Source organism: Barbus barbus, assembly GCF_936440315.1.
Source record: "Barbus barbus genome assembly, chromosome: 8".
NCBI lineage: Eukaryota > Metazoa > Chordata > Actinopteri > Cypriniformes > Cyprinidae > Barbus > Barbus barbus.
The window spans coordinates 7,496,771-8,510,000 of NC_136736.1; the positions used below are offsets into that span (position 1 = coordinate 7,496,771).

At 38.0% G+C, this 1,013,230-nt stretch overlaps 13 protein-coding genes and 1 pseudogene across 20 annotated transcripts; 10 read left to right on the forward strand and 4 right to left on the reverse strand.

The window, feature by feature from the left end:
• Positions 1 to 48,764: 48,764 nt before the first annotated feature.
• On the forward strand, positions 48,765 to 58,693 carry LOC306873579 (uncharacterized protein). Of its 2 annotated transcripts, XM_079422979.1 has the most exons (30): positions 48,765 to 50,891; positions 50,999 to 51,120; positions 51,213 to 51,274; positions 51,437 to 51,537; positions 51,614 to 51,656; positions 51,747 to 51,925; positions 52,138 to 52,259; positions 52,505 to 52,569; positions 52,702 to 52,802; positions 52,966 to 52,990; positions 53,082 to 53,260; positions 53,482 to 53,597; positions 53,686 to 53,741; positions 53,897 to 54,045; positions 54,204 to 54,228; positions 54,316 to 54,494; positions 54,713 to 54,828; positions 54,917 to 54,972; positions 55,128 to 55,276; positions 55,435 to 55,459; positions 55,547 to 55,725; positions 55,944 to 56,059; positions 56,148 to 56,203; positions 56,359 to 56,507; positions 56,666 to 56,705; positions 56,793 to 56,971; positions 57,184 to 57,299; positions 57,388 to 57,443; positions 57,599 to 57,830; positions 58,042 to 58,693. In XM_079422979.1, exons 1-30 carry the CDS (start codon positions 49,268 to 49,270, stop codon positions 58,135 to 58,137), a joined length of 4,713 nt encoding a protein of 1,570 aa, XP_079279105.1. In that variant the 5' UTR covers positions 48,765 to 49,267; the 3' UTR covers positions 58,138 to 58,693. The 2 variants fall into 2 exon arrangements, with proteins under 2 accessions (XP_079279105.1, XP_079279106.1); XM_079422980.1 differs by lacking the exons at positions 55,128 to 55,276; positions 55,435 to 55,459; positions 55,547 to 55,725; positions 55,944 to 56,059; positions 56,148 to 56,203 and having other exon boundaries at positions 58,042 to 58,691.
• Positions 58,694 to 82,459: 23,766 nt separating this feature from the next.
• On the forward strand, positions 82,460 to 87,943 carry LOC306873469 (uncharacterized protein). 3 transcript variants are annotated; one of them, XM_079422786.1, is made up of 8 exons: positions 82,460 to 82,839; positions 82,963 to 83,081; positions 84,197 to 84,299; positions 84,550 to 84,647; positions 84,734 to 84,836; positions 85,268 to 85,359; positions 86,008 to 86,065; positions 86,199 to 87,943. In XM_079422786.1, exons 1-8 carry the CDS (start codon positions 82,575 to 82,577, stop codon positions 86,987 to 86,989), a joined length of 1,629 nt encoding a protein of 542 aa, XP_079278912.1. In that variant the 5' UTR covers positions 82,460 to 82,574; the 3' UTR covers positions 86,990 to 87,943. The 3 variants fall into 3 exon arrangements, with proteins under 3 accessions (XP_079278912.1, XP_079278913.1, XP_079278914.1); XM_079422787.1 differs by having other exon boundaries at positions 82,467 to 82,839; positions 82,963 to 83,066; XM_079422788.1 differs by having other exon boundaries at positions 82,473 to 82,839; positions 82,963 to 83,028.
• On the reverse strand, positions 87,873 to 103,370 carry LOC306873468 (von Willebrand factor A domain-containing protein 7-like). Its single transcript, XM_079422785.1, has 16 exons — positions 103,243 to 103,370; positions 102,948 to 103,150; positions 102,231 to 102,503; positions 101,741 to 101,834; positions 101,219 to 101,338; positions 100,948 to 101,134; positions 99,781 to 99,941; positions 99,454 to 99,566; positions 98,653 to 98,769; positions 93,851 to 94,069; positions 93,531 to 93,663; positions 93,290 to 93,442; positions 91,118 to 91,204; positions 90,758 to 91,026; positions 90,371 to 90,661; positions 87,873 to 88,782 (listed from the first exon to the last, which is right to left on the reverse strand). Exons 2-16 carry the CDS (start codon positions 103,137 to 103,139, stop codon positions 88,258 to 88,260), a joined length of 2,934 nt encoding a protein of 977 aa, XP_079278911.1. The 5' UTR covers positions 103,140 to 103,150; positions 103,243 to 103,370; the 3' UTR covers positions 87,873 to 88,257.
• Positions 103,371 to 104,428: 1,058 nt separating this feature from the next.
• LOC306873832 (mannosyl-oligosaccharide glucosidase-like) lies at positions 104,429 to 109,183 on the forward strand. Its single transcript, XM_079423331.1, has 5 exons — positions 104,429 to 104,493; positions 104,881 to 105,282; positions 105,390 to 105,613; positions 106,412 to 106,605; positions 106,959 to 109,183. The coding sequence occupies exons 2-5, from the start codon at positions 104,934 to 104,936 to the stop codon at positions 108,721 to 108,723; spliced, it is 2,532 nt and encodes an 843-aa protein (XP_079279457.1). The 5' UTR covers positions 104,429 to 104,493; positions 104,881 to 104,933; the 3' UTR covers positions 108,724 to 109,183.
• Positions 109,184 to 116,591: 7,408 nt separating this feature from the next.
• Positions 116,592 to 118,238, forward strand: LOC306873552 (uncharacterized protein; the record flags this gene model as incomplete). The annotated part of the gene is made up of 2 exons (XM_079422937.1): positions 116,592 to 116,745; positions 116,968 to 118,238. The coding sequence occupies 2 exons, from the start codon at positions 116,592 to 116,594 to the stop codon at positions 118,236 to 118,238; spliced, it is 1,425 nt and encodes a 474-aa protein (XP_079279063.1).
• Positions 118,239 to 141,578: 23,340 nt separating this feature from the next.
• LOC306874246 (F-box only protein 41-like) lies at positions 141,579 to 177,078 on the forward strand (the record flags this gene model as incomplete). The annotated part of the gene is made up of 12 exons (XM_079424150.1): positions 141,579 to 142,297; positions 153,895 to 154,102; positions 158,084 to 158,157; positions 162,850 to 163,214; positions 165,383 to 165,618; positions 169,306 to 169,421; positions 170,642 to 170,794; positions 172,315 to 172,410; positions 172,769 to 172,887; positions 174,593 to 174,751; positions 175,126 to 175,241; positions 177,016 to 177,078. The coding sequence occupies 12 exons, from the start codon at positions 141,579 to 141,581 to the stop codon at positions 177,076 to 177,078; spliced, it is 2,424 nt and encodes an 807-aa protein (XP_079280276.1).
• A 7,167-nt stretch (positions 177,079 to 184,245) lies between these two features.
• Positions 184,246 to 223,028, reverse strand: LOC306873944 (RING finger protein 24). 2 transcript variants are annotated; one of them, XM_079423543.1, is made up of 7 exons: positions 222,714 to 222,725; positions 219,791 to 219,844; positions 204,396 to 204,545; positions 198,540 to 198,582; positions 198,313 to 198,354; positions 190,099 to 190,178; positions 184,246 to 188,496 (listed from the first exon to the last, which is right to left on the reverse strand). In XM_079423543.1, the coding sequence occupies exons 2-7, from the start codon at positions 219,805 to 219,807 to the stop codon at positions 188,355 to 188,357; spliced, it is 474 nt and encodes a 157-aa protein (XP_079279669.1). In that variant the 5' UTR covers positions 219,808 to 219,844; positions 222,714 to 222,725; the 3' UTR covers positions 184,246 to 188,354. The 2 variants fall into 2 exon arrangements, with proteins under 2 accessions (XP_079279669.1, XP_079279670.1); XM_079423544.1 differs by lacking the exon at positions 219,791 to 219,844 and having other exon boundaries at positions 222,714 to 223,028.
• A 24,369-nt stretch (positions 223,029 to 247,397) lies between these two features.
• Positions 247,398 to 265,328, forward strand: LOC306874085 (spermine oxidase-like). 2 transcript variants are annotated; one of them, XR_013784569.1, is made up of 8 exons: positions 247,404 to 247,537; positions 252,437 to 252,671; positions 252,780 to 253,006; positions 255,943 to 256,116; positions 257,247 to 257,946; positions 262,097 to 262,257; positions 262,366 to 262,664; positions 264,795 to 265,309. XR_013784569.1 is itself a non-coding variant. In XM_079423822.1 (7 exons), the coding sequence occupies exons 2-7, from the start codon at positions 252,464 to 252,466 to the stop codon at positions 264,945 to 264,947; spliced, it is 1,623 nt and encodes a 540-aa protein (XP_079279948.1). In that variant the 5' UTR covers positions 247,398 to 247,537; positions 252,437 to 252,463; the 3' UTR covers positions 264,948 to 265,328. The 2 variants fall into 2 exon arrangements, 1 of the variants encoding a protein (XP_079279948.1); XM_079423822.1 differs by lacking the exon at positions 262,366 to 262,664 and having other exon boundaries at positions 247,398 to 247,537; positions 264,795 to 265,328.
• Positions 265,329 to 270,612: 5,284 nt separating this feature from the next.
• Positions 270,613 to 284,710, forward strand: LOC306873774 (atrial natriuretic peptide receptor 1-like; annotated as a pseudogene). Its single transcript has 24 exons — positions 270,613 to 270,802; positions 270,896 to 271,017; positions 271,374 to 271,463; positions 271,571 to 271,717; positions 273,218 to 273,338; positions 273,434 to 273,595; positions 273,702 to 273,856; positions 274,065 to 274,200; positions 274,362 to 274,453; positions 274,567 to 274,696; positions 275,501 to 275,579; positions 275,957 to 276,056; positions 277,344 to 277,447; positions 278,022 to 278,093; positions 278,182 to 278,344; positions 278,507 to 278,650; positions 278,771 to 278,945; positions 280,376 to 280,519; positions 281,599 to 281,722; positions 282,347 to 282,415; positions 282,505 to 282,705; positions 283,978 to 284,076; positions 284,167 to 284,248; positions 284,663 to 284,710. The product of its transcript is annotated as an atrial natriuretic peptide receptor 1-like (transcript).
• Positions 284,711 to 295,358: 10,648 nt separating this feature from the next.
• On the forward strand, positions 295,359 to 296,423 carry LOC306873982 (5-hydroxytryptamine receptor 4-like; the record flags this gene model as incomplete). The annotated part of the gene is made up of 1 exon (XM_079423622.1): positions 295,359 to 296,423. One exon carries the CDS (start codon positions 295,359 to 295,361, stop codon positions 296,421 to 296,423), a length of 1,065 nt encoding a protein of 354 aa, XP_079279748.1.
• A 663-nt stretch (positions 296,424 to 297,086) lies between these two features.
• LOC306873983 (alpha-1A adrenergic receptor-like) lies at positions 297,087 to 307,857 on the reverse strand. The gene is made up of 2 exons (XM_079423623.1): positions 306,583 to 307,857; positions 297,087 to 300,628 (listed from the first exon to the last, which is right to left on the reverse strand). Exons 1-2 carry the CDS (start codon positions 307,502 to 307,504, stop codon positions 300,075 to 300,077), a joined length of 1,476 nt encoding a protein of 491 aa, XP_079279749.1. The 5' UTR covers positions 307,505 to 307,857; the 3' UTR covers positions 297,087 to 300,074.
• Positions 307,858 to 449,260: 141,403 nt separating this feature from the next.
• On the forward strand, positions 449,261 to 494,002 carry LOC306873775 (zona pellucida sperm-binding protein 3-like; the record flags this gene model as incomplete). The annotated part of the gene is made up of 10 exons (XM_079423256.1): positions 449,261 to 449,797; positions 450,011 to 450,129; positions 450,213 to 450,316; positions 450,388 to 450,565; positions 450,697 to 450,814; positions 450,899 to 450,981; positions 451,042 to 451,133; positions 451,199 to 451,233; positions 451,339 to 451,394; positions 493,924 to 494,002. The coding sequence occupies 10 exons, from the start codon at positions 449,261 to 449,263 to the stop codon at positions 494,000 to 494,002; spliced, it is 1,401 nt and encodes a 466-aa protein (XP_079279382.1).
• LOC306874086 (catenin alpha-2-like) lies at positions 468,297 to 956,722 on the forward strand. Of its 2 annotated transcripts, XM_079423823.1 has the most exons (18): positions 468,297 to 468,616; positions 504,721 to 504,827; positions 561,301 to 561,496; positions 568,195 to 568,361; positions 569,547 to 569,666; positions 572,274 to 572,540; positions 634,439 to 634,642; positions 839,113 to 839,193; positions 859,326 to 859,478; positions 931,354 to 931,446; positions 932,753 to 932,909; positions 935,192 to 935,392; positions 941,929 to 942,080; positions 943,740 to 943,853; positions 949,205 to 949,386; positions 949,702 to 949,807; positions 953,341 to 953,475; positions 955,804 to 956,722. In XM_079423823.1, exons 2-18 carry the CDS (start codon positions 504,726 to 504,728, stop codon positions 956,089 to 956,091), a joined length of 2,718 nt encoding a protein of 905 aa, XP_079279949.1. In that variant the 5' UTR covers positions 468,297 to 468,616; positions 504,721 to 504,725; the 3' UTR covers positions 956,092 to 956,722. The 2 variants fall into 2 exon arrangements, with proteins under 2 accessions (XP_079279949.1, XP_079279950.1); XM_079423824.1 differs by lacking the exons at positions 468,297 to 468,616; positions 504,721 to 504,827; positions 561,301 to 561,496; ... (1 more) ...; positions 569,547 to 569,666; positions 572,274 to 572,540 and adding an exon at positions 629,500 to 629,599.
• On the reverse strand, positions 802,227 to 803,801 carry LOC306873651 (leucine-rich repeat transmembrane neuronal protein 1-like; the record flags this gene model as incomplete). The annotated part of the gene is made up of 1 exon (XM_079423095.1): positions 802,227 to 803,801. One exon carries the CDS (start codon positions 803,799 to 803,801, stop codon positions 802,227 to 802,229), a length of 1,575 nt encoding a protein of 524 aa, XP_079279221.1.
• Positions 956,723 to 1,013,230: the final 56,508 nt, after the last annotated feature.

The following is a 1,013,230-nucleotide window of genomic DNA, read 5'->3' on the forward strand; positions in this document are numbered from 1 at the left end:
AAGATGCACTGTTCAAGCTTTGGAAGACTGTATTTTTGTTATGTATGTAATGTTTTAAATAAAGAATTTGATATTTTGTAATTATTGTGTCTGTTTTAATTGAATGCCTGTAAAACCTATGTAGAGTAAAAATAAAATGAATTCTATATAAAAATGATACAATCTAATGAAATCTATATTGAAATTAATGAATTAAAGTAATATACTGATGAATTGGATTTTTTTTTATTTACTGTAAAACAGTACAGTTTGCAACTGTAACTCAAAACACAGTTTGCTACTGTAAATCTTAATTACAGTAACTTACTGGCAACAACAGCAGATGTCTCAATAAGAGATTCTTCATTACACAGTAGAAAATAACTTTGAAAATGGAGGAAGCCAAGTTTATAGTGGCTAAAAATTGAGGCAATCAGCCGCCAATCAAATCCACCCTCGTGAACAACTCCACCTGTAAACAATTAGAGGCAAAGAAGAAAAAACTGAAAAACACACAAAAGAAAACTACACACACAGCATACACAGTTTCCAAACAACACTCAAATAACCACTCCAAGATTAGAATTTTGACATAACCTTGTGTTTATTTGATGTTTTAAATGGAATAAGCCACACAAAGTAGTACTGAGTTCTTACTGCACTTAAAAATTATTTAAGTTCAAAAACATTTGAAAGTTTAAACTGACAAGTCTTAAAAAGGCATGCAAAAAAAAAAAAAAAAACTTGACGATGCAGCAAGGCAATGTCACATAAACACGTTGGAGATGATAATGCAGAATTACAGAAATGAGCTCTGACAGAATCCAAACATATTTTAATGCTGATGCAGTCACACTCAGAAAACGGGTGGTTTTAAATTGTTCCTTCCACCATAATAACCAATTCTGAATACAGCGGTGTAGCTGTTTTCTCCTTTAGAGATTATTTGACTACAAACTATTAAAACCCCATTTCCAGAGAAGTTGGAATGTTTTACAACAAACTTACAACCCCATTTCCAGAGAAGTTTGAATGTTTAGTACAATGCAATAAAATCAATAATCTGTGATTTGTTAATTCCCTTTAACTTTTATTTCATTGACAAAAGTACAAAGAAAAGATTTCCAAAGTTTTCACTGACCAATGTAAATGTATTTTGTTAATATGAATTGTTTTTGATGGCTGGAACACATCCCAAAAAAGTTGACAAAGGCTAAATAAAAGTGAAAAGGTTATAGAATATCCATGTTACACTGTTTTGAAACAGTTCACAGTAAGCAGGTAAATTGGTAATAGGTCAAGGTATCATGTTTGGGTATAAAAGGCGCATATGAGTCTTTGCAAGCAAAGCTGGATACTGGCGCATTACTTCGTTCCAAATTTCACGAGAGAAGTGTCAAACAAATCAAAAATCACAGTTTGCAATGCAAAATTGCAAAGAATTTCAGTCTTTCACCAAGTACCTTATACAATACCAATACATAATACTGTGAAAAGATTCAGGCAATCCAGAGAAATCACAGTACATGTAGGATAAGGCAGAACACCTCAGTTGAATGTGCTTGACCTTTGAGCCCTCAGATAGCATTGCATAAAAAACCATTATGCTGTGGTGTTAAATATAGCCCCATGGGCTCAGGATTACATCATAAAACCACTGTCATTTACCACAGTCTGCTGCTGCATCAAGAAATGCAACTTCAGTTCAAAATATTTGTTACTCTAGGTCTAGGAGAAAGCTATACATCAATTCCATACAGTGATGCTGCTGAGTTCTCTGGGCCAGAGCTCATCTCAGATCGTCAAATAGACAGTGGAAATGTGTGCTGTTCTCAGATGAGTCCATATTTAAACTTTTTTCTGGGAAAAAAATGGATTTCGAGTTCTCAGTCTCAAAGACCAAAGAGACCATCCAGACTTTCAATAGCGACAGAAGCAAAAGCAAACTTCTGTCATGGTATGGTGTTGCATTGGTGCAAACGTCAGGGGTGACTGGCATATGTGCGAAGGTTCTGTTAGCATGGAGGCATATATTGGGATTGTACAGTGACATATACTGCCATTAAGATAATGTCTTTCATGGGAAATCCATGGTTATTAGATCAAGACCATGGTTATTAGATAATTCTGCATGTGCTACAACAGCATGGTTTCATCGAGACAGAGTGAATGTGTTAGACTGGCCTGCAGTCCAGATCTGACTCCTATTGAAAATGTATAACCAGTCATGAAAAGGGGAATCAGACAAAATGACAAACGACAATGACAGGCTGCTGATCTTCTGAAATATTGTTTCAAGAGAGACTGGACAAAAATTTTGCTTGCAAAACTTTAACAATTAGTATCCTAAATTCCCAAACAATGAAACATTGTAATTAAAAGGACTTTTGATGTGACGCACTATTAAACATGCCTCTGTCCCAACTTTTTTGGAGTGTGTTGCAGCCATCAAAAATCAAAATTGTTTCATATTTACAAAATACAATTACGTTGGTCAGTAACCTGGTTTCCATCCAAGGATTTGTTTGTGAAAAAATATTTAGCGCTTTAAAATATTTATGATATAGCTGATGGAAATGCCAATTATCGATTAAATTTCTCATGTGTCGACAAAATCTTTTTCCGTTTAACTTTAGCACATAAATTCCATATCGATACTTCAAATGATGCAAAAATTTGTTTGGAAACACTTTTTGTTGAGAAAAAAGTCGACATTTATTTGCTTTAACGCAAATAAATGTGGTGTCACATGACAGAATTAGCCTATAGGCAGCGTCCATGTTCATGGTGTTGCTCACGTTAAAGCACCGTTTCCCTGTAGTTCAAAAGTGCATTAAATCATATTCATATTATTAAATTGTATCTAAAATTATTTTACACATGGTAAGAAAAAGACGAGTTACCTCTCAAACACACTTATCTTAATTTGGTGTTAGTAGGCTTGGTGTTAGTAGGTTTACATGATTATTATTATTATTTTTTACATTGCACTGTTCAGTTTAAATAGCCTGTAGTCCGTGCCTTTCAGCTTGACCACCATAACCCTGTGATATTATGCCAAGCACATTTTGTTTTACATGAATGTGAAGTACAAAAGTTTAAATTAATTCGTTTTGGCTTGTTAGCTTCTTATATTTTTATTCTTGCTTTGTTCTGAGTTCTTTCTACTGTTAAATTTAAATGATTTGTTGTGGAGTGAGGGGAAATAAAATATTTTTTTCATGTTTCTTCAATATGTCTGGCTGACTGTATTTTATTATGACATGAACAGGCTGCATTGTGGAGTCGGTAGGCTATGCTTAACTGTGTGTGAGGCGCCGGCACGATCGCTTGTGTTTTTTTTTTTTTTTTCCTTGTAAAAGTGGAAACAACTTGCACTAACCTTCTCCTTCATTTGTGGTCATATAAGAGTAAGAAATTATTCAAAACTATTCAAAATATTTATTTTATTTGTGTACAAAATGCACTTTTGTGAAATAAAGGAAAACTGCCGCTTTCTCAAGAGTGCATCACAAAAATGAACCGAAATTCTGCATATAGGCTGCTAATTGTTGCAGGGTTTTTTTTCTTTCGTTTTGTTAATTCATTAATTATTTAGAAAAATATATTTTGCATATGGGCCTGTTTCTTTTATATATAAAATCTTATGTTTTTATCTGTTCGCACAAGCGCTGCAGGTGCATGAATCCTCACCTTCATGTTGTTTATGCTGCTTTTTGCGTGTATAAAATGAATACCTGGAAAACAAATTTAGGTATTTGTAATGGGTCAAGCCACCTATCAACTTAAATTAAATTTAATTGTAATTTAACATAATCTTGTCGGTTAACGGTTAATATGGAGAAATAAAATAACCGGAATGAACATTCCATTTCCTATAAACATTAATTAGAAAAATTATAATAACACAACTACAACTGTTTATGATCATTGCTTGATTATCAACAGTGGCCTATCTATCTAGTCTATAACAAAATAAAAAATAAAAAAATAAACAAACTCATTAAAAATAAAAAAACTCATGACACTTAATAAAAATTATTTTATGTAGGCCTATACAATTTAATAAAGGCTTTTTTTTTTCTTTCAAATGGATGAAGAAAAGCTAGCCTAGCCTATAATTTACGCAATAGGATAATTTATGTATGGAAACAGCTCAAGGGCAACATTTTTTTGCGATACACCAAATCGTATGCGACAATTCGTTTTTTTTAGGGATGACGTCATGACACACACCATTTTATTGGTAAAAGGCCAGTTGGATGGAAACGGGCTGTAGACAACAAATTTCGCAAAGTTTTTTTTAACGCATATCTCTTTGTCGATAACAAAACAGCGCAAAATCTGGATGGAAACTTGATTAGTGAAAACTTTCGAAATCTTTTCTTTGTACTTTTGTCAATTAAATAAAAGTTAAAAAGAATGAACAAATTACAGATTCTTGATTTTATTGCATTTTACAAAATGTCCCAACTTCTCTGGAATTGGGGTTGTAATATTCCTTAAAATGTCTTAGACACAAAGCAAGAAAAAAACATTCTGTGCGATGTGGATAAAATGATTTGGTCAGGCAGAAATGAGAGGTTTGATGAACTATGCTTACAATATAGTAGCTAAAATGGTCGTGATCTTTTTAAAGTTTTAGGGTAGTGAACAATAAAAAATTCCCCCAAAATTCCAAAACTTAAAATGTTCTGAAAACCATCCAGAACACCTTGTAAAGTACTTTACACCTCTGGTTAAATTGTATATCTTTATTTGGCATAATTCTGTTGTTTCTTATTCACCGACAGCAATGTTTTTTTTGTGTGTGTTGTTTTTTTGGTCTACTTCTACGTTTTTTTTTTTCATTGACCAAAAATTTGGCATATTGTCAATTTGCTAAGTAAAATGGGCTGATAAGCTAACTAAAATTGACTTAAACTGATTGAATTCAGGTAAAATTGGGACACTTAACCTGAATTCACCCTATAACTCATCTGTAAACAAAACAAACATCTTTATTTAGGAGTTTAATTAGACTTTATTGTGGGAGATCAACATTTATTTTAGACTGATGAAAGCAGCTGTACCTGGAATTGTAAAATACATTTTGTTGCATCACTGTCAAATTGCTTCTAGCTCTTTCATCATAACAGGAATCTTGGTCCACCTAATTTTTTAAACATTTCAGCTTATCCGAAATTATATCTTTGTGAAGCCAACACCTTTTTAGCCTTTCTTGGTCTCCTGCTCATTACACAAATGGTTCTGATTTACAACCCTAAATCCAGAAATGTTGGGACATATTTTAAATTTGAATAAAATGAAAACTAAAAGACTTTCAAATCACATGAGTCAATATTGTATTCACAATAGAACATAGAGAATATTACAAATGTTTAAACGGAGAAATTTTACACTTTTATCCACTAAATGTGCTCATTTCAAATTTGATGCCTGCTACAGGTCTCAAAAATGTTGCCACAGGGGCAACAAAGAGCTGAAAAAGCAAGAAATTTGGAAAATATTTAGTTGGGAGAACATCTAGCAACATCATCAAAAGATTCAGAGAACCTGGAAAAATCTCTGTGCCTAAGGGACAAGGCCGATGACCTTTGTTGGATGCCCGTGGTCTTCGGGCCCTCAGACGACACTGCATTACTCATCGGCATGATTATGTCATTGACATTACTAAATGGGCCCAGGAATACTTCCAGAAACCACTGTCAGTAAATACAATCTGCCGTGCCATCTGCAGATGCCAACTGAAGCTCTCTCATGCAAAAAGGAAGCCATATGTGAACATTGTTCAGAAGCCCCGTCGTGTCCTGTGGGCCAAGGCTCATTTAAAATGGACTGTTTCAAAGTGGAAAACTGTTATATGGTCAGACGAGTCCAAATTTGACATTCTTGTTGGAAATCACGGACAGCGTGTCCTCCAGGCTAGAGGAGGTAGACCTTCCAGAGTGTCATCAGCGTTCAGTTCAAAAGCCAGCATCTCTGATGGTGTGGGGGTGCATAAGTGCCTACAGTATGGGCAGCTTGCATGTTTTGGAAGGAACTATGAATGCTGAAAGGTAAATAAAGGTTTTAAAGCAACATATGCTCCCCTCCATACAACGTATATTTCAGCAGGACAATGCAAAACCACATACTGCAGCTATTACAACAGCATGGCTTCGTAGTAGAAGAGTCTGAGTGCTGAATTGGCCTGCCTGCAGTCCAGATCTTTCATCTATAGTGAACATTTGGTGCATCATTAAACGAAAAATACGTAAAAGACGACCACGAACTCTTCAGCAGCTGGAAACCTATATCTGGCAAGAATGGGACCAAATTCCAACACCAAAACTCCAGAAACTCATAACCTTGATCCCCAGACGTCTTCAAACTGTTTTAAAAAGAAGAAGAGATGCTACACCATGGTAAACATGCCCCTGTCCCAACTATTTTGAGACCTGTAGCATGCATCAAATTTGAAATGAGTTCATTATGTGCATAAAATTGTACAATTTCTCAATTTAAACATTTGTTATGTTATCTATGGTCTATTGTGAATAAAATATTGGCTCATGTGATTTGAAAGTCTTTTAGTTTTCGTTTTATTCAAATTTAAAAAACGTCCCAAAATTTCCAGAATTCGGGTTGTAAATAATGTATCAAATAATCTTCCATGTAACACATTTAAGTGAAGCAGGACCAATGTCATATATCAAAAGGTATTTAGCTAAACTGGAAAAAAAATGGGCATTATTCAGTGAACAAATTATAGGCCTACTATGCATGAGTTACTTGAAAAACAAAACAGTATGGTAATAATATAGCCTTTACTCTATGAAACTTTAACTATAATAAAAATATAATAGAAATCTATATTATAATACATATTCTGTTGTTAACCCACAATGACCACTTATCAATGTATTTAATTGCTTGTTACATACTTGTGAAAACTACTGTACATAATTTATACAGGTATGTATTATCTTTATCTCTAAAAGTAATTACTATTTTGAATTTGTTCAAAGGAATAGTTTACCCAAAAATTATAATTCTTTCACAATTTACCCACATTCTATAAATGACACAATTTTCATTTTTGGGTGAAATATTCCTTTAATGTATTATCTGTAAAAAAAAATTTTTTATAGAAAAATACTTATAATGTGATATTCTTGCCTATATTAGGAACAGCATTTAATTTAGTGAAACATTTTACATCCTTATGGAAATATGATTATATTTTGTAATTTTCATTTAAATCTGAATAATTTTCTAATTGTTAGTCATAAAGCAACATCTCAGGAAAATGTTATGGGTTTTCAAATTCAAATATGATTTCCTGTTATGAAACAGGACATCATTTCATACATGTCCACTGTGGACAAAAATATGAATAAAATATAATTTTTCAAAAATGTTATTTTTTTTTTTTTTTTTTGTAATGCTCTAAACAATGTAATGACATGGAAAAATACTAAATTCACAAAGCTTTTTTTGGGGGGGGGTCTTAGGCTCTTTACATCAGTTAATCTATATAACAATGTACAATTCCAGAAAAAGGCACAAAAAATAGAAACAAACAACTAATAAGAAAAGAAATACAGCATATGGTAAAAGTGCAGTACACTCATGCCATTATAAATAACCAAAGGTGACATATCAGGTTTGATTTCTCAGTCATTAAAAATTACAATGAATAAGGGTGAAGCTTTAGCAGACTTTCAACCAAAAAGCTTAAAGATCAGGTATCATCAAAACATTCAGGTTAATAGATGTGGTTTGTCAGGCCAATTATAAGCTGTTGTAATAGTTCATCCATTTGTCATGCTTTACAGTATTCCGTATTTGCGTATATGAGAGCCTGAGTCACTTTGCATCTTTTAGCCTTCTATGTCACACTAGAAGTTTCACGCCTAAACCTTTTTCAATACCTGACAGATCAAATCAGTATTTGCCATATACCCTCGTGCATTAAAGGTCCCATGACATGCTGTTTTTTGGATGCTTTTATATAGGCCTAAGTGGTCCCTAGTACTGTATCTGAAGTCTCGTTCTCGAAATTCAGCCTTGGTGCAGAATTTCAGCCACTACGAGCCAGTCCCAAAATGAGCTTTCCTTAGGACGAGCCATTTCTGTGTCTGTAGCTTTAAATGCTAATGATGAGGAGAGAGGCGGGGCAAAGTGGAGGGTGGGTGTGTGTCCTGCAGCTTGCGGCCACGGTACCATGCGCTAATGTTGACAGTGGATGTATCGCAATGGCTTGTAGACACGCAGTCGTTCAAGCTTTTCAGTTTGACCCAGAATCTGATCCGGATGGAGAAGCACCAGATGAAAAACCTGTGAAGAACTACTACTGTATGTCTGATATTTCATGTTTGCATCAGGGTGACAGGCTGAAAACTACTGTTCATTGTTTTTACAGAGCATTTATAGTTAATAATTAGATACCTTCAGTAATTTTGAATTTGAATTAGTTGAGAATTTTTTAAAGCATTTTTCTTGTATTATTTCTGAACGTATAATATGCATAAGAAAAGTTTGTACATGATGTAGTTGTAGTTCATGCATCTTTTCTGCAAAGATATTTAGTGATTTGTTTAACATTTACATCATGATGACAACTTAATGTGTGGTTCACTTAGAATATAATTTTCTTTAACTAGAGGTTTAATAAAAAAAGTTGCTTGAATCATGTTGTAGTTATATTTTCAAGTTGACTAGTTAAAATTGTTCAAAATCGAGAATTGGTCAAATATTCTATGAAAATCTTTTTTTTTTTTTTTTTTTTTTTTTTGCCACATCGTCCACCCTAGAAACAAATAATAAAAACCTTCCAATTTTTAATTTCTTTAATTTTTCAATCTTTAATGGTCTGTTCTCTAACTGAACTAAATGATTTTTATTTCTACTATTAAAAATGGCCTCAGCTTAACACCTGTAATTCTGTCTATATCCCCCTATCCCCGGGGGATATATATTGCACGTATATTATATGGCCTAAGGTAAACAGCAAACAAATGCATGCGCGGCCACACACAGACACACAGAGCTGAAGGTGTTTATATGCTACACAGCCTTACTTGGGAGGGTTACATATGGTTTCTTTAGGACAGGGGTCTCAAAACTTGGTCCTGGAGGGCTGGTGTCCTGCAGAATTCAGCTCCAACCCTTATCAAACACACCTGAAACGGCTAATCTAAGCATACTAGAAACTTTCAGGCAGGTGTTTTGAGGCAAGTTGGAGCTAAACTCTGCAGGACACTGGCCCTCCAGGACTGAGTTTGGACACCCTGCTTTAGAACAAGTAACAAGTTCAAGAATGGGAACATGTTGATTTATTTTTTAGACTTATGTTGCTTGTTCTTTGTAATATTTTCCATTGGCAGCCCAGAATGTGATTGTTACACTTTAATAAAAATGCTGAAAATGTGAAGTTGCACTTCAGCTTATGTAATTTTAGTGAAACTGCTAAACCTAAAGTAAATAAAATAGCCTAATTTGATCCTACAGTGTTGCTGCACATGCTTTTAGATCATTACAAATAATAATGCAAAATGATTATCTTAGAATAGAAGATATGCTGTCTCTAGTGGCACATAAATTATCAATAGTTAAGTATGTGGTTTTGAAGAAGATACTTTTATTTTCTTTCTCTGTTTTGACTGTCTCATTTGGACTTGGACTTGACTTGAACTCGAACCTCTTTGGACTCTGTCTTGACTCGGACTCGATAGTCCTGGTCTTGGACTTGTCTTGGACTCGACAAAGGTGGACGTGACTACAGCCCTACCTTAAAGCAGCAGACTCATCAATAAATCATTTACAAAACAACGTTTACAAGCACTTGTCGCTTACTGACTGTTTGGACTTTTAAATATGAACATAATTTGTCTGTTAGTATGCACAGTTTATTACTCAGATGCAAAACAGTGCTTCGCTCGTTTGCAAGCCATGAAAAAAACAATTGCACGGTCGCAGCTCATTTTCTCATAGGCGGGCAAAGCAGAGAAAGGGGAGGTAACCTTTCCCCGTATGACGACATAAGGGGAAGATTCCAGATCGGGCCATCTGAGCTTTCATTTTCTCAAAGGCGAAGCAGGATACCCAGGGCTCGGTTTACACCTATCGCCATTTCTAGCCACTGGGGGACCATAGTCAGGCTAAGGGACTCATATTAATGTTAAAAAAACCTCATAAAGTGAAATTTTCATGCCATGGGACCTTTAATAAATAATTTGCAACATCCTATACTAATGGTTCACTTTGAAATTTCTTGTAAATTTCAGCAGAAAAAGCAAGTAACACATTGAATTAAACATTAAAAACTGATCTAGTGAGACATATTATCTTGTTTTTCATTATCTCCTGTGTTTTAGTTTAGCTTGTATTTATGAACTAGATCACTTCTGTTTTTCTGTGTATTTTTAAGTTTCTGGGAAACCTAAAAATAAAAAATGTAACACGTCAGGTTGTATTGTTAGACACATATTACAAAAGGTGTGTTTGTGTGTACGTCTGTGTCCATCAATGTGTCAGAGATGTGAGATATTGATTGATGTGAAGAGTCTGTGCATGTTTGTGCTTGTTTGTAACATTCCACACCCAAGAGGAAATTAATAAAATACATCATGACTGTGAAAGAGGGAAAATTTGTTTGTTTTTAGATGGCTTGTTTGTGTGTGAGCATAACAGGTTCTGAATGTGCTCACACCCCCTGAAACAAACTTCCTGAAAGAATGACAGAGAATAAAGAAGGATGTTTTAAACCAAAATAACTCAAGAGAGATATTTAAAAAAAATAGTAATAATTAAATAACAATTATTGTTAGAGTACGCTGGTAGAAATTGTTTCATGATTGTCAAAAAAGAAAAAATCCTGTCTTTGGGACACCAGGAATTGAGTCAAGTGATGATTTGATATTATATTATTAAATATTATGTGTCATCTACTTTATACCTTAATGCTTTTTTCCTCATTAAACATATTTGGGCCAAGGTGTGCCATCTGTGACGTGTGTATTGAGAATGTGCAGAGAATGCTTTTGAGAATTATCTTCCTCTTTATTTATTTATTTCACATTCTTCCTCATTTTTTTATTTTACTTAAAATGATTCACAATATTATGCAAAAATGATTAGTAATTTTTTTTTCACAATTCAGTACTTTTTATTTTTTAACCAAATGCCTATTATATACATTTTAGAGACAGATAATCACATTTGTCCCACCTCATGGCATACAGTTGCAATCACTACAGTAGGCCTACTTTACAAATACAAGCTTTTCTGAAGATCCAGGACTTTATAAAAATTGCATCTAAAAGTTATGATTTGTCTTAAAACACAATTAAAACTTTAGAAAATTCATTAGAAAACAGAATTAGCTTGAGCTGTTACACATAATTAGTCCATGCATGTGCTGAAGTTGAGTAGCAAAAATGACAAGTCAACAGAGCTCTCACAAAAGCTATAGTGAAGAAATGAAAGTGAAAGTAACGTGATATACAATCGTTTTATTATAAATTGTCTAAGGCTACATGAAGAATTCCAAGTCATTAAAAATTCAAAGAGACACAGCTGGTAGCCTTATTCCTTAGCTTAAAATGTATTATACCAGAAAACCTTTGAGGGTGTTGAAGGAATAACACACTATCATAAAATGTTTGAATACAGAAACTGAGGAAAAACCTGTAATGTACTGCCAAAGACTTAAAATAATTTCAATGCAAAGTATAAGAAGAACACAAGGCAAGTACCGTATGGCCTTCATATTGGGGCATCTTGCTGAATGCAACTCAGTACATAAAAGGCCAAATTGAACATGCTTAAATTAATTTGGATAGACCTGTGGAGTTCTGGAAGATTTTTTTATGGAGTGACGTGACCCAACTACAACTTTTTAGACCCATGATATCAGCGGTATGTCTGGTCCAAAAAAGGCAAAGCTAATGAGCAGAAGAACACCATCTCCATTGTCAAACAGGGAGGAGAACCAGTCTTGTTATGGGGGTGTTTTACTGTTGCAGGAAGTGGAAATCATGACTGTATGAAGGACGTCATGGATTATTTGAAGTATCAGGCCATTTTGGCAAGAAATGTGATACCTTTGGAGCAAAGACTGGAGATGATGATCAATGGACTTTCGTGCAGGACAATCATCTCAAAGTATACATCCAAATCTGCTTATGCTTGGTTCAGGGATCGGTCGTAGAATGTTCTTGAGTGGACTATTAAGTCTTCAGAATTAATTTTCATTTAAAATATTTTGTTGAATTTGAAGAAAGCAGTGGCAATATCAAAGCCAAAGATTATCAGTGATCTGAAAGCTTTTTCAGGTGAGGAATGGGCCAAGATTGCAGTAGAGAGGTGACAGAAGCTTCTAAACAACCCCATGCAGTGTTTGGTGGTTTTAAACAATATGAATGTATTACTGCACCACTTTTGACTTTTCGGAGTTGAATAATTTTGAACATGAATGTTTACAGCCATTTAAAAAAAAAATCATTATAAATCAACTTTACCTTCTTAGAATTACTCAAATGTGTATTAATAAACTTTCTCTAATAGTGTACTAATGCCTTTGTTGAATTGCATTCATAAAATGTTGTTCTCTGCAGCAGAAGGGGGTAGAATAATTTTGATTGCAACTGTAACATTTAGAAAGTCCTTCACAAGTGTTATATTTCCATTTGCTTAAGCAAGTAATCTGCTGGCAGGTTTTCAGTCATTAGCTGCATTTACATACTCGCTGGATCAATTGGTAGGTATGAAACCCTCAGTGCCATAGCTGGGGTATGCGGGGCCCCGATGCAGGTTGTACCTGAGGGCCCTGGTGGAAATTGTGTTCCAATGTGGTTCCCTCTCAGTTGAAATCATGTTTTGAGAATGGGGGGAGGGGGTTGAAGGGGCCCTTAGAAGCATCATCACCTCTCTCCCAGATAGCGACAGCCCTGGAGGACACTGCCAAACCAAAATCAAATTTCTTTAAGTCTTTTAGTGGGGCTCGGATGCAGCCTGGGATGACTTGGCATTCTGTAAAACAGATGTGGGACCACACTTTTTCACTGCAGCCATGGATTTCATTCATTCATAGCCACCTATAGTACTTCCCATGACACAAGTGGCTACATAAATTGGATCAAATATTTTTTTTGAATGAATGAGGCATTTTAAATAATGCTTAAAATGATTATTTCTACAGAGGGGAACGCTAGAGCCCTGCATTTCGGCCCAGGCCCCGACTTTGTTACGCCGCTAGAGCCGGGCTTCGGGCCAATTTTCATGTCATAGTTCAGATGGGGCCGGGCCTCGGACCTGTTTTAGGCTTCTCCTTATTTTTATATTTTAGACATCCATCAATTAGTGATGAAAAAAATTGTCGTGCTGGTGGAAACAACACGAGACCATGCCGTGACTGTCAAGAGCGGCTCGACGGTGTTTAGAGTAGCCTACCGCAGCAGCAGTGAGCCGTCAGCGCAGATGAAGAGTTCTGCGTTCAAATACACACAATAGGCTGAAGCTTGCTGCAAAACCCCAGCAAGAGTAATTACCATGAATGTGTCCGGGGGAAATAGTAAAGAGATATTTGAATTATTTACTAATAAACTAGTATTTTCTGTGTCAGTGTCCCAAAGATGAAGATCCTGACGCCATCTCCTCATTAGACGCGCCTTTAGAGAGAAGTGCATCTTCACGGATTATAATTAAAGAGTTTTTGTTTTCAATTAGATTTATTTTGTTAAGTAGTAATTTAAAGCTTTCTATAGATATATTTATCATGTCTGTGAGGTATGTATTCGCTGACTTTCGGTTCATTTTTGTGAAGCACTCCTGTTCAAGACGAGACGGCGCATCATTGTTTTCTTTATTTTATAAAATTATTTTATATATTTTATAAAAAGTTTTGTTGATATTGTGAGTGCACACAAATAAAAGTAGACCCTTTACAGTTCCGAATGATGTATTACTCCATTGAAAAAAATTGCAATTGATTGCGCTGGTGCCTCCATGTCCTGCGCTTTAGCTTACACTCTCCGCACAAACTAGGATGCAGCGCACATTTATCTAGGTTTATCGTTTAAACATTGTTATATGCTTGAACTGTTTTAGTATATCTATAGATTTTAATTTAGGTTGTGATGATAGTTGTGATGATTTGAGAAGGCTAAATTGATCAAACATGGCTATGATCAGCCGGCCGGTCTGCCGCTGGCCGCTTGGACGTTACTTTAAGAAAGAAAAAAACTTATTTAACAACAAAGAAAATGCTCCAAACGTTTTTCTAAATTAACTTAATAAAAAAAAAAACGAAACGAAATATAATCACTTTGCCATTACATACTAAACTGAACTATTTTAATAGCTAAAACAGTATAATCTGATTTGGGAGTAGGGGAAAAAGACGGGCTCGGGACAGACTGGTAATTCTGGACATGGTCTGGGCTAGGGCCTGAGCGTCTCGAGCCAGGGCCTAAATTTGAGGCCCTAGCGCGCCCCCCCCCCCCCCCCCCCCCCAAAAGGAGGGCCCGAGTGAATATGCTGTCCAAGGGGCCCAGAATCTGTAGCGGCGCCCCTGTGAGGGGGTCTCATCTCGCCTCAACCACCATCAGTGTGCACTTGGGTGATGTGACGGTAGCCAGAGTACAACAGTACCAGTGCTCTCACCACACCAGTGTCACGATGCCCAGCTGGAGTGCCCACGAGCTTCTCTAGAGGGCCCTGAATCCAGAACCTGTACCATTGTCTCACAAACTCCATTTCCCATAACACCCCATGCCTAGGAACTGATTACATACACAGCTGGTTTCAATCAAGAGGACTATTTAAGACAAACACACCCACACACACCCATCCCCCCACCCCCCACCCACCCACACCCCACACATTGTGAGGTCTTGTTTCCCTGCTAGCGGACATTTCTGAGCATTTCCTGCCATTGCCATGCCTTGTTATTGACCTTGGACTGTTTCGATGTTTATTGTGTTTGTTTGCTTGCTGCTTGCTCTGACCTTCGCTTGTTTTGGATTTACTCTTCTGCTTTGCCCTGGATATTACTGGTGTTGGACCCTGCCTGTTTGGATTACACATTTTTTTAAATAAAGCTTGGACTTGGATCTCTGTTGTCACGCTCTCTTTCGTTACAGAAGACTTTGCCTACCACAGATCCAGCAGCTTTACCAAACACCAGATCAACCATATATCCATATAACCAGATCGTCTCATGCACCTCCGTCAAGGTGAGCTGTCCATAGAAGATTATGTGGCTAAGTTCTGTGAACTTTCCTACCAGGCAGACTTTAAGGAAAGTTTCTTGAAAGACATTTTTTGGTTTGGATTGTGTAAAGAAATATCACATTTAATCCCATGCAATACCCACCACTGGACACTTGCTCGTTATATTGACTTTGCTTTGCTTTTGAGTGGCTCTGCATTTACTGTGGGGATCGCTGATGAGGAACCCTGCTATCCTCCAGTATCCTCCACACCAGAGTATTTGCACATCATGTCTGGAATTATTCACGTCACATCAGAGTCTACACAGCCTGCTCACGTCATTCCTGCCAAGCCAAAGCCGAAACCAGCTCACGTCATGCCTGTCAAGCCAAAGTCTACTCACGTCATGCCTGCCAAGCCACAGCCTGCTCACGTCATGCCTGCCAAACTAAAACAAAAGCCTGCTCGCATAATTCCTGTTACTCCAGGGCCTGTTAACTTCAGCCAGGTCCTGCACATGTCACGTCTGCTAAGCCACAGCCTGCACATGTCACGTCTGCCAAGCCACAGCCTGGACACATCACATCTGCCAAGCCAGGACTTACTCACGTCACATCTGTCAAGCCAAATCTTGTTCACAACATGGCTACCAATCCAGAGACTGTTAATAAAATGGCTGTCAACCCAAAGACTGTTTACAAAATGACCACTCACGAGACGGTTCACAAAATGGCTACCAATCCAAAGACTGTTCCTAAAATGGCTGCCAACCCCAGAGACTGTGTACGAAATGGCTACCATTCAAGAGACTTTTCACAAAATGGCCACCATTCAAGAGACTGTTCACAAAATGGCTGCTACTCAAGAGCCTCGTCACGTCTCAGCCGATCTTCCTGAGTCTCATCCCGTCTCAGCCGATCTTCCAGAGTCTTGTCACATCTCAGTTGATCTTCCAGAGTCTTGTCACATCTCAGCTAATCTTCCAGAGTCTCAACACGTCTCAGCTGATCCCCACAATCCTTTGCACACATTTAAAATTATGAAAAATAATTAGCTGAAAGTTAATCAGCCCTGAGCTCATTCAATTTCATTGTCACGCAAGACAAAACAATTATTTTGGAGATGAAGGCATTATGCTTTCTTTTGTTTTGTTGTACATTAATCAGATAATGCTAAACTGTGCATAATGTAAACTATCACAGGGAGATCACAGGCTGTCATTACCTATACTGCAATAATAGAAAGTCAGTTTTTAATTTAAAGAATTCGTAAAATTATAATTTTAATATTATTTTTGTGGAAATGTGTCTGAGGTATCCATATGTGCTTACTAGACAATCTCATTCCAGTGTTTAATACTGAGCAGGACCCTAGCCATGAAGTCTCAGAAGGACTGGATGAGGAAGGATGCTATGATACATTCTTCCGTTTGAGAAGCACCCCTTGATTAGCTGCAGGCATGCTTGATTTTGGTTGCAGCTGAAATCTGGGCTGAGACCCCTGGACTGGAGGCTTTTCGAGCACTTTAAGAACCTGGAGGACAAAAGCTGAATGTTTAAATTTGTATTAGACACACCATGATCAACCATTTCAAATATGTCTCCAACAATTCCACCCCTGTCTAGTTTAAGTCTAAAGCCAAACTACTTGGGGTGTTCTTAAAGTATTACTGTTCGAATGGGTGGTAAGGTCATATGCCTTTGGTACAAATGGGTGGGATACTTTCTGGCCTATAATTGCATAGTTCTAATGGATCCCAAGCTTTTTAAATAGCTGTTATGGTGTGTTTGGGAAAATCCATGAACTGATAGACCTATTAAAGATATTTTAATATGGAATAAATAAACACTAAATCTTTTTTGGCAACTACTCTGTGGAGCTCTCCGCGAGTGTTTATATTTCCTTACATTGCAGATGTGCAATATGTGAGATTGGAAATATACAACTGATTGTAAATTATGAGGTAAATTAAATAGACTTAATTTCATTATATAAAATTGCTTTATACATCAGCAATAATATTTTATAATTCTAATAATCTGTATCTTCACCCCAACAAGATCCTCACCAGTTTGTAAAGATATCTGATAATGTTTGCCTAAAGCAAACTAATCTAGTTTATAACCTGCTATGGTTGTTAAAATACCGTTAGAATTAGGCAATGTTTTTAGAACAGAAGGTTAGCAGAATGGGTTACAAAGGCCTTTCTATACTATAGCCTTCTACACGGTACTTACTATACTATGACATGTGACAATGTTCTTCTTCTTCTTCTTCTTAAGACAATGTCTTAAAAGATTCTGTTAACCCTAGTTGTTCATTTGGTGTGTACGCTCCAGCTGTTGGGGTTTGGAGATGTACACTCCAGATGTTGGATTGTAACACAAAATATAATAATCAAGCAGCAAAATGAGTGGTTTTGTACAGCTGAAAATAGCTGGAAGTGAATATATACATATATAGATAGATAGATAGATAGATAGATAGATTATATATTGGGAAAAAAAGTTTATTTTATTTGATCCCCTGCTGATTTTGTACATTTGCCCACTGACAAAGTAATGATCAGTCTATAATTTTAATGGTAGGTTTATTTGAACAGTGAGAGACAGAATAACAACAACAACAAAAAAAATCCAGAAAATTTAAAATTTAAAAAAAGTTATAAATTGATTTGCATTTTAATGAGTCAAATAAGTATTTGATCCCCTAACAATCAGCAAGATTTCTGGCTCCCAGATATCTTTTATACAGGTAAGGAGCTGAGATTAGGAGCACTCTCTTAAAGGGAGTACTCCTAATCTCAGTTTGTCACCTGTATGAAAGACAACCTGTCCACAGAAGAAATCAATCAATCAGATTCCAAACTCTCCACCATGGCCAAGACCAAAGACGTCTTGTCCAAGGATGTCAGGGACAAGATTGTAGACCTACACAAGGCTGGAATGGGCTACAAGACCATCGCCAAGCAGCTTGGTGAGAAGGTGACAACAGTTGGTGCAATTATACGCAAATGGAAGAAACACAAAATAACTGTCAATCTCCTTCGGACTGGGGCTCCATGCAAGATCTCACCTCGTGGAGTTTCAATGATCATGGGAACGGTGAGGAATCAGCCCAGAACTACACGGGAGGATCTTGTCAATGATCTCAAGTCAGCTGGGACCATAGTCACCAAGAAAACAATTGGTAACACACTACGACATGAAGGACTGAAATCCTGCAGCGCCCGCAAGGTTAAGAAAGCACATGTACAGGCCCATCTGAAGCTTGTCAATGATTCAGAGGAGAACTGGGTACAAGTGTTGTGGTCAGATGAGACCAAAATCGAGCTCTTTAGCATCAACTCAACTCCCCGTGTTTTGAGGAGGAGTAATGCTGCCTATGACCCCAAGAACACCATCCCCATTGTCAAACATGAAGGTGGAAACATTATGCTTTTGGGGTGTTTTTCTGCTAAGGGGACAGGACAACTGCATCGCATCAAAGGGACGATGGATGGAGCCATGTACAGTCAGGGCCAGGGCACTGAAGCCAGGGCATTGAAATTGGGTCGTGGATGTGTATTCCAGCATGACAATGACTCAAAACACACGGCCAAGGCAACAAAGGAGTGGCTCAAGAAGAAGCACATTAAGGTCCTGGAGTGGCCTAGCCAGTCTCCAGGCCTTAATCCCATAGAAAATCTGTGGAGGTAGCTGAAGGTTTGAGTTGCCAAACATCAGCCTCGAAACCTTAATGACTAGGAGAGGATCTGCAAAGAGGAGTGGGACAAAATCCCTCCTGAGATGTGTGCAAGGCTGTTGGCCAACTACAAGAAAAGTCTGACCTCTGTGATTGCCAACAAGGGTTTTGCCACCAAGTACCAAATCATGTTTTGCGAAGGGGTCAAATACCTATTTGACTCTTTAAAATTCAAATCAATTTATAACGTTTTTGAAATGTGTTTTTCTGGATTTTTTTGTTTATATTCTGTTATTTATTCTCACTGTGAAAATAAGCCTACCATTAAATTAATAGACTGATAATTTATTTGTCAGTGGGCAAACTTACAAAATCAGCAGAGGATCAAATATATATATTTTTTTCCCACTGTACATATATACAGTATATGTACAACCCGAATTCCGGAAATGTTGGAATGTTTTTTAAATATCAATAAAATGAAAACTAAAAGAAACTGGAGAAATCTCTGTGCGTAAGGGACAAGGCCGAAGACCTTTGTTGGATGTCCGTGGTCTTTGGGCCCTCAGATGACACTGCATCACTCATCGGCATGATTCTATCATTGACATTACTAAATGGGCCCAGGAATACTTCCAGAAACCACTGTCGGTAAACACAATCCGCTGTGCCATCTGCAGATGCCAACTAAAGCTCTGTCATGCAAAAAGGAATCCATATGTGAACGTGGTCCAGAAAGTCTATTGTGTCCTGTGGGCCAAGGCTCATTTAAAATTGACTGTGAAAAGTGTTCTGTCGTCATACGAATCCAAATTTGACATTCTTGTTGGAAATCATGGACACCGTGTCCTCCGATCTAAAGAGGAGGGAGACCTTCCAGCAAGTCATCAACGTTCAGTTCAAAAGTCAGCATTTCTGATGGTATAGGGGTGCAAAAGTGCATACAGTATGGGCAGCTTGGATGTTTTGGAAGGCACTATGAATGCTGAAAGGTATATAAAAGTTTTAGAGCAACATATGCTCCCCTCCAGACGCATGTATTTCAGCAGGACAATGCAAAACCACATACTGCAGCTATTACAACAGCATGGCTTTGTAGTAGAAGAGGCCAGGTGCTGAATTGGCCTGCCTGCAGTCCAGATCTTTCACCAATAGAGAACATTTGGTGCATCATTAAATAAAAAACACGTCAAAGATGACCACAAACTCTTCAGCAGCTGGAAGCCTGTATCAGGCAACAATGGGACCAAATTCCAACACCAAAACTCCAGAAACTCATAATGAGATGCTCCACCATGGTAAACTTGCCCCCGTCCCAACTATTATGAGACCTGTAGCAGGCATTAAAGCATTAAATTTGAAATGAGCTCATTTTGTGCATAAAATTAAAAGAATTCTCAGTTTAAAGTGGACCTATTATGCAAAAATCACTTTTATAAGGTATTTGAACACAGTTGTGTGGCCACAGTGTGTGAAAACAACCAGCCTATAATGTTAAAAATCCACCAACTCATTTTTTTCACCAACTCACCAACTCAAGTGTGGGAATCAATGAGAGGCTCATGAAGATGCGCCTACCTCTCAACGACAAGCGGGAAGTGACAGTCATTAGTGCGTACGCCCCTACACTAACCAGCACAGAGGAGACAATTGAGCATTTTTATGCTGATCTCAGTTCCATTCTACGCTCGGTACCAGCCAGCGACAAGTTGATCCTGTTAGGAGACTTCAATGCTCGTGTCGGCCAAGATCATACCAGGTAGGAAGGAGTGCTTGGGAAGCATGGAATGGGAAAGATGAACAGAAATGGTCTACTTCTGCTCAGCAAATGTGCAGAGTTTGAGCTCCTCATCACAAACACTATATTCAGGATGGAGAACAAGTAGAAGAAAACTTGGATGCACCCCAGATCAAAGCAATGGCACATGATAGACTACATCATTGTGCGCCAGAGAGACATCCTAGACGTCCTTGTCACCATGGCCATGAGGGGAACAGAATGCTGGACAGACCATAGGCTAGTCAAAGCGACACTCCAGCTGCACATTGTCCCTCACCACCCAAGGCGTGCTAAGGTCATACGCTCAGCATTTAACATCGTCAGACTCCAAGATCCTTCCTACCTTCACAAGTTTCAGTCCATGCTGGATGAGAAGCTCTCTGCCAATGGACCACTAATTGGAAATCCAACTGAGAAATGGAACCAGTTCAGGGATGTAGTGACGGAGACAGCCAAGGAGGCGTTAGGCCCCAAGGAACGCACTGCACTCATCAGGACTGGTTCGATGAGAATGAAAGTGCCATTGGTGACCTGCTGGGCACGAAGAACAAAGCATTCCTGGAGTGGCAGAAAGAATCAGGGTCTGCATCCAAAAAGCAGAGGTTCAAGTTCCTCCAATCCCAGGTACAGCGAGAAATCAGGAAGATGAAAGATCAGTGGTGGGAGAAGAAGGCGGAAGAAATACAACATTACGCCGACATAAACAATGCTAGGCAGTTCTTTGGCTCTCTCAAGGCAATCTATGGTCCATCAAAATCTGGTTTTGCTCTCTTACTTTCTACAGACGGCGCCACGCTCATCAAAGACAAACAGGGCATCAACAACAGATGGAGAGAACACTTCAGCCAACTGCTCAACCTCCCATCTACAGTCAGCCAGTCAGCCAGCCCTCGACCAGATCCTCAAAATCCCTCTCTTGAACAGCTGGACAAACCCCCATCCCTAGCTGAGGTTCAGAAGGCCATCAAGCAAATGAGCTCTGGAAAGTTATAAGACCGTATAATTTCCGTGATGCAGAGGGAATCCCGGTGCAGTCGTGAACATGGGTTTTATTTGAGAAAAACCATTGTCAAATACATTAAACTCAAAGGTCTGCTACAACCCGTCAAAATAAAAGTTAAATTTAACTTGAAGTCCTGACAGAAATAAATTAGCATTGTACAATGTACTTAAAAGTTATGACAACAATAATAATATTCTTTATAACAATTAATTTATTTAAACATTATTTTTTAAGGAATATAATATTTGTCCATGTTTTAACTTACAATACCTCTGTTGTGCAGCACTTTGCCAAAAATAAAAGTAGTTAAATTTTCATTTGATAACATTTTAAAATATTAATTAAAATGTTAAAGTGGGATATAGATATACATAAGGCTTATGGCTTTATTTTGTAATTGTTTTTTTTTTTTTGGGGGGGGGGGGGGGGGGGGGGTTTCCTCAGAAGGGAGGCTTACTTTATTTAAAATTATTTCAAGTTTTTTGCAATAAAGGAGTTGTTCACTCAAATAACTTGTTCTTATTCTTTTAAGAGTCATTGTTACTGATAAGAATTATTGTTTAAAATATACCGTGAAAACGTGATATTTTCTGAGACGATTATCATACCGTTAAAATCTCATACCGTTACAACCCTATTACTGACATCAGTCTATGAACAGAACCTGCCTGAGTCACAGTGTGGCTTCCGCCCAGATCGCAGCACTATCGACATGATCTTCACTGTGAGACAGGTGCAGGAGAAGTGCCTAGAACAGAACATGAACCTCTATATAGTCTTCATCGATCTGACCAAAGCATTCAACACGGTCAATAGAGACGTCCTGTGCGTCATACTGAGAAAACTCGGCTGCCCAACAAAGTTCACCAAACTGATCCAGCCATTTCACATCAGCATGACAGGAGAAGTCTTGTCAGGTGGAGAGCCATCCGATCAATTTAGCATCTCCAATGGCGTGAAGCAAGGTTGTCTCGTTGCTCTTCAACCTGTTCTTCACCCAAGTGTTGTTATATGCTGTGAGGGACCTGAACCTGGGCGTGTACATCAGGCACCATCTCGACGGCTCACTGTTCGACCTTCGCTGCCTGGCCGACGAATCCCTGGACCAGGAGATCAATACTAGAGTCCAAAAAGCCAGTCAAGCTCTTGGGAGACTACGCTCCAAAGTTCTACAACACAGTGGCATTCGCCTCTCCACCAAACTCAAAGTATACAGAGCAATGGTCCTCACCTCACTTCTGTATGGCTGTGAGACATGGACACTCTACCAGAGACACATCAAACAGCTGGAGCATTTCCACCATCGCTCCCTTAGGTCAATCATGAAGATCCGCTGGCAGGACAAAGTCACCAACCAAGAAGTCCTGGACAAAGCTGGCTCAACAAGCATTGAATCCATGATTCTGAAAATGCAGCCCCGATGGTCTGTCCACGTCATCCGCATGGACCCGCAGAGGATGCCAAAGCAGGTGTTCTTTGGAGAGCTGGCCACAGGGTCCAGACACCAAGAGCGCCCAAAGAAAAGATTCAAAGATAACCTCAAGTCACATATAGAATGGGCTGACCTGAACCCAAAGCAGTTGGAGTTTGCCACCTCTGGCAGAGTCAATTGGCGCGCCCGAACTAATAAAGCAGCCACCGCATTTGAAGAGGACCGTCACCATCATCTTGCAGCTACAAGAGAACGCAGACACAGAACGCTGCCCCTGCTCCAACTAGTGGCGAACCTTGCCCCCTTTGCAACCACCTCTGTGCTTCTGCCTTTGGGCTTCGAAGCCATATGAGGACCCACAGATGACTGCGCAAAGCCTCGATCGTCATTCTCGACTCCCAAGAGACTACCTGAATGAATGGTTTAGAATGCATTTTGAAATTCTCACTGCATTTTGCTACAATTATCACGTAGTATCACGATGAAAATCCCAAGTGTCCTACCTCTAAGTCTAAATGCATTTAGGAAAAACAGCATTTAAACGATCATTTTGCTACAGTTTTTGCTTGGAAATGTTAAACATATCTATTGAATTTGGGTAATGCATTTTAATTTTGCAACTTGTAAAGCTTTAAGATATGTTTTTAAATAAAAATTAACATATTAGCATATTAAAACTAGTGTAGAAAATGGCAAATTTAAATTATATACTAACTGAATTTTCATTTTGCATGGTAAAGTGTAAATTTAAATACAGAAATACATTGCCAGTTTACATATTGCATGGCCGTTTTGCATATTACATTTCAAATTGAATTTTTGCTAACACATATGCTTCCATATGCAACAACCAATGGCGAGTTTTCCCAATTTATGCATGAATTTAACTAATTGTTATTTTAATTCTGTTATATATATATTATTTATTATTTATTATAGATTATTAACGTACAAATGAAGACAGAATTATATGCGAACCAATATATATTTGTGCTTTTGTGACTTTAGTTCAATAATGTTTTTCTTTAATATTTCTATTATTTACCTGATACTCAAAAGTTTTGATCAGTGTACTTTGGCAAATTCTCTCATTGGAAATAAAGTGCAGATGTACATGCGATGTAAATAAGAGATTAAATCATCATACACTGCAGACAACATGACTGATTATGGCTTTTTTAGTGTGCTTACACTCACGCTAGACTGAATTCAGTGATATTCTTTGATATGTTCTTTGCTCGCTGTATAATTTGTTTGTTGTTTGAATAATCATAGACATGCTGCGTTAATTAAACTTAAAATGTGTTTTTATTAAACATGATCAGGTAAAATACAAATTCTGTCTTATTAAAATATTTTATGTCATAATATGGTAACCTACTTGCCTAAAACGTTATGATGTAGATATACATTAGGCTTGTTTGAGCGCGTTTGACCAGACAGAGCGCAATTAAACAGCTGTGCTTATTGTGATTGTCGGTGGCCGTCTTGAGAAGCGAGAAAGCTTCGGAAGACGGCTCGTAAAAAGGACGAGGATGTGAATGGTTTTTACAAGTCGGAATGTAAAATTACTGTAATATCGCGTGAATATTTCGAATGAAATTCTGTCAGTGTGAGAGAGAGATGTAGGGACGCGCGCCGCGAGGCGCCCAAGAATAATACAACCGCACTAGGATATATATTTCTGGTCAGTTTAATAAATAATTAATCCCAAAACTATCACAAAAAATTAAGTATCTTGGGGACGATCGAGGGGCACAAGGAAAATCTCAGACCCGGCCCTGCGCGGGGGGTGCTGCAGCAGTCTGCAGACTTACTGTTCTCATATCATATATGACTGTGATGATGTTTTACAAAACAACAAGCTTTAAAATGCTTTTTTTCTTACTGCTGAAAATTAGATCATTTACTGTGAAATCCGTTTTCTCTCTGGCACAACACCAGTGTAAGCTTCATGGTGAAAACTTCTACATCACTCTTGTCAACGTAGTCCATAATTACAATTAAAATGTACAGCAACCTAGTTTTCCCAGGAGGTCTCCCATCCAGGTACTGACCAGGCTCAACCCTGCTTAGCTTCAGTGGGCAACCTGTCTTGGGCTGCAGGGTGATGTGGCTGTGGTATATTCCGTCTATTTCAAATATCATTTGGGGTCAAAAAGAACCCGAATAGCTTAGAAGGGTTAAACAAAAATCAACAAAAAAAGTATTTTTTTTATGTGGACACATAGCCTACCTTAATAAGTCTTACATAAAATGTAAAGTTACAAGCAAAACGATTACACCATTGCTCGGGCCAACAAGTAGGCCGCCTATTTTTTAATTATTGTAAATAGATTTATAACAGGTAGCCTAAACTTATTTAGTTATTTTTGAGGCTAGAACGCACTCTTTTTCTTTTCAATTAGAACTTTATAACAGCTTAATAGATTTGCCTTTTGTGACTGGCCTTTGTGTGTCACAGCTAACATTGTGCAACACGAAACATTCTGGTTTAATTTTCTAATTTCAGTTCCGTCTATTTCAAGTTTACTGTAATAACCCTGTGAGGTTATCACTTTCACAACATAAAGACATTTTTACGGAATTTGCTGGGTACACCCTTTAATTGCTGACAGAGTTAGAACGTACATCTGATGCTGTAGTGCACGCTACAGAGATTCGTCACCAAAATTATACCTGTTTGACTACCACACCTTGCCTTACAACGTCAACACACCTATATTAACTGGACCAATTTTTGTCTTGACAGTATGTAAACTTTGAACGAAAACGCATCACATCGGCTAAAGCATTGCAAGGACTGTCTTAAGGAATATTGTCCATTATTCATGGTTATGACTTTGACGAGCGGGAGAAGGTAGGTCACTGAATGAATGAAATATTAATTAATTAAAAAAGAGCTTATAATGAATATTCTATCAAGAGTTCGATAGGCATAAGCACATTTAAATGCTATACATTTTAATATACAAGTGTTATAGTATTTTCTTTATTTATTTTACAGATAAAGAAAAAAAAAGTCGCTATAAGCAAATATAACTGAAAAATGTTTCATCAGGTTTTTTTCGATATATATATATGCCTATCATATTTAGTTATAAACATTCGCTTTGCAATAATAATAATACAAATAAAAACATACATTTTATTTTGTCCCTTTTGTTTTTGAAACATGTCATATGACCTAAGCAGTTAAAAGTAAATACGTTATGAAAAACTGCGCGCTTTTAAGGATGCATTTAATCCATAGACTGAGTAAGAATCGCACACCGGAGGAGAAGTGCAGCGCGTTAAGAACAACTGTATTGCACGAAGTTCAGAGCAGTCCAAAACTAAAATAAAAGTTCACTTCAGGAACTAACAAAGTTGCGTAAATGAGTTTAAAAACGGTGTTTGACAAAACAGAGCAAACGGGAAAAAGCGTGATCTAGCTCTCTATATAAAGCATTGAGGATGAAGTCCTTTTTTTCTGTATTTAAATCGATACACAACAATCTGTTAATGCCATCATTTAGATGACAGGCATTACAATTTGGAGCACATATTGTAATAAGCATAACTGTTGTAGTTAAGTACAGTTTAGTAATAACTATTTCAAATTTACAAGAAAATGTGACCCCATTAGTATTAGCACATTTATTATCGTCATTTTAGATGCCCTTTCAGATGTATTTAATTATAAAAACCTTTATAATCTATAATAACAATAAACTTATTGTATGTTTACTCTAAATCATGTGCTTTCTTGAGTATTGAGACAGGCGCATTCAACAGAATGACTGGAGATAATTGTGCAATTCTGGCCAAATTAAAGATACATTGTGTAGGAATCTGCACGTTAATAATATAAGCATATTTGATGACCACTTGTGTTTAATAAAAAGGGAGAATGAGCACTTTTGCTCTTTATTAAAAAAAATTAATAAAATAGGAGCAGAGTCAAAAATTTAGGATCACTTACTGATCAATGACAAAAATTAACTTTCCCATTATGATGCGATATTTGACTCCTTAAAGTGATTTGCAGGGACATCTTTACAATGGCATTTTTTCTAACCTTATTAAATATCATAAACTTAATTCATAAACTTGTATTTGCAAATCTTTAAAAAAAAATGCAATGGAAAAAATAAATTAAGCCGGACATCAGGAAGAATAGGTTACCAACCAAAGGAAATCAGTATCAACAAAATTCATCTTTGCACTACAGAGGTGCACAGAAGGTATTTTGGTATATTCACTCTGTTTAATGTGGCTCAGAGGTGTCATGGATGCATTTAAATTCATAATGAGATTAATGTGTTAAATATAACATTCTGAATATAGAACATAATTAATTATTTAAAGAACTAAAATTATGCTTAAAAATTCAATTAAACCCAGTAGGTGAGGGTAAGTCACTTTTGTCAGTCTTTGTCACTGAATATTTCAGTCAATCGATTCGATCAAACAGCTGATTCAATCATGAACAAAGCCAGTGACTGTTTTATGGATGGGTGACTAAAACATTCACTCACTAATTCTTTCAAAATTGCACATTCATTTATGAACAAAACACCGCTGTGTTTGCTTGGATTTACAGCAGCTCAGCTGTGACTTTGTTTGGAACTATTTTTGTTGATAAAATAGAGAAAGGTCAGACAACAGTGTTCCTAAAATGTAAGCCACTTCATATCAACTTCTTGTTTATTGAACTGTTGCATAAAATCAGTATCACATTTGCAAACTTTCTTATAAACATTGAAAAGCTATCACTCGTCTCAGTTCATCTCACAAACTTCTGTTACAGCTCTCCACTGCACAATGATGTACATCTAAACATTTTTCATATAATGAGAGGATCAGCACTGAATGACCCTCTCAGCAACTCATGCGTCTCATTAATGACAATGCGAGGAATTTTTGGGCTAGACTACATTGTTTTTAGACAGAGTTTACATTAAAACCTGGAATATTTCAGGTACGCTAACACAGCTTTATCCATATAAAATTTTCTTTTATGGCATCTGTTAGAATTAGATGTTTTGTCAAAATCACGGTTCATCTAGATAATTCTACCTGAAGCAGTCGGTTTCACAATCTGTTCTGTAAGAAGTAGGACCCGCAGCTATCAGGAAGCATTTTCATTGGCTGGAGTCTTCAGGTATCATGGCCAATCACAAAAGTCAACATTGACCAGCCATAGACACAAATATATCCTGCTACATTATTATTATTTATTGTGCAACAATTTGAGCAGAACTCAGATCTCTGATCAGAAAGTTTACTCGTTTGTAGATATTCCTTAATGAAGGCTAAAATTAATCATTGTACAGCAATTGAAATAATAGCTAAATGTCTTGTTTTCTCTTTCATCAGGTTTTGTCTTTCTGAGCAGGATGGCACAAGGAATTTATTTTTTACCCTGTGTAAGTATTGTAAATGTAAAATGTGTGTAATGTATCATATTAATGGAATATGTATATGGAATATATGGAATAGTAGGCCCTATGTGTTCTACAGTTTGTTATGGAATTCTGTTTTGGCAAAATATAAACAAAAATGAATGAAAGATTTTACAGGAATGTGTTTCTATCTACAGTGTGTTTGTGGTGTGCTGTTTATTCTACAACTAGAGTTGGGTAAGTTATTGTTTGGATTTAAATTATGTGTCATTACTTTTTCATCTAATACAAACATGTTTCTGTAAAAGGTAATAATATTTTAAAAGGTATTATAATTTTCTTATAAAAAACACAGTGCTACAACAGCGGAAACAACAACTACAGCCTCATCAACCACATACACTACAACAAGTGATCCAACAACATCAACAGCTGTTACTTCAGAATCAACAACTCTTACTTCAACAGTGTTGCCTACAACTTCAGAAAGTACAACAGCAGAAACCACAACTACAGCCTCATCAACCATATATACTACACCAAGCGATCCAACAACATCAACAGCTGTAACTTCTGAATCCACAACTCTTACTTCAACAACAATGCCTACAACTTCAGAGAGTACAACAGCGGAAACAACAACTACAGCCTCATCAACCACATTTACCACAACAAGCGATCCAACAACATCAACAGCTGTAACTTCAGAATCCACAACTCTTACTTCAACAGTGGTGCCTACAACTTCAGAAAGTACAACAGCAGAAACCACAACTACAGCTTCATCAACCACATCTACAACAACAAGCGATCCAACACCATCAACAGCTGTAACTTCTGAATCCACAACTCTCACTTCAACAACAATGCCTACAACTTCAGAGAGTACAACAGCGGAAACAACAACTACAGCCTCATCAACCACATATACTACAACAAGTGATCCAACAACATCAACAGCTGTTACTTCAGAATTAACAACTCTTACTTCAACAGTGGTGCCTACAACTTCAGAAAGTACAACAGCAGAAACCACAACTACACCTTCATTAACCACATCTACAACAACAAACGATCCAACAACATCAATAGCTGTAACTTCAGAATCCACAACTCTTACTTCAACAACAATGCCTACAACTTCAGAAAGTACAACAGCGGAAACAACAACTACAGCCTCCTCAACCCCATCTACTACAACAAGCGATCCAACAACATCAACAGCTGTAACTTCAGAATCCACAACTCTTACTTCAACAACAATGCCTACAACTTCAGAGAGTACAACAGCGGAAACAACAACTACAGCCTCATCAACCACATACACTACAACAAGTGATCCAACAACATCAACAGCTGTTACTTCAGAATTAACAACTCTTACTTCAACAGTTGTGCCTACAACTTCAGAAAGTACAACAGCAGAAACCACAACTACAGCTTCATCAACCACAGCTACAACACCAAGCGATCCAACAACATCAACAGCTGTAACTTCTGAATCCACAACTTTTACTTCAACAACAATGCCTACAACTTCAGAGAGTACAACAGCGGAAACAACAACTACAGCCTCATCAACCACAGCTACAACACCAAGCGATCCAACAACATCAACAGCTGTTACTTCAGAATTAACAACTCTTACTTCAACAGTGGTGCCTACAACTTCAGAAAGTACAACAGCAGAAACCACAACTACACCTTCATTAACCACATCTACAACAACAAACGATCCAACAACATCAATAGCTGTAACTTCAGAATCCACAACTCTTACTTCAACAACAATGCCTACAACTTCAGAAAGTACAACAGCGGAAACAACAACTACAGCCTCCTCAACCCCATCTACTACAACAAGCGATCCAACAACATCAACAGCTGTAACTTCAGAATCCACAACTCTTACTTCAACAACAATGCCTACAACTTCAGAGAGTACAACAGCGGAAACAACAACTACAGCCTCATCAACCACATACACTACAACAAGTGATCCAACAACATCAACAGCTGTTACTTCAGAATTAACAACTCTTACTTCAACAGTTGTGCCTACAACTTCAGAAAGTACAACAGCAGAAACCACAACTACAGCTTCATCAACCACAGCTACAACACCAAGCGATCCAACAACATCAACAGCTGTAACTTCTGAATCCACAACTTTTACTTCAACAACAATGCCTACAACTTCAGAGAGTACAACAGCGGAAACAACAACTACAGCCTCATCAACCACAGCTACAACACCAAGCGATCCAACAACATCAACAGCTGTTACTTCAGAATCAACAACTCTTACTTCAACAGTGTTGCCTACAACTTCAGAAAGTACAACAGCAGAAACCACAACTACAGCCTCATCAACCATATATACTACAACAAGTTATCCAACAACATCAACAGCTGTAACTTCAGAATCCACAACTCTTACTTCAACAACAATGCCTACAACTTCAGAGAGTACAACAGCGGAAACAACAACTACAGCCTCATCAACCACATATACTACAACAAGTGATCCAACAACATCAACAGCTGTAACTTCAGAATCCACAACTCTTACTTCAACAGTTGTGCCTACAACTTCAGAAAGTACAACAGCAGAAACCACAACTACAGCTTCATCAACCACGGCTACAACACCAAGCGATCCAACAACATTAACAGCTGTAACTTCTGAAACCACAACTCTTACTTCAACAACAATGCCTACAACTTCAGAGAGTACAACAGCGGAAACAACAACTACAGCCTCATCAACCATATATACTACAACAAGTTATCCAACAACATCAACAGCTGTAACTTCAGAATCCACAACTCTTACGTCAACAGTGGTGCCTACAACTTCAGAAAGTACAACAGCAGAAACCACAACTACAGCTTCATTAACCACATCTACAACAACAAACGATCCAACAACATCAATAGCTGTAACTTCAGAATCCACAACTCTTACTTCAACAACAATGCCTACAACTTCAGAAAGTACAACAGCGGAAACAACAACTACAGCCTCCTCAACCCCATCTACTACAACAAGCGATCCAACAACATCAACAGCTGTAACTTCAGAATCCACAACTCTTACTTCAACAACAATGCCTACAACTTCAGAGAGTACAACAGCGGAAACAACAACTACAGCCTCATCAACCACATACACTACAACAAGTGATCCAACAACATCAACAGCTGTTACTTCAGAATTAACAACTCTTACTTCAACAGTTGTGCCTACAACTTCAGAAAGTACAACAGCAGAAACCACAACTACAGCTTCATCAACCACAGCTACAACACCAAGCGATCCAACAACATCAACAGCTGTAACTTCTGAATCCACAACTCTTACTTCAACAACAATGCCTACAACTTCAGAGAGTACAACAGCGGAAACAACAACTACAGCCTCATCAACCACATATACTACAACAAGTGATCCAACAACATCAACAACTGTTACTTCAGAATCAACAACTCTTACTTCAACAGTGGTGCCTACAACTTCAGAAAGTACAACAGCAGAAACCACAACTATAGCTTCATCAACCACAGCTACAACACCAAGCGATCCAACAACATCAACAGCTGTAACTTCTGAATCCACAACTTTTACTTCAACAACAATGCCTACAACTTCAGAGAGTACAACAGCGGAAACAACAACTACAGCCTCATCAACCACAGCTACAACACCAAGCGATCCAACAACATCAACAGCTGTTACTTCAGAATCAACAACTCTTACTTCATCAGTGGTGCCTACAACTTCAGAAAGTACAACAGCAGAAACCACAACTACAGCCTCATCAACCATATATACTACAACAAGTTATCCAACAACATCAACAGCTGTAACTTCAGAATCCACAACTCTTACTTCAACAACAATGCCTACAACTTCAGAGAGTACAACAGCGGAAACAACAACTACAGCCTCATCAACCACATATACTACAACAAGTGATCCAACAACATCAACAGCTGTTACTTCAGAATTAACAACTCTTACTTCAACAGTTGTGCCTACAACTTCAGAAAGTACAACAGCAGGAACCACAACTACAGCTTCATCAACCACAGCTACAACACCAAGCGATCCAACAACATCAACAGCTGTAACTTCTGAATCCACAACTCTTACTTCAACAACAATGCCTACAACTTCAGAGAGTACAACAGCGGAAACAACAACAACTACAGCCTCATCAACCACATATACTACAACAAGTGATCCAACAACATCAACAGCTGTTACTTCAGAATCAACAACTCTTACTTCAACAGTGGTGCCTACAACTTCAGAAAGTACAACAGCCGAAACAACAACTACAGCCTCATCAACCACATTTACCACAACAAGCGATCCAACAACATCAACAGCTGCAACTTCAGAATCCACAACTCTTACTTCAACAGTGGTGCCTACAACTTCAGAAAGTACAACAGCAGAAACCACAACTACAGCTTCATCAACCACATCTACAACAACAAGCGATCCAACAACATCAACAGCTGTAACTTCTGAATCCACAACTCTTACTTCAACAACAATGCCTACAACTTCAGAGAGTACAACAGCGGAAACAACAACAACTACAGCCTCATCAACCACATTTACCACAACAAGCGATCCAACAACATCAACAGCTGCAACTTCAGAATCCTCAACTCTTACTTCAACAGTGGTGCCTACAACTTCAGAAAGTACAACAGCAGAAACCACAACTATAGCTTCATCAACCACAGCTACAACACCAAGCGATCCAACAACATCAACAGCTGTAACTTCTGAATCCACAACTTTTACTTCAACAACAATGCCTACAACTTCAGAGAGTACAACAGCGGAAACAACAACTACAGCCTCATCAACCACAGCTACAACACCAAGCGATCCAACAACATCAACAGCTGTTACTTCAGAATCAACAACTCTTACTTCAACAGTGGTGCCTACAACTTCAGAAAGTACAACAGCAGAAACCACAACTACAGCCTCATCAACCATATATACTACAACAAGTTATCCAACAACATCAACAGCTGTAACTTCAGAATCCACAACTCTTACTTCAACAACAATGCCTACAACTTCAGAGAGTACAACAGCGGAAACAACAACTACAGCCTCATCAACCACATATACTACAACAAGTGATCCAACAACATCAACAGCTGTTACTTCAGAATTAACAACTCTTACTTCAACAGTTGTGCCTACAACTTCAGAAAGTACAACAGCAGGAACCACAACTACAGCTTCATCAACCACAGCTACAACACCAAGCGATCCAACAACATCAACAGCTGTAACTTCTGAATCCACAACTCTTACTTCAACAACAATGCCTACAACTTCAGAGAGTACAACAGCGGAAACAACAACAACTACAGCCTCATCAACCACATATACTACAACAAGTGATCCAACAACATCAACAGCTGTTACTTCAGAATCAACAACTCTTACTTCAACAGTGGTGCCTACAACTTCAGAAAGTACAACAGCCGAAACAACAACTACAGCCTCATCAACCACATTTACCACAACAAGCGATCCAACAACATCAACAGCTGCAACTTCAGAATCCACAACTCTTACTTCAACAGTGGTGCCTACAACTTCAGAAAGTACAACAGCAGAAACCACAACTACAGCTTCATCAACCACATCTACAACAACAAGCGATCCAACAACATCAACAGCTGTAACTTCTGAATCCACAACTCTTACTTCAACAACAATGCCTACAACTTCAGAGAGTACAACAGCGGAAACAACAACAACTACAGCCTCATCAACCACATATATTACAACAAGTGATCCAACAACATCAACAGCTGTTACTTCAGAATCAACAACTCTTACTTCAACAGTGGTGCCTACAACTTCAGAAAGTACAACAGCGGAAACAACAACTACAGCCTCATCAACCACATTTACCACAACAAGCGATCCAACAACATCAACAGCTGCAACTTCAGAATCCACAACTCTTACTTCAACAGTGGTGCCTACAACTTCAGAAAGTACAACAGCAGAAACCACAACTACAGCTTCATCAACCACATCTACAACAACAAGCGATCCAACAACATCAACAGCTGTAACTTCAGAATCCACAACTCTTACTTCAGCAGTGGTGCCTACAACTTCAGAAAGTACAACAGCAGAAACCACAACTACAGCTTCATCAACCACAGCTACAACACCAAGCGATCCAACAACATCAACAGCTGTAACTTCTGAAACCACAACTCTTACTTCAACAACAATGCCTACAACTTCAGAGAGTACAACAGCGGAAACAACAACTACAGCCTCATCAACCACATTTACCACAACATCAACAGCTGCAACTTCAGAATCCACAACTCTTACTTCAACAGTGGTGCCTAAAACTTCAGAAAGTACAACAGCAGAAACAACAACTACAGCTTCATCAACCACATCTACAACAACAAGCGATCCAACAACATCAACAGCTGTAACTTCTGAATCCACAACTCTCACTTCAACAACAATGCCTACAACAACTACAGCCTCATCAACCACATCTACTACAACAAGTTATCCAACAACATCAACAGCTGTAACTTCAGAATCCACAACTCTTACTTCAACAACAATGCCTACAACTTCAGAAAGTACAACAGCGGAAACAACAACTACAGCCTCGTCAACCACATATACTACAACAAGTGATCCAACAACATCAACAGCTGTTACTTCAGAATTAACAACTCTTACTTCAACAGTGGTGCCTACAACTTCAGAAAGTACAACAGCGGAAACAACAACTACAGCCTCATCAACCACATTTACCACAACAAGCGATCCAACAACATCAACAGCTGCAACTTCAGAATCCTCAACTCTTACTTCAACAGTGGTGCCTACAACTTCAGAAAGTACAACAGCAGAAACCACAACTACAGCCTCATCAACCACATATACTACAACAAGTGATCCAACAACATCAACAGCTGTTACTTCAGAATCAACAACTCTTACTTCAACAGTGGTGCCTACAACTTCAGAAAGTACAACAGCGGAAACAACAACTACAGCCTCATCAACCACATTTACCACAACAAGCGATCCAACAACATCAACAGCTGTAACTTCTGAATCCACAACTCTCACTTCAACAGTGGTGCCTACAACTTCAGAAAGTACAACAGCAGAAATCACAACTACAGCTTCATCAACCACAGCTACAACACCAAGCGATCCAACAACATCAACAGCTGTAACTTCTGAAACCACAACTCTTACTTCAACAACAATGCCTACAACTTCAGAGAGTACAACAGCGGAAACAACAACTACAGCCTCATCAACCACATTTACCACAACAAGCGATCCAACAACATCAACAGCTGCAACTTCAGAATCCACAACTCTTACTTCAACAGTGGTGCCTAAAACTTCAGAAAGTACAACAGCAGAAACAACAACTACAGCTTCATCAACCACATCTACAACAACAAGCGATCCAACAACATCAACAGCTGTAACTTCTGAATCCACAACTCTCACTTCAACAACAATGCCTACAACAACTACAGCCTCATCAACCACATCTACTACAACAAGCGATCCAACAACATCAACAGCTGTAACTTCAGAATCCACAACTCTTACTTCAACAGTGGTGCCTACAACTTCAGAAAGTACAACAGCAGAAACCACAACTACAGCTTCATCAACCACATCTACAACAACAAGCGATCCAACAACATCAACAGCTGTAACTTCAGAATCCACAACTCTTACTTCAACAACAATGCCTACAACTTCAGAGAGTACAACAGCGGAAACAACAACTACAGCCTCATCAACCACATATACTACAACAAGTGATCCAACAACATCCACAGCTGTTACTTCAGAATTAACAACTCTTACTTCAACAGTTGTGCCTACAACTTCAGAAAGTACAACAGCAGGAACCACAACTACAGCTTCATCAACCACAGCTACAACACCAAGCGATCCAACAACATCAACAGCTGTAACTTCTGAATCCACAACTCTTACTTCAACAACAATGCCTACAACTTCAGAGAGTACAACAGCGGAAACAACAACAACTACAGCCTCATCAACCACATATACTACAACAAGTGATCCAACAACATCAACAGCTGTTACTTCAGAATCAACAACTCTTACTTCAACAGTGGTGCCTACAACTTCAGAAAGTACAACAGCAGAAACAACAACTACAGCTTCATCAACCACATCTACAACAACAAGCGATCCAACAACATCAACAGCTGTAACTTCAGAATCCACAACTCTTACTTCAGCAGTGGTGCCTACAACTTCAGAAAGTACAACAGCAGAAACCACAACTACAGCTTCATCAACCACAGCTACAACACCAAGCGATCCAACAACATCAACAGCTGTAACTTCTGAAACCACAACTCTTACTTCAACAACAATGCCTACAACTTCAGAGAGTACAACAGCGGAAACAACAACTACAGCCTCATCAACCACATTTACCACAACATCAACAGCTACAACTTCAGAATCCACAACTCTTACTTCAACAGTGGTGCCTAAAACTTCAGAAAGTACAACAGCAGAAAAAACAACTACAGCTTCATCAACCACATCTACAACAACAAGCGATCCAACAACATCAACAGCTGTAACTTCTGAATCCACAACTCTCACTTCAACAACAATGCCTACAACAACTACAGCCTCATCAACCACATCTACTACAACAAGTTATCCAACAACATCAACAGCTGTAACTTCAGAATCCACAACTCTTACTTCAACAACAATGCCTACAACTTCAGAAAGTACAACAGCGGAAACAACAACTACAGCCTCGTCAACCACATATACTACAACAAGTGATCCAACAACATCAACAGCTGTTACTTCAGAATTAACAACTCTTACTTCAACAGTGGTGCCTACAACTTCAGAAAGTACAACAGCGGAAACAACAACTACAGCCTCATCAACCACATTTACCACAACAAGCGATCCAACAACATCAACAGCTGCAACTTCAGAATCCTCAACTCTTACTTCAACAGTGGTGCCTACAACTTCAGAAAGTACAACAGCAGAAACCACAACTACAGCTTCATCAACCACATCTACAACAACAAGCGATCCAACAACATCAACAGCTGTAACTTCAGAATCAACAACTCTTACTTCAGCAGTGGTGCCTACAACTTCAGAAAGTACAACAGCAGAAACCACAACTACAGCTTCATCAACCACAGCTACAACACCAAGCGATCCAACAACATCAACAGCTGTAACTTCTGAAACCACAACTCTTACTTCAACAACAATGCCTACATCTTCAGAGAGTACAACAGCGGAAACAACAACAACTACAGCCTCATCAACCACATATACTACAACAAGTGATCCAACAACATCAACAGCTGTTACTTCAGAATCAACAACTCTTACTTCAACAGTGGTGCCTACAACTTCAGAAAGTACAACAGCGGAAACAACAACTACAGCCTCATCAACCACATTTACCACAACAAGCGATCCAACAACATCAACAGCTGTAACTTCTGAATCCACAACTCTCACTTCAACAGTGGTGCCAACAACTTCAGAAAGTACAACAGCAGAAACCACAACTACAGCTTCATCAACCACAGCTACAACACCAAGCGATCCAACAACATCAACAGCTGTAACTTCTGAAACCACAACTCTTACTTCAACAACAATGCCTACAACTTCAGAGAGTACAACAGCGGAAACAACAACTACAGCCTCATCAACCACATTTACCACAACAAGCGATCCAACAACATCAACAGCTGCAACTTCAGAATCCACAACTCTTACTTCAACAGTGGTGCCTAAAACTTCAGAAAGTACAACAGCAGAAACAACAACTACAGCTTCATCAACCACATCTACAACAACAAGCGATCCAACAACATCAACAGCTGTAACTTCTGAATCCACAACTCTCACTTCAACAACAATGCCTACAACAACTACAGCCTCATCAACCACATCTACTACAACAAGCGATCCAACAACATCAACAGCTGTAACTTCAGAATCCACAACTCTTACTTCAACAGTGGTGCCTACAACTTCAGAAAGTACAACAGCAGAAACCACAACTACAGCTTCATCAACCACATCTACAACAACAAGTGATCCAACAACATCAACAGCTGTAACTTCCGAATCCACAACTCTTACTTCAGCAGTGGTGCCTACAACTTCAGAAAGTACAACAGCAGAAACCACAACTACAGCTTCATCAACCACAGCTACAACACCAAGCGATCCAACAACATCAACAGCTGTAACTTCTGAATCCACAACTTTTACTTCAACAACAATGCCTACAACTTCAGAGAGTACAACAGCGGAAACAACAACTACAGCCTCATCAACCACATATACTACAACAAGTGATCCAACAACATCAACAGCTGTTACTTCAGAATCAACAACTCTTACTTCAACAGTGGTGCCTACAACTTCAGAAAGTACAACAGCAGAAACCACAACTACAGCCTCATCAACCACATTTACCACAACAAGCGATCCAACAACATCAACAGCTGCAACTTCAGAATCCACAACTCTTACTTCAACAGTGGTGCCTACAACTTCAGAAAGTACAACAGCAGAAACCACAACTACAGCTTCATCAACCACATCTACAACAACAAGCGATCCAACAACATCAACAGCTGCAACTTCAGAATCCACAACTCTTACTTCAACAGTGGTGCCTACAACTTCAGAAAGTACAACAGCAGAAACCACAACTACAGCTTCATCAACCACATCTACTACAACAAGCGATCCAACAACATCAACAGCTGTAACTTCTGAATCCACAACTCTTAGTTCAACAGTGGTGCCTACAACTTCAGAAAGTACAACAGCAGAAACCACAACTACAGCTTCATTAACCCCATCTACAACAACAAAAGATCCAACAACATCAACAGCTGTAACTTCAGAATCCACAACTCTTACTTCAAAAGTTGTGCCTACAACTTCAGAAAGTACAACAGCAGAAACCACAACTACAGCTTCATCAACCACAGCTACAACAACAACAAGCGATCCAACAACATCAACAGCTGTAACTTCTGAATCCACAACTCTCACTTCAACAACAATGCCTACAACTTCAGAGAGTACAACAGCGGAAACAACAACTACAGCCTCATCAACCACACCTACTACAACAAGCGATCCAACAACATCAACAGCTGTAACTTCAGAATCCACAACTCTTACTTCTACAACAATCCCTACAACTTCAGAAAGTACAACAGCAGAAACCACAACTACAGCTTCATCAACCACAGCTACAACAACAAGCGAACCAACAACATCAACAGCTGTAACTTCTGAATCAACAACTCTTACTTCAACAACAATGCCTACAACTTCAGAGAGTACAACAGCAGAAACATCAACTACAGCCTCATCAACCACATCTACCACAACAAGCGATCCAACAACATCAACAGCTGTAACTTCAGAATCCACAACTCTTAGTTCAACAGTGGTGCCTACAACTTCAGAAAGTACAACAGCAGAAACTACAACTACAGCTTCATTAACCCCAACTACAACAACAAAAGATCCAACAACATCAACAGCTGTAACTTCAGAATCAACAACTCTTACTTCAACAACAATGCCTACAACTTCAGAGAGTACAACAGCGGAAACAACAACTACAGCCTCATCAACCACATTTACCACAACAAGCGATCCAACAACATCAACAGCTGTAACTTCAGAATCCACAACTCTTACTTCAACAGTGGTGCCTACAACTTCAGAAAGTACAACAGCAGAAACCACAACTACAGCTTCATCAACCACATCTACAACAACAAGCGATCCAACACCATCAACAGCTGTAACTTCTGAATCCACAACTCTCACTTCAACAACAATGCCTACAACTTCAGAGAGTACAACAGCGGAAACAACAACTACAGCCTCATCAACCACATCTACTACAACAAGCAATCCAACAACATCAACAGCTGTAACTTCAGAATCCATAACTCTTACTTCTACAACAATCCCTACAACTTCAGAAAGTACAACAGCAGAAACCACAACTACAGCTTCATCAACCACAGCTACAGCAACAAGCAAACCAACAACATCAACAGCTGTAACTTCTGAATCAACAACTCTTACTTCAACAACAATGCCTACAACTTCAGAGAGTACAACAGCGGAAACATCAACTACAGCCTCATCAACCACATCTACCACAACAAGCGATCCAACAACATCAACAGCTGTAACTTCAGAATCCACAACTCTTAGTTCAACAGTGGTGCCTACAACTTCAGAAAGTACAACAGCAGAAACTACAACTACAGCTTCATTAACCCCATCTACAACAACAAAAGATCCAACAACATCAACAGCTGTAACTTCAGAATCAACAACTCTTACTTCAACAACAATGCCTACAACTTCAGAGAGTACAAAAGCGGAAACAACAACTACAGCCTCATCAACCACATTTACCACAACAAGCGATCCAACAACATCAACAGCTGTAACTTCAGAATCCACAACTCTTACTTCAACAGTGGTGCCTACAACTTCAGAAAGTACAACAGCAGAAACCACAACTACAGCTTCATCAACCACATCTACAACAACAAGCGATCCAACACCATCAACAGCTGTAACTTCTGAATCCACAACTCTCACTTCAACAACAATGCCTACAACTTCAGAGAGTACAACAGCGGAAACAACAACTACAGCCTCATCAACCACATCTACTACAACAAGCAATCCAACAACATCAACAGCTGTAACTTCAGAATCCACAACTCTTACTTCTACAACAATCCCTACAACTTCAGAAAGTACAACAGCAGAAACCACAACTACAGCTTCATCAACCACAGCTACAACAACAAGCGAACCAACAACATCAACAGCTGTAACTTCTGAATCAACAACTCTTACTTCAACAACAATGCCTACAACTTCAGAGAGTACAACAGCGGAAACAACAACTACAGCCTCATCAACCACATCTACCACAACAAGCGATCCAACAACATCAACAGCTGTAACTTCAGAATCCACAACTCTTACTTCAACAGTGGTGCCTACAACTTCAGAAAGTATAACAGCAGAAACCACAACTACAGCTTCATTAACCACATCTACAACAACAAACGATCCAACAACATCAACAGCTGTAACTTCAGAATCCACAACTCTTACTTCAACAGTTGTGCCTACAACTTCAGAAAGTACAACAGCAGAAACCAAAACTACAGCCTCATCAACCACATATACTACAACAAATGATCCAACAACATCAACAGCTGTAACTTCAGAATCCACAACTCTCACTTCAAAAACAATGCCTACAACTTCAGAGAGTACAACAGCAGAAACCACAACTACAGCTTCATTAATTACATCTACAACAACAAACGATCCAACAACATCAACAGCTGTAACTTCTGAATCCTCAACTCTTACTTCAACAACAATGCCTACAACTTCAGAGAGTACAACAGCGGAAACAACACTTACAGCCTCATCAACCACATATACTACAACAAGTGATCCAACAACATCAACAGCTGTAACTTCAGAATCCACAACTCTTACTTCAACAGTGGTGCCTACAACTTCAGAAAGTACAACAGCAGAAACCACAACTACAGCTTCATCAACCACATCTACAACAAACAATCCAACAACATCAACAGTTGTAACTTCAGAATCAACAACTCTTACTTCAACAGTGGTGCCTACAACTTCAGAAAGTACAACAGCGGAAACAACACTTACAGCCTCATCAACCACATATACTACAACAAGTGATCCAACAACATCAACAGCTGTAACTTCAGAATCCACAACTCTTACTTCAACAGTGGTGCCTACAACTTCAGAAAGTACAACAGCAGAAACCACAACTACAGCTTCATCAACCACATCTACAACAAACAATCCAACAACATCAACAGTTCTAACTTCAGAATCAACAACTCTTACTTCAACAGTGGTGCCTACAACTTCAGAAAGTACAACAGCAGAAACCACAACTACAGTTTCATCAACCACATCTACAACAACAAGCCATCCAACAACATCAACAGCTGTAATTTCTGAATCCACAACTATTACTTCAACAACAATGCCTACATCTTCAGAGAGTACAACAGCGGAAACAACAACTACAGCCTCATCAACCACATCTACTACAACAAGCGATCCAACAACAACAACAGCTGTAACTTCAGAATCCACAACTCTTACTTCAACAGTGGTGCCTACAACTTCAGAAAGTACAACAGCAGAAACCACAACTACAGCTTCATCAACCACATCTACAACAACAAACGATCCAACAACATCAACAGCTGTAACTTCTGAATCCACAACTCTTACTTCTACAACAATCCCTACAACTTCAGAAAGTACAACAGCAGAAACCACAACTACAGCTTCATCAACCACAGCTACAACAACAAGCGAACCAACAACATCAACAGCTGTAACTTCTGAATCAACAACTCTTACTTCAACACCAATGCCTACAACTTCAGAAAGTACAACAGCAGAAACCTCAACTATAGCTTCATCAACCACATCTACAACAACAAGCGATCCAACAACATCAACAGCTGTAAGTTCAGAATCCAAAACTCTTACTTCAACAGTTGTGCCTACAACTTCAGAAAGTACAACAGCAGAGACCACAACTACAGCTTCATCAACCACAGCTACAACAACAAGCGAACCAACAACATCAACAGCTGTAACCACAACTACAGCTTCATCAACCACATCTACGACAACAAGCGATCCAACAACATCAACAGCTGTAACTTCTGAATCCACAACTCTTACTTCTACAACAATGCCTACAACTTCAGAAAGTACAACAGCAGAAACCACAACTACAGCTTCATCAACCACAGCTACAACAACAAGCGAACCAACAACATCAACAACTGTAACTTCTGTAACAACAACTCTTACTTCAACAGTGGTGCCTACAACTTCAGAAAGTACAACAGCAGAAACCAAAACTACAGTTTCATCAACCACATCTACAACAACAAACGATCCAACAACATCAACAGCTGTAACTTCTGAATCCACAACTCTTACTTCTACAACAATCCCTACAACTTCAGAAATTACAACAGCAGAAACCACAACTACAGCCTCATCAACCACATCTACCACATCAAGCGATCCAACAACATCAACAGCTGTAAGTTCAGAATCCAAAACTCTTACTTCAACAGTTGTGCCTACAACTTCAAAAAGTACAACAGCAGAGACCACAACTACAGCTTCATCAACCACAGCTACAACAACAAGCGAACCAACAACATCAACAGCTGTAACTTCTGAATCAACAACTCTTACTTCAACAACAATGCCTACAACTTCAGAGAGTACAACAGCGGAAACAACAACTACAGCCTCCTCAACCACATCTACCACAACAAGCGATCCAACAACATCAACAGCTGTAACTTCAGAATCCACAACTCTTACTTCAACAGTGGTGCCTACAACTTCAGAAAGTACAACAGCAGAAACCACAACTACAGCTTCATCAACCACATCTACAACAAACAATCCAACAACATCAACAGTTCTAACTTCAGAATCAACAACTCTTACTTCAACAGTGGTGCCTACAACTTCAGAAAGTACAACAGCAGAAACCACAACTACAGTTTCATCAACCACATCTACAACAACAAGCCATCCAACAACATCAACAGCTGTAATTTCTGAATCCACAACTATTACTTCAACAACAATGCCTACATCTTCAGAGAGTACAACAGCGGAAACAACAACTACAGCCTCATCAACCACATCTACTACAACAAGCGATCCAACAACAACAACAGCTGTAACTTCAGAATCCACAACTCTTACTTCAACAGTGGTGCCTACAACTTCAGAAAGTACAACAGCAGAAACCACAACTACAGCTTCATCAACCACATCTACAACAACAAACGATCCAACAACATCAACAGCTGTAACTTCTGAATCCACAACTCTTACTTCTACAACAATCCCTACAACTTCAGAAAGTACAACAGCAGAAACCACAACTACAGCTTCATCAACCACAGCTACAACAACAAGCGAACCAACAACATCAACAGCTGTAACTTCTGAATCAACAACTCTTACTTCAACACCAATGCCTACAACTTCAGAAAGTACAACAGCAGAAACCTCAACTATAGCTTCATCAACCACATCTACAACAACAAGCGATCCAACAACATCAACAGCTGTAAGTTCAGAATCCAAAACTCTTACTTCAACAGTTGTGCCTACAACTTCAGAAAGTACAACAGCAGAGACCACAACTACAGCTTCATCAACCACAGCTACAACAACAAGCGAACCAACAACATCAACAGCTGTAACCACAACTACAGCTTCATCAACCACATCTACGACAACAAGCGATCCAACAACATCAACAGCTGTAACTTCTGAATCCACAACTCTTACTTCTACAACAATGCCTACAACTTCAGAAAGTACAACAGCAGAAACCACAACTACAGCTTCATCAACCACAGCTACAACAACAAGCGAACCAACAACATCAACAACTGTAACTTCTGTAACAACAACTCTTACTTCAACAGTGGTGCCTACAACTTCAGAAAGTACAACAGCAGAAACCAAAACTACAGTTTCATCAACCACATCTACAACAACAAACGATCCAACAACATCAACAGCTGTAACTTCTGAATCCACAACTCTTACTTCTACAACAATCCCTACAACTTCAGAAATTACAACAGCAGAAACCACAACTACAGCCTCATCAACCACATCTACCACATCAAGCGATCCAACAACATCAACAGCTGTAAGTTCAGAATCCAAAACTCTTACTTCAACAGTTGTGCCTACAACTTCAAAAAGTACAACAGCAGAGACCACAACTACAGCTTCATCAACCACAGCTACAACAACAAGCGAACCAACAACATCAACAGCTGTAACTTCTGAATCAACAACTCTTACTTCAACAACAATGCCTACAACTTCAGAGAGTACAACAGCGGAAACAACAACTACAGCCTCCTCAACCACATCTACCACAACAAGCGATCCAACAACATCAACAGCTGTAACTTCAGAATCCACAACTCTGTCTTCAACAGTGGTGCCTAAAACTTCAGAAAGTACAACAGCAGAAACCACAACTACAGCTTCATCAACCACAGCTACAACAACAAGCGAACCAACAACATCAACAGCTGTAACTTCTGAATCAACAACTCTTACTTCAACAACAATGCCTACAACTTCAGAGAGTACAACAGCGGAAACAACAACTACAGCCTCATCAACCACATCTACCACAACAAGCGATCCAACAACATCAGCAGCTGTAAGTTCAGAATCCAAAACTCTTACTTCAACAACAAACCCTACAACTTCAGAGAGTACAACACCGGAAACAACAACTACAGCCTCATCAACCACATCTACTACAACAAATGATCCAACAACATCAACAGCTGTAACTTCAGAATCCACAACTCTTGCTTCAACAGTGGTGCCTACAACTTCAGAAAGTACAACAGCAGAAACCATAACTACAGCTTCATCAACCATATCTACAACAACAAGCGATCCAACAACATCAACAGCTGTAACTTCAGAATCCACAACTCTCACTTCAACAACAATGCCTACAACTTCAGAGAGTACAACAGCGGAAACAACAACTACAGCCTCATCAACCACATCTACTACAACAAATGATCCAACAACATCAACAGCTGTAACTTCAGAATCCACAACTCTTGCTTCAACAGTGGTGCCTACAACTTCAGAAAGTACGACAGCAGAAACCACAACTACAGCTTCATCAACCACATCAACAACAACAAGCGATCCAACAACATCCCCAGCTGTAAGTTCAGAATCCAAAACTCTTACTTCAACAAAAATGCCTACAACTTCAGAGAGTACAACAGTGGAAACAACAACTACAGCCTCATCAACCACATCTACTACAACAAATGATCCAACAACATCAACAGTTGTAACTTCAGAATCCACAACTCTTGCTTCAACAGTGGTGCCTACAACTTCAGAAAGTACAACAGCAGAAACCATAACTACAGCTTCATCAACCACATCTACAACAACAAGCGATCCAACAACATCAACAGCTGTAACTTCTGAATCCACAACTCTCACTTCAACAACAATGCCTACAACTTCAGAGAGTACAACAGCGGAAACAACAACTACAGCTTCATCAACCACAGCTACAACAACAAGCAAAACTACAACATCAACAGCTGTAACTTCTGAATCAACAACTCTTACTTCAACAACAATGCCTACAACTTCAGAGAGTACAACAGCGGAAACAACAACTACAGCCTCATCAACCACATCTACCACAACAAGCGATCCAACAACATCAGCAGCTGTAAGTTCAGAATTCAAAACTCTTACTTCAACAGTTGTGCCTACAACTTCGGAAAGTACAACAGCAGAGACCACAACTACAGCTTCATCAACCACTGCTACAACAACAAGCGATCCAACAACATCAACAGCTGTAACTTCTGAATCCACAACTCTTACTTCAACAACAATCCCTACAACTTCAGAAAGTACAACAGCAGAAACAACAACTACAGCCTCATCAACCACATCTACCACAACAAGCGATCCAACAACATCAACAGCTGTAACTTCAGAATCCACAACTCTTTCTTCAACAGTGGTGCCTACAACTTCAGAAAGTACAACAGCAGAAACCACAACTACAGCTTCATCAACCACAGCTACAACAACAAGCAAACCAACAACATCAACAGCTGTAACTTCTGAATCAACAACTCTTACTACAACAACAATGCCTACAACTTCAGAGAGTACAACAGCGGAAACAACAACTACAGCCTCATCAACCACATCTACTACAACAAATGATCCAACAACATCAACAGCTGTAACTTCAGAATCCACAACTCTTGCTTCAACAGTGGTGCCTACAACTTCAGAAAGTACAACAGCAGAAACCATAACTACAGCTTCATCAACCACATCTACCACAACAAGCGATCCAACAACATCAACAGCTGTTACTTCTGAATCCACAACTCTCACTTCAACAACAATGCCTACAACTTCAGACAGTACAACACTGGAAACAACAACTACAGCCTCATCAACCACATCTACTACAACAAATGATCCAACAACATCAACAGCTGTAACTTCAGAATCCACAACTCTTGCTTCAACAGTGGTGCCTACAACTTCAGAAAGTACGACAGCAGAAACCACAACTACAGCTTCATCAACCACATCTACAACAACAAGCGATCCAACAACATCAACAGCTGTAAGTTCAGAATCCAAAACTCTTACTTCAACAACAATGCCTACAACTTCAGAGAGTACAACAGCGGAAACAACAACTACAGCCTCATCAACCACATCTACTACAACAAATGATCCTACAACATCAACAGCTGTAACTTCAGAATCCACAACTCTTGCTTCAACAGTGGTGCCTACAACTTCAGAAAGTACAACAGCAGAAACCATAACTACAGCTTCATCAACCACATCTACAACAACAAGCGATCCAACAACATCAACAGCTGTAACTTCAGAATCCAAAACTCTTACTTCAACAACAATGCCTACAACTTCAGAGAGTACAACAGCGGAAACAACAACTACAGCCTCATCAACCACATCTACTACAACAAATGATCCAACAACATCAACAGCTGTAACTTCAGAATCCACAACTCTTGCTTCAACAGTGGTGCCTACAACTTCAGAAAGTACAACAGCAGAAACCATAACTACAGCTTCATCAACCACATCTACAACAACAAGCGATCCAACAACATCAACAGCTGTAACTTCTGAATCCACAACTCTCACTTCAACAACAATGCCTACAACTTCAGAGAGTACAACAGCGGAAACAACAACTACAGCCTCATCAACCACATCTACTACAACAAATGATCCAACAACATCAACAGCTGTAAGTTCAGAATCCAAAACTCTTACTTCAACAGTTGTGCCTACAACTTCAGAAAGTACAACAGCAGAGACCACAACTACAGCTTCATCAACCACAGCTACAACAACAAGCGATCCAACAACATCAACAGCTGTAACTTCTGAATCAACAACTCTTACTTCAACAACAATGCCTACAACTTCAGAGAGTACAACAGCGGAAACAACAACTACAGCCTCATCAACCACATCTACCACAACAAGCGATCCAACAACATCAACAGCTGTAAGTTCAGAATCCAAAACTCTTACTTCAACAGTTGTGCCTACAACTTCAGAAAGTACAACAGCAGAGACCACAACTACAGCTTCATCAACCACAGCTACAACAACAAGCGATCCAACAACATCAACAGCTGTAACTTCTGAATCCACAACTCTTACTTCAGCAACAATCCCTACAACTTCAGAGAGTACAACAGCAGAAACAACAACTACAGCCTCATCAACCACATCTACCACAACAAGCGATCCAACAACATCAACAGCTGTAACTTCAGAATCCACAACTCTTTCTTCAACAGTGGTGCCTACAACTTCAGAAAGTACAACAGCAGAAACCACAACTACAGCTTCATCAACCACAGCTACAACAACAAGCGAACCAACAACATCAACAGCTGTAACTTCTGAATCAACAACTCTTACTTCAACAACAATGCCTACAACTTCAGAGAGTACAACAGCGGAAACAACAACTACAGCATCATCAACCACATCTACTACAGCAAATGATCCAACAACATCAACAGCTGTAACTTCAGAATCCACAACTCTTGCTTCAACAGTGGTGCCTACAACTTCAGAAAGTACAACAGCAGAAACCATAACTACAGCTTCATCAACCACATCTACAACAACAAGCGATCCAACAACATCAACAGCTGTAACTTCAGAATACACAACTCTTGCTTCAACAGTGGTGCCTACAACTTCAGAAAGTACAACAGCAGAAACCACAACTACAGCTTCATCAACCACATCTACAACAAGCGATCCAACAACATCAACAGCTGTAAGTTCAGAATCCAAAACTCTTACTTCAACAGTTGTGCCTACAACTTCAGAAAGTACAACAGAAGAGACCACAACTACAGCTTCATCAACCACAGCTACAACAACAAGCGAACCAACAACATCAACAGCTGTAACCACAACTACAGCTTCATCAACCACAGCCAGAACAACAAGCAATCCAACATCATCAACAGCTGTAACTTCTGAATCCACAACTCTTACTTCAACATCAATACCAACATCTTCAGAAACAACTGCACCTGTCACAACATCAGTAACTACAGCATCCTCAATCATTGAAATTCCCAGAACTATTACTTCAACAGTGGTGCTTACAACTTCGGGAAGTACAACAGAAAAAAACACAACTACAGCCTCATCAACCATATCTAAAACAACAAGTGATTCAACAACATCAACAGCTGTAACTTCTGAATCCACAACTCCTACTTCAACAGTTGTGCCTACAACTATAGAAAGTACAACAGCAGAAACCACAACTACAGCTAAATCAACCACATCTACAACAACAAATGATGCAACAACATCAACAGCTGTAACTTCTGAATCCACAACTCTTACTTCAACGACAATGCCTACAACTTCAAAGAGTACAACGCCAGAAACAACAACTACAGCCTCGTCAACCACATATACAACAACAAGTGATCCAACAACATCAACAGCTGTAACTTCAGAATCCACAACTGTTACTTCAACAGTGGCGCCTACAACTTCAGAAAGTACAACAGCAGAAACTTCAGAATCCACAATTCTTCCTAGTGTAGCTTTTACCAGTACATCTTCTGTTCCAGCCACACTTGCACTTTCAACCAAAACAACTTCAAGCCCAAACATGGATTCAGAAACTACAACCTCATCAACAACTACCACCGGAATTTTTACACATCTCACTAATACAGCAGAATCTCCAGTATTCCCAGTAACATCAGGTCCAAACACAAATACATCAACATCACCAGCATCTACAATTCCAGGCCACACATCCATAAAAGCAACACCAGCTGAAACTCTTACTAGCAATACTACACCTCTGAACCATACAACAAAAGCACATCCATTTGTAACACTTCATTTGCCAACAAATGTGTCCGGTGCAGCAACAGTAACAACCAAGTTAATATTCTCATCCTTGTCAACCCTACCCACTGAAATTTTGGTCCTACGTGCTATTAGTACTCTTCTTAAATCTAGAGAGTCCCAACTCAATGAATCACTGAAGATTGTCAGTTTTAACTATCAGAGTAAGTTTCTTCATTATGAATGAAAAGTCATTTAAATTATGAAAATTTCAATCAGTGAAAAATGTCCAACTTTAACTGATCGAAACTGGATGTTTCTTTCCAAACAGAAATCTCTGAAACTTCCTATGCTGTCATCTTTAATATTATTTTGAATAATATTAGCATGCCTGAGGATCCTGAAATAAGAAACAGCAGTTATATGCAAGTGCAATATGTCGCCAATAATGCGGTAAGAAACCAGCATTAACCTATTAGCGAAGTTTGGGACCAGTGTAAATCTTCACCAGAGGTTGATGAATGGCTTTATTTTTTTCCCTGCAGCTAAACACTCTTCTAAATGAACATGGCCAGGAAGTTTTTGAACCCAAGTCCTCCAACTTCACGTAAGATGCAAACTCACTTGACAACAATCTTTATTTCATGTGTCCGCACATTTTAGCTTGGAAGCCATGGAAAATAAGAATTGACGGGGGGAAAAAAATCAAAACATTCTGAAGATGTGGAGTAAAAAAGTCCCTTACAGATATCTTCTGTTTTTCCTGCAGAAGCACTTCAAACCAGATTGATGGCAGGATGGATTACGCCTTCCAGGATGAAGATACCATAAAACCAGACAGCTTCCTAGAAGAGCTTCGTTCACAGACAGGTTTGTCAAAACTGACAATGGATTGCAAATGTTGTAACTGCAAGCTTCCTCCATTAATCATTACTTTCTTTTACAGTCTTAACAACAGCCAGTACTCTGACAACTACTCCACTGATAGTGTAAGAGCAGTGATTTCAGTCTATTTACTTTTTTCTTTAATTCTTATTTTCATTTCCTACCTTAATGTATATTATTTATCATCTTTGTAGGCGTGGCAGAGCACTTATATTCATTCGCCTCGTGTTTGTCACACTGGGCCCCCTGCCAGCTGAAGATAAGATTCTTGAGGTGGTCAACACTCTGCTGAAACCACGTCTCTCAACTAAACTAGACACCACAACACAAGACCTGAGTGATACTGTGAGCTTTGCCAGTGTCAATTATACGAGTGAGTTTTTCTCTCCTGACTTTGCTTCTTTTTTGTTCTGAATATGTTTTTAAAATTCTAATGTTGTAGCTCTGTAGCTTTTATAGCTTATTTTGAAGAAAAATGAAGTAAAATTAACAAATAAATAATGTTAAGGATAAGGAATGCATTAGTGAAATTTCACCACCCACATATAACCACACAACTAATTCATTTTATTATATATTTTTAAGAAATAAATGAGACAGCCTATGCTCTCAACTTTGGATTTGAAATCAGCAATATAACCATGACTGAGAAACTTGAACTCCGGAATGGCACCCACCTGGTGATCCAAGACTCTATAAACTCATTGGTAAGATGGAGACATTTCAATAGAGTAGTCTTTTACAAACACTTTTTTTCCCCTTCTTCTCTCTCTTTCTTTCTTTCTTTCTTTCTTTCTTTCTTTCTCTCTCTCTCTCTCTCTCTCTCTCTCTCTCTCTCTCTCTCTCTCTCTCTCTCTCTCTCTCTCTCTCTCTCTCTCTCTCTCTCTCTCTTTAATTTATCTATCTCATTAACCTCTACATATTTATAAACAAATTCATAAATTTTTTTCAGCTGGGCAAGATCCTCCTCGGTAACTCCTCAGCTCCTCTCATTAAGTTCCAAGCAGCTGATTTCACGTAAGTACTTTGATTTGAGCAAATATGTTATGATGACTCTTCGTTGGTGTTAGTTGGGAAGTTTTTGTGATTAAAAAATAATTTTTAGTCATTGACTTTAGTTTCTCATTGTACATTTTAATCTCCCCACAGCGGTGATTCTACTGTAATTCAGGCCAAAGTAGAGTATGTTTTCTCACCAAGTGACTTCCCAGAACCCAGCATCTTTGTTAAACTTCTCCAACTTAACGAAGGTATTACCATATCCACACCTGCTGCACTGTCAACCATCTGTGACCCCACAGTTTATATGGCCAAACTGACAATCAGATGTCAAACTTCCATTTTTTTAAGTTGTCATGCTTTATATGTCTGAAAGTCTGGTTCTCCTTCATTAATTATTATTTTATTTTACAGCGAGCACAACGTCAGCACCCATCTTGTAAGACCAATGAGTGATTTTTTTTTTAAAAAGCTAGTTGTTTTAATTTTCTGTTTATATTCCAATTATTTATCTTTTTTTTTTAATGCAGGATTAAGAAGGGAATTATTAGGATTCGTCTCGAGTTTATCACACTGGGCCCAAGACCAAGTGAGAATAGTGTTCTAGGGGTGGTTAAAGAGATACTGGCCACAAATCTCACAACTAGACTAACCACCAGAACAGTAAGCGTGAGTGAACCTGTGGCCTTGGCGAATGTCCAATATTTGGGTGAGTTTTGCTCTATTTTCATGCTCCGTTTTTGTTGTGAATATAACATTTGTATGCAAATGGTGTATCTGTTGTAATCATGTAGTCATTGTTTATGACTTCCTTTGAAGGGAAATAACAATAATTATAAAAAGTCAATAATTATCCATAAAGACAATTGATAATGAAATACCATGACCCATATATATTCATACAACTTATTTTTGTCATATATTTTAAAGGAATTAATGACACTGCCTACGCACTCATCTTTGAATTTGAAATCAGCAAAGTATCACTGACAGAGGTAAAAAGGAATGAAACCTATCAAACAATCCAAAAGAAGATAAATGACTTGGTGAGTTGGAGACGCTTGGATATTGTTGTCCTGGAATTGTCCTATTTTAATCATTAACCTATTGTTTTTTAATTGATGCACTCTACAGCTGATCCAGATCCTAAAAGACCCATCAGTTAATCTGCTCATTCGAGCCAATTTCACGTGAGTTCTGATCCCCTGCTTTTTACTTTGTCTTGAGAAGAAATGTCTAAATGAATTGAAGAAAACTGCTTTTATGATACATAGGTGAATGAGTGGTAAGATAATTTTTAGATATTTCCATTTGTTTCTCATTGTATGTTTTAATCTCTTCACAGTGAGAATAGCACCATGATCGATGCCAGTGTTACGTACGTTTTCTCACAACATGACAACAACATGGCTGCCGGTTTCCTGGTCGGTCAACTTTTCACAGTTTTTACCACACCAGCTCCAAACACCATGAACCCTACAATCTCAAACAACGGTACAAACGTAGTATGGATTGTAGCTATCAAACTGAAAATCAGATGTTAAATTTCCATTTTTTTAAGTTGTTATGCTTTATATGTCTTGCTTCAAAAACACCAAATGTTGTAATTGAAAGTCTGATTCTCCTTCATTAATTATTATTTTATTTTACAGCGATCACAACTTCAGCACCCATCTTGTAAGACCAATGAGTGATTTTTTTAAAAAGCTAGTTGTTTTAATTTTCTGTTTATATTCCAATTATTTATCTTTTTTTTTAATGCAGGATTAAGAAGGGAATTATTAGGATTCGTCTCGAGTTTATCACACTGGGCCCAAGACCAAGTGAGAATAGTGTTCTAGGGGTGGTTAAAGATATACTGGCCAAAAATCTCACAACTAGACTAACCACCAGAACAGTAAGCGTGAGTGAACCTGTGGCCTTGGCGAATGTCCAATATTTGGGTGAGTTTTGCTCTATTTTCATGCTCCGTTTTTGTTGTGAATATAACATTTGTATGCAAATGGTGTATCTGTTGTAATCATGTAGTCATTGTTTATGACTTCCTTTGAAGGAAAATAATAATAATAAAATGTCAATAATTATCCATAAAGACAATTGATAATGAAATATCATGACCCATATATAGTCATACAACTTATATTTGTCATATATTTTAAAGGAATTAATGACACTGCCTACGCACTCATCTTTGAATTTGAAATCAGCAAAGTATCACTGACAGAGGTAAAAAGGAATGAAACCTATCAAACAATCCAAAAGAAGATAAATGACTTGGTGAGTTGGAGACGCTTGGATATTGTTGTCCTGGAATTGTCCTATTTTAATCATTAACCTATTATTTTTTAATTGATGCACTCTACAGCTGATCCAGATCCTAAAAGACCCATCAGTTAATCTGCTCATTCCAGTCAATTTCACGTGAGTTCTGATCCCCTGCTTTTTACTTTGTCTTGAGAAGAAATGTCTAAATGAATTGAAAAAAACTGCTTTTATGATACATAGGTGAATAAATGGTAAGATAATTTTTAGATATTTAATTTTTTTTCTCATTGTACGTTTTAATCTCTTCACAGTGAGAATAGCACCATGATCGATGCCAGTGTTACGTACGTTTTCTCACAACATGACAAAAACATGGCTGCCGGTTTCCTGGTCGGTCAACTTTTCACAGTTTTTACCACACCAGCTCCAAACACCATGAACCCTACAATCTCAAACAACGGTACAAACGTAGCATGGATTGTAGCTATCAAACTGACAATCAGATGTTAAACTTCCATTTTTTTAAGTTGTCATGCTTTATATGTCTTGCTTCAAAAACACCAAATGTTGTAATTGAAAGTCTGATTCTCCTTCATTAATTATTATTTTATTTTACAGCGATCACAACTTCAGCACCCATCTTGTAAGACCAATGAGTGATTTTTTTAAAAAGCTAGTTGTTTTAATTTTCTGTTTATATTCCAATTATTTATCTTTTTTTTTAATGCAGGATTAAGAAGGGAATTATTAGGATTCGTCTCGAGTTTATCACACTGGGCCCAAGACCAAGTGAGAATAGTGTTCTAGGGGTGGTTAAAGATATACTGGCCAAAAATCTCACAACTAGACTAACCACCAGAACAGTAAGCGTGAGTGAACCTGTGGCCTTGGCGAATGTCCAATATTTGGGTGAGTTTTGCTCTATTTTCATGCTCCGTTTTTGTTGTGAATATAACATTTGTATGCAAATGGTGTATCTGTTGTAATCATGTAGTCATTGTTTATGACTTCCTTTGAAGGAAAATAATAATAATAAAATGTCAATAATTATCCATAAAGACAATTGATAATGAAATATCATGACCCATATATAGTCATACAACTTATATTTGTCATATATTTTAAAGGAATTAATGACACTGCCTACGCACTCATCTTTGAATTTGAAATCAGCAAAGTATCACTGACAGAGGTAAAAAGGAATGAAACCTATCAAACAATCCAAAAGAAGATAAATGACTTGGTGAGTTGGAGACGCTTGGATATTGTTGTCCTGGAATTGTCCTATTTTAATCATTAACCTATTATTTTTTAATTGATGCACTCTACAGCTGATCCAGATCCTAAAAGACCCATCAGTTAATCTGCTCATTCCAGTCAATTTCACGTGAGTTCTGATCCCCTGCTTTTTACTTTGTCTTGAGAAGAAATGTCTAAATGAATTGAAAAAAACTGCTTTTATGATACATAGGTGAATAAATGGTAAGATAATTTTTAGATATTTAATTTTTTTTCTCATTGTACGTTTTAATCTCTTCACAGTGAGAATAGCACCATGATCGATGCCAGTGTTACGTACGTTTTCTCACAACATGACAAAAACATGGCTGCCGGTTTCCTGGTCGGTCAACTTTTCACAGTTTTTACCACACCAGCTCCAAACACCATGAACCCTACAATCTCAAACAACGGTACAAACGTAGCATGGATTGTAGCTATCAAACTGACAATCAGATGTTAAACTTCCATTTTTTTAAGTTGTCATGCTTTATATGTCTTGCTTCAAAAACACCAAATGTTGTAATTGAAAGTCTGATTCTCCTTCATTAATTATTATTTTATTTTACAGCGAGCACTCTGACAACAAGCACAACTTCAGCACCCATCTTGTAAGACCAATGAGGGATTTGTTTTAAAAAGCTAGTTGTTTTAATTTTCTGTTTATATTCCAATTATTTATCTTTTTCTTTATGCAGGATTAGGAGGGCAATTATTAAGATTCGTCTCGAGTTTATCACACTGGGCCCAAGACCAAGTGAGACTAGTGTTCTAGGGGTGGTTAAAGATATACTGGCCAAAAATCTCACAACTAGACTAACCACCAGAACAGTAAGCGTGAGTGAACCTGTGGCCTTGGCGAATGTCCAATATTTGGGTGAGTTTTGCTCTATTTTCATGCTCCGTTTTTGTTGTGAATATAACATTTGTATGCAAATGGTGTATCTGTTGTAATCATGTAGTCATTGTTTATGACTTCCTTTGAAGGAAAATAATAAAAAGTCAATAATTATCCATAAAGACAATTGATAATGAAATACCATGACCCATATATAGTCATACAACTTATTTTTGTCATATATTTTAAAGGAATGAATGACACTGCCTACGCACTCATCTTTGAATTTGAAATCAGCAAAGTATCACTGACAGCGTTACAATGGAATGAAACCTATCAAACAATCCAAAAGAAGATAAATGACTTGGTGAGTTGGAGACGCTTGGATATTGTTGTCCTGAAATTGCCCTATTTTAATCATTAACCTATTGTTTTTTAATTGATGCACTCTACAGCTGATCCAGATCCTAAAAGACCCATCAGTTAATCTGCTCATTCCAGCCAAATTCAGGTGAGTTCTGATCCCCTGCTTTTTACTTTGTCTTGAGAAGAAATGTCTAAATGAATTGAAGAAAACTGCTTTTATGATACATAGGTGAATGAATGGTAATATAATTTTTGGATATTTCGTTTTGTTTCTCATTGTATGTTTTAATCTCTCCACAGCAATGACAGCACCGTGATTGAGGCCAGTGTTACATATGTTTTCTCACAACATGGCAACAACACGGCTGCCGGTTTCCTGGTCGGTCAACTTTTCACAGTTTTTACCACACCAGCTCCAACCACCATTAACACTACAATCTCAAACAACAGTACAAACGTAGCATGGATTGTAGCTATCATTGTCCCCTGTGCTATTGTCATCGGGCTCATACCTTGCTGGATTCTCCTTTGCGTAAGTATTATGATGACTGAATGTCAAATATGTGCGTTGGCAGTGAAGTGATTAATGACAACAGACATGTGTTATTCTTACGGTAAAAACAGACATAGATCCGCCTTTTTAAATTTGGTATATAATTGTGTATGTACAGCTGCTTAAAAGTGTTTTTAAAGTGTATAAAATTCCCTTCCATTATGCTAACTTTCACTTTGTCTGTTTTTAGTGTTTGCTGTGTGGTTGCTGTGCAGCAATCAGGAAACGTTGGCACAGAAGACAGTCGTACAATGTACAGTACACAACTCGAAACAGCCTCTTCTAGAGACTTCAGAGATATTTGACTAAAACCGGACTGAACACCAATGAAGACATAAAAACCATGGATTTTAGATACTCAGGATGTTATTCAGTACTGCCTCTTTTGTAATAATGAAAGTACTATGTTAATGCTTCTTTTAAAAATGATTTATTTTATTATGCCTGTATTGCTAGACAAACAGCTTCTCTATAAAATGTTCCTAAATGTGACATGAAAAGTTTTCCCATAGTGTATAATGAAATTTTGTTGTTATTTATTTGTATTTATTGTAAAATGCTGTTTATGTTTACAATTAATAAGATTTTGCAAATCATTAGTCTGCTTGACATTGCACAGTTTAATTTAAAGGGACGAAGGTAGAACATTGGAATTAAAACTATTATTTATTCATACTCCATGCACTTTATAAATGTAAAGGTAAAAATATAAAGTCAAAGCAAGCTCAAGATGTAAAGGAAATTTAAAGCAAATTCATTTAAGACTTTGGCATGAATATGTTAAACTGCATAAAACTGTAATAAAAAAATACTATAGATCAATAAAGAATACGGAACAATACAGAAGTTTGTTTTTCTCTTTGCAATGTAAATATGATGGCTACTCATTATTGGCCTTAGTCTTGAACAGCAAAGCTGTTTATATGGTAAACAATCTTACCCAAAATTCTGTGAAAAATTTTCCTTTTTCTTTTTTTATTAGATGGGAATAAATGTATACATTTACAACTTATTCAAGATGTATTAAACTAATGAAAGTTCCACAACTTGTAAATTATTTAAGAGTATTAATGAATATCTTATGGGCCACTGTTGATTTGGTGAGGTTATGCTTAACTTCATTGCTCAGGTCAAGTCAAGGTCAGGTGAAGGTTTAATGTCAGATGTGCAACAAAATTGCAGACAGTAGGCTTCTTTGGTTAGATTAAAATAAAGTGAAATAAAATCAAATAAATTTTATTTATCACCACCTGCAGGAGGGACCGTAAGGGGCCGGTGCTAAGAGGATCGGGCGGCAGTCGAAAGCGGGGGATGAAACGGGAAAGACAGAAAAAAAAAACAACCATAAATCCAATAAACTGCATTTAAAATCTATCTATCATTTTATAGTTGATTTCTGTAAGTTTCTTTTAAGGTAAGAAATCCCAGATGAATAGGATAAAAAAAAATGCATATACTCCCCCAGTTGATTGATTGTATTGGGAAATTGCATTATTTATTTTGCATTAGAAGTTTTATTAAATCTTAATATAAATAAATTTGAAAATTAGCATACTTGGATAAACCATTGGATAAAGCCAGTTAAAAATTGTTTCATTGTGTACATACTTGAATTAAAGGTTTTATTCATAAATCAGAAAATACTGTCAATAATAAATAACTTTTTATCTTTTCAGAAATAAAATGCTGTATGACAAAAAATCATTTAGAGAAGGAAAAAAGCCTTTCAAAGTATGTTTTATAATTGAAATCTACTTAGGCTATAAGTGCAATGAAATAAAAACTTACCTCCCAATATTGGCCAGTGCATAAATAATGTTTTGTCTGTATCATATATATAATATTTAGTTAGTTATAATATATATATATATATATATATATATATATATATATATACAGGTGCTGGTCATAAAATTAGAATATCATGAAAAAGTTGATTTTGTTACGTTCCCCTCTATAGTCTAGGGCTTTCAGAGCAGAAGTAACAAAGTCAAAAGATGTGATAAAATAAATAAGTGAACGTTGAGAAATCTCCTTTTCCTCTATCCCAGCTCTTACCACTTTCACCATTAGCACTTCCAATAAAGGTTCACACAAAACCCTATATTAAACATCATGATACAAAGAATATCAAATGTCGGAAATAGACTTAAATGTTTTATTAAGAGCTTAACATAAACCAAAAAAGAATACATTTTGAAAATATACAATATCAAAGTAGCTAATCAACTTAAATAACCAAGTCGTCAGGAGAGAGCAAATGCCAAAATAACAAACAAAACAGTCTTTCTAAAGGTTATCATTTAATTTACAGTCTTTCACTGTACTCAGATATTCTACAGTTGTGTAATCTCTATTTAGGGCCAAATAACATTCAAGTTTACTTTGTTTTTCTGTTGTTTCATTACAATAGGTTAGATCATTTTCTTTTAGTGTTTTTATAATTTGGGTGGGCCAAATTTTGTGGATGGATATTTCAGTGTCCTGATGCTGGATGTTGTTAGTCATGTTAGATTGTGTTTGCAGCTTCAGAACCATCTGAATCAGGGGACTTTTTTCAGGGTTCACTTCATGGCTTTTTAGGGCTTTAAAATGATAAGAGTTGGGGTCAGTAATTTTTATGTGTTTCCAAAATTTGATGGCTCGTTTCTCAATGTGCATTAGTAGAGGGTATTGGCCTAATTCTGCCCTGCATGCTTTGTTCGGTGTGTTCCTCTGTGCTCTGAGGATACTCTTACAGAACTCAGCATGCAGGGCTTCGATCGAATTTTTGTCCCATTTTTCAAATTCGTGATTTAGGAGAGAACCCCACACTTCACTGCCATATAATGCAATAGGTTCTATGACTGATTGGAATATTTTGAGCCAGATTCTAATTGGTATTTCAATTTGGATAGATTTTTTCATGGCGTAAAAGACCCTTCTTGCTTTCTCTTTCAGTTCATTCACAGCCAAATTAAGCTTACCAGTTGCACTTATTTTCAGCCCAAGGTATGTATAGTTTGTGGAATATTCAATTTTGGTCGTACCAAGGGTGAAATTGTGTCTCGTTCCCTGAAGTCTGGGTATTTTCTGGAATGTTCTTACTTTAGTTTTGTTAGGATTAATAGTCAGGGCCCAGGTCTGACAGAACTTGTGTAAGATGTCTAGGTTCTGCTGTAGACCCTCTTCTGTTGGACAGCAGAACCAGATTATCTGGAAACAGCAAGAACTTTATGTTGGAGTCATGTAGTGTGAGGCCAGGTGCTGTTGATTGTTCCAGGACTTCTGCCAATTCATTAATGTAAATATTGAAGAGGGTCGGTGATAGTGGGCAGCCCTGCCTCACACCCCACCCTTGAGTGAATAATTATGTTTGTTTATTTCCAATTTTAAATGCGCATTGATTGTTTGAATACATTGTTTTTATAATAATGTATGTTTTACCCCCAATACCTGATTCTAGAAGTTTTGACCGCAGACCTTCATGCCAAATTGAATCAAAGGCCTTTTGGAAATCTACAAAGCAAACGAATATTTTGGTTTTGTTTTGCTTAATATATTTGTCAATCAGGGTGTGTAGGGTGAAGATGTGGTCTGTTGTTCTATAATTTGGTAAGAATCCAATTTGACTTTTGCTGAGGACATTGTGCTCTGTAAGGAAGGGTACAAGTCTTGTGTTGATGATATTGCAGAACAGCTTCCCCAGATTACTGCTTACACAGATGCCTCTGTAATTGTTTGAGTCTGATTTGTCTCCACTCTTGAATATGGGCGTTATGAGTCCTCGGTTCCAGGTTTCAGGGAAATTACCAACACTCAGAATTAAGTTGAACAGTTTTAGTAGGGCCAATCTTAATTTGTGCTCTGTGTTCTTGAACATTTTTGTTGAGGATGCCATCTGGTCCACTTGCTTTTTTGTTTTTTAGGCCTGGATTTTATCAATCAGTTCATTTTCTGTAATGGGGCAGTCTAATGGGTTTTGATATTTACCAATTGTATGTTCCCTTTCGAAAGCTACAATCGATGCTGTGCTGCTCAGCGCATTGGGAACGTCTTTAGTCGTGACCAGCTGTGAATATTGTGTGTAACACGTCGATAGAATTGACCCGGAGGTAATATAGCCTCGGTCGATGACGTCATTGGCGCGCACCTGCAACGCGAGGCTATAAGAAACATTCTACAGTGTGCATCGAAGAAACATTCTACAGGTTTGCAAATCTTTTTCTCTCACGTTACAACAAAGAGAAATGAGCCAACAAATCAGTAAGCGTTGTGTCTGAGCTGGATACACACGATTACTGTTTTGTTTGTTTGGGGGAAGAGCACGCGGTTCTGGCTATAGAGAAAGACGGGTGCGAGCATTGTGACCAGCTCACAGTTAAGATGCTTCGCTCCCGTCTGAACTATTTCCAGGCTGCACCCGCATTACCATCGTGGGGCTCTCGTATGGATCTGCATGGCGAGCAAGAGACGGGTCCGTCCCTATCGCTTGCTGCGTCACCAGATCCTAACATCCCTTCTCGTGATCTCGAAGCGCGCTCCGGTGCTTCTTCGGTTCAGGAGGGGGATGATATATCTCTTGGTTCTTCAGATCACGAGCACCAAGCCTCTGAGCATTCCTCTCGCGAAAAGAAATCTGTTGAGGAATTGCTAGAGGTGGTTACTCGCGCGGTGGCCAGGTTACAGCTTGACTGGCCACGTGAACAAGAGACCCCCAAACGTAGTAAGCTAGAGGATAGGTTGCGTTCAAGATCTCTTCGCCCCTTCCCGCTACCCTCACAAAAGCACTCCATCCCCGCCACCTCTCGTGCTTCGGGGGGCAGCGGTTTCCAGCAAAATATTAGATGTTCCGTTCCGGCTGTCATTCCGGACGCGGAATATCTAACATCCCCCCAAAAGGAAGTATTAAAGTTAATACCACTCTCAGAGAGTCTGGCAGCGTGGAAACTTCTGCCAGGCATTTCTGCGTGGGTATTAAGCACAGTGCAGATAGGATACAGAATCCAATTTATTCGTCGTCCTCCACATTTCAACGGCGTGGTTTTCACTTCCGTGAAACCGGAGCTGATGCACGTACTGTCACAAGAGCTGCAAACTCTTCTGAGCAAAGAGGCCATAGAACATGTTCCTCTTCCAGAGAGAGAGTCGGGCTATTACAGCAGATACTTCCTGGTTCCCAAAAAGGATGGGGGGGTGCGTCCAATCTTGGATCTTCGAGGCTTAAACCGTGCAGTCAAAGCGCTCGAGTTCAAGATGTTAACCGTCAAGACGGTCGTGACGCAAATTCAACATCACGATTGGTTCGTCACGATCGATCTGAAGGACGCATATTTTCACATAGAAATATTGCCACAACACAGGAAATTCCTGAGGTTCGCTTTCGGGGGCGAAGCGTACCAATTTCGGGTTCTTCCATTCGGCCTAGCCTTGTCACCCCGCACATACACAAAATGCATGGATGCAGCACTGGCTCCATTACGACTCCAGGGCATTCGCATTTTGAATTACATCGACGATTGGTTAATATTAGCACAATCGTGAGAGATGGCGCTCCAACACAGAGACATCGTGTTAGCTCATCTAGTTTCTCTAGGGTTGAGACTCAACACCAAGAAAAGTGTTCTTTCTCCTGCCCAGAGAACGACTTATCTGGGGATCGTTTGGGATTCGATCACGATGCGGGCACGACTATCTCCCGCTCGTATCGAGACCATTCGGCAGACCATGAGCAAAGTCAGGCTAGGCCAAGATCGCACTGTTCGTCAGTACCAAAAGATGTTAGGTTACATGGCTTCAGCATCCACGGTGATTCCTCTGGGGCTGTTGCACATGAGACCGTTTCAGTTGTGGCTGAAAGCCAGAGGATTACATCCAAGAGCCAATCCTCAAAGGCTAATAAAAGTGACGTGCCGTGGGCTTCGTACACTATCTCTGTGGCTCAGACCCCGGTTCCTCGCTTGGGTCCCACTCTAGGGGCGCCGTGTCGTTGCAAATTGCTAACGACGGACGCCTCCCTGATGGGCTGGGGAGCGGTCTTAGATGGCCGTCCAGCTCAAGGGGAATGGGAGGGCCATCAGCTCGATTGGCACATCAATTGCCTCGAGCTGTTGGCCGTATTTCTGGCTCTGAAATATTTCTCCATCAATTGAGGGGCTGTCATGTCCTAGTGCGGGTGGACAACACAGCAGCAGTCTCTTATATAAATCACCAGGGAGGTCTGCGCTCACGCAATCTGAACAGAATAGCGAGGCAGATTTTTCTCTGGGCCCAGGACAAGTTCCTGTCACTCAGGGCAGTATACATTCCAGGGCATTTCAATATGGGAGCAGATTTACTGTCCAGGCAGACACTACCGACGGGGGAATGGAAACTCCACCCTCTACTTCTCTCTGAGTCACCCAGCTCCACTGGGTCTGGATGCGATGGTGCATACATGGCCCAAGATGTGCCTGTATGCGTTTCCTCCAGTTTCTCTGCTCCCGGGAGTTCTAGCCAGAGTTCGCCAACAAGGGTCTTGCCTCTTGCTGATAGTGCCACGTTGGTCGAACAGAGTGTGGTTCTCGGAGATAATATCTCTCCTCGACGGCTCGCCGTGGGCGATTCCGGAGAGGAGGGACCTTCTGTCTCAGGTGGAGGGCACGATATTCCATCCCAGGCCCGACCTGTGGAATCTTCATGTTTGGCCCCTGATGGGAACCAACTGAGGTACACTGGGCTTTCGCCTGCCGTTATTGAGACCATTCTGAGTGCTAGAGCTTCCTCCACTAGACAAAGTTATGCCAATAAATGGGGTGTTTTTGAAAGGAATTATCAACAGGCACATGCCCTGCTACTCTTAAGGTTTATGTGGCCGCTCTTTCGGCTTGCCACGCCTTGGTAGACGGGGCGCCACTCGGGAGACATCCTCTGCTCTCTTGCTTCCTTCAGGGGGCCAGGCGCTGAGGCCTCCAGTAAAAACCAAGATCCCTTCATGGGACTTAGCTACAGTTCTCGAAGGTCTGGTTGAAACCCCCTTTGAACCTATAGAATCAGCATCTGATAAACTCATTCTAGAGGCCTTCTGCCCTCCACCGTTTACAACGCCGGAGCAGGAGAAATCTCATAGACTGTGTCCAGTCCGTGCTCTTCAGGCTTACATCCACCGCACTAGCCAGTGGCGTAAGTCAGAGCAACTGTTCGTCTGTTATGATGGTAGTAGCAGAGGAGCAGCTGCTACCAAGCAGACCATGTCTCATTGGGTCAGGGATGCTATTGCTCTTGCTTATGAGGCGCGCGGTCAAGCTTCGCCTATAGGTCTTAGGGCTCACTCCACCAGGGGGGGTCGCCTCCTCTAGTGCTTTGGCAAGGAGTGCCCCCTTACAACAGGTTTGTGATGCGACAGGTTGGTCCTCTCCGCACACATTCATAAGATTTTATAGTTTGGATGTTCATGTCACTCCGGGCTCTCATGTCCTTGAGTCAACGTCACAAGCTAATGTCTGAGGCCTTCTTGCTTTCTTGTGGGCACACCTGCACAACCGTGGGGTCCAGACATTTCCAAGCACGGCGGCGTGGGTATTCTCGTTCCCAATGCGCTGAGCAGCGCAGCATCGATTGTAGCTTTCGAAAGGGAACGTTCCGGTTACTTGATTGTAACCTTGTTCCCTGAGAAAGAGGAACGAGATGCTGCGCTGCTTTGCCGTGCTGAAGATGTCCCAGGACTGCTCTTCAGACAAAATATCCTGATGATGCACCTGTGGCTCATCTATTTATAGCCTCGCGTTGCGGGTGCGCGCCAATGACGTCATCGACCGAGGCTATATTACCTCCGGGTCAATTCTATCGACGTGTTACACACAATATTCACAGCTGGTCACGACTAAAGACGTTCCCAATGCGCTGAGCAGCGCAGCATCTCGTTCCGCTTTCTCAGGGAACAAGGTTACAATCAAGTAACCGGAACGTTCCATATGAATAATTTTTTCATATTTTTGGGTTTGTTCTGGGTTCGTTTTAATTTCACTATAAAGTTGTTCAAAGTAAATTTTCCAGGTGTCTCCATTTTGTATGGCTGTTTGTTCATGATGTCTTTTATGCAGGTAATTCCAGTTGTCCCAGAAATTGTTAGAATTTATGGATTCTTCAATAGTTTTTAGTTGATTTTGGATATACTGTTCTCTCTTTTTTCTGAGTGTACTTTTATACCGTTTAAGTTCTTCACAATATTGATGGCGTAAATCTGCATTGTTTGGTTGTCTATGATTTTGGTTTTGATAATTGTCTTAATTTTTTCCATATGGTTTTACAGTCTTTTCATTTTCTTTTATGGTTTTATGGAATTTCTTAGAGGATGCGAGGTTAGATAAATTGGCCAAATATTCAAATATACAATTTATGTTCTCTACAGCTAGATTGACACCATCTCGATTGTGAGGATAAATTCTGCCTAGAAAGTTGTCTATAAGTAAGCATACTTTTGGAGGGTCATTTGCTGTCACATATTTTTCTGTGATGTTTTGTACCCATCTGTAATTATCTCTAATGTTGTACAGCTTACTGGGTTGTGAGTGTATGTTCGTATTTTTTGTCCTTTTTAGGTAAACAGTAATTTGACTGTGATCTGATAGGGGTGTTAGAAGTGTCACTGTGACTGCTCTGAAAGAGAATGGATCTAGATCTGTGATCATGTAATCAACTGTTGTGCAACCATGAAATGAACTATAGGTGTACCTTCCAAGAGAGTCCACTCTCACCCTGCCACTGACGAGGTACAGACCGAGGCTTCGATCTCGATCAGAAGCTTCCCGTTTTTATTCACTTGGTCATCAGTTATTTCTGGGAAGTTTATATTGTTTTGTGGGAAGCTCTGTCCAAAAATGTAGTTATTCCCATTATCTGTGCTGTAATCGGGAAGAGATCCTGTCCTGGCATTTAGATCTCCACAGATCAACACACTTCCCTGGGCCTGGAAGTGGTTCATTTCACTGTGGAGAGATGCAAAGATGTCCAATTATAGTATGGAGATTCAGAGGTAGGAATATAGAGAGCACATAATAAAACATCTTTAGTGGTTTGGGTAAGGTGCTTGTTGATTTTGAGCCAGATATGTGATTCTTCTTTTTTAATTGTATGGATGTATTTGTCAATTTCTTGTTTGTGCCAGATTATGATCCCCCCCTTAATCTCTTCCACGTGTGATGTTTTCATGTTTTCTAGAGGATAAAAATATTTCATAGAATCCAGGGGGACAAAGAGTGACTTCATCAGTTTTGCGCCATGTTTCCTGTAGTATCAATATGTCCATATCTGATATGTTTTTTTCTGAAATCTGAGGTTCGGGTTTTGTTACCAAAACTGGATGAGTTAATACCTTGTATGTTCCACATTGTAATAATTAATGATTTCATTTTGTCAACAAATGTAAAAATTCAACAGTCTTAATATTGCTCTAGAGTAGAGGTCGACCGATATGGGTTTTCCTCTGGCCGATGCCGATATTTAGAAATCAGGACAGCCGATGACCGATATATGATGCCGATTTTTCGGCCGATATGTTTGGCTGATTTTCTTTCCTTCTTTTTTCCCCTTCATCTCAGGGATGTTCATTTTTTTCAGTAATTTATCAAAATATTTAAAAAGGTTTGCTGCATGGTTAAAATATGCTGTGCGTATAAAAAATAGTATTTTTTAGAGAGAGAGAGAGAGAAAAGTCACGTATAAGTCGCATTTTATTATTTCATTCAGAAATAGGCCTAATGCCGCCGTGAAATGTTTACAAACTTTATAATAAACACTGTAAACATAGCTAGGCTATTTTAGTTATCCTCACTCCACAACAAATGCTTTCAATTAACAGTATTTAGAAAAGAACAACAATTAAAAATATAAGAAGCTAGCTATAAACGACAAGCCAAAACGAATTAATTTAGGCTAAAACGAAACTGAAACCAACGTTGGCTCTCTCATTCAACACAAAATCAAATGTTTCCGTATTCACAATGTATTTGAATGCCAAAATATTATTTATTATGTACAGGTGCATCTCAGTAAATTAGAAAGTCGTGAAAAAGTTAATTATTTTCTTGTTATATTATATATTATCTCATATTTTAGATTCATTGCCTGATCTGAACCCCATAGAGAATCTATGGGTTATTGCCAAGAGGAATATGAGCGACACCAGACTCAACAATGCAGATGACCTGGAGGCTGCTATCAAAGCATCCTGGGCTTCGATACCACCTCAGTAGTGCCACAAACTGATCACCATGCCACGCCGAATTGAGGCAGTAATTAAAGCAAAAGGAGCCTCTACCAAGTATTGAGTATATATACAGTAAATGAACATACATTCCAGAAGGCCAACAATTCACAAAAAAAATTTTTTTTTATTGGTCTTATGAAGTATTCTAAATTTGTTGAATTGGTAGGGTTTTGTTAAATGTGAGGGGCAGAGCGGAGCGAGTATGGGAAGCATTCAGAGACACAGGCTGTGTGTGCGGTCTTCTGAATTAGCGAACATGCAGTATATATATATATATATATATATATATGTTTTCTTTAGTTTTAATTTGCCTAACTTTCGATCTGACCCTTTTTAAACGGTGGGTGTTTACGCAGTTGGCTAGAGCAGTGCTGATCGGGGAGAACGTAGGTGCGCTCACTCTGTTGTTAGTAAGACTGTCACTCAAGGCTGGCAGTCGTGCATATGATCGGGATCAGAGTAATATCGCGTCCACATCGCAGGCTTTGCGATTAGCAAATCGCAACGTCTCAAATCGTGATTGCAATTTGATTAATCGGACAGCTCTACCAGGTAGTTCTCTCTTCAAAAACTTAGCAGGCAGAGGGGGACATCACAGGGTTATCTGTTGTGCCAGTGGAATGGCAATCTGCTTGCCGCACGAGGCAGAATCATGTGTTGCTTGCAGACGCGCCTGTATATTAATCGGCCAAATTTGCAGCACAATCGGCCCGATGCCGATTAATAAAAAATGCCAAAAATGCCGATCAATCGGTCGACCTCTACTCTAGAGCAATACAAACCCAAGTTCAACACAGTATCAAGGATCAAAGAGGGCATGTGTAAACATATCTACATGTTTTTTTGTTTTTTGTATATACATATATTGTGTGTATGTTTTTTACTCACTACTTATGTTCCAGCCGTGTGCATATAATTCTGAGCAGTTCCTTAATCTCTACTAGGTTGGTGTGGTTTGGCCCTTTTAGGGCTGCGGCATAACTCATCTGCTCCTGCTGCTCGGGCCGGTGGGGTTGTGGATGTGGACCAGGCTGCTGCTCTGCTGAGACGCTGTTGTTCCTCGCTGGAGCTGCTCTGGGTCTTTTGTGGTTGTGCTGATGTTAGTCCCAGGAGAGAGGGCCCTGTGGTGGAGGGCACTGCTGCTGCTGCTGGGGTCTCAGCTGCTGCGGTGTAGGTTGATGGTAGTAGAGAGCAGCCTGTGGAGGTTGAGATCGAAGTACAGGTCCAGGTCGAGGTAGAGGTACAGGGTGGTGGGGTGGGTGCATAGTGGCTTGGCCATAGGGTGCAGGCCTGTGGGTAGGGTTTGTAGGGTACTGCTCAGCCGAGCCTAGAGAGGTGATGTTTTGTGGTGCTGTTGGGGGAAAGCGTTTCACTGGTTGATGAGTAGTGGCTGCTCTAGCTTTCTTTGTGGGGCTGCTAGGGGTTCGGCCCAGGGCCACATCTTTAAGACTTTTGGCAAACACACGAACACTGTCTTTACATTGTTATGGTCGTAGAGATGGCAGAGGTCCAGTGCAGGATGATGTGCCATGTGAACATTTGGCATTCCAACACATCTACGTGAGATGTCTGCATTTACTCTTTGAATGGTGCGAGAATGGAAGTCTGATCTGGGCAGGGTGGTGGAGATAACTACTTTTGAAGCTGGGAAGTTTTGTGTTGCTTTTATAGCCACCCGTGTCACTGAATCTTTCACTCGCTTCTGCTGTGCCCACAGGTCATTCGTGCCCATATGGATGATGATGTGGTTGGGTTCACCCAGATTCTCCCTCTTCAGTTGTTGTAGGGCAATATCTGTTTTTGGGCACCAGAGTTTTAATGTTTTGTGGCCAGGAAAGAGCTGTTTTTCATTGATGAATTTGCCATTTGAATCTATTAAGATGATGACTTCTGCATTCTGTGGGTCACTCCCTTGCTCTTGGGGGCCCTCAGGGGCCTCTGCCTGTGGTGCCAGTGATGCTGCTGTGGTGGTGCTGGACTCAGGTGATGGACTGTCGGTTGCTGTTGTCTTGTTGGTGGGAGAGCTGGGCCGCTGCTTACAGGTGTGTGTGAGGCTCTGTATGTTCTCTCAAGTTTTGTATTTCTCCTTCTCGGAAAAGCAGCTCCTGCCTGACTGTTTTTAGTTCTTTATTCAGGGTCTCCCTATATTGCTGCAACTTGAATATCTCTCCTTTTAGCTCTTCGACACTAGCTTCAAAGTCTCGTGTGAGGTGAATGAGTTTATTTTCCAGGTGTTGTAGGAGTTCACCGGATATTGCATGGGAGAGTGTTAGTTCCCTGAGCTCCACCAGCTCTACCTCTTGTAGGGAGAGGCTTTTTCTGATCTGATTGACACTGTTCCAGCTGTGGGTCATGTTCAGTAGGGTTGAGCTCCATCTCCTCTAGCCTCTCCTCTTGAGCTCTGGGCGTCACAGCCTCCTGCAGCATCACTGTTTGCTCCTTGTGTTTGTTTCTCAGCCTCTGCCAGAGCTTTTAGGCTGGTGAAGTTTGCCTGGAAAGAGCTGAGACATGCTTCAGTCCCCTGGAACATTGCGGTTCCATTATGGTAGATATTTACAGTTAGGAATGCCTTGTTAGTGTCATTTTCTTCATAAATTTGGATTTGCCTGCCATTGCAGATGCCTAGTTTTCTATAACTTTTGTAGTATTTACAGATGACCGTGTGCCAAAGCTTGCAGTCTGTTGTGTAGAGGAGCAGATTACTGTAGTGTTTGGACCAATCAGACACACATTTATTCATTATATTTAATAATGAAACCCTTTTGTTTGTTGAATGAAACCCTCATTCAACAAACACTCTGTGAGGGTCTATGGACCCTTCCCCTGAGAGCACCGTAAAGTGCTCAGTTACCAGTTTTATTGCTCAAAAGTATGTGAGATGCAAAGTGCGGTAAGAACAGACCCTTCTGAAACCCATGCAATGCCTATAAAAACATCTTGTTTTTTTTAGTGCGCTCAACGGATGAACAAAGTGGGAAGGGAATTTAAAAGGGGTTACCTTGATGCAAAACAATATCACGGTCTCTTGGGAAAGTACAAAAGAGAGGTTACATTGACCTTCAAGATAAGGTTGGAAACTGTTGTCGTTTGATCATCTTCAGGTGCAGGATCCTGGCACCACATTGATTATGAAACGTCAGAGATATTGCCAAATAAGCATTAATCTTTTTCTGTAATTAAAACGAAGTGCACCCAATTGGGCGGACGAGCAAGCCTGGCCAGTTTGTTTTCTCTCTCACTTGGAGGGTTGTTCTTAAACCGCACCTAGTTTTAAAGTATAAAAAAAGGGGTTTCTTTCAGAAACAGTGGAAGCTCAGCCGTGGGATAAGCGCGCATCGCCCGGCATTTCTCGGACAGGTGTTGGTCTTCCACTATGACTGAAACAGGCTCCCCGGTCTTTTGAAGAGTGAAGATGATGGCACTGTTCTGAGGTTGTATATTTGTTATAATACTTTGCTTGGGGTTTAGTTTTAGTGTATGCTCGAATTTGTGTATTATTCATTCATAATTATTATCTTTTATCCATTTATTCATGATCATTCATATATTATGCACTGGCTTATGATTATCCTTCTTTAATGTGTTTATTTTTGATTATCACTATTCTTTTATGCATTTACCTATGATCATTATCATATATCAGCTGTGTATCAACAATAAACAGTTGTATTTGCTTGATTAGTATGGTGAACAGACCTTTTATTGGCACCTCCTCTTGCTGATTAGCACCACACTTGTCTCACTTCAGTTTTGAAAACAGAAACCATACTAAAACACTCATTGACAAACCTTTGTATAAATAATGCATCCCAGGACATTGTGTGTATGATTTTAACTGTCTTGTATAGTGTCCCTTGCATTGTATTTTGTTGCATGCATGCTTTATGAGTGAAGTACTAGTTAATGTAACCCCACCTATATCGTGTCTCCTACCAAACTAATGCTTATTTGATGATGCAGACTTTGGTGTACACCACCTCCTCATAGAATTCTATGTGTGTTTGTAATTTAATCAAATTATAGACTACCAGAGCCATTCAAACCATGCTCTCAGACAAAGGGTCATAAAACCCCCCAATATTTCCAGCCTCCCGCTTGGAAATTCAGCCTTTCTCATTGGTCAAGCCCATCCTGAGAGGTGGGACGCTTCCCTTACTTTAAAGGGCTCACGCACAGGTCCGTGCTCTTCTTCTGCAAAATCTTCCTATTGCTGCCTGTGTGGTTGGACTCACGGAGCGCCTATGTGCTTACTTAGGAGAAAGGACTCTCCCAACAGAGTCAAGAATGACCTCAGAGTGTCAAGAGATTGCAACTTCGGCCAGTGAATGGAACCATCCAGACCTTCTTCAGAAGATTCACAAGACTCTTGTTTCACAGCCAAGTCAAATGCAAGTATAGTTCCCTGCACCACACAGAGGTTTGTTGTAAGCTATCGTATACTGTGCTTTGAATTAGAGACTGATGGTTCTCTCAGATGGTCAACTCAGCCTTATTCCCCCTGTTTCTGTCCGGTTTCATTTATCCAGTCTCACTTAACCTTCCTGTGTACCTTGTATGTGTGATGTGTGTGTGTGTGTGTGTGTGTGTGTGTGTGTGTGTATATGTATGTGTTTGTTTAGTCTAGTTATGTGTTTGTGATTTAGTTAATAAAACTTTGTGCACAATACATATGAGTATTTGTTTCTGATTCCCTGCTTGCAACAGTCAGTTTAACGATCTTGATCTTATTACATGCTCTGTGTAGTACTGTACCTTAAAAAAGGGTATTTCTTTTATCCTAGAAATTAAGATTTCTTTGAATTCATAAATAATCAATACTGAGCGTTTACTAGACGACCTGATCAATTGATTGTACTGTAAACTCTGCTTTATCAAGCTAATTCTATTAACTTATCCAAATATTATAATTAATTATAAAGAGTTATGATTAATTATTCATATTCCCCTTTAGAAGCTAATTTGCTACATAGTGATGATGGCTCTGTCCCCTTTTTGCAAAACGTCTGCCATTAGGGTCTCTGGGTTGTTCTTCATTAGGCTGTATTTATAGGCTTTCTTGTCTTTTGCGCTCTTGGCAGTCTTGACAGTCTGGGTATGTGATGGAGTGGGGAGGGGCTCTCCTGCAATGGCTTCCATTGTTGTTGTTGTTGTTTTTTTATTTTTCTGTAACGGTCACTCTCAGATTGCTAGTTTTCTATACTTTACTATATTTACTTAACTAAAATAATTTTTTTATAATAGTCTTTCAAAATGCAGTGTCGATGGAGATTCAAATTCAGTCTTGCCTGTGATTTGGAAGTGAACTGATTCCAGTATCTTCTGCTTTATCCAGTTTTCCTCCTGATTGTTTTGTTTCAGTGTTCTTTAGTTGCCTTATTGAAGAAGCAGCAAAGAAGTTCACAGCTATCACAGTCACCTTAATATTCCTCTCACTTTTTTCTTCGGTTTGATATAGGTCTTTTATCAGATTTACCAAATGTTATAACATCTCTAGTACTTTCCTTTCAGGAAGCCAAAGCTAAGTTAAAGCTTCTGGTTGCAAAGCAGTTGGAGAGTTTTTTGTTTGTTTTGACTGCATCAATACTTTAGCACGAATTTGGCTATAGGCTATTCCCCAATATCAGCTCTCATTATCTTTTCACAGGCAAGTGATTTCGTCCAGGAATCGTAAAATAAAAAAATAAAAAAAATGAATAAATGAAGGGGGAATCCGTGTATCATTCGTCCTTTCCATTTTCAATTGATAAATGAAAATCAAAAAATGAAAATCTGATTGTTTTTTTTGTTATTTGATTTTAAATCAGAAACGAAAAATGAAACTTGTCTTGTATTTCATATTTTAAAATTTCGTTTTGGATCAAAAATACAAAATTGAAAAGGGTCCACACAACAGAATCTGTTTTTAATATTTAATTGCTGGGCCTGGGTTATGCGTCACCCGGAAATTTTTCTGGGAGCAAATAGGCGGGCTTGTGTACCCCCTGGCAGTTTTTCTGTTATTGTATTACGCTATAATTGTTAATAAAGCTTAAAAAAAAGAAAAAAAGTTAGCGACACTATGGCAGCGCTGGAGCCACACTCCACATTAATCATGGAGTTGTTCAAAACCGGTATGACACACGCTGAAATTTCCTGCACACTGAAGCAGATGAATATCGTAGACTGCTCGGAAAGAAGCGTCAGAAGATTTTGTGCTGGACACGACCTAAAGAGAAAGCCAAAGTATTCATAAACGCCTGCTCGGGCGTCTGATTGCACACTGACACGTCAAAAGCGTGCGCTTTTGGATTATGGCGAACGCGCGTCGGAAAGCGGTTTTGTGTATCAAAACGCGCGTCTTCGACGTGTGATTTCCTATGAAACGCGCGTTCTTGACTCGCGCTTTGGAGTCACCAAAAACGCGCGTTTTTGACGTGCCTTTATCATAACAGGAAATGGGCGTCGAATACCTGCGTTTGGAGTCGGACAAAACGCACGTTCTGAACGTGTTACAGGTAAACCAAACAGGCAGAGCAAACGTCTTTTGAAGTATCCACACAGGCGAAAACAACGTGCTCTTTCTGTAGTGTTCTCAAAATGGCATGCATCAAAAGTGTGTGCTGACTTCATTGCCCGATTCTGTCATGTGTCCGCTATATCCTCCTGAGACCCCCCCCAAAAAGCTTTTTTTCATGTTATTACATTATTTAGAGCATTAGAAAAAAATGGAAAATTAACATTTTTGAAAAAATATATTTTATTCATATTATTTTCCTAAAAATAAAATGGCATGAATAGACATCAAAAAGGTAAAAACAATGGGATTTGTTTTTTTTAAATCACCAATACATTTTTAGGTTTCAGGATTTTTTTCTTCTAAACTTTGTTTAAGGATGATTCTCAACTAAAAATTTCCATAAACTGGTTTTCCCATTAAACACAGTGTATCTATACTGTATCTAATTTGCATATTAATGTGTTGCTGTTGGGACAGCATGTTGAAAAAAGAATTGTCATAATGGGAGTAATAATTGGCCAGATGTTCATAACAATATATAATATTTCATAAGAAAATGTATATCACTGTTTCTTGAGATAAGGGACAAAAGTACTTTTGAAAAGTGACAAACAAAAAATCCATACTACATTCATTTGAATTGGATATCTTCATAAACACGGGTCTCATCTATCATACCATGAAAAGGAACAGGTTTTTTATTTAACCACTTTTTAAAAAAAATTACATTTACTCACTTAGTAACTTGACTTTTGTCAACTCCGTCTGACACATGAAAATGTTTTTTTTTGTGTGTTTGATCAATTCAACAACACTGTAAAGTCTTTAAGTGTGTAGAAATGGTGTGCCTTAGCAAGGTTAAGTGATAAATTGCATTGTATACACTTTTAATATTATTTAATATTGTTTTGGAATTAGCCATTTTAAATTACCGTCATTTAGTTTACAAATTTTTTCATTTTTAATATATACAATCAATGGTTTTGTGCACACAAGACACTGATAAATGTAGATAAGTTGGTGTTTAAATGCATGAACACACTCAATTGAACAAATGAAACATAAATTTTTTTATAAAAATGAAAAACCTCCATCTTACGGTGTTGACGCATAACTAACGGTGTTGACACACAATTGACGGTGTTGACAAACTAATCGAGAATTAAACTGAACAAAGATATTTACCTAGTTTTAACATGGAAAAGGGAGAGAGTATCAAGGGAAAGGGTATCAAACTTCAAACAAAGAGTACCTGGTGACAGGATCTTTAAGGCACACATGAAAATCACATTGGGCGGTCTATGTCCAGCATTGTAGCATTGGAACGTCATCTGTGGCTCACGCTGACAGAGATGAAGGAGGCGGATAAGGTCCCCTTCCTCGATGCTCCAGTTTCAGCCAACAGCCTGTTCGGGACGGATAGACTCGGTGCAGATGACAGCAACTGTCTCAGCGGAACGAGCCATGACTATTCAGCGCCATGCGGTCTCCTTCAAGGAAGGGACCGTCCACTCGCTCAAGGCTTTCCAGAGAATGCTGGGCCTTATGGCAGCGGCTTCGCCAGTGCTTCGTTTGGGTCTGCTTCACATGCGTCCCATACAATTCTGGCTGAAGCAGAGGGTTCCATTTTCAGCTTGGCGTCACGGTCGCCATCGCATAGCGGTGACTCGGGCCTGTGTATCAGCCCTGAGCTGTTGGAGGGACCCTTTCTGGCTGAAGCGAGGTGTGATCTTAGACACGGCGCACAGAAGGAAAGTTGTCACGACAGACGCTTCCAACAAGGGTTGGGGAGCGCTGTGCGAGGGCAAACCGACCTTCGGTCTTTGGTCTGAGGAGGAAGCGGGTCTGCACATCAACTACCTAGAAATGCTAGCAGTGTGCCGTGCCTGTCAATTCTTCCTGCGGGACATAAGGGGACACCACGTTCTAGTACGATCAGTTATCTCTTTGCCTCCGAAGACAACTCTCACTGCCCAATCTATTTTATGAGGAGCACGGATGCCCAGTCTTCCGCTCTACGCGTTCCCTCCAATCGCTCTGCTACCTCAGGTACTCAGACAAGTCAGGGAACAACGGCACAGGCTTCTCCTAATAGCCCCCTTCTGGAGGAACTAGCCGTGGGTGTCAGAACTTTTCCAGCTGCTGGAAGCAGCCCCGTGGCCCATTCCCTTGAGACGGGACCTCCTCTCTCAAGCGAACAGCATGCTGTGGCATCCATGGCCCGAGTTATGGGCCCTGCATGTGTGGCCGCTCAACGGGAGCCTTTTGTCCTCCCAGAGCGTGTCTTAAGCACTTTGGCAGAAGCTAGAGCCCCGTCTGCTAGACGCCTCTATGCTCTGAAATGGTCTGTTTTCTCGGCTTGGTGACAAGACCGTGATTTGGATCCAGTCACCTCTGAGGTTCCAGTGGTTCTCTCGTTTCTGCAGGGGCTGCTGGTGTGGTGGTCCAATTTATACGAGGCGCCAGGAGGTTGAACCCTCCTCGCCCTTGTACAGTTCCACTTTGGGACTTACCAACCGTGCTGAGGGCCTTGAGAGGCCCCCCGTTTGAACCACTGCAATCTGCGAGCCTGAGATCGCTCTCGTTTAAAACCGCCCTGCTGTTGGCACTGGCATCGGTTAAGCGGGTAGGAGACTTACAGGCCTTTTCTGTCAACCCTGCTTGCCTGGAATTCGGGCCTAACAACTCCAAGGTCGTCCTGAAACCAAGGCTGGGTTATGTACCAAAGGTGCTCTCCACTTCGTTCAGAGCCCAGGTCATAGCGCTTTCCGCGCTTCCCCCCCTCGATGGATGACCAGGAATTGTTCCTGCTCTGCCCCGTCAGGGCCCTAAGGGTATACATCGAGCGTTCTGCCTCGTTCAGGAGATCAGAACAGCTTTTTGTCAGCTTCGGTAACCGCGCTAAAGGTCACCCTGTTATGAAGCAAAGTATCTCCAGGTGGATAGTGGATGCTATCACCCTAGCATACTCCTCCATGGGCTTGCAGTGCCCCATTGGAGTCAGAGCCCATTCCACCAGAGGCATCGCCTCTTCCTGGGCATGGTCCAGCGGGGTGTCCATTTCAGAAATTTGTGAGGCGGCCGGCTGGTCCTCGCCGTCCACATTTATGAGGTTTTACAACCTGGACGTCCCCCGCCTTGCAGGCCAGGGTCCTTTCTGCTTAAAATTCGCCGTTCCGGCTAGATAAGCTATCTCTGGGATTCCTTGACCATTTCTGCTCAAGGCCCTCCTTCTCTTGGAAGATCCATATTATGGGCACTAAGTGTCTACTTCGGGACGACACCCAGGCCATGGTTGACCCGGTGGCTCAGCCTGTGCTTGGTGTAAGTTTAACTCCCCTGGGCCCTCCCATGGGAGTCATGTTTGAGTCGTTCCCCATCATAGCACGGCGGGATTGTATTGGTTCCCATACAGCGTCTTACGACGCAGTACGAGTGAAATATCGACAGGGAACATACTCGTTTACTAATGTAACCTCAGTTCCCTGAGATATGGGAACAAGTACTGCATTCCTGGCTGTGCTATGAGCTGCACGCCTCAGTCGCTTCTTTCGAAGAAATCTGAGTTGCGGCGGTGAAGCGGCCGCTTATATAGCCAGAAGCACCCCCATTTTGGCGGGCTGCATAGCCATAGGCTTGCTCATCGCCGCCACCGTGCCACTGGTTTGTTTTTATCGCACTGCACGAACCAATGGACGTGTAGTTTCACTGCGTGATTGAAAAGGCTTCAGTGAAGAGGAAAAAAGGAGTTTTTATGTGACTGGTCCAGAGGACTTTCTGGTGGGGTGTCTATTTAATTTAGCAGTCTACATTTACATTTACATTTATTCATTTAGCTGACGCTTTTATCCAAAGCGACTTACAATTGCTATATATGTCAGAGGTCGCACGCCTCTGGAGCAACTAGGGGTTAAGTGTCTTGCTCAGGGACACATTGTTGTCTCACAGTGGATTCGAACCCGGGTCTCTCACACCAAAGGCATGTGTCTTATCCACCGCGCCATCACCACCACCGTCTATTCTGCATAGCTCTGGACCTTTTCTTTGCTTTCCTCCAATACTTTCTGCGGTGCCTCTTTGCTCTTGGTCCTAATTCTCCTATTTGTTTTACTGTTTTGTTTTGGACCCTGTCCTTCCATCTCTGTCTCTCATTTTCTAACTGGTCTCTTCTGCTTTCTGGGTCACTGTTAATTCTTTCTCTCATTTTTCTCTGGTACTCTCTGTTTCTTTTTCTTTGCTCCTCCACTGACAGTTTTGGTCTAGCCATGTCTGCCTACAGTACAGATAAAATATATTAAGATATTTTAAATATCTTAATATATTTTAAATATATTAAGATATTTTAAGTCAATCAACATGTATACTTAGATCATATTATCATGTTATGTAGTTGTTGTACATTACTATGTGAGATTATATGAGTATTTTGGAGCACTTTTCCACTCCGTCAGCTTACAGGTCAACACCGTCAGACAAAATATCTCACGGAGTTGACGTCTGACGGAGTTGACAAAACAACATGTTTTTTCAACTTAATCATGTCTAATAGATGGTAGCCATTTTGATTTTCCTCAGTTGCCAGCTGCCACTAAACTAAACCAAAATACCAACTTTTATTTCAAAATTCTTGATTAAAACCATCCCTACTTTGAAGACAGTGTTGACACATAAAAGCTGTGACCACAGTGATTTCAACTTGTTTGCTGAATATTTAAAAAAATTTAAAACATACGAGACCATGTGTTGGACTGCTGCATCCATCAACAGAAAGAAGTCAAAGGGGGTCCTCAGGGTTAAAGCTGACCAAAATATGCCTGATTTATTTCAAATTTGAAAAATATCTGACGGAGTTGACATGAATTGATGACAGATTTTGAAAGGCTGTTGTTAATGTATAAAATAATTCAATGTTCACTTTAAGTATTTTGTGATATTTTATTAAGCCATCCAATTAACCTCATATTCATATTTGTGCATTTTGGGCATTTTAAAACCCTTTTTCTTTGCAGTTTGATACTGTGACCTCTACAGAGGACGAGTTCATTTGCATGGGCTTTCATAGTACAGTGCCGGTATTTTATCAAATTACTATTAAATAATATAAATATATACAAAACTAAGGGTCTAAACATACACAAGTCTTTCATATCCAACTTTTAAAGCCTTTTTAAATTAAACAATTTATTGTTTTTTAAGGCAAATTGTAACATTTTGATGGGGGACATGTTTTGTCCCTTATTTCAAGAATCAGTGATATATATATAATTTATTTTTCTATTCAATTGTTATGTCTCCCAAAATGCACAATATCCTCCTGAGACCCAGCTATGGAGTTTTTGCCTCTGTAGTGGACATTCCATTTCAGTGAATTTCTCTGAGACCTCACATGTCACAGTTGTAAGTCTGGATGTCCTGTACAGAGCACATTCAGGGCTTTATAGAGATACTAAATGATTGGTAGTTTCACCAGGACCACTCCCTCTCCTAGGTCTTTAAGTATGGCTCAATTTAATTTAGTGAAACATTTTACATCCTTATGGAAATATGATTATATTTTGTAATTGTCATTTAAATCTGAATAATTTTCTAATTGTTTGTCATAAAGCAACATCTCAGGAAAATGTTATGGGTTTTCAAATTCAAATATGACTTCCTGTTATGAAACAGGGCATCATTTCATACATGTCCACTGTGGAGGACACCAGGACTAAAAGTATGTTTATTGTGCATTTTGGGAGACATAACAATTGAATAGAAAAATAAATTATATATATACATTTTCTTATGAAATATTATATATTGTTATGAACATCTGGCCAATTATTACTCCCATTATGACAATTCTTTTTTCAACATGCTGTCCCAACAGCAACACATTAATATGCAAATTAGATACAGTATAGATACACTGTGTTTAATGGGAAAACCAGTTTATGGAATTTTTTACAGACATATTGCATAAAACAAAATGGTATATCAAATCATTCTGTTATATATTTTATAACATAGTTGAGAATAATCCTTAAACAAAGTTTAGAAGAAAAAAATACCTGAAACCTAAGAATGTATTGGTGATTTAAAAAATTTTTTTTTTTTTGCCTTTTTGATGTCTATTCATGCCATTTTATTTTTAGGAAAAAAATATGAATAAATTTTTTGCTGTCAAAGCGCACGCTTTTGACGTGTCAGTGTGCAATCAGACGCCCGAGCAGGCGTTTATGAATACTTTGGCTTTCTCTTTAGGTCGTGTCCAGCACAAAATCTTCTGACGCTTCTTTCCGAGCAGTCTACGATATTCATCTGCTTCAGTGTGCAGGAAATTTCAGCGTGTGTCATACCGGTTTTGAACAACTCCATGATTAATGTGGAGTGTGGCTCCAGCGCTGCCATAGTGTCGCTAACTTTTTTTCTTTTTTTTAAGCTTTATTAACAATTATAGCGTAATACAATAACAGAAAAACTGCCAGGGGGTACACAAGCCCGCCTATTTGCTCGCAGAAAAATTTCCGGGTGACGCACAACCCAGGACCAGCAATTAAATATTAAAAACAGATTCTGTTGTGTGGACCCTTTTCAATTTTGTATTTTTGATCCAAAACGAAATTTTAAAATATGAAATACAAGACAATTTTAATTTTTCGTTTCTGATTTAAAATCAAATAACAAAAAAAAACTATCAAATTTTAATTTTTTGATTTTCATTTATCAATTGAAAATGGAAAGGACGAATGATACACGGATTGAGGGGTTACCTACAGCATTCATCGGATCTTTCTCTTCCAACTTACACTCCATGTGCGCGCGCATCCATGTTGCTTAGTAACGAACGAACTTGAGTCAGAAACGCGTAATTTAAACGGAAACAACAGCATCCTAATTTCTGATTGCCTGGTATGTGGCATTTAACTCGGTATAACTCGAGACAGCTATGAACTCAGCAGAGAACTTACCTCCGTATTCCCTCATCTAATAATTGTACTTATAGCGAAACAAGTTATCCCTTCTCAGCATGAGAAAGGTGTGAACTGGTTGAAATGCGTGAGACTTGAGAGCCCTGTACAACAATGCAGAATATTAATAACTATGACTGGGACTGCCATAACAATTATAGTGAGAACACTGTTATAATAAAACTCTGTGAATAGTTAGTTGCCGTGTTTCTGCACGTTGTTGCATAAGAACGCATCCACAAGAGTTCATTCAGAGCCACGCAGACACGTTCAAGCGGCTTCGGGGCATTTCCTGAGAGTCTTTATATTTACGTTATGTTGTATAAATAACGAAACGTACTCTATATGAGATAAATGATGAGTTAAATCCCATTGATTACAAGCCTGCTATCAAAAGCTTCATTCTGCTGGTCATCTTCAGCGTGTGCAGTTCAAAACAGAAATGCAGAACATTAATAACAACTGTCATATACATAACGTTATAATGAGAGTACTATTGTAAAAAAATGTTGTGAATTCTTAGGGTTTTAGATTCATAGATATGTATATATAAATACATCACACACACACTGACACACACATATACATATACACACACAACTAGCTAAATATTATAAATATTAAAACCAACTAACTAACTGAATATATATATATATATATATATATATATATATATATATATATATATATATATATATATATATATATATATATATAATATATATATACTATATATTCTGAAGCGCGATGTTCACTCAGTTATACTGTGCTAAAGTAAATATATATATATATATATATATATATATATATATATATATATATATATATATATATATATATATATATATATATATATATATATATATATATATATGGCAAATGTGTTTTTTTTATTTTATTGCTTGGTAGCATGAGAGCTTTTATTTTAAAAAGCAAAGGCGGATGTTGTCGACTCATTGGTCAGCTTCGCGTTTGGACAGAGCTCTTGACCCGTGTTGGATGGACTGATTCACTATTATTAAAGGAGCTTAATTTAAATAGATTCCAACGCAATGGCAAATATTATAACGTTTCAGACGCAAATCGCTTCAGTTATGGAAGTACTTGCAAACGCCGCTGTGGCAGAAATCTGCAAACTTGTTGAGGACAGCTATACCGAATTACAGCTTGAAATATCTCAAACTGAAAAGGAGAATAACCTCCTTAAAAAGAAACTGAAAGTGCTAGAAATCCGGGATTCGTTTTATAGAAGAGCGCACAAACTGAGAAACGAATCGCCTGCCTGGACAAAAACAGGTGTTCACGAAAGACCATCAGGTAAAGGGGTGATTATGGTCATTGTTATTTTGACAATAGTGATGTCGGATTGATTCCATTATATTAAAAGTCACTATTATAACTTATTAATTTCTAATGGAGAACTTGTATGCTTGTTTCCAGGGCGAATTAGTGTGAAAATTGCTTCGCTGTGTAATGAGGGTAGGGATGAAGATGAAGCTCGCTCCGGTAAAGTCTCGCATCTTCAACCCGAAAGACTAGACAAGGTCTGCAAAAACAGTGTAGGGGGTATCTCTTTGCCTTAATCTTTAAAAGTTTGCACTCATCACTTTTGTCCTCGTGTTTTGTACCCTTCAAACGAGAAACTAATGAACAGTTAACAGTAAACTGAACCTTTTGCTTTGTTCAGTAACGTTAGCTTACAGCACTCAAAGCGGTCTTGCTACAGTGCTGATACTTCCCCATTTATCACAGAGTTCGTCTCTTTTTGCATTTCAATGATATTATTTAGTTATATATATATATATATATATATATGTATATATATATAATACATACATGCATATACACACTCACTGGCCACTTGCTACCGTGTTGGACCCCCTTTTCCCTTCAGAACTGCCTAAATTCTTCGTGGCATAGATTCAACAATATGTTGGAAACATTCCTCAGAGATGTTGGTCCATATTGAAATGATAGCATCACGCAGTTGCTGCAGATTTGATTAAGGGGATTTGGGCTTTGTTTTCCCTCCTATTTATATTTCTGTGAAACAGGAAGCCATGGCTGGATAATTTCATGTTCATAATCACCCCGGAGTGCTCAAAATTGTAGGGAATATACTTCAGAGATATTTTACTCATAAGAATTTCTAGGGCTGCCAATAATTGTGTCCAACGTGTATTTTGTCATCTTATTATCCAATGAAAGGTTAGAATTTTGTGATTTTTATTTATTTATTTATTTTTAAATAAAAGATCGAAAGAGTTAACAATGCAGATTAATTTTCACAGCTGCCTGTGATCATATTTACCAAGGTTGCCGATATTTTTAGTCATGACTATATCTAATATGCTGATTTGGTGCTCAAGAAACATTCAAAAGAACAGCATTTATTTCAAATAGAAATCTTTTGTAATACTGTAAATGTTCTTGTCATTTTTATCAATATAATGCATGCTTGTTCAATAAAAGTATTAATTTATTTGTTTTTTTGTTTTTTTTATCGTACTGACTGACCTAAAATTTTGAACGGTGGTGTACATATCTGGATATGCTGGCATAGGCCATTGAACAACCCATGTCAGTTGACCACTTATTGTAACTGTTCAGAAACAGATTTTGTCCCATAAACATTTACTCTCAGGAACCATAACAACGTTGTGCTTTTTATCAGTCTGTAGAGGATGACGAGCCAGACGTTCTCCTTATTAAAGAAGAGAGACCTGGCAACATGAGGTGTGAACAGTCAGAAAGAGAAACCGAGACTACTGAAAAACGTGAGTATGGTGTAAGTTATTTTAGTTAATATGTGCATAACCTAGTCGTCAGATCAGTTAATGTTAACAAAATGGCAAAATATGGCTTTTAAAGGAGAAATGATCCAATCAAATAATAATGTTATATTCACAAATAAACAAATGTATGTTAATTATGCAAAGAAAACTCTTTTAGTATTTTATTACACATATTACATATGGACATTTTGCATTTTATGTGTGTGTGTGTACTGGTACATCCATGTTGCAGGTAAAGATGATAGCCAGTACAGGAGTGCAGGAGTCTTTATAACAGTCCACAGCGAAAACTTAATCGACCAGAACTCAGTCCAGCACTGCCATCAAGAGGTAATAAACTGCATTTCTCAATCAGTGAGCTCAGCTGACCACTAATAATGTATCAGGAGTCATGGCAGCATTGTGCTTGTTATCAGTCTGTAGTGGAGGATGAGCCAGATGTTCTCATTATTAAAGAGGAGAGACCTGACAGCATGAGGTGTGAACAGTCAGAAAGGGAAACAGAGACTGCTGAAAACCGTAAGTACGGTGTACTGTATTTAATGTTTGTGTGTGTGTATATGCGTGTGTGTATTTTGTTATTTTTAACATTAGTTTGTTTTAGTTGTACCCCAGCAATATGTATGGCAAAATCAGTGTGAGGATTTTAAATTAATCCAGATAAGTAATTAGAAATCAAACATTATTTGATTTCTAATTGCTTATCTGGTAATATATTGTGGAATAGATTCATAAATTGTCAAACATTAAAATTATAGTATTAATGATAGTGTTATTTATTGTATCTATTTATTGCATATTTTATTTTACATTTCTTTTCCAGTGAAAATAATTAAAACTTTAGAATGGAACTTCTAAAGAATAGAAACTTTTGAATGGCTATTGAGATGAAAATTCAAATTCATCCTTGTTTACCATGTTTTATTTTTACAATTTGCTTTCCTGGTAAGACAACACACAGTACAGGAGTGCAGGAGTTTTTGAAATAGTCCGCAGGGATAACTTCATAGACCAGGACACGGTCCAGCACTGCCATCAAGAGGTTAGTATGAGAGATACATTTGAACACACCTGTGTTTCTTTACAAATCAGGCTCATGACAGACTCACCGTTTTTCTCCAGCAGCAACAGTTTGCATACTGCTTCCCTTTTTTGTTCACGTAGGATTAATATTGTTACCTATTCCTAGGAAGCTTGTTTGTTGTGGTCTAGTTATATTCAGATTTAACATGAACTGACAATGATCAATACTTCTAAAGCATTTATTAATATAATTTAGAAGTACATTATTAAAATCAAAAGTAAAACAAAAATAAAGATTATTGGAGGAGTTTGTTACAAGAAAATACCATTTCAGCTTTTGCTTCAAAATGTCATGTTTTTTTTTTTTCAATGTTACATTGTGTGTTTACGGTGTGTTTTTTTATTTTTTTTTTATTATTTGTGACATGTACTATCGATTTCAAACATGAACAGTTGTATATTTATTAACTAACATCTAACAGTTTTGCTTGATGCATTAATATTAACTTATGGGACCTTATTGTAAAGTATTACCAGCAAATCATATTCGGTTTTAATATTTCATGGTAATGAGATAGTATGTCTAGAATACAGACAATTTTCTGCTAAATTGCCTTCAACATTAAAAATCATAAAATTCACCATCAATAATCTGTTCCTCTGGCAGTCCAATGGAATGCAACCTGATCTCCTTGAGGACGAAAACCCAGAAATGAATGAAATGGGTGAAGATGCACATTTACTAAGTAGTAACTAGAAAATTCTTGTTATAACTGACATAATTACTAAATACAGTAATGGCTCTTTTTTTTTTATTGCTTACTAGTTTCCATTTAAGCATGTTGTATTTCCAAACAGGTGAAACTAGAATTGAGAGACATTGTGAGGGCGATGCAGGGACTAACCTGCAGCCTGTCCCTTCCTATCCCTCATGGGTTTCCAGGAGATTTAACAGAACCACAAATCATGCCTCCTTTGCTGAATCTGAATGCAATGGAGGACCTTCTGTGAATCAGTTTTTGATGTACAAAGGGAGCACAGATCCCACGTGTTCCTATGCAACCCCAATGGACTCTAATGGCTTGTCTATGCCTGATATGGAAGGCCATTTAACACCTGGCGATGAAGGTAATGTCATTTCTCAATCTGAGCGGTCCCCTTTCACGCCGTGCTTTTCTTTCAAACAGTCAGACTCGCCTCAGATGTTAAGGAAAGACAAGTTTGTGTGTAAACATTGTGGAAGAGCATTCTCTCAACCCAGCACTCTCCTCTTGCATCAAAAACTTCATAACAGGGAGAGGCTTCACCACTGTACACTCTGCGGTAAGCGATTTAGTCAGGCGTCTAGTCTCAAGAGACACCATAGCATCCACAGAGGAGAAAAACCATTCAGATGCGTGCACTGTGGCAAGCAGTTCGCAGATCAAAGTAACCTAAAAAAACATGTGACTGTTCACACCGGAGAAAAGCCTTATGGCTGTAACCTTTGTGGGAAAATGTTCAACCAGTCTTCAAACCTCAAAACACACATGAGGATCCACACACGTGAGAAGCCTTTTGGTTGCGATCGATGTGGACGAATGTTTGCTCACAAGTATATTTTGGTGAAACACCAACAGAGAATGTGTTTGTCTACTGGGGAATTCTAGACTTCACAAGGTAGAGAATAGTCACATTGGTAACTATCATTAATTTAAATATTAATTTACATAGATTTTAATACTGCTGTGTTCTTGTGGCTGATTGCATTGGAATGGAATATACATTGGTGCACATTATTCCAAAAAGACAAAGTCTTTTATCAAGTGTAATAATGTAAATGGTTTCTTTTTTTGGTGGTTAACATTAACTACTTCCTGCAAACCACCTGGTTCCTTTCTGAAACGCCCGCTTTTGATGATCCAAGCAATCCCTAATAGTTAAAAAAAAAAGTCCCTACACTTTGTCTCATTGTTTCACTGGGAAATACATCAGATTTCTGAAGAACACTGGTTGCAATTTAGGTTTCATGTTGTATTTTTATTCTTAGCTATATTGCAATGTAGCTTACAGTAGATGACACATGATGAAAAACAAGCTTTTATAACCCAATTTTTAAATATTATCTCTACATTAATTTGAAGAAGTGTGAAAGATTTTTGTACACATTTAACTTAAAAGACTGCTAAATGTTAATAAATTCATGCACCTTCAGCAAAGGATCTCAGATCATTGCATAGAAAATGACATGTGGTTCTCAAATATTATTCTAGTATAGGTTACTTTGTCTTCATTAAAACTACTGTGTAATTTCTGATTTACAGTTGTCCATTTATGGTGAATAATTGTTCTATTATTTTTAGAAGCTGTGATTGGTTAAGCCTGGTTATAGTTGAAGTTCTTGTTCAATGTTTGAAAAGACGTTCAACCCACATGTCAGCGTGAGAAATTTCATGATTATTCACATTTATGACTTTGTTCTTTAGCATTAGTAAAGTTATACCCAGCTGTTGTTTTTTTGTTCACTAAAACAATAATTCAAAACCCATTAAGCAGTATTGAATATAGTAAATTTAATATAATTGCCATACATTTTAAAGTTTATAAAAACAGCTTAATCTATAAATTGCAAAAAAAAAAAAACTGCCCCTTTTCATAAATACAAATTTAATACAAAGTAATAATTTAATACAAATGCCCCTTTTCATTTGTATTAAAATTGTCAGTAAGTTATAATACCATCACCATTTGTCTGTTCAAAAGCAATCTATTTAATCCATCAACCTAAATTCAGATCTGAAATTACGATTATCTTAGGTATACATATTAAATCAAGTGTTCATAAAAATTTAGTCAAACCACAGACTCTGTGTTGATAATTTCAAAAAATGTTTGGCAAGGGTGATAGAATGTTAGTGTTAAGGCAATAATAAAACCGTTACAACCATAATACTTGGAAAAGCAAAATGGCTCCCACACTAACCCAAAAACTGATAGGTGGATAAAAATGGTGTCCAGCACTGTCAGTTGTGGCATTAGTGGAGGGAGAGGAAGTTACTGTTGTCGTTGCTCTAGTTGTAGCTGATGTTGCTGTTGTCACTGTAGTCATGCTGTTTGTTGTAGAAGCAGTAGACATGGAGGTGTTGGGTGTGGTGGTGACAGCAGATGTTACTGACCTTGAGCATATACCAACATTTCCAGCTCCATCTACAGCAACCAGTTCCATTACTTCAGAACAACAAGAGGCACTGTAGAACACAGAAGTGACGTTTACGCCTCCATCTCCAATTGTGGTGCTTGTGTTGAGGGTTCCAAGGCCCTGACGCAGAGTCACAGACATGATACCCGTCCCATTTCCATCTGTAAGGTTGGCTGAGAGATTCCATGATGACAGGCTACAGTTGCCTGAGCAGTTAGCATTTACACTAATAATCTCACAGACTGGAGAGGTGAAGTCTGTAATCTTGTGAGGGAAAAAAATATTTTATTTATTATTGAATAATTTATTACTTGACTGTAATAAAAAACTAACCGATATATAGATTTGCATGTTAAAAATATATGTTTGCACACTACTGTTCAAACGTTTGGGGTTGGTAGGATTTTTATCATGATTTAAAAAAAAAAAATGATTGTGTGCTTACCAAGGCAGCATGTATTTGGTCAAAATACAGTACAACTGTAATATTGTCAAATGTTACAATTTAAAAGATCTCCTTTCTATTGTAATATATTTTAGAATGTGACTTATTCCTGTGATGGCAAAGCTGAGTTTTCAGCAGCCATTACTCCAGTCTTCAGTGTCACATGATCCTTCAGAAACCATTCTAGATTTCTAATATTGTGATTTGCTATTCAAGATACATTTCTTATTGTTAACAGTGCTGAAAGCAGCTGTTTAGTATTTGGGTGGAAATATGGATACATTTGTTTTCAGGATTCTTGGATGAACAGAAATAGAAATCTTTGTTTGATTATAAATGTCTTTGTGATTTCAACTTTGATCGATTTCATATGGATCAAGATTTTCCTTGCTTAATAAAAGTATTAATTTCTTATTAAAAATCTTACTGACCCCAGACTTTCATGGAAAAAATATTACATTTACATTTCAGATTTATGGTCCATTATTTTTGTTATATTATTTGTGTTCTCAAATATTTTTGCTTAAAGGGGTCATATGACGTTGCTAAAAAGAATATTATTTTGTGTATTTGGTGTAATTCAATGTGTTTATGCGGTTTAAGGTTCAAAAACACATTATTTTCCACATACTGTACATTATTGTTGCTCCTCTATGGTCCGCCTTTCTGAAACGTGTCGATTTTTACAAAGCTCATCGTTCTGCTAGGCGTGCTCTGATTGGCCAGCTATCCAGTGTGTTGTGATTGGCCGAATACCTCAAGCGTGAGACGGAAATGTTACGCCCCTCACCGTATTGTGATGCCATGTCCCGGCGCGACGACAGCTAGCAGGCTACTCACAGGTTCAGGAAATAGTCCTCCGTAAAATGCACACACTCTAATATTTGGGTTGAACTGTTCTGGAACAGTGTTGTAAATACAACTTAACTACTGATTTCTAGTTGTGTCCTCTTTTGGAAGCCCAAACAAAGTACTTTCTCTTTCACAATGAAACACAGCGTCTCCACGACATGGCGCCGGCATCAGCAGCAATACTACAGCGAGAATAATAGGTCCGCCTTCTTTCTTTGCGTATACATTTGGGCAGTGTTTTGCAAATCTTCCCACATCGTGACGTGGGGGGGTGTTTGAAAGAGACATTTTAGGGGGGCATGGTCGAGTCTGAACTTTTATAGAATATCTCTTTGGTTTTGAGACTTGAGTCTTTGCAACTTCAGGGATCTTATCTATGCTTGTAACACTACAAATATAGAATATCTCTTTGGTTTTGAGACTTGAGTCTTTGCAACTTCAGGGATCTTATCTATGCTTGTAACACTCCAAAGAGAAATTAAAACTTGAAATCACATCATATGGCCCCTTTAATATAACATTATTCAGAAATGCATATTTTAGATAGATGGTTACCGGAGAAACAACTGTAAGCTTAAGCACAGCATAGTTGAAATCACTTCTGCCTGATGTTTCTGCCTCAATAGTGAGAGTCACTTCAGTGCCTGAAGGGGTGTCTGAGGGTGCAGTTAGATTTACTGTGCTATTTGCACTCATCCCACTTTCAGCGGACATGGTGCTGGGAAATTCTATGGCAAACCCACGGTCATTCCTGGCATCAATATTCAGCTGATCAGAGCCATTGTATACTACCGTAAAAGGTATGCTCAATGTCTTGCCAGGCTCCCACACCTCATCTGTCCAAGCCTAAGTGTATAAATAGTGTGATGAATAGTTATAAGTATAGTTTGAGAAAAATACTATGTCAGAGTATTTTTTGACTGTTAGAAAGCCTGATCTTACCGTAATAACCAAACTGGAAGCTCTGTGTTGAGTGACGGACTGTCTCTGAAACCGATCATTTGATGAGCGTGAAGAAGTCCTCTCCCCCATCACACGGACAACAAATTCTCCTGCTGGGACACTGTTCATTGTGACTAAGAAATCCCCATCTGCAATTTTTTCTAGGGTTCCAATAATAATCTGGGATCCTGATGCTTCCACAAGAGCCACCTCTGTGGGGGTAACAGACTCCCCACCCATGACGGTAAGCAGTAGTGTGACGTTACTGTCTGTAACAGAGAAAGAGCAATAGAGAGAGTAAAAATATGAGTTGTTGCATAAGTTGCTTATTGTTATAGGCTATGCTTTATGTTCACTCACTTGGTCTGCCGCTTAATTCACTGTAGCCCGAATGAGCGCCATCACTTAGCTCCACAAAGTTGAACAGGAAGTCAATGTCACTTTGACCTGGTAATTCAGTAAGTAAATTAAAGAGATATACTTCTTGATCAAAAAAGGTTCCATCCGATTTAAATAAGCAAATACTTTAATAATTTCAGACTGGATCGTTTTTGCAGCTATTATTATGATTCTGGCATATTTTATGTTTGCCAAAAATTATTTTTATAACCCTAATTCAGTGTGTAGCTTTCTTATTTCTCTGTCAACCATTGTTACTGTTCGACTCACAACTGCAACAAAAGAAGGCTATCACAAATGAAATGTTTAAAAAAAATATATTATTATAAGTCTCTAGGGGAAAAACTAAAGAAAATAAAGAAAACAATCAAAAACGCAGAAGTTCTCCACAGAAGAAGTCAGTGAGGATCTGGTGGAGACGTTCCAAGCCAAGGACACCTGCCACCTGTGCCCAATCCTGCAAAAGCAAGGAAAAAACAACAGAACAACTCCACACACACCGCTAGTTAGTAAAACGGACATTTAAATATCTGCAGCCCAACTATACCAGGTGTTCCCAATCACAAGCGGAAAACTGCTAATGACAAACAGGAAACAAGACAAATATCAAAACACAGCAAGACCGTGACAACCATGTTGTCGTATCCATGACGTACCCATGTACATATTCCAGCATGACAATGACAAGAGTCATCAACCTCAATCTGTAAAAGATTGGTCAGCACAGTGTCCTGACCTTAACCCATTGAAAGTCTTTGGGATGTGCTGGAGTCAAATTTACCCTGCCTGTACAAAAAAAAAAAGTGGCACACTTGCAACAGTTACTTCCTTTAAGAGTTGCATAAATTTTTTGGCTGACATCTTATATTGGCAATTTGAATGTCAAACCACTTTGTAAAGTCGACTTTCAGTAGGGTTAAGGTCACGACTCTGTTACCAAATTCATGTATGAAAATGGTTCCTCATGCTCATTGAACCACTATTTCACAATTTGGGCACAAAATTAACCTTCCAACATAGCTGTTTGAGAAATAAAAAGCTACACACTGCATCAGTTAGGGTTTCAAAGAATTGTTGGCAAATATACAACACACCAGAAACATATTAGTCCCAATAATGATTCAATCCAAAAATCTGAAGTACTTGCTTATTATCCAGACAGTGTCTTCATTTGTTTACCGTCATGTAATTCCGAACCTGAAAGCTCAAGACTGGAAAAATGTGCCTTTACCTACAGTACTTTTTATTATTATTATTTTTTATTCAGCAGAACTCAAACCGGTTACATTGTAGGCCTATATACAACTGACTGTAGTTTCCAATTGAAATCAACACTAGCGGCAGTAAAGTACTAACTTCAATCTATTCATTTTCAAATAAATTATGATTACGGGGCTGATTATCGATTAATAAAGATTTTTTTTCCCCTTGCACTTGCATGTTCCCTGCACAATACTGCTATGACCTCAAAACCCTATAAGTTTTATAACCTCAATAAACTTTGTTGTACAGTTTAACATTTGCATCATATAAACCATCTCCATACTGTATTTATGGCTTTTTTGATGTAGTAAACTTGCTTACAGAATTGCTCTTTGATGCAAAGTGCTTGGGTACAAGTCACCTGAAAAACAAGTCATGATAAAAGAGCTAAAAGACTTGTAGAAGTAAGATAAAATGGAATGGTTGCTTCAGCAAATGCATCTTTATGTCACGATTGTCTTTGTTAAGGCCTACTTTTATTTTAAAACTCAATAGAGCATTAACCTGTTAGTGCTACTCACTGGACATTTCATTTCTGAACTTCATAGATATGTCCAACCAATGAAATAAAATGTTTCCTTTAGCACCACTTACTGGACATTTCACTTTCAAAGCATTACAAAACTTACAGGAAGCAACAGTGTCAGAAAGAGTAAATACATGATGACAGAAAATACTTTTTGGGTGAACTACACTGTAAATAAAAATCTAACTTACAGTAAAAATACTGTATTAATGATTTCAGTTCTGTTTACCTTGTAAATGCATTTACAGTATAACATTTTTACATATGTATTTATATATATATGTATACTGTACCACTTGTGCCTTGTTGACATTTGTAAATGTATGAGAGAGAAAAAAAGTTACCAAGGACTTTGATGGTGTAGGACTGTAATGAGCTAATGTTAATATTCCAAAGGCCTACTGGATCAAGGATAGTCAGACGCACTATGTAAAGGTTGCCCACATGCTCAACCAACCCCAGTTTTCCACTTAATTCTTCACTGGTCTGAGAATCCCCTGTGGAGGTAAATAATGCCATCAAAACAGATCATTGATAATAAATATAATTTATTTGCAATACCGTGCTCAATATTTGTTTACGCACCTAATGGGCTTGTGATGTTGAACGCTAAAGAATTTCCTGTAATATAGATTGTCATATTTTTCAGTGAGGAGTCCACAATGAAAGAGAAGGCTTCTGCTTTTCCTGGGTTCCTTACAGTTTGGAAAACAGTTACCTGAAGACACGGAGAAAATGTTGTATGCATACTGATTTTGTATACTTAAAATCTCAATGAAACACATTTTTAAAAACATATTCTTCACTATTGTGGATGGTGAGGATTCTTATTCAACTATGTGACTGTGAAAAACTAAATACGACTACTACACTGTATGAAAGTTTTGAGATATTGATTTCATTACTAGAGCAGATGTGGAGGCATCCGCTATAATGCTGGTGGCTTGAGGAAGCGTTGCTTTGGTGACCTCAATCGCCAGTCCTCCAGAGGCCAGAGCCAAATCCAAATAGACCTGATTTAAGGGATTGGAGATCCTGGTGGAGTAATACTGACTCTGGCCCTGATTCGGATCCTCGCTCCTTCTCCGGCGAGCAGCAAGACTGTTAGTCAACATGAAGTTAACCTATAAAAAAGTAGCATGTGCTTTATTGACTTATACAGTTTAGCAACTCGTCTATTTAGACCTACCAAATAATATCAAAAACAGAACTACCAAATCATAAAAAATAATATACAAATAAATGTGTAACCAATCAACCAATGAGTAACCAACACTCTTATGAGGACTTCTTTATTTTTTCATGTACTATTTTCAGATCAGAGAATAGTATGCAAATATTTAGAAAAGCATACATAACTCAATACCACATTTTTACAAAACGCTTGCATGTACAAGAGCTAAATGTATGTACATCTTCAGAGTGTAAAGTGTGTCAAAATAGAAAAGGTGGTTTTGTTTTTGAGAAAGTCATACAAAAAATAGGATTGTTCAGAAATGTTTTAGAATACATTGCTTCTTATTCCTACCCAATCTCATGAAAGTGCGTGTAAATAGTATGCCAAATAAAAAGCGAAAACTTGTGGAATTGATACGCAAAAATTAATTTTGGCATGGATATGCTACGCGATGGGTAGGATTAGGGTTGTGGGGTAGATGTGTATCATATGTATGCAAAAACGTCTCTGGTTACGCATGTAACCATGGTTCGAGATGCTACGCCCCTTAGGGAGCACTATGGGGAATGCAGCCTGCATGACCGGTGTCTGAAGCATGCGTGAAACAACACCAATCTATCGGCCCACATGGCCCATGCCGTCATAGGCGGGGTGCCCAGAAGTATAAAAGGGCACCTGCTGAATACATCATCCACTTTAGCTGTCAAGGCATGGCAAGCGGGCGCAGCGTCTCGTTCCCTCTCGGGGAACCATGGTTACATGCGTAACCAGAGATGTTTTCGCGTACATATGATATATGTTACATACGTAACCCGAGACATTCCCCTTCTAGGGAACTCTATACGAAATCCAACCATGCCATGCTGAGGCACATGCCTGTCCACCTGGTGGGAGAGCACCAAGTAAGCGACATGAATATACCTAAGCCTTCCCTTAGAAAGGGGCCATGCCACTGACGCCACAGGCCGCTCATGAAACTTGGCAGAAACGGGGGAACCCGAATAGATCAAGGGGAACATCCCACCCAAGTTAAGAGCACAGCTATCCTCAGATTGCTATGCTATGTGAGCAAAACTAGCCTGGATACACAAGACCACTGAAGAGGCTAACTAGAAAGCCTCTAGAGGAGCTCAAGAGATCGCTACTTAAATCCCAGGTAAAGAGAGTTGCTGCTGAGCTAGAACACAGCTATCCTCAGATTGGCTTGTGGACCAGAATAACATAGCCGAGATAGCCTTCCTACAGAGCTGCCCAGACCACAGAGAGTGGGTCATCTACTTACAACCCTAGCAGGAGAGATAGCACTGTCTAGGCAAGGGCTCGAAGAGACCGCTACTTAAAGACCCTAAGAAGGGGAGCTGTCACTGAGCTAGCATATAGATATCCTCAAATAGCTATGTACCTACGAAGGGCTACCTGAAGGGGGACCGACTGAAACTACCCAGACCACAAAGAGTGAGCTGTCTACTTATGACCCAAAGAGGGGAGACAGCACTGTCTAGGTAAGGGCTCAAGAGACTGCTTCTTAAAACCCTAAGCAGGGGAGAGATCACTGAGCTAGCACATAGCTATCCTCAGATAGCTTGGACAACTCCATAAGAGGGCTCACCGCAACTGCAGTAGAACACAGCTAGTCTCAAAAATAGCCGTATTCAGGTAAGCCTGTCCTGCCATAACAATGGCTGGAATAGAACCACCCTCAGATGGCTATACTAAGGAGGACCCCAATCCTTGTCAGTCCCAAAGTAAACAATACACTCATAGATAGCCTTCCTGCAAAGCTGCCCAGACCACAGAGAGTGGGCTATGTACTTACAACCCTAGCAGGGGAGACAGCACTGTCTAGGCAAGGGCTCAAGGAGACCACTACTTAAAGCCCCTAAGAAGGGGAGCAGTCACTGAGCTAGCACATAGCTATCCTCAGATAGCTAGGCTCTAGGAAAGGGGACCCCTCCATAAGAGGGCTCACCGCAACCGCAATAGAACACAGCTAGCCTCAGATAGCTGTATTCAGGTAAGCCCGTCCTGCTATAACAATGGCTGGAATATAACCACCCTCAGATGGTTATACTAAGGAGGTCCCCAATCCATGTCAGTCCCACAGTAGGCCAGTAAAACACCGTGTTATTGACCAGGAGCTCTCAAGATGAAGATCCAGACCCTCAGTAAATGATTCGCCAAAGAGCGAACACACAAACATCATAGTCAGCGATCAAATCCTGATGTAAGCTGAAGCCATAACACTAGAGGGCTGGACACAGCTATCCTCGAATAGCAGTTCACTCAGATAAGGCTGAAGATAGCCTAGACCACGGAAGTGGGCCATCTACTTAAAACCCTGAAGGGGAGACAGCACAGTCCATGCAAGGGGCTCACGGAGACCACTATTTAAAAACCCCTAAAAGGGAAGCAGTCCTTGAGCTGGAACACAGCTATCCTCGAATAGCAGATTCCTAGACAAAGACTTCAGCGTTTAATCAAGAGAAGTTGTGCCAAGGGGAACCCAACCAAGTTAAGGAGCCAGGCTAGAACATGGCTGCCCTCAGACCGCCATATTCCAGAACTAAGTAAGCTTGGGCTGGAGCATAACCATCCGCAGATGGCTACACTCCGGCTTAACACAGGAAGAGACATTCCCTATAACCACTCTAGTTGCTGAAAACCCTAGGAGAGAAAACTCGCAAGCCTCTCTCCACAGAGCATTAAAATATATTCACGCCCAGTGAGGCTCTCCACACACACTAACATGCATATTAGAGAGGCATGGCTGAGCTAGCTCCCCCACGATCTCGCAGGATCAGGGCTGAAACGACTTCGTGCTCACACTTCATCGTTATAACAACCCAATAGTATCTGTGACAGCCGATAACCTGTTTAGAGAGGGTGTACGGATTTTGCAGATCAAAGCAATGACCGCGAGGTGAGAAACTGTGCCGCCGCAACGGCAGAGCTGTGCCGCAAGACACAAACGCTTTGTTCCGCATCCCTCGGGAATAGGAACAAACGTGAGCTGGGCCTAGACACCGTGACTCATCATGATGCGTGCGTAACTGAACGTGCGTGCTCTTTGCTGAGACAAACGCGAAAGCAGAACATGCCCACCACTGTTAGGATTCCAAACACGGAGACATACATTCCCTTAAAGCCCAATTTATACTTCTTTATACGCCGTAGCCTACGCAGAGATGCACAGGCCTGCACCGTAACCTACGCCGTACCTGACGTGCACCTCTCCAAAAATCTAACAGCACGTCAATTCTACGCGGACCGCAAACGCTGTGATTGGTCTGCTAGAACCCCTCCCTCTGTATGTACTTGAGTTTTGTGTGCGTTTATGAGCACTGTAATATAGTTTAATGTTACACCTTATTTAAAATAAAACAAAGCAAACAACAAGTGTCTTATCATTTATTAGTACATAGCATTATACATCAGTAGTTGTCCGCGACAAACAATGTTGATCTGCTGTGGTACACGTCCTTGTGGAGATTGAAAGAATGCCATCTTCTCCTGTTCCCTTGTTGTCTCCTTTTCGTAGTTTTAAATAATGATATTTACATGCCACCGTCACGGCTTCTCCGACGAGCGCGCTTCTTCGACTCTAGCGCTATCCGCGGGATCCGAGTCTTTGCCGTGCTTTAGCAACAGCGGGACCCAAACCGCGAGACACAAACACTTGTCACTCATCTCTCAAGAAGAGGGACAAACGCGAATAGAGCTTCTCATTGGATAACACTCACAAGCCCTCGAGCACTGAACACACCAAGCTCCTGGCCAAGATAAATAATGCTTAGTGTGTCCTCACGTGACAGAAACGGAGGCATGCACTTACCACAGCGCTCACCTGCCTTGGTCTCTCACACACACTTCAATGTGTGTCAATCATATGCACACCAACAAATTCCGTATCATAAGCACGCAAAAACTGTATATTATATGCACGCCAAAATTTGGCGTACTATTTAGACGTATTTTCATTAGACTAGGCTGCTTATTCTTATTAGTTAGTAAAAAAATAAAATTAAAACAAACATTTATTTTTACTCAACATTCGTATTAGGTGAGAAATTATAACTTGATTCTCTTTGCAGGAGCAGGAATTCAGCTTGTTTCATTGGCAAAATATATGCCTTTGGCCATAATAGAAGTGAAGTGACATACTGCCAAGTATGGTGACCCATACTCAGAATTCGTGCTCTGCATTTAACCCATCCAACGTGCACACACACAGCAGTGAACACACACACACCGTGAACACACACCCAGAGCAGTGGGCAGCCATTTATTCTGCGGCGCCCAGGGAGCAGTTGTGCGTTCGGTGCCTTGCTCAAGGGCACCTCAGTCGTGGTATTGAGGGTGGAGAGAGCGCTGGACACTCACTCACTCCCCCCACCTACAATCCCTGCCGGCCCGAGACTCAAACCTGCAACCTTTGGATTACGAGTCTGACTCTCTAACCATTAGGCCACGAATAGACTTCTATCAGAATAGATTCTGTCCACAATATTAAAAGAAGTATTTAATACATACCACGGACTTTGTACTTTCAATCAGTGCCAACACAGCATTGTTTAACTCTTTGTCCTTTGCATCAGCATCTGTGAAAACAAATATCTTAGACTGGGGAGGTGAACCAGTCAGAGCCAGCTGGGAGAAAAAAACAAAACAAAGAAAATAAATAGTTTGAAGTCTGTTGATTAGGATACACAATGATTAACCAATATACACACACACTATATTGCCAAAAGTATTGGGTCGCCCCCTTCTTTAGAACAGAAGAAGGCACTTCCAAAACTGTGGCAACAAAGATGGAAGCATAATTCACGTATTTAAAAAACTTTCCATCTCTGTTGCAACAGTTTTGAAAGTTTTAAAGTGTACCCATATACAGGTCATTGGTGTTTGGTGATGAGTTTTCAGCTCAAGGTCTGCATTTAAAGTCACACCAGAGGTGTTCAGTTGAGATTAGGACTTTGCTTTATGCAGACCAGTCAAGTTCTTCCACACTGACTGAATCAATCATGTCTTTTTGAACCTTGCCTTATACACAGAGGCACTGTCATGTTAGAATAGAAAAGGGTTCTGTCCAAACTGTTGCTATAAAATTAGAAGCACACAATTCCCTAGAATATCATTATATGCTTAAACATTAAGATTTGTACTCATGGAAATGACTAAAGTAGTCAAACCTGTTCATTAGAAGGGGGTGACCCAATACTTTTGGCAATATAGTGTATAGTACATATAGTTTTCTGTACATGTGCCCCCCCATGTTCACAAACATTTAATAATACAAAATATAATTAAACTGTATATAATTCAAATGCATACCCTGAGTCCCGAGAGGCTGAGCTCTGGTGTGTCTCCTCCATCATGTGGTTGAAGGGCATTAATTTGTAATTTGAATTCATCCGGATCTGTTGTTCTTATCAGTGGTCCAAAGTCTTTGGGAGTGCAAAAGGGTCAGTGAATAATATATTATTATAGATTGTAAGATACTAAGGTAATGTAAATCAGGTAATGTTTTCCACACATAATTACCAGTTGTTTATATTCTTGAGTTTAGATTTTGCAGTAATTTAGAGCTGTCATTTCTTCAGAGGTACACACATTTTCTCCGTGAAATAAATTAAAACAAGTAATAAAAATGTCTCTAACCAGGGTCATTAAATGGCACCAGAATGTATTCTGATACAGTGTCTCTCATCTTGTCAGTGATGTCAGAAGTGACTCGTCGTACTTCATCAATGTCATCTCCCATGCTGCCTGTGGTATCAATTGCAAAGCACAGTACTGAATTCTGAGAAAATCCCATCAATCTAAGGGAGAAAGACCAAAACGAGGAAAGTAGTATTCATGATTGCTTGAAAAGGTTGCATTTACATGCAAAGCCCCAAACTAATGTAATTCAAAGGCCTATACCAAAGGAATCTATTTTACAACTAAGTCTGTATTAATTTTAATTGTTAATTTTTGCCCGATTTACAGTTGGCATTGAAATGCAACCTGTATCCAGATGCTGTCCACATATAAAAAGAAAAGTGTAAACATGTTTGTGATCAGAATGTATTCGGATCTGCTTGTCCTGATGCCAGAGTAGTCATTATTAGATACTGCAGCAGTAAATTGATTACTTTGAGGTAGACTTTTATTTGAGATACAGTGGGTAAATATGACTTATTTTTTCAGTGGTACAATTGCCCACCTTTATAACCTGTGAGTTATGCCCCCGGTCTCCCCTACACTGCCTTTATAACAATTGAGGCTGTCAATCGCTTTGGTTCAGTGTTGACTTAATGATTTTTGCAATCTCCCAAAAAATCCCATTAACAATCAGTGAAGCTGTCAACAATACACAGTGAATATTGTGAACACAGTGAACAATACACATACTGAATATAATTAGCATTGTGTTTGTGCACTCAAACAAACATGTCTGTGATTGATTACAATGCTCAGTACTGACAGATTAGGATGCATCATTTATATTATGTGGACAAATGCAAATGTGCTTTTTCTGACTGGGTAATGATCCAGTCTGGCATGTTAATGCCAACTGAAAAAAAGGCCTTTATAGTCAATTTTGAAACTTTGATACCTGTTCCATTCAGTTACACAATATAATGCTGAAAGCAAGAAAGTGTCGTGTGAACTGTGAACAGTACCCCACTCATATTGTAAGCCAGAACTTCTCTGATAGTTCTTCTTGTGGGAATTACTTAGGTCTGTCATTCGGGGGCACATTTAATTACTGATCATGTCATTTGATTAAAAAGCGGATGTAATTATTCATTCAAACACAGTATGGAAAAATAGTAAACCTACCTCAAAAAGTTAGAGTCTCCCAAAAAACCTCTAATGTCTTCCAGGAGTTCTTTGGTTGCAGCGATGGCCACTGTCGCAGCAGTATCATGAAGGTAACCATGCTCAGATGATCGTGAATCTTTATTGATTCCACCTTTAGGTGTAAACCAACTTGAAATGTCAAAGATAGTTCCGTGGCTACATTTTCCTGTAATATTCAATGTGTATTGATTAGTTTAATCTGTACTGATTGATTGATTGACTGATTGTTAGGATATCAAGATTTCAGTACCAAATGGTTTGGAGAATCCAAAGTATCCTGATGTCAGTTTTTTCTCTTGTATGATGTCTTCCAGTATATTGTTTCTACAGTTACCTCCATCACAGTTTCTACAAGTGGGTCTTGAATATTCTTTAAATATAGAAAAATATAGAAATCCAAAAAAAGTTCTGAACTGATATTTTGCACAGCATATGAATCAACGGTTTTTGCTTGTTTTGCCAGAGAATTTGCATAAATTCTGGATGTGGGGCATTTTGAATTAATTTGATGCAATTATTTGATTTAGTTTCGTGTTCCCTTAACTTGTGAACTTGTGAGTTCAGTTTAGTTAGGTGAATAATTTCAGTGAATCGTTTCAACTATTAATTAAAAGCCACTAAAAAGCACCTATTCAAAAAAAATTTCATGACTCATCACTGTATGTATGAATGTATTCATATGTATTGTATGAATAATCATTCATGTATTAATGATTTGCAACAAGTGCAACAACAGAAAAATATACAATGCCACTTTAATTGTTTGCCATACCTGCAATGTTGTTTATTTGGCTATCAGGTCTGATCAGGTTGGAGTATGGGAACTGGTTCCCCAGTTCTATCCAGTTGCTGTGACTGTAGAAATCCTTTAAAGACATACAAGGAGGCCAATGACACAAATGGTTTTGATCACACATTTATGTACACTCAATCACATAAAATATCACATTGGAAAAACCCAAAAATGTGATGTCTATCGTTATTTTGACCAGTTTCTTAGGACAGTTTCTTGCAGTTTGCCAAGTCTATATAGCTCTGAGAACAGAAAGAAAGTCATACAGCTTTCGAATGACATGAGAGGGATTAAATTATGGCATAATTTTCATTTTTGGTTGAACCATTGCTTTAATCAATCAATTTGCATAGTCTTTGGTTGTGTGGGGTCTGCTAAATCTTTTAACCCTTCTTTTATATATTTGTCTGTGTCTACAAAAGTCATGAAAAGCCTGGAACAAATGATTTAGTTCTTTCTATTGACTCACCTGTAGAGTATGTAGAGCCTCACCCAACCGGTTTCTTGCTGTTTCATAATTACCCTGTTGAGCAGCAGCTTTAACAGCTTTGACACCTTCTGTGATAAGGTCCCGACCCTTCAAAAAAGTCTCGCTATCAAAGTGGTGTCTTGCACTCGTCAAATATTTTCCATCAACCCAGGCATTTTCATTGCGAACTCTACTTATGGCTTGTTGGAAACCTTTGGCTGATGCCGGAGCTGAGCAAGCTTTTGTAAGAGACTCAACTGTCAATACGCTTGGCTGAAACAGAAAAGACATGCAAACACTGACATGAAGTACTTTCTTTTTGAATAGATTGTATGTCTCTCGCAGTCTTCATTCGTAAAAATGAATGGATAGACACATTTGTTGCATCGAGGTCCTTCTTTTTTAATATTCAATCATTTGCATATTCACTGTTGTGCATGCCACTAGAAAAATGGACCTGTGCATACACCTGTGAGTTTGGTCTTTAGTATGACATGAATTTGCAAGTTCAAAAAAAGTTGGTAAAAGAAAATTCAATTCAGTAATTTTTAGCCCAGCGACCTTTCCAGCTTACAATGTTTTAAATATGTTGTTATAATGTGTATTTCTAATGTAGTAATTTATTTATACCCTCAAAATGTAAAAAACAAGCAGTTTTTGAAGTTAATGAATCAACTTCATAATCACAACAAAATAATGACTCCTGTCTTCACCCACCAGCACAAAATCTTTTCCTTGTTGAAGTGCCTGAGCCTTACAGACTTCTGCTGTTGTTTGTAAAATTGCTTTTTGCGTTATTTCTTGGTGAGTAATGGAATTAGTTAGGAGAACCTTGAAAGCCAGAGACCTTTCTTCATTGTGCAGAATGACAAAGAGGATGATAATTTTATAGAGCGAACTTTGAGTCATTATGGCTTAATCTGAAAAATAAATTAACAAATAAAACAATAAGATATGCATAATCACAAACTTAAAGACAAATAAATTAAATATTATGAAATGGCTCTTATACCTCAATTCTTGATAGCAGCCTGAAGAGGATTCTCTGCTGGTTGTCCACGTCATGCACAATTATACTGTAAATCGTTCTACCCTACATTATATATCAGTCTTGAAGGTGGCCCTTAAATGAATGAATGTGCCTCAAACAGGTTTTACTGTATATATTTGTCTTTTTATCTGTCTGTACTATAAACAAATGTCCCATTTTTCTGGGCAGTCTAGTTAGGTTACTTTCAGTACAATGATTTGCACAAAAAATGTATAGATAAAAATCACTGTTTCACAACGATACTTTCACTTTTGCACAAAAAAAATTTTTTTTTGTCATTCTTAGATGACAGTTAAGCTGGTTGCAAAGCACTACCAGTTCCTGCCTGAACTGAAAATTACATCTGTTTTGGCATATGTTATGTTCTGAAACATTTTTATAATATTTCTTTATAAAACTTTTTGGAATTAAGTATATACATTTATTAGGATATTGATAACATTCAATGTTTAGACCAGATCAGTCATGTAAATCTACATATAGCCTAAGTTACATGTAGAACACAAAAGAAGATGTGAAAGTCTTTCACTGTATAGTCAAAAACACTTTATCAAAATATCTTATTTTGTATTTTACAAAAGAAAGAAAGCCATTTAGATTTTGAACGACACGATGATGATGATAAAGGGTGATGAGTAAATGCTGACAGCACTTCAGGGAAAAACAGGAGAAATGAAATAGCCATTTCAAGGATGAGATTTGGACACACAAGATTAAATAGTACACTTTATAAAATGGGTAAACATGATACGGGAAGATGTGAATTTTGTGGGCAAGAGGAATCAGTGGAACATTTTGTACTGTCAGAAATACGAAACTGAAAGAAGGATTCTAATGCAAAATTAAGAAAAAATAGAGAGAGATATTACAAAATAACTCGAGAAATGAATGCTATAGTTTTATTTTTCAGTACCTTAAAATAGCAAATCTGTGGGAGAGAATATAAAAAGAAAAGAAAAGGTAGTAAGTCATTTTGATCCACACTCCATACCAGTTGGTGGCGGAAATACACAATTTTGTTGTTTGTCAACCGCTAATAAATTTCAAGAAGAAGAAGAAGCAGTTTTTTTCAATGATCTGCAGTATGCGCTGGATGACTTTTATTTTGAATAACAGCGACAATGTATCTTCGATTGTCGTCAGCTTCGCAAAGGAATGCGGAAGTGCCTGTGCTGCTGATTAAGTTCAGTACAGTGCTGACACGTACATAAGGTAACATTAGGTCAAATATAAAGTATGCTTGCCTTGTTATAGTTAATTTGCCCATTGCATCGTTCACATTTATTACAGAAATAATGCTAACTGCAGACTTAGTAAATAGACACTGACGAGCTGAATCTCATTCATTCATCAGTTCCTTCTTTCGCTCTTTCTTTTGTTTAGCTTGCCAGTTGTTTATGCAATTTGCAGCATCTTGTACAAAGACAGTGTAAACGTATTGTCCTGTTTTAGGGGCACAATTCAAATTATAGTCCTTTTTTATTCCTGTAAATGCATTATTGTAGGACAGAAATGTATATACCAGTAGTCTTTGAGCATCTTATGCTGTAATTACTGTGTTAACTGTAGTCAAAACCTCTTGACTGTGGTGATTTGCAGGTACATTTGAATGACTGTTGTCCCCAGACCAGCTTGCTCAGGTCAAAAGAAGGATGGGTAGGCGGAGGAACAGGGTTGCAACAGGTGATGGTGTACCTAGTCCAAGAAATGAGGAAAAAACACCAGCTCCCCCACGCAAGGAGAAGAAGAAGAAAACTGACGTTGGGAAGGTGTTTATCAATATATCCATCGGTCTGTGTATCTTCAGTCTTATCTGGTTCTTCTATGCCCTTTATATGCGCTCATCCTTGGCCAGGAGGGTTGTGACCTTGCACCCCTCTCCACGGGTCTTGGATTCTAATAGCTCAAGTCCTGCTGTGTCTCCTGAAAGATATTGGGGTACCTATCGGCCCCAGGTGTACTTCGGGATGAAAACAAGAAGTCCCAGATCTGTTGTGACAGGTGGGCTGTTTCAGATTCACGCTTTATGCACCATTTCTGTATTTTACCTTGTCTTTGTGATGATTTGAGGTTATTACAAGCCTGCATTTTTCAATTGACTTAATTAGGCTTAATGTGGATGCGTCAGTTTGCTGAAATGGATGGAAATCTTAGGCACACTTGTGAGCAAGGGGACCATTTGCTGGGATACGGATGGCTAATGCACGACGGAGTCTCTTTTGGAGTCCAGGAGGTCCATGACCGTGAATTCACCCTGACCACAGAGTTTGTGAAGCGTATGGGTGGAGATCATGGTGGAGACTGGACTTGGAGGATTACTGCAAAACAACATGTAAGCAAAGAGTAATGCTCTAACAGTTTATGTGTTTAACAGCCAGCACTAACTGATTTAGTATTTTAATATTTTCAAATACAAGGATATTTAAATTCTAATATAATAGGAATAAAATAGTACAAAGATTTTAGGTGTTTTCAGTGCACATAGTCAGGGTTGTCGCAGTCCTGGAAAACCTGGGAATATCAGTGAATTAAAAAAATGAGGTATTCAAGAAAGTAACAAATAAAAAAAAAATAGTAATGGAGCTATATATATATATATATATATATATATATATATATATATATAGCTCCATTACTTTACTTTCTTGAATCGTGATTAATCGTATCCAAAATAAAGGTTTTTGTTTGCATAATGTGTGTGTACTGTGTATATTTATTATGTATATATTAAAGCACAAACATGCAGTATATTTTGAAAATAATTTACATGTATATATTTATATTCATTTAATTTATATTATAGATAAATATATATTATATACGTACTCAATATACCCAATAAACACACATATGTGAACAAAAACTTTTATTTTGGATGCGATTAATCGCGATTAATCGTTTGACAGCACTAATTTGCATGATTTTCTGAAGGTCAGATACTGTAAAGTATGGTAGAATACGTAGCTTATCAGATCCACATAACATCACAACTTTCTGGTAGTTCCATTAATATGATATAAAGTGGTTACTTCTCATAAACACAAAATCATACAAACATTTAGAATTATAGTTTGTCTCCGTATCGAAATTGCCTCATCACATCAAGTGTGTCTTTGTTTCTGATTGGCAGAGCACTGCTTCCTCGGCTCCTGTGATCTCGCTGATGTTCTATGCTGCTACAGATGTTCAAGGTTCCTTGCAGGCCCATGTAGAAGAGAATAATCGCTTGAGCTCTGTGACTGGAACATCTGAGGAGCTTGGCAACTTCAAGATTACGTTTGGCAAGCCCTCTGCAGGAGAAGGTGCTAGTGGCAAATATGCCAGGTATCTTACATTTCTTTTGCACTACAAGCTTTTGTAGTAAGTAGTATTGTTAACCATAGTAATAGAGAGGATTGTAGGTTTTTAGCAGTAGTTTACTGCAACAGAATAAATGATATACCAGTAATTACATACCTTTTTTATTTGATTTATTATTATTATTATTATTATTTTTACAAAAAGCAACAAAACAAGGTAAACAATTTTAGTTTTGGAAATTAGTGTATTCTAATATACAGGAACTCTTACTATTAGTATGATTATCATATGATGGAAAAACAATTATGATAAAATAAGGTTTTCTGACTTATTATTATTTTAACAAGTTACTGTATTTGTACTATTTTTCTTTTCAGATATAATTACTTGCAAACTAAGAGCCCTGGTCTTGATAAGCTAACAGATATGGTGAAGAACAGCCTAAATATCAAGTTTACTTTCAGTCCTTCCAAAGGTGAAAAAAGATCGTATTTTGGCGTGGATTCTTACAAAGTCACAAACCACCAGAACCAACAGAAAGATCCCAAGATGGAGAGTGATTTTGTGGTCCACCAGGTGACTGTTCAAACCCCTTTCCAGATTGAAGTTTTGTTCGAATCTGGAAGCTTCCGGGAACGGCCGAATCAACTTGTGGGCTCGGTTCTTACGGACGAGCTGGAGAAGCGTAAGGTGGCGTTTGATGAGAAGTTTGAGAGTTCATTTGGCCTCCAAGCTAAAGGGTTCACATCTTCACAGATCAAATTTGCTAAGGCAGCTTTAAGTAACATGCTTGGTGGCATGGGATATTTCTTTGGACAGTCTGTTGTCCAGTCGGCTTACAATGAGCACCCTGTGCTTTACCCCGAGGGTTCGCTGTTTACAGCAGTTCCATCTCGCTCTTTCTTTCCAAGGGGCTTTCTTTGGGACGAAGGATTTCATCAGCTTCTCATCAGCAAATGGGACACTCAGTTAACACAGGAGGTCATTGCTCACTGGCTCGATCTTATCAATGTAGAGGGCTGGATCCCACGTGAACAAATCTTGGATGATGAAGCTCGTAGCAAAGTACCATCTGAGTTTATTGTGCAGCACAACGAAAACGCTAACCCGCCCACACTCTTCCTGGCCCTACAAGAGTTACTGGAACAGCTGGATGCTCAACCAGAGTTGTCGTCCTCTCAAACCATGATTCCTTTCCTGAGAAGGTTGTACCCAAGACTGCAGATTTGGTTTGAGTGGTTTAACACCACACAAGCTGGACCAATTGCCAACTCCTACCGCTGGCGAGGCCGGGATAAAGACACCAACCTTTTCCTAAATCCCAAGACCCTGACCTCTGGCCTGGACGACTACCCACGTGCTTCCCACCCATCTGCTGATGAGAGGCATGTGGACTTGTATTGCTGGATGACCCTGGCCTCTGGCATCATGGCAAATGTGGCACGAATACTTGGGGAACCCCACCAGGTGTACAAAAACACCCATCTTGTTCTCAGCAATAATGAGCTGTTAAACAAACTGCATTGGTCCGAGAATCTGCACACCTTCAGTGATTACGGAAATCATACTCCGGCAGTCTCACTTCAGCAGGAGAAAGTGTTCGTGCCTCCTGGACAACCACGGCACCAGTTCCCAGTCGCACGGTTGGTTCGCTCTGTTCGTAAAGCCCCTAAGCTGCAGTATGTGAATGCATTAGGCTATGTTAGCCTTTTTCCATTCTTGCTACAAATTCTGACACCAGACTCACCAAAAATTGAGCATATTTTACGTGACATTCAAGATCCTGAACGCCTTTGGACACCCTATGGCCTGCGCTCGCTCTCGCGCTCAGATCCGCTCTTTATGAAGAGGAACACGGAACACGATGCCCCCTACTGGCGAGGAGCGATCTGGATCAACATCAACTACCTGGCAGTTAGAGCACTGCATTACTATGGCAGCATAGAAGGGCCATACAAAGAGAAGGCAGCTACCATATATCAAGAGCTCAGGACTAACCTCATCAATAATGTTTACAAGCAGTATATGGACACTGGATACGTCTGGGAACAGTACAATGATAGCACTGGAAGGGGGCAGGGTAGCCACCCCTTTACTGGCTGGTCGGCTCTGACTGTACTGATAATGGCTGAAGAGTATTGAAAATCAGTAGCAGGCCAGAGTCAGAATGCTAAATTAAGATGCTCAACTGGTGCCATATGTTTGTTAAAACAAAGTGTAATTCATTTTTACATAATTTAGATAAATGGTGGACTTTTTTATTTGTTCATTTAAATAATAATGAAGAGTCCTGATTAAATATTTCAGTTTTACGTCCAGTTTAATGTGATTGTATTCTCAGGTTTGAAAAGCCACAGGCTTTTTCTGGATCATACAAAACAATATCATCTGTTTGAACCAGGAGGAGACAGTGCACTTATTTTGGTCCATTGCTGTTTGGCATCATTTAACAGAATAAATGAAAAACTTCTTATAAAATCATTCTTCAGTTGAATACTTATACCTACTTTATGCTCAAATCATATCTATTTATGGATGATTTATTTTATTTTTTAAATGGCATGTAATTTACTCTGATTATAAACTATGGTTGGAGATTTGCTCTCTTTGTTCTATGTGTAATTCATGTGTTAGAAATTGAATTGAATTGGCCACGCTTCACAGGAAGATGAATTGCAATCTATGTATCATTCTTTCTGTTTGTAAGGTTTAAACTTTTTTTAAAAATCTCTGACCCTCACATAAACAGCAATGTAATTATCACGATAAAGGTCCAGAAACATAGTAAGGACATTGTTAAAATAATCCATGTGACATCAGGTGTTCAACCGTGGAGAGTATCCACAGTTAATTTTGGAGAGTATTCACTGAACATAAACAACGTATGCTGTTCTGTGTCAGCTGCGCCACACGGATACATTGTTTTTGTTCAGATCAAAGCGTAAACAACTTTTGTCAAGCCAACCTTCTAAGTTAGTCTTGACAGTCTTTGCTTTTGTGGTAAAAAAAATACACTTTCAGTTTAATTTACTTTTTTTTTTTTTTTTTTTTAATTACAATTTTAGTTAGATGTGAAACCCATTTGAAGAAATGTTCATACTGCAAAACAAATCTAGTTTAAATATGAAAGTTGCTTTGATATTGTTTTGCAGTATATTCTCTTTCTATAGGCTTACATGTAATTTGTATTCTTTTTCAGGCAGACAGTCTCAGTTTTCTTTGCGTCATAAATTTGTGTCCATAAGGTAAGTATTTGTGTAGAAACCCAGTCAACATTTCTTGCCACATTGTCAAATGAAGACAAGTGGCTCTTCTGCGCATAGTTTACATTGAGATTGAGGTTCTTGAGAAGTGCCATGTTTAACGGGGGTTCAACAAGATGGTCCACTGACTCTTTGCCAGTGTGAGAGTGTTTCTGGAGAACACTTGTTGAAAGAACACTCGCTCTTTCCAGCCAGTTCTGTGTTGCCACTGAAAACTTTACATTCATTAATCTTGTACATCCATTTTTTATGGCTTAAATTGTAAAAAAAATGTATGGTTTATATTGTCAGAAATGACCTGTGATAGCCATTGAAGCATTAGCAAGAATATGCCAAACTTCAAACCCCTCTGTAATTTTTTTAGCAGGTATGACTTTTTTATTTTATTTATTTTTTAAGAAAATAAACAATTAAAAACATAAATTTAACCTGCTATTTCTGGAAAATATAAAGATATATTTCAAAATATATCATTATTTTAAGATGTTAAAATGTTGGTAGGTCAAGTAAAAATCTTAACTTGCTGATTGAGTAAACGGAAAAATCCTTAATGGTTAGATCTGTTTAGTGCTTTAGGTCTAGCTTGAATGAGTGCAGATGTTCAAACATTCATTATGTCATGCCGACTTACAAACAGTTATTAATTAGAGGTAGTATTTGCACTATACAAACGGCTTTCTGCTTTCATTCAATTGAGTTTCAGAATCTTTATGTAACATTTTAACATGGTCTACATATATATTAACTAAAGTGTCTAATCCATATTGTATTCTTATGTTATTCACTAAGTAGGTTTACAGTTTGATGAAGCAACACTTTTGGGGCCTGTAAGAGAAAAGGTAAGCTTGTAATTGTAATCATTTAAGTGTGTTGTTGATGATGATTGGAGGGAAAGTTCAAAAGTGTTGACATCCCTCTGTTTACACACTCCTGGTTGCGTCAGCAGTGTTTTGGAGACTTAGGCCTGTTGATGAGTCATGCTGTATTTGAGATTTTTATTTATTTAATTTTTTACTTCAACATCTTTTTAGACAATGAAAGAACCATGTGGCAACGTGAGCAACATGACGAATGATGATGAGAGAGGAGATAAACACACATCTTCCACTATATTTTCATTCCCCTTGGGCATCATAGCATGTGTACCCTCATAGCTATTGCCATTTGAAATGCATCTCCCGGCCTTTGTAGTTTTTGGTTGTTCAGTGTGACTAAAACACTCAATGCGCAATCCCCCTCCCTCTCCTCAGACGCACGGTAGCTACAATGGGATAATAGCCAAAACAGCATTAGCGAGATCTAACGCACGGGCATAAATAGATGAGTCAGAGTTCCTCCATTTGCGCATTGATGAGATCCCGAGCCTCTGTTTGCATGCATTGGTAAGAGTAGTTGGGGCATATTTACGTGAGTCACACTTTCTTTTGCCCCGTAATGGGACAATTATTGCATTAAATTATCAACGCTTCCTGTTTTATGAAGTGTGAGAGTTTCATTTGCTGATTATATCAACTGATGGATAACAATGCAGCTGTTCATTCACACCTCGTTCAGTCAAGCAATAAAGAATCAATATCATAGCTTGGAGAGTGTAATGACTGTGTACGAAAGCTAGGGGGAGCCATTTAGTTATGCTCCTTGTGTCAAACAAATGTATTTTGTGACACCAGGTCTGACAGTGCTGTCTTTCAAACAAGCTACTGTATCGACTTGTCCAATTCCTTTTAATAAACCTGTTTACATCCACGCTCTCCCTCAATCCTTCCACATTCATTAGCCAAACAGACTGTGACGTTGTCGTCTCAGGCCCTCAGCTGTGTTGATTTTGTGTGGAATGTAGTGAGTGTGGGTCACAGTGCCGGTGGGTAAAGTTTTGTGTGTGTTATCCCTGACAGCGTTCTTTCCATCTGTCATAAGCACTTGTTACCTCAGTGAATCAAGTGGTGATGTAATCGCTGATTCAGTGACGTTCAATGGCGAATATCTCCCACCACCACAGGCTGATATGCGTCCCATGGGAGCTTGAGTTGCTGATCAACAAGCGTATGTATGCTGAGCTTTGCCAAGCGTTCACCCTTTAGCAGTGCAAGCATCAAATCCAACCCACCGTCGTCTTTTCCCCTCTCTGTTAAAACTCTTTCTTTGCCACTACTCCCCCTCCTGTAGCCTTTCATGCTTGCTCACAATCTTCAGTGTAACCTCCAGACACCACTCTCGCACACTCAATTCTAGGTCCGTTGCCCCAGTGCCACTCACCCCAAAACCCAACCTCCCTCGGCCAGTGCTGGTCTGTGTGAAGATTATGTAAGCCTGTCTCTATAAATAGTGGTGCCCGGGATCTTTTGTCTTTACCTGCTCGCTCTTAGCCCAACAGTTTTATTTCTGGAGAGCTTGTGGAAGCAGTGCCATGCAGAGCGCCTGTTACCATAGTTACTTATGTTAGCGAGGAAAGAGAGAGAGAGAGACCACATTCTTATTTGGTTTCCTCATAGCAGCAGTGCAATCAGTTTGAATAGACTCATTCCTTTTCAGTCTGTAGTTGTCCCTCAGAAAAGGTGATGAATTCTTTTATAGGCTTTTACTGAATCACCTTGATAGGGTCAGTCGTTATGAAGTCTGCCTCTTGAAAGAATATGAAGTGCTAGCTGCTCGAATTACACAGTGGGAAGAGGACTGCCATGCAAGTGCACAATGAGCTTGTTGATTTCTCCAAATGGCTCAGGTGGCAGCTGGGGAGTTGAGGGAAAAGTTATGGGCCTCGTCCCCGCAAGAGTGCTACAACATGGAGTGCCCTGCTGCGTAACAAGAACGAGCCCTGTCGCCGTGGTGCTAAGCTAATTTATCCTCATTTATCGTGATTAGATAACTCCAGGTAGCTGGAGGAGAGCCAGATTGGCCTGCTGGTATGCTCTGTAGCTGTGGCTCAGAGTAGAGAAGAGGTTGCTGGGAATGTGGGGGTGTCAGTCAGAGCGGGCGGGGAACTGCTGGAACCCTCCGCAGTCACGATCAGGAAGAAAGCTTAAGCTCCGGCCCCTCCCAGCCTGAAAGGCGAGGATGGATGTCCGGGGACAAGGGTGGGCGAGCACAAGGGTGTATTTCTGGAACTGCAAGGGAAACCTGCAGCTCGCTGAGTGGGGTTTCGGTTTTGCAATCGGGCTTCCCTAACCCCACTCCCACACTCCGTAGACGGAGGAGAGCGATAAATCGCCGGTTCAAAAGATCCATGCTTTCTGAAAGAGGTTCAAGCGCTGGAGCGTAGTCATGCATGGGATTGTGAGTGAAAGGGATAAGAAAGCAAAATAATTTGGCAGCGTGATGCAAGCTTGCATTGAGTCGTGTTTCCGGTCGCGGAATCTCTGATGTTAGCTCTCCCAATCCCTTTTTCTGGTTTCTCAGTGTTGCTATGGTTTGAGGAAGATGAGCCTTCATCCGGTGCTGTTGGGGGTTTGTAATATGGGACATAAAGCAGAAATGTGATGTGGAGGGCGTATGATTCCTCTGCCTCTTGAAAACCTACCAGACGTTCTTGAAAGTACTCCAAAGCCTCTCTTTTCAGAACGTCCTCATGCATTTCAAGCCCATTAGCTTGAACCTAAGCTTCTTGCAATAGTAAACAAGTAATTTTATCGTAATATTTTACATGAATCTTTGTTGCTCCTTTTTAGTGCTCTGTTTTTGTACTGTAAGATATTGCATTACTTTCCAACTTTCTCTTTGCAGTGCTGCTTCTTCCCTCAGCTCAATCATTGCCTTGGGAATTAGTCAAATTATGTTTGGATACGATTATGCCATTTGATAATGGTGTTGTTGAGCTTTCTACAAAATGCTGCTATGAACAGATGTATCACGAACATGAAAGAAAATGAGTGAAGACATAGTAGAGACACAATATTCATTTCATTTTCACATGCATTGAACTGGCAGGAGCTTATACTGACAAACCAATATTATCTATAGACATCTATTTTGTCATTTGATTCTATTCAAAGACCGAATGGGCTTGAGATATCTGTAGATATTGCAGTGCAAGCTCAGATCATCTGACGTTTCCTTTCAAACAAACTTTTACGAAAATACTGACAGATCGATGGTCTCATTACACTTTTACCTTCATTGCATTTCTTTGGTATAATAATCTTGGTAAGTGCAGGAATTACATAAATCCATTACTGAGCTCCGTGGCATTTTGCAGAGGCGAGAGGTGAGCGCTACTCGGCAGTTATCACAACAGCGTCTCAGTGTTATGAACTCTTTAAGAGGAGAGCTTTTTAATAGGTTTAGGTCAACTGGGAGAGACCACTGGAGAGGGGGATATTAGGGGCTCGAATAGGGGAAAGTAGCGTAATGCGAACAGTTACCTCCAGAAAATGTCAAACTCGTTGTTAAGTGCGATTTTGTATCATCATAATAAGAGGAATATTTCGTGCACCACCAAAGCCAGTTCCATATGGCCACTTCTTTGTCACTGTGCATATGTATTTATGGAAACTTCGCCTAAATCGGTTACATGGCCAGTCTTTTTACTCAAGGCTGTTCCAAAATAAAGGAAAAACACTGCAACTGCCAATATTTTTCAACTATTCTATGCACATGCTGTTCAATAAAAAAAAATAAGCCATACAATAAAATAAAAAAATACATAAATAGATTTGGTGAACAAAGGATACTTGAGTAGGCATGTGCTAAATGAGTGCCTCGCTTTTTTTCAGCCCACTGCTCAACATATTCTTCCTCGTCTCTTTTATGTCCTCCATTGGTGCTCCAGTGGCCTGTGCAAAGTAATATTGCACAAGAGTGGCAGTCACAGATATTACGGCTCAGTTGAATGGGGCAAACCACAGTTCTCAAGTGATGTTAAAGCCATCTGAACGTTTGCAAACCATGCCATAAAATACTGCTTAAGCTTGAGGCTGTGTTTTGGAACATCACAGCTCTGATCATTAGCTGGCAGACCAGCTTGAACCACAGTTCAAGATGTTTTTTGAGCGTGCTGGCTGGTCAGCATTTGGCTTAGAAGCTGCACAACATAACTTTAATTTTATTAATCTAAAATCTAGGCTACGTTTTTGTTCTTGTGAAATGCCTTCTTAGAAAAGCTGCTTTTAAATATTGTTCAATAACTTTCAATATTACTGTAATGTCTTGTCGAAGAAATTGGCCTAGAGTTGACAGCAGTACATGGGGCAATGACAAATAAAGGTATCCAAAATCAAAAGATAAATTTTAGCTTATAGAGCTGTGCCATAAAAAGTTCAAAATCTTTTTATTTTCTCTTGTAAAATGTAGTGACCTTTACACAGCCTTTTTAAATTGTGACTCTGCTTATTTTTAAAGAATAATTAGTTTAACTTTTGCAATGTAACCTACAAAAAATTTAAAATGACTTTTCATTCAGAAATTGAAAACATGATCATGAAGAGGTCTTTAAGTATTTGAATGAATTGCATTTAATGTATTTTTACAAAAAAAAAAAAAAAATGGCAAAGGAAGAAGGAGACTGTTTCCAGATCGACTGTTACGTTTGGCCAACATCAAGAATGTCACTGATATAGCAACATACACAGAGACTGCAGGCCGTGAACTATAATTGAAGAATGGAGTAGCCTGCTATTTCAAGTGGCGCTCTCCATGGTGCTGGACAACAGAGCACTTTTTCCGCCAGGATGGCAGAGCGTCTCAACAATCTACTTGTTTGAGGAAAATATTCACATTTCTATCTATTTTATTATGTTCTATGAAGTGTGTTTTTCTGTATCAAAGTATATCTAGTCTACAAGCAGTCGAGCTTATGTTCTGGAAAATGTGATTTTGTTGGACTGCAATGACTGGTCATTGTTAATGTCAAACCTTTAATGAGGTGAAAAAGTTAATAAGGTGATAACTTTAGCTCAAAAACGAGGGGGGTATTAATGAGAGCTGCTTTCCACGCTTTATGCTACATGTTGTGGTGTACTGCATTGCCTTTGTAACATGACTTATTTGCACGTCCAAACAAACTCACACAGCCAGTTAATTGTTACGCAAATATTTCTTATAATAATAATAAGTTTGTGATGTTTGCTTAATATCTAGTAGTAAATTAGTTCAGTTTTACTAGACGTTCATAAAACAAAATTAAAGCAGATTGGCTGCAATTCGATGTCGAATTTTACAGGTTGATTTGACGGCCACTGAAAATAAAAAGGAATTTTTTATTTAACACTTTCCGTTCATTTTCGTTAGAAGCGTGTTCAGATGTCTACGAAAATGCAGCCTAATGCATAGTGCTTTAGTTTTAATTAGCTAAGAAACATTCATAGCTTAAGCCTTGCTCTCCGTCGTTCCCGTACACTTAACGACAGTCTTGGTGAAGCGTCAGAACCGTAACTCTCCTTTTTTGGGGAAGCCCGTCATATCCTCTGTCCATATATGGTCACGAAGATGACACGCAGCGGGGAATCCTCTCACTGGAGACAATGAATGGGGAGGAGGGCTGATCGGTGAGACGGAGTGTATAAAAGCCGAGCGAAGGGAAGCCGTTGGTGTGAGAATCAACAGATCTACACATCTACAGATAGCTGGAGAGCTATATTACCTTGACGCAGATCTCAAAAAGGGGGAATTCCAAAGTATTTACATTTCTTTTTTGGACGAACGCCTTCACGGACTTAACTGTCGGATCGGTTTTTGCTCTTTCTTGTGTTTGCAATACCCCCTTATCAATAACCTGTTCGGACTGACAGCCATTGCAAAGCCATTCACGGAAAGATGCTTAACAACATGGATTTAAACTCTCAAGATTCTTTTTACTCCCAGTTTGAAAACTGTAACAGTTCTGCGATAGGGATGGAAACTCACGGCTCCAAAGACAGCCAGGATGTTTTCATGGATTCTGGAAGGACACCTGCCCAGTTTGCACACGGTGAGTTTCTGACAGATCTTTAAAAATTCTTAGCGCTTTTGTTATAGACCAGATTTCAGTACTGCTGCATGAAAGTAATAAAATAAGTATATATATATATATATATATATATATAGTGTAAGTTCATTTAAGCCACTCACGAAACTATGTAGTTATATAACTGATTGCACATTTCACTTAAGGCACTGACGCATGCCTGTTTTTTTTTTCTTTCCATTCCAGGGGCGCCTATTATTACCCCCAAAACGGAGCCCATGAGTACAGATCAGTATAACTCTTGTCAGGGTCCGAAAGAAAGCTACGCAACCTCCCTAGCTTACTCAGGCAGCTTCTATGTGGAAACATCTCAAGGGACACCTTGCAGCACAGAAACATTGCTCAACATGATCACCGAAATCGTTGGCATCTCAACTACCCCTGTGTCGGATGCGCATCAGTGTGCAGACGGAACGATGAACGCGAGCCATAGCAGCTTCGGCGACGAGGGGGTTCATACTCAGGCCACCACCTGCACCACCACCCCTCCGCTGTATTCCCCGGGACAGCCAGGACACAGCTACCCAGACTCCCAGACCGCCACGCAGGCCCAAGATTCGGCTGCGTCGCATTTAAACTTTGCCTCCTCAGCGCAAGACGCGGAGCCGCTGTCTGAGAGCGCGACGTTCCCGGTGGTCATCAAAAATGAATTCGAGAGCAGCTGCTACGAGTGGGGGACCTTCAATAAGTCGTACTTGGATGCAGGCTTCCAGTCAGAGCCGTTCTCCATGTCGAATAGTTTTCAAGCTGATCAACAACAGGTGGACGTGAAAGAACTTTTGGACTCTTATTCCCCCATTTGCACAATTCCAGAGACTGAATTCAAAGTGGAGAGTACCCTTAAACAGGAGCAGTGCTTTGGAGATACTTGCACACAGGGCTTCAGCGCTCCCATGTTTAACTACACCACTCCAGTTATGGATATCCCACCCACCAGTCTTTTAAAACCGACCATTTTTCCAAATATTGAACTCCAGTCGAGTTGCGACACAACCTACTCGACTTCCACAATAGACTCGGTACTGTATTCATCATTATTGCCGGAGTCTTTCAGTCAAACTTACATACGGGCTCAGAAGCCTAGTCGTGTAAGAAAGAGCCCCGCTTCCTCTACCGGACCGGCCAAGGAGAAACCCTTCACTTGTCCGATGGAGACCTGCGACCGGCGCTTCTCACGGTCGGATGAGCTCAACAGGCACATCCGCATCCACACGGGACACAAACCTTTCCAGTGCCGCATCTGCTTGCGGAGCTTCAGCAGAAGCGACCATCTGACCACGCACACCCGCACTCACACTGGCGAGAAACCCTTTTCTTGCGACGTGTGCGGCAAACGCTTTGCTAGGAGCGACGAAAGGAAACGGCACGGTCGGGTGCATCTCAAACAGAAAGAAAAGATGGAGTTGAAGCCACAAGTAGTCAACGCGTGGCCGTTCACTTTGCCCGAGGCCATTTAAGCGACAATTGTGGAAGGCGTAATGAGCGCTCGTTGTGGGTGATGTCAAATCTTACCGTCTTGGAAGATTCAGGCTTGCTAAAACAGTAGTTTAGGCTACAGATTACAACTCCAAAGCTCAAGTGAACGTCGTGGCAACTGATTCATTCAAGCGACCCGCATGAGCGTAAAGGTCCACTGAGGTGACGGATCCCTTTTTCGCGAAATAGGGATAGCCTAGAGTTTAAAAATGGACCTCCCACATTGAACCTTGCGTGCAGCTTGGGGAGTGTGCAGCAAGCGCATAAACCTAAATCGAGTGTTTTTTATTTATAAATTTTCCTCGACCATTATATTTCTTAATCGAGGAGCGTGTTTTGCAGAACACATGAACTGCAGTTCAGCACTTTCACTATGGAACAGCTCCAACCTCGACCTTGCATTGTAATGCTGCAGTAAAACGCACAGCTGGAATGTATTGCACTTATCTCCACTTTCGAACTTAAAAAAATGGTTTTAATTCGTGCTTTTTGGTCTTTTCTATTCTAACGCTGTCACCTGTTTAAGAATTCTTAAAAAAAAAATGCATGTAAATGTTTACGTGATATTAATAATCACTGATAGATGCTTCACAGCACAAGTCAGATTTACCTCGTTTTACAACATGGTGGCATTATTGATTCATTTGTGCCAAGGTTTTTACAACGTATTTTCCCCTTTATATCTGTTTCATTTTGTTGCTATGCTCTATCGATTAGTAATTGTGTTGTACAATTAAACAATCCAGTTCTACTGTTGTCAAATTTACACAGCGAGTGGGAAGAAATAAATACATTTATATGCCAATGATCATTTGTATTTTTCTAACAAGTGCTACTTTTTACATTTTATTTTGAACTAAAAGACTTTATATCTTTATTTTCAATGTGTCCCATGTGTTATGGAAAACACAGGGCATGCATAAGATGTTTTGAATTTCTTCAGTCCATAATTTTGAATGTATTAAGCCGTTTTTAATACCCATGTCTGCCCTAGGTATCTGCTATACAATAACAGGTACTCTCATTTTTTTACCAGACCACAATTGTGTGTTATTGTGTGACCATGTGACCCTAATTCATGAAATATGAATTATCCAGTTCACATGGCTCATATATTTTGTGATGTGTTGAGAAAAAAGTAGAATAGCACAGGGTTCCACACTGCTGTTGAGTGATTAGAAAGCATACGTTGCTGCAGTTTTCAATAGTTCTTTCACATGATGCTAGAACAGTTTCAACATGCCTTTCAGTCTAAAAGCTTTTGTATTGTACTAGCTGAATTATTCAATAGAGGTAATGGGGAAAATGTAGAAAATGTGAACTTGCCTTAAGTTATAATAATCATACTGCAGAAATAATTTTGTACATATCAAGACCGTTTATACGCAATACTTTGGATGAACATTGATGTTTGTTATTTTTATGACGAATATTTATGAATAAAACAATTTCTTGAGGTGTTTAAGGAGAAAGCTTTTCACTGAGAATCGTCATTCTAATGGTACAGCAAGCAACATTTGCTATAAATGTTATTTTGTATGTACTCCTCCCATCTGTCCTGCCCTTCTCATGCAGACATCTACACTGGCTCTGAGATCTTGCAATCTGTCGCCAAGTGCTAAGCAGCAGCGATAGGGACTCCTCAGCATGTAGGCTGCCCTGTACGCATGACGCGTCCCGCTGGCAGTACATCACTGGCTCCCACTCCAATGCATAAGAGCCTGTGCTGTCTTCCTGACATTCTAGCTACTGTCAGTGATCAACGTGTGATGGATCGCAAAGCATTACATTACGCCGTAATGTATTTGATCAAACTGTGGCATAGATCTCTTCTGATGCCATCACTGTCCTCTTCGGAACAGGGTGTGTCATGGATAAGTGTTTAAGTGCTGTTTTTGTACTGTAGTGGCTTTCTATGAATGATATTCACATTTTCAAAAGGGAGGAGAAGAGATGGAAGCATACACTCTTAAAAATAAAGGTTCTTCATTGGCATCAATGGTTCCATGAAGAACCTTTAAAATTCAGGGACCTTTTTTATTCCACAAAAGGTCCTTTAGACTAAACTCTTAAAAATAAATCTGGGTTTTTCACAGCAATGCCAAAAAAGAACCACTTCTGGTTCCCAATGAATCTTTGAGTGAAGAGTTCTTAAAACAAAAAAGCCCCTTTTTTCAGTGTGAAGAACATTTTAAGAATCTAAAGAACCTTTTTCACTTCAAAGAAGCTTTTGTGGAATGGAAAGGCTCCATAATGTTAAAGGTTTTTCATGGAACCACAGATCCTAAAAAAATAAATAAAAAAATAAATGTATTAAAATAATCTTCACACTAAGAAAAAAAATATATACTGTATATTTTATGGTATCGCTGTGTAAACCCCCTCATTTTTAATATTTAAACCAGAAACCACACATACCATATTTTTTAAATATAATCAAGGCTCACTAAGTGTCAGTTTTCCACAACTGAGAATGGGAGTTAGGCTAAAATCCAAATGAAACCCTATAGTCGCATTAGCTCAACTCATTCTACTCCCTTCAATAAACAAAAAAAAAACTATTAAAACTCAAACTTTGGTGAAAGATTTCCTTTGGGTTGATGGTGCTCCATGTTACTAAAAAAGCAACAGCCTACGTTAGGCAGCCATATGTCTCATACAGATATCAACAGCCACATAATTGGTGTGTCAGAATAATTCAGAATCTTCACTGTAATAGTGCTGCAGGTATGACGTATTTTTGTAGGTCAAAACAAGTTAGCATTTAAGAACTTCTGGTTCCATCGAAGTAAATGGGCTATTTGAATTGGTCTTTAATTGAATGCATAAAATATGATGAATATATTTGCACATTTAGTTCTACAACATAAAATACATAAATAATACCCCCTGGTTTTTTGTAAGCTTTCACTTGTCCTAAAAAAAGGTGATTGCTAAAAAGTGGCTAAATGGCACAGAGGTTGTCGGTGACGTTAAACATCACACCAAGCAGAAAAACATATCTACTCTCTAGTCCATTTTCACAGCTTCATTGTCTATACAGTTACACTCTTACGAACTATTCAAACTCAAACTTTTAGGAACATTTTTTTTTAAAATAAAGACTGAAACAGCTGTCGGAAGCTTAGTGATGATGACTCTGAAGTAGTGTAGTTCATTTATAGCCTACACTTAGCTTCCTACATCTACCAATTGTATTTAGGCCTTAAAATTAATAAAAGTTGAGTTCATTTGAGAAGATTTTCATAATGAACAAAACATGTAAGAATCACAAAGTAAAAAATCTTACTGGGTTTTTGTTGAAGGAACCAGAGTGATGCAGACTTTTGGGCTCTGTAGCACAGAGTGCATTGCAAAAGCTTGTACCGTTAACCTCCCAATAAATACCTATGTTGCCAGAAGGCAGTAAATTAGAAGTAATATTATATGGAAATATAAGCTGGGGCAGAATTACTTATTTAAATCAAGCTGCATTGCATGCATTTTTATCAAATCAGTGAACACACTCAACTATTTACAGTAAACGAAAAAAAAAAAGTTTAGTTTGTTGTTAAGTGGTCTACTGTAGTTAAATTTAACCCAAGAACTACTGCTCAAAGGGCCGTTCTAGCCTATATAGGCAGATTCATTATCTGTTTCAAGTCGCCAGTTCACAGTCATTGAAATTTCTCCATGTCCGTCAAATTAAGTGCTTGTTTTATGACGCGTAAAGGCCCGACTTTTAAAAGCCGGAGGTCTTGTTAAGTGTTACTAGCTATATAGGTCTCAAGTACACCTTATTAATCATAGTTGCACTTCAGACTAAGTTAAAAGACGATGCGGTCGCTAGATTGATCCGTCCCAGTGCAATCATTGCGTGATTTTATATCCACCTTGACGATGTGTAGCCGGCGTAGTGTGGTCCTCGGGTGGGCTTCGTAATCAGGGTGCATAATCATAAACTACTGATGGCAATCAGCCTTAGCGGATTAATTCGTCGGATGGCTTCCCGGCCCGACGGTCCTGTCTCTGATCCTGAAGAAGGGTGTGGGTGTTTTGGAGAGTGCAAATGATTAAGATGGAGAAGTGGTGAGGTAAAAGAGCTCGTTATGCAAACATTTAAGTGTTTGATTCTCACCATTGTTCCGAAAGCAAATTTCTTCATTAGTATTACTGGTCAGGGTAGACACTAGTGGATGGATTCGAGAACTTGCTGAGGTGTTTTTATTCCACACTAAATGGCAAGTTAATCCAAGGGGTCAAGGAGTCTTGTCCAGGCTACCGCTGTTATCCACGGTGAAACATCACTATGGCAACAAGGGTTAAGCGTCACGGTGCGCCAAAACGGAATGGAGAGGTGAATGTTTTGAGTGAGATGAATTGCCTGAAAGCAATTCAATCACATGGTGTAACAGTTCGGAACTGTCCTTGATGATGCGGTGGAGGCAAAGAGCCTTTAGACCCCAGAACAGTTCTTTTTTTAAACTGTTAGGATTTAATGCAATTCAGTCGGTATAATAATGAAGCAGGAGAATGGTGATTACAAACAAATAGGCCTTGTGCGTGTCTTTTTGTGGGTTTCTGGAAATTAAATATTGTTTTGAGTTAGTTTTGATAGGGTGTAGCGAACCAATGAATGAAATTTTATGTAAAATGTTGATGTCCTGTAAGGATTTTTCTTTGCATTTTAAATGTATAATATTATAAAGAATCCATCTTTTATTTAACTGGAATGTGTGTAACAGTACAAAAAAAGTATAAAAATTCCTAAAGCACATGTGCAGTGCAGTAGCCACATGTCGCCAGGTGGAATGAGCTGGTTGACAGACAAGACTGTACCTAAGAAAAATACATAGAAATAATTTTCTGGCATATTTTTAAATATGTCATTGAGGTAACACTAATTGCCTTTGGTTACTGCTCTCTGTAGCTTTCTCTGAGTTTTTAACTTTCATCTGAGCGTGACTACAGATGCTCTGCATGTGGGCAAAAGTTGTGCTCGTAATATGTGTAAGTTGCATGTAAGCTAATATTGCAGTCAGATTGCTAAAATTAGAGTAAATCTAAACTACTTTTGAAATCTGCAATCAGATTTAATTCATTTTGCTTGACAGAAGTGAGTGCATGTACTAAATTTAAGGTAGGACTTTTGATTTTTGTAGAAGACAGTGATGTAATACTTGAGTCTGTCTCAAGTCCAAGTCTAAGACCTTATTTTCAAGAGCATTTAGACTCGGCCAGGACTCTTGACCTGACTTGTGTATTACAACACTGTTAGAACTGTCCAATAGTTATTATTAAATTGAATAATGCAACATAGGATTTAAAGCCATTAAGCCTTAATTTTAGACCTACTGTCAGAGAGTCACCAGTCTCCACCAACGACACTCACCAGATCCCAATCCCCTGATTTCAGCAGCACTATATCCCTGCACTCCTCCAGTTCACTCACTGTCTGGTCTCAAACGTTCCATGTTGACTAACCTGACCCACTTACCTTTTGTCTACTTACCAGTTGCTCCAGTGTTCCTATCCCTATTCTCCACCGCTCCAGTTCTCCACCGTTACCTCCGGAAAAGGAAAAAGGACATTCACGATAAGCCCCTAGAGACATTCCCATTCCCCGCCTGATTACCTGGAGATTCTGCTCATCTCATTCCCCTCTGCTACTACTCAATAAACCTGTTGATTGTATCGCACTTACCTCTGTGTCCTGTGTCTATCTGCTGACACCTACCTGGGCAATGCATCTGATGTGGGGTTAAATTACAGGATACAGTGTTAAGAATAGACCGGTAATGATTGTGAATGCCATTGTTAGCATATTAATTTAAAATTTAATTGAAAAAAGATGTTCAGATTGAACATAAACGTGTGAGTGTGCAACTGATGCAACCAACTTTTTGATTGAACTTTTTAGTCGAAATCCAAATTTGATAAGATGCATCAATTTATTGACACTTGGATAACAGCTCCAGTTTGTTATCAATATATAGTACAAGTTGTATACTTTATTAAAGCCCAGTATAAAGATATTGGTCCCGGTTACTCAACACATTAAGCTGCAAAAATACCCATGCATCCATAGCACACATTCATAGTTAAAAGTAAAAAAAAAGGCTTGAGTAGAGGCCGTTACCCTGTCCTCAGCGGGACAGTGATTGTGGTGTGGCTGACATTTGTGCCGAGGTAATGAGGCTTGGCCAGCAACGGCTATGTCACTTTGGGCCACCCATGTCAGCGTGTGTCAGAAAGAGAGGAAGAGGTAAAGAAAGAGAAAGAGAGGATGAAATTGGCTAAGATAAAAAGAAAGAAACAGCATGACATGTATTCGGATATGGAGAGAAATTGAGGTTGTTAAGCGTGAGAGAGGAAACAATATGGTCAGTCACACCGCTGCCAATGGTTTCACATGCCGTGTCAGACGATTGAGTGCCACAGTGAGGCAACAGTTACCTCAAATGAAGTTTACCACATCTGAACACACTGGAATCCACTATCAGAAACAGGCTTCAATGCTGTGGCACTATAATCATTGCCAACAAATTTATTTTCTAACCTATTATTTTGGCCTCTGCGTTTTGGGTTAATAGATTTTTTGCTTAATATTGTTTGTAGATTATATTTCTATATGGCAATAGATTCCTGCATGTTTATCCGTTTTTTTTTATACCACCCCCCAACCCCCACCACCCCCACACTATCAGAATTTAATAGTTGAAATCCTGTTCCAAAAGGGCATTAGCAAATGAGTGGGTTGGCTGTGCTTAACTCACACTGTCAGGGCTCAGCAGGAGTAGTCTATACATACACTTGCTGTACTATTCCTCAACACTGCCTGTGAATCATGGTGCCGTTATATGTGCATGAGCTGTATGCACATATATCATTTGTGTCTGAACAGACATGTTGCATTTTATGCTGACATTTTCACACTGGTGTATGCTTGAGAATTGACAGTTTTGTTGTAGAAACACTGCAAAGTGACTTGCACATAAAATAGCATACAAACATAAAAGTATGTTTGACAGTGGCCCCCTGTGCACTCTTAAATAGTTCTTTAAGGATTGTGTTATGGTTAGGTAGAACTTTTACCAGTCAAAGAATAGGTTTATAAGAAGCTATGTATGTTAAGCATCGATGTGTTTGACTTTCATCTAAAACTTCCAAAGAATTAAAAACATGATAAAAGTGATACAAGCATATAATAACTATTAAATGCACTATCACTTAAATGTTAACATTATATGTGCACATATTGCAATGAAAACAGTTTCAATAAGATATTTATGTCCTCGAAACTTATATATGGCTTGAATTAAATGAATGAAAACATCCCTGGGTTGAACTATATGCATATAGTACATATAGATACATAACCATATAGCAACATGACAACTGGTAGACGTATGTTCATATTTTTAGCCTTTATTGCTCATATTTACCAAGGGCGTTAATTACTACAGCAACTGTGTGTGTGTATAGCCTACACACACACACACACACACACACACACACTCACACACTCACTCATATACAGTATATATATATATATATATATATATATATATATATATACTGTATATATATATATATATATACTGTATATATATATCATATTAATATTTTTTTTAAAGAGAAATAAAATAGATTCCCACCTTAAACTTACCTAAATCACCAAACCTGTCCCTAACCTTACCCCTTTCCCACCTCAATAGCAGTAAAAGTGTTTTGCAATACAGTTACATCAATATTTTGAGGTATGTACATGTTATTAAGGCCACCTAATATAAAGTCGGACCAAAAAAAGAATTAAGGAGAATCAATAAATTATTCATATTTTACTACCATTGTGTGAAAAATATGTAATCATGTAATCCATAAAAAGTATAACTGTGATCTGATTATGAACATTTTGAATTGTAATATAATCCAATTATGCTTACTCATTTTTTGGAATCTGATTAAGTAATCCAAATTGCATTACATTACATATGTGTTTGTGTGTGTGCGTCTTGGTAACATTACACTATTCATATTTTCCATATAATGAACTGAAATCTTCTACTTTAATTTGTTTTTCAGAAGTCACCAACTGTGTCTCATCTGTGTTACACATTATATGGGAAATGTAGGACCATTAGAACCTCATTAACCGTCCCTGCTGCACACTGATGACCAGAAATATTAAATTCTTTGTTTAATCTGGTTAATTTTGGACTTGTTTTCAAGCTGTGTTATTTGTTATTGGTCTTCGGAGGGTATATTGTGAAACAAACTAAGATTTCCTTCTTCTTTTTGAGCATTTGAGCTTGTAACTCCCCACCCCCTCTCCCTCCCACTGTGGCTTTTTACTGAAAATGGATTGTCACTGAGAGCGAAGGGGGGGCCATGAAATGTGGGAGGTGGTTTGTCTTTCTGGGGACCTCGCTGTGAAAACACAGTAGCTCTTTAAGGACTCTACTTGACCAGCAGGTAGGCAAGACCATGATGGAGGATGAAACTGACCTCCGCTAGTATCCTGCAGTGCTTGAGCACTTAGAAAAACCTGTCATTATTTTCTTAATTAGCAGGCCATTATAAATTGTATAATTATTCGACTTCATCTAAAGCATGTTGATTACTGAAATGACATAGGCTGGATGTTTGGTGGATGTGCAAATTAAATAGGACTTTACCTTTAAAAGCAGAGCAGGAAACAATAGTTGCTCTCTCTTTTTAGAAAACCTAGTTTTCTTATCCTCACGAGGCTGCGTAAGGTGAGATGTTTGTGAACCAGTGGGAAGACACATGAGGTCTCTTCTCTACAGTAATTATCAGCATTTACTGCTGAGAGGAAGTGTTTCCAATAGAGATTTTGCTTCTCCATTCTCTGTATGAAATTACATTAGTATATATATATATAGCCAGCTAAGACATTGTCACTCCCTGGACACAACACAATCTTCACCTAGGAAAATGTGATATTTTTTCACAGTAAGGACAATCGAGGTATTTTTCACAAGTTTGATTTTAATCTAGTTCATTTTGCTGACAAATCAAAGAGGCTTGGGCATTATTTCTGTTCTCAAGATATTCCACATGAAGGGGTGCCATACATCAACCAGCAGGAGCACCTTTGATCTGATGTTCACCACTTGTTCGATACCGTTTACATCCTCTTAGAGTCAGCTGGCCATTCAGATCTATTAGAAGTCAATGGGAGACCGAACTCAATCCTGTTTCTCTCGTCCTTTTCTCAGTGAGCACCGACAGCCGACTAGATTGATGGCTTAATGCATTCATGAAGTGTCAGCCTACTGCCATTGGTGATCAGTTGAGTGAGGGAAGCCCATTCCTTCACTGAGATGCTCTACCCTTTTTGCTTCTTTGTGCCTAACAGGCTGGTGGCAGGATGTGCAGGTTAAGTATTAACCAAATACAGTGTATCAGGATGCCAGTGGTAAAAATTATGGGTATCCTGTTGGCTCGGCCTAACAATTGACTACGTCAAAGGTCACTATAGGCATGACGTTCGTCGTCCATCTTTATTTCTACACTGATAGATATCTGCATTTAAGTCGCTAGCAGCCTGTGATGGATCTGGATACTCTTATATCATGCCGTTTGACTTACGATGTACAAGCTTTGATAGATATACTGTTTACAACTGAACACTGTAAGATATAGCCCATTAAATTTATAGCTGTGCTTGCCAGAAATTCAGCAGAAAAAAAGACAATTACAAGTTTTAAGTTATACAGGCAGAAATATTGATGACCAGATTTATAAAGCTTCTGTATATAACTGCTTGAATCAGGTTTTCATTGTAAATTACATGGCAATTTGTTGTTTTTCTTTCCAAAAACCATAATTTTGGAAACACTTGTAAAATGACATATAATGTGATATTAAACCACTTTTCCCACATTATGTAATTTACAGTTAACCAATTAACAATATATATATATTCATTTTGACCCCATTAGCATTCATTTTATGGACAAAAATGTGTTCTTCTTCAACATCATCTTCCGAGATCCCTTAGCATTTCTTTTATATATTGGAAATCATTCAATTAAGCAGATCCTTTTCTTCTAAAAACAATACAAAGTTCATAACTACATGTAGTTTATACAGATCTCCATTAAAATGGACCCAAATCTTTTGTCCAGGCCAACAGGGCTCAAAGTTTCTCCCGCAGCGGTCCAGCATAGGCCAGATGTACTTTTATGTGTTCAGAACAGCACACCTCATTATGTACCACAGTGCCCTCACATCAAACACCCTCATTATATTTGACAATGGGATGTGCGCCAGGCGATTCCCTGAGCTGAGCGGGGGCTATAAAGTCTAACAGGTTCAAACAATTCAGTCTTTATGGATATGCAACAAGGACCACAGGCCACCCGTCTTGTTTTATGTAGAGATTGTTGAATTAAGGGGTAAGAAGGGGAAATTCATGAACGTCGCCTTACAGCTCGCGGCAGATTGCATGAGCGTCAAAGCCATGGATTGGAACAGTTTCACCTGTCAATCATCCCTGCCTTGGAATGTCAGTTCCCTCAGGATGCGCAAAATTTGAATCTTTACGAAACTGGATGCATTTTTTTCTGAGGTGTAAAAAATTGCGAAAGTACTGGCTCGATGTACAGTTAATACCACTGGCAACCATATCCACCCCAATGCTGAATTGATTCGCTCCCATCTGAAGCGGCTTTATTTTTAGCTTACAAGTATCTTATATCATTTACATAAAAGCCCATATTGATCCTAATTCAAGCTATATGACTGCAATTGTTGCAACCCTTTGCTAGGGGTTAAACAAACACACCATAGCTGTTAAATCTATTAACATGCAAATCAGTGTAACAACTCAACAGCCTGTTGTCATACCTACACTGAAAGCCCAAATAAGTTCCAGAAACACACACACACACACAAGAGCCATACTTGATAAGATATACTCTGTTACTATGGCAACATCTGTGGCTCAAGCTAAGAATGCAGAGGTCTGTACTATTGTCATTGCTGAACGTGATTTCACACATTTATCTGCACAGTGTCATTAACAGAGAAAGATTACTAGATTTTTTTGTGCACAAGTTTCACTTGATGTGTTAGTTTTAAAAATCGTCTCCCTGTGCAATTACAAAGTCTTCAGTAAGCCAACATTCCTTTTTGTGGCATTTAGTGCCTAATCTAGGTTGATATGCATATTGTGCGCCCATTATAATCACCCCCTTCACTTAGGTCTTGTTTGTTCATTTTATCCTCTCAGTATGTTCAATGGCCACTTGAGTCGTATTATTAGCACATACTTGCTTTTTCATTGTTTGAACACAAAATTCCACAGAGAAAACAAACTTGTTTGCATTTTCAGTGCAGCCAATTCAGAATCTGAACTGAATTCTTGTTGATTTTTATATCTTATTTAGATATAAAAAATATCTCTTATTATATCTATATCTAATATATCTTATTTTTATATCTTATTTTAATGGCTTCTTAGGTGTCTCAGTATATATGTTGGCTGGCCTATGACAAATATTGATGTGAATATTGCAGGGTTTTTTTTCAGAAATATTTTACATTTATATTTTTACATTTTATTTATGAAGTATAAGGAACTGTTTTCCTGCAATAAATATAATATAATGCCAATGAGTAATACAATTGTGTTGATTAAATAAATTAGCACACAATATTGAAGTAGTTGTACTCTGTGCATATTCATATTTCAGTGATATGCAACAGTACTTTTTTGCTTGGAGTGCCTGCAGTTGTTTGCCCCTTTGAGAAGCTCTATCTTTTGCTGTCCCCTGTTGATAGTACTCTTGTAATACAGGATGTGAGTAATGCATATAGTTTGCAGGTGTATTGATTTCCATTTGGCTTTAATAGAAATGCACTTATTATTTTTATTATTGGGAACATACCATTGCACAGATACGCAATCAACTTCAGTGTAGCTGAGAGATTTCATTTCTTGCTTTGCTTCAAAACTGCACGTCTCCACTGTCTCAGTGTTTAAATTAAAAAACGACACATTTCAGGCACAAGCTATCGTTGCTAAGCAAACAGAAGCTAATAATATCCTCAGTAAGCATTTATTGCTAAAAAGCTATGGAAAAGCACAGCACATCATGAATGGTATCCATCAAAATACAAAGGTAGATGACAGGCTAGCAATTAGCCCATAGTGTGGTTGTCACTTTTTGAAATGTCTGAATTAAAAAGACTGTAGAGAGAATGTGTGTGTGCATGCATTTGTGTGTGTGTGTGTGTGTATGTGTGTGTGTGTGTGTGTGTGGAAGGCTTAGGGGAAAAAACTTCCTTTAATTGAGCTGTGCTGAAGATGACAGCGTTTCATCTGCAGCCGGTGTTTAGGAATTACTGGTCTCATTAAAGTCTATTCGAGGACACCAGAATGCACACGGCCATGTAATATTCCCTTGCAGATAACAAGATAGAACATTGTTATCTGTGAGGGAACAGATGAAGTTCTGATGAAACTCCTGGTGCTGTAAGTCATGTCTGTTATGACATGCTGTGTTCATTGTGGGACCAAACTGTAGTGGCTTTAGAGATAGATAGATAGATAGATAGATAGATAGATAGATAGATAGATAGATAGATAGATAGATAGATAGATAGATAGATAGATAGATAGATAGATAGATAGATAGATAGATAGATAGATAGATAGATAGATAGATAGATAGATAGATAGATAGATAGAGTCCAACAAGTCACCCATTTAACCGTGGTTTTACTACAAAAACAAAAAAACAAAAAACAAAGCATATAGTTAAACTATGGCAACCACAAATTAACCATGGCTTTGCTACACTAACCATAGTTTAACCATGGTATTTATGGTAAAGCTGTGGTTATACAAATGGTAATCTATATGGCAAAAAACAATGGTTACTACACTTTTCCCAAAATAAAACCACGGCTAATTTTCGTAAGGGCACCCACAGCTTGTACTAAACACTGCTGAACACATATTACACTGATATGCAACCCAGAGATACAATTTCACTGTAGCCTACAAAAATGATTTAACTCCTGTAATAATGGGTGTTGACATTATTTTGTCCAATCCCTGTAGCTAGATAGGTTTTCACTGTGGTTCCTCATGTGTATTTACAATACAACCACAAGATGGCGGTAATGTTTTACTGTAACGATGTCTTTAAGTCTCTGCACTTGTTTAAGGGTTTAGACTGAAAGGTTGCTTCTCAATCACTGACTGCACTGCGCTTGTTACACATTTGATCAGGTGTTTAACACTGCCAAACAACAAAACCTCTGGACAGCAGGCCAGTTCTAAAATTATTATTTATTTCCACCACAAATTAGACAGGTGCGATGCATGATTTTTCTATGCACAAACACAATTATTAAGCCAACAGGATCTGAGCATGTTAATGAGTAATTGCTTTATATTAGAGCCCCATTTTTCTTTAGACGTAGGTTGCACTAGATAGAAATGTCTCTGTTCGGTTCAGAAGGTTTTTATTATTATTATTATTATTTATTATTTTTTTAATCTGTCTGACCAGGTTGGGAAGTAAAGCTGGAAATTCATTGTCTTCTTAACTAGAGTAGAAAAAAACAACAACAAAAAAACTTAATACAAAGTAGGCTTCATATAAGAAAATATTTAAATAATATTTTTGAGATAATATTTTAATAATTAGATTTGTCTCTAGTGTAATATCAATAGAAAAGCCGATATTTAAATTCGTATTTTATAATAAAACTTTTGATATTTTCTTCGCACAGTGTAAAGGTCTTTATACAAAAGTGACCCTGGTCCACAAAACCAGTCATAAGTAGCACGGGTATAACTAACAATTGCCAACAATACATTGTATTAAAATTTACTACCTAATTTACTACCTAATTTACTACCTAATTTTTTTATTAGTGATACGCATTCCTAAGGACTTCATTTGGATAACTTTAAAGGCGATTTTCTCAATATTTCGATTTTTTTGCACCCCCAGATTTCAGATTTCCAAATAGTTGTATTTCAGCCAAATATTGTCCTATATCCTAACAACAAAAAAACAAAAACAACTTGAATTTATTCTGCTTTCAGATGAAGTATAAATCTCAATTAAAAAAAAAAGAAAAAAAGTTTGAAATCCTCTGATCTATATGACTGAATGTAACAAACATAAAATGTAGTGTACACTGCGTGGCGTACCTTCTTGATGTCAAAACCATCCGCAATAAATGTTTTTTTTATCCTCAGTACACTGCTAAAAAAGCGGAATCACAGTCACCTTACTTAAAACCCCGACTCCAAGCAGGACAAGTAGGGCATGCATTCTGCGCGCTGCGGTGAGCGTCACACACGCCCGTTTTTTTATTTCCCTGCGCCGCGCGACGCGTGCTGGTTCGCGCTCGTCTTCTGCTGCAGAGAGTGGCGCTCGTGACGTCATCCTGCTGGAGCGGCTGCTGGGCACGGGCGGAAAATGGGCACAGATCTGCGAGGTGAGAGGCACACTTTCTGACACATGTAACATGGTTTGGATGGTGACAATGGAACTGCGTGTTTCTAGTCATCGGGTTTGCTGATGTTAGCAAGCGGCGGCCATGTGAGGGACTCGAGGAGACGGATTTTTACCGCGACTCGCCTACGTTATTGGAGAAAAATGGTGAAAATCTGTTGAACCGTGGTTGCGCCGTCAGGCACGATTTTGCAGCGAGGTAACATACCTCCAAATATATGCCCGTGACCGATATGCTTGAATCGCGTTTGGCATTATTATTATGTATCTCATGAAATGTGACATCTCCATGGTTAGTATGAAACGCGGCAGAGCCGCATGCGGTATCATTTCTCACATCCACGGACCCAAGAGAGTGAGAGCATGAGCTCCATTTCTGATTATTTAGTGCCTCCACCCTTATCTTACATGACATGTTTGCCCACGACCGCATCAGCTGTCAATGACACGGAGAGCAATCCTGATTACTTAGGGAGAGATCCCCTGTCAAATGATAGGTCGTGTCTCAAAACCTAGTGAGCTCTGAGCTGCCTAACTAGACAGCATTTTAGCTGCCTACGTAAACATAGCCATGATGTCGCCGGCCTTTTTCTTGTCTGGATGTGTCCAGTTACAGGCTAATCAGTATAACAACACTTTGTTTTACACTTTTGTTTTGATAGCTGGCATAAAAGGCATTTCCCCAAATACAAATACACTGAGTAGGCTGCTGACAGGTTATTATGGATAGTTACATTTTATGGTTTAAGATTGTCTTAAGTACACTGGAAAAAAATAAATAAAATCAAAGTTGGTCTATAATTATGACTGAAGATTGATTGATACAGGCTAGTTGTTTTCACAAATGAGCAGAATTTTTTTTGTAAATGTCCAATAACAAATATCCAGATGTGATTTTATTTGTTATTTTATTACAATATCTACACTAATAATAAACTATTTGCTACACTAAAAACTTGCGTTTTGCATAATTTGAAATCTATAATAATAATAATATTGTTTGTTGATCTAGATGGTCACAAATTTATTTATCTCCTTGTTTTTAACTTATATGCTAAATGCATGCAGTTCTCACTTCTTCTTTTTTTTTGACTTGAAGAAATGGTAGTCTTGGTAGACCCAACATACAACCAATAACCAAGAAAATTGTGAATATTGTTAAAATATTGGTCAAAGCAATTCGATGCACTTATTTCAACCAATTTAAAAGAAAGCTGATGAAGAGCTATTGTAGATGTAATTTCCCTTATTATTGTACAGAAGCCCAGGCTTGTCAATGCTGCCTCTTTCTTCAGCACTGCATGATGATAATAAGAATTAATGACAATAGACAATGAGGCATAGTGTTATTTACTGCTTCAGACATTGGTGGTCCCCTGTGTCTGATCTGCTATTGATCTCGAGCATGCTTGGGACTGGTTTGTTTACCTCCTGTGTGGAGTCTGGTTTTCTCAGATTTCATGAGTTCTGTTTGGGAAATGTGTAACAAGTTGCTTTCTAAAATTAAGAAAGAATATTTGCATTATAAACCTTTACATCATATGCAAGACTCTTAAATTATGTAATGAGCAGTGTTTTGACAGGGGTTCTTTTGATAGTTATTGTTGACCTCAAAATGCATTAAAGGGTTAGTTCCCCCAAAAAAGAAAATTCTGTCATTAACTTACGTTCCAAACCCGTAAGACCTTCGTTCATCTTCGGAGGAAAAATTAAGATATTTTTGAGGAAATCCAAGAGCTCTCTGACCTTGCATAGACAGCAATGCAACTACCAAGTTCAAGGCCCAGAAAGGTAGTAAGGACATCATTAAAATAGTCCATTTGACATCAGTGGTTCAACCGTAATTTTATGAAGCTACTTTTTGTGTGCAAATAAAACAAAAATAACTATTTTATTCAACAATTTCTTCTCTTCCGTGTCAGCCTTTGACGCGGAGTCACACATTTATCAGTTGGCCCTATGCAAAGTTTGAAACCATTATTGTAGTGTGATGATTGTTTGACAGGTGAGTAGATGAAATGTTCAGGTTGTCTGGGATGCATGAACGTTTACACTACAAATGCTATGTGGTCGCAAGTTTTTCACTGATCAGATCACAGAACATTTTAGACCCCGATTTTGTGTATTTAGCATAGCCATCTGTGATCAGATCATTCGAAATGGAAATTAGCAAAAAGGGTTATAAAAGTACTGTATTTATGACACTTTAGACAGCTGATTAGGAAGCCTGGCAGACTCAATTAAATCAATTTGGTTGGTGAACAATTATGGAATAATTATTGTTTAGCAGAGCTGCACAAAGTGTAATTCCATGGAGTTCCTAGTTGTGTTTCACAAATCCATATAAGGCTTCAAATCTACCAGCAGTGTGAATGTGTTTAAAGTACACAGAGGAGTGACTACAGGCTACTGATGTTGATTAAACCCAAATATTAAAATGGAAAGCACACAGAGGCGAGATAATGCTGTAGTTATGTTTGTTAATTGCATCTGTTAACACAATAATAACGTTATTTAGTATGTCTCCTTTCTAGCAACTGAACCACAGCAAACTGTGCACTAAGTGGATGGGAATGTTTGCTAACCTGTGTGGAAAATAACACAATTGTGAAATCGATTGGCCTGCATCAGCTAGTGGTACAGAAAGGGAAGTGTGAGAGGGCCTTTAGTGTTTTATTGGGATGTCTTCCCAGACTAGTGGCATGTGATGAGCTGTGGGTAATGAGGGATAATTCGCTCAGTGAAATCCCATGGATCAATAGGAGCCAGACGAGTCTTTCACCAGTGGAGCTTCAACTTTTGGAATCAACCATCCTGAGCAGCCTTGGACTTCACTGTCTTCGGTTTTGCTGAGACAGCTACCAGGATTTTTTGCATGCTTCATACAAGCATTAGCATTGTCCTTGTGATTCTGCTACTACGCCAGCTGTCTCTTCTGGTTGTGCTCCTTTATGTTATGTTCATACAGTGACTTGCACCTGCTTGCCTGAAATGGCATTCACAACCCGTTTTACTTCTGGGTTAATATCTCAGTTGGTCAAGTGGAGGTCAAAAGTTTGTTTTTGTTCCAAGAAGCTCAAGACAAGAATATAAATGTCTATATAACAAAAAAATTGTTGTGGGCCTTGACACAAAGTTGGCAAACGTGGTTAAACCAAGTTTTAAAAAAGTGGTTTTGCAATACAAATACATAGAAATAATCACTTTGGAAAATTAAAATAAATAGTCGAGAAACTTCAGATGGACTGACCCTTTTGTAATGCATTTCTGGGTGTAACAAGAAATTTAATGAGACAAACCCATAAGGCAGAACTTGATTTTATCAATTGAAAATAGATTGGATTGATTAGAAAAATAAGACTGCTTGGCGCAATTGGAAATAATAGTTTTTTTACTTTAAAATAATATGCACCAATGATGAATTGTCCATGGTAAAACCATGAATATATAATATGAATGATGTATTATGCAAATTGGGATTTCAGGTACACATAATTTGTGCCCTAAATTTGCATACTGAGCTTACTTTAAAATTCCTTTCAAAACCCAATGAAAATGCTTGTTGTTTATTATTATTATTATTATTTAAACTGAAAGTTTAGATGAGGAAGTAATGCTATAGATTTTTTCCATGTGTTCAGTTTTACAAAAAACAAGTATGTTTTAAAAAAAAAAAAACGAAGGCATAACAGTATGTTTATTGCATGTTAATAGAACTTTACTAGAGACTGAGTTATTTGCTTGTTGTGACACTTTTGTGAAACAACACAATGGACTCTAAGAGCTGAGCTATTTTGGCTACTACTATTAAATCACAGGGGCATTGTGTGATCATGCTAGCACGTCCGGCTTTACTCACTGAGGAGAAACCACTACTTCCAAAGATGAGAATGAATGCAAATCTATTTTCAGAAAAGTCACTCACTGGCTCAAGACTTGTGAAATGTGGCTTAAAAAAGTGAAATGCATGGAACTGCATTATACATTTAGGTAACAAGGATCAGTCGAAATCTTATTCTTGGCCTAATCATAGAATAATTTGACTTCAGTTCATTTTAGACTTAAGTTGTATATAAATAAATGTTACTGTGTTGACTCAATGGGTAAAAAGCCTCTTTCTATTCCATGAATAGAATTCAAATGCCATCATGAAAATTATGTAATGCACTGATTTGGCAAGAAATACAGAGAACATGGCTCACCATGACCTGATATAATAATGCACAATGACGTAGACACATGTGATTTGCATATGTATGAATCTTTCAGTAAAATGTTAACACCATGTCCTAACCAGGAACAATGCCATAAGATTTTTTTTCCCATTAATGTTTAAAGCTAAAGTGATGCAATGACATCACAGCCAATCAGATCACTAAAAATAAGACATTATTATTTGTGTGATTTTTCACACAACACACAATTTCACAATGTCCCTGATCCTTTAGATGCCATCCTTTTTATGGTTTTCCTTGCTTTCACAAATCCTGTTAGATTTGTCATGTAATATCTCATGTTTCTCAAAAAATAACTTCATAAGCAGGAGCCCCAATGAGTTTTGGAATGGCCGTGGCTTTTCATTTTGTGTGTTGCATATGGTTAAGACAAAATGTAATGTCAAACTGGGACATGGAAAAAAAAACAATGCAATTTTTTTTTTCATTAATTATAAAAAAAAAAAGAACTGATAATAAAATCTAAACTTTTTAATCTATACTAATACTATATTTTGTCTATAATTTTGTTTTATATTTTTGTTTGAAAATCAATTGAAAAAAAAAAAATAAACAAAAAATTTAAATTCAGTCATTTTAAATACTACAAGTGAATTTAGGCATCAAAACATAAAATAAGATTTGTTAAAGATTATATTTAACAGTATTACAAAATTATTAGCATTTTTTTTAAAGAATACCTTTAAAGCGATCGTTCACCCAAAAATGAAAATCCTGTCATTTACTCACCCTCAAGTTGTTCCACACCTGTGGAAGTTTCTTTCTTCTGTTGAACACAAAAGAAGCTATTTTGAAGAATGATGGTAACTAAACAGTTGCTGGTAGCCATTGACTTCCATAGTATGGAAAAAATACCATGGAAGTCAATGGCTACCAGCAACTGCTTGTTTACCAATATTGTTAAAAACATATTATTTTGTGTTCAGCAGAAGAAAGAAACTCACACGGGTTTGGAGGAACTTGAAAGTGAATAAATGATGACAGAATTTTCATTTTTGGGTGAATTATTCCTTTAAGTGAGCATTAGATGACGGCGAAGGCAATCTAAATGTAAAAATATAGAATTAAATTGAATAAATAAAAAAATCAATCAGTTAACCAATATATATGTCATTTATTATTTTCTTTATCGTTTACAATTCTTTAATTGATTATAGCATCTTCACTTGGAGTTCCCTGCATCCGCCCATCTCTACGAAAAACAATCCACTGTCCTTCACTCTCTTCTCAGTCCATTCCAACATTCTTCCTGCGTTCTTTAACTTATTCTCCCCATCCTCCTCTCCTTGTTACCTCTCTCTGATGATTCATCATTACTGGCTGGCTTGTTTGTATCCATTTATTACTGTGCTTCACATTCTAAGCTTGTATCCGTGGCAACAATAAACCTCCATCTTGGAAGCAGCAGTTTGTCTGCAAGACTCAAACGGCTCTCTGTCATCAAAGTCAGAGCTGATTGCAGGAATGTTGATCGTAGCGCTCTTTAATAACCTCTGATAGCACCGGGCTGTTTCCTAGGCTTACATGGCCACTGTTAAAAGAACCCTTTAATGGTTTTAGTTATGTTTTTACTGCTAATGCTTGCTAAGAAGGCCTTAATCAAAAGTCTTTTGTTATCCCATTACAGATCTGAGATGAGAGAGTCTTCAAGCCCCATTAGTAATGAAAAGGTTTTCTCTGTCTCCTCAGCTAAGGAGGAAGGAGGTTATAGAGAGAGACAAAGCCAGACAGAGATCATTTGTGGCACAATAGGGACAGACCAAGAATGATACCAAGTGCCTATAATGATGTGCACTCCTGACAGAATGACATATGAAGACATCCACATAATGAAACTGATTGCACAGATTCTCATGCGATTCTGCTTTTTATATTGTGTGTCACAATAGATGATATAATGATGATGCTCTTAAATCAGCAAGCACCCTCAGGGAAAGAGTCCGTGTTTTGTACCCAGTGGGAGAAAAACACCACTACGGTCACCCATCGTGATTTGATGAGCCAAGGACAGCAGATGCGGTCTAGGTTTTGACATGATTGTTTAAGCATGTTGTCAGATTTGTTTTCCTTCTTTCACTTTTTCTGCAGTGAGAGATGGTCCAGCCAACCCAACTCAATGTCGCTCTCTCTGAAATCACACTCCGTTTATTACCTCAGACTAAGTGCTTCTTGCACTGGTCACATACAGTAAATAGTAACAACGTAAACCAGCCTAAGGTGGTCTTACCTGGTTTAAGCAGGTTTAGCATGTCTCCCAAACTGACTAGCTGACAAGTCTAAAACCATCAAATCAGACAATGATAGTCATGAAAAATGGCAACCAGATTTGTGATTTATCGAAACATTTCTTTTTATTATAAATATTGAAAATACCTGGGCGGCTTAATATTTTTGTAACAATGTAAAATGCTTTACCGTTACTTTTTATCAATTAAATGCATCCTTGCTGATTAAATGTATTAATTTATTTAGAGCTTACTGATTTCAAACTTTGGAATGTAGGGTGATGTATTTGCATGAATTTTGTTTTAATATTCATCTTTTAAAATTGCTATTTTTTGTTACAAAATTATTATTTATCGTTTTACGTTGTATCGTTGGTGATTTGTTTCCTTAAATTATGAATGACCGCTTATTTATTCCTTTATAAGTGCACAGTCTTTTTATTGTCAAATACTGGGAATCAAATATATTTTGTGATTCATCTGTAAATTGATTGGCTTAAATATAATTAATGAAGAAATTCTGTTCGGAAAACACGAACAGGAAATAAACTTCCGGAGCCAAGACTGCTGGACAATTTAGCGATTTCCGTTCTACTCTGTAATATTGCTGGTTAAATGCACTCTGCATGACCTACTATGGCAGATTATTTGATTCAGTATCTTGGATTAATTTTGGGGAATTGTGCTCGTCTAATCCCCAGTTGAATGAATATGACTGGCTCTTTCAATGTAGTCTCAGCCTGAAATTCATTCCAGGATCAAGTGTGCAGGATAAATACTCTAAATAATAAATACAGTTTCATGCCCATTCTTATCTGCAGTGTTCGCAATACTGTGGAAATAAAAAGGGTGGGAATTGGAACAGTATAAAAGACTGGAGAACACTAATGGGGATTAATTACACTTTAAGACTTGTTTTATGTTGATGAAGTACCTCTTTGGAAATAGTTAGATGAACTATCAAGCCACGTGACCTACTACCAATAATTTCACACAATAGGGACCTCCTTTGCAGTGTTTTTAAGCTTCTAAGAGACTGTTCCTTGAACTGTTGCCAAACATTACATTGAGTAATCACCTTGTAGTGTGGCATATTGAAAGATATACTTACTTGATAGAGGCCTGGACATAATATGTTCATTTCCATTAGTGCATTGAAATGCATTTTCAGCTAAAACAGCTCCATGCAAGTCCATTCTCAGTTCCTTAGAGGCTGAAGCCACTCAGAGAGATTAGTCGACTTAAAATCTTTGACTTCTCAACTCTTGCTTTTAAATTGTCCTGTGGTTGTTTTACACTTCCATGCGCTGGTCATTTTAGTATACACTCAGCCAAATGGAAATTATCCAAAAAAGTAGGGTAGGAATGATTTTCAGTGCAGATTTCAGGAACAGGAGTTTATATTTAATCCATGGTTTTATTCAGCTAATTGCAATACACAATTATAAATGTATGCCTCCAGTGAGCTGATATCAGCTTTTATGTTTGTCAGGTTGCAAGCAAAGCATGTCTACACATCCTGTGCTGAAACGTTTGTGTCTTTTCCCCATCAGTGATGAATGTAAAACATACAGTGTATCTATGTCACTGTGTTTTACACAGATATTTACAAATATTTACACAACTTTTATTCTTACAACTTTTAACTTTTATTCTTGCTGTAGTATTATTGCCACTACCGCAATGTCGTGGAGACGCTTTGTGTTTTCAAATATAGTAAGTGGCGAACCATTTCCATCACACGCTTGAGGTATTCAGACAATCACAATGCACTGGATAGCTGGCCAATTAGAGCACACCACGCTTTTTAGAACCATGAGCTTTGTAAAAATCGACACGTTTCAGAGAGGCAGGGCAGAGAGGAGCAACAATAATGTACAGTATCTGGAAAATAATGTTTTTTTAACCTTAAACCACGTAAACACATTGCATTACACCAAATACACAAAATAATGTTATTTTTAGCATATGACCCCTTGAAAATATTTCAAGATCTTGAAAATGGTATTAAAAAGTAATAAATCCTAAGTGCTGATAACTGCAGATACCCCGAGCTGCAAGCTTTAATATTTGTTCATTTTGTGTGTCTTTTCTCTCTTTTACTAGGACAAACGTTTTGGACTGTGAGGAAAACCGATTAAGTGCCAGAAATAGGCCTAACAGCAGTCAAGACCTTATTGAAGAACTAAATCAAGAACTTGTGACTCAGAGGGAGCATGTGTGATAATCTTCTGTTCCTTTCTCAGCCTGCAGCAAACCCAGCGTGTCTGAGATGAGCGGTCCTCTGTGGTGCCCGGCCGCTGTCCCTGCCTGCTCTTGGCAGCGCTTGGTGGCGTGAGCAGATTGCTCCATCCTGGCATCCACGGGAGCGTGGAATGGCCTCTTTGGACCTGCCGTACCGTTGTCCTCGCTGTGGGGAACACAAGCGCTTTCGGAGTCTGTCATCTCTACGCGCCCATTTGGAGTACAACCACACCTACGAAACCCTGTATGTGCTGTCCAAGTCCAACAGCGTATGCGATGCCGCTGCGCTGCTCCCCCTAGTGGCCGACGGAGCCCTTGCTGCCGAATCTCGTTTTCCTTACCGCGAACTACCCTGTTCTGGAGAAGAGCTCAGGTTTGCGCCTTCATCTACTGCTTGCTACCTGCCCAATGTGGAGTTTCCTCTGGGCGAGATCCTGGTGAAGACAGCCATGAGCTCCGGCGACGCCTTGTCCTCCACAGGGAACAACGCCGTGGCGGTGGCCGCTAACGTGGCCGCTAGTGCGGTGGAGGCGGCTTATGAGGAGGGCCTGGCTCGGTTGAAAGCTCGAGCGTTTGAGAGGCTTGAGCTAGACGAGAGGCTCGAGAAGTTGTCAGAGGAGGTGGAGCAGAAGATTGCGGCACGTGTCGGCCGTCTGCAGGCGGAGCTGGAGAGGAAAAGCTTGGAGCTGGAAAAGGCAAAGGTGGAGAGTGAGAGGCTCGGTCAGGAGAAGCAAGACCTGGAGGACAAGGCCACTGAGCTTTCACGGCAAGTGGATGTGTCTGTGGACATGCTGGCCAGCCTTAAGCAGGATCTGGTTAACAAGGAGCAGGAGCTCTCACACAAACAACAGTAAGTTACAAGTGTCCCACCTTGTTTCATGATCAATCCTTAACCCTCTGGGGTCTGAGGTCATTTTGGGGCCCTTGAGATGTGTTGACATGCCCTGATATTTGTGCTTATTTCAGCTTCTTAAATCATACTATTGACCAACATGTAATTTTTTTTGTATTCAGCACAAACTGTGCTACAATAATATGTGACCAAGATGGATGTACATGTCTGCATTTCTTAGAAAAAAAACATTATGCGTGGTTAGTAAGTTTTGGGGAAAATAATGTAGCTGAAATAAGGCCATAAAAGCCACACTAAATCGTCCTGAATAAGACTTTTGAGTAATCAGTCTTGTAGGCTAGAATATTTACTTCACAATTATGTGAAAATCATTCTGCTTACTCATTCACAGAAAACAATATATTGATTTAAATTTTTAAAGACATGTTTTGTGATCTAAAGCCAATATGCGAGGGAGTGGAAATGGTCTTGAATATTAAGTGGTTCTCACCTGAGAGACAAAGGGCCCTCCCCTAAAGCTGCTAATGGCCCATCAGTGTGACTGTGACTGAGGCAGGTAAGACAGAGAGTGTGAGGAGACTGAAAAAATTGGTTTTTTAAATGATTTGTATTTTATTTACAACACAGTATAATCAAAACATACATAATGAAGGTACATACATACTATCTGAGAAACTAATTATTATTGTTTAGTATGTTATTAAAATCTAATTTTGAACAGAGTAGGCAATTAAAATAAACATGTTCTAAACAGACTCGTAGTATTCATCATGTTACAATGTACTCTCATATTACTTTTATTGTTTTATATAGAGCATGAAAACAACAGTTTGGGGAAAAAACAACTATGATTGTGTAGTCATATAGCCTAGTATGCATGATTTTATAGCAGCTGTTATGATTCTGCAGCACTAGACTCAAGTATGCTGTGATGTGAACCACAAAAGGATGCACTCTGTACTATAAAAAATTATATTCTATATCGGAGAAACTATTATTGTTTAGCATGCTATTATAATCTATTTTGAACAGAGTAGGCTATTAATAATAAACATGTTGTAAACATACTTAGACTCGTAGCATTCATCATGTTACAATGTACTCTCATATTACTTTTATTGTTTTATATAGAGCATTAAAACATCATCCTGCCATAAGAAATTTAAATACAATAAATTGTCCATCATATTCAAACACTGTAGTGTGGAATTACAGTTTGGGAAAAAACAACTATGATTTTGTAGTCATATAGTCTAGTATGCATGATTTTATAGTAACGTTAGCTGTTATGATTCTGCAGCACTAGACTCAAGTATGCTGTGAACCACAAAAGCATGTACTTTGTACCATAAAAAAGGATATTTTATATCTGAGAAACTAATTGTTATTGTTTAGCACGCTATTAAATCTATTTGTGAACATTAAATATTCAAATATTCATTCTTAGATGCGTAGCATTCATCATGTTGTCGGTTGGGAAAAACCTAACTAAACGCGTTCAAGTTTGTCACAATAACACGCTAACTAATGCAAAAAAGAAGCATTTACTTACTCAGATCGATCTTCTGTATGAAGTCTTGCACTTCTTCTGAGGTAAATCCAGCCTTTACTCAGCGCGTCTCCTTCCAGAAACGAGCAGCAACAGAGTCTCGTGACTGTTTGTTGTTGGGCGTCTCCAAGCGCGCGCGCGCGTCACGTGGTTATTTGCATGTGAACACGAGGGGGCGGGATCTCAAGAAGACATACATTTAGGCAAATAAAGCAAAAATCAGCAAATGAGAGAAGAAGCCAGAGTCTGCAGAGGAGAAACAGAGATCAGCTGGGATATGAGACACTAGCGAGATCGAGGTGAGAGAGGGAGAAAAGAAATGAGGCCTCTTGCTTTCTACCTGCTAGCAGTGCGTGAGCAGTTTCTCAAGAAAGCTCTAATCCACAGGCAGCTACAAATCAATCACAGTGGGAGTATATTTCAGATGAAGTCCTGCTGAGAATATCCCACAGCATACGCGTCTCTACTCAGACCACTCCCAAAGCTCAATTGCACCTCTCTTTTGGATTTCTATATCCAGTATATGAAACAAAATCATTTTGGGAGAGGTGATATTTTATTTGAATGGCTTTAACCTGGGGCTTTATATACAGTAAAGTATCATTTTAGAGTATTTTTCCACTTTATTTTTCCCTATTCATTCTTGACAACTAAAATACCATTTACACTCGATTAATTTTATACTTTAATACTCTCTGATATCTGAAAACTGTCATTTTCTGGCTTTTTGTCAAAAAGGACATCAGATGTTATGAAATTGAAAATACTTTGAAAACCATAAATTGGAACTGAAAAGGCTTAGTGATATACAACCTTCTAAAATACATTATTATTTCATGCCTTCACACTGCTTAGCAATCAAAGTTAAGCTCATAATATCCACTGAAGGATCCTCTGGGGCCCGCCGTATCGCCGGCGATACGAACTCGGTTTTTTTACGATAAGTGCAAAAGACACTAAAAGTACTCTGTTGATTTTGGTCACACAAATAAGTGTTATACATCAATCGAAACTGTTAAGTGTCTACTTTTTTTTGAGTACACTCACGATTACAACAAAACTTTGTGGTTTTGGAAAAAAAAAGAAAACCAACAGGATGCGCTCTCTGTCTTCTCCGTCTCCGCGATATGTTTATAGTAACGGGTCACTAAAATGAAGTGTAACTCAGCGAATACTCAACACAGAAACATGAGAGTTATATCTATAGAAAGCCTGAAGTGTCTGCTTTCAAATGAAGTAAGTGTTATCGAAAACAAATGTTCTGTGATAAAGTAATCAGTATGAAACCGACACCATGTTCAGTCTGTCCAGTCTAACTCATTATTTCTAATGAGGAAAAAGTGGCTTTGATTGAAGAAATTATGGGAAATGTTCTTGACTGCTTGGACCTTGCTGCTTTTGCTCAAACGCTTGATTCACTCTAGGGCTCTAGAACAGAAGTTTCTTTGTTAGAGCAAGCAGGGCTTTTACAAAAGAAGAAATGCTAGATTTGTTTTCAACAGCTCCATGGGTTAGCCTCATTTAGACAAGGCAATTGAACAAGACAGTTAACAAACCAGCAACTGTAGCATCTCTGTAGTATGTTTCCAGTCACATTTTATCTGCTCTATGGCAGGCTTTTCATGTTCATGGTTGTTACAGTTTAGTGTGCTTTATTGGCGTGACAAGCATTTGTACGTTTGTATAGCTTATCTGGATGCAGAACAAAGCAGAACAATAATGCAGCATGCACTAGTGTTCAGAAGTTTGGGGTTGGCAAGATTTTTTAAATGCTTTTGAAAGATGTCATCTTGCATATGCTCAGCAAGGCTGCATTTATTTGATTAAAAATGCTGTAAAACATTACTGTGAACAGCACAATTTAAAATAACTGATTATTAATTTATATATATTTTAAAAAGTAATTTATTCCTATTATGGCAAAGCTGAATTTTCAGTATCATTACTTCAGTCTTTCAGAAATCATTCTTATATACTCAGTTAAGATTTCTTATACAGAAAAGTTGTGCCGTTTAAGTTTTTTTTTTTTTTTTTTTTTTAAGTATCTTTTTTTGTGTTCTGCAGAAGAAAGTTGTCCAGGTTTGCGATGACATGAGGGTGAGTAAATAGTAGCAGAATTTTCATTCTTTGATCCCTTATTCCTTTAAATGCTGTTTTCTGGAGACCTGTGCTCCTGTGATCTGCAGATGTTTTCAAGCTGATGAACTACCCTACACTCTATGGGCCATTGCCTCTAATTGCTTGTTCTTTTACCAGTCCGCTCTGCGCTCATAATGGCAATGGCACCAACTTCCTAGCTGTGTTTCTCTGTAGTCTCAAATACGTGTTCATGTTATCATGGCAAGATTTTTTTGTCATAGTAGGAACCCTAAAGGGAAAGTGAAAAATGGAGTCCATCATATCCTTTGTATTTCAGTGGATATTATGAGCTTAACTTTGATTGCTAAGCAGTGTGAAGGCATGAAATAATAATGTATTTTAGAAGGTTGTATATCACTAAGCCTTTTCAGTTCCAATTTATGGTTTTCAAAGTATTTTCAATTTCATAACATCTGATGTCCTTTTTGACAAAAAGCCAGAAAATGACAGTTTTCAGATATCAGAGAGTATTAAAGTATAAAATTAATCGAGTGTAAATGGTATTTTAGTTGTCAAGAATGAATAGGGAAAAATAAAGTGGAAAAATACTCTAAAATGATACTTTACTGTATATAAAGCCCCAGGTTAAAGCCATTCAAATAAAATATCACCTCTCCCAAAATGATTTTGTTTCATATACTGGATATAGAAATCCAAAAGAGAGGTGCAATTGAGCTTTGGGAGTGGTCTGAGTAGAGACGCGTATGCTGTGGGATATTCTCAGCAGGACTTCATCTGAAATATACTCCCACTGTGATTGATTTGTAGCTGCCTGTGGATTAGAGCTTTCTTGAGAAACTGCTCACGCACTGCTAGCAGGTAGAAAGCAAGAGGCCTCATTTCTTTTCTCCCTCTCTCACCTCGATCTCGCTAGTGTCTCATATCCCAGCTGATCTCTGTTTCTCCTCTGCAGACTCTGGCTTCTTCTCTCATTTGCTGATTTTTGCTTTATTTGCCTAAATGTATGTCTTCTGGAGCTTTCAAGCTAAGCAGATCTTCAGACTATTCTGACTATCATTTCTAACCGAACAAATTTACAGACTTTAAGGCTTTTAAAAACATTTTCAAGCCTGACTTGATTTATTAGCAACATAACTACCTTGTTGTGGCATAGCAATTTTTTAATGCTTCGAATTAAACAAAGATCATGCTTGAATTCATTGCTTGCTCATTTGTGTCACAATGTCCTATTCAGCTATTTGAAATGTGAATGGATAGATCCAATGTCCATGGCTTCCATTATTATGCAAACTTAGGTTTGTAGATCATGATTAATTAATCTGTCTTGCAATTAGAGTACCTCTGTGATGCCATAGTACCCATTTTGAAGAGGGCAGAAGTGTGAAGGACAGATTGATATGTGTGTGTGTTTAGTATTCTGTTTATAAGAGGTTGCACGATTATGACACAATTGTCGATTATTCCCTTGAGATTGTAATTGCGATTATTAATAACGATTACTTTGAACAGATTTATGCCATTGTTTGAAGCTGCATGCCATATTTTTTATATAAAATATATATTTAAAAAAAGGCTGAAAACCTTGGTACAACATTGGTTTTATAAACGCATAATAAATAATAAACGCATACGCTCTAAGCTCGCGCTGCGCTGTTTTCTTTTGAGGCGAAGCGGTCAGTGTGGCGCGCAGTTCAAACGAGTACCGCTATTTTGTTCCGCTTTTAACACGTTTGGTGTTTTATCATGCACAACAGTGACAACTACTATCAGTTAGACAAAATGTCTTTTATCCGGTGTGTTTGAGTTTGTTAAACCACGCACTGCAAACACCTCTTAAGCACACAGAATAAAGTGGGCATTTTTAATTGTTTATTTATTTTTGTAATCGCGGCTTTGAACGATTATGTAATCGTGGCATCCATAATCGTAATCGCGATTAGAAATTCGATTAATTGTGCAGCCCTAATAAGAGGGCTCATACCAACCTCTCAGCATTTGCATACAAATCTCTGCTAATGTTCTCTTTCAGCTGTCTCTGTCTTTGTCTGTGACCTATCCTACACTAATAATCTGTAATACTTCCAAGCATTCCAAGACCCCATTTTTGCCCTCCTCTAATTTCATCTCATTAACCACTCTTGTTTCTTCTGTTTCTTGCATCTAATTATCATTTATATTGTCTGGAGACTGTGTTGCTTACAGCGTTACATAATCATTTACTATTCTGAATACAGTTTGTTGCTGATTAGCCCTCTGCTGCTATTTTTATGTGCACTTGAAATAATTGTTACTGCATTAGTGAAGAGGAGTGTTAAATGTCAGATTCCTATTTCCAGGCGACGTCTTTGTTTCTCATCTGTCCATGTCTGCCCTGCATTGGATTCATCTGGATTTATCGGCTTATCGCAAAGTGTTTGCAAACAGCCTTTGCATAATCATGAAATGTAGACTTTTCTGAATTGCACTTCATAAATTGTAGACAATTTGCCTCAGCTGAGAAAATTAATTTTCATGCATTGAATTAGTGGTCTTAGTGGTGCTTAAAATGCAGATGTAGTTTTCCCTTGTGACAGTCATTCCGTGTAGTTAACCGATATATTGTATACTCTGTACTATATCATACAATTTTTAAAATCTAGTATGCAATATATATAGAAAAATATTGATTTATTTTTATGGGGGGTTTTTTTCATAGTGCTTCAAGATTTTTATTCGTCACATACACAATTATACAGAGTATAACCAGCAGTGAAATGTAAGTTCATATGCACATCTGTACTTAATTCATTTCATTCTGTATTGCGCAACTAATATTTCAGAACATCTTGTATTAGCCATCTAACCTTATGTGAATGGAATATCATTTTTTCAATCTGAATGAAATGGCTTATTAAATTTAAGTAAAAATGTTCTCGGTGCACTGTTAATAATAATGCAGTAAAAAGCATTATTGTTTAAAGACATATCTGACAGCCAACCAACAGTTGTTCCCATGGAAACCAGTCTGGAAAACAGTCTGTAGTCATTGAAAGACCAAGGTTTCTTTTAAAAATAATATTAATATATATATATATATTTATTATTATTATTTTTTTTAATTGTCTGAATACAAACTGAACTCAGTATGCCAGCTGCAACAGTGTCTTGCAAGGTTGAGTAGCACCATCATAGAATCCAGTCCGCCAGAAGCTAAAATGATTTTATTGTAGCAGTTGGGTTCTAAAAGTTTTTGTCTAATTTTCAATTTTCATTTTTTTATTATAATTTTTTTTTTTGCTTTTTGGACCCATTTGGATTTAGAAATAGTGATGCATGACGTCAGATGTAACCAGACATACTTATTTGGTGCTTGATTAAAAAAAAAAAAAAAAAAAAAAGACAAAAAATAAATAAAAATAAAAATCACATTAAGACTTACGCCAGATGCAAAAATGCTCAAAAATCTAGCACCTGATTATTCTGTTTTTCTGTCATATCTTTATGTAAACGTTATTAACATCTCCTGTTCTAAGATAACAACTGCTACAAATGCATAACTGGATTTTTTGATTAGCTACAACCAGCTATCCATGTAAATAGCATTTGTAGTTGATCAGGCATTACAAACGGCTACTGCTTGGTGTCCAAGCACAACTGGTTTCTGGGAAGAATGTATCTTTTTGAACACTGGCAGCATCATATCTGAGCAGTTGAAATCCGTTGCTTTTAGATAAGGGATGTGTGAAAGTAAGCAGACAAACAGGTTATCACACACTCAGTCTGTCTGTACACTGTGTTCTCTGCGCTACATTCAGACTTCATACATGATACATGGTTGAGATATTAAATTGTTATTTGTACTCGGTTATAAAGAGGTTGTCTGCTTGTGAAGGTGTATGTGTGTGCTCATTAGAGAAGGTTATGTTTATTAGGTTTAGTAGCTTGTTTTTATTCCCACAGTGTGAATCTGAAAGCCAGGGTGCTTTGCTTGTAGCATATTGGAATTTAGATATCAGCTTTTTGGGCTGGAGGTCTTATTTGTATTCATGTTCCCCTGTGAAGAAGCTTCAGTCAGCTCCAGGACTGTAAGCTACACTGGGAGAGTTTTGATTAGGGCAGACAGCGGGAGACACGCTGTAATATGTCATGCTGCTTCAGCCACTTAATTGTCTATGCTTTCTTCTGCTGCTTAATTGTGTTCACTTTAAACCTATACATATTGACCGGGCCAATCGATCGGCCAGCATTAGGAGTTTTTACATTTTTTGCTCTGCAACTGCGTCTGCTTGGACAAGTGTTAAGCTGCCTTTCCACTATCTCCAACAAATGGCAAACATGAATCATTAATTTCCAGTGGAGATTATTCATATGCATGTGCAGCAGTTCTGATCTGATTTGAGCTTTGGATGCCACCACCAGAGATTAGTGATATTTTTCCACTGAAATGTTTTTCTTTAAACACTAGTAAAATGAGCAGTTATGAATAATTATGTTATATATTAGTTATATGTTACATATTGGGTCATATTAGCTTCTTATCAATCCACTGGATCACATTTACAACTGCGTAAAGATATGGGTGAATTTTTGCATTGGTCTGAGCAAAAACAGCAGTTCATTAGCAGCTATAGGGAAATAACAAGAAGAATTGCAAAGTGCAGTAAATAGCAAAAATGTTTGCACTACAAACCAGTGTGTTCATAATTAAGATAATACATTAAAATAATATGGTAAGACACACCTGTTTGCAATATCAAGCATCAAAATGAGCTGTTTTATACAACTAAAAATAGATGGAAGCCAATGACACCAGAAGCCAGACCCATAAAATTTACAAATGGCCATGCCCGCAATTACGGGAAAAATAATGTGGATAGGCAAGATAAAATAAAAATACAGAAACTTTTCTGAAGGCAGTATAGGTTCCCTTCAGAAAAAAAACAAAGCAAAAACCATTGATATAATAACACCCGCAGCATGTTTTGACTTTGAAATGTGCAGCTTATATTTATTCAATAAAATCATAGTCTTTTGAAGTTTAATCGTCATATATCCATATCCATATTATGATTCTTGTCTTTCCATCCCCAAATTTAAGACCTCTTGACATTATAATGAAGACTTTTCTTGTACCCTTCAAGCCATTTAAGACATTTGATGACCTTAAATTTGAAACTTATTTGATTCAGCTCACAAAAGTGGCTATAGCGGGAGTGACTGTGTTACATGCCACTACTGAAATCCACCTGGATTTGGCAGGTTCTAATGTCAAGCCCTGATTATATATTTATAACTATATAGTTATTAGCAACAAAAATGCCTTTGTACTTGTTTAGAGTTGTAGGTACTTATTACATCAGCCCAGGCCATTATTGCTACCATGTGGACAAAATAATTAGCGCCAAGAAATTCAAAGTGCACAATTAGAAAAATACAAAACTGGCTGCAGACATACATACAGCAATGGAACGTACCACTGATGTCACATGGACTATTTTAAAGATGTCCTTACTACCTTTCTGGGCCTTGAACGTGGTAGTTCCATTGCTGTCTATGCAGGCTCAGAAAGCTGTTGGATTTCATCAAAAATATCTTAATTTGTGTTCCAAAGATGAAAAAAGGTCTTCCGGGTTTGGAACATGAGATTAACATGTTCATTTTTAGATTAACTATCCCTTTAAGAGGTCAAGGTTTTTCCTGTTTAGATGCTATAACTACATCCAATTCTAAAATAACCTTCATTAACGGCCAAAAGTAACCATTCATTCGGGCATATTGTTGGAAGTATTAAAACTGGAATTTGGGGCAGGATATATCAATATATATATTGTTGCTAAAAGTTGCTAGCATTTATTATCTAAAATTTGCATACACCCCTGCATACAACATGAGTCATCATTACTTTTTGTATTTTTTTTTTCAGAGATAAAGACTATTTTAGTAAAAATGCATACATTTGCATATGTAGGTGTATAGGCCTGCTCTTATAGAGACAGTCTCAATGCAAATAGACATGGACTTAAATCCACAAAACTTCAATTTTGATTTCCTGGGGTCTTTAATACAAACACACATTGATCCACAGTGCTACTCTTCCTTGAGAGACCCCACACATTGTGGGTAGATAAACAAATATATCAAGCTGACCAACGAAATTAGGTGCCAGCCCTTTAATTACTAAAAAGTCACTGCTGTGGTTCAAGATGCAATGAGGGGCTAAAGCAGACGTAATGTATGCGGATGTGCACGGGGTATAGCACACAGTGAACACATGCTGATCTGCCCTGCCTCCACATTACTGGGCCTGTAATTAGTCTCGTTTACACTGTTGATTGACTGTCATTCTCTCCGTTGTAAGTAAACAAAAACATTGTTGACCCAGTAAGAAAGAACACTGCAGTCGAGTGACTAGAGAGCAGTCATTCAAGAAGTAAATACACAAGAAACTGAATAAGCTGCAGTATGACTGTTTTGAATTGAACAGTCCACCCCAAAAAAAGAAAAAGAAAATGTTTTGTATGTCATTCCAAACCAGTGTGACTTCTTTGAAACACAAAAGGAGATTTTTTAAATAATGTACTGGTTGCTTTAATGTTCTTTTCTTTGCAGTAACAATGAATAGGGCATAATAGCACACAAGTAGACCATAAAAGTGGTCCGCAATAACTTTATTGCAATAACAAGCAGTGTTATTTCAGTATTATTAATATATTATTACCCGTGGGTCATGGCCCTATAGAGGACTGCTATTGTTATTATTATATTTTCAGGCTTTAATTTTAAGTTTAGTTTCAATTTGATGTGCTTTTTTAAAATAAATATTTATATATTTCTTTATTTTAGTTTTAGTACTTCAACTCATGCCTATTCCAGTTAGTTGCAGAGACAACATTTCTAATATTTGTTTACATTATTTAAACTCATCTAATATTTATATTTTGTTTTATTTCAGCTTTATTTCAGATGCCAACAATTATTTTAAAAATAGTTTTAGTTTTTAGCTTTGTAATAATTTAGTTTTATCAATAAAACCTTTTTTTTTGTTGTCCCCTGATTACTGATCAGTGACGTAAGTCTTGATTTGGTGATGATCAATTATTGCACAAGAAGAGAAACATACTGGAAATAATAATACCAACATGATATACACCAGATCCACAAATTATAAAAAGACAGCAGTGCAGACTACAGTCTGTCTTACATGATAATTTAATAGAGCCTGATGTTTATCATAGTTATTTACTTTGCGATTACACAATTACATAAATGCCATTGAGATCACATTTACGCACATTCATTTTCCTCGTTTCTAGAATGCGGCTTTTAATTCATGTGGATAATTAAAGCCTCTTCCTTGAGGACAGGAACTGTTGCATATTCACTATGGCTTATGACGTTATTTGCAACCTATGTTGATGAAATACTCAAGATGTCAGTATCTCAAAATATCATTTTGTTGGTGTATGAAAATACAACTGTGTTGAGAATCTACTATAAGTGTGAGAGAAGCTTAGAATAGCTGAGGTGATGGTGTCGACAGAGGTGCAAGCTAGTGTTTGTGTACAGAGACATTTCCTACATGGAAATAACAGTTGTCGTGCTTTCATTGGCTGCACGCATACTCCAGGGATTTGCAGAATGCTAGAGAAGATAAACAAGGATGAGAAAAGGGACAAATGGGAGGGAGAAAGTGGTATCAGATGCCCTTTTCCCATTTGTCGAGGTGTGGCAGGTTGACAGATGTTCATGTTTAATTTCTTTAAAAGAAAATGCTGTTGGTAGTGATGAATCAGGTCATCTATATGCCACCATATCTTTAGAGTTACATGCTTATTACTCTTTAACACACTTAATACTCATTACAAAATTGATCAAGAGCAACTGACAAGTCGCCACTGAGACGACTCGATCCTTTCACAGTAATCCTCATTTCTTTCTCCTTCTCGTTAATTTCCTCCTCACTCAGAGAGGTGGCCCAGATCGACCAGTTTCTGCAGGAAACAGCTGCGCGTGAAGCCAATGCTAAAGTGCGTCTTCAACAGTTCATCGAGGAGCTGTTGGACCGGGCCGACCGTGCTGAGAAACAGCTCCAGATCATCAGCAGCTGTGCCACCACCCCCAACGGCAGCCTGGGACACTGCAGTCTGCAGGGATCCAAACCTAATGGAAGACAGGTACAGTGACTGAGCGAAAGAGATGAAGGAGAAAAAAGACACTGGAGCGATGTACTAAGAGAAATTTGTAGTCATTTACTACATAATCGTTTACTGTTTCAGTATCTGCATGGGATAAAGCATTCAGGTTACTCTTGAAAAACTCCAATGGATTGATCACTTGCAAAGTGTGGATTTAATGGTCTTATTTGTTAGGGTGTTGCATATTTGAATAGATATAATGTTTGCTGTGTTCCTGAATCCCAAGCAATCATATAGTAGGTGCCAAAAAGGTATACAGCTGTCCTAATATAGCTGCGAGGTTTTCACATTCACATTTTACCTTAACAAATAGCATTTTTCAAAATGAACAGACTGTGAATTGTTTGATTCATGTATGAATACCAAGTTTAAATAAGTATGAATTTGAGTTAACATTTTGTCATTTGCATATTTTCACAGAGCACTCAGGTATACACTACCATTCAAAAGTTTGTAGTCAGTAAGTTTTTATTTAATTTAATTTTTTTAAATTATTGCTTTTATTCAGCAATAATAAAATGCATTTAATTGATTAAAAGTGACAGTAAAGAGTTTATATATTTTGTTTTTAATAAATACTGTTCTTTTGCATTTTTTATTCATCAAAGAATCCTGAAAAAATGCATCACAGATTCTGCAAATACATTTATCAGCAAAAACTGTGTAACAGACTCAGCCTTTTACATATGTGTAACAGTAGCTGCCTATTACATGTACATAATTACAAACTGTAAGTACAGGCTGTTCCATAACTTAGTTACATGGTAAGTACATTTTATTTCATGCAAGTACAACGGCTACTACTAAGTACTTAACTAGTTAATTACTCTGTATTATGGACACCTTAAAATAAAGTGTTACCAATGTTTCTTCAGCATCAAATAAGCATATTAGAATGATTTCTGAAGGATCATGTGACACTGAAGACTAAATTAATGGCTGCTTCAGTATTATTTATGTTAGTATTATTCACATTAACATTTCTCTTTTTTACTATGCTTCTGTTCAAATAAATGCAGCTTTGGTGAGCAAAATAGACTAACTTCAAAATATTAAAATATCTAGAAAATTACCTATCCCAAACGTTTGAATAGAATTGTACTGTATATGAGTAGCTAACCAAATAGTAATGCAACAAGCCAAATATCTTTGATTATTAGCATTATCCTGATAAGTGCATAGACTGTGTGGACATGTAAAAAGATGGCTTTATAATATGAGTTAATGTAGTGAAAGAAGTCTTTGTTCTATGAGCACATCAACATATATAACAGATTGAGGGCATGCGGTGGAAATTGTCTGAAAGTGCTTTGTTAAGGTTGCAGTTCTGTCTGCAATTTTCTGTGAGATAAATACATCTTAATGCAGAACTCAGGAAGTGTTTCGTACTGAATACTCATCAATGCTTACCTCATTTCTGTGAACCTCCAGAGAACTTTTAAAATGTTAAAAGATTGCACTGGTACACTAGTCTCATTTTCGTAGATCTAGAGGGTGTTAAACTGTGATTGGTTACTAATTGGTTTCATAACTGACTTCAGTAAATGCATTCGGATCACAAATAAATTATTGTTCTGTTATTGAGGAAAAAAAAAATTAAGTCATTTTTAATAATAGTGAAGAAAGTGTAGAAAATATAAAAGTTTTGTACACTTTATGTACGCTGTGTTTTGTACATTTATTTGTGTCTATATGTCACGGTTGGGCAAAATTCAGTGTGTCTATGTAAGTGTACACAGTTACTCACACTGCTGTTTTAGGTCTTGTTGACAGCGGATGGCACATTCAGGCAGCACCCTATCAACCCTCTGACATCATTGGGGACCCCCTTTGTCACCATGGAAACAGCAATCTACATTTGTCATTTACTCATATAGTGTGTTGCACACAGTGCTGTTGACTCAGTTTGAGTTCTCACACAGATTGTGTTCCCAAATGCCAGCCACAGCCTTCCAGTCTCCTACTATCTGGAGAGGAAGTACACTCAGTTATGTCAGAAGAAGAGTGTTTCAGGAGCATGCATGCTGTGATTCAGGACATTTGGCCTAAATTGCAGCACAGGCAGGAAAGTAAGCAAGAAAGAAAAATATAGAGGTGCAAAATTATTGTTGTCATCTCAAGCATTTTCCTCAATTCCAGCCAGTCTTTTATGCTGTGAACCGCTAGTGAGATCGATGGTGCTGCTGCTTCTATTTCTGCCCCATTTCTGCAGGCACTAAGCCCAGTGTGTGTTCCTCAATGTGTGTGTGCCTTGTCAGCACTATGGCACCTTTCTTGGCCCATATTTTCTTGGGTGTATCACCTTACCAACTAGAGCAGTCATTTAAAGGCACAGTTTTCCTATTTCCTGTATGAGTTTAAAGGTGCTGTATGTAAGTTTTTGACTCGTCTAAAGCCAAAAAATTTAGTTTGTAGATATTGAGGAAACATGTTATGTTTACATACCTGTTTCTCTGAAAAATAATGCTATTTAGCCAGTAATTCTACTCTGAAATGTACGTTCCGGGGCGGAATGCCTTTGTTTTTGCAGTACCCATTTCAACCGCTAGCTGTCAAACTTAAATACTGCACATTTAATACTTACATCTGACAAATAAAAGTCATTAGTTGACCGATATGGCCTAATGGTTAGAGAGTCGGACTCGTAATCCGAAGGTTGCGAGTTTGAGTCTCAGGTCCGGCAGGAATTGTAGGCGGAGGGAGTCAATGTCCAGCACTCTCTCCACCCTCAATACCACAACTGAGGTGCTCTTGAGCAAGGCACTGAACCCCCAACTGCTCCCCGGGCTGCCCACTGCTCTGGGCGTGTGTGCACTTTGGATGGGTTAAATGCAGAGCACAAATTCCAAGTATGGGTTACCATACTTGGCCGTATGTCACTTCACTTTCACTTTCATTTCTCTGGGATAAGGTTTTCTCTTATATAAAAAAATGAATCAATAAAAAATCATAAAAACAATAAAAAAAATCCATATTTCCCTCCCTATATTTTGCAAATAAGCTCTTAAATACAATTGTTATCAAAATACGCTTTACATAGATTAGAGTTATTATAGTTAACTTAAAATATTAAGTATTCTATATCAGCTAGAGCCAAAGTGACATTTCTCATTATCATTTATTGTAACTTTAAGTACTAAATTAATTAAAGCTAAATAAACTGAAACTAATACACGCATAAAAAAAAACAATAATAAAAATTGGCAAAACAACAAAATTACTGACACTTTAAAATTAAATTGAAAACACTCAAAATGAAAAATAAATAAAATATGAACAAAAACTGTAATAGTTTATCAAAACACTGATGCAAATTTGCTGAAATTAAACACAATTGTACAAATTATTTAAAAACTTACAAAACATAAAATATTCATTATTCTTTCGCAAGGCTTATTGTGTTAAAATGGCACAATCGATCAAGTGATCATGACTGTTGGGAAACAAATTTGGTTTGTTGCAATTTTGCCAATTATTTGACCTGATAGTGTCTTTCAGCAAAGCACTTTAACACAGGTTGCATTAGAGGGATTGTCCATGCAATAAGTGTATGGAAAGCCAATTTGTATAAAAGCAGCTAAATGACAAATTAGTTATTTGTAAGATGAGTAATCAGTGATGCAAAGCAATCTGCTGTCTCGTTGGCTGTGCTGTTACTTTTGACTGAAGGAGTTTTGAAACTGTTAGTGCTGACCTAGACATAACCTATTCCTCATGATGGATGAATGGTGACGCTAACGTTCTGATGAAAATGGGACTTGTTTTCCCATGTACAGTATCTCTCTAGTCTAGATCATGTCTGAACAATTGAGACAGGTCCTATAGTTTTCTGCCCTACCTGTCAATCTGCTTTGCTTCTGTTTGTATTTCCCTGATGATGTTGAGCTACAGTAACTCAGATGTGGTTAGTGAGTATCTTTTGCTCACATTTTCCCTTTGTTCTCTTTCTTTTTCTCACAGAGAAATTCCAGTATCTCTGGGGCATCGAGGGGAATGTACCAAGTGTCCGATCGACGTTCCTCCCCCAGCACTGCGTAAGTCTCAGAATAGCCGAATTCTGCCTGCATGACTGTTTTCACATCAGCCGAATTTTCTTATAAGTACAAAAAAATTGAATAATTATTTATTAAATAATAATCAATTCAAATGCAAGTCAACTGCTACAGGCACTTAGAACTAACAAAAGCATATACAGGTAAGACATAATGAATACCCCTGGCTCCCAACGATATATTAAGGTCTTATGAAGTGAAAAAATAGGTCTGTGCAAGAAACTGAAAACATTATTACTCATTTTCATTTTTGGGTGAAGTACACCTTTAAATAATTGTTTATGTTTTTATTTATTTAGATCAGATTTTTTATTTTCATTTAAATCAGGTTACATAGAGAGAACAATGAAATGCTTCATAGTAGTGTTACTGATGTTTTGTTGCTGAATGAATTAGTTTTTAACAGATCAGTTATATTAATCATTGAATGACAGTCATTTGTTTTGTTCCTGAATGATGCGTTTAAACCAATCGGTTGAATGGCTGATTCAGTGACTCGCTCATAAAGATATAAAGATACCAAATGTTTCTTTTATGCATGGTGAAAGTGTAGTTTTACTTCGAATTTCAAAGTATTAAATGTATCATTAAATTTGGCACCAGAAGTTTTGGCAGAGAAGCATGTTTATTTCTTTTATCTACTCTCACCGGTGGGTGTTTTGGAGTCAGCCTGGTGTGTATGTGTCTTGGGAAAATCGCTAGATTGTTGTATTTGCCTCAGGGTTAAACCAGTCTGTAATCTCTCAGCCATACAGAAGATATGCGGAAAGAGTCCTGTTGGGCGCGCACACACACACACACACATACTGCTGTGTGTGGCAAAACTAAAATGCCTAAAAGCACAAGGCCAAAAACAACCATACCCAAGCCTTTTGAAGGATAGTGGTGAACACTTTTTGTGTGTGTACTGACTGAGAGCATGTGTGTGTCAGGTCAGATTTTGCCTACATAGAGTGGAGACCAAATGTCCAAAGTTAGTAAAACCTACATTCTTGACCGAATTGATGACAGAATTTTCATTTTTGTTTAAACTACAGCATCACTGTAATACACAAATGAAATAAAGTCTTAATGGAAATCTAAAGATGTTTTTTTTTTTTAGGATTATAAAATACTGTTTTATAAATGCTGTGTTTAATGAAGCTGTAACAGACAAATTGAACATATTGTGAACATCACTATTTTTAAGATTTAATATTATTCTAGTGAAATTGTCTCAACCAGTCACCATCTGACACTGAGCATGACTAATTCGCATCACAAACAAACTACACTGGTTTTTATTTTTAGATTTTCATCTTAAGCGATTTCCCCATAACATGCCATAACCTTTGTATGGCTGCTCTTTTAACAAGGTTGTGATCTGTGAGTGAGACATCACTGTCCATCTGTTGTGTGTGTGCGTCTGCGCATGGGCCGTATCAAACCATTTGGTGCTCTGAGGGAAGGAAGGAGCAGCGTGGGTTTGCCTGGAGTCTGCTGTCCCTAAATTGACATCACAAACTCCACAGGTCTTCCTCGTGAATCAGACGAGAGAGGACTAAAATACCAGACTGCATATGATCACTGCTGTTCCTTCATTATGACACCAATACCATCATTCATCCGTGTCAATTATTAAGACGTTTATTAAACAAGTGGCATATTCATTTGAACTTTCTATTCATCAAGGAATTCTCCATTTCCACAAAAATTGTGGACAACTGTTTTCAACATTGATCATTAGAAAAAAAAAATGTTTCTTGAGCAGCAAATCAGCATATTAGAATGATTTCTGAAGGATCGTGTGATACTGAAGACTGAAGTAAATGATGCTGAAAATACAGCTTTGACATCACAGAAATAATTTACATTTTAAAATATTAAAATAGAACACAGGTATTTTAAATTGTAATAATATTTCACAATATTACTTCTTCATTGCATTTTTTTATTAAATAAATGCAGCCTTTGGAAGCATAAGAGACTTCTTGTAGAAACATTTAAATCTTACCTCAAAAGTTTTGAATGTTTGTGTACCGTATATACGCTTCATACAGTAAATGTTTTGAAAATCGTATTATTATTTTTTTATCAAATTAATTAAACTTAATTTAATTATATGCTGAGTAATTAATCAATATATGAATGTACAAAATTATTAATAAATTCTACTATAATTATATATAGGTTGTTGAGAAAACTATGTAATATGATAAAGAAACCACTCTCATCTTCTGACATTTCTTCCATGTCTTTATTTCTTTTTTACTTTACGTATACATTCTTTTTAGCCTTTGTGTGTTATCTTACAAATGACTTTTGATATCTCTGCCATAGCCAGCCATGCATTACACCTTCCTTCTGTGTAAGAGGTAATAATGTGTCCCAGCTTCATCTCTAGTGGGTCGTTTGCTTTTCAGCCCACAGTGGAATATAAAAGTCTGTGATTGTAGTCAGTTGCCTGCAGCAGAGCCTACAGTGACTAGTGACTGCAGTAGCAAAGTATCTCTTTAAGGCTCAGTGTTGACTTTTCAACTGTAACATCTGGAGAGTGACTAAATGTCTGGTTTGAATCCCCAGTGGAAATTCAGTCCCTGCTAAGCCATGGAGGAGAACATTCCTTACCCATAATCCTATGTGAATGCCCTAACTATTGCCTGAGTTTAGTGGTTTCTCTTGTAATGATTAAAGGCCTTGTGTAGTGGAAGTGTTCAGTAATATCATACCCATTTAAACTGATGCCCATGCGATTTTTGAGCAGTAGATTTAGAATGCAACTCTTTGAAAATTAAGTTGCATAATTATTGACGTTAAAAAGGAATCAGGAATAATGCATTTACATGTCTAAACTGAGTCTGTCCCAATTGAGTCACTGCTTCCTCCGATCATTTCTTTAAATTGATGTCAAAATGAAATGTCAGGGCTGCTTATTTCTGTATAATATAATAACATATATACCTGCATGTATGTTACATAAAGTTGCAAATGAATTGACAACCTCTGTAACCTAGATTTATTGATTAAATATATACAGCTATTCCCTCTCCTTTTGGTCACATCTGAGTCAGGACTGACACTAGTGCATAATAAAAAGTGCATGGCACCCTTAAAAGTGTTGGTTCTGAGTGCAGTGCTAAGAAGAATCTTCTGAGGAATGTTTTGATTGAAAACAACTGAGAGCCACTCTCGTATGTGCAATTAAGGAAATAACCAATTACTCATTCAGGCTTAAAAATAATATTTGCTAGATTAATCTTTGTAAATGATCAATCTTTCTTTCTACAAAGTGAGTTAGCAGAGTCTCTTGTTTCTAAATTAGTGGGTGTGTGTTTGTGTGTATTGTAGGAAGTCTGTCTAGACAGATCTGATCATATTTCCTGGTTAACTCACACTGTTCTTTTTACACACTTCTTTTAACACAAACCCTGTATCCTAAAGCAACTGGTGGTTCTTGAACCAGAAAATGTTTAGCAAGTCTGCTCAGATGGGCACATGGAATGCAAATTAGAGAATGCAACTACTCGTATAATTGTGCGTAGTAAGTATAGCAAAATAAATAGGCATAATTTGAAAATAGAGCAGAATGTATTTCCGATATCTTTTGTTGACACATATTTATAATTTACTAGAAGTTAGACACAGATACTAGAAGATCAGACAGATCTTCATGTGTAACACACAGTGTTATTTTATTAGTGTTTATATTGTAGTATTTAGGGCTTGGCTGTATGTAGATATGTATTGTGGCGATTATATAAAGTATCTATCATTAGAGATAATGCTATGTTGTTTATACCACAAAATGTAAAAATATTGGTATTGTGGTATTGGTATTTTTTAGTGCTGGGCAACAATTAATCGTGATTAATTGCATCAAAAATACGTTTTTGTTTATATAATATGTGTGTGCGTATTGTGTATATTTATTAGGATATATAAAGACACACATACAGTATATATTTTGAAAAAATTTACATGTATATGTATATATATATGTATATATATATATTTAATATATAAACAATTTTTTAATTTTCTTACATATATACATGCATGCATGTGTATTTGTATATACATAATAAATATACGCAGTATACGCAGTAAATATACGCACATACATTATGTACACAAATACTTTTATTTTGGATGCGATTAATTGCGATTAATCATTCCCCGGCACTAGATTTTTATTTTTTATATTTCTAGGCTTCAATTTAATTTTGCCTTAATTTTTTGGTAACTTTCTTATGTGCTTTTGTATTTTTTTAAACATGTTTTTTAATTATTTAATTTTAAGTTTTAGTAGCTTTACTTCATTTCAGTTATTTGATAAGGCAGCATTGATAATTGAAAGGTAAATTAACAAAAGCTGTAGGCTAGAAAGAACAGTGTTAGTTCTTTACAGTGTTTTAGTTTAATGATTATTTAATAATAATAATAATAATTAATTACATTAATAAATATAGCGCTTTTCTGCTTCTCTAAGCACTCAAAGCGCTCTACATTGTGAGGGGTGGTGTCTCCTCGTCCACCACCAGTGTGCAGCATCCACCTGGATGATATTTGATATTTGTACATTGAACAATACTGCCAGTAGATGTCCAGTAATTCTTTTTATAAATTACTGTGAATTAACCACAGTATTGTGCCTGTGTTTTTCTCCATGCTTCCCTTTGTGCTCTTCCTGAACAGCGCATCAGGACGAGGGAAGTCTGTGTCCCAGGGGTCAGGAGGTTACGACAGTGACAGTGTGGACCTCCATGCTCTGGAGGACTGCCCTGATGCTCAGTACTACCACGTCCAGTGCCAACTCGGGGAAGGAGGCGGAGGAGGACGAGGATACGAAAGGGCGGCTGCTTTCCGGAGCTGGGGTCTCCGCAAACAGGCCATCCAGAACTGGCAGCGCCGGCCATACCGGAACAGCACGGAGGGAGAGGAAGGCGACGTGTCTGACGTAGGATCCCGCACCACCGAGTCCGAGGCAGAGATGTGGGAGCAAGACAGGAGAGCAGAGAGCCAGCACGGGGGAAACCGAGGAGGATACAGACTAGCTACAGGTGCGTCATTGACCTGCGTGGGCAGGACGAGCGAAGAATTTGTCCTGGGGTTTATTTTGTTTTTCCAAATGTTGGTGGAAGAACATGGTTCATTTCCCAAGGAACACAATTCCAAAGGCATAAATGTAAATGTCATTTTTGGCTTGTCAGTCGTTTAAAATATAATCTGGGGCAGGCAGAAAAGGGCAGCTCTGTAGCACATGCTGTTATGGTTGCAAATGTCATTTCGCAGAATGTAAGTTTGTGAGTTAACAGTTTGTCGACCAGTTTGTCAGGCCCGAGGCCACAGTACCCACTCTCCAAATAATGATGGGACAGTCGGGTCAGAGGACCAGGACGCTGGCTGAGGAAAATTAGGTCACATGAATGCAGCTGCTGTCAGGATCACAGGCCAGAGGGCAGTAGAGAGAGTGTGTCATAAAGCCATGAGCAATGAGCACAATTTTCCACCTACTGACTCCAGGTCATTGTGGGAAGAGGGAAATGAGTAACCAATAGTGCACTATATGCTCTCATATAGAGTGTGACTTCATGATTTTTACTGTACGTAGTTCATTTACATGAATTAAGGCTCATTTGTGCTTTTCAGAATGTCACCTCTCCTTTGTTTGGCTGTCAGATTATGTGGCAGGAAAATGTAGGGGCAGCAGCAGGCCTGCTCACATCATAATGAAAAAATTAAAGGGATTTAACAAAATATATTCAAGATTTCTTCATATCATACAGAAGCCAACATGAAATCCTTAATATTTGAATGATGCATATGCCTTTCATATCAAACAATGTCAGTGTCAGCCTCAAAAAGTATTTAAAAGTAGCTATAAAATCTAATGGAGAGATCAAGTTGATGTATTCTGTGAATTTATTTAAATGTAGATTATGAATGCAATTAAAAAAATAAATATTTATTATTATTATTTTATGTAATTATCATTATTTTATTATTATTATTTTTGTAAATTTTTGTTCTTGGTATATCTTCACATATTTGGACTAACTCATTTCTAATACTAGCATAATTTTTATTTAACAAATGACTGGATTGATTGATTAATATTAAATCATTATTTTTGAGCATTAATTAAATGATTATCATTGACATATTTTAGTATTGTTTTATTTGTATTTTATTAATTAATTAAACATCTAAAATTGTGTAATAATTTCAGAAATCAATACATTTTTCTTTGCAGCAAACAATGTGGGATGAAGTTGCCTGCATCCACTTAAGTCCAGACTTGTTTAGTGTTTAAATGCAGAATGTAACTTTATTTTATATATTGTTTTATTATTTAATGGATTATTTTATAAAATATCTGTACACATATGAATAAACATTTTTTTAATGCTGAGCTGATATAATTTAATACTTTTTATTCCACAGTTAAACTGTGTATTTTTATTTAACAATAATATTGTTTTTTTATTTTATTTTATTGTATTAATTAATGTTAATTAAACATTTGCATATTTTTTTTTGTAAAAATTTCAGAAATCAAGACCATCCCTGCAGGGGGACAATGTGGGATGCATCCACTGATCCAGAGTGATATTTTCCTATCCCACTATTTGGTTAATGTTTGGCTAGTTTATCCAGCCAGCATTTGAATTTAACTAAATGCATAAACATTATTTCCTATCCAGGTAAAGGCCAATCTTTCCTTACCGTAGCCATATCTTAGCCATACACAGTCTATCCTGTCATCACCATTACATCTCACTTATTTGAGAGCCTGTTTGAGTCATAGCTTTTGGCAGATTTTGCTTTAAAAAAAATTGCCAACACCTGTTTCTTTAGTCTCAATCTCATTAGATCTTCAGCAAATCGTGCATGACTCAAGAGACCTAGAGTCTGTCAAACTGGAGCTGTGAGATAGAAATGGCCTGCTGATGGCATGATTTGGAGGATGTTCAGATCCTGTAGGAGGCAGTGAGAAGAGCAAACAGACCAATAGCTGCACTTTTTATTGGACTGAGGCGCCACCATATGGACATGTACGGTAATGGAGCCAGTAAAAGGATTAGTTCACGCACAAATGAACTCACCCATGTTCAGTCAGTGTGAGTTCAGTGTGTTGAAGGTCTTCTCTTTTACATGCAGAAAAACTATATTGTGACCACAGCTGTCAAGCAAGTCTTCATTTATCTCTTATTCTTCGTATCGACAGGTCGTTCTGAAGGGGGATACAAGCCTTGTCGTCATGAGAAAAGCCCCTCTAAAGTCAACGAGGTGATCAGTCCTGAGGTGCTGAAGATACGTGCCGCTCTCTTCTGTATCTTTACCTACCTGGATACGAAGACACTCCTGCGCGCGGCCGAGGTGTGCCGGGATTGGAAGTTTGTGGCGCGTCACCCAGCGGTGTGGACCAGAGTGCTGCTGGAGAATGCTCGCATCTCTTCAAAGGTTTTAACACCATTCACACAAACACTCTTACAGTAGTACTCCTATTTAATTTAGGACCTGACCACCTACTTTTTCTGCAGCCTGGGGTTCATTTATTTTCTCCATTGCCATTTCAGAAATTTCTTAATAAAGATATCTAAGCCTTGAGTCAAATCAACCAACTTCAATAACATTATAAATGACATTACAGCATTATACAGAACGCGTTCTTGAATGAACAAACTGGTAATGAATAAATGATGAAATCAGATTAGCCTGGATTTTCTTTTTTAATGTATTTTCTTATTAGAAAATGCTATTTTGGAATTGTATGCTTTAACACTACAACAAGACTTTAAATAAGTATTTATATCTTATATTACCCATAATTGTGGTCTTGAACATTTTAAAGGGGTCATCGGATTCAAAATTCACTTTACAAGTTGTTTGAACATAAATGTGTGTTGGAAGTGTGTGTACACATCCATCCTATAATGATAAAAATCCACCCAGTGTTTTTTTTTTTAAATCCCTATTTTAAAACCCCCTTTCTCAAATCAGGCTGTTCTGAGGTTCCTGTCAGAATGATGTAGTTCTGTACAATTGTACCGCTCCCACGATAGTTGATTGACAAGGCCGTCTTACCTTAAACCCTTCCCCTGTGCAGTGGAAGACAAGATGTCTCCGATTAAGCGAATGATGTGTTTAGTTGTTGGATGTAACAATGAACATGGCAGTCGTCAGTTACTCCCGACATCTGCGCCGCAGAGGATTAACATTACTTTAATTTTGAAGAGAATGCGCCGATCCCCGATCTACATAAATGCATCTATGTTCACCCGAATCATTTGTGATCCAGCTTTATCTACAGAAGAAGTGAGTATAAGGGTTTTTATGAATCTTTGCAAATCGCCTTTCCTAATAATGTGCTAGTTAGCCAGTTTCGCGGCTGAAGTTAATCCTCTGCGGCTCAGATGTCGGGAGTAAATGACGACTGCTATATTGATTATTACATCCAACAACAAACACTTCAGTCGCTTAATCGGAGAAATCTTGTCTTCCCCTGCACAGCTCTTAGCTCACTCAGGACGGGTCTAAGGTAAGACGGTCTTGTCAGTCAACTATCGTGGGAGGGGTCTGTACAGAACTACGTCATTCTGACAGGAACCTCAGAACAGCCTGATTTAAGATAGGGATTTAAAAAAAAAACACTGCGTGGATTTTTATCATTATAGGATGGATGTGTACACACACTTCCAACACACATTTATGTTCAAACAACTTGTAAAGTGAATTTTGCATCCGATGACCCCTTTAAGCCTTCAGTAGACTGTGAATAAATTAATGAATTAAAAGGGTCATTCCTGTTATGCAGTACCTTTTAATTCATAAATACTAAATAATAATATTAACTCTTTCCCCGCCATTGACGAGATATCTCATCAATTAAGAGACAACGCTTGAGTTTTTACGGCAATCCGTGTTCTAGGTGTATTAGAGTTAGGGTTGAGTACCGAAACCCAGTACCAATATGGCACCTGTACCTATGTAGCCGGTATATACTAGAACCGAATCAGAACGCAGATTTCGGTGCCTCATTTTGGTGCCATGCCTGAGCGATCGATTGAAATATTTGTCCTTTGTTTCTCCGAAATGGACGTAAGAAGCATCATCACCGGCAACGCACGTGAAAAATAATTTCCCGACTGAGAAAATGCACGTGAACTCAATTCGGAAAGCTCTAACAATACAAGTCCAACAAATCTTTGTAGTAACACGAGTGTGCTGTTTTCACATTCCAACTTAAAAGCACAACTCGGGAAATTAGAGCATCCGAGGAGCGTGTGAATGCAGAAATTACACTTGCTCTGACGGCAGCAGGTAGCCTTCCATTAACTAGCTAAGATACTACTACTCCATAAGCTACTAATACATCGATTAGCAATGGATTATAAATATAGTTAATTATTGTGAAAATACCAGAGATGGCTTGAATAACACAGATAAACTATACATTGTCGTAGTCGAGTGTTTATTGTATTTATTTTAACATTCAAAACATTTATATCTTCTGTTTACTCAGTGATAGTAATGCCTTTGTCCATATCCCTGGAGCTTCATGAGTTCTGCTACTTCTGTGACTGGATATGTGGATTTTATGTGAGAGGGCACCCTCTGGCATCCAGTATGAATGAAAAAGACAATGTATTTAGTGCTAATGGCCAATCCAATTATTAATTGGTCATTTTCATTTATTTATTGTTTTTATAAGTATCGGTTCAGGCACTGTTTAGGCACCGTTAACGTTTTAAAAATGTCGATTTAGCACCGGTTTCGAAAAAACCCAAACGGTACCCAATCCTAATTATGGTAAGGAAAGTCCTAGCGCATATCCTGAATGAGTTATGGGACTTCCCGGGTCTTGCGGGTGCGAATACAAGACGATCAGCATAAACGGAAGGATAAGAGAAAATGTAGATCAAACTGTATATGTAGATCATATATGTAGATCATGTTTCGACCATTTAGAATCTGATCGGGACGAAGTCGTCAGTGAGGGAGATGCCTTTATAGACACAGAAACATCTCTAGTCGTGTCATGGATAGACCGATAACCCCTCAATCTAAATATGTATATGTATGTATGTGTGTGTATATGTGTGTATACGTATATAGTCATGGCCAAAAATATCGGCACCCTTAAACAATGCAGATTAATTTTCACAGCCTTCTTTGATCATATTTACCAAGGGTGCCAATATTTATATATATATAAATATGTGTGTGTTTGTGTGTGTGTGTGTGTGTGTATATGTCTGTGTGTGTCTGTTTGTTCTGTTTATTGAATGCAATTTCAATTATTCATATAATTATTTACAGATGAAAGAGTATGACATCTGAAAATATATTGCTTGAAAATGCACTGCTTTGATAAAAATGCATTTTTCAAATTTTTTTTGTCCAAAGTGTTGTATTTCTGATGAAACCTATCTGCATTCAAGTTGTGATAAAACATGAACACATAAAATAGGTATATTTTAATAAAATATATATATATATATATATATATATATAGAAATTATATATTTTTTTAAAGCAGATGCTCGGTTCTTTATTTTGATATATAATATGTCCATATATAGCAGAAAATATTCTGAAGGCCATCAAATTTAGGTAAAAATCATCAAAAATGCTGGCGTTGGCTAGCAAGGTTTTTTAAAAAAAAAAAAAAAGAGTTAATAATATGCTTGTTCTGTATTTTGGTAAAAAAAATAATAATTGAGCTTCACAGGAAGAAAAGAACATATTTAGCTTAAAATATTTTGATGAAGTTGCTCTATATATTACTATATTTATATAAGTAATAAATTGTCATGTTAAGGCAAGTGGCACAAACATAAGTATAGTGAAATGATTGTGAAATAATAATAATATGATTTCCATCATTTTTATGTCAACTTTAAAAATTGTGATTGTAATATTTTATTAAAGATTATAATAAATATATATATTTATGATGTATATATGTATGATGGCGAGATAAAAATGTTCTGCATTGTAGGAGTGACCCAAAAGACATTTAACAGATCTGAATGAGATGTTAAAAAAGTATAGCATAAATTATCTGCAGCCCACGTATTTTGCAACTGCTAATAGTCCTGAAAAAGGCCAAGTTTTCTAACTCTGTCTTTCACTGCGTTTGTTTAGTTCCTGTGCACTCTGTCTCAGTGGTGCACACAGACGCATTCCCTCATCCTCCAGAACCTCAAACCCCGGCAGAGGGGCAAAAAAGAGACAAAGGAGGAGTATCTGAAGAGCACACGGTAACATGGTCTTCCACTGCGCCCGCTGTTTACTGTACCACACTGACCCTGCTGTTTGTGTGGCTACTGCCTTCCCACAGCTCCACGCACCTCCTCCTCTTCTCATCGCTCTTTTATTACCTTCTGCACTCTTCCCTGATCCTCTCATCACTCTTTCATACCAAACAGATACACACTCACTCGCTCACACAGTCTGACACCTGTGAAGCGCTTGTTCAGAGATCCAGCGTGAGAAGGGAACAGCCTGTTAATTGCTCTGCTAAATCACCTCAACCAGAGTGCCAGTCGAAAACCTCATCAAAGAGTTCGTCAGGGGGGTTCACATGACAAACATAGAATTTGCGTATTTGCGTATTTAAACCTGAAAGTGCCTCATTTTTTAATGTTAGAATATCCTGTCTGAGACAATTCATTTTAATGTTTATGTTATGGATATGTATGTAAATGACATATTTATTATACATACATACAGTATATGTATGGGTTAGATATAGGGCCAGATTTATTAACAGGGCAAATTAGCGCGAGAGCGCAATTCCAAAATAGCGCCAATGAGCGTGGAAATTTCTGCTGGTGATTTACTGACAATGTGCAAATTAAAGAACACAGATGCAGCATTTCATTTACATACAGTAAAAACTAACGCAATATACCAAGTGCAGCGCAAATTAGTGTAGTCGCAAATAAGCAGAGCTAATGCTCATCAGGTGCGGGTGATCTACTTACCACACAAGTGCAAAATAGGTCAAGACGTGCTTTTTTGGCGTTAAATAATGGTGCAAACACTAGTAATTTGACGAGCGCAAACATTTGTAAATCGTGTTGCGTGATTCATTTTAATACTCACCTACCATAAATTTTGCATCTGAAAGGGAAACTCCTACAAATGCATATTAAATAAGGCCAGGCCCTTCACTGCACGTTTTAGTAAATCCTGACAGTACTATTTTAACGCCAAAAAAGACGTTTGCGCTGGCGCATGCTGTTAGTGATCTGGCCCATAGATGTCAATATATAAAATATTTCCAATTTCTAATAGATTTCATGTACATTTTCATATTATATATTACGAAACAAAAACATATGTACGTACTGTGTATTACATTTGTGTGTGGGTCATAACTTTATTAAGACGTCTGGTCACTGTAGTGCCCATATATTTTGTATAATCTGACATGCTAATAGATGGTGTTAATAGCTTCTCTTTCTTTTGTGTTTAGTGGCTGTCTTGAGGAGGGTCTGGAGGCTTTGTTGAAAGCTACTGGCAGTAATCTGCTCATCCTGAAGGCGTCTCATTGTCCGAATCTGTTGACCGATCGCTCTCTGTGGTTGGCGAGCTGTTATTGCAGGGCTCTACAGGCTGTCACATACAGGTTGGTCCACAAGGGAGCACTATTTAGTCTTTTTTTTGTCAGTATATCCTTTTATTCCACAACTATGTGTTATACTTGACTCTGATTGGTCAATTGCAGCATTTTACAGGCAGATATTATTGTATAATGACTCTTAAACTGTATTAATGAGCACTGTCCCCAGGAAACCAATTTACTACAAGGCTTTAATGAAAGTCATATAAACTCTAATTAAATTTTCATATCTATTTAATTATTAATTCAGTAAGTAATCATGCAATGAATTGGATGATGTATGCTTTAAGGATGAAAACATCTTTAGTTTTAGTTTTTTTACAACGACTAACTAGCTGTTAGATATAATTTCACATTTAAAAAATGAGATGGGAGGAAAAAAATTATTTCAATGCTTCTGCATTCACTCATAAAACTTGAATACATAAGCATTTAAATATAATGAATCCTAAACTCTATTAATAGCCACTGTGCTAGAAAACCAATTTACACCAATGCATATTTAATTATTTGTTCAGTGAGCAGTAATAAATTATATCATCTATCCCTTAAGGATGCAGACATCCTTTTGGCCTTCTTACATCCTTATGTTACATGCAATAATACACATATAATAAAACTCATACATACAGTGGTGGTCAAAAATATAAAAAAATGCTAAAAAATGGTTTTGCTGTAATGTGTCTGTAAGAAATATCAGTTTACGTTTCCAACCAATCATTTTGGCATTAATTGTAATAATCCAGTGAGGTTTTTGTCAGACAACAGCCAGTGCTCCACACAGAGATCTGATCTGATCATCATCCAGTCTGTCTGGAATAACAACTGAACAAACTGAGACAGACTAAATCCAGAAGAATTGTGGCAACGTCTCCAAGATGCTTCAAGAAACATACCTGCAAAGCTCCCTGAAAAACTATGTGAAAGTGCACCGAGGGCAAAAGCTGCTTTAAACTCAAAGGATGGTCACAGCAAATGTTGATTTAATTTAGTTCATAGAAGTTAACTGATAAAGAAATCTATTTATGACATTGTTTTTGACAGCATCCTCATTTTACAGCATTTTACACAAGTGGCTAAAACTTTTAACAGTAGTGTAGCTTAGCAGGTAGGTCTCTCGAAGCATCTTGGAGACGTTGCCACAAATCTTCTGGATTTAGTCTGTCTCTGTTCTGTTTCTTCATGTCATTATTACAGTTAATGGCAAAATTAATGTTTGGAAATGTAAACTGATATTTCCTACTGACACACTACAGCAAAAGATAGAAATAACTGACTTAAAACTATTTTTAGTTGGTGAAAATACTAGTGTTGTAATAATTTTGGCCACCGCTGTATATTAGCAAAAAAGCTTTTTTCTTTTTTTTTTCTTTTTTTTATTATGTCCAAGGGCAGTACAGGTCAGAGTAAAAATAAAGATATTAATCAGTGTATTTGGTTGCTTAGTTCCCATTGCCAGGCCATAACAAGGTTTGCAAAGGCAGAGAGAGAAAGTTTCTCAGATGTTGATTTTGATGATGTTGTAGGAGTGCGACAGACCCTGTTGGACAGGAAGTTATCTGGGCATTGGGAGCTGGTTGTAGAGACATCATCTCACTACAGGTGGCACCTTTGCATCCATGGTAGGATTGAAATACACTTACTTGTTTCATAGGCAGTTGTAGATTTTTGTTTATACATGGCTTTATAGCTTAAACATTGTATAAATTTAAATGCAACATCATCTGTATGTCTGTCTAATAGTACACTGTGTGTACTGAGTATATGTATGTGTATATTACACATTGTCATCTGTATAAGTCTGTACATATGTATGGTAATGTCTATATGTAAATTGTTTCTGCACTGTCTGGAGCACGCTCTCAAGAATTTCACTCACGAAGGCAAATGTGCTGTGGTGATGTGACAATAAAAAGTGATTTGATCTTTCTTTCTGAGAATTTGTCTTTGATATTAGAAATGCAAATTGTCTTTCTGCAGCCAGCAGCCAGCACGCTTCAGTAACAGGTGCCTGCAGACCATTGGCAGATGCTGGCCACATCTGCGAGCGCTGGGTGTGGGTGGAGCTGGCTGTGGCATACAGGGATTGGCTTCTTTGGGTGAGTGAAAGTAAACTAGTGTTTGCGGTAACACTTTAGTATAGGGACCAAATTTCACCATTAAATAGTTGCTATTAAATTAGCATTCCTATTGATACTATATTGGCTGTTTATTAGTACTTATAAAGCTCATATTCTGCATCCCTAATCATACCCAATTCCTAAACTTAACTACTAACTTACTAACTATTAATAAGCAGCAAATTCAGTTTACTGAGGCAAAAGTCGCAGCTAATGGTGTGTTAATACTGAGAATGGGACCTTAAAATAAAGTGTGTTTGCCATTCAGTTTACAACTTGGAGGAAACAGACCTAACAATAACAGGATTTAATATTTCTTGATATGCATGTACAGTGCCCTCCAAAAGTATTGGAACACTAAAGCCAATTCCTTTATTTTTGCTGTAGACTGTAAACATTTGGGTTTGACAACAAATGGGTGGGTTCAAACAAAAGGTGCTATCTTCTAAGATGTCTATCAGATCCAGATGAAAATACCTGGAAATAAAAGCTGAAATGTTAATCTCTCATCTCATATTCATCTTTTGATATCAAACCCAAATGTTTTCAGTCTACAGCAAAAATAAAGGAATTGGCCTTACTGTTCCAATACTTTTGGAGGGCAAATTAGTAAGACCTAAAGTGGCAGTCAAGACTTTTACATTGTTACAAAAATGCCTATTTTAAATAGTCTATTCTTTTGAACATTCTTTTTTTATTCTATTCATCAAATCCTGAAACAAATGTATCCTATTTTCCACATTTCACTATTAAGCAGCACAGCTGTCTTCAACAATGATAATCAGAAATATTTCTTGAGCAGCAAATCAGCATATTAGAATGATTTCTAAAGGATCGTGTAACACTGAAGACTGGAGTAATGCTTGCTGAAAATTCAGCTTTGTCACGAATTATGTAAAAAAAAACATTTTTAAATAGGAAACTTTTTTATAGTGTATTTCTTTTTTTCTTTTTTTTATCCGTTTTTACTTCATTTTTCTCTCAAAAGCAATACATATGTTTTGGTTATTGACACCTCTTCTGCTCTCATTTATGACCAGCATCCCTTAAAAATACTTATGTATCTAATTATTACACTACCCTACAGTTGTTCTCAGATCAGCATTGCTAGAGAACATCACTCAAGTGTAACTTGTTATTCACATTAAAAACTGGGATAAAGAGACTTCGGAAATGACACTTTTAACATGCTGCTGTGAGTAAACCGGAGGCATGTTTATGCTATACAATTTTACTATAAATAGATTATAAATAGCAGAGGAGCCGTTTTGTACTCTGCTTGTTATTTATACTACTTTACTGTACCATCCTCATTTAGATTTAATGGTTTAACCTTTCTGAATCGCAAGACTGCAGTTAGCTATGTACAAATCATCTCAGCCGTACATAGACCACTTAAGAACTTGATCAGAAAGTTAAACAGATTTTTTTTCTCTCTCAAACCTTTCAACTATTTTGTTCCATTTCTTTTCCAATTACTGTCCTCAGTGTCTCTCTTTTCAGAAGCACTGCATCTGTTTTGTGAGTTGTTCTCTTCCTGTGCGCCCCTAAATATAGTGCACAATCAGTTTTTTTTGTGCTTTTTGTAGTTTTGGAGCCAAGTTTTTTGCTGTTGTTTTTTTCCATGACTAATGCAGTTGTATACCAGTGTGCCAATAGACTGTTTGTGTGTTTTTATCTTCAGCAAGGAACTGCATGAGGCTCCAGGTGCTAGAGTTGGACCACGTCAGTGAGATCAATCAGGAAGTGTCTGCTGAGATGTGCCGGGAGGGACTGAAGGGTCTGGAGATGCTGGTGCTCACCTCCACTCCTGTTACTCCTAAAGCTCTGCTTCACTTCAACAGTGAGTCCACACTCACTGATTCAGATCCTGATTCATTATTATTGTATTTCAATGAATAGGTATTCAGTTTGTACATCTAAACCAAGTATCAACCAGTGGAAGCCTGATTTCAAAGGCAGAGATTTTGAATCATGCTTTATTAATATAACATTTTTTAAATAATTTAATTCTTAATAATTTATTGCATTTTTAATTAGCATTTAATGGATTGCAAGATAACTAAGGAATATTCTTCTGCAGTGAATGAGTGTGATCATAAATTCAGATTAAACGTGGGATTTGGTGATATCTTTAGATTTGGAGCTATGAATTACATGAAATACGCCCGCTCTTCCTGTAAAAATGACTCCCTGCCCTCACTCTCTTACTCACAGGTGTGTGCCGTAACCTGAAGTCTATTGTAGTCCAGATCGGTATAGAAGATTACTTTGAAGACCCTAACAGTCCCGAAGCCAGAAAACTCTTTGATGAAATGGTGAACAAGCTGCAGGTATGGAATAATTGCCATAGATAGGTTTTTGAGACTGTCTGATCTGAGGCCATCAAAAAATGTGACCCATCCATATCTGGTTATCCACTGCCAGACTAAAATTACCTGCTAAAGCTGTTCGGTAGTAATTTAGTCTTAGGCCATGGGGTTTCCTGTCTGAGACAGCGATAAAGATGAGTAAGTGAAAGCAGAAGAACCTCTCACAGCTGTCGTGTTGGGGAGCCATGAGTCAAATGCAAGTGATTCATCTCATCCATTTGCTTTCTTTGAGGACGCAGGAAGCTGCCTCTTCTCTGTTCTGACTATAGATAATAAGCTGGGAGAGAAGGTGGAAGTGGGGTTACACCCACCCACGTGAAAACTCAAGCTAAAGTTACTTGCAGGATGTCTTACACAAGCTGTGCTGAAATGGGCTGCTGTAGATGACAGAGTGCATTGCTCATCATATATCATTTCCATAAGAGGCTCAAAAAATATTTTGTACAGTACTTGTTCAGAAACTGCCCACGGTTTATTTCCACCATCAGTGTGCAAGCAATTTATAGTGTCCTCAAATGTCCAGCTCTATATCCTCTCAGTGATTTGGCTCCTCCATGTGGCTCTGCCGATGAAAGTTTGTAAAAAGCAAAATACCCTTTAATCACTTCACAGGATCAGTTAAACCCATTGAGATACACGCGTAGATTATGATTACCAGGAGATATTTTAAAATCTCAGATTATGTAACTTTAATGCTGCATTGCCATGCATTTTTTCCATTTTGTATTCAGAGATACACTATATTGCCAAAAGTATTTCTAATGAACAGGTTTGACTTTCCATGAGTACAAATCTTAATGTTTTAGCATATAATGATATTCTAGGGAATGGTGTGCTTCTAATTTTATTGCAACAGTTTGGACAGAACCCTTTTCTATTCTAACATGACAGCGCCTCTGTGTATAAGGCAAGGTTCAAAAAGAAATGATTGATTCAGTCAGTGTGGAAGAACTTGACTGGTCTGCATAAAGCAAAGTCCTAATCTCAGCTGAACACCTCTGGTGTGACTTTAAATGCAGACCTTGAGCTGAAAACTCATCCTTTAAATTCCAGTTTCTGAATTGGATTTGAATTGATGTAGCAATAGAATGCAGAATTGTAATTCAAATTTTAAGATATACTATGGAATGTTGATCTCTGTATTGCCAACTATGGCTGAAACATAGAATTCAGTGTTATTGTAGTATTATTTATATTCTATTATAGTGTTTATTCATATTTTTAATCAGCCTTTTTATATTTTCCCATTTTTATGTTTATTTTACGCTTTTATGCTTTTTAAATCTTTTATTTTATTTTTATTTTTTAATTACATTTATATTTATCTTCATTTATATTCGTTTTAGTTTTAGTAATTTTAGTACTTAAACATAGAAAAAAAGTAAAAATTAGAAATGTTGCCTTGCTAATTAACCAGAATAAATAGTCTTAAGTTTAGCATTTAATACTTATTATTTCGGCAATATTTCAGTTACCAAAAACAATTTTGAAGTTTTAGTTCACAATACAACACTTATGCTGTTGTTTTTTCGCCAGAGCAGCGATCGATGTAATCCTGAAATGTCTCACCAAATCAGACCTGACTTGACTCTTGTATTTTCTCATTTTAATTTTTTTTACATTGTTTACTCTTTTCCTTAGTGCCCAACATGTACCCAACATAATACTGTACTTATACATATTTACAGAAATATAACCCCTGTTCCTTTATATCCTTTCTGTCTTCTCCTCTCAGGCACTCAGAAAAAGACCTGGTTTCTCCAAAATCCTCCATGTGAAGGCTGATGGCTTGTGCTAACTGCTGTGTTGAGGCCAGAGCCACAGAAAGGTTCACCGAATATTTCAACCTGATCGAGTCATTCTCTCCTCGAAGAAACGAGGAAGAATCAAACACTTCCGCTTCAGTTTGAACTCTAAACACCAATCTACCACTCCAAGACGGGCGCATCTGTTAGATTTGACATGACGCAACCAAGTAGAGTCTGTGAAGACAATACGAACAAACTCTACGAGAAGGCATAATTACTTGCCATGGATGCCGTTCCAGCAGTTACCCAATTATTTTCCAAACGCACTAAACTTTTAATAAGATCTCAGAGAACATGACGTCTCTCTTCAGAGCACAGAGCTGCAGGAGGGAGCAGTCTCATATTCGAGATTGACCTGAATCATAAAATCAACGTGAAATCCAAACAGCACAAATTGAAAATGCACATGGGTGAATTAGTAATCTGGGAGTGTGTGTTTGTGTGATCAGCTCGATTGCTTCCCCCGATGTTCAGCAAAGAGACGCATTCATTCAATAGTCGTCACTTAAGAGTGTCACTCTTCGAACTGGATGCTATATTACTAGGACAAATATCAACATAACATAATCACCAGCTTCAGACATGGCTTACCGAGACTATATGTAGGGGAAGCCATGTCTCCACAGAAATTACTATTAATTGCAGTTATCTTGTGTCCTTAAGCGCAAGTTGAAACCGAATGAAGAAGCCAAGCTTTTTGTGTTTGTGTCAGACCCTCCAGTCCTTTAGCCGTATTCCCATGACCAGGGTCACTCTGGCAAGGGAATGTTTCTCATCATTGGATCTGTTGTTCCAGACAGATTTGCAATGCCTTCTCCATAATGTGCCATCCATAGCTCCGACATTTAGTTTTTAAGGTTGAATTTTGGTCATACCCAATGTGCCATTAGTCTAAAAGGTGTTAAGTCATACCCTACAAGGTGTGCACTTACCTAAAGGAATTTAAGGGCGAATAGTGAGGGATAGAGACAAGCTCCAATGTAACCCTACTGTTTCACCGCAGATGTCAAGATCGCCATCTCTTCCATCACTTACTTCTCTGTGGAACTCGGGCTGGTGCAACTGAATGGATCACTTCTCCATCTGCTCTATTGATTTCAGATGCTACTTTCCATGTTCTAAAGGTAGACGGTGCTGAATGGAGAATTCTGAATGTACACACTGCACAATCGAATAGAAGGGTTAAAAACTAAATATATACAGCTTCTTTACAGAATCTACAAAACCTGTGTAGGTTAGGGTTTGGCTTTGTTTCTTTGTTGGAAATATGAAATTAGTTATCAATAGCCATATTAGGCCATGTCAGACTACAAAATGAAAAAAAATATTCAATATTTATAGCCTCGTTTTGTCAAGGCCAGTGTTGTGAGTTAACTTTTTTAATTTATGCCGGTATATTGTTGGTGCGTTTTTAAGTAGATGGTATGACATGTCAGGTTTTGCTTTCTGTTGGAGTATTACTCTACGTTTACTCTAGAAATGAGTGATAAAGCACTTAAATGCGTTTTAGCTGGAAGTCAGTCATACAAAGAAACTAGAAAATGCCATTCTCATCAAGTTTCTTTTTTAAAAAAACATGCTGATGCAATAAAACTGATACAAGTACTGGTCTCAGTGCTGTATCATTACCCATCAGGCATTGCTGCTCCCCTTGGCCAGTGTCTGAGCTGAAATCACACAGTCCAAATTCTCTACTCTTAAGTGCTTTAGTCAAGGCGAGCACTTCTATGGTGCAACGTTCTACTTCCTGTCTTAAAACACATTATGGGTATTCAAACGAACTGCCTGGGTTTACTTTAGGATGGCTGTTTAAAATGAGACAATGTGGACCAGAATGGAAACTGCAAAACCATCTTCAAGAAAGAAGTTGCAGATGTGGAAGAGGGCAACCTACTCCACACACAACCCCACACCATGAATTTTCGAGTGCGCTGGCACTCTTGTCTTCTGAAGACTTTAAAAAAAACTGTATGTATATGTTGTTTCTATAGGAAGGAATTACAAACGGTGTAAATATTTGAAAAGCAACCTAAGGAAAGAGATAACCTGAAGCATTTAACGGATATCCGCCCACAAGTGGTTTCCCCGTGTGGTGGCCGTACTGACCAGATGACTTTCAGAGTTCAAAGGTATTTGCAGTATGCTGTGTATGATAGATGCTTTATATTGAATGTGTATCAGAGTCCTATAGAGATGGAAATAATTTAAAAACAGAGTACAGTTTATTTCAACTATTTATTTCTATAAAAGAGATGTCTATGATGATGGCATGTTTGTGCTAAAGCATTATATATATATATATATATATATATATATATCATGTTGCCTTTTCAACTGTTCTGCTGTAGATGTTATTAGATTATTAGATCTGAGTGCTTTGGATTACTGCTTGCTGCCTTTCATTTTTAGACTGAGCAACCGTTGCACCATTATAATGATAAAAAGTAACTGCTAATGCTTAGTATTAAGCCGTTGATGTTCTATTTTGTTTAATGTCGAGCCTTCATAAAGAATCTGACATATGTAATGCACTTTTTTTTATCAGAGCACTTCCAGTGCTCTGTGATGGTTGGTTTCGTATAATTCATGTGTAATTCCTCTTTTCCTAATCTTTGCACTATCAGCTTTCCATGCCTCATGTGATCAGTCCGTTTAATAATTTTAGTGATTTTTTTTTTTTTTTTTTTTTTTTTTTATGAAGCCCTCACAGTGGTCTTATTTGATGCACAGCAATAACAGACAATATAAAAATAAATAGCTACATAAATATAATTGCTTGGTCATGTAAAAACTTTTAATCATGTTTTTATTTATTTTTTGACTTGATTTGCTTTAAAGTAAGTGGTGCCGGGTAATAGTGTGTGGACTGAGCACTTTGAATATTACATTTTATTTGACTAAAAATAGACTAAAAGAGTTTGTGAACTATGTGACCAACCCAAACCTGGAACTGAATTCATCTGAACAGATTGTAATAAACTGACAGATATTGAAATTGATTGTAACTTGGGAAGGAAGAAAAAGGGAACAATCACAGAATGCCACGTTAGCCGAAAACCTGAAGCACTCAGAAAGATAAATATAACTTTAACATAAGCATAACCATTGTTTTTGTACCACTAAGCAGAACTTCTTGAAACAATCAGTTATAGTGGTGTTAGCTATTGTTAGGTGCCAGATGTTGTGACAGTTCATGTGTAGCTGTAATTGTAACAATCAAAGCAATTACCTATTGTTAAAAGTATGTCAATCTACAAACAGATGATTTATTAATAGTGGAGTATTAGCTTTTTGTTCCATTAAGTTTTGTAGCCTCGACATAGAAACATAATTCACAATCTAAACAGCCATATTCAAACTCCACAGCCCTGGAATGATTATATAACAATGTATACATCTAAATGCCTTTAATTTATCTGTTTTATTTTATTTATTTCTGCTACTGTATCCGTGAATATGGCATTCAGTTCTTGATTTTTCAATATATATTGCTTTTCCAATGTTCAGCTTTGTGCCATGATGTTATTTAGCCATGATACTTCTTGGCTTGTCATTACATCTTGGGTCTCATTTGAATGATTGTATTTTATGCCCATCTGTCTGAACTGCTTTCATGCATTACCTCAAACATCTTCTGGCAACACAAGTTGAATGTGTTGCTTTTTTTTTTTTATACCAACAGATTGCATAGACGTTATTTAATGAATGCCCTGCACATTCTCTGCCGTTGCACAAAAAGGCAATTCATCACCTGAAGTTAGTTAATATTTATTGGAAAATGTTCATGATTAAACTCTTTTCTTGCTTGTGGGAACAGCTGCAGACCTTTTTTTTTTTCTCCTTTTTTTTTTTTTTTTGTCGTGGCCTGCTTATTAACATTCCTTATTGTCTGTTTGACCGGTTATCCCAGTTTGCGAAAAGTTGAGTATAAATGTGTGATGGAATCGATTACATTCCAAAATCTCATGCCATTTTGTTCCAGGCATATTCTATGAGTTATAATAAAAATCTGATACATATACTCATATTGTGTGAAGAGGTCTTTGTATTACATGCACTCTGTTACATTATATATGGGAATGACAAAAAAAAAAAAAAAGCTTTTAAGCACAATTTATTTATTTTTGCACCAATTTGTTACAAGTTTCAAACACTTTGTAAATAGTCACTCCGAAGACAGGAAAAACAACTTTATTAAAATTAGCTTAGCATTAAGTAATAGCAAATTTAGGACAAAAGTAGTTCGTTAGGTAGCTATTCCATAACTACTAAATAAAAATATCCTCATTTAGAACTACTTGCTAAACATGACAAATTAATAAGGAACAATCAATTATTTTTTCACAGCAGTAACATGTCTAAAAAGCATACTGTCTTTTTTATTCTGAACATAGTCTTCTTCAGAAGCTTGCATCTCAAATGGATTCTTTGTGGAAACTAATTTGTGATTATACCCCCCCCCCCCCCCCCCCCCCCCCCCCAAAAAAAAAAAGACAAGTGAACCCTTTAGTAAATACACAAGCATTACCTTGTCAGTCCACAGGAACTATAGTGATCTGGACCATTATTTTGAAGTGAAAACCATGTTAACCCCTCACTAACTATCACCTTGTCAGCCCACTTGAGTATTAGTGAGGGGTTAAGTTGTTTAACTTGCAAGTGAGGATGTTTTTATTTAGTAATTATTGAATACCTAATAAGGAACTACCTTTGTCATAAATTTGCAATTACTTACTGCTTAGTTAATCTTGCTTCCATATTAGTAGGCTACAGTGTTAACCTATTACGTCCTGCATAGTTACTTGCTGACAACGGACCATTATTCTAAAATGTTACCAAAAATGGTAAAATGGATTTTACACGCAGCTGCCTCTGTGAGAAGTATAATTGTAGGCCAAATAAAATGGAATGGGGGTGAAGTGTGTCCTCAGGCAGCATCATTTAGGGTGCTTTTATTATATTTGGACCAAATCATTGTCAACAAATGTTTCTTATTAAAAACACAAGTGTTTTTGCCTAGGGCTGCCCATTGTTTGCTGTGCATTGTTGTGTTTACACGTCTTTAGTCGTTAAAATGTAAGTAATTTTCACTTCACATCGATTTGATTGATTTCACGAACACTAAAAACAGCATGTCCGCCAGAGGTCAGTAGTGCACCGTGTAAGCAAGCGAAAAATAACGTGGCTTTCGAATGGATTTAGTAAATGATTCAAGGTTTTTAGTTACACATACACAAAGTATATAACTGTTTATGTGTAAACGTTGTTTTATCACTTAGTTTAGTGCCTGTGGAAGTTGTGTGTGTGTGTGTGTAAGGAGCAATTCAAGAAACGGATAGCTGTATTTCTCCTGTTTTGTTTATCACTAGAGAATTGTGTTGTGTTTCTTAGGCACGTGGTGGTAGCAGGCGAAACACGTCGAGATTTAGTTAGTGGGTCAGTAGGCTGGAGAACAGAGTAAATATGTAAAGAGTAAAGGGTTACTGGCCTTTCGGATAAAGAGTGAACTTTATTTGGTAACTAGATGTTTACATTTTCAGATTAAAATGTGACGGGGGCACAATGCAATGGGTGTTTTTGGGTAAGGAGTAGGCCTGTTTCGGGGTTGGGGAAAATCTTACCACCCTATTAAACGTAGAAGAGAATGAGCAGGTATAGGCTACTACATAAAGCTTACGTATGCAGAAAATTACCAGATGTTTGCAGAATCTATATCCTTGACCTTCTTTTGTGCAAAGGAAAACAGACGACGAGAAGTTGCTGAGCATTTTTCAAATAACACTGAAGATGCACACATTATTTATTTGGTGACAGATCTGAAAATTGAAATTCATCATTACGAAAGGATAGTCTTCAGAGAGTGTGTAGTGCTGAAAAAATATCCTACCAAAATACACCACTCAAGTAGGTTCTTGAGAGCAATGAGTCGCAATAGGCCTTTATCCACTGATATTAATCGGTGCCTTTATCACATAGTAGCATAAAAGAACTTCCACTGGAGCCTCTATCAACGGCTGTGCCCATAACACTCTTTATGTAGAATTCAGCACATATATGTCTTCTAAAGACACCAATCTCAGATTACAACAATTAAGTGAGTATTATGAAACGAAGGAATATGTTGTCACGATATCCCGATGCGTATTTCGTGACTTAAACAGGAGCGCGCGAGGCATACTTTGTGTATAGGCAATTCTTCACTGTCTGATCACCTTATTTCATTACAGAACAGCGAGAAAACTATACAAACAACATATCACATTAATAAGCATTAGAAATAGCCAAAGCTTAAAACATGAATTATGACTAAAGGCTGTATAGAAGGATTAAATGAAAGGTTTAGGGCAAATTTGGGCCCTGTTTCACAGACAGGACTTAGACCAAGCCAGGATTAGGCCTCAATTCGGACATTTAAGTAATTTTTATAAATGTGCTTAGGAAAAAACATTACTGGTTTGCATCTCGAGACTCAGATTGGCTAATGTTACACATTACAATGAAGGATGACATGATACATGGTATGGAATCGGTATAAATACACAGTTTTAACATTGACGTTTATTGCGTCAATGTTCAACTAAACTAAATTAGTTTAATTTTCTTCACAAAACTGGCGTCTGTCCATTGACAAAGCAGGCTACTAATCAGAGCCGGATGTGACGACACGCGGACTAGTGATAAAGGCCTATTCAAATGAGTCATAATTTTAATTAAAAGTCAAAAATTTTAATCAGTCCCAAATTAATGTATGCAAATTGTCCAAAGGGGGGAAAATGTAGAAGTGAAGCAAGATCTAATGCCTACTTAAAGAGCCCATAAAGTTTCCTGTGATTAAAATAAGTGCAAGAAAAGTGATAAACATGACACTTTTTTTTTTTTTTTGCATCAAAGTGAATTTTAAAATTAAAAATGATTTAATGCATATAAATGTTTCTAAATATATCAGACATTTTTCTCTATCACTAATCAATACAAGTGTGCAAATGTTTTTTTATCCAAATGCAGGAACTGCTATTAGTTTCAATATTTGATTTCATTTCTTGCTTAGAGGACAACTTAAGTAAAACTATCTACTAGCCTCTTACATATTTATTGTAATGCTGCTCTTCAATGTTTCTTTTTTTAGTTTTAAGAATGACAACAAATATTCTTTATTTCAAAAAACTTGGCAACTTTATTTACAATTCAAGTCAGTCACATGCAACATATTTTAATGAATATAACACAAAATTAGCAAAAGGAAAAAAAAAAGCATCTTTGCATTTTTTATATTTTTTCTTCAAAATGTTGATTAAATATACAAAAATATAGTTTACAAATACTGTACAGAAAATATTCTGCTGCAGAATTCTTACTTTTACAAACATGTTTGTGAGATTCACAAACATTAGCAGTGTTAAAACAAGACTGTGGTAAGAAGGGGTGGGGCTCATGTTTACATCTGTGAGGTCACAATGGTGAGGGGTGGAGCAAGCTTAGGTTATCTCAGAATGAGGTAAAAGAGTGGTGAGGAATTGAAACAATGTCCAATTGTCATGGTGGTTCACAATGACTTTGGGATAGTTGATACATTGGCAGTTTGGATAGAAATGATAAAAATGTTTGAATTGCGTCATGTGCCTTAGTGACTCTTGACCACATTCTATGAAACGACTACTTTACAACAGAACAATACTGCCAATATATTCCCAACAGCCTTTTTTCCAACAATAAAATCTGAATCTAGTCTAAAATGCCTGTTAGGAACATACAGAAGTTACAACTGAAATCGTAATTTTGCCTTTTCAAGATATAACTGGTCAACCAAATATGGCACTCGGAGTAATGATCAGTACAAAACATTAGTTTGAATATATTGAGCAAAAATGTAACCTATCACTCCAGTATAAACGCTAATTTGACCTCCAGTTTTCTAGATATGTTTTCAAACTGATTGTGGATTTTGAAATAGCTTTTAACAATCTCCACAAAGCCTTAATCTGCATTAGCACTAACATAGAGCTGTTAGTACTACTGAAAAGTTACGGGTTTTAAACATAAGCACACAATAAATAACTTTTTCTTTTTTTTTTGCCCCATTTCACTTCTGCCTCAGTGGAGAGGCACCAGAATGGAAGAATATGAAAAAGTGCAGTAATTCTTGATTTTAGACACAATCAACTACTTTCACATTATATTGACACAGTTACAATTGTGATCAGCGTGACTCTTTAAGACCTGCTGTGTTACAAACGCCACAGAGATGAAGGAGACATCCTAATTTAGGACTCAACAATATTTGTCCATGAGATGGAATTACAAGTCTAAAGGAAACCCTCAGTGTTTTACATTTTGTTAAGACAGTACCAGAGCAAACCAAACATAAAAAGCCAAAATAAATGCATTTTAATTGCTTCATACACTCAGCATATGCAAATGAAAAAATTCAAATAAATTAAAATTAAATAAGCTCAACTTAATTCACAATCTGTATCTAGCCTTTCAAAAACACGAAGATACATTGCAGAATGTGGTGGGCAATGAATGGGTAGTAAACCATTTAATCAGCACTTTAAACCAAACCAGTGCTGATTTAGTTTAGGTTTAGATAAAACATTACTTGCGTCAGATAATTCTGCTTGGCATCAAAATGAAGTTTTCACATCTGGCATCATTTGTGGTGTTGTGGCCAACCCATATACATAATATCATACATATTTCCCTTCTAGAGTGGCTTAACATGGAGGGCTCAGAGACCCAGTCGGACCCTATGGCAGGTTGCTGGGATGACCTGCAAAATAGCGGTATAATAGAGCAGGAAAGAGCCAGAGCTTCTATTATATTACAGAGAATAAAAAACGGCCTTTCCTGCTGACTGAATCTACCTGCTGGTCATTGATCTTAATGGCTGAGGATTCTATGTTGTGCTGGACTGATTCACTGAAAGATGCTGGAATGATACTAGACTAGATTGTGTATGCAACTTCAGGTCAAATCTCAGTTTGTTTCTGTCGCCTGTCTAGTTTGATTTGCCTCACTAGAGATGCATTTCATTTATTAATATTTCTTGGAGACAGATCTGGGGCTTTATGCCAAGTATATTTTCAGAAAGCTATGTAGCACAATATGAGAGCCATACGAACACACACAGACACACACACACACATTGGCTGTTTTGCATAGAGCCACAGCTTCATGTGAGATATGTAATAACTAGGGACATATGATAAGTCTCAACAGTACCTGGGGCATAAAGCCCCAGATTTGCGCAATAATTCATAAAAGACAAAAATACTTTGTTCAGTTTAAATTTGGTTAAAACCCCTCATTTAATTTGTAACTATTTCCATTAGTGCTATAACACATCTGCAAAACTCTGCAGATGAACAAACTGAAAGAAGACTGTGGATGGGAAAAATGAAGCCAGAAACTGACTAATACTTTAACTATGAAGACTTAGTGAAAACAGAAGGGGTTTAGAGCAGTAAGTGTGGGCCGGCATAATAAACATCTGCTAAAGTTTGAGTGACAATAATGTGTATCAGATAGGGCTAGGCGATATAAGCAAAAATTCATATCTCGTTATTTTTTGGCTGATTTGCGGTATACGGTATATATCTCGGTATTTTGAAGCAGAAGTTAAATTTACTAAACTAAAAATGAAAATAATAAAAAAAGCACAAACTAATTAAAAGTCTAAGTAAGGCAATTTTGTTTACCCCATTACAGTCACATTACAGTTAGTGCTATCATACAAATACACTTACTTGTAGGTTTAAAATTCTACATGCGTTACATTTATTGTCCAACTACAAATATTTCAGCAAAATATATATTTTAGTCAGAATTATTGCGCTCTGCTCGTTCTGAATGAAGTCTGAAGTTTCATGGAGAATCGCAAAGCAAAAGGCTCATGCACTTCTGATGGCAAAATGGAAATATTTCCATGGCTTTCTAACATTTACAGATGGAGGATATGCCTGTGAAATGTAAGTTATGCATTTAGGAAAACAGCACATCTCAAACACATTAAACAGCGAGTCTCTGTCAGTGGCACACGCAGCCTTTCTGTCCGAGCCGCTGAACTGAAACTTAACTAGGCTATAGGCTACTATATCTTACAAGTTTTTTTTAAAAGCCCTTCATCTAAAGCTTGTCACATGTTTAGACCAAACTGCACTACGCACTTTCTCCGTAGCAGTTCAGTCTGTGTCCTCCCTAGATATTTTTCCAACTATATCGATATAAACAGTATTACTTCATACCGTATCGCTTATAAAAAAAATATATCGATATATCGTACAAACTCGATATACCGCCCAGCCCTAGTATCAGACCACTGGTGTTTTTTTTGTTTTGTTTGTCGTTTCTTTTGCTTTAGCCTTTTTGGTTATGTTCAAATTCTCATCGAATACGGCCTTGAACTCAAATGTACTGACGTGTGTGTGTGTGTATTTGTGTGTATTTAACACAGCCCTCAGTTAAAAAGCATTTCAAATATAAAGACGCCCACAGATCAAATACTGCTGGGGTCACATCCTGACCTTAATAAGACAAACTCTGCATTCACATTTGTTTTGGCCACCAGCTAAAAGTCACTACAAACCATATCTATTGATACAGCCATACTGACTGTCAATATATAAACACTCACACAAACAAACATATACACACTGGAGAGCTGCTATCCCTTTAATATACATTATAAACATAACCCTCTCTAATGAAAATAAAACCAATGGTTTGCTCTGTGGCTCTAAAAAAGTTTGGAATCATAAAATATAAAACAAGATCTTGCTACTATCACAAGCAACTAGGTTTGAGTTTAGGTAAAGTGCTTGTTAAAAAAAAAAAAAAAAAAAACTGTAGTTAAAAAAAGAAATTTCTGTTTTCCTTAATGTATTTTTAATGTAATTTTTTTTAGTCCTTGTCTTTTATTTACCTCTCACTGGTGTCCTCAAAAAAGTGCTTTGGTGTGGAGCGGTTACTTTAATCATGGCTTGGCCAAGTAAACTTAATTCTTATTCACTATCCCACAGGAAAAAAAGCCAAACCCAAATAAGATAGATTGAGTAAATCATCTATTATTGTAATTTGAGGGGGGGGGGGGGGGGGGGGGGGGGGTCCTTTGTAAAGCCACCAAGGCAGGACATAAACATATGCAGGTCACAGGTCACCGTGGCTCCGGGCACAAATCCAGCGCTCTCTCCTTGGATATGAGCGTGTACCTGTACAGGAGGGAGTGTGAAGGTAGTCGTGGTCACATTTTTAGGAGAAACAGGAGGGGCTACACCAGGTTCTCCACTCCGGGCAGAGGCTGCTGCGTCGGGGGCACAGATTCGGACATGCTCTGCTGCTGCGCCAGCTGCAAGACCGGCATGTTGCACAGCGGGCATACCTTCCTCACCTCCAGCCATTTAATAAGGCACCTGAGAGAGATACAAAGACAATTTAGAAGATGAAAAGCCAACTAGATAATAATCTGCCCCAAATTTCCCAGATCACAGTAGAGTATTCCACTACAAAGACATTCCGCTAACCAAAACTACCAATAATGCTCCTGACAGCAAGTCTAAAGTGATCTTATGTGATGTCTCAGGACTGTGTGTCTTCTCCTCGCAGGAAGCCCATGTGGAATGTGAGACTGAATCTCGGGTTAGTCTGAGTGAGATGTTGCTATTTCTGCACTGATGAATAATTCACCGTCCTATTTTAGGCTGTGTTGGTCCCATTGGGTACACAAACAGATCTATGATACAGAAGTCCCCATTTAACCACTTGCACAGTTGGGATGTAGGAGCAGTTTGGGTTCTTTTAAGGAATTTTATCAATTTGATCATATTTATAGTTTTAATAATATTTTTATGTCACAATTTAATCATACTAATAAATAAAAAAACTCTTAAACTTCCCTGTATTTTAATAACAGCCCATTATAATCAATATGCATCCGAACAACAAAAACAACAGTATTAATAGCAATAATATTTGATCCATTTCATAATTATAATTATTTTATTTCAATCATTATTTATATTTACAGTTTTAATAATATGTTTATTTCACAATTGACTCATGCTAATTGACACCTCTCTGTATTTCAATAACAGTCCATTATAATCAATATGCATCCAAACAACAACAACAACAATAATAATAATCATATATCCAATTAATCATTTTTATGATTTTATCATTTTAATAATAATTTATATTTACAGTTTTAATATTTTTATTTCACTGACAGGTTTTCTGTCCTTTATTAATAGTTCAAATCTATTTCTTTAAGTATAATATAATTTTAGGAGGATTTTTCAAGGGAATGTCCTGCAGCTCATGACATGCAAATTATATGTATCAAGTGATTTCATGTCACATTATATTATATTTTCATGTAGTTTATTTAGGGCCTAATTTTATAGCATACATTATGGCCATACTGCATTGATTGTAAAAAATAAATAAAAATAATATATATATTATATTATTATTATTATTATATTATACAATTCATATATATATATATATGAATTGATATAGAAATAAAAATGTATTCATTAAATAATTAACTGCTGTCATTACCAGTTTACCATTTAATATTTGACTTCACTTCAGTGACCCATTTAAGCTATAAAGATTGGCTGGTTTCCCATCGAAGCAAACTACAAATGTTGAAATGTTTAAAAAGAACAGAGAGCTCCCCACCCCTCTGATAAATGTCCAAGCATTGCTCTGACATTTACTTTGGCATTTACTCTGACATACAGCAAAGTGGTGAAGGAGAAGATGGGTGAGTCAGACACTTTTCAGCTAGATCAATGGCAGAAGATCCCATGTAACACTGCAAATTTGCATTTAATTTAAGGTTTTAAGTGTGCACTTTATGTAATCTATGCCACTAGCAGAATTGGGATTTCTAAAACAATCCGTTTTTAAGCGTCCAACACTACCACTACAATTGTTTGGTGCTGGCTGCTAGCGGTGCAGAAATGTTCCTCTTTTTAGAAAACAACATATGCCAGGTTACTCACTTTCTGTGAAAGGCATGTTTACACGGGCAGATTCCCAGCTCATCTTTCTGCTTGAATTCCTCCAAACACACCGCACAAATCTAGGGAGAGAAAACAATACATTCCACTGAACACACAGATAAAATGTTTAAATATAAAAATGTTTGCCATCAAAGATGAAAATTGTTCCATTGAATACATTCAGCAAGTTATTACAAGAAATGGATGATATATCACCTTCAAAGATCAGTGAGACTGAAAGATATGTTGTAATGTAGTATTCATGAGAACTTTATGATAGACAAAATAAATGTTCTCAGGCATGTCGATCTTATAAGGCTTTTCTATCTTAAGCCATGAAATGGACAATACTCGAGAAGTTTCCTTTGCAATCTAGCAGTAAAGTGTAGTTGGGGGCGTAGATATAACATTTTGTCAAGCAAAAAAAAAAAAAAACATGGACATCAGTGGAAGTGCAGGATTTTCTGACTGCTGCCTAACATGTCTAGACCTGGTGCTGTAGGAGGCAAGTCAGACACTCTGATTAACGATCTGTCTCACATCAGAGAGTGGAATTCTGTTAACATTTGGACAATTACATGCTGATGTAATCTGGAGTCAGGCAAAAGTCTCAGGTACTGGCTATTCCAGAGAAGGCTGAGGGCTACCAGCTAGTTCCTTTGATAAAGTAGCCAATAAAATTCAGAAGAATGTATAAGAAAATTAAAAAAACGTTGTCTGAGGAAAAGCCAAAATAGCAAGACAGGATATACCAGTGTGAAGATATTAAACCAGATGCAAACAATGCTAAAAAATATATGAATGTTATGTATTTCCAGAAAGAATAATGGTTTGATATTTTTGCTGCAAAAACAAAAGACATTTGTGGGACATTGTAGATTTTCAAATTGCAGTTTGTGTCTTATTTGAATTATTTTTTTTAAGGCAAATATAAATACGATCAAACTACATTCAGGCCACAGTACTAACAACTTGTGAAACCCGGTGAAACACACCAATTTGAGAAACTTATGGAATGCATAGTCAATATAAAAAACTGGATGACAAGTCATTTCTTACTGCTAAATTCTGAAAAAACAGAGGTGTTAATTATCGGACCTAAAACCCCCAAAATTAATAACCTAGAACACTGTCTAACACTCGATGGCTGCTCTGTAAATTCTTCGTCATCAGCCAGGAACCTAGGTGCGCTATTTGACAACAATCTCTCGTTTGACAGCCACGTTTCTAGCATTTGTAAAACTGCTTTTTTATCTTAACAATATATCTAAACTGAGACCTATGCTCTCAATGTCAAATGCAGAAATGTTAATTCATGCATTTATGACCTCAAGGTTAGATTATTGTAATGCTTTATTGGGCGGTTGTTCTGCATGCTTAATAAACAAACTACAGATGGTTGAAAATGCAGCAGCTAGAGTTCTTACTAGAACCAAGAAGTATGACCACATTAGCCCGGTTCCGTCAACACTGCACTGGCTCCCTATTAAACATCGTATAGATTTTAAAATCTTGTTAATTACTTATAAAGCCCTGAATGGTTTAGCTCCTCAGTACTTGAGCGAGCTCTTATCGCATTATAGTCCTCTGCGTCCATTACGTTCTCAAAACTCTGGCCATTTGATAATACCTGGAATATCAAAATCAACTGCGGGGGGCAGATCCTTTTTCTATTTATCGCCCAAACTCTGGAACAATCTACCTAGCACTGTTCGGGAGGCAGACACACTCTGTCAGTTTTAATCTAGATTAAAGACCCATCTCTTTAACATGGCGTACACATAACACACTAATACGCTTCTAATATTCAAATCCGCTGCATTAACTAGGTCAACCGGAACCGGGAACACTTCCCATAACACACAATGTACTTGTTACATCGTAAGAAGATTGACATCTATGCTAATATTAGTCTGTTTCTCTCTTATTCCGAGGTCACTGTAGCCACCCGATCCGGTCCGGATCCAGCCCAGATGGTCACTGCAGTCACCAGATCCAGTTTGTATCCAGATCAGATGGTGGATCAGCACCCAGAGACAACCTCTACAGCCCTGAACGTCAGCGGAGACCAGGACACGATGAGCCCCAGAGACAGATCCCAGTGAGGACCCCGCCACTTAGACAGCCATTGGGAAAAGACCACTGGAGCCCCTTACAATCTGACTTTGCTGCAGTTGGAATTGAACTGCTGGTTCGTTTGGCCAGAGGAGAACTGGCCCCCCGACTGAGCCTGGTTTCTCCCAAGGTTTTTTTTCTCCATTCTGTCACCGATGGAGTTTTGGTTCCTTGCCGCTATCGCCTCTGGCTTGCTTAGTTGGGGACACTTCATTTCCAGCGATATCGTCGACCTGATTTCACAGATACTATTTAAACTGAACTGAGCTGGACGATGACATCTCTGAATTCAATGAAATACCTTTAACTGAAAATTGAGTGTTTAATCTTGTCATTTTACATTGACACACTATTTTCCTATTTTGATATTGTGCAGTGGCTTTGACACAATTTGCATTTTTAAAAGCGGTATATAAATAAAGGTGACTTGACAAAAATAAAAATATATGAATTAATTAATTCATATAAAGCGGTTGTCAATTTATTTTAGAAATTTGGTAAATTAATAATTTTATTTAATAGAATACATGTTTTTATTTTATTGTTTTTTGTTAAGTTAAATCTGTAAAACATTAAAAAATGTTGCTGAAATTCTGACAACCACAGCTGCTGTTTTTACAGTATATATATTCAGAATTTTCAGAATTACTTACACAGCCTTGACAAAATTATGCATAATATAAATACAATTATAATACCTATGTGTAATAATAAAGTAATAAAGTTAAAACTGATATGTTCCATAGCTCATGTTATCCAGGACATCTTCCCGAACTGTGTACAAAGTAAATATTTCATTAACCTTGCTGACAGCAAATAAGGGGGCAGGGAAATGCACAACTGTACCAATTGTAAGAGAACAACAGTGGTTTCGGACAAATGTGCCTGGGCACATGTGCGTCTGTCACAACAGTTATTTACTGTTCTGTGTGTGTATCATAAAACAAGATATAGTTCTGTATACAGTCCGAGTGCTTTAGGTGTCATTGACCCTCAGCAGGGGGTGGCTGGCGAATTATTGAGACACAATGCTTCTCTGTTTGAGACGAGTGAGACTGCAAGGACACGTCTCGCAAGAGACTGTCTGCTGAATATACACTGTTGGGTTTTGTGAGGAAAGAATGGCATTAACTGGCCAACAATGGACAGAATGTTTCTTTATAACACTAAACATGTAGCTAAATCCTGCACAAAACTAACAATGCCTTCACTATTGTGTTTTATACTCCAACCAAGGCCAGTCTGCTTATAATAAATCATCCAATCGTCATGGATATTAAAGCTAACTAAGAACTAAGACTAAAACTGATTTTTTTTTTTTTTACTTGAAATAAACTAATGATTAACTGAAATAAAATAAAATATATATATAAAATAAACTAATTTTATTTATTTTTAATTTTATTTCAGCTAGTTGACAAGGCAAAATTTCTAATTTCTGTTTATGTTAAGTTGAAGTAGCCTACTAAAATAAACAAAAGAAACAAAATAAAACTAAAAACTGAAACTTAAAAACACTATAGATATGGTCAGATATGGTTTTTGTCAACTATATATACACAGTATCTCACAGAAGTGAGTACACCCCTCACATTTTTGTTGATATTTTATTATATCTTTTCATGTGACAACACTGTAGAAATGACACTTTGCTACAATGTAAAGTAGTGAGTGTACAGCTTGTATAACAGTGTAAATTTGCTCAACACACAGCCATTAATGTCTAAACCGCTAGCCACAAAAGTGAGTACACCCCTAAGTGAAAATGTCCAAATTGGGCCCAAAGTGTCAATATTTTGTGTGGCCACCATTTTTTTTCCAGCACTGCCTTAACCCTCTTGGACATGGAGTTCACCAGAGCTTCACAGGTTGCCACTGGAGTCCTCGTCCACTCCTCCATGACGACATCACAGAGCTGGTGGATGTTAGAGACCTTGCGCTCCTCCACCTTCTGTTTGAGGATGCCCCACAGATGCTCAATAGGGTTTAGGTCTGGAGACATGCTTGGCCAGTCCATCACCTTTACCCTCAGCTTCTTTAGTAAGGCAGTGGTCGTCTTGGAGGTGTGTTTGGGGTCGTTATAATGTTCGAATACTGCCCTGCGGCCCAGTCTCTGTTGCAGTATGTCACAGTACATGTTGGCATTCATGGTTCCCTCAATGAACTGTAGCCTCAGACCATGACACTCCCACCAACATGCTTGACTGTAGGCAAGACACACTTGTCTTCGTACTCCTCACCTGGTTGCCGCCACACACGCTTGACACCATCTGAACAGAATAAGTTTATCTTGGTCTCATCAGACCACAGGACATGGTTCCTGTAATCCATGTCCTTAGTCTGCTTGTCTTCAGCAAACTGTTTGCGGGCTTTTTTGTGCAGCATCTTTAGAAGAGGTTTCCTTCTGGGACGACAGCCATGCAGAACAATTTTATGCAGTGTGCGGCGTATGGTCTGAGCACTGACAGGCTGACCCCCCACCCCTTCAACCTCTGCAGCAATGCTGGCAGCACTCAGACGTCTATTTCCCAAACATAACCTCTGGATATGACGCTGAGCACGTGCACTCAACTTCTTTGGTCAACCATGGCGAGGCCTGTTCTGAGTGGAACCCGTCCTGTTAAATATATGTTCAGTTTCAGGGTTTTGGCAATCTTCTTATAGCCTACGCCATCTTTATGTGGAGCAACAATTCTTTTTTTCAGATCCTCAGCGAGTTCTTTGCCATGAGGTGCCATGTTGAACTTCCAGTGACCAGTATGAGAGAGTGAGAGCGATAACACCAAATTTAACACACCTGCTCCCCATTCTCACCTGAGACCTTGTAACACTAACGAGTCACATGACCCCGGGGAGAGAAAATGGCTAATTGGGCCAGATTTGGACATTTTCACTTAGGGGTGTACTCCCTTTTGTGGCCAGCGGTTTAGACATTAATAGCTGTGTGTTGAGTTATTTTGAGGGGACAGCAAATTTACACTGTTATACAAGCTGTACACTCACTACTTTATATTGTAGCAAAATGTCATTTCTTCAGTGTTGTCACATGAAAACATATAATAAAATATCAACAAAAATATGAGGGGTGTACTCACTTCTGTGAGATATTGTATATATATGTAAAACTAAAATTAAAATGAATTTGAACCAAAATTAACAGCAGATAGAAAAAAATATATAATTCACAATATTAACAAAATCTAAAATAGTATATCAAAGATACTAAATAAAATGTAATAAAAATGTAATAAAGCTATATAGACATTAAATATACACACAAACAAACAAATAAATGAATGCACACAACTAAATTACCAACACTTTAACTGAAATTAAAATGAAAACAAAAAATATAAAAATTAAATAGGATTCTAAATATCTAACTGCCATATCAATGGTACTGAAATAACACTGATTCCCATCAATATAGAGAGGCCTAAACAGTCTAAACAGTGTATGTATGCCACCGTGGATCATCATGCATTTCTGTTTTATTACCATCCTGGGCCTCTTGTTTTCCTGTCTGCTGGGCTTCTGAACTGAAAGGACCACCTCTGCAGTTTAAAGGTGACTCCCCGGGGTCTTTCTTACCAAACGGAAATAAGTATCTCTCAGTCTGTTTCACACTGACGCTCTCATGTGTCTGATCTCTCACCTAGAGAGCTGCAGCTACGTGCAAGTGTAATAAAACACAAACCATGCAGTTTTATTTCCGACCGCTTTACTGCAGTGGAATTACACACAATAAATCTGACTCACTGATGCGGTGATATTAATGGCCATGCTGTTCTCACTGGTTCCCATCTGAGGATCCATATCTTGGCTACCGTCTGGCACATATGCTAGATTTCTGCACCAGTGTGTTTGCACATCAATCATCCGTGCACAAGCACTACCATTCAAAGTGTCTGTGTATATAATCACCTTATAGGAAGGATACTTAATGTTTCGAGAGCTGAGATTATATTCACTCGCCTGGCACTGTATCTTAAGCTTAAGGACGAGGTGATGAAAAACTGAAACTAAAAATTGCATGATCCTGATTATCAAATACATTTTATTTTAAATGTATAATAATTAATATTTTATATAATATGTTAGAAATCACATATATAGTTTTATTTAATTTTATGATTTTAATTAGCTTTATTTTATCAAGTTTAATAAAATTTTAATAAAATTTTTATATTTATATATGATGTAACAGAATAACCCTGACATGTTAAACTTGTTGAGTCATTATAAACAATGCTCCTATATGCTGTACTTTACTTTAGAAATAAAGAAAAAAAAATCTACATGTAATGACCACTTTTTTCTGCACAATTTATGCTGTAATTTTGCAGTAAAATCTTTAGAATTTTATATGGTGGAATGGATTTAAATATAGTTAAAAATAGCTGAGAGTACTAAAACATTATTGGTCATTTAAAGCATAATCAAATCAGCCTGGTTAACAGACAATGTTGCCAAACAAAAAGATGGGAACACCTGCAAATGGTGTTTAAACTGGTGGCAAATGGTGTATAAAACATCTTTTGACAAAAAAAAAAAAAACAGGTCTCAGGCTCATGGATGAAGGTGATTCCTCAAAGCTATATGTGAAAAAAAATCTATATCAAATATAAAACCTTGAGTCTGTCAAATGAGTGTCATGACTGCTGGTGCAGAAAGTCCAACAAAACATGAAGAAATACCATAAAAAGTTTACAATTTCTTTTTACAAGTGCGGCTGACATTTGCTTGGCACTTCTGGGCAGGCAGTGCTGACAGTTTTCAGGCTGTTTCAAAGATATGACTAATATAAAATCATGGATAGTGCTGTTAACATTGACGACACCTCCAGCACTTCTAGTACTAGACGAAAATACAGCGGCTGGGAGAACTTTGTGTTCCTTTACAAGATAAAATGTTACAAACTCTTTTGATTGTGTTGCAGTTGAACAAACTTGTATCATGCATAAAACCTGTTGTGCTGTCGCATCAAATACAAATAAAAAAAGCCAGATGTGACACATGATGCCAAGTTTTTTAACAAAATATAGCCTAACTCCGTTCAGCACAACACAATGCTGTCATTTTTTTGTTTAAAGATTGCATTGTATTCATGCACATCCACATATACAATATCTGCCTGTTCTTTGTAGAGGAATATCTAACTTTAGCCACAATACTGAAAATACAATAACCTTAAAATGATACTATTCCTCGATAATGAACTCTTATGAGATACAGGAGGGGAGTGAAGGGCTACAAGAAATTCCAGGAGAGTTTGAGGATTCAACAAGAGCTCTGGTGTCCTCACACCTTAATATTGTCATTAACATTTCATTAGCACTCACAGATGAAGTCAGGACACTGGCCTATTAACACGGTCATGTACAAACCAACTCGGTGAATGTTAAACACGTCATAGACTCATGCTATTATTAAACATGTACAACAAATCCTTTTACAGGTCCTTATTTTCAGGGCAAAGGGTAGTTCAGGTTTAACAGTCTGTATTCTGTAACCACTGAAAGGTACAATGTAACTGATATTTATGGACAAGTGTAAAGTCAGACAGTGATAAACAACAGTGCTCATCTAATAATTTAACTACAAAAATACACAAAATACCAGAATTTTAATAAATTAATCGCTTCTTTTTGAACTGGTTCATTTACTATCTTAAAAATACTTGTCTTTCCAACACTTTCCAACAAGTTTTGGCCATTTAATTAATACTCAAGATAGTGATTCATATATATATATATATATATATATATATATAGTTTCTCTGCTCATTTCCCAAGTATACTCCAAAAAATGTAAATCAGTTTAGACAGGATTTTTTTTTTTTTATATATAGAGTATATAACCTTGTTACTTTTTTACATTGCTTTGTTCATTTTTACTACTATATTACTTGTATATACTTTTTACTTTCATTGATTATTTTTTGCTGCAAGATGTCTTTTAAGTTTCATGTGCTACATCACAGCACATTTTTAATACTAAAGAAAAAAATATTTCTGGCCAATATACATCATGTAATCATCTCAATCAATCAATCAATCAATAAAAATCCTGCAGAGTTGGACGAAAGGGAAAACTCACCTCATGCAAGTTTAATTCTTTGACCTTTTCCTTTTGAATAACCTGTAAACAAAACATAATCAGTTATTAAATGCATTTACAGTAAGTCTCAATTGCAATTTGGAAACTCAGTCTATAACCTAAACATTTGAAATTGCATGAGAAACAAACAGAGACACTCCCATTCACACACAAGTTGAATCATACAGTAAATAATGTACATTTAAATAATACAGTCAGCAGCTCACCTGCTTGTATGCATAGAGCTCTTTGTGCGCCTGGTGCCGTAACCTAGACATAATAAATCTTTGTTTTAATTCAGACATAACATTTTCAAAAACCTGTGCTGGAGAGACACTGATAATACCAAATTATAAACAAAACCAAGATCATCAAGTTGAACCATGATACTAATACACAGGGTTTCATGGGTGTGAAAAATTCATTGTATTTGTGTCTGGACCTCAGCTTATATATTCCTGCTGTATTTGGTCAAACTTGCCTGGATCTTATATTTCAGTCATAATTTGACAAATTGTGGCCTTCACTACCCATAAGGCATTACTCCAATCATTCTAAACATACATACTATAGATTATATCCACCACATTTGAGCTTAATCACACAATTCAACTTTTAAACACATTGACATCCACTTGACATTGGCTGCGTCCAGTTCTAGCAGTGCTGTGAGCTGCCTTAGCATTTTAAAACTCCCTTCAGAGTCTTTCTTGAGTAGTTTGGGTCTTGTATTGTCTCATCAAGCTTGACCACACTTTAACAGCATGTCTGAACGAGACTGCCCAGGCACTACCTACTCACACCACTGCAATGCTTTACGAAGTGTGACTGTCAGACTGGAGCCAGACCTTTTAAAAGAACTATATGATACTCTTGGCATGAACTCAAGAAATGGAGGCAGCCAAGCAATGGACAGTCTACATTTAACACTATTTTGATCTTGAGCAAGTGTGTGTGTCACAGACAGAGAGAGGGAAAGTGAGAGAGGAACCCTGATGGAAAATAACTGGAATGCATCAGGCATGATGGAAGAGTCTCTAGTGTAAGAAAAAGACTATTTAAAGAAAACCAGCAAACGCCTTACACAATATGTTTAGCGACTAATTTGTGAGCACTGGACTGTTAATGTCTTCAGGGCTGTTAGAACATTAGTTTTAATCCAATAGCTTTATCTTGGCCTTTTTTGAATGTTTGTTTGCTGAATCCCTTTTCATTTAGATATTAAATAATACTTTCAACCAATATTACTTCCTGTACAAAGGAAATGAACACAACATACAATACTGTAGTATCTTACAATCACCTCCTAAGCAACGACAATACTGTATACATTCAGAAAAGACTTAGCAAGTGAAGAAAGAGCTGGATAGATATGAGAAAAATGGAGACATGTATTGTAAAATTTACCTCCATTACAAGTAAGCTTAACCTCTCGCAGCAGAGTGAGAGGGACCTGTAAAACAGGCAGCACAGTCTAGGAGAGAAACTGACATTCTGAAAGAAACCAGCAGGTAAAGGTGCAGATACTCCCTTTGGGCAAATGTAGGGGTGAGGATGAGGGATCTATGGGTATTTTAGAAACAATTTTATGTTTAGACTCATTGGCATGCAGAAACAATCAAACTCAGAAAAGCCCTGGCACTAAAGTTGATGTCTGAAGGGCCATACAAATGAATGTGTTTTTGAATTTAAAAATGCACAACGAATGGCAGTGGTATGAAAAAACTTGCATCTTTTAAAATGGGAACTTTTTTAGCTTAAAGGGATAGCGCTACCCAAAAATGAAAATTATATCATTACTCACTCACCCTCATGTCGTTCCAAACCCATAAGAACTGCGTTCATCTTCAAAACACAAATTAAGATGCTTTTGATGAAATCTGAGAGCTTCTGACCCTCCATAGACAGCAATGTAGTTGAAATGTTCCCAGACCCAGGAACATAGTAAGGACAGTTCATGTGACATCAGTAGTTCAACCGCAATTTTACAAAGCTATGAGAATACTTTTTGTACATAATGAAATCAAAAATACCAACTTTATTTAACAATTCTTCTTCTCCAAATCACGTCATCTGCCACATCAACGCATGCATGTGCGTTCCTCTGCACGTAAACAAGGCACAGCCCATGCATACTCTCGATAATGGTGGATGACGTGATTTGGAGGAGAAGAATTGTTGAATAAAGTCATTATTTTTGTCACATTAACTATTTTACCGATGTTCTTAGACGAGTCTGGGAATATTTCAGTTACATTGCTGTCTATGGAGTGTCAGAAAGCTCTTGGAGTTCATCAAAAATATCTTAATTTGTGTTTGGAACGACATGAGGGTGAGTAATTAATGACAGAATTTTCATTTTTGGGTGAACTATCCCTTTTTAGAATGCCATGTCATGCGCAAGACACTGTACAAAGACACGTGTGTAATGGACAAACACGTCTGCCTACAAAAGGTAAACTATAGAAGAAGCAAAGATTAGTTTTCTGTAAATAGCACTTGAAGTCTGTGGTGGCTGGGTGAAAGTAATCACGGAACATTTGTTCTTCAAAGCAAAAATACAATCATAATGTGAAGGGAATGCAAAATAAGATATTCATAATCATGGCCAAAATCGTACAATGTGTTTTGGTCTAGTTTCTGAGGTCAGCTAGATCAAGATAAACTGTCGTCTGGCAAGTTACAGGCAGTCATGATTGCTCATGCACCATTAGGTTAGTGTTACAGTTCATCATTGTTAAATAACCAGTAAAGCTATTAACATGTCGCAGTGAGTGCTCAATCTCATACGTGTGCGAATTTAGTTTTTCTTCCCATGAGGACGACTGCGCCAGACAAACACTCCTCCACCCGCCTGTTTTCTTCTCCAAGTGTTTATTCGCTATTCACGGGGGTATTTTGCATTTATGTGTCAGAGCTTGTACACGGCTGCTACGTGCGGCTGCATGTTTGCTCTGAATCACGACGTTCTTCACAGGTCCACTTGAGCTCACGACTCTCTCGTCTTTCATGTCGTGAATGTCCACAGAGTCGCACGACTACAATTTGATGGTCCTTTGTTCAGTCTTTGATTTTCCGGATAAAATAGCAGTTTAAGAGACCAGATCCAGATTTCAGTCCTTTCATGTTGACTTTAAAAGGAAAGCATCTTTTACGTTGAAATCCCTGCCGAAAAGACCAATTTCAAGCTTGTCTAGCTGGTCGACCAGTATATTCATAACTAGTTAGTTAAGTTATAGGATGATTAGTTCTAACAAAATAGAATTTTCAATCATCTTTTCTCACCCTCATGTTTTAAAACCCACATTATTATCTTTCTTATGTGGAACACAGGGGAAGATTTTAAATTTTTTTTATAATGTACTGTCGCCTTAAAAAACACTTATTTTTATATTTCTTCAAAAATATTTTTTTTGTGTTCTACGGAAGAAGGTCATACAGGTTTGGAATGACATGAGGGTGAATAATAGACAGAATTTGTATTTTTGCATTAACTAGTCCATGTGGGTAACACTAGCACACAGAAATCCCATGCTGGCCACCAGCATTTAAAACACAACATATACTGATCTTCTCATTAGGGACGTCTCCACCCTGTCAAAAGCAGCTGTTAAATGATGTAAAAACCTGTGGATAAGCACTCTGCGCTCTGCCCTATTGTTTCAGCGATGCTGAAGGTATATGTGGAGGGGAAAATTAGCACGCTAAAAATGTAGTGGAAAATGCAGCTGGGTAGAATAGGGGCCTACTATTTTGGTACTTGCTGAATTTGCGATTGTTGCCATTTCCAGTATCACCTGCTGGTGTAATGTACAGTATAAATATTTCAGAGCTGCTTTTCAGATGCACAGTGGCCCCACTAACATATTTTGTGAAATGTTGTACGTGAAAAGCATGCTTGTGTAGTGAACTAAAATAACAGCTATTTTGACATTTTCTCAATTAATGCAATGACGGTAATGCATTTTTAAGTGCGCTTGAAGTGTCCAAATACTTTTTCTGGGGCCACATATTGTTTGTGCATGGGGGCATGACAAATGTTTGGCGGTTAATTTAATGAGGAAGTCATGAATATTTGTGAACTAATTACATGCAAGGGAGCCTGCATCTTTAGAAACCTGGAATCTGGATTAAATACAAACTCTTTTTATAAATGACTTGGTAATCTGACAGTTTTTCATTCAAGAATCCAGTGTTTTTAATGATATGACTAATTTAAGACTATAAAAGGCTACCAAAACATGTAAACATTTGAGAATGCAGTAAGGGGGAGGCAAAGTCAAATAAAACAGAACTAGTATATAATAAATGGGAAAGAACTTACCATCTTCCCCACTGGTTAGGGTGAATTTGGATAAGAGCCGCTGGTTCTCTCTGTCTTATATAAGAAATGCTACACAATTGCACATTAAAGCTTCAGTGTCTCTGCTGCCAGGAATGACCACATGGCAACAGTGCTTAGGACAAATCTGACTACATGACAACTCATTAGCTCAGTATCTTAAGCTTCATGAAGGACCAAATATTCCCACTTCTATGTGCTTGCTGTAAAACATTAGTATTCAGTTTGGTTATTTGTTTGTTTTTCACTGCCAGTTTCATTCTCACTTGAAAAGTTAAAAAACAAAAAAAAAACAATGTCCTTCAAGTTATGAAGCAGCTGCTCATTAGTTCACTCAATCCATAAGGGAAGTTGGTGACACAATGTGGGTTTGACCTCAAGGTTGAAGATGCATTGATTTGTAATTGTGCAACTAAGCTGCTTTGGGTTCAGTTATTGTGAAAATAAGAAGCCATATATCCAACTACATTGAAACTACAAGCCAAATCCAAGCAGGTAGCTAGTTTGTAATAGTGATTTTTATTGTCAATTCAGATTATCAAGTCAGTAGTTTTCTTTGCTTCTCCAAACTGTGCTGTTTGACCTTCTCACTCTTCATACAAATCTTTGTTAGTGCATCGAGAATGCACAAAAATTATTAAAAGTAACATTTCCATTTCAGGGACAAGTAATCATGATTTTCTTTCAAAATGCCATACAGTTGCCTAATTGTCCTCCTGATCATCACTTATTTTTATTTTAGAAGGACTTTTATTTTAGGACTTAATTTACAAACGGAACATACCATGCCTAAGAAAATGCTGCATTGCAAAAGAGCTGTTCAGGCATGCCATCAAGACATGGTTTGTAGACCAGTTGGTTTTAATGTGTATTTTAAAAGTATAAATGAATAAATACAATTACGGTATGACTGTGTAATTTACAGTGAAGTCTATTTAATAAAATTAACAACCAACCTTAATTTACTCATAAATCCAAAATTTCAGAGGGAACCTATTCTGAAACTGAACAGCTCTATTAGAACCAAACAACCACAAACTGTGTTAATGTGTAGGATGAGCTTCTCTGTACTTAGCAAAAGTATAAATCAATAAAACTTGCTGATTTATCTCTACTTCTGTATTGGACAGGCACTAATACGTAAGGTATGGTTCTGAAATTCAGAGTTGGTTCAGTCTTCAAAGTAAGCATGATAAAAGCTGCCTCACATGGTATGAACTCGGTGTGAAGATGAAAGAACTTCTCTGTTCCATCACCATCTGTCAGCTCCCCTCTATCCTCTCACAGAAGTCTTTTAAACTCACTTCCATTTTCTATTTTACCTTTGAGCAGTTGTCTAGATGAACACCAATCACGCATTTGTGGCATAATCTAAGGCAGTTCGGTGTCAGCACATGAGGTTCATAGATAATTATGTTACTTTTATATTTTTGGTGTAATTGTGACTTGACGCACATTGGTCCTGTTGGCAACACACATTCCAACTACACCCATTTGTTCATACTGGGTGAATTTCCTTTTTCATCAACTTCCAAACAAATCATGAGGCAAATTACATTTAAATGTGTGTTAGCTGTTTAATTACAACAGTTCCATTTTGTAGCCTGTATGTTTAGGGATTAAATCAAGACTTTCAACTGTATAATTTACTGAAGAGAAGAAATAAGCAAATGTATGGCATTTTGAGGCTTGTTCAAACACATTCTGCTGCCGCACACATAGAAGAGCCAGGTGGTCTTACCGAATCAGGTAACAGCAGAAGAGCAGGCTGAGGATGAAGACGAAAATGGCCGTCCCAAATACCACAATGTAGATATTGAGGGGAAGGTTCTGGAACCCTATATTCGGCATCCTGAAACTGTAATGCTGTAAATCTGAGGTCATGGATAACCTAGAATGAGAGGGCAAAGAGAAAAAGAAACATCAGTGAGTGATTTATTGATCACAACACTGATGCAAATGCTAGAAGACCACATGCCCATTAGTGTAGTAATCCATTTATGCTGTGTCAGCTCAATCTCAAAGGAAAATAATCACCCTGTCTACCGAAGCTTGTATAAGCGAATGTTCTTGTCAGTATGACTGTGATTTGATATGTGGCTTGGCTTGATTTCTGAACGGTTTCCACAACAACTGCTTATGTACCCAACAGACCAACGAATAAACTCATTAATGCATTAAATTGTGCACTGGACAGTGCATGTAATATTCTAGTGGAGAGAATTTGAGAACATTGGTCCTGCAGGAGTCATTAAGCAATACCCACACTGTCTGTCTGTGGGAAATTAGTGTTAACTAATCTACTGAGAGTCAGCACAGCTTTGACTTGTCCCTTATGAGCATGTTTTTTTATATATTTAATATATTCACTTCTGATTGGAAAAAAATACTCAAAATTAAACCCTAAAACTGTTAACAGAAAGATGAATACGTTTTCTTGCCAAAACGTAAATTTAGTAATGGAGTAGTCACCCCAAAAAGTATATGGACACTTAGAAAAATAAAACGTAAAACGCTACCAGAGGCAAATGTTTCAAAAAGGATAAAACATGAATTCAACTGCATTAATGAAAACCGTTTAGTAAAAACACAAAATAATGAAAGCACTGGTCGATTTTGAGCAATTTTGCAATTTCAGACTAATTATTTCAAAATAAAACATCCAATGCACACATTTGAGTGTTTGTTATATTACAATTTATCTACTAAGATTTCAAATGCAACATATCTTTGAAGGCTGTTTTATCAAAATGAGTTGTTTGTCATGCACTAAGTCAGAAATTTCAACATCAATAGCACTAACACCAAATTCTCCAGTTCTACTGTATATTTTGAAGATTTTTACAGAGGAAATTTTATTAATTTTTATCATTTTATTCAGTATTTTCTGATTTATGGAGTGATAAAAAGAGATCCAAAATCCAAGATCTAAAATAAACGTTTAACTCAAATATTTCAATAAAACGACACTTTTGAACCTGTTTATACAATGTTAACATTTATGTTCTAGAAAAACGTGCAAATTAGCACATATTTAATTAGATGACTCATTTATACTTTTAACATTTCAGAAAACTTATACAAAAACTAATATCAAATAATTGTCTTAACGTACCATGATTAATCAACCTAAGAGAGTATGGTGATATCTGTGTTTAAGTCTAGAGTCTTGCCTTAAAATGTACAAATGGGTTTCTGTGAGGTTAAGGGTAAAGTTGGGAGATGCAGTAAAAAAATATATTTGGATCAGTATAAAAAAAAACAAAAGTAATAGATAAGTGCCTTCTATAATAATAAAAAAATAATAATAAAAAAGGTTTCTTTGGAAGTAGAAAGAACTCAAAATGTTGCTAAATAAGGTCTTAATCCATGATAAAATTTTAGGGTTAGTCTAAATAAAATCTTGAAGAACAGCAGGAGTCAGTGGAACATCCCAAACGTGTATGTGTGTTTGTGTGTAGGTCTTTGTTTATTTACATGTGTGAGAGTGAGAGATTTCACTGGACATTCTTTAGGATGTTACCACCCCCCCCCCCCCCTGGTATGGGCATGTCTGGACATGCCTTTAGTAGACAAGAGACACGTTGAGACGATGTGTGTAAACAACGGGTGAGGTAGAGAAAAAACTGTGTGATGTAACAGCATATGCAGCTGGGTGTTAGTGGGTTGGGGTTGTACTGTCCCTATAAACATCTGACATCCTTGACCTGTCTGAATGTGATGGCCTTTGATACATTCGGAAACGCTCTCACTTTCACCCAGATTCCTACTGACCACCAACAGATTATCTACTTCACCTCTCCGTCTCTGCCTGTCCTCGTTTGTCTGTGTCCATTACAGCTTTACCCATGCAAAGCGTTCTGACAGATGAGGGTAAATATCCAAAGAGAAAATCAATAACCAGCTGCCTTTACAGAAACACAGTTATATCAATAACAGCATCCCTCATTCTTACCGATACAGTATGTACTAGTAAACATTAGTATTGTTTGACTAAGTTAGAGGTCTGAATCCGTCAGGCACACAATGCCATTTTGCCGCTGTGGCAAAATACGGTTCACTGTTCTTCTCGTTTCTTGCTGTACAGCCATTAATCGTCTGAGCTCTTGTGGCCTGTTTTTTGTCACAAAGCCAAAACATACATACACACTGACATTTTAATGCCCTCAAACACAAAGATGCATGTACTTGGGAAAACTTCTCAAGTTCAGGACATGGAAAAGAATCCGGAAAGACCTACATATTAAAAGAATGAGGGGGTTGGGCATGGGTTCAAGTGCATTAATGAATGAGAATCTCCATTGGCTGCAGGCAAGTACTTATCCTCCTTTTCCCCTCAGTGTCAGTGATAACATTCATTTTAATGTCATGTCTGTTGAATGATTACTTGCTAGCAAAATTTGCCACTATTTAATATAATTTAAAATGCAAAATATTCCTGTGCAAAGCTTAAGTTTCAGCAGCCATTACTCCAGATTTCAGTGTCACATGATCCTTGAGAAATCATTCTGATATGCTGATTTAGTGCTCAAGAAACATGTCTCAGGTCAATGTCAGGTTACAGTGAGAGGCTCAGAGACAAGAAAACGAAGTATGAGAGTGCATTTGCATTTGTCCCAACATCACTTTCACCCCAGTTAACAGTCGCAGCATTCCAACTGAGATTTGTGTTAATCAACCATAATGAGGGCAAACTGAGTACACAAAAGCAGTTTTGATAGGTTAAAAAAATCCACCACAATCATAAAATATACACTGATAAGGAAATTCTAGGGCAATATCATTAACAATTAATCAACAGCTTGCCCTGCTAATATAATCACTGATACATTTACTTTACTTTATGAAATATTATAATAATAAACATAAGATGAAGCATCATACAGATAAGATGTGTCATGAATCGATGGACAGATCTCATCACTGACGCAGTAAAACTAAACAAACGAGTTGAAATATTGGGCTGTAATTCCATTTTTAGTATCATTATAATAAGTTTTATCTTGTAATTAACAAAACAATTTACTGAGTGAAGGGATATTGTTGTTCTGCAAACTCATTTCTGCCGACATTGTCAGTTCAGTGCAAAATTCTTAATCCAATTTTACTTATGAGTCTAGTCCAGAACCATTCAAACAAAACTGGCTCACATAGCTTTAAACAAGCTGAATCTTTTTCCAGGTAACAGCAGCTATCAATTTTGACTTTATAACCATTTAACAGATCGTAAATGTGAAGAACCGCAGCGCTGATTTTTAGCGAAACTGATTACAGTTTATGATCTTTTGGCACTGCTAGGAAAAAACCTTTAGTTTACTCATGTAATATCAAGAATCCACCTTGGGAGTGTTAGGGATTTTCCTCAAATCTGATCCTGTGATGATGTTTCTTAAATGAGCAATAGACATCTTTCCTTCCTGTCTCATTCTCGATGGACTGCAGTACGATAGTTATGCAACTTTCAAGAATCTTGCCTGTAAAGGGAATCTCAAATAGTGAGCAGGTCAGATGGTGTGAAAGCTTTAGAAACACATGTCAACTTCTCAAAAAGGAGAAGAGGGAAAGCATGCAGAGGTCGCAGCAGGGATACTACAAATGAAAAGTCCCTGTGTACCAGAGTGACAGTTTCACCTACCAGCTTCTGCTAAGCAAGTGAGTCGCAGACACCAAATGTATTCCGGAGCCACTGTCCTGCTGTGAAAGACAACCCAAAGCACAAAAGGTGTTTTTAAGTGTCTGTCAGGCCATTGCTGCCACCCAAAATGAAGGGAAGTGAAACTAAACAGGTTCTTTTTCTGATCTTCCGTACCACAGGATGCAATATCTAGTCTCTTCTAGCCCCTACTTCCCACTATGTCACCGAACTAACCAGACAAGGTCATTCTGCAATGCTCGGCTTGCTGTAACGACACTGCCAAATGGTATTTTCACCTCAACTGAGGAGGAAAAGCTTTTCAATAGTGCACTGAGTCACTCTCAGAACTGAGAAGAAGTGCAATTTTACAATCCTTAATGTGCTCAGATGGGTTATAAAAAGTGCTCTTGGGCTTAAAAGAGGGTTCTGACTAAACAATGATTAATGTACAGTGAGCCATGCACACTTAAGCAGTAGCACTTTTTGGTTTTATTAAAACAAAGCAAAGAAACCTACTCTATAGTGCCCTGTATTTCCTTTTTAATTTCAGTGTGAATAAAGGAGTGAGAAGTAGCAAAACGTCTCAATAGCCCAACTGGTGCACTTGAAATATAATAAAGCACTTAAAGGATTCATTTTAAGGAAACAAATCTATTCCTACAAGAAGACTTACAACACTAGTAAATATCTATGATTGGTGCTAATGAAATTGCACTGGAGTGAAAGCCAGGCTTAACAATAATCTTGAATCTTGAAAAACATTATCATCATTATCAATCATTATCATGAATATTATCATCATGAACTTAGCATTTGCATTACTATTGTCTATGAATAATTCATGATCATACATAGTTCATTAACTGACACAACTTGGAATGTTAAAAATGCATTAGTAAACATTAACATTGATCAAATAAATGTTGGTTTCAACACTTGAAACCCATTTGTAACTGAATAGGGCTTCAACTGTTATACTGTAGCAATTTTTGTTGTCTTTCTATGCACTTCCTCTCATATATCTATATTATTACATAAGATCATTGGGCACAGTGTCACATTACAATTTATGTGCATTAGCTAAACTCTAATCGCAATCCTAGACCTATTGAGCCCTGATGTGAACAATGCAAACACTGACAGTATGCCAGACAACAGAGGAAATGCCTGATTAACCACCAAATAATCTTCCCAAGGGAGAACAACCCACCAGCAGACTGGGGAAAATGAAGTGTGTATTGAACATCACATACACTGAATTCTCCTAGCTAAAGTTAATACAGACTTGTGTCAAATATCTATGTTGTCATAATTCACCTTAGCAAATCACAATGGTTATTTAGCCAATGCTAAATCTGCATAGCAAAGCTTTCAAGGCACCCTTGACATCCTTCTGGGGAAAACATATGTAAGGTTCACTTAAGGTGGCAGTGGTTTTAAATAAACTAGTGTTAAGCTACAGTTTAGTTCCAGACTTCTGTAAAAAGAGACAAGCTGAGGATGCCTCCAACTTGAAATGGGGCACAAGGTTTTGAATTTAAATACTACATTTTGAGCACAAAGTTTAGAAACATATTGCACTGAAACCCAAGAAACTTTAATTTGAAGGCCCGAATACAGTACAAAACTTCAGTACAGGGAGAATTAGGTCATTTCCAATGTATGTGCCTTTAAACAGACACTATTATTTAATTTGCTCGCTAACCTAAATAACAGCTTTCCAGCCAGCTAACAATTATTCAGGTAGGTAACTGACTTTAACTAACTTAATCTGCAAGACACCTTTCAAACTATTACTATGATGGTAGTTAAACTAAAAGAAAATTGACTGTAGAAGACTATCGTTTATACAATTTTGTCCACTATTGCACAGCCTGTGGTAAAGCGGAGTATGCAATGCACACTTGTGTTGTATTGTCCATTGCATTCCAAAAAGGTGTTAGAAAAACAATTCATATGTAAAAAAATAAAATAAAATTGAGCATTATTGTCATTTAGCAGATTATTTATCCAAACAAAACTACAATCCATATATTTCAGAGACATTTTCAGTTTTTAAACCTACAAACTTTTGGTTACAGTTAGGATCTGTAACCAGTAGGCCACACAAACAATTTTTTTTATTAATCGCCAAATTCTATAATAGAGATCATGTTTGACCACTCTCATGACTTCTGGAAAAGTCTTCATTATGCAAAAAGTCCTGACTATAAAAGATGGAAATGTCCATTTTTGTTATCAGTAAGAGCAAAAAAATCCTTCTGAGGTTAAAAAAGCACCCTGGTATTTCTGGAAAAGACAATAAGATACTTTCTTTTTCTCTGTCTTTAGGCCAGCAGGACAGTTCACCATATACTGTACAGTGTACAGTGCAGGATATGCAACTTACTTTCTAACATTCAACTTCATTTTCACATTTGCTCATGAGTAATGTCTCAATCTGGCACTCAGCACAGACGCAAAATGAAGCATTTATCACAGTGAAGAGAGCTATAATTACACGCTCTGTGCGCAACCCTGATTGCTAAAGTGTTTGCATAGAGATGTTGTGAAACTCAGTCAAGCAAACCATCAGCACACACCTTTATGATGTCCTCTCTTATGTCGTCTGGCAGCTAAAGACCCATTGGCACACGTTAATGCATAGATATTTCACACATCCACTGAGTGGCCCCGAACATATTAAATATAAATGTCATTAAAATGGACATGCAAACAATATTAAAGAGGCATCCTAACTTTCACGTCACAACATAAATGACTGATTTGAACCATCCAACACAGGACATCAGAGTCATAGCAAATTCATCACTCAAACAAATAGCACACTTCACATCACTCCACTCACAATGGATGGCAACGGAGTTCATGTTGCAAAAATACGGGTCAAATATTGAGTAAAATATTCCATTTTAATCCAACTTTTAACAGGTGTTGGACAAAATAATGTGATTACATAATTGCGATTGTCTTTTATATATCTTTTTGTTGTTTACATTCTTTTTTGTTCAGCAGCAGTTAGTTACAAGCATTCAGTGAAATCAGTGACTTGTCGGACTTCCAAAAAACGACAAATCATGTGAGCCCGTTTAGCAGAAGCGTCAGTAAACTTTTCAGCCAAATTGCCTTAACAACCACAGTCTTTACAATTATGAATGCATTCAGAAAGTATGGCAAGACTTCATCAGTGAAGAAGAATATTGGAAGAAAACCAGTGTCACAATGAAAGTGAATGAAAGAGATCATCAGAAAGTAGGTCCTAGCAAACGTTGTGTCTAAACAACACAGAACTACTGCAGCAAGGGTTTTGTCCCCTTCCTGTGTTTTTCTTTTTTTGCATGTTTGTCACACTTAAAAGATTCAAATCATCAAAAAAAAAAAAAATAAGATTACACAAAGATAACCCATGTAAATACAAAATGCAGTTTTGAAATAATGATTTCATTTATTAAGGGAAAAAAGCTGTCCAAACCTGCATGGCCCTACATGAAAAAGTAATTGGCAGCAACAACCCTTGGCAGCAACAACTGCAATCAAGTGTTTGCGATAACTAGCAATGAGTCTTTCACATCACTGTGGAGGAATTTTGGCCTACTCTTGTATGCAGATGTGTTTTAATTCAGCCACATTGAATGGTTTTCGAGCATGAATGGACAGTTTAAGGTCATGCCACAGCATCTCAATCGAATTTAAGTCTGGACTTTGATTTGGTCACTCTAAAACCTTAATTTTGTTTTTCTTGAGCCATTCTGAGGTGGACTAGCTAGTGAGTTTTGGATCATTGTCCTGCTGCATAACCCAAGTGCGCTTGAGCTTGAGGTCACAAACTGATGGCCGGACATTTCACCTACGACTACGTAAAGTGTTTATTCAGCTTTTCATTCCAAGACAGTAAAGTCCATTCAACTAAAAAATTTAAAAATAACTCTATTACTCATACTGACACCACCCTTTGACCTCTCTACAAAACTTGTGTAACTTCCATAAAAATCGACATGACATACTCATGATTGTCTGTAAGTCCAAGATACCTTGTCTGTTATCCATGGGAACACTATCAAGTAGAAAGAAGACTCCTTGGCGAGTGCTTCTGGTAATCTTTCATCATAGGGAGGGTAGTTGATACCCCCCACCATCAAGGGAGGAGCTCAATATCTCAAGGCTTAGAACTGTAAAACTGTGTTTTTACTGTAAACATGCCCCTACTGAGCAGCAAACGTTACTCCCCACCTAACATTGCTAGCTGATCATTCGCTTTTAACAGCCGGATAGACTCCAAACATGACCAATAGGGCTATATTAGGGAGATTAATTTGGGTAATTATTCTTCATGTCAGTAAACGGGGGCATTGGAAGGCAAAGGAATTTTATGCAATGCATAAGATTCTGCATTTCCCCCCCAAAAAAAGAAAAAAAAAGGATAATCTACTAACCGTTAAAGGCTGGAAAAAGTTTGAATTACTCAATATCCTTGTATTCACTGGAGCCCTTTAAAACAGGAACATGCTTTGCCAGAAGTTGATTATTTTTTTTATTATCATTATCGGTTTGTGTTTATTTTTCTTAATGTCGGGAAAGAGCTGTCTGTCTTTCGCAAAACAGAGTCCCAAGCCAATTTCCAGCAACTTGTGTCAAGCCCCTGCATCTGAACAAAGGCTGCTGTCTAAATCTGAAGTGGAAATTTCCACTGAGCCTTGAGCCCTGGCTATCCCAGTTGCACATTTGAAACTTAATATTACAACAAAACTAAAGGGCTAGAGGACTTTGTAAGGGGAGTGGTGTGGGTTCTGACAGTGTCGGTGCCAGGTTAGTGAGAAAATGTGGTCACAAGTTTATAATTTCCTCTTATATATAGTACCTAACAAGATTTGATGGTCTTGCAGAACCGTGTCAACAGTAGTAGTCACTTAGTTATGGAGAAGAAAAAAAAAAACCTTGAATGCCCTGAAAATGAACTGATATCAAAGCTTGCTTTCAAGGCTTCAACTCAGCTGAGAGAATAATAGATTGTATCAGACAATGACTCTGCCAACATCTGCATAAATAAACACTTTTCTTATCAATGTGATGAGTAAATCCGCTCTTTCACTACTTTTGCCCTAGTCAATCTTAAAGGATGGTGCTTCTTTGAAAAACTTCTAACTCCAAATAAACTCACAATTTCACAAACTCAAAATCTTTTTTTTTTTTTTTAAGATTAAAGGTGGTAAAGGAAATTTTTAAAAAACGCTTTAGAAATCTGAGTTGGGGCCGAGTACCAAAACAAATTTGTAGCAATCAAAATGGATAATAAGAAATGTTTCTTAAAGCAGTCGTGACCTAATGGATAGAGAGTTGGACTTGTAACCCGAAGTTCGTGGGTTCGAGTCTCAGATCCAGCAGGGATTGTAGGTGGGGGAGTGAATAACCAACACTCTCTACACCCTCAATACCATGACTGAGGTGAGACCCTTGAGCAAGGCACCGAAACCCCAACTGCTCCGGGTGTATGTTCACTACTGTGTGTACACTTGGATGGGTTAAATTCAGAGCACAAATTCCAAGTATGGGTCACCATACTTGGCCACACACCACTTCCCTTTTCCTTAAAGGGGATTTTTTTTTATATAAAACCAATAAATCATGAACAGTCTCTCCAAACGAGCTGTTTCAGATTCTCCCTCTGTGAACGTCACCAAGGGGAAAAAGTCCCACCCATTTGTGACGCACTCTGCCCTATTAGCATAAACACAGCCCTGAGTGAGAAGCTGCGATCCGCCATTACTGGGGATATATACAATGTCAGCACCAAAGAGGCTTTACAAGTGTTGTGTTTTGGGATGCACTAATGAACATAGGAGTCGCCATAATCTCCCCCCATCTGAGCCGAGGTCACTGGTTAAATTTCATTTTCGAAGGAAATATCCCGGAAAAAATCGGTAACGTCCCATAAATGTTTATGAATTAATACAACAGCTCCAGACAAAGTAAGTATCACGCATTTGTTTTCCAAATTGCCTTTCTGAAAGAGCTTCTTGGCACTCTGTACGCTTATTGCTAAATGATATTGCTATCATTGTCTCTGTGTGTTTTCACTGATGTGAAAGTGCTATCAGAATGATTGTGAATAGGAATGTGGTAGTTAAAGTTGCATATGAAAGCAATGTGAGTCGATTGGTTGAAGTTGTCGAGCTCATAATCAGAAGTGGGACTTATAAACTTTGTGACAGCATGAGACCAGCTATGTTGTTATTTTTATCCCGCCGTGCTCCCCGTCTGTGTAATTCATAAACGCGAATTTATTATGCACAGTAATCAGATGACTGAATTTGAAACGAGTAGTTTTTTGTAAAGATAACAGGCTTATATTAATAGTGGAATGTTTAATTGCAAAGGCTAGCACTGCTAATGTGGAGCTGGAGCTCTTGAATCTCCTCCCTCTTCTCCGAGAGCAACAGCTCACTCGCATTTAAAGCAACACATTCAAAACAGCGCGTTTTGGCTCACACCCTAAAAGTGGCAATTTAAACAAGATGTAAAATCTTGGGGTATATTCAGCTAAAACTTCACATATAGGCTCTTGGGACATCAGAGACTTATTTTACCTCTTGTAAAAAATTGGCATAACAGGTCCCCTTTAAGCACCAAATCAGCATTAGAATGATTTCTGAAGGAACATATGACACTAAAGACTGGAGTAATAATGCTGAAATTCAACTTTGCCATCACAGGAATAAATGATATTTTAACACAACCATTTATATTGTAAGAATATTTGACAATATTACTGTTTTTACTGTTGTTGCTCAACCTAGGTCATCAAAAGAGATTTCTTTCAAAAACATTTCAATAAAATGGGCTTGATGAACAAATATATGCATTTATAAATAAATGAGTTGTAAATGCATTTTGACAGATCAAAAGCCATATTTATTAAATATATAAACGTGGTCATCCTAATGGATTGTTGGTCTTTCCTGAGCAAATGCAAATCTTGTACATCTACTGCATCTCTGACCCATGTGTAGTGAAACTTTACCTCATTAATAACCACATAATTCAGTCTTTAAGTTTGTGCATGATAAGAAAGGAACCTTTTATCAATGCAATCATCTAAATCATCAAAGAATAGCATTAAAAAGTCTCAGCTCAGTGTGTGTGGGCAGTGAGATTAATACACTGTTTATTCCAGGGCAATGGTGTTACTTCTACAGCTAATTAATCCACTTTAAGAAGCAGAGCTGCAGGTGAGGGATCAGACAGGACAGAGAAGAGGAGCCAACCCCTTATGACTTTATATCTGAGGAATACAAAAGGAGAAATATTGCCTTTTTGTGTTACACAAAAGCAAGAATGTCATATGGGTTTGGAACAACACAAGGATGAACAGAATTTTCATTTCTGGGTGAACGGGAATACGCACTGCAGACTAAGCACTGGAAGAGAGAAGATCTGATTTATAGGTCCAGGCGGATGATGAACACTCCGCATGCTATCAAATAGCTTATCTTGCAATAATTCTCTCCAATGCTCTCCTGTGCTGAGAGTGCAAGCTGGCTTGATATACTGATCTGAGAACAGATCTGCCATCGCTTTTATGAGTGTACAGTCTTGTGAGCTTAAACAGTAACATGAGATGGTACAAACAAGCTGTAGAAGTGACACCAGCAGCTGTTGCCCCTAATTTACCCTCTCAGCCGACATTCCCCACAGGGCCCTCATAAACAACTCTGTATTTATTTTTGCCGGTCTTTCTTGTGGACTTATTTCTCATCTTCTTTTCATCATGTGGCCATATAGTACACAAAATATGCATGCAATAATCCTTTGTTTATATTAGTATTAGTCAAGTATCTTTCGTACAGAATCAGTGTTTCTAAATCAACACAGAATGATTTTCTTTCAATGAGTCTATAAAAACTCCAGATTCCGGAAATACCAGAGCAACTGTTCATTAAAGAGACTTACAAGCTGTTGATGCAAGGCATTATGAAGGTGAGGGAACTCAGCTGAATAATCAATCACACAAGGGACAGCTTTAATCTTACAGAATATATGGGGAATTTCTATAACTGCATTTTGGTGATAGATAAACTTTAAAGGGTTACTCCACCCCAAAATGAAAATTTTGTCAATGATCACTTGGCACAAGGCACATACTTCTCTGTGCCTTGACAGTGTTAATTGTTTGGCAGTCAATGGGACAGTCACAAGCCTTTCATCCAAAATATCTTAAATTGTGTTCCGAAGACGAATAAAGCTTTAAGGGTTTGGAACGACATGGAGCTAAGTGATTAATGACAACATATTAATTTTGGGGTGGAGTAACCCTTTAAAAGAACAGTTCACCCAAAAATGAAAATTCGCTGCAAACCAACTCACCTTAAGGCCATTCAAGATATAAATGAGGTTGTTTCCTCATCTGAACAGAATTGAAGAAATTTAGCATTGCATCTCTTACTCACCATCAATGGATTCTCTGCAGTGAATGGGTGCCATTAGAATGAGAGTTCAAACAACGGATAAAGACATCACAATAATCTACACAACTCCAGTTCATCAATTCATGTCAAGTGAAGCGAAAAGCTGCGTGTTTGTAATAAACAAACTCATAATCAAGACATTTTTAAACTTCAAACCATTGCTTCTGGCTAAAATACACGTCCTCTATCCATAGCAATAAAGTTGTCCTGTTAGAAACAGGAGAGAACACAAAGATCAAGCGCTGTTTACAGGCAAAAACATTTTTAAACAAATATGTCAGTGGATTTGGATGTGAGAGGACTTTCCATTGGAGAAAGTCTTATTATGGATTTATGAACTGGTATTTTGTCCAGAAGTGACGGTTAAAATTCATTGGATTGGAAAAACATTGGTTCCCCTTCAGGAACTCGAGCTGCATCGAAAACACTAGGGGAACTCCTCCAGCGTGACCGCGCTCTGAATCACATGTGTAATCTGTCAAATGGAAGAGCGAGACGTCACAGGCGGGTGACGTAATCGACAAGGAAGCATACAAGCACGTGCGGTGGAGCCGGCATCAGCTTTTTGTCATTCAGCAACCGCTACTTTGTGTGTGTGTCTGTCGATCTGTGTTGTGAGTCTTATTTAGTGTTGTTTGTCCCTAAGCACAATCAATTGAAATAAGCTCCACAATGTGTGCAAGCACTTGGGCGAGAGCAGATCGCATCTCACATCTCAGTTTCTTCCAACCAGAAACGTAGCGGAGCTGCTAGTTCAGCCGTCTCCTGCCGGTGCGCCGTTCCAGGACACCGAGCTAGCCGCTCTGGGTACACCAGAGGCCAGTCTCGAGAGACTGGTTCCCTAAGTAGACTATTTGGCTGCGTGGAAACTACTGCCAAATGTGTCTCCATGGGTCCTGCATACTGTAGAGAGAGGCTACACAAACCAGTTTGGTTTTCCTCTGCCTCAATTCAACGGGGTGAATCCCACTCTGGTGGGCCCAGAGCAGGCTCTGGTAATGGAACGAGAAGTAGAGTACTCTCTTGAGGAAGGAGGCAATCGAGGTGGTCCCTCCTCACGAAAGAGAGTCCAGGTTCTACAGCCGGTACCTCATAGTTCCCAAGAAGGATGGAGGGTTGCGTCCCATTTTAGATCTGCGTCAGCTGAACCGCTCAGTCATGTGACTGAAGTTCAAGATGCTCACAATCAAACTTGTCGTGTCTCAAATCAGGTCAGAGGACTGGTTTGTCACGATAGATCTAAAGGACGCGTACTTCCATGTCTCCAACCTTCCCAGTCACAGGAAGTTCCTGAGGTTTGCTTTCGGGGGCGAAGCTTACCAATATCGAGTTCTTCCCTTTGGCCTAGCACTCTTACCCCATACTTTCACGAAGTGTGTGGATGTGGCACTGGCCCCTCTGCGGCTTCAGGGCATCTGCATACTGAATTACATCAACGATTGGTTGATCCTATCTCAATCAGAGCAAACGGCGGCTCGACATCGAGTTGTCATTCTCTCCCAAATGAAAGACCTGGGGTTAAGACTAAATGCCAAGAAAAGTGTGCTTTCTCCATTACAGAAGACCACTTATATGGGCACGGTGTGGGATTCGACCACGATGCAGGCACGTCTTCGTCTGTACGCTTTTCTCCCTATCGCTCTGTTCCCGGGAGTTCTGGCGAGAGTGCGCCGGGACGAGGTCAGTCTACTACTGGTAGCGCCGTTCTGGCCGGGCCGAGTATGGTTCTCGGACCTGATTTCTCTCCTCGACAGCACTCCAAGGGAGATTCCCGTCAGGAGAGATCTCCTCTCACAGGCGTGGGGCACTGTCGTCCACCCTCGCCCGGAGTTGTGGAAGCCGTGGGTGTGGCCTCTGAGGAGGCACAGCTCCTAGCTTCCGGGCTCTCAACCGAGGTTGCTGAGACCATCCTCCAATCCAGAGCTCCCTCTATGAGGAAACTGTACGCCCTGAAGTGGAAGCTCTTCACTTCATGGTGCGGAGGTTGCCAGCTCGACCCAGCTAACTGCCCGATTGGTACAGTTCTGCAGTTCGTGCAGGCCTGTTCCTCCGCAGGGTTAACCCACTCCACCCTGAGGGTCTACGTGGCGGCTATATCGGCCTACCACGCCCTTCTCGGTGGCCTTTCAGTGGGTAGACACCCCCTAGTACATGTTTCTTCCAGAGGCTGAGGCCTCCGGCCAGAGAGCTTATGCTATGTGGTGGATCAGGATGCTATTCCATAGCCTCGAGTCCTCTGCTCTCCCCTATCCTGGGGATCAAGACTCACTTCTTAGAAGTTGGCCTTTGGGACGCAGGCCCCGCCGACTTTATCCACTCGTGGCCCTTTTTCTCTCGGACACAGGGCAGGGACTTGGAAGTCTGGCGGAGTGGGCATCTCGGTCTCCTAGCGTTTTCGACGCAGCTCTAGTTCCTGAAGGGGAACGTCTCAGGTTACGTATGTAACCATGGTTCCCAGAAGGGAACGAGATGCTGAGTCTCGAGGCCACACTTCATTCCTAGAAGCTGATGCCAGCTCCACCGCACATGCTTTTATGCTTCCTGGTCGATTACGTCACCCTCCCATGACGTGTCGCCCTTCCATTGGACAGATTACACATGTGATTCAGAGCGCAGTCACGCTGGAGGCATTCCCCTAGCGTTTTCGACGCAGCGTCTCGTTCCCTTCGGGGAACCATGGTTACACACATAACCTGACACGATTTGTTTCTTACAAATGCAGCTTTTCAAATCACAAGACGTCAAATGAAGTTGTGTGGATTGTTTTGATTTTTTTTATAATCTATTTGGACTCTCATTCTGATGGCACCCATTCACTGCAAAGGATCTAAGAAAGTGATGCTTAATTTCTCAAAATCTGTTATATTGTAAAAACAAACAAACAAACATAAACTCTACATCAAAATCTACATGTTAGATGGTCTGAGGGTAAGTAAATTGACAGCAAATTTTCATTTTTGAGCAAACCATTTTTTTAAAGGACCAGACAACTTCAACTCAACTATCAAATATGTTGTAAAGCATTATATTAAGACTTACACTGGCAGATATATCATCTTTGTGGATTTTAGGCAGGATTCAGAATTCAGGAGCCTGCAAAACATGATGACTAATTCACATCTGTGCCTTTGAAATTTACATAATCTTTTTTTTTTTTTTTTACAAAAGAGTATTGAGGGGAACAAACATGCAAATCCAGCTGATGACGAATCGCCTCACTATCTAGAATGCATTTCCACATATTCTACCTGAATAAAACCATTTCTGGTCTTATCAAAAGAAAAAATTATTAGGAATAATTGGAATTAACTACATTTACCACAAATGAGCCATGAGTCAGATCTGGCATGTGTAAAACTATCCATAAGCATCATGTCAAAGACAGGCTAGGTTCAACAGCTCATTTGCATGTTAAGTAACCTCAAAGTTATATTAGAAAAAACTGAATTTATGTAAATCATAAGCATACAGTATCATACAAGCAAATTGTACATTACATTACAAAGCAGGAACATCAGAAATTACCATTTTGGTTTTAAATGTCAGCATGTTGAAATAAACTATTGTGAAAACAAATGGATTTTAGGGTCAGTTGCCACTGAATAGACTGCTTTTAACAGTGAGCTGTAGGCAAATGTTTATAGTTTTTGAGCACTGCTCCACATAATGCCACACTACTGACCTCTACACCATAGGGGGCTGTTATTTTCATTGTCTAATACCAAGCAGCCAGGATGGCATAAGGCAAACTGACATCTCTGGACATTGTGCACAAAAACAAATTCCTGATTAGTTCGTATTACGAGCCGTACATGTCGTTCAGCCAGCTACACTGAAAAACAGCATGCACAAGCTTGGTGTATTACACCAGAGACCAGACCTGCCTGCTTGATGAAGTGAGGGATGCAATTCAAGTAAATGAAATTTCTTGCCATGACACATTAAGAAGAAAGCTTTGGTTTGGATTTCTTTATAATATAAAGTTTACATGTGCACTTTGCGTATTTTGTCAATTAGCATAAAATGTGCTTTATGCAACTATAGCCTAGTTAAATCAGTATTTATGTAATTTAACTGGTAGGCCAAGACCCAAAATTGTTTGTTGGTCTGTTCTAATGCATCTAAAGTAAAAAAAAAAAGAAAAAAAAAAAGTGAAATGCAAACGATACCGTTATAATTGTGCATAACTACGACAGCAGAGTGGTCAGTGTAACTCTACTATGTTTTGGCACAAATTCATCTTTTACTTTTACTAGGCAGTCACCAAATTAGGCAAACAACAAAATGTGCATGCCCTCATCCATGCAATCCATGACTAAAACTAAGTTTTAAAAAAGTAAGACCCAAAATAAAGGTTTAGCACTGGATAGACCTACTAGCGAAAGTATGCTTATGCATTTTGTCATGTAATATCTCAAATTAAGACAACTTTAAATCAAGTTTAATGTACAATAACTAAACATTCTCCAGCGCTGGAGTTCATAATGAAGTGCACAGATTACTATTGTGTTTACTTTGTGTAAAAAAGCACATGGTAAACAAACAGCTGGGGTCAGGCCAGCACGTGCCTCGAACATTCTGCTCTCGCGCCTCCTTTTATTATCATAATGACTTCGAGAAGTTTGACACCACACGTGAATGAACGAGCATTCAGAGACAAAACCCTGTCGTAGTGGTAGACACAGCAAATAAAGACGTCAATACTGCTCAAATTCAGAGGTAAACCCGTTTGAGTTCCATTCAATCAAACCACTGATGAATACATTACTCCAGTTATATTAGTATCGGGCTGATAGTAGGCAGTGTTTCTGGAGTCTATACGGAGTAATGCATGCTCTCTGCTTGTAAAAGCAGAAGCATGTATGTCTAATTGTAATTAACATGAATATTATACGCCTATTAGTGACATTAAATGTCTACACCGGACGCGACAATTGTCGTGTCGCGACCGTTGCAAATCATTTAAACTTTGTGTCAGATAGTCATAAACCAAACGAGGCTTCAGTTTAAAGTCTGGAATTTGTCGTGCCGTGCCGCTCGCGTCCGGTGTAGACACGGTAGCTCGCTAGCCGTTCTGCTATCTAAAACATCCGACTCATTTATGCGAATCGATTCGTTCGAACAGTTAGTTTCAAAGAATCATTTAAAAAGGATTCAACGTTCTTTTACGTCATGAGGTCTTTGCGTCATCCCAGGGTGAGGCCATGCTTCAATAAAGTTTATGTATTGCTGCTTATTACGTTTTTTTCCATTTTATTATTACTAATAATAGTATATTATTGTAATACGCTCCAGGGTTTCATAGTAACACACATTTTGTTAAGAATTTTAAATAATATGCATTTACATTAAACTAGCCTACTAATTCTCTTATCTGAAAAATGTATTCACGCCCAAATAAAATTATATTTATTAAAGCCAAGGCTTGTTGATATAGCAGTCAACAAATTGGTCAAATATTTCCAATAAATTTGACATGTAATATTTAAGTTATTTGGCTATTAGAGTAACTTTCATAGTTTTCGTCCTATAAGTGAAATCCTTGGTTCAATCCCAAATCCTCGGATTTATAAATACAAATCGGATTATGAATCGGACATTTTCGAAAAAAGCGGTTCTCGCTCAATGAGTCGGCGAGATGTCGAATCACGAACCATACGGATCGATTCATTCCGATTCCTTAAAGACCGGTGTTTTGTGAAACGGTTCAACCGAAACATTACAGAGATCCGACTCAAATAAACGATTCGCTTACGACTCGGACACATTAACCAGCGGGCTAACAGTTAACGGAGTCTACAACGTTAAAAGACGGTTAATGTCTTAGGTTTAAGGGTCGCGCTTTAATCGGTGCACCCGAGGAATAAACACTGCCAATGAAGAATGTCTGTTTATGATAGTGCAACAACCACATGATGTATGTATTTATTGTTCATGTGGAGGTGTAGTATTATGGACTTACCAGCCGTTTCTCCGCCACTCCTCCCTCCTGCTCGATCACAAACCCAAACAGATGAAAGAGCTCAAATTCTGCGCCTCCGCAATGTAACACACCTTCTACCTTCTTCTAACAACCGACCATAAATAAATCAAATCAAGCCTTTAAATGCGCACAAATCCGAATGCATTATTAACAAATCAATGATCGCAGGCTGTATGCTAGTTAACTGATGCTCGTAAAACAGAAAGTAAATTCGCTCTCCAGATGGCTTGAGACTGTAGTGAAATGTGCGCGCCCTTGATTTAGGTCTTCATGGGATGGTCGATTGAGATATTTGGTGGTAGATATGAACTCTGCACGTAGCTCAAGACAAAAGCAGGTCCCTCCTCCTTCATCAGAGAGGGGATGAGGGGGAGTTGAGTCTGGGCGTGTGGGGAGGGATGCGGTTGCTTTCACAAAGGGAGGGGCAGATTCATACGTATCTCCTTATAACCAAACGTTGCTCCTCATTATATTCTCCAGAAATCCAGCTTTTTTCTTTCTTTCTCAGTGTAATGTAGCCTACATATTATTTTTTTTTATATATAAAATATAATATAAAACACCTGAAACCATATAGGAGAAGTGGTTTGGAGAATAATATTATAATAGGCTATAATATAATGTAATATACATTTACATTACATTCCTAGTCATTTAGCAGACACTTTTATCCAAAGCGACTTACAAAAGAGGATAATAGAAGCAATCAAAATCAACAAAAGAGCAATCAAATGCAAGTGCTATGACATGTCTGGGTTAACTCAATGCAGTACATGTAGTTTTTAATTTTTTAATATACAAAAATATATACACAACACACATCCATACACACACACATACACACACACACACACACACACACACATACATATATATATATATATATATATATACAGTGCCCTCCATAAGTATTGGAACAGTAAAGACAAAATTGCTCTGTTGCCTGTGGAGTCAAGACATTTACAAATATGATTAAAAGATGAATATGAGACAAACCTACAGAATATCACATTTTATTATTAGCCGTTTCAGCACATACATGTTTTACCAAATAAAAAGAACAGCACTTTTATCCCACTCATTGATGTGAGCAAATGTATTGGAACAGTTGCCTCACAGGTCTTTCTAAGTGATCAGCTGTATGCTGTGGCATTAATTCTTCAGGTATTAAAAGCAGGGAATGTGTCGTATCAGTTATATATCCATTACTTCTGTATTCTGAATCTTGCATTCGATGATGACACACAAACCAGGATGAAGATGAGGGAGCTGACTTTGAGAGAAAAGCCAGCAATTTGGCTGCTAAAAGAAAAGAGGAAGTCAGTTAGAGCTATAGCAAAAACAAAGGGCATGGAGAAATCAAGAGTTTGGAAACCACCAGCGACACCAGCAACCAACAACGACCTGATCAGCTGAGAAAACAACAGTAGTTGATGACAGACAAATCATAAAAGCTGAGAAAATGAATCCTAAAAGACATGTCTGTAAAATCACCAACAACTTCCAGAAAGCTGGGGTGATGCTCTGACAATCTACTGTCCTCAGGAGACTTTGACACAGAATTACAGATGCTACACAGCAAGATGCAAACCTCTGACCAGCACCAAAAATAGAAAGGCAAGATTAGAGTTTGGAAAAAAGCACAAGGTGAGCCAGAAGAGTTTTGGAACTGTGTTTATGGACCGATGAGACAACGATGAATTTTTATCTAAGTGAGGGGAAAGCAAAAATGTGGAGAAAAAAAAGGGAACTGCAAATGATCCCAAGCATATAGCCTCCTCTGTAAAGCATGGTGGAGGTGGTGTCATGGCATGGGCATGCATGGCTGCTTCTGGAACAAGCCCTTTTAACTTTACTGATGACTTAATGTATGATGACAGTAGCAGAATGAATTTGGAAGGGTACAAAACCATCTTACCTACCAATATTCAAGAAAATGCCACCAGATTCATTGGGAAGTGCTTTATATTGCATCAGAACTATGACCCAAAACACCCTGCCAGTTCAGTCAAGGAATTTATAAGGGCAAAGAAATGGAAAGTCTTAGATTGCCCAAGTCAATCTCCAGATTTAAATCCGATTGAACATGAATTTCACCAGCTGGAGAGGAGAGTAAAGGCAGAAACTCCCCAAAACAAGCAACAATTGGAATTGGCTGCATTAAAGGCTGGGAAAAGCATTTCAAAGGATGCGACCAAGAGTCTGGTGATGTCTATGGGTCACAGACTCACTGCTGTGATTGTGTGCAAGGGATCTGCAACTAAACTATAGCTTTTAATCTTTTATATCTGCCTTATGTTCAACTGTTCCAATACTTATGCTCACATCAATGAGTGGGATGAACTCTAAAAGTGCTGTTCTTTTTATTTGGTAAAACATGTATGCGTTGAAACGGCTAATAATAAAATGTGACAGTCTGTAGTTTTGACTCATATTCATCTTTTAATCATATTTGCAAATGTCTTGACTCCACAGCCAACAGAGCAATTTTGTCTTTACTGTTCCAATACTTATGGAGGGCACTGTATACACACAGTACACACACACACACATACACACACACACACACACAAAGAAAACAAGATAGAAAAGAAAGCTAGTGTTAGAGTTTTTAAAGAAAAAACAAGCAGTTAGAAAACGAATAGAGAGTGCAAGTGATAGAGGGTCAAGATAGAGGTTAGAGGCTTTTTTTATATAAAAAGAGAAAACAAATAGATACAATATAATTAGAATAGAGAGTGCTAGAATTAGAGGCTTTCTTGAAGATAATATAATATAATACCCCCACAACCCTACATGGAATAAGCTCTTTGGATAATAATATAATATAATATAATAACCCCACAACCCTACATGGAATAAGCTCTTTGTATAATAATATAATATAATATAATATAATATAAAAACCCCACAACCCTACATGGGATAAGCGCTTTGGATAATAATATAATATAATATAATACATTTTAGGTTGTTTTTTCTTTATTTATAAATAATATAAAAAAGTACAGTATATAAGCTTTTATATTTGATGAATCTAGGGTAGTCTTAGAAAATTCGAATCAGTGCCCAGTGCAAACCATTTTGGATTCAACCATCTCTGTAAAGCTCAGTGAGTGGGCACACTTGGTTGAGACATAGTCTGTGCGCGTGTGCCAGTGCATGCCAATGAGGTGCCACTGACAGACACATATTGTACCAGAGCCAACTGGGTGGAATCATGGGAACCCATGAATAGCTGCCTGGGGGTGGGTCGGGAGACCAGGATGGTAGCGCTTACAAAGCCCTATTGAGGTCGGCACACCGTGCGCTAGACTGGCACTGAATCAAGTGACATGTGGGGGATAAAGAGTGCAAGGAGGCAGCAAGCATTATCCTTCGTACAAACCGATGAAGCAGAATTGAGTATTACTCTAAACACTGATCAATGTATGGACAATGTATCTCAACCTTTGTCAACTATCACACACATCGTTTTGCCCCCATATCAATGCTTACTCAGAACAACCATCATGTCATTAGAGTACACATTAGAGAATATTATGGAAGTCAATAGGGTCCAGAAACTGTTGCCCACGTTCTTCAAAATATCTTCGTTTTCTGTTCAACAGAACAAAGAAACTCAAAAAGTTTGGAACAACTTGAGGGTAAGTAAATGATGGCAGATTTTTTGGTAATCCAATCCTTTAACTGTCTTTTTAATCCTATTCATTCACCACAAAATTTGACTTTGATCTTGTTTGACACATGCTTTAACATGCCCTAGTATTGTACCGTATGCTGTCTTCATTTAACATGCAGTGCTCAAAATCACGTTATATGCTTGTCTTTTAATAAAAACTTTAAGGCATATGCAGGTATTAGGTTTGGTGAGTGTTAAATGAGCTCTATCTTTTGTTTTCTTCAGTGTTTATTCACTTTGAAGTTATTAAAATGTTTTGAATCTACCTAGAAGTTGTGTGCAGAGATTCAATTAGAAAAAAACAAACACTATGTCTTATGCTTTTATAAACACATAAGTGATGATTTCACAAAGCAATTCAAATTACAAAGTGTCCAAACACTTGGCCATGACTTTCTTTTTTTTTATTGTGATATCCAGTGCATCCCACAGAATAGCAGAGATGCCAGTCAATGAGACTTACAGAGAGAGGATCCATTGTCCCTGGTGAATTTTCTGAATTCTGTGAAAAACTGGTTTCTGCCATATACACTTGAAGCTGAATCTTGTAAAGAAAGCACTATAATGAAGGCTTCCTCTTGACTTTTTTATAAAACGGATGTGTAGGTAGTTCTATGAATAATTTTTGTGTGACTGAACAGAGAACAGGAAATTGTCAGACAACAGGGGTCTCCATGGTCACTACAGAAGCTGAAACCAAAAGTTCATATCTTAATGCAGGCCTATATCTCATTTGTATGTGAAGGCTTCTCTCGTCCTCTTGTGCTTGCAGATTGCTATTACATTTGGGATTTGTAACGACTCTTGGGCTGTAGACTGTAAAAAAAGAACAAACGCTGCTTTATCAGTCATATAACATGCAAGATTAAATGAAAATGGCATTGAACATTTTCTAAAGACAGTATTCATTTAGAAATACAGTTATATAAAAACAACCACACCTCATTTTGATTTTTAAACGTGCATTACGAGCTCATGTTTATTCAATGAAGCCTTTTGTAAAATCGGTCAGATTTGATGTCAACTGACCGATTTTAGATTTGTTTGTAAAATAATATTCATAATATAATATTAAAATATAAATAACTGAATTTTTAAATACATTGAATTATTGAACTCTTACACATTTTTGAATGATTACAATTTAAGTTTTTTTTAATAGTATTAGTAGATAGTTAGTATGCTACACTCCAAGAAAAGTCTGTAAAAATAGGGCACAATCTCCTACAGTATGTTAATATGAAAGAATTTTCCATATAGTTTTTTTTACCTACATTTTAAATTACACATTGTGTTGTCAGATTACAGGGTTACAATAATGTCCTGGACAATTACTAGTCTCTTTTCCATTTTTCTTACAGTGTACTAACTGATCAACAATCACAAGTACAAGCTACTAACATAAGTTTATCATAAATTAACATTTAATCAATTATTATTACTATTATTAAATTGAACAATTGCAAATGGCAGCTTACTCAATTCACATTATGTGTGTACTGCTATAGGCATCTTTGGTTTTCTTCTTTTTGTGTAATTTGGATGGAAAATGTGTGTCTTTTTATTGTCTGAGTCACTTATCAAAAGTTGCTAATAGTTGCCAAATAAATTTTAAAAATAGCAAAATTTGTTGCTAGGTGCTTTTGGAAGAAAAAGTTGCAAGGGTAGTCTGAAAAGTTGTTAAATTTAGCAACAAAATTGCTAAGTTGGCAACACTGCCAGGCACGTGCGCCCGCCCAATGAAACCGTCTTGTTTTTGAGATATTAGTGTTCAAAAGTATTATTTTCTGTAAGATTTGCTAAGGGGTCGGTAATATATATATATATATATATATATATATATATATATATATATATAAAAAATCAAATTCTGACAGAGACTGCATTTATTTAATTAAAAATACAGAAGAAAAAAAACTGTTGCAAATTAAAATTGTAATAACTGTAAAATTTTCAGCAGCATTACTCCTGTGGTCGTGAGATAGCGTTGGTTCTTCACAAATCATTCTAATATGCTGATTTGGTGCTCATGAAGCCATTATTATCAATGTCCTGCCTAATATTTTTGTGGACACGGTGATACATTTTCTTCAGAACTCTTTGATGAACAGGTTTGAAAAGCTAAAAAGAACATTTGTTTTCAATAGAAATGTTTTGTAACATTATAAATATCTTTATGGTCACTTTTCATCAATTTAATGCATCATTGCTGAATAAAAGTATTAATTTATCATAAAATCATCATATTTAAGTCATGTTTTAAGAAAAATACACTTACACCAAATGAAATGGCCAAAATGTAACTAAATACAAATGTAGTGTGCTACTGTATATATGTACACTTTCTTTATTTGCTACATATGATCCTCTAAAGATAAGTTGTCACAACAAACACACCCAATAGCGCAGTGTAGAGGTTTTTGTTGTTGTTTTGTAATGTGATTAGAGCATCAGCTGTTCTAACAGTTATTGGGAATGTTATTTAATACACACCTGAAGGCAACAACTGACCTTTAACCAAAATAGAGAGAGACTTGACAGAGGTCATAGCTGGGAGGACATAGAGCTCTGTCATGTCAAGATGAAGCTTGAGGGTGAACACATTCAGTTTGATTTATCAGAGAGACATACAGGTGCATCTCCAAAAAAATTGAATATTGTGAAAAAGTCTTGTAACTTTTTTCAAAAAGTGAAAATTTCATATATTCTAGATTTATTACATTTAAAGTAAAACATTTCAAAAGTTTTTTGTTCTAATTTTGATGATTAGAGCTTACAGCTCATGAAAGTCAAAAATCCAGTATCTCAAAATATTAGAATATTTACATTTGAGCTTCAATAAATGACCATCCCAGTATAAATTCGGGGTATCTCTTGTTCTTTGAAACCACAATAATGGGGAAGACAGCTGACTTGACAACGGTCCAAAAGACATTCATTGACACCCCCCACAAAAAGGGCAAGTCACAGAAGGTCTTTACTGAAAGGGGTGGCTGTTCACAGAGTGCTGTATCAAAGCATATTAAATGCAAAATTGACTGGAAGGAAGAATTTGGGTAGGAAAAGGTGCACAATCAACAGGGATGACTGCAAGCTTGAGAATACTGTCAAGCAAAGCTGATTCAAACACTTGTGAGAGCTTCATAAGGAGTGGACTGAAGCTGGAGTCAGTGCATCAAGAGTCACCACGCTCAGATGTCTTCAGGAAAAGGGATACCAAGCCACTTCTGAACCAGAGACAACGTCAGAAGCATCATACCTGGGCTAAGGAGAAAAAGAACTGGACTGTTGATCAGTGGTCCAAAGTCCTCTTTTCAGATAAAAGTAAATTTTGCATTTCATTTGGAAATCAAGGTCTGGAGTCTGGAGGAAGACTGGAGAGGCACAGAATCCGAGCTGCTTGAAGTCCAGTTTGAAGTTTCCACAGTCAGTGATGATTTGGGGTGCCGTGACGTCTGCTGGTGTTGGTCCATTGTGTTTTATCAAGTCCAGAGTCAATGCAGCCGTCCACCAGGAGATTTTGGAGCACTTTATGCTTCCATTTGCTGACAAGCTTTATGGAGATGCTGATTTCCTTTTCCAGCAGGATTTTAACACCTGCTCACAGTGCTAAAACCACTTCCAAGCGGTTTGCTGACCATGATATTACTGTGCTTGATTGGCCAGCCAACATGCCTGATCTGAACCCCATATGGAATCTATGGGATATTTTCAAGAGAAAGATGAGAAACAGTCAATCCAACAATCCAGACGAGCTGAAGGCTCGATAGTACCTCAGCAGAGCCACAGGCTGATCGCTTCCATGCCACACCACACTGATGCTGGAGTTTGTGCTAAAGGAGCCCCGACCAAGTACTGAGTGCATAAATTAACATACTTTTAAACATACCTTTACATAACTTGAACTTTTCTGTTTTGCAAATCCATTTTTTTTATTGGTCTTAGGAAATATTCTAATATTTTGAGATAGCCTACTGGATTTTTTTACTTTCATGAGTTGTGAGCTCTAATAAAAAAAAAAAAAAAATATATCAAAGTTTCTGTTTTTGAAATAAGTTACAAGAAAAAAAACTTTTTCACGATATTCAAATTTTTTGAGATGCACCTGTAGAAATCCTAATGCCAGGCATTGTTAGAATATTACTGGTAAGAAACTGTGTTATAATAAGTTAGATAATGAGAAAATTAGTTATCTGTTGCAGATGGAGAACAATACGGGTCCAAACACTGATAATTTTCAATCAATATTGCATGTTTATTTATTTGGTAAGTAGCAGTGTAGTTGATTAATGTGGCCCTTTAGGATGAGTGTGATTAAAGGCCTGTATAATACAGTAAATTATGCCTAAATTTGATATTTTTAGACTAAAGTCATCTGCTTCATAATAATTAGAATATATATCAATGAAAAGTGCAAACTCCATAACAGAAGTTTTCTCTTTTCTGATCTACATTATGTATCCTCTAGGTGGCAGCAAATTAACATTCATGGCCTGATTAAGGTTATTTAATTTCATGAAGATGGAAGCATAAGAAGCCTTATTTGATATACGCGGGTAGTGTTTCCCTGTACCTCTTTTAATGTCTTCACAGCGCTAGAAATTATACACTCTGCTTGTCCTTTTATCCTAATTTCGGAGCTGCACTAATGGTTAAGATGTGTGAATCACAGATCCCCCCCTTTCAGTAGCTAGAGATGATGTATGAAGTTTCCATGGTTTCTGTAGAACATAAAAAAACAGAGATTCATGCTCCTGCACAAGCAGTCACAGACAGCAGATGTCTTCGTGTTTGAATGATTAGAGGAGATTTACTCTCAACAGTGGCAAAGATATCATTCTACAATGCTCAACCATCTATTTCTTAGAGAATTCTTCTGAGCACTTTTTGTACAACACCATGGTAATATATGGACAAGAGACTTAAATTTTCAGAATGATGAAAACCAAAATTGTACTTATTTTTTCCTGAAACTTAATACATCATTTAATTTGTTTATTTCTATAGCATTTATGCATTTCTTTTCTAGATTTTGACTTTAAAATCTGTATGATTGATGTTTGTTTTTAAATCAACAATGTATTCCTACCTGAAAAATGCAATTCAAGATCAATTCAATGCAAGAACAGATATGAATGAGGAAGTAGTCATTGTGGTTAAACAGGTGCAACGAAAACTGTCGTTTTGATATCGACAGTTATTCACTTAGTAGAAAAAGATCATTCCAGGCAATGTTAGGTGGCAGACTGTGCAATGTCTGCAAAGGTGGTGTCTTTTTGAAGGCACTGTTAACAGACAATACCATTTTAATGCCCCTCAAATAATTGGTTATTTGCTAGCCGATAGAGGACACTTCACTCCAGACATTTCACAGTTGAGCCTGTGGCATTACTTACAGCTAGGGAACAGTTGCATAACACATGTTCATGGCCTCTTTTACTAATGAAGAGTTGTGAACACTGAACCCTTTGATTTTCTTTCAACAGTGTTAACTGCTGCTACCAGTCTCTCTCTACAATTCAAAGAATTTTGTTTTCACATGCACGTACATAGCATTACAGTCAGGTCAGTTAGTAGCTCTGGATGATCAAGAGCTGCTTAAGAACAATTTAAGGCTGACACTTCACATTGCAGCTTTCCAATTAGTCACATTTTTTACATATACTGTATACACTACAGGGTAAAAGTTTGGAATAATTAGGCTTAGTTAATGTTTTTGAAATAATTCTCTTAAGTTGTCCAAGGCTGCATTTATTCTGATTTATACAGTAGAAACAGTAAAACAGTTTTTTTTGTGAATATATATTTAAAATATAATTTATTCCTGTGGTGGCAAAGCTGAATTTTCAGCAGCCATTACTTCTGTCTTCAGTGTCACATGATCCTTCAGAAATCATTATAATATGCTGATTTGGTGTTCAGTTATTATTGGTATTTAATTATTAATAACTCCACCAAGACTCAAATAATGGATGCTGAAAATTTGGCTTTGCTATAACAGTAATAAATTACATTTTAAAATATATTCACATAGAAAACAATTATTTGAAATTTTAATAATATTTTACAATATTACTGTTACGGTCTGGTGGTTGTGGAGGAAAAACAGCGTCCAACAAAAGAGTAGTATTTAATAAACAGCTTCAACACACGCATGACACTAAGTAAACTCAAGATCCGACAAACATAAAGGCAGAACTGAGGACTTATAAAGGGAGAGGAACAAACGAGGAAACAAGATGATTAATCAAACACAGGTGATGGGGATCATTAATTAACAGAACTAGGACAGGAACTAATACAGGAAGAACCAAATAAGGTAGAAACAGAACAAAACCAAAACTGACATGTTACAATTACAGTATTAATTCTATTTTTGATTTTTTTTTAAATGCAGCCTTATTGGGCATAAGAGACTTGAAAAATCTGAATTATTCCAAACTTGTACTTTGTTTTTATCATTATGCAGCACACAGCTTTTTGAAAGACGTGATCGTCTCTGCAGTTTGGGTTGTTAGCTCATTCCACCAGAGAGAAACAGAAACAATGAAGATTTGGAGAGTGTCACTTTTCCTCGCTGTGAAGAGGCTCAGTTGTGCTTGTGGTAAGAAGGCCTGGCAATAGAGCATTGCAGTAGTCTAGTCTTCAAATTACAAGAACTGTGCTACAGATTAATTTACAAGTAGCGTGCACAGTTAATAAAGAACTTCTTCAACACTGCCAAAAGACAGGATGCATCTGGAGGTTTTAACTAGACCTTATCTGCTCTTTTTGTGGGTTATAAAACTTATTTTATATATTTTTTTTTACTATATGCAAGATACCACTCTAAATGGTTTGGACTTTGGAGTGTCATTTTTCCTTGCTGTGAAGAGGCTTAGTCACGCTGGTTAGAAAGAAAGTCTGGCAATAGAGCATTGTAGTAATCCAGTCTTGAAATTACAAGAATTTAGAGAAGTTATGCCACATATTCTGACAGGAAGGGTATTGTTTTCCTAACAGTACTCCCAGGTTCCTTGCTGTTCTGGTTGGTGTTAGTGTTGTGGAGCCCAGTCGCACAAGGATTTTGTTATCACCCGATGGGTTTGCATCAACAAGGAGCTCTGTCTTTGCAAGGACAGGTTGTAGGACAGCTGACACAGAGAACTTTGGAGACCTCATTATCTCTAAGAGGAGAGAGGGAAGAGAAGAGTAGAATGTGTGTGGGTGGAAGTTGGCTGTGGGTAAGTGGTGTAGAGAACTGGTTGCTGGTGGTTGCCACCTTATCAGTGTAATAGCTGGCAAAGACATCAGCAGTCAGAAAAGAAGTAGAAAGAGGTGTAGGGAGACAGTGAAGAGAAGCAAATGTTATGAATAGTTTCCAAGTATCTGAGGTGTTGCTGATTTTGTTTTGGCAGTGAAAACAATGGCAACAGAAACAATAAAAGGGAATGGTACTTGCTCTGGTTAGCAGGTGTTTTAAATTTTGCTTTAGTTCCTCTTAGTATATCCGTGCTTGGTTTGATGGAAATGGAGAACATCTGTGAGCCAGGGGCTGGGAGGTGTCACAAGTAATGACCTGGAGGTGAGTGGACAAATATGGTCAAGGCAGCGTAAGTGCTTTCAAGTAACTATATGTAGGAAAATATACTGGTTCAAGGTGAGCATGAATCTGCACAGCACAAAGATTAATCTCAGGCAAACCTTTAGTATTTATCTGCCATACAGAGTCGTTTACAAGTAGCAGGCACAGATAATAAATAACTTCTTCAATGCTGCCACAAGACAGGATGCATCTGGAGGTTTCAACTAAACTTCACCCGTTCTTTTGTGGGTTATAGAGCATATGTTTACTAATATTAGATTACTGTTTGTTTAAGGCATGAGATACCGCTTCAAATGATTCAGTGGGTGAAAAATAGACTAAATTATTATTCTTATTCAGACTAAATCACAAAACGATTCTGTTTTGCCAACCTTTGATTGAACAGAACCTGCTCAAGTCATGATTCATTCACAAATCCAGCACATCTATTTTTGATGACTGAAAATATAGACACACAATGTGATGCTCCTTAGATTAGTATACATTAATATTTCTAGGCAGACAACATTTTACTAGGTCTTTGTTCAGCACATGTAATGAAATTTGCTTGGTAAATGAATTTAGGCCACGACTGCTTGGCCTAATTGCTTGGCCTAATTGGACTGCTTGGGGCAGTCTTGGCCTAATGGACAGCGAGTCGTAACTTGTAAACCGAAGGTCATGGGTCCGAGTCTCATGTCTGGCAGGGATTGTAGGTGGGGGTGTGAATAACCAGCGCTCCCTTCACCTTCAATACCATGACTGAGACCCTTGAGCAAGGCGCCGAACCCCCAACTTCTCCCCAGGCACCACGGCAATATGGCTGCTCACTGCTCTGGGTGTGTGTTCATGGTGTGTGAGTGTTCACTACTGTGTGTGTGCACTTGGATGGGTTAAATGCAGAGCACAAATTCCGGGTATGGGTCACCATACTTGGCCACAGATCACTTCACTTTTCACGTTTTCACATTTTAAATTGGTGCCCACAAGAGCCACTAATGGGTTGCCCTACAATAGGTGATTTGGTCCCACTTTATATTAGGTGGCCTTAACTACTATGTACTTGCATCAAAAAATAAATACAATGTACTTATTGTGTTCATATTGTATTGCAAAACACTTTTGCTGCTATTGAGGTGGGATATGGGTAAGGTTGGGACAGGTTTGGTGGTATTGGTAGGTTTAAGGGTGGGTTAAGGTGCAAGCTATGAGTCAACAGTGTAATTATAAATGTAATTACAGATGTAATTACATGCAGGTATTTTTCATACATTTTTAATTCAAAATTCACTTGAACTTTGAGACTGAAAATATGATCTACTGAATCCTAACCTGTACATCTGCAGTGTGCTTTCTTCTGTCATCTGAGACTGTTTGGAAATCTTGGCGGGCTGGAGAATAACAGCACGCTATCTCTGAGACACACAGCTGCTGGCCCATCTGCTGTGTGACAGACAGGTCTGTTAGGAAAATATGAATGGCAATGTGAAGTCATTAGTTCTGGGTGAGTGTGGTTAATGCACTGATCTGAGACCACCCCCACCAAAACCAAACAACCTGGTATTCATGACTGTACAAAGAACCAGCAGGTTTTGTCTTAGATTAGTGCAACTGCAGGGGGTTCAACTGCCGATTCTGAAACAATATGGTAATGTTTTGTATTTAGGCTATTTTATGTGGATATATCACAGCTGGCTATTTTAAGGATAATGCCTTTGAAAAAAAAATATATATATATTTTTAGAGGGGAATTATGGGGAATGTCTCATTTTCATTTCTTCTTTAAAGCACTGAAAAAACCAAAAAAAAAACCAACAAGAGAAAACAAAACAAGGAAAGTCATTGTAAGCTTTTACATAGAATGTAAAATGAATGAGTGAAATCTCCCAAAGCAAATGTTCTTTAAACATAAATCCTGACTGTTGTCCAGGGTGTCTGTCCTGTGTTCTTTACGGCTTAAAGGGATAGTTCACACATTCGGTCATTATTTACTCACCCTCATGTCTTTTCAAATCTGAATGACTTGTAAATTTGTCCGCACTATGGAAATCAGCATGTGTATACGTTGTATTAACATTACACAAATGACCTTTAACTGATCACTAACTTCAGCCTTGTTACTGTGAGTTTGTGTATAACATGATCCTCGTCTCTCAGTCGGGTTCTGGCTGTCTGGCGGTGAAGGTATGCTGAGTAACCCAGCTGACAGACTGTTTAGAGTATCATTTTACAGCATGCTATAGAGGCAGAGGGCAAGAACAGTTTGAAACTGCAGCCTCTGATGCTAATAACCATCTACCATGCTTGCTTAACCCTTGCCTAGTTCTTTTTGTTTTTGATTAAAGATAATTTTTTAAGCACTAATGGTGATCTTTGTATCAACTGTTTATTTAGGGATACATCTTTGGTATTACTGGGTAATTCGGCTGTACTTGAGCTAGGTTGTGGGAGAGGGACCGTCGGTTTGTCGGTTTGAAGGTGATTTAACAAACTGTGACTTTAAGGAACCTGGAAGGGAACCATCTCTGCTAGTATTACAGCACTCTGCTGACTTGTAGTATAAACTGCCATGTTTCCATATTGGTGATAAATCATATTGCTAATAGATATCCTAAATACACAGACTGTAATGTACAGACTTTACTGTACTATGATTATGGCCAGTATGGCCATATTAAATTGAGCTAGGTGCACTGTAAAAAATGTCAGACCTCCCAACTCTAGTGACTATTACATCTGATTTTTTCCATTGGCTCAACATATTATTTCTCATTGAGCCAATGTTAACAGACTGTTGCCACAATTGATAGCAGAAATTGCAATTGGGTCAATGGAAAAATTGGGAGTTGGGAGGTCTGTAAATTTTTTCAGTGTGTCATGGGACCATTTAATATTCGGAAATGGTCTGCCATCTTCTTGATCAAAATAATAAGTCTAGTTTAGCCATTTGCCAAAGGTTGCTGAAAAAAACTGGACTGTATTTACTCCACGGTGAAATTTATATTGTGTTTAACAGCATTCTGTGATGATGAAATTGACAATTTAAAATTTTTGGGTATAATTTAATTGCTAGAATATAGTGTATCTTAAAAAGGCACAATAAGGCAAAATTAAGATTAATTAAGAATAATTAAGATTTTCTGGCATAATCATATTAGAATTGTTTCTGACGGAAACGTGTTAAATTGAAGACTGGAGTAATGGCTGTTAAAATTTCACAATATTACTGTCTTTACTCAATTTTTGATCAAACAAATGCAGCCTTGGTAAGCATAAGAGACTTATTTTAATAACAATTTAAGATTTAGGCATAGTCTGGGACAAATGTAAAACAATAAAAAATATACATAAAGGGTCTCTGAAAATTCTCAAAAAATAAATAAAGTCTGTGAAATGTAATAGGCTAATATGTATAAAACTACACAGTATTGCTGGGTGATTTATCGGTTCAAACGGTAAACCAGTTTGAATTATGCACACGGTATGAATGTAAAAAAAATTTTTTTTACGTAGACAGCATTGTGAATTAAGAGGAAATCCCTGTTAATGCATACACTTCTGACTAATGGTTAGAGAAGTATTAATAAAACACAACTAATTATTTAATTGGGCAAACAAATGAACTCTAAACGGTTGTTAGCAGAAGCCAGAGACGCCAAAGAGCAGCACAGAGTCATCTGACAGGCATTTTCTTTTCATCTTACCTTCATATACTGCATATGTATTTAAAAGCACAGCGCTGCTCTGTTTACAGTGATAACTAAGGAAACGATTTATTCCTGCTATTATATAAGCGCCACCTGCTGGCAGAGAATGAATTTGCGTTCTCATTCAGCCCATCTTTTGGTTTTGTGCAGATATGTTTTATGTAGCATAATTTCACAAAGCTATGGTCAGAACATTCTGTTTTTGCTTTCAATTCTGAAATTATACAACCTATTTTTCATCAAAAACTGCTCATACTACTCTACTGTTTCATTCATTCTAATTCATATAAAGGAACAGTCAGGGAAAATAAAAAGTTAAAATCTGTTTGTTTTGATAAAAATCAACCCCTGGGACATAAACTGTCCAATAAGTTAAAGAAACATTCATATCCATGTAATCCAATTGAAAATACAAATTTGCTGGAACCAAAAACTTCCCATACCAACAAAAAAATGTTTATGAAAAACCTACACCGGATTCCTGATGTGCAGAGGGTCTTTGAACTCATTTGAAACCCCAGGACACATTTGCAAAAGACCTGTGTCCTGTCCCCCACAGAGACCTAAGGCCCCTGAAGGTAATCAAGTCTATCCCGCCCTCTCTGGTTGTGTCTCATTCTGAGGAAATATCTAAGAGGAGGATGGAGATGAATTGTTTGAGTCCATCACCGTCACAGGCTTCCTTCCTATGATTCAGAGAGGAGGATATGGGCCATGTTATTACAAACACACCCAAAGCGAGACAGGACAGAAGGACTGCCGCCCAATGTCACCTCACAGCACCACAGCCTAAGAATAGCAGGGTGGAAGATACAGCACAAGGAAGATAACAGCTGTTGGAAGAGGATGCAGACTCCCAGCATTCATTGTGACCCTTTATCATTATAGTTTGGATGTAACTTGAGGTATATTTTTTTATAGTTGGGTAGATTCAGCTAAATTTGGTGCAGAAACAATTTTCACTCAAAAATTGCTACAGCAAATTTCACAAACAGTTACAAAGAAACTCCAAGTTTCAAGATTCCAGCTTTGAATTAACCCATCAATCAAACAATTTTCTAGTCTTGTTTCTATTTACTAACAGGAATTTCAGCATAGTTTACAAACCACAAATGCCGTTTAGGTGTGCACTGAGTACCAAAGAACGGGTGCAGCACAACAAAAAACTTGCTTTGAGCACAAAATGTGGTTTCATGATCCTAACCCTTTATCATTATAGTTTGGATGTAACTTGAGGTATATTTTTTTATAGTTGGGTAGATTCAGCTAAATTTGTTGCAGAAACAATTTTCACTCAAAAATTGCTACAGCAAATTTCACAAACAGTTACAAAGAAACTCCAAGTTTCAAGATTCCAGCTTTGAATTAACCCATCAATCAAACAATTTTCTAGTCTTGTTTCTATTAACTAACAGGAATTTCAGCATAGTTTACAAACCACAAATGCCATTTAGGTGTGCACTGAGTACCAAAGAACGGGTGCAGCACAACAAAAAACTTGCTTTGAGCACAAAATGTGGTTTCATGATCCTAAATAACATATTTATTTTATTGTTAAGTCTTAATGTAAGCACCTTAAAATAGAAGAGTGCGCTGCCCTGAAGAGCTATGGCACACCGGAAAACGAATAACAGAGCACTGTGTCCCCTAACCACAATGAAGAGAAAGCCAGCTCACTATAACAAAGAGTGTTGCGCAATCAGAGCTGTGAGGGAAAGCATGCAAAAGAGCTGGTGAGATAGTGAAAGAGTGCAGGCAGTGATGTGACTGTCTTGGCTTGCCTGGTCAGACTGGAACGCATATATTTTGGTTGCAAAGAACAGAGTCTTTATATGCAGTCAATTAAAATTCCTCTCACATTAGGTACATCATGTTATACCTTGCTGTATTTGCATCATTCTTTACATGTAATACTTTTATCACAAACAAAAAATAAATAAATATATAATAAAAATTAATTATATGGTTAATCCACACCAGTATGTTTAAGCTCTTTAGTCACAGTAGTGCTTCTGTTGCAAAAATATAAGTATTGTCAGAATTTAATGGATTCTAAGATAGATTGCACGGATTTGAATCAAAAGAAAGTCTTTGGGAACAACTAAAAACTAGAAGTCAATAGCAACAGCGACTGTGGGAAACTACGTCTTATTTATAATTATTAATATTATCTAGTTGTTTCAGTTTGTTATTTGCTTAATAAATAACAATGCCATTTTTAGTTTGAAAGATTCCTATTATAATATGTTTTGTATAAAAAGTAGAGTTGTGTTTATAGTAACTTTCTAAACATTTGAATATATATATACAGTATTGTTACGTGTGGACTGAACAGGACACAGAGGTAAGGATGAACAATGAATGGTTTATTGAATAGTGAGAGCAGAAATGAAGACGGGGAACTTGGGGTGAATAATCCAACACGGAGTAGTCCAGGGAGGTGAATACTGGGAGTAACAGGAATCTTTTGCCTTACAGGAACTTGTGGAGACGGGGACCAGGAGAACGGGGAGCCCACACCTCAGCGTAGGGGTTGAATCGGCAGATGGAATGCACAACTGGAGGAAGAGAATACAGGTAAGTCCCACAGGTAAGTTACTTTGATAGTATAAGGCGATAGTATAAATAGGTTGAGTCCACTTCGCATTAACGTTGCATCAACTACACATCAACGAGATCAGACAATGACTGCTGCTGAGGTGTGTGCTTTTGTGGCATGGCTGATGAGTGAAACTGATGACGTGCAGGTGTGCTCAATGATTGGCTAGGTGGGAACAGGTCCGTGAGTGCAACGTGACAGACAGATACGTGACAAGTATTCAATTAAAAAAAAAAAGTTACTACAAACAATACGCTACTTTTAACTAAAATGTTTTGTAAGTTTCCATGTAAAATATATGGTACCTTTAATAAGCTATTTTACTAGTGGGTAGTTTGTTAACACAAACGCACAAATTATGAGAACTTGGTCCTAGAGCTCAAATAATTTTTTAGTGGACATATTTTGTCAATACAATACAAAGTGTCTTCATAATTGCTGGAATTATGAATTGCTACGAGCTTGTTACATGGAGGAACTATTGATCTGATCAGACTATTTTAAATGATTTTTAGATTAATTTGTGTAACCCACATGTAGTCAGGTTGTGATGGTCTTGAATAAGCTTAAATAAATCACGTTCATTTTGATATTAAAATTTCTGTTTAATACAATCTCGTTATCACAGAAAAAAAAAAAGGTTGTGCTTTTATTATTTTTTTTGGAAACCAATAAATTTTCCAGGATTCTTTGATAAATCAAAAGGTCAAAAGAACATTTATTAAATTTATATATATTTTTTTTAACAATGTCTTCACTTTTGATCAATTTAATGCATCTTTGCTTATTAATTGTTGTAACTAGACCTATGTTCTTTAAAGGTGCCATATAATGGAAAACTGTATTTACCTTGGCATAGTTGAATAATAACAGTTCTGTACATGGAAATGACATACCATTAGCCTCAACATTCATTGTTTCCTCCTTCTTATGTAAATATGTCTGTATTCAGAAAGGCATGGAAAGCGTTCTTTTAAAATAACTCGAGCCACTAAAGGGACAGAGTAAGGAGAGATGACTGAGGATGATGGCGAATGATTTACAGATCCTGAGCACCACTGACAAGCATCTGATCTTGTAAAATGTGTGGTAAGTACTGCCATAAACAGAGTACATGCAATCCCGAATCTCGAAAGTGAAAGTGAAAATAAAAAGCAATCGTGCATTCAAAAGCAGTTTCAATGCCCCGCATATTAGGCTCCCTGATTCCGCATTTTATTTACAGAATAATTACCCAACGATATAACTGCGCGAGAAAGTATTGAAATACATATTTTCCCTGTGTTTCCTTCCTGCCATGTGAGCTACTGAAATGAGCTGCACTGTGAAATAGCCAATCAGAGCAGAGCTCAATATTAATATTCATGACCCTTCCAAATAAGGTAATAAAAGACAATTTCATTTTAGGGACAAATCCTAGGGTTGTAAATGGACATGTAAAACCATTTCTGGATATGTTTTGCCCTTACCTAAGCTACATACCTTATACGTAGATATCAGCGAACAATTTAAAATATTGTATCAATGCATTCTATGTCACCTTTAAAATTGCAGTGCCCTCCAACTTTTGAATAGTAGTGTAAGTATTCTTGCTCAAAGTTCTAAACAAAAGAAAAACTATTTTTTTTTAGGTTTCCAAGGCTGATCCTGGATCAAATGGCTCTGGTAAAACCTTTATACTGGAAATTGCATTTGAATTTGGCCTCAATCTTTAGAGAATAGCATTGAATTTAGCGTTGTTTGAAAAGTTACATTCTTAGAACGTAGCTCACAAGTTAAACGGGCCACTTTTATGCTACTTCTTTGTCCTTTTGGGGCTTGACACATATGAACTGTTCCTGCAAATTTCAGAAGAAACCATGATATAAATTCCTAAAAATATAAAAAGCCTCCCCATTCCAGATACAATGATATCATTAATCATAAGCAAAACACAAAATTCAGCCCACAATGTAGCCACTGCCAACATCCACAATGAAACTGCCTAATGAGAATGATTCCACCCAGTTCCTGTGCTCGCTTTCTCCTCCCATTCATGAAAAGATACTTTCTTCCTTCTCTTTTGTACTGTTGAGGCACATGGCCAATGCCAATTGGACTGGTAGTGAAAACGGAGGCTAGGCGGGCAGCATTCACAATGTGCAGGCTATGCACCCCACTGAAGTCACCAACAGAAGGGCCATTCTAGTAGAGCAGTCCACTGGTGATGGCTTGTTACCACATTCCACTTTGTTCTACTTATTCGTGTCCATTCACGTGCTAGCCATATAACAGCAGCCTTTCTGTGTGGCCAAGCTTGCTTTGAAATCATCCAGATAGCACATACAAAGTGGAGCACGTGTTACTGAAACCAGTGACAGTGCGGTTTGCATGCGACTATGTGGTTTCAAAGTGGTTAACCGCTGTTAGCAAGTAAAGTGGGTGATTTCTCAAAGATTAGAAAGACTCATTGTGTTTATGGGTAATTATGCTCGCACATATGCATGTTTATGTGAAATTAAATGGACTCGTCAACAGATCATTTCTATCAGCAGCAACAGCATTTTCCATCCAGTCAACACTAATTTGGAGAATTTACAAAACAGCACAACAAGCATATCTTAATCTGTGTATGCGTGTGAAATACTTCATATGCCAGTGGAAAATGACTTTTTAAAACCAAATAAAGGATGATGATGAGGTATATGCAGTGTTTTCAAAACAGTGGAATCTGACCGGCCTTTAAATTTGAAAGAAGATTATAATGTCAACAAGCAGCTCTGCTCCACCCGGCACTTCTCACTGTTTTTTTCTCCCACCCTTAGTAAACGAAAACAGAACCTTAATTAGATTAAAAAAATAATAATAATAATAACCTTTGTTAATTCGCTTAGATGTAATAACCAAGAATATATAGCTTTGAATGACACACATTATACTGCTATATAATAAACAGTCCAGAAAACAGGCTGGCATTGGACCTTTGTAACTATATCACAAGTATTTTTTTTTTCCAATTCCCAAATGGAACGCTTAATCCTCAGTGTTTTCATTTTAATGAGTTGTGCTTTGGCACCCATTCGTGAATGGGTTTTAACCAGTTTTACATCTCAGGAACGTACTGACCACTGCTAATCCTCTTGTGATTTTTTTTTTTTAATCTAAAGCCTGTAGAATGCAGGCCTTTAATCGCATGGCATTGGAATATACCAGGCCTTTATTAAATTATGTTTCCTAATATAAGTTTTCTTTAATAGCAAATAGTCATATTCTATGAATTGAGGGAAAGCATGATGTAGAGCAGACTACACAGTTTAAAAATGATTAGATAAATGCATAAACCAACGCACCCAGAACTAAATCACTATCACGTTTTATTTGCATTTCTAAGATAAATTATCTATATAGGATTAATCATATCAGAACATGAACAGTACAGACATGACAAAGTGAGTAACCAACAATGTGCCACAACAAGGACACTGTGTTCTATTGAACCTATACAAAGGGAAGTTGTGAATCTGCTGATCTGGGTTTATATTAGAACAACTAACAAGAGATGAGAACTAGAAAAAAAAAAAGAATGCAAGTCTGATGGGATTAATCCCTTTAAAGGTACACATACAAATCAGATTGCCACTTGATTAAATTAGTCTCAAAGGTTGCATTTAATCTTCATAAGTGAGTAAAAAGTACATGTTTTAACTCAGCTATCAAATTAACTCAGTTATCCGTGCCCACCTCTGTCTGTCAGTGGATCACCAGCTTCCTGACAGACAGGCAGCAGCTAGTGAGGCTGGGAAAATACACATCCAGCACCCGTACGATCAGCACTAGAGCTCCTCAGGGCTGTGTTCTCTCCCCCCTGCTCTTCTCCCTCTACACTAGTGGTGGAAATTTTCGTTCTTTCCAGAGACTCGTTCATTTTTCGTTCGTTCACCAAATTGATTCGTTCAGATTCGTTCACTAACTCGTTCAGTGACCATTTTTCCATATTACACAAATACGTCAGCATGTGCCGTTCAACTAACGTATTTACTTGTTACAAAATAAAAACCGATTTGGCTTCATTAAAAAGTGTGCCCTTCTCATTAAATGAATAAAATAAGTCTAAATAAGTGATCAAAGTCATTACTCTTTTTATCTTTTAAATTACACTCTTTTCGGATGACCAAAGCACAAGTGTTTTTTTATTTGTTTGCATACTAGGCTAGTTAACATTTAATTGTTTAGGCAGAGATTTACACGTTCAAATCTGAGATTATGTTAAACGAGGAGTTATTCTGTATGTAAAATATGAATATAAACAAGCGTGCACAGTACGGATACCTGTGCTTTGCATCCGCTTTCTGCTGATTGATGAACTAGATTGACAGAATGGCCGACCTACCCGGTCAACGAACTGGGTATAGCTACCAGTTCGTTCAATTCGTTCACGAACGGGAGATCTCTCTCTCGTTCAGACTCAAAACAGAGCCATCTCGGTCAATGATGCTATTATATTCGTTCGTTCGATCCAACCAATTACATGCCCCTTCTAAACCCGAGCTGAAATGCTATTTGCTGACGTGAGTCACGTGACGCAAATGAGATGGGATGACGTGACGCAAATAATCAATACTGCCATATTTTTTTATGTTTCACAGTTTTTAAACAAACAAAAGTGCATGACATGACTAACATAATGAAATATTTTTTTATTTAAAAGTATGTAACTGTTCAAACATAAAACAACACTAATATAAAAAAATAAAACAAAGAACCAGTTGTTCGAACGACGAACGTAATAATGAGACGAGATGTATGTATGTAACAGTTCATTTGACTCTTTCAAACTCAAAGCAACTCAATGAAGGGCGTATTCGTTCACTAGATTCAACAAATCACATGCTCCGTCCTCGTATCATACTCGAAGGCTATTGGCTCGAGGTTTAGTCATTCTTTGACAGAGGAAACGGTCCAGAGCTACGCATGCGCGCAATAGCGGCGCGCTGCGGTGGAGGGAGGAGTTTCAGTGAACGAGAAATATGAGTCTCAGTCAATGGATTACGTGAACGAGAATGATTCGTTCACCTAAAAGATTCGTTCAAAAAGAACGATTCGTTCACGAACGTAACATCACTACTCTACACCAATGACAAGCTCCTGAAGTTTGCAGACAACACCACACTCATCTGCCTCATTCAGGACGGCGATGAGTCTGCTTACAGATAGGAGGTCGATGAGCTGGCTGTCTGGTGCAGTCTTAACAACCTGGAGCTCAACACGCTCAAAACAGTGGAGATGATCGTGGATTTCAGGAGAAACCCCCCTGCCCTCCCCCACTCACCGTCATGGAAAGCACTGTGACTGCAGTGGAGTCATTCAGATTCCTGGGCAGCACCATCTCTCAGGACCTGAAGTGGGACAATCCCATTGAGTCCATTGTGAAAAAGGCCCAGCAGAGGTTGTACTTCCTTCGCCAGTTGAGGAAGTTCAACCTGCCACAGGAGCTGCTAAAACAATTCTACTCTGGCATCATTGAATCCTATCTCTGCACTTCGATAACTGTTTGGTTCAGCTCAGCTACTAAATCTGACCTCAGAAGACTACCAAGGGTAGTCCGGACTGCTGAGCGAAACATTGGTACAACCCTCCCCACTCTCCAAGAACTGTACTTATCCAGAGTGAGCAAAAGGGCTGGCAAAATCACTCTGGACCCCTCACATCCAGCACACTCCCTCTTTGAACTGTTACCGTCTGGTCGACAGAGCTCTGAGAACCAGAACGGCCAGACACAGGAACAGTTTCTTCGCTCAGACAATCCATCTCATGAACACTTGACAATAAATGTGGAACACACATCACTATTATAGATTATTTATTTAACACACATACTTATTTACATTTCAAATTTGCACATATCATACCTGTACATACATAATTGTTTATATTATATATTGTGTTTTTGCTGTTTTGTACATTGTCTATTTTGTATATTTGTATATTATTCTTTTATTATCTGTGTCCTGTCCTGTTGCTGTCTTTCTGTCGCACTGTGGAGCTACTGTTACTATAACAAATTCCTTGTGTGTAAACATACCTGGCAATAAAGCTCATTCTCATTCTCTCGTTCTCTCATCTTTTACCCAATAGCAATGCCGTATTATGGTGTTCTGTGAATTACATAACAGCGGTTGAATCAGAAATAATCTTTAGGCAAATTAAAGATAAAAAATCTCCCTACATGTAGGCTATTGAAACATGCAAGAAACCAAAATAACAGAACCTCACTTATAGTGAATTTCCTTTTGCTTTGTAGGCTATCAATCACTGAGTACTGTTATAAATGAGTTTATATAATTTTTGGAATAAATAAATGCACTCTTAAAAATGCTGGGTTAAATAAAAAATATGGACGGTTGGGTTACTGCCCAGAGGGTTGGGTTAAACATTTAACCCAACTGTTGGTTGAAAACAACCCAGCATGTGTTCTGTCCAATATTTACCCAGCACTGGGTTGTATTTAACCCAGTATTTTTTATTGTATAAATAGTGGTAGGCCTATAACCAAAGTAAAAATAAATAAATAAATCCTTGCACCTTGAAAACACGTTAAATTCAAGGTAAAAAAATATTATTTTACAAATATGATAAAGCTTAGAGTTATGAATATCAATATTTTTGTTATTTTATTATTTTCTGTTATTAGCTGCATAAAAAAAATAATTAACAAACCAAAAACGTTTTAGATATCTAGTCATTTCCATGAATTGCATTTGTTTAAATCCTGAATAAGCGTCTTGTCATTAATGAACTAATCTGTTAAGAAATATGCTATGTAGATTAATATGCAGCATAGCCTATTGTTATAACGACTTGACAGTAATTATAGAGCCTATAGTGTGTAAACAATTAATTTGAAATATTGATTGATACATTCATTCAACCATGCATTTATTTGTTTGATTAAGGATAGGCGTTCGCCGTAATCTAACAATACTGAACAAAACAAGCTATTCTCTCATTAGCCTACTACAAGAGGGGTGGCCTTTGCGTTTAGTTCAAACGCCCCTGTGACAAACAGTCGCACCAAAACTCGCTCGAGCGCCGGTTTTGGTTTCGTCGCGGTACGTCACGGCTCCTCATATTTATTCAGGGAGGAGGCAGCGGCATCGACTAAACTGGCTGCTTCTGGTTTCAAGACACATAAATACAAAGCGAGACGCTGCCTGCGAATATACAAAGAACAGAGGACCGCTCTCCGCTTTACGCTGAAGACGACAAAGTCAGGTAAAGGCCACACTACAGAGATGAATACTAGAAGATGATTTGTTTGTGTGTTTACTGCTACAGTCGCCTACTGCGTTGCGGGTTTCAATGATGTAGGTTAACGGAGAAACGCTGAATCCAAACAAAATCGTAAACAAAACTGACTCCCAGGATTGAGCAGTTTCATCTCGGATAGAATGTATTTCTCTTGTCTTTTTCCCGTTATTTTTCTCGAAAGCAAAGTGCATTGTCTATTACAATTCAGTTTTCATTGAGGTTCTAATAACGCGCTGACACATAAATTATGACTTAAATGTTAAGTCATCTGAAAAAGGTACAGTAAAAGGTGATTGCTGATTTCATGAAAAGGATATTTTGTAAATATTATAGGTAGACGTCTATTTAATTTTTTTTGTATCGCAGGAGGCCACTCGCCCGTTACAGTATGTAGTTACGTGGCAGCGCTGCTTGTACTGAACGCACTTTGTGCTGCTACTTTATCAGCAGCCAAACTTCGCTTATCTCAACTCAAATGACCCAGTGCTTTGGGCTTTTATGCACACACAGTTACTTTTTAAAATCATATTTGGATTTTAAAATGAGCATAATAATTATAGGCTTATACTGATTCATTTGTATAGATCAAATCCTTTCCTGTAGCTACAAGATTGTATCCCATCAGGAAAAAGATTTCGTGAAGGTTATCTTCCTGTCCTGTTTTATCTCCTATGTGGACTGTAGGTCTTAAATATGGGTCTGTATAACAGCGTCCCCCAAAGCCCACCCTTAATCTGTGGCAAGTGAGGTGCAGGGACCTTGTGTTGTTATTATCCTGCTATAAGGATAACACTCAATATTCAAGCCATAGTGATGTAGGGGTGGGGCACAAAGTAACACTTTTTGACTTTCTCAAATTGTGTAAATCCACGGGGTTCAGAGTATAATTTTTTGTCCACAGTAATTTCACACTTGTCTAGTACAAATATGTTGCTTTGTTTCATAATTACAGTGTATACGTTTTCCTTTATATACCCTCAAAAATTGGAAGTGAAATATGACAACATGCCCTGTAGGTATTGTAACAGCTGAGGGGCACGTTGTAACATGACCATTTGACAGCTTAAAATATTATATGATCTTATGAACAAAATATATAAGACAAACTAAAATATTTTGTCAATAAAATTAAATAATTATTTATTTTAAATAAAATAATGGCGTTTTGTAATAATTAAAAGTAATCTGATTTTTGAGTTTGACAATTAACATATTGCAACCATGCCTGGGAGGGCCAAAATAAACGAGGCAAAATGCTTTAAATGTCTTGAAATAATAATTTCTGAACATTAAACATTGATTGTGAGTCTTTATTCACCTGTTTCTTGTCGTTTCTCATTCAAATGTATTAAAGTAAATAGTGTGAATTGCATCGCTAATGTCATAGAATAGCACGGCAGGGCAGATTGTAACGCAGTGTTACACTTACCCCATCTGCACAACTTTAATTTAAAACCGGTTAGTGTCTTCTGCTAGTTATCGAAGCATTAAAAAACGATCTAAACTGGAATATAACAGATTGGAGATTAAAATAATAGCAGATTTGTCTCATTTTAAAATAGTAATAAAAACTGAAATGAAAAATTTACTTAAGCCAGAAATATAATTTTACTATGGTAAAATAAATGTTCAGCGATATCTTCAAAAGCCTTTTGAATTTTGGCACACTTTTTTTTCTCTATATAATGTTGATATGGTAACTAGTAAATACTGTAAATTTGGTTATGCTAGCATGTGTGGAAATATTTAAACCAGGCGTGTTACAACTAACCCCGCGTTACTTTGTGCCCCGCGCGCCCCTAGTGCTATCTGAGGTTGCTCAAATAGAAGAATTTTAAAATGCATGGTTTATTTCTCTTTTTTTGTTAAGCAATGTCTCTGGATCAGTCTAGTTTCATTTGCGTTTTCTTGTGTTCTACGTTGGTCGCCAACCCCAATACCATGTTGGTTGAAAAGGGGCAAAACGTCCCCAACATCAAAACTTCTAGTTGATGCTAACTGGGAACCTAAGTGTTTGTTAAAAAAAAGTTTGAAAGGCAGCCTTATATGGGTCATCTAATGTAGGATCAGTGGACTGACTGGAACAATGGAAACCATGCCTTATATACACACACTACATCTTATTTTCCGTTATGGCTTCATCCTAACTTCACAAGATATGACCTTCTGCTTCTTCCTTGAAACCAGATGTACCACAAGGCAAGGACATTTTCATGCATACAATGTTCCATACACAAACCCTCTCAACCATAACCACTGTGTTGAAAAAAAGGCAAATGTCTGTAGTTATGTTTTATTTGGTGCAGCTGTTTGTAATGCCTTCAGCAACTTCTGATATGCTCCATCTAGAAGAGAACACTGAGATCAGAGATGTGGGTCTGTTAAACATTGCACATACACTCTGGTTCACCTCAAACTGCATGAGATTGGAAAGGTGGGGTTAGAACCTGCAGATGCAGTTGAGTTTATTCAGGCCTTTCCATTTCAGGACCCCATCAAAGAACCTCTCCACCTCACTGTAGAGCGTCTTTTCTATAGGAGTTTCTGGTCGTGAGTCACCAATAAATGCCTCAATGCTTCTCAGGAGGTCACTGCAGATCCATGAAACAACACACATTCACAAGCTTAGTTTGGTAAAGGGACCCATTCAGTAGACAAGCATTAATCACAGAATCATACTGTCACTCCTGGCACTACCCAAAGAGCTCCTTTAGTAGCAGCTTCCTCTGCTTAAGTAAAAAAATTACAAAATTGGTCTAACTTCTTAAAGCATTAATGTTACCTTTTTCAGAATAAAAACTGTCTTCACTCAATTTTGGATTTACAGCTGCAAAGTTCATCTATAGTTGGGTTGTTTTTCTAGCTGTAGTCCACACACTGTAGTCCAGATTTCTAGTATGCGTCATGCTTCCAGCAGTTCAGTGTAACAACATATTATGTGTTTACCTAATCCTTGTTACATACATATTACGTCACATGATAGTTATAGGATAAGTCGTGGTGAAAGTCGTGGCCTAATGGTTAGAGAGTTGGACTCGTGATCCAAAGGTTGCGGGTTCGAGTCTCCGGCCGGCAGGAATTGTAGGTGGGGGGAGTGAATGTCCAGCGCTCTCTCCACCCTCAATACCACGAAACCCCAACTGCTCCCTGGGCGCTGCAGCATAAAATGGCTGCCCACTGCTCCGGGTGTATGTTCACGGTGTGTGTGTGTTCACTTCTGTGTGTGTGCACGTTGGATGGGTTAAATGCAGAGCACGAATTCCGAGTATGGGTCACCATACTTGGCTGAATGTCACTTCACACTTCACTTCACTTCACTTATAAGGTTTTATGTTTTGCTATTTTGCCCTGACACTGGTTGTTTTTGCCTGGTGATTTGATTATCTTTGGAAAATGGTGTTCAAGAAGTCAATTTAACAATCTAAAGTTTTTAGTTCAGCCATATTAAAAATTTGCTGATGTATGGCTAAATTCAGTTGAAGTCACATGCTGAGAATTCTCAAGAAGGAAACAACCCATTCATGCCTTAGCAGATACAATGCAGCCACCAAGCTAGCTCCTTTTAGTATTTATAATAAAAGTTCTGATTGTTACTATGCACCAGAGAAGCCGCAGGCAGCCCTTCCTGTCCTCTCCACAGTCTGATAACAAACTGTGTTAATGAATTTGGCCTGTGCAGTCTCCCAACTGGAGGTTATTGGGGTTTGTACTGAGAGCATAGTAGCCACAACCTCCTTAATTTAAATCATATTCATTCACAGTTGTCAATCTCTTCCTCATTGCATGTGTGTGGCTATGCCTACGGGGTACAATAACAAGAGAACATTGTCCTTTCACTTTGATGAAAGGAAAAATTCTGTTTAGTCCACCACAATAACATCCTGTATCCATAACAATATTCTACTTTCAGGTCCTTGATAAACTTTTTACGAGGTCTGTCCAACATCAGGTGCATCTTTTCCTTGTGGCTGTCACACACATAAGCTGGTGTGTTTATGTGAAGACCTTGCCTGAAAAGGCTCAACGGAAATGTGAAGAGCACATTCATTTCCTTGTGGCTGTCACAGTGTAATTATTTTCACAGCCACACATAGACCTTTTCCATTCGCTAGTGTAAAGGACTCTGTATAATGACATTTTATATTCTCCATTATGTTGTTGCAAGTCTGTTGCCCTGTTCGACGCTGATACTCATTTTAAAGCCCTGTTCACACCAAGAACGATAACTATAAAGATAACTTAAAAGATAACTATATTAGTGTCCACACCAGTGGAAGATATCATCGGTTTATTCTCAGCGCATTCTCGTCAACCTCTTTAAATTCTCGAGCTTGTCACAGCAGGATTATGATCGGCTGGAAAAAATATAATTCTGAAAGTGATTCCAACAATATAGTTTCTCTGTGCCTTTATCGTTATAGCTGCGGTGTGGACTCTGCTATTCTTTAATATTGAGAACAGTTTTTAGAAACATATCTTTATCGTTATCTTTAAAATTATTGTCCTTGGTGTGAATGGGCCTTAAGCCTTTACCCATCTGAGAACACAAATTCACATTTCACGGGCCTTTTTGTTTTCTCTTTATTCTTGTTCAGCACTGCAGTGGTGATATAAACCCTCTTAACATGAGGTTGGAGATAAGAAACCTTATTTTGATCTTGTTGTTATTTAAGGTTATGACTTGAAAAGGGACTGTTGCAGCCATTCCTATGAACCACATGGTGAAAGATGTATAAAAGTATAAAATGTTCTGTATCTTTGATGTGTTCTTTTCCTCCTTTCTGTGAATAATCTCTATTATTTGTCTTGCTGGAGGGCTTGGTGTTTACTCTGATAGCTTCTCCCCATCTCACCCTTCCCCAGATTCCCTAGAAGAAGAGTTTGGACGGCATGCAAAGTTGTGAAATATCTTCAGACAGCACTGATGATCCTCTTAGTAGTGCCTTACACAGACATCGACAACCGCGAATAGTAGTAATTGGTGCGGGCTTGGCTGGCCTTGCCGCCACCAAAACCCTTTTGGAGAACGGCTTCACCAATGTCACGGTGCTAGAAGCCTCAGGCCGTATCGGAGGCAGAGTGCAAAGCATTCAGCACGGTAAAACAACTGTCTTCTCATATAGCATCCTTTTTATTACTTAATCCGTAACCTTCTCGGATAAAAAAACGTGTCTTTTTAAGGTGCCTCATTTCCCTTTCCCTACAGGTAAAACCACTTTGGAACTTGGAGCAACCTGGATCCATGGGGCAAATGGGAACCCCATCTACCACCTGGCAGAGGACAATGGGCTGCTGGAGCACACCACAGAGGAGGAGAGGAGTGTGGGCCGCATTAGCCTCTATGCCAAGAATGGTGTGGCCCACTACCAGACCAACAATGGCAAGCGGATCCCAAAGGATCTGGTGGAGGAGTTCAGTGACCTGTACAATGAGGTGATGGAAGAGTGTCTGATTTAGCTGGAAGCTTTTGGTGTAGCTTCTTGTGGGTTATAAGGCTTGAATAAATTACTGCAGTATGGCCGTGTTTTCACCTGGTATTAAGAAGTGATTTATTTGGTGATCCAATCATATATGATCAGCCGAGATGCATTCCTGTTTCCATCTGTATTAGGCAGCTAACGTGAAGAGGTGGAGCCTCACTGCAGTCAGGATCCCTTAAAGATAGCATTTCCACTACAAATATGATGTGGTCAAATGCATTATTGACTACCTCCAAGTGTGGTTTCCATAAAAAACACATCTTAATGCCAGGTGGAAACAGGGCCTATGCCATTTGTATTCCCACTTGGAAATTATGTTGTATGGGCTTTGCTCATTAATGGCCTCACTCTACCTGAAACAGTCCAGAGAATCTCAGCAGTTTTGTACAGTAGCTTAATATACCCGTTCAACATTTTGTTCATTAGCTATAACTGCTCCTAATTGTTAATTTGCTATTTCTGCTGAACAAACTGCAAACTGTTGTGACTCATGTGAAGAAATTTAGATTTTTTTTTGTCAGAGAAAGCATTTTTCACTTCAAGCTCACAGCTGACAGAGTAAAAGTCATGTGTTTTGTGGTTGTTACCTCATCCTGATCTGCTGTTCTCAGAGTGAGCCTTTCTCCCTCTACCTCAGTAACTAACGCAATTAAACTCTTGTTTGTGGTAAGGATAGCTTCATGATCAGGGGCCTGTACCATGAAGCCGGATTAGCTGGCTAGCCAGGTAAGTTTCAGTTTAGTTTGCACCAATCCTGGGTTTTAGGTACCATGAAAGTGGCTTGGCTTTTAGCTGCGTTCATTGCCATAGTAACTTACACTCCACAGCTAACCTGCTCTGGGGCAAATTATGTTCGGAGTTAGAGATCTCAAAGTGAAATTGGACCAATCAGTCACTCCCCCAGTTTCTCTTGCTCCAAATTAACGGTCACTAGTACTAAAAAAAAATTGTCTGGCCAAAACCAAGTTATTTTATAAGATTTACAGTCATGGGCAAAAATATCAGCACCCTTGCAATTCTGTCAGAAAATGCAACCCTTCTCTCAGAAAATTGTTGTAGTTGCAAATGTTTTGGTACTCATGTTTATATATTTTTTTTGTTTGCATTGGAACAAAAAAAAAAAAAAAAAAAAAAAAAAAAAACAGATGAACAGTCAAATCTGATACAATTCCATACAGAAACCAAAAAATGCACTGGACAAAAGTTTTGACACCCTTAACTTAAAATTTGGTAGCACCCCCTTTGGAAAAAATAACTGAAATCAATCGCTTCCTGTAACCATGAATGAGTTTCTTACACCACTCTACTGGAATTTTGGACCACTCTTCTTTTGCAAACTGCTCCAGGTCATTCAGATTTGAAGGATGCCTTCTCCCAACCGCTGTTTCTCTCCACAGGTGTTATATGGGATTCAGATCTGGACTCATTGATGGCCATTTCAGAACTCTCCAGCGCTTTGTTTGTAACCATTTCTGAGTGCTTTTTGAAGTGTGTTTCGGGTCATTGTCCTGCTGGAAGACCCATGACCTCTGGTGGAGACACAGCTTTCTGACACTGGCCACTACGTTGCACCCCAAAATTCTTTGGTAATCATCAGATTTCATGATACCGTTCACATAGTCAAGGCATCCAGTGCCAGAAGCAGCAAAGAAAATGCAAAACATCTTTGAACCTCCACCATGTTTGACTGTAGGGACTGTATTCTTTTCTTTGAAGGCCTCATTTATTTTTCTGTAAACTGTGCAATGATGTCCTTAACCAAAAACCTCTACTTTTGTCTTATCTGTCCACAGTATGTTCTCCCAGAAGGATTGTGGTTTTGTCACATAAGATTTGGCAAACTTCAGTCTTGCTTTTTTTATGCCTTTGTGTCAGCCATAGCGTCCTACCATAGCGTCCCTTTTCATTCAGATGGCGACGGATAGTGCGAGCTGACACTGTTGTACCCTGTGTCTGCAGATCAGCTTGAATTTGTTTGGAAGTTAATCAGGGTTCTTTATCCACCATTCGAACAATCCTTCGTTGTAATTTTTCATTAATTTTGCTCTTCCGTGCACGTCCAGGGAGGTTAGCTACAGTGCCATTGACTGTAAACCTCTTGATGATATTGCTCACAGTGGACAAGATCTCTGGAGATGGACATGTAGCCTTGAGATTGTCCATGTTTTCTCACAATTTTTTCTCTCAAATCCACAGACAACTCTTTACACTTCTCCATGCTCAGTGTGACACACAACACAAAGGTTGAGTCAACTTTTCTCCATTATAACTGGTTGCAAGTGTGATTATTATATTGCCCACACCTGTTACTTGCCACAGGAGTGTCTAAATACAAATTACAGGAGCATCACCTGCTTGAATTTTCTGACAGAATTGCAAGGGTGCCGATATTTTTGTCCATGACTGTATATAATTACATGATTTATATTATTATTAATCCATTACACACAAGCAATTTTAATTGAACAGTTATTATAAATCATTTATTTTACATGAATGTTAATGCAGTTTGACTATAATATAAATAAGCTGTAGAACAAGTAATTTCTTTCATTGTAAATGCATTTAAATTCATCACATTCTTCAATCTCTTAACATTTAGCAAAACCTTTAACCTTTAAATTTTAAATAAGGCTCGTGACTGGCTGTTCACCATGTCACACATTCATGTGCACATGCTCCACAAACTCAAGATCAAAGCCTGAGTTGACAAAGAAAGTTGATGATCAGCATCATGGTACCAACAAAGCCGGATTGGAGTGGTTTGGTTTTGTCAACTTGAAACTAATCCTGTAACTCTGAATTTGTTCATCTACCATCATGGTTCAGACCCCTGATGACTCTACGATTTCTCTCTCTTAAACTTGTTAAACAACCTCCTTTGTGCAGGTGTACGAGCTGACACAGGAGTTCTTCCAGAATGGAAAGCCTGTGGGAGCCGAGAGTCAAAACAGTGTTGGGATCTTCACACGAGATGTGGTGCGCAAGAAGATCATGCTCGATCCCTATGACTCAGAAAGCACCAAGAAACTCAAGTTATCTATGCTACAACAGTACCTCAAGGTGGGCAGGGCTCTAATGTTTTAGAGAGATGTTTAATCTCATCTTTCATCAGTAAATCATGGTTTGTTTAGCCATAGAATAGTTAAAAATCAAGATTTTTCTATAGACCTGATTTTAAATTATAGGTGTGGCATCATGTTTGTCATCTCCGTAACAAGCCACAACCGGAAATAGCTGAGTTCCTGTCGTGAGCAGATTTACTGCAACTCTATGACAACATCAAACACATTGCATGTGTCCCCACCTTTGTATGACAACACTGATGTCAAGCTCACACTCTTGCGAAATACAAAACTGTAGATTTCCGCCCACAGAGGTGAGGATTCAAAAGACACTACTGTTTTAATAATTTCCCTCACTTTGACCTAGACTCACAATGGGCTTGTATTTACAATTAATGAAATAATTAAACCTTTTTATAAACGCCACACAGTCCTGTTTGTCACTCAGGCTATTCACAGAAATTCTGATAGCAATGAAAGCTCTGGATTACTGAGGTAAATGTAGGACAGACACTAAATGTCATCCTGTAATGCTAGAGGTTATGAAAGGAAGGGGCAGGACCAGAAAAAGCACTCAGCTGGCTATATGCCTGCTAAACTGCCTGTGTTTGTTTGTATACGGCAGTATAGTTTGGAACTTTAACCTTAGAGTAAATGGTGTGTTTAGCAGAGTTCAAACATTTACTGTGCAAAACCAATGTGACAACAACAGTAAAGGAAGCTTTGCAAAGCTATTCATGAATGGTCACATTATCAGACTCAGTCAGGGTTGCCAGGTTTTCACAACAAAACCCATCCAATTGGTACTAAAAGCTAGCCCAATCACGTTTCGAGGGGGGTCCCCCGGTAATCGCATTCCGGGAGTGGGAAAATACACATTTTTTGGTGGGGTTCCCCTGGTAAAATTCACGTTCAAGGGGCTAAATGCATATTATTGGGGTCGCTTAAACCCACGGACACAAAAAACAACCTGTGTTAAAGTAGCCCAGTTCCATAGGAAAACCGTGAACTTGGCAACACTGGAATCGGTAGACTTCAGTTTTAATGCCAAGAAGCACCTTAACAGCAAGATGCCGGTAGGTTTATGCACAATTTCTTCTTTTCTTAACATCTTTTTCTGTGCCTCAGGTGGAGAGCTGTGAAAGCAGTTCCCCCAGCATGGATGAAGTGTCTCTAAGTGAGTTTGGTGAGTGGACCGAGATTCCTGGTGCTCACCATGTCATTCCCGCTGGTTTCATTAAAGTTGTTGAGATCCTGGCTCAGGACATCCCAAGTTGTGTCCTCTGCCTCAGCAAGCCTGTCCGCCGTATCCACTGGAACTGCAGCTCCCATGATACAGAAGAAATTGTAGATCAGGCTGACCATAACCAGGACCAACGACCCAGCCCTTCTCCGGTCTGTGTGGAGTGTGAAGATGGCGAGTGTCTGCTGGCAGACCATGTGATCATAACAGCCTCTCTTGGGGTCCTGAAGAAAGCTCACGAGACTCTCTTCTCCCCAGGACTGCCAATAGACAAGGCACAGGCCATCCAGAAACTGGGCATTAGTACTACCGACAAGATCTTTCTGGAGTTTGCAGAGCCCTTCTGGAGCCCCGAGTGCAACAGCATTCAGTTTGTGTGGGAGGACGAGGCACAACTGGAGAGCCAGGCATACCCAGAAGAGCTGTGGTACCGAAAGATCTGCAGCTTTGATGTGCTGTATCCACCTGAGCGCTATGGTCACATGCTTAGTGGCTGGATCTGCGGAGAAGAAGCCCTGCGCATGGAAAGGTGTGACGACGAGACTGTGGCAGAGATATGCACCGAACTACTGCGCCAGTTTACAGGTCAGCACATGTGCCAAGAGTAACACTGTAGCCTATTTAAACTGCACTATTATCAGGGTGTGACAAAACAAAAATTCTAAAAGCCAAGCCACTTAATTCTCAGTAGTACTTACAGTATCTCACAGAAGTGAGTACATCCCTCACATTTTTGTAAATATTTTATTATATGTTTTCATGTGACAACACTGAAGAAATGACACTTTGCTACAATGTAAAGTAGTGAGTGTACAGCTTGTATAACAGTATAAATTTGCTGTCCCCTCAAAATAACTCAACACACAGCCATTAATGTCTAAACCGCTGGCCACAAAAGTGAGTACACCCCTAAGTGAAAATGTCCAAATTGGGCCCAAAGTGTCAATATTTTGCGTGGCTACCATCATTTTCCAGCACTGCCTCTTGGACATGGAGTTCACCAGAGCTTCACAGGTTGCCACTGGAGTCCTCTTCCACTCCTCCATGATGACATCACGGAGCTGGTGGATGTTAGAGACCTTGCGCTCCTCCTCCTTCCGTTTGAGGATGCCCCACAGATGCTCAATAGGGTTTGGGTCTGGAGACATGCTTGGCCAGTCCATCACCTTTACCCTCATCTTATTTAGCAAGGCAGTGGTCATCTTGGAGGTGTGTTTGGGGTCGTTATCATGTTGGAATACTGCCCTGCGGCCCAGTCTCTGCTGCAGTGTGTCACAGTACATGTTGGCATTCATGGTTCCCTCAATGAACTGTAGCTCCCCAGTGCCGGCAGCACTCATGCAGCCTCAGACCATGACACTCCCACCAACATGCTTGACTGTAGGCAAGACACACTTGTCTTTGTACTCCTCACCTGGTTGCCACCACACACGCTTGACACCATCTGAACCAAATAAGTTTATCTTGGTCTCGTCAGACCACAGGACATGGTTCCAGTAATCTATGTCCTTAGTTTGCTTGTCTTCAGCAAACTGTTTGCGGGCTTTCATGTGGATCATCTTTAGAAGAGGCTTCCTTCTGGGACGACAGCCATGCAGACCAATTTGATGCAGTGTGCGGCATATGGTCTGAGCACTGACAGGCTGACCCCCCACCCCTTCAACCTCTGCAGCAATGCTGGCAGCACTCATATGTCTATTTCCCAAACATAGCCTCTGGATATGACGCTGAGCACGTGCACTCAACTTCTTTGGTCGACCATGGCGAGGCCTGTTCTGAGTGGAACCTGTGCTGTTAAACCGCTGTATGGTCTTGGCCACTGTCAGCTCAGTTTCAGGGTCTTGGAAGTCTTCTTATAGCCTACGCCATATTTATGTAGAGCAACAATTCTTTTTTTTTCAGATCTTCAGAGAGTTCTTTGCCATGATGTGCCATGTTGAACTTCCAGTGACCAGTATGAGAGAGTGAGAGCGATAACACCAAATTTAACACCCATTCACACCTGAGACTAGGGCTGCAATGATTAGTCGACATTATCGACAACGTCGACAATAAAAAAATTGTCAACAAATATTTTTGTTGTTGAGTAGTCGTTTCATCTCATATGAACTAATGTAAGAGCCTGCAATACTGCGGTTTGAGCGGTGTGGCGCTGTAGCGCAAGAGTGTAGTTCAGCCCTCCTGGATGCAATTCAAGAGAAGACACACACAGCACTGCGCTTCAGAGCAAATGCATCCGAACCTGAGCGGCGTTTGGATGAATATGCAAATATATATTGTGCGCTTTCCTCTCAGTTACAAAATAAACACAACAAAAACTGACAGCGGTGTGAAAGCAGTAGTTAAAAATGCATCTGATTACAATGATGTGGATGTTTGCATGAGCTCTGCAGTTCAGTAACGTAACGTTATTCCAGTAAAGTCTGGTCACATCATGTTTATTTATATAGTACTTTATGCAATAGATAGCCTTAATTCAAGCAGCTTTACGGTATTAAACATGAAAAACCAGAGCCAGTGTCACTTTCAGTTAGAATTACAACTTGATTTTCTGTTATAGAGCAGCTCTCCTCTGTGGAGCTAGCTTATGATACAATTTTTATTAGTGGAAAAAAAAAATTAATTAAAGTGATTTGTTTTACAGAGATCAAAGCTTGATCTAGCTCAGGACTGTTTTGGTTATCATAACCCTATAAGGTATTTTAAGACATTATGTTGTGAATAAAATAGTTTATCCAAAGCATCTTATCACTTTTACCTTTATTTTGTTTCTTATCTATATGACTTACAAAAGGAGATGCTAGGCAGAATGTGCAAGATGTGTCATTCAGTTACTTTTTCATGTAGCTAATTAAATGGGGAGAGAGTGTCTCTGTCTGTCATCTCATTTTCTGTTCCAAATACATCTATTTGTATAATGAATTGGTAACACTTTACAATAAGGTATCATTTGTTAACATTAGTTAATGCATTAATTAGCATGAATGAACAATCATGCATTTATTACATTTATGTATTAATCTTTGTTAATGTTGGCTAATAAAAATACAGTTGTTCATGTTAGTTCAGTGCATTTACCAATGTTAAAAAACACAACTTGTGATTTTAATAATGCATTAGTAAATGTTGAAATTAACATTAACTAAGATTAACAAATGCTATAGAAGTATTGTTCATTCTTAGTTCATGTTAACTAATGTTAACTAATGAACCTTAAAGTGTTACCAATTAATTGTATAATAATTGTAATTACATAATATGCTTTTCTAAAGCTGAAGGGACCTTTATTTATGTTAGAATATGTATAACTTAATATTTTAACTAATTGCAAAAGTCTACTGATTAATCAGTGAAATAATTGACAATTAGTCTATTAATCATTCTTATAATCGATTATCAAAATAATTGTTTGTTGCAGCCCTACCTGAGACCTTGTAACACTAACGAGTCACATGACACCAGGGAGAGAAAATGGCTAATTGGGCCCAATTTGGACATTTTCACTTAGGGGTGTACTGATTTTTGTGGCCAGCGGTTTAGACATTAATGGCTGTGTGTTATTTTGAGGGGACAGCAAATTTACACTGTTATACAAGCTGTACACTCACTACTTTATATTGTAGCTAAATGTCTTTTCTACAGTGTTGTCAAATGAAAAGATATAAAATATTTACAAAAATGTGAGGGGTGTACTCACTTCTGTGAGATACAGTATGTCATTGAATTGCAGTACATTTCCCACTGACACAAGGACCTCAGAGTATTGTTGAGAGTTTTTGGCGTTCAGTTGCATAATGATTTTAGCTTCTCAGTACCATTCCCTGATTCATATAATCCCCCATTTTGACCCTCTTAGAGAGCTGCATTTACACAACAATCAAGTAAATAATTTCCAGCTGACAAGAGATTTGTGTAGGGGTTCAGGAATTGAATGCAATCAAGTTTGCCAGTCAAACATAAATGCATCATTCATTCATTCAAACAAACAAACAAGGAGTTTGTTTTCTCACATACACATTTAACTGGTTATAGTAATGCTGTCTGCTTGTCATGCTTTTAAGTTATATTTCTCTCTGACAAGAAGGCATATGTACCTGTTAAATCAGGGAAGAAAAAGGACCTCTGACAAGGTCAGGCCTCTAGTGTAAATGTACAGACAATGGCTCTAAAGTTTCCAGGGTTGTGTGAAAGATTGTACTGTAAACAACTCTGGTTTCTCTTCCACTGTAACCCTTTCATGACAGAACACGTGTCAGAAATAAGGGTCAATGCACACATTCTCTGTAGGTGATGTCAACAGACTGGCATGCCTCTTAACTAGGTCAGTCTGTTTTAATCCAGATCCACAGCAGGTTCCCCTCCCATCTGCCCCAGTCCTATATACAGTAATTAGTGTGCTGAAATTGGATTTGGTCACACTTTGCCACTGATAATTGAAAGATACTCTAATTTCTGTCATTATTTGTCAGTAGATTTAAGATTAACTTCCTTTGTCCAACACGTGTCCACTTAACCCACACCACCAAAATAAACATAGATCAACATAGAAAAGAACAACACTTCAAATTAGGATTTTTTTTACCTAATATTCTCTTGATTATCTGGGTTTAAAATTGTAGCGACACAATTTAAGATAAACTAGTAGTTTTTTTTAGAAACATATATATTTTTTTAATCATCTGGTAGCGTTTGGCAAATAGTCAATTTATTTTCATATGTTTGATGTTTCTAACAGGGAACCAGAATATTCCAAAACCAAGGCGTATCATGCGCTCCTCGTGGGGCAGTAATCCCTATATCCGGGGTTCTTACTCCTTCACACGAGTGGGCTCCAGCGGCAGAGATGTGGAGAAGCTAGCTGAGCCCCTGCCTTATATTAAGAACACTAAGGCTCCGGTAAGTTGAAATTCCCACTGAGTTGTATAAATTACTAAAGCAAAAATTGTGAAACAATTGCCATTCATACTTAAAGGTGGGGTATGTAATTTTTCAAAAACGCTTTAGAAAACTGAGTAGGGGCCGAGTACCAAAACATACTTGTAGCCAATCAGCAGTAAGGGGCGTGTCTACTCATGATGTGGAGGAGAGAGTGTTCAGTGCACAGGACGGACATTAGCCGAGCCGAGCAATGACAGAAAGATAGAGATGGCGGATAAAAAAGAAAAGAGGAAACCGTCTGCAGAACTATAAAGCAAGAAGTAGGACCCGTGTAAATATCGGATCAGCTTTCCAGCACTGGAGAGAACTCCAGGAGCGGAAGGCCTGCGATTGGATGCCGAGGTTGCTTTGTTTCTTCTCGACAGGTGAGTGACGCGCCGCAACAGCTAAAGTCTGCCTACACTGGACACGATAAAGCGACTGTTGAAAATCATTTGAAATTTGTGTCAGCACGTCATAAATAGAACGCGGCAGCAGTTTTCTGTCTGGGATTTGTCGCACCACGCAGCATCCAGTGTAGACAGCATTACTGATTAATGACTTCTATAGTATAGACACGGTGTAACACTAGGTGCGTTCGACTTGAAGCGGCGCTGCGCAGAATGACATCAAAGGACCGCGAGAGTGATAAGAGAGCAGATGGATCCTTAAGCTTTCGAATCGCTCTCGCAATACTTTGATGTCATACACTGATCATTCTGCACAGCGCCGCTTCAAGTCGAACACACCTATTGGTTTTGCTTTGTTTCACAGAACTAATCGTTGCCTGGGTTGCGTACGTATGTGTGGGGCGGAGCTATCAAAATAGAGGCGAGACCCTTTTGGGGTAGGGGCGTGTTTGTTTTGGTGATTTCAAATATCAACATTGGCTACCAGAAATCACTTACCCCCTCTTTAACATAAATTAGGTATCAGAATTTATGTAGTATCGTTTTGGAACAGAAAGTATATTTAAGTATCGCTGCTCTTTATAGGTCCATATTTACGTAGTGGGCAAATTATGATTTTTGTTTTCCATTAGTTTAACTGCCAATTAAACAAAAAACAGCAGGGGCCTGTACCATGATGGTAGTTGAACAAATTCCGAGTTACATGATTAGTTTCGAATTGACAAAACCAAACCACTCCAGTCAGGCTTTGTTGGTACCATGATGCTGATCATCAACTTTCTTTGTCAACTCTGATCAGGTCAACTTTGATCGTTTGTGGAGTTTGTGGAGTTTGTGGAGCACGTGCACATGAATGTGTGACATCATGGTGAACAGCCAATCACATGCCTTGCAACACAGAGCAATTGTGATTCACTTCTTGCGAGAGAGACAATGAGATCCAAAACTCTTTTTCTAACGGTTATGAGAATGAAGAATATGAATTTAAACAAATTAACTTGAATGTACTTGTCAATGAAAGAGGACAAATAAAATAAATGATCTTGCTCTATCAGTGCAGTCACAAGTGAAACTTGTGAAGTTAGTTTATATAGCTGCCTGATAATATATAGCGATAGAGACTTGAACATGTAAGGTCACATGTAGTCATTTTTAAAGCTTTATCTATTGATTCTACAGCTTATTTATATTACAAATGATATGTATATATGAATATTCATTTAAAATAAATGCTTTATAATAATTGTTAAACTAAATTAGCTTGTAATTGATGATTAATAATATAAATCATATAATAATTATATAAATCATATAAAATAATTCTAAGTAATTACCATTAAAGCCAGACTTTTTAAATTAATTTTTTTTATTTGGACCTTTAATTTGGAGGAAGAGAAACTGCGGAAGTGACATTTTGCATCAGACGTGTCACTTTGCTCACATCTGATTGGTCCAATTTCAGTTTGAGATTTCTAACCCAGAACATAACCTGACCCGGAGCAGGTTAGCTGTGGAGTGTAAGTTACCATGGCAATGAATGCCGCTAAAAGCCAAGCCACTAAAACACAGGATTGGTGCAAACTAAACTGAGACTTACCTGGCCAGAAAATCCAGCTTCATGGTACAGGCCCCAGGTGTTCTTTCATGGCATTATATTTGTTTCTGGTTATTTTAATCAAAGACCTCTGAATCCTGTTTAGAACCACTTACATGGCTTTTTCACCTCATGTCATTGTTCAAAATAAAGTCAGGCTGGAGTCTTGCTTGCATAATGTTTTTTTAAATGTGTCATGTTGAGCTGTGCAGCACTGAGACTGAAATTTGAGTCAGATGAGAAGGTTGAGTTGTATAAGGGCCAGACCAACACACACACACACACACAAACATGCTCTGGCCAATTACGGGTCTGAAAGGAACAGTCTGACCCCACAGAGCACACTGCACAAAAAGAACAAGAGGCTTGAGACTGTTAAATCACTTTTCTACAGCAGAAAGATAGAGACTCATGCTTAAAATAGGTTACTGGGCCCCAGGGCAGTAATGTTGTAGAGCATATGTTTGGTCAAGTTAACTTTTTGTTCTTTTTCTCTTTTCTTCTAACCAAAGCCTCTACAGGTTTTGTTTGCTGGGGAGGCCACCCATAGAAAATACTATTCCACTACCCATGGTGCTTTGTTGTCAGGGCAGAGGGAGGCCAACCGCTTGATTGAACTGTACCAGTATTCCTTCAGTGCAGAAACCACAAAGCCTAACATTTAAAATAAACCGCAACAAAAACAAGAACCACTTACTAGTGACAAAAACAATTGTGTTATGTGCTATCTGTATTTAAAATGATAAAATTATGTATGAAAACCTAGTAGGGGCATTAAACTAATAACAATAAATCCTCTTTATACTGTACTTAGATTAGCACTCTGTAGATTTTACTTGAGATGTACTGTACAAGGCTGCCATGTGGCGCTATCTCTGGATCCTTATCTTTTTTTTATTATTATTTTTAATCCATGTTAATGTTTCTATAATTTAACAATTTTTGTAAGTGCCTTCTGTATTTAATGTTGTCTTTAAAAATTAAACAACAAAAAAGACTTGATATGAATAAAGTATATGTTAATGTGAAGACGAATGTGTTTTCTTTCCAATCATGCTTCTGCTTATTATTCAAATGTTGTTATTATTATTATTTATATATTTGTAATTAATTTATTTTTATTTTATTTTGTAAATTCTTCTATTACAAAAGTACATATCTTTGAAACATATTGATTGAACTAACTTACCAGGCCTCCAAGATTTAGGCCTTTATTTTTTATTTTTGAAACATAGTGCTTTTCAGTGGATCATCTACAGTCTAGTAACTACAGATATTTTTATAAAAAATGAAAGACTTCATATTAAACTGCACAACATATAATAAAAGGTGAAAATTGTAGGCAAAAGACCTTTAGACTTTGCCACTAGAAAATCTATTGGATAAAAAATAAAGGCGATTACATATGAGAGGTGCTGACTATCCAAAAGCCATAGATGTAGATTTGAAAATATAAATAAAGATCCACACTCCAGTTCACTTGGTGGCAGTATTGTATTGATTATTAAGTGAATGTATGTTGTAAATTAGTTGATGCACTTTCTTATTAGAGGATGGTGGATTGTAAAGTTCAGAGTATTTTAATGATGTTTGTTTCTGCTTAATATGATTTTCTGATAAGATAGTCAACGTGGCAATGATGACCCAACCAACCCTAGTGGTCAGGACCATTGTGTTGTGGTTTAAAACTTTTGTATGCTTTTTTTTTTTAGATTGTTTATTCCTAGAAGTAATTTCAGTGTCTTGTCTGCTCTTTGAGTTCCACTAGAGTTGAATGCCACCAGTGATTCTGAGCTTTATGTATTGACTGCCATCTTCTGGTCGTGAGGAAAATCACTAGATGGGTCTTATTTAATTATTTGTGTTCCATTCTTATGGACATCTCCAAGAAGGGTTTTCCTAACATTTCAGTGTATCCCCTTCTTATATTCTATATTTGTAAAACCCCAGAGGCATGATTACAAAAAACAAATATACACTGCGCACGTATGTACGCGTTTAAATGATATTTAATGAATGAATGAATGCCTTTATTGTCACTGCACACACATACAATATGCATGTACGGTGAGATTTAAAAAAAAATATATATTTATTTGATGTTTCTCTTATATTAACATTGTATATAAAAAAATACTTCCAAATCACATGAGCCAATATTTTGGGAATATTATATAGGGAACATAACAAATGTTTAAACTGAGAAATTTTACATTTTTATCCACTAAATGGTTAAACATGAGGTTTTAATTTTGGGTTTATCTAACAGGCAATCTTTGGTCTCATGAATCTATTATTTCTTCCAGGTCATATCGTTTTGGCTGAGCACAAAGTTATGTTTCATAAATAATTTATTTATTAATTGTAATACAGCACTTACTTTGTTAACGTGACTGAATTGTTTGTTTTTGTCTTTATTTCCTATTACATAACAGCCTGGTTTCACAGACAGGGTTGAGCCTAAACCAGGATTAGGCCATACTGTTCAGTTAGAACATTTAAGTAATTTTTATAAACGTGCCTTAGAAAAAACATTGCTGGTGTGCATTTTGAGACAAAACAAAGGCACTGATATATTTTAAGATCAGTCAGAGCAAGTTTCTTTCAGTTGAAACAGCTCAGATTTTGATTTTAGTCTGGGATTAGGTTTAAGACAAGGTCTGTGAAACCGGGGGAACATCTCTGTAGGAAATCAGAGACCGAATCAGATAAAGTTAAAATTCGATCAGAACATCGAAACCTGAGGAGCCGAAATTCCACAGAGGCCCAAGAAAACAGGACATGTAATAAATCTGTCCAGATCCTAGCGCCAGCCCGTTTGAAGAAAGCTTAACCAGCAAGCCTCTTTCACAAAACAGCTTGCAACATTAAGACAAAAGAATACTTATTAATAAGTGCAACACAGGAAGGAGATTGTCAAATTTGGGGCAAGTAATCAAGACTGATGATCAAAGAGATGGCCGGCACATGTAACTCTGTGATAGAAATCACGAGCTACAGACTCTCTTGGGTGGGTCTTCCCCCACCCAAGACAAAGAACCAGACTGAAATTCCTTCCAAACCACTTTTGACCTTTTTGTTCTCCATAGAACTATACAGAGACTTTCTTTTTCATATGCACCTAAAATCATCCTAAAAGGACATTTCTATGCACAACCCCATATTATGTATGTAACCCACACAGTAGACTATCATGTTTTAAGCACATATTATGCAATTCTTTTTAATAACTACTGAATGACTTTAAGGGTTATTCGTGTTTGGTATGTATGAGTTTGACAATTCTATCTTGAAACGTTTCTTCCAATTGATTCTTTGTCAAATGTATAATATTCTGGTTATAGAAATCACATCCATAAGTATACTTTGCAAGAGTGTAAAAAATTCGGACCATGTGACTGATAACATGCTGATTTATGATGGAAGGAACACCCATAGCTAAGATAATAGCCTATCTAATTGGTTAAGACACCAGATGGGATGTGTCCAGAAGCCGAGTTTAAAAACTCAGGACACCATCAAACTCTTGTTTTTTTTCTCTTTTCTCTTCCTCTTCTTTTTTTTTTTTGCTTCAACTTTTCCCACCGCATTTTTGATGCTGCTCTTTGAGCATGCTCTGGCCTATGTGCCAGCTGCTACCGCAATGAGAAGAAAACCCACCTAGTCTCTTTACATCCCTTTATTCTTTTACTTTAATTTATTTTCTTTTTTGTTGCGAGTTTGCCATGCCTCGTCTCCGATTTCAACTCGAGTCTGTGACCGTCTCAAAACTTCTACCAGCCACATCTCTGCATCCTCAGCCAACGCCCAACCATCGGCTTCCCAAGACTTCACTTCAACGACTACTGAACTCTCAGCCAATCAGCAAATTCGGGGAAGCCCCTTTCCTGCAACAACGATGACAGAAGGGAATCCCTTAGCAACGCAAGCAAGTAACCTCCAGGTTCTAACTGAATTGGTGCATTTAATACAAATTTTAGCCTCATTGAGAAACTCAAAGCGAAGGTTAATTAAGTGATTGATGGTTGTTCAGGTGTATGCAATAGCACATATTGCTGTAAACTTGGGATTTCACATTTTCATTCTCTTAAACTCATCCTTTCCTCACTTTCTCTCTTTCTGCAACGTGTGTTCATGTGTTAGATTAGTTTATGTCTTAGGTTTATGTAAAGGTTTATATAAATAAAATATTATTTATATTGAAAAGAGAAGTATGTTGTGTTTTGTTCTTACAAGTTAATGTCTTAATCTGCCGATCTTGCTACTGTGCTATTAAATAGTGTTTTCACTATATTTTGGATTTTAATATCCAGTGCAGAGTTGATGTTATATGTCTTGGACAATGAATCGCTGCCGCCTCAATGATCAGCCGTGAAACAGTGAGTCTGTTTAAATTCCCGATAAAATCATAAATGATTCCCTTTGAGCAAAATTAAACTATTTGCTTTAACTTACATATTACGTTTTACGTTACATCTCTTATACTTTATACTTATACTTTTATAATGGCTATTATTGTTAATTAAAACTGACATTTAACAAAAAAGCAAAGTTGTTCTTGTCATATTTTATTTTATTATACATACTGTGAATCAGAGTATATGTGCACATACTATCTAAACCACATATTAATGTTTTATATTTTTTTAAATGAAAACGAAAAGGGGGTTGTGTTTTATATTTTGAAGAAAACGAAAAGGCAGTGGTGTTTGATATCATTTTGTTTTATTGTAATGAGTGTACGCATTGCATGAACCACAATTTTGTGGCTATATTAATATTTTAAATGAAACAGAAAAGAGGCAACGCTGTTTGATATAATATATTGTTTCACTGTAATGTATGTACGATCCTTGAACTACATTTTTGCGGTTATTAATATGTTTACATGAAAACAAAAAGAGGCAGTGGTGTTTGATATCGTATTTCGTCGTACAGTGTAGATAACTTATATTTAAAAAACGTCCCAACATTTCCGGAATTCGGGTTGTAAGTTTTATCAGTGAAGGCAAATTAAGTGATGCTAACAAAGCTGTTTTAAAAAGATTTCTGCTTTGAAAAAACTACTGAGACCACATTTAACATAAAAGAAATCATATTAAATATTGGGCCCATATATATATATATATATATATATATATATATATATATATATACATATATATGTAAATTAAAATTAGTTTATATTTTTTTTTTCAAATGTAAATTGAGTTTAACTAAAAACTCCCAGATTATGAAAGATTTTGAAGCAGAAATCTCTCTCCACTATTGCTGCACTATTTTGTATTCCCCTGTGTATTCGTGCAGTGACACAAACTAACCCCAATACAGATTTTGTTGTTTTTATAGGCAGACATATTTTGGGGGAAAATGACCACAACATTTATCTCTCTCTCATGGTGTTCAGCTTTTTGTACTGAGAAAGGTTTCAAATGTTCTCTGGCTTGTGAAATTGACAGACACACTAGAGGGCATTCCCACGATATAAAGCCTCCAGTGCCAGTGTGCAGGGGGGTGACATTTTTACTTTAACCTTTTGACCTCTTGTTCCTGACCTGGCTGATTCTTGTGCTATGATTATTAATTAATGTGCATACATAAATATTTGTCTTTCTATTCTTCTTTAAAACACAGAAAGTAGGCAAACATTAGAAAATACTAGTTTATTTTAGAACCTTACATCCATGTCATTATTCAATATGAACATCCTTGTTTATACCTACATGCACTTTTGAAAAGAGCCCTTATGCATGTAAACAGAAACATATGCTACAGTATCACTCAAAACATTGACAGACGAACATGTTTTTTTCAGTCCTCATGGACATGAGAATTGCCAAATATATTTGTAGACCAGTGTTTACTCATATGCTTGTTTAGCTATAAACAAATGTCAGAGGAACACCAGAGCTTGAGATACAGAGCAGTTTTAATGCGAACCCTTGATTTACAGTCACTCTGGGGAGATCACAGTCGTGGATGGCTGGATTCAGAGCAAAACCATATGGCCACAGTTTGCCACTGGATATTTTTCCCATCCATGATACAGGTAGTTCCTGATGCAAGGTCCCTTTATTATTTGTTTTTGACTCATTTTGTTCAAACTCTGTGTTGAAGCGGAAATTATTCTTTTGGAATGAGTGGTAAGTAATTTCATTTAATAATTTTACAGGCTTATTTAGTGTACATAGCACATGAGACAATTAGAAGCTATTAAAACACATATATCTAGTTTGCTTACATGGGCAATAATGTATATATACACATATATATTTGTGTGCATTGTAAAATATGAATATTAAATTTGGACTAATATGCCATCTAGAGGTAATGAAGCACTTCGAGAGACTTCCTGGCTCACTGCTCTTTTTGATGACTCTGGTTCTTCACAGTCTGTGCGATAGATTCACCTTGTTGATCTCCATGCCCAACACCTCCATTCCTTTCAGTATTGGCCGCATTGGGGCTGGAGATCTTATAGCTATCAGTTCTGTAAACAGCAGTCCAGACATTCTGCAAGGTCAGTGAGCTATTTGTACCAAGCAGAAAAGGAAGATGCACGATATTTATATATCATCTTTAATGTAATATGTTGTTGAATTATTCATGTCAGGTCATCATCTGGATTACCATTATGTGGATGATGAATGCAATGATCTACGTGGCCCAGGGAAAATTGTTGCGCTTTACCATAGACACAAATACAGTGCTTTCATCTGACCTTCTTGCTCAAATGTATGTGGTTGTGTTAACTTCCTTTCCAAGACGATTGAAGGTCAAAACAAATAAATAATAAAAATACAGCGGAACATATTTTTAAACAGAACGTGTCAAAAATAACAATTACTCACTCATTATATAATTACACAGACAATAGACTTTCAAATTAAGGTATCTGTCTTCTACAAGCACGTAGTTCCAATTAAAGCTTAAAATCGACTTTTAACGCATGAAGGGCTATCAAAAAGTAATTACAAAAGTCGTTATAATCTCATTTGTCACAAGATATCATCATTACAAGATAAAGGACTACCAAATGTTCGTTGAGTAGGAAATGGAGCATTATCATCTTTTGCTAATTCTTATTTAAGGTCTGCGAAGTGACTGCCAAACTAGCAGCTTCTTGGAACATTGCTGTCATCAGCCCCGCATATGCAGATCAACAGTTTCTAGATAAGAAAGTCTGTTTTAATGTGTATAGGGCCTATTACAATGAACACACATATCTTAAAATGCACTTTGCTTTCAGTTGATAAATGTCTTTTTCTCTTGGCCCCTTTAAATTCAGGCCTATCCGACCTTAACAAGAGTGTTTGGATCTTTTACTAAACTAGAGGATTTCTTTGTGGAAATCTGTAAGCAGTTTGGCTGGCAGCGCATTGGCATTATCTATGACAATAAACAGTTCTGCGCTGTTCCCGTTGAGGGGATCAGGTATATAATATACCTTGAAACTGAGAGGTGGAAAATCTATGTATATTTACATTTATTATAAGCTGCATGTACAGTCGTGGCCTAATGATAGAGAGTCGGACTTGTAACCCGAAGGTCGTGGGTTCAAGTCTCAGGTCTGGCAGGGATTGTAGGTCGGGGAGTGAAAAACCAACACTCTCTCCACCCTCAACACCACGACTGAAGTGAGACCCTTGAGCAAGGCACTGAACCCCCAACTGCTCTCCGGGCGCCGCAGCACTGGCTGACCACTGCTCCGGGTGTATGTTCACTACTGCGTGTGTGCACTTGGATGGGTTAAATGCAGAGCACAAATTCCAAGTAGGGGTCACCATACTTAGCCCCCCCCCCGCCGATTTTTAAGTATATAATGTATATATTAGTATATAAGTAAGTACACTATAAAAAGTGATGCTTTAAAAAATTGAGGAAACCCTTATCAGTGAAGCATGGTGGTGGTAGTGTCATGGCGTGGGCATGTATGGCTGCCAGTGGAACTGGTTCTCTTGTATTTATTGATGATGTGACTGCTGACAAAAGCAGCAGGATGAATTCTGAAGTGTTTCGGGCAATATTATCTGCTCATATTCAGCCAAATGCTTTAGAACTCACTGGACGGCGCTTCACAGTGCAGATGGACAATGACCCAAAGCATACTGCAAAAGCAACCAAAGAGTTTTTGAAGGGAAAGAAGTGGACTGTTATGCAATGGCCAAGTCAATCACCTGACCTGAATCCGATTGAGCATGTATTTCACTTGCTGAAGACAAAACTGAAGGGAAAATGCCCCAAGAACAAGCAGGAACTGAAGACGGTTGCAGTAGAGGCCTGGCAGAGCATCACCAGGGATGAAACCCATCGTCTGGTGATGTCTATGCGTTCCAGACTTCAGGCTGTAATTGACTGCAAAGGATTTGCAACCAAGTATTAAAAAGTGAAAGTTTGATTTTTGATTATTATTCTGTCCCATTACTTTTGGTCCCTTAACAAGTGGGAAGCACATATGTAAACTGTTGTAATTCCTACACCGTTCACCTGGTTTGGATGTAAATACCCTCAAATTAAAGCTGACAGTCTGCAGTTAAAGCACATCTTGTTCGTTTAATTTGAAATCCATTGTGGTGGTGTATAGAGCCAAAAATGTTAGAATTGTGTCGATGTCCCAATATTTATGGACCTGACTGTAAGTATATATTAAGTACAAAATAATATTGCATCAAGTAGAAAAGGAACTGTACTGGCTTAGGTACAGTTTGCATATAAATGTACTGTTTTTTGGATGTGAACAAGAACATGTAATCTAATAATTTACTGTAAAGAAATGTGTAAATTGACATTACCAGAATTCCCTGTGTGACAGTTCACATGTGATATAAGTATATAGCAGTTAAATATCTTGTTGATAAAAAAAATAATAATAATAGCTACTATTATAAGTCAAGAAGTTCATCTTAGAATTATTTAAATACATTTTCTCGAAAAGTATCAAGCAGAGCACAATAACATCACAGTGGCCAAGTATCAAGAAATACATGGCTCTCTTTCTCAATGATCGTTGTCGACCTGGTCCTGGGTCTTAACTGAGGTGGCTCAAATCTCTCGCAGTATGAAAAATCCCATCTGATGCAAATTTGTTCTCCCAAAAGCTGCGAGGAACTAAACAATGAAACTATTTTTTTGTGTCCTTTTGCCTATACAGTTATTGTGATATCAGCACGTGGCAAGGTGGTCCCCAGTTTGCTAATAGAAGCTCACTAGAAAGGCCTCCACAAGAAAGGCCTCACCAATGGAGATTTTGTTTTCTTTTGTTTCGAGCCATACAAGCAAAAGGTGTTATTTGGCAGTTTTGACTGGAAACAAGGTGTGTATTACGTAACCACAAAATCAATGACTGTGCTCATAAAATGAGAAATTACTGAACATGATGTAATTTTCTATTTATAGTACATGGTTTTCTTCTTTCTCAGGTGATGGATATGACTCAGTGGCCAAGCAAGCTTATCAGGCTCTGTTTTTCCTGTCTCTGTATAAACCCAGTGATAAACGGTATCAGGCCTTCTCAGAGAATGTCATCAAAAGATCCAAAATAGACTTTGGCTATGCATATGCTTTTAATGAAAAGGTTTGCTTTTATTATGCACATCAACAAAGATAGAGTTTATTGTCAATGATACATCTGAATTTTGGTGTGAGGGCATGTGGTTGAATGGATAGAAAGCCATGTGATGGGAAATTTAGTTTGCTTTTAAATATCACTATACAAGTGAGATGATGCTTTAGTACAACTTTTAGGTTATTTCATTATGACTTCAACTGTTTTAATTCCACAGGCGTCATTCCTAGCAGCCATAGCCCATGATGGCATCTGGCTGTATGCCCAGACATTAAACGAAACTTTGGCAGAAAAAGAAAACCCATATGATGGCTTAGCCATCACTAGATGAATGTGGAACAGAACCAATACAGGTTTGTAGAGCTTAAAATATATTCAGGGATTGCCAACTGGATTTAAGATTACATGTCCATATGCAATGCTGTATTATTTAGTATAATATGAGTTAAAAGGAGAATAATGCTGGTTTTGGTTTGTTTTCTGGTTACATGCTTTGTGACTTTTTGTTAAACAGGCATTCAAGGAGACGTAACTATTGATGCAAGTGAAGACTGTGAGTTAAATTGCATGATGAATCAATTGCAATGTAGTAATAACCAGTGTCAGGTGAGCCACTAGCATATGCTTACTATCTAGACCAAACCGGTGCAAGCCATGTGAAAACTGCTCTGCTATTCTGAATTGCATTTGTTAAATGGGTCATAGGGTTCTCCACACAGATCATTGGAAACTATTTTGGGACCTATAAGGCAGCACAAGGGGTTCAAATCAAGTGGCCTGGAGGACGGACAACTCCTCCCAAAGTCTCTCCAGACTGTGGCTTTCATGGCGAACTCTGCATCAATCTAGGTATTGGGCAACCCAGGCTCATTGGAAAAACATGAATGTGGCAACGATTCTGCAAATTATATTACATAACTTCTTGCACATTTCGTGACACTTGTGAAATGTTAAGTCTGGGGCAGAGGCATGTTTTTCAATGATGGGTTGGTGTTTGGACTTTCATGGCCTCTAGGTTTAATGTATTTTACTGTCCATCATTCGTTAATCTTGAAAGTGTGATAATAACACACAGCAACATGGTATGAGGCTTGGAAACGTCTTCACGCACTTCTGCTTATCAGCTCTGTAAAGGGGCCAGTTTAAGGCTATAGTAACTTTGTAACTTTGTTTCCAGTAGGGGGCACCAGATACCCAACTTTGCTCCACACACGTTCATTCACACCCCACCACTCAGCCCTTGGTTTCTCACCCCTTTGTTTTCATGTTCTTTGGCATTGCCCCATACCCTATCTTTGATTAAAAAATGGGGGGGGGAAAGAAAAAATCTTGAATAATGTACCAATGCCTGCAAGATCCAAATGTCCAACTCTGTGGCAATATAGATTACTCAGCTATTCACTGACTGAATCTCCCTCTAGCTATCAGGTCGAAGTAATAAACTCTGAACAGACTTATGCAACCAGATATAATACTTTTATCAAAGGTGACTGGATGAGACTGCTTCATATTGCATTCCTACAGAATTACCCTTGGTGGCTTCCAGTCTTGCTGTATCATAATTCTATAAATGGACGTAGTTGCATTTTGACACCAAGTGAGTGCTAATCACCCAGCAGACCCGCAGATCGCAAATGTGTGTTTTATTTTCAGAGAGAAAATTCTTGATTGCTGTGGGGATTATTGCTGGTTTGGTGGCCGTGGGGACCCTTGCAATCTGTGCTTTATACAGGTAATAGTTAAAGTGTGTATTTTTAACTGCTCTTAACATAAACAATGTCGAATCAAGTGTAGAAATGAGGTAATTTGCATAAGTGCGATGCATATACTTTTTTCTTCCCAGGAGATTTGTTTTCGCTAGTTACACCATTTTCATTTATTTTGGATGTAAGATTTGCATGTTGAAACATTCTGTTGATTTTATAGTTCATGAATGCCAGACTAAATTCAGCTGAAACATTAGAGCTGATGCCCAAAAATGCAAGCCTTATTCAATTAACCCCACTGCTGTTCTTCAGTTTTTCTCAGTATTTCAGGATTTGTTGGCTTTGTAGAAATACGGTCTTAGATTTTATACAGTCTTCAGATTAAACTGATATTTATTACCAGGAAGTTCAAACTCCAGGAGGAAGCTTCCAAGATGCTGTGGACAGTCAATTCTGATGATGACGTAATGATGGAGCATCACTCCTCAACTGTTCCAGCAAAGGTTTGAGATGATTATAAGTGTATGATTAAGTAATTCTTCTGGCCCAACAAAGTCCAAATTCCCTTAATCATCCATCACAATGAGAAAAAACAAAGAATATATATCTGATGTGCAGCAAAAGATAATTGAGCTTCACAAATGAGTGAAGTGGCTTTAAGAAAGGGAAATTCTCATTTCCACCATCAGGGCAATAATTAAGAATTTCCAATCAACAGAAAATGTTATGAATCTGTCTGGAAGAGAACATGTGTCTATATCGTCCTAATGCACGGTGAGAAGGAGAGTTTGAGTGACTAAAGACTCTCCAAGGACCACAGCTGGAGAATTGTAGAGAAAGGTTGAGTTTCGGGGTAAGAAAACCTTAAAAAAAAAATTGTCAAACAGCCTCTACATCACCACAGGGTTCGGGAGGGTTTCAAGAAAAATTCTCCTCACTCATCCAAAAACAAACTCCAGCATATTCAGTTGTTAGACACGACTGGAACTTCAAATGGGACTGGCTTCTATGGTCAGATGAAACTAAAAAATGAGCTTTTTAGCAGCAAACTCTCAAGATGGGTTTGGTGAACACAGGGATAAAAAGTACCCCATGTGTACAATGAAATATACTGCTGGATTTTTGATGTTGTGGGCCTATATTTCTGCTGGAGGTCCTGGACATCTTGTTTAGACACATGGTATCATGGATTCTATCAAATACCAACAGATAAAAAATCAACAAGTGACTGACTCTGCTAGAAATCTTATAATGGGCCATGTTTGGATCTTCCAACCGGACAATAATCCAAACACAAACCTCAAAAACAACACAAAAATGGATCACTAGGCACAAAACCAAGCTTCTGCTATGGCCATTCCAGTCCTCTGACCTGAACCCTGTAGAAAATGAGTGGGGTGAACTGAAGAGGAGAAGCACCGACATGGAGCTGTGAATCTGAAGGATCTGGAGAGATTCTGGATGAAGGAATAGTCTCTGATCTCTTGTCAGGTGTTCTGTAACCTCATCAGGCATTATAGGATAACATTTAGAGCTGTTAAACTGGCAAATGGAGGTTTTAAAAAGTATTGACTAAAAGGGTGACGTTAATTGTGGCCAATGTGTATTAGAGAAAAACATTTATTTAACAGTGATATTTCCTCCATTTTTAAATTCTTATTTCCAATGAAAGGTTAGATTTTTGTGTTTTTTTAAATAAAAGATCATATTTACCAAGGGTGCCAATAATTCTGACCACGACTGTATGTCAGTGATATGATATATCTCAATCAGTACCTCTGTGTCTTCAGTGTAGAGATTCGACCCACTATAACCTGTTTAATTTATTGGAGCGGTGCTGGAGACCCCTCAGCCCTTCATTCTAACAGAGTACTGCCCTAAAGGAAGCCTGCAGGTGCTATTACACAGATAATTGTTTCTTTACTATCAGCATTGTCAAACTATGTATTTCTTCAGGATTTTCTTATGGGTTTTTAATAATGGCTTTTAATAATGGGTTTATGAGTAAATAGGTGTAAGTATTGGGACAATGGTTGTAATCCTTATACAGGAAATTTATTACAGCATATTTTTGAAAAAATGCAACTTCAAAATTAATGTTTGAAATATAATTTATGTGGTAGAACATAACATCAATGTATCTTCAAGTAAAGTTTACCACAGACCTTTTTTTGTTTTAAAATTCCAGAAAGCATTCTAGTAGTTTAGCTTTCTGAGTTTTCGTAGTTTTCTGAGTTTACATAATTCATTTTACATTTTTAGTACACCAGCAAAAAATATTAATTCTGTTGTTATTTAATCTCTTTATGGAAAGAGCTGTGTATATTCTTAAAACAAAATTCTAGATTTGCAGTTTTGAAACAATGTGAATATGACTGAATATTTGGGCGAACTGAAAAAGTGCTATGTTCTTATTATCTTAAGAATGGCCATTGTAGCGAAAGTTTTTTGTCAACCAAAATTTGCAGGACATTTTGAAGAATGAGTCTATTAAGCTGGACTGGACTTTCAAGTATTCCCTCATGCTAGACATTGTAAAGGTCAAAGTGTCTGTGTTTTATAGTCTAAACTGTTTTCGCTGACAGTAGAATATAAAACAGTGATGGATAAATTTTGACTTTGATGAAGGGCATGGACTATTTGCACCACAGTCCCCTGCACTGTCACGGTCGCCTCTCGTCATCGAGCTGTGTCGTGGACAGCCGCTTTGTCCTGAAGGTCACTGATTTTGGACTTAACGCAGTCAGGCGTTCAGACTCAGAGCAGAGCCCTGGATTTGACCCCTGGACTGGTAAGGTGGAAATATAAAACTTTTAAGGAGAAAAGAATGTTTGTTTGGATGAAAAATATATAATTCATTTAGAGCTCAATACATAAACACAAATATGTTGCACACATAAACGCAAAATGTAGATCATTTTCTTTAGATTTTGAAATAAGTTTTTATTTTAAGCTCTGCTGTGGAGAGCACCGGAGCTGCTGAGGGAGTCCATGTCAGCTCAAAAAGGTGACATCTACAGTTTTGCCATTATCGCTCAAGAGGTAGTATATTGAAGAGGGCCTTTCTACATCCCCAACTGTCACTTCAGTGCTAGAGGTATGGTAATACACTCCTCTCCCTCTCTCTATAAAGCCTCGTTTCATAACATAAGGTAAACCGTACCAGATGGATAACTGTACAGGACTCTTGGTGACTCTGTCCCTGTCTGTTTTTCAGAGATTGAGGAGAGGGTCAGGGCGAGAGGCTGTACCTCACTTATGCCTCACATAGACCCATCGGAGGGTGTAGAGGAACTGGAGGGAATCATAGTCAGCTGCCGGAGAGAGAAACCAGCAGAGAGACCAGACTTCTCTTCTCTCAGGACTGCCATCAAGAAACTCTGTACTAATGGGTCAGTAATGGGTCAGCAATAATATGTTATTTATTTAAGAATGTCTACATCTCATTTCTTTTACACTGTATGTAGTCAATATAGCCAATATACTGCAAGTCTAGTTGGTTTTTAGTTGATTTAAAAAAATCTACTTTTTACAGTGCGCAGCTGACTGATTCAAATTCAGATGCTTTGAAATGAGGTTTAATTGAATCAAGAACCAGCTTCATAAATTGGATATCACTAATCTGAACTACTGTCTGTATGTGTGTGCATTTATCTATGGATATCAGTGTCATTATTGTTAACTAAACCTATTGAACTTGATCTTATAATATTTAAGACTTTATCTTAAACTTAGAAATGGAGAAATATTGCAATTTCAACTAACTGAAATAGATTAAGTTTAAAATAAGTACAAAAATGACTAAAACCAAAGTAAAAATACCTTAAAGATAAACAGAAATAATAATAACAATAATAAAAGCACATAACAAAATTACTAAAGCTTAAATTAGAACTAAATTGAAAACTTATAAATATGAATATAAAAGCATATTTAAAATATTAATAAATACTATAGTAGTATATAAATATAATACTACATTTCTAGCATAAAGGTAATATTTATTTCGCACAAGTATCTTCACTCATTTATTTATCTTAATCAGCTAATAAACTTTATATTCTGCATTTTTGTTTTACATCATATACAGCACACTATAAAACAGTGACATATTTAGCAGTTGGCACTTGAATACCACAGACCAAAACAAAGAGAACCACAACCACTCTGACTTTTATGGTCCTCTTACTGCACTTTTATTAGACTTTCTGCTGATACGATCTTCCCCACTTGCAGAGTAAGATTCCCAAGTGAAGTCAGTGTTAACATTGAGATAAGTTTGATTAAAGGCACTTTAAGCAAGCAGTGCTGAGGCATCATCTCTCCTTCCCAATCTAATGCTGTCTTGACACTGCTATAGTTACACGTTCTTCCTCTTTGTGCTTGTTTCAGCTCTAAATGAGGGTATTTGTGACTAATGAGCACTTTTGAGGTAATAAAGAATAACAGGGCAGGGACACAGAGGATCATTAATTACACTTACAAATGACAGTACTTAATCAGGTAGACAAACAAACAGGATATGGCCACTCTGGGGACCAGTGACACACAACCCAGCGATCACAGAGTCCCATGAGAACACCCCTGTCACAACGTATCACGCTAAACATTTATACTGGCCTTGGAGGATGAAGGGAGAGAGATAAAAAAAAAAAAAAAAGCAATGGTGTTGTGTGTACTGTGCACTGATAAATGTTTCTTTTGCAGCAATGGCACTTGAAGGGATAATAAAGAATTACTGCTTCTTTATTGTGATAGTGCTAAAGCTACTTAGTAGTAATAATAAAAAATGATTTTTGAGAGCATATGTGTGTTTGCACAGGGGGTCTGAGAACATTCTGGATAACCTGCTTTCCCGTATGGAGCAGTATGCATGCTATCTGGAGGAGATAGTCAGTGAATGTACCACTGAACTCCAGGAAGAGAAGAAGCGAGCAGAGGGACTGCTCACACAGATGTTGCCATGGTAACGCTCCAGATTATAACCAAAACATAAATAAATAAATGCTGATCCAAAGCTACCTAGAACTCATTTCTTCCTTTTAAACTCTTATTCCTTTTTCCATTCTTTGATTTGCAAAGTAAATATGCATATAGGCAATGACACATCAAGCTGAATGTTTGCCATCGGCCAAAATCAGGCTGTCTTTGAGCACCTGTTGGTGTAGTTTGTGTTCCCAAGATGAACGAAGGTCTTACAGGTTTGGAACGACACGAGGGTGAAGTAATTAATGACAGAATTTTCATTTCTGGGTGAAAAATCCCTTTAATGCTTGACATGTTCAAACGTTTTATACTGATCGCAAATTTTACATTTACAATTCTGCAAGACTGGATATATGCTTGGGTTAAAATGCACTTGACTGTCATTTGATGAATTATTGCTGCAATGGAAATATACACAAACATCTTGTTTAATAAAACGATATCCATGAAAAAATGACCATCTCATTAGATTAACACAAAATCTATATTAACACCTCATTTATATGTAACAGAGGTATGTTTGCACTAAAAAGAATGCAAATGACTTAATTTAAATATGGTATACTGTACTGTTTCAGCACATTGAAAATGGTTAGATGACCCAAAAACGAAAATTCTGTCATCTGTTACTCACCCTCATGTTGATCTAAATCCAAATTGAAGCTCAAATTGAAATTTCTTGCGCGCCACACACGGTGAGCTTCTGTTTACCATATTTTTATAGGTAGAGAGAAATCTGTCAGATTTCATTAAAACACGTGTTTCGAAGATGAATGACAGTGTTGGGTAATGAAGGTAATTTTTATTTTTGGGTGAACTATCTCTTTAACACCTGGTTAAATTGTATGCATAGTGAATATGATGTAGGCTTTCTTGTTGATATAGTGCAGGCAAAAGTGGTACGACTGTTCAGAGAATTTGACCACAACACTTCACTTGCTAAAAACTTGCTTGCACCTGGCCTAACAAGCCTACGTGACAAGACCAGTGATCATCACCAAGCCCTCCACTTGATACCTGCCTTTGAAAAGTGCCTGTCTTTTTTTCTTGTATTTTTAGATGTGTAGCTGCTCAGCTCATAGCGGGAAAGACAGTAAGAGCAGAGACCTTCGACTGCGTCACCATCTATTTCAGTGACATTGAAGGCTTCACAGCCATGTCAGCGTCCCTCACGCCAATGCAGGTGATGAAAGGCGCACAGACTCAAACAGCATCTCAGATAATTTCTGCCCAGTACTTTTTACAGGCATTTTGAAAAAAAAGTAAAAAATAAATTGCAGTGGTTTAAAAAAAAAATAGGTCCTATGTGGGGTCATTTGTTCAGATTTTGATTGTATTTTTAAAAATACATATGTCCAAAGCTATTTGGGGAGGTATGAGGAGCTGCTGTCTTCTGTTGTCTAAGACTTTGAAATACCCTACACTTGTTAAATGATGCATCTGCCTGTGTGTGTTTGTTTGTGTAAGGGTCTGTTGTAAGATCAAATACCCACATGTACGCTCTGGAATGGGTTTCATATGTCGCATAAGAGCTCCTGACATTACTAGGTGACATGGCTCAAGTGCTAAAAACTATACTCTGTCACGAATATCAGGCTATACTGTTAGCATAGTTGCTGGCTCGCTAGCCCGTCTGAGCCTTAAAGTGGAAATAATACATTCACATGAGGTTATTTTTGGACCATACTGAAACCCACAGCTGAACCACAACGGAAAACTATTGTCACCTTACAGAAACTTTGATCTCTGTATCTGTATCCTTAAGCTGACTGCTATAAACTGATCACACTTGTTTCCTTTGCTGTAGGTAGTGAACGTGCTGAATGACCTATACACATACTTCGACAATATCATTGACAACCACAATGTTTATAAGGTACATAATTTCAATGCCTCACCATCATGTGAGACAATTTTATCCATTGTAGGAAATGGGTTGCTTCATGTGTCCTTTGATGTATCCAGGTAGAAACCATTGGCGATGCCTATACAGTAGTATACCTATACATGCCTATACAGTAGTATCGGGCCTGCCTACAAGAAATGGAGACGACCATGCCAAAGAAATGGCAAGCATGTCATTAGCTGTAGTGCAGGGCATGAGGAGCGTCTATAGTCTACATGTACCAGAGCAGCAGCTGAAGGTCCGCATTGGAGTTCATTCAGGTATTAACTGGATGGTGACAGCTCTTTGGCTGTGCTATTATTCACTGGCCTGCACTGACCCTGATCAATCACAAAAAAATAAATAAAATCAAATAAAAAGGGCTCAGGAAATGAGCGTACTGTGATTGTAATTCATGTAATGTACAAGGGGTGTCCAATCTTAGCAGTATTTCAAGAGCTAGGTTGGCAAATTTATTTTGTCTGCCAAAAACACATTTTAAAATTTTCCTCATCCTCCACCAAAGCTTTGTACTTGGTAATAAATTCAAGTTGCCACTCCACTTTGAGTGTCTGGTATACCTCTCTAATTTCCACTTGATTTTCCAACCTGAAAATTCACAAAACTTACACTATTATTCAAAAGTAGGATTGTAAAATATTAATAACAATAAAATAACAACAATGCTACTATAATATAAATAAATAAACAAATTAATGAATAAATTAATGAATGTATGTCTATTTCAAGTAAATGCTGTTCTTTTGAACTTTCTGTTCATCAAAGAAAATGTATCATGGATTCCACCAAAAAATAAATAATAAAAAATAAAATAAATAAATAAATAATGTTTATTTCGCACCAAATTAGCATCTTGTAATGATTTCTGAAGGATCATGTGACACTGAAGACTGGAGTAAAGATGATGAAAGTAATACACTGCATTTTAAAATATTTCAAAATAGAATACAAAATAAAAATGAAATAAAATGAACAATCCTCTCTATGTATAAAAATCCCATATAAAAGTATAGCAAATAAAAGAATATATCAGCATGCATAAAATTATGCACAATATACTGTAAGAAACAGATGGAGCAGATTGTGCATTATAAAGGTTTGGGGGACTACTTCTCATAAATACATTTGATTATGACTGGCTGTTTATACAGAGGGTTTATACAGTACATTTCTTTTCTTTTCTCTCTTCCCTTTTTCAGATATGTTTTCAATAGAAAACCAATGACGCATTTGTATATTCCTTCTGATTTGGTCAATTTACGCATCAGAGGAGTGTTTATGCTGCTCAGGCATTCGTGCAGTGATTTCAACTAGCCAACTTGGCTTATGACACATATAAGAAAAATTCAAATAAAAGACATCATTATACATTATATTACATATCGTCACCATTAAAGAGCTATTAGGCACACAAAACATAGTCTGAGTAGTGGAGAAGGAGAAACTCTATTTATAATGTGTTTGTTAAAACTACTAAATGTTGTGGAAAAATACAGAATCATAAAAAAAATAAAACGTTTTGCTTGTTACAGGGCCTTGTGTCGCGGGGGTTGTGGGTCTGAAAATGCCACGCTACTGTTTATTTGGAGACACTGTGAACACTGCCTCCAGGATGGAGACATATGGATTACGTAAAATCACTCATGAAGGATGTACTGACAGCAGATTAGGAAGATATATCAGAGAAGCATTTTAAATGAAACCCAAGCGATTGATCTGACCACTGAGGATCCATGTGAGCCGTTCCGCCAAGTCTCTCCTTGACACTTTCAGAACTTTCTGCGAGGTGACATCCACATAAAGGTACAGAGTTTCTGCAACTGTGACATTCACCTCAGAAAGCATCATATTGCTTTCATCTCGCCTGTCTTACCACATCACAACAATCCGATTCGCTCACCTGATTCTTTTCACACATATTTATTTTAGGATTTGTGCTTCAAAATGACCAGCACTAACAGTGACACATCCATTGTGTTACAAAACTATAGTGTAATAAAATGACTTCATAACTACAATCACGGCTATAAACATTCATATCCGAAAAGTTGTGTATACATGGCAACATAATTTCAGAAAGAGTGGAAATATTTATTCGGTAACGAGTCACAGCTGGTAAGGATCTATAAATAGAGCTCAATAGCCTCCTCTTAACAACAAGTTTTCAAAGCATCGGAACGGCTCTAACCTCCCTGTTCCTCTTCTCTTCCATTTCAGGGAAAGGGCTGGCTGAGGACATACTGGCTTTTGGGAGAGGACTACTAAACCAGACCCCCTTTTCCAATGCTTTTTAACATGAAAAAAAAGAGTATATTACACTATATTTCTACTTTGTTTGGCATATTTGCAATATTTTAGTTCAATAAGCAAATTTCTAAGTACAATTCCAAATATATTATTACACACACACATATATTATTACATACATTACACATTCCTTTTTAATATATTAACTTCAGTCTTCAGTATAATGTTTCTTGAACACCAAATCATTATTATTAACAAATTTTTACAGCTTGATATTTGTGTGAAAACCAAGATTTGTGGAAACATTTGTTTTCAGGATTCTTTGATGCATAGAAAATCTTTTGACCAAAATTGATGTATCCTTGCAGAATAAAAGTGACAATTATTTCCTTAAAAAAACAACAACTTAACAGTAGTGTATATCAAAACTAAAGTGTTTTCATATATTTGTCTTTATTTTAATCACCATACATGAAACGGAAAAATAGCCAAAAAGATATGATGTTTCCCTTTTCAATTATTCAAATATTTGTTAGTGTTTATTTACATTTCAACACTCATTCCACTAAGAATAATGCTAATCAATCAATTCTACCACAGGGCGTTTTTGTTGGGCTGTGTTTTGTAATCTGTCACCTATATGGACACTGCTGAGAGCAGGTCATTACATTAATAGCACTCCCATTCCACGGTTGACCCTCTGTGATTCATTCCCCTTCTGGCTTTTAACAAGTCATCTCTATATTGCATTGCCACTGGAGTTTTCACTAAAAGCCTTTAACTGTTGTACCATATTGATAGCAAACCCCTAAAAACTCCAGATTCAGTCTTAACAGTCTACAAATTGCTGTCGTTGAAAAGGAATGTCCACATCGACTTTACTCCTTCCTTGCTTCCTGGTAACCTTTGCCCCCTTATCACAGGGGTCATAAACACACAGTTTTCAGACAAGACATTGCTGTGTGTTTTGTTTGGGAAATAAGCAAGGTATGTTTTAAGCACCATCAGACTGCTGTCTGGGCTCTTTTTGGATGGGAAACTTGTTAGACTTTGCTAGAATTTGTTCCTGCACATAATCTTCAGTTCAAACACAAACGTCTTAGGAGATGAAAGATTAAATCTTTGAACTGTATTCAGCATTATTGAAAGATATGTGTTGTTGAAAAGGTAAATTCAGGATTTAAACTGATTAAAGTAAAATATGAACTGAAAAACAAAGGATTTGTATGATATTTCAGGCTTTGATACAAGACTGACATGTTTGAAAAATTTGTGGTTTGATCTGATGGTGAAGATTCTGTGACTTTGCAAACTTCTTGTTTTAAACACGCTCCAGGCAGTTTTTATATTTTAGCGAATTAGTGGCTAATTTATATGAATGCGAACATCTCATTTGTATGTTTCTGTTTAATTTACTTATGCCCCATTAACAGGTTTAGGGATGGACTTTCATGAATAATTTCTTTGTAAAAATTGTATGTTTCCATACGAATCACATGAATCCATCTGAAATTGTAACCTTGTGAGATGGCTATTTTTTTATGTTGACCTTAGAGTTTCTGATGTTTTACTGATGCCATGCACATCTATTTTTGCATAGATTTTGGAAATTGGAATGACCCCCATCCCCCCCTCGCCTCCAAAAAATAAAAATAAAAACAATAATAATAATAATAATAATATATATATATATATATATATATATATAAAGATTCAAGAAGCAAGCATTTTGACTCGCTCATAAATACTTAATACAATCCTCTTTGCTTGATTAATAGCTGTTTGTTTTACATATTTTAATCAAGAAAGATTTTTTATAATTTTTTTTTATGTTGTTCTATTAATATTTAATAAAAAGTAACATATGTCTTCATTCTTTGTTTACCAGATGTTTTTTATAGGCCCGTGTAATTTTATTGCACCCTATAATGTAGCATTATACAGTAGGTGTTGATAGAATTCTCATAAGATACAGTTTCTCTTTCTGACATGCCCCTATTTGTGCAAAGCTTTTGGAATGATTTTGTTTTTTCCCCCAGAGATTTTAATACAAACACATTCAGTTCGAAAAAGATTCCAAAATCAAGTATTTTGACTCTAATCCCTCATGAATACTTAATCAAATTCAAATCCCTCATGAATACTTTATTTTATATCTTTTAAAGGTACACTGCGAGCTCCTGTTCAGAATTCAAAGATAATCATGTTTGTCTTGTAATTCATTTCTTGCTCACGTTGCTGCCTACTTCCTGTAATATAGTATATAATGTATATCCCTTAAGTAGCAACAGCACTCATCCAAGACCACTTTAGCAATTTCCCTCCGGTTAAGATTCTTGTCACGGAAGCTGGATCAGTGTCCTCTGAGAGGAACTTTCTTACAATGAGCCAAGACCCCAAATGGATGATTTGTTTTACGCATTGAAAGTGCTGATCGGGTTACTTCCTCCTCGTGATCACCCTGTTGTGTCGGTGTTGTTATAAGCTACATACAGGTCATGTTTACAGTAGAAACGGTTTGTGCAGTGTGTTTGTTTTGGCTTTATGCCTTGTTGGCACTGGTGTGCTGTGGATAGTCATTGGTGGGATGAGTAATTATGGGCGGGGCTAGCTCATATTGTATTGAGGCAGTGTTGTGTGTGAAGGGTCTTTAAGAGATATGCCTGGATTGGCCTGGGCTTTCCTCCCTCAACTGTGACCGGCTTCGCAAACGTCCCATCAATCTCCAGAGCCTGTCAATGTCTCCCTGCTGACCACTCCACAACTGTTGGCTGTTTTCTTTTGTGATGACCTGATGAGCGGCTGCCATGAGTGGTTTTAAATACTTGATGCAGATCATTGTTCTTGTTACATAGATGCAGCAGAACAGGAGAGTTTTGACCCAAACATCCTGGAGCAGATTGAAGGATATCCTGCTTTCTTCAGCCAGCGAAAGGCAACGACTGTTAAAGTTATTGTTAGCTTAAAAACATAAAAATACAATGCAGAATGTACATTTTATGTAACACTTTTTATGAAGCTATGAATAAGCACTGTAGCTCGAAGATACTGTACATCTTTAATTTAGTAAAAGCATAATAATACATTGTTTAAATAGCTGTTTATTTTACATAATCTGTATTATTTTTACACAAATTATATTGTCCCAATAATATTCAATAAAAAGTCAAATGGATTTTTCAACTTAATACATTTTATTTTCTGGAAGTTGGACCTTTTCCCCCTCATTGTAATACTTAATTTTAAGTGCTATATTTTCTATTGTATTATAATGCATTGCATTCTTTTAAGCTTTAATCACAAAACTTTAACAACAGTATTATTGAAAATGTAATTGAATACAATGTGTCTTAAAAATGTTCATATTGCAGTGGATGGATGGATGGTTAATAGGGTGGGTGGATGGATAGTTAATAAGATGGATGGATGGTTAATTGGATGGATAGTTAATTGATTAATGGATGGATGGATGGATGGTTAGTTATTTGGATGGATTGATGGGTGGGTGGATGGATGGATGAATGGGTGGGTGAGTGGGTGGATGGATTGACGGAAGGTTAAATGGATAGATGGATTAATGGATGGATGGATAGATGGATGGCTAATTGGGTGGATGAATGGATGGAATTGGTGGATTGATGGTTAGTTATTTGGATGGATGGAAGGTCAATTGGATAGATGAATTAATCGATGGATGAATGGATGGATGGATTGGTGGATAGATGGATAATTGGGTGGATAGATGGTTGTTTATTTGGATGGATGGATGGATGTTTAGTTATTTGGATGGATCGATGATAATTGGATGGATAATTGGGTGGATGGATTGATGAATGGATGGTTAGTTATTTGAATGAATGGATGGATGGATAGGCCAATGCAACCAACGTGTGCATCAATGTAATGTAGTCTGTGATTACCTCTAATGAATTCTGCAGCTTTATTGTCATACAGTGTCCTTGATCATATTCATAATTAACAAAACTCTCATTATACAGGATTCAGTGTGACAAATCCCTGCCTGTTTTTCAATAGCGCAGATGCTCTGCGTCTCTCCTGACAAACACTCACATTACATATGAATGAATGGGCTGGAGACACCGCTGGCCAAGGAGTAAGTGTGCCTTTTATCATGGGAGCAATTGAAAACCCCACGTTTAATTAAAGCTCATCCTACACACTTGACAGACTTGAGTACAGACAGACGTTCCAGGTATCTGGAGGGCACTTTCACCTGCCAGATGAAACACAGCAGGGGTTTCTGGAGGGGAGAGGCACATGTATAGTGGGTTTGGAAAGATGATAAACAGGATTATATTTGGTCCTGTGCATAAATGACAGATATACAGGATTATACAGTATATATGTGTGTCAAATCAAATGTATTTGTGAAGCGCTTAGTTTATATGTGTATATATATATATATATATATATATATATATTAATTTTTAGTGCTACAGCAAGCAAATTTGTTTTGTGGTCATCTGCAGTTGTCATGAATCTGGGTCATGAACTTCCATTCACTCACCACCAGAGGTCACTCGCTCTCTGCATGGACTCTTGCACTACACTACACTACACTACTGGCACTTCACCTCAGACTACTATTCCCATCATCCATTGCACTGACGACACACAGCTGTCACCAATCTCACATTGCTCTGATCACACAGCTGATTGCACTGATTACACACGATTACATAAGCCTTGAACTTCCTCTCTGTCTTTGCTGAGTATTGTTTGCGTATATCCTAGCGATAGCTACTCTACGGAGCCCTCTCAGTGATTATAGCCTTGCCTTTCCTTTTCTAGTGTTTTGATATCTGCCCGTGTTTCCTGGATTAACCCTTTGCCTTTCCGTTCGGACTCTGTTTGCACCTCGTTTGGATTATTGCTTGTGTACCTGGATTATCTCTCTGCCTTGCCCTATTGGATATTGTTCGCCAATCGTCGACCCACGCTTTCTCTTAGATTACTCCGTGTCTTGCCCATGCCATACCCGTCTGCTGAATTGACCATGTTTATAAATAAAAGCTTGCACATGGATCCGCACGCCTCATGTCTTGTTCGCCCTGTTACAGAAGTACATGATTTTTTACAATTAATTTAATAATTTAATCATTCATTATTTGTATCTTTTGCAATGCATTAGCAAGCAAGCCGCTTACAGTTAGTTAAACTATTCAGGCATCTTTATTTTAACAAATGTTAACAAATTATATCATTTGAAAAAAAAAGATTGTTATTTGGAAAAACAGAATGGGAATTAGGTTTGAGTGGGTTGTGAATTTATTCATCGGTTTTGTGCAGAGTGTGTAGCTTTTATTCTTGCCATACTTATGAAGGAGTGGCAATTAACCTTTGCAGTTACGATTCCTTCCATGTGATGTGTCAGGTGTAGTGTGTTACTGAATGCTTTTACATGCATAATCGTACACCAGTTATGCTAAATAACCTGTCAAGGTCGTGTAACCACCTTGCACTGTGTTCTTCTTTCCCAGTGTTCTGGCACTTTATTTAATAACAGTACATCTTGTTCTCATGACTGTTCATGTTTTGACATAAAAAGCACACATTTTATATAATGAACTGATTTCTGAGTTGTATATTTAAACACTCTCATTGTTTGGAAGTGTTTGATTGTTTTAAGTGCCTGACATTTTGGTTGTGGAAAAAAGGAAAGGGGTATTATGGACTGTTTCCTTTTTGACATTTTAATGGATAATGCATAAAAAGCAACACCGGAGCTCATCTCATCTACTGCAAATGTTCTCTGCTAGGGTTACTCATGCAGCCTGTGACACTTCTGTAGAGAGCTGCAGAGCTGCCATGAGCAGATGTTCACAATGGTTCCAAAGGAATATTTCCCCCCAATTTTATCAGTTTCAACATGCAAAGTAGCCATAACATTTTGTTTGTTCATCTTATCTGACTGATGAGCTGGTCTTGGACAAAAATGATACTCTACCATATTTACACTGATTGGTATACTGATATTTGGTATCCGTGCTTGTCAGTGCAGAATTATTTAAAGTGCGTGTTAGTAATTCAGATGTTTCAATACACTGTTACATGCATAGCTAAATACAGATTATTATTGTTGTTTTTATTATTTTATGTAGTAAATTCAGGGTGAAATCTACAGTTCTGTGCACTTTATTTAATAAATTTGGCAAAATGTGCAAAGAGCTGAGCATTAGTGTTAAGGACAATGAAAAATGTTAGAGATGATAAGGAAAAATACGAACATGTAGTTGTAGTATATGTTCTTAGAAAAAATAAAAATTGTATTTATGTTGGTGTCATACTTTTTTGAAGATATTTAGCCAAAAAAAACAAAAAAACACTTTATTTATTACTCAAAAATGTAGTGTGGTGTTAAGTAAGACAAAAGAGTAAATGTAAAGTAATGTTAAAAATGTGATGTGAATTTTTGTCTTATAAATATTTTTTTGGCAGAATTTATTCTTTCTTTCTTAATTTAAGCCCCACAAAAAAATTGAAAATGAATTTTAATGCGTATATTCAACACTACTGAATAACCCAATAGATCCAGCCAAAAATCTGCCGAGATTTCTGTGGAGTTGTGTGGGCACAGATTCCCTGTGTGCCTGGCCAAAGCCTAGCAGAGCTAAACTCATTCTGAGATCAGAACCAGACTGTCAATACAGCAGTATCGTTCTACTGCCCGCTTAGGAAAAGCAATTATTTCATCTGATTCACACATTAAGCACAATTTAGAAAACATGCAACCTCTCTGTAATTACCCAGTCAAGCTGACTTTGATGTCTGGATTAGCCATACTGCGAAACAGCGAACAGTGCAGGAAATCTGTTGGATGTGAGGATTATTTGCATAACAATGCCCAACTCTTAATACCCAACACATGGGCACCCACACACTCACACACGCCCCGCCTACATTCTGATCAAGAGGACAGTTTTAGAGCTTATTAATGTGGCATATTCAAAATAACACACACACGGGCACTTTATCATCCTCACCTCACCAATGGAGCTACCATTCAGTAGAAATGGAGGAAACAAGGAGAGTCAGTTAAACATGGCATCGTAAAGAAAGACGAAACACTGTCATTTAGGTGAGTAGATCTCTAATGTGACCTGCAAAATTGTGATTGTGACTGTAACTCATGCTTAAATATACCTTACAAATCATGGAAGTGCAATAATAATAATAATAACAATAATTATAATAAAGAATATGTTTTTTATTTATACATTATTATTATTATTATTGTTGTTGTTGTTGTTATAGCGCTCCAATAAGTCCAGTATGGCAATAATAATAATAATAATAATAATAATAAATACTTATATTTTATTATTATTATTATTAATAATTTACTTTACATTTTATTTATTTGTTTTGTTTTTACATTTTTACATATTATTATATATTATATATTTTTTAAAGTATATTTATTGTCTTTAAGTATTAAAATCTGGTATGTCTTGATAAACTCCAGTATTGTTATTTTTAATTTGTTAGTTTACATTAACGTGAACCCTGAATGCCCCCTCAGTGTTCCCCTTTACGACTGACAGGTCTGTTCGTCTCCTCGTTAGTGTGGGGAGGTGAGTTTTATGCAGCCTGCTTTTGGTAGATTATTAATATGTCTGACTCAAATGGACATTCCTGTCCTGTCCAGTCTCTCCATCCAATTCCTTGAAAGTAAAGTAAATACATATTTTAAGTGAGTTGGCAGAATGCAACAATTTGATTTGGGTCAATTGTTTTGCTTGGAACACGCCAGAGATGGGTTTTGTTCAAGAATAACAAACAAAGCAACCGATAGCACAATCATGTTGGATTTCCAGTGGCTTTGGTTTAGATGTAAGATTTAGGGATGAATGGCAAGTCATTTGTTTTACCTCCAGCAGTGGTTAGTTAAGGTGAAAAACAAAATGTGCTTAGGTATTCCCTTACTAAAAAGAAGTATACTTCCAAGTTTATTTTATTAAGTATACTTAAGTAAAGTTCAAGTATATTTTTAAGTGTACTTAATGTAGAATGTATACAAATAGCAGAGTACTAAAAGTGTACTTGTAAGTGTACTATTTCAATACTCCTTGGGACTAAATTGGCCCACTTTCTAGTATATAAAAGTATACTTTTAAGTATAACAATAGTAAACTTTTAAGTATATTATGACAGTAGTAAACTTTAAAGTATATTACTTTTAAGTTGTCCTACATGACAACCTGGAGAGAGATTTTGTTATGGAACCGCTGAGCGCTTTGTTATGGTCTGCCTGTCTTTATGAACTGGATCAAACATGCCCCCATATCTTTACTATGCACTTGGAATTAGTCAGTGTTTACATTTGTGAAGTGTGGGGTAGACTTTAATTTGTCGCTTTTAAGATCAGGAACGACCACACACAGACACATGCACAAAATCTATTTATGCTTCTTTAAGCTGCTCTTAGAACATTGTCTTGATGGTCACAGGTTACTGCAAGTGTTTTTAAAGCTCACCTGCTGTGTCTGAGCAGTCAGAGGGATCACAGTGTGTGTTTGTGTGCGTGTCCAAGCAGTGCCTGCAATCCTAACCTTCCAGATCGGTCATTTTGTAACACTGCAAATGGTTCAGAGGAACAGGAAGAATTTGATCATTTTCATTAAGCAGCCGAATGTTTCTTCTACTGTTCTCTACTGGTACTTATTAATTGCAAATTGGTATTAATTAAGTGCAAATTGCAAAATAACGTGCAATATAGCATGCACAACAGGCCATTTGCCATTCTCTATTTTTAGGGTCAATCTTCAGACTCAATCATTTTTTAATAAACATTTTGTCGTAGGGACAGTGTGTAGATTATCTACAATGCATTACAATACAGAGCACAAATTGTATTATTCATTATATGGATATTATGATTATTAAAAAAATAACTCACTTATATTTTCTGTGGAACACACATTATGATTTTTTTGAAAAGTATTTTTATGCAGGTTTTCATATAAGCTGACATTTGTCAAGATGCACCAAAAACAAGAAAAATAATGGGAATATTAATAATTAGTTCACACAACTAGTGCGCTATGCTTAACATACAAAATGTCAAGGGACAGTAATAATTGAAACCACAACAGCACTGATCCTCATGGATGGGTTTAAAAGATCCACATGGGAAAAGTTTATACTTTTATGGTGTTTCATGTTGTTTTTGGAGATGGACAGATGTGGCCAGTATGAACTGCCATTGTATATGTAAAGAGCTGAAAAAAAAAAATACATAAAGACTGAATGTTTATTTTGGGTGACTATTTCTTATCGCACTGTTGCATTAAAACTTAAACTGAATTGCCCTTGTAGTGAACATCAGCAAGATGGCAACCCAACATTGAAAATCACTAAAACCTGATTTGAGAACCTGAGTTGTTTTATAGCTGAATCAAATAAGTTTCATAATTGACCATTTTTGCTACATCAACATCAATCAATGAATTATTATTTCTGTTATCTGCAGTAGAGTTACTTGTAGCTGAATTGAACTCGTTTTTATAATTAAAGAACTTTAAATAGTTGAACCAAACTGAACAATCAGTATTGTATAAAGTGCAATACAAATAAAAGTGACTTGACTTGATTGCAAACACCAACTAATACTTCCAAAATTGTGCTGTAAAAAAGTGTCATAATTGCTGATATACACACACGAGCTATTATATAGATCCACAATCAGTCATAAAATAGTTAAGAAATAGCAAAGAAAATGAAATTATAATTAGAATATAGAATGATAGAATGACTTTAAATGAAAGAGTAGGGAAGAGATAATGTTAAGCATTGCCTTTCCCTGTCACACGGTCCCATTGGTGTAATTAAATTTGTATTATTACTGAACTAAAACCTTTTTCCTCTCCGTCAAACATCCCCAGATGTTGTTTTCAGCTCTCTGTCACAGGCTGAGAAACATGCCTGTCAGTCACTGGGAACTGACGCTCTCTTCCGCATGACTTGATCTGAGAGAATTCATTGGTGGTTGTTCTTTAACATGCCATACATTTTACATGAGGAAGGTGCAATGGAAGTTTTCTTCATTACATCTCAAACATGCTATTTCTAGAATTTCTTTAATTACACATTACACCATCCCTTTGAATTGTTTCCAATAGCAAAAATAAATGTTTCAGATTGCATGCTTTCGAACTCATGTTTTTGCTCAGATCCCAATAGGGATCAACAATGCTGATGACAATTTAGGTATGCACATTAGGTGTAATCCCAAAGGTCACACTGGGGCATGCCGCAGGGATACAATTCCTGAGACAAGGTCGAGTTGAGGGGCTTTTTATGATTCTTGGTCAATATCCAGAAGTAAAGGATTGTTTTCATTGCAGCTTTGGCTTCCCAGTCTGTTCTGCTTTCCCAGCCTTACAGGAGCTTCAGGGGCAGTTGTAACTTAGCAAAAATATTAATGGTGAAATAGAGTGATTATTTTGGTGTAGTGAAACGACATAGACATTTTTGTCCTCATTTATCAGTATGGCAGTTTATTTGCGACACTATAGACAATATCTCAAACAACCATTTTTCTTCTTGGTCATAGCATGTTGTGAGATCAAACAAAGTATTTATCAATGATCATGGGAATAAATCTTGATTGCATGTATCTCGTTTATCACCAGGTTGGAACAGCATGGAAAACTCCTCGGAATGGAGCAACATTTCACTCGACTCTGATTTCGAGCCCTGTGCCACATTGAGGAGCTCCGGTTCACGAGTCGCCCTCTATGTCTTCATCATCGCCGGGATCGTCTGCACCGTTGTTGGCAACTTTCTGGTGGTTCTCGCCATTGCTTACTTCAAACAGCTGCAGTGTCCTACAAACTCTTTCGTCATGTCTCTGGCTGTTGCTGACTTCCTGGTGGGCCTGGTGGTTATGCCATACAGTATGGTCAGAACAGTGGAAGGATGTTGGTATTTCGGCCCAACCTTCTGCCATCTTCACTCCAGCTTGGACGTTATGCTCTGCACTGCCTCCATCTTCCATTTGAGCTGCATCGCTTTTGACCGCTATTACGCCGTCTGCAACCCTTTGGTGTATTCGTTTAAGATGTCCCGTAAACATGTGGGTCTACTAATTGTGGTTTGCTGGGCCATTCCTTTCCTCATCTCCTTCGGTCCAATCCTCCTCGGGCTACACAAGCTTGGCATGGACATTCCTTTGCCTGAGAACGTGTGCATCTTCTTGGTGAACCGTGTTTATGCCGTTATGGCATCCTTTGTTGCGTTTTACCTACCTATGGTGACCATGTTGGTAGCCTACTGGAAAATCTACAAAGCGGCAAAGCGGCAAGCCATGCAGATAAGTGCGATGGAGGCACAGATGGCGGCAGGTGTGGGAAAGGACTCGAGCAAGAAACAAAAACATCGCAACTCTATAAGGAGGGAAAGAAAAGCGGCTAAAACTCTGGGCATCATCATGGGGGTTTTTCTTCTTTTCTGGTTGCCGTTCTTTACTGTTAATATCGTTGACCCATTTATTGAGTACGGGACTGCTGCTGTGATATGGGATGTGTTCCTGTGGTTGGGGTATGTCAACTCCTCCCTAAACCCTTTCCTCTATGTTTTCTTTAACCGATCCTTCCGTAGGGCTTTCCTCATGATCATGGGCTGCAGAATATGTCTGCACAGCACATCTCAAGGAATGGATCTCTCTCACTCGAAAAGAGATGCCACTGAACGCACTGACAACCAGTAGACTGTTTATCTGTGGCAGATTATCTGTTTTCATAAAATATCCCAAATTTGTTCCTGTCCAGCCCAACTTTTTTCCCACTGAACACAATATATTTTATTTCCTAAGAAACATATAGAACATTTTGGAACAGTAAACATGTCAAGCTAAATAATTAAAATAAATAATTGAATTCTTCTTAATAAAATTAAGTGCAGTCACTTAAGTGAGCCTAAACCTGCAGCTCAACAATAATCAGAAAATAAATAAATGATTTTCTGTAAAAAAAAGAGAAAATAAATCCTTATAAATTATTTCACAAAAAATCACAAAAATATGGGTTTTTGAAAACATATTTATGTAAATATATTTAAAAACAATCATTAGCAATAGGCCATTTTTGTATATTTTAAAATAGATATGAATGTATTATTGCCCTATGGGTGACCATAGGTATTATTCATTGTAAGACTTTAAAGAAATTTAAGGAATCTAATTATGGGTTCCAAATAATGATAAATGATATAACACAACCCCCAGTGAGATGAGGATAACTCTGTTAGGCTAACAGCATGACAAGTGATAAAGTGCATGCAAACATTGTGATTTGGTGTTGAACTTCCTGTAAAATGTGTTTTCTTTCACATTTTTATTTTTTACTCTGTGAATAAATGAGATGTCTGGCCTGCATTCATCATTTTATTGTTATTTTTTACACAGATTTGGTGCTATGTAGCAAATAATCCTTTATTCTATTGCATCTATTGCCAACACTAATACAAAGTGCACTCAATGTAACAAACAGAACTTTACCTTTTGTATATTGGCAGAATTATGAGCATTCTGTGGTACAAGCTGTAGCAGTGGGAATCTAAAATGGTTAAGAGTAGATTTTAAACTCAGAAAAAGTCTGGAATGTTCAACAAAATATGTCAGTATGTAATAATAAACACAATGAGAAACAACCAGGAACATTAAGTTTTTGCTTTTTTAAGGGTGCAGTTACAGTGGAGTTACCCTGCACATAAAGTGCCTATCAAAAGAAACACTCCAAAGATGTGTGACACATCCTCCCCTGTCACAGATTAGCACCCCTGACCTGCAGAACATCAGAGTCATAACAAAAATATGTATGAGAACAAATAATTATATAATGATGGAAATTCAATCTCAGTTGTGATCACGTTTTCTTGATATAATGCTTATGAAATGACTGCCAGACAGAGAATTGGCCCCAGCTGGTCTGCCTGCTTCAATAGTGAGGTAAGCAAAGATAAAGGAACTGGGGGGCGGGGTTCTTTATAATCAAAAATTTATGTAATCATTTTGAAAATGGAAATAGTCTCTGGAAAACATCCAGTATCATGCCTTTTTTTTTTTTTAAATTAAGCTAATGTTCTGTTACCTCTGTGCCTGGCCATTTACTCCATTTATTCTTTTTAGACATTTCTGGCACTGCTCAGAATTCTAAGGCAGTGAAATGTACGTGAAGTCATTTTTGTGACAAGTCGAAACATACAAGCGCTTAGCTGAAGGAACCCATTAAGAACTGTTATGCGTGCTGGTGTTAGTTTTCAGTGATCCACAGGAAACAGGGGAGGATAGGGACTCTTGATTTACTCTTTAGTAAGCTCTCAGACATCTTAAATGCAAAAGGAAACCACTTTTCAAAAACAGTTCGCAGACACAGTATGCTATCCTCGCAAGAAATCTTCACACCCACAGTCTTGTCACTTTTATATTTAAGCATAATGTGAGATGATTCAGACTGCTTTTAGATGCTTCTTGTTAACAATTGTGTTTCCAATTCTGTTGTAAAATTTGTAGGAATTTGCAACTCATTTATATTAACAGTGACCTCTACTGGTCATTTTAGATTTTTTCATCATTAATGAGTAAGTTAATCCAGCAATAAAGCAGTTGACAGGCTGCTTTTTCATGACTCAGGAGACATCATAGAGTTCTCAATAATGTTTTGGTAATGTATCAACTTCATCTCAGATGTTTCTCCTAAAATTCCTTGGATAATAAGAGATGTGCAGTAAGAGTACAAAGCTATACAAAGCTGCATGAACTCCACAAGTTACTCTAAAGCCTGATAATCATGTTCTCTGGCATGATTTGATCATTTTCCACCAAAGAGCATTTTGAATGCAAGCAAGAACATCTGATCTTTTGTACAAAGGAGTCACACTGAATAATGAGAGTTGTGGAATAGTTCACCAAACTATTCAAAAAATATTGTATCATCATTTATTCACCCTCATGCTATTCCAAAACCATAAGACTTCGGTTAATCTCCTAAACACAAAATAAGGTGTTTTAATGAAACCTGATACAATCACACAAGCTTCCATGTTTGTTTCTCTCTATGTATGTGTGTTTATATGTGAATAAATGCCTAAATTAAATCTGTTCATCATATAGAGCCATTGTACCTCTGCGCAAGACTTGATTTGTTCTGTGACAGCTTTATAACCTTTTTGGATCTTGTAAGTTTTGGTTACCTGGGCGTTCTATGGAGGGAACATATCTTAAATAGTTTTTGAAGATTAACCGAAGACTTATGAGTTTGGAACAACATGAGGGTGAGTAAACAATCATTGAAATTCATTTGGGGTGGTGAACTATCGCTTTAAGTACTTCCTAGGAGAAAAGTCTGACAAGATAAGTACAGTAATTGATTACAATGTAATCTTATTGCTGTGAACAAATAACATTATTAAAAGGATATAATCAGATTTTTCTTTCCTATGGGAAGGTTGTTTGAATAAAATGGATTCATTATTTTCAAGATTCATCAAATACACAAATCTGATCAACTGCATGCTCTTTTCAGATTTATTATGTTTAATAGTTGACACTGAAAGACACTGTCACATCAGCATTACAAAGAAACCTAAAGCTTTTCTCAACAACACAAAAACTGAGTTGTAGTCCACGAATGGTCCATTTAGGGATGACATAAACCTCATTGTTGAAATGAGAATAGCATGAATAGCACATGAATAGCACAGTATTCAACTACCCTCTGTTGTACTGAAAACATCTACACAAAATATGTTTAGGTTACAAACTGTGCCTCACATTTAAAGGTATCTGAATCAATTTAGAATCATTTAAAAGTGAATTCCACAGCAATCTGCGAATCACAGTGAATCATTATGTCAATACAAATCAGTGGCATGGATTCAACAGTCTCTCAAATACATCACAGTCAAATATGTTTTCCATTCACACTTAATGGACAACAAGTCAAAGAAACTGTAACAATCTGTCTTTGTAAATACAGTTCAAATTGTTGCTGGTCATCAGAGAGTTTGAAACACCTAACAGACTATTTCTCAAAGGCCACATGGACAACACGGTATACAGATACCCAGCAGCTATGAGTCTTTTTGTTCTGATCCAGTGCAGATAAGTTTCCCCCCCTCATAATTTTTCAATTCAGTGTACTTTTCTCACTTTTAAAGAAATATTTTTAAATTAGCCATGTGAAAATACATTAATCTCCTTTAACACACATTGTCATTGTAATTTTTTCCCTCATATTTGCTTCCCGACTGTGTACTTTAAGACGTAACAAGAATACTAGTCTTAACAAAAAAACAAATCCTAACAACTGACAGTGGGTCAGAGCAATCAGAGAAAACAGACAGTAATCTCTGTCTTTGTTTAGATGTCTGTTTCCTTCAGGCCATAGCACTCTGTGAGGTCGTAGATTTGGTAGCCGCTCTGATCGGCGCAGTCGTTATAGATCCCCATGGAGACCGTGTCAATCTCTGTCTGGGCCAGAGCTGATGTGCTACTCTTCCCCGTCCCGTTCTTAATCTTATTGGAAAGGTTGTTCATTTTCTCCTTCAGCTGGAAGGATGACTTCTGTAAAGGGGGGAAGAAGCTCCAGCTCTTCAGACTAAGAGGCCGGCTCTTGCTCTGGCAGGAATAGATCGCGTTACCGCACTGCTCGTGAAAGGGAAATCCAGAGCAGTAGTCTCTGTGCGGGTCCCTCCGAGCTCCTTGCATGGCTGTTCTCCAGCGTTCGTCGTAGAACCGGCGCAGGATGCGGCGGCGCCGCTGGCACTGGCAACGCACCAGACGGGTGAAGGCACGCTGGAACTCCTTGCTCGAGCAGGGGTAAATTACAGGGTTAATGCAACTGTTGAAGTAGCCCAACCAGAAGATTACTTTGAACACCATCTCAGAGGGCTTTAGAGCTGGGAAGAAAGAGCCTGAGGAACGCAAAGAAAGAGAGAGAGAAGTGGAAAAACATTAAGTTGTCGGCTCAAGCAGGATTATTTACATGGGAAATAACACTGTAAATTTTGCCTGAAGCTATCATTCTCCTCCCACACATTGAAAAGGTCAAATCCACGAGTTCACCATTCTCAATCATGTGTGCCTAATTATACCCAGCAGACAGATTATATACTTTGCACATTGTTTTTTTCCTTCAGATCGCCGTAGAAGTCTGATGCATTTTAAGTACGTGGCATGTCTTCTCACCATCTTTTTGAAACTATTAATTTTTTTTTTCTGCCTGTAGGAGATGTGGGAGTGATGCCAATATGTCATTCCCCAATTCTCCTCCAAACCAAACAAGCACTATTACCTTTGATAGACTGACCACACAAGGCCATTAGTCATTATAATCAACATGAACTGCTGTTTGCAACCCATTTCACTGCAGTAATTTGATGCGTTTCTGAGTGAAAGATGTTTAAAGAAAAAAAAAATTGCAAGTTAAGATTTGATTTTATCCATTGGGAATTGATTGGATTGTTAAAAGTGGGCGGACCAAATGCAGGCTTGATAAAACATTAATTAAATAGCTATTTGGCTTTTGGTTGTTGCATTCTGATCAAAGATTACAAAGAGAAATTGTTTTGTTTGGAATAACATGCACCAATGAATTGTTCACAATAAAACCAGAATCGCATATCATATGGTTCACCCCAAAATGAACTCACCCCTACTATTAACGAGATAGTTCACCCAAAAATACAATTTCTGTCATTATTTACTCACACTCATATCGTTCATAGGCCTTTGTACATCTTCGCAACACAAATTAAGAGTTGTACTGTCATGAATGTGTGTTGAAGTCTCACATGGAAGACACAAATTTTTTGAATAAAGTTATTTTTGTTTTCTTTGCACACAAAAAGTATTCTCGTAGCTTCATAAAATTGTGGTTGAACCACTGATGTCAAATGGACTATTTTATCTATGTCCTTACTACCTTTCTGGGCTTTGAACATGTCAGTTCTGTTGCTGTCTATGGAGGGTCAGAAAGCTCTCGGATTTCATCAGAAATTTGTGTTCCGAAGTGAACAAGGGCCTTAGGGGTTTGGCCATGAGGGTGAGTAATTAATGACAGAATTTACATATTTGGGTGAACAATCCCATTCAAAATAAATTACCATTGACTGTTTCCTGTAGAACCTTTATCATCCATAGAAACTTTCCATTCAACAAAAGGTTCTTTAGAGAGTAAATAGGCCCATTTTTTTCTATTTCATGTTGACTTTAAATGCCAAATCAATCTTTTAGTTACACCAGGCCTGCACTAACCTGCAGTAACCTAAGGTTGAATGGATTTGGGCTCAGATGGAATCTGTCTACATTGTGTCTCTCTTCACATCCTATTCTGCCACACATCTACACTACCTGCACATTTCCGCTCCGTCTACCTTCGACAGACACCACATATGTTGCCAATATCTCCTCCCTGCCTTGTGCTTTCCCCACAGAGAGTGAGAGGAGGCTAGCGCTGCATTATCTCACACATAAAACTGTTGTCATCACCCATGCCATGCATTTCAGTGTCACGAGAGGTCAGAATACCTCCCTGTCAGTGGAGATGTATAAAAATAGCACTAGAGGGAATGGATAGTAAGAGAACTGGGAATAGTGCGCTCTTGTTGAAACGGATTTTTGATGAACAAAGAGATATGCTGCTCTCATTCTTGGCTAGAGGTCGTCAATTGGTTGCAACTGTGACTTTGAGATGAAAGCCAGTCCCTGGAAAGCTACTTTTTGGTAATTGTTGTAATTATGAGATACACCAAACAGGATGTTTGGTAGCTACTGAGAGAAAACTTCCTTTTAGCCACAGCATCATGTACAGTGTGGCAGCCCTTTACACTGGGCAATCTGGAACCATTCCGTGAACCAACACTGCAGAAAAAGTGGATGTTCTGACTTTTTCAGATTTGCTGTTCTGATTTTAGGGGAACATCTGAGGAATTCTGCTAAAAGGACTTAGAAAATCAAGCCAAACTAAAAGTAGACATTTAGTGGTAGCTGAAAGCATAATCAATAAGCCAAAATATTTTAAAATGAACAAACGAGAGGGCATGGGATGTGTGGACTCACTATGCCCGCCTAATTATAAGTTAAGCAAGTTGGCATTACATTCTTGTTCTGCTTTACACTACTAAAAATAAAGGTTCAAAAAGAAGGTTATCAAAATTCTAGTCTATTCTGGATTCCTCAAAACCCAAAGCAGTCAGGTAGGCAATTCATTTATAGGAGCATTTGGCAGGTAGCCACATGTTAAAGTTGTCTCATCTCATACTGATCCCCCCAATACCTATTTTAACATGATCTGTGGTTATTGGCTACATGTATAAATTCCCGTTGAGCTGCATTATTTGTCAATTTGATGTAAATGTATTAGAGGCTAACATAACAGCTTGGGTCAGAAAAGTTCAAGATAATTTTGACAGGCAGGAAATGTTTTATATGGAAACAAATAAGACGTGCCAGCTCATTTTGCTGCTGAAATTGAAATCAAAGAAACTATTAAAACATTTCTTACAAAATTCGCAAAGAGTGCTCACTTTAGTAAAAAAAATATGATATTTGGTCAACTTAATGACCAAATAATAAAAATCTAAATTCATAATGTTGCATAATTTTACATTGCCAGAAAATGCAGTCATTCTCTATATCCTCTGGACTTGCTGCACTAGATTGTTTATGTATACACTAAAACTATAACGTCGTGAAATTATTTGCAATTATTAAATAATAAAATGAGATCCATCTCAACAATAACATGGTGGGCAAGTTGATGCCAAAAATGAGACCATCATTTAGAAGGGTGGACTTGTCAATTTAAAAACTTACAAAAAGTACAATTATATAAGAGGAGCAGAAGGACCTTGTATCACTATGAAGTGATTTATTTAGCTGTAATGACCAGCTGATTATACTTTGCCTGCTTATTGCACAGCTACTCACCAAAATATGCTGGACATGAAACATTAAACTGAGTTGAATTTATTCCATAATTTTACCCGTAATATTAATACTGAAGAGTTCTGAGGTAAATTTCCACAAATACAATTGAGACGTAAGATTGTGTAAATTGCATTTATTTGAAATAAGACAGAACAAGTCCACAATGTGTTTGTGCTTCTGCAGCGTACGTGTGGATTTAAGCCATATCATATCCCTCCTCTGTCCTGGTGGCTGGCTTTTGCTGAGGCTTTGGAAAACGAAAGCACCCTCTTTAACTCAACTCGTTAATTGTCGTGATTAAGGCAGTGGAGCGTTGGGCAGAAGGAGGCCAGGGACCTAAGTGCAACTGCCTCCTTCATTTTCCCTGGTTGAACAAAGTCTCCCTTCCCAAACCATTGACTCTAATAAGAAAAAAAAAAAAAAGGACGAAAGAAGAGTTGATCCCAGACTTTCACCAGCACCACATGCAAAGCTTGCCAGGAGATGTTATCAACCACTGCTGCCCTATTTTTCCCCATAGTGACTGTGAGCGGAATACCAGCAGGGACAGGCAAAAACCACACTCTTGGATTACCCTGGAGATGGATGCGATGGTGGGTTTGAGGGGAAACCAATACATTGTGGGGAATGTACAATGCCAGCCATGTATTTTTATTCTTTTTAATGCGTATTTTAATTTTAAATGGCTAATTATAGACAAAATGATAATTGTTGTCATTTGTTTGCTATTTACCCATTTCATGCCTCAGACAATGATGTCAGCGATACCAAAATTAGTTTAATGTAATAGGAGACTTCTTTTAATTACATTAAAAGAATGTAATTCTTTTAATATATATATATATTTTTTTTTTTCAATTTATTGCACACTTTTTGGCCTCTGTGACATAATCTTGGGTAATGGTTGCATGATGGGAATACTGCATTTAATGTCTGTGCTTCAGTCTCCCATGAGTGGTCTTTGATTAAACATAATTAATTAGCAATTAGCAATTAATCATCTCTGAATTATGAATATCCCCAAATCTCCCTTTTTTCAATGTAGGAATCAGTTAATCCTGGGATGCAAAGAACTTAATAATTGTGTGGCCCCAACAAAACTTATGCTTTTCAAGGGGTTTGATTAGAGGAAGATTTTATTTCATGACTATGGACTGATAGTGTTATATATATATATATATATATATATATATATAATGTTTGAAACATTAATTTTTGAATTTTGCTAGCACTTGATTATTGCGTTTAGTGTGTTAATATCATGGGTAATGTAAATGAGCCATAACTCATTCTTGGCTGCTTGAGGACATAGAAACCTTTTGATTTACTAATAAAGGGGGAGGGGATATTATGAGTCATACTGTTATGAAGAAACTGAGAAGAAGCTATTGTACTACAAAATGCGAGGATAACTTATTGCATGCATGATCCATAAGGAAACAAAGCATGTTCGTATGAACTCTTTAAGCTATTGCTTTTATCCTTTTTCTTCAATGCAGAAGTAAGCATATGGGCGAGACTTCTGGGTCAATAGCCACCATATAAATAAGGAGAAGAATAACAATGTGCAGTAAACGGTAAAACTGCACTACAAACCAGTGTGTTCATAATTTTTTAGCAGCAAAACTAACTGTTTTGCACAGCTAAAAAAGCTGTAAGGGGGGAGGGGGGGGGGGGGGGGGTTGTTCATAAGTCTCTCACAAGCCTTTCACTTCTGCCTTCATTATTATGCTTTGTTTTGACAGCACACAGGTCATCGTGTGTACTGTTGTTATGTACAGTTACATCATGGTCACACATGAAGGCAATATAGTAATAAAGATAATCAAACAATAGCTCTTTTTCAACATTATCTGGTTGCATAAAGTAGAGAGATGTCAGGAGTAGAAATGCTTTATTTCATCCCAAATTTAAATTGATGTTGCATAGGGCTTTCTTAATATTTTCTTGCCATATACCAGAGTGATGCGTGCAACTGCTTTCGTCAGTGAGAGAAGCAACGATGACTTAACAGCTTTACATTTTTTTTTAACATCAGGCTACATATTTCTGTTTTCTCTATCCACGGAGTAAATCATGACCACCATGTCGAGATAAATATGCATTGTAGTGCCGAATTCTGACCCCCGCCAGATTATTACCCCCCTAGTATTGTTAGGTTTAGGGTTAGGTGTGGGGGAGGGGTTAGGATTAGGGGTGGGGTTAGGATTAGGCAATCAGGTGGCGATTTCAACGAGGGGGGTAATAATTTGGCAGGGAGTCGAAAATAGGCACAACACCGGCTTATAGTATTAGGTCAGTTACAAAATTCTTTGCTCAAGCGCTTTTTCTTTCCAATTCCAGCATTTTTTTTTTTTTTTTTTTTACAAGTACGAACAATATAATTAATAATAATAAAAAAAAAAACAGTGAATTAATTAATTATCTAATAAACGTTTTAGCATAGTCAAAAATTCGATTGGAATTTTTATCATAATTTGGAACCAATCCGGTTTTTAATGAGAATTCTCATACAGGAACAACATAATACAAACCAAGTTTAGAACACATTTTTCCCAGCAAGCTCAAATGTCTGTGTAATAACATACTATAACGGAATAATAAAAAAAAAGGATTTTAAAACTCCCATAGCTCTCTCATTTAAGTCTCCAGTAGCAATAATAATAATAATAAAATATTTTGGAGTTTTATTTTATCCAGTATGATCTTATTTGATAATAAGATGATTAATTTATTCCATTATGATGTGGAAAATTTGATAGAAATTCCACTAATTTATACACCCATTTACGTCTGTGAATTAATTTCTGTGATTTCGATTCGGTTTTACGTGTTTTGTGCAATGAAATGTAACTTGATTTCGTTTTTTGAAACGAAAAGCATCACGGTTTAATTTTTGCTCTATACTCATCCCAAAAAGAGAATAACTCATACATACCCAAAGGCAAAACGAAGAAAAACGGTAGCCAACAAAGTATGAACATCCCCACGACGATGGCGAGGGTTTTAGCAGCTTTCTTCTCCCTGGAGAACTTCATGAGTCTCACGGACAGTGAACTTCTGAACGGGTGATTTTTGGTTTTGGAGCTCGTGCTCGAATCCTCCGGCATGCTCCTGCAATGTATCCTCAGCACTACTTCCATTGATTTATCTCTCTCTCGTTTCACACCCGCTTCCAAACTTTTTGTAGTCCTGCGGGCCACGATGTATACTCTCATGTACATGACTAAAATCACCATGAGCGGGAGGTAGAAGGAGAATAAAGAGGAGAACAGAGCATAACCCGGTTCCTCCGTGATTCTGCAGATGCTCTCGTCAGAAGGTGGAGGCTCTTTCCATCCCAAAAGCGGTCCGATTGAAATCACCATTGAAGAAACCCAGACCACCACGAGTATGACACCTGCTTTCCGTTCAGTCATGATAGTGGGGTATTTCAGACAGTATTTTACCCCGATGTACCTGTCTATAGATATAATGCACAAACTTAAAATAGACGCCGTGCAACAGAGCACATCTACCGCTGCCCAAATGTTACAGAAGACCCGACCGAACACCCAGCATCCCAGCACCTCCAGAGACGCGGAGAACGGGAGGACAATGGTACTAAGCAGAAGGTCAGCTATGGCCAGGTTCACAATAAAGAAGTTGGTGACCGTCTGCAAATGTTTGTTGCACAGCACCGACAGAATAACCAAAATGTTTCCGACGATCGCCACCAAAATGAAAATGGCCAGAAAGACTCCGACACCGATGACTTGAGAGTCGGGGGTGATGCCCTCACAGGTGATGTTGCTGATGTTGGAGAGAAAGTCCGAGAGGAATTCATCCTTGCTCTCGTTCAGCAGTTTAGAAAATGTCATTTTGAAACTCCATAAAGACGACGTTTACTGGTTTGGTCCGAAGTTGTTGACTGGTCGGTTCATGCCGAGTTTCATCTTCATCATCACTCTTGGAAGGTGTCTTCAGATTCAGATTCTTCAGATGGATCCTTTACTTTCTGAGAAAATCTCGCCAGTTAAATATCTCGTTACACCTACATTTTTATGTGGTGGCATAACCTTTAATAATAATTTGAACTGTTTTTAAACTATTTTGAGGTAGAATAAACTAATAAGCAACTAATATGCTCCCAAGTCTATAAAACCACAGTGCCGATGCACTGCAGGTCTTATGGAGAGGCTACTTCTGATGGCATCCTCAACCACTCCAAACTGAATTACAGAGACTCAATGTGGACCCCAGTGCTCCAGGTCTCCTCCTCCAGCTCTGAGGAATTGGTGACGCGTCGCACACTTGCTGCATATCTTCATATGACCACTAGAGGGTTCTGTATTATTGTTGCACACAGGAGGACTGTTTTAATTTTTCAATGCATAATACTTTTTTATCAGTAGCATACATTATTCAGAAAGAGGTCGTCATGTCAATTTTATTTATATAGAGTTTTAACAACATATATTGTTTCAAAAGGGCTTTTACAGAAATTGCTTCCTTACACTCTTCAAAAATCCACTATGAAGAACCTTTTGTGGAATTTTTAAATGTTAGAAATTTTTCATTGAACAGTCCTTTGAGGAACCAAAAATGTAAATGGTTCTTCTGTGTAGTATCAAACATAATTTATCTGCTGGCTACCACACTGGTTGTTAAAGCATTCCATGGCCTTTCTATATTACTATATTTTATATTATCTTTATTTATACATTTACTAAAATCAAATTGAAAAACAATTGTTTTGTGTGCACAAAACCCCTCAACACAACATGCCACTTTGCATCTGGTGAATGTTGATCATGCTGTCTACAATAAAAGGTACCAAATAACAAATTATTGTGCAGTAGAATACCTTTTTTTTTTGTTATGACAGCTTTCTGAATAAAAATAAGCCTCTTTAAACTCAGTGTAGTGAAGTAAGACTTAAAGGGGTCATGTGGTTTAAAGTAAAAAAAAATATTATTTTTACATTATTATTACATTTTCCACATACTGTACATTGTTACTCCTCTATGCCCCGCCTTTCTGAATCGCATCGATTTTTACTAAGCTCATCGTTCTGAGAAGCGAGGCGTTGTAAACCTGTCCTTGTGGTCTTTTTAAGAGACATGGAGAATTATATTAATCTGATTTCAGTGTCTAATAATAAGAAAGCTGTGAAGACTGTCAGAATTTGCTCTGCACTTAAAGGTCTTGTGTAGGCAATCTTATGTGAAACAATGACCCTTTATTGCATTTGTTATTATTATTATTATTATTATTATTTATTTTAAATTATTATTTTTCCTTTATTTTATTTTATTTTTTATTGTTTTATTTTGTTGTTGTCTGTTCAGTTGTTATGTGGATATTCTGTATTTTGTATGTTCTTGTTTTCAGCAATAAAAAAAAAAAAAGAAGCAAGGCGTGCTCTGATTGGCCAGCTATCCAGTGCGTTATGATTGGCCGAATACCTCAAGCATGTGACGGAAATGTTACGCTCCATATTGTGATGGACTTTCCTAAGGCAATGAGACTAAAACAATAAAACCCATTACAAACAAAGTATTTGTTGCATCCAGTGGGGACATAATTACTGATTATAATGACTTATACTGTCTTTTTACGCATCGCGCTGCGTAAACATTACCATGTCTGCATTTGTGATTGGAGAAATGACAAACAACAAGTGATACTCTACACTGCTCAAAACTCGCGTTTGAATCGTCAGTAGCAGAAAGTTACTTACAGGCTGTGAGTCAGAAGTGTCAGACTGTCCTTGCAAAGTTGTAATTGCCTCACTTTATAGAAACAGCCTTTGAGCAAGCCAGCATTGTAGGCTACCCTCCTGCCAGGTTCAGGAAATAGTCCTCCATAAAATGTGCTGCACACACTCGAATATTTGCGTTGTACTGTTCTCGAACAGTGTTGTAAATACAACTTAACCACTGATTTCTAGTTGTGTCCCCTTTTGGAAGGCCAAACAAAGTACTTTCGCTTTCACAACAAAACACAGCGTCTCCACAACATGGTGCCGGTGGCAGCAACAATACTACAGCAAGAATAAAAATCATGCCCTCTTTCATTGCGTATAAATTTGGGCGGTGTTATGAAAATCTCCCCACATTGTGACGTAGACATGTGGGGGCATGTTTGAATGAGGCGCTTTAGGGGGGCATGGACAAGTCTTAACTTTTATAAAGCATATCTCTTTGGTTTTGATAATTTAGTCTTTGCAACTTCAGGGATCTTATCTATGCACAAACAGCTTGTAACACTCCAAAGAGAAAGGAAAACTTGAAATCGCATCATATGACCCCTTTAAATGCTAGTGAGCTCTGCTGACTCCGCCCCTCTCTTCCGTAGAGTGACGAGCAGACCATAGATATATGTAGATTCCCTATTCAACCGCTCCAGATACATTGACGCATCAGCCATCTCATATTCACTATAATAATCAATGAATATTCAAAGATATACAAGCGTATAACTTGCTGTTGTAGACGCTCACAGTCAGTGCACTCAAAGATTCACAGACCGTTCCAAAAATTGGCTTACGTATCGCGGCCCATAGAAACAGTTCATAATGAGGCATCTAGGTATATATCTATGGAGCATTCTAAACTTCAGCCGCGAAACTGGCTAACTAGCACATTATTAGGAAAGATGATTTGCAAAGATTCATAAAAACACTTATACTCACTTCTTCTGTAGATAAAGCTGGATCACGAATGATCCGCGCGAATATAGACCCATTTGGGTAGATCGGGGATTGGCGCATTCACTTCAAAATGAAAGTAACGTTAATCCTCTGCTTCTTCAGCGGCTCAGATGTCAGGAAGTAACTGACGACTGCTATATTCATTATTACATCCAACAACAAAACACTTCAATCACTTAATCAGAGACAAAGCTGAATTTGTACCAGTAATTACTCTGGTCTTCATTGTTTCATGATCATTCTGCTTGGTGCTTTATTATTGGGGCTCAGTTATTAATAATTGTTCTTAAAATGATCAATGTTGAAAACATAATGTGGAAAAAAATTTTTTTTTCAAGATTCGTTTATGAATAGAAAATTCCATGATCAGCATTCATTTGAAATAGACCGTTTGATTAAATTTTGATCAAATTTTGATTAATTTTGGTGAACATAAGAGACTTCTTTCAAAACATAAAAAAACTATATTATTCCAAACTTTTGCAGTGTATATTACAGTTGTAACTTAACTGAATATAAGCAGTATACATGCTGTTGTGAGGATGAATCTGTTGTCTGTAGTGTTGTGTGCAGCTCTTCCAAGTTCCTTTCCTAATCCTATGCAAAGAAGCTTTGTTCCAGCTGAGAAGAGGAAAAAGAGGCTACAATTCACACGATCACCAAATCTGAATAGCTAAAATTGGATAGACACTGCATGGCCTGCAAAATCCTGCCTGCAAAAGGCAGATGGTATGGTCAGAATCTGGCACATCATAAATCCACACATTCTTCCTGCCTTGTGTCAACAGGGCACAGTGGTGACGCTGGTGTAACAGCCCTGGAAATGTTTTCTTGTGACACATTAGTCCAACAGACCATTGTCCAAATGCCAAGGTTGCCTGAGTGCTGCTTTGATTATGTGTACCCCCGTATAGCCACTAACTAGCCATTTTCAGATTTGGCTGGTCCTTCGGATCTGTGGAAGTGGAAGGTTTTAAAGTATGAATGTACAGCCAAAAAGTCTGCAGAAACTGCATGGAGAGAGTCAGCATGGTAAAAATCCCCAAGGATTGTTTCCAGCACTCTACTGAAATCATAATGCATTTTTTTTTTGCCTATTGGGAAGACAAAAGCAGGTTTAGTTTGAGACGTAGTCATTATGAAAACAAACAAAAAAACCAGCAAGGGACATAAAATTAGTTTAATCAATTCTGCATTATAGGCTATTAAAGACACCATGAACTGCATTTCTCTCAAGATGTGCATGTCTGCATATCTATAGTGGACTGTGATATGAATATATCACAAATGATACTTCACTTCAAGTTGTAAATATAAAAGAAACAGTAACTATATATTTACATGATATTAGGAATTTCAAATTTTAAAGTTTGGTACTGTAAGTATTTATTACACTGTACAAAATGATAAACACTTTTGTTTTTGCCCCCATTTTTCATGAGCTGAACTCAAAGATCTAAGACTTTTTCTATGTACACAAAAGGCCTCTCTCTCAAATATTGTTCACAAATCTGTGTTAGTGAGCACTTCTTTGCCGAGATAATCCATCCACCTCACAGGTGTGGCATATCAAGATGCTGATTAGACAGCATGATTACTGCACAGGTGTGCCTTAGGCTGGCCACAATAAAAGGCCACTCTAAAATGTGCAGTTTTATCACACAGCACAATGCCACATAGAACAAGTCTTAGATCTTTGAGTTCAGCTCGTGAAAAATGGGGGAAAAAACAAAAGTGTTGCGTTTATAATTTTGTACAGTGTAATAAATACTTACAGTACCAAACTTTAAAATTCCTAATATCATGTAAATATATATTTACTATTTCTTTTATATTTACAACTTGAAGTGAATAATTTTTTTAATGGAATGGTGTGCAGAAATTATGGAAGCCTGTTTCTGCCACTGAATAAAAAATAAAATAAAAAGGTAATTGAGACTTTTTCTCTCACAATTCTGACTTTTTCCCCTCACAATTATGAAGTCAGAATTGTGGGATATAAACTGGCAATTCTGAGAACATAGTCTTTTTCTCCTCAAAACTGGACTTTAACTTGCAAATGTGAGTTTCACGAGTTTGCACTAACATGTATGATTGAGCAATTAGTAAGCATTTGGATAGAGCAGTTTCTCCATGCAGTTTCTGCAGATAGAGCCCGAACCCAGAGAACTCCCCCACCCAACCCATGGAATGAATTAGATTAAGAGTGAGTTGGAGTGGAGGTGGGATGCTGGAAAACTGTCAGAGAACAGAGGTGGGTTGGCTGTATATATCTCCAGGTCCAGGCCTGCTAGGTTTCATGAACGAATGATTTTTCCCTCCACCTGAACATCGTCAGCTGCCTTCCTCTGGAACACTTAGGTTTTATCAGGATGCTTCAGCCTGCTGGCAGCAATAAAATAATGATCTAACATATAAAGAAAACGGTTGCCAGCAGCTCTGGCGTCATTAATTAATGACTAACCTTCAATTATTCATTTTTAATTGACCGTTTCTAATGCTTAGAAGGTCATTAATTATGAATTTTCTCTTAAATTAGATGACCACAATTCTCTCTCCATGCTTTTCTTCTTCTGCATCTAGTAATCTGGCATTTTATTCAATGGATTGTGTTATTTATTCTTAGCACTTACATCTGTAACTAATGGAAACTAAATATAAATTAAAGAGCGAATTGTGACTTTGTCTCACAATTCAGACTTTTTCCCCTTGTAATCCTGGGTTTAGATCTCATAAGATATAAACTAAGAATTCCTAGATATAAAATTTTAAACTTGCATTTGCAAGACAAAAAGTTGTGAGAAAAAAAAAAAAAAAAAAAAAAAAATATTGTGAGATTGTGTAAACTCAGAATTCTGATGAAAAAGTCAGAAATATGAATTTATATTTAACAAATCAATTTATGCGCAATGCAATTACCTTTATATACTGTAACGGGGTGGAAGAATCACGCAATAAATTCCCCGGAGGGTGGATTTATTAAACAAAAGGCTTAACAGTGGGGAAAAGGCGGTGCTCCGGTGAAAGGGTGCTCTTCGGAAAGGATCCAGGTGCGGCGGGTCCGTGCTGGGCTCGTGGCGGCTGCGCGGTCACACACTGCTCTCTGGAACAGAATCGAGAGAAAAGATTAGTTCTCTGCTTCATGGAGAAATGTCTCCTCGTCGTTGGAGCTCACGCGGCTCATCTGGCTGCGGGCTGATTAATGGCAGCTGTGGCCGATCAGATGAGCGTGTGCAGGTGCTCCGTGTAGGTTTCCAGGGTAACGCTGATGAGAACTCGGGACGATCGTCACAATACCTTCCTAGTAACTACTACCAATCTCCAATAGCACAGTTTATGCATTGATTTTTTTCTGCTACAGATTTAATATAGTTATTCATCTTTGACACTCGCTGTGCAGGGGAATAAAAGTGCAGTTATTTGTTTGAAGCTGGCAGGTATTTAACAGTGCTTCATTTATATGACAGTCAGCATTAAACAGTCCCTGTGGAGTCTAAACTGAATGTAATACCATTGAAGGGTTCAGTGCTATGCTCTAATTGAACTGACACTATGCATGTGCTGTCTGCTTTAGAACACAGATGACGTCGTTCAGGTTTGTGATTGATAGATGTTGCCTATGAGTCACACAGCAAATGAACACCAGCCGCTTTTACCTCTCCGATGAAAGCCACCATCATCTCTCGCATCAGAGATTATTATCTACACACAACCAGGTTTCACATTGCTATCTGTGTCAAAGTAATGCAAAGGGACTTTGTTACGCTGATTAGAAAACAGTTTTGTAGTTCTAATAGGCCTTGCACTGAAAGCATATCTGCTGTCGACGGATATTATTTTATTTTGCAGTGATGAGACATTCAAGATTCACAGACGACACAATTTGAAGGGATGGTTGAGCCATTGGTCTAGTTAATTTAACCACAGAAAACCAGTGATTGGGCTTAACAGAACAGCTGCAGCATAGAATCCGTAGGTTTCACACACACACTTTTATTAGAGAGTGATTCCCCTGACAATGATCCCTGTTCCCATACTTGTCGTAGCCCCAGTCCATTTCCACACCACTCAGTGTGGAAAATTCCAGCTGCCAATCACCCCTTCCAGCTGTCCCAGCTTCAAATAGAGAATAATTTGAACCTAATATTAGCTCAGCGTTAAGACTTAAAGTGTTATGAAATATACTACTCACACACTTAAGAAAACAAATGTAGCATAGGGTTGTTTAGGGTTCTAAACAAATGACAATGTGTATAGCTAAATACTGAATATATAAGTTTTTTTTTTTTTTTTTTTAAGAAACAAGTAGATAGAATAGAACATATAACGCTAATGTTAGTTTTACAAGAAAAGCTAGCAGTTAGAGAATAAATATGCAATTGATAGAAGGTGAAATGTGTGTTTGTTTAATAAAAATAAGATTAGAAAAAAAAAAAATATATATATATATATATATATATATATATATATAAACTACTATTTTTTTACTGTTATTTTAAAATAGCTGTTATAATGTATATATTAATTGTATTGAGGGCAAAGCTGAATTGTCTGCAGCCATTACTCCAGTATTCATTGTCACATGATCTTTCAGAAATCATTCTAATATGCTGATATTATATTATTATTATTATTAATAATAATGCTTAAAACAGCTGTGTTGCTTAATATTTTGTGGAAAACATGAACATTTATTCAGAAATCTTTGATGAATACAAAGTTCAAAAGAACAATATTTATTTGAAATATAACTCTTTTGTAATATTAAAATGCCTTTAATTGTACTTTTGATATAAAAACCAATGCTTCTATTTTGCATTTTTATAAAAATTGATGTGGTCCCAGATTTTTTTCAACCCCACTGGCATACATTATTGGATTTGCTTTCAATTACTACACACAGAGGGGATTGAGTCATTAAGAGAGAGGTAATTACGTGCAAGAAGTCTAGAGGATCTTGATTTTATTTCTGTGATGCAAATGGCCACAAGTTGCCATCTGTGGCCATATTATACAGAATAATCTTCATACAATCCACAGTGTTTGCAAAAATAGCAGCAGTTAAAAAAGTGCAATCCTATTTCATTTGTTTTCTGATTCTTAGATTATTACACATTGTCAGTTTACATTGTTCTATATTGTCATATTGTTAAAGTAGTGGTGGAATCATTACTGTTTGTTTGAGTTTTTCATATGGTCTAGGTCTAGGGCATATCCTGTGTTTATTTTTTTAGTTTTTCCCAACATTTCTATTGCAAAGGACAATATGTTAGTCGGGAAATATCATTCAGGACATAAGTAAAATAATAACATCACAGTGAAAAGACTCCATAAACAATTTCATATAATTCTAATCCCCCTCAATTTGGATGTTCAGTTCAATAAAGATAATTTCATGACAAGAATATCTCTGATGTTTGACCAAACTCCTGCTATCCTAATAACAAGAACAGGACTTAAATGACTCCACATGTCTACATCCCAGCGTATCACTATGTTAGTGCTATAAAAACAATCATTCAAAGTCCATTGCCCTGTCCTTATGAAACCGCTCTGATCTGGGAATAAAATTAATGTCCTTAACCGTCGTATGTGAGACGTATTCGTCGTATTCTCTCATCAGAGCAGAGGGTCAAGTTCTACCATCTTATGATTTCTATGTTGTGTCCTCAGTTCCATCTGGGTCTCATGGGGCCGTCACAAGCGCCGCACCGGACACTGTGGTCCATGGGGTCACACTTTTCACAGATGTCTCCTAGTGGGGAGACATCCGCATCACACAGAGTGCATACACTCACACACATATCCACAACCTCCCACAAAACATGTGTCACACCGCTGCACGCAATTACTGGCACACATGCTTCCTTTTATTTACACAAACCCACATATGAAAGGTTAAGTCCAGTTCATTAGGTAATGACTCTTGTGAGATGGTTCTTTTTAGTAATTCAAAAACATTGTAACCAGTAACCAGTTAAGTCAGATTTCTGAGATAATGGCTTTTTAAGAGCTGGATTGTTTTAGCGAAAAGAAAAACATATAAAACAAACAGTTAAGGCCAATTCACTAGTAATGACTCTTGCAAGATGTTTTTTTTTTTTACTGAATCACAAACACACACTGTAACAAGTTAAGTCCGATTCCTGAGCTAATGGCTCTTCTATGCGAGTTAGTTTTTTGGTGGATCAAAAACAAAGTGTGAAGAGCCAAATACAATTCCTGGGCTAATGATTCTCATGGGGTGATTCTTTTTAGTGAATAAATAAACACTTTGTAACGAGATAAGTCTGATTCCTGAGAATGACTCTTATGAGTTTATAACTCTTCTCACCTTTAATCTGTCTTTTAGTGTCTTTAGACCCTGAGATAGTGCCACTAAAAGCAGCTGCAGATTCAGGCCTCCTGCATCCGGATGTTTAGTTGACTGCATAGATTTTCCATTAATGGTAATGCAACCTGGGGAAACAGAGGACTGTTTCAGCAGAGCTGGCTGTTTAATTATATAATGTTGCATAACGCTTACACTATAACAGTATAATGCCGTATTTTGTACTTGTATGTGTGCTTTTGTTCATAGGCGCTCTTTATGAAATCAGTGCTAATTTTTACTCATTAGATTGATTTTTTTGAAATGATGGTGTAGATGGGTTCCTGTATGTAGGGAAAACTAATGAGACTCCATGTGCCTGGAGCAGATGATACAAAATGCTTTTGTTCTAAGTAGACTACTCATCCACTTATACAGCTTGATAACTTGAAATACACAAAGAATGTTTGTGTCTTTTTGGAACATTTTCAGAACACCCTGCTTTGCTGATAACCATATTATCTTGCAGCCAAGGACAAAAAGTTGGAAAACGGAGTACGTTTTTGGATTTGAAATAAGTTGGTGCTATTTTAAATCATTCTGTGTGATATATTTTGTTTTACATTTACAAAGACAGTCATTTCTTGCTTTGTTTTTTTTTTTTTTTTTGCTTTTATTTAGTTTTGCTTTCAAATTCTAATGCCACAGCAATGATGGAAATTAACACAAAACACTCACCTTTCTCATTTTTGTTAACAGACAGTGATATTGTTAAATACAATTTTTTTAATAAAAAATATATTTAAATATTAGATTAAACAAATTAAAAATGCAGAAATGTTGCATTGTCAGCTAACTGAAATAAATTTATATTGACATTTAAAATGTACAAAAACTAAAATTGTAATAAAAAGAAATAAAAAATAGAAACCCAAAAACCCAAAATGAATAACAGTGACACAAGCACATAACAAATTTACAAAAAAACTTACTAAAATGTTAAATGAAAAAAAAAAAATATATATATATAATTCAAATATTAATAGATACTAATAAAAATGCCAAAAATACAGCAACACTGTAATACTGATCTTGCATCTTATAGTATGTAAAAGTAAGTCATACTGTATCTCACAAAGATCAAACTGCACACAAAATGAATCAAATACTGCATCTGTTCACTCAGATCACTTTTTCAGCTGGGAGCGATTATGCATCCAGACCTTATCATAACAAAGCTGTCTTCTCTAATAGCAAGAAGCTAGAAGATGTGTGTCCTTTTTCACAGATTTGTTTTCTTTGAATTCAAGGCTGTCTAAAATGTGTGATAATATGCTTTTTCACCCAATAGTATTGAAAGAATGCATAGTGGAAGCTGATGGGATGTTATAGAGGTAGAAAGTCAGAAGACAGTTTGAGATCCTCTGAAGTTTGATTAGTGTTCTGAGCAAAAAAAAACTAGAGCCGTCATGCAATAAGATGGTGAAAAGGTGAAAGTAGCCACAAGGGATGATTCATCTCCTGATAACTTATACCTTCCACAAAAAAAAAAAAAAAAAAAAATTTTTGTCTTTTTTGGGGAAATCAGAGCAGACTGTCATCTGGTGATTCAGGTTCTGATGGGGTGAGAGTGGATAGAGAATTCATGCACAGACCAATCATAAATCTGCATATGTTTGTGATGGCATCATGGCACTCTCTTCCACTTGTTCCCATTTGACTCTTCCGTTTATAACATTTATGATCCTTGTGAGTACAAACTATTTCTCTCTGGATTATATCCTAATATATGCAAAAAGTTACCTGCACACTGAAATAATGAACGAGAGAAACACTGAGTGCAAGAGAAAAAACACTGCTTTACTGAAATAGTGGCAACATTTTCAGTCACTTTCTTAATGCTTGCTTACAATAGGTGTGTTGAACTTGAAGCGGCGCTGGGCAGACCAATTGAAATATGACATCAAAATATTGCGAGAGCGATAAGTATAAGAAGCAGTCTGCTCTCTTATCGCTCTCTCTCACTGTTCTTTTATGTCATGCATCGATCGGCCTGCGCAGCTCCACTTCAAGTAAAACACACCTAATACTTACTTATAATACAAGAAGTCATATGATTACATGGATCACATGATGAAGTTACATGTCATTGCAGACATGCAATAAAGTTCTGAAGTTCCAGCAAACAGTTGTGACATTTGCACTTACACTTATAACCGGTTTTTGTAGCATTGTTTTCAATTGATCTCATCAGTGTGTAAAACTGTTCTGTAGTGTGTGTGTTTTTGACTGTTTGTGTGTCATGTCTGAGAGCAAAGTTTGGTTTTTCAGCAAGATTGAGTTGTTTTGAGTGGAGAGCTTCATTTTGACCTGAATATAGGAAGTTTGGGGAATTGAGTTAGAAGTTATGGATTCGTGTTTACTGTTTTGAGAATACGAGGCATAGTTTCCAGAAATGTGTTTAAGCAATCGAGAAAAACTGTAAAACTTATTTAAATATAAGGCATATAAAGTGACACGTTTTTGTCTCTAAATATATGTGATTGTTTCCAAGTATATCCTCAGCTGCATAAATGTGGAACACTTTAAAATAATATTAAAGTTCAAATATCTAATGACCTTTATATGAGCACAGAAGATTTTCAGGTTTTCATTTTCAATAAACAGTGTTGAAATGAAAACAGTATGATGATGGGTTCTGTTGATCTTTAGGGTTTGGGAGAAAATAAACAGGCCCTTTCGCCTGGCTGTACCCTACACCTCATGGAAAAGCTGTGTAGATATTCAAAAACCTCAAGTGGAGCGATTCCAGGTTATTCAATTGCAGACTTCATCAGCCCTCAAAATGGTATTATAATTTATGGAACAACTTTTCTTTTTCAGCTAAGTATCTTTTTGCAGCCAAAATGTTTAAAAAGCATTTTGACAACTTTGGAGTTCAGGCAGTTGACAACCTAAAGTTTGTGAGTCCCCAAAGGACCGTCAAAGCATACCTGAAATATTAGCTTGAAACAAAGCAGATACCTTTCACCAAAGTCTTTCAGATAAGCAACTTCTTTACACCCTTTGGAGAGGTCAAATCAATAGAAGAGCCATAAACAAACACACCCTATGCACGTACACTAAAGTTTACAGAGCCCTGGGCATCAGAAAAAGAAGAAAAAAAAAAATCTTTTTGAAGTTGCAGTGGGAGCTGTACTGTATAGATTCTTGTCTGTTTTCCCCTTCTTTCCACAGGACACAAAAATCCTCAGTGAAAGGGAATTCACTGAATTCTCTCAGCGTAACAATTCTCTCAAACTGTGATAACGCTTGATGGGACTGTGTGTCTTTGCATGTGATGAAAACTAGTACATTTACAAAACTATTAGCATGATGACAAAAAAAAAAAAAACATTTGACAGATATACAAAACAATAAAAGCACTGAAAATGCTCAAATGATAATTTTGAAAAATGAAAAGATTTTGTCGACACATGAGAAATTTAATCGATAATTGGCATCTCCATCAGCTATATCGTAAATATTTTAAAGCGCTAAATATTTTTCCGCAAACAAATCCTTGGATGAAAACCTGGTAATAGATGGCCCTTTGGTTAGGTGAGGAGGCATAAGAGATTATTTGTTAAATATAACAAGTAGTTGTGTGTCTGATTGGTCCAAATGCTACACATATCAATTTAAATGAGTATGATGCTTTTGATTTTGTTCACGTTTAGTCTTAGTGTCACAGATCACAGGGAGGCACGGAGACGAGGAGTTCACAAAACAGAAGACTTTAATATTCAAAGCGTTGACAGGGAGCACGGGCAAGGAAGACATTCAATGAAGGAAGACATTTAGGAAGACAATTAACAGTGGACGAGAAGACAGGCAAACACAGAGCTTATAAACAGGGAGAAAACTAGATAATTAATAACACACAGCTGGAAACCAATCCTGTTCCTAAAAGGGAACAGGGAAACCAAATACGGGCACGAGATGAAGGGAAACACAAGACACAGGAAGACAGGACTGACATTTACTCCCCCCTCCCGGAAGGCGCGTCCCATGTCTTGCAACATCCAACGGGTGGGGGGTGGGCGCTCTGGAGACCTCCAGGGACCAGGAGACATAACAGACGGCCTCTAGGGCTGCGCCCTTTCCAGGACCCATGGCGGGTCAGGGGACTCGAGAGGCCATGGCAGAGTAGACAGCTTGGGCGGCCATGGCGGATCCAGGGATTCAACTGTTTTCACTCCGAAGTGCCCTTCGGAGGGCGATAATATCCCGTTTGGAACGCACCAAGGGAGAAAACTAGATAATTAATTACACGCAGCTGGAAACCAATCAGCGTAACTAAAAGGGAACAGGAAAACCAAATATGGGCACGAGAGGAAGGGAAACACAAGACACAGGAAGACAGAACTGACACTTAAGCCCTATTCGGACGGGGCTAGTTTTCTAAACTACGTTTGAGTTTCGATTCTTATCACCTGACGTTTGCGATTTTCATGTACCAATTCGGACAGGACTATCTCCGTGTTTATTACAGAGGTGGGAGGGGCTGTTTTGGACATCTGGGCATTTCAGAGATCACACGCTCTGTATGCCTGCATGTATAGTCATTCGGATTGATTACCATAATCACACAAATACCATGGTGAAGCTAGTATAGCAAAACCATGTTAATGTGTGGTTACTTTCATTTTACTTTAGTTATTTATTTGTAGTAATTTTAATGTAGTTTAATTTTCATAAATGTACATGTAATTAAAACATTATGTAATTGAGTGCAGAAATGAACGCAAATAATTTTACCTGACGCTGATTAAAATAGCCAGTCTTAACAGTGATCTGAACGTGATCTGGCTCTTGATTTTATTATTGTCTTTATTTTAAATCATTATTTATTTCTTTGCTGGGATGCAAATATATCAAACATGAGCACGGTAAGAGCGTCTACAGTAATTCACGTTGTCCAAAACACACAAGGAAACCACCGAAAAAATCACCGGCAATCACAGACATCGCATTCGGACAGGGTTAGTTTTCTCAGAGGATCAAGTCAAGTCAAGTCAAGTCTGCTTTATTGTCAATTCTTCCACATGTACAGCACATACATACAGAGAATTGAAATTGCGTTACCCTCAGACCCTTGGTGTAAACAGTTAACATTAAACACGTTCAAATACAGATAATACGGTTTAAACATATGTACATACAACTCTATAGCTATACAAGTAAGGACATTGTAGAAAAAAAATAAAGAAATGGATAAAGTGGCATAAGGCGCATGGCAGATAGTGCAAACCAGTTAAATAAAAACAAAACTGTGCAGATATATTTGTAGTGCAAAAAGAGCTTATCAATCTGAGAACATTGTAGAAAAATAAAAATATAGAAAAGATAGATAAAGTGACATAAGGCACATGGTAGAATAGATGGAGTGCAAACCAGTTAAATAAACCAAAACTGTGCAGATATATGTATAGTGCAAAAAGAGCTTGTCAGTCTGAGGACATTGTAGAAAAATAAAAAAAGATAGATAAAGTGACATAAGGCACATGGCAGAATAGATGGAGTGCAAACCAGTTAAATAAAACAAACACTGTGCAGATATGTGTGTAGTGCAAAAAGAGCTTGTCAGTCTGTTAAATTGACAGGAGAACAGTCTTTTTATGAGACTATCCGAGGAGGTAGTTTGCAGTCAATGCTGGATGAGGTAGTGATCAGTCCAATGCTGCACAAGTGAGAGGTGCTGGTCACAGTTTGTAAGTAGGTGGCTGGTCCTGGGGGTGTGGGGAGCCGTGTGGGGTGGGGGTGGGGGGGGTTCTCATAGTGTCAGAGTTCAGTGTTGTATGGGGTAAGAAGAGGGGAGGGGGGGCAGGGACGCGAGGGAGTTCAGCTTCCTGACAGCCTGATGTATGAAGCTGTCCTTCAGTCTGCTGGTCCTCGCCTGGAGACTCCGCAGTCTCCTCCCTGATGGCAGCAGACTGAAGACTGAAGAAGAAGAAGCTGTGTGTCGGGTGGGTGGGATCACCTGCAATGCGGAGGGCTTTGCGGGTGAGACGGGTGCTGTAGATGTCCTGGAGGGAGGGGATCACTGAGTTTGCTGAAAAACAGTAGGTAATTTGCTCTGGAATTATTACAGAGGTCGTGTGAGAAAAACACAGACATGGGATTAAAATCACCAAGTATGTCTGTGAAACACAAATTTTTATGACCCCCTGTAAAACTAGTCCCGTCCGAATAGGGCTTTAGTCTGTGCTTCATCAATTCATCAATTTCGTGAACATTTACAACTTGTCATTTATATATGATATGAAGACAACCTGTTTAGACTTAAATGTAATATTTTTGCTAGGTGTTTTTGTAGAAATGCGCTTGTTATTTAATGTGTGAAAGAAAAGAAAAGTGATTGATTGGTTTTGCAACACAGATGTAATAGATTCAGCAGCAGTGCGATCTAATTTAGGACTCCCAGACTCTCTCGGAAATCAATTCAGACATAAACAAATATGAAAATTGGTGTCTGAATTCTGAAACTTTATAAAGGTTATAAAGGCGGAGAAGTCTAGTGGTTAAATATAGAATGGTCATGAAAAGTTTTCATCCGTGATAATTCATTGAAAATCACAGCTCTTTCTTCCTAGAGCCACATACCGTATCTTCTTCTGAGGCAGCAGTGTAGTTGTGCTGCTCAGGGTTAGAGTTTTCATTTGGAGTGGAGTTAGCATTTGTTCTGGATGCTCGTGTGTGGGAGTGTGATACAAGTGAAACATTTAATTAGTCTGCAGTCCCTTATTAGAGAACTGCTACAGTGTAAAATTAACATGCAGGACTGATATAAAAGTCTTTCTATGTTTGACTGATTTTGACTAACTTGGAGCATTTTTTTATGATTTACTAAATTGTTTAGAAAAGTTTGGACTGTTCTTACTTTACCAGACACCGTGATTCTGTTCTTTTTCAGACATTCTGTTGTAGATTTGCTGGTGTGCTTGGGATCATTGTCCTGTTGTATAACCCAATTTCAGCCGAGCTTTAGTTGTCAGACAAAAGGCATCATATTAAACTCTAAAATACTTTTGGTATCCAGAGGAGCTCATGGGCGACTTAATGAGTACAAGGTGCCCAGGTGCTACAAAACAAGCCCAATTCATCCCCCTTCCACTAGTACTTGAATTGTAAAGTATGTGGTGTTTGTGCTGACATGCTGTTTTTGGTTTTCACCAAACATGGTTCTGCGCATTATGGCCAAGAATCTCCACTTTGGTCTCATCTGTCCACAGGACATTGTTCCAGAAGTTTCATGGTTTGTTCAGATTAATCTTTGGCAGGCTAAGGCAGGCTTTCACCTGGTAACCCTTTCAAACAAGCCATATTTGTTCATTTTTTTTTTTCTAATTGTACTAACATTTAACATGCCAACTGAGGCCTGTAGATTCAGATATGTAGCTTTTTTTTTTTTTTTTTCAAGCATTGACTATCTGTTCTTGAGGTGAATTTGCTGGGACATCCACTACTGGGCAGATCAGCAACTTGAATATTTTTAGAGCTGCAAAACGATTATTCACATTTAATCGATTCAAAATAAAAGTTTATGTTTACATACTGTGTGTGTGTGTACTGTGTACATTTATTATGTATATATAAATACACACACATACATTAAAAAATATGTATTTGCATGTAACACTTAATTTATATTATAAATAAATATAAATATTTTACATATAAATCTAACATATCTTTCCTTAATATATACATGTATGCGTGTGTTTTTATATATACATAATAAATATACACAGTACACACACACATAGTAAACATACAATTTATTTTGAATCGATTAATTGCAATGAATCATTTTGCATATTATCCTGAATATTGTCCACTTGTGAATAGTCTCCCTCACTGTAAAATAATGGACTTCATATTGTTTGGAAATGGCTTTGGTAAATACGTTATAAAATCCCAAAAATGTAGTACTTGTCAGTAGATTACATTTTCAAAATGCTTGTAATCAGATTATAGTTACTTTTTATGAATAACATGATTACATAATATTCACATGGATTACTTACAAATTCACAATTTGTAAGTAATCCACCCAGCTGATTTATTTATTTACTGTAAGTCTCGTCATGATCATAGCATGTTGTCTTATGCAAGGTTAAGATAAGATAAGGGAATTGTGGGAGAAACAGTGGCAAAAAAAAAGAAAAAAAGATAAGACAACCCACGTTTCCTTTCGAGGGTGCACTAGCTTTGTCAAACTCTGTCAACACTGTAAGTGATTTGATAACACATAGTCATAAACATGTTGATCTATGCACACAAACACACACCAAACACACTCATATCCTCTTGTCCTGTGCTTGACACGGAGTATAAATCCCTCTTGATTGCAAAACAGTGACACAAGTTTACTTAGTGTAGTCTCTAGAGAAGGGCTTTCTGTGTCCCCTCAACTCCAAGGGTCCGGATGCCTGGACAGGCCGTTCTCACGCTGGCTGGACGTGGTGTGGTTTAAGAGCAAAGGGACAGTGTCCAAGGTTCCACATGCCTCTGTTAGATTCTGCTGAGGTGGTGCCCATGGCTTTCCTTTCCTCTGATTCTCTTCATCACTGTTTCTTACAGAGGAATGCACAGTCAAAATTAACCCACTACAGTCACAGGTTTACTTTAATTAACCCCAGCGTTAAAATAAAAAATTGTATACTTTTCAGAAACCACAGCTGAAATCTAATAAGACTATAACCTAATAAGATTATGGCATTTGCACAGTGCATTCTAGTGCTGCATTATGCATATTAGTTATCAAATTACCTGCTCTAAAGCAAACTTTCAAGAGGGATGCTGGATGACTTAAAATTAGTTTGATTATTACATTTCATTTATTATAATTATCATTATTATTAATAGTATATTTTTGTTATTATTATTATTATTATTTTCATAATTATATTTAAAAAATCTAACTCATTGCTACAAAATACAATGATCATGTAAACTAAAAACTATTTTTAAACTCTATTTTTCACAACAATTATATTAAACAATTATATAAATATTGTTTTTATTGCAAAACATAGGCTAATTTAAATTAATTTACCCAGATTCACACTCCCTATTATTTTTTAATGCAGTTAATAATAAGAAGAAATAAATAATTTAAATATATATTCTATTCTATTCTATTCTATTCTATTAGGAGTTTTGGTAAGTTGAATATTGTCGAAAGGTTGCGGGTTCGAGTCCCCAGCCGGCAGGAATTGTAGGTGGGGGGAGTGAATGTACAGCGCTCTCTCCACCCTCAATACCACGACTGAGGTGCCCTTGAGCAAGGCACCGAACCCCCAATTGCTCCCCGGGCGCTGCAGCATGGCTGCCCACTGCTCCGGGTGTGTGTTCACGGTGTGTGTGTGTGTGTGTGTGTGCATTTGTTCACTGCTCACTGCTGTGTGTGTGCACTTGGATGGGTTAAACGCAGAGCACCAATTTCGAGTATGGGTCACCATACTTGACAATACGTCACGACTTTAAAAAAAAAACTTTGTAATTGTAGGGCCTTTGAGGGCCTTTGAGTTTTGAGAAACACTGAAGCATATAGCAATAAACAATATGTTCAATTAAAATGTAATTATTAATGTAATTGTTCATTGTCTTTCTTTGTCAAACCCAATATTATAATTTCAGACGTTGTATATCTATAGGCAGGTTTATTGACTGACTGGAAGCAGATCGTGAGGAGCAAATGGCAGGTGAGAGACTTGGTGATAGAAATTGTCCAGAGAGTCTTAGCTGTATACTGATATGAGATTGTCGTTGCAGGATCGGAGGAGAGCAGGAACCAGGAACAATGGAGTAACTTCATTGGAGTATCGCTAGAAGATCGTCGGGAGTCTGAAAAGGTAAGTATATACAGGTAAGTGCACACTGGGTCTTAGAATTTTAGTATATAAGGTAAGTATATACAGGTAAGTGCACTTACCTGTAAGTATATACAGGTAAGTGCACACCAATATACTATTTTGTGCTATCTGTACTAAGCATATTTGTGAATAGGTTTGGATCAGATCTGAGCAGAACAACGGCTGGTTATTTTTTCAGGAGAAGCAGCAGATAGGAGTTCACAGAAGTTCATCACACCGACTGGCAGCGTCAATTTCTACATGCTTGATCCTGTTGGAAGGTCGGCAGGGCCATTACCTCAGCGGGGAGTTGAGACGCTGGGCCTGCTAATGCCCACCCACTGAGAGATGTGGCTGACTCATTTGGATTTTCAAGTATGTAAATAAAACTTGACTGAACATCATCTAGTGAGATGCAGGACTTTACCCCTGACTGTTCTTAGACAGTCCAGTGGTCTTTTCACACAATCTCTTATCTTATAATCCTAATGACAGTTACAGCACCACTTCACACTGCCCTCTGGCTTAGCATGCTGCTAATCTTGTACAGTTATTACTGTAATTTGTGAGACCCGCTGACAGCCTTTCTCCATCACACTAGAAAATATGATGGGGAAAATGTATTGTACAAATTAATGGATTCTGTTTGTAGATATTGTCTTAGTGTTACTCTAAGACAATAGTTTCCATTACAGTTTTGAGTTTTGTGTTTACCATTGTGCTGAAGATTGGATCTTATATGTACAGTATGCAATATGTATAACTGTTCCTAAATTATTTATTTGCCAAACAATGGTACTTTTCTACAAATCTGTGGCAGTTACAGAGGGTTTTGGGTGAGTGGATCCATAACAGCTTTGAAAAAGAAAAAAAGATGGTTCTTTAATGTTAATACCACATTTAGGATTTTTTTTTTTTTTTTTTTTTTTTATGTCATTTTTTTTTAAATTCCCATCTTTTTCAATGTTTTTTTTTTTTGTTGTTTAACATAACTAACACATGTTAACAAGTGTAAGCAGCTCTGTTCAGTTGAGGATACTGACTATCATACTTACTATGATCAATTTTTTATTTTTTTTACTTGGGTCCATGCATAAACGTGTCCAGTCACAAAAAAGCAAACATTAAAGCTATCCGATGACTTTACATCACTTTTTCCTTTTAACATTGTGAATGGCTACTTTTGGCCTTCATAAACATAATTGTTTTTACATAAACTAATGGAAGACATACACTGTAAATCTAAAATGTATATTTCAGATGCTGTCACATCCCACAACATCATTATCTGCGGAGAGAAACTCCCTCTTAATTACACCAAAATATACACAAACAATAATGGTTTTGATTTTGTGTTTTTACTTCTTTATGTATTTATGTTCACTGCTAACTGTCATTTATTAATACATTCAGCTAATAACTGTTGTTAGACCACGGTCATATGTAAATGGCCAGGCATATAGAAGGGGTGAAAAACAATATTAATAAATAATATAAAATAATATTAATAATAAACTAATATGCTAATATTAATGAAAATTAACTGTTATTTATAATACCACTAAGGTCCTATGTAGCATTTTCAAAAGATGGTTATTTATGGAACCTTATAAAAGGGTTCTGTTTAGCACCAGAAAAGGTTTTTCTATTGTTACAAGCCAAAGAACCTTGATTTACTGTTTAGAACCATTTTTCTTAAGAGTGTCATTATTGTTGCACATTCTCATTGATTTGTTGACATGTCGGTGAATTCATGCATAAAAAAAGCTGTCCACAAATTGCTTACCCAAGTGGAATAATGTGCTGTAGCTGCCAAATCTTGATGCAAAATTAACGTGACTACATCAAATTAAAAAAAAAAAAAGTCATAATTTTGAAAGTCTGCTGAAAACATATCTTCTGACATTTTTTTTTTAGCCATGGACAAAGTTTGTTAAAACTACATGTTGTTTGGCTTGAGCAAACTAATCAAAGTGAAAATTTCTTAAGAATAGCACTCAGCATACCTGGTTAAAGAAGTCAGTACTTACGGTTGACTTATATAATAGGAATAAATCTAATTGTCTTTAGCATGCTAACATGCTGAAAAATGTGAACTGAAAAATTATGTGTGAAAAGCTTGAATAGAAGAATATGATGCGTGTCTGATGCTGGTAGAAGGCCAGTCACTTACTCACTTGTACTCTCACAATGGTTGTGGATCTGCACAGTGGTGAACTGTCAGAAAGAACTATTGGTCCTTAATGGATTTTCAGCAAGGATGGAGTCGGTTTATGTGAGATGTGTGTGTGTGTTACTGAATGACAAGGATTAAAATGTGAGTGAAAAAAAGAAGATGAGAAGGAAGAGGGAGACAGAGAGCTGATGGAAGCATTGAGTGAGAGAGAGAGAGAAAGAAAGCAGGAAGACATGCAATTAAGGAGATAGCCTATGCAGTTTTTTGTGCAAATGACAATGAGGATGTGACAAGACTGCCATACAATTTAAAGTTACAGAACCAGCTCAGCATGTTTCTTGAATCTAAATAGAGACTAATATGCTGTTATGCAATTCCTTATTTTAGAGCAGCAATTTTCAGTAACAGCAACTTGACTTTTTTTGGTGTAGAACACAATGCTGAAATACTAATAGGTAATCTGCTGTTGGGAGTGTTTACCTGTTGGGCATGTTAGCAGCTGTCAAAAATCCTTTTGTCCATTTAAGGATTGTGTAAGAGAGCTGCTTCAATCACAGCTCAGAAAAGTGCTGCTCAAAAGGCTAAATTGTGGAAAGATGACAGTTGTTTCACGAGTTCACACGAGTTCACATTTACACACTTACATTTAGCACGAGTAAGGTAATGCGTATTTGGCGAGTATAGTAATGCGTAGTTGGCGTGCTGTCCTGGGGAAGGGCTCCGGGGTCAGGAATGGCCCGAAACCAGAGTAGCAACCCTCTACCCCCCCATAGTGTGGTGAGAACTCTAGTGATACCTCTTGAGTGGAGAAGGGGTGGTGGAGGGTTGCTGATTATCCATCAAATGAATAGAGGTATGTCAGCTGTATTTATATCCGTGCATTGATTAACTTGAGTGCGAACCTCCTGTGTTAATTAGGCTAAGTATCTGACGCGCTCCTCCCGAACTTTGTTAATAAAACATAATTTGTATGTGGATGCATGTTTTAAGCCTCGTGATCACATCCATATTTGCATGAAATAATTTGAAATTGAAAAAGTGAAGTGAAAGTGACATACAGCCAAGTATGGTGACCCATACTCAGAATTCGTGCTCTGCATTTAACCCATCCAAAGTGCACACACACACACCGTGAACACACACCCGGAGCAGTGGGCAGCCATTTATGCTGTGGTGCCTGGGGAGCAGTTGGGGGTTCGGTGCCTTGCTCAACGGCACCTCAGTCGTGGTATTGAGGGTGGAGAGAGCGCTGGACATTCACTCCCCCCACCTACAGTCCCTGCCGGCCCGAGACTTTTTTTTTTTTTTGTGGGGGGTAGTATAGCTCCGGCTGTAGTGGCTGGAAAACAGTACACTACAGCCACTCACCGCCATGGCCTCCAGAGCTCCCAGCTCCGCCTTGGCCTCTTTACTGTCTGTTCCATCCTCCAGAGCGCCCACCCCCACTCCCCAGTGGAACTGTTACAGCGCGGGTTGCGCCTTCCGGGGGGAGTTATGTCAGTCTTGTGTTAAGTGTGATTATTAGTTAATTCTGTTCAGCTGTGTTTTAGTTATCTATGATTACCCTGTGTATTTATGATTGTCCTGTCTGTTCAGTTAGTTTTGGTCTGGTCTACTCGTTTCTCCCTGCTGTGTGCACTGTGAGACTAAATTAAACACGTTTTATGGCTAGCTGCCTTTATAGTTTTAGAATTTATAGTTATTCATGGAATTTAAGATTTGCTGCAATTTTTTGTTCCTGTTTTAAAGGCAATTGCAATGAAGCAAGAAAGACATGAGCATGCCAGTCACCCTGAGACTGATAATTCATGGTAAGAGAACAACTATGGTTTTGAGTGGTTTGTGTATTTTATATGGGGGTTGACTTTTAAAAGTGTGCCATTTCTACTACTACTTTTTTCAGAGAAGACATTTCTGTCACTAACAAAGTGGATGGTGAGCAAAGGTGGTAGCCACGTTTTGGAGCAGCACCTGGGTTTTGCATATGGCTATGTATTCTTTGGCTGTTTGTCTTTTTTCCCCATTATGTTTCTGTTGCCTAAATATTATTTGTGAGGATAAATCCTGAGGACACAACATAATGCACTGCAAAATGTCCTAAGACAGGAGAAATGGTGAAGATGCACTGTTCCAGCTTTGGAAGACTGTATTTTTAAGTGTTATACATGCAATGTTTTAAAGAATTTGACATTTTGTAATTATTGTGTCTCTTTTAATTGAATGCAAGTAGTATTTATGTAGAGTAAAAGCAAAATTAACTCTATATAAAAAATAATAAAATCTAATGGAATCTATATTAAAATGAACAAATTACAGTAGTATACTGATTAATTGGATTTTTGGTACAGTACTTTACAGTAAAACAGTACAGTTTGCAACTGTAAATCAAATACAGTTTGCTACTGTAAATCTTAATTACAATAACTTACTTGCAACAGTGTTACTGTAAAAACCCTTTGAAATATCTAACAGTGTATACTGTAACTAATTGATCTTTTAAAGAGTTTCATATAATTATTTAGTGAATCATGGCATTCAATAAAATATATATATATATGAAATGAAATCTCCCAAATTAAAGATATTACAAGTTTTTATTTAATTTTTTTTTCATTTTTAATTTACACTACTAATCAAAAGTGTTTAATGTTTTTGTGTTTAATATGAATTTGTTTTTATTTTTCGGATTCTTTGAGTAGAAAGTAAAAAAAAAAAAAAAAAAAAAAAACATTTAACTTGATTTTGTAACACTGTAAAAGTCTTTCTCTCTCTCTTTTGTGCTCTTTTTTTATCTTATTTTGTGTTCTACAGAGAACATAAAGTTATACTGAGGTTCAGAATGACACAAAGGTGCATAAATGATGGCAGAAATTTATTTTGGGGTAAACTAATGCTTTGAATTGCCTTAAATATACAGTACATGCATAAATATTCAGGTCAGGTGATGTAAGCTATTCCCAGGTAACTTCATGTATTAAACTTGTGCATCAGCACTTGCATTGACTTTTAAATATTCATATTTAATATGAATATGGCTATATTGGCTTTCCAAAATTCTTTTGCTTGGCTCGTCAGAACATCATTCATCTAAGCAAACTCTTTGGAGGCAGCTCTTTTTGAAGACGCTTCACATAACATTCAATCCTTTTTTTCTGTAAGATGATAACGGTGCCCTCAGGAGAGTTTCACCTCACACTCTCATACACTGACTCTCATACAAAACCTCATACAAAACCTGCTGCTGTTGCTTTACTGCTGCACTAACTCTGAAAAGCAAACAAAACATTCCTCCATTCCTTTCAAGTGTTTTGCAGCACAGTTTCTTCCCATCATGGTGGTCTGCTGCGAGGTGGGGTGTGACCTCCAATTAAGATAATTATTCAGTATAATCAGATCCGCCATAATGGACATTAAAATGTTCTCTTGCCTTAAATTGTGAGATCTGGAAACGCCATAGGCCAACTAATAGGAAGCCTGTTGTTTTGCACAACCTGAGAGAACACAGCAATTTGCTGACTGAGAAGTTAAAAAGAGCAAACGTACCATATGCAAAGCAGGAGTGCGTTCACATGCCTTCATGGTTATTTGTTTTTAAAAAACACATTGTGAAAACTTTCATTATTATATCTACCTAACTATTTTATTTAGTCGTTCTCTAAGCGTAAAAGCACATCTGTGAAAAGCGCAACAAAATGACTCACAAATTAGTTAAAATTGGTCCCTAATTACCATTATCTTTAATAGAAAAATATGTTTTGGATATACAAGAAATGAGCCATTTTAGTCACAAACCTTTTTTTTATAATAAATAGTGTATTTTCTACAATGGGATAGATTATGTTATGACTTTATATTACAGTGTCCATTTTACAGATATTATAATTAATTCCAAAAGCCATATCAGTAACCATGTATAATTACACCCAGCTGCTCAAAGTAATTTCATTAAATACATGTTGTCTGTTAGTTTAACTCAGTACTGATGTAATTGCACAGTGCACCATAACATGAACACTGATGTTGAGGTTGACTAACATTATAATTTAAAACTGGATCATGAGTATCAGAACCTGCTTGTTCTTAAAACACATGAACAGAAAGTCTATGAAAACAAGTGTATGAACATATCACATCCTGTGATGCATAATCAGTGTTGGAAGATGAGCCCAAAAGTTCTTTAAATTAACAATTATTATTTTACAGCTTAAAATAAAGGACTATGTTATCACTCTTCGTCATGTGTAAAGCATCCATTATGGACTTAGAAACATCTTTATATGTGTAACGGCAATAAAAAAAAAACTATAATATAAAAGCTGTTTTCTCACTGTCACTAGGCTGTACTCATAAATGAGAGCTCTCGTAAATCAATCAATATTAAACATGATTGCTTCAGTTGCATCCAACCACTGAGTGGGCACAGGAAAGGATTTTAGATTATTTCTATTGCTGCTTGGCTGGATATGATCCCTTTCCCTTTCTAGAGGAAATTACATCGCCTTCCTTCTGATCCCAACATTAGGAAAGAGTGGATGAAGTTTATTTTTAATGAAGTTCCAGTAAGAACTCGGTCATTCGTTCACCTCATTTTACCGCTATTTGTTTAAAAACAAGGCACAATTCAATTCAGGATTTTCAGAAAGTTTAAAACTAATAGACTGTGCTATGCCGGCTATATTGGATCTGACAGTAATGTCGCAACACACAAGTGTGAGTAACTGTTTTTATTACCGTATGTGGTCACTATTACTTTGTCTGTTTTCAGATTGTTTGATATGCACTGAGTATTTATGCATTTTTTACCTAAATCACAGGGGCATCCATCTGTGAAGGTCATAGATTGTCAAACATACACAACTATTAGCCAATCATAGCAGGCCTATTCAAACAGAGCGTTCTGATGAGGGGGGTCAAAAACAGGACAGAAAATAGCCTACTACTTCTTTAGCCTTTTTTTTTTTTTTTGATGTAAACATTTTGATAACATTATAAGTGGACCTCAGAAAACAGAAAAAAATGTTTTCAACATTGAGCACTAGATCAGCAGATTAGAATTGCTTTTGCCTATATTAAAATAGAGACCAGTTATTTTAAATTGTAGTAGGTAATCTTTCACATTACTGTTTTTATTGTATTACTGATCAAATAAATGCAGCATTGGTGAGATTTTTTCTCAAAAACATTAAAAATTGTACCTATTTATGGCCATTATCCATATTTTGTTTATAGATTTGGATGGTCATATTGTGTCACCACATATGGTGCTAGTATAAGAATACTGAACAGTGTCTTGCCATGACCAGCATGATGGTTCTCCCATTACTGGACTTTAAGGCGACCTTTGATCAGGGTCACAGTGTAGTCTGAACCGTGATCTCCACTCAGCTCTTTTAAGAAAGAATGAAACAAATACAATTAGTCTGGATAATATTGTAGTCTAAATGGCAAAGCACACTCTGATAGAGAGACTACTGCATCATACTTTGAAGATAATTTTGTTATCTAAAGAGCCGTTGAGAATTGCTTCTTGTTGAGTTTTTATTTATTTATTTATTGGTTGGTTTGGTTGCTTGGTTTCATTTTTCACTTATCGTTTTTCATACCCCTTTGAAAATATGTGTTTGTCAGTCCAAAAATATCTCCTTATGACTTTGGTTTCCTTTCCACCAACATTGAAAACCCACCCACACACACACAAATAGTTTTGTGTCGAGACAAATAGTTATCTCAGCCCCTTGCTGAGAAGTTTTACAGCGGGTCAATTCACACAACCTTGTCAAACAAAAGTAAATACAAAAATCATAGTAAACAGATGCTGTAGATTCATGTGGTTCTCTGTGCCATCTTGTCTCTGTAAATAATCAGCAGATCTTCTCTCTGCACAGCTACTCTTTAAAAAAAACCAAAAAAAAAAAAAAACCAGATGGAATCAAAGCTTCAAGGTGCTGATGTCTCTTTCAATCTTTCTGTCACAGATTCATCCCTTGCCCATTTCTCTAAAACAAAAGAACATTAAGTGCAGTCTGTTGTTTATCCATTAATTCATTTAAAGCTTAAGAAGGAGATCCAAGAATGAAGAAAATGTGCATTTTTTCTGTCGCTGGTCGAATGGAGAACTGCAGTGTCATGTCCCTATCTTTGCCTGTGTATTTTAGAAAAGGATGTCCAGTGTTGTGGAGCAGACGACTGTTGTCCTGCAAACCTCCTTTTTGTACATAATAAATTTAAACAGTCTTCTAGAGGAAGTGCTTGGCAAGTGTCCAGTCATTTTATAAATTGCCAAGGCCATTTCTCCAAGAGAAAACAGGCTAGATAAGAGTCACTCTTTCAAACAAACAAATTGTTCATTTATTTGAATGATACAATCTAAATGTGTGCATTTGTGAGTGCTGCCTCACAACAGGCCTATAAAAATGCTACTGTTTACACATTTGGGGTTATTTTTTAGTTTTCTTCTTATTTTTTAAAGAAATTAATACTTTCTTGTCACTTTTGATAAATTGAATGTGTTCTTGGCGATTAAATGCTTTTATATTTTATTTTTTTTGTTTTTTAAATAATGAAAAAAGTACAACCTTCTACAAAAGGCACATCTGCTTTCAACATATAATAATAATAATAATAATAATAATAATAAATGTTTCTTGAACACCAAGCACAAACGGTATATGATTGGAGTACATATATTTAAACAGAAAAACAATATTGCTGTTTTTATTTTTTTTTTGTATAAAAAAATGCTGCCTTAGTGACCCTAAAAGACTTTATTCAAAAACATTAAAAAATCTTAACAACCCAAAAAATTTTAACAGTAGTGTGATTTCACAAAACTCAGCTTATTCTAAATAAAATCTGTACTATAGTTCAAATGATCAGCAAAACTGCTCATAAATAGGTTTCAATGATATTGTGATAAAAAAAAAAAAAAAGGAAACAAATTTTATATTCATAGTGGATGTGAAATATTTGTGTTCAGACGTGAATAATAATCACATCACCTGTCCGTTTGTCATGTTCATAACTTTTAAGGTGTGAAAACGTTTTGAAGGGACATGTTACAGTTCTATTACTGAATGTGTCAAGACACAACAGAGACTGGTGCACATTATTATACCTAATTTTGTAAGCTGTACAGTCTGCAGAAGTGCCATAACACTGTCTTGTCACACTCCTGATTACTGAGTCTTTGACTGCAAGAACATTACAGAACAAAATAACAGTGTGGTCCAAAAGTTTGACAAACAAAGAAAAATAAAGAAAATCTTTAAGACTTTGCTCTACACAAAGAACATGCTGTTATTAAAGAAAAAGGAAAGACTAACCAAATAAGTCTAGTAAAAAAAAAAGTATAATTTATGTCAATTTTTTAATTCAACTTTTAACTGAAATTGATACATTGTGATTTGTCTGAGAAAAAAAAAAAAAGTTGTATTAAGCTAATAAAAAAGACTAAATTGTATGTGATCTTGGACTTTTGGATTCCACTGTATTACAATTTAAAGAGAGAGAGAGGGATACATGCTGAAAAGTATTACACTACACACAGATAATTAATCAAATTAATGGAAAATTAGCCATTTTATTTTCATGGGTGCTCTACAATCTGCTCTTGAAAAAGTCACAGATGCCAAAGTAAATTTTTTATAAGTTTTATGAGGGTTGAGATGATTCACTTCAAACATTACGAATGATGCTCCAATGGAAAGTTTTGTTCCTGAACCGTACACATAAAATGTTAAAACACTCATTGTTTTGTTATCGGTTATATAATCTCTCCTGACATTTCTTGCTCGCATCCATACGGTTCTATTTTTGCTTTCTGACGTGTTCCATCAATAATGTCATAACTGCAATCTCTCACTCTTTGTCCAGCTCCTCCGATCAGAATCATGAAAGGCATTTTGTAGACAGATTCTGTCTTCTGTACTGTTTATGATTTCAAACGTTTCTCTTTTTTTAACTCCCCCCAGATGCCAGTTATGTTGGTAAGCTATTTTCCTTGTACTGTATTTTTAAGCTTAATGAATTCCAAAAGTATTCAAATGAAGATAATCCAAAATAAAGTAAGTTCCTTGAGTAGTTTATTAAACAGTTTGTTCTTTTTGGCCTTATTATGGAACATGAATTCCTCTTCTTCCTACAGATCTAAAACTAGGTGTACTGACTAAGTACAGTAAGTATATTATAGCATGTAATGTGATATTTATGATTGGATGTTCCTTGTTTTTATAGCTGTTATCTATCATCTTTGGGTTACAGTATCTTTGAATTAAATTACACTCACAGATGATATTTTGTCCCCAATACAGCAAGATCTCAGTAATATAAATAATTGACAAATGTACCATTACCGTAATTAAAAGACAGCTGTTTAATTATACCATCATCGTGACAAATCAAAATCTTAATGCACATTTCATGCTCAATGAGTCTGTCACACCAGTCCTCATATTCTGTTGTAATTCACATTAACTCATGAGCTTTACAACTCAAGAGTTATCAGAAATTATTAGTCTTTGCAAATATGCGTGTGTTCTTGTGAACCCAATTTGCAACAGCTGGCATCAACAATGACACAGTGTGGAAAGGCCTTATAGTGTCAATCAACAAAAGAGGATAAATATCACAGCTAAATGCCATAATGGTGTGTTGTCTCTCATCATTGACTGCAGATTGACATTTTACGCCTCTTTTCAGAAGAAGCATCCTTTGTGAGCCACTATTGCTTTAATAAAATGACCTGGAAATGCCGCAGTAGTCCCGTCACAATACAGTCAAGTGTTCATCTGTCAAAAGAGTCTTTCTGAACTATGAAACTTATAGGTTACTTGAAGTTACTGAAGCTATAAAGAAGCTTTGCGTCTTTGATTTGTCTGCCAAGACAAATGACTAGCAACAATGGTTTATTCGTTATTCATTAGGATATACTGTGTATAGTGGGGTCCACGAGTCTGAGACCACACTGGAAATATGGGATTCAAAATCTAATTTAAACATGGAAACAAACAAAGTGGAGTTAAAAGAGGCAGAACAGAAACACTTTCATTAGTGGTCTCAGATGTTTAGACCCCACTGTATCAAATGTGTTAACGTTTGTGGATTTGTTTAATGAAGAGTTATTAAAATATCTAAATTCATAAAACTGTGTTGTGTATATATTTGGATGGAGGGGGATCATGTAAGGGATAATCAACGGCTAGCCAGGCATTAAAGGATTTTAATACATGACGTGGAAGCAAAGAACCGCCTGACGCGGAGTGCGTTAAAATCCTTTAATGCATGGCTAGCCGTTGATTATCCCACTCATTCCATGGTCATTCGCCAAGTTATAGACAAGTTAAAACTAATATTCCTCTTTGCAGCGCAATATTTGACCGAATGAGTAAAAATGACAGTTATTTTTGACAGTTATGGCATGTTAGCACTAGCATTCATATCAGACACAGAGATTAAATAGTGCGGTAAAATCACATTTATTTTAATGAATTATAGCATGTATTTCATTTAATTATCGATCGAGAGAAAGAGAGAGAGAGAGAGAGATGGCAGTTGTGTGTGCTTTACCTGCTTGCTGCATATGCGCGTCTCTCTCTCTCTCTACAAACAATTACTTCATCACCTCGTTGCTGGGGAATATAATGTAGCAATCTAGTATCTAGGCCATTTTATGAATAAAAAATCACGGGGAAGTGTTGACAACAAGTTTATGTATGTGAGTGCAGAGCAATTTGCTATCTTTGACCTCTCTCTCTCTCTCTCTCTCTCTCTCTCTCTCTCTTTCTTTCTTTCGATCAATAATTAAATGAAATACATGCTATAATTCATTCAAATAAATGTGATCTTACCGCACTATTTCATCTATGTGTCTGATTTGAAGCAATAAGCAGAATGCTAGTGCTAACGTGCCACGACTGACGAAAATAACAATCATTTTTACTCATTCGGTCAAATATTGCGCTGCAAAGAGCAATACTAGTTTTAACTTGTCTATAACTTGGCAAATGACCTCGGAATAAGTGGGATAATCAACGGCTAGCTGTGCATTAAAGGATTTGAATGCACTTATTTGCCTCCATGTCATGCACTAAATCCTATAATGCACGGCTAGCCGTTAATTATCCCTTACATACACATATATATACATCAATGATAGAATTCAGTATATACTTTATATTAAACACACTGTTTGCATTTAGAAATGACAAAATTACATAAATTTCCATTATATCCTTTATGGAATATTTAAGTGAGCCCAGCTTTGTGTTTGCTATTGTTTTGTGGGGGGTCTTAGAAGTCACTTCCTATGACTAAAATCTGGATCATTTTTATATGAAAATATCCATTCATTCAGTAGTTGAATTTTCCCAGATCATATATTAAGAACAACAAACAGAGCATACAGCAGTGACTCCAGTGATCAAAGCAGATCCCTTCATGTGAAGTTAAAGATGTGCTGTTTGTTTCGTTTCCTAATGAGGGATTGTGTGATTTCCTTTGCCATAGTGATTCTTGATGATTGGTGTAGTAGATTAATAGTTATAAACCAACAAACAATAATGCAGTGCGCTTATTTTCCATGCAGACTGTTGTTTAGACTATAAATGAGCTCTTGAGCAAGTAGTTAGCTACTAAGACATTCATGTCACCTGCATTTCCACTGAAACGAATTTAAACTCTGAAATGCAAGAAACAGACTGTTTGGGGAAATGCTTGGATGCTCCCAGTGTAATGATGGCAGTAAAATGCTTCATCTTTGTCATGTAAGGAACAGTTTTTGATCCAATTTTATTTTGGGATTATTGTACAATGTCTCAATCTTTTAGTGTTTAGCATTGTTTGAATAATTGCAATTTTATTTTTTGCAACTTTGTGTCACAGTTGTGAGCTTATTTTTCATTTTTGCAGTATCAGTCTCATTATTTTGACATTGCAGTTTCAAAAAGAAATGGTAATTAAAGGGAACTTCAGAAGCTTATCAATTAAATCGAATGAATGAAATGCAAATTGTTCTTTATAATGACTATAGATTATGATAATTCATAATCCTTTGTCTGATATTCGTATATATTATTTTAAACATAACTTCAGGATCAATCAGGAAAGCTTCAAACAATTCAAAACGTCTGTATTCCAGATGGAGGTACAACAATGAAAGACCCCTGAGATGAGACAGATTGAATGACTCTTGTGTTTGAGAAAAAAATTAAAATAAAAACAACAACCAAGAGCAACAGATGCAGCCATTAGCTGCAGCCTTCCTGTAAGAAAACACTAGGGACTCTGTGTGAGTTTGGCTGGACATATTGTGCCTTTCAAATCAATCACTTTGAACATGATTTGAGGTGGGAAAAAAAGACTGTGCTCCATTTTCCACCATTAACATCCTTAAGATGCTGGGAAATATACGCTTACCTCTCTCTTATTTATCTGAAAGAATAAAACATTGTCATTCAAGCTTGACTGTGGGTAATTGGGTGTATTCTGTCCAGTGTTGGGCTAGTTACTCAAATAATGTAACATATTACTCATTACTGGTTACTCCTTTCAAAAGTAATATTGTTACTTTACTTATTACTTTCTGGCAACAGTAATTAGTTACACTACTAGTTACATTACTTTATCTTCACGCCCCAAAGAAGTTGGAACTGTGTATCTTGCACATAAAATTCTTCTAGAATGTTACTAATAACATATTTCTTCCTCATCATTTGACCAAAATCCACATCGGATCGCAGTCAGAAGTTATTACAAACACTCAATAGTGATTGATAGTGACATTCAAGCAGAAGTGTTGTATTAATCTCATTAACTGTCATGTGTAGCTTGAAGTATTTTTTCCGTTACCCATATATATGATTATATTTCATTATGTATTTTATCAAATCACATAAGTTTGTAAGAAACTGTTTAATTTTCCAAAAAGATTTTTAATTATAGTAATATAATGTGCATGTTGATCAGAGGGATGTGTGTGGGATGTAAAGCCAGAGTAAAGTAAAGCCATAACTTACACAACATTGTTCAGCTCATCTTTTTTCCTGACAAAATCAATATAATGCAATATTTCTATCTGTTGAATGTAAGCTTTTCCATATTCCAAGCTTGCCTGCTGCACTGGGGACATCACATGCATGTGCGAGTCATGAAAATTATGAAAATAAATATAGGAATTATTTGATTCTTCGATTTTAAATCAGCGGGGTTGAGGCATCAAAATGAACTAAGTAACTAAGCTGTTTTATGGATAGTAACTGTAATAGTATCACTGAAATCTTATTAGTAATTAGTTACACTACTAGTTACTGCAAAAAGTAATATTATTACAGTAACTAAATTACTAGTAATTAGTTACTGCCTAACACTGGTTCTGTCTGAAAAATTGTTTTGTGGATTGTAGGTGAAAATCTCTTTTTTTGTGTGTCTGTATTTCCTTAAGGATCTGCAAAGTCTGTTGACTACAGATATTTCCCTTTTATTAAATAATGCCAAGGGCAGTAACAGAAATTATCTTGAAGTTCTGTTGTACTCAATTTAGAAGGGTCAAACGAGTCCCAATCAATCACATAAGTTGTGCAACCTGTGATTGCTGATCAATTGCTTCTGTCTGTCCCTGTCTGTCATGCTGCTGCGATTGTAGCTCTGTGTAGCTTCACTTTTCTGTTGAATCTCTGTCTTACTTTCACATGTGATAACCGCAGGGAAATAGTTAGGCTGACAGAGAAGATTTCAGAATTAGAGATACGCATCCAAACTTTAACTGAGGACAGTCAGAATGTGAGGGCTGTAGATACTGCTTTGGATGCGACTAGCTCAGGGAGTCCTGTATATTGTTCGGTTCCGGTTGAGCCCGTGCAACAGGGCAACTGGCTGACTGTGAGGCAGCCTAGTTGCGGGTCAAAACACCACTCTTCCATTCCGATCAAAACATCAAACAGGTTCTCCCCACTCAGTGACGCACCCACTGAGAAACCTGATGAAAGTGCTCTAGTTATTGGCGATTCTATTGTACGGAACGTGAAAATAGAGACACCAGCCACCATAGTCCAATGTTTACCAGGAGCCAGAGCGCCTGACATCTTGGCAAATTTAAAAGTGCTGGCTAATGCTAAACTTAAATTCAGTAAGATTGTTATTCACGTCGGCACTAATGATGTTCGACTTCGCCAGTCGGAGATGACTAAATATAATGTTAAAGAGGTGTGTGAACTTGCAAGTACGATGTCAGACACTGGAATATGCTCTGGTCTGCTCCCTGCTTGTGATGAGATACATAGCAGACTGTTGTCACTCAATAGCTGGATGTCTAAGTTGTGCCTGCAGAATAACATAGGTTTTATAGACAATTGGAAGAATTTTTGGGGCAGACCTGACCTGTTGAAAAGAAATGGTCTTCATCCCTCTTGGGGTGGTGCTGCTCTTCTCTCTAGAAATATGGCACATAGTCTTAGAGTTCGTACTTGACTAACTGGGGCCCAGGTCAGGAAGCAGACAGACTGGCTAAACCGACCGTCTGCTAGCCGCCTCACATCACAGAAGTCAGTTAATTCTCAGCACATAGAGACTCTTTCACCTAGATATCACACTATAGAGACTGTTTCTGTTCCCCGAACTAGAAAATACAGAAAACATGCAAACCAAAATAAGAGTAACAATTTAATTGATGTTCAACAAATAAAAAAACAGATATAATACAGATAAACAAATGATAAAGCTTGGCTTATTGAAAATTAGATCCCTTGCTACAAAATCACTTTTTGTAAATGATATGATCACTGACCATAAACTAGATGTGCTTTGTTTGACAGAAACCTGGCTAAAACCAGATGACTACATTACTTTAAATGAGTCTACCCCCCAAGATTACAGTTACAAACATGAACCCTGTCCAAAAGGTAAAGGGGGAAGTGTTTCCACAATTTATAGCAATATTTTCAGTATTTCTCAGAGGTCGGGTTTAATACTTAATAATTTAATACTGTCATATGGAATTGATATCAGTGGCTTTGAAATATTGCAGCAGAGCGATGATATCTCAGATCATTATCATTATCTAGTTTTGTGTATATTCCATATAGCTAAAGCTGTAAAGCCAACTCCTTGTTACAAATATGGTACAACCATAATTTCTACCACAAAAGACTACTTTATAAATCATATTCCTGACTTATCTCAATTCCTCAGCATATCCAATAATTCAGAACAACTTGATGATGTAACAGAAACTATTGATTCTCACTTTTCTAGCACTTTAGATACGGTTGCTCCTTTACGCTTAAGGAAGATTAAGGAAAAGAGTCCAACACTGTGGTATAATGAGCACACTCGGGCCCTAAAGAGAGCAGCCCAGAAAATGGAGTGCAGCTGGAGAAAAACAAAATTAGAGGTATTTCGTATTGCTTGGCGGGAAAGTACCTCTTTTAGGAGCTTCCAGAAGTAATAGATACTCTTCTGAATATTATTAACTCATCATTGTCATTAGGATATGTCCCAAAAACCTTCCAACTGGCTGTTATTAAGCCTCTCATTAAAAAACCGCAACTTGACCCCAAAGAATTAATTAATTACAGACCGATCTCGAATCTCCCTTTTCTGTCAAATATATTAGCAAAGGTAGTATAATCACAACTATGTTCCTTCTTAAAAATTATATATGTGTGGATTTCCAGTCAGGTTTTAGACCATATCATAATACTGAGACTGCTCTCATTAGAGTTACAAACGACCTGCTTTTATCATCTGATCATGGTTGTATCTCTCTATTAGTGCTACTGGATCTTAGTGCCGCGTTTGACACTATTGACCACAACATTCTTTTAAATAGACTAGAAAATTATGTTGGCATTAGAGGAAATGCACTGGCATGGTTCAAATCATACTTATCTGACCGCCATCAATTTGTGGCAGTAACTGAAGAGGTATCATAACAATCACAAGTGCAATATGGAGGTACCTCAAGGCTCAGTTCTTGGCCCCTTACTTTTCACACTTTACATGTTACCTGTCACAGATCTGCCAGGCTCTGTCACCAACCAATCACAGCGCACTCCCTCACCCGAGTACTGATCACACGTACCTGCACATCATTGATCCACTCATTAGCCATGCCATAAAAACACACACCTCACAGCACTCAGTGTCCGGTCTCGTTCATGCGAAGAGGACTGCCATAGCTATCACAGCTCTATGCCTACCACTTACCTCCTTGTATACTTACCTGCAGTGTCTCCTTCCGAGTGTGTTCTCCAGCGATCCCCAGTCAGTCTGCTCCTGTGTTCTGTCCCTGTCTGCCATCTGGGTGAGGTGTGTGTCTAGTTCGTGTTACAAGTTCCCTGTCAAAAGAAGATACTCAAGTTAACACTTCTCCAGATTACCGAAGGCCTCCAGAATCACCACTCACTTGTCTCACTCCTTGTTGCTCAGCTTTTGTCAATAAATACCTGTCAATTCATCCATCTCTCTGTCTGAGTCCTACTTCTGTAACATTACCCTTGGGAGATATCATTAGGAAACATGGTGTTAGCTTTCACTGTTATGCTGATGATACCCAGCTCTATATTTCTTCGCCACCTCATGAAATTTACCAATTTGCAAAACTAACGGTATGCATAGTTGATATCAAAAACTGGATGACTAGCAATTTCTTGCTGCTAAATTCTGAAAAAACAGAGGTGTTAATTATTGGACCAAAAACCTTTGCATGTAATAGCCTAGATCACTGTCTAATACTTGATCGCTGCTCTGTAAATTCTCTGTCATCAGTTTGGAACCTAGGCATACTTTTTGATAGCAATCTTTCCTTCGAAAAACATGTTTCTAGCATTTGTAAAACTGCATTTTTCCATCTTAAAAATACATCTAAATTATGACCTATGTTCTCAATGTCAAATGCAAAAACATTAATTCATGCATTCATGACCTCGAGGCTAGATTATTGTAATGCTTTATTGGGTGGTTGCTCTGCATGCTTAATAAACAAACTCCAGCTGGTTCAAAATGCAGCAGCTAGAACCAGGAAGTATGACCACATTAGCCCGGTTCTGTCAACACTGCACTGGCTCCCTATTAAACATCGTATACATTTTAAGATCTTGCTAATTACCTATAAAGCCCTGAATGGTTTGGCACCTCAGTATTTGAGTGAGCTCTTATCGCATTATAGTCCTTCACGTCCACTGCGATCTCAAAACTCTGGCCATTTGATAATACCTAGAATATCAAAATCAACTGCGGACAGGAGATCATTTTCCTATTTAGCGCCCAAACTCTGGAACAATCTACCTAACACTGTTCGGGAAGCAGACACACTTTGTCAGTTAAAATCTAGATTAAAGACCCATCTCTTTAACCTGGCTTACACATAATACACTATCGCATTTCTATAATTCAAATCTGTTAAAGTATTGTTAGGCTGCATTAATTAGATCAGCCGGAACCGGGAACACTTCCCAAAACACCTGATGTACTTGTTACATTGTTAGACGAATGGCATCTACGCTAATATTAATCTGTTTCTTTCTTATTCCGAGGTCACCGTAGCCACCCAGATCCAGACTGTATCCAGATCAGATGGTGGATCAGCACCTAGAGATGACCTCTACAGCCAGGACACCTAGATGAGCCCCAGAGGCTGATCCCCAGTGAAGACCCTGTCTCAAAGACGGCCATCAGGACAAGACCACAGGAACCAGATGAGTCCTTTGCACAATCTGATTCTGTTTTAACCTAGATTTAAACTGCTGATTTTGTCTGGCCAGAGGAGAATGACACTATTTCGACAAACTATTTCCCCGTCTAAATACTGTAAAGCTGATATAAAGCCACCCAGCTTTATATCAAGCCGATGTAAAGCTGCTTTGACACAATTTGCATTGTTATAAGCGCTATACAAATAATATTGACTTGACTTGACAGAGATAAGAATTTAGACCTGAATTCATTATGAATTTTAGAGTGCTCCTTTATAATCTGTTCCCATCAGACTGCTGCAAGGAACTATACAGGTTCATTGGGATTAATGAACAGTGCTAACGTGGATTCAGTTCTTTATCTATTTTATTCATCAAACCAACATAAATACAGGATACACATAAAATCCAAATAACACAAAATATATGTTTCATTGCACAACAATAGATCTTGATTATTTAATTCAGTTCTGTTGTTTTTATACTGAGCTAATGATCTTTTATATCTCCCGACCCTAAATTGAACTCTCAAACAAACTTTCTGCATTTTTTTGACATTTTTATTAATACATTATTTAGTATGTTTATCAAGCAGTGTTCCATTGGCAGGTTCCAGCATTGTAGGCAAAATCTGACTCACAACAAACACACAAACAAATAATAAAAAAGCTACTGTGACTATTTTAAGAAGTCTACAGTTTCAGAGCTTTGCAAAAAAAACTGAAGAGTCTGTTGAAGCAACCCTGAGGCATGCAGAGTTTGTTCATTTGCATATCATCTGCATGAGTAATTTACATAGCACTGGGCAACACATAAAGTTTGTGGAATGTTGAATATAATTACACACAAATTAAACACATTGAATTAAATGTAAGACTGATAGTATATAGTATTTTCTGGTAAAACAAACTAATAAAATCATTGAAAATCTTCTTTAAATATGATGATTCAAATATATATACATATGTTGGTTTCTTCGTTTGAGGATTTGCATGTTTTAGCTTTGTGATGTAATACATAAAACCGAAGGCCAAAGCTAATTTCATTTGGAGAGAGTGATATACCTGAAAAAAAGAGCACGAGCTGCACATGCCAGGACTCAGATGGTGTGATATATGAGATGATGCCATTTACAGGAGGTAGTGAGATGGGCTTTTACTGCCGCTGAGCTGCCTAATCCTTTTAACTGTGAGCTGAGGTGTGAAAGCTGAATATTAGCTGCTGGTGATGATACAAACCGTTGCATTCCAGAAGCATTTATTCACACCGCAGATGGGGGAACTCTATCAGTTAGGCTCTAACTGGCTTGAGACTGTCCTGCACACTACCAAACAAAATTCCAGTGGTGCTTTCACACCGTTTCACACATTAAAGCCACGATTGGCTAAGACTTACTGTAAAGAGCACTTACTTCTAGTCCTGTAGTGAAATAGGGAACACTGTTAGTATTACTTAAAAAGGCAAAAAAGACAAATTGCAGGAACTAAACCTAAAATAAAAGCACCAATCAGGCACGCCAGACACCTCTCATGTGAAAATGGAAAACATTAGGTTTGCCAGTCTGTTTGGTCTGTTCTCAAAGCATGACCCAGCCAGCTAAGTTTTATATAATGACAATCTTTGAGAAATGAGATTTTACTGTGGTTTTACTGTGGTTATTTCTAAGTCAAGTACATTGCATAAAACCCCCCTAAAATTGGCAGAAACTTTGAACAATGCAATGATTTACTTTTTAACTGAAATGCAGCTGGCTTAAGAGACTGTTCCCCTCAAATATATTTATTATGGATATATAAACCCACTTTCATTCATCAAGGGATAAAGGCAATAATAATCAGATTTCTGAAGTGCCTTGAAAAATTCATTTGGTAACAAACGTGTATTGTACAAATATCCTGACCCGTAGTAAACTTTTTGTAAAGGTCTCTGACAAATTCCATTTAAAGGAGCATCGTCAGAATCATTAAATGCAAAAATATTTTAATTGATTGTTTTCTATTAATATTAATGAAGTCCGTATGATTTCCGGATCTGCCACTAAAATAATCTATTAGGTGAGAGTTTTCAATATTTTGAAAGTAAGTTCAGGTGTTTTACTCACCACTGCATCCCATATATCCCATATATCCAATAATTCATGGTTTCATTCACATCTCAACATTTCCTTATGCTCCACAAGCAAAGCAAAAGAACTACCCTCTTCAGTTCCAGATCAATAAAACATGTTTTAGAAGCATACAGTGAAATGCATGCCCTTGCATTTGTTGCCCTCTATTTCATGTAATTTCACCTTTATATCTTATCAAAAAAGAAAAAAAGTGCTCTTTCATGCAGCTGGGGGAAGTATTCAGGGGGGGATTCAAAGCGCTTGTTTGTATAGATGCTGGAGCATCACTCCAGAGACTGTGTCAGTCTATGTCAGATAAAGCACTTTCCTTTCTGCTTTTATTTAAGTTTAGTTGTTCATAATGGTGCTTTGTTGTGGATGAGTCATGTTTCTAAAAAGTATGGTTAAAAATGCAAAAAAAAAGTAAATGCATTGATTTGTTTTTATTATGTAAGCCAATTCAAATTCATTTCAGAGTGCTTTTAGAGGTATTTTTGCATTGTAAATCCACTTAACCAGGTTTGTAATACATATAATGGCCCTTTGGAGCCTCCCAAACTATTCTCAACACCTTCGACATGTTAAAGGATGAAATAAACATATTTTCAGCATCTACTCACCCTCATGCTGTCCCAGGTGGATATGACTCACTTTCTTTACATGAACAAAGATTTCTAGAAAACATAATCCATCTCTGTGAGTCCATATAATGCAAGTGTACAGGAGTTCCAAAGTTGATGCTTTAAAAACCATGCAAAGCAAACACAATGAAAATCTTATGACCCCAGTTGATGAATCAATATCTTCGGAAGAGAGGTGAATGAGAGGTGTGTGTAACAAAAAATATTTTAAACATTTCAATTATAAACCATCGAGTGAAGTGTAGCGTAAGCATCAAAGTTAGCAAAAACAAAGTTGTTATAATAAATGCATTGCAATCAATAGCTATGTTTCCATCCACCTTTTTATGCAAAATTTGGGATATATATATATATAAACACCAAGATTCACATGAATTCTAAAAATGAGCATAAAAATGATTTGCTCAATTGAATTTGAAAAATGTTTTATGAGACATGTTAAATTGGCAACTTTGGATGAACACAGCTAATGTAAACGACTAGTTAAAGTTTGCCTTGCTGCTTTACATTAAATGAATGCCTGTAATAATTTAGTCACTTACATAAAACATACAAAGTCATAAAAACATAATAAACTTACAAAATAAGTAAATTTGAGGCATAAACTCATGCAATGCTAAAATGTAACTTTAAAAAAAAAAATGTATTCACCATGCTGAGCTACAAGATGTGTTGAATGAAAATTCTCAGATCTCCGTATATCTGGAAAATATATGAATATTCATATGTGCTATAAAATCTTATAACACCATAGTATCCCTTTAAGCTAAGGGGTAATCAGGTTTTTGTTGTGACGAAATATCACATTGTACAATATTATTAGCAATATTAGCAATTGGGTCAATATGACCTTAGAAAAATAAGCCTCCACTTTGACTACTTCATGTCGAATCGGTGATTGGGAGTTGGGACGTAATAATTATGTCTTATAATTAGACGTGGCTACTCAGTCATGCTGGTGCGTCTTGTGGAACAAAATAATTACAGGTTCTGGCCGCTTTGAATACATTCAGAGTGGGCTTGTGTTTTGGTGAGTGGGTGAGTTATGTCTCCAGGCCCATATTCATGTTTTCTTTCTCTTTGCGCTGCGTGAAGACAGAGACTGTCAGAACGTTTACTTTATGGTCTTTGCCGCACATACGTCGTCTCTGCTATGCATCTCGTAAATCATTTGGACACATGCATGAGACACAAAGTCCGACTCCAGCACCTGATCCAATTCCCTCTCGCACACCGAGACGTGCAGATAGTCTTTATGTAATTGTTGTGTTGAAATGTTTCACTTCTATGGCTCAGAGGCAGATTAAAATTAGTTTATCCCCGTGAAAGGTCTTGGACAGCCCCTCGCTGCTCTTGTAGTGAATTTCTTTTGTATCATAATTTCCTCTGAGAAGTACTGATGAGTGGAATTAGTCATTTATGAATCTTTCGTTCTGGGTGAGTTGCACACTCAGAAGTGAACTCATTGATGATGATGATCGCTCAGACAGTTCCTCTGTGTTCTTCCTGTCAAATATAAAATGTTTCCACTGCCACGTTTTGAAGTGTCTGGATGACAGTCTAGAACATTATATGGCAGAGATATTTGTAATAAATTTTTGGATTTTCACTCTGTTTGTATTACTCTGCTTGTCTGTGTTTGCACGTTCCAGGCTGTATTATTGTTTTTAAGGGATTTAAATAAAGATTTTAAAGGGTTTGAAGGCAAAAACAACATAAACTAGAATCTGACTGCTTTACATCAGTGGATATTATAATTGGTACAGACAGCTGACATATAATTATTACAGTTTTTTACAATCATTTTTGCACTAATAACAGAACCTTCAAGTCATTTTCCCAAAACTCTAGACACATAATTCACAACCGTTGATCAAAATATACATTTTTCAAAACACTTAACACTTTTTCCAAATGCTTGGATACAATACACATGAGTCAAAGATCTTTTGTTCATTGAACCAAAATCACCGGTTCAAAATGACACAACTTAACTTTAAAGTATTACTATTTCAAACTTCAACTCACACATGACATCTGAACTGAGTGTCTATTAATTTCATTACAATGATCTAACTATCAGTTGATACAACTGCTCAAACTGCTAAGTAATTGTTGCATTACTCTTAATGCATAGTTTGTATCAAGGGCGTAGGTTTGCTTTCGACATTGGTGGGGACATAAATCCTGGGTGCAATCATGGTTTCACGTCCATCCACAGTTTATCACCTTGTATTTTCCCAGTACTCCCCTTTCCTTATTGTAACCGACTGAAGAATTTTTCACCACATGGAGGTGGAGGGTTCACAATAGACACCCTCAAAAACAAGTCCCTCTTCTCCAGGCCATAGATGATGCCTGCAATGACCAATGTCAGGCTTGTATTTGCCATGCCAGAAGATTTATTTTTTTCCAAGATGTTCCTATGATTCCCTATGATGTAGATGAGAACCTGTGGCCAGATCCACAAGACAGGGTTTATAAAAACATAGAAGAGCAGTGAGGAAAACTCCAGTTGACATTTTACTGTAGGGCTACAGTTTTTTTTTTTTTTTTTTTTTTTTTTTTCGTTTTGGTACTATTTTCACAAGCAATTGATACATTTTCAAAACTCTTAGTACTAATATCACAACAGATCATCAAAAGTGCACTTTTTCATCATATTTTCAATTGTCTTAGTACAATACACACAATCACAAAGTATCCTTTTCTCTAAACAAAATAATTGTTTCATCTATATCAATGTTTCATTCACAGTAACTGCTTTTCATAACGCTCTTACTATCAAACTTATTTGCATGTCTTCTCATTCAGTTTCATACATCTGTCTATTATTTAATCTAGCTCATCTTAATTGTTAATCAGTGAATCATTTGGTGCAGCTATATATATATATATATATATATTCAATAGGTATAGTTTCTAAAGAACTTGTTTGCAATTTAGGGGCAATCAAATGTATTTATTACTTTTTTTTTGCACTATAAGTGATTTATCTTAGATGATAACCACTATTTTGTACATGTGTGTGTGTGGTTCAGGTAAACCCTATGTTATGGGAACAAAATGTTCCTCAAAGATTGCAATATGTGAAATCCTTTTCCTTGTGGGAGACTTTTTTCTATGAAAAAAAACAAACAAACAATTTTTGTAAGGGTAGGTTTAGGAGTAGGGTTAATGTAGGGGGATAGAATATACAGTTTGTACAGTATGCTATAAAACCCATTACTCCTATGAAATGTCATCATAATGATTGCATTCTTTGCTCTTGAATTAAATGAATGTTAAAAGTACTAAGTTGAAAGAAGATCTTACTGTTGTGTTTTGGTGATTAAGCCAAATGTTTTCAATACATATCAAAATGATCTTGTGTTCTGAATAATTTATTATGTGGAATGAAAATATGTGCAACTACAATGAAATCATGAGATCAGGTTTTGAAAGAATGACTAGTGGTGTCACACGTGTGATCAGTTTAAAGTTTTGTACTAAGAGTTTTGAAAATGTACACCTCATGAAAATAGTACCAAACCAATGAAAAAAAACTGTAATGATTCCAGTGTCTGTACTTTTCTCGATAAGTATATTACAATGATGTATGAATGTGTAGAACCGCAATGAAAGCTGCATCAAGTGTTTTGAACAACTATAATTAATGATTGTACTAACAACTAAACATTGAAACTATGGGTATCTTGTGTGTGGGTGATCTAAAGTAATATTCCTATGATATTTCATAATTAATTAGTATTTTTAAACAATGCTTCTGCAAATGCAAGGCTTCTTTAAAGATATGAACGCAATATACAATGTTTTGAACATTGGACAGCCTGTGTTACAAATAATGACTGTTTTGAGTTTTGTGTCAAGAGTTTTCAAAAATTACATGAAGGTTATATATATATATATATATATATATATATATATATATATATATATATATATATATATATATATATATATATATATATATATATATATATATAACAAGCACTAGCTTCTCTATTCTTTTTCTATTATTCAAGGTGAGTCAGTGCCCAGAGGGAAGATATATCCATTATCACTCCCTGAACAGAAGGCCTTGGAGGAGTACATTGAGGAGGCTCTGCAACAAGGCTACATTCGCCCGTCCACATCCCCTGCTGCTTCGAGTTTCTTCTTCGTGGCTAAGAAGGACGGAGGTTTGAGGGCTTGCATAGATTACCGGGCACTCAACAAGGCTACGGTAAAATTCCGGTATCCACTTCCCCTCACCCCAGCGGCATTAGAACATCTCCGTAGAGCCGCTGTGTTCACCAAGTTAGATCTTCGCAGCACGTATAACCTCATCCGGATACGTGAGGGGAACAAGTGGAAGACCACCTTCATCACCTCTACTGGCCACTACGAATACCTCGTTATACAGTATGGATTAGTAAACACCCCCTCCGTATTCCAGGACTTCATGCATGAGGTTCTCCTGGAGTATCTCCATCGATTCGTCCTTGTCTACATTGATGATATCCTTATATACTCCCGGAGCATGACCGAACATCGCCACCACGTTGCGGAGGTCTTGCAACGCCTGAGAGATTACAATCTCTTCCTAAAGGCCGAGAAATGTTCCTTCCACCAATCCTCTGTGCAGTTCCTTGGATACATCATCGATCACAGTGGCATCCAGATGGATGAGGGGAAGGTAGAGGCCATCAGGAATTGGCCGGTTCCAACTACCATCAAGGAATTTCAATGATTCCTGGGATTCTCCAACTTCTACCGAAGATTCATCCATAACTACAGCTCCATAACCAACCCACTCACCAGTCTGTTGAGAGGCAACCCAAATTTCTGTCCTGGTCACCAACAGCCACAGAAGCCTTTGAAACCCTCAAGAGAGCCTTCATCAGTGCACCGCTCCTTGCCCATCCAGACCCCAACATGTCCTTCATACTTGACGTTGATGCCTCCACCACTGGGGTAGGAGCGGTGCTTTCTCAGCAGCAAGGGACTCCTACCGTCCAGGACCTAAGAATGTTAAAGCGGATGCGCTGTCTCGTCAGCATGCTCCTGAAGAGGTCAGTGAGGAACCGGATACCATCATTTCCAAGAAAATCTTCGTCAACCCAATCCAATGGACCTCCAGTCCAGCTTCTCCCTCCAATGCCTCCACAGCCACTCCCCCGGGCTGTCCACAGGGATTGCAGTATGTCCCCAGAGCACAACGCACCCCTCTGATCCACTCCACTCACAGATCGCTGGGCACTGGCCACCCAGGGGCCAACGGCACCCTCTCGCTGCTAAAGGACCGCTTCTGGTGGCCTAATATGGCAAGGGATGTGAGAAGGTTCGTCCAGGGCTGTTCTGACTGTGCCATTTTCAAGAGTCCGCACCATCTTCCATCCGGCAAGCTCCTTCCGCTGCCCATCCCCAATCGTCCCTGCTCACACCTTGGAGTTGATTTCATCACAGATCTGCCAGCCTTGGATGGTAACACATGCATACTTGTAGTCATTGGTCGATTCTCAAAGTCCTGTCGACTTCTCCCACTCAAGGGCATGCCCACTGCCATGGAGACCACTGAGATTATGTTTAATCACGTCTTCAGATACTACGGAATTCCAGAAGACATTGTTTCAGGCCGCGGCCCACAGTTTATATCCAGAGTCTAGAAGGCCTTCTTCTCGCTCCTAGGTGTGACCATAAGTCTCTAATCGGGATATCATCCTCAGTTTAACGGGCAGACGGAAAGGAAAATTCAGGAAGTCGGACGATTCCTGCGAACCTTCTGCCATGGCCACCAGGACTCTTGGAACCAGTTCCTAGGCTGGGCCGAGTACGCACAGAACACGCTGCGTCAACCATGCACTGGACTCACTTCCTTCCAGTGCGTCCTCTGTTATCAGTCTCCCCTGTTGCCCTGGTCAGGGGAACCGTCTGAGGTACCATCTGTCGATTACTGGTTCCAAAAGAGCGTGAGGGTCTGGGACGCAGCACACCATCAGCTGCAATGGGCAATGCGCAAAACCAAGATGACAGCCGACCTTCGTAGGGCCACAACTCCCACTTACCAGCCAGGTCAGAAGGTCTGGCTGTCCACCCGGGACATCGGGATGCGCCTGCCCTGCAAGAAACTTAGTCCCAGATACGTTGGTCCCTTTAACATCACGAAGCAGATCAACCCCGTCACATATCAACATCAACTCCCCTCACATTACAGGATTCATCCTTCCTTCCATGTCTCACTTCTGAAACCATATCACCCTCCTGTTTCTGTTTCCACAGAGCCTGACCTGACAGTGGAACTCCCTCTCCCGTTAATCCAGGAAGAAGGTGCCATCTATACGGTCCACAAGATTCTGGACTCCCGGCGCTGTGGTGGTCTCCTAGAGTATCTTGTGGACTGGGAAGGTTATGGTCCAGAGGAGCGGTCATGGGTCCCCAGAAATGACATTCTCGATCCCACGCTACTGGAGGACACTCTACCCATCCAGATCGTCCAGGACCCTGAGGGAGAGGTAGACCACCACGACATCGGGGTCCTCAGCCCTCAGGAGCGGGCCGTGGAGGGGGGGGGGGGGGGGGTACTGTCACAGATCGGTCAGGCTCACTCACCCAATCACAACGCACTCCATCACCAGAGTATTAACCGCACGCACCTGCAAGCCATCAACTCCCTCATCAGTCAGCATTTATAAGCACACACCTCACTTCACTCAATGTCCGATCTCGTTCAGACATAGTGGACTCTCTCTACATTGAGATACCTACCTTGTTTACTTACCTGTTGTGTCTTCTCCAGAGTTACCTTCTGCTTCTAGCTCCAACGTCCTCTCCAGTCTCCATCGCATTGTGGATCATCTCCATACTCATCATCTGAGGTGTGTGCTTACTTCCATCTCTGTCCCACGATCTCCTGCGAGCCAAGAAGAATGGTTACAAGCTCATTCAAGTCAAGAAACCTTACATCACTCAGGACACTCACCATTCATCTGCACATGCAACTGTTGCTGACAATAAACTCACATGTTTTACCTTTATTCCTTTGTCCGAGGGTCATTCCGTGACAGCAACAACATGCTTCACTATTGGACAAAAGCTAAATGTGTGTTCAGTCATTTATTTTATTTAATTTTAGTTTAGTTTAGTTAGTTAGTGTCTTTTCGCTTGTGTGTATATTCAGAAAATTTACCATCAATAATTTCCCTATCCTAATCAAATCAGTGTTTGTTAGAGCAGTAATTTTTTTAGTATTACTGAGATTCTATTGTTGTTTTTGTTAATAATTTACAATAGATTTTATTTTGACATTTTCAGCATGTTCATTTTACTTAAAGTTTTAGTAATTTTATTGTTTGTTTTTGTCAATTTTATTAGTTTTATATCTACTGTTTTTATTCCTTTTTTTTGTTACTTCAAGTTAAACTGAAAATGAAAACTTGGAAACTAGATGAAATAAGTTTATTTTTGTATTTTACTTTATTTCAAGCAAAGAAAATATTTTATTTATTTATTTATTTGACATAGTTTTAGATTTAGTTAACTATAATAACTCTGGTTCAGTAATTGTAGGTCTCAGTTCATTATTGCATCTGTTGCAGTCTGAATGCCTTATACATTAGTGAACTCATAATGAAAGCAAGCATACGATTATTCAAGGATGCATTTATGAATGTGTTTGAGGCTCTGTTTTTATGTGATGTTGGTGAGTGAATTTATATCCACTGGCTCCAGATGAAAACACAAAATTATCTAGCAACAGATTTTTCTCAAGTACAGAAATTCAAAACATTCCTATAAGAATGTATGGAATTCTTTAACTATCACTTACTGTCAAAATTGGGCCTTGACACCTAAACACATTTTCATGCATGATTGCACCGTGTTTTAAGAGATTATAATTTTTTTCTTGTCTGACAGCAAAAGCTTTCTTTCAAATCCAGTTCTCCCCAGTGAACTAAATTCTGAGTAATTCTTTCAGATTTTGGCTTTAGAGGAGTAATGTGGAAACTGAAGGGCAAAAGGCGTGACAGGCCACACAAAGACTGGTCTAGAGAGAGTTAGGAATGACTTAAAGGATGAAGTCACTAGATAGTTTATCCAGATTTAGCTGTGTGTATGTGTGTGTTTATGCGGCAGGGCACAAGCACATGCTAGTGTGTGAACTTGGCTGTTGAAACTGCCAGTTCAGACACAGAGTCTTGGTAATACTGGAGCCCCCCACAACCCCCTAACCATCCTCAGCTGTGGGAAAATACTTCAGATGTCACCAGTGCACAACCTCAGTCCCCTTCCCTTTCCAGAGACAGCATCAGCCAAGATAATAAACATCCTGAAGTCCAGGCCCGCAGAAAAAAACCAACAATGCAGAACTAAATTTTGGGCTCAACTGCCCATTGAAATTGCATAGATGATGCTGAAATCATGATGAGACTGACTGGTTCTGTGAGGATCTCCAGACTGACAAAGTTGACAGGAGCATGTTTGATAGTCCTCTCTATATCAGCAATCAATCTTACTGCAATTTCATCTGACCACCTGGGGAAATTTAAATGCATTTAAACGTCTTTAGTTAGCATTCAGACAGTTTGTTGATCTTGATAAATTAGACTTAGTTTTTGTTAGTGGTACGGCCAAAAGAAATACTGTTCAGAAATTAAAACGGCCTTGCAACACTAGCAGTTTTTTTCTTTTATGTCGTTAAGGGGTTGTGATTGTTCAAGAGGTTATGTCCTTAAAAATTACCTCATTATTAAATGTAATGACTAAGTCAATTATTTATTTGCACTACTCTTCAACAATTTGCAATCGGTAAGATTTAACTGGTCATTAAATTGATAAAAAAATAAATAAAATGATTTCAAAATAAAAAAATTAAAATATTAAGCAGCTCAACTGTTTTCAACACTGATAATAATAAGAAATGTTTCTTGAGCAGCAAATCAGCATTTTAGAATGATTTCTGAAGATTAATGTGAAGTAATGACTGCTGGAAGTTCAGATTTGCATCACATGAATAAAGTATATTTTAAAATATATTCAAACAGAAAACATCTATTTGACAATATTAGTGTTTTTTTTTTTTTGTATTTTTATACAAAAATAAATTAAGTTTTGGTGAGCATAAACATTTTTTAAAAAATGTACAGACCCAAAATGTACAGATCTTCGTGGTCTTGGTGATGATGGGGAATTTCTTAGGCTGTTATTATTTACAATGTATTTACTTTTCTTTTGCCCCCGTCACATTTTTATCCTAAACAAACAAGTTTTAAATAATTCAGCGGTTTTACCATCAGGTCACAGCAGCCACCACTGTAACATATCACGTCATGACATGTGCAAAAGCAATCTATCATAATGAGCAATGGCCTCGAGCAGAGTTTAGACCTTAACCAGAAATACTTTCAGAAGCTTTCTGCATACGTTTTAAGGGAATCCTAGCCATGCACATGGCCTGATTTAATTACTGAAGCTTTCTGGGTTGGAAATCCTAGGCTAATCCTCAGAGCATAACATATACTGATCAAAATTATAAACGCAACACTTTTGTTTTTGCCCCATTTTTCATGAGCGGAACTCAAAGATCTAAGACTTTTTCATGTACACAAAAGGCCTATTTCTCTCAAATATTGTTCACAAATCTGTCTAAATTTGTGTTAGTGAACACTTCTCCTTTGTTGTGGCATATCAAGATGCTGATTAGACAGCATGATTATTGCACAGGTGTGCCTCAGGCTGGCCACAATAAAAGGCCACTCTAAAATGTGCAGTTTTACTGTATTGGGGGCCCCGGAGGGGGGGTCCGAAAACCTGTCACTATCTGGTTTGACCACCATTTGCCTCATGCAGTGCAACACATCTCTTCGCATAGAGTTGATCCGGTTGTTGATTGTGGCCTGTGGAATGTTGGTTGCTGGAAAGTTGCTGCATATTGGCAGGAACTGGAACACGCTGCTCAATGGGTGACATGTCCGGTGAGTATGCTGGCCATGCAAGAACTGGGATGTTTTCAGCTTCCAGGAATTGTGTACAGATCCTTGCAACATGGGGCCGTGCATTATCATGCTGTAACATGAGGTGATGTTCGTGGATGAATGGAACAACAATGGGCCTCAAAATCTCGTCACGGTATATCTGTGCATTCAAAATGCCATCAATAACATGCACCTGTGCTCGTTGTCCATAACATACGCCTGCCCATACCATAACCCCACCGCCACCATAGGCCACTTGATCCACAATGTTGACATCAGCAAACCACTCACCCACACAATGCCATACACTCTGTCTGCCATCTGCCCTGTACAGTGAAAACCGGGATTCATCTGTGGAGAGAACACCTCTCCAAAGTGCCAGATGCCATCGAATGTGACCATTTGCCCACTCAAGTCGATTACGACGACAAACTGCAGTCAGGTCAAGACCCAGATGAGGACGACAGCATGCAGATGAGCTTCCCTGAGACAGTTTCTGACAGTTTGTGCAGAAATTATTTGGTTATGCAAACCGATTGTTGCAGCAGCTGTCCGGGTGGCTGGTCTCAGACGATCTTGGAGGTGAAGATGCTGGATGTGGAGGTCCTGGGCTGGTGTGGTTACACGTGGTCTGTGGTTGTAAGGCCGGTTGGATGTACTGCCAAATTCTCTGAAACGCCTTTGGAGACGGCTTATGGTAGAGAAATGAACATTCAATTCACGGGCAACAGCTCTGGTGGACATTCCTGCAGTCAGCATGCCAATTGTACGCTCCCTCAAAACTTGCGACATCTGTGGCAATATGCAGTGTGATAAAACTGCACATTTTAGAGTGGACTTTTATTGTGGCCAGCCTAAGGCACACCTGTGCAATAATCATGCTGTCTAATCAGCATCTTGATATGCCACACCTGTGATGTGGATGGATTATCTCGGCAAAGAAGAAGTGCTCACTAACACAGATTTAGACATATTTGTGAACAATATTTGAGAGAAATAGGCCTTTTGTGTACATAGAAAAAGTCTTAGATCTTTGAGTTCAGCTCATGAAAAATGGGGGCAAAAACAAAAGTGTTGCGTTTATAATTTGGTTCAGTGTAATTTTACATTCTTATTAAAGAGATTAATGAGATTTTTATGATCCTCTACTGATGCACCCTACATTTACTCTTTACACAAATTAGACATGTTTTCAATCAGGTCTTACAGGAGGTTATTTACCATTTGAATACCAAAGACTTTTTTTTTTTAATAGTACATTTTTGGCACGAAAGTAAAGTAGTTCACTAAAAATGTATATCCTGTCATCTTTTACTCACCGTCAGGTTGTTCCAAACCCATTCGATTTAATTTCTTAAGTGGAACACAAAGAGGGATTGTACTGGTCGCTGTTTTCTCTGAAGCTTAATTAGTCCCCGTGGGCAATGAAGGTGTCACGAGTCCGGGTCCTGCACTTCTCCCTGGCGCCACAGGAGGCCGCCATCTCCCGTTCTCCCGGACTCCTCTCCCATATCACATACACCTGCCACATAACACACACCTGCCGCATCATCATCACACTCAGTACACCCACAGCTGTTCCCCATTTGCCACTGACTATTTAGTCTCCCCTCTCCCACCACTCTGGTGTGGGTTCATTACTTGTCTTGCCATTTTCTGTCGTGCTGAAGTGTTTGTTGTGCTGTGTTGGCCTTTGTTTGTTTTATTAAAGACCTCACCTGCATTTGGACCCTGACCTCGTCTTTTCCTCTCAGCGATCCGTGACAGAAGGTTTGAAATTTCCAAAAAGGCTGCATACAAAATCATACACTAATCACGCACTATTTGAAGGGACAGCCATAGTGGTGTCCAGAAACATACAGTAGTGGCCATTGGCAATTGCACTCAATAAATCCCATAGTGCACCTCAATAACAGGTGTAAAATTCTGCTCCTAGAGGGCCACTGTCCTGCAGAATTTTGTTCCAACCCCAATTAAACACCCCTGAAGCAAGGTAATCAAGGTCTTCAGTATTACAAGAATCTTCCAAGCAGGTACGCTATTTTAAGACAAGCTGGAGTTAAAGTCTGCAGGACCAGGATTGGACATTCCTGTGCTAGAGAATATGCACAGATGCTAGAGAATATGCACAGATGTGAATAGTGAATGAGAGTACAGGGTGATTTCAGATACAGCCAATGAGTTGAGCTCAATAACCAAATCAATCGCATTCATTTGACTGAATCATTAGGATTGGTTTTGCAAACTGAATCAAATGATTCATTAAAAAAGTCAAACTCAAAAAAACACATCAAGGGCAACTTGAGTTTGTCTGTTTTCCAAACAATTCAAAAGCTAGCTATCACATGACCTTAGAACAGTGTTATTTTAGTATTTAAATTTAATTATTTTCTATTAGATTCCATGTTTGATTTATTTTTATTGTTTGTATTTGCCATTTTTATATTTGTGTGTATATTATTTTTATTTCTATTTGTTTTGTTGTTTTATTTCTATAGAGTTTTCTTAAGTTTTATCACTAGTGTGTGCCTGACGAAGGTCTTTGACAGAAACGTTGCCAACTTTTAACTTTTTCTAAATTAAGGGAGAATAACAGTGTGCATATTTTTTGAATCATTTGATGTACCCTTTGATCTTGATGCTTTGGATGATTTCTCGTTTGGCTCTGTTCGAAGGCGGTCGCATTTTTCTTCCCTCCCTCCCTCCTGAACTTCCCTGCTTGCTCTCTTGTATTGTCCTGTCCTCTTAAGAGACTCTCGCTGCACTATTTGCAAAACCGAAATTATGGATCTGATCAACTGGTCTCTAAATGCAATTGACACCATCTTCTCGACTAGGAAAGCGGGATCTGGAGAACCGGAATGTCCCGCTGGGACGTTTGCTGCTGGCTACACGACGGACGCATGGGAGAGATGGCGGGTCGTGTGTCTAGCGGCTCTCTCCGTGGAGGACATTGAAGACATCTTCTTATTCGGAACAATGATAACTGGGTTTCTGCTATTTGGATTAGGCGTTGCCCTAAATTATCAGAAAATTAAGGAGACGGGACTGGCTGTCCAAAACCTCTCACGGCTGCCCGTCATGATGGAGTCTGTGGGCAGAGCGGTCGCCTCGGAGACTGAGGCGATTAACCGCAATATGGATTCAATCACGGCTAAGCTCTCGGCTTTGGAAAGAAAAATCGACGGACATGGAGATCAGAATGGACAATGAGAATTAGCTGTGAAACTGGAAGACAGCTGTTCGCACTAAGACAAAACAATCTTATCTCTTTCCGGCTTCCCACAACAGATCGGCTTGGCAAGGCCGCTCTGGTATCAACTCTCCGGTGAATACTGCAGGGAGACGCTCTTTCTTCCATTCCCTCCTCCCAAAAACACCTTGTTATTGTCGGGCGCTTGTGCTCTGTCCAAGGACGTTTCCATGGCAATTGCTATGTCGCATCACAACCTGCGAACTGAGTCGACTGGTTTGGAGTGCTGGCGAAACGGATTTCAAGGCATACGAACTCACACGAACTTACACATACACAAACTCATACACCTCCCTAACCCCATCCCACGCCTTCGTCGCTTCATCCTGTCAGGCGTTAACGGGTCCGTGGGTTTGCGCTGTACTGGCGGCTGGCCGGATGGCTGTTTCGTCTGAACTAGGATTACTATGCAAGTTATGTTCCTGTGTTGATTGTGCTTTATGCTGAGGTTTTTTGTCTGTTCTCGCGCTGTGTTCTCTTCCAAGAACGCAGTGCAAGGACACTTTTTTTTCTCCTCTCCTTCCTCATGTTATGCTGTATTTCTTCTTCTCTATTGCATTTCGTTGCCTTGTACCTACATGTGCAATGACAATAAATTGAATCCAATCCAATCCAATCCAATGTGGGTACTTTGACATTTATATGTAAACTGAGAACTATTGCCTTGGCAACTAGCTGAAATATAATAAGTTTAAAGGGATAGTTCACCCAAACAGATTCTGGTAGCCGTTGACTTCCATAGTAAGGAGAGAGAAAAAAAATAAAAATAAACAAAATACTATGGAAGTTAATGGCTACTAACGACTGTTTGGTTACTTCTACAAAATATAATATTTTGTCTTCAACAGAAGAAAGAATCACATACAGGTTTGAAACAGCATGAGGGTGATTAAATGATGACAAAAAGCTTCTGTTTGAGCTTGAAAGCCTCAGAAAGGCAGATTTTTTACAACATACAAACAACAAAGGGAATATGCTCTACTCAGTGTATAGGAAGCATATATGATGAAGAGGGAAAAGATCCAGATGCTTTGGGACCAGGTGGCCGTCAATTAATGGGGGTCTGGAGTAGAGATGCATCGATATATCGGCCAACAATCGGTATCGGCCGATAAAAGCAATTTATTTATTTATTTCACTATCAGCCATCGGCTCCAAAGACAGTTCAAGCTTTATTACATACAGTTAGCCAATAGTAGACCCACGCTAGCCCTAGGAATATTATTTGCCTTGCCTGTCATGTACCTGTGTTATCTGACCCTTGCCTGTTTCTTGACCACGCCTTTGTAAATAAAGCTTGCAAATGGATCTGCACGTCTCACGTCTCGTTTGCCCCGTAACAATATGAAAGAAATGTGCTGAATTAGGCTGAACTTAGTTGATCAAAAATGCAGATAAAATTGCAAAATTGTGAAATATTATGACAATTTAACTGTTAATATATATATATATATAACAATGTATTCCTGTGATGACAGCTGAATTTCCATTATGCCAGTCATCAATTTAATATGATCTTTCAGAAATCATTCAAATATGATGATTTGGTGAGTGCATGTTTGTGTATACTGTATATATTCTCATGTTTCTTACCACTGGTTACCTGCCATTTAACAGATACTTTTTGCCCCCTTCTATACAGTGACTTCTACCATTCCTTTGAAAGCATGGGTTAAATGTCTTGCATCAGGGCAAAGTAATGATGGGAACTGGGGGTGGAGGACTTAAATAACTCCTCAAGTTGCTACATCTCGCCTACTGGGATTCAGGTCTGTTTTGACTTTGTATCTGCCACCATAATCATTAACCTGTCACCACCCCTTTTCATTTAGATGTTTACCCGTGACTAACAGCACTTAAAGTTGTAGAATAAGTGTCCCTGCTTGGGTATATCACAAGTTGCAGAGTACATGCAGTTCCTCATCAAACTCTTAATCATGCCTCTCCCACACTTTTCATACAACTTAAAAGCTCTCCTAATAGCCCCTAGCCATTCCGTCCACTGCATGTCAGTGTTCCTATTGCATTTTTGAAGCTGCATTTGATGTAAACGGATTCATGCTCTCTGGATGTCTATTCTAACAAATTATGCAATCACAATTTTACTATTTACTAAATGTGCAACTCCATAGAACATAGGTTTTCAATCTTTTTGATACCACATGCCCCCAAATATGATAATCCTTGTGTGAGGGACCCCCGGCTATATATTTTTTATTAAGAATCAATTTATACTGTAAAACGTTTAAAATATGTAAAATATTATTTGAAAATATTTAGCTTCTATTAAGTTTTGTTACTATGTTTTGTTTTCCCTAATCCATATAGTGCTGTAGTATTAAGCTATTTAATTTATAGCATTTATGTTATAAATTATAATTTATAAAATTCAGTTTAATTATATTATTTGTTACTTTTTTACATTTATTTCTTACTTCTATATTTTTTTCCCCCTACTTTTTTTCTTGAAACTTTTCTACGGACCCCCTAGCACTCCCTTGAAGACCTGGGCCCTCATTTATCAACAGTGCCTAGTCACAGATGTGTGCGTAATGAGTGTGTAAGCACAGTTTCACGCAAAGTGTGTGATTTACCAACTTGTACTTATATGTAGGAATGTGTGTAAATATAAGGACAAAATATAGAACCTTTTCTACGCACTGTTGATAAATGAGGCTCCTGGTCCCTCGAGCCCAGTTAGAAAATTCACATTTGCCATATAGACATGTCTTTATATAAATATAATATTTATGTTATTTTAATTAATTTTTCATTAAAGAGAAACAAATGTATAATATTAATTTGGAAATGTAATTAAGTGAAAATGAGCCTTCACTATTAACTAATTATTGAAAAGTCATATTTGTCCTTTTCTTATCATATTATAACACCAACGCATTCACATACACAAACATTCACACATAATGTATGATCTGCAGCAGACCACCAAGCAGCATTTTCACACAAAATACATTTTCCAACTAAACAAATACAAGGACAAAGTGAACACAGAGCTCACAAGGCTGTTGTTTATTCATCCTGCATACAATTTGGCATCAGCTAATAGGTGAAACAATACAGTGTTTGCATTAACAATTTAACACGTATAGACTAGCATACAGTTTTTAATGAACAAAGGAGAAATTAGAGGCTTCCTCCCCCTTCCCCATTTAAAGACTAAAAATGCTCTCTATAAAATTAGTATTTCCTGAGCTCTGAAAGCACTCTCTACTCAATATTCATAAAACATCACTGACACACAAGTTTCATTGTGAGGGATGTTGCTCCGTCACGTTTGATGGACGCCCAAGTATAATGGCTGAAAGTGCACCCTGTTCTCTAGAATGTCATATTCATCATTGATTGGTGCACATGTGGGAAAAACAAACATATCAATCACGCTCTGACAGGAATGCCTGTTCTGCTGGTCTTTTTACTCATGCTGTAACATTTCCTGGTTAGTGATTGTTCTCTATTCTTTTAAACAAAAGCCAGTCTCTCTATTTTTCCATCAGTGTAATTAGACTTGCTTGCTCCCCGGCGGCTGAGCATTTGACTCTCCAGACGCCGGCTGTTGAAATATTACAAAGATCTTGTGGGTTTTTTTTTTGTTTAGTTTTTTTATTTTGTGTAATGTTTCGTATTTTAAGGTCTATATTAATATTATTAAAATTATTTGTGTTACTAGCTTGTGGGTAACATATTTCTGGATTTGATTTTAGACTTGATTAGCACTGACATAAATAAAATCTGTTGTTCGTCCTGTTTAATCGCAAGCATACCGATCTAATTTGTGAAGTTCATTAGTCAAAATGACAGCGTTTTATATAAACTATATATATGCTTCCAACAAAGATGTGATATTTTAGAAATATAGTATGTTGCGGGGGGTTACCATGTTTAAAACATGTCAGTTCATATAACAATTTTATTTTAATTTTTTTAACAAATATAAGCAAAAATAATTTTTGGATAATCATATAAGAAATCGTGCCACAATGTTTACATGATATTCTGAAATACAGTGACCAACGTCTTACTTATAGATGTCTTTGCATATTAAGCTGGGATCAGAAAAGTATTTTAACATCCAAAAATTACACACTTCAGTTTTAAATTATATTTAACTCCGAATACAACTTTAATGGATGCTCTGTGTTCTTTCCAGACTTCCATCAGCATGCTTACTTATGGAGGTATGGTGTGGAAATATGGCATATTGAAGGCTTAGATCATGTTTTGGTCTCAGTGTGCTGTCCTATGACTTCTTGGCATAGAGCTCTAATATTATTTAGAATGTGCAGTCAATATACAAGTACATTGAATGACACCTCCAATGTTATGTGCCAAAGAAAAGAAAGGATATCTGGATTTTGGTACCCCATAATTGAAACAGTATCCCCTAGTCTAAATTGTCTGTTATTATGACAGCATTCATCACTCCATATAGAAAAGTGCCCAAATGCTGGAGTAATCATTTTTGAAACTTTGGATGTTGTCAAGAATAGGCCTTCATAAATTATGCAGGGTATTTAACATATTTTGTATGCTGAGCTCATGAAATTAAGACATGAAAGGAAATCCAGAAGGACGCTGTGAAAAAGATCATAAAAGGACTGGAGGGACGAAAGTGGAGATTGTGGTGGCAGACGTTCAAGGCTTTCAACACATTATTATACTAACCCATCATGCATCAGTGTTTCTGTGTGCTGATTCTGAGTTTCTAAGGGCAAAATCATCATTTTTATTCTGATCAGACATATACTGGTGTTGATCTAAAGTGATTGATGGTACAAGACAAGTCTGCACAAGTTAGATACAATGTTCTACTGTGTTGAATGCATAGACAGAATCAATTACTTTGATTGATTCATTCATTCATTCATTTTAATGGTAAGCCAGAATATAACATATATTTTAAACAATGCTATCAGAAATCTCCAATTGAAAACTCTCTCTTTTTTTGTGTCCATGTTTTAATACATTTAGGATGGTGTGTTTGTACATTGCATCATTTTAATATGCTGATTTTGTGCTAAGTTATTATCACTAATTGGTGCTCAAATATGAATACAATTTCTTGAGTACCAAATATTAGAATGTTATCTGAAAGATCTGAAAAATTCAGCTTTGCCATCACAGAAAAAAATAATTTATTTTGACATATTTGTCAGACATGTGTCATGTGTTTCCCTCTTGTGTCCTTATTTGGTTTGTTTCCTGTCTTCGTTGAGTGTGATTATTAGTTAATTCTTTTCCAGCTGTGTTTTGTAATTATCCTGTGTATTAAAGCTCCTGTCTGTTCAGGTAGTTTTCGTCTGGTCTACTCGTTACTCCCAATGTTCCTGTGTCTCTTGCCCTGCCTTGCCTTGTTTGAATTAAAGACTGTTGTTTTGAGTTACATCCTCATCTCGTGTCCCTCCCTGTTGTGTGCACCGTGATAATATTCAAATAAAAAAAATCTTTAACATTTAAATAGTAGTTCACAATTTTCCTGTTTTATGGTATCTTTGATCAAATAAATGGAGCCTTGGTGAGTGTAAGAGACTTCTTTAAAAAAAATAAAAAATAAAATTGTAATTGGTGTATGTAATCTGAAATTAAAAAAAGAGTAAATGACAAATTATAAATCATACATGGCCAATCAAGAAATATTTGTAAGTTGAAGTGTTTATCTTGTTTCAAAACTAATTATTTTTGTACATTGACTACTTTTTTAGACAAATATTTAAGATAATATACATGTACAATCTAAATAATTTCAAACTAAATATTTAATGCCCACATATTTATACATGTATATTAGCATTCAGGACATCTTATGGCATCTGTTTTTGTAAAAGCCTCTACATTATTTACATTCGAGTGATTCAGTAATAGCAGAGGCAGACAAAGTACACAACTTCATTACTTGAGTGAAAGTACAGATACTACTGGTCAAATACTAGTTCACTACAAGTAAATAGTTCATAAAATGCTCAGAAATCGGTGAACTTCACAACATGTGGCTAGGGTTGGGTATTGTTTGAATTTTATCCATTCCAATTCTGATTCTGCTTATTGATTTCAATTCTTATCGATTCCCAGTTTAGAGTCCAAAGTTCTAAAAAAAGTGAAAACATTTTTATCTGTGTGATCATTTAACCTACTTATTGATCATTTGTTTGCAAAAAAATATGTATTTATGTGCAGTGTTTTGACAATAAAACAATGTTTAGATTTATATACTTCCTTGACCAGTTTTTAACAGCAATTTACCAGTAGGCCTGAGTAGTAAGGTTTTTTCTATATATGGTAATAACAGACATTTTTGATGGATTTATTAGCCTACCATTAGTATTGCCATAGTTTAACTACAAATATGAAACTATAATGAAACTATGTTAAATTAGTGGTTACTGTACCACAAATAGAATATTTATGGTTACTATAGTGAGAGAATAGTAAATTTGTGGATACTGTGATTTTACTGCAAATACCATAATTAAACTAGTTACTATAGTAAAAACATGGTTAATTTTCCAAAGAGCTTTAATGAGTTAACATATACACATGCTAGTTCACACAGAAACTAAACATTTTCTTTGTCGTGTAGATCAAGGTGTAGGTAATTGTATTTATCTATGATCTTTAATCGTAGCGCTCGACCTATGTAAGGCATCACATACAGTTGTCTCTTTAAAATCAATGTGGTGAACACACAGATGATCACACCAAATTATAAATATGTGCCTTTTTATTTTTTTTTTATTATCTTATTTGAGTTTTTAGAGCACTTTTAGCTGTGCAGAGCAGATGTTTACATTAGTTTAGCGGGGAAGGTCCCGAGGTTGCCAGCTTTGCTTAAAAAAATCAGACAAATATCCTTTCAAAGCTAGGCGGAAAACTGCAGGCTTAGAAATATTTTAAGACTTGGCAACACTGGAAGGTCCTGTCAGATCGCAGGCCAGATTTTCGCAGAAAAAAAATAAAATAAAAAAACGGTTTCAGTGAATCTGAAAATGAACACATTGGAAAAACTGCTTCATATAACGACTTTCTACTTGGGGACCTTGATATAAATGCAGCAGAGTAAAAAGTACGATATTTGTCTTTCAAATGTAGTGAAGCTGAAGTAGCAAGTTTCCAGAAATAAATTAATACTCAAGTAAAGTACAGATACTCAAAAAGTGTACTTAAGTACAGTACAAGTAAATGTACTTCGTTACTGTCCACCTCTGAGTAATAGCTGTCTCGTTTCAAGCCAATTTGGAAATTCTAATAGTGCAGTACAGAAGAACTCAACAGCCTGAGGGGTTCATATACAGTCAAATGCCACCAGGATGTCAGAACCATGACTGATTAGTGTATCAGTCCCAGAAACTACATTTGCAGCATGCTCATATTCCCGTACCATTAATGACACCGTACAGCGCCAGAGCTCCACTAGTCTAATGATTTTTGTTGAACTAAAATCAGCTTATCCAACCACACCTCAGTCTTAAGCTCAGTGTTTGTTGCCTCATCTAGACAACATGAGTCTGCACAAACCACAACTATGTAAGAGGTCAAGTACAGGAAAGAAGCCTGCGTTTGCTCTTTTCAGACTTCACAGAGTCGGGCTAACCGTTGCCATTTCTCCTAATTCCAGAATTAAGTGGCTTCTGGACAAGTCACTGAGTATTTCTGGGCTTGTGAAAAGACCTGTCATCATGGTAACTACTGAGAGAATAGAATAACGCCACTGGTGGGCTTGGATTTGCAGAATAGTCCCTTCTTTGCATCATGAAATCGAAGGGCTCTAGTCAGATTCGAACTATCGCTGGAAAGCTGAATGACTAGGGAGAAGGAAAATGGGCTTCAGCAAACAAACTCACAATAATAATTAAATATACGTCATAAAATCTACACATACTGTACTTGGACAAAGCAAATGTCTTTACTGTACATCCAACAAAATGTAAATTAAAATGTCTCAAATTTACATTACAAAAATAAATTAACAAATTGCTGACTAACAAATTGCTGATCAAGAGCTACAATTACTACTTATTACACATTAATATACTTTGCCATGAACAACTTAAGATATTGAGTATGATGGACACAACATTAATATATAGGAGATATGTTAGTGTTTTTTTTTTTTTTTTTTGCCATTGCAGTGGTAAGCTGCTATTTTTAGTAGATTAAAATCAAACAAATTCACATTACTCTCACTCACTCACTCACTTACTCACACACGCACGCACACGCACACACACACACACACACACACACACACACACACACACACACACATGTTGGTTTTTGTGGTTTATGGGGACTCTCCATAGGCGTAATGGTTTTTATACTGAACAAACTGTGTGTGCTATTGCCCTACACCAACCCTACACCTAAACTTAGCCCTCACAGGAGACTTTGTGCATTTTTAGATTTTCAAAAAAAACACCATTTAGTATGTTTTTCAAGCCTTTTGAATTACGGGGACATAGGCAGTGTCCTCATAAACCACTTTCATATTGTAATACCTCTGTCATACCCATATCATTATACAAATTTGTGTCCTCATAAACCACATAAACATGCACACACACACATACATATACATATACATATATATATATATATATATATATATTTATTGATTTATTTATGATCACTTAAATATTTTATTTATCTCAACTTGCTGGGTCTACAACAATTGTCATGGTACCAAATATAGCTATTCAGATCTATATTTTTACTTACATTCACTCAATTCATAAGGTATATTTCCTTGATTTCACAGCTTTAAAGTTTCCTCAATAATTTTAAGTGTAAAAATGTTTGTACATCATAGTTCAAGTTTGTAGAGTTGAACTTACTGTAAATATTCATACAAATAAATAAATTCATACAAACACTTATGACAAATTGACTAAGATTTATTACATTTTTGGAACAACAATTCGTATAGCTTCAGCTTTTAATGGAAGCCTGTAACTTCAAAGTTCAAACATGATTTGAGGATGTTCCAAAAAGTATTTTGTGTGCGTCAGTGGGAGCAAAGGAACTCTGACCTTTTGTACAAAAGAGTACACATGGTCAATTTCACAAATTCAATTAGGGGCCTAAAAACCTCATTTTACATTATAACTTTTCTTTATTTGACATATTTTGAAATCCTAAAACACTGTATGTATTTTTAGCTTTAAAGGAGAGAAAACATTTTAGAGAGGTTTCAGATTTTTAGACCCCTTTATATATTATGTATATCAGCTTCTGTTGGTACTCAGATTTAAAATACCACAATTCAGAATAACATAACGCAGCATGAGAGAACATGAGCGGGGGACGGGCAAGGGTGGAAAATCTCATTTTGGGATTTCAACAAATGTACCAAGTGTGAAAATGACCGGAGAGGAGCATTGCATGGAATATTAGGCAGTAAAATTAGCTGTTAAAATGCCTATGGACTTGGATGTAATTTTTAATTATTTATTGTTTGTTTGTTTGATTTTTGCAGAACCAGCCAGCTGGATGTTGTTAGGCTCTGGGCTGGCTGAGGCTGACCTTTGACTTGGAGAGTCACTGAGATGGCTATCAATCATACCTTTGAACAAGACACTTAACCCCAGGTTGGGGGTGAGGAGAACCACTCTAAAAATTCTTGTGCAAGTCACTCTGGATGAAAATTGTTGCTTCAATCATGAGCCATTTGTTGCCAGGACCTGCAGTATTTCAAAATGTCCATTAAACAATTGAGCTGCAGGCCAGATCTGATTTTGGGAGTTGTTCTCTGGCAAGTACTCTCAAAAGTTTCTCAGCTGGGCTTGAGCCCCTGTGTTTCTGGAGTCATGACTTTCAAGACAAAGTTGGTGTCTCTGAGTCTATATAATCACGGTACATACATTCTGTTCATTCATTTTGTTTGTTCAAACTTTAAGAAACAATATACAGTATTTTTGTATCAGTATTTTATAGCTGTACTCATTTTAACAAGTACCATGCCTTTTTAAACCAGAGCAACAAAAACAGAAGTGCATCTTCTATTCAATCCATATCGGTTTTGAAAAAGTTGTATCATTTAGCAATAGTTTGTGAATTATTCACTAAAACAGGAACAAATGCTATCTGAATATTATTTTCATATAATAAACCTGAAGCTCAGGATCAGCATCAGACAAAATTTGATCTCAAATATATATATACATATATATATATATATATAATTAAATCATTCATTGATAACAATTGTACAGTATTAAGTCATAACAAATTTTGAATACATTTTCTTAAATGAATTAAATTATACAGTGTCATTTAATAGAAATAAATGAGTGCAAACACATATTTCTCAGTATATTGTAGATTATGTAATTGTTTCTGTGAATCCCCTTTTGTCTCTCATTACCCTATTTTGGTTTTTCATCCCATCTGCTTTGAGAAACCATCTCCATCTGCCATCTCTTCAATTTACACTCCATTTCTACATTTTTTCTCTAGTCTCTCTCTTTCCCACCTAAATTAAACTCATTATTTTTCATCTCATCAGTGTACCCAACTTCTGTGTTTTCAATTTCAACCTTGCTTGCTTAATGCTGGTGGCAGATCTCTGCGACAACCGCTACAGTACCTGTAATGAGTTTGTTGAGACATTCAATTATATCAACCAATTCTCAATTAGAAGTGATTTTTCCTGCCAAATGGTACATCCATGCATTTTGATTTATCCTTACAATACTTTAACAAAGCATTTTTAACCAGCACAAGAAATATCACAAACTAAACAAAATATTATGAGTGAATTAAATGTAACAACCCAAACTTTTAATTCAAAAGAGCTGATCCTAATAATATTTATCTATAAATAAGAAGTCAGTCCTCTCTGACCGGTGAACAACCAAATTACTCTTCATGACAGAGGACCTACCAACCCTCTTATCATCATTATCCAGGCTCATAACAGGAGCATGTGGCCAGGATGCAGGACATGAAAACTGAACGCTGCTGGCAGTGCATGATGAGGCACACCTGATGCTAATATTGCCTTGTCAGTGCTGCCATAAATACAGCTTTGGGTTCCCTAGTGTATTGGGGCAAATATTGAAGTTTTGAAATGTCATATCCAGATTAGAGATGCACCGATACCGAATTTCTCTGCCGATACCGATAGCTGATTATTCAACAATGATATCGGCCGATACCGATAGTTATGTGTGAGTTAAAATTTGACGTGGTCGCATTTGTGCCAGTGCATGATCTGCGCTGCTCCAGAATGTCTGCTCTGCTCCATGCATAAAGCTCACGCTGCAGAGCTGCTGCACAGTGCAGCAGGAGTAAGATTTCTGGTCACGTGAATAGAGTGAGAGAGGTCTTTCAATGCGAGCTCTTTGGGAGCAGAGCCTGGTTTACACTCGCCGCGTCAGCATGAGCGGCAAAAATTACGTGAATAGGCTACTGAGGAAACGATGGCGGACGGGATGGAGGATTTGGTTTTCAAGCAAAATAAAAGACTGCTTCTTAATCCAAAGAAGGTGAACATGTTGGTTTTGTCTTTGCTGTTTATCTCACGTTACGCTATGGAGGCTTTCTTTAAATGTTCTTTATTTATTTGATTCCTCAGTGTTTGCTAAATGTTCTGGTGTAGCCATGCCTCGTCTTATATTCGTTTATGTTAATTACATTATATAAATTAGTTTGTAGAATACTGTTTTATTGTTGTTGTGCTTTTCAATTAAGAATAACAATGAATCCAAATTTCAATCATTTGTTTTATTTTAAACAGTGAATAGATCAATAGCAAAACAGAAATGATCTTTTCTTGTAAAAACTGACGGTTGTGAATTTGAATTCAAATCACAAATAATACTGATGAAAAAGAACAGGTTGAATGTTAACCACTTTTGTTACCATAAACTTTCCATAAATACCTTAATGCCAGATTTATTCAAACATAACATATATATATAATTATAAGTAAAAAAGCTCCTCTTCAGTGTTGTTTTATAGCTAACTAATGAACTGTGAACAGCGGAATAACTTTGCTGAGGTAAATGTCACATTAAGTAACATACTGTTCACAATAGGGCTGTCACGATATTGGATTTTTCATATCACGGTTATTGTGGCCATAAGAATTCACGATATTGATATATCTCAATATCTATAGAAACCTTTTTGGGGGGTGAAATATCAGTCAAATTATTTTTTACTTTGTTTATTGAGTTTTTCTTTTTCACCCAACGAATATAAGGATACTGATAAACACAGGGCACAAGACTGGCTTTCTCTGTCTTCTTTGGAGCTCCTATGAAATAACAAGAGAGAAAATTCAACAGTATGATGAATAAATATTAATGGTATTAACTAACAATACACTTATTACACAATTTATTCATCTTTGTTAATGTTGATAAAAAATAGTCGTTCATTGTTCACGTTAGTTCACAGTGCATTAATGTTTACAAACACAACTTGTGATTTTAATAATGCATTAGTAAATGCTGAAATTAACATGAAATAAGATTAATAAATGCTGTGGAAGTATAAGTCATGCAATAAGAGTTTAATGTAGCAATGTGGTCGCTCAGTTTTTCAAGATCAGTTTTAATCGTGTAACTGTTAACAGCTTTGAACAAATAAATTTTCCCCCGGTTTCACAGTCAAGGCTTAAACCTAATCCTTGACTAAAATGCAAGTCTGAGCTGTTTCAACTGAAAGAAACTTGCACTGACTGATCTTAAAATATATCAGTGCCTTTGTTTTGTCTCAAGATGCCCACCAGTAAAGTTTTTTCCTAAGCACGTTTATAAAAATTACTTAAATGTCCTAAGTGAACTATGGCCTAATCCTGGTTTAGTCTAAACCCTGTCTGTGAAACGGGGCCAAAGTGTACTACGCACAGGCCGTATTGACTGTAAATACAAAACGCGGTACTTATTAAAATAATCAGCCTTTACATAAATATATGAACACAGAAAACCTCTGTTAACAGGTTAATGCAACATTTACCATTCTATGACAAGTAAAATAATGGCAACTTACTCTGATGAGCATGGCGCTTCTCGAGTAGCTGCGAGCGGTTAAGGCGCAATACTGTCACCTGGAGGTCAACCAGGTACTGGCGCTGGAGTATTTACATGTGGTGTTATCAGTCCTGTTCATTATAAATATTGCGGTTATCGCCAATACCGGTATATCGCAATACCCCTGTTTGCAATTAAAAAATAAATAAATAAATAATCAAACTTGGTGCTGTATTAATTGTAGGTGTTTAAAGTATTATTAAATACTTTTAATAATAAAAATATTAAATTAATAAAAATATTATTAAATATTTTTTGATAAACGAATGCAAGTTGTAATTTATTTATATTTATTTGAAGTAAGCCTTAATCTGCACAACTCATGTTGTCTGTGTTTGACGTTGGAGTGGTAGTTTTCAGGTTGAATCAACAGGCATTTCAGTACTATCATCACCACCCTGGCACAAGTGACAGCAATTATTACTGAGCATTTTCACCTCAGAATGAATTGAGCATCTATCTCATTGTCTCATATATATCCTCCAGTCGTGGGGTGGACTGCAAGCATAGTTTGTCTATGAATGTTGTCATCAGTCCAGTCAGTTTTAGAATTTCTGGTGCCATCATCAGAAAGTGCCTCTGCCTCCCCTGTGAAAGACCTGCAGTTTCAGATGTGATCATTTCTGTAGCCGCAAATTCTGTGCATGTTCACTGCTGCTGAGGCGCAAAGGCTGTGGTATATTCTGAAACATACTGAGCCAGATTTAAGCCAGCTACAGGCCATCATTTTGATAGAAACTCAGCAATTACATAATGCAATAATGATGCATAGTCCAAAATTTACTGTTGTTATTAAATGTGTGAGATAATATAAAGAAGATTTAAGAAATGAGTGTTGTTGCTGAGTGATTAATAGGGTTGAAATATATATATATATATATATATATATATATTAGAAAAAAACTGAAAATGTCCTGGCTAAAAAACTACCAGTGCATTTTCTATTAAAGGTGGGGTATGTAATTTTTCAAAAACGCTTTAGAAAACTGAGTCGGGTTTATCCAAAGCAACTTACAATTGCTATATATGTCAGAGGTCGCACGCCTCTGGAGCAGCTAGGGGTTAAGTGTCTTGGTCAGGGACACATTGGTGTCTCACAGTGGATTCGAACCCGGGTCTCTCACACCAAAGGCATGTGTCTTATCCACTGCGCCATCACCACCCCATTAAACAAAAGAGGAAAACAAAAGAGGAAAACATCTGCGGAACTATAAAGCAAGAAGTAGGACCCGTGTAAATATCGGATCAGCTTTCCAGCACTGGAGAGAACTCAAGGAGCGGAAGACCTGCGATCGGATGCCGAGGTTGCTTTGTTTCTTCTCCATAGGTGAGTAACACCGTGTCCCGGACGCGGCACGTCACAACAGCTAAAGTCTGCCTACACTGCATGCGATAAAGCTACTGTAGAAAATCATTTTAAATTTGTGTCAGCACGTCATAAATAGAATGGGGATTTGTCGCGTCGGTGGCATCCGGTGTTGAAACGGTATAACATTGGTTTTGCTTTGTTTCACAGAACTAATCGTTATCTGGGTTGCATAGGCTACGTATGTGTGGGGCGGAGCTATCAAAATAGGTGCGAGACCCTTTTGGGGTAGGGGCGTGTTTGTTTTGGTGATTTCAAATATCAACATTGGCTTCCAGAAATCGCATACCCCACCTTTCATATTACATTAATATTATGAATAATTATTAATTATATTAATTATTGTTCTTCTCATATGTCACATATCGGTTAATATTATATAATTTCATATTAACGTTACATGATTGGGCTCTATTTTTACAGAGTTTTTTTTTTGTTTACAATTTTTATACAGGTTTTCCATCTACTGTATTATTGGTTGGCTAAACAGTCCCTCCTTTAACTCACACCACTGGCTGAGCCTACAAATACTTATAATTGTCTTTTCAAATGTTACTGAGGAAAATGGGTTAAATAAATGTTTTTAGCAAATATTTATTAAATATTCAGCCTCGTCCACTGACAAGTTCGTAAGACATAAAATGAATGTAATCATCATGCAACGCAGCACTGTCGTGTATGCAAGGCATTTTTGGACTCGATTTAGAAAACTGTTTACATGCTTTTTTTCTTTTGATTGGATTATTTCAGGTCTATACCACCCATTTAAATTCAATCGCAATTTCATAGTGAGTATACATGAAAGCTTTTCAGTCTGATTGAACCAGCAATCTGATTATAAACGGATTATTTAGATGCATGTAGACATATAGTGACTAATATCTAAATATAAGTCTTACTGTACATCATACTGCAAGCAAAAGCAGTGCATACTTTCTATATGCCAGTGTTCACAGCTTAGAACATTCACTACAAAGTTAGTTGTCTCTTTTGTAGTCTATAGAGCACTGCACTGCTATCACGCCACTTCAGACTACTGTTGTAGTGATACTGCAGCTTTGCATATGGGCTGCTGAAATGACTGCAATGCTTCTTAGGTAAGAAGATACAGTTGGTGCTTTGATAGAAGCACTAAATGAAATTTCCTACAAACCATAATAAGGCTAAAGGATTTAATAAGCCACATAGCACCTGATATGATTGAGATCATGATGTATAGATCAATAAATGTCTCTCTCTCCAACCATCTAGATTAAGTTGCGCTTCAATTTCAAGGCCACCGCACAAAGTTCTGATGGTGATGATTGCTACCCATTTGCAGCAAATGACCATAATTTGAGTCACAAATCATCCTACCTGCTTAAGGCCTTCCTACGAAGAACAGCAATTGCACAGATAATGCATTAGTTCATTTGAATATGCCCCTCCTCTCGATTTACCACACACACTCAGGGTGTATTTGTATGTGAGTGTGTGCGTCAGTTCACTCTGTGTGCATGTGTTTGTGGGTTTTATATGGACATCATTGTGATTAATAGTTTTCAGAGGAAAGAAAAAAAAAAAAACGTCTCTATGGGCTGTTTTTATGGAGTTGCGCTGCACAGCCGAGTTTTTCTCAATTGCGTAATTTTGCAATTACTACTTTCATTATTAAATTACAACATTTGAATCCCAAACGTGCATTATTCGGACATATTGAGATGTGGCGAAGAGGTTTGTGGCTAACCAGCTATTATTTTAAGGCTTCCAGCAGTTTCAACATGTTCGTCACAAGACAATGTGGATGTCCATGTCTTTCTCGAATGTAAATCTTCATCTGGTCTCTGAGCGAAGACTGGATATATGCTGTTTAAACCACATGCCTCCACAAGCCACTGACTGTGGTCGTGTAATCTCCAACTTTCCTTGCCGTCTACGGTTCATAGCCATCATTCAAGAATGCCCGTCATTTTTTAAACACCAATATGAAAGCACTGACTTTTCACTGGGCTTCTCATGCAGTTAATTGAAAACAGCTGGTGTTGTGGTATACAGCAAGACTTGCATGATGCTACAAAAATGTATTAAACCGCTCTTGGCTCTATATCACAGTGCATTTATCATAGTTTATTCAGTGACATTACCGGGAATGGACCATTCCAAATGAACTGTTCATTTTGGAGATAATAATCAAGGTCAAAAGCTTTGGTTTGCCATGGACAAACCATAGTGTTCCCTGTTGAGAACAAGACCTGTGTTTGAAATCCAATCTAAGTACATTTATCTAATTAAAATCTAGGTAGAAACAATTATTACTTGGTCTTTTTGTGTTCCAGTTCAGTGGTAAGCTATTTATTTTGTAAAACTTTTTGCAATTAGTAATTATTTCATTGATGAGATGAAGTCACTGAGCCATTTGTCACATTATATATGATTTCATTAAGTTCATTAGCTTTCACTCAAGGTATGCCTTTTAAAATAGCACTTTCAAGGGTTTAAATACTTAGACTGGTGTTATTTGATCACTTGAGTGTAAGGTCAAGGATCAATCCTGACTGACTAGAGTGTGTGCCAACTAGTCCATGGCAGCTCAATGAAAATATTCCTTTAGAAGCAGATTATAAGTTTTTGCCAAGATCACTTCTGTTCACATTACACTCTTTCATGTGCATTGAGATGGAAGTGATTCAGAAAAATGTTCAGGCCCTGTCTATTATGTCTTACAATGTGTCCGTAGCGGGTGTTAAGCCACCAGTTTGACAGTTATGCCAAAAGGAGAGATATCCTTCTCGAGAGCGGAAAATTCAAGGATTTAAACAGTTTCCCAGGCGCTATTAATTCTAATAATGGTGTCTTGGGGTGTAGGTTCACATTCACTGCATTTGAGACAAATGAAGTCTTGACAGGAGCTGGAGAAGAGCTCATGATATGAATCAAATGTATTATGAAATATCATCTCACTACACATAGTCATTATGTAAATGTAGTCTTATTATAGGCCTCCGTGACTTTAATGATCAGTTTAGGTTTACATTGGGCCTAGTTGTCACACTTTTTAGTAAAGTTTATTTTTGAAAATCTATATATTTTTTTTCAATCATTGCTACTGTTTTACTTTATTTTTATTAAAGAAATTCAGCCTTGATGAGCATAAGAGGCTATTTTCAAAAAACGACCTCAAACCTTTGAAGTGTACTGTATGTGGGGCAAATTGTCACAGTGAAACCTACCATTATTAAATTCTGAAACACAAGTCTGAAACTCTCTCTCTCTGTGTAATAATAAACTGGACAAATTCAAAACATGACAGCCTCTCAACAAATGTGATAGCTTGCAATGAACTGACATTTAATGAATGAATGAATGCATGCTAAAAACCTGAGAAAAAAACTATATTGTTTATGGCAGTCCTACAAAAATAAATGTTTTTAAATGGTAACACTGCAGCGCACCTTTTTAAGTGATCTCCTAAATGATTCAACCATGTATTACTTTGTGTGCTCAATAGGCTGCATTCATGAAACAGGAGCAGAACGGATTTCTTAAGTAAACTGTCACATTCAATAATTCATGGCGACTATTTACTTCATGGTTTTTTGGAACGGTTTACACAAATTTGTTCAGCTAGTTTCATAAATGAAGCCCTTTGTATGTGGCAAGTATAGAGCACATTCAGTGGCCAGAAGAACAGAGAAGACCTGCTAAAAGGTCTACAGGTGAACTCAGTCTGTTTTGTGCACAAACTCTTGTGAAGTGACCTTTACAAGCACACCTTTGATTGTCCTTGCCTGTTTTTTTCTTCACAGTTTTTCATGAGCTTTGTGTCTCTTGATTATTTTTTCTGCCAAGTTTTATAATGTGATTGTATGTACTGTTATAATGTTTTCTTTTGTGAACACATCACAGGTGTCAAGCATCTTTTTGAAGCTGAAACTTCGCTGCTTCTTTGAATGGCAACTATGTCCATTCAAAACAAACTCCCCAAAGGCAGGCATGAGTGGGAGGAAGGGAATGGTTATTATGATTGCTTGTTCCTGCCTCGAGAGGCCAGAGTCCATTAAGACTAACTGCATTAGACACATAATGAGAGGCCCACAGCTCAGAGACGTAATTGATTCACATTAAATTGTGCTCCTTATTATTATAATTTTAATAGTTTTTATCTGGAGTCTGAAAACATTCATCTGTTTTTCACACAGAGAGTCACGTCAGTAATACATTTAGACCCAACCTCACTGGTCACCCCATTCATTATAATTACCTCTGTTAGTCTGCTCTGTGTGCTTAATTGAATGATGCACCTTTAATGATTTCACATTTAGTAAAATGTGTAAAGCCTGTAATATTAATTATTCATGCTCAGTCCCAAATATGCTATCATCACAGGGCATCACCTTCTAAAATAGATAGGAAATGTTCACCTGTTGTGATCTAAATCAACAGAGTGGCTTTGAAAATGCATCTAACCTTGGACAAGGTGTCCATATACGTAACTACGGGGGTCATATCATGTGAAATCAAATGTTCTTTGATTTTTTAAGATAAAAGATCTTGATGTACTATAAAAACACAGCAAAAAAGTGTGATTATGACCCCTTTAAGTTTGCTCTCCATAAAAAAAATAAAAAAATAATCTGCATTGACAATAGAAACTTCAAAAATGCAATAATTATTATTTAATTAGAAACATAATAGCTCATAAAGGGGCTTTGAGAGCATATAATACAATATGACCAAGGCTGTATTAATTCATATGAACAGCTGTATTGTCAACCGTATAGCTGTATAGTTTTAATAGATATTAATACTTGACATTTAAGATTTCTGTTTAACATAAATGCTATTCTTTCAAAATTTCTATTCACCTGTATTCAAGAATATTAATCAGCATAACTCTTTTCAGCATTGATAATAAGATATATTTCTTGAGCACCATATTAGAATGATTTCTGAAGGATGATGTGACATTGAAGACTTGAGTAATTCAGTTATGCATCAATAATTTATATTTTAACTTATATGCAAATAGAAAAGCTATTTTAAATCGGTATTTGACAGTATTACAGGTTTACTTTTTATTATTATTAAATAAATGCAGTCTTGGTGAGCATTAGAGATTAGAGAGTTTATAGAGTTTAAAAAAATAAAAAATAAAATGGTAGTGTAGCCTTTTTCAAATGTTGCAGCACCGACTGGCTGTTGAGTTTATAAATATGGATGATCCAACACTATGAATGTCAAAGAGATCCTTCAGTATCATTCTCATTGCTATCTAATGTACAGCTTGGATCATTCACAATCTCTTCACTTCCTCTTTTCTATAATACTTAAATGTCAAGGTCATTGTGCTTTCACTGATATGAAAAAAGTCTGATAGCAAAATTCCTTATCATCAATGCAAATCTGTAGCGTGATGAATGATGGCTTTAGCCTTCAAAGTGCATTGAACTCAGCTGTGTTGCTGCTCTTTTGCCTGTCATTATGTAACCAGATATTTGTTTCATTTTATAATTTATGTTCACAATTACAGCTGTTTGTTATTCTTGGCGGTGTATTATGATTTCACGTTGAACCGTTGAAATTTCAGCATGACTAAAGAGACAGTCCCTTAAGAATGAATGCAGATTTGCTGATTCTGGTGAATTTCTGATACACATATAGACACCAGGAATGTGAAACCGATTAAATATTTAGCTTGCCCACAGGCCACCAACACAATCTTACAGCAATTCAAAACTATTTATATGAAGTGAAGTGACATACTGCCAAGTATGGTGACCCATACTCAGAATTCGTGCTCTGCATTTAACCCATCCAACGTGCACACACACAGCAGTGAACACACACACAGCAGCGAACATACACCCAGAGCAGTGGGCAGCCATTTATGCTGCGGCGCCCGGGGAGCAGTTGGGGGTTCGGTGCCTTGCTCAAGGGCACCTCAGTCGTGGTAATGAGGGTGGAGAGAGCGCTGTACATTCACTCCCCCCACCTGCAATCCCTGCCAGCCCGAGACTCGAACCCACAACCTTTGGATTACGAGTCCGACTCTCTAACCATTAGGCCACGACTTCCCAACGACTATATTTTGCTGTATCGGATGCTAATTCGTATGAATTTGTACATTTACATTGCACATAAGGCAGATTTTATATTACATTTTTAATAATAGAATTATGTTTCTACTCCAATTTGTTGTTAAAATATAAAATTTACATGATGGATGTAATAAAAACTTTATGACTGTCTAATGCAAATGACTCACAAAACTGGAAACCATTTCTCGATCTACCTCTAAACAGATTTACCCATCTATTCAGATAAATGCATGTAAAACAAAATTAACTTTGTTTAGTTAGTCAGATCTTCCACAGTAAACTGCAATGTGGACAAGACTTTTATCGTTTAAGGTCTGGCTATGCTAAGGCTAAGTGTGAGCTAGCACAGAAACTACATATGGAAATGTCGCAGGGCATTGAGTGACTTTGAACTGAGGTGATGTGGGTGAAGGCTAGTCGATGACAGGCTGGATGAGTTATGTATCTCTTGGTTTAGTGGGTCAGAGTGGGTTCATTGTTATTAACATTCTGAGTAAGTGCAGTATAGAGACGTACGTGACGGTAGACGCAGTGCTTTCATTTATTTTTAGCAGGATTTATGAGCACATAGTGCATGCAAACAATTACGTCTACATGGATTTCAACTTAAGATATGCACTCATGTACATAAAACGATGAGACGTGCACAAAAGATGGAGTGGAGATTTTACATAGACATAGACTCTTCGCTCCAAGCCACCCATCCACCCCCACACACACTTACAGTGAATGGGCTTCCCGACTGAGCAAGAACAGATGACAGAATCTGAATAATGAGCTCTCCACATGAGCAAATTACAGTTCAAAATTAACTCGGAGTACCCACAAAATCAGTCCCTCTCAGTCGAGACAGATACCAGAACTAATGTCCATGTTGGAGTGCGAGCTGCCATATCATCTCTCAGAATGAGCACCACAGGCTTAGCTAAGTACTCTTTATATGGTGCTCTCTGAAGGCATGGGCCATTTACACCGATTTTAGATCTGTTTTTCAGCTCTTCAGAATGGTATAATGTAGGGTTTGGAACAAACTCTTCTGCCTTAGAGTTTAAAAAAAAAAGTTAAATGCAACTTTAAAGCACATTTTCACAACTGCAACTTTATTCCTTGCAATGGCTATTTATTTATGTTTTGTTTCTTTCTTACAATTGCATTTTTTTATATTTTACAATACGACTTTATATTTTAATACCTTTTTCTTTTTATATATTGCTTTTTAAGTGTAGCCCAGTGCTAAAAAGCATTTAAGTTATCTAAGTGCTAAATAAGTTAGATTGATTAAGGTTCATAATTATACGTTAAAACTAAATAAATTATCTTAAAGATATACAAAAATTAGAATTTAGAAGTAAGCTCGAGAAACAAATTTATTGTAGTTCATCTCCATTCTATTCATTTTGGGTAAGTGAAAGGGATTATGGGAGTTGTAGTTGGTTATACAATTGTTTGTTTCAAGTATGTGTTTAAATTTATTCTAAGGGTTTTGTTTAAATAATTTCATTGGTAAAGTGAAATGTATAATGTAACATGTAATATTTTGATGTTTGGTGGTAAAAAAAACAAACATTTTTTATTATATGACTTTTGTATGCATGGAATGACACGTGAGGTGAAAGGTGAACAACCGCGGGAGAGGAGAGAGACTGAATAGCTGAGTAGGAGTTGCGTCGAGGACTCGCTCCGTGCTTTAGTGTTTAAACCGTAAAATAGAACGTGACAAACGTTCTATAGTTGTCAGTTGGACTTTATTTAGGTTTTGTGCACACAATCGGACTGAATTGTGAACTTGGAAACCGAAGACTGTGTAGTTATTGACGGTTTGCCAAAGCTAACATTTCGCCGCCGAGAGGATGACTGTCGAGTGAGTGATTTCCAGTCCATGGACATCGCGTGTGAGAGACTGCCTATCTGTGACGGTGTGGTAATCGACGGAAGAACTATCATTTTGGATTAAGGTATCTTTAATTGTTTTTTTCTTGCTCCAAAGGGAGTGAAGGGGTCATTTTGTTTATTGGCCACGCCGAACACAAGCAACGCTCCAGGCCTGCAACGGTTAACTGTTGTGTTTTAGCTTTTTTGCCGGCTAGGACTGGGGTGGGTGAATCACGAGTGTGTGTGTGCGCGCATGGGCCCGCGTGTGTGTGTGTTTCATGCTGACGCGATACTGTATTGTATTTTAGCCTACTGTTGAATGTTAGCTAAAGTGAGGCTATTGAGGTACGTGTAACCTTTTGAGCTCTTTTACATTTTGAGGATAATTCAAACTTGAGGTTTGAGGTGATTTAATTTTATTCAATAAGCTAAGTGAGTATTTGTTGAATACTTTTCTTCATTGATACATTTTGTATTGTATTTTATTTTTTGTTTATAGTGAGAATTCATTCTTTTGGTGAATTTAATATTTTATTTATTCAGTAAACCCTATTTTTATTTTACATTTTGATAACTTGAGTCCTGAGTATTCATTTAGTGTAAGATATCGTTGCGTAATAGATTGAATATGTAAATTATATTTCATGTGAAAATGGTTTAAGTCAGTTACACAAAAGTAAGTACACAGGGTTGTGGTTTAAAAGTTTATTAGTTATTCAAAGCACATGTAAAGTTATACAAACAGACATTTAAACAGGAGGTCAGCAAGAATTCCATATATTATATACAGTTAACTAGGATTCATTTAAGAACCCAGGAACGCCCTTTAGTACCAGGAGATAGGCCTAGGGGGTGCTACACAAATTGGAGGCACCGCTGGGATACTTTTTGCTGTAATTTCCTTCCTGTTAACGTTGATGATGCTCCCGAGAGCGCTAAGTTGAATTTACATTGTCTTTGATCTGGAGTGTGAAGAAAAAAAAAAAACATGGAGTTAGGAAACAGTTCTGCTTTGCAACAAGAGCTGCTGGAGTGGTGTAATGATGCATTGGTTCAGCCCGATCATGCATTGCTGTTGTTGGATGTTCCAGCTGATGCTGGCATAGCCTTTATTGAGAGCACCGTTGAAACTGTGAAAATATTTGGCAGAGTACGTGTTCGCTCTTCGAAAGAAGGTCCGTCTAAAACAAGTTTGCTGGTGCTGTGTGAATGTCGCGAAAAGATTGATCCTTCTCGTGCCCCTGCTGAAGTATTACCTAAGGATGGTGATCCTCCATGGAAGATTGTGGTTGTCAGAGACAAAGAGCCTGACCCTGATGATTTTTCAGCAAAACTCAGAAAACTTCTACAAGATGAAGGCAAATCTATGACTGATGTTCAAGCTTTGTTTTCCCCTCTTCCTACTAGTTCTCCTGAAGCAGTAATTCGTGCAGTTGGTGAGCTCTTGGAAAAGACAACAAAGCGTTCTGGTGATTCCACTGCTTACAAGCGACTGCGTGTTTTCTCAGGTGTGGTGCCTACCCCGGCGGGAGAAGAAACCATGGAGAATTGGATAGAGCAAGCTACGTTGATGATAGCAGAAAGTGATTGCGCTGATAAAGAGAAGCGTAAGCGCATTGTGGAAAGCTTAAAGGGTCCTGCCCTTGAGATCATCAAGGCAGTTAGATTGTCTAATGGTGATGCTAGTGCAACTGAGTACCTTGTTGCGCTTGAAAGTGCGTTTGGGACTTCAGAGTCCGGTGAAGATTTGTATTTTGCGTTCAGACTTCTTCGCCAGAACTCCGGTGAAGCACTGTCTGAGTTTCTCCGTCGAATGGAGAAGTCATTGACCAAAGTAGTTCAGAGAGGTGGACTACTACCTGCACAAGTTGACCGGGTGAGAATTGAGCAACTTCTTCGTGGCGCTGTAGAGTCCGACTTGATGTTGCTGAAGTTACGGCTGAGAGAGAGAAAAGAGTTCCCGCCTACTTTCTTGAAACTACTGAACGAGATTCGGGAGGAGGAGGAAAATGAAGTTGCCCGGTGTAAGCTTGAGGCAACGGTGAAACCTGTGCTCCCTAAAGCGTCGCCACCACCAAAACCCACTGAGATTCAAGCATTGAAAGCTGAGGTCAAGGAGCTGCGTGCCAAGCTGGAAAAGTCACGCAAGGCCCCGGAATCACCAGAAGCCCCAGAACATAAAGCAAAGATGACTTCTGAGAGTGCTGAAGCACGAATAGACCCTGAAGTACAGAGCTTGAAGACTCAAGTCCAGCAACTGCAAAAACAGCTGACTGTAATGAAAGTAGAGAGCAGTGAAACCCCAAGAAGAACGACATTTCAGCGGCAAGCTGTGAGCTCTTATGAGAGAAACAGGCCCTTAGTCAGCCGTGATGATTTCTTTTGTTACCGATGTGGTGGTGATGGGCACATTGCCAGCCAGTGCCAAGAATCAGAAAACCCCCCGGAAGTGATCAGAAAGCTGCTCCGTGCACTAAAGAGAGCCAAGGGTGGGAAGAGTGAGCCGATTCCACATCCGACTGTGAGCAGAGATGCCCACTGCAAGAAGAGCCATGTTCGCAAGCCTGCTCAAAGCAACCTTCCTAGTGGTTTGGTAGGTCCTGCCTCCACTATTGGCGTTAAGATCAATGGCCATTCATGTAATGCCTTATTGGACAGTGGATCTCAAGTCACAATAATATTCGACAAGTGGCAAAAGAAATACTTGCCCAATGTTCCCATCCACCCCATCACTGGTCTTTCGATATGGGGTTTGAGCTCCTCCAGCTACCCATATCAAGGCTACATAGTAGTAGATGTGGAGTTTCCAGCCACACTTACAGGAGTGAGTGAGTCTATCTCCGTGTTAGCATTAGTTTGTCCCGAGCCAAGTGGCCCAGACCATATTCCTGTCATCATTGGGACGAATGCCAACTTATTCCATCGTTTAGCCGCTCTGTGCAAAGATGCTGACATTCCAGACTCACATGCTCACGCTTTCAGAATTTTGCCACAGACAAAACAAATGAAACTCTCCCATAGCCAGGAGATGGATGTGGAAGAGCCGAAGGGGGAAGTAAAATGGATGGGTCCCGGTCCTCTATCTGTTCCTGCCAGAGGTGAACGATATGTCGTCTGCAAAGTTGGATGCAAAGAACCCTTAGAAAAAGACATTGTCATGGTTGAAACCCCTCTTTCTGTGACGCTACCTGCTGGAGTGCTCATTCAGCCGGTGGTGCTAACGTCATCTGAGCTAAATGTCAACAGTTTCGAAGTACTGTTGAGAAATGAGACCTTGAGAGAAGTCACTATGTTGCCTGGAACCGTTCTTGCTCATGTGTATCCCACTGACACAGTTATGATGGCTCAGAGACCTAAATCTACATCCAAGGTTATTGATGAGATGTTGTTTGATTTTGGTGAATCTCCGATTCCAGAGGTCTGGAGAAAAAGGCTGCGTCAGAAGCTGTCTAAACGAGGTAATGCATTCTCTCTTGAGGAGTGGGATGTGGGTCTCGCCAAGGGTGTGGAGCACCACATAAGACTCAGTGACCCCCGACCATTTAGAGAAAGATCCAGACGCATAGCCCCAGCGGATATAGATGACATACGCCGCCACCTGAAAGACCTGCTGGCAGCAGGCATCATCAAAGAATCCAGAAGTCCATATGCGTCGCCAATAGTAATTGTCCGAAAGAAGAACGGAAGTGTTCGCATGTGCATTGATTATCGCACGTTGAACAACAGAACAATCCCTGACCAGTACACCACTCCGCGGATTGACGATGCCCTGGATTGCCTGTCCGGCAGTCGTTGGTTTTCTGTGCTAGACCTCCGGAGTGGGTACTACCAGATACCCATGTCTGAAGAAGACAGGGAAAAAACAGCCTTCATATGTCCCCTAGGGTTCTACGAATTTCAACGGATGCCCCAAGGCATAACTGGAGCCCCGGCAACTTTTCAGCGGTTGATGGAGAGAGCTGTCGGTGACATGCATCTGCTTCAGGTGATTGTCTATTTAGATGACATCATAGTATTCGGACAAACCTTAGAGGAGCATGAAGAACGACTACTGAAAGTGCTTGACAGACTTGAAGAGTGTGGTCTGAAAATATCACTTGACAAGTGCCAGTTTTGTCAGCCACAAGTAAAGTATGTTGGACACATAGTTTCTGCACTAGGAATAGCCACCGATCCTGAGAAAGTGAGTGCTGTCAAGAACTGGAAGTTGCCTACAGATCTGAGATCTTTAAGATCGTTTCTCGGATTCTGCGGATACTACCGACGGTTTGTTAAGAACTACTCAGCCATAGTTCGACCACTCACTGAGCTCACAAAGGGCTACCCTCCTAAGAACAGGCACAAGGCTGCCCAAGAGAAGACACATTATTTCAAAGAGGGAGAGCCTTTTGGGGAGCGCTGGGACGACGAGTGCACCGAGGCATTTCATAACATCATTCACTGCCTCACTCATGCCCCAGTGCTAGCATTTGCTGACCCATCAAAACCATATGTACTCCATGTAGATGCAAGTCTGAATGGTTTAGGCGCCGTCCTCAATCAAGAATATCCTGATGGTCTGAGGCCTGTTGCTTTTGCAAGCCGCAAACTCAGTGCCCCTGAGCAGCGCTATCCCATTCATCAATTGGAATTTCTCGCATTGAAATGGGCGATTGTGGACAAGTTTCATGATTATCTTTATGGGGCTAAGTTCACAGTGAGAACAGATAATAACCCACTCACATACGTCCTAACAACGGCCAAGCTCAATGCAACTGGACATAGGTGGTTGTCAGCTCTTGCCACCTACGATTTCAAAGTCCAATACAGACCAGGTCGACACAACATTGATGCTGATCTGCTCTCACGTCAGTTAACATCCACTGGAGTGTCACCTGACTGTGATGAGATATCTTCCCCTGGGGTTAAAGCCATCTGCCAAATAACCACTCCATACTTGGAAACTGAGTCCAACAGACTTATAGATCAATTAGGAGCCAATTTCAAGAGTGTTCCTAGCGTCTATGCCTGTCCGACACAGTTGGAGATAAGCAACTTGGAACAATTGAGCCACCATGATTTGAGAAGAGCTCAAGAAAAAGATTCAGTCATAGGTGCAGTAAAGAAAGCAGTCGAGACTGGCCAGCTTCAGTATATGGCCAAGAATCAAGATCCAAGCATAGTACTCCTGCAAAGACAAAGTCCCAAGCTGATTGTGAAGAATCACCTTCTCTTCAGAGTGGTGAACAAACAGTCTGGAGACAAAAGACAACAGTTAGTCTTACCTGAGAAATATCGTAGGATGGTCCTGCGCTCCCTACACGATGACACTGGACACCTTGGAGTTGAACGGACGACTGAACTCCTGAAGGAACGATTTTACTGGCCGAGAATGACCACTGAAATTGAGAGTTACGTCAAGAACTGTGGGAGATGCATCGCAAGGAAGTCAATTCCACAACGAGCTGCTCCATTGAGTCAAATCACAAGTACAGGTCCACTTGACCTAGTTTGTATAGACTTCTTGTCTATTGAGCCAGACTCCCGAGGGATCGCAAATGTGTTGGTCGTAACAGATCATTTCACCCGCTACGCCCAAGCTTTCCCGTGCAAAGATCAAAAAGCTATGACTGTAGCCAAGACTCTGTTTGAGAAATTCTTTGTGCATTATGGATTACCTTCACGAATCCATTCCGATCAGGGACGAGACTTCGAAAGTCGCCTTATCAAAGACCTTTGTGTGATGTTGGGCATCCGTAAGTCTCGAACCTCACCTTATCATCCGCAAGGTGATGCACAACCAGAAAGGTTCAACAGGACGCTACTGTCAATGCTAGGAACTTTGGATCCTGCTAAAAGGTCACAATGGAGTCAGAGCATCAGTCAACTAGTCCACGCGTACAACTGTACGAAGAATGAGGCTACTGGCTATTCACCATACTTACTCATGTTTGGAAGAGAAGCCCGCTTGCCCATTGATGTATGCTTTAACACCTCTGCTGACGGGAAGGATGCAGTGAAGTACCAGCAGTATGTGGAGGTAATGAAAAAAGAACTGCAGAATGCGTACAAGCGTGCATCCGATGCTTCACAAAAGAACCATGATAGAAACAAGAAAAACTTTGACAGAAGAGTGAGACATCATACTCTGGAGCAAGGAGACAGAGTGTTGATAAAGAATCTGGGATTGACAGGTAAACACAAGTTACAGGATAAGTGGAATTCATTGCCATACATTGTCGAGAAGAAATTGCCAAACTTACCTGTTTACAGATTGAAGCCTGAAAGAGGAATGGGAGGTATACGGACACTTCATAGAGACCACCTGTTACCCATAGGAGAGTTTGTGAGGTTGCCGACCCCCGAAGAGAGCAAACAGACCCCTCATCGCCCGGTGACCAGAACCCAAACAGATCAGAAGCGGGTAAGAAAGGAAACAAGGAAGAAGGAAGTCAGAGAAATGAATGCTGAAGATGGATTTGAAGAGTCCTCATCTGATGAGGAACATGATGTGTCGTATTTCCCTCTGAGAGATGATGTGAGCGAACTGTTCAGATCGATACCTTCTGTTGTTCCTGAGAGAGAAATCTTACCTGAGAGTACCCTAGTGTCTGATGACTTAGAGCAAAGCCATGCTCAAGAAGTTGAAGAAGCTGGAGAAACGCTTGTGGATGCCTCAGAGTCTGAAGGGGGAGAACGTCCTGCTGAGTGGGAAGTGGTTGAAGATGAAGTGCCTGTGGAAGAACTTACCTGTGAAAAACGTCCTAAAAGACAGGTAAAACCTGTGACACGCTTTACGTATGATGAGCCTGGGAAGCCAGTTTATAAGCCCCTTACTGTGGTTCCCATAAGTCAAGAGCCTGAGAAGAGGAAGTGCAAAACACTTTGGTGTCATCCCATGGCCCAATGTTTTAGATGCTCTCTTGCTAATCCTTGCCCTGAAAGAAGAGGACTTATTCATGTCTAAATGATAGCGCATGAGGACATGCTAGCCATCAGAAGGGGGAGGGTGTAGCCCAGTGCTAAAAAGCATTTAAGTTATCTAAGTGCTAAATAAGTTAGATTGATTAAGGTTCATAATTATACGTTAAAACTAAATAAATTATCTTAAAGATATACAAAAATTAGAATTTAGAAGTAAGCTCGAGAAACAAATTTATTGTAGTTCATCTCCATTCTATTCATTTTGGGTAAGTGAAAGGGATTATGGGAGTTGTAGTTGGTTATACAATTGTTTGTTTCAAGTATGTGTTTAAATTTATTCTAAGGGTTTTGTTTAAATAATTTCATTGGTAAAGTGAAATGTATAATGTAACATGTAATATTTTGATGTTTGGTGGTAAAAAAAACAAACATTTTTTATTATATGACTTTTGTATGCATGGAATGACACGTGAGGTGAAAGGTGAACAACCGCGGGAGAGGAGAGAGACTGAATAGCTGAGTAGGAGTTGCGTCGAGGACTCGCTCCGTGCTTTAGTGTTTAAACCGTAAAATAGAACGTGACAAACGTTCTATAGTTGTCAGTTGGACTTTATTTAGGTTTTGTGCACACAATCGGACTGAATTGTGAACTTGGAAACCGAAGACTGTGTAGTTATTGACGGTTTGCCAAAGCTAACATTTCGCCGCCGAGAGGATGACTGTCGAGTGAGTGATTTCCAGTCCATGGACATCGCGTGTGAGAGACTGCCTATCTGTGACGGTGTGGTAATCGACGGAAGAACTATCATTTTGGATTAAGGTATCTTTAATTGTTTTTTTCTTGCTCCAAAGGGAGTGAAGGGGTCATTTTGTTTATTGGCCACGCCGAACACAAGCAACGCTCCAGGCCTGCAACGGTTAACTGTTGTGTTTTAGCTTTTTTGCCGGCTAGGACTGGGGTGGGTGAATCACGAGTGTGTGTGTGCGCGCATGGGCCCGCGTGTGTGTGTGTTTCATGCTGACGCGATACTGTATTGTATTTTAGCCTACTGTTGAATGTTAGCTAAAGTGAGGCTATTGAGGTACGTGTAACCTTTTGAGCTCTTTTACATTTTGAGGATAATTCAAACTTGAGGTTTGAGGTGATTTAATTTTATTCAATAAGCTAAGTGAGTATTTGTTGAATACTTTTCTTCATTGATACATTTTGTATTGTATTTTATTTTTTGTTTATAGTGAGAATTCATTCTTTTGGTGAATTTAATATTTTATTTATTCAGTAAACCCTATTTTTATTTTACATTTTGATAACTTGAGTCCTGAGTATTCATTTAGTGTAAGATATCGTTGCGTAATAGATTGAATATGTAAATTATATTTCATGTGAAAATGGTTTAAGTCAGTTACACAAAAGTAAGTACACAGGGTTGTGGTTTAAAAGTTTATTAGTTATTCAAAGCACATGTAAAGTTATACAAACAGACATTTAAACAGGAGGTCAGCAAGAATTCCATATATTATATACAGTTAACTAGGATTCATTTAAGAACCCAGGAACGCCCTTTAGTACCAGGAGATAGGCCTAGGGGGTGCTACATAAGTATTATTTATTGCACAAAATAGCTTAATAGCTCACAATATTTATTTTCTCACAATTGCAGCTCACAGCATGACTTTATATATTTATTTCCTACAATTGCAACTTAAAGGGGACCTATTATGCCCCTTTTTACAAGATGTAAAATAAGTCTCTGATGTCCCCAGAGCGTATATGTGAAGTTATAGCTCAATATACCCCACAGATAAATTTTTACAGCTTGTTAAAATTGCCACTTTTAGTGTATGAGCCAAAACGCTCTGTATTTGAGTATGTTGCTTTAATGTAAATGAGCATTTTTGCATTAAAGAAGAGGGAGAAAAGAGGGAGAAGAGGGAGGAGATTCAAGAGCTCCAGCTCCACATTAGCAGTGCTAGCCTTTGCAAATAATCATTCCACTATTAATATAAGCCTGTTAGCTTTACAGAAAACTACTCGGTTTCAAAGTCAGTCATTGTCAGACTGATAGACACAGGGATAAGTGCAATACAATCAACGGGTTTATTGAGTAGTAGCAGAGGGGAAGGAGATGAGCAGAATGGCCATGTAAGAAGGCGGGGAATGGGAATGTCTCTATAGGGGCTTATCTGAGAGTGAATGTCCTTTTTCCTTTTCCAGGGGATCCGGAGGTAACAGTGGGGTGGGACTTTTTTCCCCTCTGTGACGTGCACAGAGGGAGAATCAACTGTGTTCAAACAGCTTATAAAAGTGATTTTTGCATAATAGGTCCCCTGAAATATTTCACAATATGGCTTTGTTTTATTTTTAACTCTTTCACAATCACCTTCTTTATTTATATAGTTCATACTATGAATTCCTGTTTTGCCTCAGAGTAAAAATAAAATAAAGTAAAAAAAAATTTTTTTCGCAATTGCAGCTTATCTCATAATATGATCACTTATTTTAAACTCTCACTATTACCTTTATTTTTATTCTGAGGCCAACACGGACTTCCATAACAAACAGTAGATTCCAGATCACCACTGAAATTGCTTTTAAACTATTCCACATACAGGTTAACTGATGGTTGCCGGAAAGAATGTGTTTTGATGAGATGGTATACTAATATCATTTATAATGAAAATGATGACGGTTTAAGAGGAATTGAGTTCTAAAATTCAATCTAGCAGTTCAAGGTTACAAACCAGATCGGAGATGCTGGTCTCAAGCTAAAAAAAGGAACCACCATTAACAGCGCTTAACAGACAGATAGATGGCATCTGTCCTCATGTGTCATCTTGAGCTGCCCTCTCGGTGCCTGATTAAAACTCTGATTTACATTTGAGGTTCACAGCATGAATACCTCATATTCAGCCGAAGGGTTATTTATAATAGTGCCAGAGTTTTATGGAGAATTTAGTGATAAAGTGGAGTTTTTGATACTTGGCTAATGCCTTCCTATCACATGTTCCATTAGACAAGATTGGAAGCAGCAGGAATTTTAATAGACAGGCATGGCGGAGTGATGGGAGAATGGTGTGTTGACGTCGCAGTAACCCTGGCACACATGCAAGCCATTCGGTAATGTTTTTCAAATTCTTTATAAAAATACTTGAGCTTTGCTTCCCTGTGAATGTCTAAAAAAAACTATCTGAATTGTCATGAATGCTGATAAAATGCTTTCCTTGCCATTTCCTGTCAGTCTAAGTACTGCTTTTAAAAATTCAAACATATCTCCATGTCGACTATTTGTCCTTATATTAAGTTCTGACATAACCCCTGTCAGTTTTTCTTAAACCGTAATGTAAAACATGTGTACCATTCAATCCTAATTCCTGTATTTAACATGTCTCAGAAAATACAGCCCTACTTAAATGCTGTGACTGTATGCTAAAGAGTAAAAAACTAAAACGAACAGGTGGTATGCTAACAAACGTTTATCCGTGTATGTTTGCTGTGACAGACCTAATTTCTCTGTGGTGTTGTTGACAGACAGTTGCCACACCTGTGGGCACCAGATAAAGCTGGCAAAGTGATGCAGGCCAGCAGACACAGCTGTACTGAGCTGATTCAACCCTGCTGAAACACACTTCATTCTTTTTGTGGGATTTTTCTATAGTTAAGGTATTCTTATTGCATTTCCTTTGTGGCTGGGGACAACAGCACCGTGTTAAAGGACTCGGTGTCCTAATTTGACACATTTTTTGTTCGCCCAATTAGGAGCGTGCAGAAGCTGCCGTGGTGTGAAATGCATACAAAAAGGAAAATTTATGGAACAAGCCACATTCATCCAAAAGCTAACAATCGAATAAGTAATGAAGGAACAGTAAATAAGGGAAGCAGGTTTCTGAGTCATGACCAAAGGGTTTGTGTTGACAATACTGTATGAAGGAAGTAAGAAGAGATTGTTTTGTTAAAGAAATAGTTCATCCAAAAATGAAAATTGTCTTACTGGAGAATTATGTCAGACTTGTTTTATGTCCATGTTCCGCATGTGCTCCATGCCCATATTTGGTCCTTCCTGTTTCCTGTTCCTGTCTTCGTTATTAGTTCATTAGTCTCTGTCTGTGTTTAATTACTCCTCACCTGTTTCAGTTCTTCCTCGTTTAATTTCCTAGTGTTCTTAAGCCCTGTGTTTCCCTGTCTCCCACATTCGGTATTGTATGTCTTTACCCCGATTCTGTGGATGTCTTCCTTGTTTGGATTCTCTGTAAATATTCTGATTAAAATATATTGGTATTTGAAGAATCTCCTATGTCTCCTTGCTCCCAGAGAAATGTGACAGCGTGAAGGAAGCTGTTAATATTTTTAATTCAGTATGTGCTGGAACATTAGATCGTATTGTGCCCTTGAGGCAGGCGTGTAGAAAACGCAAGTCTGCCCCATGGTACAATGAACGTATTAAATCTTTGAGAAGACAGTGTAGAAGATGTGAACGCAAATGGAAGAAAGATAAGTTACAAATTTCCTATGAAATGTTGCGAGACTCCTTAGGCAAATTTCAGCGGGCTGTGAAAATGGCCAGGTCTAGATACTTTTCAGATGTTACTGAGAATAATCTTCAAAATCCGAAAGTTATTTTCTCAACAATTGATTCATTCTTGAATCTTAGATTAGAGGTGCCCGGAGACATGGGTTTATGTGAAAGTCTTTTAGATTTGTTTGTCAGACAAACGAAAGAATATGCAACAGTGTTCATATATGCCTATGGAAATACTTGTAACTCATCCTGTGTCTTTCAGTCAGGGTTTAAAAAACAACATGGTACAGAATCTGCATTATTGAGAGATTTTAATGACATTTTTATGGTAACTGACTGGTGATGTGACTCTACTTTTGCTTTTAGATCTCACAGCGGCGTTTGACACAATTCAACCATCAGATTTTGATCTCACATTTAGAAACTTGTGTAGGTATTTGAGGTAATGCCTTGAACTGGCATTCTCCTTATGAATCAGGGTCTTCAAAACAGAAGTTTCTCTGTTCAGATTGGAGAATGTATGTCGACCTCTGTGCCTTTATCTTGTGGTATTCCAAAAGGGTCTGTTTTAGCACCAGTCATTTTTTAATTGTATATGCTCCCATTAGGTCAGATCTTGAGTAAATATGGTGTGTCATTTCACTGTTATGCAGATGACACCCAGTTGTATCTTCCTTTGAAGCCTACTGCCTCAATCGCTGTAGGAATAAAAAACTCAAAAATCTGCTGAAGCTGGTTGCCTTAATTTTAAGTTGGCTAATTTTTTGTATATTTTTTTTTTTGTAAATATTAAGAGTTACACAGGAATGTAACTCTTAATATTTTATGCCTGTGGAATACATGTTCTGACCCTGTAGGCTTGAAATTTCCATGAAAAAAATATCAGTCATTAGTAAGTGCTATTTGGGAGGCATGCAAAGTTCCAGATTAGAATATCCATCTCTCTTTAGCATTGTTAAATAACATGAACTAAAAAAAAAAAAAAACTTCTAAAACATTTATTAATGTTAATATTAATCACAACATTTACGATGTACGATGTCAATGTACACATACATTATTTTGATCAAAAGTTTAATAAATACTGTAACATATGTATTGCTTATTGTTAGATAACATTATTTAATGCATTGACAAACATTAATGGGACCTTGTTGTAATGTTTTGCCAAAATAAGATTTTCACATATCTGTTATTTCAGCCTGAATGGAAGTCTTTTTTTTTTATATTCCAAAACTTTCCCAAGTTCTGAAACTCTTCACCAAACTCACATGATAATGTGTCTTACTAGCACAATGCTCATTTGGAATCCATTCCCGCATATCTCCTTGAGTACATAGTTGAGACGGGTCTCTCAAGCTAGAGGCGAAATGAGAAATGGCTTCTTGAGATGTCTTGAATATAAACATGAAGCTTTGACCAATTTTCTTGAATTTTAGGGCAGGACCATAAGGCATGAAGTAAATACCATTCCTCAAATCTACGTTGCCAGTATTCTGCTGAATCTTTCAATTTCTTGACATTTCTCTTAAATTTTGTATTAGCCATTTTGTCCCTCAGCAAGCTGGTATATACTGAGAGTTATTTTTGAGGCTCATTCTTTAGCAGTCTGATGGAAATCGCCCACAAATTGAACAGTATCAGCATTGGTTTGATGAGAAGAGGAGGAGGTGAGCGGCGTTGGCTGTTTTATTCTGTGCTAGAGAAAGGCGTCTAGTTTACAGCTGCCGGGCCTGTTGCTGGGCTCGTCACGATAGGCTTGTTGATTGTGAAGGTTTCACCTGCTTACATCCACACTGCGCTCATGAACGCCACCTCCTTAAGCCTCTGGGAGCTAAGGTTGGTAGGTTATATCAAAGTGTGTGGGAACTATGTGTGTGATCTGAAGGGGAAGGAATTGGCTTGTCCAACAGTGACTAAACTACACTATGAACTGTTCCTACAGAAATTATTATTCCTTTTATTTGAGTATAACTAAGATACAATGTAAGTTTTTCTAAGGTTTAAAGTTTGGGGTCAGTAAAACATATTTTTAAAGAAATCAATACTTTTGTTCAGCAAGGATTCACTAAATAGATTCATTTTTTTATTTTTATTTTTTGCTTTCTATTCAAAGAATTCTGAGGAAAAAATGCATCACGGTGTCCACAAAATATTAAGCAGCACAATTTTCTTTTCACATTTCCAGAGTTCTTAGAAGCAGAAGTTGGGTCATTTCATTCTGGTGAATGGAAGCTACAACAAGTATATTTCTTGCATTTATTTGCTCTAATAGTAATTAATAGTAAAAAATTCACAATGATGTTTCTATGACTTTCCGAAAGAGGAAAACAATACTAATAGATTGATTATGGTGTCAGAAAAGAGAAATGTCAAATTTGCTGTCAATCCCAATACATTTTTTTAAATTTAATGCCAAGGTAACATAATAAAAAGTATTATGTTATAAATTTTAGAAGAAAAACTAAATCAACAAACTTGCTAAATTAATAACTTAATAACTTTAATAACTGTAAAAAGCACCATCACAATCTGTGAATGTGCAAGGTCTGTTTTGGGTTTTGTTCCATGTTCTTGTTTTCATGTCTTTTATTTTGTAAATGCTTCTTCTTTCTTCTTTTGTGGTTAATGGCGGTTGGCAAACCATCTTAAGGTGCATTTCCGCCACCTACTGGGATGAAGTGTGAGGCTTCGATGAACGAAAATATTATATACTATTTAAAAAAATAAATAATAATAAAAAACAAACAAACTAAATACTAATCAAATCAGTATCTCTCAAATATTTTAGAAGAAAATCATGAACCCTTAACTGTTTCTGTGCATTCTGAAATATACTCTTAACTGAAATATAATTGATTTCCATATCTCTTAGTTTTACTTTGACTATTATATGCCTCATAATGTAAAAGCACATGTTCAACTGCAGCAGTCTGAATTTTTCCTATTATATGCAATGAATAATTAAGGTTAGAGAGATCTGATTTATTTCTATATGAAGTGCTTCTGTAAGTTGTAATCTTTCATTATCTTTACATTCTATTAAAATATGTTCAACTGTTTCGGGAAGATCACATTTAACACAATGCTGTTAGTGTAATGCTTCCTTTGTCCTCATGTATCTCTGCCTTGTGTATGTGTCATATTCTGATTGGTTGTCCTTATCATGTCTCTTGTTTCCCCATTGGTTGGTTCTTGCCAGGTGACCCTGATTGTTTGTTATAAGTAGCCATCATGTTGCCATTGATCCTTGTCGTGTATTGATGTTGTAATCTGCTGTCTGCGAGTTAAGTCTGTTCAAGTCAAGTCTATGTTTGAATTACTTTGAAAAAAGCTGCATTTGGGTTCATCTTAAACTCGCCTTCAGAGGATTGGCTCGTTACAGAATACACAACCGTACCATGAACCCAGCAGTTAGTCTCCTCTGCTTTCGTCAAGGCGACAGGGCTATAGGGGACTATGTTGCTGACTTTCGTGGACTGTGCCATTTGGTGGACTTTAATGATGTGGTTTTAAAGGACATTTTTTGACATGGACTTAATGATTCTCTCAATTACCTCATGCCTCGCCATACCCCTCACTGGACTCTTGAGCAAAATATTGATTTTGCACTCTAAGTGGTTCCTCATTTACTGTGGGGATTGCGGATGAGGAACACCACTATCCTACAGTATCTGCCACACCAGAGCCTGCTTATGTCATGCCTGCTACTCCAAGACCTGCTAACGTCATGTCAGCTACTCCAAGGTCTGCTAACGTCATGTCTGGTACTCCAGGAGCTGCTCACATCATGCCAGTTAAGTCAAAGTTTACTTATGTCACGTCTACTAAGTCAAAGCCTGATCACATCATGTCTGCCAAGCCAGGGCCTGCTCACTTTATGCCTCAAAAGCCAAAGCCTGCTCATGTTATGCCAGCCACTCAAGAGAATCTTCACAACATGGCCTCCATTCAAGAGTTTCGTTGCAAGATGGCCGCCACTCAAGAGTCTCTTCTGAAAATGGCCGCCGTCCCAGAGTCTGCTAACGCCATGCCTGAGTCCCCGGCCAAGATGGCTGCCATGCCTGAGTCTCGCCATGTCACGGCAGTCACCAAAATTTCCCCAAAGGATTTTTTTTTTGGGGGGGGGGGCTATAGTACCAATGCTCCTGCGGATGCGGAGCTCGGGACAGGACTGATTGCCAGTGTGATGGACCCCAGGGCCTCAGCACAGGTTATCACAGAGTCTGTTCCCCTAACCTCAGTGCTTCCTGTCATGCCGGTTGCCATTTTGAGCGTGTGGGCTGCACACTGTGTTCCAGGGGCCTCTCCTGTCCACGAGTCTGCTCCTGAGGCCTCTCCTGTCCATGAATTTGCTCCAGTGCATCCGCTGCAGAACCTCCAGAGATGGTGGCGCCTGTCCTGTCACTGCCAAAGGGGCTATTCAAGAATTTCCTGCCTGCTCTGTCACAGTAAAGTGGTCAATCTATGTCTCGGCTCCCTGTTCTTCCTGCTCTACCATGGCTCCCTGCTCTGCCTGCACTGCCATGGATTTCTGCTCTGCCGGCTCCACCATGGCTCCATGCTCCTCTGGATCTGATCCATGGCCCAGGTCCTCCATTGATCCACAGTCCGCCACTGCTTCATGGCCCACACCCTCCTCTGCTCCATTGTCTGTCACTGCTCCACGGCCCAGGTCCTCCAGTGTTCCTCAGTCTGCCACTGCTTCATGGCCCACCTCTGCCCCATGCTCCAGGCCCGCCATTGCTCCACACTCCAGGTCCTGTTCCCCTTCACGGGTCTGGACCTCCATCTCGTCCCTGGTCTACTTCTGCTCTGCCACTCCCCTGGACTTCTGTGTTTTGGGTGGTTTTAGGTGTCTGGAGCTGCCTTTTAGAGGGGGGAATATGTAAGGTCTGTTTTGGTTTTTTTTCATGTTCTTGTTTTCATGTCTTATTTTGTAAATTTGTTTCTTGCTGTTAGTGTCATGCTTCCCTTGCCCTTGTGTTTTTATGCCTTGAGTATGTGTCATGTTCTGATTGGTTGGTTCTTGTCATGTGACCCTGATTGTTTGTTATAAATAGCCATCATGTTGCCATTAATCCTTGTCGTGTACTGATGTTGTAATCTGCTGTCGGTGAGTTAAGTCTGTTCATGTCAAGTCTGTTCAAGTTAAGTCTTTGTTTGGTTGTTTGAATTACTTTGAATAAAGCTGCTTTTGGGTTAATCTTAAACTCTCCTTCAGTGGACTGGCTCGTTACAGAATGGTGTCCATTAGCATGGCTTCTGAAAATTCAGCTTTGCTTTCACAAGGCAAAATCCTTTTATGGTAGTTTTAATTACCGTTTCATAGCATTTTTGATCAAGTTAATGGAGCCTTGGTGAGCATAAGATTTTTCAAAAACATTGAAAAATTCTACCAACCCCAAAGTTTTAAACCGTAAAGGCCTTTTTTAAAAAGTAAACATTTGTCTTTTGCGTTAGAGGCTTAAAAATATCTAATGTATGTATATCTATAAAGTACTCCAATATAAATCATGTTACATTTGACAGTTAAACCTGCCTCTTTTTCTATTATTCATACACTCCATCTATCTGAAAATTGACCAGGCTTTCAAAACTGAGGTGAAAATGTCATGGTATTGATGTTTTGGTGGTCTGCAATAAATGTCGCTACAGATGTGTTTCTTTTATGAGGCTAATATGATTTATACACTAACCTTGCTTGGCTTTGATTATACAAATATATGCCTCAGTTCCATCATGCAAAGTGAAATATGGTTTCCTGCTTCCTCTACTTTGATTCAGTAAAACTATACCGAATTTTGAAGATGTTGAAGACAAAATATTATTCAATTATCAGGAGAACTCCTATTCAGATCCTCTTGACCTGTCAGCTTCTCTGATCGTTTAAATTACAGCACAAATCATCTTTATTGATTTAGAGAAGATGGCTCCAAACCCTATTGATGCACTCTTTTTCTGTTTCTTCAAATTTTCCTTTGAAATGTCTTGGGACGTGGTGAGAGGAGTCGAACAACCCAGTCATAATGTATACTGCATGTAATCAAACTACTGCTAAATAATAATCAAACTACACACATGCATGCAGATTTCAAGCTTCTCACTTCATGTCTGTCATTTATTGACCATCTGTATATTAATTAAAAAAAAGAGATTTTTCCCCTAATCAACAAATCAGCCTGTGCTTAGCAGGATTTTATTTTATTTTTTTCTGAAATTAAATGCAAGTTACACAGAGGGGAAAATGTTTGAGATGCAACATCTGTGGGTTCAGTAGTGGGGATTCGGTATGAACGAATTGCACCTGTTGGTACCACAGTTGCCTGCCTGCATTGTTTTAGCTGAAGGAATTATACAAATCATTTAAATAATTTGTGCTAAACACAGTTTGCACAGAACAATTCCTGATCTTGTGGGTCGGTTTATTTTAGTTAATGGAGAATACAGCAGACTACTACAACTTTCCATTTTTTTTTTTGCACTGAAATACTGATTGTGCACAAAAGTAGCACAAGTGTTTAGTGAATTCATCCTATAATGATTAATCTGTGGAAAACTATAGGCACCCATTTCTGACAAAGGATTAAAAATAACTAAATAAAATATAAAAGGTAATTGTCTCTTATCTAACAATTTTATCTTTTTTTATTAACACGGTTCTTACCTTTTCTTGCAAATCTGAGATTACATCGTATAAATCTAACTTTACAATGTTTTATATCTTTTTTTTTTTTTTTTCCTGCCACAAATTGGAATACAGGTAATGGAATTTTAAGATAAAAAGTTTACTAATTATGACAATGGCAATTCTGACTTTATGTCTCACAATTCAGAATTGTGAAATAAAAGTTTCACAATTATGAAATGAATAAATCCTGAGGTTGTAAAATCCTGTGACAGAAATGGGATTAATTTACAATTTTTAATGTTTTGAAAAGCTAAAATAACTCTTCTATTGGTTCTTTTTGTCATCTGTCATTAGTTCTTGCAAATAAAGTGCACTGAGACTGTCTCAGTATTTTCATCAGGATCAGCAACACTGTATCAAGCATTAATGTTTTTAATTGATTTTCTTAGGCACTTCATTATAGTTGAGCTGGTGAAAAGCACTTTTGGCATTAGAATCAATTAGCATTGTTTTCAGCAAATAAAACCATTCTGAGCTCAAAAGTACCAAAGAGCAATTTCAAATAATGGAGTGGCCAGTGCTGAATCAGTTTGTGTACTTAAAAAGTTATATTTAATTTGAATTGACTTTAGAGGAGTTCATGCATTCACTTGAAACTTGCATGTTGCTATACAATGACATTTTCTTACCTCCTTGGCTAGCGGTTTATTTATCAGGGGTATTTTGAAGTATTTCCTTAAAATCTTTACTTCTGTACTTATCAAAGAAACTGTCAGCATATGTTATATGTTTGCTTTTTATTTAGATTCAGTTGTGTGGGAAAAGCGTTGGTTTACCTTTGACCTCAGGAAATGTGATGGCCGTTTGTTTTGTCTTAAAATGGAACTTTAGACATTCCACTGGGCATTAAATGTACATTTCTGACCAGTATCAAATTTCCCTGTTACAGAAACCTGCTTACCCATAGGAAGTACAGTTTTTATGAAAGTGCCCAAGAATTTCTAACTGAAATTTTATTTGTTGATGACTGGGTAAAAAAAAAGAAGTTAAAATGTTTAAGTGCACTCATAGATTGCAATTAGTGCTTATAATTTAGCACTAAACTTAATGTTTTTATAGTAGACAATACATTTTGTCCTTGTGCTACAGATGGCATTGCTTTTAACACACCTGGGGTCTTCTGTCTGATTTTATCAATAATCACAACCATGTGTTTTACGTCAAACCTAAATTGCATATTGCGTGTGACCTGCGACTGGCATGGAATAAAATGGGTATGGACACTGCAAAATAATCACATTTTCCCAATCATTTCATAAAAGCTTTTACAGGAGAATGAGTCTAGTCCTGGCTGCAAAAAGTGCAAATGGTACGATTTCAGTGTATTTCTGAAATCCAAATCAAAGGTATTTGATGAATATGGTTGTCTATAGACTTCATTTTTCAGTCCATTATCACATCAAATAGCTAATAAAAAGACATTGTGCTTCAAAAAGCAACTTTGTGTTTAATGTTTTTGGCACATCAAGTGATGAACGTAATTAGGCTAATTATTCCAGCACATTAAAGCAGTGCATAGCAAAAAATATATAATGACATGATGTAACAGCCATTAAATTAAAGTTTTGACTGTCCAAAGGAACGAAGAACGAAATGTTCACAGTCGATCTTTGAATAGCAATGTGCACTTCATATACGATTATCTGTCCTCTGCACATCAGTCCCCACATGCTTTATGCTTTTGCCTGAGATTAAAATGACTTGGAAATGAGCACCAGACATTAATTCCTGTCAGTAAAATAGCCTTTTAGAGTTCAAATTAAAATTAGTTTTTTTAATAATTTGTTCCTCGAACAAATATCAGACGGAGACGTGATGGCTGTTCCAAACAACGCAGCAAGCTTTTTATTTGTTCTCTACAACACACCGTTGGTACATACGGGTATCTTGTTCCATACGTTACGCAAAACCTTCCCTTAATTCACCCATGAACATAGGGACATTAACAACTAAATAAACATTTAGTTGGTTTACTCATGAAACAAAACAAACAAATAATAATTCCTTTGGAACATCACATTTTCAATAATAGTATGGTTTGAAAGTTAAGGGCATTTAATGAAATTTACTTATCTGTTCGTTCGCTGGACAGCACATGGAGGCCCACTCAGTTGTATGAACAATATATCTTCACTGACAAGCTTCTCATTACATTTCCAGCCAACGGTTCATGCAAACTAATTTCAATATTTGAGTGTTAGGAACTTCAGATAAGATAGCCTTGCGGTTTGCACTTTATGCAGATTATAAGGCATAATATATAGAGCTCAGCTGAATCACGGCCACGGGAAGCAACTGATGAATTGTATTGTGCAACAAAACTGTGCATATGATATGTATGTAATTACACATTCATTAAGCATTTTTCCCTTCAATAGTAATCATATTTTGCTGAATAATTTGTATAAGTTGAAAGGTCAGATCTGCTTAAAATCTTTATTGAAATCCGGGGAAATAGCAATGTTTGATTTGTGAACTTTTTAAAGTCAGATCTTTTCTGTAAATCATTTGATAAAAGCTTATGTCTGAATGATCTGTTCATGAATTGGTTTATTGTGGTTCTCAAATTCAACCTACTTGTTCATTGATCCAGTCGTAGTACAGCTCACTAGAAGGGAAGATAATCAATCTTCAGTTTGTTCCTAACACAAAGCCTATTGTTTGAGTTGATAATACTTAAATATAGCTTGTAAGTCTTAAAAATAAAGGTTCTTCATTGATGGTTCCATGAAGAACCTTTTAACATCCATATGGGCTTTCACGCAGGAGGAACATTTTCATATACAGTAGTTCCTAACTATTGGTGGAAGTAGCATGTTCACTGTAGGACTGGAAATTATTTTACCTAGATGAACATCTTTTGGGGGACTAAATCATAGCTTCTTCAAAGTTGGATCTAACCCAGCACAAAAGGAACTACTGATGTAAGTGTACTTTGGTTGGCCAAACACATACTGTACAAACACCACCACAATCTATTTGGAAAAAGCCATGTAAACACACAATTAACATATACTTACTACATAAACTCTATGAACATGGAAAACGAGGATAGATTGACCGACGTCGAAGTCCAGGCACTTCTCTGTCCCTCTGCAGTTGTTGACGTTATTAAATGGTGCGCTTAAATGACACTGACTTACAGTACGTAATTTCAGAGTTACTGGTGGTGCAGCAAAATAGCCCTATAGGGGAAAAATGTAGTACTCAGGGGGACTGTCCTGGTGGCTAGTTCCTTTCACTTAAAGTGCATATTGCAGGTAAAAAATTTTTTTTCAAATGAATATATAACCTTGTATGAAAATACCACATGAACCGTTAATGCAGGATTTGAAAATGTTTTACAAGACGCAAGGGCACAAATTTGGATGAAAAAGTGAGGCTTTCCTTGACAGTTCTCAAAAAACGATTTTTTTCAACATTGCGTCATATTACGTCACGTAAGGGAGTCGTGTGCCGCACTCTGCTTTGAGCGGGCGCGAGTCAGTGTGTTTTCGGTAGTTATTTTTATTTCAATTTATCATTGTCATGGTAAATTATTGTGTTTGTGGAGGTTGCACAAACTCCAGCCTGTCAGGACATCGAGTCCACAGGTTTCCTAACAAGAAATAGGACGGTATCTTCAGGGCTTTGGTGCGTTACTGCAGGTGAAGAGACTGGACTTCACTAATGCATCTGCTTCAAACACCGCGGTGGTGTGTAACTTAACAGATGTGATAGAGGCCAAGTGGAAAAGCATGGTCAGCAGTGAATGTGATCTAAACTTGTGTTTGCTTCTCCCAGCATATGCCGTCTGAGAGAGGAATACTGCAGGTCACCACAGGCTCCACGAGAACACAGCATCTATCATCTATCTATCACATCTATCTATCTATCTATCTATCTATCTATCTATCTATCTATCTATCTATCTATCTATCTATCTATCTATCTATCTATCTATCTATCTATCTATCTATCTATCTATCTATCTATCTATCTATCTATCTATCTATCTATCTATCTATCTATCTATCTATCTATCTATCTATCTATCTATCTATATACAGTTGAAATGTTGTGTTTTGAGTTGGGTATTAACAGTGCTATGAAATAATATTTATGATTTAGTGCTGTATAAATAAAACTGAATTTAATTAACCATAAAGGCAGATCTGCTTGATTGTGATTTTATTTTTTATTGATTGTCAACAAAATGGGGCCGTTCAAAACCTTTATGCAGTCCTCCTTCCTCTGTAAACTATCTTCTAATGGCTGACACAACACATGCAGATAAAGGCTGCCCAGAACACCACAGGCCCAGCGGACAACTTGTCTGTATGCTGTCATTATTGATTGTGTTATACCAATGGCATCAAAAAGTGTTACTATAGGTAGTCATGACCTAAATAGAGTTAACTTGTAATTGAGAATCAAAATTATTCAGACTGTTTTAATATTAAAATCTTTAACAATGTATTTATACATGTATACATGTATTTAGCTTAGAGTAATACATGATTTCTGCCCTAAAACATGTGTCTGCTGGCCTGGAGAGGTCTATGCTTTCCTCGCATTTCCCACACAAGCACCTATGAATCAAAAACATGTTTATCTCTCTCTCCTGCAGTGATAAGAAACCACTATCACATAATGTTAGTGTCGGATATTAACGAGTGTGAAACGCTTGATCAACGCTTATTAGTTTCTATTACTGGTAGTATCAACACTAGCATTGCTATTGCCTGATTACATTAGCTAACGTGTGTATATCTGTAAGCTAACACTGATCTCTCACCAAACACCAACTCTGTTCTCCTCACATCAACTCAATTTGTCTTCTCTGACCGTTGTTCTGTCTAATCCTGGCCTGTCCTGCTCTCTTGGCTGCATAGCAGGCTCATAATTGTATCTGTGGTCCGTCATACGAGTGTAAATACACATTTAAAATTTCTTCAGCGTCAGAACTGTCATTGCGATCCATTGTTTTCCTGTGGTTTAAATGGACCGCTCTCCCTTTTGATGCGTCACTTCCGGTTTTGGCGTGTTTCAGATGCGGAAGTAAAATTCTCTCACAAAAACGACTCCAGAAGCCTTAATAGCGTATTTTAAAGTATATTTTAAAGAAAATCTAGTTCCTACAGTATTTTTCTATACATCGACTCACTGGAGTCTCTAACCTGCAATATGCCCTTTAATAGTTTTTTGAGGAATGCAAATGGTTTCTTCTATTGCATCACTGAGAAAATCCCATTTTACAACCTTCATTTTTAAGTGTGTAAGGACCACTTCTATACTGTTTTTTTTCATCTGAAAAGGAAGTCATTTGGGTTTGGAATGACAAGAGCGTAAGTAAACAGTGACAGAATTTTCATCTTTGAGATTAAAATTATGCACTCCTCAAGAAAAATGTTACATATGGAAAACCGCATACCCTTTTTGGAATGTAGATGCGAGTCCCCCATCAGTTCCAGTGCCATGTTTCAGGATTTTATTTACACTGTGATGGTGTACTTTCCAAATAACATATTACCCTCAAATATATCAGAAACCTTAAAAATAACACCCTTCCCCTGACTGAAAGTTTTACAGCAGTTTACCTCTCCGCAGTCATCTTAACTTAACTTTTTTTTTGACTGCTGTGCGGTCAAAGAAGGTATTGCGGAACAGAAGGAAGACTGCAGTGTTATTTGTTGCTGAGACATCAACTCTGTAATATATCTCTCTCCAATATACAGCAGCAAATAAGTTTTATATTTAGTGCAGTGAATCCAGAGCTGCAGTAGACCTTGAACGTATCAGCCATTTTACTCCAGACAAAATAGAAACCAAAGAACCACTACGCTACAATTCATGCTTCAGTAAATGATTCAGGGCATCACTAAGATATAGCTCTGGAAATTAACCCTTTTTTTTTTTTGGTGTAATGGGGCTGCTTCTTCGCCCATCCACATTTTAAAATGAGAATCATTTGCTGTGGCACGTTGTTAGGTATTTTCATTATTTTCCTAACAAGGAGCATTGCTTTCCCATCCACATGTACAAGGAAATGAAAATGATGTTGATCAACTGAGTGCCATTTCCATGCCTAGCTTGAATAATCAACAGCATATTCAGGTTTGGATATGCAAACGATGTTAAATGAACAACAGTATTGAAAATGACAATGGTCCCATCAGCATAATTTTATAATGGCACATCTTACACTTAACTGTTGTCTCACTATGAGTTTTTTTAGTGCCAGTAATATGCAATAGTAAATGCAGAGTGCTTTCAGTGATCATTTTCATTTTTTTGGCCATAATTTCAAAACCCTTAATTGTATGGATTTATTAAATTGACTGATTGATTTTTATTAACAACAGCTGTATTCAGTATGGCATTCAGTAAATGGAAAAATAAAGAACCAATCCTCATGCTATTAGAGGTCATTATCATTATAATTTTTTTTTTTTTTTTTTTCTGTAATTTCCTTTGATCATATTGAGTTATTGATTATTAGAAAAACAACAAAAACAGTTATATTCAGTATCGTATACAGGCTATCCAGGTTGGCTGGGCTGTGCTTATATACATAAATATATTAAATGCAATATTATTAATGCTGGTATTATTATTTCAAAACATTATTTGAAAATTATTTATCGAGAATATTTATATTTATGTGGTAGTTTGCACTGCTTAAATGCTACACAAACTCTATGCAGTCTAAATTCTCTTCACAAACAATGCACTTCCCTCACAAGTGGTCCCTCTGGTCCATCTGGTTTGCTTCCAATATTTTTCAAATTACAAAGGAAGAAAGGTGGCACTTGATAAATATACTGGATTATTTGTGTCAGACTGGAGCGGCAGCCAGTGGTATTTTTCTCAATTCATATTGTTTTGGACCGAGGCCACAATGTTGTTTCTCCAATCACGTACTTCCTCTGTGTAATGAGGTGTGAAGAGACTAAATATTTGGTGCTCCCAAAATGTGCTGTTCAGATCAGAAGATTTCTAATAATATTAATGTAATGAACACTAGATATTCCTGTCTGTTATTATGTTATGGCTGGTTCTCCTTGAATAACCTAGAGGGATAATATTGTTTTGCATAATCTGCTCCTCGATTCCACACTAATATTACTTTAGTGAAGTAGATTTATATAACCACTTCATGAGGGCTGGCAGAACCTTTAAGAGTGACTAGTACATAGTCATAAAATATGTTTTGATGTTATATATAGGCCTGCTCCTTGACATCTGTTATTGAGATGAATGGGAATGCTAATGGATAGTTTCTCCTTATATTATACACCTTATTTTCATTGAAGAGTCTCGACAAGTAGAGGCTGAAATTAAATCAGTTTCAATTAAATGTGTTAAATAATATACTTAAATCAAAACATGCAAGAAACTTTTTGTCCAGCTCTTATTTTCGACTTCAACTTTTCATGAGAGCTTTTTCACATTGAAAAGCCTCAATATAACAGATGCTTCAGTTATGCGAAAGATCCGAGTGAGAGATTTAACCAATCAGAGATTTAGACTTGAATTAGACTTGGTTGTTCACCAAAGTCTCAGCAATCCTGTCTGACATCTTGTCACAAACCATTTCCTCTGACAAAGAAATATCTGCTTGACATTATGATTAGAGTAATTGGCTAAATTCGTTTTAAAATAAATGAAGATGATCGACAAGGTGATTTTAAGGCTTTTTTCTGTCATATTTAGTCTAGCCTCAAATAGGACCAGACCATTTCACTCTTGTGATGTGATCATTTCACACTGCTGAACTTGTGAAAATACTATGCGCTCCACAGCATCATGTGGGCGCTTTATCTATTGTTGTCTATGGAGAAGCAATTACAGTGATTTACTACAGACACTGATTAAGCCTAATGGAGCATTATGACATGCTATCAGGGGAGTGTTAATGAGTGGTTGTCGTCATGGCATAATTGGAAATCAACCATTGAGCTCTTGTGACTGGTGCAGTGACTAAACATGCAGCATTGATTTGACTCATGTTAAAATGTTCAAACTGGGATTTTTTAAATTATATATATTTAAAATATGAATATATATTTTAAAAGTACGTTTTTTTTTATTATTATTATTCATTTTTACATTTTAATGTGTATTTGACATTTAGCTATGTAAATTTGCCACCTAAGACTTTTTTTCTGCATGAATTCCATTCTGGTCCGCTGATGGTTTCGTTGATAATGCTATTGGTTTGTTAACCTTGTTGATTCTCAATAATGCTATTGTTGCTCCATATGTGCAATGCATGCTACATTACGTAACTTTTATATGTCGCTTTTGGTTCATTTCTAAAATCAGTGTTTTCTGACATAGAAGTTTCATATTAACCTTTAATTCGGTTTTCTGTAAATGTTATTCCAAAAATAATCCTGCTAGGTTCCTACTCAAATATTTTGCACTGAAATAGGAGCTTTGATTAATGATGCATGAGTTTCAAGCAGTACAGCCCCTTCACTGGACCATCATAGGAGAAATCTAATATTGAACACATGGTAACAAACTTAAAGTATTGGGCAGTAAACAGTGACTGTGCCGCCAGCACCTCCATATTTGCAAGGAACTGTCAAAACCCATATCAATTATTGATTCATGTTACTTTTTGACCTGACCTTTTTTTAATTTTTTTTTTATTTTGCTGCAACTAAAGAAAAGGTTTGTTTGGTAATTTATCATGTTTCTTTATGATTTATTTCTTGCAAATGCATCCTGCTTGTTATGGTCTGAGAGTGGTGAACAGAAGATGTTATTTTGGCAACTGCGTCTAACTATGCATAACTGTGAGTCCTGTCAATGAGCCATAGAAGATCAATATATGCGTCTTGTGAATTTACAGACATAACACCAGTAGTTAGTAGCAACGGTGTTGATTCAGATGTTTTAACGCTTCTCATAGTTTATTCATGCCCTATGAGTCATGTCTCAAAAAACAAATCTACCAATTTGAATATGATGATTGTTTCATCTTTGATCGAGCTGTAGATGGATGACTGTTCTCTGTCCTCAAACAAAGTTTGGAGCACTCACGCTTTTGGCCACTGAGAGGACCCTGAAGCACAATGTTGTTGCTGGATGGGTCAGGCCGGCAGTACGTCAGCTCTTTAAAATTAACTGCAGGTAGTGAGGGCTGCACGAACATCACGTACACCTGCTTAGATCAATACCCATGAACTTCTGCAGGCCTGCACATACAGGGTCAATGATGTGTTTGCCTGCATCTAAAAATAGATTTGAAATGCCATTCATATAAAAATAGCCTCTTCTAAGATGCTTACAAATGCTGAATTGAAATTAGCTTTGCTTTTTAAATTAATTTGATTTGTGGAGCTTAAACTCAATTACTACTAATAAATGGCTAATATTCTAGTAATATGCAGGCTAATAAGCAACTAGTTAAGAGACCCTAAAATAAAGTGTTACCATATATGGATGTATACGTATATATAAATTATATATAGTGGATCAAAAAAGTTAATCAAAGTTGTCCTAAGACAAGAACGCATTTTGGTTTTAGGTTTTAGGACAACTTTGATGAAAGGTTTTGATCCACTTCAAATGTTGACTAGTGTGTGTGTGTGTGTATATAAGTATATATATATATATATATATATATATATATATATATATATATATATATATATATACACCGAGGCCACAATGTATATAAGTACTAAATACTTTATTTATCATTTAAATCAAACATTATCATTAGAACTATGTATGAAATATATTTTTGAATAAATAAAGCTGTGTACTTTTTTTTTTAAACATTACTTTTTACTTGGTTATGTTAAATTTTAATAAAAAAATGATGTAAATATTTTTCAAAAAAGTACAAAACCAAAATGAATTTTAAAAATATATATTTTTTTAGAACTTGACATTTACATTAAGAAAAATATTTCTTAAAGCCTTCTCCTTTTTATGATGTGATGCTCAGACTTTAAAAATTGTCATTGACCCTTGGTTATATGTATTCACCCACAAAAACAACATTTGTTGTTCATAATCTCAAAGTTCTTTAGTCAAGAATCCATACAGTTAAAAAAAAAAATAAAATACATATACACAAAGAACCCAAAAGGCAAATGCTCCAGTGTAATTGAATCTTGTTTGAAATGTTTTCCTCAGTGGTTGCCACTTATTCATGGTAAAACAAGATGCTCTTTAAATCCTTGTAAAGTGTCTCTACTAAAATGCATTTTAAACATGTAATTAGCTTCTCCATATGAGAGCTTTCCGCACTAACATATCCTCAAAGTCTCTAAAGTTTCAGTACACTGGCAGTTCAGTAGTTGGTTGTGACCTGTTGTCTTCTCTCCAGGTGTGACTTTATTGGGCTCTATAATTGGTTTGTCCATTCTCCTCACTGCATCGTCGGATTTATGCTGATCTCATTCAGCAATTTCATTACTCCTAAATTGGCCTCCCAAAGATTATGCTCAGCTCATCACCTGCTCTTCACCTCAGCTGAGCCATCCACACACATCAATTCAGTCTTAAATCTGCTCTTTTCATCTCTTCGGTCGACGAGACCAGTGATGAGTGGACTGTGTTGTAGAATAATTGCATGCTGGTACCGGTCCAAAGCACACATACTTTTTCAGCTTATAAGGATTGGACTGCATTTTCCCTCCTTGTTCGTGACCCTGTAGTGGATGATTGGAAGGCAGTGAACTCTTCTAGAATAACAGCAGCAATCAGGAAGCCCCTTTTAACCCTTGCCCCGGCCACTTTGCTCTGAGCAGAAACCCGCGTGATGGATGATGGCCTACCTGCTTTTGAAATGACATGTGAGGGGAGATCCGAAATATCTGAAAAACAAGTTTTGATTGTTTCAAGCTGCGTATTAAGTGGATGCCAAATAATACGAAAACGAAAGGCAAAATGCCACATACAACATCCATTATAAAAGTAAAATAAATTAAGAAATATTTTTGGAAAGTAGAACTGCTTAAAAGACGCATTTTCAAATAACTTACATTCTCTGTCTTTTGTTACATACTTTTTTCACTTCACTCATTTAAGTTGTACTTTTTGTCCCCATAATGCACTTTGAATTCCCCAGTCAACCAGAGAACAAAAGAAGAAAGGCCTCCCTCAAGGCGAGTCTGTTTAAACTCACTACGCAGACAAAACTAGCGCTATCAAGCTTTATAACACGCCATCATGCCATCATGATTATGGTATGTAACGTTCCTGGTGATTAATGATTGAACGATTACAAGCACTAATGATTAGCGCTTTAATTATTGCTGTGAAATTGTTCCTGCTGATGAGGATTTGATGAAGCCGCTCATGTTCATACAGACAATAGTGTTTTCAGTGTTGGTAAACTTTGCCACATTTTTGTTCCTCATGCATTTGGTTATATGAGCAAACTCACAAAGTGATGATGCAAATATTTGGGGTCTCATTTATAAAATGCACATATGACTGTATTCATCTCATGGTGAAAGACAATCAGGATTTATAAAGGCAAAAACTGACATGAAATGTTCTTATGCATAATAATTAATAAAATGCTTAGATCTATAGTAGTCAACAATTGAAGTGAATCAAAAATGTTCATCAAAGTTGTGCTATAAGAACGAATTTTGGTTTTAGGTTTTTGGACAACTTTGATGAAAGATTTTGATCCACTTCAAATGTTGACTATAGTGTGTACCTTTTTAATTATTTTAATGATTTAGCCCAGTTAATGAAAGGCTTTTTATTGTTACTACGAGTGCCTTGGGGTAATTCATCTTTTCAATTAATAAACTATGTTGGATTTTTTTAAAAGATAAACAATCACAACATACATTAATCATAATGTCATAAACGGAGTCAGAGACAGGAGGAATGCAGGAAAACTGAAGGGTTTATTGACAATGCTGATATGGAGAGGACTGAAGACAGGTGAGTATGAGTGGATATAGAAAGTTCTGGGGTTCTTAGCTCTTGATAATCGTTGGATGGTTTGTTGCAGGAATCCAGGGGATGAACGGGTGCTGTGGATAATCGGGATCGCGGAGACGTAGGAGAATATTGGAGGGAAGGAAACAACAGGTAAGTAGCAGGTAAGGAGTCTGGTATAGTTCAGGGTAGTGAATGGTAGACCGGACAATCTGATAGTAAGAGGAGTGCAGAGATAAAGGGAGTGTAACGAGCTGAGGCAGGTGCAGGTAATCAGTGCTCCAGGTGATGGTGATTGTGACTGATGACAGGTGACAGAGACTTCCTGACATTACCTCCCCCTCGTGGAAGGCAGGTCCTGCGCTGTAACATTCCACCTGGCTGGTGCAGGACTAGGATACGGGGAACAGGGAGCTCGGGCAACCATGGTGCATCCGGGGACTCAGGAGGTCATGGCGGATCCGGGGACTCGGGATCTGGATGGCGCTCTGGAGGAGCGGGTATTTGAGGGCGCTCTAGAGGAGCGAGCACTGGAGGGTGCCATCGAGGAGCGGGCTCTCGAGCGTGCTCTGGGGCTGGTACCGACACATGAGGGCTTGACTTCCCCATGGACGACGGGCATGAGTGAGCCGCGAACGGCGGCCTTGATTTCCCCGCAGACAGCTGCTTTAAAGTCCACGTGAAATCAAAATTTACTATATTTATTTTGTTAGTGCACATTGCTATTTTTGTGGTGAACAATTCAACCATAAAAGTCAATCCACAAATTGTTTTTTGTTTGCCTTCATAATCTTTAATCCAAATCTGCTCCTCCCCTCTAAAATGATGGGCCTTCTCTGATGACAACAGTTTGACGGCTTGGGCATGAGCATGACATCTTTAACCACGCCCCTCCAACTGTCAGTGTTCATTTCTGAATGAAACACCTGCTTTACTACATGCAATCCATTTGCAGTAGAAAAAACAAGCTATGCCCTTTATTTTCCTCATTCAATATTCTTTTTCTCTAGGAAAAATACGTCACAATACGGAAGTAAAAACGGTTGCAAACTTCCGGATCAAACGGACTTTAACTTCGCCGCGGACAACGCTTCTGGGCTGAGAACGAGAGTGGAGCTTTGGAGAATACAGGGGTATTTGGGGTTGGGCAGGCGGTAGGAGCCGTTGGTGAGGTATGTGGAGGTTCTCGGCGTGGGGTGAGCTGCCAACTCACCCGGTTGGAGAGCTCGAGAAAATCCTCCAGATATCGCTCCAACCTCCGACTGCCCTGCCACAAATCCCACAGCGCGTCCTTCAGCTGAAGTCATCTTGTATTGTCCGGTCTTCAGTCCCTGACACACAATATGCATTCATAATGTGTATTATAATAATTATATGTTTGACTGAGCAACTGTTTTGTGGTTTGCGTCACTAATGCATTAACTGCATTAATGTTCCTTTGGGGAAAATACATTAAAAAATATTAAAATAATAATAGTAGTAGTAGTAGTAATAATAATAATAATAATAATAATAACAATAATGTTTTGCATATACATTTTATAAATCATTAATCTAAACATTTTGGAAGTATTTGTAGATTTCAAATTTAGAATTATTCTATGCACATCTTTGAAGACATTTTAGCCCAGGTTCCTCCGGTGGTATCTCTGTAATTTGCTTTGGATAAAAAAAGAGTCTGTTTATGACAAAATAAATATGTTGGTGTCTATGTCTTGTTTCCTCCTGTTGTTGTGGCATCCCACTTGATTGCATGCTTTTGTCCACAATAAACTTTTTTATCTCAATTCAGATTGGCCCAGTGTGAAAACAATAATTGAGTCCTGCACCAGAAGGGCTTCTATCAGTGCTGCATCTCATCAAGGAAATGGTAATGTAACGGTCGGTGGTTGTAGAAAGGCGCTCACAACGACGAATAATGAAAACGTATATTTATTGGCATCAACCACTAATAGCCATTTACAACATTAAGATCCGACAAACACAGAGGGAGAACTGAGGACTTATAAAGGGAGTGGAACAAACGAGGAAACAAGGTAATTAATAGAACACAGGTGATGAATATAACTAATTAACAAAACTGGGTCATGAACTAAAACAGGAAGAACCAAATATGGGCAGAAAGGAAACTAAACAGAAACAGATATATTACAGTATCTCCCCCTCCCGGAAGGTGCGTCCCGCACCGTAACAGTAACATCAGGGAGGGGGGGGCGGGCGTCCTGGAGGCTGGAGCAGGACCAGGATAGGACAGGGGAGCCTCCAGGACGGATCAGGAGCCTTGGGAGACCATGGCAGGACTGGAGATTCGGGAGGCCATGGCGGATCTGGAGCCTTGGGAGGCCATGGCAGGACTGGGGATTCGGGAGACCATGGCGGATCCGGAGCCTTGGGAGGCCATGGCAGGACTGGAGATCAGAGTCCATTGTGGCCTTGGCCTTTGGCCTGGCCACACAGACTGGGACTATATGGCCCCCCCCAAAATTTCTTTGGGAAAGTTCCCCTCTGGGGGCCACATTGGAGGAGAGGGCTCTAGAGGGCGCTCTGGAGGAGCGGGCACTAGAGGGCGCTCTGGAGGAGCGGGCACTGGGGGGCGCACGGGAGGCGCGGAGCTGGACGGAACCAGCGGAGACGAAGGAGAGCTGGACGGGACCAGCGTAGATGTAGGAGGGCGCTCTTGCAGCGCGGACTCCTGAGGGCGCTCTTGCGGCGCAAACACTTGAGGGCGCTCTTGCAGCGCGGACATTTGAGGGCGCACGGGAGGCGCGAAGCTGGATAGAACCAGCGGAGACGAAGGAGAGCTGGACGGGACCAGCGGAGACGCAGGAGGGCGCTCTTGCAGCGCGGACACTTGGGGCCGCTCTTGCAGCGCGGATTCAAAGGGGCGCTCTTGCAGCGCGGACATTAGAGGGCGCACGGGAGGCGCAGGGCTGGACGGGACCAGCGGGAGCTCAGGTGGGCTGGACGGGACCAGCGGGAGCTCAGGTGGGCTGGACGGGACCAGCGGGAACTCAGGTGGGCTGGACGGGACCAGCGGGAACTCAGGTGGGCTGGACGGGACCAGCGGGAACTCAGGTGGGCTGGACGGGACCAGCGGGAACTCAGGTGGGCTGGACGGGACCAGCGGGAACTCAGGTGGGCTGGACGGGACCAGCGGGAACTCAGGTGGGCTGGACGGGACCAGCGGGAACTCAGGACGGCTGGACGGGACCAGCGGGAACTCAGGTGGGCTGGACGGGACCCTCTTGCGAGGTGCGGGGATAGGCGGACACAAACGAGGATCAGGCACAGGATGGCACTGGCGAGGAGCAGGCACTGGATGGTACTGGTGAGGAGTAGTTTCTGGCGTGAGCATGGGAGCCGAGAATTCCGGGGGAAGAGCCTCATCCAATAGCCCCCTGTCCTTAACCTGAGGCGTAGGCGGCGGAACCCTCTTCACCGCAGCTGGCGCAACGTTCATCGCCCTTTTCGGCGGCTTCCTCCTCGCCGCGGGCGGAACATTCATCGCCGTGTACGGATGGATCCTCTTCGCCGCGGACGGCGCAACGTTCATCGCCCCTTGCGGCGGAATCCTCCTCGCCGCGGGCGGAACATTCATCGCCGAGTACGGCGGGATCCTCTTCGCCACGGATGGCGAAACTATAGGGTTGGGCAGGCGGGAAGAGCCGTTGGCGAGGTATGTGGAGGACCCCGGCGAGGAATGAGCTGGGGAGACGCTGTGCGTTCCTGCTGGAGCAGAATGACGAGTTTGGGGAATCTCCTCGACTTCTTCGTCGAGTCCATTGAGGAAGAAGATTAAGTTAATGAGCTCGATCAGGGAAAAATCACCTCTTGGAAGATCGCAACGTATTACCTCGTCATCCAACCCCAGCAGGAAACGCGCACCCAGAGCTGCGTCGTGCCAGCTCACCTGGTTGGCGATCTCGAGGAAAACCTCCACATATCGCGCCAACCTCAGGCCGCCCTGCCGTAACCTGCACAGCGCGACTTCAGCCGGAGTCATAATTTCAGTGGTCACCGGCGTTCGTCTGGTTTTCTGTCTAGGTCGGATCTTCTGTGACGGTCGGTGCTTGTAGAAAGGCGCTCACAACGATGAATAATGAAAACGTATATTTATTGGCAACAACCACTAATAGCCATTTACAACATTAAGATCCGACAAACACAGAGGGAGAACTGAGGACTTATAAAGGGAGTGGAACAAACGAGGAAACAAGGTAATTAATAGAACACAGGTGATGAATATAACTAATTAACAAAACTGGGTCATGAACTAAAACAGGAAGAACCAAATATGGGCAGAAAGGAAACTAAACAGAAACAGATATATTACAGGTAATTTCTTAAAAAGAATATAATAATAATAACCTTGAAGTAAATATGTGCTTCTGATGGTTCGTGGAAATGCTGTTGGCTTGCTGATTAATCATAGAATTTGTGGCTGCCGACTAAAATTATCAAGGAAAAACTTGCAGAGTGAAAAGAACAACATATGAAATCAGTGCCAAATGATTCCAGGTTCTATTTTGGAGTAAATTATCACACTGAGAGGTTTACAACATACATTCAGTTTGAGTAGATGTATGTACTTTTATATTTTCCAGTAGTAATGTGCTCTTGATGTAACAAGTGACTGTGTTATAAAGGCTTGTGTGTTGGGTAATTTATACATCTGATGTTTCTTATGCAAGTGATTTATGGTAGAATAATTACAGGCACTGTTCCCCTGCAGACACAAAGTATCTTTGCAGGAACGCAGTGTTTTTTTTATTTAACAGCTTTTAATTATGAGCTTTAATTTGTAGTCACTAGGTTACATCACCCAAGATAAGGATTGTTAGGTAATGTTAACAAGATTAGGATCCTCACATCTTCCCCCTCTTGTATCCTTTCTGTTCTATTTCTATCACCCTTTCCTCTCTTGTTGCACCATTTCCATTCAGTTTTTTTTTCCTTTTCTCTTACCCATTTCTTTTGCATTATCCTTTTCATTTCCTTTCGCACCATTTCTAATCTCTTTTCCTTTCCTCTTACACCCTTTTCCATTCTGTATTCCTTTCCTTTCCTTTCCTTTCCTTTCCTTTCCTTTCCTTTCCTTCACCATTTCCAATCTGTCTTTTCCTTTCTTCTTCCACCCTTTCCCATTCTGTATTCCCTTCCCTTCCTTTCCCCTTGCACTGTCAGGATCCTGCCCACACTGTTTTGTCAGTCTTGTCTGTGTTTCATGTTTCTATGCTTGTTTTGTGTCTGAGCATCATGACTCTGTCTTTGTTGTTGTCTGCCATGTGCTCCTCTCGTCCTGCCTCCTTGTTTCCCATTACCATACCCCCTTGTTTAGTCCTCGTTGGTCTGAATGTTGTCACCTGTCCCTCTCGTTCTCTCCTTCTTTGTCTGAGTGTTGTCACCTGTTCCTCATGTTCTCCTGTCCTTTATATTGTTGTTTTGCCAGTTCGTTGTGCTACGTCAGTGTTTCCTTGCTCTGTCTTACCAGTCCTGTGACACCGCTTATTCTCTACAGAGTTGTTTGTAGGTTTAATCTCTCGTCAGTCCCCAGTCTTGTCTCGTCCTGTCCTGTCCAGTCCAGCAGATTGGGCAACTGATCCCCTCCCTGGGTCTGCCATGCTGCTAGGCATAGAAACCCTGACATGCACATCCTTTTCTGTTCACAAACCGCTTCAAAATAATTTTACACCAATATTTTGGTCGTCTTATGAGAATCAAAGACTGCTAATGCATGATGGCAGTCATTTCCATGTGTGTATCAAATTGAGAGGCAGCTTTCAAACATTGGTGTGAAGACACACCAGAAATCAAATGTGCCGCAGGAGTAGTTAAAGGAGATTGTTTGATTTTCTTGAAGTGGTGAAACATCCTGTTTATTCCTCTTCCAGGAATAAGAGTGGTGACATGATATTCTTGGGTCTTGATTGCTCTTCACCATCTCATTATGGCATGCTGTCATCACTGCCTTTTATTACTCAAGATCTTTTCAGAGGGATTTATCTTCTATTACTTCCAAAAAAAAAAAAAAAATAATGCAAGAAGGTACGTTACAGTTTTTTACAGGAAGGTACTCATGATAGTACACATGAAAATTGCATCCATACACTTAATTTGCGTATTACATGTTTGGGCAAAGATGAAACAAAATGTTCCTTTCAAAATGTATTTATACAGACGCAATGTCTTTAATGCCATTTCAGCTTCTGTGCCATTCATTTAAACGGATACAAGAAAAAATCAGTCACAAACCCCAGCTGTGCCAAGCAATCTCTGGAAAAAAATGAGAAAAATACTGCATGACAGATGGTTAAAAGTACAGGGTACATTTGTGCCATATACTATACCAATATGATGTTGTTTGTAATTACAATCACCCATTCACATTTCTAAATTTGGTCAGTCTAACAAAGTCTTAATGCATACACATTTTAATAATGAATCATGTACCTCTTGAGAGTGTTTTGACAGTCTGTGTATTTGCATAGTTACATATTAACATGCGTGAGTTGTAGTTATAAACTGATAGCCTGAACCACTTATCTGTGCTCTGAAGAGATTCTTTAATTTGATCTCAGGTCTCAATAATTATTGATTTCCTTGACAGATTTCTACATATTTTATTCCACATGGACAATTTTGTCCATTTGAATTCAAGATGCAATAGTTTTTGCTATTCTGTCTGTATATGGTTTATTTGAATATATGAAATATTTCCATTTCACTCCCCTAAGTAAAGTTTTGCTAATGAGGAAAAGCTGCTGAACACATTTGCATAATATCCATTTTGTTCCGGGTTTCGTAATCACAGCCTTGACATTTCAAAGTCTGTGTTCAACAATTAAATAGTTCATGCTTCCTAAGGGGTATGTGGTGTGTTATAATTTTATTCGGTTGTGTTTGATAACTTTATTTCATCATAGTTTTTTTTTTTTTTATGAGCAATTCAATAGCTCCGTTTATCCACACTAAAATGCTTTGCAAAGACATTTAGTTGTCATAATACTTTCTTATTTCAAACTTTGCAAAGCTAAAACGCTCTCATTCTCTCATATTCACTCATGTGTCAGAGATTGTGTAGAGTCATCTGGTCATTATCGTAAAATAAACTCTGACATGAAGCACTGTGGTCTTATATTACCCTGATGGGGTTTATTTTATGATAATTTCTGGCTGAATGTACATTATCCTATTCATTATCAGCATTATCCTGACTCCTCACCAAATAAATAAATATGTGACCATTAAATTATCATTTGAATTTAAATTATATTCAAATTGCACCTTTTTGTTATCTTTAAGCTTCCGCTAAGAAAACAAGTCCATTACAATGCACAAAACGATTGGGCTTGCAACAACAAAACAAGCCCCCCCCAAAAAATATATATAAATACAAAATATTAAATATATATATATATATACATATAATATTATTAATCTCATGTTGATTCAGTTCAATAACAGTATCAATGGTGCAAAATTAGTCAATTTTGAGATATGAAGAAGAAAGATTGTCATGATTCAGCTCAATTCAGTTCAAGTTTTGTCAGTGCAGTCAAATTATTAATGTTACTGAATATTACATGTCTTTTAAATACCAACTAAGCAAGCTAATGCACTCTTGAAAAATAAAGGTTCCAATAGGGGGTTTTCACAGTGATGCCATACACTCTTAAAAATAAAGATGCTTCAAAAGGTTCTGGACTCGCATTTCACTGCTGGTTATACTCTGTATAGTTGTGTATGTGACAAATAAAAAATCTTGAATCTTCTTCACAGTGATGCCATAGAAGAACCATTTTTGCTTCCACAAAGAACCATTCAGTCAAAGGTTCTTTAAAGAACCATCTCTTTCTTGTCTTTTTATAATCTGAAGAACCTTCTTTCGCCACAAAGAACCTTTTGTGAAGCACAAAGTTTCTTCAGATGTTAAAGGTTCTTTATGGAACCATTTAGACAAAAAAGTTCTTCTATGGCATCATGAAGCACCTTTATTTTTAAGAGTGTAGATGAACCAGTTTTGGTTCCCCAAAGAACCTTTCAGTGAACAGTTCTTTACAAAAAAAACACTTTTTTTTCTTAGTGTGCAGAACATTTTAATAATAGAAATAATATTTTTCCACTGTAAAGAACCTTTTGTGGAATAAAAAGTTTCCATGGATGGTAAAGGTTCTTTGTGGAACCATTGATGCCAATAAAGGACCTTTATTTTTAAGAGTGTGGCGATAGTGCAACCTAAATGAATGGACACGGTGTGGTTTACAATTAGTGGATTGATGTGATTCAAAAAGTCCTCCTGGCAGTAGATGGGAAGGATGAGTTGTATTCTATACAGCAAGTTGAAATATGAATTTAGAACAGCTATTTAGCAGGTGGTAGCCGACTGGCTTCTTCCAGAGAGCTATATATAAAGTCATAGTCACACACATACAGCATAGCACATTCATTCATTTACCCTTATATCCAAATCCAGTATTACACTGTAAGATCTCATAGGGCAGGGTCATGATATTTTTCCGGCCCCTGTATTTGTCAATATTGCCTCTGCCAGCAGCTAACCTCCATAAAAGTGTCCGGCTGACTCATCACAGCTGCCTTCACTGTTTTATCACCCCATGAACTCAACTCCTTAATCAAACCCCCGCGGGGCTTTGAGACTTCAGATTATACTGCAAATTGTGTTACAGGAATATCAAAAGCTCCCAAAGCCAAACATTTACTCTGGTATCTTACTTTTGTTTGGTGTATAAAAGTGTGGATGTTTTGCCAACCACCATAAAACCTCACACGAAGAAGATGTGATTACTTGAGATATTTGCTGCTTGCTCAAGTTAGTTAATTAAAATGAGCTAATACGACATTTAATTCTATTTGCTGTGTAATCCTTTTAAATGTGCAAAACAGAAGTTTTACATAATTAATTTGTTGAAACATGAATAATTTTGTTGGTGTAAACAGTAGTAACCCAAGCAGGGGATTTCCAGTACTTGGCATGTTTGGCCAAGAAAATATCAAAATTAAATGCTGTTTTATGTGTGTTTGAGCAAGATTAAAAAGCATAAGACTTGTTAGTTGTTCATCTTCTGTTGTGCTTGGATTTAAAAGAGTTCCCGTCGTGTTGTGGTTTTGGGAGTTACAGCTGTGGAGCTTGTGCTTATGTACTTTGTGCTTGTGCAGTTTTATTCCAATGATTTGTTTTGAGAGGTACAGTATGTGAAACGTATGCTGAATGTTGCTTTGTTCAGAATAAAGAAATTGCCATATAAATGTCAGTGGGGTGGCTAACTAGTCTTTTCTTCATTGCAGTTTCCACCCACACCAAACACTATCGGGATGGGAATCGTAAAGAATTAAACAATTCCGGATTATTAACGATTCAATTATCAATTCTTTATGACTTTTAAGGATTTCAGATGCAAAAAAAGTCCTTCTCACAATTCTCTTTTATCTTGAAAATAACATTGGATATTTTTGAAAATAAGGCATTCAATAACTGACGAATACCTTTTCATTGCTTCAATTATTAATTCAATTATTAATAAATTTAAAACCTGTTTTGTTTAAGTTACATTTAGCATGCTAATGTGCGCTGTTTCTAGCTAATAGTTAATTGGAAGACATTCATAGGGTTACTTCAACACAAATAATTGTATTGCAACTTAATTCATTTAGGTTTGAGTTCACATTTGAATGTAATCTTAAGAAGACCCATTTCCTACATGTGGAACCACTGTGAACAATTCATTCAGCCAAATAATTTCCCTGCCTAGTGCCAAAATGAGACACTGCTACAATGCTTTCTACATGCACAAGTGCATCATTGTTCAATTTATTTGGCACAGTCAACAGCAACATCTACAGTAGTTACACCTTTAACAGAAGCTGTATCACATTTCTAGAGTTCTGTTCTTTTAATAGATCAACATCTCCATGGAGAAACGATTCTTGATGTGCCGCTCTCCTCCACCCGTCTTCCTGGCTGTCGCACAATTTCAGCTTGAATCGTGATGGCCAGGAGTGTTTTGTCTTTTGAAGTGGTACCATATGTTTTGTTCTGACACTTGAGTTCGGCTACAGTGTATTTAGAGTCCAATAAACCAGCAGAATATATTCTTCAGTGAAACATGCATCTGAGGCCTTCTGGTGAAGTTGTTTTGCTGAGCAGGTGTTTTTAAAATGTGTCTGGAAGTTAGTGTGACATAAAAACATTTTCTCAGTGAGGCAGAAAGATGTAACGGTAGAGGGTAATGAAGGATCTTTGTGCACTTTGATTAATTACCACTTGTTTGTAGCCATTGATTTCCCTTTTGTACATGAAACACCAATAAATTACTATAAAAGAAGCTTAGAACAAAGTAGCTAACTCTAAACAGCCAAAGACAGATGCCTTCTTTAGTATTTAATAGTTTTAGCAGCATCAGAAAAGGACTCTGCTCATTTGAGAATGTTTAGGAAGAGGAAAAGCACAGATCAAGAAGATCAGATCCAGATCATCAATCCCCATGAGCTCATGTTCAGATTGAGAGTGAGAATAGAGTATTGCATGACATGTTTCACACCTTTTGTAGCCATAAATCTTGAAAAGATGTAATAGACGGTCTTGATATTTACTACCCTGTTTTTAATTCAAATGAGCCAAAATAAAAATACAGACTACACAAGCATCTCCGAAATTAATTGATATTTTGAACCTTTACATATGAATCTTTGCAGATTAAATTGATGTTTTGATGTTTGAGGCATACCGGCTGAGACTGAGACTTGTACCTTATAAAATAGTGTCACCTAGAGGTGTATTTCTGAAATGGCTCATGTTACATAGTGAAGAATGGCTCCATCTGCTGGTGACTGAAGGTAGTACTGCATCAGGATTTTGTTTTGAACTTTTAGGAGGCCAAGAATGGGTAGAGAGGCAGAGTGGGTATCGCTTTCTTCATATTATATAAAATCAAGAGTTTGCATTTGTCCGAGGCAATGAAACATTTAGTTTAAATTTAGCTTCTTTAGCTGTGGTTGAATTTAATTTCATATACATCATTTATAATATCTTTTTATTCATTATAAATTATACACTTTACTCAATTTGAACTTTTAAATGTATTCCCTCAACAGTGTGATAGGTTTATTTCATTTATTCAAAAACATGTTTTAATATGCCATAAATTATTTAGATAAAATATGTATATGTGTGTGAATTTATTTAGAACAAGTCATCTCAAATACTCTCCAAATCAAAGTGCAAGCAATTCAAAATCTATATTAAGATATACATAAATGTTTGAACGGAGAAATTTTAAACTTTTCAAATTTGATGCCTGCTACAGGTCTCAAAAAATGTAGCACGGGGGCAACAAAGGGCTGAAAAAGCAAGACATTTTGTAAAGATTCAGCTGGAAGAACATCTAGCAACTAATTAAGTTAATTGGCATCAGGTCTATAATATTATTAGCTATAAAAGGGATGTCTTAGAGTCTCTCAGAAGTAAAGATGGGCAGAGGTTCTCCAATTTGTGAAAGAGTTCGTAAAAGATTGTGGAATACTTTAAAAACAACGTTCCTCAACGTCAAATTTGCAAATCTCATCATCTACAGTGCAGATTCAGAGAAACTGGAGAGATCTCCGTGCGTAAGGGACAAGGCTGAAGACCTTTGCTGGATGCCCGTGGATCTGCAGATGCCAACTAACTCTCTTATCATGCAAAAAGGAAGCCATATGTGAACATGGTCCAGAAGCGCCGTCATGTCACGTGGGCTAAGGCTCATTTAAAATGGACTGTTTCAAAGTGGAAAAGTGTTCTATGGTCAGTCGAGTCCAAATTTGACATTCTTGTTGGAAATCACGGACGCTGTGTCCTCCGGGCTAAAGAGGAGGGAGACCTTCCAGCGTGTTATCAGCGTTCAGTTCAAAAGCCAGCATCTCTGATGGTATGGGGGTGCATAAGTGCATATGGTATGGGCAGCTTGCATGTTTTGAGAAGCACTATGAATGCTGAAAGGTATATAAAGGTTTTAGAGCAACATATGCTCCCCTCCAGATAACGTCTATTTCAGGGAAGGCCTTGTGTATTTCAGCAGGACAATGCAAAATCACATACTGCATATGGCAAGTTAAAATGCTAATTCTTGATATCAGGTAACTTGATATCAAGTTTGTAACAAATTCAATTCCAATGTATTTACTTATTTTATTTTTGTTGCATTATTCTTTTTTCCTTTGTATTTGCAGCTCACGTACTTGAATGCAGCAAATAACAACCGGGCCTCGACATCATACCAATTCTTCTCAGAAGCAATCCAGAAATTTGGCACACTGTCCGGGCAAGTACTGTAAAGAAAAACATTTTTTTTTTTTTTCTGGAAATGTATAGCTTTTTTTCTTCTTTAAATCAGGGTCAAGGGAAACCAAGGACTGGAGGATGTACAGATTGCCAGGTTCATGTTTTCTTCAGGATGCACTGACCAACATAGTTTCATATCTGGTAAAAGTATCCATAATCAAAGGTAAAGTGATATGAGGTTCTGACCCTGTTTTAGTTACTCTTTCACCACACTGCTGTTTATGTATTAATCTAAGTGGATTTTTAATGATGTATTTAACTGCTTAATCTCCAGGACATCAAAGAGCCATATGTAAACTGGGACATAGCAGTGATTTTTATTAATTTTCTTTACCCCATATTTGCAGAAAAAAACTGACAAAGCAAACACAGTTCTTTGACATGGGAAATTAGGACCAGTTGAATTCAGCAGGTGTTTGAGTGCCCTCAACCCATCCGAACTCAAAGGGAAATTAAAATTCTTGAGCAACAGCTCTGAAATCTAGCTTCTAGCTACTAGCTTCTCTATTCTTTTTGTATTCTATTCTGTTTTCTTTTTATTTATTATAATAATAATAAAAAAAAAAACTTTCTATGTGTACCGTGTTAGGCTAACCAAGACTTGTAATAGCACTTGCACATTGTTGCTCTTTTGTTGATTTTGATTGCTTCCATTGTCCTCATTTGGATAAAAGTGCTTTGGATAAAAGCGTATGCTAAATGTAAATCTTCACAAGCATCATAAGAAGCTTGGCTCTTCAATATCCTAATGATTTAGCAGTTAAATACATAGTTAAAAATCCACTTTGACTAATGCATATACAGCAGTGTGGTGACAGAGTAACTGAAGCAGTGTCTCCCTACCTCATATCTCTCGGATTGGTAAATAATTTTGTGTGTATCAGTCCAATGTGCCACAGCTGCTCTGAACTTCGATTGCCTGACGATTCCAGGCTTCTGCAAATGTGTCAAAGTCTGCCAGAATTCTTGGGAGAAAAGTGTAGTGCACAATGAAAAGGTCCTCAACCACTGATAAGTCAAGCAATACTTCTGTCTCCAGCAAGTGCTGCATGTCTGAATACTTGTTGGTTACCATTCAATCCTATTAGAAACACAGTAAAAATTTAAATAAATATAGGTTTAAAAACAGATCAATTATTTATTAATAATTGTAAGATATTTTGTTACTTAAAAGTGACATTGAAAAGCTACCTACAGATTACAAAAGTTACTAAATTTAGGACTAAATTAAATTTCAGACAAATATGAAACTATGTTGGTCAGTGCCTCCTAAAGAAAACATGAACCTGGCAAACTGTATGTGTATATATATATATATATATATATATATATATATATATATATATATATATATATAGGTGCATCTCAAAAAATTAGAATATTGTGAAAAAGTTCTCATTTCCAAGAACCATCTCTTCCTTACCTTTTTATAATCTGAAGAACCTTCTTTCACCACAAAGAACCTTTTGTGAAACAGAAAGGTTCTTCAGATGTTAAAGGTTCTTTATGGAACCATTTAGACAAAAAGCTTCTTCTATGGTATCGTGAAGCACCTTTATTTTTAAGAGTGTAGATCTGTTTTCCTCTCGCGGAAGTGATTTACCTCGCGTGCCAGCATCAGTGGTGCGCTCGTTTATTAATGGCATAGATTTGCCACCATAGATAGGGGTATGATTACTTATGCAATGGAATAATTAAAGCTTTTTATTTTTAATACATTTGCAAAGATGTTAAAAACCTGTGTTTTGCTTTGCCATTATGGTGTATGGAGTGTAGATTGATGTGGGGGAAAAAAACAAACTTTAAAGCACTTTAACATAAGGCAACAACATTACAAAATGTGAAAAAAAATGGAGTATGAAGACTTTTAATAGGCACTATATGTGTGTGTGTGTGTGTGTGTGTGTGTGTGTGTGTGTTGTTGTTGTTTTTTAAAGCAATGAAGACAGATTAACTGTCAATCACGTTGATAAATTAGAATATCTTCTTAATATATGCTAACAGGCAAAAATAAAGACATTTGACCTTGAAAAAAGTAAATAGAAAGCTTTGACTTCTGTATTTTGCTTAAGATTAACCTCTCATGCTGGTACAAAAATGTTATACAGTATAGGCCTCATCACAGGACCTGACACAGTATAGTTGCCCCTCTGCATGCATGACATCTCCTACTGCAAACTCATGCTTCACGCTTGATTGCAATTATCTTCTGCTTTACACCTCTGTGCCAATGGCTGAGTCGCAGTCAGATAATTGCACACTTGTAAATGTCATGACTCATCATAAATACATAGCAATTTGATTACTGCAGTAAATTGCAATGGTAAGGAGTGATACAATGCTTTTACAAGCAAAATGTAATGTTACCAAATGAAATGATGTGCAGTTGGAAAAACACTTGAGTAAGTTTAAAAATGATTGAATTAGATTTGTTCTGAGAATATTAACAATACAATATATTAGGCATATAGAAAAATATCAGGTCCCACTTAATTAACTACTATGTACTTACATTTAAAGTAATAATTTGATACAATGCACTCACATACATGTTTTTACATTGTACTTATATATAAAAAATACCTATATTTAATTACATCTGGAATTAATTTCTGTAGTTACATTTATAATTGGCCCATCCCTTATACCTTAAGTAACCTACCCAAAACACCAAACCTGTTTCCAACCACACCCATATCCCACCGCAATAGCAGCAAAAGTGTTATGCAATACAATATGTCCACAATAAGTACATTGTACTTACTTCTTGATGTAAGTACATAATAGTTAAGGCCACCTAATATAAAGTGTGACCAAATATCATGTCTATGCATATGCATTGAATAGGTCTCTTATGCCTCGTTTCCACTGAGCGGTATGGTACAGTACAGTTCAGTACAGTACGATTTGGTATGGGTAACCCTGATGAGGCTTGCGTTTCCACTACCAACAGTACCCTTTACTTGATAGGCGTGGTGTATGCCGGAAAGTAGCGATCGACAATAAAGCGCGACAATAAGCACAACTCTGCCTCTTTTATGTCAGTTTTAATGAACAATAATAGTCATTATAAATGTATAAGTACAAAGTATAAGAGGCTTATTATATACAGTGCCCTCCAAAAGTATTGGAGTAGTAACTATATATTAACATTAACTTAACATATATTAAAGTGAAAAAGACTTAATATTTAGTTGTAAATCCTTTGCTTTCAATAACTGCATCAAGACTGTGACCCATTGACATCACCAAACTTTTGCATTCTTCTTTTGTGATGCTTTTCCAGGTTTTCACCGCAGCCTCTTTCAGTTTTGGGGGGTTACTCCCTTCAGTCTTTTCTTTAGCAGGTAAAATGCATACTCTACAGGGTTTAGGTGTGGAGATTGACTTGGCCAGTCTAAAACCTTCCACTTCTTGCCCCTGATTAACTCCTTTGTTGTTTTGGCACTATGTTTTGGGTCATTATCTTGCTGCATGATGAAGGATCTCCCAATCAGTTTGGTTGCATCTTTCTGTAAATTTTCAGACAAAATATTTCTGTAGACTTCTGAGTTAATTTTGCTGCTACCATCATATGTTACATCATTAATGTAAGGCAAATTGCCAGGCAAAGACTGTACCATCTGCGACAGCTGAGGAAATTCAGGGTCTCACCAGCAATCCTGAAAACTTTCTATTCAGGGACCATAGAAAGTGTATTGACTCAGTGCATCGCAGTGTGGTATGGAAACAGCTCCAATCAGGACTGCAAAGCACTACAGAGAGTTGTGCGCTTAGCTGAGCGCATCTCAGGGTCTGCTCTCCCCTCTCTGCAGGACATCTACCTCAAACGCTGCAAAAATAGAGCTGTTAAAATCTTCAAGGACTCAAATCACCCTGGTAACCAGCTATTCACTTTGCTTCCATCTGGTAAGCGCTTCCGTAGCCCGATGGCAAAAACTGAGAGACTTAGGAGTAGCTTCTTCCCCCAGGCCATCAGGCTCCTAAACTCTAACTCTGTGTCATAACATCACTTGACTCCATGTAAATATCACTATATCAATAAGCTATTCATAATTTTTCTCTACCTCATATTGCTGCTATTTATATACCCTGTACAACTTTTTTGCACATTATTTTTGCACATTCCTCTTAGTACTATTTAAGTCAACAACATACTGACCTGCACATTTATATTTATATTTTTTATCTTATCTTTTATTTTATTTTATTCTTTTATTTTATTTTTTCTACTTTTCTTCTCTTAATATTTGTATACTTTATAATTGCACTGTCCTTGGAGCGGACCTGATTCACTGCTGGTTATACTCTGTATAATCGTGTATGTGACAAATAAAACTCTTGAATCTTGAATCTTGAATCTAATGAAGATTAATGAGCCTGTCCCAGAAGAAGCGATGAAAGCCCAAGCCATTACATTACTTGTGTAATATGTATTATAATGTACACCTGTGTACACCGTGTTTCAGATGAGCTTGTATGTTTGGGATCATGAGCAGATCCTTTCTTTCTCCAAACTTTAGCCTTTCCATCACTTTGGTCCATAAAATCAGTCTTTAAAACCTTGTCCCAGAATCTTTGAGGCTCGTCTCCTATTCTTCTTGCTAATGAGTGGTTTGCATCTTCTGGTGTAGCCTCTGTACTTTTGTTCATGAAGTCTTCTGCGAACAGTAGATTGTGATACCTTCACTGTTGCCCTCTGGAGGTTGTTGCTGATGTCACTAACAGTTGTTTTAGGGTCTTTCTTTACAGCTGTCACAATGTTTATGTCATCAACTGCAGATGTTTTCCTTGATCTACCCGTTTGAGGTGTGTTACTTGGTTTCTTTCTTCCTCAGGAGATTCCAAATAGTTGTACTTGCTATTGCCAGTGTTTGTGCAATGGTTTTATTGATTTTTCATCTTCTCTCAGCTTCACAATTGCTCGTTTTTCACCCATAGACACCTCTCTGGTTTTCATGTTGGTTACACATCTAACTATAAATGCAGTCTGCACAGATCTGAAACTGAGCGCAGACATTCAGTGCTATTTATTGTTTGAATAATCAATTCATAGGACACACCAGGGCAACAAAACACACCTGTCAGTCACATGTTCCAACAGAGTGGGGGAACTATGACATCACTTTGTAGGTGGATCAGCTGTTAGCATGAAAGTGGTTACCTCAACAAAAAACCAATAGGATTTTTCCATAGGCTTTTGGATAATCGCAAAAAATAAGCTCTGTGTTCAATCATAGTTTATGAAACTTCCACGTTTTGTCCATCAAGATACTCACAAAATAATATAACTTTGACGAATTTTGAAGCCTAAATAAAAGTGCCAGAACTAAAAAGCTAAACTTAGGCTATAAACAAACAACTGCACCACGGTCGCTCGCCTTCAACGTCATGACTACCGCGCTTCCGACAACTTTTTCAAACTTATTTTTAACATTCATTTTCTCTGTATATTAATTTTAATCCACAATACATGAACCTTTTCATATAAACTGGAATAAATACAAAACTAGCCAAACTAAAATTGAAATGAGACATTAGTAATAAATGGTATAGTGAATAAATGAAATACTAAAAGACATTTGAAACCACGTTCTGTACATTTCGAAATAAGGTGCAATAAAAGTCAATAAATCCTTGATTAATATAAATATTTTAATTAAAAACGTATTCCCACGTACTATTCAATAACATTCTAGTGCACTTAATCTATTAAATAACAGCAGAGTGATCGAGTTTTTGGATATGGTAAGATTACATTTATTTTAGTGAACAAACTACCACATTTCAGCTCTCATTTTGTTAGGGTGCTTACATAAAATGTTATTTTATCATTGCTTGTAGGAAATCCTCAATCTATATGCTTTCTAACAGCTTCATGTGGCCATAAACATTTCATTTTAACATGGCTTTAAGCACTATGCATCACTAAAGTTTCACTTTCACCACTTAAAGCCGGTGAAATTTGGTGTTTACATGTAATAATCGTAATATGAGTTTACCTTATGGTACGAACTCAGAGTCTCCGCATCAGTAGGAAAGCGATATAACGATCTTCCCTCCAAAGACATGTGTCGCATGTGTCGCAAAAAAGCAAAAAACAATTAATTGAATTACAAATTTGGAAAATGGAAAATACTGTAAATTGGTCAATTGTTTAGCGTGATGTATGGTAGCTTTCATTGGCCAAGGCCCGTCCATGAGGCCGTTTGACTGACATGTCAAACAACCATTCACAGTTCGTTTCGTTCAGCGTCACGTTTGGGGCGTGGAAATGTCGCCACAATAACAGACCGGTGTGTAAAACACTCGGATGTATTTTAAAGATTCTATGCTGTGAACTTTAAATATTTCACATACTTTTGAAAATACAACGTTTATTTGACGCCGATAAGCATTTGTCGTCACAGTTGTAAACACGACTGCTTTCTTCTTTCGTGAGAGGGTTTGGCACCAAGACATCTTTGTTTCCAGGCGGAACGTTAAAAAATGCGACACACACGTGTCCTGGAAATCCTGTATAATTCAACCAATCCGACGACTACTTCGACACTCCTGAAGTGTTTCCAGATAAGTGTGTCATATGCATCAGACGTTTAGCCAACGGTCTGTGGGCGTGACGTCTGAGGCTGAGACTATATTGTGAGTGCTTGTATCTTGTTTGACGAATCCTACGAGTTGCCAGAAAATACTTTTTTTCTGTTTTCTCGCCCAACAAAAACCTCGCTTTTCACCTCAGGCTGAATGGACATGGATGATGTTTCACATATTAATTTTATACATACTGTATAGTATAATGATAGCATAAATGTGGATTTAATGATAGCATAAATATGGTTATGTTATGTAACAAAATAACTGAGAAAAAATAGAGTTTGGAATAATTAAGTTACGTAAACATAATTATTATTATTTTTTTTTAAAGAAGTCTCTTGTGCTCACCAAGGCTTCATTTATATATATATATATATATATATATATATATATATATATATATATATATATATATATATATAAAACAAAAAAACTGTTATATTTCAGCATTGATAATGATAAGAAGCATTGTTAAATACAGAGCACCAGTAATAATTTAATCATTTATTTCAGGAAAAAAATATTGTTGAGCACATTTTCCTTTTGTGACACCATTCACCGATAGCATTTTGTTACAGTGGGGTAAGTTGTCACAGCTGGTAATTAACATTATATTATAGGATTTCCAGTAACAAACAGTATAACAATTATAAAACAAACAAAAACAATTTGTTATTATTATTTTTTTATTTTTTATACCCGAAGCAGTTACATATGGTTTTTAGCCTTCCGTGTTACTTGACTTCTGTAAATCCCATTGTGTGCTTAAATACAGATCCCCAGGGTAAATGAGATACACACTCACTAATGCCTTAAAGCTCTACAGAGATTAGCCTCATGCTATCATTGTAGCACTGATGGATTGTGAATGCAGGAAGAAGTAAGATGATCTTTCTTCAAGCACGAAGGTGCAGTTCTCCCAGGCGCTGAATCAGCAAGAGCAGATTGGATTATGTCCTGTCACCCAACACTGTCCCCACGGGCCAGTGCTGTAGATCAGCGATACTCTCCACCTGTGGCCCATTGGAAAACAGGATAAGCGCTCAGAGATTTTCATACACTCATGGTCACCCATGAAGGCTGTTTACTGTGCAGTTCCCAATCCATGTCGTTGCTCTACATGCCAGAGCTTGACTGAAGTCTTTTTTGGCAGGTCAGTTGACTCAGCAGCCATATTGGTATGTTCCTCCTCTTATAATGTTTGATGTTGGCATTTCCTGCTCTCATTCTTTTAAACTGCTGAGAAGTGCAGCTTTGAGCAAAACTGGCGGTTGTAACTTCCTATCTGGTGCCTTCTTGTGTCAAGCAAGAAACTATAAACTTAAGTTGTTAAACAGAAGTGCGTCTTCAAGATAAACATTTTTGAACAATGTTTTTCAAAGTAGTTGTTAATTAGACATTGGAAGTATTTAGAATATGGTCATGCAGAATATGTGCTTTATAAGTACTGATAAACAGCCAATATGTTATTAATAGGCATGCTAATAAGAAACTAGTTAATAGTGAGAACTGGTCCCTATACTGAGTGTTACCATTATATAAATTACACACCCCTGCATCTTAGAAAAAAATAAATAATAATCTACTGATTTGCAAAGAAAGGCTTCATATTACTTAATTTGATGATGCTGAGTTCAAAAAATTTATAAAAACTTTAATTCACAGTTTTTTTTTCTTTTCGCAAAGTAAGAATGAACATTTTTCAAATGACGTATATGTAAGAGCTTTAATGCACTTATCAAAATAACAAAAGCAGCTGCATGTCAAAAGTGTTTTATTTAGAAATATTTACATACATATTTAGCAGAAAACATCTGGGTGTTTTCCTTCTTTATTGTTCTTCTGTCACTGGTTATAATTCTAACCTAGAAACCAGGATTAGACATAATAATAATGCCTTCAGAATCATTCATGTGAAAATCAGCTGAGAATTTATGAAATAGTTGTAATCTGGCTCAGAGGAACATGGGAGTCATGTCTTTGTGACAGTTTTTTCTGATAGTTAAAAGATAAAACAAGACTTCTACTTATAAATGGTTGTCAAAAGCAGAAATGCTACAAAATGCACATTATATTTTGTGGAAAAGTGTGATGTGCTAGAACAAAACTAGCAAAATTATTAATAAACAAGTATTGGATTTCATCAAATATAATGCAGTGGTGTTATTTCATTATATAATGCTGTACTGTCACTTTGAGGTTTTTGTATCATTTTTACAATGGAAACAAGAAACCATGAACCAACGTTTTTGAGTGCAGGTGCTGGAAAATATGCCATGTCTCACCTGACTGAACACTGAATATTATGTGCAGTCTTCATTGATGTGTCTCCTCTCATGACAGCGTGACAGGAGCCGCCAGACTCATCCAATTTGCATAATCCTAATGAATCTAAGCGAACCTTGTCCTCAAATGCATTTTAAATAGACAACTTTTGTCTTTTTCTCTTTTTTTCTGAAAGATTGAACAGCAACCACAGTCTGTCCAGATGTCTGCTTTAGTGGGAATTTCAATGACATGAGCCTGATTAAACATCTGATAGTCCCTTTGATTGCCCTGACAAAACTTCCTGAAAGAGCCTCATGTTCAAGGAGATGAGATCTGGCCATGTTAGATAAACGCATTACTGCGAAAATCTCTTATCTTCAAACTGTCATTGCCATATAAATGCTTTTATGAGGGATTTTATGTCTTGATGATGCTCAAAGCGAGGTCAGATGCCCATCTGATTCATGAGAGCTTGCAGGTAGCATTGATAGATGATAAAATAGAGTAGTTTATCCGAAATGAAAATTATGTCAGCATTTAATCATGCTAATATTGTTTCAAACCTTCATGACTTCAAAAAAATCTAAAACAATGCACTGGTCACTATTTTCCCAGTTACCATGAATAGAGACTGAAGATTTAAACTTCAAAAAAGGATGCAAGCACAACAAGTGTGGTCAATATGATATTTTAAGTCTCCTGATGCCATACAGTAGCTTTGTGTGAAAAACTGGCCAATATTTAAGTTGTAATTTTGCTGAAGGTAATGTCCTGTTTGTAAAGGAATTGAAACTTAGATCTAACTCAGAATATAGTTATTAATCATGGAAGAATAAATGTCATCCTTGTTTGAAAACATGCATTGGTGAATAAATGATGAAAGAATTTTAATTTTTGTCATGTAATGAACTTTCAACGGTATTCCTTTCACATGCAAACAAAGAAGAAATGAGAAAAATCACAAAATAATCATAACATTTCCAGACATTATATGCTGTTTACTGCTTTTGTATTTGTCATTTTCTTTTTTGCATTTTGCTTTCATTCTCTGAACCGTTCTTTTGTTGCATTCAAGTGCATTTGCAGTGAGAGCACAGAGAGGACACATGCCGCTCTGCATTGATTGATGTTGTAGTTGCAGACAATGTCCAGCCAACCAGAAATGTCTAGAGAACTTCAAGCACTTTCCTTTATCAGAATCTATATTATTCTCTGTTCTTTTGAACTTCAGCAGTTCAATCCAGCAGTGAATAATTTCTCTAAACTTCTCTAAGCAAAGTTTTCTCTGTATCATGTACTATTTAAAGGTGCCATAGAATGCATTGATACAATATGTTAAATTGTTCTCCGATATCAGAAGGTATGTGACTTAGGTAAGGGCAAAAATTCTCCTTTATCATCTTTAACAAACGGAGGCACATTGAAAATTGTCACCTTTGTAGCTGGGGCATGCAGCGGTGTAATGGGCAGAAAACTTTCTTTCACCCAAACAATTAATCAATTAATCGATTAACCAATTGCTCATTTTTTAGGAAAACCACAACCGCTTTATTCATGTGAGACGCAGAAATAATATTTTCGTGGCCTACCTCTTCTCCTGTTGCTAACAGCACCTCTTCAATCGTAGTACCTGCCTCCAGAACGCACCTGAAACCATTCCTAAGCGAGAGAGATGGCTCTTCCCCCACAGGGGTGGACACCATCCTACCTCACTAAAATGCTGCGTGAATTAACCAATGTGTCAAAGAAAAACAAGGAAAAAATAAGAAAAAAAAATTAAAGAAAATAAATCATAAAAAAGAGAACAAAAACAGAAAAAAAAGAAACAGTTTTATAACAAAGTTTTTCAGAACTTCACGCTCCCACGCGTGCCTCTCACACGTCACCCCGCTCCCAGCATGCACCAGAGAGAGTTGAATACTGCAATAAAAGATCTGACAGATAAGGCGCGCAGGGCCTTTTACAGTATAAGAAGACCCCTGTTCAAATTCAACCTACCCATTAAACTGTGGCTGAAAATCTTTGATAGCATCATCAAACCCATTCTTATGGCTCTCTGTATTCTTTTAATCTGTTATTTTTTTTTTTTCTTTTCTTTTTTTTTTTCTTCTCGTTTCATGGTGATAAGTTGGACATGTCTGTGTGTTTTTTTCACCTATTTATTAATCTGTATGTTTGTATAATATACTTATTGCTTTGGCAACATTGTGATATGTTACACAGTCATGCCAATAAAGCTCATTTGAATTAAATTGACTTGAGAGAGAAAGAGAGAGAGAGAGTAGAGTGTAATGGCAGGATTTATACATCAGCTAACCACAACCTGTTAAGAACCATCAGAGAATCACATCACCTTAATTAAAAGGGGTCGAAGCCTAGAAGCGCATCTAAATAGTTAACAAGCGGTTACTTGCATCGGTTTTGTTGGTGCTGAGTAAAGTGTCCTGGTGCATGTATAATGCATAGATTCTTGATGCATTCCTTTGGGAGTGAAAGCTTCGTCATTCCAGTCATGGGTTGATTGGTCCGAAGTGAATCGACAAAGTTACTGGACTTAAAACTGCCAGAAGCTCGGACTCCCCCTGAAAGGGGAGTCGTGAGATTTCCAAGGTGATATGTATGTCTCCAGGGCACCAAAAGTAAAGAGAAGACATCACCTTTTGTGTGTGGGAGAAGTTATATCTGGTTTCCCTGTAACACACATTTTGGTTAGTTTGACCAATAACAAGGCACATAGTTTCAGCGGGAAAGTGTTTCTTTGTCCTACTTGACACCTCATTTACATGTTTTATGACTTGTCTGGAGAATCGGTGCAATGTTTCCCACAGTACAGTAAAAAATAGTATGATGCATTTCACAATCACATAGTATACATCATTGTTTAAGGAATAAAGAGTAGATCATTTTGATATAAAGAAAGAGACATCTAAAATATATTAAACCAGAGATACATTCATACACCTGAATATGAGTATTTAGAGCTTACTAATACGAATAACGAGTGGTCACTAGGCTAATATTATAAGGAAACATATAAACAACACGTGCCTATACCAGATACATTTCTAACTGATTAATTATGGTCTAAATAAAGAAAATGTGTGTGTGTTATGTGTCTTGTAATCGTGGGGGTAGTCCACTGGTCAGCCAGGCTTGGTACTGAGGGTCATTTAGTTCTCTTTGGAATGTGTTTGAAGTCCGATGGAGAGAACAGAGAGTCGATCTGTTTAGCATCTCTTTGACAGTGGGGGGGAGGGTCAACCATTGGCAATTTAGCACCCATATAAAGGTAGAATGTGGAGCCAGGTCTGTGAATTATATGCAAATGTCAAAAGGCCAAAAGGGGTCTCTTAAGACATAAAGTCCCAATGACCATCAAGGATCATAAGCAGATGTTACAGCTTTGTTGTAATGTTTTTATTTTTTTGTTTTTATGTTGTTTTGTTGTTGCTTTGCATTTTTTGTGTTTTTGTTGCTTTGTGTATTATTTTTTGTTTTCTTTTTTGTGCTATTTTGTTGCTTTGTTTTTCTTGTGTTGTGTTTTGTTTTTTTATTGTGAGATAATTTTTAAGTATATCCTCATTTTAAGTATATCCTCATAAAGAGGATGTCTAATGATATTTCATGCATTCTGACTTATTTATAATTAATGCCAAATAGTTGGATTCCCATGCTAAACGATGTCATAAAGGGTGAAATTCATTGTATGAGTACTTCTCCCGGAAGAGTGCGTGCACACATCAACCAGAGCAAGAACAAGAGCTCACCCCATCAAAGTGCTTTATTCAGGTTATGGAAGTCGTCAGAATCTGATTCTGGATTGAATATATATGGCTGGATCTGATTTCTAGCCATAGTTAATCTAAGTCAATAAAGATTTTGTTCTTGTTTTATTTACATCGATGTCACAGCTTGCAGACGATCGCTGCACAAAAGCTTTAGCCCCACCCATGGCACACTGATAAAAATATAGTGTTCAGCGTCAGTTCAGGCAGGCCGCGTAGTCAAGCTCAGCTATCAGCTGATACCCATCTAGACCTACAGCTGATCTGATTCCTAAGCACTCAATTGGTCCCTATCAAACAGGGCGCCGTATTTAAAGTCATTCTTCAGTGTGCCTGCTTGGCTGCTTCCTCTGCATTGCTTGCAAGAGCGCAGCTTCTGGCAATAAAGATGCGATTTTTCGTATATTTTGCTGTACTCACCCAACTGCTGACCATGTCTACTGCCGCAAATGATGAAGACCAATGGCAAGTCGAATCCATCGAAGAAACACAGCATCAAATCAAGCAAGCAGAGGAAGCCATTCAAGACGAAAGCAACGCCTCTGTCCGTCGAAGCTCTCGTCTGGCAACTAAACCATGTAACGTTAGTCCTCCCAGCATCATTGACTGGCCACTGCCGAAGTTACTGGAAACTTTATATAGACACGATATCCCGGCTCCAACTGGAGCTACGCATAAGGAACTGTTTGCTTTGCTCTGTGAAAAAATGGACGTCCCAGCAGTAGATCTTCCTCCTCCTCCTCCATTCTCCAGCAGGAAACAGGCGCAGAAGAGAAAGAACCTCGACACGGCTTCTACTCCAACCGATGTTGCACCAAAGCGGGCAGGTGTTTCAGCCGTCTCAACCCGAGCAGTCTACTCTTCTTCAGTTCAAAACAACGACCCAGTGTTGTCAGCGTTGTCCAACATTCAGTGTTCGCTCTCCGACATGAACTCCAGAATTCAGGCTCTGGAGTCCGGTTCAACTTCTAGGTCCTCGGCAAACCTTCTCTTCCCCGGCCAGTCTTCCGAGAACTCCTCATCGGCCACGGCACGGCTGCCCGTGTTTACGCAGCAGCAGGATGATGACGTCATCAATTCAGTGACTATACCACGGAGAACGATGGGCAGTGCAGTTCCCGTGTCTACAGGCTCTCCATTCTTTCCGCCAGCGGCTGCGATTTCTCATCAGTTAAGAAGCCAAATCATCGCAGGTAATGATGTCAATCTAGTCAAAATATTGCTGTGCTCAGAAATGAGTGAGAAGCGTGTTGTTGATTGCGGCGATGTTTCTGTCATGCTTAAAGATGGCGATCACCGGCTTTCAAAAATTTTAACACTAGCTGAATTTAACGTGGCATTTGGGGTTTACAGAGATAGATATGTGAAATCTATCCGTCTCGTAGAGCCGAGCTGGACACATATTTAGCAATTATTTCTGACTTGGCTTTGACTTATGGAGGAACTCTCTTCTACGACTATCATAAATCATTCTCTGCAAAAGCTGCTATGTTTATTCAATGTTTTAATCAGAGACTGGACTGGTCAGTAGTCGACTTAACCCTCATAAGCAGACATTTCACTGGTCATCAAGCTCTCTCCTGCTCGATTTGAGGCTCTCATTCTCACACTCTCAATCTATGCCCAAAATCTGTGTCTCCTCCACCTTCTAAGCCTGGCTTTCAAACTGTTGACTCTAAGGTAACACCATTTGCTACTCCATTGTGCTATAATTTTAATGAAAATGTTTGCAAGTTCTATAATTGTAAATATGTTCATGCCTGTAGTTACTGCGGGGACAGCCACCCAAAATCTGTGTGCCCAAGACGAACCCGTTTTTTGAAAAAGGAGAAAAAGAAATAAAGCCATCAACCCCAATCAATGTTCCAAAGCTGGGACAGGCACTGAAAAATCATCCTAACCGCTGCTTCGTCAATTATTTAGTAACGGGACTTATCCAAGGTTTTTTTGCAGGATTATTATGGTTGCCTAATCATTCTTTTTCCTGTTGTAATTTGCTTTCTGCCTGAAATCGTCGATTCTTTGTTGGAAAAGGAAGTTAAGAAAGGATTCATGATCGGGCCTTTTGATAAGTCTCCATTCTCAATTTGTCGGATTAATCCTATAGGGATCGCTACTCGGAAATATTCAGGAAAGAAGCGCTTAATAATTGACTTGTCTGCCCCCCATAATGACGCTGCTCAAAGTATCAACAGTCTTATTCCTCTAGCTCCGTTTTCTCTGTTTTACGCAACTGTTGACGATGCAATTAAATTCATAAAAATAGCAGGTAGGGGTGCATGGCTCGCAAAGGCAGATATTTCAGACGCCTTCAAAGTTATGCCTTTACATCCATCGCAGTGGCATTTATTTGGCGTTAAATGGAGGGAAAAATTATATTTTTCGGTTAGGCTCACTTTCGGCTGTCGCAGTAGTCCAAAAATATTTGATACACTATCAGAGGCACTATGTTGGATTCTCCTTAATAACTGCAAATTACCGCACGTGCTCCATCTTTTAGACGATTTTCTGCTTGTGGACCATAAAAATGCAAAGCCAGATAGATGCATTTCGGCGTTAAAACACACTTTCGCCGATTTAGGTGTTCCCCTTTCGGAGGAAAAAACTCTAGGCCCTCTTAAAGTTATTGAGTTTTTAGGCATTACATTAGATTCTAACTTAATGCAAGCCTCGTTGCCTCTTGAGAAATTAAATCGCATTAGAGAAATCATGAGAAATGCTCAGATGTCAATTTCTTTTTCAAAAAGAGATTTGCTTTCTCTACTAGGCCATCTTAATTTCGCAATGCGTATAATTCCACAAGGCAGATCTTTTATTGCTAGACTCCTCGATCTATCCAAATCAGTTAAAGATCTTAAGGACATAGTTACTTTAGATGCAGGCTGCAGATCAGATCTCAGGTTCTGGTCTTTGCTCCTTGAAAATTGGAATGGCATTTCCTTTTTTCATTATGATGATCTGGAGTCTTCTGCAGCCCTTAAATTGTATACAGATGCTACGCCTTCTGTCGGTTTTGGGGGGGTTTTCAATGGTCATTGGTTTGCTAGTAAATGGCCAAAGGAGCTGCCATCCGTGCCCGATAATAACATGTCCACCGCTCTGTTGGAATTATATCCCATAGTGATAGCTTGTATTCTGTGGGGCAAACAATGGTCTAGAAAACAAATTCTGTTTTTTTGCGACAATGAGGCAACTGTTAATATTATTAACAAAGGTCGCTCATCAGTTCCATTTATTAACAGATTCGTAAGGCGCCTTACTTGGTTATCGGTCATGAATAACTTCATTTTTCGTGCTGCTCATATTCCAGGCTTAAACAATCAAATTGCTGATTCTCTTTCTCGATTTGAATTTCAGAAATTCCACCTCCTGTGTCCAGGTTCAGCGTCAGCCAGCTTGGTGTGCCCTCCTTTCAGCCAAACCGTGATAGATTAGACATGACCCTTAAATCTTATTTACATTCAGCAGCAAAGTACATGCGCAGTGGTCTAGCAACATCGACATTAAAAATGTACGACACTGTTTGGTCTCATTTTAGTTCTTTCTGTACTACCTTCTCTGTAGATATACTTCCTGTCAATGTTTCATATGTTAGTGCTTTTATAGTACACTGTTTTGAGTCCCGAAAAATGCAGCCTTCATCCATCAAAAGTATAATCGCCGGCATCCAATTCCACCTGCGCTGCTTGGATCCATCCACCATCAGCTTGCTCGAAAACCCATCAATTCGTCTCCTGCTTAATGGACTTAAAAAAGAGAAACCAAAAGGCAATGATCATCGTCTCCCTCTCACACTTCCACTTTTAAAAAATGTAATATCACGTCTGCGAGAGGGATGCTTTGGGATTTATTCTGATATGTTGTTAGAATCTGTTTTGCTTACGGCTTTCTATGGCTTTCTCAGAGGTGGCGAGTTTTCAACGCGCACAGATTCCTTTAATCCGTCACATGACCTCACTATATCTGATGTTTCAATATTTTCTCACCACTTCACCCTATTTCTAAAACACTCAAAAACTGATAGAAACAGAGAAGGATCTATTGTTTATGTTTCTGAAACTAACTCTGCTTTTTGTCCTCTGTCATCTATGTTGGCTTATCTGAGGAGTCGTTCTCAAGCTCGTCCGGAGGATCCATTATTTACAACGGAGGAGGGAAAGCCTATGTCTAAACCTTGGTTTGCATCCCGTTTCCGCTTGCTTTGTGAATGCTGCGGGCTTCCCCCAGAGCGTTATTCGGCTCATTCATTGCGCATAGGGGCGGCTACAACTGCAGCTTCCTCTACTCCCGTTTCTACCCTAAAAGCTATGGGAAGATGGTCTTCGACAGCTTATGAACGGTACCTCCGGCCAGATACTCAAGCCATCCTTAAGGCTCAGAAAGCTATGAGTGATGCTTGTAATCTGTAGTTGCAATAAACATTGCTTCAGTTACAAATGGGCTTATTTTTTATTTTTACAACCTTATTAGCTCTAGCTTCATTCCTCTTGCTAGCTTCACGTAGCTCTATTGGCTCATTCTTTTCAACTAAATGAGATTGGCTTTTTGAAACGCTCATTTAATCCTCTGCTGGCTCTTCGATTTAGCAAGAAGAGCCAGGGATGATTGCCGGTATGGTCTGTTTGGGGGGATTTGTTCTTTTTGCTGCTTTCCCAGTAAATGGGAGATGTCCCCAGAAGCTGCTGCTGTTCCCTGACTAGCTTTCATGGAGCTCATGAAAGTGATGGGTAACTCAGAACAGAGCCATACCGCCAAATGTAACTTTAACATAATGCAAATAAAAATTTGGATATTTGACAATGTCTGTTATTTTTGACTCAAGTGGTCCTGACTGAGATATAGCGTTCAGCGTCAGTTCAGGCAGGCCGCGTAGTCAAGCTCAGCTATCAGCTGATACCCATCTAGACCTACAGCTGATCTGATTCCTAAGCACTCAATTGGTCCCTATCAAACAGGGCGCCGTATTTAAAGTCATTCTTCAGTGTGCCTGCTTGGCTGCTTCCTCTGCATTGCTTGCAACCCTCCTCCTCCCCTAGCTCCTCCCTTAACTTCTGTTTAACTTAATCAGTGTCATTCTGTTGTCATTGATGCATGCTCTGTTCTCAATGGGGGGATTTGTTCTTTTTGCTGCTTTCCCAGTAAATGGGAGATGTCCCCAGAAGCTGCTGCTGTTCCCTGACTAGCTTTCATGGAGCTCATGAAAGTGATGGGTAACTCAGAACAGAGCCATACCGCCAAATGTAACTTTAACATAATGCAAATAAAAATTTGGATATTTGACAATGTCTGTTATTTTTGACTCAAGTGGTCCTGACTGAACTAAAGACTCTTGGGAGATATGAAGGATGAAAAATACTCTACTCAAGATTAACATGAGATTGGCAGAAACTGTGTGTTATGTCCGCTTTAACAAATTAATGGATAATTATGGTAACTTGATTTGTTTTCCCCCCACATTAAACCATGGCCCCTCAGTCTGACCTTTGCACTATTTAGGTCTTGGCTCTCTTTAGCCCCTGTTTTGAGCTATGCTCCAGTTTGCTGAGTGTTTCTTAAAGTCCCTGCGATATTGTCACACTCACTCTACTTTCTCCAAGTTTTTGATCTCTGCTGTCAGTCAACAGTATAAAGTGCACTCAATGCACCTAAGTACGCAAGTTGGGATTCAGCCTCAGCATTATTCCTTCAGCTTGCTATTACTTATGTTGCTCTAATAGGACATCCTATGAATGCACTTTCCTCACCTTTCTGCCATAACATTAAATCACACTGGCAGTTCAGTTCCACACGCCTCTGATTCAGTAGAGCGTAATAGCGTGGTGCACCATCTGATTTACTGTCCTTTGATACAGAGTGTCCTGCCAGTTATAATAGGATGCTGCCTTGAGGTGGATGTAATGAAAGTCAGTTCTTTAATGACATCGGATGTACCAGATTTTTGGTATTTTTTGTCTCAGAAGAGTGACAGTGTGCCATGAACCTGAAATTTGGAGAGGAGAACAACTAGTCTGAAAGCAAAAGATCCTTGTGGGTAATTGAATGTTTAGATTTTAATTGGTTTTATATGGCCAGTCTTGGTATTTATTTATTCATTTATTCATTTACTTATTGTAAAGTGTTACTGATTTATTTTAGTATAAGGACATTAATGTGTATAATCACAATTAGAGTTTAGTTTTTCAGACTAATTTTATAAACCCTTGAGCTGTTATTGTTTCTCTGAAACTGAACTTCACCTGTTCAGCTCTCACTAACTGAAGCTGACAGAATGTCAGCACATTTGCATAACAGTAATCACAGAAAAGTGAGAAGGACAGCGAGAGAGATTACACAAACTCACAGCACATCTCAAATTATTTATATAGCCCAGGCTATGCATACAGATGTTTCCATATAACTGAATGATGGAACTGCTGCTCAGCTGAGGTCAGATGCTCATTTTCTGTCACTGCACTCTGGAACCTCCATTAGTTCATTGAGTGACAGGCGTTAGATAAACCTGCTGCAGACCCACAAGGATAATGAATCCTCGGACAACAGGTGCCATTGTCAGAACAGCAGGTGTGAACATCCAGAGGCAGCGGGAATTCCTCATTATTACAGAAAGTGACTCTGTATCACTTCTAGGGTTTTTTGAGCAAATGCTGAAACTTCATAACATAGCACGGAAAATTTTACATTTTTACTGATAATTCTGGGTATAACTTGCTGTTACGTGTATCTGTGTGACAATTATATTCTAAGCCCATAGGTGGTGTTGTGGGGGATTTCCATTCGGCGAGAGTCGTGTGACGTCATCAAGGATTCAGGATAAATAGGCAGCGAGGCGAAAATGGCGGTCTCTCTCTTTTTGTGGCTCCACTTCCCATTGTTCTCACAAGCGTCTCTCTCATCGCCTCTTTGAGGCTATATTTTAGCTTTTCGTTATGCTTAGGTTTAACTTGTAAATTTGTGTTTTGATATGTGATATTCTTTTTACTTATCAGTTGCGGGTATTTATATTATTAGTTCACGTTTTGTTTATTTAGTAAGAACTGAGCGAGGGAAGCAGGTGTCCGGAAGACTCACCTATTCTTACTTTTATTTCGGGAGTCAGGTAAGAGCTTTGTTCTGAGAACAGGTGTAGTTAGGAGTCTGTTTTCTTAGCTTTCCTACCTGTGAGCTGACTATTTTTTCTTTGTTATTATTCATTAGATTATGTTTATAAATATTATTTGAACTGTTGTATATTATTTTCTAAGAGGCGTCTTGAAATTCACATCAGGGGTTGTGATTCTTTTCATATGTTCGGCCTGTGTCCTTTATTTAATTGTTTGAACAAGCCTTAAAATGGTTACGGGCCGTAACACTTGCACTCAGGTGCACACTGTTTGTGTGTGGATATGAAAACTATCTGTAACAACAAGGATGAAAAACTTGAGTTTTCTAAACTATTAATTTTATTGTCAGGATTAGGGACATGTCTTATGTTTGTTTTTGTTCCCATGTGCTCCTTGACCTAGTTTTTCCTCATGTTTGATTATGCCCATATTTGGTTGTTCCTGTTCCTGTTCCCATTGAGTTCCATTTCATTCACCTGTGTTCCCCTAATTATCCTTGTTTAGTTCCGTTACTTTAACCCAGTGTTTCCAGTGTCTAGCGTCCAGTGTTGAATGTCTTCCTGAGTTGTGTTTTCATATTTTGTTATGTGGAGTAATTCCTCGAGCTGTCCAACCGGGTGAGCTGGCACGGCTCTGCACTTGGTGCCTGCTTTCAGTTGGGGCTGGATGACGAGACTATCCTCTGCGATCTCCCCACATGTGATTTTCCCTTGATCAAGTTGGTTAATCTCGTCCTTTATTTAAATGGTTCCGATTTCGAAGTGGAAGAAATAAAGGAGAATTTCCCCTGATCCAGCCCCCTCTGGAACACGCCGTGTCTCCCCAGCACACCCCACGCCAGGAACCCCCACATACCTCACCAATTGCTTTTTAATGATATGTTGCAGACTGGATTGTGCCATTGATAATTGAATTGGAACTCCGTTACAATGACAATAAAGTAAAGTCTAAGTCTATATTTATTAGCTGTGTCCATTAGAATCAAATTTTCGAATAGTTTTTTCCTCCCAATATCATTTTCTTCATAGCTGACTGTGTATTCCTAAACTGTGCGTTTTTTTTAAACAGTTAGCCATGAAGCCTAAATAGTATATATAAAGGGTACAGTGAAGTTAACGTGAGCAAAAAATGTACCCTTAACCCTGCATGAATAAATCAAAACACAAAGGAGATCTCATGACTGTACCATGACTAATGCACAAATATAGATGTGTCAGATGGACCAATGATAAATAATGTATACTGTATTGCAATGCCAAGTGAATGCAGCAGCCTTTTGTAAACTCTGCCTTAGGGGCCCAGGTGTGGTCCAGTTAGCATCAGGGTCAGGATTGCATTAGCTAAACCACAACCACTGAGTTGAATAGGAATGTTGACATGTTACAGGCTCCAGGCCACAACAAATCTTTTGAGATGCATCAACATCCTGAGGACTTAAGGACCTAAATGCAACTTTTGGCAGAGACAGTTTTACTGATTTTAGGGAAAAGGGATAAATTCATAGGGATTTATGAATTTCAGATGTTTTAAGTTTTAAATAAATCACATTTAATGATTTGATAATGCACTTCTAGCTAGAGTGACAAACAGAGGTGGGTAGAGTACCCAAAAACTGTACTCAAGTAAAAGTAAAAGTACTTCTAGAAATATTTACTCAAGTAAAAGTAAAAGTAATAGTCTGAATAGTTACTTGAGTAAGAGTAAAAAAAAGTATCGGACAAAAAAACTACTCAAGTAGTTAGTTACTAGTTACTTTGAATCATATATATACTGAATATAGACTATTTTTATTTAGATATATACAGTAGATTACATTTATGTAATGTGAATGTGTACACACACACACACACACACACACTGCCGTTCAATACATATACATATATATATATATATATATATATATATATATTTTAAATGTAATTTATTTCAGTGATGCAAATCAGAATTTTCATCAGCCTTTACCCCAGTCTTCAGAGTCACATAATCCTTCAGAAATCATGTTGATTTATTATCAGTGCTGCTCTTTTTAGCTTTCTATTAATCAAAGAATACTGAACAAAATGTTACAGGTTCCAAAAAATATTAAGCAGCAAAACTGTTTCCAACACTGGTAATAAATCGATATATTATAATGATTTCTGAAGGATCATATGACTCCGAAAACGAGTAACAGCTGAATTGCATCACTGAATTAAATTACATTTTAAAGTAAATTAATTATGTATTATCCTATAACCTCTGACACTGAAACCTCTGAAAACGCCTCACATGACTGCTCTGAATATAACGAAACAAATGCATATTGACGGATCTTCTGTTCTGCAAAATGTAAACAAATGTAGCCTATATTTTTGCAAGCGTAAATATTGTAAAAATATTAATATTAATTGTGTCTAGAACAGGCCGCGCGCCACTGCGCAGGGCTAACGCGGGTGTTCATTTCATACTCTGTGACAGCTTATTTAATGTATAAATTATACATTGTATTTAATGTAAGGTACATGTACAACAAACTGGTAATGCCATAGTGGTATCGTGGCCTATACCTGTGGAACAGTAGACAGCACACGCGGTGTTCATCTAATAAAAGATCTTCATATAGCTCTAGCAAACAGGCCTTTGCAGATTTGCTTTAAACTGACTGTAGATCCAAAGCCATGTCTTCAGCGCTCTTGATGTTCTTAAACTCTCTGTTATCTGAGTGAGAACCACGTCAGAGACTCAGCGCGTGTGGCAGGGAACTGAACGAATCATTCAAACTGATTCGCGAACCGATTCACTGGTTTGCCAACTGGTTTGATAAAGCCTTTAAACAGAATCGACTCAAAATAATGAATCATTCGCGAATGGGCATCATTCATTGCCCAGAGAAAAGTAGACGGCGCGTTTGGAATAAACCGAAGCATTTTTAACTTGCATTGCATTAAGATACAGTAACGAGAGGAGAGTCGCCCACAGAGACGAAGTAAAAGTACAGTTTTTTCTCTAAAAATATACTTGAGTAAGAGTAAAAGTACCCATTTTAAAATATACTCTAAAAGTATTAGTTACCCAAAAAATGTACTCAAGTAAATGTAACTCGTTACTACCCACCTCTGTCCATTGGTGAGCAAGTGATGTAATGCTAAATTTTTCCAGAGCTGTTCTTATAATAAACTAAAACTCTTAAAAAGAGAAAAAATCTCTATTATTTGTGTGATCTTGTGAACATTGTGAATGAGTGTAGATGAAACCCTCAGATCCATATCAAGCTTTCTATTGGCTAATGACTCTAGAATGTTCTCATTTGCTAATGCATAAACTCTACAGGTCCAGAGGAGAATCAAAGGCAAGCAATTAAGCTAAAAGGGGAGGAGCCACCTAAATTCAAAGCTGTACTTAATGGCAAAGACAAGCATTAGTGGGTATTGTGGTATCGTTTCAATGCTTGTCAGGATGGGTCTTTTCCATGGTGTGTTAGTGCTGGTTGTGATCGTGGCATTTGATCTGAAGAATGCATGGGGAAGTTTGAGATACAATCAAAGTCCAAGCAGCACGAAGCCACAATCTGATCAAGTTTCCAGAGGTCCTGCTCTTTCTTCTCAAGGGTTCTGGAACCCTTTGCAAAAGGCTTCTCAGTTTCAGGATCTTGACTCCAGAGGATTTGCACAAGAGCCTCTTGGTCTTCAGGAGAAGCAGGTGTTGCAGGGTCCAGTCAAGCCTTTGGACTGGAGGTTTCCCATTGTTCCAGAGGTGCAGAGCGAGGTGGCGGTGGACTTCCAGTTGAGGCAACCTGTGACTCCCAGTAGTGTAGCTATTCAATGCGGTGAGAATCGGGTTCATGTGGAGGTACAGCAGGACTTGTTTAGCAATGGTCAGCTGATCCAGCCATCTGGTCTGACTTTGGGAGGATGTCCTGTTGTCGGTTGGATCCCTGGCTCCAGGGTGCTCTATTTTGAGTATGAACTGCAGGACTGCAACAGTGTGTTAATGGTAAATCTTACTATATTATGCCGCGCACTACTAAAACAAAGGTTCTTTGGTATCAATGGTTCCCTGAACCTCTAACATCCATGGGACAGTTCCGTTCTTTAGTGGAACTGTTCACTCAGGTGAAACAAGTGATTTTATGGTGCGACTTGCTAAGACACCTTTTGGAAATATATCTTTGAGAATCCTCTTGGTAATGCATTCAGTCTCTTACAGATGACCGAGGATGAGCTTGTCTACACCTTTGCTCTTACCTACACACCTGAGGCACTCGCTGGCACTCCGATTACTCGTGCAGATGGTGCAGTTGTTGGTGTCCAATGCCACTACCAAAGGTAAGTGACCTTTTGTGACGTGTGGCCTTGCTGCTTGTGGTGTAACTGGAAGACCATTTGTTTGGTTCCTCCTTGAACTGCAGGTTTCATACTGTGAGCGGTAATGCCTTGAGGCCAACTTGGGTCCCTTATGCTTCAACAGAGGTTGGCGAGGAAGTCTTGCTGTTCTCCCTAAAGCTCATGATGGGTTGGTGCAGTTTCTTTAGACCTTCTGCCTTCTGAATGAGGCTGTGCCTAAACTGTTCTTCCTCCTCGCAGATGACTGGTCCTATGAGAGGCCCTCACACACTTATTTCCTGGGTGACATTATTAATATTGAGGCGTCTGTGAAGGTGTACAACCACGTCCCACTGCGTGTGTTTGTGGACCACTGTGTGGCCACTCAAGAACCTGATGTGACCACCCTTCCGAGATATTCCTTCATTGAGAATCATGGGTGTGTTCATGTCACCAGATGCTAACCAAATCGCCAGTTGATTGAGCTTGCTCCTTGTAACCACTTTGTCACTGAGAATTAGGGTAAGGTAGATGCTGCAGTTGACATTGAGGGTTATTTTTAATCATCAGGTGCCTTGTGGATGCTAAGGTCACGACTTCCAGCTCTCGTTTCATGCCTCAAACCCAGAAAGACAAGATCCAGTTCCAGCTGGAGGCCTTCATGTTCCAGGAGCCATCCAGTCCTTCTGTATGTACTGAGTGTTGCATGAATTTGCTTTACTCTTCCGTCTGCTCTGGGTTTGTGATCTCTTACCTGTGGTGTCTCTTGCAGATCTACATAACGTGTATTCTGAAGGCCACTCTTGCTTCTGCACCCAGTGATGCTCTCCACAAATCCTGTTCCTTTGCCAATGGGTATGTTCATGCTGCTTAAGAACAAGTTGAAGGTGCCGTGTCTGATTTTTCTCGTTGCAGGTGGTTTGGTGCTGATGGGAGTCACCAGGCTTGTGGTTGCTGTGACTCAACATGTGGTCCTGATGGTGGAATTCCTGCTGCTCCTTTTGGAGGTAGGCTGCTGATTTTAAGCTTATTTGACACTCAAGTGCTCCCTTTAACTGTCTGCTTTTTCTAGGTGTTCAGTGGGAAGGGAAGGCATCACTCAGTCCTGTAATGGTTCAAGAGCGACCGAAGACTTTAGCTGGTTTTCAATAAATGGGGTGGAAAAACTGTTTCTGGTTTTGTGTTCTCAATTTTGATTTGAGTGTGCTGTAGGAAACGGGTAGTCCTACTGTACCTATTCTCTTTCCAGAAGGAAAGGTTCCTCCTTGGTAGGAAAATAACCTTTTAAAGACTGCCCTCCTGTGAACTGTTTAATAGAAGTGGCGGGCTATTTGTAGTCGTTGTTTTTAATTCAGGTAATTGCAGGAGTCTCAAATTTCAGTTTAATATTTGGTGTGCCGACCCTGTGCTGGGGTTTGTGCAGTAGACTAGTCATTCTTAACTAGTTGAATACTTAACTGAAGTTGAACCTTGAATTGTCTGGAGTCCAGATGAGTGACCTCCAGAGGTGGGTAGAGTACCCAAAAACTGTACTCAAGTAAAAGTTATAGTCTGAATGGTTACTTGAGTAAGAGTAAAAAAGTATCGGCTAAAAAAAAAAAAAAAAACCTACTCCAGTAGGTAGTTACTTTGGCTCATATAGGAACTGAATATAGTCTATTTTTATATAGATTACATTTATGTTATATGTACACACACACTGCTGTTCAAAATATATATATTTTAATTTATTTCAGTGATGCAAATAAATTTTCATCAGCCTTTACCCCAGTCTTCAGAGTCACATAATCCTTCAGAAATCATGTTGATTTATTATTATCAGTGCTGCTCTTTTTAGCTTTCTATTCAAAGAATACTGAACAAAATGTTACAGGTTCCAAAAAATATTAAGCAGCAAGACTGGTAATAAATCGATATATTATAATGATTTCTGAAGGATCATATGACTCCGAAAACTGGAGTAACAGCTGATGACAATTCTGATTTGTATCACTGGATTAAATTATATTTTAAAGTAAATTATGTATTATCCTATAACCTCTGACACTGAAACCTCTGAAAACGCCTCACATGACTGCTCTGAACATAACGAAACAAATGCATATTGACGGATCTTCTGTTCTGCAAAATGTAAAGAAATGTAGCCTATATTTTTGCAAGCGTAAAAATATTAATCTTGTGTCTAGAACAGGCCGCGTGCCGCTGCGCAGAGCTAACGCAGGTTCCACGGGTGTTCATTTCATACTCTGTGACAGCTTATTTAATGTATAAATTATACATTGTATTTAATGTAAGGTACATGTACAACAAACTGGTAATGCTATAGTGGTATCGTGGCCTATACCTGTGGAACAGTAGACAGCACACGCGGTGTTCATCTAATAAAAGATCTTCATATAGATCTAGCAAACAAGCCTTTGCAGATTTGCTTTAAACTGACTGTAGATCCAAAGCCACGTCTTCAGCGCTCTTGATGTTCTTAAACTCTCTGTTATCTGAGTGAGAACTGCTTCAGAGACTCAGCGCGTGCGGCAGGGAACTGAACGAATCATTCAAACTGATTCGCGAACCGATTCACTGGTTTGCCAACTGGTTTGATAAAGCCTTTAAACAGAATCGACTCAAAAGAATGAATCATTCGCGAATGGGCATCGTTCATTGCCCAGAGAAAAGTAGACGGCGCGTTTGGAATAAACCGAAGCATTTTTAACTTGTTGCATTAAGATACAGTAACGAGAGGAGAGTCGCCCACAGTAACGAAGTAAAAGTACAGTTTTTTTCTCTAAAAATATACTTGAGTAAGAGTAAAAGTACCCATTTTAAAATATACTCTAAAAGTATTAGTTACCCCAAAAAATTTACTCAAGTAAATGTAACGAAGTAAATGTAACTCGTTACTACCCACCTCTGGTGACAAACAAGTCAAGTAAACAACTGCTGTGAAAGTGGGTCGTTGTCTGTCTTATTTTTGAAGTGTCAGATAAAAGTATCTGAACCGAGAGCAAGTTACTGCCCTGATTTTATCAACTGTGAATATGATGATGGAGAAAATTATGCTTTTTACAACAAACTTTTTCACAAAGATTGTATAAGGTAAATAAGCACAATAAATCTGTATATTGAAAAGGTAATTTCAACTTTTATGTATACCTAAATATACAGTATATGTTGTTTATGACATGGAATTGAAACAATCAGTAACGCAAATAAAAATGGATTAATGCACATAATAATAATAATATGAAATGTACAACATTCCAGCAAGCCTGTAGTAACTACTGGAGATGTAGGGAGTTTAAAATAAAGTGTTTTACTGGAATGAATTAGAAAGAATTTTCAGAGTGCAATGCAAAGATTTCTCTAAATACAAAAGAAAAATTGGCGTGTATCACACAATGTTACTAACAGGAACACATTCATGCCTCCTGTTTTCGATCTCAGTCTAACAGGGGATGGAACCTATTTTTTTTTCTCTCTCTATGAAAAAAAAAAAAAAATCTATTTTGTCAGTGCAAAGCTATATGATAATATGATATGATCAAATGATGGGAAATAATGAGACAGTTCCTTCAATACTGCTCTTTGAAAAAGTGAAAATGATAAGCCTTTGATTCAGCTGTTAATGTGAGACTTACCTTATTTCTGCAAATGTAGATGCATACAAGCAGAGGTGGGTAGAGTACCCAAAAACTGTACTCAAGTAAAAGTAAAAGTACTTGTAGAAATATGTACTCAAGTAAATGTAAAAGTAATAGTCTGAATAGTTACTTGAGTAAGAGTAAAAAAGTATCGGATAAAAAAACTACTCAAGGAGTTAGTTACTAGTTACTTTGGATCATATAGGTACTGAATATAGTCTATTTTTATTTAGATATATAGATTACATGACGCTCCCGGCCACCAGAGGACGCTTCCGCTTCCGGCACACACCCAGACTGAGATCACACACACATACACACAGGGCCTTGCCCTTTTCGCCTTTTTTGTTTTGTTTTTTTTCTCCGTGATCCCGTTTGCCACTGAACCTGCTTTAACGACGACAGTGGGGCTTTGACAGCCTTAGTCAAACGGGTTGGCGCGTTTGGTCGGGTTGTTAGTTAGTGCGCTATACGGAACCGTTTGCCACTGAACCTGCTTTAATGACGACAGTGGGGCTTCGACTGCCTTATTCAAACGGCTTTTCTATAACGTGTGTATATATCCACTATAGCGTTCTATAACAAATCCGATCAGAGCGCCTGTTTATCACTAGTTTTATTCTGATTCTCGAGTCTGCTATTAGCTTATAGCCCGTTAGCATCGGCAGCGTGGCAGCCGCTAATCTCGCTTACATTGCAAATCCTCTATTCACACACATTACTATCGTTTCACTGTCACTTGCTTAAATGGCGGATTTGTGTCTACCTCTGAGTGCAATTTTGAAATTTGAAATTGAAATGAAAAAAATGAATTTTATTTTTTTTGCCTGCAGTGTCTCCCCTTAAAATTTTAAGGCAACCTGCTTCGCAGTTTGCGTTCTCTCAACTTTTTGTTGTATAAACTTAAAACAACAAGTTGAGAAAACTCAAAAATCTTTACAATTTTAAGTTGGCTCAACTTTTTATTTTATTTTTACAGTGCACACAAAGCATATATTTTTTTAAACCTTTATTTATTTATATATTTTTGTAATTAACCAAAATAAATACTAAATAATACAAATTAACAGTATTCTTTATATTTATTTAAATTTTGGAATAACCTCCAAATACTCATTATGGTTATTGTGTTTCCCTCTGCAGACATGCACACGGAAATATTTTTAATGTAAAATAATGTATAAATTAATTGGTTTCATTCAAGTCACAAATATAATTTGTGTTTAAATATTTTATTAAAAACATTAAGTATATGTGACTGGTTTTGTGGTCCAGGGTCACATATGAGAAGACACGTTTTCCAGTATTAGATGTGTACCTGTTGAGAAGACTTTGCATTCAACTCTGCACGTTGTTTAACTCTAATATAAATGTCAAGAGTATGGTAAGGGTAATGGTATGCCATAAATCATTCATCATGCCGTTATGTACAAGTTAACACCTTTGATGGCAGAAGACCTCTGGTTGTGCATTTTTAATGTGATTGGAGTAAATGAAGGACATTTCCTCATGTTCATAGTGTGAATATCCTTGATTAATATTGAATACCATTAGTAATAGCTATAGCAACAGAGGAGACAATGGGGAAAGATATTTGATGCAGTCTATTGATGTTACTTTATTTACATTGAAATGGAATAAGTTTCAATGTTGAGAATAAATTAGACAAAGTGTCTAATTGCTGTGCCATTAATATCACCAAATGGTTATGCATCAGTCTGACAGGTGCCTATAATATTTGAAGTAATGAAGCTCCATTGGTTTCCAAATCTATTTCGTTCTTTATTTCATGGTAAGTATACAATGAAACTGTGGATAGCACAGTGGGTACTAAAAGGGGAAAGAATCAAAAACCTAAAACTTCAATACTGACCCCCCCTGGGCTTTTGCATGGTGAATATGGGACACCGCTGCAAATAGCCCCATGTTCTCATAAGCGTAATTCCGGTCTTGAATGCTGAGAAAGTTCTCAGGTCAGAACAGCTTAACATGGTGCAAGAAATTAATGTTAACATCTTGATACTGGCATATTGTATGTATGAAGCATCTATTGATGGGTAGAAGAAGCTATAATTTGTCGTTTGACACTTTTTCTTCATTAGTCATGTTTGATATTTGGATGGAGGCCAAAGATATACATGTACTGACAATCGGTGGCAGTTTGAAAACTCAGACCTTGCATTTTGTTTTAATTGTATGAAATAAAAAAAAGACAGATTGGCAGTTTTCTTCATTAAAAGTCTTTATGCAGGTTCATCACATGTTTAGGAGGCGATTGTTTAATGTTAGTGCTTATTTCAGTAGACCAGGTCCAGTAGGGCCCTATTATTGTGGAAAACACACATAGAATCACGGTATTTACTGTATAATGCAAAATATTATGGAATTTGGCCTATTTTGGATGAATAAATCAAAGTATCGGGCTCTAACTTGTGATTTAAAACAGAATTTCTGAAAAAAAGACAAAAAAGAAAAGAAACAGTAAACATTAGTGTAAAAATGGTCAAATTATTTAAGTTTTATTCATTCAGTTTATTGACCATGTTTTTTCAATGAATGAATGAATGAATGAACAGATAAATAGATCATTGGAATCCAGAAAAATTACAATGGAAAATATGGCATTTTTGGAAAATTTAAGAAGGACACACAAAAAAAAAAAAAGAAAAAAAAAGAATTTGCCAAACATAATAAATTGTTGTTAAATTGTGTAAATGTAATTATTTTAGTTTAATTAATATGCTTAATATGCTTTAATTAATGCGTTTTGATTATTAAAATTTAATAATTTAAATCGATCTAGAAAAATCTAAATTGGGGCAAAAAAAGGTGGTGGTAAAAACAGATAAAACTGATTTCATAGGGCCCTAGGCCAAGTTCCATTGTGCAAAACTGCAATGGAAGCCCTCCACATATCAGTCAGATGTGCTCCAGCTTCTGCCACATTCAGTAAATTCCTAGTGAGGAAATGCCAAGACAGCATTAGTCTCCAGATTTTGCTTGGGAAGGGAGCTCAGGGAGAGTATTTGTCAAACATCACAGAGAAGATGTTTCTAGAGCACTTTTTTGTGTGTCAGCTCACAGGGTATAAGCTCTAGTTGGGTCCAAATGTGTGATCATGAGCCCAGTCACAGTCATTACCAGCTTCTACACCTTTGTATGGTGCATAGCTCACTGTGACTAAATTATTTATTGTTCTCATGTTATTAAATGAGGAATGCTGTTTAATTCATGACCCAGGTGCCAGGAGACCCTGACCAGAATACTGCAGTGGCTCGAGTTTTTACCCTGGGGGATGTTCTTGCACTGCACTGAAAATGTGCTGCCAAGTCATAGTTCTCTCTCTTTCGCTGTCTCTCTCCCTCTGGTACCTTTCAGTGCTGTGTTGTTCATTTGCACGGTTTTGATTAAGCGTGTTTATTGGAGTGATAGGAGCTGAACGACTGAGCTATCCAACAGTTTCATTGCATTTGCACAGCTTGTTTTAAAGGATTAGTTAATAAAAGAAATAAATTCTATCATTTACAGTACTTACTCTGCATGACTGGAACATAAAAGGAAATATTTTGAATAATATGGTGGTTACTTTTTTTATGCAATTACAAAGTAGTCCATATGACAAAATTATAATACATTTTGAAATTATTCACTGCATTGAACACTGCAAAGTTGTTATTCACATTTGGATAAAACTATTAAAAAGCAAGGTTATTATTGTTAAAAAAAATAAAAATAAAAATAAATAAATTATATACTTATATGCTTTAATAACTTTATATAACTTTAATAAAAATTTTATTAAATAAAATAAATTATTTCAAATTGTTGGCAAGACAACATTTCTCATTTTTGTTTAGTACGTAAACAGAAAAAAAAATTATAGTAAAAAATATAGTCATTATAAAATAACTACAACAAAAAGTAATAATGAAAAAAATGACAAAACAAAATACCAATACTTTAACTAAAATGAAAAAGAAACCAAAAATTACAAAATCTTATTCAAACTATAATAGCAATGTATGTTTTTTGTTTTTGTTTTTGTTTTTTGTATAGTATTTTTTTATGTTTCTTTCTCTATATCATGGCTATATAATGCAATTTAAATTACCACTCTATGAAATTTGCTTTGCCATAATTTTCTTAAATTCACCTTTTATGTTCTTCAAAATCAACATTCGGGTTTGGAACAACATAAGGGTGAGTTGTTTCTTTTCGTGAAGTATTGCTTTAATTTAACAATCACAACATTAAGTCTTTGACTTGAAGCAGTCTCAGTTTGTGTGAAAATGTTGATCCTGGAATAGCTCTGAAGTTGGAGTGGCTGCTGTAGCTGCATGAGTAAAGTAAGGTCATTAGCACTTTGATGAGCACACTGTGGACCTGAGAGCTCTGCTCATGGATATGGAAGGTAATGAATAGCTAGCGCTGGTAATGATGAATGAGTCTATGGCAGTGTGGACTCTTAGCTAGTACGAAAATCACACAGAGAAAGTGTTTGGGTGTTGACGATAAATGTCGTCTCACATCAGGTGTGATTGAAGTGGAGCAATTAGCCCGTCATGGCAAAAACACATCACTGGTTGAGCTAGTGTTGGACCAGTCAAACACTACTGTGTTTACATTCAGGGGGGGAAAATGGTTTGGAACTTTCTATTCAGCAAAGAGTCCTGAAATGCATGCATCATGGTTTCCACAGTAATGTTAAGCAGCACAACTATTTTTGACATTAATAATTCTTAGCAAAGTTTTCTTGAATACTAAAGCAGCCTCTTAGAATGATTTCTGAAGGATCATGTGACACTGAAGACTGGAGTGGCTGCTGAAAATTTAGCTTTGCATCACAGGGATACAATACATTTTAAAATATGTTAAAATCTAAACGTTTTTGTAAATTGTGATAATCAATTGTTATTTAACTTTGAAATATTTTTTTTTTTTACAGTGTTAGGATGTGTGAGATTCCAACATTGATTCGATTAAGCCGGGTGTTGAGTGATTAAACTGTCTGAACATTTATGTTTTTTATGGGACACATAATGATGGCAGTTGATTGGCTATTATTTCGGTCAAGTCTAGGTCAGAGCGCCTGCTGCCCATGCTTATTTCTCAGTATGGAGTCTTAGCATTACGCTTTTTTTTTTTTTCTGCCAATTTGCTTTTGTTTGATTTCATACTGGAAAGTGACATTTTCAAGGATTTTATCAGAGCAGGCAGTATCTTCTCACACACAATAATACAGTTTTCTCTCTTTTTGTATCCGCAGGTGTGTGTGCTGTGACGAAAGCAAGACCACACATTGCCAAAAGGCCGACATTGCAGTCTACATACCTAGTGTTGCATCACTAGACGTACTATTACAGATGTCCCACCAGTCCTGTGCTTCCAACAACATCAAATTGAACCAATTCATCTCTTATGGAGTCATAATTAACATATTACCCATTACCACTTATGGAGTGGTAATGGATAATAATTCAACCTCATGTATTGGCAAAACTTCTTGTTTCAGTCTCAGCAGTATTATGGATTCTCCCAAACCTTTCTGTTGATTACCTTTGTTTTAAACCCATTTTCACGAGTTCACACTTATATATATATATATATATATATATATATATATATATATATATATATATATATATATATATATATATATATATATTTAGCACGAGTAACGTAATGCGTATTTGGCGAGTATGGCAATACGCAGTTGGCGTGCTGTCCTGGGGAAGGGCTCCGAGCTCGGGAATGGCCCGAACCCAGAGTATCCCCCAAAAAGCAACTGAGTGTAGGACAGCCACCAGATTAAGATCCCCCCCCCCAAAATGCACACTTGAGATCTGGAGGGAGCTAGTTCTGAGGAGTAGCCTTTATGGCAGGCGGGGGGAGCCTATGTGCTCTGAGGGAGCGGTTTGGCATGCATGGGTAGGCCCCACCGGCCGCTGGTGTGAACTGCGTGGTTTAGGGTGACCGGTTGGAGAGGGCTCGAACCGAAGCTCAACAGTGTGCTCATCGCGTTGGGATGGGTGAGCCCTGACTAGTTGTGTATAGGTTTATAGTGTTTTTTTACTTCGTTGTATGTCTGTATTTATGTAGCACCGTGGTCCTGCGAGGCACGACATTTCGTTCCACTGTATGTCCCCACATGTAGCGGAATGACAATAAAGCTCAACTTGAACTTGAACTTGACTAGGAGGACCCGAGTTGCCTGCAGTGGGATAGTTCACAGAGTCGGCGTACAGGCTCTACTACAAGATCAAGACTAGATGTCAGACGGATAGCCTCGCTGGGCGGAAAGGGAGAAGAGAAAACCCGGAACTGGGAGGGCTCTCGCAGCATCCGATGGGAGATTGAGACTCAGGACATCGAACGGGTAAGCCTCGCCAGTCAGGAAGCTGTGAGGATAGAAGAGACAGTTGGATGTTGTTCGGCGGGCGGACGAGACACGTGGCAACTGACGGCTAGGACTTGTCTCCCGTCGGACGGAAAATTAGGTGGGTGGCCAAGACACACGCCGATGCTCTACGGGAGCCCAATACTCACTGAGTCAAACGGGTCAGTCTTGCTGACCGTAGGATGAAGCAGTAAGTTGTCTGGCTGTGAGGCTCTCGCCGACGCCCGACGGGAGCACAATACCCACTGTGTCGGATGGGTAAGCGTCGCCAGCGTGGGACTTGAAAAGGTAAGGTTGTCTGGCCGGGAGGCTCTCACCGGCGTCCGACGGGAGATCAAGACTCACTGTGTCGGACAGGTGAAGACAGAAAGGTAAAGTTTGGTCGGGACGCTTAGCCGTCATCAAACTGGTGGGCGTGCTCACCGGTTTGATGGGCTAGCGGTGCTGACGTAGGAGAAAAAGGTGAGGTTGTCTGGCCGGGAGGCTCTCGCAACATTTGACGGGAGACAAATACTCGAGTCGGATGGTTAAGCCTCGCCCATGGTGGACTGAAAGCTAAGATTGCTTGACTGACCGGGTATGTAGCGTTCGACGGGGGTTTGAGTCTCGCCGGCCACGGGATGGAGAAGGTAAGGTTGTCTGGCCGGGAGTGCTCTCGCCGGCGTCCGTCGGGAGATCGGAACTCACTGTGGCGGACAGGTAAAGACAGAAAGGTAAAGCTCGCAGCCTGGATAGGTAAGTCTCGCCGGCCACGGGATGGAAAAGGTAAGGTTGTCTGGCCGGGAGTGCTCTCGCCGGCGTCCGTCGGGAGATCGGAACTCACTGTGGCGGACAGGTAAAGACAGAAAGGTAAAGCTCGCAGCCTGGATGGGTAAGACTCTCTGGCCGCAGGGTGGAAAAGGTAAGTTGTCTGGCTGAGAGGCTCTGGCTGGTGTTCTACAAGATGTGAAGATTCATGGTGTCAGGACTTGAAATGGTAAGTTAAAAATGGCTGGAAGGCTCGCACCATTTTTGGATTTTTTTGGAACCAGAAGCGACTGACGGGTTTTTTGGCGTTGTCTATAAATAGAGGTTCGAGGGGGTATTTGGCCTGAGAAATTCTAAGGCGGAGGTACTCGAGGACGGAGTGGTAAGGTTGGATTGGACAAGAGAGATTGAAATTGTAAATAAAAATTTCCTCTCTTAACTTGGTCTGTCTTTGTTTGATCAAAAATTAAATGGTTTCGCTATCAAGAACTGTTAGGTCTGAAATGGTGGGGTTGGTGTCCGGATCGAATTTAGAGGAGATGGTGAGCTCTGAGCATCTCAGAAACCCAAAAAAGGCTAAAATGAACATGGCGTCCGACGGGAGATCAATACTCATAGCATCGGACGGATAAGCTTTGCTGGTAGTCGGACGAAAAAGGGCAAGGTTTGCTCAACCGGGAGGCTCTCGCAGCATCTGGCGAGAGTTCAGTACTCACTGCATCGCATGGTTAAGCCTCGCCGGTAGACAGACTGAAAGGCCAAGATTTGCTTGGCCGGAGGCTGTTGTAGCGTTTGACGGGAGTTCATACTCGCGGGATCGGATGGGTAAGCCTAGCCGAATGTAGGATGGAGAAGGTAAGGGATGGGAGGACTGTAGGACAAAAAGATGCAATTGCTGGGCTGGGAGGCTTTTGCAGCGTCTGACGGGAGTTCGATATTCACAGCAGCAGACGGGTAAGCCTCGCCGGTAGTTGAAAGGGAAACGTATTCACTCAACCGGGAAGGCTCGCACAGCATCCGACAGGGGCTCTGCATTTGCGCTATTGGACATGTAAGCTTCGCCGGTGGTCGGACGGAAAAGTGAGGTTTGCTCGACCGGGAAGCTCTCGTGGCATCCGACGAGAGTTCACTACCCGTAGTGTCAGATGGGTGGGCCTCGCCGGTAGTTGACAGGGAAACGTATTTGCTCCACTGGGAGTGCTCTTACAGCATCTGACAGGGAGTTCAATACTCAGAAAAATAGTCGTCTAATAGGGTAGATGCTATGAGGATTGCTTGCGTGATTGTAAGACAATGCGTTTCCTGATAATGCATCCGAAAATCTTGGTGCTGCTTGTGTCCATAGGTTAAGCGTACAACAAAATAGAATTCCCTGTGCTAGCCTACCCCAAATAAGTGCCATGAATGTGGATGGATAGGCATGGCTTGGAAGCTGAGGTGATGTCGACTTTTGCCAGGCAGGTGCTAAGACCCATGATTTATCATATGGATTGCATGATCAATGTCCTACTATTGGGAGAGAATTCGTCGAGGGGAATTGAGGTGTTTATGCTTGAAACGGGTAGTTATGCGGAATTGATTAGATTAGAAGGTGTTTCTTACCCCAGAATGTCCTAGCACCCACTCCAATGGGCTAATGCTGAGACGGTGGTCAACGAAAGATCTGATCATGAACCCTTGTTTAATTTGCGCCGCCTATAGGGGAAAGCTGAACAGATTATTTCTGTGAAATGGCTGAACGTAATGAGGAATTTGGAAAAATGGCAACTTTTGACGTCCATATTCAATAATTGCATCTGCATTCAATAAATGCATCTGTTACCCAATTATTCGTTGGTGACTGCCTTGGGTGAGAGGTCTATGTCTGCACCTGCCAGGATCCGCGCTCGGATGTTGTAAGCCACTAGCGGTGGCACCGAGGCAACAGCATTTGGTGGGACGAGCAGTGATGTTGCTGTAAAAGAGGAGATTGTGATGTTAAAATGAGAGCTGTGAGGGAGAGGAGCAGGGGCTGCAATTTCTAGCGGAGGCAGCCTCATGCTGAACAATGGCCTCTGGGGCTTGAGGTGGGAAACTGATAGAAGCGTAAGAGAAAAAGCAGTAAAAGAAAGAGATGTGTGGGTCTGTGTTGTGAGCGGAGGCAGCGTCACGATTGCTTCGCCTGCTGTAGCTGTAGGCCACAGGAAGGGAGTCCTGAAGAGCTATCGTAGCCTGCTCTGCTAACGGGGTAGCCTCACGCTAGTGTCTGCTGCTGTAGCTGTAGGCCACGGAAAAATGTGACATTTAGTGGGACATGCTGGAATGTCCAGGTAGCCAGCTATGTTGCCGATTTAGCCATTTGTTGCTAGATTAGCCATTCTTGCACTAGCCTAGCAACTTTCAGCAACTAGCAACAAATGCAGCACTTTTATAAAATTATAGTTTTTTTTTTTTTTTTTAAACACCTATGATTGTGATCAAAGATTTATCCACAAAGCAAATTAATCGTATCCATCTTATCTATCCATTTAAGGAATGCTGTGTGTAAATTAAATACTGGTAAGAAATGCTGGTGAAAAAACGGAAAGTTTAAGTAATTCCAGTGTGTATTCTAGGCACTGTGTCGTGGTTAGATAGTAACATTAACATCCAATGATGTCGTGACATCCTTTAACAACTTATCAACAATTACCTGCCTTTAGCGATTTTATCTTGTATTTTATCTTATATTATTTGGCAACACTGGTGGTTGCGCCGCTATAGGAGGCCGCCTCGTGCTAGCATCTGGAAATAGAAGCTAGAGGCCCGGGGGGATACGGCATTGCGGCCGGGAGAGCCGCGGTGAAGGCTGAGCCAAAGCGGGAAGCGAGTGAGACTTTGCTGCAGTGAGAACTGGGGCACGGCCCAGGCTAGTTGAAGGCCTGCTGCTGCAACCTGACGCTCGTGGGACGATGGTGGTGTCGAGTGAAGCGAGTTCGAGCTTTTCTCGATCTATTAGCCGCTGGAATGGATTTAGGAGTGAGGGTGGCCGGTTTGCGGGGTGATGAAAGATCGTGCAAATCCACTTTGTTTACCCTCCGTGAAGATGGTGCGTCGGAATTATTCAGCGTTTGCCTTAGGCTTAAATACGATCCACTTTCCGATCGGAGGACTTGATGGCACGGATAAAAGCGGTCATCTGAATGATAAGAGGATGGAAGTGACACTGGTGGAGGAGAGCGTGTGGCTGGTTGAGCAGAGAGCAGCGGGTCTGGCAGAGAAAGACCGATCCTGGGCCAGCAGATTGGACGGAGGATCCGAAAAGATCTCCAGCATAAAAGTAGAGTTTGTGATGCAATGGCAAAAGGTGCAGCGGATGCTGATTAACCGTCAAATGAGTGGAGTTATGTCATCTGTATTTATATCCGTGTGTTGATTAACTTGATTGCGTACCACTTGTGTTTAATTAGGCTAAAAATCTGACGTGCTCCTCCCGAACTTTGTTAATAAAACATCATATATTGAAGACTAATAAAAGTTGAAATGGTAAACAAATTACAATGAGGTTAAATGTTAATTTCTATTATAAATACACTGCAAAGGTTTAGGGTTGTTGTTGTTTTTTTTTTGTTTTGGGTTTTTTTTTTTTTGCAATGTTTATGAAATAAGCTTCTTATGCTCATCAAGGCTGCATTTATTTGGTGAAAAATACAGGAATAACAGTAATATTGTGAAATAATATTTAAATTATAATTAACTATTTCTATTTTAATAGAATTTGCATCTGATTTTGCATCTGATTTTGCATCTGATTTTGCATTTGATTTTGCATTAGAATTTGCATTTGAATCTGATTTGCTGCAAAAACATTTCTTATTATCAGTACTGAAAACAGTTGCTGCTTAATATTTTTATAGAAACTGTGATACTTTTTTGGTGAATAGAAGGTTCAAAGGAACTGCATTTATATGAATGGAAAACTTTTGTAACATTTTCTTGTTACAAAAGGATTTTTTTTTATCAAAACAATGCGCACTTGTTGAATAAACTATAACTTTTGAACAGTTGTGTATTCACATATTTTAACATGTTGTATAAATCAGCATTTAGCTAATTAAGAACAAACATGAATTAAAAATGAATAAGTGTATTAATTCTGTATAAAACGTTTGCTGTTAGTTCATCATACCTAATGCATTAACTAATGTTAATGACTTGAACTTTATTTGAATTTTTATAACCAAAATGCATGTCAAATGCAAAGCATGCATATTTTGAGTGGAGAGTTCAAACCAATTACTAACTGTAATTGTAAATGAAAAATTGAATAACATTATATGGAATTATTATATAATTATCATTACATCATGGGTGATTCAGAAGCAAATGTACATACTGAGCAAACAAACACGAATCAGGTTTGGCTCGGTTTGTTGTCTTCTCAATTGCTTATTTGTTCCAGATGAAGAGAGTGGAAAGCAGCAGATGGTGGGTCTGAGAGGGGTTGGGCAGGACTAAGACTCTCCCTCAGACAGCTATAATCCCCCCAAAAAGCCCTGGATGCTGCCCACTAACATCCAAACTATCAAACAGTCTGAGCTGGGCTGCTGTCATACAGCCAGACCAGGACAGAGGTGTGTGACTGCATATTCTGCCATCGTAATAGAACAGAAGGCAAAGGGTAATGGTGCAGCTTTACAATATTTATTACTGAACTATAAAGCCACCTGTGCTGACCCCACCGGTTAAATTTCACAGAATTCAGCAAGCATGTTTAAGTTTATTGTGTCCCAAAGGGTGCATTAAAAGTCACTCACAACTGACCTAAAATTTTGGCTGGAACTCAAGTTTAGTCCTGTTTTCCATGCAAAGCACAATTTCAGTTTTTTGTAATTGCCTACTTACTCCCGGCTCTGCGATTTGTCTTCGAATTCAGCAAACGTACAGCGCTCAAGCAGAAGTCTCTGTAGCATTGATGAGCATGTGTCTGTAAACACAGTCTGAAATGTGATGCAACTGAAGCAGAACGTTACTCATGACCTTCAGATTTTGTGGTTCGGTAGTTACTTAGTCCTTCAGAATGAATTTACTGTGCATTAATTCCAATAAGCAAAAGAGCATAGTTTAAAGGTGACTGTTGTATCAGCCAAACTGATGGTAGATGCTACTGAAATATTTACATTAATAAGTCAGAGTTTTTTTTTAATCTGAATTGTATAAAGTTTAGGTCAGATAGTCTGAAATGTTTTGAGAAGCTGAAAAAAAAAAAAACAACAACCAGAAATCTGGTTTAAGAATGATTAATTAAAACGATTATTCACCCAAAAACGAAAATTTGCTGACAAATTGTCTCACCCACAGGCCATCCAAGATGTAGATGAGTTTGTTTCTTTTTGAGAAATTTAGCATTACATCACTTGCTCACCGATGGATCCCCTGCAGTGAATGGGTGCCGTCAGAATGACAGTTCAAACAGCTAATACAAATTTTACAGTAATCTACAAGTTATTGTCTTGTGAAGTGAATAGCTGCATGTTTGTAATAAACAAATCCATCAAGATATTTTTAAATTCATATTGCTTGATAAAATATAAGTCTTCTATCCACAATTTTGCTTTCTCCAGTGAAAAAGTCATTTGAATCAGGAGAGAAATATATATGATCAAGCACAAGTGAAAACAGTCCAAAATAGTTCTAAACAAATATTTCGATTTTGATGTGATAGGACAACAGGAGATGGACTTTTTCACTGGAGAATATTTTATTATAGATTCGTATTTTGGCCAGAAGTGACAGTTTAAAGTTAAAATGCCTTGATGAATTTGTCTATTATATAACTCTCATTCTGACGGCACCCATTCACTATAGAGGATCTATTGGTGAGCAAGTGATGTTCTTCAGACCTGTTCTGATGAAAAAACAAACTCATCTACATCTTGGATGGCCTGAGGGTGAGTAAATTTTCAGGGAAATTTTCATTTCTGGGTGAACTATTCCTTTTATGTAGTATGGACAATTTTTTGAGCATGCAGTAGATTTTTTTGTTTTTTATATAAGGCGTTTAACCTTCCAAAATTGTCTGTGTTTTTGAACAGACGGAAGGTCTTTCCGCTATACTGATACTCGCTTACTATAGCTTTATGAATATGTAAACCTCTCACTTATTCAGCACATTTATTATGCATACTGCCAATCTCTGGCAAGGTGGAAGTGTGTGTATCAGCAAAAAAAAAAAAAAAAAAAGCAAACAGGCTGTTGTTACACCAGTAAGGCTGTGTAAGCGTTTTCAGACAGTGTTTTCACCATTCAGTTTTTTTTATTTTTTTTATCTGTCCAGAGAAATCACATTTAATAATATGTGGACTAATATAATTAAGTTGGAATACTGCTTTTATCATTAGTGAGAGCTGGTCAGGATTTATGTGGCATTGTTATAAATATATCTGTTCCCATGGTCCTGGCAGCCTTCAGATGTATAACTGACACAGCATGGCACAGCATGGTGAACATGCACCCGGAAGAACAATGATGTCCACAACCCTAGGTTCACCGGGGTCAGAGAGTCAGAGAGCCTGTATAAAAAAAAAAATAAAAAAAAAATTATAAGAATAGTTCTTCCAGAAATAAAAAAAATAAATATTTACTCATTCCCATGTCTCAAAATAATTTATTTTGCTAAATCTTCACTCAGCTCTATACAATGATTAATTGTACAGTATTCAGGCCTTAAATCAACCTTGAGGAACACAGAAATCTTTTTTTTTTTTTTTTTTTGAACGTGATTGTAAATGAAATTTCTGTATTCAGTCAAAAGTTGTCTTAGTTTCTTTGATTTTGAGATTATCAATTTAGTCAAAGATGTGGCGGATTAGCCAATTAAGAAAAGTGGCAATTTTGACAATGAGACCTATAATGAGTTTAAACGATGAGTCCTAAACCCAGTGCACATTTTGTGCTTTCAGTAAATTTTGAGTGATTATTTTGTAAAATGCCAGTTCTGATAAACTCAATAGTTATTTTAATTGTGATAAATATTGACTATACTGATATTAAATTATTCAATATTGACATATATCTAATATATTGCATATTAGCATTAAATCGGCCACCCATCTTAAAAAAAATAAAAAAGTCAGAAAAAACTTTCGATTACTTATTACTTTTAAGATTACAAGTAGCCTATTACAAGTATTTTTAATTACAAGAAATCAAATTGGAATCATATAATTTTGATTACGTAAAAAAAAAATAAAAAAAAATACACAATTCCAAACAGTCGTGAACTCCCAATAAGCACACATCGTAGAGAACGCGCTCCATCCTCCAGCTGAGCATCACTTTTGAACAAAGATGCGCAGCAGCAGCAGCATCTTCGCCCCGCCCATCCCAGGCTGCGCTCTTTCTCTCCGCGTTGCCTTCAGAGCGCAGGCGCAGTACAGAGCCACCGCGCGGCTCACTATTTAGCAAGAAGGGAGAGCGCATACTCAGCACCTGTCGTGTGTGTGGCTGGGGATTCGGTGGGAGGGGTCATTATTTGGCAGGGAGCGGCAGAGAGACGAGCATTTCCTAGATACCCACAGCAACGCGTGGATTCATTCTGTTTCCATCACTTCAGAGGCGAGCCGGCGGATTTTCTGGGCTGTTTAAACTTACTGGCTAGGTTTAGAAAGCCGTCCGTTTGTAAATAAATCACAGCATCGTATTTCCTCGGACGTGTTTTGTTCCTGTACCGGGGCTGTCATCACTGAAGGTAGGATCTATGGGAGCCACTTTGGAACAAGCAAACCGTTATTAGATGTGTCAGAAAGGCGAGGCTTGTGCATCCTAGTCTTATTGCGCTGATTATAAAGATTTAAACAAGGGGGAAATGTTCAAATATCAGATGAAAGATACATAGGTAAATCCCCTGAAGCGACTGTCTAATGCATCCCTCAACTGTATAAATCTACAGTTATTTCAGCACCGAGGTGATGGCCAGTGCCTCCCATCTGCAGCCTGCTAGCATACCGGCTAAGCAGCTCATATTTTGTTAAAGAATGGTTTGCTTTATAACAGAGAAATAGGGGAATATTATCCGCGTGGTAGCGGGCGTTGTTTTCATACGCATGGTGTATTGTAATAATAAAAAGCATCGTTTCGACTAACTACGGTCTGTAGACACCTTCCATCCTCATTGTCGGAGCGCCTCCCGTCTTAAATGTCCCGTTATTCTTTGTCTGCAATTACTATTGTGCACGATTTTATATTTAAATGATAGGTTGCAAAGACTTTTAGGATCTGTACGTTTATAAGAAGTAAATATGAAAGTTTCATAATAAGATATAACTTTAGACTTCATGACACTGAGATATTTTGTCGGTTCTTGTTGCTGGATGAAACCCAGTGTTAGAAAATTAATTTTCATTTGAATGTAAAATTCTATTTGGCCCGGAATCTTTTTCTTTCTTTCTACCTTTATGTGGATATATGGGTTTCAAAAATAAATAAATGAAGAATAAATAAAACGTATTACTGCGTGTCATTAAATTTATGTCAAATTTTCCAGTTGCAGGTCTGGGTTTTTGTGGCAGGTTTGGGGTTTATCTTCAAACCCCAAAAGCTAGTCGAACAAAAGGTTGATGAATTGTATGTATTTCATCATGACATTAAAATATTGCATTATTGACTAGAAAAAAAATCTTTACAAATCAAAACACATATTTTCACTTGTTGCCAAACAGACACTAAAGGTTCTTTCACACTAAGGATAACTGTAACGATAACCATAACATTTTAATTATCGTTCTAATTCTGTGAGAATAGGGAAGTCCACATTGCAGCTAATGATAGCAACATTGAGGAACGATATGTTTGTAATCACTTTCAGGGTGATTTGTTTCCAACTGATAAACAAACAAACAAAAACAACAACAACAAAAAACATTGCCAGCCAATCAGAATCCACCAGCTTTAAAGATTTTGAGCATTTAAAGCGGTGCATATTTTTAATAAACAGAATGATATTGTTGACATTTAGCTAATTGTGCTAGTGGTGTAAATGGCAAAAATGACAATTCTTTAAATTAGTCGACTCCCTGAAAGTCATTGTATTATTCACACGCTGTTATCAATATTTGCTCTCTTGAATCATATAGGCCAATTAAATATACTATCCAAACCTATGGATGCATTTTATTTAATACATAACAAATGTAATATGCAAAAATGAAATTTTCGCATTAAATACAGGACATTTTGTCACGTTTAGCATCCTTTTTGCTTTGAGCCCTGCTTACTTTCAGACCATAAACTGAACGTAAACTATATATAAATGTTGATAACATGCTGCATCTGAATGTAAAAGAAAGGGCAAGCTGTTAGAAATGTTGTATAAAGCATGTTTAACGTATCTAAACTCTATGTTGTGACTCTAGAATTGTAAAACAAGCCCTGTGCAAAAGCAGTTATTGTGAATTGTTACACCTTATGCCAATATAAACATAGAACGTTTTTCATTTCATCGCAATTATGTTCCACTAAGTGATTTTACTCCTAGGATAGCTCAAACTGCATGTGTTATTTATTAATTAATTAATTTTTTTTGTTAAAGCCTCAAAACTGCAGTGGGTAAGTATTTTATTCCTGGTCACAATTGTAGCAGAGGGAACCTACAGAGTAAAAAATGTCTCAGTTGGTCAACGAGACCCAGTAGGAAGTTGCAAATAATCAAATAGCATAATTGAATGTTTTTTTTTTTTCTTTTTCACTAGGGAACAGAAAGAAAATGGGGATCTAAGAGGAAATGCATTTCTTTTTACACTTATATATGCCAAACATGTGACGTCTCTATTATGATGGTTTACTTGCTTCCTATTTCTTGTCATGTGACACTTCACAACAGCCAAGCAAAAATGTTCACATGAAATCAAGACAGTCTGCATTGATTTATAGTTAACATTCTACAATCTTCAAACCCAAAAGTAAAGTTTTCTCAAATGTTGTCAGTGGGATTCAATGGGTTTGTGTATTGCAAGTTGTGTAATACAAATCCTAAACAGGCATGCCATTTTTTACCTGAATTTCTTATAATGATATGGGATTGTAAGAGTACTTGTGAGCACTAGATCAGATCATCAGATCAGTCAGCATGTAACAACAAAACATTTTAATGCACCCTGTCCCTCACAGTCAACAGCATATTGTAACAACCTGTTTATACCGCTAGTGAAGCCACAAGCTGGAATGTTCCCATTCTAATCAAAGAAGCTGACTGTTTAGACAGCTTCCTTGATCATAATGGCACTGTTTTATTTGCTCACTCGCAGTGTGGTTTCCATGCCGTACAGAGTTGTAACAGTAGCCGTAAGCAGAAACCAAATGGGTGTGAAAGGGCAACAGTGAGGCTCTATTTAGAAGTCGAGCGTTTGATTGACAGGGTGGTGTGCAACACTATTACAGCCTCCACAATCATGTCAGAGCTTTTCTCAGCACTGTAAGTCACACAGTGTTTTTAAAGGGTCACATGCTTCCTGTTTTCATGTAATATGACACTGATATCACTGTATGTATTATGTTTCATATCTATAGTAGGCAACGATTTCTTGCATTCACTCAAAAGCAAGTAAGTCGTGATTCTTTATCTGCTGTTATAATACTCAAATGGACTGGCATTTTAAATAAATAATGTGCTTTATAGTGAGTACCAGGAGAGCAGATTTGCCCTGTGTGCGTGATCTCAGCGAATCTGGTCGCTATGGTGTCTCCAGGCTGAGGCGAGGGGCTCTGTTTGCTAAGACAAACAAGCTGAAATAAAGCACCCAGCTAGACAGAGAGACTTTCCGATGTGAAGGCGCGCTCACTGCACTGAATGACAGGAAAAATCCTAGCATGCATTGTTCAGACTGTTGATTCTAATGTGTGCAAACATTTATACAGTGCTTGTCATCTTGCGAAACCACACTTGAAAATGACTTGTTGGTCTGTATGCATCCATCCATTTATTTGCAGTATATGTATGAATGTGAAAACATTTTCTTGAAACGTGTGCTTGTGCCACATTTATTTAAAGCAGAACATTTAACAGATTTTTTTTAAGTTGTCATTATTATTATTATTTTTAAATGAATGAAGCAATAGAGTTATCTTGAGACTAGTTGATGTATAATTGTTACTGCAGTTAAGTAAAATTAGTGTTGATAAAATAATGTGTGATCTTTCTTCAAAACAGTAATTTGTACATGTATTTTTTATTTATATATCAGTTAAGAATTGTTTTTTATTGATCAAGCACATATTAAATTATGACAGAAAATACAAATTTTTCCAAAAACATTTCTATTTCAAATAAATGATTGTTTTTTTAACTTTCTAATCATCACAAAATCATGTAATGATGTATCACTGTTCCCATAAGCAGCACAACTGTTTTCAGCATTGATAATAATAAAAAAAAGGGGTTTCTTGCGCAAAAAAATCATATTACAATGATTTCTGAAGAAACGTGACACTGAAGACTGGAGTAATGGCTGCTAAAATTCATAAAATAAAATACATTTTAAAATATATTCAAATAGAAAACATTTATTTTATTATTTCACAATATTGCTGTTTTACTGTATTTTCAATCAAATAAATTCAGCCTTGGTGAGCATAATAGGCTTCTTTCAAAAACATAAATCTTACCAACCCCAAATACTTTTTAAGATACTTTATTTTACTCAAGCTTTCAGGAATAAAGTATTTCTAGACCCATCTTTGGTTCATTTTAAACAGATTTGAAATGGTAAACATTTGTTTAGATTGTATCAGCAGCATTTGTTTGCAGTTACAGAATAATTCATTAAGTTAATTGCTTTTCTGTTTGTGAATCTGCTTATAAATGTGCCCATAAAGCGCTTTTCAGAAAAGCCTTTAAATAAAGAGGTGAAAGAGGTGCCTTTTGATTAAACTTTTATTGTCACAGTTAAAAGTTAGGAGGGCCTTTCCAGTGATGCATAGAAAAAGACCGAAGGACAAGTACTGTGAAGTATAAAGTGTAATGTTGAAATGAGACTTGTTAGCCCTTTGTAATGGCCTAGATCTAAGACATGATTTTGTCTTACCTCTACCTTAATTTAATTAAGAGGACATTTTAATGTATTATCTTTAGCATATGCCACACACCATATGCAAATGTCATGAATACTCCCACTTATTCTTTGCTGACATTATGAACTCACAAGCTTATGCACTATAATCTCAGTAATGGGAGGAATGTTAGCAGTGACTAATATGGAAAGACTTGAAACACCCATTTACATCAATGCTAATGTGCCCAAATACAAATACATGTGCCTATTGGGATGCAGATGTAGCTATTGTTCATGGAAGTTCCCCATCAGGTTTCATGTAGAAGTTGTTCTCTGTACACATCTTGATCATATTCTCATCCATTTATAAAAGAGGAAGCATTAAAGTGGTGTCAGGTTAGTACAGAGGCCTAGAAATGACAAATTCCTCAGACAGAAACATTGTTCTAGCTGATTTAAAGTTTCAAACAAGTAATTTTAAGCCTTGTCATAAAGCATTGCATTTTTGCTCAACGTCCTTAACCCTCATATTGTATTCCGGTCATCTTGACCAAGAGATGATTTTTATAATTTTTTTTCCAAACATGGTAATCCATATTATCTCATCGGACTGAAGCCAACTGTCACGCAGCTTCCAAAAAAAACTTTTTGATAATTGTTATACTTTTCGGGGGGATCTTCCCCCACCTTTTTCTACACTTATGTTACTCCCAGTCAAAAATAGCAAAAAAATTGCTTATATATTTATCATTATGCTATATTATTAGCAACTCTTGGACTCAATCTTTGAATAAACTTGTTTTCTTTCAAATAGCATAGGTTTTTTTTACATATTTTTGGAAATTATTGATTGTAGGCCTCATTGACCTGAGTTTATTCATCTCATTTTTTTGAGTGAAGGCAAAAGGTGCAAAGCTCAGATCAATGAGGCCTGCAACCCGTCAGTTCCAAAAAGGAATAGTAAATGTGCTAAATGAAAGAAAACAAGTTGATAAAAAGATTGAATCCAAGATTTGGTGATAATAGCACAATGAGAAATACACAACTTTTTAAAAGGCCATTTTTGCCCGCAAAAAACATATTAGGACAATTTTAAATGATTTATAGCACAGTACACTAATATTTTTATATCAGTATTCCTAGATTAGATGGATTGATTTTTATAGTGCACTGTTGTCCTATTTCCACTGATATTTTCTCAAGTTTTTAATAGAAAAAAAGTTGTTACTTGGCTTTGGTCAGAAATGTAGCCATCGATGCATTATATGAGCAGCTCTTCTTGTTGTCAGTTGTGATTGGTCTTCCGAGAACCATATGCTTGGAGAATTTCAGGAAAGCATGATGATTGTGGGTCAGTGCAAAAGGGCAGCGTCTACCTGGAGACACAGTTGCTTTTTAAAAGTCTGCATTAGCATTTTCTGAGAATGCGGCAGCAGTACGGTCTATATTTTTCTGAGGGATGCTGAGCAAGAAGCCACTTCTCTGATCTTCTCGTTTGCAAACAGTGGCGCCTTTGAGTTTGGAGACGGTGCGAGCGACTGCCTGCAGCGCTGCAGAAGTAACTGAACCAGTGATGGTGTGAGATATAACTTAAGCAACACAAACAAATCACAATTTATGATAGATTGCAAACAGCACTTGATGCTCAAAGAATTTTAGAACTTTTTATTTCAACTCTTTTATTTGATATTTTATTCTATGTTTTTCCAATTCATTTTGTGAAAAGAAAAAGTTATTTCTCAATGCACTTTAGCTTTCGGAGACCTGTTATTTTTTATCTGACCAGTTTTGTCACAGCATCTCCCTGAAGACTTTTAAAGGGCACTAGCAAAACTAGTCTTATTTTCTTTCTCAAGCATGTGTGACTGTGATAAGTCAACAAAAGCTTTTTTTTAGACTGCATCAATTTATCCTTCTCTTCGTTAGCTCCGTTCCTCCTGCTTTCTTCAGTTCCCTTCTTTTCTCCGAACCAATCTGCAAACAACATCCCAATGTAGGGTATGGAGGAGTCGTTGTAGGAGTCATCTTCCCCTCCACCTGTCACGGTGCACACAGCAGGGAGGAACACGCAGACGAGGAGTAAACTCAAAATACAGTCTTTAATAACTCCAAACAAGACAAGGCCAGGCAAGGCAAGGCTGATACAGACAGGAACACCGGGGAGTAACGAGTAGACCAGACAACATCAAACTGAATAGACAGGACTATAAATACACAGGATAATCATAGATAACTAGACAAACACAGCTGGACAAGGATTAACTAATGATCACATTAAACAAGCACAGGAAACAAACCAAATATGGACACAAGAGGCTGGAACACATGACAGAGGAGTGACACCACCTTTAACGTTTCTGTATCATAAAGTTTTGTTGTGGGTTCCTTCTCCGCACTAATAATATTTATTGTAAATAATAATAATAATAGTAGTAGGTTCAGTTTATTGATTGATTGATTGAGGCTGTTTGAACACATTCAACCACATGAGCATCTACACTATGAAAGTTATTTTGTGGCATGCGTTTTCGATTACCACTGGAAATGTTTGAAAGTGGAAAGCTTAATGTCTTAGGCAGTGTTTTTTTTACCTATATTTTGCTTCTTTCACTTGTGATGGGATCACGAAAACTAATCTTAATACCAGTAAACAAGGCCTGATTCATTCTCTTTTTTTGTCCAGAATAAGATCTACTCAAGAAAAGTCTAACCATTGTTTTCCTCATCTGTACCTCTTTTCTTTACTACAGCCTACTTTCTTCTCTCCGTTTTCTTCCCATGCATTCAGCACCCCAGAGGGAAATTCTATAGCACAAATACTTCTTCAGTGTGTGTTGGAGCACTGAGCTGCCCTCCATCGTCTTTTAGAGATGTCCTTTTCCCCTAGCTTTACTCACTCTGGTTTTTTTCCAAATGCTTCCCTGACCTATCTTTGAAATTTTCAACATTAACATTCTTAATTAACTTTGGTTACCTAAGCCAAAACCTATGAGTGGGTCAATGAATGTTTTAGCTCCACTATTAGCGTTTAAAGCACTCAGGTACAGAAGTGACCACCAGTCTTCGCACAACAGGGTGTTTTAGGCAAGCCGAGCCCATTTACCTCCTTTTGAGGTGTCAGCAGTCTCAGCATTGGACAGAGGGTCACTCCCCCTCCTGGCTGGCTTGAGTTCTATTACTGAAGGAAATCAATAGGATTCTAGAAGTCACCGTGACTTGTAATTTAAGAAAATTTATAAAAGTGCACGCTTTACTTTGTTCAATTATTATTAGGATTCCCCTCTTATGGGTGTGTTGTCATTTTGACTATAAACACAATTGATTTTTGGCCTAGTTGTGGCCTTAAACAATATCAGCTACTCTCAAATATAATTCAGTATGCTGGGAAATTTAGCACCGTGAATGAAACAACAATCCTATTTCATGTCTGAACATTAATCTTCGAAATAGACAATTTTTTTCTCTTTGACATCTTCATGCAATATATCTGTAATCAAACCAAGGACCGACCTTATTTGCCTGTGCATTAAAGCGATTTACTGAATTGCAAAGGAACACGGCATCAAGATTTTAGTTTCAACATCTAACCAACATAAATGTATTATGTTTTGAATTAAAGTATCATACTTTTTGCAGTGTATACAACTTTTGCATTGTATTTCAAGTCTTTTGAAGTCAAGTTTGTTTTAGGAACTGAGCAAAATTAAAGTCATTATTCACTGAAAATTCTGCACTAGCTTTTCTTGGTGCGTCTTTAAATGAAATACGTTCACAAAACCTCACTTAATGATTTGTTTGGGAATTAGAATCAATTCTCAAACCGATTTAATGACTCACTGATCTGGTTGTAGCGATTGTAGCTTACTGGAGAAGAAAATCGTTAGTGAAAAATGAAATTTCAGCTTGTTCACTCAAAGCTATGACTTCAGAAGACTGGTAATATGGTACGGTATTCATATGGTGCTTTTGAGTCATTTTTGAAGCATGAAAGCTATAGGTCCCATTTATCATTATTGCATTGAAAAGAGCTACCAGTACAAAATTCCTACTTTCATTTTCCACAGACGAAAGAAAGTCAGATGGGTTTGGAACAACATGAGGATAAAGATTTGTCATTTTTGTGTGAACTAATCCTCAAACAGTTTTCCTCACGAATGCTGAAATTAGCTGTCAGTGCTCATTTACCTTTCCCAGAAATAGTAGGCCCAAACATTATTAGCTTCAGCTCCAGAGGCAATTGCTGCTGATAGTAATTTTGACTATTGCTGCTGTTGTCAGTTTGTTTTGCAATGAAACGCTATAAAAAGTTGGAATTTTTGTGCACGTCATTTGTCACCGGAGAGCAGTAAGTGAGAAATTCCCTCATCCATTTAGCTCTGACCTGATTGTTATATCTATGCCACTTCAAGAAACGAAGAAATAAGCAATATTTGGAGCGGAAACTAATAACAGGCATCTAAAATGGAAAGAGTTTTCCCTGCTCTATAATAAAGAGTCTTTTCTTGAAGGAATAGATCACATAAAATCTGTATAGCATACAGCACATCGAAATGGGATGCCATGAAAGTGAGTAAATAATGGCTAAATGTTCATTTTTAGGTTAAAATTTTTTATGGTTATTTGCATACATTTGCATGCATTTATTTCATAGTTCTTTTGAAAGTATGTTGTTTTAAAGGGTTAGTTCACCCCAAAATTACAATTCTGTCAACGTTTCTTTCTTCTGTTGAAAGTATTGAATGAATGTTTTAAATATTAAAATATTTTGAAGAATGTTGGTAACGAAACAGTTGTTGGTCCCCATTGACTTCCATAGTAGTTTTTTCATACCATGGAAGTCAGTGAGGATCAGCACTGTTTGTTCACCAGCATTCTTCAAAATATCTTCTTTTTTTGTCTAGCAAAATAAATAAATTGCATGCTATCAAACGGAGTATACTTTGAAAGACACACACCAACACACTCTTGGCTGAGGCTGCTCTTAAACCGCTGGGCAACAGAGATGTGAAGCTAATGGTCAGAGTGATCAATGAAACCGTCTCGAATCACTGAGCAAGGAATTTTTTAAAGGAATTTCATTATGAGATACAGTGCTTTATAGTAATATTGAAAAAAATAAATAAAATAAAAATAAAACCCCCCGAAGCTCTAGTCTCTGCTGCTTTTCCTGACCTTGTTTTACATGACTGCATGTGTTTATCTAGGTATTAACCTCATTTTGAGCTTTGACTTAATCTGGGTAAACAGCAAGGTACTGTGAAAGAGAGAGGACTGCAGTATTGAGTGCTTTTGTGCATGAATTAGAGAGAAAGAGAGAAAGGTAGAGAGAGATTGGTGGAGTGGGAATTGGGTGTTTGAGTGGGATAAGTGGAGTGGTGGGACTATCCATTGTGACTGAGCTTCTTATAAACAGCAGTTCTGAGTTGGCTGATCTTCACCGCCATAGTCCTGTAATGAGAGCTTTTCATATTATTCCATGATCTCAATAATTGGTTGTTATAAAGCAGACGGTAATTTGATTTGCATATCCTTAAGGAAATATCAGTGCTTGCAAGGCAGCAAAGGAATAGTTGACAGTCAAAGCAGACAGGTTAGATATAAAAAGGCCATTATGACATCATCAGATTGCTCCCATTATAATTTATGGACATGTCTATACTGCAAGTGCCCAATTGCATTACGTAGACCTTCAGTTAATGGACTTCTATTTTTGATGCATAGCACAGCTACTATATTTCAGCAACTTACTGTTACATCAAAGAGCGCTTGTGATGTTTCAGGTCTCTGGCCTATTATTTTAATGCATTTCCTTTTAAAATACTGTACGACCCTAGTGAAAAATAAATATACTTCAGTTTATTTGAAATAAATTTATTTCATGCTAAGTATACTACAAATGCGTTTTTATATACACGTACTTAATAAAATGTACACTTTAAATATTTTGCGTTTAAAGTCTGATATTATTCAAAGATCATACAATCCTCATCAAAAGTGACATTAAAACACATTTTAGACTTAATATTAAGAAATGTGCATTTTGCACTAATAATATGCCAAGCAAAGTTTAATTATGATTTTTATATCAGTAAGTCTCGAGTTATCTGTCATTAAATATGTTAATAGATTTGAACTATACTTAGTATGAAATAAATGCATTTTAAACAAATTACTTTTTTACTAGGGGAAGCAAATTTAATGTTAAATTTCTTAAAGTTTTTCTCAAAAACAAAAAACACATTGACAATTATCTACAAAATGTTGAATGGAATTTCATTATTTTAATGTTTTTGAATTCTCTTATCATCAAGATGGAAGTATTTATTGATAATTATAATTAATAATAATAGTAATAATAACAATATTATTTTAAACAACTCGTTTCTTTTTTAATATGTAATTTATTCATGTGCTGGCAAAGCGGACTTCTGTGTCACATGATCCTTCAGAAATCATTCTAATATGCTGATTTGCTGTTTAAGTAACATTTCATAACAGTTGTGTTGCTTAGGCTATTTTGTTTTGTAGAAACCGTCATATTTTTTTGTTGTTGTTTTTTTAGCTGTTTTGACAGGGAAGATGCATTTAAGTCCAATGCTTGCCTTGTAGAAGTTGTACACATTGTCCAGAACTGAAATTATCACAAAGGAATATTTTCTGGATCGGTATAACAACTGTCTTAAGGCAGAGCAAACAAGACCAGTCATAATTTCTTTCGCCGTTTCATCTGAGATTGCAGACAATGCTCTGTTGATAATAGTGGTGGTTACTGTGGGCCTTGGGAGCATCTGTGCGTCTGCTTGGCCTGAAACAGAACAGAGCCCAGAGCTCATTCTCTGTCTGATTGAGGATTAGTGAATCAGATGGACCATTTGCTCACAATCCTCTTTTGAAAAGAAATCTGTGCGTTAGTTTGGTCTGTTGGCTTGTTAGTCTGACTGGCCTGCTACGTGTTTATCCAACTGACTTTAGCCTTTATCACATTTAGAGAATGCAATAAGCACTTTTTTCCATATCTAAACTAACTAAAAAAAAACACTATTGTTGAGACACAATATTTTGCAGATCAGATGTTAATTCAGGAACCGCTCTGATTCATTGAGTTAATTTAGTGAATGGTTTATCAGACAGATTCAAAGTGGTACAGTAAGTGCTGAGTTTGTGAATCCTTTTGAAAGATTCATTGAAGAACTGGTTTGTAAGAGCTGTTTTCTTGTTAATCAGACTACACTGCTGACACTGTTTTATTTAAAAAAAAATTTTGTAATGCAGCCTGAATAAAAAACTAAACAGAGACATGTCTTCTTTTCATTATTTTGTGGTACACAGCCTCTTTATCTCTTAAGTTCAGACTGTAAACTAACAGCTCGGGTAAAATATGATTTTGATTTCTCTAGCTGCATTTTTTTTTTTTTAAGGATTAAATGAAGAATTATTTAATTTGGTCCCAAACTAGCCAATTAGAAAGGTAAGGGCCATCTGTAATATACAGTATTACCAATTTGGATTTCATGTGACAGTTTTTTCTGATTAGTTTAAAGTGCCCCTATTATGCCTTTTTGAATATTACCTTTCATGCAGTGTGTCATGTAGCAATATGTGAACATAAACGTTCTGCAAAGTTGTGAAGCCGAAAGTGCACGATATAAAAATTATTGTCTATCAAAAAATCGCCTAAACGAGTCGTTAGGAATTCGAATCTTATTCTGTTACGGCTGTACGTCACAAAGTAACACATTTGCATAATGTCTGCCCATGGGCTGTCATTCGCGCTGTACGTGGTAGACCAATCATAAAGGACTGCGCCATCTGACCAATCACAGCAGCGAGGGCACATGGAAAGGAGGGGTTTAGAGAGACTGGTTCTTTGAACTGCTTCGCACGAGTTGTTTAGGAATCATTTAGAATGAGGTAAAATTAAAGCTATTTTTTGAGAAAACTAAAGTGTTTTTTGACCTTGGATGCATGTGAAACTATTTTAGGAGACTCATTAAACAATATTAGCACCCTTAAAAATGGCATAATAGGGGCACTTTAATACTGAAATATACTTGCATTCCCATTAATGAAAGAATAAAGAAAGAATGACACAATAAAAATGGTCATATTAGTCCCTACTAACATTTAGAGATATTGTATCAGTGTGAGAGAGTCTGCTAGCCATGAGTTTCCACTCTTGCATGTTTTTGAATACTAGACAAATGGTATTTCAAACAATGATGTCATGGGGATATAGTTTTGAAATGTTGCCGGTCCAGTTGGAATTTCACGAGGGTTCGCTAGAATGAGGGCTGAGAAGGAATGTGCATTTGTTTTAGTGGCAGTCCAATCTGTGCCGTGCCTGGTCTGTCTCTCCTATGTGACACATACAAATACAGGTTAGAAATCTCATTCTAATTTTAGATGTGAGTGAGTAACAGAACAAGATTAATTATCAATTAGTCTTATCAATATCATTTATTTTCCTTGGATGTTCAGCTTGCCTCTTAAGTGTACATACTATTGAGCAGCAGAAAGGCAGTGCAGTTTTTTTTTTTTTTTTTTGCACCTGTGTCGGTAATGACTTTATTGCATTGCATACCAGTTGTTTTTCTGTGGTCAGGACTATTTTAAGAGAGCTGCTCTCAGCAAAAACAAGCCACCCGTACCATTAATGAGTAATCCCTTCAGGAGAGGGAATTGTATTTGTATTTAATACTAACTTTTTATTTTAAAATATAATAGTATTATCACACTTTATTATTTTGTTCATTATTTCATTTGAAAAGAAAAATCGAACTAAATAAACTAAATGTTTCAATCAATCAGTAATCAATAATAATAATTTTATTCCGGTCCTCAAAGAAAAATTTTCACAAAATAAATAAAAATACATAGTTACCGAAAAAGGTGTAGCAGAAGCCTTGCTTATTATGCTTACCATTTATACATAATTAACTGAATGGGCGTCACTTTTCACTAAGTTAAATAACACAAAATAAACAATATTACAAAAACATTTCCCAAAATGTACAAACATAATTCAAAACAAACATAAAAATACACACTCCAGCTATTACTGCATTTTTTTTAACAATACAACCATAATACTGAGTCATATAATTGTTTATCACCTTATTTTTATACATTTTCTTAAACTGGCAAAGTGAATTACATACTTTTAGTTCCTTATCACATTTATTCCATAGATTTGCCCCTTTAACAGATAAGCACCTACTTTTTGCATTAGTTCTTGCCCTTGCTTTTTGGAACATACACAATCCTCTTAAATTATACTGACTTTCTCTTATTTTGAACAGCCTCTGAATACAATTTGGAAGTAATTTATATATTATAAACTTTGTACATTAACTGTAAAATATATAAATCAACTAAATCTACAAATTTTAATGTATGTAAATTGATAAACAATTAATTTGTTGATTCATAATAATCAACCCTTTTAACAATCCTTTTCTTTTGTACATATATATATTGTAACATATATATTGAATTTAAATTGGTTTTATATGTGTGACCCCACACCTCCACACATGTATGGAACTATGAGCGCACAATACAATATATATAAAGTTTTTTTCATTCAAAATATGTTTTATTCTATTTAATATTGCATTGGATTTGGACATCTTTGTTTTTACATGATTAATGTGATTTCCAACATAATTTATGATCAATTATAACACCCAAAAATTTATTTTTGTACACTTCTTTCTATTTCCTCATTATTAATCATTAGTTTCACTTTGTTACTTTGTTGAATACTGAATATTATAAAATTTGTTTTACTTAAATTCAGTGAAAGTCTGTTATCATCATACCATTTTTTGAAAACCCTCAATTTGATTTCCACTGTATTCAGAAGCTGTTCCAAACTTTTCCCAGAACAATATAAATTAGTATCATCAGCAAACAAAACCATTTTTAATACTTTAGACACTTTACAAATATAATTTATGTACAGTACAAACAATTTAGGGCCTAGCACCGAACCTTGTGGAACACCACAAGTAACTTTAATGAAATCTGATTTAACATTTAATTACTTAATTTAACATTAATTTGTACAGATTGATATCTGTCATCCAGGTAACTTTTTGTCCAAGCAAAAGCTTTCCCTCTTATACCATATCTCTCCAGTTTCATCATTAATAATCCATAATCAATAGTGTCAAAAGCTTTTTTTTTAATCTAGGAACACCCCCACATTATATTCATTATTATCCAATGAAGAAGAAATCTCTTCTACCTGTTCCATCACAGCCATTGAGGTCGACCTGTTTGTTTTAAAACCATACTGATGAACACTCAATCATTTGTGTTTATCTATAAAATTATCAAGCCTGCGCACAAATTTTTTCTCTAAACTTATCGAGAACTGGGAAAGAAGAGAAATTGGTTGTAGTTGGAAAAACAGTGACAATCTCCATTTTTAAAAATAGGAATATATATATATATATATATATATATATATATATATATATATATATATACAGTGGGGAAAAAAATTATCATGGCCCCTGCTGATTTTGTACGTTTGCCCACTGACAAAGAAATGATCAGTCTATTATTGTAATGGTAGGTTTATTTGAACAGTGAGAGACAGAATAAAAACAAAAAATCCAGAAAAACGTATTTCAAAAAAGTTATATATTGATTTGCATTTTAATGAATAAAATAAGTATTTGACCCCTTCGGAAAACATGACTTAGTACTTGGTGGCAAAACCCTTGTTGGCAATCACAGAGGTCAGATGTTTCTTGTAGTTGGCCACCAGGTTTGCACACATCTCAGGAGGGATTTTGTTCCACTCCTCTTTGCAGATCCTCTCCAAGTCTTTAAGGTTTCGAGGCTGATGTTTGGCAACTTGAAACATCAGGCTCCCTGAACATTTAGCTCCCTCCACAGTTTTTCTATGGGATTAAGGTCTGGAGACTGGCTAGGCCACTCCAGAACCTTAATGTGCTGCTTCTAGAACCACACCTTTGTTGCCTTGGCCGTGTGTTTTGGGTCATTGTCATGCTGGAATCAGGGCTTGAAAACGGAAAAAAAAAGTAACTTGGTTCACTCCGAGCAGAATCGATATTTTAACATTTCCGTTCCTGCGTATTATTACCGTTCCGAAACCGGTTAATACCATTATTTTTTAAATCGTCTTTGCCTATAATAATAATAATAATAATAAAGTACAGTGTTTTCTTTACACAAAAAGAAAAAGAAAGGAAAAAAATACAGAAAGAGATGGTATCTTAACCCGCTGCGCATTGGCATCATCTTTTCTAGATTTTTACATTTCTAAATGTAGGCTACTAAACAAAATAAAAAAAATCCATTAATGCTTTAGAGACATTAAAGTATTTTTTAAGATGTTTAAGAATGTTTGCTGCAAATTGTAAAAAAAAAACAAAAAAAAACGTTACTTGTATAAAATTGCGTTTTGAGGAAAAAACAAAACAAAGGCTAAGCACATTTTATTAGGCTATTATTCTGAAATGATGTAGGCTAAAATGCCGGTAAATCAAAAATGTTTAAAAACATTATAAACACAGTTATTAGTTTCTCTCCACAACAAATCCTCTAAACTTAAGGCTGCTATAAAAGGCTATAAAAATGTCAATCCAAAAACAAATTAAAGGTGAAACTGATGCCTACCTCTGTCACTCGGCACAAATCCAAATGTTTCCATATTCTTGACGTATACTAAAATATTATTTATTGGCTTTTAGCGCAGATCATTTCACTCGCTGGATGTGTCAGCATCAGATTTGCATAGTCTGTACTACTTGAATTCCTGATTGGTTGACAGCAAATTTCAAATATTAAATGGAACGATAAAATAACGTTATTAACCGGTTAATGGCCATTTCAAATTTTCGATTCTGTTCGGAACTATAACATTTTATTTCGTTTCTGTTTTTCCGGTTCTGTTCTAGTCAAAATTTTGTTCGTTTCCGGTTTTCGTTTTCGTTCCTTCAGAGCCCTGCCTGGAATACCCATCCAGGACCCATTTTGGTCTCATCTGACCACAACACTTTACTTTTACTTTACTTTACTTTTAGTCATTTAGCAGACGCTTTTATCCAAAGCGACTTACAAATAAGAAAAAGTAACTAAAACTAAAAGTTAACACTCTGTAAATACTCTATACGCACTCATTTAAGAAAATACAGAAATTAAATAAAATTGACAAATGCATACAACAACAACATTTCAATAGTAAACATATAAAGGAAAAAAATAAATAAATAAAATAAAAATAAAAAGCGATACTTATATCCATTGCCGGTGTCCTCGCACGGTAGAATCGATGGTCTTTACACTCTTTGGTCTTCACACTAAGAGGGCTTCACACGAGGGCTGCCGCGACTGCTGCTGTGGTATAATAACCTTTTTTATACCTATCTAACAAATCACTGCTAGAAATCACTTTCACCTAGTTCTCCTATGAATCATTGGCAAACTTCAGACGGGCCTGTACATGTGCTTTCTTGAGTAGGGGGACCTTGCGGGCACTGCAGGATTTCAGTCCTTTGTGGCGTAGTGTGTTCTTGGTGACTATGGTCCCAGCTGCCTTGAGATCATTGACAAGATCCTCCCGTGTGGTTCTGGGCTGATTCCTCACCATTCTCATGATCATTGAAACTCCATGAGGCGAGATCTTACATGGAGCCCCAGTTTGACAGTTATTTTGTGTTTCTTCCATTTCTAAATTGTCGTACCAACTGATGTCACCTTCTCACAAAGCTGCTTGGCGATGGTCTTGTAGCCCATTCCAGCCTTGTGTAGGTCTACAATCTTGTCTCTGACATCCTTGGACAGCTCTTTGGTCTTGGCCATGGTGGAGAGTTTGGAATCTGATTGATTAATTGCTTCTGTGGACAGTTTGTCTTTTGTAAAGGTAACAAACTGAGATTAGGAGCACTCCCTTTAAGAGAGTGCTTCTAATCTCAGCTCCTTACCTGTATAAAAGACACCTGGGAGCCATACATCTTGCTGATTTATAGGGGATCAAATACTTATTTGGCTCATTAAAATGCAAATCAATTTATAACTTTTTTTAAATGTGTTTTTCTGGATTTTTTTGTTGTTATTCTGTCTCTCACTGTTCAAATAAACCTACCATTAAAATTATAGACTGATAATATTATTTGTCAGTGGGCAAATGTACAAAATCAGCAGGGGATCAAAATCCCCCCCCCCCCCCCCCACTGTGTGTGTGTGTGTGTGTATATATATATATATATATATATATATATATATAGATATATATATATATATACACACTCACCGGCCACTTTATTAGGTACACCTGTTCAGTTGCTTGGTGACACAAATTGCTAATCAGCCAATCACATGGCAGCAACTCAATGCATTTAGATGTGGTGAAGACGGGGAAGAAAGGGGATTTAAGTGACTTTGAACGTGGAATGGTTGTTGGTGCCAGATGGGCTGGTCTGAGTATTTCAAAAACTGCTGATCTACTGGAATTTTCACGCACAACCATCTCTAGGGTTTACAGAGAGTGGTCCGAAAAAGAAAAAATATCCAGTGAGCGGCAGTTGAGTGGACGAAAATGCCTTGTTGATGTCAGAGGTCAGAGGAGAATGGACAGACTGGTTAGAGATGATAGAAAGGCAACAGTAACTGAAATAATCACTCGTTACAACCAAGGTATGTAGAATAGCATCTCTGAACACACAACACGTTGAACCCTGAAGCAGATGGGCTACAGCAGCAGAAGACCACACCGGGTGCCGCTCCTGTCAGCTAAGAACAGGAAACGGAGGCTACAATTCACACAGGCTCACCAGAATTGGACAATAGAAGATTGGGAAAACGTTGCCTGGTCTGAACATTCAGATGGTAGGGTCAGAATTTTGTGTGAAGAACATGAAACCATGGATCCATCCTGCCTTGTCTCAATGGTTCAGGCTGCTGGTGGTGGTGTAATGGTGCAGAGGATATTTTCTTGGCAGACTTTGGGCCCCTTAGTACCAATTGAGCATCGTTTAAATGCCACAGCCTAGCTGAGTATTGTTGCTGACCATGTCCATCCCTTTATGACTACAGTGTACCCATCTTCTGATGGCTACTTCCAGCAGGATAATACACCGTGCCTCCACAGTCACCAGATTTCAATCCAATAGAGCACCTTTGGGATGTGGTGTAACGGGAGATTTGCATCATGGATGTGCAACCGACAAATCTGCAGCAACTGCGTGATGCTATCATGTCAATATGGACCATAATCTCTGAGGAATGTTTCCAACACCTTGTTGAATCTATATGCCACAAAGAATTGAGGCAGTTCTGAAGGCAAAAGGGGGTCCAACCCGGTACTGGCAAGGTGTACCTAATAAAGTGGTCAGTGAGAGTATATATATATATATATATATATATATATATATATACACACACACCATGGCTTATAAATGTCATTACAGTTTATTTCATTATCGTTTATTTAAAGATAATGCCCAGAAAATAAAGCTAAAGGCAAGTAAACTAAAGCAGAAAAATAAATCTTATTTTTGAGTGCTGCAGAGCCTTTTGTCCTTGTGGGCATCTCACCATCAGCCACTGACATGTTCCAGAGACTTCCGCTGTAATGTGACTGTCACCGTTTATCTGCTCTGTGTGCTTTCTTTATTCTGGGCCATCTCTTTCTCTCCCTCTCTCTGTCATGCTTCTTCATCCCACCTCCCCTTCCTGTTATATCCACTTCTCTCTCTCTCTCTCTCTCTCTATTTTCATTTGTTTCCCTCTGCTGTGTTTTCTCTTGTACTCTACTTTGTCATTTAACCTCCTCTCTCTCTTGTTCTATCTCTCTCAGTCCCCTCTTGCTCTCCTCTGCCCCTATGGCAAGGAAAAAAGCAGTTTGTGGAGGAAGGAATCAACAAATACACTAATGACTGGAGAGATTAGGGTTGGTTTAAAAGGTGGAAGGAAAAATGTTGTATGAAATGGCGCAGTGGGTTGAAGTTGCTCCCTGTCAAATGCAGCTATGCCCTCTTGTCCTCCTCCTCAGCATGGAACAAAGTCCTTCCCGCCAACAGCCAAATTCCGAGTGAACTGCACCAGAACTTTCTTGGTTTGACACCAGTTTCACAGCTACCACCTACTGTAGTGCAGACCAGACTTCAGCCAGTTTTAGTTTGCTGACAGAGAGCTATGCTTTAGCATATTAACAGCCGAACAGTAATTGAAGAGTATATTTTCAAAAACAGATCACTCTGTTTTTTTTTTTAATTTCCAAAAATCATGTTTTTTATTATGTTATAATATTTTTGTGTTTTACTGTGTTAGTTAGCTTTTTTTTTTTTTTGTACTTTTTTAACCTACTCAAAATAACCCAACTGCAGTTTGATTGAGATTAATTGGAACGCACAATGAAAAAAACATGATTTCTGAGAATTGTTAAAAACGGAGTTATCTGGTTTTGTAAATTAACTCTTCATTTATACTGTCAGCAGCAAGGTAAAACCCTATTAGAGAAGTTCTGTCTCTAACTTCATGCCCTTTAATGCTCCGCTAACTAGTTAATTAGTCATTTAGACAGCCCATCGAGTAGTTTAATATAAAATATGTATATATACACTGCTCAAAAAATTTAAGTAACACGTTTTAATCAGAGTATATCATCAAGTCAGTTAAACTCCTGGGGTATTGATCTGATCAGTTAAGTAGCAGAGGGGGTTGTTAATCAGTTTCAGCTGTTTTGGTGTTAATGAAATTAACAACAGGTACAGTAGATGGACAACAATGAGACGGCCCCCAAAACAGGAATGGCTTTACAGGTGGAGGCCACTCATATTTTATTCCCCCTACTCATCTTTTCTGACTGTTTTTACTACTTTTGCATTTGGCTAGGGTCAGTGTTAGAGCCGTGCATTTCGGCCGCCTCTCATTTTACACCTCTAGGGCTGGGCTTCGGGCCAATTTTCACGTCATAGTTCAGATGCGGGCCGGGCCTCGGGCCTGTTTTGGGTTTCTCCTTATTTTTATATTGTAGTCATCCATCGATTAGTGAAGAAAAAAAATTGCTGCACTGGTGGAAACAATACAAGACCGTGCCGCGACTGTCAAGAGCAGCTCTGTGGTGTTTAGTGTCCCGCAGCAGCAGCAGGTGCGCAAGTGACTTCAGCACAGCTGAAGAGTTCTGCGTTCAAATGCACACAACAGGCTAAAGCTTGCTGCAAAACCCCAGCAAACATAACCATGAATGTGTCTGCGGGAAATAGTAAGGAGATATTTGAATTATTTACTAATAATCTAATGTTTTCTGAGTCTGTGTCACAAGGATGAAGTTGCTAATCCTGACTCACCGTCTCCTCATTAGACGCGCCTTTAGAGAGAAATGCATCTTTATTGATTATGATTAAGATTATAATAAGAGTTTTTGTTTTCGATTTTTTTATTTCGTTAAGTGATAATTTAAAGCTTTCAATAGATATATTCATCATGTCTGTAAGGCATGTATTCGCTCAGCTTCGGTTCATTTTTGTGAAGCGCTTCTGTTCAAGACGGCAGAAAGCGCATCATGTTTGTTTTCTTTGTTTTATAAAAGAACTACCTTTTGTTGGTATTGTGAGTGCACACAAATACAAGTAGACCCTTTACAGTTCCGAATAATGTATTACTCTTACCTTTATCAAAAAAAAAAAAAAAAAAATGACGGTGTAGGCTATTTTAATTTGTTTCCACTGAAAAAAATCCAATTGTTTGCGCTGGTGCCTCCATGTCCTGCATTATTATTTAGTGCAGGTTTAACATTTAAACATGCTTGAACTTTTTTAGTATATATATAGATTTTATTTTAGGCAAGTCGTGATGATATGAGAAGGCTAAATTTAACAAACATAGGCTATGATCAGCTCATGCCGCTGACCGCTTGGTCGTTACTTTAAAAAACAAAAACGTATAGGCTATTTAACGAACAAAAATGCTCCAAACGTTTTCCTAAATTAACTTAATAAAAAAACGAAACAAAATATAATAATTTTGCCATTACACACAAAACTGAACTATTTTAATAGCCAAAACAGTAGTATAAACTGTTTTAGGAGAAGGGGAAAAAATAGATGGGCTCGGGTCGGACTCGGACCGGTAATTCTGATAAGCTGTCGGGCTTGGGCCGGGCTAGGGCCTAAATTTGAGGGTTCTAGTCAGTGTCACTACTCGTAGCATGAGGCGATACCTGTACCCTAAAGAGGTTGCACAGGCAGTCCAACTCCTTCAGGATGGCTATATATATATATATATATATACACTGACATTCAAAAGTTTGAGATCAGTAGGATTTTTAATGTTTTTTAAAGAAGTCTCTTCTGCTCATTATGGCTCAAAAACAAAACACAGTAATATTGTGTAATTTTTTTTTTTACAACATTTGAAATAATGTTTTTTCTATTTTAATATACTTTAAAATGCAATTTATTTCTTTAACCTCCTGAGACCCAGCTATGGAGTTTTTGCCTCTGTAGTGGACATTATATTTTAGTGAATTTCTCTGAGACCTCACATGTCACAGTTGTAAGTCTGGATGTCCTGTACAGAGCACATTCAGGGCTTTATAGAGATACTAAATGATTGGAAGTTTCACCATGACCACACCCTCTCCTAGGTCTTTAAAGATGGCTTTTAGATTTTACATCCTTATGGAAATATGAATATATTTTGTAATTGTCATTTAAATCTTAATAATTTTCAAGTTGTTTGTCATAAAGCAACATTTCAAGAAACTGTTATGGGATTTCAAATTCAAATATCACTTCCTGTTATGAAACAGGACATAATTTCATACATGTCCACTGTAGAGGACACCAGGACTAAAATCATGTTTATTACGCATTTATTTTCCTATTCAAAACAATTGAATAGGAAAATAAATTATATATCAATTTGCTTATGAAATATTAGATATTATTATGAAAATCTGGCCAATTATTACTCCCATCATGACAATTATTTTTTCAACACGCTATCCCAACAGCAACACATTAATATGCAAATTAGATACAATGTATAGATAAACTGTGTTTAATGGGAAAACCAGTTTATGGAAATTTTTACACACATATTGCATAAAACTAAATGTTATATCAAATCATTCTGTTATATATTTTATAACATAGTTGAAAATCATCCTTAAACAAAGTTTAGTATAAAAAAATCCTGAAACCTAAAAATTGATTGGCGATTTAAAAAAAAAAAATCAAATTTTTGCCTTTTTGATGTCTATTCATACTATTTTATTTTTAGAAAAACTGAGTCCTAGTGTCCTCTACAGAGCACATAGAATAAAATTTGAATAAAATATACTTTTTCAAAAATTTTATTTTTCCATCTTTTTCTTATGCTCTCTAAACAATGTAATGACATGAAAAAATAATAAATTCACAAAGCTTTTTTTTGTCTCTTTCATCAGCCATTACTCCAGTCTTCAGTATCACATGATCCTTTAGAAATCATTCTAATATTCTGATTTATTATCAATGTTGGAAATAGTTGTGCTGCTTAATTAATTATTATTATTATTATTATTATTTTTGGAAACTGTGATACCTTTTTTTTCAGGATTATTTAATCAATTAAAATTTGAAAAGAACAGCATTTGTTCAAAATATAAATATTTTCTGATTTGAGCTGATTTGAGACCAGTTGATCTGACACCTTCAGTCAATTTACTTTCAGTTATGGGAGAGAAACTTGGCCCAGATCAGTAAAAAGGGCTATATTTTCTTCTCCTTTTTCTTTTTCTCTTTCTCTTTTTTATTAGAAATACAGAAGATTTTTAGGGTTTTAATGCTAGGCACACTGGATGGATGAGTGTTTGTGGGCATTGAATGATTTGCTTGTTCATTATATTTAGCGTGGGATAATCTAAGCTTTAATCTTCAGCGCTCCAGGGCAGGATCTTTGGCTGCGAAGAAGTTTAGGCTCAGGGTTTAAATTTAGGATGTGAGGCATGAATATGCAAAACAGAATCAGCCGTCCTTTGATATTTCCTGTGAACCGGTGTCCTCATGTATTCTCTCAAATGCAGAAACACATAAAGTTGATGTAATTTTTCATTCATATTCATATCTTGTATGTCTGCACTGTCTCTCTTTCTCAGTCTAATACATAAATACACTTCTCAAAAGATAGCACCGGCATATTGGTGGTCAGCGTGAGGAGTTGGAGTGGACAAAAGAGGTCAAAAATGGCTGTGCTGGCTTTAGTCTGCTGTGCTTAAAGACGTGTGTGTGTGTGTGTGATGGGGTCACGATGAGTCTGGCCTGATTGAGCTCTCTTTAATCCTCTCTACTGTTTGAGCATCACACGGCATCGCAGGTTTGCAGCCCAAAGGTTTATCACTGTTTATATGTGGGCTGCCAGTTTGATCCGTTAATCTAGTGTGAATTTTTTTTTTAAAAAGGTAATGTGATAAAATGTAATTAATCATCCCCTCTCACCCATATGTAAATTGCATAAACATATATTTTCCTATTTAAGCCAGATTGACTAAATGGATTGCTGTGAACTGTAGGTCAGCTATGATAAATGGCTTATGTTTGATGATATGAAATACAACAACCGATTTATTGTCTTTTTTTGTAATGTCTGTCTACTTAACGTTTTACTCCCCTGTCACAATATAATGTCTTTTGAATAACTATATCTTCATTTGAAAGCTTTTCACAGCAAATTTTGATGTTGTAATAAAAGCAATTATATGGGCATGTTGTGTAATGAATTAAACTGAACAGAAATAAATCAATTGGCAACACAAAAGCAACTGTAAAGTCTTGCCTTGTTTTTATGGCAGTTTCTCGGTTAAAATGACTGTTTCTGCACATGAAAGCTAATGGGTCTGAACCAATCAGCCTTCTGACCCATCCTGACTCCAGTGTGTAGAAAATGCATTTGTGAAATTCTCTCGTTTTTGCCATTTTGCGCTCCTCATTATGACTGCTGTTATTATCATCCTGGCAACCAGGCACAAATAGCGTAATTATTCCTCTTCCCATTTCCGTGGGATAATTGAAGCATTATTCTGTGATAATGGAACTGAATTAGATCTTGCGCAGCTTGCTTCCGGTGTGCTTTACTGGAGGTGGCTGTATGATATACTGGTCAGCTCACTGTGAAAATAATCCCTTTTTTCCTTTGCTAAAAATAATTGTGAAATCTGTTTCGTTGTGTTAGAGTGTTTTTTATTTTTTTTTAGCTTTGATGCCTTTAAGTGAACTACTAAACCTGATGCCACATTTTACTTTATACAAATAGCATTCATTCATTCATTCATTCATTCATTCATTCATTCATTCATTCATTCATTCAGTCTCATGTAATTTTGATACAGGACCCACATTTTATATTGGACATCAGATGGTGATCATTATCAGAATTGGAATGGTCAGAATTGTAACATTAAAAATGTAACTATCCAATCATTAAATTTATGAAAATTACCATGAACTCTGTAAATTTTGCCATTTTGTGTAATTTTCATTTATTTTATTTTATTTAATTTAATTTTATTCTTATTAAAACATATTATTTTAGTCAATTAATATAACATTTTAATTAGCAACAACAGCATTTTAGCTATTTTTAAAAACACAGAATCATGTATAAAATTATATTAAAATTATACCAACTTTAAACACATTTTTTTTAAATAAATGTTTCATACTTTATGGACTATTACTATTATTTAATTTTTAAATAAATAAATAATTAAATATCATGTAACTTGCATATTTAAGGTGTTTTTTTATTTAAGGTGTTTTGTTCTCCTTTTTTATTTTGATTTCCTGACTTTAACACTTAGTTTTAAGGTTTATTTATTTATTTATTTAATTTTGCACCGTTTTTGTTCAACTTTAAGGTGCTACATACCCACTGACCCACTTTATTTTTAAGTGTTGAAGTGTAAATGATTAAACAAATTTCTAAGGAGTAAAATTTACATACTGAGAGGTCTCAAATGTGTGGTTTAATAGCTGTTAAGTTTGTTGTGCAGGACTCTGGAGTGTGTGTTTGACACTGTGCTTTCAGGAGTGTTTGACACGGTGACTGAGATTGTCAGAAGCCTCTCTTGAGGATTCACTGACAGCTACATGAGAAAAGAGGAAATGCAAGACACAGTTTGAGCACAAAAGAATGGTGATGCCTTTTTTGTGTGTGTAGCTCACTGAGTGAGGAAGTGAGGAACTCTGACTGGAGCAAACAGCAGATGATGGTTTGATCTCATGCTTATTCTTCTCACACCAGACTGCTCCAATGCATGTCAATGAGATGGAAAAACACATTTTATTTGATGAAAAAAGTTCAAGCCAACTTTCTTGTTGACAGTTTTTGGAAAATAATGTATTTTAATCTGTTCAACTTTGTGTCATGCTATTCTGGAGCATTGTCAAACACTTTGTTAAATATTTATGAAAAGGGGAAAAAAACTTGAATACAGTTTGACATGTTATTTTAAAGTACCTTATTTTAAAGTACAAATGATGCAAGATTGTCTTTTTGTGTGAAATGTCATATCTTGATTTATCACAATAGCATATTAGTTCATATCGTGCCACGTGAACTGACTCCAGAACTGAAAAAAAAAAAAATATATATCTAATATTAAAGCTGACATATAAATTAAAGCTAAATAGAAATACTAATCAAAAAAGACAAAAGCATTATCGGCATTCAAACACTGTTCCCCTTCAGGAACTCGAGCTGGTCGAAGCGCTATGGGAACGTCTTCAGCGTGACCATGCTCTGAATCACAAGTGTAATCAGTCCAATGGAAAGGCAAGACGTCACGGGCGGGGTGACGTAGCGACCAGGAAGCTTAAAAGCACGTGCGGTGGAACCGGCGTCAGCTTTCTGTCATTCAGCAAGCACTCTGTGTGTGTGTCAGTCATTCTCATTTTGTGAGTCTTATTTGGTGTTGTCTGATCTCATATCAAGGCATGTCTAAGGCCAAAGAAAAGACAAAGCATAAGGGCGATAGCAGATCGCGTTACAGGCTATGAGTTCCTCCCTGCCCTCGCTTCATGACGAGTGGGGATACACACAGACTGTGCGTGGTCTGCTTGGGAGCGAAGCATGCAGTGTCGGCTCTCGAGGGACTGCCCACATTGTGAGCAGCTTCCCCTGCGTACGCCTCACTCCCGGAAGGCTCTCTTCGAGGAGGGAGATTTCACAAGTGTTTCTCACGGTGCTGGCCCCGCTTCCGCCGAGGCAGAGCGGCAGCTGCACTCGTGGGGTTCGCAAGTCCATCTGGCAGAGGGAATGGAGACGGGCGAGTCCCTATTTTCTTCCTCACCCGCCAGATCCCTCTCTCTGGGATCTGAAGCCCGCTCTGCGGTTTCTTCCCCCCGGGGTGAGGGCTCGACACTTCGCCTCTGTTCCTCCAAGGAGATCAATGTGGTAAGCGTCGATGAGGATTTGCCCCCTCAATCGCCCCAATACGAGCAGCTTCTGGAGGTGGTGACTCGTGCTGTGGCCAAATTAAAAAATGAGTCTGAAGATATTTCAGAGCTTAGGCACCGTAAACAAGCAGCGGCGTTTCAATGGTTCCTCCCTCGCCACTCTCGAACTCCGGGGGCTGCTGAGCAGGAGCAGCCCCCTCCGCATACCAGCTCCTCATATAGGTCAGAAACAAAGTGTCGCCTCTCGTGCGCCCCCACAGAGGGGCCGGGAACAGCGGCACTCTAAGCCGGGGACAGAAAAGCCGAAAACGGATCTGCAGGCTGTTATTCAGTCTAGAAAGTCCTCGGCGAAGAAATCCGGACATGCATGGTTTAGGACTTCGCAGCGTGGACCCTACTGGGGTGGAGCGGCGTACACTGCATCACACGGTGCCTGTCTCGCCTCAGTGCTCTCAGGAGATTGGGCTGCTAACCCTGCCAGTGTTCTAGGGCGCAGCCGTCTCCAGCGAACATTGCTCTCAGTCTCTTCCGCCCAGAAACGTAGCGGAGCTGAGAGGCTCGGCACCTCTTTGGAGGTCTCTAGAGCTGCTAGATCGACCGTCCACTGCCAGTGCGCTGCTTCAAGGCACCGATTTAGCCGCTCCAAGGCACCGATTTTGCTGCTCCAATTACACCAGAGATCAGTCTCGAGAGACTGATTCCCTTAGTAGACTATTTAGCAGCGTTGAAATTACTGCCAAATGTGTCTCAGTGGGTCCTGCACACGGTAGAAAAAGGCTATTGTATTCAGTTCAGCTCTGCACCGTGCTGCTCTGGCTCCGCTGTGACTCCAGGGCATCCGCATACTGAATTACATCGACGATTGGGTGATTTTAGCTCAATCGGAGCAGATGGCGGTTTCAGAAAGTGCTGGGTCTGATGGCAGCTGCGTCCAATGTGATACCTTTTGGCCTGCTGTACATGAGACCCCTACAGTGGTGGCTCAAGACCAAGGGGTTCTCCCCAAGGGGAAACCCACTCCACACTATCAAGGTCACGAGGCAATGCATACGTGCCGTAGACATGTGAAGGAAATCTTGGTTCTTGTCTCAAGGCCCGGTGCTGGGAGCTCCTTGTTGCTGTGTAATGCTAGCGACGGACGCATCCCTCACCGGTTGGGGAGAGGTCATGAGTGGCCACCCTGCCCGTGGTCTGTGGAGTGGCTGCCATCTGACGTGGCACATCAGTTGGCTGGAGATGCTGGCCATGTTTCAAGCACTGAAACACTTTCTCCCAGACTTAAGAGGTCATCATGTGTTGGTGCGCACCGACAGCACATCAGTGGTCTCTTATATCAACCACCTGGGAGGTCTACGTTCCCGCCCCTTGTACAAGCTGGCACACCAGATCCTTGTGTGGTCCCAGGACAAACTCCTCTCGCTGAGAGCAGTTCACATTCCTGGGCATCTCAATATGGGAGCAGACATCTTGTCGAGGCAGGGGCCGATGCCCAGGGAATCGATGCTTCACCCCGAGGAGGTGAAGCAGCTATGGAGAGTTTTTGGCCAAGCTCAAGTGGACCTCTTTGCAACTCAGGAGACATCGCAATGTCCTCTCTGGTTCTCTCTGATTCCTACAGCTCCTCTGGGACTGAATGTTATGGTGCAGACTTGGCCGAGGCTTCGTCTGCAGGCCTTCTGTCCTCCTCCCTTTAGGGAGCCAGACCAGCAGAAGCTTAATTGCATACATCCACAGAGCTGCCCTGTAGAGAAAGGCGGACCTACTGCCTTGTGTGCTATGGACCTCTAAGAGGGGTCTTCCTGCTACCAAGCAGACCCTCAGTTGGTGGATAGTCGATTCCATCTCCCTTGCTTATGAGTCCTCTCATCTCCCCTCGCCTTTGGGGGTCAAGGCTCACTCGACTCGAAGTGTGGCAGCCTCCAAGGCCTTCTTGGCAGGTGTGTCTATGCAGGACATCTGCAACGCTGCGGGATGATCCACGCCCCTAAAGCTTGTGAGTTTCTATGGCCGCTCCGGGCTCTTCTGTTCTCTCATCCTAGTAACACTAGGCAAGGATTTGTCAGTCTGGCAGTGTGGGCATCTCGTTCCCATAGTGTTTAGATGCAGCTCGAGTTCCTGAAGGGGAACGTCTCAGGTTTCGCATGTAACCATGGTTCCCCGAGGGGAACGAGATGCTGCATCTCATTGCCACACTTCCAGCATCCCTGCCAGCACTAGCTTCACTCCTAGAAGCTGACGCCAGTTAAACCGCACATGCTTTTAAGCTTCCTGGTCGCTACGTCACCCCGCCCGTGACGTCTCGCCCTTCCGTTGGACTGATTACATATGTGATTCAGAGCGTTGTCACGCTGAAAGTGTTCCCATAGCGTTTCGATGCAGCGTCTCGTTCCCCTTGGGGAACCATGGCTACATGAGTAACCTGAGACGTTTTCTTAAAATTAAAACAAAAGGAGGGGAACCCACAAAAAGTGAATGAGAACTATTAATTTACACAGAAGATTTGTTCACACTCCGATTTATGGACATAGCATCACATAGTATTTCTGAATAATTAGATTACTTAAAATCAGAATCAGAATCAGAATCAGAATGAGCTTTATTGGCCAAGTATGTTTACACATACAAGGAATTTGTTGTAGTGACAGAAGCTCCACAGTGCAACAGAAGGACAGTAACAGGACAGGACACAGGTAATGAAACAAAATAACAGGAAATAGCCAATGACCAATGTACAAGCAGCAAAAAAAATAAGAAATACACAATATATAATATATAATATAGGCGACTATGTATGTACAGGTCAAGTATGTGCAAATTAGAAATGAGAAAATAAAATAAGTGAGTGTGGTGAATGGATAATGTATTAGTTGTGTGTTTTACGTTTATTTATTGTGTGTTCATGAGATGTATTGACTGAGGGAAGAAACTGTTCCTGTGTCTGGTCGTTCTGGTGCTCAGAGCTCTGTAGCGTCGACCAGATGGTAAAAGTTCAAAGAGGGAGTGTGCTGGATGTGAGGGGTCCAGAGTGATTTTACCAGCCTTTTTGCTCACTCTGGATGAGTACAGTTCTTGGAGAGTGGGGAGGGTTGTACCAATGATTCGCTCAGCAGTCCGGACTACCCTCTGTAGTCTTCTGAGGTCAGATTTGGTAGCTGAGCTGAACCAGACAGTTATTGAGGTGCAGAGGATGGATTCAATGATGGCAGAGTAGAACTGTTTCAGTAAGTCCTGTGGCAGGTTGAACTTCCTCAGCTGGCGAAGAAAGTACAACCTCTGCTGGGCCTTCCTGACAATGGAGTCAATGTGAATATCCCACTTCAGGTCCTGAGAGATGGTGGTGCCCAGGAATCTGAATGACTCCACTGCAGTCACAGTGCTGTTCATGATGGTGAGAGGGGGGAGAGCAGGGGGGTTTCTCCTGAAGTCCACGATCATCTCCACCGTTTTGAGTGTGTTAAGCTCCAGGTTGTTGAGACTGCACCAGACAGCCAGCTCCTTAACCTCCTGTCTGTAAGCAGACTCGTCACCGTCCTGGATGAGGCCGATCAGTGTGGTGTCGTCTGCGAACTTCAGGAGCTTGACAGAGGGGTCTTTAGATGTGCAGTCGTTGGTGTAGAGGGAGAAGAGCAGTGGGGAGAGTACGCAGCCCTGAGGAGCTCCAGTGCTGATGGTTCGAGTGCTGGATGTGAATTTGCCAAGCTTTACTAACTGCTGTCTGTCTGTCAGGAAGCTGTTGATCCACTGGCAGACGGAGGTGGGGACGGAGAGCTGAGTTAGTTTATTTTGAAGGGTTTCCGGGATAATGGTGTTAAAAGCAGAGCTGAAGTCCACAAACAGGATCCTCACATAAGTCCCTGGTCTGTCCAGATGCTGCAGGATGAGGTGCAGTCCCATGTTGACTGCATCATCCACAGACCTGTTTGCTCTGTAGGCAAACTGCAGGGGGTCCAGTAAGGGTCCAGTGATGTCCTTCAGATGAGCCAGAACCAGTCTTTCGAATGATTTCATGGCTACAGACGTTAGTGCCACAGGTCTGTAGTCATTAAGTCCAGTAATTTTGTGTTTCTTTGGGACGGGGATGATGGTGGAGCGTTTGAAGCATGAGGGGACTTCACACAGCTCCAGTGATCTATTGAAGATCTGTGTGAAGATGGGGGCCAGCTGCTCAGCACAGATTTTTAGGCAGGCTGGTGACACACCATCTGGACCAGGTGCTTTCCTTCTTTTGTTTTTCCTGAAGACCTGGCACACATCGTCTTCGCTGATTTGAATTGTAGGTGTGGGGGAGAGAGGGGTTGCTGGAGGTGTGAATGGTTGTGTGGAGGGGTGTTCTGGGCGGGTGTGGGGTGATCGTTCAAAACGACAAAAGAACTCGTTTAAGTCGTCTGCCAGGTGTTGATTCTCCAGAGTGCTGGGGGGTGGTGTTTTGTAGCTGGTGATGTCCTTTAATCCTAGCCACACTGAAGCCGGATCGCTGGAAGAGAATTTGTTCCTGAGCTTGTCAGAATAATTCCTCTTTGCCACTCTGATCTCCTTTTCCAGTGTGTATTTGGCCTGTTTGTACAAGACTTTATCCCCCTTTCTGTGAGCATCTTCTTTGGCCTGACGGAGCTGTCTGAGTTTGGCAGTGAACCATGGTTTGTCATTGTTGTAGAATAGATGAGTCCTGGTAGGAATGCACATGTCCTCACAGAAACTGATATAAGATGTTACAGTCTCTGTGAGCTCGTCCAGGTCATTTGCCGCAGCTTCAAAAACAGTCCAATCAGTCAGGTCGAAACAGGCTTGTAAATCCCGCTCTGTTTCGTTAGTCCATCTTTTAACAGATCTTAATACAGGCTTCGCAGACTTAAGTTTCTGCCTGTAGGATGGAATAAGATGAACCAAACAGTGATCAGAGAGTCCTAAAGCTGCTCGTGGAACCGAGTGATATGCGTCCTTTATTGTTGTGTAACAGTGATCCAATATATTACTGTCTCTGGTGGGACATGTAACATGCTGTCTGTATTTTGGCAGTTCACGGGAGAGATTTGCTTTATTAAAGTCCCCGAGAATGATTAAAACAGAGTCCGGGTGTTGTTGCTCACTCTCTGTGATCAGATCAGCGAGTTTCTGTAGAGCTGTGCTCACGTGCGCTTGCGGTGGAATGTAAACACTCACGAGAATGAACGAACAGAACTCCCGCGGCGAATAGAACGGCTTGCAGTTAATGAAGAGCGTTTCTAGATCTGAACAGCACATCTTCTTTAACAAAGTTACATCTGTACACCACCTCTCATTGATGTAAAAGCATGTCCCGCCGCCGCGCGATTTCCCCGTTGATTCTGTGTCCCGATCTGCTCTTATCAGCTGGTAATTAGGCAGATGGATCGCGCTGTCCGGTATGTCGCCATTCAACCAGGTTTCCGTGAAACATAGAGCAGCAGAGTTAGAAAAGTCCTTGTTTGTCCGGGAGAGCAGAAGGAGTTCGTCCGTTTTGTTGGGTAGAGAGCGGAGATTCGCCAGATGGATGCTAGGCAACGCCGTTCTAAGTCCGCGCTGACGAAGTTTCACGAGCGCGCCGGCTCTCTTTCCCCGTCTGCGCCTCCTGTAGCGTTTGACCAGAGCTATGGCTCCGCCAACTACAATGTCCAGCAAAACGTCCGAAAAATCAAAAACCGGTAGAAGATTTTGTGGTGTGTTCTGCCGAATGTTCAGCAGATCATCCCTGGTAAAGCTGATCTTATTTGAAAAACAAAAAACAGGAAAAACAAACAAAAACAATACAAACACGGAGGAGCAACGCACAATAGCTGCCATCAGCGGCGCCATTTTGTAGACGTAAATTAGCCATTACCATTACAATGAGGCTCTTCTGTCTGGGAATACGAGCGAGTACAAAGCATCGTGCTATGCTCTCCGACGCGCAGTAAGAGCCGCCAAACACAGATACAGAGAGAGAATTGAGTCTCATTTCCAGCTCAACGACTCTCGACGGATGTGGCAGGGACTGAGGACCATCTGTGACTTCGGAAACAAATCCTCCGCGGAGGTGAGAGCAGATCCGTTGCTGGCCGACGAGTTAAACATCTTCTACGGCCGCTTCGATGGCAACGGCGGCGGCGCGTTTCTGCCGACCAGCGCGTCAGGAAGCAACAGGCAGAGCAGCGATGATCCTGTAATCACCGTGTCGGAGGATGAGGTTCGGAGGGCGCTAAAGAGAGTGAATGTCAGGAAAGCAGCCGGACCTGATGGGATAACCGGCCGTGTTCTGAGGTCCTGCGCCGATCAGCTCGATGGTTTGTTCACTTCCATTTTTAATGAGTCCCTTGCTACCTCCGTGGTTCCCACTTCATTCAAAAAATCCATTATTATCCCTGTGCCAAAGAACAATAAACCCTCTTGCCTGAATGACTATCGCCCAGTTGCCCTCACATCTATAGTCATGAAGGTTTTTGAGAGACTTGTAAAGAGCCACATCTGCTCCTCCATCCCTGATACTTTGGACCCTCTTCAGTTTGCCTATCCCCCAAATAGATCCACGGATGATGCCATTTCTCACGTTCTCCACTCTTCCCTCACACACTTGGACAGCAACAATGGGAATTATGTCAGGCTGCTATTCATTGACTATAGCTCAGCTTTCAACACTATAGTCCCCATCAAGCTGGCATCTAAACTCACAGACCTCGGCCTAAACTCCTCACTCTGTGACTGGATTCAAGACTTCCTCACCGGCAGACCTCAAGTGGTAAAAGTTGGCCAGTTCACCTCAAACTCCATCACTCTGAACATAGGAGCCCCACAGGGCTGTGTCCTGAGTCCCCTGCTCTACTCTCTCTACACGCATGACTGCGTGTCCTCTCACAGCTCCACATCTATTGTCAAATTCGCTGATGATACTGTGGTTCTGATCTCCAACAACGATGAGACCGCATACTTGGATGAGGTAGAGAGACTCACATCATGGTGCCAGGACAACTGTCTCTCTCTCTGAATGTGAGCAAAACTAAAGAGCTGATCATGGACTTTAGGAAGAGACAGCAGCAGCCCTACACTCCTCTTATGATCAGTGGGACCCCTGTGGAGAGGGTGAGTAGCTTCAAGTACCTCGGCGTAAACATCTCCGAGAACCTGACTTGGACTACACACATCCAATCACAGGTCAAGAAAGCCAGGCAAAGACTGTACCATCTGCGACAGCTGAGGAAATTCAGGGTCTCACCAGCAATCCTGAAAACTTTCTATTCAGGGACCATAGAAAGTGTATTGACTCAGTGCATCTCAGTGTGGTATGGAAACAGCTCCAATCAGGACTGCAAAGCACTACAGAGAGTTGTGCGCTTAGCTGAGCGCATCTCAGGGTCTGCGCTCCCCTCTCTGCAGGACATCTACCTCAAACGCTGCAAAAATAGAGCTGTTAAAATCATCAAGGACCCAAATCACCCTGCTAACCGACTATTCACTTTGCTTCCATCTGGTAAGCGCTTCCGTAGCCTGATGGCAAAAACTGAGAGACTTAGGAGGAGCTTCTTCCCCCAGGCCATCAGGCTCCTAAACTCTAACTCTGTGTCATAACATCACTTGACTCTATGTAAATATCACCATATCAGTAAGCTATTCATAATTTTTCTCCATGTAAATATCATATATCAATAAGCTATTCATAATTTTTCTCTACCTCATATTGCTGCTATTCAAACACCCTGTACAACTTTTTGCACATTATTTTTGCACATTCCTCTTATTACTATTTAAGTCAACAACATACTGACCTACACATTTATATTTATATTTTTTATCTTATCTTATCTTATTTTATTTTATTCTTTTATTTTATTTTATGTTTTGTACTTCTCCTTCTTAATATTTGTATTCTATATAATTGCACTGTCCTTGGAGCAGACCTGACCTACATTTCACTGCTGGTTATACCCTGTATAATTGTGTATGTGACAAATAAAAACTCTCTCTCTCTCTCCCAGTTTTAATTTTTGTAAAACTTTTATTTTGTAAAAGTGTTTACGGTATTTTCAGATTTATTTTTGAAAAACAGATAGAATTACATTAAAAAAATTAATGTGTACATCTTTAATTATTATTGCAAAGCTTCTATAATTTCTATTTAATTAATCATCATCTCTATAGATTTGTTCAAACACACCGATTCATGAATGTAACATCACAAATATTTCTGAACAATTCTGTTACAGAGCCGAAATGGAACACTCAAAAAAAAAAAAAAAAACACCTCTGTAAAAGTTGTTTCTGAGTGAAATTGCACACTCTCTCACACTCTTTTCTCCACATTCGCTCGCAGCTTGAAGGCTTTTTACTCTTAAGTTTCCACTCAGTCATGTAAACTGTCCTCCCTCCTGCTATGCAGGCCTGATCGTGTACCTCAGATGTCTACCTTAATCAGGAACCACCTGCTTACATTACCGGTGTTCAAAGGGCCTGGAGCTGGGCTTCGTACGTGCATATGTTTTTTGTAATGAGTATCTGGTTGCGGGATCTGAAGATGCAGGAGGGAATCTAGGCCAGTGCTCCAGTGAATGACTATATGATTGAAAACACCTACGTTAAAGGATCCCCACTACTAAATGAAAGTTAACAGTCACTAACCTAAGGCATCATGGGAGGTGGGATTGTAGTTTGTGAGTTCTCCAAATTATTTATTTATTTATTTTATTATTTTTTTTCAGTAGCTGATTCTAAGGTGGCTTTTGATCTTATTATGACATTTAAAGAAATCATCATGACTTCATGCACAAGCTCACCCTTCACTTTAATGTAGCAGCATCTCAAAATACCCTTCTTGGAGAGATATATGTGTAAACAGTCAAATATGTTTTACTGCAAGTGAATATAAACAGCACTTTAAACATCCATATATCTATGATAGATAGATAGATAGATAGATAGATAGATAGATAGATAGATAGATAGATAGATAGATAGATAGATAGATAGATAGATAGATAGATAGATTCAACAAAATTAATACTGTAAATCTTCAATTATATGTGTTTGTTTTTCCTCATTAAAAGTGAGATAATACAGTCTGACTTGCACAACAATGTCTGGATCCCACATTAAGACTGAATTCTGAAGTCATTAGCTTTTAATGTAATCCGGTGTCTTAATATTTTATAGTCTCAATTTTAGCGTTTTAGTGTGATTGATGTGCAACATTTAAAGACTTTTCAATGGAGAAGCTTTTCTGGCTTTAATAATAGATGTGCGGCAGGCACCTTTGATTTTGTTAGGAAAGTCATGAAGCATGAAACAGATAACTGAGTCTGTGATGTCTGCATCTTTTTCCTTTTATCATCCTATTAAACTGTCATTCTTTGTTTTTAACATCTCTTTCATCCTTTCAAATATCCACTCCCCTTATTTTCTTTCCACAGTAAACATGACGAGTGCTACATCCCCAATCCTGCTAAAATGGGACCCCAAGAGTCTTGAGATTCGCACGCTAACTGTGGAGAGGTTGCTGGAGCCGTTGGTCACACAGGTAATGTCTTCTCATTAGATTTACACTGATTGCGGTTTCTTCTTTGCCAGTCCAGTTGCTGAATGTACAACCCATATTAAAACTTGGTTTTGTTGATAATTTTTGTCTTAGGAATGGGCATGGCTTTGGGCTGCAAATCTCAAAGTGTCAAGCAAAAGTAGCAAGCAGATTCAAAATATCAGTCTAACTAGTTAGTAAGTTGTTGTCTCCTGTTGAACTTCACAAATTGAGTCTTGAGCATTCGAAATCAATATATCCATTGATATCATAATGTCATTAATGGCATGATTGTTTCAACTGGTAAAGTATTCTAATATTTTGAAGTTGGTCAGTGTAGAAAAGAGTTTGAAGACCTTGGGTTGTACTCAGATGCTGGATGTTACACCTTACATTGTCTCCAGAACTCCTGAGCTCACAGCAAGAATCACATTTTAGACTTGTTTTTTCTTTGTTCTCTTGTGCCTAGGGTATGTCTTGTTGGGCTTAAAATACTGAGCAAAGTTTGCAAATGAATAAACAAGCAAACTTTTTTTTCACGCTGGTGAATGCGCACAGAGTATAGGGTGATTTGCGCGCCGCTTGTGCACAATTAAACAAACTGCACTTCAGTCATGTTGTTCTGATAAGCTCTCCGTTCTGTTCATATGTGAGGTTAGCGCTTATAAAAGCGCAGAAGACGCAATTCATATAGTTAATAAATAGCCTGATTCTAGGTTTCCATTAACCGTGGTATAAATATTGGGGGGGTTGTACTTGCTAGTTTTGGTTATTGGGGTGGCTACCCCCCCACACACAAACTATGCCCCTGCATAGTACACACGTATATATGTAAACTTTTATTTTGAATGCGAATAATCGTGATTAACCCTTTTGCAGCCCTAGTTTCCTTGTGTATCTGACAATACTTTTATAAAATGAATTGCTTGTGAAGTGACTCTCAAAGAGTGAGAGATGAAGTTAATGTGTTCACATCCTTATGAAGCAAGAGGGTAGATGCTGAGAACACTAAGTGTGCATGCTTGAGTATAGTAGACAAAACTGTAATTCATTTACACACTGACACACAGAGCATGCACAAGTTTTGTGGTGTAATATTCCCAGACACTAATCCGTAATGAGATTTAAGTGCACTCACTTTTGATTTTATTCATCCAAATTTTGTCAAATTCCGTTATATTCAACATTTTACATTTGAATTCCATTTTTATGACTTGATTCTACAGTTCTGTCCAGGTTTTCTGCATCACGGAAATCATAGTGAAGTGACATTCAGCCAAGTATGGTGACCCATACTCGGAATTCATGCTCTGCATTTAACCCATCACGCGTGCACACACACAGCAGTGAACACACACACCGTGAACATACACCCGGAGCAGTGGGCAGCCATTTTATGCTGCAGCGCCCGGGGAGCAGTTGGGGGTTTGGTGCCTTGCTCAAGGGCACCTCAGTCGTGGTATTGAGGGTGGAGAGAGCGCTGGACATTCACTCCCCCCACCTACAATCCCTGCCGGCCCGAGACTCGAACCCGCAACCTTTGGATCACGAGTCCAACTCTCTAACCATTAGGCCACGACTTCCCCAGGGCCCGAGATATCACTCGATTTACTACCTTGACAAGTGAAAATGTTTTTCAGCCATTCCTCTTGCAAAATGTTGTACAGGAAGCATGCAATAGCTCAGAGCATAAGGCGCAGCCTGTGGAAGAAAGAGTTTGATTTCAAATAAACAAGCGTGGAAAAACATTTGCTCTCCTGGTGAGAGACTGATTGATATGGCCAATTTACTGCTTTTGTGGAGTTTAGCGTTCAGCCTTCATCTCTCGACCCTTTGCCGCACACTCCCTTTCTTTCCCTCATTGTTTCTCTCTCTCACACATTTCTCGGCACAATGTGACAGCTCCCCAAAGTTGTTCGCCTCAGCTTTCCCATTGTTCTGTCAAATAATGGAGGCATATGGCACAAGGAATCATGGGAATGTTAATGGATTCTTAACACAGAGTTAATACTTTATTTGGACTCAGCGTAGAAGGCAGCCCATCTCAAAACAAGTCTTCTCCACTCACTTACTCTTTTATGATCTCAAGAGTATCTGCTGAAATAAACCAGCCTCTTATGAGAAGAAGCATTGAGGTTGAATGGGGACAGTTTATGTCATGATTTGCTGGGGGACAAATCCTCTAATAACAAAGCTAGAGTAAAATGTATTTGTGCAACTCTTGTAGAAAACAAATAGACAATTGAAAGGGTCTCATCTCAGATGGACACGAACACCTACTAACATTATTGAAACATTGCTGCTGTTCTATATTCAACATACAGAATTGTCTTTCATTTCCAAGGAAAAGATCTTTAAGACCTCCGTAGTAGCATGATGAGACATGGTAAGTTTGGTTATTGTCAAACTGAGTGACAATTCGGTTTGTTTCCTATCAAGGACAAAAGCGATGGATGTTGAATCCTTGAGCGATTGTGTGCACAGACCTATGCAGGTGTTTATTGGAGTGGCACCTCAGCAAAGTATTCTGTGAAATGAGCCCGTCTCCTTGAGACAGGTTAAAGTCGATAAGGACTGTAAGATAGATGAGTACTGATTTAAGGTCAAAGCTGAGGAAAGAACTTGAATGCATTCTACCACATTCATTTTGATCTGAGCTGTGTGAAACAAGGCTAATATGTTTTATGCTGTAACGCTTCACCATTAGCTTTGAAGTATGTGTGTGAAAATTGTGTGTGTGAGTCTTTGAGTCTTTCTGTTTAGTCTTAGGGTTTAAGTTTTTAAAGTGATTCTACAAAAACACTAATAATTACAGCAAAACTAAAAAGTCGATCCATCAGGTTATGTAAATAGCATTATTAAATAGCATTTTAATTTGTTTTAGTCAAAATATATTGCAATTTTAATATTGGCCATTAGAGGTGGGCGATATGATGAAAATCTTATATCACACTATGAGTAATTGTATTTCACAGTAACGATATCACAATATAGTTATTTTTGCTTTAAATGAGGTCTTTATGGTATCAAAATCTTTGATACCTTAAAAATGTCATAATTCTTGTCACCAGTGTCAATATCACAAAATACTAATACTAGCCTAACAAAAAAAAATTAAATAAAATAAAAAACACTCAAGCTCACTGAAAACAAGTAAACAGTCAGCAAGAATAAGAAACTAATTATAAGCAATAGGACAAAAAACGGCATTAGAACAACAAATAAATAAAAAATGCAACATACATTGTATAAAGCAAACAAGGGCCAGATTTACTAACAGCTTGCGCCAGCGCAAACCGTCCTTTGGCGTTAAACTTGTACTGTCAGGATTTACTAAAGATGCGCAGTGAAGAATTAGCACTGAAAAGGCGTGGACACAGTTACCTTGGTGCCTGACCTTATTGAATTTATAGGCGTTTCCCTTTCAGACGCAAAATTTATGGGACGAAATTATTAAAATGAATCAAGCAACGTTTGCGCTCATCAAATTACTGGTATTTGTGCCATTATATAATGGCCAAAAAAAAAGTTTTATATATATATATATATATATATATATATATATATATATATGTTCTTGTTAAAGTTAAAAAAATTATTTAGTCAAGAGCAGTGAAAGATTTTCTCTTTTTTGTTGTTTTATTAACATGAATGACTGACAGCAGGGATATTATACTGCTGTCACTTTAAGAGCTGCCTGTATCCAATATACTGTTACACATGTGTTTTCTTTCTCAGCTGTTTGTTTTCACTTAAGAACTTAATTACTGTGTTTATGAGCATACTTGCAAACATGGGCATTTTGACACATACAAGTGTGTGCATTTAACCATTCAATACGTTTAAAGCTGCAAAAATAACTTCAATTTAATGTAGTAGTTACATTTAATTTACTTTAATTTTTTGTTTTATTTTCAAGTGTTTTTGATGCAAGAAAGCTTAACTTAAATTATACATAGATAACAACAACAACAACAACAACAATAATAATAATAATAATAATAATAATAATAATAATATTATTATTATTATTATTATTATTAAAAATATGTATTGCTACGAAAGTGTAGAATTGGCCTGTTTTAACAACCCGAATGTAGAAACTCTACTTGAGTGTGCTTGTGTATATGAGCTCAGTGTTCAGAAATGGTGCCTTGACAGGCTTTTGGTGAATTTTGCACCCTGGTCTCAATGCATCCCATTTTTTATTTAGGGAAACAGCTTAGAAAAGGCTTGATGAATGAGATGCAGGACTGTGAGAGAGTGAGATTACCTGTTGTTGTACTTGCTGGTATGTTATGCAGTTTTTCTGGATCTTTCTTCGCCTCGTTTCACTACAGTATCACAGTATCTTAATTATGCAGGCATTTTGATTTATGGCTCTCTAATTCAAACAATAGTTCAGTATATTCAGCTGAGGTGCCGCTTAAATAATGTTTTAGAAAGCAGCAGCTTAACACCAGACGATGTGCTTGGGCTGTTGAAGTGCTGAATTTTTTTAAGTGATTTAAAATGCAACCATTTGGTGTAGACTGGCAACGAGTCAAGGTCATGACTCCCGTGACGGATGAGGAGAAACTGGCCCATCAGGGTGTGGACTAGACCGGACACCAGGGATTTGTGACTCAGTGATTGAGCAACGCCCTGTGGATTTAACATTCCAATGTAAGCAGTTATGTTGCCGCCCACATGGTATGACCACATGGATGATGCGTGGGCACTAATGCAAAGTCTTTTTATCCAAAATAATTGATTTGATTCTACAACCTGATTTCCAGAGATTTTGAATAAAATGAAAACTAAAAGAATTTAAAATCACATGAGCCAATATTTTATTCATAATAGAACATAGATAACATAACAAATGTTTAAACTGAGAAATTTTACAATTTTATGCACAAAATGAGCTCATTTCAAATTTGATGCTACAGGTCTCAAAATAGTTGGGACGGGGGCATGTTTACCATGGTGTAGCATCTCCTCTTTTTTTTAAACAGTTTGAAGACGTCTGGGCATTGAGGTTATGAGTTTCTGGAGTTTTGTTGGTGTAGGAATTGGGTCCCATTCTTGCCTGATATAGGTTTCCAGCTGCTGAAGAGTTTGTGGTCGTCTTTGACGTATTTTTCGTTTAATGATGTGCCAAATGTTCTCTATAGGTGAAAGATCTGGACTGCAGGCAGGCCAATTCAGCACCCGGACTCTTCTACTACGAAGCCATGCTGTTGTAATAGCTGCAGTATGTGGTTTTGCACTGTACTGCGGAAATGCACAAGGCCTTCCCTGAAATAGACATCGTCTAGAGGGGAGCATATGTGACCCTGGACCACAAAACCAGTCATACGTGTAAATTTTTCGAAATTGAGATTTATACATCATTTGAAAGCTGAATACATAAGCTTTCCATTGATGTATAGTTTGTTAGGATTTGGCCGAGATACAACTATAATATGCATTACAAATATGTAATGCATATTACATATAAAACAAATACTTTTTTGATATATTTACAGTAGGAAATTTACAAAATATCTTCATGGAACATGATCTTTACTTAATATCCTAATGATTTTTGGCATAAAAGAAAAATCAATAATTTTGTCCCATACAATGTATTTTTGGCTATTGCTACAAATATACCCCAGCGACTTAAGACTGGTTTTGTTGTCCAAGGTCACATACGTTGCTCTAAAACCTTTACATACCTTTCAACATTCATAGTGCCTTCCAAAACATGCAAGCTGCCCATACCATATGCACTTATGCACCCCCATACCATCAGAGATGCTGGCTTTTGAACTGAACGCTGATGACACGCTGGAAGGTGTCCCTCCACTTTAGCCCGGAGGACACGGCGTCTGTGATTTCCAACAAGAATTTCAAATTTGCACTCGTCTGACTATAGAACACTTTTCCACTTTGAAACAGCCCATTTTAAATGAGCCTTGGACCACAGGACACGACGGCGCTTCTGGATGGCATGTTCACATATGGCTTCTTTTTGCATGATAGAGCTTTAGTTGGCATCACGGCGGATTGTGTTTACCGACAGTGGTTTCTGGAAGTATTCCTGGGCCCATTTAGTAATGTCAATGACAGAATCATGCTGATGAGTGATGCAGTGTCATCTGAGGGCCCGAAGACCACGGGTATCCAACAAAGGTCTTCGGCCTTGTCCCTTATGTACAGAGATTTCGGCAGTTTCTCTGAATCTTTTGATGACGTTATGCACTGTAGATGATGAGATTTTTCAAGGCTTTGTAATTTGATGTTGATGAACGTTGTTTTTAAAGTATCCTTTTTATGTCCCAACATTTCCTGAATTCGGGTTCTCCTTAACTCTTAGTAAATAAATAAATAATAAAATGCAATGCTTAACAGATAATATAAGATTTTTTTTTAAGATCCTTTCTAGGCCACTAATTTTTCAGTGGATGGATTTGATGCAAGTAACCCTATCTAACATTATAGTACATGCTTATACAGAATTGTCATTTTTTGGGGACTTATCTTAGTCTGGGATTCAACAACCCAAATAAAGTATATTAGAATTTTAAATATCTTCTAAAAACATTGATTATTGTCAATGCTTAAAACAGGTTGCGTTAAACTTTAATATTGTCCATCATTTTGACGCACAGGGTCGTAAAAATTCCGTCATAATCTATTATTACCAGTCATTTTAATTTTCATATTTTAATTATTGCTTTTCTTTTTGTTCACGTTTTAATTTTTAATAATGAACCTAGAGGACGAGCATATAGGCTTATGCATGTATTTATTTATGATGAGAACAGATGAACAGAGACAGTGCGTCACTTTTCATGTTGAACACACACCCTGCAGTGACCGCTGCAGCTAAGAAAAACTAAATATGCTACGGTTGGGTAGCAAAAAAAAAAAAAAAAAAAGATTTCTCAATTTGAATAGATTTTCATTTTTATGAACCAATATAGATTCTTAAATCCCAATTGATGCTGTTTTCATTTGATAAATGCACAGTACATACAGTACAGTGTGCCTCCCATCCAGTAACGGCTAAGCTTTGTGTGTTGTTACTTTTGATATGAAATACAGTCTCAGATTTCAAATTCTGTCCATTTTATTTGGAAAATCTAGCAATAAATACCATTTTGGCGCTGTTTAATGTGGGGTGATAGATCACTGTAGACACCTCAAATCAAGCGATTCACTTTACTAGTGGGTAGACTCAAGAGTTTTATTTTTGTTCTGGAACTGATGATCCCGCGCCACACTGGAGCACACTCGCCACCAACTCGACAGGGTTGGGAATTAGTTATAAATTATAATAGATCACTCTCAGTGTAATCTGTTAAAGTGACAGACGGCATTCAGATTTTTCCATCACTGATAAAACAAATTCTGAGAATTTTTGGTTAACATGACCCCTGGCTTACAATCACATTAGCATATAAATGACCTTAAAACTAATAGACAATGACTAAAAGTAACAAAACTTATATATATATATTTGTGGGCTCTTTAACAGTTTCAAATCTTGAGTAAACATGCCCTTGAGCCCAAGTGTTTTCATTCAGTGTTTTTCCTTTTTCGGGTTCGTAATTCATCACACTAACTCTGGCTGGCAAAGGGATCTGAGTACTGTTAGAAAAATAAATAAATAAATGCAAAGTTCTCTTAATGATACTTAAATCTCTTTTTGCAAGAAATACACCAAAATTGCACTCAGAAATGTTCATCACTCTCATAGGTCTGTTTTTTTATTTTTATTTTATTTTATAATAAATGGAAATATGTGTCCAAGAGCAAGACTAAATTGATTTACACAAAGGGCCCAGAGCTCAGCTTTTCTCTTTTCTTTCTTTCTCCCTCTGTCATGTTCTCTATCTGCTTTCATCTCTATTCTGTTTATTGTTCATTCTTAAACATAAAGGTCTCAAGTAGATCCAAAAATATATGCCTTAAAAGTATTATGCCATTTTCCATGCTGTGCTGTCATTTAAACTTTATTTTGCTTTTAATAGCCCATGAAATCTAAGTTTTCGTGGCTTTTGATTAACTTCAGTCTAGAATACTGACACAAGTTCTTCTACTAAGAACTTCAGAAAAAAAAAAAACATTGAAAATAAACACTTTCTTATGCTTTTGTAGGCTACTGTTTGATATCTTGTCTCGTTAAATCAATTATGCAACTTAAATGAGTTGTGTTCAATGAGCTAAAAAAGTACTATTAAATGTATCCTTTAAAGGTGAAGTGAATTAACGGATGGAAAAGAACAACCATTGTTTTGTTGTTTTTTTAAGTTAATTGTGTGTGTAGGAGGTGTTGGCTTTTTGTGCATGTTGTTAGTGCAAGTAATTTTCTGAAGCATCTTGGTTTTAATGAGTAGTCCTGCAGAGAATGTGGTTGAGCTCACTGGCCCTTATATACTTTTCTAAAGGAAGATTGAAACATCTAGAGATTTATGGTTTGTAAGCAAGTGTCATTCCTTCCTTGCAGTTCAAGGTTTGTTAAATATTACTGCACAGAGGAGATAAAAAGACTCTCTCTCTATCTCTCTCTCTCGTTATAGACCTAGATTATGTGATGAAGTGAAGGGACGGAGTAGCTTTTTCATCCTTTTAAATCTCCTTGTGTGTTTGTGGAGAAGGAAGTGGGATTGTTTCTCCAGTCGATTTGGAGGATGTGTTTCTGAGGGGATTGATGATGTCTGTGGAAAAGGGCTTGTGTCAGTCTGTACAGAGAACAGCATTTCCTTTTATCACAATACCAAGCGCTGTTTGCGTCTAGAGGCCAGACGCCCTGCTGTTACACTCTCCCCAATCTATATTTTACACCTACATTCACACATAACCTTTTTGTATCCTTATGTGGACTTTTCTTTCACACTTTATGTAAGGTATTTTAATTAAGATAACTAACTTTAACTCTAAATGCATTTTTAATTAACATTACTCACTCTGTGAGGGTTTTTAACTTGGGAGTGTGATCTCAAAAAGTATTTTTTTTTGTGAATCTTTTGAGGATTTAACTAGGGGGTGTCTACCCACTGACTGACCACCGAGAGGGGCGTGGTAGGCCGCAATGGCCGCCATGTAAACTTTAATGGTGGAGTGGGTTAACCCTGTGGAGAAACGAGCCTGCAGGAACTCCAGAACTGTACTAATCTGGCAGTTGACTGAGTCAAGCCGGTGATCTCCGCACCATGAAGTGAAGAGTCTCCACTTCAGGGCGTAGAGTTTCCTCGTAGAGGGAGCTCTGGATTGGAGGATAGTCTCAAGGACCTCGGTTGAGAGACCGGAAGCTATGAGCTGTGCCCCCAAAGGGGCCACACGCACAACTTCCACAGCTCTGGGCGAGGGTGGACGATAGTGCCCCCCGCCTGTGAGAGGAGATCCCTCCTGACGGGAATCTCCCATGGAGAGCCGTCTAGGAGAGAAATCAGGTCCGAGAACCATACTCGGCCAGGCCAGAACAGTGTTATCAGTAGTAGACTGTGTGAATCCCCGGCAGTTTTTTTTTGCGATTGCAGGGAGGAACACACAGCCTGTAATGCGATCTGTTCTCGCCCAAGTGCTAGTTTTCTGCACTTTTAGACATTGTGGAGCTTATTTCAAGTGATTGTGTAGGGACAAACAACACTAAATAAGACTCACAACACCGATCGACAGACACACAGATAGAGTAGCGGTTGTTGAATGACAAAATGCTGACGCCAGTTCCACCGCACGTGCTTTTAAGCTTCCTGGTCGATTACATCACCCGCCTGTGATGTCTTGCCCATCCATTGGACAGATTACACATGTGATTCAGAGCGTGGTCACGCTGGAAGACGTCCCCATAGCGTTTTCGACACAGCTCGAGTTCCTGAAGGGGAACTTTAGATTGAGTAAAAAAAAAAAAAAAAGTCATTGTTCAGTTATGTTTGGTTATTATTATTATTATTATTATTATTTAATAAAGTTATTTTTCCTGGAGTTTTCAAGCTGCATCTACTAAATCCATCCATCCATGCATTAACTACTTAGCAATGCCCACACCACTCACCACTTCAGCTGGTTCCTAGCAAGCCCTACATCTCTTTAAATTTGTCGTTTTTCTTCAAAAAGCCTATGTATTCCAATTAAATAAGGCTTATATAAACTTCAAACTCCTGTAAGATTACAGACGAGGATTTTTCAACATTGAACATTCAAAGTTTGACAAACAGATCTTTCTAGTTATAAAGTGCAACCAAAGTAAAACGAATGTAAGTAAAGCACAAGCCAAACCCCATATCCGGCTGCGCTGTCACTCAGTATTCTTTGTATGTTGTCAACTGCTGTAAGTGCTGCCTGACAGGCTTCCTCAAGTGCTTTATTAGAGATGCATATTTCCTGCTTGATTCCATTATTCCAGCAAAACTGAAATATTGCCGGTCCTCACTCTCTAGCTCACAGTGTATCAAGTGTACAAAGGCAGATGAAAAAATGCACTGCAATTTTGATTCGCTTGGCATTGAATTATAGAGAGTGTCCTGAAAAAATTTAAATCTGAAAGCTTTCCAGCTGGTGGTGGTGAAAGTGCATTTTGATTATGTCAGATAGTAAGGCGTTTAGAAGCAGCTGTGGCGAGTTGTGTGCTGTAGCACTGTTGCAAGCGCTATTGTGAGGTTGACAGCGGAACAGAGATCACAGCTTCTGTTCGGATTACAAAGTGTAGAGACGTCAACAAGGACGTCTCTGTATGAGGAAAAAGGTGTTTGTACATGCCGTAGGTCCTGCTGACTCCATCTAACACGTACCATAGTTTTCCCTCCACACACTCATGGCCACACTTCCTAGCATTGCTCCAAGCACAAAGGATCTGTTGAAGTCTCCATTTGATACAGTCTTCATCGCCTTAGGTTTGCTGTATTTCACATGTCTGGCTTTAGACACTCCGGATTGTATCATATTCTGCACACTGGTTGTTGTTAGCTTCACTAAATCCAGCATGTTAAATTACATTTTCTTGTGTTTAGCTAACAGAATATTCTGTGTAGCATCAAACTAAAATGTTTTATTCCATTTAAATTCAAATTCAAATTCAAATTCAAATTTTATTTGTCACATACATATACATACGTAGTACGACATGTAGTGAAATGTATTGTACGACTGTCCAACAAATTGTCCAACAAAATTAAGAAAAACCTCAAGTTACAAAAATACAAATAGAAAAAGTACAGTAAACATATATACAGAAATAAACTAGCAATAAAATAAAATAACAAATAGATATGAGAATAAAAATAGATATGAGGAATAAAAAATAGAATATGATTCTATATAGATTCTATAAAAAGTAAAGTGTATGTCAGTGATAAAGTGTCCGTGTGCTGTGCAGTGCAGTAAAGTGTGTAAGTGAGTAAAAGGAATACTAAAGACAAAGACAAATGGTATGTAAGTCCCACTCATTTATCCTTACGTAACCTTCTACAAATTAGTGCAGATTGTACTTGAAAAATGTGCAAAGTGGAAGTGTGGGGTGATGTGATTATAGTGGAGAGTGGTTAAGACTCCGAATGGCCTGCGGGAAGAAGCTCCTCCTCATTCTCTCTGTGTTCGCCTTCATGGAGCGGAAGCGTCTCCCTGAACGCAGCAGAGAAAAGAGTCCATTGTTGGGATGGCTGAGGTCCTTCACTATCTTCCTGGCCCTGGTCAGGCACCGCTTGCTGTAGATGTCCTGCAGGTCAGGGAGCTCGGTGTGGATGGTACGTTCCGCTGAACGCACCACCCTCTGGAGGGCTCGTCTGTCCTGCATAGTGCAGTTCCCGAACCAGGAAGTGATGCTGCCCGTCAGGACGCTCTCGATGGTGCAGGTGTAAAAAGTCTTAAGCACCCGAGAGGGAAGTCTAAAGTCCTTTAAGCGTCTCAGATGGTATAGACGCTGCCTGGCCTTCTTCACCAGGGTGCTGGTATGACAGGACCAAGTCAAGTCCTGCGTGATGTAAACACCCAGGTATCTGAAGCTGTCCACTCTGTCCACTGGAGTCCCGCTGATCGTGATCGGCTGGTATGACCTCTCCTGCTTCGTACTGAAGTCCACTATCAGCTCCTTAGTTTTGCTGATGTTCAGGTGTAGACTATTCACCTGGCACCAACTCTCCAGGTTCTTAATCTCCTGTATGTAGGCCGTCTCGTCGTTGTCTGAGATCAGGCCCAACACAACAGTGTCATCAGCAAACTTGATGATGGTGGTGGAGTTGGAAGTGGCCACACAGTCATAAGTGTACAGTGAGTACAGCAGGGGGCTCAGAACACAACCTTGAGGGGCTCCAGTGCTTAGGGTGATGGAGGATGAGGTGTGTTTACCCATCCGTACGGCTTGCTGTCTGTCCTTCAGGAAGCTGGAGATCCATTGGCACAAGGATGTGCTGAGACCAAGGACCTCCAACTTGGAGGTGAGTGTGGAGGGAATTATGGTGTTAAACGCTGAACTGTAGTCCACAAACAGCATTTTTACATAATTCCCTTTTCTGCAGTCCAGGTGACTTGTTGTGGTGTGGAGGAGGTGTGAGATGGCATCCTCCGTGGAGCGGTTATGTCTGTATGCAAACTGTAGTGGATCCAGTGTGTCTGGTAGTGATGCAATGATGAAGTCTCTGACCAGTCTCTCAAAGCACTTCATCACCACTGATGTGAGGGCTACAGGGCGATAGTCGTTTAGGCAGGTGGGCTGCGGTTTCTTGGGGACAGGAACAATGGTGGACTGCTTAAAGCATGAGGGGACTATGGACTGTTCCAGGGAGAGGTTGAAGATCTCGGTGAACACCGGTGCTAGCTGGTCAGCGCAGGCCTTCAGAACCCGACCTGTGATGCCATCTGGTCCTGCTGCCTTCCTGATGTTCACTCTCTTGAATGCCCTCCTCACGTCATGCTCCGTGATGGTGAATACGTTGTCCTCACCGGCTTCCTCAGCGTGCATGCAGTTAGCACTGCTAGCGCCGTTAGCGCGATTAGCTGCAGCCTCGAAGCGAGCATAAAAAGTGTTGAGCTCGTCAGCCAGAGAAGCGTCCGCATTCCCCGATCTGGAGGGTGGTGTTTTATAGTCCGTGATGGTTCTAAGTCCCTGCCACAGGCTCCTAGAGTCGCCATGTTGGAATTGCGACTCTAGTTTCCTCCCGTAGCGCTGCTTCGCCTCCTTCACCGATCTGCGCACGCTGTAAGATGCAGCCTTGTAATCATCCATGTTCCCGGTGATGAGCCCTGTGTTGTAGGCAGCGGAGCGGGATCTCAGGGCGTCGCGGATGGTTTTATCCACCCACGGCTTCTGGTTGGGAAACGTCCTGATGATGGTTTTCTGCACCGTATCATCCATTAGTTTCTCTATAAATCCCACAACCGCTTCCGTAAACAAGCTGACGTCATCAGAGCTGCGCCGGAACATGTCCCAGTCTGCGTCATCTAGCGTGTCCTGCAGAGCGGCCACCGATTGGTCCGTCCAGCGTTGGACCTCCCTCTGCACCGGGGCTTCCTGTTTCAGCCTCTGTTTGTAAACAGGCATGAGGAAGATGGCGGCGTGGTCCGATTTCCCAAACGGTGGTTGTGACTGTGCCTTGTAGCCGTTCTTGTATGGGGTGTAACAGTGATCTAATGTCCTTTCGCCCCTGGTGGGGCAGCTGATGTGCTGATGGAAGTTCGGCAGTGCACGCTTGAGGTTGGCACTGTTGAAATCTCCCAAAACAATGAATGCGGCGTCCCGGTGCTGTGTCTGGTGAAGGTGTAGTGTTTCATGTAAATCCCATATCGCAGTGTCCGTGTCCGCTTGAGGTGGAATATAAACGGCACTGACGATGACCGAGCTAAATTCCCAAGGGAGATAAAAAGGGCGACATTTGATGGTCAGAAGTTCAAGATTCGGTGTGCAGGAGCGTGAGAGGGCTACAATGCTCGCGCTGTCGCACCAGTGGTTGTTCACCATCAGACATACTCCACCTCCCCTAGTCTTCCCCGAGTCCAGCGTTCTGTCCATGCGGTAAACCGAGAAGAACTCGGCCGGCTGGATGGCGTGGTCTGGTACCGCTGGGTTCAGCCATGTCTCGGTGAAGCAGAGAAGGTTGCAGTCCCGAATGTCCCTCTGGAACTTGACTCTTGCCCTGAGGTCATCGAGTTTGTTATCCAGCGACTGGACATTGGCGAGCAGGACACTTGGTAAGGGAGCGCGGTGTGCGCGTGCCCTCAGCCTGTTCCTGACGCCGGCTCGTTTCCCTCGAGGACGCCGGTACGGGTCGGGTCCTTTGTTCCTCCTCAGGATCTCGCACGGCCAGGATGGGTCCGGGTTCAAAATCGGCGAAAGGTTAGTGCATTGTGCACCAATAGAAATAAGAGTGGCCCTGTCGTATGTAAGAATGGCCATCTTACAAAAAGAAACCGGTGTTTATAGTTAACAATACGAAAAAATAACAAAAGAAGACAAAGTTTGGTCGGAGCAGTCGTGACGGCAGCCGATCTCACCGGCGCCATCTTAAAAAAAAAAAATAAATAAAAAAAATTTAGAATCTTGATGCGTATTAAAAATCATCACTATTTCCCAAGGTACAAGATACTCATAAATTCGCATAATTACGCGATATAAGTTTTTGATTAATTGTGATTCTCATATTCTGAATTTACCAAAGATTACTTATTTTAATTTAATTTAATTTGTTTTGTATTATTTGAAATGAAAATAAAATAAATAAAACAATAAAATAAAATAAAATACAATATTATTTTGAAAACCGCTGACATTCTGTCAAGATATTAATTTATGTATTTAAGTTAGTATTGTTACTGAATGTCCTTAACTCTCCTATGCAAACAAATTCTTATTCAGGTGAGCTAATTCGTTTATTTCTGTCAGGACCACTATCGTCAATGATAGACACTTAGCATACAGTTTAACTCCCTGCCCATCCATGCTGCCTGTCATGAATGAGCAGGGAGAGCAGCAATAATAACCCCCCAAGGGTTAACAGAACAGAACCAAGCAGATATCATTAATGTACTTAAATACATTTAGTGTTTTTTTGGGGGGGTGGAGGAGGAATTTGCTCCCGAGCAAGCAAGCTGCTGAATAATACTGAATAGCGCTTATGTAGGGATGCCATGATAGGTGTCGTATTCCTATAGGTAGATGTGATCAGCTGAGAGTCAGCTGATGCAAGCTTGACTCACGTGACCTGCCAGAACTAACGCTACACTTAATGTATGGAATCTCAAAGAGTATTTCAACCATGAAAATAATTTGCGGAGCGCTTTATCTTTTTAGAAAGGCCTTGCAGTTCAAAAGCACTTTTGAAAAATGATTGCCAGGCAATGAGATTCCATATATACCATTTCCAGCAGGTACACCAGTTGTTGTTGTTTTTTCAGTGTCCTCTGGTGTTTGTTTGATGTTTGCTTACTTGGATGTGAATCCTTTGCATTGAAATGATGTTAGCCGTCCTCCAAAGAACCTGATGTAAATTACATAGAAACGGTAAAAGCAAATAACTTTTGAATACGTTTTGAATACAGTAGTAGTTTTTGAAGTCTACATGCTATTCTGAAATTAGATCTGAGCATTCCAAGAACAAACTCTGCAAAAGTTTGGTTTATGGAGTTGAATTTTCAGCAGTGGAGTTTGGTGAATATTAGGTGATTTTTCTTTTTTTTTTTTGCACAACCGTGTATCTTTAAAGAAGAATTCATCCTTGCAAAGCAACACATATTGAAACATCATTTGTGAAGAATCTGGACGGCTCCCCAGGGGAAATAAAATAAGGCAAGCAGGTGGCTTAAAAAGATGAGATGTAACCCAAAAGCAGTATTATTATTCAGAGCCTACATTTTGAAGATGTTTAAAGGTTGTAGATCTTGTTTATTCATTTATGCATCAAATTATGCATTCGACTTACTACTGAAATCTTTGCAAATCCAAATGCTGTTTGAGATGTAGAAATCCCCTCTGAAACTCTAGAAGAGACATATGTTGGATTATTGGAGTCTTTTTCTTTGGAGAAAAATCTCAGAAGCGGGAAGCAAAAAGTCTTCATTCACTCTCCTTTTTATCTCATTGGTGTTTGGGAAATATTTGAGACCTGCACTAGCTCAAACATTGGTAGAATATATTAGTAAATCTGCAGTAAATCTCGGAATCACTTACCAGTGGGTAATAATTAGCATCATTTACACATTTTACTCCAAGCAGTGCTTTTCTGATTTTCACAGATCCAGTTTTAACTACACCCTCTCAGTTCCTCCACCCACCAGACACATTCAAAGCTTGTGACAGTCAATTGCTGTCTGTGACTTATTTCAGATATTTGAAGAAAGAAAACAACAATCAGACTGTAAAACAATACCTTTCTGCTGCAGAATAAAGTTGTCATCCAGAATTGTAGATGCAGCATCTCAGCTTCTCTCCGAAGGGAAGTTCTTGAACATCAGTCTTTTAAAGCTTTTGACTATGTTTCTCCAATTCTCGGTTGCTTTTGAATATTAACCAAACAGTCTTCTAGGTTTTTCCAGGTCATACTCAGTTCTGCTCAGTACTTTAGCCTAGATTAAACCAATTTAAGCAGAGGAGTGGACACCTGAGTTGTGTAGAATCTTATGGTCCATTGAACTTAACCTCTCCAAACTTTTCTTGCACTCTCTTCAAATAAGATTTTCATATCTCCATATGCTTTATATCCAGGGAAGAGTGGGTGGCTGTTTATCCATTTCGTTCTCCTCTGTTTGACAGTCTTTTTGATGAAATGTAAATTCATTCACTTCAGACATGCTGAGCTGATTCCATCGAGTATCGCATTCCATCAGCGCTAACAATCTCACTCACTGTTGTTCTTTAATGCGGAAAACGAGCAGCGTAGCATTTAAATGCACTCGTCAATTGAGAATTGTGTATCTTATTAATCTCATTTTAAAGCCTTGAATTTACATTTGTTTATTTGAAGTATTTTTATCTGTTCTGCCAGCCTCAATGGTCTGTTTATTGACACAGCCGACATTTGTCCCTCAGTATAGCTGTTTGATTGGAGTCTGGAGACGCTTTTGTGTGGCCTTGATAGCACTGATTTGAAGCCAGATAGATAGGCTGTCTTAAAGTGACGGTACCTTGTAACCATGACATTTCTGTCTGTCTCTTTCATCTTTCATTTTTCATCTCTTTATCTTTATAGCTCTTTTTTATACTTAATTTCTCTTCCTCTCTCATAAACGTTCTCTCTTCCCTTGCCATTTCTTCCGTGTAGCTTTTTGTTGTTTAATCGTAGTCTCTTCCTTTCCTTATGCTTTAAACAGCTGATTTATGATGTCTTTCTTGATAATATCTCTCCGGAATTGACTGGCAGGGTCTTATGGCTGCTTTCTCTTGGTGGTAGCAGAGTTTTACTAAACAATTTGTTGCAATCCTTCATCCCTTTTCACGGAGATTAGCTTCCTACTGCTAACCTGAAAGCTGCATGTGCATTGATCTTGCAGCTGATCCTCCTCTTCAGCTGTTTTTGTCACATAGTTCACTTGGGAAAGGGTGGATATAGAAGGTGGTGGCGTTGGTTGTGTTCGTTTGATGTCAGGCTTGGCGACAAGATTTTATATTCCAGTGGTATTCACAATGTTCGGTCTTTGCATTAACCAATCACAAGTTGCACTGTTTCTGCAGAATATGGCTTGATATAATAGTTGAGTAAGAAATAATGTCATAATGTGCTGCTTTGCCTGGAATACACTGTAAGCAAATAGGTCTATGGAGCTATTTCTACTTCTGAATAAATCTGTATATACTTTATTTTCAGCTCACATCCATTGATATTAAAATTTCATTTGCATGGGCTGTTTTAGAGCATCCAAATTTTTGTATGATGCTAGTATTGATATAGGCTAACTGTGTATGATATAAACATGACCAGAAAGTAGAAACCTCAAAACATCAAAATTTGGCTTTGAAGTAATGTAAGGGATTTTAAATGTTTAGCAAATGCAGTTCTAATTCTATAAGCCATTAGACCACATTTATGATGTTTGTAAAAATCATATTTCAGTTGGACAGGAACAAAAAAAATGAAGTGGTTACTGAGGGGAGTGTCAAAAATGAAAATTAGGCATTTGCTACCTTCATTTAATTTAAAAATGTTAAAACAGAACAAGTTAGTTAAAAATGTGATAATAATTCACAATATTAGTATTTTTACTGTAACTTTTACTGTAAATTGTTTTATTATTATAGCCTTGGTAAGCATAAGAGACTTACTAACCCCATACTTTTGAATAATATTGTCTCTGCAACACTATATTAAATCTGTCAATCAGAGAACTGTAGTCATCTGTGTAGTCTGTTTTGTTCATTATAAAATATAAATAAATCATTTTCATTTATTCAAATTTAATAAAATTGTAATGCCCGAGTATTCAATTTTAGTAAATAGTAATTTAATAAAAAAAATGAAATTGCTGCAAGGTTATGTAAAATATAAAGCATTTTGGAATTTCCAGCAAAGAGTATTAAAAAAAAGTTTTAACATTCATAAGTCATATTGTTAAAGATTTTGGCCATACCGCCCACTCCTGGCATAATGCTTCTCTGGACCATATTCATGTAATGAGTTTGCTTGACAATTGCTTGACAGTCTTTCCTTGTAGTGAAAGAACATGTGGGTTGAAGAGAAGGAAAGAGGCAAATAAAACAACCTGAGGCTTCATTAGTGAGTGTTTGGTGATATTTTTACCTGGCGTCTTCATGGATATATTTGTTTCGTATTCCATGCAGGATAGCTTTAATTTGCATGCAGGATGCTAACATTAAACGCTCAGGTTACAAAGTCAGAGATGAAGAGAGCAGAGAGCAGATCATGTGTCAGATGGAACATCAAGATCTCACTTTGCTTTGTAGAGATCTCAGATCAAAAGACAAGCGTCCTTTAAATGTCAGCATGAGAGAAGACGGCATCTCTGGATGGGCAGCGCATTTGAAAGGTCTAGTGTTCTACCTTTACTACAGTTCTTCTCCAGAAGCTAGTGAACTGTCTGCTGCCTAAATAGACCGATTTCTGCTTAAGGCTACATTTATAGCTGCCTTCTTTTCCTTCTAATTGAAGTGAGACACTAGGTTTTGCATGGATCCACTGCATTTACCTGCAAATCTTAAACTGATTATGCTTGATAAGCTGACAGTGTATGTAGTCATGTGTGCCTCAAAGTACATTTAAGTGCTTTTAAAATGTATGTAAATACATTTTAAATGTAAATACGTTTTGCATGTAAATGTGTGAATCTCTGACTGATTAATGGATGTATTTTGTCAACTAAGGCTCATGAAGTTTGTCAGACTTTAATGTTTCAGATCATCAAACTAATTTAAATATTAATCAAAGATAACACAAGTAAACACAACATGCAGTTTTTGAATTAAGTTTTTTATTATGAAGGGAAAACAAAATCCAAACCCACATGGCCCTGTGTGAAAAAGTGCTTGCCCCCTAAACCTAATAACTGGTTGGGCCACCCTTAGCAGCAACAACTGCAATCAAGCGTTTGCGATAACTTGCAATGAGTCTGTTACAGCGCTGTGGAGGAATTTTGGCCCACTCATCTTGGCAGAATTGTTGTAATTCAGCCACATTGGAGGGTTTTCGAGCATGAACCGCCTTTTTAAGGTCATGCCACAGCATCTCAATAGGATTCAGGTCAGGACTTTGACTAGGCCACTCCAAAGTCTTCATTTTGTTTTTCTTCAGCCATTCAGAGGTGGATTTGCTGGTGTGTTTTGGATCATTGTCCTGCTGCAGAAACCAAGTTCGCTTCAGCTTGAGGTCACAAACAGATGGCCAGACATTGTCCTTCAGGATTATTTGGTAGACAGCTGAATTCATGGTTCAATTTATCACAGCAAGTCTTCCAGGTCCTGAAGCAGCAAAACAGCCCCAGACCATCACACTACCACCACCATATTTTTCTGTTGGTATGATGTTCTTTTTCTGAAATGCTGTGTTACTTTTACGCCAGATGTAATGGGACACACACCTTCCAAAAAGTTCAACTTTTGTCTCGTCAGCCCACAGAGTATTTTCCCAAAAATCTTGGGGATCATCAAGATGTTTTCTGGCAAAACGAGCCTTTGTTCTTTTTGCTCAGCAGTGGTTTTCCATTTTTGCCCATTCTCTTTCTTATGGTGGAGTCATGAACACTGACCTTAACTGAGTTAAGTGAGGCCTGCAGTTCTTTAGATGTTGTTGTGGGGTCTTTTGTGACCTCTTGGATGAGTCATCGCTGTGCTCTTGGGGTAATTTTGGTCGGCTGGCCACTCAAGCACTTTTTCACAAAGAGCCATGTGGGTTTGGATTTTGTTTTCCCTTCATAAAAAAAAAACCTTCATTTAAAAACTGCATGCTGTGTTTACTTGTGTTATCTCTGATTAATATTTAAATTTGTTTGATGATCTGAAACATTAAAGTGTGACAAACATGCAATAAAATAAAAAATCAGGAAGGGGGCTAACACTTTTTCACACCACTGTATATGCCTGTGACGACATTTAGCAAAAATGCTAAATGTTTGTGGCAGTGAAATGTCCAATGAGTGGCGGTATAAAGCGTGTCAAATTTTCTCCGAAACAAATGACGCATGACTCTGCTACGATTTTATTACATTGATTCATGGACATGTTGGGCAGTTCAGAAATGAAATGTTTGGTGAACGCCACTAAAAGGTTAATGCTTTATTGTGTTTAAAAATAATATACCACTTAAACTAAAAACTATCCTAAACTTAACTGGTAGTGTTAAAGAAAGAAAATATGAGATAAAAATGCATTTAGTACTGAAACAACCATGCCAGTTTACTTTGTTTTTATACTGCTTTGAGCTCATTTGTCAAACTGTTTTTCATGGGACTTGTACCCCAAGAGCTCTGCATTACGAGTACAGTGCTGTACCAGGTGAGCTACCGAGCAGGCTTACTTTGTTGGAAAAACGATACATATGGGACTAGATATGTAATGAAAATGTTAAAATGTCTTAGTTTACTAATGGTAAAGGTGTAGGTGATAGCATAATATTTTGTGAGGAACTGCATGTAATTTAGGCCTAGTCTTTATTAATTGATAATCTGCCCCTGTAAATATAATATGTGTGAACAGGAATACCGTTTTTTAGTGTTTTACTTCCTCTAGTGTTCCTTTCAGCTGGAATCAGCACGAATTTGTATTTGTATGTTCATTCTTAAAGTTTTGTAAAACTATAGGTAGGTGCCTTGGTTGTTTTTTGGTTTCATATCAAGCATCGGTTCACATCAAGACCCTGATAATTGCAGAGGTTCAAATTATTATTATTGCAGTTTCATTTGCTCATTTTTATTTATTTATTATTTTTTATGTTTTGGTGATGCTATATCATCTTTCTTTTCTTTCCTTGCTGTATGTCAAGAAAGATGTCTGATGGAAGTTGATCTGCAACTGCGATTTTGAATGCATGTTTCTTTCCTGCTTACTTGGATGCTGTTATTTGATTTATTTATTTATTTCTTAGAAAGTGGCCAACAAATACATGTCTTTTTTTGACAAACATACCTTTGTTCTGCTGTCCATATCTTTCTGTACAGTTGGTTCTCATTATCCGCTGGCACATTAAAGCGAACAATCAGTTTAATTAAATCCATTTAATTTGTAGAGTCTTGCCTAATTGCACTACAGCTGATCCCATTTTGGTTTGCACTAACTGGACGATCACCATCTGTACAGTTTTTTAGTGTTTGGTTTTCACCCAAACCCTTGCCTCTGGAATCCCAATAAGGATGGAGCCGATTCTCCATGCATTCTCATAGAGTTATCAAGGACAGAGAAGGAATTTTCTCAATCTCTCTATTACCTGCCTGTAATCCTGCCCTTTAGATGTATTTGAGCCACTGTGATGGGGACGTTAAGGACTTTGACTTCCTCTTCCCACAGTATTGCCTTCACTTTTTGCAGCTATGCACTTAGCTGTAGGATTAAGGGTGTGTGCTCCCTCTTTCAGGGATCCTGTCTGAGGTTTTTTTGGTAGATGCTCAGCTGACATAACCAGCGCTCAACAGTAAGGATTAAGAAAGGTTAAATATATAGACAAATCACCTCAGCCAAAAGCAAAATTGTTTAAATTCGTAGTTGTATTTGTGAACCCAGCTTAAAATAGCTTCAAGCTGTAAACTCATCTGAGGTCAGTGCTTGACTGTGTAGATCAGTATAGATTGTTATGGACTACAAATAGGATTAAATAAATAGTTCACCCATGAAAATTCTGTCATGATGTTCCAAAACAGTTTGAAGGTATTTTAAAGAATGCATGCAACCAAACAGCTGCTCCACCTTAACCATAGTTGTTTTTTCCCCACTATGGAAGTCAGTGGGGACCATCAAATGTTTGGTTACCCACATTCCTCAAAATATAATATTTTATGTTCAACATAAAGTCTTTACAGAAAGAAAACACAATCTCCCATAACACATTCAGTCACATGGTTCTTTGTCCATCCCTTTTGTCTTGTATCCTGAATTACTTACTGTAAGAAGGGCTATTATGTATACATTGTTAACCCTGGATGCACAAGAGAAGTTTTACTGCGCTTTTCCTTTGGCCTAATTAGCAGAACATGGATGAAAGTGAAAGTGACGTGACATACAGCCAAGTATGGTGACCCATACTCAGAATTCGTGCTCTGCATTTATTCCATCCAAAGTGCACACACACAGCAGTGAACACACACCCGGAGCAGCGGGCAGCCATTTACCCCCAACAGTCCGGGGAGCAGTTGGGGGTTCGGTGCCTTGCTCAAGGGCACCTCAGTCGTGATATTGAGGGTGGAGAGAGCGCTGGACATTCACTCCCCCCACCTACAATCCCTGCTAGCCCGAGACTCGAACCCATAACCTTTGGATTACGAGTCTGAATCTCTAACCATTAGGCCATGACTTCCCCCTTGACACTGAACTTTAGGGTGAAATATCGAAGCTTATTAGCCAAGACAAGAAAGCTAAGATGTTTGCAGGAAAACTGCACTGAGATCTCATTTTAGCAAATCTGTTCAAAACTGCACAAATTTGTTGTTCGTGTTTTCATGTGGGCTTGTACTTTTTCACAATGGGAAAAAAAAGTTACTTAGTAGATTTAGTAAACGGGTTTAAAGTTAATTAAGTCAGGATTGTTCTTTTTTGCATAGCTAAAGATGAGCTTGGTTTAAATATAGAAATACAGCAGAACAGTTGTTAGTTACACAGTTTGTCACAGATGTTTTACTAGATTTACAGATTGACTTTTTACACTGCCGTAGTACTATTTTCCTTTAGGGAAGTAGCAGTCCTATATCTCAGTTCAACTTCCATTCAAAAGTCAAAATTTTCCCCTTCTCTGAATTAAGCACCTAATCCATTTCATGCAGAATCACATTTGAACAAATCCACAATGAAACTGCAAATGATTAAGAATATAATCTCTTTGAAATGCCCTGGGTGCAATTTATACCAGGGAGCAGACGACATGTTCTCCGTTTGAACAAAGCGCTACACGTCGAGAAATTCACCGGAGGGAAAACTAGCAGAGGTCCCTCGTAACGGATCTCCAGTGAAGTCATTAATTTAAAGGAATTCGGGTTATAACTTCTGGCCCCGCTAAACTAAGCACACGTTTATGGATCTTCACAAAATGAGTTCACCGATCATCCATGAAATGTATTTCTCTTCATAGATTAAACTTTCATGCTGCAATGATGCTCACAATCCAGTAATGCAAGCAAATACTGTTTCCTGTCCCCTGAGGGCGGATGCTGTATTTGAATGCACTTTTGGGAGCATTTTGAAAGCATAAGCTCAGTGTCCCATTCTGCCTTCTACGATTGCCAGGTGTTCTTTTGAATTAAAGTTGAAGAGCTTTACACTTTAATGAAGACAGAAAAGCAAAGGAGAGGTGAAACTTGCTGAGAATTTCATTTAGTTATCCGCTTTGCACAGTATCTTTCATCCTGACCACAAACGTGGTGCATTAATAGAAGTACACCCCAGAGATGCTCTTATTGAAACAATATTACAGATAAAGGAGAAGCAGGTGAATGAAGTGTCAGGGAAGTCCAAAGGTTCAAAACAAGCAGGCAAGGTTTAGTTGGTTAGCATCAAGGAGGCTTATAGTGCCCACAAAAAGCATTCCCAGACATCTCATAGCAGTTGCTCGGCTGATGCAGGATCCCCCAGAAGTTTTGAAGCCAATTAATCACCTGAGCCATAAATGCCATGTGAAATCTAAAATATTTCATTATGTTATAGTACTTTTTTTTTTTGTCAGTGACTGATTTCTTTTGGTGTGGCAATTCACCTCAGTGATTCTATAGTGACATGAGTTGATAAATATACTCCCTTGTTGAAACAATACGTACTAGATGGATGACCGTCTGTTTTAGTTCACCTCAGAAAAGCTGGACCTGTGAGTCATGTCCTCACGATACTTCATAAAGCTTGCCTGCCTGCATAGAATTTTGCTTATGACCAACCTCCAAAGTTCAGCAAGTTTTTCTGATACTGAAAGCAATTTCTTGGTACCTGATAGGTATTCCTATGAACTTTTATTAGTGTTTTTAAAAACTAAGCAAACCTCTTAAATTAGCTTCTGTGGGAATTGACCCCGATTGTGCATGTGAGCAACTGAAGAGTGGAGTGATGCATTTGTCCAGGGTGGGTTTTTATAAACTCTGAAGCATTGATTAGAAATTGAACGAAGACAAATCTGTTTCAAGAAATTGGCCATTCATCTTTGCATGTCTGATCCCTTGAAGCTCGTGCTGAATAGCTTCCACAAGTGCACCTTCAATCTGTGCACATCTGCTGTCATTTACATGCACTCTCATAATGTGATTATAATGGGATTCAGGCACATTTTGATGTTCATCATGGTTTCGAATAATCATTCAAAACATCCATCCAGAAATGGGTTTTGCATTTGGCACAAGTAGATGAAAAGAGTGGCCATAATGCACGTACTGTCGATGATCATGTGTGCTGTGCATTTGAGTATGTGAATAACGGCAGCAAAAATAACCACACTTCTTAGCAAAACCCAGAATAATGCAAATTGCATGTACACATGAGTGAAGAGGTTTGTTTTTGTAAACATCTTCCTGTCCTTACTGTGACTATTGGAAAATGTTGCATTACTGGTGCACAACAAAAGCAATCTTTTGATATAATGTTGATTTTAGATGGAATATTTTGGTGTCAGAATGCTCTTGAAGTGTGCAGACCCTGTGAACGGGACTAATAGATCGGTAGGGGTATTGATACTAATCCACCACGGGACTCGTGTAAAAAGTGCGACAGGAGACAGGGCACTCTTCAACTGTTTATCTGTATTTAACTGCTCACAGCAGATGGTACAACATTGCTGCAACTGGATCGGATATTGTACAACTTATGTTCACAAAGTGTTAAATGTGGTCTCTCTGAAATAAACAGAATAAAGTAAACATCAGTTTGCATCTGCTGAATGTAAATTACAAACATGTGAATAACAACCTGCTACTGATACATTATACATGAATCAACATGACGAGGAGAGGATTAACAGTAGCAAGCATACGCATTTGAATCACCATTTATCTTAAATATAACAACAACAGAAACGATATAATGTTCGATTGCACAAGATTAATATTTCAACACAACAATGAAATAAACATCATTGGCTTATAATCAGGAATGATTAAGTAAACTTACATTCAATCACGCACAATAACACCTAAAGAAATAACGGAGCACACGACTGGGAAAGTGAAAGTAAAGCGGATTAGCGGAAACCAACGTCAACTAACGGCATGCATTCATAATAAAAGTCCTTAATAAAGGTCCTTCCCTATAAAGATACATAGGGAATTTAGAACAGCCGCCCCCAGATTAGCATAGCTAATATGTCTAAAAGGAAATTCCCTAGTCGTTGGGGTCAGTGTCACCTCCATCCGGAAGTGCTGGAAGTCTGACAAGTTTGGCCACAGGTCGTAAGTATAGGCGATCATTGATCTGTACTTGAGCTGACCTAATGTGTCCGTCAGCGCTGGGGACCAGTTTGACAACTCGACCAACTGGCCATTGGGCTCTGGGAAGCTGCGGGTCGATTATCATGACCACTGTGTTTTCAGTTAGATCTGGCGTTACCCGCTGCCACTTCTGGCGAGTCTGAAGATCTGGGAGGTAATGTCTTGTGAAGTAAGACCAGAAGTGATCGACGATAGTCTGGGAATGACGCCAACGACGCCTGGACAAGGGCTCAGGGGTGTATATCACCTGGGGAAGTGAGGCGTCTCGCCGCCCCATGAGAAGCATATTGGGGGTAACCGGATCTAAGTCCGCCACGTCGGATGAAACGTATCCTAAGGGCTTGCTGTTCAGGATACCTTCTACTTCGATCAGTACAGTCTGCAGGACATCCTCAGGCACAGACTGGCTCCCGATTACTACTCGCAGTGCAGACTTTACTGATCGGATCTCCCTTTCCCATGCGCCTCCGAAGTGGGGTGCGGCGGGAGGATTCATCTTAAAGGTGATCTGGTAGCTAGCCAGCTGCTCCTGCAGTCTGGGCTCCATCTCCTTGAAAGCTTCTCTCAGTTCGGTTTCGGCTCCCCGAAAGTTAGTCCCCTGATCCGAAAAGATCTCAGACGGGGTTCCTCTACGTGCTATGAAGCGTCTTAATGCCAGTAAGAATGCATCGGTGTCGATGCTGTTGAGCAAGTCGAGGTGAACGCATCTGGTCGTCAGGCACTTGAAGATGACACCCCATCGTTTCTCCTGGCGACGGCCAATCTTGACCATGAAGGGCCCGAAGCAATCAACTCCGGTGGAGAAGAAGGGGGGTTTATATATTCGCAGACGAGCTGAGGGTAATTCAGCCATAATAGGTAGAGTCGGCTTAGCTCTCCACTTTTGGCACTCTACGCACTCTCTCTGGTGTCGTTTGATGGCCTGCCTGCCCTTTAGAACCCAGAAATGGCGACGTAGCTCTGCAAAGACCCTATCAGGTCCTGGATGGAGTAGACGCTCGTCAAAGTGCTTTATAATGAGTCTGGTCACCTGATGGTGGGAATCTAGAACCACTGGATGTATCTCGGCTTCGCTGAAGCTATCCAATTGCCGTAGCCTACCTCCCACACGAATCAGGCTAAACTCAGTGTCGAACTCAGGCGCAAGCGTGTTTAGACGGCTGGCTGTGGGCATCTGGTTCCCTGACTTTAAAGCCTTGAACTCCTCTGGGAAGGAATCCTTTTGACATTGGCTCAAGATGAGCGCTTCCGCATGCTTGTAATCTAAGGATTCTTTATTCAGATCTTGGGCGGCCACCCCATAGAGAGACTGGTGGGTCGCGTCGACCAAGGCACTCCAAGAAGCGTACTGAGCTGAATCAAGCATGTCTAGATTGCGATGATCTGCAACTAATCCACAGAAGACAGCTTTCCTTGTCTCTGAGGTATCCTCTTGGGCCTCTCCAAGGGGCTTGGCTGGCCATCGGTCTGGTGGTTCGCGGAGGAATCCTGGGCCTCGAATCCACATGTCAGAGTTCGCCAGCTCCATGAGCGTCCTCCCTCTGGTAATGTCGTCCGCCGGGTTATTCGAAGAATCAACATACCGCCAAGAGTGGAGCTCGGTCAACTCTTGTATTTCCGCCACCCTCGTCCCGACGAACACCTTGTACCTACAGGACTCGGACTGGATCCAGGTGAGTACTGTAGTCGAGTCGGTCCATAACGTCACCGTCTCTATGGCAATGGTCAATTCCTGTTTGAGGAACTGTGCAAGCTGGGCGCTGGTCAGTGCTGCACACAGCTCGAGGCGTGGCATCGACAGCTGCCGCTTGGGGGCCACCCTAGAGCGAGCCATAACGAAGGCAGTGTGGATCTTACCCTGCTTCTCGGCACGGAGGTAAGCCACTGATCCATAAGCAACCTCCGAAGCATCACCGAAAACATGTAGGCTGAATCTTGATTCCTCCACATCAAAATCGACAGGAAGATAGCACCTAGGAAGTCGGAGCTTACAGAGACCAGGTAACTCCTTCTCCCACGTATTCCATTTCTCCAGCAGGTCTGCAGGAAGATTCGGATCGTCCCAATCCCTCGGTCTGGTCCAGAGCCTCTGGACAAGAACCTTGGCTCGGGTGGTGAAGGGAATGGAGAATCCTAAGGGATCATATTGCGTTGCTAAGACCTTATAGATATACCTCATGGTCGGATGATGCTCTGCTAATGCACGATGCCTGTAGCCCAGGCTGTCTTCTAGGCAGTGCCACATTAAGCCAAGAGCCGGCTCCAGCGGGTCCGAATGGTTTTGCTGTAACCACAGTTCGATATTCTCTGAACGGGCCTTAATTGGTAGGTGCTGGACAACGGAGGGGACATTCGTGGCCCACTGCCTGATCTCGAAGCCCCCAGAGGCTAAGAGATGCCTTATCTTGTCGATTAGTTGCTTGGCCTCCTCAACAGTGGGTAGGCTCTGTAGGCAGTTGTCCACGTAGAAGCTTCGCTCTATGGACTGCAACACATCCTCATTCCCGACCTGCTGGCAGCGAACGTGCATCTGCAGCGCAAAGGTAGCGCAGCAAGGGCTACAGGTCGTGCCGAAAGGCAAGACTTGCCATTCGTAGATGTCCGGTGGGTCCTGGCGGCGCATGTTCCTCCAAATGAACCTCAGAAGGGGTCTGTCCTCTGGTAGGAGTCTCACTTGGTGGAACATACCACGGATATCCCCACTAATGGCGACTGCATACTGCCGGAACCGGAGTAGGACTCCTAGCAGTGAGGCACCGAGGGTAGGACCTGGTAGCAACTGCTGGTTAAGGGAGACACCTTGGTATGCGAAGGAACAATTGAAAACAAGCCTGTATTTGCCGTTATGCTGCACGAGATGGTGTGGTATGAACCACGACTCCTCGTCTACGTGTTGGCCTTCTGGTAGTACCTTGACAACATACCCTGAATCAAGGAGCTTCTGTATTTCAGCGTCGTACACCTTAGCCCTCTCAGGGTCTCTGCTCAGGCGCTTCTCAGTATTCCTGAGGCTGGACAGAACGGATTCCATCGTCCCCTTCAGCGGTGGAGCGTCTGGAGCACGAAGGAGTGGAGTAGCATAGCGCCAGACTCCGTCAACGTCTACTCGTCGCGTCCTGGTCTCCAACATGTCTGCAGCCATCTGATCCTGTTTAGACCGAATTATCACTTTCTCGCTGCGAAATGGAAGGACATCAAGCTGCCAGAGTCGCTCGACATGTTGATAAATGGGGTCTCGTAGTGGTGTAAGAGAAGTGAACAAACACTGTGGGGAGGATACCTGATGTGGGAGCAATCCATCTGGTCCCTGGAGGACCCAACCAAGCTGCGTGCGTACAGCGACGGGTCCGCCCGCTGGTCCCAATCTGATGGGCTCCTTAGGGGTAATCAGAGTCGGATAATCGGACCCGATTAAAATTAGGGGTTGGACCCTATCGAAAGATGGAATGGGGATCCCTCTGAGATGGTGATAACATCGCTGGAGCCTCTTGACGGGGTAGGTTTGCTCGGTTAACGTGAGGAGAGGAGCGGTGAAAACACCCGTAAGACTGTGCTTCTCCTCTGGCCTTGACTGCGGGGAAAGCAGCAGGTCAATTGACTGCCCCTTCAGCTCTGTGATGTCATGTCGGATGGTGCGAAGGGCCATAATCTCCTCCCTTCCCTGAATTCCTAGCTGCTGGACTGCTGCAGGAAGGATGATACTCCGCTGAGCTCCATCGTCCAGGATAGCATAGGTCGAAACCGACCTCTTGCCTCTCCATAGCAGCACTGGAACTACTTTCAGGTACACACGTCCCGTCAAACTAGGAGAAGTAAAATATGCTCGCTCATGAGATGTTGTCAGCAGCACACTGTTAGGACCATCCTGGGCAATGGAATGCAGGACTCCGAGATGTATGTTACCACAGTCCTTGCAGGGCTTCCTCAACGTACATTCCTCCCATTTATGACTTGTGCGCCCACATTTCCAGCATCTTTTGCCATCCTTTACCCACTTTAGAATCTGATCAGGTGAGCACTCAGTGATTTTGTTACACTGTGACAGGTAATGCTCCTGACTCTTACAGAACAGACACAAACGTTTCAGTCTCCCAGCTGATGACTGAGCGTGAGTTGCACTGATACGGACAGACTGCCCTGTGCTAGCTTCTGTGTGCTGATCACTGCCATGATAGACGGCAGTGGATCGAATCTGCGGTTTAGGAACAGCTTGGCGATCCTTCCGTGAGATCTGTACTCTCTCAGTCTGATAGCGCTGCACCATCTTGGTCGATAAACGCTGCGCTTCCGCCTTAAACTTCAACCAGTCAGCAAGATCATGCAGGTTATATGGGTTAAGGCTGTCAGTGTGCAATCGGCCTCGCAACTGTAAGTGCTCTATAAAGCTGTCTCGGTAGTGTTTGGGCAATTTACTGAGTAATCTGTCAACATGCCCCGTACAGGAGAGCTCTCGCCCCTGTGGACCCTCGAGTGACATCAGCATACCGACTAGCAAGTCAACATTGAGTGCAAAACTCTGAAAGGCCTTCGCATCCCCAACTCTGATATCAGGTGAATTCAGCAGGGCTGCGATCTCGCTTTGTGCCAGTTGATGCGGCTGGCCATACTGACGTTGCAACGCTATCATCGCTGTCATATAGGGCGCAGGATGATGCCGGCAGGCTTGGGCAATCAATCTAGCTTCCTCCAGAACCAACTGCTCCATCAGTACTCTGTACTTATAGTGCTCAGTGAGCTCTGTGTGAGGATTGAGAAGATTATCCAGGGCCATCTTCAGGTCTGTAAACTCCCTCTCGCTGTCGTTCACGAGCTTAGGCAAGGCTGGCATAGGAACTGGTTGTAGTGGGGGTGTAGCAGGCCTAGGTTGGTAAACTGGAAGAGGAGGGGGTGGCTGGTGAACCACTAAAGGGTGATACCAAGGCTGCACAGGAGTGTGAACGGGAGGCCGAACCGGATAATGCCCATCATTCAATAGTGGAGGGCGATACGGGTCAGACGCAGCAAACGACTGCTGTGTAGATTGGCTTAGTGCGTGAGCCTGTAACTGATATACAGGGGGCACTAGGGGCCTGTATGTCGTAGTGGTCAAAGGCAGCTGCACTGATGTAACAGTATGTGGCAGTGATGAGGTCACCTGACATGCTGGATCTGCTGTACTAAACAGAGCTGCCTGTTGTCGCGTTACCTGTGGAACAGATAAGGGGGGAACACCATGGTATGGCGAAATAGAACAATGTGCAGCAGGGGTGGTAGCTCGTGTCCCGTGCCACAAAGCTGACTGCTGAGAAACATCAATGTGGGTCGTCTGAGCGAGAAATGACTGGCCTAAAGGCAGAAGCGCTACAGATGAAACTGCAGTAGCCTTCGGTCTGACCACAGGTGGTGAAATAGCTCTGGCTAGTACATCTACCTGGAACGTGGGCGATGCAGCACCACTGCTGAATGAATCACACTCTGATGGGCTGTGATACCCTGGAGGAGCTACTGAAAATCTAGGAAGACTGGCAGATCTCTCAATATCCACCTGATGACTCACAGCGTAAACTTCTCCATACTGCACCAGCGATAGATCATCCATGGGCAGCTGCTCCACAGTCGAGACTGGCTCGGCCTGTCCACTGAGGTTCAACGGTGCTGCTGGAGAATCCATCCTTGATAGGTGGTACGAACTGTCGTGAGGCACAGGGTCTGGTATAAGAGACTTCGGCAAGGCTACATCATAAGCTTGCAGACGTGTGGAAAGCTGGCGTGCTCTCGTCTGTGTGCGAACAGCGTGCGTAGTATCCGGGGAATGAAGCTGGCTCTGTTGCTCCATATCACCGCAGTGAATATAGTATCCGGCTCGAAGGACCAAATGAACGGGACTAATAGATCGGTAGGGGTATTGATACTAATCCACCACGGGACTCGTGTAAAAAGTGCGACAGGAGACAGGGCACTCTTCAACTGTTTATCTGTATTTAACTGCTCACAGCAGATGGTACAACATTGCTGCAACTGGATCGGATATTGTACAACTTATGTTCACAAAGTGTTAAATGTGGTCTCTCTGAAATAAACAGAATAAAGTAAACATCAGTTTGCATCTGCTGAATGTAAATTACAAACATGTGAATAACAACCTGCTACTGATACATTATACATGAATCAACATGACGAGGAGAGGATTAACAGTAGCAAGCATACGCATTTGAATCACCATTTATCTTAAATATAACAACAACAGAAACGATATAATGTTCGATTGCACAAGATTAATATTTCAACACAACAATGAAATAAACATCATTGGCTTATAATCAGGAATGATTAAGTAAACTTACATTCAATCACGCACAATAACACCTAAAGAAATAACGGAGCACACGACTGGGAAAGTGAAAGTAAAGCGGATTAGCGGAAACCAACGTCAACTAACGGCATGCATTCATAATAAAAGTCCTTAATAAAGGTCCTTCCCTATAAAGATACATAGGGAATTTAGAACACCCTGATTTATCTACAGACGGGAACAACAGGCAAGAGTGAATTGATCCAGAGACCCAGCTGTGTGTGGTGGAGATTGCAGGCACTGTATATGCATTTCTCTTGGAGATTGTTCAATCTTTCTGGCTGACCTTTCTGCAATTCAAAGCAGTCCCTGTGGTCTTGAGCTGTGGAGAAGGCAGAACACAGTTCAAGGGCACAGACACAGACTGCCCCTTTGGCTGGCTCGGTCTCAAACTCCCACTGCATCCTCTTGCTCTTTTTTTACTTGTTCTGATGCACATCTCTTTGTTTGCACATATGTAGATGCAAAGATTTGCTCCTATATGAAAACCTGAGCTGTGTCTTGTGTACTGCACAGACAGCTACCTTCTAGCGTAACATCCTAACCATCACAAAGCATTTCCAGTTTAGCCTTAGCATGTTGCAAATATAGATTCTTACAAGCATACATCTTAAATGGAAAGCTAATATTAGGTACAATAATAATTTTCTAGTTAGACCAGTACAATTCTGCTTTTGTTTAACATTAGCATGTTGCTAATATAGATTCTTACAAGCATAAAACAAGTATTGGTAAATAAAATAAAAATACATTTGTAGTTACAACAAACAAATTGAATCTTAAGTTTAACGTTAGCATGTTGCTATTGTAGAATACAACTACACAGCTTAGACAAATTTTGGTTAAATTAGTGCATTACAACAAACAAATCCAGTTCCAGTTTAATGTTTGCATGTAGCTAAACTAGGTTCGTACAAGCAAAACATTTTACAGTATATGCAAGTATTGGATAAAATAATCAATTTTTAATTACATCACACAAATTCAGCCTCTGTTTGACGTTAGCATATTGCTAATTAGCATTTTTACAAGCATAAAACTACATAGCATATGCAGGTATTGGATAAAATTATCCATTTCTAATTACACCAGACAAATTTAACCTTAGTTTGACGTTACCATATTGCTAATTTAGATTCTTACAAGCATAAAACTACACAGTATGTGCACGATATGGTTAAAATAATCCCTTTCTAATTATACCAAACAACTTCAGTTTAATGTTATCATGTTGCTAATATTGATTCGTATAAGCATATAGGCGAACTGCATAGTATTAGCATTAAAATTTAATTAAAATTTAAAATAATTAATTTGTAGTTACAACCAAAGAAATTTAGCTCCAGTTTGACATTGACATGTTGCTACTTTAGATTCTTTTAAGCATAAAACTACATAGCAAATAATATTTATTTACATCAATCAGTTGCAGTACTTTTGAGTTTTGAAGCAAATATGAGTTAATTGTAGTTGACATTCTTTAATTTTGTCTGCCATCTCAGATTTATTTTATGAATGCCTGTGCTTGTATTAACTGTTGTATTAGGCAGTTATGAAGGCTTATTTTCTACAATTTTGTAGAGTTTTAATTTTCTCCCTGAAGTGCCCTTACAATGTTTCTTACACCAAAAAACAGCCGTTTAGTCTTACATGACAATAGCAGGTAGATAAGACCAAAAATTCCCACAATTGCTGAAAAAATATCTGCATTTGGCTGGTGTGGATCTTAATTTCCCACTTTGATTGTTAAGACCAAGATTTGCCAGTTCAGAGCTGGGAGGTTACTGAGATCCCATTGTTCCCTTGAGCAAGGCACTTCATCCTAGGCTGTCCCAGAATGACAGACTCTGCAGTTACTGTACTATAAATTGTACTGTAAATTGCTTTAGATAAAAAGTGTCTGCTGGACGGCAAGTAACTGAGTTAAAAGTCTTATAATCGGAAAAGCTCAGAGCGCCGATTGCAAACTTATTCTCTCCAGTGTTCTTCATCTTATTTTCTTTCTTTCGCTGTCTCTATCTCTGTCCTTCCCTCCAGTAGAGTAAATCACAGTGCTGTGTTGTTTGAGCTATTTCATTGATGTTCAACTGTACTGTTTTTCTTCATAGCTGTGCTTTGCTGCAATCTAATCAACTTAAAACCAACCGGAGATGCTACTTGAAGCGCATGCGGTCACAAAGAGAAGTCTACGCACTACGTCTGCCGTTTCATCCCCTCAGTGTATCAGAGGAATATGAATGCTGTGTGATATTAGAATAGATGCATCAGCATAAACATTACCACTGAGGATGTGTTAATGGGCTGAATTTAATTCTAGCTAAGTGTGAAAGATGAATAATCATTTCTGGTGAATAAGGAGGTAAATGCTTTTCTTTGGGCTACTGTAAAAGAATCCTGAATGTACAGTAGTAAACTGAACAGCTAGATGTTGTGCTGATGTCGTAAATTTGGTAAACAATTCTCAATTTAGGTCTTGATTTATTACTTGATACTTTTAAATAGTGCTGTCAAAATTAGCACGTTAACGCAGGTGATTAATTTTTTCCAGTTTAACAGCGTTAAAAAAATATTTGACATTGTTAATGCAGGGGCAGAGCTAGGGTTGGCCACCCCACTCACAGCAACTGCTTCGGTCTCTTCTTTTTCTTGACAAGAATTGCATTTATTTAGACGCAGAACTTCTTTACGACCACATCAAACAGGAGACTTTTGAGATGTACACTCCAGCTTCTCCACAGCACCAGGTGCTAGTCAAAGGAGCACGGAAACGATACAGATGTTGAGGCAGCTTCAGTAGAACATCAGTGAACTGTGGTCAGATGAGATGTTGTCAGGCCATTTGTCAGTAAAAAATAAATGTTCCTGTCCTGTCAGACATTAAACTGTGCTTGTAGCACGTTCGTTTCAGTTGCACACACTAATACAGCGGCACGCAGCCTGTATCATTTCTTATTACACGCGAATGAAACTATGAGCATGCATGTCAGATCCGTGTCATGTTCAGCAGCGGCAGCTCTTAAAGTTATAATCCAGCTGCTGTGATGTCTGTTAATCAAAGAACAAAAGAAAAAAAGAGGAAATCAATAATTTTTGTTGCTTTAAGGATTCATCTGTATTTAATAAAGAATTTAGTGTTTGATAACTTGTTCAATTTCTGTATTTCCTACTTGCTGAAGGGCACATGCAAATATGACATTTACTATAATAGGTTTATGTAAAGATTGCTTTAAATTCATATAAATTAGAAGTTGTTATTTTTTAAGTGTAATAAATTTTAAAATTGATAGCTCTCAATTATACTGTAATGCTGAATGGCTGTAGTCAATGGTTAATATTAGGGGGGGAAAAAAAAGATTTTCATTGAGACATCTTTATTGGTATCAGTGATACTCGCCTTCAGTCATACAAAAAGATGCCATTAAGCAAATATTAAAAATATACTGTCTTTATGATGTTTCGACATTAATTTTCAGATTGAATTTTAAAATATTGTAATATTAAATTATATTTTAAAACTTTAATGTTAAGTGGGATTAATCACGATTAATCAAGATTCGTTTCAGAAAAGATGCACAATTTATTCGTTTTTTGGGGGGGTTTTATCGATTGACAGCGCTACTTTTAAATTAGTATACGCTAAAATGATGCTGTTATTCAAAACAGCCCACAATACACTTTTTACAGTTTCAAGAGTAACTGGGTTTAACAGTTTCTTCCAGAAATTAACATGATACAAGGTTCATGCCGGCAGTAACTATGATAATTTATTAAAATGACCATAAAACTATGGTCTATTTTTTGCTGGAAATTCAACCCAGAAATGTTACTTTTTCATTTAAATGTATTTTGTTGTTTTGGTTTAATATTTATAAATGACACAATATAAACTATATAAAATTAAATTAAATTATATAAAATGTAGGCCCTATTTGTATATAATGCTCCAGTAGTGCCATTGTGAGAAGGTCATACAGAATATGTAGGATCAATCTTATGTTGAAACTTGTACAAAGGCTTTATGTGCATTTGTCCCTCAAGTAAACTTTCCAACTCCCCCCTTTTATCGATTCCTGTAGCTCTAGGGTACTTTTATCTTTTTCTTCCAAAAATAATAGTAATACAAAGTAAGATGTTAGAAGTTTGTAGGCAGTACTCAGTGTACAACACCAAATGCTGGCAGTGTACAGAAGGAAATAGGATCTGACTCCATGTCTTAGACTTTAGGGCCGATGCGAAGACAACATAATCACAATTTTTTGCAAACTGAGTCAGGCTGAAAGGGTTTTTGTGCTGTTTGGCTTGGTGTCCCACAAGGCTTTGCAATTCAAGGGAGAGTGCAGAGAATATTGAAAGGCGCTGATGTTGGCTTCTGTTGTTGGATGCAGGGGATGGTATTGATACAGCAGCATTTAAATGCCATAATTAGCTTAAAGAATAGCTCACTCTAAAATTAAACTTGACATAATTTACGTCATTCCAAACCCAAATGGAGCACATACTGTAAGAACAAGTACATTCTTTAAATGTTCTCCTTTTGTGTCAGATAATTTTCATTTATGAATTAACTTTCTATTAAAATAAATTAGTTAACGAAAGTTCTGTTTAATTCATCAGGAATAAGTCAGTCTGAGAGCTTGTTGAGGTCTTGACTTAAATAATTCTCTCTTCATCTATTCCCAGCCACCAAAGTCTCACTTATGTACCTTTTTCATGTTTTAGTTATTGTTTTTCAGCCTTTACTGAGACATAATTCAGTACTTTGTTTGGTGTAACCTAGTCTTGTCTGCAGTTGTTTGCAGCACAGATGATCTATGATTCATATTTAGCGAAGAGAAACTACCTATCGCAGCAGAAAAGAGTAATGAGAGTAATTTGAGGAACATTCCAGTTCTAGTAAAGGATCCCAAGCATAAGGACTCTATTAATTAAGCTCTTTATTAATGACCCGACTTCCAGGTACAATGGAAAATGTCACATTTAAACCTGACCAGATACAGCTGAACAGTGAGGAAGGGCAAGAAAATGTTGGCGGTTGTCTTACTCTTGTTTGTAGTCAATTGTGATATTTCTTGTTAAGTTACTTTCAAGTCTTACAATGTGAGCATTTTATGGTACTGTGTGTGAATGTGAAAAATGATGTAGGTGCACTGGTGACAACTTATTAACTTAAGCTGGGGAAGTCTTGCGTAATGGTTAGAGAGTCGGACTTGTAACCCAAAGGCTGTGAGTTTGAGTCTCAGGTCCGGCAGGAATGGTAGGGGGGGAGTGAATGTACAGCGCTCTCTTCCACCTTCAATACCATGACTGAGGTGCCCTTGAGCAAGGCACCGAACCCCCAACTGCTCCCCGGGCGCCGCAGCATTGGCTGTTCACGGTATGTGTGTGTTCACTGCTGTGTGTGTGCACTTGGATGGGTTAAATGCAGAGCACAAATTCCGAGTATGGGTCACCATACTTGGCCACATGTCACTTCACTTTCACTTTAAAAATTAAAAACTCTAATGCATCTAACCTTATATGCAAATTATGTTTACACTGCAACTGGCTGTTTTTTTCTTCACATTCCATCAAAGTTAATAAAGACATTATTTTGCCTTCTGTGTGCATTCACACGCAAGTAACTTAACCATTCTTTAGCTATTTTAATCATCTTTCATTTCTTATTCTGACCAAGTCACTGGAGGGAGAAAAAAAATATCAGAATAAAAAGCAACATTTCAGTTCAGCCTGCATTATTCAAGGACCATATTCTGCAGAGGAAGCTGCTTGACTTAATGTTTCACCAGCTTTCTCTCTCTTTTTCTTTCTCATAGCAGTATTCAAATGCAGCATCTTCATGGTCTTTAGACACCCTGCATGTGCAGATCATTAATAAATTGCCTGATTAAGTGGGATTACATCACACACTTCATCAAAGCGTACCATATTAGAAAGTCTTTTGAATGTGGTCCTTCATTAGAAAATGTGCGTTTTAGAAAAAGTGGACGTTTCCGATAGGACCAAAACATGGGACCAAAATGTCCATTTCCCTTCTCCGCTGACGTTATGTCATATTCCAGACAATGCTTTGCATCCCAACCCTCCTGCTCCATTATGAGAACTGCACACTGCATTATCTGCTCTTGATCCCCTCCCTTCCCAACACTCACCTGTCATACTTATCACCCACCTTCCAGTGCATTTATTGGAATTTTTTTTTTTTTGAGCTATTTAGTTTTGAAATAGTTTCAATAACTACATGTGTGTAAATGGCACACTTCACTTTGAAACCGGTAAAACATATATTTATTTAATCGCAGCCTGTGTGATATGATAACCGCACAAAGCCGTATGGCGATATTAATTTTATTTCAATGACATGCAGCCCTAGATGCATCAGTGTTTGAGTTACTGAAGAAAGAGGGTTCAATCTGTAAATATTAAACGTGGGGCTGAGAGACTCAGAACATTTTCATGTGAAGATGATGAAAGTGATCTTTCAAAAAGGTATCAGAGATTGATTAGCTGACGGTATATTAGCAGTATCAAACAGACTAATGAGAATGGCCTGGGGCGATAAAAACTGTTCTCATGTCATTGATTGCTCATTATTGACTTGCCTAGTTCCACTCCAACATTTGGCTTCCTCATAAAGGCAATTAAGGTTCTTAAAGAACTTGTTATCTAGAGATTATGGATGGTATTTGCTTGTAGTAATTTGAATCATCATGGAGTATATTACACAAATTTTTAAGGTTACAGTGTGGCCATAAGCATTATTTTCAGAAACATTATTTTTAAATGCGTTTTAGGGGCATATAACTGCATTCTAATAGGTCAGTCGTCATTCTGCATCCTGTTTATCAGCAACTGCATGCAATATAAGATGACCTTCAGGTCTGTGCCAGGTGTGTTAAATGCTTTACTAATTTTAATGTTAATATTTCCATTATTAGTCACAGTACATTAATGTGTTAAATCAACAGCCCTAATTTTTAAGTGTAAATTATTAGTTTTTGTGCTTGTGAATAATATGCATTATATGATATTACATTAATTCAAAACATAGTTTTGACAATAGTTGTACATTATGTATGTGTGTATATGTGTATGAAAATAGTTTAACAATTTTTTGATAGTACACTTATTTCTTTATTTTAATCTTATATGCAATTATATTAACTTTTTTTCTTTGCTTAACTGGTGTCCTCTCAGTTTAAATGTCCATGGTGCTCTCTCTTATCTCCAAAGTTTGTTAGAAGTTGGCATTTATGAACTCTTTTTCTGAAAGAGATGGCATGAATCGCTTTTTTAAGGACGAGAGAAAAAATAGTTTTTAGACATAATGGAGGACGCACTGAAACAGGATATATTCATCTTCCACATGGGCGCCACGGCTCAGTGTGTGTGGAAGACATGTGATAACCCCTAGGCCACAGCTTCAACCATTTATCATGGTTTTGTCGTCTCCATTCCTAATAGTCTGTTAGGAAAGTCTTTGTAGCCCACTCTTGCAACACTCTTGCACTCTTTTAATTTTGGCTTAATGCACTCATTTACATTTTAGCTTAGCTGGTCGTGACTAAGCCTATAGTCCCTGAACCCAAATGTGTCTCATTTTGGTTTATTTTCTTCCTCTTTGTACTTTTGCCTCTAGCTTCAAAGCTCGGCAAACCTTGTGTCTCCTCCCCCACAGCAAAGATATGACACAAAACACCACAAAAGATCTTGTCCTCTCCGCTAATGCAGTGTGCCACTTGAGCCACATGCTTCTCAACCCTTTGAGGAAAGCAGTTTTTTCCGACCCATTTACGTCAATGCATTTTGCGTGGATGATCTATATTTCTGTCATTTTAAGGCATTTTCTGGCCTTTTTATTTATTGATATGGTGCATCTTGCTAGCTTTAAAATGCTGGCCTATCTGAGCACTCATGCTATGCTAATAAACCGTTTCCACTTTGAGTCTGAATTTCATACAGATTTTCATACTTTAGAGTCAGCCAACAACTTAAAATCCACCAGTGAACTTTTTATTTATTAAACATTTATATAATATTTTAAAAAGTATTTAGACATTTCCATTATATATGTTTGTTTTTTCTCACTCTGTGTTTCCACAATTACAGCTTTTTAACAAAGACATGGAATTTGTCATGCTAAATTTAAAGATATCAATGGCACATATGAATATTTACTTTCTTATTATTTTAAGAATATAACAAGCATAAATAAATAAATGTCTTAATTATATTCAGTTTGATTATCTAAATGTGACAAATAAAACATACAGTAGGTCAACATACAGGCATTAGTATACATTATTTTCCATTTACTTCAATTGAAGCCATACATTTTACAACATATGCATAATATACTGTCTCACTATTAACATAACCTTATTTTTAAAGGATTAGTTCACTTCCAGAATAAAACATTCTTGATAATTTACTCACCCCAATGTCATCCAAGATGTTCATGTCTTTCTTTCTTCAATCGAAAATAAATTAAGGTTTTTGAGGAAAACATTCCAGGATTTTTCTCCATATAGTGGACTTCAATGGCGGCTAATGGGTTGAAGGTCCAAATTGCAGTTTCAGTGCAGCTTCAAAGGGCTCTACACGATCCCAGCCGAGGAATAAGGGTCTTATCTAGCAAAATGATCAGTCATTTTTAAAAAATAAAAATAAAAATGTATACTTTTTATCCACAAATGCTTGTCATGCACTAGCTTTGCGATGCACGTCCAAAACTTCACGCATTACGTAATCATGCTGGAAAGGTCACGTGTGATAGTTATTCATCTGTGTACTTCGAATGACCAATTGTTTCTTTAGATAAGACCTTATTCCTCGGCTGGGATCGTGCAGAGCCCTTTGAAACTGCATTGAAACTGCAATTTGTACCTTCAACCCATTGGCAATTCCAACTTTGCAAGGACAGTCTGACACTTCTGACTCACAGCCTGTAAGTACGTTTCTGCTACTGACTATTCTAATGCGAGTTTTGAGCAGTTGAGTGCTTGTTGTTTGTCATTTCTCCGATCACAAATGCAGACATGGTAATGTTTACGTGGCGCGATGCAGCGCGATTGTGTAAAAAGACAGTGTAAGTCATTATAATCAGTAATTATGTCCCCAGTGGATGCAACAAAATGTCTCATTTGTAATGGGTTTTATTGTTTTTGTGTGGTCGCGCTGGGAAATGCCATCACAATACGGTGAGGGGCGTAACATTTCCGTCTCATGCTTGAGGTATTCGGCCAATCACAACGCACAGGATAGCTGGCCAATCAGCACGCCTCGCTTTTCAGAATGATGAGCTTTGTAAAAATTTCCGTGTTTCAGAAAGTCGGGGCATAGAGAAGTAACTATAATGTACAGTATGTGGAAAATAATGTGTTTTTTTAACTTTAAACCACATAAACACATTGCATTACACCAAATACACAACATATTGTTATTTTTAGCAATGTCATATGACCACTTTAAGGCCAGAGTTCCCCCAATGAATGCATGCAATATGTACTGGTAAAATACAGTATATTTGATGCATGTTTATAATGCATACTATACCAAGTATAGTAATGCTAAAAGCATGTTGCGATTTCCACAAATGAAGCCACCAGACCTATTTTTCCCCGTGATCCTTATACATAGAGTTACTTAATGCACTCGTCTGACCATTTTTGTGACTCTTTGATTCAATGTTTCTCCATATCCATTTTCTGTGCACTTATGGCATTTACGAAGGCAGCATGTGGCATGTTAATTTTGGGTTGACAGTGGCGTTAAATTTTCTGAAAGCTTGCATGTCACACGGCCTTGTAGGCATGCCAGTTTCAATAAACAGATTAACTTGAGCCTGTTCATGGTTTTTGTGCTCGTCTGAGTTCATTCTACCAGCCACTGCCTTATGTAAGCATCTTGTTAACCCTTCCTGTGGAATTACATAGACGGGAATGTTCTCCTTTTGCCTTTGTTAGCTTTTGTTTAGAATAGCTCGCAGGCCCATTTGCAGCACAGAAGGGACGTGGTTTTATTTAATATATGTGATTGACTTTCCCAAGTCAAGGTTGTTTAAACAGATCATCTGTAACAGATCATCCATCATTCAGTCTGTAGATGCAAAATATAAGCGTGTTGACGTGTGTCTTGTATTGTCATCATCCCTGACACACTGAATACATTCCCTGAATACATTCCACCTGCGAACTGACTGCAGGTGTCTTCTGTGTCTGTCTCTCACTGTGGGCACTTAGGCATCATTTCAGTTGATTCACTTCATTCAGACAGCTCAACACACTAAACAAGGTTCACACTATAGCTCCCTGACACATCAGGAATGTTTAGTGGGAAGCAACAGCTCACAAATGTATTGTTCTCAAACAGGAGCTTTCATTGTTTGACAAATATCCTCACTGAACTGTTTTGAGAATCTACAGAACAGAGTACTGAACTTGTTTGTGTCAAATTAAAGAACTCCTTTTCATGGGTTAGACAAATGTCAATAGTTCCTGTAGTTTTTTGTGGTTTATTGGCATGACACTTTTATTGCATTTGTTTTCCTGAATTAGTTGCAGCTTAAAGGCCTGTTTAATGTAAGGATGTCAACTGTAACGATAACTATAACTAGAAAGTTTTGAAGGAATAGTTAACCTAGGGTGACCATACGTCCTCTTTTCCCCAGACATGTCCTCTTTTTGGACCAAAAAAATGCGTTTCAAAATGTCTAAATCTCCCAAAATGTCCTGCATTCGGCTTTTGCTTTCTACAGTTTCTGGGATTTGGTCATTGCGCTACTTTGGGCCCCCCCTACTTTTTTGATGTGAGAGGACAACAGAGGAAAAACCTTTCACTGGTGGAAGTGTTATTAGCATTATTATGGATTATATTGTGTCTGACTGTATTTTGGCCAAACAGTTTAAAGTTAAAACTCCTAAATGATGGATTTGTTTCTTCTTCAGAAAGATTAATTCAGGTTTGTTTACTGACTTGTTCAGCAGTTCTTTTAGGATGCAGATTCAAAGTATTGTAAGGCTAAAATAGTTGTTCATTCTCAAATGCGAACAAAGGTTTAGGCTGGATCTGTTCAAGTATGTTGTTGAACTTTTAGTGAACTACTTTGTGCGTTATGTGTTCAGTTTAAAAATGTAACAAAGCTGCAATGTCTTACTTTGGTTTTTCTGTAATTCTTCTATGTATATTTGTCCCCTTCCTCCTTCTTTGTCCTCTGCACAAACACTTGCTGCAGGAGCTTGGTATATGAGAAGCTAACAGAAGTTCACATAATCCTTCAGAAATCCTTCTAACATGCTGAATTGGTACTTAATTATTATCAATTATTATTAGTACTCAGTTAGTAACAATGTTTCTTATTATTATCAATGTTGAAAACAGTTTGTGCTGCTTAATATTTTTTTATTGAAACCATGATTTCAGTTTTTTTTCTTTGAATATTTTTTTTTTCTTGATGAATAGAACTTTTAATAAATAGCATTTATTTGAAATGAAAAATATTATACAATTATAAATGTCTTCACTGTCACTTTTGATAATGACCTTTACTACTTCTTTTTTATGTCTTACCCCAAACTTTTGAATGGTAGTGTATCATGTTTCCTCAAAAATATTAAGCTTGCTGCACTGAAGACTGGAGTAATTGCTGCTGAAAATTCAGCTTTGTCATTCTGGAATAAATAATATTTTAAAATATAGTAAAATATTAAATTGCAATAATTTTGCAATGTTACTGTGTTTTACTGTGTGTGTATATATATATACACACACAGAAAAGAGAAAAGAGACTCCTTTTGAAAGCGAAATCTTAGTTATTCCAAACTTTAACAGGTATATTTTTGTGTAAGCGTTGCCTCCATTGCCTCAGAAAAGACTCTTGATGTAATTATACCTTATTTTTTCTTATCCTAATCTTTTTGTTCATTTAGATTAAGGCAGACTAATCTGGCTTGAGCAAGTATGCTAAAGGAGGGACTGTTTGTTTTCCTTTAATCATTTTAGAGCAAATTTATTTGAATTCCTCTTTTTTTATAGTGCAAATCTTGCAGCTTGTTGCATAATCTTGCCTGCTTAATAGTAAATAAATAAAGAAATCAGCTTTTTCCCCACAATAAAAGACTTTTTGCTTCAGATCTCAGCTGTGATGGATCATGTTCTAATTACGGTTTGCAAAAACCAATTCTCAAATCGCGGCACAATCACAGTTACAACAGCTCTGGGTGTTTGGGATGAGAAAAATATTGATGCAATCATGAAGAACTTCCCTTTCTGACTCGCTAGCGATCAAGCCGATCAGGGAAATGAAAAGAATCAATGTTTTCTCCGGCTCCGCCACGCGCTCGCTCCTACCTGTCGGTTTGCTTTGTTTATTTTAAAGCCTTTGCTTTTGGCTTGTTGAATGTGAATGAATCAACTTCGGGCCAACATCGGCAATCACAGAGTGAGAAAACATGAGGGGGGAGGAAGAGCAGGCAGAAATCTCACTTCGCCATGCCTCAAACATGAAAGAAGGACGGGCGACAGGGGTAAGAGGCTTCCGAGCGCCCTTGCTCTTTTAAAGCCCTTGACTGTGACTAACATGGAATTGACGTGTGGCCATGGCATCGCCACCTCATAATTCTGGCGAGGCCCGTGTGACACGCCGAGTCATCTGCCAGCCAGCGCGTCTTATGTCGTCTAAGCTCAAAGCACTCGCTAATACTGCTGCAGTTGTAGAGCCTGTCTGGTCATCTTTACATCAACCAAAAATGCACAAGCTGTCTGTTTGAGGAAGGCTTTCTCAAGGAACGTGGCTGTGAACACGCAGGATGAAAATGTCATCCAAGGATTATCAAGACCGTCTGGCTGCAGAGCGATTCTTCTGCAGACAATGTGAAATCAAAACTGACTTGCACACTATTCTAAAGAACAAAATGTTTTTGAAAACATTTTGAAAGCTGTCTGAAAACTTTCACCAAAAGAGGAGCCCCTTAAATGTGCATTTTTTTAGATGTTTAAGCCTTTATTTTGGGTAAGTTTCACTACATATTGTAAAATTAAGAGATTAATGTTCAATCTTTTGCATATTATAACCTTAGATCCAAAAGATAGTTTTAGCAACATAACGCAGATGCTACAGAACACAGTTAGCTGACTAGCTGTATAAGATTGTGTGCTACGCTAATACTAATACGATAATACGGATAATACTTCACAGGCATTACTGGCTTGTACTTTTACATCCATAATATTATAAATTGACAGTTTATTGCTGGTCTGTCATTTTACAGTTGAGTTGAGCTTAAAGGGTACACTACTATGAAAATCACACAGCTTCAGTGTGACATTAATAAGAAAAAGTATAATTTCATAGATATTGTTAATAATAGTTGTTCATATTAAAATATGTATGAATTTAATACATGACAGACTATTTATTTAACAAAATCCTGTCATTTTAATAAATATTACATTAAATTTATTAAAAATTGTTGCTGCTCCCATTAAGCTCAGTGTGCTCTCTTTAAGCTTTTCCACATTGAACGTCTATGTAAATCCTTCAGAAACAGACTTTACATATTAACTGATGGTTGTCACTTTAAGTTAAGTTAATCGATTTGCTATGGATTCTGTCAACTCAAATCTACAGACTGGCTCTGGTCTTTGGCAACTAGCATCAACTTCTACAGACTGTAAATCTCTGGAAAATCAGGGCAAAAACCATGTAGTGTATTCCAGCCTTAAGAGACTATAGATATGTTTACATCCATTTAAAAAGAGGTTTATAATGAGGCTAGTTTCTGTGTTCATCCCCATGAATTAAATGTTTTATTGGTTTGTTTTATTTGATTTTTGAATATGTGTTACTTAGCTGAACGTGGACTAGTCTAGATGCTGCAATGTGCTTAAATACCACTTCAATTTGAATATCAATTTGAATGCCTTGTTTCTTGATTGTAGTGTTCTGTTTTTTTGTGATTGACTTTGTACCTTCAAAAAAATATATATTTTTACAATTATTCTTTACAACATCATTTATAAAATATGATGTGAGCTTAATGGGAACAAGGGTGTGCTTGAAGGGTACAAAAATTTACCCATTAAGCGCAGCCAGACTTTTTTAATTTAATGATGTATATCTTAATTGAAACGCTTTTGTCATTTTAAATAAAATTAAATATTTTTGTGTGAGAGATTAATATTTTATTTTAACATAACTTTTTGTACTGAAATAAATATCTTGTGCACTAAAAATGTCTCAATGTAGATTTCGGTGTGCTTGATAGGTACGTTTACCCTGCATTTTATTCCTGTAATGACAAAGCTGAACTTTCAGCATCATTACTCCAGTCTTCGGTATCACATGGTCCTTCAGAAAGCTTTCTAAAATGCTGATTTAGTGCTCAATAAATAATTCTTCTTATTAATAATATTGAAAACAGTTGTGCTGCTTAACGTTTTTGTGGAAACTTTAATACATTTTCAGGACTCTGATGAATAGAAAGTTCAGAAGAACATTTCAATTTTTCAAAACTTATAAGTGTCACTTTTGATCGATTTAGCACATTCATGCTGAACAAAAGTATTAATTTCTTTCAAAAATCTTACAAACATTAAACTTCTGAATGGTAGTTCATGCAGTTCTTGTTTCAGTTCTATGTGTTGCTTGATTTGGAACTTGGACAATGTACTTGAAAGTGATTGAAGCTGGTAAAAAGTGTGACTGTAGTCACCAGTTGGTCTCCATGTCTTAATTTGAATGCAGTTTTGGCACATGGCACGAGTGCGCTCGCTTGCACTTGGCATCCACTTTGTCTGCCTCTCTCTGAGGAGATAACATATTCTGACTAAATCCGGTGGATAGGGAGAAACTAATTATTTTCTCTACAGCCTCTTTTGGCTGGGCTCCACTCTCTCTGAGAGAGTATCTTTGACCTTCACCTCGGGTCAAAGCTGCTTAGGGAGGCTGTATTGTTTTAGTGGTGGAGCGCTCGCTCACACTGCTTTTCAATCAGCAATGATATTTATGGTTGTCCTTGTGCTAGTGTTTCAGGCAATGTAATTTTCAATCTCGCTGAATGGAAGTCTGGAATGGAATCTATCTGAAAATGGATTCTCAACACACAGGAGGAGAGATAAGGTGGAAAGGAGATGCAATGTTGAGATCCATCTGATAAGATAATGTATGAAATCTTTCTCTTCCATCCTCATGGGTAAACCTTATGGTCTTCACTTAGAATTGGCGGCTTCCTCGTGCAAAATACATAAGTTGTTGACTTAAATACATTCTTACTGTAGGTAACCCAGAGGCCAATGCTGTTTTGGAAGATGGTTTACTCTCTTTGGAGAAACTCCTTTGATGTTCCTCCTTCTATGGAAGCACAGTTAATTGCATTATAATTTAAATAGTTAAATAACAGTCTATTTAATTGAATATAAAGTAAGCATGCACTGCATGCTTTAAAGTGAAAGGGTTGACATTCGAAGCATGCAATGAGCTCTGTGTTTTGATATACAGTATCTTCACTGCAGAGCAGTTTGCTATATATAAGCACTCATTCTGTTTCTGGAGGTGGTTTGAGTATGATTCATTTCCTATCCATAGTTTGGTTCACAGTTAGGCTATATTTTTTATCTTAAAAAAATAAATAAAATAAAAATAAAATAAATAAATACAAATAATATTGAATTAAAATATATATTAGTAGTATTAGTATCAGTATTATTAGTATATATGTTGCTGTAATGTTGTATTTAGGTTGACAAGGTTCCAGAAATATATAAATAATTAAATAAATAAACAATAATAATAATGTGAATTAGCTTTAACAGAGATCCTGTTCCTAACTAAACAAAAATAATTTTAACCCTATTTTATGTCCACATAAAGCATCTACACAGCCAAGTTAAGGCTGCTCTGTGCCAGTTCAAAATTCAGTATAAAGATACAATGGTGCATTAAAACCAAGTTAAATTATGCCTGTCCAACTCAGTATCAAAATATTTGACTGTACTGTAATTGCAATGGAAATACATTTAAGCCACCTCTAGGGCAGCATTAAACAGTCTAAGACACCTAAATGCCACTTCAGAAATGATTCTGTGCCACCTTTGCAGTAAATTTGACAATATATTGCAAATACAAGGACGAGATTGATTTCTCAAATTGATGTCTAGGCAGTAGTAGTATAACTTTTGAAGTTAACCATATTGAAGTTGAAAACAATAGCATGTGTTTTGACCAAATCATAAGAACTACCTCCTTCTCTTCTGCGGTTAAATTAAAAATATTTTTGGTCAAAGCTTCAGTTAATACCAAAGCATTAGATTGTCCCTAGACCTGAGCAGTAGGCTAAGAGAACAGCCGGCAGAAATCCAAGCAGTATTGTGGTGTCCTTTTAATTATACGTGGCTGGATTCACTGTTGGGCCCTCTGATCCAAGGAAATCACTTGTGGAACATTTAGTATTATTGATTACTGATAAAACACAACCGTAGAGGGCTATGGGCCGTGGGGAAAGGTCGGCACCAGTAGCTAGTGATGTATTTGAGATGGACTGTAGCTTTTATTGGACCTCATTTAAAGTTTTCAGGTCACTTACCACGCTTGGGGCCTTTAATATGCCATTGACAGTTTTATCACGCCCAGACCCTCAGCGGTTCCCCTTTCCGCTACACTAAGCAGTTGTTTTAAATAAAGGAATGTTTATTTCTTTGGTTTACTGAAGTGAAATAACTCATCATGCCTCCAGCCCGGCCGTGAGCAAGGTTTCGCAGGTTAAAGCAAGTCTGACTAAGCATTAGATCTTACTACATGGTTAGGCAGGTGCTTTTACACGAAGCTGTCAGTCTTTTCTCCAGGCCACCTGCTTCAGCTCGGCATGATATGTCTCTCAAATTGGGCCTAGGGACAGCTAAAGCACCTGTGTCCCCATTCTTTCCTTTTGACTTCTCATCCCATAGGGCTTCCCTCCCTTTCTTCTGTCAGCATTTTTTCCTTTTTCTCGTTTATGCTGTAGGAGAAAGTCCCTGCCATGTGTGGCACGACGTCTGACATCTATAGAGATCTATAATTAGTAACTGAATCCTCACAGTGCTGAATCACTCTGTGGTCAGTTGTCTAAGTGATCTGTCAAATAACAATTCAAATGTGCTAAATGCAAGTTTAAATCTAGTAAATGAAGTATGAGGTATGGTCACATCTCAAGACAACGACTAGAAAAATGCTAAAAACATTCGTAGTTGTCGTGACAGTTTGAAGTTCTTCTGGTTCATGGGACAAAGAAGCTTTGCATGGTTAGTTGTTTTCTGGTTTTTAACCTTTTTACACAAATTTTCTCGCTGCTGCATGAGTTCTTTATTGCGCAGTTCTTTATCTCCAGATCTGCAGCAGTGATGCAAAGCGTGCAACTGCACAAATGCATTTTTTGGGGGGCAACATGTACTAAATGGGGAACTAAGTGTGCGACTATCCCATTAAAGCGCAGATGCACATGGAAAGTTCTGCACGTGATCTACTGACAATGTGCAAATTTAAAGAAGACTTATATTCATAACGACCAATGCAATCGCCTTCCGAAAAATGAAATGTGTTGTAATTGGTTAGCTGTCCCAGTGCATTGTGATTGGCGAACAGCTTAGACTGTGTTTCAGTACTGCCCCGCCCCTTGCCAAAGCAGCAAGTTCGTCAATATTGCCATATCAATTCAGTCCCCGAGAATATTGGACAAGAAGATCACGCAGAAAGTTTGCACGTACGGACATTACAAGACATATTAGAGTGGTAACGCTATTGTTGTTTTTTTTGGCTAAATCACGTTTAAGATAGGATGTCAACAACAGCTTAAAAATAACTGCATTTACTATGTACAGATAAGTGCAACGGTCATTTGTATTATGTTTATTGTTCTTTAATTCTAACATTATAACATGAATTGCAGTAAAACTGTTATACAGTTGAATTTATTTATACCATAGTCCCACAGATTTACACTATTTGTGACGGCATATATATGCAAATTCATTCTCTGCCAGCAGGAGGTGCTGTTGGAGTGGTAGAGAGCAAGGTTTCCCCAGTAACGCTTTACACAAATCAGCGCTCTTCTCACAAACGCTGCTTTATCAGATATTATATCCAAACTGAAATGAAAATGACATCCAAAATTTTCTGAAGACAGTCAGTTTCCTTCAGAAATACAGTGATATTTAAAAACACCCGCACCGGGTTTCGATTTTGAAACGTGCAGTGCTCAACCAAGCATTCTCCCCACCCCCCAACCATTCCAATTTCCATAGGTGGGATTTATTTTAATGATATTCTAATGAGCCACTTTGTGATATCACAAACACGGGAAAACAACGCTGTAGTCCAAATGAGCCGTTCGTTGTAGTTTTTGAAAAGGGATTTAACCCCCCCCCCCCGAAATATCTCCCTTTGGAGTGGACTTTGAGATTTGTAATTTTGTAGATCTTTTTTTTATGCCCAAACATATACACTACACACTGACTGAAATTCAAAAAGTGAAAAAGCATAATAGGACCCCTTTAATATCATTAATAGTCTTTTCTCACAGCAGCTGGAATAATTAAATTGATCATTTTGATGACGGATTGTAATCCAGAAAGGTCCATATGACAATCAGTAACAGCTGGAGATTCACCTGTAGTCACCAGTAGTCTACACGTAATGCTAATACACAGTAAATACACAGTCACGCAATGCTAATGTTGTTAACATTAACATTTTGAGAACAAAGTATAACAGTAATAATAATTTGCACGGTTTGATGTTATATGAGCTAAGCGATCATTAGATTTAATCACCATTGGCAGCGCGATGTATTGTAATGATTTTTTTTTCTCAGTTGGTCAGAACAAAAGTAGTAGACATGTTACTTACTTGTTCAGGTGACATTTTCCGGTGAAAATTCTTATTTGGGTCATACTTCCAAGATGCAGAATCCGGGATTCCGAAGTACAGTGAATATCCACACCGGTGCGGTGACTGACAGCCACACATACTCCTCAAAGCATTAGATTTAGATTAGATGCAGAAACATTATAATTTTGCAAATAACTGCAAATGCAGGTTTCAATCAGAGATGACGACAAAGATGCAAAGATGCAATGGACTGGAGCTTTAAATACTCTCCTCCCATACATTGTGCATCTGAAAGAGATATTTCTACAAACACATATAGAGTAAGGTCAGCCGCAAAAAATAACTGTTCCCACCTTTTGATCGCTAATTTTTCACTGCGTTTCTTTAGTAAATCCTGGCAGTAGTTTTTGAGACCAAAAGGAAGTTTGCATTGGCGCAAGCTGTTCTTGTTTAGTAAGCCCTCAATGTTCTAGTTGATTGATTATACTTGTCTAAAGGTTAATGCCACTTTTAAAGAGGCAATTTTACATGACTTAATTCAGTTTTCCCCAATGTACTTGTTGCAGGTCAAGTACTGTAAAATAACACTCAATTCAAACTGTTTCAACTTTGACCTTGTTTGTCATTGAGCTTTTAAATCGCAAGCATTAATTACCAAACAATTTGCACGATTATGAGGCCTATTGTGACATTCAGATAATAATGATCATATGATATTCTGTGTGAATTAATAAATAGTGCAACAGAAAGGCTACTTAACTATCTCAATAAGGCTGGGTGGCTTTGTTACTTTTTCCTTTTTCCTTTGATTGTCGAGAAAAAAAGTGACGTGTGAACACTCTCCATTACCATTTCATGTAATATCCTGTTATTTTCTTCTTCATTATAACTTTTTTTTCTCTCCATTATGCCTGTTTCAAGAAAATGGACCAACACTGAAAATGTTATCCTTTTCTTTTGTTTTTGCCATGCATCACTATTAGGTGTACCTCATTGCCACCAGCGCTTCCTTGAAATCAGAAGTAGGTGGAGTGCCGCTTCATTTATCATTTTAGGTTGAAGGTTTCAATTAGGTTTCCCAACTCAAGCAGACTCCCCTTCTTTTAGGCCCCCCATGCAGGATTACTGCCACCCTCTGTGTTTTCTGACACCGTGAAAGGATTGTGGCTTGGCTGGTAGAAACAGAGCGTTCTTTTTAAGTTTCAGCACAGGGGGAACTCACACTTTTGTCTGTTAGATGGCATCTTTTCTTCCACTTGACATCCTTTGCTGTTAGTAACCATGATCATTTTGGCATGGACACCTGAAACACAGTCTTAGGAATCTTCATGGGGAAATAATGAGCTTTCCCACGGCACTTCCAGCCAAATCGTCCATCATTTAAAGGCATTGTGAAGTTGTCGGTAGAGAGCGCCCATGTGAATTATTTTATGATTGTAGAGAACATAAAAAATATATAAAATATCACAAAAAACTGTTTTAATATATTTGAATTATAATTATTTGTATAGTTTATTATTGTTTTAATATGAAATTTATTCCTGAGATAGCAACGCTTTTCAGCACAGAACAGCACTCTCTCAGTATTTTTATAACCTATAATAGCTTCAGTAAAAAAATAAAAAAATAATAAAAATAAAAGTGACCAAAAATTGCTAAACAAATCAAAACTATTTGATTTTGAACCTAACAAAGCCATGGCTTTGTAACAAAATAAAAAAATAAAATAAAAATGAAAAGCAAGTTTTTAAGTAGCAATTTTTGGTCACTTTTATTTATTTTTTATTTATTTAATTCTTTTACTTTTGCCACATCAGCTTGAAATATAATGTGGCAGTGCAACTTTTTTTTTTTTTTTTCACCTGGACCTTTTGTTGATGGCTTTGACAGGACTGTGGGTGTCTCCATGGAAACCCAGTCTCTGTCTGCTGATAAAACTCAAGGAGTGGAGTATGTCTCCAATTAGACCAGAGTTGTCAGATGGACTTGGAGGACTTTGCATGAGTTGCAGTTGTGGTAACATTTGAATCAATATGTGAATCTGTCTGTCTGACTCTTAAATACTATATCTTAAAACTTGGCCAAGTTTCACCCAAAAAGTAAAAAAGTGGGAAACTTCTTATTAAAGATAATAATATGGGGGCAAGACATATTTTAGGTTAAGTGTAAATGGTCCACGAGAGGACAAACCTGATTTTAAGGACAGTTTTACATTATTTTCACTCTATATTATGCTTCGATATGGACCCAGCTGGTTCAACCAGTAAACAGCCTTGGATAGTTATGTATATGTAAAATAGAAGTGATCAGCTTTCATCATCACTGTTGACCAGATCATGATAACGATGAAAGCCAGCTCAGCAGGAATTCTGGAGGGTTAGCCGTTAGTGCAATGGCTAAATCAATGACTGTCTTTCTATTGCTACCATTTTTTACACTTTTGTTGTCATAATACTATTAAAAACACTTCCCCGCTGTCCTTATGAAATGACTGTAGTGGGAGTGTCGTGGTGTTTTATTGTTCTCACATTATTATAGAACAGAGAATACCAGATCTGTGGTTCATTTATAAATGTTAGTGCTCCATTTGTCTTGCTGACACTGTTGTTGACACTGACAGTGTTATTCAAGAGAAGGTAAGTCTCATTGGGGATTGATTGTGTGGTTATGAGTGATACTAGTGTCAGGGAATTCCCTCACTGGAGCACTGAACTCCTTTACAGTAAAACAGGATTGTTCAATAAGTTGTGAATCTGATGCACCAGGATTGAAGGATTAAAGTATATATCCAGTAATAATATTTTATTATTTACTATTCTGCCATTTTTCATTATTTATTAGTTGTTCCAAACCTGCATGTACTTTTTACAAAATGTATTTATTTATTTTCCCTGTGTAGCACAAAAAGTGACTTTAAAAAAAAAAAATATATATATATATATTATGCAAGTGAATAAGGACTGGGGCTGTCAAGACCATAAAAAGCATCATAACATTATTCTAAATGACTTTTGTGTATTTATTTTTTTTCTTGGTGTTTTTTTTTTTTCTCTCTCTTCTGATTTTCTGAGATGACTAGTCAAATCATTCTGATTTCTGTAAACTGGACTCAAATTGCCTCAGCTATTTGTTTTCAGTTTGAGCATCACTTGTCTTCATTCGAAAATAAATAAAAAGAAGAAAGTAATTTTATGTGTTAATGAAAAATATATTTATTTATTTAGTTTTTGTAATGATACTCTAATTGTGAAACTAAAACAGCCAGCAGGTGGTGGTGATTCATTCAAAACCGCAATTCATTTAGTAACGAAACATTGCTATGTGACAAGCCGTAATAAATACCATGATAATGATTATAGTAATCATGTACCATGGTATTTACATGGGCAACCTTCTTAAATACTTGATTCTGATTGGTCAATAGCAGCATTCTGCAGTCATATGTATTTATACTCTGAGGCAACTGATTCCCAACATAGCCGTCATAGATTCTTACCAGAATCTTTCATCTTTTCTTCACGCCGAGGCCTTGCCGGGGTTTGCTTTGTGATAATGATAGTCTTGACTGTACATTTATCCCTAATGCATCAACTGAACTTTCTGAACTCTGTTTAGCGGAGAGTGTTATATTGAATACAATTTCTCTTGTTTGTGTAATGAAGCGTAATGCAACATTTGCTGGCAATATTTACTGTAATGCCTTATATTAGCTTTTCCTTACAAAGTGATTTCAATCTTTTGTCCCAATGTCAGTTTTTTCATTATCATTAACCCATTCTAAGATGAATTTGTTAGAGATCACTTACTATGTTCTCCTTTAAAGGTCAGCTATGCTTTGTTTTGATTAAAACTCTTTAAATGTGATCCAGTGTTATGCTTTGCATCAGCTTTGGGAATAACTGGGATAAATGTTCAGGCAAATGGGGTCTTAAGCTTTATCAGCTGTATAGGCTGAGTTTGGACAAGGAACTCGAGTTAGTCCTCTGTTGTACTATGGTAATTACTTGGCGTGGGTGTTCTTGAAAATACATTACCCTGGGAGAACAGTCCCAGCAGAGCCCTGCTGCAGAAAGTGAAAACCAGCACTGTTTTATGGGCCCTTTGAGAGCTTAAAGCTTGACTATTGAATGAGTCACTATACATCACATAAAATGTTTCTTAACTGCGCACACTTTATTAGGAATGTGTAGATCTAATCGTGTAGACAAATGTGTTCAATTGCCAGAAATGTCTGCAATGCAAATAATCTCATCTGTCACAGTAGATAGGCATTGTTATTTTCACACTGTCCAAGTGCACGCTTGTACTTAATAAGGGAAATTTGAGAATTTTGATAATGTGGTGCGGTGTTAAACTAAGACTTACACTTGTGCACTTGACGCTCAAGACTTCAGACAAAGTCAGACTCTTTTTACAATTCAGACCTGAGGCACATTTTGTTGCTTGTCTTGAAAACATTTTAACAACACTGATACAAAATGTAAATTGTATAAATATCCATACAGAAAAGTGGCGACACCATTGTACAATGATGAAGTCTGATGGCAATACCTTTACACTATTCAGGTACAATTTATATGTTTATTGATTGATTGATTGATTTATGTTTTGAAAGAAATTAATACTTTTATTCAGCAAGGACACAGTAAATTGATTTTAAAATTTAGAATTCAAAAAGTTTCTTGAGCACCAAATCTGAAAATTTCTTCAAAATATCAAAATATTTCTTAACATTATTTCTTTACAAACAAACACAGAAACGAAACAATTTTTAAAACAATCTTTTTCTTTCTTTCTAATTCATGTATGTCTTGACTAATATATATATATATATATATATATATATATATATATATAAACCATTCAGAGGTTTAGATTTGACATTGAGTTTGTGTTGTGACCATAATTCCTGTTTGATTTTTTATGGGAAGGTTTAAGGGGACACTTGGGGTCTGTTCACACAGGCATGTCTTTGTGAATGACTGCATTTTTAATTATTGGTCTATGTGCGTATAGCTGTAGATGGATGTCTTTGATTGTTGTGAGCAGCCCCTTACCTGTTTATAATTCTTAAAGCAACAAACAAACCCAGCAGTTTTTCTGGCCCATTGGTTTGGAAATAAACAAACTTAGGCTTGATCATGCTTGTGTTCATCCATAAATGTGCCAAATGAACTACGATGACAGACCTGCTTTACCCTATATATGTAGCTCAGTCCAAAGGTGATAAAAATAAGTCTTTTGCACAAGTCTTCATCTATGACTCTTCTCGTCCACAGGTGACCACCCTGGTCAACACTAGTAACAAAGGTCCATCCAGTAAGAAAAAGGGACGCTCCAAGAAAGCTCACGTGCTGGCTGTGTCTGTGGAGCAAGCGACCCAGAACTTTCTAGAAAAGGGCGAGCAGATTGCTAAGGACAGCCAGGACCTGAAGGAGGAGCTTATCGCAGCTGTAGAGGACGTCCGCAAGCAAGGTGAGCAGCTTGTTATCACTCTGAGGTCTTATCACTCTGAGGTACTGTCCCAAACAAAATCTGCTGCTTATTTGTTCCAACGTCCCATCAAGCAACCAAACATATATTAAGGGTTTTCTTTTTTTAACTCCAATGTATGGCATAGTGGCCAATGCTCTGTCTATTAGTCATGTTTGGCTTCTTGAGAGAGTAGAGAAGAATTTTAGGGTCATTTGGGAACCAATGAGACACATTATCTGTCACATTATCTGACCCTAAAAGACATTAATGTGCCAATTTGCTGAGGGCTGTGGGCTTGTAGCCCGTGTGCGGCTGTTTGCACACAGCTAAGCTAAAGTTTTATTTTCCTTTTTCACCTATAAGTCCTGCCTATTATGCACAGCCCTTATCTGGCAGCACATTACACACAGACTCTCTCTCTCACCAAGTTTTCTCTCCTTTATTTTATGATCGTTCCCATTCACACTGTATCCCTTTCCAGCACTAGCATGTTCATTGGTTTGGACTGAAGTTAGTGTTTGCTCAGCCAAATTACCTCTATGAAAATAGCAAACAGTTATTGATGGTGTTTCACAGAGCATTCATCATCCCATAAACACAGCTGAAGAGCAATTATGAGGTTGCGGAGAAGAGAAAAAAAAAAAAAAAAAAAAAGACACTTTTAAACCCCAAAAGCTGAAATGTATTAGCTGTCATTGTATCGTATTAATAATAATCTGTTTTCTGTTTTTGTGGTTTATTTTGAGGACTCTTTGATGAGGTAATGAATGTGAAATCTTTATTTAATTTGTTTAGTTTGGTGGTGGATTAAATTACTTGCTAATATAATATTAATGGGAGTCTGGGATGATTCTCTGTCTCTTTCTGGGACTTTAAATATGAACTAATTCAGACGAAAACAAAGAAGAAAATCAGTTTATGAGGACCATACAACAATTCTTTTTACAGTTCTCACAGTCATGGGGAACCTGGAAATATTGGATAATTTTAAAATACGTATTTCTAGGACTGTAAAATTCATGGAAATATAATAGAATTATAATTGTCAGGATTTGCTGCTTCTGTGAGGAGCGAGGAATGAGGAAAAGATGGATAATTACGAAAGACAGTCTTTTAATGAACATCCAAGGCATAACACAGGGCAGGCAGGAACACTTTAAATGCTCAACTAAATGAGGGATAAATGAGACACACCTGAACCTCGTCGACGATAGACAGGGGAGCCCAGCAGTGCCAGTGAACTGATTGTCCACAGAGGAGAGGAGGGAGCTAGGAGCCATGGTGGAGCTGCTGGGTCGACGGACCGAGGCAGATTCTGGGACTCAGAGGCTGGAGGCAGAGGCCAGGGATTCTCCAGACACGCACGCCGTGGAGCTCACACCATACAGATGGTGGGCTGAGAGTGAGCAGAGGGGCTGCCAGACGACAGCGGTGGAGGAGGCAGAAGCGGGAGGGCGAGTGGGCATTTTTAAGCCTCCAGGCTTTCAGGGCTAATGTGTGCTGCCCACACACACCGAATTGCGACTCCCAACATGGGGAGCACGACTGACAGGGGAACGACAGGGCTGCACCAGGAACGGAGTCTCTCTCTGGGCTGGACTTGGAATCAGAAGCCCTCTCTGGGCCAAACTCAGGAACAGGAGCCCTCTCTGGGCTGAGCTCGGGAAAAGAGTCACTTTCTGGACAGGACGGGGGAAACAGAAGCCCTCTCTGGGCTAAACTCTTGAACGGGAGCCCTCTCTGGGCTGGACATGGAAACAGGTGCCCTCTCAGGGCTAAGGGTGCTTTCTCACCTGCCTCATTTAGTTCGGTTGAGTCGCACTAGAGTTCGTTTTCCCTCTTGGTGCGGTTCGGTTGGGCAGGTGAGAAAGCAGCAATCGCATTTTTGAAAGAAAAGAAAAAAAAAAAAAAAAAAAAAAAAAAAAAAAAAAAAAAAAAACACACTGCGCATTTTTGGACTAAACCAGCTGCCGTAGTCAGCTGCGCTGTGCATTATAGGATGAGGAAGTGTTTGTTGACAGTTTGCAGTTTAGCATGGCAGGTCGCGGACAAACTTGGGGTTGTGAGGAGGTGCGGAGCCTCAAAATAGCAGTGTGCTGTCTACTGCATTTTACTCCTGTCTTTGTTTACTTCCGGGAGCACCGAAGGAACTTTCCCACACGCTCTTTCTGACCAATCGAAAAGCAGTTTAGGGAATGCGTTCAAAGACACATCTAGCCAACAAGTGAAGCGGATGTTGTCACGTGACTGCATTTTGGTTTGTTTCAGCTGGTTCGGACCAGAGCAAACAGTGTGGTGTGAAAAGGAACCAAAACGGCTAAAAATAGCTACAATGTATAGTTTTTTGCCTTTGGTCCGGACCAAATGAACTGAACTACAGATGTGAAAGCACCCTAAACTAAGGAACGGGAGCCCTCTCTGGGCCGATCTTGGGAACGGAAGCCCTCTCTGGGCCGTATTCAGGAACAGGAGCCCTCTCTGGGCTGGACGTGGGAACAGCAGCCTTCTCTGGGCTCGACGGGGAAACAGCAGCTCTCTCTGGGCTTGATGGGGAAACAGGAGCCCTTTCTGGGCTGGACGGGGAAACAGGAGTGACAAAGGGGTTCTGAACAAGGAGGGAGGAGAGGAGGCAAGTCAGTATCCACATCCAAAAACTCTCCCCAGCCCCAGATCCACATTCAGCTCACCCTCAGCCATGGTGCAGGGGGCAGAGCTCCTCGCCATGCTCTCGCTGTCCACGTCTTTTTCCCTCGTGGTGGGCGTTGTAGCCGGCTCTCACACCTGGTCTGACATCATCAGCAGCTCAGGCTCCATGGCGATCCTCAGCACTGTCGCTCCGTGCAGCGATGGCTCGTCAGTTGCGGCAGGCTCGGGCATAGGCTGGGCCCAGACTGATGATAGGCTCTATTACGAACGACAGTTTTTTTAATGAACATCCAAGGGGTAACACAGGGCAGGCAGGAACACACACATAGCACAACATCAGCGTTTAACACCGGACTCCAAACAAAGGGCAGAACACACTTTAAATACTTAACTAAACGAGGAATAAATGAGACACACCTGAATTCAATGAGCACAATCAAACACAAAGGAAAACTGTGTCATGGGGAGCACATGGGGAGCAAAACACAACAAAACACAAATACAGTCTATGGGCTGTTTTTTTTTGTTGTTTTTTTTAATCTTACATAATGTAGTTGTATATATTTTCCCACAGGTCTGCAGTGAGATATCCCTGTTCAATGAGTTTTTAGAGTTATATCTGGTGAAAATACACAAGTGTTTTTAGGTACTGCAGGGAAGGGACTGCAGCACTGACAGATGGAGACTGAGCCAAGCACCGGCCACAGGGGCAGAATGAAGTGTGTTAAAATACTCTGCGTGGCCCATTAGCAAGCCGACCTTTAACTGGGATGAGATCAATGAACACAGGTTGGACATAATGGTCTGAGTGGCTGTGAAACAGGGGCTAAAGGACAAAGAAAATAATTAAAATAGAAATAAGAAATGTGATTTTTGAAATTAGATTTTGATCTCATTGTCACTTGTGTCCCATAGTTTGTTAATGTTAATGACAATGAAAAATTACTTTTGAAAAAGACAATTAAAGGATTAGTTCACTTCCAGAATAAAAAATTCCTTATAATTTACTCACCCCTATGTCAAGATGTTCATGTCTTTCTTTCTTCAATCATAAAGAAATAAAAGTTTTTGAGGAAAACATTCCAGGATTTTTCTCCATATAGTGGACTTCAATCAAGGGGTTGAAGGTCCAAATTACAGTTTCAATGCAGCTTCAAAGGGCTCTACACAATCCTAGCTGAGGAATAAGAGTTTTAGTGAAACGATTGGTCAGTTTCCAAAAAAAAATACACATATATATATATATATATATATATATATATATATAATATATACATTTTAACCACAAATGCTCGTCTTGCACTAGCTCGACCTCACATATTATGTAATCATGTACGTGTGACGTACGCAGAAGTACCAACCCAGTGTTTACAAAGCAAACATGCTAAGAAAGGCAAACACCCTTTACAAAAATAAATAAATAAAAAATTACAACAATAATGTCAGATTATTTGGAAGTTGGAGAGTTTCTTTGAGACTGAAGAAAGAAACTCATGACCATGACATGGGGCTGAGTAAATTATTCTGGAAGTGAACCAATCCTTTAAGCTACTAGTCAATTATAAGACCAAACAAATCTAAGAAACATCTGCTCATCTGATTTGACATTTGTTTAAAATAAGTTACAAATGCCTTACCCTCCCACATGAGCTCTTCAATGCAAAATTGCATATTAAGACTTTTCAGAGAAATGTAAGTGCATTTGTGTCCTGTCCAGCTTGGGGTTTGTTTACATGATTTAATAATAAACTTTACTATATATATCTTAGTGTTTCAGAAGGTCAAGTATGGAATCAAAAGACAATGCAGAAGATACACTGCAGAAGGAAATCAAGACTGCAGTGTTTTTACAAAAAGGCTGCAGTAATGAGAGCTGAGGGTCATCTCAGGGATCAATAGGCTGTTCGGCTAATGCTAGCTTTTTTAAGTTGCTCTACCAAGGTCCATAAAACCTGGAGAAATCTGTTAGCATTCCCATTCATCGTAACATTTTATCATTCACTGTGTGTTTTTGTTTTGTTTTTGTTTTAAATGATGAAAAACTAATGACTCATTTATTTCAACATTTATCAGTCAGTTTTGTTTTTTGTAATGTTCTGTTTTTGTTTTAAATGATGAGAAACTGATGACCCATTCATCTAAATGTTTTATTAGTCACTGTTTTTTTTTTTGTTTCATTTCGTTGTATTGGCACAACCTCACAGAATACTGGTGAATACTCATGATCATTTTCTCAGTAGTCTTAATTTGCTACCAAGCTTAAGTAGTGCCGATGGATGTAGTTGTGTCATAAGTTTCTCTTCATTTAACAAATCTAATTATTGTTCATATAAAATATATAGAAAACATTGATCTCTTTCACATCCTCTCGCTGATCAAAAATAATTAGCATTAATATCTCTGGCTGACTCTTGTAGGCTATGTGTGTGTGTGTGTAAGCTGTGTGTGTGTGTGTGTGTGTGTGTCTAAAACCTTCAAATTCTGTCTTTTCAGGCAGCATCTGGAAGTAGGCAGGATGTCAACATTGTGTCTACAATGATATCTGCTCCATCTGATTTATTTAAGTCAGCATAGATGAATTCACTGCCCTTGATACCACACAGTCCTGTCTGTTCAGTAGTTGGTAGAAATTATTTCTGACAGAGTGAGGTGAAGGAATTTAGTTTTTATGCATACATGCTTTTTTTAAACTTATGATTTAGTTTCTCTGGAGAAGTAAGCATTGTTCTCATTAAATATTGACTTGGTTATCTCTAACACTCACTTTCATTCGTTCTAGGTCATCGGATGTGATATTACAGTCTGGTGCTTTGAAAGCAGGTTTAAAACTGTTTTTAGCTTTTGATTTCTATGCCATTTGCATGACCAAACATCATTGCAAAAATAAGGATTGATTCACATAGCTTGGATGAGAATTTGTCTGAATGTGTCTGTTCTTTTGACTTGGTTAAATTATACTGTGGGTAGAAAAAAAAAGAGCTAGGAAATAAGATTATAACCTTCTGTGGTAATCCGTGAAGGTAGAGCTGCCACAACAATGTATTTCCCCTGGAAGTTGAGGGACAGCAGCGAGGCTCTGTTAAGAATAGCTGGCATTCTGTTGTTTCAGTTCACTGTGTGAGAGAAACAGCAGAACACGCACATACACTAAAGTACAGCCATATTTATTATGTGCACGCAAGTATTCACCCACACAGAGCCTGTACACGCTTAAAAAATAAATATTCTCTCTTTCCCTAGACTCTGGGAAGTCAGTTTGCCACAATCTTTCTTCTCTGTATGTCATTCTCAGATTCAATGACATTTGCTAATGTCTCAGCCAGGCTTTTTGTAAGCTTTCATTAATCAACTCTGTCCCGCCTGCGGCTCCTGTTCAGATGGAAGGTGGGAGTCCACTTACTGTAGGGTCATTAATAGATTCTGTCAATGAACTTTGAGATAAATTGCTCATTTTTACTTCAGCAAGCATGCCACAGTAACATTCTGACAGTCTGAATCAGGCTTTTTTCTCCTAAGTATAACTCATAAATACATAGAAAATGCTACTTTTGAATACATAAAAGTTCAGGAGGTGCATGGCCATCTAATACTGTCAATCACAATGAAAGGGTATTAAAAAGCTGCTTACATAACTCCTGTGCCAATCTACCAATGGCTTTTTTTATTCTAAACTTTATTTTCTGCATAATGATTTCTACTTTTGTGGTCAAAGTTCTAAATAAGTTAGAATTGGAAAATGGACTGCACTGTATTTCATTGAGTGTTTGACATAAATCTGGCACATTGTTTTCCAGACACCAGCAACCCCCTGTACACTGGTTTTCTGTAGTGTGCTGTTTCACTAATGAACACTCTTGGCAAACTTGCCTGTATTCACAGTTTATTTCAATGGTAAACAGATGCACAGCTATTAATAAACCATTGACATGTCCATGCAGCTTTAGTGGGTTCCGAATTAAAAATGCTAGACATGCACAAGGGATTTGCTGTGTGGTGGAACTCTAAACATATGTTGTTTGCTTTTGTCTTGGTTGTTTTGTGTCTCTGTGCAGGCGAGGCAATGCGCGTGGCCTCCTCAGAGTTTGCAGATGACCCTTGCTCCTCTGTGAAACGTGGCACCATGGTCCGTGCCGCACGCGCCCTCCTCTCTGCCGTCACTCGCCTCCTCATCCTGGCTGACATGGCTGACGTCATGAGGCTCCTGGCTCACCTCAAGATCGTATGTTTGCTTCTTATTTATTTCTCACTGGCCATTTTTCCATAGTTGCAGGCCATTTGTGTAATCACAGTTTATTCGTCATTTAATAATAATACTTTTATTTTTCTTTACTTTATTTTACTTTACTTTATTTGTTTTGTTTACTGTGTCATACCTCCCTACTCTCCACTAGCCACTTCAAACATATTACTCCTTAACAGTTACACTTTTATATACATTAATTAACCACATTTTTGTTGCCTTTGAGAACTGTCTCATGGTGAATTCATCGTCATCTTTTTTTCCCCCTTTTTCATTTTGATTGAGTGTTCAAAGCTCCATCGCTGCAACTGGTCTTCACAGCTGGTCACTGTCCACCGGTTCAGAACAAGCCACACCCGCCTTTCAATTGTTTCAATATCCAAGGATATTAGATATAAAGAAGTTATGTGTATTATATTACAAAGAAACTGTAAACTTTATCTTAAGGTCCTGCTGTTTATTTGCATAGCGCATATTGCTGAAGCAACAACCTCCTGGCATAACTTTGCAACAGACTATTAAAATGCAAAAATAACATTCTCAAATATTCACTTCATTCACTTGCTTCTGGTCATCAATTAGGCTCCCATATTTTGCATTTATATTTATGGTGTAGATAAGACTATTTTCAGAGTGGCAGAATTTAGTCTTTTTGCATTTGCATCTTAATTTTCTCACCCATGATCCTTTGCTTCTAGTTGCACTATTCTATTTTCTTTCAATTTTTGTTCCCCACCGGCACTAAGGCAACAAACACAATTCTTCTTCTTCTTTTTTGTTTTTAAGTTTAGGGATTTAAAACACTTTTTTGTTTACTAGCAGCCTCTCTGTTATATAACCACTAAACAAATTTAAAAACTAAGATCTGTGAAACGTAATGGTTGCGAAAGGAGAGCTTTTAGAGTGTAGGATGAGGCTGAGAAACTTTTAGATGTCCCACAAGGGACAAAGCACCTCCTTGCTCTTCTGCTAGTCTCATTACTGAGAGTGAAAACTGTCAGAATTATATGTGCCCCAGGAGAACCAATAATAAGCACTACAAAAGTTAACTGTCACTCAATCACATCAGTTAAAGTGCTTTATGGAACTTTTCTACTACCTTTCATTTTATTGATGATTTTTAAATAGTTGGATATTTGTATGTGTGTCCGTGTTGATTTACAGGTGGAAGAAGCTCTAGAAGCTGTCAAGAATGCCACCAATGAACAGGACTTGGCCAATCGCTTTAAGGAGTTTGGAAAAGAGATGGTCAAACTCAACTATGTTGCTGCTCGCAGACAGCAGGTATTATGAAATATCACAATTGTTATCTATCTATCTATCTATCTATCTATCTATCTATCTATCTATCTATCTATCTATCTATCTGTCTATCTGTCTATCTGTCTGTCTGTCTGTCTGTCTGTCTGTCTGTCTGTCTGTCTGTCTGTATGTATGTATGTAAGGTACAAGAAGCCATGCTGTATTGTGTAGGTCTTGGCTGAAGGGTGTTAATACGCATGACAGGAAGCGGAATGCCTGCAACCCCTTCAGCTGTGACTTATTCAAAATACAGCACAGCTGCTTGTACCTTACTGCTTTTATCAAATGGTTACCAAATAATGTACCAAATTGTATTGGTTACTTTTTTGAATTAAATTGATTAAATGCTATCCTTCCACTGAAAAAGTTACTGACAGTGACAGTAAATGGCAAGATAATTATCTTATAAAGCTCGAATAAAAACAGAATAGGAACTGTTCTAATCCACTGTGTCATTTATTTTTTAATGCCATATGTAATATTTTCTCAAACACTCACATCTGCTTGTCTCTCAGCAAAACAAATCGATTTGCAGCATAGCGCCAGTTTGTAAGTGTCATTACAGTGCAAACTGATGAACGTACAAGTACCATACCTGAAACAGAAAACTAATAAATACATTAATATTCCTTCCACTATTTTGGAAACTGTAGACTTCCACTCCAGGGTTGCCAGGTATGTGTAACAAAACCAACCCAATTGCTATTCAAAACTAGCCTGGTTGTGTTCCAGAGGAAAATGCTATTAAAATCAAACTAAAATCACGTTTTAGGGGGTCAGAATTGTGTTCCGGGGGGTGGTGGGTCTCGCAACCTACAGACTGAAAAAAAAAACAACAACAAAAAACGGCCCACTACAGCTGTATAAAGGAAGCTCAGTTTTGTGGGAAAACTACAGATTTGGCAATATGGTTCCACTCAGACACCTGCACACATCAAGGTTTCTCCCCCATGAAAAGAGTTTCTTTGTTGGATGAAGGGCATGGCCTCAAAATTAAAGGTGAATGACACCAGCAGGAGTCACTCATAAGTCAGTTAATTTAGCTGAAATACATAATACATAGAACAGTTTTAATGCTGTATCGATTGTATATGTTGCTAAGGGTGTTGCACAGTGATACAATGAACCATTGGTTGAAGCAATAATTGCTGTGCTTTAACCCCTTAACTGTCAAAGATCGGCGATGGCCTCAGCTTATTGATGTTCCACTATGTTTCACTTAGTGGTTCTCAAAGTGTGGTTCAAGTACCTCTAGTGGTACTCAGGCTCCCTCTAGTGTTACGCAGGGGAAACACTAAATTAAATATAAATTAATGTTAAAACACGTTACGTTTTATTTAATCTTTATTTGAGTAAAGTTATTGTATTTTGTATTTAAGTACAGTACTTTTTTTTTTTTTTACTTTTAGGTACAACACATTTTAATTTATCATTATTTAAAGGAACACACCACTTTTTTGGAAATAGGCTCATTTTCCAAGTCCCCAAGATTTAAACAGTTGAGTTTTACTGTTTTCGAATCCATTCAGCCGGTCTCTGGGTCTGACGGTAGCACTTTTAGCTTAGCTTAGCATAGATCATTGAATCGGATTAGACCATTAGCATCTCACTCAAAAATGACCAAAGAGTTTCAATATTTTTACTATTTAAAACTTGACTCTTCTGTAGTTACATTGTGTACTAAGACTGAGGGATAATGAAAAGTTGCAATTTTCTAGGCAGATATGGCTAGGAACTATACTCTCATTCCGGCATATAAATCGAGGAACGTTGCTGCCGTACCATGGGTGCAGCAGGCGCAATGATATTATGTAGCACCTGAAAATAGTCCCCAGCTAGGTAACTAGTTATGATTATAGCTGGGGACTACTTTCAGGCGCTGCGTAATATCATTGCTATCATAATGTTTTTCTTTGTTTCACTTTGGAGGGAAGGGGGATACATTTACATTATTCATGCAATATGCATTATTTTCGAGGTCTACTATGGTCATATTTACTCATCCTAATGTTATCTTACGTGGCTCACTAAGTATGCACAATAAATGGATATCAATAAATGCCATCAACTGCTGAATATAAACCCCCCAAAATGATTTTTTTTTTTTCATTTATAAAAATGCTACATAATGTATACAAGGCAACCAACTGCACTCAATAAAACATTTTATTATATATCCAGGGAGAGGGTAGAATTTTTTTTTTCGTTGAATAGGCAGTCTTAATAGAAACTAATTCAGGGTTTAATAATTTGTTTAGCTTTTATATTTTTATGTACACAAATGACTACAATTAATTTGAGGTAAATTTAAGCATTCTGACATCTGACTAGGCAGCTAGTTAGTTGTTATCTAACTACTATTAGAATTTAACTAGCTATTATCTAACTATACAATGGTCAATGGGCAAATGCACACACAGTTATTTTAAAAATGCCCTGCGTGTGGACTGTTCACATAAAACACAGATGATTATGTTTTAAATTAATATAAACATTAGCAAGAAAATCGGATGTCCAAGAGTATATTAGATCTGTGCAGTGGGTCTTAAAGTGACAGGTCTAAAACATATATTTGTATGTGTGTGCCAGGAGTTGAAGGACCCTCAGTGCAGGGACGAGATGGCGGCGGCTCGAGGGGCTCTTAAGAAGAACGCCACTATGCTCTATACTGCCTCCCAGGCCTTCCTGCGCCACCCCGACGTGGCTGCTACACGTGCCAACCGCGACTATGTCTTCAAACAGGTCCAAGAGGCCATTGGGGGCATCTCCAGCTCTGCCCAGGCCACTTCACCCACCGATGAGAAGCACGGGCATGCTGGCATCGGCGAGCTGGCCGCCGCTCTCAATGAGTTTGATGTGAGTACACTCGGTTCAAATATTGTTTATTGCAGTATATTAAGTCTGCAATGACATCATCTGTAAGTGATGCATTTTGTTAATAGTTTTTCAATGTTTCAGAGCTTCTCCACTTGAAAGTTAGTGTGTATACTTTGAAGTATGCTATTTATAAATCGTTGTAGTCCCTGTAAGGTGTCAACACTGTGGCTGTTTGGTGCTTTGAAACCAAGTCCTGCCCCAAACTCACGACACTGGCAAAACAAAACAAGCAAACAAAAACAAATGTAGATGTAGAACATATATTTAAAATGTATACTTCCAAGCACAATAATGGAAAACCATCATAGAAATATTAACTTACTGTGAGAGACTATATTTGGAATATTAGGCTGCCATCTAGTGGTTATGAAGGTGATCATAAGTACTACTGTTTGCAAATGTTACAACTATTTTTTGAAAGAATGTAGTAAGTAATGCTGTTTGTTTTAAAACTTCTTAAAATATCTGGAATATTATTTGTCTGCCCTCTGTTTCTCTTCACCAATACTTTTTTCAAAATTATATCTGTTTTAAACATTTCAGGCGCATATTTGACAGACTAAATAGTAATGTATGTATATAAATGGTGTCAAATCTATTTGTACGCTCAAATGAGATGAAGACTCACAGTTTTAGTAGTTTAGAATAAGCTGTTTATGTTGCCTGGAAGCAATGCTGTGCCACAATGGAAAGACATTCATCAAGAGAAGCTGTAATTAAAACATAACTAAAAAAACAAAGGCCGTTCCATTTCGCTTTAGCACAAAGGTGCTTCTTGAGAGCAAAAAAACTAATTCAAGTCCCCATGTAATATATTAAACATGTTTATTCAATGCAAAATATATATTTTTTATGGGTGCAGTTCTCCAGAGTGCACTTCACCTGGTGTACCACTAGGACATATAGTGTGACCAAAAAACCTTAAACATTTTGACAATTTTATTGCCACGGGCACTTTGTACTTGTCAAGTTAAGAGAATAGGTTTACTGCAAAATTATTAGCATTGAAATTTGAATTACTAGAACAGGTATTTGAAAACATAGTTGCTTTTTCTTTCTAAACACTCTTTAGTCTGAGGTGACTGTTTTTCTCTGTATAGCAGTGACACTCAGTGGCTGTTTGTGGGTCGCTGTTGTTTTATTATTATTTTTTTTTTTTTTTTTACTATTATAGCATTGACTAATATTTTGATTTAGCTTTTTCATATTTTTCATTTTAATTTTAGTGTAAGTTTTAGTAATTTTATGTGCTTTGTTGTTATTATTATTATTATTATTATTATTATTATATATTTCTAATAATCATTTCGTTTTAACTTGTAGTAATTTTAGTAGTTTAACACATTTTAATTAGTTACCAAAGCAACATTTCTAATTCGTTTTTTAAGTTTAAGTTTTCCATCTAATTTAAAAAATGTATTTTATTGTATTTCAGATTTATTTCAATTAACTGTTTTTTTTTTTTTTTTTGTTAATATAGAAAATTTATAAATCTAGGTAAAACACCAAGCCTGAAGCCATATTTGTGATATTATAATAATTTGTCAACACCCTCTAAATATAGATGACTAGAAATAAAAGATAAAACTTAAGCCTAAAATAATTAAAGTAATAATCAATGTTTTAAAATACTTTCTCCTATTCTAGTATATTATGATGTAGTAGCCTGTAGTATAGAGCGATACTGTGGCTCTGTTTAAACACTGCTCTGTTTATGTTTATTGTAAATTGATAAATATATGTTCTTCTTTATAGATGAGTATCAGAGTTTTAATTAAATTACAGTGTGCATTATTTACCACATATTTGTGAATGCAGTGTATTTTTATAGAGCAGTGGTTCTCAAAAAAAAATTTCCACTGGGTCACACTATGGTCCAAGTGCAAGTCTCACAGGCCACACACATATCATTTACATATTACATCACCAAAACAAACCAAACCAGATTTATAATATTATAGCCTAAATATTATGATATCTAAACGATTACATTTATTGAATTAAATAAAAAAATAATTCTACTCAGCATTAATAAAACAGCTGATGCTGTCGGGAGCTGACCAGTTTTGTGAAATTCGTCTCAAAAGGGGTAACAGCACAGTGAAGTTGCGAGTCTGTAAGTCTGTAAGATGCACACGGAAGCGTGGCTTGATGCGCGACGTTGCAGAAAATGTGCGTTCACAAATATAGCCTATGTTGATCCAAATATGGAAAGCACTTTCGATTTTAATAATCTGAGGTTCTCTCCAGAGATGTTTCGCCACATTTCTGCAATTAAAGATGAGTGCTGCGTAGTATGGGTGTTTCCTTTTGCCTGAACATCTTCAAGTTGATGCCGAAAGTCCAGCACTCTCCTTGCCTTCACTGCTGATGCTGCGACTATTCTTGTTTGAATGTGTTCCTTCGCTGGCATTTTCCACATTTCGTTTTTCTCCCTTAATAACAAATTTGTCCATTCTGATGCTCAATTTTACCAAACTAATGGCTGCTGATGACTATTTTAATTGAATTCTGCCAAAGTTCGTGCTTGTAAGTGTTCGTTAAGTGCGTAACGTTAATTACATGAGTACATTGGTCTGCTCATGTCTGAAAATAATATATCAAAAACAAGATTATTTTACATAACAAAAACATTATAGCTTAAAATGAATTGTAAAACTGAAAGTCATTTTTTTGTGTGTTCAGCATGGTGGGTCTCATTTAGATTTGTGACGGGCCGTGGGTTGAGAACCACTATTCTAGAGTATCACACTGCTAGCTATGCAGTATTACCATGAGTAAACCACTTAATGGCTGGCAATAGCCGCTTTTCCACTGGCGGGCCAGTGTGAGCCAGTGCTTTAAATGGGCTGGGCGGGACTCATAGCCTCGGACCTGTAGCACCGAGCCCAAAATCACGATGCGTTTCCACCGTCGGGCCAGAAGCTCTGTAGCACTTCACTAAAGCCAGCCCTTTACACGCCTCTCTGGAACAACTTCACGCAACTCTATCATTTGACCAACAAAGAGAAGTTATCAGAAAACTAATATGAAATAAGTCACTGGAACTACTGCGATCACAAAACGAACATGATAAAAGCGGCCATTTGTTAAATGCGTTTTGTCAAAGATTTAAATCCAAAAGTCAAGTCACGTCAATATTATTTGTATAGCACTTTTAACAATGCAAATTGTGTCAAAGCAGCTTTACATCGGCTTGATATAAAGCTGGGTGCCTTTAAAACAGCTTTACAGTATTTAGATGGGGAAATAGTTTGTCGAAATAGTGTCATTCTCCACTGGGCAGAAAAAATCAGCAGTTTAAATCTAGGCTAAAACAGAATCAGATTGTGCAAAGGACTCATCTGGTTCCTGTGGTCTTGTCCCGATGGCCATCTTGGAGTCTGTGAAGACACTCGCTGCTGTTTGAAAGTGAGTTTTAAGCTAAAATTATGTTAAAAGTCTTTAATGCTGGTGTTAGCTGTTATGAAATGATCCACAGTGCTGACGCTCTCAGACACGGAGAAACTCCACCTCTGTTCATAACCACTCCTCTAGCCCGTTAGCCCGCTTTGGCCCAAGGTTTTTGTCAGGCCAAAAAACCCGGGCCATTGGCCCCAAGGAAGCACCGACGAGGCACGATCAAGCCCCGGATGTGACAGTGGAAGCGCGACTGGCCCTGGCACGCACTAGCATGCCCGCTTTTTGCCTGACAGTGGAAACATGACTATAGTGTGCTTTCTGGCTGAGCCCGTGGCATTTGGGGCCGGACAGTTTGACAGAGGAAGACAGGGGTCAATGGAAGATGGTGGAGTGTTTGGGAAGCCTGTTTCATTGTTTGTGTGATTTTGTTTCAACATAGTCATGTAATGTCTAAAAATGCACACTTTTTACAACAAAAAATGTTTTTGTACATTTTCACAATTTCTTCTCCATCTCACCATTTCTTGCTTTCACTCAGTGTATTTTGCTTTTTAGAGATGGCTGTTTATTGGTAGTCAGTGTGTAAATATAGATTTTCTCACACCTGCTGGACAGCATTAGACTGTGTTTGTCAGTGATGCATTTGGTTTCTGGAAGAGGAATCACAGCTGGAGGTGCGAGACGGGTGTGAAGTGTGGAGGCATCCCGCTAATGAACCTCTGCCTCCCAGACCTCCTGCATTTCTCATGAAGCTCAGACACACTGCTCAGCCAGCATTCACACTCTTATTTAACAGAGTGAATATGCATGTGGATAGACATATCCTGACAGAAATTATACATCTGTTTGAAAATTCTGTGTGAAAATTTGTCATCTGCTGGGGAATGTTCTGCTTTGATATTCAGTCTGACCTGTTTTGAAGTAAGGTGTGTGTGTGTCTGTGTGAAGGGCCAGGTTTTGCTTGTGTTATGGCTCACTGCAATCTGTGACATGCTGTGGAAAAACCTGTAAAGAACTACTATTGTATGTCGGGTATTTCATGTTTGCGTGTTGGTGACATGCTGAAAGACGCTGGCCTTTTCTTTACATTTACTGGTGTTATACTTTTAGTCCTTTTCATTATGACCTACGTGTCTCCATTTTGGCAATTTTTTATATTTTATGTTATTTCTGAAAATATAGGATATGTTTAAGACAAGCCTAGTGAAAAATAAATATACTAAAATATATTCGAAGTACATTTATTTCATGCTAGGTATACTACAAATACATTTACATATTTATGTACTTTTGGTATAACTGGCATACTTAAAGTCTGCTAAATTGGAACAACTAATTTTGTACTTAATGCACTTTAATTGTACAAAAGTATTACTGAGGTCCAACTAAATATATACTCAAGTGATACTCCAGATAAAGTTAAATTAATCAAGCGATATGTCAGTAAATATGTTAATAGATTTGAACTGTACTTAGTTGGAAATAAATGTATGTTAAATACATTTTATATTTATTTTTTTACTAGGGAAGTTTGTACAACATTTGCCTTTATAAATATGTATTATTACGTATATATTATTAAGTACATGAATATGTAAATGTATTTGTAGTATACTTAGTATGAGATAAATGTACTTCATACCTATTATAAATATATAATGTATTATTAAAATTAAATTCCCATTCCTGCATTGCACATAACTGTTTCTACCATTGTTACAAGGTCACAACAAGAGTCCTGTATTGCTAAATTCTGTATTACTTTGTGCAGTCAAAGTTACTAAACAATTTTGTCCCTCTAGTTCCAAGTTTTAAACCTTGGAACTTTAAGTCTTGTCCCATAGTCTTCCTTTGTAAGTGTGTTCCTGTTAACATGATCGCTTGTTTTTACAAACTGGGGGATGATTCCAAATTACTTTCTGCGGTAGCTTAATTGTCAGAACCTCACAGATGCTGTCGATAGAGCTTAACTGGTATTGAACCCAGGACTGCTTCAAAATCTTAAAGGAAAGACGAAACGGCAGAGTAAATTGAAGATAAAGAACATGTAATCCTTGTTTGTGGATCCAAAGCTTAAAAACTTTGATTTTATTGGGTTTCTAAGCAGAGTGTTACACAATTTGACTTGGAACTCACCAGAGAGCAAGTTGGCATTTGTTGCAGTTCATGCAGCATTTAATAGCTTCTGTGGAAATGACTTGTGGCGCTATTGGGATGTTTATCAAATCTGTCGTGAGGAAGTTTACAGGGCTGAGGGATAAAGAGAGACATTAGCTCTGTGCCAAAACCTAGTAAGTTAAGGCATTATAAATGTATTCTTCAGTGAAGGCAATCCCTGAATACATTTCAACAAGCTCAATTCAAAATGTAATTATGATTATAAATAAACATAGTTTATTATTATTAGTAGTAGTAGTAGTAGTAGTAGTATTTGCCTTGTCAAATGATTAATCGCGATTAATCGAATCCAAAATAAAAGTTTTTGTTTACATACTATGTTACTGTTTTTATTTATTATGTATTATATATAAACGCACACACATACAGTATATATTTTGAAATGATTTGCATGTCTATACATTTATATTATTATATTTGATATTTATATATAAATATATTTAATATATAAACATAGCATATTTTTCTTAAATATATACATGCATGTGTTTTTATTTATATATGCATAATGCATATACAGTACACAGTACACACTCATATATTATGTGCAGAAAAAAGTTTTATTTTGGATGCGATTAATGACGATTAATCGTTTGACAGCACTAATTATTATTATTATTATTATTATTATTACTATACATTACTCTTTGAAAGTTTAGGGTTGGTCAGATTTTTTTCAATAATTTTGAAAGATGTCTCTAATGCTTACCAAGGCTGCATTTATTTGACAAACACATAAACAAACAAACAAATTAATTAATTACAAAAAAAATGTAATTTATTTTTAATGGTGCAGCTGAATTTTCAGTAGCCATTACTGCAGTCTGCAGTGATCCTTCAGAAACCATTTTAATGTGCTATTTTTATTTCATATTTATTATATTATATTATATTAATACTCAGAACTATCAATTAATATACTTCTTATTCGAGCATCACGCAATTAGCTTTGCAACATGATAACGTCGGGCATTTATTCAATGTGAGCCCTGCAAACTTACTCTCTTACAAACCTAATCAAACCCATAGCAGCCTGCTCAGTGAACAATAGGGCTTTACATCATTTTGATGATAGACAAACATTGAGCATTACATTATCGCAGCAGCCTTTGTAGTGTACCATTCTCACACACACACACACACACACACACACATTCATGCCTGTTGTTTTCCTCAGAGTATTCCTTGTTCAGTTTTGACCTGCAGGATGTCGTCTCTGAGCAAATTGAACGGAGCATCAAAGAAACTGTCTATCCCCCATACAGCCATTTGTTTACCAGCGTGCTTCAGTCTTAAAAACAAATCAGCGTCTTGAGCATGTAGGTTTCTCTCCATTAAAGTGCCTGTTTTGGACTGCAGTTTCGATTGCAATTGCTGCTGCTGCTATTGTTTGCTTTTAAAATGATTGCATATGCAGTATTTTTTTTTTCTTTCTTTGAAGCCTTCTATGATGTCATATTGTCATGCTGTGGATTATTAGAATGTGTTTATTAGAGTGTTGACTGTGTGTCTTATGGAGTGACGCAGTTGTGTCTGGCCACACACACACCATTGGTCAGACTGTGCAGATCACACAGTAAACAGTAGGGGGCAGTGTTGCACCACTCCTGAAATCCCTATCTGTCTGAACAAGTGTGATTCATGTTGCTTCTTTCATGTCCTCTTTGGTTTGGTAGTCACAGACCAGACTTGCTCAAGTCTTTCATTGCACTCGAAGCTCTGTATTGATACTGTATCTCAGTGAGGATTGGTATTGGTTGAGTGTGTGGTGACCTTCTCAATGACCATCTTATCTACTCAGAGGAGCCCACTGTGAAAATACCTATCATCAGCACTCCTGCGTTCTGCAGTATTCTCTAATATTCTTCATCCCTTCCTTTGTTACTTTGTTCTCTTATTCATTGTTTCCTCCATTTTTTCCTTCCTTCCTTTGTTTTTTCCTTTCTTTCCTTCATTCCTTCTTACTCCCTCCATTTGATTCTGTCCTTCCTTCCTCCTCATTTCATTCATTTCTATAATAAATAAAAAGAAAAAAGATAGAATAGAAAAAGAATAGAGTAAGCTAGTGTTAGAGGCTTTTTTGCTTTTTGTTAATTGTATAATATATAAACACAAAACAAATAGATAGAATACAAAAAGAATAGATAAGCTAGTGTTAGTTTTTTTTTTTAAGAAAACAATTTGTATTAAAAAAAAAATTGTAATATATCTTTATTATAATTTTAATATATTTAATTTTTCTTCCCCTATTATTCTGTGCTTCCTTTCTTATCTTCACCCTTACTTCATTGTTTTCTTCCCTCATTTCATTTTTTTTTAATTACTTAATTCTTTTATTTATTTTCTGCGTTTATTTTTGCCTTCCCTAGTGAAAAATAAATATATATAAATGCATTTGAAGTACTTTTATTTCATGCTAAGTATACTACAAACACATTTTTATATTTATGTACTTAATAAAATAGACTGAAATTGTACTTTTAGTATACTAAACTATATATTTAAAGTCTGCTAAATTGGAACAACTAATTTTGCAATTAATGCATTTTAATTGTGCGGAAGTAGTGCTGAAGTCCAATTAAAGATATACTTAGCATATTTGATTGTGCTAAAGTGTAACTATTTCAAGTATACTTCTAGATTTTTTGCATTTAAAGACTGATATTATTCAAAGATCATAAAGTTCTTATCAAAAGTGACATTAAAACACATTTTAGACTTAACATTAAGAATTATGCATTGTGCACAAGTAATATGCCAAATAAAATTTTTAAAGGAGTCATATGACATTGCTAAAAAGAACATTATTTTGTGTGTTTGGTGTAATTCAATGTGTTTATGCAGTTTAAGGGTAAAAAAACACATTATTTTCCACATACTGTACATTATTGTTGCTCCTCTAAGTGCCGCCTTTCTGGAACGCGTCTATTTTTACAAAGCTCATCGTTCTGAGAGGCGAGGACTGCTCTGATTGGTCAGCTATCCAGTGCGTTGTGATTGGCCGAATACCTCAAGCGTGAGACAGAAATGTTACGGCCCTTACCGTATTGTGATGCCGTGTCCCGGAGCAATGACACAAAAACAATAAAACCCATTATAAACGAGACTGTTCTGGAACAGTGTTGTAAATACAACTTAACCACTGATTTCTAGTTGTGTCCTCTTTTGGAAGCCCAAACACAGTACTTTCTCTTTCACAACAAAACACAGCGTCTCCACGACATGGCGCCGGCGGCATCAACAATACTACAGCGAGAATAATAGTTCCGCCTTCTTTCTTTGCGTATACATTTGGGTGGTGTTTTGCAAATCTGCCCACACCGTGACATAGACATGTGGGGGCGTGTTTGAATGAGGCATTTTAGGGGTGCGTGGTCGAGTCTTAACTTTGATAAAGAATATCTCTTTGGTTTTGAGACTTTAGTCTTTGCAACTTCAGGGATCTTATCTATGCACAAACAGCTTGTAAAAAGAGAAAGGAAAACTTGAAATCGCATCATATGACCCCTTTAAATCAGTAAGTCTCGAGTTATCTGTCAATAAATATGTTAATAGATTTGAACTATATGAAATAAATGTATTTTAAATATATTACTTTTTTACTAGGGTTCCTTCCTTCCCTCCTTTATTTTCTTTCTGTTCTTCACTTCCCTATTTTTTTTTTTCAATTCTTGTTTTCTTTCTTTTCTTTTTCCTTCCTCATGTATTCTTTCCTTTATTCATTTTGCTTCCCTCCCTCCTTGTGTTTCTTTTGCTTCCTTACGCTCTGCTTGTTATTTATTTATTTTTTTTCTTGTTTTGAAAATTCCCCTCTCATACGTGCCCACAATCATTTCAGGTTGCTGATGGAAGTGTTCTGGGAAAAGACCCCCCTCTGGCACACACACACACACACACAAAGTGTCTGTAGCAAAGAAGTTGTCATCTTTTATTATTTTTGCAATGTGTCTTTGCCCCTCTGGATTTTAGAATAGAGATTAGGTGTAGTTATTATGTGTACACAGGTGTGTGTGTGTGTGTGTGTTAGTGTGTGTGTGTGTGTGTGTGTGTGTGTGGTGTTGTCAGTTCATGACCTTTCCTCGTAGTTTCATATAAGTGGTTAGTGTAGCTCAGGGCTGCCAGGAAATAATCTTTTTGTCAGAATTGTCTCATTTCATGACCCATTCACATCTTCTACTATGTCACTTCCTGTGTAAAATGATGGAAAATCCGAAATGGAGAGAACCCCCTGCTATTAGATTAATCTGTAGTACAAACGTACCTGTCAAATTAGCGCTCACACCTGACAGACCACCAATGGGGCATGTCAGATGAGCTTCCTGTGCTCCTTAAATCATATTATGTCAGTGCAGTGACATGGAATAAATAATCTTTATATAAAGGCCAGTACACAACCTAGACCAAACACTCTCTCTCTCACACACACAAACACACACACACACACACACACACACATGTTGGTTTTTGTGGTTTATGGGGACTCTCCATAGGCGTAATGGTTTTTATACTGAACAAACTGTGTGTGCTATTGCCCTACACCTAAACTTAGCCCTCACAGGAGACTTTGTGCATTTTTAGATTTTCAAAAAAACACCATTTAGTATGTTTTTTAAGCCTTTTGAATTACGGGGACATAGGCAGTGTCCTCATAAACCACCTTCATATTGTAATACCTCTGTCATACCCATGTCATTATACAAATTTGTGTCCTCATAAACCACATAAACATGCACACACAGACACACACACTTGCTACAATGTTGAATGGATATCGGCTAATGAGAGCAAAGGTCTGGTTGAAGAGGAACTTACATTTTAAAATTGTAAACAAACTTAAACAAGAAGTAAAGAAGTAAATCTATTTGGTTCTCTGTTTATAAAAGTCATCAGAGGGATGCTGAAATAATTGGTGGAAAATTTGGAAATAATGACAAAAAAAGAAAGAAAAAAAGAAAGAAAAATTGTACATGGTCAATTGGATGCTGTAGTTTTCATGTTTAAACATGCTCATGCTAGCGTAAACCTCAGTGTCGTGCACACATGCAGGCAAGCACACATATACATGTGCACAGGGAGCAGAGAAGGCTAATATATGGATATGTATTCATTGCAGTTGAATAAGGTGTAATTGCTATATCAATCTATTCTCTTCATTTCTGTCTGTCTTTGCAGGCACACCCTTTATTTGCCCAGCCTCTGCTTTTCCTGTCCTTTATTTCCTTTTTCTCTCTCCCTTTTTGGATTTTGAGAGGGGATTTACAACGATTTAGGATTACTAGGGAGCATTGTTACGGCTTATATTGAACATAGCTTCATTGCATATTGTAGTCATCTGGAGTCAGAAATGGATGGAGGACATGCATACAAACACCCACACAACAAAATCCCACTTTTTGATCTCTGAAAGTTTCAGTTGTATGCCTGTTTTGGGCCTGAGTGTGTAGACTTTAGGATTAGAGTGGATTAATCAGACACAGCAGTGGGTTTACTAGTGCATGCCTAGTTCCTCAGACCTTGGCTTTTGGTCCTCTTATTTCTGCAGAAGAGCCAAACCCTTTCACAGAGGTTACCCAAAATCAATATCAGTCTCTCTTTCTGTGTGTTGAACATATTTAGTTATTTATAGGCCAAAGAGCAAAACCCCCTAATCTCAGCAACAGTATGGTTCTCTGAATAACAGACATTAGAGTTTCACAGATGTTGAGATTAATAGGTTTTGTTTTTTCATAGTCAACTAAGACAGACTGTTTATTATTAAAACATCTCAGCTTCACATTGCATGCCCAAAGACCACCCACAGGTTTTCTTATTTAAAGAATAAACCAAAAAAAAAAAAAGTTGGGGTGAGAAATATTTACTTAGTTCAAGATGTATTCTCTGAAAATAATTATTATGCTACTTTGCTTCCCACATATGTTTGTTTTGTTTTTGAGGATATTTACATATAAAGAAAGAGCAAGAGTGTTCTCAAACCATCAAGCTGTATTCTGATTGTCTGACTGCTATGTAGTTTCCATGAACCATGACATTTATTAGTTCATCTGAAACCAATTTCGGGTTTAGCAGTCCTAACTGTCATGTTAATTTAAAATAAACGGTAGGGCCCTATGAAATCCGTTTTAGTTATTTATTTTAGTTATTTATTTTCCCAAATTCCATTCCAAGAAGAGGGCCATTCAATCCGCGACCGAAGCCGCAGAGAAGGCCACAAGGTGGCTTTGGATCAAGAAGGCTGATCCGTGGACTGCTACTGGGATGCAAGTCGGGGCTTGATCAACCCCGGCTGGGTCGCTTGGGCGAGGGTGTATGATGTTGCGAGACCCGAAACACCCAGTGACCCCAGTATACATCACTGAGAATGTGTCCCAGTGCATCCATGAGATGTTTCTTGCACATTTTTATTTTTTTCCAAATTCTGTTTTTTCAATTTTATTTTATTTTTTTCTGAATTCTATTTTTTTTTTTCCTGTTTTAATTTTTCTAGCCCCTTTTTTAATGGTTACATTAAATTGTATTAATCAAAAAGCATGTGTAATTGAAATCATGAAACCTACACAATCAGCTATTTATTAAAAGTTAAATAAAAATTTTATTTTTAAGAGTATGAAATATGTTTTCCACCTCAAATTCACCAAATTCTGTGTATTCCATTAATTTTTTGGATTCCATTTTAATGGTTTCATTACATATTATTAATCAAAAGCATCTGTGAATAATTGATTTTATTCAAAGCTAATTTATTAGTAGTAGTATTTTTTTAGAAATAGTGTTTTTTCTGGTAAATATTTTTTCTTGTAAATTTTCCTTAAAAATAATGTTTTAATAATACTTTTATTAATAGTAGCACCATCTTTACATTAAATAATATATTTCTTTCAGAGTGTATTCAAGTTAAACTGAACTTTTATTTTTATGGGTTGTTGTGAAGATCTTTAAGTTTCTCTGTTTATATGATATGACGATTGTTTTTTTCTCAAAATAAATGGTAAAATGCTCATGAAGTGACTCAGAGCAGTTCTAGAGATTATGTTCATGTGTTCATGTACTCATGTATTGGAGCAGCAGAAGTTGAAAACACTGCGTGCTTCATTATGTTTGTAGAAAATGAAACTGTGCCATTCATTCACACAGAACTTGCAGAATTCATATTTAAATAGTATTTTGCAGCTTACTATTCACAGACACTATATCAAATTTTGATTTAATCGTACTGACCTACTTTTGATTTATTCATCCAAAATTTGGCCAGTTCTGTGACATTCCGCATTATACAGTAAATTCCATTTTTATGGCTGGATTCCGCGATTCTGGCCATAGGGCCCTAAAAAAAACTGCAAAGTGGACTAAACTTTAAAATATAATGATAGGTTAATGAAATACTGCCTAAAGACTTCATTGTTGATTCATCCATGCAGGTTGATTTGATGGACTTCCATCTTCTTTGACAAATGCTACTGTAAAATCTCAAAAACAGTCAGTTTTAACTAACGTTCATTTTTCCAAAAGAAAAGTCGCATTGAACATTTCCGGTGCATATTGTCCTTCAAATGTGCAAAGCACTTCTGAAGTGGAAGTGATTTTGGGTGGAAAGACTGAGTATTGTTAATAAGAGGTTTTGACGCTGACCCCCACCAGCAACAGTCTTTTAAAGCTGTCTAGTCTCACGCTGTTCTTATGTAGTGCAGCAGAGGGGTCTTTTAAAAGGTTTTCCTGTCTGAAACCAGCTCTTCAAGCGCTATTCAAAAGGAATGGTGCTATCTGCACAAAGAATGCATTTGATGCTGGCACATACTTTATCCTGGTCAGGATGCAGCAGAATATTGCACACAATGTAAACAATTATACCTTTTTTCCCTTTTTTTTTTTTAAGAGATCTTTGATCTATAGAAGTGTCTTCAGAACATGTCTGTTGACTTGTTTAAAAACAAGAAGTCTGTACAAATCTTTTTAAAGAAATAATACATTTGTGACCCTGGACCACAAAAAACTTTTATGCCAAAAATCATTAGGACATTAAGTAAAGATCACGTTCCAAGAAGATATTTTGTAAATTTCCTACTGTAAATCTATCAAAACTTAATTTTTAATTAGTAAAAAGCATTGCTAAGAACTTCATTTGGACACATTTAAAGGCGATTTTCAAAATATTTTGATTTCTTTGCACTCTCAGATTCCAGATTTTCAAATAGTTGTATCTCAGCCAAATATTGTCCGATCCTAGCAAACCATACATCAATGGAAAGCTTATTTGTTCAGTTTTTCAGATTATGTAAATCTGACCCTTATGACTAGTTTTGTGATCCAGGGTCACATTTATTCAGCAAGGATACATTGATCAAAAATACCAGTAAAGAATTTTAGATTGTTACAGAAGAACAGCACAAGAAATGTATTGTGAGCACCAAATCAGAATGATTTCTGAAGGATCATGGCACTGAAGACTGGTGTTATGGCTGCTGAAAATTCAGCTTTGCCATCTCAGGATATATTAACAATGGAAACAGATATTTTAAATTGTAACACTATTTCACAATTACTGTTTTTCCTGTATTTTTTGATCAAATAAATGGAGCCTTGGTGAGCATAAAAGACTTATTTCAAAAACAATTAAACTTTTGAATGGTAGCGCATATGAAAGACATATGAAAGCAGCTATCGCTGCTCTACATAATGAAGCAGTTCATTCATCCATGGGCCTGGAATATATTTTGGCGCTTAAATCGCACTTGAAACTGGCTGAGGCTGAATTTTGGCTGTCCTCACAGTGTCTCTTGTGTAAAATCAGCACGTCTTGTTCTGTGAGTATGTAATTCTTTTCACAGTGGACATTGTAACCTTGAGTGCGTGGCACACTCATTAGCATTCATCGGATACCACTACATTCTTAAGGCCTTCATGTGATACTATGCTAGTCAGTGCACCTTTTGGGTTGGCTTTCACATCTTCCCCTTCACGCTGGTTTGCCTTGAAGTCAAGGTCAGCTATTCAAGGATTACAGGAAGCCAGTGTACCCACTCATATGTTTCTGGAACAGCTGAGACCAGAACGAGTGTGGAGCCTAGGCCAACGCTAAACCTTCCTGAACCGAATGAGGCGAAGAGATTGGACAGGGATATTGAGCTGACTGCTTGGTTCTTGCCAAATGCAAATGCAGCTTCTTTTCCTGGCAGCGTGTCCAAGGCTTCTTTGTGAAAGTTTCCCACGTCTCTTCACCAGCCCAGGTAAAGAAACTTTATTCAGGAATATCTGCACAGCCCACCGGGATGCTAGACAAAACCTGAAAAAGAGATTACCGGCACCACCACAGGCCAGTTTTATCTCCTTTTTGCAAAGCTTTTTTCTTAAATCACGGCAGTAATGCAAAATATCATGCACCCTGTGGTCACAACGGAAATCTACAAACCTCCTTTTTTACTCAAAATGTTTGCTGTAGAATATTTAATAGAAAGATAGAGAAGCCAAAGCTTTTTTTTAAGTCTGTGTTGTACAACATCAGAGCTGATTTACGTTTTTTAGATGGCTGTCTTTTTGGTAACAGAGGGAACGTGTTATTGCCTTCTGTATGGATTGGCAGTATAAATGTCATTGACTACACTTCTCAAGTGTTATATATGGCATGTCATCTTATCGTGTAGCGTAACATGAAATGACCTCATCTCCTCTTGAATTATTTCAGTCATATAAATCACACTTCCTTGGCCTTCCATATCTCTTTTCGGATAGAATATCAGTCATTTTTATTGAGGTATGCCCAGCATATTGATTGCTTTTGATTTCACGTTTTGGCACGTTTCAACTGCCTGCATGTTTGATATAAGTTCAGGCCAACAGTAAGTTCTGTCCCTGAATGAAGATGTTCTGGAAGACTTGTGCGACTGAACATTCTAACACTCTTGTTTGTAGTGAAGGTGTGAGACCAGTATCCTCCCAGACTATATCTGTCGACCTGCCTATCTGTCTGGCTGTGTCTAGGTGACACATTTTAACATGTAAGTTGTGTGTGTGTCTGAATGTGGACATTGTCTTTGGGCCAACACTAGTTTTATTGCTTTTCCTTCACAATGTCAGCGAGCAAGGCCACATCATCAAGTTGTCATTCCCCAAACAACACTCATCTCGCGAGTTTACAAACAACACATCATTCTTTTCCACATTGCTGTCAAACTCACCTCAATACACAGAGGAACCCATGTTGGATGTTGTTCTCCCTTTTTCTGATGTCACTGATTTTATTTGGCCTAATAGACATATTTAACATCATTTTACTGTAATCCCCAGGTGTTCAGTGCAAGGTTGGACAAAATTCAGAATTTGTGTATCATTCTAGTGTTGTATCATTTAAAGGCTTGTAAACCTTTATACTTTAGGTCTTTTAAACTTTTTTTTCCTTCTGAAACTTTCAAACAAGGCTTTGTCCAGCCAACATTCAAAGTTGGTCTTGACACACATCATTTTATAGTTAAAAGTACAGTTTATTTTTAGGTAACATTATAGTATAGGGACCAATTCTCACTATAAACTAGTTGCTTATTAGTATGCCTATTATTAACATATTGGCTGTTTATTAGTACTTATAAAGCACAATCTGGATGACCATATTCTACATGCCTAAACCTAACTAATAGGCTACCTAACTTAACTACTTGACTAACTATTAATAAGCAGCAAATTAGGAGTTTATTGGGGCAAAATTACTAGTTTATTGTTTGCTAATAGCAAGAATTGGACTTTAAAATAAAATGTGACTTTTTTTGTTGTAATTTTATTATTTATTTTAAATGTGACATTGTATTTTCTCTTTTTAAATCCTATAACATTATTTCCAAGAGTTTAAACAGTCTATTTTCAGTGTGGTCTCGGACTTCTGGACAGCTCTGTGTTTGCATATTCCATTCAGGTTGCACTTGGCATTTAGCATTATATTCACATAATAGTATTGCTGGCACTTTGCTAATCCCTCGGTGGACTGGTGTATTATCTAAACAAGTCTATTAAAGCTCTTCTGTGGGTTTTAGCATTTTGTTGTTACTGGCTGTTCTCTCGGGGGTCTCTGCCATAGGCTTCACTCACTAAACACATCTTGGCTCCATTTCTGAGAGTTTTGCAGACTGTTGTTTCCCTAACAGTTCAATTAGAACTTATGGAAATAATCTAGGCTGCTGCCAAGATGATTGGCAGGCTCGTCGTCAGTGTTCCTCAGATGTGTTTTTCCAAACACGAAGGTGTACTTGAGGGTTAGCATGAAAACGCCGTTCCGAGAGATCTTGCTCTCTGGGATTATGTGCGTCTCAAAGTCTAGGGTTGAGGGTGCGTAAAACTTTCCAGAGTAGATGACCTCTTCACTTTATCTTGAGGACAGAACGTTCTCCTGACCTCAGCGGCTTTGATATTGTGAATACACTCACAGGCTAGACTAGCACTTAGCTGCAAATGTGATTTTTATGAAAGCTAGTTCTTTTATTGCAAAAATCTCCCCTTTCTCTCTGTCTCCTTCTCTCCAGCCCCCACCGGGGGCTATCAGTATCAGTGGATCAGCAAGTCCACATGCTGCGTTTTTATAGATGTTGTATTATTAGAGGCCACGTCTATCAGCAGCCCAGCCAACAGATGAGTGTCGGTGTGTGATCCAGAGATCTGCTGTGTTTGACTGGCACACCCTCTCTTTCCCCTCAGGCCTTGTGCTGCAGGATCAAAGTCAGTATTTAACAGAGAACAGGCTAATGTGGCTCAATACCTTCTAACTGTGGCGTCCTTGAGATCAAACCAGGACCACTACTGGTGAACACTCTGAAGGCTTTCTGGTGATGGGAACTATATGCTTAAGGGGAAACAATGCAGTGGATACGTTGATGTAGTTGCATTTGAACACTTTTTAACATGTGTCAGAATCTGCATGTTGACATGTTAATAACATTTTTGATTCAAATTCACATTGAAACTTTTATTCACACAAAAATGACAGCCTTTATGTCAGCAAACCAAACATGCAAAATAATTGACAACCAGATTTTTTATTTATTGTTTCTGATAGATAAAGTGCAGGCTGCTCTCCAGCCAGTTTTTTAAGCTTTTCCCAGCATCTAGGGCTGTCAAAGAGACAGTTGTGATTACTCATATGACACCTGTTTCTGTGAGATCTGTCATGTTTTAGAGACATTTAGTGTGTAGTATACCGTTTTTTCCATATGTATGTTTAATATGCGCATAAATATGTGTAAATTATCAAAACTGATAATTATCCTTTTTTTCTTAAAAGAAGCTTAATGTGTTGATACATAAAAAAGGATGAAGATACAAATTTTGAAGATGATTTTAATCGATTTACAGTTATATTTTTTAATATTGCATGAGTCATATCATATTTTTATTATCTTATTTTTATTTTAGAAACTTTCACTGCATCATTGGTTAGCATCATCATTTTATGGTGTTTGGCAATACAATATAATATATAATTATGACATCACTGATAGTGACTGGGTTAGCCGACAAATATAGACATTGTTGAGGTCTAAATATGGGCAATGATGTTTTAATGTAATTCTGTTCACGTTTTTGCATCCAAAAATTTAAAAAATGACTTTTGCATTTTAATTTTCATAAATGGTCCTTTATTTAAGTAGGATCTAAAATACTTATATATGATATACTTATATCAAAAGATCAAGGGGAATTCTAGTTTTTGCATTACTTCAGTTTTCATGCAGCTTAGAAATAATTGATAAAATATCACTCACAAGTGGAAATTTTCGAGAGAGAGAGATTATGCAACCACTTTGCTAAGTCAATGAACAACAGGTGTGGGAGTTGCAGTATAGACAGCTGCAAATCTGTGTTCAGTTGTGTGGCCATTGTGCACATCTGCTGTCAGTTTGTTGAATGATAGAGCATTAGAGGGGGTATTATTCATGCCTATTGTTGTTCTATTTAGCCTTGGACACAGCAGTCGGTATCTGGGTGGTGAGTGAGTAGGTTTATCACCGGCCCATAGAATAATAATAAAAAAAGGCGAGAGAATGGAAAGAATCTATGAGCAGTCTATTCAAATTCTAATGATCTCAGTTTCCTCGCAGGTTTTTCAATTATTGCGAATGATGAATCTGTTTATCACATCATTCAGGAATGCAGTAATTGAACACATTACTGATATCATGGAGTATGGTCTTTTAGTCTCTAAGGGATCGTAGGCATGTTGTTTCCTGTGTTCGTCATTTAGCTGATTGTCCAAAGTATGAAGTTTGTATTCATAATTTACTCACAGTCATGTAATTCTAAATATATGTCAATTTTCATTTTCTTATTACTACTGCTCACTAATTTCTGTACACTTAGTTCCCATGGAGCCTAAAGCTTACAAGCATAAAAAGGTAACTTTTAAATGGTTGTGTATGTCCATAATGAAGGCAAAAATGCTGGGTGAGCATTACAGTCACAGCTAATCACAGCTAAGTTCTCATCAGACCAATGAGATTTCACAATGGGTGGTGCTTGCCAGAATAACAACACAAATATACAAAGCAGCTAAGCAAATGTTCTGTAACTTGGCACTGGTTTGAAAAGAAAAAACTCAGATTACAATGGAATATATATCTTTTATCATCAAGATTCAAATGCTGGATTTATCTTGAGCCTCTGTAGCTTGTATTTGCACCTATTTGCATTATGGACCTGGCACAGTGGACCGGTCATTCCTTGTCACGAGAGACACATCCTGGTGTTTTACTGCTCTTAATCCTCATTAGGAGCTGAGCAGACACAGCTTGTCAGTTGTCGTACCACTGGGCTCTTAGAGGAAGCTGTTCTGAATTATTAATAAGGCTTCTCTGGCCTCTGCCGAGGAGACATGTATTCGAATAGTAATTGCATGTTTGTATCCCTTTGATTTCTAATTATATTCTCCCTCTTCTGATTGATAATAAATAAATTCTAATGACTAGGGTAAGCCGGACTTGTAATTACTCCAGCCCCCAGCGGGCAAGTTAGTCTCTACTGAAAAATAAACACAGGAAAACACACACTCAAGTGTATATGAAGTGTTGATGGGGCGCTCCAGTGGACTGTTTTTTTATTTATTTTTTCCCTGCATCAGCTGTCGCAGCGGCCACACAGGTGAGCGGGTCTCCCGCTGGGTCTCGTCAGCACCTGCAGGGCCCCCTCGCTTGAGCCCTGAGACTCGTTTGGCTTTCTAGCCGGGTGAACGATAATCACATCAGTCCTGTTGCTGCAGAGAATGGTGTCATAAGAGGGCATTCGAACCCTTCAGTGACTCCATTAGCTCCTCTGTTCATGCACGAATGCTCTCCACTCTGCAGATGTGCACAAACCCAGCCAGAATGGCCACTCTGTTTGAGCCAAAATGACAGCCTAATGTCCCACTTATTGCGTTGGAACTGGGCATGATTTCCCAGATCTGCCAGGTCCCCTTCATCTGTCTTTTTCTCACGCTTTGCCCCGTGGATGTGTAATTCCTGGGCATTAAGGACCGGACATGTGGTTTTCAGCTGGCTCCCACTTGACCTTATCTCCAGCTAACAGACAAAAAGCACACCCACCTATGATGGTTTTTCGAAGGTTTTTTTTAACAGCTATGCAGAGGTTAGCCAACAGATTTGAACTTACTTTGATGATGCCATTTTTTGACAAACTGCAGCCATCTGGCCATTTTTACTACTTTTACATCCATATTTATACTGTTTTTAAAAAGAGGTACATCTTTTGGCCTATAATCCCTGTTGAAAAAAAGAGCATATGCTGGTTATGGTATTTCTTGAAGCATGGCTGCTGATTTGAGCTAGTTTAAGCTGGTTATTAGCTGGTCATGAGCTAGTTTAAGCTGGTCATGTGCTGGTCCTATGCTGCTATTTACATGCTTTATATCATTAATATTTATTATTTAAATGTTACGTGGAAAAGTTATTTTAACAAGGATATATATATATATATATATATATATATATATATTTTTTTTTTTTGTGTGTGTTTGTGTGTGGCTGTAATTGGAGAAAAATACTTTTTTGCTGCCAGTTGGTGTAGTTACGGCATCCACCAGTAGAGGCTAACAAGAGCAAAACCTCAAAGCTTTGTTTTGGCCTTTTTAAGTGGGCACCAGACTGCAGGGTCAAGATGCTACAGTAACTGTAGCCAGGGCACAAAAAGCTGGCACCATGGATGTGGCCATTTCCTCTCGTTCCCACACGTATCCCTTACCCCTGAGTGGTTTTTCCAGCACACAGACACACGGTCTTGATCCCGAGCGAGATAGCCTTCAGCTCTGCTGAGATTTATGCCTCCTTAAAGCCAGCTTTATAGGTAACAGAAGACCACTAAACTGGGCCTAGCAACCTGTTAATAATCTGTCCATTGGTCTATAGCCTTTTCACTTTTTACTTCAACAACAAACTGACAGCTTTTGTCACCTCTCTGTATAAATCCACCGTTGCCTCTTTTGAAGTATTTAAACACAGGACAATATAGTCACATAAAAACATACTCATAGTCATTACGAATAATAATACTAATATTGTTAGTATTATTTTAGCATTGTATGAGGACTGTTGTATGTTGTATGTAGCTGGTTGTAAATAACTGATAGCGTAGCCATTAAAAAGGCTGATAAAGACCTTTACAACAAAACAAAAATCACAACAGTTGAGCAGCCTTCTAATGTTGCAGCACTGTTGTTCAGCACAACTCAGTACTCTTTGTTATATGGCTCCAACAATAAAACTTGTCTTGAGAGCCGAGACAAATATAGATGCTGCTGATTGTTCCTGGCTTTTCTGAGAATATATTGTTTTCTTTCAGGGAACTATTTTGTTCTTCTGTTTTGAACAAAATCATTCAGAAAATTAAGAATATACTGTATATTAAATTGTCCAGGTAAATGGCAAACTGTCTTTACTAATGTATGAAGCCCCCAAGGAATCACAAGGCTTACAATTTGCTTTCTCTGGCGTGTGCTTCTGGTAAATAATGGATGGAGTCCTATAATGAGTTACCAGAATGCTGTGTTAGAGAAGCTTTCACATTCAGTTCATATTCTCTGGCTTTTTGATCCCTACCACAGACTGTATCTTGTGATTCCGTCTTTTTAAGCTAATCTTTCTATTTTCTGTCCTATATCTGTGAGACCAGACACAGCATGCATTTTTATCACAGAGTTATTTTCAATTATTTCATGTGCAATATTGTTAACATTTGGGAGCACATTCCCATATCCTTCAGCTGCATCAGAACATATTAAAGTACAGTTTTCTTCAATGTCAGGCCAGTTATGGCTCATCCGTGTGCTCCTCAGTCTGAGCTTAACCGAGTATGGGCCGTGTTGTTGGAGGAAGGGCCTGACTTCCCTTTCTGCCACATTAATTACCCACCATGTTTGTAGTATGATGACAGATTTGCCGCTACACCTCTCGGAATTCCCTGTGGTGCCCATCTGCCTCCGCAGCCAATGGGTGGCATGCTTTAGCTGCCCTGTGCTCAAAACAGGCTCTCTTGACACCAGGAGGTTGTGGGGTCCGTTCCCTTAGCTCACATCTCACAAAAGACATCCAAACAGGCCAGAGCCAGAGAGCGGCCGGGACAGGCTCCAGCGTTGTTAAGAAGCCGCGAGTGCTCTCTGCTGGCCCATTAGAAGAAGCGATGATTAATGAAGCTGCTCCACCAACCTCACAAGAACAAAACATTTTGCCATATGTTCATCAGGCCAAATATGGATATGAGATCGACGCATCATCGATTTCCAAACTCTGCCAAGAATAGGTCAATGAGATAGTCTATCAATAACGAAGCACTCTTACTGCCGCACAGACTTCGTTTCCACGAGCAAAGTTCTTGATGAATGTTTTGTTTGGCTAATTAGCATATTTTCCACTATAGAGAGATTCTTTATTCCTTTATTATCATGTGTAAGCTGTAGCACCGCATATTTTATGAGGGTAACGCTTTCATAATATATTCCATACTGCCGTTTGTCAAGCGAGAACTGTTTTGATAAGATGCAAGATGAAGAGGCTTTTTGCTGATTTGTGTGTCCACTGGGGGAGACTAGGTGATTGCATTTCAGTGTTTGAAATGAGGAGACGTATTAAGAAACAGAGGAGGGGTGATGTGGGACATGAAAGTGCCGCAACGCTAGGTGACTCCAGAGTACCGACAAAGCTGATAGCTTGTGGAAATAATCGCAGTCGTGTAAGCAAATCGGTTAGAATAAGGAAATCAAACCACATTTTAGCAATGTGGAGAGGATTTTAAAAGAGGCTCAGAGAGGAATTCCCACACTGCAAGAGCTTTTAACACATTGATGGGCAGACTATTTTTAAGACTAAATTATCTGGATGATTTTAAAGGAACTTATGGGTTTGCAATGACTAGCATGGTCGTTGATCTGTTCAAATATATATATTGAATATAATTTTTATGCCAGTCCGATTTAAATTGGTTTACAACAGGTATGCTTTGTTGAAATTGCAGGCATAAAGAATACAAAAGGAAATTAAGGGCTACTAAGGCAAATTAGCATAAGAGCGCAATTCCAAAAAAAATGCAGATTGTAAAGTTCTGCTGGTGATCTACGGACAATGTGCATATTAAAGAACACAGACACATCACAGCATCTCATTTGCATAATGCCCAACGCAATCAACCAAGAGCAGCGCAAATTAGTGTAAAGTCACCAGGGCGGCTGCTGGCCAAATGGGTGCCCTAAGCAGGATTGTATTGTTGTGCCCCCTCCCTTAAATATTATGGAAGTAAAAAATAAAAAAAACACTTAGCTACTATAGGGGTCAAAATAGAACTTTAATAAAATATAAAAGTAAATAAATACAAACAAATAAAGTGTAATTAAATTGTATTATTTACAAATTACAATTGTAGCTCTAGACAGTTACCTATAGCTATTATTTTATTAATACAGCTGTCTGATTGGTTTTATGGTCTCAAGCATTCAGAAATCACGCAAAAGAAAATTAAGCAGTTTTACTACGAAAACTGGTAAATGTTTTGTAAGGGTTGTGATATCCACATGTTTTTTGTTGAAGAAATTATAGAGGCTGTGTCATCTATAGCAAAAAGGTGGCCAAAAATTAAAGATAAGGGGATATTTGAATTAAATGTTTAAAAGTCGATGGTTTGTAATTTTTATTTATTTGTGATGGTATTAGAATGTTCTGTGATGGGTCTAATGTTTTTTGTTTTGTTTTTCTGCAGGGTTGCCTCATTGTTTTTATATAATTCATTGTAAGTGAAGTAAAGTGGCATGTGTCAAGTATGTTGACCCATACTCGAAATTTGTGCTCTGCATTTAACCCATCCAAGTGCACACACAAAGCAGTGAACACACACACACACACACCGTGAACACACACTCGGAGCACTGGGCAGCCAATGTTGTGGCGCCCGGGGAGCAGTTGGGGGTTCGGTGCCTTGCTCAAGGGTCTCACCTCGGTCATGGCATTGAAGGTGGAGAGAGCACTGGTTATTCTCTCCCCCCCCACCTACAATTCCTGCCGGACCTGAGAATTGAACCCGTGACCTTTGGGTTACAAGTCTTTTACTTTTAAGTAATTTTAAAGGCTGTTGTTGGCTTAGGTTTGTTTTTATAACCACAAAAAAAATTATCTTAATACTTATTTGTATATTATTATTTGAAGTAACAAAACCATGGTTAATTTGAGGTTACCATGGCTACAAGAACCATGATTTTTTGGCTTTATTCATGTTAAAACCATGGCTAACTTCCCTAAGGGAACATGTTAACTCGTAGAGAATATTAGATGCATTGGTGGTGAGGAAATTATTACCGACATTAAAACACATTATTAACCTCAACAGCCAAAAAAGTTTCACAGGATAATGAATGTAGCCTACCTGAAATTAACGCAAAATGGGTTAAGATATGCTTTTTTTGGGCAGAAAATAATTGGCTCAAATACTAGTAAATTGACTACTGCATACCTTAGTAAATCATGTTGCGTGATTCATTTAAATTCTCTACTCCCATATATTTTGTGTCTGAAAGGGACACCCCATACAAATGAATATGCAATAAGGTGCATTTTTTCATTGCTAATTTTTCACTGCATGTCTTTTAAGTAAATCCTGACAGTATTTTTTTAATGCCAAAAGAGGGTTTGCGCCTGCCCATAAACTCCTCAGAGTTTTCACTAGATTAGTTCCGATAGTCAGTATATTTTGAAACCAAAGCAAAATGCATAATCTGTTGATCACACTGTTTATTTCAAATGTTTGTAGAAATATAATAAATTAAATGTAAAGACTCCATGCAGACTTAAACTGCATATAAGCAAACAGCTTTAAGTTCTTCAGGTAATTAAAAAAGTAAACAGTCAGTAATACATTTACATTAACATTTAGTCATTTAGCAGAGGCTTTTATCCAAAGTGACTTAGAATAGAGAGTGCTAGAGTTAGAGGTTCAAATAAAGATGGAAGAGATGAGTTTTTAGCCGTTTCTTGAAGATGGCTAAGGATTCAGCTGCTTGGATTGAGTTGGGCAGGTCATTCCACGAGGTGGGAACAGTTAATGAAAAAGTTTGTGAAAATGGTTTTGTGCCTCCTTTGGATGGCACAATAATGCATCATTCATTTGCAGAACGCAAGCTTCTAGAGGGCACATAGGTCTGAAGAACTGAATTTAGGTAAAGGCGTGCAGAGCCAGAGGTGGTTTTGTAGGAAAATATTAATGCCTTGAATTTTATGCGAGAAGCTATAGGTAGCCAGTGCAAATTGATGAATAGAGGTGTGACGTGCGTTCTTTTCGGCTCATTAAAGATTAGTCTTGCAGCGGCATTTTGGATTAGTTGTAGAGGTTTGATGGAATTGGCTGGAAGACCTGCCAAGAGAGCATTGCAAAAGTCAAGTCTGGACAGAACAAGAGCTTGAACAAGGAGTTGTGTTGCATGTTCTGAAAGAAAGGGCCTGATCTGCCTAATATTGTATAAAGTAATAAAGGTCTAAGATAACATTACAAGCAATATAACATAAAAAATGACAAAAAAGATACATATTGAGCCAGTGATGCTTGAAATAAAGCTGCTTAATTGTCTTCATCGCATACTTTTTAGATAACACAGTAATACTCTTTCAGAGTTTGCTGAGAAGCTAATTAGAAAAAATAGCTGTACAGTTACATAATTTTCTTCAAATTCATGTTTGATTGTTGTTTTTTCAACACATTACTGGTTCCATTTTTTCTTTTTCTATTTTCCACCTCACTTTTAGTGTTGACTTTGTACCAAATCACTGGTAGTTGTGCCACCCCTTGTTTTCATCGTTTCAGTCATTAGTGAGTATGAATGGCCATATTGGCCTGTGTTTAGAACTCAAAGGCACAAAGCTGTACTGAGCTTTTCCCCAAACCCACACACAAACAGACTTCTGCATTCTCCAAAGGATTGATTGAATGTTTACTGAATTCTTGTCCCCAGTCAGCCGCTGCCTTTGTACCGGCATTTCAAAGTATATCTGCTCATTAACATAATCAACACGAGTTTGTTGTCTTATATGAATACAGTTTATCTATGAGAATGTAAACTTTGCCAGATGTCCTTGTCTGTTTGGCAGTTTTTTATTTACTTTCTTTCTTTCCCCCATTCCATCTAGATGGTGTTATTCTGTGTTTGTAGATTAATGCTGGGTTTCAGGTAAATATTTTTTTTTTTTATTGTACTAAAGAATGCACAACCTTCAATACATGGAACCTTGAAATATTGTCCTGAAAAGTGCTCATCCTTCTATGTATGAACCCTCAACAATGTAACATGAAAGGATAAACATGGTGATGGTGAATGAGCATTGTATAGCACAGCTGAAAAAGTGACCCATGTTCGTTACATTTACTTTCAAAAAGAACTTCCTTTTGAGTGTGTTTGATCGTTTTTCTTTTTACTGGAGAGAGACTGAGGGGGAGAGCAGTCAGCTAGTATATTTTGATCTGTAGTGAGTTTTATCATTAGTCATTCACTAAGGTTGGGCCGATAGATGATGCCGTCTATCAGCCATCGCCGATGGGTGATAGACATCTACTACGGAACCCCTAAAGTGAATAAATACGAGATGGGAAGAAAATACATATTTCAATACTTTCTCTCGCAGTTATATCATTGGGTAATTATACTGTATTGTATATAATTATTGAAATATTACTGGCGCCGCAGATGGCAGCTACTGTGCATTGCTCTTCAGTGTTTGTACTGTTTTTGTTTCTTTTTCCTGTTTTTTGTTACTCAAATACCATCAGTTTTACTGCTGAACATTCGGCAGAACACACCACAAAATCTTTTACCGGATTTTGACTACTCGGACGTTTTGCTGGACATTGTAGTTGGCGGAGCCGTAGCTCTGGCCAAACACTTCAGCGCGGATTTCGAATGCCGGACGAACTCTTTCTGCTCTCCCGGACAAACAAGGATTTTTCTAACTCTGCTGCTCTGTGTTTCACGGAAACCTGGCTAAATGGCGACATACCAGACAGCGTACTACATCTGCCTAATTTCCAGCTGATCAGAGCAGATCGGGACGCGGAATCAACGGGGAAATCGCACGGTGGCGGGACGTGCTTTTACATCAATGTGAGGTGGTGTACAGATGTAACTGTGTTAAAGAAGATGTGCTGTTCAGATCTATACATGCTCTTCATTAACTGCAAGCCGTTCTATTCGCCACGGGAGTTCTGCTCGTTCATTCTCGTGAGTGTCTACATTCCGCCGCAAGCGCACGTGAGCACAGCTTTACAGAAACTCGCTGATATGATCACAGAGCGTGAGCAACAACACCCGGACTCTGTTTTAATCATTCTCCGGGACTTTAATACAGCAAATCTCTCCCGCGAACTGCCAAAATACAGACAGTACATCACATGTCCCACCAGAGACAGTAATATACTGGATCACTGTTACACAGCGATAAAGGACGCATATCATTCGGTTCCACGAGCAGCTTTAGGACTCTCTGATCACTGTTTGGTTCATCTTATTCCATCCTACAGGCAGAGACTTAAGTCTGCAAACCCTGTATTAAGAACTGTTAAAAGATGGACTAATGAAACTGAGTGGGATTTACAAGCCTGTTTCTCTCTCACTGATTGGACTGTTTTTGAAAATACTGCCAATGATCTGGACGAGCTCACAGAGACTGTAACATCTTGTATCAGTTTCTGTGAGGATATGTGCATTCCTACCAGGACTCATTTAACCTACAACAATGACAAACCATGGTTCACTGCAAAACTCAGACAGCTCCGTCAGGCCAAAGAAGATGCTTACAGAAAGGGGATAAAGTCTTGTATAAACAGGCCAAATACACACTGGAAAAGGAGATCAGAGTGGCAAAGAGGAATTATTCTGACAAGCTAAGGAACAAATTATCTTCCCGTGATCCTGCTTCAGTGTGGAAAGGTATGACGGATATCGCCAGTTACAAGTCACCATCCCCCAGCCAGCGCTCTGGAGAATCAACAACTGGCAGACGATTTTAATGACTTTTACTGTAGGTTTGAAAAAACAACCCACACCCGCCCTGAACACCTCTCCACACAACCATTAACACCTCCAGCAACCCTCCTCTCCCACACGTCTACAATTCAAATCAGTGAAGATGACGTGTGCCAGATCTTCAGAAAGAACAAAAGAAGGAAAGCACTAGGCCCAGACGGTGTATCACCAGCCTGCCTAAAAACCTGTGCTCATCAGCTGGGCCCCATCTTCACACAGATCTTCAACAGATCACTGGAGCTGTGCGAAGTCCCCTCATGCTTCAAACGCTCCACCATCATCCACGTCCCAAATAAACCCAAAATTACTGGACTTAATGACAACAGAGCTGTGGCTCTAACGTCTGTGGCCATGAAATCATTTGAAAGACTGGTTTTGGCTTATCTGAAGGACATCACTGGACCCCCTGCAGTTTGCCTACAGAGCAAACAGGTCTGTGGATGATGCTGTCAATATGGGACTGCACTTCATCCTGCAGCATCTGGACAGACCAGGGACTTCAGATCTGGACAGATCCTGTTTGTGGACTTCAGCTCCGCTTTTAACACCATCATCATGGACACCCTTCAGAATAAACTGTCTCAGCTCTCCATCCTCACCTCCGTCTGTCGGTGGATCACCAGCTTCCTGACAGACAGACAGCAGTTTGTAAAGCTTGGTAAATCCACATCCAGCACTCATACCATCAGCACTGGAGCTCCTCAGGGCTGCATTCTCTCCCCACTGCTCTTCTCCCTCTACACCAACAGCTGTACATCTAAAGACCCCTCTGTCAAGCTCTTGAAGTTTGCAGACGACACCACACTGATCGGCCTCATTCAGGATGGTGATGGGTCTGCTTAAAGACAGGAGGTTACGGAGCTGGCTGTATGGTGCAGTCTTAACAACCTGGAGCTGAACACGCTCAAAACTGTGGAGATGATCGTGGACTTCAGGAGAAACCCCCCTGCACTCCCCCCACTCACCATCATGAACAGCACTGTAACAACAGTGAAGATTCCTGGGCACCACCATCTCTCAGGACCTGAAGTGGGACAATCACATTGACTCTATTGTGAAAAAGGCCTAGCAGAGGTTGTACTTCCTTCGCCAGCTGAGGAAGTTCAACCTGCCACAGAAGCTGTTGAAACAATTCTACTCTGCCATCAGTGAATCCGTCCTCTGCACTTCAATAACTGTCTGGTTCAGCTCAGCTACCAAATCTGACCTCAGAAGACTACGGAGAGTAGTCCGGACTGCTGAGCGAATCATTGGTACAACCCTCCCCACTCTCCAAGAACTGTACTTATCCAGAGTGAGCAAAAGGGCTGGTAAAATCACTCTGGACCCCTCACATCCAGCACACTCCCTCTTTGAACTGTTACCGTCTGGTCGACGCTACAGAGCTCTGAGAACCAGAATGACCAGACACAGAAACAGTTTCTTCCCTCAGGCAATCCATCTAATGAACACTTGACAATAAAACACGGAACACACAACACTATTATTTATTCACCACACTTGCTTACTTTTTTATTTATCAAATTTTTTTCTGTTCAAATTTGCACATATCAGACCTGTACACCATAATTGTCTATATTATATATTGTGTTTTTGCTGTTTTGTACATTGCCTATTTGGATATTTGTATTATTCTTTATTATCTGTGTCCTGTCTCTCTGTTGCACTGTGGAGCTTCTGTCACTACAACAAATTCCTCGTATGTGTAAACATACTTGGCCAATAAAGCTCATTCTGATTCTGATTCTGATAATTGCGGGCATCAGGGAGCCTCTATTATGCCTGGCATTGAAACTGCTTTTGAATGCACGATTACTTTTTAGTTTCACTTTCACTTTCGAGATTCGCAATCGCGCATGAGTTACTGTTTATACTATGAAGTACTTACCACACATTTTACAATATTAGATGTTTGTCAGTGGTGTCCTCAGTCATCTCTCCTTACTCTGTTTATGTGGTAAGTGAAATTTTATGTACTGTAATGTAACAGGCAACCGTTAGCAATCGTTATGTGTTTCCCATGTCTTTCTGAATATGAACCCCCGCCCCCCCCAATGTTATCGTCCGATGCCAGTTTTGTAGACATCACCCAACCCTATCATTCACTATACATGAAAATATTGTTCCGTTTACCATCATCACTTGTTTTATTTATTTGGTTTGCCTTCCAGCACTACTGGTATAGTTCTTATAAAGCAAGGTATTTGTTTAGTTAGTTAGTTAGTTCATTAGCATCTTCTTGGAAAATTAATAGTCCTGAAATTATTATTTCAGCTTGGCCTTTATTGCAAGGCTGTGTGTAGTTTGGAACGTAAGAAGTAAAATATATAAAAACACATAAGCTATTGTTGCATCAAATGTACTCTCTTTTAAAAGCATTCTCAGTTAAATTTTGAATGTGTACAACTCAGTGATTTGCAGTGATCTCAGAGTAGGGTCAGAGCAAGTGACCCTTTCCTGACACTTCTTCATATCTTCATCCTCTAAACTGATAAAAAAAATATAAGAGTGTCCACAGCATTACCTCACAGTGTCTGGGGGAGCCCTCTTTGAAATATTTACATAGCCCACAGGTGGCCTGGAATTACCGGCCTGCAAATTTGATGCAACACTTCAGTCAGCTCTCTCCGTCTGTTGTGCTCCCTAATGAAAAGTGACAGCCACGAAATAAGTTGTTCTTGCATGGGTGCCCAGGCCTCTTCTCTCTCGTTTTTGGCTCTGCATCTGTGATTTTAACCTCGTACAGTTTATAGTTTGTTGGTTCCATAAATTGCAGCGCATGTGTCTCTTATTAATGCTATGTTGCAGAGACTTATTTGATTACTTTACCAGGTCACATATATTTATATAAGCTATATAACAGAACAGCTGTCCTTGGAGTTTCATGCCAGTTGACAGAGCCGTCACTTGCCCCATCTGACCAGTGCACATTGCTGCTTATTGCATTTGTTATTTTGTCTTTTTATGCTTGGAAAGTTCTGATAAACTGAAAATAGATTTTGTCAATTCTATTTATAAATATCAAGCCAACGAAGAAACAGAAATTTTGTCAAAACTGTGAAAATTGCCTAGAAATATCAGTGTGGACTAAAATTTATAAGCCATTCATATATAATCACCATAAACCAACATATCCAATTTTTTTTCCAAGGAAAAGGTTTTAACAGTTAAATTTATAGCTGTATAATTTGTGTGAAAAAACAAACAAAGCTGTTTGTGTGAATAAAAATAATAATAATAATAATTATTATTATTTTTTTAATAATTAAAAAATTATTAAATTAATTGATTAAAATTAATTTATAATTATAATTTTTTCTTTCTTTTTTTATTTATTTAATTTCTTGAATCTTTTTTTTTAGGTTAAGCAACTATTAAGGTCAGCGTTGCCTTTACTAATTGTTTTAATGTCAGAGATTCATTTATTTTTGTTTTTCTTAATGTTACTTTAATTTCGAAGAATAACATGCAGACGCCATGCAGTATCACTGTGGGGCCCCTAGGGGTCGTGGGCCCCTGTCTTGAAAACCCCTGCTGTAAGGCACTGTTATGCAGTTTTATAGGTCACTGTATGAGCCTTCGAACTCATAACTGTCCCGGTAATGCATAGCCTTGCGGGAAGTGAGATGACGACACAGGCGGATAGTTTGTACAGCAGAGGCCTAAAACTGTGCCGTGAGAGTTGACTCACTGTCTGTTTATCACAGAGCCTTTATATGTTATGACTGAACGGCAGTGAGTAACCCGGCTTCTTCTCCATCCGGCTCCAGGCAGGAGACTCGCAATAGCAAACGTGCCCGTTAGAGACACACTCATATGTACACACGTATATATGGCCATACATGAGCAGATGGCTGTACCCAAGGCTTAGTCCTTTTGTGTTTGTCATAAACATCAGCAGGCAGGCCTGACTTCCTCATTGTTTTGTGCAAGGCCCCTAGTCTCAACTTCAATCGTCCGATCAAACCAGATAGTAACTCAATTTATCTACTCTCTCAACGGGTCTCAACCCTGCTGCTTCCTGCTTGGTGAAGAACAGGGTCTCATCTCCATAGAGTTTAGCCTCTGGACTGCTCAAAGTAGTTTTAAGAAATTATGAAATTATTTATATTTAGTCATTTGGCAGACGCTTTTATCCAAAGCGACTTACAATTGGGGAATACAAAAAGCGACTCATCTTGAAGAGGCAATCAGACAGAGGAAGTGCTCGTAACACCAAGTCTCAGTCATTGTTCAAATAAGTACAAGCTAGTAAGGGAAGGAGAGAAAGATAGAGGGAAAGATTAAGGTTTTTTTTTTTTTTCTTTGAGTTTAGGATGAAGTCAAGTACTGCCAAAAGAGATGAGTTTTCAGTTGAAGATTGACAGGGACTCAGCATTCCGGATAGGAGTGGGAAGATTATTCCACCAGCCAGGAATGGTGAACGAGAATGTTCTGGAGAGTGATTTTGAGCCTCTCTGTGATGGTACCACAAGGCGTCGCTGACTAGCAGATCTCAGACTTCTGGAGGGGATGTAGGTTCGTAATAGTGAGTGGAAGTAGGAGGGTGCTGAGCCTGTGGTAGTTCTGTATGCAAGCATCAGTGTCTTGAACTTGATGCGAGCTGCCACTGGTAGCCAGTGCAAGGAGATGAAGAGAGGTGTAACATGGGCTCTTTTGGGCTTGTTGAAGACATTACAGTAGTCCAGCCTAGAAACGACAAGGGCCTGGACAAGAAGTTGTGCAGCATGCTTTGACAGAAAGGTCCTGATCTTTCTGATGTTGTGTAGTGTAAACCTGCAGGATCGATCAGTCTTTTGCAATGTGCTCTTTGAAGGTCAGCTGGTCATCAAAGATTACACCAAGATTTCTGACCGAAGTTGATGGGGTAATCATTGATGAGCCTAACTGAATCGTGAAGTCATGCTGTAGAGTTATGATGTGACATTACATGCCATTATATACATGTCCAGTGTAAGGGTGCAGAATGTAAGTTTAGTAACTGAATGTAAGTTTCATTCATTCATTCATTCATGAAAGTGATCCAAACCATTACAATTAATATTTCAGCTTGGTTTTGGTAACAGAATTGTGCACAATTCAAAATTTAACATTTTAATTTCAATAATTTTTGAAAATTAGCTAAATAAATACAATGCGGTGATTATATATTACAAGGTTTTTATTACTATATTATATTGTATTATTTTATATTATATTGAAAAAAGGGTCCCTTTAAATTATTTTATAAAAACACATAAAAGGGTCATAAAATGCTGGAATGCTGGAAATTTGGAAAGAGAAATACTGAAATATTATTTTATTGCAATTTGCAAATTTATATATAATTAAATAGATATAATTATATATGCTTTTTTTATTACTTATTTTTTATAGCACATTTTACATATATATATATCAGTCATTGGTAGTCTTGCCCAAAATAAAATCCAGAAACTCAGGTGGAGAGACATGAGAGGCGTAGAATCCAGGTTTTACAGTCTTGCGTTGCTCGGCTCTCGTTTCACTCTGGGGCTGTTGGAGTGATGAATGGGGCACTTAGTGTTTGAGCACTTGTGACTTAGATATCTGTGCTGCTGAAGGGTATTCACAATCTCAATTCTGTCCGCTGGAGGTTAGGAACATTACCAGAAACCAGCTGTTGCTCTGTGGGTTTGGGAAACAACGTGTTCTACCTTAGCAGGGCCATATTTAACTGAATTTGACTATTTTTGTCTATGTTCAGGTAGGGGTGTGTGATATGACGATTTTTGATCCTGGATGATAAAAATGTTAAACAGCATCTGATCACTGAACTAAGTTATCTTTAGTGCTAATACTTTCAAAATACACAAGGTTTATGTATCGGCTCAGTTGGTTATGTCTAAAATGAAAATAAACACTTGAGAGAAAACGGATGCGTGCCTGTATATAAGATGCGTGCAGGTCTTAAAGGGACAGAACTAGGCTAAACATGCAGCCGACTGTCATTAAAGGGATAGTTCACCCTAAAATTTAATTTCTGCCATTATTTACTCACTCACATGTTGTCCCAAACCCGTATGAACTTCTTTCTTGTCCTGAACACAAAATACGATATTTTGAAGAATGTGGGAAACCAAACAGTTGCTGGTCCACATGAATTTGATTGTAGGAAAAAAATCATATGCAAGTCACTGTGTTTTCCACATTCTTCAAAATAGCATTTATTTTCAGTAGAAGAAAAAAAAAAAAAAAACTCATTCAGGTTTAAAACAACTTTTGAGCGAGTAAATGATGGTATAAAAATAAAACACAATTTTTTTATTTTTGGGTGAATTATTCCTTTAATGTTAATAAAACACCAAAACACAAAGACAAAAATCAATCACTACTCTTGACTTAAAAACTTTAATACAGTTGCTTTAATAGGAATCAATCTATATAGTGTTTTATTTTTATATATATTCATTCAATTTCTTGAATGCTCCTGCTAAATACACCTATTGTACCTGAAAATAAAACACTGTTTATTTTATTTGTATATTATGTGTATTTGTAAATGTGTATCAATTTGTTCTCATTTTTTAATAACAGATAAAATAATGACAAAGATTTGTATCTTTACCCACTTTGGCCAAAATATCCACCATTCTTTATTATATTTTGTTACCTCGAAAGGCTGCAAAATAGTAACAGTAACTAGTAACTAACCAACATGACAAAGAATTGTGATAAAATCGTGATATTTATAAAAAAAAAAAAAAGGGTTATATTTTTGCCATATCGCCCACCCCTATGTCCAGGTGGCCTCAAAAATATTTAGACTCTTATACATAAGTGAGTTTAATAGCATTTTAGGATATTAAGTGGCACTAGCTAACAAATGGTATTAGATCTTTATTTTGTAGTCATATTTACTTATTAATTTGTGGGAAATAAATTAACATTTTTATTCAGCATTGACATTACTACAAAACATTTCTACATTGTTTCAAATAAATGCTACATTATTAAAAAGTCAGCATATTATATAGATTCTGAAGGATCATGTGACACTCAAGACTCAATTCAGCTTTGCCATTACGGGAATAAACTGCCTTTTAAAATATATTAAAAATTGAGACATTTTTATTTATTTAAACATAAAATGAATTTTTGAAATGCTTTGCTTCAAAATGGATAGAAAGCTAAATATACTCTTATGCAGTCAGGCAGTTTAGAATATTCAATAGCAAATAGCACCAAGAACCTCTTGAGTGTATATGAAGCTGTACGAAGTAAATTACCTTCACAACATTTTCAATGGTCCATGGTCTTTAATTCATATAACTGAATGAATCAATATTACAGAGACTGTGCTTGTAGAGTGATACTGCTTTTGAGATGTAGCCTTTTTGCACAAAGGCATCCCAGAAGAAGACGAGAGAGAGAGAGAGAGAGAGAGGTGACTATTTGAAGTTTGTTCAGTCACCGTTACAAGAAAGGAATCAAGAGATTGGAGTCAGTGTATAGTTTTTGCAGGCAGGAGGATTACAGGTGCAGTTAACAGCGCAGAATTGATCTAGGAAGCAGTCAGATGGAAGACTGTGCTTCATTCAGTCTATCACAGAGCAGCACAGACACAAAATTGAAAATGAAACCAGGAGGTGGGTTGAGTGCCAGAGGTAACTTTTGACTTTAAATGCAAGGTTCACTTCCCCCAGAAAAGCATTGTTTACTCACCCTCATAACGTTCCTTATCTATATGACTTTATCTATATTTGTATTGCAAAAATAAAGACATACATAAGTTAGGTAACCTAAATATAAAGTAAATAAATACATAAATAAATGTGCATAAAATAAAGTACATAAGTAAATAAGGACATAAATAAGTACATGCATAAAGAACGAAATGAGTGTCAGTAAATAGTGACCACATTTACAATTTTTTTTTATGAGCCATTTCTTTAAGTGCACTGTAAAAGAAAAACAAAAGAAAAAATCCTAGCAGCTGCGTTTGCCAGAATAATTCAGCAAAGAAAAAAAAACAAAATTAAATTTTTTTAAACATATTTAAAGAACAATCTATACATTTTTACAGCATATAACTAATATAAAAACAAGAAAATTGCTGTGTAAACCAGTTCATCCAACAACGCACACTGCTACTAAAATCTATACGCAGTATGATAACTTACTGTTAACATATTAACTGTTTTTTATTTTTTACAGTGTGTATGCCAGTGGCCAGATGCATAAACATTTTCTTAACTATGAAGACTGGTCATAACTTTTTTTTTTTTTTAAATCAATTACAATAAGATTGATTGGTCTTATGTGGATCTGAAAAGTAAGACTGATTACCTGTCAGTTTGTCAGACTGGTTAATACAACTGACCCCTGTTTTTTGTTTTTTTCAGTTCACTGTATCGAAATCATGTCTCCATCTGGTCATTTTATTGACTTGGAGCACAGCTAGTTCTCCTGAGCCTGATCAATCATGGACTGTGTCTTTGATTTAACGTCTATAGGCTTACCCTTATGGGCATTGGTGATTGGAGTCTTCTCATTCTCAACCGTCTGGCACAGAAACCTCCGTTGTTTGAGTTCGAGAGTGGTCCCTTTAAACTTGTTACAGGGCTGACGAGACGTGAGACGTACGGATCCATTTGCAAAGCTTTATTGTAAAATGTGGTCATACAGGCAGGGTCGGGAGACAGCAAACAGGTATGGCAGAGGCAAGACAGAGCAATCCGTGGAACAAGCGAGGGTCGACGATCAGCATACAAAATCCAGACAGGGCAAGGCAGAGAGAATAATCCAAGAACTCGGGCAGGGTCAGACAAGGCAAGGCAAGGCAAGGCAAGGCAAGGCAAGGCAAGGCAAGGCAAGGCAAGGCAAGGCAAGGCAAGGCAAGGCAAGGCAAGGCAAGGCAAGGCAAGGCAAGGCAAGGCAAGGCAAGGCAAGGCAAGGCAAGGCAAGGCAAGGCAAACTAAGAACGCTTTGTAAGGTAGCAGGCTAACAATACTCGGCGGTGAGCAAGAGCAAGTCCCAGGCTTAAATAGAGTGATGGTGATTGTGAAATGGTGATCAGGTGTGGGCGAAATAGTGAACAGCTGTGCAAGTCGTCAGTGCAATGGATTGTGGGAAATTGAGTCCAGTGTGCTGTGTAGTGTAAAAGTCCACGTGGTGAGCGGGTGACCTCTGGTGGTGAGTAAACTGAAGTGCATGGCCAGGATTCGTAACAAAACTAATATCCAGATCAGCTCATCTAAGTTAGTATCTAACGTTAAGCTCAGCTGTCAGACGTCACCTCGTTGTGGCTTCATGCTATAGTCAGGCCTGACCTAAACATATACTATTTGCTTTCAAGACACAACCTCACTGCTGAATGTTGATCTGAACAGAAGACAGGCTAACGCTATGGGCAATGAAGACATACAGTATCAGTTTTTTATGTACAAGAAGAAGCCCTTAAAGCTTCCGTTGTGTCTTTTAACAATGCAGTCCAAAGACACACTTGAAAAGCCTGCACATGGATGACCTTTAAGGACCCCACTTGCAATACTGTGCTTGAGAACTGCTGTATTTGGCAGTACTTTAAATCTTCTTTTATTTCTGATAATAACAGCTAAAATGCAATGTTCACCCCAGGTGTTAGACTTTATAGCCAGTTGGCTGGTCAACCTCCCGGAACTGTCTGCTGAAATTGTTTTGCTATGCACCCTGTATGAAGCAAGGTCACCTTCTTCAAAGTTTAGTTGATAAGTCAGATATGTGCACTTTCAAGTATCTCCTCTTCAAAATAAATACATCAAATAACAAAAAAAATAAATAAATAAACAAACAAACATAAATGAGTCTGGAATTTTTCTTAATTGCCTTGTTTTGTTTGGTTAGACATAGTGTTCGACCGATATGGGTTCTTTGATAGCCGATGCCGATATCTTGGAAAGAAGGGTGGCCAATGGCCAATATAATTTCTATTTATTTTAATTAATATTTAAGAAATTTGAAATAATTTGAAAATGGATTAAAAATAAATGTGTAAAATAAACATACTTATACTTAAAACACAAAGTATTTTTTCACAGATAAATAAATATTGAATAAAACTATAATTAAAAAGGAAGTAAACACTTTATCAACAGGGCACTCAGTATTCTGGGAAGTTTGTGTGCATTGGGATTTTTGGGAATAATTTATTTATTTTCTTTAAATAAAGCCAAGGTACTCATTTTACATACAGCACACAGTGAAAATGACATGAATATGACAGTGGCCAAATGCATAAAGTGCAGCATAGTTTGAAATCACAAGTTTAAAGTTTGTCAGTCATGCGTCTCCAGTGAAGCTGAACTCTCCTCCTGTCCGCAGACCGTCACGCAGAGTACACATGATCATACAGGATACAAATGCACACTTCATAAGATCTCAACTAGATTCGACTAAGTGTGCAAGGTTTGTGAAATAAAAATTTCATTAGTCATTCAAATATTTGTTTAAATTATATAAATGTGTATTTACTGAATGCTGATGCAAAGGAGAAAGTATTACAGTGTTTGCCTTTCTATTACTAAAAATATTAACGCAATCATTATAATACCTATTTGTATACATTTTAATTCCATTGTTTAACAGTTCTATGTGATTATTAGATAGACTTCTATCCGTATTAGACAGAGCTGAACGATAACAGCAAACAAGAGGGAGAATGTGAACACTATGTGCTCTCATCGCCATCAAAATAAAAATCCCGCCTCGAATACAACGGCCAAACAGAAAAACTTATCGGCCGATGACAATATTTGAAAAATGCCAAATATATCGGTTGACCACTAGTTAGACAACATTTTAAAGTTTCAAATTTGTAAATGTTGTAGGACAGTTTTGGTTTAATTTGCATTGTATGCAAATACCAGCCTGATCTCATTGTTTATACGTAGGTATTAATACGTAATATTTACAAGCAGAAAACATACATTTTTGTTCATTTTTATTGATGCTGAAATGTACAATTTATCTGTATTTCAACACTTAAAATGTACAAATTGCCACGTATTTTAGCTAAACAACTTAAAATATTTACCTATCTTTTATATCATTAAGATATTTGTATCAATGCATTTTTATTATTTTATCAGTACGCAATTTAGATTTTTAGACCCCTTAACCTACCCCCAAACCTAAACCTACCCATTTTATAGCGAATATAAAAGTATATAAAACATAATTGACCGAAATATGCATGGAAATGTCCATTTTAGTAACAATATAGCATTAAAAATATTTTTTTATAGTCACTAATCCCATTCCTACCTCTAAACCTAACCATAACTATTTCTGTATGGTACAAAAAAAAAAAAAAACATGACAGACAGATAAGTGCAATCAAAATCATTTATTTATTGCAAAAATGTCAAAAGGAGTACCAAAAGTCATCCAAATGACGATGCGTTGCAGCCGCAGTTCTTTCTGGCAGAATATGGTAGGTTTGTGTGAGGGGCAGAGTAAAAATTAAGTTGTTAATTGAAAATATTATCTAGATTTTTTTATCCTGATCCACTCCGTGAAGGCGCACATTTGTTCTCATTCAAATACACCTCACCAGAAACATGGCATGTCGCAATCGGTGACGAAGCAGGTGAGAGCCATTGAGATTATCCTGTCGTTTCTTGAAGCGGCAACATTTGAATTTGTAAAGAGCGCGTTAGCACAGGTTTTGCACCATTTAAGATGGTTTGCCAACCGCCATAAAACGTCTAAAGAAGAAGAAGAGGAAGCATGGGTTTTATTTGCTACTTAGTTGCTGGACGCGCTGCCCGGGATGGAGATGAAGATGGCCGAATAAAGGCTAGAATTTGGGTCTGTTCCTCGCAATCGAATGGTTTTTAAACATTATGTAACTTAGTCCTATTCTTGGAAATGAGCTGGCAGCAGAAATCACAAAACAAAACAAAATGTTATCATTTCATATTAAGTAAACGATTAAACAATTTAATGATTCAATTGAAAAGATAATGCCATTGATATAACTACTAAAAACAACAATAATAAGGAAATTAATGCCGCTAATTCAATATTCATAAGTATGATTATTTTGGTGTTGTCAATACGTCAGTATTATACGTTTAAATTCTGAAAATACGTAAGTATTTGTACGTTTAGATGCTGTAAATACATCAGTATCGTACGTTTTAGTGTCTGTAAAACGTAAGTAAATGTACGTTTTGTAAAACCACTTTTTATGTAAAATGCATACAAATTAACATGAGATCAGGTTGCAAATACACACTGCAGAAAATGATCACCATGCACTCACTTTTTTTCTTCTATTTTTGCATTACATTTCAAGGTATACCCTTTTTTTTACCTCTGTGTCTTACCGTTATCACTACAATTAGCACACATCTTGTATTCTGTCACCTATGCTCAAGAATGAACAATCAACTACTGAGCGTGTAATACATGGTTTCCCAAGATTGAGATTGTAGCGCAAGGACAATTATACTGCTTCTGTGCATTGAAACATTTATGCAAATATACTATTTCATGATATATATGCTCTTCAGATGTGTCTTCTGGGCCTCCCCAAGCACACACGGCTAATCGCTATTGTTGTACTACTTTTCATTTGTCGCTTTGGATAAAAGCATCTGCTGAATGAATACATGTAAATTTATTTATTTCTCCCAGAGCAATAAGAGTGGGCTTTCAGATCTTAAGCCCCAAATGTGTTTTTTTTTTAGTGTAGCAAAACCAAATGTTTTCATCTCAACGTCAATATAAATGATTTAATGTGTGACATTGTTAATCACTATTAAATCCAGTTAGAGATGCAATTATGTTCTAATTTGGGATTAAATTACGGTTTTGGCATATTGTATCTTATTCTGCATCAAAGTGAATGTTTCAACATTCTAGCATTTTTGGATATTTTAAAATAAATGCAGCAACAGTGCAAACACAAGACTTTGCAAGACAACACTAGATCTTTGGCCTTGCCTAAAGCTTAGACTGTAGGTTAGTTGACCTTTAGCTCCAGTAATACTGTGAGATTTACTTTCTAGAAGAAATCCTTGCAGATGTAGCATTTTAACATTTATATTAGTCTATAATATTCTAATATTTCTTCAAAGGATGGCCTCATGCGCATCCACAGAGGGCCTGAATATTCAGTGACCCTAGACTTAATCCCGATCCACAGGGGCCTCAATCACGTGGTTCACATGCTCTAAAATGTTGCAAAAGAGCCATACATAGGCACATGTTGCTGTTTATTGCTTTTGTTTTTCAATTACGTTTTATTAATAAGAGTGTTTATTGTAATTGTCTCCCAGTGCAGTTTGTTGCAGCCATGATTATATATATATATATATTAGTGCTGTCAAAATTAGCTCATTGCGCAACATTAATTTTTTCAGATTAACGCGTAAAAATTATTTAACATCGTTAACTCAGGGGCGGAGCCTAGGGTTGGCCACCCCACTCATAACTGCTCTTCATGTCTGTTTTTTCTTGAAAATAAGTCCATTTATTCAGTCGCAGAACGTCTTTACGATCACATCAATCCGGTGACGTTTCAGACGTGCACTCCAGCTTCACTTCAGCGGCAGGCGTGAGTCAAACCGGCGCTCGCATTAGCCTGTATCAATTCATATCAAAGCGTGAAATAAACTACGTGCATGCAATGTCGTGGTCAGGGCATGAAGTTACCAAAAAGGAGATTAAAACTACATGCCTTAAAACTGTGCATGCATGTAATATGTTATATGAGTTACATTAAGAATGTCTCTGAAATGGTTTTCCAAACTGTCCTGGAGCATCCCAGCACTGTCTCCCTCATCTAACACACCCGATTCAACTTGTCAGCTCATTAGTAGAGACTGAAATAGGTCAGAAAAGGTGATGAGAGTTTAGAGAAAATATGATGCGTGTCAGATCCGCGTCTCGTTCAGCAGCAGCAGCTCTTAAAGAAATGGCAACCAAAACAACCTAATAACCAGCTGCTGTGATGTCTGTTCATCAAAGAACAAAGAAAAAAGAGGAAATCAATAACTTTCATATAGCTGTAAGTATTTATCTGTATTTAGTTTAGAATTTAGTGTTTGATAACTTTATTCAATTTCTGTATATTTCTGCTGAGGGGCTCAGGTAGCCTAGCTAAATATAACATTTATTATAATGGGTTTGTGTGAAGATTGTTTTAAGTGTACTTAAATTAGAAGTTATTTTTAAAGTCTAATAAATGTTAAAATTGATAACTCAATTATAATGTAATGTTTAATCACTATAGTCAATGGTTAAATATTAGGGGAATATTTTTTATTTTTTTTATAGGGAAATCATTATGTGTTTTTAAGAGGTTTTTAAAAAAAATGTGTTTTTAAGAGGTTTTTAAAGGAGAGAAGAGAGGATGCTTGATGTATGTTTTGGGGAAGAGCATTCCAAAATCTGGGAGCAACAACACTGAAAACCCTAGCTCCCATAGTCACCAGACGAAATTTAGGGGTGACTAGCAACCCCTCACTAGAAGATCTTAAGGAGCGGACAGGTACATAAGGCCGAAGTAAATCAGATAGATATGTAGGGCCAAGGTTATGGAGAGCCTTATAAGTGAAAATTAATATAATTATTATTTTTTAATCGATTGACAGCACTAATATATATATATATATATATATATATATATATATAAATATAATATATATATATATTTAGTGGTGTGAAAAAGTGTTGGCCCCCTTCCTGATTTTTTTTTTTTTTTGCATGTTTGTCACACTTTAATGTTTCAGATCAACATGCAGTAAACACAACATGCAGTTTTTGAATTAAGTTTTTTATTATGAAGGGAAAACAAAATCCAAACCCACATGTCCCTGTGTGAAAAAGTGCTTGCCCCCTAAACCTAATAACTGGTTGGGCCACCGTTAGCAATTGTGATAACTTGCAATGAGTCTGTTACTGTGCTGTGGAGGAATTTTGGCCCACTCATCTTGGCAGAATTGTTATAATTCAGCCACATTGGAGGGTTTTCGAGCATGAACCGCCTTTTTAAGGTCATGCCACAGCATCTCAATTGGAATCTGGTCAGGACTTTGACTAGGCCACTCCAAAGTCTTCATTTTGTTTTTCTTCAGCCATTCAGAGGTGGATTTGCTGGTGTGTTTTGTATCATTGTCCTGCTGCAGAACCCAAGTTCGCTTCAGCTTGAGGTCACAAACAGATGGCCGGAAATTGTCCTTCAGGATTTTTTGGTAGACAGCTGAATTCATGGTTCTATTTATCACAGCAAGTCTTCCAGGTCCTGAAGCAGCAAAACAGCCCCAGACCATCACACTACCACCACCATATTTTACTGTTGGTATGATGTTCTTTTTCTGAAATGCTGTGTTACTTTTACGCCAGATGTAATGGGACACACACCTTCCAAAAATAATATTTCCACAGAGTATTTTCCCAAAAGTGTTGGGGATCATCAAGATGTTTTCTGGCAAAACTGAGACGAGCCTTTATGTTCTTTTTGCTCAGCAGCGGTTTTCGTTTTGGAACTCTGTCATGCAGGCCATTTTTGCCCAGTCTCTTTCTTATGGTGGAGTCATGAACGCTGACCTTAACTGAGGCAAGTGAGGCCTGCAGTTCTTTAGATGTTGTTGTGGGGTCTTTTGTGACCTCTTGGATGAGTCGTTGCTGTGCTCTTGGGGTAATTTTGGTCGGCCGGCCACTCCTGGGAAGGTTCACCACTGTTCCACTGGGGCAATTATTAGGTTTAGGGGGCAAACACTTTTTCACACAGGGCCATGTGGGTTTGGATTTTGTTTTCCCTTCATAAAAAAACCCTTAATTTAAAAACTGCATGTTGTGTTTACTTGTGTTATCTTTGATTAATATTTAAATTTGTTTGATGATCTGAAACATTAATTTGTGACAAACATGAAAAAAAAAAAAAATCAGGAAGGGGGCCAACACTTTTTCACACCACTGTATATATATATATATATATATATATATATATATATACTAGGGGTGGGAATCGCCAGAGGCCCCACGATACAATATTATCATGATACTTGTGTCACGATACAATTTTATTGCGATTTTAAATGTATATGCAATATTCTGTGATCTATTGCAATTTATTACCTTTTTCCAACTTCAGTTATGTCCCCAAAGGAAAACTTTGGCAACATCTTTTTTAACTAAAAATAAACATTTCTCAGTTCAATTTTATTGCTGCAGTGAAAAATGGGAATGTCAAGCAGACAAACTGACCAACACTCTCATGAAAGCCTGTCATAAATGTTGTATGCACTTGGCAAACTCAACTATTTGTATTACGGTCTTGTCTAGTCTAGTCCACCTTAATTAAATGTAAAGAGGTATGCACTGCTGTGCTACTACAGGCATTCTGAAACAATGCAACTTGAACTTGTACAAAAATGTTGTGCAGACCCTTCAGCAATTGGGACATTGGAAAATAAATTACTGTTAACTTTAAAATAAATAAAACAGTCTTACATCCGATTTAAATGCAGATGGGGCTTTCCTGAAAATTTTTTGTGATGCCACCATCTTTATTTTACTAACTTACTGCATGCTGAAGGTGACCCAGCTGACCTCGCCAGAAAAAAAAAAAAAAACCTCAACACCACCATCTATTGGATTGTAAAGAAATTTATTTTATTATTCTACCAAATAATATAATAAAAGATTGATATTTGGCATCCATGTATTGATACAGTATTGCCACGGAAAATATCACAATACTATGCTCTATCTACCCCCCCCCCCCAATATATATATATATATATATATATATATATATATATATATAAATTAGGGCTGTCTATCGATTAACATTTTTAATCGCGATTAATCACATGATTGCCATGAGTTAACTTGCGATTAATCACATTTTTTTTTTGTTCTAAATGAACCTTAAATTAGTTTTTAATTCTCTAATCAACATGGGCATGGACAAATATGGATGCTTTTTGCAAATGTATGTTTATTATTATTGAAACCATAGTCAACATAGAGCATGAAGACTAGACATGTTTCAAAGGTCATAGATGTTTTTCAAATAACTTTTTCATGTCTATTAGACACATGGTAAAATAAATTCCAGGTTCCCATTACTTCTCTTTCTTTGCACTGAGCAATTTACTTACACAAACATGTTTATATTTTTGACTGACAGGGCAGCTCTTCTTCTGAACATGCAAAATGTACATTTATTATTAGATTTGTTTGCCTCTATCTCTGTGCCCACATACTGTATTTTGAAGCAGCTAAATTCTCAATAAAACAGTTTTCATTTATCTATTTTACTGTTTCTGTTGTCAGACAACGGAATGAATATGAAATAGTGATTGAAACGTGACCCATTAAGACTAAATAACCAGCTCCCTTCCAAGATGTTAATCTGCACAAAAGTCTGATGAATTCAAATACACATAAGATAATGACAATAACTGTGATGTGATTTCGGCTATTCATGCATGTAAAATTAGAGAAGCAACATAATATCTGTGGTTAACTGAAAGCGCTGCTCCTCTCCGTCGCTCGTTGAACAGAGCAGACTCAGAGAGATAGAGAGAGAGAGAGAGAGAGAGAGAGAGAGAGAGAGGTCTCAGTATTTGGGCAAACCCTAAAGATTTGTCGTTAGGCGCTTTTTTGAAGAGGGGGAAAAAAGTCGCTAAAGGGGTCTGCAAAGTCGCTAAGTTGGCAAAACTGTGCATCTCCATTTCTCCAACTACGGGCTTTGCCACGGGTCAAATAGAAAATGCGCGCTGCATTAATTGCGCGTTAATAAAATTAGTGCCGTTATAATGAATTTGCGTTAACACGTTAACTTTGATAGCACTAATATACATACATATATATAAACACATACACATATATTTGTATATATATATATATATATATATATATATATATATATATATATATATATATAATGAGCTGAATAATATATATATATATATATATTTACTAAAACTAAAACTGTTTAATAAAACTAAAACTGTTACTGAAACTGTTTTTTATGTGTGTTGATAAATCTGTCATATAATTAAATTGTGATGTTTTTGTCAGTACATTTTATTTAGCTAAATTATGCATTTTTTTCATCTGCTGAACACAAAATAGGATATAATAAATAAAGTTTATAACCAGACAGTTTTGATTCCCATTGTATTTTTTTCGTCCTTACAATGGAAGTCAATGGGAACCGAAACTGCTTAGTTATTCATCGAAATATCAAGAGAAGAAAATAAGCCACACAGGTTTCGAATGACATGAGGGTGAATACATGATGACAGGATTTTCATTTTAAGGAGGACTATACCTTTAGTCACATTCCATGATTGCTCCATGCTGAGAGCACTTGTCAGTTTATTTATTTGGTTTCCTTATAAACCTGTTCTTGGTTCAATAAGTCGGTGAGTTGTTGCCTCAAGAACAATTCATGAATATATTGTTTGGTTTTGTGAACCAGTTCAACCGATTGACTAAGAAAATTTGGGACAAATGAATGATTTGTTCATGAATTGAAGTCTAGTGAAGTGAAAGCATCGGCTCCGTGAAGGATAAGTGCGACTCACTCTTCTCTCCCCTTCACTGTGCTTTCAGACTGTCATTCAGACCCTGTGCCTGCAATACGCACCAAATGGAATAACAATAGGGGCTATTCCCCAGGGGCTCTGTCCTCTGTGCTTTCTCTCTCTCCTATTTAAACGAACTGTTTTCCAGAGGCTCCCATGAGTCTTTGTGCCCTTTCAAACCCATTTTTAAAGTCAGCTTTTGTCTCTGTCTCTGTGATTGGAGGTTGCTTTGCGTGACTTATGTTTTCTTTTTTTTTCTTCTCCACCCCTTTCAAATGACCTACGTTGATTACCATCAGCTTGCCATTTGGAATGAAAGTTAATAAATGTATTATGAATGCAGAATTCTTACTAGATCCTTCTATGGTGACTGGTTTAGATATAAATAAATTAATAAATAAGAAATAAATGAATTAATGAAATAAATAATTAAATCAATCAATGTACACTATATATACAGTATCATGAATCAGTTCTTTTGCCATTTATAATAATAAAAATAATAAAAGATGATAAAATTTGTATGCATAAAATGCATTACACAACATGGAAATTAAAACTAATTAGTAATAATAAAAGGGAACAATTCATACAATTCCTCATAAAGGTCACTGCTTATTTAAATCTCAAATCTGTCACCCACATGAGCACCACAACTTGACATGTTTTATAACTTTTTTTTATTTTAATGAGTCTTATTTATGAGTCATTTGATTTTTATATTCTATAACTTGTCTATAACACAAACTTCTGTAACATTAAATATTTCTGTTAAATTGTTAGATTCTGACAGCTAAATAATTAACCTTTAATTTTAGTTTAGTTTTATAATGTTTTGTTATTTAATATATTAGCTCAGCATTTTATCTTAATGTTGACTGGAGTAAGAATGACCTGGCTGTTGTTTTGTGGTGTGTGTCTCAGCATTCACTGACTGAATTAGCATAGAAAGTACAAATCTACACCACAGGATGGATGGAGAGATGGCGCTGTCCTGTCGTGAGTGGGTTGCAGCTCCTGGACATTTTAATACTAGTTTTAATATTCTTTGTTTGCATCAGTCACAGAAATGTGTTTTATCCTACAGACTGTGAGGACTCAAAAACTCAAAACTCAAAAACAAGCAAGTGTATGCATGCGGGTGGTGTACATGTATATAAACCATTGTGGTGGACAGAAGGCTCGCCAACACACAACACAAACACACGAGCCATACTTCTGATGTGGGCAGTCACTTTACAGTGATGACAGAAGCTTTTTAATAGCTTATCAAAGGGGAAAGTGTTGGTGGCACTGCGATGGCGCAGGTGGTGTTGTATGACTCAATCAGATGGAGCACCAGCCCTCTTAACCTTGCTGTGTGTCCACACAAACACCCTCACTGAATGTAGGACAGTGGTTTGCTGGATTCCAGCCAGAATGAGAGACACCCTAGATAGACACTAGTCATTAATAATCCGCACAGACTAGTCACCAGCCTAGCCAACTTTGTTCATCACACTCTTTCTGTCCTTTTCGCTTTCTCTTTCCCATCCTCTCACTCCAAAGCACTTTAGTCACTGTGTAAAAGTAGGTTGCGTTCAATGCACCGCTCTCACGTATGCTCCCTCATTACACCATCCTTGACAAACAACCTGTCACATTGTGTGAGAGGAGTAAGTGGCATTCCCTCCCACTTCTAAAACATACACACACGCGTATACAGTACACTACATAACTGATTGCGTCTGGCCTACCATGATCCATTTTTTTACAGATGAGTTTGTGTACTCCTCAGCAATCAATCTGGACTAATTATGTTTGTGCAGACAAATTGATGGCACCCTTTCAGAATGACTTTTTGCATTTCACTTCATTTGTCTTTTTAGTGTATATTTTATGTGTTATGTTTCTTTATTTAGGTGTGTGTGGTCGCATAGATTGAGAATTTATTCTTAAGTTTATCACAAAAACAAACAAAACAAAAAAAACCTTTGTATTATACCGTTGTGGTCAGAATTATTGACACCCTTGGTACATATGATCAAAGAAGGCTCTGAAAATAAACCTGTATTATTAATCCTTTTGATATTTTATTTAAAAAAAATCACTAAAATAATTGAAAATGGGGGAAAATCTCATTATGAATTAAATGTTTTTTTCTCAAATATATGTTGGACACATTTATTGGTACCCCTAGAAATTATTATGAGTAAATTTTTCTGAAGTATATTCCCATTCATATTTACAATTTTGAGCACTCCAGGGTGATTATGAACATGAAATTATCCAGCCATGGCTTCCTGTTTCACAGAAATATAAATAGGAGGGAAAACATTCCAAATGTTTTTTTTTAATCATCCAAATTCCCTTAATCATCCATCACAAAGAGAAAAAAATATTTCTGATGTGCAGCAAAAGATAATTGAGCTTCACAAATTAGTGAAGTGGCTTTAAGAAAAGAGCTAGAGCAGTGAAAATTCCCATTTCCACCATCAGGGCAATAATTAATAATTTCCAATCAACAGAAAATGTTATGAATCTGCCTGGAAGAGGACATGTGTCTATATCGTCCTAATGCACTGTGAGAAGAGAGTTTGAGTGGCTAAAGACTCTCCAAGGACCACAGCTGGAGAACTTAAAAAAATTGTCAAACAGCACCTACATCACCACATGTTGTTCGGGAGGGTTTCAAGAAAAATTCTTCTCACTCATCCAAAAACAAACTCCCGCATATTCAGTTATCAGACACGACTGGAACTTCAAATGGGACTGGCTTCTATGGTCAGATGAAATTAAAGAAATTAGCTTTTTAGCAGCAAACACTCAAGATGGGTTTGGTGAACACAGGGATAAAAAGTACCCCATGTGTACAATTAAATATACTGCTGTATTTTTGATGTTGTGGGCATATATTTCTGCTGGAGGTCTTGGACATCTTGTTTAGACACATGACATCATGGATTCTATCAATACCAACAGATAAAAAAATAAATAAGTGACTGACTCTGTTAGAAATCTTATAATGGGCCATGTTGAGATCTTCCAACCGAACAATAATCCAAACACAAACCTCAAAAACAACACAAAAATGGATCACTGGGCACAAAACCAAGCTTCTGCTATGGCCATTCCAGTCCTCTGACCTGAACCCTGTAGAAAATGAGTGAGGTGAATTGAAAAGAAGAAGCACCGTCATGGAGCTGTGAATCTAAAGGATCTGGAGTGATTCTGGATGAAAGAATGGTCTCTGATCTCTTGTCAGTTGTTCTCTAACCTCATCAGGCATTAAAGGAGAAAATGTAGAGCTGTTAAACTGGCAAATGGAGGTTTCAAAAAGTATTGAATAAAAGGGTGCCGTTAATTGTTAATTAAGTGCCAATTTGAATTAGAGAAAAACATTTCATAATGATATTTCCTCACAATTTAAATTCTTATTCTCCAATGAATGGTTAGATTTTTGTGAATTAAAAAAAAAAAAAAAAGATCAAAAGGATAAACAATGCAGATTCATTTTCATAGCCTTCTTTGATCATCTTTACCAAGGGTAAATTAATAATACTTTATACTCTATACACTGGTATATATGCTAACGTACTGATACATACTGATATATGATATGTGCATTTAATATCTCTTTTGATAAATTTAAGGCATTCTTGCCGAAATACAATCTTCTGGAAAAAAAATAAAATAATAAAAAAATCAAATTTTATTGATGTGAATGTTGGCTCTTTGATTAAGTACTGCTATCCTTGAACCTACAGTTTTCTTTTCCTATAGAGAAAAACTTTATATGTGTGCTTAAAAATACATACAAATAGCCAACATTCACAACAACAAAAACAAATTAATAAATAAAATATAAATATATAATTAGGGATGCACAATATTACATTTTTGCCGATATCCGATATGCTGATATTTTTCAAATCATTTTGGCTGATAGCCGATGCCGATACCAATATATATATTTCCCTTTGTTTTAAAACAAAGTCTCTCCTGTGCAGAAATTATAAACAATTTATTTTTAATTTTGGTTAGCTTTCAGCAAAAACTTATTTGTTAGAAGCAATAAACTTTATTAAAATGAGAGTATATTGAAAGCCTTGAAAATAACTGTAATACAATCAATCTCTGCTGTTTAAAAAAAAAAAAAAAATTATTTATTTTTCTCAGACAGATGCAGCTGAAACCTTAACATTATATTTGTGGATGTAACAATAATAGATGGTCTAAAGCAGGGATCTCCAACCCTGCTCCTGGAGAGCTACCATCCTGCAGACTTCAGTTCCAACCCTGCTGCAACACACCTGTCTGTAATTATCAAGTAGCCCTGAACACCTTGATTAGCTGGTTCAGGTGTGTTTGATTGGGGTTGGAGCTGAATTCTTCAGGACGGTAGCTCTCCAGGAGCAGGGTTTGAGACCCCTGGTCTAAAGCAAAAGAGCTGTAAAAATTCTAAAAATCTTTTAAAGCTCCTTATATTCACATCTTCATAAACCATTTGAAAAAAAAAAAAAAATATATATATATATATATATATATATATATATATATATATATATATATATATTACATATTACTCAATAATTCTGTATATATTAAATTATTTAATTTACAGGTGTACTGTTTGTGATTTCTATTAACGTAAGCTATAGCTTCTGACCTTTAAATCACAACAGACTTGTGATTTTAAGACATCGATATTGCTTTATTTATTCAGAAACACAAGTATCTTAATGATATTTGTCTATTTTACTTATATTTTAGTATAAGAAGGCCAACAGCGCCCCCTAAGTAAATAAAACACCTTCGAACGTGCATTAGGACCCGGGGGAGGCTACTGCTGCTGTTACTGCACGCACTAGAAACACAGTTGCCAAGTCCGCATATTATACGTGACTTTGGGCTTCTTTTTTTATAAAGTTGCGTGAAAAAATCCTTGGTCGTGGGTTGTGGTTTTTTGGGCTTATTTAAAAAATATGGTTGCTTGTTAGGGAAATCAGACAAGCAACTTCGTTTCTAATGTTCGCCGTATTCTCCAATGCACTGAATGATACTCTGTCTGCTCGCAGTTAATAGCCAACCAGTGCAATAATAAGCCAAATATTTGCCAAATGTTCCGCCCCCTCATTGGAGAAAAATCACATTCAAAAAGAAGGCGCGCAACGTTGGAGGACGTAGAGGAGTTGTGTGACTTTCTTTTAGTCTAATTTTTACAATGTTTTTGAATTAATTATCACGGGCTGTAATACAAAACAAGTAGTCATATCCTAATACTGAGTAAATACATTTGGTTCGATAGCCTGGTATGGCAAGATGTCTTTTTTAACATTTAAACTTAGACCACATTATTAATTACATTTTGACTTCATAAATACACATAAATGACAACTTAGTGATTTTTTTATTTTTTATAATATACAATATAATATTTTCTTTTTTTAATATAATATGTTATAATTTAATACATAATTCAGTATAATATTTTTAAATATATTTTTCTATAATATTTATTTGGCATTTTTATGTCATTTATTTTATAGTTATATATACATTATTTTATTTTAAATGGTAGAAAAACCTGTTTTTAACCTCAAAATAAAGCACTCTCCCCCTGTATATGGTTTTGGGAACGAGCAGTTTTGTGTTGCTTGGAATTATTTATAATTAATTAAAAACAAAAAAACAAATATTGCCACATTGATGGCTCAAGAAGGCGTAATTGTTCAAATAACACATTGTTTCATTTTAAAATGTAAAAAAAAAAAATATATTTTTTAAAAATGTAAGTGTTTTTCAAGTGTAATATTGCTGTAAAGGCAGAAAAAATGGACCTTTCCAATAATAACCCTATATATTATTATAATAACACCGATATATTTTAGGCTACAAATATGTGGCTATGTTACAGCTCCCCTTTGAAGCTCTTGTGCTTTTCTCCTTTTCCATCGGTCTAATCCTATTCTGATTGGAGATGAGTTTTGTTCCCTTTTTTGTTGCAGTTTGCTAAATTTTGTAAAATAGCTTCTATTTTTGCTTTTCAAGATAAAAGAGTGGTTTCAGTTTAATATGTTGCAGGCTCATTTATTGGTAATAAATTATTGATAATAAATAATATTGATGATGATAAATCCTCAAAAAATATTGTGCTTGTTTTGGGCTTGTTTTTGAAGCTGCGGTTGCTTATTTCTCTCGCGAGAGTTGGCAACTGTGGCTAGAAACTGTTGACTCTCTCACACACTGGACACGTCGTTCTGTATGTGCGTCCTCAAATGAAATGCAGCGATCCAAACAAGTGAATCTAATAATCACTCAGGCAAAAGTTTGCTTCAAAGAATGACCACACTGCTGGCATGATCTCATCAATATCACACCCTCAGCACATGTGAGCTATCCTTCTAATCAACAAGGCATATCAGCAAATCTTTTACAAAAATATTCCGATAATGTTCCGATAATATCGTGCGTCCCTATGTATAATATATACATTGTGTTTATTGTTGTGAATGTTGGCTATTTGTGTGTATATATATTCGGGGTAATAATCCTGATTCACAAACCGTTCGTAAACATATGTATGTTAATGAATTCCAATCATTTGTAAATAGGGGCGCTTGCACACTCATTCACAATTTGTATAATCCCCACCTATGAATTACAACTACATAAATTACGTGTCCAGGAACATAGTGGAATATTCTGGACTCCCTTCTCAGGTTTGGCTCCAGTATAATGCATAAATTCAATAAAGACGAATAGGCCATGTGCCTAACAATAAATATTCAGTTAACGTGTGTCCACCAAAGCTTTTTTAGCCAGCTTAAAAAAGAAAAAAAAGAAAAAAGCCAGTCGCTCTTCTGAAAGTTTGGCTCTTCTGAAATGCTTTGGTGGCACAGGGTTTTTTTTTTTTTTTTTTTTTTCGGCTGAGCCGCTTTGGTTGCTACGATACACGACTGTATTAGTAGTATCTCATTTTGAAGAATATTGCTAAATATAAAAATTAAGTAACCCGCCGTATCAGTATCAATGTTCTTTAGTCGTTGTACAATAGGATGGTTGGTTGTTGTAATATTTGTCCTGCCCCTCCTCCATTGATTGGACAGCTGGGTAAAAAGTGACAGTGACGAGTGCTGCGTTTTAAGTTGTAAAGTTCCAAAAAACAACAACAACAACGTCAAGGCAAACAAACTTGTGAAATAGTATAATGGTAGTGCAGCAGGTGTACATTTCTTTCATACCAACTTACATTTTGAAAATTTTCATGAATTTGAAAATTTACATCAGGACGTCTTAAAAGCAATTTACACGAAACTTCCTTCTGCTGGTGTTTCATGAATGAGGCCCATTGTGCGTATTGTTGTGAATGTTGGCTATTTGTGAGCACTGCTATCCTTGACTTACAGTATCCTTTTCCTATTGAGAAAATCATATACAGAAGTGCTGTGATAAGGCCAAGATCCAGGCATGATGACGGATGCAAGTCCCATAAGCACTGATCAGTTTTTTTTTCTTCAATCATTCTGCAAGCAATGCATTAAGCCTCTCTTAAGGACAGCATGAAAACAAAATTGATCTTGTTTTTTTGTGTAATACATGTACCTGGTCTCATTTTGCATGATTCTTCAGAGCTTATGAATCAATGCTATTGTAAAGAAAAAAAGAAGGATGAAGGCCATGCAGGTGGAGAAATATTAACCGCAAATATGAGCTGGATTTTCACAATCAAAATCATTTCCTGTTTAATCAAACCAGGTCTTGGCCTACATTACTTCCTGCTACATATTGTTTGACTCGAGTACACTCTGCATTACAGAAGTCAGATGTGTTGCGAAGGCTGTTTCATGTTGTCTTTAAATCGAATCATAATTGGAATATGTACTCGGCATATGAGTCACACAAGATCTAAGTAATCAGTACAAATAGTTTCACAATGGCTTTGGTCCAGCCCGTCGGCATCTGAAAGTTCTGCCTGTCGCTTTCCCATCAAACATTTCACACCAGTCTTTGTTTTAGCCCCTCAATCAGGCAGAAGAGAGACTTGACGCCGACAGATTTCAAACAAACGAATAAATGTCTACATAATTATCACTGAGTCATTGAGATGGCCAAGACTGCTACTGCTTTTACTTAAGAGTTGATCTCCATGGCAACAGGCTATTATGGGAAATCTCTCTCTAATTGCGCCACTGTTAGCTGGCAGTACTGCTTCTAGGTTAGCACATAATTTCCTGTAGACATGCCACAGAACAGGAAGCGCATACTGAGATATAAACGATGAAAGATCTGTGAACTTCTTATTAACTGCCAGGTCTGAGTTCCTGAAGTGGTTCTCTGAATATTCATCTCAAAAGTAAAGGGTACAGACACAAGCCACCTCTGGTTCCTTTAAATGCCACCTCCACCTCATCTGCACCGGCAAAGTCCACAAAATGCAAACTGCTGCCGAAGCCATATTCATATATAGCTGTAAAACATAATATCGCCACTATCAATATGGTAATTTTCCCATCCCAGCCCTAGAGATCATAAAGCCTGTATTTGGTAGCAACTTTTCATCAATAAAAAGGCTGTTCTTGAGTCTGCATCCTGTGTTTAAAAGCCCCATTAAATCACAATGTGGTTGTAACCGAGGCCCTGGATCTCGTCTTGAAGGTCACCTTAGCAGCCTCTGGGTATGGACTCCAACCGGCTGTCTTCAGTGGTTTGCTAATAGAAACAATGGCAAACATCTCACAGTGCTTGTTATCTTCTATCGGCTACACAAAAATCTCTACCATCTGGGGGATTTTTTATTCATAATTGTAAGACTAAGGCATACAGTGTAAGGTAATAATCTAAACATTGTGTGGTTATTTTATACAGTTCATCATTAATTCATGTCTGACTACAAGGTCTAAATATTTTATCCAGCATATACGATTCAGGAGAGAAATTGAGACTGACAATATATTTATGTATGATTAATCGCATCCAAAATAAAAGTTTTGTTTACATAATATATGTGTGCGCTGTGTATATTTATTATAAATACACACACGTACAGTATATATTTAGAAAATATTGACATGTATTTACATGTATATATTTATATTAATTTATTATATATAATGAGGAGGCAATGCCCTCTTTTTTATCAAATGTAAAGTCATGGGTAAACAAACATTACTTACACTATCAGGGAGAGAGGAAAAAATATATATATATATTTAACTAATTAAAAAAAAAATAATAATATATATATATATATATATATATATATATATATATATATTATTATTATTTTTTTTTTAATTAGTCAAATTTATTCAGTCTGATTCACGAACGTGGAATGCACACAAATACTAGTGGTGGAATGTATCACATGAACCAATCACAGCCAATTATAACCTGTTATATCCAATCATATCGCGATGGAGGCTCACATGACTTTCCCCCATTCATTCTCAATTACCCCCCCCCCCCCCAGCAAACTCACTGCACACTTTAGGGGTCTTTTAAAACTCAATGGGCTGAGGGGAGGTGAGAGAGTGCAACTCCTGCTGTAACTTTACCTGCTGGTGTCGCTGTTGGGCAGTGTTTCTAAATAAGTAATTTATACTCTTTTAATGATACAATTGCTATATATATATATATATATATATATATATTTTTTTTTTTTTTTTTTTTTTTTTCATCCAGCATTTTGAGCAGGCACTGCATCCCTAGGAAACACCCTTTATATAAAATAGATATATAGATATACTGTAGACTGTAGAGATTCTGAAGGAGTCAGTGTATTTTTATTATAAATAAAGACTTGTTTTGTTATTGGATGAATCAGCATTTTGAATAAACGCCTTGATTGAATGATTGATGATTAAAATTTGTTTAAGTCACTTGTTGCTGGTATAATGAGATGATCAAAACAGTCCAAGCAAATGTCAAAATAATTCCACAAGGGGAAATTCTCTATTTTGTTTGCTAATACTTGTCTTATTTAAATGTTTGTAGACTGAAGTAACATTTATGTGTGAATGAAAAGACTGCTTGTGACGCTGTTTCATACTAGACATCTGTGGTGTGAAGTAACGAATTACAAATACTCACCTTACAGTAATTAGCCTAAGTAGTTTTTATCAGTAATTGTACTTTTTTGAGTAGTTAAAAAATTGTGGACTTTTACTTTTACTTGAGTACATTTTAAGTGATCTATCGGTACTTTTACTCCGCTATTTTCATCCGTTTGTGGTCATTACATGCTTATTTTAATTTTAGTTTTATCCATTAATATGATTGGATAGGGAGATAGTGTCTCGTGACGTCAAATCAAATTGTGCATAGAAAACTTTAACCGCCAACTGCTGTCTATCATGGCTGCTGGAAGGGCATTCCTCAAGCATCAATGCAGTCACATCTTCCTCTAATATGTTAAGGTAAATTTTGGATTTCTGCTTACTAAATGATTTGTATATATGCTCCGACCAGAAATTTGGTTTGAGGTTGCGGATATTGCGTACAGTGTTAACTCCCGCAAGTGCCACGTTCAGTAAATTCCCACTCACGTAAGAGCCGCGCGATTTGCGCTGCTTCGTCTCTCTCACGCGCGTTCAGCTGCAGTCACTTGGACAAGTTTTTGCTTGTTGAACTTGTTGACTTTTGATGAGTTTGAGCGTGTGATGCGCGCTGTGAAAAAGTGTGTTGGAAACACTGTAAAACGATTTGCAATATTGTACTCAAATTGAGGACCAATCTGCACCTTATTGATGACCCGTGGCATTAATACTGCATCTGTGTCAGCGCGTGATGTAATAAAACTGCAGCTCATTAATAAACTTTTTTAATTTCTTTTTTTAATCCATTTTATTCAATCCGCCTTCATTTAGCATGTGCACTCGCGCATAAACAAATTTCAAGTTCAACACTTTTTGTTGCATTCAGTTGTGGATGCTGCTGATTCACCGAGACCACCGCGTGCGTTTGTGTTTTCTTTTGAAAAAGTTTCCCCAGAAATACTTGGAGAGAAATGGAGAGTTTTGGAGAGAAATGGGCTCTCATTTTAACCCATATCATGGTGTGTGATGCTGAACTATGAGTTTCTAATGGTGTTTGTATTTGCACTATTCTAAACATTAATATTTTATGTGCAACAACAGCATGCTCTCAGTGGCTTTACACATGATTTTAAATCTATTTTTCAAACTTTATGATTTAAATGGGGATAATTATACTGAGAATAACTTTCATCTTTTCTTCAGCTGAATACTGTTTCCGTGCTGTTTTGATGTGTTTTAAAGAGTTGGCAGTCAAAATCAATCAAAACTGCTGGATTATAGATATTCTTCATTCTTTATGACAAACAAGATAATGTGAATTCCAGAATGTACAACGTTTTTTAGGTGACTCTGGACCACAAAACCATAAGTGTCAATTTTTCAAAACTGAGATCTATACACTATCTATATAAAGCTGAGTAAATAAGCTTTCCATTGATGTATGGTTTGTTAGGATAGGACAATATTTGGCCGAGATACAACTATTTGAAAATCTGGAATCTGAGCAAAAAAATCTAAATATTGAACAAATCTCCTTTAAAGTTGTCCAAATGAAGTACTTAGCAATGCATATTACTAATCAAATTAAGTTTTGATATATTTACAATAGGAAATTTACAAAATATCTTCATGGAACATGATCTTTACTTAATATCCTAATGATTTTTGGCATAAAAGAAGAATCAAAAATTTTGACCCATACAATGTATTTTCGGCTATTGCTACAAATATACCTCAGCGACTTAAGACTGGTTTTGTGCTCCAGGGTCACACATGTATAAATTGCAGTGTACAGCGTTTATTATGAGGGGGTAGAATCCACAGCTCAGTACTCACTACTCAATACTCATGAGTACTCCGCAAACTCAGAAGAGCCAGAGCCCCGACCCCCATCATGTGCACCTTCTACAGAGGCACCATCGAGAGCATCCTAACCAGCTGCATCACTGTGTGGTATGGCGCTTGCAACGCATCCTGCCGCAAGTCACTTCAGCGAATAGTGAGAGCAGCTGAGAAGATCATTGGTGTCTCTCTCCCCTCCCTCCAGGACATCTACAGCACCCGTCTCACCCGCAAAGCCCTCCGCATTGCAGGTGATCCCACCCACCCGACACACAGCTTCTTCGGTCTGCTGCCATCAGGGAGGAGACTGCGGAGTCTCCAGGCGAGGACCAGCAGACTGAAGGACAGCTTCATACATCAGGCTGTCAGGAAGCTGAACTCCCTCCCGTCCCTGCCCCCCCTCCCCTCTTCTTACCCCATACAACACTGAACTCTGACACTATGAGAACCCCCCCCCCCCCCCCCCCACCCCCCCCCCCCCCCACCCCCCCCCCCCCCCCCCCCCCACCCCCAGGACCAGCCACCTACTTACAAACTGTGACCAGCACCTCTCACTTGTGCAGCATTGGACTGCAAACTACCTCCTCGGATAGTCTCATAAAAAGACTGTTCTCCTGTCAATTTAACAGACTGACAAGCTCTTTTTGCACTATACATATATCTGCACAGTTTTGGTTTATTTAACTGGTTTGCACTCCATCTATTCTACCATGTGCCTTATGTCACTTTATCTATCTTTTCTTTATTTTTATTTTTCTACAATGTTCTCAGATTGATAAGCTCTTTTTGCACTACAAATATATCTGCACAGTTTTGTTTTTATTTAACTGGTTTGCACTATCTGCCATGCGCCTTATGCCACTTTATCCATTTCTTTATTTTTTTTCTACAATGTCCTTACTTGTATAGCTATAGAGTTGTATGTACATATGTTTAAACCGTATTATCTGTATTTGAACGTGTTTAATGTTAACTGTTTACACCAAGGGTCTGAGGGTAACGCAATTTCAATTCTCTGTATGTATGTGCTGTACATGTGGAAGAATTGACAATAAAGCAGACTTGACTTGACTTGACGACTTGAATTGAGTACTTTTAAATAGGCTACTCTTTTACTCTTACTCAAGTAGTTTTTTTTGGACAAGTACTTTTACTCTACTCAAACTACATTTTTTGGAAGGTAATGGTACTTTTACTTGAGTATATATTTTCAGTACTCTTTCCACCACTGCTAGACATATACATTTTAAAACTTCAATGTTCCTGAAGTATTTGCAGGGCTCTAGATTCATTCTTCCCACTGGTCGCTCTTTTGCGACTAACTTTCTCAGTCGGTCGCACTGGCACATGATTTCGTCGCAAATTTTTTTTTTTTTCTTTTGCTACATGATGGGATTAATCAATGCATGCTGATGAACTTTTATCATAGTTTATAGTTATATTGTAACAAAATGATTAACATTCAACCTGTTCTTTTTCATCAGTAGCCTAGTATTATTTGTGATTTGAATTTTGTGAACGGGAGTTGTGTTATGATATAAGCCGGGCTTTGGATGCTTTCGCTTTCGAATTCTTGTTACGTTTTACAAGAAAATATAATGTTCTGTTTTGCTTACATCCTACACCTTTCTCTTTTCTAGACTAAAATAAAAGATGGATTTATTATTACTCTTAATTAAAAAGCACAACAACAATAAAACCGTAAACTACAATGTCAAACTAGCTTGCATAAGGTTTATTAATAAAAAGGAATAAGATGAGGCATGGCATACACCACATGGGGTTTTATATATCGACTAATAAATTACAGAATGTTTAACAAACACTGAGGAATCAGATAAAAAAAAACAAAAAAAGCAAGGCCTCCATAGCTTAACATAAGGTAAACTGCAAAGATATCAAGCTTTTCAAAATGAAAACACAAAGAAAAGTAAAACAAACTGGCTGTGGGGACAGTACTTGCATGTTTTGTTTTTTTTCAACACGTTTACCACCTCTGGTTTAAGAAGCGGTCATTTACTTTACTTTAGCTTGAAAACCAAATCCTCTATCCGCCGTCGTTTCCTTAAAGTCCATGTAAAGTCAATTCTGAGAATTGTTTGTAAACATTATAAATGTTAGAAATGCATTGCTGAAACATGTTATAAAGACTGTGAACTATGTAGTAGTACTTAATTGTGGAGTTAGACCATTCAACGGTTTTTCACTATTTTTGTGATCAGGATTTTCTGGGCGTGGCTAAATCAGGACTTGATGACGCAATCGAGTCACCGAGCACAGCCCCTCCCCCAACACTATAAGATGTGTGTTCCACGTGAAGCAGCGCTGCAGACCGATCGGTGAGTGACATCAAAGTTCAGTGAGAGCTACAGAGAGCAGACGCTCCTGATGCTTTCGAATCACTCTGGCGGTACTTTGATGTCATACACTGATCGTTCTGCAGCGCTGCTTCAAGTCGAACACATCTAATACTAGAGTGCATTAGCATCAGTGGTTCATGGCTCAATCGCGAGTTAATGTCATTTCCGTTAGTTACAACAGCCTACATTTAGCTAGCTAGCTATGCCTTCGTCACGCAAATGCATAATTGGTTGCGATCATTTACAAAACAGCTCGGTCTGCTTATTAAATAAGCTGCTAGAGGAAGACAGTTGAGAGAGACGGCAGCTTTCCCGCGAGTGGGCGTGGTTTCAGCGCTGCCAGTGGACACGCCCCCAGCGTTTGAGAGCAGAGAATACTGCTTATTTTTTCAAGATTTTGATACCTTATTTTATTTGCTTGACGGATTTTTCTAACATTCAAATTTGGCTGGGTGGTTAATAAAACATTTTTCTGTGGTGTGACAAACTCAGAACACACATTTAATATTGACTTTAATATTCACATCACTTTTTACCACGCGCACCTTCTCACTAGTGCTAAACGCGGAGAGTATAAACCAGGCTCTACACCTGAAGCGCTCTCACTGGCAGTGCCTCTCTTCACTTGATGAGTGAAATCTGACTCCTGCTACAATGGGACTCAGCAACACACACTGTATGGAGCAGCGCAGACCATGCATTCACACAAATGCGACCACATCAAATTTGAACTCTCACATTCTCAAAGAATTGTTGCAAATGTGACCATTTTGGTCGCAGTCTAGAGCCCTGATTTGGTTTTACAACTGTTTCTCAAAACAAGTGTTAGTGGAGCGTGAGCAGTGCATGTTTTGTTGCTGCCTTGATAATAAACGAGAATGTAATGTTTGTTTTTAATACTGTTATACTGACAAAACAGTTTTAAATAATGATTACTGTTTTTGTTTTTTCACAATTAAAGGTGTTTATGGCTTTTAATGTTTTAAACTAATACTGGCCATATTTTTTTCTGTTTCAGAATAAGATCATTCTGGACCCGCTAACATTCAGTGAGGCTCGCTTCAGGCCGTCACTGGAGGAACGTCTGGAGAGCATCATCAGTGGCGCCGCCCTCATGGCCGACTCCTCCTGCACACGCGACGATCGCCGCGAACGCATCGTAGCCGAGTGCAACTCCGTGCGCCAGGCCCTGCAAGACCTGCTGAGCGAGTACATGAACAATGTAAGTCATGAACAACATTTGCCAGCATGCAAGTTAGCTCGATGGGTAACGCTTTATTTTGATAGTCCACTTTAGACATTCTACTAACAGTAAGTAACTTTGCAACTACATGTCAGCTAGCAGTCATTAGGGTATTAGTGGACTGACTGCTTAAGATCTTCTAACACCTTATTTTGATGGGTCCACAACATACAACATACTGATAAGAAACTTTGCAAGTGCATTATATATCAACTTATTCTACTAACCCTAAACCTACCCTAACAGTCCAATCTGAGAGTTAGTAGACTTGTAGTAGCAAATTACTGAGAAGTAGTTGCAAAGTTATTTATAGTTAGTAGAATGTCTAAAAGGGACCATCAAAATAAAGTGCAATCGCTCAAGGACTCAAGTGACCATTTTTAGTTTTTCTGGAAGATTATTGTTTAGTTTGTTCAAATAGTTTTTACATCAAACTTTATCAAATTACAGTTATGTTTAGTGACTCATAACTTGATGTTTACAGTTTTTCTCAACTGCTTTGCTTACAAACATTTTCAAAACTTTACACACAAATCTAAGAAGTGCACACATAAAATGCAAAATGCCTCACATCTCTTGCAAAATGAAGCACTGCATTCAAAATATCGCAAACAGATCTCAAATGCAAACACCTTTGCGACGTTAATTCCTGTTAGATTGTTGTGTGTTACATAGAGAATTGTGTGTTGTGTTTTGCAAAAAGTGTTTTATAAAATTGAAAACAGAGTCAAAGGCAAACAATTAGTGTATGGTTTTGTATATTTGGTGTGACATTGTGTGACAAGTAAAGATTGTGTAAGCAGTTGAAAAAAATAAGTACATAAATAAAACAGTAAATGCTGTTTTTATAAAGGTTTTGTGAGGGGACTAATTGAGGAGATTTTTTTTTTCTCCTTTTATTCTTGTGCATCCTGCATTGCTTGTGAATCATCCCTAAGGCCGGATGGCTAGAAAACGAACCAGGTTACGTATGTAACCCAGGTTCCCTGAAGGGAACGAGAGCTGCGTCGGAAGACGCTAGGGGAACGCCATCAGCGTAACCGACGCTCTGAATATCGTCTATACCTAGTCCGATAAAAGGGCGAGGCGTCACGGGCGGAGTGACGTCACGACCAGGAAGTATATAAGCACGTGAGGCAGAGCCCGCGTCAGCTTCATGTCATGAAGCAAGCGCTGGCAGGGATGCCGGAAGTATGGCTGCGAGACGCAGCTCTCGTTCCCTTCAGGGAACCTGGGTTACATACGTAACCTGGTTCGTTCCCTTCCAGGAACGTCGAGCTGCGTCGGAAGACGCTAGGGGAACGCTATACCAACGCCGCCAGACTGACAAGTCCCTGCCTGATGTCAGGCCAAGAGGACAGAAGAGCCTGTAGTGGCTCGGATGTCGAGGTCGTAACCTGGCGAAGTCAGGGGCGTGGACTACCCAGCAGCGTCGTAGATGCCCTGATCGGTACATCTGTCCAAAAAGGCCTTGAAGGCCGCCATACCTCTGGTTGAGTGCACTCTGACTCCCACGGATGGGCAAGCCCAGAGGCCTCGTAAGCAAAATTGACAGCATCCAACATCACTTACTAAGAGTGGGCTACCAAGCCCTACCCTCTTAGGCGGACCAAGGCCCTCGAGCAGTTGGTCCGACTTCCTCCACAGGGCAGCTCTGTGGATGTACGTGCCCAGTGCTCACACTGGACACATATAGTTGTGCCTCTCCTGGCCGGGCTCCCCGAAGGGAGGAGGACAGAGGCCTGGAGTACGACCGGCTGTGGTATGACCGTTGGAACCTTCGGAACGTAACCCGCACAGGGGTAGAGAAAGACTTTCGCCAAACCGGGCGCACAGTCAACATCGAAGGGGCCGCAGACAGGGCCTGAAGGCCACACACCCTCCTCAGAGAAGTGATGGCCAGCAAGAAGACGATCTTGATGGTGAGGAGTCCATCTGTTATCTCCTCGATAGGCTCAAGGTGCTCGCACCGAACCTCAGAACCACAGCCAGGTCCCGAGTCGGGACGCATGATCGTACCGGAGGCCTCAGCCTGAGCGCACCGGAGGAAACGTGTAGCTAGGGGGTGTCTGCCCACTGACTGGCCACCGCTAAGGGCGTGGTACAAAGAGATAACTGCCACGTAGACCTTAACAGTGGAGTGGGTTAACCCTGCGGAGAAGCGGGCCTGCAGGAACTCCAGAACTGCGCGAATCGGGCAGTTGACTGGGTCGAGCTGGTGGTCTCCGCACCAAGAAGTGAAAGCTTCCACTTCCAGGCGTACAGTTTCCTCGTGGAGGGAGCTCTGGATTGGAGGAGGGTCTCGACAACCTCGGTTGACAGACCGGAAACTATGAGTTGTGCCCCCTCAGAGGCCATACCCACAGCTTCCATAGCTCCAGGCGGGGGTGCACCATGGTGCCCCCGGCCTGTGAGAGGAGATCTCTCCTGATCGGCACCGGCCACGGGGTGCCGTCCAGAAGAGAAATCAGGTCCGAGAACCATACTCGGCCCGGCCAGAACGGTGCTACCAGCAGTAGACTGACCTCGTCCCGGCGCACTCTCTCCAGAACTCCCGGGAGCAGAGCGATCGGGGGGGAAGGCGTACGGACGGAGCCTCGGTCTCCACGTCTGTACCATAGCGTCCAGTCCCGGAGGAGCTGGAGGGGCTAGAGAGAACCAGAGGGGACATTGCGCTAACTCTCAAGCGGCGAAGAGGTCCACCTGTGCCTGGCCACAGCCTTCCAAATCTGCTTCACCCCTCGGGGTGAAGCATCCATTCCCCGGGCCTCAGCCCCTGTCTCGACAGGACGTCTGCTCCCATATTCGCACCAGCACGTGGTGATCTCTTGGGTCTGGGAGGAAGTGCCTGCGCACACAGAACACGGCTAGGATCTCTAGCTGGTTGATATGCCACGTAGGTGGCGACCACTCCACAGACCGCGGGCAGGGTGGCCACTCATGACCGCACCCCAGCCGGTGAGGGAAGCGTCCGTCGCTAGCGAAACGCGGCAACAAGGAGCTCCCATCACCGGGCCCTGAGACAAGACTCAAGGATTCCTCCACATGTCTAAGGCACGGACAGCGGCGTGACACTTAGACAGCACGGAGCAAGTCTCCCCTCGGGGAGACCCCTTGGTCTTGAGCCACCACTGTAGGGGCGTCATGTACAGCAGGCCAGAAGTAGTCACGCTGGACGCAGCTGCCATGAGCCCAAGCAGTCTCTGAAACTGCTTGACAGTGAATGGCTGGCCTTCTCGCACTCTCTTGACTGCCGTGAGGATCGACTCGATCCGAGCAGGGGTCAAACGAGCCTGCATCGTGGTCGAATCCCTCACTACGCCTGGGTAAGTGGTTCTCTAGCTGGAGAAAGCACACTTTCCTCAGCGTTTAGTCTTAACCCCCAAATCTTTCACGTGGGCGAAAACGACACCTCGATGCCGAATCGCCACCCGCTCTGATTGAGCGAGGATCGACCAATCGTCGATGCAATTGAGTATGCAGATGCTCTGCAGTCGCAACGGGACTAGTGCCGCATCCACACACTTAGTGAAAGTGCGGGGTGAGAGTGTAAGGCCGAGAGGAGGAACCCGATACGCTTTGCCCCCAAAAGCGAACCTCAGGAACTCCCTGTGAAAGGGAAGGATGGGTAACTGGAGAGGTCTGTCGTGACAAATCAGTCCTCGGACCTGATTTGAGACACGATCTGCCTGCCAGTGAGTATCTTGAACTTCAGCTTTCTGGCTGAGTGGTTCAGAACCCCAAATCCAGTATGGGCCTCAGCCCCTCATCCTTCTCTGGAACAATGAAGTGCCGGCTGAGCCGCCGGCGTGAACTCCGTGAGGAGGAACCACTCGATGGCTTCCTTCCTTACTAAATTCTCGACTTCTTGTCCCAGAACCAGAGCCTGCTCGGGGCGGACCGTAGTCACGCAAACCCCGTTGAACGGCGGAGGTGGCCCATCGAACTGGATGGAATAACCATGCTCTACCGTCTGCAGGACCTAAAGAGACACATCTGGTAGCCGCTGCCTGGCCGCTAGATGATCTACTAAGGGAATCAGTCTCTCGAGACTGACCTCTGGTGTTAGAGATATGGCCAGACCAGTCTTGCTGCGGAAGTCCGGAGGAAGACGCGGTCTCTGGCGCTTGAGGCGAGGTTCTCAGGCCCGCAGTCACTACCGGCGGGGAATTCTGAGAAAGCACTCGCTGGGACCTGCTGTGCCCTGGACCTGCAGGGTTGACAGACAGATCCCCGGAGGACACCGAGGGGAGACGGTCACCGTGTGCCGCGGTGCAAGCCGCTCCACCCCAGTAGGGGTCGTCCTCCGCAGTCCTGGGGCTCGCCCGTCAGGACCTCTGAACGAACCAGACCCTGCCAGGCAGGGCCCAAAGAGACGCATTCGGCAGCTCACTGCCCAATGGTCTACTAAGGGAATCAGGCTCTCGAAACTGACCTCTGGTGTCCGAGAAATGGCCAGACCGCTGTCTCGCTGCGGAGCTTCGGAGGGAGACGCGGTCTCTGGCAACTGAGGCGAGTTTCTCAGGCCCGCAGTCACTACCGGCGGGGAATTCTGAGAAAAACACTCGCTGGGACCTGCTGTGCCCTGGAACTGCAGGGTTGACAGACAAATCCCCGGAGAGCACCGAGGGGAGACGGTCACCGTGTACCGCGGTGCAAGCCGCTCCACCCCAGTAGGGGTCGCTCTCCGCGGTCCTGGGGCTCGCCCGTCAGGACCTGCTGCGCGAGGAGCTGGTATGCGGAGGAGGCTGCGCCCGCCCAGCAGCCGCCTGAATTTCGAGAGCGCGCATACCATCTGCCCTCAAAGATTCCACCCGCGATCTCAACACCTCGGTGGAGATCGGGGGAAACTGAAGGCTCTTGTGGCTCATCACACTGGGGCGAGAGAGGCGGCGAAACCTCGTCAACGCTCGTCACATCCCTTTTCCTCGGAGGACGCAGCGTCAAGCCCTCGTCTCGGGGGGAAGAGTACCGCTTCCGAACCACGAGACGGGGCGCCAGATCTGGTGGATACGGGAGAAGATAGTTTCTTTTCTCTTCTCTTCTATATGCCCGCCAGCCAGATCAGCCTTTTTTCTCTACGAGCCCAACGAGCGCAGCCACCGCTCTGCCCCGACAGAGTGGGGCTGGCTTTATTTGTGCAACACTAGAGTTTACAACGCTCATCATTTCTCATCCACCTCCTCGGTAGGAAGACAAGCGGGGCGACGAGCCCTCTCTCTGGGGGAAGAGAACCGCTTCCGAGCACAGAGAGCGGGCGCTGGATTTGTTTTGATCCATTTGCGAGCCGCGCGAGCGCAGCCACCGCTCTATCTTTCTTTTGCACAAAAGCGGGGCCGACAGCGCGTGGAGAGCTCGCTTTCCTTCTATATAAATTGGGGCGACAGAGGCGGCGAAACCTCATCAACGCTCGTCACGTCAACCTCCTCGGAGGAAGACAGACGAAGCGTTGAGCCCTCGTCTCGGGGGGAAGAGACCGCTTCCGAATCGCGAGACGGGGCGCCAGATCTGACGGATACGGGAGGAGATAGGGACATTCCCGTCTCACTCTCGTTCGCCAAATCAGCCTGTGAGTCCCACGAGCGCAGCCGCCGCTCTGCCTAGGCAAAAGCGGGGCCAGCACCACGCGGGGAGCTCACAAAGACTCTCTTCTCGAAGAGAGCCCTCCGAGTGCGGAGTGTGCGCAGCGAGAGCCGCTCACAATGCGGGCAGTCAGCTCCCTCGAGAGCCGCTGCCTCGCGCTCCGCACTCAGGTAGACCACGCACAGATCATGTGTGTCCCCGCTCATAATGCTTTTTTTTTCATAACGCAGGCAGTGGACTAGCACACAATCTGAAACGCGATCTAGGATCGCCCCCTGTTTTGGTCTTGGCTTTAGGGATGTCTAATTTCTTTTCAGGACATACAACACTAAATAAGACTCACAAACAGATATGGACTGACAACACACAGAGCGCTTGCTGAATGACAAAAAGCTGACGCGGGCTCTGCCTCACGTGCTTATATACTTCCTGGTCGTGACGTCACTCCGCCCGTGACGCCTCGCCCTTCTATCGGACTAGGTATAGACGATATTCAGAGCGTCGGTTACGCTGATGGCGTTCCCCTAGCATCTTCCGACGCAGCTCGACGTTCCTGGAAGGGAACTGACATTTACCTTCAACAGCCATGGTTACAGTAGACATACCTTTCAGGGAGTTGAGACAAACCATTTGAATATACATAATATTTCCCACAGAGTGGTTATTTATTTATCAGTGCTGACATGGAACATGGAGAGCTTTCTGCATGGAAAACTTTAGCGCCATCACATATAGCACACTTAGGCTGTATGAGGTTATATCAGGTGATGTACATTTCTGAAGTTTTAAGCATGGAAACTTCCAGAATTAAATTTCCAACATGGCTAAAGCGATATCAGAGCTACACTGTCAGAAATTTCAGTTTGGATGATGATGTGTTGTACTTTTCTCTAGCTGAAAGTGTATGGAAAGACCTGATCAGCTAAAATAGACAGAATTATTGCTTCCTGGCATACAACTGAATTTATTTTAAATACTTCATAATGTTCATACAGTACTGAAATTCAGAGATTTAAAAAAATAATAATGTTTTTGAAGAAGCTGCTTATGCTCACCATGGCTGCATTTATTTGATCAAAAGTACAGTAAAAACACTCATATTGTGAAATGTCAAAAACAATGTTTTTTTTTATACCTTTTTAAAATATAGTTTATTCCTGTGATGACAAAAATTTAATTTTTAGAAGCCATTACACAGTTTAGTTTAATATGATCACGAATAGATACCGATTGTTCATATTGAGAAAGTTCACCAGTTAAAGGGTCTTAATATTCTTTGCTAAATCAATACTCTGACCTTTCGTCTTTCACTGACATGTATTTTATGTGTCTATTGGTGTTTGATATCTGTATGATGACTTAAATGAAAGGCTTCAAAGCAGATAATCCTATAGAATTATCAAGGTGGTGTATAAGTGTGTGTGTATGCCAGTTATGTTGAAACATGGTGTCACAAAGCCATTGGCAAGTGTTCTGTATATTGATCTTTGTGGTATCAATGGGGCTGTCTGGCTCTGACGCTATGCAGTAATCAATGACTTCTAGCCGGCTATAATCAAATGTATGTTTTTTAGTGTTGGTGTGTTCAAGCACCATACGGGAACAGAGGGATATTAAATACAACCTCTCATTCGATTAGCAATGCCCCTTTAGTCAAAACACTACGCCAGTGGAGATGAATATCACATCAGCACTCCAATTACAAGCTCCTGCTCTGGGAGGAAATGTTTTTGCGTGGCTAGAACGCTCGTTTTATATGAGTTTTAGTCTCTCAAGATATTAATTTTGTTATGTTTTTATTTTGGAACGTTTGTATTTGTGTCTTTGAATGGATTTGTTCACATGAATTCTTTTATTAGCACAAATATAATTGAATTGTACACTTGTTAAATATACTGACATTAACATGTTTTGCATCCAGATAGATTATGGATATTAATACGCTGATGTTGGTATAAAAACACTATAATTGTTTAATTATTTATTTTTACAAACATTGACAAAGTTGTGTTGTTTTAATTTCAGAAATCTGGCTTTTAATGTGGTAAAGTGCTATCTAATGTGATCTGATCTCCAAAAATGCGCATTTATGCCTGGTGTAGAGTGCATTTGTTGTGGCGTTATCATATTATGTTTTGCAGCTTTTCTGTTGTAACAACTTTTTAGTCTACCAGGCTGAATTGCTGTGGTTTCTCAGTTCACTTTAAGATGAATTATTGGTAGTTTCTACTAGTTAGCTATAGCTCAGGCATGGAAGTATAGCGATCTAAACCAAAGACCAAAGAGATGGCAAAACTTGAAGTCATTTCTTTGTTATTGGTTTGTTTTGATATCTCGGAGCTATATGTTAGAGCTGCACGATTCTGGATAAATTGAGAAATCACAATAATTTTTTTGTCACAAAAAGAGATCACGATTCTGAACTAAAAATAATGTGCGACAAAATATTGCTGCAGTCGATCTAAAAGTTATGGAGGACGAGAGATGACTTAAGTAGAAATAAATAAAATGAATAAATGCATAAATTCAGAAATAAATAAATAAATGTAGAAATACATAAAGAATAAATAAATAATTAAATGCTGAAATAAATAAATGCAGAGATGCATAAATTAATGAATACATTGTCAAGTGTCATTTTTAATTGTGCTATTTTTGTACAATGCGTGTTATACTACACTTAATGTATTTCTACATTTATGTATTCTATGTTTATTTATTTGTACATTTATTAAAGCATTTCAGCATTTATTTCTGTAAGGTAGGCGGTCCTAACCTCTCTCAATGCCGGATTGGTTAAACAGGATCGTTATCATTACGGCTGTACTACTGTAGATACTACCATTGCTAATGATTTGCATTTAATAGCAAGTGATGTATAGATCATGCACCAAGCGACTACCTTCTGTTTCATTTTGAATGTGTAGTCGATGAATTAGTTCTCAGCTCAGTGCTGATATGGATATAAACCTTGATCCAGTTGTGTTTGCCGACCTTCAAGACGCAGCAGGCCAGCTCCGCATGCGCTCGAAACATGCGGTCAGCCACGTCTTGAAAATACTTTATTTCTTTTAAAATAATATTTCTTTTTTTTTTGTCTTGCGCATCTAATTGCGCACTTGTGCTGGGAGCGGTCAAAATAGATGTAAAATGCTGTCATAACGACGTCATAACACCAACCCACACCTAAACCTACCCCTTACAGGAAACTTTCTGCCATTTCAGATTTTGATGCCATGATTTTCGCACTGTAGCTGCACAGGGGAAACAGGGGAACTGAATTCACCGGAACACAGGACTTGTGTCCTCCCGTCCTCAGGAGTTCACTCTCCCGAGTCGAACTTGCGAAGTCAGAACTACGAAGGATGCAAGTCCGAACTTTGCATACTTGGTATTGAGAAACGGCTTGTGTATTTTCAAGACGCGGCTGGCTTGACCGCAGTTAATAAAGTTAGCAGGCCAACTAGACTGATTGCCATCTCGTGTTCGTTGCTAACAGAAACGGTTGTTCTGACTGGTTTGCCTAATTGACCGATCCTACATTGAGAGAGGTTAGGACCGCCTACCTTATTAACATACGGACACAGAAATAAATAAATGTAGAAATGCACAAATAAATGTAGTATAACAAATGGTACAAAAAAAAAAATAATAATTAATAAATAATAATTTAAAATTAATAAAAAAATGCCACTTTTGACAATTTATTCATTCATGCATATCTTTATTTCAGCATTTAGTTAATTATTCATTCATTTATTCATGTATTTCTATATTTATGTATGTTTTTCTACATTTATTTATTTCTGCATTTATTAATTTTATTTATTTATACTCAAGTAATTTCTTGTCTTCCATAAGTGTTTAATTAATTTGAATGCATTTTTATTATATTTTAATATATATATGTAATACACCAATTTTTAATATTCAAATTATGAAAAAAGTGGTTTTAATGAATGATTCAATGACTCACTCATAAATACTTCACTTATTTCATTACTGGATGAATCAGCATTTTTGAACGAATCTCTTGAATGATTCAATGACAATTTTTCAACAGTCACCTTTCACCTTTAAAAGGGGATTTGCGCTGTTTTGATTGCTACCATAGACATCAATGTTTAAATCCGAAGTATAAACTTTCATCCCAGTATTTCTGTGATAATATGAATGACTAAGAAATAATACGGTGTACCTGAAAAGACTGGAAACGAGACGTAGGGTCTGATTTCTACGCTGTACACAAAAATTACCATTGGTTCAGTTTCTTCTAAAACCTTTTCGACTTCTGCTGCCGTCCGTTCACCTTTTGCTCTAATTGTTTTTCAAGCTCAAGCCTGAACGACTTGTGGAATGGCACGTGCTTGATCAATGTGCTGGTTTGCAATAAATTACGTTCAAGTGACAGGAGATTGTCCATACTTGTCCTGGCCGGTGGTGATCGTTGATTGGTGACACCCGCCCAGACTCCCAGACCACTGCTGAATCATCAGAATTGGCTGATTTAGTTACGGCTGCCCAGACAGTCCAATCTATCAATTGATTGGTCAGAGTAATGCATTGCTGACCTGGGTCAAGGGAGCTTGGGCTTGTGGCTAGAGGTTGAGGGGGTCCAGGGCTTTGTGGGTGTGGTGGTTCACCTCACTAGCCTGGCCTGCAATGCACTAAAGTGGATTTAGGGAGTTGGTTAGCAGAGCTTAATCTTGCACTTAGCGGGACGTGGCATTCCGGCGGTCACACTGCGTTTACAGAAGATGGATGCCTATGTTATTCAGCCCTCCAGGGGGCTACACAGAAAGACTTGATCAAGAGGCAGGGTCTCGGAACACTCCATCAGCATAACAGCGTTGCAGCCGCATGAGCGCAGAGCCTGTGCAACCCTAAGGATTACTTAAGGAGAACTGCAGATCAGTGAGTGATAGAGAAGGAAATAGAAACAATGGGATGGATAGATTAGAAGCACTTATGAGATTTGGTGTCACCTCCTACTCCATACTGCAGTACTGGGGGTGGATGAAGATGCTATTTTGTGACTTAATATAAAAAGTTGGGTTACCAGCATCAAATACCCAGAAAAATTGGTTAACAAAAGGCAATTTTCATTCCTTTCCCTTTCATTTTTTTAATTTTATTTTTTTATGCCAAATAGGCTTTAATGGGTTATATCAATAATTTGGCACTTAGAAGTCAGTTGCATATATAAGAAAATTTTAATATGGTGAAACAGTTAATTTTTCCCTGTATTTTTTAATTTTTTTTTTTTTTAATTTTGATGATTAGAGCTTACAGCTAATGAAAGTCAAAAATCAGTATCACAAAATATTAGAATAGTTACATTTGAGTTTAAATAAATGACAATCCATACAGTATAAATTTTGGGTCTCTCTTGTTCTTTGAAAACACAATAATGGGGAAGACTGCTGACCTGGCAATGATCCAGAAGACGATCACTGACACCCTCCACAAAGAGGGTAAGTCACAGAGGGTCATTACTGAAAGGGGTGGCTGTATCAAAGCATATTAAATGCAAAGTTGACTGGAAGGAAGAAATTGGGTAGGAAAATGTGCACAAGTAACAGGGATGACCGCAAGCTTGAGAATACTGTCAAGCAAAGCCGATTCAAACACTTGGGAGAGCTTCACAAAGAAGGGACTGAAGCTGGAGTCAGTGCATCAAGAGTCACCACGCTCAGACGCCTTCAGGAAAAGGGCTCCCTCTTTTCAGATAAAAGTAAATTTTGCTTTTCATTTGGAAATCAAGGTCTGGAGTCTTGAGAAAGACTGGAGAGGCACACAATCCAAGCTGCTTGAAATCCAGTGTGAAGTTTCCAAAGTCAGTGATGATTTGGGGTGCCGTGACGTCTGCTGGTGTTGGTCTATTGTGTTTTATCAAGTCCAAAGTCAATGCAGCCGTCTACCAGGAGATTTTAGAGCACTTTATGCTTCCATCTGCTGACAAGCTTTACGGAGATGCCCTTTTAGCACCTGCCCACAGTGCCAAAACCATTTACAAGTGCTTTGCTGACCATAATATTACTCTGCTTGATTGGCCAGCCAACATGCCTGACCTGAACCCAATATGGAATCTATGGGATATTTTCAAGAGAAAGATGAGAAACAGTCAATCCAACAATCCAGACGAGCTGAAGGCTCAGCAGTGCCACAGGCTGATCGCTTCCATGCCATTCCTCACAGATGCTGGAATTTGTGCTAAAGTATTGAATGCATAAATTAACATACTTTAAAGAACTTGAACTTTTCTGTTGTGCAAATCTTTTTTTGGATTGATCTTAGGAAATATTCTAATATTGAGATACTGATTTTTGACTTTCATTAGCTATAAGCTCTAATTATAAAAAAAAAAAAAAGTAATTAAACATACTTAATAAAGACAAAATATGGCAATATTTTCTGTAAGATAAGTAAATTAGACAGTTTTGTTTAAATTAAGGATTGCAGAAATGAGTACACCCTAGATTTAATTCAGTAAACGTACAATATTCTAGTACTTAGTACTGTATGTCCTCCAGAACTTTAAATATACTGCTCTGACCCTTCTTGGCACTGAGTGTACAAGTTCATGACAATTTTCACATCTGTCCTGTTTAACTCCTGGAGGACGAGCTCCTTGAATGCTATGGTCTTTAATGAAAGACCATAGCATTCATAGCATTTATGGTCTACTGAATCCCCCACAGCTGCTCAACAGTGTTAAGATTGAGTGAAATACAGGTCCACTGAAGGATTTTCACCTTGGGAGAATGAATATCTTCATTGTCATGCTGAAAAAAAAAAAGTGTTCAATAATGCAGGGAATGAGGGGAGGGTAGCATCTTCTGTTTAAGTTTTTGTATTACATCACACAGTAGTGTGTGAATTCATGACAGTATTGATAAAGCACAACTCCCTCACATCTTCAGTACTCATTCATCCCTATATAAAACCTTTACTACTACTGAACATCACTGTAGGTACCAAGCACTTCTCACTTTTCAGGAGCCTTGTCACAAGTCCATTGATTTTGAGTGTCGGTGCTACTTCTGATATATTTTCACACTTAAAATTATTTGGTATTCCTCTTGTAACATTGTCCTCTTTTATGCTAGGAAATAAGTCAACTGGCAGTTCTCTCCCAAGCGGTTCCACTGCTGCCAGCATTAAGTCGGAGTATGATTCAGTGAGCTATAACACTTTTAATTGTCAGGAAATTACTTGTCTTTAAAGTTGTTTCAATATACTTACCTGTTGATCAAAAATAGCCTTTGTTTACGGAGCCGACGAGACATACAGATCCATGTGCAAAGCTTTATTAAGAGACGTGATCAAGACTAGACAAAGAATAATCCTAGGACAAGCGTGGGTCTTCGATCAGCAAACAATATCCAACAGGGCAAGGCAACGAGATAATCCAGGTACAGGAACCGTGAAATGGCTCCGTAGTGTAGCTATCACTAGAAGAGTGATATACGCTAGACAACACTCGGCAGTCTGAAAGAGGAAGTCCAAGGCTTATAAAGCATGTCTGAATGGATTCAGCTGTGTATGTGTAATCAGTGCCTTCAGCTGTGTGTGTGCAATCAGTGCAATGGATTATGGGAACTGTAGTCTGGAGTGACATGTAAAAGTCTGTGTGGTGTGAGAGGCAATGTAAAGAGAAGACGACATCTGGTGGTGAGCAAACAGAAGTGCATGGACAGGATTCGTGACAGCCTTAAACCTATACACATTTTTTTTTTTTTAAGTTTTATTTAGTAATTTTCAGGAGGGTGTACTCATTTTTGCAACACACCATTTTATCACTTTGATAAGAAAATCTTATTTTGCTGAATAATTTTGACATTTTTCTTTGGTAATTGATGAAGCAGGCTTGTTGGAACATTATATCTCCAAAGAACCCTAACATGTCATCTAAGTAAAGAGTAATTGCTGAATTTGTTAAGTTTTAGAGGGGGTCTACTCATTTATGCTGTGCACAGTATATGTCTGTGTGTGAGACCATGGACCACAAAACCAGTCATAACCAGTCACAATTTCAGCACAGTGGAGTGGATCGTTTTGTTAACTTTGTGGTTTATTATTTTGAGTTGTTTGGGACACGGTAACACATGGCCCTCTCACAATATATATATGCAATCATGCTGCACGTATCAGAAGTTCCACGCTCTGGCGCGGTTAGTGCTCCACTCACACTACATGTGTACACCCCCCTCACCTAACTGAACCACGCTCTGGCCCACCTCTTCCAACCGAGCCAGAGACAGCTAAACGAGCTGTGCCTGAGCACGGCACGGAGTGATCACAATAGTCAAACGAACTGGGCTTTAGGAGTCAAACGCGCTTGGGCACAGTTAAGATTGCCTAGTGTGAGTTACAAGAAATATTTTAACTGCTACTATGTTAAAGGAATACTGCTGTAAAAAAGCACCTTATTTGTTTAAAGTGTTTGCAAACCAAATGTTATTGCACTTTTGTTCATATAGGAGTACTTTTAAATGAAAAAAAGTGCACAAAACACTAATTTTGAATTCATTACTGAATTTTGTGCATAATTCGATAGCATTTTTGAACAAATCATTTGAGTGAATGACTCAACTTTCTCATACTCAAAACATTGATTTGCTACCTATAAATAAACACACAAACAAACAAATAATGGAATAATGCACATATTTAATATAATTTAATGCAATATATTAAAATTACATACTGATCTGATTATTTTTTTTTTTTTGTGAAAAAGAGTTGATATTGTAGCTCAGTTTAAATGCTTGACTCTATAGTTCAGAATGTTCCAGAATGTTAACATTATTATTTAAATACAATTCTAGAATAGAGTTCTAGAATGGAATACAAAAGTTACAGAATGTTGTGACTTTCTGCCCATCTCCCTAGGATAGCTAATAACAAGCTGTTGTGACACGATAATGTCATGTGACTGCTGGTGCCTCTGCACAGTGTCCTCCCAGCTGCACAATCACTTTGATGCCTCGATTTGGCAAGTGCTAGACACTGTCTCACTGGACAAGACCAGTCATTTCACAGAAAATAACCCACAGCATGCACAAGAAAAAAAAGCCTTTCTTTCGCTCTCACCATCCGTCTCACTCCATCTGCATCAGTGCAAAACCTGCCCCCAAAGACACAAACAAAAATACACATGCATATCACACATTCCCCTTCAAGCTTTGAAGCAAAGTCTCCTGCAAACATCTCCTGTGATTCGCTCTCTATACTTCAGCTAGCACAACTTTCACTGTTCTGTTAGCCTGGCTACAAGTATGTTGAGTCATCTTGGTTCTTTTCTAACCTGGCTGAAGTTTGAGGTCTCTTAGTTGTTGGCTTTAACTGGTGTTTGTAGCATTCGGAAGTATGCTGTATGTTTGGCATCTCCTGCGTCCATTACCGGTGACTGGAGAGAAACACACAGCGTGATAGTCTGCGGGGAACCTGGAGTCATGTGAGCTTTTGTTTTCTGCGTCTGAAGAGATCAGTGGTGCTTTAGGTTTTCCAAGACTTTAACTGCATCTCTACTTGATGGCTCCTGCTGCTTGTTTAACTTTCTCATCTCGATCTTTCCAACCTCATTAGACATCATCTCCTCCTCTTCTTTCTCGTGGTTTCTCCTTGCTGACAAGGTTTCTCCTGGTTTCTGTGGTAGCATCATACATGAAAGACTCCACATAACATGATGTTCGTTTGTAGTTTGCCCCAAAATAAACAATTTGCAAAAAATATCTGTTGTCAACAAAAGAAAAGGCTTTAAGGTCTCCTTGCATTTTTCTGATAAAATAAAAATAAAACAACAACTTTATTTCTATAGCACCTTTCATACAATGAATTCAGCACAAAAAATACCATAATTAAATAGAGATAAAAAAATCATACTTGATGATAATTCATAAACTGTATTAATATACATAAAGCGCATAGCAAAAATGGAAACTAAATCAATGAATAACTACATAAAACAAAACAGCTATAGTTGAACTTAGAATTAAAAAGACAGCCATACATATTAGTATTGTTATTTTATTGTTGTTCTGTAAAACATCATCATTATTATTATTATTACTGCATAGTCATAATCAGTAAGGTTGTTTTCCTTCTTGTTTTGTCCTTGGCTGATTGCATACCTAAATTTGTCATAATTTGAGCATTTCACCGATATAACTTTGTTCTGCAGAACACAAAAGAAGATGTGTTGAAGAAGATTTCAACTGTTTTTGTCCATACAATGAAAGTCGGTGGACATTTTTCAAAATATCTTATTTTGTGTTCCAAAAAAAAAAAAAGTACATAGAAGTTTGAAGTGGCATATGGCTGAATAAATTACCATTAAAATTTTTGGATGAACTTTCCCTTCAAGGATGCATATGCTCTCATTTGGTTATTGTAACTTTCATATTCTTCATAACCATTCTTCGGGCAGGTGAAGCTGCCATTGTCACAGGTAGCAGACAAAGAGACCTAATTAATGTCGAGCAAACAAGCCACAAGCATTTCTCACAATTAAGCTTTCTCTCCCAACATGTCGAGCTGACTTAATGTCAAGATTCATAATAGACTGTCAAGATTCATAATAGACTGTTCTTCTAACCAATGTCAGGTTAGAAGAAATGCCTTCACTGTAAAAACCAAACAAAACAGAAGTTGAGCCAACTTAAAATTTTAAGGCAACCAGCTTCAGCAGATTTGTGAGTTTTCTTATTTTTGTAGGAGATTTTCAACTTTTTGTTGTATAAACTTAAAAGTTGTAGTTGGCTCAACTTTTATTTTTTATTTTTTATTTTTTACAGTGTTGGCTCATCCTGGTGCTCTTGTGCTAGATGTCTTTTTTGCTTATAAACATCCTCACTAGACTTGACCTTTCTGAGGTCATCACAAATCAAAGATCACCTTAGGCATTTCTGGTTTGTTTTTGCCACGTTCCTCACCCACTTCCTCATCGAAAGCCTCTTTCCAGCCAGATTCCACACTTACGCCCTATTAAGCGGGCTGTATGGAGTGATCCATCAGCCTTTTCCCAGAGCGACTTGCATCCTCCCTTCCATCTGTCAGGCCCTAATGCCCCTGGCTTGTTTTGCTCCTCCAATGAGAGATGCTTACTTCATGCACGACCCTATTCTAAATACACAAGCATAGACTCAGAGCATAATTTACAAAGTATGCTATCTGTTGTTTTAGTGCACAATAGTATAGATGCCTCATATATTGGTGTAATGTTTGACTGTTGTTCAAATGATGTTGTTCAGACAGTATTAAATATAAACTACATTAAAAAGTTTGGAGTCAGGGAAGATTTTTGAAAGAAGTCTCTTATGCTCATCAAGGCTGCTCTTAGTTGAAAATACAGTAGACACAATTCAAAATAACAGTTTTCTTTTTTGTTGATTTTTGAATGTAATTTATTCCCGTGAAGCTAAATATTCAGCAGTCATTTCTACAATCTTCAGTGTCACACGATCCTTCAGAAATCATTCTGTGTTTCCCCTCAGGATTCGTTGACAAAATTGAGAAATGTTATTTATTCATAAGAATTTGTCATTTTTGAAACGGTGTAAAAATTCTTTACTGTCACTTTTGATGAATTTAATGAATCTCTTTGAACAGTAGTGTATGTATATCGTATGTATGTGTTTGTTCATCATTTTCTGTATTGATTAATATTGGATTTTTAATCATGCACTGCTGCAGTCATCTAACTCGCATTTAAACAAAAAAAACAGTAACAATTTAATATTACTGTTAAACTTAATTTTTGGCAAATCTCAAAATGAAAATCTGTTTATAATACTGCACATTACAATGCCTAAATTCACTTGTAGCATTTAAAACACCTGTCTTTTAGTTTTTTGTTTTATTTAAATTATTAATTTAATTCTTATTTTTCATTATTCTTATTTGTGGTTTTCATGTATATGTTTAGTTTTTATTGATTTACTTATTTTTACTTTACTTATGTATTTAATGTAAATGCCTTTAATTCAATTAATATATAGAAATGATCAGCTATCGGTATCAGGCAGAAATTTAACATACAGTAGATACTTTCTTGCTCAAAAGCGCCATAACTTTTGACTTTTGTAGATCCTCTGAACCTTCACAAAGGCATCTGGAACCAGTAATGAGAAAAGTAAGAGGACACACTGTTGCAAACTCTCAAGGAGGGACCTTTGATCTCCCAATTTATTTTACAAGGACTCTTGCCTGCATGCTGGCCCTTGGCCTTGCTCTGGTAATGCAAGGAGAGAAGGACACAGGCGAGAGGTGCATTTCTTTTACATTATTTTCTCCCTCACGTTTTTCCCAAGCTCTTGCTCTATCGGTGTTAAACTAGACTAGCTCTACGAGCGACTCCTGTCACTCCTGCCACAAAAGAGAGGTTTTCAGGTTAGAAAACAACATTGCACTCCATATAAAGTATGCAAGATAATTCAGGCAGGGTAGGAGTTTATAATTCCCCAACATTTTCATTAATTTGCTCCTCATGTTTGCTGCCTGCAGTAATCAGGGGAATGAAATAGGGCTCAGAATGATGATAAATCACTCGGTGGCCATGTTTTCTGCGGTGCTGCTACATTACTGAACGGTGATGAGAGTGAAAATAGTCTTTGCATTGCTTTGTGAGTCAGGGGAGGGTGGATTGTGTGTGTGTGTGGGAGATGTGTCATTTTCTGCCCTCTTACCAGCTGTCATTTTCTTTTTCTTATTCTTTTTTTTTTCCTGTCTCTGTGTTTTGAGCAAACGTGCATTCATGTCTACTTAAATTTCTGAGTTTTGCTCTTTGTCTATGTGCATTTTAAATGTTTTTAAATGTGTGGGTGAGCATGTGTTAGTATGTGGAGGTCTTCTTATTCTCTGTTTTTTGTTCCACCTCTTTTTTTTTTCTGTTATATTTGTTTGCTCCAGGCTGAACGAGCACCTCACTCATTTCATTTTTGGTTTGTTTGGTTTGAGCCTGTCCGTGTGTTTTGTGTCTGGTCGTGTATCAGTCTTGGGGTTAGCAGGGTTTAAAGGCCTGAATGTGAATCCAAACAGGGCAAAATCAATCTTGCTATGGCGCCTTTCTTTGACTATTTTGTTCCTCTGAATGAATCACTGGTCATTCAGCTGTTTTATTGGTACTAGTATCAATATGCTGAGAATGTGATATGTATACCTGTATCCCTGTATGTAAAGGACTGAAGATGCTCATTTTTTGTAAAACCATGTTGGAATTAGCTGTGGTGTTGGAAATAGCTATTGAATCACCCCATCTAAAAACACAGTCACTTTTGGAGTTGGAGTTTGTGTTGAGATGTGAAAGGATGAGATATTTTCTTCAGTCAGTTTTGTTTTAAATGGATGGTTCACTCAAATCTAATAATTTTCTGACCTCCTGTATGTCTTTTTTTTTTTTTTTTCCCATGAAATACAAAGTTGAATTTTTGATCAATATTGACTGTTTTCTATTTAAAGACTGCTCAGAGTGACCTTGGCTTTTTGAAGCTTAAAAAAGGACAAGAAACCACAAAAGCCTAAAGGTTATCTATATCTCTCATGCAATTTATTCCAAGCATGAATACACAAATATTAAAATTCCAGCAAGCTGATAATTATTTTCATGCTCATGTCGTTCCAAACCTGTAAGACCTTCGTTCTTCGATCTTTTGAACACAATATATTTTTGATGAAATCTGAGCGATTTCTAACCCTGCACAGACATCAACGCAACTGAAACGTTCAAGGCTCAGAAAGGTAGTAAGGACATTAAAATACTCCATGTGACATCAGTGGTTCAACCGTAATGTTATGAAACTACGAGAATACTTTTGTGTGAGCCGGCGTTCTGACGTAGAAGCCAGATGCACTGCGCCTTATTTACAAACAGAAGCAGCACACATAAAACAGTCTTCATAAAATGTCTGAAGATTTCAACAGAGAGGATGACTTGCAAATGTTTGCCCAGCATTATTTGAACCAGAATATACAGACGGTGAACGCTGGCTCCTGCGTCAGCAGCACCACACGTATGTGTCGTCGTACTCTGGTGAACCAGACTGACATGGAAGAGAAGAAATTGTTGAATAAAGTCATCTTTATTTTGCGCACAAGAAGTGTTAAAAAAGTAAACCACTGGTATCACATGGACTAGTTTAACAATATCTTTACTTCCTTTCTGCGTCTTGAACGACTCAGTTGTGTTGCTGTCTATGCAGGGTCAGAAAGCTCTCGGATTTCATCCGAATATCTTAATTTGTGTTCTGGAGATGAACAAAGGTCTTACGGGTTTGGAACGACATGAGGGGGAATAATTAATGACCGAATTTTCATTTTTGGGTGAACTATCTCTTCAAATCTGAATACCATTCTAAAAGGAGAGTTTATTCTGTGTTCTTTCTATTGTATTTTTATCTTATATATTTTTACTTACCCTTTTCAGGATTTGACTTTTGTCAGGTCGGTCGATATGCCTGAGTGTCATTTAAACAGGTAGTCCCACAGAACCAACGTGATGACGCATGGCAGGTCAACATGTCTGGTTCACTCTTAGTCATGCACATTCCTCTCTTTAAATAAGCACTTGTGTGAAAAAAAAAAACATCAGCCTCTCGAAAAGTCTCAGCATCCATTAGCTTTCTGCTCCGGCTTGACGTCAACATTCCCTCGGCATCCTCATTGCGTGCTTCCTTTAATAATGTCAGGAAACTGCTGTCTGCCAACAGTCATGCTCGCTTTCAATTAAGGACGTTTCAGAGGCATCGTGCCGTGAATCAGAACACCCGCCACTCGAGCGGGTCCCGAGACGCTCACGTCGATGTATGCGAATGCGAGTCCGTGCCGCAAGGCCACGCCATTCTCCACCGAGGTGATGCAGCCAACCGGGATTTAATTGGGGTTTTAGGCTATTTCATATTAAGGGGAAGAGATGGAATTAACCAGAGACAAATTAATGTAATAAAAGCTCTCAGAGCTGCATGCCCATTGCATTAGCTGCGATGACACTTCCCCATCCACCTCGCCGAGATTCAAATTGACCACGCCCCCCCACCCTTTAGAGCTGTCTGTGGTGAGAGCGGCTAACGCGATTGACATTGATAGGTGGATGGAGCTGTGGAATCGAGTGTAATTGCGTTAAACGGGCAGACATGGATCTGAGGAGCAGGGCTCTAACTATGTTAGCATGCTACATATGTTATGAATGCAGGGGTGAACTCGGCTGGGTGATGGAGCATGCAGTTCATCCTGCGGCCCAAGCGGAAGGAGGCGGGTGGAGAAGTGCATGCTGGGCTGTAGGGGTAAACCATGTGGAACCGTTCAATCAGAAATCAGGAATTTCCAGAAATGGAAAGAGAACATTGTAGAATAAAGCAGATGTTTAGAAGAACGCCGACTTATGGGCCTGCCATTTGCCTTTAAACAAGAATCAAATCATTCAGGTTTATTGCTACTGTTATTATTCTCGTTGTTGTCAGTTGTTTTGTTTTTTTGCCCCTTAGTAGGTTAGTAATGATAATGCACACATAAACTGAGTTGACATGTCATTTGACTTAATTGCAGTCACTTATATGCTTTTACTCGCCTATGTGTGCTTTTGTATGGTCAAATCAAAGGCATTTGTCTACATGAGTGATTGCCAATCACTTTGTCTCACTTTGAATCAGCTTTGTTAAACTTAGACAACAGACATTTTGATTTAAAAGAGCCCCTTTTAATTTCTTATTAGGTTAAAAGTGTTATATATGATTTTTGCATGTAGGATCATCAAGAACGATGAGTGTATGACATCAAAGTACCGTGAGAGCGATTCAAAAGCATCAGGAGCATCTGCTCTCTGTAGCTCTCACGGTACTTTGATGTCACTCACCGATCGGTCTGCAGCGCTGCTTCAAGTTGAACACACGTGTTGGGAAAGGGGCCGTGCTCGGTGGCTCGATTGCGTCATTGAGTCCTGATTTAGCTCCGCCCAAAAAATCCTGATCACGAAAATGGTGAAAAACTGTTTAACGGTCTAACTCCATAATTAAGTACTGCATAGTTCACAGTCTTTGTAACATGTTTCAGCAATGCATTTCTAACATTTATAATGTGTTTACAAACAATTCTCAGAATTGACTTCACATGGACTTTAAAGAGACTGCTAAGCGAAATTAGTATAATACGAGCTAAAATATAAATTTTTCTTGTTCAGGGATGATGAGCCTTACAGATTCTGTGTTGAAAGCTTGGGAAACACTGGTCTACATTACAGAGCGCTTTCAGATTTCCTTTAATTGATCTTGGATATATAGTACACATTTACCATAAGTCAATATCGTGCATGAACTCGTCAATGATGTCTGCCATTGTTGGGTCCTTTCTCATTCCCCCATGCTTAGCTGCCTCGCACATGAGAATCCTTCACCAGTCTTTGTTAACGTTCCTCTGCAGGTCTTTATCCCGTCAGCAGCACCAAATGTGTAGTGTTAATCCTTTTTTTTTGTTTGGAACTCAGAGCTCCATAAATATTTTCTGTCAACATGCAAACATTTATAAATCAGTCATATCGCCCCAATGTTTCAGCATGGTTGCATGCACACCCCTTCGACGAGTGAAAATGAATGTCCGTCTCGCCCCAGCTTATTGTCCCCCCTTGTTTACTACATGAAAACATGAAATATAAATGCAGGTGTGAAGACCAAGGCACTAGGGTCATGTATGATGCATGAGATTATTCACCCTGATTCTGCGTTTTATATTTCACACAGTACAGAGAGATGTGAAAGTGAAATGACTCTTGAGCTGTCTTTGTTACTGTGTGTTTGTGTCTCTGTGACCGAATGAGTATCTTTAACAAAGTCACATGCTTAGTGATTCGATAAACAAAGACTTTGGTTTGCTATAATAACAAATTTACAATGACAATTCAGCACAATGTATCATACTAAATCCTGCGTTATAGTTTATATGACCTTGTCGACTTAGGTAAGCAGTGTACTTTTTTGGCATTTTGTCAAAATAATTTTAATAATAATGTATTTTTTTAGTTCAATCCAGAGTTCGATTACAGTTTAACACCAAGCAAACTCTGATGACAAATGGACTCTGGTTCCACATCAAATGCTCTAGTGACATCCTCTCCCAGTATTGTATAAATGTTTTTTTTTTTTTTTTTCTTCTTGGAAACTGAAGTCTGTCTGGAATTTGAATGATGGCTTATGGTTAACATGACCTCCATTAAACACCCACAGCCCCAACAAATGGCAAGAACTGAAGTCCATTCCTCACTTGTGCAATTAAACCAACATAATACAAATAACTTGAAAGCATTTGAAGATGAAGTGTGTAAGTTCAGAAATGACAAAATTGCAGGAAAAGAATAAAAAGAATAATAAAATGATATGCTTCAATTTCATATCAGACCTTTTTTATATAATACTTAATTGGTAGTTTATTTGTTTTGCTGGTTATTATTATATCATACTGTTTATTAATTCAAGGCCAGATCAGACTAGAAATCAAGCCTATAGAGGACATAGACGTGTGGCCAGATTATGGTCATAGTGGCTGTAAATCTGATTAGTGTTGTTTTTAACCTGCAATGGTGCCACACATGTGATTAATTGTTCTTATCAGACCAATAAGACCCTCCTTTCCTCCTCAACCCACAGATCAGAGCGACTGCTCATCAATTTATCTGATACAAGCTGTTGCTATTAGTCTGTCTGGGTTTTGCGGCCCTATCCTGTAAACACGAGGGTAATGGGGGCCGCTGAGTCCAATTTATAGAAGCTTGACAGGCTATTTACACAAGCCAGGCAGAAAAATGGTTCTGATAGTAGATCTTTTTATCAAAAGAGCTGATCTCCTGTGTGGTGGTGTATAGTTGAATGCATTTTAACCTTGACAAATTCAAAACTGCTTTTCTGTTGGTTAATATTAAAACAATACTGGGAGAGGAAGTCACTAGAGCATTTGATGTGGAACCAGAGTCCATTTGTCATCAGAGTTTGCTTGGTGTTAAACTGTAATCGAACTCTGGATTGGACTAAAAAAAATACACCTAAATTTATGATTTATGTATTTGAATTGCATATAAAATGTTCATCCATTTGGATTATGCAGTTTTAACATATATAATTAAATTTTAATGTGAGCATTTATTTTAAACATGTATTTGATTTTATTTAAATCATGATAGTTTTGAAATGCATTTGTTCAAGTTGCTTGCAATTGGCTTAACTATGCACATTGTAAAAACAATTAAATTTATTCAGTTAAAATGAATGGACAAATATTGCTAGCTGTGGAACTGAAAATATTTAATTGATGTAGGAGATTGGAACAAACTGGATTTATTGATAATAAATATGTGATATTTATTGATAATAAATATATAAACCCAGTTATTTTGTATTTAAACACATTCATCTTACCTTTTTCATTTATGTTTGACTGACAAAGTTGCATGAACGAGGTAATTTGGGAAGAGATCGAATCATTTATTGCGTCAAACCGATTTCTGATTTCTTGTAGCAGTTCGTATGTTTTGCACCCCAAGACATTGCCCTCTCTCCTTTTCCTCCGCTGCTTCTCTCCTCCTACGCCATCAGGTAGGTGAGGCAGCTCCTGGGCTGGCACAGCAGGTCATCAATAATGTCTGGCCCAGCATTGCCCACTGTTGGCACGGCGAACCTGCGGCTGCACTGCGCCCTGCCAAGCCCTGGGAGAGTTTATTAATGAGACTAGCTTGAGTGGGCATAGGTGAGAAAGTGTGTATGTGTGTGTGAGAGAGACAAGACGGTCTTTTTTCAGTCTTGCTGCAGGGGTTCCAAACTGTAGTACTAGGGGTCTGTCTCCAAGATACCCATTTATTAGAGGAACCGTTTCGCCAGCCATCTCTGAAACATGGGTAAGATTCAGGAAATGCCCTGCGGGTCAGTTCTCCAGTGAACAGCATTCACTGGATGCAAACACCTTCACACTGCCTGTCTTTCATAGGAAATGTGCACTTCTAGCTGTCTTATTGCATCAGGGTTATTATAGTTGTATAAAACAAAAACCTTAAAAATTTAATAAACTATGACTAAACAATGAAAGCAGAATAAACATTTTAACATGATCACAGTCACAATAAAAACAATGTATGTCATTTCCACGGTTATTCAAACAACAAATAAATTCTATAGAGAGAGCAAGCAAAGAACACAGTATCAACGGAACTTTCTGAAACTCTAAATCAGTTCAATTATTGTGCCGCAAAATGATTCACTGTTTCGAAGCGCTCCAATCGGATCGCGTATCACAAATCATTTGATTCAGATCGGGACTTCAAAGCATGAATCATTTGTGACCCGTTCGGACGAAATGAGTCGGAAGTCGCACGGGCTAGTTTTGAGCTATAGGCAAAAGAATTGAAAAATGTCAGTTTTGGTCGAATTTGAGGTTTTCATAAAAATGAGTTCATTAAGCCCTGTTCTAGCGATCCCAATGCTCCAAATAGTAATTAAACATCTAAAATTATATTTATTTGTACGTTTTCTGAGAGGAGTACCTTTTTCTCTGCGCACTTCTGGACGACGGCTACTGCTTCTCACCACAAGTTGTAAGTCTATTGTCTATCTCAATGTTACATTAAAAGAAAAGACGGAATCACTCGCTGCTCTTGATTAAATACTGTTTATTTGCATCTTTTTTCTTGTTTTTAATAACAAAGATAAACTAAAAATAGCTATATTGTGGTTAATAATATAGTAATTATTATTAAGAAAATAACTGGAGGAAAATATGCAACGCTGCTTGGTGATTCTTCTTTAGAATCTTTAACTCGATTTTTCTCAAAATCAGATCTGCTGCTTCTATTGCCTTCAAACGGCTGTAGCTCAGTCATTTTTTATCCGATTCCAACTAAATCGGGACTTCAAAGCAAATCATTTGAAGATCGGGAAGTCGGAGCGGGTGGGCGGGATGTTTTTATAAAAATAATACAGGGATGTATAGACCAGAGGGGTGGAAATCCCCCTAGTTTGATGTCAGGGACAAAAAGTGAATCTCCCATCACAGGTGCTACTTTCCTTTTACTTTAGGCTCCTGCTTTAGTGTGCCGTGCATCATTATTTTAGCAGAACTGACACCTTAAATCAGTAGCCTTGCTTTCTCTGGGTCACTGTGGCTTTCACTAAGAAAGCTGAGTGGTCTCATTTTCCCACATCTATCCACCTTCACTACTGTAATTACCTAAAAGCATTTGAATACGACCCTCAGAATGACAGATTGTAGGTGTCTGGATAAGCTGGGTTGTAATGTGAAGACTTGTTGATGTGTCCATGTTTGCCTAAAGATATGTGAGCGTGTTGGTATGCAAGTGTGGAAACGCTTTTACTATTGACAGCTGGAGCAAGAAATATTCGAGTCACATATTTCAGTTGATTCTTTACTTTCTCTTTAAACTTTTCCTGCCTGCTATTTATTTATTTATTAAAAAAGCTATGTATGTTTTGGTGGAACAAGTTTAATGGAGCCTGTTTGCATTAAATAAATAAAGTATTGGCATCCTGATTACAAAACTAAATTGCTCTACATGCCCTGTGCTTTTAGTTTATTGCTGCTCAATGAAATTGATCTTTATGCAAATATGCATCATATTTTACAATTGATTTGAATAGTTTATTGTTAGCATGTTGCTAAGTTAGTGGCTAGACACAGCACACATAGAAATAATTTTAAATTAAATTAAATTATGAACTGAGCTGTTTTTATATTGTATGGTCAGTAGGTGTGTTTGTAATAACAACTAATCAACTGTAATCAAATTTTATTTTCCTGGTTGCAGTGCATTCTGGAATTTCCTTCTCTGTGAAGGATGCAATGCTAATAATATTAGCCATAAAAGTAGGTTTCTAAGGCAAGCCATGGAACATGTTGCTAACCAAAAGGCAAAGGTTATCATGTTCGTGGCATAGATTATCATGACTTCGGTTCCTTTGAAAGTGTGACTTAAAATGCCATCTAGGTAGGGAGCTTTTTACATTTCCATCATTGCAAATCATGGAGTTTCTATTTATATAGTTTGAAAGGCTGCACGTTCGGCTGTTCGCAAAGGCTGAGCAGCGCACCAGTAGCACATCAACGGACGAAAACACATACAATTATTTAAAAATACGCCGTTTTGGAGAGTCACCTCGTAAACGTAATCTTAAATGAGTTATAAAGTCTAAATGACCGTAAAGAGATTGGAGAAAATAGGATATGTGTCAGATCCACATCATGTGCATCAGGTTTTAAAGAGACAGTGATTTTAAATTTAAATTTAATTTCTAATTGTATAGGTCCCCCAGAAAGAGATCAGGATGGCCCCCACCCCCTTGGCCCCCTTCAAATTTTCAGTTCGATAATCCGGCCCTGAAATGAAGCTAATCGAATAGCCCTGCTCTAATCCATTAACATGGGTGCGGGAAAAAAAATGCACCACATACGTTCAGCAAACTGAGTGTGTGTGAAACAGGCGTAACACGATGGACTGCTCTGTTTGCCGAAAACATGCAAAGGACAAGAATCTCAACGTTTTTAGGACAAAAAAAGATAAATCAATAATTCTCTTTGTTGTTTTTTTATTGTAAGTAAAGGACAAATTAAAAACACTGTAAATATATTTATTCATTGTAGTAGTAATAACTGCCTGTTTTTGTTTTGTAAAAATCACGTCACCGGCCATTGGCAGGTGTGGCAAAAAGTTAGTTTTAGGCCCTGTGTGTGTGTAGCCTTAGCATCAGCAGAGGGTCTTTGTGTGTGCACAGCAGGATGCCAAAGCCATAATTAAGACAATTAATTCAAACGGAGAAGAGCGTTGCACATTAGCCAAAACATTTGCACACTGCTGATTTCAGCCGCTGGCTTTAAGAAATGTCAGTGGCATCAGGGCTAATCTGATTGTGTTTGTTGTCTGTTAATGCACAATTAAAAGAAGAGAGAAAAAAAGTAGTGTCTGACATATAATCACACTCTCCTCTCTTCTATAGAAATGCCCAAAACCTCTTCATAACCACCAATTGTTTTGGAGATGATACCTCATTTGTAAGGGTGTAACAACATATATCACAATACGAAAATGAAAAATGTATCGTGGATAGTTTACCAAAAAATTAAAGCTTACAGATTTAATTTAGGCTTTTAATCACATAAACAATGATCAGTGAACATACAAAGAACACATCAAATACGATAAACCTGGAAGCTCGCAAATTTGAGCTTCCATGTTGTTTAGTAATTATTATTAAATCTAAATTAAAATGCACTATTTAATAAAACTCTATCTCTCTCTCTCTCTATTCTGGTTAATGAATGCAACATAATTTACATATATCTTAATTTAAGGAAGAAAAAAAACACAATAACAATTCTGTCTTTGTTTAAAGTATCGTGACAGTATCATACCGTAGTTACACCTCTACCTCAACCTCATTGTAAAATTTTTAGATTTTAAAGTGACTTGCAAAATAGCATGACCTTGGGACTGCCGGCCTATCACCCTCTTCTCCTTTCAAATCTCAAGAAAATTGGTGTATCTCTCTGTCTTACTGTCTTTCTTTCAATTTGCATCTCTGTCTACCTTTCTCTCGCTCTCTGACCTTGGCCTTATCATATTAAAGCTCCTCTATTTCCTGTAAGAGCTGCTCAATGGCTTCGTCTCCAGATTGGGCTGTTAGAGAAGAGTTCACCGGGCGCCTATCGGGCACATTTATCCCAGACTGTTCCAGAAATGAGTCAAGCAAATAAGCAGGGGAGGAGGTGCTGGCCGTGCAGATGGCTGTCTCTGACACAGAGAACAAATTATTCACCCCATAGAGGCTAATGTACATTAGCGAGGCGGCGTCTGCTGCCGGGAGGAGACGACAGGGACAGGTATCCCCACAACTCTTTTGCTGTGAGCCACACAACTGCACTCTTTACAAAATGCTCATTAATCCACCGCTGATGGTCTGGTCTCGCTACAGTCGTACGGCAGGGAAGCTGGAAGACCAGATAGTAGAAAAGACCTGGAGATGACTTATCAATGCTAAGAGATAAAGAAAGAAAGAGAACATAATACAGCAGGGAAATGTGATATTCATAAATAAAGAATTTGAAAGGGTTTGTCTGATTGATTAAATAGGGCATTTTTTCGCAAAAAAGTGTCTTATTATTAATATTTTACAAATTCCTTTTTTTTTTTTTTTGACTCTTGTTTTAATGGTAAAATTAAATTGTATTAATAAAAACGTCTAATTAATTGGAATAATGAAACAATTTAACAGCGATTTATTAAAAGTTTCACAAAAACAATAGATTTTTAAGGCCCTATGAAATAAGTTTTATTATTTTTTTCTCAAATTTAGTTTTATACCAAATTATGTGCTTTCTTTTAATTGTCTGGATTCTGCTTTAATGGTTTCATTAAATTTGAATAGTCTAAAGCATCTCTAAATAATTGATTTTATTGAAACCTTTTTTAGAAATACTGTTGTTTATTTACATTTTTCTGGTAGATAAATTCTGGTAAATAATTGTAGTAAATGTTCCTTAAAATAATGTTTTAATAATAATTTTATCAGTAGAAGTACTATCATTTGTGACCCTGGACCACAAATCCAGTCATAAATAGCATGGGTATATTTGTAGCAATAGCCAACATTACATTGTATGGGTCAAAATTATTGATTTTTCTTTTATGCCAAAAATCATTAGGACATTAAGTAAAAATCTTGTACCATGAATAAATTTGTTAAATTTCCCACCCTAAATATGTAAAAACTCAATGATATGCATTGCTAAGGACTTCATGTGGACAAATTTACAAGCGATTTTCTCAATATGACTGTTTTTGTAGTCCAGGGTCACATTTCATTTCAGGGTCACAAGTAATATATTTCTGTCACAGTTTCTTCAAGTTAAACCAAAGGTATATTTTGACGGGTTGTTGTGAAGACCTTTACGTTTCTCAGTTTATATGATATGACAATGGAGAAATGGTAAAATGCTCATGAAGTGACTCTCAGAGCAGCCAATATTGTGACTGGATTCCGCGATTCCGTCCACATGCTCGCATTTCGGAAATCATAGGCCCTAATTAAAATAAAAAGCCTCTCGAGGCTGCTGTTGTTTTTAAGATGGGTAATTTAAATAATCCTAACTGTGGTAGAATAATGCAAGTAACAAATGAGTGGCTATTTTTTTTTTTTTTTTGCTTTGTTTGCAGTAACAGCAATATGATAAACACCAACGTTTGTTTGTTTGTTTGTTTACATTTGTATGCTATGTAATAATTTGACCTGTTTGTTGAAGATCTGGTATTTGTCTATTGGCTTTTTTAATTTTTTGCAGTAAACTGCATTTCTAAGTTTGAAACTCAATTTGAAGGTTTGCCATCTGAGTGCCATCTGTGTCGGCTCTTGTGGTTATAACTTTAGCTTAAATCTGATGCATCTTTGAAAGCCAATATGGAAGCTGACTTCTGTTCAATCTCTCCGAATGCTTCTTGCCATTTTATCCATAGGAGATCTTTCTTATTGGCCTGTGGTCTCCAGTAAATGTTCAATCTCTCTGGTAGTCGAAGCCCTGCTGCAGTAGCAACAGTAATTATATATCTGATTTGCTTTCACATGCTGATTCAATGTAAGCTTATCTAAGCAGCAGATATTTAATCATAAGGACTCTTTCCAAGCAAACACATTCATGCTTTGGTATCTACAGTGCCTTTTATTGAGTAAAAAAAAAAAAAAAAACACATACATGGATGGACATGCATTTTCATCATTCAATAATAGCAATTAAAAAAAAAAAAAAAGAACAAACACTAGAATAGGGCATAACAGTTTATCACAGAGAGGGCAATGTGTGGAACTGAAAAACATGCCATACGGGTGGGTGAGTCTTCTACAGGGAGAGAGAGACGTTGAGCAATCCGGCGCCTGAATGTAGCTAATACAAAAATGACCTTTTCCAGAAATATATTGCATTGGAAACAGACCACATTTAGTCAAGCTACACTGACCCATGCCTAGTAATGATTTATGGATTGACCCACCGCTCTTATGAACAACAAACAAACAAAAAGTTCTTGGGTTGATACCTGCACTCCAATAGGTTGTTACACCTCTAGCACTGCCTTTTTAAAATCCATTTCCATTGAATAGACTGTCGGTGCCATTTTGAGCTGACTTAAAACTTTTGTTGGAAGTGCCAGGCCATGGTAGGATGCAAATTAAATTGTTACTGATTGTTGTGAGTTTCCAAAGTGAACTCACACATAAACTACATCTTAAAGGTTCTGTAAACAATTTCAGTCATAGTGCTAACTTCCAACATTTTGTTAGCTTCAACCACACGACCACTCTCCAAAACCCATCCAGTTCACAGACAAAGAGTGTTTCTGATTAGACAGTTTTCCACATTTTTTAAACAACAACAACAATAATAATAATATTAAAGGTAGTAATAAAATTATTACTAATAATTAGATTATTTAAGGCAATTTTTCCCTTTTCACCTGTGTTTGAAGACTGTTGGGCAGAAGTATACTGTCTGAATTGGAGTTGCAAAGCCTAATGACAGCTGTTTAATTCTGGGAATAGTAGATATGTTCCTGCTATTTTGCTGGTGCATGATGTTCTTGTAGTTGAAATGTCACCATGTTTCAGGTCAGCCGTGATTTGAACCCCCCCCCCCCCCCCCCCCCCTCCCCCCATATTTGTAAATATAATAGCATAGGGGTTAAGTCATTGGGAAAAACTAATTGCATTCCTATGTCCCCTTCCTGCATGTTTGTACAGGCTGTTGACCCTAGAATCAAACTTTTTTTTTTTTCCTCCATGTACTTGGCCATTTAATGTATAATTTTTTTAAGAATAGAATCATCTCAAATTGAACATTAGCCTTTTATTTTTACCGGCCAAAAATTTGTTTTACCAGCCACGAAACGCTTTTTGCAAAAACAGGCAGTTATGGAGAAATCAAGAGTTTGGAAACCACCAACGACACCAGCAACCAACAACGACCTGATCAGCTGAGAAAACAACAGTAGTTGATGACAGACAAATCATAAAAGCTGAGAAAATGAACCATAAAAGACGTGTCTGTAAAATCCCCAACAACTTCCAGAAAGCTGGGGTGATGCTCTGACAATCTACTGTCCTCATTTCACTGCTGGTTATACTCTATATAATTGTGTATGTGACAAATAAAAAAATCTTGAAGATTTTGACACATAATTACAGATGCTACACAGCAAGATGCAAACCTCTGACCAGCACCAAAAATAGAAAGGCAAGATTAGAGTTTGCAAAAAAGCACAAATGTGAGCCAGAAGAGTTTTGGAACTGTGTTTATGGACCGATGAGACAAAGATGAACCTTTATCTAAGTGATGGGAAAGGAAAAATGTGGAGAAAAAAAGGGAACTGCAAATGATGCCAAGCATACAGCCTCATCTGTAAAGCATGGTGGAGGTGGTGTCATGGCATGGGCATGCATGGCATGGAACAGGCCCTCTCAATGAAGACTGACTGAGTCTTGTAGCTCGTGATTTTCTATCACCGGTTTACAACATGTGACCATCAGTCTTGATTATTTGCCCCAAATTTGACAGTCTCCTTCCTGAATTGGTATTATCAATAAGTGTTCTTTTGTCTTAAGGTTGTAAGCTATTCTGTGAAAGAGGCTTGCTGGTTAGTTTGCTTGCTTCAGAGTAGCTGGAGCTAGGAATCTGATTTATGACGTCCTGTTTCCTTAAAGGCCTCTCTGCATTCCAGCTCCTCAGGTTTCAATGTTCTGATCGCATCTTAAATTTGTCTGATTCGGTCTCTGATATCTTACAGTGCTATCTGCAAATATAGTCCGCTGCACACTGTGTTACTGTGTTACTGTATTGCTTATATTACAAAATTGTGTAAAATAGAAAATGTGACTGGCTTTCTGAAGCCAACTATACCAGGGTAGTCTAGCATATAGCCCCTTAAACACGCCAGATTTATTCTGTTTCAGCTTAATGGCAAAGGACGGACTTTCTCCATTATTACTCTCCAAACGGGAATCCAAAGATAGCCAAAATGTTGAAGCCATGGACCCAGAAATGCAATGACAATGTTAATTTGGTTATGTCTGAATTATTGTATCTCCTGCTGCCAGATGGGACAATCTGTAATTAGCCCAGTGAAGGAATCGCTTTTCCGTTTTGGCAATGTTTAATGACTACGAGTCTTTTTCAAAAGACCACATGGTTTTTGCTAAGGCACCTGGGCCAGTCTCTCTAGCGCTAATGAACTCCTACTGGAAACAAACTGGCTGGTGCAAACAGTCTTCAATAAAGCAACAGATTCTACCATTTATCCTTCTTGATTGTGCCAGAAATGAGACCTTACGGTTTTCACATCCTTTTTCTCCCGCTTCATCTCTTTCTCATCATCTCCGAGTCCCTGGCCTTGCCCTGACACATCTGTTTTGACAGATGTTTGACTAAAGAGATTTGGCTGGATGGTCTCTCTGCGGTAACTTAAGTTTTCCCGATCCCTGTTTGATATTGTCCAACTAGCAGACAGTTACCGAGAACACCTGCTAGTGTTAACTCGACTTACCGCGTGGCACTCTGAGAGTCATTTATGTTCACCGCGTGTTCCGCGTTTCTGTGTTCGCGTGTGACCTTGCAGGTACTAGCCACCCTCCGAGACTCAGTTATCGTCAGGGATCATTGAGGGGGATGAGTCGTGGTATTTTAGCGCACTTATTTAATTGCAAAGAGCTTGATTAGCCATTTCGGTGAATGGTCCCTTCATATCTTAATGAGACTAAAGAGAAGCTTGATTTTGTACAGTGCAGTTTGTCTCACTCTGTTTTGAGCGTATTAGCAGTCTATGAACTACAGCAGGCTTGCTTAATGGAAATTGCATTTTATATTACTAGGTATAAGCCACTATGCCCACTATGATGAAACACACTAAAAACACAAAAGTATATGTGAACAGAAGTGTATTTTTTTATTTTGTCTGTGGGAGTGACGACAGTCCTTGAGCACACAGAATGAGCAGTACGAAACGTGTAGGGCGAGGGGAGATTTCCCACTAGTTAATCGATCGCGGATGGTTTCATTATCTCAGGCGGATAAAAAAAGTGTAAGGGGATAATAATAGTAATAAAAAAACAAAAATGTGTCTCCAAATAGACATCTGATTGTAAAGTCCGTATTTTCATTGCTGGCAGGCAGTATTATAAATATATCCAGTGGCAGTTGTAATTACAGCATTTTCCATTTGAAATGAACAAAAAAGACGTAATGAAATGACCAGATTTCCATTATGTGACCCACTTAAATGAAATTTCGAAATCCATCCGACTCTATCTATCATTCCGTCCATCTTGTGCATATTTAATTTATTTAATGACCAGATTTATCCAACACTAATAGTCCCTGTGTGTGAGAAAGTAATTGCCCCCCAGTTAAATCAGAATAATTAAAGCAGTTATTAGAATCAGGCGACTGCACACAGCCCTGCAGGGTAAAAATCACTCCTTTAGATGTTCCAGCACTAATCACTGAGCAAATTGTGTCGTGATCACTGCAACTATTTGATACGTTTATGAAATCTTTGGTTTGTCTACAGATTTAAAAACATCTCCGGACAAAAATTTTATGAGAAAGGAAATCAGGAATGATTCTATGTAAGTTTGTTGACTTATTTATATGCTTCTTTTCTATTGTGGGCTGTGTACAGTTACACTTAATTTTCCACATGTTGGCTCTAAACCAAATACACAGACTGACCTGCACAAAGCCATCGCCATAGCAACAGACCATCTCTCTTTCTACAGCCATCATTCACGCCTTCATATTTCTCAGCGATTTTTTTTTTTTCTCTCTCTCTTTCCTTGTTCAGTATCTTCAGTAGGTGGAAGCTGGAATGTAAATGTAATCTCATTTCATTTTAGAAAATCTGTTACAGACTTGTGTGGCATATTTAAACTTGAACAAATGTTCTGGGTTTAAGACAAGTTAAATGAGCAGTAAGTCCTTGAATCTCATCTTAGGCCTCCTTAGGAAGTTCATGAGAGTTTATCAGAGAAGAAGCAATGCCTAATTTGTGAATGAATCACTCCTTTGAGTAGCATTTTTTTTTTTTTTTTCAATGAATTGTTGATTTGCTTCAATTTGAATTAACCTGTCTGGATTAATTATTCTTTCAAAAATCAGACTGACGTAATTCTCAGTTTTAACTCACCGATTTGATGATCTGTTGCAGTGGTTATAAGCTCAATGAAGGGGATAGTTATCAATAAATAATGATTTAAAGTTCGGTTTGTTCTCTATACAAACCTATTGAATGACTTCAGAGTCATCTGGAACACTTGAAGGTGCTTTTGCATCCTTTTTGAAGCTTGAACTCTCTAGTCCCTGTTCATTTTAGTTAATACAATAAATTTGGTATTGTTAAAACTATAATACATTGCTTTTGTTGAAATAAAGCTGAATCTAAATATAACGGATGAAAAACTTCAAGTAGATTGTTTTCCTGACACTGAATTAAAAAGAGATTTAAAATTATACTAAGACTAAAACTGAAATAAATATAAAGTAAAGATAAATTCAATACCACTCTAGGGTGAGAAAACAATATGTAGAGTGAGCAAAAGGTGAGTGAATTATTATATATATATATATATATATATATATATATAAAACTTCACTGGAACCATGACGCCCAGTTTACGAAGTGCCCTGTTTTCTCTGCTACACATTTTCTTACTTTTTTCTCTGTACATGATTAATGGCGTAATCAAGCATCCCTACACGTAAGACTGGGGGGGATGTGAGAATAAGCATTTTTCATGCTCGACTAGATAAGATTATAGCTTATAGGATCAGATAAAATGTCTCTCTCTCTCTCTCTCTCTCCCTTTGCTTTATTTTTGAAAGTGGCCTAGTTTTAAAAAGTTCAACACATAGCGGGGCGGCATCAGAGAGCCGAGCATGTGATGTGAGAGACTGAGAAAGAGCAGGGCAGTGTGAAGCCACAGGATGCTGCAAGGTGTGTGTACATGTCGGTTTCATTTTTGAAAGAGCGATGCAACAACTAAAAAAAGAAACTTTGTGAACCCAGTGGTATTTTATTCCCAGAAGCACTGTGCACACTGTGGTGGTTACAAAAAAGTGTAGCGGCACAGTCGGTGCGTATGAAAAAAAAGACACGAGTCGTATTTTCTCTTCTCTTTCTGTTGAAAGAGGATGTCCCTCAGGCATGAAGGCCAGAGTACAGTGTTTAATAGCAAAGTTTTATCTGTTTGTTTGTGTGTGTGTGTGTGTGTGTGTCTATTAAGGAAGTCAAGCAGATACAGACGAATAGTCCCATCACTGTGTGTGACATTGACTAATGAAACGCATTCCTTGTATCACACACAAACAAACACGCTGAAGCTACAGCATTTAGCACCTCACACTGGCTATGTTTACATGCACAATGTTTGGTTCAATCGGACTGAATTCATTCTGATTGATGAATCTGAATGTAGTGTTTACATGAACGCTAAATAAAGTGATCGGGTTGATGTGCGCGTTTATATGTCACAAGCTTCAAATCGGAATAGCTTTTTTTTCACATGCGCACACTGCAAATATATAGAGTTGCAAATATAGAGTTTCTCACTGTTTGCACATAATAACCACTCTCCTACTCTGTTTCTTTACTTGTTTTTAACAGCAGAATTAATATTTATCCGTAAACCGCTGTGCCGTGCCGCTGAGATTTATCACGCAGCAAAAATGCCCTTCCCTGCGCACAAAACGGGATGCCTGTGGAAGAGAATCAAGAACTGGTGGGACAAGTTCACTGCTGAGTGAAAGGAGAGTTTTATAATGACGGGACATGCATTTATACAACACTTTATTCAAAAGGAAGAACCGCTTGTTCCGCGAGTCATACGTCATTACGCTATTTCTTCATCATTGCACATGCACAGTCCTTTCAGTTTCGGTTTTCAATCCGATTGCGTGTTTACATGCACTCTCAATCGTATTAGAAAAGGAATAAGCCACCCCTTTTCATTCCGAATGAGCCATCAATCTGATTACAAATGGATTATTTGGTTGCATGTAAACGTAGCCACTGTGTCTCATGAAATTCCTTTGGGTCAAACAAACTGTCCCGTTACACGCTCCCAAATTAAATTCTGCTCTGGTTTTATTCCTGCCCATCTGGAATGTTGTTGTTCAGGCCATGTTGAATCATGCATAGTGTTTCATAGTGAATCACCTACTGACCTCTGTCAGTAGGTTAGTTGTGTATAGGTTTATAGTGTTTTTTACTTCATTGTTGTAGGTCTGTATTTATGTAGCACCGTGGTCCTGCGAGGCACGACATTTCGTTCCACTGTATGTCCCCACATGTAGCGGAATGACAATAAAGCTCAACTTGAACTTGAACTTGAATCATGTAAGGTGGCAAACTGCACACTGAATCTAATCCAGGTAAAATCCAGGAAAAGTCTACAAAAACATTTTTATGTTTAATTTTTTATTTTATAAATTATTATATTGTGCAAAAAGTGTGTGGGACTGACAGGAGAAGATTAGGGTTATAGGTGATATTTTAAATGTATAATTTTCATATAATATTATATAATGTTTTGATAGATTGTGCAGTATATTAATATATTCACATTGAGTGTGCTTCAGGTCCTTCTCAACAGCACAATGGGTTTTGTTGGACGTTGTACACAGAGCTAGAGCTGGAGCTGAGCCTGTTTGCTGGCAATATAAAATTAAGGAACATGGTGATTGATGTTAATGTACTTTTTATTTGGCCATTACGTCTTCTAAAGAGCAAGCCATTAGACGAGTTTCACGATTAGACTAGAAAATGCTCATTAGGCTAGTTTTGCAAGCCCTGCCTTGTCTTTTGACATGATTATGAGTGTGTTAGGACTGTAATGTTGTCTCAGCATCCCTGATTTAAACTTCAACTGCAAAAACTTTTTAAAACAAATAAAGTTGATAACTTTGATGGAAGCGGAAGTGTCTTATGCTCACCAAGGCTGCATTTATTTGATTTTAAAGAAGAAGAAGAAGAAGAAGAAGAAGAAGAATTTTTTTTGTGTGTGTGTGTGTGTTTATATAATATACTATGACGGCGTTTTAGTGCCACATTAAAAAATTGTAAAAATCTAAGATTACGAGATTAAAGTCATAATATTTCGATAATAAAGTCGAAATTACAAGAATAAAGTCAAAATATTATGAGAATAAAGTTGAAATATTACGAGAATAAAGTCTAAATGTTTTGAGAATTTAAATCATAGAAATTAAAGTTATAATATTTTGAGAGTATAGCCTATATTGCGCATGCTAATGGCCGGGATTGAGAGCACCGGGAGAAGTTGTCAGGCCACCGGAATTGATTTGAATATTGTCGCGTCAGAGCGGCCGCATCATCTTACTGGGATGAGGACGAGTCAAATTTAAGGACTCATGGAAATTCAAGAATATGATATTTATTAACAGACTGAACAGGAACAACTGTTTATCTTAACATCAGCTCACACAATCAATCGACATTCCTTTGGGGGGCGCTGTAGTTTATTTAACCCTTTTTTAATACACTACAAATGTGGGATTATTGGCAGAAATCATACCACATGTCATACTCGCGGGGACGGTATGCTTAGAAATAATATTTAATGTCTTCCATTGCATTCGTTATTTGTAGTGCGCCAGCCACCAAATAGCAATAGCTTAAGTTTTGTGCTTTTAGTCCTTTTAATATAAAACAAAGTCTCAGCTTTCAAAATCAGTTTTATAGCGAAACACAAATTGTGTGTCTTACAATAATGTGATTTTCAAGCTCTTTAATTTGGTGTGACAGATCGCTGTATTTATGTGAATCAATTAATTAAATTATTGTGAAAATTCCACCACCTACTCCCCAAAAACATCTGTGGCGTCCAAACTTTCCTTTCTCACATGTAGCCTGTTTATTGCTCTCTTCCTCACTGTAAAAAAGGTGCTGCCTTAGTTTTCTGTTTGTTTGTTTTTTTTAATAAGTACAATCAACTTAGCTGTATAATGCTGAGTTCAAAAGCACAATTTTAGTCTGATTTTTCACTCGCCGACAGGTTTTGATAAATCGCAGACAAATGCCTGAAATCGGAGGCAAATCGGTGCTAGGCTTGCTGCGATAGACTATGTTGGCGGTGATACCGGTGTTAAGCCGTAACACCGGTTACATCCCTTGCCCACCGCGGCACCGTCCCCCACCGTCGTTTAGATTTTTTTATAGTAATAAAATTCATTTAGTTCAGTTAGAGGACACTACAATTAAAACTGAACGCGGTTGCTCAATGCAGCGCACCGAGCGAACAACAGTCGCGCATCACAGATCAGATTTAATTTATCACCTGAGGAGAGTGAGTTGAACTGACTGACAAGAAGAGAGAGGTGAAAAAGACTAGACAATGGCGGAAGAGTTTCAAGACGAAATGTAAAAATATTTTGGATTTTGAAAAGCCTGTTGACTTCTGCCATTAATCTACGTGATAATAGAAGTTTTTGAAAACATTCGTTTCTATATTCCTAAATATTCCAAAGTCTCAGCTTTCAAAATATGTCAGTTTTATAGCGAAATACAAACAGTATGTAGGCTATATTGCAATAATGTGTTTGTTAAGCGGCATGTGAGTCAATCATCTTTCCGATTACAATAACGAATGACGAGACATTATTTTCATTATAAATTAGGCTAAATTGTTTTTTCATGCCTTATGATGTTCCTTCACTTTTATATCTTGCTATAAACTTGAAATAAAGAGCAAAAACACATTTATAATTTGTATTTCGTTATAAAACTGACAGAATTTGAAAGCTGAGCTGTGTGTAAAAGCAACAAAGCACACAATTGTTGCGATTACTGGGTGGCTGGCGCACTACAAATAATGAATGGAAGACGTTAAATATTATGTCCTCATTTACAGTATTATACCATGAATAAAAAATAGTTTGTGAATAGTCACTTAACGTCTACAGCAGAAAAGACAACAATATAACTTATGTTAACAACTTTGAGTCCACTTCAACCTTTAGAACGTTTTATTGCTGTATAAAACAAACAAACAAATAGAGAGAATAACAAATATGATTGTTATCTGGCAGTATGAAATGGGAGTCTGAAAACAGAGGAGTGATGGAGACAGTAGTAATGTGTGTGTGTGTGTGTGTGTGTAGGGGGCGATTTGATGGTCTCTTCTTCTGTTGTGCAAATCAAGTTGTTTGAACAGAGAGGGAGATTTTAGGTGGCTCAAAGGACAAGCATTTTTTGCTTTAATTTCACACACGCTCACACATACACATACAAATGGATCCCGTTATCAGCCACTTAAAACCTGTGAAGGCTAGATAGGCTCACGGCTAAATTGCTAAACATCGCTCTCTAGAGAACTGACCTCAACTGACCTCAAATTATTCAGCAGCTCGTGAGATCTATTAAAGCGTCTTTAGCCTCAAGAAAGGCCCGTTAGTGTCACATTGAATGGTCTTTCTTTCTTTCTTTCTTTCTTTCTTTCTTTCTTTCTTTCTTTCTTTCTTTCTTTCTTTCTTTCCCACCCTCTCTACTCTGAGCCCTAGTGGCAGTTTTCTCACCCCCTTTATTGATCTCATTAATTGTTTGTTAGATGTGCAATTAAACAGTAGAAAGAGAAACATCTTGTTAGCAGCTGGGGTCTTTATGTGCTCTTTGGACTCCAGTCTTAGTTAAGCTACAGTGAGAAATTAGAAAACCGTCGCTAAGCCCAGTGGGAACATCTGCGGGAGACCAGAGCCCCAGTTTGGGAGCTTTTAATAGCAGATTCTGTAAATGGCTCCATTAGAATGTGTTCAGTGTCAGATAGTGCCAACATAACAGCTCTGAGTTTTCTCCTATAATGCCTGATGAGGTTAGAGAACACCTGACAAGATATTAGAGACCATTTCTTCATCCAGAATCTCTCCAGATCCTTCAGATTCCCAGCTCCATGACGGCGCTTCTCCTCTTCAGTTCACCCCAATCATTTTCTGTAGATGCAGGTCAGGGAACTGAAATGACCATAGCAGAAGCTTGGTTTTGTACACAGCGACCCATTTTTGTGTTGTTTCTAAGGTTTGTTTTTGGATTATTGTCTGGTTGGAAGATCCAAATATGGCCCATTATAAGATTTCTAACAGAGTCAGTCACTTATTGATTTTTTTATCTGATTAAAAATCAGCTTTGCCATCACAAGAATAAATCACTGTCCTCAAACTAATTCAGTTCACATGGCATGAAAGGTTGAGAAGGTTTGTGTTGGGCTAAACTGGAAAGGTATGGGAATTGTGTCAATTGGTGGATTGCATTTCATTATTATCTTACATACTGCTACAGGTCTAAAGTCAATTACTTTTCTGCACTGTTCAACTAGCCTGCCTGCTTGACAAACTACATCAATACTGGCACCTGCCATACAGCTTGCAATTTATATGTCTTCTCTTCCCACTCTCTATACTTCCTTCTCCCTGTGTCTGGCATTTGTTTATGGCGAGCATGACTGTGTCTCTGCTCTTTTAATTGATCACATGGTTTTATGGTTGTGACCTTATTTGCATGTTCACTGAATGCATTTTTGATCATCACATGAATAGCTTGTGAAATATCCAATATTCAGTCATGTTGTATGCAACAGAGCATTGTAAATGTAAAACAAACAAAAGCTTTTACAGCTATGCAAAATTGGATGTATATTTGCATTTCCAGAAGTAACTAAGTTATGTTTGATATGTATGGCTTATTTGTGCAAATCATGGAGCTGCCCCTCAAAATACGGGTTATTGAAATCACTTTTGAATGAGCACTTATGTTTTGCTTTTGAATTCACAATCGTGCGTTCTCTGTGTACAGAGAGCGGCGGTGCTGAGTGCGCATTCTACAAGATAAGACATTTGTCAGATGTTGAGCAACATACCCTCCACCCTGGCCTTGTCGGTCATTTCACCTTACTCTCGTCACGTGATTAGTGAACTCTTATTCATGCTGTGCTGTGTGGATGAGCAGAGCAGATGCTTTTAGTTTAGAATTAAACTGAACATTATCCAACTGAATTAAAAAACAAAACGAAAGGATAGTGGAGAAATGTGATGTAAATGTAGCAGGAATGTAGAGGCATCCTCTATACTAATTTCTCCCTCACACTCCGTCATGGTGATATTGCGAGAGCTTTTCACCTCGACGAGAAATCTCGTCACATTTTAATCTCGCGAGATCTCGTGGCACAAGATCTTGTCACACACCTACTCTGTACTTAAATACAGTGCTGACTTGCACACATAAGCCTTGCATATTATTGCATTCTTACAGTAACATATTAATGTATGCACAAACCTTATGATGGTACATTGAAAACCCATTAAATAGTCATATATTTCTAAAGTGGAGGGAAAATGAAATATTTAGCTGAACTTTACCTGAACTTTTTTAACTTTTAGTTGTGGTTGTTTTATATTTTGTTGTTTTAGAAGTTTTATATTTTGTATGTGTAGATATATTTTAATAGTTTGAGATTAATCAATAATTTACGGACCGCCTGCAGTACTGCTGTGGACCCCCAGGGGTCGTGGACCCCTTTGAACACCCCTTTCGAATGTATTTGCAAACTTGGAATTGACCTGTGTTTGCTCCCCTGCCAGCCTCCAAACCTTTTGGTTCAGTACAGCAGTAAGTAACTGATATAAATGCTTCTGAAAGAAAGAAAGAGGAACGTGGGAGCCTGATAAGGGCATTAAGTGGGGAAAATGGATTTGAAAAGTATGGTAAATCCTCCCTGGTCTTTGGTTTCTATAAATATTAATGTCATCCCCAGCTGTTCGACAGGTATGCGAACAGCCGGTACCCTCGGTTGGCGTGTGCTGCGTTCTCCCCCTCTCTTTAGATTGTTCACCCGCAGAAGTTAAAATGCCTTGAAAAATGAATAGATCCTCATCCACTCATCCACTTCTGCCTAATTCTTTAGCTTCTTTTACGCCCTAATACCCACTGTAAACAGCGTAGCGTTGTCTTTTTCCACTTGAAATCACGCTCATCTTTGAGCCAGTGGAGAAAAAGGCAGAATGCCTTTGGAAGCAAAGTACTTCTGAAAAGTTCTCTTAGATGAGTCGCTGCCTTCCTTGCTATTGTGAATTGTTACACTAGGCAAAAAATTAACTTGAAGTGCAAAGTCTCAATGTAAAGTGCTAAAAGCAGGGCATTATGGGTCATAGAGCTCTATCTCTATCATTTGTATATATATATATATATACATACAAATGATAATTTTTTTTTTTTTTTTTTTTTTATGTATTTATTCATACATTTATGTTGGTTGAAATTTTAAGATAGCATTTATGAAGATGAGTATATGTATAATGCAAAGGTATAATGAAACCTAAATTATAAGAGGCCAAGTATATTTACATGTTTGTATTAATTCTTTATTTTAAGTGGTTTGGGCTGAATTACGCAATTGTAAGCATGGTAATGTTATTAAAGCACCCAGACTCCTTGATCATAAAGGGATCATGACCGTTTACTGTGGCCCTAATCTTTATCATAGGAGGGCCACTACAGGGGTAATTGTCTTTTAAGAAGCACTAATGAATCCAAAGAAGCTTCTACAGTGACCGATCGATGGCCTTCTGCTGTGCTGTTTAATTGTCTGTGTTTTATGTCGGTATTCACTGTGTGTAACAGTGCAGAGGGCTTAAGCGCATATGTGCTATCTAAATAGAAGGAGGCCTTTGCCGCTTTATGCACCATTTCACTCAACCTGGCAACCGTAATGTGCAAATTTCTTATCTGATAAGCTCTGTGAGGAGTGAACTGAGATGAAGAATATGAGGAGATCATGGGGAAGGAGGTGAGAAACAGAAACATGGTTTGGGTTTTCTAAAGATATTAATTTAGCATAAATCATGAGGTAGGGTCTATTAATGAGAAGCCCAGCATTTAGAATATGAATAAATGTACTTAATAAATGTCCCTATTCTAATTCTGCACAAGTCACAAGTCAGTGCTTGCTTAAATACATACATACAAACATATGTACTCATTCATACTTTTCCATCAAGATCAGGAAAAAAATTATATTAACAAAATGTAACACACCTTGCAAGGTAATTCTGACTTGTTTATATCATACAATTGTGAGGAAAAAGTCAGAATTGCGAGATATAAACATGCAATTCTGAGAAAATGTCAGTCTTTTTTCCCCTCAGAACTGGACTTTGTAACTCGCAATTCCGTGTTTATATCTCACAATTATGACTTTATTACTAGCAATTGCGAGCTTGTTCCACGCAATTCTGAGAAAAAAAGTCAGATTTGTGAGATGAAAAGAGTCACAATTACCTTTTTTAATTTTAATTCAGTGGTGGAAACGAGTTTCCATTTACCCCCGTGTTTGATTCCAGGAAAAAATAAATAAATAAAAAATAATAATAATCATTTTATTCAAACCAAAAACTTAAAAAGGCACTACACACCCCACAAGATGTTATATACAGTTTTCAAACATCAGAAGAGTCACTGTGTGTTATCAATTAATAGAAATGAACTAAACCCATTTCTTATCTGATGCCTCACCTGACAATTTTTTAAATGTTCATCTTAATGGTCTCACCAGTGCTAGGAGTAATGAGTGTAAGAGCGATCATGTGGCAGACACCTGGCGCTGTGTCATGGGATGTTCAGCTATCCTCAGCTAACCAATTTCAGAGGCCCTAACCTGAAACGACTCTGTATTTCCCATCTGTACATGTTCATGCCAGAATAAGACAAGTAAGTAAAATGGCTCCCATTATGTGCTATTGTTGTGAAAGTGGCAGGGAGGGGCAACTTTAAAACCCCTGTGCCTGATTGCATTAATTACCATGTTAGCTTCATTAGTGCTATTAAGCAATAAATCCAGGCAACTGGGAAATAAAGCATGCATTCTCTCTATTCTCTTTTTTTCTTTCTTTATTAAATTATTTATTTTCTCAAAATTAATCTGGCCATCTTGCTTAGAGCAGGATGAGTAACTCACATGCTTTAAAGCATGCAGAGTTTAATGACCATCTATTAATAAATGTGACCTTTACTCAAACACAACCACATCAACTCCCGCTTGCTGCAAAAAACATTTGATTTTATAGGTATTTATCAGATGTGCTCTTAAGTCGTGTTGTAGGAGGGGGTGTGGTTCATCTGGGAATAATGGCTTTGTGTTTTTGTTGTCAAATCGTTGAGGGTCACGTACAGCATTAGTGGAGCGAGTCTCTAAACATGAGCGGATCCTGTAATTTGTCTTCACATGTACTTCTGAAAGCTCACTGCCAGAGATTAGCAAACAAATGCGACGCTAACAGTGGCTCAGATGCACCGCTAAATAAGGGCGCCAGGGAATTCATTAAAGATTATTGTTTGTCAGGGCACAATTTGTATTTTTTTATGATGTTTTCTTCCCCTCCCACCATGGACCTCGCGTTTTTGTTTGTGGGAGTTCAAGGTGATGAAATTCAAGCTAAATGTGAGAAGCAGATAGCAAGGATGGATGCTCATTATTGGAAAATAAATCACGCCCCGATCTCCCTCGTTAGCAATTACTAGCGCACATTAGCGTGTAGCACCTCGGGCTCTTTGTCATCCGCCGTCAGAAGCCAAGAAGTGCGGGCTTCAGCACGTTGAACATCATCTCCCAGGATGCATCAGTGCCGCCAGCTAACATCCCGACAGAAACGTAACGGTATCTGCTCCTATCATCAAGGTGAAATGTGTGCTGGGGTCATAATAAGATAAAAGCTACTTTCTGATCCACGCTGTAGTGGTGTGTGGGAGGTCATGTTTATTAATGTGGAGTGTGTGCACGTGAGGAGTGCGTTTTGTTCTGTTAATAGGGAACGGACATTTGTGTATGCAGAAAAAAACATCAAGGGGATGGAAGATTGACGGAATCAGTCTAAGTGAATCCCATGAAAGCTGAAGTAAAGAAATTAAAAGGAAGTAAATACATTTAATTTTGCTTAAAGGCAATGAAGACCTTTTAGGACTTTTTGGAGTCCTACATTTATTTTCTTGTCAATTAAGCATTTAAGAGTTTCCTTCCCAATTATCAATGTTGCTGTACGCATGAATGAATGAATGAATTAATGAATCAAATCAAGCAAATAAATTAATAACTGTATAAAATTATTATTAGTAGTAGTATTAGTAGTAGTATAGTAGTACTAATAGTAGACATTTTCACAACAGTTAAAGGTGGGGTAAGCGATTTCTGGTAGCCAATGTTAGGGTTGGGTACCGAAACCCGGTACCAATATGACACCGGTACGTATGTAACCGTAATGTACTAGAACCGAATCAGAACGCAGATTTCGGTGTCTCATTTCGGTGCCATGCCTGAGCGATTGATTTAAATATTTGTCCTTTGTTTCTCCAAAACGAACGTCAGAAGCATTATCACTCGAAAAATAATTTCCCGACTAAGAAAATGCACGTTAACTCAAGTCGGAAACAATACAAGCCCAACAAATCTTTGTAGTAATGCGAGTGTGCTGTTTTCACATTCGGACTTAAAAGCACAACTCTGGAAGTTAGAGCATCCGAGGAGCGCATGAATGCAGAAATTACACTTGCTCTGACAGCAGCAGGTAACCTTCCATTAGCTAAACATGCTTAAATTAAAATGCATAAAGCTAAAATTATCTTGTATTTACGTTTTTAAACCTGTTGTCCAACAAAATAGAACATTATAACTTTTTTAGTCCACAACACCAGTTAAATGCTTTCTTTTGTGACCTGATGTAGCTTCTTGTCGCAGAATAAGGCAGAAAATGTTCCATTGGCTACAAATATACTTAATTTTTATGAAAATACCAGAGATGGCTTGAATAACACAGATAAACTACACATTGTCGTAGTCGAGTGTTTATTATATTTATTTTACTGCGATAGCAATGCCTTTTTCCATATTGGGGATTTCCTGGTGCTTCATGAGTTCCGCTACTTCTGTGACTGGATATGTGGATATTTTTTTTTGTACGAGGGCGCCCTCTGGCGTCCAGTATGAATGAAGAAGACATCATGTGTTTAGTGCTAATGGCCAATCCAATTGTTAATTGGTCATTTTTTTTTTTTATAATTTTTTCTTTAATAAGTATTGGTTCAGGCACCGTTTAGGCACCGGTACCGTTTTAAAAGTATCGATTTGGCACCGGTATCGAAAAAAAAGCTAAACGATACCCAACCCTAGCCAATGTTGACATTTGAAATCACCAAAACAAACACGCCCCTACCCCAAAAGGTTCTCACCCCTATTTTGATAGCTCCACCCCGGCACAGACGGCAACGATTAGTTCTGTTAAACAAAGCAAAACCAATGTTACTCACCTATCGAGAAGAAACAAAGCAACCTTGGCGCCCGATCGCAGGCCTTCCGCGCCTTGAGTTCTTCAGTGCTGGAAAGCTGATCCAATATTTACACGGGTCCTACTTGTCTTATCTTAACACCGTGTCTACTCTACACTGGACGTGAGCGGCGCGGCGTAGCAAATCCCCGACAGTAAACTGCTGCCGCATTCTATTTATGAAACATTGACATAAATTTCAAATGATTTTCAGTGGTCGCTTTGTTGCGCCCAGTGTAGACTGACCACACCAGGACAACTCTTGCGTCCGGTGTAGACAGACACTTTCGTCTTTTGTTTTTTATCCGCCATCTCTATCTTTCTGTCGTCGCTCGACTCGGCTAATCATGAGTAGACACGCCTCTTACCGCTGATTGGCTACAAGTTTGTTTTGGTACTCGGCCCCGACTCGTTTTCTAAAGCGTTTTTGAAAAATGCATACCCCACCTTTTATGTACATTAATGTTTTCACAATGATTAAGCAGATTATCAGTCAAATTTACTCTAGGAAAATAAATTAATAAATTATATGAATTAACTATGAATTAATTTATATTTACAAATACATATATAAATGTATTTATCCATGTGCATTATGCATTCATACAGTACATTTCACACAAAATCATTGTAAAACAAATTCAATGTATGATAATATGCTATTTCATAAATAATCATTATTATTATTAAAGGCTGGCATTTATTTATTTTTTTACACTTACATAAACATAAAAGCCATTTGGAATAGGCATGTTCTTCTAAATGCATATTAGAGAAATAGAAGATAAAAACTGTGGGTGTTGGCACAGTGAAATGTATCAAGCAATTTATGGTTATGGCAAACAGCTGGCTGGATCTAGGTCTGAAACATCTTATAAACATTATGCTGTTAGTGACAGTATTGCTAAAACACACTTTAGAAACAGCTGCTGGAAGGAGCGGTGTGTGACATTATCCATTAAACACAGAGGCGTAGTAAAAGGTGGTACATAAAATTGTGCGGCAGAGAACGTGCTGATGGCCACTAGCTGAGAAATGCTTTGCAGTGCTAAGTGTTTCTCAGAATGTGCAGCCTTATGCTGAAGCTCTTCTTGGTTTTTCATGTTCTGCTCACTCACATTCACAAGACTTGACCCGAATGGATTCTTGCTATTGTTTGCTGCAGGCGTCTAAGGGAAGGCCGGTAATAGGTTTCTAAGGGACGGGCAGATAAGAAACGAAAGTAAAGCTGGAAACCAAGGGGATAGAGAAAGTGTAAATGGGGGGAATTGCATTCAACACACTTTGCGTCGTCTTCTAAATATAGCTAAACACAGCCTTGTGCCTGCCAAGGTACTCAGGACTAAAGCTTTTTTTTTTTTTCCTCCTCAAATTGTTTAGCACTGCATTTTGCCACAAACATTGACCTGAAGTGTCCCTTTAGGATAACTTTGTTATTGATAACGATGGTCTGCTTCCGTTGCTGAATAGGTTTTCATTAGAGGTAAATTGCTAAATTAGCAAGAGCCTTATTAGTTGTATTATGCTATCTTGATAACTGGATTGAATCTGAGGTTGACTCAAATTCAGTTTGCCTGGGATGCCCAGTTGTCAAATAAATTGAATCAATTATTAATCACTTTTCGAAAAACAACATATGTACATTTGCAGAGGCACTATTCATTATTTTAAAAAGTTTATAATTGTAATCCTATATTAAGAGAATGAATGAACGAACGAACAAACAAATGAACAAACAAACATTAAGAAAACAAGAAAACAAAAAAATAATATATAATTTTTTCATTTGATCAGTTCAGATGAAATAAACTGTGTGAGCAGCACATCCATCCATCAAAATAATCTATGATCAGTGAAGTCATGCAGGTCATGTCAAATGTGTTCAGAGGTCAGTTTATGTTATTAACCTCCAGTCAACACAGGTAATTGGTCAAGAGTAAATAATCGCCAGTAGTGCGTACTGTATGTCATCTGACCTCAGTTTGTGCTGACTCTAAACTGAAGGTTTTGAAGGTATAGACACATGCATAATATGAAAGATGTAGCCTCGTTGGGAGGTGGGAATAGGGTAGTGATTCAGGGAGGGCGAAGTGCTGGCCCACATGTCTCATGAGACATTTGTTGCAATCTCTTGTTTTCTATTAGCACTTTGCTGTCAGCTCTCTGTGGTCTCTCGGCTTCTGATAGAATAGGTTATTCACAAACACAAATACTATACTGTGAGAGTGTGACAGAGATGAACCTGAGCCTGAGGGGGAAAAATAAGATTCATTCATTCATTCATTCATTCATATGACCTGCTTCTGAAAGAGCTGGTTACATTACTTACAAATTGTAGTCAGTTACTGATTCCAAATTACATGATAAAATTTGTAGTTATAGTAACGAAATGCATTACATTACACATTTTATGTAATACAATCAGACTGCTTTTTGATTACGTTTAACCTGACCTGTTTATCACATTGATTTAAATAGGATAATATTGTACCAAATTGATATTAAAATGCAAAAAAATATATTCCATTCATTATTATTAAGAACATAAAGTGAATTTAAGCATTACATTATTTCAAGGTTTCCCATAGGGTTCATGAAGGAACTGCAGAGGGTTTGTGAGTTTAATGAAAAGCAGATAATTAAGTCATAAAAATGTTAAATTAAATTAACTCATTTTAAAATAACATCAATCAAAATAAAACACTTTCTAAAAAAAATATTTTGTTTAGCTGCATGTCATGTATGCATTTTAGAAAGAAACATTTAAAAGAAGAAAAAGATAAGAATTATGGACAATGAATAATTATGAATAATTTATTGCTATTGTGTGAATGTAATCAAGTAATCAATACAATAGTAACTGTAGTCTGATTACGAGTATTTCAAAATGCAAATTTATCAAATCACAAATACTTTTTGGAATCTGATAACGTAATCCAGATTACATGTTATTAGTTACTTCACAGCTCTGGATTTAGATTGTGCATTGGACTTGTGAGCATGTCTGTTGTGTGATACAGCCCCAAATTACAATTGAGACAGGCCCACCTTGTGTCACCAACTTCAGAAGTGAGAAAACTAAAAAAATATTATTAAAAGAAAAAAATGAAAGAGACACAAAGTGACAGCACAATTCACTTCTGCATTTCAACAGCAACTAATGCCCATTCCCTGTTTTTTTTTATTTTTATTTTTTTATGTACAAACAGGCATCAGTTTTCAAGTTTGGCAGTCCATCAAAACACTGGATGCAGTAATCGAACATCACAGTTTGTGTCAGTGAATATAAGCGGAACTGATGTCATCCAACTGTGTTGGTGCCAGTGGTCTGTATGTGCTCTAAATAGGATCAGTCGTTTGGTAGCTGAGAGCTCTGTGAGCTTGTTGGCTGCGGTGAGTGGTCATTATCCAGTGTGGTCTTGTTTGAAGCTCTAACCGGCGTGGTTGTAGCCAACTACCCATGCTGTTAATCCTGTTGATCAGGGTGATGATTTAAACAATTAATCTTGTGGTATAGTGAAAATCTGCACCGGTCACTTTTTATGTGGATAACGCCACTCCCTGTGTCTTTGCCTCTTTCCTGCTGGCTGCAGCACAGTACTGGCTCTTTCTGATGCTGAGAGGGGGGCTTTTAGATTACTGTGCCCCTGTTGGATCAAGAATATATATTCCGTGATTCAAAAGGCTGGCAATCACGTTGAATAGAAGTATGCAAATATTTAAGTGGTCATATGGATAAATGTTGACCACCCATGTGTGTTAATGGCTTTGTGGAGGTGCATTCACAAAAGCACAGTTGCAGCCACAGTCCAAAATGAACAGCAAATTAAAGGTTTAAATAAATATTCGGCAGTATTTATGACTGCACCATCGTCAGGTTCTAAAAAGTAGCTGTCCATGGTGCTGAAGTACTTGGTTTTAGAGGTGTTTCATGAGGTCATTTCTCATGTTTTGCAGTGTTGCGGCGTACATTTTCCATCAACGTAGTGTGTTGGAAATGTCAACATAGGCTCATTGGAAATACGTGCCTCTAAATACATTTATGCAAAACTGAAAAGCGTACCTATACATATGTATATCACTGCAGTTTCCAGTTGAAATAAACACTAGACACAGTAAAACTCAGACAGCTTTTATTCCTTTTCACACAAAGTATGATTTTCAGGAACACAGTTTTGATTAATAAAGCCTAATTTTCGCACAATTACTTGAGGAATATTATATTCCACAAAACAGTTCAAACCTGCATATAAGGAAGTTCAAATTTGTTTTTATAACAGTTTTGCGTTTAAGACTTTCAGGTAGGTTTAGGGTTGGGTTTGGTGTAGGGGGTATTTGATATATGGATTACCTGAACTCAAGTCAAGTCAGTAAAGTCACCTTTATTTATATAGCGCTTTTAACAATACAGATTGTGTTTACCCCCCCCCCCCCCCCAAGAAAAAAAGAAAAAGTAGAAAGAAAGGAAAGATATTACTGCAGTCTAATAGCAAATGAGGTCCAGGTATCGCGATAGGGATAGAGGACTTACCAAGACTCCATCATCACACTCCAAACGGCTCACGTATATAAACAAACAAAAAGAAGCCTACGGTAGCTTTGATAGGGAGCTACTCACACAGCAAGACTTATCGATTCCCCCACAGTGACCTTCAGGCACAGGCTAAAATATGGATTTGTAGAGGGAGGAGAGAAGGAATATTGTGTATGTGTGTGTGTGTGTGTGTGTGTGTGTGTGTTTTCCTGAATTTGGGGCGGTGAGGGACACAGAGTTGTTGTCATATTTTGATACCAGGTTTGGAATGCACAGATGTCCTGTTGTATTTGTGAGAATGTGCGATATACAGCAGACCTTGAATAGGGCATGCCACATATTCAGGAACTGTTCCTTGGAGAACCTGAAAATATCATGAAAGTTTAATGTTGATTTTCTAAAATGTAATGGAAACAAGCAATTTATTTGTCTATTGCTGTGAGAATCTAGCATACAATTGTATTTATTTATTTATTGTTTCCTAATGTAAATGTTATACAATAAGTATTCTAAAGTGGTATTCCATACATTCACTTTTTTTCTTTTTCCCATGGTGGTCATGGGAAAGTAAAGCTCTGCCGCATTTTCAAACTGCTGAAAAATCGGCAGAGCTGCATGCAGCACAGTTCACACTGCAGACATTCCCACTCTGCTGGCTCCACACAGCTTGACTCAGTTGATTAGCTCCCTCATGTCAGACGATGGTGCACAGTTGAATTAATTTGCTCAGACTGCAACTTTCAAAAACCAAACACGTTGGAAATCCAAGCCATATGTGTAAACCTCAACAACCCTGGCTGCATTTTTCTCGACCGTTGTCATGCTAATAGCCTGCGGCGCCGCTTTAATACCTCAGAGATGAAGCGAGAAACGCTGATGTATGCCGTTACTCCACAGAGAGAAAAACAAATACAGACAAATCAATCGAGTCTGCGCTTGGCAGTCTATCGCATCCCACACTGCTGTCACATGTTCTACCTTGTTCATCAACAAGTAGATATTACTCTTGGTAGGCAGGTGAAGCAAACAGCTCACTTGATTGAACTAGAATCAGTTAAGCCATACTCAAATGGTAGACATTTCTTTTGCCCTTAAACTTTTTTTTTTTTTCTTTTTGAAAAAACTGTCAATTGATGAAATTTGCACTCTTGTTTGGAGATATATTTTCACCCGCATGCGACTACACCAGTGTGCCAGAATCACGTAGAAACACCAGTGTCTGTCTGGTAAAGGTTTATTAACCTTGAAATGAAACCCGGGCTGTGGAGGCCATGGCCTCTGATATGCCATGTGTAGCAGAAAATGAAAAGGCACTTGATATACAGTCTGGAGGTAATAGACTCCTCTGGCCCTGACTGATATATCATTACAAACCCGTACCTTTTTATAAATCAGTTTTTGTCTTGGTCTTTTCAAGCTGGGATTGATTTTTCTTAAATCGCTGTTTATTTTATCTTGTAATGTTTTAATTTCAGCTCTCTCTGTCTTTATCTTTATGTTTTATACACATAAAAACATGTTTTTGCTTTGTGTGTTGCGCAAATATGTTTAGCGTCTAATTGACATGGATGCTGGAAAATGTGTTAAAAACCAGTCTTATTAGTGTCTGTTGTGTCATATTTCTGTATATATTCCATTTCTATAATTACTTCACTCTTCACAATTAAGCAGCTTATTTTTAAACAGTATATGTATTGTTTTATACTTTTATACAGCAAACCTAACTTATGAAATCCATTTTTAAAAAGTGTGTGTTTGTTGTTTTTGCAGTGACATTCACATATATTAAGTGTGGCTTAAATGTCCAAATACTTTTAGGGCCGTATATATCTGGTTCCTCGCTTTGATTTAATTATTTATACTACCCAATGTATTATACCATATATTCATACACTATTCATCATAGCTCATTATAAATAATGCAGTCATCACCAAATTTTGTGGTGTGAAACACCATCTGCAGCTAATGTTGAATGAATTTATTTTCAGTTTTTGATATTCAGTGTTGATTAATTGCTTTAAATATTCTCAAAGGGTTAACAGGTCTGTTTCATTAATTTACTCAGAAGGCTGTGGACATTTGCACGGTTATAGGTTACAGATCTCTGAATGTCAGCTTGAAATTATGTATTTTAATGTAACATGGGACACATAATTATGGTCATTCAGAATGCCAAAGTGTGCAGCAAACTTGCAGTTCATTAGGCAACATGTCTGTGTGTGCTATTCTGTGTGAATTAAGTTTTTTTGAGAGCAGTGTGTGTGGCTGTTACATTTATACCCAGTGCAATCCAAAAGCAGGTGTGTGCTGTACTGAGTGACTTTTACTCAAGCGATTGTCCAAAGTGGAGAAATATCACACTCACACACTCTGACCTGCCTGTAATGACCTCATAAGGGAGCCCACAGCTTTGAGGTGGTCTGACCTTTATTAGGGGCTGATATGGGTTCCAAGAGATCTCAAAGAGACTCAACCCATCTTCCCAAATGGAAACAGTGTGTTAAAGTAGGCCACAGTAATGTCTGTACCAAGTATCACTCCTAATAAAACTTTATTTAATGCCTGGTACTAAGAAAGAAAGAAAGAAAGAAAGAAAGAAAGACAGAAAGACAGAAAGACAGAAAGAAACCAATGACAGAAAGAAAGAAAGAAACAAATGACAGAAAGAAAGAAAGAAACCAATGACAGAAAGAAAGAAAGAAACCAATGACAGAAAGAAAGAAAGAAAGAAGGAGCAACATATTGAACAAACAAAGAATGAATGACAAAAATAAGATAACTAATGGAATAAACAAACAGTTTGTTTAAAAAAAGGAGAGAAGAGAGAACAAAGAATTAAAGAAAACAAACTAACATGAGAGAATGAGCAACATAAATAACAGTATGAACAAACAGGAAAAAAGAAAGAAAGGAAGAGAGTTAAAGAAAGCAGTTTCTCAGTCTGGCTGATATAATTTCCTCTTGTATTAGTTGTCTGGCTGAGTGGCATCTCCTGAGATTGGCAGGGTCTGATATGGAGCAGTTCACACTTGTCACAGGCTCAATAACACCAAAACAAAAGCAAGTGCAGTGGAGAGCAATGCGGCTGTATCTCTCTCTCATTCTGCTGTCTTCCTCATTTTCTCCGTCTCTTCACATCTCTCACCCTCTCATCCCCTCTCAGATATAAACTTCATTTTAAGACACAGACAGTGCAGCTGCGGCCCATCTCCGTCTGCGTGCACCGATGAAAAGATACACCACCTTGACCTTTCCCGGCATTCTCTGAAATTCACCACGGCCTGCTCTTGCTCTTGTCAACATGCACCGCCGATTTTTGTTTGACACATCATTAATGACGCCTTCTTTAACAAGCCCAAGCCACAAAGTTCAAAAGCAACATTTTGCTTTTGTTTATGTAAATAGCACGGTTGCTCGCGGACAGTAATTTCATGTGCTGCTTATCCTAATTAGCAGGGCGACCCGCGCGACCGCTTGTCTGTTTGAGTCAGTTCCCGCATGACAACGTTGGCATTTACAAGGACGACTTTCAAGACCGCTTCTGCTTTTTGGCAAAAGAAGTCTGCGGTGCATTGTCGTATTTTGCGAGGTGAGTCAAGGAGAATTGTGTGCCATTCATTACACGCTCTGAACTACATTTTCAAATCCTTGATGAATACATATCCTTTTAGTACTCACTTCATGTACCTCGTAATAGTGTGTACTTACATCAGAATAAAAAGATCTGTAAAACTACAAACTCTACTCAGTTTCGATCACATTAGTCATGTTTGCACGTACAGTATGTGGCTACTTGTATACTCTCGCCAACATCTCAGACTTCCTTATGAATTATTAAGAGGGACTGTCAGATAAAAAAAACATTCCAAACACTGGGGCCATTGTTGCTTTTTGTTGATATGGAATAAGCTTAAATATGAGTTTGTGTAAAGCCAGATGATAGTGATGAGACCGCTAGGGAGTCCACGCTGTTTGTTTGCCGACGGTGCCTTGTGACTCCCGTTGTGTGTGTTTAGGTGGCTGGCAGCCCGTGGGTGGAGCTTATCATATGTAAATAAGTGTCCCCTCAGGCTCCGCCTTTCCATTTGAAAGTGTGAAGGAAACTCATATGTTCTCTGCTTTTTAAGAATGGAATAATAGTATTTGGAATGTGATAATGCTTTCCGGTGCCAATAAAATGTAATACCCTTCGCTATGTTTTACAAATTTAATTTCAATACATGTTTTCCAACCAAAAATCAGAGGAAAAAATGCCCCAACAAAATTACATTTATTTTAAATTACAACATTACCCGTAATCCATACAAATTGTATTTACTGTTCTGTTCAAGGGGAAAAAAAGTCATCTACATCCTTAGGGAGACTACATTAAAAGGGATAGTTCACCCAAAAGTGGAAAAACAAATCTGTCATTAATTATTCACCCTCATGTTGTTCCAAACCCGTAAGACCTTCATTCATCTTTGGAACACAAATTTAAATGTTTCTTATGAAATCTGAGAGCTTTCTGACTCTCCATAGACAGCAACGGAACTACCGCTTTCAAGACCCAGAAAGGTATTATGGACATCATTAAAATAGTCCATGTAAAAGTAGTCCATCCCTAATGTCACAAAGCTACGAGAAAACTTTTTTGGTGTGCAAAGGAAACCAAAATAACTAATTTCTTTCAACAATTTCCTCTCTTTCGTGTCAGACTTCGACGCGCGTTCACGAGAGGACCACGGGATGAATTGTCGTGAACATGCGTCAAAGACTGAAGAAATTGTTGAATAAAGTTATTTTTGATTTCTATGCGCACAGAAAGTATTCTCGTAGCTTCATAAAATTAAGGTTGAACCACTGATGTCACATGGACTATTTTAATGATGACCTTACTACCTTTCTGGGCCTCGAACGTGGTAGTTCCTTTACTGTCTATGAAGGGTCAGAAAGCTCTCGGATTTCATCAGAATATCTTCATTTGTGTTCCAAAGATGAACGAAGCTCTTACGGGTTAGTAATTGATGACAACATTTTCATTTTTGGGTGAACTATCCTTTGAAATACACAGTGACATTTTCCATTTTTACAATTTTCCAGTCACAATTTTTCTATAATGCCTAATATCTCTCTGATGGAACAAGTGTTGTGTAGCTCGTGGTCTCACGTTGTCCTCTGCATGTATTTGCTTGGTTCAGAAAAGAGTGGTTAATGTCAGAACCAAGACTTCCCGTGTCAGGAGAAAGTTTGGGGTCTGTTTCTATGTCTGGGGTCTGATATTTTATTCTGGAGGTTACGGTCGACTCCACTCACTTTTTTAGCTCTCAGCGCACACACTTACACCTGAGCAGGTTTGACCTGGGGCCAGTCAATTCCAACCTCAAGCTCTGGATAGATGACAGAGCAGGGTCTTTGTCTACGTTCCTATGCTCTTTTTAAAGCAGCCGTCAATAACCTCTGACCCATGACTCTGCCAGTTGCTGATGTGCTCTCCTTTTTACCCGAGTGTGTCTTCAAGATAAGGAAAGGATTGGGTTAGAAATTCGGCTCATGCAGAGAGAGACTGGAAACCCTCTCACACACATAAACATCAGTTAACTTTTTAATTCCTGTCCGCAGACCTTCAGAATCAGCGAGGGAAGTTCAACATGTCCTTCAGGCCGTATTAGCCAACCTTGACTATTAACTCACAACCGAGGAGAGGTTCAGAATGATAAGAAACCATAGAAACGCAAAATTACCAAAAACCTAATAGAGGCTATGAGAAATACAGAATTACGGATTCAAACAACCTCAGAAGCGTGACTTATGAAAGAGACCTGTGTGCTGAGGTAATTAGCCTCCTGATGGCAAACATCCCCTCTTATCCCTGCTTCATTAGGGCTGTAAACTCTCTCTCTCTTTCTCTCTCTGAGTAACCACAACCTTAATTGGCATTGTATACTGAGGTTTATGACCCGAAGCAAATCTGCCTAGACTCTGCATTCATTTGGCCAATAAGATTGTCTGTGAGTGTGTGTGTGTTTGTGCACCACCTTGTTAAATATCCCCAGCATCTTTCACATAATTTGTGGACGAAGGCCTTGGAAGTACAGGTATCGGATTTGAAGCAGCTTGTAATCTAATGAAAATTTCAGTAATGAATGGAGAAAGGCGTCAGGTTTTCTGACCCCCATTTCCTCTGCAATTTAGGATCGTTTACCTCAGAGAAACTAGAGAGCTAATAAAGGCAAAAACATGGAGATGGAATGAAAATGTTTTTTTGTCGGCTAAATGGGTGAGAAGTCAAAGTTCTGTGTTTATTTGAAAATATAAACTGTTAAAATGGCATTCAAAGAGTTTGTTCCTTTTGATTTTGTCCTAAGTGGCGCTCAGGTAAAGTGTTTGTGGTGCAGTGCCTCCTAAGGGAAGAGCTTGTGCTGAGACCATACATACAAAATAACATTTCTAATGCATCATCGGTGCATAAAAGGGCAAACGTAAGATTTGCCACAGTACAATAAATGGCAAAAGTACTGTACATTTCAGTGGCCTTGTAGCTATACTGCGTGTGTTCCTACTACACATATTTTGGGGATAAATATGCACCTAGAAGTGACAAAACCTTTTGAGAACACCCTCATGTATGTATGTGTGCATGTATGTATGCATTGATTTATTTAAGTAAAGTCGTGACGTATTGTCAAGTATGGTGACCCATACTCGAAATTGGTGCTCTGCGTTTAACCCATCCAAGTGCACACACACAGCAGTGAGTAGTGAACAAATGCACGCGCGCACACACACACACACACACACACACACACACACACACACACACACACACACACCCGGAGCAGTGGGCAGCCATGCTGCGGCGCCCGGGGAGCAATTGGGGGTTCGGTGCCTTGCTCAAGGGCACCTCAGTCGTGGTATTGAGGGTGGAGAGAGCGCTGTACATTCCCTCCCCCCACCTACAATCCCTGCCGGCCGGGGACTCGAACCCGCAACCTTTCGATTACGAGTCCGACTCTCTAACCATTAGGCCACGACTTCCCCCAGTAAAATTTATTTACTTATTGACTGACTGACTGAATGAATGAATAAATAAATAAACATTAATTCATTTATTTGCATTTGATCTGTTTCACATCCATCAAATCTCCAGAGTCTGAGCCCACTCAATACTTAAATACACAGTAACACGAACACTGCAATGTAAATTGTGACCCATCAAATCTGCACAATTATTTCCCTGGCTGCTCTTAGAATAAATCATATTTGTGTTTCACATTTTTACAGCAGCAACAGCACCACGGCCCTTGTGGCCTCCTATCTTGTGTGTTTCAAAGAGGGCAGACCTCATTTAGTTCCAACTTTGAAGTATGAACACAAAAAAGAAAGAAAACCAGGTGCAAAGGAAGGGGCCTGGGGTTAGGTGTGTGGGAAGCAGAAAAAGGAAAGACGAACAGCAAAGAATAAAGCCAACCTGGACCCACACATGGTACCCACTCAAGGTGAACAGCTCGCTTCTACACAGAAACAATGGCCATTACTCACCCAGCAGAAGACACACAAAATTAGACCGTTGAGAGAAAATGAAGTTGAGGAAGGAGGAGAAAGGGAGAGCATTTTCTGAGATGATATATTTCAAGCCCGGCTGCTTATGCTAAGCGGGAACAAAATGGCTAAAAGCAGTGGATAAATATTAATATGGAATGAGGGCCCTCTAGGAGCCTATAAACACTCATTGCTCAAGCTGTGGATTAAAACGCCCATTAGCAAGAAGGCCACGGGTTCATAATTCAGCGCTTACAGGAAACGAACACATGCGCTAATCATGTTACTACTGTATGCCCACCGGTTATCTTGGGGGTTTTGGCATGGTGTGTTTAATGAAGGCCATCGCACTGATATCTGACTTCTCATCCTATTGGTCAGGGATACACACACTGCTCTCGCAGAGTGTGTAATAGATGCATGAGTGTGTTTACCCATAAGAGCTGTTATTGTCATTTCTATTGATTGGCACTGATGCACCGTCATCTTGCTATGAAGGAGGTGTTTTCTTCATGTTGGTTTTGGGTGCTTTGTGAAATGTGTTGCCATCAATTTTAATATCTATTTTCTATCTCTCTCTCTCTCTCTCTTGTCTCTTTATATGTGCTGTTTCCTGTATGCAATCACAAATAAGGTAAGTGCCTTAAAATGTCATTATTTATTCATTAGTTTATTTGCTTATATACCCTTTCTCTTGTTATATTCATATTTTTAAACCACACCGGCTGCAGCCACATAGCAACAAGCTTTTATATGACATTTTATACTTGTATTTAGTTTTCTCTGCCAGCACAAGTAGTTCCAAAAGAAGCGCTCCTGTGACTGCACATTCTGTATTAATGTGCCAAATGGCTTGGCAATCATAAACAGCCTATGGTTATGCTAATTAAATATGTGTGCTGGAATAATTGTTTATGATATTTATTATTAAAGGTGCACTACATAATTCTTTTTTTTTTTAGGATTAAAGTTATGATTTGGTAGGGTATTTCAAGTTCATATCCTTAGTCTGTTTACATCAGAATTGTCTTCTCTTCAGAACTGAATTGAGGATGGATTCTTAAATTAAAATTCAGTTTGAATTTGTGAACACAAGTGCAGATTTACAGATAGAATTAAAAACATGAAAGACAAAAAAAAGGTCTCCTGCCAGTCCTGTGCCTGTTCTTTTTCTGTTGTCCTGTTCTAAAGGTCAGAGCTGCTTTTTTTTATATTTCTTTGTTTAAGATGTCATTACAGTCAAAGAGGCAGACATTTACTCTTCGCACATTCTACACCTCATTACTGTCTTTTTTTCAATTTGTTGGGACATAAATTAGGCTAATTATACAAATGTAGACATTTTCAGAGTTAGGATAATGAATTTGGCCTCTAATGGGGCCTGTAACACAGGAAAGCAGGTTGTGCGAAAGAAAACTTTCCCAACTTGAGATCATCCTCATGTAGCATCTGCGTCTTCTCTGCCAGCGGTTATTAGATTTATACAATATGTGAGTAAATACTTTAGGTCGTTAAAGATGAATTGTCAGTTGTAATGAAAATCTCTCTTTGAATTTGCTGGATGCCACATATTGAGTGGTAGTCCATTACAGATTTGACGTATGTAATATTTTGAAATCAATACTGCAGCAAACTCCTCCCAGTTCAAACATAGTTAGGAGGAGTGTGTCTTGCTGAGATGGTCTGCAGAACCAATTTACAACTCCAGTTTTGTTAGACCAAGGGAACATACAACATCACAAGATAAAACATTAAAAAAAGGCTGGAGGCACTCTGTCTTGTTATGAATCCAGTCAGGTTAGGCATAAATGCATTTCTGAATTTGTTTGTGTGTCAATGTGCACACTTGTGTATAGAGACTTTGATATGTGTAAAACTGACATTCTATCTACAAAATCAATTAATCCTGCTTTTTGCATGTGAAGCCATTGATCTGTTTTGCATGGTGCCAGACCATCATGGATATTGATGATGACACATATTCAGATTAGTACTCAGCAAAAATGTGTTTTCCAGCGATTTTTCATTTACTACATTTGGTCTCCCCGATACTGAATATTTGCTAACTTGGTTGGCATAGATACAGAATTGTATGGCCATCCAGCCAGTAGACTGAGGTTTTCTGCTATAATGCTGGTTCATGGCCTATGTGTTGCTAATGCATTGTATGGCCTGTGTTAATGGAGGCAGAGTGAAGGCCTGGCTGCACCTTCTATTGTCACTTAATAAGATTGCTCTTGACCCCTGACCGCCCAACACACAGCAAAAGAGCTCAAATTGGCTTCTTTTCTTTTCTTTTCTTCTTTTCTTTTCGTGTTTACTAGCAATTTTTAAGTAAAAAATGTTTCAAATGAAATGCCTTGAATGCATATTTTTTTTTGTCAGTGCACATCACATTGTATATATATATATATATATATATATATATATATATATATATATATATATATATATATATATAAATAAAACACTGATACTATTTCACTTTTAGGGATTGTTCTATGCAAACCAACCAAACATAAATAAATTAATAAATAAATGTAGCAGCAGCAGTAGCATGACATTATAAAGTGGTGTCCCTGGGGTTCAGATTTGGCCTATGCCATTTCTTGACCCCCTTCCATCTACTTTCCTGTTTTTCCTCACTTTTTAATTAATTTAATTTAATTATAGAAAAGCACACAACATTCAGACACATGCAGACATGCTCCTTTGGTGGCCATGTTTAACATGCAAAGTCTATCTGGACTCTGAAAGACTTCCAGTGAGTTCCCTCTAGTTCCAGGAACCCAGTGAATAAGAACACTTTAGCATTATAATGATTATGGCTGTTTTTGTGTTATCCTCGTCTTTTTTTACGAATGTACGTTTCATTCCAGGACTCTTTTGTGCATGGTAATCGTCTGAATCTGGGAACAATGATCCTTTCCTCCAACCTGACATTAAAATCTTGTTCCTGAGGGTGCCCGGCTCATTTTTCTACTTTTTCAAGTCTAGCTCTTTGTCGCCACTTTTTTTTTTTTTTCGTTTTCATTCTGCAGAATTTTATTGCCTGCACTCTCTGTAAGAGGATTTCAGAGCATAAAATGGAACGACACAAGGTTCACACACTTACTGGATTTGGTGTGGCTGCTCCACATGTGCTGGCAGAAGGGGGTCTTCTCGGAAACAAACATTTTCACGTTGGCTAATAGCGCTAATTAGCAGTGAATCTGTGATTTTCCTGCCTGTTGGTTTTTGCTGAGTGTCATTAATAGCAGCATTAAGCTGTGTCTCTGCTGATGTAGATCCCTGGCTGTGAACGCCAGACAAAAGGCAATGCTTTATTGTTACGCACGGCCATAATGTCTGTATTAACAAACATTAGGCTAAGTTGCTACATTATCTCTGGGAAAATAAGCTCGCGGTTCAGTTGTGCTCCGGAGCATGTGTCTGTACAAAATTGTCATTTTCAAGTTGTGTGAACTCAAAAGCAGAACTACTGAAATAGCTGTGAATCTCCTCAGTGAATCAGTTTATATGGTTCCCAAAACCAGTTTAAATGTGCACAAATTGGACTGGTTTGCTTTGTTTTAGAAGCTTAAAAGCTTCAGTTCCTGTTCATTGTAATTGCGTGGAAAAGTGCAACTAGCAAAGTTTTTGGAATTTCACAGAGGGAAGTAACCTATTCATAGACAAACACATAGATAAGGCTGATTGAATAATGACAAAAATAGCATTTTTAGGTGAACTATTCCAGTCATCTACAGACTGTTAATTTGTGACTTCTCCATAGCTGATATGTAGGGCACAATCTTGATCTTGAACAATGCATGTAGCCATCTAGAATGGGGTTTCATTTCTCTTTCTGCAACAAGACAAAATAACACTTATGAACCCCCTCTGTTATTTCCCTGCAGGCTCTGAACATTAAAACCACTAATTCTAGTCCATTAGACACAAAATCAAGTACAATAGATGGTGATATTCCTTCCTATTAATAGTGCAGGTTTCTCTGTGTTTTGCATGCTAGTCTACTGAGACAATAATCATATTTATCAGCTGGAGATTATTTTTAATAGATTTCCTTAGAGTAGTTATTAAGTCATGCACTGTTAAATTATTGTTGGCAGATAATTTTTCAGTTTTGTTCAGACAGCAAAAGTTGTACATTGTTGGATGGATAGATGGAAAGATAGATGAACGAAACCTTCCTTTAATTTCACATTTTCACATTATTTTTTATTTTATTTTAGTTTATTTATTAGAAAATAAAATAAATCAGTTATTTTGTTGCCTATTTTGTCCCAGCAAAAGTTAAGTTAAGACTTAGCGAAAGTAATGTCCACTTCATTCATTCACATCATTCTCTGTTGTGGTCCTCACAGTACATCTGCTCCAGCCTTCTGAGGGCTTTGTGTGCAAATGCGTCACAAGTTCACGTGAATCTAATTCCTCCTTTCTGCTGTACACATGCTCTCTACACACTGTCATGTTACCAAAGTTTCCAACATTCTGTCCTTGTTTGAGCTTCTAATCAACCAGCACGTCTGGCACTAATGCAAAGGGGAGTAAACACATTAATAAACATTATGCCCTAATCACACATTCAAAAGGTGCTTATTGCTCTGAGGTGCTTGTTAATTAAAGGCACTTTTGCGCAAGTGTTTTAGCATGCAACATTCTGGCACCGAGCGACCACCTCCCCACAATTTTCTCTGATCAATCGACAGGAGTCCCTCATCTCACAGGTTTTATTTGTTTGGCTCTCTTATTAATTTATTGTCTGTGTATTGATGTACAGTGGGTGAGTAATGGATTTGCTGCACAGGAGAAGGGTGGGTTGGAGTCTCAGTGGGCCCTTTGCCCATCAAGCACTGCCGAATGCTGCAGTGCTCCAATAGCAAGTCAATTTGCACCCTTAAATTGGTTGATTATGCTGAATGGGGGTAGCTGAATGGAGGCTCATAACTCAAATAGATTTCATATTATGTAGAATGGCCAACACTATGCTCTTTCATGCACACAACTCATCTGCTCATTGATGGAGGGAAACAAAGCAAAGCAGCATGGGAGACTTTTGGTAGTAGGAATGAACTGAGGGGACTGAGAAGAAAGTGTAGTGCCAAGTGTTTAGACATTTCTCTTTCTTTGTATTTCTCACTCTCTATCTTTTTCATTTATCTTTTTTTTTCTCTCTTATCTCCAGGGCTCAAAAATAAAATGCATTTTTATTTTATTTCTGCTGGCTCAGTTGGCCCAGTAGTTATGTTTCACAGGCTCAACCCCCCAAAAAATAAAAAATAAAAAATATATATATATATATATATATATATATATATATATATATATATATATATATATATATATATATATATATATGTATGTATATATGTATATATATATATGTATATATGTATATATATATATATATATATATATATATATATATATTTAGAAATCTATTTTTGTTATACATAAACTTATTTATTTATGTTTTCTTGAAGACGAAGAAGAAAGCTGAATTTCAAGTCAAGTCACCTTTATTGATATAGCTCTTTATACAATACAGATTATGTCAAAGCAGCTTTACAGTGTCAAGCAGGAAAACAGTTTGGCAATAATGCAAGAGGACACTAAGAAACAGTCTTTTTTTCAGTTAAAGTCAGTTCATTGATTGATTCAGTGATTAATCATCCAGTTCAGCTCTCTTCCAATAGTGTCTGTGCAATCAAGCCAACAATATTGCAAGAAATTAAGCATCCACAGCTAAGCAAGCCAAAGGTGACAGTGGCAAGGAACCAAAACTCAATCGATGACAAAAATGGTAAAAAAAAATTAAATAACAAACCTTGGGAGAAACTAGGCTCAGTCGGGGGGCCAGTTCTCCTCTGGCCAGACAAAACTAGCATGGTGTGGGTTAATTCCAGGCTACAAAACAAGTCATATTGTGGGCTGCAAAGAAATATAGAGCTGAGTATCATTAGCATAACAATGAAAACTAACACCATGTTTCCTGATGATATCTCCCAAGGGTAGCATGCAAAGTATTAAAAGCAGCAGTCCTAGTACTGAGCCTTGTGGTACTCCATACTGTACTTATGATTGATATCACATGATCATAAATGCATGTATACATGCTGGAAAAATGGCACACTGCAACAGCGCTACTTTTTTTTTTTTTTTTGTGCAACAGTAATATTAAGTACATCACACAAAGTACAAAGTTACAAGGTATAAAACACATGTAAATTTTCCAAATTTTGAGATGTAGTGGCAACACAGTGCACCGATCTTTTCTGTCAGCTCGCCCGAAAGTATCTCACACTGTCCTGGGGCTGTATGTCCTTTCTTATTGTTTAGCCCTGGCTTCTCTTTCTCTCTCTCTCTCTCTCTCTCTCTCTCTCCTTATCTTTATTCCACTCTCTTTCATGGACACACACACATTGGCACACTCGAAGTATGAGTCATAAACTCTGTTCTTAGACTGTAACTCAGCTCGGAGATAAAAAGCCCCCCCCCCCCCCCCCTCCCCCTTACCAGTGAAGGCCACAGCTGTAAATTTGGGCCTTTCTGAGTCAGCGAGAAGCCAAAGCTGTGACACAAAATTAGAGTGTTCTCCTCCACCAAAGTGCTCTTCATCTCCAAAAGATCTTTAAAGTGCTCAAATAATTTCCCTCCATCAGATGTCTGTAATAGGTCCAATCAAATAATAAATGAACAAGATAAATTACAGTCACGGCTTTCTTGAAAAGGAGGGAGGATAAAGAAAAGATATTTCAAAATGTCTAGATCAAGCTAAAAGGCTTTTGTGCTAGCTTTGGTCTTGTTGAAAAAAAGTCCACAATTATTGTTGTCCCCACTGTAAACTAGTGCCAAAATGTTTTGTCTCTTCAGTAGGAATTATGTTCAGTTTTTCTTTACCTATGGTGCATAAAATTCCCAAAAACCAACATCCGCACATCCCAAACCAGCATTATAACAGGAGTCTTGTTGACGTACATTTCAGTTGAACTGCCGTGCTCCTCATGACCTTTCACTCTCAGCTCTCTCTATTACATTGAATGAGACAGAGAAGTAATTGCTTTTGACAAGGTCTGAGCCATGGGGTGACCTTTAGTCTGCTGATGGTCAGCTCATCCATGTGAACCGCTTCTAGGGCCTCAAATAATCTCAAAAATGTATGTCTAACTCAGGACTGCTCAGTGTTTCTACCTTGAATATTCCAGCATGGGCAACTCTGCAAGTGGCTAATGACTCAAAAATCAAAAACACTGAACTCTACTGTAGCTTTAACTTGTGTCCTCATTTGATCTGGTAGTTGTATTCAAACTTTAATGTTCATAAAGTCAAGACATAAATAATAATACGGTGCTTCACAGATCTTTATGTGCACATCTTTGCATTGTATTGAGCATTCAATAATCATTCTACTCCACATAGTGCTCACATTGTTTTTGTTTTCATTAGACTGTGATGAGAGATTTGATTTATAGCACATTTTTATTATCTAAAAAAAATCTATATGAATTGACATTGAATTGGTTTCCCTGCTTCGGGCCCTAGATAGGACACATGGTTTGGAGAATGAATGGACAGATAACATTGCACATTTATATCTTCATCATGGCTGGCTTGATGGTACATTCAAACCAAACGTGTGTTGATTTTATTTTATTTTTGTTTTGTTTTGCTTCATTTAGTTTTTTTGTTTGTTTGTTTCTTTGATACCAACTTACTGGCACTATGGAGATGCCTAGTTGTTGTTTGCTTTTTAATTTAGTACAGAGCAACAAGGTTGGGGAAAATCTCATCAAAGATTATCAAAGAAATTATTCTCCTTGTGGGAATTTGGCTATACAGACCCTGATTAACTATACAATAAATAACTGAAGATATATATTGATGTGTTGTGGTTTGGGGAACTGAGAGTTGGTGAAGTGAGGCTGTGTATGTGTATGAGGCCACCTGCATGTGTGTGTTCTTTCTTTCTCTGGAATCAGGTGAAAAAGCATCTCCCATCGCTTTCTATAAATGACACCATTCGTCTGGGCTCAGACTGCTGATACAAGACCTCTAGTCTCAAACCCTCTCGTCAGCACCTGACCTGCTGTCTTGAACCTCTCACCTCCATGATGATTGCAAGTTATTGCACCTCATTCCATATACAGCAAACTTTTAAATCCGCTCGGCCTTTATGGATTGCACTACACTTACACTTGCTTACATCCCCCTGAACTACATGTCTTTAGATTGTGATGAGGATGTTTTTTTTTTTCCTCCTTCTGATCTCCAGACAGAATGAGGAAGACATGACTTATTCATCTAGCGCAAAGTTTAACATGGCAGATCATCAGACCAGAAGGCCTAACACTGCACAATCCTCATAAAAAAGCATTGCCTGTAGGGCTAACACGTGTATCACCCAAACTAGAACAATGTGCCATCTTTAAGTCTATTCCACAGTTTTTCTCTCAAAATTATAATTGACAATGGAAGGTTCTGTTTTAGTTTGTGAGTCATACCTGACTCTGATCTCTAATGAATCATTTAAATATGTCCATATTGTCCGAGACATGGCATAGTCAAACTTAAATGTAGGGCTGGGCGATATGAGCAAAAATTCATATCTCGGTACTTTTTGGCTGATTTGTGGTATATGGTATATATCTCAGTATTTTCTACGCTTTTGCATTTGGATTAAAAAAATAAAGTGAATGTAACCATATATTATGTTAAAAAAGGGTTAAAATTACATTCTAACATTGTAACATTGCAATCTAAAAACAAAAATAATGCTTTTAAAGCAGAAGTTAAATTTACTAAACTAAAAATTTCACAATAAAAAAAGCACAGACTAATTGAGTAAAAAGGCTGTTTTGATTACCCCATTACAGTCGCTTTAGATAGTGCTATCATACAAATACACTTACTTGTAGGTTTTAAATTCTACATGACACATTTATTGTCCAACTACAAATATTTCAGCAAAATGTATAGGCTATATTTTAGTCAGAATTATTGCGCTCCTATTTAATTGCGCGTCTGTTTGGCGTACATGCGCGTGGCGGCGCTTGTTCAATGAAGTCTGTGAAGTTTAGCGAGAATCAGAAGGCTCATGCACTTCTGATAGCAAAATGGAAATATTTCCATGGCTTTCTAACATTTACAGATGGAGAATATACCTGTGAAATGTAAGTTATGCATTTAGGAAAACAGCACATCTCAAACACATTAAACAGATTAAACAGAGTCACTATTAGCGGCACACGCAGCCTTTCTGTCAGAGCTTTAAACTGAAACTAAACTATAAGCTTCTATATCTTAAGAGTTTTTAAAAGCCCTTCATATAAAGTTTGTCACGTGTTTAGAACAAATTGTATTATGCACTTCCTCCACTGTATTTTCAGATGCGCTCGTTTTCAAACTACTGTACAGTATATCGATATAAACGGTATTGCATCATATGTGTAAACAATATATTGTACAAACTCGATATACCACCCAGCCCTACTTATGGGACACAAGTCCATCCTGCATCATAAAAAAAAAAACTTTAATGAAACACTATAGTCCCATATGCCTGTGTCTCTTTAATGGCCCTGTATGAATGAATATGTGCAGTGGCTAGGATGACGGTCGTCCTGTTTTATTAAATTAGAGACCTTTCCAACAAGCCATATCACTGCAGTTTCTTTGATCTCTCTCTCTCTCTCTCTCGGGTATTTATTAGTTCACCCACTCAGTACTATGAATAACAGTGCACAGTGCATTTGCTGACGCCGGGCTTTTATTTGCCCCTCCTTCAGGCCCACAGCTGGTGTTTATATATTGGATTGAGCCTGCTGTCAGTGTCAGAATATTATTAAAGTGCCCCCCTCTAAGGTGATGGATATAAGTGCGCATCAGGGCATTTGAAAAAGAGAGATCAGTACAGAATGTAACAAAAAATAAAAATGTAGTGAATTCTTAGATACTTTCAAATAAGTTTCTTGCTCACAGAGGATGCATTTAATTGACCAAAAATACAGTAAAAGCAGTATTTTTTTGTGAAAGTTTTATTACAAAAGTAAAAAGTAATAGTTTTATTTGAATACATTTTAAAATGTGCTTTCTTCCTGTATTGGCAAAGCTGAATTTTCAGTAGCCATTACTCCAGTCTTCAGTGTCACACGATCCTTTCCGGACTGCAGCCATTTGCAAACTCAGAAGTGTCTCTCTCAGTTGTTTAGGTGTTTGGTAATGCAACATTACATGTTTAATATCAAATTCCAGACCGAGGCTGGCTGTGAGAGTAGGCGAGCTGCTTGTACCCTGCTGGGGTGCCGTTTCTCAGTGGAAAGAGACCCTGCAGAGAGAACAGTCCATCCAGATGGACCGTGCCATAAAGAGTGCACACAACTCTCATAACAGAGGCTCTCTCCTATATGAACCCTCAGTCGACACTTCTAGCTGAGTTCTCATTGTTTATATTTGTAACAAAGTTTGTAGAACGGAAAGAAGGAGGCGGGAACCGGCAAACATTTAAAGACAATTTAATAAATAAAATAAACACAAAAGTACTGCGGCAGCCCCTCACGGACGACTGCCGCACACAAAACACAAAATAAAGTCCAGGCCTGTTCCTCTCTCGTCTTCCACTGTCATCACTTCTCCTTTTATCCTTCCGGAGCTCCTCCGTGGGACTCGAGACCGGTGAGTGGCGCAGGTGTCGCTCATTATCATTAACTCCACCGGCCTCGTTCCACTCCCACGGCTCTCGGCCCCGCCCCACTCACTACAATATTCAGTCTTTTTTTTTCAGCTCATCATACAGGAGGCCACTAAATCAGTGGCTAGCCTGCTCTCTCTCTCCCTCACCCATAATTTCTACTCATTTATCTGCAGTTACATCCTGTTTGCCAAACGTTGGACAAAGTGTACCTTGAATCTGTAATCTCTCAGTCTTCATAATTCATAAGCCTGTGCTCAGCACCTCATGAATTACTTGGCACAGCTTGTTGAGGTATACAGCCTGAGATACTATATCATGCATAGAAATTACGCATTCTGTCACAAGAATGAATATCAAATGTGAGGAGTGTGGCAGAAAGATGAGGGGAAGAATTTAGAAAAAAGTTGCAATCAATTGACTACATGTTGTGCTTGATATGAGGGCCACAGTTTTACAAATGCAGCGCTCACTTCTCAGCCATGTCCCTGCTGTAGTCATCCATTCACTCAAATCCATAATTAAAATACATTAAGACTCCAAGTGCAAAGCAAACACCCACAGGCAATGTTAAGTGCTGTTGCGTTTCACGTCAGCACTTATTTTTGTGGTTTATTCTTGTTCTCTCCATTTCGTTCTTATTGTATCCCTTCAGGACACGTGTTTTGGCATGGCTTGAAGGCAGGAGAAGTGATTAAAAATATATATTTTATTTACATTTAGTTTTAAATTTTAAAGAGTTAATATTTCACAACATTACAGTTTTTACTGAATATTTTTAAATAAAATATAATATAAATCAAATATATGTCAGCTTGGTAAGCATAAGAAACATTAAATAATCTTCATTTTAAACCTGCACTAATCTTATGTTTGTGTTTTATTCTTGTTGTTCTCCATTCCATTTCCCTTAAGGACATGCATTTTTGGCATGGCTTAAAGGAAGTGATTAAAAAAAGGGACTGTGAATGTAAAATAAGGTTTATGCATTTATATATTGGTAAATATTTAATAATAAATTATTTATTTGAAATGAATTAATATAATTAATGTATATTAATTAATATAAATATACTATAACCTACAAAGCCGGCACTTATTTTTGTGTTTTATTGTGTTTAAGTGGAGTTCTGAAAGGCCCTCTACCCTCGCTTTTTTATCTTTTAAAACTAGCCTCCTTCTTTTTTCTTAGACCTCTTTGAAAGAAGTCTGTGACCTCTGGACTCTTTCTCCTCTTTCTTTCTTCATCTACAGTACTATAATATCTACCTGATCCACTCTCTTTCATCTCTGTCTTCTAAAATGAATGAAAGAGATCTGATCTTGGCATAGAAATTTAATGAGAGAGATGTAACTGTGTTTCAGAGCAAAAGGTAGCAGAGGGGAGATTGTTGCCTATTTTAAAAGGGCCATTTAGCAAATTGAGGCAATGTGAGGTACGAGGGGCCCATTAAAGTTCACGCTCCTCCTTTATGCATTGTGCTACCTGCTTGCATTGCTTGATTGCTTGAGATGCTGTTTAGACATTGGAAATGGGGAAGGAACTATCTCTGGAGGGGTCAGCTTGGGCCAGAGGAGACCGTCCTAATGAGATCAACAACATGAGAAAAATAGAAGGAGATTCCCAGCAGCCCAATAATGGTGGTTTGTATACTGCAACATTAATAGGTGGGCTTTCACAGCAACACTCTTTCCAGTGGTTTTGTTAATCAATTTTGAACATTAAACTGAATTTCTGACAAGCCTTTATGAAAGTAACTATTGAAACATGACTAGAAAGGAGAAGCACTACAGTCTGTAATTAAGTTTTGAACACCTCACTAAAGAAAAGTGGCTTTTTAACACTGTATAAACAACTTTAAAAAAAAAAAATGAAATACAGTCCGCCCCACCGGATATTTATCTAATTTATCTTTTGAGTACTCAAGCTGTTAAAATGACCAAAATTCAAATCCTGAATGGGGAGTATGATCCACATGAATCTTTTAATCTCAGATTGAGATCTCCAGATTAAATTTGAGACAGATTTTAAAACCATGGCTACATTCTTTTCTAGAGATTTTGAGATGAAGCCTTGGAGATGACATGAGCTCTTCTAGCAGTTACATTCTGAAACAACACAGGTGGAATGTTGATCTTCTAGCTTAACTGTTCTCATGTGGCGAGAAAAAAAAAGACAGAAAGATTGCTGGTAGCACTGCTGTAAAACTCAAATACAGGAGTCCACAGGGTGTTGGGGTTGTTTATGTGTTTACTGGGATTATGTGTGCCTATGTCTTCTGTCTCTACCTTGGGATAAATTGAGTCAGTCTTGTCATGGCAGTTTAGCTTTGCGGCTGTAACAGGCAGTTATTGTGAATGAAGCAATCTGATTGTGCAAGAATATTCACATTTAAAATGTAACATATTTAAACAGATATTGACAATTCTCTATTGTACCACATTATTTCCTCATTTCAAGCAGTCCAATAGGCATTTCATCAAAGCCTCCATTGGTTTAGTATGTTTCAGACCACTGAACAGGCCATTTAATAGCCCAATAGCTGTACAGTTTCACAGAGAAACAAAGCTCAGTTATTCTGTTTAATAGAGGGGTGCATTCTCATTCAACTTGACATTGACACTATTAATTTGCTTCCTTGTAAGAATCCACAGATAACACAGATCTGTAGTATTCTTGAAATTATCTTAGCTCTTGACTAGTAGCTTTCTTTCAATGATGTGGCTGATATGTGGACAGATCATCTCCACAGCCTTACCACTATCCAAGATCCATCCCAATGTATATATCTTTTTACAATTGACATTCTCCCCACACATTGCTGTTGAATCCTGTAGTAGGCCTATGGTTGCATTAAACCTACACTTACTTGTGATTGATTGGTGTGTGTATAATATGACCAAGCCTCTTCCAGAACTCCATGCCTCATTGCATGTAAACTGCAAAGCCCCTCAACTGAACCCTCAAACATAAAAATACCAGTATTGGTTGAATCATGTTGCACTGGGTCCACAGCAAGAGTCTTCCAGCCCTAGACAAGCACACTTCTCCAGCCCCAACGGGCCTTATTATACAGTCTCTGCAGACAGAAGCAGCACACGTGTGTATCGGTCTGTGTGTGATTGCGTGGCCTTGAGCATGAATAACGGTTTCACAAACTATCGATTCTTCCTCCCCCAGCCTTCATCTTCCACCGGCTTCCAATTTTCTATTAGCATTAATTATCTGATGTTGTAATTGTAGAAGCATTAGCTCAGCACAAAGTGGTCACCATTAAGGGAGGCATGTCGTCATTCTTTTTTAGGGCCGCCGACAGGGTCGTATTTGTTTATGAGATGATATTCCATCAGGGTGCGAGTTACGAGGGCACAGATTTGAAATAAAACACCATCAGTCAATTTTTTGGACCGAAGAAAGCAATTACATGGATATCACTAGATGCTTGTTGTGTCCTTTAAAGAGTGATGACTATCATGGGGATGATTTGCAACACTGAATCAGCAAAATAAATAGTCTTATGTGTTTTGGCTAAAATGTGTAAAAGTATTTATTCATACATTTATTTTAGCCATATTCATCAATTTTTGCTGTGTGTATATACAAGTTGTAAGATTATTATTATTATTATTATTATTTATTATTAAATAAGTCTCTTGTACTCACCAAGCATTTATTTGATCAGAAATGACAGTATTAATAGTAATAATAATAATTTTAAATGTTATTGCAGTCTATTTTCATGCACACTCAGGCACGTGTACTCACAAACACACGTGTGGTGTTGGCTGTGCTGTCAGTGCTCTACAATGAGGAGTTGTTTGAGGTCTCTGGTGCTGATGGTGCGGGTTTGGACGTGATGTCGAAGCGATATGGCCTTCTCTGTGATATGAGACAGGTCCATGGCTCCAGACCTGCTCAGCATGACAGGTCGATGAGAAGAACATAATGAACTGCAGGAAGGAACTCGAGCTGGATACCAAAGTGTCATCTCCATCATAGCTGCCATCATCATATTTGTTTACTGACATTGTGGCACAATGTTCTTATTTGTGTTGTGTAAACACAGGTCAAAAGTTTGGAATAATAACTTTTTGCGTGTTTGTGTTGTTTCTTATGCTCACCAAAGCTGCATTTATGTGATTACAATAAATAAATAAACAGACAGACAGATAAACAAACAAACAAATAAATAAATAGTAAAATTTCAATGATTTTTCAAAAATTCAATGATGGCAAAACAGCCATTACTCCAGTCTTCAGTGTCACATGATCCTTCAGAAATCATTCTAATATGTGACCCTGGACCACAAAACCAGTCATAAGGGTCAAATTTTCCTGAATAAATAAGCTTTCCATTGATGTATAGTTTGTTAGGATCTGAAAATATTTGGCCGAGATACAGCTATTTGAAAATCTGAAATCTAATCTGAATTTGCATTTAAGGTGCAAAAAAATTAAAAATAGAGAAAATTGCCTTTAAAGTTGTTTTGATATATTTACAGGAAATTTACAAAATATCTTCATGGAACATGATCTTTACTTAATGTCCTAATGATTTTTGGCATAAAAGAAAAATAAATAATTTTGACCCATACAGTGTATTTTTGGCTATTGCTACAAATATACCCCAGCGACTTAAGACGCTTATTTTTAAGGTTAAGGTTAAGACTTAAGGTTTTGTGGTCCAGGGTCACATATGCTGATTTTAAAAACTTAAGAACACCATTTATTTGGGTGTTAAGTTGTACTTAACATTTTGTAACACTTTTTAACACTTTCTAACATTTTGTAATGCAAGAACAGTCTTCATCATTGATGATAAGAAATATTTATTGAGCACCAAATCAGCATATTGATTTCTGAAGGATCATGTGACACTGAAGACTGGAGTAATCATGCTGAAAATTCAGCTTTACTATCACAGGAATAATTTACATTTTGAAATATGTTCAAATAGACAGTTCTTATAAATAATGATAATATTTATTTCAATAGTAGTGCGATTTGCACTTTTTCCCCCCTTGTAGCAGAAATGTGCATTTAAGGTGAGTCAGTTCTCTCTGACAACCACCATCCAGAATCAGAATCAGAATGAGCTTTATTGGCCAAGTATATTTACACATACAAGGAATTTGTTGTAGTGACAGAAGCTCCACAGTGCAACAGAAAGACAGCAACAGGACAGGACACAGATAATAAAAGAATAATATACAAATAGGCAATGTACAAAGCAGCAAAAACACAGTATATAATATAGACAACTATGTTTGTACAGGTGAAGTATGTGCAAATTAGAAATGAGAAATAAAAATAAAATAAGTGAGTGTGGTGGATAATGTATTATAGTTGTGTGTTCCACGTTTATTGTTGAGTGTTCATGAGATGGATTGCCTGAGGGAAGAAACAGTTCCTGTGTCTGGTCGTTCTGGTTCTCTAGAGCTCTGTAACATCGACCAGATGGTAACAGTTCAAAGAGGGAGTGTGCTGGATGTGAGGGGTCCAGAGGGATTTTACCCACTTCAGGGCTTGGGAGATGGTGGTGCCCAGGAATCTGAATGACTCCACTACAGTCACATTGCTGTTCATGATGGTGAGTGGGGGGAGATCAGGGGCGTTTCTCCTGAAGTCCACAATCATCTACACAGTTTTGAACGTGTTAAGCTCCAGGTTGTTACGACTGCACCAGACAGCCAGCTCCTTAACCTCCTGTCTGTAAGCAGGCTCGTCACCATCCTGGATGAGGCCGATCAGTGTGGTGTCGCCTGCAAACTTCAGGAGCTTGACAGATGGGTCTTTAGAGGTTCAGTCGTTGGTGTAGAGGAAGAAGAGCAGTGGGGGAGAGTACACAGCCCTGAGGAGCTCCAGTGCTGATGGTACGAGTGCTGGATGTGAATTTACCAAGCTTTAGTAACTGATGTCTGTCAGGAAGCTGGTGATCCACTGACAGACGGCGGTGAGGACGGAGAGCTAGGTTAGTTTATTCTGAAGGGTTTCCGTGATGATGGTGTTAAAAGCGGAGCAGAAATCCACAAACAGGATCCTCACATAAGTCCCTGGTCTGTCCAGATGCTGCAGGGTGAAGTGCAGTCCCATGTTGACTGCATCATCCACAGACCTGTTTGCTCTGTAGGCAAACTGCAGGGGGTCCATTAAGGGTCCGGTGATGTCCTTCAGATAAGCCAAAACCAGTCTTTCAAATTATTTCATGGCTACAGATGTTAGGGCCACAGGTCTGTAGTCATTAAATCCAGCAATGCTGAGCCTCTTTCTTTCCTCACAGCAAGTACAGACTGCCATTTTCATGCTACCTCTGCAGTAGCCTTTGAGTACTGGACACAAAATGCTAACTAAAGCTGAGGCCCTCTCCAGAGGCGAGAGCAACTGAAAGAGAGTTTTCAGTCTGAAGAGCATCTCCTGTGTCCGCACACACACAGAGATTAACTTCCTGTGCTTAATGGGGACACTACAGTCATCCATACAGAGTTACAGAGCTGTCATAGTAGGACATATACTGACACCTGCACACTGTGCCCCTCAGCTAGAGCTTGTTCTTTTTATTCCCCCTCATTTACTCCTCCTCTTGCTCTATCTTCCACGGGCGGCTGCTATTAAATACAATGCGTCCTAGCCCATCATGGCGCATTTAATTGAGTTAGCTTTCATTGCCACTTTTCGGCTTTAGAGGCTGTTAACATTTATTTTCCTGTCTAATGTATTAGCCCCGGGTGCCTTAATGAAGTGTCCCTTGAGGGAGGCTCTTGCTCGCTTGCTCTCTTTCTTTTGTTCTTTCTTTCTCTCTCTCTTGTACTACCTCTCTACTTCTACTACCTTGTTTCCCTTTCTACATTTTCTCCAGGCCACTTGTTTTTAGAAAGTTCTGCACAATATTTACAGGCTGTTTTTTGTTGTTGTTGTTTAATTTATTGTGTTTGAAAATTAGCATTTTTTTCAATCAAAATCATCAAACTTATTAAAGTTAGTGTGGTTTCAGACAAGACTGTTCAAAAGTCAGGGTCAGTAAAATTATTGTTTTAAAAATACTTAAAAAACAGTAATATTGTAAAGTATTATTACAATGTAATATAATAATTTACAATTTGAATACATTTTAACATGTAATTTATTCCTGTAATGGCATAGCTGAATTCCATTACTCCAGTGTTACGTGATCATTCAGAAGTCATTCTCATATGCAGACTTTGTTATTATGTTGAAAACACTTGTGCTGCTTAATATTTCAAAGTATACTTCTCAGTATTTCAATTTGTTGTCATGGATTGATGAATAGAAAGTACAACATTTTTATTTTATAAATTTAATGCATCCTTCTTTACTGAAAGCTATTAATTAATATTGAAATTATATCTTATAAAAAAAAAAAATGCTGACCCCAAACTTTTAAACTGTACATAAAAGGTACACAGACAGTAAGATGGTATGAGCGAGAGTGCGTGTGTGTGTGTGTGGCAGTGAGTCTTGTCTTAAGATCAAGAAGGCCTCCAGAGCTTGCTGAGCATCTGTTCCTGTTCTGTCTTCACGCAGTGCTCTGTGACCCATGTGATGCAGTCTGCTGGAATTGTCTTTTAATGATGTAGAGCCCGAGTCTTTTACCTACACACACACATACACACACACACACACACAAACACTGACTCACACACACTATGAAGCAGTACAGCGCCGCAGGAGTCCCCCACGCACCTGTTTACCTCACTGTTCTTCTCACCCTCAATAAGGAACCTTACCTTAGCATTTGTGTGTGTTTTTCGTGTATTCATCCAATAACAAACATCGCTTGCAGAAGTTTCCCCGTTCCGCTAAGAGTTCCACAATTGAAATGTAGGCTGCGATCACGCCCGCGGCACAGCTTGATCCTTCCCATTAATCTCAAAATTCCCCTAAAATCACAGAGCGACAGTGCGAAGCCAGGCGCATTACTCCACGCAGATGAGGAGCCAAACAGGCCGCGACGCCTGAGTTTGTCACAAAGCAGGCGGCGGCTTCCATTGAAACGATGATTAAAGCGAGAACTTGTGTTCATCTCACAGGCCAAAAATACATCCTGGAGCAAAGGAAGTGCACGTGGAGCTGAGAAAAGAGAGAGAGAACGCTTTGTGCTTTTGTCTCTCGCATCTGATCCCTGGGTTCTATGCTCACATGCGGCAGCTGTGAGCACGGTGATAGAGGATTCTCAGCACTATCATTCTGGTGACACCGTGCAAAAATAGCAACAGGCGAGCTTCTGCTCATGAGCTTCTGCTAATCTAAAGCACAATATACACTCTTCATCTTCATCATTCTGCTACATGTGTGGACATATAGTGGAACGAAATGTCGTGTCTCGCAGGACCACGGTGCTACATACTAGTTAAACATAAGATAAACATACAACAATGCAAGTATAAGAAAAAAAAAAAAAAAAAAAAAAAAAAAAAAAAATAGAGCTTCTAGCTATAGACAAAAATAGACCATCTAACTATACATATACTATAAATACTATAACTACTATACCTAGTTGCCTAGACATACACAAACTGAGACTGTACAATAACTTTACATAAATACTGTACATGAAATTATGCAAAAGAGATATTTGTACATGAAATTGTGAGAAAAAAATAAATTATATATATTTTGTACATTAAATTGTTGTGCAGATTAAAGAGAGATTTTGTGGGAAGCAGCGCATAGTGCACAAATATTTGTAGTGCAATGCTCAAGTAAACATTATGTTGTAGTGCAATGCTCAAGTAAACATTTTGTTATTGAGTCTTTGTAGCAGGGAGTGTTTATAGAAAGTGTCTAGTGTGCATATAGTGGGATGAGTGCGTTACTACAGGTGGTTTGTATAGCCCACTCACCTGTGTGTAGCACACTCAGAATTGCACTTAGGAAAAGTTGTATCAACAGTATTAATGAGTTTGGGCAGGGAGATTGGAGTTAAGAGCTCTCACAGCCTGGGGAAAAAAGCTACTGAGCAATCTGACAGAGTGAGCTTTGATACTCCGGTACCTTCTACCTGATGGTAGGAGCTGAAAGTGGTTGTGGGAGGGGTGGGTGGGGTCTTTCACGATGCTGGAGGCCTTGCTGGAGCATCGTGCAAGGAAAATGTCCAGGATGGAGGGGAGAGGGGCACCGATGATCTATGCGGCAGTGTTCACTGTCCGTTGTAGGGTCTTGCGGTCAGCAGCACTGCAGTTCCCATACCAGACAGTAATGCAGGTGGTCAGCACACTCTCAATGGTGCCCCTGTAGAAAGTGGTGAGGATGGATGGCTGGAGACTTGCCCTTTTCAGCCAGCGGAGAAAGTGGAGGCGCTGTTGTCCCTTCTTGTTGAGTGACATGATGTTGGTGGTCGAGGTGATATCCTCTGTGATGTGCACCCCCAGGAATTTAGTGCTGCCGACTCTCTCCACAGTTGAGCCGTCGATGGTCAGTGGGGGATGGTCAACAGAGTTTCTTCTGAAGTCCATCACAACCTCTTTTGTCTTACTCACATTGAGGGACAGGTTGTTAGCACCACACCATTTCGCCAGCTGTGCCACTTCCTCTCTGTAGAGCGTTTCATCGTTGTTGCTGATGAGTCCTACCACAGTTGTGTCATCAGCAAATTTGATGATGTGGTTGGAGCTAGACTTGGCAGTGCAGTCGTGAGTCAGCAGCGTGAAGAGCAGCGGGCTGAGCACACAGCCTTGTGGGGCACCTGTGCTCAGTGTGGTAGTGCTGGAGGAGTTGCAGCCGACACGGACTGACTGAGGTCTTGCAGTTAAAAAGTCCAGGATCCAATTACAGAGGCAGGTGTTAAGGCCCAGCAAGTTTAGTTTGTGGATGAGCTGTTGTGGGATTATAGTGTTGAATACTGAGCTGAAGTCGATGAACAGCATTCTTACATAAGAGTCTTTCTGTTCCAGGTGAGTAAGAGCTAGGTGGAGAGTGGTGGATATTGCATCGTCCGTGAAACGGTTTGGACGGTATGCAAACTGGAATGGGTCCAGTGTGTTTGGGAGACTGGATTTGATGTGATACATGACTAACCTCTCAAAGCACTTCATCATGATTAGGGTCAGTGCTATTGGACGATAGTCATTCAGACAGGACACAGGTGACTTCTTTGGCACTGGAATTATGGAGGTGGATTTGAGACACGTGGGGACGACTGCCTGGCTCAGCGAGGTGTTGAAGATGTCTGTTAGCACATCTGTCAGCTGTGCTGCACAGTCTCTCAGTACATGTCCAGGTATGTTGTCAGGGCCTTTCGTGGATTAATCCGGGAGAGGGTCTTGTGTGGTAATGGTCTTGGTGACTGTCACATCATCTATGCACTTTTTGATGTAAGCAGTCACAGTTTCAGTGTACTCCTGCAGGTCTGTGTCGTTGTTGTAAGTGGCTGCCTCTTTAAACATGTTCCAGTCTATGTCCTGGAAGCAGTCCTGCAGTGCTGAGGTGGCATTGTCTGGCCATACTGTGATGTGCTTTTGAACCGGTTTGGCGAGTTTGAGAAGTGGTCTGTATGTTGGTATTAGCATAAAATAGATGTGGTCGAGTACCCGAGGTGGGGGCGGGGTTCAGCTTTGTATGCGTTTTTTTCTGTTGTATAAACAAAGTCCAGTGTGTTGTTTCCCCTTGTTGCAAAGTTCACATGTTGGTAGAACTTTGGTAAAACTGTCTTTAGGTTTGCATGGTTGAAGTCACCGGCTATGATGAAAAAGCCGTCAGGGTTATTTGTTTGTTGTTCGCTGATGGCGCTGTACAGTTCATGAAGCGCATCTTTAGCGTTTGCACACGGGGGAATGTAAACCGCGACAATAACAATGGCCGTGAACTCCCACGGCAGGTAGAACAGTCGACACTTTACAACCATAAACTCCACCAGCGATGAACAGTGTTTTGATATTACATTGCATTGTTACACCATTCTTTGTTGATATACACACACAAGCCACCCCCGCGAGTCTTACCAGACAGTGATGAATCTCTGTCCGCTCGGTAGCAGTTTAGCCCATGCAGCTGAATGGCAGAGTCCGGGATGTTGTCGTTTAGCTATGTTTCAGTGAAAACAAACACACAACAATCCCTTGCCTCATGCTATGTAGATTGACTGAATTGAATTGTTAGCTCTTAGCCTAGCTCGTATTCCTCCGCGCTTACCGCGCTTCCATCCTCTCTCACACCGCTTGCGACGCTGCCTTGTGCGGGTAGTGTCAGTAGGTGAGGCCGCGGTCTCGAGGTCCGGCTTCAGCAGTAAACAAAGGCCTCGTAGCTTCTCAGTAGCTGCCGGCAAGAGTTGGTGTTTGTATGCGTTGCCGATATCCAAAAGACTTTGGTGATCATAGATGTGTTTTGGAGTGATTTCCTTATGAATTAGTGGTAAACTGACACTGTTTGGAGACGAACAGACGACATTAAAAGACATAAAAGCACTGTCTTTGGGACCCGGAGTAGCCGCTGCGTCTGACCGCACCGCCATCTTGGATCTATATTTCTTCACTTAAGACCCATTAAATCCAACCTAGAGAGAGAGAGAGAGAGAGAGTGTGTGTGTGTGTTTGTTTGTTTGTGTGTGTGTGGGTTTTGCACTGATATTTTCACGCTTCATTTGTATGTTTGTTTTTCTGAATATCCTCAAAATTAACAGAATTATGATTTTTAAATTAGATTTACATTTGTATTTTACTATTAACCCTGTAAAGAAATAATAGTCTATAACAGTGTAGTTTTTTCTTTTCTTTTTTTTAATGGAACAGTTTTATTGAATATTGAATATTATCATGTTTTCTGTATGATTTATAAGCTGCTTTCCTTATAGGGACCAAAAATGTCCCCATCTACTGATATTACTATCCTTGTGGGGGCATTTTGATGTATTGTTATCTGAATAATGTTTTAGTAAGATGATATTTAAATTAGTTAAGCTTAGTTTTATGACTAAATCTCTGTGTTTTTTTATTGTGGGGAACACATATAATGCTGCGGAATACAATGACGATTGAGAGATGTACAAATAAACATTCCTCAAAAGCCTGATGTATCATATTTGATACATTTCAACATAATGTGTCTAACATAAATGAGCTGTATATGGTTAATTATGTGGTTGGTTTCAGATGGATTAAGTCTTTTTTCTCTATTTTCTTGTATCATGTACTTAATTCTTGGTTGCCTATTGAAATAAAAAGTGCTTGTTCAAAAAGATGCAAATGAATGCACATTTTCAATTGTATTGTGAGCATGATATGATCCTCTGAGAATTAATGAAACATCAATCAGAAAAGGGCCAAAAATATCCTTATGTCTGCCTTTTTCTTTTGCTCTCATTGAAGTTTTTTAAAAGCATGCTCGTAAGTTCCCATCAGGTTTGTCCATTCGACTTTGTCCTTGTAAGTTGTATGCCTCTGTTTAAGCATCCTTGCAGCATTAATTGCATGCATTAGAATCCTTCCTCCAGGAGCTGGTTTGTGAGTGATTTCTGCCTTGCTCTAAAGCCACAATCATTTTGACTATTCACTTAAAACAATCACCTTCTCCATTGTAGAGGACAACATTGTTTTTGCCTTTATTACTTCAGTGGGAGGGTAGAAATCACAATGGATGATATGGACTCATAAAATCAAATCACCTGCATATGAGTGCCAAAGCTCAATATGCTGTATATACCTCATGTTCCAATATGTTGAGCTGTGATAAGGTTGAATTGAAATACAGTGTAAGCTGTATTCGAAAATACATGACATTTTGACATAATTTCATATAATGAGCACAGTATACAGTTGACATCCCAGAATACTGTGTTCACAGGAAAGTGACATTGTGTTCTTTACAGTTTGATATAGTTTATAGTGAATTGCTTACTTCATTCCTCCCACTGCTCCTAGTCACAGAACAGATGACTCCAATCATTTGACATTTAACTCAGCTGTTAGAGCACTACACTAGCAACGCCACAGTCATGGGTTCATTCTCAGAAAACACACAGGCGGATCATATATATAGTTCACTGAAAGCACTCTAAGTTGCTTTGCATAAAAGATCCTGTGAAATGCATAAATGTAAATTAAAAAAATCAAATAAAAAATCAACTGTAACACCACAGTTTGTTAGGTCATCCTACAAAGGTGACATTAAATAATTTGCCAATCTAAAAAAGGCTTTGAACCTTTCCAGCGCAACTTCAAATAAAAGCTCTTCTCAGAATCCCCCAGCTAAACTGCCCTCTTTCACATTAGGAAAATATTAGATGTCATAACAGATGCCATGTCCAATTTGTTAGCCCCCCTGTTCATGACGCAAGCTCATTTGATCTGTCTCCTACTCTAATTTGGCCTTGCGTTTGAGTTTCTTTTGGAAGCCATGGTCATGAAACAAGACAAGACACAAAAGCTTCTTCAAATGGCTCCTGACAAGCTTAGTTTTCACTTCCAGCGCTCCGGATAGGCTTTGTTCATAAACAGCTGTTGTCTATAATCTTTGGCACACAGAAGTGGTTGCAATCTCTGTTAGCATTCTGCACACTTGATTTACAGTAAGCTTATATGAAGAGCAATTTTCCTAAGCTTTCATCATTCACCAAGCGTTAGTTGTTGGAATCTCAGTGGTGACCCTCAGTCGGAGCCCGGGGTAACGGAACAGTCTTCCCTTCCTGGGTGCCAAAGGTCTTTGGATAATGTGTTTTCAGAAATCCCAAGCACACTAATGATAGATGACAGTTAATTCCATTAATAGGTCTGACAGAGAAAGTTATGCCTGGGGAAACTGACTGCATGAAGGATATAAGCTTAAATCCTAAGAGACAGAGTTTCGGCTGAGATTGACTTTTCTGATTGAATTATGGAACTGTTCATAATGAGAAGCATCATTTCATTCAGCTCGCCAAAAAAGGAAGAACGTTGCAGTGGAGTTGATCAGAATAGAAAATTTCCATAGCCCCCTGTGGTGGCAGTGTCGTGCTTTCTGTCACTACTTCTGATATCTCCCATTGGTAAGCTGGCTGTTCCAGGGATGTTTGTGTCTCCCAAACCCCATTAAGAATGAGTTGAGGTTTGATGGGCATGCAACGTTGACTCATACTGATTCATGCGGGACTCGCCATCACGCGTCTGTATATCGTTGTATCTGTTTGTTTATCACTTGCACTATTATGAGCTGAACAAAACCAAGACAACGAAATTATAAAATGACAACAAAACAGAAGAAAGCAGAGAGTGGCAATAGTGTCAGTTTGTGTGTGAAGTTTGTTGTGCACTGGGGAGCTGCTCTAGTTTTGGGATGCAGTTGTCTTAGTTGGAGCCATTGGGTGGCTCAGAAAAAAAATGCCGTTGTAAGCTTGCAAGGCAAAGCATTAATAAAATAATTTTAGCAGAGTTGTCACTCGTTCTTGTTTAGCAAAGACAGTTAACTGAAATCTGTCATGCATAGCCTCACAGCAGGTCAGAAAACCTTGATCTCCAGCAGAGCCCAGACTGCCATTTAACTCACTAATCTTTTCAGGAACCCATTGTCCACATTGATATTAGTGGCACAGACATTACAGCACCTTAAAGCAACTTGATGAAGAGGTTGCTGGCAGTACAGTTGTTTGTGTATATTATATGAGTAAGACAGGAGACAGTGTTTAGCCCAGAGGGGCACCTGTGTTAATGACTAGGGGTCCTAAGTGTTCTGGGCCTTGCCAGACCATCTGCTGCTTCTCTGTTAGGACATCAGAGATTTGATAGCATGTGTGAGACGAGGAAATTACTTCAGCTAGTTTATGGATAAGTTCTAGTATGATAGTGTTGATAGCCAAGATGATTCACAACCATGAGCATTAGATATGTTGGCAGTTTAATTGTGTGCCTGGACCAACAATGAATGAATGAATGAATGAATGAATGAATATGTATTTATTTAATAATAATAATAATGTTATGATGATTATTATTATTATTATTAATTCATTAAAAATAATGTTAAATATATTTTTTGCAAGTAAATCTGCTTAGTTCCCCCCACATTGTCAGCAATGGGAAAAAGCTCATTTAATTAAAATGTTTGTGTTCATGGACATTTTTAAATTTATACATGTACTGTGTATGTACTTGTTCACTTATATTTGAACTCTTTAATATTTTGTTTCTATTAACTTTTATTGTTTATGTTATTTGTTTCTTTTAACTTATTATTATTAGTAGTAGTAGTAGTAGTAGTTGTATTTAAATAAAAGTGATGTTAAATACTTTGGCTGAGAAAAAAGTATTTAAAAATTTTGCAAGACTGCTCCATTTGCTTAGTTCCAAAAAAATCAAATTTCCCATTCTTGTAAGTATTGTGATTCCTTGAAAGGTTATTTAAGGTCTCAGATCTTCATGGCAAGTTTTGGCTGTGCATTAAGTTTTGCTGCTGAGATGCAAAATGGCTGCCCATGATCTGCCCATCAGCGATGAAATGTCTAACCTTCAAGGCCTATTTGAATAGCTCTCTCTCTTAATTGACTTTATTTTTACCTGCGCTACATTAGCTTTATATAAGCTAACGATCATTAGCACCCCGGGGTTAATTACCGGGCATGAAAAGTTGGCCTCTCTTATACCTGCTGTGCCTCTCATCTCAAACAGAATTGCTCTGCTGTGGAAAGAGAGAGAGTTAAAACACTTCGCTGACTGGAGAGGGAAGGTTCCGTGTTGATCTGCATCAGCAAATTCAGTTACGAATTCATATGACCTGCTCACCACTCCCTGCAATTTGTTAACTCCCTTTTGACTTTGTGAAGTGTCTGTGTGAAGTGAACTACTCATGTGTGGAGCTTTTGGCGAGCATGTAGTCATGCTAGTACATGGTGCAATGGTGCATTAACCTTTTCGCTGTTGGGCTGTAAGTGGGAAAAATATGAAAAAAAAGAAAGAAAGTAATGATGAAACACAAAAGTGGAGATATAGAGATATAAGTTCAAATGGAGAGGCACCGTCTCCTATCTCCCCTCACCTTCACAGTCAGACATAAAAAGTGCAGTCCAATGCTCCAGCGAAGCAGACAATAAATTAAAGCCGGGAAAAGTTAGGAGGCGAGAAGAAGAAGCAGACCGATTCGCTATTCTCCTCTGTTTTCGTCTAACCTTTGAAAATCACCATTTATTTGCCAAGGCCAGGGGAGCCTGTCATTGTGTGAAATAAGAAACATGGGATTTAAATCCATTCTCCATTGTGGTAAGAGCAGAATAAACATAGAGGACCGTACAGGGACAAAAACATTTCTCCAGCAGATAGATTCACCCTGCCAATGACTTTACGAACAAAACAAGTTTTTAGTAGGGAAAAGTTTTTTGAGAACGACTGTAGGGAATGGAGATTTAAATAATATAAATAAATAAAAATGCATGATTCATGTGGACTCTGGACCAAAAAATGAGGGTGAAACTGTTGACGTCAAGCATTCTACAATCTGCATCACCAACAGTGATGTTTTTACTCCACTTCAGCTAAGAGCCTCTTTTAGCAGTGACCCTGAGTGCTCAGGATTTCAGGAAGATTGTCGGACTCGGATTCATGCTCCACAAACTGAAGTAGCTGTACTATTTTACAGGCTGGCGTTTAAATCTCCTGGACAGTGGATGAATATGTGTGGCTAGCTGCGCATTGTCAAAGAGGATCAGAAAATCAATTCAGCTTTTTCCTGTTTTTGAGAGTAACTTAAGGTCTTGTATGACTGAACTGCTGAACGGGGAGAGTTTGTTCCACCCTTTGCTTGTCTACAGGTGTTGGAATGAAGATAAGACTTCTTCCAGTGGTCCAGTTCCCCACAGCACCATGATCTGGCCCATGGGCAGCCCTCCTTGGCCTATTAGAGGCACTTTCAGATATGTGTTTGTACCTCAACTTTGGCTCTCTCCCCTCAGTTTATTCCCTCTTTCTGACCTGCTGTTTTCTGGAACAAATATAGAATCTGCTTTTTTGGTTGACACTAGGGTTGGAAACCCAGCACCCAGGTATTATTCCAAAAAAATCTGTTTACTGAACTTACAGCACAAAACACTCAGTGAGCAGGGTAGTCTGATTCCTGAACAAATGGCTCGCTTACTTGATGATATCCATTGCTCTATGTCTGAAAAGAATGGGTATTGTGTACTTATGGCTTGTGAGACTTAAATCGGTTTAGTTTGTAATTGTCAATATGGCATCATGTAATGATTGTTATAGCGAAGACTGGAATATACTGAAAATGCAGCTTTGCAATCACAGGACTAAAATACATAAATTGCAAATACACTATATGGACAAAAGTATCGGGACACCTCCTTCTAATGAACAGGTTTGACTACTTTAGTAATTTCCATGAGTACAAATATTAATAAGTAAGCATATAATTATATTCTAGGGAAGTGTGTGTGTCTAATTTTATAGCAACAGTTTGGACAGGACCCTTTTCTAATCTAACATGACAGTGCCTCTGTGTATAAGGCAAGGCTCAAAAAGAAATGATTGATTCAGTCAGTGTGGAAGAACTTGACTGGTCTGCAGAAAGCAAAGTCCAATTCCCAGCTGAACACATCTGGTGTGACTTTAAATGCAGACCCTGAGCCAAACACTCATCATCACCAAACACCAATGACTTGTACATATGGGTACAGTCATTTTAGACACTTCCAAAACTGTTGCAACATTTTTTTTTTAAATATATGAATTATGTTTCCATCCTTGTTGCCACAGTTTTGGAAGTGCTTTTTTCTGTTCTAAAGAAGGGGGTGTGCCAATACTTTTGTCCATATAGTGTTTATACAAGTCATTGTTGTTTGGTGATGAGTTTTTGGCTTAAGGTCTGCTGTTCAGCTGGAATTAAGACTTTGCTTTCTGCAAACCAGTCAAGTTCTTCCACACTGATTGAATCAATCATTTCTTTTTAAACCTTGCCTTATATACAGAGGCATTGTCATGTTAGAATTAGAAAAGGGTCCAAACTGTTGTTGTACAATTAGAAGCACACAATTCCCTAGAATATAATTACACAGGTACATCTCTAAAAATTAGAATATCGTGAAAAAGTTAATTATTTTTTGTAATTTATTTCAAAAAGTGAAATTTTCATATATTCTAGATTCATTACATGTAAGGTAAAACATTTCACAAGATTTTTTGTTTTAATTTTGAGGATTAGAGCTTACAACTCATGAAAGTCAAAAATCCAGTATCTCAAAATATTAGAATATTTGCATTTGAGTTTCATTAAATGACCATCCCTACAGTATAAATTCCAGGTATCTCTTGTTCTTTGAAACCACAATAATGGGGAAGACTGCTGACTTGGCAATCGTCCAGAAGACAATCATTGACACCCTCCACAATGAGGGTAAGTGACAGAAGGTCATTACTGAAAGGGGTGACTGTTCACAGAGTGCTGTATCAAAGCATATTAAATGCAAAGTTGACTGGAAGGAAGAAATTGGGTAGGAAACAAGCAACAAGGATGACCGCAAGCTTGAGAATACTGTCAAGCAAAGCCAATTCTAACACTTGGGAGAGCTTCACAAGGAGTGGACTGAAGCTGGAGTCAGTGCATCAAGAGTCACCACGCTCAGATGTCTTCAGGAAAAGGGCTACCAAGCCACTTCTGAACCAGAGACAATGTCATAAGTATCTTACCTGGGCTAAGGAGAAAAATAACTGGACTGCTGCTCGGTGGTCCAAAGTCCTCTTTTCAGATAAAAGTCAATTTTGCATTTCATTTGGAAATCAAGGTCTGGAGCCTGGAGGAATACTAGAGAGGCACAGAATCCAGGCTGCTTGAATTCCAGTGTGTAGCTTCCAAAGTCAGTGATGATTTGGGGTGCCGTGATGTCTGCTGGTGTTGGTCTATTGTGTTTTATCAAGTCCAAAGTCAATGCAGCCATCTACCAGGAGATTTTGGAGCACTTTATGCTTCCATCTGCTGACAAGCTTTATGGAGATGCTGATTTCCTTTTCCAGCAGGACTTTAGCACCTGCCCACAGTGCCAAAACCACTTCCAAGTGGTTTGCTGACCATGATATTACTGTGCTTGATTGGCCAGCCAACATGCCTGACCTGAACCCCATATGGAATCTATGGGATATTTTCAAGAGAAAGATGAGAAACAGTCAATCCAACAATCCAGATGAGTTGAAGGCTCAATAGTACCTCAGCAGAGCCACATGCTGATCGCTTCCATGCCACACCTCACTGATGCTGGAGTTTGTGCTAAAGAAGCCCCGACTAAGTATTGAGTGCATAAGTGAACATACTTTAAAGAACTTGAACTTTTCTGTTGTGCAAATCCTATTTTGATTGATCTTAGGAAATATTCTAATTTTGAGATACTGGATTTTTGACTTTCATGAGCTGTAATCTCTAATCATCAAAATTAAAACAAAAAAAAACTTTTGAAATGTTTTACTTTACATGTAATGAATCTAGAATATATGAACGTTTTTTAAATACGTTACAAAAAATAATGAACTTTTTCACGATATTCTAATTTTTTGAGCTGCACCTGTATGCTTAAACATTATGATTTGTACTCATGGAAATGACTAAAGTAGTCAAAGCTGTTCATTAGAAATAGAAAGCAGTAATTTTTACAATTTTACAATTGTTACAATTTATAAATACAATTTAGGCCTATTTCACAATATTTCTGCTTTTTAAAAATTCACATAAATTTCACTTTGGTGAACATGATAGACTTCTTATATCTGTTCTGTTGAATTATGAAATGATCACATAATTTGTGCAACGATTGCTGAGGGCAGTAAATGCAATGAGAATAATAAGAATAAAAAATACTTCTTCCTCCAAAATACTAAAATAATTGTTAATGACATCATTAAAGAACTGGAACCAGAATTGTTCAATTCCTTACCATTTGAATCCCTTGTTGAAACTGAAACTTTATTATCCCCTTCCATTTTTTCTTTATCTTGTTCTACTGGCATTTTCTCCCCTTCTGCACTCTGCTACTCATTTGTTAGTTTCATTAGTGTTACACACGTCCCAGTGCTGAGCAAATGTGTCTGCCCTATTTTTTTTGCAAACCCATGAGAAAATCATGCACTTTGAATATACAGTACATATACATGCAAGCACATGCTAGCAATAACTAATGCTCATTTTCTATATTTAGCTTTGCCTCTCTTCATGTCCATTTAATCATAGCATAAATCAGTTGATATGAGGTCTATTGGGAACCAGACATTTTCTCTTAGCGACAGAGACAAAATCATACCATGTGTATGTAAACGTTCACCTCAGCTTCCTCCACACAGATGGCAGAAGGGCAACTGATGCACCAGTATGTGTGTTTGACAGAACAGAATCCCAGCTGATTCAGAGGTCAGGTTGAGGCCATGCTAAGCATCATCTCAAACTCCAGAGGGAAGAAATAAAAAGGATACAATGCTTTGAAATGACAGGGGCAGAGAAATGACAGCTAATTGATAGAGGTTAATGGTTTGCTGGCGGCCCATCATTAAATACATCAACATGTAATTAATAGATTCTGCAGAAACAACATGAATGGCGTTCTGAGAGGCCTGTGGTTGTCAGTCCTTGTCTTGTGTTTCCCCTCCTCTCGTGTCCCTATTTGGCCATCCTCGTTCCTTTCATGATTAGTTGATTTGTCCCAAGCCTTGCGTTTGATTAGCCCTCACCTGTTTCTGTTCTTCCCCGTTAATTTCCCTGTGTTTATAAGCCCTGTGTTTCCTAGCCCCTGTGTCCGGTCATCACGTCAGATGTGTTCGTCTCTCCCCATGATCCCTGTTTGTCTGCTGGATTCTAATAAAGAACCTTATAGGAACCTTCACGTCTCCGCACCTCCTTGTATCCCGAGAGGGAACGTGACAGTGGTAAGAGTCTGGAAATGCTAACCTAAGGCCAAAACACCCTACCCATCTTTCTCCACACCCCCTCTAAATCTTTCTGTCTTTCTCTAGTCTAACTCTCTCTTACTCGTATCAGAAACCCTCAGGCGGTATGGTCAGATACTGTCTAGATCAGTATAATAAGCATTTTGCTTTGGGTCATTGAACTCTGTTTGCTAGTTTGTAAACTAGCTTTTGCTCGTTTCAATTACATTTTCTTTGAATTAAACAGTGGATGTTAAGTTCTGCTTTTGTGCATATATGACTGCAAGTGTTTTTTAATGCATGCATGAAGTGAGGAGGTTTAAGAAACTTCAGAACGAGATACTTTCATACTACTCTATTTCGGCAGTCTATACATCATTAATGCAGTAAAACAGTAATATTATGAAATATGTGCTTGTGTGTGTGTTTTAGGATTCTTTGATGAATAGAAGGTTCAAAACAACTTATTTAAAACATTTTTTTTTTTTTTTGGAATACCCGGGTGACATTTTTTAATTGACAAAATGTGCAAAATATAACAGCACACTGGGTTTAGTACTGTGTCCCACAATGCAATGGACTCGACCTTCCATTCCAGGTGTGATGAAAAAACTGGAAGCTATTTTAACAACTTTTTCTTAATTCATTATTTGAAACTGCCAGGAGACATTTTTACTTGGATTAGAAATGCCCGCAACATAACCGTATTTATATCCGCTAAATGAATAAATGTAAATGAGATGATAACCAGACTCCACTTGCTGAATTAAACATGCAACGTGGTGACAATGTCCCATACCACCATTTGAAATATTTATACTTGCACATTACATAAGCAGTAAGAAGCATGATATATATATATATGAAATTAGTATATGTAACCTGCAGTGCATGCCCACACATCTACAGTAACACAATACAACACCTTATTTATCAGAGTTTGAACCAACAACCTTTCAGTTAACAACTCTAATTTTATTCTAATTTGAAGTAGTGCTTTTTTGCTTTGTTAATATACTGTGTTGTTGTTTTGCTTTTTCAACTGTATTACATGCAGCTAATGTCACTGGATCTGTCAGTGTTAAGCTCATGTAATCACCTGCTTTCTCTGCTGCCAATGTGTCATATCCCAATTTTCTGTGTGCTATCCTCCCTTCCTCCCTGCCTTTTCTCAAGCGCAGAGCTTCATCAATCCATGAGATCAAAGTGGGGCTCATGTGATGCAGCTACACCAGATATCAAAGTTGCCTCACTGTTAGCATGTGCACGCTTGAAGGCAGGGTCGATAACAGTATTCATCTCATCACAGAGGCCATTTTATTAGCGCCCCACTCATTTACAAAAAATTCATCTGAAGCACACTGAGCTGGGAAATCATCCAAGAGATAGCTCTTAGAAATCAGGAAACAAAAGTCTCCATACTTTTTGATGAGGATGTTGCAAAGCAAGCCTGTGGAGATCTCTAGAAACACTCCGTTCCGATGCCACTCCGGGGCTTTCACTTATCCCTATCCTCCCATGCTTCCCACTTGCTTTTTTATTAAAACTCCAATTTGAATTTGTTCTCTGACTTTATTTATTTTAAGTAGTAGTAATAGTAGTGGTAGTAAAAATAATAATAATTACATTATTATTATTATATTGCATAACATTATTTTAGTTTTACTATGCATTGCTCAAATTCTCTGCAGTTGCAGCCACTAATTATTTTATTACAAATTCCTGGTCATTGTTTATTTCATAGAATCCATGCAGGCACTCTATGTTGCTTTATTACAGCCACAGTTTTCATCAACTCGGGTATCAGGAGCAGTTTATATTGACTACATTGTTAAAACTGTAGCTGTAGTCTTTTTTTCTGCCTGTACCTCTCATTCAGTGGATTAACCTGCAAGCATCACAGGGTATGGTCGCCAGTTGTTATTATCATCTCCATCCATCACAATCTCTCACACACATACTCATACACACACACACAGCATGGTACCGTCATCACAGTCCTTAACCTCAGACGCCTGTGTTTGTCTTAGTTACCCTAATCATATTTCCCCCCTTAGCCTTTGCCTTATTGAGATAAATTAGCATAATGTTGTGGCGACAGTGTTCCTTGAATAGAAATGTCCTCTGCCTGGTGTAACCCTGTTCTGCTTCTGAACATGTAATACATATGAAACACGACACCCAACATATGAGTCAGGTCACCACTTCAACAGGTGTTCATTCATACAATACGTTCCAGTCTCAGCTCGAGCCCTAAAGTATGGATTTATACAAGCAATTAATGCATGGAAAACAGTTTATGACATGGCTGCCGGTTGTTTGCAGTTGTTTTCAGAGTCAATCATTAATCATAGTATAAGCTATCAGCAGGTGACCAGCCGTAGTGTGTACCTCACAGTGGATGCTATAAGACAGCATTATCATGAGCCCAGCGGGAGATCAACATGTGCGGTAGTGAGAGAGTGCTATGTCTGCTAAAATGACAGGGAAATTGGAGCCCTTGCTTTATAGAGAACAGCAGACAGTTCTGTCATTAATTAATTTCTTTCTTCTTGGGAACACAAAAGAGAAGTTTTAAAGAATTGAACTGATTGCTCTTTTCCTTTCACGGGCAGTGAATGGGAAATGAGACTTTGAAGCTTTACAAAGGATACAATAGATTAATAGAAGTAGCATAAATATGGCCCATAGAACTTGTGCACTATATTCCAAGACTTTTTATGTTTGTGTGATGTACAGACCACATTTGAATTCATTCATTGATTCTCGTTACCTACTGTGAGCTGTTAACCACTGTAACCAGATCAGTTTGATTTGTGAATAAATCATTCACATCAGATTTCTGAACTGGACTGACTCATTGAAAAGCTCTAACTTGGAATACAATGTCTGAACCAAATGGACAACTTTTGTGTACTTTTAATAGTAGATGATCAAATAATTTTATTTTTTGGGTGGGTCAGCAATACCGTTAGCCCACAGTTCAAAGCGAAAACCGAATGCAAATTTTTGAGTGCATATGTGTTTTTTTTTTTTCAATGTAAAACAAATACATTCATTTGTAATGGAGAATAATATATTTATTTAATAGTTCACTACTGTTAAAAATTTGTGGTCAGTAAGATTTTTTTTTTTTTTTTTTTTTTTTTTGAAAACTTAAATATTTGAAAAGTAAAACCAATAATATAGGGAAATATTCATTATTATTACAGTTTTTCTCAGTCGCTTTGGTGCATTTCTCAGATCAGAAATGAAATATTCAAAACTACTTGTTCAACCTCCACATCATCTAGTCACTTGTGCACATCATAAAAGCAGTTTCTCATTCTCTTGAACAAATCAAAACTGATTATGTACATTTGTCTGCGGTTTCCTACATTTTCAGTTGCTAATATCATGTTGCTCAAAATGTTTCTCTGTGCTATAGTCTGTCCCCTCAAAACATCTAGTCATTAGTTCATCGTGTAAGTCATTAGATGCAAAACGGTTGATCTAGTTGTCATAAACTGTCAAGCATATTTTCTACACATTTGTATTAGACTTTTTGTACATTTGCCATGAATTGTGCAAGTGAATCTTGACTTTCACTAATGAAGAGACTATAGATCAACCAATTATAAACCAATTCTGTGAAATAGCTCAAAGGTGCATTTCATGAACCTTCAATTGGAAAGCATATATAGACAGAGGACAACACAAGAGTTACAAATTATGACGATGGATGAACATCCAGAAAGTGATCTGGGTCAACAGAGAAGAGGAAGAAGAGGAGTAAGGATGCATGGAAGTGTACAAAGGCAAAACAGAGGAAGAGGCAGAAGAGGCCAAGGACAGAGGTGCATATCTGATTAAATAATGTTGTCAATCAATGGTTGAAGGGTGCAGCTAAAAATTGGGAGATCGACCATATCCTCAATAATTCAAACATTTTGAAACGGTCTCTTTCAATCAATATCCCACATACAGTAATGTGTAAATGTGTACTTTTGAAAGGATATGGCATACATAAGAAGTGCAGCCTTCTGCATTTCAGTACAGTAACTGCCATCCAAACTGTTGTCAAAGTTCACATCAAGTAATACTAACAGTGCACTTTTATATTGACAACATGACTAAGCATTTTGATCTTGTTTGTGAACAATGACACAAGAACTTTTCATTCTGATGGCACTGCTATGTTCATTGACATAAATACTTACTTAGTAAATACTCGAGAATGACACTATTTCAACAAACTATTTCCCCGTCTAAATACTGTAAAGCTGATATAAAGCCACCCAGCTTTATATCAAGCCGATGTAAAGCTGCTTTGACACAATTTGCATTGTTAAAAGCGCTATACAAATAATACTGACTTACGTTTGAGAGATGAACTAAACATTTTGAGTAAGTTGCAGGCTTTTGCAGGACATCTATTGTGTGGTGCTGTTTGTACGAATTGTTTTGAGAAATGCACATACTTCTTTGCAAATATTAAATCGAGAAATGTACCAAAGCGACTGAGAAAAACTGTATTATTATTATTCAAACCTTTGAATAGTAATGGTGTGTGTGAGTGCATTTCAATGTCACCTAAATTTTAATAATGTTCTATTTGTGAATGCAATGCAGAATTAAGGCCTTGAACATGTGCACAGTAACTGGACACAATGTTTTTTTTTTTCTGCTACTGAACACAATCACTTACCAACACAATACTCTTTACAGACCTAGCCATGTGTGTGTGGACATGCAGAGGCTCGGAGCAGGATTTACCTCTGTAGGTTATCCTCCTTCACTTACAATGATTTATTCAGCAAATACAGTCTCATCAACATGCATAATAAGATTTTGCAGCACTGCGGGCGATGCCGAGGGCACAGGATTAGGTAAACAGGGCTTTAATCAAAGGCTCACATTAAAGGCTCATTACAATTAGCAGACCTTTTTGGGTTTTATTAGTGTTATGGCACAGGAGCTCTCAAGAGGACTGTTGTCCGCCACGAGAGGCTGTTTTTGGGTTGTTTCGAAAGGGAGCAGGAGGGAATAGAGGAAGAAAGTTGTCCCCTAAATGGGAGTTAGATGTAACTGAGTGCAGGTGAGGACCAAATGATGGTGTTCCATTCAAGTGAATCACATGGGGCACAGTGGATCCCGCAGTGGAGGGATTGTTCTAGTAATTCTTCTTCTGATATTTCCATATCTAGAACAAGTTTCTTTGTAAATGCTATCCATTTAGCTGTTCTCTGCCTCTGTTTAATTTATAGGGCATCCAATAGGTGTACATTTATGGGATTATGGGCATTTAATTATTTGTGACCCTAGACCACAAAACCAGTCATAAGGGTAAATTTTGCGAAATTGAGATTTATACATCATCTGAAAGCTGAATAAATAAGCTTTCCATTGATGTATGGTTTGTTAGGTTCGGATAATATTTGAGATACAACCATTTGAAAATCTGGAATCTGAGGGTGCAAAAAAAAAATCAAAATATTGAGAGAATCGCCTTTAAAGTTGTCCAAATGAAGTTCTTAGCACTGCATATTACAAATCAAAAATTAAGTTTTGATATATTTACAGTAGGAAATTTACAAAATATTTTCATGGAACATGATCTTTACTTAATATCTTAATGATTTTTGAAATAAAAGAAAAATCAATCATTTTGACCCACGCAATGTATTTTTGGCTGTTGCTACAAATATACCCCAGTGACTTAAGACTGGTTTTGTGGTCCAGGGTCACATTTTTTAAAAAGTTAAATATTTGTATTTTGAAGATTTACCAATAACAATCATTTACCTTAGAAGATAAGACGGTCACACTTTAGAATAGGGAACACTTATTCACTATTAACTATGACTTTTCCCTCAATAAATTCCTAATTTGCTGCTTATTAATAGTTAGTAAGGTAGTTGTTAAGTTTAGGTGTTGGTTAGGATTAGGGATGTAGAATAAAGTCATGTGGAATAAGGCATTAATATGTGCTTAATTAGTACTAATAAATGGCTAATATTCTAGTTATATGCATGCTAATAAGAGACCCTAAAATAAAGTGTTACCGATAAGAGATTTAATTATGCACTACTGTTCATAAGTTTGAGTCAATAAGATGTTTTTGGGGAACAAATAAATAAATCCCTAAACTCACAGTTTCTTTGAAACTGCTAACTATTTAGTTACTCTCTGCCTGTACATTTACTTTATAGAGCAGGGGTTCTCAAGTCTACATTCAAAGGTCCAAATCTGAATTTTCCTCAGTGTCAAAGGTCCGGAACAATTGTTTTTAATAAACATGCATAATAAATCAACACGTTTTTTATTAAGTGCCCTTTGCATTCAAAATACATTAATAACAAGTGCAAAAGTTACAAAACAATTAGTTTATGTGTCAGCAATAGAAGTCGACCAATATGGGTTTTTCTATACGTTTATTTATATATATATATATATATATATATATATATATATATATATATATATATATATAATTTTTTTTAAGTCGTGACGTATTGTCAAGTATGGTGACCCATACTCGAAATTGGTGCTCTGCGTTTAACCCATCCAAGTGCACACACACAGCAGTGAGTAGTGAACAAATGCACACACACACACACACACACACACACACACACACCCGGAGCAGTGGGCAGCCATGCTGCAGCGCCCGGGGAGCAATTGGGGGTTCGGTGCCTTGCTCAAGGGCACCTCAGTTGTGGTATTGAGGGTGGAGAGAGCGCTGTACATTCACTCCCCCCACCTACAATCCCTGCCGACCGGGGACTCGAACCCGCAACCTTTGGATTACGAGTCCGACTCTCTAACCATTAGGCCACGACTTCCCCCAAAGGCCACGACTTTCCCCATATATATATATATATATATATACACTGTACATACAGGTGCATCTGAAAAAAAAATTATATCATGGAAAAACATTTTTCCGTAACTTATTTCAAAACGTGAAACTTTCATATATTCTAGATTCATTACATGTAAAGTAAAACATTTCAAAACTTTTTTTTGTTTTAATTTTGATGATTAGAGCTTACAGCTCATGAAAGTAAAAAAAATCCAGTATCTCAAATATTAGAATATTTCCTAAGATCAATCAAAAAAAGGATTTGCAAAACAGAAAAAGTCAAGTTCTTTAAAGTATGTTAATTTATGCATTCAGTACTTGGTCGGGGCTCGTTTAGCACAAACTCCAGCATCAGTGAGGAATGGCATGGAAGCGATCAGCCTGTGGTTCTGCTGAGACACTCTTGAGCCTTCAGGTCGTCTGTATTGTTGAAACGACTGTTTCTCATCTTTCTCTTGAAAATATGCCATAGATTATGGGGTTCAGGTCAGGCATGTTGTCTGGCCAATCAAGCACAGTAAAATTAGCATAATCCCTGCCTATGAATTACAGCTACGCAAATTGCGTTTCAAGGAACGCAGTGGAATATTCTGGTCTACTTTCTCAGGATTTGCTCCAGTATTGCATAAATGCAAAAAATACTAATTGGCCATATGCTTAACAATAAATATTCAATAATGTGTGTCCACCAAAGCGTTTTTAGCCAGCTGAAAAATGGCAGGCTCTCTTCTGAAAACTGCCAGCTGGTGGCGCTTGAGAATGCTTTGGTGGCACAGCGTTTTTCCAGCTGAGACGCTTTGGTTGCTATGATAAGGAATATCCACAGCAGTAACGTATAACTAGTATCTCAGTTTGAAGAATATCGCTGAATATAAAAATGCAGTAACCCAGCAATAATAACTTCTCTATTGTTCTTCAGTTGTTGTCCATGTAAGATGATTGGTCGGTGTAGTATTTGTCCCGCCCGTCTTCCATTGATTGGACGGCTGGGTAAAAAGTGACAGTGACAAGCACTGTGTTTTACCCAAAGCTAAACAGTTTAGCAACTCTCAGCTACAAAAAAAAAAGCAAAGGAACTTAAAAATATTCGAATGGCAGTGCATCAAAATTCTGTGTCATCAGTTTGCCAAAAAGAACACAGAACATTTTACACACCATTTACACCTGGTTGGGAGCAGGTGTAAATTTATTTCGTACCAACTAACATTTTGAAAATACGAACATTTTCAAAACGTGGAGACGCACAACAATTCTGCTGTGGCTTTAAAGGTAATATGTTCTCTGCAAAATTGAGCAAAACACATAATATTGTGTTTAAAATATAACAATATCAACTTCTTATTTACTGAACTTTTGTATAAAATCCCATTTGCACTCGTTATATTCGGGACAAAAACAGACTCATCTGATAGTGCTCTCTGCTCATGTGGTAGTCTATCACTTATCATGTGATAAATTGCATCTGACAGAAGTGTCAACAGTTTTTTGTAGTTGATGTAATTTCTTTGGCCGCACACTCCACGACCCACTCAGAACGGTTATGGGTCGCGAGCCTCTATATGAGACAAAAAGTCATAAAGAGGCATTTTTTTGCAACCAATATCATGAATTTTTGCCCTGCATCATACTTGTCAACTGTATGAAATGTAAGATGATGCACAGGTCTGGGGGAGGGCCAGTGCTTTAAATGCATTAAAATATTTTAATCACATAATTTTTTTCATAACTAATTAATTAAGTTAAAGCATTAAACTGCCAGCCCTAATATATTTATATTATTTATTTGACCCTCTAACTCTAGCTCTCTCTAATTCTAATTCTATTCTTTCAAAAAAAAAAAAAAAAAAACTTTCCCCTTTTAGACTTGCACTCTATTCATTTACTAACTGCTTGTTTTCTTAAAAACAAAAAAAACCAACAACTAACACTAGCGTCTCTAATCTTTTTGTATTCTATCCATTTCAGTGTTTCTTAACTGGTGGGTTCTGACCGTTCTGAGTGGGTCGCGGAGAGTGCGGACAAAGAAATGTCATCAACTACAAAAAAACTTTTGACACTTCTGTCAGATGCAGTTTAAGTAAAGAGTCCCTGAGAAAAACGCGCTGTCCCGATTCAGTATCTGCGGTCAGATTAGATGTTGCTAGGTTTAATGTCAGTGTCATTATTCTATCGTTATTTTCGTAACTTGTTATGAAAATGATAAAAATGCATTGATACGAATATCTTGATAATATAAAAGATACGTAAATATTTTTATGCTTTTTAGCTAAAAATACGTATCGATTTGTATGTTATAAACGTTGAAATACGTCTAAATTGTACGTTTTGTGCTTGTAAATGTTACGTATTAATACCTACGTATAAACATGAGACCAGGCTGGTTTAGACACATGGCATCATGGATTCTATCAAATACCAACAAAAATCTATAAGTGACTGACTCTGTTAGAAATCTTATAATGAGCCATGTTTGTATCTTCCGATCGTACAATAATCCAAACACAAACCTCAAAAACAACACAAAAATGGGTCACTGAGCACAAAACCAAGCTTCTGCTGGCCATTCCAGTCCTCTGACCTGAACCCTGTAGAAAATGAGTGAGGTGAACTGAAGAGAAGAAGCACCGTCATGGAGCTGTGAATCTAAAGGATCTGGAGTGATTCTGGATGAAGGAATGGTCTCTGGTCTCTTGTCAGGTGTTCTCTAACCTCATCAGGCATTATAGGAGAACATTTAGAGCTGTTAAACTGGCAAATGGAGGTTTCAAAAAGTATTGAATAAAAGTGTGCCATTAATTGTGGCCAATGTGTATTAGAGAAAAATATTTATTTCATAATGATATTTCCCCCCATTTTAAATTCTTATTATCCAATGAAAGGTTAGATTTTTGTGATTTTTTTTTTTTTAAATAAAAGATCAAAAGGATTAACAATGCAGATTCATTTTCACAGCCTTCTTTGATCATATTTACCAAGGGTGCCGATATTTTTGGCCATAACTGTTTTTTTAAGATATGCATTCCCTATCAGCTTATTACTTTTAGTTTCCTCTATACAGTCAAATAAGATGAGTTATCAGAGAGAGTGCTGTTGGAATGTTTAGTATTCGCCCATTTATTTATTGTTGGTTTATAGTTGCAGGGTTTAGCAATTAGTGTCACGCCTCTATCTGCACTTCTCTCCTTGGCTTCATGCTTGCGTTCACCGCAATTAAGAACAAACTGCTCATGTGGATAGATGTGGCCTTCCATTTTTAATTAGCAAAGCTAGTGTACATAGCCTGAGCTGTTTGGCCTGCATGTTGATGAGTTTGTTTTCTGTCTTACAACAAGGCCGAAGAGGATCTTATGGATTTCAAAGGCAACAAATTATTATGATTGGAAATATCTGTAGGATTTTTGTGCTTCAAGGGCACATTTTGATTAACATCAGTGTTCCTATAGTTCAAATATGGTGTTGTGGAATAAATAAATGAATAAATAAATAAAAATCAGTCCGTTGACTGGCATTTCAGACAGGATAAAATTGAACTTGCATATAATATGCTGGTTTAGCTGAACAATTTAAACACATCAATAATAAATGTAGTTTGGAATATGATGTTATAGCCAGTCTTTTGAAACCCTGGTTACATTATTGATAGGCAACAATACTCTAAATCACCTGTTTAATCCTGTGATTTTCAGTCAAAAGCAGGCTGATTTTCAAGGATCCTTCAGAAAATCAACTCTGAAGAGCAACTTTGAACATGGGCTGAAATTACAGTGCACAATCAGCACACCAGTGCCATTGCACTGCTTGACTGCATTGTTCAACACAACACCTATTAAGTAATGGTGTGGTTTATGCAATAATCTTGTACAACGCTATTATTAAAAAAAAAAAAAAAGAAAGAAAGAAAACATGCTTATTTAATTAATAAATAAAACAATGGTTATTTATTTATTTAATTAATTTCCCATGTGTACCACCTGGGGGCACTCCGCTTACCAAAGTTTGAGATCCACTGCTATGGAGAAAACTCCCTAAAGCACTCTTTAAAGTTTCATTTTAAAGTAACATTTTCAGAAGAATAAGAAGTGTTGCTCTCTGCCAAATACCGTTATGTCTGCAACCAATGGCTTTCTAGTGTCATGAAGTATTTTATGACAAACGACTGGCTGCGCCTCCTTGTGCACAAGTACATTTTTAAATCCCCCCTCTCCCCTGTGTATAACCCGTCCTTAAATGAACTCACAGCTCTGATGTAAAGCTAATAGTGAGTGAAGAGTTCTCACAGTGTTGTCTCTCTTGTTTGGACCTGGTGGAAGACAGTACGTTTATAGTAGGCGGACAAATCAAAGTTTGCTGGTTCTCACTAAATCATTATGTGTCTTTCTTAGACTGAGTTTAGATTCTTTGCACTTCCTTCAGGCAAATGAATCATCAGATTCATCTCCTGACTTGTTTCAAATTCTCTTTTGGAAATGGTGTATTGTTCTCCGCCTCCAGTGTTCTCACTGTAAATTATAAGAACTTCTCACTCCTACATTTGATTTTGGTTGTATTATCTAATATTAATGAAGTGTTCGCCAAAACATAGAAATTAAAAATGTCAAGATTCACTAATTTAAAGTCACAAGTACATATTTTAAGTACATATTCATATTTAGACCACTTACAGTCTATTGTACTTTTATTGATGTATTCATTGTACTTTTTGGAGGTTTGAGTAGAACAATGAGTGCTTTTTCATTCTCAACAAAATATAACAGCATTCAAGTTTAGAATGTGGGTTAGTAAATAATGACAGTGGTTGAGATATTCCTGTATATCCTTATCTTAAGATGTTTCAACCTTTGTTGAATGCCTCTTGTTAGCACAAGCACTTGTTAAGGTTTATGATAGCTGTACTTAATTGTACGTCTCCATCAGTCTGGAGATTCCAGAACTGGTTCTGTGCTGATTGTTCGTTGACTTGAGGAGCAATTGAACACATGAGAACTGATTCACTCCCCTTCCTTTAATCCCTCAGGTGATATACGCTCCAGAGCACCATTTATTTGACTGATTTGATCTAATCCGATTGGATTCAATTTGATTTTCTTCGTTAGCCCTTCCCGCCAATTGGATCTGATCTCTTATTACAGGGCGGTAATGGGATGGAGGGTATCAGATCTCATTTTTGAATCGCTGAAGAACAAGCTCAGATGAAATGACATTACGGTGTGCATCGCTAAGCTAATGCACGCTAATGTCTGATCAGACATCACTGAATGCCTGTCAGCAAGGCCTCGTTGGACCATCGTATGCTTTGCTAAGCTCTTGTAACACGGCTTGAAAACATATATATGTCACAAAGGGTCAGGAAGGAATTAGATTAGTTCTGCCTGCAGAACCTGGAGATCACCCATGCCATTACGAATACACCTCTCTCTTTTTGTCTCTGTCAATGACTGTGTTTTTTTTTTAAGTTCTTCTGAGAAATACATGGGGGGAGAGTCATGTGACGTGCTCATGAACCTAGTCGCAGTCGAGTAGAGCTCCGTATGTTTGGCCTCTTTTTGCAGATTTTTTCATTTTGTTTTAAGTTTTATTCATTGGTGGTGCTTTACCTGATGGCATGCAGTTGTAAACAGCAGGAGTTGTCTCCATCGGCTTCTCTGATTAAGAAGAAATCCAAGCCACCGACCGCGAGTGATATGATGGACAAGATGGCGAGCATTGTTACACGCTTTGAGGACATTCTAAGAACCGAGTTGACGGCGATGCAGAATGAGTTCGCTTCTCACATGTCAGATGTTTAGTCTCTATGCTCTAAACTGGATCTTCTTACAGGGGAGATGAGAGAACAAAAGAAAGTTGTCACAGATCACGCTAGGCGCGTTGCCGCTCTCGAGCAACAGGTTGTGGATTTACAGGATCGCAATAGGCACAGCAGTCTGTGTCTGGTCGGATTGCCTGAAGGTTCTGAAAAGGACGACCCTATGGGCTTTTTGAAAAGATCGCTACCGACGTGGCTCACGTCTCTGGCGGGCAAAGAGATTGAAGTGGAGCGAGCGCATCGCGTGTATACAAGGCTCTCCTCAGATCGCGCTAAACCATGGGTTTTCATATTTAAACTGCTGCAGTACACGGACAGGGAGCTCATTCTGTGGGCCAGACTTCATACCCCGGTGAAACCTTCCGACGGAGAAATGCTGTCTTTCTTTCCAGATTCTTCTCCTGTCACTGCAAAAAGAAGTGCATTTGTGCCAATTAGGAAGGAGATGAGAGACGCTGGCATCCAGAATTTTCTCCTTTATCCTGCAACGCTGAAGGTCATTCTCAATCAAGGTGAACCTAAAATGCTACACTCCCCAGAAGAAGCAAGAGATTTTCTCAGATCCCATTCATCCACCAACTCTCAGTGAACTCCAGCTGGACATTTGCTGAAGAGATGCTCTAAATGGTTAGGTGACTGTGTCTTTCACTGTTCACTTTAATGTTCACTTCTTAATTCATAGTTCATTGTGCATACAGTATCGCTTACTGATTATGATATTTTATTTGTTTTAGTTGTATTCTTTATCTCTCTTAATTTTTTTTTAAATAGAAATACTACCTAGTCAATATTTGACTATGGGGCCAATGTTGGTGGAACCACTTATCTAGGCGTGGTGTGGGATTCAACTGAGATGCAGGCACGAGTCGATCCTCACAGCAGTCAAGAGAGTGAAAGAAGGCTAGTCACTCAGTGTCAAGCAGTTTCAGAGACTGCTGGGTCTGAGGGCAGCTGCGTCCAATGTGATACCTTTTGGCCTGCTGTACATGAGACCCCTACAGTGGTGGCTCAAGACCAAAGGGCTCTCCCCGAGGGGAAACCCACTCTGCACTTTCACTTTTTTTACATGTGTAACCTGAGACGTTAGGTCCAAACTCAATTCATTACTGAGATCCAGGGCAGAATTCCTGATTCAAAGATCCAGGCAGAATTACTATTTTCAAGGGAGTAGACCAAGCCACCTTTTAGCCCTAAGATTACGCAACAATGAAAAGTTTGCTAATATTTCAGCTGTAAAATCCCAATCTGGGCTCATTATGACAGACCCAAAAGACATTAATATCGCCTTTCACTCTTTTAACTCTAACCTCTATACTACTACCGCTGATGGTGACCCTGACTCTTTTGCAATTCGATCTATGAACAAGGGGAAATCCCCAGGCATAGATGGCATTCCAATCGAACTATATACTAATTTTTGGTCGGATTTAGCCCCCCCTCATGTTAGATATGATACATTTTTCAGTTACTCAAGGCTCATTTCACCCATCCATTAATAAAGTTGTTATTTCTCTCTTGTTGAAAAAAGATAAAGATCCAACTCCCTGTTCTAGTTACTGGCCACTTTCTTTGATAGGGACTGATGTTAAATTATATTCTAAAGTACTATCTCGTCATCTAGAGATATTTATGAATAGGATTCATTAAATCTCACTCAGCTTCAGATAACTTATGCAGGTTATATCATATTATTAATTCAAATAATAGTTTGTCCTCTCCTTACACAGTATTATCTCTAGATGCGATGAAAGCTTTCAACCAGCTAGAATGGAACTATTTATGGGCGGTTCTACAGCATCTGGGTCTAGGATCGAGTTTCATAAATATGATAAACGTTCTGTATGCCAATCCAGCAGCCACTGTTATCACAGGTGCTGTTTGCTCTAACCCATTCTTTATACATTGAGGTACTCATCAGGGTTGCCCGCTGTCTCCTCTGTTATTTGCCCTATCCTTGGAACCGTTAGCTCAAGCGGTCCGACAATCTGAAACTATTTCTCCCATAAATATACGGAATACTCATCATCATATTTCTTTGTTTACTGATGATATCTTATTGTTTTTGGAGAAGCCGTCACATTCTATTCCTCATGTGCTGAATTTATTTGACCATTTTAGATCTCTCTCAGGGTTTAAAATTAATTGGAGTAAGTCATGTTTACTTCCCCTCAATTCTAAAATTGATTCCATGTCTCATTCTATATCTATTCCATTGGTTCAAAACTTTAAGTGCTGGGGGATAGATGTTTTTCCTTCCCTGCAGGAAATCGTCTCAAAAAACTATAATGGTATTCTAGCCAAAGTATCCTCAGATTTTGAAAATTGGCCTCGTCTTCCTACTTCTTTTCAGGCCCGTATATTGATGATTAAAATTAATGTTCTCCCACGTATCAATTTCTTTGCTTCCATGTTTCCTCTCGCTCTACTGGTTGGCTACTGAAACAAACTAGATGTATGTGTTTTGATGGTATATATGGGATGGGACATGTCCTCATATTAAACTGACTACCTTAAATGATGTAGATTACATGGAGGTCTTTCTTTCCCTAATTTTAGACTGTATGCTCAAGCCTTTTTCCTCCACCCTTTAGCAGTTTGGTTTGACTCTGAAACTTCTGTGTCTTGGAGAGCAATTGAGGAATCTATTGTTTATCCGTATAAATTGATGCATCTTGTTTATTCGGGAGTTCCACTTAGGCAGTGTAAATCTCAGTTTGGTCCTATTGTAACCCACCTCCTCTCCACATGAAGGGATGTTGAAAGACGTTCACAACTAGCTACAAAATAGCATAGGCATTCGCCTATTTTCCACAATAATAACCTTTTGTCAGGCAGTACTCCATTTCATTGTCTGCAATGGACTCATAGTAAAGTAAACACTCTGGGAGATATCTATGATGACAGTGGTTTAAAATCCTTCCAGAATCTTAAAACTCAGTGTAATCTGCCAGGCACCTCCTTTTTTATGTATTTGTGTATTAGATCGGCCCTACGGGCATATGGGGTGCCTTGGAAATCTCAACTGCCTGTTCACTCTTTGCACAAACTAATCCTTCCTTCTGAGGAGTCTCCCTGCTCTGCTTCAGTCATCTATCTCTTTCTTCTTGAGCATTCATACAAACCTTTATCTATCACAACTGTTTGGGCTAAGGAGCTTAATGAGGATGTGCATGTTTTATTTTCCGATCAGGTATGGGGTATGTTTAAATTGTCTTTCAAAACCCTAATCACCAAATGATTCATTGGAAATTGCTGCATAGGGTTCACTTGACTCTAATGAAACGTTTTTATATGAATCTGTCGTCTTCTCCTAAGTGTAATATCTGTTCCCAAGGAGTTTTAGGCACTTTAGTTTTAGGCACCCAAGGACTTTTTTGCATTCTCTCTCACCTTTTTGGACTCAGCTCTCATATTTGTTGGGTACTGAGATATGTTTGAGTCCGCGCCATTTTTTCATGAATGACTTTTGGGACGTCACTACCGTGGCCGAGAGAGCTCAACGCACTGCAACTTCAGAAAACACATGCAAATAGAAAAAGCACCAGCAAATCAAAAAAACATCTTCATCAGTTTTACAGCAGGTTGTGCAAATGCTCACAACACAAACCAATAAAAAAACACACTGCAAATGCTCACAACACAACCAAATAATTTTTATTTGCAGTGTGTTTCTTTGTTTGGTTGTGTTGTGAGCATTTGCAGCACGTGTGTTGTCAAATTGACGAAAGTTGTTTCCTTAATTTTCAGGCGTTTTTTCTATTTGTAGTGCGTTTCTTTGTTTGGTTGTGTTGTGAGCATTTGCAGCACGTGTGTTGTCAAATTGACAAAAGTTGTTTTCTTTATCCAACAAAGATCTTTACTGTTAGCTGCTCTCACAGTAGCAAACAAATTGCTGGTCAACCGTTGGAATCCTCCTCACACAACGGACAGACGGACCTGGACTGTGTATTTGTTGGACATTATCTCGATGGAACGCTCTACTTCTTGTATACATGGATCTAACGTGAAAACTGTTAATTCGTGGCATTCAGCTTTTAATGTTGTGTGTTCTTTTCTAAAATCCTTGTAAAAATTATTTTATTGTTATTTGTTTATCTATTAATATTAATTAATATATTTGTATTATTATTTATTTATTTTAAGTCTACCAGGAGTTGAGATGGGTTGGGGTGGGTTTTAAATTTGTACAGCTGCTTTTTGTTTTGCACTACTGTTCCACAGAATAAAATTCAATAAACAGTTGTTAACGAAAAAAAAAAAAGAAATACATGGGGGCTGCTCCAAGCTTCTGATAACACCCACACCAAATCTGTACTGTGCAGCAGAAACACTGGAGTGCATATGCGAGTCACTTATCTAATTGATGGAATTGGACTAATATGCTTTTACTTGAAGTCCAGAACCCCGAGGACTCTCTCACACACTACGTGTTCCAACTTGTTGTTGTTTTTTTTGCTCCGTCTATATATATCTAATGTACTTTGATTCTGTGTTGAGATCATTTTCTAATGATCTGATTTGTTTATGCTTGCTTATCTATAGTACATTTGTGGAAAACGCAATAATTTTGAAGCTCCGTAATGAGGTTCATTCTTGTATTCTAGAGGAAGTACTGTAGAAGCTCAATCTTTAATCTTTTTCAAGAAGAGTCCAGTCACCAGAAACAACAATAGAAATGATAACAGCCATTTGAACTGAAGTAGCATCGTTTATCGGCAGTTTGCGGCACTTAATTTGTGGCTGTTTCATGACTCAATCTCTCCTGTTTTCTGTTTTTTTTTTTCTTCTCTAACAATCATCTATAGTCTGATCCTCAGGTTTGCCGGTGGTGTTGGTTTGGTGACAGACTGAGACAAAGTTTTTGCTGACCTGCTTGCTGCACAGTAAAGCTTTACTCTCGCAGTTGGGTTAGGATTATTCAGACAGGATGACTGTATTATCTGGAAGTGATGTGACTTGGAATTTAAAGGTTTAAAAGAGCTCGAACAAATATTACAGTCATCATGCAATCTTTTGCAGGCATTTGCAGTATGCTGCTAAAACGTTCCCTTCATGTTCACATGACATCAAGCAGATGTTTTGGGACATTTATTACTGAATGCATTTGAATCTGCTCTTTTGATGGTGCTTGAATATTCTGTTTAAGAAAGCATATATGCATTATGCTGGTGTCTATTTGATGTATGTGAAAGATTCGATTGGTAGTGCATTTCTAATTGGATAGTGTGCATAGATTGGATAGATGTTTTTACAATGTCAATGATTGTTTCACATATGCTGCAGTGCGCAAGTGGTGCTGTTCATCTAGATATGTATCTGCGTCAATTAAAACACTTTTTGACGGATGTTGCAACAACGTACAGCAGGTGTTTTTATCAAATGTTTTATAAACGTTTGTGAATTTTATATTAAGATGTCAGTCCACAAAAATTATTCTTAAAATAGCACACATTGCCTACACCACCCAGACATTACATGTATGTCTTTTTCATCTGGAAGATTGCTCATCTGCAGCATGTTCCTAAAATACCCCAATTTTTCTTTTTTTTGGGTAACCAGCTCATGGAGTTTAGTGTTTGTTTAGGCTAGTTGCTTTTAGTGAATCCTTTTGAATTTACTAACACTAAAAGTAGCCTTTCTTTTAGCATATTAAAAAGTGATATGCTTTGCATTCTATTCAGAGCATTGGAAACCTTGATAAGTGCAGAAATTCATAGATGTCTCTTTCAGCTCTCAGGCACATAAACAGAAAGGGAAAGGAACTCATTTTATCTGCAATGCAGCAGCAAAACAAGCTTTTTAAAATCATGGAAATATTCATGAATCACAACAGCATCACAAACACTACGTCAAACTCCCCTCGGCTCATTCTGCTGTGCAGGGTAATGAACAAAACTGAATGGGTGACCAGTTCCCACACACAAACTCACCCTACATATCATAAATAAAGATGAAATTGTTGTAAAGCACTATGAGAGCTGAAAAGAATTGAGAGGAAAGAGTTACCCCCTCACTTCTCTCCTCAAGGCTGCCTTGAAAGGCCGTTTTTCTCATTGTCTGTCTCTGATCCGCCTCGTCTGGCTGCTCAAAGGCCAGCAACTTAGCCCTCCATTGATTTCTGCCAGATATATAAAAAGCGGTTAGAAGGTTAGAGACCAACTTAGAATTAAACAATCTAAAACTGTAATGACCCATTGCAAACCTTGGAATCACTTTCAGGGCTCCATGCAGCCCAAGGCAACAAGTGTCATGCCACTTCCCCAAAGACAAATCCGGCCTTCTCCAATGCATTTTAAAGGGATCTCTCTGAATTAAACGCCACCCCCTCTGCTTAAATGTCTAAAGAATACTCACTCATGTCCCAGAACAATTAACCTAAACATATTGTGCTTCAATTCAGCTGTAAGTACATTACAGAAACATAAGAATGAGCTGTGCATGCAGAGTGGAGGGCTGGGAGTTTTATTAATCGAGCATTAAGGCTCATGTAGGTTGATAATGATGATGTATGTGAGGCGTTGTGGCCCATGAGGTTTGGGCAATGCATTAACGCATGTGCTATTGTCGAAAGAAAAGAATGCCACTGCTACTTTTTACGGCTGCTCTTTGTGTGACTTTTTTTTTTTTATTCAAGTTTTTATTGTTATCTGAAAAGTGTTTTTCAGTATAATCTCAATACAAATTGGAAATCAACAATTTGAACTATTTTATTTATGCATAAGATGAGACGAATAGGGATCATGAGACATTTAAAAAAATGATGGTTTAAAAATGTATTATTATTATTATTATTATTATGTTTAATGGCTGTGTTTAAAATGCTACACTCATACCAGGGCTGAAATGTGACAATAGCCATAGACGTCTGCCTGAATGTTAATTGCTAAAGCACAGAACTAATTTAGTTTTTTGTCTCAGTTTAAAAATAAAACGGACAAATGTTAGATAAAGTGTAAAACAAGAAATAATATCACATTATAAGATATAAAGTCACATTCTCAGATATAGTTGCATTCTATGTTGCTATCATTAGAAGTAAAATAAGTCACAATTGTTATTATTTTATTTTTTATTATTATTTTTTACCAAACCAAAACAGTGTAAATGCTCTGGTAAATGTAGAGTACTGTCAGCATCCAAATTAAAGGGGAAAAACAAACAAACAAACAAAAAATATATCAAATTGAAGGCTGTTTGATAATTAGTTGCCATTGTGGCTCATTCTAATTCACAAACTTTACAAAGTGTGCTTCTCTTTTAATATAATATGTTGGATATCAAATGAGCTTCCTACATCAGCGACCAGCTTTCTTCTCATTCTTCCCCAATTTTTATTGATTTTTTATGATTGCAAATTATATGTTTCATAAGTACTACAAGTAACAATGTCTTTTCACATGCTGCTCTCTCTGAATGATCATAACATAAGGTAAGTGTGATTGTCTTTCTATCACCCCTGAGCTTTATAATGACTGTTACTAAAGCGCTATTATAGCATGATGTATAGGAGGTGAATGTCTTTGAAATCTACTCTTGCATTTGTTTGACAGTCTTGTGAAAACAGGAATACAGATGGTTACTTAGCAACAGCACTCAAAACATCCTTTTTAAACCCCTCTGGTGCGTTAGAAGGATTCATCTTTAATATTATAACGTTTAGTGCTGATATCCACTCATTGAAAGTAAACGAACAAACACTCAATATAATACAAAACTTCCTCTCTTCTTCCTCAATTCCATTTGATCAAATACCTTTCAGCGTTGCTCTGTTGGACATAACTTTGCATTTACTTCTCTGTCGCTCGTATTTAGGCCCGTGCTGCCCAACGGCAGATTGAAAGTGGCGTTTCTCATGCTGCCAAATTGTAGTCTCCTCCTGTGATTTTCATTCCCTCCTCTTCTTTCTTGCTTTTTTCTCTTTCTCTCTCTGTTCTTTCTGCACAAAGCAGGTTTGATGTGTGCTGGATGCTCGCAATTGATCTAAAGCACTTTTATAGAATAGGAAACTTTTTCGTCTCGTTTGATTTGGTCATGTGCAGCAGAGGGAAGCGCAGATAAACACCTCTGTCTCTTCTGATTCTCCCAGACGCCGCGTGAGGCCCACAGACCACCATGCACGGCCGCGAATGCATGCATTGTAGTTCTTTTAACACGAGTGTGTGTGTGCAGCTTTTGTGTATTTCCTTGGTCTCTGCAGTTATTTGCTAGCTCATTAGGCTTTCCAGCTAGCTTAAACAGAGCACCCTCAAAGACCAGCCTCAGCACCGGCACTAATGATACACATCAGCAGATGTGTGTTTGTGTGGGTTTGTCAATGTGAGGGTGTGCAATGATGCTGTTCAATACTAGTCGTTGCACTTCACAGCCACATATCTTAATGACACATTTACATCCCGTAATAACATATTTCCTAGTAAAACACTGGCTGAATCTGATATGCTTACTTTCTTTCTATATAGTAGGTGAACAGTATTTCCGAATTTATAAAGCAGCATGCAAAAAAGTATCTGATGAATCTTTACTATACCATGAGGCCATGGCAGAAGAGTTGTGATTGGCAGGATCGCAATGGAACATGACAGATTTGTCTGTATTGCATTCATACTGCACACATTAGCTGTGTTTCCATTACCCCTCAAATTGTGCAAATTGATATTGTGAATTGAAAATCCACCCAATACAAACACGTCAATTTTTTTTCACATTTACAGGTCACCTGGCATGTGTAAAAGTGACATGTTCATTCATTAATGTACTATAACCTCCAAGAAACACTTCATACGTGGCTGCTATGAGTCAGCTATAAGGGGCTTTTCTTGCTTGGATAACCTCTTACTTACATTGCACACATCTGTGGGACATTACGGCTCCGACATGGCCACTGGAGCTGATCGCGGCCACTCTAGTCAATGCTTGTGTTTATACCAGCCGTGTTGCTTTATTAAAGATACATACATCTCCTTCGTTTAAAAATAATGGCTAGTGGGGTGGCTGCAATATATGTAAATCTACAAACAGCTATCACCATGACTTATCGCGAGAGGGAAAAAATATATATTTTAGTCGCATAACATCAGTTAATGGAAACGCAAACATTTCGCAATAGGTTTTTCTATCGACATTTATCAAATATTGCAAAACTGTAATGGAAACCCGGCTATTGATACTATATAGAACATACTTTTTTTTTCTTTTTTTTTTTTTTTTTTTACAGTCATGAAGTACATACTTAGCTGAAATAAGAACTTACTTATATACAGCAACTGACCCTTCACAGGGAGTTTGATTGACAGGTGAACTGACCAATCAGAATCTGCCATTTTTGTTAGACAAACCAACCTGACAAGAAAGTAGATTAACATCGGTGGATGTGAACTTGAAAAATGGTGTGTATTGTCATATTTCCGCGATTAAAACAAGATACTTTCTGACGTTAATTCAAGCTTATTTCATGTTAAAACTAGTAAAGAGGAAGAGATGATCAGTTCACATGCCGCTTGAACTGAGGCGCTACAGTAATCTGTCACGACACATTAAAGAGCTACAAAACAGTATTTATTGTTTGAATTTCTTAAAGAGACTTTGTTTCATATCTAACGTAACCTGCTTTGTCAGTGCATTTGCGCTTTGTCAGTTTCCTCTTTGCTCCGCGATATATTTTTCACTGCGTGAGAACATGGTGTGAGGTGTGAAAGCGATATGGCTTGTCGGACATAGCAATATTTGTAGCCTTGTTTAAAAAAACTCTAACTCTGTCCACACTAACTCTTGACAGGGCTAAAGCCTTGCGGTGAAATTTAGTGCCTTTTTGTGCTTTCAGTTTTTATTGCCTTGCTATTTTGTTCTGTAGTTGTAAAATCTATTGTGGAAAGATTTACTATGTACAGTAACTTCTCAATAACAGGCAGTGGCTCAATCTGAACACCAGTTGTGCATAAAAAAAATATAAAAATAAATAAATATTATATAAATAAATGTATTTATTTTTTATTGGATTTATTTATTTTTTTATTAACTTTATTTATTTATTTTTTGTTGTTTTGGTCAGGTCAGATCGGTTACAAAGGCTATTCTTAGTTGATGTGTTGACTGATTTTAGCAAGCTGATCAGTCTGGTTTAAGGATTTTTAATTTGTTTTATTCCTATACTTTTTTCCCCTGTAGTAACTGTTATTTTTGGCAGAAACTTTGGTTCCCATGGTGAAGTTGTGTAAGGATTAGTTTATTTTTTAGTGACACTTGTTGGGGAGAGTCTTCATGTTGGCTCACTCCTCACTCTTATTCTACACTGCCAATAAAATGCCCCTCCTCTCAATATGTTCACCAACAGACACACAGGCCACAGTCAGGGGAAAACTTGCTTAAAAGTATTCTTCAGTTCTTACGACCATAACCCTCTTTTACTATTTTTTCTCTCTCTCAGTCAGTTCTTTACTTTCTGTATCACATCCCCATTTCCTCAAGCCTGAGAACGCATTGCTGCGATGTAGAAACGCATCTGACACACTCTAGTGCACAGCTACACAGAAAATAACTTAATGGGAGTTGTTTTAATGAAATCCTTTCCCTTTGACTGTTCTTCAGCTGCTTCTGTGTATCCTAGTTATTAAATCATAAAGTGAATGTTTAATAATACACGCGCGCACACACATTGTCATTTCTGTGTCCTTCCTGTTATGCCTCTGGGGGTGTGTGAGTGAAGTTAGCCCCCAGTGATGCACATTAAAGATGAAATATCATGCCATATGCAATTAACACGCAAACATGTTTTATCTTTTTATCTCTTATTTTTCTCTTTTTCATCTCTTGTAGAGATCAAATTCAGCTTGAATTTTGTCACTGAATATAGAGAGCCTTATCCTCCTGTGAAACATCTCTCTTGCTCTCTTTCTCTCTGCTCTTGTTCTGTTCTAGAACAGCATACTAACTGATATGGAATCTCATAAGTGACCGATTTGGAACACTACATAGGCAGCAAAATGTGCATAATAAAAGTTTTCTGTATGTGACGTACAACATAAATTTAACTCAACTTGTTTATACTCTCACTCTGCCTATGCATCTCTGCAGACTGCATGTGTATTTCACAGGCTCTTTCATTTGATGTTTGCTGTTCCATTTTTCTCAGAATAGAATATAGAGAATACTGTAGAACTAGTAAGAAGCAGCAGCAAAGATGTAGTCTGCTAAATTTTGCATTTACCTGCCTAGATATACTATTAGTTTATGTTTGCTCGCTGTTAGTCTTATACAAGAGGTGGATAAAACATTAAACAATTAACAGGCAATTACGTTTACAGTTAATATTTTAGTGTCTACATTAGTCAGGTGGTTGACACAAATATTGCATAAAATAATCACATTTTATCTAGATCTGTTTTTTAAATAACAATTTTCACAAGTTTTTTTTATCGGTTATGCTCACCAAAGCCGCATTTATTTGACCAAAATACAGTAATAGCAACAGTATTACAGTAATGTTGTGAACTTTTATTACAATTTAAAATAAATGTATTCTTGTTAATTGCAAAGCTACATTTTTAGCATCCATTTCTTCGGTCTTCAGTGTCACATGATCCTATACAGAAATAATTTCCATATGCTGTTTTGGTGCTCAAGACACATTTGTTATCATTAATGTTATTTATTTATTTGGATGAGAAAATAGCAGCTTTTATTTGAAATATTTTGATCGATTTAATGCATTCTTGGTGAATGAAAGTAATTTTTCAACAAACAAATAATCAATCAGTCAGCTTTTTTATCAGGTCCTTCCTTCGCTTATGTAGTCACAGTCATTGTTTTTGTAGGAATGAGACCTTAAGCTTGTGAATGTGTCTGTGTGTGTGTGTGTGTGTGTGTGTGTGTGTGTTATATGCATGAGTTCTCAAATTTTTATGTAGTTGTGTAGGGTAAAATCTGAGTGCTTGACTATGCATGAGGACGCTAGTGCTCACTAAAGGTCAGAGCACAATATATGCTGAATGCTTACCAGGTCCTGTTCTTAATAAAACCCACCTGTTCATTCTTTTACGAACAAGTGGAAAACATACAATCTTGCCTCACCCAAAACCTCAGCAGATAGTTAAACTGTGAGTCTTCAATTAGCCTTAACCTCAGTGTTTTAAACGCTCCTAATGAGTCTGTGTTACCGGCTTAACAGATAAAGAAAGATCAATGTGATGAAGGGTGTGAGCGAGCGAAATTAACCCTGCACTCTCCAGGTGACCCGAGATGTCTGTCATCATAATGAGAACAGCACAGAATAAAATGCATTGTTTTTCTCAGTGTGCCCATATCAGTAGCGGTTATGATGTGCCTTAAGTTATGACTAATCATATATTTGTATCAATAAGTGTCTTTGAAATACCTTTGAACACACTGATAAAGACAGAGAGAGTGATCTTCTCAACAGTATTATTTTCTCAGCCAAAGAAAAAGGGGGAGGAATGCAAGAAAAAAGGAGGATGACTGAGCGAAACAGAGCAATAAAGTACCACTGTGGGTGTCAAACTCTGTTTTTCTATTCATGTATGCCATTATTTATTTACAACCGACTTATGGTGTACATTTTCTGCTCATTCACTCACCTGCCACTTTCTCTTACCTTCACTTTCACATCATTTGTTTTAACCAATCAGAGACATGTAGACAAGTTTGCATCAAAGTCTGTCTGTCTGTCTGTCCAGTTTGTACCCATTTTTTAAGGCCTAAACTTCTTCAATTAAAAAAAAAATGTTGACTAAATTAACATGAAGTCAACTGCATATAAAGTAATTATGCGAAATTTTGAAAAATGCATTGTCATACTGCAGGACACTGCTGACGCTGCATGGAGTGTCATGTCAACTATCCGACTGCCGATGCAGGTGATGCTTCTGCAAACGAATAGCACAACCACTTACCTCTGCAGGACTCTAGATCCCTAGTCAAACACACTGTACAGTCCTCGTGACAGCTCCAAATCCTTCTGGAAGCTGCAAAACCAGGCTGTGGCAAAGAAAGAACGCCATTGTGCTTGCACATTGAGCAGTGAAGTTCCCCATTCTTATTATAGTGTACCTTTATGGAAATATCTTTCATTTTCTTTTTAGCAAAACCACAAAGACATAAACGTGCCTACTGCCAAGATTTCAATTTATTTTAGGTTTCCTTTCTAGTCACTGGGGAATTTGTAGTACATTTTTCCAAATGTGATTACCAATCGAAGTCCTAATTGCTGATTAGCACTATGGCAAATAAATCAAAGGTTATTCAGGGTAATTTAGCAATTTATTCATTAAAAAGAAGCATATATATATATATATATATATATATATATATATATATATATATATATATATATATATATATATATATATATATATATATATATATATATATATACAGTGAATATAGTTGTGTGCTTGTGAATGGGACCAAAACTGACCCTCGAGTCCCCAAGAGTCCAGTGTGAGTAAAAATAGACTTTGGCATGTAAATTAAACAAGCTGGTTGGCTGGTAACTTTATAGGGAAGTCTAGTTCCTGAAATAAAAACTCCACTCATTTTCTACACAGAGTAATTGATTTGTAAAAATATTTATAATCTTTACAGACAACCTGTTGAGAGTTATAAGGTTATTAATGGTATATGCTTTTGTTGAAAACACACCTCTTGTTCTCAATATTGCATTATTGTGTTTAGCATAGGAATTTGTGGTGGAAAACATTTCTCATGATGCAGTACAACAAAAAAAAGAAGCTTTGCAGGGAACACCCATGATGCACTGCGAATGATGTAATTGAGTTAGTCTCACTTCACTTTCAAAATACTTAAATTTATGTATGTAATAAACTTGAAATATATTGATTCTATAGATATAATCATCAACTTTAAATGAACAGTTTTACATCTCACCATCATTTTTCATTATATTATTTCACAATGCTTCATGGGATTGTAGTTCTTTCTGTCGCTAAAACTGTTACACACAATTTTATACTTTTGTCTTTCTGTCTGATTTCAAAATTTACTTTAAATCCTTTTTTTTTTTTTTTGAGTTTTTAAAGTTTTTAAAATTGCTTATTCACCTTGTAGCTGATTTGCTTTGTTGCATAGCTTATAAAAACAAATACTTTTTTTAAGGGGAAAATGAATGGAAACACACACACACAAATGGTACTTACAAACTGTATTAGGAGCTGGAACATTTAATGATAATGGTAACTAATATGCACAGAAAAAGCTGAATAATTCACTTAAAATGTATTTTTAAAATTAAATGTTGTACAAAAAACTGTTTTATCAGTGGTCAGAAACATTTTTAGTCAGTAAACATTCTCAATCGATGCAGGTGTGGCAAGAAGTGATTTTGCCCCTGCGTTTGCAAATAACCCGAGAGGGAGGAAACCAAGCGAAAGACAAGTATTTTGCCGTGATTTTAGCTTGCACCGCATGACCAGAATCTGATGAGTGAGAAGAGGACCTTTGCGCTGGCTTCTCTCCAGCCTGCCTGATGGTCTTGTCTCTAAGGAGAGAGAGGGGGAGAAACAGAGAGATGGCTTTACAATCACCCCACCAGCCTCGGACTGCACTGGCATCTCTAATCAGCTTCCCTTGCTCACAGCATCCTGTTACCCAGGCAACAACCAAGCCTGCTCGTGTCCCGCTAAGGAGCGAGGCAGCACATTGAGAAATGAGAGAATACTGCTGCTCGCACAATCAAAATCAGACAGACGGTGCCGGAATTCTTAATGCAATGATTTACAATGGAAATTGCAGTCTCGCAGTGGAAAGAGCGATCAGATCACTCACCAGTTATTAGTTACCTGCAAATTCTGCGTGAAGGAGGAGCGTAAATTGACCGATGTATGTTTTTGTAGTTTCGAAAGCGTTATTAGGCTATTCCACAACCCTCCTCTCGAATTCTCGCACGCACATGCACCTCTTCTAAGCTGATGACTGCTTCTCACAGGGGGAATCACCAGCTGTATGCGGCCCTCCACCTCCTCATCGCCTCCTCACTCCCTCACAGCAAATCCCCTCCCCGTCCGTTGAGTGCAGAAAGGTGTCTCGGAGGAGAGAGGGAAAGAGAAAGAGTATTGATTGGTTCTTCAGTTAGGCTAGACTAAATGGAGAAGTGTGGATGGCCATGCCACTAGAGGCGAGCCGCACAGGCTCAATTTTCTGAACCTTGTTCTTCTGGTGTGTAAAAGGTCGGGAGAGGTTAGTGAGTGTTAGCGCTGCACTTGCCATCTCACCTGCTCTTTCATTATCCTCCTCATTCCCCTTTCTTTATCGGTTTCCTTCTTTCTCCATCCTGCCACTTGATAGAAGTGTGTGAGTTTTATTTCAATCTGCCACGGGGGGGACAGTCTTCCCCTCAGCCCTACAGTAGCCAGACGTTTGACTATCTGAAGACAGTCTGGTCAGCTTAGTTTGGCCACTAGGGTTCAGTTTAGTTCAGTTCATCTCAGTTAGACCATAATGGTAGTTGCTGTAACTACACCATCCAAAAAGCATGCATTAACAGCCATTCAGAAGTAACTGTGTATTCTAAATTAATTGAATTTAATGGACATAAAGAATCATACCTGAAACAGAAAACTAATAAATACAATAATATTCCCTCCTCTCTTTGGAAACTGTGAACTTCCACTCAGACACGTGCACACTTCAACGTGTCAAGTTTCTTTGAAGGGGGAAGGGTGTGATCTCAAAATTAAAGATGAATGAGGCAACACAACGCCAGCAGGGGTCACTCATACTTCACTAAATAAATAATAAACAGTTATTTTGCTAAAATACATAATACATAGAGCAGTTTTGACGCAATTTTATTGATTGTGTATGTTGTTAAGTGTGGTTGCTAAGGCTGTTGCTCAGTGATACAACGTTTCATCTTTATCGTGATTAAAACACTGCTGCTGACCAGTCAGAATCAAGGACTGGAACTAACCGTTTTATTTTATATATATATATATATATATATATAATAAAAATATATGTATGTGTGTGTAGTTATTTATTTATTTGTAATAGTTTACATATTTGACCACTAATTTTACTTATTTAATTTACTTATTAACACTTATTTACTAGTTTATTTACTTGTTTTATTATTGTGGCAAATGAGAATCATTGTCTTATCATTCTGCAAGCAAAGAGGCCATGTTGTTTAAGAATATTTCACCCTAAAGGCGAGCCTGTGAATACCACACAGGCAATTTGGAAATTTTGCACAAGAGCTATGCCAGTGAAGGAGTCTGAAACCACAGACAGTTATTCACTACAGAAAGTGAATGCAAATCTGATACGGCATAAACAGCACATTAATGTACACAGAAACAACAGCTGAATCTACCTCAACATACAGTAACTGAAAACGGTAGGCTATAATCAATCTTAATTTATTGGCTTATTATTTTAATAAATTATTAGAGTGATTTCTGTAGGATCATGTGACACTGAAGACTGGAGTAATTTTAAATTAATTACAATATGAAATATATTAAAATATAACATTTTTATAATTATTATATTTCAGAATATTATTATTTTTTTTTTTTATCAAATAAATGCAGCCTTGGTGAGCACAATATACTTCAATAGAAAGCATTAAAAAAATAATGATTTTATACTTTTGACCAGTATTGTACTTTGCAAATCATACCATTCTGCTACTTTTTGTCACATTTTAGAATATTCTCTAGTGAAGTGTTTTGGACTGTGTGTGCTTTTGTGGTGGCATCAGCATTGCCATGACAACATGTGTACTTCAAAGAAGAAGAAAAAAGTATTTATTTTCAAGAATTTAATGGCAATAGCCTTGCAAACTATGTTTGGAAATGAGCTTTTCTTAGAAGCTTCTCACTGTACCAAACTGCATCTCCAAAGAAACCGGTTCACCCCACTTCCCAGAAGTTCCCAATCAGATTAGTTTCTCAGACTGAGAAAGTGCTTGCTATTTTTGTAGGCAATATGCATCAGACAGTTAACCCAACATCTTCCAGTATGGTGATTTATTATTATTATTATTATTATCTATTTAATAATAATAATAATTTAGTTCAATAGTATAAACATTTATTTTAGTTAGCTCTGAACTGTAGGCTAACTAAACTTTTAGTTAGCTTTTTGATTTTTTTTGTTTTTTGATTTTTGTCTCTCCCTCATTAGTATCACAGGTACTACATTTTGCAATTAGTTCAATTATTTGTCTTTATAGTGTAGAAAAGCCTCCAAAAAGACCGAAATAGAGGATTCTGTTTTTGGATGGCCAGGCGCCCCCTAAAGGAAGGCCAGATTGTTTGTGACTAAAGGCCAAAGTATACTTTTCTTTTTACACGTACATGAGGAACAGCGTACAGTGCGCGTGGCGCGAATTGCATCATCAGAACAGTATGGGCACCATCCAATTTTTGTAACCGCGCATATTTTGTACGCTCAGGTTATTTTGCAGTAATCAGGTTTTCCCACATGGTGGCAACACTGTCCTGGGCCGTTGTTTCACAGTAAAAAACAAAACTAAAGAGATGGACAACGACGACAAAATAGCGGAGACTGCAACAACAGACGCTGTTGTCAGCTTTGGTTTAAAAGAGTTAAAAAATATTTGTTATCAGTCATGACTTAACAGGGAAAAATAGAGCAGACAATTACTACACTACAACTTTCAACATTTCCCACCCAGTGGAATCTATTTCTCACCTAATCACTTTGTTCTTAGTGCTTTTTGCAGCCATACATATTACGTAGCCTCCAGAATAAGGTGCTAACTCTAAACTGACTTCCAAATAACTCATCACGGATAATCTCAGCCACCCACTATGCTTCAGTGAGGACAACTTATCTTCAACCTATCCTTAAGTGTGAAACTCAGAAAGAGTAACCTTGCGGTCATCAAGGTGTTAGTGTATGTGTGTGGTTATTCCATAAGTGAGATTGAGTCCATACACATATGCACACACATACACTCACTTGCCCAGTCAGAAATGGGAGCATGAGGCTTGCAGTTGGGCCTCTGTGTGATGAGCCTATAGACTAATTAAAAGATATGAGATCTAGCATATGGGCTGAGTTCTTCCTCTCCACCTGACACTTCTCACCTCCGTCCCTATGCTGGGATTTTCATTAGCTCTTAATTACAGCCTATTCAGCTGTGCATCACACTGTAATTCAAGTTGTGTTATTCATATAATATGACATAATACGTATAATGTGTGAAATACTATATAGCAGATTTTAATTTATTTCTTCCTTTTTATTGAATAAATTGGTTTATTTGTTTTCCAGGTTCGAATGTCACTGTGTTGAACTGACAAGCAAATGCTACTGCCGGCTTGCTTGTTGCTTTATTTGTTTGTTTGTTTGTTGCATTCATTTTTAATTAAAATGAAATGAACACTATTTCCAAGCAAAGCATGTAAAACATTACATATATTTATACACTGCAATAAATGCTTTTCTTACTTAGATTGTTTGTCTTGTTTCCAGGCAAGATATCTAAATATTCTTAAATCAAGAAGGACTTTCTAGAAAAGTCAAAAGTATTGTCTTAAAAAAGTGAGTTTTTGCTTAAAACAAGCAAAATAATCAGCCAATGGGGTAAGCAAATTATCTTATTTCAAACAGAAAACAAGATTATTTTGTTTACCCCATTGGCAGATTATTTTATTGTTTCAAGCAAAATAAATTAAAAATAAAATAAAATAAATAAATAATTTTGACTTGTCTAGAAAATCCTTCTTGATTTAAGAATTTTTAGATATCTGGGCTGGAAACAAGACAAAAAAATCTAAGTAAGAAAAGCATTTTTTGCTGTTAGTGTACTATATAACGTTCGGACACTTTAACTGCTCTAAGACATACAATTGCTTTGTTTAATAAAATAGTAAACTAAGTGCCATCTTTCTATATAAAATGATAAATCTGTAGATATATTGTTTTAGATAGATAGATAGATAGATAGATAGATAGATAGATAGATAGATAGATAGATAGATTCTCCATCTTATAAATAATTAAAAATAAAAACCGTTTATATATTGTGTGCTGATTGGAGTCGTGTTATCCAAATGACGACACAGCCCAAGATCCGTGTCTAATCCTTGAGTGCATGCATGTGTTTGGTTTGTAGCAGCTCTGTGGATTATTGATACTGCTGGCCTGATGCAGACTGGCTTCGCTTTCCTTGTGTTCCAATCTGTTAATTACTGCCAAAGGCCACATGCCACTCAATAACTACATTTAAATGAATAAATATGAAGTAAACAAGAGTGTTGGGTCACTGAGTACCTGAGCAACACATTATTTTCTTGTGCAAATATGGAGAGCCGGGAGATGTTTATAGCATGGTTTAATTGTAATTAGGATACATCATACTAAATTGTTTTAGAAATAGAGATGAAATCTAATGTAAAACAAGGCAACCTGGGTATACACAAAATATTATATATATATATATATATATATATATATATATATATATATGTATATATGTATATGCATATGTATATGTGTATATATATATATATATATATGTTAGTTAATTAATTATTCATTCATTCATTCATTCATTCATATATTTAAAATGTTAAGCAAATAAATAAATAAAATAATATTAAAGTAATAATAATAATATCAACTGGGCCTGTGCATTTGCCCTTACAGTTACTAGTTCCATTACAACCAATAACTTTAAATATATGTGTTAATTTGAGAGGACAAACTAGGACAAACTCCAAGACTTCATTTTAATTTCTACTATTATTCATATAGTATTCATATGTAATTCATAAGAAATCTCACTGTAACTGTTGCAATATTATTATTATTATTAAAATAGCTGTGTTAAATGTGGTGGAAGTTGTGTGTAAATGTCTGCTGGTTTGTTGGGCTTTTACTACATGAGTAATGTGATCAGTGCATTCTGTGTAAATTGCATATTGAAGATGACCACAGTTATGTAAAGCAATTTGCAACATTTTGCGCTAAACCTTCTGTTATTGGCCTTTAATAGACAATAGAGTCTGAAGATTAAGAATAAATGTCAGTAAAGTGATTTATGATGTCATGATATGTGGTCATGAGTTTTGCATCAGTAGATTTGTAAGCTCTTCTAGGTCACGCTGAACTTACACTGTTCTGTGAAATGGTATTTATTGCAGCTCAGATCCATCCAATCTATTGATTAATTTGACATTTTTAGAGCAGGATACATTCTTGGTAGCTTGGGATGTGTGGGATTGGGTGGTATGAGCAAAATACGCTCCATAGCAGCTGAATTAATCAGGAAAGTCAACACTTTACTGCAATAAGAGGTGCGAACCACGGCATTTCCAGGAATGCAAACAGATAGAAATGCATCTTAATAGCAGAGCATTCCCAGAGATCCCGTGGACGTACATTTCAAGCTGTCAGAGAGCATACCAGCGTGTCCCCTACAAAATTCAAATGTGTGCACAACAGCTCGCCTGGAAGGACGTCCCTAACTTACACACTATTGTCTTTTTTCCTTTCCTCCTCTCTCTCTCTCTCTCTCTCTCCTCTGATCTTTCCATCACTCGCCCTCTCCGTCTCCTTCCTGCCCTGAGACAGCCATTAACAAAAAAGCAGTGTTTAAAAGGCTTTGCCAGCGCGCCTGACATGGCTGTCAGTGTCGCAGAGATTACCCCCGTCCCCTGTCCATCCCACTGAGAAATGATGGAAGGGCCATGCCAAAGTAAAGGGAGGAAATAAATGGACAGAGAGCTGGGAAAAATGATTGACTGATTCATTACAGGCAGCAGGAAATGGTGAATGACTTTTGTCAAAGTGCCCATTATGAGGTCCTCAATGCATATATGTCTGTTATGAGGTCATCAAACTATATTTTAAAGTCAATATGAAATCAAAATGTAACCCTTTTACATTCATGCTCCTTTTGTGTACTATTCATCTGTGTGTGTTTATGACATGCAATCAAAATGCATATTTAGACTGCCATTCATTTGTTTGGAGTTGAAAGTCTTTTATGCTCACAATTGTTGCATGTATTTTATCAGAAATACCGTAAAAACAGTGTTTTTTCTCCCGTTCTCCCTGAGATGGCAAACCTGATTTTACAGAAGCCATTACTCCAGTCTTCAAAGTCACATGATCCTTTTTAATTATTATTAATACAGCTGAAAACAGCTGTACAGTTTGTCTATAGTCACATAGTATAATCATGCATTACATCCAAAGAAAACATTACTCTGATTTGCAAATATTTGTTTCCTAAATAGTTAATTATGTCTTCCTTGAGTCGTTATAGTTGCATTTGCATTTCTTTCAACTGTATCAGCTTCAAGCAGTTATCATTATTAAACCATCATGGATGTGTCCTTTTTGTTTACCAGAAAAATCAAGCGAGGCACAACATGCCAAAACTGTGAAAGCAAGAACAAAACATTCAAAAAAGAATGCGACAGATTCCTAATGATTCTTTATCTGCAAATTAGATCAGATTCTTGTACGATTAGAGTGTCACAAATAAGAGACAATGAAAAAGAGGAAAGCAAATCGCAAGCCACTGACCATGAATGAATCTGAAGCTTGCTGGCATAGCAGCTGCTTCCAGTCCTCCTCAGTGCCTTTACAGATTGCATTTCTCTCCTCACTATTAGCCTTGAATGAATGTATAAAAAAAACATTCTTTCATAATTTACTCAACCTTACATCATACTAAATTATATTACTTTCTTTAGTCAGCTGAACATAAACTAATTTATTTTGAAGAATTCCATAGTGGTAATGCATGCTAGTGAGTAGTTAATGAGATAATTAGCATTTAGTATTCCTTTAAAAGTTACTTGTTATGCAATAATTAGATGTACATTGGTGCTTTACATTTGTGGATCTCTGTAATTTGCTGTTTGTTGTCATCGCCATTACATAATTTGTGTGCCAGATTCTAAGCCACTTTGCAAGCACCACCTGCAAACCTCACTGCATAAACAGAGTGAAGAACACAAACGATAGCTGTATTTAAGGCTATAATTATACTTCATGTGCATATTATGTATTATGTGGTTTTGTGTCGGTTTTGCTAATCCGTTTTACTTAAGACCCCTTAAGAAATGTGCTGTACAGCTACTCGACAAGCCAGAATCTGGCATGGCAACCCCAATATCAGCTAGACGGCAAGCTCCATTGCACACCCACTGTGCTTATATCCTTTCTTTGTTCACTATAAGTGCAGACAGTCTACAGATGGTACAGTATGTACTCCATTACACCACACGGAATCATCTTAAATTTGTTATGATGGGATGGAGACTTGAATAGAAGGGAGAAGGAGCAGCTCCAAAGCTTGTAATATTTAAGACATAGATCAGAAGCCCTTGCAAATATTAGGATGCTTGCATTGACGTAAAATCTTTTAATTGAGCTGGAATCACACCAAACTGCCTGCGTCTGCTGCATTAAACATCGGCTATTGAAATACAGCCTGAATAATACGCCTAAGTGGTTACAACCGCACCGGTTCAAAGCTCATGCACCCTCTGGCACTGTACACAATTGTAACCATACTAAGTGTTATCTAATGAAATCAATTTAGCCCAGAGACCTTTCCACTTGGGATAGAATTGTTAGTTGCGTTATCTGTCTGGCCACCACAACATACATACAGAATGTTTAGTCTCTGAGCGAGGAGAACTACAGTAAGTGGAATGATATATTTTCGATCCTATTTGTTTTTTGTTTTTCTATGTTTTTACTGATTTAACCCTCTAATCGCTTCAGTTGGATTAGAGCAGCTTTGCACTCTGCTTCCTTTTATCAGCAAATCCGTAAACCCAGCTCTCAAACCAAAGTAAATCCATCGGAAATGGCAGTCAAATAGCAGAGGATTTCGATCAGTCCAAAGTTGTGTCCTGTTGCGCTCCAGTGTCATTGCTAGATTCAGGACCATTTACCATTAATGAAGGCTTACCCGTGGCCATTAAGAGAGGCAGAATAAAAGTAGCTGTAGTTTAGAATAAAATATCAGCATCTACCCTCCCAATCCATCATGGTCCACTGCTCAAAAACAGGGATGTACCTCCGCCTGAGGTCATGTTCATTCTAGGCCAATCAATGAGACTGCATTACTGTAAAATGAGTTCAATTCAGTTTCAATAGAGACATAGTGGTAATGTTAAGTGTTTAACTGACTGTAGCAACAGTTAAGCGGTAATAAAGGAGGGCAATTTCAGTATGTCACACAACTTTTCTCGGTAACACTTTATTTTGATAGTCCACTTTAGACATTCTACTAACAGTAAGTAACTTTGCAACTACATGTCTACTAGCAGTCATTAGAGTATTAGTAGACTGTCTGCTTAATATCTTCTAACACTTTATTTTTATGGGTCCACAACATACAACATACTGACTATAAGAAACTTTGCAAGTATATATCAACTTATTCTACTAACCCTAAACCTACCCTACTGAGAGTTAGTAGACATGTAGTTGCAAATTAATGAGAATTAGTTGACATGTAGTTACAAAGTTACTTATAGTTAGTAGAATGTCTAAAGTGGACTATCGAAATAAAGTGTAACCCTTTTCTCTCTTTCTGTTCTCAAAGTTAACTGAAAAAAAAAACTAAAAAAACTGATCATTTATTTTTCCAAGTAGTAAACCGAATGATTTTCACATAATTTTGAAGTAAATATTCTAGCCTACAAGACCACCAGATCTTAATCCAATAGAGCACCTTTGGGATGTGGTGGAACAGGAGATTCGCATCATGGATGAGCAGCCGACAAATCTGCAGCAACTGCGTGATGCTATCATGTCAATATGGACCAAAATCTCTGAGGAATGTTTCCAACACCTTGTTGAATCTATGCCACGAAGAATTAAGGCAGTTCTGAAGGCAAAAGGGGGTCCAACACGGTACTAGCAAGGTGCGACTCTCCCGTTCCACCACATCCCAAAGGTGCTCTATTGGATTGAGATCTGGTGACTGTGGAGGCCATTTGAGTAAATTGAACTCATTGTCATGTTCAAGAAACCAGTCTGAGATGATTTGAGCTTTGTGACATGGTGCATTATCCTGCTGGAAGTAGCCATCAGAAGATGGGTACACTGTAGTCATAAAGGGATGAACATGGTCAGCAACAATACTCAGGTAGGCTGTGGTGTTTAAACGATGCTCAATTGGTCCTAAGGGCGCCAAGAAAATATCCCCCACACCATTACACCACCACCACCAGCGTGAACCGTTGAGACAAGGCAGGATGGATCCATGCTTTCATGTTCTTTACGCCACATTCTGATCCTACCATCTGAATGTCGCAGCAGAAATAGAGACTCATGAGACCAGGCAATGTTTTTCCAATCTTCTATTGTCCAATTTTGGTGAGCCTATGCAAATTGTAGCCTCCGTTTCCTGTTCTTAGCTGACAGGAGTGGCACTCGGTGTGGTCTTCTGCTACTGTAGCCCATCTGCTTCAGGGTTCGACGTGTTGTGCGTTCAGAGATGGTATTTTGCATACCTTGGTTGTAACAAGTGGTTATTTGACTTACTGTTGCCTTTCTGTCATCTATAACCAGTCTGTCCATTCTCCTCTGACTTCTGACATCAACAAGGCATTTTCATCTGCCGCTCACTCTCTTTTGGACCATTCTCTGTAAACCCTAGAGATGGCTGTGCGTGAAAATCCCAGTAGATCAGCAGTTTTTGAAATACTCAGACCAGCCCATCTGGCACCAACAACCATTCCACGTTCAAAGTCACTTAAAGTCACTTAAATCCCCTTTCTTCCCCATTCTGATGCTCGGTTTGAACTTCAGCAAGTCGTCTTCACCACATCTAGATGCCTAAATACATTGAGTTGCTGCCATGTGATTGGCTGATTGGCAATTTGTGTTACCAAGTAATTGAACAGGTGTACCTAATAAAGTGGCCGGTGAGTGTATACACACACATATATATATATATATATATATATATATGCATTGGCTCTGACAGAAACTGTTGTAAGGAATATAGGTATTTTTGCTGGGAAACTGCGGTTACCATGGTGACTTGCTAACTTTGGGAAGGGAAGTGGAAATTCATAATTCTGAGCCCACATGCTTTAGATGTTTCAGTGCCTAATTATGTCTCTACTCTTTGCCTCTGCGGAAACATTAAAATCCTGCAAAGTTATTTTCAGGGTTTAAAATCATTTTCACTTTTTATTTACTTTTTTTTTATTATATTTAATTTTTAATATGCTAACAGTATTTTTTCCCCCAACACTGTTCACTCATGCTAACTGTGTTAACATTTACCTTTTTTTTCCCTCTGTGAAAAAGATGGCTTAGCTTCAAATCTGATAAACTCCATGTCCTGTATCATGTTCAGTATAATGACATTTGACTCTTGTTTCTTGCCTGACTGTAATAATACTTCAGCTTCAATTTATTTGATGTATCAGGATCCAATGCTTATAGCCTGTAATTTGAATACCAAATGGCAGCTCTTTCTCCTCATCCATCCTCTCTGATAACCAGTCACACCAATCAGTCAATCAGACGATCTATATCTGTCTCCCTGGCTTTCATTGACACCATTTGCCCTAATCTAGGAACATCAAATTCAATAGTGCTTGATCTTACTTTTGTCTAGGTTTTTAGAAATGTGTCACTTTGTTCTCCAAACATGTGACGTGATGTATAAATACATTGTTTTATTTTATTTACACACACACATATATATATATATATATTATTATTATTATTATTATTATTATTATTATTATTATTATTATTATTATTATTATTATTATTATTATTATTATTTTTTTTTTTTTCATATGAAAACTAGAAAATACCCATAGCGCTTCTCTTTTGAAGACGTGGTTCAAAGACAAGAAACGTCAAAATGGATGGCTTGTTTTTGCTTTCCATATCGCAGCGGATCCCCAGTGAAGTGTCGTGGTCAAAAAGACGCTACTGAGCTCTTCAGTTCTCCTCCATTAGTGTTTTCACTGGATCTTTTTTTTTCTTCAATCCTCAGCTTCTTTGAAGACACAATCAGACTTCTGCTCCTGCTGAGGTGACATAAAACACAAATGCCTGATCCATCTCGAACCCTCCTCTGTCTAGCTTTGCTTTTATTGCAGCTTTTCTTTTCAGTGCTATTTTTCCGAGTTTCAAAATTGATTCCCTCTTTTTTTTTTCTATCCCATGCTTTTTTTTTGTGAATCTCTTCTTTTTCTCTTTCTCAAACACTCACAGCACAGCATAGAAATCCTATTTAGCCAGTAAGTTCAACTGTTCTCCTCTAAAAGGCAAAGAAAAAAAAAGAAGAAAAAAAAAGAAAAATGAATTAATAAAATTACGCAAATTCAGAGGGCTGGGAATGAGAAATGGACATGAGCAAAGTTTCAATGTGAAACCCATTGAATTCTGGAATGCCGGCCTTTGCTCACTGTGGCGCCCCAAGGCAGTTGACCTCATCTGTCTTTAACTAATGGATGGAGGAGAACAAAGAAGTTATAGACAGTGCCCTTCCAACTGTACAGGATGTTTTTATCTGAGACATCCTCTGTATAGTGACTTTCCAAGACAAGTCCCTCTAAGCTGTGACTTCAATGGCATCAGAGCCCTACTGACTAGTGTGTGGACTGTTCTGGTTTGTATTATTCAAGACACGGCCTTGGCAGGGCTGTGTGGATGTTTTATTCCACAATCATCAAAGCAGACAGCGTGCTTCTCCAATGCATTGTTTGAGAAAATTAATGGGGAAAAAGACAAGAGCTGGAGATTTTGACGGGTCACAAAGCGTTATGTGTCACCAGCAGCCATCACTTTGGGTTAGTGTTATGATGTGTCTAAAAGAGCTTTCAGGATATAGACTGTTAGACCGATTAGATCAGCGGTTCCCGTCTGGTTTTGCTACAGGTCCTTGACTGTACATTGGACATCAAATGGTGACCCAACACTATACCAAAGCCCTGTATTTAATGGGTTGAGGAATCTTGCACAAGTTATTATTATTTTTTTTGCTATAGATGTCCTTTGGCAAACAAAATCTGAATTAAATGATTAAGGGTATATTTTACCCAAAAATAAAAGTCCTGTCATCATTGACCTCCTCTCCTTCCTATGTGTAGGAGTTTATTCTGTGAAAAAAAAAGAAGTTATTTGGGGGGATTTTTGTTTTGTTTTGTTTTGTTAAACTACCTCTTAATTTAATGATTAACCAATGACAGAATATTCATTTGTTTTAATAATTAAAATAAAGTTTAGTCTTAGGGAAAGTGATAAAATCTTCTAAACAAGTTGACTATGACACCAAAAATCTAATGGATAGAGAGTTGGACTTGTAACCCGAAGGTCGCGGGTTCGAGTCTCCGGTCCGGCAGGGATTGTAGGTGGGGGAGTGAATAACCAATACTCTCTCCATCCTCAATGCCACGACTAAGGTGAGACCTTGAGCAAGGCACCCCCCAACTGCTCCCTGGGCGCCACAGCATTGGCTGTCCACTGCTTCAGGTGTATGATCACTACTCTCTGTACACTTGGATGGGTTAAATGCAGAGCACAATTTCCGAGTATGGGTCACCATACTTGGCCACACACCACTTCCCTTTCTCCTTCCCCTTTCATTAATCGCATAAATTTGGTATGATGACATCAAGCTATATTTTTTTTTAATTCAATATCCCGTTAACCAAAAATGAGTATTGTAAACGTGTGCAACTGTAAAGTTGTTCACATGCAAAATATGCTAGTTTTGTACAATATACCACAGTTTTAGCATGAAAAACCTAATGAGATCACACAATAAGAATTTATGATGAAATACTGCATGTTTTAGTTTAGTTAGACTGGCAGCCACAAATAATATGTGATTTCGCATCCCTTTTAAACGTCTATAAACCTAATTATTTCACAAATCCCCATTGCAAAATTTTTACTTAGCAGTGTTTCCTTCTCTCCATGACTGAACAGACCTATGACTCACTATTTGGTTGTGACCCACCAGTTGAAAACCACTGAATTATCCCAGGTCTCACCTATCATACTCACACGTGTTCCTGTTTCTTCCCACTATATTTTCAGAATATGTTACAGGTCCACAGATTCCAAGAAAATAAATAAAGTGAAAAATACTAATTTCTTTTTCTTTTTTTTTACACTCCAAAGTGTCAAAGCTCCCCTGACTGTGGTCCATTTGCACCCCTGTGGGAAGTGTCCACTCATGATTTCCCATGTACAAATGTGTTTGAGAGTTTGTTGTCATCTCCAAGAGGTGTTTTAGTGCCATTACGGGGTTTTTGTAACCTGGAAATGGGGGTCGGATATTGAAGATGCATCCGTCACAATTCTTAGTCCATAACTACAACACTTTATATCCCCCATCTGTTGGATGGACGCTGCTAAACAGGGCTGCTTTTCTCTTCCCGTTCTTCATTTTCATTCAGCAGGTTTGGATTGGAGCCTGGACTAGCCATCCTCCATATTTTATAACATCAATGAAAGGAAGCTGGCTTCACACTCAATCAGCTTGCTGCCTCTAAGCCCTGGAGAGAACATGCTTAGCGAGAAAATGGGAAGCAGCGAGAGTGGTAAAAAGAGATATAAAGACTGAGAGAAAAGAGGATGTAAGCAGATAAGAGGTTGGGAGAGTTTCGCTCTCCTTTGCATAGTTTTGTCCTGTTTTGTGGCTCTGGGTGCTGCTCTGTTTGCGTTCCATGGCCCGTCTTGACCGGGTCATCAGTTGCTTCTGCTAGATAGCTGCATGCAGAGAGAAAGTAGGGTGCATTTCACAAGCTGGCCATTTTTCTTTGCCAATAGGTTGGTCGTGTGTGCTTGGCACTGCTTTCTTACCAAATGGGATCAAACAAAGAGCAGTTGCACGTTCAGAATTCGGAAGGAGAATTAATGCATTTCTTTTTTCCAGACTGTTTCTGTCTATGATGGTTTGTGCAATTATCATAAAAAAGATAACTTTGTGATATTCATGGATTTTAAAGGTTAAAGTCATGCTTTCAGACGCTAATTGATTTTATTTCTTGCTTTTTTGTGATTCCCAAACCTTCCCAGATTATTATTCCTCAATGTTTTCCATTCACAGTGGATTGTAGTCATTTAGATTATTGTTAGATTGTCCTACTTCTGTCTTATAACTCGTGACAGTATTTGGGACGTGGTGTACATTCCATTCCATATTGATGTAGTGTGTTTTAGAGACTTTATAATCTGCTTTTCTTCTTAGTTCAATGGTATTGCTATGGTAATGCCATACATTACATTTGGGAAAATAATAGTCCTTTTAATCATCAAAAGCATGTCCTTTTCGTGGGTTGTGTCAAACCCTCCCCCAGTTCTGGCACAAAGCACGTTGCCACATTGTATTCCCCTTCCCCCTTTTTTTGCTAACACTCCCAAGAGTCGTTAGGATCTAGGAAAACATGGAAAGCAGGATGCATGTTAACATATGCAGCTCAAAATTTGCTAAGCTAAAACCAAAAAAAAAACTATTTTAGTGTGTGTACAATCTAAAATAATACCTCAGTGACACTGGGTGATAATGCGTATTGCTGCTGACAGGGTGTTAGTTCCCAGGGGTTAGGACTGTTGAAGAGCTGCATGGCTACAACAGCCCACAAAATGTGGCCAGACCTCCACCACCTCCAGCCCTGCTCTCTCTTGGTGCCCACGAAGGGGGGAAGTACTGGAAGACATGTAGTCAGAGCAGAGCGGAGCACTGAGAAATCCTCGCCAGCTTATCGTCCTGTGCTTGCGGCCATTGATACCACATCTTTATCGGCCAGATCTGCCTTGCCGACCACCCAGATTATAAAAGGTCTCTCAGAGTTTGGAACAGATAGTCTTCTCTGGCTTATCTACATTATAGGTGGCTTTCCTCTTAGTCTCATAGTAGTGTTATACTTACAATCAGCAGCAACTGATCTCGACAGAACAGGCAGAAATAGCTTTTATTTGGATTTGTATTGTTTTCCAATTAAAGAGGCCCTGGAATTGTGCCCTGACTTTGTAATTTCCTTTGAAAATGCGATTAAAACAAAGAGTGTAGATCGAGTGTCTTTGATTGAAGAGCGCAGGCAAAATACGACCGTATATGTTTATATTGTTAGTGATCTGTCTTTTTTTTTTTTTGTTTTTAAGCAACTGCTTATTCAAATAAAGATCAAAGCATAATTGATATTGTGACTAGGAACAAAAACAAATTTTAATGTAAATAATTTGAGACAATTTACACACACACACACACACACACACACAGTGAGAGAGTTTTGTGCTTTCCCATTTATTAATAAAAAAGAGTCTGTGGAGGTGTTTTTTTTATTCATAAATGAGAGTCTGACTTATGATTTATAACATTTCTGATTATTCGTCAAGTCATACGTTAATAAAAGCGTTAACTTTTTATATGCTTTCGATTTGTCTCCAGTCTTCAGTTTTACATGAATTTCAGAAATGCTTCTAATATGCTGGTGCTTTTTTTTTGGTATCAATGCTGAGAACAGTTGTGTTGCTTAACTTTTTTTTTTAGGATTCTTTAATTAAAAGAAAATTCAAAAGAAAAGTCTTTACTTTTACCTTTGAACAATATAAGGCATCCTTTCTGAATAAATGAATAAATAAATCTTACTGATGCCAGACTTTTGCCCCTTAGTGTAAATACCAACACTATTTATTAGATAACCCTGATTTGTTTAATTAAAGGTCAGGTCAGGTCAGGTATACTTTATTGTCTCCACAGAGAAATTTGTCTTGGGCTCCAATAACAACCACTGCATCAACACCTTCAAACAATATATAACACACAAAAATAAACCATCTCAATAAAAAACACCCCCCCCCCCCCCCCCCCCCCCCCCCAAAAAAAAAATCACATACTACAGTTTAGTGCCTTAGTTGCCGAAGGAATGAATGAATTCTTAAACCTGTTAAGTCTAATGAATTAACACTTTTTGGAAACCGACTCAGATATCTGTTCATACTAGGTGTAATGAAGATCTTTGCAGAGTTTTATGCTCTGTAAATGACTTCCTTGAGGATAGGAGAAGTCACTCAAGAAGTGCAGTAAGGAGAAGGGGATTTAGGAAATGAGCTGTAGGGACAGCAATAGGGTGAAGGTCTTGATTTACTGCCATCCATCAAAGCAGGCCAGCTGCTGGCCTGGCAGGCGGAGGGCACTGGCAAAGCCAGCAGCTTCCCTGAGACAAAGCCTCTCTGGCTGAGGCTTGTCATTACCGCCGCTGCAGGGTTATGCTGTCTGGGACCATCTGTATTAGCAGGCCGTCTGACGGAGCTCCCAGAAGAAGCAGAAATGTATCCACATGACTCTAGCAGGCATTTCCCAGGCTGTAATTAAGCTCCTAGGCGTGGCCCCGCTTGCCAGGCTTGAGCGCAAGGAGACCCAATCCTGCTCATTAGCATGACACCCAGAGTCAAAGTGCTAACGTTGCTATAATTACAGCCCAGACTCTAGACCCAGAATGCATTGACTTTGGTCTGCGGCTTTATCCTTAGCGCTTCGCTGGCTCTACCCAAACTAACCTACAGGCAGACTGACTTGCAGATTGAGAAATGTTACTAAAGCATAGCTAGAGGAGACGTTTTGTTCGGTGCTACGTTGAACGGATAGGATGCTAGGCATCATCGATAGTGTGCATGTTAGCATGTGGATAAAGCTGTGTTTAAGTGTCACACAAGTGATTTACCTGCTACACCAGTTGCCAGCAGTGGTTGTGCTTTAGCTGGAAGGCTTGCAATTAGCAAAATGATGCGTATAGAGCCAGTCCGGTGCTTTGAGCCAGCTGGCCTGGGTGTAAAGAGATTTTTCTCTGTCCAGGCTTGCTGATGTAGACTTGTGTACAAGTGGCTAATGGGTACATCAACCAGACTAGATAACTTAGGTACAGAAAGTGTGTGTGTAAACCAGAGATCGCATGAAGACTCCTGAAAGACTCTAAGCTGTAAGTTCCGCTCTTGTGACCACTGGGAGCCTGGCAGACATAATAACACCATAATGGTCTCCCAGCATGCTGTAGGGCTTCTGTGCCATGCTGGTCCCATGACTGGTCCAGGTCAGCCAACAAACCATGCCGGCATATTGAAGCACAGGGACACAACATGGCAGTGCATGTTCTTCCTTTGTATGTGTCGTGTGTTGTTGTTCGGTGTCTGCCAGTGGACCTCTGGACAGGCACTAGTCCTCTTCAAGCATTCTGTGTCTTCTAGCTGCCGATAGCCTGTACTGATGTGGTACAATTAAAGGGGTAGTACACTAAATCTGCAGAATTATACTACTGTTCAGAACTTTTAGCTCAGGTGAGGTTGTTGGTTTGTTTGTTTGTTTGTGAAATTAATACTTGTATGATGGACACATTAAATTGATCAAAGGTGACAGTAAATACTTTTATAATGTTACAATAGATTTATATATTTTTTAAAGTAGAACAATAATTAATTTAAATCAGTAATATTTTACAAAATTTCTATTTTTATTGTTTTTGACCAAACAAATCCAGCAATTTGATCGGTTCTTTTGAGAAAAACTATTGTCATATCATACAAACAGAAATGTCTTTACAGCATCAAATTAAAAGGTTTGGTTTAACTTGATGAAGCTGTGACATAAATATACTACTTAATGTAATGATAGTATACTACTACTAATAACATTATTATTAAAACATTATTTTTAAAGGAATACTTACCAGAAAAAAAATAAAATAAAAAATAAATAAATGTTTACCAGCATTTATTTTCCAGGAAAATGTAAATACACAACTTTTTTAGAAAACCAATTAATTAGAGATGCTTTTGAATGTTAAAATTTAATGAAACCATTAAAACGGAATCCAGAAAAATAAATTGTGTAATAAATTTATGATGGAAGTTTTATGATTTCAATTAATTATATTCATTTTAGGCTTTAAAGGATCTGATGCATCTGACAAATTGGGGTGTTTTAGTCTTCAGGCTTAGCCGACAGTCCTGTTTTCCCTCCCTCTATCTCTGCACTGAAGCCTGGCCACCCCTCACTCTTGTTTCTAAGAAATCAAATCAAATTAATAGCCGCTCCAATGCGTCCTTTGTACCTTATCTGGCCACTAATGCCCAATGACCCATACAATATTAATTGAATCACTTTAGGGTGGCCAAATAGTTTTGTCAAACAAGTTTGCAATTTGTATAATTGTTAACCATGTAGTCCTCTTTTTTTTTCTTTTTTCTTTTTTTTCCCGTGGAGAAAATAAAAAAGTGTGTGATGTACATAATAGTGATAATGAACAATGAATTTACACTTTCATTGGGCATTTAATTGGATTGATAGTGATGGAGATGAGAGGTGGTCAGGCGTGGAATACCCAAACCATCTTTGTTCTGTCAGCCTATTTTAGCAAGATGAGTGGCCCTGAGCAGAAAACAATAGAACATGAGTACTGTATTGATCCCTGAGGGGAAATCCGGGTGCAAACTAGGAGCATCATCAAACAGAGTGCTCAAAAAACACCACTATGCATAGAATGCAATTAAGACAACCGAGTGCCAGTCACATCAAATGCATAGCTTGCAGTGTGAATGCATTATGTGGTATTATCATGCATGAATAGGAGGAAAAAATGTCCTTGTTGAATGTCATTGTTCCTCACTGGGGTAACCCTCTCAGGAACGTGTGTGTGTGTGTGTGCGCGTGCACATGTATGTGCAGACGGCATTGTAATGTCGAAGCAGAAGGCAAACATGAACAACTGTAGCGCTTCAAAGACCACAATGGTGGAATAAGTTGGTGGCTGAAGGTGCTTCAAGATCATTGTTCTCCAAGGGAACATTGCTTTGAGTAAATCCAGGGTTATGGAGTTGGCTTTTGTGAATAATTTGTGTATAGTGTTGTATCACAGATCGCGGCATAGAAAAATATGCCGACTACCCTACACCCTGGCAAGACTTCCAGATACTTGAAGGATTACAGTACCTCCACAATCCTGCTCTAGGCCCCATTTCCCAAAAGCATCGTAAGCAGTGCTTAATCTCAAACAGAATGAATGATGAAAATGTTTAACAGTTCCAGTTTTCCAAAAGCATCTTAACTTTAGTACCAGTATTTGAAGAACATCATAGAAAGTGATATGGCCACTACCTGGTTACTGAGTGGAAACAGTCTCAGCCACCTTTAGGTTACACATAAAACTCAATCTCACATAATTATGTTAAGTGCATTTTTGGGAAACAAAACATTTATGTGGGAAACAAAAGGAAAATGAAAAATGTTGAGAAATGTGTGTTTTTGTCCATGTAGTGTTTGGACCCCATTGACCTTCATTGTATGTTTAAAACCAGCTCAAACTTTCCTCAGAATATCTTCTTTTGTTTTCTGCCTATGAAAGAAAATTAGACCGTTTTTGGAATGCCATGAGTGTGAGTGAAACTTAGCCCTTTAACAGCTACAATACATTGAAAAATAAGGCCCTGGACCCATGCTGGTTTTAAAGACAGAAATCCACCTACAAATCATTTGTTTTGCTGATGTTTAGCTGTGGCCATTTCCCCTGAAGCCCAAAGACAAAGTGCATTAGTGATTCAAAGAGTATGTTCATTGCTCACATGAGAAAAGACATGGATATAAAAAAGGTCTTGTTTATTTATGCTTGTAAACTACATGACAAATGAGACCTCAAAACAGGCTTGGAGAATTGCTATAATAATTTATTTAAAAATGTCTATCAGAGGGCATTTTGAGATATTAATCTATATGTTTCAGATTTACACACAGTTAATAAATATTATTTTTATTGTTATCATTTGTCCCAATGGTTGTTCTATATGTGGTTAATGCAGTTTTGCATTCGGTGGGAAATGAAACAGATGTAAAGCCTTGAGGCATTTTGCAAGGCTCAGTAAACTGTGCTTCAAGCAATCAACATGATTGAAAACAGAACAAATACAAGTTTAAAAATTCAGCTCCATTGATCCCACAACAAAGCACATTAAGTGCACAATGGGGCCTTTGTAAAAAAAAACAAAAAAACAATTGATTCCTCATCACAAGGGCTTGTGTTTGTCATTATTGGTCAATTCGGTAGCAATACACCTTGCACGTTTACAATGTTTGTTTTACCTAAGATTGAGATGTACTTTTAATCAGATCTTTTCATTTACATTTAGGTGTTTAGTTGATACTTACCTAAAGGAAGTGTTCTACAAAAAAGTGATTTATCTTAGGATCCTTGTAGAAGAATACAAAGTGCTTGTACAGAGATGTAGGTAATATCGGTGTGATGTTAAACGATTTATAAGTTGATTTCACACCAGCATTTTCTCAACCCAAGGCACTGATATTTCAGTTTGTTGCAATTATGCAGCTCACATGCAAAAATTGCTTAATTTAATGGTTTTGTTACTTTATAATGACTTACTAAGGTGCTGGAGGTTTGTTTATTGACATCTGCGCATTGCTCTGATAACATTAATAGCATAGGTTGGTGGAGCATTGGCAATAAAGTGCTGTGGAGGTGAAGGGAAACGCCCCATAAAAGTTTATTGACTCACACTTGCTCTGTTGAGGCATTGTTTAGTGGCTCTCTTTTGAATATTAGAGTGACGCTTTATTGAAGTTATTACTGACTGATCTGAGCCTCATCATAACAGGTCTGGCATTTGGTGACGTTGGCTCTGCACACTGACCACATTCTCCCTTTCCTAACTCAACTGTGTTTTACGAGCAATTAGCAGATTGCTCTGAGATCAGAATTAAAGAGCAACATCTACATACATTTGACAGTTGACATTGAATCTCAAAGCAAATGCAGTGCAACAATACTCAGATGCTTCTTCATCTTCATTTTAGTTTGGTGTGGTATAGTGTAAAACCTTGATACTTTTTATTTTTTATTTTTTACACCAGTTCCTTTTGGCAAATTAATTCTGGCTCAGATTGGAAGGACATCGTTTGTGAACTACAATTTTTATAGACATTCCAGGGGTGCTGAATTGAAGTCTCGGTTTTGACTGTGCCTTTTTGGGGCATGAACCTTTTTTGGCACACTGATGTGGTTTGTGCTGTATGTTTCAAGTCGTTGTCCTACTGAAAAAAGAATAATTTTCTAACTCCCAGTGCTCTTTGTCAATTGCAGCACGATTGCCTCCAGGATTTTGCTGCGCTTAGTGCTTCTCCAATTTTTCCTTTTGCCTTCAAGGGTTTTACAGACCTCCCTAAAGTGGGATGCTGCCATCTCCGTGCCTCAATGTAGTTAATAGCTTTGTGTTGAAATCTAAAACACCACCAAATCTCTCTCCGCATTTGTGAGCCTCTGGGCAAACTCCAGCAGAGATGTGATATCAGGCTGTGTTTTTGGCCCCCAAAAGAGGTTTTCGTCCTGACACTCTTCCATCGAAGTAAATTGTGTTTGCAGTTGTTGTATTGTGAACATATCACCAGGGTCATCACTAAAATTACCTGAGACAATATTTTGTGAGTTAGTCCCATAGAGCGCCTTAGTTTGTGGAACCTAGTCCATATAAATGTATTTCAAAGACCTTACAGTGGTGTGAAAAAGTGTTGGCCCCCTTCCTGATTTTTAATTTTTTTGCATATTTGTCACACTTTAATGTTTCAGATCATCAAACAAATTTAAATATTAATCAAAGATAACACAATTAAACACAACATGCAGTTTTTGAATGAAGTTTTTTATTATGAAAGGAAAACAAAATCCAAACCCCTGTGTGAAAAAGTGCTTGCCCCCTAAACCTATTAACTGGATGGGCCACCCTTAGCTGCAAAAACTGCAATCAAGCGTTTGTGATAACTTGCAATGAGTCTGTTACAGTGCTGTGGAGGAATTTTGGCCCACTCATCTTGGCAGAATTGTTGTAATTCAGCCACATTGGAGGGTTTTCGAGCATGAACCGCCTTTTTAAGGTCATGCCACAGCATCTCAATAGGATTCAGGTCAGGACTCTGACTAGGCCACTCCAAAGTCTTCATTTTGCTTTTCTTCCGCCATTCAGAGGTGGATTTGCTGGTGTGTTTTGGATCATTGTCCTGCTGCAGAACCCAAGTTCGCTTCAGCTTGAGGTCACAAACAGATGGCCGGACATGGTCCTTCAGGATTTTTTGGTAGACAGCTGAATTCATGGTTCCATTTATCACAGCAAGTCTTCCAGGTCCTGAAGCAGCAAAACAGCCCCAGACCATCACACTACCACCACCATATTTTACTGTTGGTATGATGTTCTTTTTCTGAAATGCTGTGTTACTTTTACACCAGATGTAATGGGACACACACCTTCCAAAAAGTTCAACTTTTGTATTTTCCCAAAAGTCTTGGGGATTATCAAGATGTTTTCTGGCAAAACTGAGACGAGCCTTTATGTTCTTTTTGCTCAGCAGCGGTTTTCGTCTTGGAACTCTGCCATGCAGGCCATTTTTGCCCAGTCTCTTTCTTATGGTGGAGTCATGGACACTGACCTGAGGCAAGTGAGGCCTGCAGTTCTTTAGATGTTGTTGTGGGGTCTTTTGTGACCTCTTGGATGAGTCGTTGCTGTGCTCTTGGGGTAATTTTGGTCGGCCGGCCACTCCTGGGAAGGTTCACCACTGTTCCATGTTTTCGCCATTTGTGGATAATGGCTCTCACTGTGGTTCGCTGGAGTCCCAAAGCTTTAGAAATGACTTTATAACCTTGTCCAGACTGATAGATCTCAGTTACTTTCTTTCTCATTTGTTCCTGAATTTCTTTGGATCTCAACATGTGTAGCTTTTGAGGATCTTCCCTTCAAAAAAAACCCTTCACTTAAAAACTGCATGTTGTGTTTACTTGTGTTATCTTTGATTAATATTTACATTTTTTGATGATCTGAAACATTAAAGTGTGACAAACATGCAAAAATTAAAAAAAAAAATCAGGAAGGGGCCAACACGTTTTCACACCACTGTATATAGGTTGTATTTAGAACACACAGAATTTCCTTCAAAGGTTTTCTATGCTGTCTGCATGGCTTCCATATATTCTTTCACAGTTGCTCTGGGTTATGTGAGAACAATTATGGGTAATTGGCTTTTGCAATTTGAATGGGGTAAAATGGGTGCGTATGGTTAATTTTGTGATTGAAAGATGTCTAGATGTTACTCATCTGCTATGACTGAACTGATTATGATGTATACAAATTCTATTTGGGGTGGAGTCTAATCACTGTCAGACGTGTTGATTTGATTGGCCCTATTCATCTGACTCCAAGGAAGAAGCTGTCAAAGGTTGTGAGGGTATAGGCTTTGGCCCATGTGGCCGACAGTGCATTAAAATTGGCATTGAGGGGCCAACTCCATCTGCATTTATTTATTCACTTATTAATGCAATGAATTAGGGCCGCTGCCAGGCTCTACCAAAGTAAGTCTGTCAGACTTGGCACCAAGAAACTAGTTGGGAGATGATGTGGTGAGGCGGGGATTCAAGTGCCTCAGTAAAGCTCCCAACATTAATCTCTTTCTGTCTGAAATCTGACTGAGGCTTTTAACTAACTGGTGTTCATGAATCGAGGCCAGACATTGGCAGCCCCCCTAATCCCTCACATATATGGATATGAAGATCTTGGATCAACATTTGCCCACCAAGTGGCATCTTCTGTCTTGAACCTCAGCCAAACCACACCACTCTACTATATAGAGCTATATGACAGATGAGATGGACAGCTCCTTTTGTAAAACGTGTGTTCTCTAGTGATGAGTTGCTTAACTCAAACACTATTTTATTGATTGTGCCAGTTTGGATCCAGCTCATTTTGAAGTCCTAATGGAAAACCTTGCGCTTAGTGGTAATGGTGCGATTACACACTGAAAAAGCCTTGAATGAGAGTCTGGGCAGATTTAAACTAGTAGACCATGTTTGGTTAATGACCTGTTTTGGTGCCGTCCTGTGGGTTTTAACCTTGGTTAAAACTGTGTCCATTATGATACTATTCACTGTCTGATATGCAACGTTTCCTGCCATGTATGGCCTTTTACAACTAAAAAGATGTGAAACATGTAGCATGAAATTGAACAGCATATCGTACACTGGTCAGCATTTAACTGGTCGTAATTTAAAAATATTATTCTGGCGTTCAATTTAAACAATTTTTGATAGCTCTCAGCACTCGTGGTCATTATTCACACTGTGTTTCAAGGTAGTTACAACATAGTCATGCTAGTTAGCTGAAATTGTTAGCTACAAGTAAAAAGTAGCTAACTGCATTGACAATATAATCAATAATATAATTTTGTGTATATATTAGCATTGTAGCACTAAAAATATTGTGGATTGCTACTAGAAATGTATAAAAAAGCAGAAGTACTGTGATGTCGCTAAACAAAAATTGTTAAGTTAGTAGTGACTGCCTTTAGTAAGTTTCACTAGTATCTGTGAATATGTATATATGTTCATAGATGCCTTGTGTGTGGTTTGGGGCATGTTATCCCACAGTATTTCTCCAGTTCTCCGCTCTGAGAGCTTTGATGAAACGCTGCTCGCACCTCGCTAGAACGCTCTCTCTTCCCTCCATCACTCTTTTCTCTTCTTCTCCCACAGGGAGGGGTGGCATGGGGCTCTGTTTCCCTTTCTAGTGCTTGCTTTTGTTCTGTTTTTCTCTTTTGTTGAGTTTGTTTTGACAGCATGTATTACCACAGCTCATGAGAGTTTGAAGAGACTAGCTGCTAACATTAGCATGGTAGCGTATTTACTTTCTGCACGCATAAAGCCATCTTTTCCTTTCCTTCTGGTTTAGAGGACTCTCTGGAGTTGTACATATATTTACTGTGGGTAGTCTGCTTATATATTGCTCTAAGCGCCTTACCTTTTTAAAAAATGAAATTTAAATTGTATTTGTTTGTTTGTGTGTGTGGAAATAGCACATCATATTATTTTTTTTTTTTGTCAACCACCAACCCTGATTTTCTTTTTCTTTTTCTTTCTTTTTCTTTTTCTTTTTGCATTCCTGCCATCAAATCAGTTAATTGTACTTACAATTAACTGTCTTTCATTTGCATTATGAAGAATTAGTTCACCTCAATGATTAAAGATTGCCTTGGTTTTAACCTTGCTGCATTTCACATATCACCAGAGGCTGTCTGGCATTCGATCAATTGAAGCCTCAATCAGATCAATCAGTCCTCTCGGGTACTGACCTGCACATCGATCATCAGTAAGGCCTTGTGATGTGCGATGTGCTCCACTGCTTCATTAAAAGCCTATTCCGTTGCGATGGGTGACAATGGATTAGCATGGAAGCCGCCTATTCTGACCTGCCTTATGCCACTAAAGGCTGATCAGTGGGCTCTCGGCACCTATAAAGCTACTAACGATTGTAAAGGCTTTAAGTTGAAAGTCGTTTGCTCTTTTACCTCCATTCATAAGTTCACTGAAGATGTTCAGGTGCTGTATCACACACAGCCCTTTTGTTGTTTTAACCATAATATCTAACCCATTTAAATATAGGTTAAATGTTTATCATGTCTCAATTGCTGCATTTGTCCAAAAAAAAAAAAAAAAAAAGTTTTTGACCAAAGGTAAACTTCACATTTCTGGGGTCATCCTAGTTGGGTAAACCTCTGTGGTGCTGAACAGAAAAATGCAACAAATATGTTTCTGTTCTCAGTTGCAAATACATTAGTAAATAAATAAATGCATAATCAATCAATCCATCCATCCATGATAGTGTTTCTATGACCTTAATATAGTGTGTATATAAGTTGGCTACACACACAATGTTATAACTGTGGGAATGTGTCATCACAGTCTGTGAAAAGTGTCCATTGTGCAACCCTACTTCATTCTATCCAAAACTGGTTTCCTAGTCCTAACGAGCCGTTCCTGACAGACTGTTCCTGTGTCAGAGCGCTTTCTCTTCCTTCCAGCATAGACATACGGCAGCAGTAAAACTGATGAAAGAGAGCAGCAAACCAACGAGTCACTTCGCTCACTACTTCCGCCATTTCTTTTCTTTAAACAGTATTTTTGTTTTTTTGTTTTTCCTTAACCCCTAATTCTGTTTGAAGGACTCAAGATGCTGTGGTTCCCAGCTATTACAAGGTCATCCATCATAAACATGAGGACTGAATGTCTGAGCATAAAAAGCAAGTGTCTCTGTCAGATCGGATATTTGGAAATTGCTGCGTTTGCCTGTGGCTTGGCTGAGGGTGCCTTAGAGATGTTCTTCTAATGCCTTTGCCTCTTTTACTCTTTGAGTTTTTAATAGCCAGAGAAAAATATATTTTCTGTCTGAGTAAGCTTAACATCATATATCATAAATATCTCAAAGCTCTGAAGATAAATCATTATAGTTTCTTTGAAATCTTTGGTTATATAAGTTTAATTTTGCTTTTCCTGCTGAAATAGATTCATAGATGCTTTGCACAATTGAACTGCAAACAATTTGGATTTCGGTGGAAGTCACAAACATCCACCGAACCTCTCTGATTATGCTGTCCTTGGGTTGGTATGTGGAATCTGGGGTAGATTTGCGCCTCACATTTCACAATAGAAATGTTTCGCATTCTGGTGTGGAGAATTGTCTCCACTATGAGAGTTTTCTCACACACAGGCTGACTTACTAAAGAGATTAAGGCGAACAAACAAATTTATCCAGCAATGCTATTTCCTCTGGATATTTTGTTGAACTGCATTATGGTCTCACTTGCCTAATTTGCTGCTTAAGTGTTTTGAAATTTGAATATAAAGTGACAAAATGGTTTATAGATTGTAGTTGCATTTAAAGACTCTTGCATTCCCATAGAACAAGATCAGAAGTTTGATCTATATTGTGACTCAATACTGTCAATATTTGCATGCTGGAGGGCCGTACACTCAGATGGTGCTCTCTTCTCGCTCAATGACAAAATAGATTTGCATTTCCGGAAGGAAGAAGTGCTTGTTAGGCAATTAAAGAGAGTTGTATGAAAATTCCCAGAATGCTTAAGGTTTAAGATTTGGTTGCTGTCTATAAATGTAATACAATATAAAATGCTAATTTAGTAACAAATGATAAAATATTAAAATAATGTAATTTTCACTCAACTGGGTTTCCAAAATGAGTGACAATTTCTGTAGCCTAATTCTAAGCTATGTTCTTTATATGTAATATCTGAGATGTTAAATATTTATTGTATCACAATATCTGTTTAAATAATCACAATAGTCACAGTATCTTAAAAATGTAGTACTCATGGTGTAGGACAAATGGGGGGGGGGGCACAGACAGGTGTTTATCTAGTGCATGTTTTAGACTAACAATTAAAAGGTCTATAAGAAACTTCACTGCTTTTAGTCCAGTTTTATAGCACATACTGCATGTGCATGACGAGAAGTTCCATCACTATGCTGAATTATGAAACCCATGACCCTTTATGCATGTGCAGATTTACACAACCTTGTTTTCAAGCCCATAGCTAACATCCCTTTTTTCCTGAACCAAAATTTGTGAGGATACCAACTGGTAGTTTTTTAGAGTAACACACTAGTGAGGCTTTGAATTGCAATGCTGTCTGTGCTGTTATCCCTCAGGAGAGTGTGTAGGTGTGATCGTAGACAAAGGTTAGCACATACTCACTCATAATAAATGTTTGATGGATACTGCATAATGCAAAAAGCCACTGCTCTTCTCAGTAGTGTGTGTGTGTTTATAGTAGTGAACTGTTTAGTTTTGAACTGGATGTAGCCAAAGTAACTTTTTTTCACACTTACTGTTAGAATGCAAACTACGACATTCAAGCGGCGATAGCGGATAAATCTTTTCTGCTCTGAGGCACATGAACTATGGAGACATTTGGAAAACACACATGAACAAGGACAAGGCACCTCTGTGTCACGGATTCAGTTTCATGGTAATGATTCAGAATAATTTCTAACGCTCACATGAATGTTTTCCACATTTTTTTGAAATGTCAAATAGTTAAAAAATCATACACATCTGTTTGTGTTATGCCACAAATATTACTCATGAGCATTGTTTAACAGTCTCAGAAACATATTCTGAAAGTTATCAGTGTTTTCAAAGCAGACGTGAACCATGAACTTGAGCTTTGCATTAATCTTCACATGTACTGTCGCACAATATGGCATTCCATATGCTCATATCCACTCAATCTGCATGGGAAATGCGAGTTTGACCCCAGCCGTGATTTGAAAGTGAAATTGCATTCTGTTTCTCATTACTGAGAAGGACAAGACTGCTGAGGTCTGTGATCTGGCCCTGAGATGCCTCGCAAGTCAGACTCTCTCTGCCTCTCCAAAAATGAATGGCACATTGAGGTTGTTGCAAATCCCAACGCTAAATAGCCCATGTTCTTGCCTTCTCACTCAACCCTTTGACCCCAAGCATTGTGGGATTGGGAATTGACAGAGTGATGCCTTGCCCAGTGATGAATTGTCCTCTAAAAGCAGGCCAGTGTTGAGCCAGAAATGTCCCTCTGCCTCTGGAATACCCTGGTAAGATAATAGCCAGTTGATGTATTGTGTGCTGGAAGGCAGCCAGGGTGTTCTTTGTCTAGCCTCAGTCTGTTGTGACACGGGTTGCAGAAGGTCAAGTTCAAAACGGGACATCTCCCATCACGGCACTGACTCGCACGCACCGCTTGTATAAGTTGACCGAACCAGTTTCAAATGGCACGTTGGTCAATGAGCTGTTTATGAAAGAGGAATGTGTGCTATATTGGCTCATCTTGTCTTGTTTCCCCCAGTGTGGTTTTGATTCCCACACAGTCATAACCTTTCAAAATACATTTCCATGAAGCATAGTAGCCACATCTGAATTTAAGATGAGCTCGATAAACATTTTCCGGTACCTAGCAGAGCTTTGTGAATTGCTCCTTGTGTTTGGCTGAAGTATGGCCTTGGTATTTTCAGGAGCTGTTTATGTTTAGTAGGATTTGTAATGTTCAAAGGGAACCTAGCGCAGCAAACTGTTTTCAGAACAAAAGATATGCATTATGGGATGCTGAAAATGACACTTTTTTTAAAGTTCTTAAATTCTTTTTCAGGCAGCCAGTCAACGCTTTATATATATATATATATATATATATATATATATATATATATATATATATATATATATATATATATATATATATATATATATATATATATATATATATATATATATATATATATATATATATATATATATATATATATATATATATATATATATATATATATATATATATATATATATATATATATATATATATATATTAGAGATGCACCGATTGCAATTTTTTTGGAAGTGTGACCTGCCGATACTGATTTTTAAATATATGCAAATTTCAATTTACATAAAAAAAATAATTATTAAACATTACAATTCCCCCAATCTGGACTAAGTTACAGATTTTCTCTCACTTAACTCTCAAAATAAAGTGCTCTGTGACTGGAAAGAGGAAGAAATAGCTAACTTAAAATGAGTTGCTGTATGTAACAAAACAGATGTCATTTCCCACTATGTTTATAAATGGTCATTTTTTCCCCCTAACCTTATTAAATGAGTCATCTTTCACATCAAATTCTTACTTTGTTTCAATTAATTAATTTAGCATAATAAGAAACTTGTTACTATTGAAATGAAATTAGTATTAACAAACTTTATCTTTCCGCTGCTGAGGAAACAGAAGCTGCATCTGAAGTGGCATTAGATGCATTTACACAGTTTGATGAAGCTGAGGTGCCATAAATGCATTTACACTGCAAACTTTCAAATGCATACATACTTTTATAAGATTAATGTTTATTTAAAAAAAAAAACATACAAATAAATGTTGAAAAAATTCAATTTATATTTTAAATATGACTAAACCACCAGTAGGTGGCGGCAAATATCTGTTTTAATGAGTGAGTCATATATTCATTCATTCAACTGATTAATATAAACCGCTGATTCATTCAGAAACGAGGCAAGTGACCGTCCTTATGAATGGGCCACTGAATCATTGACTCACTCGATTCGGTCAAAAACGTGGTTTCATTATGTAACGAAACACTGCTGTGTGTTGCTCGGAGACACACAACAGTTCTGCTGTGGCTTTGATCAGAACTATTTTCGTCAGCGAAATTGAGCAAAAATAGTCCATGTTTTGTCTAAAATCTAAGTCATTTAATTTTAACATCTTGTTTATTTAAATACTATTGTATAAAATCAGTGTCACGTTGCAATCGTGTTGATATTGATATTCGGGGAAACATCATGGCCGTATAATGTTGCTTATCTAAATCATATATTGAATTAAATTTTTTTTCTTCTACCGCAGTATGCATCTATAAATTGCTGTGAGTTGCTTTGTGTGTGCTGTCTCTCTCACACGCTCACTCAGGCTGTGCAAGCCTCATCTGGCACGACATAAATACATTATCAGTCACGTTTACACTAAATGCAATTAAAATTAGAATCATTCTCACGCGAAACGACGTGTTTACACGCGACTGTGAGTGTGCACGTGGCTGTGACGTCATTGCCTGCACCGCTTGCAATAAAAGGATCGGCTCGGAATCGGTATATATATATATATATATATATATATATATATATACAAATAGAATAAAATAGATAAGTGCTAATATTAATTGGTCAGACGTTGTATCTTGTTTATATTATTATTAATGACAACAACAATAATAAATATATTATATACAATTTTTACTACATGTAATAGGGCTGCATGAAAAATCATGTTTTAATTGTGATCACAATTTCTGCTTTTCTCATTTCGCTATTAAGCATAACCATCTAAGAATAACAAACAACAAAAAAAGAAACACAACAACAACAACACTGAAATACCAATAATCATGATTAATAATTAGGATTATATTTTTTGAGCAAAATAAACCAGATTAACAGTTTAATCATAATCATGCAGTCCTAACTTGCAACTTGTGATGGTTTCCTAAAAAGACAAGCTCATGGTGCGATACACAGCACATCGACCAAAGACCATCTGACGTCCATCTGCATCCATCTGACGTGTGGGTAAACAGACCAAAAATTAAAAAGTAACGCAAAGAGAATGGAAGAATGTGTCATGTATCAATTTCATGAAGTTTAAATAAAGTATAGACAATGGTGTATTGTTATTTACAACAGTTGTTACATTCACAACTTTTCTGACACTTAGTACTTTGGCTGACTTCAATTTATCAAGATACAGAAGTTGTTGCCCCTTTTCTACTCACACAGGCACTTTACTTGGCACCTTTCTGTAGCATTCTATAAGATTCCTCCACATGTTTAATCCCTAATGGCAGCATGGCACTTAAGATGGTGTACAAGTCATTTCCTGATCTCTCTCTCTCTCCCTTTCTTGCTCAACATATGTTGGCACCACCCACCTGGAGCAGTTCTTCAACCGTTATATGTCCCATTTGACATTTCTGACTGCTGTGGAAGAGCGCTCTGACCGTCCACCTCTCTCATCTTTGGATGTGATTAATTGTGTTTCATAACGCCCAGGAAGCCCTCGGTGCTGCCGGAGAATCCAGTGGACTTTAAGTCTGCGACTCTCCCGTATCATTTATTTGATTTTTATTACATGAGTGAGATCTGAGAATATCCTTAAAGAGTTAATGTGCTTAAAAACAGTGCTGCAAGCATATGACGTGCATGTTTAGATTGGATTGTGTCTTCCAGGCCGGTGCACTTGTTTTCTTATCATTGAGTTTAGATATGTTAAAATTTTTTTGTTCATTTGTTTGTTATTAATACCCCCTAAAAAAAAAAGAGAGAAAAAAAGATTGTTTTGCGTAAACCAGAAAAGTTAAGATAAATAAATAAATACATATTTTTGTATTTTCAAAACAGTTTAATTTTCAGGTCTATGTTCAAAAATGTGATAACTTTTCTGTGTTTGAATTAATGGACTAGTGAATATGACTTAGTCTCTTTTGAATTCTATCCAAATTGACATCTTACAGCTATAGGCAGAGGTTAAGTTGTATTTATTCCAACTTAACATTCCTTCAGGCAGGGAAATCTGAATAGTGCAGTTATTGTATGGGAATGTAATTCCATTAAATAGAACTGTAATTTATTTAACAGGGTGCCCAGAAATCAAATCATCTGGCTGCAGAGCTAGTCGACAGGGTCAAACATGCCATATCAAGAGGCTGTTAACCCATACCTCCATATCAATGCGAGTGTAAATATATAAAAAAAATAGTTACTAATTCAGCACCCACCCCAGCCGTACCCTCAAATTGAGTAATTATTTAACATGGTGGTATGATTAAAGGAACAAGAGATTTAATTTTACTGTGCAGAATGATTAGAGCTATTGAATCACTGTTCAATTTAATTAAATTGCCTTTGTGATTCAATTTTTGCTGTGGGTGTAAGGGAGATGGTCTGGCCATTAAAATGTGTGATTGATTGATGAATTTTAATCTTGACTATGGTCAGGTCGACAGAGGGAGAGCGAGCGAGAGGGAGGCAGGATAAGAAAAAGGGGATGATTGTTTTGTGCTTTATAACAGATTAAATTATTTGTTCTGGTTTGTAATATTTTGATTCAGTGGGTTATTCATCTTTTGATTTAATGGCCTCAAGATTTTGGCTGTGTTGCTACTACTATACGATCTGAAGTGAATACTTTGCTTTGGTAAAACCATCGCTCTTCATTTATTTACCTGTTTGTTTCTGCATATGCATACATACATATTTAGTGCTCAGTAGTACATGCAGTGCTGTATATGGTATATCACAGTAAATAATACCATCAAAAGCCTTAAGGGTTTAATGCAGTTTTAGAATTTTAAGTCATGCAGTATGGAATGCAACATGCCACCATGTTTTCCTTCCCATATGTAGGGCATTCATGCTGGTTTTCTTCTCGCCAAGGGAAAGGAAAACATGACCTCTCTCATAAGTCTGACTCGTGAACTAATTAACCAACCCCTCCTGATTGCTAATTCCCACAGTTCACCTCTGCAGAGACTGATGCCTCTCCACCCTCCATCCTGACATCCCTCTACCTTGTGGTGTAAAGGGAAGAAGGCAGTGAAGGCGATAGAGGGGAGGGAGGGTGCTGCCTTGGGCAGGCCTCGTTCTGAATGCCATCTGCTTTCATTTGATTTTTGTTTGTTTGTCTTCTCTCTCTCTCCCTCTCTCTCTCTCTAACCTCTTAATCCTTGCATCTCCCTCTTCGCATAACAAGACCAAATTTCTGCACCGTATAATGTATCTTTGATTTAATACAAGGTCCCTTTGACCAATTAAAGCTTTATTGGTTGGCTTTATTTTTGATGTTCTGCTTGATTTGATTTCAGTTTTGTTTTTAATTACACCCGTCCTTGTTGGCAAGGACGGGCTGTTTGTGTAGGCCTTCGGAAGCTTCGGTCAAATGAGACAGCGGTTTCTGGGCTTAACAAGTGTTTTTTTTTGCTCTGCTGACCTGGGTGGGCAACTTCAGATTTTTACTTGACATCCTGCAAATATAATAAATAGCTGATAAATAGCTAAAACACTAACCTTTAACATTTAACATTAACTCTGTAAAGCCTGACATAAAGTCTGAACTAAGAGTTTTATTTAGTGGCCTAAACTGAGCAAAATAAGCAATTTCGTGCAGATACCGATAACTATATGGCCAAAAAGTAAGATGAAATTATAATAGCTTGTAATTTAAATTATAAGACAAAATGCATATTAAAGGGATAGTTCACCTAAGAAATTAAAATTCTGTCATTAATTACCTCACCTGTAAGATCTTTGTTCATCTTTGGAACACAAATTCAGATATTTTTGATGAAATCCGAGAACTTTCTGACCCTGCATAGACAGCAATGTAACTACCATGTTCAAGGCCCACAAAATGTTGTAAGGACATCGTTAAAATAGTCCATGTGACATCAGTAGTTTAACCTTAATTTTATGAAGCTATGAGAATAATTTTTTGTGCGCAAAGAAAACAAAAATAAAGACTTTATTCTACAATTTCTTCTCTTATGTCAGAATGCCGGCTCCTGTGCCAGCAGCACGAAACACACATGCGTCGTGGTACTTTTGTGAGCATGCATCGAAGACTGACAAGGAAGAGAAGAAATTGTGGAATAAAGTCATTGTTTTTGCTTTCTTTGTGCACAAAAATTATTCTCATAAGTTCATAAATTTAATGTTGAATCACTGGTGTCACATGAATTATTTTAACGGTGTCCTTACTACCTTTTTGAACATGGTAGTTGCACTACTGTCTATTAGAAAGCTCTCAGATTTCATCAAAAATAACTTAATTTGTGTTCCCGAAGATGAACAATGGTCTTATGGGTTTGGAACGACATGAGGAGTAATTAATGACAGAATTTTCATTTTTGGATGAACTATATACCAGTTGTCACTATGTATCTCACAATAATACTAAGTGTGAGAGATGTGCAAAAAACATTCCTTAAATCATGTTGATAATTTAAAGGTCTTTATAATCACAGTGTCCTTTTTAAGTTAAGAAATGATAGTGCTTTCCTCCCCAAAATAAACATTTCATCAAATAAACAATGGGAATGAAAACGCACATCATTGTTTATACATTTAAATATCACAATGTATTTTTGACATATTAGGTTGATTGTAAAAGGGCACTTTAGATTTGCTCAGCAGCAAATGAGAGCAGGCTGCAGTAAGTGACCCAATGGTCTGTGTTCGACTCCTGAAATCCATTGCAGCTTTGAAGTATTCCCTTTGCACATGGCCATGCCCGCAGGCAAGGTTCTCACACTTGGCCGAGCCAGACACTTTCGTTGCATTCTCCATCCATTGCTATCCAGTTGTCGTGAACGAGATGGAAGAGTGCGTGGTGAGTGAGTGAAACCAGAGGAGGAGGGCGTGCAAGCGAGGGATAAAGTGATTGTTTAGCATGAAGGAGAGGCGGACGACATTCATCAGCTGCCACATAACCATACAAGAGAGCTTAGTCACACATGAGAGTTAGTGTGTGCAGGTGACAGGTTGAGCCCTCTGTGTCTGAGCACTGTGTGCCACATGCATGCATCTGTGTTAAGATTCAGACTGAGTTTAAGCTCGGATACCGGCTCAGACCAGACTTTGTGTTCTTGATGATCTGATCTTTCTGCTAGTGCAGTGTTTGAAAACCCTTAAAGGTGTGTGAGGGAACAGCAGGGGCTTTGTGAGTCAATGTAAAGTTAATAATTAATTAAATCAAATGTAAAATTAAAATAAATACATTGAGCTCAAAATAACATTTGATTTTAGCACGATTAAACCAAAGGCTGTGATTTAAATAAGTATCTTCAAATTTACACATTCACATAATAAAAAATAAATTAAAAAAGTTTACAGAATTAAAAACAGTAAAAGCTTGAGAGTTTGAACTTTTTAAGTGAAGAGACATAATTAATCATATTGATAACTTGTAGTGTAAAATACTACTGCTGCTGCTAATAATAATAATTATTATTATTATCATAAAACAGAAATACATGTGAATTCCTTTTTAGAATTAAAATGTTATAATTATTTAATTCATTTTATAGTAAATACTACTACCGCTAATAATAATAATAATAATAATAATAAAGACTGTGAAATAGGTATTAGTTGGTTTCAGCAGCATCAATGTGAGAGGTTTTCTTATGAGATAATATTGCTGTTAAAATCACCAAATATGACTTTATTTGCAATATTGTTTTATTTGGCCAAGTTGTGCAGACCTATATATAAATAAAAAAAAGATTTAATATTTGATCTGCTTACCTGCATATCATTTTACCATTAACTGCCATCAGAGAACCATACATATGGGAATATTTTGTTAAATTATTGAAATATTAACCTAAAATCTCAGGGTACTTTAATATTTTTTGATATAAGTCCCAATGGGCTTGTGTTGTGTATAGGTCTTAAATTCAGTTACTTGATAAGGATATTGTTACTGATATCAAGCAAAAAGGTTACCCAATCAGGTTATTTACATATAAAGAACACAGCAAGGAGCAGCCTGTTTGAATCAGAATCTTCGCTATAGTAAGTAAACTTTGTTAAGAAAAAAGCATGTGCTATGAAAGTGTAGAATATGTTTTCTTTAGGGAAGTGCAGCAGTTCTGTTCCGTATGGAATAACATTTACGGCATGATTATGTGCAAGCTGTTCACAGACACATTTGTTAGCATCAATTGTGTCTTCTAAATGTCAGAGGTCGAGTCACATGCATTTGACGGTCCTCAGCATGACTGTATATTTCAGAACACTCTGAATGGAGCTCAGAGGAAAAATGAATGTGATAGAGTTGTTTTGTCGATAGAGAAAAGTCTCTTTTCCACCAATTTCCTGGCCAATTTCCTCCAGCTTCATTCTCCTCAGTCTCTGGAGTTGACAAGTATACTCTGAGGCATCTCCCTTGAAGCAGCTACAAAGTGCTACGCTTCATTTCACAATTCATCCTTGCTGCTTCAGAATTATTGTCCTTTTTAGGTTTTGGGCTACATTTCATTTATTTCCAATAAGTTGCAAGATCATGACACAAATGTTGTTTTGTTGAAAAGATTTACAGGTAAAAAATGTAATCATTACAAGATGCATGTCATTTCTTAAATTTGCTGAGCAGACAGAGACTTAGCTTAGATGCACTAGAAGTATCATTAGTTTGCAGGCGGAACTATTGGTACATAAAGTGTGCATGTACATTTGGGTTACATATCAGTGTTTTTACAACATCATACACCCTTACAGAGACCTGCATATCTTTATGAATCCTGTGACGGCTGGTTGTAAGTGAAATTGCTGATTCCATTAATTCAATTTTCAAATTTGCAGGTTTTTGGAGTTATTTGTATGTAGTATTTTAGAGACTGTCAATGCCTTAATATTGTACGTTTCAATGTCTGTTCAAACACAAATGTCAATTCACCTTTATTTTTATAGTGATTTATATAATAGAGATTGATTCAAAGCAGCTTCAGAGTACTGAATGCGAAAATAAAATAATCAATGATGCAAAATGTTATAAATCAGCTGTAGAAAGACAATAGTGTCATTATTAGTCAGTTGGTTGGTCAGTGTTGGTTCCGTTCGGTTCAATGACTGTAAAGTTTATTATGAAACAAGTCCAATTCAGCAATAAGCTGTACTCCACTGAAGACAGTAGTGTCATTATTCAATTCATTTTGAGTTTTGTTCTCAGCCGATAGTGTGTGTCGTCAAAAATGCTAGAAACCTGTATGGAAACTAATGAGTTAACATTAAAGTTGTTGAGGAGAATAATGTGTGTTCCAAATCCATCATTAGTTTGAACTAGAGTTGGAACATCTCAATTACTGTATTTGTCCTTTGGCGCATCATTATTGTTTACTTGGCACTATGCTTATATTTGGCACTGTAATATATCCAGCTCTGAGTAAACAAATTGTTAGGATTTGTTTGTCTTTATAATTGATAGGACAGTAGCAAGTCAACAGGAAGGAATGGGTAGAAGAGGGGAAAGAGGTTTGAGAATAATCCAAGCTTGATTCACACTTGGGTTGCCTGCACATAAGCACCATTGCACACATGTATTAGGCCATATCTAAAACAATTGATTAGGGGTTTTGGTTTGTTTGTGGTAAGTATCGAGCCATCATATGAGACTGTTCATGCTAAATAGTAAAACTTCAGCTAACAAATAGAGTGCAATATGGCTGAATGGAAGGCAATGGGGTTTGCATTGTGTGAACTCATTAAGAAAATAAAACAAAAGCTAGTTATTTGTAACCAAATGTGCCACCTAATGAATTTTACTCCAATAGAGGGTTCAATCCTAAAATCAACAGGTGCAAAGACTAGACCCATAAAAAAAAATGCCGTGTTTAATTTTTATAAACTTTCTACCTTGTTTATAAATTTGAGCCAACTTTTAATGTGCAAGGCTTTGCTTTAATGCACTTTATTGTTCTTCTACTGCTCTACCTCAAGTGGCTATTGAAAGGGTTTCACACACACACACTGACAGAAAATAACTTACTTCCGTGTTGAAAAATACGGTCTTTTTCCCAAGAAAAGTCCATTTAAATGCAGAATACAAGTGCTTAATTAAACAACTTCAAGAGGGTTAAGGTTAGTGGTTGGTTTGAAGAATATATCATTCAAATGTAAATATTTAAAATATTAAATCATTCCTGAGTGGTTCTAATATGTACACTTTAGGTACTAGTTTACGGTTCTAGGACTGCAGCATCATGATACTCAATTTATGACTGATAATTTGAGTGGAGATGGATCTGCTGTTACACCGAGATGCACTGTTGCACTTATTTTGTAGAATAAAATGAAGTAAAATCTGATTTACTTTTGAATTCATTATTTATGGTGAAACAGAGAATGAGTTCTACGCACTTATTGTTAGCAGAATGAATTATCAGATTATCCAAAATGTTTAATAAATGAACACACAAGGGGAAGAGGATGTGTAGAACTTCGTGAATGATGTCTAGTCTAATTCCATGGATATCTTTGACGATTTCTGTGGATTTTGTATGGGCATGACACACAGCAGAGTGGAGTGGCTCATCCAATTAAATTTCAGATGCGGAACCATCAATTTCATAAATATGTTTTTATTCTGATGCATCATCATCAGTGTCATTTTCTGTAACACACAGATCATACATGTCAAGCTATGTGTATGTTTACATTCAGCTGTTTTCTTGGACTCCTGCCTTGGATCACATTATGGTTTGGTGGAGCACCGAGCCAGTTTAACGTTATTATAGCAGACTGACTCACATAAGCTGACACTGACTGATCATGTTGCACATAGTGTGGTCTCGCCCAATTCATCTGTTTTAAAACAAACTCCCTTCAATTTATCTGCCGCCTCTGAGCCCGGACAGCATGCTTATGCACTGATAAAGTGTGCTAAGCTAAGAGTTTCCCCATTCATTAGCATTAGTTATTCCCCCTGGTCCGAAACCTGTTCAATATTTACACTAGAGAGGATAAACTGAGTTTTTCTGCAGGGGATGTTGGCTACACTACAGACCGAACGGCAAACGCTTCCCACTTTCACACCAACCACACATCTGGACCCGTCGCCTCCAGCGTTCTCCGCACTGAAATAACCCTCAGAATGGGATGCCGAGGTGGATAGATAATCTCAGCGGGGTAAATATTCATTTGGGTAGTTGAGCTGGTAGTTTGGGACTTCCGCGATCTTCCGCGCTACCATTATTTAGAGTGCGGATGGGGCTGCTCTTTGCCTGAGTCTGCATTCATAAATCTCCTCTTGGCTCCATGAATGTAATCAGGTGCTTTGCAGAGGACGCACACTGGCACAACACACTCCATCTCTCTTGTCAACAGCCGAGGCAACTATATGGAGGGGTGTGATGGTGAAACTTGCACTTTTGGAATCAAAAAAAGGGGGAGATGCATAAAGCAGAAGCCTTTAGTTATCTTCCCACTCAGCCATTTTGAAACGCAGGAAAGCAGTGTTTTACCATGCCATGTTTTGCAAAAGGAAGAGGACAGAGTTCAAAGAGTGGGCAATGAGAACAATTCTGTTTGTGCCGTTTGGGTACGTGTGTGTTAATCTTTTGAACACACACAGATGTAGACATAGACACTTGTTTTAAGGATTGTCAGGGGCCCGAGCATGAAACATACCATCTGTCTAAACTACAGCTCCACGGGTCTTTGACACCTCTTTATTCTGTTTCATCTTCACTCGCTGCACATAGTTTTCTCTCTTTATTTATCTCTCTCTGTCTTTCTTTCTCACTCTCGTTCTTTCACTGGTATTCAGCCTGCTCACAAATGCGTTTGAAGCATTGTCTTGTGCTAATCTTTTGTTCATCTTTTGGCAGAATTTGTAAATGTCTTACACATCTGTTTTATCTGAAACATTTGCATTTAATAAATTAACAAGTGAAAGGGATTGATTAGTGTATGTGCATTTAAATAAAAAGTAGCATTTGTGTATACACACTGAAGTATATCATTCTGACCATCTTTCTTTCCTTTTTTTCCTCCTCCTGTGCTTCCTCTTCTACGTGCTGGTCGCTATCTGCATGTTTCCAAACTCTTCTAAAATAGGTAAGTCCTTTATCTTTAAAATATCCCATCATGCTTTATGTGGCTTTTTTTAAACACACTTTGTTATGGATTCATACATATTGAGAAACACTTGTTGATTGGAATATTTAAACTCTATCTACAGATATCAGTATAGTATGCAGTCTAATATAGTAAACAGCATATATAGGTGCTACAGTATTTTCCCATTGGGCAATTTTAATTGGCTGATTTCCAGTCTAATTGCCTCATTGGTTGATTTTAAGTGTCAGTTGTTTCACATTTTTGTTTAAAGTAGTGCTGATTAATCGCATCCAAAATAAAAGTTTGTGTTTACATAATATATGTGTGTACTGTGTATATTTTAAACACACATACAATGTATATTTTGAAAATATTTACATGAATTTGCATGTATATATTTATATTCATATAATTTGTATTATATATAAATATATTTACTATAAAAGCATAACATATTTTTCTTAAATATACACATACATTTATATATATGTTATAAATATACACAGTACACACATACTATATATTATGTAAACAAAAACTTTTATTTTGGATGTGTTTTAAACACGATTAATCGTTTGACAGCACTGATTTTAAGCAAGTATAAGTCTAGTTTAAGTTTTCTAAGTTGTTCTGTGTTTGTTTTATAGTTTTATAGAGTCAGTCACATTCATTAGACAAAAGTAAATTAGTTGATCATCTCTCATGAAAGAATGAGAAGATGCAGGGTGCTTGACTTGTTCATGGTGTTAGTGATCTAATCGCAGCCCATGATAAATGCAGTCTCTTTCTCTTTTTATGTGGATGCCCATCTGTGCTAACACTAACTACATAAGTGTCACTTTTTTACTTGAAATCCACTGCTTAATTTAAATCAGATGTGTGGCTCTCTTTGTGGGAAACATATTAGCATGCCATAATGCATGCAGAATTCATGTTGAATATTTAAAAGGTCCATACATAACACATAAGGAGACTTTCAGTTTCCTCATTGCTGGTTCAGTGAAAGAGAGCCGGTGTTTATATCATATACACTCTGTTCCAAAACCTAGTGAACTTCCTATGGAGGCAACATTTGTAGATGCACTCATGACGTGAAGCCTGTCCAAAAACTAGGCAGTTTAATTATGCTGCCTTGTAAGATATCTTCTTTTGGCCAAATTCAAAGGAAGCATTACTTATTTCTGTCACAGAGAAGGCAGTCCCAGAATGCATTGTGCCAAGCTCAGTGAAAAATAAATCTAAGAAGGCAAATGATGAAAAAAAACATGTTAGTTTGCTTGGTAATTCCTATTTGCACTTCAGTTTACCAAATAAGCCATTTTTAAGTTATTGACATTGCCGACAAATTATTATTATTATTTTTTTACATTAGGTAGAACATTAAATGCTGTGTATAATAGTTTAGTTTATCATCGGTTATTGAAAACCCCCTATTTATCCAGCAGTCGACTGGTTATACAGCCTTTCTTTTTTCTGCTGCCATCATTGTCCTTCTCAACACAATCAAGATTCCTTATGCTTCCCTCCTAATCCCATTTTTTTGCGCAACGTCTTTGATATCCCGTGGGGCAGAGGAATTACTGCTGAAATTACTGCTCTGCAAGATTTCTTTTTCATCCTGTCAGAGCAGAGAGTGTTCAGCTGTTCAAAAACAGATATCAGGTGCTTTGTGTTTTTATCACTTTGAATCTCATAAACCTCTTTATTCGCACTTTGAGATACTGAAGTGAGATGTAATTTGCACACAATAGATAAATCAGCAATAAATAACCTCAAATACAGCAATTAGCAGTTCAGCAGGTATGGAAAGTTACTTTCGTCAATCACATTGCAGCTTTATTGTCAGTCACATTTCACCAATGTTGATATCAACTACTTCATGTTCCTAGAATAATTATTACATTTGATATGCACGTACTTCATGGCAAGCAAAGTCTTTTTTTATTTTTTATTCCAGATCTGTGAAACAGATTCATTGGACAAATGGTTTATGAGTAGAATATTTTAAAATATTTTGCCTACATTCAAATATTAAAAATAATGTCAAGGTGAAACTTAAGGGTCCTTTAGTTTGTACCCTGTTAGTATGCGACTCTTATGTGACATTGTAAGGCTATACCTCAAACAGTAAAGCAGGGATTATGTTGCAAATATTGCAAATTGAATTGCTAGTTGCTAGGTAACCCTAAATTCCATTCATCTCGTAATTAAAGGGATAGTAGTAGCTTTTTATTTAATTTTTTCATTGATATGTTTATTATTGAAATGTTGTTGTTATATGCATGTGTCAATTTTATTTAATTTCTTTATTTTCTTAAATATGTGGGTAGATAGTATTTATAGAGTTGTAACTTTTTAGTTTTAGTTACTTTTTCTTATTTGTAAGTCGCTTTGGACAAAAGCGTCAGCTAAATGACAAAAGTAAAAGTAAGTAAAGTAAACAAAATGCAAATTAGAATGCTGCATTGATGACGCATTTTTGTAGGCCAAAACCCGGAAACGAGTTAGCATTTGATTTTGTTCTTAGTTCCATCGTCCTGAAGTCATTTGGTTTTTGAATATGTTTTAAGTTAAATGCTTATAATAATGTCTATAATTAACACAAGCCTAGATATAACCCCCCCCCCCCCCCCCCCCCCCCCCCTCCCACAAAAAAAAAAATGGGGAAGTTGTGGCCTAATGGTTAGAGAGTTGGACTCGTAATCCAAAGGTTGCAGGTTTGAGTCTCGGGCCGGCAAGGTTTGTAGGTGGGGGGAGTTAATGTCCAGCGCTCTCTCCACCCTCAATACCACGACTGAGGTGCCCTTGAGCAAGGCACCGAACCCCCAACTGCTCCCCGGGCGCCGCAGCATAAATGGCTGCCCACTGCTCCGGGTGTGTGTTCACGGTGTGTGTGTGTGTTCACTGCTGTGTGTGTGCACTTTGGATGGGTTAAATGCAGAGCACGAATTTAGAGTATGGGTCACCATACTTGGCCGTGTGTCACTTCACTTCACTTACACTTCATATTTTCAAATTTTATTCTATGCCACAAAATACATCATTAATACCCCAGTTGCTAACTAGTGGCTAAATGGGACTACAGAGGTTTCTGACGACATTAAAGATCATCATGCCAAACTCATCAAAATTTCATTCTTGTCAAAATTCATGAATGTTGTTTTCATTTGTTAAGAATATCATGATGAAAAAAATTTATAAGAATGAAAAACTTTTGGTGGCCACAGAGTTTAGTTTCTGCAGTTATCCAAAATCGAATGGTGTTTGTTAGGGGAATCAGGGTGATGCTACTGTCACTTCTGGGCTGGCCTACAGAAATACGTCATCACTGCAGCACTCGGTTTGTTTTTGAAGCATAAGGTTACGCATAATCAAAATATCTTTAGTTTGGAGTTTAATGTTGATGCTTTAAGAATACAGAGGGAGAGAGAAATAGAGCGACAGAGACGAAGGTTATTGATCCTCTTTATTGTGCCACATCTCTTTCTCTAGCTTTACTCACAGTATAGACACAGACTGCAATGCATTAATATGTGCTGATCTCTACAGTGCTCTAAACTCCTCTTGTGCTCTCTCTCACACATGGTAATCATCAAAAGAGCTCTCAGGTAGCTCTGTCTCTCAAGGGTTTCTGGGAAAAGTCACTGTCAGCAAATAAGTACCACTGTTTTCTCACGTTTCAGATATTCTGCATAAATGGACAACAGCGAGCTATGCACTGGGTGTGACCCATGAGATATTCGGCTAACTTGCAGAAAATAACAATCGACATTGTTTCCTGTATGCTCAGTTTAGAGAGAGCAGATGTTGCTGAATGTTAGCCCTGAGCATTACCGTGCTGACTTTATATGGTGGCTAATGCCATATTATTCATTAATGTAATGCCCAAGCCGTTTACATTGGGTATGACTTAAATTGCAACAGCCTTTTTTATGCCGTTATGTGTTATTTCATAATGTGTTGATGTATGTCCTCTTTCCATACACTTAGTGTCTCTTCATCTGTGAATAATGACGTGGGTGTATGTATCCGTTTAAATGAGCTTTTAAATCCATGCAAATGAGTCTTATCTGACACTATATACATTTATAATAAATATGGCTATTTGAATGATTTAGTTACATTTTGAAAATGTCACAATGCCCCTGTGGCGACAGTTAATGTGACACCAGTGATGCAGATGCACATGTAAGAATGATGATGATGATGATAATGTTGGTAATTATAATGATGAGTTGGAGGATGATAAAGCCGTCTCGCTCAGTTTACTCACATTCTAATAAAAGCAAGTTCTTTACTATAACTTTATATTGCAAATAATAAGGATGATATCGACTTGAATACATTTATGAGCCGCCGAGGGAAGCAACAGTCAATTCTTGTGTAGATTCTTAATGTTGTCTTCTAGAGTCCCGGTCATTCCTATGCGTTTTGGCAGGGTATCTGTTTATGTGTGGGTGTTTTATTATGCGAGACCAGAGGCAGGGAATGGCACACAGGGGCATTCAATCAACACTGAGAGACAGCAAGCAAGGTTAATTAATTTGTTAAGCATCTGGTGCTCTATCAAGAGACTGATGAAATATCTGGATTTTATGTATGCTGATACCGTGACACTTAATCTAGTTTTCCCATATCACTGACCTTCTACGAATTTAAGCAAGCCATTCCTTATTTCTTATGAAATGCAATATGTTTGTGTGATATTCGAGGAAACTAGAGAAACGTTGTCTGGGTTGTTAGGCAGCTGATTCTAGGTTTGCTTCATTATAATACTCAGAACTCAGATGTCCTAGGGTTTACACACCAAGGAAAATTGCTTAGATGCTTGGCATAATGGAATTTTCTGGTGAATTATTGTATTTATTTATTTAGTCATTTAGCAGACGCTTTTATCCAAAGCGACTTACAAATGAGGACATAAGAAGCAATCAAAACCAACAAAAGAGAAACAATGTGCAAGTGCTATTACAAGTCTTGGTTAGCCTAACGTAGTACAGATAATTATTATTATTATTTTTTTTTTTTATATTTTTTATACTTAAATATAAATATAAGTATTTTAAGTATATACTTTCTTTTTTCTTAGATGTTTCTCCTGAAATTCATTAGGAGAAATAAAAATTGACACATGAAACAGTTGTTGAAACCGAGATTCAAGTCATTCGCTTAATTTGTTCTCTGAGTATTTTGATGAGAAATAATGTTTGATGAATGAGTTTTGAAATAGCTGTTTTGTTTTATTTTGTTTTATTTTTTATTGGTGACTTGGGATCTTGGCAGGCCTGAGAAAGGTTTATTGTGTATATATATATATATATATATATATATATATATATATATATATATATATATATATATATATATATATATATATATATATATATATATAAAATTCATATTTTATTTTAACTGTTTATTTGGTTTAAATTGCTGTACTAAAATAGCTAAAACTAAAAGGAAAGAAAGAAAATTATATAGACATATATATATATATATATATATATATATATATATATATATATATATATATATATATATATATATATATATATATATATATATATATATATATATATATATATATATATATATATATATATATATATATATATATATATATATATATAGACAAACAACTAATAAAAATGACAAGGCATGCAACAAAATTACTAAAACTATAAAATTTAAATGAAAGCAACTACAAAAATGCTAAATAATTCAAAATAATTATTTTAAAAAACTATAATAGTATGCTAATGCAAAAATAACACTCATGTAAGCATAGTTTGTGACATTGGTCTTTTCTGAAGTTATATAGTCAAGTCAAAAACTGTTTTTCTTTTCATTCCTGCAGGATATAGTCTTGTAACATTGAAGTCAGGCTGTTTGAGTTGCAGTCAGACTGTCTGAGATTAATCCAGTGATTTGCATAGATTGACCCGCACTTGATTTGCATTGATTGAGAATTTGTTTTTAGCTCTACAGCTATTTGTAGCGTCTTGTCATCTGGCTTTGTTTACCATTGTTGACCCTCCTTAGCTTAGTGCTGTTCAACCCTCTAGTACTCACTTGAGATCTTCATATTCAGCTGTTACTTGCATGTTGCATGCACACACATACGGGGGCTCAGACTAACAAGGTCAAAAGCTAATGTCTTGCCCCCTACTACTTGGCACAACTGCTTCCCCACAGATCCAAGGGCTCGCCCTTGCTTGAATTCATGTCTTAGTGATCGACCATTGCTGTTTTTCTCTCTCTCTCTCCCCCTCTCTGATAGTACTGGGCATATAGCCAAGCGCTCCCCACACTAATTAGCCAAAATATCAATAAAAGATTGTTGTATAAATAAACCATATTCCCCCACCCCCACCATCCCAGATTTGTCTCTGTCAACACTAACACAATATTATTTATTTATTTTTGTCTAAAAAAAGTAACAAGAAAGTCTGTAACTGGCTAAAAGCTATCCGTATCGATCTACCTTGAGCCTCATCAATAACGGTATTAATTATTCGAGTTAATTGTCAGAGCAGTAACTCTAGTTAGAGTTTGAGTGCAGAGGGGGTTGTAAGCAGCATAAGGAGGCAAGAGCTTCAGATTAAACAAAACCTCCCGCTACTTCAAATATTAATTTGCTTCTTGTGAAGAAAAATAGAAAATAATAATAATTAAGGGAAAAGGGAATTCAAAAGAACTCCCAGCAGTGCCAAGATGAAATGATAGACATGTAATATTGATATAAAATAAGCTAGAAGGGCTAAAAATAGGCCGCAGAAGCGCTTTGATTGGAAAATGGCTTAGATTCATTTAGAGTCGGAAAAGATAAGGGTGAATGTAATCAAACAACTCGCTCAACGTCTCCATTCATTTCCCTGTTGCCGGTTGCCTCAACGCTGGTAGGGTTAACAGCTATTGTTACTGAAAAACGTGTTTTTGTTTTCCTCAATCCAACCACCTGTTGTGAGAAGGGAGATCGTGAATAGCTACAATTTCTTTTTTTTCTGGCCGTGCAGGAAACAATACTGTCATCATTGTGTTGATGCTAGGAATCTGCCACTCAGTCAATAGAGATGCTTTTTTTAATACTCTCCAGAGGATTCATTAAAAACCCAACCACACATTGGAGTGTACATATTTAGGGGTTTGCTTCAAAATATGTCATGAACAGTATCATTCATGAAATGAAAAGGGATTGTAGTCCAAGGAGTGTCAGACCAGATGTTCTGAATAATGCATTAATGACTTTACCTGACAGAAAGCAAGCATAAACAGCAAATAAAATAAATAAATAAAACAACATAACTAGATTAATCAGAAAAGGGCAAAACGTGTCACATTGCGTATCATTTACAACAGTAGGAATACATTTTATTGGTTTAGCTTGGCTTAGCTTCATATACGCATCAAATACAGTGCTGAAAATAGAACAGTTTCATATCAAGTATTAAAGGATTCAAAGGGGGCAGGACTTTGGAATTCATAATAAAACTGTTTGATTTGATTGTAAAAATATTTGCTCAGCCTTACATTGTCCCTTTAAGGCATATCCCAGTCATACATGACAAATGAATACTTCACACATGCACCTGGTCAGAACAAACTCGATTCCACCTTTTTAGAAGACAACACACACACAAAAAACTAAAACAAATAAAAAAAAACACACCTACTTAAATAGTTAAAAATTTAAATGCATACACATATATGCTCTCTCCCTCTCTCTCTCTCTCACACACACACACACACACACACACACACACACACACACACACACATCATCTTCACAGTGGCATGTGCCCTATGCATACTAAACAAATCCATCATTATAACAGCCAAGTGAGTGAGGTGACAACATAGATGTAAAGTGAAATCTCCCTTTTTATAATCAGCCTGCTTTTGTTGTTTAGTTCAGATACTTTACGCTGTGGTAGTAATCCTGAGCTGAGCTTAGAGAATGCATATAGATAAGCAACAGGCGTATAGACATACACGAACACACACAAAGCCTGGGCAAGAAAAATTCAAGGGCTTGTTGCTGCTGCGGTATCTCGTCTTCCTCTACTGCTGGTATGAACACTAGGGAGCAGCCTGTACCTTCTCTCAGAGGCCCTGTGCTTTCAGCAGCGCAGTAGCCACTGATGCGGTATGCACACAATCTAACAATCCGTCAGGATGATCACTCATACAATAACAACGGCTTACCACAGGACATCTTTTAAAGTAATGTCACATTTAAACAGAAAGCCACAATTAAATATACATCTAGAATTTGACTAGCCTTTTTCGTGGGAGAAACAAAACTAAATCAAACCAAACATAATGGATTATTAATCACACCCATTTCAAGTACATTTAGATTTAAATGTTTAAGGCCTCCTCTCGCTCTGATTTTTAGCCCATGGTTGAGGCTCTTTTTTTTACTTGTGAAGTCTGTTGAAGCAGTGAAGGGAATTAAGGTCTTAGACACTCCTTGTCTTGTTTATTTGCACAGCACACAAATGTTTGACTTTATCATGTGAGATCCGATCAAACCGTGTCTGTTTTGTTTTTTGCTAGTTTGCTTAATCTATTCAGGATAGGTACAAGGCGGGCAACTGCAAACAGCCATAGCAATCAAGCTTTGCACAGTGATTATATCTCAGGGAGAGATGAGGAGATCTCAATCTTAGACTGAGGCTTAACATTTCACGTGAAGCGCTCCCAACAGCCCTACTTATTTACATCCTGCAATACTGCAGAGCTCTCTGAACATCTTTCCCCGCGATCACAGACAAAAAGCAACCCTCCAACTCACCTGCAATAATGAGTACTGTGAATTGCAATTCATTTATTTAAACATTTGTATTTTCCTCTTTTTTTCTCCATAGATTACAAAAGAAATAGGATAACATCTTGCATTTTATCCCCACTCTTGCATTTCTGCTGTTAACATATTTTACATATAATCTTTTTTTAAGGGGTTTCTTTGTTTTGTTGTTTTCCCCTCCAATTTTGTCAGTTTTTACCACAGTAAAAATTTTGTTCTGGATGTCCTCGATAGCTTTAGAAAGTCCTAGAATATCCTGAAGTAGAAAGACACATTAAAGCTCAAATATCCACTCTTCATAAGAGAAGCCAGGACAGGTCAACATAATTATTCCACATATTTTGCATCAAGTACACAGGTGTCAGAGTCAGATTCTCCCACAAGGCTTTGAGGCTGTTGAAACCAGCCCTAAATCCCTGTTTTTAGTTAATTTACACTCGAGAAATGTTAGCTTCCTCCTGAGACCAGCAAAATGAGGTGCTAAGTTAACGTGTGTTCCTTATCCATTCATACTTTGAAACCACTGACTTTTAAAAATGGCATGGGTGGAATATCACACCTCACACTCTCGAGATGCCTGCTGCTGGCACGTGCAAGAGCCGTACTCGTTGATGATGACAAGTGCCCCCTCAATATGGTTGGGTTTGTAGTCAACGTAGTACTCGGATGCAGACGTAGTAGCCATCTGCTGCATGGTCTGCTTCTGCTTCTGCTTGCGACGCTGGCTGGTGAAGCACTGCCTCAACTGCCTGATTCCTGCTGGGAAACATTTCCAGGACACATAGAGCATGAGGACCATGATCAGGAAGGAGAAAATGAGGGCCATGGTGCCTGTCACCACCTTGTGAATCTGCATGGTGCTCTCCAGGTCATCAGCAGACGCAGTCACCGTTAAGGAGTTGGTCACCACTTCCCCACCCTCCACATCCTGCATGTCATAGGGGTTTCTCGTTGGGCCATCGTATATGAAGCCTCTGGCACGGTTTCTGGTAGCGGTAAAGATCTGCATTGTTGCTTCCACGTTGTCCTCGCATAACTGGAAAGCGTAGACAGCATCCAGAATGTCCTCACCCTGTGCGATGTCTGGGCTGGCGCACAGCAGGCCACTGTCACGTTGTCCCTGGAACTTGCTGAGCCAGGAAGCCAAGGCACAGACATTCCTGCTGCATTCCCAGTCATTACCCGACAGAGTGATGCTGCTCAGGGATGTCCATGAGTCCAAAATCCGCTGATCTATGTAAGTCAGTTTATTAGAGTCCAGCATAAGAGTGTTAAGGTTGGGGACACTCTCGAACACGTGTGGCTCAATGTACTCAATCTCATTGTTGGAGAAGTCAATCTTCTCCAAATGGTCCCAGGTCCAGTCAAGGGTGCTGACCACAATGGTGGCCTTATTGTTTCGCATGTAGAGGGTCCGCAGGGATATGAGGCGGGGAAAATGGGCCAGATTGACTTTCACCAACTCGTTGTGCTCCAGATGCAGCTCAGTGAGCTTGAAGAGTCCGGCAAATGAATTGCGTGCCAGGCTCTGCAGCTGGTTGTAACCCAGATCCAGGAATTGCATGCTCCTGCAATCCTGGAAAATCCGCACAGGGATGAATTTAAGGGCATTGTAGCGCAAATGTAAATTGGTAAGCTTCCTAAGGGCATGGAAAAGGTCTGGCTCCAAGGATTGAAGTCTGTTGTAGGATAAATCCAGTATTCGCAGATTGGGCAGAGGTCTGAAGGTCCCGTTGGGTAGGCTCTCTATCCGGTTGGTGCTCAGATCCAACTCTTTAACTCTTCGCAGCCGCTCGAAGGCATTCTCTTCCACAATCTCGATGTTGTTATGATCCAAGTAGAGCCAGGTAAGCTGCGTGAGGCCCACAAAGTTCCCCTCCCGCAGCTCAGAGATGTTATTCTCGCGCAGGGACAAACCAATGGCACTGCTCAGGTTTTGGGGGATGTCAGTCAGGTTGAGCCCTTCACAATACAACAGCTTGTTGTCGCATCGGCACGGCCTCGGACAGCTCCCCCCCACCAACGGAACTATTTTCAGAACAATGCCCAGGGAGCAAAGTATTAGCCCAGGGGGCTTCCTTAGCGGCCACTTTAGGTACAGACCAATTAGGAGGAAATCCATTAGCATGAATATCCTGCAGTGTCGTAGAGAAAAAGTCCATTGAATCTTTCAGATCTTGGTCATTTTGGATTTTGTGATTTGTTACTCCCCAAGTCTTTTCAGCTGATGTGTATTTCTAGAGAATATGAATGGTGATTTGTTACTTAAAGAATCAAGAAATCCTGCCACGTCGAAAGGAGAAGAGCGACGGCAAATAAACGACAAGTCACTTTGCTCATGTTAGATCAGAGAAAGGAAAAGAGGCGAAGGTACAAAAAAATGCACTCCTCGAGAATCAATCTCACATGAAAGGATGCCTACTCACCCCTTTCCAGAGGCTGACAACCTCTATTCAGTTGATGCCTTTGTGCCGACACTAATTATGTGCGAAACTAAAAAAGACCCCAGTGTGGTACAAATTCAGCCCCCCCTCCTTTTCATCGGACACCAGATCCTGGCAGACTTACAATGTCTTGGTTCTCCTCGTGTGAAAGAGCCAAAAAGAGAACGAATCCAAGTGGCATTCAGCAGGCTGGTAGGAAGTGCAAGTTTCCCGGGCTGCATGCATGAGCGCTGTCCTCTCTCCGCCGTTCCTCTGCATTGACTGCTGCACCGATCTGTGGGAGAGACGAGCGGGGGAAAACGCGCACGAAGGAGGGAATAATCCACTCCAAACTCTCACTCTCCCTCTTTTCCTCGCTTCTCATCAAAGACTCCCGATCTGTCGTTGCAAATCACCATCCATAACCTAATGTGATCACTGACCTGCACAATGTACATTGAGTGAAGCTCGTTGGCATTCTGTCAGTGCTCGTTTCGTTTCTTCACAATAATACACATGCAAAAGCTGTGTGATCAGCATCATATAGCTCTCTTTTTCTTTTTCCTGTCCTTTTTTAATTCTTTGTATAGCAGTGAAATCCAAAGATCATTGATGATAGTGTGTCTAGTAAGACTCAAATCTTCAGCAATGTCTTCTTTGCATGAAGCTTATTTCCTGTGGGCTGTAGATGCTGAGGCTGAAGGCAGGCGCGGGGTATGGGGAGGAGAGAGATGCTCGATCCCTTGCAGCAGACTAGTGCACTAGCAGTGCATGCAGAAACACCTTCTGTTCACTGAGTGTCGTAAGCCACTCACAATTCAGCCCAGGCGCTCTCTCTCTCTCTCTCTTTCTCTCTCTCTCCCTCCCTCCCACCCTCCACCTCCTCCTCCTGCTACTCTTCTGCTCACCCTTTTTCTTTCTTCAATGCTCTCTCTTTTTCTTTCTTTTCTTCTCTCTCCCTCTCTCTTTTCGGTGCGTGAGACAATTTGATATTTAAGCGAGGCTGGGCTGAAACTATGGTTTAAATGAAACAACACCCCCCCCCCCCCACACACACACACACACACAAACACACACTCCCTCCCTCACTTCCTAAATGAATTGGAACACTTCATCTATCTGCCAGTGTCTACTGTTAGTAGTACATGGTTTGCTTATTATTGCAGATTAATATCCTTCTAATGACTTAAGCAGTGTGTCAATTCCCTGCGGTTTGATGTGTTGAAAGTCTTGCGTAAACAAGAGGATATTTTAATAGTTTTTTTTAATTAATTATTATTATTTCATTTATTATTATAGGAAGAGCACATGACTACGAGTGGGCAGCACCCAAAAGGACTATCTGCTTACTTAATAGAAATTGTTGTATATCATATGTGACATAAGGATCAATTTATTGAAATTGATATTTATGCATCTTCTGAAAGCTGAATAAATAAGCGTTCCATTGATGTGTAGTTTGTTAGGATTGGACAGTATTTGGCAGAGATACGAGATATTTGAAAATCTGGAATTATAGGGTGCAAAAAAATCTAAATATTGAGAAAATCGCCTTTTAAAGTTGTCCAAATTAAGTTCTTAGCAATGCATATCACTAATCAAAAAGTAAGTTTTGATATATTTATGATAGGAAATTTACAAAATATCTTCATGGAACATGAAGTTTACTTAATAACCTAATTATTTTTGTCATAAATTTAAAAAATGATAATTTTGACCCATAATGTATTTTTTACAATCTATATAGTGTGTGCAGCTTTTTAGTTGTGTTTAAATATTGAAAATAATTATTCAAATACTTAATTGAAATATGTATTTATAATACACTGTATATGGCTACTATAGAATTTTAAGCAAATGTCCACCTCTGGATGGCATCAACAACATTCAACTTTCTTCAATCGAGATTTGTATTATTGATTGTTTTTTGAGACTTGATAAATAACACCATGTCACTGTGTGAGTGCCAATGGCTAGTTACTCTTGCTAGCCGATGAGCTATCCTGAACCAAAACTGATACGGTCTCTGAGCAAGATTAATGTGTTTTTTGTCAGACTCCAATCGGACCATCAGAGTGAGTTCAAAATGGCATTGTAGTGTAAGCATTGGCTTTTCAGGCTGTTAGGTTGTTGAAAAATGAGCTTGTGCACGGCGAGCATGGTAATGGCATCACACACCATATGTCATAGCGGTTAGCTGGTGGTACACATAAATTCAGATATAGTCCACGGCATGGCGACTCCCCTCTCCTCCCCTTTACGCCCCAGCCCCACCCGCACACGCCCTCATTGGCCTAGTCCTAAACCCGAATCACTACATTTACATTTCATAATGCCGCCTGCCTGGGCTTGTTTATCAGAGCCATTTCAAGTCTCGCCATCCAATTGGAATACAGATATCATCTGTTGCCACTTAGCCAGGCTTACATAAATATTCTGCTCAGGAGCCTTGTTGCAGTGCACCACGAATTGCAGTCCCCAGGCTTGTCATTTAATTCTGATTCATTTTCAAGGACAATGAGCTGTGACGATCCTGTACATGAAGCTAACATGCATCTGTTGGTTTGCCTGCTTTCTGATGGCTTCCATAATTTTAAGTTCAGCCTATTCCTTTGCTTAAGACGCTGTGAAATATGAATTAATCTCATGTTGTAAATATCGCACATATAGTCTCCTTAGTCCGCTAATTGGCACAGGAGTCTGCAAACAAGGGCAAGTGAAAAGCGTTTGCTCGGATTACCTTAACTCACGACTAAAACTCCTATGCCTTGAGGAAAACAGCCCACTAAGCTTTTTTTTATTTTTATTTTCCCTCTCTGTCTTTGCTCAGCATAGACTTGAGAGAAACACAGGGGTATTGGGCCAGCTTTAGTCTGCTTTTGGGGTAAAACCAACAGATCTTAGAGACGCTGACAGGACGGCAACTATTTTGAGCACATCCGAATTGTACCCCATTGTATCTCAAAGAAAATAATAAAAAAAAATCCACAGCTTTCAATTCTCCAGGTGATTATATGAAATAAAAGCATTTCTACTGTTTCAATGTATGGTGCCTCAAATCTATTCCCTATTTCGCACCCTAAATGCTCAGCAAAGATTTGACAGAGAAATGGATGTGTTGAGCTCTAGGCGGAAGGAAAAAGCCTACGACCGTGGCCGTCCCAAAGCCTGATCTGTCTCTCCTCCACCTTGCCCATCGCTCTTTAGCTGTAATAAATGGGTGCAGCATCAGCTAATTACTTGGTGCCCAGTAATGACTTGACACAGCGATGAGGAAATGTGAGAATTCAACTATTCCTGAAAGTGACTCTGAAGCACTTTTGGTTAGAGTGATCATAGACCAGATGTGGTCCCACTTTTTATTTATTTATTAAATTTTTTATTATATAGTGTTATTGTATTTATATACTATTATAGTATTTATTTTTGAGTTACCTTTGAATTTTTTAATTTTCAGTTTTCATTTTAATAATAGTTTTATTTTATTTTGAGTACCTTTTTTTCTACAACACAATTATTACCTAAAAAAAAAAAAGTTTACAATAACTTGGGTCATATGGGTTTACAATAACTTGAAAGTCATAATGGGATTCAGAAACAAAGCTCCTCAATCGTTTAAATATAATTTTTTAAAATTTGTGCACTTTCAAAAAGTTGTGTTATTGTCAAAAGGATTATATTGATGTTGGAGTATAATATGTTTAAATGTTGAACTTTTTTTTTTTTTCATTGTTTAGAGCGTAGTTGTGTCTATATTGTTTACCCCATGCAATTTATAGCACTTCAATAAATTTAAAAGGTACCTTGCTTGATAGATATGACTCATCTTCATTTCTATACTTAGATGACATGAATAAAGTAGGTGGACCTGAAATTATTCAGAGTGTCAATTAGATGTGCATTGTGTTTATGCGTTATGCACCTAATCAATATCCTGTTATGTTCAATGGCAATTGTTTTCTGCGTCATTGAGTGTTTAACCACAGATTCCCGTATCTGGTGGAGCTAAGCCATTGAACTGCTAACGCTTAAGTCCACCGTAGCCCTCCTGAAATTATAATGTATACCTGCTCTGCCTTGTCCTGATGAGACTTAAAATGGCTGCACTTGCCAGGCAGAGCACAGCATTTAGGGACGTGTTCAATCAATGGCTCTGCTCTGGATTAGCAGTCATGTCAGTGAGGTCTAGCTACCTGCCTCAGTCATGCTGCAGAGATTTGCATGCAGACCTGCAGAAAGTTACTACTATTCCTGACCAGGGGGAGCATTGCCTTGAAATGTCTTTTTTTTTTGTACTTTCTTTGCGGTCTTGGATAATAGACTGCTGGTGCAAAAAAAAAAAAGAAAAAAAAAGTCACCCATTTCCCCAAGGACCTGACTCCACAGGTCTACTCTCAGATGAGTATGAAAGAGTCACTTCTCTCAGTGGGCTATTTGGACACTGTGAGTCATCAAAGAAATGTGGAGGTCTTTGTGGAAACAGTACTCCTGAGTGACCCTCCTCACTGCTCATTGGGCCATGGTGCTGGTTTAGGATTGCTGGCCCTCATTAATGCAAGTGAGATACTTTGAGTTGTCAGAACAAAACAACATGGGGAATTTTCACACCTTCTTTCTTTCCACCTGTGCCTTTCACCTACTACTTTGTTCTTAGCTGAAGACATTTTCACTAGACCTGTATGGAATATACACTCAAAGACCAAAACTAAGCAGATTTGGGAAGAATCTGAATTTTTGGCATCAATACAATTCTTCAAATTCCTCCAAGTTGCATTCAGTTGTTTTTCCTTATTATAATTGCAAAGGGTTTTGGACAAATATTGTTTAAATAAATTATACATTTTAATATTTTTGCATTAAGATACATTATAATATTTATAAGTTCAGTACGCTCAGCTCCATTTGATATCATATTTATATTCCTTCACACACACACACACACACACACACACACACACACACACACATATATATATATATATATATATATATATATATATATATATATATTATTATATATATATTTTTTCTCCTCTCAACAGGGGGATTGTATGATTTCAGTCTCCTGCAAATGTAAGCATGAGCATGAGAAGTAACAGTAGTACAGGAGCTGTGTGGAGTGTGGGGGCGAAAGGCAACAATTGTATGTGAAAGTCAGAGATAGTGGAAAGGCAGCTTTAACGATAGTGCATTAACCCTGCATTTCTTTGACCAGAAACAAAATAAGAACAGGAATAAAGTTAGAAAGTTAAAAAGTTAATGCATCGTTGCTGAAAAGTATTAAGTTATTTCAAAACAAAGCAAAAATTGTAATAATCACACACACACACACACACACAAGAAACATGAAGATTATGTGTAGGCTGTACAGTCTGCTTGGATAATATGAATGTAATCACTAAGAATTTTTACACTGTTAGCTTTTAAAAATCAAATATTCTGAAAGTAATAGTTAAAAACAAGTATCATAATTGTGAAGATCCAGAAGCCTTTGCTGTTCAGCCCCATTCCCTAGCCGGTTCCTGCCCTGAGGCTAAAGGCTTATTGATTTGGCTCTCTAAGCAACTCCATCTCCACTGAGAGGTTCTTTAGGTGAACCACAGCTGAGGCCTCCTGACCAATGTACTTTGGTGTGATACAATGTTGTATTGTGTTCATTCAAGAGAGCCAAACATCATGGGTTTGTGCATTTACCAAAAGAACAGACAGTTCCTGCTACCTACAGTCATGATATATGTGTGATGATTGAATTCATTTTATAATATAAGATAATTTATCCGATTAGTTTAAATTAATAAGTTGTATCAGCATTTGCTGAGAAAAGTCAGCAAATGAAAATAATTCAAGTATGTTATCCACCTTATTTTTAATGTAAGATGATACAGCCTTTTTTATCTCCCTGTTATTTTAGCTATACAAAAAACAGCCTTTATGTATCATATTATTTAATTCATTATAATCATAAACACGCTGGCCTGTAGCATAAGTAGTTTTACCATTTACTGTGATGTTATTTTTGAAGTTATTTACCAATAGCAGCTAATTAATCAAAATTGCACATATTCAAAGAAAATAGCTTACTTCAGTGTTGCAAAGCCATTATGAAATATAGTGCAAATCATTGAACTGACAGTTCAAAGAGTGACTCTATATGTACTCAACACTTTTTTTTTTTTTTGTCATGTTAGGGGACGTGATTGATTTTGTGTTGCATAAAAATAAATAATAATAATAATAATTTCACTATTTTTTCCCCTCTAATTTAGATTCTAAAATAAATAAATAAAATGAAGCATTGCTGTAGTTAGTTGTTCATGTTTAGATTCAGATTTGAATCAGTTCATGACAAATATTGACCTGATCCATACAATACAGTATGTGAAAAATGGGACTGTTTAATCATGCATAATTGTGAAGCTCCTGAGTTTTGGAACAGATCGAGATATGTGTGATTTATTTAATATGTTGTTTTGTAATGACATGTTGTTTGATTTTTCTGGATTAGAGGATTCTTTGTTTTGGCATACAATCTTCCACCAGCCTGGGCATGTTTTTTGGCTTTAAACAATTTAAATAAATTCAATCATAATCCTTCTTGAATATCCTCAATGTACTGTACAATAAAAGCATTTAGAGCCACTGAAACAGCCAGACAGCTTATATATACTGATAGCATGTTGACTAACACCTCCTTGATCATACTCCCATTAGTGACAATCAGAATCAGAATGAGCTTTATTGGCCAGGTATTTTTACACATACGAGGAATTTGTTATAGTGACAGTAGCTCCACAGTGCGACAGAAAGACAGCAACAGGACAGGACACAGATAATAAAAGAATAATATACAAATAGGCAATGTACAAAATAGCAAAAACACAATATATATTATAGATAATTATGTGTACAGGTTTGATATGTGCAAATTTGAAATGAAATAATAAGTATGTGTGGTAAATAAATAATCTATAATAGTGATGTGTGTTCCACGTTTAATGTCAAGTGTTCATGAGATGGATTGCCTGAGGGAAGAAACTGTTTCTGTGTCTGGTCGTTCTGGTTCTCAGAGCTCTGTAGCATCGACCAGACGGTATCAGTTCAAAGAGGGAGTGTGCTGGATGTGAGGGGTTCAGAGTGATTTTGCCAGCCCTTTTGCTCACTCTGGATGAGTACAGTTCTTGGAGAGTGGGGAGGGTTGTACCAATGTTTCGCTCAGCAGTCCGGACTACCCTTGGTAGTCTTCTGAGGTCAGATTTAGTAGCTGAGCTGAACCAGACAGTTAATGAACAGCAGAGATAGGATTCAATGACGGCAGAGTAGAATTGTTTTAGCAGCTCCTGTGGCAGGTTGAACTTCCTCAGCTGGCGAAGGAAGTACAACCTCTGCTGGGCCTTTTTCACAATGGACTCAATGTGATTGTCCCACTTCAGATCCTGAGAAATTGTGGTGCTCAGGAATCTGAATGACTCCACTGTTGTTACAGTGCTGTTCATGATGGTGATTGGGGGGAGAACAGGGGGGTTTCTCCTGAAGTCCACAATCATCTCCACAGTTTTGAGCATGTTGAGCTCCAGGTTGTTAAGACTGCACCAGACAGCCAGCTCTTTAACCTCCTGTCTGTAAGCAGACAATAAATACTGGACAGTCACCACATAATATGTAGATTTTGATATGTAGTCTCATGAGTTCTCATAAGCTCAATATTCAAACCAGCTATTTTGTATGTCATTACTATCACAAAGCAATTTGTCATTACATGTCAGTCGCTGTCTTCGTAGTTGCCCATAAATCCTGCTCATGAATCACTCATTGAATCATTCAGTGAATGCTTTTTTGATGCGTGACGTCCTAGTCTCTGTCTGCCATTGTCAATATTGTTTTTCTCCCCTCTGTCTTTAAATGACACTGTCACTAGGGCTTGTCATACAAGTTCATGCTAGTGGGCAGGTTTTCATGTCGCCTGATAATTAACAGCATCTCCTATTAAAGAGTCTCTATGGTAATGTGTTATTGAGACCAGCGGTGGCTAAAGAGGGGTCTCTGGGTGTATAATGTGGTTAATGCCTAATTGGCCTTCTGCTGAGATAATGTGGAGGGACGACAATGAAGGGTCAGGCCTGATTGAGGCTTACCCAGCCTGTGAGGAGGGAGAAAGGGGACCGTGGAGCTGACTGTGAGCTGGAGCTTTCACCAGACAGCTGATCCCATTTTGTATAGCCAGTTGAAGGGAGGCAGATGAGAGGGTGTTGTGCATTAGTTAACGATGACGGTTGCCAACCGAAGGTTGCTGATTTGATGGCCATTTGGAGTGCGTCATGGTTCATTGCCGTTGCTCCTTTGTCCAATGCACATAACCTCATTTTGCTCCAGGGGGATTTTTGGTTCATGGTGCCATTCAATGGAGACATTGTGTGGAATATGTAGAAACTCCAATGGCCCTGGTCATATATTCTGATGATTCTATTCTATTTGGACAGGAGAGACAGTAAGAGGACGGATGGATAGATGGATAAATAGAACAGAAATTACATTTACAAATGTAATTACATTTAGCAATTACAATTACAATTTACATTTTAATAATAATAATAATGCATATATGAACTTACTAGTGTTAACATGTTAAAATCTGAATAAAAGACCTTTTAAAGGTACTTTTTAAATTTACATTAGAGTACATAACGATAATAATAATAATATAACATGGTGTTATGCATTATATAATGAACAAAAATAGTGCACTAATGACTGAAATATAAAATAACATCTAGAATATTTAATACATTATTTTCCCCCTATAAAATATTACAAATACAAATATTACTTCATTATTACATATTATGTTTCTTATTACAAATATGATTACAAACTACATTTATTTATTTGTTTGTTTGTTTGTAGTAAACTTGTTGCTGTTCATATCTATATTAAGAAAAATCCTAGTAAAACATTGCTCTTTTTCTTTCAAATATTCCATGAACTCCCAATCACCTCTTTGCAGTCCCCTGGGAGTCCATAGCCCCCGTTTTGAAAACCCCTGGGACAGACAGACAGGTTTGACAGGACAGATGTTCAGATAGAGGAAGGTTAGAGGAGAGGTGTTTCTGAGAAAAGCAGAATAAATGAAGGTAGTGATGACAGGACTTTTGTAGTAAAAACGTCTCGGTTACGTACGTAACCCTCGTTCCCTGAAGGAGACGTAACATCAGAGTGACTGACGTAATGGGATCTCGCCCGAGAGCCCAATCACCTTTGAGTGTTAACAAAACAAGCCAATGACAGCTGGCATGCGTGTTTCGCCACGCGCACCCCGCCCCGCCGCGTGGGTATAAAAGGAGAGCACGTGCAAACGCACATCAGTTTTTCGCTGAGGAGCCAAGACTGTGTGCCCCAGCCATACAGCGATGGTACAACAACTATGGCGACAGGATGTTACGTCTCCGTTCCCTCCTTCAGGGAAAGAGGGTTACGTACGTAACCGAGACGTTCCCTTTCAGTCAGTCACGTTCGACGTAACGTCAGAGTGACTGACTTAATTTAATCCCTATGAAAACGCCACTATTGCTGACCCCCTCCAGTGCCCTGCGGAAGCCGGCAAGTCCCCCCCACACCAGTTGGGACAGAAGATAGGACAGGGCTTAGGCAGAGATGACAGCCACTGCTGTTCCGTACAGTGGGTATGGATAACACTGGGAAAGCGTACTCCAAGTAGGGGAATGCTACGGAAGCCACATCCTGCGTAAAGGAGGTACCATGTGGAGACTACACATATGGACTGGCCAGGGCAGTACTACATATGGAAGTCTCTGATGTAGACTCAGCCAGTCTGGGGTGAGAAAACAACACAACAGAGACGGCAGAAGGTCTCTGCCAGGGAAAGACACGGGCTCACCGTGAGGGGAGACATACCGTGGAACAATACACGTGGGATCACCTGAAGGGGTGAGGAACTGAACTGAGAAGCAATAAAAGTGCACATATCCAGACCGTAGAGGGTAATGGCGCAGCAAGCGTGATTGACACCGAGCAGGTTCCAGTGTTACTGGCCATCTGAGGCAAGTACACGGGAGGACACAAGCTCTACACAGAGATTATAAAATCTTGCAAACGTGTTAGGTGTCGCCCAGCCGACAGCTGTACAAATGTCTGCTTTCGATGTGCCCCACGCCAATGCCCAAGAGGAAGCAATGCCTCTCGTAGAGTGTGCTCTCACACCGAGGGGGCACGGTAAGCGCCGGGCCTGATAGGCCAAGACTATAGCCTTCACTATCCAGTGGGCAAGTCTTTGTTTGGAGACAGCCTTTCCATTATGCTGTCCTCCGAAGCAGACGAAGAGCTGGTCTGAGGTCCTGAAGCTCTGCATCCAGTCCACGTAAATGCACAAGGCGCGGACGGGAAAGAGCAGAGTAATGGCTGGGTCTGCCTCCTCACGGGGCAGCGCTTTCAAGTTCACCACCTGATCCTTAAAGGGCGTGGTGGGAACTTTGGGAAAATATCCAGGCCGGGGTCTCAGGACAACGTGAGAGTTACCCGGTTCGAATTCTAGACACGAATCGTCGACCGAAAATGCCTGCAGGTCCCCTACCCTCTTGACCGAGGCCAATGCAGTGAGGAGCACTGTCTTCATTGACAGAAACTTAATCTCTACTGACTGCAGAGGCTCGAAGGGCTCCTCGTTCAAGGCCATCAGGACCGAGGGGAGATCCCAAGAGGGTACCAAATGAGGGCGCGGAGGATTTTACCTCCTCGCCCCTGTGAGGAACCTGATGACCAAGTCGTGCTTCCGCACAGACTTATCGTCTACTGCATCGTGATGTGCGGCAATAGCAGCAACATACACATTGAGGGTGGAGGGAGACAGCCTTTGCTCCAACCCATCTTGCAGGAAAGAGAGCACGACCGTGATCGGGCATCTCCGGGGGTCTTCCCAGCGGGAAGAACACCAATCGATGAACAGGTTCCACAGCCTGTAAGCGTGTCTTTTACCACTGGGGGTAGCCCACCTAGAACCTCCGCGTCCCGTCCAGGGATCACACGTGGAGATTCCACAAGTCTGGACACGGGTGCCAGAGGGTGCCCCCTCTCTGAGAAAGGAGATCCCTCCTCAGAGGAATTTGCCAAGGAGGAGCATCAGTTCTGGGAACCAAGTCCTATTGGGCCAGTATGGCACTACCAAAAGGACTTGCTCCTCGTCTTCCCTGACCTTGCACAGGGTCTGTGCGAGAACGCTCACTGGGGGAAACGCATATTTGCGTAGGCCCCGAGGCTAGCTGTGTGCCAGCGCATCCGTGCCCCTCGGACAGGGAGTAAAACAGCTGGCAGTGGGATGCGTCCGGGGAGGCAAACAGGTCTACCTGAGCGTCCCCGAAGTGTCTCCAAATCAGCTGGACTACCTCGCGGTGGAGTCACCATTCTCTCGGAAGAGCGGGCTGACATGGGCAGGGGGCACGGGAGAAGGCATCGCGTCCTCGGACCAGACCCTGCTGCCCACTGGCGATAGAAGAGAGGGACGGGGTTGTCGAGACTGTGTCCCGTGCACTGCCGTCCTCGCCCCCTTGGGAACCGGAGACATAGAAAACTGCTCTGAAAGTTTGGGTACGCTCAGATGAAGCAGCAGCACTGGACAGCAACCTCTGCTGATACGCCGTCACACTCGAAGGTGATTGGGCTCTCGGGCGAGATCCCATTTCGTCAGTCACTCTGACGTTACGTCGAACGTGACTGAGCAATGTGGAAAGCTATTTGCTCAGTAACCTCTAATCAGCGTTGTACACTCATAAAGGGAGTAGTGGTGTGTGGCCATGTATGGTGACCCATACTTGGAATTTGTCCTCTGCATTTAACCCATCAAAGTGTACACACAGTAGTGAACATACACCCGGAGCAGTGGGCAGCCAATGATTCGGCGCCCAGGGAGCAGTCGGGGGGTTCGGTGCCTTGCTCAAGGGTCTCACCTTAGTCGTGGTATTGAGATTCAAGATTCAAGATTTTTATTTGTCACATACACAATTATACAGGGTATAACCAGCAGTGAAATGTAGGTCAGGTCCGCTCCAAGGACAGTGCAATTATATAGAATACATATAGAGTGTGGAGAGAGTGTTGGTTATTCACTCCCCCACCTATAATCCCTGCTGGACCTGAGACTCGAACCCACGACCTTCGGGTTACAAGTCCAACTCTCTATCCATTAGGCCATGACTGCCTGTCGATAAAGACCCTCATGAAACTACAGCTAGCGGTAGAAACAGAGCTGTCCTGTGACAATGAAAGACAGACCTGTAACCTCACCCTCAAATCAACTTCTGCTCGCAGTGAACCAAGACACGCATGTCACCGGTTACCGGAGCATGAGTGGACTCCATCGACACAGACATCACCTCCCTCAAGTGGGGTAAAGCTTTCGTTTATGTGTGTATGTGTGTGGTAGAGAATTTAGCCAGATCCCAGGAGAATGTGTAGTGCTGTATGTGCTCTGATAAGCACCTCTCAGTCTCCCAAATGGGAAAATCAATAAAACTTCATCTTTACAGTCTCAGATACTTGCTTGGTGGGAGAATGTGTCACATAGAGCTGTGTTTGAGTGGCCGTTGAGACCATATGTATATATTAACACGTGTTTGTGTCTGTCAGAATCATCATATTTCTCAAGTGGATAAACCCAGTTCAGCTCTCTAGCTGAAACAGAATTAAAGTAAGTAGAAATAGAATGACGGAGGTGTGTGTTTAGTCCATCCATTATTTTCCAACCCAGCAGCAGACACAGTAGGATGTATTATGATGTTGAATATTACGAGATGCAGGGCCATGCTGGGGGTTCTGGTTACTGGCTGCTTCAGTGACTGTTTGAGGGTGGCTAGACAGGGTTCTTCAGCAGAAGACTGGAGAAGACAAAGAAGCAGCGTGATCCTAGATTGGTTGTGTTTTGTTTACAGCTCTTAGACACAGGCACTCGAGTTCTTAACCACGCATACAAAGCAGTTTCACTAGATTTGTGCCTACTTCAAGCTCTGCCCACACCCTCTCATTCAAAAAAATGAATGTTGCTCTAGTGCTTTTTCTAAACTGTGCTGTACTTCATTCTTCATTGCTGGCCACCCCATCCCACTACTGTTGCTCTCTGTCTGTAACGTCTCCTCACCTTCTAGAAACCTAGGCACTTGGGCTTTGAATCTTATATAGCCTAATTACACTACACACAGCGACACAAGTTAATTAAATCTGTGAAGTCACAAGTAAATGTGATTAAATGTGCCCATGCTACTAGTTTATTGGAAAACAAAGTTTTATAATCTTCAATTTGAACATAGGTATTAGAGGTGGCCAATATACTGGTAGACAAGATTAACCGGTAGAAATTTGGAAAACATTATATAATAACTGCACACCATGAATCATTAGTTATGCATTATTAAATAGTCAATGCATCCTTTATCTTGCATTGCTCCAACGTTAGTAAGCAGTTTATAAATACAGCTATAAATGTTTTGTTCTTGATCATATCTATAATGTTTAATAATTGTATTGTGGTACTTTATTAATGATCAATTATCATTTCTAAATTATTACGTTATTTACAAATCAGTTATTTAGGAGTTGTCAGTGGTTCATAAGATCATTTAGAAAGTGTAAGTAAATCATTAATAAACTATGTAAGTGTACATGTATAAATCTTATTATTTAGACACATGATAATAGTTCCTCAGTGTGTTAATAAATTCTTTATTAACACATATTCGTGCTCTAGTTCATGATTAAGTCAGGTAGTTATAAACAGTTAGTAGTTGCCAGCCATCTGTTTTTGTGAGCTCAACTATAGTGAGGACTATTTATTTATATCTTGTAAAACATTTACAATAGAGATTTAAAAGCTCATTTATCTTCCAAACAAAAAAGTTAAACAAACACAACACAGAGGGATACAGAACACATAAATATTTTTTTCAAGGTGCAAAAAAATGAAACTGTACAACTATACACTTGATAAAAAATGAAAAATAAACCTCTGCAATTTCATAGAAAAATAATAATAATAATACAAATTCAAGTGTACAGTTGTACAGTTTCATTTTTTTGCATCTTGAAATAAATATTTATTGAGTTCTTTATCCTTCTGTGTTATGTTTGTTTATTGTTTCTGTTAGGAAGATAACTGAGCCTTTAAATCTCCTTTGTAATAGATATGCTTATAAATCAGGAACAATGCACTCATAGCTGTATTTATAAGCTGCTTACTAATGACTATTAATGTTGGGAAAATGCTTTATAAAGGATGACCTGACTATTTACTAATGGTTAACTATGATTCATAGCGTGCAGATATTATTAAGTGTTACCGAAATTTGTCAACCGGTAGAGATTTTGGACTATTGTCTCTATTGTGGTTACACACTCACGTGACGTTTCTGTGCTACGTGGTCACGAAAACGCATTGTTTGCACATGTTTTTAAGCATTGCGGTTTAAAAACAAGTGATTATAAGCCACTGAAACGCAATCAGAACTCATTTCCCTATTTGTGCACGCTGTCTGAGAGATTGTTCCTGAGCAGTGTCAGAGAGGCACACGCAAGTGAAGACGGTGCTCATAGAGCACAGGAGTATTGAGCGTTATTTTTGCCGCTTATAGGCCTTAAATGGTAAAAAACACATACTTGTATGCAGGGATTGAAATTAACTTTTTCACTCACCAGGCAATTTGGTTACTAATTTTTTAAGTTACCGGCCATTCATAACTTCTACCGGCCATTCATAAAAACGGAAATTAACCAACAGCTTGAGGCTATCTACACTGGACGTGACAAAGTGACTGTTGCAAATCATTTTGTGTCAGTACTAGGGGTGTGTGGGTTGGCGGGTGTTAGTTTCAAACCCTGCTTGTATGTGTCAAAATGCCTGTATTTGCAAGTATCCTCATAAACAGTAATTTAGGTCTTAAGTGAAAACAAACAGTTGAGAAAGAAATAAAAAAGTGTAACAGTATATTGGATCCAGGCAGCTCTTAAAGTGACAGCAGTCTAATATTCCTGCTGTCTGGCATTCATGTTAATCACACAACAATAGAGAGAAAATCTCTCACTGCTCTTGACTGAATCACTTTTGTAACTTTAATAAAAAATAAATATTTAACTTACACAGTGAAGTATATGCAGTGTTTTTATACATTTGATTACTTTGTATATTACATTTGATTAAACATGTCTTATTAATTTGTTGTACTGTAGTAGTTTTTTTTTGTAATTTTGCTAATAATTAGTTTCTTATTCTTTTTTAGTCACTGACTGTTTACATTTACATTTACATTAACAATTAGTCATTTAGCAGACACTTTTATCCAAAAAAACTTGTCTTCAGTGAGCTTGAGGTTTTTTTAGTATGTATGCATGTATGTTTTCATTCATTCACTCATGCATATCTATCTATCATCTATCTATCTATCTATCTATCTATCTATCTATCTATCTATCTATCTATCTATCTATCTATCTATCTATCTATCTATCTATCTATCTATCTATCTATCTATCTATCTATCTATCTATCTATCTATCTATCTATCTATCTATCTATCTATGTATTCATCCATCCATCCATCCATCCTTTGTTCCTCTGTGAGGTAGTACAATACGCATGATTGGATAATGGCACTGTCATTTATGTGCTTGTTTATGGTGCAAGGTGAACAAACAATGCATCGCTTTAATAAGTTTAAATCTTTTTATACTTACATATGTTGACATTCTTTATAGGCATATGGGTGTTTTGATGGTTTGTTGTGGGAGGCAACATATCTCAGGCTAGCCAACCACTTTATTTTTTAATTACCGCAAAGCTAACACCCCCTCCTATTCCATGGCCAGCAACCCACAAGGCAAACACACACATACACACACACACACACACACACACACAGTCTCTCTCTCATTCTTAACTTACCACATACAGTCTTAGCATGTGACACTTTTTCTTGTCATCATCTCACCTGTTGTCATGGTTACCATAAGGGCTTTATTGCGAGTCAAATCCAGGCACCAGGCCCAATGCACTCACACACTGCTCAGGTTGAGTGGATCGTTCTCATGCCCTCACAGTGCATCATTTTCTCCATCTCAGAGGTTTGTTTGGCTTGCACTCACTGCCTCTGTCTTTTCATGTGACGTTGGGCGCACGCATGTCAGTCAACATTTAAAAGCAACACTGACTCATAGGACATGAGTGGAAACAAGCGGGAGGGAGAGGTGCTTGTCACGATGCTGCTTTGTGAATGTGTGCTTGAGACAAATGGGAAGAAAAAAATGTACAATTCAGCGCTCACATCGCTTGTTTTAAAAAGAGACTGTTCGAAAATGTGACATGCTTTTCTGATATTAGTTAAGAGCTATGAAATCCTTCATTGCAGAGACTTACAAACACATTATTATTACGATGCCTCCCTTCAGATATTAAAGAGAAAATCTCATATCCAAAGCATTGTTTTGATGGGATTAGTTTTATAATTGCTGTTTGAGTTACAATAAAGCAATATCACACAAACAAAAGTGCTATGATATAATACAGCACCATGATAGCAAGTCTTACTTGATCAAATACAGTAAAAACTATAGTAAGTATATATATATTTTTTTCTAAATTATTCTAGAACCTTAATTTATTCCTTTATTTATTGCAATATTGTGACATATTAGTACTTTTTATTTTTTATTCATTCATTTGTGTCTTTGTTTTTGGGGAAGGGGGAACACCTTTTTTGAGGAGTTTTTTTTATCTTTTGTGACTATATACACTGCATTTTGTCTGTTAGTTTGTTTGTTTTTGTTTGTTTTGGCATTGTAATGACATTTCAGAATATTACTTTTTATATTATCAAATATTACTTTTGATCAAATAAATGCAGACTTGATAAACTTCCAAAAAAAAACAACAACAAAAAACGGAATTACTGATCCAAACGTTTGAATGATCACACTTGATGCAGCCAATATAGTTGCCATTCTGAGCGGTTTCTCTACTTATTGAATAAATGTTATTTTTACTTTAGATTGCATGCCAGCAGCACAACTATACTTTATTGAATCCAGGCAAAACATTTGCGAAAAGGTTAAAATCCATAATGAAGGTGTGCCAGGCAGCGAAACAAAAAATGTGGCTTAAGGTATTCGACAAAGGTCAAATTAAATGAAAGGAAGCGTTGTAAAAAATAAATAAATAAATATATATATATATATGTGTAGGAAGAACCCAGTCATGTTCATATCGGATGGGATTACAATCACTAAGGATGTTAATGAAACACCCTTAGAGAAAACTTGTCCCATATCAGTAGAGCTTTGGTTCACTGGACTGACTTCACAGGTCCCAGATAATAAGTTTTATGCAATATGTAAATCTTTCTCATTCATGTCAAATCTTCAGCAGGCCACATTTAATAAGTGCACATTTTACTGACGAAGGCTGAAATGGTCTGGATGCCTCTTACCACAGTGCTTTGAAAATTTACAGAGTCAGGGTGAAAGCCTTTCTCCTCCTCTCTCAGATGGTGACAAGAAAAGCATTTTCATGAATATTTACGTTCCTCCCGCCTTTTTAGAATTTGTAATTAGACACTTGGCTTTCTCTTACAAGGAAATCAAAACCAACTATTGCTCTGCTTTTTGATGGCGATATGACTCAGTCCTTTTGATTCTGCATTGCAATAAGAGATAGAAGACTTTTGAAGTTCTTGTCAAGGCCTCTACCTTGAGCTCCACTTAGAGCTGTGGTGCTCGTGTGGGAAATTTGAGTTTGAATCTGGACTCTACATCGTTTCCTGTCATCCTTTTCACTTTTAAAATTGATGAAATTTCAAAACGTCACATCCAGCTGTTTGTTGATGAGGTCACTACCAGGTTGGGCAGTATAAGATTTATATGAAATATTTACATCTCCATAAAAATATATATGCATTTCAAAGTTGCAAACATCACAACATAACATCACAAAAAAATACTGTCTTTAATTATGTATTAGTTATTAACAATTTCTTCGTAAAAATGGTTTCAAAGTAAATCCTACACCTTTTTTTCAGTGTACTTGCCAAAGTTGTCACAAATATATTGCAATATAAACAGTTTATCAAAATCTCCTTTTCTCCTTTCCAAAATTCTACCATCACATTATTAAGCCCAGCCTGCCAGACTCATTGCTTCCGTCATTTCAAACTTTCCAGGCTTTCTGTCTTTCCCTCATATTTTTGCTCCGTTCAGATGGCAGCATTTGATGAGCTGTGCAGTTTCAAGCCAATCACCTATTAGCTGTTGTTAAGGGTCCAGAAAGTGGAGATCCCGGGGGCCGCTGGTCTTTCTGAGGCTGTCCACACATGGCAGTTCTGACTGCTGTGAGCCTCTCCTCCAGCTGCTGCATTGGCACACAAATGATCCCGGAGCCCGTGCATCTCCATGGAGACATGTTTGGATCCTGTGTGAGCACTGACTCTCTCCAGCTCAGTCTAGTCCTCTGGCCTGCAGTCTTTGGCCTGTTTTGTAATCCTGTGGCTGCAGAATGTCATCGTAGCAGTGGTGTAACTGCTAGATCGGGTGTTTCTTTAACTATTAACACCATTGGATATGTTGACCTAAAGATAATAAACACTCCATTCACTACCGTTGATTTATTTATTTATTTATTTAGTCATTGATCATTTTATTCAGCAAAGATGCATTAAATATATCAAAAGTAACATTTACAATATCAGAAATATTCTCTTGAACAGCAAGGATCCTGAAAAAGAATCTTTAAACAATCCTGAAAAAAATTATATATATATATTTCCACTAAATTATTAAGCAGCACAATATTTTTCAATACCGGTAATGATAATAAATGTTTCTTGAGCACAAATCAGCATATTAGAATTAATTCTGAATAGTCATATGACACTGAAGACTGGAGTAATGGCTGCTAAAAGAGCAGCTTTGTCATCACAGGAATACATTTGCGTTTTAAAATGTAACTTGTATTAACACGTTACATTACCTCTGTAATATTACTAATACCAGTAATGTTTCACAATAGTATGCTTTGTATTGTATTTTTAATCAAGTAAATGCAACCTAGGTGAGCAAAAGATACATTTTGCCAACACCAAACCTTTGAAACAGTAGTGTAGTCTATTCATACTACTTTTTTCCTCCAGTAAATGAAAGTAAAGAATTAATTCCTTTATATTGGTAAAAGCCTAGAACATATACTGGTAATATAGTGGTTAGGGTGAGAAAAAGCTATTCTTAGCATTATAAGTTGCTTTTGATGCAGACAAGAAATTATGGAATTAATTGGACTAAAGTTAATTTTTATCCTCTTTCCAAACAACATTAAAAATAAAAAAATAAAAATAAAAAGAAGTCAAACATCATTCATCTACACACACAAAAAAACCTTCTAACAACCTTTCCATTTCTTCTTGTTGAAAAGTCTCCCCTGAATGGCGAGTGCACATCCTTTTGAGCGTAATGGATGAAACATACTTGTAATGTCTAATTTCCATTTTCAGAGTCTCCCCGGGACAACTCAACTGTAATATTCAGCTCTTCAGAAACTTTCACTCCCATATAGATGAAATATGAAAGACTCATATATGAAATACTTTTTTTGTTAGTGTGCACATCTTGTTTTTAGGTACAAGGACTTGTTTTCATTCAGATATGTCTTGAGCAATGAGTGATCTTTTTCAAGGTTTTGTACAGAGCAAAACAGAACCAGCTTGTATTACAACAAGCTGTACAGTGTCAAAAGTGCTTTGTGAAAGCGTTCAGAGGCAGACAAGTCATTTACTAAGATGATGATTATTTCTTTCCAAATGTCTTTGTTATCCCTGCTTTGAGCATCTAAGGTATCTTAGTTTGTGTTTTTGAATCTTTCCTGTGGGTCACAGATGCTAATTTTGTTTTGGAAACCGTATATGAATTTGTCTCACTTCCACAGAAACCTGCACATTTTGCTGGCACCAACAAATCCCTTTCTTCGATGTTTCCTGTTGTCAGCGGATCTTTAATGTTAGTGAATATTAATGTTCCATATGTATCCTAAGATGCTTCACCACCACAGTTGGAGTCAAGTCCAGAAACCCAGATCAAGATCTTTGATCCAAGAACCAGACTTTACCTTTTTGGTAAAGATTGGCGTTCCGGAGAAGTATTGTTCATTGAGTTCCTAGCAATCAGAACATTAGTGGCACATAAAGAGCCTGTTTACGCAGCAATCCTCCCTCCACCTCCCTCTTTTCTGTAGTATGAGTTTGAGCTGAGTGCTGTGCTCCATTACAGACTGCAAGCCAGTTCTGTCTGGTGTCTTGGTGGGTGTCATCTATCACTAAAGCAAGTGTGATTTACACCATTGTGCTGACACTAGTTCATGAGATACGAGCACGAACTTACCACAGCTGCAGGGTAATGGCACTCTCACCTTCGCTTGCCAGCGAGAGACACTAGTAAAATAACAGTAAATACATTGTTTGTTTTGTGTACCTCTAGCGCTGAATGCTATTACAATGACAGGATCGTCAATACAATATATTATCTTTGTCAGGGATCTATAGAGTAAATACATAATATTTAGTTGTATATTAACTACTGTATTATTATTAGTATTATGATTATTAGTCCATTACCCCCAACATCAAGTAGAGAAGACAGTGTGCAATGTACGTTTGTGTTTGTGGAAGAGAAGAAAAGGAAGGAGAGGAGAAATGAAGTTAGTGAGAGGAGAAAAAAGGTGAGCCTGCAAGCTGTAAACTAATAGAAGGAGCCTGTCTGATTTGTCTGATGCGGTGGCGGGAATTGATATTTCCCGCAAGCCTCAGGGGCTCGAGTGGAAATTCCTCCTCTGAGCCGCATCGCTCCCACTCCATCACCCTGATCCATAACTCAGAAGGAAAAATGAAATGAGAGAGGAAGCGTCAGGGGAGAATGAACTGATGAAATGGGATTATGTCCCCATATTAAGAGCAGTTCCTTAAAGGGACGCAGCAGTGTTCCAAGCTTGTGTGTGTTTAAATGCAAGGCTGCATTCGGCATCTCAGTGCTGGAGCCGCCAGACATGAGAGACGTGCAAATGTGTGGATAGTGGAGCCAGAGGAGTTAGGACTGTGTATGGCCATAAGAATGTGTGTAAGATGAAAGCTGAATCACAATTCATAGACTTCTACCATAAACACAAAAAGTATGTGTTGTTGGAAGTGAAGTACATTATTCATATTGTAGGACTATGACTTTCAAAGATTTTTTAAATTATTGGATAAGAATTTATTTGTTTGGTTGTTTTTTGTGCACGTTTTCATTTCTATATTAGGTACCAGTAAAATGTGAATAATAAATGATACTTTTCAAAAAAATTAATAAGAAAAAGCTGTTGATGTATTTCAATATGTCATTTATTCCTTGATTTTCCAGTAGACATTACTCCAGTTTTCAGTTTCACATGATCCTTCAGAAATCATTACAATATGCTAATCCAGTGCTCAATAAACATTTCTTTTTATTATGATATTTTTGATGATTAAACAGTTCACAATTATAGACATATTTTTTTAAACATTATAAATGTCACGTTTGCTCAATTTAATAGCATTTCCTTGCTTAGTGAAAATATTAATTTATTAAAATCTTACCTACCCCCAAACATATAAACAATATAGAACAAAATTCATTGCAAACGAATTGTCTTGAATATCACTCAACATTGCAAATATATAACCCAATAAATAAATAATGCACTGGAAAGATTGGACAATCCAGGGACATTTTGACATTCTGTTTTACATATGATTTGGACACATTAATCCTAATTGTAAACACTAGTGCAGATAGTATGGGAATATGGCTGGAGTGCGCTATTGACAGAGAGAAAAGAGGAATTGTTGCCTTGTTTCTTTCAATGAGTTACTCATGTCACTGACCTGGTTCATGGAGCCCTGTGTGCCAAAAATAGTCTCCCAAATAGTCTGACAAATAGTTCTTTACAGGCCTGCCACTAAAATCTCCAAACAGAGCAGCTTTCCCAGACTACTTATTTCTCATCCCTCTTAACCTTTCTCATTCATTAGTGTAGGTCTTTGTTTCCCCATACACTCATTCTCATTGACCTCCCTCACTTTCTAAGCAGCCACTTGCCATTCAGTTCATGCTTCTTCAGACTGCATGGCTGCTATGTGCTCCGCTCTGCAGCAGGAATAGACAATCAGTTTTGTGTTGGCCTAATAACTCTTCCTTCTCCTCCTCCTTTTCTCCGGCCTCAGATCTCATAGCGCGGCCCCTCCCCGCCTCCATGCATCAAGCCATGTCTATTTTTAAACGTCTGCATTACACCACATTATGATCCCCGGTAAGTCTCCTGTCTTTTCAGGGGACCATCAAAAATGAACACATCCATCAACCAGTCACATTTAATTTGTTTTGCAAACTGCTCGATGCTCGGGAGACTTCGGCTCAAAAGGACAGTTGTAAATGTATTTTCCAGGTACGCTGTCCTCTTGAATGTCTTTTACAGTCATAGTAGAATGACGCTATTGTTTATTTGATGTATTATGAAAACATTCTTTGTCAGACAGATGCTGACTCTACTGCATTTGTTTGAACATCAGCATAAAACTTCAAATAAATGTTTTGTTTTGTTCTGTTTTACCAAAGCTGCATTTATTTGATATAAAACACAGTAAAACCGTAATATTGTAAAATAATAATAAGATATTATAAAATAAATTATATAATAATAATAATTATTATTATTTATTATTTTGATCTAATTTCATATGGTGTAAAAGCTGAATTTTCAGCAGCCAGTGCGCTAGTCTTCAGTGTCACATGAATAAGAAATCATTCTAATATGCTGATTTGGTGCTCAAGAGACATTCCTTATTGTTATTATTGAAAACAGTTGTACTGTTTAATGTTTGTGGATACCATGATAAATATGCACACATTTATTTGAAACATTACGGTATAAATGTCTTTATTGTCAGTTTTGATAAATGTACTGCATCCTTTTTGAAAACAATTGTTAATTGTTAATAAAAAAAATTTTTTTTTTATAAATAAAGTTACTCACCTTTAACAGTGTAACAGTAGTGTTACCTGTCAATAAAAATAAAAAAAGATCCTAATACAATAAGAAAAGCTGCATCATCTTTTGCATCATCTACAAAAAACTGGACTCACTTTACAAAGATTTTCCCAAACTGGTTTCTAAATCAACATATGTCGTGATTGACATTTGGCCATCATGTGTTGATTACAGATTTTGAGATAACTGCATGTCTCTCAAATGGAGCCAAGAGTTTAACTATCTTGAAAGGAAAACTCTTCTCTCTTCAGCTGGAGTGATGATGGGAAGAATTCATGGTGCGATTTGTCTTACAAACCCACACACACTCTGCGCAGTTGTCCCTTACCCACTCACCCTCATCAAGTCTGAGCTGGTGTATAATTACACCTAAATACCCTTATTAAAATCATCTTTTCATCACAGGACTTCAACTCACTCACTGGGCGACTCTCTCTTATGAAATCAGTGATTACGTCTGATAAAACACACAAGACAATGGAGTTGTGCTTTGCCTCCTGAAACAGCCGGTCTGTGACCGCTATGCTTTTCCACGCAGAAGGGTGAAACTATCACCACCTCCCTCGATTCTGTCTCAATCTTGTAATCACAATATTCTCACTATTCTACACCTCACGGCAATGCTTAACACGGTCCCATCAAAGCAGCACTTCCTGTGAATTACAGCTCTGCAACTGAACGGATCTTAATTATGATCTGACTTCCTATTATGTAGAGTTAACTTAACAAATCTCTCTCTCTCACTCACTCTCTCTCTCTCTCTCTGTCTGCCTCGCACTCTCTCCCCTCTTTGCATTTTTTTTTTTTGGTGTTTGAGTGGATGATTCAAATGGCCTGTGCTTTACATGCCACCAGAGTCTTGATGTTGGCCAGCGATTGTGTCTTACATTTAACAAGAGACACATTCATCTGACAGTATAATGAAGAAGAAAGGAAAATAAATCTGCTGTAGTCATGTCAACACAAATCTGGATGTTTAAACGAATGAAACCTTCATGTTCCTGTTCTCCAGCATGATATGAGATGTTCCAAACAACATCTAGTGCTTCAATAAAAGCAAGAAGATTCTGTGCAAATGAGGTCATATGATCAATGTCTCAAATTTGATTTAATTAGTCATTTAGAGTTATTTATTGATTGAATCAATCATTTCTTGTTATTTTTTTACTTATTTATTTCCAGTTTATTATTATTATAATCATAGAAAGCTTTTTAGCTTACTTTATTTCACTAATTAGTATGTGAGAACTTTAAAACAATATTTAGATGCACTAAAGTTTGCCTTTTTTTCAGGATTATTTGATGAGTAGATTTTCTATCATCAAATTAAAATGTACTGTTACTTTTGATAATTTATTTTTGTTCTCTAGTGTGTGTGTGTGTGTGTGTGTGCGTTTTTGCGACAAATGAGGACACAAATTTGTATAATGACATGGGTATGACATAGGTATTACAAGGAGAAGGTGACTTATGAGGACATTGCCCCATTATAAATAATACAGAATTAGTTTTTTGAGAAGGTAAAAATGCATAAAGTTTCCTTTAAGGGGTAGGTTTTGGTGTAGGGCAATAGGACATTATACATATGGGATGTCCCCACTTTTCACAAAAACAAACGTGTGTGTGTGTGTACATGTGCGTGTTCTCTTAAGCAGCAATTACTAATGCCCACATTTATACAGCATTTATACCCCCAGCCCCCAAAGCCCCATAATGTAGGGAAAAACAGGACCAAAACATAACTTGGAATTAAATTTTATCTTGTAAAACTTATATGATGAACTTATTTAATGAGAAGCAAGAAATTGTTAATGTATTTTTAAGTAAGAGACGTTCTTCTCTGTTGAGGTGCTCTCAGGGGCAGCATAAGAAATAGCCAGTTAGGTACTCATTGCATTACATACTGAATTTTGTTTATTCAGATTCATAATAAGTCAGAACAGTACCAAAAAATGTCTTGTTATTTGATTTTTTTGTTTCCTATTGAAAAATAAATTGGGTTGAAGCTTTAAGGTCACGTCACAGCCTTTGAAAACAGTTTTCATCTTATGGTATTCTAGAGAGTATTTCACTAGAAAACATTTCTGTATGCATATAAGTCTTGTTAAATACATACCACAAGGTTTAATTTGCCAGTTACACTTACATATACAAGGCTTTAAATCTGATAGACAGATTTGATTCCATGAATTTGTTAAGGTTCCGATGTCAGCTGCAGAGCTCATTGGCCACCAGCAGCCAAGAAAGCGTAACTGAAGTGCTCTCTGTAATAAGATACCATACTGGTGGAATGCCACAGGCTTGAATGCCAGAGTTCTCATGAGCTTTTGCTCTCCATCAGGTGCACACTGCTCCTGCCCAATTAACATTTGGCCCAAGGGCTAACTGTTTGTTGATCTTAATATGTAGCTTCATTTTCAAGTTAAAACAATGCAAAGAGGGTATGGTTGCTGCTAAAAATATATAATTTTGACAGTTGGTTAGACATCAGATCAACCCATTGTCTTACAGTATTTAAATTGGAATTGTTAATAAATTGTGAGTTGCATTGTATAGTTACACATCCACTGCATGGGTTTTAAAGAAGCAGGTGGCTTTACTTGGGTCTGGGGCCCAGCTGAACCTTCCCTCCTAGTGATAGGTAAATGACACATTAGCATTTGGCTCTGAAAGCAATAGGGGGTTGAGTAACGATGCTGCAGCATCTTGGGCTGGGCTCTGCAGACGTAAGCAGCCTGCATCTAACACTCTCTTTTGGCACCAGATCAAAGTGAACAGAAATTTGAATCTGAAATTCAATCTTGAAATGCACGTTTAAACTAATCTAATAAAAAGCATGGTTTACCCAAAAATTTAAATCCTGTCATCACTTGCCCTGATGTTGTTCCTAAGTTTTATGAGATGTTTTCTTCTGCAGAATATATATTTTGAAGAATGTTTAAGCAGTTTTTTGTCCAAAAACAATGAAAGTCAGTGGGGGTCCAAAACAACAATGTATGCAAAATCCACCAATCATGCCTTTATCAAAATATCTTTTGCGTTCCACAGAAGAAATAAAGTTATACAGGTTTGAAATAACATTATTTTGAGTAAATAATTTGAATCAATCCAGTTCATAGTATTGAATTAAAATTTGTGGGTGAATTTAAGAAAATTGTTGTATAATTACGTACTGTATGTGACCCTGGACCACAAAACCAGTCTCAAGTCGCGCAGGTATATAACAATAGCCAACAATACATTGTATGGGTCAAAATGATTGATTTTCCTTTTATGCCAAAAATCATTAGGCTATTAATTAAAGATCATGTTCCATGAAGATATTTTGTAAATTTCCTACTGTAAATATATCAAAACTTAATTTTTGATTTGTAATATGCATTGCTAAGAACTTAATTTGAACAACTTTAAAGGTGATTTTCTCAATATTTAGATTATTTTGCATCCTCAGATTCCAGATTTTCAACTAGTTGTATAATTGCCAAATATTGCAGATAATCTTAACAAACCATACAGCAATAGAGAGCTTATTTATCCAGCTTTCAGATGATGTATAAGTCTGAATTTAAAAAAACAAAACAAAACAAAAAAAAAGATCCTTATGATCGGTTTTGTTGTCCAGGGTCACACATGTTAACAATGCAAGCCATTAAATACATTGACACATCAATTTTGCGCTATATTACTATACAAGCAATAGGTTAATGTCATATATTCCCATCCACCAGGAACCTGGTTGAAGTTAATAGTTAAGTGGCTAATCAGTAATAATTTATTTAATACAAATGATGCTGAATGAAATAATGAGTTGGAAGAGGTCCAGTTGGCTGTTTCTCTGCTATGTTTATATTTGCAGTCTTTCCGAGGTATCATGTATTTCACAGGAGTCCAACTGTGATTTGTGTATTTACAAGGAATGAATTGCACTTCCCTCTGAGATGCCTTTGAATTGGCCAGGTGCGAGTTAGATTGGATTCAAGCTTGTTTGATCTTTCCTTTACATTTTAAGAGGGAAAATCGATGACAATGAGAACTTATTTAAATTCATCTGACTGAACTGAATATGAAAATCTGTATATACTTATCTTTTCCATTCTGAATAAAAGCTACCTATTTTTTAACTACAAACCGAATTCCGGAAATGTTGGGACGTTTTTTTAATTTGAATAAAATGAAAACTTATAGACTTTAAAATCACATGAGCCAATATTTTGTTCACAATAGAACATAGATAACATAAAAAATGTTTAAACAGATAAATTTTACAATTTTATGCGCAAAATGAGCTCATTTCAAATTTGATGCTGGTTACAGGTCTCAAAATAGTTGGAACGGGGGCATGTTTACCATGGTGTAGCATCTCCTCTTCTTTTCAAAACAGTTTGAAGACGTCTGGGCATTGAGGTTATGAGTTTCTGGAGTCTTGGTGTTGGAATTAATGCCCATTCTTGCCTGATACAGGTTTCCAGCTGCTGATGAGTTCATGGTTGTCTTTGATGTATTTTTCGTTTAATGATGCGCCAAATGTTCTCTATAGGTGAAATATCTGGACTGCAGGCAGGCCAATTCAGCACCCGGACTCTTCTACTACGAAGCCATGCTGTTGTAATAGCTGCAGTATGTGGTTTTGTATTGTCCTGCTGAAATACATGTCGTCTGGAGGGGAGCATATGTTGCTCTCAAACCTTTATATACCTTTCAGCATTCACAGTGCCTTCTAAACATGCAAGCTGCCCATACCATATGCACTTATGCACCCCCATACCATCAGAGATGCTGGCTTTTTAACTGAGCGCTGATGACACGCTGAAAGGTCTCTGTCCTCTTTAGCCCGGAGCACATGGCGTCTGTGATTTCTAACAAGAATGTCAAATTTTGACTCGTCTGACCATAGAACACCTTTCCACTTTGAAACAGTCCATTTTAAATGAGCCTTGGCCCACAGGACATGACGGCGCTTCTGCACCATGTTCACATATCCTTTTTGCATGATAGAGCTTTAGTTGGCATCTGCAGATGGCACGGCGGATTGTGTTTACTGACAATGGTTTCTGGAAGTATTCCTGGGCCCATTTAGTAATGTCAATGACAGAATCATGCTGATGAGTGATGCAGTGTCGTCTGAGGGCCCGAAGACCATGGACATCCAACAAAGGTCTTCAGCCTTGTCCCTTACGAACAGAGATTTCTCCAGTTTCTCTGAATCTTTTGATGATGTTATGCACTGTAGATGATCAGATTTGCAAAGCCTTTACAATTTGACATTGAGGAATGTTGTTTTTAAAGTATTCCACAATCTTTTTACGTACTCTTTCACAGATTGGAGAGCCTCTGTCCATCTTTACTTCTGAGAGACTCTGCCTCTCCGAGACATCCCTTTTATAGCTAATCATGTTACAGACCTGATGTCATTTAACTTAATTATTTGCTGCGTAGATGTTCTCCCAGCTGAATCTTTTCAAAATGTCTTGCTTTTTCAGCCCCCATGCCAACTTTTTTGAGACCTGTAGCTGGCATCAAATTTGAAATGAGCTCATTTAGTGAATAAAAGTGTTAAATTTGTCCGTTTTAACATGTGTTGTGTTATCTATGTTCTATTGTGAATAAAATATTGGCTCATGTGAGTTGAGTCTATTTGTTTTCATTTTATTAAAATAAAAAAAAACGTCCCAACATTTCTGGAATTCGGGTTGAATTATAAATTGATAAAACTGAATAATTTAGATTTATTTTTGAGTAGGCTCGGACCTAAATATATTCAAATATCAAAGATTCAGAATGAAAATATTCAGTAGCATGAAATTGCATTTTATTTCAAGTATCATCACTTTGATGGCTTTTTGAAAGTTGGTTTCTGTCGATTCTGATCTGATGCTGTAGTCTCAGTTTACTCTCCATCTCATGCTCAAGCGTAAATACAGTGTAAGTGGCATATGTGAGGAGAATACTTGTACAAACCAATGCCAGTTCTACTGTATGTACTGCAGCATCCAAAAGTTTGAGACCACTAGTTACAACATATTTGAGACAGTTGTATCTTCATTCTTTCTGCCTGTCCTCCATCCAGTAAATTGTTTAAGGGTTTTGGGACGACTATATGTTTATGTTCACAGTGAGTCCTCTGTCTGCCAGCATGATTATCAAGTTTGACTTTGACTATATGTGACTCCTGCTGTGTTGCAAGATGTCGCTAACTTGTTCATGGCCGGGATGTGTGTGCGCTGATATTGTTTTATATATGTCTGGTTTGCAGTGAATAAATGGTTTACTTGAGGCCAGGAAGCACTTTTTTAGTGATTGTTATTGACTATATCAGTTTATTCCCCCATGTAGGGGTCACTTTGCCACCTTCATATCTGTCCATTGCTCCTCAGTGTTCTCAGTCTCACAGAAGACCATTGCAATATGGTCTGTAATACTATTTAAATTGACATTTAAGTGGTGTGGGGATGGTAGCCTGCGTTCAGTGTGGAAAATGGTCTTTAAAACATTCTTCTGGGGCGTCATTGTCTCCTGCTCTTAATTGAAACAATTTCTCCCCTTAATGTGAAATAATACTGTTTGTAACAAGAGGGTAATGAACACATTTGAAGTGACAGAATGTTTTATTCTTAATGTCCAAGCAGGGGAGCAAGAAAGTAAACATGAATACATTTTTAATTCTGTCAGGACTACTATCGTCAAAGATGATTGACAATTAGCATGCAGTTTGGAATGGCGGTATGGTTCTCTTCTGAGCAAGCCTAGCATGGATGAGAGTAGGGAAAGCAGCAATAATCCCCAGGGTAAACAGAACAGAACCAACGAAAGTATTGCAGATATCGTTAAAGTTCAGCAATTTTATGTACACATTTTTTAATTAGTCTGATTCAAAGGAAAATCAGAAGCTGGATCCTGACTGACAGAAGAGGAGTTGGGGATGGAGGAGGGTAATAAGCTATTGAGCAATGTGAAAACTGCTGATAATACCGAGGGACCTTATATAAGGAAGCTTAGATAGGTGTTGTATTCCTATAGGTAAATGGGGATCAGCTGAGAGTCAGCTGATGCAAGCTTGACTAACATGACCTGCCAGAAGTAATGCTACGCTTGATTTAATGCTAAATACAAACATTTTAGTGGTCTCAGATGTTTGAAGCCTCCTCTATATTGTGCTACATTATGATTATCCAGCCAAATTTAATTTAAAGCCCATTGTAGATAGATGTAATTTAATGGACAAGATGTTATTGGTAAACCATTGCCCACTTAAACACATCATGGTAATAAGCTCTTTGAAGCTTTTGTTGGATGAAACTTTTGTTATTTTGTTTGTCATTATCCAAAAAATAATCATAACCACCCTGCTTGCAAGCTTCAGACACAGTTGTGTGTCTTAATATTGAATAATAATAAATCTTGTGTAAAGCCAATGTTTGTATCTGCATTAGCTCCAGGTACAGGTGCAGTATATTCACCCTCGCAGCTGAAAATTTATGAAAGTAGAGTTGGAAACTTAATTTGGAGTTCCTTGTGTACATCTCAAACTCTGACAGGAAGCAAAGGAGTGAGAATTCTTGAGAAAAGTTGGAACCAATTCTGAAACTCACTCGTGTGTTTTTCCCTTGTACCTGTCCATGTCATAATTTCCATGAGAAACATACTTCAAAGAAAGGAAATCTGTTGAGTTGCCCCCTGGGTACTTCGGTTTCCTTCAGATTTCAACTTTGTTGTGGCTTTACCTTGGACAAAATTTGGATTATTTAACTTGGCACCCTTTCAGTTCATAAGATAGAATTTGAATTGTATTGTCCACAACCTACAGGATGTTGAATTGAAATCTGAGTTAGTATGACGGGAAGAGGAATGCACTCAATTAAAATTCACAGAAATTAAATAGTATACACAATAGAGGAATTAAAAGTTTCTGACAAAACTTTGGGAAAATTGTGCTTATTTTCTACTCCGATATTTAGTTTGTTTGTTTTTATCAATCTTTTTTACATTATATAACAATACTTTTTTTTAATTTTCTTTTTAGGCTTTTTTCTACCGAATTTATGCTTTAGGATAACTTTCTCTTGTAACTACGCAACACCTGCCATTTTCCTGACTATGAACGTTGTGCCATCTGTTGCAAATCCAGTCAATGTGTTCAAAAGATTTATTTATTTTTATAACATTTAGTCATTTGGCAGACGCTTTTATCCAAAGCGACTTACAATTGGGGAATACAAAAAGCGATTCATCTTGAAGAGGCAGTCAGACAGAGGAAGTGCTCGTAACACCAAGTCTCAGTCATTGTTCAAATAAGTACAAACTAGTAGGTGGAGAGAAAGATAGAGGGAAAGTTGTTTTTTTTTTTTTTTTTTTTTGAGTTTAGGATGAAGTCAAGTACTGCCGAAAGAGATGAGTTTTCAGTTGTTGCTTGAAGGTTGCCAGAGATCCGGCGTTCCGGATAGGAGTGGGAAGATTATTCCACCAGCCAGGAATGGTGAACGCGAATGTTCTGGAGAGTGATTTTGAGCCTCTCTGTGATGGTACCACAAGGCGTCGCTCACTAGCAGATCTCAAACTTCTGGAGGGGATGTAGGTTCGTAATAGTGAGTGGAAGTAGGAGGGTGCAGAGCCTGTGGTAGATCTGTACGCAAGCATCAGTGACTTGAACTGGATGCGAGCTGCCACTGGTAGCCAGTGCAAAGAGATGAAGAGAGGTGTAACATGCGCTCTTTTGGGCTCATTGAAGATCAGTCGTGCCGCTGCATTCTGAATCATTTGTAGAGGTTTGATTGCGTTTGATGGCAGACCAGCCAGAAGAGCATTGCAGTAGTCCAGTCTAGAAACAACCAGGGCCTGGACAAGAAGTTGCGCAGCATGCTCTGTCAGAAAGGGCCTGATCTTTCTGATGTTGCAAATCCAGTCAATGTGTTCAAAAGATTTATTTATTTTTATAACAATTCTGAAGGCCGTATTTGTTAGATACCCTTGTGTTAGAGTCCTATACAGAAGATTGCCCTGTCATGGTGCACTAATAGAACAAAGGGAAATATCTTTAGATAGAGTCTTGTTCTCTTGGGTTTACTGATTCTGAATTCCATAGAGATTTACTTGCCTCTTCATCCAGTTTAAGAATATTGATCGAACTAGCCAATTTAACGTGAGCCAGCTTGCACTGCCTGTGTATTAATAACATTTAGGCGGAACTGGAGGATGGTTGCTTGGCAACATGGTCATTAATTTTGAGCAATCTCATAATGCTCAGGCTGAATACAACTAACTGTTTCTGCTGTTTCAACTGTTGCCTCTGATTTGCAATTCTCTGGTCAGATGCCTTGCCTTTAGTCAGCACTGATGAAAGATTTCATTTCGGTACAATGATGGGAAAGGTAATTAATTTGTTAATTAATTCAGTCTGATTTTTGAACCAGATATCCAATTTAATTTTCACATACATATGCATACACACCTAATTTAATTTGTCTTAAAGCAGTTTCTGGTCTGTGAAGCTGTTCACTTCAAATATTGATTTTTCTGCAGTTGATGCGTGAGTGCCCTGGTTTGAAACTGATGTTTGTTGGACATTTGTGAGTTTCAGACAGGACTGATTTAGGGCCCTGCTCTGAGTTATAAGAACTCCATGCTGCAATGTGTTAGGAGAGCTTGATTTCAGATAGGTTCATGGCTGTCATTCTCTTTCTGTCTCTCTTTGCTGAAAGGTAGAGAGGGGTTAGTGCTTAGCCTCCTAATTGAACTCCATGGTGCCAAAAAAAATTAAAAATAATATGCTGCTTTTAAGGATGCTATTTGAAATGGTGGCTCTGGTAAAGGTTACGGTGGCTTCAGTATTCAGTACTTATTCTGAGGGTCATCTTCCAAATGAAAGGAGATAACCTAATTAACAGTCTGCTTTGAATATCAATTCACGCCTGGTCAAACACCTTTGCATGTGGATCATTATGTAGCTAAAATAATCTTCATTCAGACTGATTCTGACCTTTTACCATTGTGAAAAATCTAATGTTATGTGACATTCTGCATGTTTATGCAACGTTGACATGGTTTTGGTTTTTCTTTGATAAGAAATTTAAAACCATCATTAGTTCAGTTATGCATTTGGTAAATTTCATACAATATATATTTTTTTCATACAATAATTGTTATTTTATATCAAATGGTATCTATCTATGTATCTGTCTGTCAACAAAAAGTGATTCTGAGTGATTATTTAAATTATTTTGAGACAGTGTTCCTAATAAAACACTTATATATTTCAAATGGACTCTTACACGTCCATGCATTGCACCATTATGTTTTTTCTCATACACTGTATCGTTTTCTGGCAAATTCTTGCAGGCATTTAGCCGTTTCAGTCCTGCTGTCCATATTTAATAGGATACTGTTTGTGTTTGTACGGAGCCATAGCCTGCAGTCTCGCTGCTGAGAGGGAAAGAGAGAGAGAGATGGGACGTGTGTTGTCATCCACGGTGAGAGTTTCCTCTGACACTGACATGAGCCAGCTGTGAGCTGTCTGGCAGATCGGACCTAGGGGAGACGGCCACCACCGCTGCAAAATCTTTAATTACTCGCTAACAAGAGGAACCGTCCTCATTTCAACCCGAGCACATTTCACCAGCTCACTCTGACAGGGGAACGAGAATCCATTTTTGAGGGCAACAGCCACTGGAACAATCAGACAGGAAGCAAACAGGGGCATTCAGATTATATGGTGCATGACACTCCTGAACTAGTCGCGCATAGCCAGACTTTTCCCTCACGGCATCAAGTCTAGTCTTACACTGCAGTTTATTTTGGCTAAACATGTATTTAAACAGCAAGGGATTCTGACCAACATATAAAGTGACCTTTTATGTGTGCACATTTGGCAAGGTTTATCTGAAATGGATTTTTCTTGTACATAAATCATCGAAATGTCTATAGACCTAGTGATAAAGATTGTTGTCCACCCAAACTAACACATACGATTTATTTCCCAGATTTTAAAACTAAGTGAAATATGCAGTCCTGCTTGTTTACTTGCTATTAAGTGCCTAAGACGATTTGATTTCACTTACCTGATAAATTCTGGCATTGGTTCTTTCTGAACTAATTGAATTGACCAATTGAATTTACTGATTGAATCAACCATGTACCTTTCAGGCAGATTGATAAAATAATAAATAAAGAATAAAGAATTTGTGTGCCTTTATTTCAGGAAGTTTCATAAAGCCAGCCAATGACATTAGTCAGTGAATATACTTTTTTTTCTGTATATGTGTGTGTGTAATTGTCTTTCAGCTTTACCTCCATCTCTAAATCTAAGCTAACTGCATGTCATAAGCATATTGTACCACACATCGAGTGTGTCAATAGGAGAGTTCATATTCTTGTTCAGCAAAGAACGAAGATGCAAGTTGTACAGCAGTTGCTCAGAGTTGAGTGCAATTTTCAAATTGCTTCAGGCTTCAGTGTCCTTTCGGCTTCATCAGATGGAGTTCTCGGCACCCCGCGATGTGGCTTTTATGCTGCTATAAAGGTTTAATCCCTGACGTTTTAGGGCCTGCCTGTGGCCAGCCATTTTTGTAGTTGAGAAATGTAGCACAGAAGATTCCTTCATGTCAGTCTGTCTGCAAAACTTGCTACTGTGCCCTATAGTACTCTGTCTTTTGTATTGTTGGTTGTGTCTACACTCTATTGTTGCTTTATCCGGCACTTGCTTTATTCCATCCCTGCTGTGTCTACATTTAGAGGCACTTAAAGGCCTCAAGTTTCAATAGGTTCGTAAAAACCTTCACCAAACCCCACTTAAGGCTGACAACAGCATTTTTAACTTAACCTTTCACTCTTGATTTGTTTGTTGCTCTTTCATCTTCTTCTGGTGTGAGCTTGCAGAACAATATTACACAACTAACGCCAAATTTCTCCACCTTCCTCCCATTTTATCGCAGACCGGAAGAAAAGAAAAAGGAGATCCGCTGAATTCAGCCATTGACAAGATGACCAAGAAGACCCGTGATCTTCGCAGACAGGTGAGTCAGTCCTCTGCCTGCTGTCTTCCTAGAAAATACAAATATGAAAAGACCATGACCACTACACTGAAAGAAAGTGATACACAGTCAAACCAAAATTTAGTCAGACACCTTCAACATTTCTCACATTATCACAGTTTGTTCGCTATAGTTTGGAAAGTGGTAATACAATATGACAAGAACTCAAGAGTTAAACTGTGTCAGAACAAATTCATCTTGATAATGACAAACAAATTACAGTCAAACCAAAATTTATTCAGACAACTTCAAAATTTCTCACACAATCACAGTTTATTTGCTATAGTTTAGAAAATGGTAATAAAGCTTCACAAGAACTCAAGATTTAAACTGTGTCAGAACGAATTCATTTTGATAATGTCAGATAACTTTTTTAATAGAAAGGTATGTAACAAAACATGGTCAAATTTTTGGTCCTAAATTTTTATCAATTTTACTGGTAGTCCACTGTATGAAGAAATTTTGGGTATAATATGTCACAGTTTACTTTATTTTGCTATCCTCACTTACATAAGTGAGCTAGTGTCCTGCACCCACTAGTAAAAAACATATCAAAAATTATATCTGGCATCTGAATAATTTTTGGTTTGACTGTATTTCTGTACTTCATAATATTCAAAATCTCTTTTTTTGTTGTCCATGAAACATTGTGTTTCTGAGAACACAAAAGGACATAAATAAGGAATGAGAGGATGGTGATTGTAACTGTCAAGCTCCAAAAACCACATAAAAGTATCATAAAAGTTGTATATACGACTTGTGCACTATATTATGGTATCTTTGTGTAAGGAACGGACTGGCATTTAAGGCATTTTTCACTGAAGCTCCGCTCTGCCATTTAAGTCCCTTTACAATAACACCGCACCTTAAGAACCACAGGTTTACCGAATCTGCTTTTCTGAAGGTTGATGCCTCAGGTATTAATACTTGCACGTCTGCAAATGGATTTAAACCTTCAAATAAAAACAGACAAACAAAATTCTATAAAAGTAACTGTAATGCACATGACTGAACTATCTGTTGTATTTTTACTCGGTGTTCAAGAGAATAAGTCTTTTGAGAACAGTTTAGACTTATATAAATAACACCTCTTCACATTTCTGAACATCTGATTGCCGTGCATAAGAGCATCAAACACCAGTATGTCTCTAACTCAAGAAGCTGAGGTCCATGCTCTTGACTTCGGCAATCAGCACAGCTTAAAAGCTCTTTTGTTGCATTTTCTCTCTCCATCACCATGACAATGGAACAAAGTGTCAGAGCGGTAGGCACCGATATAAACTAAAAACAGAGTCTGGAAATAAAGATGCAAGGCATTAGACATAAGGGCATTCCTATCAGACTGACATTCCCAGCAGGAGAGTTTTTACTTAAGAATGAACATATACTATGCTATTATGATACTATTACCTGACATTTACATCAAGAAAAATTAGGTAGTCTGTCTGCTCCTCAGTTTAAAGAACAAGGCTAGAGAAATATTTCACTGGTTAAGAGAAACACAGGCGCTCCCGTCAGCCCAGTTAGGGCAAGATTTTTGATAAATAGGATCATAAAGTTCCTTGCACAATGTTGTTGTATGACTTTTGAAGACTTGGCATACTTTTATGATACCTGTATGGTGCGTTTTGTCATTGTGGAATTTGATAGCACCCACCCGCATTTACTATTTTCATTATACGAAAAGGAGCAGGTAGGATATTGTTTACCAAAAAAATCAAATAAAAAAATTGTCTTTTGTATTCCTCTGAAGAAAGAAAGTCATAATCTAGGTTTGGAATAGCACGAGGGTGAGTAAATGGTGACAGAATTTTCATTTTGGGTGAACTATTCCTTTCATAAACTCACCATATAACACATTCAGGTAAGGAAAAATTGTCCCTACACTCTAAACATCAAGATGTCAGCTGTCAGAGAGCATACGATCCCCACAGCCACCCTCTCATTTGTAAGATTTCTTCAAATTCTCTAGAAGACTGTTGTGTCTGACCATTCAAAACTTGGTTTGTATTCTGGCAACATAAAATTTTTTGCACAAATAGTGGATGTTTTACCAGTGCCTGATTCTTACAAGACCCTTACAAATTTGAAATTGACTTTTCCCTGTCTGCTGTTACTCATGTCATAACTCAGGATAGTCACCAGTAAAAGGTTTAAGACTGTGTGCATTGCTGTGGTGCAATCTGCAAATCAGCGATGCTATTGGGACATTTTCACACCTGGCTCATTTGGAGAGTTTGTTTCAGAACATGGTGCATTTTGACCCTTAGTTCAGTTTGTTTAGGCATGTGTGAACACAACAATCTTGTTTGCATCCGCACCAAAACAACAGGTCCGAGATCATCTGAACCAGCTGGTCTCGGCCCAATTGCAAATACACACTGGAGCGGTTCAGTTGTGGTGAGAAAACAATTCGACCCAAAAGACGAACGGACCAGTCTGTTCTTAATTGCTCTTTTCTGAAACAGGTGCATTACAAGAGTGACAGAATCACAGAATATAAACAGGTGCACTCTTACCCATAACAGGATGGTTGTACTCATATGAGACTTGCATAAACATTTTGGTACACTTTGAAATGTTGCCTTGTAAAAGCAAACCAAACCAAGAAGAAAATGCAAGAACGTAACAATTTAAGTCTCTGTTTCGGAACAAAGCAAACAACCTACAAGTCTGAAAATGCACTTAAGTCACATGGATTGGCTCAAAAAGTTCTGTATGGGACCACGAGCAAGTGTAGCAGATTTTAAATCTCACACTTCCAGGTGGTCCTGGGACTGTTAAGATGAATATTAATGCTAACAGTTAGCCTTCTCCAGGTATTATAGACCTCCTTGGCCTGCCCCCTCTGAGAGAAGATCCTCTTCACCCCACATCACAGTAAATCCACAGTGAGAGCAACAAACGTGGAATGGATGTTCATTTTGAACGGCCTGCTATAATTACACTCTTGGAGTTCAGGAGTGTGTTAGTGGGTGTATAAATCAGCCAGTGCAGAGGTTAAGAAGCGGTACATACACACACTCACACACACAGCTGGAGCACATGAACGTTCACCGTTTACCCTCCTCCCGGTTTGTACAATCTTTTATAATTGGAAAACATCTTTTAAAATCTTCCCACTCCCACCCCCCTTCAGCAAGACTGTAAATTTGACAGCCGCATTTTTAGACTCAGCAGTCGTACATCACCTCCCTCGTTTCTGCTCCTCGACGCTCCTTCCCCCTCACCAAACCCCACGGCCATCGCATTCCCACATCTTCTGTCACCCACTTCATTGGACCAATATTTGGAAAGCTGTAAACTTTCCCTGACACATGTATTGTAGTTGCATGTTGGATGAGGAAACCGGCTGTTTACAGATTTGCCAGGCCAAGCATTTTTAATCCTCTTAAGACATTTATTTCATTATCTATCATGGTCTGAGGCGGGGCAAGATGTTTCCTTCACGGATACATGGAGATTTAATGGTACAGTAAAGTGGTTTAAAGGAAATTAAAAGTGTTTGATAGCCATGATTTACCCCAGCTTTCTCTGCTCCGGAGTCATCTCCAGGTAATTCCTGCTGATCACTTCCTGTTTCCACTGCTGGTGAACTCCATATGCTCTTGCATCTGATAAACCACTTCTCACCTTAACAACATGTTGTTAGAATATCGTCACAAAACCAATTACATTTTAATCACTTTAATGGGGTTTAAGATCCTGGAAAAAACTTGCCAAGGGATCAAGGGGGATTATAAGCAAGTTGCGGACCAAGCTGTTGATGTCTTCGATGTGAAATCCATGCACATATGTTGGATGTTCTCAATACGTATTTTAATTTCAGGCAGTAATCTATGAGCAGCAGTCACCTGCTGTTATTATAATGTTGTTTACAGACCTCACAGAACATCCGCCAAGGGCTTTATAACGGTAAAACAGCCCAATTCAATCAAAATAAATTACAAACTGTTATTAGGTTTTATTAGTTGATTGCATGATGCATTGAGCCGTTGATGCACTAGTGCAGGGGTTTCCTGGGTTTAACTGATGCACAACTCGCCCATGTAGAACGCAAAACAACCTGTACGGCACACTGGGGAATATGTGATATTTGCGTACATTTGTATTTATGGATCTGGGTAGATATGTGTGCTGGTTATGGCATGGTCCGTGTGTGTGTACATGAGTAAATGCATTTCCTTCTCATGGCTAAGCCACTGAAGATATGAGATGTGAACCTCTGTGATCCGCTTTGGGCTTTTCAGGCCCCTCAGTCAAATGAATAGAGGCATCGCCATCTCATCAAATCAGTCTCACTGGGGAAACATCCGAGTGTCTGTGGCAGCCGGCTATGAGTTATTACTGTCTACCTGGCAAGAGAATATACCATCCCGACCAGTGCAAATCAAGCAATAATGGCGAGCCCTGTTCACGATCGCAGACATTGCAGAGGAGCGCCGGTTGATTTTTGTATTGCCCTCGCTGCTTAATCTGTGTTGTATTACATTTGCTCTGTTTAGGTTCAGCATGTGTTTATGAATGGTTCTTTTTTTAGATAGATAGATAGATTTTCCCTCACCATTGTAACGCGCTGCTTTTGCAAGGTTCCGTGAAAATGTTTCAGCTTTTATTCTCCTTTTACGCCCTGAAGAAGATGTCACAGGTTCATCAAGTTAGTTGAAATTATCCATCCTCGATCACTTTTAGTCAGCTTTGACAAAACTCCTCTCAGCTAGCACGTCTTTTCAAAGTGAAAGTAGCCTTGTCACCTCACCTGAATACAGCGTGCTGATTCGCTAAAATGGACGTCTTCTGTTAAAAAAAAAACAAGGGCACTTCCTTTCCTCTTGAGTTGCTTAAGTCATTGGTTCCCAAACCTGTCCTGGAGGCCCCCCTGCCCTGCACCTTTTGTATGTCTCCCTTATCTAAAGCGGTACACACCAAGCCGACAGTCGGCCGTCGGGCAGTTTTTGTTTGTCAGCCGACTAAGTTTTCTCATTGTGTTCAGCGCTGTCGACTGAAGTTCAACCTCGTCGGCTTTTTTTCGGCCGATTCAACATGTTGAATCGTGTCGGAGCTTGTCAGTAAGTCGGGCCATCTGATCAATCTGATTGGCTGTTCAGATGGCGAACCAGTGCACGAGAAAAGTGCAGAACGGACATGCTACTTGGCCGTCAGGTGTCGAGCGACGGCTTGGAGTGTCAGGGCAACTCTGGACCCAGAAGCTGCCAACGTGAGCTGACCTCGCAGTCTGCTTTCGTCACCACAAGTTTGTTGGCGTCAGCTTGGTGTGTACCAGGCTTAACACACCTGATTCCACTTGTCAGTTCGTCAGCTCGAGACTGCAGGAACTAAATTGGGTGTGTCTGATTAGGGAGACATACAAAATGTTCAGGACAGGGGGTCCTCCAGGACAGGTTTGGGAACCACTGGTTTTAGTAATTATCATATGGTTTGGCAAATGGTGTATGATTTTCTGTGTAAATAACTAATTAGCAAATATTGATCTGCAAAATCTGTGCATTAAATGCACAGTAAATCATTTCACACCAAGGTAAAAAAAAAAGGCTTCACAGATTACTTTAAATGTTCACAGTAGACAGATATAGAAATGGTGGTAAACTTTTTTTTTTTTTTTTGCTCTAATTCAAGTGTTTAGAGAAAAAGAAACCAAGCGAGAGTACTGTCCAGCATGCTATTTTGCATAAATAATAATGTAGCTACTGTCCAGCATGCTATTTTGCATAAATGCATAAGCAGGTCTTTATGCTACGCAGGCATGTGTAGAATAACTATGCAACTTCAGCCCTGCAGTGAGAGCTAATCTTTGACTAATGCATTAGCATCACTATCAGATCCATCAATAGTGCTGCAGTACAGATTAGACTAGTTCATATATACAGTAGAGATTAACCTCAAAAGAGACTTCCATTGCCTTTAGCCTCCTGAGCACTTGTATCTCCTTCCGCATTGCGCAGATGACAACTGATGATTCCCACACTCTCTTACGTTTGCAGTTTTTCTATTTTTATTAATAGGATGACATAGTGGTTCTGGGCTTATAATCAAAAAGTTACTAGTTTGAGCACCGCAACAGGCGATGCATGAACTATCACCATTGTGCCCTTTAGCAAGACCCTAAGGTTGCTCCAAGGGGACTGTCTCTGTAATGAGTATGCTTCAAGCACTTTGGATAAAAGCATCTGTTTTCCTACTGTGGTGGTACCATGGTTCTGTGATTATACGCTTTTAGCAGACACTTTTATCCAAAGTGACTTAGAGCAAACCTATTACAGGGACAGCCTCCCTGGAGCAAGCTAGTGTTTGGAGCCTTGCTCGAGGGTACATGGGTGAACTTATGGCTCATTCCCTGATGAGCCTGAACCTCCACTTTCTGCAGGGGGATGAGGGGAGGAACACTGAAAATGGATGAGTTGTGACATCACTACAGAGAGGGAAAAGATTATTAATATGAATTACTCTGTGCTGATGTTGAAAAGCAGTCTTCATAAATGTCATAGTTGAATTACTTAATAATTATTCATGAGTTAAGTAAGGATTCTCATGAGTTGTGTCCGATAGGTAGACGGATAGATAGTGATATACTGCTGCTCTGAGAAATGAACAGTTCAAAAACATACCTGTTTGAAGTACTGAAACTAAAGCAAATTATATTCTTAATGAAGTCAACGGAGTTACATACTTAATATCAGCCAACACCAATGAGTGCTGTAAGTGGCGGGAGTTCTTTTCCATGCATTACTTCCAATATTAATACAAATTATTAAGCACTGTCACTTAATGCTATATTTCATAAAAAAAATCAAATGCTCCATTCGCTTAAACCACTGGGGCATGTTGGGCAGTTTTCTTGCCAAGTCCAAGGGATATGATTGGTTATTTTATTTTATTGTTTTAATATTATCATTATTCTGTGCAGACTAGTTTGGTTTGATTTAAAGTGTAGTTGCATATTAATTTAAATGTGGTTATTTTTGTTTAACACTTGGTTAAACACATATCAATATAACTAATTTAATATACGTAGATAGATAGCTGTATATTTGCAGTTCACAAATTACACTATTTATATTCATGAATTGTAGACATTTTTTTCATTTACTTCAAAGTACTTCAAAAGAATATCCATGTGCAAAATATAACACAAGCATGCTGTATGACTACACACATTAAAGGGATATTTCACCTTAAAAATGAATTTTTGTCATCATTTAATCACCCTTATGTCATTCCAAACCTGTATGAGTTTCACAAAAGAAGATATTTTGCTCACGTCATTGTTTGACTACTTTATTTTTTTCTTTGCTGTCTTTCTAAATGACCAGACAGACATTGTATCATATAACTGTTTGGCTACTTGATTTTTTTTTTTTCTTTGCCATTATTCTGCATGAGCAGAAAGAAAGAAAGAAATCGTATCACGTCACAGTTTGGCTATGCATAGTCACAGGGTGTTCTCTGAGCTACTGGACCTCCTAGAAGAGTAATTCAGCAGTCATGGGGCCAGTCACGGAACTAAACCCAGCATTTGTCAGACCTCTCCCCTAGAGGCACGCCTCTCAGATGTCACCGAGTGCTTGAGCTCCCATAATGCTCTGCCACCGAGCACTGCAGAGAATGAAAATAAAAACAAGAATAACAGCATAAGCAGAACACAAAGAGGTACAAAGAGATCTGAGATACAGCCTTTCAGCTGTTTAGAGACCGGATGAATGATACTGGAGGTGTGGGAACGTGAACTAATACTCTTAAATATCTGTTCTTATGCAATTAACAGTCCTCACACACACATCCCTTTACACCACTTTGAGCTATGTGTCATGTGTCATCACATTTCTAATAAATGTGTCTGTCAAGTCCTCCCTCCCAGCTCTCTGTTGATGGATAGCTTACTCCAGGATGCTCCTCTAGTGAGCAACACTTCTCTGAACATATGCTTAAGCAAGCTCTCTCTCTCTCTCGCTTTCAGTTTCTCTCAATGCGTTCCATTTTGTGAATCGCAAATAGAAACAATTTGAAGTTCCTGCAATGCATGTGCTTTGATGAAATTGCTCATACTATAAAAAGATGATGAAATAATTTTTATTCTGAAAATACACAAACCTTTTGCATTTTTTTTATTTACTCTATGTGGATATGTGCAATTATTGTTATTGGTATATGGCTTGTTTTTGTGACCTTGTGAAAGGGTTGGCATCCTCTGCTGTTCTGACAGCGTCTTGTTACTGCAGCCGCTTTGAATTCTTTGGAAGTGTTTAGCTGACAGCTACTTTTAATCTACATCTAAGAAATTCTCCTAGAGACAGACACACAGAGAAAGGCTCATAAATCTTGCCTGCTCTCAAACGAAAACCGTTTTTTCAAAGTAGAGCTCAGTTTTAACACTTCTAAATCAGTTGTACATTTCCCACATTTATGAAATTCTCAAGCAGAAATTGTTTCAATTTTAAACAATCGCTCTGAGTGATGTCTGCAGTCTGGGGAGTTTGGGTTCCCTCAGCGCTCTGAACTGTCAGGCTACTACTGTACAGTATACGGCAGCCATTTCTTCAAACTTAAAGGGGATTGCTTGTGCGCAGCGTGTAGTATGCATGCTTTGAGATTTTTACATGACATCCTGTGCAATTCCCAGGCATAAGTAAGCATTTTAACATTGACGTGTAAGCAAAAAGCTCAGTTTTTGTATTGTTTTTTTTTTTTGTTTTTTTTGCAGTGATTTGCAATGTTTTTTACTGAACCCATGTGTTGTATTCAGAAGCAGTTCCAGTCAAATGTTTTGAATGGCTGTTTCAGAATTCCTCAACATTAGTTACATTGCCCTTCGAAAGTTTGAGGTTGTGAATAAAAAAAAAAAAAAAAAGTTTTTCAAGAAGTTATTCTCACACAGGCTGCTATACTTGATCAAAAATACAGTTAAAAAAGTAATACTGTGAAAATGTATTACTATTGAAAGTTCAAAAGAACTTTGTTTATTTGTAACTGTAGTATTTTGTAACTTTATAAATGTGTAACTGTGAGTTATCTGATTTATATTCATGCACTTGGAAGACAATTTTATCCAAAGTGACAAGCATTCCATTCAAGGTATTCTTTTTATCAGTTAATGCATTTCCTGGGAATCAAACCCATGACCTTGGCATTGCTTCGGCATGCTTTATTGAGCTACAGGAATGCTCTTGAATTTCTCACTTACTGCAGACTTGTTTAAATGGTATTACTATGGAAACAGTCATACTGAATGAAAAGCCATCATTTAAACACTTCAGTTGGGGTAAAAAGGATCATATTGTGAAAAACTGCTATGTAAATTTGTAAATGCGTTTGCAATTATAGTCATACATTGAGTCATGCATAGTACTTTGGTGGATAGAGACAGAGCATGCATATATATAATTTTTTATTTTTTGAAAAAGGACAATGAACCATTTAACTGAATGTTCAGCTGAAGTTAACTTAATTTTGTATGTTTGGTTACTGCATGTTTTTTTTTTCCCCTCACAATAACTGTCAGACCACCCGCAGTACTACCGCGGACCCCCTGCTGAAGACCCCTGATGGTAATGTTTACACAAGAGAATATTTTGTAAAAATATTTACAAAATCTTTTGTGTAAAAAAATAAATAAATAAGTTAAAACAAAAATGGAAATTATATACTGAAATTAAATTCTGCACTGCAGAATTTAAGATACAATACAGCAATCAAATTGAACTGATTTATACTGACACAAATGTAGCCAATGTCACAAAGACAGACACGGAAAGCGAGAGCCCCAGAGAGGTGCCACTCCCCGTTTTGCCTTATAAAAAAAGCCCTGCATTGCAGCGCAGTCAAGGCTGAAGTCAGTGGGCAATACATTAATGCAGGCAGTGGGACTCAGGCTGGAAGTACAGCGCTCCAACTCGCGGATAAAGTCCTCAGTAGGCCCTCATGATCAGGGTACAGTGGTACCTTAGTCTGTCATAGTGGAGTATGATAACAGAAGCAGTTGATAAACCCATGTGCTTCTGTCGCTCTCATCAACAGTCTAGAAACACCTTCCCACAGCCTATCTTCTCTGCTTTCTTATTTCTATTTCAATAAATTGTCAGTTGTCGCACAGCCACAGCATCCGTAGAATCGGCTCATAGATGTGTGCATTGACTCAAGTGTTATGTGATTCTCTATGAGAGATGGAACCTATCTGTTATGTGAGTGCTGTTATGTGGAAAGTGTTATGTAAGGAACTGCTTTTCATTTAGACTCAGTACTCCCATTAGAGTTACCTTTCTTATAATACATTTTAACTTGTATATACGATTTCAATGAGCTGTAGAAATTTAAAACCTTCAGTTGATGTCAAGCATCGATTATTGTTCTGGATGAAGTGTTGTGTTATCATGGCTGAATCATGTCAATGCTTGCTACAGTTTAGTGGCGATAGTATATTTTAACTCCTCAAGTTCATTTAAAAAATCATTAAATGCAAATAAAGAATAAATTAATGATTTCTTTAATTATTTTCTGTATTCTTTTGGCCCAATTTCCTGCAATGACAAGAAACGATCTCATTAGGTTCCTAAATTCATCATATATTTTATATAATAATTCATCAAAGGGGCTTCCCGAGACTTGCATGCAGGGATGTACCTTTCAGTTTAGCCAGGAGCAAAAACATTCAAATCAATGCTAAAGCTTTAACCTAAATGCCATCTCTCCAGAGCAAGAAAATATTTTCTCTGGCTTCCTCTACTTTGCCCTATAATACCTCTGCGGTGATCATTGAAGGGGAGGGAGCTTTGCTATCAGACTCATTTACAGACATGACAGGAAGATCAAACAGCACATCTCCACTCACTCTGTTTCTTTCTCTCCACCCCCTATCCTCTCCAGATGTCATTGTTAATACTAAATCAGTGCTGTTACTTCATTCTGATTTGTATTGGCTGCCTTTTCTGCTAACCAGGTACAGAGGCATGTTTATTCTGTGATTGCCCTTGACATTTTAATAAGAAACGTCAAACAGAGAATCCAAATTCTAAGACTGACAGGGAAGTCGTGGCCTAATGGTTAGAGAGTTGGACTCGTAATCGAAAGGTTGCAGGTTCGAGTCTCGAGCCGGCAGGGATTGTAGGTGGGGGGAGTGAATGTCCAGCGCTCTCTCCACCCTCAATACCACGACTGAGGTGCCCTTGAGCAAGGCACCGAACCCACAACTGCTCCCCGGGCGCCGCAGCATAAATGGCTGCCCACTGCTCCGGGTGTGTGTTCACGGTGTGTGGGTGTGTGTGTGTGTGTGTGTGTGCGCATTTGTTCACTACTCACTGCTGTGTGTGTGCACTTGGATGGGTTAAACGCAGAGCACCAATTTCGAGTATGGGTCACCATACTTGACAATACGTCACGACTTTACTTTAAGTCGATTTTGCCATGTTCATTTGTTTTGCATGATTGTTGAAATCGAAATGTTACGGTCTCTGTTTTTCAAGTTTTCCAAGATTTTCAGAAATGAATTTTAAAAAGTAAATTGGTGACGAATGTGGGAATAAATCAACGGCATAATGAACTGCTTTTGTTTTCTCAGATTAAGAAATCAAACATCTGTCAGCTTTGTTCTGAGCCCTAGACTGAGTAAATTACTGAAGATCTCTGAATTGCATTGCCGATTTGACTTTCGTTCTCGGTGGCATTTGTTCCCTATCAAGGGAACTTCGAACTGCGTCCTCTAGAGGTCGCTATGGGGAACTCCATCTACGTGACCCGTGTCTGAAGCATATATACAAAAACACCAAATATTGGCCGGCGACAGCCTATGACGTCACTCCCGGTGCGCCACAGTATAAAAGGGCGCCGGGAGAAAGCATCATCCTCTTCTTCGTCTTCAATGACTGTTTGTTTGAAGCGTGCACCTTGCAAGATAAGTATGGTTTACTTTTGTAATGCGAGCACTAGCAAGGCGTTAAGAGATGTGTGCATCCGTATCTGATGATTGATGACTCACATGATCTTGCGTCGTTTTGTTTGCGCGCTGCGCGTACTGCGAGCGTTTTTCTAAAAGCTCCGCTCTCGTCTGTCTCCCTTTTTGAGGAAAGAGGGGCAGCCGTCTGCTTCCCGCGGTTCAGTACCCTCCGCTGCTGAAGCACGGAGGAAAATGAGCTCATGGGGTTTGCAGGTTGTTCTCACCAATGCGTTATAGAAGGGGTTTCCTTCTCGCGCTGGTCAGTCGCGAGCGAGGGCGAGCTGTTGGATGACAATGACGCGATTTCGCTGACGTCATCAGAGAAAAAAAAAAAACGCTGGAATGGCAATGCATACGCTGCGCAGCAGCAGGTCAGGCTGCCGCCTCATTACACACTATGGCAGTGTTTCAGGCATACCAGGCTGATCTGTTGAAAGACCTGGATAAAAGGTTTGTAAATATATATATAATATTTATTTAATATATATATATATATACCTGAATGAGGTTGAAGGCGTGTTCAGCGGCCTTTAAAAACCTTCATTTTAAATGAGAAGGTCCAGGTTTGAGCCCAAACAGCGCAGGGGTCTTGGCCCATCCCGATCAGAGATGGGCACAGAAGGCTAGTGTCGCAACTCGCGCCCTTCCCCGCCTGCGGGTAGGGTTTCAAGGGCGGTGCGGGTCAAAGAGAGGTAGCAAGACCTGAGGGAGGTGGTCCGGACGGGGCGTTGCACGCTCTCGGCCAGGGTAAGAGTTGAACATCTCTCCTTCCCTCAGGGGGCCTGTACATCTAAAGCCCTCATCTTCCCCTCTCTAATTCCCCTTCAACCTCAGTTTTCTACCACCTGACTGAGGTTAGGTGAGCAACCTAAACCTGCGCCCTTATTTCAGCCCCTACACTGGACTGTTCTTCTGCGCGGGATCCATGGATGGGTGAGTACAATGCTTTGGCTCTGAGGAGCAGCATTTCTAAGTCTGGCCCTTTGTTCTTCAAACGAGGCCATAATAGGCACATGAGGTTTAGCTTAGAACTGCCCACCCTTATTAGGGTTCTAAGTAGCAGTTTCCCTGAGCCCTTGTTGCCTTCTGTTCAATTACCCTGATACTTTTCCAGCAGCTCGTTCGGGTTGTTAGGTATCCCTCTGTTTGTAGGTCGAGCTGGCTTTGCTCCCCTCGCCTAGAATGTGGAGGGTTATTTATGAGCATGCCGCTCCCTCCTGAGTGTCTGAGCTCTCATACTGAGAATAGATTCTCCGCTCTCTAGAGCTTTATCATGGTAGAGCTAGTTTTTGCTCCCCTCACTGTTGAGGGTCACCTTGAGTATACTGCTCTCGTATGAGCGTGTGAGTTCCCTCTTTTGCGGTAAGTAGAGTTCCGCTCCCAGAGCTATTTTACTTAACAACCTGCTCCTCGTTGCTGCTGTACCCCTCCGAGCTCTACCCTGTTAGTTGAGCAGGCATTGCTCCCCTCGCTATAGAGGGTTGCCTATGAGCATGCCGCTCCCTGCTGAGCGTCTGAGTTTCCTCTCATATGAGAGTCGAGTCTCCGCTCCCAGAGCTCTGTTATTCAGAAACCTCAGCACGTCAGGCCTTTCTTTAGGCCTCCTTGTCAGGTTGCTCTCATAATTGGTCGAGCTAGCATTGCTCTCCTCACTTTAGAGGGTTATTTATGAGCATGTTGCTCCCTTTCTGAGCTCTCTTTGTTGGGTGAGCTGGCATCGCTCCCCTTATTTTAGAGGGTCTCTTATGAGCGTGTCGCTCCCTTCTGAGTGTCTGAGTTCCCTCTCATGTTGAGAGTTGAATTCTCCGCTCTCCAGAGCTCTTTCTTGGTAGAGTTAGCATTGTTCCCCTCACTTAGAGGGTCATCTATGAACATGCTGCTCCCTCCAGAGAGCATCTGACAATACGGTTTCTGAAGTCCATATTTGGTAAGTGCGCACGCTAGTGTCTGTGCATTTTGCTAAGAACCACGCTGTGGTAAGATCGCACACCAAGTGTTTTTGCGGTCTTTTCTAAAATCCTCTATGGTATGGGTTACGCGCTGAGGCTTCGTCCCATTCTTTGAGTCGGTTAGGCCCCGGTTTTCACCTTGGGCCCCACTCTACTTATATATGTGCTGAGTATCCTCTCTGTCTTGGTAGAGCTAGCATTGCTCCCCTCATTTAGAGGGTCGCCTATGAGCATGCTGCTCCCTCATGAGCTCTCGTTGCTGGTCGAGATAGCATTGCTCCCCTCTTTTAGAGGGTCACTTTGACTACGAGCATGCTGCTCCCTCCAGAGAGCATCCGATAGAGAGTAACGTTGTTTAAAGCTAGAGCATTTGGAGAATAGAAATTTCAAATCCATCATTATGGTAAGTGCGCACGCTAGTCTCTGGGCACTTTCTGAAATCCACAATGTGGTAAGATCGCACACCGAGTGTCTTGTGGTCTTTCTAAAAATCCTGTATGGTATGGGGTACGCGCTGAGGCTTCGTCCCATTCTTTGAGTTGGTTAGGCCCCGGTCTCCTTGGGCCCCACTCTACTCATGTATGTGCTAATATCCTCTCATGAACTGAGAGTTAAGTTCTCCGCTCGCTGGAGCTCGGTCTGGGTAGAGCTGGCATTGCTGCCTATGAGCATGCCGCTCCCTGCTGAGCGTTGAGTTTCCCCTCTTATGAGGGTCGAGTCTCCGCTCTCAGAGCTCTGTTATTCAGAAATTTCAGCACGTCAGGCCTTTCTTTAGGCCTCCTCGTCATCTGACAGTACGATTTCTAAAATCCATATTTGGTAAGTGCGCACGCTAGTCTCTGTGCACTTTTCTAAAAACCACGCTGTGGTAAGATCGCACACCGAGTGTCTTGTGGTCTTTTCTAAAAATCCTGTATGGTATGGGTTACGCACTGAGGTTTCGTCCCATTCTTTGAGTTGGTTAGGCCCCGGTCTCCTTGGGCCCCACTCTACTTATAGATGTGCTGAGTATCCTCTGTCTTGGTAGAGCTAGCATTGCTCCCCTCATTTTAGAGGGTCGCCTATGAGCATGCTGCTCCCTCAGGAGCTCTCTTTACTGGTCGAGATAGCATTGCTCCCCTCCCTTAGAGGGTCACTTTGACTATGAGCATGCTGCTCCCTCCAGAGAGCATCTGATAGAGAGTAACGTTACTAAAGCTAGAGCATCTGGAGAATAGAAATTTCAAATCCATGATTATGGTAAGTGCGCACGCTAGTCTCTGGGCACTTTCTGAAATCCACGCTGTGGTAGGATCGCACACCGAGTGTCTTGTGGTCTTTTCTAAAAATCCTGTATGGTATGGGTTACGCGCTGAGGCTTCGTCCCATTCTTTGAGTTGGTTAGGCCCCGGTCTCCTTGGGCCCCACTCTACTCATGTATGTGCTAGTATCCTCTCATGAACTGAGAGTTAAGTTCTCCGCTCTCTGGAGCTCTGTCTTGGTAGAGCTGGCATTGGTCCCCTCGTTAGAGGGTTGCCTATGAGCATGCCGCTCCCTGCTGAGCGTCTGAGTTTTCCCCTCTTATGAGAGTCGAGTCTCCGCTCTCAGAGCTCCGTTATTCAGAAATTTCAGCACGTCAGGCCTTTCTTTAGGCCTCCTTGTCATCTGACAATACGGTTTCTAAAATCCATATTTGGTAAGTGCGCACGCTAGTCTCTGTGCACTTTTCTAAAAACCACGCTGTGGTAAGATCGCACACCGAGTGTCTTGTGGTCTTTTCTAAAAATCCTGTATGGTATGGGTTACGCGCCGAGGCTTCGTCCCATTCTTTGAGTTGGTTAGGCCCCGGTCTCCTTGGGCCCCACTCTACTCATGTACGTGCTAGTATCCTCTCATGAACTGAGAGTTAAGTTCTCCGCTCTCTGGAGCTCTGTCGTGGTAGAGCTGGCATTGCTCCCCTCGCTATAGAGGGTTATCTATGAGCTTGCTGCTCCCTCACGAGCTCTCCTTGTTGGTCGAGCCGGCACTGCTCCCCTCGCTATAAAGGGTTATCTATGAGCTTGCTGCTCCCTCCAGAGCATATGAAAAGAACGATGTCTAAATCCATGTTATGGTAAGTGCGCACGCTAGTCTTTGTTCACTTTCTGAAAGCCACGCTGTGGTAAGATCGCACACCGAGTGTCTTGTGGTCTTTTCTAAAAATCCTGTATGGTATGGGTTACGCGCTGAGGCTTCGTCCCATTCTTTGAGTCGGTCAGGCCCCGGTCTCCTTGGGCCCCACTCTACCTATGTATCCCCAGTGATACCATTTGCACGGGGGCTATTATTAAGGATCTGTTGATACAGTTCCTTCAGCGAGCTCTTGTAGGAGCAAGCAGTAGCCCCTGGGTGACAGGCCAGGCTTAGTTACTATCCTAAGCGCTTGGTCGTATCCCCTTAAAGGAATCCTTCTTTCTGATTCCAAGCCTTGAGTTTTACCCTAGGTCCACGAGGTCCGGCCTCTATCAGGTAAGTCCGGGGTATGAAACTCAGGTTTTTGGCCGAAGGGGATAATGTCACTGACAGCCGTCAATTCATCCCAGGGACAACTCCTTTTTCGTTGATAAGAGTTGATGCTTAGTGCTCGCCTTTGGAATGGCATGCACTTCCCTCAGCATGGCGGCGTGGGTATATCGTTCCCCATAGCGACCTCTAGAGGACGCAGTTCGAAGTTCCCTTGATAGGGAACGTCTCAGGTTACGTATGTAACCATGGTTCCCTGAGAGGGAACGAGACACTGCGTCCTCTAGACTTTAGGCCATGCTTCGGATGCAGCTTCAGACGAAGAAGTGGATGATGCTTTCTCCCGGCGCCCTTTTATACTGTGGCGCACCGGGAGTGACGTCATAGGCTGTCGCCGGCCAATATTTGGTGTTTTTGTATATATGCTTCAGACACGGGTCACGTAGATGGAGTTCCCCATAGCGACCTCTAGAGGACGCAGTGTCTCGTTCCCTCTCAGGGAACCATGGTTACATACGTAACCTGAGACGTTTTTTTTTTATGTTGTAGCAGGTGGCTAATCCTTAAAAATATACTTTCCTGTTTGTAAGCGGAATTAGCAAACACAAGATAATCTCATATTTTAAGATCCCCCCCCCATTTGCGACATTAAAAGATTTATCTTTTGGCTTGGCTAAGTGCACTCTTTCTTCCTTATTTTGTCTTTGTTTCTGTCTGAATTTGACTTGATTGAGTTTGCTATGCTGATTTTTTACTGCCGCTTCTGTGCCTATGGATGAAGAGAACAAAGGATTAGGGAGAAAATGGGAAAAGAGGCAGAAAGACAGAAAGGGGAAAATGACAGGTAGGATCACAAGATTTCAATTTTTTCAGTCCCTCAGAGCAATTTAAAGCAAAGAACTTCCTCTCCTCAGTGTTTCAAATTTTTTTGGCTTGCTGTTTTTGTAGTCTGCGAGGAGTCGGCGGAGCACTCCATTCGTCAAGCTTTTTTGCCAATTTAGTCCTGAGATTACATGACTATAACTTCAGTTCCCTCTTTGAAAAAGACATTAGACATGAGGGGCCTCACTGTGGGCTTGTTGTCTTGCCAATGCTAGCTATGCTATTGGAACATTTAACAAGCTTTTTCGAGTGAGGGAATTCCGTGTTTGATTTAACATGTTGTCACATTTGTAACATGCAGTATATTAAAAAGAGGTTTAAAGGTCTGTAACCTGAAAATTAGATTTTCCCAGTAAACAGAAATTAATCTCACTGGCATAATGATGATAAGATGCAAACGGAACTGACCCTAAAATGCCATGGTCGATGTCAAAGGAAAATAATTATGGCTTAAATAATCTTAATAAAAAAAGCAGAGACAGATCACTTGCTCTCATGCTCCGTGAGAACTGAAAAATTAATTTTAAGAAGGGGTGGGGGAAATGAAATGCCGTCAGACTGAGTCCCAGTTTAAGATTATTAATATATTCAAATACTAGTTCGGTACTGTCTTATTTTTTTTTATGTAGTTCATTTTTTACGTACAATGTGACTCATGTACACTCTAGTGTATCTCTATTTTTTTAGGCAGAATAAGCAGAAAAATGAAACATTTTGGTCACTATTTTTCTCTTTCATTTTCCCTGGGGTTGCACCCAAACCATTAAGAAGACAAGCACACATCCTTTACCAGAGGTTATTAGAGACAGAGCGCCAAGGTTCATTAAAACATTTCAATTAAATCATCGGCACACAGGGAGAAGGATCATTACCTACAGAGTGTGCTCTGTTTTCTGAATTTCATGCTCAGGTGGCCAAGAACTCCTCCACTGAGTGCTGCACATTGATTGAAAAGATGACATCCTCATGCTTGGCTCTGGTTTCATGGCTGTTCCATAGCCCAGCGTGGCCTTAAACTTCCTTACATGCCAAAGAGAGGAGCTGTATTTTACACTTGTGGTAGTTATTGACTTGGTTTCTTGCAACAAAAACATAATTTTCTTTCCAAACATTTTGGGACATTTTTCATCAGACATTATTCTTTTTTTGTTTTTTTTACACAGTAAAATAGTTTTACATAAAGCTACAGTATGCATATCCATTTTTCAGAAATTCACATGATGGTTACTGAAGTGTAAATGCAACCTCTTAACCACAAATATTTGAAATTCTTTTTGCATATTTAATAGATTTTTGAACTGAGAAACTGAAAATCCTGTTTTTTGTGACATGTCCCCTTTAAGGGCGTCTAAAGTCTCAAGTTCTGACTGGCCAAGATTCTTGCCAGTGATGGATTATGCGTCGCCATTAGCTATAATTTATCATTACTGTCTGCCCACCATGGCCTAGCACAGGGTTTTTAATTGGTTAAGATATGTGCATGCCTCACTGAATGATAATTATTGCTTGTTAGGAGTGTTTCCCATCATCCATTAGAGGACATGTGTCTTGGGACTCTACATACTGCCCCATTAGAATATCCCCCAATGTTTTCTCAGCATTTAACTGTGAATATTGCTGATGATGTGTTTCTGCTACTAAAATCAGAAATTATGTAAGAACACAAATTAATAATCGTATATCCTGTTTCAAGAGATATTTTAAGCTTTTCTCTTACCTTGATGCACAATGCATGCTTGTTTATTTTAGGTTGATGTGAAACTTGCTTATGCTCAGGGCTAGTGACCCAAAGGTTGCTAGCTTCATCCCTGCAATTAGCAAGCTATGAGCTTTTGAGCATTGTGCCCCTAAGCAATGCACTTAACCTCAAGTTGCTTACTATTCCTTCCTTGCCTGATACTTTCTTGTACTGTATAATTTACACATTTGCTCTCTTGCTATTGCCACACATTGCCATGTCAAATTGTAATCTTTTATGAACTTCATTACAATTTAGTAGTTGTCTTAGGTTATGTTTTTAAAGGGAAAGTTCACTCAAAAATGAAAATTCTGTCATTAATTCCTCACGCTCGTGTTGTTTCCGTAAGTCTTTCGTTCATCTTCGGTTTATGAAGATTTATAAAGCTACGAGAATACTTTTTGTAGAAATTATTGAATAAAGTTGTTATTTTTGTTTTCATTGTACACAAAGCAAATTGTTGTAGCTTCATAAAATTACGGTTGAACTACTGATGCCACATGGACTATTTTAACAATGTCCTTGTTTCCTTTCGGCCTTGAACATGTCAGGTGTGTTGCTGTCTATGGAGGGTCAGAAAGCTCAAGAATTTCATCAAAAATATCTTTATTTGTGTTCTGAAGTTGAACAAAGGTCTTATGGGCTTAGAACTACATTAGAGTAATTAATGACAGAATTTTCATTTTTGGATGAGCTATCCCTTTAAGACCTTTGATTTCACTGCTCCATATATATGCTAAGAAAGGGTTTGGAATTTTACCATCAGACATTTACAACCCTGTTAACTGATTCAAAAACTTGTGCATAAGGAAAATTGATTACACATCACAAACTTCCACGGGAAAACTACCATTTAGATGAATGTGAATGATGCCTTTCTCCAGGTATTACAGACCCTCTTGAAACATATCAAGTGTATCGAGTTTTAATTCCGTTGCGCTCCATCTAGCTGTTTTTAACACCAGAACACTCTTAAGCTCTCCATTAGAAAATGTGTTAAACCCAGAGTGTTCCGCTTGTAAATGCCCTACAGTCGCAGCTCCAAAGTACAAGTTCAAGTGCTGGACAGTTTATGTAGGACATGAGCTGATCCCTGCTCTTTCTATCTCTTTTCTCTTAGCTAAGGAAGGCTGTTATGGACCACATATCTGACTCTTTCCTGGAGACCAACGTGCCTCTGTTGGTGCTGATAGAGGCGGCTAAGAGCGGTAACGAGAAAGAGGTTAAGGAGTATGCGCAGGTCTTCCGCGAACATGCCAACAAGCTGGTGGAGGTGAGTAACATATAACTCCCCCTCACTCAACTACCTCATCTCATTCAGCCCGAGCGGATGATTCTTATCTGGGGCACAGCAGGCCACTATCAGTCAGAGCACGAGGTGGCCTTTAAGAAATCATCTGCCAAGCCAAGGCAATTTAATGGCGGAATATGATGCAGTGGAGCTCAATTCAGTAATGACAAATTTGTGTTTGATAACATGAATTCGGATCACAGAGGGGGAATGACACCAGGGAATGGCTTTAACATTTTTTTTCCCTCTTTAATATCTCTCGTGACTCGACTTCAAAAATGCAGTTCATTCCGATTATCAAAGAGCAATATGGTGACTGAGGTAAAACGGCTGAATGAGAAAGAGACGCTTATCTGAAAGTTGGTGTTAGAGGCTGATATGTCAAAAATGCAAAAGGGCACATAAGGTATACTGAACTGAACTTTTCAAAATCGTTGAAGGATCATTTCTAAGTAAATCAGATAAATCCTGATATGTTCTCACACTTGCTTTCCCTCACTATATAGGCTTTAGCACACACAAGTATGAGTGCACACATTTTCCTAGCTATATACAGGGGGAATACACCACAATTGTATTACACGAGAGCTAAAAAAAAAAAACGTTGAGATATTCTGTTTGCTGTTAAAGTCTGTGAGTGGCATCTAGATGCTTGCTTTCCTAAAGAAGAGCTAAAAGAGCAATCTGCTTTAGACTCTGAAATATTGGGTTCAGCACTCAGTTTTGAGCATGGTATCAATAATGTAACCAGTCTGAGAGAGCAGTTCCCAGTGCTTTTAGATAGACAGGAAAAGTTTTACGATCAAGTTCCATAATACATTTACTATAAATGTGCTTAAATTGGACTTCAAAATATGCATATTATCACATGCAATTACCTTCAAATCATCTCTAAAAGATTTATTATTGTGATGAATGTGTATTTTGTGTTAGAGTACTTCTACTTTGAAGGTCTTGAAGCAGCATGAACATTCATGTTTAACAGCTGACAAATTTAGTTCAAAGTATATGGTATCAATTCTATACATTCTGGCATATTGACAAAACTAATTTCAGATTGAATTACCATGTTTCGGTAGCAAGTACAAGGACTAGTACGAGGAGTTATGTAAGAAATACAGTCAACATTTTTTTTTTCTCTTATGATCACCAAATCTGTATTTATTTAGTATAAAAAATACAGGAAAAATAATATTTGCAGTATTATTTTTGCAATTTTAATTTTTTATAAAAAAAAAAAATAATAATAATAATATATATATATATATATATATATATATATATATATATATATATATATATATATATATATATATATATATATAATATAACATATTTAATAAATAAAACTATTATTAAAAAAAAAGTAAATAAATATATAATAAAAAAATAACTTACCGACCGTAAACTTTTGTAAGGTAGTGTGTATATAAATACATATTATTTATCCATCTCTCTTCCCTTTGAGGACGTCCCCAAAATGAGTTTTGTTAGATTTAACTACATTCCAGGGACATTTTTCTGCAAATTTGTCAAATTTGTTAGGAACACACACACACAGAGTTGACCTGAAAGGAGTGCCGTTCCCTGACTTCATCAAATAAAATGTTCCCTCACTGGTATGATCTCAGAATAAAGAACAGCCAAGCAGCTCATGTCTGTTCCTCCAGCCGATCAATAGTCACTGTTTCCTGCCGGGGTCAAGGAGCCTGATGAAATAGAGATCACGCGTCACAGACAGCTCTACCCTGATGCAACGTCTGTACTGCTGGAAAAAATCTCCCTCTCCTTCGCGCTCTCTCTTTCTCTTGCAATTAATAGCAACAGAACAGGGATATGAATATGATTTATATTTTATTTGTATAGCAATAATCTTGGGAAATATTAAAACGATTTCATCTTGTAAGAAATACAAGCTAGTAAATGTGAGTATGAGGTAAGCCTTATCTCTTCAGAGAGCCATTCTGACATTCACTTAATGGTTAATGTTAATGATTTCACTACATTTTAAATAATACTTTCTCATATTCACTTTGTAGACTATAAATGACTGCAGGAGCGTCTGGCTCTAGCGTCTTTTGTTCTAGATTCCTGTAATGCATTGCATTGTAAAAGAACTGCCAATTTAAAAGGTTATTGAATAATTTGCAGAATTGTAGCACAGCTGAGATGTGGGTTATTAATGTGAACCTGTTGACACACGTTTATTGTCTCACTCTCTTTCTGTCTCTTTCTGTGTCACACACACACACACACAAGCACACACGAATTGGTGCACAAAAAACACAAACACACCAACCCACACACGTATGTCAACTGTCAATGCGGAAAGCAGTGTAGTGATGTAAACTTTGTTGTTTGATGCACTGTGAATCAATGACCTGTGCATCTCTTCCTCTGGAAAAGCTCATATTATTTCACTCATATATATATATATATATATACACATGCATTTACTGCTTCTGTTGACTTTAGATCATCCTCCACACCAGCTGCTTTTAGCAGATCATGTCTGCTTGGGTTACACTGCCTTGATTTGCTAGCCATAGCAAAGGTTAATAAAAATGTGTCGGACTTTGAAGGTGAAGCATGTCATTTTTTAATGTTAGAATGCTTTCTCATTCTACGGATAATTCATCCGTTTTGTTATTCCAAACCTACAGGCTTTTCTTTCTGTGGAACACAACAAAATATGTTTTGAAAGTCAAAGTTAACGGGCTCCAATGTTGTTTTGCAAATTGAATTTGATTATGTGGACCAAAACAAACCGAATCGTTCTTCAAAATATATTTTGTGCTCCACAAACGAAAGAATTGCACCCATGTTTGGAGCAATTAGAGGGTGAATAAATTTGTGTTTTTTGTTGTTGTTGTTTTTTTTTTTTTTTAGTGTACTGTCCACTTGAATAAGTTATTTGTAGGCCATCTGTGAGGCAAAAAAAAAAAATGTAAAGACTATGATTCTGTGGTGCTTTCAACATTGCTGTTAGTTTCAGCCGGTGTTGTCAGTTTAGTACTTGAGATCAATATAGAACACTGTTTGCATCTCGTTTTATATTTATGTTTTGAATACCGAATATTAAGGCAGGAATTGATTTTTATCCATTGGGAACTTAGATTTAAAATATGTAACAGAATAGTTCTATCTTTTTGATTAAAGATTACAAAGACAAACTTTAAACAAACATTAGACGAACATTAACTATGCACTATAAGAAAAGAAAATGCAAATTTTGATTTCATGGTGAAAATCAAGCGCTAGTTGTAATGTTAAAGTGTAATAAAAAGAAAGATCACAGCCTCAGAAAATTCACTTTTTTTTGTTTGTTTGTTTGTTTGTTTTTGGAACAGTGCCAGGGCTTTGTCAGGTTCACACACACAGCTTTCACACACTGACCATTTTACTTAAAATCAATCTAAAATCACGTTTTTGGACTCTTACAGGAGCTATCATATTTGTTGGGTACTAAGATATGTTTGACGCCGCGCCATTTTTTCATGAATTACTTTTTGGACTTCACCTTGTCCATCCAACAAAGATGTTTACTGTTAGCTCTTCTCACAGCAGCAACAACAGAAAAAATTGCTAGTCAAGCGTTGGAATCCTCCTCACACAACATTATCCCGATGGAACTCTTAACTTCTTGTATACATGGATCTAATGTAAAAACTGTAAATTCATGGCATTCAGCTTTTAATGTTGTGTCATCTTTTCTAAAATCTTTGTCAAAGTATTGTTATTTATCTATTAATATTAATATAATATGATTCCGAGCTGTTTCAATATAACGGTGCGCTGAGTAGCCGGTTTTTCTGTGGAGATCATTTTAGATTCAGATTCAGATTTTTAACATAAAAGATGGAGTACGATGAAATGGATGAGCCTGTCCTACTGACATTGAATAGCAGAATAAAACGTTGTTTACCTCAAAACTCTGTTATAAGGCAAAAGAAAGTAGATACAGTGGAAATGGCTCGGTCGCAAGTGTAGCATGCATTCATAACAGTTTTTCGTGCAGGGCCGTTACTTTGAAGGAATCTGATTTATTATACATCAAACAACAGCTCTATTTCACTAACGACAAAGTAAAACAAGATGCCATTCTTCTGTCTCATATGGATGTTATGTATGTATTTGTAATGCATTTTTAATGTTGGGTTGTTTGTGTAACATCTGCTTTTTGTTGTTAATATAAATATGCTGCCATTTTGTGCCATTGAGGTTATACAGTGTGAATCTTTTCTTTTTATTTTTTATATTTTTGGGGGATTTTTGCCTGTATTCAGACAGGGTTTCTAGTTGCATCTTTAGTAATTCTTCAACTATTTACTGTCTTGTCCCAAAGATGTGGATTTAGAGGTTTTTGCAAAAAAAAGCACAAGTGGATTTAGCTGGTTTTGACGCAAAAGAAAATCTAACTTGTTAAAAACCAGTGGTTTGTCTAAAGTAATATTTTTGAAAAAAAGTTATGTTATTCACTAACTAATTATCTTATCATTACCTTTAAAATGAAACTACTGAACCTGATCATAAGAGCCGTTTTAAAAATGCTAATTTAAAAGAAAAGAAGTCTGATGGATTTAGAGGGTTTTGCATCTGAACTCTTCTCATATATATATATATATATATATATATATATATATATATATATATAAATATATATAAATATGTGTGTGTGTGTGTGTGTGCATGTTTATGTGGTTTATGAGGACACAAATTTGTATAATGACATGGGTATGACAGAGGTATTACAATATGAAGGTGGTTTATGAGGACACTGCCTATGTCCCCGTAATTCAAAAGGCTTAAAAAACATACTAAATGGTGTTTTTTTGAAAATCTAAAAATGCACAAAGTCTCCTGTGAGGGCTAAGTTTAGGTGTAGGGTTGGTGTAGGGCAATAGCACACACAGTTTGTTCAGTATAAAAACCATTACGCCTATGGAGAGTCCCATAGTTATTATTATTATTTATTTTTTTTATTTTAATTTTTTTTTACCTACCAGGGGGTGGGGGTGAGTTCTAAATTTGTACAGCTGCTTTTTGTCTTGTATTAATGTTCCCAGAATAAAGTTCAATAAACAGTTGTTAACAAAAAAAAAAAAAAAAAAGCAATCTAAAACAAAATCTGAAAATATAATAATGTGTGAATTTACCCTTTCAATGGAAGACGAATGAAATGTCAAGGCTGCCACTCACCGGCACGCCTTCAGGTTAGTCTCAAAGTCCCTAAAGGTCATAGGTCACGATCAATACTCTTATGTGACTGTGGCACATTGAAAGGTTGTTGTTACATGATATGTTTTATCACACAGGTGTCTGTGTTCAAGAAGGAATCACTTGTCATTTAGTGGTCAATTTAGAGTGTCTGAACATCTTGAAAATAGCTTCCTCTCATCTGCCTCACCTGATACAAAGTGAAAAAGAAAAGGGGAAAAAAATATCCTGCTAATTAAGAGACATATTCTTTTTTTGGCCTTGAAATAGAAGTAGAAATAGAATGAGAGAAAGAACGAGATAGCTTGTCAAGCCTCAGGCAGAGCTGCCACAGCTAGCAGATCTTATGTGTGGGTGTAGAGAAATATTTATGATGTGGGTATGGTGACCTTAATTAGCAGAGATTGCATTAAAGAATGGACTTGTGTTAATAAAACGAGGGGACTGGGGTTTTGCTCTCTCGTGCCCCGCTTTCTCCCTCTTCGTCTTACCACCTGTGACATCACAGCGTGAGGACTGAAAATCATCTTTCTTACTGCCTGAGGGACGATTAGCAGTAAAGAAATGAAAGCCGAAGCGAGAAGACCTGCTAAGTCTTGCAACAGATTTTTGTGCTGATGCTATAGCAGTTTTGTTCCTTCTCTAATACTAACACACTCTCGTAAGAAAACGTCAGTATAACAGCTGTATCCTGCTCCACTAAAACATCACTCTTGTGCCATATGTTAGTTTAACTTTAGTGCCATTTTCAACATATTTGTGAAGCCATATTATAGCTTTATTTCAGGATCAAACTGAAATTCTGAGTTCATTATTAACTGAAAATCTCCCTTGTTTTTTAGATAGCACTAATTGAAAAATTAAAAACCATTCAATTGCAGTCATTGATGTCAAAATAAGTTGTGGTAACACTTTACTTAAAGCCTTGATGTATAATGCATTATAAAGGGTATAATGCATTATGCTACCTTGTCTCATGATAGAAACATACCTGGGAAACTTTTTCACGAGACGCAAAATACTGTATGTTCCACTGCAGTTTCCAACAGAAATGAACACTAGAGGCGGTAAAACAACGAGCACTTTTAATCATTTTCGTACACAGATATGATTACAGCTCCATATGTTTCGATTTCTGGTGGTCTGACAAATAATGCCACCTATCAGATTATGCTACTAATACTGTATTTTTAATAAAGTAAGAGTAGGTTTAGGGTTGGAGTAGGTGTACATGACAAGGTAGCACAAATGGACACAACACCGGATATAACAAGCTTGCTTGGTGGCTCAGGCGGCACGGAATTGGACTTAGGATGCGGAGTCCTTGGGTACGAATCCCATGAAAATCATGACTCACGATGAAAGAGTTGAAAGATGAGAGATCGAAAAACAAGCTAAAACGGCATGCTTGCGATTACATTTTTATATCACATTCATTTTGTTCATATACTATCAGGTGGGTTTAGGTGTAGTGCAGATGGTACGTTATTTTAAAACGTCAAATAAATGACTTTTTCTACCTATTAGATTGTGTTTTATCAACATCTACACCTACCCCGAACCTAAACCTACCCCTTAAAATAATGCAAAACCAGTAATTATTGTACAGTACACCATATAGTCTTTACCACAAAACATACCATGTGTACTTTAATTTGTTCCAGGGGGGATGGGGAGTACATTTTTGTTGGAAACTGCAGTGATATGTACTTATTGGTACATATTTCGCATCTCATGAAAAATTTCCCCCAGATACGTTTTTGTCATGAGACCAAGTTGGGATTAGAACTATTCATAATGTGTATTGTAATACATTATATCTTATCAAAAATAATTGCAACTGAATTTAAAATGCATAGGGTAACAATGAATTGATAAGAGTCACAATGTATTAACTTTGGTTACAATTATTGAGATTGGACAATGCATTATACAGTGCATTACAATGCATAATTAATGCTATATTAATGTTATAAACTACTTTTATTATGCATTATACATAAAGGCTTTAAGTAAAGTGCAACCGAAGTTGTTTCTATATATCTGTGATCTATGAATTGTGGGGGAGGGGAAGATTTTCAACAAATAACTTAAATACAGTTTTAAAATATTTGGAACAAATTTGGAATACGTTTTGTTGTTGAGGCTTTGTATGTACAGTATGTGTGTATGCATGTAATTTATTTATTTTTTTATTAAAAATAAATAATAATTTGTGTTATTTATTGTGACATAATTAATTTAGTAGGTTTAAGGTCTCAGATACAGTCAGTATTTATTTAATAATATAGTTATATTAATAAATCTGTTGTTCAAATAAACTTAGAATTACTGTGACTGTACATTTATCCACCTTATTTGTTTATTAATATAATGATAATATAGTCATAATAATATATTTATAAAATAATTAAAAGAAATCTTTTAAAGCTGCTTATGTTTTGCATCATTCACATACATTATAATATGTGAATAATACCTTGCCAAGGCTATCAGAATCCACAGAATAGATTTGAGAATGTTGCCATTATAAGAAAGAAACCCAAAGCAGGTCTCAAATCAACGATGAAGGCCAACTTCTGAATGGCTGGCAGACAATGGTTTGTAATAAAAGTGTGTTCCTCACCTGCCCCTAATCACAGAAAGGATTTATGCATCATCAAATAGCTATACCCACCGCTGCAATCTGACTTTTACACATTCTTTAATTGATGGCTTTCCCATAATTCTCTTGTGCTTATTAACAGTCCCTTCACTATGCTGATCAAAACATAAACATGCTTTTATTCACTAAAACAGGTTATAAAAAGTCCCACTCAAGCCGAGATGAAGAATATGTTTACGTTTATAGAAATAAGAAAGGCTGATTGGAAGGTGAAAGCCACTAGGATGTCATGGTCCATCACGATTCAAGTAGCGGAGCATCTTTGGTCATTCATTCTGGCTCTTGCCCGCCAACACACCCTTCAAACCAGCCTTGTTATGCTCTACATCCTTGAAGATTTTCTCCAAAGTTAGCGCAACAAACTTCTTTTCTTGTTCTGCTTGTCTTTCTTTTTCAGTACACCCACGCTGTCCAAGTGTTCATGTTCAGTCCATCGCTAATCTGTCCTTTTACCACTTCTGAGGATGGTACATATTTTTCTGCATCCCATGTTCTTCAGCGATTGCAGTTTTTAATGTATATTCTGTAGACCAATACAGTTTTGTCTTTTGGGATGGTGGTAACCAAATTTGTCAGTTACCAGTGTATTTTAAATGAAGCTCTTGAGCAAGAGATTAGAGCTCCAGGTGATCTGCAAATGTTCTGTAAGTTGGGAAAAAAAGTGTCTGCTAAATGATTTGCAAGTTACATCACTCCTCCCTCTGAGCTTTGAGTGTTATGTACAGTCACACAAGTCTCTTTGTTGTCTTCATAACACACACACACACACACAAAGAATACCTGCTGAGCAACCCTGACGTGCATCTGTATGCACTTGAATCTCCATAACCTACTTTTTCAGCTAGCTGGCTCACTAGGGATGCTATCCTAAAGAAAGAGCTTTCAGCCTGGGCTTCAAAAGGTCTCCGCTCTCAGGTCTCGGGAACAAAACTCCCCAACGTCATTCCCTGAGGATAACGCCACACGCAGTTGTGCTTTTCCTCATTAGTTTGACGTCTCAACATCCCTTGTTTTATCTGTAATCTGTTTGTATTCCCTCCCATGATAACATTTTATCCTCCTGTAAAGCTTTTGTTTGCATACATTTGAATATTATCTTTTATGGATCACTCATTTTATGTCCCACTTTGCCTTTTCTTCGTGCCAGCTTTTATTCTTAATTTTGTGTTTGCATTTTTCATTACTATGTGAATGCTTCATTACTATTGTCTTGTTTTGATCCCCGCCTCTCTGCGGATAATTCTTTGCTTGTCATGTTCCTTCTGGAAAAAAGAGCAAAAACAAAGACTGAGCTTTAGAACTGAATTCTTGCAGCTGTATCTGAAATGTAGTTATTTATTGGAGATACCGAGAGGCTGTGTTAACTAGCAAACCGCTGCATCGATTCAAATGTGCTGTGTAATTTCTTAGAGTCATGATTGTTCAGACATTGAGTGTTATAAGAAGTGCTTTGTTCCAATTAGTGCTTTAATGACTTAGATAATCATTTGCATATTTCATTCATATTAATTTAATTAAAACAAATTAATTGAAATTTGATTAATGTAAAACACAGCAGTTTAAAATTACTGCTAGATGGATAGAATAGAAAACTTCATAGAAGTATCTCAGTGTAGAGGAGAAAAAAAAAACAGAAAAAAAAAGATCCAACCGTTAATGGAAATTCACTTTATTTATAGAAATACATTGTGGCCAACAAGGCTGTATAGGATCAGTTATTGAAGTTTATTGATTTTTGAGTTTCTGTAGGTGTTTATATGTGTGTGTTTGGAGTATTTTATGTTTTCGTTGAGAAAGAAAATTAACTTTGGGTTGTTTGGCCTTCTTGCCCTTGAGTGCCCTTGAATAAAGTCCTCCTGCCTGAACTTTCAGAATTCATGCATCTGTTCACACAGTGTCCAAATATTCAAATCAGCTTTATTTTGCAGAGAATTTTTGTTTCAGTAAATGAAGTTTTGTGTATTGCGAGTCACCTTACCAACATAGCTCTGGTCTTTTCAGGTCACCCTAATCTGGAGCAGCTCTCCTTCCTTTATATTCAGGGCAAACAGCGCCCGTATCTCTTGTAGAGTGTGACTTTAAGTGCCACTCCAGTTCATGAAGTCGCATAGACTCGAATTTAAAGCACCGACCTTCCCGATGAGATGAAGGGTGAAAGGCTGCCTTCTCTAATGATTATGCAGAATCCATATCGACCTGAATGTAACCAATATTGAATCGGCCTTCGGGCCTTCATGATTCCAAACGCATTGCTGCAGGCAGTAAATATTATTCTGCAGGAAAGGGGGGCTATGCTGCATTAAATGGTGTGCCGAACACGATAGATGGCTATTGGAACAAGTCTATTTGTGGTGACCCAGACCTTTGGACTGGCGTAATCCCTTTTCAAGCAGAGTTATTGGCCTCTGAGGAAATCTAGCGCAGAGGTGCATCTACATTTGGGAGGAGCTCTGGACAGATAGATGAGCCTCTCCCTCCCTCACCTTTTCCCTGGAAGGCATTACTTTCTGATTTCTCCCTCTGCATGCACCATTTGTCATCACATACTGTCGCATCATGTTGTTATACACCTGTACTGCAAGGCTGCCCAGTGTCCCTTATCAACTTACGAAACTTTTAATAATTTTTTATAACTTTTATAATAATATATACTGTATATATGTTGAATATAGGGGTGAATCATATCACAATATTTATTTTTTATTTTTTTTTATATCACGATTCATGATTTTATCATGATTATTTGTCATGTTGTCATGTCTGAGCATAACAGCCAAACTAATTTCCCTATTATAAAGACAAAGCCTTTCAAGGTAACAAAATATAAAAAAAAGAATGGCAGATATTTAGGTCAAAGTGGGCAAAGATAAAAGTCTTAGTCATTATTTTATCTTTGTTATTAAAAAAATTGAACAAATATACACATAATATAGAAATAAAAAAAATAAATAGTGTTTAATTTTCAGGTACAATAGATGTATTTAGCAGGAGCATTCAAGAAATTGAATGAACAAATATTAAAATTAAACACTATATAGATTGATTCTAGGGGTGTAACGATTCATCGATATGGATCGATACATCAATACGATGTCTGACGATACGATGCATCGATGCCATGCGTAAAATATTGATATCTGTAGTATAAATAGGCACGTTTATTTTGGCACTGTCCACATTTTCACATAATGTCCGTCTATGCATTACTGCATACGCGTGCATTCTCGTTCAAACTCACGTATCAGGACTCGATATAACTAAGGACTGCCCGAAGGCACAAGGTGTATGGCAAGACGTTTTGATTTTTATTCATGCTCAGAATATGAATTCTTGATATCAACAATTAAATTTTTACTAGTTAAAATGTTAATTCTTGATATCAGGAATTAGATTTCTACTAGTAACAATTGCAATTTTTGATATCAGCAATTACATTTCCACTAGTAACAATGCTAATTCTTGATATCAACAATTACATTTTCACTAGTTAAAATGCTAATTATTGATATCAGGAATAAAATTTCAACTAGTAAAAACTATAATTCTTGATATCTGTAATTATATTTTCACTAGTTAAATATCACCATAGGCTGCCATTCAAAATCAATTGTTGACAACATGTGAGAGTAAATAATGACAGAAATTCAATTTTAGGGTGAACTATCCCTTTAATGACAGTAGGCTCGATACCATAATTTTGGCTTCGGTACGATACCAGAATGTAGTACGTCGGTATCGATACTAAATCGATACCATAGGTGACAAATAACCAGCCTCAAAAGATAAGTGAATTAAAAAAATATATATATTAATAATAATAATAAAAACAGATTCATATGTTAATACCTTTGTATCAAACTGTAACAAAAAACCTAAAGGGAACATAGGTTACATTTTGATGTTGGAGAAAAAAAAAAATAGTCTAACTGAAGTAATAAGATGAAAATATATTCAAATCTTATCTTTTCAGTGCAAACTAAATGTCTCCTAAAAAAAAACCTACCGGAAACATAGGTTTCATTTTGAAGAAGTTTGAAGAAAAAAAATAGCACTGAAGTTGCGCAATTGATGCAACAAATGTTGCTTTATTGTAAAGTGTTATTCTAACAGTCAAAGTAATATTCAAACTCATGTTATTATTTCTCTCTCTCAGATTGTTTTCAGATTTCAGACTCAACCAAAGAAAAAGCATTAAATATAAATATCACTCTCTCATTTGCTTCATATTAGCGGTCGGCAGCGCGTCAGAAACATTCCCTTCATATCATTGATACTAAAATTAATATAGCAAAACTCTTGCTCAATTCATATCCAATTAAAATTTGATTGTATGAAATGCAAGTGCATGCATTACGTGACCAAAACTTCATTGATTCTAGCGTGTCTCATATGCACATTTGCGCTTACTGTATTACATCTGAATGTGCATTGATCAGATGTAAATAAAAGGTCAAATCAAATCTGAATTTATGAATGATGCACTCACCTGTCGATCTCTTAATTCTTTGAAAAGATCAGAATGAGCAAGCGACAAATGCTTAAAAAGATTTGATCTGTTTTTTTATCCAAAGTAATGCCATATTTCACTTATAGCCTACTGTTCTCTTTATTTATTAATTTTGGGTGCGCTGAGTTTCATCTGCTTGATCCGTTGCGTTGTTCTATTAGACCTTGCTAGTATCGGGTTAGACCCCCTTTTGCCTTCAGAACTGCCTTAATTCTTCGTTACATAGATTCAACAAGGTGTTGGAAACATTCTTCAGATATTTTGGTCCATATTGACTAGGGATGCTCGGTATACCGATACTGGAAAAATACCGTTATATATTATATTTCAAACGGTACGATATCATAATTTTTCTCAGTTCGGTATTTCATACACTGCTGTTGCAAAATGCACCTGTAGGTGGCAGTGCTTCCCAAATTGCTGCGCAACCGGTAAATGTGACAATAGAACAACGCAACGGATCAAACAGATGAAACTCAGCGCACCCAAAATTAATAAATAAAGAGAACAGTAGGCTATAAGTGAAATATGGCATTACTTTGGATAAAAAACAGATGACAAAGGTGAAGGAACTGGCCTTACTGCACCTGTATGCAAGCATTGCTATAGGCCTAAATCATGTTGCCACAGGAACACATCAAATCTTTTTAAGCATTTGTCGCTTGCTCATCCTGATCTTTTCAAAGAATTAAGAGATCGACAGGTGAGTGCATCATTCATAAATTCAGATTTGATTTGAACTTTTATTTACATCTGATCAACGCACATTCAGATGTAATACAGTAAGCGCAAATGTGCATATGAGACACGCTAGAATCAATGAAGTTTTGGTCACGTAATGCATGCACTTGCATTTCATACAATCAAATTTTAATTGGATATGAATTGAGCAAGAGTTTTGCTATATTAATTTTAGTATCAATGATATGAAGGGAATGTTTCTGACGCACTGCCGACCGCTAATATGAAGCAAATGAGAGAGTGATATTTATATTTAATGCTTTTTCTTTGGTTGAGTCTGAAATCTGAAAACAATCTGAGAGAGAGAAATAATAACATGATTTTGAATATTACTTTGACTGTTAGAATAACACTTTACAATAAAGCAACATTTGTTGCATCAATTGCGCAACTTCAGTGCTATTTTTTTTCTTCAAACTTCTTCAAAATGAAACCTATGTTTCCAGTAGGTTTTTTTTAGGAGACATTTAGTTTGCACTGAAAAGATAAGATTTGAATATATTTTCATCTTATTACTTCAGTTAGCCTATTTATTTTTTTTCTCCAACATCAAAATGTAACCTATGTTCCCTTTAGGTTTTTTGTTACAGTTTGATACAAAGGTATTAACATATGAATCTGTTTTTATTATTATTATTAATAATATATATATTTTTTTAATTCACTTATCTTTTGAGGCTGGTTATTTGTCACCTATGGTATCGATTTAGTATCGATACCGACGTACTACATTCTGGTATCGTACCGAAGCCAAAATTATGGTATCGAGCCATTCCTAATATTGACATGATAGCATCACCCAGTTGCTGCAGATTTGTCGGCTGCACATCCATGATGCAAATCTCCCGTTCCACCACATCCCAAAGGTGCAATTGGATTGAGATCTGATGACTCTGGAGGCCATTTGAGTAAAGTGAACTCATTGTCATGTTCAAGAAACCAGTCATGATTTGAGCTTTATGACACGGTGCATTATCCTGCTTGAAGTATTATAAAATACAAAATACAAAATTCTGACCCTACCATCTGAAAGTTGCAGCAGAAATCGAGACTCATCAGACCAGGCAACATTTTTCCAATCTTCTATTATCCAATTTTGGTGAGCCTGTGCGAATTGTAGCCTCTGTTTCCTGTTCTTAGCTGACAGGAGCGGCACCCGGTGTGGTCTTCTGCTGCTGTAGCCCATCTGCTTCAGGGTTCGACGTGTTGTGTGTTCAGAGATGGTATTCTGTATACCTTGGTTGTAATGAGTGGTTATTTGAGCTACTGTTGCCTTTTTGTCATCTCTAACCAGTCTGTAATTTTCTTCAGAAATGTAATCAAGTAAAAGTACAAGTAGTCCGTTTAAATTGTACTTGAATAAAGTAAAAATCCTCCAAAATAATGCTTAAGTAATCAAGTAAAATTACTCAAGTATTTTACACCTCTGGCGATATTGCGTTCATAATCGAATGCGATTCATCTGTGATTATGAATGCGATATTGCTCCATCTGAAAGCATGTGATGGAGATCACAGAACGGCTTTACTGACGAGATGCACATGACAATCACATGCAATTTATCGTGCAGCCCTAATTTTTGTTTGTTTGTTGATCACAAAGTACAAAGTATATGAGGAAAACTAGGATACCAGTTGTATTCAAAGCGCCGCCATTACCTGTACTGTTTACAGTGTGTGGAATGGTGCGCTGTGATTGGTTGAGCAGATTTATCGCATTCTGCAGAGAAAGGAGACTGGCGTTTTGTTGCGGTTTGGAAAAAAAAAGGGAGAAAACATGACAGAATAACAAGACAAATATCGCATTTTGCTTAAAATCACCGACCAGATACAACTGATTTTGGTGGAAACTATTTTTTTATTTATTTTTTTTAAATAGCGTTTATCAGTTTTAGAACCAAACTCTTCAAATATAGCCTAAACTTATCCTCGCAGCGCATCAGATATGCGTTAATTATTGCGGGGCAAATTAATTATATTTTTAATTTAATGATAAAAGTAACTTCATAATAATAATAGGCCTAATAAAAATAAGAATGTAACAGGCTACATTAATTAGAAATCCTCTTAAGATGGCCAATAACTGATGTTTTTGACAATATTTCTGGCTGTTGTTGATACAAGATCATCTCTTTTGACGCACCCCAGCAAGGGGAGGTTATCGCGGGGCAGACAGCACGTTGCCTGTTACGTCGTTTGGGCTGCGTTGTTGAGCGCAGTGGCACTGATATTTCACACACTTTAAGCTTTTGTTTTCCAAACGTAATAGGATTAGTCCAACGAATCGTTCGGTTTGTAATGCGTACCGAACCGAAAGCCTCGTACCGAAGAGTTCAATACGAATATGTGTATCGTTACACCCCTAATATATATATATATATATATATATATATATATATATATATATATATATATATATATATATATATATACACTATTTTTTAAATATAATTTTATTTATTCATTATACTGATGCTCAGTTATTAATGATAGGTTTTTATTAGTATTATTTTATTTTATTTTAAAATTATTTTATTATTATTATTATTCTTTGATGCACAAGATATGATTAATTATATTTAATGCGTTCTTGCTAAATATAAGTGCTAATTTATTTTAATTTATTTAATTTCTTACATCCCATAAAATGTTTAAATAGTAATGTATCATAGTTTCCAAAATGTTAAGCAGCAAAACTGACAGAAACTGGCACTTTCAATACTGATAACAATGTTTCTTGACCACCAAATCAACATATTTAAATGATTTCTGAAGGACTTTTATATTATTTCATGTACAACATTTAACGTTGAAACATTTTTAAAAATCGAACTACTCTTTACAAATGCAGAATGTGACATATTTTAGCAGGGACGTGCACAAACATTTTTAGGGGCAGGGGCTCAAGTGGAAAAAAGGGCAATTCTCATATGTATTTTATTTAATTTTTTAAACAAAACATAATTTTTTCAATATTTTCAGGTATTTTATCGATAATGATAATTTGACGATATTTTGCTGAGTGTGTTATTGTGCTGGTATCTTGAGGACATCTCGTGGCCAGCTGACTCCTAAAGTTTTTGATATTCTTCATAATATTAATCCCTAAAAGTATGCATTATCTTTTCAGTCAAATTCTTAAATTGAATCAGTCAATTAGAATAAGTCTTTTGGGCTGTTACCAAGCAAATGTAATCAGTATTGACAAAATTCATCTCTGCAATGCAGATAAAACACAGAGGCTGCATTAGAAGTGGCATTTAGATGCATTTACACACTGTTTAATCCAGGACATAAATGTATTTAAAATGCAGTTACAAATGCATCAATACCGTTTTGATATAAACATTGAATACTGATATTTGATATAATATGATATACTGATATAATATACTTTAAATGTGAAGTTAAAACTGCCAGTAGGTGGCAGCAAGTCACTGTTAATTAGTGAGTCATTGCAATTGCATCATTTGAACGGTTGATTCTTTCAAAAACAGAGACCAAATTGGAATTATAGTTGTTGGCGAAATAAAGCAAAAACAGGCATTATTGTGTCTAAAACGTAAGTGTCTTAATATTAAATTCTTGTTTATTGAACTGCAGTATAAAATCAATATCACATTTGTTATCATGCTGCTTTTTGGTGGAAAAAAACGTCAGTCTTCGCGTGATACTGATTAACTATATGAAATTATATAAATATATACATTTCTGCCCCCATATCTTGAATTTTGTGATTATTCTAAATGCATTTTAATAAACTGAATCGTGCAGTGGAAGAACATGCACTGGTCTAACCAACTAGACTTCCTATTGCTTTACCTAAGCTTTAGCTAACTTACGTGGCAGTTCTCATGAGTCATGAATGGTAGCGAGACAAATTAAGTACAATTGCCTTTTGTCTTTTGGATAATTAGCTGTAAATTTGAGGCACAGGTAGCTTAGTCTTTTGTTCATCACCACTCACCTCCACACCGAGACAAACACAACTGGAAAGGGAGGGAGGCTCTCTGCCTGTCTGTAATGTGCATGTGCCGATCGTGCTACACTGCTGTGCGCCTGTGCGAAGACACGGAGGAAAGAAAGGCATCGGAACTCGTCTTTTTTCCCGACCTGACCTGATATTTTGATTTTTTTTATTTGTTTGACAGGGAAAACTGTACCCAAACAGAATACACACATGCACACATATATACATAAATGAATTTATATAAAAAATAAAAATAAAAAACTCCCCGGAAAAAAGGGCACTTGCTCTCGAGGAAGAAAAATGGCAGGTGATCAAGCCCCCTGTGTCATGAGTCCGGGTCCTGCGCGTCTCCCTGTCGCCACAGGAGGCCGCCATCTCCCGTCCTCCCGGACTCATCTACCGTAACCACACACACCTGTACACTTCACACTCCCAGCTGTTCTCCATTTGGCACAGACTATATAGTCTCCCCTCTCCCACCACTCTGCCTGGTTTCATTAACTGTTATTTGTAAATTGTAGTTGTGCCATTTCTAGTGTTTGCTCTGGTCTGGGATACATGCACTGTGTTGCCGTTTGTATCCCAGTCCTTTTCTGTTTTGTTTTTTGTGCCGTTTTGGCCCTTTTTGTTTCAATTAAAAGCACCTTACCGGCACTTGGACCCTGACTTCGTCTTTTCACAGCTCTTCCGTCGCCGTTGCGTGACAGAATGAACCCAGTGATCATGGGTCCAGCAGGGAGGTTGCTCAACATCCGCCAGGGAGACCGGAGCATGGAGGAATATGCCAGGGACTTCATTGGAGTGGCTCGGCTATGGAGAAGACCTGCCTCATGAGCTTCTTCTACGGAGGCCTGGCCGAGCCCTTCAAATCCCTGATGCCATACTGGGTCCCCGAGGAGTCGCTGGAGGACTACATATACCTGGCTCTGCATTTGAGCGACTCAGCCATCAGGGTGGCGTTAGCGGCGGAGCCCGTTCACAGTTCTCCTGATGCAGCGATCCAAGGGGCGTCAGAAGCCTCGTCGGCCGCACCCAGCACCTCGCGCCCATTCCTGGAGCATCCTGGACTGATACGCAGCAGGCAGGAACCCCCGCTGATGTCGGTGCGAGCGGCGTGGTTTGCTCACGTTCCTCCCGAGACAGCGGTGTTCGCTCACGAAGCTCCCGAGGCGATGGTGACCACTCACGTTCCTCCCGAGACAGCGGTGTTCGCTCACGAAGCTCCCGAGGCGATGGTGACCTCTCACGTTCCTCACGAGACAGCGGAGCTTGCTCACGAAGCTCCCGAGGCGATGGTGACCGTTCACGTTCCTCCCAAGACAGCGGTGTTTGCTCACGAAGCTCCCGAAGCAATGGTGACTGCTCACGTTCCTCACGAGACAGCGGAGCTCGCTCACAAGGCGATGGTGACCGCTCACGTTCCTCCCGAGACAGCGGAGCTCGCTCACGTTCCCTCCGAGGCAGTGGAGCTCGCTTCAGGCTTTCTTAAAGCGGCGGAGTCCGCTGACATTCCCTCCGGGGCAGCGGAGCTTGCTTCAGGCCTTCCCGAAGAGTCTGAGTCCACTGGTGTTCCCTCCGGGGCGGCGGAGTTCGCGTCAGGCCTTTTCAAAGCGGCGGATTCCGCTGATGTTGCCCCCGAGTCCGTGGAGCTCACTTCAGGCCTTCCTGAAGCGGCGGTGCCTGCTCACGAGCCTCCCAAAGTGGCTGCGTCCGCTCACAGTTCCCTCGAGGCGGCGGTGTCCGCTGATGTTCCCCACACTGATGTGCCCCCCAAAGCGGTGGAGCCCGCCATTGCCCGCTCCAGGGTGGCAGCTCCACACACACCTCTGTGGTGGCCACTGGTTCTGCCCTGGGTCTCCATCCCGCCAGCGCTGCCTCAGGTACCAGGTCCCCCTCCAGCACACGGACCTGGTCCCCCCCCATCCCACTGCTCCACCCCCACTCTGACGTCCCCCTGGATGGGCGCTGGGGAACGACTGGAAGCTGTTCCTTAAGGGAGGGGTCATGTCATGTGTCCGGGTCCTGCTCTTCTCCATGTCGCCACAGGAGGCCGCCATCTCCCGTCCTCCCGGACTTATCTACCGTAACCACACACACCTGTACACTTCACACTCCCAGCTGTTCTCCATTTGGCACAGACTATATAGTCTCCCCTCTCCCACCACTCTGCCTGGGTTCATTAATTGTTATTTGTAAATTGTAGTTGTGCCATTTCTAGTGTTTGCTCTCGTCTGGGATACATGCACTGTGTTGCCGTTTGTATCCCAGTCCTTTTCTGTTTTGTTTTTTTGTGCCGTGTTGGCCCTTTTTGTTTCAATTAAAAGCACCTTACCGGCACTTGGACCCTGACTTCGTCTTTTCACAGCACTTCTGTCGCCGTTGCGTGACACCCTGTGATGTCTATGTGTGCACTGCACACGCCTGTATTTTAGTATGACGATGGACAACATTGGCTTAACTAAGCAAACTGGCCAGTCATGACTGATTTGCTTGTGCTAATGTATGTCTAAAGGTGATTAAGACATGGAAAGGCAGGAACGAATCAATAGCCTGATTGGATCATTGGATAATTTGTGGTTAGAGTTACAAGGAGCCATTTTATGAGCCACTTTATTGCAGAATCAGTTAGAGCCATTGCGTTATAGCAGGTCAATGCTGTTTAAAGTGTCAATACAAAGATTGATGGGGCTCATCTAATCCACAGCTGATAAATTAACAATGCATATGCTGACTGATATTTCTGATGATTCTAGAGCTGGTCAGCAAAAACTGCATTTGTCAAACAATGGACCATTTGAGTTGTAAATTTATATTTCTTGGTATACTGCTCCCTAAAATAAATCTTCTTAATAAGGAATTCACAGTAATGAATGTTCGAGTTTTTCAGACATTTACTATTGTGGTTGGAAATTAATGAAAGTAAATGAGAGCATGGTCTCATAATACTGTGCATACTAACAATGTTTTGTAGATAAATAATGATAAATAATGTGACAAAAACTTTTTTATAATAGTTCGTGCACCTTCTGGTAGGTGTAATGATTATTTTGTTTCTTAATAATATGTGAAAAGGTTGTTTTGGCATTATTTATTTGAATTGTTGAAAAAAATTCACAAATATAAGGAAATTTGACTTTTCTTTAAGTGGAAATCTGCTGTGGGACAAATGATCTCAGAAAGTCGTTTTTCAGAGCGAGAAGGAAGTTGCTATAATTATTTTTTCTCTCCATATGTCAGTTCCTCCATCCATAGTCTCTTGCCTTAGACAGACTTTAGTGAGATCAGAGATGGCGCCAGATGCACTTGTTTGCACGGGTTAATCTCCGGTAATTGAATATCTTGGGCAATCGGACAATCTAAAGCTGTCCAATTTCAACTTTTACTGCTCTGGGCCAGGCTGGCCATGTTAAAAAGAAAGAAAAATAACATTAGAGTGAATAAGAATGCCGGCCTGTGGAATTAGCTTATCATATCCAATTGAAAACACTGTAAGTGCCGCTTAGCCGTCCGTTCCCCTGTGGGTGGTTAGCCAGGCAAGGAGAGGACAGAGGAGGACATCTAATGCTGCAGATGTCAGTGTGCGGGAACAATGGGGAGATTTTGTTCTGTATAACACGGTTTTCATCAGCATCCACCCACCTCTGATTAAGTGTGCAATTTGACAGTACCTTCTGATTGTCCCAATGATGCGCGCTTGTCAGGGGTGAATGGAGACTAACTGTCAGTGTAGCATGTAAAATATATATATACTTCAGTAGTTTAATATACTCTTTGTGCAGGCTTTGTGAGAGAAGTTGTTATTTGATGGTTGCCAAATACCTATTGTTCTCTGTAAAATGTAAGTTTGCTCTTCTTGAATACACCTTGACAGTGTGCCACAAATTTTCGCTATTGTTTCCAGTGCAATTTTGGAATTTGTTGCACTGTGCTTTGTTGCTTGGAACAATACATGGCTTTTGAAAGCCAAGCATGTGCATGTTTATCCATGGCTGGAATCCAATAATTGTGGATTCAAAAGCCGTACTTCTACACAAATTGTGTATGAACTGATTAATTTGTTTTAAAATATTTAAAACTGTGGTTTTTAAATACAAAATGGCATTTTTTTCAAGACTGCTATTGAACACAGTCATTGATTACAGACATTAATTTGTGAAATAGGCTGGAAATTGAAGCACAGTAATCCAAACCTTACCTTTCATGACAGTGTATGCAAATTCAAACAGCTTTCTGAGGCATATACATCCCTCTTTTAGACATTAGCCATAATCAAAATAAGCTTTGTTATGTATGTCTGGCAGTCTTATAAAGAAAGCATGAAAGCAGTCTGTACCCGTCTACCACGTAACCAGTGTGCTCTTTAAGCCCAACAATTCACAATGTTTTCCCATAGCCATAAAGAGACCGCTTGCACCTGGGGGCCCGATTTTGTGTGTGTGCGCGAGAGATATAGAGTGTGGGTGAAACTGGATGCTAATACGCATGGAATTTATTACCTTGCAGATGGACGATTCTCAAGTGTCTGCTGCATGATGCTCCATCTCCCCTGTGCAATTGGTCTCAAATTAAAGGCTATCTCTATTTCCTCCTACAGGATCCTCTTTGCGCATTTCTCTGCCTCTCTCTGCTCCACCTGCTACCCCCTACATCTGTACAGCTCCATACCCTGTGTCACTTCAACACTTCACTCCAGTATTGAAAAAAGACAAGACCTCATTATTCTTTCTCTTGTTACTCTGACTAGGCTCTTTTCACTTTGTTCGGTGTTCTTCAAAAAGGTGAAGAGACACTCATTATAACATAACAAATTTAATTTTAAAGGAAGGGATGCATCCTTTTCCAGGACCCTTTATAAACCCTACAAAATAATCTTACTACTGTTACTGATAGTGAAGGTTATAGATGGCTGTCGTATTGTTATTATTATTATCATTATTATTTAAATCTAAGAATGTCATCTATAACCTTTATTTATTTTATTTTATATGTATTTTTTTCTATTTATTTTTTTATTTTTAGTTTAGTTAGGCATTCTGATTATAATGGAATAGAGAGAGAGAGAGAGAGAGAGAGAGAGATATGTATGTATATGCATGGACAAATGGTTCACCATAAGATAATTATGATGCATTTAAAAAAAATTATAATAATTGAATAAAGTAAACAAAAAATATAAAAATAAATAAATATATAAAATAAAGGTTATAGATTGCTTTCTTAGATTTAAATAATAATAATAATAATAGTGGTAGTAGTAGTATTAATAATAATAATAATAACCATTAGTGCCAAGTCACAGTCTGATTTTCAACACAGCAGCAATCTGTTGCATTCTTGTACTTATCACTTAATTGTATACTATAGTCTAGTGATTTTCCGAGCTGTGTCGGTCAATTTTATAGATCGCCACAGTGAACATTTCCTGCCACTTGCGATCATGGTATTTCCTGTGGCTAATATTGATTGTTAGAATCATTTCATGAGCACAAATTAATTCACTGCTCTCTACCAAACAAAAGGTTAATGGTTTGCCAAAGAGCAGCGGCCAACAGAGTGATCTCCACTCTTTTTAACATCATGCAGGCTGTAAGAAGGCTGTGTGGGTACTGCATTTACAATTCACAACAATGTAGAATATAGTGTTGTCACGATACTGGAATTTCTAACTTCGATACGATACCTTGAAAAATATCGATACTCGATACCATTTTCGATACCACGGAGAAAAAAACTGCCACAATATTAAGGGGGTAATTTTTTAAATTTAAAGATAAATGTAACAAGTCGAGAACATGCGGTATATTTTACATGAACAAAAAAATGTCTTGAGGTACTGCATTTGTTGATTTATTTATTAATCTTTTATTAATCTTAGTTAAATGTTAATTGAAACTAACGTTTACTAATACATGTACTAATTAAAATCCAAAGTTATATTTGTTGATATTCTCATTTGCTTCATAACCAAAATATTTCCAGATATAGGGCCCTATGAAATCCGTTTTATTTTTCCCCAAATTCCGTTAATTTTTTTCTACATTCAATTTTTTCCATTTTAATTTTTCTGGACTCTGTTTTTTTTTTAATGGTCAAATTAAATGCTATTAATCTAAAAGCATGTCTAATTCATTAAAATCATGAAAATTATACAATTTAACATTTATTAAAAGTGTAACAAAAATGACACGTTTAGGGCCGTATGAAATGTTTTATTTTTTTCTCACCTTATGTTTTATTGTTACCAAATTTGGTAACAATAAAAGTGTTTTAGCATGTCTATTAGGCTATTTGAATGCATACAAACAATTTTTATTTATTCTTACAGTAGCCTTATGAAATGTGTTTTCCCCCTCAGAAATTCTGTGTTGTGTATTTAAATTTTACTGGATATCAGATGAAGGCATAAAACAATTTTAATTCATTTATATTTGAATTAATGAAAATTAAACATTTACATTTTTGGCAAATGAAGGGGATTTACTATTAAAATTTAAACATTTTGTGATTATTTCTTTAAAAAAAATTACAGTAGTAATAAGTAGTAGTATTATGTACATTCTACTAAATAATAGTAATATAGCCTATTTCTGGCACACGGTCTTTAATAGGCTGTTAAACCGAACTTTTATTTTGACGGGTTGCCGTGAATACTTTTAAAGTTCTGTGTGTGTATATGATATGATGCTAGTTTTACTCAAATTAAATGGTAAAATGCTCGTAAAGTGCCTTTCAGATCAGTTCTGGAGATATTGTTGATGTATTTATGTCCTCATTGAGACGGCAGACGCTGAAATCACCGCGAGCGCCACATTAGTAAACACAACCGCAGGTGCAGCACATTCACACAGAGCTGCGCAGAACATGCAGGATTCATATTTAAATCCACTTTTGCAGCTTAATATTTACAGATACTAGTCCATATCGCGATTTGATTTAAGTGTAATGATCTACTTTTGATTAATTCATCCAAACTTTGACAAATTCCGTGACATTCCGCGTTAAACTGTAAATTCCGTTTTTATGACTGGATTCCGTGCGCGTTCTCTGCATCGCGGAGATCATAGATCCTACAGATAGAGCTCCTGCTGTGTTCTTTAACAACCAGAGCAGTCATCTTTCTATTCACTTCACTTGTGCTGTTTAACCAGAGCGAAGGAGACGAGTGCGGTCACGTGTGTTGCTTGTCCACGTGCCTTTGGAGAGAAGTGGAAGTGACAGCTCGGCTAGTATCGGTGTATCGATACTTCGGGAAATTAATATTGGTACCGTTCAGATATTTCAGTATCGATATTTATCGAAATATCGATATTTTTGACAACACTAGTAGAATATCACTATTTGTAACACATACACACAGGTCCATTTCCTGCTGGCCGCTTTCCATAGTATTTCTGACACTGCAGGATAACAGTTATGCCACCTCATCACCAGCTATATAATCTCATAACACTCACAATTTGTTCTGTATTTTTCCTCTCCATGGTAGCCATCCTCATCTTGGACACATTAGAAAGTTTTTGTCACCATGCCATTTGGAAAGGCTTTCAGGTATCTCAATAGGAGGTGTTGCATATAATTTTTCTTAGATTCGCTTTCTGCCGTGCGTGTGGTGACATCGGGAGAGCCTTTGAACAATCTTCCTGAAGAATTACCTACAGCGCTCTCGGAAAATTAGTTAGTGTGTCTACCCCACCGCTCTTAACGGTTTTTAGTAATTAGAGCTAATGAAACGGCAATTTACCATTACTAGGGCGCGTGGCTAACAGCACTGTTAAACACGAGCTCACTGCGCTTCTTAGCACACAACTGCGTCTCCAGCCGGGCCCTTGGAGGGAGAAACTTTGAAGTATCTACTCTTGCAGCTTATGTGATCTTGGTGTGAGCAGGGCGGACTGGGTTGGAGTGGGTGCTTTTTATTTCATTAATTATTTTTTCCAAACTTCTATCAGCTTCTGCTGATGGAACATTATCATAAGGTCATCAGTTGAATTCTAAATGTCCGTCCACAGATGGTTCTTCAGGGTGTGGATCTGAATGGCAATCAGCCGAGCTAGTCAGCCGCTGTTGCTCTCAAGTGTGCAAAGATGTCTGATAGTCGTCTCACGGAAATGTGTAAACATGTCATAATTTCCTGGCTTCACTTTTAATGCTTTTTAGAAATAGGAAATAGAAATAGACAGAATATTTCTATTTAATTTTTTTTAAGTGTTACAAAGTTTTTCTTTCTTTCTTTCTTTCTTTCTTTCTTTCTTTCTTTCTTTTTCAGATGTTCATAGCTTTTTTTAGTTGTGCATTTCTTATTATTATCAATATTCACAACAGTTGTGCGGCTTAATATATTTTGGAAACTAATACTTTTTCCAGGATTCTTTAAATGTATAAACAGTTCAAAAGAACATAATTTATTTGAAATAGAATTAAAAAATAATAATAATAATTTATTAATTTATAAAAAAAAAATACTGACCTTTCTCTCTCCAAATAATCATGTTCTTTGTTTGTTTGTTTCATCCAGTGAATTAAATACTTTAGAAATGAAAGGGACTAGATATATAATTATCTACTCTTTTTATATGGATCTTAAATTTTGCAAAACTGGGGTTATAAAATAAAAATGAAAAAAGTCTGGAAACAGTGCAGAAACAGCTGTTTGTTTTATGTAACACAATCAAAGCAGTAAAAAAAAGTATATTCTATATGCTTTGGCTTTCTTTCTTTCTTTCTAAAATTTGTACAGAAGTGTTACCATTCTTAAAAAAAAAAAAAAAAATGCTGAGAACAAAACCATTTTCTGGCAGCAATGTCATCAGTCTCCGAAGCGCAGAAGAGAGAAAACAGTGAAGGCAGTCTCCCTTGAGGCAGCCTTGGGTTTCTCTTGGGGAAAGCCCTAGTTTTAGCTTGTCCTACATCATCAAAGCCCGGCTTCACATGTAATATTAACAGGATTTCTATCAGAAGTCACTGCGTAAGAGTATTAGAGACAACATTTACTCAACAATGCAGTGGCCATCTTTGTGTGGAGAGATAACAAGGACTGACCCACTGGGTTATGGGATTACTCGATTAAACTTTTACAAGGCTGCCAAATTCTGCTGCGTTTCTTGAACCAGATTGAAGGGATGTTGGCTTTTATGCTGAGTGAAGTTAATTTTGAGATGTGCCAGTGAAGTGTTCTTATGCTCTTTCGTGCTGTTCCAAAAGCAAGTCCGCTGTGTAAATGTAGACTTAACTAATGATAAGATAAAACGCTGCTGGTTGCTGAGCAGAGTAAAATTGCAACTTCATGGCATCAAAAAGAGATTTTGTCAGCGTCAATAGCCTCATGGGCAGCATGCCGACATATAGCACAGGTGCGCTTTGGGCGTCCCGAGTTCATGTCCCGGACCTTTCCCGATCCCGTCCCCTTCTCTCTCCCACTTCCTGTCATATTACAATAAAGGCCAAAATACCAAAAATAAATCTTAAAAAAAAAGACAAATTTTTGATCAAACATGAGCAAACATTCCAAAAATTGTCCAGATTAAGTGTTGGCAGTTTGACCAAAATCTTACATCGTTATAATGCCATATATCAAGATACAGTTACACTACCATTTACAAGTTTAGAGTGTGTAAGATACATATTTATTTATGTTTTAACAAAATAAGTCTCTTATGCTCACTAAGGCAACATTTATTTGATCAGGAATACAGTAAAAAAAAAAAAAAAAGATTGTGAAATAATATTACAATTTCAAATCACTGTTAAAATCACTGTCACTACTTTAATATATTTCAAAATATAATTTATTCTTGTAATGGAAAAGCTGAATTTTAAGTAGCATTGCATTACTCCAGTCATCAGTGTCACATGATCCTTCAGAAATCATACTATGCTGATTTGGTGCTTGAGGAACATCAGTGTTCATAATTCTGTGAATATTTATTTTTTCAGGATTCTTAGATGAATGAAATGATGATGAAAGTTCAAAACAGCATTTATTTGAAACATAAGTATCTTATTGTTTGAAAATAAGTCAACTTTACTCTTTTTATTTGTAACTTGAAGATTGCAAAACTGAAATTATTCATATGAAAGTCTGGCATCAGTGCAGAAACAATTTTGTATTATGTAACACACTAAAAACAGTCAAAAACGATATAATGAAACTGGATTTTGATCAGATGAGCCACATGTGAAGTCATAAAATATGCATTATACACACACCTACTATCACACATTAAACTCCATATGTGGAAAGTTGTGACATGGGGGCCGTACATTAATAAGTTCTTCATCATCTTGACTTATTTTGTGACACATTGACATTGCATGCTGTTTTCATAAAGCACAAACTTAAACGTAAACTTAATTTAAGCCACGGGACAAATAGCATCTCTGCCAGTAGATATGCATATGAAGTCACACCATCCAGAATATACGTTGTGCTATTGGTGAGAAGTTTGTTACATTAGCAAAATAAAACTTTTCTTTACATTTATCTTTCAAAGCAAAGATTTGATGGGAATAAAGTTGGTGTTAATGGTTAGCGAGTGTGTCAGGGAGGTGACGGCAGTATAGAGGGAGGGGTTCAGGGACACTTGTCTCTAAGCTGTTTGACTTTTTGACACAGTCTAAATCTAATCATCAGAAAGCTTTAGAGGTGAAGTGGACTATCGTAGCAGAGTCAAATCCTCTGAAAATTAAGCCCATTAATCAAACACACAGGCTCATTTGCCGTTTTTATAGAAGTGGCTGATTTGCAGTTGGGTTCGTAGGGATGGTGGAGGAGGAGGGTAGAACAAAAGAGAAAGGGTTTCACGAAGCAGGAGAATATCCATCAATTCTCATTAAAGAAAACTAGATCATCTCTCCTAATTAGAATGGGTTTTTTACCACGGTAAAATACAGAGTAAAGCAAGTGAGCCACTGCACTGCCATCTCTGATTAATTAGGTAAATGCATATAAGGTAGCAAGTTCGTGGTAAAGGCTTATTAAATGCTAAGTGTAATTTATAGGAGATCGAGTCCACTGAGAAAATATTATCACCATTTCCCATGAGGTAATTTACTGATCCTGTCCCACTTTGCTCTTCCATTCTCATTTTACTCCATTCTTTGCTTTGCTTCTCTCTCTTTCTCAGACACACTGACTCACTCTTACTTAATGCAGACATCAGCAAATGTAGGTCCCTGTGCACCTTAATTCAAACAACAATACAGAAAATTGCTATAATAAATCTGATAGTTTGTTCAATGTGACCTGGTCTTTTGAATCTTTCATCATATTATATCACCTTTACTGGAAAATCTGCTAGCGGTGATTTTGTGCAGATACAACAAATACAAAAGATGATGCATAACGGTTCTTTTGAAAGTGGACACTTGATTTTACAGTATCCATCATTTACTGTAGCAATAACAGCAATGTCTACTTATAAGCAGCTTTCCTGCAAAAAAAAAAAAAAAAAATATTAATTTGTGGCTAAGTATGTCATAATGTATAGTCAAAATAAACCATGACAGGGTAAAAAATCACTGGGCAGGAAGTGGAAGAGTCTTATATCATCCTGAAAAAGTTTATTTTGTGATTATGGCCGTACTTTTTTATGTGGGATATAAATAAATAAAAAAGATGAAAATACTTAAAGTTGAAATGATTTTTATTGAGGAAGAAGAGAGTGCTCTGAGAGACATAAAACTAGCACATTGAAGGAGATTGTTTGGCAGGAACAACAAGTAATGTACATGAATATACATAAACAGACAGTTTAGTGGTTATTATACAACAATTTGGAACACTGAATGACGTGATTGGCCAATCAGAATCAAGGATTCCAGTGAGTTGTATAATAATATGCAAAAAGGATTTGCCACAGGGCATTGTAAATATTTATATAGCAAATGCATACAGTTTTGAGTGTTACTCTGTATTTATTTATGTAAATAAATACAGAGTACAGTGAATGCTGTAATATAAAGCGAGACAGCAAATATTCACACGATCGCTTACACCTGGAAGATCTGAGGGACGAAATGTTGCTCTGGTTGTATTGCTTTAGTAGAGTTCCTCATCTGTCAGTTGGAGTGATTGACAATGATATTTTCAGCATACTTCATCAAAAACCACAGTCTTTGTCACACCGTCTTTCTTTGAAGTTTCATGTCACGTCGTGCCATCCCTATCTGTCTCGCCCGCTTTGTCCTGCCGTGACGAATCTACCATTTTACATGAGCCACACACAGACCGAAGCTCATCTCAAGCCGCCTCTCAAACAAGGCCTGTTCAATACAGCCACATATTAACACTAGCTGGTGTGCTGGGCATATCTAATTCATTCAGCTGACTGACAATGTCAGTGTGAGAGAGGAGCAGGTTCCTGACACTTGTACCACATATGAGATGTGGGTTGGACATAAAAGTTTGGTTCAAATAGTTTTTCTTTTGACAAAAGTAGAGCTTCATTTTTTTATGTGTGACAGTGCCAAAAATCCTGTATGCTATATGTTAGGCTATATGGTAGCCCTGAGACAGACAGAATGGGGGGGAGGGGGCGAGATATGTGTTAGATCTCTGTATGAGAGGTGTCAGTTACCCCTTTTCCACCAAGGCAGTTCCAGTGCTGGTTCGGAGCCAGAGCCTAGTTTCAAACTGGGCAGGAAAAGCGGTTCGTAAGTAGCACCAAAACATTGCTGGGCTAGAAGGTAGAACCGCTTGCGTCAGGGGCTGGGGGCGGGGTTACCGTGACCAACAAGACGAACAGAAACTTGGACCGCCATATTTGAAATAGCAGCTAAATGCGAACATGTTTGATTCGCCGTGTTTAGATACCGATGTAGGTTCGCAAAGCCATGAACATCAATAGCAATGCAACATCCGCCATTGCTGATAGTTTGTTTAGGCTTGTTCGGGATGGATCGGCGCTGCGCGGACCGTTCGGTGCGAGGCATCGGGGTGCTGCAGGAGCGACTGGAAAGCTGACGGCTCTTTATGCTTTTGGATCGCTCTCGCGGTGCTTTAGTGTGTTGTGTGCAGATCGATCGATCGGTCTGCATGGCGCTGATGCACCTCGAACAAGCCTGTTGTGCTGCGCTAGTGAACCGACACATGAAACGTATTGTGATGTAAGACCTGGCTCTGTATTGGCTCTCTAGCCTGTGGAAAAGCAACCGGTTCTTAAAGGGCTCGCCAGTCGAACCAACTACGAACCGGCTATAGCACTGACTCTGAACTAGCACCTGGTTCCAGCTGGTGGAAAGGGGGTAAGAGAGCAATGGCACAAGACTGGAAGAACAGAACAGAGCTTCTATTTTCAACCATACAGAGAAGCACTACTGATAATTGAGGTCTGTCAGTTTTGCACACTAATTTTGTTTGTTTGTTTATATTATTTTTAATGAATTATTATTTATTTAACAACCCAACAACAATAGTGGCAATTATTAAGTAAATAATAATGTAACATTCATATACATTTTATATGAAAGTTTTATAGATTTATTTGTTTGTTCATTAACAAAATGATAATAATAGTAATAATACATTACATAATTAAATTTATATTATTATTCATTTTTATTTGAAAATGAATGAATTTATAATTTATTTTAGACAAATATATGATATATGTTTGTCCATATTATTATTATTATTATTATTGTTGTTGTTGTTGTTGTTATTATCATCACCATCATCATCATCATCATCATCATTATTATTACACAGAATAATAGGAATAATGGCTCATCATTGACATCAAATGTTTTTGGTTTGCTAATGTCTGGCTGAGATGTTTTAGGAGTTTAGTTACAATCAGTCCTCTTAAGGATTACAATCAATTTAGTTACAATCAATCCTCTGCCTTAAGAATAAAACCTGAACAGGTTGAATCTATGAACTGAAGACTTTTTTTTTTTCTGCTGAGTGCAGTGATATTAAATGTATAGAGAGGAGATATGGACTATGTCTGCGTCTGCTGTGTATTGTATGTGGGCCAACTGTCATTGGAAAAAAGGTGATGGAGGACCTCATTTTGTGCCCCTAGAAATGCACTTTTCTCTGCTTCTCACGTACACACACACACACTTGCACAAACTATAGAGTGTCTGTCTGGTGGTTTATTAGTCTATTTAGGTCATTTTCTTAGGTTCCCAGGTTTTCTTAGCAGACTGCAGTCAGTGTGTGTTTACACTTGCACCCACATATACTGGTTTATTTAATTGTAGAGGAGCTGCTGCACAGACCAATCTCACACCGAGGGATGAGAAGATGCATTCTGTTATAGAGTCCCCTGTTGCTCTAAGGGTTGAGACCATGCACTTAGGCAATCAGGGTTTGGTTGGGCCATATGCTTGTGTTGTGCTTGGCATTGCAGAAAATGGCACATTAAAAACACCATCCTTTGCTTATCCTCTACATTACAAACTTATATGTGTGTTTAATAGCAGCAGAAAAGTGTGCATTTATTGTCTGATTTTTAATCATTAGTGGTACATAAACCTTTATGTTTGTAGCCAGTTTTATCTTAAGAATCAGGGACAAAACTACTTTGGTTTTAATGTTCCACATTCTCTTCTCTTGCCTCCTCGTTCGGTCACTTCCGTTTCTCCATCTTCTGTACTTCAAACAACTCCATGTGTAGTTATTGCATTCCATGCCGGCAAGGAGATATAACCCTGACCCCGTCCATCAACCTCAGAGATAAAATGCATGTTCTGACAAAAGAGCTTTGTTGTTCCAAAATCACAGAGTGAGTGCTGGTCGTTTACTTCCTGTTCTCCTAAAAGGCAACACCGTTGTGCTAGCATTATTCTCCTGTCGAGGACACTCGTAACACCCACTTGCATTTGGGGGGAAAAACGCTCAATAGAAAAAAATATCATGGGCATTTCAGCAAATAGATAGTCACATTTCTGCATGGCAGAAAGGTTAAACAAACTAAACATGGCAGATTGAGGGATTTGTCCACGGTGAGGTGTTGAAGTTGTAACACCTCTATTGCTGGCTAGGTGTCAGACCACTACATATTCTTTCTCTTGCTTGTCTTTCACATTCATACACACTCTACACACACACACTCTTTTCCCTTTTTAGATGAGAACTCATTCTTCTGTCTGTTGCTAGGTAGCATTGTGGCGCTCCTTATTGTTTGACTCTGGAGGAAATATCATACGTTAAGACCCCTCTGCTCTCCAAACTACATCAACTACAGGGTTTGTTTTGGTTTCATTCTTGAGTATCAGCCCTCAAGGACGTCTTTGTCTAAATCACACACACATACACTCACTCACAGCCGCTCACACTCCTTGCCGAGCATTCATATATTCACAGTTGCAATCAATGTCTCACAGATAGACAGTGTCAGGTTGACACATATGTCACAATGTTAAACAAAATATTTCGAGCGTGGCCGATCACGCTTGAATATGTCACTCCGTCTCCTGTTAGCAGGAGACTACTGGTATAAGGCAACATTACAGTTAGACTTGGCATTTCTCGCCTTCAAAACTGATCATGGCAGACAGCAGCAGGGCAGCGTTTAACCTGGATGCCCTTTTGATAAGTGTTGTTTACGTAACCAGCCACTGGCCTTTTAGAGCTAAAGAGTCCTAAAGAGTGTCTCCAGAGCAGAGCATGTGGATAACTTGCATGTGGCCTTAGTAACCCATTGGAACGGCAACTGGGAAATTGGCATTTTTATAATCATAATTCACATGTGATGAGTGTGTGAGGAGTGGTCTGCTGCTAATATAGCTCATTTTAGCTTGCTTACAACAACCTTCACTCTCTCTGTTCCACTGTGGTGGAATGACATTTCAACCTCCACCTGATCTACTGAGACCATCCCAAACTTCAGTCTGAAGACACAACTCCTTTAGCACTTACAATCTAACCTACAGTTCAACCGTGTGGTAAAACAAACAATGGTGCAACCAAAAATGAAAATTCTGTCATTATTTACTCAAAATCATAACATTCCAAACATGCAAGACTTACCCCTGTAATACATATATTTGTTTGAGAAACAAAAAATTGGTTTTAATAATTTTTATTTGCTTTGTTTTTGATCTGGACTAGTTGACAAATTCCTTTGTAATTGCATGGGGACAAAAAAAAACTTTTTTTTCTGAATGTTCTTCTGTGATACAATGAAGAGAGAAAAACTGTTGTATTGACACAAGGGTGAGAAGCACCCTTAGTTTATTAAACTATTTATTCAACTATTCTTTCTGTTCTCTTGCTTTTGTTTTATGTTTTGTTACTTTACGGCTTACCTCTCCTTTACATGTTTTGAGAGCAAATCGATCCTTTGAACTGGATCTTTTCAAAGAACTGATTGATCTGCATTTGTTCACAAATTCCTTTGTAATTGCATCCACATTTTCTTTTGTTACCCTTTGAAGAAATAAAAACATTTTTTATAGCATGAGGGTGCACACAGCAGGGAGGAACGAGGATGTAAACTTAAATAACAGTCTTTACTTCAAACAAGGCAGGGCAAGACAAGGCAGGGTAGACACAGACAGGAACACCGGGGAGTAACGACTAGAGCAGACGAAATCTAACTGAACAGACAGGAACTAATATACACAGGATAATCATAGATAATTCGACAAACACAGCTGGGCAAGAATTAACTGATAATCACACTTAACAAGGACAGGAAACAAACCAAATAAGGACACAAGAGGAGGGAACACAAGACACACACGACAGAGGACTGACATAACTCCCAAGTCGTAACAGTTCCACTGGGGAGGGGGGGTGCTCTAGAGGCCTCTCAAGACACACACGGACAGGCTTACAGGACGGGGCCCTCCAGAGCGCAACAGACAGATCGGAGGCCATGGCAGAACTGGGAGCTCCGGAGGCCATGGCAGGTGGTCTTTGTGGCTGTGGCCAAAAAAAAATCCATGGGGCATGGCACGGCACTGGATGACTGGATCCATGGGAACTTGCTGGCGGGTCGGGGGGCTTGAGTGAGGGCTTGGGTGTGCCGCGGATGGCGGCGTAGATCTCCCGCGAATGGCGGGCTTGGGTGAGCCGCAGACGGCGGCGGCGATATCTCCGCGAACGGCGGGCTGGAGGGGCTCGCGGCCAGCGGACTCATGGCGATCCCGCCAAACTCCTACACTTTAACAGCGGGCTATGACGGGATAACGAGCGGCTCCCCTGCCGCGGGGGACAAAACAGGAACAAAGAAAAACTTTTTAAAAAACTAACAAAACAATCGTTTACTGTTTAAGTAAGTAAGTAAGTAAGTCGTGACGTATTGTCAAGTATGGTGACCCATACTCGAAATTGGTGCTCTGCGTTTAACCCATCCAAGTGCACACACACAGCAGTGAGTAGTGAACAAATGCACACACACACACACACACACACCGTGAACACACACCCGGAGCAGTGGGCAGCCATGCTGCGGCGCCCGGGGAGCAATTGGGGGTTCGGTGCCTTGCTCAAGGGCACCTCAGTCGTGGTATTGAGGGTGGAGAGAGCGCTGTACATTCACTCCCCCCACCTACAATCCCTGCCGGCCGGGGACTCGAACCCGCAACCTTTCGATTACGAGTCCGACTCTCTAACCATTAGGCCACGACTTCCCCAAGGTCTGGTCTTCTGTCACAGTGCACACAGCAGGGGGAACAAGGAACAGGAGACGAGGATGTAAACTCAAATAACAGTCTTTACTTCAAACAAGGCAGGGCAAACACAGACAATAACAACGGGGAGTACGGAGTAGACCAAATGAAATCTAACTGAACAGACAGGAACTAATATATAATATACACAGGATAATAATTAGACAAACACAGCTGGACAATATTTAACTGATATTCACACTTAACAAGGACAGGAATCAAACCAAATAAGGACACAAGAGGCGGGAACACAAGAAGCACACGACAGAGGACTGACACCCTTCTCCTCTCTAAGTTCCTGTGCTTCAATACTCCTTTGTTTCACTCTTAAAATGGTTCTTCGCTCATTTATGAAAAAAAATTGCTTGTGCTTTTTCCCCATTTGTTAGTTGCTTTGTATAAAAGCATCTGCAAAATGATTAAATGTAAATGGCTCAGGTTTTACACATGAATATATGTGTGCCAAATATGTACTTGTCATGCAAACAGCTCTCATCTACCATCAGTGGGAATAAGTTTTCATTTCAAAGTGCTTCTAATATTCGCACACTTTTTGATAACCAGCAGGACAGTGAGTGTGTAGGGCTTATTGTATCTGTGTGTACAATGTTGTAACAGTTGAGAAACATGGAACTCTTACACAATGTCTCTGTGGGGCAGCCTAAGCGGCTTATATTAATGGGACAAGATCAATGTGAAACCCTCAATGATGGCGGCAGACTCATCAAGCCCCATTGTTTCAGTAGTGGCTCAAGAGTGGCATAACACAGCCAGGTTCTGAGGTCTATGACCATCAGGGAAGTAAAGAGGCCGGCTTGAGTCTGTGCAGCTTATCGGAATGGTTATTAAGCTAATGATGGAGGAAAGGTGGGCAAATGGCAGATAAATGGCATTCCTGCTGTCTTCCAGAGTATTCTGCTGGGAGCCATGTGGTTCAGTCTCTTGATGGTCGCTTCTGGCATTTTGCATCCTCTCTCTGCGATTTCTTTATCTTTTTATACTTATGCATTTCTCTTTCTCACATACTCTGCACTACGTGTTGCATTGCTGATAAAATGAAGCAGAAATGAATGCAGCAAAATAAAAAAAAGCAAAGAAATAAAGTTGTAAATGGTCAGGAGGCAGAGAACTTGGGAGAAAAAAAAATGTTTCCATGGAGAATAATCCTAATACGATGCGCATTGCTGCGCGCTGCAAATTACCCAGACTGCCGTTTGATTCTAGCATTGTAGGTCTGCGCCTAGTTACTTTTGGCGAAGTTAGCCGCTTTCTTTTTTACTTCTGACATTTAAGGATTCAATAACTTTTATATAAGAATGGACTTTTTCAGACTCATGACCTCCAAATCTAGCTAGACATATTGTAAGCTAAGACAGGCAAATTGTGTCCATGTGTGTGTACAGTATGTAGCTGTATATACAGTATGGTTGAAAAGTTTTGGATCAGTACTTTTTTTTCTTCTTTTTTTTGGAAGAAAATAATACTTTTATTCAACAAGGACACATTAGGTCCATGTAAAATGTTTGCATTAATAACATTGGTAATAATAAATGCCTACTGGGCACCAAATCAGTAAATAAAACTGATTTCTAATCATGTGACACTGAAAATGAGAGTTATGGTTCAGATTTGCTGTCACAGGAATAAATTACATTTTGAAATGTATCAAAACATAAAACAAAATATTTGAATACAAATTACATTCAAATTCCACAATTATTACTGTTTTTACTGCATTTATTATCAAATAAATGCAGCATTGGAGAGCCTTCTTTCTAAAACAAATATCTTACCCACCCAAAATGTGAAATATGTTACTGGAATACTATGTTGACAAATATTTTTATTGATTTAATTATTTTCCTATGCAAATGTATGCTGTAGTTGCATAGATGGATTGGTGTGTTTACCATTTGCACTCTAAAGGTCCAGTAATGATTATGATTTCTATTCATAGACACATTTGGCATGTTTTATGTTTACTTCAACACTTCCCAATCATGTAGAGATCTTCATTGGTGTGGCAGAGAGGCACAGTGGGGTTGAGGGCCTGATGAAAGAGTGATGGTTTCTGTCCTTGTATCCACCAAGAGTCCCAGACTGTGTTAACCTTTAAAGAATGCAGCCTGTGAGAAAATGGAGCTTCAGTTCTGTTGGGTGCATCTCATCATACAGCAGACTCTACCTTTGCCCTTCATTTACTATTGGCTTGTCACTTTTTTCACCTCTCACTCCTTGTCAGTCACCAGTAGTGTATCAAAGTGTGTGTGTTTTTCCTAGCAATCCTCTCTGTTTATTTTGGCGTGTTTCTCTGAATAGAAGCTATAGGCTTGCTGTCCTCTGTCCTCTGCTGGTGTCCTAATCAATTCATTTGTTTAGTTATGCCTCTCACTGCACAGTTGCTTCAGCATCTCTTTCCTCTGGAGCTGAGAGAAGCAGATGGCTTTCTTCATTTTCCGAGGCTCCCTTCCCTTACACAAAAACTGCAACATTATGAAGCTATATGGAGATGTCATTTTAAATGCAGTACGCACATTTGCGTGTGCGCTCATGTCTGAGAGAGAGACATCAAAAAGATGGAGAATGTGTCTTACTAAGAGACACCAGCATCATGGACTATTAGAGTTCAAAGGCTTGTGGTTCTCCTGAAATAAGATCAATTATGTTCTTCATCATAATGGCATTCTCATGTTTTCTGCCCACAAAAAGGGGAAGAAAGCTAAATCAAAGCATTAATGAATCATGATGAATAAAACATAGAATGTAAGCATAAACAAATTATTTTTTTCTTTAAAGAGCTCAGTCTATTAGAATAAACGGAAATTGCAATTTATGGTCACAGGACATATTTATGGCCTGTTTCCACACCACTTGCTGACGCAGTACAAATGACTTTGTAGATATGAAATGGAGATATTACAAAACGCTTTTTTCAGATTCTTATGATAATTTGTCTAAAGGTGATGACAGGAATATGCAGTCAAATAATTTAGCTTGCTAAATAAAAAATAAAACAATCACTAAGATTTAATTCTCTAGTGGTAAAGAAATTACTTCAGCTTTAGGCCAAAACCCCCATCTATTTACTTTGCAGAGGTGAACACATTACATTTTTTCTCAGATCTGTCACTTCAGGCTACAAACTGTAAAAATGTCTTCAGTACCAAGGTTCGTCCAAGTGGTTCAATTTGAAATCCCATTACAGGTATGAATGAACTTATGGACATATTTTGCCTTATGAAAGAAAGAAGGAATCTGTTAGTGAAAATTAGAAGAAATGGTAGAGTGTGTTGAATTTATACTACGTAATCCACAGCTCTTAGATTGGCTTCTAGAGTAAGAATAAGTATAAATCTGAACTAAGAAAGATGAGTGTAACGTGTGTATATATAAGTTCAAGTTTCAAGTTCAAGTTTACTTGTATAGCGCTTTTTACGATACAAATCGTTGCAAAGCAGCTCTACAGGAAATTAAGTTTCCACAATATATTTATATATTGCAGAACCTTAATATATTTAACTTATGGCAAAATTTGGAAATTCTGTATGTTGTCTGAGCGTTGGCATCCTTTGAGGTCCTCTGAGGGGTTGGCATTATCTTTTCTCTGGTGTTCAGTCATCTCAGATCATTTAAGGGTTGGATCCAGACTGAAGCTTCTGTAATTCCTAGTTACCATGGGATGTTAATGCCGTGACAGAAACAGAGAAACAAATAGAGACATAAGTAGTGTAGCTGCTTTTCCATCTAAGCAAAAATGGTTTGTTCAACCCAAGCTAAAGAATAATAATAATGTACATTTGATCAGATATAACTGCAGTATAAGATTATAAGATGCATTATGTGAATGCTTGGCTAAAGAGATGTGTCTTTAATCTAGATTTAAACAGATAGAGTGTGTCTGAACCCCTAATGTTATCAGGAAGGCTATTCCAGAGTTTGGGAGCCAAATGTGAAAAAGCTCTACCTCCTTTAGTGGACTTTGCTATCCTAGGTACTACCAAAAGTACAGAGTTTTGCGACCTTAGGGAGCGTTGTAGAAGACAAGTTAGGTATGCAGGAGCTAAACCATTTAGGGCCTTATAGGCAAGTAATACAATTTTGTAAATGATACGAAACTTAATAGGTAGCCAGTGCAGAGACTGTAAAAATGGGGTAATATGATCATATTTTCTTGACCTGGTAAGAACTGTAGCTTGTTTATTGAAGAATAACCAGCTAGCAGTGCATTACAATAGTCCAGTCTAGAGGTCATGAATGCATCAGAAACAGGTAGCATGTTTCGAAGCTTGGCAATGTTTCTAAGATGGAAGAATGCTGTTGTTTTAACATGGGAAATATGATTTTCAAAGGACAAGTTGCTGTCTAATATAACACCCAGATTTTTTTACTTTAGAGGACGTAACAGTGCATCCGTCTAGTTGCAAATTGTAATCCAAGAGATTCTGTGTAATGTTTTTTGGTCCAATAAGTAATATCTCTGTCTTATCTGAATTTAATAGGAGGAAATTATTGGTCATCCAATCTTTTACATTTTCAACACAATCTATTAGCTTAGATAGTTTATAAGTTTCATATGGTCTTGTTGAGATATATAGTTGAGTATCATCAGCATAACAATGAAAACTAATCCCGTATTTTCTAATAACATTACCAAGAGGCACATGTATATTGGAAATAGCAGAGAACCTAGGACAGATCCTTGTGGTACTCCATACTTTACTGGTGAAAATTGAGATGACTCCCCATTTAAAGGAACAAAGTGGTAGCGGTCAGACAGGTAGGATCTAAACCATCTTAAACCCTGCCCTTGAATACCAGTATAGTTTTGTAATCGATCTATGAGTATGTCATGGTCTATAGTGTTGAACGCAGCACTAAGATCAAGTAATACTAGCAATAAGATGCAGCCGTGGTCTGAAGCAAGAAGCAAGTCATTTATAATTTTAACAAGTGCAGTTTCTGTATTATGGTGAGGCCTGAAACCTGACTGAAATTCTTCATAGAGATAATTTTTTGCAAGAAGGAGCACAATTGAGCAGACACAACTTTTTCTAAAATTTTAGACATAAACGGAAGATTTGAAATGGGTCTGTAATTTGCCAGTTCATTAGAATCTAGTTGTGGTTTCTTAATAAGAGGCTTAATAACCGCCAGCTTGAATGGTTTTGGGACGTGACCTAAAGATAACGATGAGTTAATAATATTGAGAAGCGGTTCTTCTGCTACAGGTAAAAACTCTTTCAGTAGTTTAGTGGGTACAGGATCTAATAAACACGTTGTTGGTTTAGATGCACTGATAAGTTTATTTAGCTCGTCCTGTCCTATAGTTGTAAAGCACTGCAGTTTTTCTTTGGGTGCAATGAATGAAGCTGAAATACTAGACGCAGTAGAATCTACATTTGATATTGTATTTCTGATGTTGTCTATTTTATCAGTAAAGAAATTCATAAAGTCATTACTATTAAACTGTGAGGGAATATTTAGATCGGGTGGCGTCTGTTTATTTGTTAATCTAGCCACTGTGCTAAATAAAAACCTTGGATTGTTTTGGTTATTATCTATGATTATGGTACGATCAATTCCATGCGATATAATTAAATCTAGCGCATGATTAAAACGATGAGTGGGCCCGGTGACGTTTTGCTTGACTCCAAAAGAGTTTATTAGGTCAGTAAATGCAAGTCCTAACGCATCATTTGTATTATCATAATGAATGTTAAAATCTATGACAATTAGCACTTTATCAACATTAACTAATAGATCTGAGAGGAAATCTGCACATTCTTTTAGGAAATCTGTATATGGCCCTGGCCGTCTATACACAGTAGCCAGAGCAAGAGACAGGAGAGATTTATTTTGCATATCTAACAGTGTAACAGTAAGCAGAAGTATTTTGAATGAGTTAAACCTCCTGTATCCTGTTTTCTGAGTAACATTGAGAATATCACTATATATTGTTGCCACACCGCCGCCACGACCTGTCTGACGGGGCTCATGTTTATAACAGTAGCTTGGTGGAGTAGACTCATTTAGACCAAAATATTCATTTGGTTTAAGCCAGGTTTCAGTCAGGCAGAGTACATCAAAATTATTATCTGTGATATTTTAATTTACAATAACTGCTTTGGGTGAGAGTGATCTAATATTTAGGAGCCAAAGCTTTAAAAATAGTTTTTGCTCATTTATTTTGTTCATTTTATTTTTCTGGTTTAATCACGATCAGATGTTTTTCTAGATCCTGCATTAAATTTATATTTTGGCCTCGCTATTCGGGGAACAGACACAGTCTGTATAGATTGGACAACGCAAGTACTTCTATCTTTTAAGTGGGTAGAACAAAAGTCGTCATAGCAGTTATTTGAGAATAGGCTTACTAGTCAGATGGAGCTGTAACGAGGAGTCAGTGACGTTAGGATCCATGTGCAGCTTTATTAAAACAGAATGCAAGTCAAACAGGCAGAGTTCAATCACGGGCTTCAAACACAATGTAGATAAGGCAGAATCAAAGTCAGAGTTCAGGCTAGAGATCAGGGCAGGCGGCAAACACACAGGATAATCAAATGACGAGGCAGATTGAATCAGAATAGGCAGGCGGCATAGAATCAGAGTCCAGTAAACAGTCCAGGTCATACACGGGGAATCACACATGGAATAAACACTCAGAAATGTTTGCATGGCAAGACAAGACTTCGCAATGAGGAAGCTGGGAGAAAAGTTTAAGTAGTTGAGAGTCAATGGGAAACCAATGATGGTTAGTACTCAGGTGACGGTGCCCTCTGGTGGTGAGCGGAGGGAGCCACAGAGGCTGAATTCGTGATAGGAGCGTAGCGTCCTGGAGATGTTGTCCGACAGGAGTTCCGCTCCGACTCTGCTGTGGTGCAGTCCATCAGCACGGAAAAGCCTAGGATGCTCCCAGAAAAGATTCCAATTATTAACAAAGAGCAGTTTCTGTTCTTTACACCATTACAATAACCATTCGTTTAAAGCAAAAAGTCTACTGAACCTTTCGTGTCCTTGTCGATACGTGGGAAGCGGTCCTGACACGATGATCATCGTCGCGGGCGATGTGCTGTGTACCGTCTCGATCAGGCTCCTGAAGTCCCTCTTCAGTGTCTCCATCTGCCGCAGCTTGGTGTCGTTAACCCCCGCGTGCAGCACGACAGCACCGATGCTCTCGTCGCCCTTCAGGATCGTGAGTATCTGCGCAGAAACATCGAGAACACGAGCACCGGGGAAACAGTGAGTGTGCACTTTACCTTCAGCTATGGTGTCTTGGTGTCATTTACCTGATGATGGAGTCTCCGACGATCACAGCGTTGCGTTCCGTCTCGCGGAGGGGAGCGAAGCGGTTCCGGGTGGAGATCTCGAAGACCGGAGGCGGCGGAGGGGGAGAGCTCGTCGCCCGGGGCCTGGCTCGCGTCTTCCGCTGCTGGTGCACCCAGGGTCCGTGGCGTCCTGACGCCCGAGTGAAGGACATCTGGGAAGATCGCGTCCTGGGTGCACAGGGTCTGTGCAGAGAAACACATGGAGTAGAGGTGGTGGGAGTGTTAGCAGCGTGCTGTATACTTACCCTGGACTTGTGAGCATCAGCCCGGGATGTTTCCAGCGCGGCTCTCCGGTCTCTCAGATGGGCCTGCTTCTCCATCAGGTCGTGGATCTGCTTCTCCGCGGCCTCCAGCTCCAGCTGCACCGAATGCAGCTTGAATGTGTCCTCACCTGCACTCAAAGGTAGACACAAATCCGCCATTTAAGCAAGTAACAATGAAACAATGGTAATGTGTGTAAATAGAGTATTAGCAATGTAAGCGAGATTAGCGGCAGCCACGCTGCCGATGTTAACGGGCTATAAGCTAATAGCAGACTTGAGAAATCAAAATAAAACTAGTGATAACAAGGCACTCTGATTGGTTTTGTTTTAGAATGCTATATGGGATATATTCACACGTTATAGAAACGAAAATGATAGTGTATAAAATTGTTTTTAAAATACACGATAAGGAATCAACTTGATGGAGCTCAAACTCAAAACATGCAGTCACAAATCAGCGCATGCGTGTTTTGTTTAAAAAAATAAATCAAAATCTCTCCTTCAGGAATTTATGAGTCTCACCATCTGTACAAAAAGCTACACATATTGCGAATCAGCTTATTATTTTACAGTCATCTGGAGTTTTACGAGTTCTGAGACGTTATATAAATTATGTGCAATCAGCAACCGCGCACTTCATCTACTGGATGAAATCAATAAAGAAGGGAGACATATTCTATAATATTAAGAAAAGAAAGGTGGTAGGCACTACACATACCAACATGTTCAACTCAGTAATGGGAAGCTGTATTTATATGTAGGAGAGGAAGTGAGAGGGAGAGATTTTTAATTTTTCTGACTCAAAGTGCTTTTAATAGTGAGCTGTCTTCATCTAACGGCAATTAAAGTCACAGTGAAAATTAATTGGTTGCACAATCGATGATGTTATTTGACTGTAAAAGCAAAGCACCTTTCAGATATTTAGATTGGGGGCTTTGGCAACCCAGGAGCGGTCCAAAAACACTTAATGGACTAATTAGATAAAACAGTGTTGATGTATTGCTATGTTAGCTCTTATAAGATCTCTGAGCTCCTTTGGGATTGTTATGTATAAATAAGCAAATGGTTTGTTCCAAAATCTAGCTGCCAAATCTAGGCCACTGTCCTGCAGAGTTTAGCTCCAACCCTAATCAAACCCACCTGAACAAGCTAATCAGTTGGCTTGTCCAAATACCCACACTTGCTGTCTTCGCCACTTTAGAGCGCGTGCGCGCGACAGGAAGTAAGTGCGCAAGACTGTCCCAGGACTTAAAAATGGCAAAGCACAGTGCCCTTAACGCACACTAAATCCACACTATCTCGAATACCGCTCCGGAGCGGTTTTCGAGGCTTAGTGTATCCCATCATGCATCATGTTCTGAAAATAAATTGTGAGACTTTTTGCCGAGATCTTGCGAGAGGTCACGGAAACCTTTCCAATGTAAGTTAAATATTAATATAATAATTAGACATTGCATATAATTTGGTAGAAAAACAGTGTTTTTATGTTTTATTGGTGCAAAGATGAGTGGTGGTAATATTTGTTTTGTACAACATTTAAAACTGCTTTTTATCACTTAATTAGAATCCACAAATTAAAATTGTGTCAACTACTGAACGGACATTTAGAAGTTGATTTTAAAATGCGAAGTATTTAAAATTAGAATTAAAATAAAGCTATGTAAACACTTGCATTTTTACAACACTGTAAGTGTGTCCCATCTGGACACACTTGTGGTCTTGTTCCTCACTTGAACACTTGGGCCAAATACAGGAAATACGTCATATAAGTTGTCAAGTGGTCAAGTGCTAAGACTGCAAGGGTGGGTATTTGGACAAGGCAAATGTCTTCAGAATCACTAAAATCACTTCGTTTTGCGTTGGAGCTCAACTCTTGAGGACTGTCGCCCTTCAGGACTGAAGTTGCCCAGCTCTTTTTAAGATCCTTTGTTTTTAGCAAAATTCTTAACATTAGTATTACATGTATCATTCATGGAGAATGCCGTTTTAGACTGACATTGACTTCTCATTGAAAAAAAAAAAAAAGAGATGAGATGAGAGAAATGTCAATAAAGGTATTTCAGCGTAATTAAAAATTGTTTAATTTACTTAATATTTCTGTATGCTCTAAACTTATTAGAGCACAACACTTAGCTTAGCAACATGCTAACGTCAAACTCAATTGAAATCAACTGTAAGCTGAGTCTCCCATGCAGAACACTTTTTGTGTGACGTGCTTGTGTAGCGTTCCAAATCGGTCACTTACGGCAGGTTTTTGAATGGAGCTAACACCCAGAAGAAAAAAGGCTTTGCAAAAAAAAAGAATGTCAGAACTTCCCAATTAATGTCATTATATGTTGAGACCATTCCAAAAAGAATCAGCTTTTTAGAACATTTAGATCCATGGTAACTGCCCAGCATGTAATTCTGTGCTTTCAGTCTCTTTCTCTTTCGCTCACTCCCTGGCCTTTCATTTTCTCACACCCACCCCCTTGTTCACACCACCTCCTAATGGACAACGTGTGAATGTAAAGTACATCCGTTGACGTGTAACATTAGCAATTTCCGAACACAATCTGGACAATCTGCTCTGATTTAAAACACTTTGCTTTAATGTGCTTCTTAGAAACCTACACTTACAATCTAAAAGCATGGACCATTTTCAAAGAAATTAAATAACCAGGAAAAGACACAAAAGCATTGTGAGCTTAATAAAACAATTCAGCCATGTTAAATATGCGTTAATATTTCAAGGCCTTCCCAGCAGGCACCGGACGTCAATATGACGTCAGATTGACGTTGGACCCCAACGTCGGAGAGACGTTGTATTTTGGTTGAAAGTGAAAATCGGGTTGACGTCAGAACGCAACGTCAGATTGACGTCAGAACCCAACGTCAGATTGACGTCAGAAACCAACGTCAGATTGACGTCAGAAACCAACGTCAGATTGACGTCAGAAACCAACGTCAGATTGACGTCAATCTCCGACGTTGGACAGACGTTGTATTTTGGTTGAAAATGAAAATCGGGTTGACGTCAGAACCCAACGTCAGATTGACGTCAGAACCCAACGTTGGACAGACGTTGTATTTTGGTTGAAAATGAAAATCGGGTTGACGTCAGAACCCAACGTCATGTTGACGTCAATCTCCGACGTTGGACAGACGTTGTATTTTGGTTGAAAATGAAAATCGGGTTGACGTCAGAACCCAACGTCATATTGACGTCAGAACCCAACTTCAGATTGACGTCAATCTCCGACGTTGGACAGACGTTGCATTTTGGTTGAAAATGAAAATCGGGTTGACGTCAGAACCCAACGTCATATTGACGTCAGAACCCAACGTCAGAATGATGTCAGAACCCAACGTCAGATTGACGTCAATCTCCAACGTTGGACAGACGTTGTATTTTGGTTGAAAATGAAAATCGGGTTGACGTCAGAACCCAACGTCAGATTGACGTCAATCTCCAACGTTGGACAGACGTTGCATTTTGGTTGAAAATGAAAATCGGGTTGACGTCAGAACCCAACGTCAGGTTGATGTCAGAACCCAACGTCAGATTGACGTCAATCTCCGACGTTGTATTTTGGTTGAAAATGAAAATCGGGTTGACGTCAGAATCCAACGTCAGACTGATGTCAAAACCCAACGTCAAATTGATGTCAATCTCCGACGTTGGACAGACGTTGTATTTTGGTTGAAAATGAAAATCGGGTTGACGTCAGAACCCAACGTCAGATTGACATCAGAACCCAACGTCAGATTGACGTCAGAACCCAACGTTGGACAGACGTTGTATTTTGGTTGAAAATGAAAATCAGGTTGACGTCAGAACCCAACGTCAGATTGATGTCAGAACCCAACGTCAGATTGACGTCAATCTCCGACGTTGGACAGACGTTGTATTTTGGTTGAAAATGAAAATCGGGTTGACGTCAGAACCCAACGTCAGAACCCAACGTTGGACAGACGTTGTATTTTGGTTGAAAATGAAAATCGGGTTGACGTCAGAACCCAACGTCACATTGACGTCAGAACCCAACGTTGGACAGACGTTGTATTTTGGTTGAAAATGAAAATCGGGTTGACGTCTAAACCCAACGTCAGATTGACGTCAATCTCCGACGTTGGACATACGTTGTATTTTGGTTGAAAATGAAAATCGGGTTGACGTCAGAACCCAACGTCAGATTGACGTCAGAACCCAACGTTGGACAGACGTTGTATTTTGGTTGAAAATGAAAATCAGGTTGACGTCAGAACCCAACGTCAGATTGATGTCAGAACCCAACGTCAGATTGACGTCAGAATGAAAAATGCAACATCTATCCAACATTAGAGGTTGACGTCAATCTTACATTAAATTCTGATGTCAACCTGATTTTTGTCAGCCTCCAACAGTGGACAAACATTGCATTACATCCCTATCGAAACTGGCCATTACCACATTTGTTATCAACCTGTGAATACAAAAGGAAGAGGAGTTAAATGTCCAAATAATTAATTATACATAACACATTATGAACCGCTTGTTATAGTTTGTGTTAGGTTTGTCATATCTAATGTAGTTGTCACATTGGTTCTACTGTGGTGCTAGATGGAAGATCATGGGCCCACCCAAATTGCTATGCTTTTATCTTCTGAAGACAAAACTGATATTGCACAATTTCAAACATTTACTTGGGTCTGTTGTATGTACACAAAAGTGAGAGAACAAACAACTGACTGAGCAAATTATGACTCTTATATGGTACCAAAAGCAATGTTTTTGGATATTTCACACTATGAGTTCAGTAACATCAGCAGTCTGTCATTATTTTGTAAGTTGGCAATATTAGCACAAATTTGCAAACAAGGCTTGACATTAACATAGAATCATCCCATATTTAAGGCATATGAATGGTATTCCACATTACATCAATATGAGCGTGGTTTGTCCCATTTTTTATTTACTTCAGTTTTATGTTTGGCAACCGTTACTGCCAGTCATTTGACCGTTTCTTTATTTTTTTTTAACAGTGTAAAACAGTGTTATTTTATGGATTTTTTACTGACCAATTAAATAAAGTGATATCACTAAACCGTGTACAGAGGAACACTGTCCTTTCACAGATTTTCCTAGATTATTATGATCAAACGCATTCAATAAAGTGCTAAAAGTAAAATACTAGTCTAAACGTTCTACAGAGAAACACTTCTTATTTTACAGGTTATTAAAAAACAAAAAATTATAGTGTTAAAGGATGCTGACAATTGTAAATTAAAAGTTTTATTTTGAAAGACAAAATACAAAGTCTCTACATATACTGTACAAAACTGAAAATGCAATCATTCAGTTTTTGAAGTAAAACAGTGCAAATTTGAAAGGAAATACATTTCAAATACATTTCAACATTTAAAATACTGTACCAATTAACAGAACAGTTTGAGGAGAAGTTAATGAGTTGAATTAAATATTCTCAGCACAAGAAATACAAAATATCTACAAGTTTCAAACGACTATTAATTCTAAAGGCGGGATTACACTACATGACTTTTCAAATCTGAACAGATTTTTAAAACACTATGCATCATACATACATTCAGGTCCTTAAATATTGGGACATCGACACAATTCTAACATTTTCGGCTCTATACACCACCACAATGGATTTCAAATGAAACGAACAAGATGTGCTTTAACTGCAGACTGTCAGCTTTAATTTGAGGGTATTTACATCCAAATCAGGTGAACGGTGTAGGAATTACAACAGTTTGCATATGTGCCTCCCACTTGTTAAGGGACCAAAAGTAATGGGACAATTGGCTTCTCAGCTGTTCCATGGCCAGGTGTGTGTTACTCCCTCACTATCCCAATTACAATGAGCAGATAAAATGTCCAGAGTTAATTTCAAGTGTGATATTTGCATTTGGAATCTGTTGCTGTCAACTGTCAAGATGAGATCCAAAGAGCTGTCACTATCAGTGAAGCAAGCCATCATTAGGCTGAAAAAACAAAACAAACCCATCAGAGAGATAGCAAAAACATTAGGCGTGGCCAAAACAACTGTTTGGAACATTCTTAAAAAGAAGGAACGCACCGGTGAGCTCAGCAACACCAAAAGACCCGGAAGACCACGGAAAACAACTGTGGTGGATGACCGAAGAATTCTTTCCCTGGTGAAGAAAACACCCTTCACAACAGTTGGCCAGATCAAGAGCACTCTCCAGGAGGTAGGTGTATGTGTGTCAAAGTCAACAATCAAGAGAAGACTTCACCAGAGTGAATACAGAGGGTTCACCACAAGATGTAAACCATTGGTGAGCCTCAAAAACAGGAAGGCCAGATTAGAGTTTGCCAAACGACATCTAAAAAAGCCTTCACAGTTCTGGAACAACATCCTATGTACAGATGAGACCAAGATCAACTTGTACCAGAGAGATGGGAAGAGAAGAGTATGGAGAAGGAAAGGAACTGCTCATGATCCTAAGCATACCACCTCATCAGTGAAGCATGGTGGTGGTAGTGTCATGGCGTGGCATGTATGGCTGCCAGTGGAACTGGTTCTCTTGTATTTATTGATGATATGACTGCTGACAAAAGCAGCAGGATGAATTCTGAAGTGTTTCGGGCAATATTATCTGCTCATATTCAGCCAAATGCTTCAGAACTCACTGGACGGCGCTTCACTGTGCAGATGGACAATGACCCAAAGCAAAGCAAAAGCAACCAAAGAGTTTTTGAAGGGAAAGAAGTGGACTGTTATGCAATGGCCAAGTCAATCACCTGACCTGAATCCGATTGAGCATGCATTTCACTTGCTGAAGACAAAACTGAACAAGCAGGAACTGAAGACGGTTGCAGTAGAGGCCTGGCAGAGCATCACCAGGGATGAAACCCAGCGTCTGGTGATGTCTATGCGTTCCAGACTTCAGGCTGTAATTGACTGCAAAGGATTTGCAACCAAGTATTAAAAAGTGAAAGTTTGATTTGATTATTATTCTGTCCCATTACTTTTGGTCCCTTAACAAGTGGGAGGCACATATGCAAACTGTTGTAATTCCTACACCGTTCACCTGATTTGGATGTAAATACCCTCAAATTGAAGCTGACAGTCTGCAGTTAAAGCACATCTTGTTCGTTTCATTTGAAATCCATTGTGGTGGTGTATAGAGCCAAAAATGTTAGAATTGTGTCGATGTCCCAATATTTATGGACCTGGCTGTATACTGACTTTGTAAATCGTGACAAAGGAAAACTGGGCATCATACACTACATGACCGAGGATCATACACTACCAGACTTTAAAGTTGTTCCGAGCACAACAAACTCACTCAGAAACATGAGCCTTGGAGACGCGTGACAAATGGAAACAATATACGTTCTAAAATCGGCTGAAAATATCAAACATTTTTGATATCCTCCAACTGGATAGAATCTGAGTCTGAAGCTAAAAAACCGGAGTCTGTGACTATCATACACTATGCGATTTTCTGTTGAATCGGTCAACTATCAAATCTGCAGATTGGCTCTGACTTTCGGCAACTAGTGTCAACTTCTCCAGACTGTAAATTGGCAGAAAATCAGGACAAAAAACGTGTAGTGTATTCCAGGCCTAATTATATATGATGCCCAGCTTTCCTTTGTCATTATTTACAAAATCGGTAAGTGTATGATGCCTGGTGATTTAAAAATCTGTTCAGATTTTTAAAAGTCGTGTAGTGTATTCCAGGCTTAAAGGGATACTCCACCCCAAAATGAAAATTGTCATTAATCACTTACCCCCATGTCGTTCCAAGCCTGTAAAAGCTTCATTCATCTTCGGAACACAATTTAAGATATTTTGGATGAAACCCGGGAGGCTTCTGTCTGTCCCATTGACTGCCAAGTAAATTACACTGTCAAGGTCCAGAAAAGTATGAAACACATTGTCAGAATATGTTATGTAATGTTATGAAGCGATGAGAATACTTTTTATATAGAAATACAACAAAAATAATGACTTTATTCAACAATTAGGCACCGTAACGTCTCCTCTGCATCAGCACAGCGCCATTTTGGAGATTATGCCCTGGACGCAAAACACATACACTCTTCTGTATCAGCCTTGACACAGGGATGCGCTGTTTGCGTTCAAATCAAAGCATAAATCAACGCAGAAGACGCATCCCTGTGTCGAGGCTGATACAGAAGAGTGTACACATTTTGTGTCCAGGGCGTAATCTCCAAAATGGCGCTACGTTGACACAAACAGTATTCTTGTCGCTTCATAACATAATGATTGAACCACTGATGGCAGACGGAGTATTCTGGCGATGTGTTTCATACTTTTCTGGACCTTGACTGTGTAATGTACTTGGCAGTCAATGGGACATTGACAAGCCTCCCGGTTTTCATCCAAAATATCTTAAATTGTGTTCAGAAGACGAACAAAGCTTTTATGGGTTTGGAACGACATGGTGGTAATTGATTAATGACAAAATTTTCATTTTGGGGTGGAGTATCTCTTTAAAACTGTTTCATTATTCAGATGTAAATTTGTGTAAACAAATTTCCTGAAGAGGAATTCTTGAGAAGCAATTGAAAAAATTAGGGTTAGTATCATAATTTTTTTCTTTGAAAAAGATTGTGCAGGGAACTGTACTTTAGCTTGTATTATCCCAATCAGGTTTATAGTGTTTTTATCAATATTCGATTGACCCTTTTGGGCTCCAATATAGCTCTGATAATATATGTGGAAAAAAATTACATTGTATTTTAATCCTGAATACTAGCTACACAAGTGTAATAAAAAGTAAAGTCAAAACATACAAATAAAGGTCCATGATTCTGCACCAGAAGTGACAGACACAGTAGATAAAGAGCAGTCCTCCAAATCTGAAGTAATCAGCTGGATCCTTGCTGCATCTGGGGGTTAAATAAAAAAAAAAATACAAAAAAAAAAAAAAAAGACGACAGATTTATTGAAAAGTCCTTAAAAAGGAGGATTCCATTTATGTACCTTTTCTTTAAACAACATTTGACATTGAGATATTCTGACTAATTTAATTATTTAGCTGTGACCTAATGGTTAGAGAGGCAGACTCGTAGCCTGAAGGTCATGGGTTCGAGTCTCAGTCCTGGCAGGAAACCCACTAGTGTAAACAGGGCTTGAGGTACCCTTGAGCAAGTTACAAGTTAACCCTACTTGTAATTATAAATACATTTACATCTAGCAGACGCTTTTATCCAAAGCGGCTTACACTGCATTCAAGTTACAGTTTCTACATTTTATCAGCTCTTGCTTTCCCTGGGAATCGAACCCATGATCTTGGCGTTGCTAGCGCCATGCTCTACTATTTGAGCTACAGGAAATACAAATAAAGAAATGAGTATTCGCAACAAATAACAACTTTTCCCAGATGTAAAAAAAATGGCAATTAGTACACTAAAAAAATAAATATAATATTTTTATCAATTGCTAAAATGCTAATACCTGTATATTTTTAACTAATAAAATTATTAATCTGTTTACACTGCTTTTCTATCACACGTGGGTGATGTCTAACAAATGTACTTGAGGAGATCATTAAATTACTCAAGTATCTTCATACTTCATCCACCTTATTCCTAAACGCAGAAGTAAGCCTATGGGCGAGACTTCAAGTTCATTAGCCTTAAATAACAATAACAACATGCAGTTGTTAAAGCTGTTTGTATTACAAACCAGTGTGTTCATAATTAAGATAATACACTAAAATAATATGGTATGACAAACCAATTTGCAATATCAAGCACCTAAACGAGCAGTTCTGTACAGCTAAAAAAGTAAAAATATCTGGAAGCAAGACCCATAAAATCTATAAATGGGCCATTTTTATGTGAAGAATAAGGTGGATATGATGAAAATTATGTCATCATTTACTCACTTATGTCTTTTCCAACCTGCATAACTGACTTTTTTTTTCTGTGGAACACAAAAGAAGATTAAAAAAGACATGAGGGTTAGAAAATGATGAGGGAGTTTTGATTTTGAGTGAGCTAAACTCAAGAATTAAGTTTGAATCAGAGTGGTGCCTTGGTGCAGAGTTTGCCTGCTTTGCCCATGTTCACATTTCAGCACATATAACGGCACATGATCATTAAAGCATTATGAATACTCACTTTTACAGAAGATCATATGGCAGAAGATTTTCAATCCCAAAACCTCTGGACCATGAGAGGGAAAACACACACACAAATATTTAACAGGTTTAATAAAACAATAGTAATTGTTGACTTACTGACAGAGACAGAGACAGACAGGCTTACAGAAAGTTTGGCTACTCACCAGCTTTATACAAACACTTAGCAGCTAGCAGTAAGTTGGATCCGAACGCATGGTTTGCATAGTATTCTTCAGGTGCTTTCATGATCTCTCTGTTGAACACATGTCAGTTGTTCATGTTCCAGAGTGAGACATTTTATTTTACAATAAAATAACAATATCGTTATTTTTACTATTTCATTCTGTTATTAAAAATAAGATCAGCAAAAGGCGGCCTTCAGTACTTAACTCATATTAAGGTCCAGCTCCCGCTATTTATTCTGTCATTCATGTATATGTATCTATTACATAAACCTCCAGAACTTGTAGTACTAACGCTACGCGGATATATTTACATTTCGCAATATAAAAACAACAACAACGAGTCACTTTTAATCATGCCCAAGACATCGTCACACAGCCTTATCTGGACAGTATTAAAACATAATAACAAAACACAGTAACAGATTTTGTCATCGCGATTATCATATCACTTTAACAGTAACAAAAAAACATTTATAAGAGGTACTTACCTTCTGTGTTTCCATTATGTGTCCATAGCCATTGTGTCTGTGTTCTCAATCGACACCGCATAACTCAAAATCGGTCAAAATAATAACTCATCTGTCAGATATGCGACAATCATGTGAAAGCCATTCCTAGAGCACTGAACGGAGCAGGACTGCAGATAAACAGAGCTGCTGTAACGACTGAGCTCAATATTCAAATCTGAGCGGGAGGAGGCGTGCCCTGCTGTCATTGGTCAGATTCCTGGATGACATTCAGATTAACCAATCACGAACAAAGCAACATAGAGACGTCAAACAACGTTGTAACTGTAGAAAAAAAAATGTTTTAAACAAAAGATAGCAAATATGTATTGATTTTTATTTTTTAGGCTGTTACATGTAAGTAATTGGTAAAATTGTGTTTTCACTTATGCTCAAAACCAGGGTCAGGTACATCTGTGCCATTCACTATTCACCTATAATTTCCATATGAATTTATAGTTAAAATAGGGTTAGGTTTAGGAGTACAGAGAAGGTGTGTACATGTCTGGCTATACTTGTAAATTACAGTTACATTCACATGACCAATGATGACCCTTTTGAACTTTAACAAATCCCTTGCCTCAACTGTATAACTCTTATGCCTAAATGCAGCTGTGCCTACAACTGTGGCATTTTCTATATCTGACCCTTTGCTGTAAGTGTTACACCACCTGTTGGTTTAGGTTTATTCCTTTGTCCACAGTAACACTTACTACAAACACTGTCATAATTGCAACATTTGTCTACAGATTACACTGTTGACTGCAGTGGCAATGCTGTTACAGCATTCGTGGTATGGGAAAATGTAAACTGTAAATGTTGATGTGCGACTAATTCAACAATAATTGAGGCCTTTGATAATGAATGTACTCTTATTCATTTCATCACTGTATTGCTTGCAACAGCAAATGACTCCGTGGTTATGCAGTCACCTCACAGCAAGGTGTTTCCATAACGCAGACATGCACATTTGACAAATTGAGGATTCTACATTTTCCATATTTGAATGTATGTTTTCTACACATTGCATGGAATGTATGCATTCCAGTCCTCTCAGACCCTTTTCTCTATGCTCTTGTTTTTTTCTCATTTCAAATTTCTCAGTAGGTATAGGGTTTCTCTCACACAAATAACAAATGCATACTCTGATCAGATAGCATACCAATATTTTTCGATGTATGTATGACGTGTTTGTGAAGTCAATGTTTTTTTGTTTGTTTTTGTTTGAGCTTTTAAAGATTATGCATACTTTTCTCTGTTCACAATTTCCATTGCAAAGCTATTTGGATCAGATGGTGTGTGAGCAGAGGCATGAAAGTTTCAACCTGGAGAGTAGTGCAGCTTTAAAAAACAGACTATGCATATTTTGATGTAATGAAATAAGTCAGCTATATTTGTGTTCAGAATTGCAGAGTTTAAATGTAAAAACACCTAAATATAAAACTGATATGATGTGCTTTAAAATTACAAAGAAAAATGCTAAACAGCTATGGACATAAACCTTTAATGAGCTACATATTACAGATTATTTGTATGAATTTACATTAATTTATATGCAATTTAAGACAACAGAAAAAAATTTAGTATAAATAATACAACCATTTTCCTGTCTTAAAAAATGAGAACTACTATAATTTGTGATTAATAACATTATAGCTACTTAAAATAACATTTGTTAATTTATAGAAGTTGTTCTAAAGAATTTTGCTAATAATTTAAAATAACAGAAAAATACTGTAAAAACAGCATTAAATGTACAGTTCTCTTGTGAAATTTTTATTTATTTTTTTTACCTCATGACTATATCAGTATTTGACGTCAATATGACATCGGCTTAAGATGTTGGCTCGACGTTGGATTTTGGTTTGTTAATGCCACAACCTAAACCTAACAAAAGATCAACGTCTAATGATGTAAGAATTTGACGTTGTGTGTACATTACCATTATAACATATACGTGACGTTGGGTTTTGGTCGCCATACCTAACAACTGAATGTCAGTAACTGACATGAATATGACGTTGGCTTGAGACGTTGACTCGACTTTGGATTTTAGTTAGTTAATACCGCAACCTAAAAATAACAAAAGACCAACGTCTAATGATGTTAGAGTTTGACACTGAGTGGGCATTACCAATATGACGTCTAGGAGACGTTGGGTTTTGGTTGCCATACCTGACGACTGTATATGAGTATTTGACGTCAATATGAACGTGGCTTAAGATGTTGGCTTGACGTTGGATTTTGGTTATTTTATGCCACAACCTAATACTAACTATAGATCAATGTCAAACGATGTTATAATTTGACGTTGTGTGGACGTTACCATTATGACGTCTAGTCGACGTTGGGTTTTGGTTGCCATACCCGACGACTGTATCTCAGTATTTGACGTCAATATGATGTTGGCTTAAGACGTTGGCTCGACGTTGGATTTTGGTTAGTTAATGCCACAACCTAAAAACAACGTCAAATGACGTTGGGTTTTGGTTGCCATACCTGACAACTGTATATCAGTATTTGACGTCAATATGAAGTTGGCGCGACGTTGGATTTTGTTTAGTTAATGCCACAACCTAAAAACAACGTGAAATGATGTTAGAATCTGACGTTGTGTGGACGTTACCATTATGACGTCTAGGCGACGTTGGGTTTTGGTTGCCATACCCGACGACTGTATATCAGTATTTGACGTCAATATGACGTTGGCTTAAGACGTTGGCTCGACGTTGGATTTTGGTTAGTTAATGCCACAACCTAAAAACAACGTCAAATGATGTTAGAATCTGACGTTGTGTGGACGTTACCATTATGACGTCTAGGAGACTTGGGTTTTGGTTGCCATACCTGACGACTGTATATCAGTATTTGACGTCAATATGACGTTGGCTTAAGACGTTGGCTTGACGTTGGATTTTGGTTAGTTAATGCCACAACGTAAAAACAACTGAAGATCAACGTCAAATGATGTTAGAATCTGACGTTGTGTGGACGTTACCATTATAACGTCTAGGCGACGTTGGGTTTTGGTTGCCATACCCGACGACTGTATATCAGTATTTGAAGTCAATATGACGTTGGCTTAAGACGTTGGCTCGACGTTGGATTTTAGTTAGTTAATGCCACAACCTAAAAACAACGTCAAATGATGTTAGAATCTGACGTTGTGTGGACGTTACCATTATGACGTCTAGTCGACGTTGGGTTTTGGTTGCCATACCCGACCACTGTATATCAGTATTTGACGTCAATATGACGTTGGCTTTAGACGTTGGCTCGACGTTGGATTTTGGTTAGTTAATGCCACAACCTAAAAACAATGTCAAATGATGTTAGAATCTGACGTTGTGTGGACGTTACCATTATGACGTCTAGGCGACGTTGGGTTTTGGTTGCCATACCTGACCACTGTATATCAGTATTTGATGTCAATATGACGTTGGCTTTAGACGTTGGCTCGACGTTGGATTTTGGTTAGTTAATGCCACAACCTAAAAACAACGTCAAATGATGTTAGAATCTGACGTTGTGTGGACGTTACCATTATGACGTCTATGCGACGTTGGGTTTTGGTTGCCATACCTGACCACTGTATATCAGTATTTGACGTCAATATGACGTTGGCTTTAGACGTTGGCTCGACGTTGGATTTTGGTTATTTAATGCCACAACCTAAAAACAACGTCAAATGATGTTAGCATCTGACGTTGTGTGGACGTTACCATTATGACGTCTAGGCGACGTTGGGTTTTGGTTGCCATACCCGACGACTGTATATCAGTATTTGACGTCAATATGACGTTGGCTTTAGACGTTGGCTCGACGTTGGATTTTGGTTAGTTAATGTCACAACCTAAAAACAACGTCAAATGATGTTAGAATCTGACGTTGTGTGGACGTTACCATTATGACGTCTAGTCGACGTTGGGTTTTGGTTGCCATACCCGACCACTGTATATCAGTATTTGACGTCAATATGACGTTGGCTTTAGACGTTGGCTCGACGTTGGATTTTGGTTAGTTAATGCCACAACCTAAAAACAACGTCAAATGATGTTAGAATCTGACGTTGTGTGGACGTTACCATTATGACGTCTAGTCGACGTTGGGTTTTGGTTGCCATACCCGACGACTGTATATCAGTATTTGACGTCAATATAACGTTGGCTTAAGACGTTGGCTCGACGTTGGATTTTGGTTAGTTAATGCCACAACCTAAAAACAACGTCAAATGATGTTAGAATCTGACGTTGTGTGGACGTTACCATTATGACGTCTAGGCGACGTTGGGTTTTGGTTGCCATACCTGACCACTGTATATCAGTATTTGACGTCAATATGACGTTGGCTCGACGTTGGATTTTGGTTATTTAATGCCACAACCTAAAAACAACGTCAAATGATGTTAGCATCTGACGTTGTGTGGACGTTACCATTATGACGTCTAGGCGACGTTGGGTTTTGGTTGCCATACCCGACGACTGTATATCAGTATTTGACGTCAATATGACGTTGGCTTTAGACGTTGGCTCGACGTTGGATTTTGGTTAGTTAATGTCACAACCTAAAAACAACGTCAAATGATGTTAGAATCTGACGTTGTGTGGACGTTACCATTATGACGTCTAGTCGACGTTGGGTTTTGGTTGCCATACCCGACCACTGTATATCAGTATTTGACGTCAATATGACGTTGGCTTTAGACGTTGGCTCGACGTTGGATTTTGGTTAGTTAATGCCACAACCTAAAAACAACGTCAAATGATGTTAGAATCTGACGTTGTGTGGACGTTACCATTATGACGTCTAGTCGACGTTGGGTTTTGGTTGCCATACCCGACGACTGTATATCAGTATTTGACGTCAATATAACGTTGGCTTAAGACGTTGGCTCGACGTTGGATTTTGGTTAGTTAATGCCACAACCTAAAAACAACGTTAAATGATGTTAGAATCTGACGTTGTGTGGACGTTACCATTATGACGTCTAGGCGACGTTGGGTTTTGGTTGCCATACCTGACCACTGTATATCAGTATTTGACGTCAATATGACGTTGGCTTTAGACGTTGGCTCGACGTTGGATTTTGGTTAGTTAATGCCACAACCTAAAAACAACGTCAAATGATGTTAGAATCTGACGTTGTGTGGACGTTACCATTATGACGTCTAGGCGACGTTGGGTTTTGGTTGCCATACCCGACGACTGTATATCAGTATTTGACGTCAATATGACGTTGGCTTAAGACGTTGGCTCGACGTTGGATTTTGGTTAGTTAATGCCACAACCTAAAAACAACGTCAAATGATGTTAGAATCTGACGTTGTGTGGACATTACCATTATGACGTCTAGGCGACGTTGGGTTTTGGTTGCCATACCTGACCACTGTATATCAGTATTTGACGTCAATATGACGTTGGCTTTAGACGTTGGCTCGACGTTGGATTTTGGTTAGTTAATGCCACAACCTAAAAACAACGTCAAATGATGTTAGAATCTGACGTTGTGTGGACGTTACCATTATGACGTCTAGACGACGTTGGGTTTTGGTTGCCATACCCGACGACTGTATATCAGTATTTGACGTCAATATGACGTTGGCTTAAGACGTTGACTCGACGTTGGATTTTGGTTAGTTAATGCCACAACCTAAAAACAACGTCAAATGATGTTAGAATCTGACGTTGTGTGGACGTTACCATTACGACGTCTAGCCGACGTTGGGTTTTGGTTGCCATACCCGACGACTGTATATCAGTATTTGACGTCAATATGACGTTGGCTTTAGACGTTGGCTCGACGTTGGATTTTGGTTAGTTAATTCCACAACCTAAAAACAACGTCAAATGATGTTAGAATCTGACGTTGTGTGGACGTTACCATTATGACGTCTAGTCGACGTTGGGTTTTGGTTGCCATACCTGACCACTGTATATCAGTATTTGACGTCAATATGACGTTGGCTTTAGACGTTGGCTCGACGTTGGATTTTGGTTAGTTAAATGCCACAACCTAAAAACAACGTCAAATGATGTTAGAATCTGACGTTGTGTGGACGTTACCATTATGACGTCTAGGCGACGTTGGGTTTTGGTTGCCATACCCGACGACTGTATATCAGTATTTGACGTCAATATGACGTTGGCTTTAGACGTTGGCTCGACGTTGGATTTTGGTTACTTCCCAACACAACCTGAAAACAACTAAATATCAACGTCAATTGACGTCGGTCTTGGACGTCAAATAAACGTTGTCATTAGACGTTGGCTTGACATTGAATTTTGGTCACCTGACGTCGCGACCTAAATCCAACCTAATATTAACGTCATATGACGTTGTGTGCCTGCTGGGTTGTGTGTACTGTATTGGAAGTTAGTGAAGGACAAAACGAAACCTTTCTTGTTTCTGTAACAAGCAACTTGTCTCTTCTATAAACCCTTTTGATTGAGGTCTTGATGTAAATTTTAAATCAAAATGCCAACTCTTTGGGGAGCCATGCAGCTATGTTATGAATTAGCTCTCCAGAAACATTGAGGAAATAAAGTAACCTGCTCCCTTGGTACAAATGATTGTCCATGTCCGTTAATCAAGAAAATGCACGGTGTCTAGTGTGACTGAGCATGCAGCTGTAGATCAAAAGACATGCACAAAGCAGACTCAGAGGAGTAGCGGACTCAAATTAGCCGTGGGAGTCCTGAAATGATCAATACATTAATGTTATCAGTGATGGCTTTTGCTCCAAGCTCAAGGCTGGCCTGTTGCGCAAACATGCAAAGATTGAGAGAGGACGTCGCCCATTAGCTGTGAAGATGGATAACATCTCATCATGTTATTTGTCGATGGAGATAAATAAATATTCAGCTGATGTTTACCATGCAATCGATTGGGGTGTAGTGCATTGGTAACATTTGAAAATGATCAGTCAATCTCACTGGCGACACCAGAAATCTCTAAGTGGGCAGACCATGGTAAAATAGATTGGACTAGATTTCATCATAAATGTTATTTAACCTTTTCCTTAACCTTTATGAGACAGTATTTGCTCATTTTATATCTGTTCATCTGTTCAGTTTCAAGAATTCAATCCTGCAGCTCTCTACCAAATACTAGGCCAGCTGAAAAGAGAATATGTTTCTTATGTTCTTGTGTGTGTGTGTGTTCACGACCATATCCATATATATATATATATATATATATAAATATCCAGGACCATGAATGTTAGCTCTTGAATATGGAGTATTGTAGCAAATCTAAAGGAGGTTGTGCTGTACTGGAAATGCTGGAACAATGTGTGAATAGCATGAGCCTCCCAAGTCCTACTGCAGGTGAGGAGATCCATAAATTCCTTTCTTAACACTGGCAACACACACACAAACACACACTCACACAGGCCTCTTTGCAGCTCATCCAGACAGAGCTGTTGAGAGACAGCCAGCAGTTGATTGGCACCATCTCAGTCTCAAGCTTTGCTCATTTTTCACACTCAGGTAGAAAAGAGGAGCTATCCAAAACCTGCAACTGCCACAGTTTACCCAAGAAAAAAACCCTGCAAGATATCTTTCTCTTTCTGCTTCAGCACTCCTACCCCTCAAATCCTCATCTGAGAGCTTTCAATAGCCTGTATCTGAAATGCAGTCTATCAGAAGGTTATCTCTGGCCCCCTTTACTCCTTGCATTAACATGCGTTTCGTATCCAGATAGTGTCTGGATATTTTTTGGCTGGCTGGCTGGCATCTCTGATGTGACCAAAAATGACAGTTTTATTACATCATATAGGCTTTCTTCTTTCTTTACAGAATTAAAAAATTTTTCTCTACTTTAAACATTCCCACAGTAAAGGATGAAAATACAGATTAGAAGTGAAGATTAGGTTAGAAAATGATATTTTAAAGTACCCCTGTGAAAATATACCAGGAAATAAATGTGAGTGAGGATTTGGGAAGAAAAACAAAGGAATCCAAACAGTTTCCAGGGTAATAATTAATGGGGTGTTGTTCACTGCATGGTTTGACCAGATCGCAATATGTGCCTGTTGTGTTTTTTAGATTATAAGAGAAGAATATAAAGAAAAAGGCAGGAATCCACATAAAAAAGCTTTTGCCACCGAGGTTCTATATTTATATATATACATATATATACATACATATACATATAACTTCGGTGACAAAAGCGTTATATATATATGTTTATATAATTTATTTATTTTTATAAATGTTTTTGATAAAAAAATATATACTTTTTTCACTCATTTTTATTATTTTTTTCATGATAAAATCTCAAGACATTCCATTGCAAGAGATATTTAATTCTTACTAAGTGCTCTATTGTGGGTTGTTGGCTCTTTCTGTATATTCTGCTCTCACATTGTGAAAAAATACATATATTAATATATTCATTATTTCTGTGTGTGTGTGTGTGTGTGTGTGAGAGAGAGAGAGAGAGAGAGAGAGATAGAGAGAATATACATAACGATTTCAGAAACCAGCCCATCAAATTGAAAAATAATGATTATTTGTAGTGCAAGAGGTTTTTCAAACAGTAAATAGTATAATTTATACCTTTGTCCCTGACTACTTGCAAATTTAAGTAATTCTGTAATCCAGTCAAAATCTTGGGTGCATTTACTTATGGATATTAATAGAGCCAAGTGATCTCCAATTGTGATCTGATCACTGAAATCACATGTTAATGTCGAGTGCAAAGGGGTCTGTCTCTCTCTGCTCTGTTTTGCACTCAGCAAGCGTTCTTCCCATCCAAACATTTTAAATGCATTGTTTATCTCCAAACAGTTTTAAATGGTGGCCCTGGAGTATTCTTAAATATACAGAGAAATTACAAAGAACAAGCTTGGCTCCATTTTCATAATTGGGCTTTACTGCCAAGCACAACTGCTTGGCTTGCACCCTCACAAGGAGGGATCGATAGTTCAGTGAAAGCTGAAAGCTGCCCGCTTATACTTTGGGAAGTTGGGGAGTCACACAATGCCTTCCAAGTTTCTCAAGCTTTTTATGTTGAAGACCTATTATCTACTCCCATTTAAAGGCATGTCGGGATCCGAGTGCAAGATGTGAGCGTAACATCAATCAATCCAAATGTTCTCTGTGGGCGCATAAGTCCGTGAGAGCTGACCCCTGATTTGAAGCAGAACAGCCCACACAGCCTTGAGCTGAAATAGGAAGTCACTTTTCACACTGAGCAGAGATCTTTTGGTAATGATTTAGCTAGGACTTCAGTAGGGCATCTCTGAGTGCCACCGCAGCTGGGTGGCAATGAACCACCTGGCCCATACCGCTCTATCACCCTCTGGGGCATCCATCCTTCTCAATTCTCCACCCCTGAATACATTAGCATCGTCCGATTGGCTGTTGCCCCCGGTGATTAAAGTCACCACCTTTCCCCTTGCCTCTTCACTTGTACAAAGTCAAGCATGTCCACTCTGCTTTATGGATTGTTTATATTGCTTTCAATTACCTTCCCATGTCCCACACTGAAGTCAGTAAATTTTTATATGCTAGAAATTACTCTCCAGGCACCCATCTCCACCATAACTGCCAGTACCCAGACAGAAGCTCTCCATGTCCTGGCAAATAAATCATATTTAGAATTCATCAAAATAATATAGAGTTTATTAGAGTTTATATGCCAATCCGCGCAGTGCTTTGGGCCTCGACTTTTTATTCCTAGCGGTCGCTTGTCAGTTGTTAAACTCATTAATAAAGCTAAAAATCACACAGCATTGCAACTAAATTAAATTTCACAGCGCTGGTTCTTCTCCATGAAATGTGGCTCATATGAACCCTTAAAATAGTCTTCTGGAATTGTTTGATGTTATCTTGGGTTGCTGCGCACTTGTGATATTTTCTCCTGATTCTGATATGAAACGGGATAAATATAGCTATGTTGAATATTTGGATCATAAGAAATGTACTCACCAAACACATGAATATAAATTTGTGAAACTGACATGATGTATATTCAATAATATTATATTTTCAAATTTGATATAAATGAGAACAGTATGTTAAAGTATGTTATTTAATAGACATTGCCATTAATTAAAAAAGAAACACTTATCCATTAAATAATCAGCAAAAATGACATGTATGTACTATCGTATACTATAGTACACATGTACTTTGGTATAAAATTCCTCCCACCTCCAGTAGATATTAAAATGTCTTATGTATAATATGTTTTCTTAAATTTTCTTATCTACTTAGTTTCAAAGAAAGAAAGAAAGAAAGAAAAAGAAACAGTGAAAGAAAGAAAGAAAGAAAGAAAGAAAGAAAGAAAGAAAGAAAGAAAGAAAGAAAGAAAGAAAGAAAGAAAGAAAGAAAGAAAGAAAGAAAGAAAGAAAGAAAGAAAGAATAAACCAGGAAAGGAAGAGTCTGACTTAAAAACACACTGGCTGCAGTCACAAGAATAGCAATCAATATCTAATCTAGCCCAAATCAAGTCCTGATGCAACAGAACTAAATGCAAATGCAGTAGCAGACAAATGAAAAAGACACGAGGGGTTTATTTTATTGCAGTCAATAGATGTTCCTGCAAGAATTAGGAATGATTTTGCTGAATTTGCATGCTGTGTGATATTCTTTAATTATAAAAAAAAAATGTATATTAAAGGAACAGTTCAATCAGTTTTGTTTGTTTGACAATTAAAATTAATGGGCAGAAAGTTGTTTTGTACCCTTTTGACTTTCATTGTATGGGCAAAAACAGCTTATGTTCTAAAGAAGAAAGAAACTTTGGAACGACATGAGGGTATGTAACGGATGACAGAAATTTCATTTTTGGATTATTTGTCCCCTTAAGTTTAAATTAGTTTAATATAATTTTAGTTAGTGTCAGCGGTTGATCTTACCAGTTGCAAATGTCATTCACTTTGTAAGCAATATAAGCCGACAATGGCATGCACTGCTCCTTTCCTGAAGTAAGAAGAAAAGTAATCAAAATGGCTTTCGACAGGCTTTCTCTTTTCACTTGGTTGGCTCTCCTTTATTTGCCTCAATTCAGGCTTTGTTTATCAACTGGCTGATTGTGAGGCACTTAATTATGCCACACTCCAAACTGCAGGTTTCCCAGGCAATAAGCTCCTTGGCACAGTGACTTAGTCGAGGAAAGTAGTGTGGACGCTCACTGACTTCTTAAGCAAGGCCTGTGACTCGCATGATTAAGATTAAAGACTCTGGAGACAAATAAAACTCAACCTGGGACGATGTGTGTGTGCGGTCCTCCATGTACTTCTATGTGGTTGAAGTCATTTTTGATAGTTGTTACAGTGCCCAGGGTTTAAATTGAAGAGGCTTATCACTAACTCCTATATTTCCTAGTGAAGTTGGTTTTCAGTCGATTTTCAGTGTTACAGCTTGTCCATTTACTGCAGTCTACAGGTGCATCTCAATAAATTAGAATGTCATGGAAAAGTTCATTTATTTCAGTAATTCATCTCAAATTGTGAAACTCATGTATTAAATTAATTCAGTGCACACAGACTGAAGTAGTTTAAGTCTTTGGTTCTTTTAATTGTGATGATTTACGCTCACATTTAACAAAAACCCACCAATTTCAATATCAACAAATTAGAATACTTCGTAAGACCAATAAAAAACATTTTTAGTGAATTGTTGGCCATCTGGAAAGTATGTTCATTAATTGTATATGTACTCAATACATGGTAGGGGCCCCTTTTGCTTTAATTACTGCCTCAATTCGGCGTGGCATGGAGGTGATCAGTTCGTGGCACTGCTCAGGTGTAATGGAAGCCCAGGTTGCTTTAATAGCGGCCTTCAGGTCATCTGGATTGTTGGGTGTGGTGTCTCTCATCTTCCTCTTGCCAAAACCCCATAGATCCTCTATGGGGTTCAGGTCAGGCGAGTTTGCTGGACAATCAAGCACAGTAACACCATGGTCATTGAACCAGCTTTTGGTACCTTTGGCAGTGTGGGCAGGTGCCAAGTCCTGCTGGAAAATGAAATCAGCATCTCCATAAAGCTTGTCAGCAGAAGGAAGTATGAAGCGCTCTAAAATTTCCTGGTAGATGACTGCGTTGACTGTGGACTTCAGAAAACACAGTGGACCAACACCAGCAGATGACATGGCAGCCCAAATCATCACTGAATGTGGAAACTTCACACTGGACTTCAAGCAACATGGACTGTGTGCCTCTCCACTCTTCCTCCAGACTCTGGGACCTTGATTTCCAAATGAAATGCAAAATTTACTTTCTTCTGAAAAGAGGACTTTGGACCACCGAGCAACAGTCCAGTTATCTTCTCCACAGCCCAGTAAGACGCTTCTGACGTTGTCTCTGGTTCAGAAGTGGCTTGGTAGCCCTTTTTCTGAAGACGTCTGAGCGTGGTGACTCTTGATGCACTGACTCCAGCTTCAGTCCACTCCTTATGAAGCTCTCACAAGTGTTTGAATCAGCTTTGCTTGACAGTATTCTCAAGCTTGCAGTCATCCCTGTTGCTTGTGCACCTTTTCCTACCCAAATTCTTCCTTCCAGTCAACTTTGCATTTAATATGCTTTGATACAGCACTCTGTAAATAGCCACACCTTTAAGTAATGACCCTCTGTGACTTACCCTCTTTGTGGAGGGCGTCAATGTTCGTCTTCTGGATCATTGCCAAGTCAGCAGTCTTCTCCATTATTGTGGTTTCATAGAACAAGACATACCTGTAATTTATACTGTAGGGATGGTCATTAATTGAAACTCAAATGTAAATATTCTAATATTTTGAGATACTGATTTTTGACTTTCATGAGCTGTAAGTTCTAATCATCAAAATTAAAACAAAAAAAACTTTTTAAATGTTTTACTTTACATGCAATGAATCTAAAATGTATGAACGTTTCACTTTTTGAAATAACTTAAGAAAAAATTTACTTTTTCACGACATTCTAATTTATTGAGATGCACCTGTATACGTTGATAGTGGGGGATTTTTTTTGATATTATCTATTTTTTTTTTACATTTACAAAAAGTACAGTGTTTTCAGGTGTGTTCTATCATCTTTTTAGGTGTCATCATAGTTAAGTAAAACAAAAAAGTTAACATTTCATAAATCAATCAATTCATAAAAAACATAAATATAATATACATAAAAAAATACAACTAAAAATATAATGTTATCTAAATTATACTAAAATAATATTGGCACTATTAATTTATTATTAGTATCATCGTCATCATCATTTGTATTCCCATATAATATCACTTTTTCACATTTAAAAAAAATAAATAAACAAATAATGATATTCATGAAAGAAAAAAAAGAAAAAAACATATAGTGATCATGTCAAATTCTAAATAATAACATCCTTAGTATTAGTTTTTTCATAAGGGAAGTCCCTGTTTATGAGGATGATGCCAACAACAATGCTAACAACAACAACAATAATATCATTCATAACAATGTTGACAGTACCAGTGGTATTTATATTAATATCAGATGAAATAGACCAGGAACAGGCATAATATTTATTTAATGTTGTATTTGTGGAGAGAGATCAAGGTTTGTCCTATAGACTGTTAATGGTGATTTTCCACTCATCATTTAGATCTTAAACTTGCTTTAAATGGCTCCTCAAAAGCCATTAACTTTAACTTTGCTGAAATGTACCCATGCATACACCGAACCCTTCATTTTCACCAAGGCTAAACCTCTGAAGGGGCTGGGATAGTTTTTCATATTGACCTTCATGCCAGATCTCATTATCTCCACATGATGTCTATTTATGACAACCCCATACATCAAATGCCAGCCTCTTAGCGCAACTTTGGTGACAGTTAACATTTCACTGAGGTAGTTTGGAGACTTCTAGCTCTAATGGGGACTTTTCAGGTTCTCAAAAAGAAAACCTGACAGAGATAAGAGTGGAAGAACTGAAGAACCTGAGGAGAAAAAAAGGCCTCTTGGCTGATGGCCGACCTGCTCCAGACTGCAGCCCTGTGACCCAGTTTAGTGTGGTAGCTGGAGGCGTTTAGTGTAGCATACTGGCTAAGGACATGTAGATTCTAATAATATAGCTCCATTGAGGGATTCAGGCTTCCATAGCTGTGACAGGCCCACCAGCTTTGACTTTTTGCACTCTTCCATGTTGGGCAGAAGTGTCAGTGTAAGAAGCCAGAATGGCTAATTCACTTCCGTGAGATGTCAAATGAGAAGATGTGCTGTGTTATTAGGATATTTCTCAGCCACATTCCATCCATTACATTTTAATATACAGTCCAGATCGTTGAACTTTTGTCTTTTTTTTCAGATTTATGATGATCACAGGAAAACTCCTTCCTTACTGGCTGCTGTGTTGGTCAGTGTGGTGAATTTGCATGACCAACTGAAACCAGTGCAAAATCTGTTCGGAAATATTTCACCCTCATGTGAAATTCCCAATTGTGTTGATTCTTATTGAAACTTTGCCTGTGAAAATCATGTGACCTCATCTTAACAATTACCAAGCATCGAGAGCATAGGGAATTAGGGGGAACAGAAATAAAGTTCTATCATGACAACTGTTAGAAGCTTTTATCATGGTAAATGATATGACAATGCTAATGTATTTGGTCTTGGCAGAATAGATCTGCTTCACTGCTGAATTGCTGCTGCTGTTGGTTTTTGCTGTTGTTGTAAATTATTGCTTGTGTTGCTGAAAAGCAAGTGCATAAACTTGCTACTGCCAATACATACGCATAAATGGTGCTGTGAGTATTTAAGACATACTGCTGCTGCAAAAGTTGCCTATAAAATAATCTGTGGCAGATCTATACAGGTGGAGCTGGGGAAGGTGAAGTGTTTCAGAGTAGCTCTGAAAGCATGCTGTGAAATTACCTAGTAGATCAGCCATTTATATGCAAAGCTTATTGGCTTTGTATGCAACATGAACCAATCAGTTTGCAACCTATCAGGCTGCACCATCTAGAGTTTCATGACAGAACTGGGCATTTATGTAGAACCGACTCAAACTCGTATCATCTGCATGAACACCACAGCAAAATGTGGGTGACGTAGCATGTATGCTACTCTCAGGATCACAACTCTGACAAGTCTAACACTTCTTGTGGTTTTCCTGTACTTTGCATTCAAACCAGTATGTAAACTTGTCTGGGCCTTTCCAACTTTCCCTGTAGACACGTCAGGGGTCATCAGGTTTCAAACTTCTGGGACTTTGCTGTTGAGGTTTGTTGTTAGCTCTCGCATGGTCACGCTTAGCGACCTGTGTTTGTCCCCCCCCCCCCCCCCCAGTGGGCCGTTCTGCTTCATCCATGCTGACAGGCTGATTTATTTGCACTCTGACCGGGGTACGGTTGGGGAATAGGGAGAAGCAGTCAGGCTAACACCTTTTTGTGCCCCACTCTTAAATGACTCTCTTTTGACATCAACTTCAGTGCAGCCTGCAGATGAGGTGCACTCATTCAATTTTTCCCTTTCCAGAGGAAAATACAATAAACAATACCTATATTTTGACAGGAATGGCTCCAGCAAGAAGTGCTGAGGTGTCTGAAATACTGATTTAATGTCCACAAAGTGAGGAGGCAGAGACTATGAGCTAGTGAGCTGCCTTCATACTGTATGTTGAAACCTGAATGGAACCCTGTAGTGACCAATTATCAAATGCTCTACGTATCAAATCACTTTTTGTGCCATCTAAATGCATCTCTTATGAAGTGCACAGAAGACTTGACCTGAAGTTGATTCCGGCGGAGTTTGCTAATATAATGCAAAAAACATAAAAAAATGTTTTTAATCATTAAAAACACACTGCACCCACAAAAATTGGAGTACATTTTGGTTGAACTACAAGTACATTTATGATTAATATTTCTCTGACTTTTAGTTTATTTTAAATATTGTGAATTAACATTATTTTCATATTTTCAATTTTCCTTTTAGGTATTTCTTTTTCATGTGATTTAGTTCTATTTAGCTTTATTTTTGTTTTAGTAATGTACCATCAATTTACACTTTACATTATTTCAGTTAGTTGCAAAGGTAACAACGTTTTCCATCTAATATTTATATTTAATTTCAGATTTATTTTAATTAACACAAATTGTTTTAGTAGTATTAATTTTAGTTTTTAATTAACAGTAACAATACTTATTCTGGTATTTCCTTCTCCACAGTGGGTACATTTTATGCTGCTTTTGAATATGCCAAAATAGCATATTTTGGAACAAACATTTTGGAGGATCATTCTTCTTCTTCATTTTACTTTTTATTTTTTTTAAGAACTAGTCAAGGGTAAGGCCGATACACTGGATGTGGATGTCCAAATGAAACGCTCAGAAATCAATAGTTTTTTTCATAAGGTTCTAACTAGACAACACATAATGGTCGTTTAGAGAGACAACACGGTTACGATGCTGTCTCTAACATGCAAGGGCATACGCAAACACGGTTGTCTCAACCTAGCATGAAACTCATGAATATTATGTTGACATCCTTGGCTACCTAACAGGGGCCTTCTCTTTGATAAAATAAAAAGGACTCACAAAGAAGGAGTGGTTCTTTAGATAATTGCAATTAGTATTTTTGGCCGGACACTGTGTCTTGGCTAGTATCCAGCTCTGAGAATTGAGTGCTGGAGCATCGGCCAGTTCTGGCTGCCGCCCAGGACCTGCTGCTGGTTTGACTGTGTGTTCAGACCATGAAGGACTAGTGAGGACCAAGGGAAGCAACAGCCCAACTACATGACAGGATATTATTTCCTGCAAATGCTGTGAGTTTTACACTGCCAGCCTGGTGTATAAAACAACCCCCTACCTTCCCATCCGGCCCTTTGTGCTGCTGTCTTGTGCCCCTTTTTCTACCGACAAGGTGGCGGAACTGGTGCCCACTTCCATTTAGGCCTGACTCCACCTCTAAAATGCAAGCTGGACCTGACAGTTGGGAATGACACTCTCAGATGATTAAAAAAAAAAGAAAAGGAAAGGAAAGGACTTTTTTGAATGGGTACCATCCCAGTAACAGCTTTTGTCATTTTTATTTATTAATAAAAAAAATTAATGAGAGAACGACTCATTAAGGGGATCACGTGAATGGAAAATGGACCCTCTTCTCTCATATAAGGGTGTGAATTTTACACACTACATAATTCAGAGAGATTTAATTCAATTAAAAAACACATCTTCCAACCATGTGGTATGTTGTGGCTTTTGAATGGGATCTGTAAACACGTTGCCTCTATGATGCAATAAAAAGAATGAATCAATCGAGTACTCTTATGCACACATCATCATGTGCAACCCTCAAGCATTCCAGTCTTTACATTTTAGTAGCAGCTAAACACACACACATGCAAGCACACACTTAAACGCAAGAGCGATCCATCAAAGCATTCAGAGCTGTCAGGGGTAAACAGGAGAAAAGGGCCGTAAGCAAGAATCTTCTAACACAGATTTGATTTGCCTCGATTTACCTTAAAAAAAGAAGAGAAGCCCGCTGATATGGCTTCAGTCGTATTGTATTTGCCAGCAGGCATATGTCACTTTAGCGCCGTCAAAATCCTTACTCGTGACTGCTGTGTAATCTGATTTACCAGCAGAGGACGAGATGCTTGGAACACCAATTCTGGATTGTTATCAAAACAGGACTGACACACCTATTAGCGCCTTTCATTGAGGTCTGACGTGTCACCAAATTATAAACTTTCTTAGCAATAATCCGGTGTTTTCTGTCAGATCCAACATTTTTGGCAGGAGGGGAGGGGGAGGTAGCCAGGTTTTTAGCATCCAATCTGGCCATCGCTCCCTCCGCAGATGCTTTTCTTATGATGGAAGTGAGCAAACACGAGAGAGACCTTTTCTCATCGCACATGTGTATTCACGTGTATGCACCGATCCGGCGTTGCCAGATGCACTGCATGATGGGTAACCTGAGGGCTGCAGGCAGGCAGAAATCAGACAAGGAGGTATTGCGCATAGAGGAGCCATCTGGTAGTTTAATTACACTTCTTCTGTCACTTTTTTTTCTTTTTTCTTTTTTTTCCCTAGGTAAACTGGCCTAATGATTTACATATGCGTGTGAAGTTTGATAATAAACCCAAAGTGCTTGTGGTGGAAATTTCAGATGGAAAAATAGACATTACTTTAAGAGTGAAAAACAGAAACATGGCAACCTCCAATTAGGACCCCTCTCTGTGTTCACTGACATTTTCGGGGTAATTGTGTTTTCGCAATGGGAGCCTTTATAGCGTGTGACCGGACCACTGTCCTTGTATCGTTTCAGAGGAGAACATGAAGAGGCAGCCTCTAATATGTCCAGGAGATTGGCTGGTAAAAATTCAAATTACAGTGTGTGTGATGTCAATTATTTAAATAGACGCTATTTTTAAAGTAGTAAACGAGAGAGCAAGGCGAGATGATTTGGGGCTGGGGGAGCAGAGGGGATGAGGGACCCACAAATCATGTTCTTCACGCTGGGAAATAACAAATACCAATCTAACACTTGAATGAGCCCTAACTCTCTGTGCATATTTTGCCCTGACATTGCCTTCTCAAGCCAAGCATTAAATCCTTATCCATTGCACACAGCACTGATAGCTTCAAACATGAACAGCAAAAAGGCCTGTGTGTTTGTATATGTGTGCTCTCTGCTCGGGAGCTTTATTTTCCCCTGTCCAAATGCTAGTCTAACCTGCCTGATTTACAGAAATCTGGCAACCAGAACCACAAGGTCACTTTATACTTTAACCTCAATTTACAAATGACCCCCTAATATTGCTTTCTCCCTATTTTTTCAGGTGGCCAACCTCGCCTGTTCCATCTCCAACAACGAGGAGGGGGTGAAGCTGGTGCGCATGGCTGCTACACAGATCGATAGCCTGTGTCCTCAGGTAAATGGCCTGAACCTTTGCTATCCATCCACTATTCAGGTTTCTGTAACCTCTTGCAGCAGTTTTATACGGTACTGACAAATAGTAATTCACTTAACACATTGTACCACTTATTCACTATAATACACCTTATTTGCAAAACTATTTATTACATATAGCACTATTTGCCCGCTGCAACAACCACTGCACTATAACCAGCCACTGAAAGCACAGAATTGCCTTTAGAAGAGAATCAGGTGAACATTTTTCTCTGATTGCAGCAGTTATTCCTCAAATGATGGAGAAGAGCATAGCCAGGCACATATCCAAACCTGTCATATTTATTAAAATATGACTCACATTAGATTTAAAAAAAAAAAAATTCTAAGTCAGCTATTCAAAGTCAACATGAAAAGCTGTTCGTAACCCATTCAGAAAAAAATATATATGAGGAGTCAGTCAGTCAGGAAAAATCCAATGGAAACATAAAAAGGCTTGGTTACGTTACACCATTTTTTTAAGAGACAACATGAACAGAGATAATCATTTGGGGGAATGTATATTGGAGGAATATGGTCTATTCAAAGTCATTATAAAATGGCATTGGCAAAGCCTTTATTTTTTGTGATGTATTTATAAGAAATATAGATCAATTTGATTGTATCCACTGAAAATTCATTGAATTGTAAAAAGTTGTCTCCAAAATGAAAAGTCAGCCTAGTTGAGGCATTCAGAAATATCTTTGGAGAAACATGCACTAATCAATTCTTCATTATAAGTGTCAGAAAGAAATCTAGACTGACCATGGAGTAAACTGGTTATGTGTAAGGTTGGACTAGAATTAAAGGTTTCAGTTTAATTGAGGTATTAAGATTCATGAAGCATTTTCACAGTAATTCCTTCTAACAGGTCTCACATTCCGACTCTAATAAACTGACCCTCTGCAAGTGAAGCTACCTTAAAAAACGCTGGAAGTAATTGTGAATTGTTCAAAGTGGTTTCCTCTCAGCAGTGTAAAGCTGGACTACTAAGATAATTTGGCAGAAACAAATTTTACTCTAGTTAAGATTTTACAAAACATTATATGACTTAAAGTTGTAAAAGCAGAAGCTCTTCTAGGATCATAAGGAATGCAAAAATGTGCAACTGCATAATTTTAATTAAAAACATGCACATGGTTTGATAAAATGTCTGGTTAATTAAAAAAAGTATTGGATTCACTCTTGTGTTTATACCATTTGTCTACAGCATGACTCTACAATTAGTTTTGTAGTTTTTTCCCTAGATTTAGGTAAGGTTCAGAATCATACGATTTTCCTTCTCACAGGTAATCAATGCAGCCCTGACCTTGGCCGCACGTCCTCAAAGCAAGGTTGCTCAGGACAACATGGATGTTTTCAAGGACCAGTGGGAGAAGCAAGTACGCATCCTGACCGAGGCCGTTGATGACATTACTTCAGTTGATGACTTTCTGTCTGTTTCAGGTAAAATAGAAACAGATTGCTATATTCTATGTTTTTGTGAGACCACCATTGAGCACTTACTGCCTGGTGGTGAACAGGAAAACACAGCCATTCAGTATCCATAATATTAAAACATTGTAAGAGCTTTGTAAGCATAGATGTGAACATCCATCATCCTTCTCTAGACATCTAAATTCTCCACCCTGAGTACAGCAGTATAATATAGCCATGTCTATTTATCCCTCTTTATAATGAACACTCTAAAATGTCAGCTGCCTCCACCATCAAGATCCCATTATCTTGAATGGGAATGTCCATCCAATAAGAATGTAAATGGCCATATAATTCAACATAAATATGAACAGTTATGACCCTTTGCATGTGTAGCCTTGCTTTGAAACAGTGCTAACACTGTATTGTTATTTTATCCACAGCTCTAAGTCTTCTTGTTTTGCATTCATGAAAAAGATTATTGTATTTGCAATGGACATACACTTTGGTTCCAGTTATTGTTTCTATGAAGTTTCAACTGAGCACTGGACTCAAAACTATGTATGGCTTTTAATGATAATTTACAGAACTGCATAAAAAAAAACAAGTAAAACATAAAACTTCTTAAATGCCTTTCTTGCTATTTACATACAGTATATGTATGGAGAGGTTTTCTTTGATAGTTCACCCATTTTTTGCTGATAGACAACATAATCATGTTTAACTTTAAATTCTATAATTCTCACAGCTATTTCTTTGCAAATGAGGCACGCCAACTTCACAGTCTCACCTCCTACCTCTGAAAAAACTGGCTCTCCTCTCCATCCACTTCTCTTTTTTTTACCATATTTTGCTGGCTGAAGTGTAGTATATCCTGTCTGGATCCTGCACAAAAACTATTAGAATTAATACTGTATACTCATACTATAGCCAGGGATTTCAAGGCAGAGAATATAATAAATCAATACTAAATACACAGCAAATGAATGAATGCAATCCTAGATGTTGTGGGCCAGATCTTTTGTATATCTGACAGGTCTATGTGGGCTGTATGAAATGAAGCAGGAGGCAATGTTGGTATGCAGCCCACCGCCTGTTGTCCAGAAACTGGTGTAGTGCATTCCAGTTTGGAAATATTCTCCTGCAAACCTGTGAATAAAACATGTCAGGACTCAACAATAAGGATTTTTATATTATTATTATTCTCAAAATGCTGGCCTGGCCGGACCAGTATTTGAGATTAGCACTTGCCCTGCCAACATTTTCACTGAACACAAAAGAAATATAAATTTTTAGCAACATATTATTGCATGCCTCAGAAAGAAAATATTTGGATAACTGGCATGGACTGCATTTTTATTTTTTCAACAACCATATTTTTTTTTTTTATTACACTTTACTTTTATAGTACACCTTTAGAGTTTTATGGCCCACGTTACATCTAGAACTGGAGCTGGACCTGTTTACAATAGCTCTAGATAGAGTATATTAGGCACCTTCATACCTTTAGTTTAGTGACAAAAATGTTATATATGATCAGTCAATGCAGTATGTATTTACAATGCAGCACTGGGCCAATATGGCATGTGACAGATCTATCAGCTGGCCTGAAATGCTCTCACACTGGCCTTGGGCAATGCTTATTGTTGAGCCCTGCATATGCTCTTGTAAAATTCATATATAATTGATTTTGTTCTGCTTGCAAAAATAAATAAATAAATCAATTGTATGTAAATTCTTCAGGGAAGTTGTAAACAGAGTGTCTTAAAAAAGCAGAGGAATCATCAATACTTTGATAAGAAATAGGAAATTAAAGTGTAAAGTAGATGTGCTGTATCAGAACATCTGAATAGCCAAGGTTTTTCTTGAGTCTCTTAAAAAATAACGTATTTATTTATTTATTCATTTATTTTATGGTTTAGCCGAGCCTAATTTCAAATGTGTTGTGTTTTTATTTAAAAGCCTTCATACAAGAAAATGTATTGTTCTTCACCTGCACTGCTTTACCCAAATATAAACAGATCAGCTTATAGATCAGTTAAGGCAGTGCACTTTTGACCTGTTCCCAGAAAGAAATGAGAAGATAAACAAAGCTTATTTTTTTCTAAGCTACTTAAAGAAGGATCTTATCAGAATAAGAGACAAATAACAACAAATCTTTAGGTCCACCCAGAGGTGCATTTTGAAAGCTGTTGGTCTGTTGTCTTGCAAGTAGTTCTAGAAGAATGTTGGAGCGGTTAGAGCATGACTATATTTATTGGACAACAGTAATGCTTGAATTTGTATCCTCTTTTTATTTCATCTCTCCTCAGAGAACCACATTCTGGAGGATGTGAATAAGTGTGTGATCGCCCTGCAGGAGGGGGATGTGGACACGCTGGACAGGACAGCAGGGGCGATCCGGGGCCGAGCCGCTCGTGTGGTTCACATTATTAATGCTGAGATGGAGAACTATGAACCTGGTGTCTACACTGAGCGTGTTCTCGAGTCCATCAAGCTCCTCTCTGAGACTGGTGAGAACTAAGATCACTCAAGCACCTGGGTCCTGATCTTGTCTCATGCTCACTAAGGCATGAATTTATGGTAGAGATGGGGACAGATGGACAGAGGAGACCAGGAAGCTCTTGGAAGAAGGAAGTTAGATGAGAGAGGGGTAGACAGACGAGCAAAGATGGTGAGGCCGGAGAGACCACCTGATCCCTCCTCTGGCACTCATCCTTTGCTCATTCATTTTTCATCTGTTTTCCCCCAACCCCTCCACCTTTGACAGTCTAGTGCCAGCTTTCAGGAGGCAGCAATTTAGACACTGACAGACAAGGCCGAGGGCCAAAACATACCAAGTAATGCAGAGATTTGTGCATAGCCTTCCCAGTGCTTTCAAGACACAATATCTGACAGGAAGCAAAACAGCCTGCTATCTTAGGTGTTAATGTGTGGGAAACATCTTACCTGACACTTTTTGATGTAGTTGTTCCATCTAAATGCACTTCTACAATTGTCCGGAATCAACAAATGGAGGGTGGCTGGAAAATGAGCACTCAAAATATTATTCTGGCAGCGGCACTTTGTCCTGCCTCCCTTGTTGTGTCTAAAACATTACATTAGACTATTTTGACAGCCGGCTTTGTTTAGAAGAGCGAGCGGAATATGAGAGGAAGAAAATAGCAGTCCTGCTTTCAGGGTTGATACTGCAATATTTTTGTTATTATAAAATTACCGCTTTAATCATATTATTACATCTACAGTAGTCAACATTTGAAGTGGATCAAAACCTTTGATCAAAGTTGTCCTAAAACCAAAATGTGTTCTCGTTTTAGGACAACTTTAATGAACTATTTTGATCCACTTCAAATGCTGACTACTGTAGTTTGACAGGTAAGCACAAAAAAAAACAATGAATAGTTGACGACAATGAGTAGTGACGTCTGACCAACTGAAAGTATAAATGGATTCGTAATGTGTCCAAATTGATCTTCCCTAGTTCTTCTCATCATCTTACACTCTCAAAGTTGTTTTTGTTCCTTCACATCACTAGAATATTTAAATGAAGCATTTAGATTTCCCTGAACTAAATTAACTGATGTGATGTGATAATGAGTGCTCTTGTGATTAGACCTTATCCAGCAATCAGACGGTCAGAAATTGAGCCACATTCAGATCAGATTGTGTTGGCGGCGTGTTTGCATTATATCCTGATTTGCATAATTATTATTGCACTGTCAATTGGTGCAATTCATTCTTAGTGAATGCTCTCTTTTTTGTGTATCGTATCATTCAAATCTTGAATTTAACTTTCTTCTAATAATCCACGTTGGTGGGTATGGATAACTGGAGAGTTGATACCACCATCTGTGTTACACTTCTGCACAATGAGCCACATGTACTTCAAGCCACTTATCCACTGAAAAGTATGAAACATTTAATTTAATTCACCCTGTGTTTCATCTGACTCTTGATAAGGGCCTATTAGAGACTTAATGAGATCCAACAACTAGCATTTCATTACTGCCTTCAGTCAATTGAAAATAAACCACCTACCTTTGTCTTTTTTATATATAAAGACAGCACACTCAGAAATCACAAGTTAAACAGTTAATGCTCGCTCAGCTTGAATGAGAAACTGTTCTGCTAGTTGCTTCAGCAAAACCAAGAGAAATATCTGCATGCTTAATTGAGAGTGATAATTGAATTTTGAAAGGGCTGGACGCCCAGACTGGCTCTCATCTAGTCTGTATTCAGTTTGATGAGGTGGTACTTTTCATTTGATTTCACTTTTTCTCTGTTTCTGTCTTGGTGTTGGGATGTTGGTGCCACCCAGGGCTCCCATCAGGGAAAGGGACAACTGGGGAATTTGTTCCAGGCCCTTTGATGAGAGGGACCCACTGGGTTCCTCTGTCATATAGCCTGCTCATTAGGCCCAGGGAAGGGAGGGCCACCCATAAAAATTTAGTCTCATGCCCCGTGAATTTAAGTGACAGCCATGGTGCCACCGCATCAATGGAATTGAACCATAAAGCAGCACTGATTATGTCATTATTGCACAATACTTGGCATGCAAAATGTCAATGAATTTTTGAAAGTTTGCAGGTTTAGGCAAGCCGTAGCATTGGGGTGGGGGCTTAGCGAATTAGCATATTAGAAGTGAATAGCATCTGAACATGTTTTCCATTTAGTTAAAGAGGTCATATGATGCCATTTTAAAGATCATTGTTTTGTGTATTTTGTGTAACAGAATATGTTGACATGCTTTAATGTTCAAAAAACACATTATTTTTAATACTGTACATTATTGTAGTTCCTCTATGCCCTGCCTCTCTCAAACACGTCGTTTTCTACAAAGCCCCTCCTTCCAACAAGTGCAGTCTATTCTGATTGGCCAACTGACCCAGTGCATTGTGATTGGCCGAACACCACAAGCACACGTTGGAAATGTAACGCCCCTTACTATAGTCGCAAGCTTCAGCTTTCCTGTTAGTTTTATCAGTTCAAGCCCGAAACGGGAACAGAGTCACGTGACAGACACAGTGATGATGCTCGTATGTATTTGCAGTACACAAGCCGCGGATAAGGCAATTTCTGACGGGCTGTACACTCCGCTGTGATTTGATCCTGTTCCCCTCACACACACACACACGACACGTTACGCACAAAGCTCTGCATTTGAACTGTAAATAGCACATACTTGAACTAATAACAAAACATACTTACAGTCGCTGATTCAGAAGTGCCAGATTGTCATAGCAAAGTCAGAATTTACCTTTTTTGTTTTTAAATAGACTTCGTGCATAGCCAGCCTTGTACTCTACTAGGTTCACGAAACTGACGTCCATAAAATGCGTTGCACAAATTCGAACATTTGGGTTGTGCTTTTTGTGTTGTAAACACATCTTAACATCTTAACCAATGATTCCTAATTGCATCTACTTTCGGAAGGTCAAATAAAGTGCTTTTGCTTTCGCATAGAAACACACAGCGTCTCCCTGACATGGCTGCATCAGCACAACTGCGGTTACTGAAACCACGCCTTCTCTCCTCGCGTGCACATTTGGGCAGCATTACGCAAATATTTCCACATCGTGACGTAGACATGTGGGGACGTATTTGAATGAGCCGTTTTAGGGGGTGTGGACGAGTCTTAACTTTTCTAAAGAATATCTCTTTGGGTTTCAGACTTTAGTCTCTGCAATTTAAGGGATCTTATCTATGCACAAACAGCTTGTAACACTCCAAAGAGAAAGGAAAACTTGAAATCGCATCATAAGACACCTTTAAGATGTTTGCCACTCAACTAAGTGGCTATATCAGTTGAATAATGGAAAAAATACACAGGCGTAGTGTTCCAGTGGGCAACTGGAGTAAATCAGCAGGTACTGGTCTATAGTTTTATGTCACGACATATATATGTTTTTCTTAATTTCAATCCCTCACAACACAAGGTCAGGCTATCACTTTTAAAAGTTAGTAAAAACTAGCAGTTCCATTTCCTCAAAAGTCTCTGACAGGTTTCTATCAATAAAACTTTTTGGTTCAGTTCCTTATTGGGAGATGGATATCATTTAGCCTATTTAGAACATACTAAACTTTTTTTTTTTTTTCGAGAGCAGTGTAAATATAACAAAAGTCCAGCTGGTCTGAAGCTCTAAAGATACACCACTAAAGGACCTTCAGCACACAGTGCTCACGAATCTCGAATCGTGTCCTTGAGCTTGAAAATCAATAGTCTAATAGCAAAGCTGTGATGACTTTCCCCTCTCTCTTTATCCTTTCCACCCTCTTCCCGATCCAAAGTAATCTTCATGTAGGAAAAACTACCCTATCATTAAGGTTATGCTCAGGCCCCCAGTAGATTAAAAATGAGAAATATGGCTGATGCAATAGTGCCAAGTAGAAGGCAGCAGTAGCAATACTGTCATGGAGTATGGCAGAGTGAGTAGGGCTCATGCCAAAGAGTGACCATGCAGAGATGAAATATGGCCACCTAATCACTGCCCTCCGTCTAACACACACACAGACTCACACATGATTTTTATGGCAAATATAGTGTTTCACTGACAGGTTGAAGGCCATGTTTGCTCAGGTAAAAACAGCAATGATTTCATTCAGCCAAATGACCCCACAAAATCTTTCCTCAGCATGTCACAACCCAAGAGTCTGCACGGTGAGACGCAGGAGACAGTGCATGCAAAAATTACAAGGATAATAGGATTAGTCAGTGCCTGCCTACTACAATGTGTTTGTTTTTGAAAAAGAAAACGGAAGAAAGAAATGCAGATCCTGAAGAAAGGGCAGTGCTAACTAATTCTACATCCGAAGGACCAAAATGTAAGTGAAACCAGTACAAGTGACCTCACTGTTGTCGAAGGAATTTGTTCTTCATTTTGAATTACTTGGAGTGTTTTGTAAGACCTATTAACATTAGGAATGTCTCATTGCGTTTTCAAGTATTTCTTTTTGAGCCCATTAGGCTGGTCTAACCTCAGCCTCTCAAACAGAAAAAGCCAGTTTGAGCATTTTTTTATGTAATTCACCTCAACATTGTGCAATATCTCAAAATGATTTCCCAAAAACACCATTTGAAGGCTCATAAAACAACTGCTTGCTTTATCTGGAGTTAAACACTTTAACAAAATAATCCCTTCCAACATGGTTTTTATTAGCCCCTTTCATCATTTCTCACTGGTCTGAGTTAAATTTGCTCCTCACTAGCAGCAACTTTACTCATTAATGGCTTGAAGAACATTTAAATATTTCTATTTAAAAGTCACAGCAAAATTCCCCAAAGCTCATTTTCCGCCTCTCCAATAAGTGGATTAAAATGAATTAAATATGTGTTAAAGCAAGATGGGGTTAGAAAGAAGAAAGCAAATCAAATAAAGAGCCTTTACCGCACCTTTTTGAATGTTTTGCATAATTTTGTATTTCTTATGTGTTCATTTGAAATTCAGATCTGAACTTGTCCATTTAAGAAGGCAAATAGGCAAAATGGCTGTCAGAGAGGACCCCCATACTGGTCTCCTTTTAAAGTCAAACTCAAGACAAATGCCTGTTATCAAAACCATCATGAAAAATTACGAGACCGGTCTTTTCCTGGAGATCTGCATCCGCTAATATGGTGAATGGCTCTCTGGGCTTTGATTTGGTTAGATGGCTGAAGACAACACTCTAGAATGTTCCTGTCACAGGGGTGTCCTCACAAGACCCACCGTTCCCACGGAGAAGTGTATCTTGGATAATAATATCCTAGTTCCTGGCTTTTAAAAATCTAGAGACCTTCCCCTCCTTGATACATTTGTTGAATATTTTAAGAGCATCACTTTGGAGCTTGCTCAAGGGTTTAATACGAGGCTTTTTACTGTGCCCATCTTTTTTTCATCATCCACCAAGTGGTCCCGGGCGTTGATGTGACTGTGACTTGATGTCAGGGTTAGATTACTATAGTGTCTCTCTCCACCAGTGACATTGCCACGGAAACGCAAGATTTTTCCTTCACCTTGGATATTACCCCTTTCCTCACCGAGTATGCAGGCAGGTCATTCAGTGTCAGGTCCAGAAGTTGAGCGAGAATCGGCATACTGCGGAGCACAACGGAACGTATACTTGTTTAGTACAATCCAACTGGAGACATAAAATCATCAACTCTATTATTTACTCTTGAGTCATCAAGGTTTAAAGCTTAGGATTAATCAAAAGGTAGCCAGAGCCATCTAAAATGCTATTAGCATTTTATATTGACATTTCACAGAAATTACATTTACTTAAAAGTCTTCATTCACTGTCACAATCCAGCATTAGCCGTAAGTATTTTGTCAAAATGGTTACACCATGGGTAAGTGGTCCAAACACATTTGTTTAGTGTAAACGCTGAAATACGGCTCATCATAAAAACAGATCAAACTGTCACATTAGTAAACCTTTCCCAACTCTCCAGCTGCACTCAATCAATGTCTGCCAACATTGTTCGTACTCGGCTCTTGTCTTCGTCAAACAATTCCTTACTGCAGCCAGCATTTAGTGCCCATTACTGAGGAACAAGATGAAGGGTGAATTGAAGGAGGGTAAAGTAGAGAGCAAGACAATGATATCTTTTTATTTTTATTTTTTGTCTGCCCGCTTAGGGTGATGTGGTATCACTGTGACCTTTTATAGAGTCGCAATGTCTCGGCTCACTGATGGTCATGTGTTCCCAGCAAGGTGAAGTGGTTAATTGGCAAACGTAGGGTACCCCTTCCACATATTTTCAGGGTGACATTTTCTCATCTTCCTCTCCTGCTGATGTCCTCGGGCCTGACTGACAGGGAAGAGACGGCAGAAATAGATTTGCCTGCCTGAATTTCGACACTTAGCTTCTTAAGATCACATATTCCCATTTTTTCTCACCTCTCACCATGTCTTTACTCTGATATGTTTGGCACCTGAGGGGAAGGCTGGCTTTTGAGGGATGTATGTAATCCATTTTTGAAAATGTTTTTTCTGTGTATCTGTCTTTCTGTTTTCGCTTTCTCTCAGCCTCTCACTCAACTCGATCCTCTACATCCTTCTTTTTCACTAGTGATGCCACGCTTTGCAGAGCAGGTTGAGGTTGCCATCGAGGCTCTTAGCACCAGCCCCCCACAGTCATTCGAAGAGAATGAGTTCATTGACGCCTCTCGCCTCGTTTACGACGGAGTGCGTGACATCAGGAAAGCAGTCCTTATGATAAGAGTGAGTATCGTACAAGTTAGAAAACCACACGAGGTCCTTGCTATTCACATGTGGGGCTTTTACTGTTCTTATTGCCCCAGTGGGTTGTGTGATAAATAACAAAACAGCACACTGAGCACATTTCATTTTAAAATATTGTTGTGGGTTATGACCTTGTCATACAGAGCCAGGGATCTCAACTGAGAGGTCATATGATGATCCAATAAGAAGATCAATTTATACTCTGTAAAAAAAGAAGTGAGAGTGAAATTATCCAAAAGTAACTATTTGGCTTTTATATTGTTACTGTAATAAAACTAAAGCAAATTATTAAAGTATTATCTATTAGTATTATTAAAGTACTACTTACCAAGACTGTGAATGTTTCTGGTTCAATATGACTTACAAATACTTGTCTTTTTGTTGCAAAAGGACATTTTCTGAGATGCATACTTCCTCCATGGGAACCTCAAGAAATATTGAACAGTGTGTTATCAGTAAATAACGTCAAGCTGAGCTTGGAGATGGTTTGGAAAAGAGTGATAATTGTAAATAGAGATCCTGCTCATTTTTACTTGTTTATTGATTCTCCGAATCATCTCCCACCCCAAAAATTAATCACAATATATAAAAGCCATTGCAGTCGCCATGTGCTGGCGGCTGCTTTTAAGGTTTGAAAATAGTACAGCTCCCAGAGTAGAAGAGAAATGAAAATACCAGTTATTTGTCAAGGATTGTATCGTGCTAATCAAACCAAGATGGGCTTGTGTCCAAATGTAGTCTCTATCCACTGGGATCATCATTAAAACACACAAGAAGACTTTGCCAGTTTGCGATAAGTTACTTAGCTGATTGAATCAATAGTATATCTCAATCGATAGTTAATGCCACTGCTGCTCAGAGCAGATGAAACGGTGGTGACAAGATACGTTGTCTTTTCTTCGTCTTCAATTTGCTCATTAGTCAGTTAGTGGGACTAATGTTGAAAATACTGGTAGGCAGAATACAAGAAACAGATCACATCTAAACCCCGAAAAACCTAGAGGCCTTTCCCCCTTCACATATTGTTTGATCCCACTTTAAGAGGGAACTTCTTTTTATATTACTCACAAGAAAGCCAAAAGGGAATTGAAGAACAATGATGCAAGTCACTTTTAACTCAAACTGTGGGACGAATTAATTATTTATTGAGATTTGGACTTGTTTAATGGTTGACATATCTTTATGTTGGATCAGAGGTCCTTAGCCCCCGTTGTTTGGCAACACACAGCTGCTTGTGACGGCTGTCGAATGTTGTCCTAAATTGTCAGCATTCTGGAGAACTAGGACAAAGGACATCGGCACTCTAGTAGAGTACATTTCAAATATAAAGTTTAAACAAGGCAAAAGTGTTGTTGACGAATTAAACCCACAAATTAATGTCTCTCCAGACCAGTTTTGAAACTGAAAGTGAAAGTAAAAATGAAATTTAGGAGATTAAGCTTAAAATGAATCATTCACTGTACTTACTCTGTCATCCCAAACCCCATGTGAGCAAAATGTGATTAAATAACCTATTGATTGCTCTTTTCCAGCATATAAGTAAACAACACTTTTTATTTGATCAAGTATTTATTTTTCAAGAAAACACCACAAAGGTATGATGTGGTGACAAGAATGGTCTTTTTCATTTTTGGTCAGACTCCAGAAGAGTTGGAAGATGACTCTGACTTTGAGCAAGAAGACTATGACGCCCGTAGCCGCACCAGTGTCCAGACAGAAGATGACCAACTGATTGCTGGACAGAGCGCAAGGGTGAGTGACTCCAACGTGACACATGAACAACATCTCCTGTTCCTGCTGTCATTTCCAAAATACAAAACACTTATCACTCCACTGAGCGTGTCTGCTGTAAAATTACATCTAGTCTTAGAATAACAAGAGGGCCAGTCACTCAAGTGCATGCACACAACGTGTCTCTCACTTTTTCGACAATGAAACATCATTTAGCCTCTGCTGCAAATGATGGTGTGAATGTTTTTTTGTAGATTTTCTTCCTCAACACTGCTGTTACAGAGTATAAAATATACATCCTGTGATGATTACACTTTACATCAGTTCTGTCACATGGCATCTAACAGCTCTATTTATTTATTTTTTTTCAATATTATTTAACATAGCAGGGGAGCAGACGTGTATGCTCAAGTCCTCCATATATCAACATGCGTGGTCCCAGTTAAATATAAACTCTCAGCATAGACTGTAACAGTAAGTTCAATAGGTTGTAATAAAACCTGACAATGTAAGGACATTTTAAAGCATAATACACTCAACAAAAAAAAAAAGGTACAAAAGCTGTCACTGGGGCGGTACCTAGTAGGTACTAATATGTACTTTTAAGGGACCAGTATGGACCCTTTAGGTATAAAGGTGTATGTTCAATAAGAAAGTGGTAATCCTATAATACACATCCAAGATGGTGGACAAAGGCTTCAATACAGCAAGGTAGAAAAGAAGCCTAATAAAAATTTTAGCTTGACCTAATAAGCATTTTTAACCTGACTTTTTAGATTAGCAACATGCTAACGGCTAATTTTGTATAAATAAATTGGTATTCGAGTCTATATTGCACAACAAGTTGCTCACAATCAAGTTACTGCCTATGTTGAATGTTCGGTCTCCATAAATTTCCATTTTGGAATGTAGGTTTTGAAACAAAGCCTAGATATGGAAGCTTCAATATTTAACATAGCAGGGGAGCATGCTCCTATTTCCAGCAGAAAATTCTTCATACAAGAATCATTTTGGTCCTGGTTTCGTAAAACTCTCTGCAGAGACTGTAGTAGTTAAAATATGACTGCAAATGAGACTTCTGGCAGTGTCACCCCCTTAGTGTGCCTGTGTCAGCCGGCGTTTGACTGCAAAGCTCACTGGGGTTCGAGGCTTAATCTATATTAGTGTATGTGTGAATAGTGCACAGTGGGCTGCTTATGAGACATTACAAGGATACCAGTATGTAGCTGTGGAGTACTGCTGACTTTCATACACAAATACACACCATAACCCTGTTTGATACCAATTACTCTTGAGAAGAAATTATCTTCCATGAATGAGAGGAAATGATCATTTGTATAGAAATAGAAGACTGGGCTAAAAGAAATGCTGCTGCATAGAAGAAAAACAGGGTCATTTCTTAAGAACAGCAACAAATTGACTTAAAAATGACCGTGGAAAAACATTCTGCTCAGTAGTACACTCAATTCAGTGGAGTTCAAGTGGCATCTTGTGCGTGGATGTTGAATGTTAATGTTGAATGAGTGAATGTGTTTTTCCAAATCAAATATGCGTGTCACTACTGTTATATTGATATAGTCTGTGACTAAGTTTTATGGATTTTGAGTTCTCATAAGAGAGAAATAAGAGCAGCTATTTGTTCACTGACTCACACTTTCTGACAGGCGCATAGAGACACTGCTCTATCTCTTAGCTCCATGATAGGATAACAGTGCTGATAGGTCAGCCATAAAATTGAACTCCGGTATCTAAGCCACTTTATTTCAAATGAGAAAAATTAAAAAGCTTTTCTGAGGGATTTCTAATTCAGAAGCGCACTCACATACACACGCAGACGTTCAGCACACAATATGAGTGTGTTGAATGAATCGGCACCGGTGCGTATAGGGAAGGATTTGTTGGAGCATTAAGCTGCCTGCACCCTGTCTTGTTATCGGTTAGGAGCCAGAGAGATTTGGGATAAGTGAATTCTGAGCAAGGCAAGAGCAGGAAATAGGCTCTCTCCCTTCTATTTACCTTCTTTCCATGCATCACATCCATTTTTTAGGACCAGAGGAGTTGATATTAAACATGTAGCAGCTCATTATTGCTGATTGGCCTCTTCAAAGTGTGCAAAGAGCTGATTGGCTCTTGGGATGGTTGTGTTTCTGATTGGATGCACAGATGGTAGAACAGTGTGGTAATCACTTCTGAGCAAAAAAGAGACAACCTTAAATTTCAAAAATGAACTTTAAATGAGCTTTAATCATAATTAAACAAGCATTTGTTTACAATATAATCGCTTCAACCTCTTTTTCAGATGCCATCACACAGTTACATGTGATATTAAAGGCAGTGAAGGATACATTTCAGGGCTCCAAACTGCGACTAAAATGGTCGCATTTGCGACCAAAAATATTAATTTGCCAGTGAAGTTTTTGCTGAGGTCGCCACTGGCGACTATATATCATTTGCATGAAAGGACTTTTTTCCCGATTGTTTTGCGCTCACATCTTTTGTTATGTTCACGTATTAAACTTACATAAGACGATGCGCATCAAAGTTTTACTGGAAAAGAGTTTCAAACAGTCCTCGTCTCTGCCGCACACAGTCTGCTGAACGCAGTGAGAGAGACCTGAAAGGGCCTGTTTACACCTGGTCACTTCATGCATTTTCTCTGATCGGATATCTATATGATTTGTTAAAACGTTTCCCCATTTACACTTGGCCACATAAATGTGTCTTCGCAAAAAGGATATAAATCCGTTCTTCAATTGTCGCTTCATATGCAAATATAACGGAGTTCACGTCAATGAAAGCAATGGATAATTTTATTAATTATCAGCTAATTTCAATATCAGAGACCGCAACAAGAGAGCGCGCGGCATCAGCACTGGAAAGATAGGCTAGTCTCGCTACTTTTAATGAAGAACATTGTGTGTTGAGCGTCTGCGACTTACTTTCAGGTTCATTCAGTTTGCGCGTCGCTTGCTGAAGAAATACTCCGCTACTCATCCGCGGTGATGCTTGTTGCATTGCGCTGTCATATCTGACTATAACATGCCATATAGCCTATAAAACACTCACATGTCTATTATTTTAATATTATGGGAGGAGTAAAATTACCATATGTGGTTTCAACAACCAGATGCATTTACACTTGTCCGATTTCGCCCAGACCACCTCCTGAAGTGGTTCGAGCGATTGGATTTATATCCGTCTCGAATGCGTTTCGGACGGCATTTACACCTGGTCTTTTCAGGATCAGATAGCTATCCGATCAGGAAAAAATGCATGAAGTGACCAGGTGTAAACAGCCCCAAAGTGCAAGTGTAGAAAAGCCGTGTCTATTTCGTGCACAACTTGAACAGGTAAAGCTGTCAGCTCTGTGGATACTGGCAATATCGTCAACAATTCTCATTTATAATCATTACTAATATGGCTTCTTCTTATCGAGATCTTAGTCTATATGCTGTGTTCTGTTAATGCATGGACTTCCTGTTATTTGAAGCGCACTTGCCATCCAGTAATCGCAAAAAGCTTTGTGCTGTCTTACTTTTTAATAAACAAAGTATCAGCTTTAAAATGCTACGAAATTCAAATGATGCGGTTTGGGTGCTCTTTAATGCGGACCACAAGCGCACACTTTCGGTAATATAAACACCAGTACCCCGCGTCCACACGGTCCGTGTATGCGTCCGGATCGCGCGAGCGGAGAGTATCGCACTTAATGCGCAGGCGCGATCTCTTTAGCACCTCAGTTAAAGCAGCAAGTGAACCCATTATATATTTCGATTTACTACTATAGTATGAAATGAACATGATCAAAAGGTAGGCAATAAGAAAGCATAGTACAACTTACTGAAATGTTTTATGTAAAAGCTCATTCAGTGTTTCAAACTGAGGAAATGTATAAAGCTTGTAGACATTGCATTGTAATACATTTACCTCAGAATAACCACTCAGTGTCCATAAACTCATCAGTCAGCTAGAAAAAGAACTATAAAGAGGAGCGTTTTGCTATATTTATGCGCTGTTGCATATTAATATTTTTTCTTATTCTGTTGTACATGATTCAACTCCTCCTATAAAATTGCATTTTACTAATGAAGAAAAACAGACTGAATGTGTGAAAGACGTGACAACATTTATAGGATGCACTGCACTCAGTTGCCAAGTGATGCTTATGGTCCATGATATTGGTACAGATTCTTTGTAACGAACAATTCTTTGTGACTGTATATTTCAAGTTGTAAAAGACATTTAATTCACACTTTAAGTAAACCTTAGTCCCCCGGTCGACCTGATCATCTACAAGATGGATTAAAATGCTGATAAAGCCTAGAAAAGATAAGACATAAACACATGACAAAATGATTGAAATGTTAAAATAGGGGGGAAAAATATAATGATAATAATAAAATAAACCACTTTTATTCTGTGGCACCTAAAAAAATAATTTGGCGCCTAAGTTTTTCTTTTATAGGAGCCAATGGCTCCTTACTCGATTTTTTTTGTCTGGAGCCCTGCATTTATGCAACAAAAAAGTGATTATCCTTGTATTTTTTTCGGACAGCCACCATTGCATCAGCCCTCCATTTAAAATGCCCAGGAAAGCATGCAATCTGAAAATGAAATAATTTTCATCTTTTAATCACATTTTCTCCGAGGACTTCTTTTCTTTTTAGTGTGTAATTGCTTGTTAAATAAACAAGCAAAAAGCTACAAATCGTAAATGAGCAGCTGGCTCTTAATTAGCTCTTATGTTATGACATCCTTTGGCTATGACAGCATATCTCCACTAAATTCAGGCAAAACTGCAGGGAAAAAAATCATCTCTGACTTGTCAAACTACAAGTTCTGACTTGTACGGCACATACTTTTGTAAACCCATCTTCCTCAGCAATCACGCACTTAATGGCATCCAGAGTCCCCTGATTTGGCCCGGTCCGTCCGCTCGGACAGAATGTTGAACAAATGCATAATTCATTGACCGGTGTAAGAAGTGAGGTAATTATACATTTATCTCACAAATAATACTGCACCTTAACGGTGCCTGTGACCTTGCAAAGAGATTAATGCCCTTTTGGACTGGCTCAGAATCGCTACGGAGTGAGAATTTATTGCTTGACAAAGAGAGGGGGAAAGAAAAGAGGATGGATTTTCTCTTTATGAGCATGAGATGCCATGGGGTTCCAGAAGGTCTTATGATTAAGTGTTAAGTTTCAAAACCTTATACATAGGCATTTCAGTGGGGTTAAACAAAGTCAGCCTAAATGGAGGGTACTTTCTTTTCAAACTTTTAACCAGAAACAAGGGCATGTGTTGCGAAGAAACTATTGCAACATGTCTAACTGATCTTTAACTTGTGTCATACCACTACCCCCTAATAGGCTATCATGGCTCAGCTGCCTCAGGAAGAGAAGGCTAAGATTGCCGAACAGGTGGAGAGTTTCAGGCAGGAAAAGAGTAAGCTGGATGCAGAGGTCGCCAAGTGGGACGACAACGGAAACGACATCATCGTTCTAGCCAAGCAGATGTGTATGATCATGATGGAGATGACTGACTTCACCAGGTACATCCATCCACGTCAACAATAAGAATGCTGGAAACATCAGACACATAATATAAAGCAGAAGGCTCTAGTATCAACTTGAAGGGGTACTAATATGCACAATTTAGCGGTAAATTAGGTACAAATGTGTATCTTTTGAAAGTGGTATACCTCATTTTTTTCTGAGAGTGTAGCTGCTTATGTTTCTTTAGTTTCTTCTGATTGGGGATTTACTAGCATATGTTGGGGATTGCTTGCTTTCTGTGTAGCTTGCGTTTTGCCCGTTTTGAGGAATCAGCTAATAGAGTAACAATCTGTGTTTTTGTATTACTGCAGAGGCAAAGGCCCTCTGAAGAATTCCTCTGATGTGATCAACGCCGCAAAGAAAATCGCAGAGGCCGGATCCAGAATGGACAAGCTTGCCCGTGCCGTGGCTGACCAGGTCAGAATACCCTTTTTTCCCCCATTTCTCCTCCTCTATTCATCTCTGTGAAGATGGGAGATCAAAGTCCTGGGTTGCCTTTAACACAATGAGCTCCTATGTGGTGTTGAATTTATTATTAGATGAGCAGCATCTTCAGAACCTGCTGACTGACACTTTTTAACGGATAATGAACTATACGGCTTGTAAAGAAAAGAAAAGCTAAGGATGTGCCTATGAGTGCGTCAGTATGCACGTGTTGATGGAAGCTACTATATCATCCACAGTCTTTGTTCATTACTAGTACAGTATGTAGTGCACTTTCATGTTCTCATAAAATAGTATGCCATTTTTTTCTCCGAGACATAGTTTTATTTGCTCATAATTAAGTGACCATATAGGAGTAGACTTTGAAATAATTTGTGTTCCAAATCATCTGCAGAGGCTTGGATGTGAATTTGGCGAGTGTTAGAAATGAGCCAAACTGTCTACCACCATGCCCATTTAGGTGAGAAAATAAGCTTGGTAGTGAGGGCTGAAGGAGGTGCAGAGCTGTTTGTGGTTTTAGTCAAAGGCAAAATGTTGAGTTTTGGTACAGGCAGGTATGAAGTAATCTTTGTTGCTGTCCAACTGACAGGCCATGGTGAGGGACTACCAAGAGATCACAGGTAACCAGGGGTGCAACTGTTTTGTGCGCAGACAGGTTTAGACTTCTATCTTTGGTATGCAACGGGAATATAGTAAGAGCGCTTGACAAGAACAAGACAGTATTAAGAGACTATATAAAAGGAGATTTAGACTATCATGCTGCATGTTGTCGGTGCTCGGTGGAGTCACACAGGTAGAGTTGGAGATCTTTAGAGAAGCTTGGTCTTTACACAATAAGGCCTGCTACTGCTGCTACAGTGCTGACGGCTCAATAAATCACCTGACTCCACCTCCTTAATTAACTGCTACTCCAATAGAGAGTTGCATGGATGACATATTTTTGTAGGCCAAAACCCAGAAATGTGTTAGCATTTTAATACTTCTGGATCCATTGTGCTGAAGCCAGTTGCTAATAAGCGGCTAAATGGGAGTGCAGAGATAAGAAAAATCCTACTGGGAAAGAGGGTTATGCTAACTTCCAGGTTGGCCTACAAAACTACGTCATCACTGTAGCACTCTATTGGACAGCTCTATACTACAGTACTAACTAATTACTCACTCTTACCTTACAAAAAAAAAAAAAAAACTACCTATTTTCCCTAATATCACTTCCAGAATGACATTTTTGGAGGGATAAACAAAGCACAGAAAAACAATCATTACAATTATAAAAGGATTTTACATCTGTTTTTTTGGTACTACACCACAGGAATGACCCTTTTGTTGTCATCAACACTGGGAGACTGATCAAAAAGATACAAGAAGCCTGAAACCTGCTGTGTCACCACTGGCCAGGCCTCATGTTGTTTTTGTTGTTTTCTCGCCATATTTCTTTTCCCTTAGATAAAGGGAAAAGAGTGAGGTTGAACCTGATCACACTGCTGATCAGAGTGTAATCCGAGTGTACGAGAACATCGGCGATAGCCAGACAGTTCCTGCTTTCCAAAACAGAACACCCCTCGCTTCCCTTCAGGTCATTGTGTTCCGGCCATAGCAGCAATCCATCCTCTCTACTGCCACATATTGTGTTTGTTGGGTAGTCTGAACAGGTGGCTTGACTTGTCTGTTATCGAACCTTGTTCCCACTAACAGAGTATTTACATCTAATGGCCATCTGGGGTTCTCAGGACTCATCAAGGGACTGTATTCATTTCAGAAAGAATCTCTGAGTGGGCGGTGTAAAACAGAACCGGGTGTTCAATAATCAAGCTGCTCCTCAGTGCTGGAAAAGACAAAAACAATTCGGAAACAAAAGTCATCATAGGTTATGCTTCATTTACTGTATAAGGCTTTGAATGTTTTGGTGCACAACAAGTTAAATGTAAAATGGTGGAATATTGTACATCTGTGGTTGTCAAAAACGATGCTAATTGCAACTAGTCATGTAACAATTAAAATAGACTTTAAAAGGAAGAACATAATGCTTCAGATACATACAACTGTATGTATTTCAGTGAAAATATCTGCTTAATTTGTTTACGTTCCACAAAATGACAGCTTAATATGGACATAACTGGAAAGAAAATGTGACCATGACTACTACTGCAGTTCAGCTGATATTAATATATTCAAAATAATATTTTAAAGACCTTTTGTTTTAAAGTAATTTTGTTGGGTTGCAAAGCCACTTCCGAAGATGACTGCCGTGGCTGTGTGTGGTCATGACAGCAGTCAACCCTCCCCAGAAACACACTCTTACAACTTCTGTAACTGCTGCACTTGACACGGCAGACCTAAAGCTGCTGGGCCCTGGAGGCGAGAAAAGATGGTTCTATATTTCTCCATTTCCCCCTTGCCATCCTCCGGCACAGCGAGAGGTTGCCTCCTGAAGAGAGACACTCGATCGCTAAACGCTAAGGACGTTACAGCTGCTCAGCCATGTCAAAGATAAAGCAGCTTCAACAGTTATTAAATGTGTCTCATCAGTCTTTTTCACTCAAAGTTCATGTGATACTAAGGGAGAAAACATTGTAGCCAACTATTTAACAACTTCTTACAGGACTTATTACTTTATGCAAAGTCACTGAGTTAACCGCTGTGTTAGAAGTGTGTCAAAGCGGTAATCTTGTCTTTGCATGCAAGGTACTGTATGTGAAAAATGATTTTTCCCAAAAAGTCTTAACGTTAAATTGAAAATGTTCATCTATGGCTTCGAATGGGAGCCAGAAATGGCACAGGGGCTGCTCTTACATGTAAATGCACTACACAGAATGAACCTAATATGTAGAAAAGCATTTTCTTATTGACAAATTAATTTGATATTACATTTCTTCACATTACAGTTTTGACATGCTAAATGCATATATTTGGAGGATGGGCATATGCTAACAAATTTAGGATTTGTGTGCTTACAAATAGTCTGGTCTGATCTCAATGCAAAGTCTGTACACATTACCAGTTCTATTATGCCGAAGTCCTGGCTTATGAATATTAAGTAGTTTGTGACTGCAGGAAGGTTACACTGCAACATAGTCATGGCCTAATTAATATTTATGAGATAAGCATCCAAGCAGTCCATGCATCTCTCCCCACCGGCTTCAAAACATTTAAAGGAAATTAAGGACATTTGATTTACTGTAATACGGGCTATTGTCCATTATAAAATGTTTCCTCAAACCCTCAGGGATGAGAAGTGCTTTCCATTTAATTTTGCTTGTTTAATGGTGTGCTTTAAATTTATGTGAACAGTGCTCCTTTTACCAAAATAAATAGTTGCGACGATAGCAGGAGATGTACGAATGAGTCTACTTAGCCAATATGTGATAATGACGAACCCCTGAGTCACCTTCAAGAAGGAGCTAATTTCATCTTCAGTCATCATCGCTTCACCCTCCTCACCTCATATTTGCTCTACACAGTGACTATGTAAAGGTCAAGTCTCTGCTATGTGTTCTCATCTCTTTTAGTGCCCAGACTCAGCCTGTAAGCAGGACTTATTGGCGTACCTCCAGAGAATCGCCCTCTATTGCCACCAGCTCAACATCTGCAGCAAGGTCAAGGCTGAGGTTCAGAACCTGGGAGGAGAACTCATCGTTTCAGGAGTAAGCAATTTTGGGCATGCGTATTATAATTCAATCATCAAGTACGTTTGTTTAAAGCACTTCAGAAGTTGGATTCCAGACTTACTAAAACAATAATGTTGTCTTTTTAAAATGTCATGTTTATGCTTTAAAGAGCGGTCATACTACCCTTGTGTTTCATTGATTTCTATACATTCATAAATATAGGAAAACGGCAACGCAAGCTCCAAAGTACTGACCTGCGAATAAGTATCATGTGAAGACTTGTGACCAATATAAGATCAATACAATCAGCTTGCTGAGCTAAATTAATGTTTTGTTGCTATATATTAAAGGGATAGTTCACCCAAAAATGAAAATTCTGTCATTGCTTACTCACCCTCACGTCGTTCTAAACCCGTAAGCAATGTTCCCTCTAAAGGCTAGTTCACACTACAGGATTTTAAGCCCGATTTGCAAGTTAACGAGCTCGCCGACAGATCGGGCTGTAATCGGGGGAAAATCAGCGGGTGATCGGCGCTCCACAATCTTTGTGTGTGAACTATACAACGATGCATCAAAGTGGCTTGCAGACGGCAAGCAAATATCTAGCATGCCAAATATCTGGACCGGTCGGCCGACTCGACATCACGTGGTGTCAGGTTTTCGTGACGAGCTACAGCCAATGAAAGAGCAAGGCATGGGTTGATGTCACAGGAAGAAAAACAACAGCAGCAACTTCGCTTAAAGAAAAGTTAGGCTTTTATTTTTGCACATAAGCGTCTTTCACTCTCTTTCACAGGCTTTTGGCTGTTATATTTTTTATTAACCACCAATAGTGACTGTTGCCATGACCGACAAACCCTCTCACACTACACCATGTTCTCACGCAGTGAAAAACACATCTCAGAGTAAAGAAGAAATTGACAACACCGACAGAGAAGAGAGAGCAGGTTACTGCTGATATGAAACAAGGTCTCCGGACTCTCAGCTTTTGAATTGAGTCATTTTTTAAGAAATTCAAACAATAAATACTTTTTTGTGGCTCTTCAATATGTCGTGACAGATCACTGTATTGCCTCAGTTCAAACACGTGAACCGATCGTCTTTTTATATTTACTTAATGCACGAAATAACCATGAATAAACATCAGAAAGTGTTTAATTTCAACCGCGGAACACACCATTTTTCAAGTTTAAATCCACTGAAGTTAATCTACTTTCCTGTCTGATTTGTGGTTAAGGCTAGAAGACAGCTGCGGCTACTGGGCATGCGCATTTACATATTTTCCGAGCCTACAATATAACGCGAAACCTCCGCACATATTTATATTTAGATATATTGAAATAGTTTCAATTCAATCTTTTTCACCCGGTTTTAACATGTATTTCTATGAAGACTGGACGTAGCTGTCGGGCAAGAGGGCGGATTGCAGCGGCGGCGCATAATATATGCTTTCTGATTGGTCAGATCGCCTGTCAATCGCCTGTCAATCAAGCTTTGTTACCATTCTGTGTCCATCATCCGCTATTTCCAGCACTTAATAAAGCCACTCTTCTTTAATACATGATGACGTTTTATTTGATCAAAAATACAGAAAAAAAAATTGTGATATTGTGAAACATTATTGCAATTTCTAATACTGGTTTCCTATTTTAATCTACTTTAAAATGTGATTTATTCTTGTGAAGCAAAGCTGAATTTTAGCATTATTACTCCAATCTTCAGTGTCATATGATCCTTCAGAAATCATTCTAATATGCTGATTTATTATCAGTGTTTATTATAACTGTTGTTCTGCTTAATATTTTTTTGGAACCTGTGATTTTTTTTTTTCTTTGATTAATAACAAGATAAAAATCATTTAGTTAGTTAAAAATAAATCTTTTCTAACAATTGAAGTCTTTACTATCACTTTTTATACATTTAACACATCCTTGCTGAATAAAAGTATGAATTTCTTAAAACAAAAGAAAAAAATTTACTGACCCCAAACTTTTGAATAATAGTGTATATTGTAACTCAAAATGTATATTTTGATTCTTTTTAACTTTTTATTTATATAAGAATCCTGAAAAAATAGCACACGGTTCAGCTGCAATTTTACAAAGCTACGAGATTACTTTTCGTGCCCAAAGAAATAAAAAATAACTTTATTCAACAATTTGTCTCCTCTGTGTCACCCTGGTGCCATTTTGGAGAGTATCACATACGTAAACAGCGTATGCTGACGCAGAACAGCATACATTGTTTACATTCAGTGGATACTCTCCAAAATGGCGTAATCTCGTAGCTTCGTAAAATTAATTTTTTTCTTCTATAGTTATCATCAACAGACTTACTTGAATGTTCTCCTCCCCACTGCTTTAGCTGGACAGCGCTACATCCCTCATCCAGGCGGCCAAGAACTTGATGAATGCCGTGGTCCTCACAGTCAAGGCCTCCTACGTGGCTTCCACCAAGTACCAGAAGGTGTACGGCACGGCGGCGGTCAATTCCCCGGTGGTGTCCTGGCGCATGAAGGCCCCGGAGAAGAAACCCCTGGTGAAGAGAGAGAAACCGGAGGAGTGCCAGACCCGTGTCAGGCGAGGCTCTCAGAAAAAACACATCTCCCCCGTCCAAGCCCTCAGCGAATTCAAGGCCATGGACTCCTTTTAACTCTGCACCACAGATACCCAAAACTCCTCCTCCTCTCTTGATTTCTTCTCCTCTCCTCATTACGGCTTATTTTCTTGGAGCTGTATCTTGTTCCATGCAGCGACGTGTGTGTATGTGCCCAGTAAATGTCTGAGTTGGAAGGGCTTGGCCACCCATCCACTTCGTACCAAATTTCGCTGTAAATGAGAAACAAACAAACTCGTGAAGGAGACGTTTACAGTGCAGGCTGAGGTACAATTCATGTGGTGTTCATTCTCGCTGACTGGCATATATACGCAGAGATATTAAAGAATATAATCTATGGTATAGTGGTGCCAGCCCTAACTGAGGCAGAAGTGCTGCTTTCCTTCCTAATAATTTTTTATTATTATTATTTAAAATGAATATAACCCATAGTAATAGGAATAACTTATGTTTAAACTATTTTCTTCCTTCTTCCCAGTTATCCATATCCTAGATTTTGCATTTAAAAATCCATTTCTTTAATTATATTACTGTATCACTAACCATGGCAGCCAGGTTGGCTATAGTATTACATTTAGAAAAGGACTAGTTTTGTGGTTTGCTCAGAGACTAGTAGAATCCTGCATACCTTTATAGTCCTGATTCTCTAATAAACCTTGCAACTGTGTGTGTCGTGTGGACTTATTTTCCTATCTGTTCGATTCAGCTTCATGATGGACAACAAGCGACTGTTGCACCAGCACCTGATGTACTATATTTGATGGCACAAACACATTTTCTAATTAATGAATGATACTTACTGTGTGTCAAGCGAGATCTTCTATCAATCTCATATCCGTCACCAAACAAGTTTTGTGTTTGCCACATGCAGTGTTCTGAAATTGCTTGTCTGTATCCGTAAACATTTTTGGTAAACAAGGTAATCACAAAAAAAAAAAAAAAGTTTGTTTGCGGTAACTTTTTTTAGATTAAAAAGAAAATTGCCGGTTTTAATGATTCAGTCTGAAATTAAAATTCCTCCTATCTCTTTCCTGAATGCATGTTATAGATGTTATTGTGAACATTTTAGCATATATTTTATTTTTTTATTAAGAAAATAGTTCATAATGTTAGTTTTCTCTGGTTACATATAAAGGACTTTTCCAATCATTTAGTCCACTTAAATCCACATTCACACAACAACAGTGTACTACACAAAGGAAAGGTTTTTTCTTTGCGTTTTTGAAATATTTGTGAATAGATGACAACGTTGTCAAAACGATTTACACATCCTTGAAAAATTACTAAAAACTCAGAATTTTGCATGCAAAGCCAATAGTTGTAGATACTTGGAAACTTGCGCATACCTATAGACTGAACACATGATACATTCTATCTCAAAGGCCCCCAAAATGCTGTTGTCATGTAAATGACTGTCCAAAACACATACAACGTTTTCTGTTTTAGTTGACAAAGGTGTAGTGTAAATATTTAATGTGCCTCCTTTTTAGAGTTCAGTGCTCACATCGCACAATCCAATCAACTACCAATCCACTGTCAGAATATAGACGATCTGTCGCTACGATTTTATCACAACTTTAAATCACAAAAAAAAGCTCTTTAAACATGCATAATTTAAGAAAATCAATCAATTTTAAAAAGTCTACAACAATTATTACATTAGGAATGACAATTTGGAGTCAGTGTCTCAAAATGTTCACGGTGTTCCTTTTATGTAATTATCTCAGAGCTACAATTTGCTGACCAGGATGACAGAAACGAGCCTCCAGCTCACAGTCCGAGCCTTGTTAACAGGTTTTTATTTTTAGCTGACAAGAAGGTAAGTACGTCAATGCCATGCTGCGACCCCCTCCTGACTTCATGTGTGCTGAAGAGTTTCCAACCATTTCTCTGGGATTAATACAGTGGCCTGCGCCTAATAAAAGTCATTGCCAAAGGATTAGCTGCACGACTGCTGTGCCAATATCTGCCATTTACCGTAATTAAAATGTCCTTCAGCCACGACTTATGTCACAACATACAGCATAAAGACTTTGAGGCATTGTTATGTTTGATAGTTCAGTTGGATTTCAGAACAAACATGCAACAGAAACAATATCTATTACATCTATGGTAAAGGGTCTTTTTTGGGCCTCTTGCAGCACCATACGAAAAACAACTTTGTTGCCATATTTCATGTGACTATGTTCAGAGTTTAGAGTCAATAATGCAGTCATAATGCTGACTGGCTGATGGCACTGCAAGAAAAAAAGCATCCCAAACTCTTCACTAGTGGCTACAGGGAGAATTCAAAAGCAGAAACATTAATTTCATGTTTAAAATAATTAAATGTGTTGCATGTCTTTACTATAAATTATGCATTATTTCAAGTTACTAACACTAAACCTATAGTATGTTATTAATATTTCTCACTACTTATTTGTGCTTTACACTACAACAAGTTTTATCGAATTACTTATTCTGAAATATGAAAACTGTAAACATAAAAATGAGTGAAGGTAACCTGTAGCAAATTCAATTGAATGGGTATGATTTGGAAAGGCACACACGTCTTAATAGCAACAGCTGATAATGCATATCAGGGCAAAAACCAAGCCCTGAGGTCAAAAGAACAGTCTGTAGAGCTCAGAAACAGGTTTGCGTCAAGCCACACATCTGGGGAAGAGTTCAGAAAAAAAACTGCTTCATTGAAGGGTCACAGAAGCATGTAGTCTCTGTTACCCTTAATGGAAAAGTTTGAAACAACCAGGATTCTTCTTAGAGCTGGCCTCCTGGCCAAACTGAGCAATTGATGGAGAAGGGCTTTGGTTATAGTGGTGACCAAGAAGCTGACGGTCACTCTAGTTGAGCTCCATGATCATATGTGGAGATAGGAGAAATCTACAGAAGGACAAACATCACTGCAACACTCCACCAATCTGGGCTTTATGGCGGTGTGGCCCAACTCAATCCTCTCCTCAGTGAAGACAGAAGAAAACACTTGGAATTTGCAAAAAAGCACCAAAAGGACCCTCAGACGAACCTCAATTCTAAGCATCATGCTTGAAGGGAACCATCTCTGCTCATCACCTGCAGAGTACCATCCAAAAAGTAAAGTGTGCTGGTTGCAGCCTCATGCTATAGGGGTGTTTTTCAGCAGCAGGGACTGAGGGACTCGTCAGAATAGAAGAAAAAGCTCATTGCACCAAAATATTGATATAGCCTTAATGAAAACCCAGTCCAGAGCATTCAGAACCTCAGACTGGGCAGAAGGTTTACCTTTCAACAGGACAGTGACCCTAAGCACACAGCAAGAGAGGCTTATACACAATGCTGTGAATGTCCTTCAGTGGCTCAGCCACGGCCTGGGATTAAACCCAATCAAATATTTCTGGAGGAACTTGAAAATGTGCATCTGCCCCCATCCAACCTGAAAGAGCTTGAGAGGTGAAGAGGTGAGGAGACAAATGGAAGATAATTGTCAAATGTTGATGAGCAAAGCTTGTCGCTGACTTGAGGCTGTAAAGGTACTTCAGCTAAATATTTAGTTAAGGGTATGAATGGTGTATGGAGTATAGATTGATGTGGGGGTAATTTAGAGCAGTTTAACATAAGGCAGCAACATAACAAAATGTGAAAAAAATGAAGGGGTATGAATACATTCGCAAGGCACTGTATTTTTAAATGGCAGTCGTAGACAAAATATATGATTTTTAGAACCAGACCCCTTGGTTGGGCTGATTACAATGTTCAGAGTAATGCTTGAACTTGTTTACACTTTTTGGGAAATCTTAAAAAGAACTGTCTTGATTGTCTTCCATACCAACATGGGATTGAGAAATTATTTTAACATAAAAAAAAGTGCACACTTCACCATTAACTTTGAAGGTTGGGGTGGTTTTGGAGCAGATATTATTCAGGGTTTAGTTTATCTCAACACTGGATATGAACAAAAGCAGCATGGAGATCATTACAATAAAATTCACACATGCTAAATGGCAGCACTTGAATGAGCTTCAGGCCATGATAATTCTCTTTAAAGCACTGCCATCTTATGCAAAAGGAATTTTTGAATATGTCATTGCATATTTAATGGCCAACTTGTTTCACAGATGTTTCTCCAGACATTCATACCTCATAAGAGTGATTCAATTACTATTTAATCAAATCACTCACATCTTTTGTTTTTATAATACAATATGCAAAGCTTTGATGTTCAAATGAACCGTACAGTACCTACTAGTATAAGAAGAGCCCAGTAGAAATGTAGACATGTCTTACGACACATTTTTAAAGGAAACATAACACTGGGGACTGCATTAATATCTCGATCCAGCATCTAAAATGGAGGCCAGGCCAAATCTCAAGGCTGCTCAAGAGTCGTCCCATATTCCCTTTAAAGTCGATTTGTATACACGCTCCAAGTGAACATTTTAGTGGCAGCCTTTAGAAATACCCGGGCTGTGAGAAAAATGTTGAAGTGCTCAAAAAACTAAAGCTTCGGTCAAACTGCAAATAATAAGCACGGCAGCTGTGGGAAGCGCTTACCAAAATTATCATTACCATAAATGGTTGGACTGAAAACCAGGATGAAAGGCTTTTATACTGAACAACCTGAGCGCAGCGGACCTGACATTTACAAATCAGTGATTGGCCACAGCATGATACCTATTTAAAACTGAAAAGGACGGAGTACTAATGCCTCTAAAGTGGAACATCCCGTTCTGATGGGCTCAGGAAGTTCACTCAACCGCCTTCCTTGTAAGTGCTTGAGACAACCATAGAAGCTCCATTCTTCTCCCGCTGTGGACTCCAGAGCCAAATGAGAAGCATGTCATAGACTTTCTTTGTTTAATCCATGTCTTTTTGTCCAAATGTTCTCGGCCAGCTACGGTACAGTGAGAGAGTGCATTTCGAGCACAACCTCAAATGTCTGGTTTAAACATATTTCTGTTCTCAGCTGAACTCTGTAGTTCCTGGACTAGAAAATGTGTATATTTTGTTAATACATTTGCTCAATAGCAAGAAACATTATTTGAGTTCATGTAATGATGGTTTTTCATAGACGTTCACGAAGACCAAAGATGTTGACTGTTTTCTACTGTGTCCTTTGTATATAATTGTACAATTTAGTAGACATTTTCCTAGAAGCAGGACCAAAAATGCTTCTTTTTGTAATGATTTCATGTAAAGTAACCTAGAAAATGACTCTCAAAGATCATTTGGAGATAAACCCTGTCTTATAGATGTACGGTGTAGTTTTTTGTCTCATTTTTGTCCAGTCCAACCCTCTCTCTCTCTGTCTCTCTCTCTCTCTCTATATATATATAAATATATATATATATATATAAATATATATATATATATATATATATATATATATATATATATATATATATATATATATATATATATATATATATATATATATATATATATATATTCACTATCCAACAAATAATTGACTCTGGTCTATTGAATTATTATAAAAAAGTTGCATGACTGAGGTGTAGATCCATTTCGTGTCATGGCTGCGTCACAACTTCTAGTGTGCATTATTTTTCTAATAATTCAATGGACCTGTGTCAATTATTCTGCTTACTATGGTTATACTAGGCTTATACTACAGTCACAACATTGTTCAGATGTTGCATTTCAAGACATTTACCAGGTTTTTGTCCTTAAAACACTCTTGTATGCAGGATTAATTTCTTACGCATCTTATCCAACTCCTCCGTTGCTAATTCCAAAAATGTAATTTTTAGCCAAGCAACGGAAGCTTGAGCTGTTGATAACTAATGTAGTTATTAAAGCAGTTATATGAGAGAGAGCGAGAGATGAAAGCATGTGAATTACCTGAGTCTCTCAACAGTTTTCAACAAGTTCATCTTCTTCAAGAACAGCGCCATTATTACATCACTTGTGAGAAATTACAAGTAGCTATTAAGTTGCTAAACTATTTTACTGAACAAAAAAAAAAAAATCGCCAGAGCAAAAAACGTGTTTTTGTGCACGTATGTGTTTCCCTGTGTGTGAGAGTGTGTCTGTACTATTGTCTGTGGGTTTGGATGGGAGAGAGAGCAGGAGAGCGATAAAGAGTAGGCCTCAATTTTGTGGCAAAAACATGGAAATAATGTGTCATTTCTATCTTGTTGTGCACTATATTTAATAACTTGGTCAGTTTGTGGTTCTTTTGTTGTTGTAAACTGTAAGAACCTTTGAAATAAATTACTTGGTGAAGTGATATGGATGTAATGTGGTCGAGCTCTGCTTGGAACTACTGAAAATAATTGCACACCTTAGAACGTCCGTCAACCAATCAGATTCAAGCATTCAACAGCCCCCCGTATAATAATCTATTAACAATCAGGAAAATAAAAAAATATATATGTTTATAAGTTTATTCATTATACATTAAATATTCATTTTTAAAAATCAAACTGTTACAAAATGTATTACTAAATGTAGAATCTAATATTTTGTAGCATCTATTTATTAAATTGTTTATTTCATAATGCCTATTGCAATGCTCATCATCAAGATGGCAAATGTTAATAATGTAACTTTTATTGTAAAGTGTTACTATTAGCACTACATATTCCTGTGATTTTACTTGATGCATCATCAACGTTCGTGTGCCATTTTGAAAATGATGTCATTAATGCACACAACAACATATAAAGAGGACAGTCATACTGTACTATATTTAAGGTCAAATGTAATCACCCACTGCATTTTGAGTCTAACATCACACCCTAATTGGTTTAAAATGGCTTTTAAAGAGACCATAGGGACACCATGCCTTAGAGCCGCTCATTTCTGTGATTACAGATGCTTGAAAATGGTGTTATATCATTCCATGACCTCCTGCATATGAAAAGTTCACTGATTCAAGCCCGTCCGCTCAAATAAACCAAGTAGGACACCATTCCATTACAAAATGTCATTAGTATACCTGGTAATACAGAGAGTCCATTATTTAGGTTCATTCATATCACCATATATGTGACTCAGTAGGTTTTTCAGGCTTGCCTTTGTCTTATGAACAGAAATACAGTCTGTAAACAGTTCTAACAGCTTCTCTATTCCTGAGTGGAGGCGCCACTAGATTGCAGCCTTGTATTTGTGGAGATGATATATTCTCATAAATGAGATACGAGGCTCCTTATCAGCATGTCATATATACCCTTTCTTATAACGCTTATTGAAACCTATTCTTAGGGGAGCTTTACATTCTTAAGTCCATTAGTAAAACAACCTATCGGGGTAAAGATAAAGGTCACTACCAATTACTATATCAAAGCCTCATTCGTATTGCATTAAAGTAACACACTTTTGTGGTGGAAGAACACCGAAGAAAATAAGAATTGCCAGATATTTCACTATACACAGCTGGGACTATTTCTGTCACCAAAGACGTGCTGACCTTCTCTAAATGAGGGGTATTTAACACAATAAGCGACGTATGCAAGCTCCAAAAATGACTAAAATATCAGTAAGCCACCTAGATTGCTCGGGGCCCTGTTGTGTATCGGCCATGAAAAAGAGGATTTGCCAGTTGACCGTGGAGGACTTGTTACATCCAATGGATGTCAAAAAGAGGCAAATTCAATATTCATACATGTTTGCTGCCTGCAGATAAGGCAGTGCAGAGACAGGGGCTTGTTAAATCGAGCGCTATCTCCTTCAGAATTGAGGAAAGGATATTAAAGAACATCTATTATGAGGTTCACAACATGACACAAATCCCAGTGTAAAACCCTCCCCAAGACGCTCGCTTTCATGAGATGAGATTCAATTCTGCGTGAGACTACGGTGGTAGACAAATGATGTAAATACAGTGGAGCAAGAACAAAGCTGTAAGGACAGAGAAAAGGCCTTACTATACTGTTACAGGTGTGAGGTTGAGAAGTGCGGCAAACTAACGTATCGGCCATATGCTAGCAGAACAGCACAAGATTATGCCATACAAAACTGTGAAAACAGTGAAATAGCGTGAATGTGCTTGTTCTGGATAGTCGACGGCAGTGTTAGGACAGTGATTCACTTGATTTGAAAATGTGCACCTGTGGCCAGCTTTAATTTGACTGCATTTACATTCATAAACTGTGAGCCGTGTAGGAATTACACTCATTTATTCACAACCCAAAAGTAATTGGACAGTGGGCTGATCAGTTGTTTCTGAGCCAGGTGTGGATCATAGCACAATTCATCACTCAAATGGCAAGAGTGGGATTTCTTCTGCCACTTCTACTGATAGTAGAGTGGAGAGAAGATGTGAAACAGGGAATGGGATCATAAAATGACCTGAGCTGAGAGTGAACTCATACTGCCTGCTTTAGCACCATGGCTTGACACATCAGAGGATATGCAACTACTGCTAAGCCACGACTCTCCTTAATTAATCAGGATTTTTTTTATATAGTTATAGTTTTCGAAAGAAGTCTGCTGGAGATTTGCTCACCAAATCTGAAATAGTATTCCAATTTAGAAAAACTGTTTTCCATTTTAAACTATTCATTCAGTAATTGAAATAAAGCTGAAATAAAAATATTAGATTAAATGAAAATTAGAATGTTGCCTTGTTAACGATGTAAAATAAGTTGAAGTAATAAAATCACTAAAACTGAAACAAAAATAAAGCTATGTAAGCATTTAAAAAAAAAGATAAAATTAAAAAAGCATGTAACAAAATTATTAAAACTTAAAATATAAAAAGTTAATAAAAAATGTTAATAAATATAATATATTAATTATTCTAAAATACAGTATCTGAAGTGATAAATATCAAAGCAACTGTGGGCAACAGAAGAAGACAGAATCAATTGTGAATGCACAACTCCACAGCCAACAAGCGCACAAATCCTACCTGAAAAGGAGCACTGAGAGGCCCAATATGACACAGACATGATCCACAGACACATTTACATGATTACAAAGATGCAAATGTCAGTACGTGGAACAAAGGAGGATGATGAATCGTAGCCATGGGGGGGAAATCAATGAATTCTCTTTAATGAGCAGAGAACACAGAGATAACTGTGCTAATCACAGTGACAGCCTCGTTAGAAAGAGTGTGTTGTTTTAGAAACAATACAGTATGTAGGGGAGACCAGGGGATAACTTGACAATGTTTAATCCATGTTCAAATGTAAAAAAAAAAAAATAACTAAGCACAAAATGTGAACGTGATAAAATAGTAAAAACACTTATACTTACTTTTTAAATAATGTTTTGCCAAAAGACACAATGAACGCGTACTATACTATATGGTTATACTCTGTATAATTGTGTGTGACAAATAAAAATCTTGAATCTTGACTTCTGAAACAGAAACACCATCAGAAGCATCTTACTAAAGAGGGCTAAAGAGAAAAAGAACTGGACTGTTGCTCAGTGGTCCAAAGTCCTCTTTTCAGATGAAAGTAAATTTTGCATTTCATTTGGAAATCAAGGTCCCAGAGTCTGGAGGAAGAGTGGAGAGGCACAGAATCCATGTTGCTTGAAGTCCAGTGTGAAGTTTCCACAGTCAGTGATGATTTGGGCTGCCATGTCATCTGCTGGTGTCCACTTGGTCCACTGTGTTTTCTGAAGTCCAGTCAACACAGCCATCTAGCAGGAAATTTTAGAGCATTTCATGCTTCCTTCTGCTGACAAGCTTTATGGAGATGCTGATTTCATTTTCCAGCAGGACTTGGCACCTGCCCACACTGCCAAAGGTACCAAAAGCTGGTTCAATGACCAGCAAACTCGCCTGACCTGAACCCCATAGAGAATCCATGGGGTACTGTCAAGAGGAAGATGAGAGACACCAGACCCAACAATGCAGATGACCTGAAGGCCGCTATCAAAGCAACCTGGGCTTCCATTACACCTGAGCAGTGCCACAGGCTGATTACCTCCATGCCACGCCACATTGATGCAGTAATTCATGCAAAAGGAGGCCCAACCAAGTATTGAGTGCATAGAGATGAACATACTTTTCAGAGGCCTGACATTTGTGTTTAAAATATCCTATTTTTTTTATTGATCTTATGTAATATTCTAATTTTCTGAGACACAAAATTTTGGGTTTTCTTTATCTGTAAGCCATAATGACAAAATTTCAAGAAATAAAGGCTTGAAATATTTCACTATGTGTAATGAATCTATATAATATATGGGTTTCACTTTCTGAAATGAGTGAAACAAAATTGACTTTTTTCAAGATATTCATATTTTTTTAGATGTACCTGTATATATAGTATTTTTTTAATTACCAAAATTCAACACTCATTGTATGAAGTAAAGTACATCTCTACCCCTTAGATGAATCTGCAAAGTCTCACATATGGCACTTTCTAATTGCTCACTGCAAAAATAGACTGCCTACTAAACTCCAAAAATGTTCATCTGCACACCTGAAGTAACAACTTGATGTCTATTGACCTATTAACACTTGGTATTATTTCCTGAGTGAGGTCCATAATTACATTGCACAGACAAACCCTTAATGAGAACACAATTACTGTCCAACTCTTGCTCTGCTCCAAGTCATCACCGCGAAAGGTTGTACTGCAGATAAGTGGCTATTTATCACTGCCTAAACATTGGGTACACACACTTTCTCAGCACAGGTCAGAGGTGCAGTCCCTCCATTAAAACCTTGCATAATGAAATAAGCTTCCAAAATTAAGCAGTCAAATAATTAATGGCTGCCGTTAAACCTGGAGCGAGGTGGCCATAGAGAGTCATCTGTTTGTTTGTTGCTGAGGGTTCATATGAATGCTTATGAATTCAGGATGCTTAGAGCAATATGTGCCTGTTTGACCCTGTGCCACGCATCGATTCCCTCGAGACCGTCTCAGTGAACGCCAGGTCAAAATATTGTGTGGTTGTTGGGACACGGACTACATTTTTAATACTACGATAAATGCAGTCAATGCTGTTGTACTGAATAGTTCTACTATTGGAAAAAAAAAGATAAATAAACTATTCAAAAAAATCTGCAATAGTATACTATTTGTCTTTCTGTCTATCCGTAAATACTGATTAAAATTGTTTCAAAAAGATGCCAGATCTATGGAATTACCATGAATCCCTTTATTTCAGTTTTAAAGATGCATTATGTTATGAGCAAACACTGGCTCATACACTAAAGCTCAAGGGCTTTAATCAAAAATTCAGGGCAGATCGCCAGATACACGAGCCAGGCACACAGCCAGTTATGTATTTAATGGACAGGTACAGTTAAGAGCACAGATCAGCTATAGACTGAGACAATCTGCTCTCAATAGAATAAAAAAAACACTGGTGTAGGGTACATTTAGATGGCCTTTAGTTCTTATTGTCACACCCTCTTTTGAATATGGAAAAGCTTTCACACCTCCCTCCACTATAATTTGATTGTCCATGAATATTGTTGCCAAAATGTAAGTACTTAACACATGCTGAATAACGGAACGAGGAGAAAAACTAACAATTTACAGTTACTCGTTTAGCCCTTGCTTACAAATGAGGAAAATCATGAGAAATTTCACAAATGGAGGACACATACTGTATTTAACAGTGACAGCTTCATGTTATTTTCCATTGAATGAAAACTGATTCACAGTTTCAACTCATGTACACAATTTATAAAGCAGCATTTAAAATCCGTCTGAGAATTGTTATGAGAGCAACTGGTATCAAAACATATGAAGTCACATATTCATCATTTAAATATATGCTGGCAGTGATAAAATATTCTATTTATTCTAAATCCATAATATTAGTAAAGTATTTTCTTATATTAAATCTTATATAACAGCTTAATCGTTTGTGATTATTAGGTTACCATGCGTTTTCTTTCACCAAGTTCTTTCATAAGATTAGCCTATACTACTTACCGCTGAGAGAACTACAAGCAAACTGCATTTTTTCTAACTTCCCTTTGTTCTGTTTTTTAAGCTGCTAAATAACACAAGCTGGCCAAAGTTTCAATCTGCAGGTCGAAGAAGTTCCTGTTCTTGACTAGATTATGTTTCTCCATGTTGTAAACTATCCACTTAAAAAATTATTGTGGTTTTAACAGTAAAAAAAAAACTGTAAAAAATACTATAGTAAAAAAAAACAAAAAAACTATTGTTGTTATACCCCCCTGATGGAGGTGACCTGGCGCCGGCTCTGGTGTAACATCCGCAGGCTGTAATCTAAAGCGATGCCTTGTTACCCTCTTGTTACGTGTAGTTACCGAGTAAGTGTAACATTGAACAATTTTAGTAATGCTACAATAGATGTGTTTCAAAGTTATTAACAATGAACTGTATTACATAGTTAAATGTAAGGTCCAAAGACCTTAGGTTAACAAATACATATTTTTATTATTTAACAATTTTAACAGATCTTTTCCAAGAACAGAATGCAGAAAAAAATTATTTGCAACCCCTTATACAAAATACAAAAGAACTGTAAAACACACACAAACAAAAATCTACATTTATTTAGGCATATTGCCAATTTTTCCTTCAGCTGTGGGCAAGAATCGACAAATTTCGTGAGATCTTTTGCATATGCTTGCAAAGTTGTCCCTGCAGTATATGAGGGAGCAGAAAAGTCCTCCCCCTCTGATGTAGTTTTCACCTGTGACCACAATTAGAGAAAAATACATTGCAAAAAAATTAATAAAATTGTTAATACATGGCAAGTTTGCATAAAGTAAAGAAGTGTTGCACAAAGCTTATATTTAACCAAATATAAAAATAAGGACTTCTGTGAGGACTCTGTGTCACAGCAATGTTTCAAGGAAAATCTGTAAGAGTTGCCAACACTGTGATACTGTAAAGCAATAAATAAAAAAATACCAAAGGACTACAAAAGTACACAGGTAACTGGAAAATAAAAACAAGAACTTCATAGTACAACAAAATAGAGAATATGCAACAGTAAGTAGGTCAACTACACTCTGATGGGCTCCAATTCACCTTAAAGGAGTAGTTTACTTCTAGAACAAACATTTACAGATAATGTGCTAAACCCCTTGTCATCGAAGCGGTTCATGTCTTTCTTTTTTCAGTCGTAAAGAAATTGTTTTTTGAGGAAAACATTTCAGGATTTCTCTCCATAAAAGGGACTTATGTGGTGCCCCCGATTTTGAACTTCGAAAATGCAGTTTAAATTGAGAACATCCACTATGGCTTCGAACACCACTTAAAATGGCTGTCCTCTCAAATAGTGCACTATTTGTGGGTATAGGCGGCGATTTCGGATACAGCCTGTGTGTTTTTTTTTGTTTTTGTTTTTTTCTCTCGGTTCATGACAGTTAGGGTAGGTCTAAAATCTCCCATCTCATTTACTCCTCCAACTTCAAAATCGTCTTACATCGCTGCAGAAGCACTGACCCAGTGTTTACAAAGTGAATATACAAAGGTCAAACGCCCTATATAAAAACGGCAAAATTGCGATGTTGGACTATTTAGGAAGATTTTGAAGTTGGAGGAGAAAATGAGATTTTTCAACATACCCTAACTGTCATGAACCGGGAAAAACGGAGTTAACCAAGAGCTAGACAAGAGGAGCGTTTGAGGTTAAAAAGTATATAAATTGTAACTTTTTTAGAAAATAACCAATCGTTTCGCTAGATAAGACCCTTCTTCCTCAGCTGGGATCGTGTAGAGCCATTTGAAGCTTCATTGAAACTATGTTTTTAATCTTCAATCCACTGGCTACCATAAAAGTCCACTGTAGAAAAATCCTGGAATGTTTTCCTCAACAAAGCTTAATTTATTTTCGACTGAAGAAAGAAAGACATGAACATCTTGGATGAGTAACTTGTCAGGATTTTTTTTCATCTGTTTTTGTCATAAAATTATGATCAAATACATTAAAACAACACCATAGTTTAAAATTTTAGGCCCTCTTTATATTGAGTGGCCTTAACATTTCAATTAATCATTTGGTACTATGCACATATTGTGTAATTTTTTTTTTTTACATTGTACTTATATTTTAAAAATACATGCATGTAATTACATCTGTAATTAATTTCTGTAATTACATTTATAATTACACTGTTGAACCATCCCTTAATCCTTAACCCACCCTTAAACCTACCCACACCAAACATCCCTAACCTCACCCGTATCCCACCTCAATACTAGAAAAAGTTATTTTTAATACAATATAAACACAACAAATACATTGTACTTATTTTTTGATGCAAGTACATAGTAGTTAAGGCCAGTTAATATAAAGTGGGACTGGGTTTTCTGTACATAGACTATTTGTTTTGACTATTTTTTCAATGTTTCTTTTTTTTTAACTATGGCATAAACATAGTTAAAAGTTTTGCACAGGGTACAGGGCATACCCAGGGGTTAAGGTGAGTTGGAGTCCATCAGAGTGGAGTTCACTGTCATTGAACTGCAAAACTGCAGAGTTTTCTGCTCCCTCATATACTGCAAGGATAACTTTGCAAGCATATGCAAAAGATCTCCAGAAATTTGTCAACTCCTGCCCACAGCTGAAAGGAAAATTTGATAATATGTGTTACGGGGCTGACGAGACGTGAGACGTGCGGATCCATATGCAAAGCTTTATTATAAAACATGGTCATAAAACAGGCAGGGTCAGAGATTGGCAAACAGGTATGGCAAGGACAAGACAGAGCAATCCGTGGAGCAAGCGTTTTTATTTTATCTATAAAAAGATAAAAATTTTGTTAAATAATACAAATATTTATTTAACTTAAGGTCTTCGGACCTTGCATTTAACTATGTAATATAGTTCATTGTTAATAACTTTGAAACACATCTATTGTAGCATTACTAAAATTGTTTAATGTTACACTTACTCTGTAACTACACGTAACAAGAGGGTAACAAGGCATCGCTTTAGATTAAGCCCGCGGATGTTACACTTACAAAGTAAGTACACGTAACGAGGATAACAAGGCATCGCTTTAGATTACAGCCCGTGGATGTTACACTTACTCAGTAACTACACTTAACAAGAGGGTAACAAGGCATCGCTTTAGATTACAGCCCGCGGATGTTACACTTACAAAGTAAGTACACGTAACGAGGATACAAGGCATCGCTTTAGATTACAGCCCGTGGATGTTACACTTACTCAGTAACTACAAATAACAAGAGGGTAACAAGGCATCGCTTTAGATTACAGCCCGCGGATGTTACACTTACAAAGTAAGTACACGTAACAAGAGGGTAAACAAGGCATCGCTTTAGATTACAGCCCGTGGATGTTACACTTACTCAGTAACTACAAATAACAAGAGGGTAACAAGGCATCGCTTTAGATTACAGCCCGCGGATGTTTATACTTACAGAGTAACTACACGTAACAAGAGGGAAAGGGAAGTGGTGTGTGGCCAAGTATGGTGACCCATACTTGGAATTTGTGCTCTGCATTTAACCCATCCAAGTGTACACACAGTAGTGAACATACACCCAGAGCAGTGGGCAGCCAATGCTGTGGCGCCCGGGGAGCAGTTGGGGGTTCGGTGCCTTGCTCAAGGGTCTCACCTCAGTCGTGGTATTGAGGGTGGAGGGAGTGTTGGTTATTCACTCCCCCGCCTACAATCCCTCCCGGACCTGAGACTCGAATCCACGACCTTCGGGTTACAAGTCCAACTCTCTATCCATTAGGCCACAACGGCCCCTTAAGGGTAACAATGCATCACTTTAGATTACAGCCCGCAGATGTTACACTTACTCATTAACTACACGTAACAAGAGGGTAACAAGGCATCGCTTTAGATTACAGCCTGCGGATGTTGCACTTACACAGTAACTACACGTAGCAAGAGGGTAACAAGGCATCGCTTTAGATTACAGCCCGTGGATGTTACACTTACACAGTAACTACACGTAACGAGAGGGTAACAAGGCATCGCTTTAGATTACAGCCCACAGATGTTACACTTACACAGTAACTACACGTAACAAGGGTGTATGTTTGTATAGTACTTAAGAAAAATGTCGTAGTACATTTTATTCTACTTGCCTCGAACCGCATACGGAAGCTCAAGTGCACCAACAGCACTACAGCTATCAAAAAAACAAATTCGATAAATGCACATGTGTATTATGATGTTATATTTATCTGTTATATCCTGGGAACACCTAGAAACAGGTAATCTAGTTTTCCACTGTACTGCACCTCAACGGACATGATTCACTGCTGAGATGACCATATTCAATGCTCTTTTATTAGGCAAATTTTCATATCAGTTTTTAAACCAAATCATAGCAGAAACTCATGACAAAATTTTCCCATACTTTAGTAATCTCGACTATGGTGGTTTTTAACTTTATTATAATTACTAAATTATACAATAGTATAGGCCTACTACAGTTTACTATTTATCATGCACAATAATATAGGCCTACTACAGTTTACTATTTGTCATGTAAGACATGTTGTAATAATACAATAAGTACCCAGTATGTAGTGTAAAATATACTGCATCATATATTTTATGTTATTACAATAAGGCAACTTGTTACAAATCATAATATTGTTGCCAAACACAGTAGGTCATGCATACCACATAATCTTAGAATAGTTATATTACATATGAAATACTAACAGCATAAATACTTTTTATTTTCCAAGTCATTACCCCCTTATCCCCAAACTTTGCACATTGTTTCGTTTTACCTACACGTATGTACAGCTGTAAGTTATGCTCACGCGGAAAATTGTACTTTGTGTGTCATACATACCACGCAATTTCAGAATAGGTACCCTTTAGTTATAAAATATTTACAGTATGAATGCTTCATAATTCCGCAGGTTATTACACCCTTATTCCCCAAACGTTGCATATTGTTCCCTTATACCTACGAGTAGGTACTGTGGAGGTACTCTTTAGTTACAAAAGAGGTACGCTGTAAATTCTGTTTAATTACGCGGTACATTGTGTGCTGTAATTTAAAGCATTACCGTTTTTTCTCTAATACAAATTGGCCACAATTAATGGCATCCTTTTATTCAATACTTTTTGAAACCTCCATTTGCCAGTTTAACAGCTCTAAATTTTCTCCTATAATGCCTGATGAGGTTAGAGAATACCTGACAAGAGATCAGAGACCATTCCTTCATCCAGAATCACTTCAGACCCTTTAGTCTGATGTCATTGTATTACAAAGGTACTTAATTAGCTGCAAAAATATTAGCTGCATTACCGTAATAATTCAATAGATTGGTAAATTAACATTTTATCAATTATTTAAATATTTTTTTTTCTTTTTACTGTGAATTAAAGTTAAAGGATTAGTTCACTTTTAAAAAAACTTTTGCTGATAATTTACTCATCCCCATGTCATCCAAGATGTCCATGTCTTTCTTTCTTCAGTCGAAAAGAAATTAAGGTTTTTGATGAACACATTTCTCCATATAATGGACTTCATTGGGACCCAAACGGTTCAAGGTCCAAATGACAGTTTCAGTGCAGCTTCAAAGGGCTTTAAACGATACCAGACGATGAATAAGGGTCTTATCTAGCGAAACGATCGGTCATTTCAAAAATAAATAAAAAAAGTTTAAGTTTTATAAGCACAAATGCTCGTCTTGCTCTGTTCTGTGATGCGCGTTCATGACGTCATGTAATACGCAATGACGTTGAAAAGGTCACGGTTGACTTAGGCGGATGTATATATATATATAATTTTAATATATAAACAATGTATATATATATATATAATTTTTTTTTTTTTTTTTTTTTTTTTTTTTTATTATTATTACTTTTTACAGTAAAGTTCTACTAACCAGCTGTCTATATTTTACTATATTTTGTCTATAAATGCCACACTGTAATTTTTACAGTATAGGGTCAAGGCTTCTAAACCAATTTTGAATTTTGTAGGGGCATGATATGTAAATGACAATTGTTTTAAGGGGTCCCATTTGTCAATGTACGATCATTCATATTAGGGATCAGCAGCATACAAATGTTTCATGAATCACACACAAAGCCCGTCATAAGATGATTTCTGTGCTCATATCTGTGCTCATTTTTATGTTAGATTGATAAATGAGGCCCAATGTTATGTTATGTTGCTGTGTTGCAAAAAACAAACAAACATAAAATGCAACAAAAAAAACTTTAAAGGGAATTAATAAAACTGAGTGGAAAAAAAAAAAACTTGCTGTTTTGTGGGAGCAATATTAAAATAATATTTTCTCTTTCATCTGTGGAACACAGGAGATGGATGAGGGATGAGAGGATGGTAAACCTCAAAACGCATCAGCTTTGCTTACGGCCCATATGAGTAATGCTCTATATTCCAATTGTTCTCAAGCCATATTGCCAAAAATGAGTTTCTTTATAAACACAGCACATTAGCACAATATGTGGAGGAGTTCTCATATATAATGTAAATCTCTCTTACTATCCCATACAAGCCTCACATTTTGATAACCACTGCACTACACTATAATTAGAAGTTATTATATGGTGTTCCAATACTCTATTTTTTCAGTAAGTGTGTGAAGTCAGCAAGTTTCTTACTTTCCATGGTTCCATTTAGGAAAGAGCTTTTAGCCTAAGTGTAGTTAGCTGTGATATTGCCGATGCTGGTGAGTCATGATATACTGTAGCGCTGGGCTTCACACAAATGCACTCTCTCTTTCATAAAGTGATGCCAATCTGTTCAACTGTGTGGAGAGGCAGATAGAGCCAAGCACAGTATGCCGGACTACCTGTTGATTACAGGCTCAGGAAATTACAAGCAGCCCAGGACAGCTGCAAGAGAAAGTAAAGACGACGATGCTTCATTGTGAAAGAATTCTACTTTAAGCAAAGGAAACAGTTTCTCAGGTTGGAGTGGCAGCCAATAAAACGAGAAAAAAATAAAAAGAGTGAGTGCATTATGCAGGTCCTATGGCCAGGTATGTATATAAAATAATAAATACAATATTAAGGAGAGGTTAAATCGAAAGAACTGGCGTTAAAATACTGCATCTTATTTTCCTGAGTCTAAATTCACACCAAACACAGCAAATGTCATTCTGCCACTAGTCAAATGGCCATCAATTTCAATTTGTTGAAGTGTCATTCAAGCAGCCTCAAGGGGAAATGCCCGTGAGCGATGTCTAGTGATAGATGCCTCTTCACCTTTTTATCCCGCAACCAGTGTTATGGTTCAAAGCGGGAGGTGAAGGTGATGCACGTTTATCATCTTTGATGGAGTGTCAGATCAATAAAGCACATACTGTGGGTTTATGCGCAAACGCCTAGAACATTCAAATGAGAGAAACAGCAGAGATGTTCCGTTTATCAGCATGACTGGATGGAACTTTGACATGGTAAATTGGTAGATACTTCACTATGTGCATCTAACAACCTCATGTAGATTTATTTATTTGCTGTTTTCATGCTGTTTGCAGAAGCGATCTCTTGAAGTCGAGATTAAATCAAAACAGACCTTCATTTACTCCATTTCTTGATCTTAATGTGAACGATTCACGCTGTTCCAAAGAAAACGTTTGTCTCCGTGATCATCAAATAAAATGTAATTGCTTGCTGTTCTTCTGAAATGGCTTGCTGATTCATTAATATAATATAATATGCAATAGATATTTAAGTCTAAATTTGAGTGCTTTTGATACATGGGAAGCCCATTTATAACGCACACACACACACCATCATCAGGCTATATACCTATATACCATCAGGTTCCTATGTGTAGGTTCAGTAATTTCACTTTAATGGCAATGAATAAGTTGTTTTCATTGTCATTTAAGTGAAATAACTAATATACATACACATACATTTATACACTCACCGGCCACTTTATTAGGTACACCTGTTCAATTGCTTGGTAACACAAATTGCTAATCAGCCAATCACATGGCAGCAACTCAATGCATTTAGGCATCTAGATGTGGTGAAGACGACTTGCTGAAACCGAGCATCAGAATGGGGAAGAAAGGGGATTTAAGTGACTTTGAACGTGGAATGGTTGTTGGTGCCAGACGGGCCGGTCTGAGTATTTCAAAAACTGCTGATCTACTGGAATTTTCACGCACAACCATGTCTAGCGTTTACAGAGAATGGTCCGAAAAAGAGAAAATATCCAGTGAGCGGCAGTTGTGTGGACGAAAATGCCTTGTTGATGTCAGAGGTCAGAGGAGAATGGGCAGACTGGTTGGAGATGATGGAAAGGCAACAGTAACTCAAATAACCACTCTTTACAACCAAGGTATGCAGAATACCATCTCTGAACGCACAAGTCAAGTCAATATTATATGTATAGTGCTTTTAACAATGCAAATTGTGTCAAAGCAGCTTTACATTGGCTTTATATAAAACTGGGTGGCTTTATATCAGCTATTTAGACAGGAAAATCGTTTTTTTCGAAATAGTGTCATTCTCCTCTGGTCAGACAAAATCAGTAGATTAAATCTAGGCTAAAGCAGAATCAGATTGTGCAAAGGACTCATCTGGTTCCTGTGGTCTTGTCCCGATGGCCATCTTGGAGACAGGGTCTTCACTGGGGATCGGTCTCTGGGGCTCATCTAAGTGTCCTGGCTGTAGAGGTCATATCTAGGTGCTGATCCACCATCTGATCTGGATAAAGTCTGGATCTGGATGGCTACGGTAACCTCGGAATAAGAAAGAAAGAGACTAATATTAGCGTAGATGCCATTCTTATAACAATGTAACAAGTACACAAGGTGTTTTGGGAAGTGTTCCAGGTTCCGGCTGACCTAATTAATGCAGCCTAACAATCCTTTAACGGATTTGAATTATAGAAATGTATTATGTGTAAGCCAGGTTAAAGAGATGGGTCTTTAATCTATTTTTAAACTGACAGAGTGTGTCTGCTACAATAATCTAGCCTCTAGGTAATGAATGCATGAATTAATGTTTCTGCATTTGACATTGAGAGCATAGGTTGTAATTTAGATATATTTTTAAGATGGAAAAATGCAGTTTTACAAATGCTAGAAAGAAGGAAAGATTGCTATGAAAAAGTATGCCTAGGTTCCCAAATGATGACAATAATTTACAGAGCAGCCATCAAGTATTAGGCAGTGATCTAGGTTATTACATGCAAAAGTTTTTGGTCCAACAATTAACACCTCTGGTTTTTTCAGAATTTAGCAGTAAGATATTGCCAGTCATCCAGTTTTTGATATCAACTATACATTCCGTTAGTTTTGCAAATTGGTAAGTTTCATCAGGTCGTAAAGAAATATAGAGCTGGGTATCATCAGCATCACAGTGAAAGCTAACACCATGTTTCCTAATGATATCGCCCAAGGGTAACATGTAAAGCGTGAAAAGTAAGGGGCCAAGTACTGAGCCTTGAGGTACTCCATACTGTACTTGTGACTGGTATGATACCTCTTCATTTACTGCCACAAAATGATGGCAGAGAGATAAGTACGATTTGAACCATGCCAGTGCACTTCCTCTAATGCCAACATGATTTTCTAGTCTATTTAAAAAAATGTTGTGGTCGATAGTGTCAAATGTGGTGCTAAGATCCAGTAGCACTAATAGAGAGATACAACCACAATCAGATGATAAAAGCAGGTCATTTGTAACTCTAATGAGAGCGATCTCAGTATTATGATATGGTCTAAAACCTGACTGGAAATCCTCACATATATAATTTTTCTCTAAGAAGGAACGTGATCATACTACCTTTTCTAATATCTTTTTTCAGAAAAAGGAGATTCGAGATCGATCTGTAATTAATTAATTCTTTGGGGTCAAGTATTGTTTTTTTTAATGAGAGGCTTAATAGCAGCCAGTTTGAAGGATTTTGGGACATATCCTAATGACAATGATGAGTTATTAATGTTCAGAAGAGGCTATATTACTTCTGGAAGCACCTCTTTTAGGAGCTTAGATGGAACAGGGTCTAAAATACAGGATGTTGGTTTAGATGATTTAACAAGTTTATACAATTCTTAATTTCCAATAGAAGAGAATGAGTGGAATTGTTCCTCAGGGGATATATAGCAATACTGTGGCTGACAGCTGCATGGTTACAATTTTATCTCTAATAGTTTCGATCTTAGGAATAAAGTAGTTCATAAAGTCATTACTACTGTGCTGCTGGGTAATGTCAGCACCTGCTGATGTTATATTTTTTGTTAATAACAACAACATGTCGAACCCTGAAGCAGATGGGCTACAGCAGCAGAAGACCACACTGGGTGCTGCTACTGTCAGCTAAGAACAGGAAACGGAGGCTACAATTCACACAATAGAAGATTCGAAAAACGTTGCGTGGTCTGATGAGTCTCGATTTCTGCTGCAACATTCAGATGGTAGGGTAAGAATTTGGCGTAAAGAACATGAAAGTGTGGATCCATCCTGCCTTGTCTCAACGGTTTATTGGCACACTTTGGGCCCCTTAGTACCAATTGAGCATTGTTTAAAAGCCACAGCCTACTTGAGTATTGTTGCTGACCATGTCCATCCCTTTATGACTACAGTGTACCCCATCTTCTGATAGCTACTTCCAGTACCATGTCACAAAGCTCAAATCACGACTGGTTTCTTGAACATGACAATGAGTTCACTTTACTCAAATGGCCTCCACAGTCACCAGATCTCAATCCAATAGAGCACCTTTGGGATGTGGTGGAACGGGAGATTTGCATCATGGATGTGCAGCTGACAAATCTGCAGCAACTGCGTGATGCTATCATGTCAATATGGACCAAAATCTCTCAGGAATGTTTCCAACACCTTGTTGAATCTATGCCACAAAGAATTAAGGCAGTTCTGAAGGCAAAAGGGGGTACAACCCGGTACTATCAAGGTGGTACACGTATTAATATAATAAAGTGGCCAGTGAGTGTATATACACATACATATATATAGGTTATACACAAACATATATATATACACATACATAGGTTTTTCATAATGACTCAACTCTTAGCTTGTCAATTTCAACTTCTTTTTATCAATTTTATCTATCAATAATTATGATATAGTCTTATATTTTTATCTCATAATTATGGTTTTGTATGTCTGTCATAATTAAGACTTTTACATCATTGTTTTGAATTAAGATGTCATAATTTTGACCTTTTGTCTCATAATTATGACAATATTCCGTAATTTCCACCTACGTCATAACTGTGTGGTGGAAAGGGATTCCATACACAATTAAACAAGCAAGGTCAATTACAGGTCTAAGCACAACTGATTGAATCTGCTCATTGTGCTCTTCTCTGTTTTCCTGGACATGTCTCTTTTGTGCCTTCAAAACAATCTATTTCCTGAGATTTCTGTAATGTATGTTATATTTTAAAACAGGTCTTTGTTATATTATTACAAATAATCTTGAAGTTCAAGGCCCAGTTCCCGTTGCAGTGGCTCTGAACTTTCTTTCAGCCTTAATCTTCCCCTTCTTATGTAATGTCATCAAAGCTACACACAATAAATTTAATAAAGCAGTATAGATGTTCATTATAAATACACCCATTTCATTCAGTACTGAAAAGCATCAATAACAATTGTTTAGTGTAATTTATTTTATAATATTGTATTCTATTTATTTATTGATTAAACATGTATTAAACATTTATTAAACACCTTTTTTTATTAAACAGCGATATTTGAGGTGTCTATAGTTACTGCATATGTAATAGATTGTTTCGTGTCAATCACTTACGAAGTTCCATGATAGTTGCCACAGAAGGGGACTGCCAAAATATGTGGTAGGCATTGAAGAAAACTCACAAGGCTTTGGAACAGATGCAATAATCACATCACTGCAAGTGTGAAACTCAGATAAACACACACAAACACACCACACAAAGCGTTTAGTCCTGCATAACAGACTGACATTAAAGCAACTTGTTAAATGTTAGCAAAGCGAGCTGAATGGCAGGATTGTGTATTGCTTAGAAGTGATAAAAGAAAACAAAATATTAAAAACAAATAGCAGAATGTCAAAGCCTGGCATGAGGACTCATTTAAAATGCTAACAATAGCTGACAGCTGTTTTGTGTGCTGTGGGGGGAGTTCTGAATTTCATCATTCTTGCTGTCCAGTGCAATACCTGTGTGAAGAACATCAAAGAACACAAAAGAGTGTGTGTGAAAAAACTTAGAGGCTTTGTGAAGTTGCTGTCTGCTTTGATCTGGACCGAGAATAGGATTGCCAAGCTGATATGCTTTGAGGCGGACCCTAAAAGGATGCTGTAATTGGACAGACGACTGGCAGCGCAACACAAGAGCTGCAAGGTCACGGCAAACAGCAGCCCGGCAAACAGCAGCCTGAGATTTTAGAAAAAGAGCGCAAATAAATCAATAAAAAATTGCGAGAAATCTATACTGACTATTAAATGGAGTTGAGTCTGGAGGGTCTGTTAATAGTATTGTTGGGGGATAACAATTAAAACCCATGGACCAGGTATGATGAACAAAGACCAGGAGTCAGTTATGCGATTAATTAAAGAAAAATTTACTGAAGAAATAGTTTGCCGTTTCATCCGCACAAGCCATCTTTAACACTCACGATGGAGTTCGTAGGCCGACCTGCTTTACAATTCAAAAATACACCAGCAATTATACCCTAACAGAGGTTGCTAATTGCATCAATGCATAAGTCATCAAAATTCTGATTGGTTCTAAAACCTAGATAAACTTAGACAGTTTCCACATATGGACGCAAGCTTGAAGCATATCTTCCGATTAATATTTTAGTGACAAGTGATCAGAGGTCCGACACAATATGTCTCTCCAAAGACGTATATCTGGTACGCTGGACATCGGCAGCGGAACGTTTGTCCTGGGACTGTCTGAGCTTCTCCCTGTACAGACAGATACTAACACACATATGCAGAGAAACACTTATCTTACTTCATGGTTGTCTCAGCCCTAAACCTTATCGGGCATGGTTACACACACAATGAGAGCAGCTTCTTAGAGAGTAGAAAGGCAGACTAAAGCCATATTCAACTTATTCTCTAGCATGCATAAATGTAACTTTGATTAATAATTATTCAAGATTATAATTTATATTATTATGAAGGCCATTGTAGATCTGCGATCCACTCCTTCAGTATTCTGTGACTTCAACATGTTTGACCCGGTTTTGCAACTCACAAACTCACACAAAACAGCTTACATTCAGTGGATTATAGACACCATCCATATTTTAACAAAAACAAAAAGCAAATAAAAAAAAAATGTATGGTTTCTTAAAATACTGTTTTGCGAACCTCTGGGATTGAATTAGGTGCTAAAACAACACAGACAATAAGTTTAAAATAAGCTTAACCCCTTATGTTTATTAAAGTGATTAATCAGTGATTCAAACCTTGTGTGAGGTCAAAAGGTCATGTCTTTGATATCACATAAAAACTCTTAACCAACTTAACTGTAGCAGGTGGATCTGGGTCTCTTTGATGTTGTGTGAACGACTAAGGAGCATGTTTGAAGTCAAACCTGAATCCATAAACACAGATGTTGTTAGAAACTGCTCTCATCTTTGCTAGAGTTCTCTATTGTCTCTCTTAAAAGACATTGACTTTGATTTTCCTGCTTGTTTTGATAAATGCCAGATAAACTATAATAAAAGTATGCAACGATCTGATTAAGCACATTGAAATGTATCAAATTCAATCTTAAAAGTGTAATCATGTCAGAGACCATAAAATATTTTGCCATCTGTCACTGAGACAAGGAACAAAGTGGCAAATTTATTGAATTCATAATGATTGCTGGTGTTTTCCTGGTGTTGCAACTGACACTTGACACTCCAACATATACACAAGCAAGGCATATCTTCAGCGTAACTCTGACAGCAGATTTGTGTGCACATTAACAACATTTCTGTTGCGTAAGAATTTAAGCAAAAACTGCAATTTCTGGATCACTAAATTCATTATTTTCTTTAATAACATGAATGTAATTGGGTTGGTTTTAACTAATTGGCCATTAATAACTATTACAGACTGATCATCATGAAATGTAGCTTGCATGAAGAGAGGGGCTACATTTACATCCAAATGGAAATTAATCTACATGGAACTGAACTTAAATGCTAAACTGTGGTTAAAAGCTGTTAAAATGGCAGATTTACTGACCAGAAACAGTTTGTGAGTCTGTCATTGTGAATGTAACTTGCATCAAGCCTAACAGAGTTTTTTTTTCTTCCCCAAATAGTGGGAAAGTAGTTCCCTCCAGTATTTCATATTGTGGTGTAAAACAGACTGTTACATTACTGGATGTATCATACTTCAGTAAACCTTGTTAAAAATTGCCTATATTCACAAAAGAACATTTTTAACAGGATTTAAAAAAAGAAGGAACCATCAAAATCGAAAAAGAAAAACAAAAGTTTGTCCACTGCTTAAAGCTTCTCCTTGAGCCATTAGTTCATATTTGCATACAAATGAATGGTCATAGTAAGGGTCACTTCTTCCTCTCTTTCTCTACCAAGCCAAAATATTTTCCGCTTTGATTTATCTAATGCATGTGCCTGTTTAAGTACTTCAGCTAGGTCTCATTCTGAAAAGTGCAGGGTTCACACAAGCCCCTTATCTACTGGAAGTGAGAGAAAATGTTTTTTTTGCGGGCTGGCACTGCATGTGGAACTGTGAAAATGACAAATGTAGCCTGTTCTGAACAGTTTTAAGACAGGCAAAGCGGGACTGCTGCTGGCCCATGCTGATGCATTACAATCCTGTTTCACTCCCAGAATGCTTTGTGGTGAGCAGCAATGTTTCGTGTACAGTAAAGGCCTCATCAAATTCATTGTGTCTGCAGAAGTGGACAGTTTTAGCATGATGGCAGAACAGCAAAGTCAACTACATCCCTATTCACTGTCCTACTTAAATCAAGATCAATTTCTGGCATAATGGCTGGTCATTAAACATTCATGGGCTTGGGCTTGTTCAAGATATCCCAAAAGGATTGAAGACACAATGGGGTCCAAAATTCTGGCAGCATTTTTGAAAAATTATTTTGCATTTGTCTCTCTGCATAAATATTTGAACACTGCAATATTTGAATTAACTGCAAATTTCGTAGTTTGTGGCCCATGCTGTAACTGAAAATCAACGCTAAATAAAACAGATTCCTTAATTATCTTACCTAGGCATGTTCAGGTCTGCTTGGGAAATAATAGAGAAGAGCCTGATGATACTTGAGCTGATCAATAGCTGCTAAAATCAATAACTCTGATCAATGCCATCATGCGCTGACTAAGAGCACAGACCACCACTCTACTGCACAAGAGGTCAGTATCTATAAAAGCAAAACACTTAGCAACACTCAGAGATAATCTGAGATATATCACCAAAGAACTCTGTACTCGACGGTGGTTTCCAGTATAGATTTAAGCTAATCTTTCTATTATCAATTTCAATCAAATGATGCAGTTGTTAAACTGCCCTAAAATAATAAAGAGACATGAAACTAAAGATGGCAATGTTCCCACTGCTCATACATACAGTAATAAAAACAGTCTGTATATAAAATAAAAAACAGTCTGCAAAACTAAAAGCACATCATCTTTCAACATCTTTCTAGTATTATTACCACTTAACATTCCACATTTCAGTTGCTTCTAAAATTAGCCAAAATAAATAGTAAAAATAGCAGTGATGTGTACAGCTTGAATAGGGAACATTTGTTATTTAATATAATTAATATTGTAATATATTGTTTTCACTGAATGTTATAGAGTAATGCATTTAATGACATTTAATTGTTTTTGGGGTTTTTTTGGTCCCAGTATACCACTCAATAGTCTACATTGTTCAAACTGTATGACTTGAATGGCAAATTTGTTCATGAAAAGAAACTGTTCCTGAGAAGAAATGTCACGAAAATATGGTGCCCAAACACACAGAAGGCCCTGGAGCTCTTGTGTGAAGAGCAGCTGGGTTCCCCCAGCCATATTATCATCCACACCAGCACCAACGACCTGAGAGCCCAACAAGAGAGAGTAGCTACAGCTCTCGTTAATGTAGCAGAGAAAGCATCCTCCAACTTCCCCAGCTCCAAAATTATCCTCTCCACCCAGACACCATCAGGCATATAAACACAAGAGACAGTAATATATTGGATCCAGAGACAGTAATATATTGGATCACTGTTACACAGCGATAAAGAACGCATATCACTCTGTCCCACGAGCAGCTTTAGGACTCTCTGATCACTGTTTGGTTCATCTTATTCTGACCTACAGGCAGAAACTTAAATCTGCAAAGCCTGTATTAAGATCTGTTAAAAGATGGACTAATGAAACAGAGCGGGACTTACAAGCCTGTTTCTCTCTCACTGAGTGGTCTGTTTTTGAAGCTGCTGCCATCGATCCGGACGAGCTCACAGAGACTGTAACATATCAGTTTCTGTGAGGATATGTACTTTCTGTAAGAAGATGTGTGCCAGGTCTTCAGAAAGAACAAAAGAAGGAAAGCACCAGGCCCAGACGGTGTGTCACCAAAATCCTGGTGAAATCCTGTGCTGACCAGCTGGCCCCCATCTTCATAAAGATCTTCAACAGATCGCTGGAGCTGTGTGAAGTCCTCTCATGCTTCAAACGCTCCACCATCATCCCCGTTCCAAAGAAACCCAAAATTACTGGACTTAATGACTACAGACCTGTGGCTCTAACGTATGTAGTCATGAAATAATTTGAAAGACTGGTTTTGGCTGGTTTCAGCTGGCCCCCATCTTTACACAGATCTTCAACAGATCGCTGGAGCTGTGTGAAGTCCCCTCATGCTTCAAACACTCCACCATCACCATCTGCAGCTCCTTCACCCCATCATTCACATGAACATCAGCAGGAGCAGCACCCAGGCAGCCAGAGCTACACCGAAGCAGCCAGCAGATCACTGATAAACCCCAGCACCAGTACAGTCGACAGCCAGCCGAGTCCATCTCAATCCAGAGACCTCAGATGCATACTGATGTTTGTCTTGTTTTTTAAATAAAGGGCTGATTAATGGGCTCATATTCCTTAAAAATCTCATGTTGGAATATTCAAGGACTTAGGTCCTCCATTTTTGGTGTTAAGACCCAACATTCAGATTTCAAAAGAGAAATTCAGAATTCTGACATTATAATACTACAAGAAACATGGAATGTAAGAGATTTGTCCACTGGCTGCCCAATTGGGTTTAGAGAAATCCTTTTACCATCAACCAAACTGAGAGGGGTGACACAGGGCAGAGACTCATGGGGAATGCTGATATGGTACAGTACAGAACTCATAGACTCAATCAAATCTTAAATTAGGAAAATCGTACATTTGGCTAAAAATCCAAAAGGATATTGTGTCCACAGACCGTCACATATTCTTGTGTGCCACATACTTACCCCCGGCTGTATCTCCCTATTATAATGAAGAAACCTTTTCTATCCTGCAAGACGAGATCTGCCATTTCCAGACAAAAGGAAATGTATTAATATGTGGTAACTTAAATGCCAGAACTGGAAATGAACCCGAATTTGTCAACACACAAGGAGACAAATATAATACAAACACAGAGAGTGGCACTCTGCCCTCATATCACCTTAGAAAAAAATATGACAACTTCACAAACAAAAGTGGGAAAAGCCTACTATAGCTCTGTCAATCACTGGGCCTGTATATAGTGAACGGTTGGATATGAGGAGACTCTTTTGGTTGTTATACCTTTAATTATTTTCTTGGTAACAGTGCTGTAGATTATTTCAATCACAGATATTGACCAAGTGCATCTCAGAGCATTCACAGTCAGTCCTCAAACACCTCTGTCAGACCACTGTAAAATTACACTATCTAAAACGAACTCAAAACAATGAAATATGCAGACAGCCCTCATTTACTAAGGCTACATAAATCCTACAAATGTACAAAACACAGCAAAGAAAATGATCAAAGTGCACTAGAAAGTCAAACTATCAAATTATTATTGGACAAATTTATAATTAACATATATCCACAAAATAAAGTAGGCTTAATCTGGCACAAAAGGACATTACAGATATATTCCACCAATCAGCATCCATGTGCAATTTGAAAAACTCATCAAAAAGAAAACCCAAAAACACCAATGAAAAGTGGTTTGACGATGAGTGTAAAAGAATTAGAACGACAGAACAAAATCTTCCAAATAAAAATCACAGAGATCCTGACAACCAAGAACTCTTCAATATCATGAAGCTCTTAAAGTGTACAAAGAAACTCTAAAAGCAAAAAAAGGAAGAGCATACAGAACAATTCTTTCAAACAATGGATGAATAAATAAATACCAATAACTCCTGGAACAACTGGAACACTCTCTATAGACCACAAAAGGAAGAATTGGCCATTCAAAATGAAAACATATGGAGGACACACTTTGAAAATCTGTACAAAACATTTGAAACAGATCCTGCTCAAAATTAAATAAAAACCAAATTAGAAATCCTGAAAGAAAAAAATAAAGACAATCAGAATCCCCTGGATTTCCCAATCACAGTAAATGAGCTAACAGACAGACTACATGCACTGAAACCCAACAAGGCATGTGGCATTGATGGAATATTAAATGAAATGATCAAATACACAAATGACAAATTCAAAACTGCAATAACCAAATTATTCAATATTGTTTTGTGTAGGATATTTTCCAGACACCTGGAATCAAGGCCTAATTACCAGTGTTGGGGGTAACGCATTACAAGTAACGCGAGTTACGTAATAATATTACTATTTTCAAGTAACTAGTAAAGTAACGCATTACTTTTTAATTTACAAGAAAATATCTGAGTTACTTTTTCAAAAAAGTAACGCCAGTTACTTTTTCTCATTTATTGACTGACAGTGCACTGTGTGAACATTCTGTTACTGTAGTTCTAGTTCTAGACTAAATGTGAATGTGCATCAATTCATCCCACTCGCAAAAAACAGATTTAGTATTCATCAAAATTAATTAAAACAGTGAAATGCAAACTCAGAATATGATGCAAACTGCAATAATTAAATATGTTAAACAACACAAATGTATCTAATCCCATTTTATTAACCAACGTCTTTGCTGCTGACCTTTGATGATCCAGTTCAACCATACTAAGCAAAAATGACTTTAGATAAACTAACAATTGTGCTTCATTGTTTTTGTATTGCCAAAGAGTGTTAAACCTTCTTATCCTGCATTCTACTTTACAGATGTGAATTTACTTTTCCTTCAGCCTGAGGTTTATTCATTACACTTTTTGGTGTGAAAGGGCTTTTACATTTGCTATAATTAGAACTTCTTGTATTAAAAACAAACAATTCATATTTAAAACGTAACGCAAAAGTAACAATGCATTACTTTCCAGTAGTAAGTAACGTAATTAGTTACTTTTTTAGGGAGTAACGCAATATTGTAATGCATTACTTTCAAAAGTAACTTTCCCCAACACTGCTAATTACACCCATCTTTAAACAAGTAGACAATTTTGAGCCAAGCAATTACAGAGGCATGTGTGTCAGTAGCAACCTGGTGAAAATATTCTGTTCGATTATTAACATACGATTACAAAACCCACAAAATCTCAGTCAAATTGGATTTCTGCCCAAACACAGAACATCGGACCACATTTATACCCTCCACACTATCATTGATAAGCACGTACACCAAAACAAAAACAAAATCTTTGCTTGCTTTATTGACTTTGAAAAAGCTTCTGATTCAATCTGGCATGAAGGACTATAAAACTATACTGGAAAACGGGATTGGAGGGAAAACTTTCGATTTAATCAGTACCATGTATAAAAACAAACAAACATAATTTTTCTCTCAATGACGAGGAGTTAGACAAGGTTGCCCATTGAGCCCCACTCCTTTTAACATTTTTATATATACACCCAAATTTGTAAATACATCTTAAAAGTTAACAGAGCAAACCCAAACAACTCGTGCAGAGCTGAATTAGGACAATATCCACTATTAATTAATATTCGAAAGAGAGCTGGGAAATTCCACCAGCACCTGAAATACAGTGATCCGAGCTCTTACCAGGCTGAATCCCTGCAGTGGCAGGAGCAGAACCTGCAGAAGAGTGCACTTTTACAGCTGGTAAAACCAGCACAACACAATCAGACCCAACCAAATCACACAGTTACAAAAACAAAACTACATCGCCCATTGGAAAGATGCCACTAAAATACAAAAGAAGATGGAGCTGTTTTTACACCTGAAAAGAAACTACAAACCAGCAGAATACCTGAGCTGTGTAAAAGATCACAAATTAAGAAAGACACTAACAAAGTACAGACTGAGTGATCACTGTCTGGCTATAGAGAGAGAGGACGGCACAGACAAAGATGGCAGCCACGAGAACAGAGACTGTGTTCACTGTGCTTGCAGAAAGAGCTGGAAACAGAGGAACATTTCTTACTGCACTGTGATTACTAACACAACATTAAAGCTGCATCACCAAATTCCACCAAATTAAACCAAATTATACGGCATTACCAAATGCAGAAAAATTAAGTCATATTTTAATGGAAAATACCAAAATGATCACAACAGCAGCAAGATATGTATCAGCCTGCCACAAACTAAGACTGTCAGCCAGTGGACAAAACTGAAGCAAGATCATTTCTTTTATGCTGTACAAAGATTTTTTTTTTTTTTTTTTAAGCAATGTCTTAAATATTTTTCTTGTTTGTGGAAAAAAAGTAAAAAAAAAGAATGCATGTGCTTATTTATTTTACAGATCTATTCTGCTTTATGTATTATGTAATTGTTTGTTCCTTATTCATGTAATGGACAACGCGAGAGAGATGATAATAGTACTGGCTGAACTGATATTGGTAACACTTTATTTTGATGGTCCCTTTTGACCATTCTGTTGACTATAAGTAACTTTGCAAGAACGTGTCAACTTATTCTAGCCCTAACCCAACTAATACACTACTAACACTCTAATGAGAGTTTGTAGAAATGTAGTTGCAACATTACTTATAGTCAATAGAATGTGTTAAAGGGACCATCAAAATAAAGTGAAACCCTGATATTAAATAAAAAAATAAATATAAAGGGATAGTTTAAAAATAAATAACCAAATCAATACATACATAAGAATATTGTGAAAAACTGATTTTTTTGTAATTATTTCAAAAAGTGAAACTTTCATATATATTTTAGATTCATTACATGTAAAGTAATACATTTCAAAAGTTTTTTTGTTTTAATTTTGATGATTAGAGCTTACAGCTAATGAAAGTGAAAATCCAGTATCTCAAAATATTATAATATTTCCTAAAATCAATAAAAAAAAGGATTTGCAAAACAGAAAAGTTCAAGTTTCATGTTCATGTTCATTTATGCACTCAATACTTTGTCAGGGCTCCTTTAGCACAAACTCCAGCATCAGTGAGGTGTGGCATGGAAGCAATCGACCTGTGGTTCTGCTGAGGCACTATTGAGCCTTCAGCTCGTATGTATTGTTTCTCATCTTTCTCTTGAAAATATCCCATAGATTCCATATGGGGTTCAGGTCAGGCATGTTGGTTGGCCAATCAAGCACAGTAATATCATGGTCAGCAAACCACTTGGAAGTGGTTTTGGCACTGTGGGCAGGTGCTAAAGTCCTGCTGGAAAAGCAAATCCGCATCTCCATAAAGCTTGTCAGCAGATGAAAGCATAAAGTGCTCCAAAATCTCTTGGTAGACGGCTGTATTGACTCTGGACTTGATAAAATACAAATGGACCAACACCAGCAGACGTCACGGCACCCCAAATCATCACTGACTGTGGAAACTTCAAACTGGACTTCAACCAGCTTGGATTCTGTGCCTCTCCAGTCTTCCTCCAGACTTTGATTTCCAAATGAAATGCAAAATTTAAATTTATCTCAAAATGGGACTTTGGACCACTGAGCAAAGGTCCAGTTCTTTTTCTCCTTAGCCCAGGTAAGATGCTTCTGACTTTGTTTCTGTTCCAGAAGTGGCTTGGTAGCCCTTTTCCTGAAGACGTCTGAGCTTGGTGACTTGTGAAACTGTCCCAAGTGTTCGAATCAGCTTTGCTTGACAGTATTCTCAAGCTTGCGGTCATCCCTGTTGCTTGTACACCTTTTCCTACCCAATTTCTTCCTTCCAGTCAACTTTGCATTTAATATGCTTTGATACAGCACTCTGTGAACAGCCACTCCTTTCAGTAATGACCTTCTGTGACTTACCCTCTTTGTGGAGGGCGTCAATGATTGTCTTCTGGATCATTGCCAAGTCACCAGTCTTCCCCATTATTGTGGTTTCAAAGAACAAGAGATACCCTGAATTTATACTGTAGCGATGGTCATTTAATGAAACTCAAATATAAATATTATAATATATTGAGATACTGGATTTTGACTTTCATGAGCTGTAAGCTCTAATCATCAAAATTAAAACAAACAAAAAAAAACTTTTGAAATGTCTTACGTTACATCTGAATGTAAAATATATATGAAAGTTTCACTTTTTGAAATAAGTTACAAAAAAAATTACTTTTTCACGATATTCTAATTTTTTTAGATGTACCTGTATGTATTTCTTTCTTCTTTGGAACAAACTACACTAATTATACAGACAATCTTTACTTGCCACTGTTACCTGTGGATTGTTCATGTTTAAAAGACACTAAGTATTCAATAAAATTATCGATTTGATTGCACTGATACTGTTGGATGAGAACAAAACTTGAACTGAAATGAGCTGCATGATGACACTATTGTCTTCTGTAGAGCTGCTTTATAGCTGAATCAAATTTGTTTCATAATTGACAAATTTTGCAGCATCGATTCTGTTACTGAACTGCATTGAATCAACATTGAACTGACTCCAGCTAAATCGCAGCACAATTGTGTTTTGTAGAACTGCTTGTAGCTGAATTAAACTTGTTTAATAATTGATTAACTTAGCAGTTATTTAACTGAACCTACACTGAACTGAAGTTGAATAATGACACAATTGTCTTGCTGCTTTACAGCAAAATTTGAATTTGTCTCAGTCGTTGAAGTTTGCATCATCTGCATCAAAATCAGTAGGGTCTAAAACAACACTGTACTCTACTGACTTTAATTGCGACAAGATATTATTCAAAACATGGCACTGGTGTTGCTCAGAAGAAATAAAGTAATACAGGTTTAGAACTACATGAGTTTCCTTTAAGTGCCCTTTTAAGAATCCCTTAAGTGGTCACACAGAATTTTTCTAACATTTATTGGGCAATAAGGATTACCTTGATCTCAAAGCAACGGTGAACTTCAGTTTATTTATTTTTTTTCCAGTTTTTTTTTTTTTTTTTTCAAGGCTTTACATAAAGCTAACCTTAAAAAATGTGTAAGGCTTATTTTCTTTTTTTCCCATCACAGGTGCATCATTAAACATCACATAATGTGGCCCAGTCTCTTCACACCCACACACTGTCCTTTCACCACAAAACCGCTTTAATGAGACACCCAAGACACATGTGCTTCATTATAATAGCAACTTGAACTCTCAAATCCAGTTACATCTCTAAAAAGGTCTAATACCCAAACACAAGCTTGCAGGATGTGGGCTGAGTTCATTTTGTAAGCCAGACCTGGATAAGTACTATACGTTGAATGAATGAATGAATTATTTTTTCTTTTTAATGGAGCAGCTTGGATGTTAATAACATCAGAAGTCATTATCTCTCAGATAACTAACCAAAAATAATGACAAATAAAAGCCATGCCGTTAGCTTAAGAAGACTTGGAATACAGTGTACAGTTACAGGATACAATTTTTTTTTTTACACAGAAAAAGATAACGCAGGATTGTAACACCACAAGGTTGACTAAATAATGGAAGAGCTATTCCTTTATTAATGCAGGCCAGTAATTTGATTCATGCACAGCACTGTGCACCCACAAGAACAGAAAAATTCTTGCTGTAATCATAACTGTGAAATAAATTATATAAAAATGAATAACCCAGCATACGAGGCAACTAAAATTAAGACTGGTTTCATTTAAAGATTTTGGCAAAACCCCCACAGCTGCCATTCAAACCCCACTCACTGTGTTTTTAAATAGTCAGTGTGCCAGGTTAGTTTTCTGCACATAAATCAATACGTTAGCTATCAGGTGACAGCGTGCCTACATATTTAGACTGTATAATCTTGAGATGACTGCTTGTATATGACTTCCAAGATGACTATAAATGCGAGTCCTCTACCGTACTCTAAATTCAAAGCGAGGTATCAACTGCGATGGGCTGCTGTGTTTATTATGATTACATGGTGACAGTGATGTATCCACTATTGGGCATAAATCTCCTCCGTCACCGCCACGAAGAGCTCGAGGGACCGAATGCAAATCGCTCCCGGTGCAAGTGCTGACATCATCAGTTAGGGTGCTCTAATTACAAAGACACAGTTGGAAATGACAACAAGAACGTCACTGTTCTATATCAAACTCTGACCTCAATCTGAAAGTCATCACAAATAGAAAGGTGTAAGGTTGGTTTATGATGCGGCAGGCTGACTTTTGGTCTAATTTTGGATTATAAAAGTAGATTTTTTTTTTTTCCTTCATTTTTCTACAAGGGGTCCCCGTATACTGTCTTTAATAATAATTGATTTGCCATCATGGTTGTGGTTGAGTTGCAGTACCGCCTCTCACCTGCAAAGTGTGCTTCTCACAGCATATTTACTGGAGGGCAAAAGCTCTCTACACATGTGCAAAACTGTCCCCCTCAAACATTAGGATCTTGTCAAGAGTAGAATATTCTCACTGTTTGTCCCAGAAAAAAAAAAAAAAACACTATACCTTACCTAAGTAGGCCATGTCCTAGTTTAAGTGCAATTCTAGTATCCATTCAGTTGTTATAGTTTTATGTTTAATGCAAAGTAACTGCATTTTAAAAGTACTGATTTTACTTTTACATTTTGTGCTTTTGTCATTATTACTTTTTTTTAATATATACATATTTCTAAACTGTTCTAATTTATTTTAGATTTTGTTTTGTTTCAGTTAGCAATTTGTAAATTAGTTAGAGACTTGAGTTATACAAAAAAAAAGATGCACAATATGGCGGAATTAGTCCCAACTTCTAAATCAAACAGCCAATCACCAGCTGATAAAGTGACAAATCACTGCAGCTGCAGTTAGGAGCTCTGGTTGTCACAGACATTCTCATTGGCTCTTCCAGCTAAAAAGGTTAAGCATCTTTTAAAACATTGAGCATAAGAAACAACATTTACGGGGCAGTATTGATTCTGTCAGAATTTGTTGCTGATGTAAAATGTTATTTAAATGTGACTGTGGCAAGCAGTTTTTGAGATTTTAGGATTTTCCCATTCAAGTACACAAGACTTGGTCATGGATGCCAGAAATAGCTGAACGGAGGCTTTGCAAATATGGCCCTTAAGTGACTACCTTGATAGAGACTATGGTTTATTTTAGTTTTTAATCTAATATTTATATTAACATAAAAAAAAGAGTTTTAGTTAATGTTAACAATGTTGTTTCATTGATATGCTTCTAGGATCTTTGTAGGATCTTGTTCAAGAATATTGTAAAACCCAACATTACACACAGTAAATATAACTGAGAAAAAGAGCGTGCTGTTGACACAGATTGGCTAGTTTCTTAATTTTGTTTTCCAATTAATTAATGTGGGCCCACACTGTGGTGCATCACATTGGACAAATTGCCGAGATGATTCTGTTGAGAAGCGCATGCTTTTACTTCAAGGCCTTGATTTGTTTTCAGTGGAGCAGATGTTCTCCTGCAACAGCTGTAGAAGACCCCACCCCTGATTTGCAATTTTTGTAGTGAAATCTCATTTCTTCTACTACTCTATACTACGAAAACGTATCAACCATATCAAACTACTCTGAGAATGTTTCATGTGAAATCCTGGGCCTAAATGGCACACTTGCACAGAGATTTTAAGAAATAACACTTTACAAATTTTTAGGACAACGATAACAAGATATTGTCAGGGACAGATCCATACTGCAGTAATTTAATATTTTTGTTGTCATTGTTACCAGTTACATCCTCAGATTTTCCTCAGAGAATATTTCCTAAAAAGGCAAAATTATGCAGGATAATTTACATTTACATTTACATTTATTCATTTAGCTGACGCTTTTATCCAAAGCGACTTACAATTGCTATATATGTCAGAGGTCGCACGCCTCTGGAGCAACTAGGGGTTAAGTGTCTCGCTCAGGGACACATTGGTGTCTCACAGTGGATTCAAACCCAGGTCTCTCACACCAAAGGCATGTGTCTTATCCACTGCGCCAATATGTTATGTTACCCATAATTATGTTATGTTTTATGTTATGTTAAGATCTGTTGCTTTTTCCGTTTAATCACAACTTTAAATTTAGTTTAAGAATGAACGTGAATGGTCTTTGGGAAGGAGTCACGTGACGTGCTCATGAACCTAGTCATACTTGAGTAGAGCTCCATATGTTTGGCCCCTTTTTGGAGTTTTTTTCCTTTTAAGTTTTATTCATTAAGATTTTATTCATTAAGCTTTCATTGTGCATACAGTATTATTTCGTAGTATCAGTTTTTTTTTACTGATTATGATGTTATTTTATTTATGTTTCTAGTTGTATTCCTTCTCTCCCCCCTTTTTTATTTATATATTTATTTTTTTAAATAGACCTAGTCAATATGTGACTATGGGGCCAAATGTTGGTGCTACAGTAATGTGCAGGTTTTTGTTGACGCCACGGACCACATTAAGGGGTGCTGGCAGATCAAGGTTTGTTCTTGGTTTGATCTGCCATAGTTCATGGGAATGTATTTATATTTTTTTGAATAGTGATGTGAAGGGTGGGGGGGTGATTTAATGGTAGACTCAACTGGTTTTATTTTCAAACTTGTGTTCGATACCTATGACTGACCTTAATATTCTGAGTTGTAATAGGCCTAAATGGCCCTCACAAACATACAGATTTTCTGGATTTTTTACGAAGAAGAAAGATTAATATAGTGTTAGTTCAAGAATCCCATTTGAAAGAGGAGGATATACACAGGTGAAATAAGTTTTATGAAGTGGTATCTCACTCATCTTCGGATACTAAAACCAAGGGTGTTCTAATATTGGTGCGAAAGACTTTAAATATTACTATTTTAGACAAAGGTGATTCTACAGATGGTAGAATAACACATACAAACAATAGTGGAGAATAGGAATATTGTATTTCTTTCAGTTTATGCTCCTTGTACTCCTGACCCTACTTTTTTCTGTTTTGTCAACCTATCTCTTGAAAATTTAGGATTTTGAAATTGTATTGGATGCAGATACGAATTCTGTAATGTCTAATGAATATGAATCTGTCATCTTCTCCTAATGGTAATCTCTGTTCGCAAGGATCTTTAGGCACGTTTTCGCAGTGTTTTTTTTTTTTTTGGGAGTGCCCTTCTATCTCATCTTTTTGGTCTCAGCTCTCACAGGACCGGTTATATTTGTTGGGTACTGAGATATGTTTGACTCCGCGCCATTTTTTCATGAATGACTTTTGGGACTTCACCTTGTCCGTCCAACAAAGATGTTTAAAAATTGCTAGTCAACTGTTGGAGTCCTCCTCACACAATGGACAGACGAACCTGGACTGTGTGTTAGTTGGACATTGTCTCGATGGAACTCTCAGCTTCTCGTATACATGGATCTAGCGTGGAAACTATAAGTTTGTGTCATTCAGCTTTTGATGTTGTGTCATCTTTTCTGAAATCCATGTGAAAATTATATATATATATATATATATATATATATATATATATATATATATATATATATATATAATATATTTTATTTATATTATATAATATAATATATATTTATATTATATTATATATAATATAATATTATATTATATAATATATATATAAAAGAATGAACATGAATGCAAACATAAAACAAATGCAGACAGTAAATTTCTATAAAATACTTTATAAAATTTAAGTTTATATGAATTAAATGTATCCATCCGTAAATCAATCAAGAAATCAATCAATAATGAATCAATATCTATCTATCTATCTATCTATCTATCTATCTATCTATCTATCTATCTGTATATATAAGTGCTGCCAAACGATTAATCGCGATTAATCGCATCCAAAATAAAAGTTTGTTTACATAATATATGTTTGTGTACTGTGTATATTTATTATGTATATATATAAGTACACACATACAATATATATTTTGAAAATATTTACATGTATACAGATTTATATGTTTATATTCTTATATTTTATATTTAAATATATTTAATATATGAACATAACATGTTTTTCTTAAATATATACATGCATATGTTTGCATTTATATTTACACATAAATATACACAGTGTACACAAATTATGTAAACAAAAACTTATTTTGGATGCGATTAATCGCTTGACAGCACTAATATATATAAAACTGCTGCTTTCTGAATCTCAATGTCTAAATCTTCGAGAGAGAGAGAGAAACAAAATTAACTAAAACATTCTATGAACGCAAGAGACTAATTTTACAGGTTATCACATGCATTATATAGTATTACATTCTTATTCACACCCCATGTGTAGAGAAGTAAAAAGGGCATGCCGTTAAGCTCTGTTAGATGCACAATACTGGAAACAGAATGACGGGCAGTTCTTCACGGCAAGAACGGCGTAACTATGGCACAAATACAAGTATCAGGCTTAAGAAACAGACAGCCAGAGAATAGCCTGTCAGATACAGCGGCTGTCAGATCCCAGATCAGCTAATTCAAGCGCAGGTCACATAGCAGTATTAGGTGCTAACACACTGCACTGCATAAGCCAGACTGCCGCTAGAGGAAGACCGAAGCTTCATTCTATTCATGAAGCCTTATTAGCATAATCAGCTCAGTTCATTGAGGAGTGAACCTGAAGTTCTGTGAGGAACACGTCAATCATGTTTCAGGAGCATAGCCAACACCCTGAACAATTTCACTCATTGCTGCTAGAATATTCCAAAGGATTTGTAACTACTCTCATATGCTTCCTGTCTTCTCAGGCCTCCTCTCACTTCCTGTCTTTCCTCCACAGCCAGTAGCTTAAAGGAAGTTGACTCAAAAATTAAAAATGTGTCACCAATTACTCACCCTCATGATATTTCAATCCTAAAGTACTTTTTTTTCAGAGAAAACCAAAATTAGATCATTTGAAAGACCACATTGAGTCAAATTGGTTTGGAGCGACGTGATTTCATTTTTTGGGTGAACTACTTTAACTACTCATCCACAAGTTAACCAAAGGTTTTAGGGTTGTGACAAGCACATGTAGCGTGTCTGTGACCTCTTGCCCTGCTAAAACACTTGTGGGCCACTTCCTCATTCCATCATTATGTTGCTACCACAGGGCAGCATGCAGCGTCCCGACAGGCTAAGGTAAGCGGAAAAGTGGGACATGATTGGCGACTGACTATTTGCAGTTAGTCATCAGGATGACATGAAAATCCATAGGGAATAAGAGATGCTTCTCACGCCGGCTGGAATTGACCATCGATCGATGCGGAGGGAAATTGGTCCTCAGAGTACGGAGAGTTAGACGAGGTTGAGAGAAGCTGTTTGGTGAAGCATTAGCCAAAGATTATTTATGGGCAAACATATATCCTGTTTGAAGTCCTCTCATTCAAGCTCTCCAAGCTAAAGGTTATGCATTATTTTGCTAAGTAATGTGAATCAGACGCTGGAGCTGATTGATATCATTGAATGAGCATGCAATTAAAACATATATACACATATATATATATATATATATATATATATATATATATATTCATATTATTGTGGCATTAATGGTGACTAGTATCTCAGTCTGTCCGTGATCCCGCTCTGCATCTGCATTGCCATGAAAATCACTGCACATCTATACTAATAAATATGCAACACATAATTTTGAACAGTTGTGAATACAGTTCAAGCATTTGTGAATTAAAAGTCTGGGCAAAATCACCTGTTATGATATATATACACAGAGAGTTCAACATAACAATTATCATGCACCAAATGTGAGTAAAATTTGGCTTCTAAACTGCAAGACAGATAGCTGAACCCTTATCTGACAAGTGATGCCCACAAACCAAAATCAAAGACATGCTAGACTAAAGCGACTCCATATACGGATGGAAATGTTCATGTTTACAGATGAATACAGATCCCCTATGATCTTTCCTGATGTGGAAATTCTGCCTGAAGACTTTCAGAACTCACACATCTAACAAATTTTACCTCAGTGGAAAATGTACTAATTTGTAACTAAGTAAATTTACTATTTACTCCAAGTTGATCTAGATTGCCTAAAGTTTTAATATATACCTAATATATAAACCCCAACTAAAAGAATAGTTTACCCCAAAATTACCTTAAAAATCACTCCTCATTCTTCACCTTCCCAAGTAACAAATTGTGGCAGGCTGTTTTGAGGTGAATGTGTAGCTGGCAGTCACCGCACCAGTGTGGATTGTTTACTGTACTTAGCAATCAAAGATTCTAGCCTACATCTTGGAAAATATGACCCAAATAAGAATTTTCACTGTATATTGCCATCTGAACAAGTAACAAGTCTGCCATGTTTGTTCTGACCAACTGAGGAAAAAAAAACATTCCCATAAATCGCGCTACCAATGGTGATTGTGGGAAACATTGTGGGAACATTGTGTTGCAGTGTTTGCAAAACATTGATTTCTTCTTGTAATTATAACATGATTTAAAGTTTATAAAATGTGTTTCTTTATAAAAGATCTTTATTTTTGCCCAAAATATGTTATTTGAAAGTTTTTTTTATTTTTTTATTATAAGAACAAAAAATGACCCCAATTTGAATGCACAAATATATACGAATTAGACATCAGTGCGAGAGGAATCAAATACATTTTTGCAGTTTGAGGATCACAGCGTTTCAAATTCACAAAATGACCGACTGACACTTTCACGCTACACACCAAATACCCATCATCTCTGTCCTCAAAGCTGCCCTTCAGCTGGTGTGAAAACGATTAAGTTTGGATGTCCAAAAGCATTCTTTTTCCCCCCTTTTGGCAGCAGAGTGCAATATTACCTTAGAGATACACTCATCTCTTTCTGCATCAAAGAGCTCAGCTGCCAGACTGGCCAGTGAATACAGCCTAATGTGTGACTCTGGCTGTGAAAGTGAGAGAGAGCGAATCATTGTGCGAGGTAGAGAGGAGATGGGCTGAAAACAGGTGCATAATAGATCCTGTGTGTATCCAAGAATGCATTTGCTGTGTATGCAGTGTGTGTGTGTGTGTATATATATATATATATTAGAGAGAGATAAATGATGAGCACACAAATGTGTCTGGTGTATAACAAACCAATGTACTGTACATAATGCAGGATTTTGTTTTTTCTCTTGCCAAATTGTGTGTGTGTGTGTGTGTGTGTGTGTGTGGTGAGACAGGAAGGAAAGCTTTGGCACAAATGCATCTGTAAATCTCAAGACAAGCTAGAGAGCAGGCAACAGAGCAATGGGTCACTTTAGCAACCAATCAGGCTTTAAATAACCACACGAAGTAGAACTAGCCAGGGGAGACAGGATGGCCATAAAACGGCAGGTCGGTACAAAGATGGGGATATCAATAACCCTATTTTACAATTCCAAAATCCCATTTCGGATATAGATGCAAAAGTTCACAGAAATATTACCTGAAAATGTGACTGATCAGGCATGGCAGCCAACTTAATGATTCTCCCTCTGAACCCTTGTAAATAGAATTTCTAAAATGTATAATTATACCCTAAAAATGCCATGCATTCAATAGTTAGTTTACCCCCAAATGACCCCACAGTTCTTTGGGACACAAAAGATTAAACTTTTAAGAAAATGTGAATGAAAAGTTACAAAATGTCCTAAAAAAAAAAAAATCTGTAAGCCTCATATTCTATATTCAAAGCCCTCTGAAGTTATAAAAGTGACTTATATACTGGTCATATACATCTTTTTTTATTTTTAAATATTTTAAAATGCCATTTATTCCTGTGATGGCAAAGCTGAATTTTCAGCATCATTACTTCAGAGTCACATGATTGTTCAGGAATCATTAGAATGCTGAGTTGGTGCTCAAGAAGCTTTACTTATGCTTTCAGTGTGTAATTAATGCAGTGTCTTCATATCCAATTATATACTTTTAAATTATGATTCGAAACATACATTATTAACGAATTAACTGTCACTATTCAAGATTATGAAGAATATTAGGCCCATGAATCCTGCAACAGTTCAGGCTCTCACATATATAGCTTATAGAAAATCATTAACTTAAAACAAAAGCACTGGACATGTATTTATCTGTTTATGTGAAGCTGCATACAAAATATATAGTTCAGTCATGAAACTCTAGATGGCGCAGGCTGACGGGTTATTAACATAACTGATGATATTCAGAGATTTCAACGAGTTGGCACAAGCTGATTGGTTCATGCTGCATATGCGGCCTTGCATTTATATGGCTGGCTAGCATTCACTTCAGATTCCTACAGCACGCTTTCAGAGTTTCTATGAAACCCTCCACCTTCCCCAGCTCGACCTATATAGATCTGCTACGGGTTATTTCATGTGCTATTTGTGCAGCAGCAGTATGTCTTAAATACTCACAGCATCGTATTGCCATATGCATTGGCAGTAGCAAGTTCCTGTACTTGCTTGCAGCAGCAGAAATAATCTACAACTACAGCAATAACCAACAGCAGCGTAGCAGATCTATTCCTCCAAGAACAAATACATTGACATCGTCATATCCATCACCATGCTAAAATCTTCAGAGTTGTCATGATTGGAATCTATATACAATGTGTTCCACTGTTTGAATGAGCATGATACCTCTGCAGTTGATGAATCCCAAATTAGACATTTCTCAAGATTAACTCACTCATTCAATGTTGCAACTGGTTATAATACATGTGAAGGCGAGGGGGCGGGATCGCATTAAAAATAATGAGTTAGACTGGACAGACTGAACATCATGTCGGTTTCATACGGATTACTTTATCACAGAACGTTTGTTTTCGATATGATTGCTTCATTTGAAAGTAGACACCACGCTTTCTATAGAGATAACTCATGTTTCTGTGTTGAGGATTTGCTGAGTTACACTTCATTTTAGTGACGCGTTACTGAAAACAGATCGCGGAGATGGAGAAGACAGAGAGCGCACCTGTTGGATTTCTGTTTTTCCCCAAAACCACAAAGTTTTGTTGTAATCGTGAGTGTACACAAAAACAAAAATAGACACTTATCAGTTTCGATTGATGTATAACACTTATTTGTGTGACCAAAATCAACAGAGTATTTTAGTGTCTTTTGCACTGATCAAAAAACTGAGCTGGTATCGCCGGCGATACAGCCGGCCCCAGAGGGTTAAGTAAAAAGATAGAGATATCATTAACCATATTTTACATTTCCAGAATCTCGTATCAGATATGGAAAAGTTGAAAAAAAAAGTGAAAAATGTGGCTGATCAGGCATGACAGCGAGACATAATAATACATGGATCCCTATGAAGTAAATACAGAAAGTAAATAACTGAAGGCCTAGGAGGGGCATATTCGCAAGGGTCAACCATCTGCACAGTATAAACACCAGAGATGACTGTAACGACCAGTGGGTTTGAGAGATGCAAGAACCGAGTTCTCACAGCACTCTGTACATAACTCGACTTGAAATCAATCACCCAGGTAAACAAAGCACACGCTTTGCCGAACAGCACGACAATGGAAAACATGAACTCAGCCCCACGGTGATCCAAAAAGCCACCACATGTGGCCGTTTGCTCTTATATAACAAAGGATAATTACATATGTACTAGGTAAATTTAGAACTTCATTTAAGCATTTATGATGCCTTTGATACCACAGGGAGAATGAAAAGACAGGCAATTATTGGATTTAAGCTCCTTCCATGCAAAGTTGAATGGTTTTCTCTCCACGACGTCGGAGTTCAAAGCCACCTTGCCGTGCCTGGAAAGAAAATATGAATCCTGTTCCTGGTGTATCAAAGCCTGGCTAGAACAGACTGGGATTATAGGTCCGTGTTTTTTTTGTGAAGGTGTATGTATCAGAAGGTGTGGGGGAGTAGGATGGCGCAGGAGGGGGTAACACAGCGAGGGCTTTGATCTGCTAACACATAAGCCCTTTCACCCACTGACCTACAAGGAGTCTCAGGCTGTACGCCCTCATGGGATGCTCCATATGAAGGAACATTTGCTTCCACTGAAGCCTTGTCAACTCATCTTCATGTCTTCCTACAAAACTGTACACAAAATACAGCATAAACACCAAGAATGAGACCAGGAGTACTGGCTCGCCTTTAAATGATTTATCCTGATACATCGCAGTCACAAATAAATACTTTTTCAAATGGGATTTGACAAATTAACAAATATATTACTCAAATTATGGAGCACAGATCAGTTGCTGAGCTAGGCCATTTGAGGGACTGTCGCATCTACAAGCTCTGGAATAATAAAACTTACAGAACAGCACAACAAATGCTTTTGCAATCATCAAAAGTGCTCAAAGGGCAAACTCGTTTTAAACATAATATTATCAGATTTATATACATTATGCTAATGTTTTTGAAAGAAGTCTCTTATGCTCATACAAAATCTTTACTTTTGATTTAAAAATAGAGTAAAAACATAATTGTTCTGAAATATTATTCCAATTTAAAATATCTGTTTTCCATTTTAAATGTATTTTAATATGTACTTCATTCCTGTGCTGGCAAAGCTGAATTTTCAGCATGATTACTCCAGTCTTCAGTGTCACATGATCCTTCAGAAATCATTCTGATCTGATGCTCAAGAAAGATTTATTATCATTACTACAAACAGTTGGGCTGCTTTATATTTTCTTGGAAACCTTAATAATAATATAATACAAATAATAATAAATGTCAATTTCCCATCAGTTAAATAATTTTATTAATAATATTGTATTGACAAATATTGTATTATTAATTTCTTAAAACTTCATATTTAGACTTGTGATATATGATGTATGGATGCGTCATTTTTATTATTTAATTAAATTAACTTAATTTTCTAAAATGTCTTTATAACTTTAAATATCAAATTAATTTTATTCAAATTATACAATTATATATTTTGTCATGAAGGCAATGGAATCTGCAGCAATGGGGCAATAAAGAGACCTAATATGCCTGAGTAAAACCCATTTACTTAAAGCTGCAGTCCGTTACCTTTTTTGGTTAAAAATGATCCAAAATCAATATTTGAGCAAGTACATAACCAGCCAGTGTTCAAAACTATCACCTTACTTTAGCCTGAATCACAACGGTTATCTGTAAACATAAAGAAGTTGTCCTGGCTAGTATGCTATCGCATGTGAGGATCCTGCAGGTGGAAGATCGTTTAGCCTTTTCTCACAGCAGCTAGAATAAATGTATCGTTTTTATGGTGGATTGTAATCCAGAAAGGATTATGTGTTTATGAAACACGTGAATGAAACTAAATTATATTCCAGTTTTAAATGTTCTTCTGATTACAGATAGCCTGGGATTACACAAGATTTGTATTTTAAAGAAAACCAGTTAGAATGGAGCATAACTTGCTTTTGGGGTTGGAATAATTTCTTAATATGAAATTCGAATGGCATGACAATTAGATTAGACTGTACAGAAATTTAAATCTACTTGTTAATACACTATACTCAGTCACGCAATGCTGATGTTTAGAAAATTAATAATTTGAGAAAGTATAACAATATAATATTATATAAAGTATAGCAATAATAATAATTTGCATGATTTGATGTGATATGAGCTAACCGATCGTTGGATTTAATCACCAATGGTACCGCGATTTATGGTAATGTTTTTTTTTCCTCAGTTGGTCAGAACAAACATGGCAGACTTGTTACTTGTTCAGATGGCAATATACGGTGAAACTTCTTATTTGGGTCATATTTTCCAAGACGTAGGCTAGAATCTTTGATTGCTAAGTACAGTAAACATCCATACTTGTGCGGTGACTGACAGCTACTCAGTCACCTCAAAACAGCCTGCCAGAGGACATCCTACGCAAGCAAGATAATTCCACGAGTAACTGCAATTCCAGGTTTTCAAACAGATGGCAACAAAGAGGCAAAACTTACGGACTGCAGCTTTAACATACAGCTCTATTAAAAAAAAAAAAAAAAAAAAAAGATAAATACAGAAATGTAGAGAAAGATCCCCCAAAAAAAAGATAATAAAAAAAGTACAGGTAGTATGCTGCCTAATTATAAGTTGAATGGGTTAATGAATGAAAGTGTTCTGGATGAGTCACTATACCACGTCAATCAGATAAATCAGAGTACTATCAGCTAATGTGAAAGACATGTTACATCCCGCACTCACAGAGGGACTATTGTTGACTTTCAATCAATAGCCTTCAATTAGTGGTTGTCAAGAGCGCATCCAAGAGCTGGAAATGAGAAGCCTTTGGGAGCAAGCTAACTTGTTATAGACACTATATATTAATTGACAATATCTGTCAAGCACTAAGGTTGCTAAAATGAGATTTCAAGAATAAAATGACGTTAAAATGACAAAGCTGCTAGCTTTCAGGGAAGTCAAAGTCAAATTTAATATGAGGCCCTGGTAAACAAATCTGTCAGCCATAGATGGCAGCTGATACAATGTACTTGCAATAAAAAAATCAAAGTGCTTTATAAGAGTTGGACTATGATGGCCTATAGATGATCATAAACAATACACTAGTTTCAATTAGCCATAGTTTTTTTTTTTTTTTTTTTTCTAAGCCCATATTACTTTGTCTCTTATGTGGAACACAAAAGGTAAATTAAAATATAATTCAAGAATAAGCAGTTAATTAAAGTCATCTCCAGATTTTCAAGCTCCAGTCTTTATTAGTTATATTTGAAAAGCGTGTCAAGTCTACTCAAAACTTTCAAACATGTACCTTTTGTGTTACAAGAAAGTTATTAGGATTTGAAATAGCATAAAGGTCAACAAATGATTTTTTTTTTTTTGGGTGAACTATTCCTTTAAGACTTGGTTATAGGAGAATGTAGCTATTTTGAAGGCCTGTCTTTGTTGTTGTTGTTGTTGTGCTGTCTGGAGATGAGGTGGCTAAGATATCTCACAGAGTCCCGAAGGCCAAATTATTCTGCTCTTGCTTTGATCCAACTGTGTCCTGCACATTCCTCCTCTCGCTTCAAAGCAGGAAGGCTAGAAAGAACATGTGGCCTGAAGCAAGAGAGAAGTCATGGTGACCTCAGTCCGTTTCTTGCCTGAATTCTGATTCAGTAAGGGGAGAGATATATGTACAATAACAGATGACCACTATTTATGTATTATATTTTTCATTTATTTAAATAATTAGTATCTACTTAGATTTCAGCTAAAGACGCAGTTAAAAATTGCTAACACAACTAAATGTTTTATGTATCTTCAAAATGCCTGCCATTAAAGTATCTCTTATCACAATGCAATACAATATAAATTTTATTTGACCAAAGTGCTTTCCAAATAACAATGAAAGTGCATGTTCAAATAATAATAATAAAATACATTCACACACACACACACACACACAAAAAAAGCCGTAAAAAGCTCCAAAAAGAAGAACCAGCATGGCTATCATTGGTATATGGTGGCAAAAATATCTCTTTTGCTTTGGCTGGTTTCTCAAAAAGCAGGACAAGTCATTCATAGCCTGAGAAAAAAAGCAATCTGAAGTAGGGAGAATTCATTTTGCCATGTATAAGAAAAGAGCAACACTCAAAAAGCCCAATGTGTATGCAATTTCTCTCTGAGCTTTTGGCAGATTGATGTGCAAGGGGAAGAAAAAGAGAAGTGGCATCACAATGGAAGTGATATAACAGTTAGTGAAATGCAAACACTAACATTTGGCATATTATGAAAAGCACTCACATGCACAGGTGTGATCTCACCTGCATTAACTTGTCACCAAAATAATTGCAATGCACCCTTCAGGCAATCTGAAAAAAAGAAAAGAAAAAGAGAGCCTGTCTTCAGGTTTGTTGAATGTAACTAGACTCTTAAAGACATACACATAATACAATGCATTGTGCTACTGCACTTTAAACGAGGAAAGTACACTAAGCACATTTTAATGTATTACATTTCTGTTAACACATTACAGACTACTTGAAATATAATTTCTGCATTAACACCCTTTGCCGTATCCCATCTGGTTATTCTATAACATCCATATCTATAATATCGTGTTTAGATTAAATTTAATTCTTAGATTTTATTAGGGGGCTACCAGCTGGATAGTTTGCAAAAACAAAAGTTGATGAGTTTGAATTGATGGGTTTTACATTGGGGATATGTTTGGAGAGTTCACAGAGAACAGTAAAATGAACTTTTAATAAAGAGTCGGTAAAAAGCAGGGCCTCTGGAGATGGGTGATATATGGACACTCAACATATTTTTCTAACCAATTACTCATTTATTTAATCATTAATTCCACCAGCATTAGCTGAAGAAGTAGGGCAGGCTTTGTTTTTGTAGCCTCTAGCTAAATCTCTGTGATCATGACCGGGCTGCTCTCTCTGGGACCAGGGGTGCTTCTAAGGGCCCAGGGGTGGGGCCAGTGCCCATGTCAACAAACTTTGCCCCGCAGTGCCCCTGCTAAATTTGTAGTCATATGCCATGTAACATTTTATTTAATTTTTTTAATGTTTTTGCAAAGCTCTTTGAAAAGAACAGAAAAAAATGCATCATTACAGAATGAGCGATGCAAATTAAGATTATCTCAAGAGCGCAATTTGCTGTGTTATCAGTAAACCCAGAGTATATCGAGAGCTCTATCATACCTGTATTCCTCTGAGTTTTTTCATCATCTTTATGCAAAATAAGGGATTTTTTTTTCCCATGTGTATGTTTCTTGTTGGCTTATTTAAAAGCTGATAAGGTCCAAAAATGTCTAGACAGACAGACACTTATGTGATCTTTCATGTTTCCTGAAGCTCTTGTTAAAAAGACAGTTAAAAAAATAAATTAAATAAACTGAAATTTGAAATGAACATATATACATATAGCTCCTTCTCAAAAAAGTAGCATATTGTGATAAAGTTTATTATTTTCTGTAATGTACTGATAAACATTAGACTTTCATATATTTTAGATTCATTACACACAACTGAAGTAGTTCAAGCCTTTTATTGTTTTAATATTGATGATTTTGGCATACAGCTCATGAAAACCCAAAATTCCTATCTCAAAAAATTAGCATATTTCATCCGACCAATAAAAGAAAAGTGTTTTTAATACAAAAAAAGTCAACCTTCAAATAATTATGTTCATTTACGCACTCAATACTTGGTCGGGAATCCTTTTGCAGAAATGACTGCTTCAATGCGGCGTGGCATGGAGGCAATCAGCCTGTGGCACTGCTGAGGTGTTATGGAGGCCCAGGATTAGAGATCGACCGATATATCGATTTCCCGATATTTTTCCCGATATTTAAGCATTTTTCCATAATCGAATATCGGTTTTGTAATATCGGATTCCCCGATAAACACCGCCATCTTGTGGACGTTTTCAGAATTGCGCGCAAGATCGCAATTGCAGCGCATCTGAGGGGAGACGAGACATGCAGGTACTTGATTTGCTGTAGTTAGTAAACTATTTAATATTGCAGGCATTAATGCACAAATTAGATGTATTACATAAATGCCTGATATATAGTTTAAATGCAACTTGGCTCTAAGAAATATGATAAATAAGATACTCTGTCAAGCCCTGTCCCTATAAAGATAGGCTATAACTTTGCCTGAAATAACACAGCCATGAATTAGCACATGGTGGAAATAAAAGCGCTGAATTTAATTCTCTCTGTGGTCTATTAGTCTCGTGAAGTCGGAGTCACATAGATAATCCGTCAAGTCCTCTCCCAATAAAGACGTAACTTTGCATGAATTAAATAATACAGCCATGAATGATTGCATGTTGGAAAGAAAAGCATTGAATGTAATTCTCTCTCTGTTGTCTATATGCTCATCATTAGTCTCGTGAAGCCGCTTTCATATTGCAGTTCACTCAGCGGGTTGATGCTCAGGAAATGCTCCAGCTCGGACACCGCATGTAACTTTTAACAAGATTCACTTTTTTGAAGCACCCTAAATTGTATTAACACTTACTATATAACCATCATTTCGTTTATAAACATCTAAATTAATACAACTCTATGGAAATTAATTATTTATTATCTCCGCGATCGATCGCAGTTTGAGTAGCCTATAGTTCTGTGTAAAGGCATATAAACCGCGCTGTCAGCAGCATAATTTAGAGCATGCCAGTTGAGAAATGCAATAAAATACAATGCTTGTTATATTCCAATATTCCAGAGAATATTATTCCGTGAATTAACATTATCCAGTGAATTATTCTTCACTCTTTATCCTATTAAACAGCTTATAAACCTACTAAAACTGTAGTTAAAAATGAAGTTGATATGACTCCTTTCCTTTATTTTCTCCATTTGAAAACATTAGACTTTCTATGTTCATTTTGCTTACTGCTAATATTAGTGTTGCTGCTAAAGCTTTTTATAAATAAAATGTTTTTTATTGTTGTAATACGAAGATTAAATTGAACATGACAGGGCTCTAGACTGCGACCAAAATGGTAATTGTTTGCGAGTTAAAATTTGACGTGGTCGCATTTGTACGAGTGCCAGGTCTGCGCTGCTCCAAAGCGTCTGCTTCATACAGCGCGCGCTGCCAGCCGCAGCACATTATAGCAGGAGTCAGATTTCACTGATCATGTGAAGAGAGGTGCTTTCACCACGAGCGCTTAGTGGGTAGAGCCTGGTTTATACTCTCCGCGTCAGCACGAGCGTGAAGGTGCGCGTCGCGGATGGAGCGCAACGGATGGATTTGTTTCAAACTAAAGTAAAAGACCGCTTCTTAAACCAGAGAAGGTGAACGTGGTGTATTCTTGTAGAAAAAACATGCAAGTCCTGTCAGCTACAGCCAGTTTAGTTTTACTTTTCTTTTTGTTTTCGTTTTGAGAAGCTTGTTATCTTTGCTGTTTACCTCAGGTTATGCTATGGAGGCTTTCCTTAATTAAAAAAAAAAATATATATTAATATTTATTTGCTTCCTTAGAGTTTGCTAAACATTCTGTAATATACTAGGTACTGTATATAGTACAGCATGTGGTGTGTCCTATGCCATGCCTCGTCTTATTCGTTTTTGTTGATAAATGTTATGTAAGAGTTTGTCATTGTCAACTTACTGTTTTATTGTTGTTGCGCTTTTTAATTAAGAATAACAATGAATCCATCTTTTGTTTTAGTCTTAAAAAGTTAAAGGTGTATAGATATAAGCAAAACAGACAATGATCTTTTCTTGTAAAATGTGACACCAAGATCGCAAATTTGAAAGTAAAAAGCGCACGAAAAAAGGAATTCCTGTTCACAAAATTTAAATCACAAATAATACAGATGAAAAAGAACGAGTTGAATGTTGAAAACTTTCGTTACCATATAACAATAAACTATGATAAAAGTTCATCAGCATGCATTGATTAATCAAATGTTGTAGCAAAAACAAAAAACAAATTGCAACCAAATTATGTGCTCGTGCGCAAAAGTGAGATCAGTGGGAAGAATGAGTCTAGAGCCCTGCGTGAAAGACTGCTAATTCTCAAAACATTTTTTGTTAAGATGACTGAAAGGAGGAAAAACCAAAGTGAAGTATGGACTTACTTCACGCAGTCATTTATTTATTTTATAACAGTAAATAAATATCGGTTCTGCATATCGGTTATCGGGCACATAGACATGCAAATAATTGGTATCGGTATCGGTTATAAAAAATCAATATCGGTCGATCACTACCCAGGATGCTTCGATAGCGGCCTTAAGCTCATCCAGAGTGTTGGGTCTTGCGTCTCTCAACTTTCTCTTCACAATATCCCACAGATTCTCTATGGGGTTCAGGTCAGGAGAGTTGGCAGGTCAATTGAGCACAGTAATACCATGGTCAGTAAACCATTTACCAGTGGTTTTGGCACTGTGAGCAGGTGCCAGGTCGTGCTGAAAAATGAAATCTTCATCTCCATAAAGCTTTTCAGCAGATGGAAGCATGAAGTGCTCCAAAATCTCCTGATAGCTAGCTGCATTGACCCTGCCCTTGATAAAACACAGTGGACCAACACCAGCAGCTGACATGGCACCCCAGACCATCACTGACTGTGGGTACTTGACACTGGACTTCAGGCATTTTGGCATTTCCCTCTCCCCAGTCTTCCTCCAGACTCTGGCACCTTGATTTCCAAATGACATGCAAAATTTGCTTTCATCCGAAAAAAGTACTTTGGACCACTGAGCAACAGTCCAGTGCTGCTTCTCTGTTCAAAAGTGGCTTGACCTGGGGAATGCGGCACCTGTAGCCCATTTCCTGCACACGCCTGTACACGGTGGCTCTGGATGTTTCTACTCCAGACTCAGTCCACTGCTTCCGCAGGTCCCCCAAGGTCTGGAATCGGTCCTTCTCCACAATCTTCCTCAGGGTCCGGTCACCTCTTCTCGTTGTGCTGCGTTTTCTGCCACACTTTTTCCTTCCCACAGACTTCCCACTGAGGTGCGTTGATACAGCACTCTGGGAACAGCCTATTCGTTCAGAAATTTCTTTCTGTGTCTTACCCTCTTGCTTGAGGGTGTCAATGATGGCCTTCTGGACAGCAGTCAGGTCGGCAGTCTTACCCATGATTGCGGTTTTGAGTAATGAACCAGGCTGGGAGTTTTTAAAAGCCTCAGGAATCTTTTGCAGGTGTTTAGAGTTAATTAGTTGATTCAGATGATTAGGTTAATAGCTCGTTTAGAGAACCTTTTCATGATATGCTAATTTTTTGAGATAGGAATTTTGGGTTTTCATGAGCTGTATGCCAAAATCATCAATATTAAAACAATAAAAGGCTTGAACTACTTCAGTTGTGTATAATGAATCTAAAATATATGAAAGTCTAATGTTTATCAGTACATTACAGAAAATAATGAACTTTATCACAATATGCTAATTGTTTGAGAAGGACCTGTATATACACATATGTATGTTTTTGTTTACCCTCAATTTTCATGCTAAAACAGCTAGTGAGTTTGCAACAACTGTTCCTTTAAGTATCCCATGCATCCAAGCTCACTTCAGACCACAAGACAATTGTTTATGATTCTTCCATCCAGTTTATTTGGATCCTAACATATCATGGTGGTGGTGCAGATTAATTTGGCAATACATCATGTGAACTCTCCACAGACATACTACTTTCTGCATATGGAGGCGAATTGGATTAGGAACAATATTAAAGACATTAGGCCTCCAGGTACCATGCAGCTATTGCAAATGTCAAGTGCCATTTTTCAGCTATTCTGTGCCACCGAGTCTGCTTTATAAGAACAAAGCGTCAAAAGCATCACACGAGAAGCTCTGGTTAAAAAATGTGACACAGGTATTTTTGACTTCAAGTCAGAAGCTAAAGTTGGGTGAAGCTATGGCATGATGGATTGTCGGCTGGGGATTGTGTGACAGTTTGTGCTGCCGCTAGGCTTGTTGCCCAAGGCTGTGCTCCGTAGGGAGCTTGAAGTTATCTTTGACTGTGAAAATAACAGCTATTCTTCTGACCAGCATATGTGTTGTATCAGAGGCTTGTTAAATCACCTTGCTGGAGGAATTCCCACTGGAGAACGAGGTGTTGTGATCCTGCTCTGTGGGGATAGTTTGAGGACATGCCAGCACTGCCTGCTGCATTCCACCTGCTATACATGCATCCCGATGGGCTTTGTCATGTGCACATTCATGAAGAGAAACATAGGTGTGCACACATTTCATAATGGCCCTTAGGAACATTCTGAGAAGGTGCAGATAAGAAAAGATAGGCCATAATGAAATATTCAATACATTCATGCTCTCAGACTTACTGTATGAAGTCTGTGCGAAGTCTCTCAGCATAAGGGGCTTTCGCACTTAGTATTTATAGGGATGCAGTTATAAGAGAACTAGCCACCAGGGTGGTCCCCTGAAAACTACATTTTCTCCTAGGGCCTTTTTCATGTTCACGGAGTTCATAAAGCATATGCAAATTCTGTGTTTACATGGCTTTTTAAAAGTGGTGTGTGAGATAAACCAGTTCCACACACTCTTAAAAGTAAAGGATATTTATTGGCGTTTCTTACATGAAGAACCTTTAATATCCATAAAACCTTTCCACTCTATAAAAAAAATCTTTATAAATGGCAAAGTATTCTTCAGATTATTAAACTAAGAATGACTATAAGAAAAATAAAAAATAAAATAAATCTTAGAAAGCAAGGTTCTTTATTGGCTTTCCATGAAGAACCTTCAACATCCACAGAACCTTTCCATTCCACAAAATGTTCTATTCAGTGGGGAAAAAAGCTTCTTTAGATTCTTAAAATGTTCTTTACACTAAGAAAAACAAATATATTTTAGGAACCGATTTTTGAAAGGTTCTTTGAGCATGACTGTCTGGAGCCTGTATTTTTATACAGGCTACATGATAGTAGATGTTTCTCAAACTGCCAGGCCATTATGGTAGACATACTTTGCACAAAACTCAAAGATAAAGGATTTTTTACCCCCTATTTTCAAATTTACAAACTGGATTAGTATTGTAATTCGGATTTCCAATATGATAGTAAACATTTGAATTTTCAGTAAATTCTGCACAATCCCAGAAATGCATAGCTAATATGAATAAGTTATAAAACTTTTGAAATCCAAAATTTGAAATCCATTTATACAGCGTTTCATACAAAGTTTTCACAGAGGTCGACGTTTGAATATTATTTAAGGTGACTATGCTAAAAGCTCTTGAACGATTCTTTAAAAAGCTCCTTTAACACGCTATTTAAACTTCCTGTCTATTACAGTCTAGCCTGTTTCCTATTTTATTTCTGCTTTAGAATCACAAGCTGTCTCACCACACAAAGACCAGCTCACCTACATTGTTTTCTAGGGCGAGAAAGCTGACAATGTGCAGTACGCTGAACTGAGAATTATTTAGAGCAGTCGCCGCAATCCGGATCTAATGTCAGGCTCCACTACCTATCGTGTGAGACAAAAAGACAGACCTCGGTTTCCTCCTCGCTGCGCAGCATCAAACCTTTCAAGGCTCTGTGTTCTTGTGTTGTACAGAGATATCACTTGAGAACTGAGAGCAGGAGATGCCCAATTCCTAGTGCACCTGCTGTTCAGGTGACAGCATTAAAACAAGTCTGTTTTTCTCACCCTGAACAAATGCC

Excerpts from the sequence above, each read along its gene's own strand:
- LOC306873579 (XM_079422979.1), top strand. The coding sequence starts at position 49,268 with ATGCCTACAACTTCAGAGAGTACAACAGCGGAAACAACAACTACAGCA. Across the intron at positions 52,803-52,965 it reads ACTTCTCCAACTTAACGAAG|CGAGCACAACGTCAGCACCC; the intron begins GTATTACCATAT and ends TTTATTTTACAG. Across the intron at positions 54,495-54,712 it reads GGCGAATGTCCAATATTTGG|GAATTAATGACACTGCCTAC; the intron begins GTGAGTTTTGCT and ends TATATTTTAAAG.
- LOC306873469 (XM_079422786.1), top strand. The coding sequence starts at position 82,575 with ATGGCAAATATTATAACGTTTCAGACGCAAATCGCTTCAGTTATGGAA. Across the intron at positions 84,300-84,549 it reads AACCGAGACTACTGAAAAAC|GTAAAGATGATAGCCAGTAC; the intron begins GTGAGTATGGTG and ends TCCATGTTGCAG. Across the intron at positions 84,648-84,733 it reads TCCAGCACTGCCATCAAGAG|TCTGTAGTGGAGGATGAGCC; the intron begins GTAATAAACTGC and ends GCTTGTTATCAG.
- LOC306873468 (XM_079422785.1), bottom strand. The coding sequence starts at position 103,139 with ATGACTCAAAGTTCGCTCTATAAAATTATCATCCTCTTTGTCATTCTG. Across the intron at positions 101,135-101,218 it reads TGGATTCTCCAAACCATTTG|GAAAATGTAGCCACGGAACT; the intron begins GTACTGAAATCT and ends TGAATATTACAG. Across the intron at positions 98,770-99,453 it reads TCAGCCTCTCGGGACTCAGG|CTGGCTCTGACTGGTTCACC; the intron begins GTATGCATTTGA and ends TTTTTCTCCCAG.
- LOC306873832 (XM_079423331.1), top strand. The coding sequence starts at position 104,934 with ATGGGTAGGCGGAGGAACAGGGTTGCAACAGGTGATGGTGTACCTAGT. Across the intron at positions 105,283-105,389 it reads TCCCAGATCTGTTGTGACAG|GCTTAATGTGGATGCGTCAG; the intron begins GTGGGCTGTTTC and ends TGACTTAATTAG. Across the intron at positions 105,614-106,411 it reads GGATTACTGCAAAACAACAT|AGCACTGCTTCCTCGGCTCC; the intron begins GTAAGCAAAGAG and ends TCTGATTGGCAG.
- LOC306873944 (XM_079423543.1), bottom strand. Across the intron at positions 198,583-204,395 it reads TTCTGCTGTTACCTGATTCG|GTTACGGCACCAGGCGCACA; the intron begins GTAAGACCACCT and ends TATTATGTCTAG. Across the intron at positions 188,497-190,098 it reads AAACATGCCTTTCACAGAAA|GTGCCTTATTAAATGGCTGG; the intron begins GTGAGTAACCTG and ends TATCTCTCTCAG.
- LOC306874085 (XM_079423822.1), top strand. The coding sequence starts at position 252,464 with ATGCAAAGTTGTGAAATATCTTCAGACAGCACTGATGATCCTCTTAGT. Across the intron at positions 252,672-252,779 it reads AGTGCAAAGCATTCAGCACG|GTAAAACCACTTTGGAACTT; the intron begins GTAAAACAACTG and ends CTTTCCCTACAG. Across the intron at positions 262,258-264,794 it reads TTAAGAACACTAAGGCTCCG|CCTCTACAGGTTTTGTTTGC; the intron begins GTAAGTTGAAAT and ends TTCTAACCAAAG.
- LOC306873983 (XM_079423623.1), bottom strand. The coding sequence starts at position 307,504 with ATGACATTTTCTAAACTGCTGAACGAGAGCAAGGATGAATTCCTCTCG. Across the intron at positions 300,629-306,582 it reads TTTCTTCGTTTTGCCTTTGG|GCTCTTTCTTCCCAGCTCTA; the intron begins GTATGTATGAGT and ends TGCGTTCCTCAG.
- LOC306874086 (XM_079423823.1), top strand. The coding sequence starts at position 504,726 with ATGACGAGTGCTACATCCCCAATCCTGCTAAAATGGGACCCCAAGAGT. Across the intron at positions 839,194-859,325 it reads CCCGTGATCTTCGCAGACAG|CTAAGGAAGGCTGTTATGGA; the intron begins GTGAGTCAGTCC and ends CTTTTCTCTTAG. Across the intron at positions 942,081-943,739 it reads AAGCAGTCCTTATGATAAGA|ACTCCAGAAGAGTTGGAAGA; the intron begins GTGAGTATCGTA and ends ATTTTTGGTCAG.